Genomic DNA, 1,153,433 nt, shown 5'->3' with positions numbered 1-1,153,433 from the left:
GGGGGTTAGACATATAGGTGACTTATAAATTACTTAAGTGCAGTGTGAAATGGCTGTGAAATAACGTGGACGTTATTTCACTCAGGCTGCAGTGGCAGTCCTGTGTAAAAAGTGTCTGAGCTCCCTACGGTTGGCAAAAGAAATGCTTCAGCCCATAATGATCTCCTGGAACCCCAATACCCTGGGTACCTTGGTACCATATACTAGGGAATTATAAGGGTGTTACAGTGTGCCAATCAGAATTGGTAGAAATTGTCACTAGCCTGCAGTGACAATTTTAAAGACAGAGAGAGCATAAGCACTGAGGTTCTGGTTAGCAGAGCCTCAGTGACACAGTTAGGCACCACACAGGGAACACATTCAGGCCACACCTATGAGCACTGGGGTCCTGGCTAGCAGGATCCCAGTGAGACAGGTAAAAACAAACTGACACACAAGTAAAAATGGGGGTAACATGCCAGGCAAGATGGTACTTTCCTACAACCAATGCTAAAGTGCAAGTGCTCCATTATAAAATGTGTATGTAATTGGCTTATCCCTGATTGGCATACTTGATTTATTAGTAAGTCCCTAGTACAGTACACTAGAGGTGCCCAGGGCCTCTAAATCTAATGCTACTAGTGGGCCTGCAACACTGGTTGTGCCAACTGTCCGCACGCCAGGTCTCTACTTGCGTCCCTCTCTGCGCTTGATTTAACTCAACACGTAATAGGACCTACCCATACCAAAGGCCATACGCTGGACCTCCTATTCAGTAATCTCCCTGTTCTTACCAACCTGCCGTCCCAGCCCCTAACCTGGACGGATCATTGCCTTTTATCTTTCTCTTTCCCTTATAAGGTTACTCCAGATGTGCCGTCTACCTCCTTAACCTTTGGTCGCATTTGGTCAAAATTGGCTCTTGGGGAATGGCGCGCTGCTCTCCAGACCTCCTTTGGGGTCAGCAGCCCCTCCACCTCCGCAGATTTATTTAATGAGTGGATCTCCTCCTCTTTGGATAGTATTCTGCCCATCAAATTAAGATCTAACAAGCCCCCCCATAAGGCTAAACCTTGGTTCTCACCTTGTCTGTTAGAATTAAGAAAAAAGTGCAAAAGGTTAGAAAGATCTTGGAGAAAGAATTACAGCCCCACCGAAAGAGAAATATATAGGCAATCTGACAGACTCTACCACCAAAACATTAAAGCCTCCCAGTCCTCTTACTACGGAATAAGAATAGAAAACTCCTCCTGTTCACAAAAGGAAATTTTTCAGATTTTTAAGGAATTAACCATAACCCCTATGCCCTCTCCTCCCACAGAGCCCTCCACTGAATACAGTAATCTTCTGGCATCTCACTTCAATGACAAAGTAATCAAGATATACTCTGGGTTCCCTTCTTCTCCTCCCCCAGGTACAGTAGAGTACCAAACGATGGATCCCTCCCTCTCCGGAAGCACATTAACCGCTTTTGTACCTCTCACTGACACCGCTACTACCAACCTTCTTCTTCAAATTAAATCGGGGTCCCCCTAGACCCCGCCCCTCCTTCCATCCTCTCGCGAGTTTCAGATATTATTGTACCTCCCCTTACAAAAATACTGAATCATTCCCTATCCTTAGGTTTCCTCCCCCCTCTTTTTAAGCATGCCATCATTAAGCCTCTTTTTAAAAAAAACAAAATTGAACCCATCTCTGTTAGAGAATTATAGACCCATTGCTCTCCTTCCCATTTCAACAAAAATTCTGGAGAAACATGTTAACCACCAATTAACCAGCTACTTAGAGAGCCATGAACTCCTTCACCCCACTCAAATGGGTTTCAGAGCCCATCATAGCACGGAGTCAGCCCTCCTTACAGTGACGGAGTCAGCCCGGCAACTTCTGGACCAAGGGTCTCATGTAGCCATGATTCTACTTGATCTCAGCGCAGCTTTTGATACGGTGGATCACAACCTTCTCTGCTGTAGGCTCTCTGAATTAGGGATAGGAGGCCTAGCATTGTCCTGGCTGTCTGCTTTCGTCAAAGGTAGATCTTTTCAAGTCCTGGACCGAGCCTACTTCTCTGATATCTTTCCATTGACTTGTGGAGTTCCTCAGGGCTCCTCCCTGAGTCCAACTCTTTTTAATGTTTATCTATCCCCGCTGGCTAAAGTGATCGCTCCCTACAATCTGTCTTTGGTCACCTATGCCGACGATACTCAACTTGTGGTGTCACTATCTAGTTCTGGGGATTCGTCGGCGGCCAACCTTTCGTGTTATATGAAAGACATTGGAGTTTGGATGATCCAGTCTAAGCTTAAATTTAATGATGGAAAGTCAGAAGTCATTGTACTAGGCAATGCCCCCCCAGCCCCTCCCCTTTCACTATACTCTGAGGCCTTCAACAATCTTCCTCCTCCCAAGGACCAGGTAAAAAGCCTTGGTTTTTGGGTGGATTCTCGCCTGACCATGGATTATCAAGCAAAAAGAGTTTCCTCTACATGCTTTGGCATTTTAAGAGTCCTTAGGAAAATCTTTAATCTTCTTCCCCCTATGGCCAGAAGAATCCTTGTTCAAACTCTGATCCTTTCCCGTCTGGACTATGGGAACTCACTTTTTCTCAGCGCCCCGGCTTATGTCATAAAAAGGCTGCAAACAGTCCAGAACGCAGCTGCCAGGCTTCTTGTCAATCTTCCCAGACATTTATCCGCTAAGCCTGCTTTTTCCATACTTCACTGGCTCCCTATTAAGCAGCGTATTTATTTCAAGACCCTATGCATTGTTCACAGAGCCCTGCAAGATAAGGGTCCAATGTTCTTTAGAAAGCGGCTATATCTTTATGTCCCCTCTCGAAGTCTAAGGTCCTCCTCCTCTCGACTTGTGACCATCTTGCGGTCTAAGAGAGCCTGGGGGGCCAACTCCTTCTCCACCAAGGCCGCTCGTCTCTGGAATGATCTTCCCTCTGAACTCCGTCATGAACACTCAGAACTGCTTTTTAGAAAAAAACTTAAGACCATTCTTTTCTGTAGGTAGCTCTCTGAATTCTCCTATTGCTAGCACTGGTCAGGTTAGGTTTAGCGCTGGGATGCCTTCGGGTCACTACGCGCTTTATAAATCCTTAAAACTAAACTAAACTAGATCAATACCTGTATGTAGCTTCACAATGGTAACTCCAAATATGGCCATGTAACATGTCTGAGGTCATGGAATTGTCCCCCCATGCAAATCTCATGCATCTCCGGGGTTTCAGCATGGACCCCGGGTACTGCCAAACTAGCTCTCTGGGGTTTTCACTGCAGCTACCGCTGCTGCCAACCCACAGACAGGCTTCTGCCCTCCTGGGGTCTGGGCAGCCCAGTCCTGGGAAGGCAGAACAAAGGATTTCCTCTGAGAGAGGGCGTTACACCCTCTCCCTTTGGAAATAGGCGTTAAGGGCCTGAGAGGAGTAGCCTCTCCTGGCCTCTGGGAATGCTTTGAAGGGCACAGATGGTGCCCTCCTTGCATAAACCAGTCTACATCGGTTCAGGGATCCCCCAGCCCCTGCTCTGGTGCAAAACTGGACAAAGGAAAGGGGAGTGACCACTCCCCTGTCCATCACCACCCCAGGGGTGGTGCCCAGAGCTCCTCCAGTGTGTCCCAGACCTCTGCCATCTTGAATGCAGAGGTGTGAGGGCACAATGTAGGCCTCTGAGTGGCCAGTGCCAGCAGGTGACGTCAGAGACCCCTCCTGATAGGTGCTTACCTGAGTAGATGGCCAATCCTCCTCTGAGGGCTATTTAGGGTCTCTCCTGTGGGTTTCTCATCAGATAACGAATGCAAGAGCTCACCAGAGTTCCTCTGCATCTCCCTCTTCGACTTCTGCCAAGGATCGACCGCTGAATGCTCCAGGACGCCTGCAAAACCGCATCAAAGTAGCAAGAACACCACCAGCAACATTGTAGCGCCTAATCCTGCCGGCTTTCTCGACTGTTTCATGGTGGTGCATGCTCTGAGGGCTGTCTGCCTTCACCCTGCACTGGAAGCCAAGAAGAAATCTCCAGTGGGTCGATGGAATCTTCCCCCTGCTAACGCAGGCACCAAACCTCTGCATCACCGGTGCTCTGGGTCCCCTCTCATCTTGACGAGCGTGGTCCCTGGAACACAGGAGCTGGATCCAAGTGACCTGACAGTCCAGTGGTCCATCTGTCCAAATTTGGTGGAGGTAAGTACTAGCCTCCCCACGCCAGACAGTAATCCTGTGTACTGCGTGAACTGCAGCTGTTAGGACTTCTGTGCACTTTTGCAAGGAATCCTTTGTGCACAGCATAGCCCAGGCCCCCAGCACTCCGTCCTGCATTGCTCAGCTTCGTGGGACTCACCTTCATAGTGTTGAGACGACCACCGTGCTCAGTTTTCTTGAACCCCTGTTCAAGTGCTTCTGTGGGTGCTGCCTGCTTCTGTGTGGGCTCTCTGGCTGCTGAGTGCCCCTTCTGTCTCCTCCTCCAACGGGCGAACTCCTGGTCCTTCCTGGGCCCGGGCAGCACCCATTTTCTTCAACCGCGACCTTTGCAGCTAGCAAGGCTTGTTTGCAGTCTTTCTGCGTGGAAAAACTCTGCATCCTCCAGCACGCCGTGGGACATCTTTGCAAAGGAGAAGTTCCTGGCATCTTCCATTGTTGCAGAATCTTCAGCTTCTTCCACCCGGAGGCAGCCATTTTGCACCTTCATCCGGGGTTTAGTGGGCTCCTTCCCCCCCTGGACACTTTCGTGACTCTTTGACTTAGTCCCCTTTCTTTTCAGGTCCTCAGGTCCAGGAATCCGTCTTCTGTGCTTTGCAGTCTGTTGTGGTCTTTGCAGAATCTCCTATCACAACTTTAGTGTGTTTCTGGGGAAGTAGGGTAACTTTACTCATACTTTTCAGGGTCTTGGGGTGGGGTATCTTGGACACCATTAGTGTTTTCTTACACTCCCAGCGACCCTCTACACACTACACTAGGCCTGGGGTCCCTAAGTGGTTCGCATTCCACTTTCTTAGTATATGGTTTGTGTTGCCCCTAGGCCCATTGCATCCTATTGTATTCTACAGTGTTTGTACTACTTTCCTAACTGTTTACTTACCTGATTTTGGTTTGTGTGTATATTTTATGTATTTTACTTACCTCCTAAGGGAGTATATCCTCTGAGATATTTTTGGCACATTGTCACTAAAATAAAGTACCTTTATTTTTAGTAACTCTGAGTATTGTGATTCTTATGATATAGTGCTATATGATAGAAGTGGTATAGTGGGAGCTTTGCATGTCTCCTAGTTCAGCCTAAGCTGCTCTGCTATAGCTACCTCTATCAGCCTAAGCTGCTAGAACACTACTAATCTACTAATTAGGGATAACTGGACCTGGCACAAGGTGTAAGTACCATCAGGTACCCACTATTGGCCAGGCCAGCTTCCTACAATTCCCACCAGAAGAAAGAGTTCTCACAGGGCCCTCAAAATAATTTCCAAGGGGACAGTGCTAACCAGTCCCAGCCTGATTCTGAAAAGAAACCAGGGTTCTTTGACCATCAGAAAGGGAGGTTTGTACCCCAATGCATAGAGTGCAATAAGTATGGTCACTCTAAGGGTGACTCCAAGTGTCCCAAGAGGGCACACCCCCCCACTGAAGGGCAGACACTGGGTTGGCTAGGGTAGCGCTCGGGGAAGAGGCAGTCCCAGATAGTTTTGAGGAACAGATAGTGTCCCTGGGGGATGCAGAGATGGTGCCAAAAGCCCACATGCCTGCCAATACTTCCATGTATAGGCAGTGGGTCACCATCAGTGGGCAACGTGTGGAGGCTCTGCATGACACAGGATCCAGCATGACTACTGTCAGGGGTCAGCTGGTGTCAGCAGTGCAGGTCCTCCCAAACACATTCCACCAAGTCATAGTCACTGACAATTTAGAGAGCCACCTACCAGTAGCTCTGGTTCCCTTTGAGTGGAGGGGATCTCTGGTACTCTAAAAGTAGCTGTGAGTCCTGCCATGCCTGTAGATTGTCTGCTAAGCAATGACCTTGAGCACATTACCGGGAAGGAGGTTGAGTTAAGGTCTCACTTGGAAATGTTGGGATGGCCTGAGTGAGTCTGCATGACCACAAGGTCCATGGCTGCCCAGGAGGGGAGACAAGGGTTTCTGGAGCCTGGAAGAATGGCCCAGACAGCTTCCAAGGACAGGGGGGGTGGGAAACCGGTCCCAGAAGTTCCTGCAGTGGTTGACGGGGCTACTGAGGAGGAGGCCCCTGAGCCAACCGGGGAAGACATTGCTGCCCTTGGTGACCTGCCTGAGCTTGCTGGCTGGCATGTTGAAGGTGGGCTCACCAGGGAAGAATTCTGCACGGTACAGAAGGAGTGCCCCACTCCTGAGGGTTTGAGGCAACAGGCCTATGTTCAAGCAGCAGGTGAAGCCTCTGGTGATCACCTTACATATTGGGAGAATGATCTCCTCTACATTGAGCCTAAGGTACCGGAGGCTAGGGCAGCATGTGTGCTGGTGTTCCCCCAGTGTTACCGGGCTTCCTACTGGGCTTGGTTGATGACATTCCCCTGGCAGGACATTTAGGGCAAGACAAGACCTTTGCCAGGCTTGTCACTCACTTTTATTGGCCCTGAATGTGGATGGCCTCAGATGCATTCTGTAGGTCCTGTCCCACCTGTCAGGCCAGTGGGAAGACAGGGAAAAGGTTCAAGGCACCCTGGTCCCACTCCCCATCATTGGTACCCCCTTTGAAAGGGTGGGCATCAACATCATTGGTTCCTTGGACCCCAAAACTGCCCTAGGCAACAGGTTTAGCCTGGTTTTGGTGGACCATGCCACCTGCTATCCAGAGGCAATCCCTCTGAGGACGGTAACTGCACCAGTGGGGCCCAGAACTATGATGGGGATATTTACCTGTGTGGGATTCCCAAAGGAGATTGTGTCTGACAGAGGCACAATCTTGATGTCTGCATACGTGAAGTCCATGTGGGATGCGTGTTGGGTGACCTACAAGGTCACCACACCCTACCACCCTCAATCCAATGGTCTTGTGGAGAGATTCAACAAGACCTTGAAAGGCATGATCACAGGCCTCCCTGAGGCCATGAGGCATAAGTGGGACATCCTCTTGCCATGCCTCCTCTTTGCTTACAGAGAAGATACCCCAGAAGGGGGTGAGGTTCAGCCCCTTTGAACTTCTCTACCGGTACCCGGCCAGGGGACCCTTAAGCATTGTGAAAGAGGGGTGGGAGAAAGCTCTCAAGGCACCCCCTTGGGATGTGGTCAGCTTTATGTTGGCCCTCCGTAACCAGATGCAACGCTTTTGGAAAAAGGCCAAGAGCAACTTTGAGGCCAGTCAAGAGGTGATGAAATGCTGGTACGACCAGAAGGCAACCCTGGTGGCATTTTAGCCTGGAGACAAGGTGTGGGTAATGGAGCCAATAGAGCCCAGAGCTCTCTTGGATCGCTGGACTGGTCCATTTGAGATCAAGGAGCCTAAAGAGGAGGCCACTTACTTAGTTGACCTCCAGTCCCCTAGGACTTCAGAGCATAGCATGGGGGGGGCGGGGGGTTTACCCCATGTAAACAGATTGAAGCCTCATTTTGAGAGGACTGAGGTCAACATGCTTTTGGCAACAGATGAGGGTGTGGAGGAGGAGAGTGAACCTGTCCCCAACCTCCTCTCTCCCAACGAAGGTGATGGGTCAGTGGAGGGTGTCAATCTATCTGACTCCCTGACCGTAGATCAGCGAGGGGACTGCTACCTTTTACAGGAGCAGTACTCCTCCCTGTTTTCCCTCACCCCGGGACTCACACACTTGTGTGTCCATGATATTGACATGGGAGACAGTCTCCCTGTAAAGAACAAAATTGTCAGACAGGGTGGGGGCCAGCATCAAGGAAGAAGTTGCCAAGATGCTGACTCTTGGGGTGATTGAGAAGTTCAGCAGTCCCTGGTCCAGCCCTGTGGTGCTGGTTCCCAAGGCTGCCGCACCCGGTGCTAAGCCAGGTTCTGCGTGGACTACCAGTGTCTCAACTCTGTCACAAAGACAGACACTCACCCCATCCCCCGAGCTGATGAGCTCATAGACAGGCTAGGCACTGCCAAATTCATCAGTACTTTTGAAGTCACACCAGGGTTACTGGCAGATCGCCTTGACTTAGGGGGCTAAAGAGAGATCCGCTGTTTCTACTCTTGAGGGCCATTACCAGTTCAAAGTGATGCCCTTTGGATTGAAGAATGCCCCGCTACCTTCCAACGGTTGGTTAACGGGGTCCTAGCTGGTAAAGATGCGTTCTGCGTTGCCTACTTAGATGACACTGCCATCTGCAGTTCCAGCTGGGAGGAACACCTGTTCCACTTCCAAGAGGCACTCCAGGCCCTGCAACAGGCAGGCCTACCAATCAAGACCAGTAAGTGCCAGATTGGGCAGGGTTCCGTGGTGTACTTTGGACACCTAGTAGGTGGTGGTAAGGTGCAGCCCTTCCAGGCCAAGATTGAGACAATCACAGCCTAACAAGCACCTAGAACCAAAACAGAAGTGAGAGACTTTTTAGACGTCACTGGATACTACCGTAGGCTTGTCAAGTGTTATGGCACCAAAGTGGCCCCCTTAACAGAACTTACTTCCAAAAAGCAACTTAGATTGGTGAATTGGACAGAGACTTGTCAGAAAGCCTTTGACTCTCTAAAGGAAGCCATGTGCACAGCACCCGTGCTCAGGGACCATGACTATTCCAAGGAGTTAAGCATGCAGACAGTGCCTTCAGAGCATGGCATGGGGGTGGTTCTAGCACAGGTGAATGAGGAGGGCATGGACCAACCAGTAGAATCTATCAGCAGAAGGCTATTACCACGGAAACACAGGTGATGTGTAATAGAAAGAAAAGCATTTGCTGTGGTCTGGGCACTGAAGAAGCTGAAACCCTACCTGTTTGGGACTTACTTCCGGGTTCAGACAGACCACAGGCCCCTCAGATGGCTCATGCAGATGAGGGGTGAAAATCCTAAACTCTTGAGCTGCTCCATTTCCCTACAGGGGTTGGACTTTACAGTGGAGCATCGCCTGGGGACTGACCATGCCAATGCTGATGGTCTCTCCAGATACTTCCGCCTTAGTGATGAGAGCTCCCAAGGGGTTGTGTAGCTCTTCCCACTTTCAGCTGGTGGGGACGCATATTAGACCTCACAGCCTTAGGATGGTCACCCCCCAACTTTTTGCCTGCCTGCCTCCCTCTACTTTGTTGACACTGTTTTTGCTGGCTTTAGGATTCTGTGCACTTTACCACTCCTAACCAGTGCTAATGAGTATATGTTCTCTCCCTTAAACATGGTAACATTGGTTCAGTCTTAATTGGCATATTTGATTTACTTTTAAGACCCTAGTAAAGTGCACCTCATGTGCCCAGGGTCTGTAAATTCAAAGCTACCAGTGGGCCTGTAGCACTGGTTGTACCACCCATATAAGCAGCACCTTAACCACGTCTCAGGACTGCCATTGCAAGGCCTGTGTGTGCAGTTTCACTGCCACTTCAACTTGTCATTTAAACGTACTTGCCAAGCCTCAAACTCCCCTTTTTCCACATACAAGTCACCCCTAAGGTAGGCCCTAGGTAACCCATAGGGCTGGGTACTATGTAGGATACATTTTATTTTATTTTTTGAAATGCATCCTGTTTTCCTTTAAGGAAAATGGGCTGAAAGATTGCTTTATTAAAAAGCAAAATCAGACATGGTGATTTGCTGTTCCTAGCAGGCACCATCCCTGTGATGGCTGCAATTCCTAATTGTAGGAGGCTGGCCTGGTGTGTGGTGGGTACCTATGGTACTTACACCTTATATCAGGTCCAGGTATTCCTTATTAGTATAGTGTAGACAACGTCTAGAAGCCAGGCTCTCTAGAGGTAGCTGTGGATGAGCAGCTAAGGCTTATCTAGGAGACATGCAAAGCTCATGCAATACCACTGTAGTCACACTTAGTACTTACACACATGAAAGAGAACACTCAGTGTTACAAAAATAAAGGTACTTTATTTTAGTGACACAAATACCAAAAATACAATAGTGACTATACTCCCTTAGGAGGTATGTAATAGACAAATTATATACACTAGTTTGCAGAAATAGGCAGTTAGAAAACAGTGTAATTAGTGAAAATCACAATAGGAAGAAATAGGCCTGGGGGAGCACAAACCATATACTAAGAAAGTGGAATGCGAAAGTCAGTCTCCCACCTACGCAAGTGTAGAGGGAGCTGGAAGTACTAGGAAAGCCCAACGGTAAGTACAACAACTCACCCCAGCAACCAGGAAAACAGGAGTAAATCACAGTAAGTTTCGCAGAACACACACAGAGAAGTAAAGAAGAATATTACAAAACTCAGAAGAGATTACAAGACACCAACAGTGGATTTCTGGACATGAAGACCATGTCGAAAAAGGGGACCAAGTTCAAGAAGCACAGAAGAGTCCAGGAAGGGCAGGAGCCCCTACCAAGCCAGATGAAGGTGCAAAAGGTGAACCAATGGTGAAGAAGAAGAGTCAACACTGCACCCAAGAAGACAAAGGCCCTGATTCTAAGCTTGGCGGGCGGCGGTAGCCGCCCGCCAAGCGGGAACCGCCAGAAGACCGTACCGCGGTCACAAGACCGCGACGGTCATTCTGGGTTTCCCACTGGGCTGGCGGGCGACCGTAAAAAGGCCGCCCGCCAGCCCAGTGGGAAACACCCTTCCACGAGGAAGCCGGCTCCGAATGGAGCCGGCGGAGTGGAAGGTGTGCGACGGGTGCAGTAGCACCCGTCGCAAATTTCAGTGTCTGCTAAGCAGACACTGAAATTCAAAGTGGGGCCCTCTTACGGGGGCCCCATGACACCCCATACCGCCATCCTGTTCCTGGCGGCCGAAACCGCCAGGAACAGGATGGCGGTATGGGGGTCGGAATCCCCATGGCGGCGCAGCTCCCCAGGGCAGCGGGAAACTGGCGGGACACCGCCAGTTTCCCGTTTCTGACCGCGGCTGTACCGCAGCGGTCAGAATTGCCCTGGATGCACCGCCAGCCTGTTGGCGGTGCATCCGCGGTACCCTACCCTGGCGGTCTCGGACCGCCAGGGTAGGAATGACCGTCAAAGTCAGGTTCCTGGAGGGTGCAGGTGATGTCCCATGCTGGATGGAGGATTCCAGTTAGGTTTGCATTGTCGGAGTCCACCAACAAGCCTTGGCACATGCAAAGATCGTGGTTAGTGGGAAATTGTGCTGCTGGGGACCAGGAAGGACCAGGTGTACTCTACCCAGGAGGGGAAGTCAGAGGGGGCCCTCAGCAGCATAGAGAGCCCAAGAAGACCCAGCAGCACCCACAGGAGCCCCACAGAACTGGGATAGGAAAGTAACAGAAGAGGCCCATGCAACACTACGAAAAAGGCTCCCATGCTGAAGAAGAAACACTCAGTAAGTGTGCATCACAGGAAGGAGTGCTGGGGGCTGGAGCTTCAAGATCTATGAAGATCCATGAAGATCTTGGAGGAGGAATGCCAACAAGCCTTGGCAGCTGCAAATGACGTGGTGTACGGGGGTACTGTCCTGCATGGGCAGGCTAGGGCTTACCTTCACCCAAGTTGGACAGTTGGAAGAGAGGACGATTGGGACCACTTCAGTCTACCACCTGTGATGCAGGATAGACGCAGCTCAGCAGGAAAGGGGATCCACGCAGCCGGTCGTCGTCGCAGCTGGTGCCTGCAGAAGCAGGGGAGTGACTCCTTCACTCCAAGGGAGATTCCTTCTTTCTTCTGATGCAGGCTGAAGACAGACTGTACTCAGAGGATGCACAACCGGGGAAATGTTGCAGTTGCTGGAAGGAGCCGGAAATACAATGTTGCAGAAGGCATCTTGGTTCTTTGTTGCAGCTTGTAGGATCCTGACGATTCCAGATGCAGTTTCTTCTGTCAGAAGTTGAAGTATTAAAGTAGAAGGTGCAGAGGATTCCTGCTGGAGTCTTGCAATCCGAATCTGAGGAACCACCCAAAAGAGAGACCCTAAGTAGCACTGAAAGGGGGATTGGTCACCTAGCTGGGTGACCACCTATCAGGAGGGGGCTCTGACATCACCTGCTGGCACTGGCCACTCAGATGCTCCCAGAGTTCCCCACCAACCTTGAATCCAAGATAGCAAAAGCCAGGGACACTCTGGAGGAGCTCTGAGCACCACCCCTGGGGAGGTGATGGACAGGGGAGTGGTCACTCCCCTTTCCTTTGTTCAGTTTCGCGCCAAAGCAGGGACTGGGGGTCCCTGAACCGGTGTAGACTGGTTTCTGCAAGGATTGCACCAAATGTGAACTTCAAAGCATTTCAGTGGCTTGGGGAGGCTACCCCTCCCAAGCCTGTAACACCTATTTCCAAAGGGAGAGGGTGTAACACCCCTCTCCCAAAGGAAATCCTTTGTTCTGCCTTCCTGGGCTTGAGCTTCTCAAGCAACAGGAGGACAAAAACCTGTCTGGGAGGTACCTGGAAACCCTCAGAAGGCTGTAATGGCAATACTGGGGGTCTTATAAGGAGCCCCTAGAGTGCATGGAATCATACAGCCAATGCCTGCAAAAGCCTTAGGGTATGATTTCAACATGTTTGATACCAAACATGCCTATGTTTGGAGTAACCATTATGTAGCTGGACAGAGGTAGTGACCTATGACCAGTACACGCGTAAAAATGGCATCCCCGCACTCACGAAGTCTGGAAAAATGGGCCTGGAGTTTCATGGGGGCACCTCTGCTAGTGCAGGGGTGCCCTCACACACAGGTATTTTGCACCCTGCCCTCTGGGTTAGAAGGTATGCCATAGGGGTGACTTGTAAGTATCCTGGTGTAGTGAAAATGGCAGTAAAGGGGTGCTTGCACCTTTTCACGCAGGCTGCAATAGCAGTCCTGCAGAAGCCTTTGATTGGGCTCCCTATGGGTGGCAAAATATATGCTGCAGCCTATAGGGATCCCCTGGAACCCCAATGCCCTAGGTACCTAGGTACCATATACTAGGGACTTATAAGGGGGCACCAGTGTGCCAATTGTGAGTGAAATACAGAGTTTCGGGAGAGAGAGAGCATTATCACTGGGGTCCTGGATAGCAGGATCCCAGTGAACACAGTCAAACACACTGACATCAGGCAGAAAAAGGGGGTAACCATGCCAAGAAAGAGGATACTTTCCTACACTAATGGGTTTTAAATTGTGACCTAACTCATTAATATTCATGAGGTAGGTCTATATGTGATTCCCATTAAGAATCACTATCTACAGTTTGTAAGTTGTGTTACATTAGGTATTGCAATTTCCAAATTGTAATTTGGTCAAAATCGCAATTAGGAAATCTCAATTCCTATTTTTTTGCACATATGGCTGTAGGTTATTTAAAGGGATACGTTTCTAAAATAGTGTTAACAACTAGAGCTCTACCTAAGTGCAGTAAAGTGCATAGTGTGTCTTTTGTTGTGTGAGAAGGAATTATTTCAGAGTTAGAGAAACTCAAACAATAGGGAGTGATCAAGGAAATGGACAAACAGAATGGTTGGCATATGTGGTAGCAGCCAGGAAGGCAAAGGCCAACTTAGATTACGAGTTGATTTGAAAGGTGTAAACAAGAAGACAATTGCTGATAGGTACACTCTACCAAACATTTCAGACATGCTGTGTGGTCTGAACCACAGATCTCACACCAGCAGATCATCAAATCAAACTTGTTGATCAATCTAAAGATATGACAGCCTTTATGGGACAGTTACACATTCAGGTTACCTTTTGGCTTAACATCAGTGGCCTTGGTGTTTCAGTGAACAATGGAAAGGGTCCTGAGAGGTTTTAATGGAGTCAGCATATATCAAGATAACATATTGATCTTTGGCAGCAATGTTAGTGAGCATGATTTCAGAGTGAAGTTTGTTTTGAGGAGGCTTAATGGAGTCGATTTGACTATCAAAGGTGAAAAATGTACTAACAGGAGAAGGCATTGAGACAAAAGGTAAGCTCTGTAAACACCATACAACATTTGATGTCACCTACTAATAAAGAACAGCGCATGCATTTCTTCAGGATGACTGAGAATTATCACAAGTTTGTTGAAGGGTTTGCTGAAAATGAGGCATCTACTAAGAAGGAGTGAGAAGTTTATTTAGAACAAAGGGTGTGAAGATGATGTACTGAATTTAAGGAGAAATTATATTCCGCTCCTAAACTGAGGAGTTTTGATCCCATGGCCAACTCTACTCTCATAACTGACTCCAGTCTCAAAGGAATATGAGCAGTACTACAACAAGGTAAAATAGAGTGAGAGAGGATTATTAAAGAATCCATGTATTCATTTTCAATTTACATAAATGTCACCATTCCATCTATAACAAATGATTAACAGCATTATAACACTGTAGTTCACCGCCTTTCATAAGCACTTGGGTGAGGTAATTGAAAATAAAAAAAATTCCTTTACTTGCCACTTCTTTTCCTGTACAATATCCACATCTAGTCACAAAAAAGTGGTATTTCAAAAACTGCAATTATCCAACTCTTGCCCCAGATCAATTGGTTCCCTTTTCCTATTGCATTGGTGCACATCCTTCTCATCCACTTTTGTTCACCCCTCTTCGTCCGTTGACTATCCCAACGATTGAGTGTCCCTCTCTTTAAATCTAGACAGTAATGATCCCCATGTGTGCAAGCCTTCCTCCAATTTTTCATCTTTTCGTACTGGCTTAAGATGTCCATCTTCTGCCACCACCCATTCCCCCACATCTTTCTTCCAGTGGTCCACTCTGGGTCCAGTTTGTCCCATCCAAGTAATAGCCACTCTACGTGTTGCTAGCAGTAGCGTCAGCTGTGTAAACCTGTACTCCATCTTTCTCCCTTTGCCGATTGTACGTCTCCCAGTAAGCCCACTTCAGGGTCCCTTTTATGACTTAGGCCCTCATTACAACCCTGGCGGTCGGTGTTAAAGCGGCGGTAACACCGCCAACAGTCCGGCAGTAAACAAAATTGAATCATGACCACGGCGGAAACCACAAACACTTACAGCCACTTTAACACTCCGACCGCCACAGCAGTAGCAACAAACACCGTGGCGGTAACCACCAACAGCCCGGCGGAAGACAATGTACCACCCACTGTATTATAAGAGGCCTATCCGCCACCTTTTCCGGGGCGGTACCAACGCCATCAAAAGCCTGGCGGAAACAGTGTTCTGAAGGGAAACGACCCACCTCTTGACACTCAAGGAAGAACCAGGACGCCATGGAGCCCGAGCTGCAGGCCTTCCTCATGCTGGTGTATCTGCTCATACACCTGGAGCACCAACGTCGGCCACGACGTCCACGGTGACTACTGCACCTAGCACACAGGGGAGGAGGGGAGGAAAAAGAGAGTGACACACACACGTGACACGCAACACCCCCACCCCCGCACTCAGCCCCAACACCATACACAAAAACAGATGCAACAACATTACATACACACCCCGTAACCCTCTGGAATAACGCAAGGACAAAAGGAATGGAGTCAAATGAGTGTAATATTACAAATAGTTAGAAATACGTTCAGAATCAAAAACAGTATTTACAATCTATACAATATATACAAAAGGCGGGACAATGGCCACTCAAAATGTCCGTGGCCCACCTGGCCAAAACACATAGGCCAAGCCCACACTTGACTCCTGCCTCAATACGGAGAGAACACTGTAGGGGCATCAGGTCGAAAACACACAGGTACCTCATGGGAACAGGGAAGGGGGGCACCTCAGCCAGAAGATGGTACAATGCCACTGCTCCTGCAGGGGGCTCCATGCCCACTGCTTGGTCCAGGGGAGAGCAAAGCCACAGTCTCTCAAGTGGGTGGTTTGCCCACTGCTTGGTCCTGGGGAGTGCGAGGCCACAGTCTCTCAAGTGGGTGGTTTGCCCATTGCTTGGTCCTGGGGAGTGCAAAGCCACAGTCTCTCTAGTGGGTGGTTTGCCCACTGCTTGGTCCTGGGGAGTGCAAGCTCACAGTCTCTCAAGTGGGTGGTGTGCCCACTGCTTGGTCCTGGGGAGTACAAAGCCACAGTCTCTCAAGTGGGTGGTTTGCCCACTGCTTGGTCCTGGGGAGTGCAAAGCCACAGTCTCTCTAGTGGGTGGTTTGCCACTGCTTGGTCCTTGGGAGTGCAAGGCCACAGTCTCTCTAGTGGATGGCTTCTTCCACTGGTTCTGGAGGGGGCCTTGTTCTCAGTGTGCTTCATCCTGGGAAGGAGGGGCTGAGTGGATGCCTTCTTCCACTGGTTCTGGAGGGGGCCTTGTGCCCAGTGTGCTTCATCCTGGCAAGGAGGGGCTGAGTGGATGCCCTCTTCCACTGGTTCTGGAGGGGGCATTGCACCCTCTGATGCAGATCTTTTGGAGTGCAAGGCCACAGTATCTCACCTGGGTGTCACAACGACAGGTTTTGCAGGGGCCAGGACGCACTGCAGCCCATGTAGTCACCACTACACACTGCTCTCCGGCGGTGACGGCTGCTCAGTGTATGCCAGTTGCCCTGCAGGTGGCGGTGCAGACAGTGGTGGTGGTAGCCTCCAGTCCTTCACCTGCAGCCTCGGACGTCTGCCACTGGGGCTGCTGCTGCTGGCAGTGATGCTGCTGGCAGCAGGGCAGGTGGCGGTGCTGGCTGCGGTGCAGGTGGCTGTGCTGGCTGCGGTGCAGGTATCGGTGCAGGCAGTGGTGGTCGTAGCCTCTAGGCCTTCACCTGCAGCATCGGACGGCTGCCACTGGGGCTGCCGCTGCTGGCAGTGGTGCTGATGGCGGCGGTGGCAGGTAGCGGTGCTGGCTGCGGTGCAGGCAGCGGTGCTGGCTGCGGTGCAGGTGGCGGTGCTTGTCCATAGTGCAGGTGGCGGTGCTGGCTGTTGTGGTGGTAGCCTCCAGGCCTTCACCTGCAGCCTCTGATATCTGAAGTGCCATGGCTGGTGTTCTGTGCCCCTTCCTGCCCTTGGCAGATGGTGGTGTCTCCTTGCTTCTGCCAGATGGAGTCTTTGACTTCCCCTAGCTGGTTGGTTGTGCCTCCTTCCCATTGCTGGCTGCTCTCCCCTTCTTGCTCTTGCCAGGTGGTGGACCCTTCTTGGCCTTGACAGGTGTTGCTGGTACACTGGCTGGGCTGACGGGTGCCTCCTTGGAGCCTCTCACAGCTGCAGAAACCACAGTGGCCGTGGACTGGGTGGCTGAGGTGCTGGGCATGATTCTGGACACCCTGGCCCGAGGTGAAGGACGGGGGGGATGGGTAGGGAATAGGTCAATGTTGGTAGAGGAAGAGGGAGTGGTTGTAGGAGGTGTCAGTCTGCTGTGTTTGGCTGCAGGTGCATGGGCTGGATGCTGTTGCGAGGTGGATGGTTGTTGGGTGTGTGTGCAGTGGTGACCAGGGTGGTGTGGATGTCCCTCAGGTCTTTCCTGGTCCCCAGGTAATGTCCCTCCTGCAGCCGCTGGGTCTGCTGCAGGTTGGCCAGTATCTGGCCCATGGTCTCCCGGGAATGGTGGTATGCTCCCAGGAAGTGCCTCATGGAGAGTCGGTTCCCTGGGCCTGTCCTCCGCCTGTTGCACAGCAGTCCTCCCAACTTCCCTGTTGTCCTGTGCCTCTGTCCCCTGAACCGTCCTGTGTTTGTGAGGTTGCCTGGGGTCCCTGTAGTAGTGGACACACTGCTGATTGACGTGTCCTGGGACAGAGGGATGGGCCCGCTGGGTGGGTGCTGTGGTTGTGTTTCCTAAGGGGGGGAGGCTCTGTGGTGGTTTGGGACTGTGGCTGGGTAACCGAATGTCCAGAGGTCCCTGATGGGCCAGGTTGGTCATCGTGATCCAGGCATGCAGAGCTGCTGTAATCACTGTGGGCCTCTTCAGGGGGGGTACTGGATGTGGCTGGCACCTCCTCTCCGGTGACGTTGAGTGGGGGTCCTGTGGGGATGTAAATGCAGTGTTATTGTATCTGCGTGTTCCATCTTGTGCATGGATATGTTTCCCTCTATGGTTGTTATTAGCAAGGCAGCTTTGGCTTGTGTGAGTTGTGCTTGGTTTGGCTAAGTGATTGCCACTAGTGTGCCTGCTGTGCTGATGGGTGTCCATGCAGGTGTGTGATGGGGGTCCATGCATTGTTGTTGCATTCAGGGCTTGGTATTGGGATGGGTGGGTTGTGATGGTGGGGTATATGTGAGGTGGTGGGGTGATGGGGTGAGGGTAGGGGTTGTTGTTTATGATGGCATGCAGGTAGGGTGTGGGATAAAGTGTTAAAGATTTGACTTACCAGAGTCCAGTCCTCCTGCTGCTCCTGCCAGGCCCTCAGGATGCATGGTCGCCAAGACTTGCTCCTCCTATGTTGTTAGTTATGGGGGAGGAGGTAAGGGTCCACTGCCAGTCCTCTGTACAGCTACCCGGTGTCTTGCTACCACGGAACGCACCTTCCCCCGTAGGTCGTTCCACCTCTTCCTGATGTCATCCCTTGTTCTGGGGTGCTGTCTGCCATAGCTCCATCTTCCTAGCAATGGACATCTGCTGCACCTGTGATCCGAATAGCTGTGGCTCTACCCAGATGATTTCCTCCACCATGACCCTTAGCTCCTCCTCTGAGAACTTGGGGTGTCTTTGTTGTGCCATGGGTGTAGTGTGAGTGGCATGTGTGAGGGTGTGTGGGATAATGTGTTGGGGGGTGTGCTGTGAGGTGTGTGGATGGTGTATGGGTGATGGTGTTTTGTGGCTCAGATTCAGAGGGTGCTCTTGGCTTGTCTCTCTCTTACTTGCCAAAATGTTTGGGTCGTTAAGGGTTGTGGGTATTGTGGGTGTGTGTTTTATATTGGTGTGGGTGTGGTGTGTGTATGTGTGTCAGGTGTTTGTAGTTTGAATTGTCCAATGTGGTGTAGTTTTGTTAATATGTGTGTATTTTGAGCACAGCAGTGTGTACCGCCAATGGTTTACTGCGGTTGAAAGACCGCCTCGATGATTCGTGGGTCATGATGCTGTGGGCGTATTTCTGTTGGCGTAATGGTGTGGGTTTTGGTACTGCCAGTTTATCACTGATCTTTGGTCTGGTGGACTTGTGTGGGTGTCTGTATAGTGGCGGATTTCTCTGTGTGGGTCATTATACCTGTAGCGGTATACCGCCGTGGTCACGGTATGGTGGTGGCAGTCAGCATGGCGGTAAGCGGCACTTAACGCCATTGTTGTAATGAGGGCCTTTGTGTTGTCCAGGGTAGGAAGCTAAATTATGTTATCTCTCCTGCATGGGTGTATGCTCATGAGTCAAGTATGAAAAAGTGAGACAAATGGCAAGATTGGAGGACTAAAGATGTTGAATTAATGAAAGGCAGGAACGATGGTTTGATGCTAAGAAAGCTGTAAAGAAAACAGAAGTAAAAATAGGAGACTGGCTTACGATAAGGGAGCCTGTGTGCGAGGAAGGGAATCCCAAGTTCTCAAAGCCCATCAGAGTCATCAGGATATTCACCAATCTGGTCAAAACAGAGGACTGGTATTTCTAGAACCTAAAGAGGATAGTAGGTTTCAAAGGTGTAGCTATAAAGGACAGGAAACATGACAAAGAGGTTTGTGTGAGAGAGGATAATGACCATGAGAAAAGTGAACTTTTCCCTGCAAGGAGGAGTAACAGGGATGTGAACATTTCCAAGTATTTGACAGACTATGCAATATGACCTGCTACATACTTCAATATTCATTTATGCTTTCTCATTTTTATGTTTGCATTTACATTGTTGCATGTGTTTCCTGTAAATAGTTATCTGTGTATTTACTCTGACTTGCCAACATTGCAAGATACAATGTTGTATTCACATGATCTCAGACTGTAATCTGAGAACCTCTAGCGTAGTTTGAGAAGGAAGGCGTGCAATGTTGTGCATATCTCTTTTAGAGCTTGTATAATGGAATACTAAACTACATACTAGTAGAAGGAGGAATATAGAGGTGAATGTGGTGATGGAAGGGAGCCTGTGACTTGAGCTGCTTGGCTGGCAGTTTCTCTTCTGAAAAATAAACTTATGAAGTTGATTCAAGAAATCTCTTGTGATCTCTGCATGGCAAACATATGAGTTGCTTCACTAACTATCATTGGGACCAAGTCCAAGATGGCGCATTGCTCAGAAACAAGTAAATGGTGTTTGGTATGAAGTCTGCCGTCAAACTGTAAACTTAAGCACTAGCCAAGAGAGCAACACCATAGGTACCAGTTATTGGTGACTGGGATGAATTAGGGCATGGGTACCCACAAAATATTTTACCTGGGGCAAAAAAGTTTAGTGGGTGATGTGCCCAATGGCTGCATTGATGGCAGCAGAGTGGAGTGGGGCTTGGGTGGGGGAGAGAGAGGTTACAGTGGGCATACGGGAATCAAACCCTGTACATGGTATGCCCACTACATTAAGACCCTAGTCATAGATTTGCCTATACTGTGTTGTACTGTATCTGAATAGCTATCTCTTTACCACACAATGGGGAAAGTATTTTCTGCTTGATATTGCTACTCTGGGACAATCAAGTGTACAAAGGAAGTAATTTGTTATTGAGTTGGAAAGAAATACATTTGCACAGTGTGAAACCAGAAACCTGGGATCAATCCTGCCCTGTCCAGTTGACCAAATTGAGCAATCCTAAGCAATTGTGTTATTTCACTTTCCCTCCTTTTGCTTCATTTTCACAAATAAGACACCTTGAAATACATGAGCTCAGGATGTGTGCTATACAAAACTTTCCTTTGTCTTTGATTCAATAAACTGTAATTCTGTCCATGTACAGTAACAAACCAGATCACCCAGAGGGCCCACACAACAGCTGAGTTGCCTCCTAGTTTACTGTTGGCATTGTTGTCAGGGAGGGGGGAAGCATGAGTACATCTAAGTTTGTTTTTTAAAACTATCACTTTTAAAAAAGAAAACTTCGGACTGCACTGATGTAATCGTATGTACTAAGGAGAAACACTACTGCATGTTAATACAATGCACTTTTTTGGATTTTGACTTTTTCCAATGTTAACTTTTCAAGATGTCATTAAAATGAAGGTGTTCTTAAAGTTAAGTGGTGCAAGACACCTCCTTTTTTCTTTTCTTTTACTTCAGTTAGCCTGTAAATAAATGTTTGTCCATTTATTTACAATCTTTTGGAATGTTAGTGCTCTGTCAAGTAAACAGCAGCCCAGGCATGCCGGACACCTGGGAGCTGCATGAAAAGGTCAGAAGGGCAACAAGCCCTCCCCCCAACCCCCCGCAGAATGTACTTGGAGTATGACGACATTAGGGTAAAAGTGTTCAAAACAGTTCATTTAAATTACTAGCTAACTTTTTTAATTTTTCACTAGTGGTGCTTATTGATTTGGCTGTTTGTGATTTATCTAAGATTTTGGAAAATGCCTGATTATGTGATATAATGAATAGGAACCCAAGATATGATTACATTATGTTTTGATATGTTAGAAGATATTTTCCTGATGTATGATGGATTTTCACTACTAGTTGGGTTACGTATATATAAAAGGGAATATGATGATGCACACTATACAAAGTGTAAGCCTACTGATGTGTTTTTTAAACAGATATTCTGAAGGATTTTGATCAAGAGAAACTATTTGTTTTACAATCATTCATGATTCGAATAGGTGAGTGAGGTTATTCCTGTAGGAAAACTGTGAACTAAGGGGCATATTTATAATCCCTTAGCGCCACCTTGTGCCACATTAACGTCATTATTTTTTATGTTAAAGTGGCCCAATGAGGCCGAAATCTCTTTGCCGTATTTACAGGGTGCATTGCGCCACCCTGTAACCCTTTGTGCTACATTATGCCTGCACCAGGCACAATGTATGCAAAGGGGGCATTCCCCGTTAGTGGAGCCGGAAAAATGTCTAAGCAAATCTATGAGATTTCCTTGCGCCAATTTTTACAGCACTTTTAACGCCTGTTTAAGAGCAGGCGTTAAAAGGGGGCATCCATTCTTTAGAATGGGGCCCTATGTACTCTGCAGGAGTAGCGCCAATATCTTGGGGCTACCCCTGCAGAGTACATCAATAGCATCATGAGAAATTACTCTATTGCCCCCTACCCTGCATATTTTAAATACGGCGCACACATGGTGGTGGTAGTGGGGTGCTAAGAGGCGCAGGGAAAGTGACGCTGCCCTCAGTGCAGGGCCACTTTCCATAAATATGCCCCTAAGAGTGCAGAGCTTACTCACTTTCTTGTGCACTTTATGTATATCATACTCACTTAACTGTCTATATTTCAGTAGATAGTGAGGAAACTGACTTTTGCATCACAATGTGATTTTTGTTGTATCACGAGGTGCGCTTATGGTTGGATGTTAAATTACTCACATGTGTGATTTATGGTGTATTCTTACTTTTATAAATAAATGTACAAGTCCCTTGATACCTCTTGTCTGTTTGTATGTTATAACTAACACGGTGGAGGGAACTGTTGTTCTTAATGGATATACAAACTTATATAAGTCTATTTATCATATGGTTTTATAGCCCTGATGAAGTCAGTTGTGATAAATACATACTGGTGAGAACAGATCTACTACTGACTGAATAATAAACAAGCATTGGCAAAGACAATAGGTTCTATTGGCTTTGTCAATGTCTTTTAGTCATGTTGTACAGTAGAGAAATGTGGTGCAGAAGAGAGTGAAGTAGTGGCATAGAGTGGACTGGCATTGAGTGGTGTGGAGTGGAGAGACATACAGTAGCATAGAGTGGAGTGGCGTAGAGTAGAGTAGAGTGACATGCAGTAGAGTGGCATATGGTAAGGTGGCATACAGAGGAGCTGTGTGCAGTAGAAATAGAGTGCCATAGAACTGAGTGGCATAGTGTAGAGTAGAGTAGAGTAGCATAGACCAGAGTGGTATAGATTGGTATGGCGTACATAAAGTAGCATATAGTTGAGCAGTGTGGAGCGGAGTAGAGTACAGAAGGGTGGAGTAGAGTAAAGTGCCATAGAGTGAGCAGCACGAAGCATAGTGGAGTAGAGTACAGTAGCGTATAGTGGCAATGTGTGGAGTGAAGTGGCAGAGAGGGGAGTGGCACAGAGTGGGGTGGCATAGAGTGACATAGAGCGGTGTAGAATGGCATTGAGTGGAGTGGAGTACAGTGGAAAGGAGTAGAGTGGGGTAGAGTATAGTAGCACAGAATGTCATAGAGTAGAGTGTGTGTACAATAACAGTGGCATAGAGTGGAAGGTGTAGTGTGGCATAGAGAGGCATAGAGTGGAGTAGCTTAGAGTGGTGTAGACCGCTATTCTGTGGAGTTGAATTGTGTTGTAGAGAGTGGAGTGGCGTGAAGTGGAGTGGCATTGAATGGTACAGAGTTGAGTGGTGTGGAGTAAAGTGTCATAGTCTGGGGTGTGATAGACTGGAGTAGACTGGTGTAGCGTCGAGTGGTACAGAGAGGTGGGCAAAGTGTACAGTGGCGTGGAGTAGAGTGGCATAGAGTAGAGTGGCATAGGCTGGGGTAGAGTGGCAATGTGTGCAGGGGAGTGTCATGAGTGGTGTAAAGTGACAATGTGTGGAGTGAAGTGTAGTGCAGGTGATGGAGTGGTGTAGAATGGAGTGAAGTGGAATGGAGTGGCATAGAGTAGAGTGGCATAGAGTGGGGTGGCATAGAGCGGAGTGGCGTGGAGTGGCATGGAGTGGCATAGAGTAAAGTGATGTAGAGCAGTGTGGTGCAATGTGTGCAGTGGAGGGGTGTAGAGTAGAGAGGAATGGCGTGGAGTGGTGTAGGGTGGAGTGGCATAAAGTACAGTAGAGTGGAGCAGAGTGAGATAGAGTGGAATGGCATAGTGTAGAGTGCAGTAGTATAGAGTACAGTGGAGTGGTGCAGAGTAGAGTGGAGTGGGTTAGAATTGAGTGTATAGGGTGATGTGGCTGTGAGTGGCCTGGAGTCGACTTGTGTAGAGTAGAGTGGCATAGAGTGGAATGGAGTAGAGTGGAGGGCATAGAGTAGAGTGGCATGGAGTAAAGTGGCATAGAGTCAGTGGCATAGGCTAGTATAGAGTGCAGTAGAGTGGTGTAGAGTGGCAATGTGTGGAGGGTAGTGGCATAGAGTGGCATAAAGTAGAGTGAGGTATCGTGGAGTGGTGTAGAGTGCAGTGGAGAGGGACAGAATGGCAGACAGTGAAGTGCCATAGAGTGGTATTGTGTGGAGTGCAGTGGAGTGCATGTGATGGAGTGGAGTAGAGTGGAATGGAGTAGTGTAAATTGTGTATAGTGGGGTGGCACAGAGTGACATGGTGTGGCATAGAGTGGAGTGGTGTGGCATAGAGCAGAATGGTGTAGAGCAGAGTGGCATAGCGTGGCATTGTGTGCAGTGGAGTGGTGTAGAGTAGAGAGGAAAGGCATGCATAGAGTAGAGTGCAGTGGTACAGAGTAGAGTGGAGCTGCGTAGAGTACCCAAGAGTGGAGTATAGTGGCATAGAGTGGAGTAGCGTAATGTACAGTACAGTGATATAAAGTAAAATGGAGTGGCGCAGAAAAGAGTGGAGTAGTGTAGAATAAAGTGGCATAGGGTAACCTGGCATAGAGTGGCCTGGAATGCATGGAGTGGACTAGTGTACAGTAGAGTAGCACAGAGTGGAATGTCGTAGAATAGAGGGCAAAGAGTAAAGTAGCATAGTGTAGGGTGGCATAGAGTGGTGTAGAGTGGCAGTGTGTGGAGGGGAGTGCCATAGAGTGGCATAGAGTAGAGTTGGGTATAGTGGAGTGGTGTAAAGTGGCATATAGTGAAGTGGCATAGAGTAGAGTGCCATAGCCTGCCATACAGTGCCATAATATGGACTGGAATGAAGTGCATGTGGTGGAGTGGCAAAGAGTAGACTGGAAAAGAGTGGAATGGAGTGGAGTAGATTAAGGTAGAGTGGGGTGGCATAGGGTAGAGTGGTGTGCAGTGGCATAGAGTGGAGTGGCGTAGATTTGAATGACATAGAGCTGAGAGACATAGTGTAGCATGGTGTGCAGTGGAGTGGTCTAGAGAAGAGAGGAATGGCTTAGAGTAGATTGGAGTTTTCATATAGCAGGGTGGAGTGGCATAGAGTACAGTAGAGTGGAGTGGCAGAGTGGAGTGGCACAGGGTTGAGTGGAGTGGTGTAGACTAGAGTGGAGTAGAGTGGCGTACAGTAGAGTGGCATAGAGTGGAGTGGTGTGAAGTGGATTAGAGTGGTATAGAGTTGTGTGGTTTAGAGTGGAGTGGTGTAGAGTGGAGTGGCACAGAGAAGACTGGCATTGAGAATAGTGGTGTAAAGTGGAATGGCATAGAATGGAGTAGCATAGAGTGGAGTGGAGTGGCATGAAATAGAGTGGCATGGAGTAGAGTGGCACAGAGTGGAGTGGAGTGGCGTAGAGGGGAGTGGCGTAGATTGGAGTGGCATAGAGTAGAGTAGCATGTAGGAGAGTGGCATGGAGCGGAATGACATGGAGCATAGTGGTATACAGGAAAATAGAATGGTGTAGAGTGCATATATTGGAGTGGTGTATATTAGAATGGCGGACATTAGAGTGGCATGGAGTAGAGTGGCATTAAGTAGGTAAGAATGGAGTGGTATAGAGTGGATTAGGGTAGAGTAAAGTGGAGTGGCATGGAGTGAGGCGACATGAAGTAGAGTGGCATGGAGTAGTGTGGTATGAAGTAGAGAGGCATGGTATACAGTGAAATAGAGCAGAGTGGCATTCAGCACCTTACAGTGGCTTTGTGTGGAGTGAAATGTCATCAAGTGGAGTGGCGTAGAGTAGAACTGAAAGTTAAGTGGCGTAAGATGGAGTGAAGTGGTATAGAGTGGACTGGCATTAAGGTAGAGTGGCATATAGCGGTGTAGAGTGGAGCGGTATAAAGTGCCACAGAGTGGAATAGTGTAGAGTAAAGTGGCATAGAGTAGAATAGTTTTAGATTTAACTAAAGCTTCAATAAAGGCTGCAGATAGGGTGAGAGCAACATAAATAAGAAGTTCCAGGAAAAATAACTAAACACATAAAATAAAAACAATTAAAAAATAGTGTGTTGCAAAAAGACGAGGTTGAACAAAGACAAGAAAGAGCATGTGTACTTCTTCCATGCTCCAGGGATAAGCTAACACAAGAAAAGAAAGGAATCCTACAGGAATGAAAACAACTACTGGTATGCTGTGGGCAGGTACATCTCACAGCACACTGCATGCACTGTGCAGGCGAGACCTCAAAGGAAATTGTGATATTAGAAGTGACTGGAACTTTATGTCCTGGATTGTGATATGGAAGAGTGCTCAAGGGCGATTATATGAATCCGTGGCATAAATCTTTTGTGGAGTGTTTAGGAAGCCTCTACTTTTTGAAGCACTAACAACTTGGTAAACAGGATGCACTGAACATTTCAGACATAAAAGAAGCGTGTACTCTTATTTTATCTTAGCTACCTATTTGAACAAATTAGCATAATATTCTCCTCTATTCTGTACTCATATATTTCAATTTTTATATCATTCTTTTATGCAGCTGTTGGATCAGGAGAGATAATATCTTCATCACCTTGAAAAACACTGGTTCACGAACTGATGAAAGGGGGCCATCCACAAAGCGAGTATCTGTGGCAGTATCAGCTGAGGTTTTACTGCAACAAAGTATTACATACTCGTATGGATCAAACCTTGCCTATTTCTTTTTCACTATGCTGCCAAAGTGTGACTTCTTATAGAAATCTATTATGAAACTAGTCTAGTGAAATATTTAGGGCATGTATTATGTTTGACATATGAATATTTGTCTTTCTCTTTAAGGTGCCGTGGGCACTGTGCCTGACAACCATTCACAAGCAGAGGATAGCAGGTAATATTAGGAGAAAATTAAGCGGAGGATAGCAGGCAAATGTAAGAGAACATCCTATATTTTTCCAAGCAGCTCCCAGCAACCACCACTACAGAGGAAGAGGAGGTGGCGGAGACATTGTTGGAACCACTCAGAAGCCATCATCAAAGACCACCTCACACAAAGGTCAGACGTCTTCCTCCAAGGTCATTCTTAGAGATTGTTACACCCCAGCCTCCAGCTAAACAGCCATGGCTGCTTGTCCCAACTACACAGGACTCACACGTTCATTTCTACAAACCTACAGTTACCTTAATTGACTTACCTACAATCTCCTTCCATGTCACTGCAACTTTGACCTTCTTTCAGTCATTTGAGGGAGAGAACAAACCTGGTTAGGAGCAGTTCTCATTCATCAATCCCCAAGAAACGCCAAAATGGCAAATCTCTCTGTAAGGGCCAATCTGCTGGCCATGTCAAATGGCTATGCATGTCGTGGTGGCATGGCCAAGTCCTGTCTCCAAGAGGATTGGATTTTTTTGGACAACAGTTGTTAGAAATAGGGTTTCTGGTTGGCTAGGGTATGCACCTAAGCCAGGCAGAACCCACCCACTCTGGTGAGGGTGACTGGGTTAAGCACCCAGGATAACCCCTGCTCACCCCCTTGGTAGCTTGGCATGAGTAGTCAGGGCTAACCTGGAGGCAATGTGTAAAGCAATTGCACAACACACGTGACACACTATCCCCACCACAAAGGAAACACAACACCAAGTTATGTAAAAATAAACTGTATTGCACAAAACATCATCAGACCACACATAGCAAGTATCAGTAATAACCTTCTACACAAACAGTTGTCAGAACATTACTCAGGTACTATTACTCTGTGAAAAACAACAGTAGTCATAATAAAACACATAGGTTACTGGTTGTCCTGCAACGTAAGTAGTAGCCAGGTTGTCATTATTACAACAGTGCACTAAGCAAATGAGAAGTATCAGTATATATGTCCAGACATCATCATGTAGGCATAGTGAGGAAAAACACATCTAGACCCTCATTTTGACCCTGGAGGTCCGAAGATTACCAGGGCCGCTGAGGGGGTCTCAATGCCAAAGGGCCGGCGGTGAAGACCGCTACATTATGAGTGTAGCGGGTTGGACTGCCAACCTACCACGTCCCCGCTTGTTCTGCCAGGGCGGTTGGACAGCCGGGTATAATGAGTCGGTTTTCCACCAGGGTTTCCGCGGCAGTAGCACCGCCACAAAAACTCTGGCGGAAAGGCTATCAGTGACAGGAAATTTCTTTCCTGTCACTGGCAGTTGACTCCCCCAAACCGCGTGCACTCCCAATACCCCCACCCCTCTTCCATACTAACACCCCCTCTCTTCTTCCAGTAAGCACCCCCTTGCCCTCCCTGCATACACGCACATGCACACCCACATGCACCCCTCATACACTCATTCACCTGCACTTACATTCAAGCATTCACTCACACACATCCATTATCGCATTGAATCACACGCATCCATACTCTCAGTCACACAAACATTCCAACACGCACTCACTTCAACAATCATACATGCATTCAAACACCCATACACACACCCATACACACATATACACATATGCATACGCACATGCATTCAAACATGCATTCAAACACCCATTGACACATGCATGCACACACACATGCACACTTACATTCATACACACATACACACTTTCATTCCAGCACACAGACAGCACCCACTCACATATGCACACAGAACACCGTGCCCACCTCCTTCCCTGTCAGACGATCGACTTACCTTCTCTGACGAAGAGGTCGTCTGGCAGGAAATAGGCGTTTTCACCACCGGCAGCGCCCCACCATCAGGACACCAGCAGGCAATATTACAGGTCGTAATACGGCTGGTGGAGTCCTTGTGGTAGGGTGGGGCCAGTGGTGGAACCGCCCATGCGCCTCCAACCGCCAGCATGACTACTGGAGGATTTCCGCCCAAATTGTGGCAGAAATCCTTCACCACTTGTAAAAAGCACTGGCGGTCTTCTGGCACCCGTGGCTTCGGTGATCTTCTGAAAAGACCACTGAAGTCATAATGAGGGCCATAGTCTCCTAAAATGTTCCATACATGGGTAGAATGTCCTGGGACAATAAGTGGGGGTGGCTTTCCCTCAACAAGACCATTCCTCCGTTGAGGTCTCCTGATTGTCCTGCAAGGGTTAGTAGGGGCAAGGGCCCACCGAAGACCAAGGCCTTGGTCTAGTGCCGCTGTGCAAAAAGGGGGGGGGCACACATGACCCCCCCTAGCCTGCCAGGAGACCTCCCTGGTTCTCCCAAGCCGGGTGGAACACTCATTGCTGCTGGAACAGCCACCTTCATCCTCGCGGTGCAGCTGCAATCTTCCAGCTCCCTCATCAATGGGGGCTGGATGGTGCTTGAGCCTCCTGGCTCTAAAAGTGCAAAGCACCGCTCTTCTGCCCATCTGGTAGGCCTGCTTACCTGGCTAGGCGGTGGGATTCCTCCAGCTGTTCGCACTGGGGGGACGCACACCCAGAGCCTTCCAGGGCATCTCGGCCAGCTCTGCTTTGCCCTCTTGGGCAGCTGCCCTGGCTCCTGTCACTCACCCACACCCAATCTAGTGCACAAGTGAATCTCCACAGTTGTTCCGGGCTGCAGCTGTGATTCGGCAAGGAACGGTGCCTGTGTGCACCCAGGGGGCATGCTCCTGCATTTTTCTGTCCCTCGGGGGTACTGATGAAGTGTGCACTTCGTGCTCTTTACAATGTAATTGACCCACCCGAGTCACGGCAGTGAGTTGCTGGCAATACACAACGAAGCGCTCAAGACATGCTTCCAACGCTAAAAAGTAAAATTGCTCTTCCGTCACAAAATAAAGAGCTAAGAATGTGCTCCGTACCAGAAAAGGGAAGTGCTCTTTACAGCACTGAATACAGTGCTCAGAATGCACTCTGTGCCACAGCAAGTCAAGTGCTCTTCCTGCACCCCTTCAGGGCAGGGAAAAAGGTTGTAAGGGAACAGGGGGGCACACCACCCAGGCCCAGGAGACAACAGAACTGGGACACAGTGTGGTAGGGCCGACTCCAGCAAGCTAGCGCAAGAGACTGCAGTCAGTGGCAGTTACTGGTGAGTTCTTCCAGCAGCCTCCTGTGTCCAATGTAGAAGTCCAAGAATGTCTGAAAATGTGGGGGGAAATCCCCTGTACTTATACTCAGTTTTCACAACTGTTACAAAGTGGGGAGAAGAAGTTCCAACAAGTCCTAACTGGTTCTAGGAGTGTTCCCTCTCTCCTCCAGCACAGGCTCCAGACATCAGTGGGGGGTACACAAGCACTTTGTGTGAGGCCAGGGTACAGATTTACAAATGCAGGTGTCACCCTCCTCCCCTTCTCTCAGCCCAGGAAGGCCATTCAATATGCAGAGGTACCTCTGTGATACCTCCATCCTCCCTGTGTACAGGTGGTCTGAAAAGTATGCACAAAGCCCAGCTGTCACTCTGCTCCAGATGTGGATTGGAGTCAAGCTGCAAAACACCAGAGTCGTAAGCACAAAGAAATGCCCACTTTCTAGAAGTGGCATTTCTATAATGGCAATAAAAAATCCACCTACACCAGTAAGCAGCATTTCTCACTACCATTACAACCATATGAAACCTGCCTACGCTTTCCCTCATAGATCAGACAATAACCCCTAGACAGAAGGCAGGACATTCCCAATGCAACCCTATGAGAAAGGCAGCACTCACAGCAGTGAGAAACCAAATAGGCTGTTTGTCACTACCAGGATAGGCCACGAAACTAGGCACATGTCCTGCCTTTTACATGCATAGCACCCTACCCATAGGGCTAGCTAGTGCCTACCTTAGGAGTGACTTAAATGTAGTAAACAGGGAGGTCCAAGCCTGGCAAGTAAATTTAGATGCCAGGTCCCTGTGGCAGTAAACTGTGCATGCAGACCCTGCACTAGCAGGCCTTAGACAGGTTTGAAAGGCTATTTGTGTGGGTGGCACAAGCTGCGCTGCAGGCCCACTTGCAGCATTTAAGTTACAGGCCCTGGGTATAGGGATACCACTGTACAAGGGGCTTTCAGGTAAATTAAATGCACCAATCAGGTGTAAGCCAAGTTTAAAGGGGAGAGCACATGCACTTTAGCACTGATCAGCAGTGGTAAAGTGCCCAGAGTCCTGACATCAGCAAAAAGGGTCAGAAAAAACAATAGCAGGGGGAAGGCAAAAGGTTTGGGGAGGACCCTGTAGAAAGAGCCATGTCCAACAACAGTCATTTGTGAAGGAGGATATTTGTGACACGGACTTGACCATGCATGAGATTGTGGGCAAAATTAAAGAAATCTCTCAGGTGTCTAACAAGCAGACCTATGCCTTGGAGAACATTGAGAAATGTTAACAAGTCAAGGCAAAGTTTCACCATGAACACCTTTGTTTTTTGAAGGAGAAGAGTGCAAGACGAGATACATTGACCATAAAGATGTTAAAGGCAAGTCCAATGTCATTCTGCAGGGCAACGTCATGCAGATTGCTCAACTGAGGAAGGCTCACCCCACCTACAAACTCTGAAGGTAACACACCTGCAACACCTACACTAATGCTGAATTGATTTAACAATCTAATAGTGTCACAATAGTATGATTTATAACCGAACAAACATTAGAGCTGTGAGCTAATCAGATTCCAACTTCAAATGATAGTCAAATGTGTCAATAAATAATGTAAAATATGTGAAACATGCACCCATTGCATAGTGCTACATGGATGGTCAATCCCCTGTGACGAAAATGTAAGTAAGTAGCCATATCAACATCGTATTGCCCATATGAGTACTACTACAGTAGTCAATTGCATCCAAATTATATAAGTTGCCCAAATGGGTACTCATAAATTGATCACTTACATCCACTAATATGTGGAACATAGAGACTTACTTAATCATGTACTGGGAAAACTCAGTTAGTGTAACATATCTGAAGTACAGTCTCAATGGGCAAAAATGCATTAATTAAAAGAATTTTTTTATAAAACATTTAATAATGAGCTATAAGGATCATACAGTCCAAGCACTATCAATATGAAAAAGAAAATTGGTTAGCTTCATGAGAGTCTTGATGTCTACAATGAGTTCTCCGCCAACCAACTGCTTGAAAAAATAAAATCAGTTAAAACCTGTACACATGTCAATTTATTGAACTATATTGACCTGTACTGTGATCTGCAGCGGGCATCCTGAATATGTCAACATGTTTCTATGACATACCCAGGTTTCTGCTCAATTCTTCCTTTGTGTTGAGGCCCTAAAGCACGTTGGTTTCCAACTCTATAATGAGCAATGATTCCAACATTCTAAGTGTCACTTTCTAATTTCCTCCTCTCTCCAGTTGGGGGATTCTATCAATAGCAATAATATTTTCTTGACACTGTGGATGGTACTGCCTACAAATTGTCTCCTGAATGGGCACACTAAAATGTAAACCACATAATCTAATGTGGAAGACAGATGTTTGGTAAAGAGTTTACTCTTTCCCATAGGTGTGTCGTACTTACTCATGTAGCAACTGTACCAGCAAGCTTTTTACTTCCCGCACCTAAAGAAACAATTTCAGGGCAAACTAGTTAAATCTGGTCTCCTTGATTTATGATACTACTCAGTTTGTCCCTTAAAAAATGCTTATACTGAAAGAAACCCTGGAATAGTCCAGAATTTCCCTAGGGAGCACCGGATTGGTCTTCCAGATAGACCAGTGCTTCCCAAGAATCCTTCTGATATCACTTGCTCTGTTATTATAAGTAATGATAAATCTTATTCATCAGTTCAACATATCTTCCTTCCTCACTTTGGGGAGGAACTTGCCCCACTGCCATCTCTTGTACAGACAGTTTCTGCTAAGGGAAGTCTCCCTAAGAACACTTCTCAGTATGTAGATTTCTTTCTACATCCTTACCTTGCCTAACTACCACCATATATTAAAGATGTCTGATTTTCCAGCTAGATTAGTAGGTATCATTTGGGAACATTATTTTCTTCTGCTCACACTGGACAGGAGTAGCTTGTATACAAGCATTAAACACAAACTGGGGATGGGCTCCTCTAGGCACTTCCTGAGACACAGAGCACTGTCCTGCCTGATTCACAATGAGATGCTGCTAGAACTGTTATATTTCTGTTTGACTAATAATTACTTTCTTTTATAATAACTAACTATATCAAGATGGTGCATTTCATATGAGTTTTGTGTTGGCAAATTTGTTTTCTGAACTGATGTGAGGACATTCCTATATAGGTTTTGGGACATGGTCAGGTAATTGTAAATACAACACGGTCACTGTGACAGTTGCTTAAGAATTTTTGTGAGGGTTCAACCCTTTTAATCAAATTTTTTGAACTGCATGTCACGGCTCAGAGTTCTACCGGAGGACCCGTCACAAATTATTTGAAGTTATTTGTATTGAAGCTGGGGGCCTCTCTTCTTGACCCATTTTGGGTTTTTAGAAGGTCAAAAGAACAACAGGCTGTAGAATGATGTGATCAAGAGTTGGAATAGAATAACCCAGAAAATGTTTAAGATCCTCTTCCTGTGTGTCATTTGTTGTTTATAGTGATAGGGGGAGATCTCCAACCCAAAACAGAGGTCTCTGTATAGGACAGGGAGGTCCCCACATCACACAAAAAGGTCTCCGTCCTTGGTACAGAAGGTCCGTCAATCATGCAGAGGTCTCTATAAACACAAAGATGGTGGTTAGAAGTTAAAGAGGGTCAAATTGTATTATAAGGAGCTGCATTTAAAAAGTGAAACACGCATGTATGCATACTTCTGTAACTGAGGAAAAAGAAGAGAGGGCCCTCAGGTTTGCCTGTAAACACTTTCTCCTTTTTTTTTTATGTGAGCGTCTTTCTTGTGTGGTCAGCATGCATGTGAGTGGTTGGTGTTGAAATGAGCTTCACTTGCAGATGGTTGGTGGAGTCCTGTCTCTCCACACTCTCCCTGCTTGCATTAGCAGGTGTATACAAACTATGTGAAAGTGGGTTACTGGTTGACTGGGGTGTGAGCCCTGGTCTAGCAGCAACCACAATCCATTTCAATGTGAGACATAAGCTAACCCTAAATTAACTTCTGCTCAACCCTCTGTTAGCTTGGCACAGAAGACACAACTTGGCAGCAGGCGTAGACCGCATGATCTGCAGCTAGCTTGCTCATAGGCATTCCCCTTCCCCTGCTCCACATGCTCTGCTTCCGGTGCAATTGGCAGCAGTCAGCGGTGTGCAGTGGAGCGGCATGCACAGGAGTGAGGAGCGAGATAGCTGGCAATGAGGATCCAGCGGCATTGGTTACTGGGCAATAAAGAGAATACGGTCTCGGCTCCAGATGGAGGTGTTGGGCTGGTTTGATCCAGCTTGCGAGAGGCTGAACAGAAGTCTTTGCCATTCAATGCGAGAGAAAGAGAGCAATCCGAGTCCACAGGCACAGATGTGAGTGAATTCCAGCTGCAAAGAGATGGAGCAGGTCGCCACCCATTGCCTTGGGGGCTTCTCAATTGTGAGGAGCCTATCTTTTGGTAATCTCTCTGGGTGAAATAATGTGGAAAAGAGCCTGATTGAGAGCTGATTGGGAACTCAGAAATCAGAACAAGTGGAGTGAAGTGAGGGAATGGAAGGAATTTAGAGCAAAAAATGTAAGACCCGAAGAGGGGACAACAAAAGGAAGACACAAAAGGTCAGCCATAGAATGCGAGAGCAACATCTAAAGGGATCAGCTGCTTATGGCACTATTACTCCTCTCCTAGAAATCAAAAATATGCACTATTCAGGCTAGGTCGGCGGTGGCTTGTGCAGATTGTATTCAACAGATGAGAATGGACTCCCAAACTGTAGCACTGATGAATGCCAGCAGGGCAAGTACCCAGTCAGAGAGAGAAAAGGAAACTGAACCTGAGGGGCTCTGTGTGACTACGGAGCTTGATTCTCACACTCCAGGCAATCTCCACTTAACAGAGTTGATGGTGGATATCAATATTGGGAAGCAAGCAGGGCTCACAACGGAGACTCTAATCAATGAAATAAGGCCTAAAGACTATCCTCTCTTTGTGAAATAATCCAAACTCTGTCTGTGTAAGATGATGTAACTCTCTGGGTCTTCAATCAACGATGATGCTGAGTTTTGAACAAGCTCACAAATCTTAAAAACTCTTTGTGGCATCGAGTCACAGAAGCAGACATATCTCAAAACTCAGGGGGCCCAGGTATCCATAGAACAGCAATCTAAATTGAAGGTGTTAGTGAGGTCCAGTTTCATCTGCTCTTAAATGTTGAAGAAGCTCAGGATTTCTTGCCCAAGATGTAAACTTATTTGTTCTGCTAGTTTATAAAGGTATAGATATCTAGATAGTCAATAGATGGAGGGGTAAGAGCAAGGGGGTCCCTCTCTTTCTGGGAGGGTGAGCAATACCAGGTGCAGGAACATTGCACTATACGCCTGGGGTGGTCAAGCAATTTCTCCTCTTTTGGTTCTTGGGGTTTGTAGGTCATGAAGTTCTGGGTGGTGTGTTCAGGGTGGGGGAAGCAAGTTCAGTAAAAATGAGCAGGTCTAAGGAGAGTATCAATGTAATTATTCAAGGTTGAGAAGGGAAGTGTGTGTATGAAGTACCGTATGATTATCAAATAGTTTATAAAGTCATGGTGTTCTCATGTAATGCCATTGGTGTTTTGAATAAGCGCAAATATGGGGCTATAATGAGCTGGTTTCCCTCGTTTACTCCAGAAGTGTTTTTATTCAGGAGACAAGTCTTAAAAGTAACAACTCAAAACTTAATATCCCCAAAAAATATTCCCATGTATATTTCACTTCTGCTGGGGTCACAATGCAAGTAGTGGCAACTTATTTAGATGGATCTATTGATTGGAATGTGAACAATGTAATTAGGGATGCAGGAGGTAGATGTCTCTGGTTAAAGTTCTCAATTCAGTATTCCACTTTAAATTTGGTAAATTCTTACAACCCCATTTCTGATTATGTGGGACTATTGATACAGCTGTACAATCTCGCTACAGGGGCAGAAAAGCCCCTGACTTTTGTATGCAATTTCAATTACATTCAAGATATGAACTTAGATACATCGAATTGGTCTAAAAAAATAGTAAAAACCAAAAACTGCACGTGTTGTCGATACTATAAAGCAAGATTTTCAATTAGATGATCCTGGGCATATAGACCACCCATGTACCCCCCAATTTACTTGTTTTTCGTGCTAATTTAATGGAGCGTCATGATTAGGCTCAGAAAATCAGGTGGGGGGAAACAGATTTCTGATCATTATGTAGTACTAATCCAGTTAGATTTAGAAACTCAAAGAAGAGAGAGACCTAGGTGGCAGGTCAGTAAGTCGTTATTAGCTAATCAGAATTGGTTGGTGGAAACAAGAATATTTATAAAGGAGTTTTTTGCAGCCAATCGCAATTCGGCTTCCAACTTTGTAGTGTGGGAGGCCTTTAAGGCTACCTTCCATGGACGAGTTATAGCATACAAGTCAAATCAAAATAAGCGGTGTGCTACCCAAATACAGAAACTACAATTGGTGGTTAATGAAGCTATAAGCGGTTACGCAGGCACAGGAGACAGGTCTGGTTCAAAAACGTGGCTTGCTAGGCCTAAGCAGAATCTCAGGAATTTGTTTGAGGAGATAAGTAACTGTAGACCATATGATCAGCAAATTTACGAGGAACTCCAGCAAATAGGGAAATTCCTCACCTGGTCTACACGGATCAAACAGGATAAACAATTCATTAATCAGATTGAGAACCCCGATATTCGAATGGTTGTAACTGAGAATGAGGACATTACACGGGTCTTCTTGCAACTATATACAAGTTGTCATGCCTACTCAGTCTCATCTTTCATTTTAGAATGATATTTTAGTTCAGTACAACTACCCCGAATGTGAAGAGCCCAAAAAGATGCAGTACTAGAGAAAATAACTGTCTCAGAGGTGGCAGTGGCACTACAAAAGATGCCCAATACAAAAGCTGGTGAGAATTACAGAATACCAATTGAGGTCTATTAGATATTTGCAAAAGAGATGCTCCTCTTTTTCACTGATGTTTAATTTAATAAGGGAAGGTGTTGAGATTCCTCCAACATTTAAAGAGTCCACCACAGTCAGTTTTCTCAAGATATATAAATCCCCTGCAAATGTTAATTCGTATTGGCCGATAAATCTTCTAAATACAGATTATAAATTGTTCACCAAAGTATGGGCATCTCAGTTTGTTCCCTTAGGTCAACCTTTGATACATGAAGGTCAAAATTGACTTTTACCAAACAGACTTATGGCAGCAAGCACAAACTTTCTATTCCAAGCTATACATTACTTCACTTATAACCAAATCAGGGTAATGATAAACAGAAAAAAGGCTTTTGAGTTGGTCAACTGGAATGCCCTTTTCTGCATTTTGGGTACATTTGGTTTTCCCAATCAATTTATAAAAATGCTTGAAAATCTATATCAGGGTGTGGAGGGCAAAATTATTGTAAACTCAAAGCTATGAGGATCGGAGAAAATCAATAGCGGTAACCGACAGGGGTGCCCTATGTCTCCTAATCGTTTTGCTTTTTTATTGAGCCTCTAGCAGAGATAATTCGTAGCACTGGGTCTATTGTTCCACTGTTAAAAGGGCTACCAATTATATATATTTTCAGACAATATAATTTTATACCTAAAAGCCGAAAGAGCTAGTATTCAGGGGGTACTTGATGTGGTCAAAGATTTTACCAATATATGTGAGTACAAGATCAATCGAGGTTGCTCTTGTTTAATGCATCAGCCACTGAGCTCCCACAAGCTTTAAAGTACCAGTGTAACTCTCAGCGCCCAGTTCATTATTTAGGGATCTTTGTCACGCATAGATATTTCCAACTATCTTAACTGAATTACATGGCCACGCTCCAGGACGTGCAAGGTTGATTAGAAAGATGGGCTCTACTCCCGTTGGCAGGGTGGCGCTAATTAAGATGTCTATGCTACCTTTATTTTTATTTCCTTTCTCTAATCTTCCTATTAAAACTAATAGTTAATATTTTAAGAAGCTAGATTTCCTCATTAGAACATTGTATGGAACAGAAAACCCCCCAGAAATAAATACTCAATTCTTTAGTTAAATAAAACCAGTTAAATAAAGGGTGATTTAGCGCAACCCCATTTCCACACATATGTCCTGCAGCCCTGCTTGATATTAAGGCTCAACTTGTTAAGGAGACTGGACTGCTGGATGATTTTTAACGAAGTGTATTGTGCAAGAATTAGCGATTGATTTACCTGCCCTCTTAAAGTCTGTGAAACTTCCCAAAAAGAGTAGATATAAGGTGCAATTAGCGATGGAAAATCAGATTAACGCCTTTTTTTAGATCTTGGCAGGTTTCAGTTTGCCATTGGTTTGTTCGGCTACAGGATGGTAAATTTTTTGGTTTGAAATTATCTATGGCTACTTTGGGATTTTTGAAAACTAAGGCCCATATTTATACTTTTTGACGCTAAACTGCGCTAACGCAGTTTAGCGTCAAAAAATTTAGCGCCGTCTAACGCCATTCTGAAGCGCCATGCGGGGGCCGTATTTATGGAATGGCGTTAGCCGGCGCAAGCAGACCGGCGCTGCCTGGTTTGCGTGGAAAAAAACCAAGTAGACCAGGCAGCGCCGGCGTTGGGAAAAAATGACGTTAGGGCGTCTTAAAATGGGGCAAGTCAGGTTGAGGCAAAAAAATCGCCTCAACCCGATTTGCGCCATTTTTTTACGACGCCCAGACGCCATTTCATGACTCCTGTCTTAGTAAAGACAGGAGTCATGCCCCCTTGCCCAATGGCCATGCCCAGGGGACTTGTGTCCCCTGGGCATGGTCATTGGGCATAGTGGCATGTAGGGGGGCACAAATAAGGCCCCCCTATGCCACCCAAAAAAAAGTAAAAAAATATAAAAAATAATACTTACCTGAACTTACCTGAATGTCCCTGGGGTGGGTCCCTCCATCCTTGGGTGTCCTCCTGGGGTGGGCAGGGGTGGCAGGGGGGGTCCCTGGGGGCAGGGGAGGGCACCTGTGGGCTCATTTTGAGCCCACAGGCCCCTTAACGCCTACCCTGACCCAGGCGTTAAATAGTGGCGCAAATGCGGGGTTTTTTGACCCGCCAACTCCCGGGCGTGATTTTTGCCCGGGAGTATAAATACGACGCATTTGCGTCGCTGTCATTTTTTTAGACGGGAACGCCTTCCTTGCGTCTCATTAACGCAAGGAAGGCGTTCACGCCAAAAAATGACGCTATTTGCCAATACTTTGGCGCTAGACGCGTCTAACGCCAAAGTATAAATATGGCGTTAGTTTTGCGCTGAATTTGCGTCGAAAAAAACGACGCAAATTCGGCGCAAACGGAGTATAAATACGGGCCTAAGGGTTTTATCAAGATAGGCAATTTTTTGTAGGCGAAAATCAAATAACATGGGAGGAGCTTAAATTGTGTCAAGGGACAGCGTGTCATCAGTTTATGTTCAGCTTTCGCCAGCTAATTAGTATTTTAAAAGCTAATTATCAGGAGCTGAGTGCAGAGGCCCAGACAGTTGTTTGTTTCCTAGTACAGAGCAAGCTAATAGGGATCGATAATTGGTACAGGGCTCTGCAGAAAATTCTGACCAGGCTTTAATTCCAGTGTTTCTATAAAAATGTACATAAAAACTTTGAGGCGTAAATCTCTTAGGGGAGCACATTTTGCAAGGATGTCCTTTCTGTCACGATGGATGGCATACCATACCCCAACAGCTCTGCATAAAATATTTCCATCATTCCCTGGTCAATATCTCTGATGTCAACTCAATGGTACGGGCAATTGGCTACATATAATTTTACATGTCCAAAACCTTATCAATTTAGGGAGGAATTCTTTCAAGCCCTTAGCAAATGCATGCAATTTAGAATTATGCCTGAAGCTAGTCTAGTGTTATTTGGTGCCTCCAATGATTGTTGTAAAGTGAATAAGTATGCATAATATTTTATTTCTATAGCTTTAATGGTACCTCCAATACTGGAGAACGTCTAATATTCCAACTCTGCAAGTCTGGAATGAAAAAATGACTAGGACTAACACATTTGAAGAAGAATATGCCAGGCGAGTTGGGAATGTTACAAGATTTCACCTATCTCTTGACTGTAACTCAGAATAGATATTCAGACTTTTTCAGTGATTTGCCCCCCGCAGAAACAGTATTAACCAATGTTTTTATTTAATGGACTACTTTAGAAGCATTATTTATTCATTTTAATGAGGACCGGCAAATATCCTAAAGTACAATTGTACTTTATCTAATAGCTGAAACACCGATGGGTTAATTGTTTTGCCATTTATCTTTTAGGGGGCCGATTGAGTATATTTATGCACTATATTTTCTGGCCACTTTAAATATCTAGTGGCTAGCACTGTGGGATGATGTCTTCCTTTATTGCACTAGAGTTCTACATACTGTTTATATCGTTGTCTTTATTGGTTGATTGTTCACGTTCTAGGTAAAGGAAGAGTTCCTAAAAGACACTACAGTTCCTTAGGCAGCAGCCTTATAAAATTGCAATAATTTCATTATTAATGGCCTGGAGCTGTTCACCTGTTGAAGCATCAATGCACTTTATTTAGCTGCTGAGTTTTAGTAGGTAATTGTTTTGCATTTTATTCTTCATGGTTTAAGAATGTCTATGTATTGTATTTTTTATATATATTTCAAATGACTAGCTGCTAAATGAGGAGAGTATGTCTTTTAGTGCACTTATTTTGGTTTGATTATTTATGCACTACGGAAAAGACAGCAAATAGTCTTAAGGACGCAAACCTATAAAACTGGTTGAACTAAATCTATAGCTGGGGGTAAAATTGATTATTGTTAGCAATTTGTGAAATATGTGAAATAAGGCGATTATACTCATGAATTTCCTGAGTGATAGAATTGTTTAGACTAATGTGGATGTTCTTTTTCATAATAATGTATGCATCTTCTTAGAATCTGCTCAATAAAAAAATAGTTTGCCACAGACCAGTCAGGTTTTACTTAGAGACAATGTGTATAGTATTTGTGCAAGACTTCAAACTGTAATAAAGGGAAAACACCACACAAAAAGGATCCCTCACCAAGTTAGATAAATAGAGCTGTTATGGTTTAATTTTAGCACCTTGCTCGGGCACATATATTTTAGCTTAACTTAGGCCTGAGACCTGTGATCTTTTACCAAGATAATATGGTTTATTTTCATTTATTCATTTTAGAATAGCTTGCTTTTCAGTGGGGATGTTCTATTTTTCCTAATCAGCTGCTATTCTACTACAGTGTTGTTATTATTATTGTGCACAACATTTCTCATCATGTTCCTGACCCAAGGTTGACAAGAAACAGTATGAGACCAACACGAGAAAATGTTCGGCATTGCCGCCACAAGAGCACGCACATGGTCTAACACTTTGGCACATGCCCACGTCAGGCCTATTTCGCAGAACAAAAACATGTTTTTCTATAAAACACCATGGAGGCCAAAACGGGATTCAAAGGTGTCCTTCTGACTAGGATTTCCATCTATGCTGCATCCAATTTTCAGCAAGCCCTCACCTTGTCTCTGTGAGCCGGCTAATGAGACTAACAGACTTCATTCTAAGGTAATGGGGGTGGGTGCTCCTTTCAGAGACTGAATATGGACAGATTTGACTATCACTGCTGTGCTCTCGCTTGAAGGTAGATGCTAGGCATTAGGTTGAAATTCTAAATACATGTTCATTACAATATGCTGGGATTGTTCATCTTTTTCTCACTGACCGATGCAATCCTAATTTTGTTATGCCTCATTATCCTAATAATTGCAGCTCATATGTTTTATTGTAGACTGCAGTCTTTTCAATAAATATATTGAAAACCACCCTGCATCTCTTTATTACCTCTGTGTGTGCACAAGACCTTTTTGCTAACGAGAGAAAGGGGTGAGATTTGTTCACCCCAACTTCCCTGAGAGTTCACCAGAGGGTCATGCAATAGGCTGCCACAGGTCACCTTTCCTTCTTGGGTTGGATGTGGTGCTGCTAGCAAGCAGATAGGGTTAGGCCGGAAGCCGCCAACTGGTGTGGGAATGACTCAGTCACCCACAAGTGGTGGTGCTGTCACCCTGAATCCAGCAGTCTCATTCAAACAATGAGAGACCTGAGACATGGCACCGCCAATGATGGTTAGGCACTAATTATACAGGTCTCCTGAGTATCTCTGTCTCACACACACTAAAGGTACCCTAAGTACCATTATATGGAGATGTCTGTGGTCTTAGGGAGAATCCTCCTCAGCTGAATACAGAGTACCTATCCAGACTGTAGGTTGTTCAACCTTGAACCTTCAAAAGGATTTCCCGCATTGGTGCTCCTTTCTCTGATACCTATTGATTAACACGGCACAACCAGTAAATATCCTAGTTAACTGTAGACAACTAGTTGCACAGTTTCTTTTAGCTAATGGCTTATCAAATGAGGGCAAGGAGGTTACATTCGTCGTAGAAGGTCACGACGGATGCAGAACAGAAATATTTTATTCTTGGGTCACCGTTCCTGAAGTAAATGCAGACTCCAACACACTCCATATACACAGAATTGCAAATGTACCACTACAGTATAGAGCATATCATTACTTAGAAATACCTCTAAATTATCAAGAACACAATAACTGGTTTGATGGCACCCTTCCACATGTAGTACAACCTGTTAGATTAGGTATCTTAAGTAATACACCACATCCCAATGTGCAGGCTATGCAAATAGCTGTTGTACGCATATTATACAATGAGCTAGTAGCAATATACAGATGCTTAATACAATTTGTAATGTGGACCTTAAATACCACTCTAGCAAGGGCTGCTCCAGCTATTAACCAATTGGCCATTAGAGGAACAAATCCACAAATACTTCACTCAATTATGGGCAAAGCACCCACTGAGCAGGAGAAGATTCCATTCTGGGTTGCACAAAAAGCGAACCAGCTGGAAGCAGTGTTTCCCCATATGGGACCCCAAGATAAACATAGAATTCTCACAATGTGTTTGTCATTTGGAATGGTTCCCATAATAGAGGATTGTGCCACCCGGGACACAGTCTTCACAGCAATACATACCATCATGCATGGTACCCTGAAACTTGCAAACTTTTTGGAAGTGTTGAAACAAATTTCAAACAAACATGGGGCAGCCCTGGATTTCGGGATGAAACTGATGTGCAACTTTGACACAGTGTCCTAAATAATATTAAGTAACACTAAAGGGGAAGCAGCAGCACTGGTGATTCATCAGCAGCTCTGGGAGGTTCCTCAGTGGGATGAGGAGCGCAAGATGCCAAAGATTATTTCCGAAACCTATACCACTATAGACCGGGATAGTCTGCAGGCCAGATCAACTAAACCTCAAATACAGAGTACTTCCACTAAGGAAAGAAGGAAAGTACTAAACAAGCACAAGAGGGCACCAAAAACACTGGGATAAACAAAACAAAATAAAGATAGAAGAAGTTAAAGAGGAGAATCTCCGCAACCGGAGACCTCCGAAAAAAGATATATACTCAGAAACAGAGAAGCTATAAAAACTCCCTATAGATACCAATATACTGACAATTGCCCATCTTGTTTCTTCCAGGACACACCGGAAAAACGAGTGACAGAGTGGGATGGTTAGAACACCATAGCGACTACATGAAGTCGAAAAAGGACTCACAGCGCTCGTCAGAAACTTACATTAAAAAGGAGGATAAAAGCTCTTCAATAAAAGCCCCAATTTAAGAAGAAGAAATTGGCAGTGATATCAATTAAGGATGCTATTCAGATTGAGAATGTTGTTGAAGAACAGGACGTGGGCAGTGACTCTGCTAGACAGCGTGGCAGAGGTCACGATATGTCACCAGAATCTTATAGATCTTCCAGATGTGACAGCAACTAATGGCCTTTTTGAAGTCAAAACAGTGGACAAGAGCATTACTTCACCCAACAGGGGCTATAAATTAAACATTCAAATTGAGGGAGACCTAGGGCACACTATTAAAGTGATCTTGTGGAGGAGATTAACACTAAATTATAACATACTCTTGGCAGAAAAAGATTGGTCACCTGAATTTGTCTGCAAGCTCCCACAAGGGGATGTCATTTTGCCTTCTTTCTCAGTCCTAGTCCCAGATGTTGTAAAGGAAGCCTAAGATGCTGAATGGGCTTTGGCACAGGTTCCCCCGCTGTACCGCAACTACATAGGGTGGCATAAAGATTCCCCTACCATGTAATTCCAATTAGATCTACACAACAGATCCAGCCTCAATATCCCATTAAACATGAAGCTAAAGCACCTGTGAGAGAAATTCTCACACAACTGGAGTATCAGGGTGTAATCAAACCCTGTGTCTCTGTAATGAATAACCTGTTATTCCCCATAGCAAAACCAGACCATTCGTATAGAATAGTCTTAGATTACAGACATTTAAAGTCACAAACACACATTTGCAATACAGAATACATACAGCACAGCATTAATAAGCAATATAGTGCAGAAAATCTAACGCCTGAAAGTCAGGGCCTGAGGGGCAGATTTATGGAAAATGTTGCTGCACCAGCCTATAAGTATGCCCCTGAGTGCCTTCAGCGCACTTGGCTCTCAGAGGCAGTTTTGCTTTTTGCCTCAAGGGTAAAAGTACAGGCCGGGTTGTTTTCTGCCTGGGTAATATCAATATTACATGATATTGACCCTGATGTGTTGTCCTATGTGGATGACATCTGTCTCACAGATGACAACCTCAATATGCATTTGACCAGGGTAGATTAGATTGTCTTAAGATTCTCCACCCAAAGCTACAAATTTTATTTTAAGAAAACAAAATTTGTTTTTTTCAGTGTCCTATTTCTATGACACAAATGATCAAATGAAGGCAAGAGCCTGGCCCCACACTTTCAAGGAACATGCACTCAATTGCAACCTCCAAACACCATCAAGGAACTGTAGTCATTGCTGGGTTTCTTCCCCTTTGGCATAACATACATTCCAGAGTATGTACAACACATAAAAGCTCTTTGTGATATGATTTGTCCTGACTTCTCAAGTAAATACTGGACACCAGAACACACACACGCATTCTCAGAGGACTGCAACAAGACATGCTAGAAGCACAACACTTGCTGGTGCCACCTGGGTTTACCTATGTCACATTCAATGAGGGTGGCACAGTAACCATAGCATACAAATCACATTTGTACTCCAATGCACAACAAAATTTGCACCAACAGAAAAAATACTGACTTCTGTTCAGATGGCTGTCATTAAGGTGAGGCCACTTGCCCAAGGGAAACGCATTATTGTCGTTACCCCGGTGACTGCCCTTTAGGCGGTCACCAAAGCTAGCATTTCAAATACTAAAGCATTACATCCATGTTGGATTCAATGTGCAACCTCGTTGACTGTCACTGATGTTGATTATGTTTTCGACCCAAAATTACAGATTCAAGAATTTCTCCAATACAAGCTTGAATACCCCGCACCCCCTAATATTTTAGCTATTGGCCAATACTAAGTTATCATTTATGCTGATGGTTCAACAAAGCCAGCTGTAGGTACCAACACTCTGCTGCTTGCACACCTGTTAGTGGGGTAGTAAGGGGTATTATATTTCAACCTCAAAATACCTAGATGCAGACCATTGGGGACTGCACGTCTCTGCTTGCCGAGCTTAAAGCTCTGGACCTGGCACTGGAACATATGATTACTTACATCATTGGCACCTGAACGGGCTCAGGTATTACAAAGGGAACACCATCACACACAAAAACTTGTGGGGGAAGGTAGCTGATCTTAAGGACTGGCTAATGAAAGCTCATGTAGTACATACATTGGGCCATCAACGTGTAGGAGTACATGTTGTAGGAAATACTTTGGCTGCTAAAGCTGCCAAAGCTGCAATAGCTACAGCTTCTGCTGCTGCAATTACTCATTCTCATACGAGATTAAATGATGAGATGCTGGCTGATGTGAAACTTTCAGCTGGCGGCAAGTCTTTACCAAAAGCATACCCAGCGAGATATTCCAACCATCTCAGTGCCCAAAACATTGCGTTTACAACAATTCCAGGGTGGGAGATCAAGTGATCGCCAACCAAACTCAGCAATTAGATCTCATTAAAGCAAGACACAAGGGTGTTTCATCTGCTCATGTGGGTGTGGCGGCTACTATGTCCCTGCTGCAAAAACGCTTTTGATGGTGAGGTCTATACAAGCAGTTCAAGCAGTATGTCCTTTGCTATAACATTTGCCAACAAATTAAAGGGTTCACCATCAAATACCTCTGCAGACACCCCTCCTAGTGCCCAACAAACCACTACAATGTGTGTGCCTGGATCATTGCAGTTCCTTACAACCTGGTGGTACATACAAATATATTTTAGTCACTGTTGATTCATGTTCTAGATTCCTGCAAGTATGGCCACAAAGGTCGGCTGGCGCCCAAACTCTAATTAAAGATTTGCAAGTCTTTATCATGATATATGTGTTTGCAGCTTTACACTCGGACCAGGGCCCAGCTTTTGCCTACAGGGCATTCATGGACACCGTGGAATCAATGGGTGTTCAACCTAAGTATTCCTCACCCTACCATCCTGATGGTAATTCAGTTGTGGAGGGAAAGAACTGAGACTTAAAGCAAGCCTTAACAGCAAGGGTATTAGGTTCTGGACGTAATATTATAATTTTGTTATGCCTCATTATCCTAATAATTGCAGCTCATATATTTTATTGTAGATTGAAGTCTTATCAATAATTATATTGAAAACCACTCTGCATCTCTTTATTGCCTGTGTGTGTGCATGAGACCTTTTCGTTGAAGAGAGAAAGTGAGATCTGTTTACCGTGACTTCCCTGAGAGGTAACTAGAGTGTCATGCGATAGTCTGCCACAAGTCACCATTTCTTCTTGAGTTGGGTGAGGTGCTGCTAACAAGTCGGTAGGGTTGGACCAGCAGCCGCCAGTTGCCATGGGAATGACTCAGTCACCCATAAGCTGTGGTGCTGCTGCCTGAAATCCAGCAGTCTTATTCGAATAATGGGAGCCCTACAACAGAACTTTCTTTAATAAATAAAACAAGGCCGAAACAATAAAAATCTAATCAGTCAATCAGTTGAACTGAAGATGTATAATTATAAAGATTTTAGGGAAGATAGCACCAAAAAGCACAAAGTGTCAACTGCAGACATCTGGTTGCAGCAGACCAGGACAAAGTCACAAGTTCAGGCTGACAGTGGTAGACAGCAAGCCAGCTGTAGGGACCCTGTTAAGCTCACTGAACAGAGGCCCGAATTTATACTTTTTGGGGAAAAACTGCGGGAACGCAGTTTTGCACCAAAAAGTATAGTGCTGGCTTGCGTCATTTAAAAACGCCCGCCAGGCGCTGTATTAATAATATGGCACAAGCTGGCACTAAACTTAGGCTAACATCTTTAAAAAAGACGCTAGCCAGGTGGGGGTGGCGGTAGTAAAGGAGGGGGTTGTGCGTCAAAAAATTATGCTAGCCTTGTTAGAGGCAAAACAAATGCCTCTAATCATACTCCTGTCTTTCCCATGTCATGCCCATCACTCCAATGGCCAGCACAGGGGACAAGTGTCCCCTGGGCATGGCCATGGCACCCAGTGCCATGCAGGGGGCCCCAAGTTAGGGCCCCCAATGGCAAAAGAAATATATTTAAAAAACACTTACCTGGACCTACCTGGGATGGGATCCCCCATCCTCTGGTGTCCTTCTGGTGGGGTGGGGGTGTTCCTGGGGCGTAGGGAGGGCATCTATGGACCCATTCCATGATGTTTAACCATGGAAATGGGTCCACTGGTCCCCTAACGCCTGGTCTGACCCAGGCATTAAATATTAGTGCTAAGCAAGCTTAGCACCATTATTTAGCCCCTCCTCCCACCTGTGCATCATTTTAGCATGGGGGGATTAATATGGGGCTATGGGGAAAGCACTATTTTTTTGGTTGGGAACACCTACCTTGCATCTCATTGATGCAAGGTAGATTTACTCATCGAAATAATGGTGCAAACTCCTATATTTTGACGTTAGACGTGTCTAACGTCAAAATATAAATATGGAGTTAGGTTTGCGCTGAATTTGCGTCAAAAAAAGTCTTCAAATTTTGCACAAAAGAAGTATAAATATGGGCCAGAGTACTTAAATCCTGGTTTGCAGAGTGTTGGGAGGACCCATGCCAAAGATGCATCATGCAGCCAGAGCGATGCGTTGGTTCTGAGATGCGATGAGGCTGTGATGCAAAGCCCTGCGTCTCCATTTAGGATCCTGTTGACAGGGCTTGCAGTGTGAGATCTGGCATCAAGGAGGCAGCATGCAGTCAGGGCGATACGCTGGTTACAAGAAGCTGCGAGACTGCGATGCGGAGTCCGGTATCACTCTCTGTAGTGAATCCTAGTTTGTTTTAATGGGATAGACGGAGTTAGCTTAGCTTTTGGCTTGCAGACTTTTGCCCCCATCACCTAGTAACTTTTAACCTATTTAGCTTGCTCTGTCTTAGACCATGTATTTAATTAAATCTTCTAAGATGTCTGCCGTGTTTATAGTTAGGCCTTTTTGTTTAGAGTTATGTTATCAGTGTCACCTCGCTAAGGTGTCAACTCATGCAACAAGACAAGCAAACTATAGGGGCTCACATTAGAAATTACCATCCCAAGCATGCAGCGTTATCTATTATTTTGGAACAACCTACGTCAGTGGTCGAAGTAGATCTGTATAAATGCATCACACGTTAGACAGATAATCAGAGGAATTCCGACCAGATACCATCGCTGCTATCGATGCTGCACGTCGCCTCGACGCTGACCCGGACTTCCTGTTCTGCCGAAGTCTGAGCTTGAGACCTCATTCAGGGTAACCAGGGTTTGGCGGCTCCTTCCAGGGACGAGGCATTGGCAGATTAGGTTTAACATACCCAGCTGTGCTCTAGGTAGGAGGTTAGGCCTATTATGATGGGGTACATGGACATATGATATGCCTTATGTCTTTCTATGCTAATACAAGATGGTGGGGGTCTTCATACTCATGACCCTTGCCTTTACAATTCTATCTCTTGTACTGTTCATTATCCTAATCATTGTAGCCAATATGATTTACCGCATTATGTTGAATGAAAACTATTGAAACATTACTGCATCTTTGTTATTGCCTGTGTTTGGTTGAGATATAATATATCTGTGAGAAAGTGGTAATCTCCATTTAACCACAACATTCCCTGAGATGTCATACTTCTGAGTCCATGCGTAAAGGCTGCCACAAATCACCTTTAACTGTTTGGGTTGTTGGTGAGGTACTGCAAGTGAGCTGGAACGGTTGGGACTACAGTTGCGACTTGTTGTAGGACAGGCATAGTCACCTACAAACATAAGTACTGTCATCCTCAAACCAGCAGTCTTGCCCAGGGCAAGAGTCCAAACTACAACACCTCGAAGCTGCCGTCGATGAGAGATGCGGGCCTGTGCCAAAGACGAATTGCGCAGCAGTGGTTCCCAAGGTGTAGCAGACTGCAGCAGTGATGCGGCTCCAATCCACACAGTAGCAGAGATGCATCACTTCTGCTCTGTGTTTTGCCGTTCAGCAGAAGAGATGCATCGGTTCTGCTGGATCCACAGAAACTGGCAGGGCACTTTAAGACCACTTCCAAGGGTCCCGGACTGGGGTGACACCACTTGGCAGGGTAGAGTCACGGATGTCAGAGTCCAGGTGCAGGTGCAAGGTTTTTGGAAGACTGTTAAGTCCCTGAGGCTTCAGAACAAGAGGCTAACCAGACGTGGATCCCATGCTCCCCATACTGCTGGATTCCAGGTAGCCTGGCTGAGGAGGGTTGATACCCCGAAACTGGTCCCAGGATGCTTGCTTCCAGTCCGGGAAAGACCGGCCTGGCAGTTTGGGCTGGACTGTTCCCATGGGGAACAGGGTCAAGACTGATTTGCATATGGTTGGTTCCTAACTGGTGTGGCATGTGAGCAAAAGAATTATGGATTAAACCCAGATCTGTGATTGGGGGTGAGTGTTTGAAAAGTTTCAACAGTCTGTCCATCATTCTTTTGTGTGCTAAAGTTGCCCGAAGTGGGAAAGGTATGCCCAGACGTAGGTCCCCTGCCCCCTGTGTCTCTAGATTCAAGCTAGGCTGGCTGATGAAGGGTGATACCCTGAAACCGGTCCCAGGATGCTTGTTTCCAGTCCAGGGAGGTCCTGGCCTGGCAGTTCGGTCTGGACTGTTCCCATAGGGAAGAGGGTCATGAACGATTTGCATGTGTCTGGGTCCAAACTGGAATGGCATGAGTAGCACAAAAACTATGGGGGTTATTCTAACTTTGGAGGAAGTGGTAATCCGTCCCAAAAGTGACGGTAAAGTGACGAATTTACCACCAGCCGTATTACGAGTCCATTATATCCTATGGAACTCGTAATACGGCTGGTGGTAAATCCGTCACATTTGGGACGGATTACCACCTCCTCCAAAGTTAGAATAACCCCCTATGTATTTAGGCCTAGATCTCTGTACTGGGGTGAGTGTTTGACATTGTTCAGCATTCTGTACAACACTTGTTCTTTTAACATTCTAAAAGTGGTATTTTCAGAATAATAATTTAAAATCTGACTTCACCATAAGTTAGGATTTTAAATTGTGATTCAGAGACAAAAAACATGAACTGGTTACCTATTCCAATTTCGAAATTACACTTATAAAACCTAATAAGGTAACTCCAATGTTATCCAATGGGAGACGTAGGCCTTGCAGCAGTGAACAATTAATTTAATAGTTTTTCCCTATCAGGACATGTAAAGCACAATTGTACATGTCCAACTTTTTAAATACACTGCAACCTGCCCTTGGGCCTACATTACGGGTGACCTACATGAAGGTTTGGGCCTGGCAAAAAGTGTACTTTGTGGGGTCGAAATGGCAGTTTAAACTACACACACCGGTCACAAATAAAGCCCTGAGACATGTTTAAAGTACTACTTAAGTGGGTGGCACAATCAGTGCTGAGGGCCCACTAGTAGCATTTAATTTACAGGCCCGGGCCACTTTACTAGGGACTTACAAATAAATCATATATGCCAATTCATTTTAAGCCAGTCTAACATATTCTAGGGAGAAAGCACAAGCACTACAGCACTGGTTATCAGTAGCAAAGTTCATAGAGTCTTAAGGCCAACAAAAACGAAGTCAGCTAGAACAGAAGGTTTGAAGTCAAAAGGTTAGGGGAAAACCACACCAAGGAGACCAGGTCTAACACATGTCATCCGAGTCTTGTTGTGATATTATTTCATATTTATTGGAAATTACAGTTTCCATACATTTTTGTATTTCAATAATTGAAAACTATGAATAAAAATATTTTTGTGTCTGGGACATGGTCCAAAATGGCTGCTTCAGTTAGCTCTCCATGGACCATCCCTTTCCCACTAGTCCTGGCAGCGATGATCAGGGGATTTATCCCCTGCAAGATACAGAACCAATGTACTGATCACTATGGGGCAATGAGGTATGGGCAGTAACACTTGTGAGGATGGAATTGTGATGTATTTGTATTCAAGGACCACCTACCTGTAAGGCAAACTAAAATAGTGCCCAGGGGTTTGGAGGGGTTTGCCCCTGCAAGGAGCACCACAGCCTGTACCAAGAGGACTTCATAGATTCCTCAACTGCCGGACAGCCCAGGAGTGGAGGTGCCAGAGAAGCACACTAAATACACTAAAGCGTGGGGCCTCAGCTGCATCCCTGTCAGTATGGGCTGAGTGCGTCTCTCCTGTCTGGGACGGGCTGCTGTGGAGCAGGGCCATGATAGAAATGTGTCCTGCCATGAGGAGCTGAGCTGGACACCTGAGAGCTGGAGGACTGCAGGGAGACACTCAGAGGTTTACCCTCCCACAAGATGAGAGTGGTGATATCAGAAGGCCGCAATTGCCAGATGCCAAGGTGAACTGACAGAAAAGGTCCTGTGAGAAAGACAGCCTTGAACGAGATGAAGGGCTGAGCTCTGTGGGCCCTATTGATGGCTGGGGGTAAGAATTAAAGATTGGGACGTCAGTGAGGCTGCCTGCAAGACTGTGTTGGGGCCAATGAAGAAGCAATGGTTTGGTATTTTGAGTTTCTTGCGCGAGCAAGGAGTCTGTGGAGCTGCATGGAAGCCAGAGTCCTCCTGGCATCTCTGAAGGCTGAGGGTTACACAATCAACTTGGAGAGCCAATTGAAATGAGGGGGGGCGCCATCCAGGAAAATCTGACAAACTGTGCTCTTTACTGAGCTTACCATTCCCTGGGGATCATGGGCCCCTGGCGCCCTTCCTACACAGGTACTGTGTGTGAATTTTGGGCAACAGCTACTTTCCCTCAGCTGATTGACATCAAAGAAGGTACCCCAAAAGTCAGTGAACTTACTTAAATCATATGTGAGTGGGGCTCCACCAGCATCTTCAGGTGCCACGCTGGACGTTTATCTCCAATAATGGTGCTTACAAAGGCTGCTTTATTTATACCCTCCAAACATTTAAAACTGAATTACACAAAAAAATCAAGACCGATCTGGCCGAAGAAGTAACAGCCCTTTCCTCAGACCTCAAGAAAAAAAAATCCAGGCTATGCAGCAACATTGATTCCTCGGGACCAAGGTAGTAGAGGCAGAGGCAAACATTCAGCATCTAGAAGTCACAAATTGCTCCTGCACTAAACAAATACATACCATACACGTCCATCTCAATGCAATGACCCTCAAGCTGGATAGTTGGAAAATTGCTGCCAGAGGGAAAATTTAAGGATTCATGGCCACACGTAGGAGTAGAAGGCTAAAATCACTGCCAGTATGTGGGGGAGCTCATATCAACCTTGTTGAAAGGGCACCCTGTAGAACTCTGCCTTAGTAGAGTCCATAGAGTGGGTGGGCATCCCCCGGGAGACTTCAGGAGGCCAAGGGAAATGTTTTATTAGTGGCTAGAAGTTTGGATATGATCAAACACAAAGATTTTAAATGTATTCTCCTCGAGAACACAGTCCCGGTGATAATATCCCGCTGCCAGCAGCTTTGAATTGTCAAATTGCACCAGGATAAAATAAGATATTGGTGGCTATATCCATTTGACCTGGTCTTTGAATTCTGTAACAAGAAACATCAAATCACAAGAGTTGTGGAGACGGCAGAGATCCTTGAACTGTCCCTGGTTGGCATCATTGAGCAAGGCAATGAGAGAACTCCAGCAGACAGGACTCGACCTCGAATTATGGGCAGTGAAATGCACTGCGGGTGCTAGCACACCCGACACACCACAACATTGCTGCCGGCTCAATTTACACCACCTGCCCCGAAGTAAGTAACTAGTGGAGTAGGATTTGTAATTTTGCCCCCCTGTCACTGTCCAGCAACTGCCCTAAAGAATGTACCCCGGTGGAGTGAGAGCGGTAACCTGCCCTGAGGTAAGTACGTGCCGGAGTGGGAATAGTCATTTTGCACCATATTCACTGTCCTGCACCTGCCCTGAGGTAAGTACCTGGCGGATTGAGAGTAGTAATTTAGCCCGTCAGTCACTGTCCAGCACCTGCCTCTGAGATAAGTAGCCGGCAGAGTGAGAATAGTAATTTTGCCCCCCAGTCACTGTCCAGCACCTGCCCTGAGGTAAGTACCTGGTGGAGTGAGAATAGTCATTTTGCCCCCTTTCACTGTCCAGAACCTGCCCAAAGGCAAGTACCCAGAGGAGTAGGAATAATAATTTTGCCTATCTGCTCTGAGGTAAGTTCCCAGTGAACTTGTAACAGTCATTTTGCCCCAGTCACTCATCACTATTATTTAACATATCCTCCATTTACTGCTTTATATGGAAATTGAGGTTATTTACTGTTTTTAAAATGTACCCGTTGAGATGCTGCACACTGAATATTAAGTCACCTCATAAGTAGTTTATTTAAGTCTGAAAAAAATATATAAATAGTAAATTACTTTTTCTTTAATTAAACTTTCTTTGCTTCTGATGAAGTATTAATATTAATTTACCTTACTGTGTCGCTAGATGGCACTGTTCTCCACAGAATTAATGTCTCCTCTTTCTGTTCCAAAATACACGTCTTGTCAGAAAGGTATTCAGTGTGACACTGACCACAAAATGATGAATAGCGGTTTATATATGTTTTTTTAGTGGTGCGCCATAATTTAATTTACAATAAGTTTTGCAAACCATTTTTAATGTAATGTAAATTGATGACAAAACTTATTGTCACGACTTACGTGCTGATTTAACCTGGAGTCTGCAGAACGAGTGGCGTGGATCTTGTTCTTGAATGTTCGGCCTTGGCCCAGGTAGGGGCGACTCTTTCTGGTAGCCACGGTGCTGCAGGCAATGGGAACACCAAGAGCAGGCCGTGTCCCTCAGAAGTAGCGCCAGCGGGAAAAAACCCCGGAAAAGGGGAAAAAAACCTCCAAAAAGATAGGTTCCTGCAACAGGAACAAAAAGAACAGGTTAAAACAGAGGCAAAATACAGGAAAATATACTGGAACCGACGAGAACCAGCACAGGAAGGCAAGGAAATTAGAGCGAAGACACCATCCAAACAGAAAGTGTTGCAGCCCAAGGAGAGAAAGAATCACAGCCCTTAAATACCAACAAACAGGAAGCGACCAACAGGAAGTACAAGGACACCATCTTAGATAGGGAAAAAACACATAGAACAGAATGGACTAGGAGCTATAGAGAGTAGGGAACAAGGAATGCTGGGAAGAGAAGGGTAATATGGGAAAGGGAGAAAAAACATAAAGGAAGGCACAACCAGATATCCAGAAAAAGCAGAAAAAGAAAAGAACAGGTGAGTGGGGGGGTCAGACCTGCCTGTGAGCGCAGTGTGCTAAAGTAGAACGAGGCCCCATGCCCAATTTGGGGCCTCGGAAAGTGCAGATCAGCCTAGGGATGCGGCGCGTCTTGTGACCGCGTGCCGCGGCCCGAGCCGAATGTTCGGCTCGTGCCCCGCGCAGCGGCGCAACACTTATATTTATTTTGCACGTTTTAGAAAGTGCTTTTTATGAACGATTGAGCTATAGAATGTTGGGTATTACAGAGCAAAAATACTTCTAGTATGTTGTAGAAATAGTAGAAGGACTACTTTTGTAACGCGATTACAAAGAAACGCATTAGTCTGTGTGTGAACTTATTTCCTAAACATATATCATTACCTCGTTTTTCACTACTTTACAAAATGTCAGAATTACAAAAAATATATGCATATTCGTGTTTTATATTTTACATTTATTCCCTTTTCAATATCCATTGTTGTAACATTCATGGTTAAGGTATGCGTGGTATTTGTTTGCATGATTTAGATAATTTAAATTACAGTGCTATATTTGCGTGGTTCAGGCTAGTGTTGTTGGGACTTGCATGGTTCCAGCTCCGTCGTTGTTCAGCATGCATTGTAAATGTGCGCGTTTTCATACAACCGTGCTTACCTGACGACATCTTTAAGATAGACCGGATGGTCAATACATTCCTTTGGGGTGGGAAACATCCCAGAATATTACAATGGAAGAATTGCACTGCCTGACATCAGAGCATACTATTAGCAGTGCACCTCATAGCAATTAACAACTGGGAGCATGCACCCCGTGGCAACCCAACATACTTTTAGAGAGGTGTCAATTTGCACGTAAGTCACACCTACATTTTCTGTATAGACGGAAAGGGACACAGACACTCTTAATGCCCAAGCAACTAACAATAGAGGCATGGCACAAGGAAGTGAGAAAGATAGGTTGGCACGCAAACTCCATTATGAGAGGGTACTTATCTTAAAGAACCAGGGAAACTTCAGGGATTCCAGGCATGAGATAAGTTAGGCATTTCCAAATTGGGAGACCTTATAAAAGAAGGAACACTAAAGACCATAACCACCATAAGGGACAAATATAACCTTTCACAGACACAAAGATACCAATACACCAGGTTAACACATGCCTGGCAGGTCAAAAACCTAGACATATCAGACTTTCTGGACTATGCCCCCGCAGAAAGGGAAGCTCCTTATGGGTCAAAATTAAGAGAAAGCACATGCTTGTCATGCTGGGACTGTTTGAGTGAGAGGTGGGAGGATGACCTGGGACCCCTATATGACACAGCATTGGAGGCTTCTCTTATGCTCCCACTCAAAGTTGCCATACGTCTCTGAGTATGACTAATACAATTTAAAGTTCTGCATGGAATCCACTATGACAGGATGAGACTCCACAGAATACAGAGAGCCCTATCTCCGACCTGCATGCGATGCGGGATGGACAGGGGCACCTTCATGCATACATTATGGTTATGCCTTCACATCCAGATGTATTGGTCTAACATTCTAAGGGAACGTGGGAAGGTGTTTGATGTGTAAATCCCACGTGATCCACGTTATGTATTGTTAGGAGTCCCACCTGACGTAGACGTGCTGCGCCCTCATCTCCTCTTCAGTAACTTCAGCTTGGTGGTGGTTAAGAGGGGCATGGCAAAACATGGGATCCCCCAAGATCCCCACATTGATGGAATTATCAAGCCTGTGGCTGTCAGAGGAAATTTATCAAGATGTGGGGTTCCTGGGAGGCATATCATGACTTGCAGGCTATGCAACACTGAGACGGCAGAGACTCTTTACATGAATACTATGTTAAACGTTTGGGATGACAGGCATGAACGCGATGGTAACTCAACCCTCTTCTGTTTTGTTTTAATATGTCAATGCTTTTACTGTCTCCTTTCCTGAAGGGGCACGTTGATATGTTTGTATAAAATGCAAATAAAAACATGTATTAAAAAAATGACATTTGTAGAGCGCAAAACAAAGTCATATGCGATTATACGTTTTTCTCCCATATCCACAGCTGATTTACAAAGGTAAATTCTAAGCTTAGACCAAATGTCTAACTTTACTAGGAGTAAAGTTAGACTTTAGGTCTAAACTTAGACTTTTGGTCAAAACTTAGACTTTTGGTCTAAGTTTACCTTTGTGAATCGGGCCCATTGTTTGAAATATTTGGGTAGTAGTGCCCTAGTTCCCTTAAGTTCGAACACAGACACAGGACACATTTCCATATTGCATCATGCCCTAGTGCTCCTGAACTTAGACTGACATAATAAATGAAAACGCCTGGGTAGATGGCTCTTCCATTCCCTTCTATTGAGTGATCCTGTATAGAGAGAGGAGCTCCACTCTCATATTACAAATTATTTCCAAGACACTGACAATAGAGAGGTTTTATTAGCAACTCTTTGGGATGCATTTAAAGGAGTGATGAGCAGCAACTGTATAGACCTCTTGCAGGAGGTGGAGAGAGCCAGGAGGTTGCAAAGAGAACAGCTTGAGAAAGAACTTCAGGTAGCTGAATTGAACTACAGACAGACACCCTCCCCCTGTTTACTCCACCTGGTTTCAAATATCAGAGTCCAAATATGAATGTTTCCAATAAAGCAGAATTGTCTCTCCTCCGGTTGAAAAGCACATACTACTCCCAGGCTTATAAGGTGCACATGCTGTTGGCAAGGCAGCAGAGACAAAAAGTAGTGAGGGGATATGTTAAAGAAATCAAAAGCAGAGTGAGGGGCATCTTAACTCACTGGATACACAAGGTAAAATCCTTTCATATTTTTCTTCATCTCAGTATGCCTCCGACTATATCTCAATGTACAAGAGAAATATAATGAAAAAGCACAAATGCAGAGAATGACATATACTCAGAGGGATTTCTAGAGTCCCTGATTTCTGAAAAAGAAGTTCAATTAACTATTAAACTTCTAAAACTTCCTAAACCTCAGGGCCTGGATGGCTTCATATCAGGCTTCTATAAACCTATGCCCACCTACTTATCCCACACCTCACCAACCTGTTTAATAGTTTCGCGCAAAGAAGAGGAGTCTCACCCACAATGGCTGCACTTTCTATAGCAGGTCTTGAATGGTGTTGGATATCAGCCTACTTTAAATAGGGTCCTGTCGGACCCTTTGTCTCCTCAGAGAGGCACAATGCAGGAGTGGCTATTGTTGTCCCTCCTATTTGTCCTCACAATGAAACACTTTGCCAAGATATTACTTGGAGAAGGGGGCTTAGAGGGACTTCTTTTTTGTTGCGATACTCATAAAGCACTGCTATTCAAGGATGTTTGACCTGGCATCCTTGGCATGGTGTCCCCCTAATTTTTTGCCTTCAAACATCCTGCTTTTGTTCAGTTTGTTTTTGCTGGCCTTGTTATTCTGCACACTTTTCCACTGCTAACCAGTGATGAAGTGTGTGTGCTCTTTCCCTAAAACATGGTAACATTGGTATATACCCCATTGGCATATTTAGTTTGCTTATAAACCTTAGTAAAGTGCACTACCTGTGCCTAAGATCTGTAGATTAAATGCTACTAGTGGTACTGCAGCACTGATTGTGCCACCCACCTAAGTATCCCTTTAAACATGTTTCAGACCTGTCTTTGCAGAACCTCTGTGTGCAGTTTTTAACTGCCATATCAACCTGACAAAATAAACCTTTTGCTAGGCCCAAATCTTCCTTTTTAAAACATATGTTAACCATAGGGTAGGCTCCGAAAAGCCCAGAGGGCAGGGCGCAATGCAATTAAAAAGACAGGCATGTACTTTTAAGTTTTACATGTCCTGTTGGTGAAAATCTCTTAAGTTAATTTTTCACCACTGCAAGGCCTATCACTCCAATAGGCTAACATTGTAATGGCCTTTTTACACTTTATAAGTGTAATTTACAAATGGGATGAGATAACCCCTTAAAGATTGGTGTCTCTGTAATCACAATTTAAAATCCTAACTTATCATGAATTTGGATTTTCAATTGCAATTCTGAAAACGTCACATTTAGAAAGTTGGCATTTTCCTGCCTTAGCCAATTGGTGCCTGCAGCCTGTCTCTGATCACATGACTGGATGTAGTTGGCAGTTGGGTGTTGTGTATTTCTCATGGACAGCCATACACAATGGGAGTTCAGGTGAGACTTGATGGGCCATCCTGGGCAAGATAGAAGGGAGGAAATGGACACAGCCTCACTTACATCTGAATTGGCTGCCTACTCTCTATAATTAGTCTGGAACAAGGGCAGTTAGGGCAGAACATCTATGCACTTCAAAGGTATGTCTTTGAAGTCTTCCCCACATCAAAAGCAGCACTGGGTATAAGAACTGAGCCTCAGCACCACCAGTTTAGTACACTTCTGGACCTCTGGATACTCTGCCAGGAAGAAGGATTACTGTGTTGCTGAGGAACTACCACTCTGCTGGACTGCACTCTGGTGGAATCCTGCTTTGTTGTGCTGACTTTTGCCTCCTCCCGTCTTGCCTGGGAGTGAGATGGCATGGGCCTGCATTTCTCCAGCCCAGAACCCAGAAGTAATTCCAAGTGCTAGTTGGCTGACCTGCTGATCTGAAGTCTCAGGGACATATAGGACTTCAAACCACCCTGCCTCTGCACCTGGACTCTGTCATCTGTGAGTCTAAATTGCCAAGGGGTACCACCCCATTCCTGGGCCCTCGGAAGTGGCCTATAATGCTTCCCAGTGGAACTGATGCATCGTCTCTGTTGAGCAGCGCATCCCGAGCAGAACTAATGCATCTCCTTGACTGAGCAGCGCATCCTTGAGCAGAACAGACACATCACCGCTGTTGCGTAGATTGGCCCCAGTGCAGATGACTTGCATTGTCACCGCACCCCGCATCTTGGGATCCATGCATTGTCTTTGGAACCACCACTGCGCAACCCTTCACTGGAGTAGGTCCCTGCATCCCCTGTCAACAGCAGCCTTGACAATGATGCCAAAGCTCTGTATCTCAGTTTCACTACTCATCAGAACCGATGCATTGCCTCAGTTGCACAACGCATCTCTGACACTGGTCTTCTAATAACAAGCCCTGTCGATGGGATCATCAACATCGATGTAACAGGACCTTGCACCGCAGCCTCGCCGCATCTTGGAACCAACATGTTGCATCGGCTGCACAACACATATTCAACTTCCATCCATGCAATACTCCGAACCAGGATTAAAGTACTGTGTTCAGTAGGTCTCACTGTGTCCCTGTAGGTGGCCCACACTCCATAATCGTCAGAATTAACTTTTGACTTTTTCGCGCTCCAGCATGACAAGATATCCCCGGGTAGTGCTTTCTTGCTTTTAAGCACTATACTACAGCTTATTCTTTAAAAATGTATAAGTAAAGTTCTATTGATTTGATATTTGTCATTTTGGACTTGTTTTATTTATTGAATTAAGTTCTATTTTTCTAACCTGGTGTGGTATACTTTTCTGTGGTGTTTTCACTGTTTTACTGTTTGATGTGTTGCACAAATACCTTACACATTGCCTTCAGGGTAGGCCTGCCTGCCCTGTGTCAAGCAACCAGAGGGTGAGCAGAGATTAATTTGGGGTTTGCTTGCACCTTACCCTGACAAGAATTGTGGTTGCTGCTTGACCAGTTCGCACAACTCAGTCAACCAACAACCAATTTCTCACAACAGACAATGACTCACCTGCCCAGCAACCTCTTTTCCCATCTACATGAGCTCCTAATGGAGTATGAGGAGGTCTCAGGTTTTAAAATAAATATGCCCAAAACTGAAATACTTTCTTGATGGTTCTTGACTCAGAGGTAGATGCTCTCAAAAACTGTGTGCAATTCCATTGGAGTCAAAAATCGATTAGATGCCTATGTTCAACATCACTCCTAGAGTGCAGGGTCTGCTGTACAAATCTTCCAAATCCCTTGGGTCCATCAAGGGCGACCTCCAATGATCACAATCACTGCCGATTTCATGGCTGGGTAGAATTAACTCGCTAAAAATGAATGTCAGGCCTAAACTATTACATCTGCTTCAGCCCTGCCTGTAGTTGTCTCAAACTTTCTTAGCATATTGCAAAAAGACTTTTCTTAAGAATATCATGGGTGGTGGACAACCCCTTACATCCTATAAAATGTTGTGCAAACCTGATAGCAACGGGGCCTTGGCCCTATCAGACCTTAAAACATACTACCAGACGGCACAGCTGAGGATGGTCTCTGAATGGAGGTCATACGAATCAGAGAAGTTGTGCTTCATATGGATAGGGCTATTGCAGGACTGTGGATCTTATGCTGAAAACTAAAAAGGCCTGCCAGTCAAATGTATATTTACGCATTCCCAAATTTACAAAACATTTGCCTTGGACACTGTAACTGGAAGATTAGTGATTACTTTCCCATCACCTTGAACACTGATATATTTTGCCCGGCTTTGTCTCCAGGACCCTTTCAAGCATTGGGGGGGCTGCTTGATGACCGCAGATTTATATTGCTATGGGGAGGTGAAAATGTTCTTGGAGTTTAAGAAGGAATTTAAGGTGGAAGAGTGTAGGAGGCTGGCCTGGCTTGCAGTGGGTACCAAAGGTACTTACACCTTGTGCCAGGTCCAGTTATCCCTTATTAGTAGAATAGAGGTGTTTCTAGCAGCTTAGACTGATAGAAGGTAGCTATGGCAAAGCTGCTTAGGCTGAACTAGGAGACATTCAAAGCTCCTACTATACCATTTATATCATATGCACAATATCATAAGAAAACACAATACGCAGATATACTAAAAATAAAGGTACTTTATTTTTCTGACAATGGGGGTGATTCTGACTGTGACTTGTGCGAGACACCGCTTCGGAGGGTAGGTCCTCAGTGACGGACCTGGATTATCTACGCAGCGTGTTTCCAAGTCCCCGAAACGTGCCTCTCAAGGAGCCCTTTCCTGACTAGGGGATGGGCGACCTGACAGTGACGTAGCCAGTTTACTTGAAGTGTAAGTGACCGATACATATATTTAATTTTCGTCAAATTTTTTCCCTTTTCAATTGGAGAAAACTGATATAATAATTCCTTTCTGGTCCTGATGAAGCGTCACTGGATCCTGTAGGACCACACGACGCGAAACATGTTGACCCTAACCTGAGGGTACTGTCAAAACTACAGACCCCGGTAGTTTGTTGCTCTTTGAAAGTAATTGAGCATCAACACTCAGTTTATTACTTTCATTTTTGATTTTAATCTTGGTCTTCATCCCAGTATATTGATTAAAGGAATGTAACATTTTTGGGATGAATAACCAATTTTAGTCTCACATCTTATTCTCTCCGAGCGTATGCTGGTGCCTGAATATAGGCATCCCTGTCTGATGAGTTTTCATCAGAACAGTACGGCTGAGTGCCCCCCTTTTTTAGGGGAGCCCATCAGGCGTTGCAGCGCCGGCCTGGCGAGGAGCAATTCCCAATGATGATGCCAGCCATCCATTGTGATGCTTAAGGGTTTTTGCTCCTGACACCTCGGGTGCCCTAGGCTATTTGAGCACGTTTGGAACAGTGTACCTTTTGTATATTATATTATTGGGAGACTGTACACTGGACCATCTAACCTCCGGGTCCCTCTCCTTTTTCTCTAGACCAAGTCCAATAGTCACAACAGTGTCCGGGGGGGCAGGAGCCCAGAAAACCCCGGATGAAGGTGCAAGGAAGCTGCCTCCGGATGGAAGAAGCTTGGAATTCTGCACGAACGAAGAGGACTAGGAACTTCTCCTTTGGATGGAAGATGTCCCACGTCGCAATGAAGGTTGCAGAAGTGTTCCCACGCGGAGATACCGCAAACAAGCCTTGCTAGCTGCAAGGGTCGCGGTAGAGGTTTTTGGGTGCTGCTGAGGACCAGGAAGGACCAGGATGTCGTCCCTTGGAGGAGGAGACAGAGGGGGCGCTCAGCAACTCAGAGAGCCCTCACAGAAGCAGGCAGCATCCGCAGAAGTACCTGAACAGGCACTTGGAAGATTTGTGAACTGGAGTCCATGCAGAGTTACAAAAGAGAGTCCCACAACGTCAGAGGCCAACTCAGCGGGTTGGCACTGCAGGACGGAGTGCTGGGGACCCAGGCTAGGCTGTGCACAAAGGAAATCCTGGAAGAGTGCACAGAAGCCGGAGCAGCTGCAAATCACGCAGTACACAGGTTTGCAGTCTAGCGTGGGGAAGGAAGGACTTACCTCCACCAAACTTGGACTGAAGAGTCACTGGACTGTGGGAGTCACTTGGATGGAGTTCCTGTGTTCCAGGGACCATGCTCGTCAGAATGAGAGGGGACCCAGAGGACCAGTGATGCAGTCTTTTGGTGCCTGTGTTGGCAGGGGGAAGATTCCGTCGACCCACAGGAGATTTCTTCTTGGCTTCTGGTGCAGGGTGAAGGCAGGCGACCCCCAGAGCATGCACCACCAGGAAACAGTCGAGAAAGCCGACAGGAGGAGGAGCTACAATGTTGCTGGTAGTCGTCTTGCTACTTTGTTGTGGTTTTGCAGGTGTCCTGGAGCAGTCAGCGGTCGATCCTTGGTAGAAGTCGAAGAGGGAGATGCAGAGGAACTCTGGTGAGCTCTTGCATTCGTTATCTGAAGAATTCCCCAAAGCAGAGACCCTAAAGAGCCAGAAAAGGAGGTTTGGCTACCAAGAAAGGAGGATTGGCTACCAAGAAAGGTAAGAGCCTATCAGAGGGGGTCTCTGACGTCACCTGCTGGCACTGGTCACTCAGAGCAGTCCAGTGTGCCCCCAACACCTCTGTTTCCAAGATGGCAGAGGTCTGGGGCACACTGGAGGAGCTCTGGGCACCTCCCATGAGAGGTACTGGTCAGGGGAGTGGTCACTCCCCTTTCCTTTGTCCAGTTTCGTGCCAGAGCAGGGCTGGGGGATCCCTGAACCGGTGTAGACTGGCTTATGCAGAGATGGACACCATCTGTGCCCATCAAAGCATTTCCAGAGGCTGGGAGAGGCTACTCCTCCCCAGCCCTTCACACCTATTTCCAAAGGGAGAGGGTGTAACACCCTCTCTCAGAGGAAATCCTTTGTTGTGCCTTCCTGGGCCAGGGCTGCCTGGACCCCAGGAGGGCAGAAACCTGTCTGAGGGTTGGCAGCACCTGCAGTGGAAACCCCGGAAAGGCAGTTTGGCAGTACCGGGGTTCTGTGCTAGAGACCCGGGGATCATGGAATTGTCCCCCCAATACCAGAATGGTATTGGGGTGACAATTCCATGATCTTAGACATGTTACATGGCCATGTTCGGAGTTACCATTGTGACGCTATACATAGGTAGAGTGACCTATGTTAAGTGCACGCGTGTAATGGTGTCCCCGCACTCACAAAGTCCCGGGGAAATTTGCCCTGAACGATGTGGGGGCACCTTGGCTAGTGCCAGGGTGCCCACACACTAAGTAACTTGGCACCCAACCTTCACCAGGTGAAGGTTAGACAGATAGGTGACTTATAAGTTACTTATGTGCAGTGTAAAATGGCTGTGAAATAACGTGGACGTTATTTCACGCAGGCTGCAGTGGCAGGCCTGTGTAAGAATTGTCTGAGCTCCCTATGGGTGGCAAAAGAAATGCTGCAGCCCATAGGGATCTCCTGGAACCCCAATACCCTGGGTACCTCAGTACCATATACAAGGGAATTATATGGGTGTACCAGTGTGCCAATGAGAATTGGTAAATTTAGTCACTAGCCTGCAGTGACAAATTTAGAAAGCAGAGAGAGCATAAACACTGAGGTTCTGGTTAGCAGAGCCTCAGTGATACAGTTAGGCACCACAAAGGGAACACATACAGGGCACATACTATGAGCACTGGGGTCCTGCCTGGCAGGATCCCAGTGACACAAGGGCTAAAACAACATACATACAGTGAAATATGGGGGTAACATGCCAGGCAAGATGGTACTTTCCTACAAAGAGACATAAAGATATCACTACACACGATTGTGCCACTGGGTAATGCACCCTGAACTGAGTGAGGCAATTAGAGAATTGACCCCCTTATATGCCCTCATCATGGAAGCTCATTTAGGTAACTGCCAGCAAAGTTGGTTGGAGGCCATCAGGACCAGTTTTAGCGCTGGTGGCGCCCCGTGCGACAGTCTTTTTTGGCACCCTCTACCCCACGACCACCTTATCGGATTACCTCACGACCACCCCCCAAATGTGCCCCAAATGTGCCCCTCATCTCTCAATAGCCCCTCAGATTCATTCATTGTAAAGCACTCGTAAGGGCTGGCTTTTCTAATCCGCTCAGCTATCCACATAAAATATAGTTATTTTGCAGCAGGCACTTTGGGGGTGATTCTAACCCTGGCGGTCGGTGATAAAGCGGCGGCCAACCCGCCAACAGGCCGGCGGTCCAAAAAATGGAATTCTGACCCTGGCGGGAACCGCCAACACAGCCCGCCACATTAACACTCCGACCGCCACGGCGGGACCGACAAACAGCGCGGCAGTCACCGCCAACAGCCAGGCGGCAGACAATGTACCGCCCACACTATCATGACCGGCCAATCCGCCACCTTTTCCGGGGCGGGAGCACCGCCGATAAAAACACGGCGGAAACAGACTACGAACGAGAAAACGCGCACCTCTACGCACTCCACGAGGAAGGAGGACAGCATGGAACCCGAATTAAACATCCTACCTGCTCTCGTCTACCTGCTCATCTACCACGAGTACGAACGCCGGCGCAGACGACAACGGTGAGTACTGCACCTACGACACAGGGGAGGGGGGAGGACGAAAGGTTACGTGCACACACATACGCGATACACCCACCCCCCCAAACCATGTACACACCAATGCAGAGCAACAAGTCACAGTGAAACCACCCAAACCCCTGTAAAGAAAACAAGGACATAATTAAATAGTGACTCGAAAATTATGGGAAATAAAAACCACTGATAAGTCACGGTCAAATAGCAATAACAAATCAAAAATCCAAATTCAATATCCAGTGCATACGAAAAACCGAGGCAATAAGTCCTGCACATCTAACGAGATTCAAAGTGTCCGTGGGCCAAAGTGTTGCAACACAAGGGCAAAGCCCACACAGGAGACCTGAGTCCTTTGGAGAGAACACAGCAGGGGCATCTGATGAAAAAACCACAGGCACCTCAGGGGGAAGGGAAGGGGGGGGGCACCACAGCCACATGATTCCACGACGCCAGATCCACGAAGGGGCCACCATGCCCACTCGGCCATCCTGGGGAGTGCAAAGCCACAGTCTCTCAAGTCTCTACAGTGGGTGGCTTGGCCACTCGGCCATCCTGGGGAGTGCAAAGCCACAGTCTCTCAAGTCTCTACAGTGGGTGGGTTGCCCACTCGGCCATCCTGGGGAGTGCAAAGCCACAGTCTCTCAAGTCTCTACAGTGGGTGGGTTGCCCACTCGGCCATCCTGGGGAGTGCAAAGCCACAGTCTCTCAAGTCTCTACAGTGGGTGGGTTGCCCACTCGGCCATCCTGGGGAGTGCAAAGCCACAGTCCATCAGGTGGATAACAGTCTCCACCGGTCAAGGAGGAGGCATGGTGGGCACAGTGAACCGTGAACAGTAGCTCGAGACAGATCCGGCACTGTCATTGTGCCAGTGGTGCTTGAGATGGCGGTGCCCAGCGGAGTGGTGCTTGAGACGGCGGGGCCCAGAGGAGCGGTGCATGAGACGGCGGGGCCCAGCGGAGCGGTGCTTGAGACGGCGGGGCCCAGCGGAGCGGTGCTTGAGATGAAGGGCCCAGCGGAGCGGTGCTTGAGATGAAGGGCCCAGCGGAGCGGTGCTTGAGATGAAGGGCCCAGCGGAGCGGTGCTTGAGATGAAGGGCCCAGCGGAGCGGTGCTTGAGATGGCGGTGCCCAGCGGAGCGGTGCAGAGACGGCGGTGCCCAGCGGAGCGGTGCTTGAGATGAAGGGCCCAGCGGAGCGGTGCTTGAGATAAAGGGCCCAGCGGAGCGGTGCTTGAGATGAAGGGCCCAGCGGAGCGGTGCTTGAGATGAAGGGCCCAGCGGAGCGGTGCTTGAGATGAAGGGCCCAGCGGAGCGGTGCTTGAGATGGCGGTGCCCAGCGGAGCGGTGCAGAGACGGCGGTGCCCAGCGGAGCGGTGCTTGAGATGAAGGGCCCAGCGGAGCGGTGCTTGAGATGAAGGGCCCAGCGGAGCGGTGCTTGAGATGAAGGGCCCAGCGGAGCGGTGTTTGAGATGAAGGGCCCAGCGGAGCGGTGCTTGAGATGGCGGTGCCCAGCGGAGCGGTGCAGAGACGGCGGTGCCCAGCGGAGCGGTGCTTGAGATGAAGGGCCCAGCGGAGCGGTGCTTGAGACGGCGGGGCCCAGCGGAGCAGTGCATGAGATGAAGGGCCCAGCGGAGCGGTGCTTGAGATGAAGGGCCCAGCGGAGCGGTGCTTGAGATGAAGGGCCCAGCGGAGCGGTGCTTGAGATGAAGGGCCCAGCGGACCGGTGCTTGAGACGGTGGTGCCCAGCGGAGCGGTGCAGAGACGGCGGTCCCCAGCGGAGCGGTGCTTGAGATGAAGGGCCCAGCGGAGCGGTGCTTGAGACGGCGGTGCCCAGCGGAGCGGTGCTTGAGATGAAGGGCCCAGCGGAGCGGTGCCCAGTGGAGCGGTGCAGAGACGGCGGTGCCCAGCGGAGTGGTGCTTGAGATGAAGGGCCCAACAGAGCGGTGCTTGAGATGAAGGGCCCAGCGGAGCGGTGCTTGAGACGGCGGTGCCCAGCGGAGCGGTGCTTGAGATGAAGGGCCCAGCGGAGCGGTGCTTGAGATGAAGGGCCCAGCGGAGCGGTGCTTGAGATGAAGGGCCCAGCGGAGCGGTGCTTGAGATGAAGGGCCCAGCGGAGCGGTGCTTGAGATGAAGGGCCCAGCGGAGCGGTGCTTGAGATGGCGGTGCCCAGCGGAGCGGTGCAGAGACGGCAGTGCCCAGCGGAGCGGTGCTTGAGATGAAGGGCCCAGCGGAGCGGTGCTTGAGATGAAGGGCCCAGCGGAGCGGTGCTTGAGATGAAGGGCCCAGCGGAGCGGTGCTTGAGATGAAGGGCCCAGCGGAGCAGTGCTTGAGATGAAGGGCCCAGCGGAGCGGTGCTTGAGATGAAGGGCCCAGCGGAGCGGTGCTTGAGATGAAGGGCCCAGCGGAGCGGTGCTTGAGATGGCGGTGCCCAGCGGAGCGGTGCAGAGACGGCGGTGCCCAGCGGAGCGGTGCTTGAGATGAAGGGCCCAGCGGAGCGGTGCTTGAGATGAAGGGCCCAGCGGAGCGGTGCTTGAGATGAAGGGCCCAGCGGAGCGGTGCTTGAGATGGCGGTGCCCAGCGGAGCGGTGCAGAGACGGCGGTGCCCAGCGGAGCGGTGCTTGAGATGAAGGGCCCAGCGGAGCGGTGCTTGAGACGGCGGGACCCAGCGGAGCAGTGCATGAGATGAAGGGCCCAGCGGAGCGGTGCTTGAGATGAAGGGCCCAGCGGAGCGGTGCTTGAGATGAAGAGCCCAGCGGAGCGGTGCTTGAGACGGCGGTGCCCAGCGGAGCGGTGCAGAGACGGCGGTGCCCAGCGGAGCGGTGCTTGAGATGAAGGGCCCAGCGGAGCGGTGCTTGAGACGGCGGTGCCCAGCGGAGCGGTGCTTGAGATGAAGGGCCCAGCGGAGCGGTGCTTGAGATGGCGGTGCCCAGCGGAGCGGTGCAGAGACGGCGGTGCCCAGCGGAGCGGTGCTTGAGATGAAGGGCCCAACAGAGCGGTGCTTGAGATGAAGGGCCCAGCGGAGCGGTGCTTGAGACGGCGGTGCCCAGCGGAGCAGTGCTTGAGATGAAGGGCCCAGCGGAGCGGTGCTTGAGATGGCGGTGCCCAGCGGAGCGGTGCTTGAGACGGCGGGGCCCTCTTCAGCGGTGCTCTTCTGCACAGCGGGGCCCTGTTCAGCGGTGCTCCTCTGCACGGCGGGGCCCTGTTCAGCGGTGCTCTTCTGCACGGCGGGGCCCTGTTCAGCGGTGCTCTTCTGCACGGCGGGGCCCTGTTCAGCGGTGCTCTTCTGCACGGCGGGGCCCTGTTCAGCGGTGCTCTTCTGCACGGCGGGGCCCTGTTCAGCAGTGCTCTTCTGCACGGCAGGGCCCTGTTCAGCGGTGCTCTTCTGCACGGCGGGGCCCTGTTCAGCGGTGCTCTTCTGCACGGCGGGGCCCTGTTCAGCGGTGCTCTTCTGCACAGCGGGGCCCTGTTCAGCGGTGCTCCTCGCCACGGCGGGGCCCTGTTCAGCGGTGCTCATCCAGTAGGTCAAGGGAGCCAGACCTGGCCTGGACTCCCTGCTCAGTCGCCCTCCGACCGTGCTGTTGCTGGACCCTTCGGTGACGGAGTCCTGGGCCCTTTGGTGTCCTTCCTAACACCCGGGATGGGGCTTGTGGGCCCCTCCTGCTCCGCGCTCCTGCTGGCTGACTTTTCCGCCCTGCTGCCCTTTCGCTCCTTAGATGGGGCTCTCGGGCCCTTGCCTCCCCTAGATGTTGTGGCTGGTGAAGTGGGCGAACTTTGCTCCTTGGGGGCAGCCGTGTCAGTCCTCTCACGGCGGCCCTTTAGCTTCCTGGTCTTCTTGCCTGGTGGGGGGCTGGCTGTCCCCTTGCTGCTGATTGAAGTGTCACTGCTGGCAAAGGGTGGGCTCCAGAACCCATGCACCACAGTGACACTCGAAGCTGGGCTGGTGGTGGCTGAGGTGCTCTTGGGACTCTTTTCAGATGGAGGGGGTGGGTCAGTGGAGGGAAAGAGGTCAAGATTAGCAAGGTAAACTTTCTTAGGACCAAGGTAAAAGGTAGGAGAAGTGGTGATGGAAGTGGAGGAAGAGGATGTGGTTGTAGGAGAGTCAGGTGTGCTGTCTTTGGGTGCAGGTGCATGTGCTGGAGGCTGTCGTGAGGTGGATGGCTGTTGGGTGGGTGTCTGCCTGCGTTTGTGTGTCTTGGAAGAGGGGGTGACAGACACAGTGGGAGAGGACACAGGGGACGTGTAAATGGTAGTGGGGGTGGTGACTGCACGTGTGCGGACTGGACTGGAGGGTGTGCTGGTGATGGAAGCACTGGCTGATGGTGGTGTGCATGCAGGTGTGAGTGTAGACGTCACAGGGAGGGAGGAGGGAGACGAGGAGGAGGGGGACACAGAGGTGGTAGTGACTGTTGGAATGTCTGCATCTGGGTGTTGCTTGCGTGAATGCTTGTGGGTTCTGTGGTGCTTGTGTCTGGATGAGCTGCCCTTGGGTGTTGAGGTGTGTGCAGGCTGGTCTGATGGTGTGGATGGGATAGGCTGAGGAACAGGAGACAGAGACAGGCTGGAGGCAGTCAGAAGAGGGAGGCTGGAGACAGGGACAATGGCTGCCGTCAGTGCTGAGGCCAGAGCATTGAACGATCGTTGATGGGCAGCCTGACCCGAATGAATGCCCTCCAGGTAGGCATTGCTCCGATGCACCTCCCTTTCTACCCCCTGGATGGCATTCAAAAGGGTAGTCTGCCCAACAATGATGGTCCGCAGGAGGTCAATGACCTCCTCACTGAGGGCAGCAGGGGTAACAGGGGCAGGGGCTGAGGTGCCTGGGGCGAAGGAGACGCCCGCCTTCCTGGGCGAGCGGGCACGGAGCGTAGGCTGAGGGGCTGCTGGGAGGGCGGGGCTGGTGCGCTGGGTGGCGGGTGTACCTGTAGAGGCGGGGGGCCCGGATGTTGCCGCCACCGCTAGGGAGCTCCCATCCGAGGACGTGTCGCTGTCGCTGGTGTCACCACCGGTCCCCGTTGTGGTGCTCCCCTCACCCTCCGGATCACTAGTGCCCTCGGTGTCTGTTCCTGATCCCACCGGGGCCTTGTGACTTGCAGCTCCCTCGTGCTCCGATGCCAATTCTCCTCCGTCTGATGATGCTAATGCACAGATGCACAAGAAGACGAAGAAGAAGGGTGGGGGGAGAAAAACGAAGTCCAGGTTGAGTGCATGCAATGTCAACACGGTTGGCGGAGAGGACAGACACAGGAGCCTCATGCACTAAGCCGCGCATTCGGGGTACACTACTCAGTACTTCTGACTAGGACAACAGGTCTAGAGACGACAAAGGCGCTCATGTGTGATGCTGGACCATCGATAGCTGTACTTGTCACCCTACAGAGGTGGGGGCCGGGAGCACAGGGCCATGCCTAAAGGAGAGGACTACACTACAGAAAGCGCCCTGGCCTAATGTCACCCCCAACCCTCCTCCCCCACCCAGACGCCTCCACTGCGCAGAGAGATAGCAGAATGTGCTGATACTCACCCCCTTGTGTCTGCTGTGATGTCCTCAAGCGCCCATCCAAATCAGGGTAGGCCACCGCCAGGATCCGGGACATCAGGGGGGTCAGGGTACGACTGGCACCCCTCCTAGATTGGGAGGCCATCCCCAGCAGTGACTCGGCGGTCTTCCTGGTCCGCGCCGGATGTCCTCCCACCTCTTGCGGCAGTGGGTGCCCCGTCTGACGTGGACCCCCAGGGCCCGGACTTCCTTGGCGATGGCACGCCATATGTCCACTTTCTGATGGGCGCTGACCTATTTGACATGTACAGGGTGGGAAGGAGAAATCATCATATTTCTGCATGTTAGATGCGATTGGCCCCCCTCCCCAACCTGGCCATATGGCACATGCTCTCATCTGTCGTGGGTTGCACTCCTCATTCGCCCCCCACCCCACCAACTTAGCATCCACCCCACTCCACACAGGCATAGCCCATTCAATGTGCACCCAGTGTACTTACCTGTTGGTCTGGAGGACCGTAGAGTAACGCATACTGGGGGAGGACCCCATCCACAAGTTTGTCCAACTCCTCAGACGTGAAGGCAGGGGCCCTTTCCCCAGTCGCAGCAGCCATTGTCACTTCCAGACCGAGGTCACAGCAGCACTTGCAGTATAGGTCCTCTCCTGTGGATGATCAGGTCTCGAGTGATTAAGCAGATAGAAAATGGCGGTCACGCCCGCGGCGGTGCGTACCGCGGCGGTGCGTACCGCGACTGCCGGAGCACCTCGTCATTGGCTCCTGAAACCCATAGGCCTCAATGTTAGCCAATGCGGCTTCGTATAGCGGTCTTCGACCGCCTACCGCCACGGTGTGCCACGCCAGCGCATTGACCTCACATCCCATTGTCCCACTTCACAGGTCAGGCAGCCGCCATTTCAAGGGCCCACATGGCATTATTTGTACTGCGTCACACAGGCCTAGGCCTTGCATTGCCACACATACACGCCTTTCAATACATAGATAATCGTGTGCTATGCATGCAGTGGTGAACGTACCTGTGACTTGCTTGACTCTGTGCTCCATGTTGTCCTTCCTAGGCACCGTCCGCTGGGACTTGCGAGGAGAAGGATGAATCCTCGCGTGTACCGACCGCTGGTGGACCTGTCGACAATGGAAGAACGCCACATCATACTACGATACCGACTTGACCGAGACACTATACATGAACTGTGTGCCCAGCTGGAGCCAGCCCTGATGTCCCCCATCCGCCAACCCACAGGAATTCCCCCTCTAGTGCAGGTTCTGTCAGTCCTCCATTTTCTGGCAAGTGGCTCATTCCAGACAACAGTGGCCATGTCACCTGGAATGTCTCAGCCTATGTTTTCAAAAATCTTGTCTAGAGTGTTGTCTGCCCTGACGAAACACATGCGGCGCTACATTGTATTCCCTGAGGAGGTTGATTTGGCCACTGTGAAGGGTGATTTTTATGCCCTTGGACATATCCCCAACATAATTGATGCCATTGATGGGACCCATGTGGCTTTAGTACACCCAAAAGACGATGAGCAGGTGTACAGAAACAGGAAAAGTTACCATTCGATGAACGTTCAGGTGGTCTGTTTGGCTGACCAGTACATCTCCCATGTGAATGCCATGTTCCCTGGGTCAGTGCATGACGCGTATGTGATGCGAAATAGCAGCATCCCTTATGTGATGGAACAGCTACAGAGACAACGTGTGTGGCTAATTGGTGACTCTGGTTACCCCAACCTGCCTTGGCTATTGACCCCAGTGAGGAATCCCCGGACCAGGGCAGAGGAACGGTACAATGAGGCCCATGGGCGAACTAGGAGGATCATAGAAAGAACCTTTGGCCTCCTGAAGGCCAGGTTTAGGTGCCTACATATGACAGGGGGATCCCTGATGTACTCACCAAAGAAGGTGTGCCAGATCATCGTGGCCTGCTGTATGCTTCACAATCTGGCATTGCGACGTCAGGTGCCCTTCCTGCAGGAGGATGGTCCAGATGGTGGTGTTGAAGCAGCTGTGGAGCCTGCGGAGAGTGAAGAGGAGGAAGACGAAGAGGACGACCCAGACAACAGGGACAGAGTTATCCAACAGTATTTTCAGTAGCACACAGGTAGGAATCACCCACGCCATTTAACATTTACTGAATGCCACCTGCATCTTTACTTTGTGTATTTCCCCCCAGTTCTTTTAAACTGAAGTTTACTTTTCCCTTCCCTTTTCAGTGCTGTATGACCCACTGAGTGACTTCTGCTTGGTTAGCCCATGGACTAATGCTTACTGACATCGGTATGTTGTCCACACATAAATAACAGAACATTATTGATAAGTAATGTGTTATACATTTGTAATTAATACAGGCTGACTCCAGAATGATTTATGTGCAATGAGTGATTTATTTTTAGTGCTATATATTGGTACATGATATTAAAACGGTGATGGGTGAGGGTGGAGTTATGTCCATGGCAGAGTCCAGTTCTCGGTCGCACAGGTGCATTGTTCATATGGCTGTGGAAGGATGGAGCAGGGGCAGTTCAAGGTTGGACAGGGTGACACTGTGGGACAGTGGAATGACATCCGGGGGGATATTAGGCTGGCGGGGGTCTTGGCATCCTACTCTGTCTTCCTTTGAGATCTCAGGTTCCTCTTGCGGGGTGGTTGTTCTTCAGCAGGAGGTGGGGTTCTGGTGGCCCGTCATTCTGTGGGGGCCTCCTGACCACTAGCGCCGGCGGAGGTGGTAGGCTGTTCCTGGCTAGTGACAGGGGCCCTTTGCGGTGCCACATGGTCCCGCAATGTGGTTTCTATCCGGTTGAGGGCCTGGACTATGGTCCCCATAGCGGTAGCGATGTCCCGGAGTTCATTGCTGAACCCCATGTACCGTTCCTCCTGCTGTGCCTGGATCTCAGTGAACCTGGCCAGTACCGTCGCCATCGTCTCCTGGGAGTGATGATATGCTCCCATGATGGTGGTGAGGGCCTCTTGGAGAGTCGGTTCCCTGGGCCTGTCCTCCCCCCCCTGTCGCACAGCAGCCCTCCCAGTTGCCCTGTTTCCCCGGGCCTCTGTCCCCTGGACGGTGTGCCCACTAACACTGCCCCCAGGTCCCTGTTGTTGTTGGGGTGTTGGGTCAGCCTGGGTGCCCTGTAGTGGCGGACACACCGCTGATTGACGCGTCCGCGAGACAGAGGCATGGGCCCGCTGGGTGGGAGCTGTGCTGGTGTTCCCAGAGGGGTTTGGGTCTGCTGTGGCCTGTGTCTGTGTGTGGGGAACCGACTGTCCAGAGGTCTCCGATGGTCCGGGCTGGTCGTCAGGTTCTAGGTCGACAGAGCTGCTGTCCTCGCTGGGGGCCTGTTCTGGGGGTGGGATGGACATCTCTGGACCCTCCGTGGCGGTGTGTTGGCGTTTGGGCCCTGCAGGGGTAAAGGAGTATGGTTATTGTTTCTGTGTGTGCCATGGCGTGCATTTTGAGTGCCCTTGTCCCCCAGTGCTGGCATTCCCTTGTGGGAGGTGTTGTGAGGGTTTGGGGGGGTGTATGGGTATGTGCAATGGTCATGCTTTGGTGGTGGCTGTCTATGGTTTGTGTTGGCATTCAGGGGTTGGTGTTGTTTAGGGTGGGTTGTGCTGGTGAGACATTGGCAGGGAGGTTATGTGCTGGGGGTGATATTGGGGGTGGGGGGGGGTTGGCATGCTGGTGGTTGGGGGGGGTGAAGTAGTTGAGATTCGACTTACCAGAGTCCATTCCTCTGTGTACTCCAGTGAGGCCATCAGGATGCTGGATGTTTACCACCTCTTGCTCCCATGCTGTGAATTGGGGTGGGGTGGGTGGGGGTCCGCCGCCAGTCTTCTGCACAGCGATGTTGTGCCTGGAGATCATCGAGCGCACCTTCCCCCGTAGGTCGTTCCATCGCTTTCTGATATCTTCCCGATTTCTGGGATGCTGTCCCACAGCGTTGACCCTGTCTACGATCCTTTGCCATAGCTCAGCCTTCCTTGCTATGGTGGTGTGCTGCACCTGTGTGCCGAAGAGCTGGGGCTCAACCCTCATGATTTCCTCCACCATGACCCGGAGTTCTTGGTCCGAAAACCTTGGGTGTCTTTGGGGTGCCATGGGGTGGTGTGGATGAGGTGTGGGGTGGTGTTTGTGGTGATGTGCGTGGTGATATGTGGTGATGTGTGCGTAGATGTGGTGTGGGTGATGAAGTTGGGTTCCTGTGTGTGTTGGGGTTTTCTATTGCTGTGCTCGCTATCTCTATCTCTCTCGCTCTCGCCTTCGCTCCGATTTCCAACTAGTGGGGGTTTGTGGGTGATGTGGGTGTGTTTTTTATAGTTGATTGGATGTGTGGGAGTGTTGTTTGTATGTGTCTCAGGTGTGCGTATTTCAAAATGTCCAATGTGGCAGTGTTTTGGAGCTGGGTGTGTATTTTGAGCGCGGCGGTGTGTACCGCCAATGGAATACCGCGGTTGAAAGACCGCCGCGTGGATTCGTGGGTCAGAATGGCATGGGCGTGTTTGTGTTGGCGTGACGGTGGAGGTTTGGTCATCTCCAGTTTTCCGCGTTCCGCTGATGTGGCGGCCTTCCTTGGATGTCGGATTTTTGGCGGTTTCACAGTTGGTGGTCAGAATGACCGTGGCGGTTTACCGCGGTCGCGGCGGTAGAATGGCGGACTTCTGACCGGCGGTAAGGGCCTTTTACCGCCGAGGTCAGAATGACCCCCTTTATCTCTCTGTGCTACTTTATGGTAAGTCACAGCTGTCGTTAGACAAAACTCCGATATCTCTCTCTCTCTCTCTGTAGCAGGAACATTAATCACAAGAGGTATCTTAACATTTTATTTGCTTTCCCGAATGCTGGACGCAAAAAGAGCTCTGCAGTAGGAGCTTTTAAATCACATGTTTCGTAAGTTATTGCTATACACAGCACCCCCTGAGGTCAGTGCCCCCCAATCCAGGCCAACACCCGGTGCGGCCACACCGCTCGCACCCCCTCAGGCCTTTGCGTGGTGACAATCACTGTAAAGCAATGATGTAATGTATGGCTCGATCTCCACCGAGTGTGTTTAAGTGTGTTTAAGATCCCGAGGACCGGAGGCTCACTATAAATTACTACTAGATTTGTAATGCATACATTCTACCCGCAGGTTATTCCTAAGTGCTGGAGGGGCTGCAGTGCAATATAAGATTTCAAACATATATGGTGGGAATGACCATACCCAATTTTAGAAAGAAATAGCAGACGTGCTACCAAAAATCTTGGGATTTCTGAAACTGCTAGACATCTCTACTATTCTACTGGAAATGACACCTTCCACGCTGAAATATCAGTCTACAGCAGAATAAGCCCTGGGAATTGCTTGGGGCTGTTAAAACTACCATAGCCTCCTAGTGACAGAAATTAAGCCCCTCATTACCACTGTGGCGGTCCGAGGACTGCCACAGTGGGGTGGAGGTGACAGTCGCACCACCACGGCCCCGGCAGAGCAGACCGCCACATTATGAGCATGGGGATAGAACCAACAGAGCCAAGTCACTGCCTGAACCGCTACTGCGGATGGACCGCCGCGGCCGGCGGCAGGCATATCCAAGCCAGCAGTGAGGCTGTTTCCCATGACCCTATTACGAGGCTGCACACTGCCAGTATTTCCAGGGCGGTCGCACCCCCACGAAAAACATGGCAAAAACAAATCACTCAAAAGGGAACACTCACCTTCAGGAACACAGGCACGTCCGAATTGCAAGCCTTCTAAATGCTCCTGCTGATTATTGAACTCCAGGAGCAGTGGGCCAATGGTGCAGTGCTGTATATATATATATGTATATATATATATATATATATATATATATATATATATATATAAATATATGAAAACATTACACGCAACGTAATGAACTATGTACAATGGGGCCCAAGGCCCAGTCCATCAAGTCCATTGTGCCCCTTGCACACTGGGCACAGAATGAAGGCCCAACTTGACTCCTGACTGCAAACATCTGGCCTCCACTGGGTAGGGGCAACAATAGGGCATGCAGGCACCTCAGAGGTGAGGGGGTGGCGGGTGCGGGTGGTGATATGGGTTTGGAGGAGGGGGTCCTTAGGTTCTGGTCTGGAGGGGAGTCCTTAGGCTTGGAAGGGGGGGTTGGGCTTGGACTTAGTTATTAGTAGAGTGGGCTTGGGAGGGGTGGCTGTTGACTTGGTGGAGGTGGAGGTGGAAGTCTTGGGCAGGGGAAGGGCAGGGCGACTACCAGGGGACGACTGGGAGGTGGAAGGCAGGGGTGTGGGGAGGGTAACAGGGCACTTGGGGGGCATGGATAAGTTCACTGGTGGGGAACAGGGAAAATTCTCATAGGAAACATTTCTTACGGGGATGGTCATGGGAGTAAGGAATGGGAGTGGAAGTAGAGGGAGTGGTTGGAAGGTGAGTACGTGGAGGTGATTTGGGTGCAGGTGCGTGCTTGGATGCCATGTGTGTGCTGTGTGACTGTTGGGTGGGTGACTGTGGGCTTTTAGATGTAGTGGGAGGAGGGGGAGGTGATTCAGGGATATGGGAGGGGGGATGTGTGAATGTATGTTGTGGTGGTGTCTGCAGGTAGGGTGGGTATGCTGCATGTGGAGGTGTTGACTGTCATGCTGAGTGCGCATGTGGTGTATGGGGTGCATGTGTACGGGTCTGATGTTGTGGTGACAGTGAGTGCAAATGTGGCAGGATCTAGGACTGATGAGGTGGTGACTGCAGATGAGAGTGGTGCAAGCCGGTGAGGGGGCTGGTGGTGGGGGAGTCGGTATAGGGGTTGGATGTTGTCATGTCTCCAGCTGAATGTTGTGAGTGTGCATGGCAGCGGTGGCCTTTGTGGTGCTTATGTCTGTCCTTGCATACCGTGTCCTTTGAGGTGGATGCATGTGGGTCAGAAAATGTGCCTTGGATGGGTGATATGAGAAGGATGTGGGAATGGGAACAGGTAGCTGGAGGGGGGGACGGGAAAAGCAGGGACATTGGCTGCCTTCAATGAGGAGGCCAGAGCCTTAAACGATCTCTGCATGCCAGCAAGGGCACCGTGAATGCCTTCCAGGAATGCATTGGACTGCTGCATCTGCGATGCCAGTCCCTGGATGGCATTCATGATGGTTGACTGTCCCACAGAGATGGACCTCAGGAGGTCAATAGCCTCCTCACTGAGGGCAGCCGGACTGACTGTGGTGGGGGCAGAGGTGCCTACGGCTAAGGAGGTGCCCCCCCTCCTGGGTGGGGAGCTTCAGGGAGGGCGATGCTGGAAACGGGGCTGGAGGACTACGATGTAACTGAAGTGGTTTCAGATGGGTCCGCCACTGCCAGGGAGCTGCCATCAGAGGAGGAATCTGATGATGGTGTGGTCAATCGTGTCTCCCCCGTGTCACTCACCTCACCAACGATCCCACTGGTCCCCTTGGCTCCGGTGGATTCAGCCTAGTGGGTCCCATGGGCTGCAGCCTCCCCACTCGCTGGTGCCCCTTCTCCTTTGCCAGATGATGCTGATGCACACAAAGACAGAGGAAGAGAGGGAGGGAAGGAGGGTGGGAGAGAGGGGCAGGGTGCAATGGGTCAATGCCAGCACAACAGTTACACAGTGTAACAACATCATCTGCTGCCATGCCATGCTGCGCCATGCCCTCACCTATACATGCTATAACAGTGGGACAAACTACAGCTGTGCTGATCTGTACTGCTGATGGTGCTACAATTGTACCCATGTACGTGATGTGAGTCACACTAGTCACACATGCCCAGTACTTGCCAACTCCACATGGCAGTTTAGGGAAGCAAAAGCTGTACACCTGTAGCAACTGAATCCTGCGTGGGTAGGTAGCAAGCCCACTAAGCCAGTGACATCTACAACACTGACATCTTACCGCACTCTGCCTGACTACACATACAGTACAAGGCAGCAGAATGAGGACTTACTCATCTCCGCTGGCACAGTGTTGGGAAAACACAGATGACAGTGCCCTGACACCTCAGGTGAACTGATGACGTTGGCAGGAGCTGGCTACCAAAACTTGGTTGAGGGTGACCACACACATTACACATTGGAAGTGCTTGCCACATAAGTCACTAACTGAATGGAATGGGCACACATCTGTGATACAAATCCTGGCAGGGTGAAGGAGACCCATAGTAGACAGGCATCTACCTAGTACCTACGCTACAGCTTCCCACTAGTCCGCAACCCAAAAGCACCTAAGCTACATATTAACAAGGTGAGAGTGTGTACTTACACCCTTGTGGCTGCTGTGCTGCCCTCAAGTGCCCATCCACCTCAGGGCAGGCCACTGCTAAAATGCAGGCCATAGGGGAGGTCAGGGTCAGACGGGCACCCCTCCCTCATTGGGAGGACATCTCCAGCTGGGCCTCCGCGGTCTTCCAGGCCCAGCATCTCAGGTCCTCCCACCTCTTTCTGCAGTGGGTGCTTCACCAGGCATGGACCCTAAGGGTCCACTCTTGCTTGACGATGGCCCGCCAAATCCCCTTCTGATGTGCGCTGACCTGCATGAGTGACACAGACAGAAGGCAAAGTCATGTAGAGTGGCATCACAGGGACAGCAGTGGAAAGCACACATCTCATGGCAACACACACATGTCTGCACGCCACTGACGGTCAGACTCCTCACCTATCTCCATTCATCCACTTTATCTGCCACGCCCCGATGCCTTACATCCACATGTACATTGCTATCAGACAGAACGGTGACAATAGACTCACCTGCTTCTCTGGTGCCCCTACAACTGTCCATACAGAGGTAGGACCCTGTCCACAAGCTTCTCTAGTTCCTCATGAGAGAAGGCTGGGGCCCTGTCACCTGCAGGACGTGACATCTTGGCTACCAGAGTCAGAACACAGCAGCACATGCAGTGGAGGTCTTGTGTGCAGGAGTGTCAGGAGTCAAGTGAGCATTGCCACATGAAATGGTGGTCACGTCCACCGCAGACATCACCGTCACCGCCAGCAGCAATCACCATTGGCTCCAGTCTCCCATGGACAACCATGTTATCCAATGATGAGTTGCATGGTGGGATTAAGTCACTAGCTGCCATTTTACGTGTATGTTGTGAATTGGGGCTGAACGTTAGCTGCATCATGGGTGAAAATGGTAACTTTTACACAGCTTTACTGTGTCCACATAGTCAATTCAGCTTTTTCTCACTTCTCCCCATCCTATTCCCAGGTACGGTGCAATGTTGAGGATGATACATGCTCCTGTGTACCGGCCCCTAGTCGACCTTGCCACCCTGGAAGTGCGGCACGTCATTCAGATGTATCACCTGAACCGTCAGACCATCATGGAGTTGGTGACCCAGTTGGAGCCTGATCTGTTGCCTGCCAGCACCATCCCAATGCCATCCCTCCCACAGTACAGGTGTTGTCAGTCCTCCACTTTCTTGCCACAGGGTCATTCCAGATGACAGTGGGCTTGACAGCAGGAATGTCACAACTGATGTTCTGAGGGATGTACTGTTTTCCCTGTTAAGACACCTGCCCTGCTACATCAGGTTTCTCCAACATGCTGATTTAGCCACTGTCAAAGGTGCCTTCTATGATTTTGCACATGTCCCTCATGTGATAGGGGCCATAGATGGCACACACATTGCCTTTGTGCCACCCAGGAGAAATGAACAAGTGTTCAGAAACCGTAAAACTTTCAATTCTAGAAATGTGCAGGTGGTGTGTCTGGCTGACCAAACTATCTCACAAGTGACTACCAAGTTCCCTGGTTCTGTGCATGACTCCTACATTCTGTGGAACAGCAACGTCCCACACATGATGGCACCACTACAGAGGGACCGGGCCTGGCTCATCGGTATGTGTCCAATTGTATGTGTGCCCCTGTACGCTCAACTCTCTTCAGACCCCGGCCTATCTCCCTCCCGGTCTTGACAGGGTTCCTACCTCTGTGCCCAAAGGTGACTCTGGCTATCCCAACCTTCCCTGGCTACTGACACCTGTGAGACATCTGACTCCAGATGCTGAAAACTGTTTCCATGAGGCCCACAGTAGGACAAGGCATGTGGTAGAAAGAACCTTCGGCTACTGAAGGCCAGATTCCGGTATCTATACAACTCTGGAGGTGCCCTACTCTACAAACCATAGAAACTGTGCCAGATCTTGGTTGCCTGCTGCATGCTACACAATCTGAACCTGATACGTCACATCCCATTGCTGGATGCAGAGGAGGCAGCAGCTGGACCAGTGGCTGATGAAGGGGACATAGGGAATGGAGAGGATGAAGATGATGACTCCAGAGCAGAGTTGATATGACAATACTTCCACTGAGCTACAGATATGTGTCACAGGTGTGTTATGTGACCTGTACTCCTGGCTGCCATGTGACATTGATCCTCCTGGAGTCTGTTAGCACTGGTGTAATTGGGTTAAGCCCTGCCTCTGGGTGGGCTGGGGAGGGTCACATGTCACCATCAGTGGGGTTGTTACTGTACACATTTCAGTTCAATCATCTCCCTGCTGTTGTGTTGCTTCACATGTGACATGTTTATTCCTTAGCATTGTTCCCCCTGTTCTGCCACTTCAACTGCAATATGTGTGCTACACATTGTGGTGTCAACAGTATTGCTGCTCCTCCTAAATGTTCACTTTGGGAGGCAGTACAACATTACTGTATTGACTGTGGAACATGCCTTGAGTGTAGCTTTGTCTGCTGTGATGGAGGGACCATTGGGGATGGTTGTCTTGGAAATGTGGGTCTCACATGGACACATCGCCAGAGCTGACACTTGCTAAATCACCCTTGGGTTTTTGTTATTGTGGTGCATGTGTGTTGTGTGGGCAATTTTAACTCCTAAAGTAAATGTTGTTCCTGTCTTGTTCTACTTGCAGGGCATTTGTGTGGTGCACTCTGGCTCCTGCATCACCTGTTACCTCCCTTGACACATTTGCGCAGCCACTGCCTGCTCCACTATTAACCATGATGCATATTGGTCCCCCTTCTGTCACTTACACATACTTTGGCAAGACAATGAGTTGACAGTTAAACATGAAATGCCACAGTAAATTGTACTTCTTGCAAGAAAGCACGTAGATAGCAGCTGTGCTGAATAGTATTTATTTGTGACTGACACGTTCAAGGGGGATTGGTGGGGTCATGGTGGGTGGTCTCATCAGAGTAGTCTGACCAGCTGTGTGTAGTCTGGGTCCAGTATAGGAGGCCATGGGAGAACGGAGAGATGACAGTGGACAGGGTGTCTCTATGGCACACAAGGAAGAATGTTCAGGAGAGGGTCACTTCCTGGCAGTGGTGTTGCATGGGGGTCCCTCTGCTACAGGGGTAGGGGTGCTGGTGGTCTGCGGGTCCTCAGGCATTGCCTTCATTCCACTAGCTACCGCTGTAGTGGAGGGCTCTGTTGGGATGTGGCTAGTGGAAGGGGTTTGCTGGTGGGAGGAGGACTCATGCAGGATGCTGGTCAGTTCCTTGAGCACCCCTTCAATGGTAGCCATGGTGGAATTAAGGACCTGCCACTGCTGCATGGCCTCTTGATTGTGTTCCCCCTGCAGCCTTTGGTTCTCCTGCATGCTGGTGAGTATCTGACCCATTGTCTCCTGAATTTAGTGGTATGTACCCAGGACTTGGGAAAGGGCCATCTGGACAGTCTGTTGTTGTGCCTCCCCTGTCCTTTGGACCACAGGTCTCCTCCCACTACCCCCGGCCCCTGTGCCTGTGCCCCTGTCACAGTGTGCCCACTCCCATTAGCACCTGGACATTCATTGTCTTGAGTGTGTGCCCTTGACTCTGGCCCCTGTACTGTGGTGCACACTTCTGATTGACCCGTCCCTGGGGCACTGGCTTGGGGAGGTAAGACTGGCTGAGGTGTGGCTATTACATGGGAGGGGGATTCCGATGTGTCCAGCGTGGGGCTGCTGGGTATGGACTGACCAGTTGTCCTTGATGGGCCGGGCAAGTCGTCACTGTCTGGACATCCACTGGGGCCTTCATCCTGGGGACGGCTGTCTGACCCTGGCATCCGCTGGCAAGTGGCAGCGGGACATGTAGGTGGGAAGGGAGTGAGTTCAATTTTGTAGATGTAGATGTAGATTTGTTGGCCACATTGTGTGATGCATGTTGTAGCCTGACTTGCTTCCCAGTGATGGCAATGACAGCTGCAGTGATGCAGATATTGTTTGTGGGATGTGGATTGTGCCATTGTTTCCATGTGCCATTGAGGGTTGAGGATAGTGGATGACATTGCTGTCATTGTCATGTGTTAGAATACAGTCAAAGCTGCCAGTTGGTGTGGCATGTGGATTGGTTTTCCATGCAGATGTTCCACTGTGAAGTGTGACCGTCTTCTTCTAATGTGTAGGGAGTGTTGCATTGTGGGAGTTGTGGTGCTTGGCATTTTGCTTGGCATCCGTGCATTTGGGGGTGACTGTGTGGGGATGGTGGGAATGGGGTGGTGTGGCATGCAGGGGAGGGGCGTGGAGTGCCTGGGGGGGTGCAGAGGTGTGAGATGTGGTTGACTGGGGAGTGAGGGGTGGTAGGGACGCATGCTAGGCGAGAGTGGCTGATGGCTGGGGGGTGTTGTTGACTTAACAGTCGATCCCTCTGATGATTCCAGTCAGGCCCTCAGGATGTATGATGTCCATGACCTTCTCCTCCCAGGATGTCAGCTCAAGGGGTGGAGGTGGGGGCCCACCGCCAGTCTTGTTCAGGGTGATCTGGTGCCTGGGCACTGTAGAACGCACCTTCCCCCATTGGCCGTTCCACCTCTTCCAGATGTCCTACCTTGTGCGTGGATGTGTACCCATTGACTTGACCCTGTCAACGATTCCCTGCCATAACTCCATTTTCGATCTTTTCTGGACCTGGGCTCCGAAAAGTTGTGGCTCTACCCTGACAATTTAATCTACCATGACCCTCAACTCATTGTCAGTGAAATGTGGGAGCCTTTGAGGTGCTATTTTGGTGGGGTGGAGGTGTTTGGTTGTGGATGCAGGTGGGTTGTGTTGTTGGTATGTGAGTGTGATGTGTGTCTAGTGCAAAACATGCAGTTGTGTGGTGTGTGCTGCGTGTTCAGTGTGAATATACCTGTGGTGTATGAGTTCAGTGTAACTGGGTCATTGCTATGTATGCTGTTCATAGGGTTCGCAAGTGGTTGTGGGTGTGTGAGGGGCTGAGCCGTGAGCAGGTGTGTGTGGTTTGTGTATGTGTTTCAGGTGTGGGGTATTCAAACTGACCAATGAGGTGTTGCCTACTATTGGCGATACCTTTTTTGAACCGCGCCGGTGCACACCGCCAATCATGTTCCGCCGTGCATGGTCCACTGAAACGTGATAGGGTGGATGGAATGCTGTCAGTGTGGTGGGGCTGGGGGTCGGACAGTCATTCTTTCGCCGTAGGTCAGCCTGGCGGTGTTGCATTTGTCGCTTTTTTAGGGCGGTTTTCAATTTGTGGCTTGTAATAACGCGGTCACTGTACCACCGGACCAGACGGTATGGTGGCGGCATTCTGCACGGCAATCTTGCACGGATACTGCCAAAGTCATAATGAGGGCCTAAGTCCTCCTCTGCCAGTGATGTCGTGCGCGCATTTGTGGAACATTTTAGCTATGGAAAAGCTGTCTGTCGACATGGCAGATCGAAAGGTAAACCTTGATGCTATCTGGGGCCCAATAATCGCCTTTCTGTTGATTGCTGTTTTCCTACTAAGTTTGAAAAATCTAAAATTGCTAACTTTGTGATACAACTGAACTTAGCTTGGTGGCCTGTTCAGGTAGCCGATGGATTTCTGTAAATGGGGTGATAATGTCCTATATGAGCACTATGCTTTCTCTCTCACTTTTGAGGACTGAACAACACAGTGGCATATTTTAATGCGGAGGGGAGAGCTTGAGTCCTGGTTGCTCGGATGTCTGTTGGGAATCGTGGTGATGGGTGTTCAACCAGTGTCATCGTGGACACCCTGCTTTAGCAGATACAGCAAGGGTGGAGTTCTTGAGGTGCTTCTTCTGGCTGCAACTCGGTAAGCAAAGGCTCATAACTGACGTGAAACTAGGTGGGTGGGCAAAATTGGGTGGGTGTGTGGAAGGATGAATGTGTGAGTGAAAGGGAGGATAGATAAGTGAGTCGAAGGGTTGATGAATAGATGGATGGAGTAATATGTGAAAGACAATGGATGTAAGGATGGATGAATAAATGGATGGATGGAAGGGTGGATGGATGAGTGAAAAGATGGATGGCTGAATGAGGGCTGAATGGATGCATGAGTGAAAGGGAGGATGGTGGATGAATGGGTGGGTGGATGGGTGGAGTGAAAGGGTGGGTGAAGGGAAGGTGGACGGATGAAAGGGTGGATGGATGAGTAAAAGGGTGAATGGGTGAACTAATGAGTGAAAGGATGGATGAGTGAGATGGAAATGAATGGTTGGATGAGTAGGAGGGTGGATCGATGAGTGAAAGGATGGATGGCTGAGTGGAAGGGTGATGGATGAATGAGTAAAAAGGAGGATGAATGATGAATGGATGGGTAGATGGATGGAGTGGAAGGTTAGATGGATGGAGTGGAAGGATGTATGGGTGGAGTGAATGGGTGGAAAGATGAGTGGAAGGATGGATGACTCACGGGATGGATTGATGAGTGAACGGGTGGGTGTAGGGACACACATCCAAGGGAAAGGGTTATGGATAGATGGATAGGTTTTGAGATGGATGGGTTTGGCGATGGATGGATAGGTTTGGATATGGATAGGCAGACAGACGGAATGCAGAAAGTCTGAATGATGGATGAAAGAATTAATGAATGACAGAATGTAAGGCTGAAGTACATTTAAGCCTTTTTTGTCAGCGGTAAGGTTTAGTAGAGTCAATGTTGTGAACACCAATTGTCCTACTCTTATGTGAGTGTGTGGTTTGTATTAGCATTTCCCTTTCTAGACTCCTCCTTACATTTGTTGTTACCCCACCCATTTCAGTAATTATATCCCATTTCCCCATTCCTCATATTCCCACTCTACACTCACATTTACTACTTAACTGAGCTAAAATCTCCACCAACAGGCGGATATCAGTACAGAAAATATATTCAGAGTCATTCAGGTATCTTTATTCTGCAGAAATCTTGCAGTAAAAGACACAGAGCACACCTTATAGTCAATAAAAACATTCAAATAAATCATACATAGCAGCAATATAATAAATTCATTACAAAAATGAACTACTGACAAAGACTGCCGATATTGCACTATAGAAGGTTAAATAACCTACACAAAGCACAACAACAACTGTGTTCTCACTCAGGATTCCCAATCTTCACAAACCACCTCCCCATCCAAGAGCATAAATCAATTACCACTCACTCAGGGAAATCGTCAGTAGTAAGTATTAACACTTAGGGGCATATTTATACTCTGTTTGCGCCGGATTTGAGTCTATTTTTTTTATGCAAATCCAGCGCAAACTTAACTCTATATGTATTTTTTGACGCTAGACCCGTCTAGTGTCAAAATATTGGAGTTAACATCTTCTTTTGTCTGTGGAAAACTACCTTGCATCAATGAGATGCAAGGTAGGCGTTCCCGGGCAAAAAATGACTGTAAGGCCATTGAGCCTTATTTATCCTCCCGTGCAAAAATCACGCACAGGAGGAGGAGGGGCTTAAATAATGGAGCTAAGCCTGCTTAGCACCATTATTTAACGCCTGGGTCAGGGAAGGCGTTAGAGGACCTGTGGGCCATTTTCCATTGTCATAGAGCCATATGGGGACCTAACTTGGGCCTCCCTACATTGCACTGTGCCCAATGGCCATGCCCAGGGGACATAAGTCCCCTGGGCATGGCCATTGGGCTGGGGGGCATGACTCCTGTCTTTGCTATGACTGGAATCATGTCCATGCGGGGTGTGCGTCAAAAAATGACACTAGTCAGGTTAGAGTCATTTTTCTGACTCTAACCTGACTAGCGCCATTCTTTGATTCACAACCTCCTGTTTCCCTTACGCATCCCCCACCTGGTTAGCGTCAATAATTTTTACACTAACTGGGCCTTACCGATGGGTAGCGTCACTCCTTAAATATGAGGCCTGCCTGGCGTCCACGAATGGCTCTAGCCGGCAGTAAACTTTTTGACGCAGGGTTTGTGTCTAAAAGTATGCATCAGGGCCTAAACCCTCCACCGAATTTCTAAAGCCTCTGCTCGGGGCTGTTCAGGAGGCAAAGATACAACAGTGCATTGCTGCGCTTCCTGAACCCCATGGATTTTAAAAGCTGTTTAATAAAATGTTTAAACAAGCATTTGCAAAGCAATTGGTCTTGCGTTTCCTCGACTTAGAACTATTTTCGTTGTAAATTCATAACTGGACTTTTCTTGCCACATAAATTGAAAATGCATTGAAAATGCAAAGTAAAACAGTTGACACAAGCAAGTCAATTCAAAGCGCCACGGCCGCCGTGAGCGCAAGAGTTATTAGCTCCCTGGTAAATGTCTATAAAGGATTGCAGCTGGGATGAAAGGCAAACCGAAACTGGAGGAGGGGCCATCACACGCTGTAACACGAGGAAGCGTGATGTAGTGATGGCAAACAAAAATGTTCACTTGGTGAAATCACCTGGGAGGGAACTCAGCACACAAAGGAGGGACATTCCACAAAATGGACCAAAAAAATGAAGCATTTAAAACAAGCACACCGAAGAATGAATAGCAAGAATGGACATGGTTAAAAGCCCATTGAGAGATTACAAAAGGCCAGAGCGCTTGTGCGCTCAACCCTAAAAACTTATCCTGGGTGAAAACCCGTTCCTCTGCCTCCAGTGGAACTTTGTTAAATAATTAGATATATGATGTGAGCTTCACACACTAGCCACACTCTGAGTCCAGGTGTGTCAGAATAAGGTGGCGCATGCATATTTTCTTCTATCTAGGGAACTCATTTAGGAGCCCGCTGCACGGTCAGTGCCTTTGCACAACACGCACATATACGTACACACAAGAGAAGAGTACCAGGTGGACATTTACCCACAAACCAATGATGTAACCATGAGGTGTCCTCTTTATTTACAAGCGCTCACTCAATTTACAGATTGGAATTTGTGGTTTTCACACTTTGGGGGTTATTCTAACTTTGGAGGAGGTGTTAATCCGTCTCAAAAGTGACGGAAAAGTGACGGATTTACCACCAGCCGTATTACGAGTCCATTATATCCTATGGAACTCGTAATACGGCTGGTGGTATATCCGTCACTTTACCGTCACTTTTGGGACGGATTAACACTCCTCCAAAGTTAGAATAACCCCCTTAATGCCTGACTTTGTGTACTGTCTCCTTGCTTAAGTGTCCTTAATTTTGTAGGCAATCAGATGAGGGTCATAACACATCCAGTGCTCTCTCTTTCTTTTGTTTCCCATAAAGAGCTAGTGCTAGTCCCATGCTCCTTTGCATGCAGGTGTACATGATGAGATACGTGCAGCGACTTTGAGCACCCCATGCCTCTTTGAAAAGGGCACCCTCATTCTTACTTCAGTGATGCTGCTTGCTCAACTAGACAATGAATTTCGGCAGTAGTTGTCTGGTAGAAACTATCTCTCAAGTAGAACTTAACAAAAGAGGTGATATGTAATGGAAATTAGTCAAACATTGAAAAAGCTCTATAGTAGCAATTAACAAAGACATTTTGAATACACTTATTAACCCAGGCACATAGTTACATATATATTATGGTTGTAATTATTCAAATCTATCAAAATCAATAAATTACAAAACCTCAAATGAATACATAAATTAAAAATAAATTGTAGGAAAGTAGCCTCTTTCTAGCATGGTTACCCCCAATTTCTGACTGTTTGTCAGTGTGTTTGACTGTGTCGACTGGGATTCTGCTAATCAGGACCCCAGTAGTTATGCTCTCTCCCTTAAATTATGGTTATTGGATACTGGAAAACTCAGTATTCCACCCACAATTGGCATACTGGTGCCCCCCTATAAGTCCCTAGTATTTGGTACTTATGTACCCAGGGCATTGGGGTTCCAGGGGATCCCTATGGGCTGCAGCATTTATTTTGCCACCCATAGGGAGTCCATGCAAAGGCTTCTACCGGACTGCCATTGCAGCCTGTGTGAAATGGTGCATGCATGCCCTTTACACTGCACCAGGTCACTTATAAGTCACCCCCATGCCAGGCCTTCCAGCCCTGAAGGCTGGGTGCAGAGTAAATGTGTGTGAGGGCACCCCTGCACTAGCAGAGGAGCCTCCACGACCTCCAGGACCACTTTCCCAGACTTTGTGAGTGCCGGGACGCCATTTTACGTGTGCACTGGACATAGGTCACCACCTATGTCCAGCTTCACATTGGTAACTCCGAATATGGCCATGTTTGGTATTAAACATGTTGGAATCATGCCCCAAGGTTTTTGTAAGCATTGGTTGTATGATTCCATGCACTTTGGGAGCTCCTTAGAGGACCCCCCAGTACTGCCATTACAGTCTTCTGAGGCTTTCCAGGCAGCCCCAGCTGCTGCTACCTCACAGACAGGTTTCTACCGTCCTGTCGCTCAAGCAGCTCATGCCCAAGAAGGCAGAATAAAGCATTTCCTTTGGAAATACGTGTTACAGGCATGGGAGGGGTAGCCTCCCAGAGTCTCTGGAAATGCTTTGAAGGGCACATATGGTGCCCTCCTTGCATAATCCAGTCTACACCGGTTCAGGGACCACTCCCCTGTCCATCACCACCCCAGGGGTGGTGCTCAGAGCTCCTCTAGTGTGTCCCTGGATTTTGCCATCTTGGATTCCAAGTTGGCAGGGAACTCTGGGAGCATCGGAGTGGCCAGTACCAGCAGGTGACGTCAGAGCCCTCCCCTGATAGGTGCTTACCTATGTAGATGACCAATCCCCCTTTCAGGGCTATTTAGGGTCTGAGGGTCTCTCTCTTGGGTGTTTTTTCATATTCAGATTGCAAAACTCCAGCAGGAATCCTCTGCATCCTTTACTTCACCTTCTCATCAAAGAAACCGCATCTAGACCCTCCAGGAAATCAACAAACTGCAACAAAGAAGCCAAGACGACTTCTGCAACATTATATGTTGAGCTCCTGCCAGCAACTGCAACTGTTTCTAGGTTGTGCATCCTCTGAGGATTGCCTGTCTTCAGCCTGCACCAGAAGAATGAAGAGATCTCCCTTAAAGTGAAGGAGTCACTTCCCTGCTTCAGCAGGCACCCCTCTGCAGCGATGACTTGTGGCTTGGGTCCCCTCTCCTGACGAAGAGCATGGATCCAGCATCACAGGTGGTAGACTGAAGTGGTCCCAATGCACCTGACATTCTACTGTCTAACTTTGGTGGAGGTGAGAGCTTGCCTCCCCACACAAGACAGTACCCCCATGCACAACATGTTTTGCAGTTGCCAAGGCTTGTTGGCATCCTTACATGAAGTTCTTCATGCACAGTGCATCTCCAGCCCCCAGTACTCTATCCTGCAACACACAGCTTCCTGCGTGGTTCTCCAGCAGTGTGGGTTCCCTTTGTGTAGTGCTGCATGGGCCTCCTTTTGCACCTTCTTTGTCCTCGTGCTGTGGGGCTCCTGTGTGCGCTGCCTGGTCTTCTGAGGGCTCTGTGAGTTGCTGACAGCCCACTCTGACTCCCCTCCTGGGTAGAGTCCACCAGGTCCCTCCTGGTCCTGGGCAACACCATTTTCCATGAGCCACAAGCTTTGCGTGTGCCAAGGCTTGCTGGCGGAATCCAGAGAAGCAAACCAGACTGCATTCATCCATCCGGCGTGGGATATCTTCTTCACCAACCAGGAACCTGCATCTGTCTTTTTAGGTGCAATACTCACTGTTGTTCCTCACCAGTGGTTCCTCCTTTGCACCTTCATCCGGGTTAGCAGGGGCTCCGGTTCTCCCTGGACTCTTCAGTGCTTCTTGGACTTGGTCCCCTTCTTCCACAGACCTTCAGGTCCAGGAATTCATTGTTGGTGTCTTGCAGTCTCTCCTGGTTCTTGCATTATCTTCTTTCTCATGTTCTTCTGTGTTCTAGGAAAGTTACTGTGATTTACACCTGCTTTCCTGGGCTCTGGAGTGGGTTCTATTACTTACCTTTGGTGTATTCTAATACTCCCAGCGCCCCTCTACACACTACACTTGCCTAGGTGGGAAACTGACTTTTGCATTCCACCGTCTTAGTATATGGTTTGTGTTCCCCCTAAACCCCTTTCTAACTATTGGGATTTTCACTATTTGCACTGTTTTCTAACTGTTTTACAGCTATTTCTGCATACTAGTGTATATACTTTGTGTACTACTTACCTCCTAAGGGAGTATAGTCTCTATGGTATTTTTGGCATCTGTGTCACCAAAATAAAGTACATTTATTTTTGTAACACTGAGTTTTTTATTTCATGTGTGTGAGTATTGTGTGATTACAGTGGTATTGCACGAGCTTTGCATGTCTCTAGTTAGGCCTTGGCTGCTCACCCACACTACGCCTAGAAAGCCTGGCTTTTAGACACTGACTACATTTCACTAATATGTGATAACTGGACCTGGTAGAAAGTGTAAGTACCTTAAGTATCCACTACAAACCAGGCCAGCCTCTGACAAAAATTACCCACTGTTACTGAGAGAGATAATTAGGGACATATATTTTGAAGAGCAGCAATAAAAGAGAGTGGGTTCCGGAATCCTATGTTTTATTTTTATTTGGGGAAGGTTCAGTGGAAATGCCATCCTTAATTCTATGGCTACTGCTGCCCTGATGGAGAACAATTAAAAAGAGCCTCCTTTAACATCTTGACACATATTATTAATTTTCTTATCTTTAGAACTATCTTCAAATTCAAAAGTAATATTTTTGTTCAGGATTCCCAATATAGCTTAAATAATCCAAAAGAGGTCTGTTTGCCCAGTTGTCTTGTATGTGAAAATTCTCACTGAAATAGAGAGACATATTCCCGATTTGCCTTCGTATGACCTTGTAGTTTGGTGCGCTTCATGGACAAGGCCAGCGAAAAATAATGTAAAACACACTGGACATGTTAAAAATCTACAAACCAGTTAAAGCTATTAGCATTGTAAACTTCTAACCGGACTTTTCTTGCCACATAAGCTGAAAATAAAAAGTAAAACAGTTTCACATAAGCGAGCCGACGCCAAAATGAGCGCAAAGCAGATACACAAAAGGAAATAGAAGTTCACTTGCAGTGAAATGTATCGGCAACAGTGCAATTATGCATGTAATTGGCAAAAGTGTAAATATCCATATAACATGGTCGATGTCATGCAAAGTGCTCGACTACTGGCCAGTGTGATCACGCTGCCTATGAAATAAAGAGAAAAAGTAGTCCATAAACCATGTAGAAAACATGGAGCCTTGTATGTTTTCAGTAGTTGGCCGGTGCGCTTGAGGAGGGCTAATCACCAGAAAAGGCATGAGGTATGCATGCCTTTCACTAATGAAATCAAGTGAATTTTAAAAAGCAAGCCCACGACCAACCAAACTGATGGGTGTGACATGGGTGTGGTTAAAAGCCCAAAGAGAGATTACAACAGGGACAGAATGCTTTGCGCGTGTGACCCTAAAAAGGAGATGTAAAATTTGCAAAATAACATAAAGTGCATCATTGTTTGCTCTGCCTGCCCACCATAAGGGCAGGACAATATCAAACTACCCATAGTGCCATAAGCGCCAAAAAAAAAAAAAGCCTCCACACCATACCTGCCCTAAATTAAAAGAGTAAAGGTCTTTCCCATCGTGTCAAATCAGCTGGTGCAAAGATCATGAGATGTTCTTTAATAAAGCTTTTACATAGCTCATTATGCAGCCTCTGTGAATGGAGGCACTTACCTTCAACTTCTCAGCCTTTTTTAGGGTAGAGGGTGTGCTAAATATATTATGTAAGCTCAGTGCCTTTAAAACATTTTGGATGTAGGCCAGCCAAGGGACTGAGGAGCCCTTATCTAGCTTAAGGCAGTATAAGATGATTTCCTTGTTAAGGCTTGCCCTGTGTTGGTCCAGACGCTGACCCAGAATAAGAAAGGGACCAGCTTGGCTTTATCCAAGATGTACTGGAGGTTTAACTCTGAATGAATGATAAAGTGAGAACTTGTAGGAGGCATTAGGAGGAGCTGCCTGCAAATATGATTTTCCTTAATTTGCAGGGGATTAACATTATACCATTGACCACAAGCCCCTGCACCATACAAAGCAACAGAAACACACACACTGAGAATTATAGATATTAAGAAAAGGGGAAACTATCCCTCTGCCTGTGGACTGAGGCATATTAAATATTGTTCCAGCTGATCTACAAAGCTTTAGATGTGAACAACTCATCTGTGGATGCCCGGAGCCTGAGGAATTAAAGGTGACCCCTAAATATTGATCACACTGCTAAATAATTGCCATTTTACAGTTATTTTTTATATATAATATAATGCTTCCTGGGCCCGCATGCCATAATGTATGATTTCCCATAGTTAATTACCAAATCCAGCCCACTCATGAAGCTCACAAAGGATTCCACCAACATACTTAATGAAGCTGCTATCCGTGCCATAAGTACCACATCAGAAAATATAGAAGATGAGGAAGTAAAGATATGTGACCGAATGTAGGTAGTTGGCTCTCTATATAGTGCACTAAATGAAGAACAGTGGATCCCCAGTTGCTATTACAGAGGCAAAAGTAGATAGGACTAATGCTCTACTTGTGGTAATGTGGGCCAGCAGTTAGGCTTATTAAACAGTACTACTAAGCATTTGTTATACTCACAGAGGCAATAAATGAGACACACACTCAAAGAATAAGTCCAAAACCAATTTAGAAGAATAACATGTCTTTTTATACATGTTTCAGACCCAAGAACTTTGTAATCAGGTAAGTAGATTTACAAGCATAAATACTTTGCAGTTTTAAAAATCAACACTGAGTGCAATTTTTCAGTTCAGCAATGTTAACCCTTGTGAGGAAAACAAAAATGAAGTTTTGCAACTAATTACACAACTTACAAATCCGGTCTTCAGGGTTTTAGGTCAACACCAGACAAGGTTCAAATCGGTACCAAGAATACACCCATAGTGACACAGGGGCGGCCTGGTGCAGAGGTAAAATTCAGAGTTGGGTGCCCTATGTTAACCGATGAAGACTGGTGGTGAACGATTATGCACTGCTCACGAGTGAGTAAAGAGGTGTCAGGGGTCAATCTCCTGGAATTGAGCTAAGCACAGGGGGCTGCAATGTAGCACCAAATCTACAGCTTAAACGGCACAGGGGCGGTCAGGTGCAGAGGGCCAACACAGCGTGTGTCGCTCAATGCAAGTCAATGGGGAGATCCGTTTTGAAAAAAGTCTGCAGGCTCGGGCCAGGAGGCTGAGCGAAGAAAACCTACAGCTGCCCAGGTAAGTTCTGATTCTATGAGACATAGGGTCACTGATGGTCCAGCTCCCCAAGGCCCAGGGGCTCCGGGTGCAGGGGTGTCCTTTGGTGTTGGGAATAGCTTACCGGGATGGTTGTAGTCAGGGGGAGTCTTCCGTTTGAGGCTGCAGGCTTTGAGGCAGAGTCTGGCAGGTATCAGCCCACGGTGTACTTGGACCTTCACAGGACCATTGGGCCACTTGGACTCGGCCCGTGGGCATCGGGAGTCAGAGGTGGGTCCGGGGGTAGTTTTGCAGTTCCTCCGGGCAAAGTTATTTTTCTTTTAAAGTTGGTTTCTTCTTGAACAGGGCCACTGTTCTTGGGAAATCTTGATCTTTGTCGAAGGCAGGCAGTCCTCCCAAAGCTTTGGAGGTCAGTGGGCTGCAGGATAGGTAATTTTTTGGTGCAGGATCTTCAAGGGCTGCAGACAGGCTGGTAGGGCTGGGGCCAAGTCACTTGGTGTCTGCAGTCTTCTCTGCTGATGGCTCGGTAGTGTCTGGCTCTTCTTCGGTCATCAGGAATCTGAGTTCTAAGATTCAGGGGTGCCACCTAAATACTCAATTTAGGGGCGTTATAGAGAGTGCCAGACGGTAGCTAATGGGCTGACCACCTTCATGTGACTACACACTTCTTATGACCATTTCCACTGGGAAGTAGTAGAACCCTAACCCTAGTGGCCTACGTCCTTCCAAACAAGATGGAGGAATTTAAAAAGTAGTGTACACTTCACCTCATCCACCTTAGGGATGGGACTGGTGTGAAGTGGGCACTCCTCCTAATTTATCTAATTTTCCCGCCTGTGCTGCTGCCAGAAATGGGGTCAGGACAGGGAGGGCTGGTCATCTCCACCATTTGAAGAGACCTGGGTCGTATTACAAAGGCGGCAAGGCCTTTGAAGCTCCCCACCCTGGAATGTGCATCCTGCCAGGGATAGGAGGTAAGACCTCTGCCCAGTGTGGGCTTTTGTCGCTGGGCCTCAAGAGCACTGGCTCTCACCATGGGGGTCCAGAAACATGTTTGTGGTGGCTGAACTGGTCAGGACCAGTCAGTCAACACACTAGTAGCTGGTAGGTTTTCAGGGGGCACCTCTGAGGTGACCTCAGTGTGCACAATGGTTGGTATGAGTAAGGGTTTATTATTCTGAGATGTTTGAGACCAAACATCCCAGGGTTCAGATAAGTTATCATGTAGCTGGGGAGCTAGAAGTGTCCAGTGACCAGCACATGCATTCAAAATGGCTTCCCTGTGCACTTACTATGTCTCAGAAAGAATCGACAGAGGCATAGCAGGGGAATATCTGCTCGTGAATATATGCCCTCACATGTAATCTAGTGCACCTTGCCTTAAGGCTGTAAAGCCTGACAGAGGGGTGACATACATATACTGCATGCAGTATTAGGGGACATGGCACATAGGCTGTGTGCCATGTTGTGTTTTCAATTTTGGGAGCACCTTGTCACACAGTCTGCAATGGCCAGTTCATGCCAGTCTTACCCTTAAGGTGGACAAGCTCAAGTGGACACTATTTTTTCAATTCCCCCATCTTGTTAGGAAGGAATTAGGCCAATAGGGTTAGGATTAGGATTATGCCCACTTCCCAGCAGAAGTGTTCATAAGAAGGGTAGTCACCTTGAAGGTGGTCTGCCCATTGGCTACCACCTGGCTCTTCACATAATGCCCCCAAATTGAGTATTTAGAATAACACCCCTGAACCTTAGAACTCAGATTCCTAAGAGGAGCCGGACAATGCAGAGTTATCAGCAGAGAAGACTGCAAACACCAACTGATTTGGCCTCAGCCCTACTGGCCTGTCTGCTGCCCTTGATGATCCTGTGCCAAAAGACGACCTGTCCTGCAACCCAGTGACCTCCAAAGCTTTGGGAGGACTGCCTGCTTTCAACAAAGATTAAGATCTCCCGAGAACAGCAGATCTGTTTAAGAAGAAACCAACTTTAAAAGAAAAAGAACTATGCCCTGAGGAACTGCAAAACTGCCTCTAGACCCACTTCAGCACCCAACGGCCACAGCCCGAGTCCAAGTAGCACACCGGGCCTGTGAAGGTTCCCCAACCACTCTGTCGGACTCTACCTCAAAGCCTGCTGCCTCAAACCGAAGACTCCCCCTGCCTGTGACCTGCCCAGTATGCTGCTCCTGATGCCATAAGTCAATGAGGGGCGGGGGGACGGAGACTAGGTGAAAATAGAATACAAATAAAAACCACTTACCTGGCCTCTGCCACTACCGCCTCTCTCGTTGCTCCTTTTGTGGTGTCCTAGCATTCACAGGCTCCACAGCAATCCTGGTGCTGCTTTCATGCTAAACTTAGCATGAAAGCAGCGCCAGGAATGGTCTGAGCAGCTCGGACTGCCACTCAGGAACAGCCCTGGGGTCTGTGCAGTATCTCTAGCCTGGCTGTTAAACACAGCTGGGCTGGAGAAACCTAAGTGCGTACTCGTGTTTGGCCGGCCTCAGACAGCCAACCAAACACATATGTGCACTTAGGTGCACTCTCCCTTCCTCCCCTCTCCCACCTCCAGTGGCCTAGCCCTGCCCTTCCCTGCACTGCTGTCTGTGTCAGAAACAGAAAAATAAAATAATAGTAAACTATTTATTTTTCTGCTTCGGGCTCAGCCAATGGTGTGACGCTCCTTCGCCATAGCAAAGGAGCTGTCACCCTCCCTGCACCCTTAGCCCCAGGGCCTTCGAGAGCAGGAACGTCCCCTAGGATCAGAACTTACTTGGGCAGCTGTGGGTTTTCTTCATTCAGCCTCCTGGCCAGAGCCTGCAGCCTTTTTTTAATACTGATCTCCCCCATTGATATGCATTGGGCGCTCAACGCTGTGTTGGTACTCTGCACCCTGGCTGCCCATGTGCTGCTGAGGGTGTAAGGTTGGTGCTGCCTGGTGGCCCCCATGTGCTTACCTCAACCCCAGGAGATCAACCCCTGGCACTGCTTTACTCACCCCTGAGCAGCGCATCTTCATTCACCTCCAGTCTCCATTGGTTAACATTAGGCACTGACTCCGAATTTGACCTCTGCACCTGGCCGCCCCTGTGCCGCTGTGGGTGCTATACTATAAAGACTGGATTTGTAAGTCGTGTACATACTTGCAAAACTGCATTTATGTTTTCCTCCCATAGGTTAACATTGCTGAACTGAAAAATTGCACTAAGTGTTGATTTTCAAAACTGCAAAGTATTTATGCTTGTAAATATACTCACTTGATTAGGAAATTCTTGGGTTTGAAGCATACATAAAAAGAAATGTGATTTTTCTAAATTGGTCTCAGATGTATTCTTTGAGTGTGTGTGTCATTTATAGCTCCTGTGAGTACATAAATGCTTAGTACTACCCTTTGATATGCCTAACTGCTCGCCCAAACTACCACAAATAGAGCATTAGTCCTATCTACTTTTGCCTCAGCAATACCAATTGGAGATCCACCAGACTCTCTCCACAATGTGCTTCATTTAAGTGCGCTATATAGAGGTCCATCTTCCTACATTGGGGAACAGCGGCAAGGCCTTTGAAGCTCTCCACCCTGGAATGTCCATCCTGCCTAGGAGAGGAGTAACACCTCTGTCCAGGACAGGCTTTTGTCTCTGGGCCTTGAGAGCACTGTCCCTCACCGTGGGGATCCAGAAACGTGTCTGTGGTGGCCGGACTGGTCAGGACCAGTCAGTCAACACACTAGAACCTGGTAGGTTTTCAAGGGAAACCTCTAAGGTGCCCTCTGTGTGCGTTTCTTAGTAAGTCGATCACTGGGATCAGCGAGGTTTTATTATTCTGAGATGTTTGATACCAAACATACCAGGATTCAGAGAAGCCATTATGTACCTGAGGAACTCATAGTGACCAGTGCCCAGCACATGCATTTAAAATGGCTTCCATGTGTACTTACTGTGTCTCGGAATCGACAGAGGCATAGCAGGGGCATATAAGCTCATGCATATATGCCCTTAAATGTAATATAATGTACCGTGCCTTAGGACTGTTATGCCTGCTAAAGGGGTGATTTACATATATTGTATGCAGTGTTAGGGGACATGGCACACAGGCTGTGTGCCATGTTGTGTTTTCAATTTTTGAAGCAACTTATCACGCAGCCTACAATGGCAGTCTGCATAAGGTTGGTGCTAGGTCCCTCTGGGTGGTACAAGATGTGCTGCAGCTCTGAGGGTTCTTCTTCAGTACCCATGCCCTAGGTATGAGGGGTACTATTTACCCGGGGCTTATAGAGACTGAAGGGCCTGGTCACTTGGGGATCAAGTGACCAGGGGCCAGATGTAGGTAGGAAAAATTTAGCGAGTCGGAAATTGCGAGTCGTTGCGACTCGCAATTTCCGACTCGCTAAATACAATGCAAGAAGAAAACGCTGCGACAATTAGCGACTCGCAAATGCAGTCGCACCGCAGATAGCGAGTCCGCTGTTTGCGAAGTCGCTTTTTGCGACCGCGCTAAAAACTAACACGCAATTTGCGAGTGGGTGTCGCAAATTGCGACTGTGCTGGAAATTGAATGCAGGTGCTGCAGAACACTCTGGAAAACACTTCCTGGCACATGATGATGACATCACAGCCAGGAAGTTTCACAAATACACCTGGGAGGAGGGAGGACCATACCCATTTTCAACAGCTACACTGCAAACACACAGAACAGCAGCTACCATGGCAGAGACCCCAAGGAAGCGAAAACTCAAGTTTGCAGAAAAAGAGCTGGAGGTGCTGACCGAGGAGTGTTGTCAGCACCATGACCAGCTGTTTGGAAAGTCAGCCCTCACCGTGCCAGACACTGAGAAAAGGAGACTATGGATGGACATCCAGAAAAAAGTGAACTCCCTGGGTGTCAGCCACCTGAGCATCGATGAACTCAAGAAAAGGTGGTACGACCTGCGCTCCCGGACCAAGGAGAGGGTGGCAGAGCGTCTCCGGGAGATGAGGGGCACCGGAGGGGGACCGTCAACATTACCACCACCCACACCCCTGGAGGAAAGGGTAGAGGAGACCCTTGAGCCTGAGGCAGTATGCGGGATGGGAGATCTGGATACATCTGACCCAGGACCATCAACCGGTGAGTACCATGAGACATGCATGTACCCCCATTAATGCCATACCCCCACCCACCTTGTACACAGGAGCATGCACAACCAAAATAGATCAATTTCAGAGTAGCAATCACCAGAATGGTGCATTATGGGCAATGTAGTCAAGTAGGCAGGTGATAGGAAACAGTTTATTAGGAAGTCAATAACAGATAATAGATACTGACAGTGTGTTCCCTATGTCCCGCAGGTCTCCCACAAGACACCCCCACCAGCCAAAGCAGCCAGGGGCCACTGGTCAGCCAGCAGCCAACAGAGGGATCAGGATCAGCCACCACTGCGACCTGCACCACCAACACCCTGTCCCCTCACGAGACACCAGTTGGCATATTGGTGTGTGAGCCTGCACCAGGTCCCAGCCACAGTGCCACGGTAGACGTCACAGAGCCTCCACCGCGTCGCAGGCGACGTGGGAATCCATCAACACAGCGGCAGGCAGAGTCAGGGGATGCCTCCATTTCACGTACTGAGGCCGCACTCCTACGGGATCAGCGCCTGCAGACACAAGAGATCAGGAGGGTTACAGGGGCATTGAGGCGCATTGAACGCAATCATGGCAACAGTATGCAGCTTGTACATTCTGAGTTGCAACAGATAAATACCCACATGGGCGACCTTGCACTCTTCATGCGTCAACTTGTGGCTGGACTGCTAACGCAGACAGAGAGTGCACGGCGTCGGGACAGGCAGCTGCTGAACCGCCTAGACAGAATGTCATTGTCAATTGTAAGGCTGGCCGTGAACACTACTGGTCTTTCTAGACGCACGGTCAGCCTCCAAGTGGACATGGGCCACTTTGCCAGTGACGTGGCACGTGGACTGGGTCGTCTCAGCCACGCTGTTGACATAATGGAGGCACGGCAGGTGGCAAGGGGCACAGGCGACACCCCGCAAGATAGCGAGGAGGGCTCCACCGTCAGCAGTGTCTCTGCCGGTGACACCAGGGTGCTTCGCAGTGGAAGCACAAGGCAGGGCACTCCTGACCCCCCAAGTACCAGCCATGCTGGCCGAGGCCGGCGTAGGGTTTGAGCTCCACACAGTCCTGGGGTGGGGCACATGAAGTCAATGTGTCCCATACCAGGTGGACTATTACAGCCCCTGACTTGTTCAAAATGTTTATAGTTATTTTGTTTGCACTAATTAAATCACTTGTTTTTTCCACTTTACTCATGGACTCTTTGTGTGTGACATTAGTGAGTATGGTACCAGTTAGCACGTACCTTCCAAAGTATTGGTTTGCAATGTGTTCCCGTCTCAGTCTGCCTTGATTTGCGATGCTTCTATCCCCATGATGGCAATGTGGTAGCTCTAGCTCTTCATCCTCAGAATCAGGGTCTTCAGGGGTGAGAGGTAGCCCACGTCTGGTGGCAATGTAGTGCAGTATAGCGCATGCTACAAAAATCTTGAAAGCTGTTAGTGGGGAATACTGGAGGGCACCTCCACTTCTGTGGAGGCATCTGAACCTTGCTTTCAGCAGTCCAAAGGTACGTTCGATGATATTCCTGGTCCTCTTATGTGCACTGTTGTATCGCCTCTCTGTCTCATTGCTGGGTGTTAAGTACGGGGTAAGGATCCATGGTCGTAGTGCATATGCACTGTCACCTGTTTGGCACAAAAAGTACAATGTTAGCTGGGCATGGATGGTTTCCACATTGATCTGTGTGTATGTCTGCAAGGTGTGTTCAGCTCTACCTAGGAGGTATCCGTCTCCAAACTCCCCACGTTCTAGGCGTTGGTGTATCCCACTGTGCCTAAAAATGTAGGAGTCATGAGTACTGCCTGGAAATTTGGCAACCATGTCAGTGATGACATAATGGGCGTCACATACCACCTGAATATTGAGTGAGTGGGTACACTTCTGATTGCGGAATAGATATTCCAGGTTTGCAGGAGGGCATATTTGTATATGTGTCCCGTCTACACACCCTATGACATGGGGGAAGTTGGCAATCCTATAGAATTCCAACTTGGTGCTGTTGATTTCTGCCTCATTCCTGGGAAAGTATATGTATCTGGACATGTGTGTAAGTAAGGCGTCTAGGAATGCTCTGAAGAACCGTGAGAGTGCACTTTGAGATACCCCACCTGCCACGGCAATGACCCCCTGATAGCTACCCGAGGCCAAGAGGTGCAGTGAGCATAGCACTTGCACATGCGTAGGGATGGCGCAGCCGCACACAGTCTGGCTGTGGTTTGAGTAATTCTATTAAATCTAGTATAGCTGCACTGGGGAGTCTATATTCATCATAAATCTCCTCCTCAGTTTGCTGGAAAAGTGTCTGCCTGGTTCTGTATATCTTCTCCTGTCTCCTCCTCCTCATCTGCTGTGCGGCGTGGGCTCTCCTCCTCATTGCTATCAGATATATCTCCGCCTTCTGGGTCTCCTTTTATACTTTGGTAATGGTTACCACCTGCTCTGAGTTAGTGGTAAATTAGAGGTGCAAAATGGGCTTTTTGCGACTAGTCGCAATATGCGAGTTGGTATTGCATATGCTTTGCGACTCGCAAATTGCGACTTGCTATTTGCGGGTCGCAAAATGGGGTCGCTCATTTTACGAGTCGGTAATGGCTCACGTCGCATTTTGCGAGTCGGAAATGGGTTTTTTACATCCCATTTGCGAATTTGCAGGGTCGCAAATTGCGAATCGGGCCATTTGCGACTTGCAAACGTTTCCTACATCTGGCCCCAGGTGTCTTTGTTTTAGGGAAGGAACACGGGCACTGGGGACCTGGTTAGCAGGAACTCAGTGCACGTCAGTTGAAGTTGCATCTAAAAACCAAGAAAAAAGTGGGGGCGTAATGCAACCAGAATCCAGCTCCCTACACTGTAGGTTTGTGAACTGAATTTGGTAGTGCGTGAAATAGTTGTACTTGAATACCATTCTGCTTTTGTTACTCAGGGCCAGAATGCATGATGTTGTGCTGCACCTTTGCCAGTAGATGGCACTGTCTGTTTACTCTTTAACTCTACAACATTGTAACCTGCAAATCTAGTGATGAGATTTAGAGAAAACAATACACAGCTAGAGACTTTAAACATGATAGCCAGTGGCCTTACGAAACTTGAATGGGTCCCCCTGTACAGCACATCGAGGGCACCCTCCGGACTCACGCAGGAGCTCCTAGGCCAGAGTACTGTCATGAGGTGACCCCTGGAGCTCGGGCCTCCTCTTGAGCACCGAGGACGGGGGGGGGGGGGGGGGGGGGGGGAGCTTTGTTTCGCCACTGTCAGTAACAATGCAACATCTGTGTCATTTTTTTGTCATGCAATCATTTACTTTCATCACCATTCGTTTTACAGATGGCTTATAAATGCGTAAGACTTGGTGAAGATTATCATGGAAGGAAAAAACTACTCTGCAATATGAGTTCATATTGTAGAAAGATTTACGCTAGCAACTTGTGGCCTTATTCACAAAGGTAAACTTACACTTTTGCTGTGTTTACCTTTTTTTGCTGTTCACAAACTATGAGTGTAGTTTTACATTTAGTATCTTTACGACTGCAGAGACTTACCTATCTTTTTATGTGAAGAATTCATTGCAGTCGCAAAGATAGCACACGTAAAACTACAGTCGTAGTTTGTGAATAGCAGAAAAAAGTAATCTTACACCAAAATTGTAAATTTACTTCGCGAATATGAGTCTATGAATGTTCTTTGGTCTCATGGAAATATATACGATAAAATATATTATTACTATGTATACTTTTTCAATCAGTCTCCCCTTCTTATGTTCAGACTGTCCTGAGACAAAGGGGCTGGGGCCTCATTCACAAAGTCATAAATCTGAACCTGCAGGTCTATGGCTTCTAATGGACGTATATTTACGACATTCAGGAAATCACAAAGCTTTTCAGAAATGTGAAAATGTGTGATGTCCATAGGTTTTCGGGAATATTTCTGAAAACCTTTTGTAATTTCCTGTTAGAGTCAAACGATGCATTTCCACTTTTAGTAATTGTATATGTTGTACGGCTAAGCATGATGAAATGCCATCACTTTGTGCAATAGCATAATGTGCAGGAACTCCCATCCACTACTCTGAGGTGTTCCCTTTCCATAGCCATCCTGGAAAGGAAAATATTCCTGGTCTTGGCAATTGTACATCCTCGATCATTTCCAGGAAGCGGAGGGGTCAGAGAAGAGTTTCAAAATCCCCATTAACGCGTGAGTCTGTGTGTGTTTCCAAAATGTTCAGCAAAATCTTGCACAGGGACTTTGACCCCTTGAGTGGGGTCTATTGAAGTACAAAATTAGTCCGTTGCGGGGCAACATTGTACATGTGCATAAGGATGTATGATTGGACTATCGCCTTTTATGAATTCTTTGCAGTGGTATGTGCAATGATATATTTGTCCCTGCGAATAACAGCATATGCGGCAGAGGAGTGGCAACATACTAATAGTGCAGCTGCAACCTCATACCATCAGCTAACTTATCCCTTTTAGTTCCAACTGCGCTCGGTACAACAAAAGCTAATGAATATATAGGGTACTGACAGAAAATGAGTGGCGTCATTTATGACATTAATGGTAGCATCATCACATGTTAAAGGCAGCACGATCGCTAGGCATTGCTTTGTTAGAGTCCCCCACCAGGCACCTTAATCTAGGTTGGTTTCTTTGAAGGTGAGAGGACAGCTGATATTAAGGGCCAGATGTAGCAAACTTCCAAATTGCGATTTGCAATTTGCGAGTCCCAGCGACTCGCAAATTGCAACTCGCAATTTGGAATGCAGAAAGGTGTCTCAGACACCTTCTGCGAGTCGCTATGGTATCGCAAAGATCAACCTCATTAATATTAATGAGGTGGGTCGCAATTTGTGACCCCATAGCGATTCAGGGCACTCACGGGGATGGTGGCCTGCTGGGAACAGCAGACCACCATGTCCGTGACTGCTTTTAAATAAAGAGTTTTTTTTTTTTTCAAAGTGCAACCCGTTTTTCTTAAAGGAAAACGAGCTGCACTTTGAAAAAAAAAACGAAACCTTTAGTTTCGGTATATTTCAGGGCAGGTAGTGGTCCATTGGACCACTGCCTGCCCTGAAAATTTTTTTTTTGTGCCAGACACAAAGGGGAAGGGGTCCCATGGGGACCCCTTCCCGTTTGCGCCTGGGTTACCATCCACTTCAAGTGGATGGTAACTGCGCTTTCATTTGCAACCGCAATCGCGGTCGCAAATGAAAATGCATACCATTGCGACTGGTAAATAGGAAGGGAACACCCCTTCCTATTTGCGACTCGGAAATGCATTTTGCGAGTCGGTTCCGACTCGCAAAATGCATTTCAACATAGCAGAGACGCATTTGCGACTCGCAAACGGCGATTTTCGCCGTTTGCGAGTCGCAATGTCTTTGCTACATCTGGCCCTAAATGTTATCATAGCCTCCTAAGGAAGCGAATGAAGGTCCTTTAGAATTGGGAAGATGTGGTCAAATGTCCTTTTCTCTGAAATAAGCCATACAATGGAATGTAGTATCGTTTTGATAGGAGCCATCACCTTGCTGATTTTCACTTGTGAAGCGACTGCTATGCTTCCAAACATACTCCACTCTGACTCTTGTGGAGGCTGTGTTCTCATTGATGTGGTCCAGAATTTAGTCAGCAACCCTCCATTGCTTACTGTGAGCGCAACTGAAACTCAGTAGTCCGAACGGTTCACACTTAACTCATAAATGCTTCAAGTTAGTGAGTTCAACTGGGGCACTTTGACCTACACTCTGATGTGCTACCACTGTCCTACGAATTCCTTGATGACATTGAAATGCCATCACCTTCAACACAGTCAGAATCGCAGACCTTTGCATTGGCCCATATAACTCTCAAAAGGGGAATTGTTCAGCGATGACCAATCCATCTTCATTAAAAGTCCTTCCTGAGTCAATGGTGTTGTTGATATGCACGCTTCTCACTATCTCACTTGTGCATCGTGTTCCCAGTTAGGAGCACGCCATGTTTTTGTTTGTATTTGTGCTATTTTGACAATTGCTGTAGCTGTAGATGGTATTATATTAACCATGTATGTAATTTAGGGCCAGATGTAGGTACCAAAAAATTAGCGACTCGCAATTTGCGAGCATGTGCGACTCGCAAATTGCGTGTCGCTAATAGGAATGCAGGTACAATTTCCGGGGACAAATTGCGACTCGCACCCGGAGTCACAACGCAGATAGCGAGTCCGCTGTCTGCGAGGTCGCTTTTTGCGACCGCGCAAAAAACGGACACGCAATTTGCGAGTGGGTGTTGCAAATTGCGAGTATCATGTAAATTGATTGCAGGTGCTGCAGAATACTCCAGAAACCACTCCAGAACTCTCTGGAAACACTTCCTGGCACATGATGATGACATCACAGCCAGGAAGTTTACTAATACACCTGGGAGGAGGGAGGACCACACCCTTTTTAACAGCAGAACTGCAAACAGAGCTACAGCAACAATGGCAGACACTCCCAGAAAGAGGAAACTAAAATTTTCTTAGAAGGAGCTGGAGGTGCTGACAGAGGAATGCTGTCAGCACTATGATGATCTTTTTGGGAAGGCAGCCCTCAATGTGCCAGACTCAACTAAAAAACAAATCTGGCTGGATATTCAGGAAAAGGTGAACTACCTGGGGATCAGCCACAGGAGTGTGGATGAGATCAAGAAGAGGTGGTATGACCTCCGCTCCCGGACCAAGGAAAGGGTGGCAGAAAGGCTCCGGGAGATGAGAGGCACAGGAGGGGGACCATCATCCGTACCACCACCCACACCCCTGGAGGAAAGGGTGGAGGAGACCCTGGAACAGGAGGCAGTTACAGGATTCGGAGATCTGGACACCTCTGAGCCCACAACATCAACCGGTGAGTACCATGTGATATGCCTGTACCCCCAGCAATGCCATACCCCCACCCACCATGTACACAGGGGCATGCAAAACCAAGATAGCTCCATTTCAGGGTAGCAAACACCAGAATGATGCATTATGGGCAATGTAGTCAAGTAGGCAGTCAATAGGCAAATGTTTATTAGGAAGTGTGCAACAGATAGTAGACACTGACAGTCTGTTCCCCATGTTCCACAGGTCCCTCACAAGACACCACCACCAGCCACAGCAGCCAGGTGCCAACAGTCAGCCAGCCCCATGAGGAAAGCACAGGAGCTGCCAACACTCCCACCTGCACCACCAACACCATCCCCTTGATGACTACACCTGCTGCAACAGTGGTTCCGGAGGCTGCACCAGCAACAGCCAGGAGTGCCACGGTACATCCCACAGGGCATCCACCGCTGCGCAGGCGACGCAGGTTGAGGAGAGCAGGGCTGCAGGCTGAGTCCGGGCGTCCATCCACCACCATGACCGAGGCACAACTGCTACGTGGTCAGCGCCTGCAGAACCAAATGTTAGGGAGGATTAGTGGGGTTCTGCACCGCTTTGTAAGGAGCAATGAGACCAGCATGCAGCAGCTCCATGCACAATTGGACGTCATAGGAAACAACACTGGGGACCTAGCCCTGTCCATGCGGGAACTGGTGGCTGGACTGCTGTCACAGAGCAAGGGTGGGTGGCGCAGGGACCTCCAGCTGCTCCAGAGGCTGGACAGGATGGCCTCATCAATTTGCAGGCTGGCAGTCAACACCACTGGGCTGTCAAGAAGGACAGTCGGCCTCCAAGTGGAAATGGGCCACTTTGCTGGCGATGTGGCAAGAGGCCTGGGCCGGATCACCCATGTGATCGATCTAATGGAGGCACGGCATGTGTCCAGGGGTAAAGGGGACACCCCACAGGACAGCGAAGAGGGCTCCACTGTGAGCAGTGTCTCTGCTGGTGACACCAGGGTGCTCCGGAGTGGGAGTACCAGGCAGAGCACTGCAGTACAACCTGGGACCAGCCAGGCTGGCAGAGGCCGCCGTAGGTCATAAACTAAACCCTGTCCCTGATGTTGGGGTACATGACGACAATGTGCCCCTTGCATGGTTGGCTTTCAGAACTCCCTGAACAGTTTGTCATTGTAAATAGTTCAATTTCTGCACATATTAAATAGTTTTGTTGTTCCACTTAACAAATTGAGTTTTTGGTCAATAGGTGAGTATGGTTGAAGTTGACACGTACCTTCCAAAGTATTGGGTTGCGATGTGTTCCCGTCTCAGTCTGCCTTGATTTGCGATGCTCCGATCCCCATGATGGCGATGTGGTTGCTCCTGCTCTTCATCCTCAGAATCTGGGTCTGCAGGGGTGAGAGGTAGCCCACGTCGGGTGGCAATATTGTGCAGGATAGCGCATGCGACAACAATTTTGAATGCTGTAATGGGGGTATACTGGAGGGCACCTCCACTTCGGTGGAGGCATCTGAACCGTGCTTTCAGCAATCCGAAGGTGCGTTCAATCAGGTTCCTGGTCCTATTATGTGCACTGTTGTATCGTCTCTCACATTCATTGCTGGGTGCTAAGTACAGAGTCATAATCCATGGCCATAGTGCATATGCACTGTCACCTGTTGGGCACAAACAGTACACTGTTAGAAAGTCCTGGTTGGTGTGCACATTGATCTGTGTGTAAGTCTACAAGGTGTATTCAGATTTACCTAGGAGGTATCCGTCTCCAAACTCCCCACGTTCCAGGCGTTGGTGTATCCCACTGTGCCTAAAAATGTAGGAGTCATGAGTACTTCCTGGAAATTTTGCGACTATGTCAGTGATGACATAACGGGCGTCACAAACAACCTGAATATTGAATGAGTGGGTACACTTTCTGTTTCGGAACAGATATTCCAGGTTTGCAGGGGGGCATATTTGAATATGTGTCTCATCTACACACCCTATGACATGGGGAAAGTTGGCAATCCGGTAAAAGTCCAACTTGGTGCTGTTAATTTCTGCCTCATTTCTGGGTAGGTATATGAAGTGAGACATGTGTGTGAGTATGGCATCTAGGAATGCCCTGAGGAACCTTGATAGTGCACTTTGAGATACCCCACCTGCCACAGCAATGACCCCCTGATAGCTACTCGAGGCCAAGAGGTGCAGTGAGCATAGCACTTGCACATGCGTAGGGATGGCGCAGCCGCGCAGAGTCTGGCGTTCTAGCTGTGGTTTGAGTAATTCAATTAATTCAAGTATAGCTGCGCTGCTAAGTCGGTATTTGTCGTAGATTTCTTCCTCAGTTTGCTGAAAAAGAGTCTGCCTTGTTCTGTAAATCTTCTCCTGTCTCTGGCTCCTCCTCCTCCTCCTCTGCTGGGCTGCGTGGACTCTCCTCCTCACTGCTATCAGGTATATCTCCGCCATCTTGAGTAACCCAGATGCCTTCTGGGTCTCCTTTTATACTCTGGTAATGATTACCACCTGCTCTGAGTTAGTGGTAAATGGGACATGCAAACTGGGCTTTTTGCGACTAGTCGCAATTTGCAAGTTGCAATTGCATATGGTTTGCGACTCGCAAATTGCGACTTCCTATTTGCGGGTCGCAAAATGGGGTCGCACATTTTGCGAGTCGGTAACGGCTCGCATCGCTTTTTGCGAGTCGGAAATGGGATTTTTGCATCCCATTTCCGATTTTGCGCTGTCACAAATAGCGATTCGGGCCATTTGCGACTCGCAAACCGTTGCTACATCTGGCCCTTAATGTTGTCAGGTGTCGGGGAAGGCAGACCTGCTGAGAACCCTGTGTCATTCCTTAACCTATAGGCAGCATAGTGGCCAATACAATAATGCCAACAGAGAGATCGCGGGGCAACAGGGAAAGGGAAGCAGGAATATGGGTGACAGGTTACGACGACTGACTTCCTCAGAATACAGTTGTCTCGGTACCGCAAGCAAGACTTCTTTTTCAGGATTCTTCGTGTGTCAAGAGTAATTGAATACCAACTAAAGGGGAGATGAAAGCAGCAAACAGGAACGAGTAACAAGAATGAATAAAGCTGTGAGTAGTGGAAGGAAGGCTTAGCCACCTAGGGCCAGATGTAGGTAGGTTGAAAATTGCGACTTGCAATTTGCGAGTCCTTGCGACTCGCAAATTGCAAGTCGCAATTTGCTATGCAGAAAGGTGTCTCAGACACCTTCTGCAACTCGCAATGGGGTCGCAAAGACCCACCTCATTAATATTAATGAGATGGGTCGCAGTTTGCGACCCCATTGCGAGTATGGGCACTCACGGGGATGGTGGCCTGCTGGAGACAGCAGACCACCATGTCCGTGACTGCTTTTTAATAAAGCTGTTTTTTTTTTTCTATCTGCAGCCCGTTTTCCTTAAAGGGAAACGAGCTGCACTTAGAAAAAAAAACGAAACCTTTTGTTTCGGTATTTTTCAGAGCAGGCAGTGGTCCATAGGACCACTACCTGCTCTGAAAAATTGTTTTTGTGATCATTCACAAAGGGGAAGGGGTCCCATGGGGACCCCTTCCAGTTTGCGAATGGGTTACCATTCACTTCAAGTGGATGGTAACTGCGAGTTCATTTGCGACCGCTTTCGCGGTCGCAAATGAACTTGCATAGCGTTGCAAGTCGCAAATAGGAAGGGAACACCCCTTCCTATTTGCGATTCGGAAATGCATTTTGCGAGTCGGATCTGACTCGCAAAATGCATTTCTGCATCGCGGAGAGGCTTTTGCACCTCGCAAACGGTGTTTTTCGCCGTTTGCGAGTCGCAAATCCTTTCCTACATCTGGCCCTTAGTGCGACGACAAGCCTTTTACGGAGCAAGTTCCAGGAAAAGACCCCTGGACGCCCGGTAAACTATAGTAACAGCTGAGAAGAAGGCACAATTAGAGGCATAACAAATGGCAAGGAACACAAGAACTAGGAGTAGAAAGGATTAGATGCCTAAACCAAGGGGAACCTGGAAGAAAGGAAAACAAAGGATGGAAAATGGATATCAGTGTAAACTCAAACGAAAGCAGGAGACACAGCCACAAAGTAACACGTGGCTCGGCACCTGCTTTCTGTACAAATGGTCCTAAATAATGGTACTCCCTCCCATACAGCATAAGCAGGAAGTGGGGAGCTACTAAGTGTGCTGTCTAGTTCTCATGGACATGCAGTTTTCAAACCCCATCCTTCAAACTTTCTACCCTCTCCCCTAACTACAGTGCACTTGCTGTGTGAAGATCTTCCTAATCATGACAGTACTCACCCCATCTCTTCCCCCATGAAAAAATGACTCTCCAGGAATAAATGTAAAGCATTTATGGAGCTGTTTTGCTAGCCTAGGTACATGGACATGGTCTGCGGATTCCCAAGTTCTATCAGATACAATGCATCTTGTCCATGCTACTAGGTACTGTAGGTGCCCATGTGAAACATTAAACCAATGATTTACTCAAGTTCATATTTTGGGAAATCATTTACCAGCAAAGGAGGAGGAAAACATGGAGTGCTATTGTTGACTTTTTCAAGCTGTGAGACATGAAACACAAGGTGTATGTGCCAGCGAGTAGGTAGCGCCAGTCACAATGCTGAAGTCCCAATCTCTCCATCAATTATGACACATTTAACACTGAATGTGCAGTGTAACCGTGGAATGGTTAGATATCTAGTTGACAGACATATTTTTTCTCCTATCTGCAAGTTCACTGCTGCTTTTAGAGACAGGTCACCAATTTCTTGTGCTGAAGTTTAGCTTGCATCCGATATTGATAAGCTGCATTCTGAATGATGTGTAGATATTAAATCAAACATATGACTAATGTAATTATGGAGGTTGATATCCATAATTACAGAAGAAGGCTGATCTTTCGAGGGAGTCCTGCAGAGTTATTATAAGCAAATTCCACTAGGACTATCCTCTTCCTCAAGCATCCAGATGGTTCATAAGGCACTACTCTAGGTACTGTTAGATGGATTAAGGCATTCCATCTGCCCATCAGTTTGCAAATGATAGCTGGTGGACATGAAGTATTTGATACCTACTCATTTCATCAGCTCTCTCCAAAAGATGGCAGTATATTGTGTGCCTCGGTCTGTATTGATGATTTCTGGTAATTTATGTAAACAAAGAATGTTTATCCAAATCAGCAAATTCCACTGCAGAAGGCAGTTTTTGTCACCGTAATGAACTGGGCCATCTTGGTCAAACAGTCCACTACCACCCATATGGTAATATAGCCATTTGAGGGGAGTAAATCTATCATGAAGTCCACAGATTTAATATTCCAAGGTTGTGTTCGAGTAAGTAAGGGTGTAGCAGATCAGAAGAAAAACTACAGATTGCCCCAGCCTCACCACGTTAACATTACTAAACATATTGGTGCACAGTTTGCTTTAGTTTAGGCCCACCAAAAATGTTGACTAAGAATGAATTCCATTTTCCTCTGCCCTAGATGCCCTACCGCAATCATGGTATTATCGCATCACCCTTTAATGGATTGCTGAATTGGGGGTTGTTAGATCTTACAGCCTGAGGGTGGTCAACCCCAAACTTTTTCCCTGCCTCTCTCCACTTTTTTGACACAGATTTTGCTGGTTTTAGGACTGCTAACCAGTGCTAAAGTGCATATGCTCTCTCCTTTAAAACATGGTAACATTGGTTCATACCCAATTGGCATATTTGATCTACTTGTAAGTCCCTAGTAAAGTTCACTACAGGTGCCCAAGGCCTTTAAATTGAATGCTAGTAGTGGGCCTGCAGCACTGGTTGTGCCACCCACATAAGTAGCCCCTTAACCATGCCCCAGGCCTGCCATTGCAAGGCTTGTGTGTGCAGTTTCACTGCCACTTCGACTTGGTATTTAAAAGTACTTGCCAAGCCTTAAACTCCCATTTGTCTACATATAAGTTACCCCAAAGGTAGGCCCTAGGTAAACCACAGGGTAGGGTGCTGTTTAGGTAAAAGGCAGGATATATACCTGTGTGTTTTCTATGTCCTTGTTGTGGAAAACTCCTACATTTGTTTTCCACTGCAGTGAGGCCTGCTCCATTCATAGACTAACATTAGGGCTTCCCTCAGATACTGTTTGAGTTGTAGATTCTTATAAGAAAGGGGTAAACAGGTCATATTTAGTATAGCCAGAATGGTAATACGAAATCCTGCTCACTGGTGAGATTTCTTTTTTTTTACAATTTTAGAAATGCCACTTTTAGAAAGTGAGCATTTCTCTGCACTTAAATCCATCTGTGCCTTACAGCTTGTCTCCAATCCACGTCTGGGCTGGGCTGGTTGACAGCTCCCTTGTGCATTTCAACCAGACAACCACAAATACAGGATGCTCAGTCACACTTGCACGCATCTGCATACTGAATGGATCTACCTGGGCTGGAAGGCTGGAGGGGCTTGACACTTATATTTCAAAGGCTAGAGGCCTGCCCTCACATAAACGACTGCCACACACTCTACTGGGACCCTGGCAGACAGACCTGTACTAAAAGTGGACCTTGTGCACTTCAAACCCACTCTTTGAAGTCTCCCCCACTTCAAAGGCACTTTTGAGTATATAAACTGGGTCCCTGACCCTACCAACTGAGTTACTTCCTGGGACAAACTCTCTGAACCAGATCCTGCAATCTGCAAAGAGGAGCTGTCTGGCTGCCCAAAGGGCTCACCTGGACTGCTTTGCTGTGAAGGACTGCTGCCTCGCTGTTGCCCTGCTGCCTTGCTGGCCTCTGGCTCTGCTGAGAAGTGTTCTCCAAAGGCTTGGATTGAGCTTGCCTCCTGTTCCTGAAGTTTCAGGGCCAAAAAGACTTCTTCTCTTCAAGGGAACTCCTTGTGCAGCAAAAATCAACGCACAGCCTGCCGGAATTGTTGCAGCGCCAGACGTGCAACAGAAACTCTGGCGCATCGCCCACCGGATTGATGCAGCAACTGTGCATACTTCCTGCATGCCCAGGGTTTCCACGCATCGTCCCTGGGCATCAAAAGACCCCGCATCGCAGTGAGAATCCAAGACTGCATGCTGGAAATCGATGCAAAGCCCTTGCAGCATGGGAAGAATCGACGCATCGTCTGTGCGCGTCTGGAAATCCGACGCACACCTTCTTTTTTTGACCCATCTCCTCCTCTGCGGTCTTCGTGCATGTCATTTTGACGCATACCAGGTACTTTGTCCACACAAGAGACAATTGTTGATTTTTAAAGATTTAAGACTCTTCACACATCGCAAAAGTGATATTTCAACTTGTGCTTATCAAATCTTGATCGTTTTAACCTTAATTTACTCAGATAAATATCTTATATTTTTCTAAGCCTGTCTGGTGTAATTTTGTGGTGTTTCCACTGTGTTATTGCATGATTTATTGCACAAATACTTTACACATTGCCTTCTAAGTTAAGCCTGACAGTTCAGTGCCAAGCTACCAGAGGGTGGGCACAGGATAATGTGGACTGTGTGTGACTTATCCTGACTAGGATTGTGGTCCCTACTTGGGCAAAGGTATGTACTTCTGCCAACTAGAGACCCCAATTCCAATAGGGTGTAAAGTGCTTCATCACCAACTTTCCATAAATCTTCTGGCCCTCAGGTGCCTCTTGAATCCACTGCTGCACATTGATTTTAGACCAGGCTTGTTGTATGGTGTCTAAGAATGTTTTTAATTCCTCTCCTGATCAAAGCACAGAGGAAAGAATGTTAGGAGGATACACTGGAATATCAATATCTTCCAGTTGTCTAGCAAAGCATCTGCTTTTCCTTGTCTGTTGTTTGGATGATACCTAATTAAATAGTTAAATCGGAAGAAGAAAAATGTCCATCTATCATGCTTAGCATTAATACTTTTAATGAAATTAGATATAATAAATTTTGGGCGTCCACATTATGAATTTGTGACAGACACCTTTCAGGAAAATCCTCCAGTGTTTTTAAAGGCTTCCTTTATTGTAAGGAGCTTTCAATCACACACGCCATAGTTCTTCTCCGTTTCAGTCAAACTTTGTGAATAATATACCACAGAATGTGTTTCTTTGGTCTTCTCGATTCTGTGAGGTAGAACAGCTCTGATTACAAAGACACATCAATAAATGGAAACCGTACATCAGGGTGTTTCTGAATATATCCCATAGTAAGTGTCATCTTGAGCTATTAGAACGCATGCTCCTGGTCTGTGGTCCCCTTCAATGGCATTCATATCCTTTCTTGCCAGATAATGTTTTTGTAATTGTTGAGAAGTGTTGATTGAATTGCCAATCAAAATTGGCAAATCCCACAAATAACTGCAATTCTTGCACCGACTTTGGGGGTCCTAAGACTGCTCTGACTTTGGATGCATTCATACTGACTCCTAACTCTTCTTGAATCTAACTCTTGCATCTAACAGAGGTATTGTGCCAGTGTCTGTAGTGATTCTCAGATGAATCAATGTGGGTCTTGAAAAATGTAGGGCATCAGGGAACGCTGACGCACTGAGAACCTTGGCTGTCCCTTAACCGTCAGCAGCAGGATGGGGAATATAGCAACACCAACAGAGAGATCTGGGAACAACAGCAAAATGGCAGCAGGAATAGGGGTGGCAGATAAAGGGGACTGACCTCCGGGGATAGAATTGTCTCAGTACTTTCTCAGGATTCTTTGTGAGTAAAGAAGAATAGGGTAATCAGCTAAAGGGCAGAGGAGAGCAAGAGTTAGGAGGAGTTAACAACCAAGAAACAAGCTAAATAAAGCTGTGAAAAGAAAGACTTATCCATTATTCTGGCGGATGGCATAACGATGAGCCATTAAACTGACCGGGTATCAAGCAAAGGCCCCTAGATGCCACAGCAAAGAGCACTACCAGAACATGTAAACACATTAGTACATATTCTGCCTTTTACTTACATAACACCCTGCCCTATTGGTTACCTGGGGCTTACCTTAGGGGTCACTGATATGTAGAAAAAGGGGAGTTTAAGGCTTTGCAAGTAGTTTCAAAAGCCAGGTCAAAGTAACAGTGAAGCTGCACACACAGGCCTCGCAATGGCAGGCCTGAAACATTGTTAAGGGGATACTTATGTGGGTGGCACAATCAGTGCTGCAGGCCCACTAGTAGCATTCAGTTTACAGGCCCTGGGCACATGTAGTGCACTTTACTAGGGACTTACAAGTAAATTAAATATGCCAATTGGGTATGAGTTAATGTTATCATGTTTTTAAAGAGAGAGCACATGCACATTAGCACTGGTTAGCAGTGTTAAAGTGTCCAGAGTCCCAAAGTCAATAAAAATGAGGGAAGAAAAAGAAGAGGAAGGCAAAACGTTTGGGGTGACCCTTTGGAGAGGGCCATTTTCCAACAATATATAATGGTGTAAAATGAGTTACATTTTATCTGTTTATGTCAGAATGTCATTGCCGGTATCAATCCACAGAGATGACTAATGCATGTGCCACTGTATTTTACTCTTTTTTAGCTCGTTTTTTAGTAGGTAGATACTTTATTCTTTTGTTATTGATTTAGGGGGGGATTTTGTAAATGTAATGAATTATGTTACTCTCTGCCCAAGGATGCCCTATCCTCATCCAGCTTGTTATAACTTGCTGTCGGACAGTGTTAGAAATGGGGTTTTTGGTTGGCAGTCAGGTTACCCTCTGTCCAAGCAAAAGCCCTCACTCTAGTCAGGGTAAGTCACACACTATCCAAGATTATCCTGTGCCCACCCTCTGGTAGCTTGGCACGAGCAGTCAGGCTTAACTTAGAAGGCAATGTGTAAAGTATTTGTGCAATAAGTCATACAATACCACCATATAACACCACAAAAATACACCACACAGTGTTTAGAAAAATATATAATATTTATCAGGATAATTGTAGAACTATCACAGGAAAGTGATATAAAGTGTCTTAAGTCTTTAGAATGCAATACAGTGTCTTTCAAGCACAAAGTACCTGGTTTCTGGTGGAAAATCTCCTCAGAGGGCCACAGGAAAAGGGATGCGTGGAAAAAGGGTGTGTGCGTCGATTTCTCCTCAGCACACAAAGACTTGCGTCGTTCTTTTCCACGCGGGGAAGTCGGGCGTCGTTTTCCGGCGCGCAGACAGTCTCTTTTTGTGGATCGCGCGGATTACCAGATGTCCCGGGTCTGTGCGTGGATTCTCCTGCTTGTTTTCCGGCTGCGCGTCGTTCTGCGGGGCTGCGCGTCGAAGTTTCGATCTCACAGTAGGCGTCGCGTCGATTTCTCCTTGGAAGTCGGGCGGCGTTGTCCTTGCGAGGCCGTGCGTCGAAAGTTTGGTCTCACGGCAGGCGTCGCGTCGATTTCTCCTTGGAAGTCGGGCGGCGTTGTCCTTGCGAGGCCGTGCGTCAAAGTTTCGCACTCACGGTAGGCGTCGCGTCGATTTCTCCTGGAAAGTCGGGCGGCTTTATCCTTGCGAGGTTGTGCGTCGAAGTCTCGATCGTCCCGAGGGCGTCGCGTCGATCAGCGTCGGTGTGCGGCGTTTTTCTCGCCGCGAAACAAGCTGTGCGTCGAAATTTTCGGCGCACGGAGCGTCCAAGTGAAAGGAAGAAGTCTTTTTGGTCCTGAGACTTCAAGGAACAGGAGGCAAGCTCTATCCAAGCCCTTGGAGAGCACTTTCACAGCAAGACAAGAGTTCAGCAAGGCAGCAGGGCAACAGCAAGACAGCAGTCCTTTGTAGAAAGCAGACAGGTGAGTCCTTTGAGCAGCCAGGCAGTTCTTCTTGGCAGGATGTAGTTTCTGGTTCCGGTTTCTTCTCCAGCAAGTGTCTGATGAGGTAGGGCAGAGGCCCTGTTTTATACCCAAATGTGCCTTTGAAGTGGGGGAGACTTCAAAGAGTGGCTAAGAAGTGCACCAGGTCCCCTTTCAGTTCAATCCTGTCTGCCAGGGTCCCAGTAGGGGGTGTGGCAGTCCTTTGTGTGAGGGTAGGCCCTCCACCCTCCCAGCCCAGGAAGACCCATTCAAAATGCAGATGTATGCAAGTGAGGCTGAGTACCCTGTGTTTGGGGTGTGTCTGAGTGAATGCACAAGGAGCTGTCAACTAAACCTAGTCAGACGTGGATTGTAAGGCACAGAAGGATTTAAGTGCAAAGAAATGCTCACTTTCTAAAAGTGGCATTTCTAGAATAGTAATATTAAATCCGACTTCACCAGTCAGTAGGATTTTGTATTACCATTCTGGCCATACTAAATATGACCTCCCTGCTCCTTTCAGATCAGCAGCTGCCACTTCAACAGTGTATGAGGGCAGCCCCAATGTTAGCCTATGAAGGGAGCAGGCCTCACAGCAGTGCAAAAACGAATTGAGGGTTTTTTACACTACCAGGACATATAACTACACAGGTACATGTCCTGCCTTTTACCTACACAGCACCCTGCTCTAGGGGATACCCAGGGCACACATTACGGGTGACTTATATGTAGAAAAAGGGGAGCTCTATGCTTGGCAGGTACTTTTAAATGCCAAGTCGAGGTGGCAGTGAAACTGCCCACACAGGCCTAGCAATGGTAGGCCTGAGACAAGGAAAAGGGGCTACTTAAGTGGGTGGCACAATCCGTGCTGCAGGTCCACTAGTAGCATTTAATCTATAGGCCCTAGGCACCTGGAGTGCACATTACTGGGGACTTATAAGTAGATTAAATAGTCCAATCAGGTATGATCCAAAGTTACCATGTTTACAGAGAGAGAGCATATGCACTTTAGCACTGGTTAGCAGTGGTAAAGTGCGCAGAGTCTAAAAACCAGCAAAAACAGTATCCACAAAGTGGAGGGAGGCAGGCAAAAAGTTAGGGGTGACTACCCTAAGGCTGTCAGGTCTAACAGACAGGATCTCTCAGACATGGATATACTTACAAACACATTTTTCATTATGATCCCTGTAACAAATGGGTTATGCCTATTTAGTATGATAGGCTTTTTTGTTTAGCAAAGCCAATAGGCCTGTTTTAGTTAAAACAACACCCAGTTACATTGTGATCTTGCATCAGTTATAGATAGGGGTACTGTGATTTTGGGATCCATTAGGGATCAAATGTGATTCCAGAATGTCACCAAAGTTAATTCCATCTACCTTATGTAAATATTTGTAAAGCAATGCAAAGCATTTAGTAGTGTGTGCGCAATAAATGTACTTTTCCTTTTTCAGAGAAAAAAGCACTGACTGCACACGGATTTATTGAGTGTTGTTGAGTGGCAGCGAATGGATATTACTAGCCCACACCATGGCCCCTTAGTAGACCTTGGACTGCTTTGCTTTTCTAGCCTGAAAGATTCAAGTTCTTCAAAGGGGTGCTTAGTTCCCAGTAAGGAAGCAATTGTGGACCTAGCAATTGCAGAGGACTCACATCCTGCAGAACTAATAGCCACATTTATTACACTGGTGTTCAGTACTGGGATCAATGGTATCCAGTTCTGGTACGCATTGATAACATTTGATTTGTTATGTTTTGCCACACATTACCTATGCATTAATGCACAAACACTGAAGCTCACAGCTCTGAGAGGGAGGTTCAAAGGTTTGGTTGTGTGAACTCAAAATGTGGGAATGTAAAGCCCCCACATACATATGGCATGTGAAAATATTGAGGGTTGGTTAATGTTTTAACTGTGTTTATAATAACTGGTTCATATTTTAAGATTATGTGATAGTGGGATGAGCTTTCACAGAACTATTTCCATGAGTGCTGTAGGCCCTAGTGTCCTTGAACCCCAACACTACACACACTAGGCATCAGCCAAGAGCTGGGGAAGCATGTCTGTTAGGGCCTGTTGCTTACTCTGATCTGTCAGAAGGACAGGCTTGAGGCTGTGTCTTAGCAGACTCTTGCCTAGTGAACGTCTGGTGTACCAGCCTTTGGGTGCGACCCTAAGGCCCCTTGAAGTCCTGGTCTGCCAGGCATTGGTGTAGTTGGTGGGGGAAGACCTCAGTGTGAGGGGGCACAAGACAGGTGTGCCAAGAGGTGACCAGCCTGGTGAACAGCAGCCTCCACTCATGAAGAGAGGCCCCTGTGCATGAGACAGTGTTGGTGCTAGACACTTCTGTCCAGAAGGTCACTTTGGGCTGTCAGAATGGTAGCTGTTGAGGATTCTGCCTGGTAGACATCCGGTGGATGCACTTTAGGTATACCAGTTGGGGTGGATGCCTATGTTGAGGCTGTGCAAGGGGCAGGTGTGCCAGCAGTGGCCCCACCAGGTGACCAGGTGAGAGACCAAACATGCTAGGAGGAGCTGATCGGCAGCGTGCACCTACTGGAGGGGTGTTCTGGCTGTGGGACACGCTGACTGTTGGCGAGATCAGAACCTGCAGCGAGGACATGATAAATCGATGTGGCCCAATTATGAGGCAGCTGGGCACCCTGTGCAGCATGCCTTCTGTGAGCAGCGCTGAGCAGGAGAGGCCCTGTGCTGGTGACAGGCCCCAGTGACGACTTTCTCCCTCCGGAGCAGGGCGCTGTGAGAAGGGAGTTGCCTCCCCAGGCTGCCCTGCAGGGGAGTACCGAGAGTTGGGACCTGCACCTGTGGGGTCATGTGACGCCTTTCGTGAGGGCCCCCACTGCCTGATTGATGACACTGACAGGCCCTGCCTGGGACTGCTTACAGGTACTGGGTCAGGCTCTCCATCTGGGCACGCTTACTGAAAGGGGGGTCCCCTGGGCCTGTCAATCTATTCAGCGCACTGCTGGGAGCTTATTGGGACATTGAACACTTCCCTCAGCTGAGCTGCTTTGTCTTGAGGAGCACTCAGGCCACACAAACTGAGACCCCCTCAGATCTCATTTGCTGTTTTTAACAATAAAGTTGCTGTGGTTTTATAATGGTCACAGACATTATTTAGACGAGCAGTTAATGCAGGAAGATATCTTTCAGACTATCAATGCACTGCCATGCGACAGAGCCCCTGGATTAGATGATCTAACCATGGAATTCTATAAAGAATATGCACAGCTTCTTGCCCCCCACCTCTTTGCAATGTATGAGGACTCCCTTGCTCCTGGCGTTCTGCTCCTTCACTGCGCTAAGCTTTAATTGTCACAATTCTTAAGCCAAACAAGCCCCCTCAACGTTGCGAGTCCTATCCCCCTCTATGATTATTGTAGACAATAAGGGCCATATGTACAAACACATTTTCCCATAGACACAGAATGGGTAAAACCCTTTGGTACATCTGGCCCTAAGATCCTTCCTATAGTCTCCAGACTGCCCCCTCTGCTGCTGCGTATTGTGCAGCCTAACCAGAAGGGTTTTGTCCATGGAAGATCGGTATCCCATATACTAAATACCTTTTTCGCTCTCATACACTCTATCAATCCTGGTCGCCTAATTGCCCTCCTTTAAACTAAACCAGTTGCACGCCTACGCATCAACGGCACCATCACTCCCACCTTTCCGATGACACATGACACTGGCCAAGGATGCCCGCTGTCACCAATATTCTTTGCTTTTGCTAGAGTCTTTAGTGGAATGGCTGTGGCAGCACCACTCCCAAAGAGGACTGGGGTGTGCACAGCACGGGGTCCTCATATTTATCTATGCCAATTACATGATGTATGTGAGATGCCCACATGACAACCTGGACCCGCTGATACAGGAGTTTACCAGGTTTCGGTGGTCTGTCTGGAGTAACTATCAATTGGGCTAGGTCTGTCATGTTTCCCCTGACGGGTGTGACTGAGGGACTTACCTCAGAGCTTTCCCTACATTGGGTCATAGAATCGGTGAAATACCTGGGGATCTGGCTTAGAAGGAATACACAAGATCTGTGTCGGGACAATTATGGTCGTCTAATGAACTGGCTGGAAGAGCGCATAGATGGCTGGATTAAACTTCTGTTGTCCTTGACCGGAAGGCTGGCCATCACTAAGATGGTGGCACTTCCTAAGCTTATACAAGTTTGTCAATTTGCCACTGCCATTACCGCTGATTTTCCATAGGAGACCTCGATCTAAAATAATAATCCTTGTGTGGGCAAGCAAGCCACTCTGAATCACCTGGGAGGTGTTGACACTAACATTTGAGCAAGGGGGATGGGTGCTCCTGACATTGACCTCTACTATTTCTGAGTGCAGGCACAATTTACGCATCACTAGGTTTTCCCCACACACTTCCTGGCACACATTCAGCCAGAAGACAATCATATTGCCCCTTGTCCACTTCAGACTGCACTTTACATGGTGCCTAGGCATCTGTGCACGCAGATAGACACTAGGGCTTCTACGATATGGGCCTGAAACGATCTCAGTAGACCGGCCCACCAGAGTTTCCTCTATGCCCCCTCAATACCACTAATTGGGCAACCCCTACTGCCTATTATACTGGATGCTGGCACTAAATCTAGAACATGTGCTCTTCAGCTTATGACTATGGGACCAGTGCACCTAGAGGGCCACTTCATCACTCCACAACAGGCCCTCCAGGGACCTGCAGTGTCCCTGCTAGAAACATTTCCTCTATTAGGCACTTCTCAATTGCTATCACCATCATCACTGAACTCTGATGTTTCTGGTCCTCAAGTCAATCTTGAGCTGGATCCTCTTATGGGCTAGCAGTGACCTATTCTCTTCTAAGGCCAAGATCAACTTCTTCTCCTCCTGTGCAAGGGTTGCTGCTGCACTTTTCTCCTCAGCAGTCAAGGCCAACACTTTGACCTCAAGGACAAAGGTGCCTAGCTGCAAACTTAAAGTCCTCTTAGCCTTCCTGTCCTCCAGCTCTAATGGGGACAGACTGAGAGAGGACACAGTGCTCCCTGCCATAGACAACACAGAGGATGCCACACCTTGGGAAGAACCCTCCTCTGGCACTGGTGCCTCAATGTCATCCTTTTTTTTTTGCCTTAACTTCATTTTAATTTTCCTCTGAGGTGGCTTATAGCTGATGGACATTTTCCCAGGCTCCAAGGGCAGTGTGGAAATCCTTGTTCTTGGATTCCCTGCTCAACATGAGCCCTCACTGTTTACACATGCTCCTCAAGTCTGTCATCCGTATGCTATCCATGTTAGCCAGATCCACCTCCATATTCCCCAATGACTTGAAATCAGCAGGAATCAAAAGGAGAACAAGTGGATCTAAGCCTGATGTATCTCTGTAGCCACACAGGAGGTCAGCCCACTGATCCAATCCTTGGAGTCCATTTCTTTGTCATGGGTACAGAAGGGAGCAGATCCAGTACTTGAGAGCACCACTCAGGTTACAACAACCAGGGTTCAGTCCTCTTGTGATTTTCCACAGGTCCAGAAAAAAGTATTCCGAGGAGGGTGATTTGAGGAGCCATATTTATGGGTAGCACTAGCTAGTAGGTGGGGATGATTCTCAACGTCACCCTCACCGATGAGGTAAACATTCTCTGGGGCAACCTTACCCTCTTTTTCAGCAGTTTCTCTTTGCCCTACTGCAAACAGTCCCACAGTACACCTTACTCCTAAACTCCAAGATGGAAAAAACCTTTCGCTCATGTGCAGGGCCTGTGTGTCTGCCCAGAGGTATGCCAAGGGAAAAGAATATCTCCTTCCTTTGTGGGCTCTCAAAACTGGTTCTGGGGACAGCCTCCTGCCCATCGGGTTTGGAGACAGCCTGTCTTGGGGAGTGAGGGTCTGCCTTCCCCAGATCTCACCTTACATTCACTTGTGAAACTGCAGGTTCTTTCCAAACTAATGATGTCCCTGAGTTCACCCTAACTGGTCTTCCTGCCAGAGGAAGAAAACCACCTCCTCTCACACAGGCCATTCTTTCTGATATGTGAGCAGTTTTCACACCTTATTAATGTCACTGGCAGACCAGCTGTCAGTAGGCTATTGGTAATTAGCTTACTGGATGTTCAGGCAGGTTAAAGGTACATTGCCAAAAGTTACCTTTCCAAAATATTTATTAAAAACCGAACTACAGTTAAATTGAATTTTTAATAAATTGTAAAAATAGTCTTTAAATTATATTTACAGTAATTTCCTATCAGACGTTACAAATGAAATGTTATTATCTATACTTTGACATTTTCTAAGATTCCGCTACAGCCCCGCAAGGGAAAATAGCTTTTAAGGTATAATCACTGGAGGAAAATGACAACTTTAAATTCACACATTTTCCACTTCTAAATACCAGACACAATACCCTTGTGGGCAACAAGGTGAACTTGGGGTGATGTATCAATATTTAAAAGCTGGGTGTCCCACATGTCATAATGGATTATTCTGAGAGTTGTACACACTGGTCTTTAGGCTGCTGCAGTCAGGTAACATATGATAGGCCTGAAGCCTTGTTTCAATGACCCACTCTGTAGATGGTTTTATAGGTGCAGCAGTCCACAGGTGTCATTTAAGTTCCAGGCCCTGAGTCTATTTTCTACACTATACATTGCCAACTGAACCGGGGGGAAAGGGTAAGCAGAGACACTTCACTCCTATTTAGCATGGGTAAAAGTGCACTGAGTTCTAGGTCCAGGAAATACAGAGTCCAAAAAAGGTGAAGCATCAGGGGTGACTATGCATGAAAGGAGAATTACCTATACCTCCGTCATCCAGCCAGGAGCTAGGGTAGACTAACCAATCCCTTGATAGGCTTCTCTGCTCAAATGATAGAATGAGGACAATTTGCCACATCTGCAGTGGTACTTTTCTGTCTGCACCCCTCCAAACTACCCCTCGGTGAATATCTGCCTAGGGGCACAGATTTCTAAATCCAGCAAAAATAGGGCCCAGTATAAGCCTAAAAACCTAGGGTGATCATAAACTTAAAATCTGTCTGTATTATATTCTTATGCTCCTTTGTAATACAGCGTTAGTAAACACATATGTAATCCTGAATGTACTAATCATTTAATCAAATATGAATGTTGTTTTATATTAGTATGTCGCTTCTTGTGACACTGAATATGTTTGCAAACGTTCATGGTTCTAGTAGGCCCAGAAGGTAAGGGCTCAGGATTGTACATTGCACATTTCCTAAGAGTGTAGCCTTATTTTTCAAACTCGCCAGGGAAAATAAGATTTTGTGAGAATAATACGGCTAATCTATAGAGTTAATGAGTCAAGGCCATTTTGTGCATCCTTGAGGGAAAGATCCTTCCACCTGATAACTGGATAAGGTTTCTCTGAGAATAACAAGTTTCTGTCGCCTGATTAGCTACTTTGACTTGTATTTGGGAAATATGTACATATCACACACAAAAGGGAAGAGGAGGTAAACATAAAAAAGTAACAACCTCTCTGGGGACCCATACATGGGATAAAAGAGTCACTGATTTTGCACAGTGCATCTCTTTGATTGTATTTGAAACTATATAAAAAATAATTGCTCTACCCCGGCATTGGTTACACATGGAGTGTTGTAGCATGTCCTATGATGAAGCATACCACTACTAGTGGGTCCCCAGAGAGGGTGTTGGTTAATCTTTTTGGTTTACCACTTCATAACTTTTGTGTGTGTTAGGTTTATAGTTTGGGAGGATGGTTGAGGAGTTGTATCTTTTAACCCTTCTTTTGTGTACATAGTATATAAAAATATACATATATCAGTTCTCTTTTAATTTTTATTTTAGTTTTTAACTCCCACTACAAATGTTCTAGCAAGAGCCCTGGTCAATTGAAATGAGAATTATCTTTGACCTTTTGATACCCCTGTACTCTTGCACACCCTCCTTTGGACTGCCTTAGGTCGCCCTGATTATGCAAGACCTCTCACCTTACATTGTGATAAACAACATCTGCATTAGGGGTGCTGGTACAAAGCCAGAGAGATCAGAAAAAAGCCCATTGAGCCATTACTGCTTAACTTTTTATGGCCTGTGGCAGCTGCCACAAATGCTGTTAAAGCCTCTGGAAATGTTATGTTTAGTTTTCTGCTAACTGTTGCTGTGCCCATTTTATGCTTGTGCTTCTCCTCACTACAAGTACTCAGCATCTTTCTAAAGCATGATTATCCTGGTATGAAATACTGTTGCTGTCTGCCTCTCATGTTACTTTGGTCTGCTGCTGTTTTCTGAACCTTGCTTCTTTGAGGTCTACTAGTGTGAATGGAGATCACACGGTTATGTTTTCACCACTGCCCAGGTTACTAAGCTGCATATTGATTTAATTGAAGCACCACTTAATGAATGTGAACTTTTTTATTTTGTGGATGGATGGATCTTTTCTTAGAAATGATGAAGGTACTCTAATAGCCAGTTACTCTGTTTGAACTGTGCATCAAGTTATGGAAAGCTGTGATTTACTCACAGTGAAATCAGTCTAAGTCGCAGAACTCATTGCTCTCACCAGAGCTTGCACTTAAGGCAGTTAGGGGCATATTTAGTCTCCATTTGAGCCAAATTTTGATAATTCATTTTACACAAATTTGGCGCAAAACTAACTCCATATTTATATTTTGACGTTAGACCTGTGTAACGTCAAAATATTGGAGTTTGCACCATTTTTTATATGCATGACCCTACCTTGCGTCAATGAGATGCAAGGTAGGTGTTCCCATCTAAAAAATGGTGCTATCCCTATACCCCCTTATTTATCCCCCATGCTAAAATGACGCACAAAAAACTGACGGGTTAAACCCAGATCTGTGACCGGGCATGAATGTTTGATTTGTTACGCATTCCGTCCATCATTTGGTTTGTTTGCTATCATTAAGAGTCAGCATATAAAATGGAAATGAATAATGGGACCTTAAAGAATAAGATAGCTTAGAAATATTCAGAGACAGACTTAAAATGGCCTGATGATTCCACATTAGATTTGTGGTCCGTAAGTGCCATCCCTTCCAAAAAGATAAAATTAAGCCTGTATTAAATAATCATGAACCGGCCCATGATGTTCCCCTTAAATCTCCCTGGCTGCACTGCTAAGCTGGATCTAAAGTTAAATGATGGCCTCTACAGTTTCCATTGACAGTTGCAAGTGTCTAACTGATGCCCGCCTTTCCCTTCAGCTTGGTGACTAGTTATTTATTCGTATATACCAGAGGAAGACTGCCCTTCACCCTCACTGGCATTGACCCTATTAGAAACTGCTCACCATGAACAGAGCTGTTAAATGCCGAGGCCTGGTGACTTGGATCTACTCTAGTGTCCTGCTGCTGCTTCATAGACTCTGCCTCTCCCTGACATAACTATAGAAACCATTTCTACTACAGCCTAGTCACCCACTGGTAGTTTGAAGTCTCCGTGCCCACCTACTTGGCCTGCTGCTTCACCACATTATCTTAACCCAACAGCCTCTCACTGATACTGCTTCTGTCTGAAGTAAGCATCCTCCTGCTTCTGGATGGTGGATACCTGTGAGGGTCTGGCTTGCTATCCTTCTTGCTGCTTTGAGCATCTGGCTGGTGGTTATGACACATTCTCGCCATGAGGTGGGGAAATATTCCACAACAGAACTGTGCTGATCTTTCCTTTGCTAGGAGCAGTCACTCGGCTTCCAAGAGTAATTCCTACTATAGCTGTTGGAAACATACAGACAGACCATTAGCTCTTCCTCCTCCTAGATCTGAATGCACACCTGTTAATGTAAGAGAGAGCATTCCATTGATCACAGTGCCCATCAGTTTTAATGACACCTGCCTTTAGATTTTCCACCTCAGACACAGACTGCCAGTGTGTGCCAGCATCTCCACCTCATCTTTCACAAGCGTTTCAAAGGTGCAATAATACTTTTAATCGCAATATGACAGACGTGACTCATCTTGACTGAGCAAGGGAAACAAATGGCTCCAATATCTTTGTTGAGCAAAGTAAATGTAATATAACAGTAGAAAATATCCCTTTTGAGCTACATCCCTTTGAGTACAGCCTTCTCCACGGACTGTTGTTTCTCAAATGTCACCCTCAGGGAGGTTCATATTGTTCCAGCCACTGATGGTCATCCATTAGAAGAAAAAAAGGGGTAAGTGGGCTGTTTACCTATCTCCCAGTTCTTCTCATCTCTAATTCTCATGACTGTTGCCTTAGATGAGATAAGGAAGAATGCAAAGATTTTGAAAGAAATAGCAAATTCTACAACAAAAGCTGTTTTAGTAACAGAACAGCCAGATGCCGAAACCAAAAAGTTGATTAAAAATACAATGGCTTTTCTTTGTCGCTTAGCGGCAAATGAGGGGTCTGCACAAATGCAGCAATCTAATTTTACACTCATCTAGTCAACACTTCTCATAGCATACAAGAATAAATAGATCACATTAAGGAGAGTGTAAATAAATTACATGAGAAACAAGCGGCCCTACATGTGTCCCAAAGGATTCTGTGCGTGGTTGAGGGACGTTCTCTGCTTTTTGGGACTGAAGATATTTGAATCCATTATTCGCTTTATCCTAATCAAGGTTGTTATACATATTTCTATTAGATCGATCTTGTGCATTATCCAAAGCAAAGCAACATCTTGCAAAAATAAAAGCAGTATTACTTCTCAAGATGTTGAGGAAAGTGAAAACAATGAGATCAGTAAAGAAATGTTGAGACTATATTCTATTCAACTAATAAGATTTCCTCTTAGAAAAAAAGGGCTGTGAAAACAAACTTCATTTCTGTCTGTATCATATTCGTATACTCCTATGTAATGCCGTCACATATACAATCCTGAATGCACGAAACGTTTTAATTAGAAATGGATGTTGTTTCATATTAGCTTGAAGCTTTTTGTGACACTGAATATGTTTGCAAACTTTCATGATCCAAGTAGGCTCAGAAGCAATGAGGTCTTGTTTGTATATTACACATTTCCTAAGAGTGTAACCTCTTTTTCAAACCTGTCAGGGAATGCAGGATTTTTGTGGGAATAATAAGGCTGGTATAGAGTATATGCATATCTTCTCCTCAAGGACATTTTGTGCTTCCTTGAGGGGTAAATCCTGCCACCTGATAATTAGATATGGTGTCTGAGAGTCACACGTTTCTGTCACATGAATCAGCTATATAGACTTGTATTAGGGAAAAATGTCCATATACCAGTTCCAGTTTTAGATATTTTAGCTTTTAGCTCCCATTGGCCGTTTTCTAGCAAGAGCACTGGTCAATTGAAATGAGAATTGTCTTTGAACTTTTGATGTTCTGCTTGCTATTTTGCATTCGACGATAGCTGGACTTTAGGCTTGTTTTATTTTCAACATCTTGAAAATTCATTCAAATACCTATTACGGTTAATTGTACAATTCCTTTGGGAGGAATCGCGATCACTCAAACAAAACAATCTGCATCCAAAATTAAAAAATGAAGGCCATGCAAGAAGTGATTACTTGGCCATGTGTGTGCAACACATAATACTGCAGGTAGGGCACAATACCTCCAAACAGATGGCTTTCACAGGGATTGCCAGAATATTACAAGTCTTTACCGATCTAAGAAATGGGCTCCACAAACACATGAGTGGAAGTTAACTAATCAAGAAGCTGCCACACTTTTTCCATCAACATGTTTAGATCTAGGTCATCAAAGGGAAACAGTGCAGCAGGCCACAGCCACTGCTCAGTCTCTGTAAATAGAAGACATTTATACTCGCCATTGCAATATGCTAGAAACAAAGCTCACGTGACACATTTGTCAAATAAAAAAAACACAGAATCAAGAATAAACTCAGAGGAAGTATAATTGAAAATCTTTAGTTGATGTACTCTCATCTGCCCATTTCAATGGTAAAGGTCGGTCAGCAAGATACTAAGGGCATCAGTTAGACTTTGAAGGATAATATAACTTTACAAATTTCTAGAAGTCACCATAGAACACTGGTTGTATGACCTTCAACAAAGACCAAAGGGATAGTGAAAAGGAAGTCACTAAGCAATGGGCATTCTCTCTGTAGTAATAGTCTCCGTCAAGATATCTCACGTGCATCACTTTCTGAAAACAAAATTTGGCCAATGCCCCTGCATCCCATCTCTAGGGCGAGGAAAGGAATGAGAGAGTTATCTCGGTATACACACGCCAATAAAGGACTAATGTTTGTTAACATACCAGTGCAACACATATATCAACACCTCACATGCCATTAAAATCACATAATCATGTATGTTTTTCTGACTTTTACAGGTGACAGATCCGAATCAAGTTGATCTACAACACTGTTCACTCTGTCTGAGGAAATAACAACTCAACCTTTCAGTTGGAGCAACAGCATGTTTGCAGATGATAACAATTCCTATGACCAGTATGGCTCACCAGGTTTGGTTGGCCAGCAGCCTCTACCACTCTCTCTCCATGAGAATACTAGATCTAGGGAATCCATCACTGTTCTGTCCCCACTGCTAACACCACTACCCAAACAAGCGAGCTGTGACCCCAAACTCCAAAACAACTGTGGTCACCCCTGTCCTGGCTTGTGTAGCAGACACAGCCAAAAAATCAACTGTGCAGCATGGACAACCAATACCTATGTTCAATACTCATGGTTACAGGGTGGTTTTTAAAGGGCTGGGACAGGATGTGCTGCCGGGAGGGAGGCTGAGGGTGTGTTCCAAAATTTGACCAACATGAGACGTGACCAGATGGGTGCAGCAACATGACAGGAGGTTCATCTGGGCCAGATAATGTAGCTCCTAGAGACCCAAAATAATCTCCCGGAAGCTAAACTGAGTGTGCACACCCTCTATTCTAGGATGATGCCACATACCTATAGGTCACTTACTGTGGTGTCAAATTTAGCTGCTGAATTCCATGGTAAAGCAGCACCCGCTGTCAGCTATACTCCTGCAATATCTCAGGTTGTAAATACCATGGAAAGTGACTGCCATCACATGGGTACCTGCCAAACCCACTGTTCCTGCATAGCTGGCTCCAGTGGACCTTAGAAGGTGTTGTTCAGTTCACATGAGTGGGGCGAACCCTAATGAGCCTACCACCAAGAGACTAAAAAATCTGATGTACTACTGTCAGTCTCTGGACAATTCATCTAATCCACCGGATAGCCATGTATTTCTATCCTGCCCATGGACTATTGTCTGCAATCTGTGTCAAAACAATTAGTGTCAGGTCTGAACGTTCTCCTCCAACATCCCACTTACCTGATTTAATTCTCTGTGAATTGTCAAAGGGCTACAATGTGCCCAGATGTACATCTTATTTCAATGAAAAACATTGCTGAGCCAACTAATTTGTCTGTGTCTCCTTCTCTGTATAACTATGCACTTCTCATCAAAGTTCACACCATTGTGATTCAAGTTGTCAACACAGTCACTATGCGATCACTGACCACATACAGTAAGAGTAAAACTAAAATATGTGGCACCAATGCAACGTGACACCTAACATAAGAGGTATGTCTCCCAGTACATAAAACTGTTATCTGATGTTTTTGAAAATTGGTATAGCACCAGGAAAGTGGGTGTACTTATGCATGTATCCAGGCATAACATCCATGAACTGAGTGAGGACAGCTGAAAAGTTGACTTGGACATACCATCTGAGTAGCCTACTGTCCCATGAAAGGAACCAATAGCAAGAAATGTAATACTACCATGATCTTCATAATGGGCAGGGTGGCAGAGTGATATTGATGTCTGGAAACAGTTCATAGTTCAACCGATTCTCCATGGTCACAATGCGGTTGTAGTTAAGCCAGTACTTCCTGATGATGTGTCTCTTCGGCATAGTACGCAGATCAGGACATGTTCTGTACACAAGCTCCTTGCATTAATGTGTTGTTCTCCACCTTGGCTGGGGTGGGTGTTGGAAATTTCTGCAAAAGGCAAGTCAGATGTTTGGGTAATATTGCTACACACATGGAAGAAGAACATTGTAACCATCTGTTCAACACAGCTCCTGCCTACCCCAGTGATGTGTGACATTTCTGCAATGTGAGTAATGGTTATGTTGGGACTCATAAGCACAAGAGCTTTCCTAACTGAAGTCTGGAAACATTCAGACTGCAGGTTTTCGCTCATTACAACAGCCTAAGCATTTTCAAACATGCATCCTTTTTTTTGATGTGTAACAAATCATGAATACAGATTTCTAATAGACATACATTCCTAACAAAATCTATTAGTAAATCTAACATTTAAACTTAAAAAATAAAATATTTTACCATTTTACAAATATGAAAATATGTCCTTCACTTTAGGCATGTTTGGATAAAATCCAACAAATGTTGATGGACACAACACGGCACACAATCTTTGTGCCGTCTTTATATGGAGCCAACATTGATGCACCAGGACTCTCAATTGAATGACGGCCTTGTCTAAGTTTGTTGTCTGGTGACCATGGTGAACCCTGTCTGTCATCCCTGATGCAACTGTCTGTTGTTCTCCATGTTGCATCTGTCACTGTAAACAATAATTCCTATAGCTACTACTGGCTAAATGGGCAATTGGTGTTGATGGAAGCAATGTCGCAGATGACGGATGCCTCTGTCAATTACAGACTTCCTGTCCTCTGTAGGAAAGTACCATCTTGCCTCGCTTGTTACCCCCATTTTTACTGTATATATGTTTGTTTTTGCCTGTGTCACTGTGATCCTGCTAGCCAGGACCCAAGTGTTCATAAAGTGTGCTCTGTATGTGTTCCTTGTGTGGTGCCTAACTGTATCTTTGAGGCTCTGCTAACCAGAACCTCAGTGTTTATGCTCTCTCTGCTTTTAAAATTGTCACTGCAGGCTAGTGGCCAATTTTACCACTTCTGATTGGCACACTGGAACACCCGTATAATTCCCTAGTATATGGTACCTAGGTACCCAGGGTATTGGGGTTCCGGGAGATCCCTATGGGCTGCAGCATTTCTTTTGCCACCCAGGGGGAGCTCAGACAATTCTTACACAGGACTGCCATTGCAGCCTGAGTGAAATAACGTCCAAGTTATTTCACAGCCATTTTACACTGCACTTAAGTAACTTATAAGTCACCTATATGTCTAACCCTCACTTAGTGAAGGTGAGGTGCAAAGTTACTTAGTGTGAGGGCACCCTGGCACTAGCCAAGGTGCCCCCACATTGTTCAGAGCGTCCCCAGACTGTGTGAGTGCGGGGACACCATTACACGCGTGCACTACATATAGGTCAATACCTATGTGTAGCTTCACCATGGTAACTCCGAACATGGCCATGTAACATGTCTAGGATCATGGAATTGTCACCCCAATACCATTCTGGTATTGGGGGGACAATTCCATGCATCCCCGGGTCTCCAGCATAGAGCCTGGGTACTGCCAAACTAACTTTCCGGGGTTTTCTCTGCAGCTACCGCTGCTGCCAACCCTCAGACAGGGTTCTGTCCCCCTGGGGCCTGGGCAGCCCAGTCCCAGGAAGGCAGAACAAAGGATTTCCTCTGAGAGAGGGTGTTACACCCTCTCTCTTTGGAAATAGTTGTGAAGGGCCTGGGAGGAGTAGCCTCTCCTGGCCTCTGGAAATGCTTTGAAGGGCACAGATGGTGCCCTCCTTGCATGGGCCAGTCTACACCGGTTCAGGGATCCCCCCAGCCCTGCTCTGGCGCAAAACTGGACAAAGGAAAGGGGAGTGACCATTCCCCTGACCAGCACCTCCCAGGGGAGGTGCCCAGAGCTCCTCCAGTGTGTCTCAGACCTCTGCCATCTTGGATGCAGAGGTGTGAGGGCACAATGAACACCTCTGAGTGGCCAGTGCCAGCAGGTCACGTTAGAGGCTCCTCCTGATAGGTGCTTACCTTTCTCTGTAGCCAATCCTCCTCTGAGGGCTATTTAGGGTCTCTCCCGTGGGTATCTCACCAGATAATGTATACAAGAGCTCACCAGAGTTCCTCTGCACTTCCCTCTTCGACTTCTGCCAAGGATCAACCGCTGACTGCTCCAGGACGCCTGCAAAACCACAACAAAGTAGCAAGAAGACTACCAGCAACATTGTAGCGCCTCATCCTGCCGACTTTCTCGACTGTTTCCTGGTGGTGCATGCTCTGAGGGCTGTCTGCCTTCACCCTGCACTGGAAGCCAAGAAGAAATCTCCAGTGGGTCGACAGAATCTTCCCCCTGCCAAAGCAGGCACCAAACTTCTGCATCACGGCCCTCTGGGTCCCCTCTCATCTTGACGAGCGTGGTCCCTGGAACACAGGAGCTGGGTCCAAGTGTCCCCGTCAGTCCAGTGGCCCTTCTGTCCAAATTTGGTGGAGGTAAGTCCTTGCCTCCCCACGCCAGATAGTAATCCTGTGTACTGCGTGAACTGCAGCTTCTAGGGCCTCTGTGCACTTTTGCAAGACTTCCTTCATGCACAGCCTAGCCCAGGTCCCCAGCACTCCGTCCTGCATTGCCCAACTCGCTCAGTTGGACTCCGACTTCGTGGGACTCCCTTTTGTGGTGCTGAGTTGACAGTCATGCTCAGATCTTCTGAATGCCTGTTCAGGTGCTTCTGTGGGTGCTGCCTGCTTCTGCAAGGCTCTCTGTGTTGCTGAGTGCCCCCTCTCTCTCCTCCTCCAAGGGGCGACCTCCTGGTCTTTCCTGGGCCCTGGCAGCACCCAAAACCTTCAACCACAACTCTTGCAGCTAGCAAGGCCTGTTTGCGGTCTTTCTGCGTGGAAACAACTCTGCATCCTCCAGCACGCCGTGGGACATCTTCTGACCAAAGGAGAAGATCCTGGCACCCTCTGTTGTTGCAGAATCTTTGGCTTCTTCCACCCGGAGGCAGCCCTTTTGCACCTTCGTCCGGGGTTTAGTGGGTTCCTGCCCCCCCTGGACACTTGTGTGACTCTTGGACCTGGTCCCCTTCCTTTGCAGGTCCTCAGGTCCAGGAATCCGTCTTCAGTGCTTTGCAGTCAGTTGTTGTCCTTGCAGAATCCCCTATCTCGACTTTACTGTCTTTCTTGGGTAGTAGGGTAACTTTACTCCTACTTTTCAGGGTCTTGGGGTGGGGTATCTTGGATACCCTTAGTGTTTTCTTACACCCCCAGCGACCCTCTACACACTGCACTAGGCCTGGGGTCCATTCGTGGTTCGCATTCCACTTTTGGAGTACATGGTTTGTGTTGCCCCTTGGCCTATTTTATCCTATTGCATTCTATTGTGTTCTACAGTGTTTACACTACTTTTCTAACTGTTTACTTACCTGATTTTGGTTGTGTGTTTATATTTTGTGTATATTACTTACCTCCTAAGGGAGTATATCCTCTGAGATACTTTTGGCATATTGTCACAAAAATAAAGTACCTTTATTTTTAGTAACTCTGAGTATTGTGTTTTCTTGTGATATAGTGCTAAGCGATATAAGTGGTATAGTAGGAGCTTTGCATGTCTCCTAGTTCAGCCTAAGCTGCTCTGCTATAGCTACCTCTATCAGCCTAAACTGCTAGAATACCTCTAATCTACTAATAAGGGATAACTGGACCTGGCACAAGGTGTAAGTACCACAAGGTACCCACTATAAGCCAGGCCAGCCTCCTACCTCCTCCATATTATGAGGCATTCTCTATAGCGACAACAAATATTTTGACTTGCAAAACAACATGGTGGATGAGTGGCTCATACATCATGGTAGTCTGTCAATGATGCACATACACTTTCCCATCATTGGTGAAAGGGGTGCATGCATCATATTAGTCTGTGGGCAGTTACGTAAATTTCCTTTAGTGAAAATGACCCTGGATGTCCACTTCTTGGTCCAGGGAACAAGGTGGAGCAGATCCGGTCCTTCAGGACTGCTCTCAGGTAACAGACAGCAGGGTTGGTCTTCTTCTGTGACTCTGCAGGTCCAGAAAGTGTTCTGATTTGGTGCCTTGGGGTGCAACATTTATGCCTGGCACTAGCTAGTTGCTGGGAGTGACACTTGGACACTCCCTAACTAATGGGGTAAAAGTTCAAGGGGGCATCCTTACTCACTTTTTCAGAAGTTCCAGTTTGTCTTACTGCAAACAGACCCAAAATGCCATGTTTCAGAGCATTTCTATAGATGGCAAAGGTCTTCGGCCACACTGAACTTGGGTTCTCAGAGTTGCGGTTGTGCAGGGGATCCACTATGGTAATCACTACTGTACTCCCACATCTAACACTAATACAATTTGAAGCAATGCCTGTGCCAACAATAAACTAGGAGACAAGCATCTTGTAGGACAAAAGCAGAGTACTACAGTAACAAGACAGGGGATACACAATGATTTTTCTAGCATCAACTTCTCTCCCTTTTAAGGATTTGCCTCTGTGGTGTCAAAAAGAATGCCTGCAGCTGTTGCAGGCTCCCCTTAGTCCTTGGCATTGACATCCTTATTTTAGCTTTATGCCCATAGCCTGTGACCTCAAATACACGTTTTATTCATTTTGTTCCTTTTAATATTTTTTGGCACAGATAGCTTTTCAGCTTGTTGTTTTCATATTTTACTCAGTTGCCATTTTTGAGAAGGCACAGTTGTTTGTGTTGCACACTTTATCAAAACCTTTGCGCGCATTTCGCTCTGTGCCCTGCTCGGTACACGGTACTCTAATGAAGACTGCCGCTCCAGGAGTTAGGAGACAACTCTCTACCATAGATATATTATCACATCAGGCCTGTTCTTAGAACACTGTTTTATTTGTTATATAAACACCATGCCGGCCTAAGGAGGGCAGAGGGCATTCCAGTCATGGCCTTTGGGAATGTACAACATTCAATTGACAGCTTAGCTGATCCTGGCACTGACTCTTCGGCCAACTGGAAGAACTGCAAGCAGACAAGAGGCAGACCCTTGCCCGTCTTTCAGATATGGGGTCGGGCTCCTTCCATAGAATGAGATAGTCAGAAGGGCTAGGACCTCTATTCTCTCAGGTTTTAGACATTAGGGAGTAGGTAGGATTCATTAGGTTTTGTAATCATACCAGGAAGGTGGGATTATTTATTTTCTTTACTTTGATGGTAACCCTAATCACTGTATTATGCTCCACCTGCCTAATTATCGCAGCCATTTTTTCATAACCAAAGGCAATCACTTCAATAAATATATTGAAACCTATTTTGCATCTCCTCAATTGCCTTGGCAGTTGTGAGACTTTGTGTAACTGAGAGAAAGGGTACAATGTGTTCACCACGGCTTTCCTGAGGATTTAGAGTGTCATATCTTTAGGCTGCCACAAATCACCTTTACTTTCTAGTCTTGGTTAAGGTGCTGCAAGCTAGCTGACAAAGTCATGCTGACAGCTTCCAGATGGTGTGGGACCGACTCACTCACCCACACTTGGTGGTGCTGCCACCCTAACATACGTAGTATTATCTCTGAGGAAAGAGTTCTATGGCACAGCCATCATCCTGAAGATTCTGCAGATCTCAGAGGACTTATCCTGGTACATTCAGGTCAGGCATTGTTTAGTTATTTAGCTCCTAGAAGGAATTTCACACCTCATTTATGGATGAGCACAGGCTGGGACGTGGCAGAGACGCATTTACTCTACCTAAATATTTATTAAACATCATACTTCACCACTGAACTGGATTTTTAATAACTGTTTAAAATAGTGGTTTCATTATTTTTCTAGCGTAGTCTTTCCCATTTTATCAGTATTGGCATTATAATTTGCCTTCAGTGTTTCTACATAGGACAACTAAGATACGAGAGCATTGACACTGAAGGAGGATAGTAAACTTAATTTTCTACCTGTCCTACTTTAAAATATCATGCAGCTTGCCTTATGGGCTTCAAGGCCTACATAGATGTGACTTACTAATATTTAAATGTTAAAGCAGGAGGGGTCTACCCAATTTACCCTACTAGACCTGGGTAGGAACAAACCAATGTCGAAAAGCACGGACAAATAGTAGGAAAGGATAAAGGGGGTCATTCTAACCCTGGTGGTAAAAACCGCCAGGGCGAATGACCGCGGTAGCACCGTCAACAGGCTGGCGGTGCACCGCTGGGCATTCTGACTGCGGCGGTTCAGCCGCGGCCAGAAACGGAAAGTTGGCGGTGTACCGCCGACTTTCCGCTGCCCTTGAGAATCCTCCATGGCGGCGGAGCGCGCTCCGCCGCCATGGGGATTCTGACACCCCCTACCGCCATCCTGTTCCTGGCGGGTCTCCCGCCAGGAACAGGATGGCGGTAGGGGGTGCCGCGGGGCCCCTGGGGGCCCCTGCAGTGCCCATGCTAATGGCATGGGCACTGCAGGGGCCCCCGTAAGAGGGCCCCAAAAGGAATTTCAGTGTCTGCCTAGCAGACACTGAAATTCGCGACGGGTGCTACTGCACCCATCGCACTCCAGCAACTCCGCCGGCTCCATTCGGAGCCGGCTTCATCGTTGCTGGGTCTTTCCCGCTGTGCTGGCGGGCGGCCTTTTGGCGGTCGCCCGCCAGCACAGCGGGAAAGCCAGAATGGCCGCCGCGGTCTTGTGACCGCGTTGCGGTCATTTGGCGGTAACCGCATGGCGGGCGGCGACTGCCGCCCGCCGCGGTTAGAATCACCGCCAAAGTCTCTCGTTCACTTTCAATGAGACCATAAATCTATCATTGAGGACACAATTTAATTGTTTAAAATTCACTTATTTTTTCATTCCCAACTGGTAAGACGCTTTTTTCATTCACAGGACAAAATTCACATATATGGTGTAAACGATAAATATTACAAACAAACATATTCAACAAAATACATAAATCAATAATTCAGTAGTCCTTATAAATTATTGGTCCAACATTCCTCTCCTCCTTTATTTTCCATGAAACCAAGCGGTACTTGTAAGGAAATGGCTCGTTGTTGCAGTTACCCCCCACTTTTTGCCTGATACTGATCCTGACTTGACTGAGAAGTGTGCTGGAACCCTGCTAACCAGGCCCCAGCACCAGTGTTCTTTCACCTAAAATGTACCATTGTTTCCACAATTGGCACACCCCTGGCACACAGATTAGTCCCTTGTAAAAGGTACCAGTGGTACCAAGGGCCCTGTGACCAGGGAAGGTCCCTAAGGGCTGCAGCATATGTTGTGCCACCCTCAGGGACCCCTCACCTAACACATGCACACTGCCATTGCAGATTGTTTGTGTTGGTGGGGAGAAAAAGGCAAAGTCAACATGGCATCCCCCTCAGGATGCCATGCACACAAAATGCTGCCTGTGGCATAGGTAAGTCACCCCTTTAGCAGGCCTTACAGCCCTAAGGCAGGGTGCACTATACCACAGGTGAGGGCATAGCTACATGAGCAATATGCCCCTACAGTGTCTAAGTCTATTCTTAGACATTGTAAGTACAGTGTGGCCATATTAAGTATATGGTCTGGGTGTTTGTCAAAAACGAACTCCACAGCTCCATAATGGCTACACTGAATACTGGGAAGTTTGGTATCAAACTTCTCAGAATAATAAACCCACACTGATGCTAGTATTGGATTTATTAAAAAATACACACAGAGGGCATCTTAGAGATGCCCCCTGTATTTTACCCAATTGTTCAGTGCAGGACTGACTGGTCTGTGCCAGCCTGCTGCTGAGAGACAAGTTTCTGACCCCATGTGGTGAGGGCCTTTCTGCTCTCTGAGGACAGAAACAAAAGCCTGCTCTGGGTGGAGGTGCTTCACACCTTCTCCCCCTGCAGGAACTGTAACACCTAGCAGTGAGCCTCAAAGGCTCAGGCTTCGTGTTACAATGCCCCAGGGCACTCCAGCTAGTGGAGATGCCCGCCCCCTGGACACAGCCCCCACTTTTGGCGGCAAGTCCAGGGGAGATAATGAGAAAAACAAGGAGGGGTCACCCACCAGTCAGGACAGCCCCTAAGGTGTCCTGAGCTGAGGTGACCCCTGCCTTTAGAAATCCTCCATCTTGATTTTGGAGGATTCCCCCAATAGGAATAGGAATGTGCCCCCCTCCCCTCAGGGAGGAGGCACAAAGAGGGTGTTGCCACCCTCAAGGAAAGTAGCCATTGGCTACTGCCCTCCCAGACCTAAACACACCCCTAAAGTCAGTATTTAGGGGCTCCCCAGAACCTAGGAAGAGAGATTCCTGCAACCTGAAGACGAAGAAGGACTGCTGACCTGAAGTCCTGCACAGAAGACGGAGACACCAACTGCTTTGGCCCCAGCCCTACCGGCCTGTCTCCCCACTTCAAGAAAAACTGCAACAGCGACGCGTCCCCCAGGGTCCAGCAACCTCTGAAGCCTCAGAGGACTACCCTGCATCTAAAAGGACCAAGAACTCCCGAGGACAGCGGCCCTGTTCCACAAAGACTGAAACTTGCAACAAAGAAACAACTTTTAAAGGACTACACGTTGCCCACCGGAAGCGTGAGACTTTCCACTCTGCACCCGACGCCCCCGGCTCGACCTGCGGAGAAACAACACTACAGGGAGGACTCGGCGACTGAGAGCCTGTGAGTAGCCAGAGTTGATCCCCCTGAGCCCCCACAGCGACGCCTGCAGAGGGAATCCAGAGGCTCCCCCTGACCGCGACTGCCTGCTTCAAAGAACCCGATGCCTGGGAAACCCACTGCACCCGCAGCCCCCAGGACCTGAAGGATCCGACCTCCAGTGCAGGAGCGACCCCCAGGTGGCACTCTCCCTTGCCCAGGTGGTGACTACCCCGAGGAGCCCCCCCCCCTTGCCTGCCTGCATCGCTGAAGAGACCCCTGGGTCTCCCATTGAAACCTATTGCAAACCCGACGCCTGTTTGCACTCTGCACCTGGCCGCCCCTGTGCCGCTGATGGTGTACCTTTTGTGCTGACTTGTGTCCCCCCCGGTGCCCTACAAAACCCCCCTGGTCTGCCCTCTGAAGTCGCGGGTACTTACCTGCTGGCAGACTGGAACCGGGGCACCCCCTTCTCCATTGAAGCCTATGCGTGTTGGGCACCACTTTGACCTCTGCACCTGACCGGCCCTGAGCTACTGGTGTGGTAACTTTGGGGTTGCCCTGAACCCCCAACGGTGGGCTACCTAGGACCCAACTTTGAACCCTGTAGGTGCTTTACTTACCTGCAAAACTAACCAATACTTACCTCCCCCAGGAACTGTTGAATTTTGCACAGTGTCCAATTTTAAAATAGCTTATTGCCATTTTTGCCAAAACTGTACATGCTATTGTGATGATTCAAAGTTCCTAAGATACCTGAGTGAAATACCTTAAATTTAAAGTATTGTTTGTAAATCTTGAACCTGTGGTTCTTAAAATAAACTAAGAAAATATTTTTTTCTATATAAAAACCTATTGGCCTGGAATTGTCTTTGAGTGTGTGGTCCTCATTTATTGCCTGTGTGTGTACAACAAATGCTTAACACTACCCTCTGATGAGCCTACTGCTCGGCCACACTACCACAAAATAGAGCATTGGAATTATCTCTTTTTGCCACTATCTAACCTCTAAGGGCAACCCCTGGACTATGTGCATGCTATTTCTTACTTTGAAATAGTACATACAGAGCCAACTTTCTACAGTACTCAATTAAAACTAAACTGAGAATCCGCATTGAAGAGATGGTTGTCTACTCAGTCCCGATCCTAGAATGTCTTTATCCTTTCCTTCTATTTGTCCGTGCTTTTCGACATTACTAATATTTAAAAGCAAGGGTTTTGATCTGTCAAAAAAGGCTATTTTGACAGGTCATACTGCACGTTTTACACTGCAGCAGGAAGTATACACAAGTGGGCCTTATTGCCATGTTTACACTGCCACTGTGATGGAAGGTACAATACGTGCTGTATTTCACCAGTGGCATTTAAATGCCAGTCTCTGTGTACACTGTGTACACTATATACTACAGGCGCTGACCGGAAAGGAGGGATGCCTCGACTGCAGACATTGATGCCTCCCCTATATCCTCCTGGGCCACCGCCTGGACTTGGACTCTGCGTCTGCGACGCGGTTGTGCTGCTGGCTCTGGATGTCTCACTGTGTGGCTGGGGCCAGGTGTTGTGTTTCCTTTCTCCATGTCCTGTACTTCTTCTGGAGGGGACTGTGGTGGTGTCGTGCTGGGCCCTGTAATAGCTGCTGCAGCCTCCTGCACTGCCTGTGGCCTGCTGTCTTCACCCTGGATGGTGTGGCTGGTGGGGGTGTCTTGTGGGAGACCTGTGGGACATAGGGAACACACTGTCAGTCTATTACATCTGTTGTATGCCTCATAATAAACATTTGCCTATATGCTGACTACTGTACTACATTGCCCATAATGCACCATTCTGGTGGTTGCTAGTCTGGAATGGAGCTAGTCTGTTTGTGCATGATGCTGTGTACTGGGAGAGTGTGGATATAGCATTTGTAGGTGTACATGCATATTTCATGGTACTCACTTTTGGATGTCCCTTGCGCTGGCGTGTCCAATGCTCCCATTCCTGACACAGCCTCAGGCTCCAGTGTCTGCTTCACCAATTCCTCCATGGCTGTGGGTGGTGGGATGGTGGATGGGCCTCCTCCTGTGCCCCTCATTTCCCTGAGGTGCTCTGCCACCCTCTCCTTTGTCCTGGAGCGCAAGTCGTACCACCTTTTTTTTATTTCATCAAGGGTTTGGTGGCTCACCCCAATGGCATTGATCCTCTCCTGGATTTGCAGCCAGATCCTCCTCTTCTCAGTGTCTGGGACACTCAGGGCTGCCTTGCAAAAAAGCTGGTCATGGTGCTGGCAGCATTCTTCTGTCAGTACCTCAAATTCTTTTTCTGAGAACTTTAGTTTCCTTTTTCTTCCTGCACTGCCTGTGTCTTCCATGGTAGCAGCAGTTCCTTTCTCCAGGTCGTTGCACAGCAGTTTGAAAAGGGTGTGGTCCTCCCTCCTCCCAGGTGTATTTGATGACTTCCTGGTTCTGATGTCATCAGCAAGAGCCAGGAAGTTTTTTTCCAACTGTTTTGCTGCACCTGCATGCATCTTGTGGGCCAGTCGCAAATTGCGACACCTGACTCGCAAATTGCAAGTTCGCTTTTAGCGAGGTCGCAAAAAACGACCTCGCTAACAGTGGACTCGCAATCTTCGGTGCAACATCATTTGCGAGCCGCAATTTGATGTCGTTTTTTTTCATGGATCCCATTTTGCGAGTCGGAAATTGCGATTCGCATTGACTCGCAATCTCCGACTCGCAAAATTATTCCTACCTACATCTGGCCCTAAGTCCCTTGTAAAAGGTACTAATGGTATCAAGGGCTCTGTGACCAGGGATGGTCCCTAAGGGCTGCAGCATGCATTGTGTCACCCTAAGGGACTTTTCACCAAGCAAATGCACACTGCCATTTCAGATTGTGTGTGCTAGTGGGGAGAAAAGGGGAAAGTCGTGATACCAGTGAGATAAGCTGCCTAATATGACCACAACAACGTCTACTACATACTGCACTCGCTTCGGCCAAGGTATGTATCCTCAGACACTGGCGTACGGCTAATGTTCCTCTTCATGGTGAATGGATTGCTACTATGTACCAGGCGGCCACGCACGAGAAGCTCACTTACAGTCTCCAGGACAAGCTAGATGTTTTCCTTCAGACGTGGGCACCTTTCCTATCTGCGCCGGGGGATTAGCGGATGTATGTCGGCACTGAGATTAATGATACCGGTCACTGAGGCACACACCGGGAGCCTACACATCCACACACCGGGCTATCACCATACCTTTTCATTTGATGCTGATGACACCCTATCTTGCGCTCCCGTTTGAGCCAAGCAATGGTCCGCTGCGGATAAGATGTGCTCATCTACTAACCACTCACAGGGCTCTCATCTTCTCCAATACCTCTCACCCCCCCCTCAGAATCAGTTACTTCCACATATATACTCCCCGCAGGACACACTGTTGTAATTTAGTAGCGATTAGATTAAGCATTAGCAGAAGACATCTTGTATTTAGCAACTATTGTGAACATTTCACGGAATCCATTTTGTATTCATGGCAGCCATTATCGCTGCCACATGCTGCCATGTGCTCGCCATGTGCTCTGTCCTACCTTCCTGTTAACTACTCTTGAAAATCTGTCTAGTGACAAGCTATATTTAGCATCTCCTACTTTTGCACATGCCCAGTAAGATCTGCAGCTGTTAGTAATTAGTAACAGGCAGTAATGTGTCAACTAGTCCTTGAAAACTGTTAGCCCCTCCTACCTGTCGACTGTGCATTTCCATATGACCTTATATTTATATAAGTCTTGCTTCTATAATTGTACCACCTTCTTTTAGCCCCTGCGTGGGTATAAAAGGACCATGCTCTCTTAGTTCAGTGTGCTACTTCAAACATTACCGAAGGGTGCTGTTTGAACTGTAGTACCACCTCATGAGGTTTAATAAACTTTGTCTTTTATTTCAGTTTCTGTGCCAACTTCTTCCTATATGGTCTGAGGACTTTGTGCAGAGAAAGGCGAACCCCTTGCACTAGTAGGCCTTGCTGAGGCTCACTTTGACAAATTGGCACCCAAACAGGGACTCATCGGCGACTTGGAAGCACGACGGATTGGTCGCGACGAAGGATTGGGATCTCGCTGCAGACGATTAATGCCTCAGGAGACCCGAGTCTTGGCAACCACGGCATTTTTCCCTTCTTTCTGATTTGACCATCCAGGTGGCGCCGGTCCTCGACTGAGATCCTTTTTGTTCATTCGTCATGCAGTGACCATTTGGTCGATTTTAGTACTTGGCAGTTGGAACCTGGACGCCCTGTGATTGGTAAGAGACGTTTTACGGCACTTGCTGTGGGTTTTGATGCCTTTGTTTCACCACTTACTGTGGCTCTCGTGTTTTGGGTGACTAGTCAATTTGTGTCCTTTGAATTGATATATAAATTGCAATTTATATAGGCAGGTAATGAGGAGAATTTTCTCCAATTTAATTTTGATTTGAACAGCACCTTAAGTGCTACTTTGATTATAATACTGCATATTCTGCACTATTTTGGCATGCCTGTTTTTAGCGCACTTCGTAGAATGTTTTGCTTTTGTAATGGTACCAATTTGAGACTGGAAGAATCGCCCAATAGAGATATGTATGTTAAACATGGTCTTTCTTCTATAATGTACAGCACATTATGTAATAAATACACTCGTGTGGATCCCGAGTTACGTTGGCCTATGCAGGGGTCATTTGATTTGCGAAAGATTGAGTATGTGGAACAATGTATGTGTTATCGAAGGTCTAGGCAAGATATGTTTGACTGTGTACGAATGTGGGAGAAAGAAGTGCGTGGACGAATGAAGCGTGAGCAAGCCTTGCTTGAAAAAGAGCAGCGGAAGAATGTATATGTGAAAGCATTGGAAATGAGAAAGAAAGAAATAAACGATTTAAAGGAAATAGATGAGAAAGAACGTAAATTACAGGTAACTGGCCAATACACTGTTCTGCAACCTCTCTAACCTATCCTTAATAAACCGCACAATGATTTTTTGTTATTAGATCGCCCTCCATCTCCGTATGTCATTCCTTCTGCCCCTCATGAGTTAGCTGAGGTCTCCGGTATGGAGCAACAGAAAATACGAGACAGTCGCTCTATGTTGCCTACTGACCGTGTGTCTATTGCTCGTAAAACAATTTGTAGCGTTTTCTCTGCTTCTGAACTATGAGACAACATGAAAGGGTGGACGGAAAAGGAGCAGCTATATTTTACTGAGGCATTTGGCACAGAAGTTATTGAACTATTTCGGAAATATTCTGATGAGTTAGAGCCTGATGATGTAGCAGCTGATCGTAAGCAAATGCGTGATGGTCTTTTTGTTTTCTCCCAGGTGGCTGATGCAGTCAGGCGTTTGGTGAAATTATGTGTTGCGGCAGACCGTTTGCGAGAGGAGAAAAGGGCCGTGGACGTAGTTGCATGGACATCTCAGAACGGCGGGGTGCAAGCTTCCATCTTCGGAACAGATAAGACTATGATAGTTCACGCGAAACCAATGCGGGAGGCCACGCCTTTGTATGTTCCTCCTAAAGGATCGGGTACAAGTGATGATAAAACTTCTGTTGATGCTAAGGGTTATTTTATTTATAATTGGGTGTATACTCCTTGGAATAGGGCAGATTTAATGGTACTTAAAACAGCACTACCTGACCCGCGGAAAAATCCAGCCGCCTTTTATGAGGAAGTTGAGTGAGCAATTAGTTCTTGTACTATGACTTTGGCTGACACTGATTTATTTTTCGGATTGATATTACCGCCAGATATGTGGAGAACTGTTCATAAAGTTAATGATCGTGTAGTTTTTGGGGCGTCATGGAAAGAATTAGAACAGATGGACGGGGATAGGGAACATGAGAAAAAGCTGTATCAGTTGATTCTAGATCTTCCCGCAGCCATTTAAGTTAAGTTAAAAACGGTTATTCACCCTAAAAAGATAGATTGGACTGTTTTAGCGTCTTGTAAGCAAAAGGCAGATGAATCGATCTCTGATTTCTTTGCACGCTTTGAAGAAGCATTTCATGATTTTAGCGGCCAGTTATTGTCAGATGAAACAGGGAGACATTTGTTCGTCGATAAATATGTTGCAAATCTGTTACCAGGAATAGGTAGTCGTCTAAAAGCTACTGAAAGTTCATGGACTACCTCTACTCTGGTTTCTCTTTTGACTATGGCTCAGTATTATGAACGTCAGGAATTAGAAGCAAAAGGTAGCGAGGATAAAAAGATTAAAGAATTAAAGACAAAGGTTATGTTGGCTCAAGCTTATGGTCCGCCTTTTAGAGGTAGTGATAGAGGTGGACGTGGATCTTATGATTCTTCTTACACTCGTTCCAATTTGTCTGTTGATCAGTGTGCGTATTGTAAGAAATGTGGGCATTGGGCTGCTGATTGTCCAGCACTACGTGTTCAGCAGTGTTCACGTGGTCGGGGACAAATGAGAAATCGCTCAGGATATTCAGGGCCTAGAAGAAGCACGAATGATCATGCTAGGGTTGATGCTAATGTACGAGGGCAGGATGGGTTTAACACTCTTGATAGACAGAACCAATACCAGATGGCTAACTATGTGCAGCCTGATTTCCAAGATTCTGCTTAGGCATAGGATTGCCTAGGATGGGGTAAGGAATCAGTTGAAGTTCCAGTAGATCAGAGGGGTCCCTATGTTACAGCACATGTTTTGGGTTCTACTGATCAGTTTCTGGTTGATACAGGAGCTACTCGTAGTGCCTTGTCTAAACAATTGATTCCAAGGGCTCCCCTGTCTGGCTTAACCATTACATCGATAGGTTTCGATGGAACACCTTCCCCTAGCCCATTGTCACAACCACTTGCAATCCATGTTGATCAATTTACTGCTCCATGTCCGTTTTTGCTTTCTCCAAATACACCAGACAATATTGTGGGTCTTGATATGCTCAAGTATTTCAGGGCTACAATACGATGCTCTCCTGAAGAGGTGCGTGTTATTTTGAATGATAATCATCCTGTGATGGAAAGAGTTTGTCTTGTTAAAGAGGATATTGCATTAGCTTCACTCCCTAGTACTTTGTGGGCTACTTCAGATACTGATGTGGGACAAATGATTATTCCACTGGTACATATTAGTGTCAAGGAGGGAGCTGTATTGCCACATTTGCCTCAATACAAAATTTCACAGGAGGGCGAAGAAGCACTCACACGAATTGTGCATGATCTTATTGCAGTTGGAGTTGTTGAGGAAGTTCCGTATAATGTTTGTAACAGTCCGATTCTTCCTATTCTGAAAAAGGATACTGATACTAGGATTTACCGATTCATTATTGATTTACGAGAAGTGAATAAGATTGTGGTACCACAATATCCTGTGGTATCTGACATCACAACACTTCTTACTTTGGTTCCCCCGACAGCAACTACGTTCTCTGTGATAGACTTGAAGAATGCTTTCTTTTCGATCCCTATTCATCCTGACAGACGATATTTGTTTGGTTTAACTTTGAATAAACGATCATATAGATTTTGCAGAGTTCATCAAGGCTATGCTGAGAGTCCTAGTATTTATAGTCAAGTGTTAAAACGACAACTTGATTCTTTTGTTTTGCCTGAAGGTGTGGCTCTCATACAATATGTCGATGATATTTTTTTGGCAGCTGATACCCCTGAGCAATGTAAAAAGTGCACTTTGTCCTTACTTTCTTTTCTTGCTTCACACCATCATAAAGTGTCACGAAAGAAATTGCAATATTGTAGACAAAAGGTAACCTATTTCGGTCACCTTTTGTCTAAGGAGGGCCGTGCACTTACATCAGATCGTATTCAAGCAATTTTAGACACACCAGTACCCTCTACTCAGAAAGATGTTCATGCATTCCTTGGTCTTACTTCTTTTTGTAGGCAATGGATATTAGGGTTTTCACACATTGTCAAACCTTTGCTAGCACTTTTGACTGAAGATACTCCAATGCCCCTTCCATGGACAGATGAATGTGAGACTGCTTTCCGGCAGCTACGACAAGCCCTTTGTTCAGCACCAGTGTTAGGTACTCCAGATTACACTAAGCCTTTTGCACTTTACGTACATGAGAAAGATGGATGTGCATTGTCAGTTTTAGTACAGATACGTGGCGATAAGCAGCGTCCCTGTGCATATTTTTCAGCAGTACTTGATCCTGTCGCTCGAGCGTTGCCTGGGTGTTTTTATTCAGTTGCGGCAACAGCTGTGTAAATACGTCAGAGTGAAGGTATAGTTTTGTCACATAAGCTGATGGTGTTAGTACCCCATGCGGTTGATGCTCTTTTAAATCAAACAAAGACACAACATTTAACTAGCGCTCGCCTGACAGGATTTGAATTGACATTGCTGTCTCCTCACATTACACTGAAGAGATGAGCAACACTAAATCCAGCCACTTTGTTGCCATATCCGGTGACTCAGCCTCAGTCACAAGAAACACATGATTGTATATTCCTTACTGAAGAACAGACAAAGGGTCGTATTGATTTGCAAAATACGCCCCTTCCAGATGTAGACGGGGAATTGTGGGTTAATGGGTCTTGTTTGAAGTTGCCAGACGGTACAACCTCAGCTGCATATGCAATCACCACAATACACACGGTAGTGGAGACAGCTCGTATACCACAGAAGTCAGCTCAAGCAGCTGAACTAATAGCTTTGACATGAGCATGTGAGCTTAGCACTGACTTATGTGTGAATATTTATACCGACAGCCGCTATGCTTTTGGAGTGGCTCATGATTTTGATTTGCTTTGGAAGGAGAGAGGCTTTCTCACATCCCACGGGATGCAGATAATGCACGGAGAATTAGTGCAAAACCTCTTGACTACATTGACATATCCAAAGAAAATAGCTATTGTGAAATGTAGTGCACACAAGCGAGTGACCAATAAGATAGGGCAAGGTAATGCCCTTGCGGATCGCATAGCACGTGAGACTGCGATGCAGCGAAGTACTACTTCTATGTATGTAGTGAAGTCACAAGCTGAACGTTGGCATAATGCTAGACAAGATGTATTGGATATACAGAAATCTGCTTCTGTGAAAGAACGTGAGCAATGGTCTGAAGAAGGAGAATTGGATGATGAGGGCTGTTGGCGGAGTAAGCAGATGGATAAATGGAAATTGCCTAAAGCTTTTGTACAACCTATGGTTCAGATGGCACATGGGCTGGCACATGTTGGAGCTTCAATAATAACGAAGTTGCTTACGCAAGTTTGGGAGCATCCAGAAATTTCCAGTACAGCTAAGAGTGTAGTACAGTCTTGTTTGATCTGTTTACAATACAATCCTGGAAAAGGGACCCGAACTCCTGCGGGAGGGTTTGCTACACCAACTGCACCTTTCGAAGTTCTACAAATGGATTATATTCAGCTTGAACGCTGCAACAATTTAAAGTATGTCTTGGTGGTGGTATGTGCCTTCAGTAAATGGATAGAGGCGTACCCCATAAAGGATAATACTGCCATTACCACAGTGAAGGTGCTTTTTAAAGAATTTTTCCCTAGGTTTGGTGTTTGCAGACTTTTATGGAATGATAACGGACCTCATTTTGTTGGGGAAGTTATTAAGTATGTCCTGAAAGGATTAGGGATCAAACAGAAGTTCCATGCGGTTTTCCACCCACAATCAGCAGGGTTGGTGGAAAGGTATAATGCTACTTTAAAGCTGAAGTTAGCGAAGATACAGGCTTCCACATCTTTAACTTGGCCGGATGCATTACCGTTGGCATTATTGTCTATTAGGTCAGTGCCACACTCTCGAACAATCCTTACCCCCTATGAAATAGTATTTAGAAGGCCAATGAACATTTGAGGAGTTCCTAAGCCAAATTCTGTATATGATGTACCTTGTGTCATGATGAATGATTATTTGGCACAGTTAACCGACAATTTGGTTTCTATTCATCAACAGGTTCGAGAAGCACTTCCTAACAGATCTACAGGTGAAGGCCATGAACTCCGACCTGGTGACCAGGTGATGATTAAGTCCTTTGAATAATCAAGCAGCTTGGAACCAAGGTGGCGAGGCACAGAGCAGGTGCTCCTTGCGACAAGGACAGCAGTTCGAGTGACAAACCAAAAGAATTGGGTCCATAGTACTCACTGCAAGAGAGTGCTACCTACCTTGGTGGAACCTGCTGTGCTGACCGATCATCGAGAGATCTTGACTACAGAGAAAGGCCGTGCTATATCACCTGACGAATCTGCGGAGTTCTTCCCGGACCATACGATTTCTGGAGTGTTGCGATATAATTTGAGACCGAGGAAAGAATCTATAGTGCTGAAAAAAAACTGGTTGAGCTATCGCCCTGGGTTAGTGAAACGGAGAGCTAATGTGGCAAGGGGGGGGATCAGCCATGCATTAGAGTAGTGACACCAGTCTTGGCCCATGGTGAAGAAATCAGCAGCTGCCCAGGGATAAGAGCTCCAACGATTGTTTTTAATTAATTTCTGGAAGGGTCGATTATCACTGTTGCTAAAATGAATAACAAAGTGATCATTAGTACTATAGGGTTTGTTGTTGATTTAGTGGTTATAGCAATAATCACTTGGTTTGTTGAAAAGATGGCTCCTGCTCGTGAGTTTTTTGTTGCCACTACTCCAGTACCAGAGAATCACTATTACTTTACACTTCCCTTTCAGGAGCAGAAGCACCGTCAATCGTACTTCAATAATACCTTCATTCAGATGTTGCATCATACTCATAATGCTACAAATACTACTAACTGTTGGGTATGTGGAATGATACCTGCGCATCAACAGAAAGGAGTAACACCTTTCATTCCTCTTCCTTTTTCACACAATGGTTCTTGTCAAGCTTGGTATACGCTTTTGTTTGCATCTGGAAAATGTACAGAGGGTGGACTTCTTTTTCACCTTAATAAAGTATGCTACCAAGACAAAGATGGATATCCCCAAGCCAAAGGAACTAAATGGGAATGGGAAGAGTATCAACTGGACAATGTTTCAACACCATATGTCTTCACAAATATAAGAGACTCTGACAAGAAAGAACAATTTGTGATTTCTGTTACAAAAACTAAAGCAGATTTATGTATATGTAGCATTGGGTGAATTCCACTGGGAACAAGCGATTGTACCTTGATCTTAACTATTGAGGGTGTAAATAATAGTCGTTTTACAGCTTCACATAATACATATTTTCTTTGTGGTAACTATGGATATTATCAACTACCTGTTGGGTGGTCAGGTGTGTGTTATGTATCTTTTCTATTACCCCCTGTGTTTTTGGCACCTGCATCATATTACCGAGATTTTAAACTGTTCAATGACATCATTAAAAATAGATATAAAAGGACAATAAGTACAATCGAGTTAGACCAAACGGACACTAACCTGCAACAATATGTTGATTTTAATTTAGGGTTGTTCTCCTTTGTTGGTGCTGCGTTAAACAGTAGGAAAGTGAGATGATTGACTAGGGTTGTGGAAGCTGTTACCAATCAGGCAGCTCTGGCACGTGGGAATATTACAGAGGAGCTCCAAATTGCGAGGATTGTGGCGCTCCAAAATCGTATGGTACTAGATGTGATATTAGCTGATCGAGGTGGTGCATGTCGCATCATCGGTAGTAGTTGCTGCGTTTTCATTCCAGATCACTCACCTTCAGTATATGATGCAATACCTAATTGCATAAAATTGCTGCAGAAATTCACACAGAGACTGGTACTTGGACTTTTTCTGGTTTTGGGCTCTTGTTTCCGCTTGGGGTTGGAAATTACTGACTATCCTGTGTGTAATGATTGCAATATTGTTCACATGCTGTATCTGTATTCAGTGTGGTCCAATGTTCTGCTCCATGTGTATTACTGCTTCTATGAATACCAAAAGAAATATTACAGAAATGAAAGCACAACACATGTTAGATAAGGAAATAGCTGAAATGATGAGCATAAATATACAAGATGAATATTTAGATTATCCCAGAAAGACGAATGTCTTCAGCTAATGCTGAAAGGGTCGTCTGTTGTAATTTAGTAGCGATTAGATTAAGCATTAGCAGAAGACATCTTGTATTTAGCAACTATTGTGAACATTTCACGGAATCCATTTTGTATTCATGGCAGCCATTATCTCTGCCACATGCTGCCATGTGCTCGCCATGTGCTCTGTCCTACCTTCCTGTTAACTACTCTTGAAAATCTGTCTAGTGACATGTTAGATTTAGCATCTCCCACTTTCGCACATGCCCAGTAAGATCTGCAGCTGTTAGTAATTAGTAACAGACAGTAATGTGTCAACTAGTCCTTGAAAACTGTTAGCCCCTCCTACCTGTTGACTGTGCATTTCCATATGACCTTATATGTATATAAGTCTTGCTTCTATAATTGTACCACCTTCTTTTAGCCCCTGCGTGGGTATAAAAGGACCATGCTCTCTTAGTTCAGTGTGCTACTTCAAACATTACCGAAGGGTGCTGTTTGAACTGTAGTACCACCTCATGAGGTTTAATAAACTTTGTCTTTTATTTCAGTTTCTGTGCCAACTTCTTCCTAATGGTCTCAGGACTTTGTGCAGAGAAGGGCGAACCCCTTGCACTAGTAGGCCTTGCTGAGGCTCACTTCGACAACACCACACCCCACCACTGTATTCCTATCCCCTCTCCCCCTTCCTCTCCCCGGCTGATGTTCCTGTTTCTGTTCCTCTTACTGTTACTGTCGTTGTTAATGCTATTGTTTGTCTTACTATACATGCGCTCTCTCCCTACCCTCCTCTCTAAACCCTCTCCATAGCTCCTTATCTATCTTTCACCTCCTCCCCTCTTTCTCTCTTCTCACAAATGTTGTGTCTTTGTTACTGTATTCTTCTTTCTGTTATTGGCTCCTTTATCTTCTAGCCCAGAATTAACCCTCGATTAGTAGAACATCATATCAAATGTTCACTATTCTTAGGGCTTCAAGTCTAGCACAAACTCCTCTCATCCAATTATCAACATGATCTATATCGCCTCAAAATCTGCTTAGTTTGTTGAGACACCCTTAACACCTCAACATCCCCCAGTGTTTTCGTGACAGGGCGATCAGTCCAATTATCTCATCGCACATCTCCTTCTTCCCTAACCTCTCAGCATGTCTATAGATCCTCTTCCCCGGACATATGCACCTGTTTTTTCCATCTTCTTACTCCAATCTCTTTCTTTTTTCAACTGCCCCTGCCTTTCAGACCCCGGGATCTACACGACCCACTCATCTCCTTCAATAGCCATCTCAGTTAGCGACCTCCCCCCACGACGTTCCCCTTGCCCCCAGCCACAGCGGCAGTTGCTGCAGTGGGAGGAGGTGGGGGAAAATGAATAGATGGGAAGTTGGCCACAATTTGGACCGTTTGTGAATACTGTCATGGGGGTACGATTGTAGTAATGATCGTACCCTTATACACCTATAAGACTGCTTGGGTTGAACTATTAGTTACACTGTACTATGGAGATTTGATTTTGGTATTGAAGCCATGTTTGCCATTTGTTTGCCTCTGGTCATGTTGTATATTCGCACAACTATAGTCTCCTCCATTTCTGTAAGTTTTGGGTCTATGTAAAAGACATCTGTCTATTGCATGTTGAATGTGATTTGAGCAATGCGTTAACAGTCCTGTTCTCGACTGTTGATTCTACAGTCTTTAATAAAGAAATACAACACAAAAGAGTGGTGGTAGTACAGGAAATGAATTTAGCACACAATGATTCCGTTCAGGGAGTATAGTTTTGTTTTTATTGTCTAATTTGCGTATTTTGAGACCCAGGATAAACCGGCTGTTGATTAGTGTCTTTGAATTATCTTTCCTCTTCTTTCCTTCCTAGGCATTGCAGTGGCGGTGTTCTGGTTAATGGAAGACACTCAAGCAAGTGGAGAGTCAACAATGAATTTGAGGTCAGGTAGGTGGTTGTAGAGTATTAACTGGTTCTAGAACTAATGGGGGGAGGGATACATAGGCCTGTGTTGGTGAGAGGGGAAGAAACAGTGACACATCACACCAATTCCTTAATTCCTGTGCACCTTGTGATGATTGAATATATTATAGTGCACCTTTTCCCCTCAGCCTAACCATCCATGCCCCTTTTCTCTCCGAGTGCTCTTTTGTACCCAGTGCCAGCCCGAGCCCGTACCTGGCTAAGCAACATCCCTCCTGGGGCGTGGCTGGAGCTGTCGCAGTGAGTTCTGGCTTTGGGTCCTCTCCTTGACGGTCCAGTGCCTCAGGTGATTCTTTCAACTCCTGCCTTTATTCTTCCTTTTGCTTGTAGTCTCTTACTTCTTTTCTCTTGCTCTCCTCGTTTCTTCTTTCTTCTAGCACCCCGTCTTCCCTCTCCTCTTCCTCTCTCTGCCAGTCCACTCCCTCCAATTTCCTCCGGTCTATCTCTCTCTCTCTCTCTCTCTCTCTCTCGCCTCCTTCCTTAGCATATTTTCTTCCCTGGGACCACCCACGTTAGCAGAGCGCTTCCAGGTGACTCTCGGCTCTGCATGGTGACCCCAGGGCACTCTGATCTCGGCACGGGATCCCATAGGAGGAGCGCTCTCCTAGGTGCCCCTGAGGCACTCTGTTATTGGCACAGGGGATCCCACCAGAGGAGCGCTCTAAGCGTCCGCGTCCTCTCATCCACACACAACAAATAAGTCAATAATAACCAACACTGTGAAAAATAAGTAATAAACAAACTGTGGCTTTATCAAACAGAGAGTAAAACTACTGGCATACGGTAATATGGAAGGAAACGTCTATCAGTGCAAAGCATATAAAGACCTACATACTCAAAAACAATACCACTCACTTGCCAGAGACAACTAGACTGAAGATCACCTCTACTGACTGCACAAACACAGCAAGCACCAACGAATTCCCACTAGAAAGAAACATCTTAAGACAGAGACAGAGACAGCTAGCCTGAAGATTACTTGTACTAACTGCACAAACATAGCAAGCACCAACAACATCCACTAGAAAGGAAAACCTAAAGAAAATTACATACAAGACAACATAATACACATCTTGCACAAATCCAGAGAGAATATGCCACACAATAATACAGGAGCTAAGTATGCTGCAATTATAACACAATTTTTTAAAAAGCACATACATGCAGGGCAAGGATACCCATCTGAAGTAAACAGTACAAAAATGTGTTCTTACCAAACACACCCAACTACACAGACTGCAGATCTGCCAGTGCCAAAAACACAAGCAGGAGACGCAACCAAGGAAACCAAAAGCTTTGCACTAGATTAAAAATGAGAAATAACACATTAAGATCACAAATGCAAATGATGACAAGAAATAAAACAGTTAACATTATAAAACACTGTGAAGTCTACCCTTGGGGGCAAATCAGCACCCCAAATGTCCGAGATGCCCCCAACGGGGGCAAAAAGCACAGGCAAGAAATTGACACTCTACAAGGGAGTGACCCTTACACCAGCTCACATACACCACAATCCAAACGCCTGCCACAACCAAATGCCAGTACACACAGAGTCAGCCAAACACCAGTACATACAGACTGTCTGCCAAACTCCAGTTCACCCACACACACAACAACTTATTCCGTGGTGACGAGTGGTTTTCCGCCCTTCCCCCACTCCCTTTAAAGGCAGATCAGACAAAAAAATGGCTGATCTACCCCAAGGAGGGGCAGAAAAGGGACAAAACACTTTCCCAATAATGAACAGCAGCCCTTGCCCAAGGTGTTACTCCCTGACATCCAAATAAAATAATCCCTAGTGTCTAGTAGTTTTCTGTCCCCTTTGGGGGCAGATTGGCATAATAATATGGCCAATCAGCCGTGGGGTGGAGGGTGCACAGAAAACAGCCAAAATACTTCTCCAATATTGCAGAGCGACCCTTGCCTAAGGGGATGCTCCCCGACATCTAAAACCACAATCCATGGTGTTTAGTGGTTTTCTTCTACCGCCCCCCTCCCCCCCCTTTTAGGGGCAGATCACCCTAAAATATGGCAGATCTACTGCTGGAGGGCCAGAAGACAGCCAAAATAATACCTCAATAATGGGGAGTGGGCCTTACCCAAGAGGCAGCTTCCCTACATCTAAAATAATTATCCCTGGTGTCTAGTGGTTTTCTACCCCAAAACACACAGGTTCCATCTGGTACCTGACAGCCCATACTGCACGCTTTCTTTCATCAGATCTTGCTTTTGAAATATGCTCCTAATAAGAGGTTGAGTAATTTATCTTTAACTTATTGCTGGTGCTGCTAACAGTCACATTTGTTGTTTGCAGTTCAATGCTATCAGAATTGTTTTCATACCATCACAAAATATCTTCAGTCACATATTCATGCAGAACTAAGAGTCTCATTTGGCTTTTTATGACGTATATGTCATATTTTCACAGGTGCTAAGGCCTATGCTGACATGGCCATACTTTTCACCCAAACTTCCTGCTTCCTGAAAACTTACAAAGGAGAGCTTAAGGGGGAAAGCTGAGTAACCATCATGTACTAAACCATATGTTTGGCTCCTGTATTTGCTGGCTGAGAAAGTACAATGAACATTTGTACTCTATTCTATTCAACAAAGTCATATTTTAAGAAAATTAATATAGCTACCCGCAAAGCGAAAAATTGAAAATAAAGAAAACCAGAGGTACAGAATATCAATGCATTCAATCCATTGCCTCTGCCAACTTCACAGTTTTCTATCACATTATTAGTTCTTTTTTCAGAGAAAAAATTAATTGTGTTTCAGCTATCCGTCACACCGTTTCTCTGTTTCTCTCACATGTGAAGTGATGTCTCTGTTTTCAGGTAAACTAGCATGGGTGAACGAAGAGGTACAGCTCTTCAGCATAGCTAAAGCAGGGCATCAGGCTGCCTTTTACCTGTAAGCAATCATGCCTGATGGATATCTAGGCAGATTTCTGTAACTACTACTATGTTATTTTCTAATAAGTTGCTTCTTGGCCTGCTTCTTGGGTTAATAATATGCTGACAAGATTTCTGGCTGATGATAGTTATATACAGTCATTTTAACCCATATGGTGCCCAGGATGAGCTGGTCTCGCCAACCGGTGACGAGGACGAGACCAGCTTGTCCTGCTATGGGCCCCCAGATGGCCAAGCACCCCCCTACCCTGGGCAGAGATGGAAGGGGAATCGCTTACCCTTCCAACCTCGCCCACCCAACCCCCCTGTGGTGTCTGATGACGTCAGCGTGCTTTGCTGGAAGCTCAGCTTCCAGCGTGGATCGAAGGAGAAATGCAAACGCATTTCTCCTCCGATCATGTGGAGGGGCAGAGAGGTATGAAAGGAGAGGAAAGTCATTTCCTCTCCTTTCATGAATCTCTGAGCATTTCTGCTGCCCGATCGCAATGCGATTGGGCGATCGGGCAGCAGAAATGCCACTAGACACCAGGTATTTTTTTTTTGTATTTATGAAATAAGGGGAGCAGCCTTGCGATCTGCCCCCAAGGGGGGCAGAAACCACTAGACACCAGGGATTATTTTTTTTCTTCGTACTTGCGCATAAGGGGAGTGGCCACTTGGGCAAGGGGGACAAATAATTTTTAGGCCATTTGGCCTATTATTATTAGGCCAATCAGAAAACCACCAGGGATCATTTTTTTTGCTTATTTTAATTTTTTTATGTTTAGGGAGCGACCCCTTAGGTAAGGGTCGCTCCCGGGGGGGCCAAAATATTTTTAGCCCATTTCTGCCTCCCCTGGGGGCAGAAACCAAAAGACACCAGGGATTTTCTTTTTTTTATACTAACGCATAAGGGGAGCAACCCCTTTGGCAAGGGCCAATCCCCGGGTGGGGGCAAAATATTTTTAAGCTTTTTCTGCCCCCTCCCCCGGAGGCAGATCGGCCTAATATAATTAGGCGGATCTACCCCCGGGGAGCAGAAACCTCTAGACCCAAGGGTAGGTCGCTCCCCCTGCCGCTGCAGCTCCTCCAGGTTCCTGAGTTCCTGAGACCCACCCCACAGTAAGTACCCCCCACCTCCCAGCCCCTCGTTCTGCCCCGCGCTACTCACCCTCTCTCCTGCTCCTGCTTCTTTTCCTCTTTCCTTCTTCTCTGTTCTTCCTCCTCGCTCCTTGTCTGTATTCTTCTTCTGTACTCCTCTTCTCCCCGTCTTCTCTCCTCTTCTCTTCTTCCTCATCTTCTGCTGTGGTATTCTGCACTCTGTTTCTTCGTTTTTTGTATCTCCCTCCGTGTTCTTCTGTGTTCTTCTGTGTTCCTCTGTCTTCTTCTGTCTTCCTCTGTCTTCTTCTGTCTTCCTCTGTGTTTTTCTGTCTTCCTCGGTGTTCTTCTGTCTCCCTCTGTGTTCTTCTGTATTCTTCTCTGTTCTTCTGTCTTCCTCTGTCTTCTTCTGTCTTCCTCTGTGTTCTTCTGTATTCTTCTCTGTTCTTCTGTACTCCTCTCTGTTCTTCTGTGTTCTTCTGTGTTCTTCTGTGTGTCTTCTGCTCTTCCGGTCTTCTGCTCTTCCGGTCTTCAGTCCTTCCGGTCTTCTGCTCTTCTGTTCTTCTTTTCTTCTGTTCTTCTTTTCTTCTTGTCTTCTTGTCTTCTGCCTTCGGCTCTTCTGCCTCCTCCGTCCTCTTCTCCCCGCGCCTGCCCTCCTGCTCCTGCCTCATCCCCCTCCCCCACTCGCATCCCCCCCTCTATCTCCCCTATCTAACCCGTTCACTTTCTACCTCCCTCACTCCTCCTATCTACCTATCTCTCCATCTCTCTATCCCACTATCCAACTCCCTCACTCTCCACCTCCTCCTATATTCCTATCTCTCTATCTTTTTCCCTATCTATCGATTTCTCTATCTACCTTTTCTCTCTACCTATTTCTCTATCTCTCCCCCCCTCCCGCCACCCCCTCTATTACCTATCTTCCTATCCCCTCACTCTACCTCTCACCCTCACCCACCTCTACAACCCCCCCTCCCCTATCTTCACAACCCTACACCTATCTTTCTCCCTAATCTCCTAAACCTCCTAACACTCTCCCCCCTCCACCCTTAAACCCCCCTCCCCCAGCTCTTCTCACTCTACCTGTCCCACCCCCTCCCTCGCGCTTTCCTGCCGCGACCTCCTGCACGCCCCCGCCCCCCAGCTCCCATTCGCCCCCAGCTGACCCCTCCCCCCCCCTCCTACCTCATATGGCGGCCGCTGCGCGACCGCGCCGCTGGCGCGCCGGAGGCGCACCAGAGGCAAGCCCGTCTGCGCCCGTCCGCGCCTGGCCCGTGCCCAGCGCCATGACCCCTGGTCCCCAGCGCTCCCAAGCCCCGATGATCCGCTATGACCCCACCACCCTCCATGCCCTCAACCCAGGACGCTCCAACACCTGCTTCCAAGCTCACCCCAAACGCACCCATGGACCCTTCGCCTGCAACTCCTGCAAACGCATCTTCCACCACGCAACAACTACGACCACAAGCCCACGCGCCATCAACCACCTCAAGTGCATCCTAGTCAACGCTCGCTCCGTTCACAAACACGCCGTTGAACTCTGGGACCTCCTAGACTCCACAGCACCGGACGTCGCCTTCATCACGGAGACCTGGATGAACGCCTCCTCTGCTCCAGACATCGCCACCGCCATCCCCGAAGGCTACAAGATCTCCAGGAAAGACCGCACCAACCAAGTAGGAGGAGGTATCGCCATCGTCTTCAAAGACTCCATCAGCATCACCACCTCCACTGAAGACTCCCCTCTTGCTGCTGAACACCTGCATTTTCAGATTCGCACCGACCCGAGGACCACCCTCAGAGGATCCCTCGTCTACCGTCCTCCCGGACCTCGCGCCCCTTTCAGCGACACCATCGCCGACTTCATCTCCCCGCACGCCCTCGCCTCACCGGACTACATCCTCCTAGGCGACCTCAACTTCCATCTGGAACAAAACAACGACCCCAACACCACCACCCTGCTCGACAACCTCACCAACCTCGGCCTCAAACAACTGGTGAACACTGCCACCCACATCGCCGGACACACACTCGACCCTATCTTCTCCGCCAGCAAACACGTCTTCTTCAGCCACGCCTCCGCCCTTCATTGGACCGACCACAGCTGCGTCCACTTCACATTCCGACGCGAGACCCGCCACCTCCGCACTCAACCCATCCCTCGCCGACAGTGGAACAAGATCCCTGAAGAGCAACTCTTCGCCGCACTCGCCGCCAACCAACCCACCCTCACCACCGACCCCAACGTCGCAGCCCTCAACCTCACAAACTGGATCTCCAACTGCGCAGACAACCTTGCTCCCCTCAAACGCTTGCAGCGACAGAACAACACCAAGAAACCCCTCTGGTTCTCTGACACCCTCAAAGAATCAAAGAAAACTTGTCGCGCACTTGAGAAAGCCTGGCGCAAGGACCGCACCGCTGACAACATGACCGCCCTCAAGAACGCTACCCGCAAACACCACCACCTGATCCGCACTGCCAAAAGGAATTTTTTCACCGACAGACTGGACAAAAACAGCCACAACAGCAGAGAACTCTTCAGCATCGTCAAGGAGTTCTCCAACCCCAGCGCCAACGCCAACGCCGTCACGCCCTCACAGGATCTATGCGAATCCCTCGCCACTTTCTTCCATCGCAAGATCAGCGACCTCCACGACAGCTTCGGACACCAGACCCAACCTAAAACCCCCGAACCCACATCCCCGACCATCACCCTCAACAACTGGACCCACATCAGCACGGAAGAAACCAAATCCATCATGAACTCTATCCACTCCGGCGCCCCTTCGGACCCCTGCCCGCACTTCATCTTTAACAAAGCCGACAACATCATCGCCCGCACCTCCAGACCGTCATCAACTCTTCTTTTTCTTCTGCTACCTTCCCCGAATGCTGGAAACACGCCGAAGTCAACACCCTACTAAAGAAACCTACGGCTGACCCGAGCGACCTGAAAAACTTCCGCCCCATCTCCCTTCTGCCTTTCCCAGCCAAAGTAATAGAGAAGACCGTCAACAAACAGCTGACCACCTTCCTGGAAGACAACAACCTGCTCGACCCCTCACAGACCGGATTCCGAACCAACCACAGCACTGAAACCGCCCTCATCTCAGTCACAGACGACATCAGAACCCTGATGGACAACGGTGAAACAGTCGCCCTCATTCTTCTCGACCTCTCGGCTGCCTTTGACACCGTCTGTCACCGCACCCTAATCACCCGCCTCCGCTCCACCGGGATCCAAGACCAGGCCCTGGACTGGATCGCCTCCTTCCTCGTAAACCGCTCCCAAAAAGTCTACCTCCCTCCGTTTCGCTCAGAACCCACTGAGATCATCTGCGGCGTACCTCAAGGCTCATCACTCAGCCCGACACTCTTCAATGTCTACATGAGCCCCCTCGCTAACATCGTACACAAGCACGACATCATCATCACCTCCTACGCCGACGACACCCAACTTATACTCTCCCTCACCAAGGACCCCGCCAGCGCCAAGACCAACCTACAAGAGGGTATGAAGGACGTCGCAGATTGGATGAGGCTCAGCCGCCTAAAGCTGAACTCTGAAAAAACTGAAGTCCTCATCCTCGGCAACACCCCGTCCGCCTGGGACGACTCCTGGTGGCCCACGGCCCTCGGCACCGCACCGACCCCCGCAGACCACGCCCGCAACCTCGGCTTCATCTTGGACCCCCTTCTCACCATGACCAAGCAAGTCAACGCCATGTCCTCCGCCTGCTTCCTCACCCTCCGCATGCTCCGCAAGATCTTCCGCTGGATCCCCGCCGACACCAGAAAAACCGTGACCCACGCCCTCGTCACGAGCCGCCTGGATTACGTCAACACCCTCTACGCTGGGACCACCGCCAAACTCCAAAATCGCCTGCAACGCATTCAAAACGCCTCAGCTCGCCTCATCCTCGACGTACCCCGCAACAGCCACATCTCCGCACACCTGAGACACCTGCATTGGCTCCCAGTCAGCAAAAGGATCACCTTCCGACTTCTCACCCACGCACACAAAGCCCTCCACGACAAGGGACCGGAATAACTCAACAGACGCCTCAACTTCTACATCTCCACCCGCCCCCTCCGCTCCTCTGGCCTCGCACTCGCCGCCGTCCCTCGCATCCGACGCTCCACGGCGGGTGGGAGATCTTTCTCCTTCCTGGCGGCCAAGACCTGGAACTCCCTCCCCACCAGCCTCAGGACCACCCAGGACCACTCCGCTTTCCGGAGACTCCTAAAGACCTGGCTGTTCGAGCAGCGATAACCACCCCCTTTGTCCCTAGCGCCTTGAGACCCGCACGGGTGAGTAGCGCGCTTTATAAATGCTAATGATTTGATTTGATTTGATTTGATTAGACACCAGGGATATATATTTTTTTTTTATTTACTTTATGTTTTTATGTATGGAGAGCGACCCCTTAGACAAGGGTCGCTCCCCTCGGGAGAAAATTGTATTTAGGCCATTTCTGCCCCCCTTGGGGGCAGATCAGCCTATTTTTGTTAGGCCAAGAAACCTCTAGACACCATGGATTGGTGTGTGTGTATGTGCGTGTTTTGTTTGTGGTGGGCAGCCCCTTGGGTAAGGGTCACTACCCATGGGGGCACATTACTGTTGGCCATAACTGCCCCCCCTTGGGGGAGACTAGCCTATTTTTGGAAGGCCCATCAGAGACCAGGGAAGATTTATATGATCAAAATAAGAGGTTGGGGGTATGGCCATACCCCCACCCCAAATAAATGGGGCCAATGTTGTTCTGCCCACCAGTGGGCAGATTGGGCAATTACCCCCGATCCACACCCTGGGGGGAAAGAAAGTCTACTAGATCCCAGGGAATAAAAAAAAGAAAAGAAAATAGTGGGGTGGTGGTTACCAACCAGTATGGGCCTGGTTATGCCCCTACCCGAACTGAAGGGGCTAACAGTCTTTCAGCTCTCCCCGCACACTAAAACATCTTATCCCATGGCAAGCAAGAGGACATTTGATTATTTTTGGTTTTTGTTTTACATTTGGGCCATAAGAGCTTGGTAACTCTCAAAATCGTCCCACTTGGAATGGTGGGGGCTGCACTTTTTTTTACTTTGGGACGCTGCCATGTAGAAAATTCCACAAGACCTAGACACATCTGAAAACTAAACATCTAGTTGATTCCAGGGTGGTGTGCTTCACATGCACCCGCACCATTTCCTTACCCACAATGCCCTGCATAACTCCAACTTTATTGGAAAGCACACATTTTTCCCACATTTTTGTGATAGAACGTTCCGGAACCTGCAGGAATCCACAAAATTCCTACCACCCAACATTGTTTCATCTATACCGATAACATTTCTGCTGCACTTGTCAGCCTAAAAATGTTTTTTTTCAAACTGCCCTTTTGGACCCACTTTGGTTCCCCCTCAATTTTGACGTGTTCTTGGCTCTTCCCAGTCACAAACACTTGGCCCACCTACACAAGCGAGGTATCATTTTTACCGGGAGACTGAGGGGAACGTTGGGTGATAGGAAATTTGTCCCGTTGCAGTGATCCCACACAGAAATGTGGGAACATTTGTATTTATTAGCTAAATTTGAGGTTTGCTGAGGATTCTGGGTAAGAAAACATTGGGGGATCCACGTAAGTACCACCTCTCATGACTCCCTCGGGTGTCTAGTTTTCAGAAATGCCTGGGTTTGGTAGGTTTCCCTAGATGGCTGCTGAAGCCAGGACCAAAAAAGCAGGTGCCCCCTCCGCAAAAACAGGTCGTTTTCAATTTGATAATTTTGATGAGTCCAGCTAGTGTTTTGGGGCATTTCCTGTTGCGAGCACTAGGCCTACCCACACAAGTGAGGTACCATTTTTATAGGGAGACTTGGGGGAACGCTGGGTGGAAGGAAATTTGTGGCTCCTCTCAGATTCCAGAACTTTCTGTCACCAAAATGTGAGGAAAAAGTGTTTTATTTAGCCAAATTTTGAGGTTTGCAAAGGATTCTGGGTAACAGAACCTGGTGAGAGCCCCACAAGTCACCCCATCTTGGATTCTCCTAGGTCTCTAGTTTTCAAAAATGCACAGGTTTGGTAGGTTTCCTTAGGTGCCGGCTGAGCTAGACGCCAAACTCCACAGGTAGGCACTTTGCAAAAAACACCTCTGTTTTCTTTGAGAAAATGTGATGTGTCTACTTTGTGTTTTGGGGCATTTCCTTTTGCAGGCACTAGGCCTACCCACACAAGTGAGGTACCATTTTTATCAGGAGACTTGGGGGAACGCTGAGTGGATGAAAATTTGTTGCTACTCTCGGATTCCAGAACTTTCTGTCACCGAAAAGTGAGGAAAAAGTGTTTTTTTTGCCAAATTTTGAGGTTTGCAAAGAATTCTGGGTAACAGAAGCTGGTGAGAGCCCCACAAGTCACCCCATCATGGATTGCCCCTAGGTCTTTAGTTTTCAAAATGCACAGGTTTGGTAGGTTTCCCTAGGTGCCGGCTGAGCTAGAGGCCGTAGGCACTTTGCAAAAAACACCTGTTTTCTGTGGAAAAATGTGATGGGTCCACGTTGTGTGTTGGGGCATTTCCTGTCGCGGGCACTAGGCCTACCCACACAAGTGAGGTATCATTTCTATCGGGAGACTTGGAGGAACGCTGGGTGGAAGGAAATTTGTGGCTCCTCTCAGAATCCAGAATTTTCTGTCACCGAAATGAGAGTAAAAAGTGTTTTTTAGCCACATTTTGAGGTTTGCAAAGGATTCTGGGTAACAGAACCTGGTGAGAGCCTGAGAAGTCACCCCATCTTGGTTTCCCCTAGGTCTCTAGTTTTCAGAAATGCACAGGTTTGGTAGGTTTCCCTAGGTGCTGGCTGAGCTGGAGGCCAAATCCACAGGTAGGCACTTTGCAAAAAACAACTCTGTTTTCTGTGGAAAAATTTGATGTGTCCACGTTGTGTTTTGGGGCATTTCCTGTCACAGGCACTAGGCCTATCCACACAAGTGAGGTATCATTTTTATCAGGAGACTTGGGAGAACATAGAATAGCAAAACAAGTGTTGTTGCCCCTTGTCTTTCTCTACATTTTTTCCTTCCAAATATAAGACAGGGTGTAAAAAAGACGTCTATTTGAGAAATGCCCTGTAATTCACATGCTAGTATGGGCACCCCACAATTCAGAGATGTGAAAATAACCACTGCTCCTCATCTCCTTATCTTGTGCGCATTTCGGAAATACAAAGGTTTTCTTGATACCTATTTTTCACTCTTTATATTTCAGCAAATGAATTGGTGTATACCCGGTATGGAATGAAAACCCACTGCAAGGTGCAGCTCAGTTATTGGATCTGGGTACCTAGGGTTCTAGATGAACCTACAAGCCCCATATATCCCGCAACCAGAAGTGTCCAGCAGACATAACGGTATATTGCTTTCAAAAATCTGACATTGCAGAAAAAAGTTACAGAGTAAAACATAGAGAAAAATGGCTGTTTGTTTACCTCAATTTCAACATGTTTTTATTTCAGTTGTTATTTTCTGTAGAAAACCCTTGTAGGATCTACACAAAATACCCATTGCTGAATTCAGAATTGTGTCTACTTTTCGGAAATGTTTAGGTTTCTGGAATCCAGCCATTTCTGTCACTGACTGGAAGGAGGCTCAAAACACAAAAAATCATAAAAATAGGGTATGTCCAAGTAAAATGCCAAAATTGTGTTGAAAAATTGGGTTTTCTGATTCAAGTCTGCCTGTTCCCGAAAGCTGGGAAGCTGGTGATTTTAGCACTGCAAACCCTTTGTTGATGCCAATTTCAGGGGAAAAAACACAAGCCTTCTTCTGCAGCCCTTTTTTCCATTTTTGTTTTAAAAAACAAATGTCACTGTTTTTTGGCAAATTTCTTGTCTCCTTCAGGGGAACCCACAAAGTCTGGGTACCTCTAGAATTCCTAGGATGTTGGAAAAAAAGGACGCAAATTTGGCATGGGTAGCTTATGTGGACAAAAAGTTATGAGGGCCTAAGCGCCCTGCCCCAAATAGCCAAAAAAAGGCCTGGCACCTGAGGGGGAAAAGGCCTGACAGCGAAGGGGTTAAAATGCAGAAGTGCTCGGATGGAGTATCGTTCAATGCAGGACTTCTATATATAGTAATAGGTTCATACCCAGTCTATGAATATGAATTCTGGGTAAAACGTCAATACTGTTCCATGAACTAGGAAGGATGCTTTAATGCTGCGCATCTATTTATGTGTATGGTCTTCAGGTTTAGCATGAATAAATGGTAAAAACCTTCGCCCCTCAACCCCTAAACTGCACGGCCTTTTATCTCCCAGTGCTGACCCCTTTTTTTTGGCAATTCGGGATAGTTTGCACTTAACGTTTTTCTACAGAAGGTGACCACACCAAATTTGCGTCCTTTTTTTTACAATATCCTGGGGTTTCTAAAGGTGCCCAGGGTTTGTGGACTCCACCGACAGGGACCCAGAAAAATGGCAAAACACAGCAAAAGTTTGAGTTTTGGGGAACAAATAGGAAATAAGTGGTCTGGATACGAGCCATCTTCCCAGCTTTCAGGAACACACAGAACGGAATAAAAATACAAACTTTTACCACACTTTTGGCATTTTCAAAAGCGTAACCCATGTTTCCTCTTTTTTGTGCTCTTAACCTACTTCCAGTTTGTGGGCAAAACCAGTGTGAAACCCATAGGTGATCCATGACAGCTATAGATTTCAGAAAAGTAGACTCCAAATTCAGCAAGGGATCATATGTGTAGCTCCCTGGAGGTTTTCCCAATGGAACCAACCGGTGAAATAAAGAAATACTGAAAAGGTGTAGGAAAAAACTGACATCTGTGACAACATTTTTATCTGTAATGTTTTGTCACAATGGCCAATTTACAAAAGCAATATACCATTAGATTCGCTAGACCCCTCTGGTTGTGGGAATACATAGGGTCTGTAGGTTCTCCAAGAAGCAACAGCAACTAAGCTGCACCCTAAAATGTGTTTTCATTGTGTACCAAGCACAGACTATTTCCTATGGTGTAATATGTAAAGTGAAAAATGGGTCGCAAGGAAACCTAAGCATTTCTGAAATGGTCACAAGATAAGGAGTTTAGGAGCAGTGGTTATTTGTACATCTCTGAATTTTTCGGTACCCATACTAGCATACGATTCAGAGGGCATGTTTCAAAATGTTGTATTTCTAACACACTGGCTTACATTTGAAAGGCCCAATTGCAGTGAAATCCAATTGGTAATAACAAATCTTCTACTGTTCTATGCTCCTATATGTCTCCTGAAAAAATGGTATCTCACTAGTGTGGGTAGGCCTAGTGCCTGCACCAGAATACATCCCAAAACATAGACACATAACATTTTCCCACTGAAATCTGACTTTTTTTGCAAAGTGGGTAGCTGTGGATTTTGGGACCTAGCTCAGCAGGCACCTAGAGAAACCTTGTAAACCTGCGTATTTTTTAAAACCAGACACCTTGGAGAATTCAGGGTGGGGTGACTTGCGTGGCTTTCACTGGGTTTCTTTTTACCCAGAATCCCTTGCAAACCTCAAACTTTGACTTGAAAAACACGTTTTCCCTAAAGTGTGTAGAAAGTTTTGGACTCTACAGTAAGCCACAAACTTCCTTCTACCTAGCATTCCCTCCACGTACCCCGATGAAAATGATTCCTCACTTCTGTGGATAGGCCTAGTGCCCGAGACAGCAAACAGCCCAAAGCACAACAAGGATAGATCAAATTTTTTCCACTCAAAACTGACTCTTTTGCAAAGTGGGTAACTGTGTATTTTGTGCCCTTGCTCAGCCGCACCTAGGGAAACTTAGCAAACCTGCACAATTTTGAAAACTTGACATCCAGTTGCATGACTCGCATGGCTCTCACTAGGTAATTGTACCATTTTTTGACTGGAAGTTCTAGAATCTGCAGGGAGCCACGTATTTCCTACCACTCTGAGTTCCCACTTGTGTCCTGATGAGAATGGTACCCCACATGTGTGGGTGGGCCACAAGACTCCTACCTGTCCCAAGGGGGTGCAGAAAGACACTATTGTCCATTCTGAAGAGCAGGCAATGGGTTGATACCAGGGTAGGTCGCACCCTCTTTTTGTTTGCTTTAGCTCCATTTTGAAACACCTGGTATTTACTGGGCTGCTTGCCCACGGGAGGCACACTGGTGATGAACACCCCTATCCACCTCCTGGGGGGGGCAGAAATCTATTGGGCCGTGGGGTGGGGGAAGAGCATGGGCCTATGCCCAGTGGGAGAGGGTCCTCACACAAATACTGCATAAATGTTGTCTCTTGTGGTTAATTGCCCCAATTCGCCCCTGAGGTGGGCAGCAAGATTGTATCTGCCCTTCTGGAGTGGAAGCATGCCCATGGTGGGCAGACCCCACCCCTATGTTTTAAAATTTCCTGGTCTCTAGTGGGCTTTCTGCCCCTACAGGTGGCATAATAGGGGCAGTCACCCCCATCTGCCCTCCGGGAGGCAGAAAGACTGTCACCATATTTTTGGGGGGTGGGTGCATGGCTATATTTTTTTAATAGACCCTCCTGTCTAGTGGGCTTTTTGCCCCCTGTGGGGGCATATAGAGGTAATGACCCGCATCTGCCCCCTGGGGGGCAGAAAGACTGTGTGTATGCTTGTCAGGGTGAGGGCAGGCATGCCATTGACAGGCAGTCCCCACCCCTATATTTTAAAAAAATCCCAGCATCTAGTGAGCTTTCTGTCTCCCTAAGGGGAGCAGATTGGGTGCAATCACCCCCATCTGCCCTCGAGGGGGTAGGGGCATGGCCATGCCCATAGTGGGCAGCCCACACCCCCATATATATATTGCCTGGTATCTAGTGTGATTTTTTTCCCACCGGAACGCACATTAGGGGTAATTACTCCATCTACGCCCACGACTGTCCATGCTGTTGTTGGAGTGCGGGTATGGCTATGCTCATGGTAGGCAGCCTCCACTACTATATTAAATAAAAAAGATTCTGGTTCCTAGTGGGCTTTCTGACCCCTCGGGAGGGTAGATTGGAGGCAATTACCCCATCTGCCCTCCGGGGAGAAAGGCTGTCAAAATATATGTTCAGAAGTAGGGATATGGCCATGCCCATAGTGAGCAGTCCCTACCCCTATTTTTATTTTATAGTACCTGTGAACTAATTGGCTTCCCCCCTGCACCCGGTGTAATTACCAGTTTCCATCCCCCTGAGGGCAGGAAGACTGTCCGTCCTCTTGTGGGTGGGGGCATGGCTATGCTTAGGTGGGAAGCCCCACCCCTATTTAAAAAAAAACATTCCCTGGTGTCTAGTGGGCTTTCTGCACCCACGGGGGAGAAGATTGGATTGGGGCAATCACCCCATCTGCCCTCTGGAGTGGCAGAAAGACTGTCATCATATTTTTTTAGGGGTGGGAGCATTGCTATGGCCATAGTGGGCAGCCCCCATCCCTATATATTTTATAGTGCCTGGTGTCTAGTGGCCTTCCTGCCCTCGGGAGGCAGATTGGGGTAGTTACACCCATAAACACCCCCGGGGGAGCACCAAGACTGTATGTCCTGTATGGACATACTCTATGGGAACGCCATGCCCACGGCCGGCTGATCCCACCTGTGTATAATAAAAATAAAAAAACAAGAATACCATGGTGTCAAGTGGGCTTTCTGCCCCTTCTGGGGACAGATTGGGGACAATCACTTCATCTGCTCTCTGGTGGTGCATGCTGATGGTCATTACAGTGAATTTTAAAAACCCGAGCAGCCTGAGTTTAAAATTGAATAAATATGCCTCCCAGTGTCAGCCAATGGTCAACAAACACACTGGGTAGGTAATGCAGGTGTCGGCCATTGGCAGACACCCGCACTTAAGGGGGTAACATATCGCATGTTTACTGCCACGACATCCTGACCCCATTCTGAAGGTACATTTGCTTGAATTTCACAAACAGTGGAGCGTCTACTCCACATATCAAGGCTGCAGAATGGCACTCCTGACGCTTTCTCAGAGATGTTAAAGTCTCAACATCTGATCTGCATGACGTTGTTTACCATGAGTGAGGAGAAAATTCAATGAGTCCCGACTCTATTTAGTGTGAAAGAGGCAGGCATGGAATCTAGGGCCAGATGTAGCAAAGTTGGGAATTGCGACTTGCAATTTGCGAGTCGGAGCGACTCGCAAATTGCAAGTCGCAATTTCCAATGCAGAACGGTGTCTCAGACACCGTCTGCGACTCGCTATGGGGTCGCAATGACCCACCTCATTAATATTCATGAGGTGGGTCGCAAATTGCGGCCCCATAGCGAGTCTAGGCACTCGCAAACATGGAGGCCTGCTGTAGTCAGCAGACCTCCATGTTCGTGACTGCTTTTAAATAAAGCAGTTTTTTTTTTTTTTAAGTGTAGCCCGTTTTCCTTAAAGGAAAACGAGCTGCACTTAAAAAAAAATCCGAAACCTTTAGTTTCGGTTTTTTTTCAGGGCAGGTAGTGGTCCCTTGGACCACTACCTACCCTGAAAAAATATTTGTGGGTCCATTCACAAAGTGGAAGGGGTCCCATGGGGACCCCTTCCAATTTGCGAGTGGGTTACCATCCACTTGAAGTGGATGGTAACTGCGACAGGTCGCAAATGGTATTGCATACCACTCCGAATCGCAAATAGGAAGGGAACACCCCTTCCTATTTGCGATTCTGAAATGCATATTGCGAGTCTCTACCGACTCGCAATATGCATTTCTGCATAGGGAAACGCGATTAGCGAGTCGCAAAATCAGTTTCCTGCATCTGGCCCCTAGTAACTACTTAAAGCTAGCAACTTATTGTGTATGTAAATTACATAAAACATTTTCTTTTCACAAATGTTTCATAACATTAATAGGTCTGGCATTTGAGACAGCTTTAACTGTCTTGCCAAACTACTGATTTTTAAAACAAAATTCACATAATATGCATGTGGTGGGTTAGTCCACGAAAAAGCTCCCCCTGCTCTCTTTCAGCCGGTTCACTAATGCTCGTCTAAGAAAAAATATTAAATATAGTGATTTAGGGCACTTTCCTTTATTGTTCCTATTCTTCCTATTCTCAACAGACAGAAATAAATGGTAGGGAAAAAGAAAAAAAAAAATTCAGGAACTCTTTTCGTATCTTTGTTTTTCCAATTTTCTTGGTCTGTGTTCTCTGTTGTGCGTCTCTTGCTTGGTTCTACTAGTTCATCTGTGTTTTACTGTCTCCTTTCTTGTCTTTGTCTTTTAATAGTCTCTGATTTTATTTCCTTTCAGACACATCTGGGAAATTTTGGATGTCACTCCGGGAGTGCGGAAGAAAACACAAGAAAAAGGAAAAGAAGGTAAGTTGGAGGGGATTTCATTCTCTATTTCTTAGAGTAGAGGGTTTATGGGTGTGTGGTGTGTGTGAGGGAATAAGTAAAAAGGAACTGTGCACTCTCTGTGTTCCACTTATTCTTTTTATATTTCCCAGTGATTTAGTGTGAGGGTGAGAGAAAAAGGAAGGAAAACTAAATAATAATAAAATAAATAATAATTTCCTCAGACACCTTTAAGGCACGTCCTTACAGGTATTCTCTTTGTTTTTCAGTTAGGTGTAAAGTATATTTTATACGCTCTTTCTTTTCCTTTTTGTCTGGTGTTATTCTCCCAGCTGACTCATTTATTGCTGCCCGGTAACTGTTTATAGCCCGTATACGGGCACGTACCTGCTCCAGCCACGTGAATCCAGGGACGTGACAGGTTGTCAGACTTTCCCTCTGTACTCGCTCGCTGCTTTCTTCCACCTCCTCCTCCTCGCTGTCCACGTCTCTCCCTGAACTGCTCTCCTTCCGTTCTTCTCCCTTGCCGGCCGCATCTTTTCCCACACTGCTCTCTGCCCTGAAGGTGCTCCTGCCGGTCGCGTCTCCCTCCGTGCTGCTCTCCTCGATGACGGCGCGCCGCGCGTCACCTTCTGGTTTCTTTTCTTGGCGTTGTAACAACAAGACGGTTTGTAGAGGCCTCGATCGTGTAGAGGTTGTAAGGGGTGTCGTAACCCTGTTACATTCACTGTTTGAGTCCCTGGTCCAAGGGATGTTGTGAGAGCAAATCTGCCCGTATCATTGGGAGCCTGGGGAATGTCGGAACTGTAACACAAAAGGTTGCAGGGCCATAAACCAGCGCAATATCCAGGACTTAGAGTCCTTATGATGTGCCAACCACATTAAGGGGGCATGGTTTGTAACCAAGGTAAATGGGTGTCCCAATAAGTAATATTGTAGGCTTTCCACAGCCCACTTGATGGCTAACCGTTCTTTTTCTATGGTCGGATAGTGTCTTTCTCTTGGTTTACAACTTTCTACTAATAAACACAACCAGATGTGCTATACCTTCATCGTCTTCCTGCGACAACACCGCTACTATACCAACATCAGAGGCATCGGTTTGTAAACAAAAGGGTTTCTTAAAATCAGGGCAGTGGAGGACGGGTTTCTGTGTTAGGAAACATTTAAAATTTGTATAGCTTTCATTTTGGACAGGTGTTAATTCGCTAAACTTATTTTATTTTCCCTATTTTAGGAGATTGGTCAATGGAGCTGCTAGGATAGCATAATTCGGACTAAACCAACGGTAATACCCCACTAGTCCTAGAAAAGGTCATACCTCTTTTTTTGTTTTCGGGGGTGGTAGATTCATGATGGCGTCCACTTTATCGACTTGTGGTCTTATATGCCCTCCTTCTATATTGTCACTGAGGTAGGCAATAATTTACACTTTTCTGAATTGGCTGTTAACTCTGCTTCAAGTAGTGTATGAAATATTTGTGATAAATGGAATAGATGCTGATCCCAGGTTTCACTGAATATGACTATGGTGGTCATTACAACATTGGCGGTATAAGGCGCTTACTGCCGTGCAGAAGACCGCCAACACACCGCCGCGACCGCGGTAGACCGCCACAGCTATTATGACACACATCACGGAATCCGCCGAAATTCAGACACCCACACAACACCGCCACACCAAAGGTCAGCGATAAACTGGCGGTAACAAATCCTCCACCTCCACGCCAACAGAAACACGCCCATGCTATTACGACACACGAATCCACGCAGCAGTCTTTCAACCGCGGTATTCCATTGGCGGTACACACCGCCGCACTCAAAATACACACACATCTCCAAAACACCACCACATTGGACAATTCTAAATACACACACCTGATACACATACACACACCACTTCCACACACCCAATACTATATAAAACACACACACACATCACCCACAAACCCCTACAACCAGAAATTCTGAGAGAAGGCCAGAGAGACAGCACAGCTATTGACAACCCCAACACACAGAGGCACACAACACCATCACCCACACAACATCCACGCACAAAACACCACATACCACTACACTCATCCACACTCATCAACACATACATCACCCCACACATCACACAGAACACCCCATGTCACGCCAAAGACACCCCTGCTTCTCCGAGGAGGAGCTCAGGGTCATGGTGGAGGAAATCCTACGGGTAGAGCCACAGCTATTTGGCTCACAGGTACAGCACACATCAATAGCCAGGAAGATGGAGCTATGGCGCAGAATAGTGGACAGGGTCAACGCAGTGGGACAGCACCCAAGAAATAGGGAGGACATCAGGAAGAGGTGGAACGACCTACGGGGGAAGGTGCGTTCAACGGTCTCCAGGCACAACATCGCGGTGCAGCGGACTGGCGGCGGACCCCCACCTCCTCCCCCACAACTAACAACATGGGAGGAGCAAGTCCTGACCATCTTGCATCCTGAGGGCCTCGGAGGAGTCGGTGGAGGATTGGACACTGGTAAGTCAAATCTTAACCATCACATCCCCCACCCTACCTGCATGCTATCACACACCCCCACCCTCACACCCTCCCCTATCAACCCAAATCCTCACCAATCTACCCATGACACCAAGCACCCATCCCAACACCAAGCCCTGCATGACACAACTAAGCATGGGCACCCCTCACTAAAGCATGCCCACTGCACATACCCAGAACACCCCCCCCAACCATCACCACAAAAGCCCCCACACAGGAATGCCTGCACTGGGGATCACGCACACCCAACCATTGCACACCATTACACACACACATGCAATAATCATGTGCCTATACCCCTGCAGGAACCCGAAGGAACGTCACCACACCAGAGGGTCCAGACAACACCACTCCACCCCCAGAAGAGGCCCACAGTGACGACAGTAGCTCTGCCCCACTGGATCCGGATGACCAGCCCGGACCATCGTGGGCCTCAGGACAGTCGGTTCCCCTTGCCCAGCCACAGCCCAACACCGAGCTGCCACCCTCTGGTAACACCAGCACAGCACCCACCCAGCGGGCCCAAACCTCCCTACCCAGGACAGGTCAATCAGCTGTGTGTCCACCACTACAGGGCACCCAGGCTAACCCACCACCCCAACAACAACAGGGACCTGGGGGCAGTGGTAGTGAGCACACGGACCAGGGGACGGAGGCACAGGAACACCGGGGAACTGGGATGGCTGCTGTGCGACAGAGGGAGGACAGGCCAAGGGAACCAACTCTCCACGAGGCCCTCTCCTCCATCATGGGAGCATACCACCACTCCCAGGAGACGATGGCCACGGTCCTGGACAAGTTGCAGGAGACCCTGCGCCTGCAGGACAAACTGTATTTGTGGTTCAGGGAGAAGCTCAGGACCATCAGCTCCGCCCTGGGCACCATCATAGGGGTGCTGACGGACATTCAAAAGACCTTGAGGGACACCGTGGCACTTCAAGGGGCCCCTGACACTAGCCAGGGCGACGAACTGCCCACTACCTCCGCCGGCGCTAGTGGACAGGACGGCCCGCCACAGGACCAACACACCAGCACCCCATCCCCTGCAGACGGACAACCACCACGCAAGCGGTCCCTGAGATCCAGGACAGAGCAAGATGGCAAGACCCCCGCCAGGAAATAAGACCACCCTGATTGTCCCCCCACTGTCCCACTTTATCACCCTGTCCAGATAGGAACTGCCCCAGCTCCACTTCCAATGCCCAGATGGGCAGTGCACCTGTGAGACGAATAGACTGGACTCTGCCATGGACATTCCTCCACCATCACCCATCACCATTTTACAACCTTCCTAGATTTCTTTAGCACTTAAATAAACACCCTTGAAAGGCAAAAAAACTTGAGTCAGTCTATGATTTGGAACTTTGTATTATCAATTACAGTGTCATAATGGGTTACCCATTGTAAGGCTAACATACCAATGTCACACATCACAAGCCCTTGATGGATGCAAGCAGTTGACACGTAGGTTACCACACTTGTGAAACTGAAATGGTAGGGTACAACTCAATTAACAAATAGTGAGTGAAATGTAGGTACAGGATAGAGGTAGACGTGTGAAAGTTAATGTAATGTTAAACCTGAAAATGTTCTCACCTGTGTGTCACTGGAAATACTGCTGTATGACTGACTCCCTGTTGTCGTTTCCTTCATCCTCAGCTTCATCCTCATCACTGTCCACTGGATCCACAGGCTCCACAGCTGCCACAACACCGTCATCTGGATCATCCACCTGCAGAAAAGGCACCTGGCGTCGCAATGCCAAATTATGGAGCATGGAGCAGGCGATGATGATGTTGCACACCTTCTTCGGTGAGTAGTATAGGGATCCACCTGTCATATGGAGGCACCTGAACCTGGCCTTAAGAAGGCCGAAGGTGCGTTCGATTACCCTCCTAGTCCGCCCATGGGCATCATTGTACCGTTCCTCTGCCCTGGTCCTGGGATTCCTCACTGGGGTCAATAGCCACGAAAGGTTGGGGTAACCAGAGTCCCCCAATAGCCATACCCGGTGCCTCTGGAGTTGACCAATCATATCAGGGATGCTGCTATTCCGCAAGATGTAGGCGTCATGCACAGAGCCAGGGAACATTGCATTTACCTGCGAGATGTACTGGTCTGCCAAACAGACCATCTGGACATTCATGGAATGATAACTCTTCCGGTTTCTGTACACCTGTTCACTCCTGCGGGGGGGACCAGAGCTACATGGGTCCCATCAATGGCACCTATGACGTTGGGGATATGTCCAAGGGCATAGAAGTCACCTTTCACTGTAGGCAAATCCTCAACCTCAGGGAAAATAATGTATCTCCTTACGTGTTTCAGCAGGGCAGACAACACTCTGGACAGCACGTTGGAAAACATAGGCTGGGACATCCCTGATGCCATGGCCACTGTTGTCTGAAATGACTCCACTTGCAAGGAAATGGAGCACTGACAGCACCTGCACGTCAGGGGGGATTCCAATCGGATGGCGGATTGGTGACATCAGGTCTGGCTCCAACTGGGTACATAGTTCCTGGATTGTGGCACGGTCAAACCGGTAGGTGACGATGATATGTCTTTCTTCCATTGTCAACAGGTCCACCAGCGGTCGGTACACCAGAGGATTCCGCCAGATATGTACCCACAGTTACACACAAGACTACACCAGACAAAAAAGCCTTCCTGTATGTGTGTTGAGTATAGGCCTAGCTATGCGTGACGCAGTAGTAAATGAAGGCATGTGGGCCCCTGAAATGGCGGCTGCCTGACCTCACACCTGGGACAATGGCATTGTGGGGTAACTGCGCTGGCGTTGCACACCGTCGCTGTAGGCGGTCGTAGACCGCGGCGCAATGCTGCATTGGTTAACATTGGACCCTATGGGTCCCAGGAGCCAATGAACAGGTGCGCCGGCGATGATGATGCGCACCGCCGCGGACGTCACCACCATTTTCTATCTGTTCACTCACTAGATACCTGACCTTCGACAGGAGAGGACCTACACTGCTAGTGCTGCTGTGACCTCGGTCTGGAAGCGACGATGGCTGCTGCGTCTGGGGAAAGGGCCCCTGCCTTCACTGCACAGGAGTTGGAGAAACTTGTGGATGGGGTCCTCCCCAGTACACGCTACTCTACGGTCCTCCAGACCAACAGGTTAGTACACAGGGAGCACGTTGTATGGGCTAGGCCTGGGTGGAGAGGGCTGGTTGGAAGAGGGAAGGGGGCAGAGTTCATAGAACATCAATGCATGGGAATGAATAGGCCACATGGCCAGAGTAGGGAGGGGGTCACTTACAACTACGGTGCAGTTGGTAATGAGTGTTCCTCTTTCCTTGTGCATGTCATGTAGGTCAGCGCCCACCAGAAGAGGGACATTTTGCGTGCCATCGCCAAGGAGGTCCGGACCCTGGGGGCCCACCAGAGACGGGGCACCCAGTGCCGTAAGAGATGGGAGGACATCCGCCGCTGCAGCAAGAAGACACCGGAGGTTCAGCTGGGGATGGCCTCCCAACGTGGGAGGGGTGCCCGTCGCACCATGACCCCCCTGATGTTCCGGATCCTGGCGGTGGCCTACCCGGAGTTGGATGGGCGCTTGAGGACATCACAGCAGACACAAGGGGGTGAGTACAACCTCATTCAGCGGAGTTAGCGTGCAGTGGAGGGGTCTGGGTGGGGGAGGTGGGCTGTGGGTGTCCCTAGGCCAGGGCGAGTTAGGTAGGCAAGGCCCCTCCATTATGTAGGCCATGTGGCACTCAACCCCACCTCAGCAGAGTGCCAAGTTGAGGTATAGTTGCCCCTGTGGCATCCATGTGTGCAGATTCCCACCATTGCCATGTAGGCCATGTCCCAGAAATTGCATGTGCAGAGGTCAGGAGAACGGCGTAATGCAGGGGGCTGCTGCGTCTGTCTTGTCCGCCAACGGTAGCGGCATGCCATGCACTAAAACTCTCTTTGTTCTGTCTCCCCCCCTTTTCCTGCTCTCCTTGTCCTTTTGTACATCAGCATCATCAGGCGGAGGTACAGTGGCACCGGAGCACGAGGGAGCTGCATCCCACATGGCCATGGAGGGCCACACCACAGACTCTGAATGCACCAGTGGGACGGAGGGCGAGGGGAGCTTCACATCGGCCACCGGATCACAAACCAGCGACACGGACTCGTCCACCGATGGGAGCTCCCCTGTGGTGGCGGCACCACCTGTGCGCCCCACTTCTACAGGTACAGCCGCCACCCCCTCTACCAGCACCGCCCTCCCAGCATCCCCTCAGCCTTCGCCCCGTGCCCGCTCACCCAGGAGGGTGGGCATCACCTTCGCCCCAGGCACCTCAGGCCCTGCCCCTGTCATGCCTGCTGCCCTCAGTGAGGAGGCCATTGACCTCCTCAGGTCACTCACTGTTGGGCAGTCTACCATTGTGAATGCCATCCAGGGTGTAGAGAGGGAGTTGCAACACGGTAATGCATTCCTGGAGGGCATTCATTCTGGTCAGGCTGTCCTTCAGCGAACCCTGTAATCTCTGGCCTCAGCACTGATGGCAGCCATTGTCCCTGTGTCTAGCCTCCCCCCTCCAACTTCCTCCACCCAGACCCAATCTCCTGTACCCCAGCCCATCCCAAGCACACCTACAGACCAGCATGCAGACAAGTCAGCACACCCAAGTAGCTCAAGCAAACGTAGGCACCACACACACCACAGGCACTCACGCAAGCCTCACCCACTTACAGACACAGCAACATCCACTGCCTCCACTGTGTCCCCCTCCTCCTCTTCACCCTCCTCCCTCCCAGTCTTGTCTACACACACACCTGCATGCACCACATCTACAGGCAATAGGACTCGCACCAGGACACCCAGCACCACAAGGCGCTCACCTGCACTCACCACCTCCGCTGCCATTTACACGTCCCCTGTGTCCTCTCCCAATGTGTCTGTGACGCCCCCTCCCAAAGTACCCAAACGCCGCCAATCACTCACCCAACATCCATCCACCTCACGACAGCCTCCAGTACCTGCACCCAAAACAGCTAAAGTGACACCTCCTACAACCACCTCCTCTTCCTCCACTCCCAGACCCCCTCCAGCTACCCATCCCAGTGTTCGTCAGAAACTGTCCCTCTGTCAAATTGACCTTTTTGCCCCCCCCTCCAATTCATCAGTCCCGTCATAGCGCCTCAGCCAAAAGGCCTCCAGTACCAGTGGTGCGTGTTCCAGGTTTTTGGAGTGCACCAGCCACCAGGGCAGGCAGTAGGACCCGGAGCCAAGGCAGTGGCAGCCCACCCCCTGTAAAGGCTCAGAAAATGGAGAGTGGACGATGGGACCGTCTTAAGACTCCTGGTGGGACAACAAGTGACATGGGATCGAAGGCGATTGGTGAGTCAGCTGTAACTCCAACAAAGGTGGGGAAGGTCCAGAGGAAGTCTGCCCAGCCTGTTGTGAGTGTCACGGCGGAGAAGTGCGCCATCATATCCGGCGGTCCAGACACAACCGCTACCACCGTCGTCACTGGTCCAGAGACCTCCGCCAGAGTCACAGCCGAGGAGGGCCCAAGTATCGTCACTGGTCCAGAGACCACCGCCGGAGTCACAGCCCAGGAGGGCCCAAGTATCGTCACTGGTCCAGAGACCCCCGCCGGAGTCACAGCCCAGGAGGGCCCAAGTATCGTCACTGGTCCTGAGACCCCCGCCGGAGTCACAGCCCAGGAGGGCCCAAGTATCGTCACTGGTCCAGAGACCCCCGCCGGAGTCACAGCCCAGGAGGGCCCAAGTATCGTCACTGGTCCAGAGACCCCCGCCGGAGTCACAGCCCAGGAGGGCCCAAGTATCGTCACTGGTCCAGAGACCACCGCCGGAGTCACAGCCCAGGAGGGCCCAAGTATCGTCACTGGTCCAGAGACCACCGCCGGAGTCACAGCCCAGGAGGGCCCAAGTATCGTCACTGGTCTAGAGACCCCCGCCGGAGTCACAGCCAAGGAGGGCCCAAGTATCGTCACTGGTCCAGAGACCCCCGAGTCACAGCCCAGGAGGGCCCAAGTATCGTCACTGGTCCAGAGACCCCCGCCGGAGTCACAGCCCAGGAGGGCCCAAGTATCGTCACTGGTCCAGAGACCACCGCCGGAGTCACAGCCCATGAGGGGCCAGTATGCCACAGCCCAGCTGGTCAATGATGGAATGTCATGCCACACACCAATGTCCGTATCAGAACCGCCATGGCAAAGCACCGGTGAACAGGGCAAAGACCGCCATGGCAAAGCACCGCTGAACAGGGCAAAGACCGCCATGGCAAAGCACCGCTGAACAGGGCAAAGACCGCCATGGCAAAGCACCGCTGAACAGGGCAAAGACCGCCATGGCAAAGCACCACTGAACAGGGCAAAGACCGCCATGGCAAAGCACCGCTGAACAGTCCTGAAACGCCATGGCAAAGCACCGCTGAACAGGGCAAAGACCGCCATGGCAAAGCACCGCTGAACAGGGCAAAGACCGCCATGGCAAAGCACCACTGAACAGTCCTGAACCGCCATGGCAAAGCACCGCTGAACAGGGCAAAGACCGCCATGGCAAAGCACTGCTGAACAGGGCAAAGACCGCCATGGCAAAGCACCGCTGAACAGGGCAAAGACCGCCATGGCAAAGCACCGCTGAACAGTCCTGAAACGCCATGTCAAAGCACCGCTGAACAGGGCAAAGACCGCCATGGCAAAGCACCGCTGAACAGGGCATGCACCGTCTAGGAATGAATGGACCGCCACATCAGGCATCCTTATCATCCCATGTGCAGCAGGGACAGTGACAGGACAGGTACTTTCACGTGGAGACTCATCCAGTCTGGGCACCAGTCCCCCTCCAGAACCAGTGGAGACCTGCATCTACTTGAGAGACTGTGGCTTTGCACTCCCCAGGATGGCACAGTGGCCAAACCACCCACTGTAGTGACTTGAGAGACTGTGGCTTTGCACTCCCCAGGATGGCACAGTGGGCAAACCACCCACTGTAGTGACTTGAGAGACTGTGGCTTTGCACTCCCCAGGATGGCACAGTGGCCAAACCACCCACTGTAGTGACTTGAGAGACTGTGGCTTTGCACTCCCCAGGATGGCACAGTGGGCAAACCACCCAGTGTAGTGACTTGAGAGACTGTGGCTTTGCACTCCCCAGGATGGCACAGTGGGCAAACCACCCACTGTAGTGACTTGAGAGACTGTGGCTTTGCATTCCCCAGGATACATCAATGGGCATGGAGCCCCGTCGTGGATCTGGCTTCGCATTCATCTGGCTGAGGTGCCCCCCCTTCCCTTCCACCTGAGGTGCCTGTAGTGTTTCTATCTGATGCCCCGGCAGTGTTCTCTCCGATTTTGGTCAGGTATCTATTGTGGGCCTCACCCATGCTTTTTTGGACTGTTGGTACACGGACATTGTTGTGTACATATCTGCACTACTTCTCGGATTGTATGTGTAAATAAGAGTGATTTTGAGATAGGTATATCTGTATATTTTTGTATGACATGTATATTGGCACATTACAAGGTTTGCCCGATTTTCGCATTGTCTTTGCATTCTTCCGGGGGGATTGTGTGTTGTTCTTGTGATTTTTGTGACTGCATTGGTGTGCATGTTGTGATATGCGAGGGTGGGGGTGGGGGTGTTTGGTGGGTGTCCCCCTAACTTTTGCCTCCCCCCTCCCCCGTGTCGTAGGTGCAGAACTCACCGGTATCTTCTGCGCCTACGTAGCTGTTGATCGTAAAGGAGCAGATAAACAAGGGCAGGTAGGATTTGTAATTCGGGCTCCATGGTGTCCTCCTTCCTCGTGGGATGTGTTGAGGTGAGCGTTTTCCCATAGCAAAAGCTGTTTCCGCCGTGTTTTTATCCACGGTGCATCCGCCCCGGAAAAGGTGGTGGATTGGCGGGTTGTAATAGTGTGGGCGGTACATTGTCTCCCGCCTGTCTGTTGGTGCTAACCGCCGCGCTGCTTGTCTGTACCGCCGTGGCAGTCGGAGTGTTAAAGTGGCTGTCTTTGTTGGCGGTTTCCGCCAGGGTCATGATTCCCACTTTTTGTCCGCCGGCCTGTTTGCGGTATTACCGCACCTTTAACACCGTCCGCCAGGGTTGTAATGGCCACCTATGTCATCTAAGTATGCCACAGCGGGGTCTGTGGGGTCTTAATATTCTGTCCATTAGCTGTTGAAATGTAGCAGGGGCTCCATATAAACCAAATGGTAGTACGGCAAAATGATAAAGTCCTGAAGGGGTGGAAAAAGCAGTTTTTTCTTTTGCCTGAGGATTTAAAGGTATTTGTCAGTATCCTTTGGTGAGGTCTAATGTAGACAGATATTGGGATTTCCCTAATTTTTTGATTAGTTCATCTACTCTAGGGATTGGATAAGTGTCAAAATCTGAGATAGCATTCAGTTGTCTAAAGTCTATACAAAATGGATCATTCCATTGGGTTTTGGTACCAATACAACCGGAGAGCACCACAGACTAGTAGGCGGCTGCTTAACAAATATTGCAATTCTTGTTCTAAAAGCTTTCTACGGGCCTCCAGTATTCGATATGGCTTTAAGCGAACTATCCTCCCTTATTTAGTGACAATATTATGTTGTATTAAAGGAGTTTTTCCTGGTAGAGTGGAGAAGACATTACTATATTGTTGTATAACATTCAGGAGCTGATCTTTTTTTTCAACGGACAGATCTGGGTTAATGTCGGGTATCGCTTGGACTTCCCTCGGAGGACATAAAGGGGGTCATTACAACTCCCGCGGTGCCCATTTGGACATTCCCGCTGGGCCGGCGGACGGAAACCAAGTTTCCGCCGGCCGGCCCAGCGGGGATGTGGGCCGCAACATGGGAGCCGGAGCCAAATGGAGCCGGCGGTGTTGCGGCCGTGCGACGGGTGCAGTTGCACCTGTCGCGCTTTTCACTGTCTGCATAGCAGACAGTGAAAAGCCGCATGGGGCCCTGTCAGGGGGCCCCTACACTGCCCATGCCAGTGGCATGGGCAGTGCAGGGGCCCCCAGGGGCCCCACGACTCCCGTACCGCCAGCCTTTTCCTGGCGGTTCAGACCGCCAGAAAAAGGCTGGCGGTCGGGGACTCGTGATCCACTGGGCAGCGCTTCTAGCAGCGCTGCCCAGGCGGATTATCACTGCAGGGCAAATCTGGCGGAATACCGCCGGCCCCGGTGGTGCGACCGCGGCAAAATAGTCCAGGAAGCACCGCCAGCCTGTTGGCGGTGCTTCCGTCATTTTAGCCCTGGCGGTCTAGTACCGCCAGGGTCAAAATGACCCCAAAGTGATTTCTAGAGGTCTTAGATTGTTTACCAGCAACACTGGGTCTACAGTAAGGTTAGGATTGTCCTCTTCCTCCCAATTCTTCAAAAGGTTGTTGTGATATATCTGTGTTTTTTGTGGTGATTTAGATAATTGTAAACGATAAGTGACAGGGCTTACTCTCTCTATTATTTCATACGGCCCTTGCCATCTGGCTACTAATTTATTTTCAGAGCTTGGCAAGAGGACCAAGACCTTTTCACCCCTATTTAGTTCTCATAATCTTGTGCCTGTATTATAGTATTTTCTTTGTTTTTCTTGTGCCTCCTCTAGATGTCCCCTGACATCTATCCATATGGTTTGTATATTGTCCTTCAGCTGTTGGTTATACTCTAATATATCTCTGCTTTCTGTTCCCTTTCCCTCCTATTTTTCTGCAGCCATATCCAAAAGAGTTCTTAGTTGTCTTCCAAAAACTAACTCAAACGGACTATGCCCCGGTGATGCTTGTAGATGTGTGCGGATTGCGAATAGGACCAAGGGTAACTTCTTATCCCAATCCCTTCCTGAGTAGGAGATTGTTTTTTTTTAGAAGAGTCTTCATTGTACGATTATATCTCTCCACAAGTCCATCTGTTTAGAGATGATAGATGGAGGTACGGATGTGTTTTACACCAAGGATTTGACATATCTGGGTCATAAGGCGAGACATAAATTGAGTACCTTGGTCTGTTAGTATCTCTTTGGGAAACCCAACTCGAGCAAAGAACCTGATCATAGCATGGGCCACACTTTTTGTAGTCATGCTTGCTAAGGGGATTGCTTCTGGATGTCGAGAGGCGTAATCCACGAGGACCAGAAGATACATGTGCCAGCGGGATGAAGGGGTTAAAGGTCCCACTAAATCCATTCCTACCCTGGAAAAAGGAACATCTATAATAGGTAATGGGTAAGAGGGTGCTTTCCCGAACCATCCCTGGGTTAACAAGTTGACACCTAGGACATTGCGAGCAGAATCTGTGGATGTCAGAAAAAAACCCTGGCCAATAGAAACATCGGAGGAGGTACTCTTCAGTTTTTTCCCATCCATAATGTCCACCCCCAACCTGACTATGGGCTAAATGGAGCACCTAGATGCGATAAGGGGTGGGTACTACCAGATGGGTTCTTTGTTCTATACCCTGTTTGATAATCCTGTACAACAAACCATTTTGGACAAGGAAATAAGAACCCACCTGTCCTGTTGTTTCCGTAACAGCAGTAGCCCAGGCGTGTTTCAGTGTGTGGTCATCCCTTTGACACACACGAAAAGGTGGTGGACTTCTTAACACAGAGGTTTCTGTAGGAACTACAGGATTAAGATCACTTGGAACAGTTCTTTAGGATGCCTTTCTCTGCTCTCTTTTCTCTTTTCCCTTGCCTACTTGGTTTTGGTTTTATCTTACCCGGAGTAAGGGTGCTGTGGGAAAAAGGTGCATCGATGAACCAAGAGTCAGTTACAGGATCTTCGTTAATGCTGCCCAAGAGCTTAGAGAGAGCAGAATAATCATTACCTATAATCATGTCCTCGACTAGATGGGGTATTACTCTTACTAGTAAGGGTTCGTCTCCACCTCTCCAATTTTTGTTAATCTCCGCTGTGGGATAATGCTTCATATCTCTGTGTATGCAGCATATAGACACTGTTTCCTCTTGTCGCCATAAGGTTTTTTCTAGTATCTCAGCCTTTATTACCGATTGACTACACCCTTAGTCAACCAATACCTTGGTAGGTTTATTATTTACTAGCATTTCTCTAGCACATCGAGAAGTTGTTCGGCTCATGCGGAGCACTCTACCCCTGGTTGTATCGATTTCCAGGGGTTCAGGTTTTGAAAGTTTATATGGACAGTTACGTGCTATATGGCCCCACTCCACACAATTAAAACTTTGGGGTCTTTGATTGGGTTCTTTATCCGTGAAACGTAGGTGGGTACTTTCCTCTGAACTCTTTGATATACAGGCCCTTGGACTAGCACTAACTGTCTTTCCAGTTATCGTTTTCCCTTTAATGGAGGATACCCTAAATTCAGGAGCCCGTGGAAAGCGCAGGCCAAATCAATGTCGGTCGATGTTGTTATGTTTGAATGCTGCTTGATCCAGTTACGTGTCTGAAGGGGCAACGCCTCTAGGAATTGTTCTAATAGAATAATCTGAATAACTTCCTCTCTATTGGTGCTAATAGGGCCCAACCATTTTAGTCCTAAGTCTTGTATTCGATAATACAATGCTCTGGGGTTTTCCTTGGGCCTCCATCTAGCTTTCCTGAACTTGATGCGATAATGTTCGGTCTCATACCCTACCCATTCTAAAATAGCTTTCTTAACATCTCCATATGGGGTGGTTACCCCAGATTTACGGCTTGATAGGCAGCTTGCAAAGTCCCTGTCAACAAAGGAGCTATATATTGTCCCCACCTATCTTGCACCCAATTGGCTGAAGCAGCTACCCTCTCAAAGTTCGTAAAGAAGGCGTCAGGGTTTTCACCTTCTTGAAAATTTTGCAACACCGAGCTGGGTACATTCGGGTGTAACCTTGTAGAGGCTATGGTATCTGTAAGTTTTTGGATGGCTGTCTCATGAACCAACTGATTGTTTGCTATGATAGTGGCTTGGCTTTTCAGGTCAGGGCGCGTTGCAACATTTCCCTTTCACTTCTCGCCTCTCTCAGTTGTTCCTCCCATAATATAGGTGTCTTTGTCCTTCAGCCAGTTGATTAATCATGTCCTCAAGGGAAGGTTTCTCCTCCATCGTTCCTTTCTCACTTAGGAACTTATCTCACTTCTGACCCCAAGATGTGATGGGCTAGTCCACGAAAAACCTCCCCCTGCTCTCTTTCAGCTTGTTCACTAACGCTCACCTGAGAAAAAATATTAAATACAGTAATTTAGGGCACTTTTCTTTATTGTTCCTATTCTTCTTCCTATTCTCAACAAAGAGAAAGAAATGGTAGGGAAAAAGAAAGAAAAAAAACTCAGGCACTCTTTTTGTATCTTTGGTTTTCCAATTTTCTTGGTCTGTGTTCTCTGTTATGCATCTCTTTCTTGGTTCTCCTAGTTCTTCATCTGTGTTTTACTGTCTGCTTTCTTGTCTTGTCTTTGTCTTTTAATAGTCTCTGATAGATTTGAAATACTTGCACTGTGCACCTTACATTCAATCAGTCTGCTCTCCCAACACATACATAGGGATAGGATCGCATTACACCCTCACTGATGAGTCAACTCAGGAGGACTCTTGCCTGCAAATAATTTGGATATACAACACTTGCTAACCCACAGTCACCATACCTCTAAGTCACTGGAAGTACTGATTGAAGAGCTCAGTCCTAGAGTCAGAAGCACCTTCCTCCTCTGCCTCCTCATCTCTTGCCATGTCAGCATACCCAGCGACTGGTCCAGCTGCCACACCTCTAAATAGACTGAGTACACTGTTCCAAAAAGATCTATACGTAGGGACGAGAGGAGTCAATACTTAGCAGGAGAGCCCTCAAGCATCGACTAGGATGCTAGGCATCATCATTGGGCTATCTCCTCATCAGACCGGCACTGCAATGTCTGGCGGACCACCCCACATATAGTGGTGGCACTCAACCGGAGATGGTATGGCAGATCCAATTGGGTCTGCAGTACGTACTGACAAAGAAAGGGGAGGAGAGTGAAAGATAGGTTAAAATTGGCTCTGAGCCCCCGGCATCATAATTTAATCACCCAAAATGAGGATCAGGCCAAGACTAAAAAACAAATAAAGGAGTTCATGAAGGGAATAATGTCCCACTGTACTCCTAAAAAAAGGGAAAGGAGGTGAAGTACCCTGTCCTAACACAGCGTGGTCAACATGTTTCGCGCCTCTGCGGTCAGAAATTGATCCTATGGCGCTTCATCAGGACCATGAACTATAACTTCTCCTATTAATAACAAATGGTAAGTGCTAAAAGGTCACTTACTGGCCGCAGACTATTTGTCACTGTCAGTTGGTCGGTAGGTCGCCCTGTGTAAGAGATAGAAACAGAGACATACATTGGTGTCTATGACATAAAAATGTAAAAAACGTGATAGACATAATACTCCAATAACAAAGTCTGGCACAATGGACATGACATAGAAGGCTTACCACCCCACGTGGAAAAAGAGCAACATAGGGACACGTATACCTCAAACCAAAGGAGAGTGCACTACATATAGAAGAAATAACATTAAAGTATATTGACAAAATGTGTAATCTCAATTGGCGCATAAAAACATATACATCCAGTCATTGGGTTGTGCTCCCAAGTATATTCCAAGTCTGAAGGTATTAATCTACTGTCACTAGAGATAGGAATATAAAGGAATTCGAGAAAACTTCATATTCCACGGATATTGCCAGCATAGTAACATATGGTATATGTTAAAAGTAAAAATGAATGTAAATTGGATTCAGCAAAAACCCATCTCCAAACAGTCGATCGTGATGAAGGTTAACTCAGGTTACTATCTAGTCAACCACAACAACAACAACAAGCTGACAGTCCATGTGACTGAATCGGCATGTAAGAGCAAGGTTAACCCACGTGGAGGCAAATTAAGTTTAGCAAAAAGGAAGACTTACTTGTAGTCTTCCTGTAGTCCAGAAGACTCACCTCCCCGAGGACGCGTGTCTAAAGATAGCAGTACAGCGCGCTCGGGAGGTATTATAAGTAAAGGTTAACCCAGGCTACTACCTTGTCAACCAAAACAAACGACAACATGCTAACAGTCCTAGTGACTCAATCAGCACATCGAAGCAAGGTTTACCCACGTCATAGCAGGTTAAAATTAGAAATACGGAAGACTTACTTGAAATCTTCCTTCGGTCCAGCGGTCACACCTACCCGAGGTCGCGCGCCTGAAGACAGAGGCACATCGCGCTCGGGAGGTTTATAAATAGTCGGCAAATATGCTGAGTTCAGGAACCACCGGTGTCCGTGATCAGTGGAAACTGAAAACGGACCAGAAATGGGAGATAAAACCAAGAGAAAACGGCGGCCATCTTAGTGTTGCTATGAACGGGTCCCTCTCATGAGGATAATGGTCAAAAGGTGCAATCGCTTCAATACAGTGGGTGAATAAGCTAAAGAATATAGATAATGTCAGAGAGCGACACCGATTTAAGGACCAGTACAGTTAGTAGTGTCCTGTAGCGGTGTTTAACAGGATACCCTATAATTAAACGGCCCTGTTCGTGGGAAATGGGGACATAGCCCAGAAAAAAGAAGGAGAAACCTAGATAGTGACATGGGCACGGTCCTATTTTCTGTGAGAATGAGGAGGATGACGCCATAAATAGGCCTGCATCGTGCAAAATTGCAACAAATGGAGAGTCCCAAGCCTAAGTAAAGGTAAAAATATTGTATACAAACTAAGGTGATAGGGTCCACCACGGGATCTCATCATTTAGACCCTCGCTCGATGTTTTAAGCTTAAAAATCCAACGTTGTTCAGCCCAGAACAGATACTTAGAATCATTATCATTGTATCTGGGCACTTGTAAGACTATCCACCACAAATCATTAGGGCCATGATTGGCTTCCAAAAAATGCGAACTCAATTTAGTGGTGATACGGGAACATCTGATGTTACTGTGATGTTCATTGATTCTCTGCTTCACAGGTCTGGTTGTCATACCAACGTATTGCAGGTTACAGGGGCAAATAATCATGTAGATACAATGTTGAGTGTTACAATTTGTATGTCTGGTCAGACGCCAGGTGCCGACATGTTTCAAATCCAGTTTGTCAACCCGTTTGGTCAGAGGGCAGACATTGCAAGAACCACACAGGTAATGCCCAGAGACCGGGGGTAAATTCCATAGGGTGGACTGGTTTTCCGAGTCACCTTGTCTATGTGGCCGTGTATGGACAACAAGGTCCCTGATGTTGGGGGATCTCTTAAAAGCAAATAGAGGTCTTGAGATCTGCGTGCCCCCACTTTGTAAAATATTCCAGCGTTTATTAATAAGCTTTTTAACGGTGTTAGACATGGGAGTGTAAGTGGATACACACGTCAACCGCACTTGTTCTTCCCTCATAGCTGGTGCTAAAAGAGCTTCCCTATGATTGTTCCGAGCTCTCTTATAGGCTGGATTGATAATCTTTTTAGGATAATGCCGATTGTGTAGTTTGTGTTTCAATTCGAGTGCCTGAACTTCAAATAATTGAACTGAGGTGCAGTTGCGACGTAGCCTCAAGAATTGGCCAACAGGAAGATTATCACATAGGGCCTTCGGGTGATGACTATCATACAAAAGCAAACTATTCCATTCGGTGCTTTTATGATAGGTATCGGTGACCAGTTTACCGTCAACAATTTGGATCATTAAGTCCAAAAAAGGGACTTGTGTAGTAGAAGTATGAGCTGTAAATCTCAAAAAAGGATCCAAAGTATTGATCCAATTGGTGAAAAGGTCAACAGTCTGAAGGTATCCTTGCCAAATAATGAGAATGTCATCTATATATCTGCGCCATAACTTGATGTTATCAAAGAAGGGATTGGATGTCGGTAAAATAAACAGTTTTTCAAACTGATACATGTACAGGCATGCCAGACTTGGAGCAAATGTACTGCCCATAGATGTTCCCCGAATCTGATGGCACAGAGATTCTTCAAATTGAAAATAGTTCTGTGTCATGGCTAGTGTAGAACATTGCATCACAAAGTGTACAGGAGTCGAGGAAGACCAAGAACTATGAAGGAGAGCAGACTCAACAACTCGTAAGGTGGCTTCCTGGGGAATGTTAGTGTACAAAGACTCAACATCCAAAGTGATCAATACCTGAACTTGAATAGTAGAATTGATAACCTCAATCAAGTTAAGGACATTTTTTTTGTCTTTCAGATAGGTACTGGAACCTTTCACTAAAGGCTGAAGGAAGGAATCGCAAAAAGGTTAACAGTGGTTCTAATACTGAACCGATGCCAGATACGATAGGGCGCCCAGGTGGAGGAAGGATACCCTTATGAATTTTGGGAAGGCAATAAAAATACGGAGTGCGGGGATGGGCGGTCTCCAGAAATTCTGCCTCCTTTGCAGAGATCCAGGCGTTTCCCTTAGCTTCTTCAATCATGCTCTTTATTTGAGTCTGTAAAAAATTGGTGGGATCACGAGTCACAGGTGCATAATAAGTAGTGTCACTTAAGAGGCGAAGGCATTCCTGCCTATAGGCAGCGGAGTCCATAATGACTATAGCTCCTCCTTTGTCAGCTGGTTTTATGACTATAGATGAGTCATTAGACAAAGTCTTAAGAGCCTCCCGTTCAAGAGCAGGTAAATTAAGAAAAGGACGTTTAGGATTGATCTGGTCAAGATCTGCTAAGTCAGCTTTTTCAAAGGCCAGTACCTCACAGGGAAGAGAGTGGGCTGGAGGCATAAAAGTGTTTTTTTTTTTCAAACCTGTATCGTTTATAATAGGAGGTTCAGGTCGATCTTTGAAGAAGAAGTGTAAACGAACCTTTCTGAAAAATTGAGACAACTCGCAATTTAAACGAAAAGAGTCCTCAGGAGGCGTAGGTACAAAACCACACCCTCATCAACTAGCAATGGTATTTGACGTCTCAGAGCTAGATTATGGAGCGTGCAGGAGGCCAGTATTATCTGGCATACCTTTTAGGGTGAGTAGAGGAGGGCACTTCCAGACTGTTCCAGGCAACGGAATCTGTCTTTCAGGAGGCCACATGTCTTTTCGATTACATGCCTCGTCCTACCATGGGCCTCATTGAAACAGACTTCCACATCCATGGCAGGGTACCTCACTGTTGTCAACAGCCAGGGAAGGCTAGGATAGCCAGAGTCACCTGTGTAGGACCAGTGACATAGGTACAGAGACAGAGAAGAATGTGATGGCAGATGTCAATACAGTGAACCACCTTCAAATGCATACATACAAAGGAGCCAGATTCTCTCTGTGTGTAGTTGTGCCATCATGTGTGGGACATTGCTGTTCCTCAAAATGAAGGAGTTATGCACAGAACAAGGAAACTTGGCTGTGACCTGTGAGATGTACCGGTCTGCCAGACACACCACCTGAACATTAATGGAGTGGTAGTTCTTCCTGTTCCTATACACCTGTTCATTGGCACTGGGAGGGACCAGGGCTATATGGGTGCCATCAATGGCCCCTATCACATGAGGGATGTCCCATATCATAAAAGTATGCCTTCAAATAGGCCAAAACCACACATTGGGGAAACCTGATGTAGCTGTCCAGGTGTTTCAATAATGCACACAGTACATCCTTCACCACAACAATGAACATGAGCTGTGACATCACTGCTGTCAAGCCCACTGTATTCTAAAAGGAGCCTGTGGCAAGAACGTGTACCACTGACAGGACTTGTACTGTGGGAGGGATGGCATAGGGCTTGCGTATGGCTGGTAAGAGACCAGGCTCCAACTGTGTGCATAGATAGCTTGATGGTCTGACGATTCAGACAATAGGTCTGGATGACATGCCTATGGTTGCAAGGCCAACTAGTGGACGGTAGACTGGTGGTTGCCTCAATCTCCTCATGGCAAGATATCTAGGTAGAAAGGAGAGAATGTACATGGAGAAATGTACTTGACACATGTAAGCAGACCATGTAAAAATAGCACACATCTAACACTGTAGGACATGTGTAGCACTGCTGACAAATTCTATAATGAGCATGCAGAAGCGCTCTAGACAACAGCCTTGCAGCACAATCCTGAACCTGTAAGTCATATAGGACACATATAACATGTGCAATGTACCATGTGTGGCAGACTGGGCTGTCCTGCACTGATCATTACAAATATCATGGGATACATCAATATTGTGTCACTACCTATGTGTCACCGAGCATTCAAGCAAGGCCATCAACAGATATAGTGGCACATCACTGTGTCATGCATGTCACATGAGTCAGCACTAACATGATGGCACAACATGGGGTTACTCCCCAATTTGGTCTAATATGTGTATGTCTCACTTATATTGGCAGATCAATGCATGAGGTGTACACAAAATGGCAGCCACCTGCCCTGCAGCACTGGACAGATGAAAGTGACCTAAGTCGGCCGGTATATGTCGTCATGGTGATAGGCGGTCGCAGCCGCCATGCTACTTGTCATTGGTTAACATTGCTGCCTATGGGGGATTGGGGCCAATGGCGATGACCGCCAGTGGTGACAGTCTTGTACATGGCGGCCATAAACGCCATTTTCTGCAGCCTTGCTCACTTCACTCCTGACACTGTTGCTAGCAAGACCTCCACGACCTGAGCTGCTCTGTACTGTCTCTGGGGGTCATCATGCCACATCCTGCAGGTGATAGGGCCCCAGCTGCAGGGCTGGTGCCAGTGTACATTACTTTCTCCTTTTTTTGTCTCATCCATGCAGGTGAACATCCATCAGAAGAAAGGGATGTGGTGTGCCATAGCCAAGGAAGTGCAGACCCTGGGTGTCCATAGCCAGTGGAGCACCCAATTGTTGCAAGTGGTGGGAGGACATGAGACACTGGGCCCGGAAGACTGCGGAGGCCCAGCTGGGAATGTCCTCCCACTGAGGTAGGGATGCCCGTCGGACCCTGACCCCCCCTCATGGCCCGCATTTTGGCAGTGGCCTACCCTGAGGTGGATGGGCGTTTGAGGGCAGCACGGCAGCCACAAGGTGGTGAGTACTGACAGTATCCTGTGACTTGGATTGGGTTGTATGGGATTAGCTGCCTCACTGTAGCTTATGAGAAAATGTAGTCAATGCAACATGTATGTAGACTTGGGGGAATGGGTAGTAACTAACCTGCCTGAGTATTAGTTTTAGATGTGTTTTGATAGTTTTCTGTCAGTGGATGTACATCTCCCATGTCCAGAATTCTCCATGTCTGCATTGTGGAGATGGTCTAATCCCATTGCCACATGTGTGACTCCATCCTGCCTTTACTATGTATATGAGCTTGTGTATCACTCTACCCACTGAGTATGACCTGCTCCATCCATCTGCATTTGGGCATTTTTTGCTCTAAGGTGTCAGTCCACTCCCATCTGTATTGCGCACCTGTATATGCAACTGTGTGACTCAGCTTTTATCATTGGGACTCAGGTACTGGCTATGGTATTGACTCCATGTGAGGCAGCCATTACATATCCAACACAGATATGGCTTGTATAGGACTGGACTAATGGCTTGACAGTTGTATCCCCACATGGTGGTAATCTGCTATCTATTGGGTATGTGAAGGTTGCTCAAGTAGGCTCATTTGATATGTACCTTTGATATGGTCTGATTGCAATCATCATGCATTTTTAAGTGCTAGACTTGTAGTGATTAAACCTTGAACACATAGTACTAGAGGTGGTAAGTGCCTAGACAGACCTGGTCATTCACAATATGTAATGTTAATGGCATGTATGTCAATGCCCTAGCAATTCCAGTGCAACATAGCTGATTAGTTGCCTATATCATCTCAATGGTTACTTGGGGGCACATCTGATGGTGTGGAAAATTGTCTGCTACCCTTGGCCTAGCTGAAGTGGGTGATTAGGACAGGATTGGGTATTGTATGACTTATGAGATGCTGATGTGAAATAAATGTTGTATTTTCTCTTCTGAGGCTGCCCTATGGAGTAGTGTGATGTGTTGTCAGTGCAAAGGCAGTGGTGTTGGTCCATGTCTGCATAATGCTTACATGTATTTACCATCTGAGATGTATGTTGTCTGTACTTAAGTACAGATATTCTCAAAGCTGGAATGGTGTGATTGAGGGTGGTGTTTTCATGTTGTGAAGTCCCACTGGTGATACTGCATGTATATTGTATGGGGAAAATGATGTCACATGTGTGTTCCTCAGGTTCATCAGTGGTGACACTGCACTCAGTGATTGGGTATGGATGTGTAATATGTGCAATATGGGCCATTGTAGATTCACTTAGACGAATGAATAGTTGTGATATATGTATGTTTGGTGTCTGCAGATATTGCTCTGTGATTGGGTCAGACTAATCACATGCCTGTACCCATTACTTGTATTGTTCACATCAGATGTCACCTGTATGGCTGTCTAACTTGTGGTGGTTTAATCACTTCTTAGATCTATATTGCCATTATTGTACACAGTGTTATATCAGCCATGTAATGTGACAATCAGATGCTGTGTGGTGAGTGAGTGTAGTAGTATTCACCTTCATGGATATTTAACAAAGGACACAGACTGTTTAGCCATTGTAACTGTACAGTCCTGATGTATTTGGTTCAGTCAGCTGCTCTTCCAATGAGTAATAGGGGTATGGAGAGGTGTGATGTGAATTAAGGGAGACATTTGTACTTTATCCAGGGCACGATGTCCATGCAGACATGGCTATGATGGTGATCATGTGGATGACTCCAGTCATGCAGAATTACTTGGATGTAGATGAAAGTGTGAGGGTTAGCATACAGCCGTGGTGACATGTTGTGACATGATGTAGGAAATGTGTATTGGTACATGAGATAGCCTAGGCAGGATATGTATTCTCACAGATGTGTATGTTTACATGTGTGTTAGTGAGGTAAATGTTAACCCACTCTCTCCCTACCTCTCTCCCTCCCTCTTTCTCTATCACAATTTTTGTGCATCAGAATCGGCAGGCAAAGGAGAAGGGTCACAGGCGAGTGGGGATGCTGTAGGCCACGGGACCTGGAGTGCTGCTGCCAGTGACAGCGAGGACCCATTGGCATGGAGGGTAAGGTGAGGGGCACTTGGGAGACCGGATCATCCTAGTCATCTTCACAATTCTCCTCCAGTGGACACTCCCTGGCGGTGGCAGACCTTTCTGGGACCACTCCAGCACCATCATTGTCCGCCCCCCTTACTGTCACCACCCTCCCTGTAGCTCCCCACCCAGTTGCCTGTGCCCACTCACCCAGGAGGGTGGGAATCTCCTTAGCCGCAGGCACCACTGTCCCTGCCCCAGTCAGCCCTGCTGTCCTCAGTGAGGAGGCTATTGACCTCTTGAGGTCCATCTCTGTGGGTCAGTCGACCATCGTGAATGCCATTTAGGGAACAGCAGCTCAAGTCCAGCAGAGCAATGCATTCCTGGAGGGCATTCACGGTGCACTGGCTGGACTACAGAGATCCTTTCAGGCTTTGGCCTCCACACTGACGGCAGCCAGTCATGCTTTGTCTACAGTCCCCTCACTGCCTACCTATTTCTATTTCCAAACCCCTCCTCCCAAACCCAGCCAGAGCACACAGATATAAAAAGATGCATCCGCCTCAACAGCCAAGGGTACCACTGACAAACACATGCATCAGAAGACCCACTACTGGCATGCACACAAACAACACCCACCTGCAGACACACCAACATCCACTACCTACACAGACTCCTCTACCACCCCTTCCTTAACTGACACTACACCAGACACACCTGCAGCCACCACACCAACATTCACAACTACTATCTTACCCATAGTCAGCACAATAGCAGACCTGCAGACATCCACCCCAGTCACCACATCTGCACTCACCACACCCACCGACACACCCACATGCAGCACATATACCATACCTGCAGACACCACCCCAACAGACAGTCACCCATCCAGCATGGCATCTCCCAGCATATACTCCCCTCCTCCTCCCAAGATACCTAAATGCCAGCACTCACCCACCCAACAGACACCCAGTACCCACAAGCACTCATCGCACAAACTTGCACCCAAGACATTCACACCAACACCTCCTACAACCACTCCCTCTACCTCCACTCCCAAACCTTTTTGCCATGACTGCTCCATGTGTCTAAAAAGCATTTTTTCCTGAGGTTTTCCTGTTCCCTACTCCCCTCCCACCCCGTGATACCCCCAGATGGTCTGTGTCCCTCCCTAAGTTCAGCCCTTCCATCTCCAACTTCTCCCCGCCTCGCCCCCACTGCTAGTACCCATGCCCCTCCCCCTGCCAAGACGTCCATCCCTCCGAAGCCAAAGCCCAAGGACCCTCCTCCCAAGCTCAAAGACCCCCTCTCAAACCCAAACCCCCCCTCCACCCTTCCATAACCACTGAGGTGCCTGCCTGCCCCCTTGATGCCCCTACTCTATGGAGATTATATAGCAGTCACAAGTCAAGTAGGGGTACACTGAGGTGCCATTTGTGCCTTTGGCACTTTGGACTGGCCAAGTGCCTTATATTTGTACATAGTTCTTTATTTATTATCATATGTTTTTTATATTTCTATTTATGATATCTGGGCCAACCAGTGTTAGTTTGATGGTCACATACTTGTCCTGCCTTTCTTTCCAGAAGGCTGTTGTGTATTTGGTGGCTTTGGTTTGTGTGTATGTGACATATGTGTGTGTGTTGGTTGTGCTAGCTGTATGTCTGGGCTGCATGTGTGTGTGTGTGTGGCCCTGCCATTTGTCCCGCTGTGATGGCTGTGTATTGTGTGTAGGATATGTCTGTGTTTGGTACATGCATGTATGTAGATGAATTGTGTATTGTTTGTGCTGACATGTTTAATGGTGGTGTTGTGTCCCCTTGCGTGGTAGTTGTGTGGGCGTCCGTGTATGTGGTGATGGATATGTCAGATGCTTTGTGTGTTGTGTTAGCAGGGTATGACGATAGATTTGTTGTTTGGCTGTGTGATTGTGTATATTGGTTGTCAGGTGCTGTTATGTGTTGTTGTATGTATGTAGTGTCATGTGGAGGTGTGTAATGAAATTGTTTTCTGAATCGTTTGTGTACTTTCAGTTTTGTATAGTTGTGTTAGATTTTCCGGTGCTGTGTTTCTGCGGGTTGATGTGTGTATTGCACATGTGTGTTGGCTGTGGTGTGTTTAGTATGGGTGTGCATCTGTGTAGTATGGGTGTGTGTGTGTGTGTAGGTATGTGTGTGTGTTCATATAGGTGTGTGGTTACGCATGTGTGTCACGGTCGCAAGACATCCCAGATGTGTATGTTGTGTGTCCTGTGTACTTTGGGTTTTCCCCACAGTGTCAGGTAGGTGTGTGTACTCACGGTTGTTATCTTCATCGCCGTCGCTGGTTCCGTAGTCATTATGCAAGCAGGAGCAGTGGGAGGACTTCCAGACAGGAATGTGTTCCAGAAGGTGAGTGTTTCCTTCTATAGAGCTGGTTTCCACCACGGTTTTCATAGTTGGGCGACTGCGGCGGAAACCTTGGCAGTGTGCAGCCTCCTAATATCTCTGGCGGGAACATGGTCCCCGCCGGCTTGAAGGTAGCTACCGCCATCCATGGTGCACGGCCACCGACATGGCAGTCCTGGTACCGCCAAACTCGTAATGACCCCTTATGTGTTCTATAAAACAACGCAAGATATTTGAACAATAAATTTGCAATTGGTATTGCAAGCATATGACGGTAATGGTATGTGACAGTATTTTCTTTATTTTTGTGGAACTTTGCAATAAAAAATTAAAAAACAAAAACATACGTAGTAAACAAGCTTGCCAAAGCCAGACCTTTTGATTTAGCCAGTTCTTAATTATCATGCTACTGACCTAGTCACTGGGAGATGAAGCCCAGAACAATAGTTGAGTGAACGATGAGAATAACTGACTAGATAAATGGGTAAAGTCAGTAATTAGAAAAGAGTGTTTATTTATGTAGCGCCACTCACCGAGTAAAATATCGCCAAGCACAACTTATGAAAGTCGATATTCTGAGTCCAAATAATATACTTATACAGTACAATCAAGACACAAGTACACATTCATGGTTTTGTAGTATGGATGCCCAGAAGTGTATACTACTTATTTCTAACACAAACACATAACAGAGGTACAGTGTTAAAAACCTTATATAAATATGCGTAATTCTTAAACTGAATAATATTATAGTTTATATGCTACATATATCTACATGTGCCTCACATAGCCACTGCAAATTGCCACAAGTGCTGTAATTTAATTGCAAAGCATATGGCACATGGTCCGTGATAAGGGCAAACAGACAGCAGAGGGAATAAAGATTAAGAAACAGCAGTTACATTAAACACTATTTATCATATGAATTAAACAGTTATTTTTGCTCAGTTTTTCAGGTAAGGCTTCATGAGCTAATCATAAAATACAATTGATCAGTAAAAAGTTCAGAATTAATTAGTGATATTGGCCCTCATTATGAACACAGCGGTTTTCACCGCCGTGTTCAGGCTGGCAGTCATTCTACTGACCGCCAGCCCCCCTGGTACTCCCCGGCCGTATAATAAACATTCTGCTGGGCCAGTGGGCGGAAACATCGTTTACACCCACCGGCCCAGCAGAATGCCTGGCCGGGACATTGCCGGAGGCTCCACATGGAGCTGCCGTCAATGCCTCTGTGCGGCGGGTGCGGCTGCACCCATCGCGCATATCATAGCCCGTAAATCGGGCAGTGGCCTGCGCGATGGGGCACTGCACAAGGGCCCCTGCACTGCCCATGCCCCAGAGCACCCCTTCCGTCAGCCTTTCTCTGGCCGGGAGACCCACCAGGGAAAGGCTGGAGGACATGGGAGCATTATGCGAGGGGCTGCAGCGCTGCCCTGTCGGATAATGATGCTGTCCACCATCAGGCTGCCTGTCGGAGGCAGCCTGGCGGTGAGTGAGGGACGCCTATGGTGGCCTTCACGCAGTTCATTATATGGCGGTTCAGCCCGCCATGCCGATGGCGGGCTTTTCAGCCACCGCCGGCATGGCAGGCTGAACCGCCGGGGTTCATAATGACCCCCATTGTTTGGAAGTTAAATTGAAGGGAATCATGTTACTGCACTATTGTTTGTTCCATACATATAAATGTTATACCTCTCCTTGAGTTCCAAACTAGCTGTTTTTTTCCAAATTACATATAATATTCCTACATTATGATCTATCCTTCTTGTGTACGATCACTAACTGTTTTGATTGCCTCAACAATGTAGTCATTATTTGTAAGAAATGACATGCCAAAATTGACATTTTAATTTACTGGAGATATACATTTTTGGGATACATAGCAAACTATTTTGAACAGTATACTATTCATGAATTAGTTACTGTGAGTGAAATTTGTGTAGTTTCATGAGTGAGATAACAATATTTATCTGGTGAAATGTTTTGTTTCAATATTAAGCCTGAGATAACAAACATGTTTTGGTTTACTGCTTTTTTAAATTCTTTTAGCATTCAATTTATACATTTGTTATTTTTTATTTCAGGGTCAAAGTCATGGAAATGAGTATTGGTTGTTTGTGTTTGGGTTACAATTTGCATTTAAACACTTTTTGTTATTGCTTTTCATTTTCAATAGTCTTGAGGAAGAAACCTTTTGTTGCAAACACATGTTGGCTGTCTTGGAACACTAGTGCAAATCTGTGGATGGAAGTGCATTTGATCAAGTGAAATACAGTCACTCACATTAAAAGAGAGACCAGGGCTGAAGTAGGCTAACACATTTCCTTGTGTTGTATACTGTGGTATGTTGAACAGCCAGTGAATGAAGAGGCTTGCATTGTCAGCCTTTGGCCGACTGTTGGAAATGGCCCTTTCTGCAGGGTCACCCCCAAACCTTTTGCCTTGCTCCTTCCCTTTTTGCTGAATTTGTTTCTGTTGACTTTAGGAGGCTGGGCACTTTACCACTACTGACCAGTGCTAAAATGCATGTGGTTCTCCCCTGAATATGGTAACATTGGTGCATGTACAATTGCCATACTTAATTTACTGGTAAGGCTCTTGTAAAGTGGCATACCGTATACCTAGGGCCTGTAAATTAAATGCTACTTGTGGGCCTGCAGCACGGATTGTGCCATCCACTTCAGTAACCCTTAAACCTGTCTTAGGCCTGCCATTGCAGAGCCTGTGTGTACAGTTTTACTGCCACTCTAACTTGCCGTTTGAAACCTCTTGCTGAACCTTAAACTCTGATTTTATTACATATAAGTCACCCCTAAGGTGAGCCCTAGGTAGCCTATAGGGCAGTGTGCTATGTCAGCAAAAGGCAGGACATGTACTTTTAGGTTTTATTTGTCCTGGTAGTGACAAATACCCCTATTTGTCACTACTTTGAGGCTGACTTCTCTCATAGGCCAGCATCGCGAATTTCATAATATACTTTTAAGCTACAATGCCCTTGGAAGTGGTCTTTCTGCTTTTTGCTCCTCAAATCAAGCTTTTGGGCTCTTTGTGAACTGGCCCGTTCGCACCTGAACCACTTCGCTTGCACAAAGGATCAGGATGAGCTGGCTCAACTTCGTCTCTTCACACAGCAGCACTGCCGCTTGTGACCGCAAGGCTCCAGCCCATCCATCTGCAATGCCTGCCGGCTCTTTGCACCCACAAATGAGAAGGTAAAACTTCAGAGCGACTTACCTGGAGCTGTAGCCAACCCGTACTCCATTGTGGTTGGTCCGAACTGTGGATTTGCACCGGTCCCTCGAGCCCACAAGTAACTTTTTAACCCCTAGTGAGTTCTAAGCATTCTTTCAAGTTTATTCTTAAAAAATTCATCTCAACTTCAACTGATTGGATTTTTGTCATTTTGGTCTCATATTACTCAGATAAATATTCTCTAGTTTTCTAAACCTGTGTGGAGTCTGTTTGTGGTGTTTTCATTGTGCTACTACATGTATGTGTGTTGCACAAATACTTTATACATTGCCTCTTAAGTTAAGTCTACCTGCTCTGTGCAAAGCTACCAAAGGGTGAGAAAAGATTAACTTAAAGTGTGTATCTTACTTATCCTGACTAGGATTGTGAGTCCTGCTTGTACAGGGTGCATAGTCTGACAATCAGAAACCCAATTTTTAATACTGACGATTGGAAGGGTATAAAGGAAACTTCTCATGCTTCCACTTAATGTTTATTTGTTTTTTAAATATTGGTGTGGTTAAAGCAAAACCACTTCTGCTTCAGTCCTCGACCCCTCTCTCACCCATTTGTGACATCAGCATGCAGCGAGGTGCCCTGAATTTACACATTCCCTACCAGACATTGAGGAGCCTGGAGGTAAGTGCTCTCTCCTGCTCAAGTGGGGCTTTTACGTCATGGTGCCACCACACGTTTCAGAGAGGCATCTGTGTAAAGGGGAGTCTCCCATTTCCAACGATGCCTCCCTGAAAACGTTTCATACTTGAGGATTGCGGTTGTTCCATCACCCACAAGCAGGAAACTCACTAGATGTTCTTTGTTTGGGGGTCAGCCCTCTTAGTGTATGGGCCAATCCCTGGGGAGAAGGGTAAAATAGCTTTTGTAAAGTGTTTTTTCCCCTGGGGGTACAACCACATCCCTAGGGGAAATTAAAAAAATAAATACAGAGAAAAATTAAATTGTTAAGGGGCTGGCCTCCTTCAGCCCCAATTTCTTTTGGGAATGTGTGTTTTCCAAGGGTAGGGGCATTGGGTGGCCGTGCCCGCTAGAAGAAAACACATATTTCAAAGAAAAATAAATTAGTTAGGAGGTTGGTCTTCTAAGTATATGGACCGGCCTCCTTCAGCACCTAATCTTTTTTAAATGTTTGTTTCCACTAGGGTGATCAGTGAGCGACTGCACCCCCAGTGGAAAACACCCATTTAAAAAACAAATTTGTCGGGGAATAGCCATCCTTACATGCTAGTCGATCCCCCTTGGGCCCACATATGAAAATAATTTACTTAACTGTAGCTGTAATTCTCCAGTATTGGCATCTTTCATAGATTCACATGTTTAAATTGTTCCCCATTGTCGAAGTGGAAGTCCTACGGTATCATAACAAAGCATTCCATAACATTATAATAGGCTAAAACGATAATGGACAATCACTTTAGTAGCTTATCCATGTAATTTACGATGAACTGGTTAGAAATGGGGTCTTTGGTTGGCAGTCAGGTTACCCCCTGTCCATGCAAGGACCATCACTCTGGTCAGGGCAAAGGATAAACACACCTGGTTAACCCCCACTCACCCCCATGGTAGCTTGGCACGAGCAGGCAGACTTAACTCAGAAGCAATGTGTAAATTATTTTTAACAACACACACAGTAATACAGTGAAATCACTACAAAATGGACACCACACCAGTTTAGAAATATAGGTAATATTTATCTAAATCAAACAAGACCAAAACAACAAAAATCCAACATACACAAATGAAAATATGAATTTTGAATAGAAGAAGGGCCATATTTATATATTTTTTGCGTCGTTTGCGTCATTTTTTTGATGCAAAAGCAGCACAAACGTACAAAATATAATTGTATTTTGTAGGTTTGCGCCACTTTTGCGTCAAAAAATGATGCAAATGCGGCACAAAAAGAGTATAAATATGGGCCTAAGAGTCTTACTCCATAAAAAACAATGGAAATGATTTTGCACCAGGTGCCTGGTTCACGTAAAAAATAAAGTTGCATGCGTGAGCGTGCGTCGGAAAAGTCTTCTTCTCAAGGGAGGCTGTGCGTTGATTCTTCTCGGTTCGGGTCGGCAATGTGTCGTTCTTCTCCCTCGCAAGAGAGCGATGCATTGATTTCCGGACAGGGCACCTCGGATGCGCGCAGTCAGGATGACTTTGACGTCCAGGGACGATGCATGGAAAATATGGTCGCACAGTGTTAGAATACTGCACTGCGTGGGGTTTGTGTCATTATCAGCAGCCGCAAGCAGTTGTTATGCGTCGTTTCTCCAGCCGCGATGTGTCGATCTCCCAGCCGTGATGCAGGTGGTGCTTCAATTTCAGCCCCAAAGCTGTCAGCGCATCGTTTATCAGCCATGTTGCAGATGGTGCATTGAAAATTTCCCTGTACGGCGTTCTGTGCGAGGATTTTCAGCTCTCGTTCTGCCAACTTCACCTCTCAAGCGCCCAGGGAATGGATAGGGCACCACTTGCCAGGAATCTCAGCAGGGAGTCCAGGTGCTGGCAAAGGATGTCTTTGATGGTCCTGAGACTTTAAAACAGGAGGCAAGCTTAGTTCAAGCCCTTGGAGATTCTTCTCAAGCATGAATGCAAAACAAAGCCCAGTCTTTGTCCCCTTTTACAGGCAAAAGCAGCAACTGCAGGATAGCCCAAAAGAGCACAGTCACAGGCAGGGGCAGCACTTCTCCTGTGCTCTTCAGCTCTTCTCCTTTGCAGAGGTTCCCCTTGAATCCAGAAGTGATCTTGAAGAAATCTAGAGTCTGGGGTTTTGGGTCCACTACTTATTCCCCTTACTGCCTTTGAAATAGGCAAACTTTAAAGGAAAGTCTCTGTTGTTCACAAGATCCTGCCTTGCCCAGGCCAGGCCCCAGACACACATCAAGGGGTTGGAGACTGCATTGTGAGAGGGCACGCACAGCCCATTCTGGTTTAATTGACCACTCCTCCCTCCACTCCAGCACAGATGACCCATCAGGAAATGCAGGCTGCACCCCGGCTCCATTTGTCTTACTGGCTAGAGGGGATTCACAAACATCCCAACAGTCAGTCTGACCCAGACAGGGAATCCACAAACAGGCAGAGTTACAGAATGGTTAAAGCAAGAAAATGCCCACTTTCCAAAATTGGCATTTTCAAACTAACAATCTAAAAAACAACTTTACTAAAAGATGTATTTTTAAATTGTGAGCTCAGAAACACCTGGCTCCATATTTCTATATGCTCCCAAACTGAATCTGCCCTTTAAAGGCAACCCCCATGTTAACCTATGAAAGAGATAGGCCTTGCAACAGTGAAAAACAACTTTAGCAGTATTTCACTGTTAGGACATGTAAAACACATCAGTACATGTCCCACCTTTAACATACACTGCGCCCTCCCCATGGGGCTACCTAGGGCCTACCTTAGGGGTGCCCTACATGTATAAAAAGGTAAGGTTTGGGCCTGGCAAGTGCGTACACTTGCCAGGTCAAATTGGCAGTGCAAGACTTCACACAGAGACACTGCAGTGGCAGGTCTGAGACATGTTTACAGAGCTACTCGTGGGTGGCACAACCAGTGCTGCAGGCCCACTAGTAGCATTTGATTTACAGGCCCTGGGCACCTGTGCTGCACTTTTCTAGGGACTTACTAGTAAATCAAATAGGCCAATCATGGAAAATCCAATCACCAATACAATTTACACAGAGAGTATATTTATTGTAGCTCTGGTTAGCAGTGGTAAAGTTCCCAGAGTACTAAAGCCAACAAAAACTGGCCAGATAAAATAGGAGGAAGGAGGCAAAAAGTTAGGGATGACTCTGCAAAAAGGGCCAAGTCCACCAGAACCGAATTCAGCAAGTCAGGCGAAGGCACCGTTTAGTGCACTCCCAAACAGAGGCTGAGTCCCTCAGATTTTCGAGCATCACTGGGAACATAAGTCCTGTAGCTAAGATGGGAAGCCTCTAAGGGAAGGAGGGTGGGTCGCATGTGAATCAATGAAAGATACCAATACTGAAGAACTACAGTTACAAGAAAGTAGCTTATTTTCTTCTCCAGTATTGGATCTTTTAGAGGTTCACATGTTTAAATTAGAATAACAAGCAGTTACAGTACTTATAAACTGTATGTTGACAGCATCAAAAGCGGATTATGGGTTTAATATTTATACAGAGAGATAGTCTATAAGTGTACGGATAAACATATATTCATATGTCATAAGCTGTATCAATATATGTATACAATTATATAAATATACATAAAAAAGAAACACACATACTCAATAGGAGGCTCACCTTATTGAATTAAGTGGTGAAGCACCACCTGTCGAACCGCTGCATCACTCCACTGTGCCGATTCCAGGCAATAATGCTGCATGAGCAGCACGACATCTCTTCGCTAGAGGTACTCCAGCAAACAGTGCAGTCGAGGTAGAGACTGCTCTAGTAGAGTGCGCTTTGATCTTTGCTGTCAATGGTTTGCTAGCTTTGGAATGACAGAACTGTATAGGGGCCGAAATCCATTGAGCAACAGTTGCTTTTGTGACTGGTGCACCTCTGCAAATTTTCCCATATGCTATCAACAGTTGATCAGTTTTCCTTATCTGTTGTGTGCATTGTAGATAGAACTTAAGACACCTTTTGCTGTCCAACGTATGCAGAGATCTTTCTGCTGGTGACTGTGGATTTGTAAACAACGTTCTTAGGATCACTGGTTCATTTAGACGAAACTCTCAAGGGACTACAGGAATAAATCTTGGATTTGTCCTGACAAGCAATGAATCGTATGTAAAGGTGAGAAAATTTTCCCTAGTTGTAAACGCCTGCATTTCACTTGTTTTGTAGCCATTTTAGTTATAGCTCCATGCACGTTAATTTAACACACTAGGCCACTGTGCACTTTAACCTAGATATATTTTATTCAGCTTCATCTTATTACTGTTACAATAACCATTTTTACGGTCTTGTTTTATCTTCCGTTTATCTAACTGATTTTGCCCAGGCCAGCACTCTGTTCTCAAACAAGACATTCTTGATCACTCTGTGCTTCTTGCAAGGCTACAGCACGGTACATTGCCGGTGAACGTGGTAGAAGTTTAGTCTCCAACATTCGTAGAAAACACACATGCTTCCGTAGGGACATTTTCTCAGAACATCAGCTGTGTTGCTATAAAAACACTTCCTTTTCCCTTACACGTTAAAGGGAGATTCCAGCCAGGGAACCATGACTGTATGCTGATTGCTGAATGCTTCTCTACAGATGCTAACGCACACCGCAGGCCTTTGCTCAGGTATGGGGGTTGATGTCTCCCCAGGGGAACCTGAAGGGCAGAATTAGAGCTTAGCATGCTGTGCTCTATCATAGCCTAGGTAGGAGCTAGTCTATTGACTATATTGACAATATGATAGCGTTGTTTTTATGCTTCACTCTTCTCGTCACAATTTTAATACTGTCATGTTGTGTCGTCCTGGTTATTGCAGCTCACGCTTTGCTATCTAAGATGCAGTCATTTTATTAAACTCATTATTGAAACATGTACTGCTTCTGTTTGTCATTTATATATGAGACTGAATTGTAAATGAGAGAAACAGATGAGACCTGAGTGACCACGACTTCCCTGAGAAGCCAAGTATGTCATGGCCTCAGCTGCCCAGTCATACCTATCTTTGGGTAGAGATGAGGCACTGCTAAACCCGGATTGGAGCGACAGGTGTCACCCGCAGTGGGTTCGACTTAGTCTCCCACACTGCGGACGATTCTGCCGCACAAAATCCAGTAGTCTCATTAGAATAATGAGAGCCTAAGCAACATGGCGCCGCCAACATTTGGTCACGCTCTAATTTTCGGGTCCTCCGGAGTATCTCTGTCTCATTATATACAATGACGTCTCAATAACGTATACGGAGACGTCCGTGGTACTGAGGATTTCCACCCCAGCTACGTAGGTTATCCTATCTGAGGCTGGAGGTTGTTCAAGCTTGAACTTTAAAAGGAAAAACCCCATTTGGTCTGCCTTTTCTGAACATATAGGCGGTCATTATGAACATGGCGGGAAAGACTGCCGACCACCGTGGCGGTGGTGAACTGAATCCCGCCGGCGGCGGCGAATGGAAACCCACCATATAATGAACAAAAAACCCAACCCCGCCAAACATTCCCACACCACCACTCCCAGCCACGACCCTGTCGGCGGGAATCCCGGCCCACCCCACCCCGCCACCACCAAGCAAACCCACATCCCGCCCTCCAAATAATGATGCACAAATCACCACAGTGGAGGCCGCATGACCATTGGTGGCTGTGACCGCCACAGGCGGCAAGTGGGCCCAACAGCAACCAGTGCACACATTGGCTAGGCTTAGCACCCACACACTTGACACACATCCTGAACACCATAAAACACCCCCAGACACACCCCACAATCCCTTGCAATGAAACCAGGACCAGAAGACGGAGAGCACCAGAGCCAGACAGAGAACGCCAGCAGACAGGACACGCATAGCGACCCACACAGAAGCACCCAAACACCGTCCCCAGTCCCAACGCCATCCACCACCCTCACCATGTCCCCCCAGAAAAAATCCACGCTTCATCGAAAGGGAGCTAAGGACCATGGTGGACGAGATCCTAAAAGTGGAGCCGCAAATATTCGGTTCCGAGGTGCAGCACACACCCATCGCCCGGAAAATAGAGCTGTGGCAGACCATTGTCAACAGGGTGAATGCTGTGGGACACCATCCATGCACCAAGGACGACATCCGCAAGAGATCGAACGGCCTGCGGGGGAAGGCCTGGGCCATGGCATCCAGGCACCACATCACAGTGCAGAAGACTGGGGGAGGACCGCCACCAACACCACCCGACTACACCGACTGTGAGGAGAAGGTACTCGCCATCCTGCACCCAGAGGGACTCACTGGACTCACTGGAGGAATGGACTCGGGTAAGTTGTCTACTTTTACCCCATATACACCATACCTGTAACGCATGCACCACCCCACCCACACCCACCTAGACCCACACCCCTCCCAGCCATTACCCACTACATCCACCACCCTGCATCACCAACAACTCACTACCAGGCCCACATCACTCTCGCTGTGCACAGCCACCCACCCCTGCACGTACCCACAATGGAATAATAACACCCACCACAATGTAACCACACCATTGCCACAAAATGCAATGTCCACCTCACAAAGGCACCCCTGAAGGCCACTGAAAGGCACACCAGCACTAAATTGCACAGTACAGCCCACCTCAAACCCTCCTGCATATGTAACAAACATTTCTATGTCCTCCAACAGGCACCACCACCCATGCAACCCTAATGGAGGGGACAAGGAGTGCCACAGCAACCCAGGGAGACAGAGGCACATCACAGGACACTGGTGAAGGATCCCTAGACACTGATGAGTAGGCAGGCCCCTCACACAGCCCTGGATGCTCACCATGCAGCAGCCCCACCCAGGAAAACACTGTCACCCCTAACACCCAGTCAAGACCAGCAGGCCAGGGGAGGCGTGCCCACACCAATGGACCCAGGGCACAAACAGGTGGAACACAGCAACAGAGGCCACAGTTTCTCACCCCCCAACATGCAGGAAGACAAGGGCCCCAGTACTAGTGGCACGTCAAGACCTGCGCAGGGGACACAGGCACACGGGGCCAGAGCAAGGTCAAGTGCCCCAGTGGGTCAGGGGGTAGGGCTCCGGATAGATGCAGCAGCGTAGGATGTCATTGCAGAGGTATTGGGGGCATATCAACATACCAAAGACAGGTTGGCACAGATTGTAACCACCCTGGAGCAAAGTCAGAGGATGGAGCTGGAACACCACCTACAGGCCATGGAGCAGTGGAAAGAACACAATGGTCACCATTGCTGGAGCACTTCTGCAGTTGGTCAACAAGCCCTCAGACACCCACACCAGACAAGAGGCCCCCACAACAGCCCCGGACAACCAGCAACAGTTGTCCCAAGCAGCTGAAACAGCACAGGAAATACCCTCCCAGGAATCACAAGGGCCGACCATGTCACCCTAAGTAGCTCCACAGCAGGCACCCAAACGTAGTCTCAGGCCAAGATATGGCACTGGAAACCCAGCTAAGAACAAGCCCCCTTCCAACAATTGACAGTGCTACTACTGCCAAGCAACCATCCCACCCATTCACAAACTGCACTTAGCTGAGGGCTAAATAATGTACTAAACTACAAATAGGACCCACCTATGACAGGCCTGCCACCAAGTCGGTTTTGAGGACACCCAACCATAACAACTTCCATCACTGTACATAGCACATTTCACTGTATTCCACCAATAAACAACATATCTCACCTGTAACACTGTCCCCTGTCTTCAATGTTGAACGAAGTGGAGTAATGATGCAACAGGCAGGGATAAACTTGATTGTCAAATTGTGCATGCTGGTGGTACAGTGTGTTTCTAAATAGTCAAGAAGGGAATGCTTATATTGTCTGTCTGTTCCATGCTGAAGAGGTCCATGACTCGCAGATCATGACCAATTCCCCCTAGTTGACATGGCACACTTACAGTATCAGTCACTAGCCACATATACAGGCTGAAGTCACAGACAGTTATTGGAAGTAGAGTTGTATCAGTTGGTTTCTGGAATTGACATCTTCCCCTTCCTCATCCTCACCATCACTTTCATCACCTCTCTGAGGTAACAGATCAGGACCTATAGCACCCTCCACCTCCAAAAAGGGGATTGAATGTCTCACTGCCACGTTGTGCAGCATGCAGCATGCCACGACTATCCTACACACCTTATCAGGCCCATAGGCCAGGGAACCCCCAGAGATATGTAGGCACCGGAATCTAGCCTTCAGGAGACCTATAGTATGCTCTATCACCCTCCTAGTACGTCCATGGGCCTCATTGTATTTCCTCTCTGCATCCGTCCTGGGATTCCTCACTGGTGTCAGGAGCCAACGCAAGTTTGGATAGCCAGAATCACCTAGAGAAATGGTCAATACAGAGTCGTCATTGGAATGTCCTTAGTCTGACAAGCTGGTTTTCTACAATTAGTGACAGGCACACTTACCTATGATCCACCCTCTGTTCCATCTTTTGTGGCACACTACTGTTCCTCAAAATAAATGAATCATGGACTGAACCAGGAAACATGGCATTCACATGGGATATGTACTGGTCTGCTGTACATACCAATTGGATGTTCATGGAGTGAAAGTTCTTCCTGTTTCTGTACACCTGTTCACTCACTCTTGGGGGGATGATGGGTATATGGGTTCCATTGATGGCACCAATAACATGGGGAATATTTGCAAAGGCATAGAAGTCTGACTTGATGGCAGGGAGGTCAGCACTTTGGGGGAATCGCACATAGGATTGCAGATGTTGTACAAATGCATTCAGAAATCTTTTAAGTACCTGGCTGAACATTGGCTGTGAGAAACCAGCACCGATGCCCACTGTCACTTGAAGAGTAAATTATGTGTGCTTATATACTCTATGGATGGAGACATAGGTGATTCATATGGCTAGTAGGCCCAGCCTTGTGAGTAAATTGAATTTCAAGATGCGTAGGTGATGACAAAATGTCTGCCCAATGTAGTTCTGCCCCTTCGTTGTGGAAGTGACCTAAGACCACTAGTGGTTGACGTCACAGCGTACGGCGGTGTTGACCGCTGTTCGCACCCTCATTGGATAACATGGATGCCAATGAGGAATCCTGGAGTATCATGATCGCCGCCGGCGGTGATGGTGCATTCCGCCGTGGAATGTACGCGCAAGCTTCATCGTGTGATCACTTGACTCCCTCATCTTGTGCGGACAAGTACTCCACTCTGTGTAATGCTGTAGCCTGCCTCTGGCTATGGATGTTCCACGTGGTGCAGGGGTAAGGGCCCCGGCCTTCACCCAGGAAGAACTGGAGAAACTGGTGGAAGGGGTCCTGCCCCTGTACGGCAGACTCTATGGCCGGCCAGAGGTACAGGTGAGTCCGGGTTTGGGGGGCACTGGGTGTGTAATGGATGGAGTGGATTGCTCTGATGTGCACTCCTGTGAGCCAGGATGGGGCTTAGTACTGTCTGTCCTATGTCTAACAATCAGCCAGCTATTGCCATCGTGCAGGTGCCTGACCTCTGTGTTTCTTCTCTGTGTCTCCCTACTTGGTCAGCGCCCACCAGAAGAGGGCACATTGGTATGCCATCGCCAAGGAGGTATGGACCCTGGGGGTCTACAACCGGCGGAGTACCCACTGTCGTAAGAGGTGGGAGGACCTGCGGCGCTGGGTGCGGAAGAACAATGAGGCCCAGCTGGGGAAGTCCTCCCAACGTGGTAGGGGTGCCCGTCGGGCACTGACCCTCCTCATGCGAAAGATCCTGGTGGTGGCGTACCCAGACCTGGATGAGCGCTTGAAGGCTGCACAGCAGTCACAAGGGGGTGAGTACTCACAGCCTATACTTCAGCCTGGAAGGATGAGTGTGTGTGCGATAGGGCTCATGGTGCTTAGAGCAGGGTTTTTGACTGGTGTCCAGCTACTGTCTACTCCCCAAAGGGTGTAGGGGTGTCCCTGTCAGGTTTCACCTACCTCAGCTTCACTGCAATGACAGCATATGGGTGTAGGCCACTATACTGCTCAGTAGTCAGGGCCATGGTCATGACCCTAGTGCACGGTGCTGCCTATTGGGTGTGTCTGCTGGGGAGGTGTATGTCTGGCCATTGTGTATCAGCATTCAGCTACTTACAAGTGTCTCTCATGTTTTGTCTCCCCATCCCAGTTCTCTTTTGTGTGTCTGGTACAGCATCAACATCAGGCGAGGGAGTTGAGGCACCGGCTAGTGGGGAGACAGGGGGTAGTGACTCTGAAACCTCCTCCAATGGGGGTCCTCTGGCAGTGGTGGACACTAGTGGACAAATCACGACCGTGAGATCTTCCACTGCCACCCATACCATCAGCGCCCTCCCTTCTGCTCCCCACCGAGTTGGCTGTGCCCGCCCACCCAGAAAGGTGGGCGTCTCCTTCGCCCCAGGCACCTCCTCCCCTGCCCCAGTCAGCCCTGCTGCCCTCACAGAGGAGGCTGTTGACCTCCTGAGAACCATCTCTGTAGGGCAGACAACCATCTTCAATGCCATTTAGGGGCTAGCATCAGAGGTGCAGCAGACTAATGCCTATCTGGATGGCATTCACGGTGCCGTGTCTGCCCTAAAGAGATCTTTTCAGGCTCTGGCCTCCTCTTGGACAGCAGATAGTTCCCCTGGCCATTCTGTCCCCCCTCCAACCTCCCCTACCCCTTCCAGCACCCCACTCTCTTCACCCGTCCAAGACACACATTCAGACACGCAGTCAAGCACATCAACACACAAAAAACACACTTCCAAACACAAGCACCACACCTCCCACCACAAGCATTCACACAGCCAACAGACACCTGCACACACAACAACGTCCACTTCCCCCAGTGTGCCTGCCTCTTCCGCATCCCTGTCTGTCCCCTCTACATGCACACCCTCATGCACTGCACCTTCACTCACTGTTACTGCTCCTCTTCCTGCACTCACCACAATAGCAGACATTCATGCACCCCAAATACCACACCTGCACTCACCACCTCCAGTGTAGTTGACACATGCAGCACACTCACCCGACTTGCAGACACCCACCCAACATACATCCACACTAGCTGTCTGTCTTCTCCCACTGAGTCCACCCCCCCACCTCCCAAAACACTCAAACGCACCAAGACACCCACCCATCAGACATCCACCACACCACAGCATACTGAGCAGTCACCGGCACCCACTACAAGCACACCTACACCCCATACATCAACTCCCTCTGTCTCCACTCCCACACCCTCATCCACGCCCACCCCAATTGCTCCCAATAAACTTTTCCTCTCCTGTTTAGACCTGTTCGAACCCACTGGCCGACCCCATCTTGTCCCGAAACGTGCCCACCTCCTTGCCCTTTCCGCTCCTTCCACATCGCAACCCACCCCGGTCCAGCCTTCTCATTCCCGTGCCCCTTCTCCAGTTAAGAAGAAGGCCCGCTCAGAGCCTGAGGCATCCTGCTCTGCCCAAGCAAAACAGCCCCCACCCTCTTCAAATGAGAAGTTCACCCCCCTCCAACCTCCTCACGCAAGTCAAAGTCCCACCCCGTCGTAAATCCCCAACCCCACCACCCCCTGCCCCCATTCCGTGAGGTGCCTGGATCCCCCTACGGTGCCCTGTTGAGTGGAGTACCCAGCACTTGTGGGAGTCAGGTGTGGCCAGTTGTGGCCAAGGAAAAGTGACTTTTTATGGACTGGCCATTGGCCCTGTTGTCATCATTTAGCTCAGTGAGCTACTTAATAAAGTTTCTGTGTGGTCTGTGTTTGGGCTTCACGCAGCTCCACCCTGGTGTTTGTTTAAATCATTTATGGCTGTGGTGCTAATGTATGTCCAATGGCCAAGTTGCAGTGGCCTTCGGTCGGGTACGTCCCTCTTGGTGTGGGGTGTCTGACTATTGCTGCTGGGAAGGGTTGGGGGGCTTTGTGGGGTGGGTGGTGTGGGTTGGTATGTAACTTTGCCCTTTCCTCCCTTGTGTCATAGGTTGCGGTACTTACCGTCGTCGTCTTCGTCGTCGGTATCGGTCGTGTAGATAAATGGCAAGGAGCAAGGCTGGCATGATCTGCAGCTCTCTGTCCATGGCTGCCGCTGCACGTTTTGTTGACCTCCGGTGAGTGTTTCCTTCTATTTGTTTCATTTCCGCCTGGCTTTCTGTGGCGGTGGTTCCCGCCCCGGAACTGGCGGCGGAATGGTGGTTCATTATTTGATGGGCGGTTGGGCCTTTCCGACAGCCTGTGGGCAGTCTCTGCTGTCGTCAGCGAGACTCCTTTCCTGGCGGTGGGTGGGGCGCTGGATGCGTGAGTTTCATTTGGTTCATTATTTGGCTGTCCGGACCGCTCCTCTGTTGGCGGTTTCTACCGCCGGCGGTGCGGAACGGACCGCCATGTTCATAATGAGGGCCATAGTCTGTCTATGCTGGCAAATCCACAGCAGATACAAATAGCAGTTAATATGAGACAACCTCTGACTGCACATTTACTAGCAAATGGCCTAACGGCCAAGGGGGTCCAGTCACATTTGTGGTGGACGCCCATCCAGCTTATAGAACAGAACTCTTTTATTCTTGGGTCACATTTCCAGCAGTTGATGGGAACACAAATACATTTCATCATTATACACTTATACATGGCATAAGCATGTTTAGAAATACCATTATCTAATCAAGAACATAATAATTGGCTTGATGGCGCCCTACCCCACATGATTTTAACAGTAAGGTTAGGTCCTCTAAGTATCGAAGGTCCTACCTGGCCTTTATTGGCCACCTATACACCAAATCCTGAAATTGCAAATTTAGCGGTAGCTGAGGTTAGTCGTTTATATACAGAATTAACAGCGATATATAGATGATTAGTACAATTCGTAATGCAAACATTAAATACAAACCCAGCACATGCTGCTCCAGCACATCCACATGCAGTCACGCCAGGTATAAACCCTGCAACTGTACATTCAATCATGGGTAAAGAACCCACCAAACGAGAGGAAACTCTGTTTTGGCTAGAGTGGTTAGCACAAAAAATAAATGCGCTGGAGGCAGTATTTCCCCATATGGGACCACAGGATAAACATAGAATATTAACCATGTGCTTGCCATTTGGGATGGCCCCTACAGTGGATAACTGTCATACCTGGGGCACGGTATTTGCTGTGCTCTATACAACCGCGCACGGTACACCGACACTTGCCAACTTACCGGAGGTGCTGAAACAAATTCAAGATGAATACGGGGCAGCCCCAGTCCTGGATTTGGGGATGCAATTGATAGGCAATTTTCCCACAGTATCCTCAATTATTTTAAGTAATCTTAAAGGGGAAGCAGTCGCACTGGCAGTGCGCATGTGGCTCCGTGACGTTCCGCAACAGGATCAGGAACGCGAGCTGCCTAAGATTATCGCAGAGACCTATTCTAGCATTGGTCAAGATAGTTTAGGGGCCAGACCATCTAAACCACAATTTCAGGGCAAATCTAATAAAGATTTTCCCAAGCAAGCTCCTGAGGGTAATAAGAAATGCTGGGATAAAAAACAACAAACTCCTACAAAAGAGAGGGGAGAATCCTCACAAAATAGATATAGGGGGTCATTCCGACCCTGGCGGTCCATGACCGCCAGGGCCGGGTACCACGGAAGCACCGCCAACAGGCTGGCGGTGCTTCCAGGGCCATTCTGACCGCGGCGGTAAAGCCGCAGTCAGAAAAGGGGAACCGGCGGTTTCCCGCCGGTTTTCCCCTGGCCCAGGGAATCCTCCATGGCGGCGCTGCTTGCAGCGCCGCCATGGGGATTCCGACCCCCTTCCCGCCACCCTGTTTCTGGCGGTTCTTACCACCAGGAACAGGATGGTGGGAACGGGTGTCGTGGGGCCCCTGTGGGCCCCTACACTGCCCATGCCACTGGCATGGGCAGTGCAGGGGCCCCCTAACAGGGCCCCATAAGGATTTTCACTGTCTGCTTTGCAGACAGTGAAAATCGCGACCGGTGCCACTGCACCCGTCGCACCCCTGCAACTCCGCCGGCTCCATTCGGAGCCGGCTTCCTTGTTGCAGGGTCTTTCCCGCTGGGCCAGCGGGTTCCCTTTTGGCGGTCGCCCGCCGGCCCAGCGGGAAAGCCAGAATGGCATCCGCGTTCTCCTGACCGCGGAGCGGCCATTTGGCGGTGACCGCATGGCGGCCGGCAACCGCCGCCCGCCGCTGTCAGAATGACCGCCATAATCTCAGAAATAGAGATAGTATAAAAACGCCTGATAGATATCAATATACTGATACATACCAATCTCGTTCCTTTCAGGACTCATCGGAAAAACAAAATGAGAGAGGTGGGCGATCAGAGCGAAGAACAGAGTATGTGAAACCGAGACAGGAATCACAACGCTCATCTGAGGTTTCTGTTAAAAAGGAAGAGAAACCCACCCAACAAAAACCCCAATAAAAAAAGAAAATAGTGGCAGCAGTCGCAGCCCAACATGCCACTCAGGAAGAGGGTCCTCTTGAAGAACACAAAGTGGGCAGTAGCACTGCTAGACAGCACGGCAGATGTCACAATTGTTCACCGGAGTCTTCTAGAGCATCTGGAGGTGAAAGCAACTGATGACTTTATACAAGTAGAAACTGCGGACATGCGTGTCTTCACGCCTGACAGGGTGTATAAAGTAATGCTACAGTTAGAAGGAGACATTGAGTGCATAATATATGCAATCTTTTGGGATCGCGTAGTAAACATATATGATGTTTTGTTGGCCAAACAAGATTGGCCACCTGAATTTGTCCGTACCTGCCCATATGGAGAAGACATCATTAAGCCTTCTTTCTGGCCCCTTGTTCCAGAGGAACTCGACGTATCCTATGCCATTGATTGGGCTTTGGCACAGGCGCCTGTGTTATGCCACAATCACATAGGGTGGGATGAAGAATCCCCTTACTATGTAATTCCAATCAAAAATGAACCTGAACCCCAACCTCATTATCCAATAAAACATTAAGCAAAAGCACCTGTGAGAGAAATACTCACACAATTAGAGTACCAGGGGGTAATTGAACCCTGTGTCTCCCCAGTGAATAATCCATTGTTCCCAGTAGCTAAACCAGTCCATTCATGTAGAATAGTCTTAGACTACAGACACTTAAACAGTCACACACACACATATGCCATACAAAACTCACATAGCACAGCACTAATGAACAATATAGTGGGTGAAAAATACAAAACACTGGACATTTCCAATGGTTTCCTCTGCCAGAATATAGCACCTAAGAGTAGAAACTTCACAAGTTTCAGTGCACTAGGTTCCCATAAAAAATTCTGTAGTTTACCTCAGGGGTATAAGAACAGCCCAGGACTGTTCGCAGCTCGTGTGACAGCAATTTTGCACAAGATTGATCCTGAAGCAATGTCCCATGTAGATGATATCTATCTTGTGGATGATGAATTGCTACAACATTTAAGACAGGTAGCCCGCATTGTCACAGGATTTGCTGAATTTGGCTACAAATTCAATTAAAAAAAAAAACAAATCGCCTTCCTCAGCGTCCTGTTTCTGGGATATGAGCTGTCAAGTGAAGGAAAGAGCCTAGCGCCACAATTCTTAGAAAAATGTGCAGTTACAACCCCCAAATACGATTAAAAAACTCCAATCTCTATTGGGTTTCCTAAATTTTCGCAGGAACTTACATTCCAGATTATGCTACATGCATAAAACCTTTATATGATCTGATCCGTCCTGATTTTTCAAGCAAATTCTGGACAATTGAACATACACGCATTCTTAGAGGACTGCAAACAGACATGCTTGCAGCACAACATTTACACACAAGGGACAACAAAACACATTTGGTCATCAGAGTAATAGCTGGTGCCATCGGTTTCACATATGTGACATTTAAAGAAGGTGAGTCAGTCCCGATTGCATACAAATCACACTTATATTCAGCGGCAGAACAGCGCTTTGCTCCCACTGAGAAAATACTCACTGCTGTACAAATGGCTGTCATTAGAAAATGACCTCTAGCCCAAGAAAAACCCATTATTGTCATTTCTCCGATCCCAGCCCAGGAGGCTGTTACAAAAGCCAGCGTTCCAAACGCAAAAGCATTACATCCACGATGGATACAAGGTGCCACGTCTGTGACAGCCACTGATGTAGACTACATTTTTGACCAAAAATTACAAACTCAAGAACTTTTGCATTATGAACTAAAATACCCAGTTCCAGCAAATACATTGCCTATTGAACAATATCACAGAGTCATGTACACTGATGGCTCAGCACAACCTGCAATTGGCACAAAACACCAATATTTTGCTGCTTGCGCTGTTGTAAGCGGCTACATGGAGGACAATAAATTTTGTCCCCTACATACATTTATGCAAACCTTAGGGGATTGCACAGCACAATTGGCAGACCTAAAAGCGCTGTTGATGCAGTGGAACATACGATCCTGCACAGCCTACGCAGATTGTTTGTGATTCATATTATTGTGTCCAGTCCTTTAATGAATATCTGCATTACTGGCGCCAGAATGGGTTCACAGAGTCCAAAGGGAACACCATTAAACACAGACTTCTGTGGGGGAAAGTAGCAGATCTGAAAGAGACGCTACGAAATGTCCATGTTGTACATACACTAGGACACCAGCGCGTTAGGATACACATTGCTGGAAATACATTGGCTGATGAAGCCACAAAGTCAGCAGTGGCTGTGGCTGCTGTAGCTGCAGTGACTCGTTTGAGTTCAAAACCAAAACCAGACATATGGGCTGCCGTGACAGCTATGACTGATGGTACGCCCTATCCAAAAGGATTTCCTGACAAATATTCCTACCGAATGGGAGGTATGCTGAACGCTGAGGTTAAGATACCAGACGTAGGGGTACGAAACATTCCCAATAGAGATATAAGATCACAATTGATTAAAGCAGCGCATGAGGGGGAGGCATCTGCCCGTGCTGGCGTGGCGGCTACAATTTAGATCTTGCAAACTCGTTATTGGTGGCCAGGCCTCTACAAAGAGACCAGGCAGTATGTCCTTTGCTGACATCTGCCAACAAATCAAAGTTTCCACTGCCAAACGCCCGCCACAGATACCCCTCTTGATTTCAAACAAACCATTACAAATATTCCTACCGAATGGGAGGTATGCTGAACGCTGAGGTTAAGATACCAGACGTAGGGGTACGAAACATTCCCAATAGAGATATAAGATCACAATTGATTAAAGCAGCGCATGAGGGGGAGGCATCTGCCCGTGCTGGCGTGGCGGCTACAATTTAGATCTTGCAAACTCGTTATTGGTGGCCAGGCCTCTACAAAGAGACCAGGCAGTATGTCCTTTGCTGACATCTGCCAACAAATCAAAGTTTCCACTGCCAAACGCCCGCCACAGATACCCCTCTTGATTTCAAACAAACCATTACAATGTGTGTACTTGGACCATTGCGGTCCCCTAACGCCCGATAGTGCATACAAGTATATATTAGTCGCTGTTGATTCATGCTCCAGATTTTTACAACACTCGGCTGATGCTATGACTGTTATTAAAGAGTTGCGAATCTTTATCTGCACATATGCGGTTGCAGCTTTCCACTCGGACCAGGGCCCTGCTTTCGCCTCAAGGGCATTCAGGGACACCATGGCTTCGTTGGGGGTCCAACTCCAGTACTCGTCTCCATTTCATCTCAAGGGAAATAGTGTTGTGGAGCGATTAAACTGTGATTTAAAGCAATCCTTGACAGCCAGTCTTATGTATGGGTCGTAGTTGGCGTAATCACCTGTATGGAGTCCAGAGAGCACTTAATAATCTGCCTAGAAGGTCCCTGGGGGGTCGTACTTCATATGAGTGCCTGTTCGGAACTCGAATGTATGTTCCGGATCTTGATGGTCCTGGCGTGGAGGCAGCAGAAATACCTTTTGACATAAATGAACGTGTCACTGTCTTACAGGAATTGCAACAGTTCCATGACAATTCTTCTATCAGTGCTGCCTCCACAGGAATCAAAGATGTACCTATAACACCTACCGGCTGGATTCCCAGAGTCTGGGATCTTGTACATGAAAAAGCTGCTGTGAAAAAGGAATTTGGCCCTTCCTCGAGCACCAGTCCCAGTATTGGGGATACACGGTACCAGAACTGTAATTCTACCACCGTTGGCAGGTGCCAAAGAAAATTGTTTTGTCTCCATCCACAATGTCAAACTACACCATGTGGCCGATCCTGCACAGCAGACCAAGAGGAACATCCAGTAGTTCCCGAATCCCTCTCACTACTGGTCAAGAAGTCCCTCTACAAGTTGTTAACAGCAACCCTGACACCTCTCCGAGCTAGGGAAGGGTGGAAAATTATCTTGCATTGGTTCCACTAACATCGAACAATACAGAAATAATTGACCAATATGACTCAACTTCAACACAAACGGATGGTGCTAGTTATTGTGTACCATCACGGGAAACACCAACTCCACCAATGGCCACAGCTTCAGCTTTTGCACGTACTGCTTCTGGATATTTTGCCGACTTCAATGATGACGTCTCAGACTAATTCGCCTCTTCGACACCTGAATTGTCAAAAACACGTAAGCTAACGAACTGGCTTAAAAAAATATATTTTATTTTTCTGTGGAACTATCTATGGCTTTCCTTGACTGTCCTGGCTTTCCTACATTAGATTGGTTTTGTTATCACTTTCTTCTTGTTAATACATGATCATTTTCTCCCTGAAAAATCAATAGTTGAATTGGTGGAGTAGGTCTTAAAGCCACATTTTTCATCACACAAGGTCTGAAGAGACTTATAATTTGTGAACATTTCCGTAGTACCAATTCCTGATGGGATTATTTGGGATAAAGTAATATTTGACATATACGGTCCCACGGAAGTCATTCAAATACCAGATGTGTTCAAACTATCAATGAACGATATAATAATACCAGGCATTGTTTCTGATGATTGGGATTTGAAAACAGTTGATTCTATGATGACTGAATTGCAGTATTATACTGTATTTAAAAACGAATATGTTTATCAATCTAAAGAAACTTATGGTGATATGTTTTGCTATAATTATTATGGGCACCATTTCATACATAGAGCGAACAGCCCCAAAACTGTTTTTAACTATACACAATGAAACATTGTCCGACTCCACCACAAGGGAGTTCCAAAACACATTCTGAAAAGTTTACATATTTTTCTGGGCAAGATATACATATACTACTGACAAATACGAAATGTATATATTCGGAATCCTTTATTTCCCGGTTGTCTATAAAAGGCTGTGAATATTGGCTGAAGTCGATTGATCTGAAAAGTGTATGGGGAACTAGAAATTGGCAAATTAGGGAAAAGGAAGCTTTATTTAGAGCATGCCTCATACCTGTACACATGATATTCTTAAATGAAACAGTACAACAAACAAGTTGTTTAGGCTTAGCTAAGATTAAGGAATTAAACATGGCCAGTATACCTTCCCCTGCAAAGTTGTATAAATGAAAAAAATATACAAATGCAACTGAAGATCAGCTCGACGAATAGGTCCAGAATGGTACATTTAATGTTTCACTGACACGTCCTGGCGGGTGGTTATTGTGTCCAATAGATACCAACGGGTATCATCATCGTTTTATCAAATCCTCGGGGTTTTAGAACGAGTAGGCTGGACCCTCGCTATATATCATCCGAACATGCGGGCATAGTTACAACATATAAGTGGTCATTACAACCATGGCAGTCGGTGTTAAAGCGGCGGTAAGACCGCCAACAGGCCGGTGGAAAAAAAATGGAATCACAACCATGGCAGAAACCGCCAACAAAGACAGCCACTTTAACACTCAAACCGCCACGGCGGTACAAACAAACACCGTGGTGGTAACCGCCAACAGACAGGCGGAAGAGAATGTACCACCCACAGTATTACAACAGGCCAATCTACCACCTTTTCCGGGGCGGTTTCACCGTGAACAAAAACACGGCGGAAACAGGACTTGGAAGGGAAAACGCTCACCTCTACACACCCCACGAGGAACCAGGACGCCATGGAGCCGGAACTCCATATTCTCCCTACCTTTGTCTTCCTGCTCCTCTACCAGGAGCACGAACGCCGGCGGTGAAGACCACGGTAAGTACTGCACCTACGACACAGGGGAAGGGGGAGGGAAAAGAGAGTGACACACACACGCAACACCCCAACCCCCACCCTCACCCACTACAACACACACACAAATACATGTTGATACATTACAGTTACACCCCCCGGAAGAATGCAAAGACAAAAGGAAATGATTTGAACAATTGTAATCAATTAAAATCCAATTCTCAAAAATATATATACACTATAAACAAATATATACACCAATAATACAAGTCCAGGTATTGCACCATTAAAGTCCGTGGGCCACTGGGCCCAAAATGCATGGGTGAGGCCCACACTCGATACCCGATCAAAACGGAGAGAACACTGCTGGGGCATCAGATAGAAATACAACAGGCACCTCAGGGGGAAGGGAAGGGGGGGGCACCTCAGCCGGATGAATGCACGACGCCAGATCCACGATGGGGCTCCATGCCCACTGCTGTATCCTGGGGAGTGCAACGCCACAGTCTCTCAAGTCTCTACAGTGGGTGGTTTGCCCACTGCTTTATCCTGGGGAAAGCAAAGCCACAGTCTCTCAAGTCTCTCCAGTGGGTGCTTTGCCCACTGCTTTATCCTGGGGAGTGCAAAGCCACAGTCTCTCAAGTCTCTCCAGTGGGTGCTTTGCCCACTGCTTTATCCTGGGGAGTGCAAAGCCACAGTCTCTCAAGTCTCTCCAGTGGGTGCTTTGCCCACTGCTTTATCCTGGGGAGTGCAAAGCCACAGTCTCTCAAGTGGATAACAGTCTCCACTGGTTCTGGGGGGGGCTTTGTGCCCAGAGTGCTTCATCCTGCCAAGGACTGAGGTAGTGGATGCCTTTCTCCACTGGTTCTGGAGGGGGATTTGTGCCCAGAGTGCTTCATCCTGCCAAGGACTGAGGTAGTGAATGCCTTTCTCCACTGGTTCTGGAGGGGGATTTGTGCCCAGAGTGCTTCATCCTGCCAAGGACTGAGGTAGTGGATGCCTTTCTCCACTGGTTCTGGAGGGGGCTTGGTGCCCAGAGAGCTTCATCCTGCCAAGGACTGAGGTAGTGGATGCTTTTCTCCACTGGTTCTGGATGGGGCTTTGTGCCCAGAGTGCTTCATCCTGCTCGTGGCGGCCTCAGTAGCGGCGGTGCTTGCGGTGCTCATTGGCCTGCGGTGCTGGTGGGTGGCTCAATGAGTGTGCTGGTGGCGGAGGTGTCCTGGGCAACGGTGCTGGTGACGGCGGTGTCCTGGGCAGCAGTGCTGGTGGCAGCGGTGCTGGTGGTGGCGGTGTCCTTGTCAGCGGTGCTGGTGGCGGCGGTGTCCTGGGCAGCGGTGCTGGTAGCGGCCTTGTCCGCTGTGCAGGTTGGCAGCGACTTCCCTTTCTTTCTGTGCCCCTTCCCCACCTTGAATGTTGGCGCAGCTTTCTTCCCACTCCCAACTGTAGTCCTAGGAGGGCCCTTAGTGGCAGGTGTTTGACCCTTCTCCCTCCGGGCAGTGGCCAACTTCTTATGCTTCTGAGTTGGGGGACTGTCCGTGGTCTGGCTCCTTGGCACACTGGCTACCTTGCTGCTTAGCGCACTCCAGAAGCCGGTTACTGCTGGCACCACAGTTCCTGCTGATGTGTTGGCTGAGGTGCTGGGTTGGTACCTGGAAAGGCGTGCCCTAGGGGACTGTAGGGGTGGGGGAGGTGAGGGGAAGAGGTCAAGGTTGGACAGGAAAAGTTTTTTAGACACACTGGGACGGGTAGATGGAGGGGGTTTGGGAGTGGAGGAAGATGTAGTGGTTGTAGGAGGTGTACGTTTGCTGACTTTGGGTGAAGGTGCATGGGCTGGAGGCTGTCGTGAGGTGGATGGCTGTTGGGTGGGTGTGTGACTGCGTTTGTGTACCTTGGGAGATGGGCTCACAGACACACTGGGAGAGGACACAGGGGATGTGTGAATGGTAGTGGGGGTGGTGAGTGCACGTGAGCGGACACTACAGACACAGAAGACCTCTGCACTACGCCGTGCACTTAGAGTTCCCTAATCAATCATAGGGATATGGGGTACAAGGCCTATGCCCGATTGATGCAAACATGGAAGTCACACGAGCCTGACTAGATGTAGTTGCCTCTGAACACTGGTGGGGTGGGGTGGGGTGCCACATGGCCTGCCTTACGAAGGGACCTTGCCAACTAAACGCGCCCTGGCCTAGGGGAACCCACAGCCCACCTCCCCCACCCAGACACCTAGTAATGCGCGCTGAATCAGCTGAATGAGAGTGTACTCACCCCCTTGTGGCTGCTGTGATGCTCTCAAGCGCCCATCCAACTCCGGATACGGCACCGCCAGGATCCGGAACATCCGCGGGGTCATGGTGCGACGGGCACCCCTCCCACGTTGGGAGGCCATCCCCAGCTGGGCCTCCGCCGTCTTCTTGCTCCAGCGGCGAATGTCCTCCCATCTTTTCCGGCAGTGGGTGCTCTGTCTGTGGTGGACCCCCAGGGTCTGGACTTCCTTGGCGATGGCACGCCAAATATCCTTCTTCTGGTGGGCGCTGACCTAGAGGAATGGTACAGGGGAAAAGGAAAAGATATAACTATCCGGACCATAACAGTCATTGGCCCGTGTTCCTACCCTTGCCATGACGCACATGCACTCACCGTCGTTTCATGCACGCCTCATTTTCCCCCTCCCTATCTTCCATCCACACCACTCCACACAGGCATTGCCCATACAGCATGCTCACAGTGTACTTACCTGTTTGTCTGGAGGACTGTAGAGTAGCGTGTACTGGGGGACGACCCCATCCACTAGTTTCTCCAACTCCTCCGTGGTGAAGGCAGGGGCCCTTTCCCCAGACACATGAGCCATTGTCTCTTCCAGACTGAGGTCACAGCAGGACTTGCAGTGTAGGTCCTCTCCTGTCGAAGATCAGGTATCAAGTGAGTGAACAGACAGAAAATGGTGGTCACGTCCGCGGCGGAGAGTACCGTCACCACCAGCGCACATCGTCATTGGCTCCTGGGACCCATAGGGTCCAATGTTAACCAATGCAGGATTGCGCTGCGGTCTTCGACCGCCTACCGCAATGGTGTACAAGCCAGCGCAGTTACCTCATATCCCCTTGTCCCACATTACAGGTCAGGCAGCCGCCATTTCAGGGGGCCACATGGCATTCATTTTAAATGCGTCACACATATCTAGGCCTTGCATACACATTACGACAGGGACATAGCGGATTGAAACATTTGTGCAATAAAGTAGTTTTCATACCTCAGTGTTGGCTGACCCTCTGCTCACTGTTCTCCTCCATTGAGCACATCCGCTGGGGCAGGTGAGGAGATGGCGGCATCCTCCGGTGTACAGACCACTGGTGGACCTGTCGACAATGGAAGAGCGACATGTAATTGTTACCAACAGACTAGACCGTGCCACAATCCTGGAACTGTGTGCCCAGTTGGAGCCGGACCTGATGTCAGCTATCCGCCATCCCACAGGTATCCCCCCTCTAGTGCAGGTGCTGTCAGTACTCCATTTCCTGGCAAGTGGGTCTTTTCAGACGACAGTGGTCATAGCATCAGGGATGTTCCAGCCTATGTTTTCCAACGTGTTCTCCAGAGTGTTGTCTGCCCTGCTGAAACACATGTGCAGCTACATCGTTTTCCCTCAGGTGAAGGATTTGCCAACAGTGAAAGTTGACTGCTATGCCCTCGGACATATCCCCAACATCATAGGTGCCATTGATGGGACACATGTGGCCTTGGTCCCCCCCGCAGGAGTGAACAGGTGTACAGAAATCGGAAGAGTACCATTCTATGAATGTGCAGATGGTGTGTTTGTCCGACCAGTACATCTTCCATGTGAACGCCAAGTTTCCTGGCTCAGTGCATGACGCTTACATTCTGAGGAATAGCAGCATCCCTTGTGATGGGGCAACTCCAGAGGCACTGTGTGAGGCTATTAGGTGAGGACATGGACCCTATACAGTGTGACTAGGTGTCTGGGTCTGGGGTTGTCCCTAAGGGTTAGTGTGTGTCTAACAGTTGTCCCTCGACATTTGCAGGTGACTCTGGTAACCCCAACCTGTCATGGCTACTGACCCCTGTGAGAAATCCCAGGACAAGGAACGCTACAATGAGGCCCTTGGGCGAACTAGGAGGGTTATAGAGAGGACCTTCGGCCTCCTGAAGGCCAGGTTCAGGTGCCTCCATATGACAGGTGGTTCCCTATTCTACTCACCAAAGAAGGTGTGCCAGATCATCGTGGCCTGCTGTATGCTTCCCAACTTGGCTTTGCGATGACAGGTGCCTTTTCTGCAGGAGAATGGTCCAGATGGAGGTCTTGTGGCAGCTGTGGAACCTGGTGACAGTGAAGACGAGGAAGCACAAGAATAGGATATCGACAACAGAAACACAGTGATTCATCAATACTTCCAGTGAGACACAGGTAAGAAGACATCACTGCCTGCTACATCTGATACACTTGTTCTACCTCTCATCTGTCTGTCACTTTCACCCTGTGTATGGACCCTGAGTTGTCACTTCCCCTTTCGATTTCACAGATGTGGGTCACACTGTTTGACATCTGCTTTGTTTCCTCATGGACTAGAGCTGTGTGACATAGGTATGTTGACAATACAATGGCCATATCATTTTTGCTCATTTATTGCAAATACACATTTTCGAAAGTACAGACTGACTCCCGATAGTTTTGTGATTTAAGGGTGTTTATTTAAGTGCTAAATAGTGGAGAGGGGTTGTAAAAATGGTATGGGGTGATGGTGGAAGAATGTCCATGGCAGAGTCCAGTTTATTAATCTCACAGGTGCATTGTCCAAAGGGGCATAGGAAGTGGAGCTGGGGCAGTTTAAGGATGGACAGGGTGACAAAGTGGGACAAAAGGATGACAATCAGGGTGGTCTCATTTCTTGGCGGGGTCTTGGCATTGTTCTCTGTCTTTGTCCTGGATCTCAGGGACCGCTTGCGGGGTGGTTCTCCATCTGCAGGGGGTGGGGTGCTGGTGTCGTGGTCCTGTGGCGGTGCCTCCTGTCCACTAGCGCCGGCGGAGGTGGTGGGCAGTTCATCGTCCAGGCTAGTGTCAGGGGCCCCTTGTTGTGACATAGTGTCCCTCCTGGTGTTGACGAGTTCCTTCAGCACCCCTACAATGGTGCCCAGGGTGGAATTGATGGCTTTGAGTTCCTCTCTGAACCCCAAATACTGTTCCTCCTGCAGCCGCTGGGTCTCCTGAAACTTGGCCAGTACCGTTGCCATCGTCTCCTGGGAATGGTGGTAGGCTCCCATGATGTTGGAGAGGGCCTCGTGGAGAGCAGGTTCCCTGGGCCTGTCCTCCCCCTGTCGCACAGCAGCCCTCCCAGTTCCCCTGTGTTCCTGTGCCTCTGTCCCCTGAACCGTGTGCCCACTGCCCCCAGGTCCCTGCTGTTGTTGGGTTGGTGGGATAGCCTAAGTTCCCTGTAGTGGTGGACACACTGCTGCTTGACGTGTCCTGGGGACAGAGGTATGGGCCCGCTGGGTGGGTGCTGTGCTGGTGTTTCCAGAGGGGGGAGGCTCTGTTGTGGCTTGTGCCAGTGTGAGGGGAACCGACTGTCCCGAGGTCCCAGATGGACCTGGCTGGTCATCTAGATCCAGTTGGACAGAGGTGCTGTCATCACTGTTGGCTTCTTCTGTGGGTGGAGTGGACATGTGTGGACCCTCCTGTCCGGTGATGTTGGGTAGGGGTCCTGCAGGGGTGTAAAGGCATGATTATTGCATCTGTGTGTGCCATGGTGTGTAATGAGTGGGTGACCCCGTACCCCAGTGCTTGCATTCTTGTGTAGGACCTTGTGTGATAATTGTTTAGGGGTCTGTGTGGGTATGTGTAGTGGACATGCATTGGTGATGGGTGCCCATGCTTTGATGTTGCATGCAGGGCTTGGTGTTGGGATGGGTGGGTTGTGATAGAGGGACATATGTGAGGAGTTGGAGTGATGGGGGTGAGGGCGAGGGTGGGGGTATGTGATAGCATGCAGGTAGGGGGGATGAAGTGGTGAAAGATTTGACTTACCAGAGTCCATTCCTCCAGCTACTCCTGCAAGGCCCTCAGGATGCAGTATAGCCAAGACCTGCTCCTCCCATGTTGTTAGTTGTGGGGGAGGAGGTGGAGGGCCGCTGCTAGTCCTCTGAACCGCTATGTGGTGTCTTGAGACCACGGAATGCACCTTCCCCAATAGGTCGTTCCACCTCTTCCTGATGTCATCCAGTGTTGTTGGTTGCTGTCCCACTGAGTTGACCCTGTCCACGATTCTGCGCCATAGCTCCATCTTCCTAGCGATGGTGGTGTGCTTCATCTGTGATCCGAATAGCTGTGGCTCTACCCGGATGATTTCCTCCACCATAACCCTGAGCTCCTCCTCAGAAAACCTGGGGTGTCTTTGCGGTTCCATGGGGTGGTGTGGGTGATGTGTGAGGTGGTGTGTGTTGTGATGTGTGGGGTGATGTTTAGGGTGTGTGGTGTTTTGTGCGTGGATGTGTATGTGTGATGGTGTTGTGTGCCTCTGTATGGTGGGGTTGTCTTTGCAGTGCAGTATCTCTGGCCTTCATCTAAATTTCTGGTCGTAAGGGTTTGTGGGTGATGTGGGTGTGTGTTTTATAGTGGTGTGAGTGTGTGGGAGTGGTGTGTGTATGTGTATCAGTTGTGTGTATTTGGAATTGTCCAATGTGATTGTGTTTTGTAAATGTTTGTGTATTCTGAGCACGGCAGTGTGTACTGCCAATGGAATACCGCGGTTGAAAGACTGCCACGTGGATTCGTGGGTCGTGATAGTGTGGGCGTATTCCTGTTGGCGTGACGGTGTCGGTTTTGTTATCGCCAGTTTATCACTGACCTTTGGTGTGGCGGACTTGTGTGGGTGTCTGGATTTTGGCGGATTCCGAGCTGCGGGTCGTAATAGCTGTGGTGGAATTCCGCTGCCGCGGCGGTGTGTTGGCAGTCTTCTGCACAGCGGTAAGCGGCATTTACCGCCAATGTTGTAATGACCCCCATAGTGTAGGGAAACTATGCCAGCAATGGTTAAGAACTTCCTCACTAGATGCAGTTAGAGAACACCTCAGTCTCCTGTCTAATAACACTGACTTACAGGGTTTCCTGTTAGGCCCCAGAAAACACTGTAGGAAGCATTTCTTATATGAAGTATATAATGAAATGTGGAAGCTTTCCCAACAAGAAGCAGCTGCAATAGACCAGTAAAATCTGAAAAAGGCATTAGCTGTTGTGGATAATGGGATTAATACCTTGTCCGACCAGATATACACTTTAAACAACATTGTTTCTTCTGCTATCAACATCATACAAAAGGATATGTCTTCCTTATATCATGGACAAAGTCAGCTAAGGTCCATTATGCAGTTGGGTTGGACACTTCAAACATTGAAGGCGGGTCACGCTCCCTGACAGCATGTCAGTGCGAGTGAGATATTTTCTTACTTTAATTTAACGCGACAACAACAACTAATGGCTAAGAAAGAAGTGACTTATGTCATGCTTAATATTGAGAAATTAGAAAAGTTGCCTTTTACTGTGGCTGAAATACCATCTGCTGAGTGGCTAATTCACGGGGTCATCAATCGGCCTATTTCTACATTTCAATTCACCTCCTGTTTAAAACACATTCCGGTAGTCAGATATGAAAGGCTGAGAGATAGTTACATCCATGACGTGTGGGAGCTTCCCTTCTCGTACAAATGTCTCAGTGGCATGAAAGAAGTCTTTCTTAGTAGTGATGAATGTGAGACTTCAGTCAGCCATTCGATGGTTTAAAAACAGCTGTCCTTGCATGAGGCGTGTAACGCTTCTGCAGCAAACTTAGCTTGTTATCTGAAGGGAGTTCCGGTCCCCTTGATTAGACCTACGTTCCAGGTGCTTTCAAACGGCAGCTACGTCCTCCTCAATGGTGAAGACTGTTGTGGTATGCGAGGCTGGAATAGTTTATGTTGTATCCATCTCTAAGGTCATTACATGCTGCGGGAACGTACTTTTCCCCCCATTAAGATTAAAGAGGTAGCTGACATTTGGCCTCACATTGCTACTTCAAATTTGAATTTTGACAAGTTGAGCAGACTCAAGGCTTTATTGTTTCAAAAGCATGAAGCCCTTACATCTGCACGCGAGACCTATGCACTTCGGGTGGCAAGGTCGTCAGCAGAAATACAGTCCCTTTTAAATACAAACTTTCCGTGACACTTTGGTGAACTCATGGGACGAATATTTAATGCATCCAGTACAACTGGAATCGCACATTTTTTTAAGGTTGTTGGTTCTGGTTTCATTCACACCTTCTCCTCCATATTCATTTTAATACCATCAGCACTCCACTCAATCTTTTCTAGTATTTTCAGGGGTTTCTGATAACTTTGGCTTTGTTAGCTGGCATCTTGCTGTTGCTATTTTTTATGCGTAATGGCTGTCCTGCGCAACAAGGAGGAATGAAAGCGCTCCCATCAGCGCAGCTGTGTCGTGAACGCATGATGCAGTATTTTGGAGCAACTCTCCTGGAGCAATTGGAGTGTGGCTGGTCTTTGTCATTCAGACCAGTTTTGCATTGTGTGCAGCCCGTGTTTCGTGCCTCTGGTGCTCTTTCGAACACGCACTCAAAGTCTGTCTTTCTACGCAGCGCTTGCCTTCATTGGACGCTGATCTGTTCATGTTCTCGCTGAGGGTTCATTAACGGACATGCGCATTGAGGTTGCGTTTGCTATGAGAAGCTACTTATGAGTTGCCCTTCCTGGAGGATGTAGCTCACGACTCATCACTGGGCACACCACGGAATGCCGCCTTGGCTGAGACTGAGGCTACAGAACACAACTGCTCCTTGATCCTTCTTGGCGATGACTTTCCAACTTTAACATCGGCCGAAGTGGAAGATTTCCTGTCCTCTATGGTCCTGGAATCGATTGGAACTTTTCTAAATTTATTTATTGCCCTTTGAAATTTGGTTTTACGCCACATGTTAATTTTTTTAATTGGCCCTTTACATGCTCACGTGTCCCTTCGACTTGTCATCATTGACATTGCTTTTATATATATATCTTAGGTTGAGGTTTTTAGTAGCAATTTTATATGTCTTTAGGCTTTGAACCACCTTCAACCGACAAGGGGAGGGTGTTGTGTAGCCATTTTAGGTATAGCTCCATGCACGTTATTTTAACACACTAGGCCGCTGTGCACTTTAACCTAGATATATTTTATTCAGCTTCATCTTATTGTTACAATAACCATTTTTACAGTCTTGTTTTATTTTCCATTTATCTAAATGTTTTTGCCTAGGCCAGCACTCTGTTCTCAAACAAGACATTCTTGATCACTCTGTGCTTCTTCCAAGGCTACAGCACGGTACATTGCTGTGGTAGAAGTTTAGTCTTCAACATTCGTAGAAAACACACATCCTTACGTAGGGACATTTTCTCAGAACATCAGCTGTGTTGTTATAAAAACACTTCCTTGTCCCTTACACGTTAGAGGGAGATTCCAGCCAGGGAACCACAACTGTATGCTGATTGCTTCGCCACAGATGCTAACGCACACCGCAGGCCTTTGCTCAGGTATGGGGGTTGATGTTTTCCCAGGGGAACCTGAAGAGCAGAATTAGAGCTTAACATGCTGTGCTCCATCATAGCCTAGGTAAGAGCTAGTCTATTGACTATAGTGGCAATATGATAGCATTGTTTTTATGCTTCACTCTTCTCGTCACAATTTTAATACTGTCATGTTGTGTCGTCCTGGTTATTGCAGCTCACGCTTTGCTATCTAAGATGCAGTTGTTTCATTAAACTCACTATTGAAACATATACTGCTTCTGTTAGTCATTTATATATGAGGCTGAATTGTAAATGAGAGAAACGGATGAGACCTGAGTGACCACGACTTCCCTGAGAAGCCAAGTATGTCATGCGCTCGGCTGCCGTGTCATCCATATCCTTAGGTAGAGATGAGGCACTGCTAGTTAGCCGGAGCAAAACCCGGATTGAAGCGACAGGTGTCACACGTAGTGGGTTAGACTTAGTCTCCCACACCGCAGGCGATTCTGCCACTCAAAATCCAGTAATCGCATTAGAATAATGAGAGCCTACACGACACACTCACCCTTCTTGCTGATGTTAAAGCCAGGACTCTTCATGATTTGTGATAATTCAACATTCAGATGCCCTGCGGGGGGCCCTTATAGGAGGGAAAAATCTGAACAGTCCTTTGATTAATTGCTTAATAATCCTGTTTGACCACAAGGATAGAGAGTTAGAAGAGCGTCAATCTGTTGATATAGCAGAGATATGCACCTTAATTGACACATACTAACAATGACTGCACTAGTGACAGGAGATAAGGGTATTTCCTCTGGGGATGCTTGAATAGGATGTACATTCTGTCCCTGGCACCATAAGCTGAAAATTTCCATTTTAACCTATACGGTTTTGTAGTGTTGTCGGCTCTGGCTTTAGCAAGGATGTCTCTGAAGCCCTGAGGGATGTTTAGATCTGCAAATTCATTGAATTCAGGAGCCCTGTGCATAAGTGAAGACATGTCGAGTCCAGATAAAGGACCTGGACCTGTTTTATTGCCAAGAGTGTCTTGGATGGTTTTAGGTGAATGCAGTTGGCTACTGACAATAGGAGTAGCCCTGTGAACCAGTGCTGCCTGGGCCAAATGGGTAATATAAGGATGCGACGACAGCCTTTAACTTGCTGAGAAACTTTGGGATGAGCGGTATCAGGGGAAAAACGTATGCATAGATCACTGACCATCTGATCATTCACCCACAAACCTGCATGTGGATGCCAACTTGTGTAAAACTGTATTTCCAGTTCTCTTTTGTAGCAAAGAGGACCAGTGCTGTCTTGCACTAGAGGGAGAAGATCTTGTCTAATACTGGCTGGTTCAGTTCCCCTTCATGACAGTTGGTCTGTGTTCTTAGTGTGTCCGCTAAGTGATTTCTTGCTCCTGGGAGGAATTGCACATAAAGCAAGCTCCAAATATCCTGAGCTTCTCTGGAGAGGGCTAGCAATCTTGTGGTCCCTGGCTTGTTGATGTAACGCATGCTCGTGGTATTGTCTGTGTGGACTAACACTGGCAAACAGCCATCCATGGCAGAACAGCTTGGGGACTGAGAAAAATAGTTTTGAGCGCCAATCGACTGTTATGCTTGGTCCTTTGGACCAGAGACCACTTTCCCTGCATCTATAGATCTTGAAGGTGGCCTTGCGAGTCTTTTAGGGAGACACCCATAGTTATTATGGAATATGGAATTTGAGGGAGGAATGTGAGACCCTCGGAAAGACAGCTGGTCTGAGACCACCATGATAGAGGGTCCGTCATGCCTAGTGTAACCTTCACTGGATCATCAAATGATACTGCTGTCTGCGTCCATTGCTTGTCTAGTTCCTCCTGTGGAGGCCTCATTTCTAGGTGGTGAAAGGGACTAGTTTAGTTTTATAGCTGAGGCCTTCATCCCTAGGAGTGGTTTGAACAGATGCCCTGCAACTGGCTTTCCTTCCAGGAGGCTGAGTGCCAGTGCTGTTTTTTTGTTGTCTGTCCTGAGATAGAAAGGCTTTGTCTTGGATCCAAAGCTGCTCCCAGGAATAACATGCTCCTTAGAGGAACAATCACGGATTTTCACAGGTTGACAGGCAGACCTAAATTGGTGAACAATGTTAAGCAAGCTTCTGTGGTTTCTGATGTTTGACTGTCTGTTGGTGCTTTTATAAGCCAATTGTCGAGGTGTGGGATACCTGATATTAGCTTTTTTCTTAGGGAAGCTGCCACAGCTGTGAGGCATTTTATGAAGATGCAAGGAGCTGATTTGAGCCCAAATGTGAGGCCTCCGAACTGGTAGTGAGTACTGGCTATCATGAATCTCAGAAACTCACAATTTTTGGAGTGTATGGGAATATGAAAGTACACATCCTGCAAAGCCATGGTTGTCGGGTAATCTCTGTGGTTGACCATGCGAAAGGATTGTTCCTTTTGCATGCTCACCCTTTCAGACATCCTGCACCCTTTCAGACATCCATGTTTAATTTTTGCAGATCCAAAAATTGGTCGTAATTCCACAGTTTTCTTCTTTGTGAGGTGATGAAAAAACAGGAGTAAAATCCTAATTCCCTTTGGGAAGGGGGGGCGGAGCTTGCCCGGCTACAAGATGGCTGCGTTGTAGTAAAGCTTTGCCAGCCACCGTAAAATCCAACCATAATCCTGCATGTCACATTCATATTTTGCTGCCAGGAGTGTTGCCACGGATGGCTACGTAGGAGCGGCGAGTGCCGATGCCCTTTTTTCCAGTAAAAAAGACGTGCGGAGCGGCGGATTGGAGCCCTGCGGTCCTGGGTGCGCCGACGGCCTGCTGAGAGCCGACCACGTGGTGGACCGCCGGAGCGGCGGAGTGCGGCTCCGGGGCGGATGACCGGAAGCGGGGGCCCAAAACAGCGGAGCGCAGCGGGACAGCTCGCATGCCCCGCAGCGGCCGGTGGCTCCTGTGGAGAACCGTGGGTACCGCGAGATGAGATGCGGTGAGGAGGCCCGGCGGGCTATGAGGGAGGGCACCGAGGGTGTAAGGGCGCTGGAGTGACACGGTGTGTGGGTGTATGCGGGCACCCCCTCCCTCCCTCCCCAGGTCGAAGAAAGCAGTTTGGGGGAGCAGGAAGGGGCGCAATTAAGGTGAAGGTGAACGGCGGAGAAGACAGCGGTGTGTGGGAGCTGGGGGGCCCTGGGAGCCACTAGTGCCATACGGAGGCCCCACTGTCGGCGTACTTTGTTCTTGTGCGACTGGAACATTGAAGGGACTGAACGGTGAATGTAGCGCTGGGAAGTTCAACCAGCCCGGCAGAGACCTTCAGTGTACAACCGGGAGAAACTGGTTAATTGCCCCCAACATCAGTAATAATCAGCACGCAAACACCATCCTTCGGGGAAAGGTTCACTGTTGCGAGGCAAAAGGACACTGGCGGTGCTCACTTTTGGAACCGCGTGGTGTTCAACTACACCACCTACAACATGGGCAAGACGGACAAGACGCAAGCCCGGCTGCAATTCGAACGACGGAAAACACAGGGCCCAGCAGGAGATGGAACCGCGATGGGCTTGGAGAAGGGCCCGGAAAACACTCCTGGGGAGGAACAGGATTTGAGGCAACTCCTAATGTCAATGCAGCACAGTCTAAATCAGATAGACGGGAAGATCAACGCCTTCGAATACCGAATGGACAGAATGTCCAAGCGCATAGATAAACATGTGGAGCGCCTGCATCATGTGGAAAATAGGGTGTCTGCGGCTGAGGACGGACAGACGGAACTAGCTGGTGGCCAAACGAAACTCAACAGAGAACTGAGTGCGCTCAAACTAAAAGTGGAGGACATGGAAGCCCGGTCCAGAAGGAATAACCTACGAATAGTGGGTCTTGCAGAGTCCACTGCGATTACCAACATAGAAAGCTACATCGAACAATTGCTGGTGCAACTATTAGGACGCACTACCTTTTTGGACCTATTTGTGGTAGAGAGGGCACATAGATCCTTAGCGGCTCATCCGCCTCCGGGGGCCCCTCCACGCCCCATCATCGCAAGGTTATTGAACTTTAGGGATCGCAATGCTGCTCTACGCCGGGCACAAGAACTCAAACTACTGCAATATGAAGGGGCGACGCTATCGCTATATCCGGATTTTACAGTACAGGTGCAGGAGGCGAGGAGAAAATTCATTGAGGGGAAAAAACAACTAGGGTCCATGCATTTAGAGTACAGAATGCTTTACCCGGCCAAACTGAGAGTTGACGTGGATGGTAGTCCAATTATTTTCACAGACCCTAAAAAACTGGAACACTTTGTGAAGCGCAGGAAGGCGGGTGGCGGAGTTGAAGCAGCCGCAGATGAGGACTTGTAGGTAATGGACAGAAGGAGGTGTGTCGGCTGCCTCTGCCATCTTCGACACCTTATCAGGACTGCAGAAGATGGGGTTCTTGTGATACAATGGAACGGAGGGTAAACCTGTACTGTTTGATTTTGGGTGGTCTGGGCGCACTATGGGAGCGAGAAGTGATATGATTACTTAAATCATTAACATTTATAAAGCGCACTACTCACCCGTGCGGGTCTCAAGGCGCTAGGGGGAGGGGGGGTCACTGCTGCTCGAAAAGCCAGGTTTTGAGGAGTCTCCGGAAAGCGGAGTGGTCCTGGGTGGTCCTGAGGCTGGTGGGGAGGTTGTTCCAGGTCTTGGCTGCCAGGAAGGAGAAGGACCTCCCACCCGCCGTGGAGCGGCGGATGCGAGGGACGGCAGCGAGCGCGAGGCCAGAGGAACGGAGGAGACGGGTGGGGTCGTAGAAGCTGAGGCGACGGTTGAGGTATTCCGGTCTCTTGTTGTGGAGGGCTTTGTGTGCGTGGGTGAGAAGTCGGAAGGTGATCCTTTTGCTGACTGGGAGCCAATGCAGGTGTCTCAGGTGTGCGGAGATGTGGCTGTTGCGGGGTACGTCGAGGATGAGGCGGGCTGAGGCGTTTTGAATACGTTGCAGGCGTTTTTGGAGTTTAGCCGTGGTCCCAGCATAGAGGGTGTTGCCGTAGTCCAGGCGGCTCGTGACGAGGGCGTGGGTCACGGTTTTTCTAGTGTCTGCGGGGATCCAGCGGAAGATCTTGCGGAGCATGCGGAGGGTGAGGAAGCAGGCGGAGGACATGGCGTTGACTTGCTTGGTCATGGTGAGAAGAGGGTCCAAGATGAAGCCGAGGTTGCAGGCGTGGTCTGAGGGGGTCGGTGCGGTGCCAAGGGCCGTGGGCCACCAGATTCGTCCCAAGCGGACGGGCTGTTGCCGAGGATGAGGACTTCCGTTTTGTCAGAGTTCAGCTTTAGGCGGCTGAGCCTCATCCAATCTGCGACGTCCTTCATGCCCTCTTGTAGGTTGGTCTTGGCGCTGGCGGGGTCCTTAGTGAGGGAGAGTATAAGTTGGGTGTTGTCGGCGTAGGAGGTGATGATGATGTCGTGCTTGCGTACGATGTTGGCGAGGGGGCTCATATAGACATTGAAGAGTGTCGGGCTGAGCGATGAGCCTTGAGGTACGCCGCAGATGATCTCGGTGGGGTCTGAGCTAAACGGTGGGAGGTAAACTCTTTGAGAGCGGTTTGAGAGGAAGGAGGCAATCCAGTCCAGGGCCTGGCCTTGGATCCCGGTGGAGCGGAGGCGGGTTACTAGGGTGCAGTGACAGACGGTGTCGAAGGCAGCCGAGAGGTCGAGGAGGATGAGGGCGACTGTTTCACTGTTGTCCATCAGGGTTCTGATGTCGTCTGTGACTGAGATGAGGGCGGTTTCAGTGCTGTGGTTGGTTCTGAATTCAGTTTGTGAAGGGTCGAGCAGGTTGTTGTCTTCCAGGAAGGTGGTAAGCTGTTTGTTGACGGTCTTCTTTATTACCTTGGCAGGGAAGGGGAGGAGCGAGATGGGGCAGAAGTTTTTCAGGTCGCTAGGGTCAGCCGTAGGTTTCTTTAGTAGGGCTTTGACTTCGGCGTGTTTCCAGCTTTCGGGGAAGGTAGCAGAAGAAAATATAGTAAAATACAAATATATATATTTAAGTATATATATATATATATATATTATATATAAGTATATATAAATATACTTACGAGTATAGGTGGCTGGCATGTTAGTGCTTAGAGATAAGGCAGGGTAACATCCGCCCTAATGTGTGCTCCACTTATACCTCAGAAGGTTTTTTTTTTTTTTTTGTGGGGTGGGAAGGGATGAAGTTGGGCAAGGGATGGCTTAGATGGGCAAGTTGGGGTACTGCCTATTGTGGGAGGTGGGTGGGATTTAGGGGGTTGTTCGGGGTTGGTTGTTTGAGTACATATTTTCAAACAGAGATATAAGGTTGCAAATGTACAACGCAGGAGGGATTAATACTGTACTGTACTATAATGGAGATGACAGACCTATACACACACACATCCTAACATAAATAAGGATCGTAAACAGCTTCGACTGATTACCTGGAACGTTCGAGGCCTTAATGACGCACGAAAGACTTGTAAGGTAATTGCGTATCTGCGCAATCATAAGGTAGATATAGCCATTTTGCAAGAGACACACTTGACCCCAGATAGCCCTATGCTTACGCCTCGGAAATTGCAGGGACAGTTTGTGGCGGCGGGGTACACCTCACATTCCAGAGGTGTGCTGATCTGGGCCTCAACAGAGACTGATATTGGCCTCCGCTTGGTGACCGCAGACCCAGGAGGGCGATATGTGGTGGCATGTTGTAATGTGCGAACATTCAAATTTTTACTGATCGGCATATACAGCCCCAATTATGATGACCCCCAATTTTATCGGGAATTGGCACTTAGGGCAAATTCCTGGGGAGGACAACCGCAGCTCTGGTGCGGTGACTTTAACTGTACATTAGATCCATCACTGGACAGGTCGGGGTGTGGCTCGTAGGGCAGCGGCACACAAGATATTGCACCTAGCCGCTGGGCTGGGTTTGGTAGACATATGGCGCGATAGACACCCTGAGAGGGGAGGCTATACACACTACTCATCTGCGCACAATTTGCACACACGCATAGATTTTTGGCTGGTTGCCCGCAGGTTGCTGGGCAGCCTGACCCCAGAGGCTCCTTGGCCTCGAACATATTCAGACCACTCCCCAGTACCAATACTGTTGACAACAGGAATGATAATGGCTCCTCCGTTTTCGTGGAGGTTTTCTCCCTTCTTGCTTTTAGATTCAGTCTTTAAGGCCGAACTGGCCTCAGAGATCACAGAATTCTTTCAGATTAATGGGGGATCCGTTCCTGAGGTAGGCATGGTATGGAAACATTTAAGGTGTACATTAGAGGGGTTACCATAGCCAAACATGCGGGGGTTCTTCGATCGATCAGACGGTGGCTCCAACAACTAGAAAGTGACTTATCACAGCTGGAACGGGACCATAGCGCACTGCAGACGCTCGCATATTGGGCCAAGTTCACACCAAGATACAAGAATACCAGGAGACAGCTCATACAGAAATACAACACTTGGGGAAATGCATCACTGCCTGAGTATATGGGGAAGGAGACAGATCGGGAGCGGTGCTGGCGGGTTTGGTACATCCCCAGCGTGGCAAAAACACAATTGTAACCATACAGTCTGAGGGTGGGGAGGAAATAAAAGATCCTGAGCGCATAGCTGATAGATTCCGAGAATACTATCAATCATTATACTCTTCCAGGGTCAACCCAAACCCGAAGGCAGTAGCAGACTACCTTACACATATCGCTATGCCACGACTGCCACAAGCAGATAGAGATGCTCTCAGTGCACCTTTGACTCTAGGCGATATATCAGAGGCGCTAGGGGGTATGGCGGAAGGCAAGGCTCCTGGTCCTGATGGACTGACAGTATACTTCTATAAAGCATATCAACACCTGTTACTCCCAAAATTAAAAGATGTGTATGAAGAAATGGTAAAGAAAGGGAGCATGCCCCCGTCAATGAGAGAAGCAATGATAATTGCCCTGCTCAAACCAGGGAAACCCCGTGAAAATTGCTCCTCTTATAGACCATTATCACTGTTAAATGTAGATATAAAAATGTTTGCTCGGATTTTGGCTGATCGTTGGGCCAAAGTGTTGCCACGTTTGATCCGGCCTGAACAGGCGGGTTTAGTCCCTGGTCGCAATCTGTCCATGAACCTTCACACATTATTTGGCACAATCCAAAATATAAACCAGGAATTAAAGGCAGTGGCAGTCTTCCTAGATGCTGAAAAGGCGTTGGACTCGGTAGAGTGGGATTTTATGAGGGCGGCTTTGCGCAGATTTGGTGTAGGCGCACCTTCCTCCAACTGATTTTTACACTGTACAGTGATCCCCAGGCCAGAGTTTGCATCAATGGAATGGTGACGGAGGCGTTTGGGGTTACGAGAGGAACCAGACAGGGATGCCCGTTGTCTCCACTGTTATATGAATTGGTGGCGGAGCCCCTAGCATGCGCATTGAGAGAGTACCATGGGCATCGGGGTCTCAGGTTTCAAAATTACACCCTTGTTTTGTATACATATGCAGACGATACTTTATTGTACATCAAAAATCCTGTGCGTAATGTTGCCCCAATGCTCCGGGGAAATATAAAATTTGGCTCATTGTTAGGGCTGGTGATCAATTGGGGCAAGTCCATCATGTTTCCCTTGACGTCAGTAACAACGCAGGTAGATGTGGGCTTCCCGCTAGGGTGGGAGATGAAGTGGGAGATGAACACAGTAAGATATTTGGGGATACAGGTACACACAGACCCTAAGAGAGTTATAGAGGATAATGTTGAAACGGCATTGAAAAAATTGTCGATGGACGTGGAAAGGTGGATCAAACTACCATTGTCATTACTTGGACGCATAGCGCTTATGAAAATGGTGGTTTTGCAGCGCTTTTTTTTCCTGTTTCAAAATATACTGATTGTCCTGCTGAAGACATATTTTGCCACTTTGAAAACGTTGTTAATTAAATTGCCATGGGCAAACAAGGTACCTCGCGTGAATTGGTGAACTTTGACTCTACCCTATGAGATGGGGGGCCTGGGCGCCCCAGACCTTGAGATATATTACATAGTAGCGCATGCAGGGGTGGCGCAGGACTGGATTCATGGGACAGGAGAGGCCCCGTATCTACGGATTGAGAGGGAGTTGGCTGCCCCAGAACAGCTGTGTAGCAGGTTGTTTCATACCCCTCACAGACAATATAAGGAATTTGCATCCCTAAACTCGGTTACGTGTGCATGGCACGAGCTCATTAGCAAACAGGGCCTGGTGCTATTATATTCTCCGCATGTCCCGGTAGAGAGCTGTACCTGGTTCCCTCCTGGGAGAGACCGTAGATTAGTGCAGTCCATGCGAGAAATCAGCATTGACAAGATGGGTGACATCTTCGAAGAGGGCATAGGGAAGACTTGGGACGTAATAGCGAGGGATGCTGCTGCCTCAACTTCCTTGCACCGATATCAATATCACAGGGTGAGACACGCTCTGACGGAACTATTGGGGGACAGCATGCAAGAGCCCCCGGAGGTGCATGCTCTCTCGGTGGTGTTGTTGGTAAATCAGCCTCGACGACTGATTTCTTGTCTCTATGCACATGTTCAGAAGTCAAGGGAGCACAAACTGTCGAGGGCTCGTCTGGAATGGCAGAGAGAGCTGGGGGTACAGATCTTGGATGCCCGGTGGCGCTACTGCTGCTCTAGAAGGCGTTCCATTTCCTTAAATGGCCGAAACCGCCTAACACATTTTAAATATTTAAATAGAGTCTATTACACCCCCCTACGACTTTATCAATATGGTTTACGAGAGACAGCTAACTGTCCCAGATGTGGGGAGGAACAGGCTGGATTCTTACACATGTTCTGGAGGTGTGAGGGGGTGCAGCGTTTTTGGAGGGCAGTGACGCAAGAACTAAACACTATAGTTGGAGAACGCATGGCCTGTGAGCCGCTGGCGGCGCTTTTTTGGCTGGGATAAACAATTAGCGGTGCAAAATCGCAGGTTGGTGGCGATGGGGTTCCTACTGGCCAAACTGCGTATAGCTATGCGGTGGGATCGCGGCCCAGTCCCTACAGTGAGGGAGTGGCATAGGGATATGGCATATTGTAATACACAGACAGACAACTATAGCAAGATGATCCCTCCTACCACTAGGCCGGGGAAACATTGGGAGGCCTATAGCCGCTACCTTATTGGAAAGGAAACGGGGGAACCAGAAGCAGGAGGGGCATTCTGATGTGACGGATTAAACTTGTATTGTACAAACATGAGAGGCTATTGTGGCTAGATTAATGGCCAGATGTTTCAGAGTAAGGTGGAAATGTACAGCACTGTTTAATGTATGTTACCTCCTAAAGTACATCAAGTGAAAGATGTGTTTGCAACAAGGTGAATATATTGTTATGTTGTAAGTACCTACATTAAAATATAAATATATATTTTTTTTTTTAAATCCCTTTGGGAACAGGGGACTTTTTCTATTACTCCTTTGCTCAACATGGTGAGGGCTCCCTTGCAGAGTGAGTGAAGACATGGTGGGTGCACTCCCTTTGGTAGAGTGTTTGGCAGCCTCTTGATAAACGTCAGGGTATGACAGTAGGTGACATGGTCTACAAACCATATGTCTGATGGGATTTGCTGCCATTCGTCGGAGAAGTTGGAAATGTTTGCTCCCACTAATTGGAGAGATATGGAACCCACCCTTGCGCTTGGCAACTATCTCCTAGCTGTCTCTCTAGTTTGGCTGGTTTGTTTATGTCTCGGTCCTATAAGCGGACGTAGGTGGCGGTCAATAGGGCTGCTGTTAGGATGGCCTATATTGTTGTTGGTAGGGTTGGTACTTTTGAAAATGTTGATAAGCTCCTCTGTAAGAGGTGAAACCTCGTCCTCTTACTCCCCGAAAAGGCACTATGCTAGACTGCAAGGTGCCCAACGATTTTGCAGTGTCAGTGTGCGCCTTGATGGCCTGTAAGGCATCATCCACAATTTCCGAAGAGGGCTGCTCCATCATAGGCCATATCTTGGATTTTTGATTGAACTTCAGGCCAGAAAGATGTTGCTTTCAGCCAACCTTGTTGTCGCAAAACAGCAGCCCCTGCCAGCTGCCAAAAACGTGTGGTAGCTATATACATTGCGCAATCAATTAGTTCAGAGAATGTTCTTAACACATTCGCTGATCATATTGGGTCAGGATGGGCAGGGTATTAGCAGCACGGTTAGTGATGGTGGATAGAGATGAAAATCTTTTGCCTATATTATCTAGGCGCCTCCCCTCTGTATCTGGTGAAGCCAAGATAGGTGGGGAAGGACTTTTAGAACAGCGCTGAGCCGCTTGAGAGATGACTGAGTCCGGCTTTGGGTGTCCAACTAAACAGGCAGGTGAGTCTTCTGGTATCTTGTTTTTTTATCTATGTGAGGCAGTATGGCTGCTACCATTGCAGGTATTCTTCATAATCCTTATGCCATCCCAAATATTGTCCACAATCGGAATGACTCATACTGACTTCTTCGCAGGCTCCTTAAAGTCATAAAGGAAGCAGTCTGGCTGTTTGACTGACATTAGCAATTGGACTCACCTTATAGCTCTTTCCATTAGGTTGTGAAAGCCACCTATGTCAACCGGAGGTCAGTCTACTGGTAGAAGAGCAGGTGGTGAAGGAGTAGGAATCAGATAGTCATTCCTCGCAACCGACGCCACCTCACCTCCACTGCTCTGCAGTAAGGACCCGACGCCGCTGCATGACACCTCTGCTTCTCTTCCCCGTAGCATCGGAACCGGCGCCGCACCAGATCCAGCGACGCCTCGCTCCCCGACTATGTGCACCGGCCAGTTTTCTACTTGTCTTACAAAGGTACTGTACCTGGGAGTCCGTACGACTCTGTAAACGGCACCAGTGGTGTCACATGGTGGGAAACAACTCTGTCATGATGCCGCTTAACATCAAATTGCAGCATTTGTACCTCTAGAGACTATTTTTATGTTATTTCGGCTAAGATCATATTTTTTATGGTGTATTGTGGATTTTTATCATATTTGGTCTTGTTTATTTAGGAGGAAATATTTACTATTTCTCTAAACCTGTGTTGTGTCAGTTTGTAGTGGTTTACTGTATTACTGTGTGCGTTGGTACAAATACTTAACACATTGGCCCTCATTACAACATTGGCGGCAAAAGCCATTTACCGCTGTGCAGAAGACCGCCAACACACCGCCGCGGCAGCGGAATTCCGCCACGGTCATTATGACCCACTGCTCGGAATCCGCCAAAATTGAGACACCCACACAAGTCCGCCACACCAAAGGTCAGTGATAAACTGGCGAAAACAAAACCTCCACCGCCACGCCAACAGAAATACGCCCACACTATCACGACCCACGAATCCACGGGGCGGTCTTTCAACCGCAGTATTCCATTGGCGGTACACACCGCTGCGCTCAAAATACACACACATTTACAAAACACTGCCACATTGAACAATTCAAAATACACACAACTGATACACATACACACACCACACCCACACACCCATTACGATATAAAACACACACCCACATCACCCACAAACCCCTATGACAAAAATACCGAAAGAAGGCCAGAGAGAGACACTACAAACTATTACCAAGCATCCACAGGCACACAATACCATCACCCACATAACTTCCACGCACCTCACACAACACACCACTAAATAACACCCCACTTATCACTACACACACCACCCCACACATCACCCACACCACCCCATGGCACGGCAAAGACACCCCAGGTTCTCTGAGGAGGAGCTCAGGGTCATGGTGGATGAAATCGTCCGGGTAGAGCCACAGCTATTCGGATCACAGGTGCAGCACACCTCCATAGCTAGGAAGATGGAGCTATGGCGAAGAATGGTGGACAGGGTTAACGCAGTGGGACAGCACCCAAGAAATAGGGATGACATCAGGAAGCGGTGGAACGACCTACAGGGGAAGGTGCGTTCCGTGGTCTCAAGACACCACCTTACGGTTCAGCAGACTGGTGGCGGACCCCCACCTCCTCCCCGACCACTAACAACATGGGAGGAGCAAGTCTTGGCGATTCTGCATCCTGAGGGCCTCACAGGAGTAGATGGAGAAATGGACTCTGGTAAGTCAAATCTTAACTATTACATCCCCCACCCTACTTGCATGCTATCACATACCCCCACCCTCACCCTCTCCCCCATCACTCCAACTCCTCACAAATGTCCCAACATCACAAACCACACATCCCAACACCAAGCCCTGCATGCAACAACAAACCATGGACACCCATCACCAAAGCATGGCCACTGCACATACCCATACACCCCCCTAAACCACCATCACACAAGGTCCCACACAGGAATGCAAGCACTGGGGTACACGGTCACCCACCCATTGCACACCATGGCACACACAGATGTAATAAACATCCTTTTATACCCCTGCAGGACCCCTACCCAACGTCACCGGACAGGAGGGTCCACACATGTCCACACCACAAACAGAAGAGGCCCACAGTGATGACAGCAGCCCTGTCCAACTGGATCTAGATGACCAGCCCGGCCCATCTGGGACCTCGGGACAGTCGGTTCCCCTGACACAGTCACAGGCCACCACAGAGCTTCCCCCCTCTGGAACACCAGCACAGCGCCCACCCAGCGGGCCCATACCTCTATCCCCAGCACACATCAAGCAGCAGTGTGTCCACCACTACAGGGAACCCAGGCTAACCCACCACCCCAACAACAACAGGGACCTGGGGGCAGTGGCAGTGGGCACACGGTCCAGGGGACGGAGGCCCAGGAACACAGGAACTGGGAGGGCTGCTGTGCGACAGGGGGAGGACAGGCCCAGGGAACCCACTCTCCACGAGGCCCTCTCCAACATCATGGGAGCCTACCACCATTCCCAGGAGATGATGGCAACAGTACTGGCCAAGTTTCAGGAGACCCAGCGGCTGCAGGAGGAACAGTATTTGGGCTTCAGGGAGGAACTCAGATCCATCAATTCCACCCTGGGCACCATCGTAGGGGTGCTGAAGGAAGTACTCAACACCAGGAGGGACACTGTGGCACAACAAGGGGCCCCTAACACTAGCCTGGACGATGAACTGCCCACCACCTTCGCCGGCGCTAGTGGACAGGAGGCACCGCCACAGGACCACCACACCAGCACCCCACCCCCCCACAGAGGGAGAACCACCACGCAAATGGTCCCTGAGGTCCAGGACAAAGACAGAGAACAATGCCAAGACCCCCGCCAAGAAATGAGACCACCCTGATTGTCATCCTTCTGTCCCACCTTGTCACCCTGTCCATCCTCAAACTGCCCAAACTCCACTTCCTATGCCCATTTGGGCAATGCACCTGTGAGACTAATAGACTGGACTCTGCCATGGACATTCCTCCACCATCACCCCTCACCATTTTACAGCACCCTCCAATACAGAGCACTTAAATAAACACCCTTAAAGCACAAAACAATCTGAAGTCTGTCTGTGATTTCAAAATAGTGTATTAGCAATTACAGTGTCAAAATGCTCTTTCAATTGTAATGTCAACATACCTATGTCACACAGCTCTAGTCCATGAGGAAACAAAGCAGATGTCACACAGTGGGACCCACATCTGTGAAATCGTAAGGGAAAGTGACAACTTAGTGACCATACACTGGGTGAAAACGACAGACAGTAGAGAGGTAGTAGTGTTAAAGTACATGTAGTAGACAGGTTTGTATTCTTACCTGTGTCTCACTGGAAGTATTGCAGGATCACCGAGTTCCTGTTGTCGATGTCCTCTTCTTCTGCTTCCACGTCTTCACTGTCCACAGGCTCCACAGCTGCAACAACACCGCCATCTGGACCATCCTCCTTCAGAAAAGGCACCTGTCGTCGCAAAGCTAAGTTGTGAAGCATACAGCAGGCCACGATGATCTGGCACACCTTCTTTGGTGAGTAGTACAGGGATCCACCTGTTAGATGGAGGCACCGAAACCTGGTCTTCAGGAGGCCAAAGGTTCTTTCAATTATCCTCCTTGTTCACCCATGGGCCTCATTGTAGCGTTCCTCTGCCCTTGTCCTGGGATTCCTCACTGGGGTCAGTAGCCATGACAGGTTGGGGTAACCAGAGTCACCTGCAAATGGCGAGGGACAACTGTTAGACACACACTAACCTGTAGGGATATCCCCAGACCCAGACAACCATTCCCACTGACTTGCTTCCAGGTGCTCACCTAATAACCACACACGGTGCCTCTGGAGTTGACCCATCACATAAGGGATGCTGCTATTCCACAGGATGTAAGCGTCATGCACTGAGCCAGGGAATTTGGCATTCACATGGGAGATGTACTGGTCTGCCAAACACACCATCTGCACATTCATCGAATGATAACTCTTCCGGTTTCTGTACATCTGTTCACTCCTGCGGGGGGTACCAAAGCCACATGTGTCCCATCAATGGCACCTATGATGTTGGGGATATGTCCCAGGGCATAGAAATCACCTTTCACTGTAGGCAAATCCTCCACCTGAGGGAAAATGTAGCTCCGCATGTGTTTCAGCAGGGCAGACAACACTCTGGAGAACACGTTGGAAAACATAGGCTGGGACATCCCTGATGCTATGGCCACTGTTGTTTGAAATGACCCACTTGCAAGGAAATTGAGTACTGACAGCACCTGCACTAGAGGGGGGGATTCCTGTGGGATGGCGGATAGCTGACATCAGGTCTGGCTCCAACTGGGCACACACTTCCAGGTTTGTGGCACGATCAAGCCTGTAGGTGATGATCACATGTATTTCCTCCATTGTCGACAGGTCCACCAGCGGTCTGTACACCCTAGGATGCCGCCATCTCCTTACATGTCCCAGCGGACGGTGCCTATGAAGGACGACAGTGAGCACAGAGTCAACCAACTCAGAGGTACGTACCCACAGCTTACACAGAACACGAATCATAACCCGAAATTTGCATGTATGAGTGTTGAGGCAAGGCCTAGGTATGTGTGACGCAGTTAAAAATTAAGCCATGTGGGCCCCTGAAATGGCGGCTGCCTGACCTGTAAAGTGGGACAATGGGATGTGAGGTAACTGCGCTGGCGTTGTACACCGTTGCGGTAGGCGGTCGAAGACCGCGGCGCATTTCTGCATTGGTTAACAATGGACCCTATGGGTCTCAGGAGCCAATGACGATGTACACCGGCGGTGACGGTACGCACCGCTGCGGACGTGACCGCCATTTTCTATCTGTTCAATCACTCAATACCTGATCTTCAACAGGAGAGGACCTACACTGCAAGTGCTGCTGTGACCTCAGTCTGGAAGAGACAATGGCTCGTGCGTCTGGGGAAAGGGCCCCTGCCTTCACTTCGGAGGAGTTGGAGAAACTCGTGGATGGGGTCCTTCCCCAGTACACGCTACTCTACGGTCCTCCAGACAAACAGGTAAGTACACTGGGAGCCTACTGTATGGGCTATGCCTGTGTGGAGTGGGGTGGATGAAAGATGGGTGGGGGAAGATTGAGGCGGGCATGAAACGACGGTGAGTGCATGTGCCACATAGCAAGGGTAGAGATGGGGGCCAATGACTGTGACGGTGCAGTTGGTAATAACTTTTTTTTTTCTCCTGTACAATTCATGTAGGTCAGCACCCACCAGAAGAAGGACATCTGGCGTGCCATCGCCAAGGATGCCCGGACCCTCGGGGTCTATCACAGACGGAGCACCCACTGCCGTAAGAGATGGAAGGACATTTGCAGCTGGAGCAAGAAGACGGCGGAGGCCCAGCTGGGGATGGCCTCCCAACGTGGGAGGGGTGTCCGTCGCACCATGACCCCCCTGATGTTCAGGATCCTGGCAGTGGCGTACCCGGAGTTGGATGGGCGCTTGAGGGCATCACAGCAGCCACAAGGGGGTGAGTACACTCTCATTCAGCTGAGTCAGTGCGCAGTGGAGGTGTCTGGGTGAGGGAGGTGGGCTGTGGGTTTCCCTAGGCCAGGGCGAGTGTGCTAGTTAGGTCCCCTTCTTCTGGCAGACCCTGTGGCACCCCAGCCCACCTGTGTACAGTGCCAACTACACCTAGTCAGGCTCTCCTGTGACATCCATGTGTGCAGATGTCGGCCATAGCCTTGTAGGCCATGTCCCAGGGATTGAACAGTGGACCCCAAGTGCGCGGCGTAGTGCAGGGGGCTTCTGTGTCTGTCGTGTCCGCCAACTGTAGCAGTAATGCATGCACTCGGCATGTCTTTCTTCTGTCGTCCCCCCCCTTTTTGTGGTCTCCCTGTTCTTGTGTGCATTAGCATCATCAGGCGGAGGAGCAGTGGCACCAGAGCAGGAGGGAGCTGCATCCAACATGGCCCTGGAGGGCGAGACTACGGACTCGGAATTCACCAGTGGGACGGAGGGCGAAGGGAGATCCACGGCGGGGACAGGAGCTGACACCAGTGATACAGACACATCCTCTGATGGGAGCTCCCTTGTGGTGGCAGCCACATCTGTGCCCCCGCATCTACAGGCACAGCCGCCACCCCCCTACCAGCACCGCCCTCCCAGCAGCCCCTCAGCCTTTGCCCCGTGCCCGCTCACCCAGGAGGGTGGGCATCACCTTCGCCCCAGGCACCTCAGGCCCTGCCCCAGTCACCCCTGCTGCCCTCAGTGAGGAGGCCATTGACCTCCTCAGGTCCCTCACTGTTGGGCAGTCTACCATTTTGAATGACATCCAGGGTGTAGAGAGGCATTTGCAACAAACAAATGCATTCCTGGAGGGCATTCATTCTTGTCAGGCAGCCCTTCAGCGAGCTTTTCAGACTCTGGCCTCAGCACTGATGGCAGCTATTGTCTCTGTCTCTAGCCTCCCCCCTCCAACTTCCTCCACCCAGACCCAATCCCCTGTACCTCAGCCTATCCCAAGCACACCATCAGACCAGCATGCACACACCTCAACACACAAAGGAAGCTCAGGCAAACATAAGCTCCACACATCCCACAGGCACTCACGCAAGCATCACACACATGCAGACACACCAACATCCACTGCCTCCAATGTGTCCCCCTCCTCCTCGTCTCCCTCCTCCCTCCCAGTCTTGTCTCCACTCACACCTGCATGCACTACATCTACAGCCACTACTTCCATCACCAGCACACCCACCACCACACCCCGCTCACGTGCAGTCACCACCCCCACTACCATTCACACGTCCCCTGTGTCCTCTTCCAGTGTGTCTGTGATGCCACCTCCCAAGGTACACAAACGCAGGCACACACCCACCCAACAGCCATCCACGTCACGACAGCCTCCAGCGCATGCACCTTCACCCAAAGTCACCAAACGTACACCTCCTACAACCACAACCTCTTCCTCCACTCCCAAACCCCCTCCAGCTACCCGTCCCAGTGTTCCCAAGAAACTTTTCCTGTCCACCCTTGACCTCTTTCCCTCACCTCCCCCACCCCGTCTCCTAGGGCCCGACTCTCCAGGTCCCAACCTAGCACCTCAGCCACAACATCTCCGGGCCCAGTGGTGGCAGTCGTCACCGGATTCTGGAGTGCACCAGGCAGCAGGGCAGCCAGTGTGGCAAGGAGCCACAGCACGGACAGTCCCCCACCTGTCAAGCATCAAAAGTTGGCCAGTGCCCGGCGGGAGAGGGGGAAGACTCCAGCCACCAAAGCCGCTCCCAGGGGTACAGGTGGGAGTGTGGAGTCAGCTGCGACACCTTCCTAGGTGGGGAAGGGGCACAAGAAACTCAGCAAGTCTGGGAAGAGCAGCACGGCGGAGAAGACCGCCATCAGCCCCGCTGCCCAGGAGGCCACCGCCATCAGCCCCGCTGCCCAGGAGGCCACCACCATCAGCCCCGCTGGGCCAGAAAAGACCGCCAGAAGCAGTCCTGCTGGGCCAGACAGGACCGCCAGCACCAACCCCGCTGAGCCAGATAGGACCGCCAGCACCAGCCCCGCTGGGCCTGAGAGGACCGCCAGCACCAGCCCCGCTGGCCCAGAAAGGACCGCCAGCAGCTGAGTCACTGGGTCAGAAAGGACCGCCAGCAGCTGAGTCGCTGGGCCAGAAAGGACCGCAACAAGCACCGCTGAACACAACACCGCCGCCACAAGCACCGCTGAACAGGACACCGCCGCCACAAGCACCGCTGGCCCATGAGCGCCAAGGGCACTGACGCTACTGAGTCCGCCACAAGCAGGATGAAGCACTCTGGGCACAAAGCCCCCTCCAGAACCAGTGGAGATTTACATCCACTACCTCAGTCCTTGGCAGGATGAAGCACTCTGGGCACAAAGCCCCCTCCAGAACCAGTGGAGATTTACATCCACTACCTCTGTCCTTGGCAGGATGAAGCACTCTGGGCACAAACCCCCCTCCAGAACCAGTGGAGAAAGGCATCCACTACCTCTGTCCTTGGCAGGATGAAGCACTCTGGGCACAAAGCCCCCTCCAGAACCAGTGGAGACTGTTATCCACTTGAGAGACTGTGGCTTTGCACTCCCCAGGATTGAACAGTGGGCAAACCAACCACTGGAGAGACTTGGGAGACTGTGGCTTTGCACTCCCCAGGATTGAACAGTGGGCATGGGGCCCCCTCGTGGATTTGGGGTCGTGCACTCAACCGGCTGAGGTGCCCCCCCTTTCCCTTCCCCCTGAGGTGCCTGTTTTATTTCTATCTGATGCCCCTGCAGTGTTCTCTCCGTCATGTTCGGGTACTGAGTGTGGGCCTCGCCCATGCAGTGTGGGCCCAGTGTTCCACGGACTTCAATGGAGCAATACCTGGACTACTATTCTTGCTGTATATATTTGTTTATAGTGTATATATATTTTTGCGTACTGGATTTTAATAGATTACAATGGTTACACTCATTTCCTTTTGTCTTTGCATTCTTCCGGGGGGGTTGGAGGATGTAACTGTGATGTATCATGCTGTATTAGTGTGTGTGTTGTGGTGGGTGAGGGTGGGGGTGGGGGTGTTGCGTGTTGCATGTGTGTGTCCCTGTTTTTTCGCTCCCCCCTCCCCTGTGTCGTAGGTGCAGTACTCACCGTGGCCTTCGCCACCGGCGTTCGTGCTCCTGGTAGAGGAGCAAGAAGATAAGGGCAGGGAAAATGTGAAGCTCGGGTTCCATGGCGTCCTGGTTCCTCGTGGGGTGTGGAGAGGTGAGCGTTTTCCCTTCGAAGGCCTGTTTCCGCCGTGTTTTTGTTCGCGGTGAATCCGCCCGCAAAAGGTGGCAGATTGGTAGGTTGTGATATTGTGGGCGGTACATTGTCTCCCGCCTGTCTGTTGGCGGTGACCGCTGCGCTGTTTGTTTGTACCGCCGTGGCGGTCGGAGTGTTAAAGTGGCTGTCTTTGTTGGCGGTTTCCACCATGATCGTGAGAATTTTTTTTTTACTGCCGCCCTGTTGGTGGTCTTACCGCCGCTTTAACACCGACCGCCAGGGTTGTAATGACCACCATTGTCTCTGAGTTAAGCCTGCCTGCTCGTGCCAGCTACCAAGGGGGTGAGCGGGGGTTATATGAGTGTGATTCTCCTTTACCCTGACTAGAGTGAGGGTCCTTGCTTTGGCAGGGGGCCACCTGACTGCCAACCAAAGACCCCGTTTTTAACATTGGTGATCAGCGGTGAGGTTTGTACTTGTATTTGTACTTGACATACAGTGATTAAGTGTACACTACTATTTCCAGTGCAGACCATTACGCGACCACATACTACTAATTTTTGTTTTTTCTCTTTTAGGAATTTATCTGCTTCCATTACTTTTGATTTTTGAACTTCTCATTGGGAACTCTTTGTTCTGCCTTGGAACTTCGCACTTTTTTTGATTTGCCATCATGTCTCAATCTGGAAATGCACCAGTTAGAGCTGTTTTTGAGTTGGAAAAGCTGGAAAGTTATACAGTTGCTCAACTGAAGCAGTACAGTAAGTATCTTCTGTGTCCCATTAGGTGCTTTTCCAGGGAGGAGGAGCTGCAAAAGGCACTTAGGGCCTGGGTGACAGCCAAGGAGGCCGGGGGGCACACAGAGGGGGAGGGTAAGGGGGAGGAGGTGCAGAGTGTCCATAATGTGGTAGTGTTTGCACCTGTTATGCCTGGTGGGAGGGTCTCCATGGCAGGTAGCAGTGTGTCATCCAAGGGTCTGACTCCTGAAGAACTGCAGGACAGGCAGAGAGGGTACACCAATTGGAGTTGGAGAAGTTGAGGATGAAAATGGAGAGGGGAATGGAGGAGTGGAGGCCATAGAAGAGAAGAAGCTGCTCCTGGCTCATGAGCTTAGTTTGAGGGAACTAGAACAGAGGAGCCAGTCTAGTAGAGATGGTGGCAGCAGTACCACAGTGCAGCCTGAGAGGAGGGTGCACTTTCCCAAAGACCTTGTGAAGGATCACAAAAGGGAGAATGACATACACTTGTGGTTTAAGGGGAATGAGTCTGCTCTCACATGAACTTAGTCCCTGAAGCACATTGGGAGGCGGGTCTGTGGAAGCACTTTGAGGTAGAGAGGAGGGATACTCTAACATCCTTAGGGGATCCTCAGGGGCTCATTTACTCTACTTTACTTACAAGGTATGGTCTCACCCCTGAGCAGTATAAGGACAAGTTTAGATCCTACAAAAAGAAGGAATCCCAAACATGGTTGGAATGGGTTGACTCTTTTTGCTGGTCACTGGATGGTTGGGTGAAGGGCAGTAAGGTAACAACTTTTGAGGGGCTGTACAATTTGGTTGCTTGAGAGCATCTATATAGTCTTTGTTTTCCAGAGCTGCACCAGGACCTGATTGAAGGCAAGCTGACTGACCCCAGGAAGCTTGCCAGGAAGCGGACCATTGGGAGAGCACCAGGGTCCAGAAGAGGTATGGAGAGACCACGCCAAGGGTGGGCAGGGTCCCTCTCAGAAGAATAAGGGGGATATGGGTAAACAGGGGGAGTTCTCTAAAGTGCCCCAACCAAGTTCCCAGGGTAAGAATTCCCAGCCCCCAGTTGAAAAGAAGCCTTGGTTTTTCAAGGGGAAACCTACCGAGGGGGGTTCCCACAAATGTTATGCATGGGACCAGGTGGGTCATATGGGGGGGACCCCAAATGTCCCAAGTGGACACAGGAACCCATTGGTGCTCAGTCACAGGGCTTGGCCAGTGTAGCAGAGTTGGTGCCAGGTGTGTGGGAGCCAGCTGAGATAAACCTTGTTTCACTAGGGGACAGTGAGATGGTCCAGAGAACCCATGTGCCTGAGAACACTAGGAAGTACAGGCAGTGGGTGACCATCAATGGACAGAGGGTGGAGGCTCTGTGAGACACAGGAGCCAGAGTAACTACTGTGAGAAGTCACCTGGTGTCTGAAGAGCAGATAGATCCCCATGTACTTCACCAAGTAGGTTCCCTTTGAATGGGGGGTCTCAGGTGCCTTGAAAGTAGCTGAGTCCAACCATGCCTGTGGATTGTCTGCTTGGCAATGACCTGAAGGATTCTCGTTGGAAGGTGGTGGAACACTGTCTCACTTGGAGATGTTGGGTCTGCCTGGGTGGGTGTGTGTGTCCACCTGGTCTATCGCAGCCCATCAGGGTGGTCAGTAGACCCTGGAACCAAAAAGAGTGGTTCAGGTGTCTTCCAGAAGGAGGAAGGGCAAGGTGCATGGGAAACTGGCCCCATAAGTTCCCACAGTCCAGCAGGAGGCGGAGCCTGAGGATGACACCCCAGAGCCTACAGGGGAGCAGGTGGCTGAGCTGGAGGAGATCCCTGAGCTCACGCAGTGGCAGCAGGAAGGGGGACCCACCAGGGAATCATTTGATGAGGCACAGAGAACATGCCCTTCTCTGGGGGGTTTGCAGTGGCAGGCTGCAGGCCAGGCATCTGGCAGTGAGTCTGGATCACACTTGATCTACTGGGAGGACGGTCTTTTATATAGTGAGCCTAAGGTTGTTGAACCTAGGTCAGCCCAAGTGCTGGTGGTACCCCAGTGCTTCAAAGCCTTCCTACTGGGTCTGGCTCATGATGTGCCTTTAGCTGGACATTTGGGGCAGGACAAGACCTTTGAATGGCTCGTCGCCCACTTTTACTGGCCCCAAATGCACAGGCACTCAAATGCACACTGTAGATCTTGCCAAGCTTGTCAGGCAAGGGGCAAGAGTGTGGGGAAATGTAAGGCTCCCTTTCAACCTTTTCCTGTGGTCAGCATCCCATTTGAATGGGTTGGTATTGACATTGTGGGGCCTCTGGATCCCAAGACAGCCATGGGCAACAGGTTTATCCTGGTCTTAGTGGACCATGCCACCCAGTACGCTTCAGGAAGCTTGCTCAAGAGAACCTGGAAGCAAGCCAGGAAGACATGAAACGCTGGTATGACCAGAATGCCAGTCTGGTTGAGTTTTCTGGTTGAGTTTAGCCCGAAAGTGGGGGTAATGGCCCCAGTGGAGCCTAGGTACTTCAGCCATACAACAAGTTGTAAAACCTCGTACTTTGGATAAAACGCTGTTTACCCAGCTTGTCCAGTGGGAAACATGCAATGCGTATGTTGTTTACTGTCAGACTACCACACAAAGACTGATTACTTCCCTTGACTTTAAGTTAACTGCCATTAAAAGTCTTATTGCTGAAGAAAAAGTAGCCTCCACTTTATCTGTAAAGTACATGGCAAGGCTACAGGAATGGCACTTTGCAGACCGCATTCCTGCAACAGCAAGAACGACTTGACCATGGTGTTGTTGTAGAGACTGCTCTAAGCAAGGAAAGAGGTAGTAGACTTGCTGTTTTCCAACCTACTTTACATTGTACCATACAAAAGTGAAGTTTTGGGAAATTGACTAATGTGTCCTACTATATACTTTTCAATGGTTATGCATGGATAAATACCCTCAATGGGCCACTAGTTCACTAGACTAGAAGCCTTTCAAATTGTTTCTGCCATTTGAGAAAATCTTTGACTTACTTATGAACCGCTTGACACCTGCAACCGCCATCAGAACGAGGTTGATGTTCTGTTTGCCATATGACAAGTTCCTTACAGGCACGGCACATAATGGTAGATGGAACATAGGCCACATTGTTATGGAGTCCCCTGTGTGCCAAAAACTAGAGTCTTTAGTAGTTTTTGAAGTGATCTTTAGGGAACTTAGGCAGTCTTCCCAAGAGTGTGTGCCTTATTCTCAAAGGTAGATCTGCTCACTCAGTTTGAGAATGTAGAACTCAGAGGCATTTTCCAACACTCCCCAACTTGCATCCAAGAATTGGAAGGAGTTGAATTTAGCACAATGAGTACACTAAAAGCTAATGAAAGACACGTTTTTTTGAGCTTCAGGCAGATAACAACAGAAGGAATTAGTAAAGGTTCACTTAGCAAGTATACATGAATAGTCAGGACATCGAAGAAGAGAGCGACATGACAGGTAGGAAAAACTTAGGCTAGGTTTGCATTCACAGGGATATCTCATAGGCATTGCATATGTAAGAAGCAGAAATTCAAGCTAGTAGAGATACACATGCCGTCACTTCACCTTCACCAAAGGACTCATCCCATCGGTGCCATATTCACCTCAATACTCAATTACTCCCTCACTCAACTAAGCAGATCACTCCAAACCAGCAAGAACACAGCATCCATGCTAGCCTTCATCCTCCTACCATGCACCTCAAAGAGCTTCACCAGCTCTCCATCCACAGTTTTCTTCAAACTCCTGACACACACATTCAAAGCTTACACACCACTGTCCCAGCACTCCTCAAAAATGGCTTATATTTCAGAAACCTCTTGGGGTGGGGAATTCCTATCGCCCGACACCCAAGACATGCTGTATCTTTGGGGGGGGCTAAAAGGTGTTGTTTCTATTTTGTCCAAAGGACAAGTAAGTAACAAGTTAAAATAAACATGGACAGAGCTGTGGAGCGTTTAGCAATCCACCAGATCATCCCTGTGCAGCAGTATTTCCAAGAAGCTTACATATTTTCACAAGGTAGGGAGACTGTATAAGTAAGGTAAAAAATGTTTTAAAGCATTTTACTTTGAGCTGACACATTATTAACAGCACTTAATTGTTTGGATCAGTCATTTGCAACTTGCACATGGCCCTAAACCAAATGGGAATGCAAAAACAGTAGGATACTGTCTCAAGGCTTTCAGTGTAGCTTGACGAATTAAGTTCATTATTTAATGCACAGGCCATTTCTGTAGCTTATAACAAAGAGAGGTTGTGTGGAATGTGACTCTTCAATATTTCCCAGATTTCCTTTATTAATAGTTGCATTTATTTAAATAAATAATTATATAACACTCCATACATATATACAGCCATAAATGTGCTGAGCATGTTTACATTTTCAGATTATGTTTCTGTGCCAGTCTAGCGGGTCTTTGTGTTGCAACAAAAAGGGGGCGAAGCAGTGAAAAGCAGTACCAGTCAACATATACATTTATTTTTAAGAACTCTGCCACAAAGAAATTGGCTACATGGAGAAAAGTGACATATACGTCTGTTCTGGCTAAGCTGGTTGTCAACACTGTGTTTTAAAATAACTCATGGGGTTAAGGCACCTACTTCAGAGAGCTTTGTGTGCCCAGTAAATATTAGGGAATAATGATAATGACAAGACAACTTTGGTAGTTAATACACTTGCTGCAGAATTCTGTTTTCGTCTAGTCACAACTTGACAAAGATGTGTCTCCTGTCAAAAACACATTGCAAATTACATTTTTATTTTATGTAGATAGGTAAATGGGTAACTGCTTTTGACACAGAGATCCTTTTATTGTCTGAGGTCCATAAACAGTCCTTCTAATGTAGCAGTGAGCTATGAACTGGCACCAAGGACCTGCCTGCAAACTGCAAGGTATGGGTTTACAACATTATTGTTTTTTCTCAATATTGTGTTATAAGGCTGCTAAAATGGTTTGGGTAGTAATAAATTCTTATCAGTGCAAAAACCCCAAACACTGTGTTACGGTTTAAATCCTGACCTTGTGTTTCTCTCTGCCATATCCTCTTTACATACAATTCCTACCAGTAAAGACAATGGGGGTCATTACAACCCTGGCGGAAGGCGGAGAACCGGCGGTAAGACCGCCAACAGGCTGGCGGTCTTTCCCCAGCGTATTATGACCATGGCGGTTACCGCCATGGTCATCCGCCAGTTCTCCGTTCCACCCGCCAGGGCGGAGACAACCGCCAGGCTGGAGACCTGGTATTTTGACCCAGCTTACCGCCGCGGTTTTCCAGTGGTCTGAACCGCCATGAAAACCATGGCGGTAAGCACTATCAGTGTCAGGGAATTCCTTCCCTGGCACTGATAGGGGTCTCCGCCACCCCCCACCCCCACCCCGACTCCCTCCCCTACCCCCCCCACCCCTGCCACCCCCCAAAGGTGGCAGGGCCCCCCTCCCACCCCGACCCCCAACATCACGTCACCCATACCCACACGACACGCATGCAGGCACCACCTACATACTTACACGCACACACACCGACAAACACGCATACGTCCACACACACAGTCATACACGCACACCCACATTCAAACATACACGCACACATCCATACAGACATACCCACAGACATACACGCACTCACACACCCCCTCTACATACACACACGCACACCCCCATGCACGCACACAACACACAACACCCCCCCCCTCCCCTCACGGACGATCGACTTACCTGGTCTGACGAACCTCTGGGAGGAGACGGGAGCCATGGGGGCAGCTCTGCCGACACCACACCGCCAACAGAACACCACCACGGTGAAGCACAGGACGTGATTCGCTGGGCAGTGTTCTGTTGGCGTGGCGGTGGAGGTAAAGCAACCTCCACTTCCCTGCCTCCTGCCAGTATGGCTGTTGGCGGCTCTCCATCGGAACAAGGACTGCCGGCTGCCAACGGTCATAATACGCTGAGCGGAAGACCGCCACCACTGGCGGTCTTCAGCATGGCGGTACCTCGGCGGTCTTGTGAAAACACCGCCGAGGTCATAATGACCCCCAATGTGTGACTCCTAAACTTTGAACATTCATTGTCTTATGTAGTATCATATGTACAAAATTACATAAGACAATATGGGGGTCATTACAACCCTGGCGGACGGTGGTAAAGGTGCGGTAATACCGCCAACAGGCCGGCGAAAAAAAAAAGGGAATTATGACCTTGGCGGAAACCGCCAACGAAGACAGCCACTTTAACACACCGCCCGCCACGGCGGTACAGACAAGCAGCGCGGCGGTCACTGACAACAGACAGGTGGAAGACAATGTACCACCCATAGTATCACAACCCGCCAATCCGCCACCTTTTCCGGGGCGGATTCACCATGGATAAAAACACGGCGGAAACAGTTAGTGCAATGGGAAAACGCTCACCTCAACACATCCCACGAGGAAGGAGGACTCCATGGAGCCGGAACTCCAAATACTCCCTGCGCTTGTCTACCTGCTCCTCTACAACCACCATCTACGTAGGCGCCGAAGACAACGGTGAGTACTGCACCTACGACATGGGGAGGAGGGAGTCAAAAGTTAGGGGGACACCCACGAAACACCCCCACCCCCACCCTCGCATATCACAACATACACACCAATGCATCCACAAAAATCACAGTAACAACCCACAATCCCCCCGGAAGAATGCAAAGACAAAGGGAAATCCGTTCAAACATCGTAATGTATCAATATACATGTTTTGAAAAAATATACAGATATCTATGAAAATCAGGCAGAAATATATACATTACGAGAAGTAGTGCAGATATGTACATATCAATGTCCGTGCACCAATAGTCCGAAAATGCATGGGCGAGGCCCACAAAAGATACCTGACCACAATCAGAGAGAACACTGCCGGGACATCAGATAGAAATACTACAGGTACCTCAGGGGGAAGGGAAGGGGGGGCACCTCAGCCTGATGACCGCAAAGCCAGATCCACGACGGGGCTCCATGCCCACTGTGCCATCCTGGGGAGTGCAAAGCCACAGTCTCTCAAGTCCATACAGTGGGTGGTTTGCCCACTGTGCCATCCTGGGGAGTGCAAAGCCACAGTCTCTCAAGTCCATACAGTGCGTGGTTTGCCCACTGTGCCATCCTGGGGAGTGCAAAGCCACAGTCTCTCAAGTCCATACATTGGGTGGTTTGCCCACTGTGCCATCCTGGGGAGTGCAAAGTCACAGTCTCTCAAGTCCATACAGTGGGTGGTTTGCCCACTGTGCCATCCTGGGGAGTGCAAAGCCACAGTCTCTCAAGTCTATATAGTGGGTGGTTTGCCCACAGTGCCATCCTGGGGAGTGCTAAGCCACAGTCTCTCAAGTCTATACAGTGGGTGCTTTTCAATGGCGGTCTTTGCCCTGTTCAGCGGTGCTTTACCATGGCGGTCTTTGCCCTGTTCAGCGGTGCTTTTCCATGGCGGTCTTTGCCCTGTTCAGCGGTGCTTTTCCATGGCGGTCTTTGCCCTGTTCAGCGGTGCTTTACCATGGCGGTTCTGGACTGTTCAGCGGTGCTTTACCATGGCGGTCTTTGCCCTGTTCAGCGGTGCTTTACCATGGCGGTTCTGGACTGTTCAGCGGTGCTTTACCATGGCGGTTCTGGACTGTTCAGCGGTGCTTTACCATGGCGGTTCTGGACTGTTCAGCGGTGCTTTTCCATGGCGGTCTTTGCCCTGTTCAGCGGTGCTTTACCATGGCGGTCTTTGTCCTGTTCAGCGGTGCTTTACCATGGCGGTCTTTGCCCTGTTCAGCGGTGCTTTTCCATGGCGGTTCTGGACTGTTCAGCTGTGCTTTACCATGGCGGTTCTGGACTGTTCAGCGGTGCTTTACCATGGCGGTTCTGGACTGTTCAGCGGTGCTTTACCATGGCGGTTCTGGACTGTTCAGCGGTGCTTTGCCATGGCAGTTCTGGTACGGACATTGGTGTGTGGCATGACGTTCCCTAGACTGGGCATTGGTGTGTGGCATGACGTTCCCTCATAGCCCACCTGGGCTGTGGCAGCCGGGGCCCTCCTGGGCACTGACTCCGGCGGTGGTCTCCTGACGAGTGACGATACTTGGGCCCTCCTGGGCACTGACTCCGGCGGTGGTCTCCTGACCAGTGACGACGGTGCTGGCGGTGGCGTCCCGACAGCTGGGAATGATGCCGCCCTTCTCCACCGTGATACTCACAACAGGCTGGGCAGACTTCCTCTGGCCCTTCACCACCTTTGGTGGAGTCACAGCTGACTCTCCAGTCCCCTTGGAACCCATGTGAGTTGTTTTCCCATCAGGAGTCTTCACACGGTCCCATCGTCCACTCTCCAATTTCAGAGCCTTTACAGGGGGTGGGCTGCCAGTGCCTTGGCTCCGGGTCACACTGCCTGCCCTGGTGGCCGGTGCACTCCACATACCTTGTACAGGCACCACTGGTATTGGAGGCTTTTTGGCTGAGGCGCTACGACGGGACTGATGAATTGGAGGGGGGGTGGGGGCAAAAAGGTCAACTTTACACAGGGACAGTTTCTGACGAACACTGGGATGGGTAGTTGGAGGGGGTCTGGGAGTGGAGGAAGAGGAGGTGGTTGTAGGAGGTGTCACTTTAGGTGTTTTGGGTGCAGGTGCAGGTACTGGAGGCTGTCGTGAGGTGGATGGATGTTGGGTGTGTGGTTGCCGGCGTTTATGTTCTTTGGGAGGGGGCGTCACAGACACACTGGGAGAGGACACAGGGGACGTGTAAATGGGAGTGGAGGTGGTGAGTGCAGGTGAGCGGCTTGGCGTGCTGGGTGTCCTTGTGCGATTCATGGTGCCTGTAGATGTGATGCATGCAGGTGTGTGTGTAGATGAGAATGGGAGGGAGGAGGGAGAAGAGGAGGAGGGGGACACAGTGGAGGCAGTGGATGTTGCTGTGTCTGTATGTGGGTGATGCTTGCGTGAGTGCCTGTGGTTTGTGTGGTGCCTATGTTTGCTTGAGCTACTTGTGTGTGCTGACTTGTGTGCATGCTGGTCTGTAGATGTGCTTGGGATGGGCTGGGGTACAGGGGATTGGGTCTGGGTGGAGGAGGTTGGAGGGGGAGGCTAGACACAGGGACAAATGGCTGCCATCAGTGCTGAGGCCAGAGATTGCAGGGTTCGCTGAAGGACAGCCTGACCAGAATGAATTCCCTCCAGGAATGCATTACCGTGTTGCAACTCTCGTTCTAATTGGCATTCACAATGGTAGACTGCCCAACAGTGAGTGACCTGAGGAGGTCAATGGCCTCCTCACTGAGGGCAGCAGGGGTGACTGGGGCAGGGCCTGAGGTGCCTGGGGCGAAGGTGATGCCCACCATCCTGGGTGAGCGGGCACGGGGCGAACGCTGAGGGGCTGCTGGGAGGGCGGTGCTGGTAGGGGAGGTGGTGGCTGTACCTGTAGAAGTGGGGCGCACAGATGGTGCCACCACCACAAGGGAGCCCCCATCGGCGGACGAGTCCGTGTCGCTGGTTGGTGATCCGGTGGCCGACGTGAAGCTCCCCTCTCCCTCCGTCCCACTGGTGCATTCAGAGTCCGTGGTATGGCCCTCCATGGCCATGTGGGATGCAGCTCCCTCGTGCTCCGGTGCCACTGTACTTCCGCCTGATGATGCTGATGTACAAAAGACCTGGGAGAGCAGAAAAAAGGGGGGGGACAGAAGAAAGACAGGTTGAGTGCATGGCATACCGCTACCGTTGGCGGACAATACAGACACAGCATCCCCCTGCACTACGCCGTGCTCCTGCCCTCTGCATATGCAATTTCTGGGATATGGCCTACATGGCAATGGTGGACATCTGCACACATGGATGCCACAGGGGCAACTATGCCTCGACTTGGCACTATACTGAGGTGTGGTAGAGTGCCACAGGGGCGGCATTACAGAGGGGCCTAGTCTTCGTGTTTCTGGCTGGCCTAGGTACACCCACAGCCCTCCTTCCCCACCCAGGCCCCTCTACTGCGCGCAAAGTCAGCAGAATGAGGTTGTACTCACCCCCTTGTGACTGCTGTGATGCCCTCAAGCACCCATCCAACTCCGGGTAGCCCACCGCCAGGATCCGGAACATCAGGGGGGTCATGGTGCGACTGGCACCCCTCCCACGTTGGGAGGCCATCCCCAGCTGAGCCTCCGCTGTCTTCTTGCTGCAGCGGAGAATGTCCTCCCATCTTTTACGGCAGTGGGTGCCCCGTCTCTGGTGGGCCCCCAGGGTCCGGACCTCCTTGGCGATGGCACGCCAAATGTCCCTCTTCTGGTGGGCGCTGACCTAAATGACATGCACACGGAAAGAGGAACAGTCATTACCAACTGCACCGTCGATGTGAGTGGCCCCCTCCCTACTCTGGCCATGTGGCCCATTCATTCACATTCATTAATGTTCTATGAACTCTGCCCCCTTCCCTCTTCCAACCAGCCCTCTCCACCCAGGCCTAGCCCATACAACGTGCTCCCTGTGTACTAACCTGTTGGTCTGGAGGACCGTAGAGTAGCGTGTACTGGGGGAGGACCCCGTCTACCAGTTTCTCCAACTCCTGAGCAGTGAAGGCAGGGGCCCTTTCCCCAGACGCAGCAGCCATCGTCGCTTCCAGACCGAGGTCACAGCAGCACTTGCAGTGTAGGTCCTCTCCTGTCGAAGGTCAGGTATCTAGTGATTGAACAGATAGAAAATGGCGGTGACTACTGCGGCGGTGACGTCCGCGGCGGTACGCATCATCACCGCTGGCGCACCTGTTCATTGGCTCCTGGGACCCATAGGGTCCAATGTTAACCAATGAAGCATTGCGCCGCGGTCTACGACCGCCTACCGCCACGGTGTGCAACGCCAGCGCTGTTACCCCACAATCCCATTGTCCCAGTTTAGAGGTCAGGCAGCCGCCATTTCAGGGGCCCACATGGCTTCATTTACTTCTGCGTCACACATAGCTAGGCCTACACTCAACACACATACAGGAAGGGTTTTGTGATTGGTGTAGTCTTGTGTGTAACTGTGGGTACATACCTGGAGGAAAAATGACTGATTCGTCGCTGTTGTCCTTCGTAGGCACCGTCAGCTGGGACATGTGAGAAGATGGCGCAATCCTCCGGTGTACCGACCGCTGGTGGACCTGTTGACAATGGAAGAGCGACATGTCATCGTCACCTACCGGTTCGACCGTACCACAATCCAGGAACTATGTACACAGTTGGAGCCAGACCTGATGTCACCAATCCGCCATCCCACTGGAATCCCCCCTGACGTGCAGGTGCTGTCAGTGCTCCATTTCCTTGCAAGTGGGTAATTCCAGAAAACAGTGGCCATGGCATCAGGGATGTCCCAGCCTATGTTTTCCAACGTTTTGTCCAGAGTGTTGTCTGCCCTGCTGAAACACATAAGGAGATACATCATTTTCCCTGAGGTAGAAGATTTGCCTACAGTGAAAGGTGACTTCTATGCCCTTGGACATATCTCCAACGTCATAGGTGCCATTGATGGGACCCATGTAGCTCTGGTACCCCCCCCACAGGAGTGAACAGGTGTACAGGAACCGGAAGAGTTATCATTCCATGAATGTTCAGATGGTCTGTTTGGCAGACCAGTACATCTCGCAGGTAAATGCTATGTTCCCTGGCTCAGTGCATGATGCATACATCCTGCGGAATAGCAGCATCCCTGATATGATGGCTCAACTCCAGAGGCACCGTGTATGGCTATTGGGGGACTCTGGTTACCACAACCTGTCCTGGCTACTGACCCCAGTGAGGAATCCCAGGACCAGGGCAGAGGAATGCTACAATGAGGCCCATGGGCGGACTAGGAGGGTGATCGAACGCACCTTCGGCCTCCTGAAGGCCAGATTCAGGTGCCTCCATATGACAGGTGGTTCCCTATTCTACTCACCAAGGAAGATGTGCCAGATCATCATCGCCTGCTCGATGCTTCACAATCTTGCATTGCGACGCCAGGTGCCTTTTCTGCAGGAGGATGGTCCATATGACGGTGTTGTGGCAGCTGTGGAGCCTGTGGACAGTGATAAGGAGGAAGCTTAGGAAGAAGACAACGACAACAGGGAGTCAGTCATACAGCAATATTTCCAGTGACACACAGGTGAGGACATTTAAAATTTTACCATTACATTAACTTTCACACGTCTACCTCTATCCTGTCTGTCGATTCCAACCATTATTTGGTTACTGAGTTGTACCTTTCCATTACGGTTTCACAGGTGTGGTTACCAACGTGTGTCATCTGCTTGCATCCTTCAAGGACTTGTGATGTGTGACATAGGTATGTTGGCTTTACAATGGGAAACGCATTATGACTCTGTCATTGATAATACATATTTACAATATTACAGACTGACTCCAGATTGTTATGTGTTTCAAGGGTGTTTATTGAAGTGCTCAGAAATGGGAGGGGGTTGTAAAATGAGGATGGGTGATGGCGGAGGAATGTCCATGGCAGAGTCCAGTCTATTAGTCTCACAGGTGCATTGGCCATATGGTCATAGGAAGTGGAGCTGGGGCAGTTCAAGTATGGACAGGGTAACAAAGTGGGTCAGTGGGAGGACAATCAGGGTGGTGTCATTTCCTGGCGGGGGTCTTGCCATCTTGCTCTGTCCTGTTCCTGGATCTCAGGGACCGCTTGCGTGGTGGTTGTCCGTCTGCAGGGGGGGGGTGCTGGTGTGGTGGTCCTGTGGCGGGGCGTCCTGTCCACTTGCACCGGCGGAGGTGGTGGGTAGTTCATCGTCCTGGCTAGTGTCAGGGGCCCCTTGGAGTGCCACGGTGTCCCTCAGGGTCTGCTGTATGTCCTCCAGCACCCCTACGATGGTGCCCAGGGCGGAGCTGATGGTCCTGAGCTCCTCCCTGAAGCCCAAATACTGTTCGTCCTGCAGGTGCTGGGTCTCCTGAAACTTGGCCGGGTCCGTCGCCATCATCTCCTGGGAGTGGTGGTATGCTCCCATGATGGAGGATAGGGCCTCGTGGAGAGTGGGTTCCCTTGGCCTGTCCACCCCCTGTCGCACAGCAGCCCTCCCAGTTCCCCTGTGTTCATGTGCCTCCGTCCCCTGGACCGTGTGCGCACTACCACTGCCCCCAGGTCCCTGTTGTTGTTGGGGTGGTGGGTTATCCTGGGTTCCCTGTAGTGGTGGACACACCGCTGATTGACCTGTCCTGGGTAGGGAGGTTTGGGCCCGCTGGGTGGGTGCTGTGCTGGTGTTACCAGAGGGTGGAAGGTCAGTGTTGGGCTGTGCAAGGGGAACCGACTGTCCCGAGGCCCACGATGGTCCGGGCTGGTCATCAGGCTCCAGTAGGGCAGAGCTGCTATCGTCACTGTCGGCCTCTTCTGGGGGTGGAGTGGTGTTGTCTGGACCCTCTGGTGTGTTGACGGTCCTTCGGGTTCCTGCAGGGGCATAAGAGCATGATTAATGCATTTGTGTGTGTAATGGTGTGCAATGGGTGGGTTTCTGTGTACCCCAGTGCAGGCATTCGTGTGTGGGGGCTTGTGTGATGATGGTTAGGGGGTTGTTCCGGCTATGTGCAGTGGGCATGCTTTAGTGCTGGGTGTCCATGCTTAGTTGTGTCATGCAGGGCTTGGTGTTGGGATGGGTGGTTTGTGTTCTTAGTACATTAGTGAGGATATTGGGTGATAGGGGAGGGGATGAGGGTGGGGGCGTGTGATGGCATGCAGGTAGGGTGGGGGATCTGATAGTTAAGATTTGACTTACCAGTGTCCCATCCTCCACCGACTCCTCCGAGGCCCTCTGGATGCATGATGGTCAAGACCTGCTCCTCCCAAGTTGTTAGTTGTGGGGGAGGAGGTGGGGGTCCGCCGCCAGTCCGCTGAACCGCTATGTTGTGCCTGGAGACCGTTGAACGCACCTTCCCCCGTAGGTCGTTCCATCTCTTCCTGATGTCCTCCCTATTTCTTGGCTGCTGTCCCACAGCGTTGACCCTGTCGACGATTCTTCGCCATAGCTCCATCTTCCTGGCTATGGAGGTGTGCTGTACCTGTGAGCCAAATATCTGTGGCTCTACCCGGATGATTTCCTCCACCATGACCCTGAGCTCCTCCTCGGAGAAGCGGGGGTGTCTTTGGTGTGACATGGGGTGGTGTGTGTGATGTGTGGGGCGGTGTGAGTGTTGATGTGTGTGGTGATGTGTAGTGGTGTGTGGTGTTTTGTGCGTAGATGTGGTGTGGGTGATGGTGTTGTGTGCCTCTGTATGGTTGTGTTGTCTTGGCTGTGCTGTCTCTCTGGCCTTCGTCCGTGAATTTTGGTCATAGGGGTTTGTGTGTGATGTGGGTGTGTGTTTTATATAGTGTTGGGTGTGTGGGGGTGTTGTTTGTATGTGTATCAGGTGTGTGTATTTGTAATTGTCCAATGTGGCGGTGTTTTGGAGATGTGTGTGTATTTTGTGCGCGGTGGTGTGTACCACCAATGGAATACCGCGGTTGAAAGACCGCCACGTGGATTCGTGGGTCATAATAGCATTGGCGTGTTTCTGTTGGCGTGGAGGTGGAGGTTTTGTTTTCGCCACTTTAACTCTGACCTTTGGTGTGGCGGAGTTGTGTGGGTGTCTGTATTTCGGCGGATTCCGAGATGTGTGTCATAATAGCTGTGGCGGACTTCCGCCGTCGCGGCGGTGTATTGGTGGTCTTCTGCACGGCGGTAAGCGCCTTTTACCGCCAATGTTGTAATGACCCCATATATGTACAAATTACATAAGACAATGAAGGTATGTACATTGGTTTACACATGAGTATGATTATTGTCCATGTATAATGTGTGTGTGTGTGTGTGTGTGTGTGTGTGTGTGTGTGTGTGTGTGTGTGTGTGTGATGTAAACCACTCTGACACCCTACATTGTGATCAGTAGTGCTATAAAGATTTACATTTAAAGTAATCAGTTTTATTTGGTAACAGAAAAACCCAAGAATAGTCTAGGTTCAAATATATACAAATTAAAAGCTGGGTACAAGGACAAATCACCTGTTCACTATGTTTAGGGCCTATTGGACTCCCGGAAGTTTAGCTAGAATAGGAGTTCAAAGGAAGAGTAACTGCCCGAAGTGTGATGTAGAGGGTGCTGACGATATACATTTTTGGTTGCGGTGCCCGGAAATTCAAACCTTCTGGGAAAACGAGGGCAAGACGATTTTATCCATCATAAATAGACGAGTAGAGGAAAGCCTACCAATGATCGTATTTGGATTATATGAGGTGTAGGAAAATGGCTCTGTATGTACTATTTCAAAGTAAGAAATAGCATGCACAGAGTCCAAGGGTTCCCCTTAGAGGTAAGATAGTGGCAAAAAGAGATAATTCTTATGCTCTATTTTGTGGTAGTGTGGTCGAGCAGTAGGCTTATCAGAGGGTAGTGTTAAGCATTTGTTGTACACACACAGGCAATAAATGAGGAACACACACTCAAAAGACAATTCCAGGCCAATAGGTTTTTATATAGAAAAATATATTTTCTTAGTTTATTTTAAGAATAACAGGTTCAAGATTTACAAGTAATACTTCAAATGAAAGGTATTCCACTCAGGTATCTTAGGAACTTTGAATCGACACAATATCATGCACAGTTTTAGCAAAAATGGCAATAAGTTATTTTAAAACTAGACACTGTGCAAATTTCAACAGTTCCTGGGGGAGGTAGGTATTTGTTAGTTTTGCAGGTAAGTAAACCACCTACCGGGTTCAAAGTTGGGTCCAAAGTAGCCCACTGTTGGGGGTTCAGGGCAACCCCAAAGTTACCACACCAGCAGCTCAGGGCCGGTCAGGTGCAGAGGTCAAAGTGGTGCCCAAAACGCATAGGCTTCAATGGAGAAGGGGGTGCCCCGGTTCCAGTCTGCCAGCAGGTAAGTACCCGCGACTTCGGAGGGCAGACCAGGGGGGTTTTGTAGGGCACCGGGGGGGACACAAGTCAGCACAGAAAGTACACCCTCAGCGGTACGGGGGCGGCCGGGTGCAGAGTGCAAACAGGCGTCGGGTTTGCAATAGGTTTCAATGGGAGACCCAGGGGTCTCTTCAGCGAAGCAGGCAGGCAAGGGGGGGGGGCTCCTCGGGGTAGCCACCACCTGGGCAAGGGAGAGGGCCACCTGGGGGTCGCTCCTGCACTGGAGGTCGGATCCTTCAGGTCCTGGGGGCTGCGGGTGCAGTGTCTTTACCAGGCGTCGGGTTCTTGGAAGTAGGCAGTCGCAGTCAGGGGGAGCCTCTGGATTCCCTCTGCAGGCGTCGCTGGGGGGGTCAGGGGGGTCAACTCTGGCTACTCACAGGGTCGCAGTCACTGGGGAGTCCTCCCTGTAGTGTTGTTTCTCCGCAGATCGAGCCGGGGGCGTCGGGTGCAGAGTAGAAAGTCTCACGCTTCCGGCGGGAAACGTGGAGTCCTTTTAAAGTTGTTTCTTTGTTGCAAGTTTTGGTTTCTTTGGAACAGGGCCGCTGTCCTCGGGAGTTCTTGGTCCTTTTAGATGCAGGGTAGTCCTCTGAGGCTTCAGAGGTCGCTGGACCCTGGGGAGTGCGTCGCTGTTGCAGATTCTCTCGAAGTTGGGGAGACAGGCCGGTAGGGCTGGGGCCGAAGCATTTGGTGTCTCCGTCTTCTCTGCAGGGCTTCAGGTCAGCAGTCCTTCTTCGCCTTAAGTTGCAGGAATCTGTTTTCCTAGGTTCTGGGGGCCCCTAAATACTCAATTTAGGGGGGTGTTTAGGTCTGGGAGGTTAGTAGCCAATGGCTACTAGCCCTGAGGGTGGCTACACCCTCTTTGTGCCTCCTCCCTGAGGGGAGGGGGACACATCCTTAATCCTATTGGGGGAATCCTCCATCTGCAAGATGGAGGATTTCTAAAAGTCAGAGTCACCTCAGCTCAGGACACCTTAGGGGTTGTCCTGACTGGCCAGTGACTCCTCCTTGTTTTTCTCATTATCTCCTCCGGCCTTGCCGCCAAAAGTGGGGCCGTGGCCACAGGGGGCGGGCATCTCCACTAGCTGGGATGCCCTGTGGCGCTGTAACAAAGAGGGTGAGCCTTTGAGGCTCACCGGCAGGTGTTACAGTTCCTGCAGGGGGAGGTGAGAAGCACCTCCACCCAGTACAGGCTTTGTTCCTGGCCACAGAGTGACAAAGGCACTCTCCCCATGTGGCCAGCAACATGTCTGGTGTGTGGCAGGCTGGCAAAACTTGTCAGCCCACACTGGAAGTCCGGTATGTTTTCAGGGGGCATCTCTAAGATGCCCTCTGGGGTGTATTTCACAATAAAATGTACACTGGCATCAGTGTGCATTTATTGTGCTGAGAAGTTTGATACCAAACTTCCCAGTTTTTAGTGTAGCCATTATGGTGCTGTGGAGTTTGTGTATGACAGACTCCCAGACCATATACTCTTATGGCTACCCTGCACTTACAATGTCTAAGGTTTTGCTTAGACACTGTAGGGGCATAGTGCTCATGCACGTATGCCCTCATCTATAGTATAGTGCACCCTGCCTTAGGGCTGTAAGGCCTGCTAGAGGGGTGACTTATCTATGCCATAGGCAGTGTGAGTTTGGCATGGCACCCTGAGGGGAGCGCAATGTCGACTTAGTAATTTTCTCCCCACCAGCACACACAAGCTGGCAAGCAGTGTGTCTGTGCTGAGTGAGGGGTCCCCAGGGTGGCATAAGACATGCTGCAGCCCTTAGAGACCTTCCCTGGCATCAGGACCCTGGGTACCAGGGGTACCAGTTACAAGGGACTTACCTGGATGCCAGGGTGTGCCAATTGTGGAGACAAAGGTACAGGTTAGGGAAAGAACACTGGTGCTGGGGCCTGGTTAGCAGGCCTCAGCACACTTTCAAATCATAACTTGGCATCAGCAAAGGCAAAAAGTCAGGGGCTAACCATGCCAAGGAGGCATTTCCTTACATGAGGGATTTGGGAGGAGCATACATGATAAATTGGAGAAACTTCAGGCTCATCTTTTTTTTTATTTGGTGTTGATAGCACGGCGGGAAATATGTATTAAGTGGATCACCCCCTACTCATACTGATTGGCTATTGTCAGTGAAGAGAATCTCTGACCTAGATTGTAGTAACGGCTCAGTTAAATGCCAGAGAATGTGGGAACCTTTTTTAGTTTTCTACAGAGCTAATGTTGTTTAGTCTCAGACAGGGGAGGCACAACACAAATAAACTCCTGATACCTGAATATGGCAAGTGTCTAATTATTAACCATTAAGACGCAACAGAGAGGAGGTGAGGGTGTGGATCTGCTTTTACTCTTTCCCCCTCATGCCTCCTCTCCTCGGGTTGATTGAGGCTGCCTTTCTGGTGTCAACTCTTGCGTTAGGGGTCTGACCAGAGTTGGGACACATTTCTGGTTCCTCCTGTCTTTTTTTATAAATAAGGACTCCTAAAAAAAAAAAAAAAAGATTTTAATAAAAAAAAAAAAAAATAGCAAGTACTATTTAAATTGTTATTTAAGTAAATACTGGTACCAACCGATACATCTGACATTCTTACAGTGGTATGCATAGCTCTCATTTACAGGGATTAAAAGAGTCAAAAGCTTGCCTCCACATCATAGTTTCTCTTAAGCACTTGTGAAATGATAGCAACCTGTCTGCTTTTGTTTCCCATTCATTGCAGTGCACCTAGGTGTTAGGCTACAATAGCTACCAGCCAGAATTATACTCAAACAAAATGAGGGCGTTTCAAATGTGACCTTTGTCTTAGACCCAGCTGGAATCTAAAATACAAAAGGCCCCTTGCCACCTGCGTGTTGCTGCTCTGATCAGAAAGCTAACTACATGCAGGTGCTGCTGAAGAGAGTCCTGCTGTTGGCTAATTACATTAGAACAAATTCTGTGTATTTCGCTGAGGCCAGGTGGATTCCTGATCCAGCCCAGTAATAGCTGCTGAAACCAGGATCCTGCTAGATGCCTCTTCATTCCCGGCACTGACCAAAGTGAAACCCTGGTTGGTTAAGTGCAAGACAAGACTGGTGGTACAACCTTTATGTTTTTCAATAGATTTATGCACATTCTACAGTACAACGAAGTTAATGCAAATGCAAACAGCAAACCAAAAGAGCTGCTTTGCTACTGCCATTTTATGTGCGTCTACCAGTTTGAGCTGCAGAGTTCTGTACCACCTAGAAGAACAAACATACGTTTTCTCAGGCTAAGATGAAGCCCATAACTTTAATCTATCCACAAGCAGTAACTGCAGAATGCCTGCTCTCAAAAGGGTGACACATAAGAATACATATTTAGATGAAATAAACAGGTTAAGGAGAGTACAGACGTCTGAGATCTCAGACTCATGGTGATGGGGCATTTTTTTAATATTCACCTGCCTCAAGATTTTCTTTTTACAAACAAAAGAAAATAAGTTTGACGGATGACTTTGTCATATTGACAGAGCTGTACGTCAAACTTAAAAAAACTGCTGTGATGGTGGTTCCTACCAAATGACAGCAAGCTTGACAGTCATTTCTAAATTTGGCAGGCAGAGTAGTCTCAGATTTGTGGGTGTTAAGTCCTTCATCAGGCCAATGGAATATACTCTGTTTGCCCAAATTTAAATCTGGCCCCTCATTTGTTTTGTAAACTAACCACCTTGAGGTCTCCAAGGTGGTGTAACTTGGATTAATTCAGCTCGCTTAGCCATAATGCTTTGAAAAATGTGAACGTGCACAAATTGACAACCACTCAGCATTCCCATGTGTCGTCACATAAAAATGGAATCCAATTTTTGTGGGTGAACCTAGATCCCATGAATAGACAGGGCAAAAAATGCAACATGGACAACCTATTTTTGCATTGTGGGTAGCTTTGAATTTTGGGACATGTCTGTGCTGCCCCCCCTAAAGAAACCTATGATACCTGCACATTTCTGAAAACTAGACAACCAAGGGAGTCCAAGGGTGCCTGATTTGCTTGGCTTTGACTAGGTAATTTTACCCAGATGCTTTTACAAATCTCAACATTTGGCTAAAACACACATTTTCCTCACATTTCTGTGACATAAAGGTCTTGAATCTGCAGGAAGCCACACATTTCCTACCACCTTAAGTACCCACACATCTTCCAAAAACAACTTTACCCCACTTGTGTAGATGGGCCAAGAGAACGCATCACAAAAGGCCCTAAAGCACTTCTTGGATAGATCAGCAATAGGGGTAGCTGCAGTGTTTGGGGCCATGCACGGATGCCACCCATGGAAACCTACCAACCACAAACATTTTTTTAAAGTAGACAACCAGAGAATTCCAGGGTGGTGTGCTTTGTGTGTATCCCTTGATGTTTTCTTACCCACAATGCCCTGCAAACCTTAAACTTTGCCTAAATGGATCTCTTTATTTCAGAAATATGTATGGTTTGTAGGTTTCAATGGGTGGTGGCCCAGCACACTCGCAGATTCCAGAACTTTTTGTCACAGAAAAGTGAGGAAAAATATGTGTTTTTAGTCAACGTTTGACGTTTGCAAGGGCGTCTGGGTAAAACTGCCAAGTAAGAGCTATGAAAGTCACACATCCCTGGACTCCCAGGTTGCCTAGTTGTTAAGAATGTGCAGGATTGCTAGGGTTTCCTAGATGCTCGCTGAGTGAGGTACCATTTTTATCAAGAGACTTGGGGGAATGCTGGGTAGTAAGAAATCTGTGGCTTTCCACAGAATCCAGAGGTTTCTTCACAGAAATGTGAGGAAAATGTGCGTTGTTAGTCAAAGTATGATGTTTGCAAGGGCTTCTGAGTAGGGAGACCTGGTGAGAGCCATGCAAGTCACCCCACCCTGGGTTCCCCAAGGTGTCTAGGTTTTGAAAATGTGCAGGTTTGCTAGATTTCACTGGGTGCCACTAAGCTAGGGTCTAAAATCCACAGCTACCCATACTTCAAAATAAGGGTCAGGGTTCAGTGGAAAAATTTGATTTGTCTATTTTGTGATTTGGGCGCTCTCCTGTCACAGGCACTAGGCCTACCCATAGAAGTAAGGTACCATTTTTATCGAGAGACATATGGGAACACAGAATAGTAGAACATTTGTTATTACCAATTTGATTTCTCTGCATTTGTACCTTCAAAATGTATGCCAGTGTGTTTGAAAGAAGACTGGTTTGGAAAATGCTCTCTTAATCACATGCTAGTATGGCCACCCACAAATTCAGAGATGTACAAATAACCACTGCTTTTAAACTCTGTATCTGGTGTTCATCTCAGAAAAACGTAGGTTTTCTTGGCTCCCATTTTTTGCTTTTTATGTTTTACCGTGTCAACTGCTCTGTACCAGGTACACAGTGTAAAACTATTGTAAGCTGCAGCTCAGTTGTTGATTCTGTGTACTTTGGGTTCTTGGATAATCTACAAACCCTCTATATCTCTCAAGCAGAAGGTCTAGCGGACGTAACAGTATACTGCTGTTGTAAATGGCCACCGTAACAAGAAGTTACACATGAAACGCTGTTGTCACAAATCACAATTTTCTCTACTCAGTTTACATTTTCTTCATTTCAACAGTTAGGGCCACATGTACGAAGATCCGGTTTTGTGACTCGCAATTTGCGAGACGCAAAACCGGAAGTACAACAGTGTCAATGACTGCGATTCGTAATGGGGTCACAAAATGACCTACCTCATGAATATTCATGAGGTAGGTCGCAATTTGCGACCTCATTGGGGATGGCAGCACTCACAGGAATGGTCGCCTGCTGGTGTCAGATGTCCACCATGTCTGTGACTGTTTTTAAATAAAGCAGTATTTATTTTTTAAATGCAGCCCGTTTTCCTTAAAGAAAAGCGGAATGCATTTCGAAAACAAAAATGAAACGTTTTCTTTTCATTTTTTCAGAGCAGGCAGTGGTCCGTGGCCCCTTTGCAACTAGAAAAATGCTTTGTACATCTGGCCCTTAGTTTCTTTGGGAAAACCTTGAGGGTCCCACACAAATGACCCCTTGCCGATTTCAGAATTGTGTCTACTTTTCAGTAATTTATAGCTTTCCAGGATCAACTATGGATTTTGAACTGGTTTTCACCATAAATTTATAGATTGATTGAAAGAACAAAAATTTGGAAAAATGGGCTGCCATTTTGAAAATTGCCAAAACTCTGGTGAAAAACAGTTTTTTTTATTCAGCGCTGCATGCTCCTAAAAGCTGAAAAAATGGTGACTTTAGCACAGCAAACCTTTCATTGGTGCGATTTTTAGGAAAAAAAGCAGACACTTTTTTCACTGACCACTTTTTTCCTATTTTTTTTCTCAAAAATATGAAATATAGCTATATTTTGGCTGCATCCTTAGTAACCTCCAGTGGAATCTAAAGACCCTGGGTACCTTCACAATACCCAGGATGTTGGAATGTTGGCGTGGATACCTAATGTGCAAAAAAAACATTATGGAGGCCCAAGCACCCCAAAAAGCCTCAGCAGGTAAGGTGTTAAAGATGTCCTATGCATGTAAATATGTATTTGTTATTATTTTGTTTTGTTATTATGTAAAGGTGGCAAACAAAGAAATCTTTCTTTAAACCTGACCTAAAAATGGTGTCTCTTTTTCAAACAGGTTATACAATAGAGACTATGGGCCTGACTTATCTCGTAGTGGGGAGAGTGTTCCTCCACTAGGTCAATGGAGTAAATTACTCCGTTGCCCTGACAGAGGTTCTGCTTGCCAAATTCAGAAATGTCTGCCGGTCCATTTCAGACATTAGCAGGAACCGCAGTCACTGCAGTTCCTGCCAATGCATTGTGACTGATGGTTGTACAGCAAACTTACATTTTTTTCTCTAAGAGAAAATCACATAACAGGATTTTCTTTTAGGAAAATACAAAGCAATGCCCCATGTGCCATGAGTGTTTCCTACTATGGCACTTTTCATTGCCTCTGACTGTCATGTTTTTCCTCCTGGTGGTGACGGGCATAGAAAATCAGCCACATATCCGCCCATCTGATTTAGAAAGAAGGACATACAGCTAGACCTCTGAAGACCCATACTCCATCGGGCCGTCAGAGTGGTTTGACCATGACAGAGATGAAGTAGTTTCTGCTGTTGTCAAATCTATGGTCCACCCATTCTATATTGGGCAGGCTGAACATAATGTTGCTGGAGAGAGAACTTCATCACAATAGCAAAAGGATTTTGGGATTGAAAGTCACTTCCTAATTTGATTGGAAGTAGCGTACATTACAGAAATTAACATTTTCAAAGATTTAAAGAGTGCCCTAAGGGAAGATACATTTATTTCAACTAGAATAGGAGCAATTACACCGCCAGAAGATACACCCACCTATATTGTATTTGAAGAACAAGGTGCTGCACCATGTCTTTGGCTGAAACAATGGTACAAAGAAACAGAGAGAGATAGGAGCTTAGCATTCCCTGTCCATGGAACATTTAATTTGAGGATTTTAGAGAATTTGAGGAGAGTATTGTATGATTTAAAACCTCCTCCGTGACCCGCACAGTTTGAAGCATTCGCTATTTGGGAACTAGTAGCTAGACAGCAACTGAAATTTGAGAGATGAATGAGGAAAGCTGAAAAGACCTAAAGCAGAGGCTAGACAGGATAGTGGGCAGAAAGTTTGGAGAGCTGAGATTTTACAGGGAATTAAGTTGTTTCCGACAATTACCCTTGAGAACAGGAACAAAGCTAAAAAGAGTACTAAGAAGAGGGATTTCTTTCCTTCGGACAACAGAGAGCAGAAATCCACAGAGTTTAGGAAATCTTCAACACATGACGAAGAGTCAGATGATGATGAGTTTATTTTACAGTTACTGAAAAGTCGTCCCCCACAATATGCAGCACATGAGAGAAGTTCAAACACCAGTGTACACCCTACAGCTCCGATATCAATTGAATACACACAGAGCCAGATTCAGGTTAGTCATAGTATCCCAGTTACTTCAGCAGTTCAAACGTCTATGCCGCAAATGGATATCCCTAAAATTTACCCAGATGTACCTATTGTAGATACTGCAACAAACTTAATAGTGCTGACAGGACAAGTTTACGAGAAACTAACTTTGGTCCAGATAGAGTCTACCCCGAATTTGATGTGCCGGATACAGACACAGACGATCCCGAGATACACTCACATAACCGGATCACAGACAGAGATGTCTGCTTTGACAAATCAGAATACAGGAATAATCTACCCCAGAGATCCAAATGTACGATCCAGTCCAGATGCAGTGTCAGTGTCGGTTACCATAGGTCCAGTCATATCATTGTTTGCACAGGGAAACAATAAGAGAAGTGAGCAGAAAATCCTGAATCCAAGCATAGAAAGGGAGAATGCAAGAATGATGACCCCCATGAGACCGACATTTGATGGAACAGGTCCGTTAATCGATTTGAGTTCCTTTAGGACTCCTCCAAATAGACAAGAGAGATTCGAAACATATTTCGACCCAAGCATGGTGGCACCACAGACCCCAAGTCTAACACTACAGCAAGTGCCCAGTGTAAGCAATAACATTTCATTATAAGGTTTGACGGCTCAGCAGTTAACCGGGTGGTTAGAGAGGCTGAGTAGCACCCAATGAGATTCCAGCGGAGGAAGTGCACTGAATTTGACCAGGCCTGGAATAGAGGCATAAGACCTAATTAAGGGAACAATGGGGGTAGACAGAATTGACTCTTTCCGTGAGGACGAGTTACGTTATCTGTACAAACTGATTACTAACAAAGCAGGAATGATACATCAAAAATTGTCAGACTTGGCAAAAAAATATGACATAGAAATCGAGAAAAACAAACACTTAAAGAGGAGTTACAGGTTGGAAGTTGACTCAAAGGATTTTGAGAACATGAAAGTCCCAGGAATGAAAATTCATATTAGGGAACTAATACAGAGCATTCAAACATGGGGAGCATTAGACAAATGGGAAGGCAGATGGGCTAAGAAAAGAGACAAAAGGAAAAAGCATTCTGTGTATCTGACTGTGAGTGTGCAACAGGTTGAGGATCCAGTGAAAATCTTACCAATGAAGGAAATTCCTGTGGGGAATTTTGTCCATGTCCCTTGGAGCAGAAGTGACATTTTGTCATTTATGAATGATCATCCCAGGTTGAGAGAAAAGCCAGTGGAATGGTACCAGCAGACAGATAGGTTTGTGAAACTCGCCAAATGCCTGTGGGAGGGTTTGAACACCCTTTTAGAAATAGTGGTTCCAGAAGACTTATGGGTCGAGTGCAAGAGAAGTGTCCATTGGCCGACAAGAGAGCCTCAGAGAGATCCAGCAACAGGTGCACCGTCTCCTGACATAATGAAATATTGCTATAAACTGATTGAATTTTTGAAAACAAGATTTTCACCCAAAAATATTGATTGGCAGAGAATAGACAGGACAGCTCAGGAAGAGAAGGAGTCAATCCATGCCTACTATGAGAGATTGCTGCAGGCATTCAAGCATTACAGTGGTACAGAAACAATTGAGCCGAAAGACATGACTCATTTTGTGTTCAGATTTGTAGAAAGATTGAGACCCGAGAGTAGCCAGATTATTAAGTCATTTGATCTGTTGGCAAGCGAAGACGATTGATGAAGTATTGCAGTATGCAAAGTACTGTAGTGACGAGATTGAGTTGAAGCAGAGAAAGTTGAATGAAAAGGCAATGGTGATGCAGATTAAAGCGGCACAAATGGGAATGCAGGGAAGTTTTCCATAGCAGCGGCAGGAAAAGGTGTTGTTTCAGATTCAAGCAAGAGGTAGAGGTCGTGGAGAAATTGGAGATGTGAACCATGGTCCTGATTTGAACACTGTGGTTGTTCAGAATGATATGCAAGGAATGAAAAGAACGTTACCATGTCACGCTTGCGGAGACTTCGTACATTGGAAACGGGAAGGTGTTGTTCAGCAGACAAACTAAATCAATTCTTTTCCAAATATGTGAGGACCGAGAATGAGAGGTCAAAATCCAAATTTCCAAAGTAATGTGAATCAGGTGTAAGATTTTCAGCCCATGCCACAGATGCAGATACCACGTTTGCAGATGCCCCAGTTGCAGCAAATGCAATCTCAAGTGCAGATGGTACCTAGGCAATTTCAAATACCTCAAGCCCCAATGAAGCAGCAGCAGGTGATGCTTCCTCAGCAGGTCACAGGTCAAAAGTTTAATCAGAGTAACAACACCTTACACCAAATCCCATTACACAGTTAGGATGGAATAAACGATGACTGGGTGAGTGAGAGTTCAGATAAGGAGGAATGTGTGTTAGCAGCTTCATTAGAAGTAGATCAGAAAGTTTCATATGTGAAGGAAAAAGTGATGGGTCACAAAGTCTAGTTTTTAGTTGACACAGGAACTATACGCTCTACCGTGAGTACTGAAGAAGTTCCAAACCTGCCCCTTACAGGGAGAACAGTGCAGATTGTAGGAGTTGCAAATCAATATTTGACAAACCCAACTGCAGAACCAGTTTAGTTTAAGATTGGAAACTTTAAAGGATTGCACAAATTTGTGGTTTGTGAATTGAGTCCAGAATCACTTAGGGAAGAATGGACATAAAGTATCCCCAGCTAAAATTACAGTATTGCCAGAAAGAAGTGAAGTATTTGGATCACCTAATTAAGAAGGGAACTAGGAAAATCTCTAGAGAAAGGGTCACAGCCATATTGCAGAAGAACCCCCCAGCAACACAGAGAGATGTCAGAATGTTTTTCGGAATGGTGAGCTATTCCCAACTTTTCAGTCATTTCCAAGCCATTACAGAAGCTGACTCACAAAGAAGTTACTGATCCCTTAGTGTTAGACTAAGCCTGTATGAAAGCCTTTACTGAGTTGTGAGAACGCCCAGCTTTGGGTATGACTGACTACACAAAACCCTTCATGTTGTTGTGTCATGAGCATGAAGCATGTTCACCCATGGTGGTGTAAACCACCCAGTAGCATATATTTCAGCTACTTTGGATCCAGTTACAGCAGGTTTACCTAGCTGTTTACATACAGTTGCAGCGGTTGGACTGAGCCTCATTTAGAGGGAGAGCATTGTGATTGTAGTGAAAATAAGTATGTTTGACCTCTGACTTTGTGTTTCACCACTGTGCATATTAGTTACTCAATTTTCACCAGTTGCAGATTACATTTTGTATTCAGTTTAGCTGCCTATTGGCTTTATCGTGGCATTAGACATTACATCTTGTATTCAGTTTAGCTACCTATTGGCTTTATTGTGGCGTTAGACATTACATTTTGTATTCATCTTAGCTTTGCATCCACATTAAAGTATTTTTCCGTGGAAACATGTTATGCAATGTGTTTTTCTACTTCTACGTGTTTTCCTTCTCACAGAAGAGCCTGGGCTGGTACACGACATGTAGGAGGTGAGCAGTTAGTACGAAAAGGCCTTAACAAGCTAGTGTATATCATAGACAAGAGAACAGTTTGATCTTGAAAGGCGTGTCTCGGAACGATGGCCGCTTCTGACACATTCCTGTTAAGGTTTACCTAAACAAGCCAGCATTTTTTAATAATTCCCCTCTGAGAGGGACGGCTTTCTAGAAAGTTCTCTCGTGATTGTTCAAGATATAAAATGTGTCCCTGGGCGGCAGCGAGGGGAATTTCCGAGACTTCGGTCAGGATTGGACATCAAATGCCTGACATTTTCCCGTGAGGGTGGAAATCTCTTTCTCGCAGTTGAACAGGGGTCATCAACTTGCTGGCATGAGAAAGGTGAAGAGCATTGGCAGGCCCTACGGTGATGAATTTTGACTTTATTCTTTGCTTTGTAATTATGCTATAATATAATCACATATTTTGCTGTGTACATTGCAGTTGAGAATCACTTTGACATATTTTCCTTTCATTGGTGTGACTATTTTTAAACATGTGCCTCCGACCTACTAATCTCCTTTCTCAGGAACCTCGTGGTGAAGTAATAATACAGTCTTATTTAAACTAAGAAGTGCATTCCAGAGATTTTTGTCAGCTCAGTCATTAGTGAAAGCAAAACAGTAATGAAGATCCTTTAACTGTCATGGTCCCTCACTCCACTGAAGTTTTACCAAGACTCAGCATTTGACTAATGCCAGGCTGACGAGTTATGAAGCTGTCATCCTGAGTTCCCAGAACGTGTCATTGAAAAGGTGTACAGTGCTTAACCCATCAACTTTACTACAAAAAGAGAATATTGAAGTTGACAAATTGAAATTAATTGAACATGACTGTCTGGAGGTTACTGATTTGTGCACAAAACTGAGACCTGATATTCGAGATGCTCGATTGGAAGAAAATGACCAAATTATTTTTGTTGATGGTTCCTCTTTAAAAGATAACATGGGAACATTGAGAGCAGGATATGCTGTGTGCCCAATTTCTGTTATACTCAAAGAATCCTGGCTCAGAGGAGTGTATTCTGCACAAGTGGTTGAGTTGGTTGCCCTTCCGGGAGCATGCCATTTAAAAATGGTGACAGGATTCATGACTTGCTACAAGCTTTACAAATGCCTGAAAAGATTGCTGTGGTGAAATGCAGTGCACACCTGAAATCACAAGATTTTGTATCAATGGGAAATGGATATACGGATCAAGTAGCAAGGTTTCGTATTGAATTGTATATCATTCAAAGACAAATGGGAATTGGTACCTGAAGAAGAAATGTGCCCAAATTATGCTTCATATGCAATTGACACTTGGGAGGAACTGAAAGCAATTCAGGATAATGTTAACAGGGATGAAAAGAAAAATTGGCTAAAGTTTAAATGTGTTCAACGTGAGGACGACGTATGGGTATCCGTGAAGAGACAAATGGTACTACCAAACAGTTTGTTGACTCAAATGGCTAGATATTATCATGGTCAAGCACATGTTGGAAGGGATGCCATGATTCACATTTTTAAGCAATATTGGTTCAATCCAAAATTTAGACAGGTTGCCGAAGCAATTTGCCACCGTTGCGTCATTTGTCAGCAGATTAACATGGGAAAAGGAACTGTGGTGAACATGAGCCACATTGGAAGAGAGGGAGGTCCATTTAGCAGAATGCAGATGGATTTTATTGAGATGCCTGTGTGTGGAGGATTGAGATATGTGTTGGTGATTGTTTGTATCTTTAGTGATTGGATTGAAGCTTATCCCACACAAAGAAATGACAGCCTCACAGTGGCAAGGGTATTGCTTAGGGAACTGATACCTCGTTTTGGTGTTCCGGTCTCTTTAGAATCAGATAGAGGAAGTCACTTCAACAATGAAGTAATTAAATTGCTATGTTCATCTTTAAACGTTGAGCAGAAGTTGCATTGTAGCTACCGCCCTGAAGCCTCAGGACTAGTTGAGCAAATGAATGGTACCTTGAAGCCAAGAATTGCAAAGATGTGTGCGTCTATGCATCTGAAATGGTCCGATGTACTGCCATAAGTTCTGATGAGTATGACAAACACATCTGACAGGAAAACTGGACTGTCGCCGCATGAAATCCTCATGGGCAGAGTAATGGAGTTACCAGCGGTTCCTGCAAATGCTCTTGTGAACATGACAGACGATATGGTATTAGATTACTGAACAGGTCTCGCTGATGTGGTTCGCTCTTTCTCTCATCAGGTGGAAGCCACCACACTGCAACCGTTTCAAGATCAAAGCCACAACCTAAGAGCGGGAGATTGGGTTATGATCAGAAAACACGTGAGGAAGACTTGTTTGGAGTTTCAGTGGAAAGGCCCCCACCAGGTAGTACTGGTGACTACTACAGCTATGAATGTGCTGTAGTTTCGGACTGGATTCATGATAGCATACTCGGAAAGTAGCCTGTCCATTGGACAGTAAAGAAGAGTTGTTGGGAGAACCAACAACTTCCAGACAAAACCCAGGCTCAGAGAAAGAAACGGGAGAATCGAAGACTCAGGTGTCTCATACCCAAAGACTGCCGTGCAAAAGGCAGCCGAAACACCACCAGTGACGGCAGAGTGAAGCAACACAACACTGCCAAATTTTGATCTGAAAAACAACATTGTCGGCCCAAACGACGGAAAGGAGTCGGTTGCACCACCACCACTGCCACGCCGAGAAAATGCCGCATGCCAAGTTCCGATACACAAATCAGCAACGCAGAAACCAACACGGCGGTAATCCATTGACGGTGCAAATCGCCGCTGGAAAAGAAGTAGCCAGCACCGCAGCAACACTGCACCAGATAGGATAACACCAATAGCACCACCTGAAACACATACACACATCTGTCCACAGCACTAAAAAACACAACCCCACACATACCCAGAACCCTGTGGAAATAGAAACCCAGATAGAGCGAGAGAAGGACACACTGAAAGGAGGCACTACACCTAGATACCACAGGCACCATTATACTAAGCATGCAGCACACAACACACCACTGCACACAAAGACATATTCACAACTACAAACAGCACACCCACAATCCCTGCACAGCATATACCCCCTCCCACAACACAACCACCAGACTCACTGAAGGAGAGCTCAGGTCAAAGAAATTGTCAAAGTGGAGTCGAGACTGTTTGGAGCACTGGTCCAGCAGATTTCGAAAGCCCGGAAGAATGACTTATGGCAGAGGATAGTCAACAGCGTGAATGCAGTGGGGAACCAACCACGCACAAGGGAGGACATTAGGAAGAGGTGGAACGACCTGATGGGGAAGGTACGGGCCATGGCTTCTAGGCACCAAGTGGCCATCATGAGGACTGGTGGCGGACCACTACCGCCTTACCCAGAAATGGCCCCGTGGGAGGAGATGGTCCTGGCCATACTACATCCGGAAGGCTTGACTGGAATTGCTACTGGACTGGACACTGGTAAGTCCACTGTACTCACTGGCCAACATATCCCTGTGCACAGCATGTACCCCCACCACATTCTCACCCCCTGAAACCACCGAGCATGCACAATCCCATCATTGGCCCCATACCAACACTTGCATGTCACATCTCCCCACTGACGCCTGTATGCCTCACACAGCAGAAAGTACCACAACTACCACAATGCAACACTCCCTACCCTTGCCTGACTGCTACGTCCATATCAAATCTCTGCAACTGCACATTAAACATGTCACTCCCCATCACCAACATGTGGTAGGAATGCACATCAGTACATGGCAATGAAGGTAGCAAGACAAATGTAAACTATACTGCAAATGAAGACCATTGCAACCTTCCACTGATGGGAACACAAGCAGTGGACTGCAAACTGTCAATGCCAGTACTGCCCTGCAAATACAGTGAATGAGGGAAAACAACTATGTGTGTCACTGCACAAAATAACATCATCTGACACAATACCTCTCATCTCACAGGTCTCCCAAGTATTGACACACAACAGAGGAGCCCAATGACAGGAAGCGCAGGCCTGGATGCAGCACCAATAAGGGAGGATCCACATGCAAGTCTGGATTCAGATAATGAACCTGGCCCATCAAGCATGAGTGGTCAGTCCACCACCACCAGCCTGACCCCGCCCCCAACCCAAACCACCTCCCCTGTGGCAGCCAGTGCACAGCAGAGCCCACCTCACCATATCTGTGTCCCAAGGTCACATCAATCATCAGTGTGTCCCACAGGACAGGGACATGAGTCAACGGTACAGACCCAAAACAATGAGGGGGTCATTCTGACCTCGGCGGTAAAAGGCTCTTACCGCCGGTCAGAAGACCGCCATTCTACCGCCGCGGCTGCGGTAAACCCCCAAGGTCATTCTGACCCACAACTGCCAAACCGCCAAAAACCCGACATCCACGGAAGGCCGCCTCATCAGCGGTCAGCGATAAACTGGAGATGACTAAACCTCCACTGTCACGCCAACACAAACACGCCCATGCCATTACAACCCACGAATCCACGCGGCGGTCATTTAACCGCGGTATTCCATTGGCGGTACACAACGCCGCGGTCAAAATACACACCCAGCTCCAAAACACAGCCACATTGGACAATTAGAAATACACACACCTGATACACATACAAACACCACTCCCACACATCCAATCAACTATAAAACACACACCCACATCACCCACAAACCCCCACTACTAGAAATTCGGAGAGAAGGCGAGAGAGAGAGAGAGAGAGAGAGCACAGCTATCGAAAACCCCAACACACAGAGGAACACAACATCATCACCCACACTACATCCACACACAAAACACCACACACCACCACACACACCACACTCATCACCACAAACACCACCCCACACCACCCCATGGCACCCCAAAGACACCCCAGGTTCTCGGACCAAGAACTCAGGGTCATGGTGGAGGAAATAATTAGGGTAGAGCCCCAGCTATTCGGCACACAGGTGCAGCACACCACAATAGCCAGGAAGGCAGAGCTATGGCAAAGGATCGTCGACAGGGTCAACGCTGTGGGACAGCATCCCAGAAACCGGGAAGACATCCGAAAGCGCTGGAACAACCTACGGGGGAAAGTGCGGTCGATGGTGTCAAGACACAACATCGCTGTGCAGAAGACTGGCGGCGGACCCCCACCCACTCCACCCGAATTCACAGCATGGGAGCAAGAGGTCTTGAACATCCTGCATCCTGAGGGCCTCGCTGGAGTAGGCGGAGGAATGGACTCTGGTAAGTCTAATCCCAACTATTTCACCCCCCCCAACCACCAGCATGCCAACCCACCCTCACCCCCAACCCCCCAGCACACATCCTCCCTGCCAATGTCTCACCAGCACAACCCACCCAACACAACACCAATCCCTGAATGCCAACACAAACCATGGACACCCATCACCTAAGCATGACCACTGCACATACCCATCCCCCCCACAAACCACCCTCACAACTCCTCCCACAAGGGAATGCCAGCACTGGGGGACAAGGGCACCCACAAATCGCATGCCATGGCACACACAGAAGCAATAACCATACTCTTTTACCCCCGCAGGGCCCGAACGCCAACACACCGGCCAGGAGGGTCCAGATTTGTCCATCCCGCCCCCAGAACAGGCCCCCAGTGATGACAGCAGCTCTGTCGACCTAGAACCTGATGACCAGCCCGGACCATCGGGGACCTCTGGACAGTCGGTTCCCCACACACAGACACAGGCCACAGCAGACCCAACCCCCTCTGGGAATACCAGCACAGCTCCCACCCAGCGGGCCCATGCCTCTGTCTCCAGGACGCGTCAATCAGCGGTGTGTCCGCCACTACAGGGCACCCAGGCTGACCCACCACCCCAACAACAACAGGGACCTGGGGGCAGTGGTATTGGGCACACCGTCCAGGGGACAGAGGCCCGGGGAAACAGGGGAACTGGGAGGGCTGCTGTGCGAGAGGGGGTTGACCGGCCCAGGGAACCCACTCTCCAAGAGGCCCTCACCACCATCATGGGAGCATACCACCACTCCCAGGAGACGATGGCGACGGTACTGGCCAGGTTCCAGGAGATCCAGGCACAGCAGGAGGAACGGTACATGGGGTTCAGAGACGAACTCAGGAACATCGGTACCGCAATGGGGACCATCGTCCTGGCCCTCAACCAGATAGTCACCACATTGCGGGACCATGTGGCACCCCAAAGGGCCCCTGTCACTAGCCCGGACGACGAACAGCCTACCACCTCCGCCGGCGCTAATGGACAGGAGGCCCCCACACCACGACAGGCCACCAGAACCCCACCTCCTGCTGAAGATCAACCACCCTGCAAGCGGAACCTGAGATCACACAAGAAGACAGAGTAGGATGCCAAGACCCCCGCCAGCATAAGATACCCCCTGATGTCATCCCACTGTCCCACATTGTCACTGTGTCCAAACTTGAACTGCCCCTGCTCCATCCTTCCACAGGCATATGGACAATGCACCTGTGCGACTGAGAACTGGACTCTGCCATGGACATTACTCCACCCCCACCCATCACCGTTTTACTATCATGGACCTATATGCAGCACTTAAAATAAATCACCAATTGCACTTCAAATTTCAGGAGTCTGCTTGTATTCTTTACAAATGTATTACACATAACGGTGCAATAATGTTCAGTTACATTGTGATGACAACATACCAATGTCAATAAGCATTAGTCCATGGGCAAACAAAGCAGAAGTCACGCTGTGGGTCATACAGCTCTGAAAAGGGAAGGGAAAGTCAAAAAACAGTTAAAAGGAACTGGGGGGGAAACACAGAAAGTAGAGATGCAGGAGGCCAGAAGTAAATGTAAAATGGCGTGGGTGATTCTTACCTGTGTGCTACTGAAAATACTGTTGTATAACTGTGTCCCTGTTGTCCGTGTCGTCCCCGTCGTCTTCCTCCTCTTCACTCTCCACAGGCTCCACAGCTGCTAAAACACCACCATCTGGACCATCCTCCTGCAGGAAAGGCACCTGGCGTCGCAATGCAAGATTGTGAAGCATACAGCAGGCCACGATGATATGACACACCTTCTTTGGTGAGTACATTAGGGATCCACCTGTCATATGCAGGCACCTAAACCTGGCCTTCAGGACCCCGAAGGTCCGTTCTATAATCCTCCTAGTTCGCCCATGTGCCTCATTGTACCGTTCCTCTGCCCTGGTCCGGGGATTCCTCACTGGGGTCAATAGCCAAGGCAGGTTGGGGTAACCAGAGTCACCTATTAGCCACACACGGTGTCTCTGTAGCTGTTCCATCACATAAGGGATGCTGCTATTTCGCATGACATACGCGTCATGCACTGACCCAGGGAACTTGGCATTTAGATGGGAGATGTACTGGTCAGCCAAACAGACCACCTGGACATTCATCGAATGGTAATTTTTTCTATTTCTGTACACCTGCTCATTGTCTTTTGGGGGTACTAAAGCCACATGGGTCCCATCAATGGCACCAATGATGTTGGGGATATGTCCAAGGGCATAGAAATCACCCTTCACAGTGGCCAAATCACCCTCCTCAGGGAAAACAATGTACCTCTGCATGTATTTCATCAGGGCAGACAACACTCTGGACAAAACCTTAGAAAACATAGGCTGAGACATCCCTGATGACATGGCCACTGTTGTCTGAAAAGACCCACTTGCCAAAAAATGGAGTACTGACAGAACCTGCACCAGAGGGGGAATCCCTGTGGGTTGGCGGATGGGGGACATCGGTCTGGCTCCAGCTGGGCACACAGTTCATGTATAGTGGCTCGGTCAAGTCGGTATCGAAGTATAATATGTCGTTCTTCCATTGTCGACAGGTCCACCAGCGGTCGGTACACGGGAGGATTCATCCTTCTCCTCGCAAGTCCCAGCGGACGGTGCCTAGGAAGGACAACATGGAGCACAGAGTCAAGCAACCCACAGGTTCGTTCACACAGCTTGCACAGTACACGAATCGCTATGCATGGAACGGCTTGTATGAGTGGCAATGCAAGGCCTAGGCCTGTGTGACGCAGTAGAAATCATGCCATGTGGGCCCTTGAAGTGGCGGCTGCCTGACCTGTGAAGTGTGACAGTGGGATGTGAGGTCACTGCGCTGGCCTGGCACACCGTGGCGGTAGGCGGTCGAAGACCGCGGCGCAAAGCAGCATTGGTTAACATTGAACCCTATGGGTCTCAGGAGCCAATGACGATGTGCGCCGGCGGTCGCGTACGCACCGCCGCGGTACGCACCGCCGCGGGCGTGACCGCCATTTTCTATCAGATTAATCACTCGAGACCTGATCATCCACAGGAGAGGACCTATACTGCAAGTGCTGCTGTGACCTCGGTCTGGAAGAGACAATGGCTGCTGCGACTGGGGAAAGGGCCCCTGCCTTCACTTCAGAAGAGTTGGAGAAACTTGTGGATGGGGTCCTGCCCCAGTATGCACTACTCTACGGTCCTCCAGACCAACAGGTAAGTACACTGGGTGCACGTTGAATGGGCTATGCCTGGGTTGTGTATGGTGGATGTAAGATGGTGGGGTGGGGAGCGAATGAGGAGTGCAAGGCACGACAGATGAGAGCATGTGCCACATGGCAGGGTTGGGGAGGGGGGGCAATCACATCTAACATGCAGAAAAATGTTGAAATTTCCTTTCCCACCCTGTACATGTCAAATAGGTCAGCGCCCATCAGAAAGTCGACATTTGGCATGCCATCGCCAAGGAAGTCCGGGACCTGGGGGTCCACAACAGACGGGGCACCCACTGCCGAAAGAAGTGGGAGGACATCCGCTGCGGGACCAGGAAGACCGCCGAGTCACTGCTGGGGATGGCCTCCCAACGTAGGAGGGGTGCCAGTCGTACCTTGACCCCCCTGATGTCCCGGATCCTGGCGGTGGCCTACCCCGATTTGGATGGGCGCGTGAGGACATCACAGCAGACACAAGGGGGTGAGTACCAGCACATTCTGCTATCTTTACGCGCAGTGGAGGTGCCTGGGTGGGGGAGTTGGGCTGTGGGTGACATTAGGCCAGGGCGCTTTCTGTAGTGTAGTCCCCTCCTTTAGGCATGGCCCTGTGCCCCCGCCCCCCCACCTCTGTAGGGTGCCAAGTACAGCAATCCATGGTCCAGCATCACCCATGTGTGCATTTGTTGTCCATAGACCTGTAGGCCTAGTCACAAGTACTGAGTAGTGTACCCCGATTGCGCGGCGTAGTGCTGGAGGCTCCTGTGTCTGTCCTCTCCGACAACGGTGTTTACAATGCATGCACTGAACCTGTCTTTATTTCTCTCCCCACCCTTTTTCTTTATCTTCTTGTGCATGTGTGCATTAGCATCATCAGGCGGAGGAGAATTGGCATCGGAGCACGAGGGAGCTGCAACTCACAAGGCCCCGGTGGGCCATGCTACAGACACCGAGGTCACCAGTGATACGGAGGGCGAGGGGGGCTCCACAACGGGGACCCGTGGTGACACCAGCAACACTGATACGTCCTCGGAAGGGAGCTCCCTAGCGTGGCGGCAACATCCGTGCCCCCGCCTCAACAGGTACAGCCGCCACCCAGCGCACCAGCTCCGCCCTCCCAGCAGCCCCTCAGCCTTCGCTCCGTTCCCGCTCGCCCAAGAAGGCGGGCATCTCCTTCGCCCCAGGCACCTCAGGCCCTGCCCCAGTTACCCCTGCTGCCCTCAGTGAGGAGGTCATTGACCTCCTACAGACTATCATTGTTGGGCAGTCTACCCTTTTGAATGCCATCCAGGGGGTAGAGAGGGAGGTGCATCGGAGCAATGCATACCTGGAGGGCATTCATTCGGGTCAGGCTGCCCATCAACGATCGTTCAATGCTCTGGCCTCAGCACTGATGGCAGCCATTGTCCCTGTTTCCAGCCTCCCTCTTCTAACTGCCTCCACTGTCTCCCAGTCTCCTGTTCCTCAGCCTATCCCATCCACACCATCAGACCAGCCTGCACACACCTCAACACCCAAGGGCAGCTCATCCAGACATAAGCACCACAGATCCCACAAGCATTCACCCAAGCAACATCCACATGCAGACATGCCAACAGTCACTACCACCTCTGTGTCCCCCTCCTCCTCGTCTCCCTCCCCCCTCCCTGTGACGTCTCCACTCACACCTGCATGCACACCACCATCAGCCAGTACTTCCATCACCTCCACACCCTCCAGTACAGTCCGCACACGTGCAGTCACCACCCCCACTGCCATTTACACGTCCCCTGTGTCCTCTCCCACTGTGTCTGTCACCCCCTCTTCCAAAACACACAAAAGCAGGCAGCCACCCACACAACAGCCAACCACCACACGACAGCCTACGTCACAAGCACCTGCACCCATAGACAGCACACCTGACTCTCCTACAACCACATCCTCTCCCTCCACTCCCATACCCACTGCACCTACCCTTCCCATTGCTCCTAAAAAACTTTTCCTCTCCAAACTTGACCTCTTTGCACCACCTGACCCACCCCCTCCATCTGGTAAGAGTCCGAAGAGCACCTCAGCCACCACCAGCCCTGCATCAAGTCTGACCATTGTGCACGGGTTCTGGAGTCCACCCTTTCCCAGCACAGATACATCGGCCAGCAGCAAGGGAACAGCCGGCCCCCCCCTGGAAAGAGAACCCGTAAAACCAAGGCCCGCCGTGAGAAGGCTGACACGGCTGCCCCCAAGGAGCAAAATCGTGGCCCATCACCTGCCACAACATCAAGGGCAGGCAAGGGCCAGAGAGCCTCATCGAAGGAGGGCAAGGGCAGCAGGGCGGAGAAGTCAGCCAGCAGGGGCGCGGACCAGGAGGGCCCCACAAGCCCCATCCCGTGTGTGACGGAGGACACCCACGGGCCCCGCCGTCTCAAGCACCGCTCTGCTGGGCCCTTTCTGTCAAGCACCGCTCCGCTGGGCCCCGCCGTCTCAAGCACCGCTCCGCTGGGCCCCGCCGTCTCATGCACCGCTCCGCTGGGCCCTTCCTGTCAAGCACCGCTCCGCTGGGCCCTTCCTGTCAAGCACCACTCCGCTGGGCCCCGCCGTCTCAAGCACCGCTCCGCTGGGCCCCGCCGTCTCAAGCACCGCTCCGCTGGGCCCTTCCTGTCAAGCACCGCTCCGCTGGGCCCCGCTGTCTCAAGCACCGCTCCGCTGGGCCCTTCCTGTCAAGCACCGCTCCGCTGGGCCCTTCCTGTCAAGCACCGCTCCGCTGGGCCCCGCCGTCTCAAGCACCGCTCCGCTGGGCCCTTCCTGTCAAGCACCGCTCCGCTGGGCCCTTCCTGTCAAGCACCGCTCCGCTGGGCCCTTCCTGTCAAGCACCACTCCGCTGGGCCCCGCCGTCTCAAGCACCGCTCCGCTGGGCCCCGCCGTCTCAAGCACCGCTCCGCTGGCCCATTGACAGTGCTGGTTCTGTGTCGAGCTAGTGTTCACGCTGCACTCTGGGCACCCTGCCTCCTCCATGACCAGTGGAGTCTGTAATCCACCTGATGGACTGTGGCTTTGCACTCCCCAGGATGGCACAGTAGGCATGGTGGCCCCTTCGTGGTTCTGGCGTCGTGGACTCCTGTGGCTGAGGTGCCCCCCCTTCCCTTCCCCCTGAGGTGCCTGTAGTTTTGTCATCTGATGCCCCAGCAGTGTTCTCTCCAACGGACTCAGGTCTCCTGTGTGGGCTTTGCCCATGTGTTTGGTAGACATTGGCCCACGGACTGTGGATATTTGACACACTGAGCAGGACTTATTGACTATGTACATAGCTTTCGCACTGATCATGATTTTTGCTTTGATATTTCATGACGATAATTTTCCATGACTTCAATGAACCTAATTTATACATAAATTTAAATTGAAATTTTATTGTGTCTTTGCATTTTTCAGGGGGGTTTGGGGGGGTGTCACTCAGTTGTTGCTCTGCATTGGTATGTTGATAGTTGGGGGGGGGCGTATGTGTGTGCCCGTAACCTTTCGTCCTCCCCCTTCCCCTGTGTCGTAGGTGCAGTACTCACCGTTGTCTTCTGCGCTGGAGTTCGTACTCGTGGTAGATGAGCAGGTAGACAAGAGCTGGTAGGATGTTTAATTCGGGTTCCATGCTGTCCTCTGTCCTCGTGGAGTGTATAGAGGTGAGGGCTTTCCCGTTCGTAGTCTGTTTCCGCCGTGTTTTTATCGGCGGGGCTCCCGCCCCGGAAAAGGTGGCGGATTGGTGAGTTGTGATACTGTGGGCGGTACATTGTCTGCCGCCTGCCTGTTGGTGGTGACCGCCGCGCTGTTTGTCTGTCCCGCCGTGGCGGTCGGAGTGTTAAAGTGGCGGCCTGTGTTGGCGGTTCCCGCCAGGGTCAGAATTACGTTTTTTGGACCGCCTGCCTGTTGGCGGGTTGGCCGCCGCTTTATCACCGACCGCCAGGGTTGGAATGACCCCCTGAGTGTCCTGGTGTCAGTCGGAGGGGGAACACTGCACCAGGGGCACAGGGGGCTAGGGCCAGTGGGAGGACAATCGTGGGACAAGGGATGAAGCAGGTCCAGGACACGACTGGCCAGGAGGCCGTCTCCAGGGTCCTGGGAGCCTATCAGCAAACCCAGGACCAGTTGGGCCAGATACTCACCACCTTGCAGGACACACAGAGGCTGCAAGAGGAATACCACCAGGAGGCCAAGCAGCAGTGGCAGGCACACAATGCCACCATGGCCTCCATATTAGGGGAGTTCAATGAACTCAACATCAGCCTGTGGACATTCTCCACCCAACAGCAGGCCCCATCCAGTAGTCAACACCACTGCCCTCAATATCAGCACTGGAATGGAGGCACAGCAGGAGGACCCACAGAACAACAGCACCCCTACCCCTGCAGCTGAGGAACCCCCCGTAAAAGATGTCACCCATCCAGACATCCTGCAGGGCCCCAGGACATGACTAATCCCCCCACCAGGAAGTGATCCCTCTTCTGATATGTCACCCTTGTGTGCCACTGTTACACCCTGTTGGCTGTCCAACACCAAGGTCACATAATTCCAAGGCCAATGGTCACAGAACCTATGAACCTAACAGCTGCACCACCCACTCTGATCATCACCTAGACCACTAAACCACTCCTCTGGACTGTGAAATGCTACACTAAATAAACACCTATAACCACAAGTCATGGTACATGTTTCTTTAGTGTTAGTATTGCCAAATATGAAGAACAAAAACGTAATACACAGGTCTACAAAACACAGATGTCCAAGTTACACATGTATTGTGATACTCCAGCAGGTGTGTAAGTACATCCATTTTGTTTTAACATCCATTGTCAACTACACCAATAGGCAAATACAGCAAGCAGACTGCAAACAGCGATGTCACCTGAAGAGGGATAAATAAATGGAATGAGGTACAAGGTGGTAGGAATGTAAACTACAGTCATACATCAATAGCAGTTGAGCACAAACACAGGATGAGTGTCCCAGCAGCTATGTTGCACCATAAATGAGGGACTGTATTGGCATTCACACACGTGTGGTACAGGAAAGATGATACACAGGTCACATCCTCAATTGCACAACTCCCTGAGTAGTCATGAACGGGTACCTGACACCCAGCAGATGTCAAAGCATGATATACCTACGCAGCAGGACAAGAGTGAGAAGTCCCCCAAACATAACCCCAAATAGGCAGTCTGAGGACCCTAAACCTTCACAATAACTTTAAGGCTGTACCTCAATAGCACCAGCATACCACTAATGAAGTTAGCAGCTTTGCATTTCCACTACCCCTCATGGTGAGTCACCCCCCCTTCAAGGTCGTCAACCAATATGTAAGGCTCCAGTCCCCACACATACATTGAAGCATGCAAATACTGCCTACAGACTGCCTTCAACAATACATCTACCATGTGCAGATGATTTGTAATGCAGACATACCTTTACATCAAGGAAAGTAGTGACAAATTATGTCAGTCCTGTTGTCAGGTGCCTCATCCTCGTCTGCCACCCCCTCAGCATCAGAGTCACCGGCCACAAACACAGCTCCAGCATTAATGTCCCCCTCCTCCAACAGTGGGATGTGCTTTCTGAGGGCCAGATTATGGAGCATGCAGCATGCAACAATGATCTTGCAGACTTTCCCAGGATTGTACTGTAGTGCACCACCAGACACATGGAGACAACGAAATCTGGCTTTCAAGAGACCGCATGTACGTTCAATACACGCCTCGTCTGGCCATGTGCCTCATTGTACCTGTTCTCCCCTAATGTAGTTAGATGTCTCAAAGGTGTCAGGAGCCAGGGCAGGTTGGGGTATCCAGAGTCACCTGTGTGGGAAAGGAAACATGACCATGGGTAACATTGCTAGACGGAGTGCAGACTGGGTCATGAGGGATACAGACTTCTGACATGGAGAGCAGTACACATACCTATGAGCCAGGCCCTTTCGCCCTGTAGCTGGGATAATCTTGCAGGGACACTGCTGTTCCTCAGGATGTAGGAATGATGTACTGATCCATGGAATTTAGCGTTCACATGTGTTATGTATTGGTCTGCAAAACACACCACTTGTACATTGAGTGAATATGTACTCTTACTGTTCCTATAAACCTGTTCATTGATCCTCTGAGGTACCAGGGCAATGTGAGTCTCATCAATGGCCCCAATTACATGTGGGACATTTGAGATGTTGTAGAAGGCTGCTTTCACAGAGGGAAAATATGAAGTAAGTGGGAACCTAATGTGCCTGTGCAAATGCTTGAGTAGGGCATCCAGCATATTCTGCAACACCTTACAGAACTGGGGCTGCAAAAAGCCTGCAGCCAGTCCCACTGTGCTCTGAAATGAGCCACTCACCAGGAAATGCACGACTGACAACACCTGGACTGTTGGAGGGATGGCATGGGGATTCCTCAAACCCGGCAGGAGGTCTGCCTTCAACTGGGCGACCAGTTCCCTGATGCACAAACGGTTCAGTCGATAGGTCAGGATGATGTGGCGCTCTTCCAGGGTTTCCAGATCAACGAGTGGCCGGAAAATTGGTGCATTCCTCCTCACTCCATTCTGGCCAAATCTGTGCAGGGATACAAACAACAATCAGGATGTCTGTCACAATGTAGGCTATACAGAATGACACACAACAGTCATTATGCAATACTCATGCAAGTTCCCTGTAATGTGTAATTTCACATTACTCTACCATCCATACCTAACCAGACGATGGCACATGATTACTGTGTGGGTGGATGTATACAGGACATGTACACCTACACCTTTCCCGTGTTTTACCTTACTGGTCAAAGATGCTGACAATTGTTGTGTCAAGTCTGTACATTTTACTAGACACGCACTGCATGTGTCCATATTCACCATGTCAGACCTGAAGTATGTATTTGTGTTGACAGGCAGATAGTGAAGCTGTGTAAACTCAGGACAGTAATGTCACAAACTAAAATGCCATCCACGTGTCCGGCATGCAATGGACTGCTGGAAGTGACCTTGTTCCGCGGGCGGAGGTCATCCTGGGGAAGTGCGGTCAGAACCGCTGTGCAGCTCCTCATTGGTTAACACTGATGTCGATGGAAGACTGGAACCAATGACGATCACCACCGGCGGTGACGGTCATGACCGCTGCGGTCGTAACCACCATTTTGTGTGAGATAGCTCACTTGACTCCTGGCACTCGGGCAATACAGACCTCCACTTTGCGTGCTGCTTTGTCCTGTCTCTTGGAGCAACAATGGCACGAACTGCAGGGGAAAGGGCCCCAACCTTCTCAACGGAGGAGCTGGAAAAACTGGTGGAAGGGGTCCTACCCCTGTATAGGCGGTTGTATGGAGCTCCAGGACAACATGTCAGTACAACGTCCATGGTTCCACAAGTTGTGTGTTGTTTGACGATGTATGTGTGTGCTCATTCACATGTCATGACTGACAAGGTGTGTAGCATGCACATGATAACGTGTGGGACATTGCCAGTGTGCATGAGCAGTGTTTGCTGTGTGTCGCATACGCTCACTGCTGGATTGTTATAATTTACATCATGTCCCCCCTTTTCTCATTGTTTCCCAATCAGGTCAGCACACACCAGAAGAAAGGGTTGTGGCGAGCCACCGCCTAGGAAGTGCGGACCCTGGGGGAGGACCTGCGTCACTGGGCCCGGAAGACCGCAGAAGCCCAGCTGGGGATGGCCTCCAAACATGGGAGGAGTGCACATCGGACCCTGACCACCCCTAATGGCCCGCATACTGTAGGTGGCGTACCCTGATTTGGATGGGTGCTTGAAGGCAGCACTGCAGCCACAAGGGGGTAAGTGTTGACTGTCTGGTCACTACTGCATGGTTGTGCATTATCACCCTCCTTGGACTTGGAATGAATGTAGTCAGAGGTGATATAGGGAATGTACAGTCCTGGTTGTCACACCCATCAAGTAGGAGTGTGTGTTGGTCTCTATGTTGAGTCATCTAGGATGAGTAGTGGTGGTACAGTGACACATGTTCTGCTGTAGGTATGGGTCTCTCTAGTATACTATCATGTCAATGGCTGCATCCTCCATCTCTGCGTGTACTGTAGTAGTTTGAGTTGGTCATGATGCACTGTATATGGGTAATGACAGGTATGTTACATGAGGATCCTCTGTACAACATGTACTCCTCACATTCCTGTCAGTTACTTAGTGTTCAAGGCCCTCTCTGCTTAGATTTATATTATCCTGAAGTGGATGACATGTGATTGTTTATAGTCCAGGGCTTGATTGTAGGAGTAGTCATTTTGGCAATGATGGGCATGTAGTTGTCTCCATGCAGCGGTTTGGTCTGCAGGGCTGTAATTAGTTTGGACATAGCTTGCATGACTATTTTTGGTAAAGACTGCTATACTGTCCAGTGTTCGGCAGGCAGGAAATGTTATCTGCATTGGCTGTATGTGAATTGAATGTGTGGGTTCTAATATTTTCCTCCCTTTCTGTTTCTGCCACCTTCCGTTTCTCTCTCCTCCTCTGTCTCTGTGTGCATTAGCATCATCTGGCGAGGTAGGAAGGGCACTGGCGAGTGGGGATGCTGTAGGCGACCAGCAGTGAAGCCAAGGGGACCAGTGGGACAGAGGGCGAGAGGAGCACCACGGCGGAAACTGGAGCTACCACAACATCTGACTCAGAATCCTCCTCCGATGGTGGCTCCCTGGATGTGGCGGACCCTTCTGGTACCACACCAACACCATTGTAGTCCGCCACCCCCCTTTTCAGCACCGCCCTCCCTGTAGCACCCCACCCAGTTTCCCATGCCTGCTCACCCAGGAGGGTTGGCGTCTCCTTCGCCACAGTAACCTCTGCCCCTGCCCCAGTGAGCCCTGCTGCTCTCAATGAGGAGGCTATTGACCTCCTGAGGTCCATTTCTGTGGGGCAGACAACGATTGTGAATGCCATCCAGGGACTGGCATCGCAGATGCAGCAGACCAATGCGTTCCTGGAAGGCATTCACAGTGCCTTGTCTGACCTCCAGAGATTGTTTCAGGCTCTGCCCTCTTCATTGATGACAGCCAGTGTCCCTTCATCTTCCGTCCCCCCTCCAGCTACCTGTTCCCAATCCACAAGCCCTCTCCCTACACCCATCCATGGCACACCAACACAGACACATACACCCAGTACAATGGACAAGATGCGCAAAGACAGGCATGGGCATCACAGACATTCACACAGGCAGCAGGCACACCCACAACACACATCTGCAGACACAACAACAGACACTTCTCCCACCACCTACACCCGTACAGTCACATCCCCACTCATACCTGCTAGCACAGCATCATCACACACTGCTCCTGCTGTCATTCCTGTCATCCCCACAATCACCACAACAGCAGACTCACAGTCACACACCCCACACACCACATCAGCACTCACCACGACTACTGTATCTACCACCTGCAGCACATCCACCTCACTTGCACACACCACCTCAACATTCACTCACACATCACCCATTCCCTCTCCCTGCTTCCCTGCCCCCCCAAGAAATGCATACGTACCCACCCAACATTCAGCCACCACACACATCCAGACACTGCACACACCAGAATCCACGTACAGCACACAGACACGTCAGACGAGCACTCCCTCTACCTCCACTCCTCTCCCTCAATCATGTGACCATTCCCATGTACCCAGTTTTCCTTGCCACCCTTGACCTCTTCCCTACTTCTTTCCCACCCCATCTTCCCTGTAAACAGCGTGTCCCCCTGCCACTCTCAGGCCCTTCCACCTCCCATTCCTTGGGTCCCCCCTCTGGTGTTTCCCCTGCTCCTCCACCCAGCAAAAAATCCACACCTCCCAGTACCAAGATCACCCCTCCCAAGCCAAACCGTGCCCCTTCCACTTCCAAGCCTCCCCCACCACCCTCACACCCCTGAGGTGCATGCCTGTCCCATTGCTGCCCCTATGAAGTGGAGGCCTAGCTTCAGTCAGGAGTCAGGTTGGGCCATTCATGATGGACAATGTGTCCTGCAAAATTGGACATTTGAACTTGCCATTGGCACCTTTGTATATAGTTTATTGTTCCACTACAACTGCTTGGTTGTACATGTTGTGTCACCTGTATGTTTGTCCGGATGTGTGTTCACAGCTATTGATTGTGTGTCATTGCTACATGGAATTCATGGTGTATGTGTATGTGTGGTGTCGCACAACGTGTCCGTCTTTGCCATTGTTGATGTGCTTGTGGGGTAGTTGTCATTGTGTGGTTATGGGGTGTGTTGGTGGTGGTGTTATGCGTTGTGCTGTATGTTTGGCAAATATCTGCATGGCTTTGTGTGTGTATTGGGTACTTGGCATTGAGGTATGTTGTGTGTGCGTGTGTGTGGCTTTTACTGTGTGTGTGGGGTATGCGTGTTCTGTGTTGGAGTGTATCACTGTAATTTCCTTCCTTCTGTGCTAGATATACTTACGGTTGTCGTCTTCGTCGTCGTGGGTGGTCCTGAAGGTGTATGGCGGGATACAACGCTGAGAAGACTAGCAGTTCATTCGCCATGGCGGCCGTGGCGGCGTCTCTGTGCCTGGAGGTGGGTGTTTCCATCTATGCTTTCTGTTTCCGCCAGGTTTTTCATGGCGGGATGGCCCCACCGGATATCCTGGCGGAGTGGTTACTCAGAATATGGAGGGCGGGACGTTGGCTGCCTCCTGCCCGAAGTTGTCTTCCGCCGGCGGATGCAGCTCGTCGGCGGTGGCGGGGCTGGCAGTGAGTTGTCTGTATTGCGTTGGATTCACCACGTTACTCGTTATTTGGCGTAGCTGTCACAAGACTGCTATCGGCGTGGCGGTTCAGTTACCGCCAAACTCGGAATGAGCACCTGAATCTGAGCAGATTGAAAGAAGTGCAAACACTCCTGTGAGAGACAACGTGGAGGACCTATAGGAAAGTGACGGTGAACCAACCTCAACTGAGGTAGCAGGAGAGTCTAATCAGAGGAAGGCTCTCCCAGAAGCAGACGATCTTGAAAGGCAAACAGAGCAAACTACAGACCCCAAGGTGGAAGGAGTTGAGGCAGATCACAGCCAAAATGATCTGACTCCTCCTGAACCAGCTGCAAGTACATCAAGAGAAAATCCTGCAGAACAAAGAGAAATAACAAGTCCAGCACCGAAAAGAGCATTGACAAAAGGTCCACCGAAAGGAGATAAGTGGCCGAAATCACAAGCAAAGAGGAAAGAAGCAATTACAGTGACAAAAATTGAAGAAGAAATAGACACAACAAGAAGAGAAGATGAGTGATGGAGAGTTGAATTGAGATCGAAGATTGAAAAGAAAGAGAATTACAAACCGAAGATATGCAGGTCTTGAATGGGTGTATGCAACAAGTGAATGGCAGAGTGAATTTTTATTTTTTACTTTTGATCGAGAAATTCCAAGTCAATATTTTGGTATGTGAAGAAGATCAATGAACTAAACTTTGTGAAACCGTTAATCTAAAGAAAGTGCAAAAAGAGACTGTTGAAAGTAACCAGAAGAGACCTTAAATAACTGATTTTGACAAACTGTCGATTTTGACGAGTTACCTATTTTGATAAAGAGTGCTGGAAGAAAAACTGAACTTGCCGATTTTGACAAGTTACCTATTTTGACAAAAAGTCCTGGAAGAAAAACTGAATGCTGTAAATAACTGCTAAAGAAGATTGATAATTTTTGTTTTGTTTTTCTGCATAGTCATAATTATTCCATCTACTTTCTGATTCTTTACAGATCATGAATAACCATAGCCAACAGGTTAGAAAGAATAGGTGCTGTAAATACATAGGTATTGGTTTGGCGACTGTATGTAAGATACTGTGTCTGGTGTTGATTCTGAGCATGACTCTTCTTGACAAGATTGTGGACAACCATAACTCTGTTTTAGAGAGAACCACTACACTCACAGAATTAGATAGGTTTAAGATAGATGAGAAGTATTTACACGTAGATAGCAACCAAGGAGAACTTTCTTCTAATGTTTTCTATTGCTTATTCCGTGAGTATGTTGAGACAATGGATTCGAGAGATTGTTATGTCTGTACGCAGATTCCTTCATCTATGGAGGAAGGAGTTACTTACCATAGTTTGTGTAGGAAAGTACCATCTTGCCTGGCACGTTACCCCCATTTTTTACTTGTGTGTCAGTTTCTTTTTGCCTGTGTCACTGGGATCCTGCTAGCCAGGACCCCAGTGCTCATAGTTGTGGACTGAATGTGTTCCCTGTGTGGTGCCTAACTGTGTCACTGACGCTCTGCTAATCAGAACCTCAGTGCTTATGCTCTCTCTGCCTTTAAAATTGTCACTGCAGGCTACTGACCATTTTTATCAATTCTTATTGGCACACTGGAACACCCTCATAATTCCCTAGCATATGGTACCTAGGTACCCAGGGTATTGGGGTTCCAGGAGATCCCTATGGGCTGCAGCATTTCTTTTGCCACCTATAGGGAGCTCAGACAATTCTTACACATGACTGCCACTGCAGCCTAAGTGAAATAACGTCCACGTTATTTCACAGCCATTTTACACTGCACTTAAGTAGCTTATAAGTCACCTAAATGTCTAACCCTCACCTAGTGAAGGTTAGGTGCAAAGCTACTAAGTGTGAGGGCACCCTGGCACTGGCAAAGGTGCCCCCACATAGTTCAGGGCCCTTTCCCCAGACTTTGTGAGTGCGGGGACACCATTAAACATGTGCACTACTTATAGGTCAATACCTATATGTAGCTTCACAATGGTAACTCCAAATATGGCCATGTAGCGTGTCTAAGATCATGGAATTGTCCCCACATGCTAAATATGGTATTGGGGTGCCAATCCCATGCATCCCCAGGGCTCCAGCACGGACCCCGGGTACTGCCAAACTAGCTCTCTGGGGTTTTCACTGCAGCTACCACTGCTGCCAACCCACAGACAGGCTTCTGCCCTCCTGGGGTCTGGGCAGCCCAGTCCCAGGAAGGCAGAACAAAGAATTTCCTCTGAGAGAAAGGTGTAGGTGTACATGTTTGCTTATCCCTATACAAAAGAGTTTCTTAGATCAAACAGATGATAGAAGAAAGGCATTGACGGAGAAATTAGAAAAGGACTTAGAGAAAAGGGCATTTTAAAATGATCATGCATTTATCAAAAAATTAAGACACAAATGAGATTACCCTTAGATGCACAACACGTAGAAAAGCTTTGTGAATATAGGCCAAGTCTAGAATTAAAACGTTGTTTGTGGGAACAAGTGAATGTAGACATATGTTTTTATTGTAGAGTAAATAGATGTTCATGTTAAATGGACAAGGCCCAGCAATTGCAGGAGTCTATTACATCTGTGGACCAAATGCATATTACCATCTTCCAAGAGGATGGTATGGCACATATTATTTGGGAATAGTTTTCTCAAAGATTTATCAACTTGAGAATCAGAATAAGATACCTAAAATGACTGAATTACATCATGTTAGACAAAGCGAGAATTGTATAGTTGGAGACATACTTGGAGCAATAATTCCTCCAGAAGGAGTTAATTTGAATTCTTTGAAAATTCGAAGGTTGTCTACTATTGTGGATAACATGCTGACAAATTTTTCAGGAGCCACGATCCTAATGGATACAGAAATGGCTGCAGTAAGATCTATGACTTTTCAGAACAGCCTTGCATTAGACATCCTTTTTACAAAATGCTGGACTTGCAACATTGCTGCTCATATATACATAATGATAGTAAAGAAATTAGAAGTCTTATTAACAATTTGACTAATGATAGCACTGACTTGAAAGAGCTGACGGAACATGGAGTTAAGGAAAATGTTTGCAAAGGTTTTGCTTCTGTGGGAAATTGGCTGGGCAACCTAGGGAAAGGGATAATTTAGAAAATAATACAGATAATATTGATTGTTGTGACTTGTGTAATTGGAGCATGGGGGATGTATAAATTGTATCATGTGATTAAAATGAAGAAATTGAAAAATGGTCAGAGGAGGGAAGAAATTAAAATGGAAAAGTATTTTAGAGAACATTTGAAAAGGGACAGAAGAAATAAGGAAAGCAAATTTTAGGTGAACCAAAAAATTGTATGGGATGATGTAGAGTGTGAAGAAATATTTAGTCATCAGAGGAGGGATTGTGAAAGCTGAATTTTTTACTAATGATTTTTATGTAATTTTGGATTAAGAATTTGCACAGAAATTTTCTGACATAGAAAATATTGCGCGACTTGGAAAATGTGCCCACTTGAGTGGGCGCCATTATATACATAATGCTTTTATTAAATGCATATTATTATTAATTGAAGTGCCTGCATTAAGAAAAATGTAGTGATATTTTATCTTAATGATTTCTTATTACGTATTTGCTTATTAACTGTAGGCCTTAAGTTAGCAAGGATTGGGTCTAGTCTGCACAACCTCATAGTAAGCTGCACTGTTTTGTAAAATCGTGGGAATGTATGTCCAGAGGAATTAATACATGTATTGTTCACACTCTGTTGACCAAATGTTTGCAGATGTCTTTAACTTTCTCATGAGAACTACTTGCTAGAATGTCTTGTGGTAGAAGTCGTTACAATGTATAGTTTGATGAGTGAGACAGTGATGTTCCCAGGAGCTGACAATGGATGCACTGACTAAAGTACGGATGGCAACAAAAAGGTTGCCTGACGAGTATGATGGGAACAGGAGAAGAGGAGCCAATCATCGACATGTGAAAGACAATTTAGTTATATCTTAGATTTGGGTTTTTATTTTTATTGGATTCATTGTAAACGTAAGATTTTCTGACCAATGACATAATGGGAAGTTCTTTAGGTGATTCTAACTTAGCGCAACTGCACAGAGGAGAAGCTGAACAGTTCCTGATGATTTTATTTCCATCTTTAATTTTATTGCTTACATTTCTGATGCTGAATGCCGACCCCTTAGACATTGCTTCATAAGTGGTTCAGAGATTGCTTAGGGACCCCAGTGTCTGACCCATATCCTTTCACTGCCCATTGCTGATGCTGACCGAACTGATGTCCAGCTGACGAAGAGAATCGCAGCTTGCTGATCCATATGAGGAGAAGTATAACAAAATGCTATTGTTTATGTCATAGATTTGTTCTTTGTTTCTAGGTACCAACCACTATTTTGATAGAGCCATAGTTAGATGTTTTTCCAAATTAACTTGACTAAATTGTTTTACATGAACCCCAAACATGATATACTAATCAGGAAGCTAGTTAGGGAGACCCAGAAAATGCTAACAGATCATTACTAAAAGAATTGATGTTATTCATCTGTTGAATCTAGATGTATGCTATTTCTATTGCACAGTTATTCTTGCTATTAATTTGTACTGTGACTCTCGAATTCTTAGTTGTCAATGTGTTAGCTAAATTGTGATTCTTTAGAAGATTTGGTCAACCGGTGTTGTTTATGTATGTTCTGGTTTTGAGACTAATTTATGTGACATTAGCATTGTTAATACAAGGAAATACACTTTCTATCTTTCAACTGAAGGTGTGGTTATTCGTGGCCAAATCGGTCATGGTGTGTGAAGATTACTGACTCCAAAGAATAATTGATGATGTTTATTGACTATGATGATGTAATTGCACTGTATTTGGGACTTATAGTGGAATCACTCTACACGTAGTCAAAAGGTCTATCGAACCTCTAACGTGTTCCCTTATAAATCAAATCTAAAAGACCAAATAAGGACAGACGCACTAACAAGTATGAAACAAAGAGGGCCCATCCTATATTGAAACTAGACAGACACCAGAAAGGATAGCTGTGCATTAATTTAAAAAAGACCCACTCTAGATCTAGGCACATGGGAGCAAATGGATGTGAACACACACTTGAAATCTTTGGAGGATCTGTTCAGATTCATTGTCAGGACCGGAGTCTTCGGATTATGCTTCTCTCTCTTTACTGAATAAACTCACAGCAGCCAATGAAAACATTATAACAGAAAAAACTGCATTTCCAATGTCCTATGTAGTCCACCATATTGTCCAATCATAGCTAGCCCTCATATAGAAAGGTCACCATTCACAAAGTCCTTCCTCTTTCTTTGCTGCTCACAGCACGAGATAAGTGTCATTCTTTCTATTGATACAGGATTGTTTATTACTTTGTACTTAGCTCTTGTGGAGCGGGACGTGAACCTGACCTCCTGCTGTGCCCAATTATCTTTCTGATCGTCTGATCTCACCTGTCTTTGCGGCGATGCACGTTCGGTAAAACTACTGCGGTTGGGTCTCTGGACCCTTGGTCTTCACTGCAGCAGATTTGCAGATTTCTTTCGTGTTTTTCCCTCCCACTGGGATCTTGTGGGCACCGTGCGCATACGTGCTACTGACTAGCGCGTGGGCTCTGGAGGCATTTTGTCTTCCAATCGTGCCACAGAGCGCAACATGAGTTTGCAACACCGGCACACTGCCCCTGAACGCCTGACAGGGCGCATAAATGTGGAAGGGCCTTGTCCTAGGGGTTACAGGTGCTCCCTCCACCTAATATTGTGAAAAGCATTATTTTTGGAAGCACTTTGTGCTAAACATTATTTTCCCTGCTGGGTGCCCCCGTGAACTCCTCCTATCCTCTCATTATTAGGATGGCATACTATGCCGATGAAGAGGAGTATTATCTGGAAAATCATGACACACATGAAGAATTCAGAATGGAGGAAAGACTTGTGGAAGCCCTGGGCACCCATGTCCAGGACTCAGTAAACCAGGCTCTGATAAAGTCCGGTATGGCCAACGTGAATTAAGAGGGAAATTCCCTATGGTGAATATTCCTAGAGATGATCTGGCACCAGATGTGGGCTATGCCCAGGCAGCCTCTGTGGGTCCACCATCCTCAGCTGGTATTTTTGCGCAAATGACTGCGTCAGTGCTTAAGGACCACAAATATGATCCGTTCTTTTCCTTGGAAGGTGCTGGGTCTCTTCCTAGACTGTCGTCAAATACTTTAGAAACTGCGGAGTCGGAGTCCTCTCATTCCTCGGAATCAGATCAGGCAAACGACCCAAAAACTTTGGGAAAACGCAAACATAAGCCTAACAATCTCCAGGAGGACAGTCAGACCCAAAAGACTCTGGTGGTCATTACAACCCTGGCGGACGGTGTTAAAGTGGCGGTAAGACCGCCAACAAGCCGGCGTAAAAAAAATTGGAATTACAACCGTGGCGGAAACCGCGGACAAAGACAGCCACTTTAACAAACAGCTTGGCGGTCACCGCCAACAGGCAGGCGGAGGATAAAGTACCACCCACAGTATCACAACCTACCATTCCGCCACCTTTTCCGGGGCGGATTCACCACGGACAAAAACACAGCGGAAACAGGACTTCGAAGGGAAAACGCTCACCTCTACACACCCCACGAGGAATACGGATGCCATGGAACCAGAGCTGCAGATCCTGCCAGCCCTTATCTTCTTGCTCCTCTACCAGGAGCACGAACGCCGGCGGCGAAGACCACGGTGAGTACTGCACCTACGACACAGGGGAGGGGGGAGGGAAAAAACAGGAACAGACACACGCAACATACAACACCCCCACCCCCACACTCACCCACTACAACACACACACCAATACAGCATGATACATTACAGTTACACCCCCCAACCCCCCCGGAAGAATGCAAAGACAAAAGGAAATGAGTGTAACCATTGTAATATATTAAAATCCAGTATGCAAAAATATACATATATACACTGTAAACAAAATATACACCAAGAATAGTAGTCCAGGTAGTGCTCCATTGAAGTCCGTGGAACACTGGGCCCACACGGTATGGGCGAGGCCCACACAAGATCCCCGACCATGACGGAGAGAACACTGCAGGGGCATCAGATAGTAATAAAACAGGCACCTCAGCGGGAGGGAAAGGGGGGGCACCTCAGACGGTTCAGTGCACGACGTCAAATCCACAAGGGGGCCACATGCCCACTGTTCAATCCTGGGGAGTGCAAAGCCACAGTCTCTCAAGTCTCTACAGTGGGTGGGCTGCCCACTGTTCAATCCTGGGGAGTGCAAAGCCACAGTCTCTCAAGTCTCTACAGTGGGTGGGTTGCCCACTGTTCCATCCTGGGGAGTGCAAAGCCACAGTCTCTCAAGTCTCTACAGTGGGTGGTTTGCCCACCGTTCCATCCCGGGGAGTGCAAAGTCACAGTCTCTCAAGTCTCCACAGTGGGTGGGTTGCCCACCGCTCCATCCTGGGGAGTGCAAAGCCACAGTCTCTCAAGTCTCTACAGTGGGTGGGTTGCCCACTGTTCCATCCTGGGGAGTGCAAAGCCACAGTCTCTCAAGTCTCCACAGTGGGTGGTTTGCCCACAACTTTATCCTGGGGAGTGCAAAGCCACAGTCTCTCAAGTCTCTACAGTGGGTGGTTTGCCCACTGCTTTATCCTGGGGAGTGCAAAGCCACAGTCTCTCAAGTGGATGCCTTTCTCCACTGGTTCTGGAGGGGGCTTTGTGCCCAGAGTGCTTATCCCTGCCAAGGACTCAGGTAGTGGATGTCTTTCTCCACTGGTTCTGGAGGGGGCTTTGTGCCCAGAGTGCTTCATCCTGCCAAAGACTGAGGTAGTGGATGTAAATCTCCACTGGTTCTGGAGGGGGCCTTGTGCCCAGAGTGCTTCATCATGCCAAGGACAGAGGTAGTGGGTGTCTTTCTCCACTGGTTCAGGAGGGGGCCTTGTGCCCAGAGTGCTTCATCCTGCCAAGGACAGAGGTAGTGGATGTCTTTCTCCACTGGTTCTGGAGGGGGCTTGATGCCCAGAGTGCTTCATCCTGCTTGTGACGGACTCAGTAGCATCAGTGCACTTGGCACTCATGGGCCAGCGGTGCATGTGCTGACGGTGCCCTGTTCAGCGGTGCTTGTGGCGGCGGTGCCCTGCTCAGCGGTGCTTGTGGCGGCAGGGTCCTTTGCAGTGACTCAGCTGCTGGCGGTCCTTCATGGCCCAGTGGAGCTGGTGGTGGCGGTCCTCTCTGGCCCAGCGGGGCTGGTGCTGGCGGTCCTCTCTGGCCCAGCGGGACTGGTGCTGGCGGTCCTCTCTGGCCCCACGGGGCTGGTGCTGGTGGTCCTCTCTGGCTCAGCAGGGATGATGGCGGTGGCCTCCTGGGCAGCGGGGATGATGGCGGTGGCCTCCTGGGCAGCGGGGATGATGGCGGTGGCCTCTTGGGCAGCAGGGCAGGTGCTGCGGTGGCCTCCTGGGCAGTGGGGATGATGGCGGTGGCCTCCTGGGCAGCGGGGATGATGGCAGTGGCCTCTTGGGCAGCAGGGCAGCAGGGCAGGTGCTGCCGGTGGCCTCCTGGGCAGCGGGGATGATGGCAGGGGCCTCCTGGGCAGCAGAGCAGGTGCTGGCGGTGGCCTCCCGGGCAGCGGGGATGATGGCGGTGGCCTCTTGGGCAGCAGGGCAGGTGCTAGCAGTGGCCTCCTGGGCAGCGGGGATGATGGCGGTGGCCTCCTGGGCAGCGGGGATGATGGCGGTGGCCTCCTGGGCAGCAGGGATGATGTTTCCCAGACCTGCTGACTTTCTTGTGGCCCTTCCCCACCTTGGAAGGTGTCGCAGCTGACTCCACACTCCCACCTGGACCCCTGGCTGCGGCTTTGGTGGCTGGAGTCTTCCCCCTCTCCTGCCGGGCACTGGCCAACTTTTGATGCTTGACAGGTGGGGGACTGTCCGTGCTGTGGCTCCGTGCCACACCTGCTGCCCTGGTGGCCGGTGCACTCCAGATTCCGGTGACTACAGGCACCACTGGTCCCGGACATGTTGTGGCTGAGGTGCTAGGTTGGGACCTGGAGAGTCCGGCCCTAGGAGACGGACGGGGTGGGGGAGGTGTGGGAAAGAGGTCAAGGTTGGACAGGAAAGGTTTTTGGGAGACACTGGGACGGGTAGCTGGAGGGGGTTTGGAAGTGGAGGAAGAGGTTGTGGTTGTAGGAGGTGTTCACTTGGTGACTTTGGGTGAAGGTGCATGCGCTGGAGGCTGTCGTGAGGTGGATGGCTGTTGGGTGGGTGTGTGCCTGAGTTTGTGTATCTTGGGAGGTGGCGTCACAGACACACTGGGAGAGGACACAGGGGACGTGTGAATGGCAGTGGGGGTGGTGACTTCACGTGAGCGGGTGTGGTGGTGTGTGTGCTGGTGATGGCAGTAGTGGCTGTAGATGTAGTGCATGCAGGTGTGAGTGTAGACGAGACTGGGAGGGAGGAGGGAGCCGAGGAGGAGGGGGACACAGTGGAGGCAGTGGATGTTGGTGTGTCTGCATGTGTGTGATGCTTGCGTGAGTGCCTGTGGGATGTGTGGTGCTTATGTTTGCCTGAGCTTCCCTTGTGTGTTGACGTGTGTGCATGCTGGTCTGAAGGTGTGCTTGGGATAGGCTCAGGTAGAGGGGATTGGGTCTGGGTAGAGGAAGTTGGAGGGGGGAGGCTAGACACAGGGACAATGGCTGCCATCAGTGCTGAGGCCAGAGTCTGAAAAACTCGCTGAAGGGCCGCCTGACCAGAATGAATGCCTTCCAGGAATGCATTTGTTTGTTGCAACTGCCTTTCTACACCCTGGATGGCATTCAAAATGGTAGACTGCCCAACAGTGAGGGACCTGAGGAGGTCAATGGCCTCCTCACTGAGGGCAGCAGGGGTGACTGGGGCAGCGCCTGAGGTGCCTGGGGCAAAGGAGATGCCCACCCTCCTGGGTGAGCGGGCACGGGGCAAAGGCTGAGGGGCTGCTGGGAGGGCGGTGCTGGTAGGGGGGGTGGTGGCTGTACCTGTAGATGCGGGGGGCACAGATGTTGCCGCCACCACATGGGAGCTCCCATCAGAGGACGAGTCTGTGTCACTGGTGTCAGCTCCTGTCCCCGCCGTGGAGCTCCCCTTGCCCTCCGTCCCACTGGTGAACTCCGAGTCTGTTGTCTCGCCCTCCAGGTCCATGTGGGATGCAGCTCCCTCCTGCTCCGGTGCCACTGCTCCTCCGCCTGATGATGCTAATGCACACAAGAACAGGGAGACCACAAAACCGGGGGGGCGACAGAAGAAAGACATGTTGAGTGCATGCATTACCGCTACCGTTGGCGGACACGACAGACACAGAAGCCCCCTGCACTACGCCGCACACTTGGGGTCCACTCTTCAATCCCTGGGACATGGCCTACAAGGCTATAGACGACATCTGCACACATCGATGACACAGGAGCATGACTAGGTGTACTTGGCACTGTACACAGGTGGGGTGCCACATGGCCTGCTTTACGGAGGGACCTTGCCTACTAAACTCGCCCTGGCATAGGGAAAGCCACAGCCCACCTCCCCACCCAGACACCTCCACTGCGCGCAAAATCAGCAGGATGAGCGTGTACTCACCCCCTTGTGGCTGCTGTGATGCCCCAAACCTCCCATCCAACTCCGGGTACGCCACCGCCAGGATCCTGAACATCAGGGGGGTCATGGTGCGACGGGCACCCCTCCCACATTGGGAGGCCATCCCCAGCTGGGCCTCCGCCGTCTTCTTGCTCCAGCGGCGAATGTCCTCCCATCTTTTACGGCATTGGGTGCTCCGTCTGTGGTAGACCCCCAGGGTCCGGACGTCCTTGCCGATGGCACGCCAAATATCTTTTTTCTGGTGGGCGCTGACCTACATGAATTGTACAGGGGGAAAAGAAAAGTCATTACCAAATGCACCGTCACAGTCATTGGCCCCCATCCCTACCCTTGCCATGTGGCACATGCACTCATCGTCGTTTCATGCACGCCTCCATCTCCCCCCCCAACCTACATCCACCCCACTCCACACAGGCATAGCCCATACAGCATGCTCCCAGTGTACTTACCTGTTTGTCTGGAGGACCGTAGAGTAGCGTGTACTGGGGGAGGACCCCATCCACGAGTTTCTCCAACTCATCCGATGTGAAGGCAGGGGCCCTTTCCCCAGACACTCGAGCCATTGACTCTTCCAGACCGAGGTCACAGCAGCACTTGCAGTGCAGGTCCTCTCCTGTCGAAGATCAGGTATCAAGTGATTGAACAGATAGAAAATGGTGGTCACGTCCGCGGCGGTGCATACCGTCACCGCCGGCGTACATCGTCATTGGCTCCTGGGACCCATAGGGTCCAATGTTAACCAATGCAGCATTGCGCCGCGGTCTTCGACCGCCTACCACGACGGTGTACAACGCCAGCGCAGTTACCTCACATCCCATTGTCCCACTTTACAGGTCAGGCAGCCGCCATTTCAGGGCCCACATGGCTTAATTTTTAACTGCGTCACACATACCTAGGCCTAGCCTCAACACACATACAGGGCACTTTTCGGATTATGATTAGTGTTCTGTGTAAGCTGTGGGTACGTACCTCTGAGATGGATGACTCTGTGCTCGCTGTTGTCCTTCATAGGCACCGTCTGCTGGGACATGTGAGGAGATGGCGGCATCCTCCGGTGTACAGACCGCTGGTGGACCTGTCGACAATGGAAGAAAGACATGTGATCATCACCTACAGGCTTGACCGTGCCACAATCCTGGAACTGTGTGGCCAGCTGGAGCCAGACCTGATGTCAGCTATCCGCCATCCCACAGGAATCCCCCCTCAAGTGCAGGTGCTGTCAGTACTCCATTTCCTTGCAAGTGGGTCATTTCAAACAACAGTGGCCATAGCATCAGGGATGTCCCAGCCTATGTTTTCCAACGTGTTGTCCAGAGTGATGTCTGCCCTGCTGAAACACATGCGGGTACCCCCCGCAGGAGTGAACAGGTGTACAGAAACCGGAAGAGATATCATTCCATGAATGTGCAGATGGTGTGTTTGGCAGACCAGTACATCTCCCATGTTAATGCCAAGTTCCCTGGCTCAGTGCATGACGCCTACATCCTGCGGAATAGCAGCATCCCTTATGTAATGGGTCAACTCCAGAGGCTCTGTGTGTGGCTATTAGGTGAGCACCTGGAAGCAAGTCAGTGGGAATGGTTGTCTGGGTCTGGGGATATCCCTACAGGTTAGTGTGTGTCTAACAGTTGTCCCTCGCCATTTGCAGGTGACTCTGGTTACCCCAACCTGTCATGGCTACTGACCCCAGTGAGGAATCCCAGGACAAGGGCAGAGGAACGCTACAATGAGGCCCATGGGCGAACTCAGCAGATAATAGAGCGGACCTTCGGCCTCCTGAAGGCCAGTTTCAGGTGCCTCCATATGACAGGTGGATCCCTATTCTACTCACCAAAGAAGGTGTGCCAGATCATTGTGGCCTGCTGTATGCTTCACAACTTAGCTTTGCGGCGACAGGTGCCTTTTCTGCAGGAGAATGGTCCAGATGGCGGTGTTGTTGCAGCTGTGGAGCCTGTGGACAGTGAAGATGAGGAAGCAGAAGAAGAGGACATGGACAACAGGAACTCGGTGATCCTGCAATATTTCCAGTGAGACACAGGTAAGAATACAGACCTGCATACTACATGTACTTTAACACTACTACCTCTCTACTATCTGTCGTTTTCACCCAGTGTATGGTCACTGAGTTGTCGCTTTCCCTTATGATTTCACAGATGTGTGTCCCACAGTGTGACATCTGCTGTGTTTCCTCATGGACTAGAGCTGTGTGACATAGGTATGTTGACATTACAATTGTAAGAGCATTTTGTCACTGTAATTGCTAATACACTATTTTGATATCACAGACTGACTCCAGATTTTTTGTGTTTCAAGGGTGTTTATTTAAGTGCTCAATGTTGGAGGGGGTTGTAAAATGGTGAGGGGTGATGGTGGAGGAATGTCCATGGCAGAGTCCAGCCTATTAGTCTCACAGGTGCATTGCCCAAATGAGCATAGGAAGTGGAGCTGGGGCAATTTGAGGATGGACAGGGTGTCAAAGTGGGACAGAAGGATGACATTCAGGGTGGTCTCATTTCTTGGCGGGGGACTTGGCATCGTTCTCTTTCTTAGTCCTGGATCTCAGGGACCGTTTGCATGGTGGTTCTCCCTCTGCAGGAGGTGGGGTGCTGGTGGGGTGGTCCTGTGGCGGGGCGTCCTGTCCACTAGCGCAGGCGGAGGTGGTGGACAGTTCATCGTCCAGGCTAGTGTCATGGGCCCCTTGTTGTCCCTCCTGGGGTTGAGTACTTCCTTCAGCACCCCTCTGATGGTGCCCAGGGTGGAATTGATGGTTCTGAATTCCTACCTGAAGCCCAAATACTGTTCCTCCTGCAGGCGCTTGGTCTCCTGAAACTTGGCCAGTACCGTTGCCATCGTCTCCTGGGAGTGGTGGTAGGCTCCCATGATGGCGGAGAGGGCCTCGTGGAAAGTGGGTTCCCTTGGCCTGTCCTCCCCCTGTCGCACAGCAGCCCTCCCAGTTCCCCTGTGTTCCTGGGCCTCCGTCCCCTGGACTGTGTGCCCACTACCACTGCCCCTAGGTCCCTGCTGTTGTTGGGGTGGTGGATTAGCCTGGGTTCCCTATAGTGGTGGACACACTGCTGATTGACGTGTCCTGGGGACAGAGGGATGGGCCCGCTGGGTGGGTGCCGTGCTGGTGTTTCCAGAGGGGGCAAGCTCTGTAGTGGCCTGTGCCAGTGTGAGGGGAACCGACTGTCCTAAGGTCCCAGATGGGCCGGGCTGGTCATCTAGATCCAGTTGGACAGAGCTGCTGTCATCACTGTGGGCCTCTTCTGTTGGTGGTGTGGACATGTGTGGACCCTCCTGTCCGGTGACGTTGGGTAGGGGTCCTGCAGGGGTATAAAAGGATGTTTATTACACCTGTGTGTGCCATGGTGTGCAATAGGTGGGTGACCGTGTACACCAGTGCTTGCTTTCCTGTGTGGGACCTTGTGTGATGGTGGTTTAGGGGGGTGTATGAGTATATGCAGTGGACATGCTTTGGTGATGGGTGTCCATGCTTTGGTGTTACATGCAGTGCTTGGGTTTGGGATGTGTGGTTTGTGATATTGGGAAATACGTGAGGAGTTGGAGTGATGGGGGAGAGGGCGAGGGTGGGGGTATGTGATAGCATGCAGGTGGGTGGGGGATGAAGTAGTGAAAGATTTGACTTACCAGAGTCCATTCCTCCAGCTACTCCTGCGAGGCCCTCAGGATGCAGAATCGCCAAGACCTGCTCCTCCCATGTTGTTAGTTGTTGGGGAGGAGGTGGGGGTCCGGCGCCAGTCCTCTGAACCGCGATGTGGTGTCTTGAGACCACAGAACGCACCTTCCCCCGTAGGTCGTTCCACCTCTTCCTGATGTCATCCCGTGTTCTTGGGTGCTGTCCCACTGCATTAACCCTGTCCACGATTCATCGCCATAGCTCCATCTTCCTAGCTATGGTGGTGTGCTGCACCTGTGATCCAAATAGCTGTGGCTCTACCGGATGATTTCCTCCACCATGACCCTGAGCTCCTCCTCAGAGAACCTGGGGTGTCTTTGCGGGGCCATGGGGTGGTGTGGGTGATGTGTGGGGTGGTGTGTGTTGTGATGTGTGGGGTGATATTTAGAGGTGTGTTGTGTGAGGTGCTTGGATGTTGTGTGAGTGATGGTGTAGGGTGCCTGTGGATGCTATTGTTCTTTCTGGTGGTGTCTCTCTCTGGCCTTCTGTCGCAATTGTTGACTTAAGGGTTTGTGGGTGGTGTGGGTGTGTGTTTTATATTGTATTGGGTGTGTGGGAGTGGTGTGTGTATGTGTATCAGGTGTGTGTATTTCGATTTGTCCAATGTGGTAGTGTTTTGCAATTGTGTGTGTATTTTGAGTGTGGCGGTGTGTACCGCCAATGGAATACCGCGGTTGAAAGACCGCCGCGTGGATTCGTGGGTCATGATAGTGTGGGCGTATTCCTGTTGGCGTGGCGGTGGAGGTTTTGTTATCGCCAGTTTCTCACTGACCTTTGGTGTGGCGGACTTGTGTGGGTGTATGGATTTTGGCGGATTCCGAGCTGTGGGTCATAATGACTGTGGCGGAATTCCGCGGCCGCGACGGTGTGTTTGCAGTCTTCTGCACGGCGGTAAGCGGCTTTTACCACCAATGTTGTAATGACCCCCTATATGACAATGGTCCCAAAGAGCCCTGTGTTTGCTTAGCAATGCAAACTGGGCTATTTCTATGGAGAGGAGACGGTCCTTCCTCATGCGCAATGATCCTAAGCTGAAGGAGTTAGCCCCCAATGAGGCGGGAACTTTAGCAAATGGAATGTTGTTTGGGGTCAAGTTTGTTAAGGATTTAGGAAAATATGTTGCCACTTTTTCGGCCTTGGACAAAGCTCTATCATCTATGAGAAAGATGTTTAGTGGTGGCCTTTTTGCCAGGGCTGGGCGATGCAGAGGTCATTCGCCGGGCCATGGTTTCCATCAAGCCTCTGGAGGATTTGGACACAGAGGAAGAGGTTCTACCTCTGGGGGATTTTATCCCTCCAGATCTCAAAGGGACTACGGCTATGGCTACCGAGGCTGTAACCGAGACAGATCCGCCGCTTCACACAACACCACAGGTGAGAGTTATTTCCTTTTCGGAAGTAATCCTGGGGGCAGAATATGACATTGTTTATGATACTGGGAGAATATTTCTACAGATCCCTGGGTCTTGCAAACCGTTCAGGGGTTCAGATTAGAGAACGCGCCAACAGTCCTGTTTCCCTCTTCATTTTTCCCAAGAAGAGAGTTCTTTCATAGATCTAGAAGTTTCTGCTTCACTTTGCAAACACGCCATAGTCAAGGCCACACCACACCCTCTCAGCTTGCTCAGTCCCATTTTTCTAGTGGAGAAGAAAAGTGGGGTTTCTCGACTGGTTCTCAATCTGAAGGACTTCAATTCTTGGATAGTGTATCGTCACTTCAAGATGGAAGGTATCCATCTTCTAAGAGACTTGCTTCAAGAAAAAGATTTTCTTGTATGATTAGACCTCAAGGACGCTTATTTAACCATCCCAATCTTCAGCCCACATCGCAGATTTCTCCAGTTTTTTTGGAGAGGCCAATGTTACGAATTTTCCGTCCTTCGATTAGGTCTCTCTTCCCGCCCATGGTGTTTTACCACACTCTTAAGAGACTGGTGATTCAGTCCATCAGACTGATTATTTACCTGGACGACATCCTACTCATGGCCCAATCCAGAGAGACACTCATGACTCATCTGTCATGGACTGTCCATTTTCTCCAAGACCTAGATTTTCTCATCAACCTGGAGAAGTCACTATTGATTACCTCTCAGAATATAGAATTTTAAAGTTTTCAAATAGACTCCATCAATGCTCAACTTCTGTTACCTCTTTCAAAGACAATTTCTATCAAGAAAGAGTTGAGGAGAGCTCTTGCCTCTCCGATTATATAATTGAGGACATTAGCTTGCCTGGTAGGTCTGTTGGCCTCTTCCATTCAGGTGATTTTCCCAGGACCTCTCCATTATTGAGCTCTTCAACGCTTGAAAATCCTGCATCTTCGCAGGGTCCTATTTTATTCCGAGCAGATCCAGCTTTCTGACGAGGCCAAAGCAGAGATCTCTTGGTGGTTAAATCATATGGATACTTGGAATGGCAGAGCAATTTTTGCAGCCACTCCGGAACTTGTGATAGAGTTGGATGCCAGCCTCAGGTGAGGAGACAATCAGTGGAATTGGTCCTTGTGACTCCGCTTTGGAAAGCTCAGCCCTGGCTCCCAGTGGCGAAGAAAAACTCTCATCTGCCCTTCCGATTCAGATCCCTACGTTTCAATCTCTTTTGCTGGACCCAGCAGGGTTACCCCATATACTAATAGTGTCGGGACAGTTGTCCCTCATGGCATGGGGACTCTCAGGAACCGTTGGCAAATGCCAGGTGTTTCAGACCACACTTTGTTCTTCCTGTCCCAGTCCTGGGTTCCCTCTACTCACAAACTATACAAATCTTCGTGGAAGAGATGGTCTGGTTGGTGTAGTGAATTGAGTATCGATCCCTTGTGGGCAAACGTTACTGCCACTGTGAATTTCCTTTCCAATTCAGCAGCTAAAGGTTTGGCATATGGAACGATCAATAATTTTACATCAGCTATTTCAGCATCTCATCCCCATATTGATGGTAAATCTGTGGGTGAACATCCACTAGTTTGTAAGCTGTTGCGTGGTATCAGGATGGTTAATCCTCCTGTTGGAAATGGCCCTTTTTGCAGGGTTATCCCCAAACTTTTTGCCTTCTTCCTCCTATTTTTTCAGGTCTGTTTTGATGGTTTATTGCCTCTGCACACTTTATCACTGCTAATCAGTGCTAAAGTGCAAGTGCTCCCTATAGAAATTGTACTGTTGATTGGTTTATCCATGATTGGCATATTTGATTTACTGGTAAGTCCCTAGTAAAGTGCACTAGAGGTGTCCATCCTGTAAATCAAATGCTACTAGTGGGCATGCAGCACTGGTTGTGCCACCCACATTAGTAGCCCTGTAACCATGGCTCAGACCTGTCACTGCAGTGTCTGTGTGTGCAGTTTTAAAAGGCCAATTCGACTTGGCAAGTGTACCCACTTGTAAGGCCTAAACCTTCCCTTTTACTACATTTTAGGCACCCCTAAAGTAGGCCCTAGGTAGCCCCAGGGGCAGGGTGCAGTGTATGTTTAAGGTAGGGCGTATACTAGTGTGTGTTTTATATATCATAACAGTGAAATACTACCAAATTCGGTTTTCACTCAACCAAGGCCTATCTCTCTCATAGGTTAACATGGGGGCTGCCTTTAAACATCCTTAATGCTCAGATTCCCCTTGAGAGCAGAGAAAAATGTAGAACTTGGGGTCACTGAACTCACAATGTAAAAGTACATCTTTTATTGAAGTTGGTTTTAAAATTGCCTGTTTGAAAATGCCACATTTAGAAAGTAGGCATTTTCTTGCTTAAACAAGTCTGTGACTCTGCCTGTTTGTGGATTCCCTGTCTGGGTCAGTTTGACAGTTGGGCTGTTCACACCTCTTCTCTAGACAGTGACACAAAAGGGGGCAGGGGTGTAGCCTGCATATCCTAATGAGCTATCTGAGCTAGAGGGGAGGGAGGAGTGGTCGTTCACACCTGAAAGGACTGTGCCTGCCCTCACACACTGCAGTCTCCGACCTCCTGTTGTGTGTCTGGGGCCTGCCCCCGACAAGGAAGGATCTTGAAAACACTTGAGACTTTGCTCTGAAGTTTGCCAACTTCAAAGGCAGAACAGGGTCTAAGAAGAAGATCCAAGACCCCAGACTTTTAGAATCTTTCTGGAATCAAGAGGAACCTCTGCCAAGGGAAAGAGCTGAAGAGCTGGAGGAGTAGTACTGTCCCTTTGCTGTGCTGCTTTGCTGGACTAGCCTGCAGTGGCTGCTTCTGCCTGAAAAGAGTGCAAACAGTGAACTTTGCTGTGTGCCCTGCTTGAAAAAATTCACCAAGGGCTTGGAGTGCAGCTTGACTCCTGTTGGAAGTCTCAGGGTCACCAAAGACTTCAGTATCCTCAACTTGCAGCACTGGGAACTGTGGGGGTCATTCCGACCTTGGCGGGCGGCTACCGCCGCCCGCCAGGCGGAAACCGCCATGCGGCCGCACTCACGCGGCCCCCATTCCGACATTCCCGCTGGCCCAGCGGGAATGAGGTCGCAACACAGGAGCCGGCTCCTAATGGAGCCGGCGGTGTTGCGGACGTGCGACGGGTGCACAGGGGTGTGGAATTTATTAAAATATCTACTTGTCCAGGGGACAGGTTGCTTCTCAAATCTACTTGTCCTGTAAAAAGATCTACTTGTCCCTTTGGTGCCATGTAGTGTGGCGACAAATTATGGCAGCGATCTCATTATGTAAGAGCTCTGATAATAGCCTCTCTGATTATGCCAGGGCTACTACCATAGTAGGGCTTGCAGTTTCAATCCCTACTGTAGCAATTTCCTTATTTTGCCACCTTTCTGCAGATCTGCATACTGGGGCTGGAGGAAGCAGTAAGCAATAGTTCCAGGGTTGGAATGCCTTTGAGTCTGCAAACCTACTAACCTGCATGTTTTAAAGATTTTCACCAGCTTCTCTCTAATATTTTCCCCTAATAAGAAAGGTTGGACATTTACTCCTGACAATGGCAGAATTAGGACTTCTTCCAGGGTTGGGAAGAAAGTGGCTGGAGGGAAAATGAACTTGCAAATGCTCAATAGATTTTCACATGAGCAAATCTACACATCGTATTTACCCATGCTAAAATACAGTTCACAAATATTTTATAGGGGTACGACATATACCATGGGTGCACTTTTGTGACTTTCTTTAAGAATTTGGGGCCACATGTAGGTAGCTTCAGATTTGCGACCCGCAAATTGCGAGTCAGAGCAACTCGCAATTTGCGAGTCGCAAATCCGAATGTAGGATGGTGTCCCTGACACCATCTGTGATTCGCAAGGGCTTCGCAAATGCCCACCTCATGAATAATCATGAGGTGGGTCGCAATTTGCGACCTCCTTGCGAATGGCGGCCCTCACAGGGATGGTGTCCTGCTGGAGACAGCAGACCACCATGTCTGTGACTGCTTTTCAATAAAGCATTTTTTTTTTTGTAATGCAGCCCGTTTTCCTTAAAGGAAAACGAGATGCATTACAAAAACGAAAAATGAAACGTTTTCGTTTCATTTTTTCAGAGCAGGCAGTGGTCCGCAGGACCACTGCCTGCTCTGAAAAAATTTTTACAGTGACATTCACAATGGTTTTGCGAAAGTGTTAGCACCCATTTGAAATGGGTGCAAACTGCGATTGGTTTGCGGTCACAAAACAATCCTACATTGCACTGCGAGTCGCAATTAGGAAGGGAACACCCCTTCCTAATTGCGAGTCGCAAGCCCGTTTTGCGATTCAGTAACCAGGTTACCGAATCGCAAAACTGGGTTTGTGCATCGCAATGTGCTTTTTGCACGTCGCAAACAGCTAAAGTCGCAGTTTGCGACATGCAAAAAGCTACCTACATGTGGGTCTTGGTCCCTAATTAGGTCTAGTGTTAACAAAGACATTTTGTTTTTATTAAACTTCTATTTCTCTCTCTTTCAGCTGGCTTTACTGTGAGTGATCGCATTCTGCTCTTCCACACGGAGCATGTTGGCACACAAAGTAGTTTTGTTCAGTGTCAGGAACTACAGTGGCAATCAGTGACGTAACGAAACTGGAGGGTGCCCCTTTGCAAAGAACATGGGGGAGCCCCCTCTCCAGACTCACTCAGGGCAGGTGCTGTGCTAAAGGGGTCCCCTGGAGGGCGGCTGCGGGGCCTTTGTTATGCCACTGGTGGCAACGTGTGCTTTTAGAGTTCAAAAACTTTTTTTTTTTTTTTTGCCAGTGTTTGTTACAATGTTGAGGGCCTGGTAGCTCCCACAACAATAAAGTGTTACAAAAACCATGTCAAAATAAGGCACGCATTGATTAAACTAAAAGACTTATAAAAATATGTCAGATCAGTTCGCTTTGTCAGTGTTTGTTTATTTTCATGCTTCCCATAATCGTGTTGAAAATGGTTACACTGATTTTCCATTAGAAATATTTTTGGGAAATACTAGCATGCATCAACACATTTTACTAAATGACACTTCATTTGCATCTAATCAGAGAGCATTCTGGGAGCATTATACTTAGCCTCATAGCCTAAACTTTTCAAAAATGTGTATACATGTTTGTTTTTTTTGTACTGGAACCAACGTCAGTAGTGAAGTGTGACCTTAAAACATTTATTTACAGCACTTACCCTAATAATGAAGGCTTTCAAATAATGAACCATAAATACAAGTTCGAACAGCATTGTCTTTTGGAAACACATTACCTCAACTGCAGAGAAAAACAGGCAGCCAAGGGTTTGTGCTGCAGAGGGTTGGGCCTACTTGTCCCAAGGACAAAATAAACATAAAAACTTGTTGCCCTTGACCCCAAACAGGATGTCCTGGGCGTCAGGCAATAGGAATTCCACATCCCTGGGTGCAGTTGCACCTGTCGTGCTTTTCACTGTCTGCATAGGGGGCCCCTGCACCGCCCATGCCAGTGGCATGGGCCCCCAGGGGCCCCAGGACACCCCTTACCACCTGCCTCTTCCTGGCAGTAAAAACCGCCAGAAACAGGCTGGAGGTAAGGGGGTCATAATCCCCAGGGCATCGATTATCACCGCCGGGGCATAAACGGCGGGAAACCGCCAGCCCCGGCGGTGGTACCGCTGCAGTCAGAATAGGGTAGAAAGCACCGCCAGCCTGTTGGCGGTGCTTTCGTCATTTTTGCCCTGGCGGTCTTGGATCGCCAGGGTCAGAATGACCCCCAGTGTGTTTTGTGCTGTTCAAGAGGACAAGCCACCGCGCCGCCGCCAATAATGCCGTTGGCCTGCACCATGACCTGCCGACGTCGCACGGAGTCGCATTGCCCCGCTTTGCACCGCGACCCTGGTCTCACCAACGATGTCATCAGACGACTTCACCGAGTCGCTGCTCGCACCCCAACCTGTCGGCCCTGCACTCCGACATTGCCTCCCCGACGACGATGCTCCTGCTGACACCGGCGCTGCTGCCTGCACCATCGCCGGTGGACACCACTTGTGAGGAGTACGAAGCACCGTCCCATCCTGCACCGCAGCCCCGGTCCCATGACGCCAGCGCCATCGACTCCAGTGTCGTCACCAGGCATTCCTGCCTGTACTGTGGCCTGTGGACACCGCTCGTAAAGGTCACTAAGCACCGTCACATCCAACACCACTTGCTTGGAACTACCGACGACGCTGCCTGCACCGTGACCTGTGGACACCGCACGTTGCTCCGCCCCGCTTCACACCGCAGCACTGGTCTCACTGGTGCCGCTGGATGCTGTCACCGAGCCGCTTCCTGCACCGTGACCTGTGGGCACCGCATGTTGCATCGTCCTACTTCACACCGCAGCCCCAACGCCATCCACGCCGGTGCCCCTGACTTCATCAGCCTGGAGTCCGATCCGCAATGTGTGTGAACTTCAAGGGCCCGACAATTCCCGCAGTGACTCCGGAACCGACACCGCGACACCAGCGACGCCGCTCTCCGGAGTTCACAGCGAGGATCACAATGCCCTGCAAATCCAAGGTACTGTTTGCAAAACTGTTGGTTTTGTTGATCACGACGCCGTGATAGCCTCAGGTGGAGCTATCGACTTCAAGGAACTGTTTTTTTTTAGTAAATATTGCAGAATTCATATTTTTATTACTGTATATTGGATTTTATTGTATTTGGTCTTGTTTTATATCAATATTGGCTATTTTTCTAAAACTGGTGTTGTGTCCTTTCGTAGTGTTTTCACGTATAACTGTGTATTATGTGCAAATGCTTTACACATTACTTCTGAGATAAGCCTGACTGCTCGTGCCAAGCTACCAAGGAGGTGAGCAGGGGTTATCTGAGCGGGTATCTCCCTTACCCTGACTAGAGTGAGGGTTCCTGCTTGGACAGGGTGCAAACCGACTGCCAACTAGAGACCCCATTTCTAACACCTAAGCCTAAATATTCAGTGTTTTGGTATGCTGATGTGGTTTGCGATTTCTGAAAGCTTAGCCCTGTAACAAAGATCTTACACGCAAACAGTTGGCTGCAAAACTTATGACCCTTCTTTGTCTAATTTCCTGTCATTGAGTATTGGATGTTAAAGCGGTGGATATAGCAGGTAGAGAATTTACTTCTTCAGGAATATCCTTTACTATTTCCAAAAGAATGAAAATATTCTAAATGTGTTTCTTACCCTGCTTTTCCACATCATAGGAAATTGTGTGTAGTTCAATGTTTGAAGGTGTATGAGGAGTCCACTCAGGAAGTTTGCTGGGACTTCCAGGGTCAGCTACTCATTTCATTACAAAAAAATGTTGGTCCGGTGTCATCAGCTACACTAGCTTGATGGGTTAGATGGCTAATGACCGAAGCTGGGATTCATACCTTCAATTTTGGGGCTCACTCAGTCAGGAGAGCTATGGCTTCTAAAGCTTTTTCGGCAGGTTCTCGCTTGGAAGACATTATGGCAGCAGCTGATTGGTCAACCGACTCTTCCTTTAAAGTGTTTTACCATAAACCTATTGTTGATGTGGCTTCAGTTATAGTAAATCAACTTTTCAATTCTTTTAAGGACATGGAGGCGAGGATTATCCCACCCTTTTTAAACAATATTACAGGGATGTAATGATAATTATTTTCTGTTACCGACTGAAATGGTGTAACATTATGTCAAATTTGTGTGCATCTATATTTGCTCTCCACCCGTTATTCTATGTCTGAGAACCATTTTTAGTACTATTTTATTTGTCCTCTGTTTAGATGGATGTAGGAGGTTGGCTCTGTATATACTATTTCAAAGTAAGAAATAGGCCCTCATTACAACATTGGCGGTAAAAGCCGCTTACCGCCGTGCAGAAGACCGCCAACACACCGCCGTGGCTGCGGAATTCCGCCATAGCTATTATGACCCACAGCACGGAATCTGCCAAAATTCAGACACCCACACAAGTCCGCCACACCAAAGGTCAGTGATGAACTGGCGAAAACAAAACCAACACCGTCACGCCAACAGAAATACGCCCACACTATCACGACACACGAATCCACGTAGAGGTCTTTCAACCGCGGTATTCCATTGGCGGTACACACCGCCGCGCTCAAAATACACACACTCTTACAAAACACAGCCACATTGGACAATTCGAAATACACACACCTGATACACATACACACACCCATTACAATATAAAACACACACCCACATCACCCACAAACCCCCACGACCAAAAAATCTGAAAGAAGGCCAGAGAGAGATAGCACCAGCAAGAACAACAACATCCACAGGCACACAACACCATCACCCACAGAACTTCCACGCACCTCACACAACACACCACTACATATCAGCACACTTAACACCACACACTCCACCCCACACATCACCTACACCACCCCATGGCACGGCAAAGACACCCCAGGTTCTCGGAGGAGGAGCTCAGGGTCATGGTGGAGGAAATCGTCCGGGTAGAGCCACAGCAGCACACCTCAATTGCAAGGAAGATGGAGCTATGGCGAAGAATAGTGGACAGGGTCAACGCAGTGGGATAGCACCCAAGAAATCGGGAGGACATCAGGAAGAGGTGGAACGACCTACGGGGGAAGGTGCGTTCCGTCGTCTCAACACACCACCTAGCGGTTCAGAGGACTGGCGGCGGACCTCCACCTCCTCCCCCACAACTAACAACATGGGAGGAGCAGGTCTTGGCGATTCTGCATCCTGAGAGCCTCGCAGGAGTAGGTGGAGGAATGGACTCTGGTAAGACAAATCTTAATTATTACATCCCCCACCCTACCTGCATGCCATCACATACCCCCACCCTCACCCTCATCACTCCAACTCCTCACAAATGTCCCAACATCTCAAACCACACATCCCAACACCAAGCCCTGCATGCAACAACAAAGCATGGACACCCATCACTAAAGCATGGCCACTGCACATACCCATACAACCCCCTAAACCATCCTCACACAAGGTCCCACACAGGAATGCAAGCACTGGGGTACATGGTCACCCACCTTTTGCACACCATGACACACACAGATGTTATAACCATCCTTTTATACCCCTGCAGGACCCCTACCCAACGTCACCGGACAGGAGGGTCCACACATGTCCACACCAACAGAAGAGGCCCACAGTGATGACAGCAGCTCTGTCCAACTGGATCTAGATGACCAGCCCGGCCCATCAGGGACCTCGGGACAGTCGGTTCTCCTCACCCAGTCACAGGCCACCAAAGACGTTCCCCCCTCTGGAAACACCAGCACAGCACCCACCCAGCGGGCCCATACCTCCGTCCCCAGGACACGTCAATCAGCAGTGTGTCCACCACTATAGGGAACCCAGGATAACCCACCACCCCAACAACAACAGGGACCTGGGGGCAGTGGTAGTGGGCACACGGTCCAGGGGACAGAGGCCCAGAAACACAGGGGAACTGGGAGGGCTGCTGTGCGACAGGGGGCGGACAGGCCAAGGGAACCCACTCTCCACAAGGCCCTCTCCTCCATCATGGGAGCATACCACCACTCCCAGGAGACGATGGCAACGGTACTGGCCAAGTTTCAGGAGACCCAGCGTCTGCAGGAGGAACAGTATATGGGTTTCAGGGAGGAACTTGGAACCAACAGCTCCACCCTGGGCACCATCGTAGGGGTGCTGAAGGAAGTACTCAACACCAGGAGGGACACTGTGGCACTACAAGGGGCCCCTGACACTAGCATGGACGATGAAGTGCCCACCACCTCCGCCGGCGCTAGTGGACAGGACGCCCTGCCACAGGACCACCACACCAGCAGCCCACCCCCTGCAGAGGGAGAACCACCCCGCAAACGGTCCCTGAGATCCAGGACAAAGACAGAGCACAATGCCAAGACCCCGCCAAGAAATGAGACCACCCTGATTGTCATCCTACTGTCCCACTTTGTCACCCTGTCCATACTTTAACTGCCCCAGCTCCACTTCCTATGCCCATTTGGGCAATGCACCTGTGAGACTAATAGACTGGACTCTGCCATGGACATTCCTCCGCCATCACCCCTCACCATTTCACTACCCCCTCCTATATTGTGCACTTAAATAAACACACTTAAAGCACAAAACATTCTGGAGTCTGTCTGTGATTTTGAAATAGTGTATTAGCAATTACAGTGACAAAATGCTCTTTCAATTTTAATGTCAACATACCTATGTCACACAGCTCTAGTCCATGAGGAATCTAAGCAGATGTCACACAGTGGGACCCACATCTGTGAAATCGTAAGGGAAAGTGACAACTCAGTGACCATACACAGGGTGAAAACGACAGACAGTAGAGAGGTAGTAGTGTTAACTTACATGTAGTAGGCAGGTCTGTACTCTTACCTGTGTCTCACTGGAAATATTGCTGGATCACTGAGTCCCTGTTGTTCATGTCTTCTTCCTCTGCTTCCTCGTCTTCACTGTCCACAGGCTCCACAGCTGCAACAACACCGCCATCTGGACCATCCTCCTGCAGAAAAGGCACCTGTTGTCGCAAAGCTAAGTTACGAAGCATACAGCAGGCCACGATGATCTGGCACACCTTCTTTGGTGAGTAAAATAGGGATACACCTGTTCAATGGAGGCACCTGAACCTGGCCTTCAGGAGGCCGAAGGTCCGCTCGATCACCCTCCTAGTTCGCCCATGGGCCTCATTGTAGCGTTCCTCTGCCCTTGTCCTGGGATTCCTCACTAGGGTCAGTAGCCATGACAGGTTGGGGTAACCAGAGTCACCTGCAAATGGGGAGGGACAACTGTTAGACACGCACTAACCTGGAGGGATATCCCCAGACCCAGACAACCATTCCCACTGAGGGGGGATTCCTGTGGGATGGCGGATTGCTGACATCAGGTCTGGCTCCAACTGGGTACACAGTTCCTGGATTGTGGCACGGTCAAGCCTGTATGTGATAATCAAATGTCGCTCCTCCATTGTCGACAGGTCCACCAACGGTCGGTACACCAGAGGATGCCGCCATCTCCTCACATGTCCCAGCGGACGGTGCCTATGAAGGACAACAGCGAGCACAGAGTCAAACAACTCAGAGGTACGTACCCACAGTATACCCAGAACACCAATCATACACAAATGGTGGCCTGTATGTGTGTTGAGTCTAGCCCTAGGTATGTGTGACGCAGTTGGAAATGAAGCCGTGTGGGGCCCTGAAATGGCGGCTGCCTGACCTCTAAAGTGGGACAATAGGATGTGAGGTAACTGCGCTGGCATTGTACACCGTCGCGGTAGGCGGTCGAAGACCGCGGCGCAATGCTGCATATGTTAACATTGGACCCTATGGGTTCCAGGAGCCAATGACAATGTACTGCGGACGTGACCGCCATTTTCTATCTGCTCACTCACTCGATACCTGATCTTCGACAGGAGAGGACCTACACTGCAAGTGCTGCTGTGACCTCGGTCTGGAAGAGACAATGGCTCGAGTGTCTAGGGAAAGGGCCCCTGCCTTCACATCGGAGGAGTTGGAGAAGCTCGTGGATGGGGTCCTACCCCAGTACATGCTACTCTATGGTCCTCCAGACAAACAGGTAAGTACACAGGGAGCATGTTGTATGGGCTATGCCTGTGTGGAGAGGGCTGGATGTAAGAAGGGGGGAGAGTGCTGCGTGCATGAAAGACGGTGAATGCATGTGCCACATGGCAAGGGTAGGGATGGGGGCCAATCAGTTTGACGGTGCAGTTGGTAATAACTTCTCTTTTTCCCCTGTACATTTCATGTAGGTCAGCGCCCACCAGAAAAAATATATTTGGCGTACCATTGCCAAGGACGTCCAGACCCTGGGGGTCTACCACAGACGGAGCACCCACTGCCGTAAAAGATGGGAGGACATTCGCCGCTGGAGCAAGAAGATGGCGGAGGCTCAGCTGGGGATGGCCTCCCAACGTGGGAGGGGTGCCCGTCTCACCATGACCCCCCTGATGTTCAGGATCCTGGCGGTGGCCTACCCGGAGTTGGATGGGCGTTTGAGGGCATCACAGCAGCCACAAGAGGGTGAGTACACTCTCATTCTGCTGACTTTGCGTGCAGTGGAGGGGTCTGGGTGGGGGAGGTGGGCTGTGGGTTTCCCTAGGCCAGGGCGAGTTCCGTAGGAAAGGCCCCTCCGTAAGGCAGGCCATGTGGCACCCCAGCCCACCTCTGTAGAGTTCCAAGTACACCTAGTCATGCCCCTGTGTCATCTATGTTTGCAGATGTCATCCATAGCCTTGTAGGCCATTTCCCAGGAATTGAACAGTGGAGCCCAAGAGCACGGCGTAGTGCAGGGGGCTTCTGTGTCTGTCGTGTCCGCTAACTGTAGCGGTAATGTATGCACTCAACATGTCTTACTTCTGTACCCCCCCCCTTTTTGTGGTCTCCCTGTTCTTGTGTGCATTAGCATCATCAGGCGGAGGAGCAGTGGCACCGGAGCACGAGGGAGCTGCATCCCACATGGCCCTGGAGGGCGACACTACAGAGTCTGAATTCACCAGTGGGACGGTGGGCGAGGGGAGCTCCACGGCAGAGACAGGAGCTGACACCAGCGACACGGACTCGTCCTCTGATGGGAGCTCCCTTGTGGTGGCGGCAACATCTGTGCCCCCCGCATCTACAGGTACATACGCCAACCCCCCCCTACCAGCACCGCCCTCCCAGCAGCCCCTCAGCCTTTGCCCTGTGCCCGCTCACCCAGGAGGGTGGGCATCACCTTCGCCCCAGGCACCTCATTCCCTGCCCCAGTCACCCCTGCTGCCATCAGTGAGGAGGGAATGTATTGGGAAATGTAGTTGGTTCTGTTGTAGTGTTTCATTTGCTGCTGTGAGTTTATTCAGTAAAGAGAGAGAAAAGCATAATCCTGGCCTTCGTGTCCTTAATAGAATTGAAAATTCTTGACGCAACAGGTAAAAATGTTTTTATTCTTACTGGAGATTTGTTGTTCCTTCCGTATATTTTGTATGCAAGGAAGATGCTTTTTTCCAACTGCTCGCTGACTGGGACGTTACATGCTATTTAAGCTTTAGCGTTATTGAAAAAGTATCATGTGCCTAGTTTAAAGACGTTTTAGAAAAATTCACCTCACAGATCAAGTCATAGTACTAAGGATGGTTCACATTTAGGGGGAAGCTATCTTTAGAACTGTTAACACGTCCATCTATGTCACTTTATACACATCAGGACTCGTTTTAGGACGATGAATCTTTGGGCCCAGTGGTGAGACACCGTAGGACGAGAAAACTGATCAATATATCAATCAATATGTCAATAACATTGTCAATAGTTAACACCAAAATATATCTTACTTTAGTCATTAATAAACCTTCGGCGCAATCATGACCTTTCAGTCACGAATAACCACACCTTAATGGAGTTTTATGAATTTTATTCCCTATTGATTACAATCTAATAGCAAAAGCATCAATCTCAAAGCCAGGAAGCATATAAGCACAGTCACAAGATGACAACCATAATAAGCTTTCAATAATGCATAGATCAGTAGCATAATCAGATGGATATAAGTGAATCATAATACATCGAATGTTCTAAGATACTAGTTCAGCATAGCATCACGTCAGTCACGTCGGTTTGTCAGTCAAAATGGATACCTCGTCTAACCTCTAATTAGCATTAGCATGTTGGGCTTCATGCAAAACAATTTGAACACCAATTTGGAAAACGTCTAACTAAGGTCTCTAATCAAAAACATACAGCAGTTGGTATCTAGAAAGAAAAGCAAGTAAGTAGATTTCATTAGCAATAGTTGTTATTACCCTCCTCAAGATAGGTCAGCATTCAGGATCAGTCTTCGTCTTCAGGACATCAGTTAGATCGCCGTCAGTCTATCTAAGTTAAAGGCAAAGACACTCTCCTCATAAGGAGAAAAGTGTAAGGGGCAGTCTATGGGCAAAGATGGTTTTCTCTAAGTCTCAGGTCACCAAATAGAGTGACAGAGTTTCGTGATGCAATCGATATCATTCCCTACCTAATGACTGTTTGTCTCCTGTGTCATGGGTTTTTATCCCTTTTCCGTGATTCATTCCCCCAAAATTCTATTGGTCAGTCAATACACCCCACCATTGTTAACCTATCAAATTATACATTAAGTAATGCATTTTGTCATTTTTGATAAAACTTTATGTTCTAATTGGTCATCATAATTGACGTATTTTCATAGGTGGCTCATCCGGGATTACTTCATTGTCTTTATACGTATCAGGTCAAAAGTTCTCTTCTTCTCGCTCCATCGTCCTTGGAAGTGTCCATTAATGTTTCGAAGCACATAACTTTATACTAAAAGCTGCTAGCATGCGGATGAGAAAATCTGGTATTGTTGCGAACTATTGAAGAAAAAGAACAATCGATGGGTCATGGTCTTTTACAAGTCAGCACACTGAAGAGACAGAAGAATACGCTTTAATATGAGAGCTACACAGCTTTGCTTGACTCATGCTAACTTAAGATATACGAGTTCTAATGAATGCAGTTTTATACGTTTTAATGTGCACAGTTTTAGCAATCTATGAACGATTATTTCTTATAGTTGACATTAGTTTACACACATAAAATCCTTTATGTTAATGAATATATTTCAATGAATATTTTATTTAAAGTAGCATTGTTAATCATAAGCATTTCACGTCTATAATATGTAATAAAAAACTACGCTCTCTCAGTCCCTCCTCTGATGACGCTCGTCATCACAAATCTTTTGGTCTTAATTTTTCACCTTGCTCATAATACGCATTTCAACATCGTTCCCTTTATGTGAGCTTTCCCATATTTCATTGAACATTTTCTCTCTTTCACTTTCTTCGTTTCTTTTGGTTCTTTTAGTCCAATTTCTTTTCACTTTATCATTAATCTTGCATATTCCCCAAAATCCCAATAAACAAATCAGAACAATTAATAATCCCATCATGATTTTTGCAAGTACCCCATTCCAAATGTTGGTAAACCAGCTTCCCACTCGGGCAATTCCTTTTCCAAATTTCTCCGAAACACCAGGTTCTTTTAGATCCTTCAAATCTGTACTATCTCTAGTCAGGTTAGTAAGCATGCTTCTAATTTTCTTACTGTTATCAGGTATATATGAGCAGCAATGACGTTCATTAAGCATTTTGTACACACCTCCACTCTTTGCTAAAAGAATGTCTAAAGCAAGCCGGTTTTGAAGAGTCATAGCTCTTTCTGCAGCAAGTTCAGTATCCATCAGAAGTATAGCGCCTGTAAAGTTTGTCAGCATGTTATCCACAATAGTAGACAACTTTTGAATTTTCATAGAATTTAGGATAACCCCCACTGAAGGGATTATAGCTCCAAATATGTCACCAATGACAGCCGCCACTGATTCTCGTTTTTGTCTGGTATGTTGTAATCCAGACGTTTCAGGTATTTGTTTTAAGTCATCAATCTGGTAAATCTTTGGGAATATTATTCCCAAATAACATGTCCCATACCATCCCTTAGGGAGATGGTAATATGCATTTAACCCACATATGTAATAGATTCCAGGAATTGCTGGGTCTTGTCCAATTAACATAAAGGTCCATTTGCTCTGAAACAAAAACACATGCCTGCATTCACTCGTTCCTACAAACAAATTATCTTGATCAGATTTCGGTCTATATATGCAGAGTCTACCTACGTGTAATGCATCTATAGCTAACTTGCCTTGTGTTTTAATTGCAGTATAAGCGTAATCATTTGCATAAGTGCGTTTTTCTAAACCTTTTTCTAATCTTTCTTTTAATGCTTTGCGTCTATCATCTGTATGATCTAAAAAGCTTTTCTCTACAGGAGACAGTAAGCATGTTAAATTATTGCGATGTGCATAAGCAGTTCCAGATGTTAGTGTTGGCTCAAAGAATCCTCTAACTAATTTTATATCATGTTCTTTAGCTAGTTTATTTAAGAATTCAATAACAGGCACAAAAGAAAACACAACATCTAAATTTGAATAAAAATATTGCACATGCTCTTGATCATAAAATCTTGTTAGTAGCAAGCTACAGCTGATCCCATACGTAAGAGGGAGGCTATGATAAGTAACTCCCTCCTGCACAGATGAAGGAATTTTAGTACATACATAACAGTCTTTCGCATCCATAGTTTCCACATACTCATTTAGTAAGCGATAGAAAACATTAGTAGAAAGTTCCCCTTTTGCATTAGTTCCCTCATGCAGATGTCTTGTGTCTTGCTCAAATTTCTCCCATGGTGATAGTTTATTAGTTGTAGTAGTAGTCTCAGGTTTTAAAGTTGCATTAATAGTTTCACTCTCTCTCCATGGCATTCCCACAATCACTCCCACAATCATTATTGCGCATACAACACCTATCATAAGTCCTAACCAACCACACACTTTACTTCCTTTGTTACTATAAGCCATGTTTGTATAGAATCAGAATAGATCAACAATCAACTCTGAGCAGCAAACTCTCTCTCTGCGTATTTTACAGCGTCTTCACTCACTCCAGGACCCTTTTCGTCAATTCAGGTTAGCAGCTTGTCGTAATTATGTTTCTATAAGTCAAATCCAGGTTTACTGTAATGTCACTTTCCGGTAGGTTTTTTTTTTTGTTTTTTTTCTTAAGACTCTTGATTATTATTTTTCAGCTTTCACAATTTCGATCTTTATCTCAGTTTTCTTGTTGTATATTCTTCAGGTACCGTAGTACTGGCCTGGTATTTCTCGACCAAAACAGAATGCTAAGAATTCTTGTTGCCATTCAGAAGTTGTAGCATATGCCCATTCAGGACCTGTATATCTTCTGTTTGCTATTCTCTTTCTTTTTAATTTTCGTTCTCCTTGTTGTTCTCCTTCCCTCAGATCGTCAGTTTGTGAAGTATTGCTTTCCTCTATTATTGTCTCGTTTGCTATTTCTCTTATTTTAAGGTGTGATTTGTTTGGCCAATTGTCACCTCTGTTCGTCTTGCTTCGGCGTTTCCCTTCAGTACCTTGGACAGCACCCTCCTCTTGTGATATGGTGTTTTCTCCTGATAGGCTTGGAACTTGTTCAGGAGATTCTGTTTCGTTCTGATTTAAATTTGCCACTTCTCCGTCTCTCTCTCCTTCCTGTTCGACACTGTATTCAGACTCTGAATTGTATTCGTCTGCTTCTGGGAGAACCTCTCCTTGTCTTTGTTCTCCTGTTGCCTCCACTGAGATTGGCACTCCGTCACCTCTCTCGAACTCACTGAGAGTTTGAGGGACACAGCTGTTCTCAGCGGGCTCTCCTGTAGTCTCAGATCTTTCTTGACTGATCTCTGACTCTGAGACTTCTCCTCTTGAAGTTGCTGTACCGGAATTTTCAAGTTCCTCTTCAACAGGACACGTTACCCTTTTTGTATGGCTGGCATGTATCCAGTTGGGAACCCCAGCACACTTCACAGCAGTAGTGGTCGTCAATATCGCTTGATATGGCCCTTTCCAATGCGGCTCAAGACACGATTTTCTTATGTGCTTCTTGACAACCACCCAATCTCCAGCTTGCAGAGAGTGTCCTGGTTCGTCGATTGGTGGTAACGTGTTAGCTTCCACCTGGTGAGAGAAATCACGTCAGCCAAACTTTTGCAGTAATCCAACACCATATCATCTGTAATATTCACTAGTGCATTTGCAGGTACCGCCGGTAACCTCATTGCTCTGCCCATGAGGATTTCATGTGGGGACAATCCCGTTTTCTTATCTGGCGTGTTTCTCATAGACATCAGCACTAGAGGTAATGCATCTGGCCACTTCATGTTTGTTGCTGCACACATTTTTGCTATTCTTGATTTCAAAGTACCATTCATCTGCTCGACTAGTCCTGAGGCTTCAGGGCGATAGCTACAATGCAGCTTTTGTTCAATGTTGAGTGCGGCACACAGAAGTTTAATCACCTCATTGTCGAAGTGTCTTCCCCTATCTGATTCTATAGAAACCGGAAACCCGAACCTCGGTATTAATTCTCTGAGTAGTAGTTTTGCAACTGTAAGACTGTCTTCCTACGTGTGGGATATGCCTCAATCCAATGGCTAAAAACACACACAATCACCAACACGTACCTCAAACCTCCGCAAACAGGCATTTCAATGAAATCCATTTGTATTTTATTAAATGGACCACCAGCTCTCCCAATGTGGCTCAAAATTACCACGGTTCCTTTTCCAGCGTTCATCTGTTGACAGATGACGCACCTGTGACAAGTAATTTCTGCGGCATGTCTGAATTTTGGATTGAACCAATCAATCTTAAAGGATCTGATCATGGCATCTCTTCCTAAATGTGCCTGCCCATGATACAATCGGGCAAATTGTGACAGAAGACTGTTTGGCAAAACCAGTTTTCCCTCTTCTGACACCCAAATATCATCTGCTCTTTGTACACACTGCATTTTCTGCCAGGAACGTTTTTCTTCTTTGCTAACGTGGCTTTGTAATGTCTTTAATTTGTCTAATGTATCAACTACTCGTAATGCTAGACTTAAGGTTGTGTCATTCTCAGGTTGTGGTAACAGTTCCCACTGCACTTTAAAAGATATACAGTTTAATGCACAAAATCTGGCAACTTGGTCTGCATAACCATTCCCCATTGACACAAAGTCTTGTGATCTGGTGTGAGCACTGCACTTCACCACGGCAATTTCGAGAGGCAACTGAATCGCATGTAACAAATCTCTTATTTGTTCTCCATTTTTCACTGGTGAGCCAGAGGATGGCATGAACCCTCTCTGTGACCAGAGTTGACCAAAATCATGTACAATTCCAAATCCGTATCTGCTGTCTGTATAGATTGTGACCTTCAGATTTACAGCAGCATGGCAGGCTTTTGTGAGAGCTATCAATTCTGCCACCTGTGCAGAAAACACTTTCTCGAGCCAGGAGGCCTCGACTATACCAGATATGGTACATACTGCATAACCAGCTCTCAATGTTCCTGTTGAATCTCTTAGGCAGGACCCATCAACGAACATAATGCAATCGTTTTCCTCTAACTGGGTATCTTTTATATCTGAGCGAGGTTTGGTACTGAGCTCAGTCACCTCCAGACAATCATGCTCAAACTCTTCCACGTCTTTTATTTCTGTAATCTCATTGGGAAGTAGAGTTGCCGGGTTCAGCACAGTGCACCTTTTCAATGTGACATTGGGTGACCCCAGAATAATTGTCTCATATTTGGTAAGTCGTGCATTTGTCATGTGTTGTGTCTTAGTTCGTGTCAGCAGAATTTCAACAGAATGTGGAACCAATACTGTCAAAGGGTATCCCATCACTATGCCCTCACATTGTGAAAGGCTTTGACCAACTGCTGCGACTGCTCGCAAACAACCCGGTAAGGCTGCTGCGACAGGGTCCAAAGTAGCTGAAAAATATGCTACATGGCGATTTCATCTCCATGGACCTGTGTTAAAACAGACAAAGAACAAGCATCACGTTCATGACAGAACAACAAAAATGGTTTCTCATAATCAGGCATTCCTAATGCTGGAGCCCTGCACATGCACTCTTTCAGCTCTAAAAATGACTCAAGCTCTTCTTTTGTCAATGTGATTGTGTATGGTTCATCCTTAACTTCTTTTCCTGTCAGTTTTGTTAATGGTTTTGAAATGATCGAGAAGTTGGGTATCCACTGGCGACAGTAGCCCACCATTCCCAAGAACATCCTGACATCTCTCTTTGTTGTTGGGGGATTCATTTGTAAAACAGCTGTTATTCTCTCTTTTGATATTCTTCGGGACCCTTTTTCAATCAGATGCCCCAAATACTTCACTTCTTTTTTACAGTACTGCAGCTTTTTAGGTGACACCTTATGTCCGTTTTTCCTGAAATGGTTCAATAATGCAATGGTATCATATTTGCAGCTGTCTTTGGTTTTGGATGCAATCAACAAATCATCAATGTATTGTACAAGAGTCGAATTGTAAGGCAGCACAAGTGGTTCCAAATCCTTCTTCAATATCTGATTGAAGATGGATGGTGACTCAGAAAACCCCTGAGGAATTCTGCACCAACTGTACACCTTATCCAGGAATTTGAAACTGAACAAAAACTGGCTGTCTTCGTGAAGTGGTATCGAGAAAAACGCTTGTGATAGGTCTACTACGGTAAACCATTCAGCATCACAAGGAACCTGGAACATTATTACCGCTGGGTTGGGAACCACAGGGCAGCATTTTATCACAATTTCGTTTATTTTTCTCAAATCCTGCGCAATTTGAACTTTTCCACAGGGCTTTCTCAAACCCATAATTGGAGAGTTACACGGACTGCTCAGGACCTCTTTCAAAACTCCCTGTCTGAGAAAATCCGCAATTATCTGTGTCACTTCAATAAGGACATCCTGAGTCATGTGATATTGTGACACTTGTGGGAACACTGCATTCGGCTTTATCTGCACCTTGACTGGACCTACTCCCTTGATTAATCCAACCTCCTTTCCAGTCAAATCCCACACCTTCTCTGTTACCGATTCTTGCAGATCAGCAGGTAGATCGATCAAGGTAAACACTGGGAAAAGAGTAATTAGAGGGTAATCTTCATTCATCTCTCCTCCTTCTTCTATGAGTTGACCCTCATCTCCCTCATCATCACTGTTTGTCTGTACCTCTATTCCACCATTGGAACAGGTAATCAAACATTTGGTTTTGCATAATAAGTCTCTTCCTAATAAGGATACTGGGCTTGAGTCGCATACAACAAATCTATGCAGGCCCTGAAAATTTCCGATTTCAACCTGCACTGGGTCAGTGATTGGATTAGTCAGGTACTGGTTAGCCACACCAACCACTCGTATGGTGCGCCCCGAGAGAGGTAATCTTGGTACCTCTGCACTGCGAACCGTAGAGCGTGTGGCTCCTGTATCGACTAAAAGTGAGACTTTGTAGCCCATTACTTTTCCCTCCATATATGGGCCTCTCTGGTCTACCTCTAAGGATGCTGCGAGTCTGCACTCTTCACTGTCTGGGCTGTCATCTGACCAATCCTCATTCATATCATTTTCACCTCGTAATGGGAATTGTTGTACAGTGTTGTTTTGGTTTGTTACCTGACCTGTGACCTGTTGAGGAAGCGTCACCTGTTGCTGTCCCATCGGAGCCAGGGGTAACTGCATTTGTTGTCTAGACACCATAGGGATCTGCTGTTGTATTGGTTGTACTGACACTGCTTGGAAACGCGGCATTTGCATTTGCTGCATAGGTTGCACCCCTGACATTTGCACCAAATTATTTTGATAGTTTTGATTCTGGGGTCTCATTCTTGGACCTCGTGAATTTTGTAGTGTACCAGCATTAATACTCTGCTGAACGGTACCATCCTGCATTATATTCGGACAATCCCGTTTCCAATGTCCCACGCCCCCGCACGCATGACATGGTGACATCTTTTTCACTCCTTGACCATCATTTTGAATAACAACATTATTCATGTCCGAACCACGGTTCACAAACCCTCGACCTCTACCTCTCGGCTGTGCCTGAAACACACCATTCAAATGCGGTTGTTGCTGTATCATTTGCTGAACACCATTTCCCTGTATTCCAGCCTGTGCAGCCCTTATCTGCATCACCATCACTTTCTCCTTCAACTTTTTCTGCTTCAACTCAATTTCGTCACTACAGTATTTTGCGTACTGTAATACTTCATCAATCGGTTTAGCTTGCCAACAAATCAAATGATTTTTAATCATTTGGCTGACCTCCGGTCTCAGCCCTTCGACGAATCTGAACACAAGATGATTCATGTCCTTCGGTTCAATTGTTTTAGTTCCACTGTAATGTTTGAATGCCTTTAACAACCTTTCATAATATGCATGTATTGACTCTTTAACCTCTTGAGAGGTCTGTCGATTTTCTGCCAATCAGTTACCTTCGGCGACACCTTTTGTTTCAAAAACTCAATTACTTTATGATAATATTTCATCACCTCTTCAGAAGGTGCTCCAGTCACTTTATCCCTTGCTGGTTCCTCTGTGGGCCAATCTACCCCTCTCTTACACTCGAGCCACAAGTCTGGCGGAACAATAATCTCAAACAAGGTATTTAAGTCTTCCCAGAGACATTTCGCAAGCTTCACGAATCTATCTGTCTGTTGATACCACTCAATCGTTTTTTCTCTTAACCTAGGATAATCATTCGTAAAAGACAAAATGTCTCCCCTGGACCAAGGCACATGCACCAAAACACCACCAGCTGTTTCTCTCATAGGTAGGATTTTCCCCGTCTCTAAATTTGGTGTGACTGTTGTTTCATTAGATCCTGGACTATCTCTTTTTCCCTTATCTCTTTTCTTTACCCATCGGCCTTCCCATTTCTCTAGTGCACCCCAAATTTGTGCGCTTTGCAGCAACTCTTTCAAATGTGTCTTCATGCCTGCAGATCTCATGTGTTCAAAATCCTTCGTGTCAAAATCTAATCTGTAACTCCGTTTCAAATGTTTCGTGTTTCCAATGTCGATATTGTATTTGTCTGCCAAATTCGTTAATTTCTGGTGTACTTTGCCTACCTCTTTGGTAATTTTAGGGCATAAGTACCTTAATTCTGCCTCAGTGTAAGACTCCAACCTATTTACTCCTATTGTTCCATCCACCAATTCAGCAGCTTCTGCTCCTAGTCGTACTAGATTTAGGTATTCATCTTGTTTTTCTTTTTCAGGTTCGATTGTAGTCGCTGTAGTCTTTTGTGATGTGCAAGTTTTCTCTAACCACTCATTTAACTGTTGTACTGTAAAACCCTGCAGTGAAATGTTCCCTGCATGTATCATTGGAGTGTATGAGGTATTTGTACTCATAGTTTGGGGAGTCAGGACTCCCAACCCTGCTTGTCGCATTGCCTCAAGAGGTGCCCCTATTGGACTGAGATCCATTAAGGGTCTTGATTGTTCGCAAACCTGTCCTCCCTGGGCCATTATTTGTGGAGTTATAATAGGCCCTCCTCTTATCGTTTCATGAGTCATAACCCCCTGTTCGTGTGTCCCTGTTTTCTCCTGTGCATATAATGGTACTGGGGGACCAACAGTAATAGGTAGTGATATAGCGGCAGGTGTCTGGCCTGATCCCAAGCTTCTTGGAGCGGCGACACCATAGGTCTGCTCTAATAATCCTGGTGCAGGTTCTTTCAAAGGACCCGCTACTGGGTTATACCCAGGTATCAGTTGTGGCAGTTGTGACACTAACTGTGGAGTTGACTCAATCTGTATTAACCTTGGCTTTGTATATATCGGGTCTGGCGGTACCACCAAGTTCGTAGTAGTCTTGAGTACTGGGACATCGGGATAAATTCTTTTTATCTGTGGTGGAGGCTGTAACTGTATCAGCGAGTCTGGTGCAGTGGGTACACTGACACCATTCTGTATCAAAGCTGTATCGCTAGTCTGTGCTGTATTAGTAACACCCTTCTCCTTTGTCTGGTTCCCAGGATTCAAGCTAGTACTTGGAGCACTGTCGTTCACCGCGTATGGTGGAGGACGATCATGTAACAATCTATCCATAAACGCCTCATCATCTGAATCATCCTCTTCTTCCCAGGACCTTTTATTCTCTTTGAGTTTGCCTGAATCTTTGTCAGTTTTGCAAGAAGCTTTCTTTCCCTGTGTCTCCTCTCCCTGTGTTATTGCCAGAAAAAACTTTAACCCATCCACTATTCCTCGTCTCCACATTTTGTTCTCATTATCCCACCTAGCCTCTGCATAGGATTTTTCTGCCCTTGTCAATCTTCTATGAAATCTTTCTTGTCTATGTTTAAGAGCCATCAGGTCCCAAATTGCCAAAGCCTCATATTGTGCCGGTCTTGGAGGTGGTTTCTGCGTACTTAACATCCACCTCAAATTTTCTAACACCTTTTGATTAAATGTTCCATGTTCCGGAAACGCTAGACACCCCTCTTTCTCTGTTAGTTTGCGCCATTGTTTTATCCATAAACACGGTGCAACACCCTTTTCCTCCATAACCGTGTAAGCTGGTGTACCCTCAGGTGGTGTAGGTTCCCCATCAGTTGCAACAATATACACATCTCCTTTCAAAGCGCTTTTGAATGCCTTAACAAAATTCATTTTATTTTATATTTAATCAGAAAAACGGCTTAGTTCCCAGGACACTCTTCACCTACCCTTTGCTCAACCTATTGCCTCTCACGGACGGCAACCAATCCGTGCGCGACCCCTCTCGACATCTGACCTATCCCAGCGCGGCACCACTGACATCACACTCACACACACTGCAGCTGACAAAGTCTTGCGGCTTGTCCACACCTCGCTAACTCCTTACAACTCATACAAACCAATGCGAATTATTGCTAGCACTTAAATGACAACACAAATCTGCCGGTTTACTACAGGAAAGGTAACACATTCGCTTCAGAACTTTACAGAGATTTCACTTGAAGCCTCGGCCGCTACTTTCCCCTTCTCAGTTCCCTCATACGCAAGCAGAATTCGACCTGCAAATCCTACTCTCGACTTGTCAATGACTCCTTCTAGTGCACTTTAGAACTTGTCAAATCTCCATCAAAGGTTTCACACATGCATCATAACTCGAAACTTGACTTGTCATCCACGCCCGATTGACCTACTAAACCGCACAGATTACAACATAAACCATTTTAACATCATACTCCGGAGTCTTAGACCTCAATAGGCCCGTATACAACAACCAACCACGTGGATAATTTTGAGCAACAAGCGCTGCATTCACATGAAGTACGCCGACTTCCCTACTCTCATGCTGTGGAGTACGCTCACTCCTTCTAAACAACACTTAATTTGGCCTAATCGCACTCAAATATTCACAATCACCTGCAAAGTGCATAAGATTTAATAAGCGCAAAAGACCCTAACCACACATACTATGGCGCCGAGAACATTCCCAACTCATTTAGGCAGGCTCCGAGATCCCGGGAAAGCCATGGCGAATCTAGCAACTCATCATTTCTCCAAATTGTATTATCACAAGAAAACAATTAAACAATGAAAACTCCGTCCTAGGGCTCCCAAGGGCCAAACCGTACTCTGCTACCAGAACTGTTAACGCATCCGTCTATGTCAATTTATACACATCAGGACTCGTTTTAGGACGATGAATCTTTGGGCCCAGTGGTGAGACACCGTAGGACGAGATAACTGATCAATATATCAATCAATATGTCAATAACATTGTCAATAGTTAACACCAAAATATATCTTACTTTAGTCATTAATAAACCTTCGGCGCAATCATGACCTTTCAGTCACGAATAACCACACCTTAATGGAGTTTTATGAATTTCATTCCCTATTGATTACAATCTAATAGCAAAAGCATCAATCTCAAAGCCAGGAAGCATATAAGCACAGTCACAAGATGACAACCATAATAAGCTTTCAATAATGCATAGATCAGTAGCATAGATAATCAGATGGATCTAAGTGAATCATAATACATCGAATGTTCTAAGATACTAGTTCAGCATAGCATCACGTCGGTTTGTCAGTCAAAATGGATACCTCGTCTAACCTCTAATTAGCATTAGCATGTTGGGCTTCATGCAAAACAATTTGAACACCAATTTGGAAAACATCTAACTAAGGTCTCTAATCAAAAACATACAGCAGTTGGTATCTAGAAAGAAAAGCAAGTAAGTAGATTTCATTAGCAATAGTTGTTATTACCCTCCTCAAGATAGGTCAGCATTCAGGATCAGTCTTCGTCTTCAGGACATCAGTTAGATCGCCGTCAGTCTATCTAAGTTAAAGGCAAAGACACTCTCCTCATAAGGAGAAAAGTGTAAGGGGCAGTCTATGGGCAAAGATGGTTTTCTCTAAGTCTCAGGTCACCAAATAGAGTGACAGAGTTTCGTGATGCAATCGATATCATTCCCTACCTAATGACTGTTTGTCTCCTGTGTCATGGGTTTTTATCCCTTTTCCGTGATTCATTCCCCCAAAATTCTATTGGTCAGTCAATACACCCCACCATTGTTAACCTATCAAATTATACATTAAGTAATGCATTTTGTCATTTTTGATAAAACTTTATGTTCTAATTGGTCATCATAATTGACGTATTTTCGTAGGTGGCTCATCCGGGATTACTTCATTGTCTTTATACGTATCAGGTCAAAAGTTCTCTTCTTCTCGCTCCATCGTCCTTGGAAGTGTCCATTAATGTTTCGAAGCACATAACTTTACACTAAAAGCTGCTAGCATGCGGATGAGAAAATCTGGTATTGTTGCGAACTATTGAAGAAAAAGAACAATCGCTGGGTCATGGTCTTTTACAAGTCAGCACACTGAAGAGACAGAAGAATACGCTTTAATATGAGAGCTACACAGCTTTGCTTGACTCATGCTAACTTAAGATATACGAGTTCTAATGAATGCAGTTTTATACGTTTTAATGTGTACAGTTTTAGCAATCAATGAACGATTATTTCTTATAGTTGACATTAGTTTACACACATAAAATCCTTTATGTTAATGAATATATTTCAATGAATATTTTATTTAATGTAGCATTGGTAATCATAAGCATTTCACGTCTATAATATGTAATAAAAAACTACGCTCTCTCAGTACCATTATTCCTATAGTGGGAGTAGTTCTAAATGACGAGATAAGAAAGCCTTATACAGTAGTGAATAAGTTAGCAACTAGTACTTCTGGTGCTTTGCTAGCAGTAGATACAGAATTAGTGGCTCCTAGTTCTATGGTTTTAGTCGCCCACTTCAGGTAATTATTTAGCTAATGTCCACTAGCCGGAAACTTTGCACTATTCTTCCTTTGCAGAGCATCTCACCGGTAGCTGGTACAGCAGTCAGTAATCAGAGGTGACTTGGCACTAACTGCCAGCACGTGAGATGGGCTGAAAAGTACTGAATGAAAAAGTTGAACCGTAACCCCTTAAAAAAACTGGTAGACAGTACTTAAATGTCCATGCGGCCACTGCGTCACACCAAACACGCAATCAGTGACGCATCAAGAGAATCCTTGTAACCACCGCACTCATGAAAACCTCCCCCTCCCTTACCAACCAAGCTGGCGCTTTGATTCAACAACTGGTTCACACCGGTTGCTGCGTCTTGACGTCAAACGCACTCAAGCGCGTTCTGGACATATCCGTAGTTTGGGAGGGGTCGTGAAGCGTGTTTGGGTAGGTCGTGGCCTACGGATCCGCCTACTTCGCCGCATGATTTGTCCGTTGGTTTGTGACGCACCTCGTCTTACAGACAACAATGGGAAGCCTGTGATGGTAAATGCATAGGGGCGGGGCGTGCGCGTTCTCGATCCGGCCCTGGTTTGGAGTCTGCGCGCGGTGGAGGCAGAGTGCAGCTGACGCCGTGGACGCGTCCCCGAGCCTGCCCGCCGCTGTATGGTACACCGCCAGCTGCCCGCTGGAGTCCGCCTCACCCCAAGCACTAGGGACCGTCTGTATGATCAGGACGCGATCTTCAATGAGTAAGCATAGCCCTGTAAGTATCGAGCACCGATTTTCTAGCGAATGTTCACCTATAATCGACGTGCCCATGTTTAGATGGTAGTGGCATTTCCGATTCAAGGCCCGAGTCTCTCCACCTCTCAGTCGTGTCCCTGCTTTTCGCCGCATACTTCATTGTATGGGATGAATCGCCTTTTTCTGCCGGGGTTATACGCCGCCACTGCTTTCTCGAGGGTTTCGCTCATCTGGTGCCTTTCAAACGCACCCTGTGGGACACTGGTACCTGGGATTGAAAAGCCTACCTCTCGGCGTTTTTCTCCGGTGCCCGCTCCTCACCCGACCTTCTTGTCGGACTCCTGTTGCCAGCCTCCCCCACCCCCGCCCAGTGGTCGCGGAGGCATTAGCGACGCTCAGAGGTTCCGAGCACAAAGGAGCCGCTGTGAACCTGTCACATGCCCCTCACCTGAGCCTCACATGCTGCGCGTTGACAGGGGAGGGTTCTGGATTAAGAGGCTTGGTCTGGTAGGTAGAAGAAATGTGGACAAGTTGGGACTTGTCCTGGGGAGCTGTTCACCAGAAATTGCCCCGTACAGAGGGTTTTGGTTCCGGGTGGCAAATGCAGCGTTATCTCGCGCAGCTCAGCCAATAGCGCTTGGCTTTCGTTTTTGCGATTTTATTTTATTAAAGCCGCACAGTCGAGTGTCTGCATTGATATTTTGGAAGTGGATCTGTTACTTTAAATTAGCTACGTAGCAAGAACAAATGAAGTGGGCGCACGCGCCTTGGTCAGCTAGATTTTACGGGGTTATATCTCTAAAGTGTCCTATATACAAAGGCCGACAGTTAATTTATTGTGTATTATTAAAACTACGTAAGCCCCACTGTTTTCTTTGCTACAGAAGCTTTAATATTTGCAGTGATTGCTGTTAGTCTTAAGACACGAAGTTGGTGATGTCCTTGGCAAGTCAACTGTAACACTCATGTTATGACTGAGTTTTGCTTTGGCCTGGGATAAAGGTTTCCTGGCGAGTAGCGAACATGTTATATTATACTGAGCTGTATAATACAGTGATCACCTGAGAGGGTGGGCAGGTGTGTAGTTTTTTTGGTCCCCAAGGTGCTTAAACGAAAAGCCAAGTCTTCAGTTTCATGTGGAACTCAAGAAATGCGGCAGCTCTGATTATGTAGAAGGGAGATTGTTCCATGTTTTAGGGTGTGATGGAGGAGAATGAACGATCCCCCGCCCCTTCCCCAGTTTTGGTTTCGCAAGTTTAGGGAATGAGCGTAGGCGTCTGGTGTGTTACTGCAAGTGTATGCAGTTCACGTAATCTGGTCCAGGGGTGTGGAATTTATTAAAATATCTACTTGTCCAGGGGACAGGTTGCTTCTCAAATCTACTTGTCCTGTAAAAAGATCTACTTGTCCCTTTGGTGCCATGTAGTGTGGCGACAAATTATGGCAGCGATCTCATTATGTAAGTGCTCTGATAATAGCCTCTCTGATTATTCCAGGGCTACTACCATAGTAGGGCTTGCAGTTTCAATCCCTACTGTAGCAATTTCCTTATTTTGCCACCTTTGTGCAGATCTGCATACTGGGGCTGGAGGAAGCAGTAAGCAATAGTTCCAGGGCTGGAATGCCTTTGAGTCCGCAAACCTACTAACCTGCATGTTTTAAAGATTTTCACCAGCTTCTCTCTAATATTTTCCCATAATAAGAAAGGTTGGACATTTACTCCTGACAATGGCAGAATTAGGACTTCTTCCAGGGTTGGGAAGAAAGTGGCTGGAGGGAAAACGAACTTGCAAATGCTCAATAGATTTTCACATGAGCAAATCTACACATCGTATTTACCCATGCTAAAATACAGTTCACAAATATTTTATAGGGGTACGACATATACCATGGGTGCACTTTTGTGACTTTCTTTAAGAATTTGGGGCCACATGTAGGTAGCTTCAGATTTGCGACCCGCAAATTGCGAGTCAGAGCAACTCGCAATTTGCTAGTCGCAAATCCGAATGTAGGATGGTGTCCCTGACACCATCTGTGATTCGCAAGGGCTTCGCAAATGCCCACCTCATGAATAATCATGTGGTGGGTCGCAATTTGCGACCTCCTTGCGAATGGCGGCCCTCACAGGGATGGTGTCCTGCTGGAGACAGCAGACCGCCATGTCTGTGACTGCTTTTCAATAAAGCATTATTTTTTTTTTTTTTGTAATGCAGCCCGTTTTCCTTAAAGGAAAACGAGATGCATTACAAAAATGAAAAAATGTTTACAGTGACATTCACAATGGTTTTGCGAAAGTGTTAGCACCCATTTGAAATGGGTGCAAACTGCGATTGGTTTGCGCCTGCGTTCACGGTCACAAAACAATCCTACATTGCACTGCGAGTCGCAATTAGGAAGGGAACACCCCTTCCTAATTGCGAGTCGCAAACTCGTTTTGCGATTCAGTAACCAGGTTACCGAATCGCAAAACTGGGTTTGTGCAGCGCAATGTGCTTTTTGCACGTCGCAAACAGCTAAAGTCGCAGTTTGCGACATGCAAAAAGCTACCTACATGTGGGTCTTGGTCCCTAATTAGGTCTAGTGTTAACAAAGACATTTTGTTTTTATTAAACTTCTATTTCTCTCTTTCGGCTGGCTTTACTGTGAGTGATCGCATTCTGCTCTTCCACACGGAGCATATTGGCACACAAAGTAGTTTTGTTCAGTGTCAGGAACTACAGTGGCAATCAGTGACGTAACGAAACTGGAGGGTGCCCCTTTGCAAAGAACATGGAGGAGCCCCCTCTCCAGACTCACTCGGCAGGTGCTGTGCTGAAGGGCCCCCCTGGAGGGCGGCTGCGGGGCCTTTGTTATGCCACTGGTGGCAACATGTGCTTTTAGAGTTAAAAAACTTTGTTGGTTTTTTTTGCCAGTGTTTGTTACAATGTTGAGGGCCTGGTAGCTCCCACAACAATAAAGTGTTACAAAAACCATGTCAAAATAAGACACGCATTGATGAAACTAAAAGACTTATAAAAATATGTCAGATCAGTTGGCTTTGTCAGTGTTTGTTTATTTTCATGCTTCCCATAATCGTGTTGAAAATGGTTACACTGATTTTCCATTAGAAATATTTTTGGGAAATACTAGCATGCATCAACACATTTTACTAAATGACACTTCATTTGCATCTAATCGGAGAGCATTCTGGGAGCATTATACTTAGCCTCATAGCCTAAACTTTTCAAAAATGTGTATACATGGTTGGTTTTTTTGTACTGGAACCAGCGTCAGTAGTGAAGTGTGACCTTAAAACATTTATTTACAGCACTTACCCTAATAATGAAGGCTTTCAAATAATGAACCATAAATACATTTGGAAACACATTACCTCAACTGCAGAGAGTTTCACTCTCTGTAAACAGGCAGCCAAAGGGTTTGTGCTGCAGAGGGTTGGGCCTACTTGTCCCAAGGACAAAGTAAACATAAAAACTTGTTGCCCTTGACCCCAAACAGGATGTCCTGGGCGTCGGGCGATAGGAATTCCACATCCCTGTGGTCCTGTGTTGTGTAGGACTGTGCATGTGCGTGTGAGAAGTTTGAATTGGCTGCACTTGTGAATGGGCACTCGCTGAAACTTCCTGAAGTGGTGTGGGAGGTACAGTTACTTATGTGTGATGAAAGAAAAACTTAATAGGATGAAAACAAATCAGAACACTTGGTGATGTGCAAACGATAAATGTTTTCTGAAATCCAATTTCCACACATTATTGTTAAACTCTAGATAGTTTTCAGTAATGCTGCAAGTTAGTGGAAACGTTTTTGGACTTTATTGGAAATGTACTACGTGTAAATGCACTACTCCATCATGCTTTAGTAATATAGTTATTTAAAGTGTGTCTAAATATAAACTGAGAAACACTTCTGCCCTAATTGCAAGCTAATTAGTAAAGTAAGAGGCAAGTCATGGTTGTCGGAAAGATGTTGGGAGGCAGTGATGTTGGTGACAGTGGCTGAGTCGAGGTTATCTTAACAATCGAGAGGATCTTACTGGAGTTTCCACTTCCTTTGGTGCTGTCCACTAGTGCCTTTTTCTTGTTATCTATTATTTGCTGGTATTAGCATCAAAGTGCAGCTTTGTAGGTAGTTCTGTTGGTGGTGTCGTGTCTGGCTCTCCATTTCCTTTCTAGCTGTTTACAGTGTCGTTTGGGGGAACTGAGGTCTTCTGTGTACCAGCTGGCCTGCTTTTGTGATCTACTTTGCTTGTTGGATTTGATGGGTGCGAGGGAGTCTGCACAGTCCTTGTTACAGTTGTTGATGTCCTTGCCAATGTGTCTATGTGGCTGTAGATTATATCATGGTCTAGCTGAACCAGGAGTGTGCGTCCACTTAATTTGTTATTGGTACCTAGTTTTCCTGGTAGTTGCTTTGCGTCAGATCTCCGATAGGTCTCTTTGACATTGGTCTAATGCACTATATTTTATTAGTTTTAGGTAACTTCTTGCCAGATGGTAAGAACCTGTCCTCAGAAAAAAATAACACCATCATCTAAGAGAATATTTCTGAGGGGAGTTAATATTTCTACAGTTGGCTAAAGTTTTTAGGTGTCCGCTTCAGATTCTTCTTGCTGCCTGTATGTAGGCAGACCTTTTGTTTCCAATACCATGTACTTGGAGTGGGCTTTTGGTCGGCCTTTTCTTGATGATTAGCTAACTTTTTGACTTACTTTCCTGCTTCTGATTTGACTGTTGCTTACCTATTCTTGTTTTCTTTCACCCTTCAGCTTTTTTATCTTAGCGTTTTTATTGAACACAATAGCCTTCTTCGTCAGACTTGCTTACACTTTGACGGGCTGTATTACTCCACTGCTCCTGCTTGCTTTCAATTTACTTCTTTCCTGGTTGTTGCAGTATCTGTTTTTTAAACCCTTAAAAGATGGCTGCCCACACATGCAAATGCTTGTGAATACATTGTGTCCATCTTGTCAACACAACCACATTAAACCATATTGTCACACCCATTATACAGTAGCATACTCACCATCAAACAGCCAACATTAAATAATTCATGAAAATGTTCGGTTCAAATTCCCAAAAAACAGTTAAATGTAATCCTATTTATCCCTTCCCATTGCAAATGCCCTAAGTAATTCATTGACAAAACACATGTTTAAAAGTGATGTTATTGTTTGGTTTTACACTTAAGTACACCTGAAATTCACCAGTTATGACGTGCTAAGAGAAACATAACTTGTCTCTCCGTGATGCACTGCTCATCACCTGACACACCACCACTGATGTCTCAAAGGATCCACTTGACATCTCAGATGATCTCATAATACATCCACACAATCATACTGCCACTGTTGAGTACCTACCGAAATTACGATCAAACAATTGTTGACAGGCTCACTCGCCCATTATATGATCACACAGCCACCATTTAAAAAAAACTAAGTCTATAGGGTGCTCCAAATATACACCATTGCATGACCAAATAACATGCCTACCATGTATGACAAGCTACGGCATGGCCTCACAACACCGCAATCACAAGGCCGCACAACCAACAAAATACAACTTTACATCATCCATTATCATGTCTACCTGCACACGCACAAATCAGTGCCCACAGAGCCAACTTCCATTACAACTCCACCCCTTATCATATGCCAGAAGAACTATCAGTAAATGCCCAAAAAGCCGTATTCACATACCCACCATCATAATCAACATATGTCCAAACGGCCACCATCACACAAACACCCTTAATTAGCCATTCACCCACAAACATTCATCTGGCTATGTGACCCACATCGCACAGGTAGACACTAGCCATCTCACTCGCCCATTAAATTTGACCAATTTGTGTCAGATCGTTTAATATTAACACTTAAGTGTTGTTAGAATTTGTGATCTGTGAGATCATGTACTGTGCTTGGCAGAGCTTGTTAGGATTCTAGTAGTGTGCCATAAATGTCAATTTTTCACGCATTTTAAGGGTTCACAGTTGAACCATAATTTTAACCGTGGGTTGGTCATTTCATTTTTCTAGCATTTTTGTTTTTGCACGGGGAATAAAAAGAGAATGCACTCGCGAATCATTACTTAAGATGAAGGGTTTTTTTTTTTTTTTTTTTTTTTAATTTTTTTTAGCGTTTGTGTATATTTACAGAAATTTCCATAGTTAAAAAATCAGTTACAGTTGTGTCTCAAACATGTAAAGCCACTAAAATTCATCAGGAATACCTTAGGCCATCAACTGCAGACCTGCCTCGTAACATTTTGAGTAATTTCTATGCTTTACCTAACTCTTGTGTAAGCTTTCACCTTTACTGTGGGTTTTGTTTATTCCTATTTTGTCAATAGAGTTGGTGAGAGTGTAATGGTTGGTTGCACTTTTTTCCTGTGTTGCTTTATATGTCGCATTGTAAGTCTCTTCCCCCACCCCCCCCCTGTAGTTGCAAAAATAAGTTTTATGTTGCCAAAGCAAATCATGGACTCAAAACTTTATTATCTGTAGCCTTCTGGCTTCAGGCTACTACCGTAGGCTAATTGCTCATCAACCATAAAAATGAAAACTTGACCCACTAAGAATGATCTAGTTGGTTTTAGAAAGCTGTGGCGATACAGGAATCAAATTTTAATGATATTAAGTTGATAAATGCCGTAAGATGTGCTTGAACAACATTAAACTACTTCTTTTAAAATTTGACACGTCAGTGTGGATAATTAGTTAAATAAAGCCTTTGTAATTTTGTTTTTTCACAGCAGTTCTGTGGTGTACTTGGTCACACATTTATGGAGTTTCTGAAGGGCAGTGGAGACTACTGCCAGGCACAGCATGACCTCTATGCAGACAAGTGAACTGTAGAAATTCATTACTACTCCACCAAGAAGCCCCCCTAAAAGCAGTGAAGCTGGATCAGAGGAGTTTGCTGGGCTTCGGCTGGGCACCTCAGAAAGGACCTGGATGGGGTAAATCCCAGTGCACTGCCTTTCTTGTCTCAGTATTACTGGACGGAAGAATGTTTGCTTCTCGCTAGGAAGTCCATTTCACTTCCCATTGCTTCAACATCATACTTGCAAGCATTGCAAATTCAACGTGGAGTAGTGACGGAACCTTCAGTTTTCTTGCATAAATAGTCCCTTTAGATTTTTGTTATTTTTTATATATAATTCTTTTCCTAGTCTTGCATTATTTTTTTTTTTTTTTTTTTTTTTTTTTTTTTTGGTATCTAAATTTGAAAAATGGCTCGAATGAACCGCCCAGCACCCGTGGAAATTACCTACAAGAACATGCGATTCCTCATTACACACAACCCAACAAACGCAACCTTAAACAAGTTTATAGAGGTAAGGTATTGTCGGAATGTGGGTGTAGTTCGTATTTAAAAATTGGTTGTGTACTTAAGTGTTCTTTACTGGAATCGTTGAAATAAATAGGTCGCCTAGAGAAAGCGTTCTATTTCAAAAGCTGTAGTAACTAAAAATGTTTTATGTTGTCTTTGGTATATCCCTTTTCATGTGTGTTTGGAAGGTTTGGCTGTGTTTACCACTAACCGCTCAATGTTTTTGCCTAAAATACAGCTAAATCATAGTCTACTAAGGTGTACACTCTTCAGCTGCGTGCTTATCCGTCTTACTTGGGTAGGAAGGATCTGTATGTGACTGCTTTTAAAGGCAGTTTGAGTCCTTTAAACGTTAGCTAGTACTGTTTGTTTCCACAGGTGAGTGCTACCTTTCTCCTTTTTAGGGTCGAGCGCAAAAGCGCTCCGTCCCTGTTGTAATCTCTTTGTGCTTTTAACCACACCCTTTCAGTTTAATTGGTTTGTGGGCTTGCCTTTTTAAAATCCGCTTGATATAATTAGTGAAATGCACGCATACGTCATGCCTTTTCTGGTGTTTTGCCTTTCTCTAGCGCACTGGCCAACTACTGAAAACATATGAGGCTCCATGTTTTCAGCCACCCCCCCCCCCCTCCCCAACCGACCTCTCTCTCTGGTTGCACTTAAACTGCAGACAGTTTATCACTCTTTGCCTCTACAAACCTTACCCTCACTACTTTGATTTCTATCCCCTTAAAATATAAGGGAGAAACCCCAGGGATAGGACTTTTGCAGGACTGGACTGCAGCGGGGTGGTGTAGCGAGTGGAGTGGGTAGGAGAGGTACTAGGTGTCTGTCAGAGGAAGGTTTTTCTATGCGGCACAGCCTGATCCTGCATTCTGACTTTAGTTTTATCTGATCATTTTTTATGGTTGGCGCCAATACGACCTTATGTGCAGTTATTGCTAACCCTTTGTACCATGCATTGGTAAAAAAAAAATAGCCATACACTTAAGTCAGTGGTGGCGTTCCTTGCTAACTGACCCCGTCGCTCATCTGTGAGGTAAAGTTTTTATAGTAAACCATCTTGTGTCTTCAGGTAAACATGGGAGAGCAGTAAAGATGTAGCTCAAGGGAGGTTGTGTAGCGTTGGCTGGGCACCATATGATAGCTGTTACACTTGAAGTAAAGATGTGATTGTTTAGCAAGAGTTGAATCTTTGTAAAGGCAGCCCTTAATATCTCAGAATATATTTTACAAATGGAAACTGAACGAGTAACGTGTTTACTGCATACTATGACGCAAGCCCATAACTATAAATACTATGCTCCTTTGGCGGTCATGGAATGATTGTGGATACTCCTAAAAAGGTTTCCTAGTTTAAGGTCCGTAGTCGTGCCTCTTAAAATTACCATATCTCATTGCCTGCAGTCCCTCTAGAGCCTCCAAGTCAATGGCTTATCACTCAGAGGGGATCTAAGCAGTCTCTGGCAAATATAGGTATTTGAAAGTGTAGAGTAGCAAACCCACAGTGCATTACAGTGGTGGTGTGAAATCCCACAGCCACTTGGGCCCCTCTGGAGCTGCTTAGTAGTAGGGCCAACAGAAAAGAAATCGAAGCTCTGTGCAGGGAGGAAGTGTCACCATGTAAAGGCACCGCTCAACTCACCTCCACTTGGAGAATTGTTATTAGTGCCTCTGGGTGCTGTGGTTGCGTCTCTGGACCTTTTTGGCTAGCTGAAAACTTACTCTTATGCATGGGTAAGCAACAACAAGGCATACAGGCTCCTTCACACCTTCTCAATGAGCATCAGTGAGTCCCGAGAAGACTCCATTTTGCTCCCAAAGCAAACTTAGCAAACAGATCAGGAAACGTAGAAACTTGCCCAAATCGTTTGTCACTTTTGATCTTGTTAAAGACTTTGCTGTTCCAAACCATCTATATTCGAAGGGTTAATGTCCTTTGGATAGCCCTAGTTTATCCAAGGGTGAATTGGCTTCTGTAGCAAACATGCACATTCCAGAAGTGGTTAATCTGCCACATGCGTTTTATTGTGAAATACTCTCTTTTCTATCTTTGTAATGCGATAACCTGAAGGGTTGTTGACCTATTTTGAAAGCAATACTGCCTGAATTCCAGAATATGCACCCAAATTAAGTCTCCGTGTGGGATTCGTTTTGTAATTTGTTTCAACTGTACTGGTTGTTTTATAATCAGTCGGGGGAGAAGGTCTTGGGAGTCATAAACCAAGCAGGTCACTCAAAGGTGAATTAGGGCGGTAATCCTTATTAATTCGGGGGCCTATGGTTCCATTTACACAAACTGAAACGACTGCCAGTACAGAGCTTAACATATGAGCTGAGATCTCTTACCTGGCTATAAGGGTGCAGGTTTCAATTTCAACTTTGAAAAACTGGTTTTCTTTACCTCGTTTCTTTGCTTTGTTTTTTCTTTTCTAAAAAGTCGTTTACTAGCACCAAGGACCCTTGAATTTGAACTTAGGTTTTTATTGCTGAACGTCAATGAAGAACCTAATGATAGAAAATCTTATTTAAGAAAAGGAAATCTATACGAATTTCACACATTTCGCTCTCGCAAAGCACATTAGAAGCTGAACGAAGTTGCCAAGTGTCACGTGTACAAAGACACTTAAATGCCTGTGTATTTCAAAAAGTAATCAACATTTCTTTTTAAAAAAAAATGTATGAGCTGAAGGCGTTGTTGAGTGTGTACGTGCAATCCTAGTTTGGTCTGCCAGAGAAATTGAGATTTCAGTGCTATGAAATCCTTATACTTTTGATTGCTCTGGGCTAACCCTTTTTTTTTTTTTTTTTTTTTTTTTTTTTTTAAATTCGCTGCACAATAAGTTTTAAAATTGTTGCATGTTGGTGCTTTTTGTGCCCTACTCTTGTTATCGTATGAGTTCATATCGCTCTTGTAAGACTTAGAAATGTGTGCAGCATAGCCTTTCCTAAACAAATGTGATTACACGAATTGTAGCAGTAAAGGAATACATACATGTCCTTGCTGCATTAGCTCATCTTGCATTTGATATCTTGTTGACCTTCAGCCCTTAGGGCACAACAGCAATTTGTCCCATGCTAATCATTCCTCTAATGCCTTCCCTCTCCCCCAAAGGAACTAAAGAAGTATGGTGTTACCACAGTGGTAAGAGTATGCGAAGCCACATATGACACTGCTCCAGTAGAAAAAGAAGGCATCCAGGTGTTGGTAAGTAAACGTCAATTGCGTTTGTGTCTTTGAGCCCGTGTTCAAGCCTCCTAAGCGTATTAATAATAATGTAGTTTTATATATTCTGCCGAACTCCCCATCTACGGAACTTGTCTGCATATCATTTGCAGGCCTTGCCACAAAGTCTCATCGTCAAGGATTTGGGACTTAAGAGTAGCATGCTAAAGAGCTAGTTGAACTGATGTGCCATTGCTAGCATTAGTGTTTGAATCATGCTCTAAAGGGTTGGGTAGAGGTGGAATTACTGGGCAAACCTCTTTGCTTTTATCAATCAGTCAATCAATATGTTCTCAATCTTAAGTGTAGGAAGTTGGCTCTGTGTATGTGCTATTTCAAAGTAAGGAATAGCATGCACAGAGTTCAAGGGTTCCCCTTAGAGGTAAGATAGTGGCAAAAAGAGATAATACTAATGCTCTATTTTGTGGTAGAGTGGTCGAGCAGTAGGCTTATCAAAGGAGTAGTGTTAAGCATTTGTTGTACATACACACAGGCAATAAATGAGGAACACACACTCAGAAACAATTCCAGGCCAATAGGTTTTTGTTATAGAAAAATATATTTTCTTAGTTTATTTTAAGAACCACAGGTTCAAATTCTACATGTAATATCTCATTTGAAAGGTATTGCAGGTAAGTACTTTGGGAACTTTGAATAATCACAGTAGCATATATACTTTTTACATAAAACACAATAAGCTGTTTTAAAAGTGGACACAGTGCAATTTTCACAGTTCCTGGGGGAGGTAAGTATTGTTAGTTCTTGCAGGTAAGTAAACCACCTACGGGGTTCAAATTGGGGTCCAAGGTAGCCCACTGTTGGTTCAGAGCAACCCCAAAGTCACCACACCAGCAGCTCAGGGCCGGTCAGGTGCAGAGTTCAAAGTGGTGCCCAAAACACATAGGCTTCAATGGAGAGAAGGGGGTGCCCCGGTTCCAGTCTGCCAGCAGGTAAGTACCCGCGTCTTCGGAGGGCAGACCAGGGGGGTTTTGTAGGGCACCGGGGGGGGACACAAGTCGACACAGATAGTACACCCTCAGCGCGGGGCGGCCGGGTGCAGTGTGCAAACAAGCGTCGGGTTTCCAATGGGAGTCAATGGGAGACCAAGGGGTCTCTTCAGCGGTGCAGGCAGGCAAGGGGGGGGCTCCTCGGGGTAGCCACCACCTGGGCAAGGGAGAGGGCCTCCTGGGGGTCACTCCTGCACTAAAGTTCCGATCCTTCAGGTGCTGGGGGCTGCGGGTGCAGGGTCTTTTCCAGCCGTCGGGATTTTAGAGTCAGGCAGTCACGGTCAGGGGGAGCCTCGGGAAGTCTCACGCTTCTTGCGGGGATTGCAGGGGTCTTTAAATCTGCTCCTCTGAAACAAAGTTGTCGTCTTTTTGGAGCAGGGCCGCTGTCCTCAAGAGTTTCTTGTTCCTCTTGAAGCAGGGCAGTCCTCTGAGGATTCAGAGGTCGCTGGTCCTGGAGAAAGCGTCGCTGGAGCAGGTTTCTTTAGAAGGCAGGAGACAGGCCGGTAGGACTGGGGCCAAAGCAGTTGGTGTCTTCTTTCTTCTTCTGCAGGGGTTTTCAGCTCAGCAGTCTTCTTCTTCGGTAAGTTGCAGGAATCTGAGTTCCTTGGTTCTGGGGAGCCCCTAAATACTGAATTTAGGGGTGTGTTTAGGTCTGGGAGGGCAGTAGCTAATGGCTACTGTCCTTGAGGGTGGCTACACCCTCCTTGTGCCTCCTCCCTGAGGGGAGGGGGGCACATCCCTATTCCTATTGGGGGAATCTTCCTTCTACAAGATGGAGGATTTCTAAAAGTCAGAGTCACCTCAGCTCAGGACACCTTAGGGGCTGTCCTGACTGGCCTGTGACTCCTTGTTTTTCTCATTATCTCTCCTGGACTTGCCGCCAAAAGTGGGGGCTGTGTCCAGGGGGGCGGGCATCTCCACTAGCTGGAGTGCCCTTGGGCATTGTAACACGAAGCTTGAGCCTTTGAAGCTCACTGCTAGGTGTTACAGTTCCTGCAGGGGGGAGGTGTGAAGCACCTCCACCCAGAGCAGGCTTTGTTTCTGTCCTCAGAGAGCACAAAGGCTCTCACCGCATGGGGTCAGAAACTCGTCTCTCAGCAGCATGATAGAAAAACATGATACTAAACTTCCCAGTATTCAGTGTAGCCATTATGGAGCTGTGGAGTTCGTTTTTGCCAGACTCCCAGACCATATACTCTTATGGCTACCCTGCACTTAGAAATGTCTAAGGTTTTGCTTAGACACTGTAGGGGCATAGTGCTCATGCACCTATGCCCTCACCTGTGGTATAGTGCACCCTGCCTTAGGGCTTTAAGGCCTGCTAAAGGGGTGACTTACCTATGCCATAGGCAGTGTGAGGTTGGCATGGCACCCTGAGGGGAGTGCCATGTCGACTTATTCATTTTCTCCCCACCAGCACACACAAGCTGGCAAGCAGTGTGTCTGTGCTGAGTGAGGGGTCCCTAGGGTGGCATAAGACATGCTGCAGCCCTTAGAGACCTTCCCTGGCATCAGGGCCCTTGGTACCAGAGGTACCAGTTACAAGGGACTTACCTGGGTGCCAGGGTTGTGCCAATTGTGGAGACAACGGTACATTTTAGGTGAAAGAACACTGGTGCTGGGGCCTGGTTAGCAGGGTCCCAGCACACTTCTCAGTCAAGTCCGCATCAGGCAAAAAGTGGGGGGTAACTGCAACAGGGAGCCATTTCTTTACATTAAGCATCTGGGTAAGTTAAAGAGTTAATCAGTTGTACCTAGTTGTACCTGTATCCACTAAAAAGGAAAGCTGTCCACGTATTTTGTGCTAGAACACTAATCTATAGATACTGCCTTGTAGTTGTCACAGTTCACCTTGTAAAGGAGTTTTTTTTTTGTCCTCCCTAAGCTAAAAAGTCCCATACTGTGCAGGGCAGCAGCAGTTGCCCCAGGTGTTGTGGGATCTACGATATGTTTCAATGGCCTACTGGCGCTTCAAATATATATATATTTTTTTTTGCTATAGTAGATTGAACCCTGCTGATTGCTTTCGTAGAGCTATTTCGCCAAGCAGGGCTCTCCCACAGGGAGGTGCCAAAAGACCAGGAAGTCTCTCAAATACAGCGGTACCTATCCTTGCACAGGGAAGATTGGATTTTGAGCTGTCTCTCCAAGTACTAGACGGTGCCGAACGGCTCCTTTACTTTTGCACTTTCAGTATTGATAGCGTCATTTTGTTGCACAACTGATCATCAATTTAAAAATAAAATATAAAGACGTGTTCTGCATGTTAAGTTCCTGCCCAACAGCTCGAGATGGGGCCTGGAAATAAAAGCCTTCTCATTAGAACCCCGAGTTTCCCAACCATACATGCAGGGACCCGCTGGACTTCTGGAACAACTTTTTAGTTCATCCTTAGTTTAACTTTTTTATTATTAATAAATAAAGCATGCTTGGTTATTTTTTTTTTTTTTTTTTAAATATATATATTTCCACGACTAACAGCATGTTAGGCTAACTTAGTTCAGCATCTAAATCAAAGTATGTCATTTACATTGAATTGCTCACCCTCATTCTATATAAGTGACCGACACCCCAGATATATTTTATGCCCAGCTCTACTGATTGAAAAGCCAGGCTTCGTCAGATGAGCATTTGCCTCCTTTGTCACTAAAAACCTGCTTTTATGAGACTTTTGTCATATTGGATTTACAGTTTTTAGTTTCGAAAAGCTCACATTTTGCTTCTAAACTACCATTGAAATAGCAGTGCCTGGCGGCAGGTGTAGGGATGCCTAACATGGAGGCAAGTAGCCCCAGTTATAGGAACTGAATGCAAAGCATTGTTGTCACTGGATAGCGTGATATGAGGGGGCATTAGCTACACACACTTACAAACGAAGTGCAGAAGTCATCCTGACATGGCTCTGAAGAACAAAACCAAAAAAGGAGGGAGCAGCTCCCGTGGGATTGCATGATCCATCACAGGAAAGGGCAGGGCTAATTAAAGTTAGATGGCAAAATGCCAGAACTTTACTAAGCTATGTAGGTGACTTTCGACACAGCATACTTTTCCTGCTCTTTTGACTTTTGAGGGTGGGCACAGGCTGTTAAGGGATGGTGCACACCAATGCTAGGCAGTACGACTAAATAGGAAGTAGTCATTCCTGACCGAAGTGGAGGGGAGCTTGATGTCCGTCTATTGTGTGAACACACACAACTTTTATCACAGCGACCACTTGCATATCAATCCTGTCTGTCTGATTTTATATGCTCGGACGTGCAAAAGCACACGCTGGCAAGACCTAAAAACAAAAAAGTGGGCATTGCTGCTTTTAGGGGGTCACCCTAAGCCTAAGATTTTTAACACTAATGCACTGCTCCTGAGTGCACATTAAAAAATCTGCTGTATTCCAATCAAGTCGCTTTCTGTTGTAGGATTGGCCTTTTGATGATGGTGCACCCCCCTCCAACCAAATTGTAGATGATTGGCTCAGTCTTCTGAAAGCTAAATTCCGTGAAGAACCTGGATGTTGCATTGCAGTACATTGTGTTGCTGGTCTCGGAAGGTGAGTTAAATTTTCACATGCAATTTGTCTTTTTCATACAATAAAATTTGGGGCTATTAAATGCATGCATGCATACTTTACTTATTCTTTGACACTGGTTCATTGAAACTATGATTTTTTTTTTTTTCGTGTTAAATTATTTTATTACGACTTAACTGCAAGGCATACAACAATCTATTTCTGTTATCTTGCATTTAGAAAGGAGGCGTAGATAAAAAAAATTATTATTAATTTTTTTTTTTTCTCCTCTTCGTTAATTTCTTCTTTGCCTATGCTGAACCAGCAAAGGAGGAAGTCTGGAAGCCTCACTTGCATGCTCTTTTATGTTTCAGATCTGCTTGATTTTTATAGTCTGGAGGCTTCATCTTAACCCATTTGGTTGGGCTTCATTGAATGTATGACAGTGAGATTCTCCCCCTAGCCCCTTCAATTAGTTAACCTTTGTTTATATATTTTCAATTTTGATAGCGTAGATTAGTGGACTATAAAAAAAGAATTAGACTGACGTGTTGCAGGAACACCTTAGTTTAAAAAAATAAATAAATACCCACACTCCTAAATGATCTTGTGCTGTATAGCTGAAGACCGGAAACTATTTCCATGATGCGGAGTCAGTCACACATGGGCTCGATTAGAGTACCCCACAGCCCAATGTGCTAAAGAGCTTCATTTCCAGCATTGGTTTTTAACTTTTTGGCCTTAACAATGCATTGTCATGCAAGTACTGCTTTTTGCTGACTGCCTCCCCATCACGCATGAGTGGAGAATAGTCTAGATTTACGAATGCAATTAAAACACTAGTGTTTGGAATCTGTGAAACTGTTAATTTTCTCCCCACCAGAGCTCCAGTGCTTGTAGCCCTTGCATTAATAGAATGTGGAATGAAATATGAAGATGCAGTGCAGTTCATAAGGCAGTAAGTACCCTTTTCAATTAATTATGTTTTTATATTCTGTCTTTTGCTCTGTATCCAGACCTTAACACTTAACAAAATAGTATAGTTAATACTTAGCAAAATAGATCTTTACACAATAGTTACTGTTCTGAAAGAGAAGGCTTCAAATGTGGCGAAAATGTCCATTATTATGTAGTTCTGCTTTTTCTCCTGTTGCACCCACCACCCGTCATCCTTTTTCTAATTGCTTAAGAATGGCTGTACCCATATGGAAGGACTGGTTAGTTTTTTAAATAGGCTGTCCTTGAAAATACTTGCTTCTCCATAGGAATTTTTTTTTTTTGTGATATACAAAGTATAGTTTTACATCATACTAAGCTTGACGCATTTCGTATGGGATCCAACCCAAAGTCTTGAATTCATAGGAGTAGTACCATACTGGTTCTTGTATTAACTTTCACTGGGGGTGTAACTAACATATTCTGAATTGTGCCTCAAAATCAGTATGGTGGTTCAAGAGAGTCCTAAGCTTTGTAGCATTTAGAAGACACTGTTTTTTGGCTATTTGGGGCAGTTCGCACTTAGGCTCTCCTAACTTTTTGTCCATATAAGCTACCCACACCAAATTTACGCCCTTTTTTTTCCAGCATCCTAGGGATTCTAGAGGTACTCTCAGACCTTGTCGATTCCCCTGAAGGAGACCAAGAACCTAGCCAAAATACAGCGAAAGCAAAAATGCCTTTTTGGGGGGGGGGGGGGAACGAGCCTTCTAAAATCGCCATCTTCTCAGCTTTCAGGAACAGGCAGAGTTGAATTAGAAAACCCAATTTTGACATTTTACTGGGACATACCCCATTTTTTACTGTTTTGTGCTTTTTCAGCCTCCTTCCAGTTAGTGACAGAAATGGGTGAGAAACCAATGCCGGATCCCAGAAAGCTAAACATTTCTGAAAAGTAGACAAAATTCTGAATTCAGCAAGGTGTCATTTTGTGTAGATCCTACAAGTGTTTCCTACTGAAAATAACAGCTGAAATAAGACTATTGAAATTGAGGTGAAAAAAACAGCCATTTTTCTCCACGTTTTAATCGAACTTTTTTTCCTGCAATGTCTGCTTTTTTTAAAGCAATATACCCTTAGGTCAGCTGGACTCCTCTGTTGCCGGGATATATAGAGCTTGTAGGTTCATCAAGAACCCTGGGTACCCAGAGCCAATAAATGAGCTGCACCTTGCAATGGGTTTTCAATCTATACCGGGCATACAGCAATTAATTTGCTGAAATATAAAGAGTGAAAAATAGGTAGCAAGAATACCTTTGTATTTCTGAAATGGCCACAAGATAAGGTGTTGAGAAGCAGTGGTTATTTGCACATCTCTGAATTCTGGGGTGCCCATATTAGCATGTGAATTACAGGGCATTTCTCAAATAGATGTCTTTTACACGCTGTCTTACATTTGGAAGGAAAAAATGTAGAGAAAGACAAAGGGCAATAACACTTGGTTCGATGGCATCTGTCGCTGTAGATACACATGTTCTGCATAGCTCGCCATCTGGTGTTGGGTCGGAGTGTTACAAGTTGTTTTTCTTCGAAGAAGTCTTTCGAGTCACGGGACCGAGTGACTCCTCCTTCTGTCTCCATTGCGCATGGGCTTCGACTCCATCTTCGATTGTTTTCTTTCCGCCATCGGGTTCGGACGTGTTCCTGTCGCTCAGAGTTTCGGAACGGAAAGTTAGTTAATATCGGAAGATTTTCGTCGGTATTGTTGCGTTCGGGATCGGCGTAGTTAGTCAACACCGCATCGAAGATCGACGCGCTCCGGTGCCCTTCGGGGTAGTTTTCGATCCCCCGTCGGGGCCTGGTCGGCCCGACCGCGTGTCGAATAACGTCGATGGAACGGACCCCGTTCCGTTTTTGTCCCAAATGCCACAACAAATACCCGTATACAGACCAACATTTGGTCTGTAACCTGTGCCTGTCACCTGAGCACAGTGAAGAGACTTGCGAGGCCTGTCGTGCGTTCCGGTCCCGAAAGACACTCCGTGACCGTCGAGCCAGGGGACTTCAGATGGCGTCCACGCCGACAGCGCACCGAGAGTTCGAGGAACAAGAGGAAGAGGAAACCTTTTCGATCCACGAATCGGACTCCGAGGAATTCGACGATCAAAGAACCGTGAGTAAGACGTCGAAAACAACACAGAAGAAAAGTGACAAGGCCCAGGGGACGCCACTGCCACCAGGCCATGGCTCCACCCATAAATTCAGTGACCGACCATCGGCACCGAAAAAGGCCAAAACAGTGCCGAGATCGTCCGACTCCGGTCGAGACACCGGCACGCAGCCTTCTCGGGATCGAGAAAGTGCTGGAGAAAAGCAACGACACCGAGATAGCGGTGTAGAAGCGGCTCGACGCCGAGAGAGCGGCACCGACGAAGATCGACGCCGAGAGGTTTCGACTCCAAAAAAGAAAAAAGCCACCTCTGAGCCGAAAAGAGATACAGGCAGGGTTTCGGTGCCGAAACAACCCGTAACCGACCCAGGTCCAGGCTCTTATACAGAGGAACAATCACTGTCCTCTCAGATGCGAAAGCATAGGTTTGAGGAAGAGCTGCAATCCACCGAAGTGGACCATACGCAAAAACGTATTTTCATACAGCAGGGAACAGGAAGAATAAGCACCCTTCCCCCTATTAGGAGAAAAAGGAGACTGGAGTTTCAAACAGACCAGGCGCCACAAACAAAAATGGTGAAAAAGGTGACTCCGCCACCCTCTCCTCCACCTGTAATTAACGTCTCACCAGCGCAAACTCCGTCTCATTCCCCGGCTCACACCACCATGAGCCAAGGTGACCAGGATCAAGACGCTTGGGACTTATATGACGCCCCAGTGTCGGACAACAGTCCGGAGGCATATCCAACGAAGCCCTCACCACCAGAAGACAGCTCAGCATACTCTCGTGGTGGCTAGAGCAGCACAATTCCACAACGTAAACCTCCACTCAGAACAAGTCGAGGATGACTTTTTATTCAACACCCTCTCCTCCACCCACAGCTCCTACCAAAGCCTGCCTATGCTGCCAGGTATGCTTCGGCACGCAAAGGAAATATTCAAGGAGCCGGTCAAAAGTAGGGCAATAACGCCAAGGGTGGAAAAGAAGTATAAGGCACCTCCTACAGACCCTGTTTTCATCACCACACAGCTGCCACCAGATTCCGTCGTAGTAGGAGCAGCTCGGAAAAGAGCCAACTCCCACACATCTGGGGATGCACCACCCCCAGATAAAGAGAGCCGCAAGTTCAATGCAGCTGGGAAAAGAGTCGCAGTACAAGCTGCAAACCAGTGGCGCATCGCTAACTCTCAAGCACTACTTGCGCGCTATGACAGAGCCCATTGGGATGAGATGCAACACCTCATCGAGCATCTTCCCAAGGAACTACAAAAGAGGGCAGTGCAGGTGGTTGAGGAAGGACAGAACATATCAAATAACCAGATACGATCTTCTATGGACGCTGCAGACACGGCTGCAAGAACAATTAATACATCTGTGACCATTAGAAGGCACGCATGGCTAAGAATGTCTGGGTTCAAACCAGAGATACAGCAGGCAGTGCTCAATATGCCATTCAACGAAAAACAACTGTTCGGACCAGAAGTGGACACGGCAATCGAAAAACTTAAAGACACTGACCCTGCTAAAGCCATGGGCGCACTCTACTCCCCGCAGAGCAGAGGAACCTACAGCACCTTCCGCAAGACACCCTTTAGAGGGGGGTTTCGGGGTCAGGCCACACAAGCCAGCACCTCGCAGGCAACACCGTCCAGCTACCAGGGACAGTACAGGGGAGGCTTTCGGGGCCAATACAGAGGAGGGCAATTCCCTAGGAATAGAGGAAAATTTCAAAGCCCCAAAACCCCTACAACAAGCAGTGACTCAGATGTCACTCACCCCCTCCACACAACACCAGTGGGGGGAAGAATAGGTCATTATTACAAAGCATGGGAAGAAATAACTACAGACACTTGGGTCTTAGCAATTATCCAACATGGTTATTGCATAGAATTCCTACAATTCCCTCCAAACATACCACCAAAAGCACAGAATTTATCAAAACAACATTCTGAACTTCTGGAAATAGAAGTTCAAGCACTATTGCAAAAGAATGCAATCGAATTAGTACCAAACACACAAACAAACACAGGAGTCTATTCACTGTACTTCTTAATACCAAAAAAGGACAAAACACGGAGACCAATCCTAGACCTCAGAATACTAAACACCTACATCAAATCAGACCACTTTCACATGGTCACGCTACAAGAAGTGTTACCATTGCTAAAACTACAGGACTACATGACAACCTTAGACCTCAAAGACGCGTATTTCCATATACCAATACATCCGTCGCACAGGAAATACCTACGGTTCGTATTCAAAGGAATACATTACCAATTCAAAGTATTGCCTTTTGGTTTAACAACCGCACCAAGAGTCTTTACAAAATGTCTAGCAGTAGTGGCTACACATACCAGAAGGCAGCAAATACATGTATTCCCGTATCTAGACGACTGGCTAATCAAAACCAATTCACTAACAAAGTGCTTACAACACACAAATCAAATCATACAAACCCTCTACAAACTAGGTTTCACCGTCAACTTTGCAAAATCCAACATTTTGCCGTGCAAAGTACAATACCTGGGAGCCATAATAGACACAACAAAAGGAGTAGCCACTCCAAGTCCACAAAGAATTCAAAATTTCAACAAGATCATACAACGCATGTATCCAACACAAACAATACAAGCAAAGATTATATTACAACTCCTAGGCATGATGTCTTCATGCATAGCCATTGTCCCGAACGCAAGACTACACATGAGGCCCTTACAACAGTGCCTAGCATCACAATGGTCACAAGCACAGGGTCACCTTCTAGATCTGGTGTTAATAGACCGCCAAACTTACCTCTCGCTTCTATGGTGGAACAGTATAAATTTAAACAAAGGGCGGCCATTCCAAGACCCAGTGCCACAATGCGTAATAACAGATGCTTCCATGACAGGGTGGGGAGCACACCTCGATCAACACAGCATACAAGGACAATGGAACGTACATCAAACAAAACTGCATATAAATCACCTAGAAATGCTAGCAGTTTTTCAAGCATTAAGGGCTTTCCAACCAATTATAACTCGCAAATACATTCTTGTCAAAACAGACAACATGACAACAATGTATTATCTAAACAAACGGGGGGACACACTCCACGCAGTTGAGCCTTCTAGCACAGAAGATATGGCGATGGGCAATTCACAACCACATTCGCCTAATAGCGCAGTTTATTCCAGGGATCCAGAATCAACTTGCAGACAATCTCTCTCGATCACCAACAGGTCCACGAATGGGAAATTCACCCCCAAATTCTAAACACTTACTTCAGACTCTGGGGAACACCTCAAATAGACTTGTTTGCAACAAGAGAGAACGCAAAATGCCAAAACTTCGCATCCAGATACCCACACAGGCAGTCCCAAGGCAATGCCCTATGGATGAACTGGTCAGGGATATTTGCCTACGCTTTTCCTCCTCTCCCTCTCCTTCCTTATCTGGTAAACAAATTGAGTCAAAACAAACTCAAACTCATTTTAATAGCACCAACTTGGGCAAGGCAACCCTGGTACACAACACTGCTAGACCTATCAGTAGTGCCCCACATCAAATTGCCCAACAGGCCGGATCAGTTAACACAACACAACCAACAGATCAGACATCCAGATCCAGCATCGCTGAATCTAGCAATCTGGCTCCTGAAATCCTAGAATTCGAACACTTACAACTTACCCAAGAATGTATGGACGTCATAAAGCAAGCCAGACGGCCGTCCACTAGGCACTGCTATGCAAGTAAATGGAAGAGGTTTGTCTGCTACTGCCATCATAATCAGATCCAACCTTTACACGCAACTCCAAAGGACGTAGTGGGTTACTTGCTTCACTTACAAAAATCTAATCTAGCCTTCTCTTCCATTAAAATACACCTTGCGGCAATATCTGCATACCTGCAGACTACCTATTCAACTTCCCTATATAGGATACCAGTCATTAAAGCATTCATGGAAGGCCTTAAAAGAATTATACCACCAAGAACACCACCTGTTCCTTCATGGAACTTAAATGTTGTCTTAACAAGACTCATGGGTCCACCCTTTGAACCCATGCACTCTTGCGAAATACAGTTCCTAACCTGGAAGGTTGCATTTCTCATCGCCATTACATCTCTAAGAAGAGTAAGCTAAATTCAGGCGTTTACAGTACAAGAACCTTTTATACAACTACACAAAAATAAAGTCGTCCTAAGGACTAATCCTAAATTTTTACCAAAGGTTATTTCACCGTTCCACCTAAATCAAACAGTGGAACTACCAGTGTTCTTCCCACAGCCAGATTCCGTAGCTGAGAGGGCACTACATACATTAGATGTCAAAAGAGCATTAATGTACTACATTGACAGAACGAAAAACATCAGAAAGACTAAACAACTATTTATTGCATTCCAAAAACCTCATGCAGAAAACCCAATATCAAAACAAGGTATAGCCAGATGGATAGTTAAATGCGTACAAATCTGCTACCTTGAAGCAAAACGACAACTGCCCATTACACCAAGGGCGCATTCAACCAGAAAAAAAGGTGCTACCATGGCCTTTCTAGGAAACATCCCAATGCAAGAAATATGTAAGGCAGCCACATGGTCTACGCCACACACGTTCACCAAGCACTACTGTGTAGACGTGTTATCCGCACAGCAAGCCACAGTAGGTCAAGCCGTGTTAAGAACATTATTTCAAACCACTTCCATTCCTACAGGCTGAGCCACCGCTTTTGGGTAGATAACTGCTTACTAGTCTATGCAGAACATGTGTATCTACAGCGACAGATGCCATCGAACTGAAAATGTCACTTACCCAGTGTACATCTGTTCGTGGCATCAGTCGCTGGAGATTCACATGTGCCCACCCACCTCCCCGGGAGCCTGTAGCAGTTTGGAAGTTAGCTTCAACTTTGTACATTTGTGTATATATATTATTTTAACCTTAAATAGGTACATACTTAGTCACTCCATTGCATGGGCACTATTACTACAACACAACTCCTACCTCACCCTCTGCGGGGAAAACAATCGAAGATGGAGTCGACGCCCATGCGCAATGGAGACAGAAGGAGGAGTCACTCGGTCCCGTGACTCGAAAGACTTCTTCGAAGAAAAACAACTTGTAACACTCCGACCCAACACCAGATGGCGAGCTATGCAGAACATGTGAATCTCCAGCGACTGATGCCACGAACAGATGTACACTGGGTAAGTGACATTTTCATTTTGCTATTCTGTGTTCCCCCAAGTCTCCCGATAAAAATGGTATGGGTAGGCCTGCGACAGGAAACACAAAATGGACACATATTTTCGCAAAGAAAACTGAGCTCTTTTTTACCAAGTGGCTAGCTGTGGGGTTTGGCCTCTAGCTCAGCCGGCACCTGAGGAAACCTAGCAAACCTGCGCATTTTTTTTAAAACTAGACACCTAGGGGAATCCAAGATGGGGTGACTTATATGGGCTCTGACCAGGTTCTGTTACCCAGAATCCTCTGCAAAACTCAAAATTTGGCTAAAAAACATATTTTTTTTTCCTCTCATTTGAGTGACCGGAAAATCTGGAATGAGAGGAGCCACACATTTCTTTCCACCCAGTGTTGTTCTGAGGGGAACGCGGGGTGGTAGGAAATTTGTGCCGCAACTGTGATCCTACAAAGAAAAGTGAGGAAAATATGTTGTGTGGGGTGTTTTTTTTTTTTTTTTTGTTTTGTTTTTTTTTTTGTTTGTTTTTTTAAGCACATTTTGTGGTTTGCCTAGCAGTCTGGGTAAGAACATGTTGGGGGATCCAGACAAGCCACAACTCCTTGGGGTGTCTATTTTTTAAACATGTCTGTTTGATAGGTTTCCCTAGATGAAGGCCGCACCCGGGACCAAAAATGTAGGTGCGCTATGTACACCGTCAGCCAAGCGCCACTCCACACACAATGGCATCACTTTTGTTTTGTTTTTGTTTTAAAAACAAAGAAACCACTAGCTAATTAGAAATAATTACAAACACAAAAGCTCTAAGTACATGCCAGAAATGCCACCATGAAACTGAACACATGAAAATATAAAACAGGTAGTTTACACTCCTGGTAGTTCCCAGTAATTCTTCTGGGTGTGGTAATTTTCGAAACAACCACCCACACACAGCCCAGGCTTTGAAGGACAATCTGGGCAGTACATTCGAGTCTCCCTCCGGATACCTCTTCGAGCACACACTCTACGTTTCTTAGCTGGAAAGTCTTTTTTTTTTTGAGCGTGGGAGGAATGTGCTCAGCAAAGTGGCTATCTTTTAGTCTAGTCACATCCTCCACCACTGCTTCTCTAGGAACTCTTGCCTGTTCCACCACAATAAGGCTATCACTGACTTCTGAAATTTCACAAATGTCATCTTTGACTCTGGAGACCTTTCCTTAAACACAATAAAAGCATTAAAAGTTGCTAAGTGGAAGAGGTGAATTGCTAACTTCTTATACCAAACGTAAGACTTATAAATAGCAGTATAAGGTTCCAACCTCTGATCAACTCTATCTACAACTCCCATGTGCTTATTATAATCTAAATTGCACACAGGTGTGCGCACTTCAGCAACCTGGGCCCAAACAGTCACGAGGGAGGTACTCCTCATTCCACAAGGCACAGCAGTGTCCCCTCAAGGGTGGTTTTTTTTGTTCTTTTTACACAGACAAGCTCACTTGGATAGCCTTTCCGGTTACAAGGAATTGTGCCACAAGCTACAGTGTCCACTCTAAACAATTCCTTGAACAATTGCACTCCAGTGTAGAAGTTATCTACATACAAATGGTGACCTTTGAACAGTCATCTACCAAGTTCCCACACATTTCTCAGTAACTCCAAAAGTGGGAGGACAACCAAGGGGGATCAATACTGGAATCCCTACAAGTGTAGACACAGAAACTATACACACATCCTGTACTACTTTCAGACAGCATATACAGTTTAATTCCATATCATGCCCTCTTGCTAGGCATGTACTGCCTAAAAACCAAACGATCCTTGAAGAAGACCAAAGACTCGTCCAGAGCTACTTCTTTGCCTGGAACATAGACCTCTGAAAACCGATCTACAAAATGATCAAGTACAGGCCTAATCTTAGACAGTCAGAATCAGGGTGATCTTGTGGCGAGGCTAATGCATTTTCAACAAAATGCAGCATCCTAAGAAGAAGCACCTACCGATTACTACTCATGGTTGCAGGAAATATAGCTGTTGCCATCAAGGGACTAGTAGACCAATAAGAAGCCAGTGACGGCTTCTTTATCAACCCCATCAAAAGAGACAAACCCAAAAACCTTTTCATCTTCTCCAAATTTGTGGGAATCCACTCGGTAGCTCTAGGGTGTGGCCTAAGTCTAGCAGCGTTGTCCCTGAAATGATGCTCCGCATAAAATTAGTCTGCTCAACAGTCTCTTCCAAAAACCCATCGTCCACAAATAACTCAAAGAAATTGACAGGCAAAAAGTTCTCTGTATTGACTCTACACCCTGGGAGACCAGTAAAGGCAGGCAACTCTGGCTGCACCTTGGTACACGTGCTAGCGCCCCCTCTGAGCTCAGTGCCCAGGATGTAATGATTATGTCCTCTGCACATGAGCACTGTGCCCTTGGACGTAACCATTATGTCCACGGCACAAAAGGGGTAAACAAATGCGGTCTGACAAGCATTCTACTTGCGGTCTTTCATAGATTTTACATGCTGTAATTATTCCCGGGCAGGCTGAGTAAAAAATGTTAAGCATGGGTATACAGAGAACCTTGATTTAGCAATGCACCTTGTTCATTTGGCAGACCTCGTTCTATAGCCAGTAAGGTAAAGGTGTGTAGAGCTCTACTCCAGTTTGTAAGGGAATATTCTGTAACTGAGCTCCCAGAACCTGTTTTAAAATAGTTTTTACAACCAACAAAAACAAGCTCCCCTCCCTTATCCACTTGTAAAAGACACTCTTCTGGGCAGTGTGTCAGAGTAAATCCAATCGTAAGTAGATCTCAGCCCCCTGATATTCTTTGTGTGCTAAGTAGGCTGTTAATAGTGAACTAGTTTGAACTGTCAATTTTATTAGTTTTCAGTGTCCATAACCATCTTTAATCAATGATGCCGTCTCAGGCCCAAGAAGGGTCAGGTTATATCGTAGGTCACCTGTCCTGTGTATCAGGTGTCCCCCTCACATGCATGAACCACATATTAGCAGTTTTGTACAAAACAGTCTTAACTTATACATGCTTGTTGTTAAAGAAAGGGCAATATCTTCTCCAAGTAGCAGCGTTTATTTACATTGTACAACTTTGTATGTCTACCTCCTAGTTTCTTCAATTAACAAACTATGGGCCAGATGTAGGAAACGATTTGTGACTCGCAAACGGCAAAAATGGCCGTTTTCGAGTCGCAAATGTGAGTTTCCTATGCAGAAATGCATTTTGCGAGTCGGGACCGACTCGCAAAATGCATTTCCGACTCGCAAATAGGAAGGGGTGTTTCCTTCCTATTTGCGACTCGCAGTGGGATGCAATTCCATTTGAATGGAGTCGCAGTTACCATCCACTTGAAGTGGATGGTAACCCACTCGCAAACGGGAAGGGGTCCCCATGGGACCCCTTCCCCTTTGTGACTGGACCCCATATTATTTTTTCAGGGCAGGTAGTGGTCCAAGGGACCACTACCTGCCCTGAAAAAATACCGAAACTAAAGGTTTCGTTTTTTTTTTTTTTAAGTGCAGCTCGTTTTCCTTTAAGGAAAACAGGCTACACTTTAAAAAAAAAAAAAACTGCTTTATTTAAAGCAGTCACAAACACGGAGGTCTGCTGACTACAGCAGGCCTCCATGTTTGCGAGTGCCTTGACTCGCTATGGGGCCGCAATTTGCGACCCACCTCATGAATATTCATGAGGTGGGTCATTGCGACCCCATAGCGAGTCGCAGTCGGTGTCTGAGACACCGTACTGCATACCTATTTGCGAGTTGCAAATTGCGAGTCGCATGGACTCGCACTTTGCAACTCGCAAATATTTTATTTGCTACATCTGGCCCTATGTTCTTCAAATATAGGCTAAACAACTGAGTGAAAATACAACCCTGGTGAGCGCCAGAGGAAGTTTGGAAATTAGAACATGCATCACAGACTGTAAATCTTCCACACTGTCCATAATATGCTTTGTATGCCTTCCATCTGCTTTGCTATGTATACCCATTTCATTTAGTGTTAACCATAAAGTACTCCTGTTGACAAAGACAAACCCATATTTAAGGTCTCCAAAAGTCATGTAGAGTGGCATCTTCTTGGTGGCTACATATTTTTTGCAAATCATAAGGAGCAGGGTCTGTTCAGTTGTACACCAGCCTTACCTAAACCAGCCCGAGCATCAGTTGCCACTGTACCAGTATCTACTCAACTCTGTAAACATTAGAATAGCACTCTTGCATAAACTTTGCCTGCCCTGTCTAGTAAAGAAAAGACTATAATTGGTGGAGTTGCTTTTACTAACCTTTTTGTGCAGCAGAATATTGATACCAGATTGCCAGGAGGAAGCAGTCTTCCCTGTGCTAAGTGCAGCATTGAACCCTTCTTGAAGTACCCTTTACCAGATTTCATCTTCTCACCACAGGTCCATTGGTACTGCATCCAGCCTTCTGATGACCAGTTCTATTTCATGAACCAAGATAAAGAGCCTCCGTGTTTCCCATTGTTCACTTTCTCTTCCCTTTTCTTGTTCCGATAAAAAGCTGGCATTCTTTCTACTTGAACAAGCAGACGGAGGAGGCAGTCACTCACCTGCTTTCAAAGTTGGTGCAGATGATTTGGAAATGGACTATTGCAGGGAACATTCTGGTGGCAGACCACGTCCCGTGGATGGAAAACAAACATGCACACCAGTTAAGCGGACAAACGAGCAGCTCCCATAAATGGGGGCTTAAACAGTCTATAGCGGGCGGTCTTTTGTCATTGGAAGGTTCCACTGGTAGATATTTTCGCAACAGCAAAATACTAGTTCTTTGCATCCAGACATTACACCCATTATCTCTCAGGAATGCCCTGTTAAGGTGGTATGGGATATTTGTGTACACCTTATTCTAATACCATTGATTCTAGCAGTTCAGGGCATCCATCATAATATTGGTTCTCAATACAAAAAAAAAATTCCCTACACAAAGATACCTCACAAGTTGGGGAGGGAAGCTCTTTTATCTGACCCACGGCTGATGGCTTGGTTCTTGAGATAGCGTATTTCAGTCACTTGCGGCTTGCCAAAGTAAACATAAAATATTATTAAGGAGGCATGTAGAACATCCACTAGGAAGTGATAGATAGAACTTGCATGAGGCCAAGTTCATATAAAAAAAAAAAAGAGAGAACTGCACCAGGATACAGTTATTGCTGGGTGTGTCTCTCAGCTGACTTGTGACTCATTATGGATACATTTGTCAGCTATTACATCTGCAAGCACGCCTGGTCCTTAGTAAGTAAACTTACAAGGGGACGCGTATAGGTCGATGAACCTTTTAGATCGCATGCAGTATCCTAGTCATGCAGTGACCACTGAATCAATAATTAACATCATTAATCAAAAATATTCTATGGAAAAACAACCCAAACTATCTACTCGTGAATAACCACAACTCAGTAAAATAGTTAATTTTTATTTCCCTATTGATTACAATACTAATTCATCTGTTAGATCAATTTTATTCAAAAACTCAAATTATTAAGTTATGAATTGAAAAGCAACTGGTAAAGCCAATCAATGGCGAATTGCCAATTCGCAGGCTCTACTGGATCGCTACAACAGGACACACTGGGACGAGATGCAGCATATAATACAGCACTTGCCCAAGGAACACCAAAAGCATGCCCAACAGGTTGAGGAAGGACAAGCGATTTCCAACAACCAAAAAAGGTCTGCAATGGACTCGGCAGATACAGCAGCTCAGACAGTGAACACTGCGGTAACCATTCGCAGGCACGCATGGTTACAATGCTCTGGTTTTAAGCTGGAAATCCAGCAAGCTGTGCTAAATATGCCGTTCAACCAAGAACGATTGTTTGGGCCGGAGGTGGATACGGCAATCGAAAAGATCAAAAAGGACACGGACATGGCCAAAGCCATGGGCGCGCTCTACTCCCCACAAAACAGAGGCACTTTTAGAAGGCCACCATTTAGAGGGGGGTTTCATGCACAAACCACAGAGCCTTCCACCTCACAAGCCAGACCCACATATCAGGGCCAGTACCAAAGAGGTGGTTTTCGAGGAACATACAGGGGTGGACAGTTCCCAAAAGCAAGGGGGAAATTCCAAAGCCCTAAAACCCCTCCAACCAAACAGTGACTTCAATGTCACAAACCCTCACCACTCAACACCAGTGGAGGGGAGACTTACTGCATACTACCACAACTGGACAAACATAACTACGGACGCATGGGTCCTAGCCATTATCCAACATGGTTATTGCATAGAATTCATACATTTCCCACCAGATGTGCCCCCAAGAGCACACAATATGTCCAAGCAACACTTAGACCTCTTACAACTAGAAGTTCAAGCATTGTTACAAAAACAAGCAATAGAACTAGTGCCCAAACATCAAAAAGGATCAGGTGTCTCTACTCCCTGTACTTCCTAATTCCAAAGAAAGACAAAACGTTGAGACCTATATCAGACCTCAGAACTCTGAATCTCTACATAAATTCAGATCATTTCCACATGGTAACACTTCAAGACGTGATTCCCTTACTCAAAAAACAGGACTACATGTCAACGTTAGATCTCAAAGATGCATATTTCCATATACCAATACATCCTTCGTACAGGAAATACTTAAGGTTTGTAATACAGGGAGTGCATTACCAGTTCAAAGTGTTGCCATTCGGGATAACAACAGCCCCAAGGGTATTCACAAAATGCTTTGCAGTAGTAGCCGCTCATATAAGGAGACCGCACATGCATGTATTCCCCTACTTAGACGACTGGTTAATAAAAACCAGCACTCAACAACAGTGTCTGCTTCACACACAATACGTTATAGAAACTCTACACAAACTAGGGTTCTCTATAAACTACCAAAAATCACATCTACAACCGTGCCAAATACAACAATACTTGGGAGCAACACTCGACACACAAAAAGCGATTGCCACTCCAAGTCCACAAGGAGTACAAGCCTTCCAAAATATAATATTAAACATGTACCCAAACCAGCACTTCCAAGTGAGGTTTGTAATGAAACTTCTAGGCATGATGTCTTAATGCATAGCCATTGTCCCAAACGCAAGACTACACATGCAGCCCTTACAACAGTGCCTAGCAACACAATGGACACAAGCACAGGGTCAACTTCAAGATCTAGTGTTGATAGACCGCCAGACACACTTCTCGCTTCAATGGTGGAATCCTATATATTTAAACCAAGGGCGGCCATTCCAAGACCCAGTGCCTCAATACGTGATCACAACAGATGCTTCCATGATAGGGTGGGGAGCACACCTCAACCAGCACAGTATACAGGGACAATGGGACGTTCACCAAAAACAACTGCATATAAATCATTTAGAACTGTTGGCAGTGTGTAAGGAAATGCCTCCTTGGCATGGTTACCCCCTGACTTTTTGCCTTTGCTGATGCTATGTTTTGAATTGAAAGTGTGCTGAGGCCTGCTAACCAGGCCCCAGCACCAGTGTTCTTTCCCTAACCTGTACTTTTGATTCCACAATTGGCACACCCTGGCACCCAGATAAGTCCCTTGTAACTGGTACCTCTGGTACCAAGGGCCCTGATGCCAGGGAAGGTCTCTAAGGGCTGCAGCATGTATTATGCCACCCTAGAGACCCCTCACCCAGCACAGACACACTGCTTACCAGCTTGTGTGTGCTAGTGAGAACAAAATGAGTAAGTCGACATGGCACTCCCCTCAGGGTGCCATGCCAGCCTCTCACTGCCTATGCAGTATAGGTAAGACACCCCTCTAGCAGGCCTTACAGCCCTAAGGCAGGGTGCACTATACCATGGGTGAGGGTACCAGTGCATGAGCACTGTGCCCCTACAGTGTCTAAGCAAAACCTTAGACATTGTAAGTGCAGGGTAGCCATAAGAGTATATGGTCTGGGAGCCTGTTTTACACGAACTCCACAGCACCATAATGGCTACACTGAAAACTGGGAAGTTTGGTATCAAACTTCTCAGCACAATAAATGCACACTGATGCCAGTGTGCATTTTATTGTAAAGTACACCACAGAGGGCACCTTAGAGGTGCCCCCCTGAAACTTAACCGACTATCTGTGTAGGCTGACTGGTTCCAGCAGCCTGCCACACTAGAGACATGTTGCTGGCCTCATGGGGAGAGTGCCTTTGTCACTCTGAGGCCAGTAACAAAGCCTGCACTGGGTGGAGATGCTAACACCTCCCCCAAGCAGGAACTGTAACACCTGGCGGTGAGCCTCAAAGGCTCACCCCTTTGTCACAGCACCGCAGGACACTCCAGCTAGTGGAGTTGCCCGCCCCCTCCGGCCCCGGCCCCCACTTTTGGCGGCAAGGCCGGAGAAAATAATGAGAATAACAAGGAGGAGTCACTGGCCAGTCAGGACAGCCCCTAAGGTGTCCTGAGCTGAGGTGACTCTAACTTTTAGAAATCCTCCATCTTGCAGATGGAGGATTCCCCCAATAGGATTAGGGATGTGACCCCCTCCCCTTGGGAGGAGGCACAAAGAGGGTGTACTCACCCTCAGGGCTAGTAGCCATTGGCTACTAACCCCCCAGACCTAAACACACCCTTAAATTTAGTATTTAAGGGCTCTCCCTGAACCTAGAAATTAGATTCCTGCAACAACAAGAAGGACTGCCTAGCTGAAAACCCCTGCAGAGGAAGACCAGAAGACAACCACTGCCTTGGCTCCAGAAACTCACCGGCCTGTCTCCTGCCTTCCAAAGAACTCTGCTCCAGCGACGCCTTCCAAAGGGACCAGCGACCTCTGAATCCTCTGAGGACTGCCCTGCTTCGACGACGACCAGAAACTCCTGAGGACAGCGGACCTGCTCCAAAAAGACTGCAACTTTATCCAAAGGAGCAGCTTTAAAGAACCCTGCAATCTCCCCGCAAGAAGCGTGAGACTTGCAACACTGCACCCGGCGACCCCGACTCGGCTGGTGGAGAACCAACACCTCAGGGAGGACCCCCGGACTACTCTACGACTGTGAGTACCAAAACCTGTCCCCCCTGAGCCCCCACAGCGCCGCCTGCAGAGGGAATCCCGAGGCTTCCCCTGACCGCGACTCTCTGAAACCTAAGTCCCGACGCCTGGAAAAGACCCTGCACCCGCAGCCCCCAGGACCTGAAGGACCGGACTTTCACTGCAGAAGTGACCCCCAGGAGTCCCTCTCCCTTGCCCAAGTGGAGGTTTCCCCGAGGAAGCCCCCCCTTGCCTGCCTGCAGCGCTGAAGAGATCCCTTGATCTCTCATTGACTTCCATTGCGAACCCGACGCTTGTTCTAACACTGCACCCGGCCGCCCCCGCGCCGCTGAGGGTGAAATTTCTGTGTGGGCTTGTGTGTGTCGTCGTCCCCCCCCCCCCCCCCCCCCCCCCCCCCCCGGTGCCCTACAAAACCCCCCTGGTCTGCCCTCCGAAGACGCGGGTACTTACCTGCTGGCAGACCGGAACCGGGGCACCCCCTTCTCTCCATTGAAGCCTATGCGTGTTGGGCACCACTTTGAACTCTGCACCTGACCGGCCCTGAGCTGCTGGTGTGTTAACTTTGGGGTTGCTCTGAACCCCCAACGGTGGGCTACCTTGGACCAAGAACTGAACCCTGTAAGTGTCGTACTTACCTGGTAAAACTAACAAAAACTTACCTCCCCCAGGAACTGTGAAAATTGCACTAAGTGTCCACTTTTAAAATAGCTATTTGTGAATAACTTGAAAAGTATACATGCAATTGAAATGATTCAAAGTTCCTAATGTACTTACCTGCAATACCTTTCAAACAAGATATTACATGTTAAATTTGAACCTGTGGTTCTTAAAATAAACTAAGAAAATATATTTTTCTATACAAAACCTATTGGCTGGATTTGTCTCTGAGTGTGTGTACCTCATTTATTGTCTATGTGTATGTACAACAAATGCTTAACACTACTCCTTGGATAAGCCTACTGCTCGACCACACTACCACAAAATAGAGCATTAGTATTATCTCTTTTTACCACTATTTTACCTCTAAGGGGAACCCTTGGACTCTGTGCATGCTATTCCTTACTTTGAAATAGCACATACAGAGCCAACTTCCTACACAGTGTTTCTAGCATTGAAAGCATTTCAACCACTACAGGGGTGTGGAATTTATTAAAATATCTACTTGTCCACGGGACAGGTTGCTTCTCAAATCTACTTGTCCTGTAAAAAGATCTACTTGTCCCTTTGGTGCCATGTAGTGTGGCGCCAAATTATAGCAGCAATCTCATTATGTAAGAGCTCTGATAATAGCCTCTCTGATTATGCCAGGGCTACTACCATAGTAGGGCTTGAATACTTGCAGTTTCAATCCCTACTGTAGCAATTTCCTTATTTTTTCACCTTTCTGCAGATCTGCATACTGGGGCTGGAGGAAGCAGTAAGCAATAGTTCCAGGGCTGGAATGCCTTTGAGTCTGCAAACCTACTAACCTGCATGTTTTAAAGATTTTCACCAGCTTCTCTCTAATATTTTCCCATAATAAGAAAGGGTGGACATTTACTCCTGACAATGGCAGGATTAGAACTTCTTCCAGGGTTGGGAAGAAAGTGGCTGGAGGGAAAATGAACTTGCAAATGCTCAATAGATTTTCACATGAGCAAATCTACACATGCGTATTTACCCATGCTAAAATACAGTTCACAAATATTTTATAGGGGTACGACATATACCATGGGTGCACTTCTGTGACTTTCTTTAAGAATTTGGGGCCACATGTAGGTAGGTTCAGATTTGTGACCCGCAAATTGCGAGTCGCAAATCCGAATGTAGGATGGTGTCCCTGACACCATCTGTGATTCGCAAGGGCTTCGCAAATGCACACCTCATGAATAATCATGAGGTGGGTCGCAATTTGCGACCCCCTTGCGAATGGCGGCCTCACAGGGATGGTGGCCTGCTGGAGACGCAGACCACCATGTCTGTGACTGCTTTTCAATAAAGCAGTTTTTTGTAATGCAGCCCGTTTTCCTTAAAGAAAAACGAGATGCATTACAAAAACGAAAAATGAAACGTTTTCGTTTCATTTTTTCAGAGCAGGCAGTGGTCCGCCACTGCCTGCTCTGAAAAAATGTTTACAGTGACATTCACAATGGGGAGGGGGTTCCAGGGGGGACCCCTTCCCTTTTGTGAAAGTGTTAGCATCCATTTGAAATGGGTGCAAACTGCGATTGGTTTGCGCCCGCATTCGCAAAACAATCCTACGTTGCACTGCGAGTCGCAATTAGGAAGGGAACACCCCTTCCTAATTGCGAATCGCAAAACTGGGTTTGTGCATCGCAGTGTGCTTTTTGCACTTCGCAAACAGCGAAAGTCGCTGTTTGTGACATGCAAAAAGCTACCTACATGTGGGTCTTGGTCCCTAATTAGGTCTGGTGTTAACAAAGACATTTTGTTTTTATTAAACTTCTATTTCTCTCTCTTTCGGCTGGCTTTACTGTGAGTGATCGCATTCTTCTCTTCCACAAGGAGCATATTGGCACACAAAGTAGTTTTGTTCAGTGTCAGGAACTACAGTGGCAATCAGTGACGTAACGAAACTGGAGGGTGCCCCTTTGCAAAGAACATGGAGGAGCCCCCTCTCCAGACTCACTTAAGGCAGGTGCTGTGCTGAAGGGGCCCCCTGGAGGGCGGCTGCGGGGCCTTTGTTATGCCACTGGTGGCAACATGTGCTTTTAGAGGTAAAAAACGTTTTTGGTTTTTTTTGCCAGTGTTTGTTACAATGTTGAGGGCCTGGTAGCTCCCACAACAATAAAGTGTTACAAAAGCCATGTCAAAACAAGACCCGCATTGATGAAACTAAAAGACTTCTAAAAATATGTCAGATCAGTTGGCTTTGTCAGTGTTTGTTTATTTCCATGCTTCCCATGATCGTGTTGAAAATGGTTACACTGATTTTCCATTAGAAATATTTTTGGGAAATACTAGCATGCATCAAAACCTTTTACTAAATGACACTTCATTTGCATATAATCGGAGAGCATTCTGGGAGCATTATACTTAGCCTCATAGCCTAAACTTTTCAAACATGTGTATACACGTTTTTTGTTTTTTTTGTACTGGAACCAACGTCAGTAGTGAAGTGTGACCTTAAAACATTTATTTACAGCACTCACCCTAATAATGAAGGTTTTCAAATAATGAACCATAAATACAAGTTCGAACAGCATTATCTTTTGGAAACACATTACCTCAGCTGCAGAGAGTTCCACTCTCTGTAAACAGGCAGCCAAAGGGTTTGTGCTGCAGAGGGTTGGGCCTACTTGTCCCAAGGACAAAGTAAACATAAAATCTTGTTGCCCTTGACCCCAAACAAGATGTCCCGGGCGGGCGATAGGAATTCCACATCCCTGCACTAATAGCCCACAAACACATTCTTGTCAAAACAGACAACATGACAACAATGTATTACCTAAACAAACAAGGAGGGACACACTCATCACAACTGTGTCTTTTAGCACAAAAGATTTGGCATTGGGCAATTCAGTCACATTCGCCTAATAGCACAATACATCCCAGGGATTCAAAACCAGTTAGCCGACAATCTCAGTCGAGATCATCAACAGACACACGAATGGGAGATTCATCCCCAGATCCTAAAAGATTACTTTCTACGTTGGGGAACACCAAAAATCGACCTATTCGCAACAAAAGAAAACGCAAAATGCCAAAACTTTGCGTCCAGGTACCCACACCCTCTATCCAAGGGCAAGGCGTTATGGATGAGTTGGTCAGGGATATTTGCTTACGCTTTTCTCCCCTCTCTCACTCATTCCTTATCTGGTAAACAAACTGAGTCAAAACAGACTCAAACTAATACTCCTAGTACCAACTTGGGCTCGCCAACCGTGGTACACAACACTGCTGGAACTATCAGTAGTACCTCACGTCAAATTACCAAAAAGGCCAGATCTATTAACTCCACACAAACAGATCAGACACCCGAATCCAGCATAGCTCAATCTAGCAATCTGGCGCCCGAAGGCTTAGAATTTGGACACTTAGACCTTACACAAGAATGTATGGAGGTCATTAAACAAGCTAGGAAACCTACTACAAGACATTGTTATGCAAACAAATGGAAAAGATTTGTTTACTACTGCCACAATAATAAAATTCAACCACTACATGCTTCCGCAAAAAACATTGTAAGTTACTTATTACACTTACAAAAATCAAACCTAGCATTCTCTTCTATTAAAATACATCTCACAGCAATATCTGCCTATCTGCAGATTATACATTCAACATCGCTTTTTCGAATCCCAGTAATCAAAGCATTTATGGAAGGATGAAAAAGAATCATACCCCCGAGAACACCCCCAGTCCCTTCGTGGAACCTCAATATTGTATTAACACGACTCATGGGACCACCATTTGAACCCATGCACTCTTGTGAAATGCAATACTTAGCTATCAGGAAGGCTACTTTCCAAGTTATCACTTCTCTTAGAAGAGTAAGCGAAATACAAGCATTTACCATACAAGAACCCTTTATACAAATACATAAACATAAAGTGGCTCTCCATACAAACCCAAACTTCTTACCAAAAGTTATATCACCATTCCACCTAAACCAAACAGTGGCACTCCCAGTCTTTTTTTCCACAACCAGACTCAGTAGCAGAAAGAGCCTTACATACGTTAGACATCAAAAGAGCACTAATGTATTACATTGACAGAACAAAACAGCTTCGCAAAACAAAACAATTATTCGTAGCCTTCCAAAAACCTCATGCAGGGAATTCTATATCCAAGCAAGGCATTGCTAGATGGATAGTGAAATGTATTCAAACTTGCTATGTCAAAGCAAAAAGGGATCTACCTATTACACCAAAGGCGCATTCCACTAGGAAAAAAGGCGCCACAATGGCTTTTTTAGGGAATATACCTATGACCGAAATTTGTAAGGCAGCCACATGGTCTACACCTCATACATTCACAAAACATTACTGTGTGGATGTGCTAACAGCACAACAAGCCACCGTAGGACAGGCTGTATTACGAACATTATTTCAAACAACTTCAACTCCTACAGGCTAAACCACTGCTTTTGGGGAGATTACTGCTTACTAGTCTATGCACAGCATGTGTATCTGCAGCTACACATGCCATCGAACGGAAAATGTCGCTTACCCAGTGTACATCTGTTCGTGGCATGAGACGCTGCAGATTCACATGCGCCCTCCCGCCTCCCCGGGAGCCTGTAGCCGTTTAAGTTGATGGAACTTGTACATTTGTAAATTTGTAAATATATACTATTCTTATACACATTATGTACATACATACTTACTCCATTGCATGGGCACCTTTACTATATCCACAACTCCTACCTCACCCTCTGCGGGGAAAATAATCTAACATGGAGTCGACGCCCATGCGCAACGGAGCCGAAAGGGAGGAGGCCCTCTGTCTCGTGACTCAGACTTCTTCGAAGAAAAACAACTTGTAACACTCCGAGCCCAACACTAGATGGCAGGATAATGCACAGCATGTGAATCTGCAGCGTCTCATGCCACGAACAGATGTACACTGGGTAAGCGACATTTTCCATAGATATAGATATATGTTCGATGGCATGTGTAGCTGCGGAAAAGGTTCCGGTGCCGAAACACCCAGCCTCGGAGCCGAAACAGAGCTCATATTCAGAAGAACAAGGCCTTTTATCACAACTACAAGGCCATACATTTGGACAAGAATTAGAGATGAGAAAGCCAGACTATACACAAAGAAGGCTCCATATTCAGAAGGACACAGGGAAAATAAGAACTCTTCCCCCAATTAAAATGAAACGGAAACTCTTTCCAAGAGACAGAAAAACAGCCAAAAGCAAAAGTGGCTAAAGAAAAAACTCCACCACATTTTTCGCCACAGCTGTCACCAATTGCAACACCCCCAATGATGCAATCACCAACGCATACAGGGATGACCCAGATGCATGGTGTAAGGAAATGCCTCCTTGGCATGGTTGCCCCCTGACTTTTTGCCTTTGCTGATGCTATGTTTACAATTGAAAGTGTGCTGAGGCCTGCTAACCAGGCCCCAGCACCAGTGTTCTTTCCCTAACCTGTACTTTTGTATCCACAATTGGCAGACCCTGGCATCCAGATAAGTCCCTTGTAACTGGTACTTCTGGTACCAAGGGCCCTGATGCCAAGGAAGGTCTCTAAGGGCTGCAGCATGTCTTATGCCACCCTGGAGACCTCTCACTCAGCACAGACACACTGCTTGCCAGCTTGTGTGTGCTAGTGAGGACAAAACGAGTAAGTCGACATGGCACTCCCCTCAGGGTGCCATGCCAGCCTCTCACTGCCTATGCAGTATAGGTAAGACACCCCTCTAGCAGGCCTTACAGCCCTAAGGCAGGGTGCACTATACCATAGGTGAGGGTACCAGTGCATGAGCATGGTACCCCTACAGTGTCTAAACAAAACCTTAGACATTTTAAGTGCAGGGTAGCCATAAGAGTATATGGTCTGGGAGTCTGTCAAACACGAACTCCACAGCACCATAATGGCTACACTGAAAACTGGGAAGTTTGGTATCAAACTTCTCAGCACAATAAATGCACACTGATGCCAGTGTACATTTTATTGCAAAATACACCCCAGAGGGCACCTTAGAGGTGCCCCCTGAAACTTAACCGACTGTCTGTGTAGGCTGACTAGTTCCAGCAGCCTGCCACACCAGAGACATGTTGCTGGCCCCATGGGGAGAGTGCCTTTGTCACTCTGAGGCCAGTAACAAAGCCTGCACTGGGTGGAGATGCTAACACCTCCCCCAGGCAGGAGCTGTGACACCTGGCGGTGAGCCTCAAAGGCTCACCCCTTTGTCACAGCCCAGCAGGGCACTCCAGCTTAGTGGAGTTGCCCGCCCCCTCCGGCCACGGCTCCCACTTTTGGCGGCAAGGCTGGAGGGAACAAAGAAAGCAACAAGGAGGAGTCACTGGCCAGTCAGGACAGCCCCTAAGGTGTCCTGAGCTGAAGTGACTCTAACTTTTAGAAATCCTCCATCTTGCAGATGGAGGATTCCCCCAATAGGGTTAGGATTGTGACCCCCTCCCCTTGGGAGGAGGCACAAAGAGGGTGTACCCACCCTCAGGGCTAGTAGCCATTGGCTACTAACCCCCCAGACCTAAACACGCCCTTAAATTTAGTATTTAAGGGCTACCCTGAACCCTAGAAACTCAGATTCCTGCAACTACAAGAAGAAGGACTGCCTAGCTGAAAACCCCTGCAGAGGAAGACCAGAAGACGACAACTGCCTTGGCTCCAGAAACTCACCGGCCTGTCTCCTGCCTTCCAAAGATCCTGCTCCAGCGACGCCTTCCAAAGGGACCAGCGACCTCGACATCCTCTGAGGACTGCCCCTGCTTCGAAAAGACAAGAAACTCCCGAGGACAGCGGACCTGCTCCAAGAAAGGCTGCAACTTTGTTTCCAGCAGCCTTGAAAGAACCCTGCAAGCTCCCCGCAAGAAGCGTGAGACTTGCAACACTGCACCCGGCGACCCCGACTCGGCTGGTGGAGATCCAACACCTCAGGAGGGACCCCAGGACTACTCTGATACTGTGAGTACAAAAACCTGTCCCCCCTTAGCACCCACAGCGCCGCCTGCAGAGGGAATCCCGAGGCTTCCCCTGACCGCGACTCCTTGAATCCAAAACCCGACGCCCGGGAGAGACCCTGCACCCGCAGCCCCCAGGACCTGAAGGACCGGACTTTCACTGGAGAAGTGACCCCCAGGAGTCCCTCTCCCTTGCCCAAGTGGAGGTTTCCCCGAGGAACCCCCCCCTTGCCTGCCTGCAGCGCTGAAGAGATCCCTAGATCTCCCATAGACTAACACTACAAACCCGACGCTTGTTCTAACACTGCACCCGGCTGCCCCCGCGCCGCTGAGGGTGAAATTCCTGTGTGGGCTTGTGTCCCCCCCGGTGCCCTACAAAACCCCCCTGGTCTGCCCTCCGAAGACGCGGGTACTTACCTGCTGGCAGACTGGAACCGGGGCACCCCCTTCTCCATTGAAGCCTATGTGTTTTGGGCACCACTTTGAACTCTGCACCTGACCGGCCCTGAGCTGCTGGTGTGGTAACTTTGGGGTTGCTCTGAACCCCCAACGGTGGGCTACTTTGGACCAAGAACTAAGCCCTGTAAGTGTCCTACTTACCTGGTTAACCTAACAAATACTTACCTCCCCTAGGAACTGTGAAAATTGCACTAAGTGTCCACTTTTAAAACAGCTATTTGTCAATAACTTGAAAAGTATACATGCAATTTTTATGATTTAAAGTTCCTAAAGTACTTACCTGCAATACCTTTCGAATGAGATATTACATGTAGAATTTGAACCTGTGGTTCTTAAAATAAACTAAGAAAAGATATTTTTCTATAACAAAACCTATTGGCTGGATTTGTCTCCGAGTGTGTGTACCTCATTTATTGTCTATGTGTATGTACAACAAATGCTTAACACTACTCCTTGGATAAGCCTACTGCTCGACCACACTACCACAAAATAGAGCATTAGTATTATCTATTTTTACCACTATTTTACCTCTAAGGGGAACCCTTGGACTCTGTGCATGCTATTCCTTACTTTGAAATAGCACATACAGAGCCAACTTCCTACACATGGGATCTATATGATGCACCAGTATCTGACAATAGTCTGGATTGCTACCTGGCAAGACCATCACCACCAGAAGACAGTACTGCTTACATGCAGGTTGTGTCCAGAGCAGCTACTTTTCACAATGTAGCACTGCATGCAGAACCTATAGAGGATGACTTTTTATTCAATACCCTGTCCTCAACACATAGCCAATACCAGTCTGCCTATGTTACCAGGTATGTTAAAACACGCGAAACAGGTGTTTCAAGACCCCGTCAAAGGCAGAGCCATCACACCTAGGGTGGAGAAGAAATACAAACCTCCCCCTACGGACCCTGTCTACATCACACAACAACTGACACCTGACTCGGTGGTAGTAGGGGCAGCCCGGAAAAGGGCAAACTCACAGACTTCTGGGGATACACCACCACCCGACAAAGAAAGTCGAAAGTTTGATGCAGCAGGAAAAAGGGTTGCAACACAAGCAGTCAGTCAATGGCGTATTGCCAATTCCCTAGCTTTATTAGCAAGATATGACAGGGCTCATTGGGACGAAATGCAGCATTTCATTGAACATCTTCCCAAAGAGTTTCAAAAGCGTGCACAAGTGGTGGAAGAAGGCCAAAGTATCTCCAACAACCAGATACAATCGGCTATGGACGCAGCGGACACAGCCGCCAGAACAGTGAACACAGCAGTCACTATTCGGAGACACGCATGGCTACGCACCTCCGGATTTAAGCCAGAGATCCAGCAGGCTGTGCTTAATATGCCTTTTAATGGACAACAGTTGTTTGGGCCGGGGGTGGATACAGCTATAGAGAAGCTAAAGAAAGACACGGACACGGCCAAAGCCATGGGCACGCTTTACTCCCCACAGAGCAGAGGCACCTTTAGGAAGCCATACTTTAGAGGGGGGGTTTCGAGCCCAAAGCACAGAACCTTCAACCTCACAGGCCAGACCCACATACCAGGGCCAATACCAAAGAGGAGGTTTTCGGGGTCAATATAGGGGTGGACAGTTTCCTAAAACAAGAGGGAAATTCCAAAGCCCAAAAACCCCACAAACTAAACAGTGACTCCAATGTCACAAATCCCCAACACATAACACCAGTGGGGGGGGAGACTCACAAATTATTACAAAAATTGGGAAGACATAACTACGGACTCATGGGTCCTAGCCATTATCCAACATGGTTATTGCATAGAATTCCTACAATCACCACCAAATGTGCCTCCAAAAGCACACATGTCCAAACAGCACTTGGATCTATTACAACTACAGGGAGTGCAGAATTATTAGGCAAATGAGTATTTTGACCACATCATCCTCTTTATGCATGTTGTCTTACTGCAAGCTGTATAGGCTCGAAAGCCTACTACCAATTAAGCATATTAGGTGATGTGCATCTCTGTAATGAGAAGGGGTGTGGTCTAATGACATCAACACCCTATATCAGGTGTGCATAATTATTAGGCAACTTCCTTTCCTTTGGCAAAATGGGTCAAAAGAAGGACTTGACAGGCTCAGAAAAGTCAAAAATAGTGAGATATCTTGCAGAGGGATGCAGCACTCTTAAAATTGCAAAGCTTCTGAAGCGTGATCATCGAACAATCAAGCGTTTCATTCAAAATAGTCAACAGGGTCGCAAGAAGCGTGTGGAAAAACCAAGGCGCAAAATAACTGCCCATGAACTGAGAAAAGTCAAGCGTGCAGCTGCCACGATGCCACTTGCCACCAGTTTGGCCATATTTCAGAGCTGCAACATCACTGGAGTGCCCAAAAGCACAAGGTGTGCAATACTCAGAGACATGGCCAAGGTAAGAAAGGCTGAAAGACGACCACCACTGAACAAGACACACAAGCTGAAACGTCAAGACTGGGCCAAGAAATATCTCAAGACTGATTTTTCTAAGGTTTTATGGACTGATGAAATGAGAGTGAGTCTTGATGGGCCAGATGGATGGGCCCGTGGCTGGATTGGTAAAGGGCAGAGAGCTCCAGTCCGACTCAGACGCCAGCAAGGTGGAGGTGGAGTACTGGTTTGGGCTGGTATCATCAAAGATGAGCTTGTGGGGCCTTTTCGGGTTGAGGATGGAGTCAAGCTCAACTCCCAGTCCTACTGCCAGTTCCTGGAAGACACCTTCTTCAAGCAGTGGTACAGGAAGAAGTCTGCATCCTTCAAGAAAAGCATGATTTTCATGCAGGACAATGCTCCATCACACGCGTCCAAGTACTCCACAGCGTGGCTGGCAAGAAAGGGTATAAAAGAAGGAAATCTAATGACATGGCCTCCTTGTTCACCTGATCTGAACCCCATTGAGAACCTGTGGTCCATCATCAAATGTGAGATTTACAAGGAGGGAAAACAGTACACCTCTCTGAACAGTGTCTGGGAGGCTGTGGTTGCTGCTGCACGCAATGTTGATGGTGAACAGATCAAAACACTGACAGAATCCATGGATGGCAGGCTTTTGAGTGTCCTTGCAAAGAAAGGTGGCTATATTGGTCACTGATTTGTTTTTGTTTTGTTTTTGAATGTCAGAAATGTATATTTGTGAATGTTGAGATGTTATATTGGTTTCACTGGTAATAATAAATAATTGAAATGGGTATATATTTGTTTTTTGTTAAGTTGCCTAATAATTATGCACAGTAATAGTCACCTGCACACACAGATATCCCCCTAACATAGCTAAAACTAAAAACTACTTTCAAAAATATTCAGCTTTGATATTTATGAGTTTTTTTGGGTTCATTGAGAACATGGTTGTTGTTCAATAATAAAATTAATCCTCAAAAATACAACTTGCCTAATAATTCTGCACTCCCTGTAGAAGTCCAAGCGTTATTACAAAAAGAGGCAATAGAACTAGTGCCCAACCATCAGAAAGGAACAGGTGTTTATTCCCTGTATTTTCCAATACCAAAAAAGGGCAAAACACTGAGACCCATCTTAGATCTCAGAACACTAAACCTTTACATCAAATCAGATCACTTTCACATGGTGACACTTCAAGACGTGATTCACTTGCTCAAACAAGAAGACTACATGTCAACATTAGACCTCAAGGATGCTTACTTCCATATACCCATACATCCTTCCCACAAAAAATACTTAAGGTTTGTAATCCAAGGAGTACACTACCAATTGAAAGTGTTACCATTTGGGATAACAGCATCAAGGGTATTTAGAAAATGCCTTGCAGTAGTAGCTGCACATATCAGGAGACCGCACATACACGTATTCCCGTACCTAGACGATTGGTTAATAAAAACCAGCACTCCGAAACAGTGTCTTCAACACACAAAATACGTCATAGAAACCCTTCTCAAACTAGGGTTCTCAATAAACTACCTAAAATCACACTTACAACTGTGTCAAATACAACAATACTTAGGGGCAACAATCAACACAGAAAAAGGGATTGCCACTCCAAGTCCACAAAAGGTACAAGCATTCCAAAACGTAGTACAAAGCATGCACCCAAATCAACAGTATCAAGTAAGGTTTGTGATGAAACTTCTAGGCATGATGTCTTCATGCATAGCCATTGTCCCAAACGCAAGGTTACACATGCGGCCCTTACAACAGTGCCTAGCAACACAATGGACACAAGCACAGGGTCAACTTCAAGATCTAGTGTTACTAGACCGCCAAATACACTCCTCGCTTCAATGATGGAATCCTATAAATTTAAACCAAGGGCGGCCATTCCAAGACCCTGTGCCTCAATAAGTGATCACAACAGATGCTTCCATGGTAGGGTGGGGAGCACACCTCAACCAGCACAGCATACAGGGACAATGGGATGCTCAACAAAGCCAACTTCATATAAATCATCTGGAACTGCTAGCAGTATTTCTAGCATTGAAAGCATTTCAACCGTTAATAGCCCACAAACACATTCTTGTCAAAACAGACAACATGACAACAATGTATTACCTAAACATACAAGGAGGGACACACTCATCACAGCTGTGTCTCTTAGCACAGAAGATTTGGCATTGGACGACTCACAATCACATTCGCCTAATAGCACAATACATCCCAGGAATTCAAAACCAGTTGGCCGACACTCTCAGTCGAGATCACCAACAGATACACGAATGGGAACTTCATCCCCAGATACTGCAAACCTACTTTCAAACCTGGGGAACACCGCAAATAGACCGATTCGCAACAAAAGAAAATGCAAAATGCCAAAACTTCGCATCCAGGTACCCACACCCTCACTCCAAGGGCAATGGGTTATGGATGAGTTGGTCAGGGATATTTGCTTATGCCCCCCCCCATTTCTTCCGTATCTAGTAAACAAATTGAGTCAAAACAAACTCAAACTCATTCTAGTAGCACCAACTTGGGCTCTCCAACCATGGTACACGACACTACTAGATCTGTCAGTAGTACCTCATATCAAACTACCAAACAGGCCAGATCTGTTAACTCAACACAAACAACAAATCAGACACCCGAATCCAACATCGCACAATCTAGCAATCTGGCTCCTGAAGTCTTAGAATTTTGACATTTAGACCTTAAACAAGAATGTATGGAGGTCATTAAACAAGCTAGGAAACCTACTACACAACATTGTTACGCAAATAAATGGAAAAGGTTTGTTTATTACTGCCATAATAATCCAATTCAGCCATTACATGCGTCCACAAAAAACATTGTAAGCTATTTATTACACTTGCAAAAATAAAAGCTAGCTTTTTCGTACATTAAAATACATCTTACAGCAATATCTGCATATCTGCAAATTACACATTCAACATCACACTTTAGAATCCCGGTCATAAAAGCATTTATGGAGGGTCTAAAGAGAATCATACCTCCAAGAACACCACCAGTTCCCTCATGGAACCTCAATATTGTATTAACTCGACTCATGGGTCCACCATTTGAACCCATGCATTCTTGTGAAATGCAATACTTAACCTGGAAAGTAGCCTTCCTAATAGCTATCACATCTCTTAGAAGGGTAAGTGAATTACAAGCATTTACTATACACATTATGTACATACATACTTACTCCATTGCATGGGCACTATTACTATATACACAACTCCTACCTCACCCTCTGCGGGGAAAACAGTCTAAGATGGAGTTGACGCCCATGCGCAATGGAGCCGAAAGGGGAGGAGTCCCTCGATCTTGTGACACGAAAAGACTTCTTCGAAGAAAAACAACTTGTAACACTCCGAGTCCAACACTAGATAATGCACAGCATGTGAATCTGCAGCGTCTCATGCCACGAACAGATGTACACTGGGTAAGTGACATTTTCCATACATATATATATATATATATATATATATATATATATATATATATATATATATTCGATGGCATGTGTAGCTGCAGATACACATGCTGTGCACATCCCGCCATCTAGTGTTGGGCTCTGAGTGTTGCAAGTTGTTTTTCTTTGAAGAAGTCTTTTCGAGTCACGAGATCGAGGGACTCCTCCCCTTTCGGCTCCATTGCGTATGGGCGTCGACTCCATCTTAGATTGTTTTCTTTCTGCCATCGGGTTCGGACGTGTTCCTTTTCGCTCCGCGTTTCGGTTCGGGAAGATAGTTAGAATCTCGGAAAATACGATGGTATTGTTTGCGTTCGGTATCGGGTTAGTTACAACAGATCGACACCGAATTTGGAAGAGCTCGGTGGCCCTTCGGGTTTTTCGATTCCCCCGTCGGGGCCTGGTCGGCCCGACCACGTGTCTCTTCAAGGCTAATGGAACGGACCCCATTCCGCTTCTTCCCCAAATGTCACAACAAGTATCCTTATACAGATCAGCATCTGGTCTGTAACTTGTGTTTGTCTCCAGAACACAAAGAAGATACTTGTGAAGCCTGTCGAGCGTTTCGGTCGAGGAAGACGTTAAGAGACCGAAGAGCGAGAAGACTACAGATGGCGTCGGCGCCGACAGGACAAAAACACTTGGAGGAGGAAGAAGAAACCTTCTCCATCGAGGATTCGGACGAGGTCGATCCCGAACAGACGCTGAAAACCGTGAGTAAGACGTCGACACACAAAACTCACGGAAAGACCACTAAAGCCCATGGGACGCCACCGCCAGCAGGCCATGGCTTAACCCGAAAAATAGGTGACCGAGCATCGGCACCGAAAAAGGGCACGCATGTGTCGAAGACATCCGACTCCGGACGAGATACCGGCACAGAGCAGACTCAAGCCCGAGACAGCGGGTCAGAGCAAGTTCAGCACAGAGAGGGTGGCACCGAAACGAGTCGGCACCGAGAGACTGGAACGCTGAAAATTAAAGTGTTGTCGGAGCTGAAAAAGACTGCCGAAAAACTTTTCAGTACCGAAACATCCGGCCTCGGAACCGAAAACAAGTTCCTACACAGAAGAACAGGGACTGTCCTCACAAATGCAAGGACATAGGTTCGGACAAGAACTAGAGTCAATGGAGCCAGACTACACTCAGAGAAGGCTCCACATCCAAAAGGACACCGGGAAGATAAGTTCTCTTCCCCCAATTAGGATGAAAATAAGACTTGCCCTTCAAGAAAAGGACAAGCAGCCACAGGCAAAGGTGGCAAGACAAGTAACCCCGCCACCATCTCCACCACGCTCAACACAACCATCACCGATAGCCACTCCACCACTGATGCAGTCTCCAACTCATACTGGAATGAGTCAGGATGATCCCGACGCATGGGATCTTTATGATGCACCAGTATCAGATAACAGCCCAGACTGTTATCCAGCGAGACCGTCCCCACCTGAAGACAGTACAGCATACACACAGGTGGTGTCTAGCAGCGGCGTTTCATAATGTCACCCTGCATGCAGAGCCTATCGAGGATGACTTTATTTAACATACTATCATCCACACATAGCCAGTACCAGAGTCTCCCTATGCTACCTGGAATGCTAAAACACTCCAAACAGGTGTTTCAGGAGCCTGTGAAGGGCAGGGCCATAACCCCAAGGGTGGAGAAGAAATACAAGCCACCACCAACAGACCCTGTATACATCACGCAGCAATTAACACCAGACTCTGTGGTAGTAGGGGCAGCTCGCAAGAGAGCGAACTCACACACCTCAGGAGACGCACCACCTCCAGACAAGGAGAGTCGCAAGTTCGATGCTGCGGGGAAAAGGGTTGCAGTACAAGCAGCCAACCAATGGCGCATTGCCAACTCACAGGCATTGCTGGCGAGATATGATAGGGCTCATTGGGACGAAATGCAACATTTCATTGAACACTTGCCCAAAGAGTTCCAAAAAAGGGAACAACAAGTGGTGGAGGAAGGACAGAGCATTTTGAACAATCAAATACGCTCTGCAATGGATGCAGCGGATACAGCTGCTAGGACAGTAAATACAGCAGTGACCATAAGGAGACACGCATAGCTGCGTACATCAGGATTCAAGCCGGAAATACAACAAGCTGTGCTGAATATGCCATTTAACGGACAGCAGTTGTTTGGGCCGGAGGTGGACACTGCTATCGAAAAACTCAAAGACACGGCCAAACCATGGGCACACTCTACTCCCCACAGAGCAGAGTCACATTTCGTAAATCACTGTTTCAAGGGGGGTTTTGAGTACAAAGCACGGAACCCACAACATCACAAACAAGGCCCACTTATCAGAGCCAATATCAGCGGGGAAGTTTTCGGGGACACTATAGAGGGGGACAGTTCCCAAAAAGTAGAGGAAAGTTCCAAAGTCCAAAAACTCCACAGAACAAGCAGTGACTTCGACGTCCCAAATCCCCAACACATAACACCAGTGGGGGGGAGACTAACCAAGTTCTACAAACAATGGGATTAGATAACAGACACTTGGGTCCTAGCAATTATCCAGTATGGTTATTGCATAGAATTTCTAAAATTCCCTCCAAATGTCCCACCGAAAACACACAATATGTAAAAACAACACATGCATCTTCTACAACTGGAGGTCCAAGCGTTGTTACAAAAAGATGCAATAGAACTGGTACCAATTCATCAGAGAGGAACAGGAGTTTACTCACTGTACTTTCTCATACCCAAAAAAGACAAAACTCTAAGACCTATATTAGATCTCAGAACATTAAATATCTACATCAAATCAGATCACTTTCACATGGTGACACTGCAGGACATAATCCCATTGCTCAAACAACAAGACTACATGACAACACTAGACCTAAAGGATGCATACTTCCATATACCGATACATCCTTCACACAGAAAGTACTTAAGGTTTGTATTTCAAGGGGTACATTACCAATTCAAAGTGTTGCCATTCGGGATAACAACTGCGCCAAGAGTTTTTACAAAAGGCCTGGCAGTAGTAGCAGCTCATAGCAGAAGGCAGCAAATACATGTGTTCCCGTACCTAGACGATTGGTTAATCAAAACCAACACGCAAGAACAGTGTTCACAACACACAAAGTATGTAATAGAAACCCTCCACAAACTAGGTTTCTCACTCAACTACAACAAGTCACATCTTCAGCCGTGTCAAACACAGCAATACTTAGGGGCGACAATCAACACAACAAAAGGGATTGCCACTCCAAGTCCACAAAGGGTACAAGCATTTCACAATGTAATACAGGCCATGTACCCAAAACAAAAGATACAAGTGAAGATGGTGATGAAACTACTAGGCATGATGTCCTCATGCATAGCCATTGTCCCAAACGCAAGATTGCACATGCGGCCCTTACAACAGTGCCTAGCATCACAATGGGCACAGGCACAGGGTCAACTTCAAGATCTAGTGTTGATAGACCGCCAAACATACACCTCGCTTCAATGGTGGAACAATATAAATTTAAACCAAGGGCGGCCTTTCCAAGACCCAGTGTCTCCATACGTAATAACGACAGATGCCTCCCTGATAGGGTGGGGAGCACACCTCAACCAACACAGCATGCAAGGACAATGGGACACTCAGCAGAGACAGTTTCACATAAATCTGGCAGTATTTCTAGCGTTGAAAGCATTTCAACCTATAATAAGCCACAAACACATTCTTGTCAAAACAGACAACATGACAACGATGTATTATCTGAACAAACAGGGAGGAACACACTCGACACAGTTGTGTCTCCTGACACAAAGAATATGGCATTGGGCGATTCACAACCATATTCGCCTAATAGCGCAGTTTATTCCAGGGATTCAGAATCAGCTAGCAGACAATCTCTCTCGGGATCACCAACAAATCCACGAATGGGAGAGTCACCCCCAAATACTAAACACTTCCAAAAATGGGGAACACCACAAATAGACCTATTTGCAACAAAAGAAAACGCAAAATGCCAAAACTTCGCATCCAGATACCCACAGGATCAGTCTCAAGGCAATGCGTTATGGATGAGTTGGTCAGGGATATTTGCATACGCTTTTCCCCCCTCCCACTCCTTCCATAATCTAGTAAACAAATTGACTCAAAACAAACTCATACTAATAGCACCAACTTGGGCAAGGCAACCTTGGTACACAACACTTTTAGACCTATCAGTAGTACCGCATGTCAAACTAACAAACAGGCCAGATCTGTTAACTCAACACAAACAGATCAGGCACTCAAATCCAGCATTGCTGAATCTAGTAATCTGGCTCCTGAAGTCTTAGAAATCGGACATCTACACCTCACACAAGAATGTATGGAGGTCATAAAACAGGCAAGGAAACCAACCACAAGACATTGCTATGCAAATAAGTGGAAAAGATTTGTTCATTACTGCAATGATAAACAAATACAACCATTACACTCATCTGCTAAAGACATTGTCAGCTACCTACTGCACTTACAAAAATCAAAGCTAGCCTTTTCATCCATTAAAATACATCTCACCGCAATTTCTGCTTATCTGCAAATTACGCACTCTACATCACTTTTTAAGATCCCAGTCATAAAGGCTTTTATGGAGGGTCTGAAAAGAATTATCCTACCAAGGACGCCACCAGTTCCTTCGTGGAACCTTAATATTGTCTTAACACAGCTCATGGGTCCACCGTTTGAACCCATGCACTCATGTGAGATACAATACTTAACATGGAAAGTAGCATTTCTAATTGCCATCACATCTCTAAGAAGAGTAAGTGAGATACAAGCATTTACCATACAGGAACCATTTATTCAAATAGACAAGCATAAAGTAGTTTTACAAACAAATCCTAAGTTCTTACCAAAAGTCATATCACCGTTCCACTTGAATCAAACAGTAGAACTACCAGTGTTCTTTCCAGAACCAGATTCTGTGGCTGAAAGAGCACTACATACATTAGACATCAAAAGAGCATTAATGTACTACATTGACAGAACAAAACAAATTAGAAAAACAAAACAATTGTTCTTTGCTTTCCAAAAACCTCATACAGGGAATCCAATATCCAAACAAGGCATTGCCAGATGGATAGTTAAATGCATTCAAACCGGTTATCTCAAAGCAAAAAGAGAACTGCCTATAACACCAAAGGCACACTCAACTAGAAAGAAAGGTGCTACCATGGCCTTTCTAGGAAACATTCCAATGACTGAAATATGTAAGGCATCCACATGGTCTACGCCTCATACGTTTACGAAGCACTACTGCTTGGATGTGTGAACAGCACAACAAGCCACAGTAGGACAAGCAGTACTACGAACTTTGTTTCAAACAACTTCAACTCCTACAGGCTGAACCACCGCTTCTGGGGAGAGAACTGCTTACTAGTCTATGCACAGCATGTGTATCTGCAGCTACACATGCCATTGAACGGAAAATGTCACTTACCCAGTGTACATCTGTTCGTGGCATGAGACGCTGCAGATTCACATGCGCCCACCCGCCTCCCCGGGAGCCTGTAGCCGTTTGAAGTTGATCTTGAACATTTGTAAATATATCGCTTGAAACCACATTATGTACATACATATTTATTCCATAGCATGGGCTCTATTACTATATACACAACTCCTACCTCACCCTCTGCGGGGAAAACAATCTAAGATGGAGTCGACGCCCATGCGCAATGGAGCCGAAAGGGGAGGAGTCCCTCGATCTCGTGACTCAAAGACTTCTTCGAAGAAAAACAACTTGTAACACTCCGAGCCCAACACTAGATGGCGGGATGTGCACAGCATGTGAATCTGCAGCGTCTCATGCCACGAACAGATGTACACCGGGTAAGTGACATTTTCCATATATATATATATATATATATATATATATATATATATATATATATATATATATGTGTGTGTGTGTGTTCGATGGCATGTGTAGCTGCAGATACACATGCTGTGCACATCCCGCCATCTGGTGTTGGGCTCGGAGTGTTACAAGTTGTTTTTCTTCGAAGAAGTCTTTGAGTCACGAGATCGAGGGACTCCTCCCATTTGGCTCCATTGCGCATGGGCGTCGACTCAATCTTAGAATGTTTTTTTTCCGCCAACCTTGTTCGGACGTGTTCCTTTTCGCTCCATGTTTCGGGTCAGAAAGTTAGTTAGAATCTCGGAAAAATCGTCGGTATTGTTTGCGTTCGGTATCGGGTTAATTACAACAAATCGACACCGACTTTTGAAGAGCTCCGGTGGCCCTTTGGTTTTTTTTCGATCCCCCCGTCTGGGCCTGGTCGGGCCCGGCCACGTGTCTCTTCAAGGCTGATGGAACGGACCCCATTCCGCTTCTGCCCAAAATGCCATAACAAGTATCCTTATACAGATCAGCATCTGGTCTGTAACTTGTGTTTGTCGCCGGAACACAAGGAAGATACTTGTGAGGCCTGTCGAGCGTTTCGGTCCAGGAAGACACTAAGAGACCGAAGAGCAAGGAGACTGCAAATGGCGTCAGCGCCGACAGGACAAGAGCGTTTCGAGGAGGAGGAAGAAACCTTCTCCATCCAGGAATCTGACTCGGATGAGATCGATCCCGAAGAAACGCCGAAAACCGTGAGTAAGACGTCGAAACACAAAACTCACGAAAAAAACACTAAAGCCCAGGGGACGCCACCGCCAACAGGCCATTGCTTAACCCGAAAAATAGGTGACCGATCATCGGCACCGAAAAAGGGCACGCTGGTGGCGAAGTCATCCGACTCTGGTCGAGATACCGCCACACAGCAATCTCGGGCTCGAGATAGTGGCTCCGAGCAGGTTCGGCACCGAGACAGCGGCACCGAAATGAGTCGGCACCGAGAGACCACGACGCCGAAAACAAAAAAGGTTTCGTCGGAACCGAAAAAAGTAGCCGAAAAGGTTTCGATACAGAAACATCCGGCTTCGGAACCGAAATCAAGTTCCTACACAGAGGAACAAGGACTGTCCTCACAAATGAAAATACATAGATTTGGACAGGAATTAGAGACAATGGAGCCAGACTACACCCAAAGACTGCTCCACATCCAAAAAAAAACGGGAAAGATCAGCACTCTCCCTCCTATTAGGATGAAACGCAAACTTGCCTTCCAGGAGAAAGACAAGCGGACACAGGCAAAGGTGGCTAAACAAGTAACCCCGCCACCATCTCCACAATGCTCTCCGCAACCATCACCGGTAGCCACTCCACCTATGATGCAATCCCCGACCCACACAGGGATGAGTCAAGATGACCCTGACGCATGGGACCTTTGATGCACCAGTGTCAGATATTAGTCCTGACTGTTATCCAGCTAGACCGTCGCCACCACAAGATAGTACAGCCTACGCACAAGTGGTGTCGAGGGCAGCGGCATTTCATAATGTCAGCCTACATGCAGAGCCCATTGAAGACGACTTTCTATTTAATACACTGTCGTCCACACACAGCCAGTACCAGAGTCTTCCCATGCTACCCGGGATGCTAAAACACTCCAAACAAGTGTTTGAGGAGCCTGTAAAATGAAGGGCCATTACTCCAAGAGTGGAGAAAAAATATAAACCGCCACCAACAGACCCCGTGTACATCACACAACAGCTAACACCGGACTCATTTGTAGTAGGGGCAGCTCGCAAGAGAGCAAACTCACATACTTCAGGAGATGTACCACCTCCAGATAAGGAAAGTCGCAAATTCGACGCAGCAGGCAAAAGGGTGGCGGCACAGGCAGCAAACCAGTGGCATATTGCAAATTCACAGGCTTTGTTGGCCAGATACGATAGGGCTCATTGGGACAAAATGCAACATTTTATAGAACATTTGCCCAAGGAGTTCCAGAAAAGAGCACAGCCAGTAGTAGAAGAAGGACAGAGTATCTCCAACAATCAGATACGGTCAGCTATGGATGCTGCAGACACAGCTGCTAGAACTGTCAACACAGCAGTGACAATAAGGAGACATGCATGGCTGCGTACATCAGGATTTAAACCAGAAATACAGAAAGCTGTGCTAAATATGCCATTTAACGGACAGCAGTTGTTTGGGCCGGAGGTGGACACTGCGATCGAAAAACTTAAAAAGGACACTGACACGGCCAAAGCCATGGGCGCACTCTACTCCCCACAGAGCAGAGGCACATATCGAAAAACAGTTTCGAGGGGGGGTTTCGAGGGCAAAGCACAGAACCCACGACCTCCCAAATAAGGCCCACTTATCAGAGCCAATATCTGCGTGGAAGTTTTCGGGGACAATATAGTTAAAAAAAAATAGAGGAAAGTTCCAAAGTCCCAAAACTCCTCAAAATAAGCAGTGACTTACAAGTCACACATCCCCAACACATAACACCTGCAGGGGGAGACTAAGCAATTTTAACAAACATTGGGAGGAAATAACAACAGATACTTGGGTACTGGCAATTATCCAGCATGGTTATTGCATAGAATTTCTCAAATTCCCTCCAAACGTCCCACCGAAAACACGCAATATGTCAAAACAACATCTAGAAGTTCAGGCGTTGCTACAGAAAGAGGCAATAGAAATAGTACCAAACCAACAGAAAGGAACAGGAGTTTACTCTCTGTACTTTCTCATACCCAAAAAAGACAAGAGTCTGAGACCTATATTAGATCTCTGAACATTAAATACCTACATCAAATCAGATCACTTTCACATGGTGACATTACAGGACGTAATCCCACTACTCAAACAACAAGACTACATGACAACACTAGACCTAAAGGATGCATATACCGATACATCCTTCACACAAAGTACTTAAGGTTTGTATTCCAAGGGGTACACTACCAATTCAAGGTGTTGCCATTCGGAATAACAACTGCGCCAAGAGTTTTTACAAAATGCCTGGCAGTCGTAGCTGCACATATCAGAAGGCAGCAAATACATGTGTTCCCGTACCTAGACGATTGGTTAATCAAAACCAACACGCTAGAACGGCGTTCACAACACACAAAGTATGTCATAGAAACCCTCCACAAACTAGGTTTCTCAATCAACTACACAGTCACACCTTCTGCTGTGTCAAACACAGCAATACTTAGGGGCGACAATCAACACAGCAAAAGGGATTGCCACGCCAAGCCCACAAAGGGTTCAGGCATTTCACCATTTAATACACACCATGTATCCAAAACAAAAAATACAAGTCAAGACAGTGATGAAACTCCTAGGCATGATGTCCTCATGCATAGCCATTGTCCCAAACGCAAGGTTACACATGCGGCCCTTACAACAGTGCCTAGCATCACAATGGTCACAGGCACAGGGTCAACTTCTAGACCTGGTGTTGGTAGACCGCCAAACATACATCTCGCTTCAATGGTGGAATAGTATAAATTTAAACCAAGGGCGGCCTTTCGAAGACCCAGTGCCACAATATGTAATAACCACAGATGCCTCCATGATAGGGTGGGGAGCACACCTCAATCAACACAGCATCCAAGGACAATGGGACACTCAGCAAAAACAGTTTCACATAAATCACTTAGAACTGTTGGCAGTATTTCTAGCGCTGAAAGCTTTTCAACCCATAATAAGCCACAAACACATTCTTGTCAAAACAGACAACATGACAATGATGTATTACCTAAACAAACAAGGAGGGACACACTCAACGCAGTTGTGTCTCCTGACACAGAAAATATGGCATTGGGCGATTCACAACCACATTCGCCTAATAGCACAATTTATTCCAGGAATTCAGAATCAGTTAGCAGACTATCTCTCTCGGGATCACCAACAAATCCACGAATGGGAGATTCACCCCCAAATACTAAACATTTGCTTCCAGAGTTGGGGAACACCACAAATAGATCTATTTGCAACAAAAGAAAACACAAAATGCCAAAACTTCGCATCCAGGTGCCCACAAGATCAGTCTCAGGGCAATGCGTTATGGATGAGTTGGTCAGGGATATTTGCTTACGCTTTTCCCCCTCTCCCACTCCTTCCATATCTGGTAAACAAGTTGAGTCAAAACAAACTCAAACTCATACTAATAGCTCCAACATGGGCAAGACAACCCTGGAACACAACACTACAACAACTAGACCTCTCAGTAGTGCCTCATATCAAACTGCCAAACAGACCAGATCTGTTAACGCAACACAAACAGCAGATCAGACACCCAAATCCAGCATCGCTGAATCTAGCAATTTGGCTCCTGAAGTCCTAGAGTTCGGACACTTAGACCTTACACAGGAATGTATGGAGGTCATAAAACAAGCTAGGAAACCTACCACTAGACATTGCTATGCAAATAAGTGGAAAAGATTTGTTTATTACTGCCATAATAATCAAATTCAACCCTTGCACGCATCTGCCAAAGACAACGTAAAATACTTACTGCATTTGTAAAAGTCAAAGCTAGCTTTTTCTTCCATTAAGATACATTTTACCGCAATTTCAGCATACCTGCAAATTACGCACTCAACTTCACTATTTAGGATACCAGTCATAAAAGCGTTTATGGAGGGCCTAAAGAGAATTATACCACCAAGAACGCCACCAGTTCCTTCATGGAACCTCAACATTGTCTTAACACGACTCATGGGTCCACCTTTTGAGCCCATGCACTCTTGTGAAATACAATACTTAACATGGAAAGTTGCATTTTTAATTGCCATTACATCTCTAAGAAGAGTAAGTGAGATTCAAGCATTTACCATACAGGAACCATTTATTCAAATACACAAGCATAAAGTAGTTCTACGGACAAATCCTAAATTTTTACCAAAAGTCATATGACCGTTCCACTTGAATCAAACAGTAGAATTACCAGTGTTCTTTCCACAGCCAGATTCTGTAGCTGAAAGAGCACTACATACATTAGACATCAAAAGCGCGTTAATGTACTACATTGACAGAACAAAACATTCGAAATACAAAACAATTATTTATTGCTTTTCAAAAACCTCACACAGGAGATGGATAGTTAAGTGCATTCAAACCTGTTATCTTAAAGCAAAAAGAGAACTGCCTATTACACCAAAGGCACACTCAACCAGAAAGAAAGGTGCTACCATGGCCTTTCTAGGAAATATTCCAATGACCGAAATATGTAAGGCAGCTACATGGTCTACGCCTCATACATTTACCAAACACTACTGTGTAGATGTGTTAATGGCACAACAAGCCACAGTAGGTCAAGCAGTACTACGAACATTGTTTCAAACAACTTCAACTCCTACAGGCTGATCCACCGCATTTGGGGAGATAACTGCTTACTAGTCTATGCTCAGCATGTGTATCTGCAGCTACACATGCCATCGAACGGAAAATGTCACTTACACAGTGTACATCTGTTCGTGGCATTAGTCGCTGCAGATTCACATGTGCCCACCCGCCTCCCCTGGAGCCTGTAGCCGTTCAGAAGTTGATCTTGAACATTTGTAAATACATAACTTTGAACTACATTATGTACATACCTATTCACTCCATTGCATGGGCACTATTACTAGTATACACAACTCCTACCTCACCCTCTGCGGGGAAAACCATCTAAGATGGAGTCGACGCCCATGCGCAATGGAGCCAAATGGGAGGAGTCCCTCGATCTCGTGACTCAAAGACTTCTTCGAAGAAAAACAACTTGTAACACTCCGAGCCCAACACCAGATGGTGGGATGTGCACAGCATGTGAATCTGCAGCGACTAATGCCACGAACAGATGTACACTGGGTAAATATCATTTTTAAATATGGAAAGGTTGGGTGGGGGCATGGAGAATACACTTGGAGCCATTCCTAGACAGGCCATGGTTGACAAGAATTTGGGAGGACATGGGGGCATTGAATGGTAATAGGAAAAAGGTAACCGTGGTCTCGAAATGATGCTTCTGCCTTTTTTCTTGTTTCCGAGATGTGCAATGTTGTGCCACTGTTTAGAAATGCTAGTATGCTTATTGTTGTATGTTTTGAATGCAAGGGGACATGATGCCCCACTGTAATTAGTGAAAATTCAATAAATAGTTTATATATTGTAGGAAGTTGGCTCTGTATGCACTATTTCAAAGTAAGGAATAGTATGCACAGAGTCCAAGGGTTCCCCTTAGAGGTAAGATAGTGGCAAAAAGAGAATACTAATGCTCTTTTGTGGTAGTGTGGTCGAGCAGTAGGCTTATCAAAGGAGTAGTGTTAAGCATTTGTTGTACATACACACAGGCAATAAATGAGGAACACACACTCAGAGACAATTCCAGGCCAATAGGTTTTTGTATAGAAAAATAACTTTTCTTAGTTTATTTTAAGAACCACAGGTTCAAATTCTACATGTAATATCTCATTTGAAAGGTATTGCAGGTAAGTACTTTAGGAACTTTGAATAATCACAATAGCATATATACTTTTTACATAAAACACATATAACTATTTCAAAAGTGGACACAGTGCAATTTTCAACAGTTCCTAGGGGAGGTAAGTTATTGTTAGTTCTTGCAGGTAAGTAAACCACCTACGGGGTTCAAATTGGGGTCCAAGGTAGCCCACAGTTGGGGGTTCAGAGCAACCCCAAAGTTACCACACCGGCAGCTCAGGGCCGGTCAGGTGCAGAGTTCAAAGTGGTGCCCAAAACACATAGGCTTCAATGGAGAAGGGGGTGCCCCGGTTCCAGTCTGCCAGCAGGTAAGTACCCGCGTCTTCGGAGGGCAGACCAGGGGGGTTTTGTAGGGCACCGGGGGGGGACAAAAGTCAGCACAGAAAGTACACCCTCAGCGGCACTGGGGTGGCCGGGTGCAGTGTGCAAACACGCGTCGGGTTTTCAATAGGTTTCAATGGGACACCAAGGGGTCTCTCTAGCGATGCAGGCAAGGGGGGGGGGGGGGCTCCTCGGGGTAGCCACCACCTGGGCAAGGGAGAGGGCCTCCTGGGGGGTCACTCCTGCACTGGAGTTCCGATCCTTCAGGTCCTGGGGCTGCGGGTGCAGGGTCTTTTCCAGGCGTCGGGATTTTGGATTCAGACAGTCTCGGTCAGGGGGAGCCTCAGGATTCCCTCTGCAGGCGTCGCTGTGGGGGCTCAGGGGGGACAACTTGGGTTACTCAGTCTTGGAGTCGCCTGGGGGTCCTCCCTGTAGCGTTGTTTCTTCACCAGTCGAGTCGGGGTCGCCGGGTGCAGTGTTGCAAGTCTCACACTTCTTGCAGGGATTGCAGGGGTCTTTAAATCGGCTCCTCTGGAAACAAAGTTGCAGTCTTTGTTGAACAGGGCCGCTGTTCTCGGGAGTTTCTTGGACTTTTGGAAGCAGGGCAGTCCTCTGAGGATTCAGGGGTCGCTGGTCCTGGGGAAAGCGTCACTGGAGCAGTTTTCTTCTGAAGGAGGGAGAGAGGCCGGTAGGGCTGGGGCCAAAGCAGTTGGTGTCTCCGTCTTCTCTGCAGGGGTTTTTCAGCTCAGCAGTCCTCTTTTTCGTAAGTTGCAGGAATCTGAGTCCCTAGGTTCTGGGGTGCCCCTAAATACTGAATTTAGGGGTGTGTTTAGGTCTGGGAGGGCAGTAGCCAATGGCTACTGTCCTTGAGGGTGGGTACACCCTCTTTGTGCCTCCTCCCTGAGGGGAGGGGGGCACATCCCTATTCCTATTGGGGGAATCCTCTTTCTACAAGATGGAGGATTTCTAAAAGTTAGTCACCTCAGCTCAGGACACCTTAGGGGCTGTCCTGACTGGCCAGTGGTGACTCCTTGTTTTTCACATTATCTCTCCTGGACTTGCCGCCAAAAGTGGGGGCTGGGTCCAGGGGGCGGGCATCTCCACTAGCTGGAGTGCCCTGGGGCATTGTAACACGAAGCTTGAGCCTTTGAAGATCACTGCTAGGTGTTAAAGTTCCTGCAGGGGGGAGGTGTGAAGCACCTCCACCCAGAGCAGGCTTTGTTTCTGTCCTCAGAGAGCACAAAGGCTCTCACTGCATGGGGTCAGAAACTCGTCTCTCAGCAGCAGGCTGGCACAGACCAGTCAGTCCTGCACTGAACAATTGGGTAAAATACAGGGGGTATCTCTAAGATGCCCTCTGTGTGCATTTTTTAATAAATCCCACACTGGCATCAGTGTGGGTTTATTATTCTGAGAAGTTTGGTACCAAACTTCCCAGTATTCAGTGTAGCCATTATGGAGCTGTGGAGTTCGTTTTTGCCAGACTCCCAGACCATATACTCTTATGGCTACCCTGCACTTAGAAATGTCTAAGGTTTTGCTTAGACACTGTAGGGGCATAGTGCTCATGCACCTATGCCCTCACCTGTGGTATAGTGCACCCTGCCTTAGGGCTGTAAGGCCTGCTAGAGGGGTGACTTACCTATGCCATAGGCAGTGTGAGGTTGGCATGGCACCCTGAGGGGAGTGCCATGTCGACTTAGTCATTTTCTCCCCACCAGCACACACAAGCTGGCAAGCAGTGTGTCTGTGCTGAGTGAAAGGGTCCCTAGGGTGGCATCAGACATGCAGCCCTTAGAGACCTTCCCTGGCATCAGGGCCCTTGGTACCAGGGGTACCAGTTACAAGGGACTTACCTAGGTGCCAGGGTTGTGCCAATTGTGGAAACAATGGTACATTTTAGGTGAAAGAACACTGGTGCTGGGGCCTGGTTAGCAGGGTCCCAGCACACTTCTCAGTCAAGTCAGCATCAGGCAAAAAGTGGGGGGTAACTGCAACAGGGAGCCATTTCTTTACATATATAAAGAAATAACCGGCTTTAAGCTGTCTTTACCAATGGTTTAAAGTACCTTTGTGTTGAAGAATTACATAATGTATGCAACAAAATTGCCTCATTTAAGTATGTCTTTGTCTTACAGTGTGTTTCTGGATTGGTGTTCTGAAAGGTAGTCCTAGAGAAGTTTCCTTGACGTGTCACATTGCATAGCAACTAACCACATATTGAAGCATTAGTTTAAAAGGTTGCTGCAATAGGCAAATTGCTCAGTAAAATAGCATTTCCAGATTGCACCACTACATGGTGGAATTATGCAAAGCATGTGTATCTAGAATAGCTTCAAGCTGCAAAACCATTATTGCAGGTAAGTAACTGGTTCCTCCCGTATGGCTCTTCTATTTCCTTTGGCAAATGGTTTAGATTTCTAAACACCAATAGAATAGAAGGCCAAAGGAAGATATATTTGATGGCGAAGGTGATTCTATCATGGGGTCTGCCATAGGATTCTCTCTGATGGCAATAAACAGTATAACATTGCTGCCTGTGTGGGATCTCCAATACCATTTTAAAGTGAAAACGTGCCTTCATGAGGCAACGTTTTCTATTTTCTTAGTTTTGAAAAGTAAATCCAGTTAGTCAAATTAACTATGAAATTGGCTGAAAACAGTATAGAAGTACCCTAAAATCTAGAAACTAAATGTTCGATGGCATCTGTCGCTGTAGATACGCATGTTCTGCAATAGCTCGCCATCTGGTGTTGGGCCGGAGTGTTACAAGTTGTTTTTCTTCGAAGAAGTCTTTCGAGTCACGGGACCGAGTGACTCCTCCTTTTGTCTCCATTGCGCATGGGCGTCGACTCCATCCTCGATTGTTTTTTTTCCGCCATCGGGTTCGGACGTGTTCCTGTCGCTCCGAGTTTCGGAACGGAAAAAATAGTTAATTTCGGAAGATTTTCGTCGGTATTGTTGCGTTCGGGATCGGCGTACTTAGATTCAACACCGCATCGAAGATCGAAGAGCTCCGGTGCCCTTCGGGGTAGTTTTTCGATCCTCCGTCGGGGCCTGGTCGGCCCGACCGCGTGCTGAGGAACGCCGATGGAACGGACCCCGTTCCGTTTCTGCCCCAAATGCCACAATAAATACCCCTACACAGACCAACACTTGGTCTGCAACCTGTGCCTGTCACCTGAGCACAGCGAAGACACCTGCGAGGCCTGTTGTGCGTTCCGGTCCCGAAAAACACTCCGAGACCGTCGAGCCAGAAGACTTCAAATGGCGTCCGCACCGACAGCCCAACGGGAGTTCGAGGAACAGGAAGAGGAAGGTACCTTCTCGATCCAAGACTCAGACTCCGAAGGATTCGACGATACACAAACCGTGAGTAAGACGTCGAAAACCACACAAAGAAACATTTACAAGGCCCAGGGGACGCCACTGCCACCAGGCCATGGCTCAACCCATAAAATCGGTGACCGACCGTCGGCACCGAAAAAGGCCCGAACAGTGCCGAGATCGTCCGACTCCGGTCGAGACACCGGCACGCAGCCTTCTCGGGACCGAGAAAGTGCTGGAGACAAGCCTCGACACCGAGATGCCGGTGTGGACACGGCTCGACGCCGAGACAGCGGCACCGAAACAGTTCGACGCCGAGAGGTTTCGGCACCGAAAAGGAAAAAAGTCACCTCGGAGCCGAAAAAACACGCAGACACAGTTTCGACGCCGAAACAAACTGCAAGCGACCCAGCTTCAGGCTCTTATACAGAAGAGCACTCGCTAACCTCCCAAATGCAGAAGCATAGGTTTGAGGAAGAGCTACAAGCAACTGATGCGGACCATACGCAAAAGCGTATCTTCATTCAGCAGGGGACAGGAAAAATAAGCACCCTTCCCCCCATTAGGAGAAAGAGAAGGTTGGAGTTCCAGGCGGAACAAGTACCACAACCAAAAGTGGTGAAAAGAGTTACACCACCACCCTCTCCTCCGCCCGTGATTAACGTTTCACCAGCACAAACGCCATCACACTCCCCAGCTCACACCACCATGAGCCAGGGTGACCAAGACCAGGACGCATGGGACCTATACGACGCCCCAGTGTCAGATAACAGCCCAGAGGCATACCCTACAAAACCATCTCCACCAGAAGACAGCACCGCGTACTCTCAGGTGGTGGCTAGAGCAGCACAATTTCACAACGTAAGCCTCCACTCAGAACAGGTCGAGGATGATTTCCTGTTCAACACACTCTCCTCCACCCACAGCTCCTACCAAAGCCTGCCTATGCTCCCTGGTATGCTCCGGCACGCAAAAGACATATTTAAGGACCCGGTCAAAAGTAGGGCAATCACACCAAGGGTGGAAAAAAAGTATAAGCCGCCTCCTACAGACCCGGCTTTCATCACAACACAGCTGCCACCAGACTCTGTTGTTGTAGGAGCAGCTAGGAAAAGGGCCAACTCTCACACATCTGGAGATGCACCACCCCCAGATAAAGAAAGCCGCAAGTTTGATGCAGCTGGTAAAAGAGTCGCAGCACAAGCTGCAAACCAGTGGCGCATCGCGAACTCCCAGGCACTACTTGCGCGCTATGACAGAGCCCACTGGGACGAGATGCAACATCTCATTGAACATCTGCCTAAAGACTTCCAAAATAGGGCAAAACAAGTGGTTGAGGAGGGACAGGCCATCTCCAACAACCAGATCCGCTCCTCCATGGACGCTGCAGATACAGCTGCACGGACAATTAATACATCTGTAACTATCAGAAGGCATGCATGGCTCCGAACGTCTGGATTTAAACCAGAGATTCAACAAGCAGTTCTCAATATGCCTTTTAATGAAAAAGAACTGTTCGGTCCAGAAGTGGACACAGCGATTGAGAAACTCAAAAAAGATACGGACACTGCCAAAGCCATGGGCGCACTCTACTCCCCGCAGAGCAGAGGGAATTACAGCTCATTCCGTAAAACGCCCTTTCGAGGGGGGTTTCGGGGTCAAAGCACACAAGCCAGCACCTCACAAGCCACACCGTCCAGTTACCAAGGACAGTATAGAGGAGGTTTTCGGGGACAATATAGAGGAGGGCAATTCCCTAGAAATAGAGGAAGATTCCAAAGCCCCAAAACCCCTACTACTAAACAGTGACTCACATGTCACTCACCCCCTCCACACAACACCAGTGGGGGGACGAATAGGTCATTATTACAGAGCATGGGAGAAAATCACTACAGACACTTGGGTTCTAGCAATTATCCAACATGGTTACTGCATAGAATTTCTACAGTTCCCTCCAAACATACCACCAAAAGCACAAAATTTAACAACACACCATTCCAATCTCCTAGAGATAGAAGTGCAGGCACTATTGCAAAAGAATGCAATCGAATTAGTGCCAAACACACAAATAAACACAGGAGTTTACTCACTGTACTTTCTGATACCAAAGAAGGACAAAACACTGAGACCAATCCTAGACCTCAGAGTAGTCAACACTTTCATCAAATCAGACCACTTCCACATGGTCACACTACAAGAAGTATTGCCATTGCTAAAGCTGCACGACTACATGGCAACTTTAGACCTCAAGGATGCTTATTTCCATATACCAATTCACCCATCGCACAGGAAATACCTAAGGTTTGTATTCAAAGGAATACATTACCAATTCAAGGTACTGCCTTTCGGATTAACAACCGCACCAAGAGTCTTTACCAAATGTCTAGCGGTAGTCGCTGCACACATCAGAAGGCAGCAAATACATGTGTTCCCATATCTAGACGACTGGCTAATCAAGGCCCATTCGTTAATAGAGTGCTCAAATCACACAAATCATATCATACAAACCCTCTTCAAACTAGGGTTCACCGTCAATTTCACAAAATCCAAGATTCGGCCACGCAAGGTACAACAATACCTGGGAGCCATAATAGACACATCAAAAGGAGTAGCCACTCCAAGTCCACAAAGAATTCAAAATTTCAACACCATCATACAACGCATGTATCCAACACAAAAGATACAAGCAAAGATGGTATTACAACTCCTAGGCATGATGTCATCATGCATAGCCATTGTCCCAAACGCAAGACTGCACATGAGGCCCTTACAACAATGCCTAGCATCACAGTGGTCTCAAGCACAGGGTCACCTTTTAGATCTGGTGTTAATAGACCGCCAAACTTACCTCTCGCTTCTGTGGTGGAACAACATAAATTTAAACAAGGGGCGGCCTTTCCAAGACCCAGTGCCACAATACGTAATAACAACAGATGCTTCCATGACAGGGTGGGGAGCACACCTCGATCAACACAGCATACAAGGACAATGGAACGTACATCAAACAAAACTGCATATCAATCACCTAGAACTTCTTGCAGTTTTTCAAGCACTAAAAGCTTTCCAACCAATAATAGTTCACAAATACATTCTCGTCAAAACAGACAACATGACAACAATGTATTATCTAAACAAGCAGGGAGGGACGCACTCCACGCAGTTAAGCATGTTAGCACAAAAAATTTGGCATTGGGCAATTCACAACCAAATTCGCCTAATTGCACAGTTTATACCAGGGATACAAAATCAACTCGCAGACAATCTCTCTCGAGATCACCAACAGGTCCACGAATGGGAAATTCACCCCCAAATACTGAACACTTATTTCAAACTTTGGGGAACACCTCAGATAGACTTGTTTGCGACAAGGGAGAACGCAAAATGCCAAAACTTCGCATCCAGATACCCACACAAACAATCCCAAGGCAATGCCCTATGGATGAACTGGTCAGGGATATTTGCTTACGCTTTTCCTCCTCTCCCTCTCCTTCCTTACCTGGTAAACAAACTCAGTCAAAGCAAACTCAAACTCATATTGATAGCACCAACTTGGGCAAGGCAACCCTGGTACACAACGCTGCTAGACCTATCAGTGGTACCCTGCATCAAATTGCCCAACAGGCCAGATCTGTTGACACAGCACAACCAAAGGATCAGACACCCAGATCCAGCATCGCTGAATCTAGCAATCTGGCTCCTGAAATCCTAGAATTCGGGCACTTACAACTTACCCAAGAATGTATGGAAGTCATAAAACAAGCAAGAAGGCCATCCACCAGGCACTGCTATGCAAGTAAATGGAAGAGGTTTGTTTGCTACTGCCATATTAATCAAATACAACCATTACACACAACTCCAGAACATGTAGTGGGTTACTTGCTTCACTTACAAAAATCTAACCTAGCTTTCTCTTCCATTAAGATTCACCTTGCAGCAATATCTGCATACCTGCAGACTACCTATTCAACTTCCCTATATAAAATACCAGTCATTAAAGCATTCATGGAGGGCCTTAGGAGAATTATACCACCAAGAACACTACCTGTTCCTTCATGGAACCTAAATGTTGTCCTAACTAGACTTATGGGTCCACCTTTTGAACCCATGCACTCCTGCGACATACAGTTCCTAACCTGGAAGGTGGCATTTCTCATCGCCATTACTTCCCTGAGAAGAGTAAGCGAGATTCAGGCGTTTACTATACAGGAACCTTTTATACAACTACACAAAAATAAAGTCGTCCTAAGGACCAATCCTAAATTTTTGCCAAAGGTTATTTCACCGTTCCATCTAAATCAAACAGTGGAACTTCCGGTGTTCTTTCCACAGCCAGATACCGTAGCTGAAAGGGCACTACATACATTAGATGTCAAAAGAGCATTAATGTATTACATTGACAGAACAAAGAACATCAGAAAGACTAAACAACTCTTTATTGCATTTCAAAAACCTCATGCAGGAAACCCAATTTCAAAACAAGGTATAGCCAGATGGATAGTTAAATGCATCCAAATCTGCTACCTTAAAGCTAAACGACAGCTGCCCATTACACCAAGGGCACACTCAACCAGAAAGAAAGGTGCTACCATGGCCTTTCTAGGAAACATCCCAATGCAAGAAATATGTAAGGCAGCCACATGGTCTACGCCTCACACATTCACCAAGCACTACTGTGTAGACGTGTTATCCGCACAACAAGCCACAGTAGGTCAAGCTGTATTAAGGACATTATTTCAGACTACTTCCACTCCTACAGGCTGATCCACCGCTTTTGGGGAAATAACTGCTTACTAGTCTATTGCAGAACATGCGTATCTACAGCGACAGATGCCATCGAACTGAAAATGTCACTTACCCAGTGTACATCTGTTCGTGGCATCAGTCGCAGTAGATTCGCATGTGCCCACCCGCCTCCCCGGGAGCCTGTAGCAGTTTGGAAGTTACCTTCAATTATTTATATATGTATCATCTCAACCTTAAATAAGTGCATACTTAGTCACTCCATTGCATGGGCACTATTACTACAATTCAACTCCTACCTCACCCTCTGCGGGGAAAAACAATCGAGGATGGAGTCGACGCCCATGCGCAATGGAGACAAAAGGAGGAGTCACTCGGTCCCGTGACTCGAAAGACTTCTTCGAAGAAAAACAACTTGTAACACTCCGGCCCAACACCAGATGGCGAGCTATTGCAGAACATGCGAATCTACTGCGACTGATGCCACGAACAGATGTACACTGGGTAAGTGACATTTTCATTACTTGGGCACATGCTGTGCAAACTAGATGCTACATTTTAAAAAGTAAACTCTAGACCCAGCATGCCTTCTGCATCTTGTAATGCAGAGACAGTGAGGCACTTCATTTTTCAAAAAAACAAACAAGGGATTTCTGAACTCTGTTGCCTTTCTGTGTGTGTGTGTGTGTGTGTTTTTTTTTTTTTTTAAATATTTTTTTAATCTTTCTCTTTCTTTCTTGCATCATTTTTGTTTGTTTTGCAAAACTGCCTTTTTTTTCCTGTGAGACATTTCTCTTATACCTATTCTATAAAAGCCATGCTAGTTATTTTCTCCTGTAGAGGCAACATAATAGAACTTAAGTTTTAGATCCAGCTTGCTTCAGGAGGGACTGGCAAGAAGACCATGCCAATGTATGCTTGCCTTTATACTACTCGTGGCCTTGTGGCTAAGTTTGCATTTTATAGATACATACGTGCCCATAATTCCTGGTTCCCCTCAAGTTGTCCCTTGGTCTCAAATACTGGGGTTACTAGATATCTTGGGCCCAGACATGGAGAGAGCCTTTATCCTCTTCAGAGATTGAGTAATCTCATGAGAGAGAATGTTATATCATCCAAGGAGGATATTGGGTATACACACTAGTCTAATTTTTACACATCAGTGATGCAAAAAAACAAAGATTTTATGGTTTTACGTATTTATGTAAGACCTTAATCTAGTCCTCGCCATTTCCTCTGCTAGCCAATAAATCTAACTGTTGAGTAACACATATTTCACTTACTCAGAATTTCTTAAACAAGCCAACATTCGGTTATGTGAGCCAGAGATGAGACCTACCTGTAAGGAAATGCCTCCTTGGCATGGTTACCCCCTGACTTTTTGCCTTTGCTGATGCTATGTTTTGAATTGAAAGTGTGCTGAGGCCTGCTAACCAGGCCCCAGCACCAGTGTTCTTTCCCTAACCTGTACTTTTGATTCCACAATTGGCACACCCTGGCATCCAGATAAGTCCCTTGTAACTGGTACCTCTGGTACCAAGGGCCCTGATGCCAGGGAAGGTCTCTAAGGGCTGCAGCATGTATTATGCCACCCTGGAGACCCCTCACTCAGCACAGACACACTGCTTACCAGCTTGTGTGTGCTAGTGAGAACAAAATGAGTAAGTCGACCTGGCACTCCCCTCAGGGTGCCATGCCAGCCTCTCACTGCCTATGCAGTATAGGTAAGACACCCCTCTAGCAGGCCTTACAGCCCTAAGGCAGGGTGCACTATACCATAGGTGAGGGTACCAGTGCATGAGCACTGTGCCCCTACAGTGTCTAAGCAAAACCTTAGACATTGTAAGTGCAGGGTAGCCATAAGAGTATATGGTCTGGGAGTCTGTTTTACACGAACCCCACAGCACCATAATGGCTACACTGAAAACTGGGAAGTTTGGTATCAAACTTCTCAGCACAATAAATGCACACTGATGCCAGTGTAGATTTTATTGTAAAATACACCACAGAGGGAACCTTAGAGGTGCCCCCTGAAACTTAACCGACTATCTGTGTAGGCTGACTGGTTCCAGCAGCCTGCCACACTAGAGACATGTTGCTGGCCCCATGGGGAGAGTGCCTTTGTCACTCTGAGGCCAGTAACAAAGCCTGCACTGGGTGGAGATGCTAACACCTCCCCCAGGCAGGAGCAGTAACACCTGGCGGTGAGCCTCAAAGGCTCACCCCTTTGTCACAGCCCCGCAGGACACTCCAGCTAGTGGAGTTGCCCGGCCCCGGCCCCCACTTTTGGCGGCAAGGCCGGGGAAAATAATGAGAATAACAAGGAGGAGTCACTGGCCAGTCAGGACAGCCCCTAAGGTGTCCTGAGCTGAGGTGATTCTAACTTTTAGAAATCCTCCATCTTGCAGATGGAGGATTCCCCCAATAGGATTAGGGATGTGACCCCCTCCCCTTGGGAGGAGGCACAAAGAGGGTGTACCCACCCTCAGGGCTAGTAGCCATTGGCTACTAACCCCCCAGACCTAAACACGCCCTTAAATTTAGTATTTAAGGGCTTCCCTGAACCTAAAGATTTAGATTCCTGCAACTACAAGAAGGACTGCCGAGCTGAAAGACCCCTGCAGAGGAAGACCAGAAGACACCAACTGCCTTGGCCCCAGACTTACCGGCCTGTCTCCTGCCTTCCAAAGAACCTGCTCCAGCGACGCTTTCCAAGGGACCAGCGACCTCTGAATCCTCTGAGGACTGCCCTGCTTCGAAAAAGACAAGAAACTCCCGAGGACAGCGGCACTGCTCCAAAAGAACTGCAACTTTGTTGCAAGGAGCAGATTTAAAGACCCCTGCAATTCCCCGCAAGAAGCGTGAGACTTGCAACACTGCACCCGGCGACCCCGACTCGACTGGTGGAGAACAACCAACTCAGGGAGGACCCTCCGGCGACTCTACGACTGTGAGTAACCAAAGTTGTCCCCCCTGAGCCCCCACAGTGACGCCTGCAGAGGGAATCCCCAGGCTCCCCCTGACCGCGACTGTCTGAACTCTATTTCCCGACGGCTGGAAAAGGCCCTGCACACGCAGCCCCCAGCCCCTAAAGAAATGGAACTTCTGTGCAGGAGTGACCCCCAGGAGGCCCTCTCCCTTGCCCAGGTGGTGGCTACCCCGAGGAGCCCCCCCCTTGCCTGCCTGCATCGCTGAAGAGACCCCTTGGTCTCCCATTGAAACCTGAAGGAAACCCGACGCGTGTTTGCACACTGCACCCGGCCGCCCCCGCGCTGCTGAGGGTGTACTTTCTGTGCTACTTTGTGTCCCCCCCCCGGTGCCCTACAAAACCCCCCTGGTCTGCCCTCCGAAGACGCGGGTACTTACCTGCTGGCAGACTGGAACCGGGGCACCCCCTTCTCTCCATTATAGCCTATGTGTTTTGGGCACCTCTTTGACCTTTGCACCTGACCGGCCCTGAGCTGCTGGTGTGATAACTTTGGGGTTGCTCTGAACCCCCAACGGTGGGCTACCTTGGACCAAAAACTGAGAACTGTAAGTGACTTACTTACCTGTGAAAACTAACAATAACTTACCTCCCCCAGGAACTGTGAAAATTGCACTGTGTCCACTTTTAAAACAGCTTATTGTGTTTTATGACAAAAGTATTCATGCTAATGTAATGATTCAAAGTTCCTAGAGTACTTACCTGCAATACCTTCCAAACAAGCTATTACATGTGAAATTTGAACCTGTGGTTCTTAAAATAAACTAAGAAAAGATATTTTTCTATAACAAAACCTATTGGCTGGATTTGTCTCTGAGTGTGTGTACCTCATTTATTGTCTATGTGTATGTACAACAAATGCTTAACACTACTCCTTGGATAAGCCTACTGCTCGACCACACTACCACAAAATAGAGCATTAGTATTATCTCTTTTTACCACTATTTTACCTCTAAGGGGAACCCTTGGACTCTGTGCATGCTATTCCTTACTTTGAAATAGCACATACAGAGCCAACTTCCTACACTACCATTATAGGTGAGTAGATTGCTCTTGGTTCTTGAAGCTCCCTTACCCACTGTTTTCTTTTAAACTGGTTAAGACAGTAGGATATTTACTGATATTCCACTTTTCTTCATTTTATTTTAGGAAACGTAGAGGAGCCTTTAACAGCAAGCAACTACTGTATTTAGAAAAGTATCGTTCCAAGATGAGGCTACGTTTCAAAGATTCTAACGGTCACCGAAACAACTGTTGTATTCAGTAAAAACAGGCTGCTCAGAATACTCCTTTTGAACACCGATCTATATTTGGGCTGATGTTAATGCAAACTTAATAGAAACGTTTTTGATGTTTTAATACGTAAAATTGTGCTTCCACAGAAGTATAAAGATCTGTAATGTAGGTCACTACCTTGGCAAACATAGTTGCTGAGGCGCATTAGGTCAGCATCTACATAATTTTTTTTTTTTTTTTTTTTCCCTCCTTCTCATTGAATCATGCATTGCTTTATCTAATTTTGTTAACTTTGGCTTCCTAACAAAGCTCTTCAGCAAATAAACAATTAGGTGCCAAACTTCCCAGCACAAAAACTACAGCATTTTTATTTATCTGTATCACAGTGTAGTTCCTGAGTTCTGAGCCACAAACTCTCTCGACAGTAACTTAATTTTTATTCCAACATTAGCTTGTGAAACATGAAGGATTGAATAGAACAGTGGTCATCTGGCTTCGATCTGTATGTTTACATGCGCACTCAAAGCCAAATGCAAAAATCGAGATTAGCACAATTTTTCATTTTGTTACATTTTTGTTATTATTTTTTTTGTATAGTTCATTTTGCAATCGGAAACAAACAGTATTTAAAGAATGGTTAAATTGTTTGCGCTTCAAGGTGTAAGGGCCTGATAAGGATTGGAAAGTCTAGTTAATACTTCTAGTAATATGTTGCCTTTGTCATGTGCAGGAAGTATAGAATCTGCCAGTTTACTTTAACTTTTTTTTTTTTTTTTTTAATAATTCTAGAGGCTTTGTTATTGCAGCTTAACCAGTTCTTTTCCTGTACCTTTTTAAAAGTAGTTTGCCAACTTACTTTGTTGGAAGTGCTCCATCTCCGTTCTCCCATTTGAGTTTCTGCGGGAAACGGGGCAGACCTCAATGACTGTACTATTTTGTATGCCTTTTGAACTGCGTAACTTTGGATACTTGATTTATTATGTAATTGATAAAATAGTGATGTGTACTGTTATCTCAACCATATATTTATACCGTCTTGGGAATGTGTGGTGTTAGTACTGTGGGAGAAATTATTTGCCAGTGTTCACCAGCTTGTAAAATCTAAGTGCGAGAGCTTAAACATCTGAATAAATTATGGAAGCGTCTACTGTGGTAACTAAATCTGATTAAATGTGTTCTTGGTATTTCTCAAATTAAATATCTTCTAATTGTTGTCTTACAAGTTCTTTCTAGTAGTCTGTTACTTTTGAAGACCATGTTTCTCTTCCCTTTGTAGCACTGCAACGTCTGCTGTTCAGCGTATCCGGTCTACCTCCATGATGTTTATGGCTATGTATGTGGGGATTTCCACTTCATTGTTTTTGTTCTTTTCACTGATAACTGCAATGTACATGAATCTTACATTATTATCTTGGCCTTTTTGCCCTTCTATACAACTCTTGAGTTGGGGAAGGTCTGTGCGTCCTGTCACTGTGGCCAGGTCGGCCAGTACTTCTACCCAGAAATGTATTATCATGCCACATTCCCACAACACATTTGAGGTTGGTGTAATAGCGTAAATTTGTTTGGGCATTTCAGGGATACTCTTAGGTTATCCACACTGTTAATACTCGCCATACCGACGCCCAACGGTGCGGTTGGCTCCTAGAGGGGTGGCAAGCCCCAAATATCACCAACAAAAACACAACACCTACTCCTCCTGGATATTGGGTAAGTAGACAGCGTCCAGAAGCTCCTTTAATTTGGCAAGTATATTATTTTATTAGTGAAAATGGCAGAAAAAACTCAACGCGTTTCGGAGCTCCTGCTCCTTGTTCACGAGTTCAACAAACTATACTCTTTACAGTAGTCCTTTTTCTACTTCTTTACTAACAAACCCCTATATAACAATAGTGAAAGGACTACATTTCAACTCAATAGTGAAATACTGTCAAATTCGATAGTCACTATTGCAGGGCCTCTCTCTCTCCCATGGGTTAACATGGGGATTGCCTTTAAATATCTTGTGAGTGAAGTGCAGTTTCCCATTGGAAGCAGACAGATGTGGAGTTTGGGGTCTCTGAACCCACAATTTAAAAATACATCTTTTGGTTAAGTTGGTTTTTAGATTGTCTGTTTGAAATTGCCACTTTTAGAAAGTGGGCATTTTCTTGCTTAACCATTCTGTTCCTCTGCCTGGCTGCTGAATACAGACTAAAAGTTGGGCTGTTTGTGAATTCACTCTAGATGGTGACACAATGGGAGCTGAGGTGTTGTCCTGCATATCCTGATGAGTCATCCTGGGTTAGAGTGGGAGGGAGAAGCTGACACCTGCATTTGAAAGGGCTGTGCCTGTCCTCTCTTAATACAGTCTCCAACCCCGTGGTGGGTGTCTGTGGCAGGGCAAAGAAGAGGCAGGGTCCTGTGCACTACAAAGAATTTCCTTTGAAGTTTCCCTCTTCAAAGGCAGAAATGAGTATAAGTAGTGGACTGCTGACCCCACAACTTCATATTACTTCTGGATCAAGAGGAACCTCTGTTAAGGAGAAGAGCTTGATGCTTGAGGAGGACCTGCAACTCTGCCTGCTGCTTTGCTGTGTTGGCCTGCTACTTCTGCCTTGAGGCCGAAAGGACTGGACTTTGCCTTCTGAAATCCTGCTTGTGAAGTTTTGCCAAGGCTTCGACTGAGTTTGCCCCTCCCCTGTTCTGAAGTCTCCGGGATATCAAAGACTTCATCTGCCAGTGCCTGGGCATTTCGGCTGAGAGTCCTGACTTGCTATGTGGTGCCTTGGCCCTTACAAGGGGAAGTTGGTAACCTGCGAGGGAAAACCCACACACTGCTGTGTGCATATCAGAAAAATAGATGCATCGTCTGTCCTGCGGCAAAAAATTCGACACAGCCTGCCTCGCTGCTGGAGAATCGACACACACTGTGTTCTTAATGCAGACCCTTTGCACAACGTGTCAGAATTTTCCATGCATCGACCCTGGGCATCAAAGTCTTCAACATCCAAACAGCGATTGGTGTACACTACTGTCAGTGCAGACCATTATGTGCCAGCATACTGTTTCTCTCTATATTTATTTTTTTTTTTTTTTTTTTTTTTTTTTTTTTTTTTTTCCCCTTCTTCCTCCTCTTTCAACTCTTGAGTCTGGGCCATAATCGTGTCTCAGTCTGATGAGCAAACAAAGGGTGGTGGTGGGCGGCTACTTCTGTGAGCAAAGTAAGGTTAGGTGCTGCACAGATGGGGGTACTGAGTAGTCAACGTAAATGCATAAGGATTTCTCTATAGAAGTGGAGATTTAAAGTAGTGGGTTTGTGAATTGCATTTTGTAGTAAGTAGTACTACTTTACAGATAGCAAAGTGCAGTTTGTAAGTCGTAGCTGTTGTGTTGTAAATAAGTTGATGCATATTACGTATCAGCAATAAGGTTTGTTTTATATTTGTTGAAGGTTGATGGGGTGTGAGTCAGAAGCATGAGGGCCTAACTTTAAAGTTCAGATTTGCTATTTGAGGATTAGTGGGAATGAGTGGCTTTATGATGAGATGTGGTCTGCTGTACATCGGATGTGGTTGATAGGGTGATTGTGAAGGAATGCTAGTAGGTAGATGGTTAGTGGGAAGACGAGGAGTGACTTGGGTGTCAGAATTGTGAGTGGGCTGTGTAATCAAGGCTGTTGGAAAATGTGTGAAAAGATTTGGTTGTTGAAAGGGGAGGTAAGGGCTGATTTTGTGTATTTCAGGTTGGAGTTTTTGGCAGATCATGATTTTGAAATGGTTGTGGTTAAAGGCTTTCATTTTCCTTAAAGTATTTGCCTGAAAAAATATTGGGTACTGATAAGGATGTAAGATGTGTAGATGAATTGAGTGGCGGTGGCTATCTTTAGGTTTTGTTAGGTTAAGCATTGTTAGGGGAGATGTGTATAAATTTAGGACCGCCGGGTGGTGTTGGTGAAAAGTGTTGTAATCATAGATGTGAGAGACTGTAGGATGTGGGTGATAGTTTAGAAGTGGTAGTTGAGGAAAGGGCTATGTGGAGGGTTGATATGGAAGAACAGTAGAAGGGAGGGACCAGTAGGGCTAGAGGATACTAGTGTGGGGGAAAGAGTGAAGAGAAGTGTGTAGCAGAGGATTAGGTAGAAGATGGTAAATAGACCTGGGAAGGGTTACAGACTGGTTGAAAGTTAGTGATTTGGAGGAATTCATAGGATTGGGCATAGGTGTACATATGTGTGGAAAGCGTGCTGGGATGTGAAACAAGTAAAGAGAATGGAGAGATGGGAGGTCCTACAGGAAGTTGTGGGAGTGTTTTGTGAGTGGTTGTATGTTCCAAATAAACCGCAGACAGAAATATGTCTAAGATGCCGGTGGGAATGGGGAACTGCAGTAGAGTGTGTTAGAGTATGTTACTCGAATTGATTGGGGGAGAGAGGCAGAGTTTCTGGCCCTTGAAACTACCCTGGTCCAGACAGGCAGCACAGTGAACTTGTTACCCACTGCCTGGATTCCCAGGCTGGACACCTTAAAGTCATGTTTAAGTAGGAGTGAAAATACTAATGATTAAGTGATGTTTGTCTAATGGGAGCCCTAAACCAAATGACCTGGCATCCTACTTCCAGAGGCAACCACCATACACCTAGCAGCCAGGAGACATATGAGTAGTTGCCACTGCCTGATTCCTAGCCTACTACAGTGACAGAGGGAGTGAGGGGTCTGGTCAAGTAACTCTAGGGGATGTAGACTCACTTGAGAGAAAACTAATTGTTACATGTTCGTAGGGAGCTCCATTTAACAAATGCACATAAATCATTAAAGAGAGAGTAAGAAGTCTAATGTTCTGAGGGATGAAAAGGACTATACAATGGGGATGGTATAATCCTGTGCCAGGAAGTATGATACAACTTTTAGGAGTCAGAAACCTGTACAAAAAACATCAGTAGAAAGTGTAACATCTTCAAATTCATCTAGCCTATAATCAAGAGATTCTTCTGCAGCAGACAATGTTACTGATATGACTAAAGTGAACTTTTTTTTTTGTTTTGTTTTTTAGAAGAACTCAAGAAAATAAGGTTGGCAGAAACAGCACAACACAGAACAGGGAGTGTAGAGTGCAACAATCAAAAGGACAAGAGGGAACAGAGGGGGTACAGGGAGCAAAAGAAGAGCAACCAGTAGTCCGAACATGTTCCCAAGTAGAAGGATCACGGAAATGATGCAGGGCCTTTTTGTGAACTTGTTTGATAGGGTTTTAAGTGATTAAGAAATGGTTATCTTGAACAAGGGTCTGTCATTTGCACCAACCTGTCATTGTAATATATTGGAGTTGAAAACTGATCTTTACAAGTTTGTTAGAATTCTTACACTTAAAATATTTTTTACTTTGAAACCTAGAGCAGTGGTTCCTAGGTTGAAGCAAGTTAAGATTTCGGATATGACATTTAAAGATTTGGAGGGTAGGCAAACCCTTATTAGTCTCAGTCAAGATGTGGTCCTATATATTGGGGATTTAGTACACGCAATTGGCATAGAAGAGTATGTGATTAAAGAAAGCGGTCTATCCAGTAAAATGTGTTTTGTCCCCCCAGATGCCTAAGGAAAATGTTCGATATAGTCTTTGACCTTGTATGTAGCGATAACGACTATGCCTAGTACGTTGACAACAAATGCTATGTACTCTTTGAATAATGATTTGAGTGTTATAAGACATGCTGAACAAAGGGGACGTGGGTTTAAATTTTGAAGACTAAATCTTAAAAGTCCTCAAACAGCTGTAAGTGTGACTATGAAATCAGCAAAGGTTTTAGATGAGGTATTCAAATTACTTAAAAAATGGTTTGACAAAGGCCTACTCGATCAAGAAGAACTGCACTCCACAGAGTGGAGAAGGAACGTCAGAAGTCCATTTGTATTCTGTTGAGACATCACCTATGGTGCAATAGGAGTTTAGGACCTCAAGAAGCGGGAGGTAACGTCGTGAAACATTGATATCATTAGGCACCATTTAATAATGATACATGGAGACAGTATGTGGAACAGATGAAAAAAAAACTTTTTCTAGGAAAAAATTCTCTTGAATGATGATGTCGAGACACCTAATGAGAATAATTCATTCTTAAATTCATAATGATCTGTTGACCTTTGGAAATAAATGGCATAGGATACTAAATGATTTATGTGCATTTTTTAAAGGTAAATGGTGCTTCCTGCCAAAATGTAACAATTAGTTTTATGTATTGACTTGGTTGGGCACCAGTCAAGTAGTTGAGCTTGCGCAGAGCCATTAATATCCTTGCCCAATATTGCTACTATCACTTAAGAGGAAGAGGGGAGTGTGCGGCCAGTTCTGAGCAGCTCCGTTCACCTTCCTTATTACACATTTTAACTCCTGTCTATAGTGCACATAGATCTGAAACTTTACACTGACTTGGTGGTATGAAAAGAGCTGTACAGATCTTTGCTCTGTGCCCTACCAGCCAAGTAGTCACACAGAAGTTTAATGCTATGCCCTAATTTGCTCCTTCTCATTGGCCTTTCACCATTGTGTTGTGCTATGATGTATTTGAATTGAAATACAGTCCAATTTGTTTTCAATATATACCATATTCAAACTGTGTAGATGGCCAATCCCTTGATGGTGGTTGGTTACCGTGCTCTTCTTGATTAGTAGTTATTATATATTTTTCCTCTTTAAAAAAAAAAAAACAAAAAAAAAAAGTGCCAGCCAAAGATGGAGGTGAATCTTCAACGGCCACCAGCAAAGCCCTACAAAGGCTGTGAGGTGCTGGAGTCAAAAAGTGAAAATGAAACTGGAAATAGATCCCATGCCCAAGACTTTTCAAAATCTGCTGGATGCCATGGAGAAGAGACCAAGCAGAGTGTCAGGGGCTTCCAGAGAACATATGGAGGAGCAGGTCACAAAACGTTAGAGCCAACTCTTGTGTACACTGGTCTACAGGGGGGCAGTGAGTGACAAAAAGTCGCAGATGTGGACAGCACATAAGAGATCAAGGAATTTGCTGCTAAAGGACACAATGAGCAGCATTTATGAATGTGTGTGAAGTGGGCTTGAGGAATGCATTACCTGTTGAAGAATATCATTAAACCCTAGTTGCCATGGTAGGGACCTGGTCATCTAGCCTGCCATTTGCCTATGGCCCTCAGTTCCTGTTTGTTCCAGGTTGATCCAGTTGCTGCTATTTGATCAAGTGACACTGCAGCTGTTCAGGGTTTCCTGCTCACTGTTCTGCCAACAGAAGTCCATGCCTAGTGCCGAGAACCCTGGCTACACAACCATTATGGGATTATATTTTTGATATGAGAATCTTCTTTGATTGCTCCAGGCATACCTGTACACATTCAATGCAACATCACAACCACAGCTGCTACCAGACCCAACAAACACCACCACTACTCCTCTTGAAATGTTACTTATCACATGAAAACATGCCAGACAATATATGTGTGTCTTGCTCCAGGACACATAAACTACAGCTAAGGAACATCCACTATAGTTTTTTTTTTTGTGTGTGTGTGTCCCTCAATGGAAGTGTGGTGCAGGTGCTTCAGGAACATCTGGTATTACAACAAGCAGAGCATTGTGGAATCATAGACCCTGATGCAGAAGCCACTGAACATGTGTAAATGCCAGCACCATCAGGGAGAAAGTCTATGTGGTGCATGGCAGGATTTTTGAATGGCAGGAAGGAGTAATTAATGGGCCAATGCCTGGCGGATCACAAGTGGCATTTACACATGCAATTCTGAAAATGTGTAGGACCTTAGAATAATAGATGAGGCAACAGCTACTATGCACACAGATCACTGATGAATGTCATAAACACAAATATCATGTGGAAATACTATTGTCAAAAAAAAAAAATAATGTACCAAAGTATGGAGAAGTGGAGTGCAAATAGGTAACTATGGAGTTATTGTTCTTAGCTATGTACCGTGGAGATGTACTATGTATTGTCAACGTTCATATATGTGGAGTTATGTATAGTAAAAATGTAATTATCGTTAAAAACTTAGCTTCATGAGGATTTTGTCCTTGATATTTTTGATGAGATATTCTTTCCCATAATTTTTGTTTACAGTATTCAGTCTAAATACCCAGCACAGTTTGCATTTATGTGTATTTGAGTTTATAAGGGCCATTTTGATGGGAGAAGCTTCAACCTAAAGTCCAACTCGTAAATCCAGTAACACTTCCCACACAAACCTCTCCTGCTACAAGTTCAGAAGATGATAAAATCAGTCAGCACAAACTGCTCACAGAGTATGTTATGCAGCAATCATGGCCTTCCGGATATGTCCTTGAGCATCTGTCCCTCATTTGCAACAGCTGGGTGCCTTCAACCTTCCTCGAAAGGTGGCAGATATGATATTGGCAGGCAGACATCCCTTGTCAGTAAATGTAGGCAACTTTCATAGGCAACAAATGTGTATTTTTGTGGAGCACACACAGATTGTCAATAGGACAACATATGTGATGTAATTATGTTACTTTTATGTGTTGTGCAGAAACACATTGTTTTTGCCATTCAAAAGGGATTTATTTGGCCTATTTCAGACTTGTTAGTGGTCACTGACATGAGATGATCATTTATCAGTTATGTGTTACTTATCGCCAAGGGGGCGTTACGTGGGCATTCCCCTGCAACCACCCATGCCTTAAGATGCAAAACCCTATCTATAAACAACAGTAGGCTAGGTTTTGCACCAAACGTTAACGCCATTTGAAAGGAGGCGTTAAAATTAGAAATGTTTTTAAATTAAGTCTAAGCATAGTATTTTGTGCTAGAAGGCAATCCTTCCAGTAAAAAAAACTATGCTAGGTTCACTCAGATAGCCTTGCACTATGGCGCAAAGTTGTGGGGAGGAGAGAGCCATACAGAGGTAGACATGGCACTCTCCTGCTCCCTCCCTGTCACACAACACAGCATAGCATCTTTGGGTGCTGCGCTGCATTATCTGGCATCTTTGTAAATCAGGCCCATTATATTGAATTTGAAAAATGATTTTTTCACATAGCTGTTATTGTAAATTTAGTTAGGACACAGGATTTAGCATTACTGTATGTGTTAGACCCGGCATCCTTAGGGTGGTCTTACCCCTGAGTGGTTCCTTTCACCTCATGTTTTTGCTGTATCTTCTTTGGCCTTAGGACTCTGAGCACTTTAGCACTGCTAACCAGTGCTAAAGTGCATGTTTTTCTCCCCTAAATATGGTAGCACTTTTGTATGCACAATTGGCATATTTGATTTACCTATAGGACCTTTGTAAAGTGGTATACTATGTACCCAGGGCTGGTAAATTAAATGCTACTACTGGGCCGGCAGCACCGATTGTGCCACGCACTTAGGTAGCCCTGAAAACATGTCTCAGGTCCACCACTGCAGGGCCTGCATGCACAGTTTCACTACTACTTCGGCTTGACATTTAAAACCTCCTGCCAAGCCTTAAACTCCCCTTTTCTTACAAATGTCACCCATAAGGTAGGCTCCTAGATATCCCGTAGGGTAGGGTACCGTGTAAGTAAAAGGCAGGGCATGTACTTATACATTTTGAGTTGTAATTCCTGATCCGAAAGGAGTAACTGCATCATGTTTCATATCATTGGAATGGTAATGATAAATCCTCTTTACTGGCAAAATCAGATTTAATATTACTATTTTAGAAATGCCACTTTTGGAAAGTGGGCATTTCTCTGCTCTCACTGCTCTGTGTGCCTGACAGCCACATTTGTGCATTCCCTCCAGACAGCTACAACACAGGACATCCAACTACATCTGCATACTCATTGTTCTTCCTGAGTGGGAAGGATGGGAGGGGTTCACAATTACACTTCAAGGGGTAGTGGCCTGACCTCACACAAAGAGCTGATTACCCCCAACTGATAGTCTGGAGCCAGGGGCTGGGATGAAAGGGTGATGTGTGCACTTCAAAGAGCAGCTTTGAAGTCACCCCCACTTCAAAGGCACATTTGAGTATGAATACTGGGGCTCTGACCCTAGCAGATCTGTACATTTCTGGACTTGGGAAGAACTCTGCTGGAGTAAAGACTGTTGTGCTGTAAGGATTGCCACTTTGCCTGGACTGAGTGTTCAAAGGAACTTCTTCACTGCTTTGCTGAGCTGCCCTGCTACGTGCTGATTTCTGCCCTGCTGAGAACAAGGTCTGGGTCCATCCTGCTGAGCCCAGAGTGACTCCAAGGGATTGCTGGCTTGCCCCCTGTTCTTCTAAAGTCTGAAGGCCAAAGACTGCCTGCAACTCTCCTGGTGCTGCTGGACTCTGCCATCTGCGAGTCTTACCCTTGGCTGAGGTGCCCCCCTCCAGTCCTGGGCCTCAGAAGTGGGTTCTACATCTGATTTCTGCAAAAACTGACGCACCGCCTCAAGTTCATGAAGAAATCAGCTGCATAGCCATTTCTACGCTGATGCAGAGGCTGTGCGATGACAGTGGATTTACAACCTGTGCAGCCCAATGATGCTGCTCTACGGCTCAATAACACCACATTGTATTCACTTCAGTCGAGCCCGACAATAACGCAGTGACTCCACTCCATGGGAAATGCCGCCGCATAGAGCCCTCAATGTTGCCACTTTGCTCCATCAAAGGTACTGTTTCAGTGGACCATGCATGGGTTCTGTAGCCAGCCTACCCTCCATTGAGGTTGACCGGAACTTTGGATTTGCACTCGTCCCTCATGAGTGCAAGTAACCTTTTAATTGCTAGTGACTTCTAAGCACTATTTTACATTTAATCTTTAAAAATTAATATCTCAACTTCTACTGATTTAATTCTTTTCATTTTGGTCTTGTCTTACTCAGATAAATATTCTCTATGTCCTGTAGCACGGAGTCTTTCTGTGGTGTTGTTTATTGTGTAAGTGTTGCACAAATACTTTACACATTACCTATTAAGTTAAGCCTGTCTGCTCTGTCTCAAGCTACCAGAGGGTGAACATGGGTTAATTTAGGGAGTGTAGCTGACTTACCCTATCTGACAGAGACTTCTAGCTGCAGATTCCTTATCTTAGATTTTCCCAGGCATCAGGCTTGATTCTGAATTTTTTGGTGAGCAATACCCCCTGGGCACGCTGTCAGGTGGATCCATTCGGCTCCTCATGACGTTGTTGGTGCCGGAGGTGATGTTGCGGCCACCAATGTAGGCGCCACCCAGGCGTGTGAGCATAAGTTCTTTTCTTTCCGTGCAAGTTTGTGAAGATCCGTAGAGTGTTACTCCTCTGTTGCTTTTTGACAGGTCTTTTGTTGACTTTTTGTCGAGTTTTTTTCCTAGGTGTGTCGAGATGTCCCAGAGGAAGGTGTTGGCCAAACCATGTGGGCCTGTTACTGCACCATGTCAGGCACTGACTCCAATATCGTTTGCCTTTGGTGCCTCGAGCGTGGCCATGACTTCAAGTCATGCTCGGACTGCTGGTCCATGGTGCCGAAGGCTTTGAGGGGGCGACTGCTTGTGGCCCAGAAGTCGACATCACCGACAAGCGCAACTGCGAGAAGGTATCAATCCCAGTGGAGAAGAAAGTCACAGGACTGATCTCAGAGCCCCAACTCCTCTTCCTCCTATTCGAGCTCCTCAGTACACTTGGGAAGGAGGCATAAGAAGAAGTCGAAGAAGACTTGGACTTCAACTCATCTGTCAGCCAACGAGATGAGCGGGGAAAATTGATGTTCCCAGAGCGGTGCTGCGGAGCCATTAGCCTGTTCAACTCTGCACCTTCCACCTTTTCTGGGAGCGAGATCAACACCCGCTCAGATAAAGGAGCTCTATGAGGCCATACGCGGAGTATTAGAGTGAGCCGACCGAACTCTCATTCTTCGGCCCACCTAGGGTCCGATGAGACTCCAACTGGATTCCTAGCGGCGGCTTCAGCCTTGGCTCTGGTGGAGTCTTATGGATCAGAGTCTGGATCCGGACTGGCACTGGTTGTACTCAGGCAACCTTTTCCGACCCCGGTCCCGACGCAACCGGCACCCACCAGCGGCGCCAGCCCCAGTCTCATCCCTGATGATCCAGATCCTGAATGGTGTCGCATGACGCCGATTCCAACAGCACCCACAGGTGCCAGATCATTGCCTGAGCCTTTTATTTACACAGCCATGCATGGAGTAAGAATGCGAGGGGACACAGGATCCTTTAGAACACCGGTTGGAAAGATCTTTGAACTAGTATGAGGAGCATAAGAGAGGCCAGTGGTCTGGACACCTCTCCAGATACTGGCTACAGAGGAGGGAGTATCCTATGCAATGGTAATTCATAGGGCAGTGGAGGTCCTTGACCTAGAACTGCTCTCAGTGGTAGTCAAGAGCAACATTTTGACAGAAGTGCTTTAGCCTAGGGCTTTTACATCTAAATCACCTTTTGCCCTTCAATGAGGCACTTATAGACATCCTACTGTGAGCTTGGTCCAAGTCCAGCACTGGGACTACTGTCAACAGGATGATTGTCCACTGCCATCAATCTGGTGCAGATGACCCGAGCTTTCACAGCCAACATCCCACCACTGAGTGCTTGGTTGTCCAAACCTCCATGTCCCACAACGCATTCCCTTCCTCTCCCCCAGATAGGGAATTCAAGAAGCTGGACCATCTGGGGAACAAGTTGTTTTCTTTTACCGCCAGGCACTGAGGTCGGTGAACACCTCATGCTTATTGGGCCATTTCTCCCATACAACTTGGGACACGGTTGTGTAAATGCTGCTTCAGGTCACGGAGGAGGGCCAGGCCATACTATTCCAAGCAGTGAAAGACGGGAGGGATGCGGCTAAGGTCACCATATGGTGTGGTTTAAATACGACTGACTCATGGGCAAAGGGGCTGCGTCAACAGTGGCCTTAAGGTGCCACGTCTGGCTGAGAATATCTGGTTTTGGGGGATGTCCAAGCACATCTGATGGACATGCCCTTCAACGGCTTTCACTTGTTTGGCAAGAAGGCAGACTGGGCGCTGGAGCGCTTTCAGGACTTTCTGGCTACAGCCAAGTCCTTGGGCCTCCCGGTGACCCCTTGTCCATTGTCAGCGTTTTGACCCTTTTGTGGCTATGGAGGGGGAGTGGCACCATACTAGCCCAATGTCAGCCACCACCTTATGCAACCAACCCAGTGTATGCGAGGACGTGAGTGCGGTGCCTTCAACCTAGAGGGTCTGCAGGCCAGATAGTCTACCACACTGGCCCAGACAGCTGCAGCCTCTAAGCCCTCCTAGTTTGCATCTGCAGGACCATGCTTGCCCAGTTGGAGGGAGACTACACCATCATCTCCTCCACTGGAAGTCTATAACATCAGACCCATGGGTATTGGAGATCATCAGGAAGGGCTATGACCTGTCTTTTCAATCCTTTCCTCCTCCTATTCCCCAAAAATTTGAACAGCTGGCGGAGGATCAATTGTCTCTGCTCTGAGAGGAAGTTACAGCTCTCTCGGCCAGTAGAGCCATAGAAAGGGTCCGATGTCAAAAGGCAGTGGTTGTTATTCCTGCTACTTTCTGATACCCAAAAATAACAAGGGTCATTGCTCTATTCTAGACATAGACTGTAAATCTCTTCCTCAAGAAGGCGAAGTTCAAGATGTTCACATTGGCTCAAGTCTTGCCTGCCATAGACCTAGAAGACTGGTTGGTTGCGCTGGACTTACAGGATGCATATTTTCATATCCCCATCCTGCCGGCCCACAGGCGTTTCCTGTAGTTCAAAGTAGGCCATGAACACTTTCAGTCCACTGTGCTGCCATTTGGCCTTACCAGTGCCCCTCGGGTGTTCACCAAGGTGATGGCAGTGGTCACAACTCATCTGCGCAGGTCAAGGGTTTCAGTCTTCCCCCTACCTCGTTGACTGGAGGCTTTTGAAGGAGAGTTCACCCCAGGTTGTTGTCTCCCAACTCCAGCCTACATTGGCACTCCTGCATTCGCTGGGGTTCACTGTAATTGTGTGGCAGTCACACCTGACTCTCTCTCAGATGCTCTCCTTCATAGGAGTTGCTCTGGACACAGTACAGGTTCTGGCTTACCCTCCTGAGCAGCAAGTCCAGGATATTCAGGGTATGATACCAATGTTTCAGCCTCTTCCCTGGATCTCGGTCAGAATGACTGAGGCTGCTGGGCCTCCTGGCCTTGTCCATCATCCCGCTTGTAAAACATGCCAGACAATATATGAGGGTTCTGAAGTGGGACCTGAAGTTCCAGTGGGCGCAGCATCAGGGAAATCTCTCTGGTCATGGTCCAGATCTCGGAGGGAGCGGCACAAGATCTGCAGGTGGTTAGCGAACCGCGATTGGGTCAAAGGCAGACTTCTCTCCCTTCTCCAGCCAGATCTGATAGTAGTGACAGTTGCATCACTCCTGGGATGGGGCGGACATCTGGGAGAGGAGGAGATCAGAGGACTCTGGTCCATCCAGACCGCCCCATCCAGGTTCCCCATCAACATGTTGGAGCTCAGGGTGACCCGACTAGCGATGAAGGCATTTCTTCCCTCTGTCAAGGGAAAGTATGATTCCATGCATTCTGAGGGTGCCTTATAGGACCCTCAGCATTGCCCTAGCAGCCTTCTGGGGTTTTCTGGCAGCCCAAGCTGCTGCCACCCCTCAGACAGGTTTCTGCCCTCCTGCTGGTTGAACAGCTCAAGACCTGGAAGGCAGAACAAAGGATTTCTTTTGGGAGAGGGGTGTAACACCACCCCCCTTTGGAAATAGGTGTTACATGGCTTGGGAGGGGTAGCCGCCCCAAGCCACTGGTATGCTTTGAAGGTCACATTTGGTGTCCTCCGTGCATAAACCAGTCTACACTGGTTCAGGGACCTCCAGTACCTGTTCTGGCCCACAACTGGACAATGGAAAGGGGAGTGACCACCCCCTGACCATCACCACCCCTGGGGTGGTGCCCAGAGCTCCTCCAGAGGCTCCCTACGTTCTGCAATCTTGAATCCAAGGTTGGCAGGGGCCTCTGGGAGCATCTGAGTGGCCAGGTCAGGCAGATGACGTCAGAGCCCCCTCCTGATAGGTGCTCACCTGGCTAGGTGACCAACCCACCTTTCAGGGCTATTTAGGGTCTCGCTGTTGGGTGTCTCCTCAGATTCGGCTTGCAAGGTTCAAGCAGGACTCTTCTGCAACTTCTACTTTGACTTCTAGCCACTGGAACCACGACTGGACCCTCCAGGAACTGACAATCTGCATCCATGATGAAGACTTTGCCTGCAACATTGTTTCCATGGCTCTTTCAGCTTCTGCAACATTTCCCCGGCTGTGCATCCTCTGAGGGCGGCAATTCTTCAGTCGGCATGAGAAGGAAGAAGGAATCTTCCTTTGGAGTGGAGGAGTCACTCCCCTGCATCCGTAGGCACCAACTGCAACAACGACCGGCTATGTGGCTCTCCTCTCATCCTGAGCTGCATGCATCCTGCATCACAGGTGGTGGTCCAGGGTAGTCCTCTTGGTCCTCTCTGCCAGCTGTCAAACCTTAGTGGACGTAAGCCTTTGCCTTCCCACGCAGGTCAGTACCCCCATGCACTGCATCTCTTGCAGCTACCGAGGCTTATTTACATCTCCTCCAAGGGATCTTCCGGCTCCTTGTAGCCCCAGCCCCTAGCACTCCATCCTGCGACGCACAGCCCTCTGCGTGCTTCTCCTGCGGCGTGGGACCCTTCTCCAGTTGTGCTGCATGGGCTCCTCTGCGACACCTGGTTCCTCTTCGAGTGAGTCTCCTGTGGGGGCTGCCTTTTCTTCAGTGGACCCTGTCTTATTGAGGGTCCCCCTAGGACTCCCTTCAAGGGTTTAGTCCTCCTGGACCTGGCTGGTCCCTGGCACCTCCACTTTTGCTTCACCGCAACTTCTGCCTTTGCCAAAGCTTGTTTGTGGTTTTTACATTGCCACTAACTGACTGCAATCTTCCATCCGGTGTAGGACGTTGACTGGCTCCTCCAGGAACTCTTCACCTGCTCCAGGGCTGCATCCCTGACTGTCTTTGTCCTACCATTGACCAACTCCTGCAACCGCGGACGGTTGGGTAGTGGCTCCTGCCCACACCAGACTCTTCTGTGACTTATGGACTTGTGGACTTGGTCCCCTTCTTCCACAGGTCTTCCTCTTCAGGAATCCACTGCTAGTTTCTTGCAGTCTTGTCTGGGTGTTGCATTTTCTTTATTTTCTTCCTTTTGGGTGGTTTGGGGAAAATCCAGTAACTTACTCCTTTCTTCCTGGTCACTAGGCGGCACTGTGGTACTTACCTTTGGGGTTTCCTAGTACCCCCAGCTCCCCTCTACACTTTCCCCTTACCTAGGTGGGGGTCCTGCATTCACATTCCCTTTTTTTAGTACATGGTTTGGGCTCCCCCAAGGGTCACTATTGTCCATTGCTATTTGCACTGTTTTCCAACACTGTCTATGAACATTGCTGAATACTAGTGTACATATTTAGTGTGTTACTTACCTCCTATTGGAGGGTTGCCTCTCTAGTACTTTTTGGTAATTGTGTCACTAAACTAAAGTACCCTTATTTTTGTAATACTGTGTGTTTTCTTACATGTGTGTAACGTATTAACTGATAGAGACTATCTTGCTGCAGATTCCTTGCACTCACCCCTCTTGGCTCTGCGGACTTGTTACTAGTGTTAGGATGATCCTTTTTTAGGGCCCTAGTTGTGACACATATTGTGCCAATTCTTATGGCATTGTGCTTCTGGCTTGCAAAGTTATGGTAAAAGTAACTGACGCCTGTTCCCCTGGGTGGCACCATTATAGTTTAGTTTAAGAAATGTATAGAGCGCATGGCTACCAAAAGGCCTTCCAGCGCTAAAAAGGTAGGTCAAAACCCAGAGCGTAAGCCCAGTAAAGAAGTCTATAGTGAAAATAAAAATGTCTTCAATTTCTTGTGAAAAGTTAATTCTAAGTGTTCTTGTCGGAGTTCTAGGGGGAGGGAGTTCCAGAGGTGTGCAGCTTTGACTAAGAAGGACTTACCTCCCCATATTGTTCTCTGTAAACAGGGGTTGCAAACCAACAGGGCAGCAGAGGACCTCAAAGGTCTTGCTGGGACATGAATTGAGATATTTTGCCTGAGAAATGTGGGACCCCTGTTATAAAGGGCTTTGTGAGTCAAGGGTCTTAAAGTTGATCCGCTGCTTTATAGGAAGCCAGTGGAGGGAAGCTAAAACAAGTTTGTCCGATATATATATCTGGGTGTATTCTTAAGTAAACGGGCGGCTGCATTTTGTACTACCTGTAATCTCCTTGTCATGTAGCCCGGGCAACTAAGAAAGAGGGAATTGCCATAATCCAGCCGTGACAATATCAAGACCTGAATAGGAAGTCTTCTAGCAGGGAAAGGCAGGAGTTTGAGAATTTCCCTCATAGTTCTTAAGAGGCCAAAACAGGATGAGGCAATCTTTTTGGATTGATAGTCCATTGTAAAACAAGGGTCAAGCCAAAAACCTAGGCTCTTTACATGATCTTTAGGAGGCAGGAGATTTTTAAGATCCTCTGGAAGTAATGTAGGAGAGTTAGAAAGGGCGCAATTGCCTACAATCATTACTTCCAACTTTCCATCATTGAGTTTAAGTTTAGATTCAGTCATCCATTTGGCTATATCCATCAAACAGGATGAGAGATTCGATTGAGAAGTATTCTCTGCGTTTGAGAGTGACACTACTAACTGAGTATCATCAGCATATGAAACCAGAGAGAGACCATGGGGTTCCTCAACTTTAGCCAGAGAGGAAAGATAAACATTAAAAAGGGTAGGACTCAACGAGGAGCCCTGAGGGACGCTGCAGGTAAGGGAACATGTATTAGATAAAAATGAACGGTCAAGAACTTGGAATGTTCTATCCTTCAAAAATTAGAAAACCAGCTCAGTACTGTGCCTTCCATTCCTATAGTGGAAAGTCTTTGAAGGAGAATGTTATGATCCACAGTGTTGAATGCGGCAATTAGATCTAACAAGATAATGGCTGCATGTCCACCACGGTCTAAAAGTTGGTGGGCCTTTACCATGATGGCTGATTCTGTACTGTGCTGGGGTCTAAATCCCATTTGAGAAGGGTGCAAAAGTTCATACTCTTCTAGGAAACAGCTGATTGTTAACATGCTTTTCCATTATCCCAGACAGACTAGGGAGAAGAGCGATAGGTCTATAATTGCTCAGCTGCATGGGGTCGAGTTTAGTTTTTTTCAGTAAGGGTTTGAAAACAGCATGTTTCAAAAACTGAGGTAAGGATCCAGAGTTTAAGAAATGGTTGAGGGTGTTAGTAAGTATAGGAGATATTATGTTGGAAGCCAATGCTAGAATGTGAGGAGGAGCGGGGTCAAGGGGAGATCCTGAATTTATAGTGTGCAAATAGTGAGTAACAAGTGCCTCAGTCAAAGGCTGAAAGACCTCAAGCGAGGCTGTAGAGACTTGAGGGTCCTTGTGCGAATAACGATCTGTTTCTTGACTGGGAGTGACCGGGAAAGAAGAATAGATGTCAATGATCTTTTTTTTTTAAAGAAATCTGCCAAATAATTGCTATGAGCCGTGGAGGGCTCTATAGGAGAATCACCAGAAGCGATGTGAGTGAGTTCTTTAAAGATCATAAAGATCTCTTTCTGGGAATTAGTAGATTGTTCTATTATAGAACTATAAAATGTGGATTGAGCAGATTTAATTCCCTCGTAGTAGGCTCTAATGGCTGTCCTGTATTGTTTTTTTAGAGGCGGCATTGTAATCTCTTCTCCACCTACTTTCTAGCTTCTTACACTCTCTCTTTTGTTCAGACAATTGGGAGGTAAACCAGTGTTTGGCCTTGAGATTAGTCCTTCTGACAGCATCTTAACTGGAAGAAAAGTATCTAAGGACGTAGAAACCCAGTTATTAAAATCTTCTATGAGACCAATGCTGGGCTCATCGTAGTTGGAGGAGGAGAGGCGAAGAGTGTCCTGCCACTCCCTGGGGTCCAATTTTGACCACTGGCGGGAAGTTAACTTTATAGGCCTTAAGTGGGGAAGGGGAAGCCCACCAGGTAGTATAAATGACAGTAAGTGGTGATCTGTCCAGATCAAAGGAAAAGAGGTATTGAAAAAAAGGTTTGGGAGGTTACTAAAAACTTAATCAATAGTATGGCCTTTAATATGGGTAGGTCCTGTAGTGAGCTGAGTCAGGTCTAATGAGGCCAGGCTGGAGAGAAGAGTTTTGGCAGACGAACAATGTATGTCATCAGCATGAATATTAAAGTCTCCAAGTATGGTAAAGTTGGATGTTTTGCAAGAGATATCAGCTACAAGGTCTGGCAAGGCCTGTACAAAGCCCCCATAGGGGCCGGGAGGGCGGTAGATGAGTATTCCAGGGAAAGTGAATGTAGAGTTGAGGGTTAGAGAAAAAGATAGACTTTCACAGTTGGGGATGTCTAGTGGAGTAGTAGAGCATTTAATGGAAGTTTTGTGGATAATTGCAATACCTCCGTCCCTTGCCTGGAGTCTATCTAGGCAGGTGATTGAATTATCCTGAGGTAGAGACCTTACTACTTCAGGGGAAGAATCTTCATTTAGCCATGTTTCTGCCAAAAACAGGATATCAGGACAGCATTCTTCAAGTAGTGAAAAAAATATGTAGACTATGCGCTGATAAAGAGTGACAGTTAACCAGAAAAAATTTACCCAAGTGTCCATTGATGTCAATAGAGGGGGGTGGCAGGTCAAGGGAAGGAGTCCCGGTACAGTTATGACATACCCAATTCACAGAATCAGGATAGCAAACAGAGTGGGCTGTGTCTAAAAAAGAGATGATATAGGACAACAACTGTAGGCAAGAGTAAACTAATCTTTTTGAGTCCCCACCGGCAGCATATCTGGCCTCTGGTCTCTCCCGGGCGCGGATGGGTGTAGACAGGCTTGCCTTGGGCACGCCTTGGGCGCGTCAGCAGCGTGCCTGCTGCGTGTGTCCGCTACGGCTCGGCGCCTAGGTCCGTTTATATTGGACATCTAGAATAGATGCCAACAACTAGACCGCCAACTAATATGGCGGGCGGAAACGGAACGGCCAAAAAGAGCAAAAATGGCGGCCAAACAAACAAACAGTGAATAGGAGCGGGCTAGGAGGAAAAGAATTGTAAGGTAAGTGGCGATAACGTAATGAAAGATAGTTAGAAAGGTCTAATATGGCTCGCAAGTTAAAAATAAGTAAAATTGAAGAGGTCCTGCTGAGTGCCTCTTAACACGGGCACCGGCAGTGAGAGAGAGCGCTAAGAAGGCAGTAAAAGTTATAAAAAGATGGACTTAATAAATATAGCAGCAGATTGCAGTAAAATAACACTGAGGCTTAGCTAAGGCAAAAAACATACCTTGCGCGCTCGGCGCGTAGGTCCGTTTATATTGGACATTTAGAATAGATGCCAACAACTAGACCGCCAACCAATATGGCGAGCGGAAACGGAACAGCCGAAAGGAGCAAAAGTGGCTGCCAAACAAATGAACAGTGAATAGGAGCGGGCTAGGAGGAAAAGAATTGTAAAGTAAGTGGTGATAACGTAATGAAAGATAGTTAGAAAGGTTTAATTAATATGGCTCGCAAGTTAAAAATAAGTAAGATTGAAGAGGTCCTGCCGAGTGCTTCTGAACACGGGCACCAGCAGTGAGAGAGAGAGAGCACTAAGATGGCAGGAAAAGTTATAAAAAGATGGACTTAATAAATATAGCAGCAGATTGCAGTAAAATAACACTGAGGTTTAGCTAAGGCAAAACACATACCTTGCGCGCTCGGCGCGTAGGTCCGTTAATATTTGACATCTAGAATAGATGCCAGCAACTAGACTGCCAACCAATATGGCGGGTGGAAACGGAACGGCCGAAAATAGCAAAAATGGTGGCCAAACAAACAAACAGTGAATAGGAGCGGGCTTGGAGGAAAAGAATTGTACGGTAAGTGGCGATAACGTAATGAAAGATAGTTAGAAAGGTCTAATATGGCTCGCAAGTTAAAAATAAGTAAAATTAGGTGGCCGCAACATCACATCCGGCTCCACCAATGCCACACAGAGCCGAATGGAGCCACAAAATGCTGCACGCAAGTGGTATTGCTCAGCAAAGGTTTCCTGGTCTAGCCTGATGCCTGGGAAAATCAGAGGTAAGGAATCTGCAGCTAGATAGAGTATATACCAGATAATGTGTTACCGAAGGTACGTAACTTGTTCGACTAGGACTGTTGTGCCTACTTGGACAGGGTGCATACCTCTGCCAACTACAGACCCAATTTTTTAACATTGGTGATCAGCGGTGACGATAGGACTTGTGTTTGGAAATACCATATAGCAATTCAGTGTTCACTGCAGTTCCATACTTAGACCAATTCGAACCTATTCCTCCTGATTGGCACATTTTTGTTGTCAGTTTTGTACTAATTGGCAATATTATTTTTTTCAAATCTCCCTGATTGGCCTTTTGATTTTTTTTTTGTTGCTAAAACATGTCTCACACTAGAGAAGCAGCACCTGCACCTAAAGTTGTGGAGTTTGATCTGGCCAGGTTGGAGTCTTGTACTGTGGCTCAGAGGAAGGTCTTTTGCGAGCAATTTCATGTCACAATGAGGGGGTTCACCAAGAAGGTGAACGTACAGAAAATCTTAAGGGCCTGGGAGAATCCCAGGGTGCAGGAGTTGATGACGAGCAGGAAATTCCTGAGGAAATGAGGAGTTGACTCTGGATACCAATGCAGCTTTGGGAGTACCTGTGGGAGGAGTCAACAACTTGCCAGCAGTAGTAGTTGTTCCCAGAGAAGAGGAACAGTGTCTCATGAAAGAACCTGACCCAAGAGGAGCTGGAGGACAGGAGGGAGGAGAGGAAGCTAAAATTGGAGCTTACCAAACTAGACAAGGAGCAGGCCATTGCTAACATGGAGAAAGAGCAGGCTCTTGAGGAGAAAAGCTGGCAAAGGAAGAGAGAAAAATGTCACATTAGAGCTGGATATAAGGCTCCTATGTGAGGGGTCCAGCAACAGCAGTACTGGTGGTAGCATACCTGCAGGGTCTTCAAGTGAGTCTAGATACAGCATCCCAAAGGATATGGTGCCTAGTTATAGTGTGGTGGAATCACATAGATAAATGGTCGGTGTCATTTGATGTGGCTTTCAAAGTGCACATGGTCCCAGAGGAGTTCAATGGGTTGGGGTGTAGTCTCTGGGGGTATATGCCCCCAGTCGGGTGGGACACACTCTTTACACTAGAGCTAGAGGACCAGATCAACTACACTGTCATGAATTTGAATCAGGAAGTTTGAGAAGTACAAGCAACGGTCCAGGGCTAGTCTCAAACTCACTACACAAACATGGGTAGATTTTCTTGATTATGCTGGTAAGGCACTAAAGGGCTGGGTGGAGGGCAGCAAAGTTTATGATTAGGAAGGGCAGTACAACTTGTTTTTAAAGGACCATCTACTTGATAATTGTTTTTCATAGGCTGCGCCAACAACCTGGTGGATAGCAAACTGACTGACTCTAGGAAGCATGCTGAGTAGGTGGACATCTGGGTCAGCACAGTCTACACATCTCGGGGGTGGGGACAGAGACTCCCAAAAAGCTGGTCAGGGTTCTCAGGGTTCTCACTCCCAATCTGGCCACCTGAAACAAAACTTTCCTGACAAAGAACCCAATTTCTAACACTATGTATATGTAAATATTTTCATATACCTACCCACAGGTCCATTGCCTTTGAATTTCAACATGATGAAGCAATTCATTCTCGTTTGCTACGATATCTGACAAATGAAGTTGAATCTTTTGCATGATCCGCTCAAATCCACTGGCTTCACTCACCCGGTAGGCAAGTCTGTTCCACAGCCCTTATCTCTTGTGTAGTGGATATCCTTGTCCCACATGTCCTCCTGCTTAAAGCATTTGCCATAGGTACCGTACTACATCATACAGCAACACCACTATTTCCTTGCCATAAAAGCTCTTCCTGATGTTGCTGCAACTTGCATCTTCATGTGATTGCCCACAATGTTTTGACATCTCTAAAATCTGTACAGGATATCAATGAGTTTCAATCATGATTTGTCTTGATATCTTTGTGGCTCTTGCAGGAAAGTGATATCTGCCCAGCAGTTAACCTCAATTCCCCCTACAAATTCACCTTTGCCTCTGTTGTGCTCCAAAATGGAAAAGAAGAATCCCGTACTTGCACATGTGCATTGCACGATGACAACATATGCTTGCGTTGTTTTGCGTGGCTTACAAACCATTTTGTGAGAAAATATCATGCATGGCTTTCAAGCTTTAAGACTTTGAAGTCGATGACAGGGAGGAAAGTAACCACAGACCCCTGTGTGCAATCTTGCAATTAGTTTCCAAAGATGGGCCATCACTACCAACGCTAGGGGTAGCAACTGGGTCAGAGCGCTACAAGGTCCTACCCAGGATCAAATGGTCGTCGAAACCTGGAGATAAACTCCGAGCCTGGATTGAGGCAAGAGAATCAGGCATCAAGGCAATGAGCATGACAACTCTGCTGGATCACTGGGAACAATTGGTAGAAGATCATCAAAATGCACTGAGGGTTGGTCAATGGAAACTCTCGGGAAGAAGCTCTTCCACTTTAACAGTCACCCTCAGTCGTATTAAGGAGCTCGCTGCCAGTAAGCACAGTCTATGGAGGGCACTGGCCACAAGAAAAGGAGGCCGTAAAACTCAACCTGGTGAATCACTCACTGCTCTCAGAGCAGCTTACAAGCAGAGTATGGCAATGTAAGAAGGACCATATTGAAGAAGAGTGGCTCAGAATTTTCACCCTATTAAAAGACAAGAACCATTCCCGTCTTTGGAAATTCATAAACTGCCTGGGCAACTCGGATCCAACCAAAGAGAACGGCGTGGCAGAAAGGGGCTGGATCAGCAATGTCAAGCAGTTAAACACAATGGATCAGGCAGCAGCAACAACACTTCCTCCATATCACATTGCCCCAGACCCTCGGGTCCAAGATGGCATCTCTATCACAGAAGGCATTGTAAAGGCTACTGTCAAGAAAATGATGAATAATGGGCACCATGGCCGAATGGGATCCCCACCTCCGTGTTTAGAACTGCACAAGCCTTCTGGGCCAGAATCCTAATGCCACTTTTCAACTATGCTTTTGCCACTGCAAGGATACTGATCTCCTGGAGGGGCTCAATTCTCTTCCCAATTCATAAAAAGGGAGATTGATCTAACCTGGCACACTAGCCACTCATCGTTCTTCTTGATCTTGAAGCTAAAACCTATTCCCCTATCCTCTGGGAGGAGCTGGAATCCTGGGCCTCTGAAAAGAGAATTCTCCCTTTTTTACCAGTCTGGATTCAGGCCCGGGTGCTCACTGATGGACAACATTATAGCAATGGTGCATTTATCCATTCAAGCCAGAAAGAGCAAGCAACTCCTTCTGTTCTGCTGCTTTATTGACTACAGTACTGCTTTCAATAAGGTGGACTGAAGCCGGTTATGGGGGATGCTAATGGCATGGGGGATCAGTCCCTTGCTCCTAATATTATCTTTATGTCAGGAGACTTGAGCCAAGGTAAAAACAAGTCCCTCCACAGTCACCTCTAGGGTGCCTAACAACGGAATCCAACAGGGCTGCATCCTGCCCCCCCTCCTTTTGAATCTTTACACTGCAGACTTGGGCTCCTCTCTGAAAGAGGCAAGCTTAATTACATCAAACCTGAGCAGTGTGCACCTTTCCATCTTGAAGTACATGGACAACACTGTAATTATGGACCACAACAGGAGAACTCTAAGTGAATCAAGGTAAAACCAAGGTTATCGTCTTTGGCAAATATCCTCTCAAAAAACTAATTAATTGGCAGTTTGGAGACCTACAGATTTTGGCAACTTCAACTTATAATTCCCTTGGTGTCTGTAAGAAAATGGCTCCCAGCTGCAGGTACCCCACACTTTTTGCCTGATATGGATGCTGACTTGACGAAGAAGTGTGCTTGGACCCTGCTAACCAGGCCCCAGCCACCAGTGTTCTCTCACTAAAAATGTACCATTGTTTCCACAATTGGCACACCCCTGGAACACAGATAAGACCCTTGTAAAAGGTACCAGTGGTACCAAAGGCCCTCTGACCAGGGAAGGTCCCTAAGGGCTGCAGCATGTGTTGTGCCCCTCACCTAACACATGCACACTGCCACTGCAGATTATGGGCCTCATTCCAACCCTGGCGGTCTATGACCGCCAGGGTGGAGGTCGCCGGAAGCACCGCCAACAGGCTGGCGGTGCTTTACAGCCGCGGTCGCCCAGCCGGGTCCGGCGGTTTCCCGCCGGATTACCCCCGGCTGGGAGAATCCTCCATGGCGGCACTGCAAGCAGCGCCGCCATGGGTATTCTGACCCCCTTCCCGCCAGCCTGTTTCTGGCGGTTTTCACCGCCAGAAACAGGATGGCGGGAACGGGTGTCGTGGGGCCCCTGGGGGCCCCTGCACTGCCCATGCCACTGGCATGGGCAGTGCAGGGGCCCCTTAACAGGGCCCCAGCAAGATTTTCACTGTCTGCATTGCAGACAGTGAAAATCGCGACGGGTGCAACTGCACCCGTCGCACCCCTGCAACACCGCCGGCTCCATTCGGAGCCGGCTTCAATGTTGCAGGGCCTTTCCCGCTGGGCCGGCGGGCGCTCCCTTGGCGGGCGCCCGCCGCCACAGCGGGAAAGCCAGAATGGCCGACGCGGTCTTTTGACCGCGGGGCGTCCAAATGGCGGTGACCGCCAGGCGGGCGGCGACCGCCGCCCGCCGCGGTCAGAATGACCGCCTATGTGTGTTTGTGGGGGAGAAAAAGGCAAAGTCGACATGGCATCCTCCTCAGGATGCCATGCACACAAAATTCTGACTGGGGCATAGGTAAGTCACCCCTCTAGCAGGCCTTAAAGCCCTAAGGCAGGGTGCACTATACCACAGTTGAGGGCATATCTGCATAAGCAATATGCCCCTACAGTGTCTAAGTCTATTCTTAGACATTGTAAGCACAGTGTGGCCCTATTAGGTATATGGTCTGGGAGTTTGTCAAAACAAACTTCACAGTTCCATAATGGCTACATTGAACACTGGGAAGTTTGGTATCAAACTTCTCAGAATAATAAACCCACACTGATGCCAGTGCTGTATTTATTAAAAAATGCACAGATAGGGCATCTTAGAGATGCCCCCTATATTTTACCCAATCCTTCAGTGCAGGACTGACTGGTCTGTGCTAGCCTGCCACTGAGACGAGTTTCTGACCCCCTACCCTGGGTGAGAGCCTTTGTGCTCTCTGGGGCCAGAAACAAAGCTTGCACTGGGTGGAGGTGCTTCACACCTCCCCCCTGCAGGAACTGTAACACCTAGCAGTGAGCCTCAGAAGCTCAGGCTTCGTGTTACAATGCCCCAGGGCACTCCAGCTAGTGGAGATGCCTGCCCCCCCAGACACTGCCCCCAGTTTTGGCAGCAAGTCTGGATGAGATAATGAGAAAAACAAGGAGGAGTCACCCACCAGTCAGGACAGCCCCTAAGGTGTCCTGAGCTGAGGTGACCCCTGCCTTTGGAAATCCTCCATCTTGTTTTGGAGGATTCCCCCCAATAGGATTAGGGGTGTGCCCCCCTTCCCACAGGGAGGAGGCACAAAGAGGGTGTAGCCACCCTCCAGGGCAGTAGCCATTGGCTACTGCCCCCCAGACCGAAACACACCTCTAAATTTATACGTTCCAGGTGGGTACATTTTGTATTTAGGGGCAACCCTAAACCCAGGAAATCAGATTCCTGCAACCTGAAGAAAGAAGAAGGACTGCTGACCTGAAAGCCCGCAGAGACGACGGAGACGAAAACTGACTTGGCCCCAGCCATACCGGCCTGTCTCCAGACTGAAAGAACATGCACAGCGACGTATCCAGTGGGACCAGCGACCTCTGAGGACTCAGAGGACTGACCTACAGCTAAAGGAACAAGAAACTCAAGAGGACAGCGGCTCTCTCCAAAACTACCACAAAGAAACCAAGTTTACAGAAGACTCCAGCTTCACTCCAGAAGCGTGAGTTTTCACACTCTGCACCCGACGCCCCGACCCGTGTCCAGAGAAACCAACACCCCAGAGAGGACCCCCAGGAGACTCCAACGACATGGACTCCCTGAGTCGACCTCCCTGCACCTCCACAGCTACGCCTGCAGAGAGGATCCAGAGGCTCCCCTGACCGTGACTGCCCGGTAACAAAGGAACCCGATGCCTGGACAAAGCACTGCACCCGCAGCCCCCAGGACCGAGAGGAACCAACCACCGGTGCAGGAGTGACCAGCAGGCGGCCCTCATCCTAGCCCAGTTGGTGGCTGGCCCGAGAAGCACCCCTGTGCCCTGCCTGCATCGCCAGAGTGACCCCTGGGTCCCTCCATTGATTTCAATACAAAACCCAACGCCTTGTTCACACACTGCATCCAGCCGCCCCTGTGCCGCTGAGGGTGTATTTTGTGTGCCTGTTTGGGACCCCCCAGTGCTCTACAAAACCCCACTGGTCTGCTCCCGGAGGACACAGGTACTAACCTGCTAGCAGACTGGGACCGGAGTACCCCTGTTCTCAATAGGGCCTATGCTATTTGGGCCCTACTTTGACCCCTGCACCTGACTGGCCCTGTGTTGCTGGTGCTGGGTGTTTGGGGTTGGCTTGAACCCCCAACGGTGGGCTGCCTATGCCCTGGAGACAGAACTTGTAAGTGCTTTACTTACCTGAGAAACTAATTATTACTTACCTCCCCCAGGAACTGTTGATTTTTGCAGTGTCCACTTTTAAAATAGCTTATTGCCATTTTTGCCAAAACCATGTACATTACTGTTTTAATTCAAAGTTCCATACTTGCCTGTGTGAAGTACCTTACAATTTATGTACTTACCTAAATTCTGAATCTTGTGGTTCTAAAATAAATTAAGAAAATAATATTTTTCTATATAAAAACATATTGGCCTGGAGTTACGTCTTTGTGTGTGTTCTCATGTATTGCCTGTTTGTGTACAACAAATGCTTAACACTACCCTCTGATAAGCCTACTGCTCGACCACACTACCACAAAATAGAGCATTAGTATTATCTAATTTTGCCACTATCAGCCTCTAAGGGGAACCCTTGGACTCTGTGCGCACTATCTCTCACTTTGAGATAGTATGTACAAAGCCAACGTCCTACAGTGTCTGATTCATGGAAGGGGCCAGACCAGTAGCTCATCTAGGGCACCTCAGAAACAACTCTTTCTGTGCCCTCCATAGTTAGAAAAGCTTAAATAACCGACTACAGAGCCAGACTGCTGATCCAGTGTTGTCAGTTTTAAGAGCAAAATTGATCCCGGTCCTTAACTATGGCCACTTAGCCTTCAACACACTTCTTAAGAACTCTCAGATCGCTGCATATAAGAAAGTCCTATTTGCCCACCGGCAGGCCAGGAGAACAAGGCTAAGACTAAAGCTGGGTCTCAGGAGCCCAGACCTTGTTTGTCTGGAGGACCTAATAAAATATTGCCTCAGGGTCCTGCGGGCCCCAAGTATCTCCCTCCAACATCACCTCAAATCAATTTTTGAAGCTGAGGGTGACTCATGGCAAACAGGGCTAGCATTGGCCACTAGCAGTTTGAACATCATGACCACCTGCCTGCATACCCAAGAAATTCCTTGGCCTGGAAAAGGGTTGTGAACAGGCAGGTAATGCAAACCTCCTTTAAACAGGACATTGAAAGACCATGCTCCAGTCCCACCACCGAATCAATGGACACATTCAGCATACACTCTCAGCACAGGCATGCAGGAAAATCCTCTACATGAGTCTTATCGCTCTGCCAATCTCAGACTTTAACCCTGTCTGGGCCCTGCGCGGAGTCAATCTCTTGCAGGTTATGCAACTATTGCAAAGAATCTTGGCTCTGTCTGCTGTGCTGCTGCCCTAAACTTGCTGATGGCCGCCACTACTTGTTACTTTCTCTGTTCCGGGCTAGCAGAATGAGGTCATGCAGAGAGGCCTCGGATCTGTGCTTTTCTGACAACACACCAAGAACCCTAGCCAGACTGGGGAAATTCACAGATTCCATCTGTCACTCCTCAATGCCTCCACAGGGTTACACTAGCATTGGGCAGTGTACCTTATGCCCATTGTTTAGTCCTCACAAGTTTCTGTCAGCCCCCACTGCAAAGGCTGCTTGCAAAGCTTCCCAAGCCTCAGTGGCTTAGCACACCATAGGATGAGAGTCTTGCATTGTCTATCTTCCTGCATCACCCCTGTGGGCCTCATCCACTGGTGGCTCGGTCGCTAAATCAGTTCTAATATCCTGTTGTGCTCACTTGATAAGCACCTTGAGTTCCAAAACCGCTTCAGGGCCAACTAGCTCGCATTTGGCACTCTCTTCAACACTACCCACTTTGTAGAAAATGGTTAAAACCTTCAGGTTGATTTTTTTTCTCTTTTCACACCCAAATAATTTTAACGTTGTCTATAGGACATTGAACTGTTTTTAGAAATATCATTGTTTATATTTTATATTTTCTTACAAGTCTCAACTAATAATCACATGCCATTGTATCTATGTGTAATTACATTGCACAGTTTCAAACATCTCATGATTTTAATTCTTCAAACATGCATCAAGGTGTAAATGTACTGCATGCATGCTTAAATGAAAGGAATAATCCCAATCCTGATCACAATGGTTATATCTTGACTGTGAAACCAGCCAGCAAAGACAGAGTAGCGACCCTCTGAATCTATTCTGCTACTAGTAATTTAAAACATGACACCTGTTTTGACCCAAGGGTAGGTCGCTCCCCCTGCCGCTGCAGCTCCACCAGCCCAGGCTCCACCAAGCTCAACCAGACCAGCCCAGGCTCCTGAAACCAGCCCAGGCTCCTGAAACCTCCAAGCAAGTCCTGCGAAACTACAGTGAGTACTCCCCCCGCCCAGCCCCTCACCCTGCCCCGCGCTACTCACCTCTTCTCCTGCTTCTTTCTTCATCTTTGATCTTCCTCTGTGCTCTCCATCTTTATTCTTCATCTGTGTTCTTCTTTCTTCCCTGCACCCCATCCTGCGTGTTCTTTCTTCTGCCTTCATCTGTGTTCTTCTTCTGTGCTCTTCTTTCTTCCCTGCACCCCGTCCTGCATGCTCTTTCTTCTTATTTGTCCTTCTTCTGTGCTCTTCATCTGTATTCTTCTTCTGTGCTCTTCTTCTGTGTATTTCCTCTGTGTTTCTTCCTTCTCTTCTGCACCGCGACCTGCGTGTGCTTTCTTCTTTCTTCATCTGTGTTCTTCATCTGTGTTCTTCGTATCCTCTGCTTCTCAGGTCTCTCCTCTTCTGCCTGACTCCTCTTCCTTGACTCTTCGCTCCTCTTTTTCTTTACCTTTCTTCTTGGCTCTTCTCTCTTCGGTTCTTCTGCTCCTGACTCCTTGCTCCTCTTCTTCTTTACCTTCTTCTTGGCTCTTCTCTCTTCGGTTCTTCTGCTCCTGACTCCTGGCTCCTCTTCTTCTTTACCCTCTTCTTGGCTCTTCTCTCTTCGTTTCTTCTGCTCCTGACTCTTCTCTCTGACCTGCCTCACTCCCCTCCACCTCTGTAACCCCCCCTCCCCTATCTTCCTATCTTTCTTCCTTACTACCCGCCACCTTTAACCCCACCTGCCCTATCTTTTCCCCCCTCCCCTCTACCTGACCCCCCCACCCTCTGCTTTCCCACCGCCACCTCCTGCTCGCCCCCAACCCCCCTGCTCCCATTCGTCGCCCCCCCTCCCGCCCCCAGCTGACCCTTCCTCCCCCCCTCCTCCCTCTTATGGCGGCCGCTGCGCGACAGAGTTAGCGACCCTTGACCCAAGGGTAGGTCTCTCCCCCTGCAGCTCCACCAGCCCAGGCTCCTGAAACCTCCAAGCAAGTCCTGCGAAACTGCAGTAAGTACTCCCCCCGCCCAGCCCCTCGCCCTGCCCCGCGCTACTCACCTCTTCTCCTGCTTCTTTCTTCATCTTTGATCTTCCTCTGTGCTCTCCATCTGTATTCTTCATCTGTGTTCTTCTTTCTTCCCTGCACCCCGTCCTGCGTGTTCTTTCTTCTGTCTTCATCTGTGTTCTTCTTCTGTGCTCTTCTTTCTTCCCTGCACCCCGTCCTGCGTGCTCTTTCTTCTTCTTTGTCCTTCTTCTGTGCTCTTCATCTGTATTCTTCATCTGTGTTCTTCTTCTGTGCTTTTCTTCTGTGTATTTCCTCTGTGTTTCTTCCTTCTCTTCTGCACCGCGACCTGTGTGTGCTTTCTTCTTTCTTCATCTGTGTTCTTCATCTGTGTTCTTTGTATCCTCTGCTTCTCAGGTCTCTCCTCTTCTGCCTGACTCCTCTTCCTTGACTCTTCGCTCCTCTTCTTCTTTACCTTTCTTCTTGGCTCTTCTCTCTTCGGTTCTTCTGCTCCTGACTCCTTGCTCCTCTTCTTCTTTACCTTCTTCTTGGCTCTTCTCTCTTTGGTTCTTCTGCTCCTGACTCCTGGCTCCTCTACTTCTTTACCCTCTTCTTGGCTCTTCTCTCTTCGTTTCTTCTGCTCCTGACTCTTCTCTCTGACCTGCCTCACTCCCCTCCACCTCTGTAACCCCCCCTCCCCTATCTTCCTATCTTTCTTCCTTACTCCCCGCCACCTTTAACCCCCCCTATCTTTTCCCCCCTCCCCTCTACCTGACCCCCCCACCCTCCGCTTTCCCGCCGCCACCTCCTGCTCGCCCCGCCCCCCCTGCTTCCATTCGTCGCCCCCCACCCCCAGCTGACCCCTCCTCCCCCCCTCCTCCCTCTTATGGCAGCCGCTGCGCGACAGAGTTAGCGACCCTTGACCCAAGGGTAGGTTGCTCCCCCTGCCGCTGCAGCTCCACCAGCCCAGGCTCCTGAAACCTCCAGGCAAGTCCTGCGAAACTACAGTAAGTACTCCCCCCGCCCAGCCCCTCGCCCTGCCCCGCGCTACTCACCTCTTCTCCTGCTTCTTTCTTCATCTTTGATCTTCCTCTGTGCTCTCCATCTGTATTCTTCATCTGTGTTCTTCTTTCTTCCCTGCACCCCGTCCTGTGTGTTCTTTCTTCTGTCTTCACCTGTGTTCTTCTTCTGTGATCTTCTTGCTTCCCTGCACCCCGTCCTGCGTGCTCTTTCTTCCTCTTTGTCCCTCTTCTGTGCTCTTCATCTGTATTCTTCATCTGTGTTCTTCTTCTGTGCTCTTCTTCTGTGCTCTTCTTCTGTGTATTTCCTCTGTGTTTCTTCCTTCTCTTCTGCACCGCGACCTGAATGTGCTTTCTTCTTTCTTCATCTGTGTTCTTCGTATCCTCTGCTTCTCAGGTCTCTCCTCTTCTGCCTGAGTCCTCTTCCTTGACTCTTCGCTCCTCTTCTTCTTTACCTTTCTTCTTGGCTCTTCTCTCTTCGGTTCTTCTGCTCCTGACTCCTTGCTCCTCTTCTTCTTTACCTTCTTCTTGGCTCTTCTCTCTTCGGTTCTTCTGCTCCTGACTCCTGGCTCCTCTTCTTCTTTACCCTCTTCTTGGCTCTTCTCTCTTTGTTTCTTCTGCTCCTGACTCTTCTCTCTGACCTGCCTCACTCCCCTCCACCTCTGTAACCCCCCCTCCCCTATCTTCCTATCTTTCTTCCTTACTCCGCGCCACCTTTAACCCCCCTCCCCTATCTTTTCCCCCCTCCCCTCTACCTGACCCCCCCACCCTCCGCTTTCCCGCCGCCACCTCCTGCTCGCCCCGCCCCCCCTGCTCCCATTCGTCGCCCCCCTCCTGCCACCCGCCCCCAGCTGACCCCTCCTCCCTCTTATGGCGGCCGCTGCGCGACAGAGTTAGCGACCCTTGACCCAAGGGTAGGTCGCTCCCCCTGCTGCTGCAGCTCCACCAGCCCAGGCTCCTGAAACCTCCAGGCAAGTCCTGCGAAACTACAGTAAGTACTCCCCCCGCCCAGCCCCTCACCCTGCCCCGCGCTACTCACCTCTTCTCCTGCTTCTTTCTTCATCTTTGATCTTCCTCTGTGCTCTCCATCTGTATTCTTCATCTGTGTTCTTCTTTCTTCCCTGCACCCCGTCCTGCGTGTTCTTTCTTCTGTCTTCATCTGTGTTCTTCTTCTGTGCTCTTCTTTCTTCCCTGCACCCCGTCCTGCGTGCTCTTTCTTCTTCTTTGTCCTTCTTCTGTGCTCTTCATCTGTATTCATCTGTGTTCTTCTTCTGTGCTCTTCTTCTGTGTATTTCCTCTGTGTTTCTTCCTTCTCTTCTGCACCGCGACCTGCGTGTGCTTTCTTCTTTCTTCATCTGTGTTCTTCATCTGTGTTCTTCGTATCCTCTGCTTCTCAGGTCTCTCCTCTTCTGCCTGACTCCTCTTCCTTGACTCTTCGCTCCTCTTCTTCTTTACCTTTCTTCTTGGCTCTTCTCTCTTCGGTTCTTCTGCTCCTGACTCCTTGCTCCTCTTCTTCTTTACCTTCTTCTTGGCTCTTCTCTCTTCGGTTCTTCTGCTCCTGACTCCTTGCTCCTCTTCCTCTTTACCTTCTTCTTGGCTCTTCTCTCTTCGGTTCTTCTGCTCCTGACTCCTGGCTCCTCTTCTTCTTTACCCTCTTCTTGGCTCTTCTCTCTTCGTTTCTTCTGCTCCTGACTCTTCTCTCTGACCTGCCTCACTCCCCTCCACCTCTGTAACCCCCCCTCCCCTATCTTCCTATCTTTCTTCCTTACTCCCCGCCACCTTTAACCCCCCTCCCCTATCTTTTCCCCCCTCCCCTCTACCTGACCCCCCCACCCTCCGTTTTCCCGCCACCACCTCCTGCTCGCCCCCGCCCCCCTGCTCCTATTCGTCGCCCCCCGCCCCCAGCTGACCCCTCCTCCCCCCCTTCTCCCTCTTATGGCGGCCGCTGTGCGGCCGAACTGCTGGCGCGCCAAAGGCAAGCCCGTCTGCGCCCGTCCGCGCCTGGACCGCGCCCAGCGCCACGACCCCTGGCCCACAGCACTCCCAAACCCCACAGCACCGCTACGACCCCACCACCCTCCACGCCCTCAACCCAGGGCACTCCAGCACCTGCTTCCAAGCCAACCCGAAACGTACCCACGGACCCTTCGTATGTTGCACCTGCAAACTCACCTTCCACCGCGAAACTACCACGCCCGCCAGCCCACGTGCAAACAACCACCTCAAATGCATCCTGATCAATGCACGTTCCGTCCACAAGCACGCCGCTGAACTATGGGACCTCCTGGACTCCACCGCACCGGACGTCGCCTTCATCACTGAGACCTGGATGAACGCCTCCTCGGCCCCCGACATCGCCATAGCCATCCCGACGGCTACAAGATTTCCAGGAGAGACCGCACCAACCAAGTAGGTGGAGGTATCGCCATCGTCTTCAAGGACTCCATCAACGTCACCACCTCCACCGAAGACACCCCCCCCCCTTGCCGCCGAACACCTGCACTTCCAGATCCACACCGACCCCAGGACCACCCTCAGAGGAACTCTCATCTACCGACCCCCTGGACCACGCACCCTCTTCAGCGACTCTATCACTGACTTCATCTCCCCGCACGCCCTTGCCTCGCCGGACTACATCCTCCTCGGTGACCTCAACTTCCACCTGGAACAGAACAACGACCCCAACACCACCGCCCTGCTCGACAACCTCGCCAACCTCAGTCTCAAGCAACTGGTGAACACCCCCACCCACATCGCCGGACACACGCTCGACCCCATCTTCTCCGCCAGCAAGCACGGATCCCTCAGCCACTCCTCCGCTATACACTGGACCGACCACAGATGTGTCCACTTCACCTTCCAACGCGAGACTCGCCACATCCGCACACAACACATCCCACGCCGACAGTGGAACAAAATCCCTGAGGAACAGCTTCTCTCCACTCTCAGCGACAACCAACCCACCTTCTCCTCCGACCCCAACGACGCAGCCCTCAGCCTCACGAATTGGATCACCAACTGCGCAGACAACCTCACTCCCCTCAGACGCCTCCCAAGACAGACCAACACCAAAAAACCTCTCTGGTTCACTGACACCCTTAAGGAATAAAAACAAAACTGCCGAACCCTCGAGAAAGCCTGGCGCAAGGACCACACCGTAGATAACATGACTGCCCTCAAGAACGCTACCCGCGAACACCACCAAGTGATCTGCGCCGCCAAAAGAAATTCCTTCACAGACATACTGGACAAAAACAGCCACAACAGCAGAGAACTCTTCAACATCGTCAAAGAGCTCTCCAACCCTAACGCCAACGCCATCATGCCCTCACAAGACCTCTGCAACTCCCTCGCCACCTTCTTCCATCGTAAGATCACCGACCTACACGACAGCTTCGGACACCAGACCCAGCCAACCACCACAGAACCTACAACCCCAACTATCACCCTCAACGCCTGGACTCAAATCAACACAGAAGAGACCAAAGCCACCATGAACTCCATCCACTCCGGTGCCCCCTCGGACCCCTGCCCACACTTCATCTTCAACAAAGCCGACGACATCATCGCACCGCACCTCCAGACCATCATCAACAGCTCATTTTCTTCTGCTACCTTCCACGAGAGCTGGAAACACGCTGAAGTCAACGCCCTACTGAAGAAACCTATGGCGGACCCAAGAGACCTGAAGAACTTCCGCCCCACCTCGCTCCTCCCCTTCCCGGCCAAAGTCATAGAGAAGACCGTCAACAAGCAACTTACCAACTTCCTTGAAGACAACAACCTACTCGACCCCTCGCAGTCCGGATTCCGAGCCAATCAAAGCACAGAAACCGCCCTCATCTCAGTCACAGACGACATCAGAACCCTGATGGACAACGGAGAAACAGTCGCCCTCATCCTCCTCGACCTCTCGGCTGCCTTCGACACCGTCTGCCACCGCACCCTAATAACCCGCCTCCGCTCCATCGGGATCCAAGGACAGGCCCTGGACTGGATCACCTCCTTCCTCTCCAACCGCTCCTAAAGAGTATACCTCCCACCTTTCCGCTCAGACCCCACCAAGATCATCTACGGCGTCCCACAAGGCTCCTCGCTCAGTCCGACTCTCTTCAATGTCTACATGAGCCCCCTCGCTGACATCGTACGCAAACACAGCATCATCATCACCTCCTACGCCGACGACACTCAGCTGATACTTTCCCTCACCAAGGACCCCACCAGCGCCATGACTAACCTGCAAGATGGAATGAAAGATGTTGCAGATTGGATGAAACTCAGCCATCTGAAACTAAACTCAGACAAAACGGAAGTCCTCATCCTCGGAAACACTCCGACCGCCTGGGACGACTCCTGGTGGCCCACGGCCCTTGGCACCGCACCAACCCCCTCAGACCACGCACGCAACCTCGGATTCATCCTGGACCCACTTCTCACCATGACCAAACAAGTCAACGCTGTATCATCCTCCTGCTTCCTCACCCTCCGCATGCTCCGAAAGATCTTCCGTTGGATCCCCGCCGACACCAGAAAGACCATGACCCACGCCCTCGTCACGAGCCGCCTGGACTACGGTAACACCTTATACGCAGGAACCACCGCTAAACTCCAGAAACGTCTGCAGCAAATTCAAAACGCCTCCGCCCGCCTCATCCTCGACATACCCCGCAACAGCCACATCTCCGCCCACCTGAGACACCTATACTGGCTTCCTGTCAGCAAAAGGATCACCTTCCGGCTCCTCACCCACGCACACAAAGCCCTCCACAACAAGGGACCCGAATACCTCAACCGCCGCCTCAGTTTCTACACACCCACCCATCATCTTCGCTCCGCCAACCTCGCTCTCGCCGCCGTCCCTCGCATCCACCGCACCACGGCGGGTGGGAGGTCCTTCTCCTACCTGGCGGCCAAGACATGGAACTCCCTCCCCACCAACCTCAGGTCCACCCAGGACCACTCCGCATTCCGGAGATGACTCAAGACCTGGCTCTTTGAGCAGCAGTAACCCCTTCCCCCGAGCGCCTTGAGACCCGCACGGGTGAGTAGCGCGCTTTATAAATGTTTATGATTTGATTTGTTTTCACCCATTTGAAGTTTTCCTAGGCAAAGAGCAAGTAAGTGGTGTACACTCCATGCCTCCACCATCTCTTGCAGGGAGAAGGCTCCTCCTTAGCATTTAAATGAGTTTCCTGCAGAAGAACCATATGAATCCATCTCTGCTTCAAATATGCTAACACCTTATAGCTCTTGACCATGGTTTGCATGGCCAAGACATTCCAGGAGAGGAGCTTGTAAGTGCATGTATCATACTACATAAAGCAACATCGCAACCCAAACATATACTATATGTAAGAGCCATAATAGGAAAGGACCACAAACCCAAGCCCAGATGGTTAAATTTGAGGGTCAGCCAGCCGCTGGACCACAAGAATTCCAAACAATCAACTTCACAATTCAACAGACAAAAGAACCAGTAGGTGCAATATACACCCACAGTCTTGACTGAGGGGTGGTGGAAGTGAGACAAGGTCCCCCGAAAGGGAAAGAGACCCAGACAAGGCACCCAGCCCACAACCAGTAACAAAACCCCCCAAAACAGAAATTTAAAATCGGAATCCTCAAAGCCCTTTTTAATGGGAGAACACCTCACCAAGTAGTGGTGGGTGGCAACAGCCCCATCCTATGGGCATAAGGAAGGAGAAAGGAAACAAGTTGAATGTCACGTACGCAGATGGTATTAGGAGGTCAATCTGTCAATGAAGTATGTGTGCCATTTGTGAGCTGACCTCAGGCAGGTCCCATCTCCTTTGGTATGCAGCATAGAGTCAGACTCACAGCCGCTGTCAGGACCGCTGGACGCAGACCACTCCTCAGCCAAATACCGCTCAATTCAGGAGAACATATGTTTAGCTGCCACTTTTACTGCTTTCTGGAAGTCTCTGCACACCTGATCCAATGTTGGCACTTCACTCCATCCCTCTAGGTTCCTGGGCTGATTTTGAGGTCCCTGCTATGCCTCCGAACCAATAAACTCAACTTAAGCCAGTCCCATACCACTCTGTGCTTTACAGAGTATTTTTAGCTTTGGTCAGGGACAACTCACAATTGTGCGGGATACAGCATGGCATATTTTAAGCCATGGTTCCTGAGCTTGCGCTTGGCTTACAGCAACAAAGCACTCTGCCTCTGAGCCATGAGGGTAAAATCTAGGAAAAGCATCACTCTGTTGTTATCAACCTACAACTCACCAAGGTCTCTTGCACATTTCAGGATGTGGTCTCTGTCCCTAATATGTAACAGGCCTGTCACAATGGGTCAAGGTGCAACCCCAGGAGGTGGTGTGCAGCCCAGTAATCCATGGGCTGTTTCCAATGCAAAGAAAGGGAATAAGGCCTCTGGTGCCACCTTTAACTGCAGCCATGCCTCAAGGAAGCCTACCATATCTGTGCCTTCCAACCTCTCGGGCATTCCCATCACCCAGATAATGTTCCTGCAGGCATGAGCCTCTGACACCTCTGCTTGGGCCTCAAGAAGGTGCATGTAGCTCACAACCTCATCCATCTGGGTCTTCATATACTCTGCCATGGGTACAATTTCCTGCAAGGTAAGGTACATTGCGGCAGTGCGTTCCCACAAGGTACGGTGGTCAGGCTTTGGGAGTCCCAGATACACCACAACCTTATCTATTAGGGTTTTCAAAGGCTTCCTTCAAGTCATTAATAGATAGGAGTCTGACTTGTCCTGCGGGACAATCACAGAGACCATGAGCAAGCTGGCCACTTTAACAGGTGATTTGTTTTGGGCCCAAACGCTGGGTCTCCAGCATTTATAGATTATTTTATTAAGACTAGGTCAAAGTGGCAGCAATTTGGAGGTTAGTGGTCTGCCCACTTTACATAGTACACAATGCTTAGCTTCACAAACCATGGGCAGCTGCATGGATGTTTTAGTCTAGTACCCTTGCAACAAGCCCTTGACAGCGAGAAAAGCAAGGAAGACCTAGGTATAGCATTACAGTATGAGAGCACTTTCAAGCCCACAACAATATTTGTGCTGCACTGTCAGGTAAGTAAATCGTGCATAACAAAAATGGCACACAACAGTGAACACATGTTCCCCTTTGTGTAGGCCAATCATAATTCAGTGTAAGTGATGGCCATCTTTAGTGACACAGCTTCTTGTGGAAGTATTCTAATGATATAGATTTCATAATCCTCCATTTTGTAAGCCTCAGCATCTTCCCTGTGTCCTCATACAGCCCAGTGTTCAAAGATTGCTAAAAGACCTTGGTAAGGAGCCCCCAGACTTTTCTGGGTAAACAGTATTATTTGTTCAAAAGTGTTTTTTCACCCGTGCCTGTTTTACTGTGGACTCTCGGTGTTTCAGGCAGCTTTACCTTTGAAAGTGGTGTTTGTTTGTTTTTGCCATGACTGTGTGAATTACCTTTCTAGTTTGTGGCACATGACTTCATAACCCCACCCCCTCTTTTCTAAGTAAAAAGGCCACATATATCTTGCAGAGTGTGTTTTAGGAGACTGTTTAATCTGTTTCTGTGTTTTAAATTATGTTTAGAAACTGTCTGCTACCCCAGTTTTTTGCCGTAAAAAAGACACATTTCTGAGTGCGCGACAAGCAGTATTTCAGTGGTTGTTTTTCAACAATCTCTCCCTTACCTGGAAAGTAGACTCTGCTAGTTTGGAAGTTTGGATTCAGCCTGTCTGCATCCAAGGAGATTCTGAATAGAGGAGCAGCTGCCTCCTCCCTGGCCACAGGGACTGGACTTCAATTAACTTGCTTCTTATATAAGTTACTATTGGTTGTTGTGATAGGTTGTTGGGGGCTGGTCTTTCCATTGGTTGCTGGTTCCAGGGCTGGGGCTGTGATTGGTGGATAGGGCTGAGATTCTGATTGGTTGTTGGTTCTAGGGCTGTGATTGGTGGATAGGGCTGGGATTCTGATTGGTTGCTGGTTCTGGGGCTGGGGCTGTGATTGGTGGTCAGGATTAGGGGTATGAATGGTGATTAGGCCTGGGTCTCCCAATAGTTGTTTGAATCAGGGTTACAAATGGGATTGGTTAGGGTTAGGACCAGGTTCCCATCGGCCAGTAGGGGTATTTAAGACTAGGACTCAGGGCGTCTCAGCCCGGGCGTCGTGGCTAAGGGCAGAGAGGACAAGGGCAGTTGCCTGTTTGGGCCTGTTCAGGACTGGTAGGGATTAGGGCAAGACATGCTGCCCAATTCTCAAATGATCAGGAATGATTACAGTCCCTACACATCCGTCAACATGCAAACACAATTTCTGCAAAGACATCCAACTCATGCATCTCAAACTGACCGCAGATTGCAATGTCCCATCACCCAACACAATACCCGTTATACAACACATATACACATATCCGCCACAACTACAACAAACACCTGCATTCTCACAACAAAGACTACTCAGTCCACTCCCACTAACACAACCTGCCATCACCCAAACAACACAAAACCACACTATATATTTCTCTCAGCCTTCCAGATACACACTCCCTGTTCATACTAACCAACAACACTATCCTCTGTTTGCTACACACAGACCACCTTTCATCATAACAATGTCCAAACACAGCCTTCCAACACACCATCTACAAACACCCTCTCCCTCTCCTCACCAATTACACACAACCATACAATCCCCACACTTCACTCCACCACACATATTACCTCTTCCAGTTATCACAACTAACACAAACTCCCCTGACACACATCCATCCCCTCTTACACACCTCATACACTCATCTCCAAAACACATCAACACCCCCTGTAATACTCTAATTCCACTCACCAGCACTAACTCACATACAAATCCCTCACCAAAAACAACTACATCAATATCCCCTCTCACTATTCCACAAAAACAATACAGACCACACACATCAGCACATCAAATCAACACAAACTTTCATTATACTTATTGTCACACCCACTCCCACCCTTAGGACTACACAAAGAATACATGTCCCGTCCTATCTTTACCCCTACTTTCCCCCTCTTCACAAACACCTACCACAAGCACCCCAACCTAGCAACTTCATTCACTCGCCTCTCCTCCATTGCACTATTTAGAGCCTTACATCATGTTCCACATGCTCCTCCACCACCCCTAACCCATACTCCATTCACACTAAATAGATGCAAACAAAATAAACAACATGCCACTCTTAACAACCTTGCATCCCCTTGTCTATTACATAATAAGACTACCCTACAAAAACAGTACACTCTTCATGGCTCTCCCAGCCACCAAGTCCACCACCCATACACACACACCCAACAAAATGCCTCCTTAACTTGCTGGAAGAGGAACACTATATTGAAAAGCAAGACTATTGTGAGCCTCACACAGTTATCACAACTAACAACACTCCTGCTTCAAGCTCATATTATACTACTTACCCTTCTCCTAAACAAAACAACACTACCATTAACACACCTTTTTCTGAACTGCCAGCTCATAAATGCTCGTTCACTCTCAAAAAACAAGCATCACATCTACGACCTGCTCACAGACATACAACCTGACTTACTATTCATAACAGAATCTTGGTTGGGAGATGACATGGCCCCAGTGTTGCACAAAACCCTTCCTCGGGCTATCAAACCATCACACAAAACCGTATAGGCAAGAGAGGAGGTGGACTAGCTATTATATTCAAACAGGCAATAAACCTCAGTAAAACAGACAACATTTCCATAAAAGGTTGTGAAGCCCTCCTCACCGGATGCCACCCTACTCCAACTTCCTCCTGTAACTTTCTCCTCCTTTACAGACCTCCACCTAGCAAATCAACATTCCCAGATATTTTTCTAGATACAGTCTCAAACCTTATTACACTATACTCTAACCTATGCATTCTTGGGGATCTAAACATTTGGTTTAACAAACCCAATATGCCCCATCCAAAAGCTATCACCACTGGTCTAGTCGCATTGAACCAACATCAGATTGTACACAATCCCACACATATCGCTGGACACATCCTAGATGTCATTTTTGCTAAGCTTGAACTAGTTACCGTTCATAGCATCACGCCAATCACATGGTCAGACGACCATTTGATAACTTTCCGACATAAAACTCCACAAATCAACACACCCCACAACTACTTACATACATGCACCTATCGACCATGGAGCAAATTCAATTTTGATGACTTAGAAACACAACTAACAGCCAACACAGATCTAGATACAATGAATTCTGTTCCAAAACTTCATGAGTGGCTATAGGAAGCTTTTGATATCCTAATACGACTCAGAAAAACTAAACACGACAAAAGAAAACCAACACCTTGGAGAAACACAGAACTTAAAAAGATAAAGCATCAAATCAGAAAGTTGCAGCGGACCTGGCTCGAAACAAACAGTCAAGACAAACTGCAGCTACAAAAACTTAACAGAATATACAAATCTCAAATCAAAAAAGCTAAAACAAATTACTACTCTGACAGAATTCAAAATGCTAAATCTACAACCAAGGAATTTTATGAAATTCTCAATGAATTTCGAAAACCTACATGCCTGGAAGGAAGTCATCCCACTACTCAAGATTTCACAAACTGGCAACTCTCGTTACACAACCAAGGCAGACAGATTGGACTCCTATTTAAAACAGAAGAAAACCATCAGCACCAACCCCTTTCCTAAAATACCCTCTAAGAATAAAACAACCGAGCCTCTACAGTCCTTTCAAGAAATATCCCAAGGTGAATTTATGGATATAGTCAAAGCAAGCAGGCCTTCCGGTTGCCCTTCTGACCCTTGTCCACCACAAATCTTCAAGAACATTCTTTTATCTACTTCTGCTGCCACACCTGTAAGAAGAATCATCAACAACTCTTTAACTACAGGAACTTTTCCTGTAGACCTGAAAAAGGCATTAATATGACCGTTTTTAAAGAAAACAAACCTAGACCCGCAGGACCCCACCAACTACAGACCAATCACAAATGGACCTTTCCGGAGCAAACTGATAGAAAGAGCAGCATTCGCCCAGATGTCACAATTCATTGAAGACAATTCTAAACATTCAGACTTCCAAACTGGATTCCGCCCAGGAAGGGGCACTGAATCGGCACTCATAGCAATTTGGGATGATCTTAAAAACACAGTTGACTGCAATGGAGTTGCTGCACTACTTCTCTTGGACCTCTCAGCTGCCTTTGATACGGTTGACCATGACACCCTAATTCAAAGACTCCGTGAAGCCGGTATACAAGGGACTGCTCTCGAGTGGATTACTTCCTATTTTCAAAAAAGATCTAATATCATCTACTCACCCCCCTTCTCAACCAAACCCTACCTCACAAAAGCAGGGGTCCCCCAAGGATCAATCATTCCACCTTTGCTTTTCAACATCTACATGATATCATTACCAGAACTGATCAATGATTTTCATCTCACATGCTACAACTATGCAGATGACACACAAATACTACTTAATTTAGAATGCCCCAAAAACATTGAAAACTCAGAAATCTTCAGTTGCCTCAGAGCCGTTGATCAGTGGATGACCTGACTAGAAAAGTTATGACCCTCTGTGCGCCTGGCCTGGCGATCTCAGACCACCTCCTCAATTATCCAAGGAAGTTAAAAACCTCGGGATCACCATGGACTCCAACTTTACTATGAATGCCCAAGTGGACAAATTAGCATGAACAAGCTTCATCACCTTGAAGACTCTACGAAGCATTTCCCCCCACCTTGGATTTTCACACAAGGTCCAAGCTACTATCTCGCTTGAACTATCCAAACTGGATTATGCCAATGGCCTCTACCATGGATCATCTCTATCTATTATGAAAAAACTACAACGTATTCAGAACTCTGCAGCCAGGCTACTATTACATGTAAAGCCACAAGCCCACATCTCCCCTGCCTTGAGAGCACTACACTGGGTACCCATTGCCAGAAGATGCACTTTCAAGCTGTTTTGTATCACCCACAAAGCTATACATGGAACAGGACCGCTTTTTATCAGAAACAAAATAACCAAATACATCCAACAAAGAAACCTCCGTTCAAGATTGGCACCCCGCCTTAGAACACCACCATACAAGAAAAAGACTATAGGTGGTACATCCTTCTCCGTTCAAGCAGCCAAACTATGGAATTAATAACCCTCAACTATAAGAGCCACAGATAACTTTCTTGTCTTCAGAAAACTACTCAAGAGTTGGCTCTCTCCTTCATAACCACCATATTCAAACAACTATGGACTGCATATGCCTATGTTGATAAATATTTTTCTGATTATGTGTATATTTCTAGTTATGTATAGTTCTTTAGAAAATATGTATCGCTACTATGTCATAACAATAAAATACACACACACTCTTTAAACCTGTTTAACTAAGTATATTTACCCATGATTCTAAATATGCATTGTATGTACATATATGTGTGCATATGTGTGTGTATTCATGTGTGTATGTGTGTATGTTGTTCTGTGCTTGGCATGTGTGTGGGTCATTGCATGGCTCCTGGGTGGGTTGTTATACTAGATATCTATGAATCCCTGCTCTCATCTTATATCACACTTATCTATCCATCATCACATGTCATGTCTCTATTAGTCTATCCTCCATTCCCACTCTGACTCATCCCAAACCCATTCTACTACCTTCATCTCCTAAATAACTCTGCCTAAGCTCTTCCTTCCGCTTCCACATATAACTCACCAAACCTCACTTTACTACCTTGACCTCCCAAACAACCCTACTAAATTCGCCCTCATTTCTCTCACCCTGCTACTATGATCTCCCTAACCCCTTCCACAGACTCTTCCCTCCTCCATCCCCCTTTAATCATCCCAAGCCTAAATCCTATTACCATATACTCCCAATTAACACTTCTGGATTCTTTCCTCCTCCACCCCTCCATTACTCCAGTCAATCTAACTAACAAACTCTCATATCCGCGGCTCAAATTAACTCATAATAATACTAAAACTGTACTCATATTTCCCAATACTAATCCATCACTAATTCTTGTTGGGTTCCGGAGTAGCGTGCTACTCGCTGAAAAAGCACTTCAACGCCTCGTCAGGGGTGGTAAGCGCTATATAAATACAATTACAGTACAATACAATACAATAATCTACATATTGATTGCATGTTCTTAGGCATATTTTCAGAAGCAAAACAACACAAGTCTGATATATATTCCATAGGCTTTTAATTGTTCACATATTCACTGAAGGTACATTTTAACATTTATTTTTAGATTTATTCATGTACATGAAAGCAACAGTAGCTGATAGACTGTTATTTATATAATGACCTTTATAAATCAAACTCATACACATTTGTATCATTTATATTGCATGACAGTTTGTTAGACATGGCATCTTGGTTGGCAGTCAGTTTGCACTCTGTTCAAGCAGGGGCCCTCTCTCTATTCAGGGTAAAGGAGAAGCATGCCTGGTTGATCCCCACTCACCCCCTTGGTAGCTTGGCACGAGCAGAAAGGCTTAATCCCAGAAGCAATGTGTAAAGTATTTGTACCAACACACACAGTGATACAGTGAAAACACTACAAAATGGACACCACACCAGTTTCGAAAAATAGGTACTATTTATTTAAATCAAACAAGACCAAAATGACAAAAATCCAACATACACAAGTCAAGATATGAATTTTAAAAAGAATAAGAGTCTTAGGGCCTCATTATAACATTGGCGGTACATACCGCCTACTGTCGCGGCTACCAGCCGTCACACAGATTATGACCACAGCCGGATTTCCGCCAGAAGGATGGTGGAAATCCAGCTGCGGCCATGCCGGCGGACGGTGGTAAGGTGGCGCTGCTGCCAGCAGCAGCGCCACGCCAGTAGACCGCCGCAGACCGTATCATGACACATGATATGGCCTGGCGGTGTTCTGCTTGCGGACGCTGCTGGCAGCAGCACCCCGTCCCGTCTCCTGCCCGAGGACCCCCTAACTACAGGTAAGTCGGGTGCTCCAACAGGGGAGGGGGTCGGGGTGTTGTGTGTGTGTGTGCGTGCATTTCTGTGCGTGCGTGAATGCAGGTGTGTGTTGCGTGTTGTGTGTGTGTGCATGTATGGATGTGTGAGTGCGTGTATGTTGTGTTGTGTGTATGTGTGTGTGCCTGTATGTATGTAGGTGTGTGTGGATGTGTGTGTGAATGGATGTCTGCATGCATGCTTGAGTGTGTGCGTGTGTGCATGAAGGTGCATGAATGAAAGGGGGTCTGGAGGGGGTGGGGGGAAACAAGTGGTGGAGGAGTGGGTGGGGAAGACCCCTATCAGTGACAGGGAAGGGGTTCCCTGTCACTGATAGGGCCTACCGCCATGGTTTTCGTGGCAGTAAGGTTGTCACGAAAACCATGACAGTAGGCGGGGTCATAATCCCGCAGGCAGGCTAGTGACGGCCGCCGGGCTGGAGACTAAAGTCTCCAGCCTGGCGGCCGTTACCACCGTGGCAGACGGTGTGCAACATTGGCGGTTTGGGTTGAGCCAAACTGCCGATGTCTTAATATGGGGAATAGTACCGCCAGTCCATTTTGCTGCGGCCGCCAGGGTCATAATGAGGGCCTTAATCCTTAGAAAACAATGAGAATGCTGTTGTTGCACAAAGTACCTGGCTTGCATCAAAAATAAAGACGCACGGGCGAGCGTGCATCGGATTCCTTACTCGTAAGGGAGGCCGTCCATCGTTTCCTTCTGTGGTCAGGTCGGCAATGTGTTGTTTCTCTCCCTTGCAAGGGAGCAATGCATCGGTTTCCGGACAGGCACCTTGGATCTGGACAGGCTTTACGTTGATTTTTCGCGCCCGGCAATGTTTCGTTGTCAGGAAATCGTGCTGTGTGGAGTTTGCGACGTTATTAGCAGCGCGGGTGTTGCACCACATTTCCCAGCTGCGATGCATCGACCTTCCAGCCATGATACAGGCAGAGCGTCGATTTCAGCCACGAGGCCGGTGGCACATCGTTTATCTTTGCATGGATTTCAGTTCTTTTTCCACCAGCTTCACTTTTCAAGGGCCCAGGGACTGGATGGGGCACCACTTGGCAGCGCAGGAGTCTCACCAGAGAGTCCAGGTGCTGGCAAAGGACATCTTGGATGGCCATGAGACTTCAACAACAGGAGGCAAACTCAGCTCATGCCCTTGAAGATTCTTCTCAGGCAGGAATGCGCAACAAAGTCCAGTCTTTGTCCCCTTTCACTGCCAGAAGCAGCAACTGCATTATAGCCCAACTAAGCTTAGTCACAGGCAGGGGCAGCACTTCTCCTCAGCTCTTCAGCTCTTCTCCTTGGCAGAGGTTCCTCTTAAATCCTTGAAGAAATCTAAAAATGTGGGGTTTTAGGTCCAATACTTATACCCCTTTCTGCCTTTGAAGTTGGCAAACTTCAAAGGAAAGTCTTTGTTGTTCAGAGATCTTGCCGAGACCAGGCTCCAGACTCACACCAGGGGGTTGGAGACTGGATTGTGAGAGGGCAGGCACAGCCCATTCAGGTGTAAGTGACCAGTCCTCCCTCCACTCTAGCACAGATTGCCCATCAGGATATGCAGGCTACACCGTAGCTCCCTTTGTCTCAAAGTCTACAGGGAATTCATACCAGCCCAACTGTCAGTCTGACCCAGACAGGAAATCCACATACAGGCAGAATCATAGAATGGTTTAAGCAAGAAAATGCTTACTTTCTAAACCTATGAGAGAGACAGGCCTTGCAATAGTGGGAGCTGAGTTTAGCAGTCATTCACCGTTAGGACATGTAAAACACATCAGTACATGTCCCACCTTTAACATACAATGCAGCCTACCTAGGGCCTACCTTAGGGGTGCCTTACATGTAGAAAAAGGGAAGGTTTAGGCCAGGCAAGTCGGTATACTTGCCAGGTTGAATTGGCAGTTTAAAACTGCACAAAGAAACACTGCAGTGGCAGGTCTAAGCCACGTTTACAAGGCTACTCATGTGGATGGCACAACCAGTGCTGCAGACCCACTAGTAGCAGTTGATTTACAGGCCCTGGGCACCTCTAGTGCACTTTATTAGGGACTTACTAGTAAATCAGATATGGCAATCAGGAAAAGTCAATTACACATACAATTTACACAGGAGCACTTTAGCACTGGTCAGCAGTGGTAAAGCGCCCAGAATACCAAAAACAGAGTCCAGCACACAGTAAAACATGGGAAGCAGAGGCAAAAAAAAGTCAGGGGAGACCATGCAAAGTAGGCGAGGTCTTATACAGTGTACGCACAAAATGTGTAATATTTTGACTGTAAACCAAACTTTATGTAGTGTAAGCAAATTGTTATTTCATTCGCACATTTCAACACAGTTCCTCTTCTTCATCAGACATAACATTTGATGCATCCTTAGAAGAAGACAAAGTTTTACTGTGGTTGTTTACATTTGTATAGTGATGCAGATTTACATTCATATTTGCATTCTATGGTTCCTGTGCTACAGCAATGCGCTCTAGGGCAGAAGCTATCTATTCATGTGGAGTCTGTAGTAGAGTATTCTGTCTCGTGATATATTTGAAATCAACCCTGAGACCAGTAACTGTTTCCAATATTTTTTTTAAGTCTATGACATATCAGCAATGTCAGACTGTGTACCTGATATTTTTGCTTTCTCTTTTTTACCCCACCAGATTTTGTAGTCCTCATGGATGTCCATGAGTGATGTATCCATACCTTTCCGGAATGAGTACAATCCTTCAACTTTGTCTGCAACCGGCATTTATGATTTTAGATATTCTGTTGCCTTCTTCAGATCAACATGAAATCTACCTAGCCCTCCTTTCACAATTTCAAGGTGTGTTGTGAATGCGGCTTTCAAAGGCTTGTACATCCACATTCACTGTTGATTGTTGCCTGTGTCTGGTTGCAGCAGTAGAAGCATTGTTGGAAATATCTGAAGAGGTCTGTGTTTGACCATTTGTCAGTTTCAGGCATTTTTGGCTCCTCTTATAAATATTGCAGCTGTACATACAGTGTTTCATCATCAAAGGTCGGTAATGACATATCTATATTATCTCTTCCTTCAAAACAAGTGAAAGACTAACTTGTGACATCTCAGGATCTGCACATACGCTGAGGGAGAAAAATATGAAGATATGTGAATATGAATATACACGAATTGTCATTATTTGTGTATGGGAAAAAACATATAACAAATGTAGTTATTGAATTATGGTAGTGATGCTAGATAATGTGATGTTAATGAAATTCAAGTGACAGATAGGATGATTTAATGTGACCTTACATTGCTCTACCAAAAAACTATTTAGATTCCTTGATGTGTGACGCATGCTCAACTTACTGAAATAGTGGTATGTTTGTGAGTGGTAATACAGTTTATATGGTAGTATGGGATCATATATTACTGACATGAGAATCTTCTTTAATTGCTCCAGGTATACCTGTACACACTGAAATGTTACTTATCACATGAAAACATGGCATACTTTGTTCACCCAGTCAGGGAGTAATTACAGAGTATACTTTCTGTACAATCCTGTCTTATTCAATTTTTGATGTGTGCTGCACTGTACCTCAATCATACAAAGTAGGGACATTCTTATAGTTTGCAAGTTTTTATTTGTACAGTAAGATTACCCTTCCAGTACAAATTGTATTGTAGACTCACGTAGACACCATTGCACTATGGTGCATCTTACATTCTTCTACAAAACACATAGCATACACAGCTACTACCGTGATCTACACATATTTACAATTTAAATGCAAGGACCATGGCCTTTTTTTAATGTACATAAATTAGTATAATATGATACTTTACCATGAACTTCATTTTCCTCAAGGTAAGCTGAATCTGGACCTTGTACTCCACCAACCAAGTCAGGTGCTATTACAGCTGCAACTTGTTCTTCCATAGGTGTATGCTCAATTTTGCTCTCAGGTACGCCTCCAGTTGTCAAGGCAGCATGCTGATTATGTGCTAACTACTCTTTCGCATGGTATTTGATGTCATGCCAATGCTTTGTACACCTTTCAACTGTTCTTGCAGTAGGTGCTATTGTATTTATTTTGCCTACTATGGAGTTCCATAATAAGTTTTTTTTGGCTTGAGGCTTTTGAATTTACAAACAACTAAAGCTCATATACGCTAACCTCAACTATTAATATTTCTATCTCCTCCAGGGTAAATGTATTTATTTGTGTTTTCTCCCACTATCCTGTGATCCTCCTAGAGAGTTATTGGTAGCATGATCCTCTTCTGACTGCTGTATACCAGGATTATGTTGTGGTGCAAGATTCTCTGCTATTTTGGTTATTTGGACTTCCAAAATTCATTTCGTCCTTTTGCACTGTTTTGCGCATCCCAATTCATAGTTTTCTGCCCACCATGCAACCTCACTTTTGACCCAGTCATATGCACATCATTCTTGACCCTGCTCCTCATTGGAACAGTCCAGCCTGAAATGCCATCCCAGGTCTTACCTGAACCGGAATAAAAGCAACCTAGGACTGGCTTCACCCTAGTTAGGCCTCTTTAGCCAGGTATAGATTGGTTCCAGTGGCATAGTGAGCCTGGGACCTATGTCTGGGCATACCCAGTGCACTCAGGGTGGTAAAGGGAAAAACAACAAGGTGGTGGATGGAATGCTTGAATCCCAGCCATTGGCAATCGCTCAGGGCCACATCCCAATCCACCATTTTTTGCTCACCATGCCACCTCAGTTTGGACCCAGTCATATACAAATCAGTCTTGACCCTATCCCTCATGAGAACACTCCAGGCCAAGCTGTCAGGCCAGGTCTTCCCTGAACCGGAACACAAGCAACCTAGGACTGGTTTCACCCTAGTTAGGGTTCTTTAGTCACATATAGCTTGGTTCCAGTGGCACAGTGAGCCCAGGACCCACATCTAGGCATACCAAGCACACGCAAAAATAACAAAGTGATGGATGGAATGCTTGAATTATTGTCCACCACTGGCAATCACTCTGGCCGCATCCCAATCCATTTATTTTTGCCCACCATGTACCTGTTTGGACCCAGTCATATGCAAATCAGTCTTGACCCTGCTCCTCATGGGAACAGTCCAACCCTAAATGCCAGGCCTGGTCTTCCTTTAACCAGAACACAAACAACTGAGGACCAGTTTCACCCTAGTTGGAGCTCTTCAGCCTCTCCAGCCAGGCATAGCTTGATTGAATCTTGGTTCGTTCTAGGATTCCATCCACCACTGCCCCCCTTAGTGAGATAGGTATGTCCAGATGTGTGTCTTGTGCACACTCTGCCACTGAAACCAACCTGTACCAGGCTGATGAGCCCATAACTAGAGTGAAACAGGTCCTTGGTTGCTTATGTTCCAGTTTGGGCTGGATTTTTCCTATTGGAACACGGCCAAGAATGATTTGCATATAGCTGGGTCCAAACTGAGATGGCATGGTGTGCTGAGTAATGATGGCTTATGATGCTGCCCAGAGTGATTACCAGTGGCTGCAATTAATTCAAGCGCTCCATCTATCACTGTTTTGTACATTTACACAACTAGTCCATAAACATCACCACAATGCAAAATACACAACTTCAAAACAACATGGTAAGAATGACATGAACAACTGTGACACACAACTCTATTACTACTCACTTCCCCACCACTGCAACCACCTTTGGAACCGCCAAAACCATTGATCTTCAAAGTTGATCCATAAACTTTAGGTGCATTGAAAAATTTGGGCTTGAGCAAGGTCCAATCAGGTCCTTTTTATCTCCTTGTCTCCTGTGACAAAACTGTCACTCTATTACCACTTGATGGGGTGCGGTTTCCTAAATATCAAACTGCAGATATGACCATAATACAAACACCACCACTGGTTTTATGAAACCTTTCTCGTCGACATGAAGAGAGTGTTAGCAACAATCATTTACATACATTTACATAAACGGTTGGGACCAATGGGACTATACAGGAAAGGACAAGGAGATTTTACTATGTTTTAAAAATACTTATAAACAAAATTATTTAAATCAAGGTTATTTGGTAGGAATTCAGTTGCAAGTTTCATTATTACAGGTTTAAATGATCCAAGGGCCAATATTTCAAGGTGAGAAAGAATAGAACATTAAGAAGAGTTACGCAAAGAATACAAACTGTGCCACATGTGTGTTCCATAAAGTAAACCTCTAATCTGAATCAAGCCACTATAGGTTGATAAAGGGAATTTGGTTAGGCAAGTAGAATAAGATATCAGTTTCAGAAAAACAAATAAAGGTCTCTGACAAGAGAATAACAATGCTTAGGCATTAAGCCTTTGCACTTGGAAAAGTGTCTGATAGGGGTCTTCTCAAATCAAAGTCAACAGCATCTTGCCTTTAGCCTAAAGAACACATACTATTATTATTCAGCAAGGCACTCGTTTGCAACAGTAAAGCTTGTTCTCACTCTCGGGAACCAATGATATGGTTCTAGGCTCTGGGAGCAGGTAAACGTCCCTCTTTCTCAGGGCACAACAGTGCACAAAGGTGCTCCAAGTATAGCTACACCCTTGATTTATTACACTAGACAGACTGTCAGATACATTCAGTGCTTCTCATCCGGGCACCTTCTTCTCCTTGTTTTAATGAGAACCTCAGTATTGGTTGTCTGATACCTAACAGTAAGCTATTCATGAGCTACCATCAGGCATCAGAGAAAACACAGCATCTGCCATGGAAATACACATTGTGAAAAACAAATGAAAACACGTCTGAGCTTTAAAGGTGTAAATGCTGACAATCAAGCTTGATAAAGTTACACAGTATTTTAATTCGGGTGCTGCTCATACTGGCTATTACTACAAATTATGGGATTAATATATATGTTGTTTAGCATTGTAAATCAGACTTTGCTCATTAATATGCTACTTATGCAAATGCAAAATGACACTCTCCCAAATGTAATTTCACCCATCAACTCGTATAGGAGCGGAGGTGGTTTCAAGATGAAGAAGATCACTGAAATACATGTATTGTTTGCTCTAAAAAATATGGAGCGTTCCAATAGAATAAAAAATATTCTAGCTATCTCATCAAGAATTTTAAATTCTATTAAGGACACGGAGGTGAGGTTAATGCTTTCTCTTTCTTCACTGAGAAAATACAGCAGCTAATCAACACAAGTAACACAAAAGAACTACATATCCTAGCAACACGGGTAGTCCACATTATCCAGTCCCAGACCTGTACACCATATAAATGTCTGTGGTCCAATGGTCCAATAGTCCTTCCTCTTTCTTTGTAAATAAACAGAACAAAAACAACCTGATCTCCAACTGGATTCTCCAAAGTTCCAACGAAAAGAACAGATGAAAACTGAGTCCAACTGACGCAAATCTTCAGTCCCCTAGAAAAATTCAGAAGAAGTCAAACGTCTTAATCTCTGATCCTTCTGGTTACGGAAACCTCCGATCCTTTGTTATCAGCTCCTAATAGAGAAAAAACATGTCGATAATATCCCATAAAACATGTTGAAAAAGGGGGGAATGTAGATTGAATGTCAATATTAAAATATGCATCATCAGTATTAGTGACCTCTGACCTGCCTTTGGTCAGGAGATCGCTCCCCCACGTCCGCAGCACCACCTAGCTGTGCCCGTGTCCTTGACCCCCGCCCACGCGGCTGTTCGTGTGTTCGAAGCCCTCCTCCACCTGCAGGCATCCGCCTGCGCCTCATCCCTGGTGTCTAGTGGGCTTGGTAAGCGTCGCTAGACTTGTGCATTGTGCCGTTTCGTTATTGTGACTTGTTTTCTGTGCCTTGATTTATTGTGCCGTTTATTCATCAGTTTTCCTTTTGTGCCTTTTTCCTGGTTTTTCTGCCTGCTTTTGCCCCTTGTGCGCTCCCCTTGTCGGCTCTCTCTGAGCCGCTTCCCTGCCGCTGCCTCCCTGCGGCCCCGCCCCCCTTGCGCACCCATTCGCCGCTCCCTCCCACCTCCCAGCTGCTCCTCCCTCCCCCCTCCCTTCTTAAGGGCAGTCGCTGCGCGAGAGGCAAGCCCGTCTGCGCCCGGACCGCGCCCATCGCCACCCCCGCTGGTCCGCGTGACCCCCGCACCTCCAGACGCCGCTACACGGCTGACCAGCTCAACGCCCTCAATCCCGCCCACATCACAGCATGCTTCCAGTCCTCACCGAGGAACACCAACGGACCCTTCACCTGCCGTGCCTGCAAATTCACCTGCGACAGAACAAGGAAACCTACAAAGACCGGAACAAACCACCTCCACTGCATACTCCTCAACACCCGCTCCGCACGCAAGCACGCCATCGAGCTCTGGGACCTGCTCGACTCCACCGCCCCAGACGTAGCCTTCCTGACCGAAACCTGGTGGAACGACTCCTCGGCGCCCGACATCGCAATAGCCATCCCGGACGGCTACAAGATCATCCGAAGGGATCGCACCAACAGAATCGGAGGGGGAATAGCCATCGCCCACAAATCCACCCTCAAAGTCTACACCCACACGGACGACACCCTCAAGACCGCCGAACACCTACACTTCCGTATCCACACTGACCCCAACACCACTCTCAGAGGAACACTCATCTACAGACCTCCCGGACCACGAGCACCATTCAGCGAATCCATCGCCGACCTCACCAGCACCCACGCACTCACCTCAACGGACTACATCCTCCTCGGGGACCTAAATTTCCACCTGGAGAACAACGACACCAACTCCACAACTCTGATCGACAACCTCACCAACCACGGCCTCAGACAACTCGTCAACACACCCACCCACATCGCCAGCCACACGCTTGATTCCATCTTCTCCTCAAGCGCCCACGTCACCTTCAACCATACCACCGAACTCCACTGGACCGACCACCACTGTATCCACTTCACTTACAAGAAACATACCGAGCACCAACGCACCCAACAACCACCCCGCCGATGCTGGAGCAAAGTTACCGAAGACCAGCTTAACAACACCCTCGCCCAGAACCCACCCTCCGACCCCACCGACCCAGACACCGCCACCCACAACCTCACACTGTGGATCAACGATTGCGCCAACAACCTCGCGCCACTCAAGAAACCCACCGACAACCAAGCCAGAAGAAAAGCCACCTGGTTCACCGATGAGCTCCTAAACTCCAAGTGCGACTGCCGGAAACTAAAAAAGGAATGGCTCCTCGAATGCACACCTGACAGCCTCACAGCCCACAAGGACGCCACCCGCAGGCATCACCAACTCATCAGACAAGCCAAACGATCCCACTTCAAAGACCGCCTGGACAACAACGCACACGACAGCAAAGAGCTCTTCAGCATCGTGAAAGAACTCTCCAACCCCAGCGCCAACGTCAACGACATCCCACCATCCCAAGAACTCTGCGACGCGCTGTCCACCTTTTTCCACCGGAAGATCGCTGACATCCACGACAGCTTCAACGCCACACCCACGCCAGACCCCACCCCCGAAAGCTCCACCTGTGCAAACGGCCTGACCTCCTGGACCAACGTCAACGACACAGAGACACGCAAGATCATGAACTCCATCCACTCAGGATCTCCGTCAGACCCTTGTCCCCACCACGTATACAACAAAGCCGACTCTACCATCGCCCCCCAACTACAGAAGATCATCAACATCTCCTTTGAAACAGCGACATACCTCAACATTCTCTCCTACGCCGACGACACCCAGCTCACCCTCTCGCTCACCAAGGACCCGCGCACCGCCAAAACCAACCTCCACGAGGGAATGAAATCCATCGCCAAATGGATGAGAAGCAGCCGTCTGAAACTGAATTCGGACAAGACGGAGGTCCTCATCCTCGGACCCACCCCCTCCGCCTGGGACGACTCCTGGTGGCCTACCTCACTAGGAACCCCACCGACCGACCATGCATGCAACCAGGGCTTCGTCCTCGACTCCTCCCTCACCATGTCTAAACAGGTCAACGCAGTTTCCTCCTCCTGCTACAACACACTCTGCATGCTCTGTAGGATCTACAAGTGGATCCTGACAGAAACAAGAAGAACGGTGACACAGGCCCTCGTCAGCAGCAGGCTAGACTACTGCAACGCACTCTACATAGGCATCCCAGCAAAAGACCTACGACGCCTCCAACGCATCCAAAACGCCTCCGCCCGGCTGATCCTCGACATACCCTGCCGCAGCCACATCTCCCACCACCTGAGAAACCTTCACTGGCTCCCCATGGACAAGAGGATCACTTCCAAGCTTCTTACCCACGCTCACAAAGCACTCCACAACACCGGACCAGCCTACCTGAACAACAGACTCAGCTTCTACACCCCAACCCGTCAGCTCCGCTCCGCAAACCTCACCCTCGCCGTCGTTCCCCGCATCCAACGAAAGACCTTCAGCGGCAGATCCTTCTCATACCTCGCTGCCAAGACCTGGAACACCCTCCCTACCAACCTGCGACAGACCCAAGACCTACTCACCTTCAGAAGACTCCTCAAGTCCTGGCTCTTCGATCAGTAACAGCAGCTCCCCCGCGCCTTGAAACCCTCATGGGTACGTAGAGCGCTTTATAAATTAAATGATTGATTGATTGATATCTTCAATATTAAACGATATCAGAACTTTATGTAAGTACAATCAAAAACAGGCTGGGATAATCCTCGCCTCCGTGTCCTTAATAGAATTGAAAATTCTTAACGGGATAGCTAGAAAATGTTTTATTCTATGTCAGGACCCGAGGCTTCAGATTATGCTAGTTCAAAGCCGATCTACCACCACTGAAGCTACATCTACAATGGGTGTAGGAAGTTGGCTCTGTATGTGCTATTTCAAAGTAAGGAATAGCATGCACAGAGTCCAAGGGTTCCCCTTAGAGGTAAAATAGTGGTAAAAATAGATAATACTAATGCTCTATTTTGTGGTAGTGTGGTCGAGCAGTAGGCTTATCCAAGGAGTAGTGTTAAGCATTTGTTGTACATACACATAGACAATAAATGAGGTACACACACTCAGAGACAAATCCAGCCAATAGGTTTTGTTATAGAAAAATATCTTTTCTTAGTTTATTTTAAGAACCACAGGTTCAAATTCTACATGTAATATCTCATTCGAAAGGTATTGCAGGTAAGTACTTTAGCAACTTTAAATCATAAAAATTGCATGTATACTTTTCAAGTTATTGACAATTAGCTGTTTTAAAAGTGGACACAGTGCAATTTTCACAGTTCCTAGGGGAGGTAAGTATTTGTTAGGTTAACCAGGTAAGTAGGACACTTACAGGGCTTAGTTCTTGGTCCAAAGTAGCCCACCGTTGGGGGTTCAGAGCAACCCCAAAGTCACCACACCAGCAGCTCAGGGCCGGTCAGGTGCAGAGTTCAAAGTGGTGCCCAAAACGCATAGGCTATAATGGAGAGAAGGGGGTGCCCCGGTTCCGGTCTGCTTGCAGGTAAGTACCCGCGTCTTCGGAGGGCAGACCAGGGGGGTTTTGTAGGGCACCGGGGGGGACACAAGCCCACACAGAAATTTCACCCTCAGCAGCGCGGGGGCGGCCGGGTGCAGTGTAGAAACAAGCGTCGGATTTGCAATGTTAGTCTATGAGAGATCAAGGGATCTCTTCAGCGCTGCAGGCAGGCAAGGGGGGGCTTCCTCGGGGAAACCTCCACTTGGACAAGGGAGAGGGACTCCTGGGGGTCACTTCTGCAGTGAAAGTCCGGTCCTTCAGGTCCTGGGGGCTGCGGGTGCAGGGTCTTTTCCAGGCGTCGGGACTTAGGTTTCAGAGAGTCACGGTCAGGGGAAGCCTCGGGATTCCCTCTGCAGGCGGCGCTGTGGGGGCTCAGGGGGGACAGGTTTTGGTACTCACAGTCGTAGAGTAGTCCGGGGGTCCTCCCTGAGGTGTTGGTTCTCCACCAGCCGAGTCGGGGTCGCCGGGTGCAGTGTTGCAAGTCTCACGCTTCTTGCGGGGAGATTGCAGGGTTCTTTAAAGCTGCTTCTTGAAACAAAGTTGCAGTCTTTTTGGAGCAGGTCCGCTGTCCTCGGGAGTTTCTTGTCGTCGTCGAAGCAGGGCAGTCCTCAGAGGATTCAGAGGTCGCTGGTCCCTTTGGAAGGCGTCGCTGGAGCAGAGTTCTTTGGAAGGCAGGAGACAGGCCGGTGAGTTTCTGGAGCCAAGGCAGTTGTTGTCTTCTGGTCTTCCTCTGCAGGGGTTTTCAGCTAGGCAGTCCTTCTTCTTGTAGTTGCAGGAATCTAATTTTCTAGGGTTCAGGGTAGCCCTTAAATACTAAATTTAAGGGCGTGTTTAGGTCTGGGGGGTTAGTAGCCAATGGCTACTAGCCCGGAGGGTGGGTACACCCTCTTTGTGCCTCCTCCCAAGGGGAGGGGGTCACAATCCTAACCCTATTGGGGGAATCCTCCATCTGCAAGATGGAGGATTTCTAAAAGTTAGAGTCACTTCAGCTCAGGACACCTTAGGGGCTGTCCTGACTGGCCAGTGACTCCTCCTTGTTGCTTTCTTTGTTCCCTCCAGCCTTGCCGCCAAAATTGGGGGCCGTGGCCGGAGGGGGCGGGCAACTCCACTAAGCTGGAGTGCCCTGCTGGGCTGTGACAAAGGGGTGAGCCTTTGAGGCTCACCGCCAGGTGTTACAGCTCCTGCCTGGGGGAGGTGTTAGCATCTCCACCCAGTGCAGGCTTTGTTACTGGCCTCAGAGTGACAAAGGCACTCTCCCCATGGGGCCAGCAACATGTCTCTAGTGTGGCAGGCTGCTGGAACTAGTCAGCCTACACAGATAGTTGGTTAAGTTTCAGGGGGCACCTCTAAGGTGCCCTCTGTGGTGTATTTTACAATAAAATGTACACTGGCATCAGTGTGCATTTATTGTGCTGAGAAGTTTGATACCAAACTTCACAGTTTTCAGTGTAGCCAATATGGTGCTGTGGAGTTCGTGTAAAACAGACTCCCAGACCATATACTCTTATGGCTACCCTGCACTTACAATGTCTAAGGTTTTGCTTAGACACTGTAGGGGTACAGTGCTCATGCACTGGTACCCTCACCTATGGTATAGTGCACCCTGCCTTGGGGCTGTAAGGCCTGCTAGAGGGGTGTCTTACCTATACTGCATAGGCAGTGAGAGGCTGGCATGGCACCCTGAGGGGAGTGCCATGTCGACTTACTCATTTTGTTCTCACTAGTACACACAGGCTTGTAAGCAGTGTGTCTGTGCTGAGTGAGGGGTCTCTAGGGTGGCATGAGACATGCTGCCGCCCTTAGAGACCTTCCTTGGCATCAGGGCCCTTGGTACTAGAAGTACCAGTTACAAGGGACTTATCTGGATGCCAGGGTCTGCCAATTGTGGATACAAAAGTACAGGTTAGGGAAAGAACACTGGTGCTGGGGCCTGGTTAGCAGGGTCCCAGCACACTTCTCAGTCAAGTCAGCATCAGTATCAGGCAAAAAGTGGGGGGTAACTGCAACAGGGAGCCATTTCTTTACAATGGGCTTATGATAAAACACCTTAAATGTATTATCAGAAGACCAGTCTGCAGCATTCATAATGTCCTCTAAACGAGAACCAGCTCCAAAAGATTTAGAAGCCATAGCTCCTCTCAAAGAGTGTGCTCCAAATGAGGAGACATCAATACCTGCTTCCGCCATCAACCATTTAACCCATCTAGCCAACGTGGCTGAACAGACAGGAGAAAAAGGTTTCTGTAGTGAAATGAGTAATTGTCCTCTGATATCCTTACGAAATTCATGAGTACAATCTTTATATGTTTTTATGCATTTAACCATACACAGTTTAGGATAATGTGGAAAAGCTGGATAAGATACACATATAGAAGCAGTCTTAGTAGGTTTCGAAATGGAAAAGGAAACTCCTGAAGTAGTAAATACTCTACCTGCAATATCCAGGGCCCACACATCTGAAACCCTTCTGCGTGAAATGAGACATAATAAAACTGTGATTTTGGCCGACAACTGTTTGCGTGATAAATCCTCATTACATGGCCAATTTAGTAGAACACGAAGCACAATATCAACATCCCATAAAACTTTATATTTAGGGAGAGGGGGTTTGACCATCCTGATGCCCCTTAAAAGCTTACAAACCAAAGGATGTTCCCCCACCGGTTTACCTTCAATATGAGGATGTCCAGCCAACAAAGCTGACCTAAAGTTATTGATAGTCCTATAAGCCAACCCTTGGGTTGCCAATTCCGATAAGAAATTAACGATCATGCTGATGAGGGCCCCCAAGGGATCAACACTTCGTTCACCGCACCAACCCATCCATCGCTTCCAGGAAGCCTCATATCTTTTGTGGGTGGAAGGTGCCCAAGATTGGGATAAAAAGAAGATAGCTTCTCCTGAAACATTTGGCATTTGCCAACAACCCCTGAAATCCTCCACGCCATGAGGGACAATAAGCCCTGCATTATCAGAGGATGAGGGAGGAGACCCGGATCCAGGAGTAAGGAAGAGAATGATGGCAGAAGAATCTGAGGAGCGCAGGATAGTGCTATCGCCACCAGGAACCACACCTGAGCTTTCCACAGAGGAGTTATTAAAATGATCTCCGCCCCCTGTCTCCGTACCTGAGACAGTACTCTCTGAATCATGGAGAATGGGGGCAAAGGCATACGGCAGAGATGTCGTCCAGACCTGAAGAAAAGCATTTGTCACTATGGCCAACAGGTCCGGTTTCCAGCTGTAAAATAGTGGGAGTTGAGAATTGAGGCGAGACGCAAAGAGGTCTATTGCACAATTGCCCCAATGTCTCGTAAGAGTCAAGAATACAGACCGGTGAAGCTTCCAGTTTTTGCCGCCCCTCAAAAATCGAGAGTTCCAATCCGCTATCACATTGGAACACCCGGAATGTATTCTTCCGTCACCGAAATCTGATGTTGAAGGCAAAACTGCCAGAACTCTTTGGCAATCTCCGCCAGAACTCGCGACCTGGTTCCACCAATCGATTGATATATCGCACTGCCAAGGTGTTGTCCATCCGTAACAGTATGCAACAACTGGCTTTGTGGGGAGAGAGAGAGCGAATCGCGAAAGCTCCCGCTATCAGCTCTAAGCAGTTGATGTGAAGGGAGAGCTCCTCTGGGGACCACCTGCCCCCGTCTCTACCGCCCTGCATCGTGCTCCCCATCCCCATTGACTAGCATCTGATTCTATGATTATTTCCGGAACAGAGGCAAAAATGGCTTTGCCATTCCATGCATCCATGTGTTCCAACCACCAATATATTTATGACGGGCTTCGTCTGTCAGAGAAATCTGCTCCGCATAGGTCAGACCCTTGCAAAGATGCAATATCTTTAGGCATTGAAGGGCTCTATAGTCCAAAGGACCCGGAAATATCACTTGGATAGACGAGGCTAAAAGCCCTACCAATCTTGCTAAAGTCCTCAATTATATACTCGGAGAGGCAAGGGCTCTCCGTAACTCTTTCTTGATCATAGATCGTTTCAAGAGAGGAAGTTTCAACTGTGCTTTGACCGAATCGACTTATAAGCCTAAGAATTATATGTCTTGTGACGGGACGGTGAGAGATTTGTCTGAATTCATCAGAAATTCCAAGTTCTGCTAAATTTGAATGGTCCAGTCTAGTTGAACCAGAAGTAATTCTTGGGATTGAGCCATAATGAGAATGTAGTCAAGATAAATAATTAGACGCAAGCCTCTTTCTCAAAGAAATTGCACGACAGGCCGCAGCAATTTGGTGAAACACCAAGGGGCCGAGGACAGACCGAAGGGGAGAACCGCGAATTCGAACCACTTTTTTCTCCAACAAAACTGCAGGAATCTGCGATGTGGAGCGAAAACCAGTACAGTCAAATAGTCATCTTTGAGGTCTAGCCGTACGAGCCAATCCCTTTCTTGCAAAAGAACTCTTAGAAGGTGAATACCTTCCATTTTGAAATGACGATAGATTATGAAAGAGTTGAACTCTCTGAGATTGAGAACCAATCATTAACCTCCTCCTTTCTTTTGCACAAGAAAAATTGTGCTCACAAACCCGACTAGTTGCAAATCTGTAGGAACTATTGCTTGCTTCTGAAGCAGCGAAGCAACCTCGACGTCTGAGAAATTGTTCTCTGCTTGAGAAAAATTAAGAGGAGAAGGAATGAATGTGTGCCTGACAGGAGAATAAAACTCCAACTGGTAACCGTGAACAGTCTGAAGAACCCAGGGATCCTGAAATATTTGGCTCCAGGCCTGAAGATGTTTTTCTAATCTGCTCTCCAAAATCACTTTGGAAAAAGGAATGATTTTCACCTGTTGTTGCCAAGTCGGGGATGTTGAAATTGCCCGTTTCTGACTCGATAGGAGCAACCTCTGCCTCGCCTGCGGGAGGGATAGAAGCCAGAAGATGATTGGTAAGAGCCACGGCCTCTTTGTGAGTAATTGGAAGAAGCCTGATAGGATCCACGGCTGGGCGCTCGGCCCCTATAGCGTCCGGTCCTGAGAAAAAGGGCGCTATTAAACATCTTTTTCATGTAGAGCTGAGCTTTATCAAGGGCGGGGAAAGTGGAGACATATTTACTCAGATCCTTCACGAATTTCTCACCAAATAAGAGGCCATTAGCCATCGAACCGGGTTCAGAAGAGGCCAAGTCAACTAACTTAGAGTCAATTCTCATCAAGAATTACTTGTGCCGCTCTGTAGACATGGCACAGTGGGCATTTCCAAGGAGGCAAATGGCTTTTTGCGCCCATTCCAGAACTGCATCCAGGTCCAAGGGGGAATTATCTTCCTTGGCCTGCACCGCCAACTCAAAGATTTTTGTAAATTGGACCGGAAATATCCAAAAGTTTATCCTGGCAGCCTATCCAGATTCGGTCCAGTCCCCTTTTACGGTCCTTTGAGATTTTTGTGAGAAAAGTGGCCATACTAGGATCTAACTCCGGGGTATCTGCCACCTTGCCAATTAGGAAAGGGCAAGTGTACTCTGAGCGCAAAGTGTTGCGCACGTCTTTATCAAAGCTCTTGCGCAACCTGTCCTGAACATAGTGCGCAACCTCGACCGAGGGGACCCATTCGGTGGATCTTGGGTGGACAATATTCTCTGGATCAAAGAGAAGACTCCTCTGAACCATTGACTCTTCTGTTGCATGATGTGTTTTGCGTTTCCGTTTACCTGAACTTTTGTGTTCACCACGCATTTTCTCTGAGTCAGAAGACTGCAAAGCGGAAGACTGAGAATCCTCAGGCCGCAATAGTCCCTGCGAAGACAACCCTTTAGAGGTTTCAGTGATACCTTGCTCATACTCGTGGTCTCTAAGGACCGATGAGGCCATTTGGGGCAACATTTCTGTAGAGGATCTAGGTCCTCTAGGATCCCTTTGGGTTCGATCCACATCAGGATTGTCAGTTATCCTGTTATCAGAGGTTCTGCCCATCAGTTCCCTTTGTCCAAAGCGCATCACGGGCTGAGTAAAGGGTTTTAAAGCCTTTATAAGTGCCTGATTCACACTAACTTGCACGTGATGATTTAGGGCCAACACCAATCTTTCCTCCATCTGATTCTCATAGGGCTCCTCGGCCTCACCTTGATAATATTCATCCTCTTCTGCGTAGTAAGCCATCTCAGTAGAAATGAAGAGGTAAGAAGTTGTTCAATGGGGGGGAATCACCCCTGCAGGTATCAAAACAGAGAAACTCCAGCAAAAACTCTCAAAAAACGGGCCAAATAAGATGTGGAGGAAGCACCTGCCAAATTCCCTTGTGCAAAGCCCTAAACCCGTTTTTATCGCCTTGCCAGGCGTTCTAAGGGGTAAAAAGAACTGTTGTTTGCTCTCACACGCATCTGCCCGGCACGATACGAAACTCCCGGATCTCAGCACGCGCATGCGCGAAGTGAGGCAATCAAGAGAGGACTAGCCTCTCTGTTCCAGCGCTCATACGGCTTTAGAAAGCTGTAAATCTCTCACTCAAACACCAGGGAAATCCCTCAGGTCGTCCGCGATTCTCGAAGGAGCATTCAACAGCTCCGCGCTCGCCGCCCGGGCCTGTTGCCAAGGGAACCAGGCAAGCGAGCGCAGAACACCGCATGTCAAGACTGGGAATTAGCCGTCACGAGCCCCGTTCTGCTCCAGCTCCACGGCCTCATGAACAATCACAAAATGTTAACGTTATAATCAATGCCACACAAATTTTTTTTTTTTTCCAAATGTCAGGAATTCGTGCTTTGGTTCAGATACATACAATCGTCACCGTACACAAATACCTATTTGATCGTAAGTCGTAGGTAACAAGCTTGACAACATGTGCACAAGCTATCCCTTTGACCTTTTACCTGTTAAGGAAAAAGGTCACGTTAATCAAAAGAAAACATTACATTACATCATTTTACATTTACTACACCTGTCTTCATCCGAGTCCTCTCCATTTGCCTTTCGGGTCCTGAAGAGAAAAAAGTAGACAACAGGTTAGTGGACCCTCCGGGGCGGACCCCTTCAGGTTTCGTCGTCGCTGTCGTCGTCTGATCCGTCCAGTGCTGCGTAGTCACGCAGGAGGCTGTGGATCATCTTCCGGCAGACCAGGGTCGATGTCTCCTTCTTCCCTACTACCAGGCAGTTTCTGGAAAATAGGAGAACATCTTTAAGGCAGCACAGGAGCCTCCAGCAGCCCTGGAGGTCTCCGAGTGCGTGGGAACCGGGGAACAAACCATACATTACCGAGTCCCCGGTGATGCATGTTGTTGGTATCCAGGCCCCAAGCTCCGTGCTTAGGGCCTTCAGAAGGTCCTGGGCATAGGCGCATTCCCAGAAGAGATGGTAGGTCGTCTCATCTGCTGTGCATCCTCTTGGGCAGGACTTGTATCGGTTGAGCCCTCTTGCGTGCATGAAGGCTCTCACTGGCAGGCCTCCCTGGATGGCCATCCACGCAATGTCCTTGTGTTGGTTGGTCAGGCGTTTGGAGGCTACGTTTTTCCAGACGTGGTCCGCTGTGGCAGAGGGGAGGGCACCGATTGGTTCGCTGACGTCCCTCGCACGGATCTGTCGGTGGATGATCTTTGGAGTCCACTGCGTCGGGACTGGTGCCGCCGGACCGTGCTCCTTGATGAACTTCTCCACTTCTTTGTAAAACCATGGGGTTTCCCAGTTGTAGGGGACTGCGCTGTCCCATTCTGCCCAACCGAGTCGCCTCCACGTCGGTAACAGAAAAAAACATGCCATCAGGAAGCCGGCGTGGCTTTCATCTTTTGCCCTCAGGGTGTTCCTCACGCAGTGGCATACGAAGGTTCCCCTCAGGATGGTGGCGATGTCCGGCACTCCTTTGCCTCCTTTGTCGTGGGTTTTGAACATCACCTCCCTCTTCACTCTATCCATCTTGGAGTTCCAGATGAAGTAGAAAATCATTCTTGTGATGGCCTTGGCCGTTCGAGGCTGCACTGGCCATACTTGTGCGACGTACAGGAGCACTGGCAGGGTCTCGTTCCGCAGGACCAAAGACTTCCCTTCGATCGTCAGCTTCCGGAGGCTCCAGAGTCCCAGCTTCTGCTTCGTCTTTGCCAGTCTTTCTTCCCATGATTTCTCTGCTGCGCCTTTTCCGCCGAACCAGACTCCAAGGATCTTCAGGAAATCCTGCTTGATGGGGAATGGCAGTGGGTCTCTGGTGGGGGTCCAGTGGCCGAAGAGTAGGGTTTCTGACTTGGCGCTGTTTATCTTTGCTCCTGATGCCTTCCCAAACTCGATACAAGTCTTCTCAAGTTCTTTTATGGATTGCCCGTCCGCACAGAACACTGAGACGTCGTCCATGTAGAGGGAGCACTTCACTTCGCCCTTTCCGCTGCTTCCTGGTACTATCACTCCTCTGATGTCCCTGTTCTGTCTGATGCGTTCGGCGAGGAGCTCTATAACACAAATGAACAGAAGAGGTGAGAGTGGACAGCCCTGCCTAACACCTGACAGGACGGGGAAGGGGTCGGTTCTCCATCCATTGACCAACGCTGTGCTAGAGGTGTCTCTATACATTGCGGTCATCACGTCACAGAAGAAGTCACCCAGTCCCAGTGCCCTGAGTGTCCGGTCCATGAACTCATGGGAGACGCGGTCAAAGGCCTTTTCCTGGTCCAGACTGACCAAGGCTGTTGGAACATTTCGGCTCTTGACGTACTCGATCGTGTCTCGGACCAGGGCCAGGCTGTCCGCGATCTGCCGACCCGGTATCCCACAGGTCTGGTCAGGGTGGACTATCTTCTCTATCACTTTCTTTAGGCGGTTGGCCATTGCCTTCGCTAGGAGTTTGTAGTCCACATTGAGGAGAGAGATGGGCCTCCAGTTTTTGAGGTCCTCCTTCTCTCCCTTCTGTTTGTACAAGAGCGTTATCATGCCTTCACGCAGGGACTGCGGCATACTGCCCTTGCCCACCACTTCCCCGTAGAGGTCCAGCAAGTCTGGCCCGATCAGGTCCCACAGTTCGACATAAAGTTCCACTGGGAGGCCATCACTTCCGGGGGTCTTGCCTCTCTTGGAGGTCGTGGTGGCCAAGTGCAGCTCTTCCAGGGCGAAGGGCGCGTTCAGGCCCTCTCTCTCTTCCGGACTCAGTGTCTTTGAGATGCCCTTTAGGAAACTGTCCGCCTGGGATCTCTCTGACGACTTCGGTGAGTAAAGCTCGCCATAAAAGTCGGTGACGACCCTCATGACGTGCTCTTTCCCACTCTGGAGGTTGCCCTCCGAGTCCCGAAGCTCTACCAGCGGGGTGTGGGCCGAGTGAAGTTTCTTGAAGAAGAATGAGTTGCATTTCTCATCCTTCTCGAGGTTCTCGGTTCTGGTCCGGAAGATGATTTTCCTGGATTCCTCCCTGAAGTGCTCTGCGAGCCCTTTTCGGGTTTCCTCTAGTTCGTCATCCACGACCCATCCCCTGAGCTCGAGTTCAAACAGGCGCTGCAGTTTGCTTTGCAGCTGCCTGAAATCCCTCTTCTTTTCCCGTGCAGCAGCTCTGCTTGCATCCTGGAAGAAGCTCCGGAACCTGTCCTTCACCCATTCCCACCACTCGCCAGCGGAGTGAAAGAGGTCCCTCATGTCCCTCCACTCTACATACGCGACTCTGAGGTTCGCCACTAACTCCTCGTTTTCCAGCAGTGAGCAGTTCAGTTTCCACGATCCGGGGCCAGCGGGGAACTTCCCTGTAAGTTCCCCCTCGAAACTGACTGCTCTGTGGTCCGAGAAGTGGACGGCGACCATGGAGTTCCGCCCAGGCTTTACCGTTGGGGAGGTGAAGAGGAAGTCGATCTGTGAACGCACGGACCCATCCGGCCTACTCCAGGAATAATTCCTGGCGTTCGGCCCCATACTTCCTACGACATCCCGCAGGGATGCCTCGCCTGTCATCTCCACCAACAGCCTGGACGTCACATCCATCCCTGCAGAGTCTGACCCAGTGCGTCCATCCAACTCTACTGTGCAGTTGAAATCACCACCCATCAGGATGGTCCTGGAGGTCACAAGCTGCATCCTGAGCACCCTGAACATCTCGAGCCGTTCATTCTTCTCTGGGGGGGCGTAGACATTGATGAGCCTAACGGGCTCACCTGACCACGAGCCGTCCACGACTAGCACTCTGCTGTTGACCTGCTCAGTGACCCTGTCGGTGGTGAAATGCCTCCCCTTGATCAGAATGGCGACTCCAGATGATTTGCAGTCGTTTCCTCCGGACCAAAACGATGGCCCGTGCGTCCACTGCCGCTCAAGCTGGCTGTACGACTGGGCGTACGGAATCCCGCATTCCTGCAGAAAGCAGACATCATGGTTCTGGGAGGCCAGGAAGGACAACGTGCCAACTCGCCTAACCTGGTCCTTCACACTCCTGACGTTTAGGGTGAGCAATGATATGGCCATTGTCTCAGCGATAGCTGTCAGTTTCTGGGTAAGGGAGAACCGCTACTGGGTTGGGCCCTAAGCTGTTCTACTGGGGGTGCTGGGACTCCTGTTGGTCTCCCTTTCCCTTGCTCTCTTCCTCACTTTCATCCGAAATCACTATTTCGGCTCCTGCCTCTGGAACTTTCGTCCACTGGGCCTGTTCTTTTGGGGCCCCAGTGGTATCTATCAGGGCTAGCTGTTGGTGCAGCTCTTGGAGGACCGTTTGGATCGACTGGTTTGGTACGCTCGGGGTCCCTCCTGTGTCCTCTATGTTCTCCTCGTCTGTGTCGATGGTGGTGTAGCCATCATTTGGTTCCTCGGTTTGGGAAGTGATATGCTTCTTCTTTGTGGTGTAGAAGTCTTCCTTCCTTTGCCGTTGCCTCTTTCTTCCTGATTTCTGGGGGGGTTGGGTAACCATCTCATCCCTCTCCATCTCTTCGTCTTTCAGGGGTTCCGTCTGTGGTTCTTTTCGGGGCGGTGATTGTTTCCCATTGACCGGGCCCGCCTCCTTTCATCTCTTTCCTCTTTCTCTTTCCTGCACTTTTCCCGGGGCTGAGGTTGGGGTCGGGGTCCCGGCGGCAGCCGTAGACTCCTTTCCCTCCTCGGCCTTGGTTCCTGATGTCGGTTCCGGCTCCCCTTGGGCCTCCGGTGGTGGTGTAATGGTTTGTGCACCATTCTCGGGGGATCCTTCGGGGTGGATGGGTACCACTGAGACAGTAGTCTCCAGTGATGTCGCTGGGTCTGTTGCTGTGGTTGGTTCCACATCTGGGTCGGGTCCTGGGGACTTGAGGTCCTGCGGGGCCTGTCCCTTCGGGTTGCTTCTCCTGGTTGGCTCCGGTATCTTCTGGGCTTCTTCCCTCGATGCCTTCAGGAGGGCATTCACCTTTGCATTGGCAGTGGGGTCCAGCTTTGGTCTGGTGATCTTCTGGGCTGGGGTTCCTGCAGCTGCCGCTGCGTAGGTTCTGGGTCTTTCAGACTTTGGGCACTGGTAGTAGGTGTGGCCGTCCCCTCCACAGAGGTTGCACACCTTTTTCCCTGTGCATCTGTTCGTCTCGTGTCCGGTTTGTCTGCATATCCTGCAGTACTTCTCTGGGCAGTCAATTCCTTTGTGTCCCACGGCTTGGCACTTCCTGCAGGTAAAAGGTTGGCCTGGGTAACGGATCCTGCCCTCGTCGCCTCCTAGGTAGAAGCTCGCTGGGGGGTGCTTCAGTCTGTCTCTTCCTGCTGGGTCTTTGTGGAGGTTGATGATGGCTTGCCAAGTCGTGTTCCATATGCCTCTTTTGTCTCTGACCTTGTTGGGTCCACTTGCAATGGTGCTGTATCTCTGGAGTAGCGATGCGATGTCCCGGTCTGGGATGTGGGGGTTCGTCATCTCCACCGTGATCCTCTTCTCAGTTGATGCTGGCTCCCATCCGGTTGAAATGTTAAAGGAGTTAAATGGCTTCTCCCCTTTCTTCCCTTGGAAGAATTCCCAATACTTCCTGTATAGGGTGTGAGTGATGAAACTCAAGAGGAAAATCCACCCTGATGCTGATGCTTGGCAGCTCAGCACCTCCTCCCCTGGGATCCCTGCTGGTTTGATGACCTTATCTAGGAAGAGGTCCCTGTCTAGCTTGGGTCCCGCCTTGTCTTTCACCTCCCACCGCATGACTTGGGCATGTCTGCGGGAGAGGTTGTACCCATTGAAGGGTTCGGGGGCTGTCCCTTGCCTGGTCCCCTCCTCACCTTTCCCTCCACCACCTGGTTTGGCAGCTGTGGGGTTTTCAGGGTTCCCCTGCTTTGGCCCTGGGGCCTTCAGCTCACCAGCCTTCCCAGCGCTGGTGCCTGCTGTTGGGGGTCCGCCTTACTGGCATCCTTGCTGCCCGCCCCTGGGGGTTTGGGGCATCCACCGTATTTTATGGGCACCAATCTCCATCTCTTCAGAGATAGATGAGATGCCATTGGTTCCACCTGGTTCCACCTTAAGCCACTGGTCTATCTGGGTAGCCGCTGGTTCTGGTGTACTTCTGGGTGTCACCTGTCCTGTGCCAACCAAACAGACAGACAAACTACCTGTAGTGCAAGAAACACTGCACAGTCACTCCCAAGAGCTAAGGTAAGGGTTATAGGTGTTACCACCTAAGCATGGATCCCCTCTCCAGAGATCTGAGTGCTGGCAGGCCTGTGAAGGATGTTAGGAGGGGTTTTAAGCCTCCAGCATTAGTCCACCCAAACGCCAGGAAAGATAGAGTGAGTAGGGAGCGCAATTCCGAGCTCTAAGAGCTGACCACACGGTCCTTGGGGGGTTCTATTTTGCGCCCCTAGTAGGCAAACTGACACCAGCACGCTGGTGTCCTTCCTCTCTCTCCTTTAGAGACGAGTGGGCCTTTTCCAGTTAATTTGCATAAATATGCATATACGATGCAAATTTATTTCACTTCCAAGTCGAAGTCGTAGATCCAATAAATATCAAATTTACTTCCACTGGGTAGTGGTTTCAATCTGATAAGAACAGATACTACACTTCAATGCCACACAAATGTTACAGGTACTTAGCTCATGGCTGCAAGCAGCAAAGAAAGAGGAAGGACTATTGGACCAGACATTTATATGGTGTACAGGTCTGGGATTGGATAATGTGGACTACCAGGGTTGCTGGGATATGTAGTTTTTTGTGTTACTTGTGTTGATTGGCTGCTGTGTTTTCTCAGTAAAGAAAGAGAAAGCATAATCCGAAGCCTCAGGTCCTGACATAGATCTGGGATTGTTGACACATATGTAATGCACAATGGATATTTACTGCAAATGTCTATATCGTCGTCTGGCCGGATGTTCGCACTACACAAGTACCTTAGCCTAACAAATAAAATTATAAATACGGTAATAATATAAATCGCGAGAGGTTGGGATAAACTTCAAGTGTATAGATAGGAGTGCTCCATCCGTGCGCACGCGCCTTCCCAGCTTTCGGGACTGCGCATGCTCGCTGCCCTTCCTAACTCGCACGCTCAAACTTCCTGGCCACTGCACGGTAAACAGTGAGGTCACGTGACGCGGCCTAGCTGCTGATGGCTGCGGAGAGCGAGCCGTGGGGTGGAGGGCTGAGCGCGCTGGGGCCCGATGGCGGTGACAGAATGAAACAGACGGGGCACGAGCAAAGCGCCCTTTAAGAGCAGTGTCAGGTGAGTGTTCTGGCTGTGAAATTAAAGATCACCATCAAGAGCGATCTGGATCCGTAACAGTTTTCCCTCTTCCCGGGGCCATTGAGCTTTCTCTCTCTGCGAAGAGATACGCTCCCCGAGTCAATTACACGATCTCTGATATCGCAATCCTCCCTTTACAAAAGGCTGCTAAAAGTGGTCTTTTTGAGAGAGTAATCAAGTAATCTCGTTTCTTACAGTGGGCGTGTCATGCCGATATCTGCACATTGCCACCTCCCTGTTGCTGGGCGGCTCTTGTCTTGCTGTAGCTGCACGCTTGTACCCGATGGAACTGCCTAAACCACACGAGGTCGCCAGCTGTTGTGATCCTTTTCACAATCTCGCTCCGTATATGCGTTGTTTAGGGGTGTTCCCTTTCACTGGTCCACACTGGTACTCCGTCCTTATGTCATGCCACGGGTCTGTCCGTCCATTCAAACTCCCTACCTTGACTCTCGAGTCCGACACTCCCTTTAGCTGGACGCGTTCTTTCATGGAGTTATGTTGTGATGTTATTCAGATGTCAATACTCGTAATTTCCTTCTAATAAGGGCAGGTTCTGTTCCACTTTTTGGGGCTTATTTTTTAAATTGTCTTTTTTATGAACTTCATTGTCGCTGTTTGCTGGAGCGACTTAATGTACACACTTGGCTCCTTGACAGTACATTGCAGTTTTAAGTTTGTCAAACTACTAGCTAGTATTATATATGTTGACATTCTGACATTCACAAGGTCCAAAACGTTAGGCATCTTCTGTACGCTCTTTTAATCTACCACCGTCGGTTAGATTCTGATGAACACGTTTCGCACTATAAAATTCTGGACTGCTAACGGTATTTTAACGCCCACTTTTAGATGCAACTTGACAGGTCACAGTATTAAAATTGCATGGGCGATGTTATAATCACCAATATCTTCTTACTTATGTGGTTTGTGATGCATTAAATTAGCTCAAAGTTTAGCACACTTGGAATAATACGTTCTTATTAGACAGACATGCACATATCCCATTTGACATTCTGCTTAAATATTTTCTCGTAATATGACCAATTATCCCGTTTTAACATGTTTTCACACTGACTGTAATTTTGCAGAGCATCACCATTGTACAAAGTTAATAGACAGTATGTTTATACTCCGACCTATGTGGCAAGCATTTTCGTATTGGTTGTGATGGTCAGAAGGGTATTTTTGCTTTTTATATGCAGATTTAGTGCTGTGCGTACGCAAGGGCTGTGACATGGTGTTTTAAGATTGTACATTTAGTTTTTATTAATCCGTATCACCACGGGGTGTCCCTTTGATTTATGGTATATGTCCTGTCTGCGTAAGGGAGGTGGTATCCAAACATTTGTACGTTCTTGGAGCATTTTCTTAAGGCATTTCTAGTTTGCCTCTGGTTGTGATGTATTTGCAGGTTAGGTGATCAATCGTGTCTTAGTTGCTCTTCCCAATTAAATTTGATTTGACTGCCTTCCTTATCTTGTTCCAGAGTCGAACAGTAAGTATTAAAAAGGCATCTTCGCCCATATTGGGCTTTTTGTACCTCTGAGTAGTCAAAAGTGGTGATTGTTCGTGGTAGGATAGTATGTGCAAAGCTTCTGTTCCAGTAGGAGTGACTGCAGTTCTTGATGATACATAGAGGAGGATTAAAATAGCTGTTGAAAAGTAGAGGTGCAGTGGTAGAGCTTTGACGGATGCCTCCTTCAAAGCTGAAATGTGAAGATTTGGAAGATGGTGTGTCAGTGGCTAATTGATGTTTCTTTGCAAGGTAAAAAGAGATGCTGACAGCACACTGTTGTGTATCTATGTGGTGTAGCTCAAACCTAACTGAAAGACAGTGTACAGTGTCAAAAAAGCAATCATCTAGAATTATGATCAAAACGTGATTGGAGGAATACCAAGGGACTGAGAGTGAAAGTGGACTGTTACTTCGTTGTGAGGAGAGTGTTCTTTAAAGAGGTATATCTTCAGTTCTTTTCTAAATTGGAGTAGAATTGGGTTGGTCTTGATATGTACAGGGGCTTCATTTCAGATCCTGGGTGCATAAGAAGAGAGGACATTTTCCCTTTTTTGTCTAACCGGTGTCCTTCCTGGAAGTGTGGAGAGCTTTTCTGCCTTATAGGCAGGGGTGCCGTCATGGTGACTTTATAGATGATGTATCTGGTTTTGAAGTACCTTTTCAGGTTTTAGATGAGGCTTGCTGCGACGTGCATAATGTCCTTAAGTGCATTAATAGTCCATTCAGTCTGTGTAGTGTTGTTGGAAGCTGAACTGTGTCAGATGTCTCAGAGTTACTGCAGGCGTGACGCCTCCCTGTTCAACTCGACTTTTGATTTGAGCTCATTCCAGATGGCACTTAGTAATAGTTCACTGTAACTCCCTGGAGGGGACTTGGTTCAGTAATTTGATGGGATGCTGTCTTATTTGAAGGATAAAAATAGTTGCATGAAGTCTGCCCATTCAGAATGGTGGAAGTGCTAGAGCTGAAGGAATCCATGGTATTTTTGTAAAGCAGATATTTGATGTAAGCTATCTTCGAATGATCATTGAGTTCAGTAGTAATCTCTAATGTATCAAAAGACAAAGTTCGGTTTATGGTATGACTTCAATGTCTGTATATTTCTTCTTTTTTTGACAAATAGGCCCGCCACTGCGTCCTTGTGAAAATTACAGGCCCAATTCCTACCAGGAATGACTGTTGTCTTTTATTTTTCTGTAATGAATAAGTAAGAACTATTATATTTAATGAGATCATATTCCACAAGAGTTTTGCATTTTCTAATCATTTTGAATAAAGATTGTTCTTTTTAGTCACAGAAATTCTAGTACCCTTTCTCCTAATCCTTGAATTTGTAGAAGCGCAGTAAAAGTAAAATAAAAGAACACAATTGTTGGAAGTTCATCTATAGCTGTTAGAACCAAAGTGGTTTATGTTCTACATTGCAGTGTATATATGGCGTTTGAATACAACAACGTTTTAAATATAGTTCTTGGGTTGAACTTTGCAGTGCAGTTGCAATGTATATAACATGTGCTACTGTTGCACCACTCGATTGTGCTCCTTTTATCTACGTTGGTATCAATCAACAAAAAAAAAAACATTTATAAAGCGCGCTACTCACCCGTGAGGGTCTCAAGGCGCTAGGGGGAGGGGGTTATTGCTGCTCGAAGAGGCAGGTCTTGAGTTGCCTCCGGAATGCGAGGTGGTCCTGGGTGTTCCTGAGGTTGGTGGGGAGGGAATTCCATGTCTTGGCCGCCAGGTAGGAGAAGGATTTCCCACCTGCCGTGGTGCGGCGGATGCGAGGGACGGCGGCGAGTGCGAGGTTGGCGGAGCGAAGTTGACGGGTGGGCTTGTAGAAGCTGAGGCGACGGTTGAGGTATTCAGGTCCCTTGTTGTGGAGGGCTTTGTGTGCGTGGGTGAGGAGCCGGAAGGTGATCCTTTTGTTGACGGGAAGCCAGTGCAGGTGTCTCAGGTGGGCGGAGATGTGGCTGTTGCGGGGTATGTCGAGGACGAGGCGGGCAGAGGCGTTTTGTATTCGCTGCAGACGTTTCTGGAGTTTAGCGGTGGTTCCTGCGTATAGGGTGTTACCGTAGTCCAGGCGGCTCGTGACGAGGGCGTGGGTCACAGTCTTTCTGGTGTTGGCGGGGATCCAACGGAAGATCTTTCGGAGCATGCGGAGGGTGAGGAAGCAGGACGATGATACAGCATTGACTTGTTTGGTCATGGTGAGAAGAGGGTCCAGGATGAATCCGAGGTTGCGTGCGTGGTCTGAGGGGGTTGGTGCGGTGCCAAGGGCCGTGGCCTACCAGGAGTCGTCCCAGGCGGACGGGGTGTTTCCGAGGATGAAGACTTCCGTTTTGTCTGAGTTCAGTTTCAGACGGCTGAGTTTCATCCATTCTGCGACGTCTTTCATTCCATCTTGCAGGTTGGTCTTGCCGCTGGTGGGGTCCTTGGTGAGGGAAAGTATCAGCTGAGTGTCGTCAGCGTAGGAGGTGATGTTGATGTTGTGTTTGCGTACGATGTCGGCGAGGGGGCTCATGTAGACATTGAAGAGAGTCGGGCTGAGCGAGGAGCCTTGAGGGACGCCGCAGATGATCTCGGTGGGGTCTGAGCGGAACGGTGGGAGGTAGACTCTTTGGGAGCGGTTGGAGAGGAAGGAGGAGATCCAGTCCAGGGCCTGTCCTTGGATACCGGTGGAGCGGAGGCGGGATATTAGGGTTCGGTGGCAGACGGTATCGAAGGCAGCCGAGAGGTTGAGGAGGATGAGGGCGACTGTTTCTCCGTTGTCCATCAGAGGACGAGAAGCAGGAGTTTCCCTTTGATTCCAGTTCTATTCCACATGCTCTTTCTCCCTGAAGATTCCTCCTATACAGCTAATGTTCTTTTTTATGTATTATAGCGAACAATTAGAATGCTGCATGCTAGTGTTGTCTGGAACCCAGGTAACATCGCTAAAGTCCTTGCAGTATATTAATTGTGAGGTATTCGACTAGCTATTCATCGTCATGTTGAATGGCCAGCTTTAGCATTTATCAGTCAAGAATGTATGACTATCTTTGCTTCAGGCCTGGGAACTTTCTAGGTATACTTCCATGTTTGGCAGCATTTTATTTTCCTTAACGGTCAGAGCACTTACATTTGGAAAGAGATGTGATCTAGTGACTAAGGTGGTGATTCTCATTTGGAATCTAGTCTTAGTACCCTCACTTAATCACAGTGTGCTATACTGAGTAAATAATAGTACTTTATGGCACTATGGGGGTTATTACAACTTTGGAGGAGGTGTTAATCTGTCCCAAAAGTGACGGTAAAGTGACGGATATACCACCAGCCGTATTACGACTCCATTATATCCTATGGAACTCGTAATACAGCTGGTGGTTTATCCGTCACTTTTGGGACGGATTACACCTCCTCCAAAGTTGTAATAACCCCCTTAATCTCCTTTACTAATCAAAATTGACAGTTTATAAATTAGCTATATGCTGGCACTATCCATTCAGTAATTGTCTTTATTTAGCACTTACACCCCTGACAAGGCATCAAAGTGCTTTTCGGTGAGTAGCACATTATTCCGGAACCCAAAAGGATTAGTGGTGGATTAGTATAGGGGAATTTGAGAACATTATTAGTATAGGGAGGTATGATTTAATTTGAGCGGAGATGCGAGTGTTGGTGGGATTGAATAGAATAATGGAGAGTATGAAGAATCCAGAAGTGTTACTTGAAAGGTCATAGTAGCAAGATGAGGTTTGGGATGAGTAAAGGAAAGATGGGGAGAGAAGAGTCTGTACAAAGGGATTGGGGAGATCATAGTAGTAAAATGGGGTTTGGGATGAGTTAAAGAAGGGGTAAACGAGGGAGAATTTACCAGGGTTGTTTAGGAGATTATAGTAGTAAACTGAGGATTGGGGTGAACCAGAAGGGGTAGAGGAAGGAAGAGTCAAGGAAGGGTTATTTTGGAGATCATAGTAGTAGAATGGATTTGTGATGAGTGTGAGAGTGGAGAGCGATTGAAGATAGCTGCTGCTACCTTTGGTGTGTTTATAGTACTGCATACATGTCAACAGATCCAATTCAGGCTGGAGACTCTCGATTTTGTAAGCCAAAAATTGCTTAACTCTGGTTGCCTCCCGGCTGAAATTGCCTCTGTTTCAGTAGTAGTCAGAAGGGGAACTACATCTCCTGACTATTTTTTTTTTTTTAAAGCTCCCACTTTCCTCTTCTAAAATGTTGTCATGTAGGGTAATGCCATATTTCTGTACACTGCAAGTATACTGAATGCGCAACCAAAATCCTACGCAAAGAAATTTATGACTTTTTCCTCTCCTATTAAGGTGAATGACTATCTGCCTCTGATTTGTAATCCATCGTAAACTGGAACAGAGTAGTATCGGGAAACAAACGTTTAGTGGTGGCGTAATGCAAAATGACACCCCCATTGATGTGACTCCCTCAGTCTACTGTATCTCACAAATATTGATTGGCTTACGGTTGAATGGGGAGCCCCAGAAAGTTACTACTCCGGCCAGAGGGTTCTCAACTACTTCATGTGTTACTCTATTATGATCCAGATCGAGGCGGACAGTTTTCTAGTAATTAGGTAAATTCACACCCCGTCCCTTACCTACATGACCCATCCGTTACTACTGCCCACTGTCCACTGCCGTTTATATGTATGTTTTTATGGGCTTTGAATGGCTCAGAATAGAAAATCCCTGAACCATGCAACCTTATGTTTTTTTCCAGAGTAACTTCTTTCTTTTAAGCAGTTAAAAGTTGGCTGCCACCATCGCTCTTCCTCCTCGCTACTCTCTTCCGCACCGCAAGCGGAAGAAAGGAGCTCGCTACTTTGTTACTTATGTAGATTCATTGACATTAGAGCATCGTGTAAAGTAACAAACTAACCTGTTATTCTCTTCTATTTGAAAGATATTAGATAATAGCAATCTTTAAGAAGGATGCCAACTTCCAGGTGTTGTCAGCTATCAAATTTGAAAAATCAGCTTGATTTACATTGGATTAAATAACATGGCCGGATTATTCTGGGACTTTAGTATAGTCGGCCATTTAAATCCTCAGAAATTATGTTGGAAGGAAGTTCCTCCTTAAGTGCTATTTTAACCAAAAAACAACTTTCTTATTATAGTGAGTTCTACACTTGAGCACTCTCCTGTAGTATTCAGAGAGATGCTTTGCAAGGACCATTGACGCACATGACGAGATGAAGGGAAAGTAAAGGATTGGCATGGAGGGTACCCCAGACGAAAAACATAACAAAACAATATACATGTTTTAAAGGTTCTGTTGCAAACACTATTGGCGGAAAAAAGAAATTGTCTTTTCCAAGTGCATGAAATCAAATCTCACGTGCAGACAAAAGCTACAAAATGTAATCAGGAGAAAGCGTCCAGAAGCCATGAGCAGTATTCCTGTCGAGTTAGCAGTAATCGGGGTCAGACTGGCCTTTTGTGCAACAGGCACTGCCCAAAGAGGGCAGGGAGTGGGTGTAGATCACACCCTGCTTGCAGCCCCGGAAGGCTGCTCAGTTTGTTTGGGAGTTAACATTTTCTGAGGTTATTGCAGCTTCCCACATTTTTAGGTGGAGCATAACAGTGCACAAGCGCTCTTTTTCTGACGTGTTGGTATGTGTCTGGGCTTTTAACCACGCCCACCGCACGCCCATCAGTATCACTTGTTCATGTGCTTGCCTTTCGAAAATCCTTTCTTTTTGTTGGTGATGCTTTACGTTTGTCCCTCCTTAGGGCGGTTTTGTTACTGCCTTGGCCATCGGCCCTGTTACATGGATAATTGCACTACTGCCAATAACTTTGTGAGCAAACTTCTTTTTCCTTTTGTCTCTGTCCTTCCCGCTGATGGTGTCGCTTTGAATCGGCTCGCTTATGTCAACTGTTTTACCTTTTATTTTCAGTTTGTGTGGCAAGAAAGTCCCAGTTAGAAATCTACAACGCTAATAGCTCTAACTTGAGCAAACGCAAGATCTTTTGCATTGCAAATGCTTGTTATATTTATTACAATACCCCATTAAATTGCAAGTCCCTTAAAACCCTCTTTAGCCGTGTGCACTGGGGACTAATCACTTAGGGCTATATGTACGAACACATTTTCCCATAGACACAGAATGGGCAAAACTGCTTCCTACATTTGGCCCTTGGTGAGGCATTCATCCGCACAGTACACCACCCCCTATTCCTCTTAAACAAGGTTGCAGCTGGACTGGAAGCTAGAAATTTTTCAGCAGCGGTGCATTGCCTTTGGCTGTGTGCAGCTGCTTTCGATTTCTTATTTTACCCCTCAAAGCCCTGAAAACGTTCATTGCGTTCCAGTGGGGACTGGCAGAATTGTGAAACCTTTTGTTATTCTGTTTGCTCTTCTGTCACTGGACCTCCCAGCCAGCTCATAGTTGCCTTTGGTTAGGTGCAGCTTATTTGAGAGATACCGATTTTAGGGCAACTGCACACAGCTTTTGCTTGTACAGTTGCCAGTGTTTTTTTTCCACGAACGCCAAAAATTGCCAACGTGCAACCTCTACTGCACTGTTACTCACACATTGCATCCACCTGTTGTTATTGACCGGGCTGTGCACTGCAGGCTATGGCAGCAAGGTCCCTGTTATACACAGAAACAACTGCTCATTGATTTGGGCCTGTTGCGGCCTGCGAGCAGGATGTAGCTTTTCACTAAATATTTAGTCTGGCCCCCAGAAATTGACCTAGCTGCATAAGACCAACGGCGGGGCACCATTAGTTTTTGTGATACAGAACCATGCACCCAAAATTCGAAAGCAAATTAAAACAGAAGATACTTTTTTTGTTATCCCCTTTTTAACCATCCCATGACCAATTTGCAAGAACACTGACCTATCAAAACAAAGCTGATTTCACTAGTTGACTGCCATGTTTCATGCCATTCATGTTATGCCAAAGTTATTAGAACATCTTTTAATGTTGTTCCCCCTTTGACAAATTTGTATGAAACTTAGTAGAAGAATAAAAATTTTGAAAACGTTTAATGTACAAGTTTTGGGCAATTTTGGCAATTAACTCCAATTAGAAGTCCTCTTTTCAGTAAAAGCTACAACTTAACAATAACGTTTTCCTATTTAACCTCTAGAATTCTGAGAATGAAGTGTGGAAACATCCTCAGTATTGACTCTAGAATGCTAAGGGCGTGGTCTGGGCATACATGCAAAACAGATCTCACCCTTCCAGCACCCTCCTACATCTACAGTGCCAGCCCAAGGACTTTCTCTTTTTTTAGGTTGAGCCATAGCAGCGCACAATACTGTCTCTACATGTTGTAATCTACATCTGTGGGCTTGCACCATACCCATCTCACTCCCAACACTTTAATTCGTTCCTTGGCCTGCCTTTTAAAATTCCCTTGAATTTGTAGGTAAATACTTTACATTTGTCCCGCCTCGAGACTGCTTTGTTACTTCCTTGGAGACTGACCCTGTTACATGGATTACTGCATGGTCGGCCATATACCTTAGCGTGGCGCATTATTTTTTTAAAAATTGTTTTTGGCGGGCCACTTCCCGCTGCGTGGCTGTATGATGTTTCTTCCTCTTCCTTGTTTTGAGCATGCCGCTGTTTCTTTGTGGTGTCTGCTTACAAAGGCTGCAAGCTGGAGGGAAGTTCTTTTTTTAAATTTATTTAATATATATATTTTTTTAAAGGTTAATATAGTGCAAACTCGATCGGAGGAGCTATTTACATGACTGCATGAAGTTTCATATAGCGCAACCTTGATCCGAGGAGCGCTTTACATGACTACCTCTTAAGACCATTGTTAGCAGTTGAAAAATATACAAACTGGAGCATTTACAACAGAAAAAACCCAAAGAAATCCTCAACACTGCTCTCCCGGCACAGCAGGAAAGCCGATACTACAATATTCACTACACGTGGGAGACTCTCCCCATAATGCTTTGTGAAGCATTTCTTTTTCAGAACATATTTGCCCATAATGTGGCAGGTAATGGGACCACCACCAAACCGTTAAGCATGACACACTCTGTCTAGGTCATCGCTGTGGCTCCACAGTAGGTGGGGAGGCGGGGGGGCACTCCAAAATAGTAACCTTTCCCACCATTCAGTGTCTTTTTAAGCTCTCTCATGGCTGGAGCTTTTGTTCTACAGCTGGGACTAGTTTGTGTTTTCAAGGGCCTTTTGTGTAATAGTGTTACATTAGGCCTGAAAATGTGTGTGGCACTCCTCCCTATAGGGGCTACATATATGGTTATACTGCATTACTTTCTGTCATTCTGTTTTCATGTTGCCCTTTAGGGGCTGCCTGTATGGTTACATGACAGTGTTTCTTACAAATGCTACTATTATTCTGGTGTCCTCTTGGGTCTGTTCTGAGCATTTACACTCAAGATACTACAATATTCGGTGCACTTGGAAAATTGCTCCATAAGGCTTTGCGGGGCATTCCTTTTACAAAACATTCTTGCCCATAACTCACCTTGTGGTGGTCCTAGGACAATAGGAGCACCATCAAAATGTTCAGCACAACACACTCTTTCTAGGTCATCTATGGGTCCCCACACTAGGTTGGGGGGGATCCCAACATAGTAGACTCTCTCACCATTCAATATCTTTTTTAAGCTTTTGCATGGATGAAACTTTTGTTTTACAGCTGGGAGTAGTTTGTGTTTTAAGGGCCTTGTTTGTAATAGTATTGCAGTAGGCCTGAAAATGTGTAGGGCACTACACCCTCTGGGGGCTACATATATGGTCACACTCCATTGCTTTCTGCCATTCTGTTTTTATGTTGTTATGGCCTCTGGGGCTGATTGTATGGTTACTTGACCATGTTTCTTACAAATGCCATTTTTATTATGGTGTCCTCTAGGGGCTGTTCTGAGCATTACAGCCAAGATACTACAATATTCACTGCACTCAAAAAATCGTCCATAATGCTTTGCGGGACATTCCTTTTACAAAACATTTTTGTCCACAATGCACTGTGTGGTAGTCCTAGAACAGTGGGACCACCATCAAAATATTGAGCACAACGCGCTCTTTCTGTCTAGGTCATCTGTGGTTACCCACATTAGGTTGGGAGGGTCCCCAAAATAGTAACCTCTCTGCCATTCAATGTCTTTTTAAGCTTTCTTGTGACTGGAACGTTTGTATTACAGCTGGGAGTAGTTTGTGTTTTAACCCTTTCGCTGCCTGGCCCTTTTCCCCCTCCTGTACCAAGCCATATTTTGGCTATTTGAGCTAGTTCGCGCTTAGTCCCCTATAACATTTTGTCCACATAAGCTTTCCACGACAAATTTTTGTCCTTTTTCTCCAACATCCTGGGGGTCCTAAGGGTACCCAGAGTTTGTGGGTTCACCTGATGGGGGGCTGAGAAATTAGCCAAAATACAGCTAACATTTCTTTTTTTTTAGGATTGGAAAAAAATGGTGCAGAAGAAAGCATCTAGTGTTTTCCTTGGAAATGGTATTGTTAGAAATTAGGTCTCTAGTTGGCAGAGGTATATACCCTTGTCGAAGTATAGGCCATCCTAGTCAGGATAAGTCACAACACAATCCAAATTATCCTGTGCTCAACCTCTGGTAGCTTGGCACAGATCAGGTAGGCTTACCTTAGAAGGCAATGTGTAGAGTATTTTTTAAATAACTCATACAGTAAAAAAACAGTGAACACACCACAAAATGTACTCCGCACCAGTTTAGGAAAATAGATCATATTTATCTGAATAAAATAGGACCAAACCAACGGAAATCCATATGCACAAGTCAAAACATCTCTTTTTAAAGGGTTAAATGAGTCTCAATCCTTAAGAATTAATGGTTGCATCCTTGTAACACTCAGTACCTGGTATGTGACAAAAATAACGATGCACAGAGTCGCAGAGAAGGAGCTGCGTCTAAAAATAAGGAGCTGCGTCGGATTTTTCAGCGCTGCACAGATGATGCGCTGTTTCTTTCGGTGCTGCAAGAGGATGCGTAATTTTCCAGGAGTGCAGGGACAATGTATTGTGAATACTAGACGTGCTGGTAAGAAGGAGCAGGAGCTGCATCGATCTGGTGTAGTTGATGCAGTGAATTTTCAGCTGCGAGGTATGCAATGCGTCGATTTCTACAGACGTTGCGTCGATTTTCCGACACACAGGGATTTTCTTTTCTTTGGTAAAGTCTTTGTGGCCCTGAGACTTCAGAATAGGAGGCAAGCTCAATACAAGCCCTTGGAGAGCACTTGTAGGGAAGGCAGAGTCGGGAATCAGCAGGCAGTAAGGCAACAAGCAGGGCAGCAGTCCTTTTCAGCAAAGCAGTCCAGATGAGTCATTTCGGCAGCCAGGCAGTCCCAGATGAGTCATTTCGGCAGCCAGGCAGTCCCTCTGACAGAGTCCAGGTGTAGATCCAGAAGTGACTGATTTTGGAGGGTCACAGACCCAGTATATATATCCATAAATGCCTTTGAAGTGGGAGAAACTTCAAAGAGTGGTTTTGAAGTGCACAAGTTGCCCTTTCAACCCAGCCCTGTCCGCCAGGATCCCTGTGGGGGGTTATTAGTCCTTTGTGTGAGGGCAGGCCACAGGCCTTTGAAGTGTAAGAGAGAGCCCCTCCACCCTTCCTGCCCAGAAATACCTATTTAGTATGCAGGCAACTATAGATGTGACTGAGTGTCTTGTGTTTATGACTGTCTGGGTGGAATGCACAAGGGGAGCTGTCAACCAGCACTGACCAGACGTAGATTGGAGACAGGCTGTAAGGAACAGATGGCAGTAAGTGCATAGAAATGTACACTTTCTAAATGTGGCATTTCTAAAATAGTAATATTAACTACAACTTCACCAGTAAGCAGGATTTTCTATTACCATTCTGGCCATACTAAACACATACAGTGAAACTGCACACACCGGCATTACAATGGCAGGCCTGAGACATGGTTAAGGGGCCTGAGACATGGTTAAGGGGCTATGTATGTGAGTGGGACAATCAGTGGTGCAGGTCCACTAGTGGCATTTAATTTACAGGCCCTGGGTACCTCCAGTGCACTTTACTAGGGATTTACAGGTAAAATAAATAACCAATAGGGTAGGAGCCAATGTTACCATGTTTAGAGGGAGAGCACATGCACTTTAGTACTGGTCAGCAGTGGCAAAGTGCCCAGAGTCCTAAAACTAGCAAAAATAGGGTGAGAAAAATGGGGGGAGGCAGGTATAACATTGTGGGATGACCATCCTAAGGCTGTCGGGTCTAACAGGCATCAACAAAGGGTATGCAGTGCTAAAACCACCATCTTCCAGCTTTCAGGAGCAGGCAGACTAGAATCAGAAAAAACACATTTTTCAACACAGTTTTAGCATTTTACTGGGACATACCCCTTTTTTCTATTTTTTGTGTGCTTTCAACCTTCTTCCAGTTAGTGATAGATATAGGTGTGAAAACAATGGTGCATCCCGGAAAACTAAACATTTTTTAAAAGTAGTCAAAATTTAGCAGGAGTCATATGTATAGATCCTTCAAGGTTTTCCTATAGAAAATACCAGTTGAAAAAAAATATTGACACTGAGTTGAAAAAAAAAAAGAAGCAATTTCTGTCTACGTTTTAATCTGTTGCTTTTTCCAGCTTTGGCATATTTATGAAAGCAATGTACTCTTATGTCTTCTAGACCCTTCTGGTTGTGAGGATATATAGGGCCTGTAGGTTCACCAAGAATTGAAGGTATCCAGAGCCAATAAATACGCTGCACCTTGCAATAGGCTTTCTTTGTGTATACAGCAAGTCATTTGATAAAATATAATGAGTGAAAAATAGGTACAAAGGAAACATATGTATTTCCGAAATGAGAACAATATATGGTGTTTAGAAACAGCGGATATTTGCACATCTGTGAATTTGGGGGTATCCATACTAGCATGTGAATTACAGGGCACTTCTAAAAATGACTTCTTTCTTTCACACTGTCTTGCATTCGGAAGGCGCTAATGCAGAGAAAGACAATTGGTAATAACTATTGTTCTGCTATTCTGTGTTCCCCCATGTCTGCTGCTAAAAACGATACCCCACTTCTGCGACAAGAAACGCCCCAAAACGTAACATGGACACATCACAATTTTACGCTTAAAACTGACGTGTTTTTTGCAAAGTGCCTAGCTGTGGATTTTGGTCTCTAGCTCAGCCGGCACTTAGGGACATCTAGCAGACCTATACATTTTCTGAAAACTAGACACACAGGGATAGCCAGGATGGGGGGACTTGTGGGACTCTCACCAGGTTCTGGCGCCCATAACCCTTTGCAAACCTCAAAATTTGGCTAAAAACACATTTCCTCACATTTCAGTGATGTAAAGTTCTGGTGTCTGAGGAGAGTCACAAACTTCCTTCCTCCCAGCATTCCTCAAGCCTCCCGATAAAAATGGTACCCCACTTGTGTGGGTAGGCACCCACGAAAGGAAATGCCCCAACATGCAACATGGACACATAACATTTTTACACTGAAAACGGATGCATTTTTTCGCAAAGTGCCTAGCTATGGATTTTGGGCTCTAGCTCAGCTACACTTAGGGAAACATAGCAAACCTGTACATTTTTGAAAACTAGACTCCTATGGGAATCTAAGATTGGGTGACTTGTGGGGCTCTCACCAGGTCCTGTCACCCAGAATCCTGTGCAAACCTGAAAAAATGGCTAGAAAAACAAATTTTCCTCATATTTCCATGATGTAAAGTTCTGTAATCTGAGGGGAGCCACAAACTCGGCGGGCTCAGTGGCCATGTAGGGAAACCTGCCAAACCCAGACGTTTCTGAAAGCTAGAAACCCAGGGGAATTCAGGGAGGTGTGGCTTGGATCGCCCAAAGTTTTCCTACCCAGAATCCCCTGCAAACCTCAAACGTAGCTAAAAAAAAAAAAAATGTCCTCACATTTCTGTGTGGGATTAATGCACCGGCACAAATTACTTACCACTCAGTGTTCCCCCTCGATCTCCTGAGTGAAATAATACCTCACTTGTGTGGGTGCCCAAAGCAGAATCCGCCTAATAACGTATAAAACAAATTCTGCTTATCAGCTCGCTGTGATATCTCCTCATTCTCTACACATTTGTGGCCCTTCCCTGTTACAGGCACTTGGCCCATCTTCACAAGTGAGGTATCATTCCGCTGGGGAGGCCGAGGGGAAAGTCTGGGTTTGGTAGGTTTCCCTAGATGTCCACCAAGCCCGGGACCAAAAACGTAGGTGCCCCCCATGCAAAACCAGGTCGCTCTGTGATAGATATTTTTATTATCTCCACAATAAGTTTTGAGTCCCTCCCTGTCGGGGTACGTGGCCCACCTACACAAGTGAGGTAGCATTTTTATCGGAAGACCTAGGAGAACACTGGATGGTAGGAAATTTGTGGTTTCTTTCTGATTCTGGAAGAATATGGTACAGTGATCCAAGGAAAATGTGTGACTAGTGGGATTTGTGAGTGGCACACCACCCTGTACTCCCCTGAGTTTTTAGTTTACGGAATTGGTAGATTGTCCATAGAGACAATGGACACCTTAGCAGAGAAAAACAGAAAAGACAAATATTACTGCCCACCCATACATTCCTCAAGCAAACACACATACTGGTTGGATTTGGAACGAGGGTGAGTGAAGGTATAGAGCGTAAAATATTATTAACAAGATATTTCACAAAAATGAAATGCACTGTTAATGAGTGAAAGGTTAAAAACCTGAACGAATGACTCGCAGTTCGTGAGCTGTAAAGCCACGGCAAGGCACCAACCTCTTCACAGGCCATTCACACACCTTTCATACGTGACACACTCAAGACCATTCACACCGCCAGTCGAGGGCCCAGATGTACACCCTGGCAGAGTAAGACAGAAAAGAGTAATATTACTTCTCACAACCAGCTATTCCACATGTACGCACACATACAGATTGGATTTGGCATGAGGGTGAGGGAAGGTTCAGAGCGTAATATTTTATTAACAAGAGATTTTACAAAAATTAAATGCACTGTTAATGATTAAATGGTTAAAAACCTGAATCAGTGACTCGCAGCTCGTGAGCTGTAAAGCTGCAGCAAGGCACCAACCTCTTTCAGGCCATTCACACACCTTTCATATGTGACACACACAAGATCATTCACACTGCCAACCGTGAGCCCAGCACATTACAACACTCACATCAACAGACAGCACCATTTAAGGGCCCATCACTTTCATATGCCTGCATGACTGACACAGCAGTGTGTGTAGTGACCAACAAAAATTCACTACTCACACAACGCCAGCCAAGTGCCAGTCCCATGCACACCACCAACTAAGCACCAATCCACGCACACCTCCAGCCAAGCACCTCTCCACCCACACCTCCAGCCAAGCACCACTCCACCCACACCTCCAGCCAAACGCCACTCAATGCACACCGCCATCACTTTATTATTTTTTTTAAAACAAAAAAAACAAAACAATTGGAAGTAGATACAAAACTATAACTACAAACACAACAGCGCTAACTAAATAAAATGATACACACCATTCAGTTTACTTTTACGCTTACAGTGGCATTCAAAAACCTCTTGGGGGCACAGACTCTACATTTCATAGCAGGAAAGTTTTTTTTCCTTTTTTTTTTTTTTTTTTTTTTTTACTGTGGGAGGAATGGGATCAGGAAAGTGGCGATCTTTCAACCTAGCTGCATCCCCCACTATTGCTTCTCTAGGAACTCTTGCCAGTTCCACTACAACAAGGCTGCCTATCCCAGACTTTTGAAACTTAACAAATGTCATCCTTGACTCTGGAGAACAATCCTTGAATACAACAATGGGACTGGTAGACCCATCTGAAGACAGCGGCTGCTTCCTTATCAGGCCCATCAAAAAAGGTAAACCCAAGACCTTCAACTCATCCATATTTGAGGGAGCCCACTAGGTAGCTCTAGAATGGGGCTTAAGCCTGGCACTTTTGTCCCTCAAATCCTGTTCAGCATACAAATTAGTCTTCTCAACAATCTCATACAAAAATACATTGTCCATAAACAACTAAAAGAAATTTATAGGAAAAAAGTTTTCAGTATTCACTCTACACCCTGCAGCACCACTAAAGGCAGGCAACAATGGCTGCATCATGTTTGGGGCAACCCAGAGTCTAACACTTCCAATGGGAAGGCTTTTAGCCCCAGGCCGCAATCCAGATAGCTTTTGCTGCATTATTTGCACATCAGTGTCTTCCACTAAAAGTGGCATTTCATTCACACTGAGAGCGGCTTCATCAGATGATTCCACTGAGAGAGAAAATTAACTTCCAGAATCCTTGGCTTTCCTCCTCTGCCTCAGATGTAGAGTCAGTCTCATAATCACGGTCAGTGGAAGATTAAAAAAGCATATAAAAAAACATGATGAGCAGTCCGCCTGAGGCTAGCCAAAATCCTTACTTGAATGAGTAACTTGACAAACAAGTCAATAATATTCAACAATGTGTAAGTAATAAACAAGGTGTGGCTTGATCAAACAAAAAGTAAAACTACTGACATATCGCAATTGCAAGGTAAAGGCAATCAAATCAAAGCATACAAAGACCTATACACTGTAAATACCACTCACTTGCCAGAGACTGTTAGATTTTCCAACACCTACTCTACACTAGAAAGGAAAAACAAAATTATACACAAGACCGCACAATACACATTGTGCACAAATATCAGGAACATTTCACACACATTAAAACGGAAGCTAAATATGCTGCTATTATTACAACATTTCCAAATAACACATTTATGCAGGTCATTGATACTAATTTGGAGTAAACAGTACAAAAAAACAGTTTTCCAGCCACACCCATAGTCAGCCAAACAGCAGTCCACGCACACCGCCAACCATGCACCACTTCACGTACCACAAGGCAAGGGCCAGTCGACGAACACTACCTGCCAAGACCCACTACTAGCCCAGGGGGTCGCAGTCCTAAAAATGCATAAAAAATAAATCCATGGGGGCGAGTGGGTTTTGACTCGCCCACCGGGGGGGGGGGGGGGGGGCAGCTTGGCTGAAAAACGGCCGCTCAAACCCCCGGGGGGAGGGGAAGCGGGGAGAAACATGCATTGATAATGCCTCCCAGGGAGTGACCCTTGCCTAAGTGTAGGAAGTTGGCTCTGTATGTGCTATTTCAAAGTAAGGAATAGCATGCACAGAGTCCAAGGGTTCCCCTTAGAGGTAAAATAGTGGTAAAAGAGATAATACCAATGCTCTATTTTGTGGTAGTGTGGTCGAGCAGTAGGCTTATCCAAGGAGTAGTGTTAAGCATTTGTTGTACATACACATAGACAATAAATGAGGTACACACACTCAGAGACAAATCCAGCCAATAGGTTTTTGTATAGAAAAATATCTTTTCTTAGTTTATTTTAAGAACCACAGGTTCAAATTCTACATGTAATATCTCATTCGAAAGGTATTGCAGGTAAGTACTTTAGGAACTTTAAATCATAAAAATTGCATGTATACTTTTCAAGTTATTGACAAATAGCTGTTTTAAAAGTGGACACTTAGTGCAATTTTCACAGTTCCTGGGGGAGGTAAGTTTTTGTTAGTTTTACCAGGTAAGTAAGTCACTTACAGGGTTCAGTTCTTGGTCCAAGGTAGCCCACCGTTGGGGGTTCAGAGCAACCCCAAAGTCACCACACCAGCAGCTCAGGGCCGGTCAGGTGCAGAGTTCAAAGTGGTGCCCAAAACACATAGGCTAGAATGGAGAGAAGGGGGTGCCCCGGTTCCGGTCTGCTTGCAGGTAAGTACCCGCGTCTTCGGCGGGCAGACCAGGGGGGTTTTGTAGGGCACCGGGGGGGACACAAGCCCACACAGAAATTTCACCCTCAGCAGCGCGGGGGCGGCCGGGTGCAGTGTAGAAACAGGCGTCGGGTTCGCAATGTTAGTCTATGAGAGATCTCGGGATCTCTTCAGCGCTGCAGGCAGGCAAGGGGGGGATTCCTCGGGGAAACCTCCACTTGGGCAAGGGAGAGGGACTCCTGGGGGTCACTTCTCCAGTGAAAGTCCGGTCCTTCAGGTCCTGGGGGCTGCGGGTGCAGGGTCTCTCCCAGGCGTCGGGACTTAGGATTCAAAGAGTCGCGGTCAGGGGAAGCCTCGGGATTCCCTCTGCAGGCGGCGCTGTGTGGGCTCAGGGGGGACAGGTTTTGGTACTCACAGTATCAGAGTAGTCCTGGGGTCCCTCCTGAGGTGTTGGATCTCCACCAGCCGAGTCGGGGTCGCCGGGTGCAGTGTTGCAAGTCTCACGCTTCTTGCGGGGAGCTTGCAGGGTTCTTTCAAAGCTGCTGGAAACAAAGTTGCAGCCTTTCTTGGAGCAGGTCCGCTGTCCTCGGGAGTTTCTTGTCTTTTCGAAGCAGGGGCAGTCCTCAGAGGATGTCGAGGTCGCTGGTCCCTTTGGAAGGCGTCGCTGGAGCAGGATCTTTGGAAGGCAGGAGACAGGCCGGTGAGTTTCTGGAGCCAAGGCAGTTGTCGTCTTCTGGTCTTCCTCTGCAGGGGTTTTCAGCTAGGCAGTCCTTCTTCTTGTAGTTGCAGGAATCTAATTTTCTAGGGTTCAGGGTAGCCCTTAAATACTAAATTTAAGGGCGTGTTTAGGTCTGGGGGGTTAGTAGCCAATGGCTACTAGCCCTGAGGGTGGGTACACCCTCTTTGTGCCTCCTCCCAAGGGGAGGGGGTCACAATCCTAACCCTATTGGGGGAATCCTCCATCTGCAAGATGGAGGATTTCTAAAAGTTAGAGTCACTTCAGCTCAGGACACCTTAGGGGCTGTCCTGACTGGCCAGTGACTCCTCCTTGTTGCTTGCTTTGTTCCCTCCAGCCTTGCCGCCAAAAGTGGGGGCCGTGGCCGGAGGGGGCGGGCAACTCCACTAAGCTGGAGTGCCCTGCTGGGTTGTGACAAAGGGGTGAGCCTTTGAGGCTCACCGCCAGGTGTCACAGCTCCTGCCTGGGGGAGGTGTTAGCATCTCCACCCAGTGCAGGCTTTGTTACTGGCCTCAGAGTGACAAAGGCACTCTCCCCATGGGGCCAGCAACATGTCTCTGGTGTGGCAGGCTGCTGGAACTAGTCAGCCTACACAGACAGTCGGTTAAGTTTCAGGGGGCACCTCTAAGGTGCCCTCTGGGGTGTATTTTGCAATAAAATGTACACTGGCATCAGTGTGCATTTATTGTGCTGAGAAGTTTGATACCAAACTTCCCAGTTTTCAGTGTAGCCATTATGGTGCTGTGGAGTTCGTGTTTGACAGACTCCCAGACCATATACTCTTATGGCTACCCTGCACTTACAATGTCTAAGGTTTTGTTTAGACACTGTAGGGGTACCATGCTCATGCACTGGTACCCTCACCTATGGTATAGTGCACCCTGCCTTAGGGCTGTAAGGCCTGCTAGAGGGGTGTCTTACCTATACTGCATAGGCAGTGAGAGGCTGGCATGGCACCCTGAGGGGAGTGCCATGTCGACTTACTCGTTTTGTCCTCACTAGCACACACAAGCTGGCAAGCAGTGTGTCTGTGCTGAGTGAGAGGTCTCCAGGGTGGCATAAGACATGCTGCAGCCCTTAGAGACCTTCCTTGGCATCAGGGCCCTTGGTACTAGAAGTACCAGTTACAAGGGACTTATCTGGATGCCAGGGTCTGCCAATTGTGGATACAAAAGTACAGGTTAGGGAAAGAACACTGGTGCTGGGGCCTGGTTAGCAGGCCACAGCACACTTTCAATTGTAAACATAGCATCAGCACAGGCAAAAAGTCAGGGGGCAACCATGCCAAGGAGGCATTTCCTTACACAACCCCCCCCCAAACGAAAGAGGATGAGACTAACCTTTCCCAAGAGAGTCTTCATTTTCTAAGTGGAAGAACCTGGAAAGGCCATCTGCATTGGCATGAGCAGTCCCAGGTCGGTGTTCCACTATAAAGTCCAGTCCCTGTAGGGAGATGGACCACCTCAACAGTTTAGGATTTTCACCTTTCATTTGCATCAGCCATTTGAGAGGTCTGTGGTCAGTTTGAACTAGGAAGTGAGTCCCAAAGAGGTATGGTCTCAGCTTCTTCAGGGACCAAACCACAGCAAAGGCCTCCCTCTCAATGGCACTCCAACGCTGCTCCCTGGGGAGTAACCTCCTGCTAATGAAAGCAACAGGCTGGTCAAGGCCATCATCATTTGTTTGGGACAAAACTGCCCCTATCCCATGTTCAGAGGCATCAGTCTGCACAATGAACTGCTTAGAATAATCTGGAGCTTTTAGAACTGGTGCTGAGCACATTGCTTGTTTCAGGGTGTCAAAGGCCTGTTGGCATTCCACAGTCCAGTTCACTTTCTTGGGCATTTTCTTGGAGGTGAGTTCAGTGAGGGCTGTCACAATGGATCCATATCCCTTCACAAACCTCCTGTAATACCCAGTCAAGCCAAGGAATGCCCTGACTTGAGTCTGGGTTTTTGGAGCTACCCAGTCCAGAATAGTCTGGATCTTGGGTTGGAGTGGCTGAACTTGGCCTCCACCTACAAGGTGGCCCAAGTAAACCACAGTTCCCTGCCCTATCTGGCATTTGGATGCCTTGATAGAGAGGCCTGCAGATTGCAGAGCCTTCAAAACCTTCTTCAGGTGGACCAGGTGATCCTGCCAGGTGGAGCTAAAGACAGCAATATCATCAAGATAAGCTGTGCTAAAGGACTCCAAGCCAGCAAGGACTTGATTCACCAACCTTTGGAAGGTGGCAGGGGCATTCTTTAAACCAAAGGGCATAACAGTAAACTGATAATGCCCATCAGGTGTGGAGAATGCTGTTTTCTATTTGCTCCAGGTGCCATTTTTATTTGCCAGTACCCTGCTGTCAAGTCAAAGGTACTTAAGAATTTGGCAGCACCTAATTTATCTATGAGCTCATCAGCTCTTGGAATTGGATGAGCATCTGTCTTGGTGACAGAATTGAGCCCTCTGTAGTCCACACAAAACCTCATCTCTTTCTTTCCATCTTTGGTGTGAGGTTTGGGGACTAAGACCACTGGGCTAGCCCAGGGGCTGTCAGAGCGCTCAATTACTCCCAATTCCAGCATCTTGTGGACTTCCACCTTGATGCTTTCCTTAACATGGTCAGACTGTCTAAAGATTTTGTTTTTGACAGGCATGCTGTCTCCTGTGTCCACATCATGGGTACACAGGTGTGTCTGACCAGGGGTTAAGGAGAAGAGTTCAGGAAACTGTTGTAGGACTCTCCTACAATCAGCTTGCTGTTGGCCAGAGAGGGTGTCTGAGTAGATCACTCCATCTACTGTGCCATCTTTTGGGTCTGATGACAGAAGATCAGGGAGAGGTTCACTCTCTGCCTCCTGATCCTCATCTGTTACCATCAACAGATTCACATCAGCCCTGTCATGGAAGAGTTTAAGGCGGTTCACATGGATCACCCTCTTGGGGCTCCTGCTTGTGCCCAGGTCCACCAGGTAGGTGACCTGACTCTTCCTTTCTAGCACTGGGTAAGGGCCACTCCATTTGTCCTGGAGTGCCCTGGGAGCCACAGGCTCCAGAACCCAGACTTTCTGCCCTGGTTGGAACTCAACCAGTGCAGCCTTTTGGTCATACCAAAACTTCTGGAGCTGTTGGCTGGCCTCAAGGTTTTTGGTTGCCTTTTCCATGTACTCTGCCATTCTAGAGCGAAGGCCAAGTACATAGTCCACTATGTCTTGTTTAGGCTCATGGAGAGGTCTCTCCCAGCCTTCTTTAACAAGATCAAGTGGTCCCCTTACAGGATGACCAAACAGAAGTTCAAAGGGTGAGAATCCTACTCCCTTCTGTGGTACCTCTCTGTAAGCGAAAAGCAGACATGGCAAGAGGACATCCCATCTCCTTTTGAGCTTTTCTGGGAGCCCCATGATCATGCCCTTTAATGTCTTGTTGAATCTCTCAACTAAGCCATTAGTTTGTGGATGGTAAGGTGTAGTGAATTTATAAGTCACTCCACACTCATTCCACATATGTTTCAGGTATGCTGACATGAAGTTGGCACCTCTGTCAGACACTACCTCCTTAGGGAAACCCACTCTGGTAAAGATACCAATGAGGGCCTTGGCTACTGCAGGGGCAGTAGTCGACCTAAGGGGAATAGCTTCAGGATACCTGGTAGCATGATCCACTACTACCAGGATATACATATTTCCTGAGGGTGTGGGAGGTTCTAGTGGACCAACTATGTCCACACCCACTCTTTCAAAGGGAACCCCCACCACTGGAAGTGGAATGAGGGGGGCCTTTGGATGCCCACCTGTCTTACCACTGGCTTGACAGGTGGGGCAGGAGAGGCAAAACTCCTTAACCATGTTGGACATATTGGGCCAGTAGAAGTGGTTGACTAGCCTCTCCCACGTCTTGGTTTGTCCCAAATGTCCAGCAAGGGGAATGTCATGGGCCAGTGTTAGGATGAACTCTCTGAACAGCTGAGGCACTACCACTCTCCTAGTGGCACCAGGTTTGGGGTCTCTGGCCTCAGTGTACAGGAGTCCATCTTCCCAATAGACCCTATGTGTTCCATTTTTCTTGCCCTTGGACTCTTCAGCAGCTTGCTGCCTAAGGCCTTCAAGAGAGGGACAGGTTTCTTGTCCCTTACACAGCTCCTCCCTTGAGGGTCCCCCTGGGCCCAAGAGCTCAACCTGATAAGGTTCAAGCTCCAAAGGCTCAGTTCCCTCAGAGGGCAGAACTTCTTCCTGAGAAGAGAGGTTCCCTTTCTTTTGCTGTGTTGCAGTTGGTTTCCCAACTGACTTTCCTGTTCTCTTGGTAGGCTGGGCCATTCTTCCAGACTCCAGCTCTACTTGTTCACCCTGTGCCTTGCATTGTGCTCTTGTTTTCACACACACCAGTTCAGGGATACCCAGCATTGCTGCATGGGTTTTTAGTTCTACCTCAGCCCATGCTGAGGACTCCAGGTCATTTCCAAGCAGACAGTCCACTGGGATATTTGAGGAGACCACCACCTGTTTCAGGCCATTGACCCCTCCCCATTCTAAAGTAACCATTGCCATGGGATGTACTTTTCTCTGATTGTCAGCGTTGGTGACTGTGTAAGTTTTTCCAGTCAGGTATTGGCCAGGGGAAACCAGTTTCTCTGTCACCATGGTGACACTGGCACCTGTATCCCTCAGTCCCTCTATTCTAGTCCCATTAATTAAGAGTTGCTGTCTGTATTTTTGCATGTTAGGCGGCCAGACAGCTAGTGTGGCTAAATCCACCCCACCCTCAGAAACTAGAGTAGCTTCAGTGTGGACCCTGATTTGCTCTGGGCACACTGTTGATCCCACTTGGAGACTAGCCATACCAGTGTTACCTGGATGGGAGTTTGGAGTGGAACCTTTCTTGGGACAGGCCTTGTCTCCAGTTTGGTGTCCATGCTGTTTACAGCTATGACACCAGGCCTTTTTGGGATCAAAGTTTTTACCCTTGTACCCATTGTTTTGTGAAGAGGCTCTGGGCCCACCCTCCTGTGCAGGTTTTTGGGGGCCTGTAGAAGACTCTTTACTATTTTTAGTTTTGGTTGTCTCATCACCCTTCCCCTGGGGAGTCTTTGTGACCCCTTTCTTTTGGTCACCCCCTGTTGAAGTCTTGGACACCCTTGTCTTGACCCAATGGTCCGCCTTCTTTCCCAATTCTTGGGGAGAAATTGGTCCTAGGTCTACCAGATGCTGATGCAGTTTATCATTGAAACAATTACTTAACAGGTGTTCTTTCACAAATAAATTGTACAGCCCATCATAATTACTTACACCACTGCCTTGAATCCAACCATCTAGTGTTTTCACTGAGTAGTCTACAAAGTCAACCCAGGTCTGGCTCGAGGATTTTTGAGCCCCCCTGAATCTAATCCTATACTCCTCAGTGGAGAATCCAAAGCCCTCAATCAGGGTACCCTTCATGAGGTCATAAGATTCTGCATCTTGTCCAGAGAGTGTGAGGAGTCTATCCCTACACTTCCCTGTGAACATTTCCCAAAGGAGAGCACCCCAGTGAGATCTGTTCACTTTTCTGGTTACACAAGCCCTCTCAAAAGCTGTGAACCATTTGGTGATGTCATCACCATCTTCATATTTAGTTACAATCCCTTTAGGGATTTTCAACATGTCAGGAGAATCTCTGACCCTATTTATGTTGCTGCCACCATTGATGGGTCCTAGGCCCATCTCTTGTCTTTCCCTCTCTATGGCTAGGATCTGTCTTTCCAAAGCCAATCTTTTGGCCATCCTGGCTAACTGGATGTCCTCTTCACAGTGGCTATCCTCAGTGATTTCAGAGGTGTTGGTCTCTCCTGTGAGGGAACCAGCATCTCTGACTATTATTTTTGGAGTCAGGGTTTGAGGGACCCTGTTCTCCCTAGATAGGATTGGTAGGGGGGAATTGTCCTCCAAGTCACTATCCTCTTCCTCTGAGTTGCCACCCTCAGAGGGGTTGGCCTTTTCAAACTCTGCCAAAAGCTCCTGGAGCTGTATTTTGGTAGGTTTGGGGCCCATTGTTATTTTCTTTATTTTACAGAGTGACCTTAGCTCCCTCATCTTAAGATGGAGGTAAGGTGTGGTGTCGAGTTCCACCACAGTCACATCTGTGCTAGACATTTTGCTTCTAAAAGTTGGAATACTTTTTAAGAATCTACAACTGGTTCTAGAATCTAATTCAAACTTTTACAAACTTTTAAATTCTAAAAGAAATGCTAAACAGGATCTAACACAAGGCCCTAGCAGGTCTTTTAAGAATTTAGAAAACTTTTCAAATTGCAAAAATCAATTTCTAATGACAATTTTGGAATTTGTCGTGTGATCAGGTATTGGCTGAGTAGTCCAGCAAATGCAAAGTCTTGTACCCCACCGCTGATCCACCAATGTAGGAAGTTGGCTCTGTATGTGCTATTTCAAAGTAAGGAATAGCATGCACAGAGTCCAAGGGTTCCCCTTAGAGGTAAAATAGTGGTAAAAGAGATAATACCAATGCTCTATTTTGTGGTAGTGTGGTCGAGCAGTAGGCTTATCCAAGGAGTAGTGTTAAGCATTTGTTGTACATACACATAGACAATAAATGAGGTACACACACTCAGAGACAAATCCAGCCAATAGGTTTTTGTATAGAAAAATATCTTTTCTTAGTTTATTTTAAGAACCACAGGTTCAAATTCTACATGTAATATCTCATTCGAAAGGTATTGCAGGTAAGTACTTTAGGAACTTTAAATCATAAAAATTGCATGTATACTTTTCAAGTTATTGACAAATAGCTGTTTTAAAAGTGGACACTTAGTGCAATTTTCACAGTTCCTGGGGGAGGTAAGTTTTTGTTAGTTTTACCAGGTAAGTAAGTCACTTACAGGGTTCAGTTCTTGGTCCAAGGTAGCCCACCGTTGGGGGTTCAGAGCAACCCCAAAGTCACCACACCAGCAGCTCAGGGCCGGTCAGGTGCAGAGTTCAAAGTGGTGCCCAAAACACATAGGCTAGAATGGAGAGAAGGGGGTGCCCCGGTTCCGGTCTGCTTGCAGGTAAGTACCCGCGTCTTCGGCGGGCAGACCAGGGGGGTTTTGTAGGGCACCGGGGGGGACACAAGCCCACACAGAAATTTCACCCTCAGCAGCGCGGGGGCGGCCGGGTGCAGTGTAGAAACAGGCGTCGGGTTCGCAATGTTAGTCTATGAGAGATCTCGGGATCTCTTCAGCGCTGCAGGCAGGCAAGGGGGGGATTCCTCGGGGAAACCTCCACTTGGGCAAGGGAGAGGGACTCCTGGGGGTCACTTCTCCAGTGAAAGTCCGGTCCTTCAGGTCCTGGGGGCTGCGGGTGCAGGGTCTCTCCCAGGCGTCGGGACTTAGGATTCAAAGAGTCGCGGTCAGGGGAAGCCTCGGGATTCCCTCTGCAGGCGGCGCTGTGGGGGCTCAGGGGGGACAGGTTTTGGTACTCACAGTATCAGAGTAGTCCTGGGGTCCCTCCTGAGGTGTTGGATCTCCACCAGCCGAGTCGGGGTCGCCGGGTGCAGTGTTGCAAGTCTCACGCTTCTTGCGGGGAGCTTGCAGGGTTCTTTCAAAGCTGCTGGAAACAAAGTTGCAGCCTTTCTTGGAGCAGGTCCGCTGTCCTCGGGAGTTTCTTGTCTTTTCGAAGCAGGGGCAGTCCTCAGAGGATGTCGAGGTCGCTGGTCCCTTTGGAAGGCGTCGCTGGAGCAGGATCTTTGGAAGGCAGGAGACAGGCCGGTGAGTTTCTGGAGCCAAGGCAGTTGTCGTCTTCTGGTCTTCCTCTGCAGGGGTTTTCAGCTAGGCAGTCCTTCTTCTTGTAGTTGCAGGAATCTAATTTTCTAGGGTTCAGGGTAGCCCTTAAATACTAAATTTAAGGGCGTGTTTAGGTCTGGGGGGTTAGTAGCCAATGGCTACTAGCCCTGAGGGTGGGTACACCCTCTTTGTGCCTCCTCCCAAGGGGAGGGGGTCACAATCCTAACCCTATTGGGGGAATCCTCCATCTGCAAGATGGAGGATTTCTAAAAGTTAGAGTCACTTCAGCTCAGGACACCTTAGGGGCTGTCCTGACTGGCCAGTGACTCCTTGTTGCTTGCTTTGTTCCCTCCAGCCTTGCCGCCAAAAGTGGGGGCCGTGGCCGGAGGGGGCGGGCAACTCCACTAAGCTGGAGTGCCCTGCTGGGTTGTGACAAAGGGGTGAGCCTTTGAGGCTCACCGCCAGGTGTCACAGCTCCTGCCTGGGGGAGGTGTTAGCATCTCCACCCAGTGCAGGCTTTGTTACTGACCTCAGAGTGACAAAGGCACTCTCCCCATGGGGCCAGCAACATGTCTCTGGTGTGGCAAGCTGCTGGAACTAGTCAGCCTACACAGACAGTCGGTTAAGTTTCAGGGGGCACCTCTAAGGTGCCCTCTGGGGTGTATTTTGCAATAAAATGTACACTGGCATCAGTGTGCATTTATTGTGCTGAGAAGTTTGATACCAAACTTCCCAGTTTTCAGTGTAGCCATTATGGTGCTGTGGAGTTCGTGTTTGACAGACTCCCAGACCATATACTCTTATGGCTACCCTGCACTTACAATGTCTAAGGTTTTGTTTAGACACTGTAGGGGTACCATGCTCATGCACTGGTACCCTCACCTATGGTATAGTGCACCCTGCCTTAGGGCTGTAAGGCCTGCTAGAGGGGTGTCTTACCTATACTGCATAGGCAGTGAGAGGCTGGCATGGCACCCTGAGGGGAGTGCCATGTCGACTTACTCGTTTTGTCCTCACTAGCACACACAAGCTGGCAAGCAGTGTGTCTGTGCTGAGTGAGAGGTCTCCAGGGTGGCATAAGACATGCTGCAGCCCTTAGAGACCTTCCTTGGCATCAGGGCCCTTGGTACTAGAAGTACCAGTTACAAGGGACTTATCTGGATGCCAGGGTCTGCCAATTGTGGATACAAAAGTACAGGTTAGGGAAAGAACACTGGTGCTGGGGCCTGGTTAGCAGGCCACAGCACACTTTCAATTGTAAACATAGCATCAGCACAGGCAAAAAGTCAGGGGGCAACCATGCCAAGGAGGCATTTCCTTACACTAAGGATTCGGTCCCCTTAATAAACAAAGAAAAATCCCTGGTGGTATAGTTGATGGTTTTCTGCTCCACGATCGCGGGCCTCACCTGTGATCATGGAGCAGGAATTCATTCAAAACAGGCACGTCCCCCACCAGGGGAAGGACTTACCAAAAGTTTGTCCTCTCTCCTCAGCGCGCTGGAAGCATATGGCTTCCAGCGTGTCCCCAACAGCATAGGATGATGTTGGCGCACTGCGAGTGTGCCAACATCATTAGATCGGCGAGGGAAGGGTCGGCGTGGCAGCGAAAGCGCTTCTGCTGCCATCCCATGTGGGTGCCCCTTATTTAGCGGCCCATGAGGGGAGCGCCAGTGCTTCTTCCTTTAGCAGGTGCTTAAACATAATGGTTACGTCCTAAGCACAGGACAACCGCAACAGAGGATTTAACCATTACATCCATGGCACCCAAGGGGTCAAGGGCCTTGTTCGTAATAGTATTGTAGCAGACCTGCTGGGCCTGAAAATGTGTAAGGCACTACGCTCTCTAGGAGCTACATGTATGGTTACACTCTATTACTTTCTGATTCTGTTTTCATGTTGTTAAGCCCTATCTGGCGGACTGTATGGTTACATGATCATGTTTCTTACAAATGCAATTTTTATTATGGTGTCCCCTAGAGCTGTTCTGCGCATACAGTCAAGATGCTACAATATTCGTTGCACTCGAAAAGTCGCCCCATAATGTTTGCAGGACATTCCTTTTACAAAACATTTTTGTCCATAACTCACCGTGTGGTGGTCCTAGGTCAAAGGGACCTCCATCAAAATGTTAAGCACGACACATTCTTTCTGTTTAGGGCATCTCTCGGTCCCCATACTCGGTTGGAGTGGAACCCAAAACAATAACCATTCCCACCATTCAATGTCTTATTGAGTTCTCTCATGGCTGGAACTCTTGTTTTACAGCTGGGAGTAGTTTGTGTTTTAAGGGTCTTGTTTGTAATATCATGTAGGCCTGCTATGCCTGTAAATGTGTAATGCTGTATAGGGGCTATTTATATGGTTGCATTGAATTACTTTCTGCCATTCTGTTTTCATGTGGTTATGCTCTCTAGGGGCTGACTATATGGTTACAGGACAATGTTTCTTACAAATGTTATATTTATAGTGGTACCCTGTAGAGGCTTTTCTGAGCATTACAGTCAAGATACTGCAATATTCACTGCACTTGGAAACTCTCCCCATTATGCTTTGTGGGGCATTCCTTTTACAAAACATTTTGCCCATAACTCACCACACAATATGCTCTTTTTGTCCTACTCATCTTTTAGCCCCGACTTTCCCTCCAAAAGGGCAGGTTTGGTAAACACCCTACTCTGCTCCTCACCCCCTGAAACTGGTGTTTCTGTAGCACATCAGTACACCAGTGGAGAGACAGAGGTTATCAACCTAGCATGACCTTCATTACGACATATAGAAATATCATAAATGCTAGGGAACTTGTTAGTTGGTCCCATCCAATGGTCTACAGTAGTGGTTCCCAACCTGTGGTCCGGGGATCCTTGGGGGTCCGCAAAGCCTCCTCAGGGGGTCCGCGAATGCTTAAAAAATTTAACTAATCTTAACATATTAGGTTCCCAACTTCAAATAATGACTCTGTGGGGGGTCCCGGACTGCAAGAATGATTCAGTGGGGGTCCCTGGGTTCCAGTAATGATAAAGTAGGGGTCCACAGACGTTAAAAGGTTGGGAACCACTGGTCTACAGGTACCACACGGATTTTGATAGGTCTCGTCAATCACTTGTATTGTGGCATGGTTCATCATAGGAGATCTGCCCATGCAGTAGTAGGAATAGTACTACCACTGTGGACTCATCTGTGTTCTGTGAGTTCTTGATAAAGTGGTACTGGATAAAGACTAGGGACCAGGTCTAAAACTACTTTAGGTGATCTCACAAAGATTTTCCTTTATTAGTTGGGGAACCTTGGTATGATTAAAAACAGAAAAATGGATGATCTACAATGTATCATATATCTACTCATCATTTATGTTTTTGTTGTATATGTATAGCCAACGTGTTTCGTCCTTGTTCTTGCCACTGTGGCTCAACCAGCCTTTGTTAGTTGGAAAAGGACAAAATACAATCTATGTTACTTCATAATTAACAGTGACAACAATATCCTCAGTTTTTGACCTATAGTTTGTGACTACAAGGAGGTTCACCCTCGCCGTGGTGAAGACACCTCATTAACGCAAACTAGGGGTGAGTTGAATGAGTAGTTTTTTACACATTCATGAACACCTGTCTTGGATGCACAACTATTTCCAGTGTGCTTTAGTCACATAATCAGCACAGAGCTCTTCCCACAGTTCTGGCTTGATATTTACAGTATCTACAAGTAAATTGGTTGTTGTCCTTGTATACATATTCTTTGCAGTGGTCACATGTATTCCTTTTACAGATTTAAAATTGTACATGACAAGTTATGAAAGCCATTGCCTTATCTACTAGTGTGGTCTCTGTGTGTTAGACAGGCAGCGTACATCAAACTGCTGACAAAGGCTGGTTGACTCATAGGGCAATAGCAAGGTTGAAACATTTCGGCGAGAACAATACAATAAAAACATAAATGAGTGGATAGACGATACATTGTATATCACCTACTATCTATTCCTCTGTTTTTAATCCTATCATGGTTATCCAACTAATAAAGGAAAATTGCCATATTCCTAAGGTATTTTTTAGATCTGGTTCCTTGTCATTATCCAGTACCACTTTATCCAGAATTTCTGGAGCACTGCTTAGTTCTTGTGTTGGTTAAATTTATATCACGGTGTGGATAGGTCGGCTATGATGAAGAATGCCACAGTACAAGTTGGTGACGTGATCTATCCAGATATCTTTGATACCATTAGACCATTGGATGGGACCCACTGACAGTTGTCCATTCCCTACCATTCGTTTCTTTAGCCTAAAAAAAGTGAAACATCCAAACTCCTCTTACTGCACTGGCATCTGAACCACTATTTACCAGGTTTCTGTGGAAGTCATACACAGCAAGGTCATGTGAGGTGCAAACATTAACTTCTTTTCCACTTTCTTAATACAGGCCTTAAGGGACAAGGAATTTCAGAAGCCTCTAGGTGGAGAGAGAACATTCTCTGAGATATAAATAATTTGCACTAATGTAGACTGGTTCATATCTCACATTTAGTTCTTAGATACTGTCTAATATACATTTCTTTAAATGCAGGAGATTGTTTCTTCTTTCTTGCTTCAGGATGTAATACACATTTCTTTTTTCTCCTTTTTGTTATTTACAGATCTGAAGGGTGCACAGAGTTCTTAATGGATATAGTTGACTCATTTAACCACTTAATTCCAGAAAACTTAGATGATGCCCTATTTCTTGGGTCTAATCTGGAGAGCGAAGGCTGTGATGAATTTATTTCAAGTGACAATGCCATAGAAGATTCACTGAAAAACATGCTTAGTGACAAGGACCCTATGCTAGGATCTGCAAGTACGCAATTCTCTTTGCCTGTTTTGGATGGCAGTGATCCTAATTTCCAACTAGCATGTTCAACAGGTAAATACCATTTTTGTTTTGCTTATTGCTGCTGTTGACCTGTACACTTTCAATGTTAAGATGTGTACCCAAAAATGTAACATGCATGATAAAATAATCTTCTCCCTCTGTTCTTCCTCCCCCACCTGAATCTTGTTCACCATTCCTCTCTCCACCTTGTTAAATTAAAGCAATGAATCAAGAATGAAGGAGCAGCCTAAAAGAATGTCGGTTCCTTTTTAGGTATTTCTTACCAAACAGCGCAAGCTGTCTGGTTGAAAAACGCCTATTGTGAGCTTACCAAGAACTTTTAGTGAGTTTGTATCCAGCTGATTGCTCACAATTGGTTGGCTTCATTGTCATTCATTTGCTTGTTTCTTATTTAAAGTGTTGACTTGTCCGACTTCTTCGTTATCCCTCCCACCTCCACGCAGGAACATAGTCTGTTTTCCATCCCTTGGCTTAGTTGACTTTTATTCTTCCACTGCTCGTTTTTAAGGTACTACCTTTTAATTTTTGCTTATGTACTCTATGATAGTGCATGCATTTTCCAGCTCTCTCCCTCATGTGCTTGACCTCCCACACCAAATATGTGTTGCTGTCTCCATTGCATAGTAGACTCTCGCTTCGCCCTCGCCAGTCCTTTCGAGCCCTATGTTGCTTTCTTGCTTGTGTGCTTCTCCCCCATCTCTGTAGTGCTCTTGCTTGTGTGTTGCTTTTCCACTCTGCTTTCCAGTCCTCATTGCATCCACCTCCACACCCGCTTTCTGAATGACCCTCCACTTTTTTAAAATTTCACCTTTTTAATTATTTGTTTATGGCAGGCCCAGACAACAAATTGCAGCCAGCCTCTCCTTCTTAAAAATAACTTTTGCACTACATTTATTTAATTATATTTTTGTATTTACTGATCTGCCTCGGATTAATGAATTAAAAAAAAATGGTGCCTGTGTCATGGCATCATGCATGCATGAATGCACTTCTTTTCCTATTTCTTTCGGCTTTGGTGCACAGCACCATGCCCAGTCTATACAATATTGTTCACGGGCATTTGCAAAGCCAGTAGGTCCCAAACGCAAGAACAATTGGCTTTGCTAATGCTTGATCTTATAAAGCCTTGGTAGTCCGACATAAAGAAACCTAATGTTCCTGTGAATATTGCGTTTGTGTTTTAAAAGGAATACATTGGTTTTACTTTGCTTTCGTGTTTTTCTTCCTTACCTTTTGAATTTTTTATACCCCAACACACAATAACTTCAAACAAGCATACTCTTCTGTGTTAACGTAGTTGCAACATGGGTTAGTGTAATGCAGATTCATTTTCAAGTTTGCTGTGATCTTACAGTTAAATGTAAAAAATAATTATCTACTACTTTGCCTTTTATGTTGGTTGCTAATGTAGCATCTCATACCCTATGAAAATGGTGGTGCAAGTCTTTACAAGGTGGCATGGTACAACAATAAAACATGTATTAATCAGTAATAAAATATTAATTAAGGTCATCATGGCATTAGTGAAATGTTTATAATACATGTTCATGAAAGTCAGGTAGGAGTGTTGGGTGCCGATTAGAAAATGTCTTTTAGAAAGTGCTGTCCTTTTTTAATGAGCATTGGCAAAGCCAGCAGGTCTAGAGCTATTGGCTTTGGCAATGTGTTTGGCTTTGGCCATGTTGTACACCTCTGTGGCTGCCGTTCAGCATGGCTAAAAGTTAGTGGTACAGAGGAGAGTGGAGTGGCATAGAGTGTTGAGTGTTGAGCATTGGAGTGACGTAGAGTGGACTAATGTAGAATGCACTAGCGTAGAGTGCAGCAGCCTAGAATTCAGCAGCATACAATGCAGCAGCGTAGATTAGAGTGTTGCATAATAGAGTGACGTGATGTGGAGTGTTGCAGAGTAGAACGCAGTAGAGCAGAGCAGAGTAGAGTTTTGTAGCGTGCAGTGGTGTAGAGTGGTGCAAAGTAGAGTGGACTGATGTAGACTGCATTGGAGTAGAGTGTTGCAGAGAATAGTGATGTAGAGTACAGCAGCACAGAATTCTGCAGTGGAGAGGCATAAATTAGATTAGTGCATAGTAGAGAGCAGAGTAGAGTGGCATAGAGTGCATTGGTGTAGCTTGCAGTGATGTAGAGTACAGTAGATGGCATAGAGTGCAGTGGCATAGAGTGGAGTAGAGTCCAGTGCTGCAGAGTGGCGTAGAGTGCAGTTGTGCTGCAGAGTGCAGTGGCGTACAGTGCAGTAGAGCAGAGTGGCAAAGAGTGCAGAGTAGAGTGACAGTGCAGTGGTATAGAGTGGCGTAGACTACAGTGGTGCTGTGGCGTGGAGAGACCAGTGGTTTAGAGTAGATTGGCATAAAGTGGAGTGGCACAGAGTGAAGTAGAGTGGATTAGAGTGCAGTAGCGTAGAGCAGATTGTTTTAGAGTAGAGTGAAGTGGCATAGAATGGAGTGGTGCAGAGTAGAGTGCATGGAGTAATGGCATAAAGTGGTGTAGAGTGCAGTGGTGCAGAGTAGATTAGAGTGATGTACAGTGGATTGGCATAGAGTGCTGGGGTGTAAAATGTAGTAGTACAGAGTAGAGTGCATTAGCACAAAGTACAGTGTTGTGTAGTGCTTACACTAGAGTGGCGTAGAGTACGTTGGCATAGAGTAAAGTAGTGTAGAGTAGAGCTGTGTGGAGTTGTGTAGAGTGCAGTGGGACAGATTGCAGTGGCATGATGTAAGGTGGAGTGGAGTGGAGTACGCATTGTGTGGTAGTACACTGCCATTATAGACAAAACATTTTCATTTCAAATGACCATTACATTTGCACATACTAATACAATTTCACTGCACACAAACAATAATGTGTGGAAATGGTATCACCTAGTTTGTGTTTATTTGCTTTTATCATTTTAACCCCTTCGTTGCCAGGCCCTTTCCACCTCAGGTGCCAAGCCTTTTTGTTTTGGATATTTGTGGCAGTTTGCGCTTAAGCCCTGTGAGGAAATGCCTCCTTGGCATGGTTACCCCCTGACATTTTGCCTTTGCTGATGCCAAGTTATGATTTGAAAGTGTGCTGGGACCCTGCTAACCAGGCCCCAGCACCAGTGTTCTTTCCTTAAACTGTACCTTTGACTCCATAATTGGCACAACCCTGGCATCCAGGTAAGTCCCTTGTAACTGGTACCCCTGGTACCAAGGGCCCTGATGCCAGGGAACGTCTCTAAGGGCTGCAGCATGTCTTATGCCACCCTGGGGACCCCTCACTCAGCACATACACACTGCTTGCCAGCTTGTGTGTGCTGGTGGGGAGAAAATGACTAAGTCGACATGGCACTCCCCTCAGAGTGCCATGCCAACCTCACACTGCCTATGGCATAGATAAGTCACCCCTCTAGCAGGCCTTACAGCACCTAAGGCAGGGTGTACTATACCACAGGTGAGGGCATAGGTGCATGAGCACTATGCCCCTACAGTGTCTAAGCAAAACCTTAGACATTGTAAGTGCAGTGTAGCCATAAGAGTATATGGTCTGGGAGTCTGTCAAACACGAACTCCACAGTACCATAATGGCTACACTGAAAACTGTGAAGTTTGGTATCAAACTTCTCAGCACAATAAATGCACACTGATGCCAGTGTGCACTTTATTGTAAAAATTCACCCAGAGGGCATCTTAGAGATGCCCCCTGAATACCTACCCGACTTCTAGTGTAGGCTGACCAGTTTCTGCCAGCCTGCCACACACCATACATGTTGCTGGCCACATGGGGAGAGTGCCTTTGTCACTCTGTGGCCAGGAACAAAGCCTGTACTGGGTGGAGGTGCTTCTTACCTCCCCCTGCAGGAACTGTAACACCTGGCGGTGAGCCTCAAAGGCTCACCCCCTTTGTTACAGCGCCACAGGGCATCCCAGCTAGTGGAGATGCCCGCCCACCCGGCCACTGCCCCTACTTTTGGCGGCAAGGCTGGAGGAGATAATGAGAAGAACAAGGAAGAGTCACTCCCCCCCTAAGGTGTCCTGAGCTGAGGTGACTCTTACTTTTAGAAATCCTCCATCTTGCAGGTGGAGGATTCCCCCAATAGGGAGGAGGCACAAAGAGGGTGTAGCCACCCTCAGGGCCAGTAGCCATTGGTTACGGCCCTCCCAGACCTAAACACACCCCTAAATTGAGTATTTAGGGTCTCCCAGAACAGAGGAAGATAGATTCCTGCAACCTAAAGAAGAAGAAGGACTGCTGACCTGAAGCCCTGCAGTGAAGACGGAGACGACAACTGACTTGGCCCCAGCCCCACCGGCCTGTCTCCCTACTTCTAAGAAAACTGCAACAGCGACACATCCAACAGGATCCAGCGACCTCTGAAGCCTCAGAGGACTACCCTGCATCTAAAGGACCAAGAACTCCCGAGGACAGCGGCTCTGTTCCAAAGAAACTGCAACTTTGCAACAAAGAAGCAACTTTTAAAGACCACACGTTTCCCGCCGGAAGCGTGAAACTTTCCACTCTGCACCCGACACCCCCGGCTCGACCTGCAGAAAACTAACTCTACAGGGAGGACTCCCCGCCGACTGCGAGCCCGTGAGTAGCCAGAGACGACCCCCCTGAGTCCCCACAGCGACGCCTGCAGAGGGAATCCAGAGGCTCCCCCTGACCGCGACTGCCTGCTTCAAAGAACCCGATGCCTGGTAAACCCACTGCACCCGCAGCCCCCAGGACCTGAAAGGATCTGACCTCCAGTGCAGGAGCGACCCCCAGGCGGCCCTCTTCCTAGCCCAGGTGGTGGCTACCCCGAGGAGCCCCCCCCCCCCTTGCCTGCCTGCATCGCTGAAGAGACCCCTGGGTCTCCCATTGAAATCTATTGCGAACCCGACGCCTGTTTGCACTCTGCACCCGGCCGCCCCTGTGCCGCTGAGGGTGTACTTTCTGTGCTGACTTGTGTCCCCCCCGGTGCCCTGCAAAACCCCCCTGGTCTGCCCTCCCTCCGAAGTCGCGGGTACTTACCTGCTAGCAGGCTGGAACCAGGGCACCCCTATTTCCATTGAAGCCTATGCGTTTTGGGCACCACTTTGACCTCTGGAACCTGACCGGCCCTGAGCTGCTGGTGTGGTAACTTTGGGGTTGCCCTGAACCCCCAACGGTGGGCTACCTAGGACCCAACTTTGAACCCTGTAAGTGCTTTACTTACCTGAAAAACTAACAACGACTTATCTCCCCTAGGAACTGTTGAATTTTGCACTGTGCCCAATTTTAAAATAGCTTATTGCCATTTTTGCCAAAACTGTACATGCTATTGTGATGATTCAAAGTTCCTAAGATACCTGAGTGAAATACCTTTCATTTAACGTATTGTTTGTAAATCTTGAACCTGTGGCTCTTAAAATAAACTGTCTTTGAGTGTTTGTTCCTCATTAATTGCCTGTGTGTGTACAACAAATGCTTAACACTACCCTTTAATAAGCCTAATGCTCGACCACACTACCACAAAATAGATCATTAGAATTATCTCTTTTTGCCACTATCTTACCTCTAAGGGGAACCCTTGGACTCTGTGCATGCTATTTCTTACTTTGAAATAGTACATACAGAGCCAACTTCCTACATACATGTTATCACCATCTTAGCCTATTTCTAGGCAGATGATATTTAACATAATTCATGCAGCTGGTAAGCATTCAATACAGATCCGTTCTAAGGCTGTCATGAAATGGATCCATGATCCTAATACACTATGTTTCATCAATTATATACACACACATTCAACAAAGCCCAATAAAGTCTGCATTGTAATTGCAATTCAGCATGTCATATCTTAGCCTAATGGCTGATTACATACATCCATTTAGCATCTGAAGAAAATGATTAAAAGGTGTGTTGGATATTGATGCAAAAAGCATACATACTATCATATTTCCAATAATAAAATATACCAACATATTCGCACGAAAACAAATGTACATTTCTATTTGTTTATGCCAAGATCTTACATGCAGTGGTGCAAATACACTGTATCTATGAACAAAGTTAATGCTGCCCTTTGATATAAATCTCATCATAAGAACACATTAATGCCTTCTTTAGTATTTTTGTTTGTATGGGATTTTTATTTGTAGTGTCATAATTAAACAAACCTCAATGCATCCCATACACAGCTTTCTGTCTTCACCTGGTTTATTTTTATTTTCCTAATATATGCCAGCAACCTTCACATCCAGAGTCTTGCTTTTGTGTTTTTCTGAAGAAATTAAGTGCCACTACATACTTAACATCAACTACATCAGTGGCCCGTAAGTGCTCCAGTATATGTATCTTCATGGATCTTACTGTACTCCCAATATGGATGAGCCTGCAGGAGAAAATAAGGGCATACTCTGCATGATTTGTTTTGCACTGATTCATACTCCTGATTTCGAACATTTTATTGTGCTGTACAATCTTGTACCTGTCTATATTACATCCCAAATCTCATATCTGCCGGTATCTGATAGTAAAACCTTTCAAATATGAACTTAGCTAATTGTCTTTTTTTTTATTTTTTGCAATAGAATGACTCTGAATGACCATATCCTAAATCAGGTGGACCTACTTGTATCCCTTTGTGGAATAACTAGTGTCATCTTTATCAGGAACACATCTTAAAATTTTAAAATGTCTACTTAGTCTTTTACAAATCATCATTCTTTTTGGAATATACTTAGATATAAATATACATTTAGGTCCACTCTCCTTTCTTACCCATGCTCTTAAGACCATATAGATTGTCCCTTTTACAACTTCAGCTTTAGATTTGGCTCTTGAAAGAATATCTTGTATGTAACTGCTTTCTAGAAAATGAATTTCCCTTCTGTTTCCTCCTCAGTGTCCCTTATAGTAGACCCATTCTGGGATGCTGTGAAAATCTCTCCATATGTAATATTCAAAATAAGTCTTGATGGATGACAACTACATGGCTGGAGTATGGAATTTATGAAACACGTATAATGTTAATTACTTGATGCATGCAATTCTGAATTCAGAAACAAAGATTTACAAGTAGATTCTTAAGTTATAGTTTTTATTTAGCTCTGTCATATAATGGTTGAGGTTGTTGATGCCCCTTCCCTAATTAGGAGGAGATTTAAAGTTTAATTCCATCATTGCTCTGTTTCTCAGGATTTTGAGGAAGGTGTTGTGATGTGATTAATGGTGTAAAAGGTCACTGATAATTAGAGTAGGACCTGGAGGAAGGAATTTCTTTTATCAAAGAAACAAAAAACATCATTCCAATTCTTATTTTGAGCAAAGCTGTTTCAGTTCTATTACCAATGATTGTTACTGGTGTAGGCCTGTAGCTAAACATCATTCCAGGATCTTTGAAAGGGTTGTCGAGCACATCTGGTTCTGTAGTTCTTGGGTACATCTAGGTCTGGTGTTGGCTTATTAAGAAGGCGTATATAGTACCCTATCTTAAGGGAATCTGGTAGAGAGTCTAGCTCAGGTAGGAGTTGATGATTTGTAGCTGCTCAGAATATTTGAGTGATTGATCTTTGACTGGAGTGGGTGGGATGGGATCTGAAATTAAGTTTGATACTTTTTTTGTATTTGGGATGGACATTTTCAGCATCTCTGAGCTAATGGACACTGAAGGCACTTCATGTGACTGCAGCATTCTTGGTGAAGTTGGTGGTTCTCTTTTGTTAGTAGAGGGTGAGAGTTTGGCTGTATATCCCTAATTAACCAGATTTTGTTGGACAATTGGGAACCTAGGGCACTATATTTAGATTGCCTGCTAGGAGGTGAGGCAGCTTATGTGTTGCGATGCTACATGATCTGAAAGAATTATGTGGAGTGGTTTGGTGCATGTCTTTATCATTCTCAGAATGGAGGGTTTAACATTGTATATGGTTCTTATATACGATTTGCTGACAGTTTGGAGTTTGAGAAGGTGGACAAATGTAGGAAATTTTCTCCGCCTTTGTGTTCTCTTGTGTTTTCTTTTGATTGAAGTTTGTTCACATCGTTTTGCAGTGTGAATCTTTTATGGATTCACATACCATGCATTACTCCACCATCTAGTGGTTGGGTCCAGAACTCTCCTGTTTTAGTATCTTGTTGGCTAACATCATCTTAGGTGCATTCTGAAAGCTTCCCTTGGAATGCATTCCTCCCCATTGCTTGCCATTAGCTTTGTGGTTTGTAACTCACATTTACTTGCTTTCTATTTGCTGATTCTGTTTTTTAGTCTCTCCAGCTTGAATTCATCTCTTTCCTTGTCCAAACCCTATTTACTCCATTTCTCCACCAGCACTGAATTTCCGGTAACAGGCTTTTAAATCTTATTCTCCTGTTGTCACATTTGCTGTCAACTCTGGCTACTCACGGGCTCGCAGTCGCCGGGGAGTCCTCCCTGTAGAGTTAGTTTTCCGCAGGTCGAGCCGGGGGCGTCGGGTGCAGAGTGGAAAGTCTCACGCTTCCGGCGGGAAACGTGATCTTTAAAAGTTGCTTCTTTGTTGCAAAGTTGCAAGTTGTTTGAACAGGGCCGCAGTCATCGGGAGTTTCTAGGTCCTTTTAGATGCAGGGTAGTCCTCTGAGGCTTCAGAGGTCGCTGGACCCTGGGGGACGCGTCGCTGGTGCAGTTTTTCTCGAAGTGGGGAGACAGGCCGGTAGGGCTGGGGCCAAAGCAGTTGGTATCTCCGTCTTCTCTGCAGGGCTTCAGGTCATTAGTCCTTCTTCGTCTTCAGGTTGCAGGAATCTGTTTTCCTCGGTTCTGGGTGCCCCTAAATACTGAATTTAGGGGTGTGTTTAGGTCTGGGGGGATAGTAGCCAATGGCTACTAGCCCTGAGGGTGGCTACACCCTCTTTGTGCCTCCTCCCGGTGGGGAGGGGGTCACATCCCTAATCCTATTGGGGGAATCCTCCATCTGTAAGATGGGGGAATCCTCCATCTGTAAGATGGAGGATTTCTAAAAGTCAGAGTCACCTCAGCTCAGGACACCTTAGGGGGACTGGCCAGTGACTCCTCCTTGTTTTTCTCATTATCTCCTGCGGCCTTGCCGCCAAAAGTGGGGGCAGTGGCCGGAGGGGCAGGCATCTCCACTAGCTGGGATGCCCTGTGGCGCTGTAACAAAGGGGGTGAGCCTTTGAGGCTCACCGCCAGGTGTTACAGTTCCTGCAGGTGGAGGTGAGAAGCACCTCCACCCAGTTCAGGCTTTGTTCCTGGCCGCAGAGTGACAAAGGCACTCTCCTCATGTGGCCAGCAACATGTCTGGTGTGTGGCAGGCTGTTAAAACTAGTCAGCCCACACTGGAAGTCGGGTATGTTTTCAGGGAGCATCTCTAAGATGCCCTCTGGGTGTATTTCACAATAAAATGTACACTGGCATCAGTGTGCATTTATTGTGCTGAGAAGTTTGATACCAAACTTCACAGTTGTCAGTGTAGCCATTATGGTGCTGTGGAGTTTGTTTTTGACAGACTCCCAGGCCATATACTCTTATGGCCACCCTGCACTTACAATGTCTAAGGTTTTGCTTAGACATTGTAGGGGCATAGTGCTCATGCACCTCTGCCCTCGCCTGCTAGAGGGGTGACTTATCTATGCCATAGGCAGTGTGAGGTTGGCATGGCACCCTGAGGGGAGTGCCATGTCGACTTAGTCATTTTCTCCCCACCAGCACACACAAGCTGGCAAGCAGTGTGTCTGTGCTGAGTGCGGGGTCCCCAGGGTGGCATAAGACATGCTGCAGCCCTTAGAGACCTTCCCTGGCATCAGGGCCCTTGGTACCAGGGGTACCAGTTACAAGGGACTTACCTAGGTGCCAGGGTTGTGCCAATTGTGGAGACAAAGGTACAGTTTAGGAAAAGAACACTGGTGCTGGGGCCTGGTTATCAGGCCTCAGCATACTTTCAAATCATAACTTGGCATCAGCAAAGGCAAAAAGTCAGGGGGTAACCATGCCAAGGAGGCATTTCCTTACAAGTATTGAACATCTTTTACTTTGAACACCAATACTTGCACACTCTTACAAATAGATACACATCCACATTTATGTGTAGCCACACACATACTAACACATGCTCATATAATCTTATGAACACTCACAAACCAACATATATCTAACATGTACATTGTCTCACAGACGCACACACCCCCACCCCTAAACATTCAGAAATCCTTATAACATGAAGTGCATACACACATAAAAAACTGCAAAAAGTAAACCAGCGTGCATGCCCACATACAATGAATTGTACAGACATTGTTTAAAACAAACACCAACCTAGTCAACACACATACGTAATTAAACATACACAAGCACCACTGAAACACAATACAGAATGACACATTCACCCCACTTGAGGACACAGATATGTGTAAAACTACACAAGCACCCTCCCCCCCATGTACCTCACATCTTTATTTTGTAGAATGGTCATTATAGGCTATGGTTCATAAATTTATATTACTGCACACCCTGCATTTTTGCAAATTGTAAAAATTAATGCTTCTAAGGTTTGGGCCTTGTATTTATATGCTCAAACCCACTCTTGAAGTGTTTCTCCACTTTAAAGGCACCTATGGGTATACAGGGAGTGCAGAATTATTAGGCAAATGAGTATTTTGACCACATCATCCTCTTTATGCATGTTGTCTGACTCCAAGCTGTATAGGCTCGAAAGCCTACTACCAATTAAGCATATTAGGTGATGTGCATCACTGTAATGAGAAGGGGTGTGGTCTAATGACATCAACACCCTATATCAGGAGTGCATAATTATTAGGCAACTTCCTTTCCTTTGGCAAAATGGGTCAAAAGAAGGACTTGACAGGCTCAGAAAAGTCAAAAATAGTGAGATATCTTGCAGAGGGATGCAGCACTCTTAAAATTGCAAAGCTTCTGAAGCGTGATCATCGAACAATCAAGCGTTTCATTCAAAATAGTCAACAGGGTCGCAAGAAGCGTGTGGAAAAACCAAGGCTCAAAATAACTGCCCATGAACTGAGAAAAGTCAAGCGTGCAGCTGCCACGATGCCACTTGCCACCAGTTTGGCCATATTTCAGAGCTGCAACATCACTGGAGTGCCCAAAAGCACAAGGTGTGCAATACTCAGAGACATGGCCAAGGTAAGAAAGGCTGAAAGACGACCACCACTGAACAAGACACACAAGCTGAAACGTCAAGACTGGGCCAAGAAATATCTCAAGACTGATTTTTCTAAGGTTTTATGGACTGATGAAATGAGAGTGAGTCTTGATGGGCCAGATGGATGGGCCCGTGGCTGGATTGGTAAAGGGCAGAGAGCTCCAGTCCGACTCAGACGCCAGCAAGGTGTAGGTGGAGTACTGGTTTGGGCTGGTATCATCAAAGATGAGCTTGTGGGGCCTTTTCGGGTTGAGGATGGAGTCAAGCTCAACTCCCAGTCCTACTGCCAGTTCCTGGAAGACACCTTCTTCAAGCAGTGGTACAGGAAGAAGTCTGCATCCTTCAAGAAAAACATGATTTTCATGCAGGACAATGCTCCATCACACGCGTCCAAGTACTCCACAGCGTGGCTGGCAAGAAAGGGTATAAAAGAAGGAAATCTAATGACATGGCCTCCTTGTTCACCTGATCTGAACCCCATTGAGAACCTGTGGTCCATCATCAAATGTGAGATTTACAAGGAGGGAAAACAGTACACCTCTCTGAACAGTGTCTGGGAGGCTGTGGTTGCTGCTGCACGCAATGTTGATGGTGAACAGATCAAAACACTGACAGAATCCATGGATGGCAGGCTTTTGAGTGTCCTTGCAAAGAAAGGTGGCTATATTGGTCACGGATTTGTTTTTGTTTTGTTTTTGAATGTCAGAAATGTATATTTGTGAATGTTGAGATGTTATATTGGTTTCACTGGTAATAATAAATAATTGAAATGGGTATATATTTTTTTTTGTTAAGTTGCCTAATAATTATGCACAGTAATAGTCACCTGCACACACAGATATCCCCCTAACATAGCTAAAACTAAAAACAAACTAAAAACTACTTCCAAAAATATTCAGCTTTGATATTAATGAGTTTTTTGGGTTCATTGAGAACATGGTTGTTGTTCAATAATAAAATTAATCCTCAAAAATACAACTTGCCTAATAATTCTGCACTCCCTGTATATAACTGGGTTGGTGACCCCCTGAAATTAGACACTTCTGGACATACAACTGAACTCTGTTGGAGGGACTGCTGTGCTGCCCAAAGGACTCATCTACACTGCTTTGCTGTAGGGACTGCTGTCCTGCATGTTGCCCTGCTGCCTGCTGGCCCTTGACGCTGCTGGAAGGACTTTGCCTTCCCCCACAAGTTTTCTCCAAGGGCTTCAACTGAGCTTGCTTCCTCTTCTGAAGTCTCCGGGCTATCAAAGACTCCACCAAAGTGAAGAAAATCCAGCGTGTTGGAAAATCGACACAACTCTTGCCGGATCGATGCATCACCTGTCTCCCGGCAGAAGAATTTCTGCATCGCCTGCTGGATCAACGCATTGCCATTTGCCTCTTCACAGTGTGTTCTGGGTTTAACACCATCGTCCCTGGGTGTCAAAATATCCTCGTATCGCAGTGAGGAACCAAGGCTGCTCTCCTGGAAAAAGATGCATCACTTTGCCACATGGAAAGAAACAATGCATCACTTTCACCAACATGGAAAAACCGATGCATCACTTTACATTCCAACACATCTCCTCCTCTGCGGCCCTCTGCATCGTTATTTGTGACGCATCTGAGGTACTGTGTGTTAAAAGGATACAACCACTGGTTCTTCAGGATTGAGACTCATCTAAAACTTTAAAAAGTGATATTTTGACTTGTGTGAATTGGATTTTTGTTGTTTTGGTCTTATTTTATTCAGATAAATATTATCTATTTTCTTAAACTGAAGTGGAGTACTTTTTGTGGTGTATTTCACTGTGTTACTGTATGATATATTGCACAAATACTTTACACATTGCCTTCTAAGTTAAGCCTGCCTGCTCTGTGCCAAGCTAATGGAGGGTGCGCACAGCATAATTTAGGTTGTGTTGTTACTATGATTGTAGTCCCTACTTGGACAGGATGCATACCTCTGCCAACTAGAGACCCACTTTTTAACAGTTCCTATACTGTCCTGAGAGTCCGGGGGAGAAGTATGTGGGATGATCCCTCTCCGCAAATCACATAGTCGCACACAGGGGCTCACCCACCTTAGTAGCAGGTCCACACAGTTCTCGGCGTGTCTGCTGCACCTCAACAGGCTGCATGCGGGCTCCTGTGCTGCCCCGTTGGGACCAGGCTCTCGGGTCTAGGTAGTGGGCTCTATGTCCAGAGTCCTACACTTCCAACTCATGGGTCCCACACTGCCACCTCTCCTGTGGCGTGTCGCTCCTCCGGAGAAGGAGTCTGCTACCCCAGAAACCCACTTGGGCCACAAGCTCCTTACGTCTTTGGGGGGAGGAGAGAGAAGAAGCTGTCCGACCTCCAGGTCCTTCATTACATTCACTCCCGGCAGGACAGGTGTGAATTACAGGCCTCGCCTGCTCTTTGACTGAGTGTAGAGGTTAACCACCCCAGGACCAGCCAGTCGACTGGGGCTCCAGTGTCTGACCACCGACCTTCCTCATGGGCTCTGGCTGCCACTCTTGTGGGCTAGTGTTGGCCCTCCACTGACCAGGCCCTAGGTACTGCATGAGGGCCGCACAGTCCACCCAGAGATAGGCACCCAGACCTCATGCTGCTGCATTGTAGCATCCACGGCTCACCCTGGAACACTTCTGTTTATAAGCAGCAGGGGGGCCCGCAGTACCCACTCTAATAACAATGTTGAAAAAAACGTAATAAAGGGGCCTCGACTTCTCAATGTTCTGATGGTGTTATTTAGTAATGTTGTAAATATATTAAGAACTATTGGGTGAGTCACTGCAATGGGTAGTCCCACTTAGAAACATTTAGCAATGCCTTAAAAATGAGGCCTACTAGTGTTGGTGTCCCTGGAAAGTTAAGTTAACCCTAGATCGAGGCGGTGAAAAAAAAAAAAAAAAAGGTTTTCTTAAGCTGTGGCCCCTGTAACGCCAAGTAAATCACATTAAAACATGGTTGCAATGTTATTACCCAGGCTCTGTCATAAAAGGGCCTTAGTACAAAGAAACGTAGTATTATGGGTTGCATGACTCAATGCACGTGTTGTTAGGTAACCTGTTCCATGTGGCGGACAGCTGGGAGCTGTCGGACACTGAGGTGCTTGTGTGTGTCGGATGACTCCCATCCGTCCCCACGGATGGCACTGGAAATCCCTCTGGTGGAGACTCCAAAGGGATTTTGTGCTCAAAGAAACAGTCCCTGCTTTCCCAGCTCCTGAAGCTGTTTAGTTGTTTTCAGTGAAATTACTGAAAACAAAGGTGAAATGAGCCAAATGGCTCATTTCACTGTCACTGCCTAGGTGCTCACTGGGCTATCGCAGCCCCCGAGCACCTAGGCAGACGGGAGAGGTATCATTGCAAAGGGGAGAATCTCCACTTTACAATGGTACCCTAGTGGATCCCTGCTTGGGGTTCACCACAGAAGGGCAATCCCTAAGCAGGGATCCACCACTAGACACCAGCAAGGGCTGTTGCTCCCCCTTTGTTCTTTTGGGGAAAAATCAGTCTTTCTTTGGGTAGAGGGCAATGCCCCCACCCCTCACAGAGAAACAAGAACAGTCTTTCTACCCGCTCCCCCACTCCCTGTGGCAGATGGGGGTTATTACTCCCATAAACCCCCCGGGGGGGCACACTAGTTACCTGGGACTATTTGTTTTTGTTAGTGTAGGGGTGTGGGCGGCCCTGAGTGGGCATGGCAGCGCCCCCATCCCCCAAAAATGGCTTAGTACCCCCCCACCCTCCCCCAGGGGGCAGATTGGGATCATTACCCCTGAACATTTACCATACCATACCTCGTGAATCAAAGACTTTGTTGAAGAAAAACAGGATGAACACTTCCAAGTACAGCACTAGATGGCAGGAGCATGCACAGCATGTGAATCTACAGCACTACATGCCACAAACAGATGATTACAAGGGTAGTCAAATTTTCCTTTCCCACCACTTTTTGTAGTCCTTTTTATCCATTCCTCCCTGGTCCATAAAGGAAGGTTTTTCAGAAAAATCCAATAGTAGATTGCCTGCTGACATGCCTAGGGCTCTGTCCTTGGACTAGCACCCCAGAATCGTGTAGTGCAAAGGTCTAACATATCTAATGCATATTTATTAATTGTCTGGTAGACCCTGGCACAACAGGTGAGTATGTCAGGCTGTACCTCAAGTAGCAATTACATTCCAAACAAGTGGGCTTAGTTATAGTAACTTCATGATGTTATTTGACCTTTGGTTCTCGAGACGGCATTCATATAGTACAAGTTTTGTTAAATCTTCTGGATACGGTTTTAGATTTTGCACCTCAGAAGGTCCAAATAATTTTAGTGTAAGTAGGTTTTTATAGTCTGATACGCTTATTAGGCAACCATTTCATTCGTTGATGGTTCTAGCAGCATTGAGAAACCTGCATTGTTGACATCGTAAGTAGAAGTGCTGACAATATAGTAGATTCAAAAGCTCTTATGTTTAAAGGGGTGACTCTTGAGCCTTTTCTTTTCTAGTCATAGGTCTGGATGATACCATGGATGGAGGGTGTGTAAAAGAAGGTACTCCAGATACCATTGATGAAGATGAAGTGATCCTATCATGCAGCAACATAAGGCACAGATTGGATAAGTCTTCTGTCGAATGTTCACAAAAATCTCCTCAAGTGATAGCACAGGGTAAGCTTGCTGTTCTGCTTTGCTTCAAACTTAGAGGAAAACGATGCCGAGGAATGCAGCGCTCCTAGTTTGAGTAATGAATTTATTGAGGCACTTCCCAGATAGCAAAATAAAGCACATGAAAATATGAACATGAGCATTTAACTTGAATGCAGGAAAATGTGTAAATGCTAAAATACTCACCGTAGTTAAACAATAACGGGCATAAAAAAAGTACAGTGCATCAAGCATGAATATGTACACAGTGAATATGTGTATGTATGTATGTGTGTATATATATATATATATATATATATATATGTGTAAGTTTGATGGCATGTGTAGCTGCAGATGCACATGCTGTCTAGTGTTGGGCTTGGAGTGTTACAAGTTGTTTTTCTTCGAAGAAGTCTTTTCGAGTCACAGGACTGAGTGACTCCTCCCTTTCGGCTCCATTGCGCATGGGCATCGACTCCATCTTAGATTGTTTTCTTTCCGCCATCGGGTTCGGACGTGTTCCTCTTCGCTCTGTGATTGGAAACAGGCAAGTTTAAGAAATCCTCGAAAATACATCAGTATTGTTCCATTCGGGACCGGTTTTCTATAGATACATCGGCACCGACGAGATAAGCGATTCGGCAGCCCTTCGGGGCTTCCGCACCCAACCGAGGCCTGGTCGGCCCGACCACACCCATCGTCGAAGACTCATTGACCGGCCCCCCTTCCTTTTCTGTCCAACGTGCCACTCCAAGTATCCTTATACAGACCACCATCGGTCTGTAATCTGTGTTTGTCACCGGAACACAGAGAGGATACCTGTGAGGCCTGCAATGCTTTTCAGTCGAAGAAGACCTTGAGAGATCGACGAGCAAGGCTCTTGCAGATGGCGTCAGAATCGACACAACACCTCGATGTTGAGGAGGAAGAGATGGCCATCTCGATCCAGGGTTCGGAATCGGACGACTCCGATGGAGACCAGCCACCGACAGCAGGACAAAAAGTGAGTACGCCTGCCCCGACCCAGCCACAAAGTCAGTCGAAAAAACAGAAGGCCTCTGGGACGCCACTGCCGTAGGGCCATTGCTCGACCCACAAGAAAAACGGTGACCAAATAACATCTTTGGCACCGAAAAAGGCAAAGATCGTGCCGAAGTCTTCCGACTCGGGTTGAGAAACCGGTATTGAAAAGAGTCGTTATCGATTGGTAGAATCGAGTAAGCCTCGAAAGAGCCTCTCGGAGCCGAGACCAACTGGAACCATGGGTGTTTCGGTACCGAAAAAAACGGCTTCGGAGCCTAAAAAGACTTCTTATACAGAAGAACATGGGCTCTCCCAACAACTTAGAGAGGTACAGGTTTGAGCTGGATGTGGAGGAGCTTGACCAAACTCAACCAAGGTTACAAATCCAGAAAGACACTGGAAAGATTCAAACCATCCCTCTGCTTAAGTTTAAAAGGAAATTGGCTTTTCACGCAGAGACTGAAACTGAGCAGCCAAGAGCAAAGGTGGTTAGAGAAAGGTCACCAACTCCACATTTCACACCAGAGATGTCACCACCACACTCGCCACAAGGGACAAGGTCACCAGTCGGCACACCAACTGCACAGTCACCCACACATACTGTGCAGACGCAGGACGATGCAGATCCCCGGGACCTCTCCGACCCACCAGTTTCAGACAACAGTCCTGAGTGTTATCTTTCAAAGCCATCTCCTCCAGAGGATAGCACATCCTACACGCACGTACTAGCCAGGGCTGCAACATTTCATAATGTCACTATGCACTCGGAACCAGTGGAGGATGACTTTCTTTTCAATACACTGGAGTCCACGCATTCGTCATATCAAAGCCTGCCAATGTTACAAGGCATGCTTAAGCATGCACAACAAGTCTTCCAAGAACCGGTCAAGGGAAGGGCCATTACACCGCGGGTGGAGGAAAAATATAAACCTCCCCCATCGGACCCTGTGTTCATTACACAGCAGCTCCCTCCGGACTCTGTTGTAGTGGGAGCCGCAAAAAAGCGGGCAAATTCACAATCGCCAGGGGATGCGCCACCCCATGATAAAGAAAGCCGTAAATTTGACGCGGCGGGGAAAAGAGTGGTGTCGCAATCGGCCAACCAGTGGCGTATCGCCAATTCACAGGCCCTCCTCGCCCGTTATGACCGAGCCCATTGGGATGAAATGCATGATATTATTCAGCATTTACCAAAAGAACATCAAAAACGGGTTCAACAGGTGGTGGAGGAGGGACAGGCCATCTCCAACAACCAAATCCGTTCTGCACTGGACTCTGCAGATACAGCAGCAAGAACTGTAAACACAGCACTTACCATCAGGAGGCATGCATGGCTACGCAGTTCTGGTTTCAAACCAGAAATACAGCAAGCGGTGTTAAACATGCCGTTCAACCAGCAGCAACTGTTTGGGCCGGAGGTGGACACTGCAATAGAAAAAATGAAGAAGGACACAGACACGGCCAAAGCCATGGGCGCGCTCTACTCTTCTCAGTATAGGGGAACATTTAGGAAGCCACAGTTTAGGGGAGGGTTTAGACAGCAACCCTCAGAGCCATCCACCTCCCAAACAAATCCATCTACCAGTCAAAATACCAGAGAGGAGGGTTTTGTGGGTCATTCGGGGGACAGTACCCAAGAGCAAGGGGAAAATTTCAGCCTGCCAAGCAGACCCCCAGTAACAAGCAGTGACTTCAATGTCACACTTCCCCAACACACATCATCAGTGGGGGGGGGAGATTAACAAAATACCACAAACATTGGTCAGACATAACCACGGACACATGGGTTCTGTCAATTATCCGACATGGTTATTGCATAGAGTTCACACATTTCCCTCCAGATGTTCCCCCAAGGACGCATAAACTGTCAGCACATCTAGACCTACTACAAATAGAGGTGCAAGCACTATTAACAAAACAATCCATAGAACTAGTACCACACCATCAAAAAGGAACAGGGATTTACTCCCTATATTTCCTTATTCCCAAAAAAGACAAAACACTAAGACCAATTATAGATCTCAGGACGTTAAACCTCTTCATCAAATCAGATAATTTCCACATGGTCACACTACAAGACGTAGTTCCCTTGCTAAAAGAGGAAGAATACATGGCAACACTGGATTTAAAGGATGTGTATTTCCACATACCCATCCATCCATCTCACAGGAAATACCTCGGATTCGTCATACAAGGCAAACTTTACCAATTCAAAGTATTGCCCTTCGGGATAACAACAGCACCCAGAATATTTACAAAATGCCTCACTTTAGTAGCAGCTCATATAAGGAGACATCACATGCACGTATTCCCATATCTCGACGATTGGCTAATAAAAGCCAACACTCAACACCGGTGTCAAAGTCACACGGTATATGTAATAGATACTCTACACAAACTAGGGTTTTCTATAAATTACCAAAAATCTCAATTGCAACCATCCCAAATATAACAATACTTGGGAGCCACACTCAACACGCAAAGAGCAATTGCCACTCCAAGCCCACAAAGAGTTCAATCGTTTCAAAATATAGTGTCAAGCATACAACCAAACCAACAGTACTGTAAGGAAATGCCTCCTTGGCATGGTTACCCCCTGACTTTTTGCCTTTGCTGATGCTATGTTTTGAATTGAAAGTGTGCTGAGGCCTGCTAACCAGGCCCCAACACCAGTGTTCTTTCCCTAACCTGTACTTTTGTTTTACACAATTGGCACACCCTGGCATCCAGGTAAGTCCCTTGTAACTGGTACCCCGGTTACCAAGGGCCCTGATGCCAAGGAAGGTCTCTAAGGGCTGCAGCATATCTTATGCCACCCTGGGGACCCCTCACTCAGCACAGACACACTGCTTGCCAGCTTGTGTGTGCTGGTGAGGACAAAACAAGTAAGTCGACATGGCACTCCCCTCAGGGTGCCATGCCAACCTCACACTGCCTATGAAGTATAGATAAGTCACCCCTCTAGCAGGCCTTACAGCCCTAAGGCAGGGTGCACTATACCATAGGTGAGGGCACCAGTGCATGAGCACTGTGCCCCCACAGTGTCTAAGCAAAACCTTAGACATTGTAAGTGCAGGGTAGCCATAAGAGTATATGGTCTGGGAGTCTGTCAAACACGAACTCCACAGCACCATAATGGCTACACTGAAAACTGGGAAGTTTGGTATCAAACTTCTCAGCACAATAAATGCACACTGATGCCAGTGTACATTTTATTGTAAAATACACCCCAGAGGGCACCTTAGAGGTGCCCCCTGAAACCTTAACCAACTACCCGTGTAGGCTGACTGGTTTTAGCAGCCTGTCACACTCGAGACATGTTGCTGGCCACATGGGGAGAGTGCCTTTGTCACTCTGTGGCCAGTAACAAAGCCTACACTGGGTTGAGATGCTATCACCTCCCCCAGGCAGGAGCTGTAACACCTGGCGGTAAACCTCAAAGGCTCACCCCCTTTGTTCCAGCACCACAGGGCACTCCAGCTAGTGGAGTTGCCCGCCCCCTCCGCCCACGGCCCCACTTTTGGCGGCAAGGCCGGAGGAAATAATGAGAAAAACAAGGAGGAGTCACTGGCCAGTCAGGACAGCCCCTAAGGTGTCATGAGCTGAAGTGACTCTAACTTTTAGAAATCCTCCATCTTGCAGATGGAGGATTCCCCCAATAGGGATAGGAGGCACAAAGAGGGTGTACCCACCCTCAGGGCTGGTAGCCATTGGCTACTAACCCCCCAGACCTAAACACGTATTTAAGGGCTCCCCAGAACCAAGGAACTCGGATTCCTGCAACCTAAGAAGAAGAGGACTGCTGAGCTGAAAAACCCTGCAGAGAAGACGGAGACACCAACTGCTTTGGCCCCAGCTCTACCGGCCTGTCTCCCCCCCTTCGGAAGAAAACTGCTCCAGCGACGCTTTCCCCAGGACCAGCGACCTCTGAATCCTCAGAGGACTGCCCTGCTCTAAAAGGACCAAGAAACTCCTGAGAACAGCGGCCCTGTTCACCCAAGACTGCAACTTTGTTTCCAAAGAAGCAACTGAAAGGCAACAGCGTTTCCCGCCAGAAGCGTGAGACTTGCAACTCTGCACCCGGCGACCCCGACTCGACTGGTGGAGAAACAACACTTCAGGGAGGACCCTCCGGCGACTCCGAGACTGTGAGTAACCAAAGTTGTCCCCCCTGAGCCCCCACAGTGACGCCTGCAGAGGGAATCCCGAGGCTCCCCCTGACCGCGACTGCCTGACTCCCAGATCCCGACGCCTGGAAAAGACCATGCACCCGCAGCCCCCAGGACCTGAAGGATCGGAACTCCAGTGCAGGAGTGACCCCCAGGAGGCCCTTTCCCTTGCCCAGGTGGTGGCTACCCCGAGGAGCCCCCCCCTTGCCTGCCTGCATCGCTGAAGAGACCCCTTGGTCTCCCATTGATTTACATTGGGAACCCGACGTGTGTTTGCACACTGCACCCAGAGCATGCACCACCTGGAAACAGTCAAGAAAGCCAGCAGGATTAGGCGCTGCAATGTTGCTGGTAGTCGTGTTGCTACTTTGTAGCGGTTTTGCAGGCGTCCTGGAGCAGTCAGCGGTCGATCCTTTGGTAGAAGGTGAAGAGGGAGATGCAGAGGAACTCTGATGAGTTCTTGCATTCGTTATCTGAAGAATTCCCTAAAGCAGAGACCCTAAATAGCCAGAAAAGGAGGTTTGGCTACCAAGAGTGGTAAGAGCCTATCCGAAGGAGCCTCTGATGTCACCTGCTGGCACTGGCCACTCAGAGCAGTCCAGTGTGCCCCAACACCTCTGTTTCCAAGATGGCAGAGGTCTGGGACACACTGGAGGAGTTCTGGGCACCTCCCCTGGGAGGTGCAGGTCAGGGGAGTGGTCACTCCCCTTTCCTTTGTCCAGTTTTGCGCCAGAGCAGGACTGGGGGATCCCTGAACCAGTGTAGACTGGCTTATGCAGAGATGGGCACCATCTGTGCACATCAAAGCATTTCCAGAGGCTGGGGGAGGCTACTCCTCCCCAGCCCTTCACACCTGTTTCCAAAGGGAGAGGGTGTAACACGCTCTCTCAGAGGAAATCCTTTGTTCTGCCTCCCTGGGCCAGGGCTGCCTGGACACCAGGGGGGCAGAAACCTGTCTGAGGGGTTGGCAGCAGCTGCAGTGGAGTCCCCGTAAAGGCAGTTTGGCAGTACCCGGGTTCTGTGCTAGAGACCCAGGGGATCATGGAATTGTCCCCCCAATACCAGAATGGTATTGGGGTGACAATTCCATGATCTTAGACATGTTACATGGCCATGTTCGGAGTTACCATTGTGACGCTATACATAGGTAGTGACCTATGTATAGTGCACACGTGTAATGGTGTACCCGCACTCACAAAGTCCGGGGAATTTGCCCTGAACGATGTGGGGGCACCTTGGCTAGTGCCAAGGTGCCCACACACTAAGTAACTTTGCACCCAACCTTCACCAGGTGAAGGTTAGACATATAGGTGACTTATAAGTCACATTTGTGCAGTGTTAAATGGCTGTGAAATAATGTGGACGTTATTCCACGCAGGCTGCAGTGGCAGGGCTGTGTAAGAATTGTCAGAGCTCCCTATGGGTGGCAAAAGAAATGCTGCAGCCCATAGGGATCTCCTGGAACCCCAATACCCTGGGTACCTCAGTACCATATACAAGGGAATTATATGGGTGTACCAGTATGCCAATGTGAATTGGTAAATTTAGTCACTAGCCTGTAGTGACAAATTTCGAAAGCAGAGAGCGCATAACCACTGAGGTTCTGGTTAGCAGAGCCTCAGTGAGACAGTTAGGCACCACACAGGGAACACATAATAGGCCACAAACGTATGAGCACTGGGGTCCTGGCTAGCAGGATCCCAGTGACACATAACAAACACACTGACAACATAGGGTTTTCACTATGAGCACTGTGCCCTGGCTAGCAGGATCCCAGTGAGACAGTGAAAAAACCCTGACATCTACTCACAAACAGGCCAAAAGTGGGGCTAACAAGGCTAGAAAGAGGCTACCTTCCTACACCCAGTGTACATCTGTTAGTGGCATGCAGATTCACATGCACCCTCCGGGAGCCTGTAGCCGTTTAAGTTGCATTTAAATTGTATATATGTAAATAAATATTCCCTTACCACAAACTATGTACATACATATCTATTCCATTGCATGGACATCTTTAGTATCCTCATTCTACCACTCCTACCTCACCCTATGCGGGTAAAACAATCTAAGATGGAGTCGATGCCCATGCGCAATGGAGCCGAAAGGAAAGAGTCACTCTGTCCCGTGACTCGAAAAGACTACTTCGAAGAAAAACAACTTGTAACACTCCGAGCCCAACACTAGATGGCAGGAACAGTGCACAGCATGTGAATCTGCAGCGCAACATTCCACAAACAGATGTACACTGGGTAAGTGACATTATATATATATATATATATATATATATATATATATATATACACACACACACACACATACATACATGTGTGTGTTTGTGTGCACAGCCAAGATAGATAATTAACAATAAGAATTCATTTCTATGGAGATTGATTCGGACAACATCACCCTTGGGGGCCAACATCAGGCTCTGGAACCCTGGACAGCTGAGACAGAAGAAGCTTCCCCAATGGGACTTTGTCCTGGGCAGTGCATTCACCCCCAGAATGAGTTCCTTCTGCCTCAGCACCAAGCGTCCCCAACTTATATACCTTAAAAAAAAAAAAAAAACAAGTGTAAAGTTCTGGCAACCTCCTCTTCCCTTTGCATAAGTTATGAAATCCAAGTGCTGGCTGTACTCTGTCTGTGTCGAAAGCACGCAAAGTAACAGGCCCTGCCCTGATGCACATTCCAGAGGCAGAGGAGCAGAACTATTCCAGAATGAAACATTGAAAACATTCCCAAGCTGATACTGTCTTATCACGTGTACTGTCCACATCCCCGATGTTATGTACCTGCAAAATGCAACCCAGTGCTAGTGGAAAGAACCTCAAACACATTCAATGAGAAAACAAACTTGGTGTGGAAAAATCCTCTGCCACTGATGTGACGGCCAGCACTTGAAGCTAAGGTAAGCTAAGCACAAAATGGAGTCAGTGGTCAAGATGGAGTCAGTGGTTAAATCCAGATAGAATTACAATTGCCCATAAAGCAATACTTCTTCAAAAAAGCATTCGACAGAGCAATGCAAATTACTCAAACGTTTAAGCACTAATCATAAATTCAGTAGCAGAAAACCTGAATGTAATACAGTGTAGCATAATTAAGGCACATAAGTCAACAAACATAAAGAAAATTCAGTGCATCATTTGATGTAAAGTTGCATATTATAATGGAAGTAAGATCTCAGCATGCTAAATATATGGTGTTTGATGCACTATATTTCACAGATGAAACAAACAGCGCCACAGCATAGGCAAATTAAAGGCACCAAGAACACCTGTGTTATCAGCAAAGCCCCTGGAGATTGCAGTTGCAAAAATATTGCTATACAGCAGCACAGAACATAAGGTGTCTCACATGAGATTGCACTTGAAACCAGTAATGCCTTTATACATATAACAAATTTAATAAGCTCCACTTATACCTTAGACCCTGACACAGTGTAATACCCAATACAATCAAAGGGACATGTGGAGCACTGAACCTATACCATGATATTCCAAATGAAAGCACTATCTCACCACTCATATGAAAACAGCAAACCCTCATCAATGGAAGGCAATAGAAACACCAAACATGAAATAAACACAGGAACAGAGACCATACATATATCAGTGTGTGGCTCTTGATAGGCTCTTAATACAGTTAGAATTCCTCCTCGCCTACATCTCAGCCATGACCTATTTCTCCACTCCCATTGCTTTACTCACGCTCTGCTTCACCCCACTAATTAACTGCCTTTCATTGCCAAATCCCAGTTCATACCAACATAGCACCTAAAATTGTATGGTTGGCTAAATAATGCTCTTCAACAGCACCAACAGCAAAGGGTCACCCAGAGCATATACAAACCTCTTTGGGAGCACATGTTTCTCTAAGGTCCTGAGTTAGTTTCTTAAGAATGTGTGTGTAAAGGGGGGGGGGAGGAGAGGAGAGGAGCGTGCGTGTGTGTGTGTGTGATATCACTGAAACCTTTCACCTAATTGGACTGGATCATTTTCCAACATGTCTGTCTTTTTCTAAATGCATATAGAAACAAGGCTGTGTTTCCACCGTCCAAAGCAGTTGTGGGAAATATGATTTGTTTGTAGTTTGTGATGTGCGTGTGCACGCCTCCATCTTTACTTGAAGATGCTCGTTTTGCCTGGGCTGATCAGTAGATGTTTAGAAGGTATATAATTTGCAGTTTAATGTTGTTGATCTAATTTGTGATGTAATTTCTATGGGCAGGTAGTGCATTAGAGTGGTGCATGCTTGTTTCGATCATAATAACTAGCAAGTTCAGTTATTAGGATGGAGATCACAACTGCAATATCTGTCCAACTGAAGGGGAATGTATATTTCTTTTTTGTTCCTATTCATGTTGTCTTGTGACCTCAGTAAATAACCATAACACCCCTTTAGCTGAGTTTTAGAGGTTCTTTTTAATTTAGTTACAATATTTGATAGCCCTTGACTGAAGTAGCCCTAGGGTGCCAGTAGTGACATTTCATCCCATTCTAGTCTAGTCCACCTGCCCGCATCCTTTGGATGAGCATGGTTGGATTTGTTCACATTGTTTGATCTTTAGCTAAGGCCTGCACGTGAAACCAGAAACCTGGACCATTAACCTTGAATGGTAACATGCAGTGTTAGAAATGGGGTTAGGGCTAGTTTTAGAGTTATGGCTACGTCCTGTCCGGTTTCATCCTGTCCCTCATCTGCTCTCTTAATAGTGATTGTGAGAATATTTTGTTTTTGAAAATATTTGGTTTGCGCCTCAACTGCCTTCATGTATGTTTTATTCATTTATAATCTGTTTTATGTAGTTTGGACAAGGCCCATAGTTGACAGAGCGATTCACAAAAGATCAGTTTCTTACAAAAAGTAATAGCCAATATTATAATAAAATGTATAAATGGAAAAGTAAAAGGTCATAAGATGTGCCATTTAATAAAGTAAAATTGATACAATAAAACAATAGATATTCAAATCAGTCAACATATTACTAAGGGTAAAATTCCATATAGAGGTTAACCTCAAGTGATTATGCCAGAAAATGTGTAGACACATTAACCTTTTCGATTAATTTGCTGCTCTTCTGAAGTGTCCGGAGTGTTTCTCTCATTTTTTGTATCCTGGCTCTCTAATGCAGAGACAAAAAATGGGGAAGCAGAACTAGTCTTTTTCTCATAACAGTCAAAGAGGAAGAGCCGAGAGGCTTGTTTTCTTTATCTCCTCAAAACTTCACGCCTGGGAAACTGCCATTGCAAGCTTTCCTTCCTGCTGCTTTGCCTAAAGAAGCAGAGTAAGAGGAGTCTCAGGAGCTTCAGGTGGCTCCTTTTGACCACTTTACGTTGTGACAGGAAGATCTAGAAGTGTGTTTGAAGCTTCACTGGAATGTAGAAAGTGTGGCATCTGACACCCAAAAGCTCCTGCAAAAATACTGTCCAAGCTTTTCTGCTCCTAATCGTCCTTGGTGTAGACAGGTGTAAGGAAATGCCTCCTTGGCATGGTTACCCCCTGACTTTTTGATTTTGCTGATGCCAAGGTATGATTTGAAAGTGTGTTGGGACCCTGCTAACCAGGCCCCAGCACCAGTGTTCTTTCCCTAAACTGTACCTTTGTCTCCACAATTGGCACAACCCTGGCACCCAGGTAAGTCCCTTGTAACTGGTACCCCTGGTACCAAGGGCCCTGATGCCAGGGAAGGTCTCTAAGGGCTGCAGCATGTCTTATGCCACCCTGGGGACCCCTCACCCAGCACATACACACTGCTTTCCAGCTTGTGTGTGCTAGTGGGGAGAAAATGACTAAGTCGACATGGCACTCCCCTCAGAGTGCCATGCCAACGTCACACTGCCTATGGTATAAATAAGTCACCCCTCTAGCAGGCCTTACAGCCCTAAGGCAGGGTGCACTATACCACAGATGAGGGCATATGCATGAGCACTATTCCCCTACAGTGTCTAAGCAAAACCTTAGACATTGTAAGTGCAGGGTAGCCATAAGAGTATATGGTCTGGGAGTCTGTCAAACACGAACTCCACAGCACCATAATGGCTGCACTGAAAACTGTGAAGTTTGGTATCAAACCTCTCAGCACAATAAATGCACACTGATGCCAGCGTGCACTTTATTGTTAAAATAATTCCAGAGGGCATCTTAGAGATGCCCCCTGAAAACATACCCGACTTCCAGTGTGGGCTGACTAGTTTTTGCCAGCCTGCCACACACCAGACATGTTGCTGGCCACATGGGGAGAGTGCCTTTATCACTCTGTGGCCACGAACAAAGCCTGTACTGCAGGAACTGTAACACCTGGCGGTGAGCCTCAAAGGCTCACCCCCTTTGTTACAGCGCCACAAGGCATCCCAGCTAGTGGAGATGCCCGCCCCTTCGGCCACTGCCCCCACTTTTGGTGGCAAGGCTGGAGGAGATAATGAGGAAAACAAGGAGGAGCCACTCCCCAGTCAGGACAGCCCCGAAGGTGTCCTGAGCTGAGGTGACTCTTACTTTTAGAAATCCTCCATCTTGCAGATGGAGGATTCCCCCAATAGGAGTAGGGATGTACCCCCTCCCCACAGGGAGGAGGCACAAAGAGGGTGTAGCCACCCTCGGGGCCAGTAGCCATTAGCTACTGCCCTCCTAGACCTAAACACACCCCTAAATTGAGTAGTTAGGGGCTCCCAGAAACGAGGAAGATAGATTCCTGCAACCTAAAGAAGAAGAAGGACTGCTGACCTGAAGCCCTGCAGTGAAGACGGAGACGACAACTGACTTGGCCCCAGCGCCACCGGCCTTTCTCCCTACTTCGAAGAAAACTGCAACAGCGACGCATCCAACAGGGTCCAGCGAACTCTGAAGCCTCAGAGGACTACCCGTGCATCTAAAGGACCTAGAAGCTCCCGAGAACAGCGGCCCTGTTCAAGAAACTGCAACTTTTGCAACAAAGAAGCAACTTTTAAAGACCACACGTTTCCCGCCGGAAGCGTGAAACTTTCCACTCTGCACCCGACGCCCCCGGCTTGACCTGCGGAAAACTAACACTACAGGGAGGACTCCCTGGCGACTGCGAGCCCGTGAGTAGCCAGAGTTGACCCCCTGAGCTCCCACAGTGACGCCTGCAGAGGGAATCCAGAGGCTCCCCCTGACCGCGACTGCCTGCTTCAAGGAACCCGACGCCTGGAAACCACACTGCACCCGCAGCCCCCAGGACCTGAAGGAACCGAACTCCAGTGCAGGAGCGACCCCCAGGCGACCCTCTGCCTAGTCCAGGTGGTGGCTACCCCGAGGAGCCCCCCCCCCGTGCCTGCCTGCCTGCATCGTTGAAGAGACCCCCGGGTCTCCCCAAAACTGTACATGCTATTGTGATAATTCAAAGTTGTAAGGAAATGCCTCCTTGGCATGGTTGCCCCCTGACTTTTTGCCTTTGCTGATGCTATGTTTACAATTGAAAGTATGCTGAGGCCTGCTAACCAGGCCCCAGCACCAGTGTTCTTTCCCTAACCTGTACTTTTGTATTCACAATTGGCAGACCCTGGCATCCAGATAAGTCCCTTGTAACTGGTACTTCTAGTACCAAGGGCCCTGATGCCAAGGAAGGTCTCTAAGGGCTGCAGCATGTCTTATGCCACCTCTCACTCAGCACAGACACACTGCTTGCCAGCTTGTGTGTGCTAGTGAGAACAAAACGAGTAAGTCGACATGGCACTCCCCTCAGGGTGCCATGCCAGCCTCTCACTGCCTATGCAAGTATAGGTCAGTCACCCCTCTAGCAGGCCTTACAGCCCTAAGGCAGGGTGCACTATGCCATAGGTGAGGGTACCAGTGCATGAGCATGGTACCCCTACAGTGTCTAAACAAAACCTTAGACATTGTAAGTGCAGGGTAGCCATAAGAGTATATGGTCTGGGAGTTTGTCAAACACGAACTCCACAGCACCATAATGGCTACACCGAAAACTGGGAAGTTTGGTATCAAACTTCTCAGCACAATAAATGCACACTGATGCCAGTGTACATTTTATTGTAAAATACACCACAGAGGGCACCTTAGAGGTGCCCCCTGAAACTTAACCGACTATCTGTGTAGGCTGACTGGTTCCAGCAGCCTGCCACACTAGAGACATGTGGCTGGCCTCATGGGGAGAGTGCCTTTGTCACTCTGAGGCCAGTAACAAAGCCTGCACTGGGTGGAGATGCTAACACCTCCCCCAGGCAGGAGCTGTAACACCTGGCGGTGAGCCTCAAAGGCTCACCCCTTTGTCACAGCACCGCAGGACACTCCAGCTAGTGGAGTTGCCCGCCCCCTCCGGCCCCGGCCCCCACTTTTGGCGGCAAGGCCGGAGAAAATAATGAGAATAACAAGGAGGAGTCACTGGCCAGTCAGGACAGCCCCTAAGGTGTCCTGAGCTGAGGTGACTCTAACTTTTAGAAATCCTCCATCTTGCAGATGGAGGATTCCCCCAATAGGGTTAGGATTGTGACCCCCTCCCCTTGGGAGGAGGCACAAAGAGGGTGTACCCACCCTCAGGGCTAGTAGCCATTGGCTACTAACCCCCCAGACCTAAACACGCCCTTAAATTTAGTATTTAAGGGCTACCCTGAACTCTAGAAAATTAGATTCCTGCAACTACAAGAAGAAGGACTGCCTAGCTGAAAACCCCTGCAGAGGAAGACCAGAAGACAACAACTGCCTTGGCTCCAGAAACTCACTGGCCTGTCTCCTGCCTTCCAAAGAACTCTGCTCCAGCGACGCCTTCCAAAGGGACCAGCGACCTCTGAATCCTCTGAGGACTGCCCTGCTTCGACGACGACAAGAAACTCCCGAGGACAGCGGACCTGCTCCAAAAAGACTGCCACTTTATCCAAAGGAGCAGCTTTAAAGACCCTGCAATCTCCCCGCAAGAAGCGTGAGACTTGCAACACTGCACCCGGCGACCCCGACTCGGCTGGTGGAGAACCAACACCTCAGGGAGGACCCCCGGACTACTCTACGACTGTGAGTACCAAAACCTGTCCCCCCTGAGCCCCCACAGCGCCGCCTGCAGAGGGAATCCCGAGGCTTCCCCTGACCGCGACTCTCTGAAACCTAAGTCCCGACGCCTGGAAAAGACCCTGCACCCGCAGCCCCCAGGACCTGAAGGACCGGACTTTCACTGCAGAAGTGACCCCCAGGAGTCCCTCTCCCTTGCCCAAGTGGAGGTTTCCCCGAGGAAGCCCCCCCTTGCCTGCCTGCAGCGCTGAAGAGATCCCTTGATCTCTCATTGACTTACATTGCGAACCCGACGCTTGTTCTAACACTGCACCCGGCCGCCCCCGCGCCGCTGAGGGTGAAATTTCTGTGTGGGCTTGTGTCCCCCCCGGTGCCCTACAAAACCCCCCTGGTCTGCCCTCCGAAGACGCGGGTACTTACCTGCTGGCAGACTGGAACCGGGGCACCCCCTTCTCTCCATTGAAGCCTATGCGTTTTGGGCACCACTTTGAACTCTGCACCTGACCGGCCCTGAGCTGCTGGTGTGGTAACTTTGGGGTTGCTCTGAACCCCCAACGGTGGGCTACCTTGGACCAAGAACTGAACCCTGTAAGTGTCTTACTTACCTGGTAAAACTAACAAAAACTTACCTCCCCCAGGAACTGTGAAAATTGCACTAAGTGTCCACTTTTGAAATAGCTATTTGTGAATAACTTGAAAAGTATACATGCAATTGAAATGATTCAAAGTTCCTAATGTACTTACCTGCAATACCTTTCAAACAAGATATTACCTGTTAAATTTGAACCTGTGGTTCTTAAAATAAACTAAGAAAATATATTTTTCTATACAAAACCTATTGGCTGGATTTGTCTCTGAGTGTGTGTACCTCATTTATTGTCTATGTGTATGTACAACAAATGCTTAACACTACTCCTTGGATAAGCCTACTGCTCGACCACACTACCACAAAATAGAGCATTAGTATTATCTCTTTTTACCACTATTTTACCTCTAAGGGGAACCCTTGGACTCTGTGCATGCTATTCCTTACTTTGAAATAGCACATACAGAGCCAACTTCCTACATTGGTGGATCAGCGGTGGGGTACAAGACTTTGCATTTGCTGGACTACTCAGCCAATACCTGATCACACGACAAATTCCAAAATTGTCATTAGAAATTGATTTTTGCAATTTGAAAAGTTTTCTAAATTCTTAAAAGACCTGCTAGGGCCTTGTGTTAGATCCTGGTTAGCATTTCTTTTAGAGTTTAAAAGTTTGTTAAGTTTGAATTAGATTCTAGAACCAGTTTTAGTTTCTTAAAAAGTATTCCAACTTTTAGAAGCAAAATGTCTAGCACAGATGTGAATGTGGTGGAACTCGACACCACACCTTACCTCCATCTACAGATGATAGAGCTAAGGTCACTCTGTAAACTAAAGAAAATAGCAATGGGCCCCAAACCTACCAAAGTACAGCTCCAGGAGCTTTTGGCAGAGTTTGAAAAGGCCAACCCCTCTGAGGATGGCAACACAGAGGATGAAGATAGTGACTTGGAGGAGAATTCCCCCCTACCAGTCCTATTTAGGGAGAACAGGGCCTCTCAAGCCCTGACTCCACAAATAATAGGCAGAGATGTTGGTTCCCTCACAGGAGGGACCAACAACTCTGAAATCACTGAGGATAATTCCAGTGAAGAGGACATCCAGTTAGCCAGGATGGCCAAAAGATTGGCTTTGGAAAGACAGATCCTAGCCATAGAAAGGGAAAGACAAGAGATGGGCCTAGGACCCATCAATGGTGGCAGCAACATAAATAGGGTCAGAGATTCTCCTGACATGTTGAAAATCCCTAAAGGGATTGTAACTAAATATGAAGATGGTGATGGCATCACCAAATGGTTCACAGCTTTTGAGAGGGCTTGTGTAACCAGAAAAGTGAACAGATCTCACTGGGGTGCTCTCCTTTGGGAAATGTTCACAGGAAAGTGTAGGGATAGACTCCTCACACTCTCTGGAAAAGATGCAGAATCTTATGACCTCATGAAGGGTACCCTGATTGAGGGCTTTGGATTCTCCACTGAGGAGTATAGGATTAGATTCAGGGGGGCTCAAAAATCCTCGAGCCAGACCTGGGTTGACTTTGTAGACTACTCAGTAAAAACACTAGATGGTTGGATTCAAGGCAGTGGTGTAAGTAATTATGATGGGCTGTACAATTTATTTGTGAAAGAACACCTGTTAAGTAATTGTTTCAATGACAAACTGCATCAGCATCTGGTAGACCTAGGACCAATTTCTCCCCAAGAATTGGGAAAGAAGGCGGACCATTGGGTCAAGACTAGGGTGTCCAAAACTTCCACAGGGGGTGACCAAAAGAAAGGGGTCACAAAACCTCCCCAGGGGAAAGGTGGTGAGACAGCCAAAAATAAAAATAGTAAAGAGTCTTCTACAGGCCCCCAAAAACCTGCACAGGAGGGTGGGCCCAGAGCCTCTTCACAAAACAATCCTGGGTAAAAGGGTAAAAACTTTGATCCCAAAAAGGCCTGGTGTCGTAGCTGTAATCAGCCTGGACACCAAACTGGAGACAAGGCCTGTCCCAAGAAAGGTTCCACTCCAAACTCCAATCCAGGTAACACTGGAATGGCTAGTCTCCAAGTGGGATCAACAGTGTGCCCAGAGCAAATCAGGGTCCACACTGAAGCTACTCTAGTCTCTGAGGGTGGGGTGGATTTAGCCACACTAGCTGCCTGGCCGCCTAACATGCAAAAATACAGGCAGCAGCTCTTTATTAATGGGACAAGTCTAGAAGGCCTGAGGGATACAGGTGCCAGTGTCACCATGGTGACAGAGAAACTGGTTTCCCCTGGCCAATACCTGACTGGAAAAACTTATACAGTCACCAACGCTGACAATCAGACTAAAGCACATCCCATGGCAATGGTAACTTTAGAATGGGGAGGGGTCAATGGCCTGAAACAGGTGGTGGTCTCCTCAAACATCCCAGTAGACTGTCTGCTTGGAAATGACCTGGAGTCCTCAGCATGGGCTGAGGTAGAACTAAAAACCCATGCAGCCATGCTGGGTATCCCTGAACTGGTGTGTGTAAAAACAAGAGCACAATGCAAGGCACAGGGTGAAAAAGTAGAGCTGGAGTCTGGAAGAAAGGCCCAGCCTGCCAAGAGAAAAGGAAAGTCAGTTGGGAAACCAACTGCAACACAGTCAGAAAAAGAGAACCTCTCTTCTCAGGAAGATGTTCTGCCCTCTGAGGGAACTGAGCCTTTAGAGCTTGAACCTTATCAGGTTGAGCTCTTAGGCCCAGGGGGACCCTCAAGGGAGGAGCTGTGTAAGGGACAAGAAACCTGTCCCTCTCTTGAAGGCCTTAGGCAGCAAGCTGCTGAAGAGTCCAAGGGCAAGAAAAATGGAACACATAGGGTCTATTGGGAAGATGGACTCCTGTACACTGAGGCCAGAGACCCCAAACCTGGTGCCACTAGGAGAGTGGTAGTGCCTCAGTCGTTCAGAGAGTTTATCCTGACCTTAGCCCATGATATTCCCCTTGCTGGGCATTTGGGACAAACCAAGACGTGGGAGAGGTTAGTCAACCACTTCTACTGGCCCAATATGTCCCACAAGGTTAAGGAGTTTTGCCTCTCCTGCCCCACCTGTCAAGCCAGTGGTAAGACAGGTGGGCATCCAAAGGCCCCCCTCATTCCACTTCCAGTGGTGGGGGTCCCCTTTGAAAGAGTGGGTGTGGACATAGTTGGTCCACTAGAACCTCCCACAGCCTCAGGAAATATGTACATCCTAGTAGTAGTGGATCATGCTACTAGGTATCCTGAAGCTATTCCCCTTAGGTCGACTACTGCCCCTGCAGTAGCCAAGGCCCTCATTGGTATCTTTACCAGAGTGGGTTTCCCTAAGGAGGTGGTGTCTGACAGAGGTACCAACTTCATGTCAGCATACCTAAAACACATGTGGAATGAGTGTGGGGTGACTTACAAATTCACTACACCATACCATCCACAAACTAATGGCTTAGTTGAGAGATTCAACAAGACATTAAAAGGCATGATCATGGGGCTCCCAGAAAAACTCAAAAGGAGATGGGATGTCCTCTTGCCATGTCTGCTTTTCGCTTACAGAGAGGTGCCACAGAAGGGAGTAGGATTCTCACCCTTTGAACTTCTGTTTGGTCACCCTGTAAGGGGACCACTTGCTCTTGTTAAAGAAGTCTGGGAGAGACCTCTTCATGAGCCTAAACAAGACATAGTGGACTATGTACTTGGCCTTCGGTCTAGAATGGCAGAGTACATGGAAAAGGCAAGCAAAAACCTTGAGGCCAGCCAACAGCTCCAGAAGTTTTGGTATGACCAAAAGGCTGCAATGGTTGAGTTCCAACCAGGGCAGAAAGTCTGGGTTCTGGAGCCTGAGGCTCCCAGGGCACTTCAGGACAAATGGAGTGGCCCTTACCCAGTGCTGGAAAGGAAGAGTCAGGTCACCTACCTGGTGGACCTGGGCACAAGCAGGAGCCCCAAGAGGGTGATCCATGTGAACCGCCTTAAGCTCTTCCATGACAGGGCTGATGTAAATCTGTTGATGGTAACAGATGAGGATCAGGAGGCAGAGAGTGAACCTCTCCCTGATCTTCTATCATCAGACCCAAAAGATGGCTCAGTAGATGGAGTGATCTACTCAGACACCCTCTCTGGCCAACAGCAAGCTGATTGTAGGAAAGTCCTACAACAGTTTCCTGAACTCTTCTCCCTAACCCCTGGTCAGACACACCTGTGTACCCATGATGTGGACACAGGAGACAGCATGCCTGTCAAAAACAAAATTTTTAGACAGTCTGACCATGTTAAGGAAAGCATCAAGGTGGAAGTCCACAAGATGCTGGAATTGGGAGTAATTGAGCGCTCTGACAGCCCCTGGGCTAGCCCAGTGGTCTTAGTCCCCAAACCTCACACCAAAGATGGAAAGAAAGAGATGAGGTTTTGTGTGGACTACAGAGGGCTCAACTCTGTCACCAAGACAGACGCCCATCCAATTCCTAGAGCTGATGAGCTCATAGACAAATTAGGTGCTGCCAAATTCTTAAGTACCTTTGACTTGACAGCAGGGTACTGGCAAATAAAAATGGCACCTGGAGCAAAAGAGAAAACAGCATTCTCCACACCTGATGGGCATTATCAGTTTACTGTTATGCCCTTTGGTTTAAAGAATGCCCCTGCCACCTTCCAAAGGTTGGTGAATCAAGTCCTTGCTGGTTTCGAGTCCTTTAGCACAGCTTATCTTGATGATATTGCTGTCTTTAGCTCCACCTGGCAGGATCACCTGGTCCACCTGAAGAAGGTTTTGAAGGCTCTGCAATCTGCAGGCCTCTCTATCAAGGCATCCAAATGCCAGATAGGGCAGGGAACTGTGGTTTACTTGGGCCACCTTGTAGGTGGAGGCCAAGTTCAGCCACTCCAACCCAAGATCCAGACTATTCTGGACTGGGTAGCTCCAAAAACCCAGACTCAAGTCAGGGCATTTCTTGGCTTGACTGGGTACTACAGGAGGTTTGTGAAGGGATATGGATCCATTGTGACAGCCCTCACTGAACTCACCTCCAAGAAAATGCCCAAGAAAGTGAACTGGACTGTGGAATGCCAACAGGCCTTTGACACCCTGAAACAAGCAATGTGCTCAGCACCAGTTCTAAAAGCTCCAGATTATTCTAAGCAGTTCATTGTGCAGACAGATGCCTCTGAACATGGGATAGGGGCAGTTTTGTCCCAAACAAATGATGATGGCCTTGACCAGCCTGTTGCTTTCATTAGCAGGAGGTTACTCCCCAGGGAGCAGCGTTGGAGTGCCATTGAGAGGGAGGCCTTTGCTGTGGTTTGGTCCCTGAAGAAGCTGAGACCATACCTCTTTGGGACTCACTTCCTAGTTCAAACTGACCACAGACCTCTCAAATGGCTGATGCAAATGAAAGGTGAAAATCCTAAACTGTTGAGGTGGTCCATCTCCCTACAGGGAATGGACTTTATAGTGGAACACAGACCTGGGACTGCCAATGCAGATGGCCTTTCCAGGTTCTTCCACTTAGAAAATGAAGACTCTCTTGGGAAAGGTTAGTCTCATCCTCTTTCGTTGGGGGGGGGGGGGGGGGGGTTGTGTAAGGAAATGCCTCCTTGGCATGGTTGCCCCCTGACTTTTTGCCTTTGCTGATGCTATGTTTACAATTGAAAGTGTGCTGAGGCCTGCTAACCAGGCCCCAGCACCAGTGTTCTTTCCCTAACCTGTACTTTTGTATCCACAATTGGCAGACCCTGGCATCCAGATAAGTCCCTTGTAACTGGTACTTCTAGTACCAAGGGCCCTGATGCCAAGGAAGGTCTCTAAGGGCTGCAGCATGTCTTATGCCACCCTGGAGACCTCTCACTCAGCACAGACACACTGCTTGCCAGCTTGTGTGTGCTAGTGAGAACAAAACGAGTAAGTCGACATGGCACTCCCCTCAGGGTGCCATGCCAGCCTCTCACTGCCTATGCAAGTATAGGTCAGTCACCCCTCTAGCACCCCTCATTACAGCCCTAAGGCAGGGTGCACTATACCATAGGTGAGGGTACCAGTGCATGAGCATGGTACCCCTACAGTGTCTAAACAAAACCTTAGACATTGTAAGTGCAGGGTAGCCATAAGAGTATATGGTCTGGGAGTTTGTCAAACACGAACTCCACAGCACCATAATGGCTACACTGAAAACTGGGAAGTTTTGGTAACAAACTTCTCAGCACAATAAATGCACACTGATGCCAGTGTACATTTTATTGTAAAATACACCACAGAGGGCACCTTAGAGGTGCCCCCTGAAACTTAACCGACTATCTGTGTAGGCTGACTGGTTCCAGCAGCCTGCCACACTAGAGACATGTGGCTGGCCTCATGGGGAGAGTGCCTTTGTCACTCTGAGGCCAGTAACAAAGCCTGCACTGGGTGGAGATGCTAACACCTCCCCCAGGCAGGAGCTGTAACACCTGGCGGTGAGCCTCAAAGGCTCACCCCTTTGTCACAGCACCGCAGGACACTCCAGCTAGTGGAGTTGCCCGCCCCCTCCGGCCCGGCCCCCACTTTTGGCGGCAAGGCCGGAGAAAATAATGAGAATAACAAGGAGGAGTCACTGGCCAGTCAGGACAGCCCCTAAGGTGTCCTGAGCTGAGGTGACTCTAACTTTTAGAAATCCTCCATCTTGCAGATGGAGGATTCCCCCAATAGGGTTAGGATTGTGACCCCCTCCCCTTGGGAGGAGGCACAAAGAGGGTGTACCCACCCTCAGGGCTAGTAGCCATTGGCTACTAACCCCCCAGACCTAAACACGCCCTTAAATTTAGTATTTAAGGGCTACCCTGAACCCTAGAAAATTAGATTCCTGCAACTACAAGAAGAAGGACTGCCTAGCTGAAAACCCCTGCAGAGGAAGACCAGAAGACAACAACTGCCTTGGCTCCAGAAACTCACCGGCCTGTCTCCTGCCTTCCAAAGAACTCTGCTCCAGCGACGCCTTCCAAAGGGACCAGCGACCTCTGAATCCTCTGAGGACTGCCCTGCTTCGACCACGACAAGAAACTCCCGAGGACAGCGGACCTGCTCCAAAAAGACTGCAACTTTATCCAAAGGAGCAGCTTTAAAGACCCTGCAATCTCCCCGCAAGAAGCGTGAGACTTGCAACACTGCACCCGGCGACCCCGACTCGGCTGGTGGAGAACCAACACCTCAGGGAGGACCCCCGGACTACTCTACGACTGTGAGTACCAAAACCTGTCCCCCCTGAGCCCCCACAGCGCCGCCTGCAGAGGGAATCCCGAGGCTTCCCCTGACCGCGACTCTCTGAAACCTAAGTCCCGACGCCTGGAAAAGACCCTGCACCCGCAGCCCCCAGGACCTGAAGGACCGGACTTTCACTGCAGAAGTGACCCCCAGGAGTCCCTCTCCCTTGCCCAAGTGGAGGTTTCCCCGAGGAAGCCCCCCCTTGCCTGCCTGCAGCGCTGAAGAGATCCCTTGATCTCTCATTGACTTACATTGCGAACCCGATGCTTGTTCTAACACTGCACCCGGCCGCCCCCGCGCCGCTGAGGTTGAAATTTCTGTGTGGGCTTGTGTCCCCCCCGGTGCCCTACAAAACCCCCCTGGTCTGCCCTCCGAAGACGCGGGTACTTACCTGCTGGCAGACTGGAACCGGGGCACCCCCTTCTCTCCATTGAAGCCTATGCGTTTTGGGCACCACTTTGAACTCTGCACCTGACCGGCCCTGAGCTGCTGGTGTGGTAACTTTGGGGTTGCTCTGAACCCCCAACGGTGGGCTACCTTGGACCAAGAACTGAACCCTGTAAGTGTCTTACTTACCTGGTAAAACTAACAAAAACTTACCTCCCCCAGGAACTGTGAAAATTGCACTAAGTGTCCACTTTTGAAATAGCTATTTGTGAATAACTTGAAAAGTATACATGCAATTGAAATGATTCAAAGTTCCTAATGTACTTACCTGCAATACCTTTCAAACAAGATATTACCTGTTAAATTTGAACCTGTGGTTCTTAAAATAAACTAAGAAAAGATATTTTTCTATACAAAACCTATTGGCTGGATTTGTCTCTGAGTGTGTGTACCTCATTTATTGTCTATGTGTATGTACAACAAATGCTTAACACTACTCCTTGGATAAGCCTACTGCTCGACCACACTACCACAAAATAGAGCATTAGTATTATCTCTTTTTACCACTATTTTACCTCTAAGGGGAACCCTTGGACTCTGTGCATGCTATTCCTTACTTTGAAATAGCACTTCCAGAGCCAACTTCCTACAAAAGTTCTTAGAATACCTGAGTGAAATACTTTTCATTTAAAGTATTGTCTGTAAATCATGAACCTGTGGTTCTTAAAATAAATTAAGAAAATATATTTTTCTATATAAAAACATATTGGCCTGGAATTGTCTTTGAGTGTGTGTTCCTCATTTATTGCCTGTGTGTGTACAACAAATGCTTAACACTACCCTCTGATAAGCCTACTGCTCGACCACACTACCACAAAATAGAGCATTAGAATTATCTCTTTTTGCCACTATCTTACCTCTAAGGGGAACCCTTGGACTCTGTGCACACTATTTCGTACTTTGAAATAGTATATACATAGCCAACTTCCTACAACAGGCAAATACCCCTGTAATTCAGTGCTGGGATGATGCGACTGGTAAGTTGCCTGACAAGTTTATTTAACTGTTGAATCAGACTAATACTCTGATGCCGTTCCATATAACAAAGGGAGCAAGTCCTGTTCCCAGCTGACTGAACAGGAGCAGTGCCCTTATGAGTAAGGATGAAGGACAAGCTTAAATAGTTCTGGTATGGAGCTGCACTGGAGAAATAGTTAATGCAAAAGTTGGGACAAGAGGGCACTAGTGGTTCTTCACCTTTTCCTGAGAAATATAGAGGAAGACAAAAAAGGCTACAGTCACAAGCATCAGAAAATGCTATTAATACCTAGGCACATTTTTAATCCGATCAGGTGTACTGTGATAAAAAGCCAGTGTCTCCCATGGCTGTTATCCCCCTGCTTTCCTTGACAGGCTTCACTCCTGTGAAAATGGTAGATTTTTTGAGTTTGTGTCCTATGTACCTCCTCTTTGTTAAACCAGTGGATCAAAGTGAGGCTCATGGTTTGTAATGAATGTCTTCTTCTTAACTAATTGAACAACCAGGCTTTAAAGACGACAAAGTTAAAATCGTGAAAGTCCAAAACTTTCTTGTACAAAATGAGGATAAGAACAGAAGCACTTTGGATATTCCTTCTAACCCCCGCCAGGTGATAGAATAGTTGTTTGCAATCGGCCACATGAAAATACACAGCCGATTACATCAGCCAATCATTGTGAGTCCTTTTTTAGTTTTACATACTCTTCTTGTCTGTGCTCTGACCACCCACCTAGTCTTTTCAATATTATCAAAGTTAGTTAAGTTGTACCGTTTTTCAGAGTGCTCCGAATGCGGAGATTCACTCAGTGATTTAAGTTTATCTTTATTTGATTTTTGTTAGTCCCAACAATTTTAGAAGACTCTTGTGCTTGCTTGGTATTGTCCTTTTCAGGATTACCTTTAAGCTGTGTCTTATTTGGTCTGGCCCCCAAAATATCCTTACCTCTACATGTGTAAGACTCAGCAATTATTTTTGGTAGCTCTTGTTACCGATCTGCTAAAGGAACTTGTGCGAGACTGGCATACCACCAATGCTGCTGCTTCCCCCTTTTTATTACTTAAAATAATTGAGGACACTGTGACGAAATTGCCCATCAATTTCATCCCCAAATCCAGGATGTGGGTGGCCCTGTATTTATTTTGAATTTGTTTTAACACTCCTGGTAAGACCACAAATAATGATGTACAATGTGTTATGGCATAAATTTCAGCAAAAACTGTGCCCCCAGTAGCCTGGTCATCTATGGAGGATACCATCCCAAGTGACAAGCATATTGTGTGAATTCTGTGTTTATCGTGGGGTCCTGTATGGGAAAACACTGCTTTTTTTTTTTGTTTTTTTGAGCAATCCAAAATGGAATCTCTTTCGGTTTGGTGGAAACCTTAACTATAATAACATTAATAGTCACTGGATTAATCCCTGGTGTAGTCATTTGTTGTTGGGTAGCGGGAGCAGCCCTTGCTGAGGTTGTATTTAATGTTTGCATTACAAACTGTATTAGGTGTGTGTATAATCTAACTATATTATTGTATAATGGGTGCTGATCTGCGGGTTGTAAATTGTGTATATCTGGATACAGTGTGTAGACAGCTAGAACTGGCCATGTGGCCCTGTCATTACTTTGGGGACCCAGACTATTGTTTTCAACAATGTGTGGAAGGACGCCTTAAAACCAATTTTGCTGTTCCTGATTTCAAAGGTATTTCTACGTAACTGTATTCTGTATATTGTGGTGGTGGGTTAGCCACCCTGTATGTGTGGATGTATTTGAAATGTCATCAATTGCAGGAAAATTGCCCCATGAATAAAATGTTTCTGCACTGTACACATCATGTGCCTTAACCATGAATGTAACATGTCCACCCCATTAGCTAGTCCATTTAGAAGTAAGTGTTGTGTAGCATATGTACAATTTACTGGAATAACTACTGGATTTGCCATTTGTAAAATCAGAATTCAGAAATTGAAGCACCAAGTGGGGTATCCTTTTAAAGAGTTCACGCTTGCACAACGTACAGACAAATAGCTACCTATATAGCTGAGGTGGATATTTCCCGAACACCACAGACGTCTCCATATAAACAGCGAATAGGGCACGTGGGCATATAAGAGAGAACTGCTCAGGCGATCCGTTAAATAAGTACCTGGCCTTGGTATTATGCAGTTTGTACTTTGTTAATAGGATTGCTTGGTTAGGACGACTGCACTGTAGAGTGGGGGAGACTGAGTGCAAAACACGTGTAGTAGCTGTCGGCCTAACTCCTGGCTATCTCACAGTGCCTTACCTAAGCCCCAAATCTACCGGGTACGAGGTGAATATGGCAGCCTGAGCATGACACTCTGACTCCCCAGGGAAGCCGAGGAAACAGATCATACCCCTTTCGCTCAATTACTCATGAATGCTAAGGTGAGACATAAAGATTCTAAAAAAGTTTTCAATACATTTATTGAAACATTCTCAATCTAGCGTATAGAGAGTGAGCTGCGATAATCAGTCAGATGAAGCAAATCAAGGTAATAAGCATTATAATAGAGCTAAAGAAAATAAACAATTGTGCCATGATGTATGTGGTTCTAGAAATTCCTGCCTAACCCTATGTTTGTCTCTGATAGAATGGTGGTTGTAACCCTCTGCCTGCCCCGGTCTAAGGGATGAGCCCCAGCCCAATACCTGGATGAAGTATTAGGAATCAGCCTGTAGTGTAGATGGCAATTCACTCATGGAGCTGGCAGATCAGTGCCAGTTGAGCGGGTATCACACAACATGTGTCCCAGGATCGTCGTGGCTGAAATGCCCTCTGCAGTCCTTGGGTCATTGCATCGATTAGATATAATAATAAACTCTACCATACTGGGGATACAATTCTGATATGATGCTGTGTCTTGGCGATAGAAGCTGTCTCTTGGACTAGCAATTCTAGATAGCATATTATCTACCTCGCTCCGTAGCTTTGGACAAGAAGTACTAATTATATATGTTGTGTAAAGGCTAAGCTAACCAAGCAGCTTGTTCCTTGCTTCCATAAAATAAAAGCAAATTGATAAAATGTGTAAAAGCTGTCACCTAATGCAGCCCTGCTGACATTATTGAAAAATGAATAAAAACATGAACTGTTAAACCAAGCTCAAACAGGGGTGACCAAAATAAGGGTCCTTACGACAGCCTCTTTTCACATGGAACCCTGCACCATAGTACAGGGACTGGGATCAGCCAAGGGGTGGCGGGCTAATTGTTGCGTAAGTTATGTCTTTGGTATAATTCTAAAAGGGGTGCCTTCCCACCTGTGGGTGACTCAAGTGATCTTGGTTCATTGCACCAGCGCTGAGTGTGAAGGACAAGTTATTGTAGCCCTGCAAGACCCTATTTAATGTGTAATTGACATAGAAGTATTGCTTTTGGATCACTAACAATCCCATAACTAAATCAGGGGCACTGTGGAAACAGCAACAACTTTTTTCATTATGTAGGGTATCTCATACACTTACTAAGAAGAATGAACACTTTTATGCTAAAAGTATTAATTACTACAGGAACAATCTTTCTCAGTACATCTAAAACAGCTATGCAGAATATTATAAAAACAGCAATAAGACGTAACAAATAACGAGAACAGAATGAACATTTCCAGGATTGCTGAAAGGTCAATTAAAATATTCTCTAGAACCCATCTCTCTATTGCTCATATTCACGCGCTAGACCATGAGAGCATGAAAGGAAGAGCAATTTACAATCTAGAGTTTCTTAGGGAGAAGGGATGCACTGCATACCTTGTTGACAGCAAAGACTGACTTTATCAGGAGGCGTGAAGACAGTGTTGCATGCGAAGGGCAAACGCCCACTGCATAAGCAGTAATTTGGTCTTCCTCCAGAACTTGACTCTATCAGCTTCAGGCAAGATGTTTTGTCTGGGAAGTGTGAAGTTTGTTGGCAGAAGTGAGACAGTTTCTAGCAGAGTCTCAGGTGATAATCTGGGTAAAGGACCTCTCTGTCACAAATGAACAAATTACAGTCATTATATTCTAAATCTTATCAGATACTGGAATGCCTGACATAGACTAGGAACATCAAAGTATGGACGTTTAGGGAAAAAGGACATCAATTCAGACTTTGCTTTTTTTTTTTTAAATATCCATATATGTTGTTTTTTAATGGAGAACCAACATTTAACTCAAATGTCTATCGTCTTGGATGTTGTATCTATGTCATTATTCAAAGAACTTGACGATATCCCAGTTTCTAGACAGATAATGTGTGGCGACAACTGTGTTAAAACACAGACATGACACAATGATTATGTAAAAACAGGGAACATGGTGATGTCCTGTGTCTGAGATTGATAAGTTGTCAGCAGGTATGAGCGTTGATGGAGTCAGGGCCTCGCTAAGATGGACTCCGACCGTAAGAACATTACTGTGTTAGCAACAGGTCGATGCATGCCGATTAGTGTGCTAGTTCTCTCTTCCACTGGTTTGATTCGTGCCCCGGGAGGTAAAGGTTATTGTTGACTTTGGCTCCGAACTCTGTCTCGGTGGGAGATTCCATGCACCAGCGGCAATGTGAAGTGCATTGGAACTGTATTGGTCATGGCAACAACATAGTTTAGCTTCCAGCCGCCCGCGGCAATTGATGTGTAGACCACACCTCTTTTCAGTTTGAGCACTGCGCTATAGTACAGGGACTGGGATCAGCCAAAAGGCAGCGGGCTAAAAATGCAGGGGGAGCTCTGGGTCCTCAGCACCGTTAAGACAGTCTTCACTTGCATAGTGTTTCATATATGGTGGGATGAACGACGAAGTGTAGCAGGCTTCAACCACCATGCTTAGTCTGCTATGCTTTTTTAGCCATCAGAAAAGCCTCTGGACTCCCGTTTTGTCAACATGACTCACTTCCCTTGACTTGAGCTTACTGTTCACTACACATTGCTGTTTAGTGGCTGGCAGGTTGTTGCTTAGCTGTGAGCAGGGTCTCAGTCCAGGGCACAAGGCACTGCCATGATGTTAGCCTCCTTTGCCGACAGCGGGATGGTGTTTTGCTTTCTGAAAGCTGAAGTATCAAGACTAGCAAAATGATTACTGTGCCTATGAATGCCTCTAAACTCGGTGTCCCCCAATCAAACAATGCATCAAACACTCCTGGTATTAGTTTTACATTATGATTGTCTACAAAGTGTGTCTACAGGATCTACATCTTCACAAGAACTGTGTAATTAACATGTTCAGCAACCATGAACAGGGTTAGAAGGAGTCCGTGCACCAGTTGTACTGAACCTGTGCTACCTCCAATGCATACTTTAACTGCAGGCAACACAATTTGAGGTGCATGCCCCTGTTGGGAGCCTGCATACAGAAGTAGCACATGTCCATGTTACAGTCCCAGGATGACTACGTTCAACTTTCATTCCTACTGTCTCCAAGTTAAAATGAAGCTTATGGTGGTCAAACAAGGCTAGACACTGCGCAAAATCCCTGTGCAAACCACTGTGACCTTGTTTAATTGAAGCATATCGAGCTGTGCTCGCCCCCACTCCAAGATGGAAAATGCACTAGAACAGTGAACGTTACACAGAATACAAAGGTAAAGTATGTTCAGCATCTCTCACATATGCCTTATAGGAGCACAGTCGCCACACCACTTTGACACAAACAATGGCTCACATGTGTGGTATAAGTCAATTCTCAGTTGTATCATGCTGGCTTTCAAATAAAGACGAAATTCTATATGTAGGCCCTAATGATGTGAAATAAACTTCAAGATTCATGAAGTAGATTGCACAGACAAATGCTTCAAGACATCCTCCAGGTCATGAAGTTGGTTTACTAATGCTGCTCCAGCTTTATACAGCAGCGGTATAGCTAAAGGTATGTATATGGATTCATTAACAAATGTCTCCCCTGAAACCAGGTCATTAAGAAATAGGCCAAGAGTAAAAACCTATAATACAGCTTCTATCCCAGTCATTTCTGGTATCTCAAATCTCAAGCAAAGGGTAGGTTAAATTTGTAATAACTTCACGGAGCACCCACAGTACACCTAGCCGAAGTAGAAAATCCTAATTCAAATGCTTCGTTATTTGCTGAATGCTACAGCAGCAGGAAGGTCTGTTAAATATTCACCACAAACCTTTTTTATGCCCTACAATCAAATCTTAATGAGGTGCATACAGATCCTCATCTATGCACAACCTGGACTAGGGTGGAACTGTTCTGCTGGATAGAGTAGCTTGGGAATGAGACACACAGTGACAGAGAGAAGGAAATAATGAAAAGTTCCTTGGAAGAGCAAATTCAAGCACACGTTAACAGAGAAAGGAATTAAGAGGACAGAAAAAAGAATGGGCATTGGGAATGAAGTAGGAAGGATGGAAATAAAAACAAAATTCTTTACAAGCGCTGGAAAAACACCATCCCTGTGAAATTTTTATAGCGCCAAAAAGAAACCATGATAACCACTGATTTTTAAAAGATTGAAAACTCTGAAAAAACACCACCAGAACATACAACAAATAGAAACTAAAATCAGCAAATGCTAAATATTGTGTTCGATGGCATCTGTCGCTGTAGATACGCATGTTCTGCAATAGCTCGCCATCTGGTGTTGGGCCGGAGTGTTACAAGTTGTTTTTCTTCGAAGAAGTCTTTCGAGTCACGGGACCGAGTGACTCCTCCTTTTGTCTCCATTGCGCATGGGCGTCGACTCCATCTTCGATTGTTTTTTTTCCGCCATCGGGTTCGGACGTGTTCCTGTCGCTCCGAGTTTCGGAACGGAAAATTAGCTAATTTCGGAAGATTTTCGTCGGTATTGTTGCGTTCGGGATCGGCGTACTTAGATTCCACACCGCATCGAAGATCGAAGAGCTCCGGTGCCCTTCGGGGTAGTTTTTCGATCCTCCGTCGGGGCCTGGTCGGCCCGACCGCGTGCTGAAGAACGCCGATGGAACGGACCCCGTTTCGTTTCTGCCCCAAATGCCACAATAAATACCCCTACACAGACCAACACTTGGTCTGCAACCTGTGCCTGTCACCTGAGCACAGCGAAGACACCTGCGAGGCCTGTCGTGCGTTCCGGTCCCGAAAAACACTCCGAGACCGTCGAGCCAGAAGACTTCAAATGGCGTCCGCACCGACAGCCCAACGGGAGTTCGAGGAACAGGAAGAAGAAGGTACCTTCTCGATCCAAGACTCAGACTCCGAAGGATTCGACGATACACAAACCGTGAGTAAGACGTCGAAAAACACACAGAGAAACATTTACAAGGCCCAGGGGACGCCACTGCCACCAGGCCATGGCTCGACCCATAAATTCGGTGACCGACCGTCGGCACCGAAAAAGGCCAAAACAGTGCCGAGATCGTCCGACTCCGGTCGAGACACCGGCACGCAGCCTTCTCGGGACCGAGAAAGTGCTGGAGACAAGCCTCGACACCGAGATACCGGTGTGGACACGGCTCGACGCCGAGACAGCGGCACCGAAACAGATCGACGCCGAGAGGTTTCGGCCCCGAAAAGGAAAAAAGTCACCTCGGAGCCGAAAAAACACGCAGACAAAGTTTCAACGCCGAAACAAACTGCAAGCGACCCAGCTTCAGGCTCTTATACAGAAGAGCACTCGCTAACCTCCCAAATGCAAAAGCATAGGTTTGAGGAAGAGCTACAAGCAACTGATGTGGACCATACGCAAAAGCGTATCTTCATTCAGCAGGGGACAGGAAAAATAAGCACCCTTCCCCCCATTAGGAGAAAGAGAAGGTTGGAGTTCCAGACGGAACAAGCACCACAACCAAAAGTGGTTAAAAGAATTACACCACCACCCTCTCCTCCGCCCGTGATTAACGTTTCACCAGCACAAACTCCATCTCACTCCCCAGCTCACACCACCATGAGCCAGGGTGACCAAGATCAGGACGCATGGGACCTATACGACGCCCCAGTGTCAGATAACAGCCCGGAGGCCTACCCTACAAAGCCATCTCCACCAGAAGACAGCACCGCGTACTCTCAGGTGGTGGCTAGAGCAGCACAATTTCATAACGTAAGCCTCCACTCAGAACAGGTCGAGGATGATTTCTTGTTCAACACACTCTCCTCCACCCACAGCTCCTACCAAAGCCTGCCTATGCTCCCTGGTATGCTCCGGCACGCAAAAGACATATTTAAGGAGCCGGTCAAAAGTAGGGCAATCACACCACGGGTGGAAAAGAAGTATAAGCCGCCTCCTACGGACCCGGTTTTCATCACTACACAGCTGCCACCAGACTCTGTTGTTGTAGGAGCAGCTAGGAAAAGGGCCAACTCTCACACATCTGGAGATGCACCACCCCCAGATAAAGAAAGCCGCAAGTTCGATGCAGCTGGTAAAAGAGTCGCAGCACAAGCTGCAAACCAGTGGCGCATCGCGAACTCCCAGGCACTACTTGCGCGCTATGACAGAGCCCACTGGGACGAGATGCAACATCTCATTGAACATCTGCCCAAGGACTTCCAAAATAGGGCGAAACAAGTGGTTGAGGAGGGACAGACCATCTCCAACAACCAGATACGTTCCTCCACGGACGCTGCAGATACAGCTGCACGGACAATTAATACATCTGTAACTATCAGACGGCATGCATGGCTCCGAACGTCTGGATTTAAACCAGAGATTCAACAAGCAGTTCTCAATATGCCTTTTAATGAAAAAGAACTGTTCGGTCCAGAAGTGGACACAGCGATTGAGAAACTCAAAAAAGATACGGACACTGCCAAAGCCATGGGCGCGCTCTACTCCCCGCAGAGCAGAGGGAATTACAGCACATTCCGTAAAACGCCCTTTCGAGGGGGGTTTCGGGGTCAAAGCACACAAGCCAGCACCTCACAAGCAACACCGTCCACTTACCAGGGACAGTATAGAGGAGGTTTTCGGGGACAATATAGAGGAGGGCAATTCCCTAGAAATAGAGGGAGATTTCAAAGCCCCAAAACCCCTACTACTAAACAATGACTCACATGTCACTCACCCCCTCCACACAACACCAGTGGGGGGAAGAATAGGTCATTATTACAAAGCATGGGAGGAAATCACTACAGACACTTGGGTTCTAGCAATTATCCAACATGGTTATTGCATAGAATTTCTACAATTCCCTCCAAACATACCACCAAAAGCACAAAATTTAACAACACACCATTCCAATCTCCTGGAGATAGAAGTGCAGGCACTATTGCAAAAGAATGCAATCGAATTAGTGCCAAACACACAAATAAACACAGGAGTTTACTCACTGTACTTTCTGATACCAAAGAAGGACAAAACGCTGAGACCAATCCTAGACCTCAGAGTAGTGAACACTTTCATCAAATCAGACCACTTCCACATGGTCACACTACAAGAAGTATTGCCATTGCTAAAACTACACGACTACATGGCAACTTTAGACCTCAAGGATGCTTATTTCCATATACCAATACACCCATCTCACAGGAAATACCTAAGGTTCGTATTCAAAGGAATACATTACCAATTCAAGGTACTGCCTTTCGGATTAACAACCGCACCAAGAGTCTTTACCAAATGTCTAGCGGTAGTCGCTGCACACATAAGAAGGCAGCAAATACATGTGTTCCCATATTTGGACGACTGGCTAATCAAGGCCCATTCGTTCATACAGTGCTCAAATCACACAAATCAGATCATACAAACCCTCTTCAAACTCGGGTTCACCGTCAATTTCACAAAATCCAAAATTCTGCCACGCAAGGTACAACAATACCTGGGAGCCATAATAGACACATCAAAGGGAGTAGCCACTCCAAGTCCACAAAGAATTCAAAATTTCAACACCATCATACAACGCATGTATCCAACACAAAAGATACAGGCAAAGATGGTATTACAACTCCTAGGCATGATGTCATCATGCATAGCCATTGTCCCAAACGCAAGACTGCACATGAGGCCCTTACAACAATGCCTAGCATCACAGTGGTCTCAAGCACAGGGTCACCTTCTAGATCTGGTGTTAATAGACCGCCAAACTTACCTCTCGCTTCTATGGTGGAACAACATAAATTTAAACAAGGGGCGGCCTTTCCAAGACCCAGTGCCACAATACGTAATAACAACAGATGCTTCCATGACAGGGTGGGGAGCACACCTCAATCAACACAGCATACAAGGACAATGGAACGTACATCAAACAAAACTGCATATCAATCACCTAGAACTGCTAGCAGTTTTTCAAGCACTAAAAGCTTTCCAACCAATAATAGTTCACAAATACATTCTCGTCAAAACAGACAACATGACAACAATGTATTATCTAAACAAGCAGGGAGGGACGCACTCCACGCAGTTAAGCCTGCTAGCACAAAAAATTTGGCATTGGGCAATTCACAACCAAATTCGCCTAATTGCACAGTTTATACCAGGGATACAAAATCAACTCGCAGACAATCTCTCTCGAGATCACCAACAGGTCCACGAATGGGAAATTCACCCCCAAATTCTGAACACTTATTTCAAACTCTGGGGAACACCTCAGATAGACTTGTTTGCGACAAGGGAGAACGCAAAATGCCAAAACTTCGCATCCAGGTACCCACACAAACAATCCCAAGGCAATACCCTATGGATGAACTGGTCAGGGATATTTGCTTACGCTTTTCCTCCTCTCCCTCTCCTTCCTTACCTGGTAAACAAACTCAGTCAAAGCAAACTCAAACTCATATTGATAGCACCAACTTGGGCAAGGCAACCCTGGTACACAACGCTGCTAGACCTATCAGTGGTACCCTGCATCAAATTGCCCAACAGGCCAGATCTGTTGACACAGCACAACCAAAAGATCAGACACCCAGATCCAGCATCGCTGAATCTAGCAATCTGGCTCCTGAAATCCTAGAATTCGGGCACTTACAACTTACCCAAGAATGTATGGAAGTCATAAAACAAGCAAGAAGGCCATCCACCAGGCACTGCTATGCAAGTAAATGGAAGAGGTTTGTTTGCTACTGCCATATTAATCAAATACAACCATTACACACAACTCCAGAACATGTAGTGGGTTACTTGCTTCACTTACAAAAATCTAACCTGGCTTTCTCTTCCATTAAAATACACCTTGCAGCAATATCTGCATACCTGAAAACTACCTATTCAACTTCCCTATATAAAATACCAGTCATTAAAGCATTCATGGAGGGCCTTAGGAGAATTATACCACCAAGAACACCACCTGTTCCTTCATGGAACCTAAATGTTGTCCTAACTAGACTTATGGGTCCACCTTTTGAACCCATGCACTCCTGCGACATACAGTTCCTAACCTGGAAGGTGGCATTTCTCATCGCCATTACTTCCCTGAGAAGAGTAAGCGAGATTCAGGCGTTTACTATACAGGAACCTTTTATACAACTACACAAAAATAAAGTCGTCCTAAGGACCAATCCTAAATTTTTGCCAAAGGTTATTTCACCGTTCCATCTAAATCAAACAGTGGAACTTCCAGTGTTCTTTCCACAGCCAGATACCGTAGCTGAAAGGGCACTACATACATTAGATGTCAAAAGAGCATTAATGTATTACATTGACAGAACAAAAAACATCAGAAAGACTAAACAACTCTTTATTGCATTTCAAAAACCTCACGCAGGAAACCCAATTTCAAAACAAGGTATAGCCAGATGGATAGTTAAATGCATCCAAATCTGCTACCTTAAAGCTAAACGACAGCTGCCCATTACACCAAGGGCACACTCAACCAGAAAGAAAGGTGCTACCATGGCCTTTCTAGGAAACATCCCAATGCAAGAAATATGTAAGGCAGCCACATGGTCTACGCCTCACACATTCACCAAGCACTACTGTGTAGACGTGTTATCCGCACAACAAGCCACAGTAGGTCAAGCCGTATTAAGGACATTATTTCAGACTACTTCCACTCCTACAGGCTGATCCACCGCTTTTGGGGAAATAACTGCTTACTAGTCTATGCAGAACATGCGTATCTACAGCGACAGATGCCATCGAACTGAAAATGTCACTTACCCAGTGTACATCTGTTCGTGGCATCAGTCGCAGTAGATTCGCATGTGCCCACCCGCCTCCCCGGGAGCCTGTAGCAGTTTGGAAGTTACCTTCAATTATTTCTATATGTATCATCTCAACCTTAAATAGGTGCATACTTAGTCACTCCATTGCATGGGCACTATTACTACAATTCAACTCCTACCTCACCCTCTGCGGGGAAAAACAATCGAAGATGGAGTCGACGCCCATGCGCAATGGAGACAAAAGGAGGAGTCACTCGGTCCCGTGACTCGAAAGACTTCTTCGAAGAAAAACAACTTGTAACACTCCGGCCCAACACCAGATGGCGAGCTATTGCAGAACATGCGAATCTACTGCGACTGATGCCACGAACAGATGTACACTGGGTAAGTGACATTTTCATTTCTGTTGTTTTCTGTGTTTTCCTCGATTTCCTCATGAAGGCAGAGACATTGAAGGTTCATGAATTTGATGAAGATACACATGATAAATATCTGGTTTTAGTGGTAACCTTTCAGTCTTTTTCAATGGTGGCGAGAGTTTAGGTTAAAAAAACAATTGTATCATGTAAAAAAACAATGCTTACTTTAGAATATATGCAATTTATGGCACATTTGGGTGTCCAGCTGACCATGGTTTACTGATCTTGGAACTGTGATAGTAGTTTGTAATTGAGATACATTTTTAGTCAAGTAGTAGCAAATGTAAGGTTATGGTTTATTGTTAATTTTGTTAATTTGTGTTTTTTCTGTCTCTTAGAACCTGTTCGAAGTCTGCGGCAAAGCACAGTTGCCAAGCGCTCTAAGGCTCCACCTGCACTGAGTCCTAAGAAAATTCCTTTAGTTTCTGCAGCAACTCTGGCAGTTGGTGCAAAGGAAGATTCATTTCTGAAGTCCAGCGAGGTTGTTGATGAACATGCAGATGAGTTCCAGGTGAAAGCAGAGCATAGCAGAGCATTGCGAAGAAGCGGAAGGCGAGTGAATCAGACAGAGAAGCAAGTGAAGGTGCCACTACCAGTTGTGAAAAAATCAAACATGATAGGTGAATACATGAGGAAAGAAACAACAGACAGAGCTGAAACTAAATGGGAAGAAGGATCAGAGGTTAAATCTGATAAGATAAGTAACTGTTCCCGCACACATGACTCTCACTCTGCGGAGGAAGAAAGGCATATTAAAGTTGAGATAGCAACACAGTTCGAGCATACTAAAAGTAATGTACAAAATATCAGGACTGAAAAAGAAGCACTAGCCTGCATAACTCTTCAGTCAGAAGGCGATGGTGGCAATAAAATGAATGAAATACTGAAGACCATGAAGGAAAATAGTTCCTCTGTATTGGCTGAACCATCTAATCAAGCATTTGTGACTGCTGCAGAAGGAAATAAGGTAATGAACGTTTTGCCAGGTGCAGTAGGTGAAGAAAGTGCATGCAGCTCATGGTTACAGGTCTCTGTGGATCCAGTGGTAAAAAATACAGGGTTAGTAAATAACTGCAGAAGAGAGGCTTTGGAGGAGGAAAATTCTGAAGGCCAAGTACTAAGCTTATCTGGCAAGTGTTTTGAAAGTGTTGTATCTGGTAAGAAAACTAAGGAGAATTTGTGTACTTCTGAGCAAGGAATGAAAAGCGTTTTGGATAGCAGCCATGCTCAGGAATTCCATACGCAGAAATCATCACTGGTTACAGATGCTGTGCGCCCAAAAAGACAAGCAAAGCGAAGAGTTGATGCTCTCAATAATAAATTGGCTGTCAAATCTACAAAAAGCAAGAAAAATGTGAACAAATCTGTCTCCAAATCAATTCAATATGTACAGGAGTCTCGGCAAAATTCAGATCGAGGAGCAGAAGAGAAGTGCCTATTAACCAGGAAAGGCTTGAAGAAGACAAGAACCCACACAGTCCAAGTTAAAACGATTCAGCCTGTTGGGAAACAGTCAACAGGAAAGGGCAAACCGAGTACTGTTGAGCCTACTTCTCAGATTTCTGTTAAGACAGGAAAAGGGAGAAAAGTACATCCAGCTAAAAATGACAAGATGCATAGTTATAATTTAGGGGCTAAAGTTACATCAAAGCTAAACATTGTAGATATGAAAAAAACACATCACACTCTTGTTCAAAAGTCTTTAGCCAGCAGTTTGGTTGATAAACCTAAGATTCAACAAAGTAGTCCAGGTGAAGGACACCATTCAGTTTCAATGCATATGCATACCCATTCTCAGCCCGACCATATTGGACATCCTAACCAACGCCAAACTCCTAAACAGCACTCTGTATTGTTAAAAACTAGTGATCAGGGAAAGGATGAGGGGGAACAGAAAGATCCAATGATTGCTGAACGTTTGAAGGAAGAAGAGACACTTAAATTGAAGAAGGGCCTCCAACCACGCCAAAGAAGAAGCAGTAAAAGTATTTCTGTAGATGAACCTCCACTTTTTATTCCAGATAACATGGCTGCTGTCAAGAAGGACAGTGTTGAGCATAGCTCACCAAGTGACAAAAATCCGTCGCTCCATGCCAAGCAGTGTGCCTCTTGTAAAAAGCACCATGTCAACAGGTATGTACAATAGTATTTTGTTCTGAATGCTGTTCACTTTTTGACTTTATATACATTCCCAAATGTCTTCTAAATAATTTTTGCTTAAAAAAATATTTCTGATTGTCACACTTTATCGTTGTACTACTTGCATGTTACTCAAATAATCTGTTGGTATATGTATTTTTTTCACTTTGTGCCAAAATCATTGTTTAGTATAACAGGCCTGAGTACACAGAATTAGTAACCTTTGCTCTAATATCCTTGGCTTAGTTCTTCACTTTAAGGGTGACCAGTACGCTGCTTACTAGCCTACTCCTTCAGCTCCTGAGACACGTGACTTAAAGGCTTTGTCATGTGAGAGAGTGAATGTAGGAAGTTGGCTCTGTATGTGCTACTTCAAAGTAAGGAATAGCATGCACAGAGTCCAAGGGTTCCCCTTAGAGGTAAGATAGTGGCAAAAAGAGATAATACCAATGCTCTATTTTGTGGTAGTGTGGTGGAGCAGTAGGCTTATCCAAGGAGTAGTGTTAAGCATTTGTTGTACATACACACAGGCAATAAATGAGGAGCACACACTCAGAGACAAATCCAGCCAATAGGTTTTGTTATAGAAAAATATATTTTCTTAGTTTATTTTAAGAACCACAGGTTCAAGGGGGAGGTAAAGTATTGTTATTTTTAGCAGGTAAGTAAATCACTTACAGGTCACAGTTTTGGGTCCATGGTAGCCCACCGTTGGGGGTTCAGAGCCACCCCAAAGTTACCACACCAGCAGCTCAGGGCCGGTCAGGTGCAGAGGTCAAAGAGGTGCCCAAAACACATAGGCTTCAATGGAGAGAAGGGGGTGCCCCGGTTCCAGTCTGCCAGCAGGTAAGTACCCGCGTCTTCGGAGGGCAGACCAGGGGGGTTTTGTAGGGCACCGGGGGGGGGACACAAGTCCACACGAAAAGTACACCCTCAGCAGCGCGGGGGCGGCCGGGTGCAGTGTGCAAACAAGCGTCGGGTTCTCTGTAGATTTCAATGGGAGACCAAGGGGTCTCTTCAGCGGTGCAGGCAGGCAAGGGGGGGGCTCATCGGGGTAGCCACCACCTGGGAGAGGGCCTCCTGGGGGTCACTCCTGCACAGAAGTTCCGTTCCTTCAGGTGCTGGGGGCTGCGGGTGCAGGCTCTTTTCCAGCCGTCGGGACTTTAGGTTCAGGCAGTCGCGGTCAGGGGGAGCCTCGGGATTCCCTCTGCAGGCGTCGCTGTGGGGGCTCAGGGGGGACAACTTTGGTTACTCACGGTCTCGGAGTCGCCGGAGGGTCCTCCCTGAGGTGTTGGTTCTCCACCAGTCGAGTCGGGGTCGCCGGGTGCAGTGTTGCAAGTGTCACGCTTCTTGCGGGAATTTGCAGGGGTCTTTAAATCTGCTCCTCTGTAACAAAGTTGCAGTTCTTTTGGAGCAGTGCCGCTGTCCTCGGGAGTTTCTTGTCTTTCTTGAAGCAGGGCAGTCCTCTGAGGATTCAGAGGTCGCTGGTCCTTGGGAAAGCATCGATGGAGCAGGTTTCTTTGGAAGGCAGGAGACAGGCCGGTAGGTCTGGGGCCAAAGCAGTTGGTGTCTTCTTTTCTTCCTCTGCAGGGGTCCTTCAGCTCAGCAGTCCTCTTCTTCTTGTAAGTTGCAGGAATCTAAATCTTTAGGTTCAGGGAAGCCCTTAAATACTAAATTTAAGGGCGTGTTTAGGTCTGGGGGGTTAGTAGCCAATGGCTACTAGCCCTGAGGGTGGGTACACCCTCTTTGTGCCTCCTCCCAAGGGGAGGGGGTCACATCCCTAATCCTATTGGGGGAATCCTCCATCTGCAAGATGGAGGATTTCTAAAAGTTAGAGTCACTTCAGCTCAGGACACCTTAGGGGCTGTCCTGACTGGCCAGTGACTCCTCCTTGTTATTCTCATCATTTCCTCCGGCTTTGCCGCCAAAAGTGGGGGCCGTGGCCGGAGGGGGCGGGCAACTCCACTAGCTGGAGTGTCCTGCGGTGCTGGAACAAAGGGGTGAGCCTTTGAGGCTCACCGCCAGGTGTTACAGCTCCTGCCTGGGGGAGGTGTTAGCATCTCCACCCAGTGCAGGCTTTGTTACTGGCCTCAGAGTGACAAAGGCACTCTCCCCATGGGGCCAGCAACATGTCTCTAGTGTGGCAGGCTGCTGGAACCAGTCAGCCTACACAGATAGTTGGATACAGTTTCAGGGGGCACCTCTAAGGTGCCCTCTGGGGTGTGTTTCACAATAAAATGTACACTGGCATCAGTGTGCATTTATTGTGCTGAGAAGTTTGATACCAAACTTCTCAGTTTTCAGTGTAGCCATTATGGTGCTGTGGAGTTCGTGTTTGACAAACTCCCAGACCATATACTCTTATGGCTACCCTGCACTTACAATGTCTAAGGTTTGGCTTAAACACTGTAGGGGCACAGTGCTCATGCACTGGTGCCCTCACCTATGGTATAGTGCACCCTGCCTTAGGGCTGTAAGGCCTGCTAGAGAGGTGACTTATCTATACTTGCATAGGCAGTGAGAGGCTGGCATGGCCCCCTGAGGGGAGTGCCATGTCGACTTACTCATTTTGTTCTCACCAGCACACACAAGCTGGCAAGCAGTGTGTCTGTGCTGAGTGAGGGGTCTCCAGGGTGGCATAAGTCATGCTGCAGCCCTTAGAGACCTTCCCTGGCATCAGGGCCCTTGGTACCAGAGGTACCAGTTACAAGGGACTTACCTGGATGCCAGGGTGTGCCAATTGTGGATACAAAAGTACAGGTTAGGGAAAGAACACTGGTGCTGGGGCCTGGTTAGCAGGCCTCAGCACACTTTCAATTCAAAACATAGCATCAGCAAAGGCAAAACGTCAGGGGGTAACCATGCCAAGGAGGCATTTCCTTACAGTGAAGTATTGAGGTATATCTTATAGCTATAGTGTCCCATATCTTCATTATTTTTGGATGTGCTGAATTCCTGGTGGCATATTTCTGAAAAGGATTGTAGTAATCCTAAATGTCGTACACTTGCTTAGGTTTGGGCTGATGGAATCAAACCTGCTTTCCAAATTATGTGGCTGAGATGTTCATTTAATCTAAAAGATCCCACTCCTCTCCATCATTGTGTTCACTACGATAGTCCTAAGCAGTAGAATATCTCTGTGCATCCTCATTGGGTTTCAGGTTCCCCTTAGACTGAACGTAATTTGCTAACAACCAAAATTATGCTAGCAGAGTACATTTTGTTTCACCACATTGTCTCTTTTGTACACTGAAATATCATTACCTGCTAACAATAACAGTGGAGGTTGTCTCTGAGGATAAGCGCATGGAGCATAGGGCGCAGCAAGATGGTGGCAGTCTGAGGGCAGTTATAAGATGGAAGAAGGGCGCTCAGTGTGCTTGTCCCCCCTTCGCATGAGAGTGCATTTGGAATAGATTTAGTCTCCATATCTATGGCCTCCTGATTTTACTGATGCAGTGGATACTGATTGACTTCAATATATGCCATGTGCAACCCTGGTACATACTTGTTGAGTTACTGGGCATAATTTAAGGATCTGGATACAACAGCTCACTTCTTTCTGATGGCACCAGGCTAGGTGTCCCAAAAACGTGCTTGTGGCCTGCTGTGCAGGCAGAGGTATGGTTGCTGGAAGCAAATTGTTTACTGCATTTCGGTACACTGACCTGCGGCCCAGTGGGGTACAAAATCTCCTAGCCTCTTCCCAAGACCAAAGGCGGGCCTGGCGGAAAAAAATTGTCTTTCTCCTTGTCAACCTTGCTGCAGTTCAAAGGCCTCCCATTACTAAGGGAGTGCCAAATGAAAAAGTGGGAGAGGCAGTCAAAAAGGACCCCGCCTTAGGTAGTGGGACTTTCAGGAAGACTGAGATAAATATTAGCTAGAGACCTCCAGGTTCCAGCCTCTGCTCTGATGAACAGGGAAGAGAGGAAACTGGGGCATACGTAAGCAATAATGTGCTCTAGGACAGTGGTTCACAACCTGTGGTCCGGGGACCCCTGGTGGTCTGTGAATCCTCCTCAAGGCGTCGGCGACTGCTTAGAAAATTAAATATTATTAACAGATTACGTCCCAAGCTTTCAGTAATGACTCATTGGGGGGGTAACCGGATTCCAATAATGATTCAGTGGGGGTCCCCAGATTCCAGTAATTATAAAGTGGGGGGTCCCCAGAAGTCAAAAGTTTGAGAACCACTGCTGTAGGATACTGAGCTTGAACAACATGTACAAGTAAAGGAACTTGTTTATGTTGTTAAATTAACAAAATGCATGCTTCCTCCAGGCAGGAGCAATATGTGTTCTGCTTCTCTTCCTGCATCAGTGCAAGCATGGAAACAGAACACAAGTATGCTCCAAGGCTTTGGGAGTACCTTTAAAATCTCCTACCGGCTGGGAGTACAATTACATGTTTGCTCCAGTTTGTCAGAAGATTTAAAAAATGCTTTTGCCAGATGGGAGAAAATATATGTTTCTCTGCCCATGGGACAGGGGAAACCTCTGTGTCCCTAGAACACAACCACTGAGCTGCTCTTAGGGATGGGGCCCCCGAGGCCTTCTTAGGTTTGAGGAGGTAGGCTGTGTGACCCCCCTCCCTTTTTTTTTTTTTTTTTTTTTTTTTAATCACAAAGCCCAGGGAATGGAATCTCCGGGGCCTAACAAGGCTTTGGGAGGGAAGTTGCACATGACCGCCCCCCCCCCCCCCCCCCAAAAAAAAGCCCACTCGGCGTGGGCCAGAGCCTGTGGTGTTGTCTTTTTTGGACGAGAGGGTGTGTTGCCCCTCTTCTCTGGCCTCTGTGAGGCCCAGGGGACTCTACTGCCCATGGTAATATTAAAATTTCAGGAAGGGGGCATTGCAGCCCTCCTCTCAGGTACATTAGGGCCCCAGGGAACCACATCCCCTTGGCTATAGATATATTTGTTCGATGGCATGTGTAGCTGCAGATACACATGCTATGCATATCCATTCCGACATCTAGTGTTGGGCTCAGAGTGTTACAAGTTGTTTTTCTTCGAAGAAGTCTTTTCAGAGTCACGGGATCGAGTGACTCTTCTCGGTTCCATTGCGCATGGGCATCGACTCCATTGTTAGATTGTTTTCTTTCCGATGTGTGTGTGGTGGTGTTGGACCCCACTTTCCAAATAGTATATCACCCTGGGGACACCATCCCCTGACCTCATCCAAGCAGTATCCTGGTGAACCCATTGACCTGAACAAGGCTGTTACCCACCTGTGCCCACACCTTGTCAGGCAGGAAACGCAACTTTGCTCCTGCCAGGTTGTTAGAAGAGTAAAATGCTGCTCCTGCCTGGGCAGCAACAAAGAAATAGTTGGCTCCTGCCAGCACCACAATGAATGGGGAGCCAGCAAGGGGTCGCGTGGCCCTTAGGCCCCCCTGCCCAACACCCTCCAACATAAAAAAAAAAAAAAAAACAGCATTGGCAAAGCCAGTAGGTCTTGCCTATGTGGGATTTATTGGTTTAGCCAATGTTTTTTGCTATGTTGCAAATGGCTGAAAGTAATATAAAAAAAGATGTATGACACTTTTTTTCCCTTTTTATTTATGCTTCACCAAAGCTAACGTTGATTGTATAATATGGCTAAACAAACATTGACAATGCCTATAGAGACCTATAGGCTTTGCCAATGCTTGGTATGGAAGGCCATATGGTAAGTTATAAGTATTTCATATAGTGTTTACAACAGCTGAAGTGCTAATGCTATAGAATGGAGATTAACCTTGCCAAGCTGTTACTGTGTCCGGATTGAGGAGCATTTTAGAACCATACAAAAACTGTGAAAATGTGCCATATAAATGCACTGAATGTATCATAAGTTGTAGGTAGACAGAAAAGTCCAATAGGTTACAGATTTTCTTACAGTGATGCTTTAGGCTTTGTATTACTTTGGGTGTATTGGTTACAAAATCATCAAAAAAGCTCTCCTTACTGCTTGTTTAGCAATAATCGGTGTAAAGTGGGTTTTCGAGAGCTTTTGCCCCCTGTGCTACTGCACCTGCTACACCTTTCATATCCTGGCCCCAAAGTGCCTGCAAGGTAACTGCGCTTGTGACTGCTTGTTCAGTAGTAAAATATAGCATTAATTAGTACTCAGTGGGTATACTAGGCTTTAAGCCCTTGTCTCACTGCACCTGCTGTACCATTCAAATTGTGGGCCTACTGCCTGCACGGTAACTGCGCTCGAGACTGCTTGTTTAGTAGTAATAGCAATAATCAGCTGCTCGGTGGGTTTCCTAGAGCTTTTGGCCCCCGTGCTGCTACACCTGCTGCACCATTCAAATATTGGCCGTAGTGTCTGCAAGGTAACTGCTCTTGTGACTGCTTGCCTAGTGGTAACATGTAGTAACAATCAGTGCTCGGTGGGTTTCCTAGAGCTTTTGGTCTCTGTGCCACTCCACCTGCTGCACCATCCAAATCATGGCCCTAGTGCCTGCAAGGTAACTGCTCTTGTGACTGCTTGCATCGTGGTTGCAACTAGCAATAATCTGTGCTTGTTGGGTTTCCTAGAGCATTTGGTCCCTGTGTCATTGCACCTGCTGCACCCTCAAAATCATGGCCTTAGTGCCTGCAAGGTACCTGCACTTGTGACCGCTTGCTTAGTGGGAACATATAGCAATAATCAGTCTTCGGTGGATTTCCTAGAGCTTTTGGCTTCTGTGCCACTGCCCCTGTTGCACCATCGAAATCATGGCCCTAGTGCCTGCAAGGTAACTGTGCTTGTGACTGCTTGCTTAGTGGTAACATATAGAAATAATTGGTGTTTGGTGATTTTCCTAGAGCTTATGTTCCAATGTGCCACTGCAGCTTCTGCATCATCCAAATCATGTCCCTAGTGCCTTGAAAGTAGCACGAGGAAATAGCTTATATCTTGTAATGTATGTGTTCAGAAAAACAGCACAGTTGCAAATGTAATACATAATTATTTTGTAGGTAAACACAAAAGCTTTCATAAATAGTGCCTTTAAACTTGTCCAGCTCTCCAAAATGAGTTGCCACAGATGTCATAAATAAAGTATATGCTTTAATCGTCCAAGTGAAATCCAAGCTTTGTTAAGTTGTGTTTTAATGTGCCTTGCTGCTTTTCTTTGAAAAGATCTTATCCTGTGCTTGACAGTGAATGGGCCATAAACAGTAATAGTGGTGTGGGGGTGGTGAATGCTGTGCTGGGAACCAATTCTTTTTTGTAATTGGTAACAATGATGCAGAATCTTCGCAGTAGTGCTCAGCTAGCAAGCGCACTCAGTGTGAGTAAAAGCTCCATCTGGAAGTGACTGGGCTGATCTTCTCCAGTTTGGAGTTTCTCTTTGATGTGGCTCATAAAAGGAAGTATCCTTGATTCTCTGCCATACACTTCCACCTGAATGGTTCAGAGGATGCTGACTAGTCTTAGGCCCTGCTATATACATTTATTCCCATTTGTCTTCTGTCAAAAATACTGTGAAAGATTAGAAGTCCTCTGAGAGGACCGAGCATAGCAATTTCTGATTGCCTCTGACTGAGTGAGGAGTATATGGTATACTGATCAGTTAGCACTCCACATTTATCTGCCCCTCCATCTCCTGTGCAGAGAAGTCCTGCACTGTTAGCAGAGTAAAGATCTTCAGGTTCACCACACTAATATGCTGTGGTTGTGTGACTGAAGATTGAACAGTGTTCGTTAAGAGCCCTTATGCTTTCTTGATGGAGTCGCAGACATCATCTTGACAACCAGTTACTAAATCCATTTGCTTCTAAATCTATCTGCACAGTCTTGTACATCAACTTCTTCAAATCTTTGCCTTATGACTTACGTTGTTCCTTGCACAGCAGGGTATGGTGGTGGCTATGGTTAAAGGCTATCTCACTGGCATCTCTGCTGAAGGAGGGAGACTTACCTGTCTTCTGAGGAGCTGGAGTCCCCTGTCCCTAGCAGAATAGACCTGTTATACAGCCCACCTAATGCCAACTTCTGTAAAAACTGTGTTTGACAGCCTTGATAAACTGAATGAGCCCCAGAAACAGGACATTTGTCCAAGTAGCTACCTAGAGGAATCAACACCAAGCATATCACCAAGGTCCATTAAAGACTCCATTGCTTCCAGCACTCGAGAAAGACGAGCCTGCTGCGTCAAGAACCTCTGTGTTCCTCTGGAGTGCCGTCCTGTGGAGTCTTGAGAATTCAAAGCCTGGCCTTGAGTCTTTTTTTATTGGTTGGAGGAAATTGTGCAGATTTTGGAACCATTGAAATTTCATTTCTAGCCTTAACTGTTCTGGAGGTCTCTCCTGAAAAATTTCTAACCGCAGGTAGATTTTGAAATACAGGCCACAATCTTAAAATACCTACAGTGCCTTGACTGAACTGGCCTCTTATTGAGCCATTGCCCCATGAAATAGCACAGAAGCTACTGCATTTTGATGCCAGTGACTATGCTCACTGATATGGAACTGATTAGACACAAGTCACCTTCATCCCTCTTGAATACCATAGAGACACCCCTAAATGATTTTACTTACCTTGAAGAATTCACTCTTAATTTCTTTGTATGTTGGATCCATTAGGCTTCTTTGAACATCTTTTATCGTTTTCTTTGAAATAACTTTGTCACACCCTTTCAAATAACTGAGATTAGTTTTGGCTGAAGGAATCTGCAAGGTTTGTTGGGGAATATCCAGAGCTCGCTGTAGCAGGCTTATAGTGGATACCTGATGGTACTTACACCTTGTGCCAGGTCCAGTTATCCCTTATTAGTAGATTAGTAGTGTTCCAGCAGCTTAGGTTGTTAGAAGTAGCTAAAGAGGAGCAGCTTAGGCTGAACTAGGAGACATGCAAAGCTCCTACTACACCAGTTATATCATATAGCACTATATCATAAGAAACACAATACTCGGAGTTACTAAAATTAAAGGTACTTTATTTTAGTGACAATGTGCCAAAAATATCTCAGAGGATATACTCCCTTAGGAGGTAAATAAAATACACAAAATATACACACAGACCAAAATCAGGTAAGTAAACAGTTAGAAAAATAGTGCAAACACTGTAGAATACAATAGGATGCAATGGGCCTAGGGGCAACACAAACTATGTACTCTGAAAGTGGAATGCGAAGCGCGAATGGACCCCTACGCTAGTGTAGTGTGTAGAGGGTCGCTGGGAGTGTAAGAAAACACTAAGAGTGTCCAAGACACCCTACCCCAAGACCCTGAAAAGTAGGAGTAAAGTTACCCTACTACCCCAGAAAGACAGTAAAGTCGAGATAGGGGATTCTGCAAAGACTACAACTGACTGCAAAGCACTGAAGACAGACTCCTGGACCTGAAGACCTGCAAAGGAAGGGGACCAAGTCCAAGAGTTGTGAAAGTGTCCAGGGGGGGCAGGAGCCCACTAAACCCCGGATGAAGGTGCAAAAGGGCTGCCTCTGTATGGAAGAAGCTGAAGATTCTGCAACAACGAAAAGTGCTAGGATCTTCTCCTTTGTGCAGAAGATGTCCCAGGGAGTGCTGGAGGATGCAGCGTTGTTTCTTTAGAGAAAGACCGCAAACAAGTCTTGCTAGCTGCGAAGGTCGTGGTTGAAGAAAAAGGGTGCTGCCCAGGCCCAGGAAGGACCAGGAGGTCACCACTTGGAAGAGGAGACAGAGGGGGCCCTCAGCAACACAGAGGGCCCACGCACAAGAAGGCAGCACCCGCAGAAGTACTTGAACACGGGTTCAAGAAAACTGAGCACGGCGGTCTACAAAAGAGGTTCCCACGAAGCCGGTGGTCAACTCAGCGAGTTGAGCAACGCAGGATGGAGTGCTGGGGACCTGGGCTAGGCTGTGCACAAAGGATTCCTTGCAAAAGTGCACAGAAGCCCTAGCAGCTGCGGTTCACGCAGTACACAGGGTTACTGTCTGGAGAGGGGAGGCAAGGACTTACCTCCTCCAAATTTGGACAGTTGGACCACTGGACAGTCAGTGTCACTTGGGTCCACCACCTGAGTTCCAGGGGCCATGCTCGTCAGGATGAGAGGGGTCCCGAGTACCAGTGACGCTGAAATTTGGTGCCTTCTGGAGCAGGGGGAAGATTCTGTCGACCCACAGGAGATTTCTTCTTGGCTTCCAGTGCAGGTTGAAGGCAGACAGCCCCCAGAGCATGCACCACCAGGAAACAGTTGAGAAAGCTGTCAGGATTAGGCGCTACAATGTCGCTGGTAGTCTTCTTGCTACTTTGTTGCAGCTTTGCAGGTGTCCTGGAGCAGTCCGCAGTCGATCCTTGTCAGAAGTCGAAGAGGGAGATGCAGAGGAGCTCTGGTGAATTCTTGCAAGTCGTTATCTGAGGAAAAGCCCACTGGAGAGACCCTAAATAGCCCTTAGAGGAGGATTGGCCACCTAGTGAGGTAAGCACCTATCAGGAGGGGTCTCTGACGTCACCTGCTGGCACTGGCCACTCAGAGGCCTCCACTGTGTCCTCACACCTCTGGATTCAAGATATCAGGGGTCTGGGACACCCTGGAGGAGCTCTGGGCACCACCCCTGGGGTGGTGATGGACAGGGGAGTAGTCACTCCCCTTTCCTTTGTCCAGTTTCGCACGAGAGCAGGGACTGGGGGTTCCCTGAACCGGTGTAGACTGGCTTATGCAAGGAGGGCACCATCTGTGCCCTTCAAAGCATTTCCAGAGGCTGGGGGAGGCTACTCCTCCCCAGCCCTCAACACCTATTTCCAAAGGGAGAGTGTGTAAGACCCTCTCTCAGAGGAAATTCTTTGTTCTGCCTTCCTGGGACTGGGCTGCCCAGACCACCGGATTGCAGAACGCTGTCTGTGGGTTGGCAGCAGCGGCAACTGCAGAGAAAACCCCAGAGAGCTGGTTTGGCAGTACGCGGGGTCCATCGTGGAGCCCTGGGGATGCATGGGATTGGCACCCCAATACCATATTTGGCATGGGGACAATTCCATGATCTTAGACATGTTACATGGCCATATTCGGAGTTACGATTGTGAAGCTACATATTGGTATTGACCTATATGTAGTGTACGTGTGAAATGGTGTCCCCGCACTCACAAAGTCCGGGGAAATTGCCCTGAACAATTTGGGGGCACCTTGGCTCGTGGCAGGGTGCCCTCACACTTAGTAACTTTGCACCTAACCTTCACTAAGTGAAGGTAAAACATATAGGTGACTTATAAGTTGTTTAAGTGCAGTGTAAAACGGCTGCGAAATAACGTGTGTGTTATTTCACTCAGGCCGCAGTGGCAGTCCTGTGTAAGATTTGTCTGAGCTCCCTATGGGTGGCAAAAGAAATGCTGCAGCCCAAAGGGATCTCCTGGAACCCCAATACCCTGGGTACCTAGGTACCATACATACTAGGGAATTATAAGGGTGTTCCTGTGTGTCAATTAGAATTGGTGAAAATGGTCACTAGCCTACAGTGACAAATTTAAAGGAGGAGAGAGCATAAGCACTGAGGTTCTGGTTAGCAGAGCCTCAGTGACACAGTTAGTCACTACACAGGTTCACACATTCAGGCCACAAACCTGGAGCACTGGGGTCTTGGCTAGCAGGATCCCAGGGAGACCGGCAAAAACAAACTTAAATACATGTAAAAATGGGGGTAACATGCCAGGCAAGATGGTACTTTCCTACACTCGCCCATAGTATAACATTGGCTTCAGGGCTCAATATAAAGTAAAACAGTGGTGCTAAGCACTTCGGACCTACAGATGCTTCTCTTTACATGTTACTTTACATGTAAACTGGTTCAAAATGTCTAAACTGACAACATCTCTTTGGGTTACCCTAGGCTATTCGATCCGGCTAATCTGTGAGAGTCAAGTACTAAAGAGTTCTCCTTGGTTATACATAATGAGTGCAGCATTTGTGTCGCTGCTTTATGCCAGTGGTAAAACATCACAGTTGTTGACCAGGCAATTCTTGGACTATCCCGGGACCTCAAGAATATGCCTCACAGAGAGACAACAGTCATTCTTCTTACCATGGTATTCTCTTAGCCTGACATAAGAGGGCATGCACTCACTGCTCTCCATCATGTAATAAGTGTTGGTTGTCAGACAAAAAAGTCTAGCTCTACAGCGCTGTAAAATATGATGTAATGAATAGTTCCTTTGCTCAAGAGAATGTGTAATGCCAATGTCCCTACGTAAGGTGACTCAGGCACTTCAGGGTAACCTTGGAAGACCGGCTCTGCTTTTCAAAGTTTCCCAGTTTGCAAGTGAAGTTGGATTTGGTAAGAGGTCAGGACATAATCCTCCATGCACCACCCCTTGATTGACACTTCAGAATAACAATTGGTAGACATGCTCTAAATATTCTATAGGTATGGAATTAATGATGAGGATGCAGTGGGAAAATTATTTTTAACTGTTTGCTTGTGATATTGCTATCATCTTCTTTTGTGACATTGTGACCACATTTGATGGTCTGTTGGACTTCAGTTATGTGGTTTACTGATACAGGTGAGATGATGCAAGTATATCCCTTTCTCTTACAGATTTATGGTGGGCTGTTGGCAATGTGGAGATTGGTTACACGGCGAATGTATCGGTCTGAGTCTTTCTCAAGCACATCAAATGCGAGATGAAGGTAAAGAATACGTCTGTGTGAAGTGTTCTGCTGGTGAAGATAAGAGGATTGAATCCTGTGATGACACTGCCTTGAAAAATGAAGATAAAACTGGTGCAGATCAAGAAAACAAAACTGTTGAAAGCAAGAAGACTGTGATATCAAAGGAAACAATCTGCAGTTTTACGTCAAGTGAAAAACCGAAGCAAACAGAAGAACGTGTGAAGAACAAAATTAAATTGTATGGCAAGGTAACCTCACATAGTTGTTTTTGAATGTAAAATTCTTGAAGCCGTTTTTTTCCCCACTGAAATATTATTAGTTTGCCTCTCAAGGCATTTGTCCACAGTGACAAAATTTGGTACTTGTGGTACATATAAAAAAGTAAAAGCTGTGTCATCAGTGAAATTATAGAAATATTTTAATGCTGTTGTTGTGTCTGGGGAACAAATCGGAGATAGCCTTGAGTAACACAAGACATTACTAATTAAACCTTCAATCCAGGTGGTGCAAAAACAGTATGCTCTGTTAGTGTATTAAGCACATTTCTATAATGCTTCACGTAACTATGTGACCCATCCACTACATGTATATCCATATCCTCACTGTCTTCGATATTAACAAATATTAATAGAAGGCCTCTGTTAGTAGTGAGTATCATGTAGTGCATGCTAATTTGGTCTGTTACAGTCCCTTTTGTGGAGTTTTAAATTTGATGAATTTTATGTATTTCATATAATTATGACAGAAATCCATAGCACTTACTGGAGAAGAGTTTCTATTGTTCAGAGGAAGATCTCGAATATGATCTCTTGGAAATCTTACAATAAATAGTTTTTTGTATTTTCTGAAACACACACTCACACTCACATACACACATTCACTCCCCCCCCCCCCCCCTCACAACCCTTCAACGACCCATGCTCCTGAAAAGTCTGAGCTTTCAAAAAGTATCCCTCTTATGAGGAAAAAATCAACCCTTATGCAAGGTTAGTCTTCAGTGTATACATCTATCCCCTGGCATCATAATCCATTAGAACCTGTCCATACAGATCTGTGTAGATATTATGCAGCTTATACTGGGCTTTGGAAAACGTTACAGAACCCAGATGTTTTCTCAACATTTCTCACAGTTTTAAGAATGAATGGGTGAGTCAGTAGTATATGCCTACTTGGGTGCTAAGTTTATACTCTGATGTTTGGCAAAGGAAGCACCAACCAACTGCTGTGCGATAGCCCAGTTTAGAGAGGAGTTTGTAGGCGCTGTTATGCATCTAGGGATTATTTTTTTATCCCAAATTAAAATATTTTTTACAGCATGAGGTGCATCTAGAATGATGATGATGATGGTTGGTGGTGTTTCACCCAGACTTCTGCCACATGTACGTCATCTGCCTCAGGAAGACACTCAAGTACTGCAGCTAGAACAGGTCGACTGTATTTAGGTTAACATCATCTGATCATATCACACCAGATCTAGGTTTGTGTTGTTTCCCTCTCAAGTGTGCCCTTCAAGATGTTGTGAATGATCCACAAGACATACTGGTCTTGTGTGCCAGAATTCATAATTTATCTGACTCACCATTATAGACCAACGTGTAACCTAAGTTCTGATGGATACCATTACCAGTAGATTCCTTACCTTATGAATTCTCCCATGCGCCAGCATCCAACAGATTAGCTTCTTCCCAGCTCTCCATGTCGACGAGGACGTCACAATTGCACGGCTCCACGCGACTCCATCTGACGTCACCGTGCCAATAAGAGGTCCTCGCCGGCGTGCTGCCATCAGTTCCCTTTTTTCCCGGCCTTCTACGCTAGCGGTTTTCTCCTAGCCCTCGCTACTGTGGAAGGTGTCCCATCTTGTTTCTGGTTACAATCTTGTTTCTGGTTACAATGTCTCCTCCCAGGAAGTCGGGATTTAAGCCTTGTCGAGAGTGCGGGGGTCGCCTGTCGGTTACTGACCCTCATGATGATTGCCTTTGGTGTTTAAGCTCCGAGCATGATGTCGAGGAATGTGTATCCTGCCAGAGCATGAATCCAAAGGCTCTGAAGGAGAAAGAAGCCAAACTATTTTCGGCTAAGGCTAAGAGCCATCACAGGTCGTTTTCTCACACTTCGTCTAAGAAGCACAAGAAGCAACGTCGTCATGACTCTTGCGTCGTTGGGGTCGGAGCTGTTCAAGGTCCAGGTCTCCATCTAGACGGCGGCGTGTGACGTGGGAGGTTAGACCTTCTGTGACTCCACAACCTCAGAACCCTCAGGCTTCTCCGGTGCCGTCGGTCTTCGAGGTGGTCGCACCTCCAGAGAGTCCTCGCTTTTCACCTGTGGCACAGGATTAGGATGCTCAACTGGCGCAAGTGCCGCATGGAGGCCAGCGGTATCCTGCCTTCCGGGCTCCAGGAGCGGATCGGGCGCCATTTTTAAATGCCATGTTTTCTATGTTTAATGCTATGGCCCCTGCTGGTGCACCGGCTGGTACCATGGGTCCTTTGGCATGTACGTTGGGCTGCCAGGCTCCTTACAAGGTGGTGCTGTTTATGCCCTTCTAACCAGCTGAGGGTGCTGGTTCGGCTCCAGTGACATCACCTTTTAGACCTGCGGCGCCGATGTCATCACCTTATCAGTCGACGCTGATGACGGAGCCTCAGGTGACCACGGCGCCGATGGGATCCGCTCCGGCGCTGGATGGCTCCGGATTAGACCATAGTCAGCCTTCTTTTCCTGGTCCGAGCCTTTTAGTCCTGAAGCCGGTGTCATCGACGTCGGCTAATTCTATGTCAACGCCAAGGTTAGAGGCCAGGTTGAGGTCGCACAGAAATGCTTTAAGACTTGTGGAGGAACAGGAGAACCAAAGGCAGTTGCTTGAGGAAGGAGAGACTGTGTGGAGCCCTTGGGGTAATATCAAGGACTTGACTCAGCCAGTGGGCTAGAGACCTCCCTGGAATGGGACCTTTCTTTTCCAGGGGAGTTTACGGGGGAGACTGCCTCTTTCCATACTGTGGTCAGGAAGGCGGGCCATTTTTTGGTTCTTCCGTTGCTTGCTGCAGAGTTCAAAATGAATATTCTAACTGTGGTCCTGTATCCTTCTTCAGCTTCAGCGGATCCATTGCTTCCGTTTAATGATGCTCTTATGGAGCCTATTTTAGAGGTATGGAGGAAGCCTGTGTCGTCCCCAGCTGTCAGCAGATCTGTGGCAAGGAGGTATAGGGTAGCTCCTGGAGATCCGGTATTTTTGTTGAAACATCCTACTCCGGAGAGTCTAATTGTTCAAGCCTCTTGTTCCACACGGTCTGCACTAGGCTCCTTCCCTGTGGTTCCGTCGGACATGGAATCCAAGAGCATGGAGCAGTCGGCGAAGAAGACTTTTTTTTCTTGTAGTATGGCCCTCAAAGCAGCAAACGCTACCTGTGTATTAGGTAGATATGTGCACTCCCTGATGGATTCAGCTAGAGCTATGGTTCAAGATCTGCCGCAGGAGGTGCAAGGACAATTTGGAGAACTCCTGTCCGATGTTCAGGCAGCGGCCAAGCAGATAATCCAGTCTGGTGTGGACCTTAGACATTGTAAGTGCAGGGTAGCCATAAAGAGTATATGGTCTTGAAGTTTGTCAAACACAAACTCCTTAGTTCCATAATGGCTACACTGAAATCTGGGAAGTTTGGTACCAAACCTCTCAGCACACTAAATGCACACTGATGCCAGTGTGGAATTTATTGTAAAATGCACCCAGATGGTGTAAGGAAATGCCTCCTTGGCATGGTTACCCCCTGACTTTTTGCCTTTGCTGATGCTATGTTTTGATTTGAAAGTGTGCTGAGGCCTGCTAACCAGGCCCCAGCACCAGTGTTCTTTCCCTAACCTGTACTTTTGATTGCACAATTGGCACACCCTGGCATCCAGGTAAGTCCCTTGTAACTGGTACCCCTGGTACCAAGGGCCCTGATGCCAGGGAAGGTCTCTAAGGGCTGCAGCATATCTTATGCCACCCTGGGGACCCCTCACTCAGCACAGACACACTGCTTGCCAGCTTGTGTGTGCTGGTGAGAACAAAACGAGTAAGTCGACATGGCACTCCCCTCAGGGTGCCATGCCAACCTCACACTGCCTATGCAGTATAGATAAGTCACCCCTCTAGCAGGCCTTACAGCCCTAAGGCAGGGTGCACTATACCATAGGTGAGGGCACCAGTGCATGAGCACTGTGCCCCTACAGTGTCTAAGCAAAACCTTAGACATTGTAAGTGCAGGGTAGCCATAAGAGTATATGGTCTGGGGTCTGTCAAACACGAACTCCACAGCACCATAATGGCTACACTGAAAACTGGGAAGTTTGGTATCAAACTTCTCATCACAATAAATGCACACTGATGCCAGTGTACATTTTATTGTAAAATACACCCCAGAGGGCACCTTAGAGGTGCCCCCTGAAACTTAAACCAACTACCTGTGTAGGCTGACTGGTTCTAGCAGCCTGCCACACTCGAGACATGTTGCTGGCCACATGGGGAGAGTACCTTTGTCACTCTGTGGCCTGTAACAAAGCCTGCACTGGGTGGAGATGCTATCACCTCCCCCAGGCAGGAGCTGTAACACCTGGCGGTGAGCCTCAAAGGCTTACCCCCTTTGTTCCAGCACCGCAGGGCACTCCGGCTAGTGGAGTTGCCCGCCCCCTCCGGTCACGGCCCCACTTTTGGCGGCAAGGCCGGAGGAGATAATGAGAATAACAAGGAGGAGTCACTGGCCAGTCAGGACAACCCCTAAGGCAACCTGAGCTGAAGTGACTCTGACTTTTAGGAATCCTCCATCTTGCAGATGAAGGATCCCCCCAATAGGGATAGGAATGTGACCCCCTCCCCTTGGGAGGAGGCACAAAGAGGGTGTAGCCACCCTCAGGGCTAGTAGCCAACTGCCCTCCCTGCCCTAAACACACCCCTAAATCCTGTATTTAGGGGCTCCCCTGAACCTAGGAAATCAGATTCCTGCAACTTAAGAAGAAGAGGACTGCTGAGCTGAAAAACCCTGCAGAGAAGACGGAGACACCAACTGCTTTGGCCCCAGCCCTACCGGCCTGTCTCCCCCCTTCGGAAGAAAACTGCTCCAGCAACGCTTTCCCCAGGACCAGCGACCTCTGAATCCTCAGAGGACTGCCCTGCTCTAAAAAGACCAAGCAACTCCCGAGAACAGCGGCCCTTTTCAACAAAGACTGCAACTTTGTTTCCAGAGGAGCAGCTTTAAAGACCCCTGCAATCCCCACCAGAAGCGTGAGACTTGCAACACTGCACCCGGCGACCCCGACTCGACGGGTGAAGAAACAACGCTACAGGGAGGACCCCCATGCGACTCCAAGACTGTGAGTAACCAAAGTTGTCCCCCCTGAGCCCCCACAGCGACGCCTGCAGAGGGAATCCCGAGGCTCCCCCTGACCGCGACTGCCTGACTCTAAGATCCCGACGCCTGGAAAAGACCTTGCACCCGCAGCCCCCAGGACCTGAAGGATCGGAACTCCAGTGCAGGAGTGACCCCCAGGAGGCCCTCTCCTTTGCCCAGGTGGTGGCTACCCCGAAGAGCCCCCCCCCCTTGCCTGCCTGCATCTCTGAAGAGACCCCTTGGTCTCTCATTGAAACCTATTGAAAACCCCACACGTGTTTGCACACTGCACCCGGCCGCCCCCGTGCTGCTGAGGGTGTACTTTCTGTGCTGGCTTGTGTCCCCCCCCCCGGTGCCCTACTAAACTCCCCTGGTCTGCCCTCCGAAGACGCGGGTACTTACCTGCTGGCAGACTGGAACCGGGGCACCCCCTTCTCCATTGAAGCCTATGTGTTTTGGGCACCACTTTGAACTCTGCACCTGACCGGCCCTGAGCTGCTGGTGTGGTAACTTTGGGGTTGCTCTGAACCCCCAACGGTGGGCTACCTTGGACCCCAATTTGAACCCCGTAGGTGGTTTACTTACCTGCAAGAACTAACAATAACTTACCTCCCCTAGGAACTGTGAAAATTGCAGTGTCCACTTTTAAAATAGCTATATGTGTTTTATGTAAAAAGTATATATGCTATTGTGATTATTCAAAGTTCCTAAAGTACTTACCTGCAATACCTTTCAAATTAGATATTACATGTAGAATTTGAACCTGTGGTTCTTAAAATAAACTAAGAAAATATATTTTTCTATACAAAAACCTATTGGCCTGGAATTGTTTCTGAGTGTGTGTTCCTCATTTATTGCCTGTGTGTATGTACAACAAATGCTTAACACTACTCCTTTGATAAGCCTACTGCTCGACCACACTACCACAAAATAGAGCATTAGTATTATCTCTTTTTGCCACTATCTTACCTCTAAGGGGAACCCTTGGACTCTGTGCATACTATTCCTTACTTTGAAATAGTGCATACAGAGCCAACTTCCTACAGTGGCCCTGTGCCTGCAGTGCTTCCAAGGTCCAGAGGAGCAGATTTAATCTGATGTGGAAGATCATAAGTAACATACATGGTGGACATTATGAATCAGGAGTGTCTCTGTGGGTGGGAGGAGGGGTCAGCGGTGTTAGGAAACAATTGAGTCCTGGATTTTTTCAATTTTAGCAGTGGCAGCTGGAGGAGGGGAGCTCCGGGGGGCCACAGTCCTGCTTTAAAATGAAACACAGCAACCAAACTATTAAAGAAAAAAATAGAAAGAGTAAACCGGCTTTGTCCTGCTCGTCATGTGACCCTGTGCATGGAGCTCTTATGACAAAGAAGTTTGACAACAGTGGATGCGCTGGCCTTGCAACAAAAGGGAGCACCCGAGTAGGTGCCTGCTTTGGCCCAGGAGGATTGATGGGGGGGGACTGGTAAGTGCGTGTTGCCCTAGGTGGGGGGACTGGTGAGGGCCTCAGGATGCTGATAACAACAAATACATGAGGAACAAGAATTGGTAAGTGGAAGAAAATAGTGTGGCAGCCAATAGAAATTGAGGAAAAGTGGCAAGCACAGGAGCCAATTAAAGCACAGGGGGTGGGATCTTAGCCCCTTTTAAGATTTATATTAGATACAATAGATTTCACAAGCACAGAGCAAGCACTGCGTAGATGAAAACTAACAAGCGCACTGCAATTGCTGTGCAGGTGAAACCTAAAAAGGAAATCTGGGGACACACATGACTAAACAAGATTTGCAAAAAGTGAGTGACAAGGGAAGGCTCAGCATTTCAGAATCTCTGTCAAGGGTCTTCTCCTGGTCAGGGTTCAAATTTCGACGTTTCAGCAAGACATTTCAAAGGGTCAAAGGTTAGAGAGGGCTATTACTCTCAGAATCCAAGGGGTTCAGCAAGCGAGTTGGGATGGCAAAGTCTCTCCTCAAGGGGAAAGTGAGGAGAGTGCTCAAAGAAGAATGCTGCAAATCCTTCTGGGGAATCGTAAAAAACTTCATAAGGCAAGATGATTCATTTATCCATCACTTCATATGAAGCAAAAGGTGGAAATGTCCAATGGCAAGCAGTCATACGATTCAGTTGGCAACATCAGTGAAAGTTCTCAGGTTTTTCATATGAAACTGCTTCCATCTTATCTCATCCTTGCGAATTGAAACATTTATATACATATTTAATCCACAGTCTCAAATGTCCTGTGCTCAAGGTTAGGTTCCCAAACCTACTATACATAAAATAATAGAATATCTATTTCCAAGCTAACATTCTTATGAGAATGATTTCTGAAAGAAAAGTTAACGTTAGCAGGAAAGACTAAACATTTTCTGCACTGCCACGGAACAGGGCCTTGCAGGCCTCACTTAGGCTAAGCAAATTGAGTTAAAACGGCACATTCATTTATGCATGTACTACACATTTAACATTACGGGAAATTCAAAATGAAAAAAGACTCTTAATCTTTTTATGTAAATAATGTGAAAAAATACATTCTCTGCATTGGCATGTTATTTTTAAAATACTTTTTCCAGGAAATATTTATTGTTTTAGTGCAGACTGTTAATTTACATCATGACTACACTATAAAGGCAAATTAATTCTATAAACATGAACTTTAAACGCTATACTACGTGCTTTTAAACTAATGACCTATAGTGAGTGCACATTATTATGGCTTTTCAGTGCACCACTTTACAACTAATCTATTAATACTTTGATTAACATAATGTATAGATAGTCACAAATAGATAACCAGTGTGACTTCAGTGCCAGTACTAACATTTTTGCTACATCAGGAGTATTCCTAAAATGTTTGTCAGTGGCGGCAGCACCTCTAATGTGACAAGTAGTTGGTTGGTGAGTGCTATTTTCAGTTTTATTGCAGAACAGCACTTGCATGGTTATGCATTTCCTATTGCTGTTTGGCAGAACACACAACATTCAGTTCCAACTTAGTAGGTAAGGTTCTGGGAGCTGATATTGACAATATGAAACTTGTGTCAGCTTTGACAGTGGAAACGATTGTGGCATTTCATAACACAATTTTCTTTCACCGAATGCAATGTTTCTGACAGTGGTAACATTAATGATGTTTTTGGGCTTAAGGTATCTTACATACACTATGTATGCTTACATAGGCCACCGGTGCAGTATTGGCTCACAAATCAGTATTCTCAGTGTCTACGGGATAGGGATGTTTGAGTTTTTGTGTCGCAGAAAGAGCAGATGACTCTGCAGTCATGAAACAAACAAATCGTGAGTTGGATATCTAAAGGTGTGACCATTACAACAAATGCCTCCCAAACAGGTGGGAGGCTTGAGTGGCATATCTGGTCATCTGATGTTCACTGGTGCTATCATTTCACCTTCTAAGGTGATGGGGGAGTTATTCTGATATTGATAGCAGTGCAATAGCAATGTTTTACATGAAACACCTTAGGACCTAGTTCCTCACACTCAACAATGTCTGTCAGGAAATATGGCTCTAAGATTTAAAGAACCAGGTCTTAATAATTGCATAATTAAATTCTATGTGAAATCAATGTAATTTCTCTCAGCAGAAAGGTGGGACTCAGTCACAAAAGGGAACTTTGCTAACTGTTGTTTTCTCAGTGGGGTTATCATCCAGTATATTTATTCAGAACAAAAGAGAGCAGAAGGTGTAAAGGCTTCTTCTGCAGGTATCTTCCACAGGAGCAGGGTAATATAGTGATAATAGCTGTTCAGAGACCATTTCATACACTCTCTCCTTAACCCCATTCATTCCTCAAGTTTAGGATGTCCAAGACAATATTGATACCTGTAGTGCCAATGTTGGCACGCCAGCTCTGGGTCTTCCCCCTCACATGTGATGGAACAATATCAGAAATGACGGCCTCTACCTCATTTACTACCATGACTACAGTATAATGTGATGCATCTAGACCCCAAGTCAGTGAAGATGGCAGTCTTGCTCTAAAATCTTACATTTACAAGTTGTAACCCTCCTGTAAATATGGATGGGCATTTTAATGGAGTCTCGGACGCTGGCTGCAAGGAGGTGTTATGCTGTTAAATAAAGGCAGTATAAAACAAGGTATTTTCAAAGCTAAAGCTAAGTGCAAGTTTTCCCACAGTCTGGTAACACTGTGTTATTATATATATGTTTGCTAGTGGCTCTTATATCTTACTCCTCCTTTATGTTTCACTTGTCAGCTATGTCACAATATATGGAGTTGTTCTTGGAGTTCTGGGGCAGTTACTTGTTACTGGGCAGTATACTGTTTGGATTATATCATTTACCACTGGTGTTAAAGGAGTATTTCATTATAAAACCTCACTGCTTTCAATTTCATATATATTTAATTAATTACAGGTAGCTATGCAAAGTTCATATCTATAATTGTAAAAATAGTGACAGGCAAAACAATTCCTTCTTCCAAGTTATTTTGCCAACTTCATTTATTCAACTTGTAACTCCTCTATTCATGTATGTAAATAACTACTTTAGCACCAAGAGGCTTCTTTGTTAGAGCACTCCAAAACATAACTGTTAGATGTGACAGCCTTAGGGTGGTCACCCCTAACTTTTTGCCTGCCTCCCTCCACTTTTAGGACACCATTTTTTGCTGGTTTTAGGACTCTGCTCACTTTACCACTGCTAACCAGTGATAAAGTGCATATGTTCTCTCCCTTAAAACATGGTGACATTGGCTCGTACCTAATTGGCTTATTTAATTTACTTATAAGTCCCTAGTAAAGAGCACTACATGTGCCCAGGGCCTGTAGATTAAATGCTACTAGTGGGCCTGCAGCATTGGTTGTGCCACCCACATTCTTGTCTCAGGCCTGCCATTGCAATGCCTGTGTGTGGAGTTTAACGGCCAATTCGACTTGGCATTTGAAAGTACTTGCCAAGCCTTAAATTCCCCTATTCCCACATATAAGTCACCCCTAAGGTAGGCCCTAGGTAACCCATCGTGCAGGGTGCTGTGCAGGTAGAAGGCAGGACTTGTACCGGTGTAAAACTCCTAAATCCGTGTTGCACTGCTGTGAGGCCTGCTCCTTTCATAAGCTAATAGTAGGGCTACCCTCATATACTGATTGAGTGGTAGATTCTGATCTGAATGGAGTAACAAGGTCATATTTAATATGGCCAGGATGGTAATACAAATCCCGCTGACTTGTGAAGTTGGATTTTACTATTTTAAAAAAGAAAGTGAGCATTTCTCTGCACCTAAATCCTTCTGTGCCTTACAATCCACATCTGGCTGGGTTAGTTGACAGCTCCCTTATGCATTTCACTCAGACTACCCCAAACACAGGATGCTCAGTCACACCTGCACACACCTGCATACTGAATAGGTCTTCCTGGGATAGGGGGGTGGAGGGCCTGACACTTGCATGCAAAAGGACAGTGGCCTGCCCTCACACAATGGACTGCCAAACCCCCTACTGGGACCCTGGCAGATAGGATGGAACTGAAAGGGGACATTGTGCACTTCTAAGCCACTCTTTTAAGTCTCCCCTACTTCAAAGGCACATTTGGGTATTTAAACAGGGCCTCTGACCCTACCAACTCAGAAGTTTCTAGACCTGAACCTGCAACCTGTCAAGAGGAACTGCCTGGCTTCCCAAAGGACCCACCTGACTGCTTTTCTGCAAAGGGCTGTTGCCCTGCTGCCCTCTGGCTCTGCTGAGAAGTGCTCTCCAAGGTTTTGAATTGAGCTGGCCTCCTGTTTTCTGAAGTCTCAGAGTCAAAAAGACTTCACCTCTGCAAAGAACTCCTTGTATGGCGAAATTGCGACGCACAGCCTGCCGGAAATGACGCACAGCCTGCATTGCAGTGAGAAAATCACTGCATGTGAACCGGAACGACGCAGCCCGGCTTCCCGAGTGGAGATCGATGCAGCGCCAGCGTTGCGACTGGAATTTCGACGCACAGCCTACTGGATCAACACATAGCTGAGCCGGGACGGCGCAGCCCGACTTCCTGCGAGAAGAATCAACGCAGCGCCTGCCATGCAACAGAATTTCGACGCAGCTCCTGTGACTTCATCCTGCATGCCCAGGATTTCTCCGCATCGTCCCCGGGGCATCCAAATACCCCGCAACCTGAAGAGGATCCAAGTCCACACGCCAGAAATCGACACAGGGCCCTGGCTGTGTGAAAAATATTGACTCATCGTCTTTGTGCGGCCGGAGGAACCGACGCACACCTCCCCATTTTCCCTGCATCTCCTCCTCTGTGGTCCCTAGGGGATAATTTAGACGCAAACCAGGTAGTTTGTGCTTGCAAGAGGCTCTTAGGGCCTGATTACAACTTTGGAGGAGGTGTTAATCCGTCCCAAAAGTGACGGTAAAGTGACGGATATACCACCAGCCGTATTACGAGTTCCATAGGATATAATGGACTCGTAATACGCTGGTGGTATATCCGTCACTTTACCGTCACTTTTGGGACGGATTAACACCTCCTCCAAAGTTGTAATCAGGCCCTTAGTGCTTTTAAGAACTTAAGACTCTTTTTATCATTCTCTAAAGTGATATTTCAACGTGTTCTTTCTCGTTTTGACCTTATTTTATTCAGATAAATATTCTATATTTTTCTAAACCTGTGTGGTGTATTTTTGTAGTGAAAATACTTTGTTATTGCAGAAATACTTTACACATTGCCTTCTAAGTTAAGCCTGACTGCTCAGTGCCAAGGCACCAGAGGGTGGCCACAGGATAATTTGGATTGTGTGTGACTTACCCAGACTAGAGAGAGGGTCATTGCTTTGGCAGGGTGTAACCTGACTGCCAGCCAAAGACCCCATTTCTAACAATAACATCACAGAACCAGTGATGGGTATTTTCCTCCACCTGCAGCACACCATTTGCTCCCATTGACAAGGGTGATGGTCACAACAAATGAAATTGGAGAGTCTCTGAGCTTCACCCAGATTACAGAAACATGCACTGGGGCAAAGAGGTAAGAGCTGTATCTCTTACATGTATTGTAAGTATAGCCTTAGAAGATATATGTAAGATAATCTTCCATTGTCAAATTCGCAAAGCATGACTTTGTCAATATCAGGAACTCTGCAAAATCGCAGACATTAGTATAAACACACACCTCAGTTCACACCATAGATAGAATATTGTTTTACATTTGGTGTACAGCAATGGAATCAAGCATATTTTCACTCCGCCAAAGGAATAGGTATTTACGTATACCATTAGTTTGCAGTTAAAGGCTCTAATAGATGACACTTGATGATCCCTGGTGAAATGGAGCAATACATTATTACTGCTTTAACATTCACTTTGCTATTTTTCCTCACAAACATCCTCCAGAGAAGATAGAATCTAAAGAGAATGGTCACTTAGTGGGAGCATTGTGGGCTTACATTAGAGTCATATACACACTGGCTTTGATGGGCATCCAAAACACTTTATATTTCAGTGCCTTTCCAAGTTCACCCTCTAGATGACGGAGGAATACTGTGCATTGGAATCTAGTATAGCCTTAAGTTGCATAATTATTGTTATTGATCAGTGCGCTTTTTCCCTTGATTATTAATTGTTTCCATTTTGCATAAAGGGCTCATTTCAATGTTAGATTTCAGTGGTTTTAATTATTTTACTATATAATTAATAATTGAATAACGTTTTGCAGGGCTCTGGAGATAGATGTGTATCAGAAAGCAAAGAATTGGATAGCAGAAAAGTGCACACTACACCTATGAAGAAATCAACACCGATATCTTCATCATCTCGTCTCCTACCTGAAGAGAAAAACGATAAGCTTCATAAACACCTCCCAAATGTTACACTTACAGAAGATAAAATGCCCAAATCAGGTAATTGTGTATAAGTATATAATAATAAAAAATAATCTTTTAGATTAACAGATATTTGCTGTGCTTTATTCATTCTTCCTTCAACCCTCTAGAGATGCTTAAACCCTTTCCCATGCTGCTAAATCATTGTCAAGAAAATGTATTTGTAAAGAGCTACATATCTGTTTGTGTATATATATATATATGTGTGTGTGTGTGTGTACACACACGTGTGGGTAAGGAAGAAAATGAAACTTTTTACTTTCTGTCCCTTTTTGTATTGTATAACTTTTTATTTCAATTATCAAAATACACTTACTGTGAGTAGTCCTATCACTGAAGTCAATGGAATTGTATAATGTACTCATGATTGACTCGGTTGCTTAATCAGTGTTCTTAAATTGAGAAAAATACCCTTCTCCAACGATCTAATATCGGAGAGATCAAATAAAATGCAGAGAATTATTGAAAGCAGTTGGCAGATGAAGGGATTCATGGACTGTGGCCTGCAGATACAGACCCCTTTTCCAGATTTTGTGTTCACCTTGCTATTCTTGTTCTCTTGACCCCGCATAGATGATGTTTCTGCTGACACTGGTGAAAGGGCTCCATAAGAATGCAAAAGAAATGCCTATGCAGTGTAACTAAAAATAACCCTGAATAGGAACTGACAAAGAAGTAAATAGGCAGTTTTTAGCAAAGGGAGTTTTTTCTAGTGTTGTCACATAGCATATAGATATATTTTGGTAGTGTTTGAGTTAGTGTGTCGCCCGGTGTACCCTCATCATAGGTAGTCGTCTAATTTTTGCCAGTGTACATAATTAAACTGTGACAGCAACGGCAGCTCCTAGGGACATAATACTGCTTTCAAGAGATAGCGACAACGGAATGGTACTATTTGAAAAGGTAGACTGTCTCCTACTACGGTAAGGATCATGATCGCCAATCGGGAATTCACCCGCAGAGCTACCTGGGCTGGAAAATGGGTTTGAGCATCTCACTGCCTTGTATAATGGCATACTTTCTGCATCACACACACTCGGACCCTTTTACCACTCTTGGTGCCTCATCGAAGGAATACACTTGGTATATGCCATAATTTCAGCAAATAGGATGAACACTCCCATCCTCGCCCCTTCGTAGGGACTGCCTTCTCCTACCGCACTGGACCTAAGCACAGGACTCAAGACTTTCTCCTCTCCGAGACAGAAGGGAGTGGAATTGGTGAGAACCGTATCCCCAAATTAAGGAGAATGCAAACTCTAGGTATTCACTAAACTGGAACTGCTGGGGGATTGCCTCTCATTAGTAATCTCAGAGCAGAGTTCCTTTTAGGAGACAAATTGTTGGAAAGGGGGAGTAGATGTAAAGTGTCAAATACCTGTTAGCCTGCTTGGGTGACTTAAAGTGCCCCTAGCCACCACAGAGTGTTTTCTGTTATATAAACAGGGTGGTGAGCCGAGCTTCTTGACACAAAATGTGCCCATCGGTCCTTTAGCCACCATCTGCATTTCATTTCATTTCCACTATGGGGGAGATTGGGGATTTACCTCCTATCCTGTATTTTAGGAGAACGGAGAGCTGTAAAAACAAGTGAACACAATAATACTAATGCTAATAACAAAAATGATAATAATGATAATAAAGATGCCTTGTAGCAAAATGATTATTTGGGAGGACAGTTAGCTAGATGCCACACAAATTAAATAAAATAAACCTATGCTCAGTTCCTGGTAACAAAGCAGTCATTTTTAAAGCCCCTAGGCCCCTCAGAGGAGGGCACTACAGTGAACCCTGAGGAAGTGACTCTAAGGGTGGCGAGGAAGTAGAGCTCATATTCATGAAAATCTCATATATCCAGTCACGTGTGGAATCCACACTGCTGCTGCTGTAGGAAGGAAAGGGGAGGCTGCTGAAATGAATATTACTCAGTAGGTAGGGTACCAGTCAGTCAGTCAGTCAAATAACTTTATTCGGCAATTGCCATAAAATTACAAACCAAGACACATTTCCCAATCTACCAGCAATGAGATGATATTGAAGGTTTCCTTCAGTATATTCCTGGAGCAGCTTCTATGGTGCAGAAAGGGGAGCTAATCTCAATACATTATGTAAACAATCACCACATGCTCGGTAGTACAATGTAGTTCATGGCTCACTCTTTTGGGATTCAAATGAGAGGTCCATAGTCATTATGTTAACATAAAGATTACGTCACTGTATAACAACTGCTGGGTTCAGTTTCATTTTATTAGGATTGTGGTACACTGTTTTACCTCACCAATTTGTACCATGAACTGTGTCACTGACCAATACACCGACTGCACTTTTGAAAAGCTAATGCTCACCACCATTAAGATCTTAGTAAATACTGGCTTGCTGTCACCCACACGCAACATTTTGGAATAAACTGACCTGTTTACATCGCTGTTGGCCTCTATTATATTCCTTTATCTTAAACCTAGTCAGGGGATTGATTTAATTTTAAGGTTAGATGTTATGTACATGATCCCATGTCTCCAAAATAATAGCTCCTTATTACATATTCTACTATTATTTAATGATTCAGAGGGCAGTACTGTTTTGCTGTTCATTAATTCTATCAGTGAACTATCACATACATAGTTGTTCTATTCTGTTTTAGGATCCTTTCTTCAGAGGCCCAGAAAAATTCTCCACAAAGGTGGACAAAACATTTAGTTGTCTCTGGCTTACAGCCTTGGCGCTCCAGGACCCATTACATTTTACTTGTTAGGAATTTAAGGGAACTATGCTTCAGTGCCTGGCAAAAGTGTTCCTCAGAGCTAAACCTCCTGTGGGTTGCTTTCTCTACTCCAGACTAGGTTTAAGTTTTGCTACCTTAATCTGTGGAGACCTGGGAATTCTATTTGTCTGAACAAAGAACTGGTTTGTGCATGCCACACAGAGAACTGCCTTTCTCACATGAAAGCCTTTATAAGGAAAAATTGAACTGGAAAATCTGCATGGGAAATTTCTCAATGGACCATCATCACAAAACAGCCTTGAGTTCCAGTTAGACCTATGTGGTCAGGAGAAGAAAAGACTAAAGACCAATGTTGACTGGGTTGTGACTCTGCCATTTTCCTTGCCTTGATTAAGTTGGTGTGCCTGCAAAAGGTGACCTGCCCTGCACCTTGTGGGTGCCTGTGTTACCCCTTTCCAGATCTGAGAGACACCAGGAGGTGGTCCACCCATTATGGTTCTTTTGAGTAGGGGGTCATCCTGAGTCTGAAACAGTTTGAGCCATTTCCCAGGAACTAACAGTTTGTGTTATTTAAGGTGGAGGTGCAGCCCTTAGTCTAGTTCCTGCGGCAACCGGTACAATCTTTGGTCTTGAGTTACGGTCAATGTCTGTCCCCGTACCTGTGACTGCTTCGCCACAGGAAACTTTGACCTGTAGATTGTTAATTTAGTTACACCTGTGTCTATGGGTGGTGCACCATTATGATGTATACCCCACTGAGAGACAGAAAAATTAGTTTGATTCTTAACTGGCTTTTGAACTATATCCAGGCCAAACACTGCGGACTGCCCTCCCCTACCCCAAGTCACCATTATCTTAAACACTGGTATTTGAAATGAGTCCTAAACCACACCAAAAAACTTAAGTGCCGTGTGAGTTGTTTATTTCAGTCTGTATCCAGAGCTAGTCTGCATTAAGGACTGTTTCTCCAGCACAAAACGGTATCCCTTGTGGGGAAAGAAATGCATTGAATAGAGACGTGATGAGTTATGAAGTTCTCAGTCATCCTGAGAACATTTCAGCAGAATAATGAGATAAAAATATGTATTTTTTTACTTCACCCCGGAGGGTGTTACAGGAGTCGTATGTTCAGTCGGATTGTAAATAAAATGTATTGTCGTCTTTGAAGTTGTAGCACTGACTGAACATTAATTTTATTGTATCATGCTGTATGAGAGTGTCTAACCCTTTGCACCACCTATAAGCCTTGACTTCTTGACCTCACTTCCTAGAGAGAGTTGCATACTCAAACATAGTTACCTAGAGGGTATATATGTGACCTTTTCTTGGGGTCTAGTGGCAAGCAGACGTTACTTGACTTTATACTGAGTAGGAAAGCTAGTTTACCGCTGGTGTCATAGGGCCGAAGTCATGTTACACTCCAAACTGAATAGTCTGAAGCCTTCCTATGGGTACTTGACTGCCTCAGGGCGCCACTGGTCAGCAGTCAAGGCTTACGTAAGAAAGTGGAGGGGCTTATTAATTCAGGATCCATATGACACAGTAGATAACAGTTTATGATTTATCTGATATGATGGACAGTAACACTATTTCTTGCTGTATTGGGCATTGGAGGCACTGTTCTGAAGTGGTTTGCATAATTTTTGTCAAGAAGATCTCAGTCACTGTTGCTGCCACATTTCTGCTCTATGAAGCTCTTGATCTTTTTTGGTGTCCAGTTTGATTTCACTTTCTCTCTGGTACTCTTTAATATTAATACTGCTTATAACGCAGATGATAATTAGTTTTGACTGACACTGTAGCAATGACTATAAACACCTCTGTGAGGGCTTACAAGCTATGTAGCAGTGATATTTTAATCTGAGCTGTACTTAAAACAAATATTTTAAATTAGGAATAAAATTCCTTCTGAACACGAGCACATGAATTTCACCAACATCGTTTAGTGGGAATTGAAACTACTTCCTAAGGTAAAGGGTCTTGTATTTATTCTAGTCAAGAATTTATCCGTTGATGATTGAATAAAGGCAGTGCTGCTTCCCACCATGTTTTCACCTATGGATTCTGAACAGATTTATATTGTCTATTCCCTGTTCTCTCCAAGTGGTAGTTGCAGGAGTTTGAGAATGCTTTCTTTCACTTTTTTTCTGCACATGCTGAATTTTACCATTTAAATGATCAGAAAATAGAATATTGAAGAATTTCTTTGCTCATGCTCCAGGTTGGCACCTCTGTTGAGTCTTAGTTTCTGATGGACACATATACCTACAGATTCATCATCTGTTGAATATCCCCACACACCCGACTGGATATGGAAACTTTTCATACTTCTCCTGTGCTGGTAGATTGCACTGGCCCCATCCAGGCGCCAGAAGTTATGCTCGATGTCATTGGAGCTATGTAACTCCCATCCTGCCACATTGACATTCCCTTTTTTTCCCCCACACACTTGAAATGTGGATCAGAGCATGCTCTCTTATCGGGGGGTCTCTGCATTTTAACAGATTTTTATCAGCAATGCAGTTTGTTTGCTTGCTTGGCAAATATTCACATCTCCTTTGGGAGATGGCGCACTCTCCCAGACCATTTGTATAAGAATTCTGCAGAATTGGTGCGAAACAAACAGGATTCCTCCAGGCTGGATTCAGCTGGCTCAGTAGCTAGAATCTTGTCCTCCTCTTTGTTATTCAGATGACATGCATGGCACAGATTGACAGGCTTCTTAAATGATGTTCAATTTTCACAACTAGACATGCTATTTGCCTGAGTACAGCTATTTGCTCTCTCCTTATGTACTCAAGAGTGCCAGCTTTACTCTGCTAGGAGACTTAAATATTCATTTGGAAGACTCCACATGCAAGTTAAGCCAGGCTATCTTTGAGGATCTGGGCTCACTGAACCTCAGCCTAATTTACATGGTACCCAAACATGTCATGTCATCTCCTACACCCAATGTTCTTGAATGTTAAAGATCTTACTAAGGACCCTCCTCTGCAATCACTTAGGTCAGTCCACTTTGGAGTGCCTTTATCCATACTGAACCACACTTCACCTTCTTGGGTGGTGGCCTGGCCCCAAGCAGGTCCAGAAACTGGTCTTATTTAGCCATCCCCTCTTTCAATACTCATTTATTGAACACATTACCAAATCTGGTGCAGAAGATCGACTTGGTCCAACCCACGGTTGATGACTGAAATCGAGACTTTTTAGATGCAATCTTACCAGACCAAACTCAAATCCTAATCCATACTTCACCCCTCCCGCCCCATTGTTCAACGAGGCCCTATGAGAAGACAAAAACTGTCAGGGACTGGAAATGTCCTTGAGGAAGTCGTATGAGGAAGATAAAAAAACTCAAATATCAAATGCCCCTAAAACATTATCATGTGCACTGCAGAAATGGCAGAGCCATAGTTTACTCTGATAAAATTTCATTTCTGCAGCTCAAAATAGTTCTAAAACACTTTTTAAATAGGTCAAAGAACTCTCTGACTGCTGCTCATAATAGTTCTAAAACACTTTTTACAGTGACTGAAGAACTCTCTGACCCTAGTGTTAGTTTCACCACCTTTTCTGTCACAATAACAATGGAACGGATCTAGCTTGTTTTTTCATCAATAAGGTGGTAGGCATTCAGCGCAATGAATTTACTGGTCCCTTTGGACACCACTCTCTTTCTGTCCTTACTGCGACCAATAAAGCCTGACTGGCCACAAGATCCACTCTTCTTGGCTAAGTCTACACCTTTTACAACTCCTGGTCGAACTATTGAATTCTTCCATACACGAAGAACATAATCCCCAAGACTGGAGGCTTGCCATGGAACTGCTGTTACTAAAAAAGCCACTTGGAGCCCTCCAACTGGTCTAATTTCCGACCAGTCTTGATGCTGCCTATTCTGTCAAGAGTTTTAGAGAAACACGCCTGTAAGGAAATGCCTCCTTGGCATGGTTACCCCCTGACTTTTTGCCTTTGCTGATGCTATGTTTTGAATTGAAAGTGTGCTGAGGCCTGCTAACCAGGCCCCAGCACCAGTGTTCTTTCCCTAACCTGTACTTTTGATTCCACAATTGGCACACCCTGGCATCCAGATAAGTCCCTTGTAACTGGTACCTCTGGTACCAAGGGCCCTGATGCCAGGGAAGGTCTCTAAGGGCTGCAGCATGTATTATGCCACCCTGGAGACCCCTCACTCAGCACAGACACACTGCTTACCAGCTTGTGTGTGCTAGTGAGAACAAAATGAGTAAGTCGACATGGCACTCCCCTCAGGGTGCCATGCCAGCCTCTCACTGCCTATGCAGTATAGGTAAGACACCCCTCTAGCAGGCCTTACAGCCCTAAGGCAGGGTGCACTATACCATAGGTGAGGGTACCAGTGCATGAACACTGTGCCCCTACAGTGTCTAAGCAAAACCTTAGACATTGTAAGTGCAGGGTAGCCATAAGAGTATATGGTCTGGGAGTCTGTTTTACACAAACTCCACAGCACCATAATGGCTACACTGAAAACTGGGAAGTTTGGTATCAAACTTCTCAGCACAATAAATGCACACTGATGCCAGTGTACATTTTATTGTAAAATACACCACAGAGGGCACCTTAGAGGTGCCCCCTGAAACCTAACCGACTATCTGTGTAGGCTGACTGGTTCCAGCAGCCTGCCACACTAGAGACATGTTGCTGGCCCCATGGGGAGAGTGCCTTTGTCACTCTGAGGCCAGTAACAAAGCCTGCACTGGGTGGAGATGCTAACACCTCCCCCAGGCAGGAGCTGTAACACCTGGCGGTGAGCCTCAAAGGCTCACCCCTTTGTCACAGCACAGCAGGGCACTCCAGCTTAGTGGAGTTGCCCGCCCCCTCCGGCCACGGCCCCCACTTTTGGCGGCAAGGCTGGAGGAAACAAAGAAAGCAACAAGGAGGAGTCACTGGCCAGTCAGGACAGCCCCTAAGGTGTCCTGAGCTGAAGTGACTCTAACTTTTAGAAATCCTCCATCTTGCAGATGGAGGATTCCCCCAATAGGATTAGGGATGTGACCCCCTCCCCTTGGGAGGAGGCACAAAGAGGGTGTACTCACCCTCAGGGCTAGTAGCCATTGGCTACTAACCCCCCAGACCTAAACACGCCCTTAAATTTAGTATTTAAGGGCTTCCCTGAACCTAGAAAATTAGATTCCTGCAACTACAAGAAGAAGGACTGCCGAGATGACAAACGCCTGCAGAGGAAGAACAGAAGACACCAACTGCCTTGGCCCCAGACTTACCGGCCTGTCTCCTGCCTTCCAAAGAACCTGCTCCAGCGACGCTTTCCAAGGGACCAGCGACCTCTGAATCCTTTGAGGACTGCCCTGCTTCGAAAAAGACAAGAAACTCCTGAGGACAGTGGCCCTGCTCCAAAAGAACTGCAACTTTGTTACAAGGAGCAGATTTAAAGACCCCTGCAATTCCCCGCAAGAAGCGTGAGACTTGCAACACTGCACCCGGCGACCCCGACTCGACTGGTGGAGAACAACCAACTCAGGGAGGACCCTCCGGCGACTCTACGACTGTGAGTAACCAAAGTTGTCCCCCCTGAGCCCCCACAGCGACGCCTGCAGAGGGAATCCCCAGGCTCCCCCTGACCGCGACTGTCTGAACTCCATTTCCCGACGGCTGGAAAAGACCCTGCACCCGCAGCCCCCAGCCCCTAAAGAAACTGAACTTCTTTGCAGGAGTGACCCCCAGGAGGCCCTCTCCCTTGCCCAGGTGGTGGCTACCCCGAGAGCCCCCCCCTTGCCTGCCTGCATCGCTGAAGAGACCCCTTGGTCTCCCATTGAAAACTGAAGGAAACCCGACGCGTGTTTGCACACTGCACCCGGCCGCCCCCGCGCTGCTGAGGGTGTACTTTCTGAGCTACTTTGTGTCCCCCCCGGTGCCCTACAAAACCCCACTGGTCTGCCCTCCGAAGACACGGGTACTTACCTGCTGGCAGACTGGAACCGGGGCACCCCCTTCTCTCCATTATAGCCTATGTGTTTTGGGCACCTCTTTGACCTTTGCACCTGACCGGCCCTGAGCTGCTGGTGTGATAACTTTGGGGTTGCTCTGAACCCCCAACGGTGGGCTACCTTGGACCAAAAACTGAAACCTGTAAGTGCCTTACTTACCTGTTGAAACTAACAATAACTTACCTCCCCCAGGAACTGTGAAAATTGCACTAAGTGTCCACTTTTAAAACAGCTTATTGTGTTTTATGTAAAAAGTATACATGCTAAAGTAATGATTCAAAGTTCCTAGAGTACTTACCTGCAATACCTTTCAAAAGAGCTATTACATGTAAAATTTGAACCTGTGGTTCTTAAAATAAACTAAGAAAAGATATTTTTCTATAACAAAACCTATTGGCTGGATTTGTCTCTGAGTGTGTGTACCTCATTTATTGTCTATGTGTATGTACAACAAATGCTTAACACTACTCCTTGGATAAGCCTACTGCTCGACCACACTACCACAAAATAGAGCATTAGTATTATCTCTTTTTACCACTATTTTACCTCTAAGGGGAACCCTTGGACTCTGTGCATGCTATTCCTTACTTTGAAATAGCACATACAGAGCCAACTTCCTACATTGGTGGATCAGCGGTGGGGTACAAGACTTTGCATTTGCTGGACTACTCGGCCAATACCTGATCACACGACAAATTCCAAAATTGTCATTAGAAATTGATTTTTGCAATTTGAAAAGTTTTCTAAATTCTTTAAAGTCCTGCTAGGGCCTTGTGTTAGTCCCTGTTAGCATTTCTTTTAGAGTTTAAAAGTTTGTAAAAATTTGAATTAGATTCTAGAACCAGTTTTAGATTCTTAAAAAGCATTCCAACTTTTAGAAGAATAATGTCTAGTACAGATATGAATGTGGTGGAACTCGACACCACACCTTACCTCCATCTCCAGATGAAAGAGCTAAGGTCACTCTGTAACATAAGAAAAATAACAATGGGCTCCAGACCTACCAAAGTACAGCTCCAGGAGCTGTTGGCAGAGTATGATAGAGCCAACCCCTCTGTGGATAACACAGAGGAGGATGATAGTGAACTGGAGGAAGAATCCCCTCCACCAGTCCTATCTAGGGAGAACAGGGCTTCTCAAGCCCTGACTCCAAAAATAATAGTCAGAGATGCTGGCTCCCTCACAGGAGGGTCCAGCCTCTCTGAAATCACTGAGGATAACTCCAGTGAAGAGGACATCCAGTTAGCCAGGATGGCCAAAAGATTGGCTTTGGAAAAACAGATCCTAGCCATAGAAAGGGAAAGACAAGAGATGGGCCTAGGACCCATCAATGGTGGCAGCAACATAGCTAGGGTCAGAGATTCTCCTGACATGTTGAAAATCCCCAAAGGGATTGTAACTAAATATGAAGATGGTGATGACATCACCAAATGGTTCAAAGCTTTTGAGAGGGCTTGTGAAACCAGAAAAGTGAACAAATCTCACTGGGGTGCTCTCCTTTGGGAAATGTTCACAGGAAAGTGTAGGGATAGACTCCTCACACTCTCTAAAAAAGATGCAGAATCTTATGACCTCATGAAGGGTACCCTGATTGAGGACTTTGGATTCTCCACTGAGGAGTATAGGATTAGATTCAGGGGGGCTCAAAAATCCTCGAGCCAGACCTGGGTTGACTTTGTAGACTACTCAGTAAAAACACTAGATGGTTGGATTCAAGGCAATGGTGTAAATGATTATGATGGGCTGTACAATTTATTTGTGAAAGAACACCTATTAAGTAATTGTTTCAATGATAAACTGCATCAGCATCTGGTGGACCTAGGACCAATTTCTCCCCAAGAATTGGGAAAGAAGGCGGACCATTGGGTCAAGACTAGGGTGTCCAAAACTTCCACAGGGGGTGACCAAAAGAAAGGGGTCACAAAACCTCCCCAGGGGAAAGGTGGTGAGACAGCCAAAAACAAAAATAGTAAAGAGTCTTCTACAGGCCCCCAAAAACCTGCACAGGAGGGTGGGCCCAGAGCCTCTTCACAAAACAATTCTGGGTACAAGGGTAAAAACTTTGATCCCAAAAAGGCCTGGTGTCGTAACTGTAGTCAGTCTGGACACCAAACTGGAGACAAGGCCTGTCCCAAGAAAGATACCACTTCTAACTCCCATCCAGCTAAAACTGGAATGGCCAGTCTCCAAGTGGGATCAACAGTGTGCCCAGAGCAAATCAGGTGTCACACTGAAGCTACATTAGTCTCTGAGGGTGGGGTGGATTTAGCCACACTGGCTGCCTGGCCCCCTAACATGGAAAAATACAGGCAGCAGCTCTTAATTAATGGGACAAGTGTAGAGGGCCTGAGGGATACAGGTGCCAGTGTCACCATGGTGACAGAGAAACTGGTTTCCCCTGGCCAATACCTGACTGGACAAACCTATCCAGTCACCAATGCTGACAATCAGATTAAAGTACATCCCATGGCAATGGTAACTTTAGAGTGGGGAGGGGTCAATGGCCTGAAACAGGTGGTGGTCTCCTCAAATATCCCAGTAGACTGTTTGCTTGGAAACGACCTGGAGTCCTCAGCATGGGCTGAGGTAGAACTGAAAACCCATGCAGCGATGCTGGGTATCCCTGAACTGGTGTGTGTCAAGACTAGGGCACAGTGCAAGGCACAGGGTGAAAAAGTAGAGCTGGAGTCTGGAAAAATGGCCCAGCCTACCAAGAGAAAAGGAAAGTCAGCTGAGAAACCAGCTGCAACACAACACCAAAAAGCGAACCTCTCTTCTCAGGAAGAAGTTCTGCCCTCTGAGGGAACTGAGCCTATGGAGCTGGAACCTTATCAGGTTGAGCTCTTGGGCCCAGGGGGACCCTCAAGGGAAGAGTTGTGTAAGGGACAAGAAACCTGTCCCTCTCTTGAAGGCCTTAGGCAGCAAGCTGCTGAAGAGTCCAAAGGCAAGAAAAATGGAACACATAGGGTCTATTGGGAAGATGGACTCCTGTACACTGAGGCAAGAGATCCCAAACCTGGTGCCACTAGGAGAGTTGTAGTGCCTCAGGGTTTCAGAGAGTTTATTCTGACCTTAGCCCATGATAGTCCCCTTGCTGGGCCTTTGGGACAAACCAAGACGTGGGAGAGGTTAGTCAACCACTTCTACTGGCCCAATATGTCCCAGAAGGTTAAGGAGTTTTGCCTCTCCTGCCCCACCTGTCAAGCCAGTGGTAAGACAGGTGGGCATCCAAAGGCCCCCCTCATTCCACTTCCAGTGGTGGTGGTCCCCTTTGAAAGAGTGGGTGTGGACTTTGTTGGTCCACTAGAACCTCCCACAGCCTCAGGAAATATGTATATCCTAGTAGTAGTGGATCATGCTACTAGGTATCCTGAAGCTATTCCCCTTAGGTCGACTACTGCCCCTGCAGTAGCCAAGGCCCTCATTGGTATCTTTACCAGAGTGGGCTTCCCTAAGGAGGTGGTGTCTGACAGAGGTACCAACTTCATGTCAGCATACCTAAAACACATGTGGAATGAGTGTGGAGTGACTTATAAGTTCACTACACCATATCATCCACAAACTAATGGCCTTGTTGAGAGATTCAACAAGACATTAAAGGGCATGATCATGGGGCTCCCAGAAAAACTCAAAAGGAGATGGGATGTCCTCCTGCCATGTCTGCTTTTCGCTTACAGAGAGGTGCCTCAGAAGGGAGTAGGGTTCTCACCCTTTGAACTTCTGTTTGGCCACCCTGTAAGGGGACCAATTGCTCTTGTTAAAGAAGGCTGGGAGAGACCTCTTCATGAGTCTAAACAAGACATAGTGGACTATGTACTTGGCCTTCGCTCAAGGATGGCAGAGTACATGGAAAAGGCAAGTAAAAACCTTGAGGCCAGCCAACAACTCCAGAAGTTGTGGTATGACCAAAAGGCTGCACTGGTTGAATTTCAACCAGGGCAGAAAGTCTGGGTTCTGGAGCCTGTGGCTCCCAGGGCACTTCAGGACAAATGGAGTGGCCCTTACCCAGTACTAGAAAGGAAGTCAGGTCACCTACCTGGTGGACCTGGGCACAAGCAGGAGCCCCAAGAGGGTGATCCATGTGAACCGCCTTAAGCTCTTCCATGACAGGGCTGATGTAAATCTGTTGATGGTAACAGATGAGGACCAGGAAGCTGAGAGTGAACCTCTCCCTGATCTCCTCTCATCAGACCCTAAAGATGGCTCAGTGGATGGAGTGATCTACTCAGACACCCTCTCTAGCCAACAGCAGTCTGACTGTAGGAAGGTCCTGCAGCAGTTTGCTGAACTCTTTTCCCTAACCCCTGGTCAGACACACCTGTGTACCCATGATGTGGACACAGGAGACAGCATGCCTGTCAAAAACAAAATATTTAGACAGTCTGACCAAGTTAAGGAAAGCATCAAGGTGGAAGTCCACAAGATGCTGGAATTGGGAGTAATTGAGTACTCTGACAGCCCCTGGGCTAGCCCAGTGGTCTTAAGTCCCCAAACCTCACACCAAAGAAGGAAAGAGAGAGATGAGGTTTTGTGTGGACTACAGAGGTCTCAACTCTGTCACCAAGACAGATGCTCATCCCATTCCTAGAGCTGATGAGCTAATAGACAAATTAGGGGCTGCCAAATTCTTAAGTACCTTTGACTTAACAGCAGGGTACTGGCAAATCAAAATGGCCCCTGGAGCAAAAGAAAAGACAGCATTCTCCACACCTGATGGGCATTATCAGTTCACTGTTATGCCCTTTGGTTTAAAGAATGCCCCTGCCACCTTCCAAAGGTTGGTGAATCAAGTCCTTGCTGGGTTGGAATCCTTTAGTGCAGCTTATCTTGATGATATTGCTGTCTTCAGCTCCACCTGGCAGGATCACCTGGTCCACCTGAAGAAGGTTTTGAAGGCTCTGCAATCTGCAGGCCTCTCTATCAAGGCATCCAAATGCCAGATAGGGCAGGGAACTGTGGTTTACTTGGGACACCTTGTAGGTGGAGGCCAAGTTCAGCCACTCCAACCCAGATCCAGACTATTCTGGACTGGGTAGCTCCAAAAACCCAGACTCAAGTCAGGGCATTCCTTGGCTTGACTGGGTACTATAGGAGGTTTGTGAAGGGATATAGATCCATTGTGACAGCCCTCACAGAACTCACCTCCAAGAAAATGCCCAAGAAAGTAAACTGGACTGTAGAATGCCAACAGGCCTTTGACACCCTGAAACAAGCAATGTGCTCAGCACCAGTTCTAAAAGCTCCAGATTACTCCAAGCAATTCATTGTGCAAACAGATGCCTCTGAACATGGGATAGGGGCAGTTTTGTCCCAAACAAATGATGATGGCCTTGACCAGCCTGTTGCTTTCATTAGCAGGAGGTTACTCCCCAGGGAGCAGCGTTGGAGTGCCATTGAGAGGGAGGCCTTTGCTGTGGTTTGGTCCCTGAAGAAGCTGAGACCATACCTCTTTGGTACTCACTTCCTAGTTCAGACTGACCACAGACCTCTCAAATGGCTGATGCAAATGAAAGGTGAAAATCCAAAACTGTTGAGGTGGTCCATCTCCCTACAGGGAATGGACTTCGTAGTGGAACATAGACCTGGGACTGCCCATGCCAATGCAGATGGCCTTTCCAGGTTCTTCCACTTAGAAAATGAAGACTCTCTTGGGAAAGGTTAGTCTCATCCTCTTTCGTTTGGGGGGGGGGGGTTGTGTAAGGAAATGCCTCCTTGGCATGGTTACCCCCTGACTTTTTGCCTTTGCTGATGCTATGTTTTGAATTGAAAGTGTGCTGAGGCCTGCTAACCAGGCCCCAGCACCAGTGTTCTTTCCCTAACCTGTACTTTTGATTCCACAATTGACACACCCTGGCATCCAGATAAGTCCCTTGTAACTGGTACCTCTGGTTCCAAGGGCCCTGATGCCAGGGAAGGTCTCTAAGGGCTGCAGCATGTATTATGCCACCCTGGAGACCCCTCACTCAGCACAGACACACTGCTTACCAGCTTGTGTGTGCTAGTGAGAACAAAATGAGTAAGTCGACATGGCACTCCCCTCAGGGTGCCATGCCAGCCTCTCACTGCCTATGCAGTATAGGTAAGACACCCCTCTAGCAGGCCTTACAGCCCTAAGGCAGGGTGCACTATACCATAGGTGAGGGTACCAGTGCATGAGCACTGTGCCCCTACAGTGTCTAAGCAAAACCTTAGACATTGTAAGTGCAGGGTAGCCATAAGAGTATATGGTCTGGGAGTCTGTTTTACACAAACTCCATAGCACCATAATGGCTACACTGAAAACTGGGAAGTTTGGTATCAAACTTCTCAGCACAATAAATGCACACTGATGCCAGTGTGCATTTTATTGTAAAATACACCACAGAGGGCACCTTAGAGGTGCCCCCTGAAACCTAACAGACTATCTGTGTAGGCTGACTGGTTCCAGCAGCCTGCCACACTAGAGACATGTTGCTGGCCCCATGGGGAGAGTGCCTTTGTCACTCTGAGGCCAGTAACAAAGCCTGCACTGGGTGGAGATGCTAACACCTCCCCCAGGCAGGAGCTGTAACACCTGGCGGTGAGCCTCAAAGGCTCACCCCTTTGTCACAGCACAGCAGGGCACTCCAGCTTAGTGGAGTTGCCCGCCCCCTCCGGCCACGGCCCCCACTTTTTGGCGGCAAGGCTGGAGGAAACAAAGAAAGCAACAAGGAGGAGTCACTGGCCAGTCAGGACAGCCCCTAAGGTGTCCTGAGCTGAAGTGACTCTAACTTTTAGAAATCCTCCATCTTGCAGATGGAGGATTCCCCCAATAGGATTAGGGATGTGACCCCCTCCCCTTGGGAGGAGGCACAAAGAGGGTGTACTCACCCTCAGGGCTAGTAGCCATTGGCTACTAACCCCCCAGACCTAAACACGCCCTTAAATTTAGTATTTAAGGGCTTCCCTGAACCTAGAAAATTAGATTCCTGCAACTACAAGAAGAAGGACTGCCGAGATGACAAACGCCTGCAGAGGAAGAACAGAAGACACCAACTGCCTTGGCCCCAGACTTACCGGCCTGTCTCCTGCCTTCCAAAGAACCTGCTCCAGCGACGCTTTCCAAGGGACCAGCGACCTCTGAATCCTTTGAGGACTGCCCTGCTTCGAAAAAGACTCCCGAGGACAGCGGCCCTGCTCCAAAAGAACTGCAACTTTGTTACAAGGAGCAGATTTAAAGACCCTTGCAACTCCCCGCAAGAAGCGTGAGACTTGCAACACTGCACCCGGCGACCCCGACTCGACTGGTGGAGAACCAACACCTCAGGGAGGACCCTCCGGCGACTCCAAGACTGTGAGTAACCAAAGTTGTCCCCCCTGAGCCCCCACAGCGACGCCTGCAGAGGGAATCCCCAGGCTCCCCCTGACCGCGACTGTCTGAACTCCATTTCCCGACGGCTGGAAAAGACCCTGCACCCGCAGCCCCCAGCCCCTAAAGAAACGGAACTTCTGTGCAGGAGTGACCCCCAGGAGGCCCTCTCCCTTGCCCAGGTGGTGGCTACCCCGAGGAGCCCCCCCCCCCCCCTTGCCTGCCTGCATCGCTGAAGAGACCCCTTGGTCTCCCATTGAAAACTGAAGGAAACCCGACGCGTGTTTGCACACTGCACCCGGCCGCCCCCGCGCTGCTGAGGGTGTACTTTCTGTGCTACTTTGTGTCCCCCCCCGGTGCCCTACAAAACCCCCCTGGTCTGCCCTCCGAAGACGCGGGTACTTACCTGCTGGCAGACTGGAACCGGGGCACCCCCTTCTCTCCATTATAGCCTATGTGTTTTGGGCACCTCTTTGACCTTTGCACCTGACCGGCCCTGAGCTGCTGGTGTGATAACTTTGGGGTTGCTCTGAACCCCCAATGGTGGGCTACCTTGGACCAAAAACTGAAACCTGTAAGTGCCTTACTTACCTGTTGAAACTAACAATAACTTACCTCCCCCAGGAACTGTGAAAATTGCACTAAGTGTCCACTTTTAAAACAGCTTATTGTGTTTTATGTAAAAAGTATACATGCTAAAGTAATGATTCAAAGTTCCTAGAGTACTTACCTGCAATACCTTTCAAAAGAGCTATTACATGTAAAATTTGAACCTGTGGTTCTTAAAATAAACTAAGAAAATATATTTTTCTATAACAAAACCTCTTGGCTGGATTTGTCTCTGAGTGTGTGTACCTCATTTATTGTCTATGTGTATGTACAACAAATGCTTAACACTACTCCTTGGATAAGCCTACTGCTCGACCACACTACCACAAAATAGAGCATTAGTATTATCTCTTTTTACCACTATTTTACCTCTAAGGGGAACCCTTGGACTCTGTGCATGCTATTCCTTACTTTGAAATAGCACATACAGAGCCAACTTCCTACAACGCCAACACGCAGCAGACTGCATTCGTGGAGTCACAAGATGCCTTCAGCCTGCATAGTCAGGCTTTAGAGCAGAACACAGCACAAAATATGCTGTTCCAGGAGACGCAGAACATCTGAGACGGGTCCTGGATAAGCAGCAGATCTTACTCAATCTCAGCACGGCAATCAATGCTGTGTCATATTCCATCCTTCTAGATAGACTGTTTCATGTTATGTTATGTTACACAATTTATAGAGCGCATGGCTACCCTCAGGTTTCCCAGCGCTTCTAAACCCTAACCACAGAGGGGAAGAGAATAATACGCAACGAGAAAGGAATAAGAAAAACAGACCTAGAATAACCAAGTTTTCAAGGCCTTTCGAAATTCCAATTCTTGCTCCATCAGCCTAAGATTAAGGGGAAGCGAGTTCCACAATTTAGCTCCTAAAAACATCAGAGAGGACGCACCCCTTCTTGCTTTCTTTATTTTCGATACGATTACCAAAGCTAGAGTTATAGATCTCAAATCTCCATTCGGCCTATGAAAGGTGGCCAGATTCCTAAGGAGCATAGGTCCTCTATCATGCAAAGACCTGTGGATATGACATAAAGCCTTAAATTTGATCCGCTGTCCAACAGGCAACCAGTGCAAAGAGGCCAATCCAGCCTTCACAGAAGACCTTCTCGGGATGTTCAGTAATAAACGAGCTGCAGCATTTTGAATTCTCTGTAATTTCTTTTTAACATATACTGGGGAATCTAGGAAAAGGCCATTCCCATAGTCCAGCCTTGAAAGAATAATAGCTTGCACAATAAGTCTTCTAGCCAGTGCTGGAAGAATAGCAAAAATCTTCCTAAGAAGTCTCAATAAGCCAAAACAAGTAGTAGATATGTTCGTAGCCTGCAGGTCTAGTGTCAGAAGGGGATCCAAACTGATACCCAGGCTCTTAACATGCTTTTTAGGAGGAGGGAACTCACTAAGTGCCGAAGGACAAGTGCGAGAAATTCCAGGCCTTGGTTCAGGGCCCAGTATCATGACTTCCGTCTTCTCCTCATTTAGTTGCAATTTACTCTGAGTCATCCAGCTTGAAACCGCTTGCATACACATACGGAAACCGGCACCTTCTGAGGTCTCATTAGCAGAAAGGGAAACCACCAGTTGGGTGTCATCAGCATAGGACACTAAAGCTAACCCAAATGACTCCACCAAAGAGGCCAAGGGAGTTATATAGATATTAAACAGTGTTGGACTGAGGGCAGAGCCTTGAGGTACACCACACCTGCACTGCAGTTTGTTTGATAGGAACGATCGATCTAGGACCTGAAAGGACCTGTCCTGTAAAAAGGAAGTAAACCAGGCAAGTGCCTGCTCCTTAATTCCGAACTCCCTCATTCTCTGGATCAAAACCTGGTGGTCTACAGTATCAAAAGCTGCGCTCAATTCCAGCATGATAATCACTGTGGTAAGACCCTTGTCTACCCTCTTTCTGGCCGCTTCCGTCACCGCAATTAATGCAGTTTCCGTGCTGTGACCAGTTCTAAAGCCCATCTGAGTGGGATGGAGCAACCCATTCTCTTCTAAAAAAGTAGAAAGTTGCCAATTGATATATCTATCCAGAATTTTAGCGGGGTGGGCAAAAGCGAAATGGGTCTAAAATTCTTCAATACTGTCGGATCAAGAGAAGATTTTTTTAATAGCGGTTTCACTATAGCATGCTTCCAAGAGCTATGTACTACTCCTTTGGAAAGAGAATCATTAAGTAAATGTGTCAACATCGGGACTATAACTTCCGCCCCCTGCACCAGTATATGAGGAGGGGCAGGGTCCAGGGGGGATCCTGATTTCAGGACACTCAGGAAATCTAACACTTGAGTTTGAGAAAGAGGGTTAAAGTGAGAAAGACAGGCTGTATTAACACCATTAACAAACTCCTCCTCCTTCAGTGAGGGACTATTCTCCCCAAAAGTAGCATAGATGTCCAAAATTTTGGGTGGAAAAATTCAGCTAGTAAATTGCTGTGTTCTAAGGAAGCCTCCAAAAGATGGTCTTTCACCGGCGCATGTAGAATATCTTTTAATATTTGGAAAACTACTTTGGGGGAACCTGCCGCACCCTCAATTCTTTGCTGGTAGAAAACCCTCTGTGCCTCCTTAATTTCAGCATGATACCTTCTAATAGCCCCTTTTTAAGCTTCCCTATCTGCTGAAACAAACAGCTTTCTCCAAGTTCTTTCGAACTTTTTACATTCCTTTTTTAGGAGAAGTAATGAGGGGGTAAACCAAGGGGCACTAGTTGTTCTCCGCGGACCAGACTTTTTCCTCAGGGGGAGAACTATATCCAGACTTTCTGTGATCCAGTCACTGAAAGCCTCAACTTCCGATCCACTCTTGCTCATGACACTGGACTTAAGTGATTCCAGAGTGATTAGAAAATTCTCTTTATCCAATTTATTCCACGATCTCTCAACCTGAACAACCGGTTTACTCCCACTCACCAATGTTCCTGTGGCTAATTCAATAGGAATTAAAAAATTATCAGGCCACGCTAGTGGGGTTGGGGACCTACAAGTCAAGGCACGAGTGTTACTAAACACTAAATCAATAGTGTGACCCATTTCGTGGGAAGGGCCTTTAACAAGTTGGGTCAGGCCCATTGCTTCCATACCACCAAGTAGACGCCTTAAATCTGTTCGTTCATGGATCTCACCATAAATATTAAAATCTCCTAGGATTGTAAGATTGGGTCTGGCCCATATAAAATCTGCCGTGCAGTCTAAGTGAGAGTCTAAAAACTTTTCCGAGGGGCCTGGAGGGTGATAGATTAGGATCCCTGAGAAAGTGTAACAAGGGTTAAGAGCTAGAGAAAAGAACATACCTTCCCCCTCCACAAGCTGAAGAGGCTGAAAGGTAAAGTTCAAACCGTCCCTATAAATAACTGCAATACCCCCTCCTCTTGTCATCCCTCTGTCTAATCTGGCGGTTCGATACCCAATAGGTAAGGCCAGGCTTATATCTGGATCAGAAGCATCATTCAGACATGTTTCGGTTAGAAACAATGCTGTGGGCGAGACCTCAGTTAGTAGTAAATTAATATCAAGTTTATGGGTGACCAATGAGCGGCAGTTAGTGTAGAGCAAGGAGGTAAGAGGATTACCTCCTACCTCCAACTCAACCCCCTTAGGATTGAAAGTCCAGTGACAGGCAGGGCAGCGCCATGTATCTCTAGTACACTCTCTGCATGTAATACATTCCTTGTTCCCTAAGATTCTCAGGTCATGCAGCTCCTTAGAAGAATAACAGTAGATAGAGGAGGCATCAGTAACCCTTGAGGGGGAATCAAGGAGGCAGGCCCCCAGGCCCCTCCTGGCGCGGACGGGCGCAGACGGGCTTGCCTTTGGGGTGCTTTCGGCGCACCAGCGGCGCGCCTGCTGCGCACTCGCCACATCGCGCTTAAAATAGCCTTGGAAGGGGCAATTAGTGGTCCAAAAAACAACTGGACCGCAAACCCCTCCAAGATGGCTGCCGCAAATGGCACCAGGCAGCAAGGGAAAAATGGCGGCCGTCAAAAAGACAGAGCCCCAAAGCAAATAGCCCAAAAAATGAAATCGGGGCTACAGGGACCCAAAACACGGGTCACAAGCAGCAGTCCCCTTCAGGATGAAAAATAAAACCAGATTCACACGTTTAAAAAATATATATATTCACCATAAAAAGTATTAAAAATAATAAAACCAGTTCAATACTGATATTTGCACAAATCAAAACGTTCCACTTTTAAGTTTAGCAGATTTATGGGCTAATTAGCCCTCTCACCCCTCATATGGACAAGGTCCAGATCTCCAGATGTAGATCTCCAAGGAATGGCACTATTGTGGCTTACTTCTTTTCTGGCAGATCGTACCTTCCAAGTTTTCTTGGTGAGTGTAGCATGCAGCCCTCATGCTCTGACTTCGGGAGTTCCTCATGGATCTGCCCTCAGCCTGATGTTATTTAACATCTATGCTCATCCACTAGCAGACCTGGTAGAAAGCTGCAGGCTAACTTTGTTCTCCTATGCAGACAACACTCGCATCTTCTTTTCCTTGTTGTCTGCTCAGGGTCACAACTCTGGGAATCTAAAATCCTGCCTGGGTCTTGTTGCCACCTGGATGAACACCAACTCTCTAAAACTAGGCGGCGATAACACTGAGGTTATGGTGCTGGGGAAGAAGACTGGTTGGTGTTTTTTTTATAAATGCTGGATGCATATTTCCACATACTGATCTTTTTCTCACCCAGATCAGAAGATATCTGTGTTTCATGGTAGCATCCACACTCACTCCCCCTTCCCCCAAGCCCAGCTACACCTAAAGTGATTCAGGAGGGATCTCTGATTCAAGTACTGCTGGTTCTCCTCCTGCTGGTTCTGCCAGCTTCCTGTGCCGTCCTGGTCATGTATGCATACTGGCATCTGAAGGCTCTTTAGTGATGCCTGCACGGGCAGTGGTTCCAGCCATGGGGAGATACGGCAGATGCCAAATTATCTCCTGAGATACTGCTTCTTCAGGAGCACCTGTTACAGGGAATGTCCTACTACCCTTCACCAGCCGTGGCAACAGTGGAGACGGAACCCTCCACTCTTGGGTGGGGTACCCATCTAGAGGAGCTGAAGTTCAGAGGCCTTTGATCTCCAGAGGAGCAGGTGCTTCCCATTAGCCTGCACAAAATGAAGGCAGTCCTGTTGGTGCTCAGTGCCTTCATCACTTCTCTTTGCAGTGAGTCTGTCCCACTCCTGACAGACAGTCTGAGTTGTGGTGAAGCACGTTAGGGCGCTCACAGGATCTCCATTTTAGATTGCACATTTTAGCTTGCCATCTTTTTGTGCTTGTTACTTTGTTTTACACATGTGTGATAATGTACTGAGACGACACTGTACATGGAGCCTATTTCTGGCAAGCATTGCTGCCATACAGTCAGTACCCTCCATCCAAGGCTATGCACACACAACGCAATGCCCTTGTATTATAATGGTCTGTTGGAGACCGCTCTGAAGTTAGAGATATATCTTTGCATCACCTCTGCTCCCCTGACACAGTGCGATATGAACAGTGTGTTCATTATATAAACTGCCTCTGTGCTACATTAGACAGAGGAGCACTTCTGCAGGGATTGTCCTGGAATACGGGGCACTGTGACCGTGATGCAGCCCTGCTGACTCTGACCTCCATCCTGGTGAGGGACAATAGCTTGCCCTATATCAGACCTGCTTCCTGGATTCCTGGTACATCTTGCCCAGGTATGGGTAGTTAAGCTATCCCTGTTGATCTGGCTGGCGTTACTCCCACTGCATTCTCGACAGTGTAGGTAGGAACAAATAGGAGTGTACCAGCGCAGTAACATTATCATGGTTGAATTGTTACCATTCTTATAATGCTGGTTACCATGCTTTGTTTCATCTGCCTAATAATTACAGCTCATGCTTTCTGTACAGGAATACAAATGTTTAGATGTTTGAAAATACATTCTCATATTTTTCTAACAGCAAAAGTGTAGATCTGTTTCCACGATTCCCTTGGGAATCAGAATAGTCATGTTCAAGGTTGCTGATACCATCTGGTACTCTGATAACTGGTTCAGATGGGGCACTGTGAGCTAACTAGTGTAGGAAGTTGGCTCTGTATGTACTATTTCAGAGTAAGAAATAGCATGCACAGAGTCCAAGGGTTCCCCTTAGAGGTAAGATAGTGGCAAAAAGAGATAATTCTAATGCTCTATTTTGTGGTAGTGTGGTCGAGCAGTAGGCTTATCAGAGGGTAGTGTTAAGCATTTGTTGTACACACACAGGCAATAAATGAGGAAAACACACTCAAAGACAATTCCAGGCCAATAGGTTTTTATATAGAAAAATATATTTTCTTAGTTTATTTTAAGAACCACAGGTTCAAGATTTACAATCACTACTTCAAATGAAAGGTACTTCACTTAGTTATCATAGGAACTTTGAATCAGCAAAATAGCATGTACAGTTTTGGCAAAAATGGCAATAAGCTATTTTAAAACTAGACAGTGCAAATTTCAACAGTTCCTGGGGGAGGTAAGTATTTGTTAGTTTTGCAGGTAAGTAAACCACCTACAGGGTTCAAAGTTCGGTCCAAGGTAGCCCACCGTTGGGGGTTCAGGGCAACCCCAAAGTTACCACACCAGCAGCTCAGGGCCGGTCAGGTGCAGAGGGCAAAGTGGTGCCCAAAACGCATAGGCTTCAATGGAGAAGGGGTTGCCCTGGTTCCAGTCTGCCAGCAGGTAAGTACCCGTGACTTTGGAGGGCAGACCAGGGGGGTTTTGTAGGGCACCGGGGGGGGACACAAGTCAGCACAGAAAGTACACTCTCAGCGGCACGGGGGCGGCCGTGTGCAGAGTGCAAACAGGCGTCGGGTTTGCAATATATTTCAATGGGAGACCCAGGGGTCTCTTCAGCGAAGCAGGCAGTCAAGGGGGGGGGGGGGGCTACTCGGGGTAGCCACCACCTGGGCAAGGGAGAGGGCCACCTGGGGGTCGCTTCTGCACTGGAGGTCGGATCCTTCGGGTCCTGGGGGCTGCGGGTGCAGTGTTTTTACCAGGCGTCGGGTTCTTTAAAGCAGGCAGTCGCAGTCAGGGGAGCCTCTGGATTCCCTCTGCAGGCGTCGCTGGGGGGGCTCAGTGGGGTCAACTCTGTCTACTCACAGGGTCGCAGTCGCCGGGGAGTCCTCCCTGTAGTGTTGGTTCTCCGCAGGTGGAGCCGGGGGCGTCTGGTGCAGAGTGGAAAGTCTCACGCTTCCGGCGGGAAACGTGTGGTCTTTAAAAGTTGCTTCTTTGTTGCAAAGTTGCAGTCTTTGTGGCACAGGGCCGCTGTCCTCGGGAGTTCTTGGTCCTTTTAGATGCAGGGTAGTCCTCTGAGGCTTCAGAGTTCGCTGGACCCTGGGGGATGCGTCGCTGTTGCAGTTTTTCTTGAAGTGGTGAGACAAGCCGATAGGGCTGGGGCCAAAGCAGTTGGTGTCTCCGTCTTCTCTGCAGGGCTTTCAGGTCAGCGGTCCTTCTTCGTCTTCAGGTTGTAGGAATCTGTTTTCCTAGGTTCTGGGGGCCCCTAAATACTCAATTTAGGGGTGTGTTTAGGTCTGGGGGGTTAGTAGCCAATGGCTACTAACCCTGAGGGTGGCTACACCCTCTTTGTGCCTCCTCCCTGAGGGGAGGGGGGCACATCCCTAATCCCATTGGGGGAATCCTCCATCTGCAAGCGGCATGTAGTGGAGTGGTGTAAAGTCAAGAGAGGTAGAATGGAGTTGCATACAGCGTAATAATATAGAGTGGACTGACGTAAAGTGGAGTTGTGTACAGTGTAATAGAGTGGAGTGGTGGTGTAGGGCGGAGTGTTGTACAGTGGCGTGGTGTAGAATGTAATAGCATATAGTGGAGTAGAGTACAGTGGAGTGGCATATAATGGAGTGGTGTAGACAGGAGTGGTGTACAGTGGCGTGGGGTTGAGTGTAATAGCATACAGCGTAGTGGCATACTTTGGAGTGGGGTCCAATCAAATAGTGTAGAATGAAGTGACGTGGAGTGCGATATATTGGAGTGACATAGAGTGAAATAGGGTACAGTGGAGTGTTGTAGAGACAATGGGCACACTGCAGAATATGTGGTGTAGTGTACAGTAGAATGGCTTAGAGTGGAATACAGTGGAATAGCATATAGTAGAGTAACATCCAGTGGAATGGCATACAGTGGAGTGATGTACACTGGAGTGGTGTAGAGTGGCGTCACGTACAGAGTAGTAGCGTAGAATGGAGTGACGTAGAGTGGATTCTTGTACAGCGGAGAGGTGTAGAGTGAATAGATTACAGTGCAGTGGCTACAGTCACGTGGTATATGGCTGCATCTGAAATTTAGCAGAAATGTAAAGTAATGCATAATAGCGATTTGCCTTGCATTTATCCAGATTTACCAATCAATGCAGGACCACACATGGTGGCCTTGTGTTCCTTTGTAAATCTGACTTAGGTGTTGCATTGCCCATACGACACTATGAGTGACGCAAGGATACCGCAATCCAGTAATACAGCTAGGCTGTAGTGATATTTTGACCATGGTCTACCTTTATAACTTTGCGTTATACCATGGTGCATGGCAATGACAAGCCAGTATGTAATTGGGTATTGGCTGTTTTTAGAGAATGAAAAGAAAGCCATATGTTTTTACTACACTTTGGCTTGCTCAGTAGTGGGGCCTTAGATGTAGGAAACTACATATGAAGCGGAAAGTGAATGAAAGCCAATGCATAAGAAAGATGCTTTTTGTTTGGCTTGTTAGACCATTTTTATTGTGTGAGCCAGAGAGCATGCAAATAACGTACGTAGATTAGAATGTATTCTGTTTTTTATGTATTTGTTTATAGGTTTCCATTAGCATGTGACCATAAATGTGTCTTTCAGTTGTTCATGTAGTAAATCTGGAAAGTTAACATGTAATCTAGTTTAATGTTTTGGCTTCCTTGCTACTCTTAGTAGGATTGTGCTACAATATATCACTAAGATGAAAAACCGTATAAATTAATATTGACTTAATCTAGATACATGCAGCCCCACAGAATCATCAGCGCCCCCTATTATGTAATATTGCAAAATTTCTTAAAAATCCAGCTGGTGGTTTTTGCTCTATGCAAAATATAAAAATCTAAGGAAAAAGCATTTGATTTGAAACGCATTTTGTTCCCCCCACTTTTTTCTTTGTACTCCCTTGACCAAAGAACACAAAACCGTCTTCTCAAAATGAAACTGGGGCAGCAGACCTGCAGAATTTCATGCACAGTCGTCAAACTGGTGCAAATTTATAGAGGGACAAACATCCCACAAATCTCCATCTCTGATCACGCTAACTAGATCTACAGAAGGGCTATATGTATGTATGTATGTGTGTGTGTGTGTGTGTGTGTGTATATATATATATATATATATATATATATGTTCGATGGCATGTGTAGCTGCAGATACACATGCTGTGCACATCCCGCCATCTGGTGTTGGGCTCGGAGTGTTACAAGTTGTTTTTCTTCGAAGAAGTCTTTTTGAGTCACGAGACCGAGGGACTCCTCCCATTTCGACTCCATTGCGCATGGGCGTCGACTCCATCTTAGATTGGTTTTTTTCCGCCATCGGGTTCGGACGTGTTCCTTTTCGCTCCGTGTTTCGGGTCGGAAAGTTAGTTAGAATCTCGGAAAAAACGTCGGTATTGTTTGCGTTCGGTATCGGGTTAGTTACTACAGATCGACACCGAATTTAGAAGAGCTCCGGTGGCCCTTTGGTTTTTTTTCGATCCCCCGTCGGGGCCTGGTCGGCCCGGCCACGTGTGACTTCAAGGCTGATGGAACGGACCCCATTCCGCTTCTGTCCAAAATGCCATAACAAGTATCCGTATACGGATCAGCATCTAGTCTGTAACTTGTGCTTGTCCCCAGAGCACAAGGAAGATACTTGTGAGGCCTGTCGAGCGTTTCGGTCCAGAAAGACGTTAAGAGACAGAAGAGCCAGAAGACTGCAGTTGGCGTCGACGCCGACAGGTCAAGAGCATTTCGAGGAGGAAGAGGAAGCTTTCTCTATCCACGAGTCGGACTCGGAAGAGCTCGAAGCCGAAGAAATGCCAAAAACCGTGAGTAAGACGTCGAAACATAAGACTCACGAGAAGTCAAGAAAAGCCCAGGGGACGCCACTGCTAACAGGCCATGGCTTAACCCAAAAAATCGGTGACCGAGCCAAGGCACCGAAAAAGGGCACGCTGGTGTCGAAGTCATCCGACTCCGGTCGAGATACCGACACACAGCAATCTGGGACCCGAGACATCGGCTCAGAGAAATTTCGCCACTGTGACAGCGGCACCGAACAAATTCGGCACTGAGACACCACCACGCCGAAAATTACAAAGGTTTCTTCAGAGCCTAAAAAGACGTCCGAAAAAGTTTTGGTTCCGAAACATCCAGCCTCGGAGCCGAAAACAGGTTCCTATACAGAGGAACAAGGATTGTCCTCCCAAATGCAAAAACATAGATTTGGAGAGGAACTTCAAGCTGTAGAGCCAGACTATACTCAAAGGAGGCTCCACATTCATCAAGACACAGGGAAGATAACCACTCTTCCCCCAATTAGAATTAAAAGAAAACTTGCCTTTCAAGAAAAGGACAAGGAGCCACAGGCAAACGTGGCAAAGAAAACAACTCCACCACCTTCTCCACCACCATCAGTGCACACATCACCAGTAGCAACACACTGATGCACTCCCCGACTCATACTGCCATGAGTTAAGATGATCCCGATGCATGGGACCTTTACGATGCTCCAGTATCGGACAACAGCCCTGACTCGTACCCTGCCAGGCCGTCCCCTCCTGAGGACAGTACATCTTACACACAGGTGATCGCAAGGGCAGCTACTTTCCATAATGTCACCTTGCATTCCGAACCAATTGAGGATGACTTTTTGTTTAACACGCTATCCTCCACTCATAGCCAATACCAAAGACTACCTATGCTCCCAGGAATGCTAAAACATTCAAAACAAATCTTTCAGGACCCTGTTAAAGGCCGAGCCATAACTCCAAGGGTGGAGAAAAAGTACAAGCCACCGCCAACAGATCCTGTTTACATTACAACGCAGTTAACACCAGACTCAGTAGTTGTCGGGGCAGCTCGTAAGAGAGCAAACTCTCATACCTCGGGGGACGCACCACCTCCAGACAAAGAGAGTCGCAAATTTGATGCTGCGGGCAAAAGGGTTGCAGCACAAGCAGCAAACCAATGGCGCATTGCCAATTCACAAGCACTTTTGGCAAGATATGACAGAGCTCACTGGGATGAGATGCAACATTTGATAGAACACTTACCCAAGGAGTTCCAAAAAAGAGCACAACAAGTGGTGGAAGAAGGACAAAGTATCTCTAATAATCAGATACGGTCTTCAATGGATGCAGCAGATACGGTTGCAAGGACAGTAAATACTGCAATAACAATAAGAAGGCACGCATGGCTGCGCACGTCAGGTTTCAAGCAGGAAATTCAACAAGCCGTGCTAAATATGCCATTTAATGAACAGCAGTTGTTTGGGCCGGAAGTCGACACTGCTATTGATAAACTCAAGAAAGACACTGATACAGCAAAAGCCATGGGCGCACTCTACTCCCCGCAGAGCAGAGGCACATTTCGCAAAACACCTTTTAGGGGAGGGTTTCGAGGACAACCTACAGAAACCACAACATCACAAACAAGGCCCACTTACCAAAGCCAATATCAGCGGGGAAGTTTTCGGGGGCAATATAGAGGGGGACAATTCCAAAAAAACTAGAGGAAAATTCCAAAGCCCCAAAAGTCCTGAAAATAAGCACTGACTTACAAGTCACACATCCCCATCACATAACACCTGTGGGGGGAAGACTAAGTCAATTTTACAAACATTGGGAGGAGATAACAACAGATACTTGGGTACTAGCAATTATCCAGCATGGTTATTGCATAGAATTTCTCGAATTCCCTCCATCAGTCCCACCGAAAACATCCAGTATGTCAAAACAACATATAAATCTTCTAGGATTAGAAGTTCAAGCATTGCTCCAAAAAGAGGCAATAGAATTAGTACCAAAACAAGAACTAAACACAGGAGTTTACTCACTGTACTTTCTGATACCCCAAAAAGACAAAACTCTAAGACCTATACTAGATCTCAGAATATTAAATACATACATCAAATCAGACCACTTTCACATAGTTACATTACAAGAAGTAATCCCACTGCTCAAACAACAAGACTACATGACAACACTGGATCTAAAGGATGCATATTTCCATATACCAATACATCCTTCACACAGAAAGTACCTAAGGTTTGTATTCCAAGGGATACATTACCAATTCAAAGTGTTGCCATTCGGAATAACAACTGCGCCAAGAGTTTTTACAAAATGTCTAGCAGTAGTAGCTGCACATATCAGAAGGCAGCAAATACATGTGTTCCCGTACCTAGACGATTGGTTAGTCAAAACCAACACGCAAATACAGTGTTCACAACACACAAATTATGTCATAGAAACCCTACACAAACTAGGTTTCTCAATCAATTACTTAAAGTCACACCTTCTGCCGTGTCAAACACAGCAATACCTAGGAGCAACAATCAACACAGTAAAACGAATTGCCACTCCAAGTCCACAAAGAGTCCAAACATTCCACAATGTAATACAAGCCATGTATCCAAACCAAAAGATACAGGTCAAATCAGTAATGAAACTCCTAGGCATGATGTCCTCATGCATAGCCATTGTCCCAAACGCAAGGTTGCACATGCGGCCCTTACAACAGTGCCTAGCATCACAGTGGTCACAGGCACAGGGTCAACTTCTAGATCTGGTGTTGATAGACCGCCAAACATACATCTCGCTTCAATGGTGGAACAGTATAAATTTAAACCAAGGGCGGCCTTTTCAAGACCCAGTGCCACAATACGTAATAACGACAGATGCATCCATGACAGGGTGGGGAGCACACCTCAATCAGCACAGCATCCAAGGACAATGGGACATTCAGCAAAGAAAGTTTCATATAAACCACTTAGAACTGTTAGCAGTGTTTTTAGCGCTGAAAGCATTTCAACCCATAATAACCCACAAATACACTCTTGTCAAAACAGACAACATGACAACAATGTATTACCTAAACAAACAGGGAGGAACACACTCGACACAGTTGTGTCTCCTAACACAAAAACTATGGCATTGGGCGATTCACAACCACATTCGCCTAATAGCAGAATTTATTCCAGGGATTCAGAATCAGTTAGCAGACAATCTCTCTCGGGATCACCAACAGATCCACGAATGGGAAATTCACCCCCAAATTCTGAACACTTACTTCAGAATGTGGGGAACGCCACAAATAGATCTATTTGCAACAAAAGAAAACTCAAAATGCCAAAACTTCGCATCCAGGTACCCACAACATCAGTCTCAGGGCAATGCACTATGGATGAACTGGTCAGGGATATTAGCGTACGCTTTTCCCCTCTCCCATTCCTTCCGTATCTAGTAAACAAGTTGAGTCAAAACAAACTCAAACTCATACTAATAGCACCAACATGGGCAAGGCAACTTTGGTACACAACACTACTAGACCTTTCAGTACTACCTCATGTCAAACTGCCAAACAGACCAGATCTGTTAACACAACACAAACAACAGATCAGACATCCAAATCCAGCATCGCTGAATCTAGCAATTTGGCTCCTGAAATCCTAGAATTCGGGCACTTAGACCTCACACAGGAATGTATGGAGGTCATAAAACAAGCTAGAAAACCTACCACTAGACACTGCTATGCAAATAAGTGGAAAAGATTTGTTTATTACTGCCATTATAATCAAATTCAACCTTTACACGCATCTGCAAAAGAGATAGTAGGATACTTACTACATTTGCAAAAATCTAAACTAGCTTTCTCTTCCATTAAAATACATCTTACGGCAATTTCAGCTTACCTGCAAATTACGCACTCAACTTCATTATTTAGGATACCAGTCATAAAAGCGTTTATGGAAGGCCTAAAGAGAATTATACCACCAAGAACACCACCAGTTCCTTCATGGAACCTCAACATTGTCTTAACACGACTCATGGGTCCACCTTTTGAGCCCATGCACTCTTGTGAAATGCAATACTTAACGTGGAAAGTTGCATTTTTAATTGCCATCACATCTCTAAGAAGAGTGAGTGAAATTCAAGCATTTACCATTCAAGAACCATTTATTCAAATACACAAAAATAAAGTTGTTCTACGGACCAATCCTAAATTTTTACCAAAAGTAATCTCACCGTTCCACTTGAATCAAACGGTAGAATTACCAGTGTTCTTCCCACAGCCAGATTCTGTAGCTGAAAGAGCACTACATACATTAGACATCAAAAGAGCACTAATGTACTACATTGACAGAACAAAACTAATTTGAAAGACAAAACAACTATTTATCGCCTTTCAAAAACCTCATACAGGAAATCCAATTTCAAAACAAGGCATTGCTAGATGGATAGTTAGGTGCATTCAAACCTGCTATCTTAAAGCTAAAAGAGAACTGCCTATTACACCAAAGGCACACTCAACCAGAAAGAAAGGTGCTACCATGGCCTTCTAGGAAATATTCCAATGAACGAAATATGTAAGGCAGCAACATGGTCTACTTGTAACACTCCGAGCCCAACACCAGATGGCGGGATGTGCACAGCATGTGAATCTGCAGCGACTAATGCCACGAACAGATGTACACTGGGTAAGTGACATTTTCCATATATATATATTCGATGGCATGTGTAGCTGCAGATACACATGCTATGCAAGTGTCTTGCCATCTAGTGTTGGGCTTGTAGTGTTACAAGTTGTTTTTCTTCGAAGAAGTCTTTTCGAGTCACAGGACCGAGTGACTCCTCCTTTTCGGCTCCATTGCGCATGGGCATCGACTCCATCTTAGATTGTTTTCTTTCCGCCATCGGGTTCGGACGTGTTTCTTTTTACTCCGGTTGTTCGGGTTTGGAAAATATTACAAATTTGCTAAATTAGTCGGTATTGCTTTCGATCGAGTATCATCCATCATCGACACCTCGGTACCAGCGGATACAGATCTCTACTTGCCCTTTGGGGCACCCGCGCCCGACTTGGGCCTGGTCGGCCCGACCAAAAGTATTGTCGAAGCCTCATTGACCGGACTCCGTTTAGATTCTGCCCTCGGTGCCACGCCAAGTATCCCTACACGGACCAACATCTGGTTTGTAACCTGTGTTTATCTCTGGATCATCGAGAGGATTCCTGCGAGGCCTGTAGATTGTTCCGCACGAAAAAGACTCTAAGAAACCGAAGAGTGCGAAAGTTAGAGATGGCGTCCAGAAGCACTGAACGCCTCGACGCAGAAGAGGAGGAGATGATCCACACCGCCGTCTCCGTTCTGGGGGTCCGATTCCGAACAAGAGTCCGACATCGACCGACCAATAAGAGCGGGCCAGCACGTGAGTACGCTTGCCCCGACCCAAGACAAGCCCAAATACAAGGCCTCGGGGACGCCACTGCCAGAAGGCCATGGCTCCACACGTAAGAAAGCTACCAGTGACTAAGCAACATCTTTGGCACCGAAAAAGGCCACGCCAACAACAAAGCCTTCGGATTCGAGCCGAGGCACAGGCTCTGAAATTATAAGGCACCGACCCATTGAGTCCAAGCCCCGAAAGTCACTCTCGGAGCCGAGACCAACAAGTACTCCAGGCCCTTTGGTACCGAAAAAAATGGCTTTGGAGCCAAAAAAGCATACATACACTGAGGAGCATGGACTTCCAAAGCAATTAAAATAAAGCCAAACATTTTCTGAGGAATTGACACAAATGGAGGATTTCGATGAGAAACAGGCCAGAATACAAATCCATAAAGACCCTGGCAAAATCCTCATGGCACCTCCTCTAAGAACAAAGAAGAAACTGGCCTTCCATGGACGTCTGGACACTGATCAGCCACCGGCTAAAGTGCCAAAACCAAGAGAAATCTCTGCCTCCTCAGTTTTCACCTCACCAGTCTCCTCCTCATTCTCCTCATCTAACTGTCTCCCCGCCTGCTACACCCACTGCACAGTCTCCATCACACACTACACAATCACAACAAGATGACACGGATCCATGGGATCTCTATGATGATCCAGTTTCAGATAATAGTCCGGAGTGCTATCCATCAAAGCCATCACCCCCTGAGGATAGCACCTCCTATACACAGGTTCTAGCCAGGGCAGCGGCATTTCACAACGTGGCCATGCACACAGAACCTCTTGAGGATGAATTCTTATGTAACACATTGTCCTCAATTCATGCCACATACCGAAGTCTACCCATGTTTCCTGGCATGTTAAAACATGCACAGGCAATCTTCCAGGAACCAGTTAAGGGAAGAGCCATAACTCCAAGGGTAGAAAAGAAATATAAGCCACCACCCTCAGACCCAATTTTTATTACACAACAGCTACCCCCAGATTCCGTAGTGGTCAGCGCAGCAAGGAAAAGGGCTAACTCCCAGTCCTCTGGAGACGCACCCCATCCAGATAAGGAAAGTAAGAAATTCAATGCTGCAGGTAAGAGTGGCGTCACAGGCAGCCAATCAATGGCATATAGCCAATTTGCAGGCCCTAATGGCCAGATATGACAGGGCTCACTGGGATGAGATGAAAGACATTATTCAGCATCTCCCCAAGGACCAACAGAAGAGAGCCCAGCAGATAGTAGAAGAGGGACGAGCAATCACAAACAATCAAATCAGGTCAGCGTTAGACTCTGCAGATACAGCCGCAAGAACTATTAATACGGCTGTCACCATCAGGCGACACGCATGGCTTAGGTCATCAGGATTTAAACCTGAAACATGCTTTTTAACCAGCACACAAGTTGACACAGCCATTGACAAAATGAAAAAAGATGCCGACACTGCTAAAGCTATGGAGGCGCTTTATTCATCCCAATACAGAGGCTCATTTCGAAAGCCTCAATATAGGGGAGGCTTTAGACCCCAACCATCTGGGCCATCTAACTCACAAGCCAACCCCTCTTACCAGACGCAATACCTGAGGGGGGCTTTCAGGGATCCTACAGAGGACAATTCCCCAGATCTAGAGGAAAATACCAGCCCTCAAAGCAACCCAGTCATACCAAACAGTGACTTTACCACCACCTTCCCTCACCGCACTTCCCCTGTGGGAGGAAGACTGCAAAAGCTCCAGACCCACTGGTTACCCATCACAACAGACAATTGGGTGTTATCCATTATCCAACAAAGTTACTGCTTAGAGTTCACACAAACTCCTCCAGGCATTCCCCCCAAAACGCACAAACTTCCATCTCAACACATTTCAATGTTGCAAACAGAAGTACAGGCACCATTACTCAAACAAGCCATAGAACTTGTGCCACATCATCAGAAAGGAACAGGGGTTTACTCCCTGTATTTCCTCATTCCCAAAAAGGACAAAACATTGAGACCAATATCAGATCTCAGGACTCTCAATCTCTACTTCCGATCAGAACACTTTCACATGGTGACACTACAAGATGTAGTCCCACTGCTACAACAGCAAGATTTTATGGCAACACTGGATCTAAAAGATGTGTATTTTCACATACCCATCGATCCAGCTCACAGAAAATATCTCAGATTTGTAATACAAGGAAAACATTACCAGTTCAAAGTGTTACCTTTTGGGATAACAACAGCTCCCAGAGTATTTACAAAATGCTTTGCCGTAGTCGCAGCATACATAAGGAGACAACATATACATAGCTTTCCATATCTCGACGACTGGCTAATAAAAGCCAACACTCAAAAACTGTGCCAACATCATACACGTTATGTAATAAACACCCTACACACACTTGGGTTCTCGATAAATTACCAAAAATCGCACCTACAACCAGCACAAATTCAGCAGTATTTAGGAGCCACATTAAACACCCAAAAAGCACTTGCAAGCCCAAGTCCACAAAGGGTGCAATTGTTTCACAGCATATTGCCAAAAGTTCAGCCAAACCAACAGTACACTGTAAAATTTGTCATGAAACTGTTGGACATCATGCATCACCATTGTCCCAAATGCAAGATTAAACATGCAGCCCTTACAACAGTGCCTTGCAAAACAATGGTCACAGGCACATGGTCATCTTCAAGATCTAGTGTTGATAGACCGCCAAACACACATCGCTTCAGTGGAGGAATCCCACAAATTTAAACAAAGGGCGGCCATTTCAAGACCCTGTGCCTCATGCCATTCTTACAACAGATGCGTCAATGATTGGATGGGACGCACATCTCAACAATCACAACATTCAGGGACAATGGGACAACAAGCAAAAACAACTTCACATAAATCACTTAGAACTGCTAGCAGTATCCCTAGCACTAAGAGCTTTTCAACCTCTTCTTGTTCACAAACACATTCTTGTCAGAACAGACAATATGACAATAATGTACTACTTAAACAAACAAGGAGGAACCCACTCATCACAACTTTGCCTTCTAGCACAAAAGAATTTGCATTGGGCAATTCACAACAACATACACCTGGTAGCTCTATACATTCCAGGGATTCACAATCAATTAGCAGACGGCCTCAGCCGAGATCATCAACAAACGCACAAGTGGGAAATTCACCCCCAAGTGCTTCACAAATACTTTCGCCAGTGGGGAACACCAGACTAATGTTTGCCACCAACCACAACGCAAAATGCCAAAACTTTGCGTCCAGGTACCCACACCCTCGATCCAAGGGCAATGCTCTATGGATCAACTGGTCAGGGATATTTGCTTACGCTTTTCCCCCTCTCCCGCTCATTCCATTTCTGGTCAACAAACTGCGTCAAAACAAACTCAAACTCCTACTTATAGCACCAACGTGGGCACGTCAACCAAGGTACACCACATTGCTAGACCTGTCAATAGTACCACAAATCAAACTTCCAAACAGGCCGGACCTGTTGACACAAAACAAACAACAGATCAGACACCCCAATCCAGCAGTGCTCAATCTGGCAATCTGGCCCCTGAAATCTTAGAGTTTGAATATCAACATCTTCCACCAGAATATATGGAAGTAATTAAACAAGCAAGAAAACCTACCACCAGGCAGTGTTATGCAAACATGCAAGCACATGGAAAAGATTTGTTTTCTACTGCCAAGCCAAACACTTAACACCCCTAGATGCAACCATACAAAACATTGTAGGTTATTTATTCCATCTACAAGAAGCAAATTTAGCTTTTTCATCCATTAAAATACATCTCGCAGCAATTTCGCTTACTTGCAAAATTTACAAAACAAATCTCTATTTAGAGTGCCTGTCATCAAAGCTTTCATGGAGGGTCTAAAACGTATCATACCTCCAAGAACGCCACCAGTACCTTCATGGAATCTTAATATTGTACTCACACAACTCATGGGTCCACCCTTTGAACCCATGCACTCCTGTCAGATTCAATTCCTAACATGGAAAGTAGCATTTCTAGTGGCAATCACTTCATTACGAAGAGTTAGTGAAGTACAAGCATTCACTATTGAACAACCCTTTATACAAGTACACAAACATAAGGTAGTACTTCGCACAAACCCTAAATTCCTACCTAAAGTCATCTCACTGTTTCATTTAAATCAAACAGTGGAACTTCCAGTCTTCTTCCCACAGCCAGACTCAGTGGCAGAGAGAGCACTACATACATTAGATATTAAAAGAGCTTTAATGTATTACATTGACAGAACAAAATCATTCAGGAAAACTAAACAGCTGTTTGTCGCATTCCAAAAACCCCATACTGGTAATCCTATATCAAAGCAAGGTATAGCCAGATGGATAGTGAAATGTATCCAAACTTGTTACCTAAAAGCTAAAAGACAGCTGTTAATAACACCAAAAGCACATTCCACTAGGAACAAATGAGCAACAATGGCATTTCTAGGAAATATACCAATGACAGAAATCTGTAAAGCAGCCACTTGGTCAACACCCCATGCATTTACCAAGCATTACTGTGTAGATGTGTTAGCTACACAACAAGCCACAGTAGGACAGGCTGTACTAAGAACACTATTTTCAAACATGTAAGGAATGCCTCCTTGGCATGGTTACCCCCTGACTTTTTTTGCCTTTGCTGATGCTAAGTTATGACTTCAAAGTGTGCTGAGGCCTGCTAACCAGGCCCCAGCACCAGTGTTCTTTCACCTAAAATGTACTTTTGATTCCACAATTGGCACACCCTGGCATCCAGGTAAGTCCCTTGTAACTGGTACCTCTGGTACCAAGGGCGCTGATGCCAGGGAAGGTCTCTAAGGGCTGCAGCATGTCTTATGCCACCCTGGGGGCCCCTCTCTCAGCACAGACACACTGCTTGCCAGCTTGTGTGTGCTAGTGAGGAGAAAATGACTAAGTCGACATGGCACTCCCCTCAGGGTGCCATGCCAACCTCCCACTGCCTATAGGTATAGATAAGACACCCCTCTAGCAGGCCTTACAGCCCTAAGGCAGGGTGCACTATACCATAGGTGAGGGCATAAGTGCATGAGCACTATGCCCCTACAGTGTCTAAGCAAAACCTTAGACATTGTAAGTGCAGGGTAGCTATAAGAATATATGGTCTGGGAGTCTGTCACGCACGAACTCCACAGCACCATAATGGCTACACTGAAAACTGTGAAGTTTGGTATCAAACTTCTCAGCACAATAAATGCACACTGATGCCAGTGTACATTTTATTGTAACATACACCCCAGAGGGCACCTTAGAGGTGCCCCCTGAAACCTTAACCGACAACCAGTGTGGGCTGACTAGTTTTAGCAGCCTGCCACACACCAGACATGTTGCTGGCCACATGGGGAGAGTGCCTTTGTCACTCTGTGGCTAGTAACAAAGCCTGTACTGGGTGGAGGTGCTTCTCACCTCCCCCTGCAGGAACTGTAACACCTGGCGGTGAGCCTCAAAGGCTCACCCCCTTTGTTACAGCACCCCAGGGCACTCCAGCTAGTGGAGTTGCCCGCCCCCTCCGGCCCCACTTTTGGCGGCAAGGCCGGAGGAGATAATGAGAAAAACAAGGAGGAGTCACTGGCCAGTCAGGACAGCCCCTAAGGTGCCCTGAGCTGAGGTGACTCTGACTTTTAGAAATCCTCCATCTTGCAGATGGAGGATTCCCCCAATAGGGATAGGAATGTGCCCCCCTCCCCTCAGGGAGGAGGCACAAAGAGGGTGTAGCCACCATCAGGGCTAGTAGCCATTGGCTACTAACCCCCCAGACCTAAACACACCCCTAAATCGAGTATTTAGGGGCTCCCAGAACGCAGCAAGATAGATTCCTGCAACCTAAGAAGAAGAAGGACTGCTAAACTGAAAACCTGCAGAGAAGACGGAGACACCAACTGCTTTGGCCCCAGCTCTACCGGCCTGTCTTCCCACTTCTAAAGACACTGCTGCAGCAACGCGTTCCACAGGGTCCAGCAACCTCTGAAGCCTCAGAGGACTACCCTGCATCTAGAAGGACCAAGAACTCCCGAGGACAGCGGCTCTGTTCCCGAAAGACTGCAACTTTGCAATAAAGAAGCAACTTTGAAACAACACACGTTTCCCGCCAGAAGCGTGAGACTTTTCACTCTGCACCCGACGCCCCCGGCTCAACTTGTGGAGAACAAACACCACAGGGAGGACTCCCCGGCGACTACGAGACCGTGAGTAGCCAGAGTTGACCCCTGTAAGGAAATGCCTCCTTGGCATGGTTGCCCCCTGACTTTTTGCCTTTGCTGATGCTATGTTTACAATTGAAAGTGTGCTGAGGCCTGCTAACCAGGCCCCAGCACCAGTGTTCTTTCCCTAACCTGTACTTTTGTATCCACAATTGGCAGACCCTGGCATCCAGATAAGTCCCTTGTAACTGGTACTTCTAGTACCAAGGGCCCTGATGCCAAGGAAGGTCTATAAGGGCTGCAGCATGTCTTGTGCCACCCTGGAGACCTCTCACTCAGCACAGACACACTGCTTGCCAGCTTGTGTGTGCTAGTGAGGACAAAACGAGTAAGTCGACATGGCACTCCCCTCAGGGTGCCATGCCAGCCTCTCACTGCCTATGCAGTATAGGTAAGACACCCCTCTAGCAGGCCTTACAGCCCTAAGGCAGGGTGCACTATACCATAGGTGAGGGTACCAGTGCATGAGCATGGTACCCCTACAGTGTCTAAACAAAACCTTAGACATTGTAAGTGCAGGGTAGCCATAAGAGTATATGGTCTGGGAGTTTGTCAAACACGAACTCCACAGCACCATAATGGCTACACTGAAAACTGGGAAGCTTGGTATCAAACTTCTCAGCACAATAAATGCACACTGATGCCAGTGTACATTTTATTGTAAAATACACCCCAGAGGGCACCTTAGAGGTGCCCCCTGAAACTTAACCGACTATCTGTGTAGGCTGACTAGTTTTAGCAGCCTGCCACAACCCGAGACATGTTGCTGGCCCCATGGGGAGAGTGCCTTTGTCACTCTGAGGCCAGTAACAAAGCCTGCACTGGGTGGAGATGCTAACACCTCTCCCAGGCAGGAATTGTCACACCTGGCGGTGAGCCTCAAAGGCTCACCTCCTTTGTGCCAACCCAGCAGGACACTCCAGCTAGTGGAGTTGCCCGCCCCCTCCGGCCAGGCCCCACTTTTGGCGGCAAGGCCGGAGAAAATAATGAGAATAACAAGGAGGAGTCACTGGCCAGTCAGGACAGCCCCTAAGGTGTCCTGAGCTGAGGTGACTCTAACTTTTAGAAATCCTCCATCTTGCAGATGGAGGATTCCCCCAATAGGGTTAGGATTGTGACCCCCTCCCCTGGGAGGAGGCACAAAGAGGGTGTACCCACCCTCAGGGCTAGTAGCCATTGGCTACTAACCCCCCAGACCTAAACACGCCCTTAAATTTAGTATTTAAGGGCTACCCTGAACCCTAGAAAAATTAGATTCCTGCAACTACAAGAAGAAGGACTGCCTAGCTGAAAACCCCTGCAGCGGAAGACCAGAAGACGACAACTGCCTTGGCTCCAGAAACTCACCGGCCTGTCTCCTGCCTTCCAAAGATCCTGCTCCAGCGACGCCTTCCAAAGGGACCAGCGACCTCGACATCCTCTGAGGACTGCCCCTGCTTCGAAAAGACAAGAAACTCCCGAGGACAGCGGACCTGCTCCAAGAAAAGCTGCAACTTTGTTTCCAGCAGCTTTAAAGAACCCTGCAAGCTCCCCGCAAGAAGCGTGAGACTTGCAACACTGCACCCGGCGACCCCGACTCGGCTGGTGGCGATCCAACACCTCAGGAGGGACCCCAGGACTACTCTGATACTGTGAGTACCAAAACCTGTCCCCCCTGAGCCCCCACAGCGCCGCCTGCCGAGGGAATCCCGAGGCTTCCCCTGACCGCGACTCTTTGAACCTAAAGTCCCGACGCCTGGGAGAGACCCTGCACCCGCAGCCCCCAGGACCTGAAGGACCGAACTTTCACTGGAGAAGTGACCCCCAGGAGTCCCTCTCCCTTGCCCAAGTGGAGGTTTCCCCGAGGAATCCCCCCCTTGCCTGCCTGCAGCGCTGAAGAGATCCCGAGATCTCTCATAGACTAACATTGCGAACCCGACGCTTGTTTCTACACTGCACCCGGCCGCCCCCGTGCTGCTGAGGGTGAGATTTCTGTGTGGGCTTGTGTCCCCCCCGGTGCCCTACAAAACCCCTCTGGTCTGCCCTCCGAAGACGCGGGTACTTACCTGCAAGCAGACCGGAACCGGGGCACCCCCTTCTCTCCATTCTAGCCTATGTGTTTTGGGCACCACTTTGAACTCTGCACCTGACCGGCCCTGAGCTGCTGGTGTGGTGACTTTGGGGTTGCTCTGAACCCCCAACGGTGGGCTATCTTGGACCAAGAACTGAACCCTGTAAGTGTCCTACTTACCTGGTAAAACTAACAAAAACTTACCTCCCCCAGGAACTGTGAAAATTGCACTAAGTGTCCACTTTTAAAACAGCTAGTTGTCAATAACTTGAAAAGTATACATGCAATTTTTATGATTTGAAGTTCCTAAAGTACTTACCTGCAATACCTTTCGAACAAGATATTACATGTTGAATTTGAACCTGTGGTTCTTAAAATAAACTAAGAAAAGATATTTTTCTATACAAAAACCTATTGGCTGGATTTGTCTCTGAGTGTGTGTACCTCATTTATTGTCTATGTGTATGAACAACAAATGCTTAACACTACTCCTTGGATAAGCCTACTGCTCGACCACACTACCACAAAATAGAGCATTAGTATTATCTATTTTTACCACTATTTTACCTCTAAGGGGAACCCTTGGACTCTGTGCATGCTATTCCTTACTTTGAAATAGCACATACAGAGCCAACTTCCTACACCCAGGAACTGTGAAAATTGCACTAAGTGTCCACTTTTAAAACAGCTAGTTGTCAATAACTTGAAAAGTATACATGCAATTTTTATGATTTGAAGTTCCTAAAGTACTTACCTGCAATACCTTTCGAACAAGATATTACATGTTGAATTTGAACCTGTGGTTCTTAAAATAAACTAAGAAAAGATATTTTTCTATACAAAAACCTATTGGCTGGATTTGTCTCTGAGTGTGTGTACCTCATTTATTGTCTATGTGTATGAACAACAAATGCTTAACACTACTCCTTGGATAAGCCTACTGCTCGACCACACTACCACAAAATAGAGCATTAGTATTATCTATTTTTACCACTATTTTACCTCTAAGGGGAACCCTTGGACTCTGTGCATGCTATTCCTTACTTTGAAATAGCACATACAGAGCCAACTTCCTACAACCCCCCTGAGCCCCCACAGCGACGCCTGCAGAGGGAATTCCGAAGCTCCCCCTGACCGCGACTGCCTGCTTCAAAGACCTGACGCCTCCAGGACCTGAAGGATCTGACCTCCAGTGCAGGAGCGACCCCCAGGTGGCCCTCTCCATTGCCCAGGTGGTGGCTACCCCGAGGAGCCCCCCCCCTTGCCTGCATCGCTGAAGAGACCCCTTGGTCTCCCATTGAAACCTATTGCGAACCCGACGCCTGTTTGTGCACTGCACCCGGCCGCCCCCGTGCCGCTGAGGGTGTACTTTTTGTGCTAACTTGTGTCCCCCCCCCCCGGTGCCCTACAAAACCCCCCTGGTCTGCCCTCCGAAGAAGCGGGTACTTACCTGCTGGCAGACAGGAACCGGGGCACCCCCTTCTCCATTGAAGCCTATGTGGTTTGGGCACCACTTTGACCTCTGCACCTGACCGGCCCTGAGCTGCTGGTGTGGGAACTTTGGGGTTGCTCTGAACCCCCAACGGTGGGCTACCTTGGACCCAAACTTGAACCTTGTAGGTGGTTTACTTACCTGCAAAAACTAACTAACACTTACCTCCCCCAGGAACTGGCAGTTTATTGTAAAATACACCCAGAGGGCATCTTAGAGATGCCCCCTGGAAACATACCCGACTTCTAGTGTAGGCTGACTAGTTTCTGCCAGCCTGCCACACACCAGACATGTTGCTGGCCACATGGGGAGAGTGTCTTTGTCACTCTGTGGCCAGGAACAAAGCCTGTACTGGGTGGAGGTGCTTCTCACCTCCCCCTGCAGGAACTGTAACACCTGGCGGTGAGCCTCAAAGGCTGACCCCTTTTGTTACAACGCCACAGGGCATCCCAGCTAGTGGAGATGCCCGCCCCTCCGGCCACTGCCCCCACTTTTGGCGGCAAGGCTGGAGGAGATAATTAGAAAAACAAGTAGGAGTCCCCCACCAGTCAGGACAGCCCCTAAGGTGTCCTGAGCTGAGGTGACCCTTACTTTTAGAAATCCTCCATCTTGTGAGTGGAGGATTCCCCCAATAGAATTAGGGATGTGCCCCCCTCCCCACAGGGAGGAGGCACAAAGAGGGTGTAGCCACCCTCCAGGACAGTAGCCATTGGCTACTGCCCTCCCAGACCTAAACACAACCCTAAATTCAGTATTTACGGACTCCCCAGAACCTAGGAAACTAGATTCCTGCAACCTTAACAAGAAGAAGGACTGCTGACCTGAAGCCCTGCAGAGAAGACAGAGACGACAACTGCATTGGGCCCAGCCCTACCGGCCTGTCTCCCAACTTCGAAGAAAACTGCAACAGCGACGCATCCAACAGGAACCAGCGACCTGTGAAGCCTTAAAAGACTGCCCTGCAACCAAGGACAAAGAAACTCCTGTGAACAGCGGCCCTGTTCAACAACCTGCAACTTTCTTGCAACAAAGAAACAACTTTAAAGACTTCACGTTTCCCGCCGGAAGTGTGAGACTTTACACTCTGCACCCGACGCCCCGGCTCGACCTGCGGAAAACCAACACTGTAGGAGGGAGAACTCCCCGATGACTGCGAACCCGTGAGTAGCCAGAGACGAACCCCCTGAGACCCCACAGCAACGCCTGCAGAGGAAATCCAGAGGCTCCCCCTGACCGCGACTGTCTGTAACAAGGGACACAACGCCTGGAACCAACACTGCACCCACAGCTCCAGGACCTGAAGGAACCGAACTCCAGTGCAGGAGCAACCCTCTGCCTAGCCCAGGTGGTGGCTACCCCGAGGAGCCCCCCCCTGTACCTGCCTGCATCGTTGAAGTGACCCCCGGGTCCCTCCATTACTTTCTATCTAAAACCCGATGGCTGTTTGCACACTGCACCCGGCCGCCCCTGTGCCGCTGAGGGTGTACCTTTTGTGCCTTCTTGTGCCCCCCCGGTGCCCTACAAAACCCCCCTGGTCTGCCCCCCCCCCGAGGACGGGGGTACTTACCTGCTGGCATACTGGAACCGGGGCACCCCTATTCTCCATTGAAGCCTATGGGCTTGATTACAACTGTGGAGGAGGGTGTTAATCCGTCCCAAATGTGACGGATATACCACCCACCGTATTACGAGTCCATTATATCCTATGGAACTCGTAATACGGTGGGCAGGATATCCGTCACATTTGGGACGGATTAACACCCTCCTCCAAAGTTGTAATCAGGCCCTTTGTGTTTTGGGCACCTCTTTGACCTCTACACCTGACCGGCCCTGAGCTGCTGGTGTGGTAACTTTGGGGTTGCCTTGAACCCCCAACGGTGGGCTACCTTGGCACCAACTTTGAGACTTGTAAGTGTTTTACTTACCTGCAAAACTAACCTTTACTTACCTTCCTCAGGAACTGTTGATTTTTGCACTGTGTCCACTTTGAAAATAGCTTATTGGCATTTTTACAAAGACTGTATATGATATTGCTATTATTCAAAGTTCCTAAAGTAACTAAGTTAAGTACCTTACATTTAAAGTATTACTTGTAAATCTTGAACCTGTGGTTCTTAAAATAAACTAAGAAAAGATATATATTTCAATATAAAAACCTATTGGCCTGGAGTAAGTCTTTGAGTGTGTGTTCCTCATTTATTGCCTGTATGTGTACAACAGATGCTTAACACTACCCTCTGATAAGCCTACTGCCGACCACACTACCACAAAATAGAGCATTAGAATGATCTCTTTTTGCCTCTATCTTACCTAAGGGGAACCCTTGGACTCTGTGCACACTATTTCTTACTTTGAAATAGTATATACAGAGCCAACTTGCTACATTGGTGGATCAGCGGTGGGGTGTAAGACTTTGCATCTGCTGGACTACTCAGCCAATACCTGATCACACGACTAAATTCCAAAAATTGTCATTAGAAACTGATTTTTGAAATTTGAGCTATTTTTCAATTTTTTTTCATTGAGGGCAGCCTCAATGAAGATGACCTCCTGTTAGCTAGGATGGCCCAAAGATTGGCTTTGGAGAGACCGCTGCTAGTCATGGAGAGGGAAAGACAAGAGATTGGTTTAGCTCCAATCAATGGTGGCAGCAACTTAAATAGGGTCAGAGAGAATACTGACATGCTAAAAATCCCCAAAGGGATTGCAACAAAATATGAAGATGGTGATGATATCACCAAATGGTTCACAGCTTTTGAGACAGCTTGTGCAACCAGAAAAGTAAACAAATTTCACTGGGGTGTTCTCCTTTTGGAAATGTTCACTGGAAAGTGTTTGGATAGGCTCCTCTCACTCTCTGGAAAAGATGCAGAATCCTATGACCTCATGAAGGCTACCCTGATTGAGGGCTTTGGATTCTCAACTGAGGAGTACAGGATTAGGTTCAGGGGGGCTCAAAAATCCTCGAGCCAGACCTGGGTTGATTTTGTTGACTTCTCAGTCAAAACACTGGATGTTTGGATTAATGGCAGTGGTGTAAATGATTATGAAGGGCTGTATAATTTGTTTATGAAGGAACATCTTTTAAGTAATTGTTTCAGTGATAAACTGCATCAGCATCTGGTAGATCTAGGTCTAATTTCTCCCCAAGAAATGGGAAAGAAGGCAGGCCACTGGGTCAAGACAAGGGTGACCAAGACTTTCACAGGGGATGACCAAAAGAAAGGGGTCACAAAGACTACCCAGGGGAAGAGTGTTGACATCCATGGGAAAAAGTAAAGAGTCTTCTACAGGGCCCCAAAAATCTGCACAGGAGGGTGGGTCCCAAGCCTCTTCACAATCCTCATTTGGGTACAAGGGTAAAAACTTTGATCCCAAAAAGGCCTGGTGTCGTAGCTGTAATCAGCAGGGACACCAAAATGGAGACAAGGCCTGTCCCAAGAAATGTTTCACTTCTACTACTACTACTCCAGTTAGCACCGGAATAGCCAGTCTCCAGGTGGGATCAACAGTGTGCCTAGAGCAAATCAGGGTCCACACTGCAGCTACATTAGTCTCTGAGGGTGGGGTGGACCTAGCCACACTTGCTGCCTGGCCCCCTAACATGCAGAAATACAGGCAGCAGCTCTTTATTAAGAGTAGAAGCCCTGAGGGACACAGGTGCCAGTGTCACAATGGTGACAATCAGACTAAAGTACATCCCATGGCTATGGTAACTTTAGAATGGGGAGGGGTCACTGGCCTGAAACAGGTGGTAGTCTCCTCTACTATACCAGTAGACTGTCTGCTTGGAAATGATATGGAGTCCTCTGCATGGGCTGAGGTAGAACTCAAAACCCATGCAGCCATGCTGGGTATCCCTTAACTGGTGTGTGTCAAGACAAGAGCACAGTGCAAGGCTCAGGGTGAAAAAGAAGTGTTGGAGTCTGGAATAATGGCCCAACCTTCCAAGAGAAAAGGAAAGAAGACTGGGGAACCAGCTGCAGCACAGAAAAAGAAGCAGAACCTCTCTTCCCAGGATGAAGTTATATCCTCTGATGGTACTGAGCCTATGGAGTTGGAACCTTATCAGGTTGAGCTCTTGGGCCCAGGGGGACCCACAAGGGAACAACTGTGCAAGGGGCAAGAAACATGTCCCTCTCTTGAAGGCCTTAGGCAGCAAGCTGCTGAGGAAACAAAAGGAAATGTCAGTGGAACCCACAGGGTCTATTGGGAAGATGGACCCCTTTACACTGAGGCAAGAGATCCAAAACCTGGTGCCACTAGGAGAGTGGTAGTGCCTCAGGAGTTAGGGAGTTCATTCTGCCCTTAGCCCATGACATTCCACTTGCTGGACATTTGGGACAAACCAAGACATGGGAGAGGTTAGTCAACCATTTCTATTGGCCCAATATGTCCCAGAAAGTAAAGGAGTTTTGTGCTTCCTGTGCCACCCGTCAAGCCAGTGGTAAGAAAGGTGGCCATCCAAAGGCCCCCCTCATTCCACTTCCAGTGGTGGGGGTTCCCTTTGAAAGAGTGGGAGTGGATATAGTGGGTCCACTTGAACCTCCCACAGCCTCAGGGAATCGGTATATCCTAGTAGTAGTGGATCATGCTACTAGGTACCCTGAAGCAATTCCCCTTAGGTCCACTACTGCCCCTGCAGTAGCCAAAGCACTCATTGGTATTTTTACCAGAGTGGGATTTCCCAAGGAGGTGGTTTCTGACAGAGGTACCAACTTCATGTCAGCTTACCTAAAACATGTGGAATGAGTGTGGGGTGACTTACAAATTCACCATACCATACCATCCATAAACCAATGGTCTTCTTGAAAGGTTTAACAAGACATTGAAGGGCATGATCGGGGCGCTCCCTGAAAAGCTCAAAAGGAGATGGGATGTCCTCTTGCCATGCCTGCTTTTCGCCTACAGTGAAGTGCCTCAGGAGGGAGTAGGGTTTTCCCCCTTTGAACTTCTGTTTGGCCATCCTGTTAGGGGACCACTAGCTCTTGTGAAAGAAGGCTGGGAGAGACCTCTTCATGAGCCTAAGCAAGATATAGTGGACTATGTACTAGGCCTACGTTCAAGGATGGCAGTGTACATGGAAAAGGCAAGCAAAAACCTTGAGGCCAGCCAACAGCTCCAGAAGATGTGGTATGACCAAAAGACTGCTATGGTTGAGTTTCAGCCAGGGCAGAAAGTCTGGGTTCTGGAGCCTGTGGCTCCCAGGGCACTTCAGGACAGATGGAGTGGCCCTTACCCAGTGCTAGAAAGAAAGAGTCAGGTCACCTACTTGGTAGAACTAGGCACTAGCAGGACCCCCCAAAGGATGATCCATGTGAACCGCCTCAAACTCTTTCATAACAGGGCAGATGTAAACATGTTAATGGTTACAGATGAGGACCAGGAAGCTGAGAGTGAACCTCTCCCGTGTCTCCTCTCCTCTGACCCTAAAGATGAATCAGTAGATGGAGTGGTCTACTCAGACACTGTAGGAAGTTGGCTCTGGATATACTTTTTCAAAGTAAGAAATAGTGTGCACAGAGTCCAAGGATTCCCCTTAGAGATAAGATAGTGGCAAAAAGAGATATTGCTAATGCTCTATTTTGTGGTAGTGTGGTCGAGCAGTAGGCTTAGCAGAGGGTAGTGTTAAGCATTTGTTGTACACACACAGGCAATACATGAGGAACACACACTCAAAGACTTACTCCAGGCCAATAGGTTTTTGTATTGAAAAATATCTTTTCTTAGTTTATTTTAAGAACCACAGGTTCAAGATTTACAAGTAATACTTTAAATGTAAGGTACTTCACTTAGATACTTTAGGAACTTTGAATAAAAGGAATATCATAAACAGTCTTAGTAAAAATGGCAATAAGCTATTTTCAAAGTAGACAGTGCAAAAATCAACAGTTCCTGGGGGAGTTAAGTAAAGGTTAGGTTTGCAGGTAAGTAAAACACTTACAAGTCTCGAAGTTGGGGCCATGGTAGCCCAACGTTGGGGGTTCAAGGCAACCCCAGAGTTACCACACTAGCATCTCAGGGCCGGTCAGGTGCAGAGGTCAAAGAGGTGCCCAAAACACATAGGCTTCAATGGAGAACAGGGGTGCCCCGGTTCCAGTCTGCCAGCAGGTAAGTACTCGCGTCTTCGGGGGCAGACCAGGGGGGTTTTGTAGGGCACCGGGGGGGACACAAGAAGGCACAGAAGATACACCCTCAGCGGCACAGGGGCGGCCGTGTGCAGTGTGCAAACAGGCGTCTGGTTTTAGATAGGAAGTAATGGAGGGACCCGGGGGTCACTTCAGCGATGCAGACAGGCACAGGGGGGGCTTCTCAGGGTAGCCGCCACCTGGGCTAGGAGGAGGGTCATCTGGGGTTCCCTCCTGCTCTGGAGTTCGGTTCCTTCAGGTCCTGGGGGCTGCGGGTGCAGTGTTTGTTCCAGGCGTCGGATCCCTTGTTACAGGCAGTCGGGGTCAGGGGGAGCCTCTGGATTTCCTCTGCAGGTGTCACTGTGGGGGCTCAGGGGGGGGTCGTCTCTGGCTACTCACAGACTCTCAGTCGCCGGGGAGTCCTCCCTGTAGTGTTGGTTTTCCGCAGGTCGAGCCGGGGGCGTCCGGTGCAGAGTGGAAATTCTCACGATTCCGGCGGGAAACGTGAAGTCTTTAAAGTTGTTACTTTGTTGCAAGAAAGTTGCAGGTTGTTGAACAGGGCCGCTGTTCACGGGCGTTTCTTGGTCCTTGGTTGCAGGGCAGTCCTCTGAGTCTTCAGAGGTCGCTGGTCCCTGTTGGATGCGTCGCTGTTTCAGTTTTCTTCGAAGTTGGGAGACAGGCCGGTAGGGCTGGGGCCAAAGCAGTTGTCGTCTACGTCTTCTCTGCAGGGCTTCAGGTAAGCAGTCCTTCTTGTTAAGGTTGCAGGAATCTAGTTTCCTAGGTTCTGGGGAGCCCCTAAATACTGAATTTAGGGGTGTGTTTATGTGTGGGAGGGCAGTAGCCAATGGCTGCTGTCCTGGAGGGTGGCTACACCCTCTTTGTGCCTCCTCCCTGTGGGGAGGAGGGCACATCCCTAATCCTATTGGGGGAATCCTCCATCCACAAGATGGAGGATGTCTAAAAGTAAGGGTCACCTCAGCTCAGGACACCTTAGGGGCTGTCCTGACTGGTGGGTGGCTCCTCCTTGTTTTTCTCATTATCTCCTCTGGACTTGCCGCCAAAAGTGGGGGCTGTGTCCAGGGGGCGGGCATCTCCACTAGGTGGAATGCCCTTGGGCGCGGTAACAAAAGGGGTGAGCCTTTGAGGCTCACCGCCAGGTGTTACAGTTCTTGCAGGGGGAGGTGAGAAGCACCTCCACCCAGTACAGGCCTTGTTCCTGGCAACAGAGTGACAAAGGCACTCTCCCCATGTGACCAGCAACATGTCTGGTGTGTGGCAGGCTGGCAGGAACTGGTCCGCCCACACTGGAAGTCGGGTATGTTTTCAGGGGGCATCCCTAAGATGCCCTCTGGGTGTATTTTACAATAAATTGCACACTGGCATCAGTGGGCATTTATTGTGCTGAGAAGTTTGATACCAAACTTCCCAGTTTTCAGTGTAGCCATTATGGAACTGTGGAGTTCGTGTTTGACAAACTTCCAGACCATATACTCTTATGGCTACCCTGCACTTACAATGTCTAAGGTTTTGCTTAGACGTCACACTGTAGGGGCATAGTGCTCATGCACATATGCCCTCACTTGTAGTATAGTGCACCCTGCCTTAGGGCTGTAAGGCCTGCTAGAGGGGTGACTGACCTATGCCATAGGCAGTGTGAGGTTGGTATGGCACTCTGAGGGGAGCCAATGGCTACTGGCCCCGAGGGGCCAGTGCCATGTCGACTTAGTAATTTTCTCCCCACCAGCACACACAAGCTGGCAAGCAGTGTGTATGTGCTGAGTGAGGGGTCCCCAGGGTGGCATAAGACATGCTGCAGCCCTTAGAGACCTTCCCTGGCATCAGGGCCCTTGGTACCAGGGGTACCAGTTACAAGGGACTTACCTAGGTGCCAGGGTTGTGCCAATTGTGGAGACAGAGGTACAGTTTAGGGAAAGAACACTGGTGCTGGGGCCTGGTTAGCAGGGTCCCAGCACACTTTCAAATCATAACTTGGCATCAGCAAAGGCAAAAAGTCAGGGGTTAACCATGCCAAGGAGGCATTTCCTTACACCATCTCCTTTTGAGTTTTTCAGGGAGCCCCAAGATCATGCCCTTCAATGTCTTGTTGAATCTCTCCACAAGACCATTGGTTTGTGGATGGTATGGTGTGGTGAATTTGTAAGTCACCCCACACTCATTCCACATGTGTTTCAGGTAAGTTGACATGAAGTTGGTACCTCTGTCAGAAACCACCTCCTTAGGAAATCCCACTCTGGTAAAAATACCAATGAGTGCTTTGGCTACTGCAGGGGCAGTAGTGGACCTAAGGGGAATTGCTTCAGGGTTCCTAGTAGCATGAGCCACTACTACTAGGATATACTGATTCCCTGAGGCTGTGGGAGGTTCAAGTGGACCCACTATATCCACTCCCACTCTTTCAAAGGGGATCCCCACCACTGGAAGTAGAATGAGGGGGGCCTTTGGGTGGCCACCTGTCTTACCACTGGCTTGACAGGTGACCCAGGAGGCACAAAACTCCTTTACCTTCTGGGACATATTGGGCCAATAGAAATGGTTGACTAACCTCTCCCATGTCTTGGTTTGTCCCAAATGCCCATCAAGGGGAATGTCATGGGCTAAGGTCAGAAGGAACTCCCTAAACTCCTGAGGCACTACCACTGTCCTAGTGGCTCCAGGTTTGGGATCTCTTGCCTCGGTGTAAAGGAGTCCATCTTCCCAGTAGACCCTGTGTGTTCCACTGACCATTCCTTTTTCTTGTCAGCAGCTTGCTGCCTTAGGCCTTCAAGAGGGGGACACGTTTATTGCCCCTTGCACAGTTGTTCCCTTGAGGGTCCCCCTGGGCCCAAGAGCTCAACCTGGTAAGGTTCTAACTCCATAGGCTCAGATCCCTCCGGGGATAGAACTTCTTCCTGAGAAGAGAGATTCTGTTTCTTTTTCTGTGCTGAAGCTGGTTCCCCACTCTTCTTTCCTTTTCTCTTGGAGGGTGGGCCATTATTCCAGACTCCAACACCTCTTTTTCACCCTGAGCTCTGCACTGTGTCCTAGTCTTGACACACACCAGTTCAGGGATACCCAGCATGGCTGCATGGGTTTTGAGTTCTACCTCAGCCCATGCTGAGGACTCCAGTTCATTTCCAAGCAGGCATTCTAATGGTATAGCAGAAGACACTACCACCTGTTTCAGGCCAGTGATCCCTCCCCATTCTAAAGTTACCATAGCCATGGGATGTACTTTAGTCTGATTGTCAGCATTGGTGACTGGATAAGTTTGTCCAGTCAGGTATTGTCCTGGGGAAACCAGTTTGTTTGCAACCATAGTGACACGGGCACCTGTATCCCTCAGGGCCTCTACTCTAGCCCCAATAATAAAGAGCTGCTGCCTGTACTTTTGCATGTTAGGCGGCCAGGCAGCTAGTGTGGCTAAGTCCACCCCACCCTTAGAGACTAATGTAGCTTCAGTGTGGACCCTGTTTTGCTCTGGGCACACTGTTGATCCCACCTGGAGACTGGCTATTCCAGTGCTGACTGGAGTAGTAGTTGAAGTGGAACCTTTCTTGGGACATGCCTTGTCTCCAGTTTGATGTCCATGCTGACTACAGATGCAACACCAGGCCTTTTTGGGATCAAAGTTTTTACCCTTGTACCCAAATGAGGATTGTGAAGAGGCTTTGGACCCACCCTCCTGTGCAGGTTTTTGGGGCCATGCAGAAGACTCTTTACTTTTTCCCTTGGATGTCTCAACACTCTTCCCCTGGGGAGGCTTTGTGACCCCTTTCTTTTGGTCACCCCCTGTGGAAGTCTTGGTCACCCTTGTCTTGACCCAGTGGTCTGCCTTCTTTCCCATTTCTTGGGGAGAAATTGGACCTAGGTCTACCAGATGCTGATGCAGTTTATCATTGAAACAATTACTTAAAAGGTGTTCCTTCATAAACAAATTATACAGCCCTTCATAATCATTTACACCACTGCCATTAATCCAACCATCTAGTGTTTTGACTGACAAGTCAACAAAACCAACCCAGGTCTGGCTCGAGGATTTTTGAGCCCCCCTGAACCTAATCCTGTACTCCTCAGTTGAGAATCCAAAGCCCTCAATCAGGGTAGCCTTCTTGAGGTCATAGGATTCTGCATCTTTTCCAGAGAGTGTGAGGAGTCTATCCCTACACTTTCCAGTGAACATTTCCCACAGGAGATCACCCCAGTGAGATCTGTTTACTTTTCTGGTTGCACAAGCCTTCTCAAAAGCTGTGAACCATTTGGTAATGTCATCACCATCTTCATATTTTGTTGCAATCCCTTCGGGGATTTTTAGCATGCCAGTATTCTCTCTGGCCCTCTTTAAGTTGCTGCCACCATTGATGGGAACTAAACCCATCTCTTGTTTTTCCCTCTCTATGGCTAGGAGCTGTCTCTCCAAAGCCAATCTTTTGGCCATCCTGGCTAGCAGAGGTCATCTTCACTGAGACGCTACCCTCAATGCTTCCAGAGTTACTGGACTCCCCTGTTGGAGAAGCAGCATCTCTGACTATCACTTGTGGAGTCAGGGTTTGAGGGACCCTGGCCTCCCTAACTAGGACAGGAGGGAGGGAATTATCCTCCAGGTCACTAGTTTCCCCCTTTATAAGGTTGTCTAAGAGGGGTGGTCTCTAGCAGACTCTGCCAAAAGCTCCTGGAGCTGTACTTTGGTAGGGTTTGATCCAGTTTTAATATTTTTTATTTTACAGAGAGTCCTTAACTCTGACATCCTTAGGTGCAGGGAATGGGTGAGGTTGAGTTCCACCACCATCTCTTCTGTGCTAGACATTATGGGGGTCATTCTGACCCTGGCGGCCGGTGGCCGCCAGGGCCACCGACCACGGGAGCACCGCCAACAGGCTGGCGGTGCTCCCACGAGCATTCTGACCGCGGCGGTTCAGCCGCGGTCAGAAGCGGCAAGTCAGCGGGCTCCCGCCGACTTACCGCTGCGCTCCGCCGCCATGAGGATTCTGACAGCCCCTACCGCCATCCTGTTCATGGCGGGAAACCCGCCATGAACAGGATGGCGGTAGGGGGTGCCGCGGGGCCCCCGTAAGAGGGCCCCGCAAAGTATTTCAGTGTCTGCCTTGCAGACACTGAAATACGCGACGGGTGCAACTGCACCCGTCGCACCCCTGCAACTACGCCGGCTCAATTCTGAGCCGGCGTCCTCGTTGCAGGGGCATTTCCTCTGGGCCGGCGGGCGCTCTTTCGGAGAGCGCCCGCCGGCCCAGAGGAAATGTTTAAATGGCTGCTGCGGTCTTTTGACCGCGGTGCGGTCATTTCACGGCGGTACCTTGGCGGACGGCCTCCGCCGTCCGCCAAGGTTAGAATCACCCCCTATATCTCTAAAAGTTGGGATACTTTTTAAGAATCTAAAACTATTACTAGAACTTAATCCAAACTTTTACAAAACTTTTAAACTATAAAAGAAATGTTAACAGGGACTTACACAAGGCCCTAGCAGAACTTTTAGAAATTTAGAAAAATAGCTCAAATTGCAAAAATCAATTTCTAATGACAATGTTTGGAATTTAGTTGTGTGATCAGGTATTGGCTGAGTAGTCCAGCAAATGCAAAGTCTTGGACCCCACCGCTGATCCAGCAATGTAGGATGTTGGCTTTGTATATACTATTTCAAAGTAAGAAATAGTGTGCACAGAGTGCAAGGGTTTCCCCTTAGAGGTTAGATAGTGGCAAAAATAGATAATTCTAATGATCTATTTTGTTATAGTGTGGTCGAGCAGTAGGCTTATCAGAGGGTAGTGTTAAGCATTTGTTGTACACACATAGGCAATAAATGAGGAACACACACTCAAAGACTTACTCCAGGCCAATAGGTTTTTATATTGAAAAATATATTTTCTTAGTTTATTTTAAGAACCACAGGTTCAAGATTTACAGTTAATACTTTAAATGTAAGGTACTTCACTTAGATACTTTAGGAACTTTGAATGAAAACAATATAATGTACAGTTTTTGTAAAAATGTCAATCAGCTATTTTCAAAGTGGATACTTAGTGCAAAAATCAACAGTTCCTGGGGGAGGTAAGTAAAGGTTAGATTAGGAGGTAAGTAAAACACTTACAAGTCTCAGTCCTGGGGCATAGGCAGCCCACCGTTGGGGGGTTCAAGGGAACCCCAAAGTTACCACACCAGCAGCTCAGGGCCGGTCAGGTGCAGAGGTCAAAGAGCTGCCCAAAACACATAGGCACCTATGGAGAACAGGGGTGCTCCGGTTCCAGTCTGCCAGCAGGTAAGTACCTGCGTCCTCGGGGGGCAGACCAGGGGTCTTTTTGTTTCGATTTTTGCTGCATAACCATACTTTTGTTTTTGCTTTTACTTTTGATTCTTTACAGACCATGGGAAATTTTAGCAAACAACACACTAAGGATAGAAGTTGCAAATTCATAGGTATTGGTTTGGCAATTGTTGCTACAATAGTATCTTTGTTATTGATTGTGAGTGTGATTGTCTTTGATTTGAATGGAGCCAACCATGCCATAGCTGTACATCAAACTATTATTCCTTTAAAACGAATTACTACTCTTTCAGCAATAGATAGGTTTAAATAGATGATAGATACTTACTGTAGGAAGTTGGCTCTGTATGTGCTATTTCAAAGTAAGGAATAGCATGCACAGAGTCCAAGGGTTCCCCTTAGAGGTAAAATAGTGGTAAAAATAGATAATACTAATGCTCTATTTTGTGGTAGTGTGGTCGAGCAGTAGGCTTATCCAAGGAGTAGTGTTAAGCATTTGTTGTACATACACATAGACAATAAATGAGGTACACACACTCAGAGACAAATCCAGCCAATAGGTTTTGTTATAGAAAAATATCTTTTCTTAGTTTATTTTAAGAACCACAGGTTCAAATTTAACATGTAATATCTTGTTTGAAAGGTATTGCAGGTAAGTACATTAGGAACTTTGAATCATTTCAATTGCATGTATACTTTTCAAGTTATTGACAAATAGCTATTTCAAAAGTGGACACTTAGTGCAATTTTCACAGTTCCTGGGGGAGGTAAGTTTTTGTTAGTTTTACCAGGTAAGTAAGACACTTACAGGGTTCAGTTCTTGGTCCAAGGTAGCCCACCGTTGGGGGTTCAGAGCAACCCCAAAGTCACCACACCAGCAGCTCAGGGCCGGTCAGGTGCAGAGTTCAAAGTGGTGCCCAAAACGCATAGGCTAGAATGGAGAGAAGGGGGTGCTCCGGTTCCGGTCTGCTTGCAGGTAAGTACCCGCGTCTTCGGAGGGCAGACCAGGGGGGTTTTGTAGGGCACCGGGGGGGACACAAGCCCACACAGAAATTTCACCCTCAGCAGCGCGGGGGCGGCCGGGTGCAGTGTAGAAACAAGCGTCGGGTTTTCAATGTTAGTCTATGAGAGATCAGGGGATCTCTTTAGCGCTGCAGGCAGGCAAGGGGGGGCTTCCTCGGGGAAACCTCCACTTGGGCAAGGGAGAGGGACTCCTGGGGGTCACTTCTCCAGTGAAAGTCCGGTCCTTCAGGTCCTGGGGGCTGCGGGTGCAGGGTCTTTTCCAGGCGTCGGGACTTAGGTTTCAGAGAGTCGCAGTCCGGGGAAGCCTCGGGATTCCCTCTGCAGGCGGCGCTGTGGGGGCTCAGGGGGGACAGGTTTTGGTACTCACAGTCGTAGAGTAGTCCGGGGGTCCTCCCTGAGGTGTTGGTTCTCCACCAGCCGAGTCGGGGTCGCCGGGTGCAGTGTTGCAAGTCTCACGCTTCTTGCGGGGAGTTGCAGGGTTCTTTAAAGCTGCTTCTTGAGACAAAGTTGCAGTCTTTTTGGAGCAGGTCCGCTGTCCTCGGGAGTTTCTTGTCGTCGTCGAAGCAGGGCAGTCCTCAGAGGATTCAGAGGTCGCTGGTCCCTTTGGAAGGCGTCGCTGGAGCAGAGTTCTTTGGAAGGCAGGAGACAGGCCGGTGAGTTTCTGGAGCCAAGGCAGTTGTTGTCTTCTGGTCTTCCTCTGCAGGGGTTTTCAGCTAGGCAGTCCTTCTTCTTGTTGTTGCAGGAATCTAATTTTCTAGGGTTCAGGGTAGCCCTTAAATACTAAATTTAAGGGCGTGTTTAGGTCTGGGGGGTTAGTAGCCAATGGCTACTAGCCCTGAGGGTGGGTACACCCTCTTTGTGTCTCCTCCCAAGGGGAGGGGGTCACAATCCTAACCCTATTGGGGGAATCCTCCATCTGCAAGATGGAGGATTTCTAAAAGTTAGAGTCACCTCAGCTCAGGACACCTTAGGGGCTGTCCTGACTGGCCAGTGACTCCTCCTTGTTGCTTTCTTTGTTCCCTCCAGCCTTGCCGCCAAAAGTGGGGGCCGTGGCCGGAGGGGGCGGGCAACTCCACTAAGCTGGAGTGCCCTGCTGGGCTGTGACAAAGGGGTGAGCCTTTGAGGCTCACCGCCAGGTGTCACAGCTCCTGCCTGGGGGAGGTGTTAGCATCTCCACCCAGTGCAGGCTTTGTTACTGGCCTCAGAGTGACAAAGGCACTCTCCCCATGGGGCCAGCAACATGTCTCTGGTGTGGCAGGCTGCTGGAACTAGTCAGCCTACACAGACAGTCGGTTAAGTTTCAGGGGGCACCTCTAAGGTGCCCTCTGGGGTGTATTTTGCAATAAAATGTACACTGGCATCAGTGTGCATTTATTGTGCTGAGAAGTTTGATACCAAACTTCCCAGTTTTCAGTGTAGCCATTATGGTGCTGTGGAGTTCGTGTAAAACAGACTCCCAGACCATATACTCTTATGGCTACCCTGCACTTACAATGTCTAAGGTTTTGCTTAGACACTGTAGGGGTACAGTGCTCATGCACTGGTACCCTCACCTATGGTATAGTGCACCCTGCCTTGGGGCTGTAAGGCCTGCTAGAGGGGTGTCTTACCTATACTGCATAGGCAGTGAGAGGCTGGCATGGCACCCTGAGGGGAGTGCCATGTCGACTTACTCATTTTGTTCTCACTAGCACACACAGGCTTGTAAGCAGTGTGTCTGTGCTGAGTGAGGGGTCTCTAGGGTGGCATAATACATGCTGCAGCCCTTAGAGACCTTCCCTGGCATCAGGGCCCTTGGTACCAGAGGTACCAGTTACAAGGGACTTATCTGGATGCCAGGGTGTGCCAATTGTGGAAACAATGGTACATTTTAGGTGAAAGAACACTGGTGCTGGGGCCTGGTTAGCAGGGTCCCAGCACACTTCTCAGTCAAGTCAGCATCAGTATCAGGCAAAAAGTGGGGGGTAACTGCAACAGGGAGCCATTTCTTTACACTTACATGAAGAGAAATTGTTTTCTTCTAATGTATTCTATAGCTTATTGCGTGAGTATGTTGATGTAATGGATGCAAGAGATTGGTATGTCTGTATGCAGATTCCAGCATCTGTTGAGGAGGAAATTGCCTATCACAGTTTGCCTCTAACATATGGCATATGTTGTAGTCTTTTACTAACACGACTCAATAACCAAGAGTATATCCAATATTTCTATTCAAATGTAGACATTGTGTTTTCTTTTATGCCTATCATTAAGGATCTCAATAAGATAGCTAGGGATTATAATATAGAGATAGTAAAGGGTTTCTTGGAACCTACATTAACTTTTGGAACCGCTTTTGCACGTCGGAATAACCTGGCCTGCTTACTTTCAGCTGTTGAAAAGAGCTTTTTAGATAACAGATAGGATAGGAGAAGAGCGATTAAAGATACGATAGATAAGGGATTAGTTTTTATAAAGTCCTGGGGTTACATAAACTGTGATTCTCTATCGGCTATGAAAAATCATCATAAAAACGAGAGGAAGACTGCCTTTCTAGGAGCAATTTTAAATTCACAGATAAGAACAGCCTTATTAGTGGACAATAGGTCAAGGTGATGATAAAGCAGAGCTGCCTCAACTTCACGTGGCAAGGTCTGAGAGTGAGGATAGTGGGAAAATGATGGGCATTATGGCCTGGTGTATCCCCCTAATACCACATGCAAAGTTACACATGAGACTACATAAGAATGGCTACAGCAGCTATGGCCACATGCAACCAGGAGTTGGAACAATTTAGTGGTTGTTACAGACAAAGTTCACAAGGAAATGCAATAGTGATACACCACAATAGGAAAATCATTCACACAACTATCTCAATCAATGACTGATGTAACAGATGCATCCCACTTAGGATGGGGAGCTCACATGCACAAACTAAACATCAGGGATCACTGACACCCCAAGATAGCCATACAACTCAGATGCTCTATCTACTACCTCAGTTAAGCAAATGGTGATCACACCTTTGCCTACCCTTTCCTTTGTGTAGGCCTATAGGCTAGTATCTCCTCCAGAGGGGGAATACATATTGCAGAACTGGTGTTCCAGAAGTAGTGACCCATTATGCTGGGTAGACCCCAGTGCTGTGCCTATGGCTTGTCACTGGAAAAGAAGGCTCATGTCATCTTGGATTTGGCTAGACAGGGACATCCTTGAATTGAATAATGGCCAAACCCCTGCAAAGAGATGTGAAACGGGAAGGATTTCCTCATGGTAACTGTAAGGAAATGCATCCTTGGCATGGTTACCCCCTGACTTTTTGCCTTTGCTGATGCTAAGTTACGACTTGAAAGTGTGCTAGGACCCTGCTAACCATGCCCGAACACCAGTGTTCTTTCCCTAAACTGTACCTTTGTCTCCACAATTGGCACAACCCTGGCACCCAGGTAAGTCCCTTGTAACTGGTACCCCTGGTACCAAGGGCCCTGATGCCAGGGAAGGTCTCTAAGGGCTGCAGCATGTCTTATGCCACCCTGGGGACCCCTCACTCAGCACATACACACTGCTTGCCAGCTTGTGTGTGCTGGTGGGGAGAAAATGACTGTCGACATGGCACTCCCCTCAGAGTTCCATGCCAACCTCACACTGCCTGTGGCATAGGTAAGTCACCCCTCTAGCAGGCCTTGCAGCCCTAAGGCAGGGTGCACTATACCACAGGTGAGGGCATAAGTGCATGAGCACTATGCCCCCACAGTGTCTAAGCCAAACCTTAGACATTGTAAGTGCAGGGTAGCCATAAGAGTATATGGTCTGGGAGTTTGTCAAACACGAACTCCACAGCACCATAATGGCTACACTGAAAACTGGGAAGTTTGGTATCAAACTTCTCAGCACAATAAATGCCCACTGATGCCAGTGTGCAATTTATTGTAAAATACACCCAGAGGGCATCTTAGAGATGCCTCCTGAAACCATACCCTACTTCCAGTGTGGGCTGACTAGTTTTTGCCAGCCTGCCACACACCAGACATGTTGCTGGCCACATGGGGAGAGTGCCTTTGTCACTCTGTGGCCAGGAACAAAGCCTGTACTGGGTGGAGGTGCTTCTCACCTCCCCCTGCAGGAACTGTAACACCTGGCGGTGAGCCTCAAAGGCTCAGCCCCTTTGTTACAGCGCCACAGGGCATCCCAGCTAGTGGAGTTGCCCGCCCCTCCGGCCACTGCCCCCACTTTTGGCGGCAAGGCTGGAGGAGATAATTAGAAAAACAAAGAGGAGTCACCCTCCAGTCAGGACAGCCCCTAAGGTGTCCTGAGTTGAGGTGACTCTTACTTTTAGAAATCCTCCATCTTGCAGATGGAGGATTCCCCCAATAGGATTAGGGATGTGCCCCCCTCCCAACAGGGAGGAGGCACAAAGAGGGTGTAGCCACCCTCCAGGACAGTAGCCATTGGCTACTGCCCTCCCAGACCTAAACACTCCCCTAAATTCAGTATTTAGGGCCCCCTGGAACCGAGGAAGACAGATTCCTGCAACCTAAAGAGGAAGAAGGACTGCTGACCTGAAGCCCTGCAGTGAAGACGGAGACGACAATTGATTTGGCCCCAGCCCCACGGGCCTGTCTCCCTACTTCGATGAAAACTGCAACAGTGACGCATCCAACAGGGACCATCGACCTCTGAAGCCTCAGAGGACTGCCCTGCATCCAAAGGACTAAGAAGCTCCAGAGAACAGCGGCCCTGTTCAACAAACTGCAACTTTCTGCAACAAAGAAGCAACTTTAAAGACTTCACGTTTCCCGCCGGAAGCGTGAGACTTTCCACTCTGCACCCGACGCCCCCGGCTGGACCTGCGGAAAACTAACACTACAGAGTTGAGCCCCCACAGCGACGCCTGCAGAGTAAATCCAGAGGCTCCCCCTGTCCGCGACTGGCTGTAACAAGGGACCTAATGACTGGAACCAACACTGCACCCGCAGCACCCAGGACCTGAAGGAACCAAACTTCAGTGCACGAGCGACCCCCAGGCGACCCTCTGCCTAGCCCAGGTGGTGGCTACCCCGAGGAGCCCCCCCCTTGTGCCTGCCTGCATCGTTGTAGAGACCCCTGGGTCTCCCCATTGCTTTCTACACAAAACCCCACACCTGTTTGCACGCTGCACCCGGCCGCCCCTGTGCCGCTGAGGGTGTACTTTCTGTGCCTGCTTGTGTCCCCCCCGGTGCCCTACAAACGCCCCTGGTCTGCCCCCAGAGGATGCGGGTACTTACCTGCTGGCAGAATGGGACCGGGGCACCCCTGTTTCCATTGAAGCCTATGTGTTTTGGGCACCTCTTTGACCTCTGCACCTGACCGGCCCTAAGCTGCTGGTGTGGTAACTTATGGGGTTGCCTCTAACCCCCACGGTGGGCTACCTTGGACCCAACTTTGAACCCTGTAAGTGTTTTACTTACCTGTGAACTTAACAATTACTTACCTCCCCCAGGAACTGTTGATTTTTGCACTGTGTCCACTTTTAAAATAGCTTATTGCCATTTTCGTCAAAACTGTACATGCTATTGTTATAATTCAAAGTTCCTAGAATACCCGAGTGAAATACCTTTCATTTGAAGTATTACTTGTAAATCTTGAACCTGTGGTTCTTAAAATAAACTAAGAAAATATATTTTTCTATATAAAAACCTATTGGCCTGGAATCAGTCTTTGAGTGTTTGTTCCTCATTTATTGCCTGTGTGTGTGTGTGTGTACAACAAATGCTTAACACTACCCTCTGATAAGCCTACTGCTCGACCACACTACCACAAAATAGAGCAGTAGAATTATCTATTTTTGCCACTATCTTACCTCTAAGGGGAACCCTTGGACTCTGTGCACACTATTTATTACTTTGAAATAGTATATACAGAGCCAACTTCCTACAGTAACTATTGCCCCATTGGCTAGTGAGCCCTCCTCTAGCACAAACGCAAAAATGGCATAAACATTGCACCCCAGATAAGCATTTCTCAGCTCACTACACACCTGAAACACTTTACACACAAGAAGGAGAAAACAAATGAGGCAAAGCAGTACATATTAGCAACAGTGTACACGCGGTCTAGCTTAATATCATTTATATATATTTTAATGCTATTACATATCTTGTAGTACTATTCTAAAACAGAAATTAGGTCTATCAATGAGTACCAGTTACTACAGTGAGAACAACACTTTTATAAGCAGTGCCACTTTCAGAATGGTATGTTGGTCTGATTTAGATGTAGGCACCACAGTAGTTTGCAACATACTCTTAAATAGTGTTTTACTAATGGCATAAAACAGCAAATTTGCAAATACGTTTGTAATCAAGTTTGCCACAGTTCTTTAGATTAAGAGTATCTATTCAGTTGAATCTGTTGTGAAGCATTTAGTTTTATGTCTACATGAATGATTTGTTTTTGTGTGTGTTTTTATTTCAGGCACACTTGAGAAGCACGAACACAAGAAAAAAACTGAAAAGCGGCTGTCAATTAGTAACATGCATCCTACAACCCCTCCTGCTCCCAAACCATCTGTAGATCAGATCCGACAAAGTGTCCGGCATACTTTAACAGACATACTGTTGAAAAGGTATTGCTACTAGAACGTGAAATGCAGGAATTCCTGTCTTATTCCTGTTGTTGAAAGGATTCTTTGCAGAACTGTGATGCAACAAGTCAATGTGGGCCGCTATGCTGAATAATATTACTTCTATTATGCTGAATAAATATGCTTGCCGTAGAGATTATCTGATAGAGACTTCTAATTGCAGATTCCTTACCTTAAAATTTCCCCCAGGCGTCAGACTAGATCTGGAGATTTTTCTTCGAGCACTACCCTTGCACATCGGTAGGTGGCGTCTGTTGATTCCGCGGGCATCGTTGGCATCGTAATGACATTGGTAGTAGTATATAGGCGCCACTTTCGCGCAGTGATGTCAGTTCTTTTCTTTCCGCGCCACGTGCTGATCCAGAGAAGAGCTACCCTGGTCTCTTTTTGACCGACTCCAACTGTTTTGTTGAGTTTTTGTGAGATATTTGGTGTGTTGAGGATGTCCCTGAAGACGGGTTCAAGCCGTGCAAGGACTGTTACCGCATGATGTCGGTGACGGATCTGCATCTGGTTTGTCTGTGGTGTCTCAAGCGCGACCATGACCCGAAGTCTTGCTCCGAGTGCTGGGCCATGCACCCAAAGGCCTTGAGGGAGCGGTCCCTCAAACGCATGGCGGCCCGGCACTCGACTCCGCGTAAGTCCCGGTCTCGACCGAGAGGAAGGTCTCGAGACCGTTCGCAGAGCCATCACCACTCGTCGTCTTCTAAATCTTCGTTGCAGGTAAGAGAAAGAAGAAGCCGAAGAGGTCCCATCGCTCTGACTTCTCCGTGTCGCTTGGCTGACGCAACGCGGGAAGAGCGTCAACGCCCAAGGCCTCCATCCTCGGAGCCTGCGTCCGCTCTGCACTTCCCCGAGTTTCTTGGAGCCGGAGCGATCCCCGCCTAACTTGAAGAGTTCTGTGAGGCCATGCACCTCGTCTTTGGGCCGACTGGCCCCGATACGGGGCCTTCGGGCCCAAGGGGTTCTTTGAGGTTCTTTAGGGGTCTTTAGGTTCCGTGCCAGCGGCTTCGGCTCTGGCCACCGAGGTCCCCTCTGGATCCACTCACGGATCCTCACTGGCGCAGGTCGCACCATTGAGACCTTCCTCGGCGCCAGGTCGATTGTGGATGCTCCTTACTTGTTGGGGCCTATTCGCCCCAGGTCGGATTCGGACCCTTTTTCCTATGGGTACGAATTTGGGGAGGGATTGGTTGGGCCCCAGGGCCCTTATGAATACCAGGATGAACCATCTTTGGACTGGGCTCTGGAATTGGGCGACACCAGTGATCTGGATATTTCTCCAGACGCTGGCATGCTGTCTCCTACTGTGGCTACGGTGGAGGGAGCAACTTATGGTATGGTGGTCAGTAGGGCAGCTGAGGTCCTTGGCCTTGAGCTTCCTACTGTAGAGGACAGGTAAAATTTCCTGGTGCTTGTAAAGAAATGGCTCCCTGTTGCAGTTACCCCCCACTTTTTGCCTGATACTGATGCTGACTTGACTAAGAAGAGTGCTGGGACCCTGCTAACCAGGCCCCAGCACCAGTGTTCCTTCACCTAAAATGTACCATTGTATCCACAATTGGCACACCCTGGCATTCAGATAAGTCCCTTGTAACTGGTACTTCTAGTACCAAGGGCCCTGATGCCAAGGAAGGTCTCTAAGGGCTGCAGCATGTCTTATGCCACCCTGGAGACCTCTCACTCAGCACAGACACACTGCTTGCCAGCTTGTGTGTGCTAGTGAGGACAAAACGAGTAAGTCGACATGGCACTCCCCTCAGGGTGCCATGCCAGCCTCTCACTGCCTATGCAGTATAGGTAAGACACCCCTCTAGCAGGCCTTACAGCCCTAAGGCAGGGTGCACTATACCATAGGTGAGGGTACCAGTGCATGAGCATGGTACCCCTACAGTGTCTAAACAAAACCTTAGACATTGTAAGTACAGGGTAGCCATAAGAGTATATGGTCTGGGAGTCTGTCAAACACGAACTCCACAGCACCATAATGGCTACACTGAAAACTGGGAAGTTTGGTATCAAACTTCTCAGCACAATAAATGCACACTGATGCCAGTGTACATTTTATTGTAAAATACACCACAGAGGGCACCTTAGAGGTGCCCCCTGAAACTTAACCGACTATCTGTGTAGGCTGACTAGTTTTAGCAGCCTGCCACAAACCGAGACATGTTGCTGGCCCCATGGGGAGAGTGCCTTTGTCACTCTGAGGCCAGTAACAAAGCCTGCACTGGGTGGAGATGCTAACACCTCCCCCAGGCAGGAATTGTCACACCTGGCGGTGAGCCTCAAAGGCTCACCTCCTTTGTGCCAACCCAGCAGGACACTCCAGCTAGTGGAGTTGCCCGCCCCCTCCGGCCCGGCCCCCACTTTTGGCGGCAAGGCCGGAGAAAATAATGAGAATAACAAGGAGGAGTCACTGGCCAGTCAGGACAGCCCCTAAGGTGTCCTGAGCTGAGGTGACTCTAACTTTTAGAAATCCTCCATCTTGCAGATGGAGGATTCCCCCAATAGGGTTAGGATTGTGACCCCCTCCCCTTGGGAGGAGGCACAAAGAGGGTGTACCCACCCTCAGGGCTAGTAGCCATTGGCTACTAACCCCCCAGACCTAAACACGCCCTTAAATTTAGTATTTAAGGGCTACCCTGAACCCTAGAAAATTAGATTCCTGCAACTACAAGAAGAAGGACTGCCCAGCTGAAAACCCCTGCAGCGGAAGACCAGAAGACGACAACTGCCTTGGCTCCAGAAACTCACCGGCCTGTCTCCTGCCTTCCAAAGATCCTGCTCCAGCGACGCCTTCCGAAGGGACCAGCGACCTCGACATCCTCTGAGGACTGCCCCTGCTTCGAAAAGACAAGAAACTCCCGAGGACAGCGGACCTGCTCCAAGAAAAGCTGCAACTTTGTTTCCAGCAGCTTTAAAGAACCCTGCAAGCTCCCCGCAAGAAGCGTGAGACTTGCAACACTGCACCCGGCGACCCCGACTCGGCTGGTGGCGATCCAACACCTCAGGAGGGACCCCAGGACTACTCTGATACTGTGAGTACCAAAACCTGTCCCCCCTAAGCCCCCACAGCGCCGCCTGCAGAGGGAATCCCGAGGCTTCCCCTGACCGCGACTCTTTGAATCCAAAGTCCCGACGCCTGGGAGAGACCCTGCACCCGCAGCCCCCAGGACCTGAAGGACCGGACTTTCACTGGAGGAGTGACCCCCAGGAGTCCCTCTCCCTTGCCCAAGTGGAGGTTTCCCCGAGGAATCCCCCCCTTGCCTGCCTGCAGCGCTGAAGAGATCCCGAGATCTCTCATAGACTAACATTGCGAACCTGACGCCTGTTTCTACACTGCACCCGGCCGCCCCCGCGCTGCTGAGGGTGAAATTTCTGTGTGGGCTTGTGTCCCCCCCGGTGCCCTACAAAACCCCCCTGGTCTGCCCTCCGAAGACGCGGGTACTTACCTGCAAGCAGACCGGAACCGGGGCACCCCCTTCTCTCCATTCTAGCCTATGTGTTTTGGGCACCACTTTGAACTCTGCACCTGACCGGCCCTGAGCTGCTGGTGTGGTAACTTTGGGGTTGCTCTGAACCCCCAACGGTGGGCTACCTTGGACCAAGAACTGAACCCTGTAAGTGTCTTACTTACCTGGTAAAACTAACAAAAACTTACCTCCCCTAGGAACTATGAAAATTGCACTAAGTGTCCACTTTTAAAACAGCTATTTGTCAATAACTTGAAAAGTATACATGCAATTTTTACGATTTAAAGTTCCTAAAGTACTTACCTGCAATACCTTTCGAATGAGATATTACATGTAGAATTTGAACCTGTGGTTCTTAAAATAAACTAAGAAAAGATATTTTTCTATACAAAAACCTATTGGCTGGATTTGTCTCTGAGTGTGTGTACCTCATTTATTGTCTATGTGTATGTGCAACAAATGCTTAACACTACTCCTTGGATAAGCCTACTGCTCGACCACACTACCACAAAATAGAGCATTAGTATTATCTATTTTTACCACTATTTTACCTCTAAGGGGAACCCTTGGACTCTGTGCATGCTATACCTTACTTTGAAATAGCACATACAGAGCCAACTTCCTACATTGGTGGATCAGCGGTGGGGTACAAGACTTTGCATTTGCTGGACTACTCAGCCAATACCTGATCACACGACAAATTCCAAAATTGTCATTAGAAATTGATTTTTGCAATTTGAAAAGTTTTCTAAATTCTTAAAAGTCCTGCTAGGGCCTTGTGTGTTAAGTCCCTGTTTAGCATTTCTTTTAGAGTTTAAAAGTTTGTAAAAGTTTGAATTAGATTCTAGAACCAGTTGTAGATTCTTAAAAAGTATTCCAACTTTTAGAAGCAAAATGTCTAGCACAGATGTGACTGTGGTGGAACTCGACACCACACCTTACCTCCATCTTAAGATGAGGGAGCTAAGATCACTCTGTAAAATAAAGAAAATAACAATGGGCCCCAAACCTACCAAAATACAGCTCCAGGAGCTTTTGGCAGAGTTTGAAAAGGCCAACCCCTCTGAGGGTGGCAACTCAGAGGAAGAGGATAGTGACTTGGAGGAAAATTCCCCCCTACCAGTCCTATCTAGGGAGAACAGGGTCCCTCAAACCCTGACTCCAAAAATAATAGTCCGAGATGCTGGTTCCCTCACAGGAGAGACCAACACCTCTGAAATCACTGAGGATAACTCCAGTGAAGATGACCCCCTGTTAGCCAGGATGGTCAAAAGATTGGCTTTGGAAAAGCAGCTCCTAGCCATAGAAAGGGAAAGAAAAGAGATGGGCCTAGGTCCCATCAATGGTGGCAGCAACTTAAATAGGGTCAGAGATTCTCCTGACATCCTAAAAATCCCCAAAGGGATTGTAACAAAATATGAAGATGGTGATGACATCACCAAATGGTTCACAGCTTTTGAGAGGGCTTGTGTAACCAGAAAAGTGAACAGATCTCACTGGGGTGCTCTCCTTTGGGAAATGTTCACTGGAAAGTGTAGGGATAGACTCCTCACACTCTCTGGAAAAGATGCAGAATCTTATGACCTCATGAAGGGTACCCTGATTGAGGGCTTTGGATTCTCCACTGAGGAGTATAGAATTAGATTCAGGGGGGCTCAAAAATCCTCGAGCCAGACCTGGGTTGATTTTGTAGACTACTCAGTAAAAACACTGGATGGTTGGTTAACTGGAAATGAAGTGTGTGACTATGTTGGGCTTTATAATTTGTTTATGAAAGAACACATTTTAAGTAACTGCTTCAATGAAAAGTTGCATCAGTATCTGGTAGACCTAGGTCCAATTTCTCCCCAAGAATTGGGAAAGAAGGCAGACCACTGGGTCAAGACTAGGGTAACCAAAACTTCCACTGGGGGTGACCAAAAGAAAGGGGTTACAAAAACTCCCCAGGAGAAAGTGGGTGACACTAGAGACAAAGAAAAAGAGTCCTCTGTAGGCCCCCAAAAACCAGAACAGGTGGGTGGGCCCCAAGACACAACCCAAAACAAAGGTGGGTACCAGGGTAAGAACTGGGATGCCACTAAGGCATGGTGCCACAACTGTAAACAGTCTGGGCACCACACCAAGGACACTTCTTGTCCCAAAAACAAACCCCAGAACAAAATTCCAGGGGTAACCAGTGTAGCCATGGGAGATGACTCCTCAGATGAGGAGGTCTTCCTAGCCTTCAACTGGAAACAGGGCCCAACAGGTGACTTGGAGATTCCAGAGGGAAGTAGACACTTCCACCACCTACTGGTGAATGGAATCCCAACCACTGCCCTGAGAGACACTTGTGCCAGTCACACTATTGTGCATGACAGGCTGGTGCTCTCAAACCAGTACATCCCAGGTGAGACTGCCAGGGTAAGAGTTAGCCTAGACAGGGTCACTAAGAGGCCTGTGGCTTTAGTGCCCATAGAAGTGGGTGGCACTCTTAGCTGGAGAAGGGTAGTAGTCAGTACAGACCTCCCCCTTGATTGTCTCCTTGGAAATGACTACCCAGAGGTTAGTCAGAGCTCAAGAGAGGAACTGGTCCAGTGCCAGTCCTCTCCCAAGGATTCTGGAAGTCCTGCCTCTGCAGTAAATGCAAGCAGGCCCCAGAAAAAGAAGAAAAGAAAACAGAGTAGGAGGGGTGGACAACCTTTAGCCAAGGTTACAGCAAGCCAAGGAGATTCTGCTCCAGTAGGGGAGAACTCCAAAACTGGCCCTGATAAAGTCCAACCTGACCCACAAGAAGTCCTGGCTAGTCAGGCAACTGTTAAACCTGAGTGGGTGGCTCCTCAGCTAACAGAAGAAAGAGTGGAAGAAGGGTGTTTACTACAAGATGTGGTAACCCCCCACTCCAATACAGCAGACAGGCAACCTGAACCCAAAGAAGCCTGTAACTTAGCCCCTTCCCTTTTAGGTGAAGAGCTAAAGGTGTGGTTCTGGGCACTGACAGCTGTCAGTGGCCTCTGCTGGGTGTTAGCCTTTATGGCTGCACTATCCTTAGCCTGGTGGTCTGACCCCATGCCAAATAGCAAGTTAGGCCCCCTGACGCTATTGGTCATGGTGGGGTTACTCCAGCTCTGGGTAACCTCTATGGGTAAGCTAGGGGTAACCCTGGCCAAGATAAGATTAGCAGAGGTGGATACCTCTAAACCCAAAATAAAAAGAATGGGTGGAGACATTGAAGAGGCAGACAAGAGGCAATTCAGACTAGGTCCTATCACTGTGGAAGTGGGTCAGTTCCCCAAAGGGAATGACCTGAACAGAAGGATGTAAGGCAGAGTAGGCCCTGCAACTAACCAGCCTATTTCTCCTACTCTTCCTCGCCTGACAGACTAGGAAGACTCTCCCAGCTTGGGCTGAGTCTCCTGGCCTGTAGGCTGGGGGGGGCTTGTGTAAAGAAATGGCTCCCTGTTGCAGTTACCCCCCACTTTTTGCCTGATACTGATGCTGACTTGACTAAGAAGAGTGCTGGGACCCTGCTAACCAGGCCCCAGCACCAGTGTTCCTTCACCTAAAATGTACCATTGTATCCACAATTGGCACACCCTGGCATTCAGATAAGTCCCTTGTAACTGGTACTTCTAGTACCAAGGGCCCTGATGCCAAGGAAGGTCTCTAAGGGCTGCAGCATGTCTTATGCCACCCTGGAGACCTCTCACTCAGCACAGACACACTGCTTGCCAGCTTGTGTGTGCTAGTGAGGACAAAACGAGTAAGTCGACATGGCACTCCCCTCAGGGTGCCATGCCAGCCTCTCACTGCCTATGCAGTATAGGTAAGACACCCCTCTAGCAGGCCTTACAGCCCTAAGGCAGGGTGCACTATACCATAGGTGAGGGTACCAGTGCATGAGCATGGTACCCCTACAGTGTCTAAACAAAACCTTAGACATTGTAAGTACAGGGTAGCCATAAGAGTATATGGTCTGGGAGTCTGTCAAACACGAACTCCACAGCACCATAATGGCTACACTGAAAACTGGGAAGTTTGGTATCAAACTTCTCAGCACAATAAATGCACACTGATGCCAGTGTACATTTTATTGTAAAATACACCACAGAGGGCACCTTAGAGGTGCCCCCTGAAACTTAACCGACTATCTGTGTAGGCTGACTAGTTTTAGCAGCCTGCCACAAACCGAGACATGTTGCTGGCCCCATGGGGAGAGTGCCTTTGTCACTCTGAGGCCAGTAACAAAGCCTGCACTGGGTGGAGATGCTAACACCTCCCCCAGGCAGGAATTGTCACACCTGGCGGTGAGCCTCAAAGGCTCACCTCCTTTGTGCCAACCCAGCAGGACACTCCAGCTAGTGGAGTTGCCCGCCCCCTCCGGCCCGGCCCCCACTTTTGGCGGCAAGGCCGGAGAAAATAATGAGAATAACAAGGAGGAGTCACTGGCCAGTCAGGACAGCCCCTAAGGTGTCCTGAGCTGAGGTGACTCTAACTTTTAGAAATCCTCCATCTTGCAGATGGAGGATTCCCCCAATAGGGTTAGGATTGTGACCCCCTCCCCTTGGGAGGAGGCACAAAGAGGGTGTACCCACCCTCAGGGCTAGTAGCCATTGGCTACTAACCCCCCAGACCTAAACACGCCCTTAAATTTAGTATTTAAGGGCTACCCTGAACCCTAGAAAATTAGATTCCTGCAACTACAAGAAGAAGGACTGCCCAGCTGAAAACCCCTGCAGCGGAAGACCAGAAGACGACAACTGCCTTGGCTCCAGAAACTCACCGGCCTGTCTCCTGCCTTCCAAAGATCCTGCTCCAGCGACGCCTTCCGAAGGGACCAGCGACCTCGACATCCTCTGAGGACTGCCCCTGCTTCGAAAAGACAAGAAACTCCCGAGGACAGCGGACCTGCTCCAAGAAAAGCTGCAACTTTGTTTCCAGCAGCTTTAAAGAACCCTGCAAGCTCCCCGCAAGAAGCGTGAGACTTGCAACACTGCACCCGGCGACCCCGACTCGGCTGGTGGCGATCCAACACCTCAGGAGGGACCCCAGGACTACTCTGATACTGTGAGTACCAAAACCTGTCCCCCCTGAGCCCCCACAGCGCCGCCTGCAGAGGGAATCCCGAGGCTTCCCCTGACCGCGACTCTTTGAATCCAAAGTCCCGACGCCTGGGAGAGACCCTGCACCCGCAGCCCCCAGGACCTGAAGGACCGGACTTTCACTGGAGGAGTGACCCCCAGGAGTCCCTCTCCCTTGCCCAAGTGGAGGTTTCCCCGAGGAATCCCCCCCTTGCCTGCCTGCAGCGCTGAAGAGATCCCGAGATCTCTCATAGACTAACATTGCGAACCTGACGCCTGTTTCTACACTGCACCCGGCCGCCCCCGCGCTGCTGAGGGTGAAATTTCTGTGTGGGCTTGTGTCCCCCCCGGTGCCCTACAAAACCCCCCTGGTCTGCCCTCCGAAGACGCGGGTACTTACCTGCAAGCAGACCGGAACCGGGGCACCCCCTTCTCTCCATTCTAGCCTATGTGTTTTGGGCACCACTTTGAACTCTGCACCTGACCGGCCCTGAGCTGCTGGTGTGGTAACTTTGGGGTTGCTCTGAACCCCCAACGGTGGGCTACCTTGGACCAAGAACTGAACCCTGTAAGTGTCTTACTTACCTGGTAAAACTAACAAAAACTTACCTCCCCTAGGAACTATGAAAATTGCACTAAGTGTCCACTTTTAAAACAGCTATTTGTCAATAACTTGAAAAGTATACATGCAATTTTTACGATTTAAAGTTCCTAAAGTACTTACCTGCAATACCTTTCGAATGAGATATTACATGTAGAATTTGAACCTGTGGTTCTTAAAATAAACTAAGAAAATATATTTTTCTATACAAAAACCTATTGGCTGGATTTGTCTCTGAGTGTGTGTACCTCATTTATTGTCTATGTGTATGTGCAACAAATGCTTAACACTACTCCTTGGATAAGCCTACTGCTCGACCACACTACCACAAAATAGAGCATTAGTATTATCTATTTTTACCACTATTTTACCTCTAAGGGGAACCCTTGGACTCTGTGCATGCTATTCCTTACTTTGAAATAGCACATACAGAGCCAACTTCCTACAGTGCTTCAGCCAGGGGCTTCCATATCAGAACCCTTTTTGCCATTCAGGGAAGCCCTCACCGATGTCCTTTTGAGTACTTGGTCCAAACCCAACACAGGGGCTCCTGTGAATAGGACTATCGCACGTCGCCATCATCCCACTCCGAACAACCCTAAATTCCTGTCCCAAAACCCTATGCCTGAGAGTCTTGTCATCCAGGCTTCCTCGTCTTTAGGCTCATTCCTTTCTGCACCCCTAGATAGGGAATCAAAAAGGCTGGAACAGTTTGGTAAGAAGTTGTTTTCTTCCTCCAGTCTTGCGCTGTGGTCTGTGAACACCGCATACCTTTTAGGCCGCTGTAGGAAGTTGGCTCTGTATGTGCTATCTCAAAGTAAGGGATAGCATGCACAGAGTCCAAGGGTTCCCCTTAGAGGTAAAATAGTGGTAAAAAGAGATAATACTAATGCTCTATTTTGTGGTAGTGTGGTCGAGCAGTAGGCTTATCTAAGGAGTAGTGTTAAGCATTTGTTGTACATACACATAGACAATAAATGAGGTACACACACACTCAGAGACAAATCCAGCCAATAGGTTTTGTTATAGAAAAAATATCTTTTCTTAGTTTATTTTAAGAACCACAGGTTCAAATTTTACATGTAATAGCTCATTTGAAAGGTATTGCAGGTAAGTACTCTAGGAACTTTGAATCATTACTTTAGCATGTATACTTTTTACATGAAACACAATAAGCTGTTTTAAAAGTGAACACTTAGTGCAATTTTCACAGTTCCTGGGGGAGGTAAGTTATTGTTAGTTTCAACAGGTAAGTAAGTCACTTACAGGTTTTAGTTTTTGGTCCAAGGTAGCCCACCGTTGGGGGTTCAGAGCAACCCCAAAGTTATCACACCAGCAGCTCAGGGCCGGTCAGGTGCAAAGGTCAAAGAGGTGCCCAAAACACATAGGCTATAATGGAGAGAGGGGGGTGCCCCGGTTCCAGTCTGCCAGCAGGTAAGTACCTGCGTCTTCGGAGGGCAGACCAGGGGGGTTTTGTAGGGCACCGGGGGGGACACAAAGTAGCACAGAAAGTACACCCTCAGCAGTGCGGGGGCGGCCGGGTGCAGTGTGCAAACACGCGTCGGGTTTCCTTCAGTTTTCAATGGGAGACCAAGGGGTCTCTTCAGCGATGCAGGCAAGGGGGGGCTCCTCGGGGTAGCCACCACCTGGGCAAGGGAGAGGGCCTCCTGGGGGTCACTCCTGCACAGAAGTTCCGTTTCTTTAGGGGCTGGGGGCTGCGGGTGCAGGGTCTTTTCCAGCCGTCGGGAAATGGAGTTCAGACAGTCGCGGTCAGGGGGAGCCTGGGGATTCCCTCTGCAGGCGTCGCTGTGGGGGTTCAGGGGGGACAACTTTGGTTACTCACAGTCGTAGAGTCGCCGGAGGGTCCTCCCTGAGTTGGTTGTTCTCCACCAGTCGAGTCGGGGTCGCCGGGTGCAGTGTTGCAAGTCTCACGCTTCTTGCGGGGAGTTGCAGGGGTCTTTAAATCTGCTCCTTGTAACAAAGTTGCAGTTCTTTTGGAGCAGTGCCGCTGTCCTCGGGAGTTTCTTGTCTTTTTGCGAAGCAGGGCAGTCCTCAGAGGATTCATAGGTCGCTGATCCCTTGGAAAGCGTCGCTGGAGCAGGTTTCTTTGGAAGGCAGGAGACAGGCCGGTAAGTCTGGGGCCAAGGCAGTTGGTGTCTTCTGTTCTTCCTCTGCAGGGGTTTGTCAGCTCAGCAGTCCTTCTTCTTGTAGTTGCAGGAATCTGTTTTTCTAGGTTCAGGGGATCCCTTAAATACTAAATTTAAGGGCGTGTTTAGGTCTGGGGGGTTAGTAGCCAATGGCTGCTAGCCCTGAGAGTGAGTACACCCTCTTTGTGCCTCCTCCCAAGGTGAGGGGGTCACATCCCTAATCCTATTGGCGGAATCCTCCATCTGCAAGATGGAGGATTTCTAAAAGTTAGAGTCACTTCAGCTCAGGACACCTTAGGGGCTGTCCTGACTGGCCAGTGACTCCTCCTTGTTGTTTTCTTTGTTTCCTCCAGCCTTGCCGCCAAAAGTGGGGGCCGTGTCCGTAGGGGGCGGGCAACTCCACTAGCTGGAGTGTCCTGCGGTGCTGTGACAAAGGGGTGAGCCTTTGAGGCTCACCGCCAGGTGTTACAGCTCCTGCCTGGGGGAGGTGTTAGCATCTCCACCCAGTGCAGGCTTTGTTACTGGCCTCAGAGTGACAAAGGCACTCTCCCCATGGGGCCAGCAACATGTCTCTAGTGTGGCAGGCTGCTGGAACAAGTCAGCCTACACAGATAATGGGTTAGGTTTCAGGGGGCACCTCTAAGGTGCCCTCTGTGGTGTATTTTACAATAAAATGTACACTGGCATCAGTGTGCATTTATTGTGCTGAGAAGTTTGATACCAAACTTCCCAGTTTTCAGTGTAGCCATTATGGTGCTGTGGAGTTCGTGTTTGACAGACTCCCAGACCATATACTCTTATGGCTACCCTGCACTTACAATGTCTAAGGTTTTGCTTAGACACTGTAGGGGCACAGTGCTCATGCACTGGTGCCCTCACCTATGGTATAGTGCACCCTGCCTTAGGGCTGTAAGGCCTGCTAGAGGGGTGTCTTACCTATACTGCATAGGCAGTGAGAGGCTGGCATGGCACCCTGAGGGGAGTGCCATGTCGACTTACTCATTTTGTTCTCACTAGCACACACAAGCTGGTAAGCAGTGTGTCTGTGCTGAGTGAGGGGTCTCTAGGGTGGCATAATACATGCTGCAGCCCTTAGAGACCTTCCCTGGCATCAGGGCCCTTGGTACCAGGGGTACCAGTTACAAGGGACTTATCTGGGTGCCAGGGTGTGCCAATTGTGGAATCAAAAGTACAGGTTAGGGAAAGAACACTGGTGCTGGGGCCTGGTTAGCAGGCCTCAGCACACTTTCAATTCAAAACATAGCATCAGCAAAGGCAAAAAGTCAGGGGGTAACCATGCCAAGGAGGCATTTCCTTACACAACCCCCCCCCCCCCCCCCCCCCCCAAACGAAAGAGGATGAGACTAACCTTTCCCAAGAGAGTCTTCATTTTCTAAGTGGAAGAACCTGGAAAGGCCATCTGCATTGGCATGGGCAGTCCCAGGTCTGTGTTCCACTACAAAGTCCATTCCCTGTAGGGAGATGGACCACCTCAACAGTTTTGGATTTTCACCTTTCATTTGCATCAGCCATCTGAGAGGTCTGTGGTCAGTCTGAACTAGGAAGTGAGTACCAAAGAGGTATGGTCTCAACTTCTTCAGGGACCAAACCACAGCAAAGGCCTCCCTCTCAATGGCACTCCAACGCTGCTCCCTGGGGAGTAACCTCCTGCTAATGAAAGCAACAGGCTGGTCAAGGCCATCATCATTTGTTTGGGACAAAACTGCCCCTATCCCATGTTCAGAGGCATCTGTTTGCACAATGAATTGCTTGGAGTAATCTGGAGCTTTTAGAACTGGTGCTGTGCTCATAGCTTGCTTCAGGGTGTCAAAGGCCTGTTGGCATTCTACAGTCCAGTTTACTTTCTTGGGCATTTTCTTGGAGGTGAGTTCTGTGAGGGCTGTCACAATGGATCCATATCCCTTCACAAACCTCCTATAGTACCCAGTCAAGCCAAGGAATGCCCTGACTTGGGTCTGGGTTTTTGGAGCTGCTCAGTCCAGAATAGTCTGGATCTTAGGCTGGAGTGGCTGAACTTGGCCTCCACCTACAAGGTGTCCCAAGTAAACCACAGTTCCCTGCCCTATCTGGCATTTGGATGCCTTGATAGAGAGGCCTGCAGATTGCAGGGCCTTCAAAACCTTCTTCAGGTGGACCAGGTGATCCTGCCAGGTGGAGCTGAAGACAGCAATATCATCAAGATAAGCTGCACTAAAGGATTCCAACCCAGCAAGGACTTGATTCACCAACCTTTGGAAGGTGGCAGGGGCATTCTTTAAACCAAAGGGCATAACAGTGAACTGATAATGCCCATCAGGTGTGGAGAATGCTGTCTTTTCTTTTGCTCCAGGGGCCATTTTGATTTGCCAGTACCCTGCTGTTAAGTCAAAGGTACTTAAGAATTTGGCAGCCCCTAATTTGTCTATGAGCTCATCAGCTCTAGGAATGGGATGAGCATCTGTCTTGGTGACAGAGTTGAGACTTCTGTAGTCCACACAAAACCTCATCTCTCTCTTTCCTTCTTTGGTGTGAGGTTTGGGGACTAAGACCACTGGGCTAGCCCAGGGGCTGTCAGAGTACTCAATTACTCCCAATTCCAGCATCTTGTGGACTTCCACCTTGATGCTTTCCTTAACTTGGTCAGACTGTCTAAATATTTTGTTTTTGACAGGCATGCTGTCTCCTGTGTCCACATCATGGGTACACAGGTGTGTCTGACCAGGGGTTAGGGAAAAGAGTTCAGCAAACTCCTGCAGGACCTTCCTACAGTCAGACTGCTGTTGGCTAGAGAGGGTGTCTGAGTAGATCACTCCATCTACTGAGCCATCTTTAGGGTCTGATGAGAGGAGATCAGGGAGAGGTTCACTCTCAGCTTCCTGGTCCTCATCTGTCACCATCAACAGATTTACATCAGCCCTGTCATGGAAGAGCTTAAGGCGGTTTACATGGATCACCCTCTTGGGGCTCCTGCTTGTGCCCAGGTCTACCAGGTAGGTGACCTGACTGTTCCTTTCTAGTACTGGGTAAGGGCCACTCCATTTGTCCTGGAGTGCCCTGAGAGCCACAGGCTCCAGAACCCAGACTTTCTGCCCTGGTTGAAATTCAACCAGTGCAGCCTTTTGGTCATACCACAACTTCTGGAGTTGTTGGCTGGCCTCAAGGTTTTTACTTGCCTTTTCCATGTACTCTGCTATTCTTGAGCGAAGGCCAAGTACATAGTCCACTATGTCTTGTTTAGGCTCATGAAGAGGTCTCTCCCAGCCTTCTTTAACAAGAGCAAGTGGTCCCCTTACAGGGTGGCCAAACAGAAGTTCAAAGGGTGAGAATCCTACTCCCTTCTGAGGCACCTCTCTGTAAGCGAAAAGCAGACATGGCAGGAGGACATCCCATCTCCTTTTGAGTTTCTCTGGTAGCCCCATGATCATGCCCTTTAATGTCTTGTTGAATCTCTCAACAAGGCCATTAGTTTGTGGATGATATGGTGTAGTGAATTTATAAGTCACCCCACATTCATTCCACATGTGTTTTAGGTATGCTGACATGAAGTTGGTACCTCTGTCAGACACCACCTCCTTAGGGAAGCCCACTCTGGTAAAGATACCAATGAGGGCCTTGGCTACTGCAGGGGCAGTAGTTGACCTAAGGGGAATAGCTTCAGGATACCTAGTAGCATGATCCACTACTACTAGGATGTACATATTTCCTGAGGCTGTGGGAGGTTCTAGTGGACCAACTATGTCCACACCCACTCTTTCAAAGGGGACCCCCACCACTGGAAGTGGAATGAGGGGGGCCTTTGGATGCCCACCTGTCTTACCACTGGCTTGACAGGTGGGGCAGGAGAGGCAAAACTCCTTAACCTTCTGGGACATATTGGGCCAGTAGAAGTGGTTGACTAACCTCTCCCACGTCTTGGTTTGTCCCAAATGCCCAGCAAGGGGAATATCATGGGCTAAGGTCAGGATAAACTCTCTGAAACTCTGAGGCACTACCACTCTCCTAGTGGCACCAGGTTTGGGATCTCTTGCCTCAGTGTACAGGAGTCCATCTTCCCAGTAGACCCTATGTGTTCCATTTTTCTTGCCTTTGGACTCTTCAGCAGCTTGCTGCCTAAGGCCTTCAAGAGAGGGACAGGTTTCTTGTCCCTTACACAACTCTTCCCTTGAGGGTCCCCCTGGGCCTAAGAGCTCAACCTGATAAGGTTCCAGTTCCATAGGCTCAGTTCCCTCAGAGGGCAGAACTTCTTCCTGAGAAGAGAGGTTCTCTTTTTGGTGTTGTGTTGCAGCTGGTTTCCCAGCTGACTTTCCTTTCCTCTTGGTAGGCTGGGCCATTTTTCCAGACTCCAGCTCTACTTTTTCACCCTGTGCCTTGCACTGTGCCCTAGTCTTGACACACACCAGTTCAGGGATACCCAGCATGGCTGCATGGGTTTTTAGTTCTACCTCAGCCCATGCTGAGGACTCCAGGTTGTTTCCAAGCAAACAGTCTACTGGGATATTTGAGGAGACCACCACCTGTTTCAGGCCATTGACCCCTCCCCACTCTAAAGTTACCATTGCCATGGGATGTACTTTAGTTTGATTGTCAGCATTGGTGACTGGATAAGTTTGTCCAGTCAGGTATTGGCCAGGGGAAACCAGTTTCTCTGTCACCATGGTGACACTGGCACCTGTATCCCTCAGGCCCTCTACACTTGTCCCATTAATTAAGAGCTGCTGCCTGTATTTTTGCATGTTAGGGGGCCAGGCAGCCAGTGTGGCTAAATCCACCCCACCCTCAGAGACTAATGTAGCTTCAGTGTGACACCTGATTTGCTCTGGGCATACTGTTGATCCCACTTGGAGACTGGCCATTCCAGTTTTTGCTGGATTGGAGTTAGAAGTGGTATCTTTCTTGGGACAGGCCTTGTCTCCAGTTTGGTGTCCAGACTGACTACAGCTACGACACCAGGCCTTTTTGGGATCAAAGTTTTTACCCTTGTACCCAGAATTGTTTTGTGAAGAGGCTCTGGGCCCACCCTCCTGTGCAGGTTTTTGGGGGCCTGTAGAAGACTCTTTACTATTTTTGTTTTTGGCTGTCTCACCACCCTTCCCCTGGGGAGGTTTTGTGACCCCTTTCTTTTGGTCACCCCCTGTGGAAGTTTTGGACACCCTAGTCTTGACCCAATGGTCCGCCTTCTTTCCCAATTCTTGGGGAGAAATTGGTCCTAGGTCTACCAGATGCTGATGCAGTTTATCATTGAAACAATTACTTAATAGGTGTTCTTTCACAAATAAATTGTACAGCCCATCATAATTACTTACACCACTGCCTTGAATCCAACCATCTAGTGTTTTTACTGAGTAGTCTACAAAGTCAACCCAGGTCTGGCTCAAGGATTTTTGAGCCCCCCTGAATCTAATCCTATACTCCTCAGTGGAGAATCCGAAGCCCTCAATCAGGGTACCCTTCATGAGGTCATAAGATTCTGCATCTTTTCGAGAGAGTGTGAGGAGTCTATCCCTACACTTTCCTGTGAACATTTCCCAAAGGAGAGCACCCCAGTGAGATTTGTTCACTTTTCTGGTTACACAAGCCCTCTCAAAAGCTGTGAACCATTTGGTGATGTCATCACCATCTTCATATTTAGTTACAATCCCTTTAGGGATTTTCAACATGTCAGGAGAATCTCTGACCCTATTTATGTTGCTGCCACCATTGATGGGCCCTAGGCCCATCTCTTGTCTTTCCCTTTCTATGGCTAGGATCTGTCTTTCCAAAGCCAATCTTTTGGCCATCCTGGCTAACTGGATGTCCTCTTCACTGGAGTTATCCTCAGTGATTTCAGAGGTGCTGGTCCCTCCTGTGAGGGAGCCAGCATCTCTGACTATTATTGTTGGAGTCAGGGCTTGAGAAGCCCTGTTCTCCCTAGATAGGACTGGTGGGGGGGAATCACCCTCCAAGTCACTATCATCATCCTCTAGGTTGCCATCCACACAGGGGTTGGCTCTATCATACTCTGCCAACAGCTCCTGGAGCTGTAGTTTGGTAGGTCTGGAGCCCATTGTTATTTTTCTTATTGTAGTGACCTTAGCTCTTTCATCTGGAGATGGAGGTAAGGTGTGGTGTCGAGTTCCACCACATTCATATCTGTACTAGACATTATTCTTCTAAAAGTTGGAATACTTTTTAAGAATCTAAAACTAGTTCTAGAATCTAATTCAAACTTTTACCAAACTTTTAAACTTCTAAAAGCAATGCTAACAGGGACTAACACAAGGCCCTAGCAGGACTTTAAAGAATTTAGAAAAATTTCAAATTGCAAAAATCAATTTCTAATGACAATTTTTGGAATTTGTCGTGTGATCAGGTATTGGCTGAGTAGTCCAGCAAATGCAAAGTCTTGTACCCCACCGCTGATCCACCAATGTAGGAAGTTGGCTCTGTATGTGCTATCTCAAAGTAAGGGATAGCATGCACAGAGTCCAAGGGTTTCCCTTAGAGGTAAAATAGTGGTAAAAAGAGATAATACTAATGCTCTATTTTGTGGTAGTGTGGTTGAGCATTAGGCCTATCTAAGGAGTAGTGTTAAGCATTTGTTGTACATACACATAGACTATAAATGAGGTACACACACTCAGAGACAAATCCAACCAATAGGTTTTGTTATAGAAAAAAATATATTTTCTTAGTTTATTTTAAGAACCACAGGTTCAAATTTTACATGTAATAGCTCATTTGAAAGGTATTGCAGGTAAGTACTCTAGGAACTTTGAATCAGTACTTTAGCATGTATACTTTTTACATGAAACACAATAAGCTGTTTTAAAAGTGGACACTTAGTGCAATTTTCACAGTTCCTGGGGGAGGTAAGTTATTGTTAGTTTCAACAGGTAAGTAAGTCACTTACAGGTTTTAGTTTTTGGTCCAAGGTAGCCCACCGTTGGGGGTTCAGAGCAACCCCAAAGTTATCACACCAGCAGCTCAGGGCCGGTCAGGTGCAAAGGTCAAAGAGGTGCCCAAAACACATAGGCTATAATGGAGAGAGGGGGGTGCCCCAGTTCCAGTCTGCCAGCAGGTAAGTACCCGCGTCTTCGGAGGGCAGACCAGGGGGGTTTTGTAGGGCACCGGGGGGGGACACAAAGTAGCACAGAAAGTACACCCTCAGCAGCGCGGGGGCGGCCGGGTGCAGTGTGCAAACACGCGTCGGGTTTCCTTCAGTTTTCAATGGGAGACCAAGGGGTCTCTTCAGCGAAGCAGGCAGGCAAGGGGGGGCTCCTCGGGGTAGCCACCACCTGGGCAAGGGAGAGGGCCTCCTGGGGGTCACTCCTGCACCGAAGTTCCGTTTCTTTAGGGGCTGGGGGCTGCGGGTGCAGGGTCTTTTCCAGCCGTCGGGAAATGGAGTTCAGTCAGTCGCGGTCAGGGGGAGCCTGGGGATTCCCTCTGCAGGCGTCGCTGTGGGGGCTCAGGGGGGACAACTTTGGTTACTCACAGTCGTAGAGTCGCCGGAGGGTCCTCCCTGAGTTGGTTGTTCTCCACCAGTCGAGTCGGGGTCGCCGGGTGCAGTGTTGCAAGTCTCACGCTTCTTGCGGGGAGTTGCAGGGGTCTTTAAATCTGCTCCTTGTAACAAAGTTGCAGTTCTTTTGGAGCAGTGCCGCTGTCCTCAGGAGTTTCTTGTCTTTTTCGAAGCAGGGCAGTCCTCAGAGGATTCAGAGGTCGCTGATCCCTTGGAAAGCGTCGCTGGAGCAGGTTTCTTTGGAAGGCAGGAGACAGGCCGGTAAGTCTAGGGCCAAGGCAGTTGGTGTCTTCTGTTCTTCCTCTGCAGGGGTTTGTCAGCTCAGCAGTCCTTCTTCTTGTAGTTGCAGGAATCTGTTTTTCTAGGTTCAGGGGAGCCCTTAAATACTAAATTTAAGGGCGTGTTTAGGTCTGGGGGGTTAGTAGCCAATGGCTACTAGCCCTGAGGGTGAGTACACCCTCTTTGTGCCTCCTCCCAAGGGGAGGGGGTCACATCCCTAATCCTATTGGGGGAATCCTCCATCTGCAAGATGGAGGATTTCTAAAAGTTAGAGTCACTTCAGCTCAGGACACCTTAGGGGCTGTCCTGACTGGCCAGTGACTCCTCCTTGTTGTTTTCTTTGTTTCCTCCAGCCTTGCCGCCAAAAGTGGGGGCCGTGGCCGGAGGGGGCGGGCAACTCCACTAGCTGGAGTGTCCTGCGGTGCTGTGACAAAGGGGTGAGCCTTTGAGGCTCACTGCCAGGTGTTACAGCTCCTGCCTGGGGGAGGTGTTAGCATCTCCACCCAGTGCAGGCTTTGTTACTGGCCTCAGAGTGACAAAGGCACTCTCCCCATGGGGCCAGCAACATGTCTCTAGTGTGGCAGGCTGCTGGAACCAGTCAGCCTACACAGATAGTCGGTTAGGTTTCAGGGGGCACCTCTAAGGTGCCCTCTGTGGTGTATTTTACAATAAAATGTACACTGGCATCAGTGTGCATTTATTGTGCTGAGAAGTTTGATACCAAACTTCCCAGTTTTCAGTGTAGCCATTATGGTGCTGTGGAGTTCGTGTTTGACAGACTCCCAGACCATATACTCTTATGGCTACCCTGCACTTACAATGTCTAAGGTTTTGCTTAGACAATGTAGGGGCACAGTGCTCATGCACTGGTGCCCTCCCCTATGGTATAGTGCACCCTGCCTTAGGGCTGTAAGGCCTGCTAGAGGGGTGTCTTACCTATACTGCATAGGCAGTGAGAGGCTGGCATGGCACCCTGAGGGGAGTGCCATGTCGACTTACTCATTTTGTTCTCACTAGCACACACAAGCTGGTAAGCAGTGTGTCTGTGCTGAGTGAGGGGTCTCTAGGGTGGCATAATACATGCTGCAGCCCTTAGAGACCTTCCCTGGCATCAGGGCCCTTGGTACCAGGGGTACCAGTTACAAGGGACTTATCTGGGTGCCAGGGTGTGCCAATTGTGGAATCAAAAGTACAGGTTAGGGAAAGAACACTGGTGCTGGGGCCTGGTTAGCAGGCCTCAGCACACTTTCAATTCAAAACATAGCATCAGCAAAGGCAAAAAGTCAGGGGGTAACCATGCCAAGGAGGCATTTCCTTACAGCCGCTATACCCACTCTTTGTGGGATACATTTGCGCAAGTCCTGCCGCAGATTCCGGAGGAGTCCTGTGCTATCGTCTCCCAAGCTGTGAATGATGGGAGAGATGTGGCAAAGTTCACAATCCGTTATGTGCTGGAAACAACCGACTCTCTGGGCAGATAGGTTGCTGCCACGGTGGCCTTGAGATGCCACGCCTGGTTGTGTACTTCTGGTTTTTCTGGGGATGTCCAACAGTTCCTCTTGGACATGCCCTTTGATGGCTCCCGTCTCTTTGGAGACAAAGCGGACTTGGCCTTGGAGAGATTCAAGGATTCCCAGGCTACGACTTGTTCCCTTGGTCTTTCCTCTGCCCCTGCAATCTTCTTTTCGCCCCTTTTGTGGCCAAGGAAGGGGCTCCCTGTCGCGCCCTTCATCCAGCCACCGTGCCACCCTTGCTGTCCAGCCTCTGTGTGGCTGGGGACACGGTACCACGTGTGCGTGGGACAGGGAACCAGAGGTCTGGCTAGTCCACTTCTGCCCCCGCTGCAGCCTCCAAACCCTCCTAGTCCGTCACTCACTCCCATCCATTTGGCGGCAGGATTCACCATCACCTGCCCCACTGGGAATCCATCACTAAGGACAGGTGGGTTTTGCAGATCGTTCGAAAGGGCTACTCCCTCCCTTTCGAATCTGCTCCACCAGCCATGCCTTCATCCTTCACTTACCTTCCAGAGGATCATTTGGCACCTCTCCGCCAGGAAGTCGCAGCTCTCTTCGCCAAGGGCGCTATAGAAAAGGTCCCTGTGCCCGAAGTAGGTCGTGGTTGTTATTCCCGCTACTTTCTATTGCCGAAAAAGGACAAGGGCTTACGTCCTATCCTAGACCTTCGGGACCTGAACTACTTCATCAAGAAGGTGACATTCAGAATGCTTGCCCTGGTTCAGGTTCTGTCTGCCTTGGACCCAGGAGACTGGATGGTAGCTTTGGACTTGCAGGATGCTTATTTCCACATCCTCATCATGCCTGCCCACGGACGTTACCTACGATTTGTAGTAGATCACAAGCACTTTCAGTTTACCGTGCTCCCCTTCGGCCTTACCAGTGCCCCTCGGGTGTTCACGAAAGTGATGGGGGTGGTTGCAGCTCATCTGCGCAGGCTAGGGGTGTCAGTCTTCCCCTACCATGACGACTGGTTGGGGAAGGAGGACTTGCCCCAGAAAGTCATCTCTCACCTTCATACTGCAGCAAACTTCCTGCACACGCTGGGGTTCACTATAAATGTGCCAAAGTCACACCTGACTCCCTCTCAGACATTCCCTTTCATCAGAGCTGTTCTGTACGCAGTGCAGTTTCGGGCTTATCCTCCCAAAAAGCGAGTCCAAGACATTTAGGCTATGATTCCGAACTTTCGGTCTCGGGTTTCGGTGAGACGGACTCTGAGGCTGCTGGGCCTTATGGCCTCCTGCATCCTGTTAGTAACACATGGCAGATGTCATATGCGGGCTCTGCAGTGGGACTTGAAGTTCCAGTGGGCGCAGCATCAGGGGAATCTCTCCGACATGGGTCCAGATCTTGCATGGAACTGCAAAAGACCTGCAGTGGTGGCTTTCGAATCCGCATTGGGTCCATGGCAGATCCCTCTCCCTTCCTGGGGAACCAACTATCACCGCTGTTATTCTCATTAACCGTTGAACCCCTAGCACTAGTCTTGCCCCAAAAGGGGGCCCAATGGACCATCCTACTGGGGGATGGAATAGATGCCATATTATATGCTGATGTATGTATGTTGCTAGGACATGATTGCTTCCAGTCTTAACTCAGTCTATACATCTTACGATTCAGTACCTGCATGTGCTTGGTGGGGGCAGACTCTTGATTTGCAGGTTTGCTGACTCACTACGCTCCCATACCACCCCACAGCTCTTTCCTCTACGACAACGCTGGGAAGCTGACTTAACACGCCCTTGTACCGAAAAGGAGTGGGCTGTACTACTGAATGACATGTGCCGCATAATGCCCGCTTCAAGCTTATTCAGTTATACATTACTCACCAGGCTTACCTCACGCCGGCTAAAATAAATTGATTCTATCATAGAGTAGACTCGATTTGCCCACGCTGCTTTTATGTAGATGCTGACTTACTTCGCATGCTCTGGTCCTGCTCCCACTTGCTCACATATTGGATCAGCATCACTTCAAGATTAACCAACTGCACTGACTCTCCAGACGTACATAAATGGGTAGGTTGATTTGTGGGATTATCCTGTATAAAGAAGAAGAATAGAGTGACCTCCTGCTTCTTAGATTTAGGCTTCATAGTAGCTAAACCTTTCCTTATCCGTAGATTGGAATCTCCGGAACCACTGTCTTTTTTTTATTTTTTATTTTATTTTTATCCTGGGAGCTCTCAATGCTCAAGTGGTGCAGGTGGACATCAAAGCTCTACACAGAGAAGACCCGCTTGGTCTGGGGAAATGCCCCATAGCTACTTGCTGGGACAGTATTTTACATGCTATGCATTCTCCCCAATCCTCTTATGCACATGATAACCTCAACATCAGAGTGTAGTCCCAGGAAACTCAAGCAGCGGATGTGAGTTGAGATTAAATATTATATCCAATTGGTTGCCTTTCTAGCACCATTCACAGACCACGTTAGCAGCATCCATGTTAAATGGAAAATGCCAGGTATGTCTACAGGTAGGAATAGTGACAGGTTTGTTGAGATGTTTCGTTTGGAGTATTAATTATGATAATTTACAAAAATGTATGATTCGGTTTCCAATGTCAGTTATGTCCTCAATGATGTTTCGCCTTGAATAATTGCTTCTTAGGGAGTTGTCACACAGACACCTAATTTGTTATGCAACTTTATGCACTGTGAATGCATATTCCGATTTCGAAACTAAGCCCCGGTATTATGCGCTACATAATATACTGCTGATCAGTACTTAACTGTGGCAGGTTTGTATTATTATTGCCACTAAATGGCATTTGTATCCAATAGTTAAAAACGTATGCTACCAGTATGTCCATTGCATAATGCATTGTTATATTTTTGACGTTTCATTGCATTTTAAAACGTTCAGTAAACAGATTCAAACAAAAAATATTCATGCTATGGCAGAGCACAGCTCTTGAAGAAAACGGGCATCAAACCAATGAACAAGATATTGCAGCCTGCTGGGCCTCCACCTTCTTCTGGCTTCAGTCTGCATTGATTGAAAACCACAGATTCAAAGAAGGATCGGTCCAACGTCATCAACTTCTCTTGACCATCAAACCCTGTCACACCCCCAGCCCCATGGCTACTGAAGCACCTTGACTCCACTTTAAGCTGAAGGTTTCATCGGCTCAAGCTCGGAGCAGCTGATCCTCCAGTGACTTCCCTCACCAGGAAATTTTTGCTAAACCACCTTCACTGAAGACTATAGAGACTCTCCCTCAAAGACATGACTTATATTTAAGAGGAACCTTGCATCAAAGGCCATTCTGTGTCGCATGCCCAAGAATTCCCCCCCGCTTCCCCTCCACACCTCTCCCCCTTGTGCTCCAGCTTCATCTCGTTCATTCAGTCCCCCACCAATTCATCACCACCAGTGCCATGCTCATGCACACTCTTCTTATACCCAAGGCAGTCCACTTGATCCTGCTGATACTTATGATGCACCTTTTAAATCAGGGCCCATTGACAACCTTTTGGATTACTACCATGTTTACCAAGACCTTGCCCATTACCCTGTTAAAGCATCTGCCCCTGATGATACCACAGCCTACCACAATGTCATGCAGTGGGAAGCCACCTTTCACAATGTGAACATGCATGTCCTCCATGAAGAAGGCAATTCCCTCATTGAGACGCTCAACAAATCGGAGCAGAAAGTGCGGTATCTGCTCATGCAGAAGGGCATGCTCAAATCCACCCTTGAGACATTCACAGAACCTGTAAAGGCTAGTATAGTGACACGAAAGGCAAAGAAGTATTAGCCCTCCCTGCGTGACTCAGTCTGTATCAGAGGACTTCTCCTCCCCTCCTTAACTTTCTGGTTGCGCATTCTGCCCTCAAGCAGGCCTTGGGTCAAGCCACAGGTGCTGCCCCACTGCCTGACAAAGAGAGTAAGAAGCTAACTGCAACAGGCAAAAGGGTGGCCATTGGAGCAGGTACCCACTGACTCGTAGCCAAATCAATTGGGCTTGTCTTCCGCTACATTAGATCCAAGTGGCAGTAGATGGCAAAGCTAATGAAAAATCTCCATGAAGTGTTTAGGAAAAGGGGTGATAAAATAGTGCTCATGGACAAGGCCATATTCCACGGTAACATCTGTTGCACCCTTGATGCCGCAGATACAACACCCCTGAGTTTAACAGTAGTGTTCTCAGACACCATGCTTAGCTCCGTATTTTGGGATTTAAGCTGGAGGTTCAACAGCATCTCCTCAAGCTACCCTTCAATGGGAACACCTATTTGGTCCACAGGTTGACAAGATGCTGGAGAAATTAAAGACACAGACATTGCTAAATCAATGGCTGCCACTCAAGGTTTGGGTTCCAAAGGCTCCTTTCGAAGGCAGCAGCCTCAAGGTGAGACTAAGGCCATTTCTACACATCACACAAACCCATGCCAGAGATAACAGCAGTCTTTCACCAAGAAAGCGAGTAGTGGGTACACCAGACGTGCCTACTTGGGCAACAATAGTAAAGGGGGAAAGGTGGCTCCAGCAAAGGGACTACCACCCTATCCCCTACTTGCCCCTCCTCGCACCCAATAGCACTTCACCTCTCTGTGGGAGAGTATAGGATTTCCTCTCAGTGGGATGAAATCCTATCAGATCAGTGGGTACTTTCTGTGGTCCCTCAAGGATACTGCCAAGAGCTTCTCACAACTCATCCCAACATCTCACCCCACAGACACATCCTCAGTACAGAACATCTGAGCCTTCTAGAGGGAGAGGTCTAGGGGCTCCTCCACAAGCGAGCCATAGAAAAAGTGCTCCCTCACCTCTGGGACATGAGGCAGTACTCTCTTTACTTCCTTATTCCCAAGAAGGAATGTTTGCTCAGGCCAACCTTGCACTTCAGGCCCCTCAGCCAATAACTTCTGTTGGAACATTTCCATATGACAGCCCTGCAGGATGTCATCATCGCTGTGCTCTGACAAGATGACTACAAGAGGGTGCTAGACCTGAAGGACACCTATTGTTAGGTCCCCATCCATCCTGCACACCGCCTCTACCTCTGCTTTGTGATAAGTGGTCATCATTACCAATTCAAAGTGATCTGCTTTGAGATTATCACAGCTCCAAAGGTCTTTACAAAGTGCTTAGCAGTGGTAGCTGCTTATTTAATAAGGTGGAGGGCTTCCATGTTTTTCCCTGCTCCAACATTTGGCTGATCAAAAGCGTAGACAAGCACCAATGCCTAGCTTACAGCAAGATTATGATCTCCCTGCTTCATGATTTAGAATTTATTTTAAAGGCCACCAAGTCTCATGTACAACACTTGCTGGTCTAGTTCTTCCAAGAGTCCGTATTTATTGCGGTCGCAGGCAAAGCCTAACTCACAGCCCCACATAAACAACAGAGGGTGGTGGCATTTCAGCAGCCCCTTGCCCAATCATTAGCTCACAGTAGGAGCTATCATGTGCCTCTAGGATGATGGCCTCCTGCATCCCATAGTACTCCATGCCAGGCTCCACATTTGCTCATTGCAGGCATGCCTCTCAGCACAATGGTCACTAGCGGAGGGTCCCTGGGGTAATGTAGTGTTGGTAAATGCGAGCTCTTTTCAAATCCAAAAACGCAAAACTGCCTCCAGGTACCCACCTTACAGTCCATGGGCAATGCACTTTGGATGAACTGGTCAGGGATCTTTGCCTACTCTTTTCCACTTCTACCACTGTATCATTATAGGGTACGGAAGATACAGTAAAAACTGACACTTGAAGTTCCCATGTGATCTACGCAGCCCTTGTACTTGTCCCTCCTTGAGCTGTCCATCAGCCCCCACACAAAGCTCCCACCATGCAGGACCATTTCACATGGAACCAAGGCCACATCAGACCCCCAGACCCAAGGCAATTCAACTTTTTAGTATGGTGCCTGACCTTCTAGAGTTTGGTTACCTGCATCTCCTGCAGGAATGCATAAACATTCTGCGAATCCCACAGGCCTACCATATAGGCCTTCTTTGTTAGCATGTTGTAAGGAAATGCCTCCTTGGCATGGTTACCCCTAACCTTTTGCCTTTGCTGATGCTAAGGTATGATTTGAAAGTGTGTTGGGACCCTGCTAACCAGGCCCCAGCACCAGTGTTCTTTCCCTAAACTGTACCTTTGTCTCCACAATTGGCACAACCCTAGCACTCAGGTAAGTCCCTTGTAACTGGTACCCCTGGTACCAATGGCCCTGATGCCAGGGAGGGTCTCTAAGGGCTGCAGCATGTCTTATGCCACCCTGGGGACCCCTCACTCAGTACATGCACCCTGCTTCACAGCTTGTGTGTGGTGGTGGGGAGAAAATGACTAAGTCGACATGGCACTGCTCTCAGAGTGCCATGCCAACCTCACACTGCCTGTGGCATAGGTAAGTCACCTCTCTAGCAGGCCTTACAGCCCTAAGGCAGGGTGCACTATACCTCAGGTGAGGGCATATGTGCCTGAGCACTATGCCCCTACAGTGTCTTAGCAAAACCTTAGACATTGTAAGTGCAGGGTAGCCATAAGAGTATATGGTCAGGGAGTTTGTCAAACACAAACTCCACAGTTCCATAATGGCTACACTGAAAACTGGGAAGTTTGGTATCAAACTTCTCAGCACAATAAATGCCCACTGACGCCAGTGTGCAATTTATTGTAAAATACACCCAGAGGACATCTTAGATATGCCCCCTGAAAGCATACCCGACTTCCAGTGTAGGCTGACCAGTTCCTGCCAGCCTGCCACACACCAGACATGTTGCTGGCCACATAGGGGAGAGTGCCTTTGTCACTCTGTGGCCAGGAACAAAGCCTGTACTGGGTGGAGGTGCTTCTCACCTCCCCCTGCAGGAACTGTAACACCTGGCGGTGAACCTCAAAGGCTCACCCCTTTTGTTACAGCGCCCCAGGGCATCCTAGCTAGTGGAGATGCCTGCCGCTCCAGCCACTGCCCCCACTTTTGGCGGCAAGGCTGGAGGAGATAATAAGAAAAACAAGGAGTCGTCGCCCACCAGTCAGGAGAGCCCCTAAGGTGTCCTGAGCTGAGGTGACCCCTGCCTTGAGAAATCCTCCATCTTGAGTTTGAAGGATTCCCCCAATAGGATTAGGGATGTGCCCCCCTCCCCACAGTGAGGAGGCACAAAGAGGGTGTAGCCACCCTCAAGGACAGTAGCCATTGGCTACTGCCCTCCCAGACCTAAACACACCCCTAAGTTCAGTATTTAGGGGCTCCCCAGATCCCATGAAATCAGATTCCTGCATCCTGCAGAAAGAAGGACTGCTGACCTGCAAGCCTGCAGAGAAGGAGGAAGACGACAACTGCTTTGGACCCAGCCCTACCGGCCTGTCTCCAACTTCGAAAACCTGCTTCAGCGACGCATCCAACAGGGACCAGCGACCTCTGAAGCCTCAGAGGACTGCCCTGGACTAAAGGACCAAGAAACTCCTGTGAACAGCGGCCCTGTTCAAAACCAGCTACTTCTTTGCAACAAAGAAGCAACTTTCAAAGACTGCACGTTTCCCACCGGAAGCATGAGACTTCACACTCTGCACCAGACGCCCTCGGCTCGAGATCCAGAGAACCAACACCTCAGGGAGGACTCCCCGGCGACTGCGAGCCAGTGAGTAGCCAGAGACGACCCCCCTGAGTCCTCACAGCACCGCCTGCAGAGAGAATCCAGAGGGCCCCCCTGACCGCGACTGCATGTAACAAGGGGCCCGACGCCTGGAACCAGCACTGCACCCGCAGCCCCCAGGACCTGAAGGAACTGAACCTCAGTGCAGGAGTGACCCCCAGGCGACCCTCTGCCTAGCCCAGGTGGTGGCTGTCCCAAGGAGCCCCCCGTGCCTGCCTGCACCGCTAGAGTGACCCCCGGGCCCCTCCATTGTTTCCTACCTGAAACCGGACGCCTGCTTTGCACACTGCACCCGGCCACCCCTGTACCGCTGAGGGTGTGTTTTGTGTGCCTACTTGTGTCCCCCCCCCCCCCCACCCCCCCCCCCCTCCAGTGCTCTATAAAACCCCCCTGGTCTGCCCCCACCCCCCACACCCTAAGGACGCAGGTACTTACCTGCTGGCAGACTGGAACCGGAGCACCCCTATTCTCCATTGAAGCCTATGTGTTTTGGGCACCTCTTTGACCTCTGCACCTGACTGGCCCTAAGCTGCTGGTGTGGTAACTTTGGGGTTGCCTTGAACCCCCAACGGTGGGCTGCCTATGCCCCAGGACTGAGACTTGTAAGTGTTTTACTTACCTCCTAATCTAACCTTTACTTAACTCCCCCAGGAACTGTTAATTTTTGCACTGTCCACTTTGAAAATAGCTTATTGACATTTTTACAAAGACTGTACATGATACTGTTTTCATTCAAAGTTCCTAAAGTATCTAAGTGAAGTACCTTACATTTAAAGTGTCTAATGTAAATCTTGAACCTGTGGTTCTTAAAATAAACTAAGAAAATATATTTTTCTATATAAAAACCTATTGGCCTGAAGTAAGTCTTTGAGTGTGTGTTCCTCATTTATTGCCTGTGTGTGTACAACAAATGCTTAACACTACCCTCTGATAAGCCTACTGCTCGACCACACTACCACAAAATAGAGCATTAGAATTATCTACTTTTGCCACTATCTTACCTCTAAGGGGAACCCTTGGACTCTGTGCACCCTATTTCTTACTTTGAAATAGTATATACAGAGCCAACTACCTACACATGTGGAAGAAGATTTCCACTATTGCTTCCCCAGACACTTAAACCCTCTTAAGCCTAGCGTCCAGGACATCTTTTGCTGCCTTCTCCATCTGCAGAAGTCAGGCTTTGCCTACACTTCCATACAGCTCCATCTAGCCACCATTGATGTATACATTCAAAACATGCCAACACTCCTCCTTCTGCATTCCAGTAGTTACAGCTTTTATGGAGGACTTCAAGACGGCCATCTGTCCCAGAGTCCTGCATGCCCCTGTATGGAACCTCAATGTGGTCCTTACCAGGCTCATAGCTCCGCCTTTTGACCTCTTGCATTCTTGCCATTTACATTTTTCTGGATAGCTGCTTTCCTCGCATTTAAACCACCCTCAGATACATTAGTGAGCTGCAAGCTTCATTCAGGTTCACAAGGTCGTTCTTAGAACCAACCCAACTTTCCAGTGACGTAACGAAACTTGAGGGGGCTTCCATGCCAAATACATGGAGGGGGCTACCCACACTCCGGACCATTCAGGAGCTCTCTTAGTCCAGGGGCCTGCTGCTCGTGCACAGAGCGGGAGGTGGGCCCCTGGAGCTCGGGGGCCCTCCCACACTGTGGGGACTATTTTTACGTGTAGGAGGCTGGCCTGGCTTATAGTGGGTACCTTGTGGTACTTACACCTTGTGCCAGGTCCAGTTATCCCTTATTAGTAGATTAGAGGTGTTCTAACAGTTTAGGCTGATAGAGGTAGCTATAGCAGAGCAGCTTAGGCCTAACTAGGAGACATGCAAAGCTCCTACTATACCACTTATATCACTTAGCACTATATCATAAGAAAACACAGTTCTCAGAGTTACTAAAAATGAAGGTACTTTATTTTAGTAACAATATGCCAAAGGTATCTTAAAGGATACACTCCCTTAGGAGGTAAGTAATATACACAAAATATACACACACAAAGCAAATCAGAGAAGTAAACAGTTAGAAAAGTAGTGCAAACACTAGAACACAATAGAATGCATTAGGGAAGAATAGGCCTAGGGGCAACACAAACCATATACTCCAAAAGTGGAATGCGAACCACAAATGGACCCCAGGCCTAGTGTAGTGTGTAGAGGGTCGCTGGGAGTGTAAGAAAACACTAAGGATGTCCAAGATACCCCACCCCAAGCCCCTGAAAAGTAGGAGTAAAGTTACCCTACTACCCCAGAAAGACAGTAAAGTCGAGATAGAGGATTCTGCAAGAACAACAACTGACTGCAAAGCACTGAAGACTGATGCCTGGACCTGTAAAGGAAGGGGACCAAGTCCAAAAGTCACGCAGGTGCCCAGTGGGGGGCAGGAGCCCACTAAACCCTCGATGAAGGTGCAAAAGGGCTGCCTCCGGGTGGAAGAAGCTGAAGATTCTGCAACAACGGAAGGTGCCACCAACTTCTCCTTTGGTCAGAAGATGTCCCACGGCGTGCTGGAGGATGCAGAGTTGTTTCCACGCAGAAAGACCGCGAACAAGCCTTGCTAGCTGCAAGAGTCGCGGTTGAGGATTTTGGGTGCTGCCAGGGCCCAGGAAGGACCAGGTCACCCCTTGGAGGAAGAGTCAGAGGGGGCGTTCAGTAACACAGAGGCCCTCATAACAACCCTGGCGGAAGGGGGAGAAGTGGCGGTAATACCGCCAACAGGCCAGCGGAAAAAAAATGGAATTATGACCATGGCGGTTACCGCCATGGTCATCTGCCACTTCTCCACTCCAACCGCCAGGGCGGTGATGACCGCTGGGCTGGAGACGTCTGTCTCCAGCCCGGCTGCCGTCACCAGACCGCCAGCGGTATCAGGACCCTGCATACCGCCAAGGATTTCGGGTGGTTTGGAACCGCCACGTAATCCATGGCGGTAGGCACTATCAGTGCCAGGGAATTCCTTCCCTGCCACTGATAGGTGTCTCACCCACCCGAGTCCTCCCCTCACCCCCACCACCCACCTGCCACCCCTCAAAGGTGGCTGGACCTCCCCTCCCCACCCACCCCCAACTTGCACATACACACACCCCCTCCCCACCCCCAACATGCACATACACACATCCCTACACGCACACATACACTACAACAACACATACCCGCACACATACAAACAGACATGCACACAGACCGACCCACACACACACACAACACCCCCCGCATGCATACACGCACTCACACACCTCCTCTACATACTCACACGCACACCCCCATGCACGCACACAACACACAACATCCCACCTCCACCCTCCCCTAACGGAGGATCAACTTACCTTGTCCGTTGATCCTCCGGGAGGGGACGGGATCCATGGGGGCTGCTCCACCGCCAGCACCCCGTCAATAGAACACCGCCACACTGAATCATGGGAAGTGATTCGGTGGGCGGTGTTGTGATGACGGGCGGTGGAGGTGGAGCAACCTCCACTTCCCCGCAGACCTCCAGTATGGCTGCTGGTGCCTCTCCATCCGAAAAAGGACAGAGGGCTGCCAGCAGTCATAATACGCCGTACGGAAAACCGCCTGCACTGGCAGTCTTCAGCACAGCGGTACCTCAGTGGTCTTGACAAAAGACCGCTGAGGTCGAAATGAGGGCCAAAGAGCCCACGCAGAAGCAGGCAGCACCGGCAGAAGCACCTGAACAGGCGTTCAGAAGATCTCAGCATGACGGTCCGACTCAGCACAACAAAAGAGGGTCCCACAAAGTCGTAGTCCAACTCAGCGAGTTGGGCAATGCAGGACAGAGTGCTGGGGACCTGGGCTAGGCTGCGCATGAAGGAAGTCTTGCAAAAGTGCACAGAAGCCCAAGCAGCTACAGTTCATGCAGTACACAGGATTACTGTCTGGCGTGGGGAGGCAAGGACTTACCTCCACCAAATTTGGACAGAAGGGCCACTGGACTGTCGGGGACACTTGGATCCAGCTCCTGTGTTCCAGGAACCACGCTGGTCAAGATGAGAGGGAACACAGAGGACCAGTGATGCAGAAGTTTGGTGCCTGCGTTGGCAGCGGAAAGATTCCGTCGACCCACGGGAGATTTCTTCTTGGCTTCCAGTGCAGGTTGAAGGCAGACAGCCCTCATAGCATGCACCACCAGGAAACAGTCGAGAAAGCTGGCAGGATGAGGCGCTACGATGTTGCTGGAGCAGTCAGCGGTCGATCCTTGGCAGAAGTCGAAGAGGGAAGTGCAGAGGTACTCTGGTGAGCTCTTGCATTCGTTATCTGATGAGATACCCACAGGAGAGACCCTAAATAGCCCTCACAGGAGGATTGGCTACAGAGAAAGGTAAGCACCTATCAGGAGGGGTCTCTGACGTCACCTGATGGCACTGGCCACTCAGAGGTGTCCATTGTGCCCTCACACCTCTGCATCCAAGATGGCAAAGGTCTGGGACACACTGGAGGAGCTCTGGGCACCTCCCCTGGGTGGTGCTGGCCAGGGGAGTGGTCACTCCCCTTTCCTTTGTCCAGTTTCGCGCCAGAGCAGGGCTGGGGGGGATCCCTGAACTGGTGTAGACTGGCTTATGCAAGGAGGGCACCATCTGTGCCCTTCAAAGCATTTCCAGAGGCCAGGAGAGGCTACTCCTCTCAGGCCCTTCACACCTATTTCCAAAGGGAGAGGGTGTAACACCCTCTTTAAGAGGAAATCCTTTGTTCTGCCTTCCTGGGACTGGCCCAGGGGGGCAGAAACCTGTCTGAGGGTTGGCAGCAGCAGTAGCTGCAGAGAAAACCCCGGAAAGTTAGTTTGGCAGTACCCGGGCTCTATGCTGGAGACCCGGGGATGCATGGAATTGTCCCCCCAATACCAGAATGGTATTGGGGTGACAATTCCATGATCCTAGACATGTTACATGGCCATGTTCGGAGTTACCATGGTGACGCTACATATAGGTATTGACCTATATGTAGTGCTCATGTGTAATGGTGTCCCCGCACTCACAAAGTCCGGGGAAATTGCCCTGGAGGATGTGGGGGCACCTTGGCTAGTGCCAGGGTGCCCTCACACTAAGTAACTTTACACCTAACCTTCACTAAGTGAGGGTTAAACATATAGGTGACTTATAAGTTACTTAAGTGCAGTGTAAAATGGCTGTGAAATAATGTGGACGTTATTTCACTCAGGCTGCAGTGGCAGTCCTGTGTAAGAATTGTCTGAGCTCCCTATGGGTGGCAAAAGAAATGCAGCAGCCCATATGGACCTCCTGGAACCCCAATACCCTGGGTACCTAGGTACCATATACTAGGGAATTATAAGGGTGTTCCAGTGTTCAGAATTGGTAAAAATGGTCACTAGCCTGCAGTGACAATTTTAAAAGCAGAGAGAGCATAAACACTGAGGTTCTGGTTAGCAGAGCCTCAGTGATACAGTTAGGCACCACACAGGGAACACATATAGGCCACAAACGTATGAGCACTGGGGTCCTGGCTAGCAGGATCCCAGGATCCCAGTGACACATATCAAACACACTAACAACATAGGGTTTCCACTATGAGCACTGGGCCCTGGCTAGCAGGATCCCAGTGAGACAGTAAAAACACCCTGACATATACTCACAAACAGGCCAAAAATGGGGGTAACAAGGCTAGAAAGAGGCTACATTCCTACATTACGCCACTGCAACTTTCCTCCTCAAGGGTGGTGTCCACTTCATTCAGTTTCTTTCTAGAGGAGATAGCCCTTCATACTGTAGATGTCAAATGTGCTATCATGTACTACATCGACAGAAACATGGTGTAAAGAAATGGCTCCCTGTTGCAGTTACCCCCCACTTTTTGCCTGATACTGATGCTGACTTGACTGAGAAGAGTGCTGGGACCCTGCTAACCAGGCCCCAGCACCAGTGTTCCTTCACCTAAAATGTACCATTGTATCCACAATTGGCACACCCTGGCATTCAGATAAGTCCCTTGTAACTGGTACTTCTAGTACCAAGGGCCCTGATGCCAAGGAAGGTCTCTAAGGGCTGCAGCATGTCTTATGCCACCCTAGAGACCCCTCACTCAGCACAGACACACTGCTTACAAGCCTGTGTGTGCTGGTGAGAACAAAATGAGTAAGTCGACATGGCACTCCCCTCAGGGTGCCATGCCAGCCTCTCACTGCCTATGCAGTATAGGTAAGACACCCCTCTAGCAGGCCTTACAGCCCTAAGGCAGGGTGCACTATATCATAGGTGAGGGTACCAGTGCATGAGCATGGTACCCCTACAGTGTCTAAACAAAACCTTAGACATTGTAAGTGCAGGGTAGCCATAAGAGTATATGGTCTGGGAGTGTCAAACACGAACTCCACAGCACCATAATGGCTACACTGAAAACTGGGAAGTTTGGTATCAAACTTCTCAGCACAATAAATGCACACTGATGCCAGTGTACATTTTATTGTAAAATACACCCCAGAGGGCACATTAGAGGTGCCCCCTGAAACTTAACCGACTATCTGTGTAGGCTGACTAGTTTTAGCAGCCTGCCACAAACCGAGACATGTTGCTGGCCCCATGGGGAGAGTGCCTTTGTCACTCTGAGGCCAGTAACAAAGCCTGCACTGGGTGGAGATGCTAACACCTCCCCCAGGCAGGAATTGTCACACCTGGCGGTGAGCTTCAAAGGCTCACCTCCTTTGTGCCAACCCAGCAGGACACTCCAGCTAGTGGAGTTGCCCGCCCCCTCCGGCCAGGCCCCACTTTTGGCGGCAAGGCCGGAGAAAATAATGAGAAAAACAAGGAGGAGTCACTGGCCAGTCAGGACAGCCCCTAAGGTGTCCTGAGCTGAGGTGACTCTAACTTTTAGAAATCCTCCATCTTGCAGATGGAGGATTCCCCCAATAGGGTTAGGATTGTGACCCCCTCCCCTTGGGAGGAGGCACAAAGAGGGTGTACCCACTCTCAGGGCTAGTAGCCATTGGCTACTAACCCCCCAGACCTAAACACGCCCTTAAATTTAGTATTTAAGGGCTACCCTGAACCCTAGAAAATCAGATTCCTGCAACTACAAGAAGAAGGACTGCCCAGCTGAAAACCCCTGCAGCGGAAGACCAGAAGACGACAACTGCCTTGGCTCCAGAAACTCACCGGCCTGTCTCCTGCCTTCCAAAGATCCTGCTCCAGCGACGCCTTCCAAAGGGACCAGCGACCTCGACATCCTCTGAGGACTGCCCCTGCTTCGAAAAGACAAGAAACTCCCGAGGACAGCGGACCTGCTCCAAGAAAAGCTGCAACTTTGTTTCCAGCAACTTTAAAGAACCCTGCAAGCTCCCCGCAAGAAGCGTGAGACTTGCAACACTGCACCCGGCGACCCCGACTCGGCTGGTGGAGACCCGACACCTCAGGAGGGACCCCAGGACTACTCTGATACTGTGAGTACCAACACCTGTCCCCCCTGAGCCCCCACAGCGCCGCCTGCAGAGGGAATTCCGAGGCTTCCCCTGACCGCGACTCTTTGAATCCAAAGTCCCGACGCCTGGGAGAGACCCTGCACCCGCAGCCCCCAGGACCTGAAGGACCGGACTTTCACTGGAGAAGTGACCCCCAGGAGTCCCTCTCCCTTGCCCAAGTGGAGGGTTCCCCGAGGAATCCCCCCCTTGCCTGCCTGCAGCGCTGAAGAGATCCCGAGATCTCTCATAGACTAACATTGCGAACCCGACGCTTGTTTCTACACTGCACCCGGCCGCCCCCGCGCCGCTGAGGGTGAAATTTCTGTGTGGGCTTGTGTCCCCCCCGGTGCCCTACAAAACCCCCCTGGTCTGCCCTCCGAAGACGCGGGTACTTACCTGCAAGCAGACCGGAACCGGGGCACCCCCTTCTCTCCATTCTAGCCTATGCGTTTTGGGCACCACTTTGAACTCTGCACCTGACCGGCCCTGAGCTGCTGGTGTGGTGACTTTGGGGTTGCTCTGAACCCCCAACGGTGGGCTACCTTGGACCAAGAACTAAGTCCTGTAAGTGTCTTACTTACCTGGTTAGCCTAACAAATACTTACCTCCCCTAGGAACTGTGAAAATTGCACTGTGTCCACTTTTAAAACAGCTATTTGTCAATAACTTGAAAAGTATACATGCAATTTTGATGATTTGAAGTTCCTAAAGTACTTACCTGCAATACCTTTCGAATGAGATATTACATGTAGAATTTGAACCTGTGGTTCTTAAAATAAACTAAGAAAAGATATTTTTCTATAACAAAACCTATTGGCTGGATTTGTCTCTGAGTGTGTGTACCTCATTTATTGTCTATGTGTATGTACAACAAATGCTTAACACTACTCCTTGGATAAGCCTACTGCTCGACCACACTACCACAAAATAGAGCATTAGTATTATCTATTTTTACCACTATTTTACCTCTAAGGGGAACCCTTGGACTCTGTGCATGCTATTCCTTACTTTGAAATAGCACATACAGAGCCAACTTCCTACATTGGTGGATCAGCGGTGGGGTACAAGACTTTGCATTTGCTGGACTACTCAGCCAATACCTGATCACACGACAAATTCCAAAATTGTCATTAGAAATTCATTTTTGCAATTTGAAATTTTTCTAAATTCTTAAAAGTCCTGCTAGGGCCTTGTGTGTTAAGTCCCTGTTTAGCATTGTCTTTTAGAGTTTAAAAGTTTGTTAAAAGGTTTGAAATTAGATTCTAGAAACAGTTTTAGATTCTTTAAAAAGTCTTCCAACTTTTAGCAAAATAATGTCTGATACAGAGATGAATGTGGTGGAACTCGACACCACACCTTACCTCCATCTTAAGATGAGGGAGCTAAGGTCTCTCTGTAATATAAAGAAAATAACCATTGGCTCCAGACCTACCAAAATTCAGCTCCAGGAGCTGTTGGCAGAGTTTGAAAAAGCCAACCCCTCTGAGGATGACTTCACAGAGGAAGAAATTAGTGACTTGGAGGGCAATTCCCCCCTTCCAGTCCTAAATAGGGAGACCAGGGCCTCTCAAGCCCTGTCTCCAAAAATGATAGTCAGAAATGTTGCTTCCCTCACAGGAGGGTCCAGCATTTCTGAAATCACTGAGGATGCTCTCAGTGAGGATGACCCCCTGTTAGCCAGGATGGTCAAAAGATTGGCTTTGGAAAAGCAGCTCCTAGCCATAGAAAGGGAAAGAAAAGAGATGGGCCTAGGTCCCATCAATGGTGGCAGCAACTTAAATAGGGTCAGAGATTCTCCTGACATCCTAAAAATCCCCAAAGGGATTGTAACAAAATATGAAGATGGTGATGACATCACCAAATGGTTCACAGCTTTTGAGAGGGCTTGTGTAACCAGAAAAGTGAACAGATCTCACTGGGGTGCTCTCCTTTGGGAAATGTTCACTGGGAAGTGTAGGGATAGACTCCTCACACTCTCTGGAAAAGATGCAGAATCTTATGACCTCATGAAGGGTACCCTGATTGAGGGCTTTGGATTCTCCACTGAGGAGTATAGAATTAGATTCAGGGGGGCTCAAAAATCCTCGAGCCAGACCTGGGTTGATTTTGTAGACTACTCAGTAAAAACACTAGATGGTTGGTTAACTGGAAATGAAGTGTGTGACTATGTTGGGCTTTATAATTTGTTTATGAAAGAACACATTTTAAGTAACTGCTTCAATGAAAAGTTGCATCAGTATCTGGTAGACCTAGGTCCAATTTCTCCCCAAGAATTGGGAAAGAAGGCAGACCACTGGGTCAAGACTAGAGTAACCAAAACTTCCACTGGGGGTGACCAAAAGAAAGGGGTTACAAAAACTCCCCAGGAGAAAGTGGGTAACACTAGAAACAAAGAAAAAGAGTCCTCTGTAGGCCCCCAAAAACCAGAACAGGTGGGTGGGCCCCAAGACACAACCCAAAACAAAGGTGGGTACCAGGGTAAGAACTGGGATGCCACTAAGGCCTGGTACCACAACTGTAAACAGTCTGGGCACCACACCAAGGACACTTCTTGTCCCAAAAACAAACCCCAGAACAAAATTCCTGGGGTAACCAGTGTAGCCATGGGAGATGACTCCTCAGATGAGGAGGTCTTCCTAGCCTTCAACTGGAAACAGGGCCCAACAGGTGAGTTGGAGATTCCAGAGGGAAGTAGACACTTCCACCACCTACTGGTGAATGGAATCCCAACCACTGCCCTGAGAGACACTTGTGCCAGTCACACTATTGTGCATGACAGGCTGGTGCTCTCAAACCAGTACATCCCAGGTGAGACTGCCAGGGTAAGAGTTAGCCTAGATAGGGTCACTAAGAGGCCTGTGGCTTTAGTGCCCATAGAAGTGGGTGGCACTCTTAGCTGGAGAAGGGTAGTAGTCAGTACAGACCTCCCCCTTGATTGTCTCCTTGGAAATGACTACCCAGAGGTTAGTCAGAGCCCAAGAGAGAAACTGGTACAGTGCCAGTCCTCTCCCAAGGATTCTGGAAGTCCTGCCTCTGCAGTAAATGCAAGCAGGCCCCAGAAGAAGAAGAAAAGAAAACAGAGTAGGAAGGGTGGACAACCTTTAGCCAAGGTTACAGCAAGCCAAGGAGATTCTGCTCCAGTAGGGGAGAACTCCAAAAATGGCCCTGATAAAGTCCAACCTGACCCACAAGAAGTCCTGGCTAGTCAGGCAACTGTTAAACCTGAGTGGGTGGCTCCTCAGCTAACAGAAGAAAGAGTGGAAGAAGGGTGTTTACTACAAGATGTGGTAACCCCCCACTCCAATACAGCAGACAGGCAACCTGAACCCAAAGAAGCCTGTAACTTAACCCCTTCCCTTTTAGGTGAAGAGCTAAAGGTGTGGTTCTGGGCACTGACAGCTGTCAGTGGCCTCTGCTGGGTGTTAGCCTTTATGGCTGCACTATCCTTAGCATGGTGGTCTGACCCCATGCCAAATAGCAAGTTAGGCCCCCTGACCCTATTGGTCATGGTGGGGTTACTCCAGCTCTGGGTAACCTCTCTGGGTAAGCTAGGGGTAACCCTGGCCAAGATAAAGTTAGCAGAGGTGGATACCTCTAAGACCAAAATAGAAAGAATGGGTGGAGACATTGAAGAGGCAGACAAGAGGCAATTCAGACTAGGTCCTATCACTGTGGAAGTAGGTCAGTTCCCCAAAGGGAATGACCTGAACGGAAGGATGTAAGGCAGAGTAGGCCCTGCAACTAACCAGCCTATTTCTCCTACTCTTCCTCGCCTGACAGACTAGGAAGACTCTCCCAGCTTGGGCTGAGTCTCCTGGCCTGTGGGCTGTCGGGGGGCTTGTGTAAAGAAATGGCTCCCTGTTGCAGTTACCCCCCACTTTTTGCCTGATACTGATGCTGACTTGACTGAGAAGAGTGCTGGGACCCTGCTAACCAGGCCCCAGCACCAGTGTTCCTTCACCTAAAATGTACCATTGTATCCACAATTGGCACACCCTGGCATTCAGATAAGTCCCTTGTAACTGGTACTTCTAGTACCAAGGGCCCTGATGCCAAGGAAGGTCTCTAAGGGCTGCAGCATGTCTTATGCCACCCTAGAGACCCCTCACTCAGCACAGACACACTGCTTACAAGCCTGTGTGTGCTGGTGAGAACAAAATGAGTAAGTCGACATGGCACTCCCCTCAGGGTGCCATGCCAGCCTCTCACTGCCTATGCAGTATAGGTAAGACACCCCTCTAGCAGGCCTTACAGCCCTAAGGCAGGGTGCACTATATCATAGGTGAGGGTACCAGTGCATGAGCATGGTACCCCTACAGTGTCTAAACAAAACCTTAGACATTGTAAGTGCAGGGTAGCCATAAGAGTATATGGTCTGGGAGTGTCAAACACGAACTCCACAGCACCATAATGGCTACACTGAAAACTGGGAAGTTTGGTATCAAACTTCTCAGCACAATAAATGCACACTGATGCCAGTGTACATTTTATTGTAAAATACACCCCAGAGGACACCTTAGAGGTGCCCCCTGAAACTTAACCGACTATCTGTGTAGGCTGACTAGTTTTAGCAGCCTGCCACAAACCGAGACATGTTGCTGGCCCCATGGGGAGAGTGCCTTTGTCACTCTGAGGCCAGTAACAAAGCCTGCACTGGGTGGAGATGCTAACACCTCCCCCAGGCAGGAATTGTCACACCTGGCGGTGAGCTTCAAAGGCTCACCTCCTTTGTGCCAACCCAGCAGGACACTCCAGCTAGTGGAGTTGCCCGCCCCCTCCGGCCAGGCCCCACTTTTGGCGGCAAGGCCGGAGAAAATAATGAGAAAAACAAGGAGGAGTCACTGGCCAGTCAGGACAGCCCCTAAGGTGTCCTGAGCTGAGGTGACTCTAACTTTTAGAAATCCTCCATCTTGCAGATGGAGGATTCCCCCAATAGGGTTAGGATTGTGACCCCCTCCCCTTGGGAGGAGGCACAAAGAGGGTGTACCCACTCTCAGGGCTAGTAGCCATTGGCTACTAACCCCCCAGACCTAAACACGCCCTTAAATTTAGTATTTAAGGGCTACCCTGAACCCTAGAAAATCAGATTCCTGCAACTACAAGAAGAAGGACTGCCCAGCTGAAAACCCCTGCAGCGGAAGACCAGAAGACGACAACTGCCTTGGCTCCAGAAACTCACCGGCCTGTCTCCTGCCTTCCAAAGATCCTGCTCCAGCGACGCCTTCCAAAGGGACCAGCGACCTCGACATCCTCTGAGGACTGCCCCTGCTTCGAAAAGACAAGAAACTCCCGAGGACAGCGGACCTGCTCCAAGAAAAGCTGCAACTTTGTTTCCAGCAACTTTAAAGAACCCTGCAAGCTCCCCGCAAGAAGCGTGAGACTTGCAACACTGCACCCGGCGACCCCGACTCGGCTGGTGGAGACCCGACACCTCAGGAGGGACCCCAGGACTACTCTGATACTGTGAGTACCAACACCTGTCCCCCCTGAGCCCCCACAGCGCCGCCTGCAGAGGGAATTCCGAGGCTTCCCCTGACCGCGACTCTTTGAATCCAAAGTCCCGACGCCTGGGAGAGACCCTGCACCCGCAGCCCCCAGGACCTGAAGGACCGGACTTTCACTGGAGAAGTGACCCCCAGGAGTCCCTCTCCCTTGCCCAAGTGGAGGGTTCCCCGAGGAATCCCCCCCTTGCCTGCCTGCAGCGCTGAAGAGATCCCGAGATCTCTCATAGACTAACATTGCGAACCCGACGCTTGTTTCTACACTGCACCCGGCCGCCCCCGCGCCGCTGAGGGTGAAATTTCTGTGTGGGCTTGTGTCCCCCCCGGTGCCCTACAAAACCCCCCTGGTCTGCCCTCCGAAGACGCGGGTACTTACCTGCAAGCAGACCGGAACCGGGGCACCCCCTTCTCTCCATTCTAGCCTATGCGTTTTGGGCACCACTTTGAACTCTGCACCTGACCGGCCCTGAGCTGCTGGTGTGGTGACTTTGGGGTTGCTCTGAACCCCCAACGGTGGGCTACCTTGGACCAAGAACTAAGTCCTGTAAGTGTCTTACTTACCTGGTTAGCCTAACAAATACTTACCTCCCCTAGGAACTGTGAAAATTGCACTGTGTCCACTTTTAAAACAGCTATTTGTCAATAACTTGAAAAGTATACATGCAATTTTGATGATTTGAAGTTCCTAAAGTACTTACCTGCAATACCTTTCGAATGAGATATTACATGTAGAATTTGAACCTGTGGTTCTTAAAATAAACTAAGAAAAGATATTTTTCTATAACAAAACCTATTGGCTGGATTTGTCTCTGAGTGTGTGTACCTCATTTATTGTCTATGTGTATGTACAACAAATGCTTAACACTACTCCTTGGATAAGCCTACTGCTCGACCACACTACCACAAAATAGAGCATTAGTATTATCTATTTTTACCACTATTTTACCTCTAAGGGGAACCCTTGGACTCTGTGCATGCTATTCCTTACTTTGAAATAGCACATACAGAGCCAACTTCCTACACATGGCTTTTGCAAAATCTCAAAAATGCCGACCTAGTTCTGAGGCTGTCAGTGCCAGATGAATAGTTAGTTGTGTGCAAACCTGCTACCACAAACCTAAAAAAATCCCCAGGACACTCTCCACACCTAAGAAAGAGACACCCTTTGCTTTCTTAGGTAACATTCCATTATCTGACATATGTTAGGCAGCCACTTGGCCAACCCTACACACCTTCACTGAATACTATTTTGTGTATATTTTGGTTAGCTACAGTTGCGAAACAATCTTTAGGACCTTGTTTCAGACTTCTGCATCAGTCACACGCTAACCATCGCTTAAAGGGGATACTGCTTTACAGTTTATGTAGAGCATGTGTATCTACAGCAATGGAAGATGCAGATAAAAAATGTTACTTTCCTTGTTAGCATCTTGCTTGTAGTGTAGATTAACATGGCCCTCTGGACTCCCAAAAGCGTGTGACTCTATTTGTAGTTCTCTTATTACCTAATTTATTTTCACAATACATATGATGCATCGTGCTGCACTCACCACTCCATACGTGCTCTTTCCCGCTGTGCAGAAAAAGTTCAACATGCGGTTTGTGCCCATGCACATTGCCTACTAAGGGTGGAGTTGGTGCATCCTGTGGCTTGAAAGCAGCCTTCGAAGAAGAATTTCCGAGCCCAAGATGAGGTGGCAGGAGTATGCAGAGCATGTGAATCTACAGGTCTACACACTACGATCAGATACTTAAAGATTAAGTTTCATTTTCCTATCTAACTGTAGATTCCTCACTGGCCTTCCACCTCCCCGTTCTGTGAAGTTAACTCCTGAACATCATAATAATATTCCAAATTATGTTTTGGCACACGGTCACCTGCATATTTTTCAAAGTGCTTGACACCTAAGGGAATGAAAATGGACAAATTCTAAGAAACTGACATCTGCCCACACAGGTGGGGTTTATAAGCTGCTCCAATCTATCACTTTCGGGGCAGTGTGAATTCACTGCGGAGCCATGCAGTACCACCAATAGGCATGGAGGGAAAATTGTTGGGAAAAAATCTCTTCATCCATTCCGTCATCTGGGAATATTTTAAAAGTGAGTAATTTGCAGTTAGAGTATCCACCATAAAAAAACATTCCTAATTATTTATGGATGAAAATTACTTTGTGAGTTGGGCCCATTCTTTCTAGAGAATAGAAACTGCAGAATCACAATGATAACATTTTAGTAGAGTTGTCCCAACGCTGTCATGTTATCCCCTACACTGACAAAAGTACCTGACCTCAAAACAAATTAACTGCAGTGCTCTTGCATGCTGGCACAGTGATTTGTAGGACAATTCACTTACAAAGCAGGGACCACTGGAAAAAGAGACAGATTTCGTATACGCTTCTGTAGGATCTTAGCTCAAAATTGAAAATGTCTGACATTTTTCTAGATTTACAGGGGCACTACAGGTGGCAAAATGTTGCACGTAGTGGAAGCATGCCTCTCTACTCCTATCCTTACTGATATCAGGGGTTTTCTAAAAAAAAGAAGACCACCTGTTTACTGGAAAAGGCATGATTCAGTTACTTTTGAGCATGCACCGGATACCAGTTTTGGTTTAGGTACTTTCAAAATATCCTGAAATAAATTGTTATTTAGTGTTTTGTAGTATGCAGAGTTTACCCTCTCTGCCTCCTGCCTTCACTGCTCACCCTTGCTAGCCTGTGCCTCTGAAATGCCAATCTATTATCCATTTGCTAAATGGCAATGTTACCACAGTATACTGTCTAGTAACATCTACCTGCCACAGTAACCGATGAAAAAGTCTGTCTACAAGAGCAGCTTAAATTGACAGTACGAAACATCCCTGTCAAACTAATCTACGAACACCTGGCCATATATGATGCATTTCCCTGTTAAAGAAAATAATTAAATGAATGAAACAAAACTCTTAAAAAATGCTGTTAGTCTTCTATCAGTCTTCTATTAACAATAGATTTTAAGAAATCTGTTCCTCATTAAACCCAATGCTGAACCCAACTTACAAGAGAAGATATTGTATGAAGTCTAAGCCGATTCTCATGAGCAACTAGATTTACAAATAAGTTACAATTCCTTACCATTGACTGAGAATACTTACAAACATTGTAACACTGTTTCCACAGAGTTTTAGCTCAATTAAGTTATTATTCCAGTGGCCAGCAGTAAAAGAACAGGGAATATTAGAGATGCATGTCACAGCTGGCTATGTGTGTTTGTTGTCATGTAGGTATGCACATGTCATATATTGCATAGCATCAAAAGCTTGTTTACATGCTCCAGTGTGTAAGACTAAAAATATAGACCAACTGTAAAAAATGTGCATCACTTGCTTTAGCAAAAACGTAAACTTATTTTTGATGAAATAACTTCTTTTTTTCAGATTGTCAGAATCTGGCTCAAAAATTCCAGAAGAAAGAGCCACAAAGGTGGCAACAAAGATTGAAAAAGAACTATTCTCCTTTTATAGGGACATAGATTCCAAATATAAAAACAAATATAGAAGTTTAATGTTCAACTTACGAGATCCTAAAAATAACGTAAGTAAATTTTTAATAATAGATAGTAACACTTTACTAATACATTTAGTTTTTAGTTTTTATGTATAGAATGCAAATCAAACCTCTTTTTATTTTTAGGTCTTGTATAAAAGAGTACTTAAAGGAGATATTTCACCTGATCATCTCATACGAATGAGTCCAGAAGAACTAGCCTCCAAAGAATTAGCTGCATGGAGACAAAGAGAAAACAGACATGTAAGGTTTATAGCCTCTATCTTCGCTAACCTGCCTCCTGATCTGTCAGCTACAATTGAAATGTGAATATATTTTTTTTAATAATATCTGATGCCACCTTGTATAAGGACTTGGAAAGGTTTCCCTTATTATTCTGGAAAAAGGAACTCCATTGGTACCTCTTACTGTTTATATAAATATTTGACCCTTTTTGCATCCCTTTTTTTCAGCTGGAGGATTATTTCCTTAAACTTACACTTTGTGGATTTTTTAAAAATAGTCCAGTGTCCAGTCCCTTTTTGTCCGGGTTTCCGAGAAATTGTTTGCCAGGAAGAAAGACCAGAGGATCTTCATAAAGGGAGGCCCCTGTGCATATATGGTCTTGCTTAGTCTGTTCTAAGACCATCATTAAAATTGGCAGCATTACTATCTGACTGAAAGTAGCCGTTAATTTGACAGATATAAAAAAATTAGAAAATTCCATGTGTAAACTTGGTGTAAAAATTAATTTCTGATGGATACAACTACCTGTGGATTCCTCACCTAATGAATACTCCCATGGCGCCAGCATTCGACGGAAATCTTCTTACTAGTCTCTGCACGTCGACGAGGACGTCACTCTAGCCCACGCGACGCCGTCTGACGTCATACAGGCAATAAGAGGTCCTCGCCGACGTGCCGATGACAGTTCCCTTTTTTCCGTGCATTCGAAACGGTTATCTTCGAGGGAGCTACTGTTACCTTCGTGGTTACAGTGTATTGTCTGCTGCGTAGTCTTCTCTGCGGTAATAATGTCTCAGAGGAAGTCGGGTTTCAAGCCCTGTCGAGAGTGTGGGGGCAAGATGTCAGTTACAGATCCTCACTCCGACTGTCTATGGTGTTTGAGCTCCGACCACGACGTCTCGACTTGCGATTCATGTCAACACATGAATCCGAAGGCCCTCAAAGAGCGTGAGGCCAAGTTATTCATGGCAAAGTCAAAGAAGAAGGAGAAACATCATAAGAAGTCTTCTTCGCCAAGGTCTCACCGGCGTCATCGAGACTCCCGGCGCCGTAGAGACTCACAACGTCATTCCAGCAAGGAGTCTCGTTCGAGGTCACCTTCGGCTCGGCGTCGGAGGACTTGGGAGGTCAGCCCCACGGTCACGCCGCATCCATCGACGCCGTTGCCCTCTCCGGCGTCACCGACTTCGCCTGGTCAGGCGTCGGTGATTGAGGTGGTGCAGCCTCTTGTGTTTTCTCCGGCGTCGCAGACGTCGAGGTCGGGGTCGCCCTCGATCCAGGCACCCCAGTATCCGGCTTTTCCCACTCCTGGAGCCGATAGTACCGCGTTTCTGAATGCGATGTATACCATCTTTCAGCAGATGGCTCCAGGAGCTGCTCCGGCTGGTCCTTCGGGGCCCTTGGCCTTTTCGTTGGGTGATCCTACGCCTCTTCAGCCGGCACCCTTTATGCCCTTTCTCCCTTTTGGGAATGTGGGCTTGGCGCCGGTGCCGGCGTCGGTGGCCGCTCCGGTGGCTTCGGATGTTTCGGCCCCGGAGGTTGCCCTTCCGTCGAAGTCAGGATTTTGCCCTGTGACTCTGGTTGGTCCATCGGCTCCAAGACCTCGTCCTCCGGCTCCTGCCTCGGCGCCGAAGCTGCCTGTGGCGCCGGACGCGGCGTCAGATGCTTCTGGAGATCGGCGCCGTTCTTCGACGTCGGCGGAGGCCATGTCGACTCCGCGTATCGAGGAGAGACTTCATTCGAGGAGGCGTGCTCTCCGTCTTTTAGAAGAGCAGGAGTACCAGCGAGTCTTAGAGGAGGGAGAGATTGAGGACTCTGGAGACGGACTACATGGTCTGGATACAGCCAGTGGGCTGGACACTTCCCCTGAGTGGGACCTTTCATCTCCAGGGGAATATACGGAGGAGGCTGCTTCCTTTCATGCTGTGGTGAGGAAGGCAGCGAGCTTTTTGGACCTGCCTTTGCCGGTGGCAGAGGCGAAGCAAAATTTTCTGACAGAGGTATTGCATCCGGCCTCTGCTGCAGCTGAGCCTCTCTTGCCATTTAATGAGGCTTTGCTGGATCCGGTGTTGGAGGTGTGGAAGAAGCCGGTGTCTTCCTCGGCCGTTCATAGGGCTGTGGCCAGGAGGTATCGAGCTGCACCATCTGACCCTGGCTTTCTCTCTAGACACCCTACGCCGGAGAGCTTGGTGGTGCAAGCCTCCTGTTCCTCAAAGTCAGCGCCTGGTTCCTTCCCGACGGTGCCTGGAGACAGAGACTCCAAGAAACTGGATGCGCAGTCCAAGAAAATATTTTCGTCATGCAGTTTGGCGTTGAAGGCCACCAACGCAACGTGCATTCTGGGGAGGTACATCCATGCTCTGATGGATGATATTTCGTCTTCATTTACGGAGCTCCCCCAGGGTCTCTTGGATGTGGTCTCGGACGCCCAGGCTGCCGCGACCCAGATTATCCAGTCTGGGCTGGACACAACCGATTCGGTGGCCAGGGCGATGGGCACGGCTGTGGTGGCAAGAAGACAGGCCTGGCTCCGAAACTCAGGGTTTTCTGCGGATGTGCAGTCGACCCTGCTGGACCTCCCGTTTGATGGGGACAGACTGTTTGGAGCCAAGGCAGATTCGGCCTTGGAACGATTTAAGGAGAGCAGAGCCACAGCCAAATCGTTAGGACTGCAAGCTCCTTCTTCCTCTGCCTCTTCTAGATTTTTCAGGAGGTTTCGGGGATTTGGGCGTGGCTCTTCTTCCTCTTCCTTTCGGGGGAGGTTCCAGCAACCCGCCTCTTCCCTTCCCTATAGGTCATTTAGAGGGAGGGGGAGGGGTGGGGCCCGTACCAGAGGAGCCTCTCAACAGCACTCTGCCTCTTCCTCGTCCTCTGGAGGGGTGCAGCAGGGGAAGCAGCCTTAGGCTTCCACCGTTTCCCACTCACTCCTCTCCTGTAGGGGGAAGATTACAGCATTTTCTCCACAAGTGGAAGTCTATCACAACGGACACTTGGGTTCTCGGCATTGTGGGGAAAGGCTACGCCCTTCCCTTTCGGGAGTTCCCGCCCCTCATCCCGCCCCGCCCATCTTATTGTTCAGAAGAACACCTCCTGTTGCTAGAACAGGAGGTTCAAGTCCTCCTTTCAAAGGGCGCGGTAGAGTTGGTCCCAGAGCAGGAAAAGGGTCGAGGTTGTTACTCAAGATACTTCCTGATTCCCAAAAAGGATGGTCAGTTGAGACCAATCCTGGATCTGAGGATCTTGAATTGGTTCCTCAAACAGGAAAAGTTCAAGATGCTGACCCTAGCACAGGTGCTTTTGGCGTTGAACAAGGAAGATTGGATGGTGTCTGTCGACTTGCAGGATGCTTACTTTCATATCCCGATACTCAAGTCGCACAGGAAGTATCTCCGGTTTGTGGTAGGGTCGCAGCACTATCAGTTTGCGGTCCTCCCGTTTGGTCTTACTTCAGCACCTCGAGTCTTCACAAAGGTGATGTCAGTGGTTGCGGCGGAGCTCAGAAGGAAGGGGATAGCAGTATTCCCTTACTTGGACGACTGGTTGATCAAAGCCAAGTCCCTGGAGCTTGTGTCGCATCATCTGCAGTCAACAACCCAGTTGTTGTTCGACCTGGGCTTTTCGGTGAACGTGCCCAAATCTCACCTGGAGCCCTCTCAGCGCCTCCTGTTCATAGGGGCAGTACTGGATACAACATTGAGTCGAGCCTTTCCTCCGTCTCAGCGGATTCAAGATATTCAGGAATTGGTTCCAATGTTTCGAAATGGAGCGGTAGTTCCAGTCCTCAAGGTCCTTCGTCTGCTCGGTCTGTTCGCCTCCTGCATTCTGTTGGTCACGCATGCTCGCTGGCACATGAGGGCTCTTCAGTGGTGCCTCCGAAGGCAGTGGTCTCAACACAAGGGAGATTTAGAAGGTACTGTCAAGATCTCCAGAGATGCTGCTGTGGAATTGAAGTGGTGGATTGCGGGCAACAATCTTTCACAGGGAAAGCCGTTCGCGCAGTCGCCACCAGTGGCCACGGTCATAACGGATGCTTCCACCCTAGGATGGGGAGCTCATCTGGGGGATCTGGAGATCAAAGGGCTTTGGTCTCCAGAGGAACAGGTGTTTCATATCAATCTGTTGGAGTTACGGGCTGTACGTCTGGCTCTCAAGGCCTTCCTCCCATCCCTTCGTGGTCAGTCGGTACAGGTCCTGACGGACAATACTACCACGATGTGGTACATAAACAAACAGGGAGGAGTAGGGTCGTACCTTCTCTGCAGAGAAGCTCTTCGGCTATGGTCCTGGGCAAAGGACCATCAGATTTGCTTGGTGGCAAATCATCTGGCCGGGGTCTTGAATGTACGTGCGGACAGTCTCAGTCGCCAATTCTCGGCAGACCACGAGTGGCGTCTCCATCCAGATCAAGTCTGTTTAATCTTCCAGATGTGGGGGTTTCCTCGGATAGATCTGTTTGCCACTCGGGAGAACGCGCATTGCCCGTTATTCTGCAGCCTCCAGTATCCGATGCAGGGAGCGTTGGGGGACGCGTTTCAGATAACCTGGTGCGACCAGTTGCTTTACGCGTTTCCCCCCATACCCTTGATTCCTCGAGTGTTGAGGAAAATTCGCCAAGACCGGGCCCAAGTCATCTTAATAGCTCCGGATTGGCCAAGGAGGGTATGGTACTCCGACCTTCTCCAACTCTCACTGTGCCCTCCGCTCCGTCTCCCTCTCAGGGCAGACCTCCTCTCGCAGTCGCTGGGGCAGGTTTTACACCCCAACCTCCAGAGTCTGCACCTACATGCTTGGAGATTGAACGGGGCAACCTGAGTTCCTTCTCTCTCCCGCCTGATGTAGTGGATGTTATCTTAGCGGCCAGGTGACACTCCACTAAATCTATCTACGCTAATAGGTGGTCTAAATTTGTTATGTGGTGTGGAGAGAGACAGATTGATCCCTTACATGCTCATCTGTCACATGTTTTGTCTTTTGCACTGTCTCTAGCGCAGAAAGGTTGTGCAGTGGCTACCATTAAGGGTTATTTGTCGGCCTTGTCAGCCTTCATTTGTCTTCCAGACCAACCATCGTTATTTAAATCCCCTATTGTTCTCAGATTCTTGAAAGGTCTTCTGAATCAATATCCTCCAAAACCATTCGTTATGCCTCAATGGGATTTGTCCTTGGTCCTGACTTTCCTTATGGGGTCCCCTTTTGAGCCTATGCATTCTTGCCCCTTAAGGTATTTGGTTATTAAAACAGTATTCCTGGTAGCTATAACATCTGCAAGGAGAGTGAGTGAGTTGCAGGCCTTATCGGTTAAACCCCCTTATATAACGTTTTATGGGGATAAGGTGGTGTTGAGGACCAAGGCTGCTTTCCTTCCGAAGATTGTTTCACCCTTCCATTTGGCTCAGACAATCACTTTGTCCACGTTTTATCCTCCGCCTCATCCTTCAAAGGAGGAAGAAAGACTACATCGCCTGGACCCAAAAAGGGCGTTGAGCTTCTATATCGACAGAATGAAGGATATCAGGCTGGAGGATCAGCTGTTTGTCGGATACGTGGGCAAGAGGAGAGGAAAGGCAGTCCACAAGAGAACACTCTCCAGGTGGGTTGTTCTTTGCATTAAAATCTGTTACTCTTTGGCAAAGAAGGATCCGCCTGAGGGCATTAGAGCTCACTCCACCAGAGCTAAGTCTGCCTCTTCGGCCTTGGCCAGGGGTGTTCCTGTGGTCGACATCTGCAAGGCCGCAACTTGGTCGTCCCTTCACACTTTTGTGAAACATTACTGTTTGGACTCTGAGGTCAGAAGGGACGGTCATTTTGCACGGTCAGTGCTGCAGGATTTCTTGGTTTGACCATTTAGGCACCCACCGCCGGGCGTGGTACTGCTTTGGGACTCTATTCATTAGGTGAGGAATCCACAGGTAGTTGTATCCATCAGAAGAACGAGTTACTTACCTTCGGTAACGACTTTTCTGGTGGATACATTAGCTACCTGTGGATTCCTCACGGTCCCACCCGCCTCCCCGTTGCCTTTTTGGTCTCTCCAAGCAATCCTTGAGTGTGCTCCTTTTGATCTTCAAAGTTGCAATACATTTTGCATATATGATATTTGTATATATGTGTATATTTATATATAAATCTATATATATTGTGTATATACATGATTCGTATGTATAAATATATTTATTTGTTTAAAAAAAAAAAAAAAAAGAAGGTTATATTAAATCTACAGCTATTTTATTGCAATGTTGTGTGATTTACAATATTAAGAGATGTTGCTTGCTCTTTCATTACATTGGGTTATTATTATTCTCATGCACGTAAAAAATGTTGGTACTGTCATCGGCACGTCGGCGAGGACCTCTTATTGCCTGTATGACGTCAGACGGCGTCGCGTGGGCTAGAGTGACGTCCTCGTCGACGTGCAGAGACTAGTAAGAAGATTTCCGTCGAATGCTGGCGCCATGGGAGTATTCATTAGGTGAGGAATCCACAGGTAGCTAATGTATTCACCAGAATAGTCGTTACCGAAGGTAAGTAACTCGTTCTTTAAAGCAATTTGATTGTGAATCAAAATTGCTTTTGTGCATCGATTTTTAGAGAAATGATCTTATAAGTATAATAAATGTAATGATTGGCCAGTGGTACACATATCAATACAATCTGTTAGAAAGTATAGCATCTATACAACCGCAACCAATGGAGGGAGCCTGCACTGATTACAATCAGCCTCCTAATAGTGAGACATTTGTTTTAAGCATTTATGACTGAATAACAGTATGTTCGATGGCATCTGTCGCTGTAGATACACATGGTATGCATGAGCTCGCCATCTGGTGTTGGGTCGGAGTGTTACAAGTTGTTTTTCTTCGAAGAAGTGTTTTCGAGTCACGGGACCGAGTGACTCCACCTTCTGTGCTCATTGCGCATGGGCGTCGACTCCATCTTCGATTGTTTTCTTTCCGCCATCGGGTTCGGACGTGTTCCTGTCGCTCCGAGTTTCGGAACGGAAAGTTAGCTGAAGACGGAAGATTTTCGACGGTATCGTTGCGATCCGGTTAGAGATAGACACATACGACGACGCGTTCAACATCGAAGCGCCTCGGTGCCCTTCGGGGTAGATTTCGGCACCCCGTCGGGGCCTAGTCGGCCCGACCGCGTGGAGGACAACGCCGATGGATCGGACCCCGTTTCGATTCTGCCCCGAATGCCACAACAAATATCCTTATACGGACCTACACTCGGTCTGTAATCTGTGCCTGTCACCCGAGCACAGCGAAGAATCCTGTGAGGCCTGTCGGGCGTTCCGGTCCCGAAAAACTCTGCGCGACCGTCGAGCGAGAAGACTCCAGATGGCGTCCACGCCAAAAGAGCGTCCACAGTTCGAGACAGAAGAGGAACAGGAGGAATCCTTTTCCATCCAGGATTCAGACTCCGACGAGCTACACTCTACAAGAACTGTGAGTAAGACGTCGAGATCAAACCTTAAAAAAGGAAAGAAGGCCCAGGGGACGCCACTGCCAACCGGCCATGGCTCCACCCAAATTCTCGGTGACCAACAATCGGCACCGAAAAAGGCCCATTCAGTGTCGAGATCGTCCGACTTCGGTCGAGACACCGGCACGCAGCCTCCTCGGGACCGAGAGAGTGCTAAACAGAAGCATCGACACCGAGAGTTCGGTGTCGACACCGATCGACGCCGAGACAGTGGCGCCGAAGACCATAGAGGCCAAGAATTTTCGGCACAGAAAAAGAGGAAGGTTACCTCGGAGCCGAAAAAACAATCGACAGGGCTTTCGGAGCCGAAAAAAGCGACTTAAGACCCTGTTTCTGGCTCCTATACCGAAGAGCATTCTATGTCTTCTCAAATGAAGAAACATAGATTTGAACAAGAACTGCAATCCACTGACGTGGATCACACGCAAAAGCGTATCTTTATTCAGCAGGGGACTGGGAAGATCAGTACCCTCCCACCTGTCAAACGAAAGAGAACGCTTCAGTTTACTCCTCAGCAACAAACAACACAAAAGGTAACACCTCCTCCCTCGCCTCCACCTGTAACTCCGGCTTCGCCAACTTACACCCCGTCACATTCGCCAGCTCACACCGCCATGAGCCACGACGACCAAGATCAGGATGCGTGGGACTTGTACGACGCACCAGTGTCTGATAACAGCCCAGACACATACCCAACTAGGCCATCACCACCGGAAGACAGCACAGCCTACTCGCAAGTGGTGGCTAGAGCAGCTCTATTCCATAATGTGGAACTACACTCGGAACAAGTAGAGGATGATTTTTTATTTAACACCCTCTCCTCAACCCACAGCTCCTACCAAAGCCTGCCGATGCTCCCAGGCATGCTACGCCATGCAAAGGACATTTTCAAGGAGCCAGTTAAAAGTAGGGCAGTGACGCCTAGGGTGGACAAAAAGTATAAGGCGCCTCCTACGGACCCTGTCTTCATCACCTCTCAGCTGCCACCAGACTCTGTGGTGGTAGGGGCTGCCAGAAAACGGGCAAACTCACACACTTCTGGGGATGCACCTCCCCCAGATAAAGAAAGTAGGAAGTTCGATGCAGCCGGGAAGAGGGTTGCTGTCCAAGCAGCAAACCAGTGGCGCATCGCAAATTCACAAGCGCTGCTAGCGCGATACGACAGAGCCCACTGGGATGAGATGCAGCATCTCATTGAACATCTCCCAAAAGATCTGCAAAAAAGAGCAAAACAGGTTGTTGAGGAGGGTCAAAACATTTCCAACAATCAAATACGCTCCTCCATGGATGCAGCAGACACGGCCGCAAGAACCATTAATACGTCGGTTACCATCCGTAGGCACGCATGGCTCAGAACGTCTGGATTCAAGCCAGAAATTCAACAGGCAGTGCTTAACATGCCAGTAAACGAGAAACTTCTGTTCGGTCCGGAGGTCGACACAGCTATAGAAAAGCTCAAGAAGGACACTGACACTGCCAAGGCCATGGGCGCACTCTACTCCCCGCAGAGCAGAGGATCTTATAACACCTTCCGCAAAACACTTTTTAGAGGAGGGTTTCGGGGTCAGGCCACACAAGCTAGCACCTCACAGTCCGCACCGCCCACCTACCAGGGACAGTACAGGGGAGGTTTTCGGGGCCAGTATAGAGGGGGGCAATTCCCTAGGAATAGGGGAAGATTTCAAAGCCCCAAAACCACTACCAACAAGCAGTGACTCACATGTCACACACCCCTCCCACACAACACCAGTGGGGGGGAGGATACGTCAATATTACGAAGCATGGGACAAAATAACTACAGACACATGGGTCCTAGCAATTATCCAGCATGGTTATTGCATAGAATTCCTGCAATTCCCTCCAGACATACCACCAAAATCACAAAATTTAACAAAATACCATTCACAGCTTCTAGAGATAGAAGTTCAAGCACTACTGCAAAAAAATGCAATAGAATTAGTACCAAGCACACAAATAAACACAGGAGTTTATTCACTGTACTTCTTGATACCAAAAAAGGACGAAACACTGAGACCAATTCTAGACCTCAGAGTAGTAAACACATTCATCAAATCAGACCACTTTCACATGGTCACACTACAAGAAGTGTTACCATTGCTCAAAAAACACGACTACATGACAACCCTAGACCTCAAGGACGCATATTTCCATATACCAATACATCAATCACACAGGAAATATCTAAGGTTTGTATTCAAAGGAATACATTACCAATTCAAAGTATTGCCTTTTGGTTTAACAACCGCTCCAAGAGTATTCACAAAATGCCTAGCAGTAGTCGCTGCACACATCAGAAGGCAGCAAATACATGTGTTCCCGTATCTAGACGACTGGCTAATCAAAACCAGTTCGCTCACACAATGCTCAAACCACACAAATCAAGTCATACAAACCCTCTACAAACTAGGGTTCACCGTCAACTTTGCAAAATCAAACATTCTGCCAAGCAAAGTACAGCAATATCTAGGAGCCATAATAGACACGACAAAAGGAGTAGCAACGCCAACTCCACAAAGGATCCACAATTTCAACAGGGTCATTCAACACATGTCTCCAAACCAAACAATACAAGCAAGAACAATACTACAGCTCCTAGGCATGATGTCCTCATGCATAGCCATTGTCCCAAACGCAAGACTGCACATGAGGCCCTTACAACAGTGCCTAGCCTCACAGTGGTCTCAAGCACAGGGTCACCTTCTAGATCTGGTGTTGCTAGACCGCCAAACTTACCTCTCGCTTCTATGGTGGAACAGTATAAATTTAAACATAGGGCGGCCTTTCCAAGACCCAGTGCCAGAGTACGTAATAACAACAGATGCTTCCATGACAGGGTGGGGAGCACATCTCAATCAACACAACATAAGAGGACAATGGAACATACATCAAACAAAACTGCATATAAATCATCTAGAATTATTAGCAGTTTTTCAAGCACTAAAAGCTTTCCAACCAATCATAACCCACAAATACATCCTTGTCAAAACAGACAACATGACAACGATGTATTATCTAAACAAACAAGGAGGAACACATTCAACGCAGTTAAGCTTGTTAGCTCAAAAAATATGGAAGTGGGCAATCCACCATCAGATTGGTCTAATAGCACAGTTTATTCCGGGGATCCAGAATCAGCTGGCAGACAATCTCTCTCGAGATCACCAGCAAGTCCACGAATGGGAAATCCACCCACAGATTCTGTACACCTACTTCACACTCTGGGGAACACCACAAATAGACTTATTTGCAACAAAAGAGAACGCAAAATGCCAAAACTTCGCGTCCAGATACCCACACAAGCAATCCCAAGGCAATGCCCTATGGATGAACTGGTCAGGAATATTTGCTTACGCTTTTCCTCCTCTCCCTCTCCTTCCTTACCTAGTAAACAAATTGAGTCAAAACAAACTCAAACTCATTTTAATAGCACCAACTTGGGCAAGACAACCCTGGTACACAACACTGCTAGATCTGTCTGTAGTACCACACATCAAACTGCCCAACAAACCAGATCTGTTAACGCAACACAACCAACAGATCAGACACCCGGACCCAGCATCGCTGAATCTAGCAATCTGGCTCCTGAAATCCTAGAATTCGGACACTTACAACTTAGCCAAGAGTGTATGGAAGTCATAAAGCAGGCCAGAAGGCCATCCACTAGACACTGCTACGCAAGTAAGTGGAAAAGATTTGTTTGGTACTGCCATCATAATCAGATACAACCGCTAGATGCAACTCCAAAACATATAGTAAATTACTTGCTCCATTTACAAAAAGCAAAGCTAGCCTTCTCTTCTATTAAAATACACCTTGCAGCAATATCTGCATACCTGCAAACTACCTATTCAACTTCCTTGTATAGGATACCAGTTATCAAAGCATTTATAGAAGGGCTTAAAAGAATTATACCACCAAGAACACCACCTGTTCCTTCATGGAACCTAAACGTGGTTCTAACAAGACTCATGGGCCCACCTTTCGAACCCATGCACTCTTGCGGAATACAATTCCTAACCTGGAAAGTTGCCTTTCTCATCGCCATTACATCTCTAAGAAGAGTAAGTGAAATTCAAGCGTTCACAACACAAGAGCCTTTTTATACAAATACATAAAAATAAGGTCGTCCTACGACCTAATCCAAAATTTTTACCAAAAGTTATTTCACCATTCCATCTAAATCAAACGGTAGAACTACCAGTATTTTTCCCACAGCCAGATTCTGTGGCTGAAAGAGCACTACATACATTAGATGTCAAAAGAGCATTAATGTACTACATTGACAGAACAAAGAACATCAGAAAAACTAAACAGCTATTTATTGCATTCCAAAAACCTCATGCAGGTAACCCAATATCAAAACAAGGTATAGCCAGATGGATAGTTAAATGCATCCAAATCTGCTACCTTAAAGCAAAAAGACAACTGCCCATTACTCCCAGGGCACATTCAACAAGGAAAAAAGGTGCTTCAATGGCCTTTTTAGGAAACATCCCAATGCAGGAAATATGTAAGGCAGCCACTTGGTCTACGCCTCACACATTCACCAAACACTACTGTATAGATGTGCTATCCGCACAACAAGCTACAGTAGGTCAAGCTGTATTAAGAACTCTATTTCAGACAACTTCTACTCCTACAGGCTAAACCACCGCTTATGGGGAACTAACTGCTTACTAGTCTATGCATACCATGTGTATCTACAGCGACAGATGCCATCGAACTGAAAATGTCACTTACCCAGTGTACATCTGTTCGTGGCATCAGTCGCTGAGATTCACATGGACCCACCCACCTCCCCGGAAGCCTGTAGCAGTTCAGAAGTTACCTTCAATTTTGTACATTTGTATATATTACTTAATCCTTTAATAGGTACATACTTACATTTTTCATTGCGCGGGCACTATTACTATAGTACAACTCCTACCTCACCCTCTGCGGGGAAAACAATCGAAGATGGAGTCGACGCCCATGCGCAATGAGCACAGAAGGTGGAGTCACTCGGTCCCGTGACTCGAAAACACTTCTTCGAAGAAAAACAACTTGTAACACTCCGACCCAACACCAGATGGCGAGCTCATGCATACCATGTGAATCTCAGCGACTGATGCCACGAACAGATGTACACTGGGTAAGTGACATTTTCATTTTGTTTCTAATGTGATTAAGAAAAGATTGAACCAAATGGTAGAATATAATATTTTCTACTATCTTCAACGAGTAAACAACTATAGGGTTTGATAACATTATCAGCTTCATAGCTTGAGGTGATACCAGTTTAGAACAAGAATCTCAGCAACCTTAAAATCTGAGAAAGTATCCACTATCACAGACCTGGTTCCACAAGAAATGAACAAGAGCAAAAAACAGCGAGTCATGTAAAACCTTGAGTAGAAAGAAAGCTAGAGACAGACACATCCTAACAATTTGAAATCAGGAGAATGAATGCACATGGCTCTATTTTAGTAGATCATGAAGTGGGACAGTTGCTTATCGAAGTAAAGCTAGTGAGTCAGAGAGAAAAAAAAAAAGAAAATATTCAACAAATAAGACTTGTTAGGAGAAAATCTTAATAATGATGAAAAACTCAGTCATCATAGTTTAATCCATAATGGAACTGTCCTCAGTAAAGAAAGTACAAGAATAAAAATGATAGCCCATGAGACGAGTTTGCAAAGTAAAAAGTGGATGATGGTGGTTGCTGGGATAGTAAATGTTACCCATAAAGAACAAACATACCTCATTTATGTGATGCAAAAGAAAGTACAGCATGATCTCTGAAGAAGCACTGATATTTACACCTTATCATGTCACTTGGGAATGTATTACTGTTATAGATAATTCAGTTAAGGAGAGATCTTAGAGTGAAGCAACTAAAATCACTTGCAAAGACCTGGAGACCATAGAGCTCGTTTGGGCTAATAAGCAGCTGTTTTACAATAGGAGAATCACTAGTACTGAAAAAACATATGAGTACTGTAAGGAAATGCCTCCTTGGCATGGTTACCCCCTGACTTTTTGCCTTTGCTGATGCTATGTTTTGAATTGAAAGTGTGCTGAGGCCTGCTAACCAGGCCCCAGCACCAGTGTTCTTTCCCTAACCTGTACTTTTGATTCCACAATTGGCACCCCCTGGCATCCAGATAAGTCCCTTGTAACTGGTACCCCTGGTACCAAGGGCCCTGATGCCAGGGAAGGTCTCTAAGGGCTGCAGCATATCTTATGCAGCTGTTTTACACCTGCAGAGGGACACCTGCAGAGGGAATCCCCAGGCTCCCCCTGACCGCGACTGCCTGACTCTGAAATCCCGACGGCTGGAAAAGACCCTGCACCCGCAGCCCCCAGCACCTGAAGGAACCGAACTTCAGTGCAGGAGTGACCCCCAGGAGGCCCTCTCCCTTGCCCAGGTGGTGGCTACCCCGAGGAGCCCCCCCCTTGCCTGCCTGCACCGCTGAAGAGATCCCTTGGTCTCTCATTGAAAACCATTGAAAACCCGACGCATGTTTGCACACTGCACCCGGCCGCCCCCGCGCTGCTGAGGGTGTACTTTCTGTGTGGACTTGTGTCCCCCCCGGTGCCCTACAAAACCCCCCTGGTCTGCCCTCCGAAGACGCGGGTACTTACCTGCTGGCAGACTGGAACCGGGGCACCCCCTTCTCTCCTTGAAGCCTATGCGTTTTGGGCACCACTTTGAACTCTGCACCTGACCGGCCCTGAGCTGCTGGTGTGGTAACTTTGGGGTTGCTCTGAACCCCCAACGGTGGGCTACCTCGGACCCAAACCTGAGACTTGTAAGTGATTTACTTACCTGCTAAAACTAACAATAACTTACCTCCCCCAGGAACTGTGAAAATTGCAGTGTGTCCACTTTTAAAACAGCTATTTGTGTTTTATGTGAAAAGTATATATGCTACTGTAATTATTCAAAGTTCCTAAAGTACTTACCTGCAATACCTTTCAAATGAGATTACATGTAGAATTTGAACCTGTGGTTCTTAAAATAAACTGAGAAAAGATATTTTTCTATAACAAAACCTATTGGCTGGATTTGTCTCTGAGTGTGTGTTCCTCATTTATTGCCTGTGTGTATGTACAACTAATGCTTAACACTACTCCTTTGATAAGCCTACTGCTCGACCACACTACCACAAAATAGAGCATTAGTATTATCTCTTTTTGCCACTATCTTACCTCTAAGGGGAACCCTTGGACTCTGTGCATACTATTCCTTACTTTGAAATAGTGCATACAGAGCCAACTTCCTACAAGTACCCTACAATACTGTGAGGTACGATTTGTATATGAATCTCCTGAAAAATGCAAGGGATATAGAGGAAACTACACACCAAAACCATGAACAGAGGCCAAATAAAAGCTGAATGATACAAAAAGTGCATAACGAGGACAAGTGAAAATGGTAGTGAAACATATTCAGAGGATGATTGTAGGCGGCAGTCTTTAAACACATATCCAGCTAGAGAGAATGTTTACCCAGATAATATTAGATGATTCTTAAAAAAAATTGTTACATTTTTAAAAAAGTTTTTTTCTAGTAACAAAGCAGGAACTGTGTTATCTTATGACAAATAGGACACATTTGTGTTCATATGTGTGTGCCATAATATGCCTACAGGAAACCTGGGCAAAGTTAAAAGTAAACTTACATGGTTTCCTGTCGTGGGAACTCCCGGAATTTAAATTAAGTGATAAAGAACATAGGGAAGATTAACCATACTAGTAGCAAGGAAGTGTGACCTGAAAGTAATTTTTCAGAGGAGTACAGGATTAGGTTCAGGGGGGCTCAAAAATCTTCGGGCCAGACCTGGGTTGATTTTGTAGACTACTCAGTGAAAACACTGGATGATTGGGTAACTGGAAATTAAGTGCATGGCTATGTTGGGCTTTATAATTTGTTTATGAAAAAAACATTTTAAGTAACTGCTTCAATGAAAAGTTGCATCAGTATCTGGTAGACCACTGGGTCAAGACTAGGACCCAAAACTTCCACTGGGGGTGACCAGAAGAAAGGGGTTACAAAGCCTCCCCAGGAGAAAGTGTGTGACACTAGAAACAAAGAAAAAGAGTCCTCTGTAGGCCCCCAAAAACCAGACCAGATTGGTGGGCCCCAAGACACAACCCTAAACAAAGGTGGGTACCAGGGTAAGAACAGGTATGCCACTAAGGCATTGTTCCAAAACTGTAGGCAAATAGGGCACCACACCAAGGACACTTCTTGTCCCAAAAACAAACCCCCTAGCAAAATCCCAGGGGTGACCAGTGTAGCCATTGGGGATGACTCCTCAGATGAGGAGGTCTTCATAGCCTTCAACTGGAAAAGGGGCCCAACAGGTGAGTTTGAGATTCCAGAGTGAAATAGACACTTCCACCACCTACTGGTGAATGGAATCCCAGCCACTGCCCTGAGAGACACTTGTGCCACTCACACTGTTGTGCATGACAGGCTGGTGTTCTCAAACCAGTATATCCCAGGTGAGACTGCCAGAGTAATAGTTAGCCCAGACAGGGTTACTGATAGGCCTGTGGCTTTTGTGCCCATAGAAGTGGGTAGGACTTTTAGCTGGAGAAGGGTGGTAGTCAGTACAGACCTCCTCCTTGATTGTCTCCTTGGAAATGACTACCCAGAGATTAGTCAGAGCCCAAGAGAGAAACTGGTCCAGTGCCAGTCCTCTCCCAAGGATTCTGGAGGTGCTGCCCCTGCAGTAACTGCAAGTAGGCCCCAGAAGAAAAAGAAAGGAAAACAGAGCAGGAAAGGTGTACAACCTTTAGCCAAGGTTCCAGCAAGCCAAGGAGATTCTTTTCCAGTAGGGGAGAACTCCAAAAGTGGCCCTGGTAAAGTCCAACCTGACCCACAAGAAGCCCTGGCTAGTCAGGTATCTGTTAAGCATGAGTGGGTGGCTCCTCAGCTAACATAAGAAAGAGTGGAAGAAGGGTGTTTACTACAAGATGTAGTAACCCCCCCCACTCTAACACAGCAGACAGGCACCCTGAACCCAAAGAAGCCTGTAACTTAGCCCCTTCCCTTGTAGGTAAAGAGCTAAAGGTGTGGTTCTGGGCACTGACAGCTGTCAGTGGCCTTTGCTGGGTGTTAGCCTTTATGGCTGCACTGTCCTTGGCATGGTGGTCTGACCCCATGCCAAATAGCAAGTTAGGCCCCCTCACCCTTTTGGTCATGGTGGGGTTACTCCAGCTATAGGTAACCTCTTTGTGTAAGCTAGGGGTGACCCTGGCTAAGATAAGATTAGCAGAGGTGGATACCTCTGACCCCAAAATAAAGAGAATGGGTTAAGACATTAAAAACACAGACAAGAGGCAATTCAGACTAGGTCCTATCACTGTGGAAGTAGGTCAGTTCCCCAGAGGGAATGACCTGAACAGGAGGTTGTAAGGCAGAGTAGGCCCTGCAACAAACCAGCCTGTTTTCCTACTCTTCCTCGCCTGACAGACTAGGGAGACTCTCCCAGATTTGGCTAAGTCTTCTGGCCTGTGGGCTGTCGGGGGCGGGGGGGCTTGTGTAGGAAATTGGCTCCTTGTTGCAGTTACCCCTCACTTTTTACCTGATATTGATGCTGACTTGACTGAGAAGTGTGCTGGGACCCTGCTAACCAGCCCCCAGCACCAGTGTTCTTTCACTTAAAAATGTACCATTGTTCCACAATTGCCACATCCCTAGCACACAGATAAGTCCCTTGTAAAAGGCACCAGTGGTACCAAGGGCCCTGTGACCAAGGGAGGTCTCTAAGGGCTGCAGCACATGTTGTGCCACCCTAAGGGACCCCTCACCTAACACATGCACACTGCCATTGTAGATTGTGTGTGTTGGTGGGGAGAAAAAGGCAAAGTCGACATGGCATCCCCCTCAGGATGCCATACACAAAATGCTGCCTGTGACATAGGTAAGTCGCCCCTCTAGGAGGCCTTACAGCCCTAAGGCAGGGTGCACTATACCACAGGTGAGGGCATATCTGCATGAGCAATATGCCCCTACAGTGTCTACGTCTATTCTTAGACATTGTAAAAACAGTGTGGCCATATTATGTATATGGTCTGGGAGTTTGTCAAAACGAACTCCACAGCTCCATAATGGCTACACTTAATACTGGGAAGTTTGGTATCAAACTTCTCAGAATAATAAACCCACACTGATGCCAGTGTTGGATTTATTACAAAATGCACACAGATGGCATCTTAGAAGATGCCCCCTGTATTTTACCCAATCCTTCAGTGCAGGACTGACTGGTCTGTGCCAGCCTGCACTGAGACGAGTTTCTGTCCCCCTGAGGTGAGGGCCTTTTGCTCTATGAGGACAGAAACAAAGCCTGCACTGGGTGGAGGTGCTTCTCACCTCCCCCTGCATGAACAGTAACACCTGGCGGTGAGCCTCAAAGGCTCATGCCTTTTGTTACAGCACCCGAGGGCATCCCAGCTAGTGGAGATGCCTGCCCATCCGGCCACTGCCCCCACTTTTGGCGGCAAGGCAGGAGAGCATAATGAGAAAAACAAGTAGGAGTCACCCACTGTCAGAAATCTTCCATCTTGTTTTTTTAGGATTCCCCCAATAGGATTGGAGATGTGCCCCCTTCCCCTCAGGGAGGAGGCATAAAGAGGGTGTAGCCACTCTCCAGGACAGTAGCCCTTGCTACTGCCCTCCTGACCTAAACACACCCCTAAATTCAGTATTTAGGGGCGACCCAGAACCCAGGAAATCAGATTCCTGCAACCTACAACAAGAAGGACTGCTGATCTGAAAGCCCTGCAGAGACGATGGAGACGACAACTGAGTTGGCCCCAGCCCTACCGGCCTGTCTCCAGACTCAAAGAATCTGCACAGCGACTCATCCGACAAGGACCAGCGACCTCTGAAGCCTCAGAGGACTGCCTTGAACCTGAAGGACCAAGAAACTCGTGTGAACAGCGGCACTGTTCAAAAACATCAACAACTTTGCAACTTTCTTGCAATTTTTAAAGAACTTACTCTTCCTGCCGGAAGCGTGAGAATTCACACTCTGCACCCGACGCCCCCGGCTCGAGCTCCAGAGAACCAATTCTACAGGGAGTACTCCCAGGTGACTGCGACCTCATGAGTAACCTGAGACGACCTCCCCGGAACCCCACAGTGACGCATGCAGAGAGGATCCAGAGGCTCCCCCTGACCGCGACAGCCTGGAACAAAGATCCAGATGCCTGGACCAAGCACTGCACCCGCAGCCTCCAGGACCAGAAGGAACCGAACTCCAGTGCAGGAGTGATCATCGGGCGACCCTCTGCCTAGTCCAGTCAGTGGCTGGCCCGTGAAGCCCCCCCCCGTGCCCTGCCTGCACCGCTAGAGTGACGCCCGGGTCCCTCCATTGATTCCTATGAAAACCCGATGCCTGCTAAGCACACTGCACCCGGCTGCCCCTGTGCCACTGAGGGTGTGTTTTGTGTGCCTTCTTGTGTCCCCCTGTCCACAGCCCCCCCCTCCCCCCCCCCCCCCCCCACCAGCCCCCCCCATCCCCCCCCCAGTGCTCTACAAAACTCCCCTGGTATGCCCTCCAAAGACGCGGGCACTTACCTTTAAGCAGACTGGAACCGGAGCACCCCTATTCTTTATAGGCACCTATGTGCTTTGGGCCCTTCTTTAACCTCTGCACCTGACCAGCCCTGTGTGGCTGGTGCTGTGACTTTTGGGTTGCCTTGAACCCCCAACGGGTGGGCTGCCTATGCCCAGGAACTTGAACTTGTAAGTGCCTTACTTACCTGAAAAACTAACCAATACTTACCTCCCACATGAACTGTTGATTTTTGCACTGTGTCCACTTTTAAAATAGCCTATTGCCATTTTACCTAAAACTGTGTATGTTATTGCTCTAATTCAAAGTTCCTTACTTACCTGCGTGGAGTACCTTGCATTTTATGTATTTACTTCAAAACTTGAATCTTTTAGTTCTAAAATAAATTAAGAAAATATATTTTTCTGAATAAAAACTATTGGCCTGGAGTTAAGTCTTTGAGTGTGTGTTCCTCATTTATCGCCTGTGTGTGTACAACAAGTGCTTAACACTACCCTCTGATAAGCCTACTGCTCGACCACACTACCACAAAATAGAGCATTAGAATTATCTAATTTTGCCACTATCATACCTCTAAGGGGAACCCTTGGACTCTGTGCACACACTCTCGCACTTTGAGCTAGTATATACAGAGCCAACTTCCTACAGGGCGTATTTCTGTTGACGTAACGGTGTGGGTTTTGGTTCCGCCAGTTTATCATTGACGTTTGGGCTGGCGGACTTGTGTGTGTGTCTGTATAGTGGCTGATTTCTATGTGTGGGTCATAATACGGGTAGCGGTATACCGCAGCGGTCGCGGGATGTTGGCAGCAGTCAGCATGGCGGTAAGCAGCACTTACTGCCAACGTTGTAATCAGGGCCTTAATCTTCTTCACTAGCTAGGTTTTACCATCAACTTAGAAAAATCCCATCTTCAATCGTCTCAAATACAGCCATATATAGGGGCTGTTCTCAACACACACTTAAGATTGGCCTACCCAATGCACTCAGGAATCAAAATATAGTAACCTTCTCTTGCAGCAGTTTTCACCCCAATCAACAGATAAGAGTGAGAACAATTCAGAGAATTCTAGGGTTCATGGCTTCTTGCGTTGCAATAGTATCACATGCCAGACCACACATACGGCTACTGCAAGATTGCCTGGCGAGTCAATGGACTCAATCACAGGGTCAACTCCAAGATCTAGTGTTGGTAGACAGCCGCACACATCATTCTCTGCAATGGTGGAACACACAAAATCTGTTGAAAGGGCAGCCATTTCTAGACCTTCTTCCCCAGGTCACTCTCACAATGGATGCATCTGTCACAGGCTGGGGTGCTCACCTACACAACCTGTCAATACCAGGACCTTGGGACTCCAAACACAAAGCCCTACACATCATCTACATCGAGTTCCAAGCCACTCATCTAGCATTGAAAGCTTTTCTCGTTCACCTTCAGGGCAAAGTTGTCTTGGTCCGGACGGACAACACAACAGCAATGTTTTATTTACAGAAACAAGGGGGAGAGCACACTCTAAACAGTTGTCGTGCCTATCTCAGACAATCTGGTGTTGAGCAATTTGCCATCAGATTCACTTGTTAGTGGAACACCTCCCACGGAAGGAGAACAACTTTGCCAACCTGCTCAGCAGGATATGACAACAAGTCCACGAATGGGAATCCCACCCTCAAGTCCTCCAACCATACTTCCTACGGTGAGGATTTCCACAAATAGACCTGTTTGCAACTGCAAACAACACAAAAATGGCCAACCTTTGCCTCCAAGCTCACACACCCATGATCCTAGGGCAATGCTCTATGGATGAAATAGTCAGGGATGTTTGCTTACGCTTCCCCACCTCTCCCTCCTCTTCCATTTGTGGTGAGGAAGGTCAGGCAGACCTCTCTCTCACTCTGTAGTAGCTCCCACTTGGGCACATCAACCATGGTTCACAACCTTACTCGAACTGTCAGTAGTTTACCACAAGAAGCTCCCTCTACACCCGGACCTTTTGTAGGAGGCTGGACTGGCTTGTAGTGAGTACGAAGGGGTACTTACACCTTGCACCAGGCCCAGGTATCCCTTATTAGTGTAGAGGGGTGTCAAGCAGCTTAGGCTGATAGAAAAGGTAGCTTAGCAGAGCAGCTTAGGCTGAACTAGGAGACCAGTGAAGCTCCTACAGTACCACTAGTGTCATATGTACAATATCATAAGAAAACACAATACACAGATATAATAAAAATAAAGGTACTTTATTTTTATGACAATATGCCAAAAGTATCTCAGTGAGTACCCTCAGTATGAGGATAGCAAATATACACAAGATATATGTACACAATACCAAAATATGCAGTAATAGCAATAGAAAACAGTGCAAACAATGTATAGTCACAATAGAATGCAATGGGGGCACATAGGGATAGGGGCAACACAAACCATATACTCTAGAAGTGGAATACGAACCACGAATGGACCCCACACCTAGGTCGCTGGGACTGTAAGAAAACAGTGAGGGTTAGAAAAATAGCCCACCCCAAGACCCTGAAAAGTGGGTGCCAAGTGCACCTAAGTTCCCCAAAGAGCACAGAAGTCGTGATAGGGGAATTCTGCAGGAAAGACCAACACCAGCAATGCAACAACGATGGATTTCCAGACGAGAGTACCTGTGGAACAAGGGGACCAAGTCCAAAAGTCACGATCAAGTCGGGAGTGGGCAGATGCCCAGGAAATGCCAGCTGTGGATGCAAAGAAGCTGCCACCGGGTGGTAGAAGCTGAGGATTCTGCACGAACGACAAGGGCTAGAAACTTCCCCTTTGGAGGATGGATGTCCCACGTCGTGAAGAGTCGTGCAGAAGTGTTTTCCCACAGAAAGACCGCAAACAAGCCTTGCTAGCTGCAAGGGTCGCGGTTAGGGTTTTTGGATGCTAATGTGGCCCAGGAGGGACCAGGATGTCGCCAATTGCGTGAGGAGACAGAGGGGGCGTCCAGCAAGAGAAGGAGCCCACTCAGAAGCAAGCAGCACCCGCAGAAGTGCCAGAACAGGCACTACGAAGTGGAGTGAATCGGTGCTCACCCGAAGTTGCACAAGAGAGTCCCACGCTGCCGGAGAACAACTCAGGAGGTCGTGCAATGCAGGTTAGAGTGCCGGGGACCCAGGTTTGGCTGTGCACGAAGGAAATCCTCGGTGAGTGCACAGGAGCCGGAGTAGCTGCAAAACATGCGGTTCCCAGCAATGCAGTCTGGCGTGGGGAGGCAAGGACTTACCTCCACCAAACTTGGACTGAAGAGTCACTGGACTGTGGGAGTCACTTGGACAGAGTTGCTGAGTTCAAGGGACCTCGCTCGTCGTGCTGAGAGGAGACCCAGAGGACCGGTGATGCAGTTCTTTGGTGCCTGCGGTTGCAGGGGGAAGATTCCGTCGACCCACGGGAGATTTCTTCGGAGCTTCTAGTGCAGAGAGGAGGCAGACTAACCCCACAGCATGCACCACCAGGAAAACAGTCGAGAAGGCGGCAGGATCAACGTTACAAGGTCGCAGTAGTCGTCTTTGCTACTTTGTTGCAGTTTTGCAGGCTTCCAGCGCGGTCAGCAGTCGATTCCTTGGCAGAATGTGAAGAGAGAGATGCAGAGGAACTCTGATGAGCTCTTGCATTCGTTATCTAAGGAATTCCCCAAAGCAGAGACCCTAAATAGCCAGAAAAGGAGGTTTGGCTACTTAGGAGAGAGGATAGGCTAGCAAGACCTGAAGGAGCCTATCAGAAGGAGTCTCTGACGTCACCTGCCGGCCCTGGCCACTCAGAGCAGTCCAGTGTGCCAGCAGCACCTCTGTTTCCAAGATGGCAGAGGTCTGGAGCACACTGGAGGAGCTCTGGGCACCTCCCAGGGGAGGTGCAGGTCAGGGGAGTGGTCACTCCCCTTTCCTTTGTCCAGTTTCGCGCCAGAGCAGGGCTGAGGGATCCCTGAACCGGTGTAGACTGGCTTATGCAGAGATGGGCACCATCTGTGCCCATGAAAGCATTTCCAGAGGCTGGAGGGAGGCTACTCCTCCCCTGCCTTAACACCTTTTTCCAAAGGGAGAGGGTGTAACACCCTCTCTCTGAGGAAGTCCTTTGTTCTGCCCTCCTGGGCCAAGCCTGGCTGGACCCCAGGAGGGCAGAACCTGTCTGAGGGGTTGGCAGCAGCAGCAGCTGCAGTGAAACCCCTGAAAAGGCAGTTTGGCAGTACCCAGGTCTGTGCTAGAGACCCGGGGAATCATGGGATTGTCTCCCCAATACCAGGATGGCACTGGGGGGGCAATTCCATGATCTCAGACATGTTACATGGCCATGTTTGGAGTTACCATTGTGAAGCTACACATAGGTAGTGACCTATGTGTAGTGCACGCGTGTAATGGTGTCAAATCAAATCAAATCATTAACATTTATAAAGCGCGCTACTCACCCGTGCGGGTCTCAAGGCGCTAGGGGGGAAAGGGGGGGTTATCGCTGCTCGAACAGCCAAGTCTTTAGGAGTCTCCGGAAAGCGGAGTGGTCCTGGGTGGTCCTGAGGCTGGTGGGGAGGGAGTTCCAGGTCTTGGCCGCCAGGAAGGAGAAAGATCTCCCACCCGCCGTGGAGCGGCGGGTGCGAGGGACGGCAGCAAGTGCGAGGCCAGCGGAGCGGAGGGGGCGGGTGGGGACGTAGAAGCTGAGGCGTCTGTTGAGGTATTCCGGTCCCTTGTTGTGGAGGGCTTTGTGTGCGTGGGTGAGAAGACGGAAGGTGATCCTTTTGCTGACTGGGAGCCAATGCAGGTGTCTCAGGTGTGCGGAGATGTGGCTGTTGCGGGGTACGTCGAGGATGAGGCGGGCCGAGGCGTTTTGGATGCGTTGCAGGCGGTTTTGGAGTTTGGCGGTGGTCCCGGCGTAGAGGGTGTTGCCGTAGTCCAGGCGTGTCCCCGCACTCACTAAGTCCGGGGAATTTGCCCTGAACAATGTTGGGGCACCTTGGCTAGTGCCAGGGTGCCCACACACTAAGTAACTTTGCACCCAACCTTTACCAGGTAAAGGTTAGACATATAGGTGACTTATAAGTTGCTTAAGTGCAGTGGTAAATGGCTGTGAAATAACGTGGACGTTATTTCACTCAGGCTGCAGTGGCAGGCCTGTGTAAGAATTGTCAGAGCTCCCTATGGGTGGCAAAAGAAATGCTGCAGCCCATAGGGCTCTCCTGGAACCCCAATACCCTGGGTACTTCAGTACCATATACTAGGGAATTATAAGGGTGTTCCAGTATGCCAATATGAATTGGTGAAATTGGTCACTAGCCTGTTAGTGACAATTTGTACAGAGAGAGCATAACCACTGAGGTTCTGGTTAGCAGAGCCTCAGTGAGACAGTTAGGCATCACACAGGGAACACATACATATAGGCCACAAACTTATGAGCACTGGGGTCCTGGCTAGCAGGGTCACAGTGACACATAACAAACATACTGAAAACATAGGGTTTTCACTATGAGCACTGGGCCCTGGCTAGCATGATCCCAGTGAGACAGTGAAAACACCCTGACATACACTCACAAACAGGCCAAAAGTGGGGGTAACAAGGCTAGAAAGAGGCTACTTTCTCACACCTTTTCACTCAGAACCATGGAGAAATCAGGCACATAAATCCCAAAGAACTCAATCTTGTGACTTGTCTCCTGAGGTACTAGAGTTTGGATATTTGAACTTACCTACAGAATGCATGAATATTATTAAAGAAGCAGGTAAGCCTACACCTAGAGCATGCTATGCTGCCAAAAAGAAAAGATTTGTTTTCTATTGTCAAAACAAACAGATGAACCCTTTCAACGCAACTATTCAAAACATTGTTTGCTGTTTTCTTCATTTACACAGTGTATACATAAATATGGCTACACCTTGCATTGGTAGCTGCATATCTACAGAATAGACAACACTTTGTTTTCCAAGATCTTACTAGACTAATGATACCACCATTTGAACTGTTACATAGCTGTCTGTAAGGAAATGCCTTCCTTGGCATGGTTACCCCCTGACTTTTTGCCTTTTGTTGATGCCAGTTATGATTGAAAGTGTGCTGGGACCCTGCTAACCAGGCCCCAGCACCAGTGTTCTTTCCCTAAACTGTACCTTTGTGCCCACATTTGGCACAGTCCTGGCACACAGATAAGTCCTTTGTAAATGGTACAGCTGGTACCAAGGGCCCTGTGACCACGGAAGGTCTTTAAGGGCTGCAGCATGTCTTATGCCACCCTGGGGACCCCTCACTCAGCACATGCACACTGCCTCACAGCTTGTGCGTGCTGGTGGGGAGAAAATTACATGGCACTCCCCTCAGGGGCCTGCAGAGGAAATCCAGAGGCTCCACCTGACCGTGACTGCCTGTAATAAGGGACCCGACGCCTGGAACCAACACTGCACCCGCAGCCCCCAGGACCTGAAGGAACCGAACTCCAGTGCAGGAGCGACCCCCAGGCGACCCTCTGCCTAGCCCAGGTGGTGGCTACCCCGAGGAGCCCCCCTTTGCCTTCCTGCAACATTGAAGTGACCCCCGGGTCCCTCCATTACTTTCTATCTAAAACCCGATGCCTGTTTGCACACTTCACCCGGCCGCCCCTGTGCCGCTGAGGGTGTACTTTTTGTGCCTTCTTGTGTCCCCTCTGCCCCCCGACCGGCCCTGAGCTGCTGGTGTGGTAACTTTGGGGTTGAACCCCCAACGGTGGGCTCCCTTGGCCCCAACTTTAAGACTTGTAAGTGTTTAACTTACCTGAAAAACTAACCTTTACTTACCTCCCCCAGGAACTGTTTATTTTTGCAGTGTCCACTCTTAAAATAGCTTATTGCCATTTTTACAAAGACTGTACATGATCTTATGTTCATGCAAAGTTCCTAGAGTATCTAAGTGAAATACCTTTCATTTGAAGTATTACAAAAGAAAATATATTTTTCAATATAAAAACCTATTGGCCTGGAGTAAGTCTTTGAGTGTGTGTTCCTCATTTATTGCCTGTGTGTGTACAACAAATGCTTAACACTACCCTCTGATAAGCCTACTGTTCGACCACACTACCACAAAATAGAGCATTAGCATTATCTCTTTTTGCCACTATCTTACCTCTAAGGGGAACCCTTGGACTCTGTGCACACTATTTCTTACTATGAAATAGTATATACAGAGCCAACTTCCTACAGTAGACCACCACATCTTGTTTAGGCTCATGGAGAGATCTCTCCCAGCCTTCTTTTACAAGTGCTAGTGGTCCTCTAACAGGATGGCCAACAGAAGTTCAAAGGGGGAAAACCCTACTCCCTTCTGCGGCACCTCTCTGTAGGCGATAAGCAGGCATGGCAAGAGGACATCCCATCTCCTTTTGAGTTTTTCAGGGAGCCCCATGATCATGCCCTTCAATGTCCTGTTGAATCTCTCAACATGACCATAGGTCTGTGGATGGGATGGTATGGTGTGGTGAATTTGTAAGTCACCCCACACTCATTCCACATATGTTTCAGGTAAGCTGACATGAAGTTGGTACCTCTGTCAGAAACCACCTCCTTAGGAAATCCCACTCTGGTAAAAAATACATATGAGTGTTTTGGCTACTGCAGGGGCATTAGTGGACCTAAGGGGAATTGCCTCAGGTTACCTAGTAGCATGATCCACTACTACTAGGATATACTGGTTCCCTGATGCAGTGGGAGGTTCAAGTGGACCCACTATATCCACTCCCACTCTTTCAAAGGGAACCCCCACCACTGGAAGTGGAATGAGGGGGGCCTTTGGATGGCCACCTTTCTTACCACTGGCTTGACGGGTGGCACAGGAGGCACAAAACTCCTTTACTTTCTGGGACATATTGGGCCAATAGAAATGGTTGACTAACCTCTCCCATGTCTTGGTTTGTCCCAAATGTCCAGCAAGTGGAATGTCATGGGCCCAGCAAGGGGAATGTCATGGGCTAAAGTCAGAGTGAACTCCCTAAACTCCTGAGGCACTACCACTATCCTAGTGGCACAAGGTTTGGGATCTCTTGCCTCAGCTTAAAGGAGTCCATCTTCCCAATAGACCCTGTGAGTTCCACCTCCATTTCCTTTTTCTTGCTCAGCTGCTTGCTGTCTTAAGCCTTCAAGAGAGGGACAAGTTTCTTGCCCATTACACAGCTGTTCCCTTGAGGGTCCCCCCCCCCCCCCTGGTCCAAGAGCTCAACCTGGTAAGGTCCCAGCTCCATGGACAGTTCTCCATGGGATAGAACTTCTTCCTGGGAATAGAGGTTCTGTTTCTTTTGCTGTGTTGAATCTGGTTCCCCAGTCTTCTTTCCTTTTCTCTTGGAAGGTTGGGCCATTATTCCAGACTCCAACACTTCTTTTTCACCCTGAGCCCTGCACTGTGCCCTTGTGTTGACACACACCAGTTGAGGGATACCCAGCATGGCTGCATGGGTTTTGAGCTCTAACTCAGGCATGCTGAGGACTCCAGATCATTTCCTAGCAGACATTCTACTGGGATTGCAGAAGAGACTACCACCTGTTTCAGGCCAGTGACCCTCCCCATTCTAAGGTTACCATTGCCATGGGATTGACTTTAGTCTGATTGTCAGCGTTTGTGACTGGATATGTCTTTCCAGCCAGGCACTGTCCTGGGGAAACCAGTTTGTCTGTCACCATAGTAACACTGGCACCTGTATCCCTCAGGGCTTCTACTCTAGTCCCATTGATTAAGAGTTGCTGCCTGTATTTTTGCATGTTAGGCGGCCAGGCAGCAAGTGTGGCTAGGTCCACCCCACCCTCAGAGGCTAATGTAGCTTCAGTGTGAACCCTGATTTGCTCTGGGCACACTGTTGATCCCACCTGGAGACTGGCTATTCCAGTGCTAACTGGAGTAGTACTTGTTGCGGTACTTTTCTTGGGACTGGCCTTGTCTCCAGTTTGGTGTCTATGCCGAGTACAGATGCAACACCAGGCCTTCTTGGGATCAAAGTTTTTACCCCTATACCCATTTGAGAACTATGAAGAGGCCCTGGGCCCACCCTCCTGAGCAGGTTTTTAGGGCCCTGTAGAAGACTCTTTACTTTTTCCCTTGGATGTCTCAACACTCTTCCTCTGGAGAGGCTTTGTGACCCCTTTCTTTTGGTCACCCCTTGTGGAAGTCTTGGTCACCATAGTCGACCCAATGGTCTGCCTTCTTTCCCAATTCTTGGGGAGAGATTGGACGTAGGTCTACCAGATGCTTATGCAGTTTGTCATTGAAACAATTACTTAACAGATGTTCCTTCATAAACAAGTTATACAGCCCATCATAATCATTTACACCACTGCCAGTTATCCAACCATCTAGTGTTTTGACAGTGAACAAAATCAACCCAGGTCTGACTCAAGGATTTTTGAGGGCCCCTGAACCTAATCCTGTACTCCTCAGATGAGAATCCAAAGCCCTCAGTCAGGGTAGCCTTCATGAGGTCATTGGATTCTGCATCTTTACCAGGGAGTGTGAGGAGTCTATCCCTACACTTTCCAGTGAACATTTCCCAAAGGAGAGCACCCCAGTGAGATCTGTTTACTTTTCTGGTTGCACAAGCCCTCTCAAAAGCTGTGAACCATTTGGTGATATCATCATCATCATCATCATCATCTTTATATTTTTTTCCATTCCTTTTGGGGATTTTTAGGATATCAGTATCTTTTCTGACCCTAGTTATGTTGCTGCCACAATTGATGGGAGCTAACCCCTTCTCTTTTCTTTCCTTCTCTATGGCTAGGAGCCATCTCTCTAAAGCCAATCTTTTGGCCATCCTGGCTAACAGGAGGTCATCTTCATTGAGGCTATCCTCAATGTTTCCAGAGTTACTGGTCTCCCCTGTGGAAGAACCAGTCTCTCTGAGTATTATTTGTGGAATCAGGGTTTGAGAGACCCTGTTTTCCCTAATTGGGACAGGAGGGAGACAAGTCTCAAGCACACGTTCAACTTCGAGATCTAGTGTTGATGGACCGCCAAACGCACATGTCCCTTCAATGGTGGAATCTCAGCAATCTAATGAAGGGGCAGTTATTTCAAGACCCTGTGTCTCAGACCATAATAACAACAGACCTATCAATGATAGGTTGGGTAGCTCATCTCAACAATTATACCATTTTAGGGGAATGGGATCCCAAACAGAAACAATTTCACATAAACCACCTGGAATTATTGGCTGTGTTTCTTGCCCTAAAAGTGTTTCAACCCTTTCTCAAACAGAAGGCTGTTCTAATAAAAACAGACAACATGACGACTATGTATCACCTCAAAAAAAACAGGGCGGGACACATTCATCTCAACTGTCTCTTCTAGCCCAGACAATATGGAAATGGGCAAATCACAATCACATTCATCTGTTAGCAGAATACATTCCAGGAATAGACAATCAGTTAGCGGATCTCCTAAGCAGGAATCCCCAACAAAATCACAAATGGGAGATTCACTTCCAAGTACTTCAAAAGTACTTTCAAAAGTGGGGAACACCAGAAATAGACCTATCTGCAAAATGCCAAAACTTTGCATCCAGATACCCACATTCCCCATCCAAGGGCAATGCTCAATGGATCAGCTGGTCAGGGATATTTGCTTCTCCCACTCCTTCCCTTTCTGGTCAGCAAACCACGTCGGACATCTCTGACCATGATACTTATAGCCCCAATGTAAGGAAATGCCTCCTTGGCATGGTTGCCCCCTGACTTTTTGCCTTTGCTGATGCTATGTTTACAATTGAAAGTGTGCTGAGGCCTGCTAACCAGGCCCCAGCACCAGTGTTCTTTCCCTAACCTGTACTTTTGTATCCACAATTGGCAGACCCTGGCATCCAGATAAGTCCCTTGTAACTGGTACTTCTAGTACCAAGGGCCCTGATGCCAAGGAAGGTCTCTAAGGGCTGCAGCATGTCTTATGCCACCCTGGAGACCTCTCACTCAGCACAGACACACTGCTTGCCAGCTTGTGTGTGCTAGTGAGGACAAAACGAGTAAGTCGACATGGCACTCCCCTCAGGGTGCCATGCCAGCCTCTCACTGCCTATGCAGTATAGGTAAGACACCCCTCTAGCAGGCCTTACAGCCCTAAGGCAGGGTGCACTATACCATAGGTGAGGGTACCAGTGCATGAGCATGGTACCCCTACAGTGTCTAAATAAAACCTTAGACATTGTAAGTGCAGGGTAGCCATAAGAGTATATGGTCTGGGAGTCTGTCAAACACGAACTCCACAGCACCATAATGGCTACACTGAAAACTGGGAAGTTTGGTATCAAACTTCTCAGCACAATAAATGCACACTGATGCCAGTGTACATTTTATTGTAAAATACACCACAGAGGGCACCTTAGAGGTGCCCCCTGAAACTTAACCGACTATCTGTGTAGGCTGACTAGTTTTAGCAGCCTGCCACAAACCGAGACATGTTGCTGGCCCCATGGGGAGAGTGCCTTTGTCACTCTGAGGCCAGTAACAAAGCCTGAACTGGGTGGAGATGCTAACACCTCTCCCAGGCAGGAATTGTCACACCTGGCGGTGAGCCTCAAAGGCTCACCTCCTTTGTGCCAACCCAGCAGGACACTCCAGCTAGTGGAGTTGCCCGCCCCCTCCGGCCAGGCCCCACTTTTGGCGGCAAGGCCGGAGAAAATAATGAGAATAACAAGGAGGAGTCACTGGCCAGTCAGGACAGCCCCTAAGGTGTCCTGAGCTGAGGTGACTCTAACTTTTAGAAATCCTCCATCTTGCAGATGGAGGATTCCCCCAATAGGGTTAGGATTGTGACCCCCTCCCCTTGGGAGGAGGCACAAAGAGGGTGTACCCACCCTCAGGGCTAGTAGCCATTGGCTACTAACCCCCCAGACCTAAACACGCCCTTAAATTTAGTATTTAAGGGCTACCCTGAACCCTAGAAAATTAGATTCCTGCAACTACAAGAAGAAGGACTGCCCAGCTGAAAACCCCTGCAGCGGAAGACCAGAAGACGACAACTGCCTTGGCTCCAGAAACTCACCGGCCTGTCTCCTGCCTTCCAAAGATCCTGCTCCAGCGACGCCTTCCAAAGGGACCAGCGACCTCGACATCCTCTGAGGACTGCCCCTACTTCGAAAAGACAAGAAACTCCCGAGGACAGCGGACCTGCTCCAAGAAAAGCTGCAACTTTGTTTCCAGCAGCTTTAAAGAACCCTGCAAGCTCCCCGCAAGAAGCGTGAGGCTTGCAACACTGCACCCGGCGACCCCGACTCGGCTGGTGGAGATCCGACACCTCAGGAGGGACCCCCGGACTACTCTGATACTGTGAGTACCAAAACCTGTCCCCCCTGAGCCCCCACAGCGCCGCCTGCAGAGGGAATCCCGAGGCTTCCCCTGACCGCGACTCTTTGAACCTAAAGTCCCGACGCCTGGGAGAGACCCTGCACCCGCAGCCCCCAGGACCTGAAGGACCGGACTTTCACTGGAGAAGTGACCCCCAGGAGTCCCTCTCCCTTGCCCAAGTGGAGGTTTCCCCGAGGAACCCCCCCCTTGCCTGCCTGCAGCGCTGAAGAGATCCCGAGATCTCTCATAGACTAACACTGCGAACCCGACGCCTGCTTCGACACTGCACCCGGCCGCCCCCGCGCTGCTGAGGGTGAAATTTCTGTGTGGACTTGTGTCCCCCCCGGTGCCCTACAAAACCCCCCCTGGTCTGCCCTCCGAAGACGCGGGTACTTACCTGCAAGCAGACCGGAACCGGGGCACCCCCTTCTCTCCATTCTAGCCTATGTGTTTTGGGCACCACTTTGAACTCTGCACCTGACCGGCCCTGAGCTGCTGGTGTGGTGACTTTGGGGTTGCTCTGAACCCCCAACGGTGGGCTACCTTGGACCAAGAACTGAACCCTGTAAGTGTCTTACTTACCTGGTAAAACTAACCAAAACTTACCTCCCCTAGGAACTGTGAAAATTGCACTAAGTGTCCACTTTTAAAACAGCTATTTGTCAATAACTTGAAAAGTATACATGCAATTTTGATGATTTGAAGTTCCTAAAGTACTTACCTGCAATACCTTTCGAATGAGATATTACATGTAGAATTTGAACCTGTGGTTCTTAAAATAAACTAAGAAAAGATATTTTTCTATATAAAAACCTATTGGCTGGATTTGTCTCTGAGTGTGTGTACCTCATTTATTGTCTATGTGTATGTACAACAAATGCTTAACACTACTCCTTGGATAAGCCTACTGCTCGACCACACTACCACAAAATAGAGCATTAGTATTATCTCTTTTTACCACTATTTTACCTCTAAGGGGAACCCTTGGACTCTGTGCATGCTATTCCTTACTTTGAAATAGCACATACAGAGCCAACTTCCTACATTGGTGGATCAGCGGTGGGGTACAAGACTTTGCATTTGCTGGACTACTCAGCCAATACCTGATCACACGACAAATTCCAAAATTGTCATTAGAAATTGATTTTTGCAATTTGAAAAGTTTTCTAAATTCTTAAAAGACCTGCTAGGGCCTTGTGTTAGATCCTGTTTAGCATTTCTTTTAGAGTTTAAAAGTTTGTAAAAGTTTGAATTAGATTCTAGAACCAGTTGTAGATTCTTAAAAAGTATTCCAACTTTTAGAAGCAAAATGTCTAGCACAGATGTGACTGTGGTGGAACTCGACACCACACCTTACCTCCATCTTAAGATGAGGGAGCTAAGGTCACTCTGTAAAATAAAGAAAATAACAATGGGCCCCAAACCTACCAAAATACAGCTCCAGGAGCTTTTGGCAGAGTTTGAAAAGGCCAACCCCTCTGAGGGTGGCAACTCAGAGGAAGAGGATAGTGACTTGGAGGACAATTCCCCCCTACCAGTCCTATCTAGGGAGAACAGGGTCCCTCAAACCCTGACTCCAAAAATAATAGTCAGAGATGCTGGTTCCCTCACAGGAGAGACCAACACCTCTGAAATCACTGAGGATAACCCCAGTGAAGAGGACATCCAGTTAGCCAGGATGGCCAAAAGATTGGCTTTGGAAAGACAGATCCTAGCCATAGAGAGGGAAAGACAAGAGATGGGCCTAGGACCCATCAATGGTGGCAGCAACATAAATAGGGTCAGAGATTCTCCTGACATGTTGAAAATCCCTAAAGGGATTGTAACTAAATATGAAGATGGTGATGACATCACCAAATGGTTCACAGCTTTTGAGAGGGCTTGTGTAACCAGAAAAGTGAACAGATCTCACTGGGGTGCTCTCCTTTGGGAAATGTTCACAGGAAAGTGTAGGGATAGACTCCTCACACTCTCGGGACAAGATGCAGAATCTTATGACCTCATGAAGGGTACCCTGATTGAGGGCTTTGGATTCTCCACTGAGGAGTACAGGATTAGGTTCAGGGGGGCTCAAAAATCCTCGAGCCAGACCTGGGTTGACTTTGTTGACTACTCAGTGAAAACACTAGATGGTTGGATTCAAGGCAGTGGTGTAAGTAATTATGATGGGCTGTACAATTTATTTGTGAAAGAACACCTGTTAAGTAATTGTTTCAATGATAAACTGCATCAGCATCTGGTAGACCTAGGACCAATTTCTCCCCAAGAATTGGGAAAGAAGGCGGACCATTGGGTCAAGACAAGGGTGTCCAAGACTTCAACAGGGGGTGACCAAAAGAAAGGGGTCACAAAGACTCCCCAGGGGAAGGGTGATGAGACAACCAAAACTAAAAATAGTAAAGAGTCTTCTACAGGCCCCCAAAAACCTGCACAGGAGGGTGGGCCCAGAGCCTCTTCACAAAACAATGGGTACAAGGGTAAAAACTTTGATCCCAAAAAGGCCTGGTGTCATAGCTGTAAACAGCATGGACACCAAACTGGAGACAAGGCCTGTCCCAAGAAAGGTTCCACTCCAAACTCCCATCCAGGTAACACTGGTATGGCTAGTCTCCAAGTGGGATCAACAGTGTGCCCAGAGCAAATCAGGGTCCACACTGAAGCTACTCTAGTTTCTGACGGTGGGGTGGATTTAGCCACACTAGCTGTCTGGCCGCCTAACATGCAAAAATACAGACAGCAACTCTTAATTAATGGGACTAGAATAGAGGGCCTGAGGGATACAGGTGCCAGTGTCACCATGGTGACAGAGAAACTGGTTTCCCCTGGCCAATACCTGACTGGAAAAACTTACACAGTCACCAACGCTGACAATCAGAGAAAAGTACATCCCATGGCAATGGTTACTTTAGAATGGGGAGGGGTCAATGGCCTGAAACAGGTGGTGGTCTCCTCAAATATCCCAGTGGACTGTCTGCTTGGAAATGACCTGGAGTCCTCAGCATGGGCTGAGGTAGAACTAAAAACCCATGCAGCAATGCTGGGTATCCCTGAACTGGTGTGTGTGAAAACAAGAGCACAATGCAAGGCACAGCGTGAACAAGTAGAGCTGGAGTCTGGAAAAATGGCCCAGCCTACCAAGAGAACAGGAAAGTCAGTTGGGAAACCAACTGCAACACAGCAAAAGAAAGGGAACCTCTCTTCTCAGGAAGAAGTTCTGCCCTCTGAGGGAACTGAGCCTTTGGAGCTTGAACCTTACCAGGTTGAGCTCTTAGGCCCAGGGGGACCCTCCAGGGAGGAGCTGTGTAAGGGACAAGAAACCTGTCCCTCTCTTGAAGGCCTTAGGCAGCAAGCTGCTGAAGAGTCCAAAGGCAAGAAAAATGGAACGCATAGGGTCTATTGGGAAGATGGACTCCTGTACACTGAGGCCAGAGACCCCAAACCTGGTGCCACTAGGAGAGTGGTAGTGCCTCAGCTGTTCAGAGGGTTCATCCTAACATTGGCCCATGACATTCCCCTTGCTGGACATTTGGGACAAACCAAGACGTGGGAGAGGTTAGTCAACCACTTCTACTGGCCCAATATGTCCAACATGGTTAAGGAGTTTTGCCTCTCCTGCCCCACCTGTCAAGCCAGTGGTAAGACAGGTGGGCATCCAAAGGCCCCCCTCATTCCACTTCCAGTGGTGGGGGTTCCCTTTGAAAGAGTGGGTGTGGACATAGTTGGTCCACTGGAACCTCCCACAGCCTCAGGAAATATGTATATCCTGGTAGTAGTGGATCATGCTACCAGGTATCCTGAAGCTATTCCCCTTAGGTCGACTACTGCCCCTGCAGTAGCCAAGGCCCTCATTGGTATCTTTACCAGAGTGGGTTTCCCTAAGGAGGTGGTGTCTGACAGAGGTACCAACTTCATGTCAGCATACCTAAAGCACATGTGGAATGAGTGTGGAGTGACTTATAAATTCACTACACCATACCACCCACAAACTAATGGCTTGGTTGAGAGATTCAACAAGACATTAAAAGGCATGATCATGGGGCTCCCAGAAAAGCTCAAAAGGAGATGGGATGTCCTCTTGCCATGTCTGCTTTTCGCTTACAGAGAGGTGCCACAGAAGGGAGTAGGATTCTCACCCTTTGAACTTCTGTTTGGTCATCCTGTAAGGGGACCACTTGCCCTTGTTAAAGAAGGCTGGGAGAGACCTCTCCATGAGCCTAAACAGGACATAGTGGACTATGTACTTGGCCTTCGCTCTAGAATGGCAGAGTACATGGAAAAGGCAACCAAAAACCTTGAGGCCAGCCAACAGCTCCAGAAGTTTTGGTATGACCAAAAGGCTGCACTGGTTGAGTTCCAACCAGGGCAGAAAGTCTGGGTTCTGGAGCCTGTGGCTCCCAGGGCACTCCAGGACAAATGGAGTGGCCCTTACCCAGTACTAGAGAGGAAGAGTCAGGTCACCTACTTGGTGGACCTGGGCACAAGCAGGAGCCCCAAGAGGGTGATCCATGTAAACCGCCTTAAGCTCTTCCACGACAGGGCTGATGTCAATCTGTTGATGGTAACAGATGAGGATCAGGAGGCAGAGAGTGAACCTCTCCCTGATCTTCTGTCATCAGACCCAAAAGATGGTACAGTAGATGGAGTGATCTACTCAGACACCCTCTCTGGCCAACAGCAAGCTGATTGTAGGAGAGTCCTACAACAGTTTCCTGAACTCTTCTCCTTAACCCCTGGTCAGACACACCTGTGTACCCATGATGTGGACACAGGAGACAGCATGCCTGTCAAGAACAAAATCTTTAGACAGTCTGACCATGTTAAGGAAAGCATCAAGGTGGAAGTCCACAAGATGCTGGAATTGGGAGTAATTGAGCGCTCTGACAGCCCCTGGGCTAGCCCAGTGGTCTTAGTCCCCAAACCTCACACCAAAGATGGAAAGAAAGAGATGAGGTTTTGTGTGGACTACAGAGGGCTCAATTCTGTCACCAAGACAGATGCCCATCCAATTCCAAGAGCTGATGAGCTCATTGATAAATTAGGTGCTGCCAAATTTCTAAGTACCTTTGACTTGACAGCAGGGTACTGGCAAATAAAAATGGCACCTGGAGCCAAAGAAAAGACAGCATTCTCCACACCTGATGGGCATTATCAGTTTACTGTTATGCCCTTTGGTTTAAAGAATGCCCCTGCCACCTTCCAAAGGTTGGTGAATCAAGTCCTTGCTGGCTTGGAGTCCTTTAGCACAGCTTATCTTGATGATATTGCTGTCTTTAGCTCCACCTGGCAGGATCACCTGGTCCACCTGAGGAAGGTTTTGAAGGCTCTGCAATCTGCAGGCCTCTCTATCAAGGCATCCAAATGCCAGATAGGGCAGGGAACTGTGGTTTACTTGGGACACCTTGTAGGTGGAGGCCAAGTTCAGCCACTCCAACCCAAGATCCAGACTATTCTGGACTGGGTAGCTCCAAAAACCCAGACTCAAGTCAGGGCATTCCTTGGCTTGACTGGGTATTACAGGAGGTTTGTGAAGGGATATGGATCCATTGTGACAGCCCTCACTGAACTCACCTCCAAGAAAATGCCCAAGAAAGTAAACTGGACTGTGGAATGCCAACAGGCCTTTGACACCCTGAAACAGGCAATGTGCTCAGCACCAGTTCTAAAAGCTCCAGATTATTCTAAGCAGTTCATTGTGCAGACTGATGCCTCTGAACATGGGATAGGGGCAGTTTTGTCCCAAACAAATGATGATGGCCTTGACCAGCCTGTTGCTTTCATTAGCAGGAGGTTACTCCCCAGGGAGCAGCGTTGGAGTGCCATTGAGAGGGAGGCCTTTGCTGTGGTTTGGTCCCTGAAGAAGCTGAGACCATACCTCTTTGGGACTCACTTCCTAGTTCAAACTGACCACAGACCTCTCAAATGGCTGATGCAAATGAAAGGTGAAAATCCTAAACTGTTGAGGTGGTCCATCTCCCTACAGGGAATGGACTTTATAGTGGAACACAGACCTGGGACTGCCCATGCCAATGCAGATGGCCTTTCCAGGTTCTTCCACTTAGAAAATGAAGACTCTCTTGGGAAAGGTTAGTCTCATCCTCTTTCGTTTGGGGGGGGGTTGTGTAAGGAAATGCCTCCTTGGCATGGTTGCCCCCTGACTTTTTGCCTTTGCTGATGCTATGTTTACAATTGAAAGTGTGCTGAGGCCTGCTAACCAGGCCCCAGCACCAGTGTTCTTTCCCTAACCTGTACTTTTGTATCCACAATTGGCAGACCCTGGCATCCAGATAAGTCCCTTGTAACTGGTACTTCTAGTACCAAGGGCCCTGATGCCAAGGAAGGTCTCTAAGGGCTGCAGCATGTCTTATGCCACCCTGGAGACCTCTCACTCAGCACAGACACACTGCTTGCCAGCTTGTGTGTGCTAGTGAGGACAAAACGAGTAAGTCGACATGGCACTCCCCTCAGGGTGCCATGCCAGCCTCTCACTGCCTATGCAGTATAGGTAAGACACCCCTCTAGCAGGCCTTACAGCCCTAAGGCAGGGTGCACTATACCATAGGTGAGGGTACCAGTGCATGAGCATGGTACCCCTACAGTGTCTAAATAAAACCTTAGACATTGTAAGTGCAGGGTAGCCATAAGAGTATATGGTCTGGGAGTCTGTCAAACACGAACTCCACAGCACCATAATGGCTACACTGAAAACTGGGAAGTTTGGTATCAAACTTCTCAGCACAATAAATGCACACTGATGCCAGTGTACATTTTATTGTAAAATACACCACAGAGGGCACCTTAGAGGTGCCCCCTGAAACTTAACCGACTATCTGTGTAGGCTGACTAGTTTTAGCAGCCTGCCACAAACCGAGACATGTTGCTGGCCCCATGGGGAGAGTGCCTTTGTCACTCTGAGGCCAGTAACAAAGCCTGAACTGGGTGGAGATGCTAACACCTCTCCCAGGCAGGAATTGTCACACCTGGCGGTGAGCCTCAAAGGCTCACCTCCTTTGTGCCAACCCAGCAGGACACTCCAGCTAGTGGAGTTGCCCGCCCCCTCCGGCCAGGCCCCACTTTTGGCGGCAAGGCCGGAGAAAATAATGAGAATAACAAGGAGGAGTCACTGGCCAGTCAGGACAGCCCCTAAGGTGTCCTGAGCTGAGGTGACTCTAACTTTTAGAAATCCTCCATCTTGCAGATGGAGGATTCCCCCAATAGGGTTAGGATTGTGACCCCCTCCCCTTGGGAGGAGGCACAAAGAGGGTGTACCCACCCTCAGGGCTAGTAGCCATTGGCTACTAACCCCCCAGACCTAAACACGCCCTTAAATTTAGTATTTAAGGGCTACCCTGAACCCTAGAAAATTAGATTCCTGCAACTACAAGAAGAAGGACTGCCCAGCTGAAAACCCCTGCAGCGGAAGACCAGAAGACGACAACTGCCTTGGCTCCAGAAACTCACCGGCCTGTCTCCTGCCTTCCAAAGATCCTGCTCCAGCGACGCCTTCCAAAGGGACCAGCGACCTCGACATCCTCTGAGGACTGCCCCTACTTCGAAAAGACAAGAAACTCCCGAGGACAGCGGACCTGCTCCAAGAAAAGCTGCAACTTTGTTTCCAGCAGCTTTAAAGAACCCTGCAAGCTCCCCGCAAGAAGCGTGAGGCTTGCAACACTGCACCCGGCGACCCCGACTCGGCTGGTGGAGATCCGACACCTCAGGAGGGACCCCCGGACTACTCTGATACTGTGAGTACCAAAACCTGTCCCCCCTGAGCCCCCACAGCGCCGCCTGCAGAGGGAATCCCGAGGCTTCCCCTGACCGCGACTCTTTGAACCTAAAGTCCCGACGCCTGGGAGAGACCCTGCACCCGCAGCCCCCAGGACCTGAAGGACCGGACTTTCACTGGAGAAGTGACCCCCAGGAGTCCCTCTCCCTTGCCCAAGTGGAGGTTTCCCCGAGGAACCCCCCCCTTGCCTGCCTGCAGCGCTGAAGAGATCCCGAGATCTCTCATAGACTAACACTGCGAACCCGACGCCTGCTTCGACACTGCACCCGGCCGCCCCCGCGCTGCTGAGGGTGAAATTTCTGTGTGGACTTGTGTCCCCCCCGGTGCCCTACAAAACCCCCCCTGGTCTGCCCTCCGAAGACGCGGGTACTTACCTGCAAGCAGACCGGAACCGGGGCACCCCCTTCTCTCCATTCTAGCCTATGTGTTTTGGGCACCACTTTGAACTCTGCACCTGACCGGCCCTGAGCTGCTGGTGTGGTGACTTTGGGGTTGCTCTGAACCCCCAACGGTGGGCTACCTTGGACCAAGAACTGAACCCTGTAAGTGTCTTACTTACCTGGTAAAACTAACCAAAACTTACCTCCCCTAGGAACTGTGAAAATTGCACTAAGTGTCCACTTTTAAAACAGCTATTTGTCAATAACTTGAAAAGTATACATGCAATTTTGATGATTTGAAGTTCCTAAAGTACTTACCTGCAATACCTTTCGAATGAGATATTACATGTAGAATTTGAACCTGTGGTTCTTAAAATAAACTAAGAAAAGATATTTTTCTATATAAAAACCTATTGGCTGGATTTGTCTCTGAGTGTGTGTACCTCATTTATTGTCTATGTGTATGTACAACAAATGCTTAACACTACTCCTTGGATAAGCCTACTGCTCGACCACACTACCACAAAATAGAGCATTAGTATTATCTCTTTTTACCACTATTTTACCTCTAAGGGGAACCCTTGGACTCTGTGCATGCTATTCCTTACTTTGAAATAGCACATACAGAGCCAACTTCCTACACCCAACATGAGCACCTCAACATTGGTACACAACACTCACAGACCTGTCTGTGGTACCTCATTCCAAACTCCCAAACAGGCCAGATTTGTTAACACAGAACAAAGGTCAAATCAGGCATCCAAACCCCAGTGCTCTCAATTTAGCGAAATGGCTCCTGAAGTCATATAATTTGGTTACCTAAAACTTCCATCAGAACGTATGGAAGTGCTTAAGCAGGCACGTAAACCTGCTACCAGACAATGTTATGCTAACAAATGGAAAAGATTTGTTCGCTACTGTCAATCTAAAAATACTGACCCACTTACAGCATCTATACAACATATTGTATGCTACCTACTTAATTTGCAAAAATCGAATGTTCGATGGCATCTGTCGCTGTAGATACGCATGTTCTGCAATAGCTCGCCATCTGGTGTTGGGCCGGAGTGTTACAAGTTGTTTTTCTTCGAAGAAGTCTTTCGAGTCACGGGACCGAGTGACTCCTCCTTTTGTCTCCATTGCGCATGGGCGTCGACTCCATCCTCAATTGTTTTTTTTCCGCCATCGGGTTCGGACGTGTTCCTGTCGCTCCGAGTTTCGGAACGGAAAATTAGCTAATTTCGGAAGATTTTCGTCACTATTGTTGCGTTCGGGATCGGCGTACTTAGATTCCACACCGCATCGAAGATCGGAGAGCTCCGGTGCCCTTCGGGGTAGTTTTTTCGATCCTCCGTCGGGGCCTGGTCGGCCCGACCGCGTGCTGAAGAACGCCGATGGAACGGACCCCGTTCCGTTTCTGCCCCAAATGCCACAATAAATACCCCTACACAGACCAACACTTGGTCTGCAACCTGTGCCTGTCACCTGAGCACAGCGAAGACACCTGCGAGGCCTGTCGTGCGTTCCGGTCCCGAAAAACACTCCGAGACCGTCGAGCCAGAAGACTTCAGATGGCGTCCGCTCCGACAGCCCAACGGGAGTTCGAGGAACAAGAAGAGGAAGGTACCTTCTCGATCCAAGACTCAGACTCCGAAGGATTCGACGATACACAAACCGTGAGTAAGACGTCGAAATCCACTCAAAGGAACATTTACAAGGCCCAGGGGACGCCACTGCCACCAGGCCATGGCTCGACCCATAAAATCGGTGACCGACCGTCGGCACCGAAAAAGGCCCAAACAGTGCCGAGATCGTCCGACTCCGGTCGAGACACCGGCACGCAGCCTTCTCGGGACCGAGAAAGTGCTGGAGACAAGCCTCGACACCGAGATGCCGGTGTGGACACGGCTCGACGCCGAGACAGCGGCACCGAAACAGATCGACGCCGAGAGGTTTCGGCCCCGAAAAGGAAAAAAGTCACCTCGGAGCCGAAAAAACACGCAGACAAAGTTTCGATGCCGAAACAGACTGCAAGCGACCCAGCTTCAGGCTCTTATACAGAAGAGCACTCGCTAACCTCCCAAATGCAGAAGCATAGGTTTGAGGAAGAGCTACAAGCAACTGATGTGGACCATACGCAAAAGCGTATCTTCATTCAGCAGGGGACAGGAAAAATAAGCACCCTTCCCCCCATTAGGAGAAAGAGAAGGTTGGAGTTCCAGACGGAACAAACACCACAACCAAAAGTGGTGAAAAGAGTTACACCACCACCCTCTCCTCCGCCCGTGATTGACGTTTCACCAGCACAAACTCCATCACACTCCCCAGCTCACACCACCATGAGCCAGGGTGACCAAGATCAGGACGCATGGGACCTATATGACGCCCCAGTGTCAGATAACAGTCCGGAGGCATACCCTACAAAGCCATCTCCACCAGAAGACAGCACCGCGTACTCTCAAGTGGTGGCTAGAGCAGCACAATTTCACCACGTAAGCCTCCACTCAGAACAGGTCGAGGATGATTTCTTATTCAACACACTCTCCTCCACCCACAGCTCATACCAAAGCCTGCCTATGCTCCCTGGTATGCTCCGGCACGCAAAAGACATCTTTAAGGAGCCGGTCAAAAGTAGGGCAATCACACCAAGGGTGGAAAAAAAGTATAAGCCGCCTCCTACGGACCCGGTTTTCATCACTACACAGCTGCCACCAGACTCTGTCGTTGTAGGAGCAGCTAGGAAAAGGGCCAACTCTCACACATCTGGAGATGCACCACCCCCAGATAAAGAAAGCCGCAAGTTCGATGCAGCTGGTAAAAGAGTCGCAGCACAAGCTGCAAACCAGTGGCGCATCGCGAACTCCCAGGCACTACTTGCGCGCTATGACAGAGCCCACTGGGACGAGATGCAACATCTTATTGAACATCTGCCCAAGGACTTACAAAATAGGGCAAAACAAGTGGTTGAAGAGGGACAGACCATCTCCAACAACCAGATACGCTCCTCCATGGACGCTGCAGATACAGCTGCACGGACAATTAATACATCTGTAACTATCAGAAGGCATGCATGGCTCCGAACGTCTGGATTTAAACCAGAGATTCAACAAGCAGTTCTCAATATGCCTTTTAATGAAAAAGAACTGTTCGGTCCAGAAGTGGACACAGCGATTGAGAAACTCAAAAAAGATACAGACACTGCCAAAGCCATGGGCGCACTCTACTCCCCGCAGAGCAGAGGGAATTACAGCACATTCCGTAAAACGCCCTTTCGAGGGGGGTTTCGGGGTCAAAGCACACAAGCCAGCACCTCACAAGCCACACCGTCCAGTTACCAGGGACAGTATAGAGGAGGTTTTCGGGGACAATATAGAGGAGGGCAATTCCCTAGAAATAGAGGGAGATTTCAAAGCCCCAAAACCCCTACTACTAAACAGTGACTCACATGTCACTCACCCCCTCCACACAACACCAGTGGGGGGAAGAATAGGTCATTATTATAAAGCATGGGAGAAGATCACTACAGACACTTGGGTTCTAGCAATTATCCAACATGGTTATTGCATAGAATTTCTACAATTCCCTCCAAACATACCACCAAAAGCACAAAATCTAACAACACACCATTCCAATCTCCTGGAGATAGAAGTGCAGGCACTATTGCAAAAGAATGCAATCGATTTAGTGCCAAACACACAAATAAACACAGGAGTTTACTCACTGTACTTTCTGATACCAAAGAAGGACAAAACACTGAGACCAATCCTACACCTCAGAGTAGTGAACACTTTCATCAAATCAGACCACTTCCACATGGTCACACTACAAGAAGTATTGCCATTGCTAAAACTACACGACTACATGGCAACTTTAGACCTCAAGGATGCTTATTTCCATATACCAATACACCCATCGCACAGGAAATACCTAAGGTTTGTATTCAAAGGAATACATTACCAATTCAAGGTACTGCCTTTCGGATTAACAACCGCACCAAGAGTCTTTACCAAATGTCTAGCGGTAGTCGCTGCACACATAAGAAGGCAGCAAATACATGTGTTCCCATATTTGGACGACTGGCTAATCAAGGCCCATTCGTTCATACAGTGCTCAAATCACACAAATCAGATCATACAAACCCTCTTCAAACTCGGGTTCACCGTCAACTTTACAAGATCCAACATTCTGCCGCGCAAGGTACAACAATACCGAGGAGCCATAATAGACACATCAAAGGGAGTAGCCACTCCAAGTCCACAAAGAATTCTAAATTTCAACACCATCATACAACGCATGTATCCAACACAAAAGATACAAGCAAAGATGGTATTACAACTCCTAGGCATGATGTCTTCATGCATAGCCATTGTCCCAAACGCAAGACTGCACATGAGGCCCTTACAACAATGCCTAGCATCACAGTGGTCTCAAGCACAGGGTCACCTTCTAGATCTGGTGTTAATAGACCGCCAAACTTACCTCTCGCTTCTGTGGTGGAACAACATAAATTTAAACAAGGGGCGGCCTTTCCAAGACCCAGTGCCACAATACGTAATAACAACAGATGCTTCCATGACAGGGTGGGGAGCACACCTCGATCAACACAGCATACAAGGACAATGGAACGTACATCAAACAAAACTGCATATCAATCACCTAGAACTTCTAGCAGTTTTTCAAGCACTAAAAGCCTTCCAACCAATAATAGTTCACAAATACATTCTCGTCAAAACAGACAACATGACAACAATGTATTATCTAAACAAGCAGGGGGGGACGCACTCCACGCAGTTAAGCCTGCTAGCACAAAAAATTTGGCATTGGGCAATTCACAACCAAATTCGCCTAATAGCACAGTTTATACCAGGGATCCAAAATCAACTCGCAGACAATCTCTCTCGAGATCATCAACAGGTCCACGAATGGGAAATTCACCCCCAAATTCTGAACACTTATTTCAAACTCTGGGGAACACCTCAGATAGACTTGTTTGCGACAAGGGAGAACGCAAAATGCCAAAACTTCGCATCCAGATACCCACACAAACAATCCCAAGGCAATGCCCTATGGATGAACTGGTCAGGGATATTTGCTTACGCTTTTCCTCCTCTCCCTCTCCTTCCTTACCTGGTAAACAAACTCAGTCAAAGCAAACTCAAACTCATATTGATAGCACCAACTTGGGCAAGGCAACCCTGGTACACAACGCTGCTAGACCTATCAGTGGTACCCTGCATCAAATTGCCCAACAGGCCAGATCTGTTGACACAGCACAACCAAAAGATCAGACACCCAGATCCAGCATCGCTGAATCTAGCAATCTGGCTCCTGAAATCCTAGAATTCGGGCACTTACAACTTACCCAAGAATGTATGGAAGTCATAAAACAGGCCAGAAGGCCATCCACCAGGCACTGTTATGCAAGTAAATGGAAGAGGTTTGTTTGCTACTGCCATATTAATCAAATACAACCATTACACACAACTCCAGAACATGTAGTGGGTTACTTGCTTCACTTACAAAAATCTAACCTAGCTTTCTCTTCCATTAAAATACACCTTGCAGCAATTTCTGCATACCTGCAGACTACCTATTCAACTTCCCTATATAAGATACCAGTCATTAAAGCATTCATGGAGGGCCTTAGGAGAATTATACCACCAAGAACACTACCTGTTCCTTCATGGAACCTAAATGTTGTCCTAACTAGACTTATGGGTCCACCTTTTGAACCCATGCACTCCTGCGACATACAGTTCCTAACCTGGAAGGTGGCATTTCTCATCGCCATTACTTCCCTAAGAAGAGTAAGCGAGATTCAGGCGTTTACAATACAGGAACCTTTTATACAACTACACAAAAATAAAGTCGTCTTAAGGACCAATCCTAAATTTTTGCCAAAGGTTATTTCACCGTTCCATCTAAATCAAACAGTGGAACTTCCAGTGTTCTTTCCACAGCCAGATACCGTAGCTGAAAGGGCGCTACATACATTAGATGTCAAAAGAGCATTGATGTATTACATTGACAGAACAAAAAACATCAGAAAGACTAAACAACTCTTTATTGCATTTCAAAAACCTCATGCAGGAAACCCAATTTCAAAACAAGGTATAGCCAGATGGATAGTTAAATGCATCCAAATCTGCTACCTTAAAGCTAAACGACAGCTACCCATTACACCAAGGGCACACTCAACCAGAAAGAAAGGTGCTACCATGGCCTTTCTAGGAAACATCCCAATGCAAGAAATATGTAAGGCAGCCACATGGTCTACGCCTCACACATTCACCAAGCACTACTGTGTAGACGTGTTATCCGCACAACAAGCCACAGTAGGTCAAGCAGTATTAAGAACATTATTTCAGACTACTTCCACTCCTACAGGCTGATCCACCGCTTTTGGGGAAATAACTGCTTACTAGTCTATGCAGAACATGCGTATCTACAGCGACAGATGCCATCGAACTGAAAATGTCACTTACCCAGTGTACATCTGTTCGTGGCATCAGTCGCAGTAGATTCGCATGTGCCCACCCGCCTCCCCGGGAGCCTGTAGCAGTTTGGAAGTTACCTTCAATTATTTATATATGTATCATCTCAACCTTAAATAGGTGCATACTTAGTCACTCCATTGCATGGGCACTATTACTACAATTCAACTCCTACCTCACCCTCTGCGGGGAAAAACAATCGAGGATGGAGTCGACGCCCATGCGCAATGGAGACAAAAGGAGGAGTCACTCGGTCCCGTGACTCGAAAGACTTCTTCGAAGAAAAACAACTTGTAACACTCCGGCCCAACACCAGATGGCGAGCTATTGCAGAACATGCGAATCTACTGCGACTGATGCCACGAACAGATGTACACTGGGTAAGTGACATTTTCATTACCTTTCTCATCCATTAAAATCCACATTACTGCAATATCTGCATACTTAAAAACTATTCAACACACTTCTCTATTCAGATTTGCTGTTATTAAAGCTTTCATAGAAGGATTAAAACACATTATTCCACATAGAACTCCACCTGTTCCTTCTTGGAATCTAAATATCGTACTTACCAGACTCATGGGCCCACCTTTTGAACCCATGCACTCTTGTCAAATTCAATTTTTAACATGGAAGGTTGACTTCCTTGTAGCTATTACTTCATTACAAAGAGTTAGTGAAATACAAGCGTTCACTCTTGAGGAACCTTTTTCCAAGTACACAAACATAAAGTTGTACTTAAGAGAAATCCAAAATTTCTACCAAAAGTAGTATCTCCTTGTCACATAAAGCAAACAGTGGAATTGCCAGTCTTCTTTCCACAGCCAGACTCAGTTGCAGAAAGAGCTCTTCTTACTCTTGATCTCAAAAGAGCTCCCATGTACTATATAGACAGAACTAAAGAATTTTGAAAAAGAAAACAACTTTTCGTTGCTTTTTAACAACCACATAAAGGCAATCCTATATCTAAATAATGCTTAGCAAGATGGATTGTTAAATGCATACAAACATGCTGCATCAAAGCTAAAAGACAACTTTTGATCACTCCTAGAGCACATTCTACAAGGGAGAAATGTGCATCAATTACATTTTTAGGAAACATACTAATGGCTGATATATGTAAAGCTACCACATGGTCTACTCCTCATACCCTTAGAAAACACTATTGTGTTGATGTTTTCTCACAACAGGCCCCTGAGCTGTTTTATGAACACTATTTCAAACAACTTCAACTCCTACATGCTAGCCACCGCTATTTTGTGGGAGGACTAACTGCTTTGTAGTCTGTGCATAGTATGTGTATCTGCAGCTACACATGCCATCGATTGGAAAATGTCACTTAACCAGTGTACATCTGTTTGTGGCATGTAGTGCTGCAGATTCACATGCACCCTCCCTCCTCCCTGGAAGCCAATTTTACAAACAATGGGAGGAGATAACAACAGACACCTGGGTACTGGCAATTATCCAGCATGGTTATTGCATAGAATTTCTCAAATTCCCTCCAAACGTCCCACCGAAAACACACATTATGTCAAAGCAACATATAGATCTTCTAGGAATAGAAGTTCAAGCATTGCTACTAAAAGAAGCAATAGAATTAGTACCAAAACACCAGAAAGGAACAGGAGTTTACTCTCTGTACATTCTCATACCCAAAAAAGACAAGAGTCTGAGACCTATATTAGATCTCCGAACATTAAATACCTACATCAAATCAGATCACTTTCACATGGTGACATTACAAGACGTAATCCCACTGCTCAAACAACAAGACTACATGACCACACTAGACCTAAAGGATGCATATTTCCATATACCGATACATCCTTCACACAGAAAGTACTTAAGGTTTGTATTCCAAGGGATACATTACCAATTCAAGGTATTGCCATTCGGAATAACAACTGCGCCAAGAGTCTTTACAAAGTGCCTAGCAGTTGTAGCTGCACATATCAGAAGGCAGCAAATACATGTGTTCCCGTACCTAGACGATTGGTTAACAGCGGGTCTGAGCAAGTTCGGCACCAAGAGAGCGGCACCGAAACAAGTCGCACCGAGAGAGCGGGACGCCGAAAATAAAGAAGGTGTCATCGGAGCCGAAAAAGGCTACCGAAAAGGTTTCTATTCCGAAACATCCAGCCTCCGAACCGAAATCCGGTTCCTACACAGAGGAACAGGGACTGTCCTCCCAGATGCAAGGACATAAGTTCGGACAAGAACTACAGTCAATGTAGCCAGACTACACCCAGAGAAGGCTCCACATCCAAAAGGAGACAGGGAAGATAAGTACTCTTCCCCCAATTAGGATGAAAAGAAGTCTTGCCTTTCAAGAAAAGGACAAACAGCCACAGGCAAAGGTGGCAAAACAAACAACACCGCCACCATCCCCACCACCATCAACGCACACATCACCGGTAGCCACTCCACCACTGATGCAATCCCCAACTCATACTGGAATGAGTCAGGATGATCCCGACGCATGGGATCTTTATGATGCGCCAGTGTCAGATAACAGCCCAGACTGTTACCCAGCGAGGCCGTCGCCACCTGAGGACAGTACAGCTTATACACAGGTGGTGTCAAGAGCAGCTGCATTTCATAACGTTACCTTGCACGCAGAACCTATTGAGGATTACTTTTTGTTTAATACACTATCCTCCACTCATAGCCAATATCAAAGCTTACCTATGCTACCCGGAATGCTAAAACACTCCAAACAGGTGTTTCAGGTGCCTGTGAAGGGCAGGGCCATAACTCCAAGAGTAGAAAAAAAGTACAAGCCACCGCCAACAGACCCTGTATATATCACGCAGCAATTAACACCAGACTCTGTGGTCGTGGGGGCAGCTCGCAAGAGAGCAAACTCTCACACCTCAGGAGACGCACCACCTCCAGACAAGGAGAGTCGCAAGTTCGACGCTGCGGGGAAAAGAGTTGCAGCACAAGCTGCCAACCAATGGCGTATTGCCAACTCGCAGGCACTGCTGGCAAGATATGATAGGGCACATAGGGACGAAATGCAACATTTCATTGAACACTTACCCAAGGAGTTCCAGAGGAGGGCACAACAAGTGGTGGAAGAAGGACAAAGTATCTCAAATAATCAGATACGGTCAGCAATGGATGCAGCAGATACAGCTGCTAGGACAGTAAATACAGCAGTAACCATAAGGAGACACGCATGGTTGCGTACGTCAGGATTCAAGCCGGAAATACAACAAGCCGTGCTTAATATGCCTTTTAACGGACAGCAGTTGTTTGACCCGGAGGTGGACACTGCTATCGAAAAACTTAAAAAAGACACTGATACGGCCAAAGCCATGGGCGCACTCTACTCCCCACAGAGCAGAGGCACATTTCGCAAAACTCAGTTTAGAGGGGGGTTTCGAGGACAAACTACAGAACCCACAACCTCACAAACAAGGCCCACTTATCAGAGCCAATATCAGCGGGGAAGTTTTCGGGGACAATATAGAGGGGGACAATTCCAAAAGAGTAGAGGAAAGTTCCAAAGTCCCAAAACTCCTCAAAACAAGCAGTGACTTCCAAGTCACAAATCCCCAACACCTAACACCTGTGGGGGGAAGACTAACCAAGTTTTACAAACATTGGGAGGAAATAACTACAGACACTTGGGTCCTAGCAATTATCCAGCATGGTTATTGCATAGAATTTCACAAATTCCCTACAAACGTCCCACCGAAAACACACAATATGTCAAAACAACACATGGATCTTCTAGGACTAGAGGTCCAAGAGTTGCTACAAAAAGGAGCAATAGAATTAGTACCAATTCAACAGAAAAGAACAGGAGTTTACTCTCTGTACTTTCTCATACCCAAAAAGGACAAGACTCTAAGACCCATTAGATCTCAGAACATTAAATACCTACATCAAATCAGATCACTTTCACATGGTGACATTACAGGACGTAATCCCACTGCTCAAACAACAAGACTACATGACAACACTAGACCTAAAGGATGCATACTTCCATATACTGATACATCCTTCACACAGAAAGTACTTAAGGTTTGTATTCCAAGGGGTACATTACCAATTCAAAGTGTTGCCATTCGGGATAACAACTGCGCCAGGAGTTTTTACAAAATGCCTGGCAGTAGTAGCTGCACATATCAGAAGGCAGCAAATACATGTGTTCCCGTACCTAGACGATTGGTTAATCAAAACCAACACGCAAGAACGGTGTTCACAACACACAAAGTATGTCATAGAAACCCTCCACAAACTAGGTTTCTCACTCAACTACACAAAGTCACACCTTCAGCCGTGTCAAACACAGCAATACTTAGGGGCGACAATCAACACAACAAAAGGGATTGCCACTCCAAGTCCGCAAAGGGTACAGGCATTTCACAATGTAATACAGGCCATGTATCCAAAACAAAAGATACAAGTCAAGATGGTGATGAAACTGCTAGGCATGATGTCCTCATGCATAGCCATTGTCCCAAACGCAAGATTGCACATGCGGCCCTTACAACAGTGCCTAGCATCACAATGGTCACAGGGTCAACTTCTAGATCTAGTGTTGATAGACCGCCAAACATACACCTCGCTTCAATGGTGGAACAATATAAATTTAAACCAAGGGCGGCCTTTCCAAGACCCAGTGCCTAAATACGTAATAACGACAGATGCCTCCATGATAGGGTGGGGAGCACACCTCAACCAACACAGCATCCAAGGACAATGGGACACTCAGCAGAGACAGTTTCACATAAATCACTTAGAACTACTGGCAGTGTTTCTAGCGTTGAAAGCATTTCAACCTATAATAAGACACAAACATATTCTTGTCAAAACAGACAACATGACAACGATGTATTATCTGAACAAACAAGGAGGAACACACTCAACACAGTTGTGTCTCCTGGCACAAAGAATATGGCATTGGGCGATTCACTACCACATTCACCTAATAGCACATTATATTCCAGGGATTCAGAATCAGTTAGCAGACAATCTCTCTCGGGATCACCAGCAGATCCACGAATGGGAGATTCACCCACAAATACTAAACACCTACTTCCAAAGATGGGGAACACCACAAATAGACCTATTTGCAACAAAAGAAAACGCAAAATGCCAAAACTTCACATCCAGATACCCACAGGATCAGTCTCAGGGCAATGCGTTATGGATGAGTTGGTCAGGGATATTTGCATACGCTTTTCCCCCTCTCCCACTCCTTCCATATCTGGTAAACAAATTGAGTCAAAACAAACTCAAACTCATACTAATAGCACCAACCTGGGCAAGACAACCCTGGTATACAACACTACTAGACCTCTCAGTAGTGCCTCATGTCAAACTACCAAACAGACCAGATCTGTTAACCCAACACAAACAACAGATCAGACACCCAAATCCAGCATCGCTGAATCTAGCAATTTGGCTCCTGAAGTCTTAGAATTCGGACATCTAGACCTCACACAAGAATGTATGGAGGTCATAAAAGAAGCTAGGAAACCAACCACAAGACATTGCTATGCAAATAAGTGGAAATGATTTGTTTATTACTGCCATAATAAACAAATACAACCCTTACACGCATCTGCTAAAGACATTGTCAGCTACCTACTGCACTTACAAAAGTCAAAGCTAGCTTTTTCCTCTATTAAAATTCATCTCACCGCTATTTCAGCTTATCTGCAAATTACGCATTCAACATCACTATTTAGGATCCCAGTCATAAAGGCTTTTATGGAGGGTCTGAAAAGAATGATCCCACCAAGGACGCCACCGGATCCTTCGTGGAACCTTAGCATTGTCTTAACACGGCTCATGGGTCCACCGTGTGAACCCATGCACTCATGTGAGATACAATACTTAACATGGAAAGTAGCATTTCTAATTGCCATCACATCTCTAAGAAGAGTAAGTGAAATACAAGCATTTACCATACAAGAACCCTTTATTCAAATACACAAGCATAAAGTAGTTTTACGAACAAATCCTAAGTTCTTACCAAAAGTCATATCACCGTTCCACTTGAATCAAACAGTGGAACTACCAGTGTTCTTTCCAGAGCCAGATTCTGTAGCTGAAAGAGCACTACATACATTAGACATCAAAAGAGCGTTAATGTACTACATTGACAGAACAAAACAAATTCGAAAAACCAAACAATTGTTCGTTGCTTTCCAAAAACCTCATACAGGAAACCCAATATCCAAACAAGGCATTGCTAGATGGATAGTTAAATGCATTCAAACCTGTTATCTCAAAGCAAAAAGAGAACTGCCTATAACACCAAAGGCACACTCAACTAGAAAGAAAGGTGCTACCATGGCCTTTCTAGGAAACATTCCAATGACTGAAATATGTAAGGCAGCCACATGGTCTACGCCTCATATGTTTACCAAACACTACTGCGTGGACGTGTTAACCACACAACAAGCCACAGTAGGACAAGCAGTACTACGAACTTTGTTCCAAACAACTTCAACTCCTACAGTCTGAACCACCGCTTTTGGGGAGATAACTGCTTACTAGTCTATGCAAAGCATGTGTATCTGCAGCTACACATGCCATCGAACGGAAAATGTCACTTACCCATTGTACATCTGTTCGTGGCATGGGATGCTGCAGATTCACATGCGCCCGCCTCCCCTGGAGTCTGTAGCCTTTTGAAGTTGATCTTGAACATTTGTAAATTTGTAAATATATCACTTTAAACCACATTATGTACATACATACTTACTCCATTGCATGGGCACTATTACCATAATACACAACTCCTACCTCACCCTCTGCGGGGAAAACAATCTAAGATGGAGTCGACGCCCATGCGCAATGGAGGTGAAAGGGGAGGAGTCTCTCGATCTCGTGACTCGAAAAAGACTTCTTCGAAGAAAAACAACTTGTAACACTCCAAGCCCAACACTAGATGGCGGGATGTGCAAAGCATGTGAATCTGCAGCGTCCCATGCCACGAACAGATGTACACTGGGTAAGTGACATTTTCCATATATATATATATATATATATATATATATATATATATATATATTTATTCACACACACATACACACCTGAGGCAGGGGACCGTTCGCTTCGCTGAGAAACACTTTTGTGTGATCCCACAGGTAAAAAGGCTAGTGGTCTAGATTATACCTATGCTGGAGCTACCTCTGGTTACATCATAGCCTGGTTCAATGGGACAGTAACCACCCTCAGTGTGGAATGCGGTACACTTTGGTTGTTCCTCCTAACAAAACTGCACAGCTTCAATGTTTACAAAACTTTATTTACTTTTGCAAACGTCTCATTGCATTTAAGATGTTTCTTTTCAAGCCAGCTCAAAGATTTTAGGATGTTTTGTACTAATTCTAGTTCATGACTTTAAAAAAAGATTCCCATAATGGAGAACTAAGTCAATTTTCCATATCATTACGGTCAGTGTAGCGCTTTTACTCTTTATGCATTTCAGTTAGGCATATTCACCATCTAGCCCTGTACTAACTCATCATAAATGTAAATGTTTGTTACTTCTATTTTACAGACCATAGAAATGATTGAAAAAGAACAGAGAGATGCTGAAAGACGTCCAATCACTAAAATAACCCACAAAGGGGAGATTGAAATAGAAAGTGAATCCTCTTTGAAAGAGGCAGAGGCCATGGAAATTGAGGTGAGAAATACTAAAATATTTGTGTACCATTCAACCATGTTACTTTACTGGCTTTATCAGATGCTGAGATGCCTCTATATATCGAGTGTGGTGTTACACTGTGAAAGATGTTACACTATTAAGGTGCCAGGTAGGCCATCACTATGGGCGGTGCATTCTACAAATCCTAAAAATGGGTTATGCCCTTTCCTTCCAACAGTTTCCCACTACCATTCCCCATGTATTTTTCAGTCAGACTGGTATGTTCACATTCTCCATCAAGAAGTCAGGGTCTTTTTGCAAAAAGGGTCAGGTATGCTAGTTGCAGAACAGGTTAAACCCTTTCCTACCTTATGCCTAAGAAGGATGGTGGGTTGCAGCCCACGCCTTGAAGATTGGCTGCTGAAGGAAAATTCACCATAGGCGGTGATTGAGCATCTAAATACAACAGCATTCTTGGTTGTTCGACTTTGGATTTTCCACCAAACTACCCAAGTCGCACCTGGAGCCCTCACAACACCTTCTGCTAATAGGTTTGCTGGTGGAGATAACATCGCGCAGAGCTTTGCCCCTCAGGGAATTTGAGATGTGATGATGATGATTTAGGAAGAAGCTCTGATGCTAGCCCAGCTGATTGTTCGCCATCTAGGTCTGCCAGCTCCTTCTCTATCCTCTTTCTCACCAATGCCTGATAACAAGTTGGGCCTTCAGTGATTCAACATGAGTGTGATCTGATGGAAAACAGCAAGGTCATTCTGTGAACTGTGAAGCATAGTTTGTGGAGGAGAACCTCTTGTGTGGAAACCCTTCTACCTGCCACCAGCAGTGGCCACATTGAGGATGCATGCCTCCATTTTGGGATGGAGCGCTCAGTTGAAAACTCGAGACTAACGGACCTTGGTCTTCTGGAGAGCAGTATTTTCACATCAAGCTGGTTGAACTGCAGTCAGTATGTGTAGTTCTGAAGGGTGCCCTACCTTTTATTCATGGTCGGTCAGCCTAGATCCTCATGGACATCATGATGGAAGTGTGGTAAGTAAACAAGCAAGATGGTGTTGGCTGTTACCTGCACTACCATGAAGTACTAAAACTGTGGGTGTGGGCTTAGGCATCTGGTTGGTTGTTACCCGTCCAGCAGGTTCCTTGAACTCAAGGACAACATCCTGGGTCTGTCGCTTTGCCTACCACTAGTGGTGTCTGCATCTTCAGATTGTCCATTTTTACCTATGGGGACCCCTCTGTTGGGCCTTTTTGCTTCTCACCTAAATACACAGTGCCCACTGTTTTGTGCCCTCCATTTTCCACTGCAAGGATCCATAGATCCATAGGGAAGTGCTTCACATAGCCTTTGATTTCCACCTGCATTGCTCTTTCACCCCCTTAAATCTGATTATGTTTTTGACAAAGCTCGCCAAGACTAGACACAGTTGATTTTGACTGCCTTGAATTGACTGCAGAGAGTTTGGTATACAGCCCTGTTACACTTGTTTGTGTGCTTTGCTCTTCTTTTTCCATCCAAAGCACACCACCTCTTGTAGTCAGCTGGGCAGGTTCTGTGCCTCTACCTTCATGCCTGAAGATTGAGCTGCACCATCTGAATTCCTTCCATTTACCACCAGGTGGATGCCATTCTTTTGGAACACCTCCCTTCTACAAAGTCACTCTTTGCTGGACTGTGGAAAGGGTTTGTCTCCTGGTGTGCAAAGGAGGGAACTGACACTCTGAAGGCGCCAAAAGGTAGTTTGCCTTATCCAGCTGTCTGCCTGTCCCAGAAATATGCTGTGCCGAAATGTGTGCATCCATCCACATGTTTGCAGTGCACTATTATTTGGAATTTGAAGTCCAAAGGGATGGTCATAATGTACACTCATTTTCTGGTGTGGCCATCTGCTCAGACATACTGCCAGGAGGGATATTGGTAATTATTCAAAATCTGAGAAATTTGCAGGTAGAAGCACACATTAGAATAACCAGTTATTTATCTTCAATGATAATCTCTCTGGTCTATACCATACCTGCAGATTCCCTAGATAAATTGATTTACTGAATAACCTTTGGTTGAATTTCTTCTGTAATCTTCCCCTCTCAAGGCATGGAAAAAGTGGACGAGGAGTAAAGGTTAGTTTGCTGTTATGCGGTTCTGTGATATCATGTCTGGGTTGGTTAGCAACACTAAGACAGAGCAGAATGCAACGTACCATGGCAGCACAGCAATTCCAAATTTTCTGTTTGCAGTTGGGTCCATGGGGATATTCATAAAAGTGTGAATTTGCAGATAGATAGAGTAACCACCAGAAATATAGTTACAGAAAGTTCATCTGGTAGACAGAAGAGGTCCTCACCTGACTTTATAGAATGGCTGCAATTTGCAATAGTCCTTTTGCTGGCCACAAATTCAAGGTTCTGGGACTATGTTTCAGTGTAGATCAGGCTGAGCTGGATTAGTTGTAATGTATTTTTGCCTCATCTGGCGGTTCGGTTTTCGGGAAGATGGTTACAACACTGGAACAGCAGACAGGAGAAACCTACCCACGAGACATTTACTTGACTACCTCTTGTTGGTCAGGAAGAACTAAGGGATTTCTTTTCTACAGCTGTCTCCTGGAGTGAAGCAATCTTCAAGACATAGATTGTGTTCTGTGGACAGTCTCTCTCTCTCTCTGTCTGTCTCTCTCCTTCTCTCGCTCTCTCTCTTTCTCTCTCTCCTTGAAAACTGCACTAACCTTAAACCCTTCTACGGAGTCTACAGGGAGTGCAGAATTATTAGGCAAATGAGTATTTTGACCACATCATCCTCTTTATGCATGTTGTCTTACTCCAAGCTGTATAGGCTCGAAAGCCTACTACCAATTAAGCATATTAGGTGATGTGCATCTCTGTAATGAGAAGGGGTGTGGTCTAATGACATCAACACCCTATATCAGGTGTGCATAATTATTAGGCAACTTCCTTTCCTTTGGCAAAATGGGTCAAAAGAAGGACTTGACAGGCTCAGAAAAGTCAAAAATAGTGAGATATCTTGCAGAGGGATGCAGCACTCTTAAAATTGCAAAGCTTCTGAAGCGTGATCATCGAACAATCAAGCGTTTCATTCAAAATAGTCAACAGGGTCGCAAGAAGCGTGTGGAAAAACCAAGGCGCAAAATAACTGCCCATGAACTGAGAAAAGTCAAGCGTGCAGCTGCCACGATGCCACTTGCCACCAGTTTGGCCATATTTCGGAGCTGCAACATCACTGGAGTGCCCAAAAGCACAAGGTGTGCAATACTCAGAGACATGGCCAAGGTAAGAAAGGCTGAAAGACGACCACCACTGAACAAGACACACAAGCTGAAATGTCAAGACTGGGCCAAGAAATATCTCAAGACTGATTTTTCTAAGGTTTTATGGACTGATGAAATGAGAGTGAGTCTTGATGGGCCAGATGGATGGGCCCGTGGCTGGATTGGTAAAGGGCAGAGAGCTCCAGTCCGACTCAGACGCCAGCAAGGTGGAGGTGGAGTACTGGTTTGGGCTGGTATCATCAAAGATGAGCTTGTGGGGCCTTTTCGGGTTGAGGATGGAGTCAAGCTCAACTCCCAGTCCTACTGCCAGTTCCTGGAAGACACCTTCTTCAAGCAGTGGTACAGGAAGAAGTCTGCATCCTTCAAGAAAAACATGATTTTCATGCAGGACAATGCTCCATCACACGCGTCCAAGTACTCCACAGCGTGGCTGGCAAGAAAGGGTATAAAAGAAGGAAATCTAATGACATGGCCTCCTTGTTCACCTGATCTGAACCCCATTGAGAACCTGTGGTCCATCATCAAATGTGAGATTTACAAGGAGGGAAAACAGTACACCTCTCTGAACAGTGTCTGGGAGGCTGTGGTTGCTGCTGCACGCAATGTTGATGGTGAACAGATCAAAACACTGACAGAATCCATGGATGGCAGGCTTTTGAGTGTCCTTGCAAAGAAAGGTGGCTATATTGGTCACTGATTTGTTTTTGTTTCGTTTTTGAATGTCAGAAATGTATATTTGTGAATGTTGAGATGTTATATTGGTTTCACTGGTAATAATAAATAATTGAAATGGGTATATATTTTTTTTTGTTAAGTTGCCTAATAATTATGGACAGTAATAGTCACCTGCACACACAGATATCCCCCTAACATAGCTAAAACTAAAAACAAACTAAAAACTACTTCCAAAAATATTCAGCTTTGATATTAATGAGTTTTTTGGGTTCATTGAGAACATGGTTGTTGTTCAATAATAAAATTAATCCTCAAAAATACAACTTGCCTAATAATTCTGCACTCCCTGTAGTAGCAGTGCATACTTCTCTGTTTGAAATAATTCAGATGGTGCAACAACTGAGGCGTAGTGTTTGTTTGTGTTGTGGTTTCCTGATACAGTGGTTCTAAAAATATGGTCAGGGAATATCTGGAGGTCCACGGTACCTACTCAGGGTCCACAACTGCTTAGAAGATTAAATAATATTAACAGATTAATAAAGTGTATGGAAATAAAGAAGCAAAATGTACATTTTAAAATGTTCAGTTAATTGTGAAGGCATTTGTAATTAAAGGCTAAAAATTAAAATGCTGTCCTCAGAATTGATGTGTTACAGACGATGGGTGTCCCCAGTTAATTTTAGAAAAAGCCTGAACTTTCCATTAAATTAAGCATTTGTATTTTTTATATTTGTTAAGCAAAGTTTTTAATCATTTGTATATTTGTTTGATGAATGCTTGTTTCCGGCTTATGCCTGTTTCCAAGGCTTACAGTAACAACTCATTTGGGTCCCTGGATTCCTAAAATGATTCAGTGAAGGGCCCCTGGATACCAGTATTGATTAAATGGGGGTCCTCAGATGTGAAAAGGTTCAGAACCACTGTTCTAGAACTTGTGACACACATTCAGATCTCCTTTTTTTTTTTAGTAGAGAAGAAACAGAAAGAAGTTGTAGACCTTAAATTTCTAAATGAGGAGCCTCACCCGATTCCTTGTCTGTAGCTGCAGCTAAAAAGAGGCACAATGCTATTTGCTTCACTTCATCAGCTCCTTTCGAGAATGCAAGTAGAAGAATGTATTCTGCAAGGCTTTTTCTTGGGATGGTGGTCTGCAGACAAGGATAACTAGTACATCTCTGTGGGATGGTCATTTACCATTGGGGCTTAAGAACCACAATACTAGGCACTCAAGTTGAAATCATCAGTTACTTTCTTTTAACATTTGACCCTTGTTAGGATAGCGAAGTTGAACTATTAGTGCTTCGGGAAATTGAGGGTTGTAGAAACTCTGAATGCAGTGTAAGTCAGTAGATAACAATAAACAGAATGTCCAGTCAGCAGAAATAATAGGACTTAAATAACAGGTCAGTAACTAGTGCACTCAAAACTATGATCATAAGGAAAACCTGAAGTGCCTAGAACCTTTCCTAACCAGTTTAAGGCTCCTATAGGCTAAGCAATACAACAGCATCCATGGCCATGTGGCCAGATATTCTTTAAGGAGTTGGTCTGACTTGTTCAGGATTTCTCAAGCATTTCTGTTGCAACCCAAGTCAATGAATCAGTGGTAAAAGACAGAAAGTTACAAAATCCTAACTTTGTAACAGATACATCTGATAGCGACTTCTAGTTGCACATAGCTTATCTTAGAATTTCCCACAGGCGTCAGGCTAGATCTGGTGATTTTTCTACAAGCAGTACCCTTGCACGCCATCGGGTGGCGTCGGTCGACTCTGCGTCCATCGCTGGCATTGTGGTTGCGTGATGACTTATATATCTGTGACACTCTGGCTGTAGGAAAATCCTTCTTTTTGGCATGGTTACCCCCGCCTTTTTCTTTTGTTAGTGTGCTTAGACTGTTTTCACTGGGATCCTGCTAACCAGGACTCCAGTGTAGGAAGCTGGCCTGGTTTGTGGTGGGTATCTAAGGTACTTACACCTTATACCAGGTCCAGATATCCCCTACTAGTGTAGTGTAGGCAGTGTCTAGAGGCCAGGATCTCTAGAGGTAGCTGTGGATGAGCAGCCATGGCTTATCTAGGAGACATGCAAAGCTCATGCAATACCACTGTAGTCACACAGCACTTACACACGTGAAAGAAAACACTCAGTGTTACAATAATAAAGGTTCTTTTAGTGACACAATAAAATGTAATAGAGAGGCAACCCTCCAATAAGAGGTGTATAACACACTAGATATGTACACTAGTAATCAGAAATGGGCATAAATAGAAATAGAAAACAGTGCAGTAGCACTAGAGACCCTGGGGGAGCCCACACCATATACTAAATAAAATGGAATGCAGGACCCCCACCTAGATAAGTAGAATGTGTGGAGGGGAGCTGGGGGAACAAGGAAACTCCAAAGGTAAGTACCACAGTGCCCCCCAGCGACCAGGAAGAAAGGAGTAAGTTACTGGATTATCCCCAAACCACCCAAAAGGACTAAAAAGAAGATAATGCAACACCTAGACAAGACTACAAGAAACCAGCGGTTGATTACTAAGTGGACGTCCTGAAAAAGAAGGTGTAAGAAGTTGGCTCTGTATATACTATTTCAAAGTAAGAAATAGTGTGCACAGAGTCCAAGGGTTCCCCTTAGAGGTAAGATGGCAAAAGTAGATAATTCTAATGCTCTATTTTGTGGTAGTGTGGTCGAGCAGTAGGCTTATCAGACGGTAGTGTTAAGCATTTGTTGTACACACACAGGCAATAAATGAGGAAGACGCACTCAGACTTACTCCAGGCCAATAGGTTTTTATATTGAAAAATATCTTTTCTTAGTTTATTTTAAGAACCACAGGTTCAAGATTTACATCAAACACTTTAAATGTAAGGTACTTCACTTAGATACTTTAGGAACTTTAAATGAAAACAATATCATGTACAGTCTTTGTATAAAATGGCAATAAGCTATTTTCAAAGTGGACACAGGGTAAAAATCAACAGTTCCTGGGGGAGGTAAGTAAAGGTTAGATTAGGAGGTAAGTAAAACACTTACAAGTCTCAGTCCTGGGGCATAGGCAGCCCACTATTGGGGGTTCAAAGCAAACCCCAAAGTTACCACACCAGCAGCTCAGGGCCAGTCAGGTGCAGAGGTCAAAGAGGTGCCCAAAACACATAGGTGCCTATGGAGAACAGGGGTGCTCCAGTTCCAGTCTGCCAGCAGGTAAGTACCTGCGTCCTCGGGGGCAGACCAGTGGTTTTTGTAGAGCACTGGGGGGGACACAAGTAGGCACACAAAACACACCCTCAGCTGCACAGGGGCGGCCGGGTGCAGTGTGCAAAGCAGGCGTCGGGTTTTGTATAGGTTTCAATGGAGGGACCCGGAGGTCACTCTATCGGTGCAGGCAGGCACGGGGGCTTCTCGGGACAGCCACCACCTGGGCAAGGCAGAGGGCAACCTGGGGGTCACTCCTGCATCGAAGTTCAGTTCCTTCAGGTCCTGGGGGCTGCGGGTGCAGTGTTGGTTCCAGGCGTCGGGTCCCTTGTTACAGGCAGTTGCGGTCAGGGGGAGCCTCTGGATTCTCTCTGCAGGTGTCGCTGTGGGGGCTGAGGAGGGTCGTCTCTGGTTATTCACGGGCTCGCAGTTGCCGGGGAGTCCTCCCTGAGGGGTTGGTTTTCTGCAGGTCGATCCGGGGGCGTCTGGTGCAGTGTGTAGAGTCTCACGCTTCCGGCGGGAAACGTGAAGTCTTTAGAAGTAGCTTCTTTGTTGCAAAGAAGTAGCTGTTTTTGAACAGGGCCGCTGTTAACAGGAGTTTCTTGGTCCTGTAGTCCAGGGCAGTCCTCTGAGGCTTCAGAGGTCGCTGGTCCCTGTCTGATGCGTCGCTGGAGCAGGTTTTCGAAGTTGGAGACAGGCCGGTAGGGCTTGGGCCAAAGCAGTTGTCGTCTTCCTCCTTCTCTGCAGGCTTGTAGGTCAGCAGTCCTCTTTCTTTCTTCAGGTTGCAGGAATCTGATTTCCTGGGATCTGGGGAGCCCCTAAATACTGAATTTAGGGGTGTGTTTAGGTCTGGGAGGGCAGTAGCCAATGGCTACTGTCCTTGAGGGTGGCTACACCCTCTTTGTGCCTCCTCCCTGTGGGGAGGGGGGCACATCCCTAATCCTATTGGGAGAATCCTCCAAACTCAACCTTACAAAGGGGGGAACTAGTGACCTGGAGGAGAATGTCCCCCCCCTGTCCTAGTTAGGGAGCCCAGGGTTACTCAAACCCTGACTCCACAAGTGATAGTCAGAGATGCTGCTTCTCCCACAGGGGAGTCCAGCAACTCTGGAAGCATTGAGGGCAGCCTCAATGAAGATGACCTGATGCTAGCCAGGATGGCCAAAAGATTGGCTTTGGAGAGACAGCTCCTAGCCATAGAGAGGGAAAGACAAGAGATGGGTTTAGCTCCCATCAATGGTGGCAGCAACTTAAATAGGGTCAGAGACAATACTGACATGCTAAAAATCCCCAAAGGGTTTGTAAAAAAATATGAAGATGGTGATGACATCACCAAATGGTTCACAGCTTTTGAGAGGTCTTGTGCAACCAGAAAAGTAAACAGATCTCACTGGGGTGCTCTCCTTTGGGAAATGTTCACTGGAAAGTGTAGGGATAGCCTCCTCACACTCTCTGGTAAAGATGCAAAATCCCATGACCTCATGAAGGCTACCCTGATTGAGGGCTTTGGATTCTCCACTGAGGAGTACAGGATTAGGTTCAGAGGGGCTCAAACATCCTCGAGCCAGACCTGGGTTGATTTTGTTGACTTCTCAGTCAGAACACTGGATGGTTGGATTAATGGCAGTGATGTAAATGATTATGGAGGGCTGTATAATGTGTTTATGAAGGAACACCTTTTAAGTAATTGTTTCAATGATAAACTGCATCAGCATCTGGTAAACCTAAGTCCAGTTTCTCACCAAGAATTGGGAAAGAAGGCAGACCACTGGGTCAAGACAAGGGTGACCAAGACTTCCACAGGGGGTGACCAAAAGAAAGGGGTCACAAAGCCTCCCCAGGGGAAGAGTGTTGAGATATCCAAGGGGAAAAGTAAAGAGTCTTCTACAGGGCCCCAAAAACCTGCACAGGAGGGTGGGTCCAAAGCCTCTTCACAATCCTCATTTGGGTACAAGGGTAAAAACTTAGATCCCAAAAAGGCATGGTGTCGCAGCTGTAGTCAGCATGGACATCAAACTGGAGACAAGGCCTGTCCCAAGAAAGGTTCCACCTTTGGACAAGGTTTTTCTTTGGGTTGCAACACAAATTGCTTTGTGTGCTCCATTCAAATGTACAGTTCATTAATACAGTTCATTAAAAAATAATCCTTGAAATGACAAACACTACAAATGCAGAGGAACACCAAAAATACTGTGTAAATGAGTAACTCGCCATCTGCAAAACAGTATGCTTGTTAAAGCAACTCCATTTTATAAAGGAAAAAATCATTAACCTTTTCATTTTTGTCCATAGTGCCAAATTGCAACATGCTCAAAGTGAACTTAAGTGCCTCGTAAGTGATGTGCAAGTGAAACAATTTATTTCTGCATTATGAGTGTGCTCAGAATTGTTCTTTATGTAGAGGCTGAGTGGTCTATAGGAAAAGCTAGAAGGGCTGTGAAACCTTGTAAGGAAATGCCTCCTTGGCATGGTTACCCCCTGACTTTTTGCCTTTGCTGATGCTATGTTTTGAATTGAAAGTGTGCTGAGGCCTGCTAACCAGGCCCCAGCACCAGTGTTCTTTCCCTAACCTGTACTTTTTGATTCCACAATTGGCACACCCTGGCATCCAGATAAGTCCCTTGTAACTGGTACCCCTGGTACCAAGGGCCCTGATGCCAGGGAAGGTCTCTAAGGGCTGCAGCATATCTTATGCCACCCTGGGGACCCCTCACTCAGCACAGACACACTGCTTGCCAGCTTGTGTGTACTGGTGAGAACAAAACGAGTAAGTCGACATGGCACTCCCCTCAGGGTGCCATGCCAACCTCACACTGCCTATGCAGTATAGATAAGTCACCCCTCTAGTAGGCCTTACAGCCCTAAGGCAGGGTGCACTATACCATAGGTGAGGGCACCAGTGCATGAGTACCGTGCCCCTACAGTGGCTAAGCCAAACCTTAGACATTGTAAGTGCAGGGTAGCCATAAGAGTATATGGTCTGGGAGTCTGTCAAACACGGACTCCACAGCACCATAATGGCTACACTGAAAACTGGGAAGTTTGGTATCAAACTTCTCAGCACAATAAATGCACACTGATGCCAGTGTACATTTTATTGTGAAATACACCCCAGAGGGCACCTTAGAGGTGCCCCCTGAAACCTTAACCGACTATCTGTGTAGGCTGACTGGTTCCAGCAGCCTGCCACAACCGAGACATGTTGCTGGCCCCATGGGGAGAGTGCCTTTGTCACTCTGAGGCCAGTAACAAAGCCTGCACTGGGTGGAGATGCTATCACCTCCCCCAGGCAGGAGCTGTAATACCTGGCAGTGAGCCTCAAAGGCTTACCCCCTTTGTTCCAGCACCGCAGGACACTCCAGCTAGTGGAGTTGCCCGCCCCCTCCGGCCACGGCCCCCACTTTTGGCGGCAAGGCCGGAGGAAATAATGAGAATAACAAGGAGGAGTCACTGACCAGTCAGGACAGCCCCTAAGGTGTCCTGAGCTGAAGTGACTAACTTTTAGAAATCCTCCATCTTGCAGATGGAGGATTCCCCCAATAGGGATAGGAATGTGACCCCCTCCCCTTGGGAGGAGGCACATGAGGGTGTACCCACCCTCAGGGCTAGTAGCCATTGGCTACTAACCCCCCAGACCTAAACACGCCCTTAAATTTAGTATTTAAGGGCTTCCCTGAACCTAAGAATTTAGATTCCTGAAACTACAAGAAGAAGAGGACTGCTGAGCTGAAAAACCCCTGCAGAAGAAGAACAGAAGACACCAACTGCTTTGGCCCCAGTCCTACCGGCCTGTCTCCTGCCTTCCAAAGAAACCTGCTCCAGCGACGCTTTCCAAAGGACCAGCGACCTCTGAATCCTCAGAGGACTGCCCTGCTTCAAGAAAGACAAGAAACTCCCGAGGACAGCGGCCCTGCTCCAAAAAGACTGCAACTTTGTTTCAAAGGAGCAGATTTAAAGACCCCTGCAACTCCCCGCAAGAAGCGTGAGACTTGCAACACTGCACCTGGCGACCCCGACTCGACTGGTGGAGAACCAACACCTCAGGGAGGACCCTCCGGCGACTCCAAGACCGTGAGTAACCAAAGTTGTCCCCCCTGAGCCCCCACAGCGACGCCTGCAGAGGGAATCCCGAGGCTCCCCCTGACCGCGACTGCCTGAACTCTAATTTCCCGACGGCTGGAAAAGACCCTGAACCCGCAGCCCCCAGCACCTGAAGGATCGGAATTCCAGGGCAGGAGTGACCCCCAGGAGGCCCTCTCCCTTGTCCAGGTGGTGGCTACCCCGAGGAGCCCGCCCCCTTGCCTGCCTGCATCGCTGAAGAGACCCCTTGGTCTCTCATAGGAAACTATTGAAAACCCGACGCTTGTTTGCACACTGCACCCGGCCGCCCCCGCGCTGCTGAGGGTGTACTTTTTGTGTGGACTTGTGTCCCCCCCCCCCCCGGTGCCCTACAAAACCCCCCTGGTCTGCCCTCCGAAGACACGGGTACTTACCTGCTGGCAGACCGGAACTGGGGCACCCCCTTCTCTCCATTGAAGCCTATGTGTTTTGGGCACCACTTTGAACTCTGCACCTGACCGGCCCTGAGCTGCTGGTGTGGTGACTTTGGGGTTGCTCTGAACCCCCAACGGTGGGCTACCTTGGACCCCAATCTCAACCCCGTAGGTGGTTTACTTACCTGCTAAAACTAACAATACTTTACCTCCCCCAGGAACTGTGAAAATTGCACTAAGTGTCCACTTTTAAAACAGCTATTTGTGTTTTATGTGAAAAGTATATATGCTACTGTAATTATTCAAAGTTCCTAAAGTACTTACCTGCAATACCTTTCAAATGAGATATGACATGTAGAATTTGAACCTGTGGTTCTTAAAATAAACTAAGAAAAGATATTTTTCTATAACAAAACCTATTGGCTGGATTTGTCTCTGAGTGTGTGTTCCTCATTTATTGCCTGTGTGTATGTACAACAAATGCTTAACACTACTCCTTTGATAAGCCTACTGCTCGACCACACTACCACAAAATAGAGCATTAGTATTATCTCTTTTTGCCACTATCTTACCTCTAAGGGGAACCCTTGGACTCTGTGCATACTATTCCTTACTTTGAAATAGTGCATACAGAGCCAACTTCCTACAAACCTTAATTCACAAGCACTTGGCAAGCACATGGCTCAGGAAAATAAAAACATTGCTTTTCAGAGATACCAGAAAACTGAAGAACATCATGTTTTCCTTATAGGCCAGCAAGTCTTAACTTAGGAGGTGATGTCTAAGAACCATATTGGTAATTCTACTCTTGTATGGTTTTAATCCCACTTGATCATATTTTTTAGTGCTGGGCAACCCATTTTGCTTCTTTGTATTTCCCTTATTAACCAATTTGAAGTATTTAAAAAGTAACTAGATACAAGAATTCAATGTTAAATAAAACAACTGAGTGTTGACTTTACAGGTCTCAATTTCTTTTGAGTGTTCTCGTATTATATCTGCTATGAACAGAAAGGCTTCTTGCTGATCATTGTGGTATCATCTATTAATATTTGAAGAATTGAGAACAATCGACATTTTGTCTGTGCTTAAAGCACATTACCAGATAGATCATAGAGGTTATTTAAACCTCCGTGTGATAAACATTAAAAAAAACAAGTAATAAAGCAAGGGCAGTTTTCTTCTCTTTTCTACTGTTTTCTACTTACAGAAATGTTTGACGTGTGATTTGTACCTTAAAATTATCATATGATAATCATGCATTGAAATGACTTAATGTATTATATTGTCTAACTTGTTACAGGAACCCACTGTTGCTAAACCAGTTGAAAAGGTTGAGGAATTACCTAAAGAAAAAGCAGCAGAACCAGCATCTACGTCTGACACAACTAACCAACATAAAGATCATCTCTTTGATCTGAACTGCAAAATCTGTACAGGTAAATAGCAAACTTCGTTCCATTCATGTTTATTAACCCAGTTAAACTGAGTTCTACAATAATCACTTTACTGGCTGCTTAAGGACACCTCAGAATTGTTTAGAAATGAGGTTCCATAAAGCTTTTAAGGTAGTATGCCATTTAAGTATTTTAGCACATACCATGCATGTCAGCTCAATGTGCTGAGGCTGAGAGATAGGCCCAAATATTGTGTTCTCTGTTTTCCTTCAGTACAGTACAGTACAGCACAGTAGTATGTATTGTGAGAGGGCTAACTCTATATCTGTCACGTAACCAGTAGCTGGCCTGTCTGGAAGGGCCTGGATTCATGAACCAATTCTTTTAAGGTTATCCAGGCCTTGCTTGCATATAGACATGGGTACAAACAAGGTTAAGAGAGACTGTACATACATAAAATAGGCCACATTGGATTTTCACTTGTTAGAAGATCCAAGGCTGGCAAGCATTTCTGCTTCCCTCTAAGTTGGTAGTCTCTAGCGTGTCATGCTTCACAAAAAAACACATTCATTTTGTGGCATATTTCTATCTACTGCGGGTGGGTTACCACTGGGCAGCTTCCATATTGCATTGTTCCTTGGGCTGCCATTGGTATTACAGGTTCTAGAAGTACTATTGTCTTGAGCCTTTTGCTTTGAAATCTCCACTTTTCACCCATTTGTTCTCCTGGATATTAGCTGACCCGCAGAATTGGGTTTGTGATCTGCTGACTTTCAGAGGGAGTGCTACCACCTGACTCAGCACTGGACAATGTGTCATTGAGACCTCTGAGGAAAATGACTGAAAATGTTAGTTGCACCACACTTTTGAAATAGAAGAGATCAGTCTTTAGATTGCTTTGTGATATCCAGCCGTTAATTCTGAGTTGATTGCTTAACAAGTTTATGAATGTGCATGGACTGGAATTTACCTTTTGTTCACTGTCTTTGGTCCTTGGTGTATACTGGTGGAAAGGATTGGTTTCGTTTTTGGGCTCTTACATCATATAAAGAAACATGAATGTAACTGGGTGCAGGCATTGAGAGAAGGGTAATGCTAAAAGCAAGGACTGAAGTGGTTTGGTGCAGTGCCTAAAACCCAGCATTACTGCCCAATTGTCCTCTACCTATAACCAAATCTAGCTGTTGCTTTGATTGATAGTTTTTGCTTAGCAAAATATATCCCTGTTCTAATGGGAAGCAAGAGCTTCTGTTCGTAAGGTGTGATTGTGAGACCTTTTCTTGTGTTCCTGGAGTAACCAGAGGTTATTGGGCATTGTCTTAGATGGGTTCAGTTTCACAGAGGCTGTGCCAGGGTCACAAATCTGGTCCACGTAAAATGTGGTAGCCAAGATATTCTCTTTAGCATACTGCTTGAATTAATCTCATCCACTGGTTATTACTCAGGCTGCATCCCAGTCCATTGTTATTTTGCACACCATGCCACCTCAATTTGGATCCAGCCATACACAATTCAGCATTGACCCTGCGCTAATGGGAGCAGTCCAGCCTGAACCACCAGCCCAGGTCCTTCCTGATCCAGAACACAAGTAACCCAGTGTTGGTTCCACCCTTTTCATGCCTCATCAGAAAGGTATAGCTTGATTACAGTGGCACAGTGTGCACAGGACTCATGTCTGGGCATACCCGACCCACTTAGGATGATACACTGAAGCATACAAAAAGTGATGGATGGAATACTTGAATTAATCTCAGCTTCTGGTATTTACTTGGGCCACATCCCAGTCTATCATTATTATGCACACCATGCCACATCAGTTTGGACCCAGTCATATGCATATCATTCTTGCCCCTGCTCCAATGGGAACAGTCTAGTCCGTATTACGAACACTGCTTCAAACATATGCCACAACTGCCCTCTAACAGCAGATGGGAGAGTAATGCTTTACAGTCTATGAAAAGCATGTATATCTACAACAACACGTACTAAATGTGTATCTACAACAACACATAGTATGAACAGAAAATTTTACTAACCCTTTTAGCATCTGTTTATAGTGTGTAACTCAGTGTCAGCATAGGTTTTAAATTTACTAAGCAGGAACCAGAAGGTAATGGTATTTTACATTGATGTATACTTATATATATTTACACTCTTGCTCACTATCCCCTTAATACTGCTGGAAGGAAATCAGCCCAAGGGTGGAGCCGCAGCCCATGCTCGTTATGTACCAAGGGAGGAATCACCTTATACCTTGTGACTCAAAACACCTTTGAAGAAAAAATATGTGCAATATCTGACCCAATACTAGGCAGGAGGACTATGCAAAGTGTGGGAAAATGGCTCCCTGTTGCAGATACCCCCCACTTTTTACCTGATATTGATGCTGACTTGACTGAGAAGTGTGCTGGGACCCTGCTACCCAGGACCCAGCACCAGTGTTCTTTCACAAAAAATGTACCATTGTTTCCACAATTGGCACACCCCTGGCACCCAGATAAGTCCCTTGTAAAAGGTACCAGTGGTATCAAGGGCCCTGTGACAAGGGAAGGTCTCTAAGGGCTGCAGCATGTGTTGTGCCACCCTTAGGGACCCCTCACCTAACACATGCACACTGCCATTGCAGATTGTGTGTGTTGGTGGGGAGAAAACGGCAAAGTCGACATGGCATCCCCCTCCATTCTTAGACGTTGTAAGTACAGTGTGGCCATATTAAGTATATGGTCTGGGAGTTTGTCAAAAACAAACTCCACAGCTCCATAATGGCTACACTGAATACTGGGAAGTTTGGTATCAAACTCCTCAGAATAATAAACCCACACTGATGCCAGTGTTGGATTTATTACAAAATTCACACAGAGAGCATCTTAGAAGATGCCCCCTGTAATTTACCCAAACCTTCAGTGGAGGACTGACTGGTCAGTGCCATCTGCCACTGAGACGAGTTTCTGCCCTCTTGGGATGAGAGCCTTTGTGCTCTCTGAGGACAGAAACAAAGTTTGCACTGGGTGGAGGTGCTTCTCACCTCCCCCTGCAGGAACTGTAACACCTGGCGGTGAGCCTCAAAGGCTCATGCCTTTGGTTACAGCACCCCAGGGCATCCCAGCTAGTGGAAATGCCGCCCCTCTGGCTACTGCCCCCACTTTTGGCGGCAAGGCTGGAGGAGATAATGAGAAAAACAAGGAGGAGTCACCCACCAGTCAGGACAGCCCTTAAGGTGTCCTGAGCTGAGGTGACCCCTGCCTTTAGAAATCCTCCATCTTGAGATCGGAGGATTCCCCCAATAGGAATCGGGATGTGCCCCCCTCCCGTCATAGAGGAGGCGCAAATAGGGTGTAGCCACCCTCAAGGACAGTAGCCATTGGCTGCTACCCCCCAGACCTAAACACACCCCTAAATTGAGTATTTAGGGGCGATCCTGAACCCAGGAAATCAGATTCCTGCAACCTGAACCAAGAAGAAGGACTGCTGACCTGAAAGCCCTGCAGAGACGAAGGAGACTACAACTGCTTTGGCCCCAGCCCTACCGACCTGTCTCCTGACTCGAAGAAAACTGCAACAGCAACGCATCTGACAGGGACAAGCGACCTCTGAAGCCTCAGAGGACTGCCCTGAACCAAGGGACCAAGAAACTCCAGTGAACAGCAGCTCTGTTCAACAACTTTGCAACTTTCTTGCAACTTTTAAAGAGCTCACTCTTCCCGCCGGAAGCGTGAGACTTCACCCTCTGCACCCAAAGCCCCCGGCTCGAGCTCCAGAGAACCAACACTACAGGAAGGACTCCCAGGCGACTGCAACTTCGTGAGTAGCCCGAGATGACCCCCCTGGACCCCCACAGCACCGCATGCAGAGAGAATCCAGAGGCTCCCTCTGACCGCAACTGCCTGTTTCAAGGAACCCAACGCCTGGACCAAGAAACTGCACCCGCAGCCCCCAGGACCAGAAGGAACAGAACCTCGGTGCAGGATTGACCATCAGGCGACCCTCTGCTTAGCCCAGTCGGTGGCTGGCCCAAGAAGCTCCCCTGTGTCCCTGCCTGCACCACTAGAGTGACCCCCCAGGTCCCTCCATTGTTTGTAATACAAAACCCGATGCCTGCTTTACACACTGCACCCGTCCACCCTTGTGCTGCTGAGGGTGTGTTTTGTGTGCCTACTTGTACCACCCCCCCCCCCCCCCCCCCCCAATGCTTTATAAAACCGCACAGGTCTGCCCTCCGAGGACACGGGTACTTACCTGCTGGCAGCCTGGAACCGGAGCACCCCTGTGCTGCTGAGGGTGTGTTTTGTGTGCCTACTTGTGTCCACCCCCGCTCCCCCCCCCCCCCCCCCCCAGTGCTCTATAAAACCCCCCTGGTCTGCCCCCCCACCCCACCCTAAGGACGCAGGTACTTACCTGCTGGCAGACTGGAACCGGAGCACCCCTATTCTCCATTGAAGCCTATGTGTTGTGGGCACCTCTTTGACCTCTGCACCTGACCGGCCCTGAGCTGCTGGTGTGGTAACTTTGGGGTTGCCTTCAACCCCCAACGGTGGGCTGCCTATGCCCAAGAACTTAGACTTGTAAGTGTCTTACTTACCTGACAAACTAACCATTACTTACCTCCCCCGGGAACTGTTGATTTTTGCACTGTGTCCACTTTTAAAATAGCTTATTGCCATTTTTACTAAAACTATGTATGCCATTGCCCTAATTCAAAGTTCCTAACTTACCTGTGTGGAGTACCTTGCATTTTATGTATTTACTTCAAATCTTGAACATGTGGTTCTAAAAATAAATTAAGAAAATATATTTTTCTATATAAAAACTATTGGCCTGGAGTTAAGTCTTTGAGTGTGTGTTCAGCATTTATTGCCTGTGTGTGTACAACAAATTCTTAAGACTACCCTCTGATAAGCCTACTGCTCGACCACACTACCACAAAATAGAGCATTAGAATTATCTAATTTTGCCACTATCTTACCTCTAAGGGGAACCCTTGGACTCTGGGCACACTATCTCTTACTTTGAGATAGTATATACAGAGCCAACTTCCTACACGAAGCATAAGAATCTATAATTCTACACACAAATGCTTACAAGGTAAGTAACATTTCCCTTCTTACTCATCACTCACAAAGCTATCATAGCAGCCACTGGCAATATTTTTCACAGAACATTTAGAGAGCTGGGACCTATAATTCTATTCTCCCTTCTCAAAACATTGCTGGGTTGATAAAGATATCAGGAAAGACAGGCAGAGGTGGGACAAGTGATACTTAAAAATTACGTTACCATTTTTCTGCTAGGCCTTTACCCCCCAGTGCTAAGCCTTTTTAGGCTCTACTTGCACGCACGCGCCTTTGTGCCGTGCTTGTGAAATCTTTTGTGGATACAAAGAAACTTAAAAAGGGTTTAGAACTCGTCTCTTACATACCTAAACTTATGAGTGGCTTAGCCCAATGTTGCTGTTCTTTACATACTTCTGATTGGCCTGCACGTTGTTTACTTTCACTTCCTGCTCTCCTTTACTGTGCATGCCGTCGTTTGGAACCGAAACCAAGTACTCTTTCTGTCATTGCTTACTGGCTTTTGCCCCGTGTCTTTCCACTGACCACGTGTTTTGCAAGGTACTTTTTCTTACTTTTATAAATACACTCTCTAGGAAAGCAGGTGTCTGCAGACTGTCTGCTCTCGTTTTTCTTTCCTTGTTTGCCCTATTCTCCCCTCCCTCTAGCACCACCCCCCACCCTCTCTGGCTCTTCCATCTGCCAAACATGCACCATTATAGGAGAGGTTTGGCACCCTAATATGGAGCAGGCAGGCGAAGTGTTGGTGAAACACAGCTTTTGTTAAAAACCTAAAATATGTGATTACCTGCAATCGCCGTGGAACACTACCAGTGTCCGTGACAGTGTCTTGCTTCTGTCTTATAACTTCATTTTTAGAGTTTTGCGTAGTTCTCTCGCCATGTAGTGGCTTGGGGTATAGTTTACTCATTGTTTACGAAAAGCAGTGCACCAACACCAAAATAAATATTTGTAACTGCATTTTTGCCATTATTATTTAACTCTCTCAGCTCCATAGCTAGACTACTGTTTACTATATACCTCGTCTTCAAAACCATTGTGTACCAATGTCTTCCAAGGCCACTATACAGTTGTGTGTGACGCACACACCCTTTCGAAGGTTTTGGGCTGAGGGACAGAGTGTTGCAATTAAATTTAATGTCTGCCCTACATTCTCTAGTATCTTTAAGGGTGGGAGGGGCAGACTTGAAGGAACTGAAAAGCACCATTTCTCCCTAGGGCTGCAATGAAATGCTCAAAAAAGAATCCGCATGAAAACATTAGTTGTGGCGAAGCTAGAACCGAACACTGCAATGCAGCGTGACCAGGGCACTGCTCCTACCCCATTTTACTCTTTGCCACTCTCCCCTGGGCTCTGTTTGGTTCTGGCCCAGGTACAATTTTGGTAGACTGAGAACATAGTTAAAACAGCCACATAATACAGCCCCAGTTGCCTATAGCTTGAAATTAACCAGAATAGATAAAACAGTGCTACGTGCCACACAGCTAACAATCTCTATTAGTAGAATGCTTCCATTTATTTTGCAGATCGCTAAGTTGGTTCAGTTGGTCAATGTGTCTGCTCCCCCGCTCTACTATGTCTACTCCTCACCACAGGCGTGAATCATCACAGCTTTTCAGAATTTCTTCTTAGGTCATAAAAAAAGAACCAACTCACGCTCTGCTCTGAAAGTAATTACCCATTTCAATAACGAATGTCTGTTCAACAGAATGATTTGTTCCTGTTAGACTGCATTTCACTTAGAGTCTTTTTGTTGGTACATACACAAGCATTCAGGACGGTATCAAGCAGGCTCCCATCCCGTCTTCAGCCTGTGCTGTGTCTGGATTTTATCAGAGTGCATTGTTAAGCATAAAGCATCTGTTCAACATGAATCTGTGAAGGTCTGTGTTGCTTTCTTGGTTGCATGTTTCCGGCTTGGCCACCTGATGCTCCTTCTCTGTTCTGCTGTTACCCTCGCCCGCCATCTCCCTACTCCTCACCCCACGCGTTACTTCATTGCCCCTCACCACCACTTAAATAATCTATAATTTATATATATATATATATTTTTTTTTTTTTGCTGGTAGTGTGGAGACGAGGCAGGAAAGCGTGGCTGGCCCCTTCACCTTGAACTAAAAAAATGTTTTTCCAATACATTTTTATTGTATTTAATTGTATTTTTGTTGTTGCACATGTGTAATAACACAGCTGTGTTGTCTTACTTAATTTCCTTTTGTCAAAGCCAGTAGGGCCCAAAGGCAAAACTGTTTAGCTGTTTAGGATAGTTTGTGCTTAGACCTCCATTACTTTTTGTCCACATAAGCTATTCACCCCAAATTTGCATCCTTTCTTCCCAACATCCCGGGGATTCTAAAAGTACCAGGGTTACTGGAATAGTGAGAAAGTAGCCAAAATATAGCTACAGTTTGCGATTTGTTCAGGGAAAAAAAGGTAAAAAGTGCTCTGGTAAAAGTGTCTAATTTATCATAAAAATGGCATCATAGAATAGTTTGATGTGCTAAAGTCACCATCTTCCCAGCGTTCAGGAACAAGCAGATCTGAATCAAAAACGCCAAATTGTTTACCACAGTTTTGGCATGTTTCAAAGAGATATAACCCATTTTTCTTATATTTTGTGCTTTCAGCCTACTTCCACTGTGTGGTACAAACCAGTGTGAAACCCATGAATGATCCAGGAAAGCTATATATTTCTGAAAAGTAGACACAATTCCAATTTCAGCAAAGGGGCATATTGTAGATCCCTTAAGGGTTGCCCAACAAAACTAACTGTTGAAATAAAGCAATATTGAAAACTGGTATGAAAAAACAGACATTTGTGACAGTTTTTTAATCTGTCACTGTATAGAAATGGCTCCCTGTTGCAGTTACCCCCCACTTTTTGCCTGATACTGATGCTGACTTGACTGAGAAGTGTGCTGGGACCCTGCTAACCAGGCCCCAGCACCAGTGTTCTTTCACCTAAAATGTACCATTGTCTCCACAATTGGCACAACCCTGGCACCCAGGTAAGTCCCTTGTAACTGGTACCCCTGGTACCAAGGGCCCTGATGCCAGGGAAGGTCTCTAAGGGCTGCAGCATGACTTATGCCACCCTAGGGACCCCTCACTCAGCACAGACACACTGCTTGCCAGCTTGTGTGTGCTGGTGGGGAGAAAATGACTAAGTCGACATGGCACTCCCCTCAGGGTGCCATGCCAACCTCACACTGCCTGTGGCATGGGTAAGTCACTCCTCTAGCAGGCCTTACAGCCCTAAGGGAGGGTGCACTATACCACAGGTGAGGGCATATGTGCATGAGCACTATGCCCCTACAGTGTCTAAGCAAAACCTTAGACATTGTAAGTGCAGGGTAGCCATAAGAGTATATGGTCTGGGAGTCTGTCAAAAACGAACTCCACAGCTCCATAATGGCTATACTGAATACTGGGAAGTTTAGTATCAAACTTCTCAGAATAATAAACCCACACTGATGCCAGTGCTGGATTTATTAAAAAAATGCACACAGAGGGCATCTTAGATATGCCCCCTGTATTTTACCCAATTGTTCAGTGCAGGACTGACTGGTCTGTGCCAGCCTGCTGCTGAGAGATGAGTTTCTGACCCCATGTGGTGAGGGCCTTTGTGCTCTCTGAGGACAGAAACAAAAGCCTGCTCTGGGTGGAGATGCTTCACACCTCCCCCCTGCAGGAACTGTAACACCTAGCAGTGAGCCTCAAAGGCTCAGGCTTCGTGTTACAAAGCCCCAGGGCATTCCAGCTAGTGGAGATGCCCGCCCCTTGACACAGCCCCCACTTTTGGCGGCAAGTCCAGGAGAGATGATGAGAAAAACAAGGAGGAGTCACTGACCAGTCAGGACAGCCCCTAAGGCAACCTGAGCTGAAGTGACTCTGACTTTTAGGAATCCTCCATCTTGCAGATGGAGGATCCCCCCAATAGGGATAGGAATGTGACCCCCTCCCCTTGGGAGGAGGCACAAAGAGGGTGTAGCCACCCTCAGGGCTAGTAGCCATTGGCTACTGCCCTCCCTGACCTAAACACACCCCTAAATTCTGTATTTAGGGGCACCCCAGAACCTAGGAAATCAGATTCCTGCAACCTAAGAAGAAGAGGACTGCTGAGCTGAAAAACCCTGCAGAGAAGACGGAGACACCAACTGCTTTGGCCCCAGCTCTACCGGCCTGTCTACCCCCTTCGGAAGAAAACTGCTCCAGCGACGCTTTCCCCAGGACCAGCGACCTCTGAATCCTCAGAGGACTGCCCTGCTCTAGAAGGACCAAGAAACTCCAGAGAACAGCGGCCCCGTTCACCCAAGACTGCAACTTTGTTTCCAAAGGAGCAACTTTAAAATGACTGCGTTTCCCGCCAGAAGCATGAGACTTGCAACTCTGCACCCGACGCCCCCGGCTCGACTTGTGGAGAAACAACACTTCAGGGAGGACTCCCCGGCGACTCAGAGACTGTGAGTAACCAAAGTTGTCCCCCCTGAGCACCCACAGCGACGCCTGCAGAGGGAATCCCGAGGCTCCCCCTGACCGCGACTGCCTGACTCTCAGATCCCGACGCCTGGAAAAGACCCTGCACCCGCAGCCCCCAGGACCTGAAGGATCGGAACTCCAGTGCAGGAGTGACCCCCAGGAGGCCCTCTCCCTTGTCCAGGTGGTGGCTACCCCGAGGAGCCCCCCCCCCTTGCCTGCTAGCATCGCTGAAGAGACCCCTTGGTCTCCTATTGATTCCAATTGAAAACCCGACGTGTGTTTGCACACTGCACCCGGCCGCCCCTGTGCTGCTGAGGGTTACTTTCTGTGCTAACTTGTGTCCCCCCCGGTGTCCTACAAAACCCCCCTGGTCTGCCCTCCAAAGACGCGGGTACTTACCTGCTGGCAGACTGGAACCGGGGCACCCCCTTCTCCATTGAAGCCTATGCTTTTTGGGCACCACTTTGAACTCTGCACCTGACCGGCCCTGAGCTGTTGGTGTGGTAACTTTGGGGTTGCTCTGAACCCCCAACGGTGGGCTACTTTGGACCCAAACTTGAACCCCGTAGGTGGTTTACTTACCTGCAAGAACTAACAATAATTTACCTCCCCCAGGAACTGTTGAAAATTGCACTGTGTCCACTTTTGAAATAGCTAAGTGTGTTTTATGTAAAAAGTATATATGCTATTGTGATTATTCAAAGTTCCTAAAGTACTTACCTGCAATACCTTTCAAATGAGATATTACATGTAGAATTTGAACCTGTGGTTCTTAAAATAAACTAAGAAAAGATATTTTTCTATACAAAAACCTATTGGCCTGGAATTATCTCTGAGTGTGTGTTCCTCATTTATTGCCTGTGTGTATGTACAACAAATGCTTAACACTACTCCTTTGATAAACCTACTGCTCGACCACACTACCACAAAATAGAGCATTGGTATTATTTCTTTTTGCCAGTATCTTACCTCTAAGGGGAACCCTTGGACTCTGTGCATGCTATTCCTTACTTTGAAATAGCACATACAGAGCCAACTTCCTACAGTCACTTTTTGTCACGATGGCTAATTTACAAAAGCAATGTATCATTACGTTCACTAGACCCTTTTGGTTGTGAGGATATATAGGGTTTGTAGGTTCTCCAAGAACCCGAGGTACCCAGTGCAAACAACTGAGCTGCACCGTACAATGGTATTTAATTGTGTACTGAGTATAGACCAATTTCTTTGGTGAAATATGTAGAAGGAAAAATAGGTATCAAGGTACCCTATATATTTCTGTAGTTGGCACATGATAATTGGGTTTAGGAGCTTTGGTTATTTGTTCATCTCTGAATTTGTGGGTGCCCATAGGGCATACAATTTAGAGGGTATGTTTCAAAATGTCTAATTTCTTACATGCTGGTTTACATTTGGAAGGCATAATTGCAGCAAAGTACCCATAGTAATAATAAATATCCTGCTATTCAGTGCCACCATATGTCTTCTGATAAGAGATATCTCACTTGTGCGGGTAGGCCTATTTCCTCCGACAGAAAACGGACCAAAATGCAACATGGATACATCACACTTTTCCACTTGGAACTGACCCATTTTTACCAAACTGGGTAGCTCTGGATTTTGGGGACTAGCTCAGCCCGCACCTAGGGAAACTTAAGAAACCTGGCATTTTTTAAAATTAGCGGAATCCAGGACGGGGTGATTTGCGTGGCTCTCCCTGGTTGTTTTACCCAGAATCACTTGAAAACCTTGACTTAAAAATTGCATTTTCTTTTCATTTCTCTGATGGAATATGCTGGAACCTGCGGGAAATCTTCCTTCCACCCACCATTTTCCTACGTATTGTGATAAAAATGGTACCTCACTTGTGAGGGTAGGCCTAGTGCCCAGGACAGGAAGCAACCCAAAACACAGAATGAATACATCATAATTTCCCACTCAAAACGGACCCGTTTTTTGCACAGCTGGTAGCTGTAGATATTGTACCCTAGCTCAGCCGGCACCTATGGAAACCTAGAAAACATGTAGATTTTTTAAAACTAGACACCTAGGGGAATCTGGGATGGGGTGAATTGTGTGGCCCTCACCTGGTTGTTTACCCAGAATCCCTTGCAAACCTCAAACTTTAAATAAAAATGCTACCCCACTAGTGTGACTGGGCCTAATGCACGCAAGAGCATCAAACCAAGATCAGTAGAAGTCTCCTGGAGCAATTCTGATTTACCCTGGTTTGATTTGTGCCTGTTGGGGGCATTAGGCCAAGTCATACAAGTGGGTTACCATTTTTATCCAGACAAGTGGGTGAATGCTGGGTGGTAGAAATATTGTTGATTCCTGCTGATTCGGAAAGTTTACATCACATAAATGAAACTTGAATGTGCTTAAATGTGCATTTTTAGGCAACGTTTGAGGTTTGTAAGTCATTGTGGGTAAGAAAACTTTATGCAATTCATTCAAGGAATACCACCCTGCACTCCCCTGGATGTCTAGTTTTCAGAAGTATCTGATTTTGGTATATTTCCCCAGGTGGCAGCTGACCCAAGCCAGAAAAGTGCAGCCATTCAGCATAGAAGTAGGATGATATTAATATCTTTAGAGATAGACTGACTAATATTTAGGTATAGCTTGCTTAAATGAGGCTTCCTGGGGTGATCACATTATCTGCGGGCATTGGAGTGTATATGTACAGTTGTCATGTTTGCTTGATTTTAAACTTCTCTTCTACCCATAACATCTTGATCAACCACAAACAACAAAGAATTCACCTTCTCCCCTCAACACATCTTTCCCCAAACTGACAACCCACCACAACCAGTGTTTATTTTGAGTTTACTCTCTTTGGAGTAAGTTTAGCAGGGGCAGTCCTACCATATATTCTCCCTCGTTCCAACATACTGTATTCCCTGGTCACCCATCTCTCCCCGGCAAGTCTAGGAGAGTATTGAGAGCCCATACTGGGAATGCTAGATTTCAGGTGGATGGGAAGCTGTTGTTTACTTACAGCTCCAGCTTCTCCACAAATCTTGTCTACCTGTGTGATCACCATGGCATTAGGTTTAGTGTCTCTTGCATTGCTGGGACTGGGACACTGTTAGATGCCTGCATGTTCTCCATCTGCCGCTCCTTAGGGACTTTCGGAAGTTGAGCTGTGGCAGTTAAGCAGTGGATTCTTTGCCTTCTGTCATAACCAAAAACCCTAAAAGAGTTTTGCTTCTATCAGGGATCCCATTTGGTGGGACTCATTTGCATTCGAGGCAGAAGGGATGACCCAATATGTACCTGACTCGCTTTTTCCAAAGAAGTGTGTCACTGGATGAAGGGCACGTTGCCTTTTGAATATTACTGTTGGAAACTGGCTTACTGGTTCAGGGGGGTGTAATCCTACTCCAGCAGCAACCACAATCTGTGTCAGTTTGAAACAGGAGCAAACCCCATATTACCTTGTGCTTAACCCTCTGGTAGCCTGGCACAGAAGCAGTCAGGCTCAACTTAAAGGCAATGTGTAAAGTAGTTATGCAGCACATCAAACAGTAATGGAGTGAAAACACAAGACAAATCTGACACCAAATTTAGAAAAAATGTAATAAAATATGTGAGACTAAAACAGCAAAACTCCTATCAGTAGAACAGTATGTAAAGAAATGGCTCCCTGTTGCAGTTACCCCCCACTTTTTGCCTGATACTGATGCTGACTTGACTGAGAAGTGTGCTGGGACCCTGCTAACCAGGCCCCAGCACCAGTGTTCTTTCACCTAAAATGTACCATTGTCTCCACAATTGGCACAACCCTGGCATCCAGATAAGTCCCTTGTAACTGGTACCCCTGGTACCAAGGGCCCTGATGCCAGGGAAGGTCTCTAAGGGCTGCAGCATGTCTTATGCCACCCTAGGGACCCCTCACTCAGCACAGACACACTGCTTGCCAGCTTGTGTGTGCTGGTGGGGAGAAAATGACTAAGTCGACATGGCACTCCCCTCAGGGTGCCATGCCAACCTCACATTGCCTATGGCATAGGTAAGTCACCCCTCTAACAGGCCTTACAGCCCTAAGGCAGGGTGCACTATACCACAGGTGAGGGCATAGGTGCATGAGCACTATGCCCCTACAGTTTCCAAGCAAAACATTAGACATTGTAAGTGCAGGGTAGCCATAAGAGTATATGGGCTGGGAGTCTGTCATGCACGAACTCCACAGCTCCATAATGGCTACACTGAATACTGGGAAGTTTGGTACCAAACCTCTCAGAATAATAAACCCACACTGATGCCAGTGTTGGATTTATTAAAAAATGCACACAGAGGGCATCATAGAGATGTCCCCTGTATTTTACCCAATTGTTCAGTGCAGGACTGACTGGTCTCTGCCAGCCTGCTGCTGAGAGACGAGTTTCTGACCCCATGCGGTGAGAGCCTTTGTGCTCTCTGAGGACAGAAACAAAGCCAGCTCTGGGTGAAGGTGCTTCACACCTCCCCCCTGCAGGAACTGTAACACCTAGCAGTGAGCTTCAAAGGCTCAAGCTTCGTGTTACAATGCCCCAGGGCACTCCAGCTAGTGGAGATGCCCGCCCCCTGGACCCAGCCCCCACTTTTGGCGGCAAGTCCAGGAGAGATAATGAGAAAAACAAGGAGGAGTCACTGGCCAGTCAGGACAGCCCCTAAGGTGTCCTGAGCTGAGGTGACTCTGACTTTTAGAAATCCTCCATCTTGTAGGCTGACTAGTTTTAGCAGCCTGCCACAAACCGAGACATGTTGCTGGCCCCATGGGGAGAGTGCCTTTGTCACTCTGAGGCCAGTAACAAAGCCTGCACTGGGTGGAGATGCTAACACCTCCCCCAGGCAGGAATTGTCACACCTGGCGGTGAGCTTCAAAGGCTCACCTCCTTTGTGCCAACCCAGCAGGACACTCCAGCTAGTGGAGTTGCCCGCCCCCTCCGGCCAGGCCCCACTTTTGGCGGCAAGGCCGGAGAAAATAATGAGAAAAACAAGGAGGAGTCACTGGCCAGTCAGGACAGCCCCTAAGGTGTCCTGAGCTGAGGTGACTCTGACTTTTAGAAATCCTCCATCTTGTAGATGGAGGATTCCCCCAATAGGGATAGGAATGTGACCCCCTCCCCTTGGGAGGAGGCACAAAGAGGGTGTACCCACCCTCAGGGCTAGTAGCCATTGGCTACTAACCCCCCAGACCTAAACACGCCCTTAAATTTAGTATTTAAGGGCTCCCCTGAACCTAAGAATTCAGATTCCTGCAACTTACTGAAGAAGAAGACTGCTGAGCTGAAAACCCCTGCAGAAGAAGGAAGAAGACACCAACTGCTTTGGCCCCAGTCCTACCGGCCTGTCTCCTGCCTTCTAAAGAACCCTGCTCCAGCGACGCTTTCTCAAGGACCAGCGACCTCTGAATCCTCGGAGGACTGCCCTGCTTCAAGAGGAACAAGATACTCCCGAGGACAGCGGACCTGCTCCAAAAAGACTGCAACTTTGTTACAGAGGAGCAGATTTAAAGACCCCTGCAATCCCCGCAAGAAGCGTGAGACTTGCAACACTGCACCCGGTGACCCCGACTCAACTGGTCGAGAACCAACACCTCAGGGAGGACCCTCCGGCGACTCCGAGACTGTGAGTAACCAAAGTTGTCCCCCCTGGGCCCCCACAGCGACGCCTGCAGAGGGAATCCCGAGGCTCCCCCTGACCGCGACTGCCTGACTCTAAGATCCCGACGGCTGGAAAAGACCCTGCACCCGCAGCCCCCAGCACCTGAAGGAACTGAACTTCAGTGCAGGAGTGACCCTCAGGAGGCCCTCTCCCTTGCCCAGGTGGTGGCTACCCCGAGGAGCCCCCACCTTGCCTGCCTGCACCGCTGAAGAGACCCCTTGGTCTCCCATTGACTCCCATTGGAAACCCGACGCTTGTTTGCACACTGCACCCGGCCGCCCCCGCGCTGCTGAGGGTGTACTTTCTGTGTGGACTTGTGTACCCCCCGGTGCCCTACAAAACCCCCCTGGTCTGCCCTCCGAAGACGCGGGTACTTACCTGCTGGCAGACTGGAACCAGGGCACCCCCTTCTCCATTGAAGCCTATGTGTTTTGGTTACCTTGGACCCCAATCTTAACCCCGTAGGTGGTTTACTTACCTGCAAAAACTAACATTACTTTACCTCCCCCAGGAACTGTGAAAATTGCACTTTGTCCACTTTTAAAACAGCTTATTGTGTTTTATGTAAAAAGTATATATGCTACTGTGATTATTCAAAGTTCCTAAAGTACTTACCTGCAATACCTTTCAAATGAGATATTACATGTAGAATTTGAACCTGTGGTTCTTAAAATAAACTAAGAAAATATATTTTTCTATAACAAAACCTATTGGCCTGGAATTGTCTCTGAGTGTGTGTTCCTCATTTATTGCCTGTGTGTATGTACAACAAATGCTTAAAACTACTCCTTTGATAAGCTTACTGCTCGACCACACTACCACAAAATAGAGCATTAGTATTATCTCTTTTTGCCACTATCTTACCTCTAAGGGGAACCCTTGGACTCTGTGCATACTATTCCTTACTTTGAAATAGTGCATACAGAGCCAACTTCCTACACAGTATATATTCCATTTTAAAGATTTCAAGTAAGTATTGTACCTAAAAGCATAAAGCGCCACTCATGGTTATCTGGTCAAGCAAAACCTGGTGAAAGTCACAAGTTCAGGCTGACCGCAATGGAACGCAGGCCAGATTAATGGACCAGGTTAGCACTGCTGAAAGAGTTAAAGAAGCAAGGCGAGCCCAACTCTGGTAACCATATATATTAAAAAAGAAAAAAAGATCCAAAGTCAACATTTCCCGCCTTGCAAAAGATGGGGATGTTTTAGTCCCCAGGGGGGCATAAAGACTGTTCGGGTCATATTGGAGGTGGAGGCTAGGCTTGATGTGTGGATGCATGGGCAGGCCTTACCCACACCTTGTAGCAATAAAAAAAAAACCTTGCTGGTGTCTTGTGGGCTTTCTGCAACCCTCCCCCCCCACTGGGGCAGATTGGAGTTAAAGTCTTCTTATCTGCACCGGGGGGGAGCAGGGGGTTTAAAAAGACTGTTGTAGGTCATTTGAGGGGTCAAGTTAGGCCCAATACCTAGGCAGGCCATACCCACCCATTTTTCCACAAAAAAGTAATTCCCCGTGTCTAATGGGCTTTCTGCTCCCTTTCTTCCCACTGGGGCAGATTGGAGGTAACAAACTCCAGTATTGTCCCCAGGGGTGTGGGTGGGGGAGGGGGAGCAGGAAGACATTTGGGCCTCGGTGGGGGTTGCCTTTTGCAGGGGGTTCTCCAGCTTCCAGATATAGTCCTTGGTAGTCTAGTGAGTTTCTGCCTCCTACTGTGGGCATATTGGAGGAAGGCACCTTCAGTCTGCCCCTGGTGTGGGGCAGAAAGACTGCTGTGGTTATTTAAAAAGAGTGGGGGGCTAGGCCCAATGCCTGGGAGGGCTTAGACCCACCCATTTATGCCACTTTAAAAAATCCCTTATGTCTACGAGGCTTCAGAGGTTAGAACCTCCAATCTGTCCTTGGGGTGGGTGCAGAAAGAATTTTGGACCCAGGGGAAGCACTAGACCATTGGGAGGGGGCAACCCATACCCCAGAATAAGAGTGTTTGGTGTCTATTTGAGTGGATCCTTGCTTGAGGATTGCCCTCCTGCGGCGGTATCCCCAAGCAGGGATCCACTAGGGGAAGGTACCACTGGAATGAGAAATTTGTCCCCTTTCCAGCGAACCCTCTCCAGTGTGCTTCGGTGCTTGGTGGCACTCAGATATGCCCCCAAGCACCGAAGCAGTGAAAGTGAAATGACCTGATTGATTCATTTCACTTTTTTCTAAACTACTTCAGTGCACTACGCACACTGATCGTCATTTCAGAGAACAAAAAATAGCTTCTTCCCCAGCCCCTGAGGCTAAAATAAATAAAAGGCTTCAGAGGAATTTCCTGCCTTGGGTGCAAGGATGGCCTCGCATTATCCTCAGAGCCGTCCTCTGCATGAAACAGATTGACTGCTACAACCTCAGGCCTACCCCTATATAATAGTACTGTTTGCTACTATGCGCAACTTCTGAATCTATATTTGTGCTACTTAAGAAATGAGATATTTAGCTGTAACACAAGAACACATCATTGCTTCTTCACATTTTCCACGTAGTAATGGATTTGCAAATTGGTTCATAACTGTTAAGGTAGCTTTTGAATGACTGGTACTATGCACTTGTTCTTGAATCGTACATGAATACGCTCACTGTCAGCCTTTCCGGGTGATCAGAACCTGCTTCTATCATGATTTTGTACGTGGGGCCTCTGGCCCAGTTTTTTCTGCCTATGTTTTTTTTTTTTTTTGTCTCATCCTCTTCTTTTAAATTGAGTAGCTATTACTTCAGTGTTTCAGGTAAAACCTGTGCTCTCTTTCTTCTGACTTCCCCATTCCATGTTTTGGAGGAACAACTCCTTGCACTGAAGTTGGTTGCAGTTTTGTTCTTGGGACACTTCAATCTCTAAGGAACTACCAGTGGTTTTTCGAATTGTTTTTGTTTAATAGCTGATAATTAGTTTTTATAACAGTACAGAATCATGTATGTCTGTCAACAGTATATGCATTGATATTTATTTTCAGCACTGTACATTCATAGCAACCTGCAACATGACTCCAGCTGTGAAAAAACTAAATTAAATGGTGGCTTCTCTTAAAAGTTCTCTATTATTTTAGGGTTTTCCCCCTGGTTTACTTTCTCCCAGGGAATAGGAACCAGGCAAGATTCATCTTGCCAATCTAAGCAGGAGCTTTTGTCCACATTGTCCACAAAAACCCAATTGAGGATCATTTTCTTCTCAAAACACTCTCAATTACCACTAGGGCATGTTAACATCTGCCCATGTTGAAGGGGATGCTCCACCACTTGGATGCGATTTTTAAAGATCTGGTGCGGGGCACGAGTTGTTAATAGGATGAAGCTGCACCCTCAGATCCACCTTATTTCAACGGCTAACTACTCCCAGCCTCACTGGTAGTGTTTAATGCCTGCAAGAGAGCCAATTTGCTCTCTTGCAGGCATTGGATGCCCCTTGTAGGAAGTTTGCTCTGTGTATACTATCTCAAAGTGAGGATCCTCTTAGAGGTTGATAGTGGCAAAATTAGATATTACTAATGCTCTATTTTGTGGTAGTGTGGTCGAGCAGTAGGCTTATCAGAGGGTAGTGTTGAGCATTTGCTGTACACACACAGGCAATACATGAGGAAAACACACTCAAAGACTTAACTCCAGGCCAATAGTTTTTATATAGAAAAATATATTTTCTTAATTTATTTTAGAACCACAAGATTCAAGATTTGAGGTAAGTACATGAAATGCAAGGTACTTCACACAGGTAAGTATAGAACTTTGATTCAAAGCAGTAGTACACACAGTTTTAGTTAAAATGACAATAAGCTATTTTAAAAGTAGACACAGTGCAAAAATCAACAGTTCCTGGGGGAGGTAAGTTTGGTTAGGTTACTCAGGTAAGTAAAGCACTTACACAGTCAGTCTCCTGGGCATAGGCAGCCCACCGTTTGGGGTTCAAGGCAACACCAAAGCCACAGCACCAGCAACCCAGGGCCGGTCAGGTGCGGAGGTCAAAGGAGGGGCCAAAACACACAGGCACCTATGAAGAACAGGGGTGCTCGGGTCCTAGCCTGCTTGCAGGTAAGTACCCGCGTCCTCGGGGAGCAGACCAGGGGGGTTTTGTAGAGCACTGGGGGGGGGGGACACATACAGGCACACAAAATGCGCCCTCAGTGGCTCAGAGGCGGCCAGGTGCAGTGTTCAAAGTAGGCGTCAGGTTTGCTATAGAAAGCAATAGAGGGACCTGGGGGTCACTAAGGCGATGCAGGCAGGTCATAGGGGGGCTTCTCTGGCCAGCCACTGACTGGGCTAGGAAGAGGGCCGCCTGCTGGTCACTCCTGCACTGGAATGTGGTTCGTCTTGGTCCTGGGGCTGCGGGTGCAGTACTTGGTCCAGGCGTCGGGCTCCTTGTTACCATGCAGTCGCGGTCAGGGGGAGCCTCTGGATCCTCTCTGCAGGTGTCACTGTCAGGGTGCAGGCGGGTCGACTCGGGATACTCACATCGTCGTAGTCGCCTGGGAGTGCTCTCTGTGGTGTTAGTTCTCCTGAACTCAAGCCGGGGGCGTCGGGTGTAGAGTGAGAAGTCTCACGCTTCCGGCGGAAAGAGAGAATTCTTTGAAAGTTTCTTTAAAGATGCAAAGTTGTTGCAGTTTTTGAACAGTGCCACTGTTCTCTGGAGTTTCTTGGTCCTTCCAATTCAGGGCAGTCCTCTGAGGTCGCTGGTCCCTGTCGGATGCGTCGCTGTGCAGGTTCTTTGAGTCTGGAGACAGGCCGGTAGGGCTGGGGCCAAGTCAATTGTCGTCTCTGCGGGGCTTTCAGGTCAGCAGTCCTTCTTCTTCTTGTTGTAGGTTGTAGAAATCTGATTTCCTGGGTTTAGGTTCGCCCCTAAATACTGAATTTAGGGGTGTGTTTAGGTCTGGGGGGCAGTAGCCAATGGTTACTGTCCTGGAGGGTGGCTACACCCTCTTTGTGCCTCCTCCCTGAGGGGAGGGGGGCACATACCTATTCCTATTGGGGGAATCCTCCAATCTCAAGATGGAGGATTTCTAAAGGCAGGGGTCACCTCAGCTCTGGGCACCTTAGGGGCTATCCTGACTGGTGGGTGACTCCTCCTTGTTTTCCTCATTATCTCCTCCAGCCTTGCCACCAAAAGTGGGGGCAGTGGCCGGAGGGGCGGGCATCTCCACTAGCTGGGATGCCCTGGGGTGCTGTAACAAAAGGCATGAGCCTTTGATGCTCACCGCCAGGTGTTAAGGTTCCTGTAGTGGGAGGTGAGAAGCACCTCCACCCAGTAAAGGCTTTGTTCCTGGCCACAGAGTGACTAAGGCACTCTCCCCATGTGGCCAGAAACTCGTATGGTTGTGGCAGGCTGGCAGAAACTGGTCAGCCTAGCACTAGGAGTCAGACTGGTACTCCGGGGGTATTTATAAGATGCCCTCTAGGTGTATTTTACAATACATCCCACACTGGCATCAGTGTGGATTTATTGTGCTCAGAAGTTTGATACCAAACTTCCCAGATTTCAGTGTAATCATTATGGAACAGTGGAGTTCGTATTTGACAAACTCCCAGACCATATACTCTTTATGGCTTCCCTGCACTTATAAATGTCTAAGGTTTTGCTTAGACACTGTAGGGGCATAGTGCTCATGCACTTATGTCCTCACCTGTGGTATAGCGCACCCTGCCTTAGGGCTGTAAGGCCTGCTAGAGGGGTGATTTACCTATGCCACAGGCAGTGAGACGTGGGCATGGCACCCTGAGGGGAGTGCCATGTCGACTTAGTCATTTTCTCCCCACCAGCACACACAAGATGTGAGGCAGTGTGCATGTGCTGCGTGAGGGGTCCCCAGGGTGGCATAAGACATGCTGCAGCCCTTAGAGACCTTCCCTGGCCACAGGGCCCTTGGTACCAGGGGTACCATTTACAAGGGACTTAACTGTGAGCCAGGGCTGTGCCAATTGTGGGAACAAAGGTACAGTTTAGTGAAGAACAGTGGTGGTGGGGCCTGGTTAGCAGGGTGCCAGCACACTTTCATCATAACTGGCATCAACAAAAGGCAAAAGGTTAGGGGGTAACCATGCCAAGGGAGGCATTTTCCCTACATAGTCTGTCTCTGGAGGACCACAACTGACACCCCTACCCTGATGTGACAGACATGATCTTCTCCTAGCCGAAGCTTCTCTATGTTGGCCACCATCCTAACTAGAAAGTTCCCTCTGTTTTGCGCTCTGCAGTTTCCACCACCTTTTTTCCTTGGGAAATGACTTTCATCAGAACTGATTGCGGGTGCTATTTTACGCATTTCCTTGTACTCCACTATTCTCAAAAGTTTCCAAAGAGGTCTGGGAGAATGGCAATCATCTCATCCTCATCACTCCAGATTTTGCAAGAAGGATTTAGTGGACCGATATGTTGGAACTCCGCATTCCCCAGTCTCCCTCTCTCCCCCAGCAGATAAATCTACTTTTGCAGCAGACTTGTTTGGCACTCAACCCCAGCACTCATACTCTTTGTCTACACACATGTGGTGATGGATCATATTCAGTTAGAGGCTTCTGCTTATCAGAGGTAACTGGTGTCATCTTGGCCTCCAGGAAAACAACTACCAAGCCTGTCTATGTGGGTTGCTAGGACAAATTTGTTTCTTGGTGCAATGCTGCAGGCTTAATCCCTTGCAAGGCTCACCTGGCTCTTGTCCTGTACTTTAACTTGTACAGCAGGGTATAACATTTTCTAATATCAAATGATGGTTGAATACATTTATGTATTCCTCTTGTGGTGCGTTTCTTGAAAGTGAAAGGTTTATTGTACAGGTTTTCTCCCACACCCTTCTTTGTTCGACAGTGGGATTTAAACTTAGCATGGATTTTTCTCATGACATCTGGTTTTAAACCAGTGGGCATTGGTTCAGTCGGTTTTGGCCCTAAAGATTGTCTTTCCAGAGACAAATACATTAGCTGGTAGGGTTGGACAGTTTCAGGCATTGACAGTTTATCTGCACTGTACTATATTTTATCTGGACAGATTATTTCCCCCCAAATGTCCATCTTTTCTAATTTACATGGGCCAGTCTACCCATCATTCCACTTTTCTTTCCCCCTTTGAATCCTTTTGAGTAGTGTGCATGGCTGCTCAGGCCAGACGGTAGACGGCCTCATGTTAAGTGTATTGGAAAAGGTTAAGGTGGGCGATTGATCAGTTCTTCCTAGTGTTAGTGATGCTAAAAAGGGAAAAGCTGTGATGAAGCATAATATCTGCTGTTGTCCCTCTTTACATTAAGACCTGTTGTGCCTTTTGCTAATAAAGACTGTCCCACTGACATTTGTGAACATCATTACAGTTATGGATAATATGTGAGGGCTGTATTTCTAGTCCCCTGGCTTCTAGTGGATTTAACTATGGGTACTACTGAGGGACTCATTCATAAGGTATGGAATCTGTGGAAAGAAGTATCCATCAGAGGAAAAGTTAACTCTCTTTGGTGACTATTTGTAGGAAATACTGCATCTTCCTGCTAATTCCTCACTGTCCTCCCCCCTCCGATTCTGAGTTAATACCCTTCCTAGTAATGTTCCAAGGTATAAAGTGATTTAGGTTTTCAGTTCCTCTCAACCCACCTTGGTTGGATGCAATGAAAATACAAAGAACTGACATCAGCTCACCATATCTCTAGGCAGTGTTAACACTTCCTAGATGCGCAGACCTGAGTGTGGAGTTGCATTGTGCCACCTGTTGGCAGTGGAGAATTCTTGCAGAGGAAATAAATGCTTTTAGATTTGATCTGATGCCTGAGACGTATTTGTAGGAGGAAGAATCCACAAGAATAAGTAGTATCTACTAGAAATATCATTATGAAATGTAAGTAACTTTTTCAGGCATAAGATGAGGTTTGTTTTGGATTGTAATTGATTTAGTTATATGATGCATGCTCTTATGACATTTTTTATAGAACTTTGAAGGGTTTATATTGGTAACATTGGCTAGTGCCAGATCTTAGCAGACAACAATAATCCCTTAACAGCTGCACACTCTTTTATAGATATAGAACTTATATGTTTAAGACATTGACAAGAGCTCTTTTCTTTTTTAAGGTCGGATGGCACCTCCATCAGAGGACCTTTCTCCCAAAAAAGTTAAAATTGCAGTTGGTGTGGCACGTAAACATTCTGACAATGAAGTAGAGCATATGGAAGAAGACATTGCTAGTGCACTTTCCACAGCATCCAGTATATTAGCTTCAGATATAGCAGAAGCAGAGAAAACGGAATCACCTAAAACAACTATATCTTCTCCTGTAAGGTAATGCTAAGTTTTTGATACTGCATGATTCTAGTATACACAGTCACTGTTGTGAAGATCTATGCATTGCATTGCTTCCCAAGTATGTACTGAATCTTAACTTTGGACTGAACAGCTGGTTAGTTTACATTTACATTTTCACAACTAGTTTACTGTTTTAGTACAAATAAACTAAAAGGTTTCATAGCTGTACTTTACATGTTACTTCTTTCAGAATATAATTACTCATCTGGCATGTTTAAAAATAATTTATTTAGAATATAACTACCTTCTTTTCATCCTTCAATTATTATTTCCAGTTTTTTTCTTCACTTTGTTTTGCTTGATGCTGTTGCAAAGGTGGGCTGTTTTAAAGGTATTGCTTAGCTTTAGAGTATTCAGAGAGAATGGGAACTGGTATCCGGCAGAAATTGTACAACTCAATATTGGTCTACAACTTGTCTCATTATGCTGAACAACAGCTATTGTCTGCTAAGTCTCGGGCATATTGACCCAAAAGGTGAAAATTTGTTATCGTACATAAAAAAGCTATCAAACTTTTTGTCTCATGGACATGCATTTAGTGTTTATCGAATGTTGGGACTGAGAACTGTTACTACAGTTTTGCAAAGAGTAATGTTTATTTAGTTTGAAAAAGGGTAGTGGTTATCATCCTACCCTTCGGCCTGACATCGTCCCTTACCTCTTTTACAAAGCACATGTCGGTGGTGGCTGCCCATCTTTGCAGGCCGTGTATCCACTTGCTCCTGCACCTCAACAACTGGCTGTTCCCAGGCCCAGCTCTTCTCATGCTGGTTTATTGCTCTTGCTCCTGTCTTCTCCTTGCCTCCCCCCTGTTTTTTTTAGGTCGAGCTTAGGCAGTGCGCAAGAGCTGTCTCTTGACGTGTTGTAATCTACATCTGCGGGCTTGCAACACAGCCATCACATTCATTCTTTCCTTGGCCTGCCTTTCAAAATTCCCTTGATCTGGTAGTTAAATGCTATACGTTTGTCCCGCCTTGAGGCTGCTTTGTTACCATCTTGGAGACTGGTCCTGTTACATGGATTATTGCATGATCAGTTGTATACCTTAGTGTGGCTTTGCGCTGCATGACAGTATGTTGTTTCTTCCTCTTCCTTGTTTTTGGCATGCTGCTGTTTCATTGTGGTGTTTGCGCACAAAGGCTGCAAGCTGGAGGGAGGTTCTTTAAAAAAAAAAAAAAAAATCGGAGGAGCACTTTACATGAGGATGTGAAGTTTCATATAGCGTGCCCTCGATCTGAGGAGCGCTTTACATAAGTAACAAGTCTAGCAGTTGAAAAATATGCAAACTGGAACATTTAACATAGAAAAAACACCAGCTATCCCCGACACAGTGAGAGAGCTGATAATACAATATTCACTGCACTCAGGAAACTTGCTCCATTATGCTTTGCGGGGCATTTCTATTGAAAAACATTTTTGCCCATACCTCAGCCTGTGGTGGTCCTATGACAAAGGAACAATCACCAAACTATTCAGCAGCGCTCTTTATGTCTAGGCCATCTCTGGGGTCCCCCACTAGGTTGGGGAGAACCCCAAAATTGTAACCTCAGCCACCATTCAATGTCTTTTTAAGCTATCTCATGGCTGGAACTTTGTTTTACAGCTGGGAGTAAATTGTATTTTATTGGCCTTGTTTGTAATAGTATTACAGTTGGCGTGCTAGGCCTGACAATGTCTAAGGCACTACGCCCTATAGTTGTTGCATACGTGGTTACATTGCATTACTTTCTCCTATTCTATTTTCATGTTATTATGCCCTCTAGGAGCTGACTATATGACCATGTTTCTTAGAAATGCCATATTTATTATGGTGTCGTATGGGGTTGTTCTGAGCATTACAATCAAGATAATACAACATTTGCTGCACTCAGAATTTTGCCCCATAATGCTTTGTGGAACATTCCTTTTGCAAAACATGTTTGCCCATAACCCACCATGTGGCTGTGCTAGGACATTGCACACTGCATTGGGCTATGTCATTTTTCTGGGCACCTACTATCAATCCCATCGTCCTAGTCCATTTCATTGCCACATGTCTCTTTCCCGACAACACAGCCATGACCGCAAATTTCTTACAGGCTTTATGTACTTTATTTAAATAGCCCAGGAGGGCCAGCAGTGTGTCCACTTCTAAAGCTAGTTCCATCAACTCATACACTGTGGTGAACAATTCCTTCCAGAGCCCAGCTATTTTTGTGCAATGCCTTGTTAGGTGTATGAAGCCGGCCTGTGGGACACTGCATCTAGTGCAGCTATTGTCTCTAGTCATGCTCACTGGTGTTTGGTAAATGCGGTGCATATACTTATAATGAAGCACTCTTTACTGTCCATTTGTAGGTGGTAGTTTTGCAGCATGAATCCCTTTCTGGATTCACATGCTGTGCATTTTTCTACCATCTAGTAGTTGGGTACATAATTGTCTCTTTCTCCCTCTCGCTTTGTTTTTCTTGGGCGTAGTCTATCACCATTTTGTAGTAGGTCCTGACGTCAGATGGCGCCCCGGAGGTTCCTGCATATGGTAGCCTTCTTCAGCTTTTGTTTTTCCACTGTTCGGTCTGGAAACAACGAAGGAGCTCCAAAGTTCTTCAGAGACAACGCCAAAAACATAAAGAAAAATTAGAAACTTTTTCACAGGAAGATCACTTCGAAACCAACTGAGGCAAGGAGTGAACCAAACACGCTCTCTGCAGGGTACGCTGAAGAAATCCACAGAGCAGGAGAATGAAGCAAGGTAGGGGTCATGGAAAACACTTGTTTTAAATTCTGCCCGAACAGCCACCATAAGTTTACCCACCGTGACCTGTATGAGGTCTGCAACCTCTCCCTCCTAAGAGATCACAGAGTTGAGGGTTGCAATGCTCACGCTGCATTTGTCCCTAAAACATCCCCAAAACACTCAGAGCGCACCGTAAGCAGAGGGTGAAAGACCACGCAGTGATGCTGAGCCAAAGCACCATGAGTTGCTGAAAGACCTAGGCCTGTCCAGCGATGAGGAAGAGCAAGCGGGAGGCACAGAATCCACACAGAGGGTCAGATGTCGACCTCCTTGAGGGGGATGCAGAGAATAAATGTCCACAAAAGAAGACAAAAAAGGACGTCGAAAAGAGACCCTAAAAAGTAAAAATAAGCCACCATTAGGCTCGGAGGAGAAAATCTCAAGAGAAAAGATACCACAATGTAGCCCGACGTCCAAGAAAACGACCATTCAGGGCCAGCCTCAATCAGGAGATCCCCACGGGACCCAGACCAGGGATACCGAAGGGGACCTGCCGTCGAAACAGGCGAGACCCCACTAGGGGGAAGAGACCCCAAAGTCGTTGGGGAAACATACACCGAAAAAATGTCCTTTGACAGAACGAGAGGCCGAAAAGGCATTGGAGGTGGAGAAAAAGAGGCGTAATCTGAAGGCTGAATTGGCAGCACTCCTGCACAGAAAGAAGGAATTCAACAATGCATAGACAATTTCGTATTCCACCCAAACCCTCAATGGCCTCGATGGAGGCTGAGCAGGACGAAACTGCCCTCGAAGCCCTGGCAACTCCTGAACCGCACGAAGAAGCAGAGGAGTAGTGCTACAACTCAGAGGAAGAGGATGCAACAGGGAGTTTCTAGGACAATTGGAATTAACTCGAAACAGAGAGCCCAGAGGAGGTCGACTGCTACCTCTCGAAGCCTTTGCCCCCGACAACATCACATGCTGCAGTAACCTGGTGAAGAGAGCAGCAAACACATATGGAGCACCCCTGGAAGAGGATAAAGGCGACTCCTGCTTCCTACTGGAAACCCTCATACCTTCAAGCAAGGGGAATCTACACCTACCCATGTTACCTAGCATACTGGACCAAGGGAAGGAGGCCTTCATGGAACCTGTGGCAGCCAAAGGAGTTACACCGAGAGTGGAGAAGAAGTACAAACCTTCTCCAAAGGACCCCAAATACATTCAGGGAAACACAGTGGCAGACCCCATCATCGTCACAACAGCAAAGAGGATGAGCAATGCACACTCCTCCACAGGCCCCCCTCCAGTAAAAGAAAGTAAGAGACTCGACAAGGTGTGGAGGAAGATGGAAAGAGAAGCAGCAACACAGTGGCGTATAGCAAACTCCATGCCCTCCTAAACGGATACGGCCACCAGCAGTGGGACGAAATAGAAGAATGCTTGAAAAAACTTCCAGAAGGAGATGAGAATAGGCGAAAGCGATAAGACAGGAGGAAAAAAACATTGCCAACGCATACTTAAAATATGCTCCGGATGCTGTGGACACAGCTAGCAGGCAAATGTGCACATGGACAACACTCAGAAGACAAGCATGGCTGAGGATATCTGGCTTCATACCTAAAGTTCAGGTCTCCATAGTCAACAAGCCCTTCAAAGGAGAGGCCTTGTTTGGCTAAAAAGTGGATGAGTGCTTACAGCAAATCAAAAAAGACAACGATACAGCCAAGGCAATGGGGGCACTACAATTCAGAGGCATCTTCAGGAGAGGGAGCAGCATCCTAAGGTCAACAGGAAGAGGAGCCTTTACCTGTGGACAACAGCAGCAACAAACAACCCAGGAAAGTACCCTACAGGGAAGCCAACAAACCCAGTGCCAACAATGGCAGCATCCCGCCAGACAACCCTTTCGAGGTAGAGGGAGAGCAAGGGGCCAACCCCGCAGAGAAGGGGGGAAACCAAGTGACTCACAAACGCTTTCAAGCCCAAACACAACACCGGTAGGGGCATATTAGCTCTGTACCCACAACAGTGGAAGAAAATTACTACAGACAGTTGGGTACTAAACATGGTACACCACGGCTACTGTATAGAACTCTCAAAGATACCACCAACAAATCTGTCAAAGAAGAAAAGATATCAGATTAGTTCAACTAAAAAGGGAGGTGAGAAAACTCTTGCTAAAGTAGGCACTAGAAAGAGTACCAAAGGGGGAATTAAACAAGGGAAATTTCTCACTCTACTTGCAGGTGCCAAAACAAGACCTTACAGTAAGACCGATCCTGGACCTCTGGTTCTTAAAGAAGTTCATCCTCGCTCAGCATTTCAAGATGACAACCCTACAGGAGGTAATACCACTCCTGCGAAGAGGAGATTATATGGCAACCATAGGCCTCCAGGATGCCTATCTGCACATACCAATAAATCAGGCACACAAGAAATACCTCAGCTTGGTACTCGAAGGAGTACACTATTAATTCAAGGTCTTACCATTCGGAATGAAATCAGCACCAAGAGTTTTCACAAAATGCCTGGCGACAGTCGCAGCATTCCTGTAAGGAAATGGCTCCCTGTTGCAATTACCCCCCACTTTTTGCCTGATACTGATGCTGACTTGACTGAGAAGTGTGCTGGGACCCTGCTAACCAGGCCCCAGCACCAGTGTTCTTTCACCTAAAATGTACCATTGTCTCCACAATTGGCACAACCCTGGCACCCAGGTAAGTCCCTTGTAACTGGTACCCCTGTACCAAGGGCCCTGATGCCAGGGAAGGTCTCTAAGGGCTGCAGCATGTCTTATGCCACCCTAGGGACCCCTCACTCAGCACAGACACACTGCTTGCCAGCTTGTGTGTGCTGGTGGGGAGAAAATGGTTGTCGACATGGCACTCCCCTCAGGGTGCCATGCCAACCTCACACTGCCTATGGCATAGGTAAGTCACCCCTCTAACAGGTCTTACAGCCCTAAGGCAGGGTGCACTATACCACAGGTGAGGGCATAGGTGCATGAGCACTATGCCCCTACAGTGTCTCAGCAAAACCTTAGACATTGTAAGTGCAGGGTAGCCATAAGAGTATATGGTCTGGGAGTCTGTCAAAAACGAACTCCACAGCTCCATAATGGCTACACTGAATACTGGGAAGTTTGGTATCAAACTTCTCAGAATAATAAACCCACACTGATGCCAGTGTTGGATTTATTAAAAAATGCACACAGAGGGCATCTTAGAGATGCCCCCTGTATTTTACCCAGTTGTTCAGTGCAGGACTGACTGGTCTGTGCCAGCCTGCTGCTGAGAGACGAGTTTCTGACCCCATGTGGTGAGGGCCTTTGTGCTCTCTGAGGACAGAAACAAAAGCCTGCTCTGGGTGGAGGTGCTTCACACCTCCCCCTGCAGGAACTGTAACACCTAGCAGTGAGCCTCAAAGGCTCAGGCTTCGTGTTACAATGCCTCAGGCACTCCAGCTAGTGGAGATGCCCCCCCCGGACACAGCCCCCACTTTTGGCGGCAAGTCCAGGAGAGATAATGAGAAAAACAAGGAGGAGTCACCCACCAGTCAGTACAGCCCCTAAGGTGTCCTGAGCTGAGGTGACCCCTGCCTTTAGAAATCCTCCATCTTCCCCCAATAGGAATCGGGATGTGCCCCCCTCCACTCAGGGAAGAGGCAAAAAGAGGGTGTAGCCACCCTCAAGGACAGTAGCCATTGGCTACTGCCCTCCCAGACCTAAACACACCCCTAAATTGAGTATTTAGGGGCACCCCAGAACCTAGGAAACTAGATTCCTGCAACCTGAAGACGAAGAAGGACTGCTGACCTGAAAGCCCTGCAGAGAAGACGGAGACACCAACTGCTTTGGCCCCAGCCCTACCGGCCTGTCTCCCCACTTCAAGAAAAACTGCAACAGCGACACGTTCCACAGGGTCCAGCGACCTCTGAAGCCTCAGAGGACTACCCTGCACCTAAAAGGACCAAGAACTCCCGAGGACAGCGGCTCTGCTCCAAAAAAGAAACAACTTTGCAACAAAGAAACAACTTTAAAAGGACTCCATGTTTCCCGCCGGAAGCGTGAGACTTTGCACTCTGCACCCGACGCCTCCGGCTCGACCTGCGGAGAAACAACACTACAGGGAGGACTCCCCAGCGACTGCAACCCTGTGAGTAGCCAGAGTTGACCCCCCTGAACTCCCCCAGCGACACCTGCAGAGGGAATCCAGAGGCTCCCCCTGACCGCGACTGCCTGCTTCTAAGAACCCGACACCTGGTAAAGACACTGCACCCGCAGCCCCCAGGACCTGAAGGATCCGACCTCCAGTGCAGAAGCGACCCCCAGGTGGCCCTCTCCCTTGCCCAGGTGGTGGCTACCCCGAGGAGCCCCCCCCCCCCCCCCCCCTTGCCTGCTTGCTTCGCTGAAGAGACCCCTGGGTCTCCCATTGAAACCAATTGCAAACCCGATGCCTGTTTGCACTCTGCACCCGGCCGCCCCCGTGCCGCTGAGGGTGTACTTTTTGTGCTGACTTGTGTACCCCCCGGTGCCCTACAAAACCCCCCTGGTCTGCCCTCCGAAGACGCGGTGTAGGAAGTTGGCTCTGTATGTGCTATTTCAAAGTAAGGAATAGCATGCACCGAGTCCAAGGGTTCCCCTTAGAGGTAAAATAGTGGTAAAAATAGATAATACTAATGCTCTATTTTGTGGTAGTGTGGTCGAGCAGTAGGCTTATCCAAGGAGTAGTGTTAAGCATTTGTTGTACATACACATAGACAATAAATGAGGTACACACACTCAGAGACAAATCCAGCCAATAGGTTTTTATATAGAAAAAATATCTTTTCTTAGTTTATTTTAAGAACCACAGGTTCAAATTCTACATGTAATATCTCATTCGAAAGGTATTGCAGGTAAGTACTTTAGGAACTTCAAATCATCAAAATTGCATGTATACTTTTCGAGTTATTCACAAATAGCTGTTTTAAAAGTGGACACTTAGTGCAATTTTCACAGTTCCTAGGGGAGGTAAGTATTTGTTAGGTTAACCAGGTAAGTAAGACACTTACAGGGCTTAGTTCTTGGTCCAAGGTAGCCCACCGTTGGGGGTTCAGAGCAACCCCAAAGTCACCACACCAGCAGCTCAGGGCCGGTCAGATGCAGAGTTCAAAGTGGTGCCCAAAACACATAGGCTAGAATGGAGAGAAGGGGGTGCCCCGGTTCCGGTCTGCTTGCAGGTAAGTACCCGCGTCTTCGGAGGGCAGACCAGGGGGGTTTTGTAGGGCACCGGGGGGGACACAAGCCCACACAGAAATTTCACCCTCAGCGGCGCGGGGGCGGCCGGGTGCAGTGTAGAAACAAGCGTCGGGTTCGCAATGTTAGTCTATGAGAGATCTTGGGATCTCTTCAGCGCTGCAGGCAGGCAAGGGGGGGGTTCCTCGGGGAAACCTCCACTTGGGCAAGGGAGAGGGACTCCTGGGGGTCACTTCTCCAGTGAAAGTCCGGTCCTTCAGGTCCTGGGGGCTGCGGGTGCAGGGTCTCTCCCAGGCGTCGGGACTTAGGATTCAAAGAGTCGCGGTCAGGGGAAGCCTCGGGATTCCCTCTGCAGGCGGCGCTGTGGGGGCTCAGGGGGGACAGGTTTTGGTACTCACAGTATCAGAGTAGTCCTGGGGTCCCTCCTGAGGTGTTGGATCTCCACCAGCCGAGTCGGGGTCGCCGGGTGCAGTGTTGCAAGTCTCCCGCTTCTTGCGGGGAGCTTGCAGGGATCTTTAAAGCTGCTGGAAACAAAGTTGCAGCTTTTCTTGGAGCAGGTCCGCTGTCCTCGGGAGTTTCTTGTCTTTTTGAAGCAGGGGCAGTCCTCAGAGGATGTCGAGGTCGCTGGTCCCTTTGGAAGGCGTCGCTGGAGCAGGATCTTTGGAAGGCAGGAGACAGGCCGGTGAGTTTCTGGAGCCAAGGCAGTTGTCGTCTTCTGGTCTTCCGCTGCAGGGGTTTTCAGCTAGGCAGTCCTTCTTCTTGTAGTTGCAGGAATCTAATTTTCTAGGGTTCAGGGTAGCCCTTAAATACTAAATTTAAGGGCGTGTTTAGGTCTGGGGGGTTAGTAGCCAATGGCTACTAGCCCCGAGGGTGGGTACACCCTCTTTGTGCCTCCTCCCAAGGGGAGGGGGTCACAATCCTAACCCTATTGGGGGAATCCTCCATCTGCAAGATGGAGGATTTCTAAAAGTTAGAGTCACTTCAGCTCAGGACACCTTAGGGGCTGTCCTGACTGGCCAGTGACTCCTCCTTGTTTTTCTCATTATTTTCTCCGGCCTTGCCGCCAAAAGTGGGGCCTGGCCGGAGGGGGCGGGCAACTCCACTAGCTGGAGTGTCCTGCTGGGTTGGCACAAAGGAGGTGAGCCTTTGAGGCTCACCGCCAGGTGTGACAATTCCTGCCTGGGGGAGGTGTTAGCATCTCCACCCAGTGCAGGCTTTGTTACTGGCCTCAGAGTGACAAAGGCACTCTCCCCATGGGGCCAGCAACATGTCTCGCTTTGTGGCAGGCTGCTAAAACTAGTCAGCCTACACAGATAGTCGGTTAAGTTTCCGGGGGCACCTCTAAGGTGCCCTCTGGGGTGTATTTTACAATAAAATGTACACTGGCATCAGTGTGCATTTATTGTGCTGAGAAGTTTGATACCAAACTTCCCAGTTTTCAGTGTAGCCATTATGGTGCTGTGGAGTTCGTGTTTGACAAACTCCCAGACCATATACTCTTATGGCTACCCTGCACTTACAATGTCTAAGGTTTTTGTTTAGACACTGTAGGGGTACCATGCTCATGCACTGGTACCCTCACCTATGGTATAGTGCACCCTGCCTTAGGGCTGTAAGGCCTGCTAGAGGGGTGTCTTACCTATACTGCATAGGCAGTGAGAGGCTGGCATGGCACCCTGAGGGGAGTGCCATGTCGACTTACTCGTTTTGTCCTCACTAGCACACACAAGCTGGCAAGCAGTGTGTCTGTGCTGAGTGAGAGGTCTCCAGGGTGGCATAAGACATGCTGCAGCCCTTAGAGACCTTCCTTGGCATCAGGGCCCTTGGTACTAGAAGTACCAGTTACAAGGGACTTATCTGGATGCCAGGGTCTGCCAATTGTGGATACAAAAGTACATTTTAGGTGAAGGAACACTGGTGCTGGGGCCTGGTTAGCAGGGTCCCAGCACTCTTCTCAGTCAAGTCAGCATCAGTATCAGGCAAAAAGTGGGGGGTAACTGCAACAGGGAGCCATTTCTTTACACGCGGGTACCTACCTGCTGGCAGACTGGAACCGGGGCACCTCCTTCTCCATTGAAACCTATGCATTTTGGGCACCACTTTGACCTCTGCACCTGACCGGCCCTGAGCTGCTGGTGTGGTAACTTTGGGGTTGCCCTGAACCCCCAACGGTGGGCTACCTTAGACCCAACTTCGAACCCTGTAGGTGGTTTACTTACCTGCAAAACTAACAAACACTTACCTCCCCCAGGAACTGTTGAAATTTGCACTGTCTAGTTTTAAAATAGCTTATTGCCATTTTTGTGAAAACTGTACATGCTATTTTGCTGATTCAAAGTTCCTAAGTTACCTAAGTGAAATACCTTTCATTTGAAGTATTACTTGTAAATCTTGAACCTGTGGTTCTTAAAATAAACTAAGAAAATATATTTTTCTATACAAAAACCTATTGGCCTGGAATTGTCTTTGAGTGTGTGTTCCTCATTTATTGCCTGTGTGTGTACAACAAATGCTTAACACTACCCTCTGATAAGCCTACTGCTCGACCACACTACCACAAAATAGAGCATTAGAATTATCTCTTTTTGCCACTATCTTACCTCTAAGGGGAACCCTTGGATTCTGTGCATGCTATTTCTTACTTTGAAATAGTACATACAGAGCCAACTTTCTACAATTCCTAAGAAGAAAGGGAGTTCATGTGTACCCCTACCTGGATGACTGGCTTTTAAGGGCACATACAAAAGAGAAATGTCAAAGAGACACCAAAACAGTTATCACAACCCTACAAGAGCTTGGGTTTAGTATAAACCTAAGAAAACACATCACCACAGCCACAACAAGAAAAAGCCAGACTCGATGTGAGGAGAGCACATGCTTACCTAGCCCAAAAGAGAATACAGGCGGTCAAAGAGCAATCTCACCTTTACCTGAAGGGTCAATCTCTGACCGTGAGGACAGTCATGAAACTGATGGGCATAATGGCATCTTGCATCCCTCTCATACCACATGCGAGACGACACATGCGACCATTCCAAGAATGGCTAACCAAGATTTACAAACCACAGGGAGATGGGAGCATCTAATGATTGTAATATGAAAAATACAAAAGGAGATACAATGGTGGGCATTCAACACATAACCAAGGGAAGACCTTCCAAAACGACCACTCCTTCTGTGACCATCAGGACAGATGCATCCCACAAGGGGTGGGGAGCACACATAGACAATCTAAGCATCTGAGGCCAATGGAACAAAACGGATGCAATAAAACACATAAATTTCCTGAAACTGAAAACTGTGATAATGGCCCTGAAAGCATTCCAAAGCCAAATATCAGAGAAAACAGTACTAATACAAACAGACAATACAACAACAGTGTTCTACCTGAACAAGCAAGTGGGTACAAAATTGTTCACCCTAAGCAAGTTAGCCCACGAAATATGAAAGTGGGTGTTACCTCAGGGGATCAAACTACAACCAATGCTTCTACCTGGAAAGGACAACATAAAGATGGACAAACTAAGCATACAAGAAAACAGCACACATGAGTGGGAGATAAAACAAAGGAGCCTAGAAATGTTTTTCAGGATTTGGGGCCCTCCAACAGTCGACCTGCTCGCATCAGCAGAAAACTAAAAATGCCAACATTTCACCTCCAGGTTTTCACATCAACAGTCAGAAGAGGATGCCCTGTTACTAAACTGGTCAGGGAGATTTGAATATGTCTTTCCATCGATGCACCTAATACCAAGGGTACTGGAGAAGGCCAGGAGGCAAACCTCATCCTTATAGCCCCTCAGTGGTCCAGACAAGCATGGTACTCAGACCTACTCAAACTGTCTAAAGGACAGAGTATAAAGATCAAAATGGAATGAGACCTGCTCACAATACAAACGGGACAAGTGTTCCACCCGGAACCATCAACATTTTCTAGCAGCATGGCGCCTGAATATATAGAATTCAGTCACCTAACCCTGCCACACAGAACCGTGAAGATACTAAAGGAAGCTAGGAAACCAACAACAAAGAGATGCTGTAAAGAAATGGCTCCCTGTTGCAGTTACCCCCCACTTTTTGCCTGATACTGATGCTGACTTGACTGAGAAGTGTGCTAGGACCCTGCTAACCAGGCCCCAGCACCAGTGTTCTTTCACCTAAAATGTACCATTGTTTCCACAATTGGCACACCCTGGCATTCAGATAAGTCCCTTGTAACTGGTACCTCTGGTACCAAGGGCCCTGATGCCAGGGAAGGTCTCTAAGGGCTGTAGCATGTATTATGCCACCCTAGAGACCCCTCACTCAGCACAGACACACTGCTTACAAGCCTGTGTGTGCTGGTGAGAACAAAATGAGTAAGTCGACATGGCACTCCCCTCAGGGTGCCATGCCAGCCTCTCACTGCCTATGCAGTATAGGTAAGACACCCCTCTAGCAGGCCTTACAGCCCTAAGGCAGGGTGCACTATACCATAGGTGAGGGTACCAGTGCATGAGCACTGTGCCCCTACAGTGTCTAAGCAAAACCTTAGACATTGTAAGTGCAGGGTAGCCATAAGAGTATATGGTCTGGGAGTCTGTTTTACACGAACTCCACAGCACCATAATGGCTACACTGAAAACTGGGAAGTTTGGTATCAAACTTCTCAGCACAATAAATGCACACTGATGCCAGTGTACATTTTATTGTAAAATACACCACAGAGGGCACCTTAGAGGTGCCCCCTGAAACTTAACCGACTATCTGTGTAGGCTGACTAGTTTTAGCAGCCTGCCACAAACCGAGACATGTTGCTGGCCCCATGGGGAGAGTGCCTTTGTCACTCTGAGGCCAGTAACAAAGCCTGCACTGGGTGGAGATGCTAACACCTCCCCCAGGCAGGAATTGTCACACCTGGCGGTGAGCCTCAAAGGCTCACCTCCTTTGTGCCAACCCAGCAGGACACTCCAGCTAGTGGAGTTGCCCGCCCCCTCCGGCCAGGCCCCACTTTTGGCGGCAAGGCCGGAGAAAATAATGAGAAAAACAAGGAGGAGTCACTGGCCAGTCAGGACAGCCCCTAAGGTGTCCTGAGCTGAAGTGACTCTAACTTTTAGAAATCCTCCATCTTGCAGATGGAGGATTCCCCCAATAGGGTTAGGATTGTGACCCCCTCCCCTTGGGAGGAGGCACAAAGAGGGTGTACCCACCCTCAGGGCTAGTAGCCATTGGCTACTAACCCCCCAGACCTAAACACGCCCTTAAATTTAGTATTTAAGGGCTACCCTGAACCCTAGAAAATTAGATTCCTGCAACTACAAGAAGAAGGACTGCCTAGCTGAAAACCCCTGCAGCGGAAGACCAGAAGACGACAACTGCCTTGGCTCCAGAAACTCACCGGCCTGTCTCCTGCCTTCCAAAGATCCTGCTCCAGCGACGCCTTCCAAAGGGACCAGCGACCTCGACATCCTCTGAGGACTGCCCCTGCTTCGAAAAGACAAGAAACTCCCGAGGACAGCGGACCTGCTCCAAGAAAGGCTGCAACTTTGTTTCCAGCAGCCTTGAAAGAACCCTGCAAGCTCCCCGCAAAAGGCGTGAGACTTGCAACACTGCACCCGGCGACCCCGACTCGGCTGGTGGAGATCCAACACCTCAGGAGGGACCCCAGGACTACTCTGATACTGTGAGTACCAAAACCTGTCCCCCCTGAGCCCCCACAGCGCCGCCTGCAGAGGGAATCCCGAGGCTTCCCCTGACCGCGACTCTTTGAATCCTAAGTCCCGACGCCTGGGAGAGACCCTGCACCCGCAGCCCCCAGGACCTGAAGGACCGGACTTTCACTGGAGAAGTGACCCCCAGGAGTCCCTCTCCCTTGCCCAAGTGGAGGTTTCCCCGAGGAACCCCCCCCTTGCCTGCCTGCAGCGCTGAAGAGATCCCGAGATCTCTCATAGACTAACATTGCGAACCCGACGCTTGTTTCGACACTGCACCCGGCCGCCCCCGCGCTGCTGAGGGTGAAATTTCTGTGTGGACTTGTGTCCCCCCCGGTGCCCTACAAAACCCCCCTGGTCTGCCCTCCGAAGACGCGGGTACTTACCTGCAAGCAGACCGGAACCGGGGCACCCCCTTCTCTCCATTCTAGCCTATGTGTTTTGGGCACCACTTTGAACTCTGCACCTGACCGGCCCTGAGCTGCTGGTGTGGTGACTTTGGGGTTGCTCTGAACCCCCAACGGTGGGCTACCTTGGACCAAGAACTAAGCCCTGTAAGTGTCTTACTTACCTGGTTAACCTAACAAATACTTACCTCCCCTAGGAACTGTGAAAATTGCACTAAGTGTCCACTTTTAAAACAGCTATTTGTGAATAACTTGAAAAGTATACATGCAATTTTGATGATTTGAAGTTCCTAAAGTACTTACCTGCAATACCTTCCGAATGAGATATTACATGTAGAATTTGAACCTGTGGTTCGTAAAATAAACTAAGAAAAGATATTTTTCTATATAAAAACCTATTGGCTGGATTTGTCTCTGAGTGTGTGTACCTCATTTATTGTCTATGTGTATGTACAACAAATGCTTAACACTACTCCTTGGATAAGCCTACTGCTCGACCACACTACCACAAAATAGAGCATTAGTATTATCTATTTTTACCACTATTTTACCTCTAAGGGGAACCCTTGGACTCTGTGCATGCTATTCCTTACTTTGAAATAGCACATACAGAGCCAACTTCCTACAGATGCTATACATCACAATGGAAAAGATACCTTCTAAAGTGCATAGTAAACAATCACCTAGAAGCACTATCTTGGCAGAAGACAGTAATAACCTGCTAGACAGTGGAATCAACTACTCTTCTGTCAAGGTCCACTTGGCGGCAGTCGTGGCCTACACCAGAGGGGCATTATGTAAAAGTTTCTTCACAGCACCTGTTATAAAAAGATTTCTGGAAGGGTGCATAAGAATTGCCCCTCCAAGAAAAGCACCAGCCCCAATGTGGAGCTTAAACACAGTGCCAACTCAACTCATGACAAAATCATTCGAACCCATGCACAAGGCTGAACTGCAGTTTATCACATTGAAGACTGCCTTCTTATTAGCGATCATGTCTCTGCGGAGAGCAAGCAAGATTTAAGCTCTAACAATCTAAGAACCATATATGCAAATCCACAGACAAGGTAGCTATCCGAACAAACACACAATTCCTACCCAAGGTGGTCACCGAATTCCACGTCGATCAGACCATGGAGTTACTAGTTTTCTTTAAAAACCTGCAAACAGAACTGGAGAAAAGACTACATACACTGGACGTAAGAAGGACACTAATATATTGCTTGGAGGAGACCAAGCGACTTTGCTTGTGTAACCAACTATTTGAGGCATATTGTAGGAAGTTGGCTCTGTATGTGCTATTTCAAAGTAAGGAATAGCATGCACAGAGTCCAAGGGTTCCCCTTAGAGGTAAAATAGTGGTAAAAAGAGATAATACTAATGCTCTATTTTGTGGTAGTGTGGTCGAGCAGTAGGCTTATCCAAGGAGTAGTGTTAAGCATTTGTTGTACATACACATAGACAATAAATGAGGTACACACACTCAGAGACAAATCCAGCCAATAGGTTTTTATATAGAAAAATATCTTTTCTTAGTTTATTTTAAGAACCACAGGTTCAAATTCTACATGTAATATCTCATTCGAAAGGTATTGCAGGTAAGTACTTTAGGAACTTCAAATCATCAAAATTGCATGTATACTTTTCAAGTTATTGACAAATAGCTGTTTTAAAAGTGGACACTTAGTGCAATTTTCACAGTTCCTAGGGGAGGTAAGTTTTGGTTAGTTTTACCAGGTAAGTAAGACACTTACAGGGTTCAGTTCTTGGTCCAAGGTAGCCCACCGTTGGGGGTTCAGAGCAACCCCAAAGTCACCACACCAGCAGCTCAGGGCCGGTCAGGTGCAGAGTTCAAAGTGGTGCCCAAAACACATAGGCTAGAATGGAGAGAAGGGGGTGCCCCGGTTCCGGTCTGCTTGCAGGTAAGTACCCGCGTCTTCGGAGGGCAGACCAGGGGGGGTTTTGTAGGGCACCGGGGGGGACACAAGTCCACACAGAAATTTCACCCTCAGCAGCGCGGGGGCGGCCGGGTGCAGTGTCGAAGCAGGCGTCGGGTTCGCAGTGTTAGTCTATGAGAGATCTCGGGATCTCTTCAGCGCTGCAGGCAGGCAAGGGGGGGGTTCCTCGGGGAAACCTCCACTTGGGCAAGGGAGAGGGACTCCTGGGGGTCACTTCTCCAGTGAAAGTCCGGTCCTTCAGGTCCTGGGGGCTGCGGGTGCAGGGTCTCTCCCAGGCGTCGGGACTTTAGGTTCAAAGAGTCGCGGTCAGGGGAAGCCTCGGGATTCCCTCTGCAGGCGGCGCTGTGGGGGCTCAGGGGGGACAGGTTTTGGTACTCACAGTATCAGAGTAGTCCGGGGGTCCCTCCTGAGGTGTCGGATCTCCACCAGCCGAGTCGGAGTCGCCGGGTGCAGTGTTGCAAGTCTCACGCTTCTTGCGGGGAGCTTGCAGGGTTCTTTAAAGCTGCTGGAAACAAAGTTGCAGCTTTTCTTGGAGCAGGTCCGCTGTCCTCGGGAGTTTCTTGTCTTTTCGAAGTAGGGGCAGTCCTCAGAGGATGTCGAGGTCGCTGGTCCCTTTGGAAGGCGTCGCTGGAGCAGGATCTTTGGAAGGCAGGAGACAGGCCGGTGAGTTTCTGGAGCCAAGGCAGTTGTCGTCTTCTGGTCTTCCGCTGCAGGGGTTTTCAGCTGGGCAGTCCTTCTTCTTGTAGTTGCAGGAATCTAATTTTCTAGGGTTCAGGGTAGCCCTTAAATACTAAATTTAAGGGCGTGTTTAGGTCTGGGGGGTTAGTAGCCAATGGCTACTAGCCCTGAGGGTGGGTACACCCTCTTTGTGCCTCCTCCCAAGGGGAGGGGGTCACAATCCTAACCCTATTGGGGGAATCCTCCATCTGCAAGATGGAGGATTTCTAAAAGTTAGAGTCACCTCAGCTCAGGACACCTTAGGGGCTGTCCTGACTGGCCAGTGACTCCTCCTTGTTATTCTCATTATTTTCTCCGGCCTTGCCGCCAAAAGTGGGGCCTGGCCGGAGGGGGCGGGCAACTCCACTAGCTGGAGTGTCCTGCTGGGTTGGCACAAAGGAGGTGAGCCTTTGAGGCTCACCGCCAGGTGTGACAATTCCTGCCTGGGAGAGGTGTTAGCATCTCCACCCAGTTCAGGCTTTGTTACTGGCCTCAGAGTGACAAAGGCACTCTCCCCATGGGGCCAGCAACATGTCTCGGTTTGTGGCAGGCTGCTAAAACTAGTCAGCCTACACAGATAGTCGGTTAAGTTTCAGGGGGCACCTCTAAGGTGCCCTCTGTGGTGTATTTTACAATAAAATGTACACTGGCATCAGTGTGCATTTATTGTGCTGAGAAGTTTGATACCAAACTTCCCAGTTTTCAGTGTAGCCATTATGGTGCTGTGGAGTTCGTGTTTGACAGACTCCCAGACCATATACTCTTATGGCTACCCTGCACTTACAATGTCTAAGGTTTTATTTAGACACTGTAGGGGTACCATGCTCATGCACTGGTACCCTCACCTATGGTATAGTGCACCCTGCCTTAGGGCTGTAAGGCCTGCTAGAGGGGTGTCTTACCTATACTGCATAGGCAGTGAGAGGCTGGCATGGCACCCTGAGGGGAGTGCCATGTCGACTTACTCGTTTTGTCCTCACTAGCACACACAAGCTGGCAAGCAGTGTGTCTGTGCTGAGTGAGAGGTCTCCAGGGTGGCATAAGACATGCTGCAGCCCTTAGAGACCTTCCTTGGCATCAGGGCCCTTGGTACTAGAAGTACCAGTTACAAGGGACTTATCTGGATGCCAGGGTCTGCCAATTGTGGATACAAAAGTACAGGTTAGGGAAAGAACACTGGTGCTGGGGCCTGGTTAGCAGGCCTCAGCACACTTTCAATTGTAAACATAGCATCAGCAAAGGCAAAAAGTCAGGGGGCAACCATGCCAAGGAGGCATTTCCTTACACAACCCCCCCCCAAACGAAAGAGGATGAGACTAACCTTTCCCAAGAGAGTCTTCATTTTCTAAGTGGAAGAACCTGGAAAGGCCATCTGCATTGGCATGGGCAGTCCCAGGTCTGTGTTCCACTATAAAGTCCATTCCCTGTAGGGAGATGGACCACCTCAACAGTTTAGGATTTTCACCTTTCATTTGCATCAGCCATTTGAGAGGTCTGTGGTCAGTTTGAACTAGGAAGTGAGTCCCAAAGAGGTATGGTCTCAGCTTCTTCAGGGACCAAACCACAGCAAAGGCCTCCCTCTCAATGGCACTCCAACGCTGCTCCCTGGGGAGTAACCTCCTGCTAATGAAAGCAACAGGCTGGTCAAGGCCATCATCATTTGTTTGGGACAAAACTGCCCCTATCCCATGTTCAGAGGCATCAGTCTGCACAATGAACTGCTTAGAATAATCTGGAGCTTTTAGAACTGGTGCTGAGCACATTGCCTGTTTCAGGGTGTCAAAGGCCTGTTGGCATTCCACAGTCCAGTTTACTTTCTTGGGCATTTTCTTGGAGGTGAGTTCAGTGAGGGCTGTCACAATGGATCCATATCCCTTCACAAACCTCCTGTAATACCCAGTCAAGCCAAGGAATGCCCTGACTTGAGTCTGGGTTTTTGGAGCTACCCAGTCCAGAATAGTCTGGATCTTGGGTTGGAGTGGCTGAACTTGGCCTCCACCTACAAGGTGTCCCAAGTAAACCACAGTTCCCTGCCCTATCTGGCATTTGGATGCCTTGATAGAGAGGCCTGCAGATTGCAGAGCCTTCAAAACCTTCCTCAGGTGGACCAGGTGATCCTGCCAGGTGGAGCTAAAGACAGCAATATCATCAAGATAAGCTGTGCTAAAGGACTCCAAGCCAGCAAGGACTTGATTCACCAACCTTTGGAAGGTGGCAGGGGCATTCTTTAAACCAAAGGGCATAACAGTAAACTGATAATGCCCATCAGGTGTGGAGAATGCTGTCTTTTCTTTGGCTCCAGGTGCCATTTTTATTTGCCAGTACCCTGCTGTCAAGTCAAAGGTACTTAGAAATTTGGCAGCACCTAATTTATCAATGAGCTCATCAGCTCTTGGAATTGGATGGGCATCTGTCTTGGTGACAGAATTGAGCCCTCTGTAGTCCACACAAAACCTCATCTCTTTCTTTCCATCTTTGGTGTGAGGTTTGGGGACTAAGACCACTGGGCTAGCCCAGGGGCTGTCAGAGCGCTCAATTACTCCCAATTCCAGCATCTTGTGGACTTCCACCTTGATGCTTTCCTTAACATGGTCAGACTGTCTAAAGATTTTGTTCTTGACAGGCATGCTGTCTCCTGTGTCCACATCATGGGTACACAGGTGTGTCTGACCAGGGGTTAAGGAGAAGAGTTCAGGAAACTGTTGTAGGACTCTCCTACAATCAGCTTGCTGTTGGCCAGAGAGGGTGTCTGAGTAGATCACTCCATCTACTGTACCATCTTTTGGGTCTGATGACAGAAGATCAGGGAGAGGTTCACTCTCTGCCTCCTGATCCTCATCTGTTACCATCAACAGATTGACATCAGCCCTGTCGTGGAAGAGCTTAAGGCGGTTTACATGGATCACCCTCTTGGGGCTCCTGCTTGTGCCCAGGTCCACCAAGTAGGTGACCTGACTCTTCCTCTCTAGTACTGGGTAAGGGCCACTCCATTTGTCCTGGAGTGCCCTGGGAGCCACAGGCTCCAGAACCCAGACTTTCTGCCCTGGTTGGAACTCAACCAGTGCAGCCTTTTGGTCATACCAAAACTTCTGGAGCTGTTGGCTGGCCTCAAGGTTTTTGGTTGCCTTTTCCATGTACTCTGCCATTCTAGAGCGAAGGCCAAGTACATAGTCCACTATGTCCTGTTTAGGCTCATGGAGAGGTCTCTCCCAGCCTTCTTTAACAAGGGCAAGTGGTCCCCTTACAGGATGACCAAACAGAAGTTCAAAGGGTGAGAATCCTACTCCCTTCTGTGGCACCTCTCTGTAAGCGAAAAGCAGACATGGCAAGAGGACATCCCATCTCCTTTTGAGCTTTTCTGGGAGCCCCATGATCATGCCTTTTAATGTCTTGTTGAATCTCTCAACCAAGCCATTAGTTTGTGGGTGGTATGGTGTAGTGAATTTATAAGTCACTCCACACTCATTCCACATGTGCTTTAGGTATGCTGACATGAAGTTGGTACCTCTGTCAGACACCACCTCCTTAGGGAAACCCACTCTGGTAAAGATACCAATGAGGGCCTTGGCTACTGCAGGGGCAGTAGTCGACCTAAGGGGAATAGCTTCAGGATACCTGGTAGCATGATCCACTACTACCAGGATATACATATTTCCTGAGGCTGTGGGAGGTTCCAGTGGACCAACTATGTCCACACCCACTCTTTCAAAGGGAACCCCCACCACTGGAAGTGGAATGAGGGGGGCCTTTGGATGCCCACCTGTCTTACCACTGGCTTGACAGGTGGGGCAGGAGAGGCAAAACTCCTTAACCATGTTGGACATATTGGGCCAGTAGAAGTGGTTGACTAACCTCTCCCACGTCTTGGTTTGTCCCAAATGTCCAGCAAGGGGAATGTCATGGGCCAATGTTAGGATGAACCCTCTGAACAGCTGAGGCACTACCACTCTCCTAGTGGCACCAGGTTTGGGGTCTCTGGCCTCAGTGTACAGGAGTCCATCTTCCCAATAGACCCTATGCGTTCCATTTTTCTTGCCTTTGGACTCTTCAGCAGCTTGCTGCCTAAGGCCTTCAAGAGAGGGACAGGTTTCTTGTCCCTTACACAGCTCCTCCCTGGAGGGTCCCCCTGGGCCTAAGAGCTCAACCTGGTAAGGTTCAAGCTCCAAAGGCTCAGTTCCCTCAGAGGGCAGAACTTCTTCCTGAGAAGAGAGGTTCCCTTTCTTTTGCTGTGTTGCAGTTGGTTTCCCAACTGACTTTCCTGTTCTCTTGGTAGGCTGGGCCATTTTTCCAGACTCCAGCTCTACTTGTTCACCCCGTGCCTTGCATTGTGCTCTTGTTTTCACACACACCAGTTCAGGGATACCCAGCATTGCTGCATGGGTTTTTAGTTCTACCTCAGCCCATGCTGAGGACTCCAGGTCATTTCCAAGCAGACAGTCCACTGGGATATTTGAGGAGACCACCACCTGTTTCAGGCCATTGACCCCTCCCCATTCTAAAGTAACCATTGCCATGGGATGTACTTTTCTCTGATTGTCAGCGTTGGTGACTGTGTAAGTTTTTCCAGTCAGGTATTGGCCAGGGGAAACCAGTTTCTCTGTCACCATGGTGACACTGGCACCTGTATCCCTCAGGCCCTCTATTCTAGTCCCATTAATTAAGAGTTGCTGTCTGTATTTTTGCATGTTAGGCGGCCAGACAGCTAGTGTGGCTAAATCCACCCCACCCTCAGAAACTAGAGTAGCTTCAGTGTGGACCCTGATTTGCTCTGGGCACACTGTTGATCCCACTTGGAGACTAGCCATACCAGTGTTACCTGGATGGGAGTTTGGAGTGGAACCTTTCTTGGGACAGGCCTTGTCTCCAGTTTGGTGTCCATGCTGTTTACAGCTATGACACCAGGCCTTTTTGGGATCAAAGTTTTTACCCTTGTACCCATTGTTTTGTGAAGAGGCTCTGGGCCCACCCTCCTGTGCAGGTTTTTGGGGGCCTGTAGAAGACTCTTTACTATTTTTAGTTTTGGTTGTCTCATCACCCTTCCCCTGGGGAGTCTTTGTGACCCCTTTCTTTTGGTCACCCCCTGTTGAAGTCTTGGACACCCTTGTCTTGACCCAATGGTCCGCCTTCTTTCCCAATTCTTGGGGAGAAATTGGTCCTAGGTCTACCAGATGCTGATGCAGTTTATCATTGAAACAATTACTTAACAGGTGTTCTTTCACAAATAAATTGTACAGCCCATCATAATTACTTACACCACTGCCTTGAATCCAACCATCTAGTGTTTTCACTGAGTAGTCAACAAAGTCAACCCAGGTCTGGCTCGAGGATTTTTGAGCCCCCCTGAACCTAATCCTGTACTCCTCAGTGGAGAATCCAAAGCCCTCAATCAGGGTACCCTTCATGAGGTCATAAGATTCTGCATCTTGTCCCGAGAGTGTGAGGAGTCTATCCCTACACTTTCCTGTGAACATTTCCCAAAGGAGAGCACCCCAGTGAGATCTGTTCACTTTTCTGGTTACACAAGCCCTCTCAAAAGCTGTGAACCATTTGGTGATGTCATCACCATCTTCATATTTAGTTACAATCCCTTTAGGGATTTTCAACATGTCAGGAGAATCTCTGACCCTATTTATGTTGCTGCCACCATTGATGGGTCCTAGGCCCATCTCTTGTCTTTCCCTCTCTATGGCTAGGATCTGTCTTTCCAAAGCCAATCTTTTGGCCATCCTGGCTAACTGGATGTCCTCTTCACTGGGGTTATCCTCAGTGATTTCAGAGGTGTTGGTCTCTCCTGTGAGGGAACCAGCATCTCTGACTATTATTTTTGGAGTCAGGGTTTGAGGGACCCTGTTCTCTCTAGATAGGACTGGTAGGGGGGAATTGTCCTCCAAGTCACTATCCTCTTCCTCTGAGTTGCCACCCTCAGAGGGGTTGGCCTTTTCAAACTCTGCCAAAAGCTCCTGGAGCTGTATTTTGGTAGGTTTGGGGCCCATTGTTATTTTCTTTATTTTACAGAGTGACCTTAGCTCCCTCATCTTAAGATGGAGGTAAGGTGTGGTGTCGAGTTCCACCACAGTCACATCTGTGCTAGACATTTTGCTTCTAAAAGTTGGAATACTTTTTAAGAATCTACAACTGGTTCTAGAATCTAATTCAAACTTTTACAAACTTTTAAACTCTAAAAGAAATGCTAAACAGGATCTAACACAAGGCCCTAGCAGGTCTTTTAAGAATTTAGAAAACTTTTCAAATTGCAAAAATCAATTTCTAATGACAATTTTGGAATTTGTCGTGTGATCAGGTATTGGCTGAGTAGTCCAGCAAATGCAAAGTCTTGTACCCCACCGCTGATCCACCAATGTAGGAAGTTGGCTCTGTATGTGCTATTTCAAAGTAAGGAATAGCATGCACAGAGTCCAAGGGTTCCCCTTAGAGGTAAAATAGTGGTAAAAAGAGATAATACTAATGCTCTATTTTGTGGTAGTGTGGTCGAGCAGTAGGCTTATCCAAGGAGTAGTGTTAAGCATTTGTTGTACATACACATAGACAATAAATGAGGTACACACACTCAGAGACAAATCCAGCCAATAGGTTTTTATATAGAAAAATATCTCATTCGAAAGGTATTGCAGGTAAGTACTTTAGGAACTTCAAATCATCAAAATTGCATGTATACTTTTCAAGTTATTGACAAATAGCTGTTTTAAAAGTGGACACTTAGTGCAATTTTCACAGTTCCTAGGGGAGGTAAGTTTTGGTTAGTTTTACCAGGTAAGTAAGACACTTACAGGGTTCAGTTCTTGGTCCAAGGTAGCCCACCGTTGGGGGTTCAGAGCAACCCCAAAGTCACCACACCAGCAGCTCAGGGCCGGTCAGGTGCAGAGTTCAAAGTGGTGCCCAAAACACATAGGCTAGAATGGAGAGAAGGGGGTGCCCCGGTTCCGGTCTGCTTGCAGGTAAGTACCCGCGTCTTCGGAGGGCAGACCAGGGGGGGTTTTGTAGGGCACCGGGGGGGACACAAGTCCACACAGAAATTTCACCCTCAGCAGCGCGGGGGCGGCCGGGTGCAGTGTCGAAGCAGGCGTCGGGTTCGCAGTGTTAGTCTATGAGAGATCTCGGGATCTCTTCAGCGCTGCAGGCAGGCAAGGGGGGGGTTCCTCGGGGAAACCTCCACTTGGGCAAGGGAGAGGGACTCCTGGGGGTCACTTCTCCAGTGAAAGTCCGGTCCTTCAGGTCCTGGGGGCTGCGGGTGCAGGGTCTCTCCCAGGCGTCGGGACTTTAGGTTCAAAGAGTCGCGGTCAGGGGAAGCCTCGGGATTCCCTCTGCAGGCGGCGCTGTGGGGGCTCAGGGGGGACAGGTTTTGGTACTCACAGTATCAGAGTAGTCCGGGGGTCCCTCCTGAGGTGTCGGATCTCCACCAGCCGAGTCGGAGTCGCCGGGTGCAGTGTTGCAAGTCTCACGCTTCTTGCGGGGAGCTTGCAGGGTTCTTTAAAGCTGCTGGAAACAAAGTTGCAGCTTTTCTTGGAGCAGGTCCGCTGTCCTCGGGAGTTTCTTGTCTTTTCGAAGTAGGGGCAGTCCTCAGAGGATGTCGAGGTCGCTGGTCCCTTTGGAAGGCGTCGCTGGAGCAGGATCTTTGGAAGGCAGGAGACAGGCCGGTGAGTTTCTGGAGCCAAGGCAGTTGTCGTCTTCTGGTCTTCCGCTGCAGGGGTTTTCAGCTGGGCAGTCCTTCTTCTTGTAGTTGCAGGAATCTAATTTTCTAGGGTTCAGGGTAGCCCTTAAATACAAAATTTAAGGGCGTGTTTAGGTCTGGGGGGTTAGTAGCCAATGGCTACTAGCCCTGAGGGTGGGTACACCCTCTTTGTGCCTCCTCCCAAGGGGAGGGGGTCACAATCCTAACCCTATTGGGGGAATCCTCCATCTGCAAGATGGAGGATTTCTAAAAGTTAGAGTCACCTCAGCTCAGGACACCTTAGGGGCTGTCCTGACTGGCCAGTGACTCCTCCTTGTTATTCTCATTATTTTCTCCGGCCTTGCCGCCAAAAGTGGGGCCTGGCCGGAGGGGGCGGGCAACTCCACTAGCTGGAGTGTCCTGCTGGGTTGGCACAAAGGAGGTGAGCCTTTGAGGCTCACCGCCAGGTGTGACAATTCCTGCCTGGGAGAGGTGTTAGCATCTCCACCCAGTTCAGGCTTTGTTACTGGCCTCAGAGTGACAAAGGCACTCTCCCCATGGGGCCAGCAACATGTCTCGGTTTGTGGCAGGCTGCTAAAACTAGTCAGCCTACACAGATAGTCGGTTAAGTTTCAGGGGGCACCTCTAAGGTGCCCTCTGTGGTGTATTTTACAATAAAATGTACACTGGCATCAGTGTGCATTTATTGTGCTGAGAAGTTTGATACCAAACTTCCCAGTTTTCAGTGTAGCCATTATGGTGCTGTGGAGTTCGTGTTTGACAGACTCCCAGACCATATACTCTTATGGCTACCCTGCACTTACAATGTCTAAGGTTTTATTTAGACACTGTAGGGGTACCATGCTCATGCACTGGTACCCTCACCTATGGTATAGTGCACCCTGCCTTAGGGCTGTAAGGCCTGCTAGAGGGGTGTCTTACCTATACTGCATAGGCAGTGAGAGGCTGGCATGGCACCCTGAGGCAAGCAGTGTGTCTGTGCTGAGTGAGAGGTCTCCAGGGTGGCATAAGACATGCTGCAGCCCTTAGAGACCTTCCTTGGCATCAGGGCCCTTGGTACTAGAAGTACCAGTTACAAGGGACTTATCTGGATGCCAGGGTCTGCCAATTGTGGATACAAAAGTACAGGTTAGGGAAAGAACACTGGTGCTGGGGCCTGGTTAGCAGGCCTCAGCACACTTTCAATTGTAAACATAGCATCAGCAAAGGCAAAAAGTCAGGGGGCAACCATGCCAAGGAGGCATTTCCTTACACATATGCTAAATCCAACAGGGGAGCCTCCTTCACAAAGGGGATTATCTCATGATGGATCATGGAGAAAATTCAAACATGCTACGCAGCAGCAGGCAAACAGCTGCTGCACCGTCCAAAGGCAAACTCAACAAGGAAAAAGGCCGCAGCCCTGGCATTCATACGTGCCCATAGACACTATCCGCTACCCAGCATTCCCCGAATTGTGCTGATAAAAAGACGGCCCCACTTGTGTAGCTAAGCCTAGTACATGCAACAGAAACTGATCAAGCCAAGGTCAACGGGAGCCCCCCAGGTGAGCACTTCCATTGACCTTAGTTTGAGCCATTCCTGGAGTGGGCAATAGGCACAGCCACACAAGTGATGCTCTGTTTTTATCGTCACAAGTGAGGTAATGCAGAGTTGTAGGAATTTTGTGTATTCCTGTGTGTTCCGGAAGTTTCCATCACAGAATGGAAGAAAAATGCATGTTTTCTGTTGGAGTTTGAGGTTTGCAGATCATCGTTGTAAGGAAATGCCTCCTCGGCATGGTTACCCCCTAACTTTTTGCCTTTGCTGATGCTAAGTTATGACTTGAAAGTGTGCTGGGACCCTGCTAACCAGGCCCTAGCACCAGTGTTCTTTCCCTAAACTTGTACCCTTTTTCCCCACAATTGGCACAGCCCTGGCACCTAAGTAAGTCCCTTGTAACTGGTACCCCTGGTACCAAGGGCCCTGACGCCAGGGAAGGTCTCTAAGGGCTGCATCATGTCTTATGCCACCCTGGGGACCTCTCACTCAGCACATGCACACTGCCTCACAGCTTGTGTGTGCTGGTGAGGAGAAAATGACTAAGCCGACATGGCACTCCCCTCAGAGTGCCATGCCAACCTCACACTGCCTGTGGCATAGGTAAGTCACCCCTCTAGCAGGCCTTACAGCCCTAAGGCAGGGTGCACTATACCACAGGTGAGGGCATATGTGCATGAGCACTATGCCCCTACAGTGTCTAAGCAAAACCTTAGACATTGTAAGTGCAGGGTGGCCATAAGAGTATATGGTCTGGGAGTTTGTCAAACACAAACTCCACAGTTCCATAATGGCTACACTGAAAACTGGGAAGTTTGGTATCAAACGTCTCAGCACAATAAATGCACACTGATGCCAGTGTGCAATTTATTGTAACATACACCCAGAGGGCATCTTAGATATGCCCCCTGAATACCTACCCGACTTCTAGTGTAGGCTGACCAGTTTCTGCCAGCCTGCCACACACCAGACATGTTGCTGGCCACATGGGGAGAGTGCCTTTGTCCCTCTGTGGCCAGGAACAAAGCCTGTACTGGGTGGAGGTGCTTCTCACCTCCGCCTGCAGGAACTCACCCCTTTTGTTACAGCGCACCAGGGCATCCCAGCTAGTGGAGATGCCCGCCCCTCCGGCCACTGCCCCCACTTCTGGCGGCAAGGCTGGAGGAGATAATGAGAAAAACAAGGAGGAGTCACCCACCAGTCAGGACAGCCCCTAAGGTATCCTGAGCTGAGGTGGCCCCTGCCTTAGGAAATCCTCCATCTTGAGTTTGGAGGACTCCCCCAATAGGATTAGGGATGTGCCCCCTCCCCACCGGGAGGAGGCACAAAGAGGGTGTAGCACCTTAAGGACAGTAGCCATTGGCTACTGCCCTCCCAGACCTAAAGACACCCCTAAATTCAGTATTTAGGGGCTCCCCAGATCCCAGATAATCCGATTCCTGCAACCTGAAGAAAGAAGAAGGACTGCTGACCTACAAGCCTGCAGAGAAGGAGGAAGACGACAACTGCTTTGGCCCCAGTCCTACCGGCCTGTCTCCAACTTCGAAAAACTGCTCCAGCGACGCATCCGACAGGGACCAGCGACCTCTGAAGCCTCAGAGGACTGCCCTGGACTACAGGACCACGAAACTCCCGTGAACAGCGGCCCTGTTCAAAACCAGCTACATCTTTGCAACAAAGAAGGAACTTCCAAAGAGTTCACGTTTCCCGCCGGAAGCGTGAGACTCTACACTGTGCACCCGACGCCCCCGGTTCGACCTGTAGAAAACCAACACCTCAGGGAAGACTCCCCAGCGACTGGGAGCCCATGAGTAACCAGAGACAACCCCCCCCCAGCCCCCCACAGCGACGCCTGCAGAGAGAATCCAGAGGCTCTCCCCGACCGCTACTGCCTGTAACAAGGGAACCGACGCCTGGAACCAACACTGCACCTGCAGCCCCCAGGACCTGAAGGAACCGCACTTCAACGCAGGAGTGACCCCCATGCGACCCTCTGCCTTGCCCAGGTGGTGGCTGTCCCGAGAAACCCCCGTGCCTGCCTGCACCGCTAGAGTGACCCCCGGGCCCCTCCATTGTTTCCTACCTAAAACCCGATGCCTGCTTTGCACACTGCACCCGGCCGCCCCTGTGCCGCTGAGGGTGTGTTTTGTGTGCCTACTTGTGTGTCCCCCAGTGCTGTACAGAACCCCCACAGGTCTGCCCCCCGAGGACGCAGGTACTTACCTGCTGGCAGACTGGAACCGGAGCACCCCTGTTCTGCATAGGCACCTATGTGTTTTGGGCACCTCTTTAACCTCTGCACCTGACCGGCCCTGAGCTGCTGGTGTGGTAACTTTGGGGTTGCCTTGATCCCCCAACGGTGGGCTGCCTATGCTGCCTATGCCCCAGGACTGAGACTTGTAAGTGTTTTACTTACCTCATAATCTAACCTTTACTTAATTCCCCCAGGAACTGTTGATTTTTGCACTGTGTCCACTTTGAAAATAGCTTATTGCCATTTTTTACAAAGACTGTACATGATATTGTTTTCATTCAAAGTTCCTAAAGTATCTAAGTCCAGTACCTTACAGGGAGTGCAGAATTATTAGGCAAATGAGTATTTTGACCACATCATCCTCTTTATGCATGTTGTCTTACTCCAAGCTGTATAGGCTCGAAAGCCTACTACCAATTAAGCATATTAGGTGATGTGCATCTCTGTAATGAGAAGGGGTGTGGTCTAATGACATCAACACCCAATATCAGGTGTGCATAATTATTAGGCAACTTCCTTTCCTTTGGCAAAATGGGTCAAAAGAAGGACTTGACAGGCTCTGAAAAGTCAAAAATAGTGAGATATCTTGCAGAGGGATGCAGCACTCTTAAAATTGCAAAGCTTCTGAAGCGTGATCATCGAACAATCAAGCGTTTCATTCAAAATAGTCAACAGGGTCGCAAGAAGCGTGTGGAAAAACCAAGGCGCAAAATAACTGCCCATGAACTGAGAAAAGTCAAGCGTGCAGCTGCCACGATGCCACTTGCCACCAGTTTGGCCATATTTCAGAGCTGCAATATCACTGGAGTGCCCAAAAGCACAAGGTGTGCAATACTCAGAGACATGGCCAAGGTAAGAAAGGCTGAAAGACGACCACCACTGAACAAGACACACAAGCTGAAACGTCAAGACTGGGCCAAGAAATATCTCAAGACTGATTTTTCTAAGGTTTTATGGACTGATGAAATGAGAGTGAGTCTTGATGGGCCAGATGGATGGGCCCGTGGCTGGATTGGTAAAGGGCAGACAGCTCCAGTCCCACTCAGACGCCAGCAAGGTGGAGGTGGAGTACTGGTTTGGGCTGGTATCATCAAAGATGAGCTTGTGGGGCCTTTTCGGGTTGAGGATGGAGTCAAGCTCAACTCCCAGTCCTACTGCCAGTTCCTGGAAGACACCTTCTTCAAGCAGTGGTACAGGAAGAAGTCTGCATCCTTCAAGAAAAACATGATTTTCATGCAGGACAATGCTCCATCACACGCGTCCAAGTACTCCACAGCGTGGCTGGCAAGAAAGGGTATAAAAGAAGGAAATCTAATGACATGGCCTCCTTGTTCACCTGATCTGAACCCCATTGAGAACCTGTGGTCCATCATCAAATGTGAGATTTACAAGGAGGGAAAACAGTACACCTCTCTGAACAGTGTCTGGGAGGCTGTGGTTGCTGCTGCACGCAATGTTGATTGTGAACAGATCAAAACACTGACAGAATCCATGGATGGAAGGCTTTTGAGTGTCCTTGCAAAGAAAGGTGGCTATATTGGTCACTGATTTGTTTTTGTTTTGTTTTTGAATGTCGGAAATGTATATTTGTGAATGTTGAGATGTTATATTGGTTTCACTGGTAATAATAAATAATTGAAATGGGTATATATTTGTTTTTTGTTAAGTTGCCTAATAATTATGCACAGTAATAGTCACCTGCACACACAGATATCCCCCTAACATAGCTAAAACTAAAAACAAACTAAAAACTACTTCCAAAAATATTCAGCTTTGATATTAATGAGTTTTTTGGGTTCATTGAGAACATGGTTGTTGTTCAATAATAAAATTAATCCTCAAAAATACAACTTGCCTAATAATTCTGCACTCCCTGTACATTTAAAGTGTTTTGATGTAAATCTTGATCCTGTGGTTCTTAAAATAAACTAAGAAAATATATGTTCGATGGCATCTGTCGCTGTAGATACGCATGTTCTGCAATAGCTCGCCATCTGGTGTTGGGCCGGAGTGTTACAAGTTGTTTTTCTTCGAAGAAGTCTTTCGAGTCACGGGACCGAGTGACTCCTCCTTTTGTCTCCATTGCGCATGGGCGTCGACTCCATCCTCGATTGTTTTTTTTCCGCCATCGGGTTCGGACGTGTTCCTGTCGCTCCGAGTTTCGGAACGGAAAATTTGCTAATTTCGGAAGATTTTCGTCGGTATTGTTGCGTTCGGGATCGGCGTACTTAGATTCCACACCGCATCGAAGATCGAAGAGCTCCGGTGCCCTTCGGGGTAGTTTTTCGATCCCCCGTCGGGGCCTGGTCGGCCCGACCGCGTGCTGAAGAACGCCGATGGAACGGACCCCGTTCCGTTTCTGCCCCAAATGCCACAATAAGTACCCTTACACAGACCAACACTTGGTCTGCAACCTGTGCCTGTCACCTGAGCACAGCGAAGACACCTGCGAGGCCTGTCGTGCGTTCCGGTCCCGAAAAACACTCCGAGACCGTCGAGCCAGAAGACTTCAAATGGCGTCCGCACCGACAGCCCAACGGGAGTTCGAGGAACAGGAAGAAGAAGGTACCTTCTCGATCCAAGACTCAGACTCCGAAGGATTCGACGACACACAAACCGTGAGTAAGACGTCGAAAACCACACAAAGAAACATTTACAAGGCCCAGGGGACGCCACTGCCACCAGGCCATGGCTCGACCCATAAATTCGGTGACCGACCGTCGGCACCGAAAAAGGCCCAAACAGTGCCGAGATCGTCCGACTCCGGTCGAGACACCGGCACGCAGCCTTCTCGGGACCGAGAAAGTGCTGGAGACAAGCCTCGACACCGAGATGCCGGTGTGGACACGGCTCGACGCCGAGACAGCGGCACCGAAACAGATCGACGCCGAGAGGTTTCGGCCCCGAAAAGGAAAAAAGTCACCTCGGAGCCGAAAAAAGACGCAAACAAAGTTTCGACGCCGAAACAAACTGCAAGCGACCCAGCTTCAGGCTCTTATACAGAAGAGCACTCGCTAACCTCCCAAATGCAAAAGCATAGGTTTGAGGAAGAGCTACAAGCAACTGATGTGGACCATACGCAAAAGCGTATCTTCATTCAGCAGGGGACAGGAAAAATAAGCACCCTTCCCCCCATTAGGAGAAAGAGAAGGTTGGAGTTCCAGACGGAACAAGCACCACAACCAAAAGTGGTGAAAAGAGTTACACCACCACCCTCTCCTCCGCCCGTGATTAACGTTTCACCAGCACAAACTCCATCTCACTCCCCAGCTCACACCACCATGAGCCAGGGTGACCAAGATCAGGACGCATGGGACCTATACGACGCCCCAGTGTCAGATAACAGCCCGGAGGCATACCCTACAAAGCCATCTCCACCAGAAGACAGCACCGCGTACTCTCAGGTGGTGGCTAGAGCAGCACAATTTCATAACGTAAGCCTCCACTCAGAACAGGTCGAGGATGATTTCTTGTTCAACACACTCTCCTCCACCCACAGCTCCTACCAAAGCCTGCCTATGCTCCCTGGTATGCTCCGGCACGCAAAAGACATATTTAAGGAGCCGGTCAAAAGTAGGGCAATCACACCAAGGGTGGAAAAAAAGTATAAGCCGCCTCCTACGGACCCGGTTTTCATCACTACACAGCTGCCACCAGACTCTGTTGTTGTAGGAGCAGCTAGGAAAAGGGCCAACTCTCACACATCTGGAGATGCACCACCCCCAGATAAAGAAAGCCGCAAGTTCGATGCAGCTGGTAAGAGAGTCGCAGCACAAGCTGCAAACCAGTGGCGCATCGCGAACTCCCAGGCACTACTTGCGCGCTATGACAGAGCCCACTGGGACGAGATGCAACATCTCATTGAACATCTGCCCAAGGACTTCCAAAATAGGGCAAAACAAGTGGTTGAGGAGGGACAGACCATCTCCAACAACCAGATACGTTCCTCCATGGACGCTGCAGATACAGCTGCACGGACAATTAATACATCTGTAACTATCAGAAGGCATGCATGGCTCCGAACGTCTGGATTTAAACCAGAGATTCAACAAGCAGTTCTCAATATGCCTTTTAATGAAAAAGAACTGTTCGGTCCAGAAGTGGACACAGCGATTGAGAAACTCAAAAAAGATACGGACACTGCCAAAGCCATGGGCGCACTCTACTCCCCGCAGAGCAGAGGGAATTACAGCACATTCCGTAAAACGCCCTTTCGAGGGGGGTTTCGGGGTCAAAGCACACAAGCCAGCACCTCACAAGCAACACCGTCCACTTACCAGGGACAGTATAGAGGAGGTTTTCGGGGACAATATAGAGGAGGGCAATTCCCTAGAAATAGAGGGAGATTTCAAAGCCCCAAAACCCCTACTACTAAACAATGACTCACATGTCACTCACCCCCTCCACACAACACCAGTGGGGGGAAGAATAGGTCATTATTACAAAGCATGGGAGGAAATCACTACAGACACTTGGGTTCTAGCAATTATCCAACATGGTTATTGCATAGAATTTCTACAATTCCCTCCAAACATACCACCAAAAGCACAAAATTTAACAACACACCATTCCAATCTCCTGGAGATAGAAGTGCAGGCACTATTGCAAAAGAATGCAATCGAATTAGTGCCAAACACACAAATAAACACAGGAGTTTACTCACTGTACTTTCTGATACCAAAGAAGGACAAAACGCTGAGACCAATCCTAGACCTCAGAGTAGTGAACACTTTCATCAAATCAGACCACTTCCACATGGTCACACTACAAGAAGTATTGCCATTGCTAAAACTACACGACTACATGGCAACTTTAGACCTCAAGGATGCTTATTTCCATATACCAATACACCCATCGCACAGGAAATACCTAAGGTTTGTATTCAAAGGAATACATTACCAATTCAAGGTACTGCCTTTCGGATTAACAACCGCACCAAGAGTCTTTACCAAATGTCTAGCGGTAGTCGCTGCACACATAAGAAGGCAGCAAATACATGTGTTCCCATATTTGGACGACTGGCTAATCAAAGCCCATTCGTTCATACAGTGCTCAAATCACACAAATCAGATCATACAAACCCTCTTCAAACTCGGGTTCACCGTCAATTTCACAAAATCCAAAATTCTGCCACGCAAGGTACAACAATACCTGGGAGCCATAATAGACACATCAAAGGGAGTAGCCACTCCAAGTCCACAAAGAATTCAAAATTTCAACACCATCATACAACGCATGTATCCAACACAAAAGATACAGGCAAAGATGGTATTACAACTCCTAGGCATGATGTCATCATGCATAGCCATTGTCCCAAACGCAAGACTGCACATGAGGCCCTTACAACAATGCCTAGCATCACAGTGGTCTCAAGCACAGGGTCACCTTCTAGATCTGGTGTTAATAGACCGCCAAACTTACCTCTCGCTTCTGTGGTGGAACAACATAAATTTAAACAAGGGGCGGCCTTTCCAAGACCCAGTGCCACAATACGTAATAACAACAGATGCTTCCATGACAGGGTGGGGAGCACACCTCGATCAACACAGCATACAAGGACAATGGAACGTACATCAAACAAAACTGCATATCAATCACCTAGAACTTCTAGCAGTTTTTCAAGCACTAAAAGCTTTCCAACCAATAATAGTTCACAAATACATTCTCGTCAAAACAGACAACATGACAACAATGTATTATCTAAACAAGCAGGGAGGGACGCACTCCACGCAGTTAAGCCTGCTAGCACAAAAAATTTGGCATTGGGCAATTCACAACCAAATTCGCCTAATTGCACAGTTTATACCAGGGATACAAAATCAACTCGCAGACAATCTCTCTCGAGATCACCAACAGGTCCACGAATGGGAAATTCACCCCCAAATTCTGAACACTTATTTCAAACTCTGGGGAACACCTCAGATAGACTTGTTTGCGACAAGGGAGAACGCAAAATGCCAAAACTTCGCATCCAGGTACCCACACAAACAATCCCAAGGCAATGCCCTATGGATGAACTGGTCAGGGATATTTGCTTACGCTTTTCCTCCTCTCCCTCTCCTTCCTTACCTGGTAAACAAACTCAGTCAAAGCAAACTCAAACTCATATTGATAGCACCAACTTGGGCAAGGCAACCCTGGTACACAACGCTGCTAGACCTCTCAGTGGTACCCTGCATCAAATTGCCCAACAGGCCAGATCTGTTGACACAGCACAACCAAAAGATCAGACACCCAGATCCAGCATCGCTGAATCTAGCAATCTGGCTCCTGAAATCCTAGAATTCGGGCACTTACAACTTACCCAAGAATGTATGGAAGTCATAAAACAAGCAAGAAGGCCATCCACCAGGCACTGCTATGCAAGTAAATGGAAGAGGTTTGTTTGCTACTGCCATATTAATCAAATACAACCATTACACACAACTCCAGAACATGTAGTGGGTTACTTGCTTCACTTACAAAAATCTAACCTAGCTTTCTCTTCCATTAAGATTCACCTTGCAGCAATATCTGCATACCTGCAGACTACCTATTCAACTTCCCTATATAGAATACCAGTCATTAAAGCATTCATGGAGGGCCTTAGGAGAATTATACCACCAAGAACACTACCTGTTCCTTCATGGAACCTAAATGTTGACCTAACTAGACTTATGGGTCCACCTTTTGAACCCATGCACTCCTGCGACATACAGTTCCTAACCTGGAAGGTGGCATTTCTCATCGCCATTACTTCCCTGAGAAGAGTAAGCGAGATTCAGGCGTTTACTATACAGGAACCTTTTATACAACTACACAAAAATAAAGTCGTCCTAAGGACCAATCCTAAATTTTTGCCAAAGGTTATTTCACCGTTCCATCTAAATCAAACAGTGGAACTTCCAGTGTTCTTTCCACAGCCAGATACCGTAGCTGAAAGGGCACTACACATACATTAGATGTCAAAAGAGCATTGATGTATTACATTGACAGAACAAAGAACATCAGAAAGACTAAACAACTCTTTATTGCATTTCAAAAACCTCATGCAGGAAACCCAATTTCAAAACAAGGTATAGCCAGATGGATAGTTAAATGCATCCAAATCTGCTACCTTAAAGCTAAACGACAGCTGCCCATTACACCAAGGGCACACTCAACCAGAAAGAAAGGTGCTACCATGGCCTTTCTAGGAAACATCCCAATGCAAGAAATATGTAAGGCAGCCACATGGTCTACGCCTCACACATTCACCAAGCACTACTGTGTAGACGTGTTATCCGCACAACAAGCCACAGTAGGTCAAGCCGTATTAAGGACATTATTTCAAACTACTTCCACTCCTACAGGCTGATCCACCGCTTTTGGGGAAATAACTGCTTACTAGTCTATGCAGAACATGCGTATCTACAGCGACAGATGCCATCGAACTGAAAATGTCACTTACCCAGTGTACATCTGTTCGTGGCATCAGTCGCAGTAGATTCGCATGTGCCCACCCGCCTCCCCGGGAGCCTGTAGCAGTTTGGAAGTTACCTTCAATTATTTATATATGTATCATCTCAACCTTAAATAGGTGCATACTTAGTCACTCCATTGCATGGGCACTATTACTACAATTCAACTCCTACCTCACCCTCTGCGGGGAAAAACAATCGAGGATGGAGTCGACGCCCATGCGCAATGGAGACAAAAGGAGGAGTCACTCGGTCCCGTGACTCGAAAGACTTCTTCGAAGAAAAACAACTTGTAACACTCCGGCCCAACACCAGATGGCGAGCTATTGCAGAACATGCGAATCTACTGCGACTGATGCCACGAACAGATGTACACTGGGTAAGTGACATTTTCATTTTCAGTATAAAAACCTATTGGCCTGGAGTAAGTCTTTGAGTGTGTGTTCCACATTTTTTGCCTGTGTGTGTACAACAAATGCTTAACACTACCCTCTGATAAACCTACTGCTCGACCACACTACCACAAAATAGAGCATTAGAATTATCTACTTTTGGCACTATCTTATCTCTAAGGGGAACCCTTGGACTCTGTGCACACTATTTCTTACTTTGAAATAGTATATAGAGAGCCAACTTCGTACATCTTGGGTACACCACTGCCAGAGAGCCGTGGTTTGACCTGAAAAAAGACTCTCGTCAACCGACCTTCGGGTTCGGAGTCGAGTAAATCCATCAAGAGTTCTACTTCAGACTCGAGCAAGCGTCCTCTTTCCTTGGAGTCGAAGCCTCTGCGCCCTGCTTCGGAACTGGAACAACCGACTGTATTTTCGGGCCTGAAAAAACTAAACTCTTCGGAGCTGAAAAAATCTTCCTATATAAGAAGAGCAAGGACTTTCGAGCCATCTTAAACAGAGCTCAAAATCATTGGATGAAACAGTCTTATAGACCTTCTGATCAGGTTTCTGAGGACACTAAGATCCAGCCTATCCTTGAGATTATGGATGAAAGACAATCAAGGATTCACATCCATAAAGAGACTGGCAGAATAATTACTGCACCTACACTGCAAACCAAAAGAAAGTTGGCCTTTTAAGAACAATTAGACACTGCTCCACCACCAGCAAAAAATTATAAACAGAAGGAGAAGCCATTACCTACCCATACTTCTCCCCCTCATTCACCACAACTATCTTTTTCACCACCACCACCCAATAGCCCACCACCTTTGCCTTCACCAACTCATTCACAATATTCACATGGTGATACAGTTGATCCTTGGGATCTCTACGATCCAGATCCTTACAATGACCCAGACTAATACCCTTCTATGCCTTCTCCACCAGAGGACACTACTGCATACACGCAGGTTATTTCCAGGGCAGCAGCGTACCATGGGGTGCTTATGCACACTTAACCCTTAGAAGAAGATTTTCTCTTTAACACACTATCCTCCATGCACTCAAAATATCAATGCCTTCCAATGCTACCTAGAATGATTAAACATGCAGATCAAATATTCAGTGAGTCAGTCAAAGATAGGGTAATAACACCACGCATTGATTAAAAATATAAGACTGCTCCTACAGACCCTGATTATATTACCCACCAAGGTCCTCCAGACTCAGTGGTAGTAAGTGCGGCTAGAAAGAGGGCTAATAGCCAGTCGTCAGGGGATGCTCATCCCCCCAAAAAGGAGAGCAGAAAATGTGATGCTGCTGGCAAGAGGGTAGCGACACAGGCTGTCAACCAATGGCGAATTGCAAACTCGCAAGCCTTGCTAGCAAGGTGCGATAGAGCCCACTGGGATGAGATGCAGGAACTCCTACAACACCTCCCAAAGGAACACCAAAAAGGACACAACAGATTGTGGAAGAGGGTCAGGCCATAAGCAACAATCAAATACGGTTTGCCCTTGATGCTGCAGATACAGCAGCTAGAAGCGTGAATGCTGACATCACTATACGCAGACACGCATGGCCACGTTCTTCTGGTTTTAAACCAGAAATTCAGCAGGCAGTGCTGTAAATGCCTTTTAATAAAAAGCACCTGTTTAGCCCCAAAGTCAACACGGCCATAGAAGAACCGAGAAAAGACTCAGACACTGGCAAAGCAATGGGAGCCTTATAAACAACACCCTATAGAGGCTCCTTTTGCAGACAACAATTCAGAGGAGGATTTAAGCCGCAATCCACAGAGGCGTCTACCTTCCAGGCAAACGAGCAACAGCAGTACCAGAGAGTGGGTTTTAGAGGGTGTAAGGAAATGCCTCCTTGGCATGGTTACCCCCTGACTTTTTGCCTTTGCTGATGCTATGTTTTGAATTGAAAGTGTGCTGAGGCCTGCTAACCAGGCCCCAGCACCAGTGTTCTTTCCCTAACCTGTACTTTTGATTCCACAATTGGCACACCCTGGCATCCAGGTAAGTCCCTTGTAACTGGTACCCCTGGTTCCAAGGGCCCTGATGCCAGGGAAGGTCTCTAAGGGCTGCAGCATATCTTATGCCACCCTGGGGACTCCTCACTCAGCACAGACACACTGCTTACCAGCTTGTGTGTGCTGGTGAGAACAAAACGAGTAAGTCGACATGGCACTCCCCTCAGGGTGCCATGCCAACCTCACACTGCCTATGCAGTATAGATAAGTCACCCCTCTAGTAGGCCTTACAGCCCTAAGGCAGGGTGCACTATACCATAGGTGAGGGCACCAGTGCATGAGCACTGTGCCCCTACAGTGTCTAAGCCAAACCTTAGACATTGTAAGTGCAGGGTAGCCATAAGAGTATATGGTCTGGGAGTCTGTCAAACACGGACTCCACAGCACCATAATGGCTACACTGAAAACTGGGAAGTTTGGTATCAAACTTCTCAGCACAATAAATGCACACTGATGCCAGTGTATATTTTATTGTAAAATACACCCCAGAGGGCACCTTAGAGGTGCCCCCTGAAACCTAATCCAACTACCCGTGTAGGCTGACTGGTTCTAGCAGCCTGCCACACTCAAGACATGTTGCTGGCCACATGGGGAGAGTGCCTTTGTCACTCTGTGGCCTGTAACAAAGCCTGCACTGGGTGGAGATGCTAACACCTCCCCCAGGCAGGAGCTGTAACACCTGGCGGTGAGCCTCAAAGGCTTACCCCCTTTGTTCCAGCACCACAGGGCACTCCAGCTAGTGGAGTTGCCCGCCCCCTCCGGTCACGGCCCCACTTTTGGCGGCAAGGCCGGAGGAGATAATGAGAATAACAAGGAGGAGTCACTGGCCAGTCAGGACAGCCCCTAAGGTGTCCTGAGCTGAAGTGACTCTAACTTTTAGAAATCCTCCATCTTGCAGATAGAGGATTCCCCCAATAGGGATAGGAATGTGACCCCCTCCCCTTGGGAGGAGGCACAAAGAGGGTGTACCCACCCTCAGGGCTAGTAGCCATTGGCTACTAACCCCCCAGACCTAAACACGCCCTTAAATTTAGTATTTAAGGGCTTCCCTGAACCTAAAGATTTAGATTCCTGCAACTTACCGAAGAAGAAGACTGCTGAGCTGAAAACTCCTGCAGAAGAAGAAAGAAGACACCAACTGCTTTGGCCCCAGTCCTACCGGCCTGTCTCCTGCCTTCTAAAGAAACCTGCTCCAGTGACGCTTTCTCAAGGACCAGCGACCTCTGAATCCTCAGAGGACTGCCCTGCTTCAAGAGGAACAAGAAACTCCTGAGGACCGCGGACCTGCTCCAAAAAGACTGCAACTTTGTTACAGAGGAGCAGATTTAAAGACCCCTGCAATCCCCGCAAGAAGCGTGAGACTTGCAACACTGCACCCGGCGAACCCGACTCGACTGGTGGAGAAACAACACCTCAGGGAGGACCCTCCGGCGACTCCGAGACTGTGAGTAACCAAAGTTGTCCCCCCTGAGCCCCCACAGCAACGCCTGCAGAGGGAATCCCGAGGCTCCCCCTGACCGTGACTGCCTGACTCTAAAATCCCGACGGCTGGAAAAGACCCTGCACCCGCAGCCCCCAGCACCTGAAGGATCGGAACTTCAGTGCAGGAGTGACCCCCAGGAGGCCCTCTCCCTTGTCCAGGTGGTGGCTACCCCGAGGAGCCCCCCCCTTGCCTGCCTGCACCGCTGAAGAGACCCCTTGGTCTCCCATTGACTCCCATTGGAAACCCGACGCTTGTTTGCACACTGCACCCGGCCGCCCCCGCGCTGCTGAGGGTTTACTTTCTGTGTGGACTTGTGTCCCCCCCGGTGCCCTACAAAACCCCCCTGGTCTGCCCTCCGAAGACGCGGGTACTTACCTGCTGGCAGACTGGAACCGGGGCACCCCCTTCTCTCCATTGAAGCCTATGCGTTTTGGGCACCACTTTGAACTCTGCACCTGACCGGCCCTGAGCTGCTGGTTTGGTGACTTTGGGGTTGCTCTGAACCCCCAACGGTGGGCTACCTTGGACCCCAATCTTAACCCCGTAGGTGGTTTACTTACCTGCAAAAACTAACATTACTTTACCTCCCCCAGGAACTGTGAAAATTGCACAAAGTGTCCACTTTCAAAACAGCTTATTGTGTTTTATGTAAAAAGTATATATGCTACTGTGATTCTTCAAAGTTCCTAAAATACTTACCTGCAATACCTTTCAAATGAGATATTACATGTAGAATTTGAACCTGTGGTTCTTAAAATAAACTGAGAAAAGATATTTTTCTATAACAAAACCTATTGGCTGGATTTGTCTCTTAGTGTGTGTTCCTCATTTATTGCCTGTGTGTATGTACAACAAATGCTTAACACTACTCCTTTGATAAGCCTACTGCTCGACCACACTACCACAAAATAGAGCATTAGTATTATCTCTTTTTGCCACTATCTTACCTCTAAGGGGAACCCTTGGACTCTGTGCATACTATTCCTTACTTTGAAATAGTGCATACAGAGCCAACTTCCTACATTGGTGCATCAGCGGTGGGGTACAAGACTTTGCATTTGCTGGACTACTCAGCCAATACCTGATCACACGACAAATTCCCAAAATTGTCATTAGAAATTGATTTTTGCAATTTGAGCTATTTTTCTAAATTCTTAAAAGACCTGCTAGGGCCTTGTGTTAGATCCTGTTTAGTATTTCTTTTAGAGTTTAAAAGTTTGTGAAAGTTTGAATTAGAACCTAGAACTAGTTTTAGATTCTTAAAAAGTATTCCAACTTTTAGAAGCATAATGTCTAGTACAGAGATGAATGTGGTGGAACTCGACACTACCCCTTACCTCAATCTTAAGATGAGGGAGCTAAGGTCACTCTGTAAAATAAAGAAAATAACAATGGGCCCCAGACCTTCCAAACTACAGCTCCAGGAGCTTTTGGCAGAGTTTGAAAGGGCCAACCCTCTGAGGATGGCAACACAGAGGATGAAGATAGTGACTTGGAGGAAAATTCCCCCCTACCAGTCCTACTTAGGGAGAACAGGGCTGCTCAAGCCCTGACTCCAAACATAATAGTCAGAAATGCTGTGTCCCTCACAGGAGAGACCAACATCTCTGAAATCACTGAGGATAGCCCCAGTGAAGAGGACATCCAATTAGCCAGGATGGCCAAGAGATTGGCTCTGGAAAGACAGATCCTAACCATAGAAAGGGAAAGAAAAGAGATGGGCCTAGGACCCATCAATGGTGGCAGCAACATAACTAGGGTCAGAGATTCTCCTGACATGTTGAAAATCCCTAAAGGGGTTGTAACTAAATATGAAGATGGTGATGACATCACCAAATGGTTCATAGCTTTTGAGAGGGCTTGTGTAACCAGAAAAGTGAACAGATCTCACTGGGGTGCTCTCCTTTGGGAAATGTTCACTGGAAAGTGTAGGGATAGACTCCTCACACTCTCTGGAAATGATGCAGAATCGTATGACCTCATGAAGGGAACCCTGATTGAGGGCTTTGGATTCTCCACTGAGGAGTATAGGATTAGATTCAGGGGGGCTCAAAAATCCTCGAGCCAGACCTGGGTTGATTTTGTAGACTACTCAGTGAAAACACTGGATGGCTGGATTCAAGGCAGTGGTGTAAATAATTATGATGGGCTGTACAATTTATTTGTGAAAGAACACCTGTTAAGTAATTGTTTCAATGATAAACTGCATCAGCATCTGGTAGACCTAGGACCAATTTCTCCCGAAGAATTGGGAAAGAAGGCGGACCATTGGGTCAAGACTAGGGTGACCAAGACTTCCACAGGGGGTGACCAAAAGAAAGGGGTCACAAAGCCTCCCCAGGGGAAGAGTGTTGAGACATCCAAAAACAAAAATAGTAAAGAGTCTTCTACAGGCCCCCAAAAACCTGCACAGGAGGGTGGGCCCAGAGCCTCTTCACAAACCAATTTTGGGTACAAGGGTAAAAACTTTGATCCCAAAAAGGCCTGGTGTCGTAGCTGTAATCAGCCTGGACAACAAACTGGAGACAAGGCCTGTCCCCAGAAAAATACCACTTCTAACTGCACTCCAGCTAAAACTGGAATGGCCAGTCTCCAAGTGGGATCAACAGTGTGCCCAGAGCAAATCAAGTCTCACACTGAAGCTACATTAGTCTCTGAGGGTGGGGTGGATTTAGCCACACTGGCTGCCTGGCCTCCTAACATGCAAAAATACAGGCAGCAGCTCTTAATTAATGGGACAAGTGTAGAAGGCCTGAGGGATACAGGTGCCAGTGTCACCATGGTGACAGAGAAACTGGTTTCCCCTGGTCAATACCTGGCTGGACAAACTTATCCAGTCACCAACGCTGACAATCAGACTAAAGTACATCCCATGGCTATGGTAACTTTAGAGTGGGGAGGGGTCAATGGCCTGAAACAGGTGGTGGTCTCCTCCAATATCCCAGTAGACTGTTTGCTTGGAAATGACCTGGAGTCCTCAGCATGGGCTGAGGTAGAACTAAAAACCCATGCAGCCATGCTGGGTATCCCTGAACTGGTGTGTCAAGACAAGGGCACAGTGCAAGGCTCAGGGTGAAAAAGTAGAGCTGGAGTCTGGAAAAAGGGCCCAGCCTACCAAGAGAAAAGGAAAGTCAGCTGGGAAACCAGCTGCAACACAACAACAAAAAGAGAACCTCTCTTCTCAGGAAGAAGTTCTGCCCTCTGAGGGAACTGAGCCCATGGAGCTAGAACCTTACCAGGTTGAGCTCTTAGGCCCAGGGGGACCCTCAAGGGAGCAGTTGTGTAAGGGGCAAGAAACCTGTCCCTCTCTTGAAGGCCTTAAGCAGCAAGCTGCTGAAGAGTCCAATGGCAAGAAAACTGGAACACATAGGGTCTATTGGGAAGATGGGCTCCTGTACACTGAGGCAAGAGATCCCAAACCTGGTGCCACTAGGAGAGTGGTAGTGCCTCAGGAGTTCAGAGAGTTCATTCTGACCTTAGCCCATGATATTCCCCTTGCTGGGCATTTGGGACAAACCAAGACGTGGGAGAGACTAGTCAACCACTTCTACTGGCCCAATATGTCCCAGAAAGTTAAGGAGTTTTGTGTCTCCTGTACCACCTGTCAAGCCAGTGGTAAGACAGGTGGACATCCAAAGGCCCCCCCTCATTCCACTTCCAGTGGTAGGGGTCCCCTTTGAAAGAGTGGGTGTGGACATAGTGGGTCCACTTGAACCTCCCACAACCTCAGGAAATATGTACATCCTAGTAGTAGTGGATCATGCTACTAGGTATCCTGAAGCTATTCCCCTTAGGTCGACTACTGCCCCTGCAGTAGCCAAGGCCCTCATTGGTATCTTTACCAGAGTGGGCTTCCCTAAGGAGGTGGTGTCTGACAGAGGTACCAACTTCATGTCAGCATACCTGAAACACATGTGGAATGAGTGTGGAGTGACTTATAAATTCACTACACCCTATCATCCACAAACTAATGGCCTTGTTGAGAGATTCAACAAGACATTAAAGGGCATGATCATGGGGCTCCCAGAAAAACTCAAAAGGAGATGGGATGTCCTCTTGCCATGTCTGCTCTTCGCTTACAGAGAGGTGCCTCAGAAGGGAGTAGGATTCTCACCCTTTGAACTTCTGTGTGGCCACCCTGTAAGGGGACCACTAGCTCTTGTGAAAGAAGGCTGGGAGAGACCTCTTCATGAGCCTAAACAAGACATAGTGGACTATGTACTTGGCCTTCGCTCAAGGATGGCAGAGTACATGGAAAAGGCAAGTAAAAACCTTGAGGCCAGCCAACAGCTCCAGAAGTTTTGGTATGACCAAAAGGCTGCACTGGTTGAATTTCAACCAGGGCAGAACGTCTGTGTTTTGGAGCCTGTGGCTCCCAGGGCACTTCAGGACAAATGGAGTGGCCCTTACCCAGTGCTAGAGAGGAAGAGTCAGGTCACCTACCTGGTAGACCTGGGCACAAGCAGGAGCCCCAAGGGGGTGATCCATGTGAACCGCCTTAAGCTCTTCCATGACAGGGCTGATGTGAATCTGTTAATGGTAACAGATGAGGATCAGGAAGCTGAGAGTGAGCCTCTCCCTGATCTTCTGTCATCAAACCCTAATGATGGCTCAGTAGGTGGAGTGATCTATTCAGACACCCTCTCTGACCAACAGCAATCTGACTGCAGGAAGGTCCTGCAACAGTTTGCTGAGCTCTTTTCCCTAACCTCTGGTCAGACACACCTGTGTACCCATGATGTGGACACAGGGGACAGCTTGCCTGTCAAAAACAAAATATTCAGACAGTCTGATCAAGTTAAGGAAAGCATCAAGGTGGAAGTCCACAAGATGCTGGAATTGGGAGTAATTGAGCACTCTGACAGCCCCTGGGCTAGCCCAGTGGTCTTAGTCCCCAAACCTCACACCAAAGATGGAAAGAGAGAGATGAGGTTTTGTGTGGATTACAGAGGACTTAATTCTGTCACCAAGACAGATGCCCATCCCATTCCTAGAGCTGATGAACTGATAGACAAATTAGGTGCTGCCAAATTCTTAAGTACCTTTGACTTAACAGCATGGTACTGGCAAATCAAAATGGCACCTGGAGCAAAACAAAAGACAGCATTCTCCACACCTGATGGGCATTATCAGTTCACTGTTATGCCCTTTGGTTTAAAGAATGCCCCTGCCACCTTCCAAAGGTTGGTGAATCAAGTCCTTGCTGGCTTGTAGTCCTTTAGTGCAGCTTATCTTGACGATATTGCTGTCTTTAGCTCCAACTGGCAGGATCACCTGGTCCACCTGAAGAAGGTTTTGAAGGCTCTGCAATCTGCAGGCCTCTCTATCAAGGCATCCAAATGCCAGATAGGGCAGGGAACTGTGGTTTACTTGGGACACCTTGTAGGTGGAGGCCAAGTTCAGCCACTCCAGCCCAAGATCCAGACTATTCTGGACTGGGCAGCTCCAAAAACCCAGACTCAAGTCAGGGCATTCCTTTGCTTGACTGGGTACTATAGGAGGTTTGTGAAGGGATATGGATCCATTGTGACAGCCCTCACAGAACTCACCTCCAAGAAAATGCCCAAGAAAGTAAACTGGACTGTAGAATGCCAACAGGCCTTTGACACCCTGAAACAAGCAATGCGCACAGCACCAGTTCTAAAAGCTCCAGATTACTCCAAGCAGTTCATTGTGCAGACAGATGCCTCTGAACATGGGATAGGGGCAGTTTTGTCCCAAACAAATGATGATTGCCTTGACCAGCCTGTTGCTTTGATTAGCAGGAGGTTACTCCCCAGGGAGCAGCGTTGGAGTGCCATTGAGAGGGAGGCCTTTGCTGTGGTTTGGTCCCTGAAGAAGCTGAGACCATACCTCTTTGGTACTCACTTCCTAGTTCAGACTGACCACAGACCTCTCAGATGGCTGATGCAAATGAAAGGTGAAAATCCAAAACTGTTGAGGTGGTCCATCTCCCTACAGGGAATGGACTTTATAGTGGAACACAGACCTGGGACTGCCCATGCCAATGCAGATGGCCTTTCCAGGTTCTTCCACTTAGAAAATGAAGACTCTCTTGGGAGAGGTTAGTCTCATCCTCTTTCGTTTGGGGGGGGGGGGGGTTGTGTAAGGAAATGCCTCCTTGGCATGGTTACCCCCTGACTTTTTGCCTTTGCTGATGCTATGTTTTGAATTGAAAGTGTGCTGAGGCCTGCTAACCAGGCCCCAGCACCAGTGTTCTTTCCCTAACCTGTACTTTTGATTCCACAATTGGCACACCCTGGAATCCAGGTAAGTCCCTTGTAACTGGTACCCCTGGTACCAAGGGCCCTGATGCCAGGGAAGGTCTCTAAGGGCTGCAGCATATCTTATGCCACCCTGGGGACCTCTCACTCAGCACAGACACACTGCTTACCAGCTTGTGTGTGCTGGTGAGAACAAAACGAGTAAGTCGACATGGCACTCCCCTCAGGGTGCCATGCCAACCTCACACTGCCTATGCAGTATAGATAAGTCACCCCTCTAGTAGGCCTTACAGCCCTAGGGCAGGGTGCACTATACCATAGGTGAGGGCACCAGTGCATGAGCACTGTGCCCCTACAGTGTCTAAGCCAAACCTTAGACATTGTAAGTGCAGGGTAGCCATAAGAGTATATGGTCTGGGAGTCTGTCAAACACGGACTCCACAGCACCATAATGGCTACACTGAAAACTGGGAAGTTTGGTATCAAACTTCTCAGCACAATAAATGCACACTGATGCCAGTGTAAATTTTATTGTAAAATACACCCCAGAGGGCACCTTAGAGGTTCCCCCTGAAACCTAATCCAACTACCCGTGTAGGCTGACTGGTTCTAGCAGCCTGCCACACTCGAGACATGTTGCTGGCAACATGGGGAGAGTGCCTTTGTCACTCTGTGGCCTGTAACAAAGCCTGCACTGGGTGCAGATGCTAACACCTCCCCCAGGCAGGAGCTGTAACACCTGGCGGTGAGCCTCAAAGGCTTACCCCCTTTGTTCCAGCACCACAGGGCACTCCAGCTAGTGGAGTTGCCCGCCCCCTCCGGTCACGGCCCCACTTTTGGCGGCAAGGCTGGAGGAGATAATGAGAATAACAAGGAGGAGTCACTGGCCAGTCAGGACAGCCCCTAAGGTGTCCTGAGCTGAAGTGACTCTAACTTTTAGAAATCCTCCATCTTGCAGATGGAGGATTCCCCCAATAGGGATAGGAATGTGACCCCCTCCCCTTGGGCGGAGGCACAAAGAGGGTGTACCCACCCTCAGGGCTAGTAGCCATTGGCTACTAACCCCCCAGACCTAAACACGCCCTTAAATTTAGTATTTAAGGGCTTCCCTGAACCTAAAGATTTAGATTCCTGCAACTTACCGAAGAAGAAGACTGCTGAGCTGAAAACCCCTGCAGAAGAAGAAAGAAGACACCAACTGCTTTGGCCCCAGTCCTACCGGCCTGTCTCCTGCCTTCTAAAGAAACCTGCTCCAGTGACGCTTTCTCAAGGACCAGTGACCTCTGAATCCTCAGAGGACTGCCCTGCTTCAGGAGGAACAAGAAACTCCTGAGGACAGCGGACCTGCTCCAAAAAGCCTGCAACTTTGTTACAGAGGAGCAGATTTAAAGACCCCTGCAATCCCCGCAAGAAGCGTGAGACTTGCAACACTGCACCCGGCGACCCCGACTCGACTGGTGGAGAAACAACACCTCAGGGAGGACCCTCCGGCGACTCCGAGACTGTGAGTAACCAAAGTTGTCCCGCCTGATCCCCCACAGCGACGCCTGCAGAGGGAATCCTGAGGCTCCCCCTGACCGCGACTGCCTGACTCTAAAATCCCGACGGCTGGAAAAGACCCTGCTCCCGCAGCCCCCAGCACCTGAAGGATCGGAACTTCAGTGCAGAAGTGACCCCCAGGAGGCCCTCTCCCTTGCCCAGGTGGTGGCTACCCCGAGGAGCCCCCCCCTTGGCTGCCTGCACCGCTGAAGAGACCCCTTGGTCTCCCATTGACTCCCATTGGAAACCCGACGCTTGTTTGCACACTGCACCCGGCCGCCCCCGCGCTGCTGAGGGTGTACTTTCTGTGTGGACTTGTGTCCTCCCTGGTGCCCTACAAAACCCCCCTGGTCTGCCCTCCGAAGACGCGGGTACTTACCTGCTGGCAGACTGGAACCGGGGCACCCCCTTCTCTCCATTGAAGCCTATGCGTTTTGATCACCACTTTGAACTCTGCACCTGACCGGCCCTGAGCTGCTGGTGTGGTGACTTTGGGGTTGCTCTGAACCCCCAACGGTGGGCTACCTTGGACCCCAATCTTAACCCCGTAGGTGGTTTACTTACCTGCAAAAACTAACATTACTTTACCTCCCCCAGGAACTGTGAAAATTGCACTGTGTCCACGTTCAAAAAAGCTTATTGTGTTTTATGTAAAAAGTATATATGCTACTGTGATTCTTCAAAGTTCCTAAAATACTTACCTGCAATACCTTTCAAATGAGATATTACATGTAGAATTTGAACCTGTGGTTCTTAAAATAAACTGAGAAAAGATATTTTTCTATAACAAAACCTATTGGCTGGATTTGTGTCTGAGTGTGTGTTCCTCATTTATTGCCTGTGTGTATGTACAACAAATGCTTAACACTACTCCTTTGATAAGCCTACTGCTCGACCACACTACCACAAAATAGAGCATTAGTATTATCTCTTTTTGCCACTATCTTACCTCTAAGGGGAACCCTTGGACTCTGTGCATACTATTCCTTACTTTGAAATAGTGCATACAGAGCCAACTTCCTACAGAGGGTCCTATAGAAGCCATTACTTTAGAACCAGAGGCAAGTTCCAAACTTCAAAACAAGCCACTACCCCATCTAAACAGTGACTTATTTACCATCCCTCAACCCCACAAATCTCCTGTGGGCAGCAGACTGTGACAATTCACCCCCATTGGCAAAATATCACCACAGACCAATGCGTATTATCAATTACCCGCAATGCTTATTGCCTAGAATTGATTTCTACCCCTCCGAACATTCCTTCACGTTATCACAAGGTGTCCCCAGAACACAATATTCTATTACAGCAAGAACTGTACTAAAACAGGCGATAGAATTGGTCCCACATTTTCAACAAGGAACAGAAGTATACTCAATATACTCAGTATACTTCCTCATTCCCAAAAAGGATGGCACTCTCAGGCCCATCCTAGACTTCTGATCCCTAAATCTAAATATCCTGTCAGAACACTTTCACATGGTAACTCTGCAGGACGTCATCCCACTATTACAAAAACAAGATTACATGACTGCATTAGACTTCAAAGATGCGTATTTCCACATACCCATCCATCCAGCTCACAGAAAATACCTAAGGTTTGTGGTAGCAGGAAAACATTATCAATTCAAAGTTCTACCATTCGGCATAACAACAGCTCCAAGAGTGTTCACAAAATGTCTAGCAGTAGTAGCAGCCTACCTAAGAAGGCAACACATACATGTCTTTCCATATCTAGACGGTTGGCTAATAAAATCAAGCAATTTTACACAATTCCAACAACACACTCGTTATGTGATAGAAACCTTGCATACGCTAGTGTTCACTCTCAATTATCAAAAATCAGATCTTCAAAACAGCATAAGTACAGTCTTACCTAGGGGGTATCCTAAATACTCAAAAAGCCCTAGCTTATCCAAATACACAAAGTATACAGGCTTTCCAAAATCACATACCACAAATACAGCCAAATCAACAATATACTGTAAAATGTATAGGAATGATGGCATGTTGCATAGCCATAGTTCCACATGCAAGACTAAACATGAGGCCCTTACAACAGTGCCTCTCACGACAATGGTCTCAGGCACACAGTCAACTTCAAGATCTAGTGTTGATGGACCGCCAAACACATATGTCCCTTCAATGGTGGAATCGCAACAATCTAATGAATGGGCATCATTCCAAGACCCTGTGCCTCAGACCATAATCACAACAGACGCATCAATGATTGGTTGGGGAGCTCACCTCAACAATCATACCATTCAAGGGGAATGGGATGCCAAACAGAAACAGTTTCACATAAACCTCCTAGAATTATTAGCTATATTTCTTGCCTTCAAAGCATTTCAACCTCATCTCAAACAGAAGACTGCTCTCATAAAAACAGACCATGTATTACCTCAACAAACATGGCAGGACACACTCATCTCAACTTTCCCTGCCAGCCCAAACAATATGGAAATGGGCAATTCACAACCACATTCATCTATTAGCACAATATTGCAGGGATAGACAATCAGCTGGCAGATCTCCTAAGCAGAAATCACCAACAAACACACGAATGCGAGATTCACTCCCAAGCACTTCAAAAGTGCTTTCAAAAGTGGATAATACTAGAGATAGATCTATTCGCAACAAGCGAAAACGCAAAATGCCTAAACTTCTCATCCAGACACCCACATCCTCTATCCATCAGTTGGTCAGGGATATTTGCTTACGCTTTTTTCCCTCTCCCACTCCTTCCCTTTCTGGTCAGCAAACTGTGTCAAACATCACTCACCATTATTCTAATAGCGCCAGCATTGATACACAACACTCTTAGATCTGTCTGTAGTACCTCATTCCAAACTCCCAAACAGACCAGACTTGTTAACCCAGAACGAAGGTGAAATCAGGCATCCAAATCCCAATGCTCTTAATCTAGCAATTTTGCTCCTGAAGTCATAGAATTTGGTTACCTAAACCTTCGACCAGAATGTATGGAAGTAATTTAACAAGCACGTAAACCTACTACTAGACAATGCTATGCAAACAAGTGGAAAAGATTGGTATACTACTGTCAGTCTGAAAACACTGACCCACTTAGAGCATCCATACAAGACATTGTATGCTATTTACTTCATTTGCAAAAGTCACATTTGGCTTTCTCATTCATCAAGATACACCTCTCTGCAATATCTGCATATTTACAGGATATTCAACATACTTCTCTATTCAGAGTTCCTGTTATCAAAGCTTTCATGGAAGGATTAAAATGCATTATTCCACCTAGAACACTACCTGTTCCATTGTTGAATTTAAATATCGTACTTACCAGACTCATGGTACCACCTTTTGAACCCATGCACTCTTGTCAAATTCAATATTTAACATGGAAGGTCACTTTCCTTGTAGCTATTACTTCTTTGAGAAGAGTTAGTGAAATACAAGCCTTCACCCTTGAAGAACCTTTTTTTTTCCAAGGGCACAAACATAAAGTTGTACTTCAAACAAATCCTATAGTTCTACCAAAAGTAGTATCTCCTTTTCACATCAACCAAACAGTGGAATTGCCAGTCTTCTTTCTACAGCCAGACTCTGTGGCAGAAAGAGCTCTTCATACCCTAGATCTCAAAAGAGCTCTTATGTACTCTATAGACAGAACCAAAGATTTTAGGAAAAAAATAAACTTTTCGTTGATTTCCAAAAGCCACATAAAGGCAATCCTATATCAAAACAAAGTTTTAGAGATGGATTGTTAGATGCTGTCAGGAAATGCCTCCTTGCCATGGTTACCCCCTAACTTTTGCTTTTGCTGATGGTAAGTTATGATTTGAAAGTGTGTTGGGACCCTGCTAACCAGGCCCCAGCACCAGTGTTGTTTCCCTAAACTGTATCTCTGTCTCCACAATTGGCACAACCCTGGCACTCAGGTAAGTACCTTGTAACTGGTACCCCTGGTACCAAGATCCCTGATGCCAGGGAATATCTCTAAAGGCTGCAGCATGTCTCATGCCACCCTGGGGACCCCTCACTCAGCACATGCACACTGCCTCACAGCTTGTGTGTGCTGGTGGGGAGAAAATGACTAAGTCGACATGGCACTCCCCTCAGAGTGCCATGCCAACCTCACACTGCCTGTGGCATGGGTAAGTCACCCCTCTAGCAGGCCTTACAGCCCTAAGGCAGGGTGCACTATACCACAGGTGAGGGCATATGTGCATGAGCACTATGCCCCTACAGTGTCTAAGCAAACCCTTAGCCATTGTAAGTGCAGGGTAGCCATAAGAGTAAATGGTCTGGGAGTTTGTCAAACACAAACTCCACAGTTCCATAATGGCTACACTGAAAACTGGGAAGTTTGGTATCAAACTTCTCAGCACAATAAATGTACACTGATGCCAGTGTGCACTTTATTGTAACATACACCCAGAGGGCATCTTAGAGATGCCCCCTGAATACCAACCCGACTTCTAGTGTAGGCTGACCAGTTTCTGCCTGCCTGCCACACACTAGACATGTTGCTGGCCACATGGGGAGAGTGCCTTTGTCACTCTGTGGCCAGGAACAAAGCCTGTACTGGGTGGAGGTGCTTCTCACCTCCTCCTGCAGGAACTGTGTAGGAAGTTGGCTCTGTATGCACTATTTCAAAGTAAGGAATAGTATGCACAGAGTCCAAGGGTTCCCATTAGAGGTAAGATAGTGGCAAAAAGAGATAATACTAATGCTCTATTTTGTGGTAGTATGGTCGAGCAGTAGGCTTATCAAAGGAGTAGTGTTAAGCATTTGTTGTACATACACACAGGCAATAAATGAGGAACACACACTCAGAAACAATTCCAGGCCAATAGGTTTTTGTTATAGAAAAATATATTTTCTTAGTTTATTTTAAGAACCACAGGTTCAAATTCTACATGTAATATCTCATTTGAAAGGTATTGCAGGTAAGTACTCTAGGAACTTTGAATAATCACAATAGGATATATACTTTTTACATAAAACACATTTAGCTGTTTTAAAAGTGGACACTTAGTGCAATTTTCACAGTTCCTGGGGGAGGTAAAGTAATGTTAGTTTTTTCAGGTAAGTAAACCACCTACGGGGTTAAGATTGGGGTCCAAGGTAGCCCACCGTTGGGGGTTCAGAGCAACCCCAAAGTCACCACACCAGCAGCTCAGGGCCGGTCAGGTGCAGAGTTCAAAGTGGTGCCCAAAACACATAGACTTCAATGGAGAAGGGGGTGCCCCGGTTCCAGTCTGCCAGCAGGTAAGCACCCGCGTCTTCGGAGGGCAGACCAGGGGGGTTTTGTAGGGCACCGGGGAGGGACACAAGTCCACACAAAAAGTACACCCTCAGCAGCGCGGGGGCGGCCGGGTGCAGTGTGCAAACAAGCGTCGGGTTTGCAATAGGATTCAATGGGAGACCAAGGGGTCTCTTCAGCGGTGCAGGCAGGCAAGGGGGGAGCTCCTCGGGGTAGCCGCAACCTGGGCAAGGGAGAGGGCTTCCTGGGGGTCACTCCTGCACTGGAGTTCCGATCCTTCAGGTGCTGGAGGCTGCGGGTGCAGGGTCTTTTCCAGCTGTCGGGATTTTAGAGTCAGGCAGTCGCGGTCAGGGGGAGCCTCGGGATTCCCTCTGCAGGCGTCGCTGTGGGGGCTCAGGGGGGACAACTTTGGTTACTCAGTCTCGGAGTCGCCGGAGGGTCCTCCCTGAGGTGTTGTTTCTCCACCAGTCGAGTCGGGGTCGCCGGGTGCAGTGTTGCAAGTCTCATGCTTCTGGCGGGGATTGCAGGGTACTTTAAATCTGCTCCTCTAGTTACAAAGTTGCAGTCTTTGTTGAACAGGGCCGCTGTTCTCTGGAGTTTCTTGGTCTCTTGGAAGCAGGGCAGTCCCCTGAGGATTCAGAGGTCGCTGGTCCTGGAGAAAGCGTCGCTGGAGCAGGTTTCTTTAGAAGGCAGGAGACAGGCCGGTAGGACTGGGGCCAAAGCAGTTGGTGTCTTCTTTCTTCTTCTGCAGGGGTTTTCAGCTCAGCAGTCTTCTTCTTCAGTAAGTTGCAGGAATCTAGTTTCCTAGGTTCTGGGGAGCCCCTAAATACTGAATTTAGGGGTGTGTTTAGGTCTGGGAGGGCAGTAGCCAATGGCTACTGTCCTTGAGGGTGGGTACACCCTCTTTGTGCCTCCTCCCTGAGGGGAGGGGGGCACATCCCTAATCCTATTGGGGGAATCCTCCATCTGCAAGATGGAGGATTTCTAAAAGTCAGAGTCACCTCAGCTCAGGACACCTTAGGGGCTGTCCTGACTGGCCAGTGACTCCTCCTTGTTTTTCTCATTATCTCTCCTGGACTTGCCGCCAAAAGTGGGGGCTGGGTCCAGGGGGCGGGCATCTCCACTAGCTGGAGTGCCCTGGGGCATTGTAACACGAAGCCTGAGCCTTTGAGGCTCACTGCTAGGTGTTACAGTTCCTGCAGGGGGGAGGTGTGAAGCACCTCCACCCAGAGCAGGCTTTGTTTCTGTCCTCAGAGAGCACAAAGGCTCTCACCGCATGGGGTCAGAAACTTGTCTCTCAGCAGCAGGCTGGCACAGACCAGTCAGTCCTGCACTGAACAATTGGGTAAAATACAGGGGGCATCTCTAAGATGCCCTCTGTGTGCATTTTTTAATAAATCCAACACTTGCATCAGTGTGGGTTGTTTATTCTGAGAAGTTTGATACCAAACTTCCCAGTATTCAGTGTAGCCATTATGGAGCTGTGGAGTTCGTGCATGACAGACTCCCAGCCCATATACTCTTATGGCTACCCTGCACTTACAATGTCTAAGGTTTTGCTTAGACACTGTAGGGGCATAGTGCTCATGCACCTTTGCCCTCACCTGTGGTATAGTGCACCCTGCCTTAGGGCTGTAAGGCCTGCTAGAGGGGTGACTTACATATGCCACAGGCAGTGTGAGGTTGGCATGGCACCCTGAGGGGAGTGCCATGTTGACTTAGTCATTTTATCCCCACTAGCACACACAAGCTGGCAAGCAGTGTGTCTGTTCTGAGTGAGGGGTCCCCAGGGTGGCATAAGATATGCTGCAGCCCTTAGAGATCTTTCCTGGCATCCGGGCCCTTGGTACCAGGGGTACCAGTTACAAGGGACTTACATGGGTGCCAGGGTTGTGCCAATTGTGGAGACAATGGTACATTTTAGGTGAAAGAACACTGGTGCTGGGGCCTGGTTAGCAGGGTCCCAGCACACTTCTCAGTCAAGTCAGCATCAGTATCAGGCAAAAAGTGGGGGGGTAACTGCAACAGGGAGCCATTTCTTTACAAACTGTAACACCTGGTGGTGAGCCTCAAAGGAGACTTACTCCAGGCGAATAGGTTTTTATATAGAAAAATATCTTTTGGGTCCAAGGTAGCCCACCGTTGGGGGTTCAAGGCAACCCCAAAGTTACCACACCAGCAGCTCAGGGCCGGTCAGGTGCAGAGGTCAAAGAGGTGCTCAAAACACGTAGGCTTCAATGGAGAATGGGTGCCCCGGTTCCAGTCTGCCAGCAGGTAAGTTTCCGCGTCCTCGGAGGGCAGACCAGGGGCGTTATGTAGGGCACCGGGGGGACAGAAGCAGGCACAGAAAGTACACCCTCAGCAGCACAGGGGTGGCCGGGTGCAGAGTGCAAACAGGCATCGGGTTTTGTATTGAAAGCAATGGGGAGACCTGGGGGTCTCTTTAACGATGCAGGCAGGCACAGGGGTGCTCCTCGGGTAGCCACCACCTGGGCTAGGCAGAGGGTCGCCTGGGGGTCGCTCCTGCACTGGAGTTCAGTTCCTTCAGGTGCTGAGGGCTGCGGTGCAGTGTTGGTTCCAGGCGTCAGGTCCCTTGTTACAGGCAGTCGCGGTCAGAGGAGCCTCTGGATTTCCTCTGCAGGCGTCGCTGTGGTGGCTCAGGGGGGTCAACTCTGGCTACTCACGGGCTCGCAGTCACCGGGGAGTCCTCCCGGTAGTGTTGGTTTTCCGCAGGTCGAGCCGGGGGCGTCGGGTGCAGAGTAGAAATTCTCAAGCTTCCGGCGGGAAACGTGAAGTCCTTGAAGTTGTTTCTTTGTTGCAAGAAAGTTGCAGATGGTGGAACAGAGCCGCTGTTCACAGGAGTTTCTTGGTCCTTGGGTGCAGGGCAGTCCTCTGAGACTTCAGAGGTCGCTGGTCCCTGTTGGATGCGTCGCTGTTGCAGTTTTCGTCGAAGTTGGGAGACGGGCTGGTAGGGCTGGGGCCAAAGCAGTTGTCGTCTCCGTCTTCACTGCAGGGCTTCAGGTCAGCAGTCCTTCTTCTTCTTTAGGTTGCAGGAATCTAGTTTCCTAGGTTATGGGGCCCCCTAAATACTGAATTTAGGGGTGTGTTTAGGTCTGGGAGGGCAGTAGCCAATGGCTACTGTCCTTGAGAGTGGCTACACCCTCTTTGTGCCTCCTTCCTGTGGGGAGGGGGGCACATCCCTAATCCTATTGAGGGAATCCTTCACCAACAAGATGGAGGATTTCTAAAAGTAAGGGTCACCTCAGCTCAGGACACCTAAGGGGCTGTTCTGACTGGTGGGTGACTCCTCCTTGTTTTCCTAATTATCTCCTCCAGCCTTGCTGCCAAAAGTGGGGGCAGTGGCCGGAGGGGCGGGCATCTCCACTAGCTGGGATGCCCTGTGGCGCTGTAACAAAGGGGGTGAGCCTTTGAGGCTCACCGCCAGGTGTTACAGTTCCTGCAGGGGGAGGTGAGAAGCACCTCCACCCAGTACAAGCTTTTTTCCTGGCCACAGAGTGACAAAGGCACTCTCCCCACGTGGCCAGCAACATGTCTGGTGTGTGGCAGGCTGGCAAAGACAAGTCAGCCTACACTGGAAGTCGGGGATGTTTTCAGGCGGCATCTCTAAGATGCCCTATGGGGGTATTTTACAATAAATTGCACACTGGCATCAGTGTGCATTTATTGTGTTGAGAAGTTTGATACCAAACTTCCCAGTTTTGAGTGTAGCCATTATGGTGCTGTGGAGTTCGTATTTGACATACTCCCAGACCATATACTCTTATGGCTACCCTGCAATTACAATGTCTAAGGCTTTGCTTAGACACTGTAGGGGAATAGTGCTCATGCACATGATGCCCTCACCTGTGGTATAGTGCACCTTGCCTTAGGGCTGTAGGGCCTGCTAGAGGGGTGACTTACCTATGCCACAGGCAGTGTGAGGTTGGCATGGCACTCTGAGGGGAGTGTGTAAAGAAATGGCTCCCTGTTGCAGTTACCCCCCCACTTTTTGCCTGATACTGATGCTGACTTGACTGAGAAGAGTGCTGGGACCCTGCTAACCAGGCCCCAGCACCAGTGTTCCTTCACCTAAAATGTACCATTGTATCCACAATTGGCACACCCTGGCATTCAGATAAGTCCCTTGTAACTGGTACTTCTAGTACCAAGGGCCCTGATGCCAAGGAAGGTCTCTAAGGGCTGCAGCATGTCTTATGCCACCCTAGAGACCCCTCACTCAGCACAGACACACTGCTTACAAGCCTGTGTGTGCTAGTGAGAACAAAATGAGTAAGTCGACATGGCACTCCCCTCAGGGTGCCATGCCAGCCTCTCACTGCCTATGCAGTATAGGTAAGACACCCCTCTAGCAGGCCTTACAGCCCTAAGGCAGGGTGCACTATACCATAGGTGAGGGTACCAGTGCATGAGCATGGTACCCCTACAGTGTCTAAACAAAACCTTAGACATTGTAAGTGCAGGGTAGCCATAAGAGTATATGGTCTGGGAGTCTGTCAAACACGAACTCCACAGCACCATAATGGCTACACTGAAAACTGGGAAGTTTGGTATCAAACTTCTCAGCACAATAAATGCACACTGATGCCAGTGTACATTTTATTGTAAAATACACCACAGAGGGCACCTTAGAGGTGCCCCCTGAAACTTAACCGACTATCTGTGTAGGCTGACTAGTTTTAGCAGCCTGCCACAAACCGAGACATGTTGCTGGCCCCATGGGGAGAGTGCCTTTGTCACTCTGAGGCCAGTAACAAAGCCTGCACTGGGTGGAGATGCTAACACCTCCCCCAGGCAGGAATTGTCACACCTGGCGGTGAGCCTCAAAGGCTCACCTCCTTTGTGCCAACCCAGCAGGACACTCCAGCTAGTGGAGTTGCCCGCCCCCTCCGGCCAGGCCCCACTTTTGGCGGCAAGGCCGGAGAAAATAATGAGAAAAACAAGGAGGAGTCACTGGCCAGTCAGGACAGCCCCTAAGGTGTCCTGAGCTGAGGTGACTCTAACTTTTAGAAATCCTCCATCTTGCAGATGGAGGATTCCCCCAATAGGGTTAGGATTGTGACCCCCTCCCCTTGGGAGGAGGCACAAAGAGGGTGTACCCACCCTCAGGGCTAGTAGCCATTGGCTACTAACCCCCCAGACCTAAACACGCCCTTAAATTTAGTATTTAAGGGCTACCCTGAACCCTAGAAAATTAGATTCCTGCAACTACAAGAAGAAGGACTGCCCAGCTGAAAACCCCTGCAGCGGAAGACCAGAAGACGACAACTGCCTTGGCTCCAGAAACTCACCGGCCTGTCTCCTGCCTTCCAAAGATCCTGCTCCAGCGACGCCTTCCAAAGGGACCAGCGACCTCGACATCCTCTGAGGACTGCCCCTGCTTCGAAAAGACAAGAAACTCCCGAGGACAGCGGACCTGCTCCAAGAAAAGCTGCAACTTTGTTTCCAGCAGCTTTAAAGAACCCTGCAAGCTCCCCGCAAGAAGCGTGAGACTTGCAACACTGCACCCGGCGACCCCGACTCGGCTGGTGGCGATCCAACACCTCAGGAGGGACCCCAGGACTACTCTGATACTGTGAGTACCAAAACCTGTCCCCCCTGAGCCCCCACAGCGCCGCCTGCAGAGGGAATCCCGAGGCTTCCCCTGACCGCGACTCTTTGAACCTAAAGTCCCGACGCCTGGGAGAGACCCTGCACCCGCAGCCCCCAGGACCTGAAGGACCGGACTTTCTCTGGAGAAGTGACCCCCAGGAGTCCCTCGCCCTTGCCCAAGTGGAGGTTTCCCCGAGGAATCCCCCCCTTGCCTGCCTGCAGCGCTGAAGAGATCCCGAGATCTCTCATAGACTAACATTGCGAACCCGACGCCTGTTCCTACACTGCACCCGGCCGCCCCCGCGCTGCTGAGGGTGAAATTTCTGTGTGGACTTGTGTCCCCCCCGGTGCCCTACAAAACCCCCCTGGTCTGCCTTCCGAAAACGCGGGTACTTACCTGCAAGCAGACCGGAACCGGGGCACCCCCTTCTCTCCATTCTAGCCTATGTGTTTTGGGCACCACTTTGAACTCTGCACCTGACCGGCCCTGAGCTACTGGTGTGGTGACTTTGGGGTTGCTCTGAACCCCCAACGGTGGGCTACCTTGGACCAAGAACTAAGCCCTGTAAGTGTCTTACTTACCTGGTTAACCTAACAAATACTTACCTCCCCTAGGAACTGTGAAAATTGCACTAAGTGTCCACTTTTAAAACAGCTATTTGTGAATAACTTGAAAAGTATACATGCAATTTTGATGATTTGAAGTTCCTAAAGTACTTACCTGCAATACCTTTCGAATGAGATATTACATGTAGAATTTGAACCTGTGGTTCTTAAAATAAACTAAGAAAAGATATTTTTCTATAACAAAACCTATTGGCTGGATTTGTCTCTGAGTGTGTGTACCTCATTTATTGTCTATGTGTATGTACAACAAATGCTTAACACTACTCCTTGGATAAGCCTACTGCTCGACCACACTACCACAAAATAGAGCATTAGTATTATCTATTTTTACCACTATTTTACCTCTAAGGGGAACCCTTGGACTCTGTGCATGCTATTCCTTACTTTGAAATAGCACATACAGAGCCAACTTCCTACATTGGTGGATCAGCGGTGGGGTACAAGACTTTGCATTTGCTGGACTACTCAGCCAATACCTGATCACACGACAAATTCCAAAATTGTCATTAGAAATTGATTTTTGCAATTTGAAAAGTTTTCTAAATTCTTAAAAGTCCTGCTAGGGCCTTGTGTGTTAAGTCCCTGTTTAGCATTTCTTTTAGAGTTTAAAAGTTTGTAAAAGTTTGAATTAGATTCTAGAACCAGTTGTAGATTCTTAAAAAGTATTCCAACTTTTAGAAGCAAAATGTCTAGCACAGATGTGACTGTGGTGGAACTCGACACCACACCTTACCTCCATCTTAAGATGAGGGAGCTAAGGTCACTCTGTAAAATAAAGAAAATAACAATGGGCCCAAAACCTACCAAAATACAGCTCCAGGAGCTTTTGGCAGAGTTTGAAAAGGCCAACCCCTCTGAGGGTGGCAACTCAGAGGAAGAGGATAGTGACTTGGAGGAAAATTCCCCCCTACCAGTCCTATCTAGGGAGAACAGGGTCCCTCAAACCCTGACTCCTAAAATAATAGTCAGAGATGCTGGTTCCCTCACAGGAGAGACCAACACCTCTGAAATCACTGAGGATAGCCCCAGTGAAGAGGACATCCAGTTAGCCAGGATGGCCAAAAGATTGGCTTTGGAAAGACAGATCCTAGCCATAGAGAGGGAAAGACAAGAGATGGGCCTAGGACCCATCAATGGTGGCAGCAACTTAAATAGGGTCAGAGATTCTCCTGACATCCTAAAAATCCCCAAAGGGATTGTAACAAAATATGAAGATGGTGATGACATCACCAAATGGTTCACAGCTTTTGAGAGGGCTTGTGTAACCAGAAAAGTGAACAGATCTCACTGGGGTGCTCTCCTTTGGGAAATGTTCACTGGAAAGTGTAGGGATAGACTCCTCACACTCTCTGGAAAAGATGCAGAATCTTATGACCTCATGAAGGGTACCCTGATTGAGGGCTTTGGATTCTCCACTGAGGAGTATAGAATTAGATTCAGGGGGGCTCAAAAATCCTCGAGCCAGACCTGGGTTGATTTTGTAGACTACTCAGTAAAAACACTGGATGGTTGGTTAACTGGAAATGAAGTGTGTGACTATGTTGGGCTTTATAATTTGTTTATGAAAGAACACATTTTAAGTAACTGCTTCAATGAAAAGTTGCATCAGTATCTGGTGGACCTAGGTCCAATTTCTCCCCAAGAATTGGGAAAGAAGGCAGACCACTGGGTCAAGACTAGGGTAACCAAAACTTCCACTGGGGGTGACCAAAAGAAAGGGGTTACAAAAACTCCCCAGGAGAAAGTGGGTGACCCTAGAAACAAAGAAAAAGAGTCCTCTGTAGGCCCCCAAAAACCAGAACAGGTGGGTGGGCCCCAAGACACAACCCAAAACAAAGGTGGGTACCAGGGTAAGAACTGGGATGCCACTAAGGCCTGGTGCCACAACTATAAACAGTCTGGGCACCACACCAAGGACACTTCTTGTCCCAAAAACAAACCCCAGAATAAAATTCCAGGGGTAACCAGTGTAGCCATGGGAGATGACTCCTCAGATGAGGAGGTCTTCCTAGCCTTCAACTGGAAACAGGGCCCAACAGGTGAGTTGGAGATTCCAGAGGGAAGTAGACACTTCCACCACCTACTGGTGAATGGAATTCCAACCACTGCCCTGAGAGACACTTGTGCCAGTCACACTATTGTGCATGACAGGCTGGTGCTCTCAAACCAGTACATCCCAGGTGAGACTGCCAGGGTAAGAGTTAGCCTAGACAGGGTCACTAAGAGGCCTGTGGCTTTAGTGCCCATAGAAGTGGGTGGCACTCTTAGCTGGAGAAGGGTAGTAGTCAGTACAGACCTCCCCCTTGATTGTCTCCTTGGAAATGACTACCCAGAGGTTAGTCAGAGCCCAAGAGAGGAACTGGTCCAGTGCCAGTCCTCTCCCAAGGATTCTGGAAGTCCTGCCTCTGCAGTAAATGCAAGCAGGCCCCAGAAGAAGAAGAAAAGAAAACAGAGTAGGAAGGGTGGACAACCTTTAGCCAAGGTTACAGCAAGCCAGGGAGATTCTGCTCCAGTAGGGGAGAACTCCAAAAATGGCCCTGATAAAGTCCAACCTGACCCACCAGAAGTCCTGGCTAGTCAGGCAACTGTTAAACCTGAGTGGGTGGCTCCTCAGCTAACAGAAGAAAGAGTGGAAGAAGGGTGTTTACTACAAAATGTGGTAACCCCCCACTCTAATACAGCAGACAGGCACCCTGAACCCAAAGAAGCCTGTAACTTAGCCCCTTCCCTTATAGGTGAAGAGCTAAAGGTGTGGTTCTGGGCACTGACAGCTGTCAGTGGCCTCTGCTGGGTGTTAGCCTTTATGGCTGCACTATCCTTGGCATGGTGGTCAGACCCCATGCCAAATAGCAAGTTAGGCCCCCTGACCCTGTTGGTCATGGTGGGGTTACTCCAGCTCTGGGTAACCTCTTTGGGTAAGCTAGGGATGACCCTGGCTAAGATAAGATTAGCAGAGGTGGATACCTCTAAACCCAAAATAAAAAGAATGGGTGGAGACATTGAAGAGGCAGACAAGAGGCAATTCAGACTAGGTCCTATCACTGTGGAAGTGGGTCAGTTCCCCAAAGGGAATGACCTGAACAGAAGGATGTAAGGCAGAGTAGGCCCTGCAACTAACCAGCCTATTTCTCCTACTCTTCCTCGCCTGACAGACTAGGAAGACTCTCCCAGCTTGGGCTGAGTCTCCTGGCCTGTGGGCTGGGGGGGGCTTGTGTAAAGAAATGGCTCCCTGTTGCAGTTACCCCCCCACTTTTTGCCTGATACTGATGCTGACTTGACTGAGAAGAGTGCTGGGACCCTGCTAACCAGGCCCCAGCACCAGTGTTCCTTCACCTAAAATGTACCATTGTATCCACAATTGGCACACCCTGGCATTCAGATAAGTCCCTTGTAACTGGTACTTCTAGTACCAAGGGCCCTGATGCCAAGGAAGGTCTCTAAGGGCTGCAGCATGTCTTATGCCACCCTAGAGACCCCTCACTCAGCACAGACACACTGCTTACAAGCCTGTGTGTGCTAGTGAGAACAAAATGAGTAAGTCGACATGGCACTCCCCTCAGGGTGCCATGCCAGCCTCTCACTGCCTATGCAGTATAGGTAAGACACCCCTCTAGCAGGCCTTACAGCCCTAAGGCAGGGTGCACTATACCATAGGTGAGGGTACCAGTGCATGAGCATGGTACCCCTACAGTGTCTAAACAAAACCTTAGACATTGTAAGTGCAGGGTAGCCATAAGAGTATATGGTCTGGGAGTCTGTCAAACACGAACTCCACAGCACCATAATGGCTACACTGAAAACTGGGAAGTTTGGTATCAAACTTCTCAGCACAATAAATGCACACTGATGCCAGTGTACATTTTATTGTAAAATACACCACAGAGGGCACCTTAGAGGTGCCCCCTGAAACTTAACCGACTATCTGTGTAGGCTGACTAGTTTTAGCAGCCTGCCACAAACCGAGACATGTTGCTGGCCCCATGGGGAGAGTGCCTTTGTCACTCTGAGGCCAGTAACAAAGCCTGCACTGGGTGGAGATGCTAACACCTCCCCCAGGCAGGAATTGTCACACCTGGCGGTGAGCCTCAAAGGCTCACCTCCTTTGTGCCAACCCAGCAGGACACTCCAGCTAGTGGAGTTGCCCGCCCCCTCCGGCCAGGCCCCACTTTTGGCGGCAAGGCCGGAGAAAATAATGAGAAAAACAAGGAGGAGTCACTGGCCAGTCAGGACAGCCCCTAAGGTGTCCTGAGCTGAGGTGACTCTAACTTTTAGAAATCCTCCATCTTGCAGATGGAGGATTCCCCCAATAGGGTTAGGATTGTGACCCCCTCCCCTTGGGAGGAGGCACAAAGAGGGTGTACCCACCCTCAGGGCTAGTAGCCATTGGCTACTAACCCCCCAGACCTAAACACGCCCTTAAATTTAGTATTTAAGGGCTACCCTGAACCCTAGAAAATTAGATTCCTGCAACTACAAGAAGAAGGACTGCCCAGCTGAAAACCCCTGCAGCGGAAGACCAGAAGACGACAACTGCCTTGGCTCCAGAAACTCACCGGCCTGTCTCCTGCCTTCCAAAGATCCTGCTCCAGCGACGCCTTCCAAAGGGACCAGCGACCTCGACATCCTCTGAGGACTGCCCCTGCTTCGAAAAGACAAGAAACTCCCGAGGACAGCGGACCTGCTCCAAGAAAAGCTGCAACTTTGTTTCCAGCAGCTTTAAAGAACCCTGCAAGCTCCCCGCAAGAAGCGTGAGACTTGCAACACTGCACCCGGCGACCCCGACTCGGCTGGTGGCGATCCAACACCTCAGGAGGGACCCCAGGACTACTCTGATACTGTGAGTACCAAAACCTGTCCCCCCTGAGCCCCCACAGCGCCGCCTGCAGAGGGAATCCCGAGGCTTCCCCTGACCGCGACTCTTTGAACCTAAAGTCCCGACGCCTGGGAGAGACCCTGCACCCGCAGCCCCCAGGACCTGAAGGACCGGACTTTCTCTGGAGAAGTGACCCCCAGGAGTCCCTCGCCCTTGCCCAAGTGGAGGTTTCCCCGAGGAATCCCCCCCTTGCCTGCCTGCAGCGCTGAAGAGATCCCGAGATCTCTCATAGACTAACATTGCGAACCCGACGCCTGTTCCTACACTGCACCCGGCCGCCCCCGCGCTGCTGAGGGTGAAATTTCTGTGTGGACTTGTGTCCCCCCCGGTGCCCTACAAAACCCCCCTGGTCTGCCCTCCGAAAACGCGGGTACTTACCTGCAAGCAGACCGGAACCGGGGCACCCCCTTCTCTCCATTCTAGCCTATGTGTTTTGGGCACCACTTTGAACTCTGCACCTGACCGGCCCTGAGCTGCTGGTGTGGTGACTTTGGGGTTGCTCTGAACCCCCAACGGTGGGCTACCTTGGACCAAGAACTAAGCCCTGTAAGTGTCTTACTTACCTGGTTAACCTAACAAATACTTACCTCCCCTAGGAACTGTGAAAATTGCACTAAGTGTCCACTTTTAAAACAGCTATTTGTGAATAACTTGAAAAGTATACATGCAATTTTGATGATTTGAAGTTCCTAAAGTACTTACCTGCAATACCTTTCGAATGAGATATTACATGTAGAATTTGAACCTGTGGTTCTTAAAATAAACTAAGAAAAGATATTTTTCTATAACAAAACCTATTGGCTGGATTTGTCTCTGAGTGTGTGTACCTCATTTATTGTCTATGTGTATGTACAACAAATGCTTAACACTACTCCTTGGATAAGCCTACTGCTCGACCACACTACCACAAAATAGAGCATTAGTATTATCTATTTTTACCACTATTTTACCTCTAAGGGGAACCCTTGGACTCTGTGCATGCTATTCCTTACTTTGAAATAGCACATACAGAGCCAACTTCCTACAGAGTGCCATGTCGACTTAGTCATTTTCTCCCCACCAGCACACACAAGCTGTGAGGCAGTGTGCATGTGCTGAGTGAGGGGTCCCCAGGGTGGCATGAGACATGCTTCAGCCTTTAGAGACCTTCCCTGGCATCAGGGCCCTTGGTACCAGGGGTACCAGTGAAAAGGGACTTACCTAGGTGCCAGGGTTGTGCCAATTGTGGAGACTAAGTTACAGTTTAGGGAAAGAACACTGGTGCTGGGGCCTGGTTAGCAGGGTCCCAGCACACTTTCAAATCATAACTTAGCATCAGCAAAGGCAAAAAGTCGGGGGTAACCATGCCAATGAAGCATTTCCTTACAGACACCCTCTCTGGCCGCCAACAGCAAGCTGACTTCATGCAAGCCCTCCAGCAATTTCCTTAAGCTCTTTTCCCTAACCCCTGGGCAGACACACCTGTGTACCCATGATGTGGACACAGGAGACAGCATGCCTGTCAAAAACAAAATCTTCAGACAGTCTGACTGTAAGGAAATGCCTCCTTGGCATGGTTGCCCCCTGACTTTTTGCCTTTGCTGATGCTATGTTTACAATTGAAAGTGTGCTGAGGCCTGCTAACCAGGCCCCAGCACCAGTGTTCTTTCCCTAACCTGTACTTTTGTATCCACAATTGGCAGACCCTGGCATCCAGATAAGTCCCTTGTAACTGGTACTTCTAGTACCAAGGGCCCTGATGCCAAGGAAGGTCTCTAAGGGCTGCAGCATGTCTTATGCCACCCTGGAGACCTCTCACTCAGCACAGACACACTGCTTGCCAGCTTGTGTGTGCTAGTGAGGACAAAACGAGTAAGTCGACATGGCACTCCCCTCAGGGTGCCATGTCAGCCTCTCACTGCCTATGCAGTATAGGTCAGTCACCCCTCTAGCAGGCCTTACAGCCCTAAGGCAGGGTGCACTATACCATAGGTGAGGGTACCAGTGCATGAGCATGGTACCCCTACAGTGTCTAAACAAAACCTTAGACATTGTAAGTGCAGGGTAGCCATAAGAGTATATGGTCTGGGAGTTTGTCAAACACGAACTCCACAGCACCATAATGGCTACACTGAAAACTGGGAAGTTTGGTATCAAACTTCTCAGCACAATAAATGCACACTGATGCCAGTGTACATTTTATTGCAAAATACACCCCAGAGGGCACCTTAGAGGTGCCCCCTGAAACTTTACCGACTGTCTGTGTAGGCTGACTAGTTCCAACAGCCTGCCACACTAGAGACATGTTGCTGGCCCCATGGGGAGAGTGCCTTTGTCACTCTGAGGCCAGTAACAAAGCCTGCACTGGGTGGAGATGCTAACACCTCCCCCAGGCAGGAGCTGTAACACCTGGCGGTGAGCCTCAAAGGCTCACCCCTTTGTCACAGCCCAGCAGGGCACTCCAGCTTAGTGGAGTTGCCCGCCCCCTCCGGCCACGGCCCCCACTTTTGGCGGCAAGGCTGGAGGGAACAAAGAAAGCAACAAGGAGGAGTCACTGGCCAGTCAGGACAGCCCCTAAGGTGTCCTGAGCTGAGGTGACTCTAACTTTTAGAAATCCTCCATCTTGCAGATGGAGGATTCCCCCAATAGGATTAGGGATGTGACCCCCTCCCCTTGGGAGGAGGCACAAAGAGGGTGTACCCACCCTCAGGGCTAGTAGCCATTGGCTACTAACCCCCCAGACCTAAACACGCCCTTAAATTTAGTATTTAAGGGCTACCCTGAACCCTAGAAAATTAGATTCCTGCAACTACAAGAAGAAGGACTGCCCAGCTGAAAACCCCTGCAGCGGAAGACCAGAAGACGACAACTGCCTTGGCTCCAGAAACTCACCGGCCTGTCTCCTGCCTTCCAAAGATCCTGCTCCAGCGACGCCTTCCAAAGGGACCAGCGACCTCGACATCCTCTGAGGACTGCCCCTGCTTCGAAAAGACAAGAAACTCCCGAGGACAGCGGACCTGCTCCAAGAAAGGCTGCAACTTTGTTTCCAGCAGCTTTGAAAGAACCCTGCAAGCTCCCCGCAAGAAGCGTGAGACTTGCAACACTGCACCCGGCGACCCCGACTCGGCTGGTGGCGATCCAACACCTCAGGAGGGACCCCAGGACTACTCTAAGACTGTGAGTACAAAAACCTGTCCCCCCTGAGCCCCCACAGCGCCGCCTGCAGAGGGAATCCCGAGGCTTCCCCTGACCGCGACTCTTTGAACCTAAAGTCCCGACGCCTGGGAGAGACCCTGCACCCGCAGCCCCCAGGACCTGAAGGACCGGACTTTCACTGGAGAAGTGACCCCCAGGAGTCCCTCTCCCTTGCCCAAGTGGAGGTTTCCCCGAGGAATTCCCCCCTTGCCTGCCTGCAGCGCTGAAGAGATCCGTTGATCTCTCATAGACTAACATTGCAAACCCGACGCTTGTTTCTACACTGCACCCGGCCGCCCCCGCGCTGCGGAGGGTGAAATTTCTGTGTGGGCTTGTGTGTCCCCCGGTGCCCTACAAAACCCCCCTGGTCTGCCCTCCGAAGACGCGGGTACTTACCTGCAAGCAGACCGGAACCGGGACACCCCCTTCTCTCCATTCTAGCCTATGTGTTTTGGGCACCACTTTGAACTCTGCACCTGACCGGCCCTGAGCTGCTGGTGTGGTGACTTTGGGGTTGCTCTGAACCCCCAACGGTGGGCTACCTTGGACCAAGAACTAAGCCCTGTAAGTGTCTTACTTACCTGGTTAACCTAACAAATACTTACCTCCCCTAGGAACTGTGAAAATTGCACTGTGTCCACTTTTAAAACAGCTATTTGTGAATAATTTGAAAAGTATACATGCAATGTTGATGATTTGAAGTTCCTAGAGTACTTACCTGCAATACCTTTCGAATGAGATATTACATGTAGAATTTGAACCTGTGGTTCCTAAAATAAACTAAGAAAAGATATTTTTCCATACAAAAACCTATTGGCTGGATTTGTCTCTGAGTGTGTGTACCTCATTTATTGTCTATGTGTATGTACAACAAATGCTTAACACTACTCCTTGGATAAGCCTACTGCTCGACCACACTACCACAAAATAGAGCATTAGTATTATCTATTTTTACCACTATTTTACCTCTAAGGGGAACCCTTGGACTCTGTGCATGCTATTCCTTACTTTGAAATAGCACATACAGAGCCAACTTCCTACACTGACCAAGTTAAGGAAAGCATCAAAGTGGAAGTGCACAAGATGCTGGAGTTGGGAGTGATTGAGCACTCTGACAGTTCCTGGGCTAGCCCAGTGGTCTTGGTCCCCAAACCTCACACCAAGGATGGCAAGAGAGAGATGAGGTTCTGTGTGGACTACAGAAGGCTTAATTCTGTCACCAAGACAGATGCTCACCCCATTCCAATGGCAGATGAGCTGATTGATAAATTGGGTGCTGCCAAATACCTGAGTACCTTTGACTTGACAGCAGGGTACTGACAAATAAGAATGGCACCAGGAGCAAAAGAGAAAACCGCATTCTCTACACCTGATGGGCACTACCAGTTTACCGTGATGTCCTTTGGCTTAAAAAATGCCCCTGCCACCTTCGAAAGGTTGCTGAATCAAGTCCTTGCTGGCTTGGAGTCCTTTAGTGCAACTTATCTTGGTGATATTGCTGTATTTAGCTCCAGCTGGCAGGATCACCTGGTCCACCTGAAGAAGGTTTTGCAGGCCCTGCAAGCAGCAGGCCTCTCTATCAAGGCATCTAAATGTCAGATAGGGCAGGGTATTGTGGTTTACTTGGGACACCTTGTAGGTGGAGGCCAAGTTCAGCCACTCCAACCCAAGATCCAGACTATTCTGGACTGGGTAGCTCCAATAACCCAGACTCAAGTCAGGGCATTCCTTGGCTTGACTGGGTACTATAGGAGGTTTGTGAAGGGATATGGATTAATAGTGACACCCCTCACAGAACGTACCTCCAAGAAAATGCCCAAGAAAGTTAACTGGACCGTGGACTGTCAAAAGGCCTTTGACACCCTGAAGCAAGCAATGTGCACAGCACCAGTTTTGAAAGCTCCAGATTACTCTAAGCAGTTCATTGTGCAGACAGATGCCTCTGAACATGGGATAGGAGCAGTCCTGTCCAAAACAAATGATGATGACATTGACTAGCCTGTTGCTTTTATTAGCAGGAGGTTACTCCCCAGGGAGCATCGTTGGAGTGCCATTGAGAGGGAGGCCTTTGCTGTGGTCTGGTCCCTGAAGAAGTTGAGACCAAACTTTTTGGGACTCACTTCATAGTTAAAACTGACCACAGACCTCTCAGATGGCTAATGCAGATGAAAGGTGAAAATCCAAAACTGTTGAGGTGGTCCATCTCCCTACAGGGAATGGACTTTATAGTGGAACACAGACCTGGGACTGCCCATGCCAATGCAGATGGCCTTTCCAGGTTATTCCACTTAGAAAATGAAGACTCTCTTGGGAAAGGTTAGTCTCATCCTCTTTCGTTTGGGGTGGTGGGGTGGTGGGGGAGGGGTGTTGTGGAAGGAAATGCCTCCTTGGCATGGTTACCCCGTAACTTTTTGCCTTTGCTGATGCTAAGTTATGATTTGAAAGTGTGCTGGGACCCTGCTAACCAAGCCCCAGCACCAGTGTTCTTTCCCTAAACTGTACCTTTGTCTCCACAATTGGCACAACCCTGGCACTCAGGTAAGTACTGTGTAACTGGTACCCCTGGCACAAAGGGCCCTGATACCAGGGAAGGTCTCTAAGGGCTGCAGCATGTCTCATGCCACCCTGTGGACCCCTTACTCAGCACATGCACACTGCCTCACAGCTTGTGTGTGCTGGTGGGGAGAAAATGACTCCCCTCAGAGTGCCATACCAACCTCACACTGCCTGTGGCATAGTTAAGTCACCCCTCTAGCAGGCTTTACAGCCCAAGGCAGGGTGCACTATACCACAGGTGATGGCATATATGCATGAGCACAATGCCCCTACAGTGTCTAAGCAAAACCTTAGACATTGTAAGTGCAGGGTAGCCATAAGAGTATATGGTCTGCAAGTTTGTCAAACACGAACTCCACAGTTCCATAATGGCTACAATGAAAACTGGGAAGTTTGGTATCTTCTCAGCACAATAAATGTACACTGTTGCCAGTGTGCAATTTATTGTAACATACACTCAGAGGGCATCTTAGAGATGCTCCCTGAATACCAACCCGACTTGTAGTGTAGGCTGACAAGTTTCCGCCAGCCTGCCACACACCAGACATGTTGCTGGCCACATGGGGAGAGTGCCTTTGTCACTCTGTGGCCAGGAACAAAGCCTGTACTGGGTGGAGGTGCTTCTCACCTCCCCCTGCAGGAACTGTAACACCTGGTGGTGAGCCTCAAAGGCTCACCCCTTTTGTTACAGCGCCCCAGGGCATCCCAGCTAGTGGCACTGCCCCCACTTTTGGAGGCAAGGCTGGAGGAGATAATGAGAAAAACAAGGAGGAGTCACCCACCAGTCAGGACAGCCCCTAAGGTGTCCTGACCTGAGGTGACCCCTGCCTTGAGAAATCCTCCATCTTGAGTTTGGAGAATTCCCCCAATAGGATTAGGGATGTGCCCCCCTCCCCACCGGGAGGAGGTAGAAAGAGGGTGTAGGCACCCTCAAGGACAGTAGCCATTGGCTACTGCCCTCCCAGACCTAAACACACCCCTAAATTCAGTATTTAGGGGCTCCCCAGATCCCAGGTAATCAGATTCCTGCAACCTGAAGAAAGAAGAAGGCCTGGTGACCTACAAGCCTGCAGAGAAGGAGGAAGACAACTGCTTTGGCCCCAGCCCTACCGGCCTGTCTCTAACTTCGAAAACCTGCAACCAGTGACGCATCCGACAGGGACCAGCGACCTCTGAAGCCTCATAGGACTGCCCTGGACTAAAGCACCAAGAAACTACTGTGAACAGCGGCCCTGTTCAAAACCAGCTACTTCTTTGCAACAAAGAAACAACTTCCAAGGACTGCACGTTTCCCGCCGGCAGAGTAAGACTTCTCACTCTGCACCAGACGCCCCCGGCTCGAGATTCAGAGAACCAACACCTCAGGGAGGACTTCCCGGCTACTGCGAGCCCGTGAGTAACCAGAGACAACCCCCCTGAGCCCCCACAGCGGCGCCTGCAGAGAGAATCCAGAGGCTCCCCCTGACCGCGACTGCCTGTAACAAGGGACCCGACGCCTGGAACCAACACTACACCCGCAGCCCCCAGGACCTGAAGGAACTGAACTTCGACGCAGGAGTGACCCCCCACGCGAGGTGGTGGCTGTACTGCATCGCTAGTGACCCCCGGGTCCCTTCATTGTTTCCTACCTGAAACCCGACGCCTGCTTTGCACACTGCACCCGGCCGCCCCTGTGCTGCTGAGGATGTGTTTTGTGTGCCTACTTGTGTCCCCCCTAGTGCTCTACAAAACCCCCCTGGTCTGCCCCCCGCCCCCGAGGATGCAGGTACTTACCTGCTGGCAGACTGGAACCGGAGCACCCCTGTTCTCCGTAGGCACCTATGTGTTTTGGGCACCTCTTTGACCTCTGCACCTGACCAGCCCTGAGCTACTGGTGTGGTAACTTTGGGGTTGCCTTGTACCCCCAACAGTGGGCTGCCTATGCCTCAGAACTGAGACTTGTAAGTGTTTTACTTACCTCCTAATCTAACATTTACTTACCTCCCCCAGGAACTGTGGATTTTTGCACTGTGTCCACTTTGAAAATAGCTTATTGCCATTTAAAAAAAGACTGTATATGATATTGCTTTGATTCAAAGTTCCTAAAGTATCTACGTGAAGTACCTTACATTTAAAGTGTTTACTGTAAATCTTGAACCTGTGGTTCTCAAAATAAAATAAAAGAAAATATATTTTTCAATATAAAAACCTATTGGCCTGGAGTAAGTCTTTGAGTGTGTGTTCCTCATTTATTGCCTGTGTGTGTACAACTAATGCTTAACACTACCCTCTGATAAGCCTACTGCTCAACCACACTACCACAAAATAGAGCATTAGAATGATCTACTTTTGTCACTATGTTACCTCTAAGGGGAACGCTTGGACTCTGTGCACACTATTTCTTACTTTGAAATGGTATGTTCGATGGCATTTGTCGCTGTAGATACACATGTTCTGCATAGCTCGCCATCTGGTGTTGGGTCGGAGTGTTACAAGTTGTTTTTCTTCGAAGAAGTCTTTCGAGTCACGGGACCGAGTGACTCTTCCTTCTGTCTCCATTGCGCATGGGCATCGACTCCATCTTCGATTGTTTTCTTTCCGCCATCGGGTTCGGACGTGTTCCTGTCGCTCCGAGTTTCCGAACGGAAAGTTAGTTAATATAGGAAGATTTTCGTCGGTATTGTTGCGTTCGGGATCGGCGTAGTTAGAGTCAACACCGCATCGAAGATCGACGCGCTCCGGTGCCCTTCGGGGTAGTTTTCGATCCCCCGTCGGGGCCTGGTCGGCCCGACCGCGTGTCGAATAACGTCGATGGAACGGACCCCGTTCCGTTTTTGTCCCAAATGCCACAACAAAAACCCGTATTCAGACCAACATTTGGTCTTTAACCTGTGCCTGTCGCCTGAGCACAGTGAAGAGACTTGCGAGGCCTGTCGTGCGTTCCGGTCCCGAAAGACACTCCGTGACCGTCGAGCCAGGAGACTTCAGATGGCGTCCACGCCGACAGCGCACCGAGAGTTCGAGGAACAAGAGGAAGAGGAAACCTTTTCGATCCACGAATCGGACTCCGAGGAATTCGACGATCAAAGAACCGTGAGTAAGACGTCGAAAACAACACAGAAGAAAAGTGACAAGGCCCAGGGGACGCCACTGCCACCAGGCCATGGCTCCACCCATAAATTCGGTGACCGACCATCGGCACCGAAAAAGGCCAAAACAGTGCCGAGATCGTCCGACTCCGGTCGAGACACCGGCACGCAGCCTTCTCGGGATCGAGAAAGTGCTGGAGAAAAGCAACGACACCGAGATAGCGGTGTAGAAGCGGCTCGACGCCGAGACAGCGGCACCGACGAAGATCGACGCCGAGAGGTTTCGACTCCAAAAAAGAAAAAAGCCACCTCGGAGCCGAAAAGAGATACAGGCAGGGTTTCGGTGCCGAAACAACCCGTAACCGACCCAGGTCCAGGCTCTTATACAGAGGAACAATCACTGTCCTCTCAGATGCGAAAGCATAGGTTTGAGGAAGAGCTGCAATCCACCGAAGTGGACCATACGCAAAAACGTATTTTCATACAGCAGAGAACAGGAAGAATAAGCACCCTTCCCCCTATTAGGAGAAAAAGGAGACTGGAGTTTCAAACAGACCAGGCGCCACAAACAAAAATGGTGAAACAGGTGACTCCGCCACCCTCTCCTCCACCTGTAATTAACGTCTCACCAGCGCAAACTCCGTCACATTCCCCGGCTCACACCACCATGAGCCAAGGTGACCAGGATCAAGACGCTTGGGACTTATATGACGCCCCAGTGTCGGACAACAGTCCGGAGGCATATCCAACGAAGCCCTCACCACCAGAAGACAGCTCAGCATACTCTCAAGTGGTGGCTAGAGCAGCACAATTCCACAACGTAAACCGCCACTCAGAACAAGTCGAGGATGACTTTTTATTCAACACCCTCTCCTCCACCCACAGCTCCTACCAAAGCCTGCCTATGCTGCCAGGTATGCTTCGGCACGCAAAGGAAATATTCAAGGAGCCGGTCAAAAGTAGGGCAATAACGCCAAGGGTGGAAAAGAAGTATAAGGCACCTCCTACAGACCCTGTTTTCATCACCACACAGCTGCCACCAGATTCCGTCGTAGTAGGTGCAGCTCGGAAAAGAGCCAACTCCCACACATCTGGGGATGCACCACCCCCAGATAAAGAGAGCCGCAAGTTCGATGCAGCTGGGAAAAGAGTCGCAGTACAAGCTGCAAACCAGTGGCGCATCGCTAACTCTCAAGCACTACTTGCGCGCTATGACAGAGCCCATTGGGATGAGATGCAACACCTCATCGAGCATCTTCCCAAGGAACTACAAAAGAGGGCAAAGCAGGTGGTTGAGGAAGGACAGAACATATCAAATAACCAGATACGATCTTCTATGGACGCTGCAGACACAGCTGCAAGAACAATTAATACATCTGTGACCATTAGAAGGCACGCATGGCTAAGAACGTCTGGGTTCAAACCGGAGATACAGCAGGCAGTGCTCAATATGCCATTCAACGAAAAACAACTGTTCGGACCAGAAGTGGACACGGCAATCGAAAAACTTAAAAAAGACACTGACACTGCTAAAGCCATGGGCGCACTCTACTCCCCGCAGAGCAGAGGAACCTACAGCACCTTCCGCAAGACACCCTTTAGAGGGGGGTTTCGGGGTCAGGCCACACAAGCCAGCACCTCGCAGGCAACACCGTCCAGCTACCAGGGACAGTACAGGGGAGGCTTTCGGGGCCAATACAGAGGAGGGCAATTCCCTAGGAATAGAGGAAAATTTCAAAGCCCCAAAACCCCTACAACCAAGCAGTGACTCAGATGTCACTCACCCTCTCCACACAACACCAGTGGGGGGAAGAATAGGTCATTATTACAAAGCATGGGAAGAAATAACTACAGACACTTGGGTCTTAGCAATTATCCAACATGGTTATTGCATAGAATTCCTACAATTCCCTCCAAACATACCACCAAAAGCACAGAATTTATCAAAACAACATTCCGAACTTCTGGAAATAGAAGTTCAAGCACTATTGCAAAAGAATGCAATCGAATTAGTACCAAACACACAAACAAACACAGGAGTCTATTCACTGTACTTCTTAATACCAAAAAAGGACAAAACACTGAGACCAATCCTAGACCTCAGAATACTAAACACCTACATAAAATCAGACCACTTTCACATGGTCACGCTACAAGAAGTGTTACCATTGCTAAAACTACAGGACTACATGACAACCTTAGACCTCAAAGACGCGTATTTCCATATACCAATACATCCGTCACACAGGAAATACCTACGGTTCGTATTCAAAGGAATACATTACCAATTCAAAGTATTGCCTTTTGGTTTAACAACCGCACCAAGAGTCTTTACAAAATGTCTAGCAGTAGTGGCTGCACACATCAGAAGGCAGCAAATACATGTATTCCCGTATCTAGACGACTGGCTAATCAAAACCAATTCACTAACAAAGTGCTTACAACACACAAATCAAATCATACAAACCCTCTACAAACTAGGTTTCACCGTCAACTTTGCAAAATCCAACATTTTGCCGTGCAAAGTACAACAATACCTGGGAGCCATAATAGACACAACAAAAGGAGTAGCCACTCCAAGTCCACAAAGAATTCAAAATTTCAACAAGATCATAAAACGCATGTATCCAACACAAACAATACAAGCAAAGATGATATTACAACTCCTAGGCATGATGTCTTCATGCATAGCCATTGTCCCGAACGCAAGACTACACATGAGGCCCTTACAACAGTGCCTAGCATCACAATGGTCACAAGCACAGGGTCACCTTCTAGATCTGGTGTTAATAGACCGCCAAACTTACCTCTCGCTTCTATGGTGGAACAGTATAAATTTAAACAAAGGGCGGCCATTCCAAGACCCAGGGCCACAATGCGTAATAACAACAGATGCTTCCATGACAGGGTGGGGAGCACAACTCGATCAACACAGCATACAAGGACAATGGAACGTACATCAAACAAAACTGCATATAAATCACCTAGAAATGCTAGCAGTTTTTCAAGCATTAAGGGCTTTCCAACCAATTATAACTCACAAATACATTCTTGTCAAAACAGACAACATGACAACAATGTATTATCTAAACAAACAGGGGGGGACACACTCAACGCAGTTGAGCCTTCTAGCACAGAAGATATGGCGATGGGCAATTCACAACCACATTCGCCTAATAGCGCAGTTTATTCCAGGGATCCAGAATCAACTTGCAGACAATCTCTCTCGAGATCACCAACCGGTCCACGAATGGGAAATTCACCCCCAAATTCTAAACACTTACTTCAGACTCTGGGGAACACCTCAAATAGACTTGTTTGCAACAAGAGAGAACGCAAAATGCCAAAACTTCGCATCCAGATACCCACACAGGCAGTCCCAAGGCAATGCCATATGGATGGACTGGTCAGGGATATTTGCCTACGCTTTTCCTCCTCTCCCTCTCCTTCCTTATCTGGTAAACAAATTGAGTCAAAACAAACTCAAACTCATTTTAATAGCACCAACTTGGGCAAGGCAACCCTGGTACACAACACTGCTAGACCTATCAGTAGTGCCCCACATCAAATTGCCCAACAGGCCGGATCTGTTAACACAACACAACCAACAGATCAGACATCCAGATCCAGCATCGCTGAATCTAGCAATCTGGCTCCTGAAATCCTAGAATTCGGACACTTACAACTTACCCAAGAATGTATGGACGTCATAAAGCAAGCCAGACGGCCGTCCACTAGGCACTGCTATGCAAGTAAATGGAAGAGGTTTGTCTGCTACTGCCATCATAATCAGATCCAACCTTTACACGCAACTCCAAAGAACGTAGTGGGTTACTTGCTTCACTTACAAAAATCTAATCTAGCCTTCTCTTCCATTAAAATACACCTTGCGGCAATATCTGCATACCTGCAGACTACCTATTCAACTTCCCTATATAGGATACCAGTCATTAAAGCATTCATGGAAGGCCTTAAAAGAATTATACCACCAAGAACACCACCTGTCCCTTCATGGAACTTAAATGTTGTCTTAACAAGACTCATGGGTCCACCCTTTGAACCCATGCACTCTTGCGAAATACAGTTCCTAACCTGGAAGGTTGCATTTCTCATCGCCATTACATCTCTAAGAAGAGTAAGCGAAATTCAGGCGTTTACAATACACGAACCTTTTATACAACTACACAAAAATAAAGTCGTCCTAAGGACTAATCCTAAATTTTTACCAAAGGTTATTTCACCGTTCCACCTAAATCAAACAGTGGAACTACCAGTGTTCTTCCCACAGCCAGATTCCGTAGCTGAGAGGGCACTACATACATTAGATGTCAAAAGAGCATTAATGTACTACATTGACAGAACGAAAAACATCAGAAAGACTAAACAACTATTTATTGCATTCCAAAAACCTCATGCAGGAAACCCAATATCAAAACAAGGTATAGCCAGATGGATAGTTAAATGCATCCAAATCTGCTACCTTAAAGCAAAACGACAACTGCCCATTACACCAAGGGCACATTCAACCAGAAAAAAAGGTGCTACCATGGCCTTTCTAGGAAACATCCCAATGCAAGAAATATGTAAGGCAGCCACATGGTCTACGCCACACACGTTCACCAAGCACTACTGTGTAGACGTGTTATCCGCACAGCAAGCCACAGTAGGTCAAACCGTGTTAAGAACATTATTTCAAACCACTTCCATTCCTACAGGCTGAGCCACCGCTTTTGGGTAGATAACTGCTTACTAGTCTATGCAGAACATGTGTATCTACAGCGACAGATGCCATCGAACTGAAAATGTCACTTACCCAGTGTACATCTGTTCGTGGCATCAGTCGCTGGAGATTCACATGTGCCCACCCACCTCCCTGGGAGACTGCAGCAGTTTGGAAGTTAGCTTCAACTTTGTACATTTGTATATATATTATTTTAACCTTAAATAGGTACATACTTAGTCACTCCATTGCATGGGCACTATTACTACAACACAACTCCTACCTCACCCTCTGCGGGGAAAACAATCGAAGATGGAGTCGACGCCCATGCGCAATGGAGACAGAAGGAGGAGTCACTCGGTCCCGTGACTCGAAAGACTTCTTCGAAGAAAAACAACTTGTAACACTCCGACCCAACACCAGATGGCGAGCTATGCAGAACATGTGAATCTCCAGCGACTGATGCCACGAACAGATGTACACTGGGTAAGTGACATTTTCAATACAGAGCCAACTTCCTACAGATGCATACAAATATGCTACATCAAAGCAAAAAGACAACTTTTGATCACTCCTAGAGCACATTCTACAAGAAAGAAAGGTGTGTCAATGGCGTTCTTAAGGAACATACCAATGGTTGATCTATGTAAAGCAGCCACATGGTCAACTAATCAAACATGTACAAAACACTACTGTATTGATGTTTTTTCACAGCAACAAGCCACTGTAGGCCAAACTGTCTTAAGAACACTATTTCAAACAACTTCAACTCCTACAAGTTAGCCACTGCTTTTTTACGAGGACTAACTGCTTTGGAGTCTATGCATTGCATGTGTATCTGCAACTACACATGCCATCGAACGGAAAATGACACTTACCCAGTGTACATCTGTTTGTGCCATGAAGTGCTGCAGATTCACATGCACCCTCCCTCCTACCCGGGAGCCTGTAGTTGTTTAAGTTTAACATTTGTACATATGTATATACATTTACATTTGCATGGACATCTCTTTGTATTCTTATACTCTACATCTCCTTCCGTCACCCTGTGCGGGAAAACATCTGACAATGGAGTTGATGCCCATGCGCACTGTAACCGAGAGGAGGAGTCTCTCGATCCTGTGACTCCGAAAAGACTTCTTCGAAGAAAAACAACTTGTAACACTCCGAGCCCAACACTAGATGTCAGAAGAGCTATGCATAGCATATGAATCTGCAGCACTACATGCCAGGAACAAATGTACACTGGGTGTAGGAAGTTGGCTCTGTATGCACTATTTCAAAGTAAGGAATAGTATGCACAGAGTCCAAGGGTTCCCCTTAGAGGTAAGATAGTGGCAAAAAGAGATAATACTAATGCTCTATTTTGTGGTAGTGTGGTCGAGCAGTAGGCTTATCAAAGGAGTAGTGTTAAGCATTTGTTGTACATACACACAGGCAATAAATGAGGAACACACACTCAGAGACAAATCCAGGCCAATAGGTTTTGTTATAGAAAAATATATTTTCTTAGTTTATTTTAAGAACCACAGGTTCAAATTCTACATGTAATATCTCATTTAAAAGGTATTGCAGGTAAGTACTTTAGGAACTTTGAATAATCACAATAGCATAAATACGTTTTACATAAAACACATTTAGCTCTTTTAAAAGTGGACACAGTGCAATTTTCACAGTTCCTGGGGGAGGTAAAGTAATGTTAGTTCATGCAGGTAAGTAAACCACCTACGGGGTTCAAATTGGGGTCCAAGGTAGCCCACCGTTGGGGGTTCAGAGCAACCCCAAAGTCACCACACCAGCAGCTCAGGGCCGGTCAGGTGCAGAGTTCAAAGTGGTGCCCAAAACACATAGGCTTCAATAGAGAAGGGGGTGCCCCGGTTCCAGTCTGCCAGCAGGTAAGTACCTGTGTCTTCGGAGGGCAGACCAGGGGGGTTTTGTAGGGCACCGGGGGGGACACAAGTCCATACAGAAAGTACACCCTCAGCAGCGCGGGGGCGGCCGGGTGCTGTGTGCAAACAAGCGTCGGGTTCGCAATAGGATTCAATGGGAGACCAAGGGGTCTCTTCAGCGACGCAGGCAGGCAAGGGGGGGGGCTCCTCGGGGTAGCCACCACCTGGGCAAGGGAGAGGGCCTCCTGGGGGTCACTCCTGCACTGGAGTTCCGATCCTTCAGGTCCTGGGGGCTGCGGGTGCAGGGTCTTTTCCAGGTGTCGGGATCTGGGAGTCAAGCATTGCGGTCAGGGGGAGCCTCGGGATTCCCTCTGCAGGCGTCGCTGTGGGGGCTCAGGGGGGACAACTTTGGATTCTCACAGTCTCTGAGTCGCCAGAGGGTCCTCCCTGAAGTGTTGTTTCTCCACCAGTCAAGTCTGGGTCGCCGGGTGCAGGGTTGCAAGTCTCACGCTTCTGGCGGGAAACGCTGTTGCCTTTAAGTTGCTCCTTTAGAAACAAAGTTGCAGTCTTGGGTGAACAGGGCCGCTGTTCTCTGGAGTTTCTTGGTCCTTTTAGAGCAGGGCAGACCTCTGAGGATTCAGAGGTCGCTGGTCCTGGGGAAAGCGTTGCTGGAGCAGTTTTCTTCCGAAGGGGGGAGACAGGCCGGTAGAGCTGGGGCCAAGGCAGTTGGTGTCTCCGTGTTCTCTGCAGGGTTTTTCAGCTCAGCAGTCCTCTTCTTCTTAGGTTGCAGGAATCTAAATTCTTAGATTCAGGGAAGCCCTCAAATACTAAATTTAAGGGCGTGTTTAGGTCTGGGGGGTTAGTAGCCAATGGCTACTAGCCCTGAGGGTGGGTACACCCTCTTTGTGCCTCCTCCCAAGGGGAGGGGGGTCACATTCCTATCCCTATTGGGGGAATCCTCCATCACCAAGATGGAGGATTTCTAAAAGTTAGAGTCACTTCAGCTCAGGAAACCTTAGGGGCTGTCCTGACTGGCCAGTGACTCCTCCTTGTTATTCTCATTATCTCCTCCGGCCTTGCCGCCAAAAGTGGCCGTGGCCGGAGGGGGCGGGCAACTCCCCTAGCTGGAGTGCCCTGCGGTGCTGGAACAAAGGGGGTAAGCTTTTGAGGCTCACCGCCAGGTGTTACAGCTCCTGCCTGGGGGAGGTGATAGCATCTCCACCCAGTGCAGGCTTTGTTACTGGCCACAGAGTGACAAAGGCACTCTCCCCATGTGGCCAGCAACATGTCCCGAGTGTGGCAGGCTGCTAGAACCAGTCAGCCTACACGGGTAGTTGGATTAGATTTCAGGGGGCACCTCTAAGGTGCCCTCTGGGGTGTATTTTACAATAAAATATACACTGGCATCAGTGTGCATTTATTGTGCTGAGAAGTTTGATACCAAATTTCCCAGTTTTCAGTGTAACCATTATGTTGCTGTGGAGTCCGTGTTTGACAGACTCCCATACCATATACTCTTATGGCTACCCTGCACTTACAATGTCTAAGGTTTGGCTTAGACACTGTAGGGGCACAGTGCTCATGCACTGGTGCCCTCACCTATGGTATAGTGCACCCTGCCTTAGGGCTGTAAGGCCTACTAGAGGGGGGACTTATCCATACTGCATAGGCAGTGTGAGGTTGGCATGGCACCCTGAGGGGAGTGCCATGTCGACTTACTCGTTTTGTTCTCACCAGCACACACAAGCTGGCAAGCAGTGTGTCTGTGCTGAGTGAGGGGTCCCCAGGGTGGCATAAGATATGCTGCAGCCCTTAGAGACCTTCCCTGGCATCAGGGCCCTTGGTACCAGGGGTACCAGTTACAAGGGACTTACCTGGATGCCAGGGTGTGCCAATTGTGCAATCAAAAGTACAGGTTAGGGAAGGAACACTGGTGCTGGGGCCTGGTTAGCAGGCCTCAGCACACTTTCAATTCAAAACATAGCATCAGCAAAGGCAAAAAGTCAGGGGGTAACCATGCCAAGGAGGCATTTCCTTACACTGTGTAAGTGACATTTTCTATATCTATCTATCTATCTATCTATCTATCTATCTATCTATCTATCTATCTATCTATCTATCTATCTATATATATATATATATATATATGTGTGTGTTTTCGATGGCATGTGTAGCTGCAGATACACATGCTGTGCATATCCCGCCATCTAGTGTTGGGCTCGGAGTGTTACAAGTTGTTTTTCTTCGAAGAAGTCCTTTCGAGTCAAGAGATCGAGGGACTGCTCCCATTTCGGCTCCAATTGCGCATGGGCGTCGACTCCATCTTAGATTGTTTTCTTTCCGCCATCGGGTTCGGACGTGTTCCTCTTCGCTCCATGTTTCGGTTCGGAAAGTTAGTTAAATCTCGGAAAAGTTTGACGGTATTGTTTGCGTTCGGTATCGGGTTAGTTAACGCAGATCGACACCGAATCAAGAAGAACTCCGGTAGCCCTTCGGGGCTTCTACCCCCCGGCGGGGCCTGGTCGGCCCGACCGCGTGCGTCTTCAGACTAATGGAACGGACCCCATTCCGCTTCTGCCCCAAATGCCACCACAAGTATCCTTACACAGATCAACATCTGGTCTGTAATTTGTGTTTGTTCCCCGAACACAAAGAGGATACCTGCGAGGCCTGTCGGGCGTTTCGGTCGAAGAAAACGCTACGGGACCGGAGAGCTCGAAGGCTTCAAATGGCATCGGTGCCGTCAGGACACCACGACGTCGAGGAAGAGGAGACTTTCTCCATCGCTGACTCTGACTTGGACGAGCCCGAAACAGAGCAGACGCCGAAAACCGTGAGTAAACCAGCCTGGCCAAAACTCACGCCAAAATTATAAAGGCCCAGGGGACGCCACCGCCGGCAGGCCATGGCTTAACCCGTAAAATCTGTGACCATCCATCGGCACCGAAAAAGGGCACACACGTGTCGAAGTCATCCGACTCCGGTCGAGATCCCGGCACAGAGCATACCCGACACCGAGATACCGGCTCCGAGATAAGTCGGCACCGAGAGATCGGCACACCGAAACCGAAAAAAGTGGCTTCAGAGCCGAAAAAGACTGTAGAAAAAGTTTTGATACCGAAACACCCAGCTTCGGAGACGAAAACAAGCTCCTACTCCGAAGAACAAGGCCTTTCAGAACAACTACAAGGCCATAAATTTGGACAAGAGCTAGAAGCAGGGGAGCCAGATTATACACAAAGAAGGCTCCATATTCAAAAGGAAACAGGGAAAATAAGAACTCTCCCTCCTATAAAGATGAAAAGGAAACTTGCTTTCCAAGACAAGGAAAAACAACCACAAGCAAAAGTGGCTAAAGCAGTAACTCCACCTCACTTTTCGCCACAACCATCACCACACCACTCACTGCAACCGTCACCAATTGCAACCCCCCCGATGATGCAATCACCAACGCACACGGGTCAGCCAGGACGACCCACATGCATGGGATCTATATGATGCGCCAGTATCAGATAATAGTCCAGACTGCTACCCAGCAAGACCGTCACCACCTGAAGACAGTAGTGCCTACACACAAGTGGTGTCCAGAGCGGCGGCTTTTCACAATGTGGCACTGCACGCAGAACCCATTGAGGATGACTTTTTATTTAATACCTTGTCATCGACACACAGTCAGTACCAAAGTCTCCCAATGTTACCAGGGATGTTGAAACACGCGAAACAAGTATTTCAAGAACCCGTCAAAGGCAGAGCCATCACAACTAGGGTGGAGAAAAAGTACAAGCCTCCCCCTACAGACCCTGTGTACATCACACAACAACTGACACCTGACTCAGTAGTAGTAGGCGCAGCACGAAAAAGGGAAAATTCACACACCTCTGGAGATGCACCACCACCCAACAAAGAAAGTCGGAAGTTTGATGCAGCGGAGAAAAGAGTTGCAGCACAAGCAGACAATCAATGGTGCATTGCCAATTCCCAGGCTTTATTGTCAAGATATGACAGAGCTCATTGGGATGAAATGCAGCCCTTCATAAAACATCTGCCCAAAGAGTTCCAAAAACGTGCACAACAAGTGGTGGAAGAGGGCCAAAGTATCTCAAACAACCAGATACGATCGGCAATGGATGCAGCAGACACAGCTGCAAGAACTGTGAATACAGCGGTCACTATTCGGAGACACGCATGGCTACGCACCTCCGAGTTTAAGCCTGAGATCCAACAGGCTGTGCTTAATATGCCTTTTAATGGACAGCAGTTGTTTGGGCCGGAAGTAGACACAGCTATAGAAGAAGGACACTGATACGGCCAAGGCCATGGGCGCGCTCTACTCCCCACAGAGCAGAGGCACATTTAGGAAGACACAATTTAGAGGGGGGTTTCGGGCCCAAAGCACAGAACCCTCAACCTCACAAACCAGACCCACATACCAAGGCCAGTATCAACGAGGAGGCTTTCAGGGACAATACAGAGGTGGACAATTCCCTAAAAATAGAGGAAAGTTCCAAAGCCCAAAGACCCCTCAAACTAAAAAGTGACTTCAGTGTCATAAATCCCCAACACATTACACCAGTGGGGGGAAGACTCACAGATTTTTACCAAAACTGGGAAGAAATAACAACAGACTTGTGGGTCCTAGCCATTATCCAACATGGTTATTGCATAGAATTCCTACAATTACCACCAAATGTGCCTCCAAAAACACACAACATGTCAAAACAGCACTTGGATCTATTACAACTAGAAGTCCAAGCGTTGTTACAAAAAGACGCAATAGAACTGGTACCCAACCATCAGAAAGGAACAGGTGTTTATTCCCTGTATTTTCTAATACCCAAAAAGGACAAAACTCTAAGACCCATCTTAGATCTCAGAACACTAAATCTTTACATCAAATCAGATCACTTTCACATGGTGACACTTCAAGACGTAATCCCGTTACTCAAACAACAAGACTACATGTCAACATTAGACCTCAAAGATGCTTACTTCCATATACCTATACATCCTTCCCACAGAAAATACTTAAGGTCTGTAATCCAAGGAGTACATTACCAATTCAAAGTGTTACCATTCGGGATAACAACAGCACCAAGGGTATTTACAAAATGCCTTGCAGTAGTAGCTGCACATATCAGAAGACAGCATATACACGTATTCCCGTATCTAGACGATTGGTTAATCAAAACCAGCACTCAGAAACAGTGTCTTCAACACACAAAAAACGTCATAGAAACCCTTCACAAACTAGGGTTCTCACTAAACTACCAAAAATCACACTTACAGCCGTGTCAAATACAACAATACTTAGGAGCAACAATCAACACGAAAAAGGGATTGCCACTCCACGGGTACAAGCATTTCAAAACGTAATACAAAGCATGCACCCAAACCAAAAGTATAAGGTAAAATTAGTGATGAAACTACTAGGCATAATGTCCTCATGCATAGCCATTGTCAAAACGCAAGATTACACATGCGGCCCTTACAACAGTGCCTAGCAACACAATGGATACAAGCACAGGGTCGACTTCAAGATCTAGTGTTGATAGACCGCCAAACACACACCTCGCTTCAATGGTGGAATCCTGTAAATTTAAACCAAGGGCGGCCTTTCCAAGTTCCAGTGCCTCAATACGTAATCACAACAGATGCTTCCATGGTAGGGTGGGGAGCACACCTCAACCAACACAGCATCCAGGGACAATGGGACACTCAGCAGAAACAACTTCATATAAATCAACTAGAATTACTAGCAGTGTTTCTAGCGTTGAAAGCATTTCAACCACTAATAGCCCACAAACACATTCTTGTCAAAACAGACAACAATGTATTACTTAAACAAACAGGGAGGGACACACTCATCACAACTTTGTCTCTTAGCACAGAAGATTTGGCATTGGGCAATTCACAATCACATTCGCCTAATAGCGCAATACATCCCAGGAATTCAAAACCAGTTGGCAGACAATCTCAGTCGAGATCACCAACAAATCCACGAATGGGAAATTCATCCCCAGATACTACAGACCTACTTCCAAAAATGGGGAACACCGCAAATAGACCTATTTGCAACAAAAGAAAACGCAAAATGCCAAAACTTCGCATCCAGGTACCCACAGCCTCACTCCAAGGGCAATGCGTTATGGATGAGTTGGTCAGGGATATTTGCTTACGCTTTTCCCCCTCTCCCACTCCTTCCGTATCTAGTAAACAAATTAAGTCAAAACAAACTCAAACTAATACTAATAGCACCAACTTGGGCACGACAACCTTGGTACACAACACTACTAGACCTGTCAGTAGTGCCTCATATCAAACTACCAAACAAACCAGATCTGTTAACTCAACACAAACAACAGATCAGACACCCGAATCCAGCATCGCTCAATCTAGCAATCTGGCTCCTGAAGTCTTAGAATTCGGACATCTAGACCTTACAAAAGAATGTATGGAGGTCATCAAACAGGCTAGAACACCTACTACAAGACATTGCTACGCAAATAAATAGAAACGATTTGTTTATTACTGTCATAATAATCAAATTCAACCATTACACGCGTCCGCAAAAAACATTGTAAGCTACTTACTACACTTACAAAGTCTGTTAGCTTTTTCATCCATTAAAATACATCTCACAGCAATTTCTGCCTATCTGCAAATTAAACATTCAACTTCACTATTTAGAATCCCAGTCATAAAAGCATTTATGGAGGGTCTAAAAAGGATCATTCCACCAAGAACACTGCCAGTTCCTTCGTGGAACCTCAATATTGTATTAACACGACTCATGGGTCCGCCATTCGAACCCATGCACTCGTGTGAAATGCAATACTTAACCTGGAAAGTAGCCTTCCTAATAGCTATCACAAGTCTCAGAAGAGTAAGTGAAATACAAGCTTTTACCATACAGGAACCCTTTATACAAATACACAAGCATAAAGTGGTTTTACGCACAAATCCAAATTTTTTGCCAAAAGTTATATCACCGTTCCACTTAAACCAAACAGTGGAACTCCCAGTGTTTTTTTCCAGAACCAGACTCTGTAGCTGAAAGAGCATTACATACATTAGACATTAAAAGAGCACTAATGTATTACATTGATAGAACCAAACAATTTCGCAAAACAAAACAATTGTTTGTAGCTTTCCAAAAACCTCATACAGGGAATCCAATATCCAAACAAGGCATTGCTAGATGGATAGTTAAATGTATTCAAACCTGTTATGTTAAAGCAAAAAGAGAACTGCCTATTACACCTAAGGCACACTCTACTAGAAAGAAAGGCGCCACAATGGCCTTTCTAGGGAATATACCAATGACAGAAATATGTAAGGCAGCCACATGGTCTACGCTTCATACATTCACTAAACATTACTGTGTGGATGTGTTAACAACACAACAAGCCACAGTAGGACAGGCAGTATTACGAACATTATTTCAAACAACTTTAACTCCTACAGGCTAGACCACCGCTTTTGGGGAGATAACTGCTTACTAGTCCATGCACAGCATGTGTATCTGCAGCTACACATGCCATCGAACGGAAAATGTCACTTACCCAGTGTACATCTGTTCGTGGCATGAGACGCTGCAGATTCACATGCGCCCTCCCACCTCCCTGGGAGCCTGTAGCCGTTATAAGTTGATAAAAATAAACTTGTACATTTGTAAATATAACACTTTTAATCACATTATGTACATACATACTTACTCCATTGCATGGGCACTATTACTATATACACAACTCCTACCTCACCCTCTGCGGGGAAAACAATCTAAGATGGAGTCGACGCCCATGTGCAATGGAGCCGAAATGGGAGGAGTCCCTCGATCTCGTGACTCAAAAAGACTTCTTCAAAGAAAAACAACTTGTAACACTCCGAGCCCAACACTAGATGGCGGGATATGCACAGCATGTGAATCTGCAGCGTCTCATACCACGAACAGATGTACACTGGGTAAGTGACATTTTCCATATATATATATATATATATATAAAATGTCACTTACCCAGTGTGTGTGTGTGTGTGTATATATATATATATATATATATATATATATATGTGTGTGTGTGTGTATATAGATATATATATATGTGTGTATATGTTCAATGGCATGTGTCACTGCAGATACACATGCTGTGCATACGTCTGCCATCTAGTGTTGGGCTTGGAGTGTTACAAGTTGTTTTTCTTCGAAGAAGTGTTTTCAAGTCACGGGATCCAAGTCCTCTTCGGCTCCATTGCGCATCAGGATCAACTCCATTTTAGATTGTTTTCTTTCCGCCATCGGGTTCGGACGTGTTTCCTTTCGCTCCGATAGTTCGATTCGGGAAAGCTTAAAACTCTTCATTTCTCGTCGGTATTGTTTTCAATTGCATTACACCTTCGATCGTCACTTCCGTACCTTCGAAACAAACATCATTACTCGCCCGTTGGGGCACGCGCCCAACTCTGGCCTCGTCGGGCCAACTGCGTGCAAGCCTCATGGATCGGACTCCATTCTGATTCTGTCCTCGCCGCCACGCTAAATTCCCTAATACGGACAAACCCCTCGTCTGTAATCTCTGCCTTTCCCCCGACCATGGGGAAGAAAAGTGCAAGGCCTTCAGATCCTTCCTGTCGAAAAAGATGCTGAGAGACAGAAGAGCACGGAGACTCGAGATGGCATCAAAGAGCACCGACATCGAAGAGGAAGAAATCATGCAGACCGCAGTCTCCGTTCGAAGATCCGACTCCGACCATGATTCCGAGGAGGACAGACCGGTCACAGCAGGATAGCACATGAGTACACCTGCCCCTGTGTCATCTAAGCCCAAACATAATGCCTTGGGAACGCCACTGCCGGAAGGCCATGGGTCGACCCAAAAGAAAACGCTTGGTGACCAACCCACCAGCTCGGCACCGAAAAAGGCCACCCCTCCGAAGCCATCGGACTCGAGCTGAAGCTCCGTCTCCGAACCGAGCAAACACCGTTCTTCTGAGTCGAAATCTCGAAAATCATTTTTGGAGCAGAGACTAGCTTCAACCCCATCTTTTTTGATACCGAAAAAGCCAGCTTTGGAGCCGAAAAAAACTATTTATACTGAGGAGCATGGACTTTCACAAGCACTTGAAGAAAGCCACAAAATTATTGAGGAGGACTCACAAATAGAAGCAATGGATGAAAAGGCAAGCCAGGATTCATATCCATAAAGAAACTGGCAGAATTTTAACCGCACCTCCTCCAAAACCAAAAAGGAAAATAACCTTTCAGGAGGAATTGGACACTACACAGCCTCCAGCTAAAGTGCCAAAACAAAGGTGAGACCTCCACCTCCTGAATTTTCTCCTCCTCAGTCTCCTCACTCTCCACATCTACATATCTCTCCTCCTACCAGTCCTACACCTATACAGTCACCATCGCACTCATTTGATTCGCAGCAGGACAATGTGGATCTATGGGATCTTTATGACCCAGACCCCATTCCAGACAATAACCCAGATTGCTATCCCTCTAAGCCTTCACCACCAGAGGATAGTATAGGCTACACTCAGGTGATAGCTAGGGCTGCAACATATCACGTCAACATGCATAATGAGCCATTAGAGGATTATTTTTATTTAATACACTCACCTCCATGCATGCAACATATCAGTCGCTTCCTATGCTCCCCGGCATGCTAAAACATGCTGACCAGATATTTAAAGAGCCAGTAAAGGCAGGGATAATTACTCCTAGAGTGGAGAAAAAATATAAGCCACCTCCTTCCGATCCTGTCTATATTACCCAACAACTACCTCCAGACTCAGTAGTTGTAAGCTCTGCCAGGAAGAGAGCAAGTTCACAGTCGTCAGGTGATGCACCCCCACCACACAAAGAGAGTAGGAAGTTTGATGCTTCTCGGAAAAGGGTGGCATCTCAGGCAGCCAGCCAGTGGAGAATAGCCAACTCTCAGCCATTGTTGGCTAGATATGACAGGGCCCACTGGGTCGAGATGAAAGATATAATCCAGCATCTCCCCAAGGAACAGCAAAAAAGGCACAACAGATGGGCAAGCCATCACTAACATTCAGATTAGGTCGGCCCTAGACTCTTCAAATACAGAAGCCAGAACCATAAGGAGACATTCATGGCTTAGGTCTTCAGGATTCAAACCGGAAATGCAACAGGCAGTGTTGAATATGCCATTCAACCAAAAACAGCATTTCGGCCCTGAAGTTGACACTGCTATTGAAAAGATGAGAAAGGATACAGACACTGCAAAAGCCATGGATGCACTCTATACCACACAATACAGGGGATCCTTTCGTAAACCCCAATTTAGAGGTGGATTTAGAGCCCAAACTGCTGAGGCATCCACTTCACAGCCAAAGTCGGCCTACCAACCTCTATACTAATGAGGTGGTTTCAAAAGCACTTATAGAGGCCAGTACCCCAGAGGCAGTGGAAAATATCAAACACCAAAACAAGCCTCACAACAAAGTAAACAGTGACTTGTGCCATTCCTTTCCAATTCACACCTCCCTTATGGGGGGAAGACTGAACAAGTTCTACAACAATTGGCTAAACATTACCACAGACAGCTGGGTATTATCAATTATCCGCAATGGCTATTGCCTAGAATTGATACAAACTCCACCAAAACCATGCAGGGTATGCACAGACCATATCACTATTTTGCAGGAAGAAGTCAAATCTCTATTAATCAAACAAGCAATAGAAGCTGTGCCATAAAATCAAATAGGGACAGGAGTTTACTCACTGTATTTCCTCATTCCCAAAAAGGATGGAACCTTAAGGCCAATATTAGATCTCAGAACCCTCAGTTTTTACTTCCTGTCAGAACACTTTCATATGGTGACACTACAGGATGTTATCCCACTACTTAAGCAACACGATTCCTGGCAATATTAGACCTCAAAGATGCATATTTTCACGTACCCATCCATCCTGCGCACAGAAAATCTCTCAGGCTTGTCATTCAAGGAAAGCATTATCAGTTGAAAGTGTTACCCTTTGGAATAACAACAGCTCCAAGGGTATTCACAAAATGCCTGGCGGTAGTCGCAGCCTACCTAAGAAGACAACACATTCATGTCTTTCCATATCTAGACGATTGGCTAATAAAATCAAACAGTCATACACAGTGTCAAAACCATGCGCATTATGTAATACAAACCCTGCACACGTTGGGGTTCTCCATAAACTACCAAAAGTCACAACTACAACCTGCGCAAATTCAGAAGTATTTAGGGGCAATACTAAATACTCAAAAAGCGCTTGCAAGTCCAAATAACGCAAAGAATACAAGCTTTTCACAGTATATTGGCACAAATACAGACAGGTCAACGGTACACTGTCAAATATGTGATGAAAGTATTAGGCATGATGGCATTGTGTATTGCAATTGTTCCACAAGCAAGACAAAACTTGGGGCCCTTGCAACAGTGCCTTGCACAACAATGGTCACAAGCACAGGATCAACTTCAAGATCTAGTGTTGATAGACCGCCAAACATACATGTCCCTTCAGTGGTGGAATTCTAAACAAAGGGCGGCCATTTCAAGGCCCTGTGCCTCAGATCATACTTACAACAGATGCATCAATGATTGGCTCGGGAGCTCACCTCAACAATCACAACATTCAAGGACAATGGGATGCCCAACACAAACAGCTACATATAAATCACTTAGAGCTGTTAGCTGTCTTCCTAGCACTCAAAGCTTTTCAGCCTGTCCTTATTCACAAAAATGTCTTGATCAAAACAAACAACATGACCACCATGTATTATCTAAACAAACAAGGAGGGACACGTTTGCCCCAACTCTCCCTCCTAACTCAAAAAATTTGGAAATGGGCACTACACAACCAAATTCACCTGGTAGCACAGTACATTCCAGGGATACACAACCAATTAGCAGATGCTCTCAGCAGAAATCATCAACAGACACACGAGTGGGAGATTCACCCTCAAGTACTTAAAAAATACTTTCATCAGTGGGGAACACCAGACATAGGATCTGTTCACCACCAGCGCAAACGCAAAATGCCAAAACTTTGCATCCAGATACCCACATCCCCCTATCCAGGGGCAATGCTCTGTGGATCAACTGGTCAGGGATATTTGCTTACGCTTTTTCCCCTCTCCCACTCCTTCCGTTTCTAGTCAACAAGTTGCGTCAAACTTCACTCAGCATGATACTCATAGCACCAACATGGGCACGTCAGCCGTGGTACACAACACTACTAGATCTATCTGTAGTACCTCACTCCAAACTCCCATGCAGACCAGATTTACTAAAACAAAACAAAGGACAAATCAGACATCAAGACCCCAATGCTCTCAATCTAGCGATTTGGCTCCTGAAGTCATAGAATTTGGATATTTAAAACTCCCATCAGAATGATGGAAGACATTAAACAAGCACGAACACCCCCTACTAGACAGTGCTATGCAAACAAGTGGAAAAGATTTGTCTACTACTGTCAATCTAAAACCATAGATCCTCTTACAGCATCAATACAGGACATTATATGTTACTTATTTCATTTACAAAAATCAAATTTAGCTTTTTCCTCCTCAAAAATACACCTTTCTGCAATATCTGCATATTTACAAACTATTCAACATAGTTCTTTATTTAGAGTTCCTGTTATTAAAGCTTTCATGGAAGGGTTAAAACGCATCATTCCACCAAGAACACCACCAGTTCCATCTTGGAATTTAAATATAGTCCTTACAAGACTTATGGGACCATCTTTTGAACCTATGCACTCTTGCCAAATTCAATTTCTAACATGGAAGGTTGCCTTCCTTGTGGCAATTACTTCTTTAAGAAGGGTAAGTGAAATACAGGCTTTCACTCTTGAAGAACCTTTTTTTCCAAGTACACAAACACAAGGTTGTACTAAGAACAAATAAAAAATTCCTACCAAAAGTATTCTCACCATTTCACATCAGTCAAACAGTAGAATTGCCAGTCTTCTTTCCACAGCCAGATTCTGTGGCAGAAAGAGCTCTGCATACACTAGATCTCAAAAGAGCTCTTATGTATTACATAGACAGAACTAAACAGTTCAGGAAAACAAAACAACTTTTTGTAGCTTTCCAGCAATCACATACAGGCAATCCTATATCAAAACAAGGTTTAGCAAGATGGGTTGTTCGATGTAAACAGACATGTTATATCAAAGCAAAAAGACAACTTTGTCACTGCTAAAACACATTCTACAAGAAAGAAAGGTGCAACAATGGCTTTTTTAGGAAACATACCAATGGCTGATATATGTAAAGCAGCTACATGTGCATAATATAGATACATCATAACACACACCTGAAAAATTAAGAGCTAATCTAATAGAGAAATTACAATTGAAGGGCATAACAAAAGGAACTTAAGGTGCTGCTAAGACCTTATGACACATTTACAACATGATGTAGTGCTCACCTAAATTCAGAGGAGGACCTAAAGCCATTTTTAAATTAGTTATATAAGGTTGTAAATGTTTAGAGCATAAATAATACATTTATTAGAGATGACACATATAGAATAATTTATGAATAATGATTGTTTAATATATTTTTTGCAGTTCATAATCACTCCTCAACAACTACCAAAAGACAGAATAGAAGAAAAGAATAAATCTGGAGAGCAAGAGTGAGTAATTCAGAAACAAGACAAGGCAGTGTCTTCGTATCTCTCTCCATACCCTTCCCCACTTTTAAACTCTTTTGACCTCCAGTAGTATTGTTAACCCTTAGGAGAGTTGAGGTGGTTCTTTTAGAGGCATTTGGAGCTAGTCTGCCCTCTGCTTCTGTGAAACCAATTATTCAGGTGTGTGCTCTGACAGGTATCGAATAGGCCATAAAAAAGGTTCATGATTTCCCCCAGTAGAGGAACAAAAATTATACGGCTGCTTGCCTAGTGAAATAGTAGCACATGGAAGGTAGTCATCCATGCACAGCCACTGAAAGGTTTTCCCTATACCAGCTCCTCCTCAGTCAATTTCCCAGTTATTCACCAGACCTCGAAAAATCATAAAAATTTTGCTAGAACTGCAGGTCAAGTAACTTGAATAACCTACTCAACCATAACTATAATGTACTTGACCCATTAACGGGTCTCAAATTGTGTGATCCTAGACAAATATTTTAGTTGCCAGTCACCTTTTTCTTCATTGTCACATATGAGCGTACCTTTAAATATGTGAGCTCAGCGTTTCTGCTGTACAAAAAAGACTTCTTTGTTTGAATGAATAGACTAAACGTTTGCTCTATGTATAAAAAGAATCTAACCCACATATAGGCGACACAATCCATTACTTGTCTCTTAGTTTATTAATAGCATTGCTACCAGGGCAGGACTGTTTCTAGGTTTATTTTTAAACACTCACTTTTAATACATGTATTACTAAAACATGATTTGGTCGCACACTGTCATTTACAGACTGGAACATTCCAAGAAATTTCCAAAAAACTTCCCACTAACTTGCAGCTTTACTAATAAAACTATGTAATGTATTAGCAATCTGTGAAAATCGGGTTTCAGAAAACATTTATTCTTTGCATATCACCAAGTAAAGTGTTCTGATTTGTTTTCATCCTTTTATCATATTGTTTTCATCACACAGACATACAGACAATGGTCTTTCACAATTACTGAAATATATTGTGAAATGTTTGTACAGTTGACTTAGCTATTTAAATGTTATATGTTAGGAAAAACCTGACTAAATCCCGGACCTCTGCAGTCAGAAGCAAAATTAATTGCAAGACAAACTGACCTCTGTCTCTGAACACAGCAAATGTCAAGGACGTAATGTCAAGGCTCTTTATTGCTCCTAAAGTTTCTGACTGAACAGAACACCTGTTCTTTGTCAACTCTCCAGAAGTGGTGAATAGGTCCTAAAAAATAGCTTGACCTAATAAAAATAACTTGCTTTAGTGAGCTGGGGAATAGATTTGTTGAGGCCTGTTCTATTTTGTATGCTACTACATAAGAGCAAGTGGGAAAACACAGAGCAGGCTAAGATGGGCAATGGGAACAGCAAACACGTCTCTCCTCTCTCTCTCTCCTTCCTTGCTTAGTGCAGACTCTGTAATGATGACATGGTTGAGTCTTTTCAGCTGTTTCAGTAATGCAACCAGCAAAGTTTTAATCCTGCAGCCTTTCCATGTCCTCCAAAGCATATGAATTGGAGGCTGCTGCTTCTGTAGCAGTAAGACTTTCAGTGATAGTCAACTGAATGTCGAAGAAAGACATGAGTCTTCCTTTTGTGGTCGGATGATAAACAACATACATATTGTATGTTCCCATCTGGATGAAGTGGGTAAACAGTTTCTTATACCAAGTGTGAGTTTTACGACTCACATTGTATGGCTGAGAAACCTGGTCATTCTTATCCACACTGTCCATTTAGTTGTTGTTATCAAGTATACAGGGGGGCTTGTGAGTTTTATCCATCTGATCTCAAACTGTGGCAGGGTGTAGGAAGGTGGCTCTGTATTTACTATCTCAAAGTGAGAGATAGTTTGCACAGAGTCCAAAGGTTCCCCTTAGAGGCTGATAGTGGCAAAATTAGATAATACTAATGCTCTATTTTGTGGTAGTGTGGTCGAGCAGTAGGCTTATCAGAGGGTAGTGTTAAGCATTTGTTGTATACACAAAGGCAATAAATGTGAACACACGCTCAAAGACTTAACTCCAGGCCAATAGTTTTTGTATAGAAAAATATATTTTCTTAATTTATTTTTAGAACCACAAGATTCAAATTTTAGGTAAGTACATAAATTGTAAGGTACTTCACACAGGTAAGTATGGAACTTTGAATTAAAACCGTAGTATACACAGTTTTGGCAAAAATGGTAATAAACTATTTTCAAAGTGGACAGAGTGCAAAAATCAACAGTTCCTGGGGGAGGTAAGTATTGGTTAGTTTCTCAGGTAAGTAAAGCACTTACAAGTTCAGTCTCCTGGGCACAGGCAGCTCACTGTTGGGGGTTCAAGGCAGCCCCAAAGCCACCGCACTAGCAACACAGGGCCGGTCAGGTGCAGAGGTCAGAGGAGGGCCCAAATAACATAGGTTCCTATGGAGAACAGGTGTGCTCCTTTTCCAGTCTGCTAGCAGGTAAGTACCTGCGTCCTCAGGAAGAAGACCAGGGGGGTTTTGTAGAGCACTGGGGGAGGGGACACACACAAGCACACAAAACACACCCTCAGCATCACAGGAGCGGCCGGGTGCAGTGTGCAAAGTAGGCGTCAGGTTTGTCGTAGAAAACAATGGAGGGCCCGGGGTTCACTCTGGCGATTCAGGCAGGGTACAGGGGGCTTCTTGGTCCAGCCACCAACTGGGCTAGGATGAGGGCCGCCTGACGGTCGCTCCTGCACTGGTAGGTGGTTCCTCTCTGTCCTGGGGATGCGGGTGTAGTGTTTGGTCCAGGCGTCGGGTTCTTTTGTTACCAGGCAGATGTGGTCAGGGGGAGCCTCTGGATCCTCTCTGCAGGTGTTGCTGTGGGGGTGCAAGGAGGTCGACTCAGGGTGTCCACATCGATTGAGTCACCTGGGCGTCCTCTCTGCAGTGTTGGTTGTCCTGAACTCGAGCCGGGCCGTAGGGTGCAGAGTGTGAAAACCCCCGCTTCTGGAGGGAAGTGAAAGTCTCTTTAAAGTTGCTTCTTTGTTGCAATTTTGTTGCCGTTTGTGGACAGAGACACTGTCCTCGGGAGGTTCTTGGTCCTTTAAGTGCAGGTCAGCCCTGTGAGTCCTCAGAGGTTGCTGGTCCCGGTGGATGCGTCGCTGTGCAGGTCTTTTGAGTCTGGAGACAGGCCGGTAGGGCTGGAGCCAAGTCAGTTGCTGTCTCCGTCGTCTTTGCAGGGCTTTCAGGTCAGCAGGCCTTCTTCTTTCTTCAGGTTGCAGGAATCTGATTTCCTGGGTTCAGGGTCACCCCAAATACTCAATTTAGGGGTGTGTTTAGGTCTGGGGGGCAGTAGCCAATGGCTACTGTCCTTGAGGGTGACTACACCCTCTTTGTGCCTCCTCCCTGTGGGAGGAGGGCACATCCCTAATCCTGTTGGGGGAATCCTCCAAAACAAGATGGAGGATTTCCTAAGGCAGGGGTCACCTCCGCTCAGGACACCTTAGGGGCTGTCCTGGCTGGAGTGCGACTATTCCTTGTTTTTCTCATTATCTCCAAAAGTGGGGGCTACGTCTAGGGGGTGGGCATCTCCACTTGCTGGAGTGCCCTGGGGCATTGTAACACAAAGCCTGAGCCTTTGAGGCTCACCACTAGGTGTTACAGTTCCTGCAGGGGAGAGGTGTGAAGCAGCTCCACCCAGTGCAGGCTTTGTTTCTGGACTCAGAGAACACAAAGGCTCTCAGCCCATGGGGTCAGTCAGTCCTGCAGTGAAGGATTGGGTAAAATACAAGGGGCATCTCTAAGATGCCCTCTGTGTGCATTTTTTAATAAATCCATGTCTTATCCAGGTGACTGGTTGACACCTGTTCGGTATAAGTCAATAAGGACGCTCAATGAAGGACCACACGCCAATTATGAATACAATATAGCTTTACTAGAATTTCAGGTGAATATATGTATTTAGCACATCAACAATAGTAGAATAAGAATAGCAATGAAAAGCATCTATTTATATATGAGTACACTACAAAGAGCATCTGTGTATATATATATATAAGCAAAGAGTTCATTTATAGATACAAGCTTTGATTAACTGTATACCAAAATGCATCACACTACGATGTTCAGGAAGCAAAATATAAACAAGCTGATTACTTCAGATTAGCTTTGATTAACTGCATACCTAAATGCATGTTTCAATTACTGCAGCAAGCTCACACTACGATGTTCAGAAAGCAAAATATAAATGAGCTGAATACTTCAGATTATAAACACAGTGCAAGCATAATAATCAATCATAATAATAGAGCGTAGAAACAAAGGCCTTTCATCCCTGTGTGGAACTTAGTCCACGAAATGCTGGGAAGCCCTCTACCGCCTGCTTGGACCTCTCTCCCCCTCAAGCGTCACGGTCTCTGAACAGCAAAACAGGGAGGCAGCGCTGGGCCATGGCAGCTTTCACAACCCCATCTGCGAGCTTCAAATCCCTCACCCGCACTCCAGTGCTTAAATAACTCGAAGCTTGGATTCTATCTCTTTCTGGCATTTTCTAGCTATGTTATCAGCACTTGGCTGCTCTGCCCTTCCCCAGCCTTTGTTTTCATTCCATCTTCTCACTGTACTCTCGTTCTCAAGGTTGAGACGGAGTCTTCTACACAAATAAGCTTGAAAATAATATCATGAACTTTTCCACGTTGTTCGGGGGTTTCAGCAGTCATCACGCTCATCTACACTGCTCAAGCTAATTAACCCTTCGCGTCACAATGTCTTCTGCACCTTTCCCTATACTGATCAATCCAACACTGGCATCGGTGTGGGTTTATTATTCTGAGAAGTTTGATATAAAACTTCTCAGTACTCAGTGTAGCCATTATGCAACTGTGGAGTTCGTTTTGACAAACTCCCAGACCGTATACTTAATATGGCCACACTGGACTGACAATGTCTAAGAATAGACTTACACTGTAGAGGCATATTACTCATGCAGCTATGCCCTCACCTGTGGTATAGTGCACCCTGTGTTAGGGCTTTAAGGCCTGCTAGAGGGGTGACTTACCTATGCCACAGGCAGTATTTTGTGTGCATGGCATCCTCGGGGGATGCCATGTCGACTTTGCATTTTTCTCCCCACCAACACACACAATCTGCAATGGCAGTGTGCATGCGTTAGGTGAGGGTTCCCTTAGGGTGGCACAACACACGCTGTAGTCCTTAGGTACCTTCCCTGGTCACAGGGCCCTTGGTACCACTGGTACCATCTACAAGGGACTTAACTGTGTGCCAGGGGTGTGCCAGGTGTGGAGACAAAGGTACATATTTAGTGAAGGAAAACTGGTGCTGGGGCCTGGTTGGCAGGGTCCCAGCACATTTCTTAGTCAAGTCAGCATCAATATCAGGCAAAAAGTGGGGGGGGAACCGCAACAGGGAGCCATTTCCCTTCACAGGGGAAGTGCACTCATCATGAATTATAGTGAGCATGTATACATCATGCCTATCAGAGAACTTGACTGCGAACAGTTCCTTAAAATGCATTACAGTGCTCTGGGATTTTCTGGAGCTTCTTACAAACAAGCACCTGCAAGAATCCTTTGTGGCAACAACAAACTGTACAACAGGAAACAGTACCAACTTTGTACAGCTTATTCATCAGCTCTACTCCTGTATAGTAGACCCGAAAATGATAGGTTGATAGCATTATTGGATATGGACAGTAATGCCTTTGCAAATGTGCTCTTACAAGAGCTTGAAAACTGGATCATGGAAAATAACATCATACCCATGTATTATACCCATGTATCAGACCGGGTTCAGATTCAGTTCTTCCACTATGGATAAGGTACGTGCTCTTTCACACTTGGGTGCCAGGGCACAGAAGTCTTCATCCCCTCCACTATTTGCTTGCTTCATTGACTATAGTGCTGCTTTGGATGGTGTAAAACGCCATTCCCACTGGAATAAACTAGATTCTTGAGGGAGACCTAAAAAGTTGCTAACGTCCATAACTCTGCTATATTCTTTCACATGGGTGTGAATTAAAATATCCTAAACGCATGCAGCAGAGAACATTTATACTAACAGAGTCTTAAAACAAGACTATGTTATCACCCTCACTCTTTTCAATCTTTATATGGCCGACCTGGGTGCAGAGTTACTTAAAGGGAATACATTCCCCACCGAAACTGGGTCGGACTATGGTCCCTATAATCCAGTTTGCTGATGACCTGGTCCTGCTCGCCCAGACTTGGATAGGGCTGAAAAGGGGTCTGGATATATTGCACTGCTACAACCTAAAAAATGCTTTACGGGCAAATCCGGCAAAGACTAAAGTTCTGATTTTCGCCGCCAATCCAAAAAACATCACATGGAATGGAATCTCAGCCCGCTAAAAATAGTGACGGAAACTAAATATCGCTATCTTGGAGTTTGGATATAGGCCTCCAGCAAAATCTCACATCAGGCAGCATCATTGGCAGCGAAAATGAAGAGCAATATCTACGCCCTGTCCAAACTATATCATTGACTTAAATCTCCGACTGCAGAGGCAATTAGGGATGTAATCATGACAAATTATTACAGGCGATCACCTATGGCCATCTTGCATATTCTGGCAGGCTCACCGCATTGCTCAAGTACTGTCACATAAAAACCTACAAGAAAATATTTCAGATTCCTGGACTCACTAGGCACACAGGGATAAGTCTGGAATTTGACCTAGTAATGATAGAGATAGAATGCAAGAAGGATGCAATCGGATTCTATCACTGAGTTTGCTTGGCCAACACTGATAGCTTGCATGGGTCCTTGAAAGCAATTGTAGGGAGTTGGCTCTGTATGTGCTATTTCAAAGTAAGGAATATCATGCACAGAGTCCAAGAGTTCCCCTTAGAGGTAAGATAGTGGCAAAAAGAGATAATACTAATGCCCTATTTTGTGGTAGTGTGGTCGAGCAGTAGGCTTATCAAAGGAGTAGTGTTCAGCATTTGTTGTACATACACACAGGCAATAAATGAGGAACACACACTCAGAGACAAATCCAGCCAATAGGTTTTGTTATAGAAAAATATATTTTCTTCGTTTATTTTAAGAACCACAGGTTCAAATTCTACATGTAATATCTCATTTGAAAGGTATTGCAGGTAAGTACTTTGGGAACTTTGAATAATCACAGTAGTATATATACTTTTTACATAAAACACAATAAGCTGTTTTAAAAGTGGACACAGTGCAATTTTCACAGTTCCTGGGGGAGGTAAAGTAATGTTAGTTTTTGCAGGTAAGTAAACCACCTTCGGGGTTCAAATTGGGGTCCAAGGTAGCCCACCGTTGGGGGTTCAGAGCAACCCCAAAGTCACCACACCAGCAGCTCAGGGCCGGTCAGGTGCAGAGTTCAAAGTGGTGCCCAAAACGCATAGGCTTCAATGGAGAGAAGGGGGTGCCCCGGTTCCGGTCTGCCAGCAGGTAAGTACCCGCGTCTTCGGAGGGCAGGCCAGGGGGGTTTTGTAGGGCACCGGGGGGGGACACAAGTCCACACAGAAAGTACACCCTCAGAAGCGCGGGGGCGGCCGGGTGCAGTGTGCAAACAAGCGTCGGGTTCGCAATGTAAATCAATGGGAGACCAAGGGGTCTCTTCAGCAGTGCAGGCAGGCAAGGGGGGGGCTCCTCGGGGTAGCCACCACCTGGGCAAGGGAGAGGGCCTCCTGGGGGTCACTCCTGCACTGGAGTTCCGATCCTTCAGGTGCTGGGGGCTGCGGGTGCAGGGTCTTTTCCAGCCGTCGGGATTTTAGAGTCAGGCAGTCGCGGTCAGGGGGAGCCTCGGGATTCCCTCTGCAGGCGTCGCTTTGGGGGCTCAGGGGGGACAACTTTGGTTACTCACAGTCTCGGAGCCGCCGGAGGGTCCTCCCTGAGGTGTTGGTTCTCCACCAGTCGAGTCGGGGTCGCCGGGTGCAGTGTTGCAAGTCTCACGCTTCTTGCGGGGATTGCAGGGGTCTTTAAATCTGCTCCTCTGTAACAAAGTTGCAGTCTTTTTGGAGCAGGTCCGCTGTCCTCTGGAGTTTCTTGTTCCTCTTGAAGCAGGGCAGTCCTCTGAGGATTCAGAGGTCGCTGGTCCTTGAGAAAGCGTCGCTGGAGCAGGTTTCTTTAGAAGGCAGGAGACAGGCCGGTAGGACTGGGGCCAAAGCAGTTGGTGTCTTCTTTCTTCTTCTGCAGGGGTTTTCAGCTCAGCAGTCTTCTTCTTCGGTAAGTTGCAGGAATCTAAATTCTTAGGTTCAGGGGAGCCCTTAAATACTAAATTTAAGGGCGTGTTTAGATCTGGGGGGTTAGTAGCCAATGGCTACTAGCCCTGAGGGTGGGGTCACATTCCTATCCCTATTGGGGGAATCCTCCATCTGCAAGATGGAGGATTTCTAAAAGTTAGAGTCACTTCAGCTCAGGACACCTTAGGGGCTGTCCTGACTGGCCAGTGACTCCTCCTTGTTTTTCTCATTATCTCTCCTGGACTTGCCGCCAAAAGTGGGGGCTGTGTCCAGGGGACGGGCATCTCCACTAGCTGGAGTGCCCTGGGGCATTGTAACACAAAGCTTGAGCCTTTGAAGCTCACTGCTAGGTGTTACAGTTCCTGCAGGGGGGAGGTGTGAAGCACCTCCACCCAGAGCAGGCTTTGTTTCTGTCCTCAGAGGGCACAAAGGCTCTCACCGCATGAGGTCAGAAACTCGTCTCTCAGCAGCAGGCTGGCACAGACCAGTCAGTCCTGCACTGAACAATTGGGTAAAATACAGGGAGCATCTCTAAGATGCTCTCTGTGTGCATTTTTTAATAAATCCAACACTGGCATCAGTGTGGGTTTATTATTCTGAGTAGTTTGATACTAAACTTCCCAGTATTCAGTGTAGCCATTATGGAGCTGTGGAGTTCGTTTTTGACAGACTCCCAGACCATATACTCTTATGGCTACCCTGCACTAACAATGTCTAAGGTTTTGCTTAGACACTGTAGGGGCATAGTGCTCATGCACTGGTGCCCTCACCTATGGTATAGTGCACCCTGCCTTAGGGCTGTAAGGCCTACTAGAGGGGTGACTTATCTATACTGCATAGGCAGTGTGAGGTTGGCATGGCACCCTGAGGGGAGTGCCATGTCGACTTACTCGTTTTGTTCTCATCAGCACACACAAGCTGGCAAGCAGTGTGTCTGTGCTGAGTGAGGGGTCCCCAGGGTGGCATAAGATATGCTGCAGCCCTTAGAGACCTTCCCTGGCATCAGGGCCCTTGGTACCAGGGGTACCAGTTACAAGGGACTTACCTGGATGCCAGGGTGTGCCAATTGTGGAATCAAAAGTACATTTTAGGTGAAAGAACACTGGTGCTGGGGCCTGGTTAGCAGGGTCCCAGCACACTTCTCAGTCAAGTTAGCATCAGTATCAGGCAAAAAGTGGGGGGTAACTGCAACAGGGAGCCATTTCTTTACAGCAATCTTTAAAGATAATTTCAGCAACTGGGCTAAGTACCTAAGGAGTGCTGAGGAATTCTTCGATTTGGCTACTACTCACGTGCAAGACCCTCTTAAAACGATGGCCCTGCTAAAAAGGACTTTGAAAGAGCATGGGGTGCAAGCCTCAGGGGAAAAATACATTTCTAGTATTAGGAATATTAGTGGCGCTGATGGGAGTACAGATGTCATTGGAAGTTTTCACATGATTTCCAGCAACAATGCACCTTGTGTATATATCATACTGAATCACTAATCCATCTTGTAAGTTGCTGCCCAGGATTGGCCTCACAAAGATGCCTATTACTAAAGCCTCTATTTTTAAAATGCGGGTTGAGTACATATATAGAGGCCCTGAAATATATGTTTACAGCAGTAGTCCCCATGGAGCTTGCCTTTCTCAGGAAATTCTTTGCTGAAGCCGGCAGGGCCCTTCCGGAAGTGCGGGATCTGCAAAAGTTAGCATCAAGAGGGGCAGCACTGCTCGAAAGGAGCCTCCTTGTGCACCAGTTACATATTTTTGATTCTACGATAATGCACATTTTTACCTAGGACTGCACAGAATACTTTAACATCCTTGCTGCAGTTATATGGTACATAGGTAAAATGCATGAGCATTGGTTAAGTAGATGACCAGTATTGAGGTCATGTATGGGTGTTATGCATTTTAAACTTTATTACTTGTTTTAGCACCCCTTGTTAATGACTTACTAAGACCTCCTTGCAGCTTCTTACTCCAAGAGGATGATCTGAAATGATGGTATGCACTTTAACTTCTTCATCTTTTTCAAGCTCCTTTATTAATGCTGCAATAAGATAGTACCTGATATAGTGCAGTTTTTTATTACATTACTGCAGTGGGTGATTTCTAACTAGGTACACATTTTATATTTTACAATGGCGAAAGTGGGTTCGTTATGTCAAAATGTAGCATTTCATTGCAGTATGTTATCTCTCGACAGTAGTGTTCTTATTAACATTATTTCTTCTGTTGTTAGTAGGTGAGTTGTACTGAAAGTATTCAGCCTATATTGTTTTATACATAGGCAGATGACCATTTGTTATGTGGGAGTGCACTGTTAGGCGCATATTTTACTCATACACTTTTTCAGATTTTTATTCTTGTTTTATCCTTTTTTTCTTTCTTGTTTGTATCTTTGCAATAATTTTAAGTAATCATACAATAAAGTTATTATCTATTATAGTGGAGCTCTGTGGGCTTCCTCGCAATCTTTGAGGGCCCTCATCAATCATCCTTCTTAGCTGAAGCCCCCATGTTAATCCTCCTGTCCCAACACAGTGCCTACAGCGCATCTCTTCTGAGTTTCAACAGATTGTCTAGGTCGAGTTCTATGTTTTCTTTCCTCAAAGTGACTTTCAGAAACATTTTCAAGAACTTTTTGAGACTTTTGGAAAACTTTGTCACAACTTTTAAAACTTTTTAAAGAAAAAGTTAGCAACACCCCTGAGGACTTAGGAACTTGGCTACTATTTGGAAACACAAGGATTACACCTACAAAAACTGCAAAAAGTAATTGGCTTGGGTGGAAGAGCGAAAGGCTGTAAGGTACACTTACTATATCTAAATTTCCACTGATCCTTCTTTAAAACGTGGATTTCTTGTATACATACTGTGTCCGGTTGCCTTTCTGAAAACCTTTCCAAATGGCCATCTTTTTGTTTGGATCATTTAGGTCCTTGATATTGAGAGCTACAGTGCTAATCATCTGAAACTAAAAGGTAGAATATAAGTCCTATGAATGTAGGCCATTGTACAGAGTACTGTGGTAGATGCCATCCTCCAGACAAATTCAACATGTAAGTAAACAATAAATTCCAACAAAAGAAGGTTTTAAGGCCATCTAGAAACATAGCACAAGGGTCAGGAACCTGCGCAGCAGAGTGGGGCACACCCCCCCTCCCACCCACACTGGCCCCCAGACAGGACACTTTATATTCTAAGCTAATTTTCGGGTCCAGAGTGAATGACTTGGGTCCCCTTCCCACCATTTGCCTAATCAATCATGACTCCACCTCATCTGTAAGACCTGCCATGGCCATGTTCACCCCAGTATATGGGTCTAGCCCCAAGCACCCTTCTGGGTGTCACAATCACAAAGAAAGAGTTTAATCATTATATTGATTCTCCACCAACAGATGGGCATGAAAAACATAAAGCTGTCAGGGGAAGTGATAGTGGTAATCTAGAATCAAATAAACAATATAGGAAGTGCTAAACATGGGTGGATGAAACAAGCTGAGTCTGAAAGCTAGTAGAGGTAGCTGAAAAACTAAAAAATATACACTTGCATGGCGTGCTGCATGAAAAAGGAAAAAAGTTACCAAAAGTGTACAATCTTGAAAGAGAAAAAGGACCCAATCAGAAAGGGCATAAACCAGTAGTGCTCCGTGGGAGGGGCTAACACAAGCTGGACAGCCTTAAATAAAAAAAAGCCAGCAAATAGAAAGAAAGAAAATGTGAGTGACAAAATGGCAAAGCTAATAGAAATCAGTGGGCGGAATGCATTTCTAGGTAGGTTTTCAGCATGTCCCGAGTATGTCTGTGTAATCAGAGGCTTTGTCCTAATGAATCATTCAAGCTATGTTTTGTATAATGCCAAGGAATTTAATATATTCATTTTTTTTGTGAATTATATCTTATGCTTCACTGAAGCATTGCAAACAGTTGTTGTACGAATAACAACAGAGCAAACTTTTTTTCATGCTGAAGAGGCACATCATTTGCTATAGCAGGGCAAGATTCACCAACACAGAGAATGGAGGTCATAGTTATCATTAGTGCAGCAAGCACTGTGGCAACAAATGGCAAAACCAAGGAGTGTTAGTGGCCCTCTGCACCATAATTGTTTGTCCTTTATGACCCATTTTCACATTCTACCCCACTTTTTCGAAATGTTCTTGGTGCAAACCAAAGTATTCCTTTTGAGTAAGGTAGGCTTTGCTTTGAGGGGCTCCTGTGGTGCACGTGGTCTGTGCCAGGGGAGGGAAATGGGCAGCATGAGTGATATAAGTGAGTGGTGGCATCTCAAGAAAACGTTTGAGCACCTGGACTTATTTTTTTGTTATTATTTTGTTAATATATTTTTTTCTGTTTAAGCACTTTTTATCTCTACAAATAGTTGTTGTTGAGCACTATTATAATTAGGGCTTCCCTGTTTATGGTATTTGTTTTTTGACATTTCCGTCTGTATTTAGCCACATTTTTTTGTAATCTTATTGGTAGTTATTCACATTTATTTTGTGTTTTGAGAATAAATGGAGTCATAAAATGGCACATGTTCACATTTATTTAACTGATGAACATGCACTCATACGCATCCAAATATAATAAATAATCGCAATCCTCCAAAAAAGGTCAACAGGAATCTTATGACAAGTTATTCAACAGAACCCTACACTGGCTAGTGCGTCGCCAGAGTTTTTCTTCTTATAACACTAAAGACATATTATTAGTGCGGCGATGTGCATGGATTTGGCCTAATCTTGCTGACGCATCGGGGGATATATGTACTGTATTGTTGTGAATTTTAGATTTCCATGGATGGTCTGTAACTTGTTGCTTAGTGCTAAATGTCACACAATTCTGAGTAGCTCTAATACGTTGCTGCCATTAGTATAGTTCTATAAACCTCCTTTTTCCAGAGTCAGGGACACCCCTCTCCCCCAGTCCCCCTGTTTAATTTTCCAAGTACCCGTCCTCTCCACCTTCGGGCCCAACAGCACTTATCTCCATCACACTCAAATATGGCTTGGTCAATAAGGACTTCAGCCAGTGTATCCGCTCAAGGACCAACTGCTCCCCTAGTTAGCCATTGTAACTCTTTCCCCATCCCACTAGGCAAGAGCCTAAGCGTGAGATAATTGCCCTGCAGGAAACATGGTTTCTTACTCCTATATTTTAAGATGGGTATGCATGTTATCCCAATTTAGCTACCCCCTCTGGTAGAAGTAGGACAGTATACGGACTTACAATTTATATCAGCACAAATGTTCATGTTGACGTAACAGTCATCGAGTCGGAATCTCCAGCTTTCCTAGTGTTAAAAATATGCAATAGTGTGACACACTTCGTTTTACCTAATTAATTTTTTAAACAATGAGTAATGTAACTCTTTTTTAAAAATTCATTATTAGTGTGTATTTAGATTATCCATGTATTGCTATGAATTTTGTTTCTTATCTCAGTTTTTTTTTTATATTGTGTTCTCTTTTGTGACCTGCACAGGTCGAATAAAGTTTTGTTTGACTTGACTTAATAAGAGATTACACCCACAGGTATATTACCATTATACTTCATAAATGTGTTAACATATGCTTGTATTTAAGGAAATCTCATCCTGTTTTTTAACTACCTATGCTGTCTACCTGCTCACCTTTTGGCCTGAAATTCACGAAAGACAGCAAGGCAAGTCACTCAAAAAAAGCACAATTTTCAGTATTTTCCCACTTTTAAATATAAATACAGACAGGAAGCACATTGTTTTCTGTCTGTATTTATCTGTAAAAAATCTGTAAAAACGGAAAACTGAGAGCCTTAATTGTAATGTATAGTTGACAACAGTGACTGTTAGCTTATAACCTCTCTAATGGAGACCCATTTCTCTATTTCTATTCCATCCTCATTAATCTTTTATATCCGCTGCAGCCAAAGATTTATCAGTGCACATTACCACCAAATATCATTAATCCGTAAATGGCTAGCTATATTGGACTGTAACAATAATAATAATCACTGCTTAATATTTCCCTTGTTTGGTTGAATTTCTTATGCTAAGCAACTTTTTACTATTACCATCTTAACATTGCATTTTTTTGTTAAGACCCAGGAAATCTGTTGCAATTGAAGACGAAACTACATTCCTTGCTCGGCTGTCCTACATCTGGAAAGGATTTATTAATATGCCTTCTGTTGCAAAATTTGTGATCAAGGCCTACCCAGTATCTGGTTCTCTTGATCATTTAACTAAGGTACTGCACTTTCACTACCATGTTGTTGTTTTTTCAAAACGTAACGATTTGTATGCATGCTGAGTTGTTTGATATATCTGAGTGGGTACGAGGTTGATGACACAGTGTGATGCTGTTATTTTTTGTTTTTGTTTTTAATCCACTGGCAACATAATAACTACATTAATTTGTGGTTCCCTGAGACAAAACAGCCAATTGGACATTCACCCACATCCTTGGAAATCTCTACTGCTTATAAACTGCTTGATTTTTTTTTAAACGTCACTTTTGGAACTCTGATTAATTTTCCTATTTAGTTTCTTTTACTAAGCTCTATTTATTAATTATTTTCAATTGTTTTTTTTCCCCTTCTCGGTTTTTCTTTGTGATGGACAGCTTTAAGGCAGTATCGAAAATGTGTTATTTTGTTCATCGATTAAGTGCTCTTCATTTCTGGGGTACATGCTGAAGTTATTTTATAACTCTGTAATCTGAATTATCCTGATTTTTGTTCCACCATGTTATCCATTGCCTTTCCTGAACCCTTTTAAGGTTTAGTTATACACAACTCTAGTTTTCCGGAGGACCTTGTGTCATCAGTTCATCAACATGTACAATACGAACATTAAATAACAGTACAGAGAGAGTGGGTTTTGGTCCTCTTCCTTGAGCTATTCACTGTCATGTAATTTAATGGTTTGCCATTGTTTTGATAAGCTATCTATCATTGAAAACATTTGATACAGACTCCTAACTGCAGATTCCTCACCATGTGAATTTCCCCAGGTGCCAGACTGGATCCAGATACATTTGTAACAATTCCCTTGCATGTCGACAGTTGGCGTCTGCTCTGGCTTGGCCCGGCTCAGACATGACACCGGGGACTCTATATATGCCCCACGTCCATGCGCTGACATCAATTTATTTTTTGTGTGCCTGCCGACGCAGAACCGGAGGTCTTGAATCCTGTCACTCCTGACAGAGATTTTTTCCTCCCAAATGAATTCAGTGTGCAGACAACGTCACCCACTAAAACAACAGGGTTCAAAACTGTGTTGTTACTGTCACCGGCAGATATCAGTGACAAACAACCATGACATCAGTCTCCGGTACCTCAGTTCCAACCAAGACTTGGCGTGGTGTCTGTGCTGCACAAAGATGGACAAAAAGGCCTTCCTAGACCAGAAGGCCAAATTAGCAGTCACCAGACGCTGAAGGTTTTAAAAATGCTCATGGTCAAAGTTGAAGGTGTGATGGTGTAAGGAAATGCCTCCTTGGCATGGTTACCCCCTAACTTTTTGCCTTTGCTGATGCTAAGTTATGATTTGAAAGTGTGCTGGGACCCTGCTAACCAGGCCCCAGCATCAGTGTTCTTTCCCTAAACTGTACCTTTGTCTCCACAATTGGCACAGCCCTGGCACTCAGGTAAGTCCCTTGTAACTGGTACCCCTGGTACCAAGGGCCCTGATGCCAGGGAAGGTCTCTAAGGGATGTAGCATGTCTTATGCCACCCTGGGGACCCCTCACTCAGCACATGCACACTGCCTCACAGCTTGTGTGTGCTGGTGGGGGAGAAAATGACTAAGTCAACATGGCACTCCCCTCAGAGTGCCATGCCAACCTCACACTGCCTGGTCATGGGGCAGTGGATGGGCTGGATTAGCCAGAATCGAGAGCAGAGTACTCTTGAGGACAGGGTGCTGGGTGCAGTTGACATCGAGGAAGAATTCCCCAATGGTAGATTGATTGGAGACCACCTTAAATCCAAGTGGATCAAAGGCACTCCAAAAGAAATACGGTGTGGCACTGAAAATGTGGTCCATGGAGTTGCTGTGGTGTCGCAGTCTGTTTGGAGTAGGACCAAAGTGGGACTAGCCTAATGGTCAGTTAAGGGAGGAGGGTTGGCTTGACTATGGCCTAGAGGTGCCTAGAGCATCATGTGATGTCCAGTGGTGGGAGTGGCGAGACGAAGAAGACCCAAGCTCTGAATGTTGTTGTGCTTTTTGTGAGACTACCTTGACTTCCTCGAGCCCTGTGACTTCAAAGAGTACTGGTCATGGGAGCAGAACACCATAGTCGCCCTTGACAGCAACCGTCTGTAGGAAGTTGGCTCTGTATATACTATTTCAAAATAAGAAATAGTGTGCACAGAGTCCAAGGGTTCCCCTTAGAGGTAAGATAGTGGCAAAAGTAGATAATTATAATGCTCTATTTTTTGGTAGTGTCGTCGAGCAGTAGGCTTATCAGAGGGTAGTGTTAAGCATTTGTTGTACACACACTGGCAATAAATGAGGAACACACACTCAAAGACTTACTCCAGGCCAATAGGTTTTTATATTGAAAAATATCTTTTCTTAGTTTATTTTAAGAACCACAGGATCAAGATTTACATCAAAACACTTTAAATGTAAGGTACTTCACTTAGATACTTTAGGAACTTTGAATGAAAACAATATCTTGTATAGTCTTTGTAAAAATAGCAATAAGCTATTTTCAAAGTGGACACAGTGCAAAAATCAACAGTTCCTGGGGGAGGTAAGTAAAGGTTAGATTAGGAGGTAAGTAAAACACTTACAAGTCTCAGTCATGGGGCATAGGCAGCCCACCGTTGGGGGTTCAAGGCAACCCCAAAGTTACCACACCAGTAGCTCAGGGCCGGTCAGGTGCAGAGGTCAAAGAGGTGCCCAAAACACATAGGAGCCTATGCAGAACAGAGGTGCTCCGGTTCAAGTCTGCCAGCAGGTAAGTACCTGCGTCCTCGGGGGGCAGACCAGGGGTTTTTGTAGAGCACTGGGGGACACACAAGTAGGCACACAAAACACACCCTCAGCGGCACAGGGGCGGCCGGGTGCAGTGTGCAGTCAGGTTTTGTATAGGTTTCAATGGAGGGACCCGGTGGTCACTCTAGCGGTGCAGGCAGGCACAGGGGGGGCTTCTCGGGACAGCCACCACCTGGGCAGGGCAGAGGGTTGCTTGGGGTCACTCCTGCATCAAAGTTTGGTTCCTTCAGGTCCTGGGGGCTGCCGTTGCAGTGTTGGTTCCAGGCGTCGGGTCCCTTGTTACAGGCAGTTGCGGTCAGGATTCTCTCTGCAGGTGTCGCTGTGGGTGCTTTGGGGGTCGTCTCTGGTCACTCACGGGCTCGCAGTCGCCGGGGAGTCCTCCCTGAGGTGTTGGTTTTCTGCAAGTCGAGCCGGGGGCGTCGGGTGCAGAGTGTGAAGTCTCACGCTTCAGGCGGGAAACGTGCAGTCTTTGGACCTTGCTTCTTTGTTGCAAAGAAGTAGCTGGTTTTGAGCAGGGCCGCTCACAAAGGCTCTCACCCCAGGATGGCCAAGAGATTGGCTTTGGAGAAGCAGCTCCTAGCCATAGAAAGGGGAAGAAAAGAGATGAGTTTAAGTCCCATAAATGGTGGCAGCAACTTAAATAGGGTCAGAGAGAATACTGACATCCTAAAAATCCCAAAAGGGATTGTAACACCAAATATTAAGAAGGTGATGATATCACCAAGTGGTTCACAGCTTTCGAGAGGGCTTGTGCAACCGGAAAAGTAAGCAGATCTCACTGGGGAGCTCTCCTTTGGGAAATGTTAACTGGAAAGTGTAGGGATAGACTCCTCACACTCTCTGGTAGAGATGCAGAATCTTATGACCTTATGAAGGCTACCCTGATTGAGGGCTTTGGATTCTCAACTGAGGAGTACAGGATTCGTTTCAGGGGGGCTCACAAATCCCCGAGCCAGACCCAGGTTGAGTTTGTTGATTTCTCAATCAAAACACTAGATGGTTGGATAACTGGCAGTGGTGTAAGTCGTTATGACCTGTATAATTTATTTACGAAACAACATTTGTTAAGTAATTGCTTCAATGACAAACTGTATCAACATCTGGTAGACCCAGGCCCAGTTTCTCCCCAAGAATTGGGAAAGAAGGCAGACCACTGGGTCAAGACAAGGGTGACCAAGACTTCCACAGGGGGTGACCAAAAGAAAGGGGTCACAAAGCCTCCCCAGGGGAAGGCTGTTGAGACATCCAAGAACAAAAACAAAGAGTCTTCTACAGGGCCCCTAAAACCTGCTCAGGAGGGTGGGCCCTGAGCCTCTTCACAGTCCACAAATGGGTGTAAGGCTAAAAACTTTGATCCCAAGAAGGCCTGGTGTCACAACTGTAGACAGCATGGACACCAAACTGGAGACAAGGCCTGTCCAAAGAAAAGTCCCACAACAACTACTACTCCAGTTAGTACTGGGATAGCCAGTCTCCAGGTGGGATCAACAGTGTGCCCAGAGCAAATCAGGGTCCACACTGAAGCTACTTCAGTCTCAGAGGGTGGGGTGGATTTAGCCACACTTGCCGCCTGGCCGCTTAACATGCAAAAATACAGGCATCAGCTCTTGATAAATGGGAATAGAGTAGAAGCCCTGAGGGATACAGGTACCAGTGTCACCATGGTGGCAGACAAACTGGTTTCCCCAGGACAGTACCTGGCTGAACAGACATATCCAGTCACAAATGCTGACAGTCAAACTAAACTCCATCCCATGGTAATGGTAACTTTAGAATGGGGACGGGTCACTGGCCTGAAACAGGTGGTAGTCTCCTCTGCAATTCCAGTAGAATGTCTGCTAGGGAATGATCTGGAGTCCCCGGCATGGGCTGAGGTAGAGCTCAAAACCCGTGCAGCCATGCTGGGCATCCTGGAACTAATGTGTGGCAAGACTAGAGCACAGTGCAGAGCACAGGGTGAAAAAATTGTTGGAGTCCGGAATAATGGCCCAACCTTCCAAGAGGAATGGAAAGATGACTTGGGGGCCAGCTTCTTTACAGCAAAAGAAACAGAACTTCTTTTCTCAGGAAGATGTTCTATCCCCTGATGGAACTGAGTCCCTGGACCTGGAGAGCTCCTGGGCCCAGGTGACATTCAAGGGAACAGCTGTGTAAGGGACAAAAGAGTTTTCCCACTCTTGAAGGCCTAAGACAGCAAGCAGCTGAGCAAGAAAACGGTAATGTCACTGGAACCCATAGGGTCTATTAGGAAGATGGACTCCTTTACACTGAGGCAAGAGATCCCAAACCTTTTTCCACTAGGAGAATGGTAGTGCCTCAGGAGTTTAGGGAGTTCATTCTGACCTTAGCCCATGACATTCCCCTTGCTGGGCATTTGGAACAAACCAAGACTTGGGAGAGATTAGTCAACCATTTCTACTGGCCCAATATGTCCCAGAAGGTTAAGGAGTTTTGCACCTCCTGTGTCACCTGTCAAGCCAGTGGTAAGACAGGTGGCCATCCAAAGGCCCCCCTCATTCCACTTCCAGTGGTGGGGGTCCCCTTTGAGAGAGTGGGAGTGGACATAGTGGGTCAACTGGAACCTCCCACAGCATCAGGGAACCAATATATTCTGGTAGTAGTGGATCATGCTACCAGGTACCCTGAGGCAATTCCCCTTAGGGCCACTACTGCCCCTGCAGTAGCCAGAGCACTCATAGGTATTTTACCAGAGTGGGAGCTCCTTAGGAGGTGGATTCTGACAGAGGTATCAGCTTCATGTCAGCTTACCTGAAACACATGTGGAATGAGTGTGGGGTGACTTACAAGTTCACCATACCATCCACAAACCAGTGGTCTTGTAGAAAGATTTAACAAGACATTGGAGGGCATGACCATGGGGGTCCCCGAAGAACTCAAAAGGAGTTGGGAGGTCCTCTTGCCATGCCTGCTTTTCGCCTACAGAAAGGTGCCACAGAAGGGCATAGGGTTTCCCCCCTTTGAGCTTCTGTTTGACCATCCTGTCAGGGGACCACTGGCACTTGTAAAAGAAGGCTGGGAGAGACCTCTCCATGAGGCTAAACAAAATGTAGAGGACTATGTACTAGACCTTTGCTCTAGGATGACTGAGTACATGGAAAAGGCAAGCAAAAACCTCAAGGCCAGCCAACCACTCCAGAAGTTGTGGTATTACCAAAAGGCTGCTATGGTTGAGTTTCAGCCAGGGCAGAAAGTCTTGGTCCTGGAGCCTGTGGCTCCCAGGGCACTTAAAGACAGATGGAGTGGCCCTTACCCAGTGAAAGAGAAAAAGAGTCAGGTCACCTACCTGGTGGGCCTAGGCACTAGCAGGACCCCCAAGAGGGTGATCCATGTTAACCGCTTTAAACTCTATCATTACATGGCAGATGTAAACATGCTGATGGTTACTGATGAGGATCATAAATCAGAGAGTGATCTTCTCCCTGATCTCCTCTCAACTGACCCTAAAGATGGCTCAGTAGAAGGAGTTGTCTACTCAGACACCTCTCTGGCCAACAGTAAGCTGACTGCAGGCAAGTCCTCCAGCAGTATGCTGAGCTCTTCTCCTTGACCCTGGTCAGACACACCTGCGTACCCATGATGTTGACACAGGAGACCTGTCAAGAATAAAATATTCAGACAGTCTGACCAACTCAAAGAAAGCATGAAAGTGGAAATCCACAAGATGCTGAAGTTTGGAGTGATAGAGCACTCCGACAGTCCCTGGGCTAGCCCAGTGGTCTTGGTCCCTAAACCTCACACCAAAGATGGAGAGAGATGAGGTTTTGATGGACTACAGAGGGCTCAACTCGGTCACCAAGACAGATGCTCACCCCATTCCAAGGGCAGATGAGTTAATGGGCAAATTCAGTGCAGCCACATTCTTAAGTACCTTTGCCTTGACAGCAGGGTACTGGCAAATCAAAATGGCACCTGGAGCAAAAGAAAAGTCAGCATTCTCTACACCTGATGGTCATTATCAGTTTACTGTTATGCCCTTTGGCTTAAAGAATGCCCTGCCACCTTCCAAAAGTTGGTGAATCGAGTCCTTGCTGGCTTGGAGTCCTTTAGTGGAGCATATCTAGATGATATTGCTGTCTTTAGCTCCAACTGGCAGGATCACCTGGTCCACCTGAAGAAGGTTCTGCAGGCCCTGCAACCTTGTAGGTGGAGGCCAAGTTAAGCCACTCCAACCCAAGATCCAGACTATTCTGGACTGGGAAGCTACAAAAACCCAGGGAATTCCTTGGTTGGACTAGATACTATAGGAGGTTTGTGAAGGAATATGGATCCATAGTGACACCCCTCACAGAACTTACCTCCCAAAAAATGTCCAGAAAGATTAACTGGACCTTGGACTGTCAAAAGGCCTTTGACACCCTGAAAGAAGCTATGTGCTCAGCACCAGTTCTGAATGCTCCAGATTATTCAAAGCAGTTCATTGTGTAGACTGATGCCTCTGAGCATTGGATAGGAGCAGTCCTGTCCCAAATCAATGATGATGGCCTTAATCAGCCTGTTACTTTTGTTAGCAGGAGGCTACTCCCCAGGGAGCAGCGTTGGAGTGCCGTTGAGAGAGAGGCCTTTGATGTGGTTTGGTCCCTGAAGAAGTTGAGACCATACCTGTTTGGTACTCACTTCACAGTTAAAACTCACCTCAGACCTCTCAGATGGCTTATGCAAATGAAAGTAGAGAACCCTAAACTCTTGAGGTGGTCCATATCCCTACAGGGAATGGACTTTGTAGTGGAACACAGACCTGGGATTGCTCATGCCAATGCTGATGGCCTTTCTGGGTTCTTCCACTTAGAAAATGAAGACTCTCTTAGGAAAGGTTAGTCTCATCCTCTTTCATTTGAGGGGTGGGGGGTTGTGTAGGAAAATGCCCCTCATGGCATGGTTACCCCCTAACCTTTTTGCCTTTTGTTGATGCTAGTTATGATTGCAAGTGTGCTGGGATCCTGCTAACCAGGCCCCAGCACCAGTGTTCTTTCCCTAAACTGTACCTTTGTTCCCACAATTGGCACAGTGAAAACGCTGGAGGGTTGGGTAACTGGAAATGAAGTGCATTACTAGGATGGGCTTTATAATGTGTTCATGAAGGAACACATTTTAAGTAACTGGTTCAATGAAAAGTTGCATCGATATCTGGTAGACCTAGGTCCATTTTCTCCCCAAGAATTGGGAAAGAAGGCAGACGACTGGGTCAAGTCTAGGGTAACCAAAACTTCCCCTGGGGGTGACCAAAGAAAAGGGTTACAAAGCCTCCCCAGGAGAAAGTGGGTGACACTAGAAATAAAGAAAAATAGTCTTCTGTAGGCCCCCAAAGTCCAGGTGGGTGGGCCGTAAGACACAACCCAAAACAAAGGTGGGTACCAGGGTAAGAACTGGGATGCCACTAAGGTATGGTGCCACAACTGTAGACAGACAGGGTACCACACCAAGGACACTTCTTGTCCCAAAAACAAACCCCCTAACAAAATCCCAGGGGTGACCAGTGTAGCCATTGGGGATGACTCCTTAGATGAGGAGGTCTTCATAGCCTTCAACTGGAGAAGGGGCCCAACAGGTGAGTTGGAGATTCCAGAGGGAAGTAGACACTTCCATCACCTACTGGTGAATGGAATCCCAGCCACTGCCCTGAGATACACTTGTGCCAGTCACACTATTGTGCATGACAGACTGGTTCTCTCAAACCAGTACATCCCAGGTGAGACAGCCAGAGTAAGGGTTAGCTCAGACAAGGTCACTAATAGGTTTGTGGCTTTAGTGCCCCTAGAAGTTGGTGGAACTTTTAGCTGGAGAAGGGTTGTTGTCAGTACAGACCGCCCCCTTGATTGTCTCCTTGGAAATGACTACCCAGAGGTTAGTCAGAGCCCAAGGGAGAAACTGGTCCAGTGCCAGTCCTCTCCCAATGATTCTGTAGGTGCTGCCCCTGCTGTAACTGCAAGTAGGCCCCACAAGAAAAAGAAAATAAAACAGTGCAGGAAGGGTGGACAACCTTTAGCCAAAGTTCCAGCAAGCCAAGGTGATTCTGCTCCAGTAGCAGAGAACTCCAAAAGTGGCACTGGTAAAGTCCAACCTGACCCACAAGAAGTCCTGACTAGTCAGGCAACTGTTAAGCATGAGTAGGTTGCTCCTCAGCTAACAGAAGAAAGAGTGGAGGAAGGGTGTTTACTACAAGATGTGGTAACCCCCCCACTCTACCACAGCAGACAGGCACCCTGAACCCAAAGAAGCCTGTAACTTAGCCCCTTCCCTTGTTGGTGAAGATCTAAAGGTGTGGTTCTGGGCACTGATAGCTGTCAGTGGCTTCTGCTGGGTGTTAGCCTTTATGGCTGCACTGTCCTTGGCATGGTGGTCTGACCCCATGCCAAATAGCAAGTTTGGCCCCCTCACACTGTTGGTCATGGTGGGGTTACTCCAGCTATGGGTAACCTCTTTGGGTAAGCTAGGGGTGATCCTGGCTAAGATAAGATTAGCAGAGGTGGATACCTCTAACCCCAAAGTAGAGAGAATGGGTGAAGACACTAAAAACATAGACAAGAAGCAATTCAGACTAGGTCCTATCACTGTGGAAGTAGTTCAGTTCCCCAGAGGGAATAACCTGAACAAGAGGGTGTAAGGCAGCATAGGCCCTGCAACAAACCAGCATGTTTTCCCTACTCTTCCTCGCCTGACAGACTAGGAAGACTCTCTCAGCTTTGGCTGAGTCTCCTGGCCTGTGGGCTGGGGGGAGCTTGTGTAGGAAAATGGCTTTCTGTTGCAGCTACCCCCCCCCCCACACTTTTTCCCTGATATTGATTATGACTTGACTCAGAAGTGTGCTGGGACCCTGCTAATCAGGCCCCAGCACCAGTGCTCTTTCACTAAAAATGTACCATTGTTTCCACAGTTGGCTCACTCCTGGCACACAGATAAGTCTCTCGTAAAAGGTACCAGTGGTACCAAGGGCCCTGCGACCAGGGAAGGTCCCTAAGGGCTGCAGCATGTGTTGTGCCACCCTAGAGACCCCTCACCTAACACATGCACACTGCCATTGCAGTTTGTGTGTGCTGGTAGAGAGAAAAAGGCAGAGTCGACATGGCATCCCCCTGAGGATGCCATGGGCCCACAATACTGCCTGTGGCATAGGTAAGTCACCCCTCTAGCAGGCCTTAAAGCCCTAAGGCAGGGTGCACTATACCACAGGTGGGGGCATAGTTGGATGAACAATATGCCCCTACATTGTCTGTCCATTATTAGACATTGTAAGTACAGTGTGGCCATATTAAGTATACGGTCTGGGAGTTTGTCAAAACAAACTCTACAGTTCCATACTGGCTACACTGAACATTGGGAAATTTGGTATCAAGCTTCTCAGAATAATAAACCCTCACTGATGTATTAAAAAATGCACACAGAGGGCATCTTAGAGATGCCCTCTGTATTTTAACCCAATCCTTCAGTGCAGGACGGACTGGTCTGTGCCATCTTGCCACTGAGACGAGTTTCTGGCCCCCTTGGGTGAAAGCCTTTGTGCTGTTTGGGGCTAGAAACAAAGCCTGCATGGGGTGGAGGTGCTTCACACCTCCCCCCTGCAGTAACTGTAACATCTAGCAGTGAGCCTCAAAGGCTCAGGCTTCGTGTTACAATGCCCCCGGGCACTCCAGCTAGTGGAGGTGCCCGCCCCCGAACACAGCCCCAACTTTTGGCAGCAAGTCTGGAGGAGATAATGAGAAAAACAAGGGGGAGCCACCCACCAGTCAGGACAGCCCCTAAGGTGTCCTCAGCTGAGGTGAGCCCTGCCTTAAGAAACCCTCCATCTTGTTTTGGAGGATACCCCAATAGGATTAGGGATGTGCCCCCTCTCCCCACAGGGAGGAGGCAGAAAGAGGATGTAGCCACCCTCAAGGACAGTAGTCATTGGCTACTGCCCCCCAGACCTAAAAACACCCCTAAATTGAGTAATTAGGGGCAACCCTGAACCCAGGAAATAAGATTCCTGCAACCTGAAGAAAGAAGGACGACTGCTGACCTGAAAGCCCCGCAGAGGTGACGGAGACAACAACTGACTTGGCCCCAGCCCTACCGGCGTGTCTCCAGACTCAAAGAACCTGCACAGCGACGCATCCAGCGGGACCAGCGACCTCTGAGGACTCGGAGGACTGACCTGCACCTAAAGGACCAAGAACCTCCAGAGAATAGCGTCTCTGTCTAGAAACAACAACAAAGCAAGAAACTTTAAAGAGACTCCAACTTCCTGCCAGAAGCGTGAGTCTTCACACTCTGCACCTGACGCCCCCGGCTCGAGTTCAGGACAACCAGCACTGCAGAGAGGGCTCCCAGGCGACTCCAATGACGTAGACGCACTGAGTCGACCTCCCTGCACCCCCACAGCGATGCCTGCAGAGAGGATCCAGAGGCTCCTCCTGACCGCGACTGCCTGGTAACAAAGGAACCCGACACCTGGACCAAGCACTGCACCCGCAGCCCCAAGACCGAGAGGAACCACCTACCAGTGCAGGGGTGACCAGCAGGTGGCCTTCATCCTAGCCCAGTCGGTGGCTGGCCTGAGAAGCCCCCCTGTGCCCTGCCTGCATCACCAGAGTAACCCCGGGTCCCTCCATTGTTTTCCACGGCAAACCCGACACCTACTTTGCACACTGCACCCGGCCGCCCCTGTGCCGCAGAGGGTGTGTTTTGTGCGCTTGTGTGGCGCAATCTCCCCCCCACCCTCTTGCTCTACCAAACCCCTCTGGTCTGCTTACCGGGGACCCAGGTACTTACCTGCTAGCAGACTGGAACCAGAGCACCCCTCTTCACCATAGGCGGCTATGTTGCTGGTGCAATGGCTTTGGTGTTGCCTTGAACCCCCAACGGTGGTCTGCCTATGCCCAGGAGACTGAACTTGTAAGTGCTTCACTTACCTGAGAATCTAACCAATACTTACCTCCCCCAGGAACTGTTGATTTTTTCACTGTGTCCACTTTGAAAGTAGTTTATTGCCATTTTCACCAAAACTGTGCATACTGCTGTTTTAAATCAAAGTTCTATACATACCTGTGTGAAGTACCTTTCAATTTATGTACTAACCTAAAATTTTAATCTTGTGGTTCTAAAAATAAAGAAAATATATTTTTCTATATAAAAACCTATTGACCTGGAGTGAAGTCCTTGTGTGTGTGTTCTCATTTATCGCCTGTGTGTGTGTGCAAAAAATGCTTAAAACTACCCTCTGATAAGCCTTCTGCTCGATCACACTACCACAAAATAGAGCATTAGTATTATCTAATTTTGCCTCTATCAACCTCTAAGGGGAACCCTTTGACTCTGTGCACACTATCTCTCACTTTGAGATAGTATATGCAGAGCCAAAGTCCTACAGTATTTTACTTGCAATGTACATGGGATGCAATCATCTGATCCAAACAATGTGCAGGGCAGTACCACTATTATGCTCCTGTACTGCGCTGCTCAATGCTGTCTTCACGTACACTGAAACGCACTGGAGACGCAGGCAGACGCGCCTCCATTATCTAAGAAGAGAGATAATGGAACTAGACCACCAACCTGTGCCCGCCATCTTGAAATGCCTTCAGTTGTTATTACAAGGAGTGAAAGTACAGGTCTAAACACTAACATAAAAGACACAATCCATATAATGAAAGGGGCACCTATTATGATCCTCACCATACATCTTGGCTGACTGCTGACAATCTCATGAACAGATAGAACAAACCCAAACCAAGGAACCGTCACCCAAATCTGGCAAGTGATATACTATGTATGAAGCATATCTAATCTGTCACATTGATAATGGGACCAAACATAGGTTGCGGGCCCTGAATACATAGTGTGGTGCTCCAATCATGCTAAATGCAAGGGTTACCAACAGCTCTGTGTGAAAGGAATCAATGCGCTGTCTAATCGGCACCTCACCCCATGAGTGGTGCTGATGTCAATAACATTGTATCTCTAGAAACCTAGGGTATAGGACTCAAATGAGGCCTTTCATCCATAGCCTCGGGTACCCCACGTAATCAACTGAGCCCCCGACAGGACAAGGGTTGTAAGTAATAACCACACAAACAGTGGAACAGTCCACTACATATGTGGTGCTGATGATTCTGATATTGTCGAGGAATCAAATACAGTTGACAGCAGAAAGTACAGGAAACAGAAAACAAGAAGGAGAGGGAGGCACAATTAAAACTGTGCAATTTACACTCTGTGCATGTCCTTCTCAGGATTCAACACCTGATTGGTGCTGTTCAAAATGTCCATCCATCTACATTCCTTAATGTTAATTAGGTTCACTAGATCACCTCCTCGTCTCAGTACAGTGACCACCCCCAGTACTTGCCAATAGCTATTGTCTTCAGAGTGACATTGCTCCTTCAAATGTTTCATTAATGGGGGCCTCCTTCTGACCCCCCTTATGTGATTTCTGTGTTGGGCTTTATGGCAAGCATAAGAAGCACAACCAGTCTAACAGGGGTTCCGCTCCCTCATACCACTCATTTGCCTGAGTAAGTGTGCGGGCAGCTCTATCCTTCTTGATTTGACTCTCAAAGTGGACCAACTGTGGAGTCGATCGTGCTGCTGGTTCCAGCACATCCTGAATTTACGTAGTCGCTGAAACCACTCCATAGGTGTTCTTTATTGTGCTCCATGTCCTCAGATATGTGTAAGAAACATAAGAAGTCGAAGCAGGAATCCACTTCCTTGCACCACTCACATTTGCCTGAGCAAGCTTGAGGGAATGGGGGAAGGTGGGCTCCACCTTTCTCGCTCTCATAGTTGGCCAACATCTGAGACAAACATGCAGCTGGTTCGGACAGAACCTGAATGTTCGATGGCATGTTTGGTTTTAGATACAAACGCTGTGCATACTTTTGCCATCTTGTGTTGGGTCCAGATGTGTACAAGTTGTTTTTCTACGAAGAAGCTGTTGGAGTCCTGCGGTAAAGTGACCCCTCCTCTAGTTGATAGTGCTCATGGCCATTGACTCCATTGTTAAATTGTTTTTTTTGCCGCCATTGGGTTCAGGCATGTTCCTCGGTGCTCCGTTTTGAGTTTGCCTCAGGCTCGCTTCAGGTCAAACTACATTTCCATACTTGTCGACATTGTTTTCGTGCTCTTCTTGTTCACTCCTATCGAAAACAAAAAGTAAATCCCACTTCGTCGGCTTGACAAGCTTTGTTCCCGGCCTCCGGGCCTTGCCTTGTCGATCTCCCTTACTTCTTTCTCACGAGATGGGCGTAAAGAGAATGGAACGGACACCCTTTCGATTTTGTCCTAGATGTCAAGCCACATATCCACACGCAGACCTCCACCCGGTTTGCAACATCTGCTTATCTCCTGACCATAACAAGGAAAGCTGTGAGGCCTGTTGATCATTTTGAGCGAAGAAGACGCTGCATGATCATCAGGTGTGTAGAAATGAAATGCAGCATAAAGAGTTGGGGGAGACACCAGACATCTTCAGTATCCAGGACATCGACCCGCATGAAGAACTACAGGAAGCTTTTGTGGCAGAGGAGGAGGCCTTCTCTATTCCTGACTCTGAATCGGAGTCGGACGCGGAGACCAGTGTGCACACAGATAAAATAACAACCGCGCATTGCCGTTAAGCCATTGTAGGCACCGACCAAGTGCCAAGGATTTTCCGCCCTCCGGCTTGGCACCGAAAGCTAAGTCTAAAGCTTCAGCCATGTACTGGCTAAGAAGGGTTGGCCTCCGAACCAGACAATGACATCTTTGTTTCTGACATCATCAGCACCAACTATTTCAGCACCTAAAACAAAGGCCTCTTTGGCACCGAAAGTTTTGACACATGGATTGAAATTGACTTAGTACCAGAGCCTATTTTACAAACTATGGCGGAGAAACTCAATCTGAAACAAAAGACAATTCATATTCAACCCAATGCTGGTCGGATCGTTGCCAAATCATCGAAGCTGACAGCACTTCAACCTAAATGTCAGTCTTCATTTAAGGAGGCCATCGATTTACCGACACCTAAAAGAAAAAGGACGTGGCCATTACAGGAAAGTACCCTCTTTTTGGCATGGTTACCCCCACTATTTGCCTGCTGTCAGTGTGTTTTGACTGTGTTTAAGGGATCTGGCTAACTAGGACCCCAGTGACTGTGCTCTCTCTTTCCAGATTTTGTTACTTAGCACACCCCACAGTTGGCATACTGGTGCCCCCATATAAGTCCCTAGTATATGGTACTTAGGTACCCAGGGCATTGGGGCACCAGGAGTTCCCCATGGGCTGTAGCATGTATTGTGCAACCCATGGGAGCCCTTGCAAAATGTATCTGCAGCCCAGCCATTGAAGCCTGCCTGAAAAGGTACATGCACCCTTTCACTATAGTTCACTGCACCAGGTCACTGTAAGTCACCCTATGGCAGGCCCTCCGAATCCAGAGGGCAGGGTTTAGGTACCTGTATGTGAGGGCACCCCTGCATGAGCTGAGGTGCCCCTACGAACTCCAGCTTCATTTCCCTGGACTTCGTAAGTGCAGGAAAGCCATTTTACCCATGTACTGGACACAGGTCACTACCTATGTCCAGCTACATAATGGTAAATCCGAACCGGGGCAGGTTTGGTATCAAACATATCGGAATCATAACCCAATACTGTTGACAGTATTGGTTGTATGATTCCATGCACTCTGGGGGCTCCTTGGAGGACTCCCCCCCCCCCCCCCCCCCTTCAGCATTGCTCCTATCAGTCTTCTGAGGTTTTCTGGGCAGCCCACCATGCTGCCACCCCTCAAACAGGGTTCTGCCCTCCTGCTGCTTGACCAGCTCAGGCAGAGGAAGGCCTTGGGAGTGGGAGGCAACACCCTCTCCCTTATAGGTGTTAAATGGCTTGGGAGGGGTAGCCTCCCCAAGCCACCAGTATGCTTTGAAGGGCATATTTGGTGCCTTCCTTGCATAAACCAGTTTGCACCAGTCCAGGGACCCCAGATCCCTGCTCTGACACGAAACCGGACAGTGGAAATGGGAGTGACTACTGCCCTGTCCATCCCTGAGCTCCTCTAGGTGGCCACTTGATTCTGCCATCTTCATCTTGAATCTAAGGTGGGCAGAGGTCCGTGGGAGCATCTGAGTGGCCACGTCAGGCAGGGGATGTCACAGCCCCCTCCTGATAGGTGGTCACCCTGCTAGGTGACAAGTCCCCCTTCCTGGGCTATTTAGGGTCTCCTTCCCGGGTGGGTCCTCAGATTCAACATGCAAGATTCCAGCAAGACTCCTCTACATCGTTTACTTCATCTTCTGGCCACCGGAACTGCAACTGGACCCTCCAGGAACCGACAGACTGCAACTCCAGCAGTTACTCAGCAACATTGCTTCTCTAGCTCCTTTCCGCAACTGCAACATTTCCCCGGCTGTGCATCCTCTGAGGGTGACGAGTCCTCAGCCTGCGCAAGAAGGAATCTCCGCCAGAGTGAAGGAGTCACTCCTCTACATCCGCAGGCACCAACTGCAACGACGACCGGCTGCGTGGATCCTCTCTCCTCCGTAACTGGGTGGATCCTTCATCCCTGATGGTGGTCTGGAGTGGTCCTCTTGGTCCTCTCTACCAGTTGTCCAACTTGGGAGACGGTAAGCCCTTGCCTCTCCTTGCAACTACCAAGGCTGGTTTGTTCCTCTTCCAAGAAATCTTCAGGATCTGTGTAGCCCCAGCCTCCAGCACTCTTCCCTGCAAAGCATAGTCTTCTGCCTGCAGCTCCAGTGATGTGCGACTCCTTTTCAGGTGTGCTGATTCGGCCTCACTGTGACCCCTGTGGGTCGCCTGTGGTGGCTGTCTCCTCTTCTCGTGACTCTCCCAGCTGCTGAGGGCCACCTCGGATTCACCTCCTTGGGTCGAGTCCCCTCGGCCTTGCTGGTCCTCTTCAGCCCTGAAAAACCTTCTTCCACGACTCTAGCATTTGCCAGGGCTTGTTGGTGGTTTTCTAGCACCACTGACTGACTGCATCACGACCGCCGACATGGGACATCACTTGTATCCCCTCTGGAAATCCTCTTCTGTTCCTGTGTTGCACGACTGACTTTCTTCATCCACCATCGAGCTGGTCCTGCATCCACAAAAGGGTGGGTAATGGCTCCTGCCACAGCCAGACACTCCAACTCTAACTGGACTTGGTCTCCTTCTTTTGCAGGTCATCTTTTGTCAGTATCCTCCTTTGGTTACTTCCATTCGTGTCTGGGTCTTGCACTGTCCTTTTCCAAAGTTCTCTTGTGGGTTTGGGGGAAACCCGGTAATTATCTCTTCTCTTCTGGTTGCTGAGGGGGTTGGTGGGGGAACCCTGGTACTTACCTTTTGGGGTTCCTAGTTCCTCCAACTCCTCTCTACGGATTTCACTTCCTTCGGTGGGGGGCTGCCTTTCACATTCCACTTACTTAGTAGATGGTTTGGTCTCCCCCTAGGGCCTTCAGTATTTGCTATAGTTTTTACTATTTGCTTTTGCTTTTGCTTTCTATTCTAATCACTGACTTCTAATGTGTACATAATAGTGTGTTTACTTACCTCCTATTGGAGTATTGCCTATTCAGTAATATAGTATTTGTGTTACTGTAATAAAGTACCTTTATTTTTGTAACACTGTGTGGTTCTTTCATTTGTGTAAGTGCTATGCGACTCTAGCGGTATTGCAAAAGGTTTGCATATCTCCTAGATAAGTCTTGGCTGCTCATCCACAGCTACCTCTAGAGAGCTCTGGCTTCCTAGACACTGTCTACAACCCACTAATAGAGGATACCTGGTATAAGGTGATAACACCTGAGGTGCTCCCCACACACCACGCCAGCTTCCTACAGCCACCAGTCCAATTACACTGCCTTTACCACCCTCTTCTCCACCTCCATCTTCACCACATCACTCCCACTTAGACATAGAAGATATAATAGGGGGAACTCCACAGGGATCTCCACAGTCCTATGTAGACGATCAGGGTGGGGATGATGATGTACAACATCCATTATTAGTCCCCTGGGACACATATGATATTGACTCACTGTAGGAAGTTGGCTCTGTATGCACTATTTCAAAGTAAGGAATAGTATGCAAAGAGTCCAAGGGTTCCCCTTAGAGGTAAGATAGTGGCAAAAAGAGATAATACTAATGCTCTATTTTGTGGTAGTGTGGTCGAGCAGTAGGCTTATCAAAGGAGTAGTGTTAAGCATTTGTTGTACATACACAAGCAATAAATGAGGAACACACACTCAAAGACAATTCCAGGCCAATAGGTTTTTGTAGAAAAATATACTTTCTGAGTTTATTTTAAGAACCACAGGTTCAAGATTTACATGTAATACTTCAAATGAAAGGTATTGCAGGTAGGTACTTTAGGAACTTTGAATAATCACAATAGCATATATACTTTTTACATAAAACACATTTAGCTATTTCAAAAGTGGACACAGTGCAATTTTCAACAGTTCCTGGGGGAGGTAAGTTATTGTTAGTTCTTGCAGGTAAGTAAACCACCTACGGGATTCAAATTGGGGTCCAAGGTAGCCCACCGTTGGGGGTTCAGAGCAACCCCAAAGTCACCAAACCAGCAGCTCAGGGCCGATCAGGTGCAGAGTTCAAAGTGGTGCCCAAAACGCATAGGCTTCAATGGAGAGAAGGGGGTGCCCCGGTTCCAGTCTGCCAGCAGGTAAGTACTCGCGTCTTCGGAGGGCAGACCAGGGGGGTTTTGTAGGGCACCGGGGGGGAAACAAGTCCACACAGAAAGTACACCCTGAGCAGCGCGGGGGCGGCCGGGTGCAGTGTGCAAACAAGCGTCGGGTTTGTAATAGGAATCAATGGGAGACCAAGGGGTCTCTTCAGCGGTGCAGGCAGGCAAGTGGGGGGCTCCTCGGGGTAGCCACCACCTGGGCAAGGGAGAGGGCAACCTGGGGGTCGCTCCTGCACTGGAGGTCGGATCCTTCAGGTCCTGGGGGCTGCGGGTGCAGTGTCTTTACCAGGTGTCGGGTCTTTGAAGCAGGCAGTCGCGGTCAGGGGGAGCCTCGGGATTCCCTCTGCAGGCGTCGCTGTGGGGGCTCAACTCTGGCTACTCACGGTCTTGTAGTCGCCGGGGAGTCCTCCCTGTGGTATTTGTTCTCCACAAGTCGATCCGGGGACGTCGGGTGCAGAGTGCAAAGTCTCACGCTTCCGGCGGGAAACGTGTGTTGTTTCAAAGTTGCTTCTTTGTTGCAAAGTTGCAGTCTTTGGGGAACAGAGCCGCTGTCCTTGGGAGTTCTTGGTCCTTCTAGATGCAGGGTAGTCCTCTGAGGCTTCAGAGGTTGCTGGGCCCTGGGAACGCGTCGCTGGAGCAGTGTCTTTAGAAGTGGGGAGACAGGCCGGTAGAGCTGGGGCCAAAGCAGTTGGTGTCTCCGTCTTCTCTGCAGGTTTTTCAGTTCAGCAGTCCTCTTCTTCTTAGGTTGCAGGAATCTGAGTTCCTAGATTCTGGGGAGCCCCTAAATACTGAATTTAGGGGTGTGTTTAGGTCTGGGAGGGCGGTAGCCAATGGCTACTGTCCTTGAGAGTGGCTAAACCCTCTTTGTGCCTCCTCCCTGAGGGGAGGAGGGCACATCCCTATTCCTATTGGGGGTATCCTCCTTCTACAAGATGGAGGATTTCTAAAAGTCAGAGTCACCTCAGCTCAGGACACCTTAGGGGCTGTCCTGACTGGCCAGTGACTCCTCCTTGTTTTCCTCATTATCTCTCCTGGACTTGCCGCCAAAAGTGGGGGCTGGGTCCAGGGGGCAGGCATCTCCACTAGCTGGAGTGCCCTGGGGCATTGTAACACGAAGCTTGAGCCTTTGAAGCTCACTGCTAGGTGTTACAGTTCCTGCAGGGGGCAGGTGTGAAGCACCTCCACCCAGAGCAGGCTTTGTTTCTGTCCTCAGAGAGCACAAAGGCTCTCATCGCATGGGGTCAGAAACTCGTCTCTCAGCAGCAGGCTGGCACAGACCAGTCAGTCCTGCACTGGACAATTGGGTAAAATACAGGGGGTATCTCTAAGATGCCCTCTGTGTGCATTTTTTAATAAATCCAACACTGGCATCAGTGTGGGTTTATTATTCTGAGAAGTTTGGTACCAAACTTCCCAGTATTCAGTGTAGCCATTATGGAGCTGTGGAGTTCGTTTTTGACAGACTCCCAGACCATATACTCTTATGGCTACCCTGCACTTACAATGTCTAAGGTTTTGCTTAGACACTGTAGGGGCATAGTGCTCATGCACATATGCCCTCACCTGTGGTATAGTGCACCCTGCCTTAGGGCTGTAAGGCCTGCTAGAGGGGTGACTTACCTATGCCACAGGCAGTGTGAGGTTGGCATGGCACCCTGAGGGGAGTGCCATGTCGACTTAGTCATTTTCTTCCCACCAGCACACACAAGCTGGCAAGCAGTGTGTCTGCGCTGAGTGAGGGGTCCCTAGGGTGGCATAAGTCATGCTGCAGCCCTTAGACACCTTCCCTGGCATCAGGGCCCTTGGTACCAGGGGTACCAGTTACAAGGGACTTACCTGGGTGCCAGGGTTGTGCCAATTGTGGAGACAATGGTACATTTTAGGTGAAAGAACACTGGTGCTGGGGCCTGGTTAGCAGGGTCCCAGCACACTTCTCAGTCAAGTCAGCATCAGTATCAGGCAAAAAGTGGGGGGTAACTGCAACAGGGAGACATTTCTTTTCACTCACCAGGGGACACAGGCACAGATTTATAGCCAGCTAAACCATCTCCATCAGATGATACCACATCTTTCAACGAGTTACTAGCTAGGGCGGCTACATATCATCAGGTCCTGTTACTCAAGGGCCCTGTAGAGGATGATTTTTGTTTATTTGAAACACTATCCTCCACAAATAGGGCATGTCATATGCCACCTATGTTGAAGGGTATGACGCGGCATGCAGGTGATATTTTTAAGAACCCCGTCCGTGCTAGGATAATTACACCTATGGTTGACAAACCGTGTAAGGCAGACCCTTCTGATTTGGTTGTATAAGAGGTCAAATCCCATCAGACTCCTTGGTAGTATCTAATGCTGGTAAAAGAGCTAATTCACAACCCTCCAGAGATTCCTCTCCTTCAGATAAAGAATCTAAACTGATTGATGCATCAGGTAAAAGGGTAGGAGTTCAAGCATCCACCCACTGGAGATTTGCCAACACTCAACGGTTGTTATCAAGATATGTTAGAGCACAATGGTATGAGAAGGAACACCTTATTCAACATCTCCCAGAAGAGTTTAGGAAAAGGGACAACAGCTTGTGCAGTAGGGAAGTTAATTTCAAATAACTCAATTAGATGTGCTCTAGATTCAGCTGCTAGGGACATAAATACTAGTATACTACTACAGTCAGGCCTGGTTGCATAGATCTTGTTTTAAACCTGAGGTGCAGCATGTACTAATAAATGACCCTTTTGATCAATAACATTTGTTCAGCCCAGAAGTAGACAAAACATTAGAAAAGATGAAAAGGGACTCTGATGTCGCTAAATCTATGTTCCAAAAGTTGAGCAAGACGTACCTCCACTGTTACCACTCCTTCCACATCAAAACAGCGACTCTCCTTTCATTCCTGCCAATCACACAACACCTGTCGGGGGACGTCCACAATAATTGGCAAAACATAACAAATCAGTGGGTGTTGAACATTATCCAACATGGTTATTGCCTGGAGCTCATCAACACACATCCATACACACCACCCAGAAGACACAAACTCTCTGTAGAACATCTTCAACTGTTAAACCAGGAAGTACAGGCTCTCAATCAAAAGGAAGCAATACAGCTATTCATCATAAAGAAATAGGAGTATACTCACTATATTTCCTTATTTCCAAAAAGGACATTTCACTTTGACCAATCCTATATCTCATACCACTTCGTCACTACTTTTTGTCAGAACACTTTCATATGATCACGCTCCAAGACGCGATACCTTTATTGCAGCATGGAGACTTCATGTCTGCATTAGATCTGAAGGACGCATATTTTCACACCCCAATTCATCCAACTCATAGAAAATACCTCAGCTTTGTCCGACAAGGAAGGCTTTCCAATTCAAAATACTCCCTTTTGGAGTAACAACTGCACCTTTTGTCTTCACAAAATGCCTTGCGGTAGTCGCAGCACATCTACGCAGACAAAACATTAATGTCTTCCATATCTAGACGAGTGGCTCATCAAGTCCAATTCACTCTAGCATTGTCTACAGCATATACAGACAATGCTTCAGCTCCTTCACCAGTTAGGATTTACCATCAACATGCAGAAATCTCACATCCAACCATCTCAGATACAGCCATATCTAGGAGCTATTCTAAACACTCAGGGATAGCTTACCTAAACGAGATCAGGATCCAAAATATAGCAACTCTACTGCAGCAGGTATACCCCAATCAACAGATTTCAGTAAAGACAGTTCAGAGGATCCTAGGGAGGATGGCATCTTTTATTGCAATAGTGCCACATGCACGGCTACGTATGCGTCCGCTGTGGGAATGTAGGAAGGTGGCCTCTTGTGTGGTGGGTACCCAAGGTACTTACACCTTATACCAGGTACAGGTATCCCCTCTTAGTGAAGTAAAGGCAGAGTCTAGAAGCAGGCTCTCGAGAGGTAGCTGTGGATGAGCAGCCAAGGCTTATCTAGGAGAAATGCTTTGCTCATTTAATACCAATGTAGTCACACAGCCCCTACACACTTGAAAGAAAACACTCAGTTGTACAAACATAAAGGTACTTTATTTTTGGAACACAATACCACAAATTACTAGAAGGGCAGCCCTCCAATAGGAGGTAAATAATACACTAAATATATACACTAGGAATCGGAAATAAGCATAGACAAGGCTTAGAAAACAGTGCAAATAGTAATAACTAATAGTGACCGTAGGGGGAACACAAACCATATGCTGAAAAAATAGAATGCAAACGCAGGACCCCCACCAAGGTAAGTGGAATGTGTAGAGGGGAGCTGGGAGTCCCAGGAGACCACAGAGGTAAGGAACACAGTACCCCCAGCGACCAGGAAAACAGGAGTAAATCACTGTATTTTCCCCAATCCACTCAAAAGGAGGAAAGGAAGAAACAAAGACACCCAGACAAGACTGCACGAAAACCAGTGGTGGATTTCTGAAGAAAGGATCTGTGGAGAGAGGGGACCAAGTCCAAGAGTCACAGTGGAGTCCAGGAGGAGTAGAAGCTACTACCCACTCAGCTGTACTTGCAGGAGTTGGTCAACAGTGATGTAGAACAGGTCAACACTGGTGCCCTGGAGCCAGAGGAGAGTTCCTGATGGATGCAGATGATGTCCCACGCTGGAAGGAAGATTGCAGACGGGTGTTTGTCGGTGTAGGAATTCCACCAACAAGCCTTGGCAAGGGCAAACTTGCGGTTAGTGGTAAAGTGATGCTGCCAGGAACCAGCAAGGCCCAGGAGGACTCAACTGAGGAGGGAGAGTTACAGGGGACCATCAGTGTCACAGAGAGTCCACAGGAGCAGAGGCAGCACCCACAGGAGTCCCACAGGACGGGGACACAGGAGTCGTAGAAGAAGCCCATGCAGCACTACAAAAGAGGTTCCCATGCATCAGGAGAACCACGCAGGAGGCTTTGCTTTGCAGGATGAAGTGCTGGGGGTTGGAGCTACACATTGTCTGAAGATCCGTTGGAGGAGATGCAAACAAGCCTTGGCAGCTGCAAGAGACGCTGTGCAAGGGGGTACTGTCCTGCTTGGAAAGGCAAAGGCTTACCCCACCAAAGTTGGACAGCTGGAAGAGAGGACCAAGAGGACTACTCCGAACCACCACCCGTGATGCAGGATCAATGCAGCTCAAGATGAGGGGAGATCCACACAGCCAGTCGTCACTTGCTGTAGGTGCCTGCGGTTGCAGAGGAGTGACTCTTTCAAGGGAGGTTCCTTTTTCTTCTTGTGCAGGCTGAAGAGTTGCTGTCTTCTGAGGATGCACGGCTGGAGAAATGCTGGCAGGAGTAGTGGAAACAAAGTTGCAGAAAAGTCTTCTTCGTTGATTGCAGCGTTGTCGGTTCCTGGCGGTTCTAGTCGCAGTTCCAGTGGCCATAAGTCGAAGTGGAGATTGCAAAGGATTCCTGCTGGAGTCTTGTAAGCCAAATCTGAGGACCCACCCAAGAGAAAGACCCTAAATAGCCGTGAAAGGGGATTGGTCACCTAACCAGGTAGGCACCTATCAGTAGGGGGGCTCTGTCGTCACCTGCCTGGACTGGCCACTCAGATGCTCCCAGAGTTTCCTGCCAACCTTGGAAACAAGATGGCAGAACCCTGGCACCCTCTGGAGGAGCTATGAGCACCACCCCTGGGGTGGTGATGGACCAGGAGTGGTGACTCCCCTTTCCATCGTCCAGTTTCATGCCAGAGCAGGGACTGGGGGAATCTAAACTGGTGTGGACTGGTTTATTCATGGAGGGCACAAAATGTGCCCTTTACAGCATACCAGTGGCCTGGGGAGGCTACCCCTCCCAAGCCAGTTACACCTATTTCCGAAGGGAAAGGGTGTGAATTCCCTCTCCCAAAGGAAATCCTTTGTTCTGCCTTCCTGGGCTTGATCAGATAAAGCAGCAGAAGGGCAGAAACCTGTGTGAGGGGTGGCAGCAGCCTGGGCTGCCTGGATATCCCTGTAAGACTGGTGGTAGCAATGCAGGGGGTCTTTTAAGTAGCCCCCAGAGTGCATGGAATCATTATTTCAGTACTTGCCACAGTATTGGGGTATGATTTAGATATGTTTGTTACCAAACATGCCTAGGTTCGGAGTTAACATTATGTAGCTGGACATAGGTAGTGACGTATGTCCAGTACACGCATAAAATGGCGTCCCCACACTCAAAAAGTCCAGGATAATGGGCCTGGAGTTTGTTGGGGCACCACTGCTTGTGAGGAATGCCCTCACAGGTACTTGCACCCTGCCCTCTGGGCTAGGAGGGCCTGCCATAGGGGTGACTTACAGTGACCTGGTAGTGAAAGGGTGCTTGCACCCTTTCACGCAGGCTGCAATGGCAGGCCTGCAAAACACTTTGCATGGGCTCCCTATGGGTGGCATAATAGATGCTGCAGCCATAGGCATCCCCTGGTACCCCAATGCTTTGGGTACCTATGTACCATATACTAGGATCTTACATTGGGGTACCAGTATGCAAAATGTGGGGTGAAAACGTTTCCAGAAACCAAGTTTAGAGAAGAGAGCATAACCACTGGGGTCCTGGTTAGCAGGATCGTAGTGAACACAGTCAAACACACTGACAAACAGGACAAAAAGTGGGGGTAACCATGGTAGAAAGGGGCTACTTTGCTACAAAGAGTGGCTGATGAGACAATGGTCTCAAGCACAGGGTAAGATACAAGATCTAGCGTTGGTAGACAGCCGCACTCACAGTTCTCTGCAGTGGTGGAACACACAAAATCTCAAAAAAGGGCATTAGTTTCTAGACCCTGTTCCCCAGATCACTCTCACAGCAGACGCATCCCTAAAAGGATGTGGGGGTTCATCTACACAATCCTTCAATACAGGGATTATGGGACATCAAACATCAAGCTCTACACATGAGTTACTTGGAACTCCAAGCCATTTGACTAGCACTCAAAGCTTTTCAAGTTCACCTGCAATACAAGTATGTCTTAGTCTGGACAGACAGCACAACAGCCATGTTTTATCTGCAGAAAGGGTGATGGGGTGGCACGCTCTACAGTTATCTCGACTATCTCAGAGAATCTGGCATTGGGCAGTTGGACATCACATTTACTTGTTAGCGGAACACCTTCCAGAGACAGACAACAACTTTGCCAACCTACTCAGCAGGATGAGGCAAGAAGACCATGAGTGGGAACTCCACCCTCAAGTCCTCAATACGTATTTCCATCAGTGGGGATTTCCACACAAAATGGCCAGACTTCGCCTCCAGGCTCCCACTATCCAAGGGTAATGCTCTATGGATGAATTGGTCAATGATATTTGCCTGCGCTTTTCCACCTCTCCCTCTTCTTCCATTTGCCGGACCTTCTCACTGAGAACCATGGAAAAATTAGACACCCAAATCTCAAAGAACTCAATCTTGCAATTTGGCTCCTGAGGTCTTAGATTTGGTATAATTACAATTAACTTCAGAATGAATTACCATTGTTAAGGAAGCACGAACACCCACAACTACAGTAGAGCATGTTATGCAGCTAAATGGAAAAGTTTGTTTTTATTGTCAAAGCAAACACATTGATCCGTGTAATGCAGCTATTCAAAATATTATTTGTTATTTATTTCATTTACAAACTTGTGGGTTAGCGTGCACTTCAATATATTTGCATCTTGCAGCATTAGCAGCATATCTGTAAAACAGACAACACTGACTGTTCAAAATATCAGTCATTAAGGCTTTTATGGGACATCTTAAAATAGTAGCTCCACCTTGGGTATCACCAGCACTAATTTGTAACCTTAACACTGTACTTACAAGACTTATGGGACCACCATTTGAGCCTTTACATAATTGTCTTCTCCAATTTCTATCTTGAAAAGTGGCACTTTTAGTAGCTATCACTTCACTAAGACGTGTGAGCTTCAGGCATTAACCTTGGAGGAACCTTTTTTCCAAATACATAAGGATTGGCTATTTCTTCGTACCAACCCAAAATTTCTTCCAAAGGTTGTTTCCACGTTCCACCTTAATCAATCAGTTGAATTACCAGTTTTCTTTCCACAACCCGATTCATTTTCAGAAAGAGCTCTACGCACATTAGATGTTAAAAGAGCATTTGTGTTCTATATTGACAGACCTATTGATTTTTGTAAAACAAAACAACTCTTTGTTCCTATCTCACCTCCACACACAGGGAAGGCTATATCTTAAGCAGGTATATGAAGTTGGATGGTTAAACATATTTAGACTTGCTATGCTAAAGCTAAAAGAGTTCTACCCATACCTCCTAGAGCACACTCAACTTGTAAAATAGGTGCATCAATGGTTTGTTTGGGTAACATACCAATATCTGACATTCGCACGGCAGCCACTTGGTCAAATCCGCACACATTTACTAAACACTATTGTGTGGATGTATTTGCAAGGCGACAACCAAATGTTGGGCAAGCTGTGCTTCATACTCTTTTAAACAACTGCAACACCCACTTGTTAGCCACTGCTTTTGTAGGGCACTGCCTTACAGCCTATGCACAGCATGTGTATCTACAGCCACACATGCCATTGAACGGATTATGTTATTTACCTTGTAAGCATCTGTTCATGGCACGTAGTGCTGTAGATTCACATGCACCCACCCTCCTCTCCAGACACCCCGGTCGTTGCAGTACTATATATATATTACACTTCAAATGCACAAGCATCTCTTTCTAACACTCTATTCAGACTCCATTCTCACCCGATTGCAGGAAAACAATCTAACAATGGAATTGATGTCCTTGTGCACTACCACCAAAAGTAGGTGGTCACTTTATCTCATGACTCCAACAGCTTCTTAGAAGAAAAACAACTTGTACACATCTGGACCAACACTAAATAGCATAAGTATGCACAGCATGTGAATCTACAGCACTACATGGCACGAACAGATGCTTACAGGGTAAGTAACATAATCCTTTCGCAGCATTCAGCCACTCCAATCCAAACTGAAGTTTCATGCAGCCATGCTTCTGCTTGTTGTATGCCTTCCAACACCCTCTGGTGTGCCTTCTTGGCACTTAAAACAAATGTTCTGGTAGAAGTCTGAGTCCCTTCTTCCCTTCAATGAGGCACTGTCAAATACCCTATTGGGGCCTTGGAGCCAAACCTTGCCTTCCAGTAAATAGAAAAATTGCCAAGCACCTTTGCATTGGTCCTTGCAATCCAGCTTTTTAATTTTTTTTGTTTTCAGGACCCCTAGCCAGAAAGCCTATTGCTGCAGTCACTTTAATCCTAACACATTTCCCCTGATAGGGAAACATTCAGCAAACCTGTCTTGTCTTCTACCTGATTGTCCCTCTGACTTGTTAACTTTTACTTGCATATCCTGTGGGATTTGGTAGCAAAAGTCCTCCCAGGTGTGCCTGAAGACCTTTGCCCTGTACTGTCTCAGGCAATTCAAGATGGTTGTGATGCTGCCAATTCGCAATTTGTTGTGGCCATGACACCACCAATTCTATCGGACGGGCCATGGGTACTTCTTTGCTGTTCACAACTGTGATCGACTACGGCGATCTCCCGTTGTAGGAAGTTGACTCTGTATATACTATCTCAAAGTAAGAGATAGTGTGCACAGAGTCCAAGGGTTCCCCTTAGAGGTAAGATAGTGGCAAAATTAGATAATTCTAATGCTCTATTTTGTAGTACTGTGGTCGAGCAGTAGGCTTATCAGAGGGTAGTGTTAAGCATTTGTTGTACACACACAGGCAATAGATGAGGAACACACACTCAAAGACTTAACTCCAGGCCAATAGTTTTTATATAGAAAAATATATTTTCTTTATTATTTTTTAGAAGTTCAAGATTTGAAGTAAATACATAAAAAGCAAGGTACTCCACACAGGTAAGTTAGGAACTTTGAATTAGAGCAATAACATATACAGTTTTTGTTAAAATGGCAATAAGCTATTTTAAAAGTAGACAGTGCAAAAATCAACAGTTCCTGGGGAAAATAAGTATTGGTTAGATTGTGAGGTAAGTAAGACACTTACAAGTCTCAGTTCCTGGGCATAGGCAGCCCACCATTGGGGGTTCAAGGCAATCCCAAAGTTACCACCCCAGCAGCTCAGGGCCAGTCAGGTGCAGAGGTCAAAGAGGTGCCCAAAACACATAGGCGCCTATGGAGAACAGGGGTGCTCCGGTTCCAGTCTGCCAGCAGGTAAGTACCCGCATCCTCGGGGGGCAGACCAGGGGCATTTTGTAGAGCACTGGGGGGGACACAAGTAGGTACACAAAACACACCCTCAGCGGCACAGGGGCTGCTGGGTGCACTGTGCAAAGCAGGTGTTGGGTTTTGTATAGGAAACAATGAAGTGACTCGTGGGTCACTCTAGCGGTGCAGGCAGGGCACAGGGGGGCTTCTCGGGCCAGCCACCACCTGGGCTAGGCAGAGGGTGACCTGGGGGTCACTCCTGCACTTAGTGTTTGTTCCTTCTGGTCCTGGGGGTGCAATGATTTGTCCAGGCGTTGGGTTCCTTGTTACAGGCAGTCGCGGTCAGGGGAAGCCTCTGGATTCTCTCTGCAGGTGTCGCTGTGGTGGTCCAGGGGGGTTGTCTAGGGCTACTCACGGGGTCGCAGTCGCCAGGGAGCCCTCCCTGTGGTGTTGGTTCTCTGGATCTCGAGCCGGGGCGTCTGGTGCAGAAGGTGAAGTCTCACGCTTCCGACGGGAAGAGGGAGGTCTTTGAAAGGTGCAGAAAAGTTGCAATATTGATGCTGTTTGTTGAGCAGAGCCGCTGCTCACAGGAGTTTCTTGGTCCTTAGGTTCAGGGCAGTCCTCTGAGGCTTCAGAGGTCGCTGGTCCCTGTTGGAGCATCGCTGTTGCAGTTTTTCGAATCAGGAGACAGGCCAGTTGGGCTGGGGCCAAAGCAGTTGTCGTCTTCCGTCGTCTCTGCAGGGCTTTCAGGTCAGCAGTCCTTCTTGTTTCAGGTTGCAGGAATCTGATTTCCTGGGTGCCCCTAAATACTAAATTTAGGGATTTGTTTAGGTCTGGGAGGGCAGTAGCAAATGGCTACTGTCCTGGAGGGTGGCTACACCCTCTTTGTGCCTCCTCCCTGAGGGGAGGGGGGCACATCCCTAATCCTATTGGGGGAATCCTCCAAACTTAAGATGGAGGATTTCTAAAGGCAGGGGTCACCTCAGCTCAGGGCACCGTAGGGGCTGTCCTGACTGGTGGGTGACTCCTCCTTGTTTTTCTAATTATGTCCTCCAGCCTTGCCGCCAAAAGTGGGGGCAGTGGCCGGAGGGGCGGGCATCTCCACTAGATGGGATGCCCACTAGATGGGATGCCCCCGTGGCGTTGTAACAAGGGGGGTGAGCCTCTGTTACAGTTCCTGCAGGGAGAGGTCAGAAGCACCTCCACCCAGTACAGGCTTTGTTCCTGGCCACAGAATGACAAAGGCACTCTCCCCATGTGGCCAGCAACTCGTCTGGTTGTGGCAGGCTGGCAGAATCTGGTCAGCCTAACACTGGAAGTCGGATTGGTATTCAGGGGGTGTAAAGAAATGGCTCCCTGTTGCAGTTACCCCCCACTTTTTGCCTGATACTGATGCTGACTTGACTGAGGAGTGTGCTGGGACCCTGCTAACCAGGCCCCAGCACCAGTGTTCCTTCACCTAAAATGTACCATTGTATCCACAATTGGCACACCCTGGCATTCCGATAAGTCCCTTGTAACTGGTACTTCTAGTACCAAGGGCCCTGATGCCAAGGAAGGTCTCTAAGGGCTGCAGCATGTCTTATGCCACCCTGGAGACCTCTCACTCAGCACAGACACACTGCTTGCCAGCTTGTGTGTGCTAGTGAGGACAAAACGAGTAAGTCGACATGGCACTCCCCTCAGGGTGCCATGCCAGCCTCTCACTGCCTATGCAGTATAGGTAAGACACCCCTCTAGCAGGCCTTACAGCCCTAAGGCAGGGTGCACTATACCATAGGTGAGGGTACCAGTGCATGAGCATGGTACCCCTACAGTGTCTAAACAAAACCTTAGACATTGTAAGTGCAGGGTAGCCATAAGAGTATATGGTCTGGGAGTCTGTCAAACACGAACTCCACAGCACCATAATGGCTACACTGAAAACTGGGAAGTTTGGTATCAAACTTCTCAGCACAATAAATGCACACTGATGCCAGTGTACATTTTATTGTAAAATACACCCCAGAGGGCACCTTAGAGGTGCCCCCTGAAACTTAACCGACTATCTGTGTAGGCTGACTAGTTTTAGCAGCCTGCCACAAACCGAGACATGTTGCTGGCCCCATGGGGAGAGTGCCTTTGTCACTCTGAGGCCAGTAACAAAGCCTGCACTGGGTGGAGATGCTAACACCTCCCCCAGGCAGGAATTGTCACACCTGGCGGTGAGCCTCAAAGGCTCACCTCCTTTGTGCCAACCCAGCAGGACACTCCAGCTAGTGGAGTTGCCCGCCCCCTCCGGCCAGGCCCCACTTTTGGCGGCAAGGCCGGAGAAAATAATGAGAAAAACAAGGAGGAGTCACTGGCCAGTCAGGACAGCCCCTAAGGTGTCCTGAGCTGAGGTGACTCTGACTTTTAGAAATCCTCCATCTTGCAGATGGAGGATTCCCCCAATAGGGTTAGGATTGTGACCCCCTCCCCTTGGGAGGAGGCACAAAGAGGGTGTACCCACCCTCAGGGCTAGTAGCCATTGGCTACTAACCCCCCAGACCTAAACACGCCCTTAAATTTAGTATTTAAGGGCTACCCTGAACCCTAGAAAATTAGATTCCTGCAACTACAAGAAGAAGGACTGCCCAGCTGAAAACCCCTGCAGCGGAAGACCAGAAGACGACAACTGCCTTGGCTCCAGAAACTCACCGGCCTGTCTCCTGCCTTCCAAAGATCCTGCTCCAGCGACGCCTTCCAAAGGGACCAGCGACCTCGACATCCTCTGAGGACTGCCCCTGCTTCGAAAAGACAAGAAACTCCCGAGGACAGCGGACCTGCTCCAAGAAAAGCTGCAACTTTGTTTCCAGCAGCTTTAAAGAACCCTGCAAGCTCCCCGCAAGAAGCGTGAGACTTGCAACACTGCACCCGGCGACCCCGACTCGGCTGGTGGCGATCCAACACCTCAGGAGGGACCCCAGGACTACTCTAAGACTGTGAGTACCAAAACCTGTCCCCCCTGAGCCCCCACAGCGCCGCCTGCAGAGGGAATCCCGAGGCTTCCCCTGACCGCGACTCTTTGAATCCTAAAGTCCCGACGCCTGGGAGAGACCCTGCACCCGCAGCCCCCAGGACCTGAAGGACCGGACTTTCACTGGAGAAGTGACCCCCAGGAGTCCCTCTCCCTTGCCCAAGTGGAGGTTTCCCCGAGGAACCCCCCCCTTGCCTGCCTGCAGCGCTGAAGAGATCCCGAGATCTCTCATAGACTAACATTGCGAACCCGATGCTTGTTTCTACACTGCACCCGGCCGCCCCCGCGCCGCTGAGGGTGAAATTTCTGTGTGGGCTTGTGTCCCCCCCGGTGCCCTACAAAACCCCCCTGGTCTGCCCTCCGAAGACGCGGGTACTTACCTGCAAGCAGACCGGAACCGGGGCACCCCCTTCTCTCCATTCTAGCCTATGCGTTTTGGGCACCACTTTGAACTCTGCACCTGACCGGCCCTGAGCTGCTGGTGTGGTGACTTTGGGGTTGCTCTGAACCCCCAACGGTGGGCTACCTTGGACCAAGAACTAAGCCCTGTAAGTGTCTTACTTACCTGGTTAACCTAACAAATACTTACCTCCCCTAGGAACTGTGAAAATTGCACTAAGTGTCCACTTTTAAAACAGCTATTTGTGAATAACTTGAAAAGTATACATGCAATTTTGATGATTTGAAGTTCCTAAAGTACTTACCTGCAATACCTTTCGAATTAGATATTACATGTAGAATTTGAACCTGTGGTTCTTAAAATAAACTAAGAAAAGATATTTTTCTATACAAAAACCTATTGGCTGGATTTGTCTCTGAGTGTGTGTACCTCATTTATTGTCTATGTGTATGTACAACAAATGCTTAACACTACTCCTTGGATAAGCCTACTGCTCGACCACACTACCACAAAATAGAGCATTAGTATTATCTCTTTTTGCCACTATCTTACCTCTAAGGGGAACCCTTGGACTCTGTGCATGCTATTCCTTACTTTGAAATAGCACATACAGAACCAACTTCCTACATTGGTGGATCAGCGGTGGGGTACAAGACTTTGCATTTGCTGGACTACTCAGCCAATACCTGATCACACGACAAATTCCAAAATTGTCATTAGAAATTGATTTTTGCAATTTGAAAAGTTTTCTAAAATTCTTAAAAGTCCTGCTAGGGCCTTGTGTGTTAAGTCCCTGTTTAGCATTGTCTTTTAGAGTTTAAAAAGTTTGTTAAAAGTTTGAATTAGATTCTAGAAACAGTTTTAGATTCTTAAAAAAGTATTCCAACTCTTAGCAGAATAATGTCTGATACAGAGATGCAGGTGGTGGAACTCGACACCACACCTTACCTCCATCTTAAGATGAGGGAGCTAAGGTCTCTCTGTAATATAAAGAAAATAACCATTGGCTCCAGACCTACCAAAATTCAGCTCCAGGAGCTGTTGGCAGAGTTTGAAAAAGCCAACCCCTCTGAGGATGACTTCACAGAGGAAGAAATTAGTGACTTGGAGGGCAATTCCCCCCTTCCAGTCCTAAATAGGGAGACCAGGGCCTCTCAAGCCCTGTCTCCAAAAATGATAGTCAGAAATGTTGCTTCCCTCACAGGAGGGTCCAGCATTTCTGAAATCACTGAGGATGCTCTCAGTGAAGATGACCCCCTGTTAGCCAGGATGGTCAAAAGATTGGCTTTGGAAAAGCAGCTCCTAGCCATAGAAAGGGAAAGAAAAGAGATGGGCCTAGGTCCCATCAATGGTGGCAGCAACTTAAATAGGGTCAGAGATTCTCCTGACATCCTAAAAATCCCCAAAGGGATTGTAACAAAATATGAAGATGGTGATGACATCACCAAATGGTTCACAGCTTTTGAGAGGGCTTGTGTAACCAGAAAAGTGAACAGATCTCACTGGGGTGCTCTCCTTTGGGAAATGTTCACTGGAAAGTGTAGGGATAGACTCCTCACACTCTCTGGAAAAGATGCAGAATCTTATGACCTCATGAAGGGTACCCTGATTGAGGGCTTTGGATTCTCCACTGAGGAGTATAGAATTAGATTCAGGGGGGCTCAAAAATCCTCGAGCCAGACCTGGGTTGATTTTGTAGACTACTCAGTAAAAACACTAGATGGTTGGTTAACTGGAAATGAAGTGTGTGACTATGTTGGGCTTTATAATTTGTTTATGAAAGAACACATTTTAAGTAACTGCTTCAATGAAAAGTTGCATCAGTATCTGGTAGACCTAGGTCCAATTTCTCCCCAAGAATTGGGAAAGAAGGCAGACCACTGGGTCAAGACTAGGGTAACCAAAACTTCCACTGGGGTGACCAAAAGAAAGGGGTTACAAAAACTCCCCAGGAGAAAGTGGGTAACACTAGAAACAAAGAAAAAGAGTCCTCTGTAGGCCCCCAAAAATCAGAACAGGTGGGTGGGCCCCAAGACACAACCCAAAACAAAGGTGGGTACCAGGGTAAGAACTGGGATGCCACTAAGGCATGGTGCCACAACTGTAAACAGTCTGGGCACCACACCAAGGACACTTCTTGTCCCAAAAACAAACCCCAGAACAAAATTCCTGGGGTAACCAGTGTAGCCATGGGAGATGACTCCTCGGATGAGGAGGTCTTCCTAGCCTTCAACTGGAAACAGGGCCCAACAGGTGAGTTGGAGATTCCAGAGGGAAGTAGACACTTCCACCACCTACTGGTGAATGGAATCCCAACCACTGCCCTGAGAGACACTTGTGCCAGTCACACTATTGTGCATGACAGGCTGGTGCTCTCAAACCAGTACATCCCAGGTGAGACTGCCAGGGTAAGAGTTAGCCTAGACAGGGTCACTAAGAGGCCTGTGGCTTTAGTGCCCATAGAAGTGGGTGGCACTCTTAGCTGGAGAAGGGTAGTAGTCAGTACAGACCTCCCCCTTGATTGTCTCCTTGGAAATGACTACCCAGAGGTTAGTCAGAGCTCAAGAGAGGAACTGGTCCAGTGCCAGTCCTCTCCCAAGGATTCTGGAAGTCCTGCCTCTGCAGTAAATGCAAGCAGGCCCCAGAAGAAGAAGAAAAGAAAACAGAGTAGGAAGGGTGGACAACCTTTAGCCAAGGTTACAGCAAGCCAAGGAGATTCTGCTCCAGTAGGGGAGAACTCCAAAAATGGCCCTGATAAAGTCCAACCTGACCCACAAGAAGTCCTGGCTAGTCAGGCAACTGTTAAACCTGAGTGGGTGGCTCCTCAGCTAACAGAAGAAAGAGTGGAAGAAGGGTGTTTACTACAAGATGTGGTAACCCCCCACTCCAATACAGCAGACAGGCAACCTGAACCCAAAGAAGCCTGTAACTTAGCCCCTTCCCTTTTAGGTGAAGAGCTAAAGGTGTGGTTCTGGGCACTGACAGCTGTCAGTGGCCTCTGCTGGGTGTTAGCCTTTATGGCTGCACTATCCTTAGCATGGGGGTCTGACCCCATGCCAAATAGCAAGTTAGGCCCCCTGACCCTATTGGTCATGGTGGGGTTACTCCAGCTCTGGGTAACCTCTCTGGGTAAGCTAGGGGTAACCCTGGCCAAGATAAGGTTAGCAGAGGTGGATACCTCTAAGACCAAAATAGAAAGAATGGGTGGAGACATTGAAGAGGCAGACAAGAGGCAATTCAGACTAGGTCCTATCACTGTGGAAGTAGGTCAGTTCCCCAAAGGGAATGACCTGAACAGAAGGATGTAAGGCAGAGTAGGCCCTGCAACTAACCAGCCTATTTCTCCTACTCTTCCTCGCCTGACAGACTAGGAAGACTCTCCCAGCTTGGGCTGAGTCTCCTGGCCTGTGGGCTGGGGGGGGCTTGTGTAAAGAAATGGCTCCCTGGTGCAGTTACCCCCCACTTTTTGCCTGATGCTGACTTGACTGAGGAGTGTGCTGGGACCCTGCTAACCAGGCCCCAGCACCAGTGTTCCTTCACCTAAAATGTACCATTGTATCCACAATTGGCACACCCTGGCATTCCGATAAGTCCCTTGTAACTGGTACTTCTAGTACCAAGGGCCCTGATGCCAAGGAAGGTCTCTAAGGGCTGCAGCATGTCTTATGCCACCCTGGAGACCTCTCACTCAGCACAGACACACTGCTTGCCAGCTTGTGTGTGCTAGTGAGGACAAAACGAGTAAGTCGACATGGCACTCCCCTCAGGGTGCCATGCCAGCCTCTCACTGCCTATGCAGTATAGGTAAGACACCCCTCTAGCAGGCCTTACAGCCCTAAGGCAGGGTGCACTATACCATAGGTGAGGGTACCAGTGCATGAGCATGGTACCCCTACAGTGTCTAAACAAAACCTTAGACATTGTAAGTGCAGGGTAGCCATAAGAGTATATGGTCTGGGAGTCTGTCAAACACGAACTCCACAGCACCATAATGGCTACACTGAAAACTGGGAAGTTTGGTATCAAACTTCTCAGCACAATAAATGCACACTGATGCCAGTGTACATTTTATTGTAAAATACACCCCAGAGGGCACCTTAGAGGTGCCCCCTGAAACTTAACCGACTATCTGTGTAGGCTGACTAGTTTTAGCAGCCTGCCACAAACCGAGACATGTTGCTGGCCCCATGGGGAGAGTGCCTTTGTCACTCTGAGGCCAGTAACAAAGCCTGCACTGGGTGGAGATGCTAACACCTCCCCCAGGCAGGAATTGTCACACCTGGCGGTGAGCCTCAAAGGCTCACCTCCTTTGTGCCAACCCAGCAGGACACTCCAGCTAGTGGAGTTGCCCGCCCCCTCCGGCCAGGCCCCACTTTTGGCGGCAAGGCCGGAGAAAATAATGAGAAAAACAAGGAGGAGTCACTGGCCAGTCAGGACAGCCCCTAAGGTGTCCTGAGCTGAGGTGACTCTGACTTTTAGAAATCCTCCATCTTGCAGATGGAGGATTCCCCCAATAGGGTTAGGATTGTGACCCCCTCCCCTTGGGAGGAGGCACAAAGAGGGTGTACCCACCCTCAGGGCTAGTAGCCATTGGCTACTAACCCCCCAGACCTAAACACGCCCTTAAATTTAGTATTTAAGGGCTACCCTGAACCCTAGAAAATTAGATTCCTGCAACTACAAGAAGAAGGACTGCCCAGCTGAAAACCCCTGCAGCGGAAGACCAGAAGACGACAACTGCCTTGGCTCCAGAAACTCACCGGCCTGTCTCCTGCCTTCCAAAGATCCTGCTCCAGCGACGCCTTCCAAAGGGACCAGCGACCTCGACATCCTCTGAGGACTGCCCCTGCTTCGAAAAGACAAGAAACTCCCGAGGACAGCGGACCTGCTCCAAGAAAAGCTGCAACTTTGTTTCCAGCAGCTTTAAAGAACCCTGCAAGCTCCCCGCAAGAAGCGTGAGACTTGCAACACTGCACCCGGCGACCCCGACTCGGCTGGTGGCGATCCAACACCTCAGGAGGGACCCCAGGACTACTCTAAGACTGTGAGTACCAAAACCTGTCCCCCCTGAGCCCCCACAGCGCCGCCTGCAGAGGGAATCCCGAGGCTTCCCCTGACCGCGACTCTTTGAATCCTAAAGTCCCGACGCCTGGGAGAGACCCTGCACCCGCAGCCCCCAGGACCTGAAGGACCGGACTTTCACTGGAGAAGTGACCCCCAGGAGTCCCTCTCCCTTGCCCAAGTGGAGGTTTCCCCGAGGAACCCCCCCCTTGCCTGCCTGCAGCGCTGAAGAGATCCCGAGATCTCTCATAGACTAACATTGCGAACCCGACGCTTGTTTCTACACTGCACCCGGCCGCCCCCGCGCCGCTGAGGGTGAAATTTCTGTGTGGGCTTGTGTCCCCCCCGGTGCCCTACAAAACCCCCCTGGTCTGCCCTCCGAAGACGCGGGTACTTACCTGCAAGCAGACCGGAACCGGGGCACCCCCTTCTCTCCATTCTAGCCTATGCGTTTTGGGCACCACTTTGAACTCTGCACCTGACCGGCCCTGAGCTGCTGGTGTGGTGACTTTGGGGTTGCTCTGAACCCCCAACGGTGGGCTACCTTGGACCAAGAACTAAGCCCTGTAAGTGTCTTACTTACCTGGTTAACCTAACAAATACTTACCTCCCCTAGGAACTGTGAAAATTGCACTAAGTGTCCACTTTTAAAACAGCTATTTGTGAATAACTTGAAAAGTATACATGCAATTTTGATGATTTGAAGTTCCTAAAGTACTTACCTGCAATACCTTTCGAATGAGATATTACATGTAGAATTTGAACCTGTGGTTCTTAAAATAAACTAAGAAAAGATATTTTTCTATACAAAAACCTATTGGCTGGATTTGTCTCTGAGTGTGTGTACCTCATTTATTGTCTATGTGTATGTACAACAAATGCTTAACACTACTCCTTGGATAAGCCTACTGCTCGACCACACTACCACAAAATAGAGCATTAGTATTATCTCTTTTTGCCACTATCTTACCTCTAAGGGGAACCCTTGGACTCTGTGCATGCTATTCCTTACTTTGAAATAGCACATACAGAACCAACTTCCTACAGGGGGCATCTCTAATTAGCAGCTAGAAGTCTCTATCAGAAGAACAACTTTGCTTACCTTTGGTAATGCTTTTTTTAGTAAAGTCTCTATATCTAGGCACTAATTCCTCAGCCATCCTCCCATCTTTGCTGTTCTGTGATTGGAGCTTATCCATTAATAAGATCTCAAGTCTAGGAATCTGTTCACTGTCTACCATTTTGTTGTTGGGGTTCTGCGTCTGCAGGCACTTATAATGTTGAAAGCAACTGACGTCATTGCGTGGGAGTGGTGCCAATATAGGCCCGCATGCAATTAGGGAAGCAGACTGGAGTCAGTGCAGAGACACAAGACACCACCTCCTGGCACAGAGGTACTGCTGAAAATTTTCCATATCCAGTCTGACACCTGCATAATATTCAAAAGCTGAGATCTGTGGCTAGATAAGAGTCTCCACCATGAGGAGCATCACGGAAGGGAAGCAACCTGTCCTTTAAATTTTAGTGTTCCTGTAATTTCTTTGAGTTAGAATGGCCCAGTGCCTAAAAATAATAAGTGAGCTAATTTGTTAAGCCTTATTGTACTTGGATTTGACAGTCATGCTCTTGCACTTGCCTGCTAAATTTTGCAGAAATGTTCAACCTTGCTTCTCTTACAGACAGCAGCTGTCAAAAGTACTTCCAATATTATGGTGTACTTTCTGAAATGTTACCTGCTCTGATTCAGCACTTCATTAATATTTAGAGTTGATCTTTCACCTTAACACTTGTGCACTTTTGTGCTTATGTATAGCAATTAAGTGAATATAAGTAAAATACAAAACCTGTTTGTTTGTTAATGTGTTGATCGTCTTTCTCCCTGCAGGATCTTCCTGATAGTATCCAAGTAGGAGGCAGAATTTCTCCACAGACTGTTTGGGATTATGTGGATAAAATTAAAGCTTCAGGCACCAAGGTACAGTGCTCCTGATAATTACTTTAGACTCTTAATTGTGAATTCCTTTTTGCCAAATGTTTCTATTTAGATATGTGTGTGTGTGTGTGTGTGTGTGTGTGTGTGTATGTGTATGTTCGATGGCATATGTAGCTGCATATACACATGCTGTGCACATATCACCATCAAGTTTTGGGCTCGGAGTGTTACAAGTTGTTTTTCTTCGAAGAACTCTTTTCTTGAGCCATGGGATCGAGGGACTCTTCCTCTCGGTGATAGAGCGCATGGGCATCGACTCCTTAGATTATTTTATTCCCGCCTTCGGCTTCGGACGTGTTCCCACTTGCTCCGGGATTTGCAGTTCAGAAATTCTCTAATCTTTCAAACTTTTCATATACCGTCGGTAGTGTTTCGATCACAGTTTCTTTCTGCACTCGATCCAATAGAACCGTCAGCATCAAGTAAACGCCCTCTCGGGCGCTCACCCCCTCTTTGGGCCTGTTTGTCCCTACTGCTTCATAGGCTAATGGATCGGACTTCATTCCGATTCTGACCTCACTGTCACACAAAATTTCCATACACTGACTAGCACTTGGTCTGTAATCTCTGCCTCTCCCAGGAACATCGAGAAGAAAGCTGTGAGGCGTGTCGGTCTTTTCGATCGAAGAAAACATTATGCGATTGAAGGGGAAGAAGGCTAGAGATGACGTCCAAACTCATGGGGTCCACCACCGACGCCCTTGAAGAGGAGCAGGCACAAACGGCATTTTCGATCCCTGAGCAGGGTTCAGACAACAGCCAGCCAATAGCAGCAGCGCAGTGCGTGAGTACACCTGCCCCAACACCAATGTTTTAAAAAATCAGGCAAGGCCCTGGGTGCATCACTGCTGTTAAGCCATGGTTCCACCCGGAAAAAATTGATCATCGACCGACTCTTGTGTTCGTCGCTGAAAAAGGCTAGAGCACTCCCTCAACAGGTTACACCGCCTGTTTTGGTGTCTGGGTCGAGCCAAAAAATACATGCCTCCACCTCCGAACTGAGTCGAAGCCCAACATCATCGAATTCGGAAAAAGTATTCTTGGCTTCAGGGCCGAAACCTCGGCTAACTGCTTCGGACCCGAAATATCTTGGTCCAACATCGGAGCCGAAATAACCCTTGTGTGCAAAGGAAACAGACCTTTCGACTAGAATGAGGGAAGTGCCCAAAACACTTAGCGAACATTCCTCTAAAAGCAGAAAACATGCTTCTGAATATCAAATGGAGGAATCAAGCATTCAACCCATTTTGGAGGTTATGGACAGCAAACAAAGGAGAATCCAAATCCAGAAAGAGATTGGAAAAAATGATTACTTATCCGCCTCCACAGATTAAAAGGAAGTTGGCATTTCAGGAGACTCTGGATACTGCCCCACCACCTGCAAAAATGTATAAGCAGAAGGAAAAGCCGAAAGCTCCTGAGCTCTCTCCACTACATTCACCACAACTTTCCTTTTCACCACAACCTCTGACTCCACCACCTTCACCATCACACTCTCACACTTCCTCACAACAAGAAGAAAGGGGTGATTCCAGTTACACTATAGATCCATGGTGTAGGAAGTTGTCTCTGTATGCACTATTTCAAAGTAAGGAATAGTATGCACAGAGTCCAAGGGTTCCCCTTAGAGGTAAGATAGTGGCAAAAAGAGATAATACTAATGCTCTATTTTGTGGTAGTGTGGTCGAGCAGTAGGCTTATCAAAGGAGTAGTGTTAAGCATTTGTTGTACATACACACAGGCAATAAATGAGGAACACACACTCAAAGACAATTCCAGGCCAATAGGTTTTGTTATAGAAAAATATATTTTCTTAGTTTATTTTAAGAATCACAGGTTCAAATTCTACTTGTAATATCTCATTTGAAAGGTATTGCAGGTAAGTACTTTAGGAACTTTGAAGAATCACAGTAGCATATATACTTTTTACATAAAACACAATAAGCTGTTTTAAAAGTGGACACTTAGTGCAATTTTCACAGTTCCTGGGGGAGGTAAAGTAATGTTAGTTTTTGCAGGTAAGTAAACCACCTACTGGATTAAGATTGGGGTCCAAGGTAGCCCACCGTTGGGGGTTCAGAGCAACCCCAAAGTCACCACACCAGCAGCTCAGGGTCGGTCAGGTGCAGAGTTCAAAGTGGTGCCCAAAACGCATAGGCTTCAATGGGGAGAAGGGGGTGCCCCGGTTCCAGTCTGCCAGCAGGTAAGTACCCGCGTCTTCGGAGGGCAGACCAGGAGGGTTTTGTAGGGCACCGGGGGGGGGCACAAGTCCACACAGAAAGTACACCCTCAGCAGCGCGGGGGCGGCCGGGTGCAGTGTGCAAACAAGCGTCGGGTTTCCAATGGGAGTCAATGGGAGACCCAGGGGTCTCTTCAGTGGTGCAGGCAGGCAAGGGGGGGGGGCTCCTCGGGGTAGCCACCACCTGGGCAAGGGAGAGGGCCTCCTGAGGGTCACTCCTGCACTGAAGTTCCGATCCTTCAGGTACTGGGGGCTGCGGTTGCAGGGTCTTTTCCAGCCGTCGGGATTTTAGAGTCAGGCAGTCGCGGTCAGGGGGAGCCTCGGGATTCCCTCTGCAGGCGTCGCTGTGGGGGCTCAGGGGGGACAACTTTGGTTACTCACAGTCTCGGAGTCGCCGGAGGGTCCTCCCTGAGGTGTTGTTTCTCCACCAATCGAGTCGGGGTCGCCGGGTGCAGTGTTGCAAGTCTCACGCTTCTTGCGGGGATTGCAGGGGTCTTTAAATCTGCTCCTCTGTAACAAAGTTGCAGTCTTTTTGGAGCAGGTCCGCTGTCCTCTGGAGTTTCTTGTTCCTCTTGAAGCAGGGCAGTCCTCTGAGGATTCAGAGGTCGCTGGTCCTTGAGAAAGCGTCGCTGGAGCAGGGTTCTTTAGAAGGCAGGAGACAGGCCGGTATGACTGCGGCCTAAGCAGTTGGTGTCTTCTTCCTTCTTCTGCAGGGGTTTTCAGCTCAGCAGTCTTCTTCTTCGGTAAGTTGCAGGAATCTAAATCTTTAGGTTCAGGGAAGCCCTTAAATACTAAATTTAAGGGCGTGTTTAGGTCTGGGGGGTTAGTAGCCAATGGCTACTAGCCCTGAGGGTGGGTACACCCTCTTTGTGCCTCCTCCCAAGGGGAGGGGGTCACATTCCTATCCCTATTGGGGGAATCCTCCATCTGCAAGATGGAGGATTTCTAAAAGTTAGAGTCACTTCAGCTCAGGACACCTTAGGGGCTGTCCTGACTGGCCAGTGACTCCTCCTTGTTATTCTCATTATCTCCTCCGGCCTTGCCGCCAAAAGTGGGGTCGTGACCGGAGGGGGCGGGCAACTCCACTAGCTGGAGTGCCCTGTGGTGCTGGAACAAAGGGGGTAAGGCTTTGAGGCTCACCGCCAGGTGTTACAGCTCCTGCCTGGGGGAGGTGATAGCATCTCCACCCAGTGCAGGCTTTGTTACAGGCCACAGAGTGACAAAGGCACTCTCCCCATGTGGCCAGCAACATGTCTCGAGTGTGGCAGGCTGCTAGAACCAGTCAGCCTACACGGGTAGTTGGATTAGATTTCAGGGGGCACCTCTAAGGTGCCCTCTGGGGTGTATTTTACAATAAAATGTACACTGGCATCAGTGTGCATTTATTGTGCTGAGAAGTTTGATACCAAACTTCCCAGTTTTCAGTGTAGCCATTATGGTGCTGTGGAGTCCGTGTTTGACAGACTCCCAGACCATATACTCTTATGGCTACCCTGCACTTACAATGTCTAAGGTTTGGCTTAGACACTGTAGGGGCACAGTGCTCATGCACTGGTGCCCTCACCTATGGTATAGTGCACCCTGCCTTAGGGCTGTAAGGCCTACTAGTGGGGTGACTTATCTATACTGCATAGGCAGTGTGAGGTTGGCATGGCACCCTGAGGGGAGTGCCATGTCGACTTACTCGTTTTGTTCTCACCAGCACACACAAGCTGGTAAGCAGTGTGTCTGTGCTGAGTGAGGGGTCCCCAGGGTGGCATAAGATATGCTGCAGCCCTTAGAGACCTTCCCTGGCATCAGGGCCCTTGGTACCAGGGGTACCAGTTACAAGGGACTTACCTGGATGCCAGGGTGTGGCAATTGTGGAATCAAAAGTACAGGTTAGGGAAAGAACACTGGTGCTGGGGCCTGGTTAGCAGGCCTCAGCACACTTTCTATTCAAAACATAGCATCAGCAAAGGCAAAAAGTCAGGGGGTAACCATGCCAAGGAGGCATTTCCTTACACAACCCCCCCCCCCAAACGAAAGAGGATGAGAGTAACCTTTCCCAAGAGAGTCTTCATTTTCTAAGTCTAAGAACCTGGAAAGGCCATCTGCATTGGCATGGGCAGTCCCAGGTCTGTGTTCCACTATAAAGTCCACTCCCTGTAGGGAGATGGACCTCCTCAACAGTTTTGGATTTTCACCTTTCATTTGCATCAGCCATCTGAGAGGTCTGTGGTCAGTCTGAACTAGGAAGTGAGTACCAAAGAGGTATGGTCTCAGCTTCTTCAGGGACCAAACCACAGCAAAGGCCTCCCTCTCAATGGCACTCCAACGCTGCTCCCTGGGGAGTAACCTCCTGCTAATGAAAGCAACAGGCTGGTCAAGGCCATCATCATTTGTTTGGGACAAAACTGCCCCTATCCCATGTTCAGAGGCATCTGTTTGCACAATGAATTGCTTGGAGTAATCTGGAGCTTTTAGAACTGGTGCTGTGCACATTGCTTGTTTCAGGGTGTCAAAGGCCTGTTGGCATTCTACAGTCCAGTTTACTTTCTTGGGCATTTTCTTGGAGGTGAGTTCTGTGAGGGCTGTCACAATGGATCCATATCCCTTCACAAACCTCCTATAGTACCCAGTCAAGCCAAGGAATGCCCTGACTTGAGTCTGGGTTATTGGAGCTACCCAGTCCAGAATAGTCTGGATCTTAGGCTGGAGTGGCTGAACTTGGCCTCCACCTACAAGGTGTCCCAAGTAAACCACAGTTCCCTGCCTTATCTGGCATTTGGATGCTGTAGGAAGTTGGCTCTGTATGTGCTATTTCAAAGTAAGGAGTAGCATGCACAGAGTCCAAGGGTTCCCCTTAGAGGTAAAATAGTGGTAAAAATAGATAATACTAATGCTCTATTTTGTGGTAGTGTGGTCGAGCAGTAGGCTTATCCAAGGAGTAGTGTTAAGCATTTGTTGTACATACACATAGACAATAAATGAGGTACACACACTCAGAGACAAATCCAGCCAATAGGTTTTTGTATAGAAAAATATCTTTTCTTAGTTTATTTTAAGAACCACAGGTTCAAATTTAACATGTAATATCTTGTTCGAAAGGTATTGCAGGTAAGTACTTTAGGAACTTCAAATCATAAAAATTGCATGTATACTTTTCAAGTTATTGACAAATAGCTGTTTTAAAAGTGGACACAGTGCAATTTTCACAGTTCCTGGGGGAGGTAAGTTTTTGTTAGTTTTACCAGGTAAGTAGGACACTTACAGGGTTCAGTTCTTGGTCCAAGGTAGCCCACCGTTGGGGGTTCAGAGCAACCCCAAAGTCACCACACCAGCAGCTCAGGGCCGGTCAGGTGCAGAGTTCAAAGTGGTGCTCAAAACACATAGGCTAGAATGGAGAGAAGGGGGTGCCCCGGTTCCGGTCTGCTTGCAGGTAAGTACCCGCGTCTTCGGAGGGCAGACCAGGGGGGTTTTGTAGGGCACCGGGGGGGACACAAGTCCACACAGAAATTTCACCCTCAGCAGCGCGGGGGCGGCCGGGTGCAGTGTAGGAACAGGCGTCGGGTTCGCAATGTTAGTCTATGAGAGATCTCGGGATCTCTTCAGCGCTGCAGGCAGGCAAGGGGGGGATTCCTCGGGGAAACCTCCACTTGGGCAAGGGAGAGGGACTCCTGGGGGTCACTTCTCCAGTGAAAGTCCGGTCCTTCAGGTCCTGGGGGCTGCGGGTGCAGGGTCTCTCCCAGGCGTCGGGACTTTAGGTTCAAAGAGTCGCGGTCAGGGGAAGCCTCGGGATTCCCTCTGCAGGCGGCGCTGTGGGGGCTCAGGGGGGACAGGTTTTGGTACTCACAGTATCCGAGTAGTCCTGGGGTCCCTCCTGAGGTGTTGGATCGCCACCAGCCGAGTCGGGGTCGCCGGGTGCAGTGTTGCAAGTCTCACGCTTCTTGCGGGGAGCTTGCAGGGTTCTTTAAAGCTGCTGGAAACAAAGTTGCAGCTTTTCTTGGAGCAGGTCCGCTGTCCTCAGGAGTTTCTTGTCTTTTCGAAGCAGGGGCAGTCCTCAGAGGATGTCGAGGTCGCTGGTCGCTTTGGAAGGCGTCGCTGGAGCAGGATCTTTGGAAGGCAGGAGACAGGCCGGTGAGTTTCTGGAGCCAAGGCAGTTGTCGTCTTCTGGTCTTCCTCTGCAGGGGTTTTCAGCTAGGCAGTCCTTCTTCTTGTAGTTGCAGGAATCTAATTTTCTAGGGTTCAGGGTAGCCCTTAAATACTAAATTTAAGGGCGTGTTTAGGTCTGGGGGGTTAGTAGCCAATGGCTACTAGCCCTGAGGGTGGGTACACCCTCTTTGTGCCTCCTCCCAAGGGGAGGGGGTCACAATCCTAACCCTATTGGGGGAATCCTCCATCTGCAAGATGGAGGATTTCTAAAAGTTAGAGTCACCTCAGCTCAGGACACCTTAGGGGCTGTCCTGACTGGCCAGTGACTCCTCCTTGTTATTCTCATTATTTTCTCCGGCCTTGCCGCCAAAAGTGGGGCCTGGCCGGAGGGGGCGGGCAACTCCACTAGCTGGAGTGTCCTGCTGGGTTGGCACAAAGGAGGTGAGCCTTTGAGGCTCACCGCCAGGTGTGACAATTCCTGCCTGGGAGAGGTGTTAGCATCTCCACCCAGTGCAGGCTTTGTTACTGACCTCAGAGTGACAAAGGCACTCTCCCCATGGGGCCAGCAACATGTCTCGGTTTGTGGCAGGCTTCTAAAACTAGTCAGCCTACACAGATAGTCGGTTAAGTTTCAGGGGGCACCTCTAAGGTGCCCTCTGTGGTGTATTTTACAATAAAATGTACACTGGCATCAGTGTGCATTTATTGTGCTGAGAAGTTTGATACCAAACTTCCCAGTTTTCAGTGTAGCCATTATGGTGCTGTGGAGTTCGTGTTTGACAGACTCCCAGACCATATACTCTTATGGCTACCCTGCACTTACAATGTCTAAGGTTTTGTTTAGACACTGTAGGGGTACCATGCTCATGCACTGGTACCCTCACCTATGGTATAGTGCACCCTGCCTTAGGGCTGTAAGGCCTGCTAGAGGGGTGTCTTACCTATACTGCATAGGCAGTGAGAGGCTGGCATGGCACCCTGAGGGGAGTGCCATGTCGACTTACTCGTTTTGTCCTCACTAGCACACACAAGCTGGCAAGCAGTGTGTCTGTGCTGAGTGAGAGGTCTCCAGGGTGGCATAAGACATGCTGCAGCCCTTAGAGACCTTCCTTGGCATCAGGGCCCTTGGTACTAGAAGTACCAGTTACAAGGGACTTATCTGGATGCCAGGGTCTGCCAATTGTGGATACAAAAGTACAGGTTAGGGAAAGAACACTGGTGCTGGGGCCTGGTTAGCAGGCCTCAGCACACTTTCAATTGTAAACATAGCATCAGCAAAGGCAAAAAGTCAGGGGGCAACCATGCCAAGGAGGCATTTCCTTACAGATGCCTTGATAGAGAGGCCTGCAGATTGCAGAGCCTTCAAAACCTTCTTCAGGTGGACCAGGTGATCCTGCCAGTTGGAGCTAAAGACAGCAATATCGTCAAGATAAGCTGCACTAAAGGACTCCAAGCCAGCAAGGACTTGATTCACCAACCTTTGGAAGGTGGCAGGGGCATTCTTTAAACCAAAGGGCATAACAGTGAACTGATAATGCCCATCAGGTGTGGAGAATGCTGTCTTTTGTTTTGCTCCAGGTGCCATTTTGATTTGCCAGTACCCTGCTGTTAAGTCAAAGGTACTTAAGAATTTGGCAGCACCTAATTTGTCTATCAGCTCATCAGCTCTTGGAATGGGATGGGCATCTGTCTTGGTGACAGAATTAAGTCCTCTGTAGTCCACACAAAACCTCATCTCTCTCTTTCCATCTTTGGTGTGAGGTTTGGGGACTAAGACCACTGGGCTAGCCCAGGGGCTGTCAGAGTGCTCAATTACTCCCAATTCCAGCATCTTGTGGACTTCCACCTTGATGCTTTCTTTAACTTGATCAGACTGTCTGAATATTTTGTTTTTGACAGGCATGCTGTCTCCTGTGTCCACATCATGGGTACACAGGTGTGTCTGACCAGGGGTTAGGGAAAAGAGCTCAGCAAACTGTTGCAGGACTTTCCTACAGTCAGATTGCTGTTGGCCAGAGAGGGTGTCTGAATAGATCACTCCATCTACTGAGCCATCATTAGGGTTTGATGACAGAAGATCAGGGAGAGGCTCACTCTCAGCTTACTGATCCTCACCTGTTACCATTTACAGATTCACATCAGCCCTGTCATGGAAGAGTTTAAGGCGGTTCACATGGATCACCCTCTTGGGGCTCCTGCTTGTGCCCAGGTCTACCAGGTAGGTGACCTGACTCTTCCTCTCTAGCACTGGGTAAGGGCCACTCCATTTGTCCTGAAGTGCCCTGGGAGCCACAGGCTCCAAAACCCAGACTTTCTGTCCTGGTTGAAATTCAACCAGTGCAGCCTTTTGGTCATACCAAAACTTCTGGAGCTGTTGGCTGGCCTCAAGGTTTTTACTTGCCTTTTCCATGTACTCTGCCATCCTTGAGCGAAGGCCAAGTACCTAGTCCACTATGTCTTGTTTAGGCTCATGAAGAGGTCTCTCCCAGCCTTCTTTCACCAGAGCTGGTGGTCCCCTTACAGGGTGGCCAAACAGAAGTTCAAAGGGTGAGAATCCTACTCCCTTCTGAGGCACCTCTCTGTAAGCGAAGAGCAGACATGGCAGGAGGACATCCCATCTCCTTTTGAGTTTTTCTGGGAGCCCCATGATCATGCCCTTTAATGTCTTGTTGAATCTCTCAACAAGGCCATTAGTTTGTGGATGATAGGGTGTAGTGAATTTATAAGTCACTCCATACTCATTCCACATGTGTTTCAGGTGTGCTGACATGAAGTTGGTACCTCTGTCAGACACCACCTCCTTAGGGAAGCCCACTCTGGTAAAGATACCAATGAGGGCCTTGGCTACTGCAGGGGCAGTAGTCGACCTAAGGGGAATAGCTTCAGAATACCTAGTAGCATGATCCACTACTACTAGGATGTACATATTTCCTGAGGCTGTGGGAGGTTCCAGTGGACCCACTATGTCCACACCCACTCTTTCAAAGGGGACCCCCACCACTGGAAGTGGAATGTGGGGTGCCTTTGGATGTCCACCTGTCTTACCACTGGCTTGACAGGTGGTACAGGAGACACAAAACTCCTTAACGTTCTGGGACATATTGGGCCAGTAGAAGTGGTTGACTAGTCTCTCCCACGTCTTGGTTTGTCCCAAATGCCCAGCAAGGGGAATATCATGGGCTAAGGTCAGAATGAACTCTCTGAACTCCTGAGGCACTACCACTCTCCTAGTGGCACCAGGTTTGGGATCTCTTGCCTCAGTGTACAGGAGCCCATTTTCCCAATAGACCCTATGTGTTCCAGTTTTCTTGCCATTGGACTCTTCAGCAGCTTGCTGCCTAAGGCCTTCAAGAGAGGGACAGGTTTCTTGCCCCTTACACAACTGCTCCCTTGAGGGTCCCCCTGGGCTTAAGAGCTCAACCTGGTAAGGTTCTAGCTCCATGGGCTCAGTTCCCTCAGAGGGCAGAACTTCTTCCTGAGAAGAGAGGTTCTCTTTCTGTTGTTGTGTTGCAGCTGGTTTCCCAGCTGACTTTCCTTTTCTCTTGGTAGGCTGGGCCCTTTTTCCAGATTCCAGCTCTACTTTTTCACCCTGAGCCTTGCACTGTGCCCTTGTCTTGACACACACCAGTTCAGGGATACCCAGCATGGCTGCATGGGTTTTCAGTTCTACCTCAACCCATGCTGAGGACTCCAGGTCATTTCCAAGCAAACAGTCTACTGGGATATTTGAGGAGACCACCACCTGTTTCAGGCCATTGACCCCTCCCCACTCTAAAGTTACCATAGCCATGGGATGTACTTTAGTCTGATTGTCAGTGTTGGTGACTGGATAAGTTTGTCCAGCCAGGTATTGACCAGGGGAAACCAGTTTCTCTGTCACCATGGTGACACTGGCACCTGTATCCCTCAGGCCTTCTACACTTGTCCCATTAATTAAGAGCTGCTGCCTGTATTTTTGCATGTTAGGAGGCCAGGCAGCCAGTGTGGCTAAATCCACCCCACCCTCAGAGACTAATGTAGCTTCAGTGTGACACCTGATTTGCTCTGGGCACACTGTTGATCCCACTTGGAGACTGGCCATTCCAGTTTTAGCTGGAGTGGAGTTTGAAGTGGTATTTTTCTGGGGACAGGCCTTGTCTCCAGTTTGGTGTCCAGGCTGATTACAGCTACGACACCAGGCCTTTTTGAGATCAAAGTTTTTACCCTTGTACCCAGAATTGGTTTGTGAAGAGGCTCTGGGCCCACCCTCCTGTGCAGGTTTTTGGGGGCCTGTAGAAGACGCTTTACTATTTTTGTTTTTGGATGTCTCAACACTCTTCCCCTGGGGAGGCAATGGTCCGCCTTCTTTCCCAATTCTTGGGGAGAAATTGGTCCTAGGTCTACCAGATGCTGATGCAGTTTGTCATTGAAACAATTACTTAACAGGTTTTCTTTCACAAATAAATTGTACAGCCCATCATAATTATTTACACCACTGCCTTGAATCCAACCATCCAGTGTTTTCACTGAGTAGTCTACAAAATCAACCCAGGTCTGGCTCGAGGATTTTTGAGCCCCCCTGAATCTAATCCTATACTCCTCAGTGGAGAATCCAAAGCCCTCAATCAGGGTTCCCTTCATGAGGTCATTAGATTCTGCATTATTTCCAGAGAGTGTGAGGAGTCTATCCCTACACTTTCCAGTGAACATTTCCCAAAGGAGAGCACCCCAGTGAGATCTGTTCACTTTTCTGGTTACACAAGCCCTCTCAAAAGCTATGAACCATTTGGTGATGTTATCACCATCTTCATATTTAGTTACAATCCCTTTAGGGATTTTCAACATGTCAGGAGAATCTCTGACCCTAGTTATGTTGCTGCCATCATTGATGGGTCCTAGGCCCATCTCTTTTCTTTCCCTGTCTATGGTTAGGATCTGTCTTTCCAGAGCCAATCTCTTGGCCATCCTGGCTAATTGGATGTCCTCTTCACTGGGGCTCTCCTCAGTGATTTCAGAGATGTTGGTCTCTCCTGTGAGGGACACAGCATTTCTGTCTATTATGTTTGGAGTCAGGGCTTGAGCAGCCCTGTTCTCCCTAAGTAGGACTGGAGGGGGGGAATTGCCCTCCAAGTCACTATCTTCATCCTCTATGTTGCCATCCTCAGAGGGGTTGGCTCTTTCAAACTCTGCCAAAAGCTCCTGGAGCTGTAGTTTGGAAGGTCTGGGGCCCATTGTTATTTTCTTTATTTTACAGAGTGACCTTAGCTCCCTCATCATAAGATGGAGGTAAGGGGTAGTGTCGAGTTCCACCACATTCATCTCTGTACTAGACATTATGCTTCTAAAAGTTGGAATACTTTTTAAGAATCTAAAACTAGTTCTAGGTTCTAATTCAAACTTTCACAAACTTTTAAACTCTAAAAGAAATGCTAAACAGGATCTAACACAAGGCCCTAGCAGGTCTTTTAAGAATTTAGAAAAATAGCTCAAATTGCAAAAATCAATTTCTAATGACAATTTTTGGAATTTGTCGTGTGATCAGGTATTGGCTGAGTAGTCCAGCAAATGCAAAGTCTTGTACCCCACCGCTGATCCACCAATGTAGGAAGTTGGCTCTGTATGCACTATTTCAAAGTAAGGAATAGTATGCACAGAGTCCAAGGGTTCCCCTTAGAGGTAAGATAGTGGCAAAAAGAGATAATACTAATGCTCTATTTTGTGGTAGTGTGGTCGAGCAGTAGGCTTATCAAAGGAGTAGTGTTAAGCATTTGTTGTACATACACACAGGCAATAAATGAGGAACACACACTCAAAGACAATTCCAGGCCAATAGGTTTTGTTATAGAAAAATATATTCAAATTCTACATGTAATATCTCATTTGAAAGGTATTGCAGGTAAGTACTTTAGGAACTTTGAAGAATCACAGTAGCATATATACTTTTTACATAAAACACAATAAGCTGTTTTAAAAGTGGACACTTAGTGCAATTTTCACAGTTCCTGGGGGAGGTAAAGTAATGTTATTTTTTGCAGGTAAGTAAACCACCTACGGGGTTAAGATTGGGGTCCAAGGTAGCCCACCGTTGGGGGTTCAGAGCAACCCCAAAGTCACCACACCAGCAGCTCAGGGTCGGTCAGGTGCAGAGTTCAAAGTGGTGCCCAAAATGCATAGGCTTCAATGGAGAGAAGGGGGTGCCCCGGTTCCAGTCTGCCAGCAGGTAAGTACCCGCGTCTTCGGAGGGCAGACCAGGGGGGTTTTGTAGGGCACCGGGGGGGACACAAGTCCACACAGAAAGTACACCCTCAGCAGCGCGGGGGCGGCCGGGTGCAGTGTGCAAACAAGCGTCGGGTTTCCAATGGGAGTCAATGGGAGACCCAGGGGTCTCTTCAGCGGTGCAGGCAGGCAAGGGGGGGGCTCCTCGGGGTAGCCACCACCTGGGCAAGGGAGAGGGCCTCCTGAGGGTCACTCCTGCACTGAAGTTCCAATCCTTAAGGTGCTGGGGGCTGCGGTTGAAGGGTCTTTTCCAGCCGTCAGGATTTTAGAGTCAGGCAGTCGCGGTCAGGGGGAGCCTCGGGATTCCCTCTGCAGGTGTCGCTGTGGAGGCTCAGGGGGGACAACTTTGGTTACTCACAGTCTCGGAGTCGCCGGAGGGTCCTCCCTGAGGTGTTGTTTCTCCACCAGCCGAGTCGGGGTCGCCGGGTGCAGTGTTGCAAGTCTCACGCTTCTTGCGGGGATTGCAGGGGTCTTTAAATCTGCTCCTCTGTAACAAATTTGCAGTCTTTTTGGAGCAGGTCTGCTGTCCTCTGGAGTTTCTTGTTCCTCTTGAAGCAGGGCAGTCCTCTGAGGATTCAGAGGTCGCTGGTCCTTGAGAAAGCGTCGCTGGAGCAGGGTTCTTTAGAAGGCAGGAGACAGGCCGGTAGGACTGGGGCCAAAGCAGTTGGTGTCTTCTTCCTTCTTCTGCAGGGGTTTTCAGCTCAGCAGTCTCCTTCTTCGGTAAGTTGCAGGAATCTAAATCTTTAGGTTCAGGGAAGCCCTTAAATACTAAATTTAAGGGCGTGTTTAGGTCTGGGGGGTTAGTAGCCAATGGCTACTAGCCCTGAGGGTGGGTACACCCTCTTTGTGCCTCCTCCCAAGGGGAGGGGGTCACATTCCTATCCCTTTTGGGGGAATCCTCCATCTGCAAGATGGAGGATTTCTAAAAGTTAGAGTCACTTCAGCTCAGGACACCTTAGGGACTGTCCTGACTGTCCAGAGACTCCTCCTTGTTATTCTCATTATCTCCTCCGGTCTTGCCGCCAAAAGTGGGGGCGTGACCGGAGGGGGCGGGCAACTCCACTAGCTGGAGTGCCCTGTGGTGCTGGAACAAAGGGGGTAAGCCTTTGAGGCTCACCGCCAGGTGTTACAGCTCCTGCCTGGGGGAGGTGATAGCATCTCCACCCAGTGCAGGCTTTGTTACAGGCCACAGAGTGACAAAGGCACTCTCCCCATGTGGCCAGCAACATGTCTCGAGTGTGGCAGGCTGCTAGAACCAGTCAGCCTACACGGGTAGTTGGATTAGATTTCAGGGGGCACCTCTAAGGTGCCCTCTGGGGTGTATTTTACAATACAATGTACACTGGCATCAGTGTGCATTTATTGTGCTGAGACGTTTGATACCAAACTTCCCAGTTTTCAGTGTAGCCATTATGGTGCTGTGGAGTCCGTGTTTGACAGACTCCCAGACCATATACTCTTATGGCTACCCTGCACTTACAATGTCTAAGGTTTGGCTTAGACACTGAAGGGGCACAGTGCTCATGCACTGGTGCCCTCACCTATGGTATAGTGCACCCTGCCTTAGGGCTGTAAGGCCTACTAGTGGGGTGACTTATCTATACTGCATAGGCAGTGTGAGGTTGGCATGGCACCCTGAGGGGAGTGCCATGTCGACTTACTCGTTTTGTTCTCACCAGCACACACAAGCTGGTAAGCAGTGTGTCTGTGCTGAGTGAGGGGTCCCCAGGGTGGCATAAGATATGCTGCAGCCCTTAGAGACCTTCCCTGGCATCAGGGCCCTTGGTACCAGGGGTACCAGTTACAAGGGACTTACCTGGATGCCAGGGTGTGCCAATTGTGGAATCAAAAGTACAGGTTAGGGAAAGAACACTGGTGCTGGGGCCTGGTTAGCAGGCCTCAGCACACTTTCTATTCAAAACATAGCATCAGCAAAGGCAAAAAGTCAGGGGGTAACCATGCCAAGGAGGCATTTCCTTACCCATGGGATATGTACGAATTGGATCCTATTCCATCTAACTATCCGGATCTCTATCCTAACAGACCATCTCCACCAGAGGATAGTACAGCATATGACCAAGTTATATTCAGAACAGCTGCATATCATGGAGTACAAATGCACGCAGAACCTTTAGAGGAGGGTATCCTTTTTAATACCCTGTCCTCAGCAATACCAGTGTCTACCAATACTTCCTGGTATGCTTAAGCATGAAGATCAAATATTCAAAGAACCAGTTAAAGCTAGGGTTCTAACACCAAGGATTGACAAAAAATATAAGCCTGCGCCAACAGACCCAATTTACATCACACAACAATTAGTCAGTGCAGCCAGGAAGTGTGCCAATAGTCAGTCTTCTGGCGAACCCTGTGGAAGTAGTTCCCATCTCACAGGAAGGATCAGGAATATATTCCCTATACTTCCTTATACCAAAAAAGGATGGTACTCTCAGACCCATTCTCGATCTCCGGCCTCTAAATCTATATATCCTGTCGGAGCATTTTCACATGGTCACTCTACAGGATGTCATTCCCTTGAACAAAAACAAGACTACATGACAGCGTTAGACCTAAAGGATGCTTATTTACACATTCCTATACACCCAACTCACTTCAAGTACCTAAGGTTTGTAATAGCAGTCAAGCATTATCAATTCAAGGTACCACCCTTTGGGGTAACAACAGCACCAAGAGTGTTCACAAAATGTCTAGCTGTAGTCGCAGCATACCTCGGAAGGCAACACATACATGTCTTCCCTTATCTAGACGACTGGTTAATAAAATCCAATACCATTCCAAACTGCCAACAACACACACTATACACACTAGATACCCTACACAAGTTAGGGTTCACAATCAATTACCAGAAATCTCACCTTCAGCCAGAACAAATTCAACCTTATCTAGGATCAATTCTGAATACTCAGTCTCCACAACTGATTCAAGTGTTTTACTCCCTCATATCCCAATTGCAAGTGAATCAAACTTACACAGTAAGATTTGTCATGAAACTATTGGTACTGATGGCATCATGCGCAGCAATAGTACCGAATGCACGTCTAAACATGAGACCACTGCAGCAGTGTCTCTCGCAACAATGGTCTCAGGCACACGGTCACCGCCAGGATCTAGTGTTGTTAGACCGCCAAACTTACAAATCTCTGCAATGGTGGAATCACAACAACTTAGCAAAAGGGAGGCCATTTCAGGACCCTGTGCCACAGATCACAATAGATGTGTTAATGACAGGTTGTGGGGCCCATCTCAACAATCTCGCAATACAAGGGGAATGGTACTTAATCCAGCAAATTTATCACATAAACCACTTGGAATTAATAGCAGTGTTCTTAGCCATCAAAGCATTCCAACAGATCAGACACTGTAGGAAAATGCCTCTCATGGCATGGTTACCCCCTAACCTTTTGCCTTTTGTTGATGCTAGTTATGATTGAAAGTGTGCCTGGACCCTGCTAACTAGGCCCCAGCATCAGTGTTCTTTCCCTAAACTGTACCTTTGTCTCCACAATTGGCACAGCCCTGGCACACAGAAAAGTCCCTTGTAAATGGTACCCGAGTACCAAGGGTGCAGTGGCCATCGAAGGTCTCTAAGGGCTGCAGCATGTATTATGCCACCCTGGGGACCCCTCACTCAGCACATGCACACTGCCTCACAGCTTGGTGTGCTGGTGGGGAGAAAATGACTAATTCGACATGGCACTCCCCCCAGAGTGCCATGCTCACAAGTCACTGCCTGTGGCATAGTTAAGTCACCCCTCTAGCAGGCCTTACAGCCATAAGGCAGGGTTACTATACCACAGGTGAGGGCATAGTTGCATGTGCACTATCCCCCTACAGTGTCTAAGCCAAATCTTAGACATTGTAAGTGCAGGGTAGCCATAAAGAGTATATGGTCTGGGAGTTTGTCAAACACGAACTCCGCAGTTCCATAATGGCTACACTGAATACTGGGAAGTTTGGTATCAAACTTCTCAGCACAATAAATCCACACTAAGAGATGCCCCCTGTATACCAGTCCAACTAATAGTGTTAGGCTGACCAGTTTCTGCCAGCCTGCCACATCCAGTCGGTTTCTGGCCACATGGGGTGAGTTCCTTTGTCACTCTGTGGCCAGGAACAAAGCCTGCACTGGGTGGAGGTGCTTCACTCCTCCCCCTGCAGGAACTGTAAAACCTGGCGGTGAGCCTCAAAGGCTCATGCCTGTTGTCACAGCGCCCCAGGGCATCCCAGCTAGTGGAGATGCCCGCCCCTCCGGATACAGTCCCCACTTTTGGCGGCAAGGCTGGAGGAGATAACGAGAAAACAAGGAGAAGTCACCCACCAGTCAGGACAGCCCCTAAGGTGTCCTGACCTGAGGTGACCCCTGCCTTAGGAAATCCTCCATCTTGTTTTGGAGGATTCCTCCCAATAGGATTAGGGATGTGCCCTCCTCCCCACAGGGAGGAGGCACAAAGAGGGTGTAGTCTCCCTCAAGGACATTTTTGCCAAAACTGTGTACATTAATGTTTTAATTCAAAGTTCCATACTTACCTGTGTGAAGTATCTTACAATTTATGTACTTAACTAAATTCTGAATCTTGTGGTTCTGAAATAAATTAGGAAAATAATATTTTTCTCTATAAAAACCTATTGGCCTGAAGTTAAGTCTTTAAGTGTGTGGTCTCATTTATTGCCTGTGTGTGTACAAAAAAATGCTTAACACTACCCTCTGATAAGCATACTGCTTGACCATACTACCACAAATAGAGCATTAGTATTATCCATTTTGTGAGCCCAGCATTTTCCCTGTGCCCTAATACAGCCCAGTGATCAAGGATTCCTAACAGACCTAGGTAAGAAGTCCCAGACTTTTCTGGGAAATCCTATTATTTGTGTTTTTTACTGCTGCCCGTGCCTGTTTACTGTAGATTCTCTGTTTCAGGCAGCTTGGCTTTTTAAAGAGGTGTTTTTTTATCCATGACTCTGTGAAATTTCCCATCTAGTTTGTGGCACAAGACTGCATAAAAGCCCCCCCCCCCCCTTTTTCTAAGTAAAAAGGCTACATACATCTTGCAGAGTGTGTTTAGGAGACTGCTTAATCTGTTTCTGTGATTTAAATTGTGTTTAGAAACTGTCTGCATTCCCTGTTTTTTTTGCCTTAAAAAGCCACATTTCAGTGTGCGCGACAAGCAGTATTTCAGTGTTTTTTTACAATCTCTCCCTTACCTGGAAAGTAGAGTCTGCTAGCTTGGAAGTGTGGATTCAGCCTGTCTGTATCCATGGAGATTCTGAATAGAGCAGCAGCTGCCTCCTCCCGTCCCACAGGGACTGGGCTTCAGTTAACTTGGCCCTTATATAAGTTTCTATTGGTTGTTGCATAAGGTATTGGGATAGGTTGTTTGGGGCTGGTCTTTCTATTGGCTTAGGGATTAGAGTTGGGCTTGTGATTGGTAGCAGGGCTCAGATTCTGATTGGTTCCTGGTTATAGGGCTGGGCTTGTGAATGGTAGTAGGGATGAGATTCTGATTGGTTCCTGGTTCTAGGGCTGGGTTTGTGATTGCTAGTAGGGCTGAGATTCTGATTGGTTCCTAGTTTGTAGGGCTGGGCTTGTGATTGGTAGTAGGGCTGAGAATCTGATTGGTTCCTGGTTCTAGGGCTGGGCATGTGATTGGTAGTAGGGTTGAGATTCTGATTGGTTCCTGGTTCTAGGGTTGGGGGTTGTGATTGGTTGTCAGGATTAGGGGTATGATTGGTGATTAGGGCTGGGTCTCCCATTGGTTGTTTAAAATAGGGTTACAAATCTGATTGGTTAGGGTTAGGACTAGGCTTCTGTTGGCCAGTAGGGCTATTTAAGCCTAGGGCTCAGGGCGTCGTCAGCCAGGGCGTCAAGATTAAGGGCGGAGAGGACAAGGGCAGTTATCTTTTTGGGCCTGTTCGGGACTGGTAGGCCTAGGGCCAGAAATGCTGCCCAATTTTTCATTTACCAAAAAGGACATTACACCCTACACATCCATCAACATGCAAACACATTATCTGCAAAGACATCTAACGCCTGCATCACAAACTGACCGCATACAGATTGCAATAGCCCATCATCCAACGCAATACCTCATTTACAACACCTATACACATATCCACCACAACTACAACAGTAAAACAGCTTTATTCTCACAGCAAACACTACTCTGTCCACTCCCACTAACACAACCTGCCATCACCCACACAACACAAAACCACCAACATTCAGCCTTACAGATACACACTCCCTGTTCATACAAACCAACAACACTATCCTCTATTTGCTCCACAGACCACCTTTCATCATGACAATTCCTAAACCCAGCCTTCCAGCACACATCTACAAACGCCCTTCCCCTCTCTTCACCAATTATGCTCAACCATACCATACTATACTGACACTCCACTCCACCACACATATTACCTCTTCCAGTCATCCAACTAACACAAACTCCCCTGATGCACATCCATCCCCTCTTACACACCTCATACATTCATCTCCAAATCACATCAACACCCCCTGAAATACTCTTAATTCCACTCACCACCACTAACTCACATACAAATACCTCACCGAAAACAACTACATCAATATCCCCTCTCACTATTCCACAAAAACAATAGACCACACACATCAGCACATCCAATCAACACAAACGTTCATTATACTTATCATCACACGCACCCTCATGACTAATCAAAGAATACAAATACCGTCCAGTCTTTACCCCTACATTCTCACTCTTTACAAACATCTACCACAAGCACCCCAACACACAGCAACTTTCATTCACCCCCCTCTCCTCCATTACACAATTTAAAGCCTTACATCATGATCCCCATGCTCCTCCACCACCCCTAACCCATATTCCATCCACACTAAACAGACGCAAACAAAATAAACAATATGCCACTCTTAACAACTTTGAATCCCCTTGTCTATTACATAATAAGGCTACCCTACAAGAAACAGTACACTCTTCATGCCTCTCTTAGCCACCAAGTCCACCACCCACACACACAGACCCAACAAAATGCCTCCTAAACCTGCTGAAAGAGGAACACTGTATTGAAAAACAAGACTATTGTGACCCTCACACAGTTATCAAAACTAACAGCACACCTGCTACAAGCTCAAAATATACTGCTTACCCTTCTCCTGAGCTAAACAACACCACCACCACTAACACACTGTTTTTAAACTGCCAGCTCATAAATGCTCGGTCACTCTAAAAAAAAAAAAAAAAAAAAAAAAGCACCTCATCTACGACCTGCTCACAGACACACAACCTGACTTACTATTCATAACAGAATCATGGTTGGGAGATGACATGACCCCAGTGTTGCATGAAGCCCTTCCTCCGGACTATCAAACCATCACACAAAATCTTATAGGCAAGAGAGGAGGTGAACTAGTCATTATATTCAAACAGGCAATAAATCTCAGTGAAACAGACATTTCCATACAAGGTTGTGAAGCCCTCCTCACCAGATGCCACCCTACTCCAACCTCCTCCTGTAACTTTCTCCTCCTTTACTGACCTCAACCTAGCAACTCGACATTTCCAGACGCTTTTCGAGATACAGTGTCAAACCGTATTACATTATACTCAAACCTATGCATTCTTGGGGACCTAAACATTTGGTTTGACAAATCCAATATGCCCCATCCAAAAGCTATCACCACTGGCCTAGTCACATTGAACCTACACCAGACTGTACACAATCCCACACACATCGCTGGACACATCCTAGATGTAATTTTTGCTAAGCCTGAACTAGTTACCGTTCATAGAATCACACCAATCACATGGTCAGACCACCATTTGATAACTTTCCGACATAAAACTCCACAACTTGACACACCCCACAACTACTTACATACATGCAACAATGGACCTTGGAACAAACTCATTCCTGATGACTTAGAAATACAACTAACAGCCAACACAGATCTAGATACAAATAATTCTGTTCCAAAACTTTGAGTGGCTACAGGAAGCTTTTGATATCCTAGTACCACTCAGAAAAACTAAACACGACAAAAGAAAACCAACACCTTCGAGAAACACAGAACTTAAAAAGATAAAGCAACAAATCAGAAAGTTGCAGCGGACATGGCTCAAAACAAACAACAGTCAAGACAAACTGCAGCTACACAAACTTAACAGAATATACAAATCATCAATCCAAAAAGCTAAAAAAAAAAAAAAAGGTACTACTCATTACACAACCAAGGCAGACACAGTGGACTCGTATTTAAAACAGAAGAAAACCATCACCACCAACCCCTTTCCTAAAATACCCTCTAAGAATAAACCAACCCAGCCTCTACAGTCCTTCAAACAAATATCACAAGGTGAATTTATGGATTTGGTCAAAGCAAGCAGACCTTCCAGTTGGCCTTCTGACCCTTGCCAACTACACATCTTCAAGAACATTATTTTATCTACTTCAGCTGCCACACCTGTAAGAAGAATCATCAACAACTCTTTAACTACAGGAACCTTTCCTGTAGACCTGAAAAAGGCATACATATGACCGTTATTAAAGAAAACAAACCTAGACCTGCAAGACCCCAACAACTATAGACCAATCACAAATGGACCTTTCCTGGGTAAACTGATAGAAAGAGCAGCATTTACCCAGATGTCACAGTTCATTGAAAGGCAATTCTATACGTTCACAGTTCCAAACTGGATTCTGCCCAGGAAGAGGCAGTGAATCGGCACTCATAGTAATCTGGGATGATCTTAAAAACACAGTCGACCGCAATGGAGTTGCTGCACTACTGCTCTTGGACTTTTCGGCTGCCTTTGATACAGTTAACCATGACTCCCTAATTCAAAGACTCCATGAAGCCGGCATAGAAGGGACTGCTCTCGACTGGATTACATCCTACCTTCAAAAAAGAACTAATATCATCTATTCGACCCCCTTCTTGTCCAAACCCTACCTCACAAAAGCGGGGTTCCCCCAAGGATCAATCATCTCACCTTTGCTTTTCAACATCTACATGATATCATTACCAGAACTGATCAATGATTTTCATCTCACATGCTACAACTATGCAGATGACACACAAATACTACTTAAATTAAAATGCCCCAAAAACATTGAAAACTCACTAATCTTCAGTTGCCTCAGAGCCGTTGATCAGTGGATGACTTGGAGCCATCTCAGATTAAATGCCTCCAAAACATAAATACTCATATTTGGTGACTCAAAAAATTATGACCGACTGTGCGCCTGGACTGACTATCTTGGACCACCTCCTCAATTATCCAAGGAAGTTAAAAACCTTGGAATCACCATGGACTCCCAAGTTAACAATGAATGCCCAAGTGGACAAATTAGCACGAACAAGCTTCATCACCTTGAAGACTCTACGACGCATCCCTTTCTCCCCCCCCAGGATTTCCACACAAGATGCAAGCTACTATCTCGCTTGTACTATCCAAACTGGATTATGCCAATGGCCTCTACCATGGATCATCTCTATCTATTATGAAAAAACTATACTGTATTCAGAACTCCGCAGCCAGGCTACTATTACATGTAAAGCCACAAGCCCACATCTCCCCTGCCTTGAGAGCACTACACTGGTTACCCGTTGCCAGAAGATGCACCTTCAAGCTGCTTTGTATCACCCACAAAGCTATACATGGAACAGGACCGCTTTGTATCAGAAACAAAATAACCAAATACATTCAACAAAGAAACCTCTGCTCAAGATTGGCACACCGCCTTAGAACACCACCATACAAGAAAAAGACTATAGGTGGTACATCCATCTCCATTCAAGCGGACAAACTACAGATAACTATCTTGTCTTCAGAAAACTACTTACAAGTTGGGTCTTTCCTTCATAACCACCATATTCAAACAGTTATGGACTGCATATGCCTATGTTGATAAATATTTTTTATCTGATTGTGTATATTCTAGTTATATATAGTTCTTTAAAAAATATGTATCGCTACTATGTCATTACAATAAACTACGCACATACTCTTTAAACCTGTTTAATGTATATGTTCGATGGCATGTGTAGCTGCAGACACACATGCTGTGCACTGTTCCTGCCATCTAGTGTTGGGCTCGGAGTGTTACAAGTTGTTTTTCTTCTAAGAAGTCTTTTTGAGTCACGGGACCGAGTGACTCCTCCCTTTCGGCTCCATTCCGCATGGGCATCGGCTCCATCTTTGTAAGGAAATGCCTCCTTGGCATGGTTGCCCCCTGACTTTTTGCCTTTGCTGATGCTATGTTTACAATTGAAAGTGTGCTGAGGCCTGCTAACCAGGCCCCAGCACCAGTGTTCTTTCCCTAACCTGTACTTTTGTATCCACAATTGGCAGACCCTGGCATCCAGATAAGTCCCTTGTAACTGGTACTTCTAGTACCAAGGGCCCTGATGCCAAGGAAGGTCTCTAAGGGCTGCAGCATGTCTTATGCCACCCTGGAGACCTCTCACTCAGCACAGACACACTGCTTGCCAGCTTGTGTGTGCTAGTGAGGACAAAACGAGTAAGTCGACATGGCACTCCCCTCAGGGTGCCATGCCAGCCTTTCACTGCCTATGCAGTATAGGTAAGACACCCCTCTAGCAGGCCTTACAGCCCTAAGGCCGGGTGCACTATACCATAGGTGAGGGTACCAGTGCATGAGCATGGTACCCCTACAGTGTCTAAACAAAACCTTAGACATTGTAAGTGCAGGGTAGCCATAAGAGTATATGGTCTGGGAGTTTGTCAAACACGAACTCCACAGCACCATAATGGCTACACTGAAAACTGGGAAGTTTGGTATCAAACTTCTCAGCACAATAAATGCACACTGACGCCAGTGTACATTTTATTGTAAAATACACCCCAGAGGGCACCTTAGAGGTGCCCCCTGAAACTTAACCGACTATCTGTGTAGGCTGACTAGTTTTAGCAGCCTGCCACAAACCGAGACATGTTGCTGGCCCCATGGGGAGAGTGCCTTTGTCACTCTGAGGCCAGTAACAAAGCCTGCACTGGGTGGAGATGCTAACACCTCCCCCAGGCAGGAATTGTCACACCTGGCGGTGAGCCTCAAAGGCTCACCTCCTTTGTGCCAACCCAGCAGGACACTCCAGCTAGTGGAGTTGCCCGCCCCCTCCGGCCAGGCCCCACTTTTGGCGGCAAGGCCGGAGAAGATAATGAGAAAAACAAGGAGGAGTCACTGGCCAGTCAGGACAGCCCCTAAGGTGTCCTGAGCTGAAGTGACTCTAACTTTTAGAAATCCTCCATCTTGCAGATGGAGGATTCCCCCAATAGGGTTAGGATTGTGACCCCCTCCCCTTGGGAGGAGGCACAAAGAGGGTGTACCCACCCTCAGGGCTAGTAGCCATTGGCTACTAACCCCCCAGACCTAAACACGCCCTTAAATTTAGTATTTAAGGGCTACCCTGAACCCTAGAAAATTAGATTCCTGCAACTACAAGAAGAAGGACTGCCTAGCTGAAAACCCCTGCAGAGGAAGACCAGAAGACGACTACTGCCTTGGCTCCAGAAACTCACCGGCCTGTCTCCTGCCTTCCAAAGATCCTGCTCCAGCGACGCCTTCCAAAGGGACCAGCGACCTCGACATCCTCTGAGGACTGCCCCTGCTTCGAAAAGACAAGAAACTCCCGAGGACAGCGGACCTGCTCCAAGAAAGGCTGCAACTTTGTTTCCAGCAGCCTTGAAAGAACCCTGCAAGCTCCCCGCAAGAAGCGTGAGACTTGCAACACTGCACCCGGCGACCCCGACTCGGCTGGTGGAGATCCAACACCTCAGGAGGGACCCCAGGACTACTCTGATACTGTGAGTACCAAAACCTGTCCCCCCTGAGCCCCCACAGCGCCGCCTGCAGAGGGAATCCCGAGGCTTCCCCTGACCGCGACTCTTTGAATCCAAAGTCCCGACGCCTGGGAGAGACCCTGCACCCGCAGCCCCCAGGACCTGAAGGACCGGACTTTCACTGGAGAAGTGACCCCCAGGAGTCCCTCTCCCTTGCCCAAGTGGAGGTTTCCCCGAGGAACCCCCCCCTTGCCTGCCTGCAGCGCTGAAGAGATCCCGAGATCTCTCCTAGACTAACATTGCGAACCCGACGCCTGTTTCTACTCTGCACCCGGCCGCCCCCGCGCTGCTGAGGGTGAAATTTCTGTGTGGACTTGTGTCCCCCCCGGTGCCCTACAAAACCCCCCTGGTCTGCCCTCCGAAGACGCGGGTACTTACCTGCAAGCAGACCGGAACCGGGGCACCCCCTTCTCTCCATTCTAGCCTATGTGTTTTGGGCACCACTTTGAACTCTGCACCTGACCGGCCCTGAGCTGCTGGTGTGGTGACTTTGGGGCTGCTCTGAACCCCCAACGGTGGGCTACCTTGGACCAAGAACTGAACCCTGTAAGTGTCTTACTTACCTGGTAAAACTAACAAAAACTTACCTCCCCCAGGAACTGTGAAAATTGCACTAAGTGTCCACTTTTAAAACAGCTATTTGTCAATAACGTGAAAAGTATACATGCAATTTTTATGATTTAAAGTTCCTAAAGTACTTACCTGCAATACCTTTCGAATGAGATATTACATGTAGAATTTGAACCTGTGGTTCTTAAAATAAACTAAGAAAAGATATTTTTCTATACAAAAACCTATTGGCTGGATTTGTCTCTGAGTGTGTGTACCTCATTTATTGTCTATGTGTATGTACAACAAATGCTTAACACTACTCCTTGGATAAGCCTACTGCTCGACACACTACCACAAAATAGAGCATTAGTATTATCTATTTTTTACCACTATTTTACCTCTAAGGGGAACCCTTGGACTCTGTGCATGCTATTCCTTACTTTGAAATAGCACATACAGAGCCAACTTCCTACAATCTTAGATTGTTTTCTTTCCGCCATCGGGTTCGGACGTGTTCCTCTTCGCTCCGTATTTCGGTTCGGAAAAGATAGGTATCCATTAGAAAATTTGACGGTATTGTTTGCGCTCGGTATCGGGTTAGTACTAGCACATCGACACCGAAGAAAGAAGAGCTCCGGCGGCCCTTCGTGGCTTCCACTCCTCGGCGGGGCCTGGTCGGCCCGACCGAGTCCATCTTCAAACCTCATGGACCGGACCCCCTTCCGCTTCTGCCCCAACTGCCACGCTAAGTATCCTTATACAGACCAACACTTGGTCTGTAATCTGTTTGTCCCACGAACACAAAGAGGATACTTGCGAGGCCTGTCGGGCATTTCCATCCAAGAAAACACTGAGGGATCGAAGAGCAAGAAGACTCCAGATGGCATCGACACCGGCCGGACACACCGACGTCGAAGAAGAGGAGAGATTCTTCATTCGAGATCCGGACTCGGACGAGTCCGAGACCGACCAGCCGAAGACGCAACAAACCATGAGTAAACCAGCCCCGGTAAAAACTCACACAAAAATAATGAAGGCCAAGGGGACGCCACCGCCAACAGGCCATGGCTTAACCCGAAAACACGGTGACCAAACATCGGCACCGAAAAAGGCCTCCCAGCAGCCGAAGACATCTGACTCCGGTCGAGATACCGGCTCCGAACAGACTCGGCACCGAGAGTTCGGCACCCCGAAAGTCAAAAAGGTTTCCTCGGAGCCAAAAAAGACTATCGAAAAGATTTTGGTGCCGAAACATGCGGCCTCGGAGCAGAAACAAGGCTCCTATACAGAGGGACAAGACCTTTCAAAACAATTACAAGGTCACTGGTTTGAACAAGAACTGGGCATGGGAGAGCCAGACCATACCCAGAGGAGGCTGCATATACAAAAGGATACGGGGAGAATCAGAACTCTTCCTCCAATAAAGATGAAGCGCAAGCTCACATTCCAGGAGGCGGAAATGCAGCCAAAGGCGAAAGTGGCTAAAGAAAAGACACCACCACGTTTCTCGCCACAGCAATCACCACATCTGTCCCCGGTAGCAACACCCCCAATGATGCAATCACCAACACACACAGGGATGAGCCAAGATGACCCGGATGCATGGGATTTGTATGATGCACCGGTCTCTGACAATAGTCCTGATTACTACCCGGCAAGGCCGTCACCACCTGAGGACAGCACCGCCTACATGCAGGTGGTTTCAAGGGCAGCTACATTTCATAATGTAGCATTGCATGCAGAGCCCATAGAGGACGATTGTTTGTTCAACACCCTCTCATCTACGCACAGCCAATACCAAAGCTTGCCAATGCTGCCAGGCATGCTAAAACACGCCAAACAAATGTTTCAGGAACCGGTCAAAGGCAGAGCCATCACGCCTAGGGTGGAGAAGAAATATAAACCTCCCCCTACCGACCCTGTGTATATCACACAACAGTTAACTCCTGATTCGGTGGTAGTATGAGCAGCCCGGAAAAGGGCGAACTCACAAACTTCTGGAGATGCACCACCGCCAGACAAAGAAAGTCGGAAATTCGATGCAGCAGGCAAGAGGGGGGCAGCACAGGTAGCCAATCAATGGCGAATTGCCAATTCGCAAGCTCTGTTGGCACGATACGACAGGGCACGTTGGGATGAAATGCAACATCTCATTCAGCACCTTCCCAAAGAGTTCCACAAACGTGCCCAACAGGTTGTTGAGGAGGGCCAAGCTATCTCGAACAACCAAATAAGGTCGGCTATGGACTCAGCAGGCCCGGCGGCGAGGACAGTGAACACGGCAGTAACCATTCGGAGACCCGCATGGTTACGAACCTCCGGATTTAAGCCAGAAATCCAGCAGGCTGTGCTGAATATGCCTTTCAACGAACAACAATTGTTTGGGCCGGAGGTGGATACAGCGATAGAAAAACTGAAAAAAGACACGGACACGGCCAAAGCCATGGGCGCGCTCTACTCCCCACAGAGCAGAGGCACTTTTAGGAAGCCACACTTTAGAGGGGGGTTTTGGGCCCAAACCACAGAGCCTTCCACCTCACAAGTCAGACCCACATTTCAGGGCCAGTATCAGAGGGGAGGTTTTCGAGGACAATATAGAGGTGGACAGTTCCCTAAAACAAGAGGGAAATTCCAAAGTCCAAAAACCCCACAAACCAAACAGTGACTTCAATGTCACAAACCCCCACCACACAACACCAGTGGGGGGGAGACTTACAGATTATTACCACAACTAAGAACACATAACTACGGACGCGTGGGTCCTAGCCATTATCCAACATGGTTATTGCATAGAATTCCTACATTTGCCACCAGATGTGCCTCCAAGAGCACACAATATGACCAAACAACACTTAGACCTGTTACAACTAGAAGTCCAAGCATTGTTACAAAAAGAAGCAATAGAACTAGTACCCAACCGTCAAAAAGGAACAGGTGTTTACTCCCTGTATTTCCGAATTCCAAAAAAAGACAAAACACTGAGACCCATATTAGACCTCAGAACACTGAATCTTTACATCAAATCAGATCACTTTCACATGGTGACACTTCAAGACGTGATTCCCTTGCTCAAACAACAGGACTACATGTCAACATTAGATCTCAAGGATGCTTATTTCCACATACCCATACATCCTTCACACAGGAAATACTTAAGGTTTGTAATCCAAGGAGTGCATTACCAATTCAAGGTCTTACCTTTCGGCATAACAGCCCCAAGGGTATTCACAAAATGCCTTGCAGTAGTAGCCGCTCACATCAGGAGACAGCACATGCACGTATTCCCTTACTTAGACGATTGCTTAATAAAAACCACCACTCAGCAACAGTGTCTTCTACACACAAAATACGTCATAGAAACCCTTCACAAACTAGGGTTCTCTATAAACTACCAAAAATGACATCTACAGCCGTGTCAAATACAACAATACTTAGGAGCAACAATTAACACACAAAGGGGGATTGCCACTCCAAGTCCACAAAGGGTACAAGCCATCCAAAATGTAATACTAAACATGTACCCAAACCAACACTATCAAGTGAGGTTTGTAATGAAACTCCTAGGCATGATGCCTTCATGCATAGCCATTGTCCCAAACGCGAGACTACACATGCGGCCCTTACAACAGTGTCTAGCAACACAATGGGCACAAGCACGGGGTCAACTTCAAGATCTAGTGTTGATAGACCGCCAAACACACTTCTCGCTTCAATGGTGGAATCCTATATATTTAAACCAAGGGAGGCCATTCCAAGACCCAGTGCCTCAATACGTGATCACAACAGATGCTTCCATGATAGGGTGGGGAGCACACCTCAACCAGCACAGTATACAGGGACAATGGGACGTTCAACAAAGGCAACTGCATATAAATCATTTAGAGCTGTTAGCAGTGTTTCTAGCATTGAAAGCATTTCAACTGCTAATAGTCCACAAACACATTCTTGTCAAAACAGACAACATGACAACAATGTATTACTTAAACAAGCAAGGAGGGACACACTCATCACAACTGTGTCTCTTAGCACAGAAGATTTGGCATTGGGCGATTCACAATCACATTCGCCTAATAGCACAATACATCCCAGGAATTCAGAACCAGTTGGCCGACAATCTCAGTCGAGCTCACCAACAGACACACGAATGGGAAATTCATCCCCAGATACTACAAACTTACTTTCTACTCTGGGGAACACCAGAAATAGATCTATTCGCAACAAAAGAAAACGCAAAATGCCAAAACTTCGCGTCCAGGTATCCACACCCTCAGTCCAAGGGCAATGCGTTATGGATGAGTTGGTCAGGGATATTTGCCTACGCTTTCCTCCCTCTCCCACTCCTTCATTATCTAGTAAACAAATTGAGTCAAAACAAACTCAAACTAATACTAATAGCACCAACCTGGGCTCACCAACCATGGTATACAACAGTTCGATGGCATCTGTCGCTGTAGATACGCATGTTCTGCAATAGCTCGCCATCTGGTGTTGGGCCGGAGTGTTACAAGTTGTTTTTCTTCGAAGAAGTCTTTCGAGTCACGGGACCGAGTGACTCCTCCTTTTGTCTCCATTGCGCATGGGCGTCGACTCCATCCTCGATTGTTTTTTTTCCGCCATCGGGTTCGGACGTGTTCCTGTCGCTCCGAGTTTCGGAACAGAAAAAATAGTTAATTTCGGAAGATTTTCGTCGGTATTGTTGCGTTCGGGATCGGCATACTTACATTCAACACCGCATCGAAGATCGAAGAGCTCCGGTGCCCTTCGGGGTAATTTTTCGATCCTCCGTCGGGGCCTGGTCGGCCCGACCGCGTGCTGAAGAACGCCGATGGAACGGACCCCGTTCCGTTTCTGCCCCAAATGCCACAATAAATACCCCTACACAGACCAACACTTGGTCTGCAACCTGTGCCTGTCACCTGAGCACAGCGAAGACACCTGCGAGGCCTGTCGTGCGTTCCGGTCCCGAAAAACACTCCGAGACCGTCGAGCCAGAAGACTTCAAATGGCGTCCGCACCGACAGCCCGACGGGAGTTCGAGGAACAGGAAGAGGAAGGTACCTTCTCGATCCAAGACTCAGACTCCGAAGGATTCGACGATACACAAACCGTGAGTAAGACGTCGAAAACCACACAAAGAAACATTTACAAGGCCCAGGGGACGCCACTGCCACCAGGCCATGGCTCAACCCATAAAATCGGTGACCGACCGTCGGCACCGAAAAAGGCCCAAACGGTGCCGAGATCGTCCGACTCCGGTCGAGACACCGGCACGCAGCCTTCTCGGGACCGAGAAAGTGCTGGAGACAAGCCTCGACACCGAGATGCCGGTGTGGACACGCCTCGACGCCGAGACAGCGGCACCGAAACAGATCGACGCCGAGAGGTTTCGGCCCCGAAAAGGAAAAAAGTCACCTCGGAGCCGAAAAAACACGCAGACAAAGTTTCGATGCCGAAACAAACTGCAAGCGACCCAGCTTTGGGCTCTTATACAGAAGAGCACTCGCTAACCTCCCAAATGCAGAAGCATAGGTTTGAGGAAGAGCTACAAGCAACTGATGCGGACCATACGCAAAAGCGTATCTTCATTCAGCAGGGGACAGGGAAAATAAGCACCCTTCCCCCCATTAGGAGAAAGAGAAGGTTGGAGTTCCAGACGGAACAAGCACCACAACCAAAAGTGGTGAAAAGAGTTACACCACCACCCTCTCCTCCGCCCGTGATTAACGTTTCACCAGCACAAACGCCATCACACTCCCCAGCTCACACCACCATGAGCCAGGGTGACCAAGACCAGGACGCATGGGACCTATACGACGCCCCAGTGTCAGATAACAGCCCAGAGGCATACCCTACAAAACCATCTCCACCAGAAGACAGCACCGCGTACTCTCAGGTGGTGGCTAGAGCAGCACAATTTCACAACGTAAGCCTCCACTCAGAACAGGTCGAGGATGATTTCTTGTTCAACACACTCTCCTCCACCCACAGCTCCTACCAAAGCCTGCCTATGCTCCCTGGTATGCTCCGGCACGCAAAAGACATATTTAAGGACCCGGTCAAAAGTAGGGCAATCACACCAAGGGTGGAAAAAAAGTATAAGCCGCCTCCTACAGACCCGGCTTTCATCACAACACAGCTGCCACCAGACTCTGTTGTTGTAGGAGCAGCTAGGAAAAGGGCCAACTCTCACACATCTGGAGATGCACCACCCCCAGATAAAGAAAGCCGCAAGTTTGATGCAGCTGGTAAAAGAGTCGCAGCACAAGCTGCAAACCAGTGGCGCATCGCGAACTCCCAGGCACTACTTGCGCGCTATGACAGAGCCCACTGGGACGAGATGCAACATCTCATTGAACATCTGCCCAAAGACTTCCAAAATAGGGCAAAACAAGTGGTTGAGGAGGGACAAGCCATCTCCAACAACCAGATCCGTTCCTCCATGGACGCTGCAGATACAGCTGCACGGACAATTAATACATCTGTAACTATCAGAAGGCATGCATGGCTCCGAACGTCTGGATTTAAACCAGAGATTCAACAAGCAGTTCTCAATATGCCTTTTAATGAAAAAGAACTGTTCGGTCCAGAAGTGGACACAGCGATTGAGAAACTCAAAAAAGATACGGACACTGCCAAAGCCATGGGCGCACTCTACTCCCCGCAGAGCAGAGGGAATTACAGCTCATTCCGTAAAACGCCCTTTCGAGGGGGGTTTCGAGGTCAAAGCACACAAGCCAGCACCTCACAAGCCACACCGTCCAGTTACCAAGGACAGTATAGAGGAGGTTTTCGGGGACAATATAGAGGAGGGCAATTCCCTAGAAATAGAGGAAGATTCCAAAGCCCCAAAACCCCTACTACTAAACAGTGACTCACATGTCACTCACCCCCTCCACACAACACCAGTGGGGGGACGAATAGGTCATTATTACAGAGCATGGGAGAAAATCACTACAGACACTTGGGTTCTAGCAATTATCCAACATGGTTACTGCATAGAATTTCTACAGTTCCCTCCAAACATACCACCAAAAGCACAAAATTTAACAACACACCATTCCAATCTCCTAGAGATAGAAGTGCAGGCACTATTGCAAAAGAATGCAATCGAATTAGTGCCAAACACACAAATAAACACAGGAGTTTACTCACTGTACTTTCTGATACCAAAGAAGGACAAAACACTGAGACCAATCCTAGACCTCAGAGTAGTCAACACTTTCATCAAATCAGACCACTTCCACATGGTCACACTACAAGAAGTATTGCCATTGCTAAAGCTGCACGACTACATGGCAACTTTAGACCTCAAGGATGCTTATTTCCATATACCAATTCACCCATCGCACAGGAAATACCTAAGGTTTGTATTCAAAGGAATACATTACCAATTCAAGGTACTGCCTTTCGGATTAACAACCGCACCAAGAGTCTTTACCAAATGTCTAGCGGTAGTCGCTGCACACATCAGAAGGCAGCAAATACATGTGTTCCCATATCTAGACGACTGGCTAATCAAGGGCCATTCGTTAATAGAGTGCTCAAATCACACAAATCATATCATACAAACCCTCTTCAAACTAGGGTTCACCGTCAATTTCACAAAATCCAAAATTCGGCCACGCAAGGTACAACAATACCTGGGAGCCATAATAGACACATCAAAAGGAGTAGCCACTCCAAGTCCACAAAGAGTTCAAAATTTCAACACCATCATACAACGCATGTATCCAACACAAAAGATACAAGCAAAGATGGTATTACAACTCCTAGGCATGATGTCATCATGCATAGCCATTGTCCCAAACGCAAGACTGCACATGAGGCCCTTACAACAATGCCTAGCATCACAGTGGTCTCAAGCACAGGGTCACCTTCTAGATCTGGTGTTAATAGACCGCCAAACTTACCTCTCGCTTCTGTGGTGGAACAACATAAATTTAAACAAGGGGCGGCCTTTCCAAGACCCAGTGCCACAATACGTAATAACAACAGATGCTTCCATGACAGGGTGGGGAGCACACCTCAATCAACACAGCATACAAGGACAATGGAACGTACATCAAACAAAACTGCATATCAATCACCTAGAACTTCTTGCAGTTTTTCAAGCACTAAAAGCTTTCCAACCAATAATAGTTCACAAATACATTCTCGTCAAAACAGACAACATGACAACAATGTATTATCTAAACAAGCAGGGAGGGACGCACTCCACGCAGTTAAGCATGTTAGCACAAAAAATTTGGCATTGGGCAATTCACAACCAAATTCGCCTAATTGCACAGTTTATACCAGGGATACAAAATCAACTCGCAGACAATCTCTCTCGAGATCACCAACAGGTCCACGAATGGGAAATTCACCCCCAAATACTGAACACTTATTTCAAACTCTGGGGAACACCTCAGATAGACTTGTTTGCGACAAGGGAGAACGCAAAATGCCAAAACTTCGCATCCAGATACCCACACAAACAATCCCAAGGCAATGCCCTATGGATGAACTGGTCAGGGATATTTGCTTACGCTTTTCCTCCTCTCCCTCTCCTTCCTTACCTGGTAAACAAACTCACTCAAAGCAAACTCAAACTCATATTGATAGCACCAACTTGGGCAAGGCAACCCTGGTACACAACGCTGCTAGACCTATCAGTGGTACCCTGCATCAAATTGCCCAACAGGCCAGATCTGTTGACACAGCACAACCAAAGGATCAGACACCCAGATCCAGCATCGCTGAATCTAGCAATCTGGCTCCTGAAATCCTAGAATTCGGGCACTTACAACTTACCCAAGAATGTATGGAAGTCATAAAACAAGCAAGAAGGCCATCCACCAGGCACTGCTATGCAAGTAAATGGAAGAGGTTTGTTTGCTACTGCCATATTAATCAAATACAACCATTACACACAACTCCAGAACATGTAGTGGGTTACTTGCTTCACTTACAAAAATCTAACCTAGCTTTCTCTTCCATTAAGATTCACCTTGCAGCAATATCTGCATACCTGCAGACTACCTATTCAACTTCCCTATATAAAATACCAGTCATTAAAGCATTCATGGAGGGCCTTAGGAGAATTATACCACCAAGAACACTACCTGTTCCTTCATGGAACCTAAATGTTGTCCTAACTAGACTTATGGGTCCACCTTTTGAACCCATGCACTCCTGCGACATACAGTTCCTAACCTGGAAGGTGGCATTTCTCATCGCCATTACTTCCCTGAGAAGAGTAAGCGAGATTCAGGCGTTTACTATACAGGAACCTTTTATACAACTACACAAAAATAAAGTCGTCCTAAGGACCAATCCTAAATTTTTGCCAAAGGTTATTTCACCGTTCCATCTAAATCAAACAGTGGAACTTCCGGTGTTCTTTCCACAGCCAGATACCGTAGCTGAAAGGGCACTACATACATTAGATGTCAAAAGAGCATTAATGTATTACATTGACAGAACAAAGAACATCAGAAAGACTAAACAACTCTTTATTGCATTTCAAAAACCTCATGCAGGAAACCCAATTTCAAAACAAGGTATAGCCAGATGGATAGTTAAATGCATCCAAATCTGCTACCTTAAAGCTAAACGACAGCTGCCCATTACACCAAGGGCACACTCAACCAGAAAGAAAGGTGCTACCATGGCCTTTCTAGGAAACATCCCAATGCAAGAAATATGTAAGGCAGCCACATGGTCTACGCCTCACACATTCACCAAGCACTACTGTGTAGACGTGTTATCCGCACAACAAGCCACAGTAGGTCAAGCTGTATTAAGGACATTATTTCAGACTACTTCCACTCCTACAGGCTGATCCACCGCTTTTGGGGAAATAACTGCTTACTAGTCTATTGCAGAACATGCGTATCTACAGCGACAGATGCCATCGAACTGAAAATGTCACTTACCCAGTGTACATCTGTTCGTGGCATCAGTCGCAGTAGATTCGCATGTGCCCACCCGCCTCCCCGGGAGCCTGTAGCAGTTTGGAAGTTACCTTCAATTATTTATATATGTATCATCTCAACCTTAAATAAGTGCATACTTAGTCACTCCATTGCATGGGCACTATTACTACAATTCAACTCCTACCTCACCCTCTGCGGGGAAAAACAATCGAGGATGGAGTCGACGCCCATGCGCAATGGAGACAAAAGGAGGAGTCACTCGGTCCCGTGACTCGAAAGACTTCTTCGAAGAAAAACAACTTGTAACACTCCGGCCCAACACCAGATGGCGAGCTATTGCAGAACATGCGAATCTACTGCGACTGATGCCACGAACAGATGTACACTGGGTAAGTGACATTTTCATTACTGGACCTGTCAGTAGTAGCTCATATCAAACTACCAAACATACTAGATCTGTTAACTCAACACAAACAATAGATCAGACACCCAAATCCAGCATCGCTCACTCTAGCAATCTGGCTCCTGAAGTCTTAGAGTTTGGATATTTAGACCTTACACAAGAATGTATGGAAGTCATTAAGCAAGCTAGAAAACCTACTACAAGACATTGTTACGCAAACAAATGGAAAAGATTTGTTTATTACTGCCATAATAATCAAATTCAACCACTACATGCTTCTGCAAAAAACATTGTAAGCTATTTATTACACTTACAAAAATCAAAACTAGCATTTTCTTCTATCAAAATACATCTCACAGCAATATCTGCCTATCTGCAGATTACACATTCAACATCACTCTTTAGAATCCCAGTCATCAAAGCATTTATGGAAGGTTTAAAAAGAATCATACCCCCCGAGAACACCACCAGTTCCCTCGTGGAACCTCAATATTGTACTAACACGACTCATGGGTCCACCATTTGAACCCATGCACTCTTGTGAGATGCAATACTTAACCTGGAAAGTAGCCTTCCTAATAGCTATCACATCTCTTAGAAGGGTAAGTGAAATACAAGCATTCACTATACAAGAACCCTCTATACAAATACATAAACATAAAGTGGTTCTCCGTACAAATCCAAAATTCTTACCAAAAGTTATATCACCATTCCACCTAAACCAAACAGTAGAACTCCCAGTCATTTTTCCACAACCAGACTCAGTAGCCGAAAGAGCCTTACATACGTTAGACATCAAAAGAGCACTAATGTATTACATTTATAGAACAAAACAATTTCGCAAAACAATTGTTTGTAGCCTTCCAAAAACCTCATGCAGGAAATCCAATATCCAAACAAGTCATTGCCAGATGTATAGTGAAATGTATTCAGACCTGCTATATTAAAGCAAAAAGAGATCTGCCTATTACACCAAAGGCGCACTCCACTAGGAAGAAAGGCGCCACAATGGCCTTTCTAGAAAATATACCTATGATAGAAATCTGTAAGGCAGCCACATGGCCTACGCCTCATACATTCACAAAACATTACTGTGTAGATGTGTTAACAACACAACAAGCCACAGTAGGGCAGGCTGTATTACGAACATTATTCCAGACAACTTCAACTCATATCGGCTATGCCACCGCTTTTGGGGAGATAACTGCTTACTAGTCTATGCACAGCATGTGTATCTGCAGCTACACATACCATCGAACGGAAAATGTCACTTACCCAGTGTACATCTGTTCGTGGCATGAGACGCTGCAGATTCACATGCGCCCTCCTGCTTCCCCGGGAGCCTGTAGCCATTTAAGTTGATGGAACTTGTACATTTGTAAATTTGTAAATATATACTATTTTTATACACATTAGGTACATACATACTCACTCCATTGCATGGGCATTTTTACTATATACACAACTCCTACCTCACCCTCTACGGGGAAAACAATCTAAGATGGAGTCGACGCCCATGCGCAATGGAGACGAAAGGGAGGAGTCCCTCGATCTCGTGACTCGAAAAGACTTCTTCGAAGAAAAACAACTTGTAACACTCTGAGCCCAACACTAGATGGCAGGATAATGCACGTGAATCTGCAGCGTCTCATGCCACGAACAGATGTACACTGGGTAAGTGACATTTTCCATATATATATATATGTTCGATGGCATGTGTAGCTGCAGATACACATGCTGTGCACATCCCGCCATCTGGTGTTGGGCTCGGAGTGTTACAAGTTGTTTTTCTTCGAAGAAGTCTTTTCGAGTCACGAGATCGAGGGACTCCTCCCCTTTCGGCTCCATTGCGCATGGGCGTCGACTCCATCTTAGATTGTTTTTTTTTCCGCCATCGGGTTCGGACGTGTTCCTTTTCGCTCTGGGTTTCGGTTCGGAAAGTTAGTTAGAATCTCGGAAAAATCGTCGGTGTTGTTTGCGTTCGGTATCGGGTTAGTTATAACAGATCGACACTGACTTTTGAAGAGCTCCGGTGGCCCTTCGGGGTTTTTTTGATCCCCGTCGGGGCCTGGTCGGCCCGGCCACGTGTCTCTTCAAGGCTGATGGAACGGACCCCATTCCGCTTCTGCCCAAAGTGCCATAACAAGTATCCATATACAGATCAGCATCTGGTCTGTAACTTGTGTTTGTCGGCAGAACACAAGGAAGATACTTGTGAAGCCTGTCGAGCGTTTCGGTCCAGGAAGACACTAAGAGACCGAAGAGCAAGAAGACTGCAAATGGCGTCGGCGCCGACAGGACAAGGGCGTTTCGAGGAGGAAGAAGAAACCTTCTCTATCCAGGTATCGGACTCGGATGAGATCGATCCTGAAGAAACGCCAAAAACCGTGAGTAAGACGTCAAAACATAAAACTCACGAGAAGACCACAAAAGCCCGGGGGACGCCACCGTCAACAGGCCATGGCTTAACCCGAAAAATAGGTGACCGATAATCGGCACCGAAAAAGGGCACGCTTGTGTCGAAGTCATCCGACTCCGGTCGAGATACCGCCACACAGCAATCTCGGGCCCGAGATAGCGGTTCCGAGCAAGTTCGGCACCGAGACAGCGGCACCGAAATGAATCAGCACCAAGAGACAACGACGCCGAAAATAAAAAAGGTTTAGTCGGAACCTAAAAAAGTAGTCGAAAAGGTTTCGATACCGAAACATCCGGCCTCGGAACCGAAATCAAGTTCCTACACAGAGGAACAAGGACTGTCCTCACAAATGAAAATACATAGATTTGGACAGGAATTGGAGACAATGGAGGCAGACTACACCCAAAGAAGGCTCCACATCCAAAAAGAAACCGGGAAGATCAGCACTCTCCCTCCTATTAGAATGAAACGCAAACTTGGCTTCTAGGAAAAAGACAAGCAGCCACAGGCAAAGGTGGCTAAACAAGTAAGCCCGCCACCGTCTCCACAACGATCGCCGCAAACATCACCGGTAGCCACTCCACCTATGATGCAATCCCCGACTCGTACAGGGATGAGTCAAGATGACCCTGACGCGTGGGACCTTTATGATGCGCCAGTGTCAGATAATAGTCCTGACTGTTATCCAGCTAGACCGTCGCCACCAGAAGATAGTACAGCCTACGCACAGGTGGTGTCGAGGGCAGCGGCATTTCATAATGTCAGCCTGCATGCAGAGCCCATTGAAGACGACTTTCTATTTAATACATTGTAGTCCACACACAGCCAGTTCCAGAGTCTTCCCATGCTACCCGGAATGCTAAAATACTCCAAACAAGTGTTTGAGGAGCCTGTAAAAGGAAGGGCCATTACTCCAAGAGTGGAGAAAAAATATAAACCGCCTCCAACAGACCCCGTGTACATCACACAACAGCTAACACCGGACTCAGTTGTAGTAGGGGCAGCTCGCAAGAGAGCAAACTCACACACTTCAGGAGATGCACCACCTCCAGATAAAGAAAGTCGAAAATTCGACGCAGCAGGCAAAAGGGTGGCGGCTCAGGCAGCAAACCCGTGGCGTATTGCAAACTCACAGGCTTTGTTGGCCAGATACGATAGGGCTCATTGGGACGAAATGCAACACTTTATAGAACATTTGCCCAAGGAGTTCCAAAAAAGAGCACAGCAAGTAGTAGAAGAAGGACCGAGTATCTCCAACAATCAGATACGATCAGCAATGGATGCAGCAGACACAGCTGCTAGAGCTGTCAACACAGCAGTGACAATAAGGAGACATGCATGGCTGCATACACCAGGATTTAAACCGGAAATACAGCAAGCTGTGCTAAATATGCCATTTAACGGACAGCAGTTGTTTGGGCCGGAGGTGGACACTGCTATCGAAAAACTTAAGAAAGACACTGATACGGCCAAAGCCATGGGCGCACTCTACTCCCCACAGAGCAGAGGCACATTTTAAAAAAACACAGTTTCGAGGGGGGTTTCGAGGGCAAAGCACAGAACCCACGACCTCACAAACAAAGCCCACTTATCAGAGCCAATATCTGCGGGGACGTTTTCGGGGACAATATAGAGGGGGACAGTTCCTAAAAAGTAGAGGGAAGTTCTAAAGCCCCAAAACTCCTCAAAACAAGCAGTGACTTCCAAGTCACACATCCCCAACACATAACACCTGTGGGGGGGAGACTAAGCAAATTTTACAAACATTGGGAGGAGATAACAACAGACACTTGGGTACTGGCAATTATCCAGCATGGTTATTGCATAGAATTTCTCAAATTCCCTCCAAACGTCCCAACAAAAACACGCTATGTCAAAACAACATATAGATCTTCTAGGACTAGAAGTTCAGGAATTGCTACAGAAAGAAGCAATAGAATTAGTACCAAACCAACAGAAAGGAACAGGAGTTTACTCTCTGTACTTTCTCATACCCAAAAAAGACAAGAGTCTGAGACCTATATTAGATCTCAGAACATTAAATACCTACATCAAATCAGATCACTTTCACATGGTGACATTACAGGACGTAATCCCACTGCTCAAACAACAAGACTACATGACAACACTAGACCTAAAGGATGCATATTTCCATATACCGATACATCCTTCACACAGAAAGTACTTAAGGTTTGTATTCCAAGGGGTACATTACCAATTCAAGGTGTTGCCATTCGGAATAACAACTGCGCCAAGAGTTTTTACAAAGTGCCTGGCAATCGTAGCTGCACATATCAGAAGGCAGCAAATACATGTGTTCCCGTACCTAGACGATTGGTTAATCAAAACCAACACGCTAGAACGGTGTTCACAACACACAAAGTATGTCATAGAAACCCTCCACAAACTAGGTTTCTCAATCAACTACACAAAGTCACACCTTCTGCCGTGTCAGACACAGCAATACTTAAGGGCAACAATCAACACAGCAAAAGGGATTGCCACTCCAAGTCCACAAAGGGTTCAGGCATTTCACAATGTAATACAGGCCATATATCCAAAACAAAAAATACAAGTCAAAATGGTGATGAAACTCCTAGGCATGATGTCCTCATGCATAGCCATTGTCCCAAACGCAAGGTTGCACATGCGGCCCTTACAACAGTGCCTAGCATCACAATGGTCACAGGCACAGGGTCAACTTCTAGATCTGGTGTTGGTAGACCGCAAAACATACACCTCGCTTCAATGGTGGAACAGTATAAATTTAAACCAAGGGCGGCCTTTCCAAGACCCAGTGCCACAATATGTAATAGCGACAGATGCCTCCATGATAGGGTGGGGAGCACACCTCAATCAACACAGCATCCAAGGACAATGGGACAGTCAGCAAAAACAGTTTCACATAAATCACTTAGAACTATTGGCAGTATTTCTAGCGCTAAAAGCATTTCAACCCATAATAAGCCACAAACACATTCTTGTCAAAACAGACAACATGACAACGATGTATTACCTAAACAAACAGGGAGGGACACACTCAACACAGTTGTGTCTCCTGGCACTGAGAATATGGCATTGGGCGATTCACAACCACATTCGCCTAATAGCACAATTTATTCCAGGAATTCAGAATCAGCTAGCAGACAATCTCTCTCGGGATCACCAACAGATCCACGAAGGGAAGATTCACCCACAAAAACTGAACACTTACTTCCAGAGTTGGGGAACACCACAAATAGATCTATTTGCAACAAAGGAAAACGCAAAATGCCGAAACTTCGCATCCAGGTACCCACAACATCAGTCTCAGGGCAATGCGTTATGGAGTTGGTCAGGGATATTTGCTTACGCTTTTCCCCCTCTCCCACTCCTTCCATATCTGGTAAACAAGTTGAGTCAAAACAAACTCAAACTCATACTAATAGCGCCAACATGGGCAAGACAACCTTGGTACACAACACTACTAGACCTCTCAGTAGTGCCTCATGTCAAACTACCAAACAGACCAGATCTGTTAACGCAACACAAACAACAGATCAGACACCCACATCCAGCATCGCTGAATCTAGCAATTTGGCTCCTGAAGTCCTAGAGTTCGGACACTTAGACCTTACACAAGAATGTATGGAGGTCATAAAACAAGCTAGGAAACCTACCACTAGACATTGCTATGCAAATAAGTGGAAAAGATTTGTTTATTACTGCCATAATAATCAAATTCAACCCTTACACGCATCTGCCAAACATATCGTAAAATACTTACTACATCTGCAAAAGTCAAAGCTAGCTTTTTCTTCCATTAAGATACATCTTACCACAATTTCAGCTTACCTGCAAATTACGCACTCAACTTCACTGTTTAGGATACCAGTCATAAAAGCGTTTATGGAAGGCCTAAAGAGAATTATACCACCAAGAACACCACCAGTTCCTTCATGGAACCTCAACATTGTCTTAACACGACTCATGGGTCCACCTTTTGAGCCCATGCACTCTTGTGAAATGCAATACTTAACATGGAAAGTTGCATTTTTAATTGCCATCACATCTTTAAGAAGAGTAAGTGAAATTCAAGCATTTACCATACAAGAACCATTTATTCAAATACACAAGCATAAAGTAGTTCTACGGACAAATCCTAAATTTTTACCAAAAGTCATATCACCGTTCCACTTGAATCAAACAGTAGAATTACCAGTGTTCTTCCCACAGCCAGATTCTGTAGCTAAAAGAGCACTACATACATTAGACATCAAAAGAGCGTTAATGTACTACATTGACAGAACAAAACTAATTCGAAAAACAAAACAATTATTTATTGCTTCCCAAGAACCTCATACAGGAAATCCAATTTCTAAACAAGGCATTGCTAGATGGATAGTTAAATGCATTCAAACCTGTTATCTTAAAGCAAAAAGAGAACTGCCTATTACACCAAAGGCACACTCAACTAGAAAGAAAGGTGCTACCATGGCCTTTCTAGGAAATATTCCAATGACCGAAATATGTAAGGCAGCTACATGGTCTACGCCTCATACATTTACTAAACACTACTGTGTAGATGTGTTAACAGCACAACAAGCCACAGTAGGTCAAGCAGTACTACAAACATTGTTTCAAACAACTTCAACTCCTACAGGCTGAACCACCGCTTTTGGGGACATAACTGCTTACTAGTCTACTGTATGCACAGCATGTGTATCTGCAGCTACACATGCCATCGAACGGAAAATGTCACTTACCCAGTGTACATCTGTACGTGACATTAGTCGCTGCAGATTCACATGCGCCCACCCGCCTCCCCGGGAGCCTGTAGCCGTTTAGAAGTTGATCTTGAACATTTGTAAATTTGTAAATATATTACTTTAAACTACATTATGTACATACGTATTCACTCCATTGCATGGGCACTATTACTAGCATACACAACTCCTACCTCACCCTCTGCGGGGAAAACAATCTAAGATGGAGTCGACGCCCATGCGCAATGGAGCCGAAATGGGAGGAGTCCCTCGATCTCGTGACTCAAAAAGACTTCTTCGAAGAAAAACAACTTGTAACACTCCGAGCCCAACACTAGATAGCGGGAACAGTGCACAGCATGTGAATCTGCAGCGGAACATGCCACGAACAGATGTACACTGGGTAGGTGACATTTTCCATATGTTCGATGGCATGTGTAGCTGCAGATACACATGCTATGCATATCGATTCCGACATCTAGTGTTGGCGTCAGAGTGTTACAAGTTGTTTTTCTTTGAAGAAGTCTTTTAGAGTCACGGGATCGAGTGACTCCTCCTCTCGGTTCCATTGCGCATGGTCACCGACTCCATTGTTGGATTGTTTTCTTTCTGCCGTCGGGTTCGGACGTGTTTCCTATGTGTGTATGTTATTCTATGCTTAACATGTTCATAGGTCATTTCGTAACTCCTAGATACGTTATTATATTAGATATTTATGAATCCCTGCTCTCATTTTATATCACACTTTGTCTACCCATCACCATATGTCATGTCTCTATCAATCTATTCTCCATTGCCTCTCTGACTCATTCCAAATCCATTCTACTACTTTCATCCCCTAAATAACCCTACCTAAGCTCTTCCCTCCTCTTCCACGTCTATCTCACCCATACCTCACTTTACTACCATGATCTCCCAAATAACCCTACTAAATTCTCCCTCATGAATCTCACCCTGCTACTATGATCTCCTTAACCCTTTCCACAAACTCTTCCCTCCTCCATCCCCCCTGTACTCATCCCAAGCCTAAATCCTATTACCATAAACTCCCAATTAACACTCCTGGATTCTTCCCTCCTCCACCCCTCCATTACTCCAGTCAATCCAACTAAAAAACTTAAATATCTGCGGCTCAAATTAACTCATAATAATACTAAAACTGTACTCATATTTCCCTATACTAATCCACCACTAACTCTTTTTGGTTTCTGGAGTAGCGTGCTACTCACCAAAAAAGCGCTTCAACGCCTTGTTGGGGGTAGTAAACGCTATATAAATACTATTACAATACAATACAATCTAATTTTGCCACTGTCAATCTCTTTGGACTCTGTGCACACTATCTCTCAGTTTGAGATAGTATATACAGAGCCAACTTCCTACAGACACAAAATAGCCTTAATAAGGACAGACAACATGACAACAATGTATTATCTGAAAAAACAGGGGGGGACACTCATCCCAATTGTCCCTTCTAGCACAAACAGTATGGAAATGGGCAGTTCACAGTCACATTCACCTATAGCGGAATACATCCCAGAGATACACAACCGGCTAGCAGACCTTCTAAGCAGGACGCAACAACAAATACACAAATGGGAGATTCACCCACAAGTAATTCAATATTACTTTCAATTGTGGGAAACACCAAACATAGACCTTTTCGCAACAAGCGAAAATGCAAAATGCCAAAACTTTGCATCCAAGGGCAGTGCTGTATGGATCAACTGGGGGATATTTGCCTATGCTTTTCCCCCTCTACCGTTCCATTTCTGGTCAACAAAATGCGTCACACTTCCCTCACTATGATACTCCCAGCTCCCACGTGGGAACGTCAACACTGGTACACAACACTGTTGGATCTGTCAGTAGTACCACATCACAAGCTTCCAAACAGACCGGACCTGTTAACTCGGAACAGGGGTCAAATCAGGTATCCCAATCCCACTGTGCTCAACTTGGTGATTTGGCTTCTAAGGTCATAGAATTTGGATACCTACAGCTTCCATTAGAATGTATGGATATTCTAAAACAAGCACGTAAACCGGCAACAAGGCAGTGCTACGCAAATAAATGGAAACGTTTCGTATATATCACTGCCAACCTAAAAATATTGATCCACTTAAAGCATCAGTGCAGGATATTGTGTGTTATTTGCTGTATTTGCAAAAAACAAATCTTGCCTATTGGTCTATTAAAATTCATTTAACCGCAATATCAGCCTACCTTCAAAACAGACAACATACCTCTCTGTTTAGGGTTCCTGTTATAAAAGCATTTATGGAAGGGCTTAAACAAATTATTCCACCCAGGATACCACCAGCTCCTGCATGGGATCTTAATATTGTACTCACAAGACTTATGGGTCCCCCATTTGAACCCATGTACTCTTGCGCTATTCAATTTCTCACGTGGAAGGTTGTTTTCTTGGTAGCAATCACTTCCTTAAGAAGAGTAAGTGAAATTCAATCATTTACTTTAGAAGAACCTTTCTTCCAAGTACATAAACACAAAGTAGTACTTAAAACAAATCCAACATTTTTACCAAAAGTGGTTTCACCTTTTAACATCAATCAGTCAGTGGAATTGTCAGTCTTCTTTCCACAGCCAGACTCTACTGCTGAAAGAGCTCTACACACTCTTGATCTTAAAAGAGCTCTAATGAATAATGTAGACAGAACAAAGGACTTCAGGAAAACTAAACAACTTTTTGTTGCTTTCCAACAATCTCTTCAAGGTAATCCCATTTCAAAACAAGAACTAGCTAGATGGATTGTAAAATGTATTCAAACATGGTACCTTAAGGCAAAAAGGCAGCTTTTAATAACTGCAAAAACACATTCCTCTAGAAAAAGGGTGCCTCCATGGCATTCTTAGGAAATATACGAATGGCAGATATATGCAAAGCAGCCACATGGCCCACACCACATACATTCACAAAGCATTACTATGTGGATGTGTTATCTAGGCAACAAGCCAATGTTGGACATGCAGTGTTAAAACCGCTATTTCAAACCACTTCAACTCCTACGGGCTAACCGCCACTTATTTGGGAGTAGAACTGCTTTTCAGTCTAGGCACAACATGTGTATCTGCAGCTACACATGCCATCAAACGGAAAATGTCAATTACCCAGTGTACATCTGTTCCGTGGTATGTAGTGCTGCAGATTCACATGCGCCCACCCTCCTCCCCTGGAGCCTGTAGTCACTGTGGTACGTATTTGTACACAGTCTTTAACTCCTCACTTTACACTTCTGCGGGAAAACAGTCTAACAAAGGAGTCGATGCCCATGTGCACTATCACCAAAAAGAGGAGTCACTCGACCCTGTAACTCAAAAAAAGACTTCTTCGAAGAAAAACAACTTGTAACACTCCAAGCCCAACACTAGATTGCGATATATGCACAGCATGTGAATCTGCAGCACTACATGCCACGAACAGATGTACATCGGGTAAGTGACATTTTCCATATATAATACACACACACACACACACAACACTTGGAAGGCATTCCATGGCAAAACACGTACAAACTAATATCCATGGATGTGGTGGCCCTTTATACAAATATTGAACATGAAATAGGGAAATAACCATTAAAGCGTGTCGACATATTTTGCAGCAGGTGAAATCCAATAGCACCAACATAACATTATGGCACTAGAAATTATTCAAATGTGCTTTCAAAATAATGTCTTCTTATCCAATCAGCAATTCCACATACAAGTAAAGGCCACCACCATGAGATTTTCATTTTCTCCTAACGTTGCAAATTTAACCATGGGTTTGTTTGAACAACAATTTGTGTGGTCTTTCGAAAATGAAATGTGCAAAAAGTAATCATCTGACTCAGATTCATAGACAATCTTTTTTAGATTTGGGACGGTCCTGAATTGGAGTTCAAGGAGTATTTTGAAAGAATAAATAACAATCCAGCAAATCTCAAGTTCACTTACGATATCAGTAGTACCAGAGTGATATTTTTGGACACAGAAATAATTGTGTTCAGACCACCCTTCACAGAAAAGCTACAGCAACCAACTCTGTATTACATGTGGCCATTTTTCATCCACCCAGTACTTAATGGAGCATTCCAATTTCTTAAGATTAAAATAATTTGTTCAGAAACCATGTAGTACGAAAGGCACATTCAGGCCACATCACAGAGATTTGCAACAAGGAAATACACCCCAAGAAACTAAAAGAGAAAGTTAAGTATATCAGTAGAACACTACTTGTACACAAGAAGAAGGTCAGTTTTGATTTAGACAATGTAATTAGACCCATCACAACATACTTAATGGAATCTGGACAGATTTGCAAAATATCCGGAGGGCGCCAAGTTCATTAGACAGATTGGTCAGGAGTCATTTCTGTAACCAAACAAAGAACTGGTTGCAAAAACCGGGTCTGATTTTGAAGCCTGCAAAATTGAAATAAATAAACAGGATTACAAAATAGGTAATGGAAAATTTAAACTGATCAAACAACACATCACATGAGTAAGTAATTTGACCATCTATGTAATTGAATGTCCTTGTGGGTTAAAATATGTTGGAAGGACAGTGTGTGAGACAAACAAAAAAAAAGAATTTTGAAACACATCTGGGCAACCATAAATCTTGACAGGAGCTATACTGTGTCCAAACACATGAAATTGACACATAACAGAGATTGGGAGCAACTCAAGAATTACGCCATTGACCATGTACCAAAGGTGGAACATGGGGATGATAGAGAGAGAATTCTCTGCCAGAGAGACTCTAGATACATTATTGTGATACGTTTTCTTGCTCCTAGAGGTTTGAACTTGGACGAAGAATTGCATGTCCATTTATGAAGGGGTACATGTGCACATCTATGGACATAAGAATCAATGGTTCAGTGTTTCCAAATGCAATCAGCAAATAATGTAACACTGTAGTTATTGATAACAATTTAAGATGGAAAAATGTTTGTATCAGTATGTGGGTATACAGGGGGGGTCAGGAGAGACACTTGAAGTGTTTTCATCATGTGAAGTTGACAGTCACATTTAATAGGTGGGGCTATTGTGGATAATGCATTTGAAACAGAAAGAAGGAAAAACACTTATACCAGCATGCAAGAGGAAAGCTGGTGCAATGTTATCTGCTGAGAAATCGCATCAGTAAAAAACAGGATTTGTGGCAGAACACATAACATATAGAAACTACATTCATGATTTGACCCTGAAACACTGTTAGTTAATGGGGCACAGGAGCATATTTAATATTTGCAACGAGGAACAATCAGTTTGCAATCATTAAACAGGTCTTTCAACTACTGATACTAGAATGCAGCACATTGGTATGCTTTCAGCCAGCAGAGCTTTATGCAGAATAACTGTTAAGGTCTCATTAGTGTACAGGAGCATTCTGTTACCTATAGCTAATTTTGCCATATTGTTTGAATTGAATCATGTACCTATGGTTGTATTTTGTTTCATCACAGGTTGTTTTTGACACAATAGAGCGTAGAGGTGCATATAAACACTAAGGAGATACTGTGAAAATTTTTCCTGTAATCAAGGTCCTGGTGACTGAAATGTGCCGGGTGCTAGTTTTTTTGCTGACTGGATGTGTTTGGAATAAATCAGAAAATTGCAGCTGACTTCGAGTGCAGTCCTTCCTTCCTAGGATTCTGGGAGTTGGAGACATTGTGTGTGTTTCGGCTAGCCCTGCCAAGGATCAACAGCATTGGGGATTCTACAAATGCACCTTTAACACATCTAAAGGAGGGCAAGTTTGTATGGAGATATATATTTAGCAGCATCTCTAATACGAAACAGCACTCCCAGTGAGTTTATTAGGGCTGAAATATCAACTCATTTCTGCCTTTCTGGCTTTGGTCACTATATTGCACTCCATGTTTCATGTCACTTTTCATACATATGTTGAATCAGTAAACTCATAAAATAACCAACAAAATAAACAAAGGACTGGACGATTAGTGCTGGAACACGTATAGATTGCAGCCATCTTACAATGTGCATCAATACTTAAAATGCAATATAAAAAAGTGATAAAATTATATAAGTAGCATCTGCTCAAATTGTTCCCTCCATTATCGTGTCAGAAAGAGCACATGTACGTCAAAATGTGTAGATGAAGAAAAACCTTACAGAAAATCATTTCTATGCATATTACTTATGTCTCAAACTTAATATGTAACACCTATTTGAAAATAACACAGCTTAATAATCCAGTGAACATGATGCGCCTGTGACATCATAAAATTCAAGCTAGCAAATACAGAAAATAAAAAAATCAATAACATAAATGCTAAAAAAAAAGCTCAAGGGGGCAAATAGTCTTGCCATCCTTTGTGTGTGATTTAACTGCCTGTTTCTACTGTCCAGCATAATGTAATGAAAACGGAAAAGTGAAAAAGCATTACTCAACAAAACACATATCATTGTAAACCTACTAACCCTGTCCACTGAAAGCCCTTAATAAATGCATCCAGGAGATTGGCTAAACAAATACATGCAGTTCTTCATCAAGATTCAGACCCCTTGGGTCTAATGAATCAAAACTCAGTATGAATCTGACTTCTAATGTGCGTAATTCTTTTTCCTGTTTCCTGCTCTCTGATTTTTGGGGACATTGTCTATGACTAGAGATCTCAAAAGGTCAGTGTCACCTTGGTTTACCTTCCAAAAATATCTTGCTATCAAGTAGCTTATGCCCCATTTTTAATGGCTCTAATGTGCTGCAATATTCTTTTATGCACCTGTAATATTGTGCTTTCCACATGACATTCACTTTTGTTTGTCAAATTCTTCCTGATCTTAATGTCTCTGCTAAATGGTGTGTTAACAGACACTGCACTTTCTCCATGCTTACACACCTTACATGTGTTACATTTCAGAAATCCGTTATTTTGTTGGATCCAACAGTCAGCACCATTTCTAATGTCACTCTTGAATAATCTGTCTCTAAACGGATCTCGCTCCCCTGTATATAGTTAATGATTTCTTTGACATGTTTTCTCTCACTATGTGATTTCTCTTGAGTAGATGCCAATGTTTAATTATAATTTTTGTCAGTGACTGGCAGTATGTCCTTGTTTCATAGGAAGAGACACATATTTTTTTTAACTAATAATTTTAGAGTTGTTCGATGAATCTTCACAAAACTATCCAAGAACCAAGAAAAGTTAATCCTCCTCAGCCCTTTCCTGGGAAGATTCAGAGTCATTTGTCAAGTAGGGACAGAGAAATATGTGTGTTAAAAAACATTCCCCCCCCCCATACATTTTCCATAGTGAATTTTAGAATGCACTTCAGCCAAAATTGCTGAATAAAATTACACACCATGTGGCAGAAGGCTAGATCATTATCCCAAACTATGCTCTTTTTCTGATTTGGTGTAAATTTGTTCTGTAGTTTTTAAGGAAATAAGGCTCAAAATGTAAAGATATATTGCCAGTTGGTTTCCGGTTTTGCTCTGATTGACCACTTTAAAGGGGACTAGTCAATCCTGATTGGTTGGTCACAACTTGAACAATATGTTGTAACAGCCAATATAGGGTTCAAGAACATAGTTCCTCTGTCCTGCAGATGAATTAAAAAAATATATGAGGACAGGGTGAGCACATCCTGACTCCAAATGGCATGAGGGGCTATCCCAAAGGGAACTCCCCTACCCTTGATTGGATTGGGTAAGCATCACAGGACTGTGGGGGCAGGGTCCCTGTTGAAATTCATTGCAATGCAAAATCTTTTGTTGGTGGTACCATACTGAATTTAGGAAGTGTGATGTATTCAAAGGTGATTTTACCATCTATAAAGTTCTTATCCTGTGCTGGTATTTGATGACACACCTTTGGGAAAAAGGTTTTCTTTCCCATGATTTTCTCATAGAGGTTATGGGAGGATAAACCGGAAGCTAAAATCTGAGTTTATTTTCTGTAAATTTACACTATCTTTCTCAGCCATTTGAGAATAAAGTCTGACATAGTGAGTAAAACCTGTACTTCCACTAACAGCTTCAGCCTGTCCGTTGAATCCCAGCTCTTCTAATGCAGCCTCCCAAAGTGTTCTAATGCACAACTAGAGTTCTGACATCCTTATTTATTACAAAAGTGTGGCAGATTTGAAGCCACCTTGGTTGATTGAAAGCTGTCAAACGTAAAACATTGCCTTTAGAAATTAATACAATGAGTGGGCTTATTTTGTCATAGAAGTTATGGTTAGTGCTGTAGACCGGAAAATACACATTCTATTTGAGCCCTCAAGTATCTTCCTTATCCATTGCAGTAAAATATTTTGACATGCTGAATTAAATTTGTACTTTAAACACCAGCAGCAGTTATCTCCCTGCAATTTTACCACATTTTTAGGTCTCGCTTGGCTGCATGCATGTGCTGTTGCTGCTAGGGGTATTGTTTGCAGTACGGTGCTTGAAGTCCTCCCATTACTTACTATTTGGTGGCTCATTTTCACACTTCTTGGCTGCCTCCTGATTGGCCACCTTTATTGCTCTAATCACTTCCTCTTATCTCATCGGCTCACGGTGCAAGTACTTATTAATTTTGTTTGATAGTCCTTGTGCTGCCTAGTCTTGCTTGCCTGTCACACACCCTCTTTGATGCTTGCCCACCCACAGTTTTCCACTTTCCACTTTTCACTGTTAACACCGCTAACATACAGGCACATACATTTCTCCATACAATCTCCCTTGTTTCATTGAGGGTAATTTGCAACAAACCTTCAGAATGCCCTTTTTCTTTAAAATTACATTAAATGTAATTTAAGAGCCGCATGATGGGAACATGCAAATCACGCTGCGAACACAGAAATGCTGTCAGCTTCTAAAGGCGAAAGAATGGAGCTCTCTGAATAAGTTGCTCAGAAGCTGCAGTAAACGCAGTGAATTTTACTTAGCTCCTTTATAATGAACATATGTGTGGTCAAACACTGATTCAGTTTTTGTCATTTAGGAGGAAGTAGACAAACATGGCAAAATCATACAATTTAGATTTTTTTTTTCAGTCCAGTGTTTTTGTTACTGGCACTGAATGTCTAGACATCTGAAGTAAGGTGCACTTGTGTGTACACTTTGAACCACAGAACATTAGCCCACCAGTTTCTGCAGGGATGACTGAACCAATAGCGTTGTTACATGTAAATCATGAGTGTTAGAAAAACGTCCAGTAGTATCAGGGTAAGTGTGCGTTTCCATCTAGCTTGTGTCCTGCCTCCAGTGCCTTGCATTCAACTCCCTTTTACCTTCTTACATCTTTGCATCTCCCTTCACGATCACTTATTTTCCTTACACGAGTTTCTGAATCTGGCTTTCCTAATTTTTTTTTTTTCATTTTGTTGTCTGTCTTGCCTGTTCTCGCTCACCCTCCCTCCAGTTATCTGACTTGCCTACCCCCACCCACCAGAAGAAGAAAAAAGTGCTATTACAGGGCCAGCGCTGGCTGGGTAATAGCATTTTTATCAACCTTTACTTTTAGCCATGCTACTAAGCCACACTTCTGTACACCATGGCTAAAAGACAGTGGCAAAGCCAGTAAATATTTCTTTCGAGGGTGAGACATATTGGCTTTCAGTGCTTGTTCTAATGAGCAACAAGAGTGTTAATATTCTATATTTATGACAAAATGGTAGCACACCAGGCCGCCATCTTGATGGAATCAAAGCTGTAAAACTAAACATTTCCTACAGAGCAGACTGCAATAAATGAAGAAGTGAGGGAGCTTGGTAACAAAAAATGTCTCCCAAAATGGCCGCTCACACAAAAAAGAGCTCAAACATAGCCTACTGTCTAAAGCTCCCCTGAATGTAACCTGAATATGGCCCAATAATTGAAGTGTGCTTAGTGTTTATGTAACCCGTGCAACAAATAATTAAGTGATCAATTGCATAAAAACTAAATTAGCGTCTAGTTCAAAACCTCTTGGTTAATGTATTGGGAACTCAAAAAAAGTGTCCTCATTTTAGCTTTCTAGATAGCTAGCCATAATTTATTTGAGAAAAGTACTAATTTTGTTCATTTCTCATGGAAATACTTTAAGTTTTACAGCTTTGATTCCATCAAGATGACTTCAGGTGTGCCACATTTTTGTCATATAAGCAGAATGTTAACATTATGCTTTAGATCACTGTGAAGAGGGAGGGAGCAGAGACATGAACTTAGCCAATAGAGGGCAGGGGTGGGAGGAAGCAGAGGGGAGGTAGCATAGTCAGAAGCTATATGCTGACCACACTGAGCAGGCAGTAGGGGCAGTGGAGGCACAACTGACCACACAGGGTAGATGGGAGGGGCAGTGGCAGAGCAAAGGACCTTGAAGGGCATGGGGTGGGCAAGGGTAGCAAGCACACCATGGAGGACTGGCAAGATAGGGCAGGGCCACACACACAGACAACAGAGGGCAGGTTGAAAGGGGCACGGGCAGCAAGCTGACCACACAAGTTAGGTGGGAGGGGACAGCAGCAGCACAGCAGACCATGGAGAGCAGGTGAGTGGGAGGCACACAGACAATGAAAGACAGAGAGAGAAGGGAGGTACGGGCAACAAACTGACCACACAGTGTAGGCGGGAGGGACGGTGGCAACTCAAACGACCACTCAGGGCAGACAGGCATGGCAGAGGCAGCTCATTGTCCTAACCAGGGAGGAGGCAAAGGTATGTACACAGTAGATGGGAAAGGGTCAGGGAATGGAGCAGCAAAGTGATCATGCAAGGCGCAAGCAGGAAGGGCAATGGAAGCACAATCCAAAATGGAAGGCAGGAGGAAGAGGATAGGCATGCACACAACAAAGGAGGGATGGTGAGAGAGGGGCAGGGTCAGCAGGCAGATTACACAGGGCTAGTGGAGGGCCAGTTCAACAGAACACGCAGGTCAGTTAGGAAGGGCAGTCCCAGTACAGTGGTCCATGTTGGGCCGGAGGAAGGTGGTAGGGGTGGATGGACTTGAATGATTAATGCCAGGGGGAGCGGAGAGAGAAATGGGCAGCGGGGATTATGCTGGGCAGGTGAGGGGTACAGTGGCATAACAATGGACAGTGCTGGACAGGCACGAGGGTCAGTGGTAGCTCAGTGGACCATGAAGGGCAGTGGGGAGGGAGCAAGGCATGCATACAGCTATCAGAGAGCAGGGGAGCAGGACAGAGGCAGCACCCTACCCACCCAGAGAGGCAGGAGGAGTGACTTTTTCAGCAAAAATGGAGGGCTGGAGAGAGTGTGCATGGACTCGGACTGCGTAGGGCACGGAGGAGGTGTGTAGAAGAAGTAAGCTATGTGCAGAGGGCAAGTTGGAGGGGCAGAGGTAACACAGAAGGCCACACAGGCCAGGAGTCGGGGAGCAGGAACAGTCTGGACACCAAAGGGCAGCAACGAGGGGAGCAGCAGCTCCCAAGCTGACAATGGAGAAAAAACTGCATGGTCAGAGGTATCACAGTGGGCCATGAAGTGCAGAAATTGGGGCTTGGGGATGCACACAGAGAATGACGGGTAGTGGGCAGGCGTGCCAGAGCAGGGGCAGCAAGCTTACCACATAGGGCAGGCTGGTAGGGGCAGTAACTGTCCACAGAGGACTGACAGGATGGGGCAGCAGCACACAGATGGTGAACAGACGACAGGCAGAAGGGGTGGCAGGAACAGTAATCTGAAAACTTTATGTTCTAATTGAAATGTTCACCTAACTATAATATTACTTCAACCTTGGTAAAAATGATAGTTAAAACATATCATTTTAAACTAACAAAACCACAGACATATACACAGCACTTTTTTACAGCAATTGTTTACACAGCATGTTTTTTTACTGCTCCCGCCGGGCGCAAGCAAAGTTACTTTATCAGCACAGGAAGGTGTGGACTGAGTTTGACCGCACTCTCCCAAGCTTTAAACAGCACTTTAGTCATACCAAGCCCCAGGGAATGGGTTTCCCAGGGCCAATCAGCGCCTTCCTTCACCTTTTATAAATTATCAGCTTCACGTGATGGGGTCCCCAGAGGGTATTCAAGGTGCAGGGATGGGAGGGATTGGAAATGTGGGTTGGGTGTATCTCCCTCTCCATTATTTTGACAAACCAGCACATGGGATGGGGTCCCCAGGGCCTATTCAAGGCTCTCCTTGGCTGCCAGATAACATCTCTGTCTACAACTTGGTGGTAAAGCTTGCAGAAGACAGCGTCAAGCAGGAAGAGGTGCAATGGGAACAGTGTTTTCTCTTGGAAACCATGCTACCTTATCAGCGAAGGAACTCCTCTTGATGCTACATAGTGTGCTGTACCAAGGAAGGGAGGCTTTCAGATAACCAGCAACTGCAAAGACGGTTAATTCGAGCATAGAGAAAAAGTACAGATACACTACAATGAACTCAGTCTTCCTCAGGGGATCAATAACAACGGACTCCATTATCATCACCACAACTCATAAGAGAGCCAACTCAACCAGCATCAATGGGCTAACCACCCCCCGAAAAAGAGATCAAGCGGGTGGACATGGTGGGCAGAAAGATGGAGTGGTCAGCAGCGGTGCAGTGGAGATTACCAAATTCTAACACCCTTCATAACAAGTATGCCCATCAACAGTGATGGGAAATGGAGAACTTACCTCCAGCACCTCCCTCAGCAGTACCAGAAAAGAGGGAGGGCCCCAGTCCAGGAGGGGAAGATAATTAGTAACACCTGTTGAAAGTCCCCCAGCAGGCAGCTGTGCACAAGACACTCTTTAATTTTTTGGTGGGTGCCTCCACCTAGTCACGCACCTGGCTGTGGGTGGCTAGTTTTATGCAGGAGGTACAGATAGCTATGATCAATATGCCTCTTATGTGGAGAAATCCATTGCTGTTTGGGTCAGCAGTGGATCATTCTCTCCACAGGATGAAAAAAGACAGCGACAGCAAATTCCATAGGCATCTTACAATTTGGCTGCCACTTCAGAGGAAGAGCTGTTCCTTTTATGGGAATGTCTTCAGGAGGGATTTCACATCCAAAAACATCAAACTCTTCTTTTGCTGCACAGCAACCACGCCACACCACTTGAACACAGTGGCAGTACACAGGACAATGGTAGGAGCCTTTTCACAGCCATGCACATGGAAGAGGAGGATTGCAAGAGGAGCTGCTCATGCCAACAAGTGACTTCGTGGCACACCACTCAACACCTGTAGGTGGCAGGATTAGAGGATTCCAATATCACCAGGGCCTGGGAGGGTCGAGTGTTTGCAATAGACAGGGTGCACAAAGAAATACAATGTTGGAACACCAAGAACCTTCACTAGGTAGACCTTCTGAACAACCATTCCCTACTGTAAACATTACAATGGATGCATCCCACGCAGGATGGGGAGCACACATCAGTAATCTCAACATCAGGGGCCTGTGAAGCCAGGCCACCTTGAAACACATAAACATTCTGGAACTCAAGACAGTGCTCCTAGCACTGAAAGCCTTTTAATCACAAGCCAAGGAAAAGATACTACAGATACAAATGGACACAACACTACAACCATGTTCTGCCTCAAAAACAGTGAGAGGGACAAGATCAGACCAACTTTCTACCCCAGTATAGGAGATATGGATGCTGGAGTTACAGAGGAACTTAACGCTAGTGGCAATCCACCTTATAGGGATGAACAGTACAAAAGCAGACAGAATAAGCAGTTAGGACAGCGTATCCCAGTAGTGGAGCTAAACGAACAGGTACTACACAGAATATTAAACATGTAGGGAACACCGCAAGTAGACTTGCTCGCAACACAGGAGAATGTAATAAATCAACATTTTGAGTCCAGATACCCAAACTGCAAATCCCAGGAGAATGCCCTCTCTATAGAATGGTCAGGAAAATGTGTATATACTTTTCAACCAATTTCCTTCATACCCCTGAAAATAAAGAGGTTCCAGGAAGCAACCATGAACCTCATCCTCATAGCACCACAGTGTGCCAGGCAGCCATGATTCTCCCACCTAGTGGAGCTAGCACACTGAAATGTGATACTGCTTCCAATATGATAGGACAGCCTAACCATTCAAGGGGCCAAGGTTTCCCCCCCCAGAGCTAAGGACACTCAGCTTGACAGCATGTCTCCTGAAAAAATAGAATTTGCTCATTTACAATTGCCCAAAAAAACATTGAAAGTGCCCACGGAAGCTAGAAGACTGACAACACAAAAGTGTTTCTCCAACAAATGGAAGAGGTTTAGCAAGTGATGCGCCATTAATGAAGGAACCCTAACAACAACCAAGAACACCACACTTCTGAAATACATCCCCCATCTACCTGAACGAGGGACTCATGCCATCCTGAAGGTACACCTAGCACCTACTGTAGCATATAGAAAGGGCGTAATAGAAATAATTTTCTTTTCTTCCAAACACCAGTGGTGAAAAGATTTCTGAAATAGGCAAAGAGAATAGCGCCGACTAGGGCAGCTCCCAGCCCCACGTGGAACCTTAATGTAATAGTTAAACAGCTGACGAAGCCGCCTTTTGAATCCATACACAATATTGGACTGCGGTTCCTAACTTGAAAGACTTTTTGTCCTAGTTGCGATAACATCACTAAGCACAGTGCACGAGCTACAGGTACAAACTATGCAGGAACCATACATAAAAGTAGCCAGTAGTCAAGAGTGTTTATCCGAAGAAGCTAATCGAGTGCTTAGCAGTGGCAAGCAGAGAGCAGCAGAACACAGTGATCAGAGCATGGAGCCCGACAGGAGGAGAATCGGACAGAAGAAAACGCCAAGGAGAGGGGCAGCTGGTATGTTGTGCCCTCCCCCGCACAGGCCACGTTGCGCCAGCGGGCGCCGGAACATAGGTGCCTCCCGGTGCAGCTCTGTGGGTCTACAGAATGAAGGTAGCACAAGCGCTATCAGCAAATGTTGCAACTGGAGGCTTGCGCAGCCCCCCTCAGAGCAGTACCATCACCTCGCCAACATCGTGTTCCGCTCCCTCTCTCCGCTCACCTTCCTTCCTGTGCCACCAGCCCTGGCAGTGGGGCTTCACTGCAGCGGCGATAATCCCAGCACAGCCACTTCTGTGCGGCAGACCCAGCAAGCCACAAGCCCGCTAACCAGAGCTTTACGGAGGTGAGTGAGCAGGGCGCATAAGAAGAAAAAAAAAGAGAAACGTTGCTCAAAACCTAAAGGGCATACAGGACCTTAAAGGAACCCTTTTTAGTTGGGGACATATATTGCCAGCAAAGATACCAAAGAAGAGGTGGGTGTAGGCGAGCGTTGGAGGCTTTAAGTATCCTCCTGAGAGAGGCGTCAGTGCGGATTTTTGGGGGTCCAGCGCGCATTGCTCGATTTCTCTCTTGAATCCATTGACACCCGCAAATCAACAAGGAAGTGAGCAATGCTTGGAAACCAAAAGCACAGAAGATAACATGTTGACACTAGCCCATATAGGGTGCGAAGTTGGAGCACAAAGAATTTAACGCAAGGGTGATCAAACAAAGCCCCACTTGCCTGTGCCACAATTAGTAACCTGCACAAAGTCACAATATAACAAAGCGAAGGGCGCCTCAGCATACTGACAATAATTCGGTCCGGGAGGACGAGGGAGCACCCGGAAAGACCCTAAAGAGAACAAGAATTCCTGACCTAAAAACCGTAATTTGTTTGAAGGAAGAAGAATTAAAAGAACTATACACAGCAACAATAGAGCAGAAAGCTAAAAAGGGTAGGATCATAATGGTGCCAAAAGGATAAGGTCATACTATAACGTACTTCCTTATTAAGATACATTCAGAGAAAGTAAAGGCTATAGCAAATAAAACGTGCCCAGCATTTCCTCAACCCGGAACCATATCGGGGGCAGATATCCATCCCAAAGCACCTACTCATTTTACTCCTATCCCAGGTATAAGCACACCAAGCGCAAGCACCCTTTTAGTACAAACTGAAGTGCACAAAGCCAACACATCGTTGTAATTTTCAGCCTTAAACCTCTCCATCTTCAGCAATTGGGATTTACTCAGTTCAAGGTCTGACCCAGCTAACAGCAAAGGTCAGCTTAAGTGCTTTGAATCACAGAATCACCCACTGACGGAATGTATGGAGCAGTATCAGTCATGCCAGACAAAGATGCAAATCCTATCAAACTCTCTTGTAACTTCATTACAAGGGAAAAGACTACAGAAAGACACAACTGTAGCCAGTTTGAGCCCGTTCTTTGTCTGTAGTAGTAGCTCAACAGTTAAGGATAAGTTCTCCTATGAGGCCAAGCCTTCCCCAAGCCCAGTTAAGTTGCCTCAGCCCGAGGTGGTTCATATATTTCTCCAAAGGAACAAGGGAAAGAGATAAGGACTTGGGCATGGAAGCAGTTGTCGAAGCCCAGCAGGCACATGGGAGGCACTCTTAACCGCCGTGAAGGCAATGTCTTTGGCAATCCGATAATAATCAGACAAACAGGAAATACAGGTTGATCTCCTTGATATCCTGGCAGTACACATAGTTGGCAATGACATGAAATTGCAAGTGCTTAACTAGCTGATCAAGATAGCCCAATACCGCAACTAGATATAGCAAGCTCGCTGTAAATGTGTAAGGCTTAAAGGACAATCTCTAGGCTCTCCCATCCGCCCTGAACAACATCCTGCAGGAAGTAAGAACACATTCAGTAAGACCACAGGAGAAGCTTTGGATTATACAGGGAGTGCAGAATTATTAGGCAAGTAGTATTTTTGAGGATTCATTTTATTATTGAACAACAACCATGTTCTCAATGAACCCAAAAAACTCATTAATATCAAAGCTGAATATTTTTGGAAGTAGTTTGTAGTTTGTTTTTAGTTTTAGCTATGTTAGGGGGATATCTGTGTGTGCAGGTGACTATTACTGTGCATAATTATTAGGCAACTTAACAAAAAAAAATATATACCCATTTCAATTATTTATTATTACCAGTGAAACCAATATAACATCTCAACATTCACAAATATACATTTCTGACATTCAAAAACAAAACAAAAACAAATCAGTGACCAATATAGCCACCTTTCTTTGCAAGGACACTCAAAAGCCTGCCATCCATGGATTCTGTCAGTGTTTTGATCTGTTCACCATCAACATTGCGTGCAGCAGCAACCACAGCCTCCCAGACACTGTTCAGAGAGGTGTACTGTTTTCCCTCCTTGTAAATCTCACATTTGATGATGGACCACAGGTTCTCAATGGGGTTCAGATCAGGTGAACAAGGAGGCCTTATCATTAGATTTCCTTCTTTTATACCCTTTCTTGCCAGCCATGCTGTGGAGTACTTGGACACGTGTGATGGAGCATTGTCCTGCATGAAAATCATGTTTTTCTTGAAGGATGCAGACTTCTTCCTGTACCACTGCTTGAAGAAGGTGTCTTCCAGGAACTGGCAGTAGGACTGGGAGTTGAGCTTGACTCCATCCTCAACCCGAAAAGGCCCCACAAGCTCATCTTTGATGATACCAGCCCAAACCAGTACTCCACCTCCACCTTGCTGGCGTCTGAGTCGGACTGGAGCTCTCTGCCCTTTACCAATCCAGCCACGGGCCCATCCATCTGGCCCATCAAGACTCACTCTCATTTCATCAGTCCATAAAACCTTAGAAAAATCAGTCTTGAGATATTTCTTGGCCCAGTCTTGACGTTTCAGCTTGTGTGTCTTGTTCAGTGGTGGTCGTCTTTCAGCCTTTCTTACCTTGGCCATGTCTCTGAGTATTGCACACCTTGTGCTTTTGGGCACTCCAGTTGATGTTGCAGCTCTGAAATATGGCCAAACTGGTGGCAAGTGGCATCGTGGCAGCTGCACGCTTGACTTTTCTCAGTTCATGGGCAGTTATTTTGTGCCTTGGTTTTTCCACACGCTTCTTGCGACCCTGTTGACTATTTTGAATGAAACGCTTGATTGTTCGATGATCACGCTTCAGAAGCTTTGCAATTTTAAGAGTGCTGCATCCCTCTGCAAGATATCTCACTATTTTTGACTTTTCTGAGCCTGTCAAGTCCTTCTTTTGACCCATTTTGCCAAAGGAAAGGAAGTTGCCTAATAATTATGCACACCTGATATAGGGTGTTGATGTCATTAGACCACACCCCTTCTCATTACAGAAATGCACATCACCTAATATGCTTAATTGGTAGTAGGCTTTCGAGCCTATACAGCTTGGAGTAAGACAACATGCATAAAGAGGATGATGTGGTCAAAATACTCATTTGCCTAATAATTCTGCACTCCCTGTAGAATATGATTTAAGAGAACCAGAACCCACCCCCTCATTTTCGAGCAATCATGGATAATTTATCTCCAACTTCAACTAAAAAACCAGCATACAAGTCCCACAAGCAATAACAATAGCGGAGGCAAGTTGGAACAGCAGGAATCTTCACGGAAAAGTCAAGCACATAAGAAACCTGAGGCAGTAGTTTAAGAAATCTCACCTTAGGAAAACTAAAGGAAAGGACCAACCCTTACCAAAAGGGAAAGGAAAACAGAAAGGAAGATCCGGGAGAAAAGCAAAGGAGCCCAGCAGAAAAGCGTATTTCAGTAATTTTCCTAAACTAAATTGAAAGCAGAGGTCAATCCAGTGGAATCAAAGCATGGAGTAATAGCTACAACTGATAAAGCCCCTGACAATACCTAGGGGCCAGCGCTTGCACTAAGTCCTGTCTTCACTCAGCATTGAGTGATAAAAATGCAAATGAGTCCTGTTAGGATATAGCACAAAGGCTGGCAGACACATGGTCAGTAATAGCACACAGAAACAATGAAGAAACCGAAAATAAATAAACTGAAGTGTACAAGGTATTAGAAAACACATCCTTCAGAACCAATGACAACAACCCGCAGCAAAACCTGTACATTGCTAGTGAAAACAGTAACAGCGCTATAATGAGAAGAATTGCCCAGCTGCACCAAGGTAGGCGTATCGCAGAGTTCCCACAGCAAGCTAAGGAACACAAACAATACACATAGCATGATGTCCCTTACCAGGAACAAAGACAGGCAACCTCTGAGCCACAGGGGGACAAATTTAGGCTCTAACCCAGGAGCATCGAAACACCAAACTTATGCCTTCCTTTAATTCAAAAGGCGCATTTGGCATCTTAGATAGATGGGTGATTGTGAAGCTGGCTCATATCAATTCTTCACATTTACCAGCAACAGAATTCAAATCTCATCCTTACATAAGAAATAGAAAAGCAACAGTAGCAACATGGGCTTCAATTGAAATTATACAGCAAGTACTCGCACAGCAGGAAATGTTTCAACAATGGTGGATTGAGCTACAAAAGATCAAGCCACCACATTGTGCGGGACTGTTGTTCCCTAATGCCACAAGCAATACAAATAGCAATTCAAGTAGGCCAGGGCCAACAACCTCAGTAATTGGAGACACTGTTCTAAAGGGGGCGATGGGAGCGGAACAAACTTTGAGAAACTTCCAAAAATTTACAATAGTGAAATTCTCTGCATCCAACAGTACCGGATAGGTTCAGCAGTATTCCATAGCGGAATCAAACCAGGAATGGTTATGGATCCCCAATGACCAATACAGTAACATTTCCGTGTTAGAAGAGGACCGTATTAACTATTGCTGCTAGAATACTTGTGACTTTGAGAACCTGCTGCAAGATGAATACACAGTGCCATTTCTTAAAAGATTTGACGTCATTTTAACCCAGGTAACCTGGTGCTTAAATCCAACACCAATAGTAGGATACTTGAAGCATCATGTCTCTGCTGAAAAGATCTCAAATTGGATAGGGAACCAAGTTAGAAAGCAACAGCAGCAGACCTCCCTCGACGGCACTTCTTATCATAAATGTGGACATTCTACCATGTAAAGCGAAGGAGCAGGAAAGGTTGGCAACTCTCATTGAGTTATAAAAGACATTACAGAACCTATACCAGCAATGGCTCCTCATAATTTCAGGGGATTTTAGTAGTAACCTCAACCTGGGTATAAAAAAAAAACAACAGACCAGCTAACTCAATGTATTTAACCCACAAAAGCAGCAGGAAAAACGAGGTCTAAAGATGCTGAATGGCAATACAAAGGAAGACACTCCAGCATCAGTAACCTTCCCCAGTGGCAGGATAAGATCAACAATAGGCTATACGTTAATAAGGAAGAAGCATTCTCATTGGTGAGCCAATTCAAAATCCTCCCCCATTCAGAAAGCGATCACTTCCCACAAATCCTCAACTTATGGAAGTTGCTTTCAATTCAAAGTCAAGCAAACAGGTTAATCTCTACATCAATTAGCTACAACCTAAAAAGACTAAAATGTCATGGTCCAGAAATAGACAAGTTAATGGCAGAGGTTTATCACTGTGTAGGAAATCCAGAAGTAAACACAGGAGCACAGCAACTCAAAAAGGCTTGGGCAACTTTAATTGCGACCCTACTGTAAAAAGTTCCAGCCAGAACAACACCACACATAAACACAGAAGGAAACAGTACAGTAGGGAGAGCAGGAAAGCAAAGCTGGTGTACTTGAGTGTTGCACGAGCCAAAATCACAAAGTACAAGAGATGTGTGAAGACTAACAGCAGGCACAAAGAAAGGAAAGAGGACTGGAAAAACCGTACTGCAAAATATGAGAACACAATAGCACAAGGAATGCTGGATAGCAAAAAGAAGGTATCAAGACAGAATTTGGAACACGCTGTTATGGACCAGCAAATTACCAAACTGTAAAGAATTCTGGCAAGTGATAAATGGTCTGTTAATGGAACAGGCTCTACATCAAAACCCTTTGTTCTTCATGCCCTCCTACTGTTCTGTTCAATGGAGACCATAAGGTATACACACAGCCAGTATTTAATCAAGAGCACCAAATGTTGATAAAATCAGAAGAGTAACACTTCTTAATAAAAAAGCAAATTAAAACAGGATCTCACTAGCCCTTATGGTGTTGGACTCTGAAAAGGTTGTTTACCAGAGTTAATTCGGGTTCCTAAAAAAGGGATGATAAAATTTAGCATGGTGAAGAATGGCACCATATGTACCCTAAACAGCTAGAATTATTGTAAATAGAATGTAGATTGAGAAGCTAGCAATTAAGAGAGGAACAAGACTGGTGTGCCAGATGTCACCATCGCATTTTGCAATGTCTACAGAACAAGAAGCACATATAGTACATTCTCAGGTGAGCAAACATGGTTTGTATTTCATAGGGACGACACATACAATATCAGTGTTTGTGGATGATATCCAACATATTCGAGTACTCATGGCCGTTATAGAGGAATACCGAAGGGTCGCGGAATACAAAGTCAACACAGGCAAATTAGAATTACTCCTAATTCAAATAGGGGAAGATGTAGAGGCAATGTTGAAGAAAATGTACTGTTTAGTATAAACCACTTCCTAAAACATTTGGGAATGCATCTCACTACACCCATTGATGCGTTATGTAAAGCCACTGTGCTCCACTGATAGACAGTAATCAGGATCTCCAGAGATGGTCAACATGGTATGTCTCATGAATGGAGAGGATCAGTGCCATTAAAATAGTAGCAATTCCAAGGTTTCTATTTGTTTTTCATGCCCTCCCAATATTATTAGTTTCAGATGCTCTAGATCCCTACACCCCCACTGAAATTAACCTATCAAGGGAAAAAAGATTTGAGACAGCCAACAGAGAAGGGAGCACCAGCTTTCCAAGCCATCCCTTAATATTACAGGGCAACCAATCTGCAAGTAACTGGGGAATGATCGGATATATCCAATCAAACATTGAGTACAAAAGGGCTGGGCAGTGAGTGGAGTACAGTATGTGATATTCAGTTGGTCCCAGAAGAATCAACACTGCTAAGACAGTACAGCAGCCTAATCACAGAAACAATGCTGAATACTATTAAACACCTAATGTAATTTGAAAATTAGTTAAAGTGATGAATGGAACCATGACAGCGGTATCAAACAACTATTAACTCATGACAGAGGGACTTAAACTTATCAAAATAGAAAAACATGAATCACTGGGAATTAGTCCTGAACACAATAGCATAGGAATGGATGGATTACATGTGCGACAACAAGATTCTGCAAATCAATATTACCGAGCCAATTCAAGAATAAAATTATGACATACTGATATCTAGCACCTGGCAAACTGAACAGGGAAGAGACCTATGCCTATGCTATTTGGTGATCATGCCCAAAGGTAGCAGCCTAGTGAGAGAAAGTACAGCTGCATTACAAAAGATGGTGGCCTTAACAATCCCAGAAGATCCAAGGTTATTGGTTCTAGGCATGAAACCAACAATATCGGAAAAAAATCATATTTAGAAAATTGTTATTTTTTTCACAATCGCTATTGGCTGCAAGGACAGCAATTGAATATTTGTGGAAAATATGAAGCCCCTACATCAAACTTAAGGCCATAATGACAATTAAAATACTAAATAGACTTGGTGAAAGGTGCCTTTTCCTCAGAGTGGCAACTAGTGCTAGATTGCATGAATAAATATGTGATAGAGAGAAGTAGTCCCCACAGTTGGAGAGCCTTACACTTGTTTTGGGGTGCTTTCTGAATTACATATTGAACTAAAGGGCAGAGAAAAGTATACAGGGGTGGAAGACAATGGGGTAGTAATATAAAGGTTTAAGAGGAAAGACGTGGTGGGGAATATTGCTAGTATGACATTATTTGTTATTCAGTATGACATCCTCAGTAAAAATATTAAAAGAAGATTTCAGAAAATAAATTGCCCTAGAATCCAGTGGGTATTTTGAGGCCCCAGAGCCAGGCGGATTAGGAGATAAAACCAGCCTTTTCACTTCTTTGCATTTTTAAAAAATGATCCCAGTCTTCTTTGGGGCATTTCAGTTCCTCTTACTGAGGCAGAATAGAAGGTAAACACTGTCTGTTTCCTCAGTGAGCAAAATGTGGATGTTTGTTGAGAAGTAGAGGGAGCATCTTTCTCCATACTTCGTATTGAAAACATTTAAAAAACAATAGTCTAAAAGTATGAGTAAGCTCAGAAACATGCACCCATAACTGGAACAGGAGTCCTATCCAAGTCAACAGTGCTGGGAATTCCAAAAGAATTGCGTCCAGTGGGACATCTAGCAATGCTAACTGTCCCAGCTAATGACAGACTGCAATATATTCAAATCCTTCTATTGTAGTCTAACCATTGAGGCAGTGCCAGAAAATAGTTTCTCGAATATGTTCTAAATAACTGAAATTTGAAGGAGGAAATGAGATGTCTGCCTTGTCAGTATTTAAACTAGTGGCTTGCAGAAAACTCCTATGGCTAAAGTTGATACCCAGCTCATTGAGTTATTATTATTGACATCTTATTTAAGACTCTTTCTTTTGCAAATGCTGGGAAAAAAAGAAGTTTGTTTCCACTATAGCATTTTCTTTTTCTTACTTGGCCTTTTTTATTTGAAACCCTGCCTGACCATATGTGAATCCTGACAAACATCACCACACATTTGTTGGCTTCTCCTACTCTTTCCTTTCTTTGATAGTAGTAAGAAGTGTTACAACTTTTGAACTGTTCTGCTATTTTTATCTAGCCTTTCAATACTTAAATTTGATCTCTAAGGTCTGAGTTCTGCTCTATTCTCACATATACTTAGGGTGACTTTTTTGACCTTAGCATCATTTGTTTGACTCTTGTGTTTCAAGGATTTCATGAGAAGTGATCATTGTTAGTTTTTTAATATAAAAAATAATATATATATATAATATATAATATATATTGTCTGCAAGACAGCACATGCTTCGTTTGTTGTGAGATGTATTTCTTGCTTACACTAGGCATTGAACCTGCCCACTGTTTTGCATTGGTTGGCTTCAGTGTCACTTTAATTTACTTCATATTCCTTAGTGTGTGGTGGCTTTTCTTCCTGTTGTTATATTTGTCCTTCTCCTGGAGCATGGATGCTTTACTGTGTCCTTACACTGTGCAATTTTTCCTGGTGCTACTTTTTTTGTCTTTTTCTTTACACACGCTTCCAGTGTGCATGTGTTTCCCAACTGAATTTCTCTAGTGTGCTTCTCTGACCCTCTCTATGTTGCTCTCTTTTGACCAGGAGCTTCTCCCCTGTCCCCATCCTTATGTGCTTGCCCTTGTGTGCTCCCACACCTGTTGCGTTAAAGCCCTTCTACTTGTACAGCCTCCAAGCTCCAAATGTTCTTTCTCTCCCGTTTGATTTTCTTCCCCATCATCCAAGTTCCATGTTGCACTGTCTCTTGGCCATATGCTCTCCCCGTGCCCTCTGTGTTGCTTCTGCCAGCTGTGCCCTCTCCGTTGCTTCTGGCCCCCTGTGTAGCTTCAGGCCTCTTGTTGCTTCTGTGCCCCCTGTGTTGTTTCCTGCTCCCACTTTGCACAAGAAAATGTCAGTGAGGAGTGAGTGTTACTTTAGTTCTCTAGGCTTATATGGGTGGGATCCACTCCTTCTTCTTACAGGATTGTTCTGATAGGTGCATCTTTCAGCAAATTCCTCACATTATGAGTATCTTTAAGGCATTGTGCTACCATACATCAAACATTGGCAGGTGAAGGGATTCTGGCTGGCCGTGCTGAATCTCTTCCAGAGTTTGTGCCCCATCTTGCGTGTTTGACTCCAGCGGTTATGGCAGAGATGTTACCCTACTCTAGTCCACCGCAGGTTCTGGCCTCAGTGACTCCAAAGAAGAGTCCACACACTACTTCCTAGATCTAATCTTCGCACTCATTACTTAAGTGTACAGTAATACCTTCTAGATCTGCCTTCCACTAATGAGCATTTGTTTAGCCAAAACGCCTTTGTGACTGTGGGGAAAAATTTGAAAAGAACACAGGCACAGCTAATTCTTTGTGCGCTCTGCAGCAGCAGAAAGATCATTATTGACATCAATAGACATGTGGCACTGTCAGTAGATATGTGGCAACCAGAACGCATACAAGTGAGATCCCATGATTCTCAGCTTGCAGTTCCATCATGAGCACACCAGTCAAAATTCTGTACATCACAGTTCAAAACAAAAAATGGCTAAAATGAAAGGTTAGGAATATTTGCATAAGCTTTTCTGCCCCTCCCCCAGTGGTTTTACCAAAAATGCTGCAGGTACTCTTGACCACTGTTTTAGCGGCACCAATGTGGGCCAAACACTCATTTGCTAGAAATGTTCATACGACCTTATAGCAAGCTCACAGTTTGCCCAAATTTGTTAACAGTGAAAATTGAGCACATTTATAGCTGTTTTTTCAGCAGCAGGAGCTGGTGGTGCCATGGTCATAGTTGTAACAGCTGCTCCTGCAGGTGAGTTCTAAGCATTATTGAGCACGCACTCCTTATGCTGTTGCATGTGTTTGCATGCAGCATCTCTGAAACGCTGCATATAGGTCACCAGTATGTCTTTATTGTTTACATGTTCAGTTTCTCCCTTTTTGACTAGATACTTTGGTTCATATTTTTCAATTGGGAATTATACACTTTACAAACATTTAGTCGGAATGTTAGTTTGGCCATAGGAAGATGGAAGGACCCTACTTCCTGTTCATACTGTCTATCATTTCCTGGGAATCAGGTATATGGTGAGGACTCAGCTGGTGCTCAATGCATCTCAGATTCAATTGTAACGGTCGTTGCTTTCTCGCAGCGTTCTTTTGGGATTCTCGCCCCACTTGTTCAAGTTGACTCCTCTTTTTGGCTTGTGTTTTTTAAATTTTTTTTAGTGTTTTTCTGCTCTTCATTTTTTCTCCTTTCAAAAGGTAGTCTGCTTTCTGGTAATTTCAAACTAGCTGTAAAATCTATAGCCTGCGATTGCTAGTGGAGGCAATAGTCCAGATCTTCCGGCAAAGACCGTCATCAATCGCCCAAAAGACCTGCCCTTGGCATAAAGATAGAAGGCCGTCATGTAAACCAAAACAATTAATTCTCTTGTTTGCTCCCACACATCTTGGTCTAGTCATTTCTAAAAACGTCATAGGAGGACGGATAGTGCAGTGCATTTACGTTTGTTAGGCATGTGCAGACTGCTGTCGGCCATTACTCATGCTTATTTAAAGTGCAAAAAATGGGCGACCACGGCTTTCTTTGTCATCATTCTACTCCTGAATATTCTTAATGTAAGAATGTGGTCATATTTTCATACTTTAATAAAACATTCTTGTGTTGACATTTATTCAACTAAAGAAATCCATGTGGGCTGACTTTACTGCTACTACTAACTTAGCCTTATGCATATTGGGCACAGCTTTAAGTCAATATACTGCATGGTATCTGCAGCAGTACATGCAAAAAATGGAACATGTGACTTACCTCTGACCCACAGTTACAAGTTTGTTGTGCTCCATGACGCTTTGCAACTCCCTCGCTGAGTATATGGAGTCAGTATGATCCCCGATCCTGGTGGTACGATGTAGGGTGCTGGAGAACTTGTGAATTATGGTAGGTGGCTGAAAGGTATTGATTTGAAATGTATGCGGATTGGGACAGTCTGACAAACTTAGGAGGGTGTACTCATACTTGCGTCGATATGGGATATCAGTGGCATTTTTGGAGGGGACACACACCTGAGGGAACTGTGTGGCATACTTGATGCGCAGCTGGAGGCATCAGATGTTTGCTCCTTCATATTCCAGTTACGCCAGTGGTGTACTTATCTACGTGGCCCCCCAGAGTCCCTTTTACTGCCCAAAAAACACAATTGATCTCCAAGGGGGAGGGGGGGGGGCATGTGATCATTTTGGGAGAATTGGATGCTAAGGATGTTTGCTCGGTGAATGTCTGTGCACCTAACAGGAATGATGGGATTTTTTTGGGTACAGTGATGGGTTCAGCAGCTTAGTATATGTGTACAGGGATCCTCTTTCTGGGGGACCGCAATTGTGTGATTGATGGGGAGTCGGACCGCCTCCCCCCTGAAGTGGACACTAAGCCTGATATGACTGGCACCCTTAAAGAAATGATGTCTGTGGCCGGCCTTCAGAATGTGTGGAGAGTGAGGAACCTGCAAGCTAAGGTGTATTCCTGTCATGTGCCCGCTGCTGAGACTTACCGTTGCTTAGACTATTGTTTGTTAACTGGCTCATTACTACATTGTGTGGAGTACAACAATGTACCGCGGCCTACCTGGTGTGTTATATTTCTGAACACTCCCCTTTGCTAGTGATGCTCCTACTATCCAGAGAGCCCCCAAGCATTCCCCTGTGGCAGTTGATGGCCGAAGCTCTCTCTCATCTAGTGCTCTATGAGGCGATACAAGAGACAGTTGATCATTATTTTACAGAAAATTGGGACAGTACATCAGCAAGAGGGCTTGAATGGGATGCTATATGCTGCGTGGATGTGCCTAAAAGTAATCTACGGGGTGAAAATCAATTACCCAGAGCTCTAGATTCTCTGAAACTAAGACTGCATGCCCTGGAGACTACAATGGTAGAGCAGCTGCAGTCACTGATTGAGTGGAAGGAGTATAAGCGTCAGTTACTCAAAACCTGGGACCACTTAGACAACTTTGTCCGCACCAGCTACCTACAGTGGCTCAATGCTGAGGGAGACAAGACTAGAAGAATGCTCGCCAGTCTCCTTCATAGAGAAACGCAGGTCCTCACGTTGATGGGGATTCGTGACAAGTCAGGAGACAGGGTTTGTTCACAACGGGGTGTTTGTCTCACATCTAGAGGCACTCTTTTCCAACCCACCGCCTAGCTCAGCACAGACAAAATAATGTTATCTAAAGGGCTTTGAGTTAACATCCCAGTCCTGGGAAGAGAGAGACAGATTGGAGGCCCCCTGACTAAGGAGATAGTTGCCTCCATATGGATGTGAAACTCAGCTATGGCCCCTGATAGTGATGGCTTATCGGCGGAATTGTATCAGCGTAGGGCAGGGGTGATGGCTGAAAGGCTCTTAGTAGTTTACACAGAAGCATTCGGTAAAGGAATACTCCTGGGTTCCATGTGCAAAGCCAATGTTGAAATGGTGCCCAAGCCAGATAGGGATGTGGAGGATGTCTCCGTGTATCCCTTTCTATGCTCAATGTCGATATAAAGATCCTGACCAAGGTCCTGGTGGTGCGACTTCTGCTGCACCTGCCTAACCTAATTCATGAGGATTTTTGTGGTTTTATACCATGGAGAAATATCATCTATAATCTGAAGAGACTTGCATTGCTATAGCATGCCCTTGCCACTGAGGAGGACCCATATGCACTGGCCCTTTTAGCTATTCAACAAACCTTTGATTCTTTAACTTGGTAGTATTTGTGGGTTGTCTTATCCAGGGCGTGCATTGGGTACAACTTCCTGCGATGGGTTCAGTTGCTTTATTCACAGCCTACGGCACGGGTGAGGATGAGGGGACGATGTCTTACCGGTTCTATTTACATCTTTGTACGTTCTCTTTACATCGTGGTACTCAGCAGGAGTGCCCTTTGTCCCTCCCCCTGCTGTTTGTGTTAGCGGTGGAGCCAGTGGCATGCCGGCTTCGCAATGTCTTCCGGGAATGGGTTGCGCAAATTAGTGAGCGCACCCACTTGATCTCCCTGTATGCTGATGACACCCTGCTCTATTTCAGACTACCTGAATATTCTGTCCCTATTTTGTTGGCACTCCTGGATGAGTTCAGGGTGTTTTCGGTCTTACCGTCAACTGTGCAAAATCTAGGCCCTTCCCCATGTGTGGGCTGGCTGGTGGGCCTCTGGCGCCTCTCCCCCGGATGGATATACCCTGGGTAACTGAAAATATTAGGTACTTGGGAATCAGATTGGCTCACGGTGCATCATGTTTTGGGGACCTCAACATGGGGAGAGTACTGGAGAAATTAAAGCCATTCATAAGAATCTGGAACACTTTCCACATATCTCTAATGGGAAAAGTGGCACTGATTAAGATGATTATTTTGCCCTGTTGTCTATTTATCTTTCAGGGGACCCTCTATGAGATCCCCAGGAAGGTGTTCATAGATCTGGATAAACTAATAGTCGAGCTGCTATCGGCATGAGGGAGAAAGCGAGTGGACCTTTCCACACTTAAACATACATGGAGTGGGGGACGACTTGAACTGCCTTACTTAAAACTCTACTATTATGTTGCACAACTGCAGCCTGCAGTCCATTGGTTTGATGACACTGAGAAATGGGAAACCCGTTTGCTCAGATGCACTTGTGGAAACCTTCCCTACCTGAGCTCTTAATGATGGACTCTAGAGTCCCACCAGTAGTGCCGACTGTGGTCAAGCAGGTGTGTGTGTGTGTGTGTGTGACCTCCGAGCAAATGGTTAAAGGGGTACTGTGGCAGGCACCTTTCACTTTTGATATGCCAATATGGGTACTTCGACCTTTTCCCCAAATTTCTGTATTCATGTCTGTGGCTCAGTGGTGTGAGGGGGTGTGTGAGGCCCTGAGGAATTTGTACCCTGACAACTGGTTTGCCACCTTGCCTGATGCCCTAACTTTGTTTGGCCAGGAGATGGGGGCAGTTTCTTGAAAACTTCGGTGATAGCCCATGCAATCTGGCTGTCCTTTCCAGAGGCAACCGCAGAAACCCATATCCTGGGAGCCTCCCTATACTTAGGGAGTGGATTTATATTAGTGTCCCACCTTTACAGAGCACTGAGGGAGTACCTGCTGATTGTTGAGCTCCCAGTGCAGAATACATCAGGTGTACTTATTACCCAAGACTTTGCACACAATATACCCCATGAGGTCCTCCTCTTGCCCCAGGTGTAACCACGTGAACTTCATACATATGATATGGGACTGCACAAGCATAGTCGGATAATGGTATGAAATTCTGGCCTCCTTCAGTTGGGCCACTGAATGGGACACCCGCAGGGATATTGGGCAATGTCTTTTCGGTCGGGTACCAATTAAAAATAAACTAAGTAAGAAGTGTTTATTGCCGGGGCGTACTTTGGCCAAGCGAAGATTAGCTATAAGATGTTGTCCCCGAGGGCTCCAATGTTTGCTGAGTGGAGTAGGGACATGTCTGAATGGGCAAATGCAAAGGAGTGCCAAATGTGGAAAACCCACAGGGATAAAAACTTGCAGATGATTTGCGGGCTTGGGCAGCAATTCTGGCTGAGCTGTTGAACCCCCCCTGGATACTCTTCCTCCCTGAGCTGAGAAGGGCGTGTTGGGCCCCATACCCGTGGGGTGGGGGGGCATGAGTGCCCAGAAGTCGAGGTAGGAGGATGTGAATGGGTTTACTTTTGGAATATTTATATGACTAGTTTCTCATTAAACTGTAGAGATACTGGGGCAGGAGGTGGGGTGCAGTGGGAGATCTTTCTTGATGCTGAACATGCATTCTATGTATATTTTCTGTCCTCATGCCCATATGTGTTACTATTTTGTCTTAATGATGTATAAATGCCAATAAAAACCTATACTTAAAAAAAAAAATGTTGCGCTCCACCCACCTCACCTATGGATGAGGATATCGGTGGAAATCCAACAGTAATCATGCACTTGAGCAGCGCACCATGGGTGCATAGACGTCCCCTCACCAACCAGCATAAATGAGACAGGACCATGCTCTTTTGGGAGTGGAGACTGATTCTCACATGCAAAACCATTCAAACAGATGGGGAGGCACTAGTAGTTATATGAGTTAGTGGGAAAGTGGACAGGGTGGAGGAAGGCCGGGAGGGAGGAGAAGGGCCAGGCAGGAAACAGATGCATCGGAGTGCCAGCAGAGCACAAACTGTGCACACAAAACAACAGATGGCACCCAGAGTAAAATGCTGAGGAAAAGCTCAGTATACAGTGAGAGTGCACAGCAGGCTGAGGTGGGGTTTGGGATAAAGAGTCCAGCCCTCTAGACATGAAAGGACCCTACACACCTTCAAAAATATGTAATTATTCATTCAGAGTATATGTAATCTTCTTGTATCCTGCTTGTTAGAAATGGGGTTTTTGGTTGGCAGTCAGGTTACTTCCTGTCCAAGCAAAAGCCCTCACTCTAGTCAGGGTAAGTCACACACTATCCAAGATTATCCTGTGCCCACCCTCTGGTAGCTTGGCACGAGCAGTCAGGCTTAACTTAGAAGGCAATGTGTAAAGTATTTGTGCAATAAATCATACAATATCACCATATAGCACCACAAAAATACACCACACAGTGTTTAGAAAAATATATAATATTTATCAGGATAATTGTAGGTCAAAAAGAATAAAGTTGCAATGGAAAATTGTAGAAATATCACAGGGAAGTGATATAGAGTGTCTTAAGTCTTTAGAATGCAATACAGTGTCTTTCAAGCACAAAGTACCTGGTTTCTGGTGGAAAATCTCCTCAGAGGGCCACAGGAGAAGAGATGCGTGGAAAAAGGGGTGTGTGCGTCAATTTCTCCTCAGCACACACAGACTTGCGTCGGTCTTTTCCACGCGGGGAAGTCGGGCGTCGTTTTCCGGCGCGCAGACAGTCTCTTTTTGTGGATCGCGGGGATTACCAGATGTCCCGGGTCTGTGCGTGGATTCTCCTGCTGGTTTTCCGGCTGCGCGTCGTTCTGCGGGGCTGCGCGTCGAAGTTTCGATCTCACGGTAGGCGTCGCGTCGATTTCTCCTTGGAAGTCGGGCGGCGTTGTCCTTGCGAGGCCGTGCGTCGAAAGTTTGGTCTCACGGCAGGCGTCGCGTCGATTTCTCCTTGGAAGTCGGGCGGCGTTGTCCTTGCGAGGCCGTGCGTCAAAGTTTCGCACTCACGGTGGGCGTCGCGTCGATTTCTCCTGGAAAGTCGAGCGGCTTTGTCCTTGCGAGGTTGTGCGTCGAAGTCTCGATCGCCCCGAGGGCGTCGCGTCGATCAGCGTCGGGGTGCGGCGCTTTTCTTGCCGCGAAACAAGCTGTGCGTCGAAAGGTTCGGCGCACGGAGCGTCCAAGTGAAAGGAAGAAGTCTTTTTGGTCCTGAGACTTCAAGGAACAGGAGGCAAGCTCTATCCAAGCCCTTGGAGAGCACTTTCACAGCCAGACAAGAGTTCAGCAAGGCAGCAGGGCAACAGCAAGACAGCAGTCCTTTGTAGAAAGCAGACAGGTGAGTCCTTTGAGCAGCCAGGCAGTTCTTCTTGGCAGGATGTAGTTTCTGGTTCCGGTTTCTTCTCCAGCAAGTGTCTGATGAGGTAGGGCAGAGGCCCTGTTTTATACCCAAATGTGCCTTTGAAGTGGGGGAGACTTCAAAGAGTGGCTAAGAAGTGCACCAGGTCCCCTTTCAGTTCAATCCTGTCTGCCAGGGTCCCAGTAGGGGGTGTGGCAGTCCTTTGTGTGAGGGCAGGCCCTCCACCCTCCCAGCCCAGGAAGACCCATTCAAAATGCAGATGTATGCAAGTGAGGCTGAGTACCCTGTGTTTGGGGTGTGTCTGAGTGAATGCACAAGGAGCTGTCAACTAAACCTAGCCAGACGTGGATTGTAAGGCACAGAAGGATTTAAGTGCAAAGAAATGCTCACTTTCTAAAAGTGGCATTTCTAGAATAGTAATATTAAATCCGGCTTCACCAGTCAGTAGGATTTTGTATTACCATTCTGGCCATACTAAATATGACCTCCCTGCTCCTTTCAGATCAGCAGCTGCCACTTCAACAGTGTATGAGGGCAGCCCCAATGTTAGCCTATGAAGGGAGCAGGTCTCCCAGTAGTGCAAAAACGAATTTAGGAGTTTTACACTACCAGGACATATACTTACACAGGTACATGTCCTGTCTTTTACCTACACAGCACCCTGCTCTAGGGGATACCCAGGGCACACATTAAGGGTGACTTATATGCAGAAAAAGGGGAGTTCTAGGCTTGGCAAGTACTTTTAAATGCCAAGTCGAGGTGGCAGTGAAACTGCACACACAGGCCTAGCAATGGTAGGCCTGGGACAAGGAAAAGGAGCTACTTAAGTGGGTGGCACAATCCGTGCTGCGGGTCCACTAGTAGCATTTAATCTATATGCCCTAGGCACCTGGAGTGCACATGACTGGGGACTTATAAGTAGATTAAATAGTTCAATCAGGTATGATCCAAAGTTACCATGTTTACAGAGAGAGAGCATATACACTTTATCACTGGTTAGCAGTGGTAAAGTGTGCAGAGTCTAAAAACCAGCAAAAACAGTATCCAAAAACGAGGAGGGAGGCAGGCAAAAAGTTAGGGATGACTACCCTAAGGCTGTCAGGTCTAACATGTGTCCCCCCCAGCTGAAAGTGGGGAGAGCTACCCGACCTCCTGGGAGCTCTCATCGCTAAGGCGGAAGTACCTGGAGAGACCATCAGCATTGGCGTGGTCAACCCCTGGGCGATGTTCCACCGTAAAGTCCATCCCCTGTAGGGAAATGGACCACCTCAGAAGTTTTGGATTCTCACCCCTCATCTGCATGAGCCATCTGAGGGGCCTGTGGTCTGTCTGAACTAGGAAGTGAGTCCCAAACAGGTAGGGCCTCAGCTTCTTCAGTGCCCAGACCACAGCAAAAGCTTCTCTTTCAATAGCACTCCACCTCTGTTCCCGTGGTAATAGCCTTCTGCTAATAAAGACTACCGGTTGATCTTGGCCCTCCTCATTTAGCTGTGCTAGGACTGCCCCTATGCCATGCTCTGAAGCGTCTGTCTGCACGATAAATTCCTGGGAGTAGTCAGGGGCCTTGAGCACGGGGGCCGTGCACATGGCTTCCTTTAGGGCGTCAAAGGCTTTCTGACAAGCCTCTGTCCAATTCACCAACCTAGGTTGCTTCTTGGACGTGAGTTGTGTCAAGGGGGACACAATGGTACCATAGCCCTTGACAAACCTGCGGTAGTAGCCGGTGAGGCCTAAAAAGGCCCTCACCTCAGTCTGGGTTCGAGGTGGTTGCCAGGCCTTGATAGTTTCGATCTTGGCCTGGAGTGGCTGCACCTTGCCACCACCTACTAGGTGTCCCAAGTACACCACGGAACCCTGCCCAATCTGGCACTTACTAGCCTTGATGGTCAGGCCTGCCTGTTGCAGGGCCTGAAGCACCTCCTTGAGGTGGAGCAGGTGTTCCTCCCAGCTGGAACTGTAGACAGCTATGTCATCCAGGTAGGCTGCACAGAAGGCATCCTTGCCAGCCAGGACCCCGTTAACCAACCGTTGGAAGGTAGCGGGGGCATTTTTCAATCCAAACGGCATCACCCGGAACTGGTAATGGCCGTCAGGGGTGGAAAAGGCGGACCTTTCCTTAGCCCCCTCAGTCAGGGCGATCTGCCAGTACCCTGAAGTAAGATCAAACGTACTCAGGAACTGGGCAGCGCCTAGCCTGTCCACGAGCTCATCAGCTCGGGGGATGGGGTGAGCATCAGTCCGTGTGACTGAGTTGAGACCCCGGTAGTCCACGCAGAACCGGAGTTCTGGCTTCGCGCCTGGGGCAGTAGCCTTGGGGACCAACACCACTGGGCTGGCCCAGGGACTACTGGACTTCTCAATAACCCCTAGCGTCAACATCTTGGAGACCTCCTCCTTGATGCTGGCCTTCACCTTATCTGACAACCTGTAAATTTTGTTTTTCACAGGGAGACTGTCACCGGTGTCAATATCATGAACACAGAGGTGGGTCAGTCCCGGAGTAAGGGAGAAGAGGGGGGAGAACTGCTCTAACAGCTCATAGCAGTCTCCTTTCTGGTTTAGAGTCAGGGAGTCAGATAGAATGACCCCGCTTACGGACCCATCACCTTCTTGGGCAGAGAGGAGGTCAGGGAGAGGTTCACTCTCCTCTTCCATTCCTTCATCTGTGACCAGAAGCATGTTGATCTCCGACCTCTCAAAATGAGCTTTTAGTCGGTTCACGTGGAGCACCCTTAGGGGGTTCCTAGGGGTTTGGAGGTCCACTAGGTAAGTGGCCTCCCCTTTCCGCTCCTTTATTTCAAATGGGCCAGACCAGCGGTCCTGGAGAGCTCTGGGCTCTACTGGCTCCATTACCCACACTTTGTCTCCAGGTTGAAACTCTACCAGAGTGGCCTTCTGGTCATACCATTGTTTCATCACCTCTTGACTGGCCTCCAGGTTACTTTGGGCCTCTTTCCAGAAGCGGGTCATCTGATTGCGGAGGGCCAACATGTAGCTGACCACGTCCTGAGGGGGTGTCTTTGGAGAGTTCTCCAATCCCTCCTTGACAATGCTTAAGGGTCCCCTGACGGGGTACCCATAGAGAAGCTCAAAGGGACTGAACCCTACCCCCCTCTGGGGGACCTCTCTGTAAGCAAAGAGAAGGCATGGTAAGAGGACGTCCCATTTACGCCTCATGGCCTCAGGGAGGCCACCAATCATGCCTTTCAGGGTCTTGTTGAATCTCTCCACAAGCCCATTAGACTGGGGGTGATAGGGTGTGGTGAACTTGTAGGTTACACCACACGCATCCCACAGATGCTTCATGTACGCGGACATGAAGTTAGTGCCTCTGTCAGACACTATCTCCTTGGGGAATCCCACACGGGTAAATATCCCCATCAGGGTTCTGGCTACCACCGATGCAGTTACGGTCCTCAGAGGGATTGCCTCTGGGTACCGGGTGGCATGGTCCACCAAAACCAGGATAAACCTGTTGCCTAAGGCAGTTTTGGGGTCCAAGGGGCCAACAATGTCGACGCCCACCCTTTCAAAGGGGGTGCCAACGACAGGAAGTGGAATCAGGGGGGTTTTAACCCTCTTTCCTGCTTTACCACTAGCCTGGCAGGTAGGACAAGCCCTGCAGAACTTGTCTGAGTGTGTCCTCATTTTGGGCCAGTGAAAGTGGTTGACAAGCCTGTTGAAGGTCTTGTCTTGTCCCAAATGTCCTGCCAGGGGAATGTCGTGAGCCAGACCCAGTAGGAAGGTTCGGTAACATTGGGGGACCACCAGCACACGTGCTGCCCCAAAGACCGGAACCCTAGGCTCACTGTAGAGGAGATCATTCTCCCAATATAGGTGGTGATTGCCAGAGGCGTCACCTGCTGCCTGGTTTAAGGCTTGTTTCCTCAACCCTTCTAGAGTGGGACACTCTTTCTGCGCCTGGCAGAATTCCTCCCTGGTGGGTCCACCCTCAACTTGCCAGCCAGCAAGCTCCGGTAAGTCACCTAGGGTGGCAATGTCTTCCCCAGTTGGCTCGGGAGTCTCCTCCTCAGGAGCCCCGTCAGCCACTGTGGGAACTTCTGGGGCCGGTTTCCCGCGCCCCTCGTCCCTCCTCTTGGCAGCTCCCTGGGCCATCGTTCCAGGCTCCAGATGCCCTTGACTTCCCTCTCGGTCAGCCATGGACCGGGTGGTCATGCAGACCCACTCAGGTAACCCTAACATCTCCAGGTGAGATCGGAGCTCTACTTCTTTCCAAGCAGTATGCTCTAGATCATTGCCTAACAGACAATCTACAGGCATGGCAGGACTCACAGCTACTTTCAGAGTACCAGAGACCCCCCCCCCACTCAAAGGGAACCCGAGCCACCGGTAGGTGACTCTCGCGGTTGTCAGCGACTATGACCTGGTGGAATGTATTCGGGATTATCTGCTCTGTGGACACCAGCTGACTCTTAATAGTAGTCATACTGGCTCCTGTGTCACGCAGAGCCTCCACCTTCTGCCCATCAATGAGGACCCACTGCCGGTACTTGGAAGTATTTTTAGGCATGTGGACCTTGGACATCATTTCTCCTTCTCCCAGGGACACTAGGGAAATCTCTACCTGCTCCCCAAAGCTAGTGGGGTCCATCTCCCCCCCGAGTGCTACACTAGTCAACCCAGGCGCCTGTCCGGTAGTGGACGGTGCCCTCTTGGGGCACTGTGGATCGCCTTTGTAGTGACCATATTGGTAACACTCCATGCATTTGGGGCTAGATTTTCCTGACCTGTCAAATGTCCCTGGTTTCTTCCCAAATTTGGAAAAGGAAGGGTTGCCACCCCCTCCCTGGGAATTCTTTTGGGGGCCTTTAGAGAGTTCCTTATCTGTAAGTTTATCTCCCCCCTCTTTCTTCTGTTGGGAACCCTGACCACCTTTGTGGGAGTCCCCCCCAGGTACCTTTTTGGACACTCTGGTGCTAACCCAGAGGTCCGCCTCCTCAGCAAGCTTCCTGGGATCAGTCAGCTTACTATCCACTAGGTGCTGGCGCAAATCGGTATAAGTAACATTAAGCATATGCTCTCTCAGGATTAAGTCATATAAACCTTTATAATCTGCTACTTTGTTGCCCCGCACCCATCCATTCAGTGCCTTACTAGAGAAATCAAAGAAATCTACCCATGTTTGTGTGGTTTGTTTGGTGCTGTCCCTGAACCTCTGACGGTATCCCTCAGGGGTCAGCCCAAACTTGGCAAGTAAAGTGGCTTTCTGGAGTGGGTATGTGTTTTGATCCGGTGGATCCAATGTGAGAAGTGTGTCCCTCCCCAATGGCGGCACATAACCCCACATAGCTACCCCCCATTGCCCTTCAGGAACCTCATGAGCCCTTAGTGCAACTTCATAAGCAGCTAACCATTTATCTATGTCATCTCCCACCACAAAACTGGGCACCACATTTTTGGGTATACGAACCTTCTTTTCTCCAGCAGGTCCTGTCTGTATGCTGCCACCATTATTGCTGGATTCAGACTGTCTTGCCTTGATCTCCAGCTCCTTGAGACTCAGTTCATGAGCCAACAATAGTTTCTTTTCAGCCAACGCTCTTTCAGCTTCCACTTGTTTGGCTGTTCTTTCAGCTTCAATCTGTTTGGCTGCTCTTTCAGCCTCAGCTTGTTTGGCTTCTCTTTCTGCCCTCTTCTCCTCCTGTTGTGCCTCAATTTTCAGTTTCGCCATTTGCAATTGGAACTCCCTTTCTTCTCTCCTTTCCTCTGCGGTCAGGCTTTGCATGGAGACACTGCTCCCTGGTCTGGAAGGGTGCACAATTGCAGTGGTAACACCATCCATAGATAGTGGAAATCCTTCTGAGGGGCCATTTTCTGGCTCCTCTTCCTCATCATCCTCTAAATGGGCTTCTGCCCAGGCCCTCAGCGCCACTTGAAAGTCCTCCTTTCTGGAGGCCCCTTGGGTGGGTACCCTTAATGCCCTGCAGAATCCTCTTAGTTGTTTGACCGTGTATGTATCCAGCTGGACTAGGTCAAAGTCCCCTGTCTGAGACCCAGTCAGAGACATGTTGAGTGAGGATTTAGTTTTTGAAAATTGTCAGGAAAGAAACGGATTTTCAAAAAGAGATAAAAACCAAGTTGACCTTCAACTGTGGGTATGTAGTGAAATACTTAGCTACTGTATGTCACTGCACAAATACAAGTCCTATCCTCACCGCTGATCACCAATGTTAGAAATGGGGTTTTTGGTTGGCAGTCAGGTTACTTCCTGTCCAAGCAAAAGCCCTCACTCTAGTCAGGGTAAGTCACACACTATCCAAGATTATCCTGTGCCCACCCTCTGGTAGCTTGGCACGAGCAGTCAGGCTTAACTTAGAAGGCAATGTGTAAAGTATTTGTGCAATAAATCATACAATATCACCATATAGCACCACAAAAATACACCACACAGTGTTTAGAAAAATATATAATATTTATCAGGATAATTGTAGGTCAAAAAGAATAAAGTTGCAATGGAAAATTGTAGAAATATCACAGGGAAGTGATATAGAGTGTCTTAAGTCTTTAGAATGCAATACAGTGTCTTTCAAGCACAAAGTACCTGGTTTCTGGTGGAAAATCTCCTCAGAGGGCCACAGGAGAAGAGATGCGTGGAAAAAGGGGTGTGTGCGTCGATTTCTCCTCAGCACACACAGACTTGCGTCGGTCTTTTCCACGCGGGGAAGTCGGGCGTCGTTTTCCGGCGCGCAGACAGTCTCTTTTTGTGGATCGCGGGGATTACCAGATGTCCCGGGTCTGTGCGTGGATTCTCCTGCTGGTTTTCCGGCTGCGCGTCGTTCTGCGGGGCTGCGCGTCGAAGTTTCGATCTCACTGTAGGCGTCGCGTCGATTTCTCCTTGGAAGTCGGGCGGCGTTGTCCTTGCGAGGCCGTGCGTCGAAAGTTTGGTCTCACGGCAGGCGTCGCGTCGATTTCTCCTTGGAAGTCGGGCGGCGTTGTCCTTGCGAGGCCGTGCGTCAAAGTTTCGCACTCACGGTGGGCGTCGCGTCGATTTCTCCTGGAAAGTCGAGCGGCTTTGTCCTTGCGAGGTTGTGCGTCGAAGTCTCGATCGCCCCGAGGGCGTCGCGTCGATCAGCGTCGGGGTGCGGCGCTTTTCTTGCCGCGAAACAAGCTGTGCGTCGAAAGTTTCGGCGCACGGAGCGTCCAAGTGAAAGGAAGAAGTATTTTTGGTCCTGAGACTTCAAGGAACAGGAGGCAAGCTCTATCCAAGCCCTTGGAGAGCACTTTCACAGCCAGACAAGAGTTCAGCAAGGCAGCAGGGCAACAGCAAGACAGCAGTCCTTTGTAGAAAGCAGACAGGTGAGTCCTTTGAGCAGCCAGGCAGTTCTTCTTGGCAGGATGTAGTTTCTGGTTCCGGTTTCTTCTCCAGCAAGTGTCTGATGAGGTAGGGCAGAGGCCCTGTTTTATACCCAAATGTGCCTTTGAAGTGGGGGAGACTTCATAGAGTGGCTAAGAAGTGCACCAGGTCCCCTTTCAGTTCAATCCTGTCTGCCAGGGTCCCAGTAGGGGGTGTGGCAGTCCTTTGTGTGAGGGCAGGCCCTCCACCCTCCCAGCCCAGGAAGACCCATTCAAAATGCAGATGTATGCAAGTGAGGCTGAGTACCCTGTGTTTGGGGTGTGTCTGAGTGAATGCACAAGGAGCTGTCAACTAAACCTAGCCAGACGTGGATTGTAAGGCACAGAAGGATTTAAGTGCAAAGAAATGCTCACTTTCTAAAAGTGGCATTTCTAGAATAGTAATATTAAATCCGGCTTCACCAGTCAGTAGGATTTTGTATTACCATTCTGGCCATACTAAATATGACCTCCCTGCTCCTTTCAGATCAGCAGCTGCCACTTCAACAGTGTATGAGGGCAGCCCCAATGTTAGCCTATGAAGGGAGCAGGTCTCCCAGTAGTGCAAAAACGAATTTAGGAGTTTTACACTACCAGGACATATACTTACACAGGTACATGTCCTGTCTTTTACCTACACAGCACCCTGCTCTAGGGGATACCCAGGGCACACATTAAGGGTGACTTATATGCAGAAAAAGGGGAGTTCTAGGCTTGGCAAGTACTTTTAAATGCCAAGTCGAGGTGGCAGTGAAACTGCACACACAGGCCTAGCAATGGTAGGCCTGGGACAAGGAAAAGGAGCTACTTAAGTGGGTGGCACAATCCGTGCTGCGGGTCCACTAGTAGCATTTAATCTATATGCCCTAGGCACCTGGAGTGCACATGACTGGGGACTTATAAGTAGATTAAATAGTTCAATCAGGTATGATCCAAAGTTACCATGTTTACAGAGAGAGAGCATATACACTTTATCACTGGTTAGCAGTGGTAAAGTGTGCAGAGTCTAAAAACCAGCAAAAACAGTATCCAAAAACGAGGAGGGAGGCAGGCAAAAAGTTAGGGGTGACTACCCTAAGGCTGTCAGGTCTAACACTGCTATACAATATCATTCCAGGAGTGATTCACTCAACAGGTGGAGAGAGGGCTGCCACCAGTGTCGTAAGATACAGAGTTTGCCTGTCTCAGAGGATGTGACTAGCCATCTGCTTTCATGGGAGGTTGTGCTGTGGAAGTCTCATAAATGAAGGAGAAGGGTCAAATGGGTCGAAGGGATAATCTGGATGGGACTGTACTGTCTGAGGTGTCTCCAGGTGGGGAACCAGTATGGGGCTATAGCAGGGCAAGACCGTAGGGCATGGAGTAGGTTGCAATGAGCAGGTCGCAGTGAGCAGCAGAGCACTGCCAACACATGTCATGTGGTAAGAGCTTGGCTCTGTGGAGCTTCCCGGGGGTCCAGTACTAGTCATGCAGTAGTTTAAAGGATTTTCAGGCAGTGCTCTCAAAGGGCCCCGTCATGGTCAAAAAGCATCTTCCGGGGAGTATGCTTTCCCCAGAAGAGGTTGCCACAGTAGCGTGGGAGAGGAGGGGGATGGGAGAGAGTGCTGACTTTTATTGAGAATCGTGTAGAGACCAAATACCAGACCCCTGAAAGGACTGAAGGCCCAGAGACACTGTAGTAGGGGAGATTGCAGTAGGTCCTTAGCTAGAGGGATGCCGGTTGCTCTGAAGCAGTGGGATAGCTGTCGGTAATGCCAGAATTCCTCTGAGCGGAGCTTCAATTCAATGTGAAATGACATAAAGACTTAAGCCTGCCACCATTGAGGACTATGTCAAGAAAGCGTATGCCTCGGCTTCGTCAATATGTCCAGTGAAACGAATGTCCTCCTATCTAAAGCGCAGTTGTGCCAGAGAGGGGCTCGCTGGTGCAAATATGGAGCCACTCCCAGAAGTTGATGGGCTTTCCGCCAGGCCCAAGAATTCACTGCCAGGATCGGGTTTGGGGCCACTCTCGATCCTTAGGTGAGAGGTACAGGGGCAAAGGCGTTACTGCACACATGAGGAGGTGGCATTCCATGGGTGCCCAGAAGGGGGTATCCTGGTCAAAGTGCAGGCGGGTCACAACCTTTGAGTGGTGATATGCCAAGTGATATGAGGTGAGATGGGATAGCCTCAGGCTTCCTGCTGATGTGTCCGCCCAAAGTCTAGTGGCCCGGATGCATGGTTTCCGCCCACTTCAAATATAGGATGAAATGCTGGTCTCCATTTGACCAAGCAAAGTCTTAGTCATCTGAAGGGCTGTCATGCCAAAGATGTATTAGAAGCAAGGGGACACAGCCATTTTTACCATCCACACCCATCTCAGAAGGGGTAGATTAAGATGAGACCACTTCAAAAATTATTGCCACTTTCATTCCAGATGGGGAAAGAGTTTGTCCTTCACCATACGATTGAGGCCTCTGTTGACCCGTATGCCCAAATAACGACCATATGCCACGCCTGTTTTTTGGTATCCATGAATGCACACATGCGTGGTGACCCCGACATCGGGACAGTTTTACTCTTCACCCAGTTGACCCTATAACCTGAGAGCTCCAAAAAGGCTTCGATGACAGATATGACCACAGCTGTTAAGGACTGTGGTTGAGAGAGAAGAAGCAGAATGTCTGCATAGAGCAGGATCTTGGCCGTCCCTGCTTCAGGATGTGTTCCCAGCACTTCTGGCAATCCACGGATTGTGACTGCCAGGGGCTCATTCACCAGAAGGAATAGGGAAGAGAAATGGGCATTCCCTGCCGGGTGTCATGGCAAACCTGGAATGACTTGGAAAGGAATCGTCCACAAGAAACTGCAGCTTACTATTACAGAAGGCGGACCCTTTAGATGAATTTGTTCCCTAAGCCCATATGGAACATTACTTGAAAGAGGTAGGGCCATTTGACTTTGTCTAGCATATTTTCAGCATCCAGGGAGAGTGCCAGCATCTCCACTGGGTCATCATTAATGAGCCACAGGAGGTGAGAGAGTGTTCACGTATGGTTGCGGGAACTATAGCCTGGGTCCCCTCACCCCGGGAGTTGTAGATCACATGCGGGAGCACTCTGCCCAGCCTCATCACCAGGACCTTAGCCATCGGTTTAAGGTCCACATTGATGAGGAAGATCAGATGATAGCTTGTGCAGTTCAAGGGGTCCTTGCTGTCTTTGCGGAGTAGCATAATAATCGTCTTGTTGGATATTGATCCCATCGATTTAATCTCCATCGCCTCATTGAAGGCCTTGATGGGGTGGGGCACCAGGATATCCCTGCTGATCCTTTACAATTCACCAGGAAACAGATCTTCACCTGGTAACCTGCAGGTGGGGAGCCCCAAGACTGCCACCGTCACTCTATTCTGTGAACACCCCCTCCAGGACCACATGTCCCTCATCAGTCGGAAGACATAAAGGGGCAAAGGAGCGATAATCTGCTCTGAGATGGAATCCAGTTCTGACAAGTACAAGCTCATGAGGTAGTTCCCAAAGCGCTCCACAACATCCCTGGGGGGCAACAAGAGGAGACCAGGGAGATAGTAAATCACTTGTATAGCGAGCTAAGGGTGCCTCGGCTGCAGTTGGGAAGGAGACTTCCAGGCTTCTCCCCATGGTCGTAGTGATGCCAGCAGAGTTTGACAAGCACCTTTTCCGCCGCTGATGTGAAGGAGTTCAACTGAATCTTGGCCTGTTCCAGTTAAGTCTGCAGGGCCAGGGTAGGGGCCTCCGTGTATCCGGTTGTAAGGCAGCATACCTTGGGCCTCTAGGGCTGAAGGTCGGAGTGGGTCTTACCCTCCACCAACAGGGAATACTACATCATTTGTCCCCTTACTGTGGTCTTACACGCCACCCAGAGGACTCTTTAAGAGAGCCCACTGAGTCCTCCTCCTCCCAGAAATAGGTCTGGAGGTGGTGACGGAGATGGTCTTTACCCTCCAAGGTTTTGTAGACAAAAGTCTTCATCTGCCACCGGAGTAGGGATGGGTGTGCCCCCCAGATCTAGGCCATGGCGAACCGGGCAGTGACACCCCCTTCAAGATATCACAACTCGTCAAATGTGGAAGTCAGTCCGAGACTGAGTCCCGTTGAGGCAAGAAAGGAAAAGAGTAATCCTTCTCTATTGGGTGCAGAGGGCATGATCAGCAAGGTGGTTTCTGAGCAGTGCCCTGTCACGCCAAGATGGATCTGCGCATGACCTGTCTGGTCCAGTGTCTGGTCCCATGGCACATTCCAGTTCCCTTCAAAAAGAACAGGGGTCCTACCAAACTCCTGCAGAAGCCGGGAACGACAGACTAGAAAGGGAAGCATAAATTGAGCCCACGATAATGCAGCGCTGTAGTATACACAGCTTCGCAAAGACCCACCTCCTTCAGCATCTGTCCACTTCTGGAGTACCCGATACACCAGTGTCCCTTGGGGCAATATAGCCACCCTGCAATTCTTAGAGCAGCCCGGGGCAGCCGAGTATTCCCCCTCATCATTAACAATCCTACTACTACTGATGATTTTACCCTCCAATATCAGGTTATTTTGCAGATTCTACTGGGGAAAGATACATTTCATGGAGTTAGGCTATATATATGCCCGTTTTGGAGTGTAGATTTTGTAGCTTTTTCTTACGTTTAATGTAATGATTCATGCCATTGATATAAAGGGACAACACCATCAAGAACACAGTCATTTTCTGGGAGCGGAAGGGAAAGGAGGCAGAAGACCTCGGGAGAGAGGTGGCAACAAGCAACAGGCGCTGCTGGGACTCGACCAGGGAGACAGGCCAAGGCAAAGAAGGAAGGCGGCAAGTTAAAAAAAAAAAAAAAAAATGGGGAGGTGTTGGGGAGGGTAGAGAAAGGACCTGAAGAGTGGGACCTAACAAACTGAACTCCAGCTTAGACCTGTGTAACACTTGGCAGAGTCAGAGCTAATCCCACCACCCATCCAACAAGGGGGAGGGGAGGACACCAAAGTCATCAGGGACAGGGGAAGGAGGAAGCCATGAGGGGAAGAAGTGATTGGCTGTGAAAGCCAGGCCATTGGGGCAATGGGCCAGATGGAGGTGCAGAGCTGGGAGAGGAATAAAGGGGGGGAGGGCAACACTGGGGTGGAAACAGACAGCACCTGCACTTGAAGGGCCAGAACACTGGGTGTGGGGGTGTGTGAGACGGGCAGGAGCCTAAGGCATCAGGCATAAAGAAGGCATCAAAGGTACAGAACACATTCCGTGGCCTGGAGTAAGCGCAAAGAAGAATGCAGGGAAATGAGGGAAACGTCTACCTCACCGGTCCACAGCCTAAGACCCAGGTGTAAAACTAAGTGATAAAAGAAGCACAGCACATTACAACGGAAACAACCAGGATGAAAGGACATCATAACAGGTGATGGGGAATAACATAAACAAGTCACCTCGTGCCCTCCGCCAGTCCAGGCATGCACCCCCAATGAGACCCCATTGGCCAGAGCAACAGAGAGGACCGGTTGAATGGCTGCTAGGAAATGCATAGCAGACAGACAGCACACTGCCAACACTAAAGGATATAATAAGTCACTGGTGCACTCATCCTCTGATATGGGTGGGTGTTTTATTGGAAAGCGTGATTTGTCCCTGTCCTTTTAGAGTTTCTCCATCACTTGATGAAGTCCGACCCTGTCAGACTCTCTCCTGGTCACCCTGCCCATTTGTGGATGTTGGGGAGTGGTGGTGGGCTTCCATACTGGAGGCGGGTCATTCCATTGGTGACCAATGAAGCCACATCCATCGGAAAGTCCCTCAGCCTCTCCAGGAAGGTTCCAGTTCCTCAGGGTACAGGAACTCCAGGTTCCACTCCTCATTAGTGACCTTCATTCTGATTGGGTCGAAAAGGCCACATTTCAGATCTCAGAGCTTCAGGCTGGGGCGGAGTGCGAGGAACCACCTGTGGATAGCATTAGCCGTTGCTGAATAGTCCACTGCAAAAGAGATCCTGTTACCACCAAGGAGGAGAAGGGATTCTGTGACCCATCAGGCGGCCTGGAAAATTGCCTGGGTGTGCTGGTGCGCAACACACAAGCAATGTTTCAGTGGGGGAGTTAGTGTCAGAGGCTCAGTGGGATTGAATTCCGGTGCACATTCTGAAGCTAGAGAGGTTCAGAGAGATGCAGGTGAAGGAGATCTGGGAGCATAAATATTAAGTAGGGAATCATGCACAACTATTCTGTGCCCTCTGGGACTCTATAAATCCTGAAATTGTCCCTTGTTGACCTATCCTCCAGATCTGTCAACTTCTGGTTGAGAATGTCAGTATCACGGTTCCAGTCTGGGAGACACTCATACTGGGCTTCGACACGTTCAGGCGGTTATCAACCCCACCCAGATGAGTACTGATCATTACCATATACTGTCTGATAGATTTTACCTCCAATGTGAGATCGGACATTTTCGCATCCGTCACCAGGAGAATAGATGCAATAGAAGGATTTCCTTGAGGAGTGCCTCTAGTTCTTTGTCTTCCAGCTTGACGGGCCACAGGGGTTCCATTTCAGAGCTGGCTGGGAATGTTTCACTGCATCCTAGAAAAGTAGTTGACAGACTAGTGGACGGTGAGTCGACATGCGGAAGGGAAGGGCTAGAGGCCAGATACAGGAACACAGATGCCCGCTCACAGAGGTTGGAGTTTAAGGGCGACAGGCTATACCATAGGACAGTACGGGGGTCTGTGGCAGTCTCTCCACAGTCCAGACCTTGATCTAGGGGGGCCCCCTGAGATACCTAGACCAGGTGGCTTGTTGGCAGCCCCTCTGCAGGACCAGGCACCAGGAGGGCCCAAGCACACTCTACAGCGTTCTGCAGGCAAAGTTCTGAGGAACACTGGCATAGTAGATCCCCAGGTCACATGGCGGTCCTCAGCTGCGGGAAGCAAGAGATCAAAGGAGGCAGTAGAGGGACAGCTCCCTGCTGTCCAAACGAAAGGGAGGGGAGGAATGACCTCTGTCCTGCCACCCCATGGTGAAGAGGCAACAATGTAGTAGGCACCCACCTCAGCGTGGTAGTCGTGCAGGAAATGGAAATGGGAAAGGCTACAGGAGGTGGAGAAGCATACCTCCCAGTCGCAGGCCAAGCATGGAATCAATGGAGGAGACCTGTGGCCTCACTCCCCCCGGCAAGGAGCATTAACAATGATGAGAGTGAGGGGAAGCTGGGGTGGCGTCCCCCACGACAGGACTGAGTCCTGAACTCCCTTCTCCACCCTTGCCAACCAGGCCAAAGGAGCCTGCAGGCAGTGAGAGGTAATGATGGGAGGGTTTTGGATGTGTCTCTTGTGATGGGGTGAAGTCTGTGATACCCTAGGGGGAGCACAGATGCAGCAGTGACCTTTGCCGCATGCAGGGTCCAGTGAAGGAGCCTTAAGTTCAGTTGGCTGAGACTGAAAGACTGGCGAGGCCCATAGACAAATAGATAGCCAGATTAGAATTATAAACAAATGCATATGGGGCAACACATTCCAGAAATTTCAAGTAACTAAGTTGAGGTGTGCACCAGGGTAACACCTTCTGCTCCTAGGTGTAGTTTTAAATAAAGAAGTAGCACTTCCCTATTCCAGGGGTAGCGTCCCCTGAATGCATAACCTTTGAAGCCCCAACTTGGGGTTTCTTGCGTTAATTGTAATAAGTCTTCAAATGTTGCTTAGTATACGTTCATAGCCCAAGATATTAAACCCACATTAGTTTCATCATTCTTAATTCCATGATTCATTTTCATCTTCCAATATCTTGTTACGTTCCAAAGTTGTTTTATTTACATGCTATCTAAAATACAGGTGGGTTGTCCTTTGGGTTTTATCTCTGCCTAAGAATGTCCGTCACCCCTCTTTTCACTTTATCCTATATTTAAATGTTCCAGCTACTTACTATTTAAATCAATCCCATTATCAAACCATCTAGAGGACATGATGCTTTGTCATTGATTGTGTTATATTGTATTCATGATTTCTCCTCAAGATTCCATCCTTGAATAAATATTGTTGCTACTTAGAGAGAGTCAAGAACCCAAAGGTTGTAACAAGGTTATCTAATTGGTGTCCATTATCATTGTGGCCTTGGGACACCATTTGCCACCAACGCAGGGTCCTTCCCAGTTACCATCAACTGGCTAAGGACCCAATAAAATGGTCTCACAGCTTGAGATCCTGGTCTCTATGAAGCACTCAATGTTCTTCTCTTCTGTTTACCAAATACCCAGCACACTAACATTGTTTCTCCAGATGTACCCATTGGCACCCTCAGCTCTATGTTGCACACAGTTTTCTGTTGAAGGATTTACACTTGTAAGTGCACCTTAACGGGTGGAGTCCTCCATGGTAGATATTTAGCCCCTTCGCTTTACATCCTCTTGTGCCCGTCTGGTCCAGAAGGATGCAAGTTGCAGTGCTTTTGAACAACTTTACGATCACCATTGATGCTGATGGTAATATAATAGCAGTGATGTCATTTCTGATGTAATCTGTGAGGCCATAACAGTGTATCTGTGGGAAGTTGTGGTTTTCCTCCTAATTATATTCTTTCTTCAACAACATTTTTGAGTGGGTTAAAAAAGTGTCCTTGTTCGCAGTTCCCATGGTACATTGTTGCCACAGTTACTACAGGACAGAAAACTCCTTATTTTTGGGATGAGTCATTACCCATCTCATGAATTCTGGCTCCCTATCCTGGTGTTATTTGCTCAACAGCATGCCTTTGAAATGCCCTACACATCAAGGCATGAGACTTGGCTCTACTACTTTTCCCTTAAGCTTATTACTGTGTGTAAGGAAATGCCTCCTTGTCATGGTTACCTACTGACTTTTTGCCTTTTGCTGATGCCAGTTATGATTGAAAGTGTGCTGGGACCCTGCTAACCAGGCCCCTACACCAGTGTTATTTCCCTTAACTGTACCTCTGCTTCCACAATTGGCACAGCCCTGGCACTCAGATAAGTCCCTTGTAAATTGTACCCCTCGTACCAAGGGCCCTGATGCCAGGGAAGGTCTCTAAAGGACTGCAGCATGTCTTATGCCAGCCTGGGGACCCCTCACTCAGCACATGCACACTGCCTCACAGCTTGTGTGTGCTTGTGGTAAGAAAATGACTAAGTCGACATGGCACTCCCCTCAGAGTGCCATGCAAATCTCACACTGCCTGTGGCATAGGTAAGTCACCCCTCTAGCAGGCCTTACAGCCCTAAGGCAGGGTGCACTATAACACAGGTGAGGGCATGTGTGCATGAGCACTATGCCCCTACAGTGTCTAAACAAAACCTTACACATTGTAAGTGCAGGGTAGCCATAAAGAGTATATGGTCTGGGAGTTTGTCAAAACGAGCTCCACAGCTCCATTATGGCTACACTGAATACTGGGAAGTTTGGTATCAAACTTCTTAGCACAATAAATGCACACTGATGCCTGTGTGAAATGTATTGTAAAATACAATTAGAGGGCATCTTAGAGATGCCCCCTGAATACCAGTCTGAATCCTAGTGCTAGGGTGATCAGTTTCTGCCAGCCTGCCACAACCAGGCGAGTTGCTGGCCACATGGGGGAGAGTGCCTTTGTCACTTTGTGGCCAGGAACAAAGCCTGTACTGGGTGGAGGTGCTTCTCACCTCCCCCTGCAGGAACTGTAACACCTGGCGGTGAGCCTCAAAGGCTCATGCTTTTTGTTATGGCACCCGAGGGCATCCCAGCTAGTGGTGATGCCCGCCCCTCCGGCCACTGCCCTCACTTTTGGTGGCAAGGCTGGAGGAGATAATGAGAAAAACAAGGAGTCACCACCCACCAGTCAGGACAGCCCCTAAGGTGTCCTGAGCTGAGGTGACCCCTGCCTTTAGAAATCCTCCATTTTAAGTTTGGAGGATTCCCCCAATAGGATTAGGTATGTGCCTCCCTCCCTTCAGGGAGGAGACACAAAGAGGGTGTAGCCACTCTCCAAGACAGTAGCCATTAGCTACTGCCCCCCAGACCTAAACACCCCCCTAAATTCAGTATTTAGGGGCACCCCAGAACCCAGGAAATCAGATTCCTGAAACCTGTAACAAGAAGAAGGACTGCTGACCTGAAAGCCCTGCAGAGACGACAACTGATTTGGCCCCAGCCCTACCGGCCTGTCTCCTGACTCGAAGAAAACTGCAACAGCGACGCATTCGACGGGGACCAGCGACCTCTGAAGTCTCAGAAGACTGCCCTGAACCAAAGGACCAAGAAACTCCAGTGAACAGCGGCTCTGTTTAACAACAGCAACAACTTTGCAACTTTATTGCAACTTTCAAAGACCTCACTCTTCCCGCTGGAAGCGTGAGACTTCCCCCTCTGCACTCGACGCCCCTGGCTCGAGCTCCAGAGAAAAACACTACAGGGAGGACTCCCAGGCGACTGCGACCTTGTGAGTAGCCCAAGACGACACCCCTGGACCCCACAGCGACGCATGCAGAGAGAATCCAGAGGCTTGCTGTAAAGAAATGGCTCCCTGTTGCAGTTACCCCCCACTTTTTGCCTGATACTGATGCTGACTTGACTGAGAAGTGTGCTGGGACCCTGCTAACCAGGCCCCAGCACCAGTGTTCCTTCACCTAAAATATACCATTGTATCCACAATTGGCAGACCCTGGCATCCAGATAAGTCCCTTGTAACTGGTACTTCTAGTACCAAGGGCCCTGATGCCAAGGAAGGTCTCTAAGGGCTGCAGCATGTCTTATGCCACCCTGGAGACCTCTCACTCAGCACAGACACACTGCTTGCCAGCTTGTGTGTGCTAGTGAGGACAAAACGAGTAAGTCGACATGGCACTCCCCTCAGGGTGCCATGCCAGCCTCTCACTGCCTATGCAGTATAGGTAAGACACCCCTCTAGCAGGCCTTACAGCCCTAAGGCAGGGTGCACTATACCATAGGTGAGGGTACCAGTGCATGAGCATGGTACCCCTACAGTGTCTAAATAAAACCTTAGACATTGTAAGTGCAGGGTAGCCATAAGAGTATATGGTCTGGGAGTCTGTCAAACACGAACTCCACAGCACCATAATGGCTACACTGAAAACTGGGAAGTTTGGTATCAAACTTCTCAGCACAATAAATGCACACTGATGCCAGTGTACATTTTATTGTAAAATACACCACAGAGGGCACCTTAGAGGTGCCCCCTGAAACTTAACCGACTATCTGTGTAGGCTGACTAGTTTTAGCAGCCTGCCACAAACCGAGACATGTTGCTGGCCCCATGGGGAGAGTGCCTTTGTCACTCTGAGGCCAGTAACAAAGCCTGCACTGGGTGGAGATGCTAACACCTCTCCCAGGCAGGAATTGTCACACCTGGCGGTGAGCCTCAAAGGCTCACCTCCTTTGTGCCAACCCAGCAGGACACTCCAGCTAGTGGAGTTGCCCGCCCCCTCCGGCCAGGCCCCACTTTTGGCGGCAAGGCCGGAGAAAATAATGAGAAAAACAAGGAGGAGTCACTGGCCAGTCAGGACAGCCCCTAAGGTGTCCTGAGCTGAGGTGACTCTAACTTTTAGAAATCCTCCATCTTGCAGATGGAGGATTCCCCCAATAGGGTTAGGATTGTGACCCCCTCCCCTTGGGAGGAGGCACAAAGAGGGTGTACCCACCCTCAGGGCTAGTAGCCATTGGCTACTAACCCCCCAGACCTAAACACGCCCTTAAATTTAGTATTTAAGGGCTACCCTGAACCCTAGAAAATTAGATTCCTGCAACAAGAAGAAGGACTGCCCAGCTGAAAACCCCTGCAGCGGAAGACCAGAAGACGACAACTGCCTTGGCTCCAGAAACTCACCGGCCTGTCTCCTGCCTTCCAAAGATCCTGCTCCAGCGACGCCTTCCGAAGGGACCAGCGACCTCGACATCCTCTGAGGACTGCCCCTGCTTCGAAAAGACAAGAAACTCCCGAGGACAGCGGACCTGCTCCCAGAAAAGCTGCAACTTTGTTTCCAGCAGCTTTAAAGAACCCTGCAAGCTCCCCGCAAGAAGCGTGAGACTTGCAACACTGCACCCGGCGACCCCGACTCGGCTGGTGGAGACCCGACACCTCAGGAGGGACCCCAGGACTACTCTGATACTGTGAGTACCAAAACCTGTCCCCCCTGAGCCCCCACAGCGCCGCCTGCAGAGGGAATCCCGAGGCTTCCCCTGACCGCGACTCTTTGAACCTAAAGTCCCGACGCCTGGGAGAGACCCTGCACCCGCAGCCCCCAGGACCTGAAGGACCGGACTTTCACTGGAGAAGTGACCCCCAGGAGTCCCTCTCCCTTGCCCAAGTGGAGGTTTCCCCGAGGAACCCCCCCCTTGTCTGCCTGCAGCGCTGAAGAGATCCCGAGATCTCTCATAGACTAACATTGCGAACCCGACGCTTGTTTCTACACTGCACCCGGCCGCCCCCGCGCCGCTGAGGGTGAAATTTCTGTGTGGACTTGTGTCCCCCCCGGTGCCCTACAAAACCCCCCTGGTCTGCCCTCCGAAGACGCGGGTACTTACCTGCCAGCAGACCGGAACCGGGGCACCCCCTTATCTCCATTCTAGCCTATGTGTTTTGGGCACCACTTTGAACTCTGCACCTGACCGGCCCTGAGCTGCTGGTGTGGTGACTTTGGGGTTGCTCTGAACCCCCAACGGTGGGCTACCTTGGACCAAGAACTGAACCCTGTAAGTGTCTTACTTACCTGGTAAAACTAATCAAAACTTACCTCCCCTAGGAACTGTGAAAATTGCACTAAGTGTCCACTTTTAAAACAGCTATTTGTCAATAACTTGAAAAGTATACATGCAATTTTGATGATTTGAAGTTCCTAAAGTACTTACCTGCAATACCTTTCGAATGAGATATTACATGTAGAATTTGAACCTGTGGTTCTTAAAATAAACTAAGAAAAGATATTTTTCTATATAAAAACCTATTGGCTGGATTTGTCTCTGAGTGTGTGTACCTCATTTATTGTCTATGTGTATGTACAACAAATGCTTAACACTACTCCTTGGATAAGCCTACTGCTCGACCACACTACCACAAAATAGAGCATTAGTATTATCTATTTTTACCACTATTTTACCTCTAAGGGGAACCCTTGGACTCTGTGCATGCTATTCCTTACTTTGAAATAGCACATACAGAGCCAACTTCCTACATTGGTGGATCAGCGGTGGGGTACAAGACTTTGCATTTGCTGGACTACTCAGCCAATACCTGATCACACGACAAATTCAAAAATTGTCATTAGAAATTGATTTTTGCAATTTGAAAAGTTTTCTAAATTCTTAAAAGACCTGCTAGGGCCTTGTGTTAGATCCTGTTTAGCATTTCTTTTAGAGTTTAAAAGTTTGTAAAAGTTTGAATTAGATTCTAGAACCAGTTGTAGATTCTTAAAAAGTATTCCAACTTTTAGAAGCAAAATGTCTAGCACAGATGTGACTGTGGTGGAACTCGACACCACACCTTACCTCCATCTTAAGATGAGGGAGCTAAGGTCACTCTGTAAAATAAAGAAAATAACAATGGGCCCCAAACCTACCAAAATACAGCTCCAGGAGCTTTTGGCAGAGTTTGAAAAGGCCAACCCCTCTGAGGGTGGCAACTCAGAGGAAGAGGATAGTGACTTGGAGGAAAATTCCCCCCTACCAGTCCTATCTAGGGAGAACAGGGTCCCTCAAACCCTGACTCCAAAAATAATAGTCAGAGATGCTGGTTCCCTCACAGGAGAGACCAACACCTCTGAAATCACTGAGGATAACTCCAGTGAAGATGACCCCCTGTTAGCCAGGATGGTCAAAAGATTGGCTTTGGAAAAGCAGCTCCTAGCCATAGAAAGGGAAAGAAAAGAGATGGGCCTAGGTCCCATCGATGGTGGCAGCAACTTAAATAGGGTCAGAGATTCTCCTGACATCCTAAAAATCCCCAAAGGGATTGTAACAAAATATGAAGATGGTGATGACATCACCAAATGGTTCACAGCTTTTGAGAGGGCTTGTGTAACCAGAAAAGTAAACAGATCTCACTGGGGTGCTCTCCTTTGGGAAATGTTCACTGGAAAGTGTAGGGATAGACTCCTCACACTCTCTGGAAAAGATGCAGAATCTTATGACCTCATGAAGGGTACCCTGATTGAGGGCTTTGGATTCTCCACTGAGGAGTATAGAATTAGATTCAGGGGGGCTCAAAAATCCTCGAGCCAGACCTGGGTTGATTTTGTAGACTACTCAGTAAAAACACTAGATGGTTGGTTAACTGGAAACGAAGTGTGTGACTATGTTGGGCTTTATAATTTGTTTATGAAAGAACACATTCTAAGTAACTGCTTCAATGAAAAGTTGCATCAGTATCTGGTAGACCTAGGTCCAATTTCTCCCCAAGAATTGGGAAAGAAGGCAGACCACTGGGTCAAGACTAGGGTAACCAAAACTTCCACTGGGGGTGACCAAAAGAAAGGGGTTACAAAAACTCCCCAGGAGAAAGTGGGTGACACTAGAAACAAAGAAAAAGAGTCCTCTGTAGGCCCCCAAAAACCAGAACAGGTGGGTGGGCCCCAAGACACAACCCAAAACAAAGGTGGGTACCAGGGTAAGAACTGGGATGCCACTAAGGCATGGTGCCACAACTGTAAACAGTCTGGGCACCACACCAAGGACACTTCTTGTCCCAAAAACAAACCCCAGAACAAAATTCCAGGGGTAACCAGTGTAGCCATGGGAGATGACTCCTCAGATGAGGAGGTCTTCATAGCCTTCAACTGGAAACAGGGCCCAACAGGTGAGTTGGAGATTCCAGAGGGAAGTAGACACTTCCACCACCTACTGGTGAATGGAATCCCAACCACTGCCCTGAGAGACACTTGTGCCAGTCACACTATTGTGCATGACAGGCTGGTGCTCTCAAACCAGTACATCCCAGGTGAGACTGCCAGGGTAAGAGTTAGCCTAGACAGGGTCACTAAGAGGCCTGCGGCTTTAGTGCCCATAGAAGTGGGTGGCACTCTTAGCTGGAGAAGGGTAGTAGTCAGTACAGACCTCCCCCTTGATTGTCTCCTTGGAAATGACTACCCAGAGGTTAGTCAGAGCCCAAGAGAGGAACTGGTCCAGTGCCAGTCCTCTCCCAAGGATTCTGGAAGTCCTGCCTCTGCAGTAAATGCAAGCAGGCCCCAGAAAAAGAAGAAAAGAAAACAGAGTAGGAGGGGTGGACAACCTTTAGCCAAGGTTACAGCAAGCCAAGGAGATTCTGCTCCAGTAGGGGAGAACTCCAAAAATGGCCCTGATAAAGTCCAACCTGACCCACAAGAAGTCCTGGCTAGTCAGGCAACTGTTAAACCTGAGTGGGTGGCTCCTCAGCTAACAGAAGAAAGAGTGGAAGAAGGGTGTTTACTACAAGATGTGGTAACCCCCCACTCCAATACAGCAGACAGGCAACCTGAACCCAAAGAAGCCTGTAACTTAGCCCCTTCCCTTTTAGGTGAAGAGCTAAAGGTGTGGTTCTGGGCACTGACAGCTGTCAGTGGCCTCTGCTGGGTGTTAGCCTTTATGGCTGCACTATCCTTAGCATGGTGGTCTGACCCCATGCCAAATAGCAAGTTAGGCCCCCTGACCCTATTGGTCATGGTGGGGTTACTCCAGCTCTGGGTAACCTCTATGGGTAAGCTAGGGGTAACCCTGGCCAAGATAAGATTAGCAGAGGTGGATACCTCTAAACCCAAAATAAAAAGAATGGGTGGAGACATTGAAGAGGCAGACAAGAGGCAATTCAGACTAGGTCCTATCACTGTGGACGTGGGTCAGTTCCCCAAAGGGAATGACCTGAACAGAAGGATGTAAGGCAGAGTAGGCCCTGCAACTAACCAGCCTATTTCTCCTACTCTTCCTCGCCTGACAGACTAGGAAGACTCTCCCAGCTTGGGCTGAGTCTCCTGGCCTGTAGGCTGGGGGGGGCTTGTGTAAAGAAATGGCTCCCTGTTGCAGTTACCCCCCACTTTTTGCCTGATACTGATGCTGACTTGACTGAGAAGTGTGCTGGGACCCTGCTAACCAGGCCCCAGCACCAGTGTTCCTTCACCTAAAATATACCATTGTATCCACAATTGGCAGACCCTGGCATCCAGATAAGTCCCTTGTAACTGGTACTTCTAGTACCAAGGGCCCTGATGCCAAGGAAGGTCTCTAAGGGCTGCAGCATGTCTTATGCCACCCTGGAGACCTCTCACTCAGCACAGACACACTGCTTGCCAGCTTGTGTGTGCTAGTGAGGACAAAACGAGTAAGTCGACATGGCACTCCCCTCAGGGTGCCATGCCAGCCTCTCACTGCCTATGCAGTATAGGTAAGACACCCCTCTAGCAGGCCTTACAGCCCTAAGGCAGGGTGCACTATACCATAGGTGAGGGTACCAGTGCATGAGCATGGTACCCCTACAGTGTCTAAATAAAACCTTAGACATTGTAAGTGCAGGGTAGCCATAAGAGTATATGGTCTGGGAGTCTGTCAAACACGAACTCCACAGCACCATAATGGCTACACTGAAAACTGGGAAGTTTGGTATCAAACTTCTCAGCACAATAAATGCACACTGATGCCAGTGTACATTTTATTGTAAAATACACCACAGAGGGCACCTTAGAGGTGCCCCCTGAAACTTAACCGACTATCTGTGTAGGCTGACTAGTTTTAGCAGCCTGCCACAAACCGAGACATGTTGCTGGCCCCATGGGGAGAGTGCCTTTGTCACTCTGAGGCCAGTAACAAAGCCTGCACTGGGTGGAGATGCTAACACCTCTCCCAGGCAGGAATTGTCACACCTGGCGGTGAGCCTCAAAGGCTCACCTCCTTTGTGCCAACCCAGCAGGACACTCCAGCTAGTGGAGTTGCCCGCCCCCTCCGGCCAGGCCCCACTTTTGGCGGCAAGGCCGGAGAAAATAATGAGAAAAACAAGGAGGAGTCACTGGCCAGTCAGGACAGCCCCTAAGGTGTCCTGAGCTGAGGTGACTCTAACTTTTAGAAATCCTCCATCTTGCAGATGGAGGATTCCCCCAATAGGGTTAGGATTGTGACCCCCTCCCCTTGGGAGGAGGCACAAAGAGGGTGTACCCACCCTCAGGGCTAGTAGCCATTGGCTACTAACCCCCCAGACCTAAACACGCCCTTAAATTTAGTATTTAAGGGCTACCCTGAACCCTAGAAAATTAGATTCCTGCAACAAGAAGAAGGACTGCCCAGCTGAAAACCCCTGCAGCGGAAGACCAGAAGACGACAACTGCCTTGGCTCCAGAAACTCACCGGCCTGTCTCCTGCCTTCCAAAGATCCTGCTCCAGCGACGCCTTCCGAAGGGACCAGCGACCTCGACATCCTCTGAGGACTGCCCCTGCTTCGAAAAGACAAGAAACTCCCGAGGACAGCGGACCTGCTCCCAGAAAAGCTGCAACTTTGTTTCCAGCAGCTTTAAAGAACCCTGCAAGCTCCCCGCAAGAAGCGTGAGACTTGCAACACTGCACCCGGCGACCCCGACTCGGCTGGTGGAGACCCGACACCTCAGGAGGGACCCCAGGACTACTCTGATACTGTGAGTACCAAAACCTGTCCCCCCTGAGCCCCCACAGCGCCGCCTGCAGAGGGAATCCCGAGGCTTCCCCTGACCGCGACTCTTTGAACCTAAAGTCCCGACGCCTGGGAGAGACCCTGCACCCGCAGCCCCCAGGACCTGAAGGACCGGACTTTCACTGGAGAAGTGACCCCCAGGAGTCCCTCTCCCTTGCCCAAGTGGAGGTTTCCCCGAGGAACCCCCCCCTTGTCTGCCTGCAGCGCTGAAGAGATCCCGAGATCTCTCATAGACTAACATTGCGAACCCGACGCTTGTTTCTACACTGCACCCGGCCGCCCCCGCGCCGCTGAGGGTGAAATTTCTGTGTGGACTTGTGTCCCCCCCGGTGCCCTACAAAACCCCCCTGGTCTGCCCTCCGAAGACGCGGGTACTTACCTGCCAGCAGACCGGAACCGGGGCACCCCCTTATCTCCATTCTAGCCTATGTGTTTTGGGCACCACTTTGAACTCTGCACCTGACCGGCCCTGAGCTGCTGGTGTGGTGACTTTGGGGTTGCTCTGAACCCCCAACGGTGGGCTACCTTGGACCAAGAACTGAACCCTGTAAGTGTCTTACTTACCTGGTAAAACTAATCAAAACTTACCTCCCCTAGGAACTGTGAAAATTGCACTAAGTGTCCACTTTTAAAACAGCTATTTGTCAATAACTTGAAAAGTATACATGCAATTTTGATGATTTGAAGTTCCTAAAGTACTTACCTGCAATACCTTTCGAATGAGATATTACATGTAGAATTTGAACCTGTGGTTCTTAAAATAAACTAAGAAAAGATATTTTTCTATATAAAAACCTATTGGCTGGATTTGTCTCTGAGTGTGTGTACCTCATTTATTGTCTATGTGTATGTACAACAAATGCTTAACACTACTCCTTGGATAAGCCTACTGCTCGACCACACTACCACAAAATAGAGCATTAGTATTATCTATTTTTACCACTATTTTACCTCTAAGGGGAACCCTTGGACTCTGTGCATGCTATTCCTTACTTTGAAATAGCACATACAGAGCCAACTTCCTACACTTGCCCTGACCGCGACAGCCTGTAACAAGGAACCCGACGCCTGGACCAAGCACTGCACCCGCAGCCCCCGGGACCAGAAGGAACCGAACCTCAGTGCAGGAGTGACCCTCAGGGGACCCTCTGCCTAGCCCAGTCGGTGGCTGGCCCGAGAAGCCCCCCTGTGCCCTGCCTGCATCGCTAGAGTGACCCCCGGGTCCCTCCATTGATTTCAATACAGAACCCTACGCCTGCTTTGCACACTGCACCCGGCCGCTAGCCGCCCCTGTGCCGCTTAGGGTGTGTTTTGAGTCCCTACTTGTGTTTACCCTCCCCCCCTCCCGCCCCCCTGCCCCCCCAGTGCTCTGCAAACCCCCCCTGCTCTGCCCTCTGAAGACGCAGGTACTTACCTGTAGGCAGACTGGAACCGGAGCACCCCTGTTCTTCATAGGCGCCTATGTGTTTTGGGCACCTCTTTGACCTCTGCACCTGACCGGCCCTGAGCTGCTGGTGTGGTAATTTTGGGTTTGCCTTGAACCCCTAACGGTGGGCTGCCTATGCCCAGGAACTTAGACTTGTAAGTGTCTTACTTACCTGACAAACTAACCATTACTTACCTCCCCAGGAACTGTTGATGTTTGCACTTTTAAAATAGCTTATTGCCATAACTGTGTATGCTATTGCTCTAATTCAAAGTTCCTAAATTACCTGTGTGGAGTACCTTGCATTTTATGTATTTACTTCAAATCTTGAACTTGTGGTTCTAAAAATAAATTAAGAAAGGTATTTTTCTATATGAAAACTATTGGCCTGGAGATAAGCCTTTGAGTATGTGTTCCTCATTTATTGCCTGTGTGTGTACAACAAATGCTTAACACTACCCTCTGATAAGCCTACTGCTCGACCACACTGCCACAAAATAGAGCATTAGAATTATCTATTTTTGCCACTATCTTACCTCTAAGGGGAACCCTTGGACTCTGTGCACACTATTTCTTACTTTGAGATAGTATATACAGAGCCAACTTCATACATTGGTGGATCAGCGGTGGGATACAAGACTTTGCATTTGCTGGACTACTCAGCCAATACCTGATCACACGACTAAATTACAAAAATTGTCATTAGAAACTGATTTTTGAAATTTGAGCTATTTTTCTACATTTTTAAAAGTCCTGCTAGGGCCTTGTGTTAGTCCCTGTTAGCATTTCTTTTAGAGTTTAAAAAGTTTTGTAAAGGTTTGGATTAAGTTCTAGAGATAGTTTTAGATTCTTAAAAAGTATCCCAATTTTAGAGAAATAATGTCTAGTACAGATGAGATGGTGGTGGAGCTCAACCTCACCCCTTACCTACATCTTAGGATGTCAGATTTAAGGACTCTCTGTAAAATCAAAAAGATAAAAACTGGATCAAACCCTACCAAAGTACAGCTCCAGGAGCTTTTGGCAGAGTTTGCTAGAGACAACCCCTCTGAAGACAACCTTACAGAGGGGGAAACTAGTGACCTGGAGGAGAATTTCCCCCCTTCTGTCCTAGTTAGGGAGCCCAGGGTTTCTCAAACCCTGACTCCACAAGTGATAGTCAGATATGCTGCTTCTCCCCCAGGGGAGTCCAACAGCTCTGGAAGCATTGAGGGCAGCCTCAATTAAGATGACCTCCTGTTAGCCAGGATGGCCAAAAGATTGGCTTTGGAGAGACAGCTCCTAGCCATAGAAAGGGAAAGACAAGAGATGGGCTTAGCTCCCATCAATGGTGGCAGCAACGTAAATAGGGTCAGAGAAACTACTGACATGCTAAAAATCCCCAAAGGGATTGTAACAAAATATGAAGATGGTGATGACATCACCAAATGGTTCACAACTTTTGTGAGGGCTTGTGCAACCAGAAAAGTAAACAAATCTCACTGGGGTGTTTTTCTTTGGGAAATGTTCACTGGAAAGTGTAGGGATAGACTCCTCCCACTCTCTGGAAAAGATGCAGAATCCTGTGACCTCATGAAGGCTACCCTGATTGAGGGCTTTGGATTCTCAACTGAGCAGTACAGGATTAGGTTCAGGGGGGCTCAAAAATCCTTGAGCCAGACCTGGGTTGATTTTGTTGACTTCTCAGTCAAAACAATGGATGGTTGGATTAATGGCAGTGGTGTAAATGATTATGAAGGGCTGTATAATTTGTTTATGGAGGAACACCTTTTAAGTAATTGTTTCAATGATAAACTGCATCAGAATCTGGTAGACCTAGGTCCAATTTTTCCCCAAGAATTGGGAAAGAATGGGAAAGAAGGCAGACCATTGGGTCAAGACTAGGGTGACCAAGACTTCCACAGGGGGTGACCAAAAGAAAGGGGTCACAAAGACTCCCCGGGGGAAGAGTGTTGGGACATCCAAGGGAAAAAGTAAAGAGTCTTCTACAGGGCCCCAAAAACCTGCTCAGGAGGGTGGGTCCAAAGCCTCTTCACAATCCTCATTTGGGTACAAGGGTAAAAACTTTGATCCCAAAAAGGCCTGGTGTCGTAGCTGTAATCAGCAGGGACACCAAACTGGAGACAAGGCCTGTCCCAAGAAAGGTTCCACTTCTAGTACTACTCCAGTTATCACTGGAATAGCCAGTCTCCGGGTGGGATCAACAGTGTGCCCAGAGCAAATCAGGGTCCACACTGAAGCTACATTAGTCTCTGAGGGTGGGGTGGACCTAGCCACACTAGCTGCCTGGCCTCCTAACATGAAAAAATACAGGCAGCAGCTCTTTATTAATGGGACTAGTGTAGAAGCCCTGAGGGATACAAGTGCCAGTGTCACAATGGTGACAGACAAACTGGTTTCTCCAGGACAATACCTGACAGGACAAACTTATCCAGTCACCAACGCTAACAATCAGACTAAAGTATATCCCATGGCTGTGGCAACTTTAGAATGGGGAGGGGTCACTGGCTTGAAACAGGTGGTAGTCTCTTCTGCTATACCAGTTGAATGTCTGCTTGGAAATGAACTGGAGTCCTCAGCATGGGCTGAGGTAGAACTCAAAACCCATGCAGCCTTGCTGGGTATCCCTGAACTGGTGTGTGTCAAGACGAGGGCACAGTGCAAGGCTCAGGGTGAAAAAGAGGTGTTGGAGTCTGGAATAATGGCCCAACCCTCCAAGAGAAAAGGAAAGAAGACTGGGAACCAGCTTCAGCAAAGAAAAAGAACCTCTCTTCTCAGTAAGAAGTTCTATCCCCTGAGGGAACTGACCCTATAAAGTTGGAACCTTATCAGGTTGAGCTCTTGGGCCCAGGGTGACCCACAAGTGAATAACTGTGCAAGGGACAAGAAACATGTCCCTCTCTTAAAGGCCTTAGGCAGCAAGCTGCTGAGGAAACAAAAGGAAATGTCAGTGGAACCCACAGGGTCTATTGGGAAGATGGACTCCTTTACACTGAGGCAAGAGTTCCAAAACCTAGTGCCACTAGAAGAGTGGTAGTGCCTCAGGAGTTTAGGGAGGTCATTCTAACCTTAGCCCATGACATTCCACTTGCTGGACATTTGGGACAAACCAAGACATGGGAGAGGTTAGTCAACCATTTCTATTGGCCCAACATGTCCCAGAAAGTAAAGGAGTTTTGTGCCTCCTGTGCCACCTGTCAAGCCTGTGGTAAGACAGGTGGCCACCCAAAGGCCCCCCTCATTCCACTTCCAGTGGTGAGGGTCCCCTTTGAAAGAGTGGGAGTGGATATAGTGGGTCCACTTGAACTCCCCACAGCCTCAGGGAATCAGTATTTCCTAGTAGTAGTGGATCATGCTACTAGGTACCCTGAAGCAATTCCCCTTAGGTCCACTACTGCCCCACCAGTAGCCAAAGCACTCATTGGTATCTTTACCAGAGTGGGATTTCCTAAGGAGGTGGTTTCTGACAGAGGTACTAACTTCATGTCAGCTTACCTAAAACACATGTGGAATGAGTGTAGAGTGACTTACAAATTCACCACACCATACCATCCACAAACCAATGGTCTTGTTGAAAGGTTTAACAAGACATTGAAGGGCATGATCATGGGGCTCCCTGAAAAGCTCAAAAGGAGATAGGATGTTCTCTTGCCATGTCTGCTTTTTGCCTACAGAGAGGTGCCTCAGAAGGGAGTAGGGTTTTCCCCCTTTGAACTTCTGTTTGGCCATCCTGTTAGGGGACTACTAGCTCTTGTGAAAGAAGGCTGGGATAGACCTCTTCGTGAGCCTAAGCAAGATATAGTGGACTATGTACTAGGCCTACGTTCAAGGATGGCAGAGTACATGGAAAAGGCAAGCAAAAACCTTGAGGCCAGCCAACAGCTCCAGAAGATGTGGTATGACCAAAAGGCTGCTATGGTTGAGTTTCAGCCAGGGCAGAAAGTTTGGGTTCTGGAGCCTGTGGCTCCCAGGGCACTTCAGGACAGATGGAGTGGCCCTTACCCAGTGCTAGAGAAAAAGAGTGAGGTCACCTACCTGGTGGACCTAGGCACTAGCAGGACCCCCAAGAGGGAGATCCATGTTAATCGCCTGAAACTCTTCCATGACAGGGCAGATGTGAACCTGTTGATGGTTACAGATGAGGACCAGGAAACTGAGAGTGAACCTCTCCCTGATCTCCTCTCCTCTGACCCTAAAGATGGCTCAGTAGATGGAGTGGTCTACTCAGACACACTCTCTGGCCAACAGCAGGCTGACTGCAGGGAAGTCCTCCAACAGTTTGCTGAGCTCTTTTTCCCTAACCCCTGGTCAGACACACCTGTGTACCCATGATGTGGACACAGGGGACAGCATGCCTGTCAAAAACAACATTTTTAGACAGTCTGATCAAGTTAAGGAAAGCATCAAAGTGGAAGTCCACAATATGCTGGAATTGGGTGTGATTGAGCACTCTGACAGCCCCTGGGCTAGCCCAGTGGTCTTGGTCCCCAAACCTCACACAAAAGATGGCAAGAGAGCGATGAGGTTCTGTGTGGACTACAGAGGGCTTAATTCTGTCACCAAGACAGATGCCCATCCCATTCCAAGAGCAGATGAGTTAATAGAAAAATTGGGTGCTGCCAAATACTTAAGTACCTTTGACTTGACAGCAGGGTACTGGCAAATAAGAATGGCACCAGGAGCAAAAGAGAAAACAGCATTCTCTACACCTGATGGGCACTACCAGTTTACTGTTATGCCCTTTGGCTTAAAGAATGCCCCTTCCACCTTCCAAAGGTTGGTGAATCAAGTCCTTGCTTGCTTGGAGTCCTTTAGTGCAGCTTATCTTGATGATATTGCTGTCTTTAGCTCCAACTGGCAGGATCACCTGGTCCACCTGAAGAAGGTTTTGCAGGCCCTGCAAGCAGCAGGCATCTCTGTCAAGGCATCTAAATGTCAGATAGGGCAGGGTACTGTGGTTTACTTGGGACACCTTGTAGGTGGAGGCCAAGTTCAGCTACTCCAACCCAAGATCCAGACTATTCTGGACTGGGTAGCTCCAAAAACACAGACTCAAGTCAGGGCATTCTTTGGCTTGACTGGATACTATAGGAGGTTTGTGAAGGGATATGGAGCCATAGTGACACCCCTCACAGAACGTACCTCCAAGAAAATGCCCAAGAAGGTAAACTGGACTGTAGAGTGCCAACAGGCCTTTGACACCCTGAAACAAGCTATGTGCACAGCACCAGTTCTCAAAGCTCCAGATTACTCTAAGCAGTTCATTGTGCAGACAGATGCCTCTGAACATGGGATAGGAGCAGTCCTGTCCCAAACAAATGATGATGGCCTTGACCAGCCTGTTGCTTTCATTAGCAGGAGGTTACTCCCCAGGGAGCAACATTGGAGTGCCATTGAGAGGGAGGCCTTTGCTGTGGTCTGGTCCCTGAAGAAGCTGAGACCATACCTCTTTGGTACTCACTTTGTAGGTCAGACTGACGACAGACCTCTCAGAACGCTCATGCAAATGAAAGGAGAAAACCCTAAACTGTTGAGGTGGTCCATATCCCTACAGGGAATGGACTTTATAGTGGAACACAGACCTGGGACTGCCCATGCCAATGCAGATGGCCTTTCCAGGTTCTTCCACTTAGAAAATGAAGACTCTCTTGGGAAAGGTTAGTCTCATCCTCTTTAGTTTGGGGGGGGGGGGGGGGGGGGGGGGTGTAAGGAAATGCCTCCTTGGCATGGTTGCCCCCTGACTTTTTGCCTTTGCTAATGCTAAGTTATGATTTTAAAATGTGCTGGGACCCTGCTAACCAGGCCCCAGCACCAGTGGTCTTTCCCTAAACTGTACCTTTGTCTCCACAGTTGGCACAACCCTGGCACTCAGGTAAGTCCCTTGTAACTGGTACCCCTGGTACCAAGGGCCCTGATGCCAGGGAAGGTTTCTAAGGGCTGCAGCATGTCTTATGCCACCCTAGGAACCCCTCACCCAGCACATGCACACTGCTTCACATCTTGTGTGTGCTGATGGGGAGAAAATGACTAAGTCGACATGGCACTCCCCTCAGAGTGCCATGTCAACCTCACACTGCCTGTGGCATAGGTAAGTCACCCCTCTAGCAGGCCTTACAGCCCTAAGGCAGGGTGCACTATACCACAGGTGAGGGCATAAGTGCATGAGCACTATGCCCCTACAGTGTCTAAGCAAAACCTTACACATTGTAAGCGCAGGGTAGCCATAAGAGTATATGGTCTGGGAGTCTGTCAAACACGAACTTCACAGCACCATAATGGCTACACTGAAAACTGGGAAGTTTGGTATCAAACTTCCCAGCACAATAAATGCACACTGATGCCAGTGTGCAATTTATTGTAAAATACACCCCGAGGGTATCTTAGAGATGCCCCCTGAAAACATACCCGACTTCCAGTGTAGGCTGACCAGTTTTTGCCAGCCTGCCACACACCAGACATGTTGCTGGCCACATGGGGAGAGTGCCTTTGTCACTCTATGGCCAGGAAAAAAGCCTGTACTGGGTGGAGGTGCTTCTCACCTCCCCCTGCAGGAAATGTAACACCTGGCGGTGAGCCCTAAAGGCTCACCCCCTTTGTTACAGCGCCACATGGCATCCCAGCTAGTGGAGATGCCCGCCCCTCCGGCCACTGCCCTCACTTTTGGCGGCAAGGCTGGAGGAGATAATTAGAAAAACAAGGATGATTCACCCACCAGTCAGGACAGCCCCTAAGGTGTCCTGAGCTGAGGTGATTCTTACTTTTAGAAATCCTCCATCTTGTGGAAGGAGGATTCCCCCAATAGAACTAGGGATGTGCCCCCCCTCCCCACAGGGAGGAGGCACAAAGAAGGTGTAGCCACCCTCCAGGACAGTAGCCATTGGCTACTGCCCACCCAGACCTAAACACACCCCTAAATTCAGTATTTAGGGGCCCCCAGAACCTAGGAAACTAGATTCCTGCAACCTTAACCAGAAGAAGGACTCCTGACCTGAAGCCCTGCAGTGAAGACGGAGACGACAGCTGCTTTGGCCTCAGCCCTACCGGCTTGTCTCCCAACTTCGAAGAAAACTGCAACAGCAACGCATCCAACAGGGACCAGCGACCTCTAAAGCCTCAGAGAACTGCCCTGCAACCAAGGACCAAGAAACTCCAGTGAACAGCGTCCCTGTTCAACAATCTGCAACTTTCTTGCAACAAAAGAGACAACTCTAAGGACTTCACGTTTCCCGCCGGAAGCGTGAGACTTTCCACTCTGCACCCAACGCCCCCGGCTCGACCTGCGGAAAACCAACACTACAGGGAGGACTCCCCGGCGACTTCGAGCCCATGACTAGCCAGAGAGACCCCCCCCTGAGCTCCCATAGCGACAGCTGCAGAGGAAATCCAGAGGCTCCCCCTGACCGCGACTGCCTGTAACAAGGGACCCGACGCTTGGAACCAACACTGCACCCGCAGCCCCCAGGACCTGAAGGAACGGAACTCCAGTGCAGGAGCGACCCCCAGGCGACCCTCTGCCTAGCCCAGGTGGTGGCTACCCCGAGGAGCCCCCCCTGTGCCTGCCTGCATCGTTGAAGAGATCCCCGGGTCTCCCCATTGCTTTCAATACAAAACCAGGTGCCTTTTTGCACTCTGCACCCGGCAGCCCCTGTGCCGCTGAGGGTGTACTTTCTGTGCCTGCTTGTGTCCCCCACGGTGCCCTACAAAACACCCCTGGTCTGCCCCCGAGGACGCGGGTACTTACCTGCTGGCAGACTGGAACCGGGGCACCCCTGTTCTCCATTGAAGCCTATGTGTTTTGGGCACCTCTTTCACCTCTGCACCTGACTGGCCCTGAGGTGCTGGTGTGGTAACTTTGGGGTTGCCTTGAACCCCCAACGGTGAGCTACCTTGGACGCAACTTTGAACCCTGTAAGTGTTTTGCTTACCTGTGAACTTAACAACTACCTACCTCCCCCAGGAACTGTTGATTTTTGCAGTGCCCACTTTTAAAATAACTTATTGCCATTTTTGCCAAAACTGTACATGCTATTGTGATTATTCAAAGTTCCCAGAATACCTGAGTGAAATACCTTTTGTAGGAAGTTGGCTCTGTATGTGCTATTTCAAAGTAAGGAATAGCATGCACAGAGTCCAAGGGTTCCCCTTAGAGGTAAAATAGTGGTAAAAATAGATAATACTAATGCTCTATTTTGTGGTAGTGTGGTCGAGCAGTAGGCTTATCCAAGGAGTAGTGTTAAGCATTTGTTGTACATACACATAGACAATAAATGAGGTACACACACTCAGAGACAAATCCAGCCAATAGGTTTTGTTATAGAAAAATATCTTTTCTTAGTTTATTTTAAGAACCACAGGTTCAAATTTAACATGTAATATCTTGTTTGAAAGGTACTGCAGGTAAGTACATTAGGAACTTTGAATCATTTCAATTGCATGTATACTTTTCAAGTTATTCACAAATAGCTATTTTAAAAGTGGACACTTAGTGCAATTTTCACAGTTCCTGGGGGAGGTAAGTTTTTGTTAGTTTTACCAGGTAAGTAAGACACTTACAGGGTTCAGTTCTTGGTCCAAGGTAGCCCACCGTTGGGGGTTCAGAGCAACCCCAAAGTTACCACACCAGCAGCTCAGGGCCGGTCAGGTGCAGAGTTCAAAGTGGTGCCCAAAACGCATAGGCTTCAATGGAGAGAAGGGGGTGCCCCGGTTCCAGTCTGCCAGCAGGTAAGTACCCGCGTCTTCGGAGGGCAGACCAGGGGGGTTTTGTAGGGCACCGGGGGGGACACAAGCCCACACAGAAATTTCACCCTCAGCGGCGCGGGGGCGGCCGGGTGCAGTGTTAGAACAAGCGTCGGGTTCGCAATGGAAGTCAATGAGAGATCAAGGGATCTCTTCAGCGCTGCAGGCAGGCAAGGGGGGGCTTCCTCGGGGAAACCTCCACTTGGGCAAGGGAGAGGGATTCCTGGGGGTCACTTCTGCAGTGAAAGTCCGGTCCTTCAGGTCCTGGGGGCTGCGGGTGCAGGGTCTTTTCCAGGCGTCGGGACTTAGGTTTCAGAGAGTCGCGGTCAGGGGAAGCCTCGGGATTCCCTCTGCAGGCGGCGCTGTGGGGGCTCAGGGGGGACAGGTTTTGGTACTCACAGTCGTAGAGTAGTCCGGGGGTCCTCCCTGAGGTGTTGGTTCTCCACCAGCCGAGTCGGGGTCGCCGGGTGCAGTGTTGCAAGTCTCACGCTTCTTGCGGGGAGATTGCAGGGTTCTTTAAAGCTGCTCCTTTGGATAAAGTTGCAGTCTTTTTGGAGCAGGTCCGCTGTCCTCGGGAGTTTCTTGTCGTCGTCGAAGCAGGGCAGTCCTCAGAGGATTCAGAGGTCGCTGGTCTCTTTGGAAGGCGTCGCTGGAGCAGAGTTCTTTGGAAGGCAGGAGACAGGCCGGTGAGTTTCTGGAGCCAAGGCAGTTGTTGTCTTCTGGTCTTCCTCTGCAGGGGTTTTCAGCTAGGCAGTCCTTCTTCTTGTTGTTGCAGGAATCTAAATTCTTAGGTTCAGGGAAGCCCTTAAATACTAAATTTAAGGGCGTGTTTAGGTCTGGGGGGTTAGTAGCCAATGGCTACTAGCCCTGAGGGTGGGTACACCCTCTTTGTGCCTCCTCCCAAGGGGAGGGGGTCACATCCCTAATCCTATTGGGGGAATCCTCCATCTGCAAGATGGAGGATTTCTAAAAGTTAGAGTCACCTCAGCTCAGGACACCTTAGGGGCTGTCCTGACTGGCCAGTGGCTCCTCCTTGTTGCTTTCTTTGTTCCCTCCAGCCTTGCCGCCAAAAGTGGGGGCCGTGGCCGGAGGGGGCGGGCAACTCCACTAAGCTGGAGTGCCCTGCTGGGCTGTGACAAAGGGGTGAGCCTTTGAGGCTCACCGCCAGGTGTTACAGCTCCTGCCTGGGGGAGGTGTTAGCATCTCCACCCAGTGCAGGCTTTGTTACTGGCCTCAGAGTGACAAAGGCACTCTCCCCATGGGGCCAGCAACATGTCTCTAGTGTGGCAGGCTGCTGGAACTAGTCAGCCTACACAGATAGTCGGTTAAGTTTCAGGGGGCACCTCTAAGGTGCCCACTGGGGTGTATTTTGCAATAAAATGTACACTGGCATCAGTGTGCATTTATTGTGCTGAGAAGTTTGATACCAAACTTCCCAGTTTTCAGTGTAGCCATTATGGTGCTGTGGAGTTCGTGTAAAACAGACTCCCAGACCATATACTCTTATGGCTACCCTGCACTTACAATGTCTAAGGTTTTGCTTAGACACTGTAGGGGTACAGTGCTCATGCACTGGTACCCTCACCTATGGTATAGTGCACCCTGCCTTAGGGCTGTAAGGCCTGCTAGAGGGGTGTCTTATCTATACTGCATAGGCAGTGAGAGGCTGGCATGGCACCCTGAGGGGAGTGCCATGTCGACTTACTCATTTTGTTCTCACTAGCACACACAAGCTGGTAAGCAGTGGGTCTGTGCTGAGTGAGGGGTCTCTAGGGTGGCATAATACATGCTGCAGCCCTTAGAGACCTTCCCTGGCATCAGGGCCCTTGGTACCAGAGGTACCAGTTACAAGGGACTTATCTGGATGCCAGGGTGTGCCAATTGTGGGATCAATGGTACATTTTAGGTGAAAGAACACTGGTGCTGGGGCCTGGTTAGCAGGGTCCAAGCACACTTCTCAGTCAAGTCAGCATCAGTATCAGGCAAAAAGTGGGGGGTAACTGCAACAGGGAGCCATTTCTTTACACCTTTCATTTGAAGTATTACTTGTAAATCTTGAACTCGTGGTTCTTAAAATAAACTAAGAAAATATATTTTTCTATATAAAAACCTATTGGCCTGGAGTAAGTCTTTAAGTGTATGTCCCTCATTTATTGCCTGTGTGTGTACAACAAATGATTAACACTACCCTCTGATAAGCCTACTGCTCAACCACACTACCACAAAATAGAGCATTAGAATTATCTACTTTTGCCACTATCTTACCTCTAAGGGGAACCCTTCGACTCTGTGCACACTATTTCTTACTTTGAAATAGTATATACAGAGCCAACTTCCTACACCCGTCAATCGGATGATACGACGCGGGAAGAGCGTTGACGATTTAGGCCTCCATTAACGGAGCCTTTTTCTGGGTCGGCTCCGTGCTTCCCTAACTTCCCAGGAGCTGGAGCCACCCCCACTCAACTCAAAGAATTTTACGAGGCCATGCGCCTCATTTGTGGGCCGTCCGACCCACCTTTGGAGCCTTCGGGCACAGTTGAGTTGGTTGGGGTCTCTTTGGTTTCAAAGCCTTCTGCCTCATCTCCAGAGGGCCCCTCCGGATCCAATCGCAGATCCATCCCGACGCCGGTCGTGCCTTGGCGACCCTCCACGGCGTCGGCTCAGACATCGACGCTCCCGACGTCGGTTGGGCCAACAATCGACATCGATCCCATCCTCATACCCTACGAGCCGGAACGATGTCTGTCGGCGTCAATTCCGTTCTCTGTGGGCTCTCCTGGGCCCAGGGTTGATCCAGACCATTATTCTTGTGGTATGGATAAGGGGAGAGTATGGAGGGGTCGCTGAATCCTTTAGAATACCAGCTTGACCCACAAGTGGACTTGGTGCAGGATTTGGGTGATGCCAGTGGACTAGACACCTCCCCTGGCACTGGTATGCTCCCTCCTCCTAGTGTGGCTATGGAGGAGGGAGCTTCTTACTCTATAGTGATGAGAAGGGTAGCTGAGGTCCTGGACCTCGAGCTTCCTTCTGTGGAGGTTAGGCCTTACATCCTAACCAACTTGCTTCCTCTTCCAAGCCTCTTTTACCCTTCAATGAAGCACTGACAGACGTCCTTTTGGGTTCTTGGTCCAGACACAGCACAGGGGTTCCTGTGAATAGGACGATTGACTGCCGCCATTGGCCTGCGCCGTCAGACCCGAAATTCCTCACCCAACACCCCACGCATGAGAGCCTTGTCATCCAGGCTTCTTCTTCATCTGATGCATTCCCTGCTGCACCCTGGGATAGGGAATCAAAAAGACTGGATAATTTGTGGAAGAATACTGCATGCCTTTTGGGCTGCTATTCCCATACTCTCTGCGATACGGTCACGCAAGTGCTTCCTGCAGTTCTGGAGGAGGCTAGGACTGTCCTGTCCCAAGCCATAACAGATGGGAGGGATGCAGCTAAGTTCATGATTCATTGTGGACTGGATACGACCAACTCTCTGGACAGATCGGTTGCATTGACGGTGGCATTGAGATGCTGCGCCCGGCTGAGAGCGTCTTGCTTTACGGGGATGTCCAGCAGTCCTTGATGGACATTCCCTTTGACGGCACACGTCTCTTCGGAGACAAGGCGGACTCTGCGCTTGAGCGCTTTAAGGATTCCCGAGCCACGGCCCGGTCCCTTGGCCTCGCACCCCCACCTAGACCCTTGCAGTCTGTCTTTCGCGGCTACGGAAGCGGCACCCAACCGCGTCCTTTTCCACCTGCCCACAAACCCCGTGCATGCTGTACAGCCCTTCCACGGCCGTGGGATCCCACGTTCCCGGGGATCATGGAGCCAGCAGGTCGCCCAGTCCACCCCGCCCCCTTCTCAGCCTCCAAGCCTTCCTAGTCCGCAGGTACTTATGCAACACCGCTTTACTCTTGGGCACAACAGCCTTCAGCAGCTCAACCTTGGGAATTGGCTCCTTAGGTCATAGGTTTTGGCTATCGTAGCTTACATGAAGAATATATGTCTAATGTCTATTCCCAAAGGGGCCCACAGGACCACTACCAGCGCCTCCTATATAGCTAAATAAAAATGCTTCAATAATTATTGTCTCTCAAAAAGAAAAAGTCAGTCCTCTAACTGCATCTGTGCAAATCATTGCTTGTTACCTCCTTCACCTACAAAGGTCAGGCCTTCTTACACCTCTGTTCAGTTACATTTGACTGTTGTAGCTGGATGCTTACACGACAGCCACCATGCGTCATTGTTCAGATTAACAGTCATTAAGGCTTTCATGGAAGGCCTCAAACTGATTATCCCTCTCCGGATGCCTCCTGCTCCTGTGTGGACCTTAATGCAGTTCTCACATGCCTCCTGGGCCCTCTTTTTGAACAACTACACTCTTGTCCATGCAATTCCTTTCCTGAAAGGTAGATTTGTTGTAGCTATATCTTCCATAGACGAATTAGTGAAATATTTGCTCTTACCTTGGAAAAACCATTCTTCCAGGTTCATTATGATATGGTTCTTCTTAGAACCAATCCCAAATTCCTCCCTAAAGTAGTCTCTAGTTCTCACCTTAACTAAACAGTAGAACTCCAAGTTTTATTTTCTCACCCAGAGACCGTGGCTGAACTGGATCTGCATACTTTAGATTTTAAGAGAGTGCTAATGTGTTACATTGATAAGACAAAACCCCTCCATAAGACACAACAGCTGTGTTTGTCACATTTCAAGCCACACAAGGGAAGTGCCATTTCCAACGCAGGTGTTGCACGCTGGCTGGTCAAGCACATACAGAATTGTTACGCTAAAGCTAAAATAACTGTGTTACCCCACCCCGACTTCATTCCACAGAAAGGAAAAGGCATCTGTGGCTTTCATGGGTAATGTAGCACCAGCTGACATCTGTAAATGAGCTACCTGGTCCACCTCTCTTACCAATACCAAACACTATTGTGTAGCTGTCCTGGCTATACAGCAAGCAGAGGTTGTCCAGGCTATTATATGTGCACTCCTTCAGTCTTCTACAATATCCTCTGGCTAAGCCACCGTTTTTGCGAGGACTGCTTTACAGTCTGTGCACAGCATATGTATCTACAGCTACACGTGCTGCAATTGGGAACTATTACTTACCCTGTAAGCATCTCTTCGTGACATATGGTTCTGTAGATTCGGATGCACCCTCCATCCTCCCCGATCGCCTGTGGTTGTTTGGTTGTTGTAGATACATTCCTTCTCTTCAGTATCTTTAATACTTTGTCCTGCACCTTTATTTTGTCTTTACGCTCCATCTCTGATTTCGCCTGCCGCATTCGAAAAAACTATCTTACAATGAAGCATATGCATATTACCACTAATCGGTGGAGTCATTAGGTCCTGTAACGCAAAAAGGCTGCTTGGAAGAAAACAAGATGTACACATCCAAGCCAACACTAGATCGCAGAAGTATGCACAGCAAGTGAATCTACAGCACTAAATTCCACGAACAGATGCTTACTGGGTAACATTTTTCTTATATATCCAGCTGTTTGAATTGAACTTTCAGGGGCACACACATGACATTCTATTGCTATTAAAAATTCTTAGATAACTAAGGGCCAGATGTAAGAGGGTTTTGCGAGGCGCAAAAGCCTCTCCGGTATGCAGAAATGCATTTTGCGAGTCGGATCCGACTCGCAAAATGCATTTCCGACTCGCAAATAGGAAGGGGTGTTCCCTTCCTATTTGCGACTCACAATGCTATGCAATTTCATTTGCGACCGCAAAAGCGGTCGCAAATGAAATCGCAGTTACCATCCACTTGAAGTGGATGGTAACCCAGTCGCAAACACGAAGGGGTCCCCATGGGACCCCTTCTCCTTTGTGAATGGAAAAATGTTTTTTTTTTCAGGGCAGGCAGTGGTCCAGTGGACCACTGCCTGCTCTGAAAAAAACCGAAACTAAAGGTTTCGGTATTTTTTTCCAAGTGCAGCTCGTTTTCCTTTTATTAAAAAGCAGTCACGGACATGGTGGTCTGCTGTCTCCAGCAGGCCACCATCCCCGTGAGTGCCCATACTCGCAATGGGGTCGCAAACTGCGACCCACCTCATTAATATTAATGAGGTGGGTCTTTGCGACCCCATTGCGAGTTGCAGAAGGTGTCTGAGACACCTTTCTGCATAGCAAATTGCGACTTGCAATTTGCGAGTCGCACGGACTCGCAAATTGCAAGTCGCAATTTTAAACCTACCTACATCTGGCCCTAAATAATTTACAGTTTCTGTCCTAACAGTGCAGCTGTCGATAACCTTATGTTATAAAAAAAGTGAGGTTTTAGAGTCCTAATTAGAGAGGGACTTGGTCTCCAATCACATGTTGATCACCCTCATTAATGGATTTGATAGGGATTGATCGGTGTGGTTCCACTAAAGACTGCATGCATTTCTCTCTGTTTGTGCTAATGTGTATACTTGATGCAGCAGGACTGAGTTGGTTATGGTGGCATGCCAATGATCATGTCTATAGGCCTGATCTTTCTTATGAAATGTTATGACAAAGGCACTACGTCTGATGTATTTATTGTGAAAGACATATCAAATTCGATAGGCATCTAGGTGTGAATTGTTACTACTTTGTATTAAAACCTGAAGATATTTTTTTTGTTGCATGGAATCTCACAGATTACTGTAGTATGCAATAGCTTTGACGGTGGCGACCCATTCTGACATACCCTGGAGGCTTTCACTTTGATCATTCGTATTAGGCCCTGGTGAGAGGGGTTGGATATTGTTTTGCAACCTGTACATATTTTTAATTTTACAACTTTACCCATTAAGGTTGCCAGTTCATGTCCAGCTGAATCGGCCGGTGTTGGGTAAAGTGTACAGCCAATGTTAAAGACTTCATCGGGTCATTTTGAAGTGCATACCAGATTTCATAGGTTTGATCTGTTTAGTATAAAATGTAAAAAAAAAAAAAAAAGAAGTCAGTAGGCCTGACCTACTTACAGTGAGAAGCATGCATTAAAGACAAAAAGTGTTTAGGGATGGATTGTTATTCCATTTAATTTGTTACATGGAATTACACGGAATTAAATTATTCTAGTGAGGAAGAGTTTTGGTGTTAGTGATCTACCTGAACAAACTATGGCGTAGAAGATACACTACAACAATCCTTATTATGCTCTCTTAGGAGAGATAGTATTTTGCTTTGCCAACTGCAATTTGGCATACATTTGTACTTTTATGACTGTATGTGGTTGGTTGGTTGGTTTCTGGAAAGCTCACGCTCTGTACTATGGACTTAAGTTGATTATAGTGGCAAGCCACTGATAAAGCCTATGGTGGTCATTTCAAGGCTTTATGAGATAGGCGGTTTGGCTGCAGCCAAACCGCCACAATGACGTCAGTACCGCAAGGCTAGGGTGAGCACCTCTGGCCCAGCAGCAGTCGTGAGACCGCCAGCAGTATTATGACGCAGGCTTTCCAAAAACCCTGGCGTTAACGCACCCGGCGACAGGAATAGAGATTCCGCATCCCCCTCTGTCCAAACACAAATGCACACACCTTCCCCCCACTTCCACGCATATGCAAACACCCTCCCCCCCCCACTTCCACACACATGCAAACAACCCCCCCCACTTCGAATTGGATTGGGCCATGCAGTCTCGCCACCTGCAGGATGGTGTCTCTGTCTCCAGAGATTAGGAGGCTGGCGATATTGGGACAAAGTCACCATTGGGGTGGTTGTTCTATACCACTGTATACACGCTCTATTGAGAAGAGTGAGGATTGGCTTTCTGGCTTCACTGTGGTTTGTATAAAGTTCTCTTTGAAGCTTTACACATGCCCTAAACTTTTTCAGGGAAGCTTACCATCTGGATGTGGTTGCAGCAGGATCTCCCCTCTGCATTCTCAACACAAGCGTGTAGTCGATGGGTGGTGTCCTTAAGTTGTTGTACCTCCGTTTGTAGCTTTTTGATGGCTTTTGTGTGGTTGCTGATCATCGTTTTCACTGTGAGAAACAGCCTTTTCTATGTGGCTGGAGCAACGCGTAGCCACGCAAGCAAAACCGCACTTGCCTGAACAAGGCATGTGCCTGAACCATGCAAATGCGTAGTTAAGGCACTAAGTATATGCGTGGTTCAGGCATACAGCAGGAAAAGCCGGGAGAGGAACATAGCAGCTGGGTAATTGGGGCTGGGGCGGGTGGGGGTATTTTTAAGGACAGGGTGGGATAGGTTTTAGAGTTCAGGGTGGAGGTGGGAGGGTTGGGGTAGTTTTTAGGACCGAGTGGGGTAGGTTTTAAGGTTCAGGGTGAGGTGTTGGGTAGTTTTTAGGACAGGGTGGGGTAGGTTTTAGGGTTTGGGGGAGTCTGGGACGTTTTTAGGGCAGAGCAGGGTAGGTTTTAGGGCTCATGGCAGGGGTTGGGGTAGATTTTAGGATGGGGTGGGGTCGTTTAAGGACAGTGTGGGGTAAGTTTAAGGTTTTAGTGCAGGGGTTAGGTTACTTTTTCAGACAGGGCAGGGTAGGTTTTAGGGTTTGGGGTGGGGGTTGGGGTAGTTTTTAGGATAGGGTGGGATAGTTTTTAGGACAGGATAGGTTTTAGGGTTCAGGGCGGGGGTCAGGGTAATTATTAAGACAGGCTGGGGTAGATTTTAGGACAGGGTAGGTTTGAGGGTTTAGGGCAGAAGTTGGGGTAGTTTTAAGGACAGAGTAGGTTTTAAGGGCGAGGGTCGGGTAGTTTTTAGGACAGGGCGTGGTAGGTTTTAGGACAGGGCAGGGTAGCTTTTAGAGTTTAGGTCGGTGCAGAGGGTCAGGGTAGTTTTTAGGACAGGGTAGGTTTTAGGGATTAGGGTGGGGAGTCAGGGTAGTTTTGTGGACAGGGTGGGGTAGTTTTTAGGACAGGGAAGTTTTTAAGGGTGGGGTCGCTTTTAGGAAAAGGTAGGTTTTAGGATTTAGGGCAGGGGGTTGGGATAGTTCGTAGGACTGGGAGGGGTAGTTTTTAGGACAGGGTAGGTTTTAGGGTTTAGGGCAGGGCGAGGGGGGTCAGAGGGGTTGTATCATACAACCACACATGGCATTACCACATATACCTTTACTAAGCATGTATTTACAATGAATTAAGTTGTAAAGGCATGCATGGTAAAGACGCAGTCGTGGTTCCAACCGTGTTGGTAAATCATGCGTGGTTCTGTCAAACAACCTTTCTGCTGTGGATACTCTTTCCGCAGTAGAGCATGTTCATGTCGACTGCCACTGTGTCTATTTTTGCCTCCAAGGAAGACCTTGTTTCCTTGATTGTCACCATCAGCAACATCAGCCTAGGGTTCCTGGTCCCTCCTTGATAGTACTTCAGGTCAGTCACTCGAGTCTTTATCCAGTGTAGGCTCTGCACACCTAAATGCATATTTTTCTATTTAGTGGGTGTGCTGACTTTTTGGCCACTTGTCACGCACCATGATTGTGGCTGCTCAGGGGTGGCATCCACCCTGCTCCACCCCGCTCCTGTGGTGCTGCCAGTGGGGCTTTATGTGGCCTTCCCCTGCTGCTGGCCTGGTTTGTGTCTTTTTTATTGACCAGTGGTTGTATAATTTTGTTGACTGTGGCCACAGAGATTTTCATATTGTTTGCACATCTTTTTTTAATGTTGACATGCCCTTCCCTGCTGTTGGGTACCCCGACATCCAACTACGTGCTTTGTTTGTGCTGCCCGGGGTGTATAAAATAGTTTATAATGTTTGCTTTCTCTGTGTGTGGTATTTTTAGTGGGTTTTGTTCTTAGCACCTATTTGATAGAAAATATATATCAATCCTATATTAGTGTGTGAGATCTGTTGGGTGTAAAGTGTCTTGTGAGAGCAGTGCATATAATAAAACAGACATTATGGTGTAATAGGCTAGGTCCCATTCAGGAGGTGGGTCTGGTTGAAATGGGATTGGTGTCATTTAGTTATGATGACACTGCTGAAGACCAATTCATATTTTACCATCCATTTAATGTGAGAAAAGGGCACATGGAGAAGGTCTTGGCATCTGATCACAATTCACAGTTATATACATACCGGAATAACATCTCTCATGTTCATGGCGCATAGCTTGTGATAGGCCAGGTAAGCTCTATATCTCAAGGACTGATAGGCTTCACTGCCGGCTCCAGACACAGACTATGCAAATGGGTGGGATCATGGGGTTGTTTGAGCATGTTATTCCATGAGTTTGTAAGCAGTCATATGCCCTCTCTAACCCATTCCCTCCAAGTTGTGCCAGAAAGGACAGTTGTCAAAGCAGGGATAGGAAAATGCAAAAGCTCAGAAACAGACCAGGGAATGTTTAGATACAAAGCCCAAGGTGGAGAACAAGAAAGAGAAGAGACTGCATGGGTTGTGTGTGATGGGGCCAAACCATGGCCCATGGAACAACCTGAAACAGACTGGTTTGAAGTATACCCATCAAGTGTCATGTGTGCCAGGATAGACCACAAGGACCATGTCCTGGACAAGGCACTTAAGGAAAACCTTGTTACACTAGTGGACCAAATGAAAAGATAGCATACTCATGAAGATGCTGTTAGATCATTGGGTTGGGAAGACTAAGTAAAAGTGTCTGTTTCAGAATAACCGGTAAAAGGCATATAGAGGACAAGCTGAAACCAAGGTGGGCAGGTCACATAGAGAATGCCCAAATAGAGGGCTGACCACATTTGTTGGACTAGGAAAATAGCCAACAGGAGACAGGACAGCAGAAGACCAGAGAAGATGTGACACTGGAGGGCAAGCATGGAGAGAGGAAGGAAGGAAGAAATCTGGCTCAGAAGGCCATGTAATGTGATGACTAGATGAACACAGGTGAACAGGGTGAGCTGTGAACAGTCAAGTGAGGTAAAGGATGGAGATAGTTGTGCAGCAAATATGCCATGGGATAAAATTGGTATTGATATCATGGGACCAGTGGAAAATAAACAGGGTGAAAAGAAATTCATTATTGTAGCAATGGATCACTTTTCTAAATGGCCGGAAGTGAAAATCAATGACAACATGCAACGTGATGATGTCATGAGGTTTTTGGATAAGTTGTTTATTAAGGAGGGGCTACCGAGATGTGTAATTTCTGATAACAGACCTCAATTTATTGCTGATACCTAAAAAAAATTCCTGCAAAGGAATGGAATCTTTCACAAATTAACTTCTGTATATTATCCAGAAGGCAATGGTTTAGTTGAGCGGCTTAACTGTGTATTTAAGAGCACATTGCAATTGGCAGCTAGTAGCGGTTTGAATTGGGAAAAAGAGGTATTCAAAATTATTTGGGCGTACAGGATAACACCCAGTAGTACAGGTAAAAGTCAGTTTGTTATTATGAGAGGCAGGGAACCAGTGAGTAAGGAGTGTGCATGGATTCGGGAAGGAAAAGTTTCTGAATGGTCATTGGAAAATGTAAAAAAAAAAAAAAACTATTAAAGGCAAAACAAATGTACAAGTTAAATTATGATCGGAAGCAGAATGTGAAAATTGTTCCTGTGAAAGTGGGAGACTGGGTAAGAGTTTACAAAAGTTGTAAAGTACGTTAGGGAGAAAGTAGGTTTAGTGAACCTTTGAAAGTTACTGAGTTATTTTGTAATTCGGCACGATTGAGTGATGGGAAGGTGTGAAATCTAAGTCGCATAGCTAAATGTAAGAATGTGTGTGATAAGGGCAGATTAAGGAATTATGACTGGATGGATGATGTGTGTGATGGAAATAGTATTGGAGGAGAAGTGGGAAGTCGAGAAGTAAGAGATAAGAATGAAGCAAAAATTGAGAATGAATATAAGGATACTAATTCTGGAGGTAGGATGGGAAGGTTCGGAAGGAATATCAGAACACCAATGAAATTGAGAGATTTTGTGCATTAGTGTACATTAGTTATGTCCATATAAAGTGAATTTGTAATTTGCGTTGCAATGTAATATTACAAAATGTTTTACCACTAGTAGATTTACTGTGTTTGTATAATATTAAAAAAAAAAGTGTTCAGAGGGAAGATGTGTAGTGGTGGGTTGAATTGGAACGTATTGAGGAAGGTTCCAAATGGAACACTAGGATTGGCAGTTGAAGTTGGGACTGGGATGAGACGTTTCGTGGTGTGCGGGGCTTACTATATTATGAAATAAATTCTTCAAAACTTACCTGCTTCCAGCCCGTCCTTACAGAGATCTTTTGCATCAAGCCTGATTGTGGTAGGGTACGTCACAGTAGGTTTGCTTAAAAAAAAAAAAAAAAAAAATAAGAGGCACAGGTTGGGCAGGGCACGAAGCACCACCTGGAAGAGGAAAAGCTGTGTGGATCAGGCTCTGTAGGTACTGGCCAAATTACATGAACATTAAGAGAGGTGTGGAGAATGTGGTGGCTGGGAGCGGCATGCTGGGGCCAACCTAAACCTAGGAAGGCAAGATGAGGGGGAGAGACACTTGAGAAAAAGGGTGGAGCTCAGCCTGTAGAAAGAATGACCGCATGGCCAGGCATAATCTGGTCTATGTAAGGAATAGACCAGATTGAGCTGGGCTTGATGCAAGATGACAAGAGGTATAGTAATGTATCAACAGATAAAATATACCTATTTTAGAAATTGGATTATTGGTTTTGGGGAGGGGGGAGGCTACTCAAGCAACAAACGGAATCCTTGTCAGGGTGAACCACCAAAAGTCCACTAAATTAACCTGTGCTTTAACCCTCTGGTATCTTCGCACAAAAGCATTCATGTTTAACTTGGAGGCAATGTATGGAGTATTTATGCAGCACATTTACAGTAATAAAGTGAGAACACAGCAAAAATCCTACACCAATTTAGAAACATATTGTAAAATAAGTAATATGTTACCAAATCAACAAAGATCCAGTGAGTAGAACAGGAGTTGTGCAGTTTAAAGGTTTCATGGAATTTAACGCGTTGAAGCAAATAGTGCCAATTATGGAGGAGGCATTTAGCAGGAGCTATGATGCATGATCCTCTGTTGATATGTTGTGCTGGGTTGATGCTGTTGGGGCCGCCGATCCAGAGTTGCAATTCTGGCGTCACGATGCATTACCCTGTATCAGGTCGATGAAGTCACTGGTCTGGGGCTGCTTTGCAGAGACCTCATAAAGAGGCTTCACACTTGATCGGTGCTGGTGATGCTGTTAAGAGCTGCAATAAGAGGTCCGGTGTTGAGATGCTGCGTCTGTTCCGAAAAAGCTAACAGTCTGGAGCTTGTGATGTGAGGACTTGAGCAATGTGCTGGGTCAGTTCCGAGGAAGCCTCCAGTCTGCAGTTGGCGAAGAGAGGTCTTGTGTCGCACTGGTTTGGTTCTGATGAAATCGGCAATCAGGAGCCTATTGCGCCCCTGTACCTCAGAACAGGAGGCCAGTTGACTGAGCCTTGGAGACATTCTGATAGAACTGGGTTCAAGCAGCAAGGCAGGTCTCAGACAGCTGGGAAGTCCTCAGGCATGTCCTGAAGAGTGGGCCCTAGTGGTCAACTTTATACCAGGTACCAGCTTTGAATTGGGAGAAATTTCTAGACAAGGACCCACCAGTCGTCATACACCATCCCTACTTCTCACCTCTATGATTCATCCATCACCCCTATGTTGCATTCAGTAACCCATGTCGAATCCAGCCCCCCCATGTCTCATCCGTTACCCCTTTGTCTCATCCATCACCCCTATTTCCGATACACCATCCCTATTTCGCATCCATCATCCATACTTCTCATCCATCACACATCATCTGTATCTCTTGTCCCTACTTCTCATCTACCATCCGATTAGCCCTGCTTCCAATCCCTAATCCCTACTTCTCATCCATCATCCCTACATCTCATCCATCATCCCTACATCTTATCCTTACTTCTTATCCATCATCCCTAAAACTTATCCATTATCGCTACTTATCATCTAGAATCTTTACTTCTCATTCATCATCCAAACGTCTCATCCATCAGCTTCACTTCTCATTTTCCATCCCTCAGCCATACCAATACAGTTTCACTGTTGTGAAACAGCCCTTCACACTTCTTGGTTGGCAGCAGCCAATCTCAGTTAAGAGAGAGAGCTGCATGCTGTTTGTCTAGCTATAATTAGAAGGAAAAAAAAACAGCCTTTAATGCCCCTGACTAAAAGAAACACTATATTGCGCATGGATGCACCAGAAAGCAAAATATAACAAAATTAAAGGGTCTGGTTAAATTGGATCAACCGCAACTGAACATTTAAAGAAGTTCCTTAAGCTGAAACCCGACAGCTTGAATCCAAAATATAAATATTGCTTTAAGATTGTATTGTCTAAATTGAGAGCTGCTCCCTGCAGGCGGCTGCATCCAGTGTCAGACAGGGTCCTAGTGCATACTGCAGTCTATACTGCTTTAAAAAAAAGTATTTGTGTGAATTATTCTGCGACGGCAGAAAGATGCAATAATGTGACTGTCTTACGAGGGTCGGCACTTGCAATGTGATGAGAACTAGAGCCCTCTGAGTCATTCCCCAGAGGGCCTGTCAAAGGAGCTTCCCAGCTAGTGCGACCAGACACAACATGAAACATGCTTGATATGTAGCAGAGAGGGACATGGCAGCATGAAAGCCGACTTAGAGCTTCAAACTAGGCTACCTGGCATACCCAATTTTTCAAGGACTACATGTCTGACAGTGAGAAGGAAGAATTTAGTTTTGCTGCATGAAAAAATGTCAGGAAACGCAGCTAATGTGAGAACCCTCGAGGAGATGTGGCCCAGCAGCTAGAGCTGCAAACCTTGGAACCCAAGGACCCAGGTTTGAATCCCATTCTCTGCTCTTGGCTCAACATCAAATGATTCTTATCAAATTATTTAATCTCTGTGTCTAAAACAAAATATGCAGTGTAGTGTGTGAATTGTATTTGTTTAGTCCCCACTTGATGCACCCGATCATATAGATTGTTTCCTATTACCCTAAGTAATGTATAGTGCTCTGTTGCGTTCTAGATAGCTTTGTGCTATATAAATACCAATACAAACAAACACACAGTCATCAAGAAATACTGTTTGAAAGGATGATAAATTGATCATGCCAAAAATGACTGTCTCAGACTGTGAAAATAAGTGAAAGATGGTGTTGTCAAATGCTCTTCTTGTATACCCAGGGCAACACAACCAAAGCAACCTCTGCTCTTTGCTGTACATGATCACTCAAGGAGGACAGTCCTGCGAGTTCATGTATGTAAAGAAAGACCACTACCCTGTCCCTGAAGAGAGTTAGCTGAAATTATTTGGCCTTCTTCACCAGATGTGAACGGTTCCACAACCCTCCTGCCATAAGGGTTTAAAGTACAGTAAGCCTTTTGTACATCCTGTCAGGGGAATGCTTCACTAAGATTCTGCCTGTGCACATTATCACCCTCCATGTGACATAGGCAGCCACATTTACTACAATTAAGAGGCGTGTGCCAGGGGTCAATTTCATAAACTTAACAATGGCAAAAAACAATGGTTAACGGTATTCAATCTGTATCACATTTTATTTAGAATCCAAATTCTCCTCTAACTTGAGACACATTGAATTATTGTTTACAGGTATGTAAGGTGGTATTCCCCTAATTCGATTTGTTTAGTCTTTTTTAAATTACACTACTGAAAGAAATGTACATATTTATTGTGACATTATTTAGTTCAAACCTAGTTCTTCCTCATCCTGTATGCACATTTACAGTGTGAGTGCCCTTGAACTTCCTTTCAAACTGAGCTACAATTAAGTGTCTACAGTCCAGTTTTGCAGAAATTGTTTTTATCTGATGTTTTGCAGAAACACTGAAAAATAACGTAGTCAAGGTTTTAACTAATATTTTGGTTTGTACAGGAAACATGTTTAATACGCTTCTGCCCTGTAACTGAAGAGGATCAAATCTCGTATACTTTGTTGTATGCATACTTTAGCAGCAGAAAGCGATATGGTGTAGTTGCCAATAACATGCGACAAGTGAAGGATATGTATCTTATACCTTTGGGAGCCTCAGAAAAAGTTCCACGCTTTCTTGTTCCGTTTGATGGTCCTGGTAAGTATGTTTCATCCCATAGTTCAACATAATATTAGATCATATTTATTCCTTACTTCAATTGTGTCCTAATCTCAATAATTTATGTAATTATTCTGTTATGAGAGTGCTTCACTTGCTAACTCAGTTTTGCTTCAATGTGATGGTATGTTGGAATTTTATTTACAGAGGTAAAAAAAAAAAATCCAGCCTTGCACCAGCGCACTTGTAGGCTTGTAGGCCCCAAGATCAAACCACTAAAATCAGCCACAACGTGTTTGACCCTAGCTCATTTGTGAAGTATCATCTGGTTATGTCAGCCTTTCGCCATCTTTTCTGTCTGATTGGGAATCAGTAGAGAACCCTCAAGAGATCCCCCTCATTCTTTTCATAGGGTTGCTGTGATTTTTGAGAGAAAAAAACTGAATTAACTTCTCCACCTCTAAATCTTTCTCATGCTGTTCATATGCCGTTTAGTCATGAGGTGGCGTGCTCTAAAAGTGTTCCCTGATTGCATTTGTTTTTGTAAGTTCTTTTACTTCTGTTTGTGTCAATCTAGATATGCATAGCATCACAGAAGTAAATGCATGTAGAACGTAGTACATACAATAACCCATCAACGTTAGCAGTGAATCCCATTATCCTAAACAACACTATTCAAGCAAAAAGTCAGTGTAGCCATAACATAACACACCAAGCTAGGCAAAGTAAGTTACCTAATCTATTTTCATACTAATTTGTGAGAGGCAAAGGGTCTGTGATGAATAAGGAGAAGATTGAGATGAAAGACACAGGGTGGTGGTTAATGGTAGCATAATGTAGAGAACCAGGGAGTGTTCACTTTTTGATTGATAACTAATGAGTAACTCCTCGGAGTCCGAGCTTGTTCTTTCCATAGGGTTGCTGAGTGTTAAATAATTCCCGTAGGTCAACCCCTTCACTTCTGAATCGATGTAAAATTCATTATTAGTTTGATTTTCAGTCTGGAGGTGGTGTGCTCCACAAAACTGTTCCTTGATTACAGGAGAGTTTATTGTGAGCATAGTAAAACGTATCAAGAACAAAGATAGTCATCAGCATTACTTAGATCGAAGCAATATAGCATCATAAACATAGAAAGCTTCTATACATTAATAAATCAAAGCATGTTTTGTGTGGGCCATATATAACAGAATCTCATCCATGACTAAAATGCATCTCAGATTATGGACATTTTACAGAGGACTATGCACACCAGGTACATATCTGTCCTCCTGTTTAGGGTTCTTTATCTGTGTGTACAAAGGGCAGTGCTGTAGTAATATGGGGAGGTCAAACACAAAGGCCAATACTGGATTAGACCTCTTCTATACACAAAGTGAGCTACAAAATATCCAAAAAAGAGTCTGAGTTTATGTTCAGGATTAAAGGCAGTGATCTAAGATCCTCTCAAAGATGAATAGCTGATCTTGTAGCCTGTATCTCAACCTCTAATAGAAGGTCATTTTGATCATTCCCATGAATCATTATCTAAGTGAAGGGGCAATTGCATTCCTCCAGTCTCAGTATACAGTGGATAGCCACCTACACCAGTAGATTATCGTTGCAAGTACAAGGGATTATGGATCCGCCAGTTGGATTGAGAATCAAGTCCCTCATTTGAGATACTTTGTTCCAAATACCACAACAGGAATGATGAAGGTCTTAGGAACGTGGATTAATATTTGAGGTGAGCACATGTCAACTTGAAAAGATAAGATCACAACCTGCTAGATTTCACACAAATTAAACCAAATAAACCGGTGCCAATCCCTGGTAACTTGATACAAAGTAGTCAGCCTTAAATCAAAGGCCATGTGTAAAGCATTCAAGCAGTGCATACATAGTAGAAATAGTCACACAAAACAGAATACAATTTCGCAGTCCATTTTAAAATAAAGGTATACTTTTTGATTAAAATGAGACCCAAACAACAACTCAGTAAGGCAAACCAGGGATATGAATTGTTGAAGATTTAAGTTAAAAAGCACAATGATAGTCTATTGAAGCGATAGACAGGACTGATTTGAAGGAGACCACAATCAAGCCTTGGTGGAATACAAAATGTAGATTGGTTCAGGTGAAAGTCTGGAAGTCCCAACACAGAAAGGGACTTTGTCACTTTTTGTGAAGAAAAATCCTACCTAAGCTGGTTGCTGCTGAAATTGTAACCACTGCTGTGGAAGTGAAGGCCGGATTCCTGAAGCAGGTTGGTCTTTCTGTGGCTTTGAAGATTTACCTCAAAAATTTCTAATTTCAAACGCGTAATGAAATTCAATTTGATTGCTGGAAACTGCTATTTTTCTCCTAGGTCCCTCTGAAACACTAGATGATAAGGTTTTTCAGAAATGTCCAAAGATTTTTCTGGCGCCCGAACAACCACAGGAGTACACTTCTAAAGCCACCAGGACCTCACAGAATGGCAAGTAGAGAATCTCAGGTGGTCAGGCAGAGGCCAGCAGCAAGGTCTAATCCAGGTCCAGTAGCCACTGGTCAGCTGGGCATTTCAAGGAAAAGGCCTCTTACAGCTTGTTGTGTCCCTGTAGCCACAGAGGAGGTCAACCAACTGACCCTCAGAGCCCACTTCCTTGTCCTTGGTACAAGAGGGAGCAGGTCCGGTCCTTCATGGCTCCTCTTGGGTCACAGAGTGCAGGTCAAATCCTCTTCTGATCTTTCACAGGTCTAGTAAGTGTTCCGAGAAGGGTCCCTGGGCATGCCACATTCATACTTGTCACCAGCAAGTAGGTGAGGGTGACTGTGCACTCCCTAACTAATGGGATAAAAACTCCTGGGGCCAACCCTACCCACTTTTTAGGTCAAAGCCTACCAGACAGCGCAGCTGCCTGGCTTGCTTACAACATCTTTGGGACATTCAGAAAGCAACCCTGGGAATGCATGCTGCATGTTGTTTACCATTGGCTTTGTGGTGTGTAGCTCACATTTGCTTCCTTTCTGTTTGCTGGCTCTATTTGTTTTAGGCTGTCCAGCTCAAGTTCGTCCCTCCTCTTCCCTAAGCCCTATTTTCTATAAACAGGCCTTTAGATCTGTTTCCTATCTTGACAAATTTGGTGTGTATTCAAAGACAGAGGTCAAATGTCAGGCTCTCTTTTCCATAGAGCTTGGTAGATACTTTTCTTTCTCTGACTTCAAAGGGAGAGAATTTATGTGACCATCATGCTGGCTCCGGAAAGTGCTTCAGGAAACTGATGTTATTTGTTTTCTAGCACAACATGAAATTTAAATGTCTACAAGTGAACTGTGCAGGTATTCCAGAATTAGAAAAGCCCAAAGGAAGCATATTTCAGGTAATTCTGAAGTATGGTAGAACAAATATTTTGTAAAAATCAAAACAAATCAGTGCACTAGGTGTTGATATTTCCACATGTTATCGTTTGTACTTTTATCAGTCACTGTACAAATGTAGTGGTGAGTTCAGTTGAAGATGTGTTGTCTATCATTGAAGTGTGCTACTGCACCAGGCTAATTCCAGTCTGCCACTCCACTCTGCTCTGCACCACTCCACACCACTGCACTCTACTCTGCACCATGCCACTGCACTCGGCATCACTGCTCTCTGCTCCACTCTGCACTACTTCATTTTATGTCACTGCACTCTGCCACTTCACTCAATGCCTCTCTATTCTGCACCATTCACTATATACCAATTCACTCCACTCTGCTGCACTCTACTACTCTGCTCAACTCAATACCACTCCAGTCTAGGCCACTCCACTGTACTCTGCACAACTCCAATATACGTCACTCAGCAACATTTCACTCTACGCCTATACACTCTACGCCAGTGCACTGTACTCCGTACCACTCCACTCTACACCCCTACGATCCATGCCAATCCACTGTGTGCTACTCTTATCCAATCTGTGCTTTATGCCACTGCACTCTACACCAATTCATGCCATTACTCTATGCCACTCTAGTCTATGGCACTGCACTCTACCCTGCACCACTCCACTCTGTATCACATCACTCTACCTTGCACCATTCCACTCTGTACCACATCACTTTACCTTGCACCATTCCACTCTGCCTCATCACTCTACTCTGAAACAATCTGCTCTATGCCACGGCACTGTGCCACTCCGCTCTATGCCGCTTTACTCTATGCCTCTGCACACTGTGTTTCTGCACTCTGTTCTGCTGCACTGTAGTCTACACTACTCAATGGCACTGCACTCTATGCCACTGTATTCCACTGCATTCTACAACACTGTACTCTGCAACACTGCACTCTACCACTGGACTCAGTGCCTTTCTATTGTGTACTGTTCCACTCTACGTCACTGCACTCTATGCCACTCTACTCTGCACCACTGCACTCAATGCCCCTGCACTCTGACAATTTACTCTGCACAACTCCACACCACTGCACTCTACATCCCTGTACTCTACTATGCACCACTCTAATCTACCCCACTGCATTGTATGCCACTGAATTCTAACCCACTGCACTCAACACCACTATACTCTGCAACTCTCTGCACCAGTGCACTCTACACTAGTCCACTCTACACCACTCCACTATAACACACTGTGGCCATTGCACTCTACTCTACATCACTGCACTATACACCACTTCACTCTATGCCACTCTACACTACTGCAGTCTTTGCCAATGCACTCTATGCCACTGCACTTTACACCACTCTGCTCTGCATCACTCCACTCTATGGACTTCATTCTGCAGCACTCCACTCTACACCACCTCACTAAATGCCACAGCACTCTAAGGCACTGTATTCTACTCTTCACCACTCTGCACCACTTTACTTTGTACCCCTCTACCCTACTGCACTCTGCACCACTGCACTCTACGCCACTGCACTCTACTATGCAATACTCTTGCCACTGCATTCTACAATGCTGCACTGTACACCGCTGAATTCTGTGCTGCTACACTCTATACCACTGCACTGTGCAACACTCACGCCAATTCACTCTAAACTAGTCCCCTCTACGCCACTCCACTATCCTTCACGCTACATGACTCCACTCTGTGCCACTCCAATAAACAACACACTATGCCACTCCACTTTACGTCACTCTACTGTTCGCAATTCCATGCTGCGACATGCCACGCCCCTCTATGCAACTAGCTTTTAGTCATGCTTAACAGCAGCCACACTGATGTACCACATGGCTAAAAACATGGACAAAGCCAATTGCTTTTGCATAGGCGAGGCCTGTTGGCTTTGCCAATGCTTGCTCAATATTTCCTGTTTGCCACACTGCAGATAATCTCACAGTGCGCGTCACTCTCAAAATTCAAGACAGGAAAACCCTTCTCCCCTTGTGCAGAGCCTCTGTCCACCCAGAGGTATGGCCAGGGTGATGAACAGCCCTCCTCCTTTGTGGTCACTCAAAACTAGTAGCTTTCTTTTCACTGGGTGTGGTGCTGGTCTGACTAGGGGAACAAACATTTGGGGCCTTTCCAGGTGTCACATTTACTTGTGAGAGGTCATGCTCCTTTGAAGTAAATTAAGTTCATGGAATTGCCCCATCTGGTCTCTCTGCCAGGGGAAGAAAACACCTTCCCACCCCAAGGCCATTGTCCCTGCTCTGTGTTCATATATCTTTCACACCTAAATAGGGCAGTTATGGAGAGCTAATGAAAATAAGCATCCTCTGGTAGCATAAAGGTACATATCTAAAAGTTAAATTTCCAATATATTTCATAAGAATATGACCCGCAATTAGATTGCATTTTATTAAATATAAAAATAACTTTTTGAATGGAGTCTGCAGCTGGGACAGGTCACAATATATATTTAAAGTGTATAATTTATACTTTGACATTTTCTGTGTGTTAACTGCAGCATGTCCAGAGACACTGTTGTTTTGGTTCTACTCACTGGAGGTTAATGCCATTCCTAAGGCATCTTACCTTTTTGACGTTTCAGGTGAGTTATTTAATATTTAAAATCAGGTTTTCTTATCTGTGAAAAAGTTTTTTTTTTTTTTTAAAAGGTCTCAGTCACGCCACACAGTGAAGCCATGTTTTCACTGCCATTGTGGTGGATGGCCAACAGGTGCTGCAGTCTACAAGGGACATTTAATTTTCCATGCTATGGGTGTACTTCCGCACCATATACTTTGGCCTCATGGGAAAGTTCAATGTGCCAATCAGTTTTGAAGTCACATTTTTAGAGGCCCTGGATAGCAGTATTCCATTGTTAGAGTTCAGGATTACTAGCAAGTGATTCCTAAAACCTCATAACTGGGGGTGACCTCCCAAAATGAGGTCACTGTCACAGGTTATGACAAGAAATCATATATGTATATTGTAACAACTGGATTGGTGACGTTTCCAGCATGAGGAGTTCTTGTGTAAACCAACTGTACAAAGGCTCAGTACCAGATAATTAAGATTTTGGAATTTGTAAATTTAAGCCTTGCTTCCCTAAGGTGGCTAACATGGGTTTGGAGCAAGAAGGTTCATTCTTCCGTCTCGTATTCCTATACAATCAGGGTCGGATAGAGCACTCTTGTAGAATGTTTCGTTTGTTTAGTGCATCTTTCAGAATTTAGGGTACCCCACTCCTGTAGTCTTATCACATTTTGCAGTATATTTCAATATATTTCAAGAGCATAAGAAGGTGGCCCCATGCTGTCTCAGACAGAGCTGATGGCAGTCCTGCGATTGATAACCTTGCAGCCCAAACTGGGACCGTAGGCCTGTCAAGGATTTGATCTGACTATCCCAAGTGATATCACCAACTGTCAGTATGCCCTCCCCATCCATTAGTTTTTGGTGGGCAGTTCTTCCCACAAATTCATTACCTCATGATTATCCTCTAGGTGCCATATATGTTTATCTGGAAAGCATTTCACCTACTCACACCTTTACCAGGTGGCACCACTCATCTCCAGTTGCAGCATTGCTTACCCAGAATGTGACAACATTAGACTACATATGGCACAGTGCCTGAATGCCGGCATACGTTCTTGTTTTTCTACTCCTCTGTGATGCAGATCTGGAGCTCATCTTAGTGTTTAACCAATTAAATTTGTCTGCAAAGTGATGCCAAGTAGGTCTTTACCCACGTTTTGAGTTCAAATCCTGCAGGAGACATTGTAAAAAAAAAAAAAAAAAAAGTCCATATCAGGTCTTTATAAACTATGGGGGTCGCCGGGGCCGGGGTCGGCGGTAGCACCGCCAACAGGCTGGCGGTGCTCCGCCGGGCATTCTGACTGCGGCGGTACAGCCGCGGCCAGAAGCGGAAAGCCGGCGGTGTACCGCCGACTTTCCACTGCCCATGGGAATCCGCCATGGCGGCGCAGCTTGCTGCGCCGCCATGGGGATTCCGACCCCCTCACCGCCATCCTGTTCCTGGCGGTTCCGCCGGCCAGGAACAGGATGGCGGTGAGGGGTGTCGTGGGGCCCCCCCTCTTTTGACCACGGTACGGTCTTCTGGCGGTTCCCTCCAGGCTGGCGGCTCCCACCGCCCGCCGGGGTCAGAATGACCCCCTATGTGTTGGATCAGTTCATGACCTATCAGCCCATAACTCTTGTTCTTTAATCCACCTGAAAGTCGTCCTGGAGTAGGCTGAGCTAAGTACCCCAACAGGAAATGATCATCCAAATGATCTTTCCATAGAACCATAACAAGCAGTAGGAATGAGAAGTCCTCTTCCTCCTGGATGAAACTGTCCAGCTTCTGGGACACTTGCAGACTTGATGCCATTCCTAGACATCAGTCTCTTCATCTACGCCAGAGCTAATTCTGAGATTAACTAGGAATTTCTGATTCCATCTGCTTATCCGTCTCAACTAAATGCCTTCTGGCAGGGAATGCTTAATGTCTTGAGGATAAGCCCGTTGCCATGAGGGGCACTTCTCAAAGGTGGATCCATGTCTGTGGGCTAATGACTTTGGCAGCTCCAATCCTAACTATTCCAGACTCTGCACCTCACAAGCTCCAGTCTTTGTGCAGCACCAAACAAGCCCTTGCCATCCAAGGCACCAACTAGCTTCTCTTTGATGCTGCTTGTGACATCCTCACTCACACTTCCCTGGAAGATGATTTCATCACCTCCTCCACATTCAGTACAGCAGACATCTGAGCAGCCAGGGAGAAAAGGAAAATACTGGTGCATGTTTTGATGATCAACGCCTGTCTCAGCATCTCCTTAGGGCCCTGAAATTCTCTTAAGTGAATCTTAAGATCAAATCTTATCTTATCAGATCAAATTCTGTGCCTTCAAAATGCCCAGAAAGACTCTGACACACAAAAGAAGATGCTATTGGAGACTGCCAACCAACCTCATTCCTTGTACCTCAGGCCCTCTTTCAGAAGAGGTCTACTCATTTACTGCAATAGTATGATAAAAAGTGAAAGCATTGCAATCCCTTGCCAACAATTTTACTGAAATCCTGCAAACATTCTCTGTAGTGTCGGAGTCCTTGCTGCCATTCAGTGAGGCATTTTATAGGGCAATTCTAACTACCTGGGAGAAGCCCTTCTTGGGCCCCACAATCCACAGACAGACAGCACAGTACCATTGGCCTGTACCTTCTAATTCAAAGTTATTGTTGTTAGACCCTTCACTCGATTTATAGTGGTTCAAGCCTCATCTGCCAAGCTTGAACCCCAGTAGTTTTTCCACAGCTTCTCCAAACCATGAGTCTAACTAGTTTGACTCTCTAAGCAGAAACGTTTTTGCATTGTTCAGCGTGGCTCTCCACATTGCTAACACCATTTATCTTCTTGCCTGATATATCTCCAACAGTCAAGTCTAGCTTGCACATCCATTCTTCACCTTGCAGTCATTGCTGCGTATTTACAAAACAGAGAACACCGTTCACTGTTTAAAAGGTCTTAAAATGGTAATACCTCCAAGAACACCATCTTCTCCAATAGGGAATCTCAATGTGGTACTAACTAGACTCACGAGGCCCACTTTTGAGTCGGTTCATTCCCGTCCTCTTCAATACCTTTCCTGGAAAGTGGCCTTCCTAGTCGTAATCACCTCTTTGCGAACAGTTTGTGAAATGCAAATGCTCACCTTAGAGGAGCTGTTCTTCCAAATGCATAAAGATGGCTAGTACTAAGACCTAATTGAAAATGTGTACCTAAAGTTCTGTCATCCTTTCATCTCAATCAAATAGTGCCAGTTTTCTTTCCCAGTACGGGATCAATAGTTGAAAGAGCATTTCACACTTTAGTTCTTAAAATAGCACTACTATACTACATTGACAGAACTAAATAATTTCGGAAAATAAAATGTTTGTAGCTTTCTGTGAACGCAGACATGGTTATGCTATATCTAAAGCAGGTATTGCTAGATGGATAGTTGAATGCATTCAAACTTCCTTTGCCAAGCCAAAAAGACTATACCAGTCCCCCCCACAGGCACATTCTATTAGGACGAATGTTGCTTCAGTGGCATTTCATAGGTAACATTCCCATAGCTGACATTTGTAAAGCAGTTACTGGGTGAACTTCACACTCATCCACTACTGTGTGGATGTCCTCGCATGCCAACAGACAACTGTAACACAAGCCGAACTGAGAATTTTATCCAAGCATCTGCAACATCCAGCGGCTAGCTACCGCTTGGAGATAACTGCTTAACAGTCTGTGCACAGCATGTGTGTTTACAGGCACACATGCTACAAATGGATTATGTTACTAATCTTGTAAACATCTATTCATCAAATGTGGTGCTCTAGATTCACATGTGCCCACCCACCTCCCTAGAGGTGATTGATTGTTCCAGATAATATGCATATATTTTAGATATCTTCTTTAATGTCCTTCATGAAGCATGACCATCACTATAGACACTATCTTGCTCCACTACACCTGCACTTGATGTCTGAAAAACAAACTGAAGATGGAGCCGATGACCATGTACATTACCTCGAAGAACAGTTGTCACTGGAACTTCTTTTTAGAAGAAAAGTAAGTTGTAAATGCCCAGGTCAACACTAGATGGCAGGAGTGTGCACTGGATGTGAATCTACAGCATTACATATGACAAGGTGCTTACAATGTAAATAACATAATCCTCACCTTCATCTTGGCTTCTGTATTTGATCCTTTGCACAATTGTCCAATTTACCTTAAAGAGTGTAGTTCACGTTGTGATAACTTCAGCCCATAGAGTAAGTGGGTGAACTACAGGTCCTTTTGGTCCAATCACCTCTCACTGTGTTCTGCCTAGATAGACAGGAATTTCACATCTGTCCTTCATTCTTGTCCGAAGTAGTCTGCCTTTCACATGAGCCAGTCCATCACCCTTCCTTCTTTTTTCCTCTTCCTTATCCCACAAAGGGCTACAGAATTCCTTAAGGTGGGTATGCATGCCATCCAGGATGAAGCATAATTACTTGTGGAGATGCTCTCAGAGTGGACAGTCCTCTTCTTGCCCTGCCTTGGTTAGATCTGTTTGTCTCCACAGAAAAGTGTAATGCCAGCAGTTTTGCGCGTTGCAGTTTCCATGGTGACTATTTTAATCTTGAGTGGAGCTCAGGCCTCTTTTACGCCTTTCCACCCTCTCCTCTTCTGCCTGGCATTCTCAAGAAGATCAAGAACGACCATGTCCAAATAATACTTATGGCTCCATACTGAGCACTAAGGGTCTGGTATCCCGAGCTATTGAGCATGGCCATCAATCCTCTAGTCAGACTGCCCCTTCGGGAAGATCTTCTGTCGCAGCAGGAGGGGAGGGTCTCCGCCTTCTTACGTGGAGATTGAGCGGTGGCAGTTGACAGCTTTTGACCTTCCCGCTGAAGTGTGTAATGTTATCTTGGCAGCCAGGCATCCCTCCACCAAAATGGTAAACGCCTATTGTTGGCATACATTTGGGCCTGATGTACAGATGTCTGTTAATTTCCCCCCACCCCTCTTTCTGAGGTTCTCGTGTTTATACTTCCTTTGGCCCAGCAGAACTCAGCTTTGCACACCCTCAAATGTTTTGTCTGCTATCTCTGCATTTCCGAGACTACCTGACCAGCCCTCTTTGTCTCCTTTTTTTAGTAGGTTCCTTAAGGGTCTTACCTACATGTTTCCTCCATCACCATTCATCATGCCCCGATGGGATTTGAGTTTGGGTCTGACATTCCTCATATGTGCTCCCTTTGAGCCTCTTCACAGTTGTCCTCTCAGGCTTCTACCATTAGAAACAGAATTCCTTGTGGCCATTACATCTGCCCCCAGGATGAGTGAGATGCAGGCATTGTCATCTAAGCCACCCTACCATTCCATCTGTCCTGACAAATTGGTGCTTCGCACATGGGTTTCCTTTCTTCCGAAAGTGGTTATGCCCCCCCAACGTAGGCCAAACCAGAACCTTGCTTCTCCTGGACTGAAAAGTGCATTGGTCTTCTACCTTGATCGTACTAAAGTTCTGGGTCGATTATCAATTTTTAGTTGGGTATATGGGTGCAAAGAAAGGTCGGGCAATGCAGAAGAGAACCATCTCTAAATGGGTTGTTCTCAACACGAAAATGTGCTACACATTGGCTAAAAAGCAACCTCCGGAGAGTTTCTGCGCTCATTCTACCAGAGCGACAGCTGACAGTACTGTATTAGCACACGGAGTTCCAGTCCTGGACATCTGTCAGGCGTCATTGTTGGTATCTTTGCACACGTTTACCAAACACTACTGCCTGGATAGTCCGGTTGGAAGGGACTAATACTTTGCTCATTCGATCCTGGAGAACTTCAAAGTATGTTCTTGGTACGCAGACTCTCCTCTGGGGCTGGTGTTGCTTTGGTATCTATTCTAAGGTAAGTAATCTGCAACTAGAAGTCTCTGTCAGATGAGCAAGTTACTTACCTTTGGTAACACCTTATCTGGTAGAGACATATTCTAGTTGCAAATTCCTTACTGACCCACCCATCCTCCCTGCTCTGTGAACTGATTTCTAGAAACGGGGACTTCCTTTCAGGGCCCTAGTTTTGACGCACCAGTGGTCAGTGTTCTTCATGGCTCAGCGCATCTGCCATGGAAAGTTGTGAAATGAAACTAATGTGAGTGCGACGGCGATGGCGTCTACATAGGTCCCGCAATGTCAAATCCGGCGGGCACGATGCCGAAAATGAACTTTGAGCCACCAATGCCACCTGACGGCACGCAGGGGTACTGCTTGAGAAAAATCTCTGTATCCGACTCACACGTGACTGACAACTGACTGACACCAGAATGAACTAGGCAACAAAGCCACCACCAAAAATGTCCAGGTTCAAGCTGTGCCACAACTGCAGGAAGTAGATGCCAGTTACAGACCCACAAGATGTGTGCCTTTGGTGAACGGCTCTGGCAAGACTCAAAGTCATTGAGAAATGTGCACAGAACTGATTCAAGACCGGAAGGCAAAGTTTGTTGTATTTGCAGAGATTACACTTTAGGTTGCTGGCCCAGTCATTTGACCATTCCTGCTACTGCTCTGCATTTACCACTTGAAAACCTTAGGTAAGTTTGCATCCAGGCGCAAGCATATCAAAACAAAGCGGGACTCAGTCTCCTCCACGTGAAAATGTCTAGATTTTAACACTCCATCCATGAATTCCCCAGTTCATTGTTGACACCACAGCAGATTGATGCCTTCAAAGAGGCCATGCTGCAAATTTTCAGTGTGCTTCCAGCTCCCTCAAAAGGATGTCCGGGCCCTGCTGGACCACCAGCCAGGTACCCTCAGCGAGCCCCACCCTGGCACCATCTGCCCCCATAGAACTCATTACTTGGCTTGTAACAACACAGGTGCAAAGTGCTACTCCGGATCATGGATCCACACTGGTTCCTGTTGCTACTGGCGCTGATAGATGATTTGGTGCTGACATCCATATTGGATACTGAACCAACGTCAGTTCAAGCTTGGCCGTTGTCATTTTGCAAAAGCACTAAAGCACAGCTGGTTTCATGCAGCCTTATCTAACTCTCCACCTGTACTTTGTTGCAGTATCAACTGAGGTTCCATTATCTTTGTGCTTGTGACTGATCCTGTGCCAGAGTAGGGTGCTCCCCAGGGTAGGCGTGATGGTGAAGGAGTGGGTTGCTCCCCTCTCCTTACAGTGATGATGCCTTTACCTTTCATTTGCCAGTAGGCTTGGTACCTCCTTGACTTACCACTTGCCCACCACCAGAAGAAAGGGCCTTATTTACAGTGGTGGCTCACAGTTCCTTTGATAATAGGACAAATGTTTTGACAGAAATTCTTCAGCCTGAGTTAGAAACATCTGAGCTCTTACTCCCCTTTAATGATTCCCCCAATGCTATTCTAAAGACTATCTGGTCGAAAACTTGTTCTTGCTTGCCTGTTAGCCAGCAGGTGGCCAGACGCCATAGGCCAGCTCCCAGTAATGCAGATTTTCTCTTCAAGCAGCCCATTATAGAGAGTCACATTATACAGGCCTTGACACGTAAAGTGAACCACAATTCATGTTTGAGCAACCCTTCTGCTAGAGAATCCAAAAATATTGATACCTTTGGTAGATGTATGTTTTCATGTGCCAGCCTTGCACTGCAGTCCTTAAACACAGGCCTTTGGGACGTGGTAAATGAGATCTTACCATACGTCCCAAAAGATCTAAGGGCCTTCCTGGCTCAGACAATCCATGACTCCCAGAACACAGTCAAGTATGTTATTTACACAGATGTGGATACCACAGACTATATTGATAGGGCAGTCTGTAGCAGTGTTCTCCGAAGACAGGGCTGGATGAGGTCTACCGAATTTTCCTGTGATGTACAGGCATTGCTCTGGCTATACAGACATCACTATAAGTATGCCCTTTGGTGGTTCTCGCCCCTTACAAGAGAAGGGTGACTATCCTTTGGAAAGCGTAAAAAACAGTACACCTGTAGTACTTCCGTTAGTGCTGCTGACCCCTGTAAAACATTTTCCACACAAGCTCTGGAAATTTAGGGCCTTATTTTATAGGCAGGGACAGCTTTCCCTGCTGGAGATGCAGCAGGCAGTCCAGACCTTTTGGGCCACGAAACCTGCAGACTGTGTGGGCTGCCATGTACACTAGTCTTCCAACCTCTCTTCTCCTGTTACAATGGTTAACGAAGAACTTTAGTTTGCCTTCAGAGAAGCATGCTATCCCAGTGAGTGGCAGGATCCTGAACTCCATTCTGGGTTGGTGATCCATCACATCCGACAGATGAATTTTACTAGTTGTTCAAAAATCGTGGACCATATCTTCTCTCTCCTCCCCACCAAAAAATCCTCCTACACCAGAGCGAATATCGCACACGCATCTGTTCATCCTGTTGCAGGAAATATGCCTTTTGCTCTTGAACGGTGCTATGTAGTACGTACCAGACCGTTACAAAGGCAGGTGCCGTTATTCCCAATACTTCCTCATTCCCAAAAAGGGTAGAGTCCTCAGGCATATCCTGGACCTTCCACTCCTGAACGCCACCTTGTGGATGGGCAAATTTAAAATGCTTTCATTGTCTCAGGTCCTTTCTGTCTGGACCCAGGAGACTGAATTGTGTACTTGGACTTGCAGGATGTGTATTTTCATATATCCGTCCTGTAGTCCCAAGGGATTCCTGTACCTCTCTGTCTTTGACTGGCTGCGGAAGGCACACTTGCAGCTGTCAATTGTTTATCACCTCCCAGTGAGGGCAGAACTTCTAACATTGTTGGATTTACAATAAGTGAGCAAAAGTCCCACTGGATTCCTTCACAAAGACTTCCATTAATTTGCGTGATCATGGACACAGGTGAGTTTAATGTTTTTCCTTTGCCAAAATGCGTTTAGGACATTCGGGCTATGAGCCCAATGTTTCACGCTTGATCCAGGTGGAATTCATGTTGAAAAAGTTAATGATATTGACTCTTTAAGTGAGGGATTCAGCTGGCCCTCACTTGGGCCAGGTAGCTAGTTAAAAGTGATGTTCATCTGTTTCACTGTGTGGGTACCACTTTAAGATCCCTTGTAAATCTAGGTGGTAGAGTGATGTCACCTGCCCTGGGGATATACAAGCCAAAAACCCAGGTGACTGTAACCTGAGGAGCCTGGGGCTATGATGAAAGTTCCAGTTTGAGAGTCTCAGAAAACTTTTCTAAAATCATTATGTGCCTAAGACTACCATCTGGTACTGCTACTGATATCCTGTTCTATGTCATAGGGCTCAGGAATCCACACTGTTTGGGTCATCTTAGACCTATAGACCACTGGGATGGATCATTGATCTCCAATTCCCCGGCACCTTATTTGAATGCCTAACCTGCCATAATTAGTTTGACCTTGTGCATTGACTTTTAGAGCCCATGGGTTCGGCAGATTTTTTGGTACTCCTAGTCATGCATACTGTTTCTGTTGACCTTTAAAATAATACTTCTGAAAGCACTTGGCAGTCATGAATATGACTGCAGCCATGGAAAACTAGCTTAATATTACTGGAGTATGTTTCTTGGAAATTTATTTGAACTGGCTGGGTCCACAATTTGCAAAAAAACTATATGAAATTTAGATTTGGAAATTGGTCACTTACATCCTTTACATACAGGTGGTGGCAGCCTGTCATTTAGTCTAAAAATTGCTATTTTTGAACAGGGACCACAGAAACTAAAACACACCTTTTATTCTTCTGTTCTCTGTATCAGGACTAGAAATTATAGTTGAATCCTGTGATAAAACATCTGGGTACATTTAGGGCCTCATTCTAACTTTGGAGGACGGTGTTAAACCGTCCCAAAAGTGGCGGATATACCACCTACCGTATTACGAGTCCATTATATCCTATGGAACTCGTAATACGGTAGGTGGTATATCCGCCACTTTTGGGACGGTTTAACACCGTCCTCCAAAGTTAGAATCAGGCCCTTAGTTTTTACATGGGCGTTTTGATGTGTAAATATGACAGCTCTCTAGGATGCTGGCTATCTATGTAATGTACCAATGTATGGGGACATAAAGAAGATAGTCCAACCCTTATTGGCTGACTGGTTAAAAAGAATAACCCTGAAAGCTCTCTTATCTGGTAGTGTGGACGAGCAGTTAGGATTATTAGAGGTGTCAGTGTCAACCATCTATTGCACACACAGAGCCAATAAGTGAGACACATACTCAATAAAGAAATCCAACATCAACTTATAAAAATAACACCGATTTTTATATGAATTTAGATACCAAGATCATCCGAATCAGGTAAGTACTTTTCGAGATAAGAATGTTTATATGTTTGGAAAGTTGACAGTATTTTCTGGAGGGGTAATGTTATCCTATGGGGAAAATAAATATACTGCATTCAGGCACTTAACAACGATTTACAGAACTGTTCTTCTAGAGTTAAGGTAAGTATGAGGTAAGGTCCAGAGCAGCACCAACTGATCACTTCAGGAGGCATTCAGGTTTCCAGGTGCAGGGATGCTATTCAGACTCTAGTGCTCCATTATTATCCTATGGGAATGAAACAGACACTGCATATGGGTACTTGGCAACAACTTACAGGACTGTTCTTCTGGACTTGAGGTGAGTATGGGACAAGGTCCAAGGCCACACTGTGTAGTGCTCTAACTTGAGTTTGCTCTTCTGGATCTGTGCAGACCAACCATAATTCTCTGTGAGAGAATACCCTAAATTTTAAAAAGTATGTTCCCTCTCCAAGTGGTCACCCTTTAAAGAGTGGTGCAGGCAGGTTGTGTGGCAAGGATTAAGGACCAGATATTTGGTCTCATTAAGATTAATCTCAAGCCCTCTCTGCCTGCAGAAGGCACCAAACAGGTCCAACAAATTTTGTATACCCATAGGAGACTTAGAGACTAGTAAGGTGTTGTCCGCAAACAGGAGCACCAGGTCCTTCATATTAGCTAAACTCTGGGCATCGTGCTTGTGGAACTCGAGTTGGGGCACCAAATAGTTGATTGTATATTAGGTACAAGGTCGGGAATAGGACACACCCTTGCCACACTCCCCAAGTAACTGGAATGGGCACTGTGGATTCCCCAAGGGAGCTACATCTAACCTGCGCATAATTCTTCTTATACAACCCAATGATGACATCGAACAGTTATTTTGGAGCCCCCAAGTCAGTTAGGGCCTTCCACAGGGTCTCCCTCGGAACAAGATCAAAAACCGACCGGAGGTCGACGAAAACTACATTGAGACAACCACCTCCCAAAGCAACGTATTTCCAATAAATTAATTGCAATTGAAATACTTGCTCTGGGATACTTGTCCCTGCCCTGAACTCTGCTTGTAAGGGAGTCCGCAAGCCCACATCCTCGATCCACTCTTTCAGCATTTCTATCAGTATTCAGCTAAAGAGCTTCTGCAATCTAAGGCTGGTTGCCCGATAGTTGGAAGGAAGGAACCTTAGGCCTTCTTTGTAGACTGGAACAATCTCAACAACTGCCCACATAAGGGGAATTGGCAGCTCTTCCAAGATGCAGTTAAAGTGTAGGAAGGCTAAGGGCCCCAAATGTCTTTATTAGTGTGAAACTGATCACTCTTTACCTTATTCAGCCCTGGCACTTTCCCTGGGGTAATCCAGTGTGCTGCTTTGGCAACCTCCCTAGATGTAATAAGATGAATATCCCAGCCATCTTGGCTAGACAAGGCCACCCCGTGGAGAACACTGTCCGCACATCTGTCCCCTACTATTGCACAATCAAGACAGAGCTCAGCCACATCCATTGTCCCAGCAGCCTAAAATCCTGATAAGTGGTCAACCGAAGCTGCTGCAATAATATTACAAGTCACTGGAGCAGCAGGTTCCATATCACCTTTTTAAAGGTTCAGGTTTTTTAGAGCATCTTGTACCCAGTGTGCCCTTGCCCTAACCAATCATACACAGACTATTTTACTTGGTCACTTATACGATAATTAGGGGTGAAAATACTGTGGGAAAGTATTTCAGGTATTTTATCCCACAGTTTCATTCTACACCCAGACATAGTCCAACCTAATGTTTCTTTGCTTTATTTATTTTGCAATTTTATATAGCACAGCAAGACTCAATAGGGTATCTGGGTATTTTATATGAGCACAGCTACTACTGCGGTGCACCACTTTGCAAGAAAACAGTTGAAAAGGTGGCTTTACAAAGCAAGCAAAAATACACATTAACAGACATTGATGACAACAACTATGATGTTGTCAACAAGTCCGTTGACAATACCAGGAATGTCTTAGACTACTCTGTTGATGCAGGCTTCAGTATGTGATTCCTCAGTCTGCATCACCTACTCCAGCTCCAGTGGACTTTCCGCCAGCAGATTTTGGTGATTTTCACTTCCTTTTGGAATGTGCATCCAAGCGTTTTGATTTACTCCTTCCAGTAAAAAAAAAAAAAATGAATTATTTTTATATGACTTCAGGATGCAGCCCACTGTACAGTGAGATCCATACCCATCGTGGATTATGTATGTCAAGAAACCGTGAAATTAATGAAGTCGCCAGCCTCATAATTCGGCAGAAAATACAGGGCTCCAGACACTGTGCTCTTGTGCCTTAAAGTTCAGCCTTGACCTGATTCGGTTATCTTGCAGGCGACACATCGGTGGGCAAAGAATCCTTCTCCTTGCTCAGCTCTACCAGATAAAGAAGGTCGCAAGTTAGATGATATTGGCAAAAGAATCTTGGCCATGGCAGCCATTTCAATCAGGGCCTCTAATGTTCTGGCCATCTTGGGGAGTTACGATCACCAAATGTGGTCAGATATATCTGCGTTTATAGATTATCTGCCTGATGATAAGAAAAAGGAACCAAAGAGATTGTGATAGGAGGACAAAAAGCCTCCCAGAAATAATTGATGCAGCCATGGATGTCTCTGCTACCATTTTCCATCAGATTGCTGGAGCAGCGATCTTGAGTCATCAGGGCTTGTTGAAGACTACATTGTTCTGCCCAGAGGTCCAAGCTGAAATCCAGGGCATGCCATTTCATAGGGTGAACCTCTTTGGAAAACATGTTGACAATGCACTGCAGTCCATGAAATTGGACACGGAAACAACTTGCTCACTGGGCACACTGCAGCAGATGTGTTTTCAGCCCTTTAGGGGAGGTAGAGGTAGATACTAGCCACACGCCCAACAAAGTTTCAGATCGTCCTACACTTCACAAGACTATTGTGGCATCCAACTATCTCAGGCAACCAGCCCAGAGACATCTTCCGGCGGGAGGAAAGTCGCAGGAGTCCAGAAGACAAAGATGTGTCCCAGGCACCAGCCGCCTCAGTCCCACAACAATTCAGCAATTATGTGTACAATTTTTACAATCATTAGCAAAAACGTCTTGTAGGAAAATGCCACTCTTGGCATGGCTGCCCCCAATTTTTGGCTATTATTGATAGGGATGTGGAATTCCTATAGCCCGACTCCTGGGACATATTGTTTCGGGTCAAGGGCAACAAGTTTTCATGTTTATTTTGTCCTTGGGACAAGTAGACCCAACTCCCTGCAGCACAAACCCTTTGGCTGCAAGTTTACAGAGAAGGGAACAGTCTGCAGTCGAAGTAATGTGTGTGTTAAGCTAATGTTAGTGCTGTTCAAACTTGTTTTTATGGTTCATTACCGAGAAGCCTTCTCTATTCGTGTGAGCGCGGTAAATACACGTTTTAAGGTCACACTGCACTACTGACAGTGGTCCCACAAAAAAAAAATGTACACGTTTCAAAAGTTTAACAATATGAGGCTACGTATAATGCACGCAGAATGCTCTATGATTAGATGCAAATGTTTGCAGAAGCTTGTAAGCAAGAGTGATGATTCTTTGCAAATCAAAATAAAATGTTCAGAAAAAATGCAAGTAGGAAAAATCGTTATGCTACTATAAAATTTTAGGTGCTATTTCTTTGAAGCATCATTTAGTAAAATATGTTGGTGCATGTTAGTATTTCCAAACAATATTCCTAACGGAAACTCAGGCCCTCATTTTGACTTCTGTCGTCTTTTTTAAAGACTGCTGAAGCCGCTGCAGCCAGCAGACTGCCAGTGCTGGCGGTGTCCTGACCGCCATATTACGAGTCATTGGAGGACTTCTGCACACTTATGGGCAGAAGTCCGACTCCGAAGAGACAGTTGTATTGCCTAGCAACAATACAGCAGCAAGACTCTGCCTGCCATATTACGAGCCGAAATATGGCTTGGCGGAGTCCGGCTGGTGTAGTGGTGCTGGTGATGCAATACCGCCAGGACCCGCCCCCCCGGACAACCTCTTTGACAGAGAACATAAGTGATCGTCCGAAAAGAGGGTGCAGGGGGTGAGGAGTGTTGGGTGCATGTGTGTGGTGTATGTGTCCGAATGGTGGTGTATGTGTGCAAATGGGGGTGTATGAGTGCGTGTTTGTGAGCGAGTGAATGGGGATGTGTGTCTGCATGTATGTGAGTGAAATGGGGGTGTGTGTGTGAGAGTGGGTGGGGGTGCCTGGGTGAATGTATACATATGCCGAGGGGTGTGTATGTGAATGCATGTGTGCATGAAAGGGTGGTGGGGGTGTTTGTAAGTGTGTGGACAGGTGAGGTGCGTGTGCCGGCGACAGAAATGGAGATTCTGTCACTGGGTGAGTTTCCGCCAGGGATTTCTGGGGCATGCAGCAGGGTTGGAGGTGCTCATCGCCGGCCACGGCGGTACGACCACACCTGCGGGCTAGCTGGCTTTGTGGAGGATTAGCGTCTGCCAAACCCCACAACTGGTGATGTGGCGGTCTGTACCGCTGGGTCCGCAGCGATAAGATTGCGACGGCAAGGCTGGTGGTCTGATGACCACCAGCCTTGTAATGAGGGCCTCAGTGTAACCATTTTCAACACAATTTTGGGAAGCATGAAAATAAACAAGCACTGGCAAAGCCAACCAATCCGACATTTTTTGTGAGTCTTTTGGTTTCGTCATTGCATGAATTGTTTTGACATGGCTTCTGTAACACTTTATTGTTGTGAGAGCTGCCAGGCACTCGCCATTGTAGCAAACACTGGCAAAAGAAAAAAAAAGTTTTGGTCTCAAAAAGCACACATTACCACAAGTGGCGTAACAAAGGTCCGCAGTCCCCTCCAGGAGGCCCCTCGCACAGCACCTGCCTTGAGTGGGTCTGGGGTGGGGCCCCCTCCAGTTTCGTTACACCACTGATTGCCACAGCAGTTCCTGGTACTGAACAAAACTACTTTGTGGGCCAATATGCTCCTTGTGGAAGAGCAGAATGTAATCTCTCACAGTAAAGTCAGCTGATAGAAAAAGGGAGAGATAGAAGTTTAATAAAAACATCTTTGTCAACGCCAGACGTAATTTGGGACCCAATTCTGAAAGAAAGTCACAAAAGTGCACCCATGGTATGTCTTTGCATCAGTGGTTTTCATGAATTCACAAGAACTTACAGCAGTAGACCAGGAAATCGTACTCCTACACAGTATTTGCGAACTGTATTTTAGCACGAGCAAATATGCATGTGTAGATTTGCTTACACGAAAATCTGTTGAGCGTTTACAAGTTCACTTTCCCTCCAACCAATTTATTCCCAACCCTGGAAGAACTTCTACTTCTACCATTGTCAGGAGTAAATTTCCAACCTTTTCTCATTATGGGAAAAGATTAGAGCAGAGCTGGTGAAAATCCTTACAACATGCAAATTAGTAGGTTTGCAGACTTAAAGGCATTCCAGCCCTGAAACTGTTGCTTCCTCCGGCCCCAGTGTATAGATCTGTGGAATGGTGGCAAAATAAGGAATTGCTATAATAAGGATTGAACTTGTACGTATTCAACCCTACTATAGTAGTAGCACTGGCATAATCAAAGGGGCTATTATCAGAGCTCTTACATAATGAGATGGCTGCTATAATTTGTTGCCGCATTACATGGAACCAAAGGGACAAGTAGATTTTTTTAGAGGATAAGTAGATTTAACAAGCAACTTGTCCCATGGACAAGTAGATATTTCATTAAATTCCACACCCCTGTATTGATGCAAACTTTGATTGAAAGTGTGCTCTGATCCTGCTAACCAGGCCCCAGCACCAGTGTTCGTTCCCTAAAACTGTACCTTTGTTCCCACAATTGGCACAGCCCTGGCACACAATCAAGTCCCTTGTAAAAGGTACCCATGGTACCAAGGGCCCCGTGGCCAGGTAAGACCCCAAGGGCTGCAGCATGTATTGTGCCACTCGGGGGGGACCACTCACTCAGCCCATGCACACTGCCTTGCAGCTTGTGTGTGCTGGTGGGGAGAAAAAGGCAAAGTTGACATGGCACCCTTCTCAAAGAGCCATGCCCACAAACCACTGCCTGTGGCATAGATAAGTCACCCCTCTAGCGGGCCTTACAGCCCTAAGGCAGTGTGCACTGCACCACAGGTGAGGACATAGCTGCAGGAGCAATATGCCCCTACAGTGTCTAAGTCCATTCTTAGACATTGTAAGTGCAGTGTAGCCGTATTAAGTATATGGTCTGGGAGTTTGTCATTACGAACTCTGCAGCACCCTAATGGCTACACTGAGTACTGTGAAGTTTGGTATCAAGCTTCTCAGCACAATAAACACACACTGATGCCTGTGTGGGATTTATTGAAAAATGCCCACAGAGCGCATCTTAGAGATGCCCCCTGTATGTTAGCCAACCTGGTAGTGTAGGACTGACTGGTCTATGCCAGCCTGCTACTTCCAGACAAGTTTCTGACCACATGGGGTGAGTGCCTTTATGCACTCTGTGGTCAGAAACAAAGCCTGCCCTGGGTGGAGGTGCTTCACACCTCCCCCCTGCAGGAACTAAAACTCCTGGCGGTGAGCCTCAAAGGCTCAAGCCTCGATTTACAGTGCCTCACGGCACTCCAGCTAGTGGAGATGCCCGCCCCCCTGGACAAAGTCCCACTTTTGGCAGCAAGTCCGGCAGGAAAATTAGGGAAAACAGGCAGGAGTGACCACCTCAGCCAGGACCATCCATACTGTGTCCAGAGCTGAGGTGTCCCCCTCCCTGCAGAATCCTCCATCTTGGTTTGGAGGATCAGGGCCAATAAGATTAGGAATGTGCCCCCTCCCCAAAGGGAGTGGAAACACAGAGGGTGTAGCCACCCTCAGGGACAGTAGCCATTGGCTACTGCCCTCGAAAACGCCCCTAAATTTAGTATTTAAGGGCTTCCCTGAACCCAAGTCATCAGATTCCTGGCGACCTGACAAGAAAGAAGGACTACTTAGCTGAAAACCCCAGCAGAGAAGAAGGAAGATAACTGCTTTCACCCCAGCCGTACCGGCCTCTCTCCTGCTTCAGAGAGCCTGCACTAGCCCAGCGACGCATTCCAGCAGGACCAGCGACCTCTGGCCGACTGGAGAGGACTGCCCTGCGACCCAAGAACTCCCCGAGACAGCGCCACTGTCCAGAACAGAAGAAAAGAAAAGAAACAGCAACTAAGGACTCCCACCTCACCCCAGAAGCGTGGGTCCTAACAACTCTGCACCCGATGCCCATGTCCAGGTGGCCCAACTTTCCAGAGAGGATCCCCAGGCAATTCTGACCAAGTGTCTACCCTGGGCTGACCTCTCCACCCCTCCCCGACGACACCTGCAGATGGAATCCTGAGGCCCCCCCTGACTGCGCCTGCCCGGGACGAAGGTATCCGACGCCTGGAGAAGCACTGCACCCCCCTGAGTCGAGAGAAACCGAGCACCGGTGCAGCAGTGACCAGCAGGCGGCCCTTCTCCCTATTCAGTCGGTGGCTTGCCGGAGGAGCCCCCCTGTGCCTTACCTGCAGCGCCTGAGTGACCCTCGGCGTCCCTTCATAGAGTTCCTTTGGGAACTCGACGCCCTGTTTGCAACCTGCACCCGGCCACCCCTGTGCCGCTTAGGGTGTGGGATTGGTGCCTACTTGGGGCGCCGCCAGTGTTCCTCTAAACCCCCTTGGTCTGTCCTCTGACAACGCGGGTACTTGCACGCAGACCAGAACCAAAGTACCCCCCTGTCTCCATAGGGGCCCATGTTATTTTGGCTCTTGTTTGGCCTCTGCACCCAACTGCCCCTGTGTTGCTGGGTGTTTGGGGTTATCTTAAGCCCTCGACTGTGGGCTAACTATGCCCTGGAGACTAAGGGCCAGATGTATCATCACAGCCCTTTGCGATTCGGAAATAGCGATTTTTAAAGAAATCGCTATTTCCGACTCGCAAACTGCCATGTATCACATTTGCGATTCGGTAATAGCGATTTTCTTAAAAATCGCAAATGCTATTACTGAATCGCAAATTGAGATACCGGCCCCACGCGCATCTATGGGTCTGTTGGCCCATATCTGCAAATATTTAGCATTTCCAAAATTGCGATTTCTGAACAAGAAATCGCAATTTTGGAAATGCAAAACCCCAGGGTGCTGGGGGACTAAGGCCCCCTCTGCTGCACCCCAAAATTTTTTGGGGGGACATGTAAGGTGCACACATGCCAAAAGGGCATGTGTGCTTTACATGTACAATTTAAAAATGCATTTCAATTGCATTTTAAAATTTTGCACATGGTTACCACCAAGTTCAACATCGCATTTAGGAATTGCTTCATACATGTGCTAAGAAATCGCAAATAAGGAATTCTTATTTGCGATTTCTAATTTAGAGAGTCGCAATTTGCGACTCTCTAAACAGGGTCGCAATTTTAAGGAATCGCTATTTTAGCGATTCCTTAAAATTGCGTTCAGAATGTATTTCATACATTCTGAAATGGCATTTTGCATTCGCAAACGGGCATTCGCACCATTTGCGAATGCAAAATACTTTCATACATCTGGCCCTAAAGGTGTTGGTTTGTTATCTTCCTCAAAAACTGTACTTTATTTTCTTCCCTCAGGAACTGGTTGAAAATTGTAGTGTCCACTTTTAAAATAGCTTTTTGCCATGTTGAGAAAAACTGTGTACATTGTTGATTCCTTTCAAAGTCCTCATTATACCTATGCATAGTACCTTTCATTTAATGTACTTTCCTGCAAACTGAATCTTGTGGTTCTAGAAATAGATTAACAAAGATATTTTTCTACATAAAATCTTATTGGTCTGGAGTTAAGTCATTGAGTGTGTGTTTCTTCTATTGTTTGTGTGTGTGTACAACAAATGCTTAACACAACCCTCTGATAAGCCTAACTGCTCGACCACACTACCACAAATAGAGCATTAGTATTATCTATTATTGCTCTGTCAAGCCTGGGGAACCCCTGAACTCTGTGCACACTATATCTCATTTTGATATAGTATATACAGACACAGCTTCCTACACAACTCTTCCAACAAATGGATGTTATCCGTAATCCAGCATTGTCACACACTAAAATTTGTTAAAAAACCTCCAAATGTTCCTCCACGCAGAACATCGCATCGTCATCTGGTTTCACTGCAGCTGAAAATCAACTTGCTTCTAGCCAAAGAGCCCAGAAAGGAAGGCCCATTAGACCAGAGGAACAAGGGATTTTACTCCAACTTCTTCCTCGTTAGAAATAAATCAGGCAAGTGAATGCAGGTGATGGATTAAAGGCTTTTAAACAAGTTCATCAAGAAGCAGTCTTTCAGGATGCTGTCTCTACAGGAAATTCTGCAGCTTTTGGATCCAGGACATTTCTGAATCTTCTGGATGCATATTTCCATATTCCAAATCATGTCAAACATTGAAAGTTCTTTTGTTTCAAGATAGCAGGGTGCCACTAGCAGTTCAAAATTCTCCCTTTTGGGCTAAGTTCCGCTTCCTGGGTGCTTACCTGGACGACGGGCTCTTAAAGGGACCCAATCCTCACTTGGCCACAAAATCAACTCATGCCTGTCTGAAGTTATTCAAAAGTCTAGGCCTCAAGCTGAACTAGGAGAAACTCTCTCTCATTCCCACCAGTTTAGCATTATTTATAGGAGCAATCATAGATACAAAAGAGGAGAAAGCTTTCCCAACTACAGACATAATTCAAAGACTCAAGTAACTAACAGACTCCCTGGCAGCAAAAAGGTCTGCTTTTGTAGGAAGGTACAAGTTGATGTTGGGGATGCTGTCATCCAGCATCCCGCTGATACCGAACTGTCGCCTCCGCATGCGTCCATTGCAGGAACAGATGGACAAGCAATCGGTTCAATGCCAGGACACCTTTGAGGATATGCTCTCTACTACCCCAGAGATGAGAATGGCAATGTCATGATGGTTGAACACAAACATTTCCCAGCATCTATCATTCATCTCTGTATTGACCGCATTTAATAATGACAACCAATACCTCACTAGAGGGATGGAGAGCCCATATTCAGAACCTAGAAATCCAAGGAAAATGGACCACTCAGGAAGCAACGTATTACATAAACCTTCTAGAGCTGAAGCAGTATCCTTGGGTCTTGGCTTTCCTTCGAAGACTTAGCAACTCTTCAGTCTTGGTGAGAACAGACAATACTACCACAATGGTTTACCTCACCAAGGGAGGAACGAAGTCAAAAGTTCTTTCAACTCGAGCTCAACAGTCTAGGAATGAGTGATCAGCACAAACATCACCTTGAAAGGAGAGCATGTCCCAGGAGAACAGAACAAATGAGCGAACTCTTCAAGCAGGACAAACAAACAATGCCACAAGTGGGAACTCAGCCAGCGGCAGTTGAGGAAAGTGTTTCACCTTTGGGGAACTCCAAATCTCGGTCTTCCTGCCAACAAACACAACAAGTAATGCAAGTTGTATGCCAGCAGGTACCCTCAGCCAGGTTCCTGGGGAAATGCATTCCATCTGGCATGGTCGGGAATGTTTGCTTATGCTTTCCCTCCATTTCTAATCATTCTCATAGTCATCCAGAAAATGAAGTGTGAACCTTGCCATCTGATACTGATCGTTCCGGTGTGGCCAAGACAGTATTGGTTCACTGAGCTACTTCGCCTATTATAGTGTGCACATCAACAGTTCCAGCCAGTAGAGGATCTTCTTTCAATTAACAAGGAACAAGTTCTTTATCCATCGCTCTCTTATCTTGTCCATTTGGCTGCTCACAACACTGAGTTTATGACTGTAAACATATTGGAGGATTGTAGAAGGATTCTCCAACATGCTCGAGCTGAGTCCACGTCAGAATGCTGTTCCGCAAAATGGAAAAGACTTTTGTCTGGTGCTCTGCTGAATCAGAAAAGATCTTCCCATATCTACTGCAGCTGGCACAGTCAGGATTGATTTATTCCTTTCTAAAGGTGCATCTGACTGCGATCCCCAGATTCAGGTGACAGATGAGAAACTCTCTCTATAGTCCAACAGACTTGTGAAGGAGTTCATGAAGGGACTGTTTTAAGAGCATTCTCCAGTAACACCTCCTTCAATACCATAAACGCTGAACATCATCTTGTCTCAGTTTATGAGGGCTAATTTCGGACCGATTTACAAGGCTGAATTACATTTTTTTTCCTGGAGAGTAGCCTTCCTGCTGGCTATTTCTTCTGTGAGAAGGATCAGCGAAATTAAGCATACATGAACCATACTTGCATTTTATAGAGGATAAAGTTATTATGAGGCTATCTCCTTCTGCCATGAAAAAGCAGGAAGGCCGCTGTTGTCAAAAGCCAAGGCACGCTCGACAAGGAAGGTTGCTGCTTCTTCCGCCCTGTTTGCAGGAGTACCATTACTGGATATCTGCAGGGCAGCCACATGGGCTAATGCTCATACACCCATGTAGCATTACTTCCTGGACTCTTGGAGAAAAGCTGATGTGGCAGTTGGAGATGCTGCGTTATGGTTTTTTCTTAAATTATGCAACTTTATCAATCAATCAGTCAGTATTTGTGTAGCGCACACTATCGCCCCTGAGGCTAGCCCAGTGCTTGAGGTTGCAAAGACTCAGTTGAAGAGCCAGGTCTTGGGTCTCATTCTGAAGTCTGCTAGGGATGATGCTCTTCATAAGTGGAGAGGCAGGTCGTTCCAGGTCTTGGCAGCAATGTAGCAAAAGGAATGGCCACTGCTGTGGCTGCGACTAATGTGGTGGGGAGAGAGTGCGAGGGCCAGGGAGGTGCGCAGGTGAATGTTTGGTAGATGGAAGTACAAACGGTGGTTGATGTATGCAGGTCCCTAATTGTGTAAAGCAGCGGTTCCCAGCCTTTTGACTTCTGTGGACCTCCACTTTATCATTATTGGAATCTGGGGACCCTCCCCCCCACTGAGTCATTACTGGAAGCCATCAGACCAAGAACTAAACATTGTTGATGATTTGAACCACAAAAAAATGCAAAAAATACATAAACAATCATTCCATCAAACACATACACAAATGATAACACATTATGTTTAATTTAAAAAATGGAAATTTTAATTGGAAGGTTGGAGTTTTTCTAAATTCAATTGCAGCCACACATTGTCCATACTATAAACTGTTTGATGCACCTGCACTGCTCCCACAAATCAATCTGAGGATAATAATTTAATGTTCGATGGCATCTGTCGCTGTAGATACGCATGTTCTGCAATAGCTCGCCATCTGGTGTTGGGCCGGAGTGTTACAAGTTGTTTTTCTTCGAAGAAGTCTTTCGAGTCACGGGACCGAGTGACTCCTCCTTTTGTCTCCATTGCGCATGGGCGTCGACTCCATCCTCGATTGTTTTTTTTCCGCCATCGGGTTCGGACGTGTTCCTGTCGCTCCGAGTTTCGGAACAGAAAAAATAGTTAATTTCGGAAGATTTTCGTCGGTATTGTTGCGTTCGGGATCGGCATACTTACATTCAACACCGCATCGAAGATCGAAGAGCTCCGGTGCCCTTCGGGGTAATTTTTCGATCCTCCGTCGGGGCCTGGTCGGCCCGACCGCGTGCTGAAGAACGCCGATGGAACGGACCCCGTTCCGTTTCTGCCCCAAATGCCACAATAAATACCCCTACACAGACCAACACTTGGTCTGCAACCTGTGCCTGTCACCTGAGCACAGCGAAGACACCTGCGAGGCCTGTCGTGCGTTCCGGTCCCGAAAAACACTCCGAGACCGTCGAGCCAGAAGACTTCAAATGGCGTCCGCACCGACAGCCCGACGGGAGTTCGAGGAACAGGAAGAGGAAGGTACCTTCTCGATCCAAGACTCAGACTCCGAAGGATTCGACGATACACAAACCGTGAGTAAGACGTCGAAAACCACACAAAGAAACATTTACAAGGCCCAGGGGACGCCACTGCCACCAGGCCATGGCTCAACCCATAAAATCGGTGACCGACCGTCGGCACCGAAAAAGGCCCAAACAGTGCCGAGATCGTCCGACTCCGGTCGAGACACCGGCACGCAGCCTTCTCGGGACCGAGAAAGTGCTGGAGACAAGCCTCGACACCGAGATGCCGGTGTGGACACGGCTCGACGCCGAGACAGCGGCACCGAAACAGATCGACGCCGAGAGGTTTCGGCCCCGAAAAGGAAAAAAGTCACCTCGGAGCCGAAAAAACACGCAGACAAAGTTTCGACGCCGAAACAAACTGCAAGCGACCCAGCTTCAGGCTCTTATACAGAAGAGCACTCGCTAACCTCCCAAATGCAGAAGCATAGGTTTGAGGAAGAGCTACAAGCAACTGATGCGGACCATACGCAAAAGCGTATCTTCATTCAGCAGGGGACAGGAAAAATAAGCACCCTTCCCCCCATTAGGAGAAAGAGAAGGTTGGAGTTCCAGACGGAACAAGCACCACAACCAAAAGTGGTGAAAAGAGTTACACCACCACCCTCTCCTCCGCCCGTGATTAACGTTTCACCAGCACAAACGCCATCACACTCCCCAGCTCACACCACCATGAGCCAGGGTGACCAAGACCAGGACGCATGGGACCTATACGACGCCCCAGTGTCAGATAACAGCCCAGAGGCATACCCTACAAAACCATCTCCACCAGAAGACAGCACCGCGTACTCTCAGGTGGTGGCTAGAGCAGCACAATTTCACAACGTAAGCCTCCACTCAGAACAGGTCGAGGATGATTTCTTGTTCAACACACTCTCCTCCACCCACAGCTCCTACCAAAGCCTGCCTATGCTCCCTGGTATGCTCCGGCACGCAAAAGACATATTTAAGGACCCGGTCAAAAGTAGGGCAATCACACCAAGGGTGGAAAAAAAGTATAAGCCGCCTCCTACAGACCCGGCTTTCATCACAACACAGCTGCCACCAGACTCTGTTGTTGTAGGAGCAGCTAGGAAAAGGGCCAACTCTCACACATCTGGAGATGCACCACCCCCAGATAAAGAAAGCCGCAAGTTTGATGCAGCTGGTAAAAGAGTCGCAGCACAAGCTGCAAACCAGTGGCGCACCGCGAACTCCCAGGCACTACTTGCGCGCTATGACAGAGCCCACTGGGACGAGATGCAACATCTCATTGAACATCTGCCCAAAGACTTCCAAAATAGGGCAAAACAAGTGGTTGAGGAGGGACAGGCCATCTCCAACAACCAGATCCGCTCCTCCATGGACGCTGCAGATACAGCTGCACGGACAATTAATACATCTGTAACTATCAGAAGGCATGCATGGCTCCGAACGTCTGGATTTAAACCAGAGATTCAACAAGCAGTTCTCAATATGCCTTTTAATGAAAAAGAACTGTTCGGTCCAGAAGTGGACACAGCGATTGAGAAACTCAAAAAAGATACGGACACTGCCAAAGCCATGGGCGCACTCTACTCCCCGCAGAGCAGAGGGAATTACAGCTCATTCCGTAAAACGCCCTTTCGAGGGGGGTTTCGGGGTCAAAGCACACAAGCCAGCACCTCACAAGCCACACCGTCCAGTTACCAAGGACAGTATAGAGGAGGTTTTCGGGGACAATATAGAGGAGGGCAATTCCCTAGAAATAGAGGAAGATTCCAAAGCCCCAAAACCCCTACTACTAAACAGTGACTCACATGTCACTCACCCCCTCCACACAACACCAGTGGGGGGACGAATAGGTCATTATTACAGAGCATGGGAGAAAATCACTACAGACACTTGGGTTCTAGCAATTATCCAACATGGTTACTGCATAGAATTTCTACAGTTCCCTCCAAACATACCACCAAAAGCACAAAATTTAACAACACACCATTCCAATCTCCTAGAGATAGAAGTGCAGGCACTATTGCAAAAGAATGCAATCGAATTAGTGCCAAACACACAAATAAACACAGGAGTTTACTCACTGTACTTTCTGATACCAAAGAAGGACAAAACACTGAGACCAATCCTAGACCTCAGAGTAGTCAACACTTTCATCAAATCAGACCACTTCCACATGGTCACACTACAAGAAGTATTGCCATTGCTAAAGCTGCACGACTACATGGCAACTTTAGACCTCAAGGATGCTTATTTCCATATACCAATTCACCCATCGCACAGGAAATACCTAAGGTTTGTATTCAAAGGAATACATTACCAATTCAAGGTACTGCCTTTCGGATTAACAACCGCACCAAGAGTCTTTACCAAATGTCTAGCGGTAGTCGCTGCACACATCAGAAGGCAGGAAATACATGTGTTCCCATATCTAGACGACTGGCTAATCAAGGCCCATTCGTTAATAGAGTGCTCAAATCACACAAATCATATCATACAAACCCTCTTCAAACTAGGGTTCACCGTCAATTTCACAAAATCCAAAATTCGGCCACGCAAGGTACAACAATACCTGGGAGCCATAATAGACACATCAAAAGGAGTAGCCACTCCAAGTCCACAAAGAATTCAAAATTTCAACACCATCATACAACGCATGTATCCAACACAAAACATACAAGCAAAGATGGTATTACAACTCCTAGGCATGATGTCATCATGCATAGCCATTGTCCCAAACGCAAGACTGCACATGAGGCCCTTACAACAATGCCTAGCATCACAGTGGTCTCAAGCACAGGGTCACCTTCTAGATCTGGTGTTAATAGACCGCCAAACTTACCTCTCGCTTCTGTGGTGGAACAACATAAATTTAAACAAGGGGCGGCCTTTCCAAGACCCAGTGCCACAATACGTAATAACAACAGATGCTTCCATGACAGGGTGGGGAGCACACCTCGATCAACACAGCATACAAGGACAATGGAACGTACATCAAACAAAACTGCATATCAATCACCTAGAACTTCTTGCAGTTTTTCAAGCACTAAAAGCTTTCCAACCAATAATAGTTCACAAATACATTCTCGTCAAAACAGACAACATGACAACAATGTATTATCTAAACAAGCAGGGAGGGACGCACTCCACGCAGTTAAGCATGTTAGCACAAAAAATTTGGCATTGGGCAATTCACAACCAAATTCGCCTAATTGCACAGTTTATACCAGGGATACAAAATCAACTCGCAGACAATCTCTCTCGAGATCACCAACAGGTCCACGAATGGGAAATTCACCCCCAAATACTGAACACTTATTTCAAACTCTGGGGAACACCTCAGATAGACTTGTTTGCGACAAGGGAGAACGCAAAATGCCAAAACTTCGCATCCAGATACCCACACAAACAATCCCAAGGCAATGCCCTATGGATGAACTGGTCAGGGATATTTGCTTACGCTTTTCCTCCTCTCCCTCTCCTTCCTTACCTGGTAAACAAACTCAGTCAAAGCAAACTCAAACTCATATTGATAGCACCAACTTGGGCAAGGCAACCCTGGTACACAACGCTGCTAGACCTATCAGTGGTACCCTGCATCAAATTGCCCAACAGGCCAGATCTGTTGACACAGCACAACCAAAAGATCAGACACCCAGATCCAGCATCGCTGAATCTAGCAATCTGGCTCCTGAAATCCTAGAATTCGGGCACTTACAACTTACCCAAGAATGTATGGAAGTCATAAAACAAGCAAGAAGGCCATCCACCAGGCACTGCTATGCAAGTAAATGGAAGAGGTTTGTTTGCTACTGCCATATTAATCAAATACAACCATTACACACAACTCCAGAACATGTAGTGGGTTACTTGCTTCACTTACAAAAATCTAACCTAGCTTTCTCTTCCATTAAGATTCACCTTGCAGCAATATCTGCATACCTGCAGACTACCTATTCAACTTCCCTATATAAAATACCAGTCATTAAAGCATTCATGGAGGGCCTTAGGAGAATTATACCACCAAGAACACTACCTGTTCCTTCATGGAACCTAAATGTTGTCCTAACTAGACTTATGGGTCCACCTTTTGAACCCATGCACTCCTGCGACATACAGTTCCTAACCTGGAAGGTGGCATTTCTCATCGCCATTACTTCCCTGAGAAGAGTAAGCGAAATTCAGGCGTTTACTATACAGGAACCTTTTATACAACTACACAAAAATAAAGTCGTCCTAAGGACCAATCCTAAATTTTTGCCAAAGGTTATTTCACCGTTCCATCTAAATCAAACAGTGGAACTTCCGGTGTTCTTTCCACAGCCAGATACCGTAGCTGAAAGGGCACTACATACATTAGATGTCAAAAGAGCATTAATGTATTACATTGACAGAACAAAGAACATCAGAAAGACTAAACAACTCTTTATTGCATTTCAAAAACCTCATGCAGGAAACCCAATTTCAAAACAAGGTATAGCCAGATGGATAGTTAAATGCATCCAAATCTGCTACCTTAAAGCTAAACGACAGCTGCCCATTACACCAAGGGCACACTCAACCAGAAAGAAAGGTGCTACCATGGCCTTTCTAGGAAACATCCCAATGCAAGAAATATGTAAGGCAGCCACATGGTCTACGCCTCACACATTCACCAAGCACTACTGTGTAGACGTGTTATCCGCACAACAAGCCACAGTAGGTCAAGCTGTATTAAGGACATTATTTCAGACTACTTCCACTCCTACAGGCTGATCCACCGCTTTTGGGGAAATAACTGCTTACTAGTCTATTGCAGAACATGCGTATCTACAGCGACAGATGCCATCGAACTGAAAATGTCACTTACCCAGTGTACATCTGTTCGTGGCATCAGTCGCAGTAGATTCGCATGTGCCCACCCGCCTCCCCGGGAGCCTGTAGCAGTTTGGAAGTTACCTTCAATTATTTATATATGTATCATCTCAACCTTAAATAAGTGCATACTTAGTCACTCCATTGCATGGGCACTATTACTACAATTCAACTCCTACCTCACCCTCTGCGGGGAAAAACAATCGAGGATGGAGTCGACGCCCATGCGCAATGGAGACAAAAGGAGGAGTCACTCGGTCCCGTGACTCGAAAGACTTCTTCGAAGAAAAACAACTTGTAACACTCCGGCCCAACACCAGATGGCGAGCTATTGCAGAACATGCGAATCTACTGCGACTGATGCCACGAACAGATGTACACTGGGTAAGTGACATTTTAATTTTAGCCTTCAATTTCTAATTCCTTAATATTTACAGTACATTTTAAAATTTCAGCTGTTCATTTAGCCACTTTACTTGCATACACTGTAACAATCTATTAATATTAGGTAATTTTCTAAGCAGTCACAGACCGCCTGAGGAGGCTTTGCGGACCTCCAGGGGTCCCCATACCACAGGTTGGGAACCACTGATGCAAGGCTTTGCAGGCGTGCGGAAAGATCTTGAACTGGCCTCTCCTCTGGATGGGGTGTCAGTGAAGGTTTCTGAGGTGGGGGTGATGTGAGTTTGTTTGGTAAGGTTTGGGTGAGTATAGCTGCTGCGTTCTGCATGGCCTGGAGTCTCTTGAGGAGTTGAGTGGATATGCTGGAGTAGAGTGCGTTGCCTTAGTCCAGCCGGTTCGTGACGAGGGCCTGGGTGATGGTTTTTCAGGTGTTGAAGGAGATCCAACTAAAGATTCTGGTGAGCATGCAGAGGGTGAGGAAGTAGGAAGAGGCGACTGCGTTGATTTGTCACTTCCGGTGGTGAGGATAATACCGAGCTTGCATGCATGGTCTGTTGAAGTGGATGTGGGTCTAAGCTCAGAGGGCCACCAGCTATTGTCTCATATGGATATGTTTCTCCTGAAGATCAATACTTCTGTCTTGTCCAAGCTGAGTTTAAGGCAGTTGGTTCTCATCCAGTTGGCGACACTGGTCATTGTATTGTGGAAGTTTGTCCAAGCCGTGGAGGGGTCTTCGGTGAGCAAGAAGATGAGTTGTGTGTTGTCTGTGTAGGAAATGATGTTGAGTCTGTAGGATCATATGATGTCAGCGAGGAGAGTAATGTAAGTGTTGAACAGGGTGGGTCTGAGGGATGATCCTTCGGGTATGCCACAAATGATTTTCTTTGTTTCGGAGGTGAAGGGAGGCAGGCAGATTCGCTGCTTGCGTCCTGTATGGAAGGAGGTGACTCAATTGAGGGCTTTCCACTGGATGCCAGTGCTTATGAGTCTGTTGATGAGTGTGTGGTACGGTATGGTGTTGAATGCTACTGATAGGTCGAGCAGGATCAGGTCTGGTGTCTCCTCCCGGTCAAGGAGGGATGTGATGTCATTGGTGGCTGCGATCAGGGTGGTCTCCGTGCTGTGGTTGGCCTAGAATCCCGATTGGGAGATGTTGTTTTTCTCTAGTTAATCATTGAGCTGGTGGTTGATGGCCTTCTCCAGTACTTTGGTGGGGTATGGGAGCAGAGAGATTGTGTGGCAACTGTTGAGTTGTTTGGCGTCGGCAGAAGGTTTCATCGGGAGGGGCCTGACCTCTGGGTGTTTCTATCTGTCAGGGAAGGCTGTGGTGGTCATGGAGGATTTAAGGGTGGTAGTGAGTTCTGTGCCGATTGTCTTGGTTCCAAGCTTGAAAAAATGGTGGGGGCAGGGTTCTGTGGGTGCTCCGGAGTGGATGGAGGACATGATGGGTGTGGTGAGGGGGGTCCATATAGTGGTCGCTTGGTTGGTGTGTGTGGGTGGACCAAGGTAATTGAAGTTGAGGTTGGCAGGTTGGGGGTCGAAGTTGTAGATGGTGGCTATCTTGCTGTGGAAATAATCTGAAAGAGTGTCATACAGTTATTGCGAAGGGCAGATTGTGTTCTCTGGCTGCTGGGCGGGAAATTTCCTTGAGTATTGAAGAGTTCTTTCGTGTGATTGGCTGTTCTTTCAATGCGGTCCGTGACTGCTGCTCTCTTGGTTTCCTTGATGCGTTGGTGGTACTTGATGAGGGCTGATTTGTAGGCGGTTTTCTTCAGAGGGGTTGTTGGTAGTGCACTATTGTTTTTTAAATACTTAAAAACGTTAAATGATTTATATATTTTGCTTCATTCTGATGAATTTCAGTTTTTTCTCTCTGACTTAAATTTGTTCGGTAGCTATATTTATAGAGTTATATGTAGACAGGATTGGATATAGATGTATGAATATGTGTGTGTGTGTGTTTGATGGCACGTGTAGCTGTAGATACACATACTTTGCAAAAGTCCGCCTTCTAGTGTGGGGCTTGGAGTGTTACAAGTTGGTTTTCTTTGAAGAAGTTTTTTCCCCTGAGTCACAGGATCAAGTGAATCCTCCTCTCGGTGATATTACGCATGGGTATCGAGGCCTTTGTTAGATTGTTTTCTTTCTGCCGTCGGGTTGGGACGCGTTTCCTCTCGCTCCGGTATGTTGGTATTAGCTGAACTTTTCTCTAACTTTCTATAAACGTCGGTATAGTTTCAGTTGCGTTTTCCACTCTTATAGTCAATCCAATTGTAGTCGTTGGGGTCGATTACATGCCCTTAGTGGTGACCTCAACTTTTTTGGGCCTACTTTGACACGCTGCAGTCGCACAATGTTAGGCTAATGGAACGGGCTCAGTTTCGGTTTTGCCCTCGGTGTCACGCCGAATTCCCCTACACTGATCAACATTTGGTGTGCAATCTGTGCCTGTCTCTAGATCACAGAGAAGAAAACTGTGACGCTTGCTGATCGTTTCAGTCCAAAAAGACTCTTAGGGATCGAGTAGCGTGTCAAATGGAGATGGCGTCCAAGTTGTCAGAGCACATCTTCGGGGACAAACGTGCAAGAAGTAGCACAGCATGTGCAACCATTTCCATTGCAGACTCCGATTTGGATAAATATTCCTATGTCAAAAGCCAATCCATCCCACTAGCGCAGTACGTGAGTACACCAGCCCCATCCCACCACCCAAAGACAATTAAAAAGACTTCTGCATTGGTCTTCAGTCCTCCACTGCCTTCCAGCCATGGTCGGACCCGAAAAATACATTTGGATGACCAACCCTAGGGTTCTGCACTGAAACAAAAGACCAAAATGCATTTCCGCACCCAGCAAACAGCATGCCACATCTGTTTCAGTACTGAGTCGAAAATCGGACTCTTCCACCTCAGAGCTGAAAAAAGTAACAGTGCTTTCGGAGCCGACATTTTTAGCTTGACTCAAGCATCCAGTATCCAAGCTTTCGGAGCTGAAACCTAATGGTGGTAGATATGCTCCAATTACTGAGGATTCATCATAGATACAGCCCGTATTGAAGGTAATGGACGTTAAGCAACGAAAGATCCATTTACATATGGACAGAGGAAGGATCATAGCCTTTCCTTCTCCAACAATCAAAAGAAATGTAACTTTCCAAGAAACTTTCGACGCTGGGCCTCCATCTACTAAAATCTTTAAACAAAAGGAGGAACAAAAGGCACCGCAGCAGGCTTCACCACCACATTCTCCTTCCCTTCCTGCCTCTTCACCACCTGCTACTCCACCACCACCTTTACTTACACAAGAATCCCCTGTTTCACCACTTAGTGATGATTTCTCTGATCCTCAAGAGGATGTGGATCCATCGGACTTATATGACACAGATCCCTTTCTTCCCAATGATCCCGATTTATACCCAGCAAGGCCATCTCCCCCTGAAAATACCACTGCGTACAATCACGTTATAGCCAGGGCAGTTGCGTATCATAATGTACAATTAGATACCAATGCCATTGAGGATGATTTTTTTATTTAACACCTTGACGTCTACTCGTAAAGATTATCAATGTCTCACTATGCTCCCAGGCATGGTTAAACAAGCCGAAGATATTTTTAGAGAACTAGTAAAATCCAGAGTCATTACACCTAGGGTCGATTTAAAAAAATATATATATATATATATATATAAAACTGCACTCTCTGATCTGGTTTTTTATTAGAACACAACTACCACCTGACTCTATAGTAGTCAGTGCAGGAAGAAAGCGAGCCAATAGCCGGTCTACAGGGCATGCTCCTCCTCCAGACAGAGAGTCACAAATTTGATGCAGCAGGTAAAAGATTGCAATCCTCCAATGGTTAGCAGCTGGAGTTGCCAAACTCTCAAGCACGCAATTCAATTCAATTCAATTTATTATCATGTTATGGAACTCCTGAGAGGTCCACGTGAATACCGATACAAGATCATTAAAAGGAAGAAACAAAATTCCATAAAAAAGTAATACTCATTTCTTAAAAGGGCAAAATAGATAAATACATACAACAATAGTTCCTTATTTAATATACATAATTCAGGATATCTGCAAAAATGACTGGAAAAACTTAAAAATCCTATAACAAAATCTAACATAAATCTAGCGCTTCTCTGTGAGATCTAATATTAAGCTGTAAGAAAAGGGGTTTCAACCACAATTTCCTTGGAGCAGCGAGAGCCAGACAGACAAATAAGACATGAGTGAGAGATTGTACCCCTCCTTGACACAGATCACAAACAGTAGTAGAGCCATCCCACCGAGAGTTGAGATCTTTCAATGGCAATCTACTAAGTCTAAGCAGGATACACAGTCACCTCACCCCATGGTTTACATTCCAGGTCAGATAGGGTTGCACCCTTTTCATAGTTACCGAAGTAGTTAACTTCTCAAGACCTCTTCTTTTACGACACACCTCCATATCCATTAAAAAACGCTTGGACCAAGATGCTTCCTTCAGAATTTGTTTTAATGATGCATAAGGACTTGAAGGACAAAGCCCCAAGTCTAGCTCTAGGAGTTGAATAGCTTTGATGTAATTTCTCCAAAAAAAAAAAAGATTTTTCCCTCAGAATATTGAAGATCTCACCATAGGCCAGGTTTCTCAGTGTACAATTGTAAGGAAATGCCTCCTTGGCATGGCTACACCCTACCTTTTTGCCTTTGCTGCTGCTAAGTTATGATTTGAAAGTGTGCTGGGACCCTCCTAACCAGGCCCCAGCACCAGTGTTCTTTCCCTAATCTGTACCGTTGTCACCACAATTGGCACAACCCTGGCACTCAGCTAAGTCCCTTGTAACTGGTACCCCTGGTACCAAGGGCCCTGATGCCAGGGAAGGTCTCTAATGGCTACAGCATGTCTTATGCCACCCTGGGAACCCCTCACTCAGCACATGCACACTGCCTCACATCTTGTGTGTGCTGATGGGGAGAAAATGACTAAGTCGACATGGCACTCTCCTCAGAGTGCCACGCCAACCTCACACTGCCTGTGGCATAGGTAAGTCACCCCTTTAGCAGGCCTTACAGACCTAAGGCAGGGTGCACTATACCACAGGTGAGGGCATAAGTGCATGAGCACTATGCCCCTACAGTGTCTAAACATAACCTTAGACATTGTAAGTGCAGGGTAGCCATAAGAGTATATGATCTGGGAGTTTGTCAAACACAAACTCCACAGTTCCATAATGGCTACACTAAAAACTGGGAAGTTTGGTATCAAACTTTTCAGCACAATAAATGCACACTGATGCCAGTGTGCAATTTATTGTAACATACACCCAGAGGGCATCTTAGAGATGCCCCCTGAATACCTACCTGACTTCTAGTATAGGCTGACCAGTTTCTGCCAGCCTGCCACACACCAGACATGTTGCTGGCCACATGAGGAGAGTGCCTTTGTCACTCTGTGGCCAGGAACAAAGCCTGTACTGGGTGGAGGTGCTTCTCACCTCCCTCTGCAGGAACTGTAACACCTGGCGGTGAGCCTCAGTTGCTCACCCCTTTTGTTACAACGCCCCAGGGCATCCCAGCTAGTGGAGATACTCGCCCCTCTGGCCACTGCCCCCACTTTTGGCAGCAAGACTGGAGGAGATAATGAGAAAAACAAGGAGGAGTCACCCACCAGTCAGGACAGCCCCTAAGGTGTCCTGAGCTGAGGTGACCCCTGCCTTGAGAAATCCTCCATCATGAGTTTGGAGGATTCCCCCAATAGGATTAGGGATGTGCCCCACTCCCCACAGGGAGGAGGCACAAAGAGGGTGTAGCCACCCTCAAGGACAGTAGCAATTGGCTACTGCCCTCCCACACCTAAACACACCCCTAAATTCTGTATTTAGGGGCTCCCAGGAAATCAGATTCCTGCATCCTGAAGAAAGAAGAAGGACTGCTGACCTACAAGCCTGCAGAGAAGGAGGAAGACGACAACTGCTTTGGCCCCAGCCCTACTGGCCTGTCTCCAACTTCGAAAACCTGCTCCAGCAACGCATCCAACAGGGACCAGCGACCTCTGAAGCCTCAGAGGACTGCCCTGGACTACAGGACCAAGAAACTCACGTGAACAGCAGCCCTGTTCAAAACCAGCTACTTCTTTGCAACAAAGAAGTAACTTCCAAAGACGTCACATTTTCCGCCGGAAGAGAGTTAGTCTACACTCTGCACCCAACGCCCCCGGCTCGACCTGCAGAAAACCAACACCTCAGGGAGGACTCCCCGGCGACTGCGAGCCCGTGAGTAACCAGAGATGACCCCCCCCTGAGCCCCCACAGCGATGCCTGTAGAGAGAATCCACAGGCTCCCCCTGACCGCGACTGCCTGTAACAAGGGACACAACGGCTGGAACCAACACTGCACCCGCAGCCCCCAGGACCTGAAGGAACCGAACTTCGACGCAGGAGTGACCCCCCAGGCGACCCTCTGCCTTGCCCAGGTGGTGGCTGTCCCGAGAAGCCACCCCGTGCCTGCCTGCGCCGCTAGAGTGACCCCCGGGTTCCTCCATTGAAACCTATACAAAACCAGATGCCTGCTTTCCACACTGCACCCGGCCGCCCCTGTGCCGCTGAAGGTGTGTTTTGTGTGCCTACTTGTGTACTGTTGATTTTTGCACTGTGTCCACTTTGAAAATAGCTTATTGACATTTTTACAAAGACTGTACATGATATTGTTTCAATTCAAAGTTCCTAAAGTATCTAAGTGAAGTACCTTAGATTTAAAGTGTTTGATGTAAATCTTGAACCTGTGGTTCTTAAAATAAACTAAGAAAATATATTTTTCAATATAAAAACCTACTGGCCTGGCATAAGTCTGAGTGTGTGTTCCTCATTTATTGCCTGTGTGTGTACAACAAATGCTTAACACTACCCTCTGCTAAGCCTACTGCTCGACCACACTACCACAAAATAGAGCATTAGAATTATCTACTTTTGCCACTATCTTACCTCTAAGGGAACCCATGGACTCTGTGCACACTATTTCTTACTTTGAAATAGTATACACAGAGCCATCTTCCTACAGGGTCAACATCCACAGGGCATTGAATGCCGCAGACATAGCTGCTTGTAGGATAAACACCAGCATTCCTCTGCACCAACATGCGTGACTGCATGTCTCTAGCTTTAAGCCAGAGATATAACACCACCTTCTAAATCAGTAATACTGAGTATGGCCCGGAGGCTTCAAGCAGCCTTCCTGATCATTACATGCAGCCCCTTCGGTCAACCCCAACACTAGGTTGATGTTTACTCGACTCAGCACTATCATTGACAAAAATGTTAATTAAACTGGCAACCATTTATTTATAGGTTAACTAAAGTAAAAAAAAAAATAAGATGTCCTGCACTACTTAACTTTAGGAACATCTTAATTATTGAAGGCATCTTTCAGTAAAAGTGTAAAAATATGATAGTCTCTTCAATATTCAAAGGGTGTATTTCATTAACATCCTGAACCTTTTTCTCCTTAATATATCTGATTGTATCAGTGCATTGAAAAATATCGTTTTAAGTGATAGTTTTCAAACATAATTTAATAATCATTCATCCCTCTCCCTCCCTGATAACAAAGCCAGTAGTGATTTAAGAGGCAAGTCAGTTGCTTTGTGCACCCTTTGGGTGGCCTGGGTAGCTTTAAATATAAATATAAAAAATATGATAGTTTATTAAATCAAAGGCAGGAGAAGGTTTTGTTCAGTGCGCATCCTGAAGTCATGTATTTCAAGGTCCTCTTATATGCGATAACGAAGAAAAATTTGAGAAAGTGAAATAAAACAATTGCCTAAAATCACACAATTTGGGCAAGTGAGGAAGCTGAGATTGATCCAGGTTTCCTGGTTTCAAACTCTGGTTTCACATGCAGTTCAGCTGCTAAATGTAAATGCTTCACACCCCACTTTACCGCCCCCTGCCCACTCGACTGCCTCCCTGCTAGCATCAGTGCGGCCCTTGGTCACATCATAAACCAAACATTTTGGGCCCCTGGGAAAATGTTTGTGGATGTGCATGTTCCAAATGTGCCCGTTGATGGCGAGCAGTTTTTTGGCCCTCAGGTCAACAAGATACTAGAAAAAAATCCAAAAAAGATACTGATACGGCCAAAGCAAAGGGCACCCTTCAAACATCTGTTCCTCGTGGCTCCTTTTGCCCCTGTCAATACCATGGTGCAGTCAAACTCCCCACCAAGGAAACCTCTTCCACCTGTTCAAGGCCCCCACAAGAGTCACATTTACAAGGCTACTTTAGTAGTGGATACAAAGGTAAAAATGGCAAAGGCAGAGGAAAGGGCACAGCCCCCAAAGGGGTTAACCCCCACAAAACACTGACTCTCCTCTCCCCATTCATTCAACATCTTTTAAAGGAAGGCTGCATGGTCTTCTGCCCCATTGCACAGAAATCACCTATGATTAATGGGTCCTAGACATTATAAAGGATGGGTACAGTCTGGTACTCATTCATGCACCATCAAACATCCCTCCCACCACCAGCAACACAGACTGTCTCTGGAACATTTGAATTTCCTTGAGAAAGAGGTACCAGCCCTCCTGGCCAAGGGGGGCATAAAACCAATCCCGCCACAACACAGCAGAAAGCTGGTGTATTCCTTGTTTTTCCTTTTATCCCCAAAAGGGACAACACTTTCAGACCCTTCTGCGATCTCAGACCTCTCAGCAAATACATGCTGTGGGAGCCCTTTCATATGGTGACTCTGCAAGAGGTCACACCACTGCTGCAGCAAAGCGACTTCATGACCGCCCCGGATCTGAAGGGTACCTACTTCCACATACCCATCCACTCAGCACATCAAAGATATCTGCAGTTTATGATGAGTTCACAACATTAACAATTCAAAGTACTTCCATATGAGGTTACCACAGCCCCAAAAGTCTAAACCAAATGTATGGCCCTGGTGGCAGCTCATCTCAGGAGGAGTGGCATCTACTTGGACAACTGGCTGATCAAGAGCGCCACGCAGCAGTTACGTTTAGTGCACATCCAGACCACCATTCAGACCATGCACAGTCTAGGATTAAGAATCAATTTGACCTAACCTAACCTTCTGCCCCTTTAAGTACATCACTTTCCCAGGGCCATCCTAGACTCACAAGTGGGAAAAGCTTACCCCAGAAAATCAAGCGTTTCAGAACTTGCTACCTCTTTTTCAACCAGATCACCAAGTAACAGTCAGAACTGTGATGAGATTGTTAGGAATGATGGTATCTTGCATAGTCATAGTTTCCTATGCCAGACTGCACATGTATCTGGTGCTAGGGTGCCTAGCAGCACATTGGTCTCAAGCAGAAGGTCATCTAGAGGATCTAGGGGGTCATTCTGACCGGGAGCACCGCCGACAGACCGGCGGTGCCCCGCAGGGCATTCTGACCGCGGCGCTTTGGCCGTGGTCAGTGCAGGAAAACCGGCGGTCTCCCGCCGGTTTTCCGCTGCCCGTCAGAATCCTCCAAGGCGGCGCAGCTTGCTGCGCCGCCTTGGGGATTCTGACACCCCCTACCGCCATCCTGTTCCTGGCGGTTCGCCCGCCAGGAACAGGATGGCGGTAGGGGGTGTCGCGGGGCCCCTGGGGGCCCCTGCAGTGCCCATGCCAATGGCATGGGCACTGCAGGGGCCCCCGTAAGAGGGCCCAGCTTGTATTTCACTGTCTGCATAGCAATACGCGACGGGTGCAGTAGCACCCGTCGCACCTTCCCACTCCGCCGGCTCGATTACGAGCCGGCTTCATGGTGGGAAGGTCGTTTTCCCCTGGGCTGGCGGGCGGCCTTTTGAAGGCCGCCCGCCAGCCCAGGGGAAAACTCAAAATACCCGCTGCGGTCTTCCGACCGCGGTACGGTATTTTGGCGGCTCCCGCCGGGCGCGCGGTGACCGCGCCCGGCGGGAGTCAGAATGACCCCCCTAGTGTTGATTTGGGGCTGTACACATTGCCCTCTACAGTGTTGAAACGCAAACAATCTGTGGCAGGGGCGGCCCTTCCTACACCCAGTTTCACAAGAGATCATCACAAAGGACGCATCACTCATCAGCAGCAGCATGCATTTCATTCACCTTACCATTCAGGGGAAGTGAACATATGTACAACAATCACTTCACATCAGTCACCTTGAGTTGCTGGCTATCCAACTCTCTCTCAGGGCCTTCCATTGTCTCATGGAGGACAACACAGTCTTTGTCCAAACTGACAACACTACTCCCATGTTTTACCTACAGAAACAAAGGTGCACACACTCACTACAGTTGTCGATTGTAGCCCAGAACATCTGTGGTGGGTGGATATTGGCTCGTACAACACATTCCCAGGGTTGGCCTTCTTAGCAGAGCACACCAACAAATCCACAAGTGGGAACTCCACCCTCAAGTTCTACTCCTGTACTTCCATTGTTGGGGGTTTCCACAAATAACTTGTTTGCCACGGCTGAAAATGCCCAAACTTCGGCATCAGGCTGCCACACACACAGTCTATGGGCAATGTACTATGGATGAACTGGTCAGAGATATTTGCATTCACAAAAACACTATGGATGAACTGGTCTGGAGGCTGAGACAAACATCCCTCACTCTCATCTTAGTGGCACCAACCTGGGCACATAACCCATGATACACCACCCTGCTCTAGAGTTCTCTGGTGCCTTATAAGAAGCTCCCCAACAGACCGGATCGTCTCACGTAATACCCCATCACTGTCAATCACCTCAACCCTTAGCAGCTTAACCTTGCAATTTAGCTCCTGAGGTCCTAGAGTTTAGTCACCTTAACTTATTGAAAGAATACAAGTCTGTTCTCAGAGGCCCGCAGGCCGGCTACCTGAGCCTGCTATGCAGCCAAATGGAAATGTTTTTTACACTACTGTCGCAAAAAAAAATGTCAATCCTCTTACAACATTTAAGCAAGACATTTTTACCTTCTTCACCTACAAAGGTCTACAGGTTCTACAAAGGTATGGCCTCGCCTACACCTCCATTTGGTTACATGTGGCTGCTGTAGCTGCCTACTTGCAGAACAGACAACATGCTTCATTGTTTAGGATACTAATCATTAAGGCTTTCATGTAAGGCCTCATATTTTTTATCCTACCTGGACGCTTTCTGTGTGTGATCTTAAAGTAATTCTCCAAAATACTCATGGACCCTCCTTTTTTTAACACTGCACTCTTGCCCATTGCAGTTCCTTTCCTAGAAGGTGGCTTTCCTTGCAGCCATTACTTCCCTTCAGCGAGCTAGTGAAATAAACGCTCCTACCTTATAGGAACCTTTCTTCCTTGTTCATCATGCTAAGATAATTCTCAGAACCAATCCCAAATCCCTCCCTAAAGGGGTCTCCAGTTTTCATGCCATGAACAGATGCTTACAAGGTAAGTAAATGTGTTGCTTTAATATGACACTGTAAATAATAATCATGAAAATCAATGTGAAATCTTTGCTTTACTTTATAAAAAGAACCACCAATGTGCCTACTAGCAACATGTATTATGGAGATTTTCTCAGCTTTGCTGTCACTTTGGTGAGAAGGTCTTTTCAATCCATTCGGCATTCATCATCCAGAATGAAAGAGAGGGAAACTTGGCTCTCAATGAAACAAATTGAACATACTTGCATTTCTGCTTGGAGGCAGATGTTTTTATGTTGAAATGATTTCAGTGGAAGAAGAGAAGAGAATTGACAAATAGTTGACTTGTCACAAATTAAGGGTTTGGTATAAGCCAGCTGACAAACTGTCTTGTTGTTGTAATACCCTACAAGATTTACCAGTTAGACCTCAGTTACGTGTTTAGTGAAGAGCTCAGAAGAGAATACCATTGTTGTCACTATGCAGTCAGATGATTTTGCAAAAGAAAAACAACTGAACTTGTTTTCTACAGCTGCTGATTTTGCTGTTGTGTAGTATATGTACATTTTTCCATATGAGACATACTATACTATAGTTTTTTTTAACACTATATCATGCGAAGGTATTTTTTCTTTTCAATTTATCCTGTTCTTTATTTTTGTTTTTTTTACTACATGCAGGACTGGAATCACGTCGACCAAACCTTCTGTTAGCATTGATAATTCGCCAAAGATTGAAAAGGTTGCACAGCACAAGTCTTGATGAGGAAGCCCTTGGAAATACACTGGATGTTACCCCAGAAAAAAAACAAAAAACTGAAGTCACTAATGAAGAAGAGGCAGATGTGGAAGATGAGGACGAAAATGAATTCTTTAATTCCTTCACAACAGTATTGCACAAAAGCAGGAGTAGGTCCCAAGAATTGGATGATGATGATGATGATGATGATGATGTTAATGATGATGATGATGATGACATTGAGCCTCAAACAGCTATGGAGTCCTTACCCATAACAAGCAAATCCGAGCCACCTAAGCCTCTTCGCTTTCTTCCAGGTGTTTTAGTTGGATGGGAAAATCAGTCTTCTACCCTCGATTTAGTCAACAAACCACTGCCTGTGGATGACATCCTTCAGAGTCTTTTTGGTGATAGTGAAAACATATTTGATGAGAATGAAACTACACTGGATGAGAACTCAAAATTGAATGAAGTGAAAAGGGTGAACAAATTAACAAATGATTGTGTTTCTGTCACCAGAACTACACTTGACGAATCACAAGAATCAACAAAGGTAAAAAAATCTGTGAAGTCTCCGGTGGTAAGTAGTCTTTATGCGATGAGGACCTTGAAAGGTGTAAGTCTTAAAGGAAAGCCTCCCGATGTTTCCACAGAAGCTTTTTTAGACAACCTCTCTGATGCTTCATTTCAAAGAGAAGGAGCTAAAGAAAGAGATGCAAGTTGTCATCTGGATGACCAAAATGATGAATCTGAGAGGATTGCAGATTGTAGCTTTTCTGCTTCCACATCTAGTAATAGCAGTGTGAATAATAATGACAGCTTAGCATCTCCAGAAACTACAGCTAATCCTATTAGATCTACAAAGTTAGTTTATATTAAACGGGACCCAAGGCAAGCAGCTGGATGGAAACAACATATCATTTCTTCTGAAGCCAAGTTGAATGACAACGGCAGAAAAGAGGAAAGTCAAGACAGGATAGCACAGGAAAACGTTAAAACTTCAGGTATTGAGCCAATAGGCAAAGAAGGCAAGCAGTCTCCCCAAGAGAAGGATCCATCTTATGCAGATCATTTAAAGTCTGGGATGAGTCATCCTTTGTCTGAAAACAGAGGAACCGATCATTTAAACCTTTTACAGAAAGAAAGCTCTAAACATTTGCAGAGAGACTCGTTTAAAAAATTGGAATCTTTACAACCATATGTGAGAGGGCCAACAGGTGCTCCATCTCATTTAGAAGCACAGAATACCACAGAGAGTGAACCAAGCTCCACGTCACGGGACATCTGCCCACCAGTTAGACCTCCAAAATCCATCCTACAGAGTCCAAAATCATGTCCTTCCTTGTTACAGATTCCTTCACCTCAAAATTTCTCCCCTGTGTATGGATTCCCTCAACATATGCCCCCTCCATTGATTCCTCCCCCTGGTTATGGCTTCCCAAGGGGACCATCTTTAAGGTTTGGATCTGTAGATTCTAGCTTGCAAAATCCTATGGTACCTTGGCCTACCAGAGTTCAACTACCAGGTCATTATTTTGGTCCTCTTACACAGGGTATCCCTTTGGCCCCAGGACAGTCTAGATTTCCACGACCACAGCAGTTATTTCGCAGCGATGAACGCCTACCGGGAAGACGCCACAGTGACCCATGGGACAGGCATGATCCAATCTCGGACCAAGGTTTTAGCCGTGGCAGTGATGTTCATCGTAGGCAAAGGTTTTTTAGTGAGTCTCACTACCAAAGGAAAAACAGGCTTCATGCAAGCGATTTACACGATGAAAAGCACTGTGACTATGGCTTTGAAAGGAATAGACACAGAGAAAGGGACAGAAACCAAGAAAAAGAGAGAGATAGAAAAAGCAGGGATGAAACACCTAGAGATAAAGACAGGTCTCGACTTTCACGCAGTGACCGAAGCATGGAAGAAAAAACCCAAAAAGGTTGCAAAAATTCAGACAAGCATGATGATAAATCTAAACATGAGCATACTCATGAAAAGGATAAAGAACAAGAAAAAGGTAGAGACAGAAGCAGAGAAATAGATAAATACAGAGAAAGACACTATAAGGAAAAGGACTACCATGACCGAGTAAAACAAAAAAGGTGAAAGATGCAAGTTGGCTTTTAAAGCTGTAATTTAATAAACTCTACAAAGATTTCCACCAGTTTTAAGTAAATAAAAAAAGCCTGCTGGCCTTGTCCCATATTTTTTTATTCATTGTTGATGTTTGGCAGAAACAAGTCCTTCTTTTGGTACAAACCAGTTATCGATCTTCATTAACATTATAACAACCATCCATAGAAGAGAGAGATAAAGGTGAAATATTTTAAATAAATAAACTTGTATGTGGCTATACAATAAAATATTACGAGCTATTTGTTATTATGCAATAAATGCTTTTACATTGTTTTAATTGACAAGATTGATTTAGTTAATAAACTGCTTGCTTATGTCGGTTCAAATACAGTCTAATTACATGACAAAGAATTGACAGCCTTTTTATAAAAATACACTGTTTTAGAACATTACTGTGTTTCAAATGAATCTCATGTAAATTATCAAGAATTTCCAGTGCATTTGAAGTGTGAAGCTACAAGACATCAAGACAATTTTATAATTGTGTTGAAATGCTGTCCTTTAGTATACAAATGTACATATTTTATTCCTTTCAAGCTCGGATTCTGTTTTTTAAAAAGAAAAATCATTTATTGGTCCCAAGTTGTTTAGTCTGACTGTGGCTTGTATATATCTGTATGTTTTGCAATCCTGTACTGTAAAATGTAAATATGTTAACGGATATTTTGATTTTTATAAAAAGATGAATCATTTATTGAATTATTTCTGGTTTAGAAGCTTAACCTAAGCGAATTTGGCCCAGTATAAGTGAATAATGTAACGTCTTTGCATTCTTTCATTTTAACACCTCCATCATACACTCACTACTACCTCTTTCTCTATGCCCCCTGACCAGGCTCCAGAGTCACACTTCTACTTGTTCTGCTACCATCTGTGATTCTGTTACATATTTGGCATCCTACACAAAAATGCATTATGTATCTTTTCAACAAAATTATCAAAAATGCTTGAATTCAAAATGTTTTTCATCGGAACAGCCTCTGTTACTGCACTTTTTGTACACAGTGTTTTTTCTTACATGAGATAATTCTGTGTTTCTATAAAAAAAGATTGTGCTTATTGGTCTACAGAATTCTGGTGGCCTTTTAGTAAAGACTGATATAATTTTGTAGAGCCTCATGCTTTGATGTGAAGGATTAATTTGTCCAAATAAAATAACCTCAATCAATGATAGCATCCTTTATGAATCTGGAGCTTTCTAATGTATATGAATAAAGTTTTATTGAAGAACATAAACATATGAGCAAATTATTCTTGATAGAACAGATTGACTTTCTTTGGTGTGCTACCCTTTTTTGTTATTGGGTTTTCAGTGTTTCTTATTGAGATTTGGGTCTTTCTTCAGAGCTGACTGAGATCACCTTTCAAGCAACTTGCAGCCATTGACAAGATCTATAACATTTTGTTTTTTCAAAGAGTGCTAATCCCCCTTTCTGAACTTTCCTGGACCTTTTTTGAAAGGTGTGCCACATGACAGGATCAGAACAATCTTTTCCTCCTGGTAGAACATGTGCTTGCAACATAGAGTAGTACAGAGTGACCCGTTTACCTGTCTGGTGTTCGTTACCTAGTAGAGTGGCACACTCCATTACTGTGATTTTCCAAAAACAGCTTACATTGATTACAACTCAAAACATTTTAATTTTTTCATGTTTTTTTTTTTTTTGCTGCTATACATTTTGTATGTATTGGCGCTTCAAATATTAGATACCATAAAGACCTGATAGTAATCTAGCGAAACACAAATGCAGGCAGCTTAATCAATACTGTATATTGTGTTAACATAACAGTTATACTTTCATGAAATAGGTTGACATACATTCTTTTTTATTGAAACACATTGTAATATCTGGATCTAGTAAATACATCTGTCTTGAAAATAAACATCTTGTGTAGGAGCAGAAACCATGTTTTAGAAATTGTTTAGAAACACTGTGGTGCAAGAATGTTATGAACATTTTTCCCATTTTTATTGTGTTTCATTCGTGTCTGCAGCTTATATCACCACACTGTTCAAATATGGAATGATGGGTAGATCTACTTTTGAGGAGATAAGTTGCCATACAAAATCTGGCAAATACCTAAATCAGGCGATCATTGTTGCGTCTGTATAGGCAGTGTAAAGAAAATAACAAGAAAGTCATCTAGCAATCCTTTTCATCCTTTAAAGGTACCATTAACAATATCTGAGATCTGGTAGAATATTTTTTGTCTTGAAATCTCAACATTGGGTGAAGATATATCAGGGATCTGTAAGCTATTTCTTTGGTTTTATAAACGTTCACATTGTGAAATTAAAATTTGTTTATTCAAAAAATCTTCTTTAGCATCTGAAAATGTGATTTAAGATTGTCTGTCTGGTCTGCATGATCTTCCTTGCAAGAGGGACAAGGGTGTGGCAACCACATTTGGCGTGAGCTGGGTGAATACATGTACAATGTTGGCCTATAAAATATTCCTGGATGATCGTACAACTTCCTGGCTGAGGATCTATAGAACATTTCTTGACTGGTCAGTATGGAGGACAAGCCCTCTTCTCCCATGATCCCTGTTATATTGAGGGCATAACCTTCAAACGTTTTGCATTGTACATAGTAGATAGAAGGCAATTAAAAATTGAATCAGAGTGCTGAAGGAATGTGTGTTGCATGATGTATCAGTTGGAATTGCCTGCATTCTTTCACTTTAGTCCAGCAATATCCAATCTGATGTACCTTCGTTTCAGTTTAATTTTGTTTTTTGCTCACGTTTTGCTTTCGTTTTTGTGCCATTATATTACTGGTTGCTGCATTGAATGTGGGCATCATCGTTTCTCAAAGTTAATTATTTTAAAACAGAGGTAGTAGATTTATTATCCATCAGCTTTGTTATCCTCTGCTACCCTTGTCAGTATTTTATTCGCACAATTTTTTCACTATAACCTAATTTTTCACAAAATTTTTATTTCTGTCAAGCAATCAGTAGCTGCTAAAGATCAGTTGAACACTATTGTTCTTGTTGCATCTTTTAAACTGTACCTATAACATTTGCCATATTTTGTCTAAATTACTGGTCTTTTGTACTTCTGTATATAGTGTTTTAATTTACTTCTATTTTCCCGTCTAATAGTTCCCGTTCACTTTCTGTGTGGACTTCATTTACTTCTGACGGCACTAGCTAATTTATAACTGTCACCCTATTTCTTAATGTTTCGCTTAGGCCCTCATTACAACCCTGGCGGTAAAGTCTGCTGACCGCCGTGCTGGCGGCCGCCAACATACCGTCTCCGCGGCAGAAATCCGCTACAGGTATTATGACCTACACTTAGAAATCCTCCACAATACAGACACCCACACAAGTCCGCCACACTAAAGGTCAGTGATAAACTGGCGGTATCAAAACCCACACCGTTACGCCAACAGGAATACGCCCACACTATCACGACCCATGAATCAACGCGGCGGTCATTCAACCACGGTAATCCATTGGCGGGACACACCGCTGCGCTCAAAATACACACACACATACAAAACACAACCACATTGGACAAATCAAAATACACACACCCGATACACATACACACACCACACCCACACACTCACACCACTATAAAACACACACCCACATTGCCCACAACCCCTTACAACAACATTTTTGGAAGAAGCAGAGAGACAGAAAAGCTACGACAACACCAGCATCCAGAGACACACAACACCATCACTCATGCACCATCCACGCACCTCAAAGAACACACCCCAACACATCACCCCACACATCACATCAACCATCACCTCACACATCTCCCACACCACATCATGGCACCTCAAAGACACCCCAGGTTTTCTGAGGAGGAACTCAGGGTCATGGTAGAGGAAATCATCTGGGTAGAGCTACAGCTATTCGTATCACAGGTGAAGCAGACCTCCACGGCAAGGAAGATGGAGCTATGGCAGAGAATTGTCGACAGGGTCAACGCAGTGGGACAGCATCTAAGAACACGGGATGACATCAGGAAGAGGTGGAACGACCTACGGGGGAAGGTACGTTCCATGGTATCCAGACATCAGGTAGCTGTACAGAGGACTGGCAGTGGACCCCCACCTCCTCCCCCACAACTAACAACATGGGAGGAGCAAGTCTTGGCGATCATGCATCCTGAGGGCCTCGCAGGAGTAGCAGGAAGACTGGACTCTGGTAAGTCATATCTTTAGTACTATATCCCACACCCTACCTGCATGCCATCACAAACTTCTACCCCTACCGTCACACCCATCCCCCAACACCTCACAAATACCCCACTATCATAACCCGCACATCCCGATACCAAGCCCTGCATGTGACAACAATGCATGGACACCCATCACAGACCTGCATTGACACCCATCACCACAGCATATCTATTCGATATACTCACCCAGGGCGCACAATCACCACTCAAACATGGGCCAAGGCGATAATGCAAGCACAGGAGTAGAGGTAAACACACCCATTGAACAAGATGGCACACACAGATAGAATAACAATGCATTTATACCCCAACAGGACCCCTACACAACGTCACCGGACAGGAGGTGCCAGCCATATCCAGTCCCCCCACAGAAGAGGCCCACAGTGACGACAGCAGCGCTGCACGTCTGGATCAAGATGACCAGCCCGGCCCATCCGGGACCTCTGGACAGTCGGTTCCCCTGCCACAGTCCCAAACCACCACTGAACCTCCCCCTCAGGAAACACCACCACAGCACCCACCCAGCGGGCCCATGCCACTGTCTCCAGGACACGTCAATCAGCAGTGTGTCCACCACTACAGGGACCCCAGGCAAACCCACTAACACAGGAGGATCAGGTACCTGAGGTCAGTGGTGGTGGGCACACGGTTCAGGGGACAGAGGCAAAGGACAACAGGGAAACTGGGAGGACTGCTGTGCAACGGGGAGGACAGGCCCAGGGAACCCACTCTCCACGAGGCACTCTCCAACATCATGGGAGGATACCACCATTCCCTGGAGACCATGGACATGGTACTGGCCAAGTTTCAGGAGGCCCAGCGGCTGCAGGAGGAACAGTACCTGGGGATCAGGGAGGACTTGAAGTCCATTAACACCACCCTGGTCACCATTGCAGGGGTGCTGGCAGACATGGCCAACACCATGAGGGAGACAGTGGCATACCACCGGGCCCCTGACACCAGCCTGACCAATGAACAGCCCTCCATGTCCATCGGCGCTAGTGTACAGGAGGTCCCGCCACAGGACCAACAGGCCACCAGCACCCTACCCCCTGCAGAAGGAGAACCACCCCACAAATAGTCCCTGCGATCCAGGAACAAGACAGAGAACATTGCCAAGACCCCCGCCAGGAAATAATACTCTCCTGATTGTCACCCTTCTGTCCCACTATGTCACCCTGACCACTTTGAACTGACATTGCTCCACTACCTATGCCCCATTGGACAATGCACCTGTGATACAAAGAGACTGGACTCTACCATGGATATTCCTCCACCATCACCCTAGCCCATTGCACATCCCCCTCTACTTATTAGCACTTAAATAAACACCCTTGAATCACAAAACAATCTGGAGTCAGTCTGTACTTTCACAAATGTATTATTACAACCTCTTAGACAAATAACAATGTAAATGTTCATTTGCACATACCAAAGTATGACAGTTGTTGAGCAGCAGTAAACATAGCAGAAGGCAGAATTTGGTACCCAGATCTGTGAAAAGGAAAGCCAAAGTGAACTGTCAGGGTCCATACACAGAGGTAAAAGGCTGACTTATACAATGTCCTACAGTAGTCTGATATGAGATGAGCAGTGCCAGTCTCTTACCTGTGTGTCACTGGAAGTACTGCATGATGATGTTGTTTCTGTTGTCAATATCTTCATCCTCTGCCTCCTCTTCCTCGCTGTCCACAGTCTCCACAGCTGCCACAAGACCAACATCAAGCCCAGCCTCCTGCAGAAAGAGTACCTGGCGTTGCAAAGCCAGGTTGTACAACATAAAGCATGCCATGATGATCTGGCACACCTTCTTTGGGGAGTAGTATAGGGAGCCACCGGTTAGATGGAGGCACCGGAATCTGGCCTTCAGGAGGCCGAAAGTCCACTCAGTAATCCTCCTAGTTCACCCATGTGCCTCATTGTAGCGTTCCTCTGCCCTTGTCCTGGCATTCCTCACTGGGGTCAGTAGCCATGAGAGGTTGGGGTAACCAGAGTCACCTGCAAATGTCGAGGGATATCTGTTAGACATTCAACAACCCTTAGGGACTACCCCATACCCAGACACCTATTCATACTGTGTGGGGACCTTGGCCTCACCTATTAGCCACACACTGTGCCTCTGGAGTTGGCCCATCACATAAGGGATGCTGCTATTCCTCAAAATGTAGGCGTCATGCACAGAGCCAGGATACTTGGCATTCACATGAGAGATGTACTGGTCTGCCAAACACACCATCTGCACATTCATTGAATGGTAGCTTTTACGATTTCCATACACCTGTTCATTCCTGCGGTGGGGGACAAATGCCACATGTATACCATCAATGGCACCAATGATTTTGGGGATATGTCCCAGGGCATAGAAGTCAGCTTTCTCTGTGGGCAAATCATCCACCTGGGGGAAAATGATGTAGCTGCGCATGTGTTTCAGCAGGGCAGATAACACTCTGGACAACACGTTTGAGAACATTGGCTGAGACATCCCTGATGCCATGGCCACTGTTGTTTGAAAGGAGCCACTGGCCAGGAAATGGAGCACTGACAGGACCTGCATTAGAGGGGGGATACCTGTGGGATGGCGGATAGCTGACATCAGGTCTAGCTCCAATTGGGCACACAGTTCTTGGATTTTGGCACAATCAAGTCTGTAGGTGATAATGATGTCTGTCTTCCATTGTCGACAGGTCCACCAGGGGTCTGTACACCAGAGGATGACGCTGTCTCATCATCTGCCCCAGCGGATGTGCCCAATGGAGGAGAATGGTGAGCAGAGGGTCATGTACCGCATACATTGCACAAGGCTTTTTGCACTAATGTGATTAAATCAGTGTGTGGCGTTGTCTGTCAGTATTTGTGCCCAAATGTGCTGTGACGCAGTTAGGTGCCCTGCCATGTGCCACGCTGAAATGGCGGCTTCCTGACCTGTAAGGAGGGACAAGGGTAAATGAGTTAACTGCGCTGGCGTTGTGCAGCGTTGCGGTAGGCGGTCAAAGACCGCCGTGCAATTCAGCATTGGTTATTATAGGGCCCTATGGGTTCCAGGAGCCAATGACGATGTACGCCGGCGGTGACGGTACGCACCGCCGCTGGTGTGACCGCCATTTTCTAGCTGTTAACTCACTTGATACCTGACCTTCAAGAGGAGAGGACCTACACTGCAAGTGCTGCTGTGACCTCAGTCTGGAAGCGACAATGGCTCAAGTGTCTGGGGAAAGGGCCCCTGCCTTCACTGTGGCGGAGTTGGACAGACTAGTGGATGGGGTCCTCCACCAGTACACGCTACTCTACGGTCCTCCAGACAAACAGGTGAGTAAACTGTGAACATGATGCATGGGACATGAATGTATGGAGTGGTCTGGATGGAAGATGCATGTTGGGGGGGCTGAGGCCTGCATGTGAGGATGGTGAGTGTATGTGTCAGGGCATGGGTGGGAGCTGGTGGCCAATGAGTATGACGAACCGGACGGGGGAGTAAGTTCCTTTCATACTTTAGTTTTCCTCTAGGTCAGCGCCCACCAGAAGAAGGGTATTTGGCGTGCCATCACCAAGGAAGTGCGGACCCTGGGGGTCTATCATAGACGGAGCACCCACTGCCGCAAGAGATGGGAGGATCTGCGCCGCTGGAGCAAGAAGATGGCGAAGGCCCAGCTGGGGATGGCCTCCCAATGTGGAAGGGGTGCCCGTCGCACCATGACCACCCTGATGTTCCGGATCCTGGCGGTGGCATATCCGGAGTTGGATGGGCGCTTGAGGGCATCACAGCAGCCACAAGGGTGTGAGTACAGTCTCAGTCAGCTGACTCTGCGCGCTTTACGAAGTGTCTGGGTGGCGGGATGTTGGCTGTGGGTTCCCCTAGGCCAGGGCAGGTCCCTTGTTAGGCAGGCTCTGTGCCACTCCAAACCCAATAGTGGTAGTGGCCATCTACAAACAGCCAGGCTCCTGTGGGTTCCAGGTGTGCAGCAAATGGGGTTAGGCATAGTCCCCCATGGGCAGGTGATTTTCCAATGAACTGTTAGTGCATGGCCTTGTGCATAGGGCTGCTCTCTGTGTGTTGTGTCCGCCAACGCCGTGGTAATCCTTGTCTTTCACCTATACCTTTCCTGGGCGGACCCTATAAACTCACCCCTGTGGTCTCTACTACACTTTAGGTTCTGCCTCAAGTGAACCCAAGTCGCCACTTATGGTGATCCAGGCTTTACTGCTGCTGCCATATTTTATGGCACATTTTCTGAAGAGGGGCAACTTGATAAAGTGTGGTGTTCCTAATGTTCTTCCTGCACTGTTCCTGACTGGAGCTCCTTGAACTGTTACTACACTGTCTGTGGTATTTCGCAGGCTCACCATTCCCCACCCCAAGTGCTGACTTTTGTCTTGTATACTTAATCCCAGCCAACTCTTGAAGGACCCAAGTCATACTCCGGCTATGCGTTCCCTAAGGCGAGCAAACGTATTAAGGTAATTATTGTGAGCCTCTATTCCTACCACGTATCTTCACTACAAACCTTGCTTAAGCAGAGATTTATGTTGGCTATGACATGATGAGAGCACATATTCAAACCTCTTGGACATCACCAAAATTCCTCCCTTATAGACATTGGGAAGTCCTACACGCGGGCGAGGAAGTAAGAGTGCTTGATGTGTGCTATCCCATGAAACGTACAACAAGTGGAGTCACAGTAAAGAAAACATAATTTCTTCTTTCCTTAGCAAACACATGAGCAGTCTTTATGTTTAAAGGGGAACTTGGCCATGGGGCTGCTCCGTACCGCCTAAATTCCCAGTAAGCTGCAGCATGTGGCGTTTGACTAGGTGCATTGAATAATGCCGTTGCTATAACAGATTCCATTATTAAAGCCAAAAACAGAGTTGGCAGTTAGAGGCCTGTATTATTTGCCCTGATAATCTTCCATATTTTGAGAAGTTTAATTAGTATTGAAATGATATTGAAGGGAGTGCTGCGTGGGTTTTACAGGGTGCCATGAGGTGATCATTGTGTGAAATGATAACAAAGTGATCACACTTGTTGCTATTATGCTAGGATGTGAAGACTTTAGAAGGATGCTTGTAGTCAGGCAGAGTTCTCACCTGGAGGAGTCTGAAAGGATCGGTCTGTGACATTTAGGTAGAGGCTGTGTGCTTTCTTTGAGTGAAGTGCACACCCTGACATATTCAGTGGTGTTAGTGTTTTGTTGCTATTGATTGATCTATATAGCCACTAGAACGCTCACCCACTAGTGAAAGAAAGGACGGTGAGCTGGGATCTACCAGGGGACCCAAAGTGACATGATAAGACCCAAGTGCTTTCTGCTGCCCTTAATTCCAAGAAATGATAGACGTTCCCAATTACTTCAAACTTCACTTCTTTCTTTGGGCACCCGATGGGTATGTTTAGATGCCTGCAGGACCTCAAGGTGTCTAATGTGGCTGTTATTTACTAGCCATCGCAGCCCCTCCGTGTTTCTGTTGATGAAAGACGAGTGTCAAAAACAGTAGAAGATCTGACCACTTTAGGCATGAGCCTTGCGGGGGGTAAAAAAACGTAAAGCATGTTTCAATCTGTAGCACAGGTACAGTTACAAGATCAGATGTTTTAACTCCCAGGGTCGTGAAACTTAAAATGACACTTGCCTCCGCACCCTTCCGTTTTCATTGTTGAGGTGGCAGCAACATACTCACTTGAGGTGCTCCTAACCACGTGCATTAATGAAAAAAGGTGCACGCATATGAAACCTTCGGATGAAATCTTACAATTGTATTGTAATAGTAATTATATAACGCTTACTACCCCTGACGAGGCGTTGAAAAAGTTTTTCAGCAAGTAGCACGGTACTCCGTAACCCAAAATAATTAGTGGTGGATTAGTATAGGGAAATATGAGTACAGTATTAGTATTATTACGAGTTAATTTGAGCAGAGGATATGTGAGTTTGTTAGTTGGATTGACTAGAGTAATGGCAGGATGGAAGAATCCAGAAGTGTTATTTGGGAGTTTATAGTAATAGGTTGGGGCTTTGGATGAGTAAAGGGGAGATGGTGGAGGGAAGAGTCTGTGGAAAGGGTTAGGGAGATGATAAATGAGGGAGAATTTAGTAGGGTTGTTTGGGATATTATGGTAGTAAACAGAGGTTTGGGTGAACTAGTTGTGGTAGAGGAGGGAAGAGTTTAGGGAGTGTTATTTTGGAGATGAAAGTTGTAGAATGGGTTTGGGATGAGTCAGAGTGGGGGTGGAGTATAGATTGACAGAGACATAGGGTGATGGGGAGACAGAGTAAAGCTTACAAGAGAAAATGTATAATTGTTTATTTTATTTATGAATATTTTTTTAATATAGAATTTTTTTTGTTATTTATTAATATATATTTTTAACCATAATTTAATTATTTATAATTTGAAATTTTATTTTATTTGTTTTTATGGATTTATTGTCCAGTACTGTAGGGATAGAGTAATAAATATATATGTAAATACATAGTAAGGGAATATGGGGGTCATTCTGACCCTGGCGGTAAAATCCGCCAGGGCCAACGACCGCGGGAGCACCGCCAACAGGCTGGCGGTGCTCCCATGGGCATTCTGACCGCGGCGGTACAGCCGCGGTCAGAAACGGAAAACCTTCCCGCTGCCCTGGGGAATCCTCCATGGCGGCGCAGCTTGCTGCGCCGCCATGGGGATTCCGACCGCCATCCTGTTCCTGGCGGTTTTGGCCGCCAGGAACAGGATGGCGGTAAGGGGTGTCGTGGGGCCGTAACAGGGCCCCACAAAGATTTTCAGTGTCTGCCATGCAGACACAAAATCGCGACGAGTGCAACTGCACCCGTCGCACCCCTTCCACTCCGCCGGCTCCATTGGGAGCCGGCATCCTCATAGAAGGGTGTTTCTCGCTGGGCTGGCGGGCGGTTGCCCGCCAGCCCAGCGGGAAACCCAGAATACCTGCGGCGGTCTTTTGACCGCGCATCGGTATTCTGGCGGTTCCAGCCAGGCCGGCGGCTTCCGCCGCCGGCCGGGGTCAGAATGACCCCCTATATGTTCAAGGACTATAATAATGGGTATAATAATATGAGAAGAAAAGTAGTTTTGTATAAACACAGACTTCCAAGATTTGTAATATTTGTAGTTAATTAATAGGTGTACTTTTCTAACATTCATTTATCGTTCCTCAATTTTTCAATAGCGAAATGCTTATGATAATAAAACATTTGATCAGTGTTATATAAAAACGAAAGCATGGATTCATAAGCATCTAATATAACATCTTATCAATGACTTATGAACATGTTAAGCATAGAATAATATACACATATATATACACACACATATATACACATTCGCGCACACACACAATATTTATATTTAACTGTGAGTAAATATACATTTGTTAAACAGACTTAAAGGGTATGTTTATAATTTATTATTATGACATAGTAACGCTACATATTTACTAAAGAACTATACATGTCTAGAATATACACATAATCAGATTATAAATATTTACCAACACAGGCAAATGCAGTCCATTGCTGTTTGGATATGGTGGTTATGAAGGAAAGAGCCAACTCTTGAGTAGTCTTCTGAAGGTAAGATAGTTATCAGTGCATCTTATATTTGGTGGTAATAAATTCCATAGTTTGGCTGCTTGAACGGAAAAGGATGTACCCATATTGTCTTTTTCTTGTATGGTGGTGTCCTAAGGCGGGGATGCCAATCTTGAGCGAAGGTTTCTTTTTTTAATGTATTTGGTTATTTTGTTTCTGATACAAAGTGGTCCTGTTCCATGTATAGCTTTGTGGGTGATACAAAGCAGCTTGAAGTTTGATCTTCTGGCAACGGATAACCAGTGTAGTGCTCTCAAGGCAGGGGAGAAGTGGGCTTGTGGCTTTACATGTAATAGTAGCCTGGCAGCGGAGTTCTGAATATATTTTAGTTTTCTCTTAATAGAGATGATCCATGGTAGAGGCCATTGTCATAATCCAGTTTGGATAGTACAAAAGAGATAGTAGCCTGCTCCTTGTGTGAAATCTGAGGTGGGAGACGATGCGTCACAGAAGCATTTAGTTTGAGATGGCTCAAAGTCATCCACTGATCAACGGCTCTGAGGCAGCTGAAGATTTGTGACTTTAAGTCTTTGGGGCATTCCAATTTAAATGATATTTGTGTGTCATCTGCATAGTTGTAGCATGTGAGTTGAAGATCATTGATCAGTTCTGGTAATGACATCATGTAGATGTTGAAAGCAAAGATGAGATGATTGATCCTTGGGGGACTCCTGCTTTTGTGAGGTATTGTTTGGACGACAATGGGGGAGAATAGATAATATTAGTTCAGTTTTGAAGGTAGGATGTAATCCAGTCAAAAGCAGTCCCTTTCTATGCCAGTTTCATTGAGTCTTTGAATTAGGGTGTCATGGTCAACAGCATCAAAGGCAGCTGAGCGGGCCAAGAGAAGTCGTGCAGCAACTCCATTGCGGTCGAATCTGTTTTTAAGATCATCCCAGATTGCTATGCGTACCGATTCAGGGCCTCTTTCTGGGCGGAATCCAGTATGGCTGTCTGAAAGAATGGAATTGTTTTCAATGAATTGTGACATCTGGGCGAATGCTGCTTTATCAGTTTGCCCAGGAAAGGTCTATTTGGGATTTGTCCCTAGTTGTTTGGGTCCTGTGGGTCTAAGTTTGTTTTCTTTAATAAAGGACATATGTATGCTTTTTTCAGGTCTTCAGGAAAAGTTCCCGTAGTTAGTTATTAATGATTCTTCCTACAGGTGTGGCAGAAGAAGTATGATAACACCATAGGTGATCATCACACACCAGGCCAGCTTCCCACATCCAGTACTGTACAAAAACTCCAGTACAGTCCTTATCACCAGCCATAAGAGTACAGTACTTCAGTACAGTATAGACACCACTGTGAAGTCCTCACTGCCAGTCATGGGAGCACAGTAGTCCAGTATAGTACAGACACTCCAGTACAGCCCTTATCACCAGCCATGAGATTACAGTACTTGAGTACAGTACAGACACCACTGTGAAGTCCTCACCACTAGTCATGGGAGTACAGAACTCCAGTACAGTACACACACTCCAGTACAGCTCTTACCACCAGTCATGAGAGTACAGTACTCCAGTACAGTCACTTCAGGACAGACCTCACAACTAGCACAGTACAGACACTCCTGTGAAGTCCTCACTGCCAGTCCTGAGAATAGAGTACTTCAGTACAGTACAGACACCGCCGTGCCATCCTCAACATCAGTCATGAGTACAGTACTCCAGTACAGCCCTCACCATGAGTCACAAGAGTACAGAATTCCAGTACAGCCTAGGCACTACTCTGTAGCCCTCGCCACCAGTCAAAGAGTATAGTACTCCAGTACAGTCCTGACACCCTTGTGCTGTCCTCATCACCAGTCATGAGAGTACAGTACAGACACCCCTATGAAGTCCTCACTGCCAGTCATGAAAGTAGATTACTCCAGTACAGTCCAGACACTTAAGTGCAGTCCTCACCTCGAGACATGAGTACAGTACTCCAGTACAGACCTTACCACCAGTCATGAGTATAGCCCTCCAGTACAGTACAGACACTGTTGTTCCATCCTCATCACCATTCATGAGAGTACAGTACTCCAGTACAGCAGAAGACACACTGGTGAAGTCCTCACTGCCAGTCATGAGTACTGCAGTACAGTCCGGACACTTAAGTGCAGTCCTCACCTCGAGACATGAGTACAGTACTCCAGTACAGACCTTACCACCAGTCATGAGTATAGCCCTCCAGTACAGTACAGACACTGTTGTTCCATCCTCATCACCAGTCATGAGAGTACAGTACTCCACTACAGTACAGAAACTCCAGTACAGCCCTCACCACCAGTTGTAAGAGTACAGTCCTCTGGTACAGTACAGACACTCCAGTATAGACCTCATCACCAGCCATTAAAGTACAGTGCTCACGTACAATACAGACACCACCAGTACAGTTCTCACCACCAGCCATGAGAGTACAGTACTCCACTACAGGACAGACACTCCAGTACCGACCTCAAAACCAGTCATGAGAGTACAATACTCCAGTACAGTACAGACACTCCAGTACAGCCCTTAACACCAGTCACAAGAGTACAGTACTCAAGTACAATACAGACATTCCAGTACAGACCTCACAACCAGTTATGAGAGTTCAGTACAGTACAGCCACTCCAGTAGAGCCCTTACCACCAGTCAGGAGAGTACAGTATTCCAGTACAGCCCTTACCACCAGTCATGGGAGTACAGTACTCAAGTACAGTACAGACACTCCTGTGAATTACTCACTGCCATTCGTGAGTACAGTATTCCAGTACAGTACAGACACTCCAGTACATCCCTTACCACCAGTCATGAGAGTACAGTACTCCAGTGACGTCCACTCCACCAGTCATGAGCATACAATACTCCAGTACATTACACACTCTAGTACAGACTTCACAACCAGAGTACAGTACTCCAGTACAGTAGACACTCCAGTGAAGTCCTCACCGCTAGTCATGAGCATACACTATTTCAGTACAGTACAAACACTCCAGCACAGCCCTCATCACAAGTCAAGCGAGTACAGTCCTCCAGTACAGACACTGTTGTGCCATCCTTATCACCAGTCATGAGTACAGTACTCCAGTACAGCAAAGACACTCCTGTGAAGTCCTCACTGCCAGTCATGAGAGTATAGCACTACAGTACAGTCCAGCCACTCTAACCCAGTCCTCAGCACCAGTCAGAGTACAATACTCCAGTACAGTACAGACACTCCAGTACAGCCCTTAACACCAGTCACGAGTACAGTGCTCAATTACAATACAGACATTCCAGTACAGACCTCACAACCAGTTATGAGAGTTCAGTACAGTTCAGCCACTCCAGTAGAGCCCTTACCACCATTCATGGAAGTACAATACTCAAGTACAGTACAGACACTCCTGTGAATTACTCACTGCCATTCGTGAGTATAGTATTCCAGTACAGTACAGACACTCCAGTACATCCCTTACCACCAGTCATGAGAGTACAGTACTCCAGTACAGACACTCCTGTGACGTCTTCTCCACCATTCATGAGCATACAATACTCCAGTACATTACACACTCCAGTACAGACTTCACAACCAGAGTACAGTACTCCAGTGAAGTAGACACTCCAGTGAGGTACTCACCTCTAGTCATGAGCATACACTACTTCAGTACAGTACAAACACTCCAGCACAGCCCTCATCACAAGTCAAGCGAGTACAGTCCTCCAGTACAGACACTGTTGTGCCATCCTCATCACCAGTAATGAGTACAGTACTCCAGTACAGCAAAGACACTCCTGTGAAGTCCTCACTGCCAGTCATGAGAGTATAGTACTACAGTACAGTACATAATCTCCAGTGCAGCCCTTAACACCAGTCATGAGATACAGTACTTCAGCACAGTACATTCAAGTACAGACCTCACAACCAGTTATGAGAGCACAGGACAGTACAGACACTCCAGTAGAGCCCTTACCACCAGTCAAGAGACTCCAGTACAAACACTCCAGTACACCCCTTACCATCAGCCATGGGAGTACAGTACTCTAGTACCATACAGACACTCCTGTGAATTACCGCCATTCATGAGAGTACAGTACTCCAGTGCAGTACAGGCACTCCAGGATAGCCCTTACCACCAGTCTTGAGAGTACAGTACTCCAGTACAGACCTCACCACCAGTCATGAGAGTACAGTATTCCAGTACAGTACACTCTTGTGAATTCCTCACCCTACCAGTCATGAGAGTACAGTGCTCCAGAACAGTACAGACACTCCAGCCCTTAACACCAGTCATGAGAGTACAGTACTCCAGTACAGTACAGACACTCCGGTACAGGCCTCAGCACCATTAATGAGAGTACAGTACTACAGTACAGACACTCCAGTTCAGTGCTCAACACCAGTCATGAGAGTACAGTACAGACACTCCAGCACAGATCTCACAACCGGTCATGAGAATACAGTACTCCAGTTCAGTACAGACACCCCTGTGAAGTCCTCGACGCCAGCCATGAGAGTACAGTACTCCAGTATTGGACAGACACTCCAGTACATCCCTTTCCACCAGTCAAGAGAGTACAGTACTCAGGTGTAGTACAGACACTGCAGTACAGCCCTTACCACCAGTCATGAGAGTACAGAACTACAGTACAGTAGAGACATTCCAGTACAAACCTCACCACCAGTCGTGACAGTACTCCAGTACAGTGCAGACACTCCAGTTCAGACCTCAATACCAGTCATGAGTGTACAGTACTCCAGTACAGACTTCACCACCAGTCATGAGCGCCCAGTACTATAATACAGTACAGACACTCCGGTACAGCCCTTCTGAAGATTGTACAACTGTTTCCCATATTTGTAAAATTCTTAGGTACAACATCATTGGGAGACCTTAGGGCATGTCTCTGCTGCACACCGAGGACTGGCTCTGTTGCTCTTGAAATCCAGGCCTCCCTAGTCTGGTACCTCTGATGGGACAAATTTCGCTTCTACATTTGGGATTCTGTAGCCTGCATCATATGGATGTGATCAGTCTGCCCAAACATTTTAATGCTTAGGTTTTGAAATGTATTCAATATATCTGATGAGGTCATTTCGTGACGATTTTAATGTCCTTGTTTGTACGCGTTCTATTGCAGTACTAATTCTTCGGTGGTAATCCTTGTATGTTTCGCTTCTCTGAGCACAGAGGACCATTGCCAAAAGTGTTGTAATAAAGTGTTAATAAATATGACAGCCATGCTGGGGAGGCAGGACCTGCCTCTGTTACTGAGGATCAGAGCGTGAAAAATCGAATTAAGAGATGAGAGGAAGAGAGCACCGAAGAGGCAATAATGATGCTTGCATTATATCCTCAGTTAAAGACGTACGTCACCTGCACAAGGACACCAATATAATATTTTTTTTTGGAAACAAGCGGGCACAACTAGTGTTGGCATTCCTATTAATATCACAGTAAATCTCTACATACACTCAGCAAGCTTTGTAAGCCAGACACCCAACACCGTTTCATGCAGCTGTCCCACTTTGCTATTTCTTATTTTCTACCCTCAATATTCCCCCCCTTCTTACGTTTCACACTGTGGACTCTGAACCCAAACACTGCTCACCAGTCTGTTATATGTAAGCGCCTAGAAGCCATCAGCCAAAGTGTCTCCCCTTCTGTTGCTGGCCTATACAGATCATGCATTTTTGGGGTGCAGCTTACTGATGTTATGGTATTGCCTTTGTATGGTGCCCTGAGTGGCGCGTTCTGGTCCTTCCTTTGTGTCATGCGTGTGGTTTATATCACAGCCCCCCCTCATCTTTCCTGAGAATGTGATTGAGTCGCTAAGAATGGTGCCTGAGAAATGTGAAAGTACAGTATGCCAGCTTCACACTAGAGGGTCGGCCTCGGCACTTGAACGTCTGTGACGAAATAAGGAATTATTAATAGGTGCCCAGCTCAGAGCTGGAAGATGCATTCCTTTCTGACCAGCATCCCTTAGTGTGCACAGGAAAGATGCAATGAAAATGCCTTCAGTCCAGAGTGTCTCAAGATTTAAAATCTCAGATCCCTGCTGAGATGGAGAGCTGGAACCCCTTGCAGTATCCCTCGATTACACGGCGTCTGGAACTAGTTCTTTCAAAAGCTGCCCCCTAAAGTGGAAATAAAAGATCCTTCCTGGACTCTGGAGCTGCCAGCCATACTCTGATAAGCAGACACCGAGCTCAGACAAGAACTACATTGGCCCTGGTTTTGACATACTTGCCTGCCTGCTTACAGTGCAAGTCTACGGATCAGATGCGAGGCCACATGAGGAGGTATTCAGACTCAGCTCAGCCGTAATCTGCAGTCATGTCGAATGAACAGTTCAATCGTGGCAGACAGAAAACGAAACAGTGACAAATGTTTACTTGTCCTGAACCTCCACATCGCCCCACTGCCTTGTACTGCAGCACACATCTGCGCTAAGCCTGGCTCTAATTCAGGGTCTGCAGACCCCCAACCAGTGAGGCAAGTGTCATGAGACATGGATGAACACGGGTTTCAGTCCTGTTTGGAATTAATATACAGATCCAGTGACTGCAAACTGTCGCTTATGACAACGTTTTACATGTAACTGCTGAATAGGATACAGGGACGAAGGTAGATAGCAACACTCCAGACAGCTTAGTAACTGTCACTTCTCTTTTCTTGAGAAAGCCATGTCAGAAGGGTTTTATGCATCGCCCTTCACATACTGAAGACTTCTTCCAAATCAACTTTCGAAGCTTTGAGATATTTGGAAACCTATATTCCTCCAGCTCTGATATCTTTGTCCTCTCTCACAGTGATTGGTTCAGCAGCAGGTGAAGGCTCCGGCAGCCTACCTATGCCACCAGTAGAGAATGCAGTTGTAGAGAGGTGCTCCTACACCTCACCTCACCTACCTGTGGTCAGTTGTACTTTTAAGTGACTCGGGCCTGATTTAGATTTTGGCAGACGAGTCACAGCAGTGACAGACATCCTGTCCTCCAAAATCCAAATCCCAATATATCCTATGAGATCTAGATTTCGGGGGTCGGTACATCTGCCACCGTTGCAATGGAGCAAGTTGTCTGCCAACATCTAAATCCGGACCTCACTCACCTGTAATCAGACCTTTCTATGACGCTCCACCACCTCCTGACATAAAGATATGTGGCCAGACTCTGGCGGTCATTACAACATTGGCGGTAAAAGCCGCTGACCGCCAACACGCGGCCGCGGAATTCCGCCACAGCTATTATGACCCACATTTCGGAATCCGCCAAAATTCAGACACCCACACAAGTCCACCACACCAAAGGTCAGTGATAAACTGGCGAAAACAAAACCTCCACCGTCACGCCAACAGAAATATGCCCACACTATCACGACACACGAATCCACGCGGCGGTCTTTCAACCGCGGTATTCCTTTGGCGGTACACACCGCCGCGCTCAAAATACACACACTCTTACAAAACACAGCCACATTGGACAATTGGAAATACACACACCTGATACACATACACACACTACTCCCACATACCCATTACAATATAAAACACACAGCCACATCACCCACAAACCCCCACGCCCAAAAATTCCGAAAGAAGGCCAGAGAGAGCACCAGCAAGAACAACAGCATCCACAGGCACACACCATCACCCACAGAACTTCCACGCACCTCACACAACACACCACTACATATCAGCACACTTATCACCACACACTCCACCCCACACATCACCTACACCACCCCATGGCACGGCAAAGACACCCCAGGTTTTCGGAGGAGGAGCTCAGGATCATGGTGGAGGAAATCGTCCGGGTAGAGCCACAGCTATTCGGAGCACAGGTGCAGCACACCTCAATTGCAAGGAAGATGGAGCTATGGCGAAGAATAGTTGACAGTGTCAACGCAATAGGACAGCACCCAAGAAATCGGGAGGACATCAGGAAGAGGTGGAACGACCTATGGGGGAAGGTGCTTTCCGTGGTCTCAAGACACCACCTGGCGGTTCAGAGGACTGGCGGCGGACCCCCACCTCCTCACCCACAACTAACAACATGGGAGGAGCAGGTCTTGCCGATTCTGCATCCTGAGGGCCTCGCAGGAGTAGGTGGAGGAATGGACTCTGGTAAGACAAATCTTAATTATTACATCCCCCACCCTACCTGCATGCCAGCACATACCCTCACCCCCAGCACCCCAACTCCTCACATATGTCCCCAACATCACAAACCACCCATCCCAACACCAAGCCCTGCATGCAACAACAAAGCATGGACACCCCTCACTAAAGCATGCCCACTGCACAAACCCATACAACCCCCTAAACCATCCTCACACAAGGTCCCACACAGGAATGCAAGCACTGGGGTACACGGTCACCCACCCATTGCACACCATGACACACACAGATGTAATAACTATCCTTTTATACCCCTGCAGGACCCGTACCCAACGTCACCGGACAGGAGGGTCCACACATGTCCACACCACCAACAGAAGAGGCCCACAGTGATGACAGCACCTCTGTCCAACTGGATCTAGATGACCAGCCCGGCCCATCGGGGACCTCTGGACAGTCAGTTCCCCTCACCCAGTCACAGACCACCACAGACCTTCCCCCCTCTGGAAACACCAGCACAGCACCCACCCAGCGGGCCCATATCTCCATCCCCAGGACACGTCAATCAGCTGTGTGTCCACCACTACAGGGAACCCAGGATAACCCACCACCCCAACAACAACAGGGACCTGGGGGCAGTGGTAGTGGGCACACGGTCCAGGGGACGGAGGCCCAGGAACACAGGGGAACTGGGAGGGCTGCTGTGCGACAGGGGGCGGACAGGCCAAGGGAACCCACTCTCCACGAGGCCCTCTCCTCCATCATCGGAGCATACCACCACTCCCAGGAGACGATGGCAACGGTACTGGCCAAGTTTCAGGAGACCCAGCGCCTGCAGGATGAACAGTATATGGGTTTTAGGGAGGAACTCGGAACCATCAGCTCCACCCTATGCACCATCGTAGGGGTGCTGAAGGAAGTACTCAACACCAGGAGGGATACTGTGGCACTACAAGGGGCCCCTGACACTAGCATAGACGATGAACTACCCACCACCTCCGCCGGTGCTAGTGGACAGGACGCCCTGCCACAGGACCACCACACCAGCACCCCACCCCCTGCAGAGGGAGAACCACCCCGCAAACGGTCCCTGAGATCCAGGACAAAGACAGAGCATGATGCCAAGACTCCCGCCAAGAAATGAGACCACCCCGATTGTCATCCTACTGTCCAACTTTGTCACCCTGTCCATACTTTAACTGCCCCAGCTCCACTTCCTATGCCCATTTGGGCAATGCACCTGTGAGACTAATAGACTGGACTCTGCCATGGACATTCCTCTGCCATCACCCCTCACCATTTCACTACCCACTCCAATATTGAGCACTTAAATAAACACACTTAAAGCACAAAACAATCTGGAGTCTGTCTGTGATTTCGAAATAGTGTATTAGCAATTACAGTGACAAAATGCTCTTTCAATTGTAATGTCAACATACCTATGTCACACAGCTCTAGTCCATGAGGAATCTAAGCAGATGTCACACAGTGGGACCCACATCTGTGAAATTGTAAGGGAAAGTGACAACTCAGTGACCATACACTGGGTGAAAACGACAGACAGTAGAGAGGTAGTAGTGTTAAAGTACACGTAGTAGTCAGGTTTGTCTTCTTACCTGTGTCTCACTGGAAATATTGCTGGATCTCGGAGTCCCTGTTGTTCATGTCTTCTTCCTCTGCTTCCTCATCTTCACTGTCGACAGGCTCCACAGCTGCAACAACACCGCCATCTGGACCATCCTCCTGCAGAAAAGGCACCTGTCGTCACAAAGCCAAGTTATGAAGCATACAGCAGACCACGATGATCTGGCACACCTTCTTTGGTGAGTAGAATAGGGATCCACCTGTCATATGGAGGCACCTGAACCTGGCCTTCAGGAGGCCGAAGGTCCCCTCGATCACCCTCCTAGTTTGCCCATGGGCCTCATTGTAGCGTTCCTCTGCCCTTGTCCTGGGATTCCTCACTGGGGTCAGTAGCCATGATAGGTTGGGGTAACCAGAGTCACCTGCAAATGGTGAGGGACAACTGTTAGACATGCACTAACCTGGAGGGATATCCCCAGACCCAGACAACCATTCCCACTGACTTGCTTCCAGGTGCTCACCTAATAGCCACACACGGTGCCTCTGGAGTTGACCCATCACATAAGGGATGCTTCTATCCCGCAGGATGTAGGCATCATGCACTGAGCCAGGGAACATGGCATTCACATGGGAGATGTACTGGTCTTCCAAACATACCATCTGTACATTCATAGAATGATAACTATTCCGGTTGCTGTACACCTGTTCACTCCTGTGGGGGGGACCAAAGCCACATGGGTCCCATCAATGGCACCTATGATGTTGGGGATGTGTGCCAGGGCGTAGAAATCACCTTTCACTGTAGGCAAATCCTCCACCTGAGGGAAAACGATGTAGCTCCACATGTGTTTCAGAAGGGCAGACAACACTCTGGACAATACGTTGGAAAACATAGGCTGGGACATCCCTGATGCTATGGCCACTGTTGATTGAAAAGACCCACTTGCAAGGAAATGGAGCACTGACAGCACCTGCACTTGAGGGGGGATTCCTGTGGGATGGCGGATTGCTGACATCAGGTCTGGCTCCAACTGGGTACACAGTTCCTGTATTGTGGCACGGTCAAGCCTGTATGTGATAATCAAATGTCGCTCCTCCATTGTCGACAGGTCCACCAACGGTCGGTACACCGGAGGATGCCGCCATCTCCTCACATGTCCCAGCGGACGGTGCCTATGAAGGACAACAGCGAGCACAGAGAAAAACAACTCAGAGGTACGTACCCACAGTTTACCCAGAACACCAAACATACACAAAATGTGGCCTGTATGTGTGTTTAGTCTAGGCCTAGGTATGTGTGACGCAGTTGGAAATGAAGCCATGTGGGCCCCTGAAATGGCGGCTGCCTGACCTCTAAAGTGGGACAATGGGATGTGAGGTAACTGCGCTGGCGTTGTACACCGTCGCGGTAGGCGGTCGAAGATTGCGGCGCATTTCTGCATTGGTTAACATTGGACCCTATGGGTCCCAGGAGCCAATGACGATGTACGCCGGCGGTGACGGTACACACCGCCGCGGACGTGACCGCCTTTTTCTATCTGTTCAATCACTCGATACCTGATCTTCGACAGCAGAGGACCTATACTGCAAGTGCTGCTGTGACCTCGGTCTGGAAGAGACAATGGCTCGAGTGTCGGGGGAAAGGGCCCCTGCCTTCACATCGGAGGAGTTGGAGAAGCTTGTGGATGGGGTCCTCCCCCAGTACACGCTACTCTACGGTCCTCCAGACAAACAGGTAAGTAAACAGGGAGCATGTTGTATGGGCTATGCCTGTGTGGAGAGGGCTGGATGTAAGAAGGAAGGGGGGAGAGTGCTGCGTGCATGAAAGACGGTGAATGCATGTGCCACATGGTAAGGGTAGGGATGGGGGCCAATGACTTTGACGGTGCAGTTGGTAATAACATCTTTTTCCCCTGTACATTTCATGTAGGTCAGCGCCCATCAGAAAAAAGATATTTGGCGTGCCATCGCCAAGGACGTCCGGACCCAGGGAGTCTACCAAAGATGGAGCACCCACTGCCAGAAAAGATGGGAGGACATTCGCCGCTCGAGCAAGAAGACGGCGGAGGCTCAGCTGGGGATGGCCTCCCAATGTGGGAGGGGTGCCCATCGCACCATGACCCCCCTGATGTTCAGGATCCTGGCGGTGGCCTACCCGGAGTTGGATGGGCGTTTGAGGGTATCACAGCAGCTACAAGGGGGTGAATACACTCTCATTCTGCTGACTTTGCGTGCAGTGGAGGTGTCTGGGTGGGGGAGGTGGGCTGTGGGTTTCCCTAGGCCAGGGTGAGTTCCATAGGCAAGGCCCCTCCATAAGGCAGGCCAGGTGGCACCCCAGCCCACCTCTGTAGAGTGCCAAGTACACCTAGTCATGCCCCTGTGTCATCTATGTGTGCAGATGTTGTCCATAGCTTTGTAGGCCATTTCCCAGGAATTGAACAGTGGAGCCCAAGAGCGCGGCGTAGTGCAGGGGACTTCTGTGTCTGTCATGTCCGCCAACGGTAGCGGTAATGCATGCACTCAACATGTCTCACCCCCCTTTTTGTGGTCTCCCTGTTCTTGTGTGCATTAGCATCATCAGGCGGAGGAGCAGTGGCACCGGAGCACGAGGGAGCTGCATCCCACATTGCCCAGGAGGGCGACACTATGGAGTCTGAATTCACCAGTGGGACGGAGAGCAAGGGGAGCTCCACGGCGGGGACAGGAACTGAGACCAGCGACACGGACTCGTCCTCTGATGGGAGCTCCCTTGTGTTGGTGCCACCCCCCTACAAGCACCGCCCTCCCAGCAGCCCCCCAGCCTCAGCCTTTGCCCCGTGCCCGCTCACCCAGGAGGGTGGGCATCACCTTCGCCCCAGGCACCTCAGGCCCTGCCCCAGTCACCCCTGCTGCCCTCAGTGAGGAGGCCATTGACCTCCTCAGGTCCCTCACTGTTGGGCAGTCTACCATTTTGAATGCCATCCAGGGTGTAGAGAGGCAGTTGCAACAGACGAATGCATTCCTGGAGGGCATTCATTCTGGTCAGGCGGCCCTTCAACGAGCTTTTCAGACTCTGGCCTCAGCACTGATGGCAGCCATTGTCCCCGTCTCTAGCCTCCCCCCTCCAACGTCCTCCACCCCGACCCAATCCCCTGTACCTCAGCCTATCCCAAGCATACCTACAGACCAACATGCACACACGTCAACACCCAAGGGAAGCTCAGGCAAACATAAGCACCACACATCCCACAGGCACTCACGCAAGCATCACACACATGCAGACACACCAACATCCACTGCCTCCACTGTGTCCCCCTCCTCCTCGTCTCCCTCCTCCCTCCCAGTCTCGTCTACACTCACACCTGCATGCACTACCTCTACAGCCACTACGTCCCTCTCCAGCACACCCACCCCCACACCCCGCTCACGTGCAGTCACCACCCCCACTACCATTCACATGTGCCCTGTGTCCTCTCCCAGTGTGTCTGTGATGCCCCCTTCCAAGATACACAAACGCAGGCACACACCCACCCAACAGTCATCCACCTCACGACAGCCTCCAGTGCATGCACCTTCACCCAAAGTCACCAAACGTACACCTCCTACAACCACCACCTCTTCCTCCACTCCCAAACCCCCTCCAGCTACCCGTCCCAGTGTGTCCCAAAAACCTTTCCTGTCCAACTTTGACCTCTTTCCCACAACTCCCCCACCCCGTCCGTTTCATAGGTCCCAAACTAGCACCTCAGCCACAACATCTCCGGGACCAGTGGTGCCTGTAGTCACCTGAATGTGGAGTGCACCGGCTACCAGTGTAGCCAGTGTTGCACGGAGCCACAGCACAGACAGTCCCCCACCTGTGAAGCATCAGAAGTTGGCCAGTGCCCGGCGGGAGAGGGGAAAGACTCCAGCCACCAAAGCTGCTCCCAGGGGTCCCTTTGGGAGTGTGGAGTCAGCTGTGATACCTTCCAAGGTGGGGAAAGGCCACAAGAAACCCAGCAAGTCTGGGAAGAGCAGCACGGCGGAGAAGACCGCCATCATCCCTGATGCCCAGGAGGCCACCGCCAGCATCAGCCCAGCTGCCCAGGAGGCCACCGCCAGCATCAGCCCAGCTGCCCAGGAGGCCACCGCCAGCACCAGCCCCGCTGGGCCATGAAGGACCGCCAGCAAAAGCCCCGCTGGGCCATGAAGGACCGCCAGCAAAAGCCCCGCTGGGCCATGAAGGACCGCCAGCAAAAGCCCCGCTGGGCCATGAAGGACCGCCAGCAGCTGAGACCCTGCACAGGGCACCGCCATCTTAAGCACCGCTGCACAGGGCACCGCCATCTCAAGCACCGCTGCACAGGGCACCGCCATCTCAAGCACCGCTGCACAGGGCACCGCCATCTCAAGCACCGCTGAACAGGGCACCGCCGTCTCAAGTACCGCTGCACAGGGCACCGCCATTTCAAGCACCGCTGAACAGGGCACCGCCATTTCAAGCACCGCTGAACAGGGCACCGCCATTTCAAGCACCGCTGAACAGGGCACCGCCATCTCAAGCACCGCTGAACAGGGCACCGCCATCTCAAGCACCGCTAGCCCATGAGCGGCAGGGGCACTGACGCAACTGAGTCTGTCACGGGGTGAATGATGCACTCTGGGCACCATGCCCCCTCTAGAACCAGTGGAGACTGTCATCCACTACCTCTGTCCTTAGCAGGATGAAGCACTGTGGGCACCATGCCCCCTCCAGAACCAGTGGAGACTGTCTTCCACTTGTGAGACTATGGCTTTTCACTCCCCAGGATGGAACAGTGGGCAACCCACCCACTGTAGAGACTTGTGAGACTGTGGCTTTGCACTCCCCAGGATATAGCAGTGGGCAACCCACCCACTGTAGAGACTTGTGAGACTGTGGCTTTGCACTCCCCAGGATGGCAAAGTGGGCAACCCACCCATTGTAGAGACTTGTGAGACTGTGGCTTTGCACTCCCCAGGATGGAACAGTGGGCAACCCACCCACTGTACAGACTTGAGAGACTGTGGCTTTGCACTCCCCAGGATTGAACAGTGGGCATGTGGCCCCCTCGTGGATTTGGCTTCGTGCACTCAAGCGGCTGAGGTGCCCCCCCCCTTTCCCTCCTCCTGAGGTGCCTGTTTAGTTGCTCTCTGATGCCCCTGCAGTGTTCTCTCCATCATGGTCGGGGATCTTGTGTGGGCCTCGCCCATACCGTGTGGTCCCAGTGTTCAACGGACTTTCTTAGTGCACTACCTGGACTACTATGCTTGGTATATATTTTGTCAATGGTGTATATATATATATTTCTACCTACTTGCTTTTAATATATTACAATGGTTACACTCATTTTCTTTTGTCTTTGCATTCTTCCGGGGTTTTTGAGGGGTGCAACTGTGATGTATTGATATGCTTTAGTGTGTGTGTTGTAGTGGGTGAGGGTGGGAGTGTTGCGTGTGTGTGTCCCTGTTTTTTGCCTCCCCCCTCCCCTGTGTCGTAGGTGCAGTACTCACCGTGGTCTTCGCCGCCGGCATTGATGCTCCTGGTAGAGGAGCAGGAAGATTATTGCAGGTAGAATTTGGAGTTCGGGGTCCATGGAGTCCTCGTGGGGTGTGTAGAGGTGAGCGTTTTCCCTTCGGGATTCCTGTTTCCGTCATGTTTTTATCCGCGGTGAATCCGCCCCGGAAAAGGTGGCGGATTGGTAGGTTGTGATACTGTGGGCGGTACATTGTCTCCCACCTGTCTGTTGGCGGTGACCGCCACGCTGTTTGTTTGTACCGCCATGGCGGTCGGAGTGTTAAAGTGGCTGTCTTTGTTGGTGGTTTCCGCCACAGTTGTAATTGCAATTTTTTTACCGCCGGCCTGTTGGCGGTCTTACCGCCACTTTAACACCAACCGCCAGGGTTGTAATGACCACCTCTGTTTTAAGTAGGCTTTAGACTGAAAGTGTCAAGTCATTTAGAGACAAAAATCAACAAAACATCGGGTGGAATATCAGTCTGCCACTAGGTCCTTGTTATCTCAACGTCAAACAAAGAACAATAGTCAAAATAGTGTAGTCTGAATTGTCGTACTTTTACCACGTATGCTCAGAGGAATGCATCCTAAACTAGCATCTTAAGGTTTGTTGGTTATATAAACATTCCTGAGGTTACACTGCAAATTCCAACTCAGATAAACTGCAGTATTCATAAGGACTGCCACTTCACCACCTGTCGGGTGAGGTCCTTCACCCCAGATTATCACTAGCAAGAAACTGCCAAACCAGAAGACAATCCTGCCTGCTAGAGATACTGCTGCTGTATCGCATGCTCTACTGAAAGCTGATACCGAGGCCGGGAGGAGCTGATGCTGAATGCAAATTTGCCCTTCGTAGGAACACGGCCACTCTGAATCCTGATAATTATTGCATTTTGCTGTAAATAAGGCATGTGGTGTGCTATTATACCTAAGAAAATCTAGCTAGATTTAGATGATATTTTAAAAATGCTAGAAATGTTTGTTTTATTTTCATTGTTCGCAACATTCGTTTGTGCTGTTTTAATCTTTAGATCTGTTGAGCAGCCGGGTGCATCTGTTCATGTGTTTTTAGTTAAAGTGTCTTTTCTTAGCACACCTTGTGTGTGTGATTGAAGGAAACTAAAAAGATTTGTTTCTGATCATCAGTGTCCCTGGATCCCTGTTTAGGAACTCTTAGTTACCCAAAAACATTGACACCATTTCAACTATGTACTGGATGGATTCCTGCTGGGCTACAAAAAACTGCCTCTCACATTCAAGTGTTTGTGCATTGAAGTACATTCACTTGTGTCACCTGTGAGGATGAAAGCAACCACAGGTGAGCACCCTTGTTTTAAAACATCTGGATCTAGCCAACAAAATCAAGGCTGAATCACTTTGTGACCAGTGGCAACTCTGGTAAGTGCAGCTGTACAACACTGCCTGTAGAGTCTGTGGGTCTTCTGTGCGCTATACTCCACATTTGCTAATGCCTCCTTGTAGGAAAGTACCATCTTGCCTGGCATGTTATCCCCATTTTTCACTGTATATATGTTGTTTTAGTTGTATGTGTCACTGGGACCCTGGTAACCCAGGGCCCCAGTGCTCATAAGTGTGCCTGAATGTGTTACCTGTGTAGTGACTAACTGTCTCACTGAGGCTCTGCTAATCAGAACCTCAGTGGTTATGCTCTCTCATTTCTTTCCAAATTGTCACTGACAGGCTAGAGACCATTTTTACCAATTTACATTGGCTTACTGGAACACCCTTATAATTCCCTAGTATATGGTACTGAGGTACCCAGGGTATTGGGGTTCCAGGAGATCCCTATGGGCTGCAGCATTTCTTTTGCCACCCATAGGGAGCTCTGACAATTCTTACACAGGCCTGCCACTGCAGCCTGAGTGAAATAACGTCCACGTTATTTCACAGCCATTTTACACTGCACTTAAGTAACTTATAATTCACCTATATGTCTAACCTTTACCTGGTAAAGGTTAGGTGCAAAGTTACTTAGTGTGAGGGCACCCTGGCACTAGCCAAGGGGACACCATTACACGCGTGCACTACATATAGGTCACTACCTATATGTAGCTTCACAATGGTAACTCCGAATATGGCCATGTAACATGTCTATGATCATGGAATTGCCCCCTCTATGCCATCCTGGCATAGTTGGCACAATCCCATGATCCCAGTGGTCTGTAGCACAGACCCTGGTACTGCCAAACTGCCCTTCCTGGGGTTTCACTGCAGCTGCTGCCAACCCCTCAGACAGGCATCTGCCCTCCTGGGGTCCAGCCAGGCCTGGCCCAGGATGGCAGAACAAAGAACTTCCTCTGAGAGAGGGTGTGACACCCTGTCCCTTTGGAAAATGGTGTGAAGGCAGGGGAGGAGTAGCCTCCCCCAGCCTCTGGAAATGCTTTGTTGGGCACAGATGTGCCCAATTCTGCATAAGCCAGTCTACACCGGTTCAGAGGACCCCTTAGCCCTGCTCTGGCGCGAAACTGGACAAAGGAAAGGGGAGTGACCACTCCCCTGACCTGCACCTCCCCTGGGAGGTGTCCAGAGCTCCTCCAGTGTGCTCCAGACCTCTGCCATCTTGGAAACAGAGGTGCTGCTGGCACACTGGACTGCTCTGAGTGGCCAGTGCCACCAGGTGACGTCAGAGACTCCTTCTGATAGGCTCCTTCAGGTGTTAGTAGCCTATCCTCTCTCCTAGGTAGCCAAACCCTCTTTTCTGGCTATTTAGGGTCTCTGTCTCTGGGGAAACTTCAGATAACGAATGCAAGAGCTCATCAGAGTTCCTCTGCATCTCTCTCTTCACCTTCTGATAAGGAATCGACTGCTGACCGCGCTGGAAGCCTGCAAACCTGCAACATAGTAGCAAAGACGACTACTGCAACTCTGTAACGCTGATCCTGCCGCCTTCTCGACTGTTTTCCTGCTTGTGCATGCTGTGGGGGTAGTCTGCCTCCTCTCTGCACCAGAAGCTCCGAAGAAATCTCCCGTGGGTCGACCGAATCTTCCCCCTGCAACCGCAGGCACCAAAAAGCTGCATTACCGGTCCCTTGGGTCTCCTCTCAGCACGACGAGCGAGGTCCCTCGAATCCAGCGACTCCGTCCAAGTGACCCCCACAGTCCAGTGACTCTTCAGCCCAAGTTTGGTGGAGGTAAGTCCTTGCCTCACCTCGCTGGGCTGCATTGCTGGGAACCGCGACTTTGCAGCTACTCCGGCCCCTGTGCACTTCCGGCGGAAATCCTTTGTGCACAGCCAAGCCTGGGTCCACGGCACTCTAACCTGCATTGCACGACTTTCTAAGTTGGTCTCCGGCGACGTGGGACTCCTTTGTGCAACTTCGGCAAGCACCGTTTCACGCATCCTCGTAGTGCCTGTTTCTGGCACTTCTCCGGGTGCTACCTGCTTCAGAGAGGGCTCCTTGTCTTGCTCGACGTCCCCTCTCTCTGCTGGTCCAATTTGCGACCTCCTGGTCCCTCCTGGGCCTCAGCAGCGTCCAAAAACGCTAACCGCACGATTTGCAGCTAGCAAGGCTTGTTGGCGTTCTTTCGGCGGGAAAACACTTCTGCACGACTCTCCACGGCGAGAGGGATCCGTCCACCAAAGGGGAAGTCTCTAGCCCTTTTCGTTCCTGCAGAAACCTCAGCTTCTTCTGTCCAGTAGAAGCTTCTTTGCACCCGCAGCTGGCATTTCCTGGGCATCTGCCCATCTCCGACTTGCTTGTGACTTTTGGACTTGGTCCCCTTGTTCCACAGGTACCCTAGATTGGAAATCCACAGTTGTTGCATTGCTGGTTTGTGTCTTTCCTGCATTATTCCTCTAACACAACTTCTTTGTCCTTAGGGGAACTTTAGTGCACTTTGCACTCACTTTTCAGGGTCTTGGGGAGGGTTATTTTTCTAACTCTCACTATTTTCTAATAGTCCCAGCGACCCTCTACAAGGTCACATAGGTTTGGGGTCCATTCGTGGTTCGCATTCCACTTTTGGAGTATATGGTTTGTGTTGCCCCTATCCCTATGTTTCCCCATTGCATCCTATTGTAACTATACATTGTTTGCACTGTTTTCTAAGACTATACTGCATATTTTTGCTATTGTGTATATATATCTTGTGTATATTTCCTATCCTCTCACTGAGGGTACACTCTAAGATACTTTGGCATATTGTCATAAAAATAAAGTACCTTTATTTTTAGTATAACTGTGTATTGTGTTTTCTTATGATATTGTGCATATGACACTAAGTGGTACTGTAGTAGCTTCACACGTCTCCTAGTTCAGCCTAAGCTGCTCTGCTAAGCTACCATTATCTATCAGCCTAAGCTGCTAGACACCCTATACACTAATAAGGGATAACTGGGCCTGGTGCAAGGTGCAAGTACCCCTTGGTACTCACTACAAGCCAGTCCAGCCTCCTACATTGGTTGTGCAGTGGTGGGATAAGTGCTTGAGACTACTTACCACTCTTGTCATTGTACTTTTCATAAGAGAAAAATATACAAAACAAGGTCAGTGTATATACACATAGCCAAAAAGTTTTGCATTTCCTCTTTTCACTCTTTTCTAAGTGCTGAAAAGTACTTCTAACTTTCTAAAAAGTTCTAAAAAGTTTAAAAAGTTTTTTTCTCTGTCTTTCTAAAAGCTCTGACAAACTTTTTATCTTTTACTATCACTTTAACTCTCTCTAAAAATATCTGGCACAGGCCAAAATGTTGATCTGTCCAAACTTGCATATGATCACCTTAGCTGGAAAGGAGCAAGGAGTCTCTGCATAGAGAGAGGTTTGAGTGTAGGGAAGAATCCTTCCTTAGAACTGTTAATTAACATGCTTAGAGTACAGGATAAGGCCATAAGTGCCCAATCTGTAGAAAAAGTAGCTAATGGTTCTCAATCAGATCCAGGGACTCCCCCAGGAAAAGATTCAGGAAAGAAACTTCCTAGCCTGCCCATTACTAGACAGTCTAGCATAGTTGGTAATGATGATGAGCCACACCATATAAATAGTGTTGTCTCACATCATAGCAAAAGCATTTATTCTCACCATACTGGTAGTGATGTTTCTGTTAGCCAAGCTGTTAGGGTGGCTTCTGTAAGGGACAGGTCTCCTTCTGTCCATTCTCACCATACTTCTGTTTCAAGGCATGTCCCTCCCACCCACCCTGATGACAGATTGTTAGAAAGGGAGCTCAATAGATTGAGAGTGGAACAAACCAGACTGAAGCTCAAGAAGCAACAGCTGGATTTGGATAGACAGACTTTAGAAGTAGAGAAGGAGAGACAGAAACTGGGTTTAGAAACCCATGGTGGCAGCAGCAGTATTCCCCATAGTCATCCTGCAAAAGAGCATGATTCCAGGAATCTGCACAAGATAGTTCCCCCTTATAAGGAGGGGGATGACATTAACAAGTGGTTTGCTGCACTTGAGAGGGCCTGTGTTGTACAGGATGTCCCTCAAAGGCAGTGGGCTGCTATCCTATGGCTATCATTTAGTGGAAAAGGTAGGGATAGGCTCCTTACTGTGAAAGAAAATGATGCTAATAATTTCCAAGTTCTTAAGAATGCACTCCTGGATGGTTATGGCTTAACCACTGAACAGTACAGGATAAAGTTCAGAGAGACCAAAAAGGAGTCTTCACAAGACTGGGTTGATTTCATTGACCATTCAGTGAAGGCCTTGGAGGGGTGGTTACATGGCAGTAAAGTTACTGATTTTGACAGCCTGTATAACTTGATCCTGAGAGAGCATATGCTTAATAATTGTGTGTCTGATTTGTTGCACCAGTACTTGGTGGACTCTGATCTGACCTCTCCCCAAGAATTGGGAAAGAAGGCAGACAAATGGGTCAGAACAAGGGTGAACAGAAAAGTTCATACAGGGGGTGACAAAGATGGCAACAAAAAGAAGGATGGTAAGTCTTCTGACAAGGGTGGGGACAAATCTAAAAATGAGTCTTCATCAGGCCCACAAAAACACTCTGGTGGGGGTGGTGGGCCCAAATCCTCTTTTAATCAGAACAAGGAAAAGAAACCATGGTGCTATTTATGTAAAATAAAAGGCCATTGGACAACAGATCCCAGTTGTCCAAAGAAAAGCACCAATGCTCCTACCACTACAACCCCTACTGCTACCCCTAGTGTCCCTACTAATAGCAGTGGTGGTGGGAGCAAACCTACTAATAGCCAATCCAAGGGAGTAGCTGGGCTCACTATTGGTAACTTAGTTGGGGTTGGCCTTGTTAGGGAGGCCACAGAGGCTGTGTTAGTCTCTGAGGGGGCTATTGATTTAGCCACCTTAGTTGCTTGTCCCCTTAATATGGATAAGTACAAGCAGCTACCCCTAATAAATGGTGTTGAGGTTCAGGCCTACAGGGACACTGGTGCCAGTGTGACTATGGTCATAGAGAAACTGGTCCACCCTGAACAACACCTACTTGGTCACCAGTACCAAGTAACCGATGCTCACAACAACACACTTAGCCACCCCATGGCTGTTGTTAATCTCAACTGGGGGGGGTTACTGGTCCAAAGAAAGTTGTGGTAGCTTCAGATTTACCTGTAGACTGTCTATTAGGGAATGATTTGGAGACATCAGCTTGGTCAGATGTGGAGTTGGAGGCCCATGCAGCAATGCTGGGCATCCCAGGGCATATTTTTGCTTTGACAAGGGCTCAGGCCAAAAAGCAAAAAGGACAGGGAAGCTTGGATCCTGGAACAATGGACCAAGTGCTCCCTAAAGCTAGGGCTAGTAGAAGCAAACCACTTCCTACTATCCCTCCCTCTACAGCTGATTCTACTTCTGAGGAAGAAGAATTCCCTCCCTGTGCAGAACCTACACCAGAGGAGCTGGAAGCAGATACTGCTGAGCTTTTGGGTGAAGGGGGGCCTGCCAGAGAGGAGCTGAGTGTGGCACAGCAAACCTGTCCCACATTAGAGGGTCTCAGACAGCAAGCTGTCAAACAGGCTAATGGGGATGTCAGTGACTCTCACAGAGTTTACTGGGAGGACAACCTCTTGTACACTGAGCATAGGGATCCTAAACCTGGAGCTGCCAGGAGATTAGTGATTCCTCAGGAGTACAGAAAGTTCCTCCTAACACTGGCACATGACATTCCCCTAGCTGGACACCTGGGTCAAATGAAAACTTGGGACAGATTGGTTCCATTGTTTCATTGGCCTAGGATGTCTGAGGACACAAAGGAATTTTGTAAGTCCTGTGAAACCTGTCAAGCCAGTGGCAAGACAGGTGGTACCCCAAAGGCACCCCTTATCCCACTGCCTGTGGTTGGGGTTCCCTTTGAAAGGGTAGGGGTTGACATAGTTGGCCCCCTTGACCCTCCTACTGCTTCAGGCAATAGGTTTATCTTAGTGGTAGTGGACCATGCCACAAGATATCCTGAAGCTATTCCTTTAAGGACCACTACAGCACCTGCAGTGGCAAAGGCCCTCCTGGGAATATTTTCCAGGGTGGGCTTCCCAAAGGAAGTGGTATCAGACAGGGGAAGCAATTTCATGTCTGCATACTTAAAGGCCATGTGGAAGGAGTGTGGTGTAACGTACAAGTTCACAACACCCTATCATCCACAAACAAATGGACTGGTGGAGAGATTTAATAAAACTCTCAAAGGCATGATTATGGGTCTCCCTGAAAAACTCCGCAGGAGATGGGATATCCTTCTACCATGCCTCCTTTTTGCCTACAGGGAGGTACCCCAGAAAGGAGTGGGCTTCAGCCCCTTTGAACTTCTTTTTGGACACCCTGTTAGGGGTCCACTCACACTTGTAAAGGAGGGTTGGGAACAACCTTTAAAAGCTCCTAAGCAGGATATTGTGGATTATGTACTTGGCCTCAGATCAAGGATGGCCGAGTACATGAAAAAGGCCAGTAAAAACCTTCAGGCCAGCCAAGAGCTCCAGAAGCAATGGCATGATCAGAAGGCTGTTTTGGTTCAGTACCAACCAGGGCAGAAAGTGTGGGTCTTGGAGCCTGTGGCCCCAAGAGCACTCAAAGATAAATGGAGTGGTCCCCACACAATTGTTGAAAAGAAGGGAGAAGTCACCTATTTAGTTGACTTAGGCACTGCCAGGAGTCCCCTTAGGGTGCTCCATGTCAACCGCCTGAAACCCTACTATGACAGGGCTGATCTCACCCTGCTCATGGCAACTGATGAGGGACAGGAAGAAGACAGTGATCCTCTACCTGATCTCTTCTCTTCCACAGATCAAGATGCTCTTGTGGAAGGTGTAGTTTTGGCTGATTGTCTTACTGCTGAGCAGAAAGACAATTGCATAAATCTCCTAGATCAATTCTCTGAACTCTTCTCTACTGTGCCAGGTACCACTTCTTGGTGTGAGCACACTATAGATACTGGAGACAGTTTACCTGTCAAAAGTAAGATCTATAGGCAGCCTGACCGTTGTCAGGGACTGCATAAAGCAAGAGGTCCAGAAAATGTTAGAACTAGGAGTGGTTGAGCACTCTGACAGTCCATGGGCTTCTCCTGTGGTACTGGTACCAAAACCCCATTCCAAAGATGGAAAGAAGGAAATGCGGTGTTGTGTAGACTATAGAGGTCTCAACTTGGTAACCAAAACTGATGCTCACCCTATACCCAGGGCAGATGAGCTCATAGATACACTGGCATCTGCCAAGTATCTAAGCACTTTTGATTTGACTGCAGGGTATTGGCAGATCAAATTGTCAGAAGATGCTAAACCTAAGACTGCATTTTCTACCATTGGAGGACATTACCAGTTTACTGTAATGCCTTTTGGTTTGAAAAATGCACCTGCCACTTTTCAGAGGTTGGTGAACACAGTCCTGCAAGGGCTGGAAGCTTTCAGTGCAGCATATTTGGACGATATAGCTGTCTTTAGCTCCAGCTGGGATGATCACCTGGTCCACCTATGGAAAGTTTTGGAGGCCCTGCAAAAGGCAGGCCTCACTATCAAGGCTTCAAAGTGCCAGATAGGGCAGGGTAAGGTGGTTTATCTGGGACACCTTGTTGGTGGGGAACAGATTGCACCACTTCAGGGGAAAATCCAAACTATTATTGATTGGGTTCCCCCTACCACTCAGACTCAGGTGAGAGCCTTCCTAGGCCTCACTGGGTATTACAGGAGGTTCATTAAGAACTATGGCTCCATTGCAGCCCCTCTTAATGACCTCACATCCAAGAAAATGCCTAAAAAGGTATTATGGACAGCAAACTGTCAGAAAGCTTTTGAGGAGCTGAAGCAGGCCATGTGCTCTGCACCTGTCCTGAAAAGCCCTTGTTACTCTAAAAAATTCTATGTCCAAACTGATGCATCTGAATTAGGAGTAGGGGCAGCCCTATCACAACTTAATTCTGAGGGCCAGGATCAACCTGTTGCTTTTATTAGTAGGAGGTTGACCCCTAGAGAAAAGCGTTGGTCTGCCATTGAGAGGGAGGCCTTTGCTGTGGTCTGGGCTCTGAAGAAGTTGAGGCCATACCTGTTTGGCACTCACTTCATTGTTCAGACAGACCACAAACCTCTACTTTGGCTAAAACAAATGAAAGGTGAAAATCCTAAATTGTTGAGGTGGTCCATATCCCTACAGGGAATGGACTATACAGTGGAACATAGACCTGGGAGTAGCCACTCCAATGCAGATGGACTCTCCAGATATTTCCACTTAGACAATGAAGACTCATCAGGTCATGGCTAGTCTTATTGTCCTTCGTTTGGGGAGGGGTTGTGTAGGAAAGTACCATCTTGCCTGGCATGTTACCCCCATTTTTCACTGTATATATGTTGTTTTAGTTGTATGTGTCACTGGGACCCTGGTAACCCAGGGTCCCAGTGCTCATAAGTGTGCCTGAATGTGTTACCTGTGTAGTGACTAACTGTCTCACTGAGGCTCTGCTAATCAGAACCTCAGTGGTTATGCTCTCTAATTTCTTTCCAAATTGTCACTGACAGGCTAGTGACCATTTTTACCAATTTACATTGGCTTACTGGAACACCCTTATAATTCCCTAGTATATGGTACTGAGGTACCCAGGGTATTGGGGTTCCAGGAGATCCCTATGGGCTGCAGCATTTCTTTTGCCACCCATAGGGAGCTCTGACAATTCTTACACAGGCCTGCCACTGCAGCCTGAGTGAAATAACGTCCACGTTATTTCACAGCCATTTTACACTGCACTTAAGTAACTTATAAGTCACCTATATGTCTAACCTTTACCTGGTAAAGGTTAGGTGCAAAGTTACTTAGTGTGAGGGCACCCTGGCACTAGCCAAGGTGCCCCCACATTGTTCAGAGCCAATTCCCTGAACTTTGTGAGTGCGGGGACACCATTACACGCGTGCACTACATATAGGTCACTACCTATATGTAGCTTCACAATGGTAACTCCGAATATGGCCATGTAACATGTCTATGATCATGGAATTGCCCCCTCTATGCCATCCTGGCATAGTTGGCACAATCCCATGATCCCAGTGGTCTGTAGCACAGACCCTGGTACTGCCAAACTGCCCTTCCTGGGGTTTCACTGCAGCTGCTGCTGCTGCCAACCCCTCAGACAGGCATCTGCCCTCCTGGGGTCCAGCCAGGCCTGGCCCAGGATGGCAGAACAAAGAACTTCCTCTGAGAGAGGGTGTGACACCCTCTCCCTTTGGAAAATGGTGTGAAGGCAGGGGAGGGATAGCCTCCCCCAGCCTCTGGAAATGCTTTGTTGGGCACAGATGTGCCCAATTCTCCATAAGCCAGTCTACACCGGTTCAGAGGACCCCTTAGCCCTGCTCTGGCGCGAAACTGGACAAAGGAAAGGGGATTGACCACTCCCCTGACCTGCACCTCCCCTGGGAGGTGTCCAGAGCTCCTCCAGTGTGCTCCAGACCTCTGCCATCTTGGAAACAGAGGTGCTGCTGGCACACTGGACTGCTCTGAGTGGCCAGTGCCACCAGGTGACGTCAGAGACTCCTTCTGATAGGCTCCTTCGGTGTTAGTAGCCTATCCTCTCTCCTAGGTAGCCAAACCCTCTTTTCTGGCTATTTAGGGTCTCTGTCTCTGGGGAAACTTCAGATAACGAATGCAAGAGCTCATCTGAGTTCCTCTGCATCTCTCTCTTCACCTTCTGATAAGGAATCGACTGCTGACCGCGCTGGAAGCCTGCAAACCTGCAACATAGTAGCAAAGACGACTACTGCAACTCTGTAACGCTGATCCTGCCGCCTTCTCGACTGTTTTCCTGCTTGTGCATGCTGTGGGGGTAGTCTGCCTCCTCTCTGCACCAGAAGCTCCGAAGAAATCTCCCGTGGGTCGACGGAATCTTCCCCCTGCAACCGCAGGCACCAAAAAGCTGCATTACCGGTCCCTTGGGTCTCCTCTCAGCACGACGAGCGAGGTCCCTTGAATCCAGCGACTCCGTCCAAGTGACCCCCACAGTCCAGTGACTCTTCAGCCCAAGTTTGGTGGAGGTAAGTCCTTACCTCACCTCGCTGGGCTGCATTGCTGGGAACCGCGACTTTGCAGCTACTCCGGCCCCTGTGCACTTCCGGCGGAAATCCTTTGTGCACAGCCAAGCCTGGGTCCACGGCACTCTAACCTGCATTGCACGACTTTCTAAGTTGGTCTCCGGCGACGTGGGACTCCTTTGTGCAACTTCGGCGAGCACCGTTTCACGCATCCTCGTAGTGCCTGTTTCTGGCACTTCTCCGGATGCTACCTGCTTTAGAGAGGGCTCCTTGTCTTGCTCGACATCCCCTCTCTCTGCTGGTCCAATTTGCGACCTCCTGGTCCCTCCTGGGCCTCAGCAGCGTCCAAAAACGCTAACCGCACGATTTGCAGCTAGCAAGGCTTGTTGGCGTTCTTTTGGCGGGAAAACACTTCTGCACGACTCTCCACGGCGAGAGGGATCCGTCCACCAAAGGGGAAGTCTCTAGCCCTTTTCGTTCCTGCAGAAACCTCAGCTTCTTCTGTCCAGTAGAAGCTTCTTTGCACCCGCAGCTGGCATTTCCTGGGCATCTGCCCATCTCCGACTTGCTTGTGACTTTTGGACTTGGTCCCCTTGTTCCACAGGTACCCTAGATTGGAAATCCACAGTTGTTGCATTGCTGGTTTGTGTCTTTCCTGCATTATTCCTCTAACACGACTTCTTTGTCCTTAGGGGAACTTTAGTGCACTTTGCACTCACTTTTCAGGGTCTTGGGGAGGGTTATTTTTCTAACTCTCACTATTTTCTAATAGTCCCAGCGACCCTCTACAAGGTCACATAGGTTTGGGGTCCATTCGTGGTTCGCATTCCACTTTTGGAGTATATGGTTTGTGTTGCCCCTATGCCTATGTTTCCCCATTGCATCCTATTGTAACTATACATTGTTTGCACTGTTTTCTAAGACTATACTGCATATTTTTGCTATTGTGTATATATATCTTGTGTATATTTCCTATCCTCTCACTGAGGGTACACTCTAAGATACTTTGGCATATTGTCATAAAAATAAAGTACCTTTATTTTTAGTATAACTGTGTATTGTGTTTTCTTATGATATTGTGCATATGACACTAAGTGGTACTGTAGTAGCTTCACACGTCTCCTAGTTCAGCCTAAGCTGCTCTGCTAAGCTACCATTATCTATCAGCCTAAGCTGCTAGACACCCTATACACTAATAAGGGATAACTGGGCCTGGTGCAAGGTGCAAGTACCCCTTGGTACTCACTACAAGCCAGTCCAGCCTCCTACACTCCTCCCTCTTAATCTGTTGACGTCATGTCCAGCATCATGTGCCCGACCACCACTGTGATGGCTGCAAAACTGGGCTGAATGCACAGACATCCTGAAAATGTGTGCTTCTTGGGTTGCAATGCAGTTTCACAGTGGCCACTTATTAATAATATCTCCAGAGTTCTTTTTCTTATATTCCTAAATGCCCTGCATGAAAACTGACTTCAAAGTCCCATCACTCTTCTCTCCTTTTTCTTTCAAATGGCTCTCTTCTTCCTTTCCATGCTCTGCAAGCCTCCCCCTTCTGAGTACAGCCTACTCTAATTCACTTGCATGTTTTCCTTCATCATTATTGTATGTCTGCAGATTGCGCACAGGTTATTTCAAAGAACACAAGGTTTCCTATAAAAGTAATACCCTGCACCTTAAAAATACCTAATTTCCTGTAACTCATCTATCTGATAGAGACTTCTTGTTGCAGATTCCTAATATCCGAATGTCCCCCAGGTGACACACTGGATCTGGAAATTTTTCTTCCAGCAGTACCCTTGCACTCCGTCAAGTGGCGTCGATGGACTCCGCGTCCGTTGTTGATGCTGTGGTTGCCTTGATAAGGTCACTGTCATACATAGGCTCCACCCCAGCACGCTGATGTCAGTTCTTTTCTTTCCATGCCAGACTATGCACAGATCTGGAGAAGAACTACCCTCAGTTGTTTTTTGACTGACTTATAGACGTTTGTTGAAGCTTTTTGACCACCTGGTGCGCCAAATTGTCATCCTGGAATACTGGATCCAAGCCATACAACTCCTGTCACCGTATGATGTCTGTGATGGATCTGCACCTCATGTGCTTGTTGTATCTGGACCGCGACTATGACGCAAATTTGTCCGCCAAGTGCACTCTACTGTGCGTCGCTCCCAGTCTAGCGTCCCTCTCGAAATCATCGGGTCACAAGAAGATTAAGAAAAACAAATATTCTTCTGCTTCACCCTTTCACTTCGGCGATGTGTCGTTCTAGGCCTCTGTGTCAGCTTCGTGGCAATCCCAGTTTCTGGGAGTCAGAGCCACCCACACCCAACTCAGCGACTACGGCCTTGGCTCTGGAGGGCACCCCAGGATCCATTACTGGATCCTTACCAACGCTGGTTGTGCCATTGCGACCTCCCCCAGCGCCAGTACAGAAGTCAACCCTCCAGACGTTGTACTGGCCCACAATTGAAGTCTACCCCATACTGATTCCCGACTCAGACCCAGAGCCAGAACAACATCGCCCAACGCCGCTTCCGACTATGACGGGGACCCTGCTCCCCAGGTTGGATCCTGACCCTTATGCCTATGGGTACAGGAAGGCTGAGAGTATGGAGGGGTCGCTAGACACTTTGGAATGCCAGCTAGATGACCCTGATGTCGACTGAGCTCAGGAATTGGGTGACACCAGTGATCTTAACACCTCCCCTGATGCTAGCATGCTTCCTTCCCGTACCGTAGCTACGGAGGAAGGAGCCTCATATTCAATGGTGTAAGAAGAGCAGCTGAGGTCCTGGACCTCGAGCTGCCTTGGGTGGTTGTCAGGACTAACCTCCTGATAAAGGTGATTCATCCCGGGGCTTCTACTTCTGAACCCTTTTTGCCCTTCAGTGCAGATCTCACTTAAGTCCTGCTGGTGGGCGTGGTCTAAACAGTGGTGTCAACAGGACAATCACCCCGCCACCATGGGCTTGCTCCTAACAACCCTAAATTCCTTACCCGACATCCTACGCCTGAGAGTTCGTCATTCAGGTTTCTTCCTCTTCTGGTGCTTCCCTTCCGCACCCCCTGGTAGGGAATCAAAGAACTGGACCAACTTGGGAAGAAGTTATTCTCTTCCTCCAGTCTGGTGCTGCATTCTGTGAACACCACATGCCTTTTAGGCTGCTACTCCCGTACTTTATGGGATATGGTTGCAAATTTGCTGCCTGAGGTCCCGGAGGGGGCCTGGGTAACTCTCTCCCAAGCTTTTGCTGATGGGAGAGATGCAGCCAAGTTCATGATTAATTGTGGGCTGGACACAGCAGACTCACTAGGCAGATGAGTTGTGTTGACGGTGTATTTAAGGTCCCATGCTTGGTTGAGGACATCTGGCTTTTAGGGACATGTCCAGCAATCACTTTTGGACATGCCCTTCGATGTCACCCATCTCTTCGGAGACAAAGCAGACTCAGGGCTTGAGTGCTTTAAGGACTCCTGCGCTACGGCTCGGTCTCTTGGCTTTGCAGCTGCTCCTTGCCTCCCTCGGTCTGCTTTTTACCCCTTTCGTGGCTGCAGAAGGGACACTCAACCCCAACCATTTCTCTCCAGCCACCGTGCCATGCATGCTGCCCAGCCTTTGGGTGGACAAGGGCACGGGATCTAATGTTCTCATGGATCAGGGAGCCAGCGGTCAGCCCACTGCTATCCCCCCCCTGTAGCCTCCAATCATTTCTACTCCATCGCTCCAGTTGGAGGCAGGATTCGCAATCACCTGCCCCACTGGGAATCCATGATGAAATTCCCATACCATCCTCTCTCACTAAAGATCACACCTAATTTCTACTAATTTAATCTACTCCATAGAAACTGGAGTAAAGGCATGAAATGGTTCATGTAGAGCACAAGACGAATCCCCATGTCCAATATTAACTACCAAAAAAAACCACAAACCCTGGGACTGGACTAGCATGCTGCCCAGCGTAAAAGCACAATGCTTTCTTAGGTGTATTAATTGTAATATAATGCAATTACTATACAATATCTAACCCACACTAAAACTAATACCATAATACCTAGCAGTCAGACAGTTTGTTCTAGTTCATACAGGCTGCTTAATAATTCATTTTTTACTACTTGGCACTCTATTCAGATCTGTTACTGGATAGTTAGTGACTGCACTTGCATAAAATTGCTAAGGGTCATATCCATCACC

At 47.3% G+C, this 1,153,433-nt stretch overlaps 3 protein-coding genes across 5 annotated transcripts; all 3 read left to right on the top strand.

Moving 5' to 3' along the window:
• Positions 1-340,119: 340,119 nt before the first annotated feature.
• Positions 340,120-347,497, top strand: LOC138296532 (uncharacterized). The gene is made up of 2 exons (XM_069235745.1): positions 340,120-340,335; positions 347,066-347,497. Exons 1-2 carry the CDS (start codon positions 340,120-340,122, stop codon positions 347,159-347,161), a joined length of 312 nt encoding a protein of 103 aa, XP_069091846.1. The 3' UTR covers positions 347,162-347,497.
• A 17-nt stretch (positions 347,498-347,514) lies between these two features.
• On the top strand, positions 347,515-412,770 carry PTP4A1 (protein tyrosine phosphatase 4A1). 2 transcript variants are annotated; one of them, XM_069235743.1, is made up of 5 exons: positions 347,515-347,650; positions 350,762-350,854; positions 355,293-355,423; positions 356,265-356,339; positions 411,462-412,770. In XM_069235743.1, exons 1-5 carry the CDS (start codon positions 347,546-347,548, stop codon positions 411,577-411,579), a joined length of 522 nt encoding a protein of 173 aa, XP_069091844.1. In that variant the 5' UTR covers positions 347,515-347,545; the 3' UTR covers positions 411,580-412,770. The 2 variants fall into 2 exon arrangements, with proteins under 2 accessions (XP_069091844.1, XP_069091845.1); XM_069235744.1 differs by lacking the exon at positions 356,265-356,339.
• A 69,483-nt stretch (positions 412,771-482,253) lies between these two features.
• PHF3 (PHD finger protein 3) lies at positions 482,254-1,112,078 on the top strand. Of its 2 annotated transcripts, XM_069235741.1 has the most exons (16): positions 482,254-482,402; positions 513,789-514,054; positions 529,630-529,791; positions 565,945-567,739; positions 580,228-580,549; positions 593,346-593,529; positions 655,264-655,414; positions 699,973-700,129; positions 700,229-700,345; positions 753,883-754,011; positions 766,945-767,080; positions 790,317-790,524; positions 897,578-897,725; positions 936,669-936,758; positions 1,062,226-1,062,421; positions 1,108,648-1,112,078. In XM_069235741.1, exons 2-16 carry the CDS (start codon positions 513,814-513,816, stop codon positions 1,110,810-1,110,812), a joined length of 6,201 nt encoding a protein of 2,066 aa, XP_069091842.1. In that variant the 5' UTR covers positions 482,254-482,402; positions 513,789-513,813; the 3' UTR covers positions 1,110,813-1,112,078. The 2 variants fall into 2 exon arrangements, with proteins under 2 accessions (XP_069091842.1, XP_069091843.1); XM_069235742.1 differs by lacking the exon at positions 529,630-529,791.
• The last annotated feature ends 41,355 nt before the right edge of the window (positions 1,112,079-1,153,433 follow it).

The sequence above is a fragment of the Pleurodeles waltl genome, chromosome 5 (assembly GCF_031143425.1).
Source record: "Pleurodeles waltl isolate 20211129_DDA chromosome 5, aPleWal1.hap1.20221129, whole genome shotgun sequence".
In the NCBI taxonomy this organism is placed as follows: Eukaryota; Metazoa; Chordata; class Amphibia; order Caudata; family Salamandridae; genus Pleurodeles; species Pleurodeles waltl.
The sequence above is the reverse complement of the archived record's forward strand: the minus strand, read 5'-3'. Positions and strand labels throughout refer to the sequence as shown.

Bases quoted from the DNA above. Each gene is read 5' to 3' on its own strand.
- LOC138296532 (XM_069235745.1), top strand. From the start codon at position 340,120: ATGCATAGGGGCGGGGCGTGCGCGTTCTCGATCCGGCCCTGGTTTGGA. The intron at 340,336-347,065 runs GTAAGTATCGAG...GTTTTTTCACAG, and splicing joins CAATGAGTAAGCATAGCCCT to CAGTTCTGTGGTGTACTTGG.
- PTP4A1 (XM_069235743.1), top strand. From the start codon at position 347,546: ATGGCTCGAATGAACCGCCCAGCACCCGTGGAAATTACCTACAAGAAC. The intron at 347,651-350,761 runs GTAAGGTATTGT...TCTCCCCCAAAG, and splicing joins CCTTAAACAAGTTTATAGAG to GAACTAAAGAAGTATGGTGT. The intron at 356,340-411,461 runs GTAAGTACCCTT...ATTTTATTTTAG, and splicing joins GCAGTGCAGTTCATAAGGCA to GAAACGTAGAGGAGCCTTTA.
- PHF3 (XM_069235741.1), top strand. From the start codon at position 513,814: ATGGATATAGTTGACTCATTTAACCACTTAATTCCAGAAAACTTAGAT. The intron at 580,550-593,345 runs GTAACCTCACAT...AACGTTTTGCAG, and splicing joins AAATTAAATTGTATGGCAAG to GGCTCTGGAGATAGATGTGT. The intron at 700,130-700,228 runs GTAAGTAAATTT...TTTTATTTTTAG, and splicing joins TACGAGATCCTAAAAATAAC to GTCTTGTATAAAAGAGTACT.